Genomic DNA, 965,072 nt, shown 5'->3' with positions numbered 1-965,072 from the left:
GGATGGCTAAGGATCAAATCCATAGTCCAGTGAGCAGTATTCCGTACGGCCACTCGAGGTGAGCAGGTACCAGCTTTGGGTTTTTCGTCTTTGCCGCACCCCCACCGTTTTCAGTAACTATGCAAAACACTCATCTTGTGGAAAAGAAGCATTCGGGAACAAATTCCCGAGTGTCAACTTGCTAACAAAGTCATGATCCGAGGCTTAACACCGATTCCTTCAACACCAGTTGGCGTCTTTAATCCTCGTGCTGGCTTGGCTGCCAGAACGTGGCCCGCGCGAGCGGCATCACGGCAACCGGTAGAACTCAAGGATCATTAATAGTCCCTCCAGCAACACCTGCAGATGCCAACAAGTGGCGGCTAGTGAGATGCGAGCATAACACACGCGAAATTAATTGCTGCAGCTGCTCAGTTACCCTGCTTCAGAAGTTCAATCACGGAGATTGAGCCCAAAACGTACGTCGGCCCAACTGCCTCTTCTTTCTTCCACCAGAGTTGCATCGCTTGGTCTGATGGGCTGTATATTCAAACAGAGGTCCAAAAGCATTGTTGTTCCTCAAGACATTAAGCTTATTGTTTAATTGAATAGTGTTTCGGTTTTCACAATTCCCATGTTATTCTTTCTTTTGAATCTAAAGTCTTGATCCTATTTTTCTGTTTTGTTGTTGATGAAAAAGAGACACTAAGCATTTTAACGTGCGACTCCAACTTGTTTCTGCAGCTCATATTTTGTACTTACACCTTGATTTTACGCTCCTGCGGGGCCATGGCTCTGCAAGTTTCTATTTCTTACCTTTCCCTAGAAGTAGATTCATCCAAACCAAAGCCCGCATCGCAGACAACCATCAATATATCCAGAAGCACAATGCCACCCTAGCGATTAATTACAAAACTACAGATTGGTTAAATATGACAACTTTCCGCAGAGCACCCAGAGCGGCGAAATGCTGCAGCCACCAAGCCGTGATTGATGCAGCTGAACCCAATACGGATCAAGGGCCGGACAACGAGAATCCATATTCCAGGTCTGAAATTAGCTAAATCCCCAGTTGATTCGATGCAGCTTCAATGATATTATAGCGGTGGAGCTCATCCACACACATGTCGGCAGACTTTGGCTTTAAGTTGAGAGTCACATCTTGCGAGTGAGAGGAGTGGAAAATCTCCAAAATGAGGAAGTCAATGAGTGTTGAATATGCCGCTCAGCGGCAATATATTCCTTCTTCCCTAGAAGCAGCCGCGGAAACATGTCTAGTAATACAGATGCTCACTTGATTAACAAGAAAGAAAGTGGTTGACAAGTGTCCTCAAATGCTACACCAAAACTATGAATCTTCTGCAGGATTTGGATGAGTCACTCAGCGTTCAGTCATTTGTTGAATTGAAGGCTGTGTTGGTCAAACGGAACAGGGACGGAGGACCTTTGTGGTTCAACTGCGACTACAGAGTAGCTACTTACTCTACAGTCATTGTGCGGCGCCACATTCATTCCTGCTAGCAAACCAGAACTTGATGTTTTGAATATAGAATAATTGCTGTGACAATCAGCGGCCTAGGATCAAGCACTCAAGAAATGCAAGTCAAGACAGATGCCTCGAGACAAATATCAAACGGACCTTATCCAACGTGCTCTCAGACTGTTGCCTGTGGAGAGAACAAATATCACCAATCTCTATCATGAAGCAGATTCTACAACTGAACACCAGTAGGAAATGTATGGCCATCGAAACTCTCATCAATGATCAGAAGGGTCGAGGCCCTCCTTGCGCTAATTTGGTCTGTATTTCGGACTTTCGTGCAGAATTAAACCCGGTCAAAGGGGAAAAAATCAATAATTCCAATGATGCTTAGCAATCGTCCATCCGAACAACAAAAGCTTCGTGTCCTCATCATAGTCTTGCCTGTTGGCCCAAGTGTTGAGAAAGATTGATCAAACAGCCACCCACCCACATGCGTTCTATATTTGTAAAAGCCAACGTATGTATGAGAATTGATATGGCTGGGGTATTATACATCCCTCTAAGCATAATGCATATACTTCAGTCAATTAAGGTAGATGTGACAAGGTTATGTGGAAATTTAGTTGTAGGAGGGATATATGCAAAAGAAAGCCGGGCGCTATGGTATCGAAATATGATCAAGATCCTGACGATATATACAAGGTAAATAGTAACCACAGAGGACAATGTCTTAGCCGGGGAGGAATTCGGTCGTACTTATGCGTGGGGCGAAACGTATCTGTTCCAGCCTCTTTTCAGTCAAAGACGGCAGGTCGAGCGTAAGCGACGGATAATATTTTGTGAGAAAAGGTAGGGTATAACCGTAATTATGTGCGCGGACAAAGTTAGATCACATTGGTAACATCTTCGAGATCTTCCGGCTCTGCTTCATTGCTTCCAGGGAGCGATTCTGGTACGTATACTATGATATAAAGTCAGCGGTGCCATAGCAGATTGACACAAAAAAATAAAAAATAAAAGAAACTGACCATGGGGCTTTATGAACCAAGAGGCTAAGAATGCAATGAAAATCAACCCCGCCAAACATATAAAGACGGTTTGGGGAACGGTCGCAACCGTCATGCTGTATATCAAATTGAATATCGTAGGGGCAACCACTCGAGCAAGCGCATGCAGGAGACCAATGGCTCCGAGAAGCTGCCCGGTCCGATCCGCAGGGACATGTTTGGTGAGAGACGATTGCAAAGTTGGTGATGCCATCGCGCCCATTGCTGCCGTTGCTCCTGACAGCATTAGTAGCGGACCAGAGCGAACGATACAATACCCCACATAGCCCAGCATATCGAATAGCACGGAAATCCGTATCACGACAATATCCAACATATCCGAGCCGGTGGCATGACTTCTTTTTGAAGCAGGTCCCCGAACGAATCGAGTCGCGGTGGGAAGGACGACCAGCAAAAGGAGTACCCGCACAGAGCTGGTGAGCGAGACAAGCATGCTGGACTCAAAGTTGCCCCAGCCAAACATATATTCTGCGTAGATAATCAAAACACTCATAGTTCCCATGGCCACTCCGAATATCGAAGTGTCAATAGCGGAAAGCATGATCAGATTCCTCCGTAATTTGCGTAGATTCTTCTTCTCCGGTAACAATGCAGGTGATTTCGTTTCCGGCGGAAAGAGGATAGATAGCGGCTTCAAAAGTCCCAATGGATTGAAGTCCTTCCATGACGGGCGGATTCCATTGGCGCCGAGGAGCTGAATTTTCCGCTTTCGCCGATTGTATTCCTGATTCTCCTTAGGAACCGACTCGGGAACGATGAAGGTGATACAAAATAGGAAGAGCGCCTGGCACCCTAGAACGGAATAGAATACTACGAGGACGTTGTTCGTAAGTCTGATGAGATAGCCAGCGATCAGCGGACCCAGCGCAATTCCGCTGAACAAAACTCCATGAAAATAGCCAAAGGCAACGTTTCGTCTCTCTGGCGGTATACAATCGGCTGCATAGGACTGCGTCAGGGCGACAGCCGTTGTAAAGGATCCAAATAGACCATCAAAGGTGGCGCCAAGTAAAAGGAAGTTCAAAGAGAAAGTATCGGGGCGCGCAGCCACGAGAACCGTTATCACTTCGCCGAGAAATGCGCCTAACGTCGCCAATGCAATGACTTTCGTTCTCCCATAACCATCAGAGAGAACGCCTAGCTTTGGGCTTGCGATAGCGGCGAGCCCTCCAGCGATCAGATTCAGCATAAGCTGAAATCTCGACACCAGTGCCTGGACCTCGGGAATGCGACATTGAATGTTGTCTTCGCCAAATATGACAGGCAGATACGTGAACGAGGGATCCTTGAGGGCACGACCAGCAAGATAATCTCGACAAATTAGGGTCAAGATTAAGTTGATTTTCGGCACAGCTACACCGCCGAAGGCGACTGTAAATGGGAGGAAAGGCGGAATGATCCAAAAAATCTATACATACAATGGAAGTTGTCAGCGTAGAAACTCGTTTTAAGAGAAAGCAGTAAAGCTAACTCACGGACGGCCGTTTCCACCAGGGTAAACCTTTAAATCCCGTCGCTGGTGAGTAGTATTCATTCGGCTCGTCATCTTTGATCGATCCACCCGAGGTATCCGACTCCCTGGACGAGAGCAACGCGGTGCGTTCGTCCGCAGTTGCTGTTCCCATTTTTTGGGTATTTGGGCCATCAGATGCACTTTGTAAGATGCTACTGAGCAGTCCGGACGCACTCCTATGCCCTCGTGGGGACGCATGGGGAGATCTAGCTCCCATTTGTGCAGGAGAAGCTTTCTGCTGAACCGGGATTTACGGGGGGGTGTTTGCTACCAAAGTTCATCGAGAGCATCGACTAAAAACGAAAAACTTCGAGTCACAGAATAATGGGAATAACACCAGGGCAATGACTTGGAACCCGCTTCCAAGCCATTATTAATGCTGTCGGAGATTCACGTCCAAAAACTTGGACATTTCGTGGGAGCGAGTTAGCCGGGATGCTTCGCTTTTGTCGGCGTTGGGTAATTTTTGATTTCAGCAAATCCGTTTGGCGGCAATTCGAGGCCGTCCCACAATGTTGGGCTTTTGACACTCCCCTGAGGCTTGACAGCTCATCAATACTCCGTACTCATGGCCAGAATTGGGCTTTTTTATTTTTGCTACAAACCAGGCGCAGGCCCTGACCACACATGGCTTACCACGAGGCTGCGGCATTCCGTGCTTCGCCCTGACATGCATAACTAGCAGGGCTGACCGTATCACCAAGGGGTCGTCAACCAATGAGGGACGTAGTTGGCGAAATTGAAGCCTGGAATTTCTATTTATTCCCCCTGTCGCAGTCAGGTACTGAATGGCGGCTGACTGCCCCTGTCTGAAAACGAGTGCATGCTTTCCAAGATTCATATATTAATACCCAAAAGAAGTCATCAAACTCCTAATACCGAATGATCATACATAGAACCCACCAATTATTGTACAAGATTCCCATACTGAGAGCCAGCGAAGAATTTCTTTTGGTACAGACATCTATCACTGGTACATCCCTGACATCTCAAAGTCATTTGTCGCGAACAATTGTCACCACTTCGTAGATGCTCGGCAGCAAGGTCCGCAAGACCCTGTATGAATACCGGATGACCGTTCAAGCTTTCAACCCGCTTCACACCAGGGCTTGCTGCATCTTTTATTACCTCTCTGTCAAGCTCGAATAAAGTTTCAATGTGGTCGCTGGTGAAAGCGATGGGAACAAGCAAGAGATCAGTTTGTCCGCGGCTGACATAGTTCTCGACTGTGTGGCTGGTTTGGGCTCCGAGCCAGGCGGACGGACCGACTTGAGATTGCCAACAGAGTCGGTATGGATTCGAGAAATTCAGCCGTTGCATCACCGCATATACTGTGGCCGCGACTTCGGAGGGGTAGGGATCGCCTTGAGGGTGCATGTGTTAGTAGATATCACTCCAAAGCGGATCAGATTTGACGTGGCAATACCTCGGTTGACGACGCTCATAGGCAGACTGTGAGCTGAAAAGAGTAGCACAACATTGTTTCTCCGATCCTCAGGATACGTCTTCAACTGTGCTTCTATATTCTGAGCGAACGCCTCCACCAATCCATGATGCGTTGGCCATCGGTCAATCACGCTCCATTGTATGGCGCCCGTCGGCTCTGTTCCTCCATTCGAGCGTTTCCCTTCTAGCCGATTCCTCCATTTCCACAATTCATTAAGCGAACTTCCTGTCGTAGAGCATGAATATTGTGGATATTGCGTGAACGCCACTGCCCTTCCCCCATTTCCTCTTCCAAATCCATCATCAAGGAGCTTAGCGTACATTTCTTCTGTTAAGGGAGCGGCATATCGGAAGGCGACGTATGGCTTGTGAGGTGCGGTCTCTGGCGATATCTTGTCTAATATTTTACACATCTCTTCACATTGATATTCTGACCATTTGCGGATCGGTGAGCCTCCGCCAATTTCCGCGTATTGCTTCTCAATTTTCGGGGTTCTCCGGCGAGAAATTAGGGGCCCGAGGTAGGATTGGAGTCGACCGAGAGGAATCAAGTCACCATCTGCCTGTATGATCCAAGTAAGCATGAAGCCGAACGTCAGAAGTGAAGAGGCGACGTACGAATAATCTGCTTAAGTAGTCGCCAACATCGTTCGTTGTCGAGGGTCCGCCCATGTTTAGAAACACCATTGCCGTCGGACCCTTGGCCCCGGTTGAATCCTCTGTGACTGGCGGCACCACTGTAGCCATTCCGCATCCTCGCGATGGTCTCCACGTTCGCCCCAGCTCCCGCCGGCACAACCTGGTCATGGATCTCTGCAAAGCCATGCTGACTTGCAGTCTTTCGTTTCCGGGAACTTATGGTAATTTCATCCAGCTGGCCAGTAGCACAGGTCTGAGAAAAGCAGTATTGATTCGCAGAGGTGGCAGACAATGCCTTCGCCGGGAGCGGATTTCCATGCGCCGTGTTCCTGAGATAAATATATGTCCTGGAGCCCCGGATGGATAACCAGCGAGCGGGCTTGGCAACGATGGGCCATGACTAATTCGAGTCCACCCAATGGTCAAGCTGCGTTACAAGGTTACGGAGCATTTTTGTATGGTAACTTTCTTACCGGTTTTGTTGAGACAGTTGTAAATAATTACACAAAAATTACCATCGGAATAACTATTCACCGCAACGCCCCGTTGCAATCTCCGACCGCGCCGAAAGTCGCATCACAAATTTACGTAATCCGCAACGCCGAAAAGAAAATCACCACAGGCTGACGACCTGAACGACTGGGTTCAATCTCATCGAATTGAATCAGCGGTGCCCCCCGATTGCCCCTCTATACAGAGCACCACGGAGTGCCTGTTATATCTTGTTGATGTCTCCGCAATTATGCGCGCTTGAACGATCCTCCGCCGCCAATTCACGACGATGATCCCGAAACCAACCACCGGTGCTGCGCTCCCCTCGCGAGGCGCTCTCCATGTACTCCGACGGCTAGCATTAGCCGGTTCAACGGTGGGGGCGATTGGAAGTGCCTGTACGGTCGCTACTATCAGCTACGAGGTCAATCGCCGAGTTCAGTTAGCGGAAAACCTCGTCGAGAATAAGCGCAGCCTTAAGACAACATGTCCGAACTACGATTCAACGGCGAGGGGGGCAATGGTCGCCAAAATGATGGAAGCAGCCGAAGCCGGAGAGTTTGTAGGCATGGATTCGTTTCGGCAGAAAGGAGTCAGTGAAGTTAACCGGGACCAGTCGGATAAGAGGACATTGGGCGAGCTGAACATGAGAAATTCATCTGAGTTGAATGACCCTGAGAGCAAAGGAACCAGACGTCGAAGGGGAGAGGAAGCGTTGGCTTGGATGCAATCTTTACACGAGCCTTGGAATACTCGACTTTACGGTCCCCGTCCTACCACTCGCAGGTCAAACAGCAACGTAGACGACGCGAGTTTCACCAACTTATTGGCGGAGCTGCAATCGAAGAATGCAGCCCAGAATCGACCTGAGCACGGTGCAGAAGATATCCCCGCTTCTCTACCTCTATATAACCTACGATATCACGACAACGCAGCCGACAACGCCATTCTTGCCGAAAAACTGCTGCTACAAGGCAAGCCGGTTGAAGCGGCGCAACGATTCTTACGTGCATACCCGACAGCATCTCCTAACTTGCCTGAGGAAGCAAAACAGCTCTGTGTTCGACTCTTCAATGGAAATCTTGATGCAGAGAATGTACATCTGGCGCATCGCCTCTTCCGCTGGATGGATCCTGCCCACGTGATATCTCAAGAGGCCTGGGAGTCCCTTATTGCGGCTCTAGCGAAGAAATGGAATCTAGAATCGATAGCAACTCTTTATACGGACCATGCTGACCAGTTTGAACTCTCGAAACCACTCCGATATTCGGTCTTACGGTCACTTACAGATTCTTTCCGATTAGAGGAGGCTAGGACGATGATTTTCAGGTTTTTAAAGGACGATTCCGAATGTACCCTATGTGCCGTCTATCTTGGCAAATTATGGAAGAAAACGCGCAACGCTGAACTCGTGGAGGCGCAGTTTAAGGCGATATTGTCATCATTCGAAGAAAACAACATGCAAGTGTCGAAAATATTGTTCAACGCTCTCCTGGAGGCGTATGTTGAGTCCGGAAAAGACGAACATGCCGATGAGTTGGTTGAAAATATGAAATCAAAATACAACTTCTCTCTTCCGGCCAGAACTCTGGGGCTGTTGGCATATGGGCGTGCCTTAAAGAGCGACTGGGATGGAGTGGAGAGTTATTTTGAAGAAATCCACAAACTTGACGGACACCCTGACGGAAAATGGTTCGCGAAGATTTTTGACCGAGTATTTCTGGAATATTTTTTGGGAAATTCTGCATCCAACATTCGGGACTTTGTCTTGCGTGCCATTGAAAAGTACGACCTCGTCCCAGATAAAGTTTTGTTTGAGCACATTGTCCAAGCGTACATCCAGAAAGGAAGTCCAAAAATGGTCCTTGAACTTATCGATGTCGCAGAAAGTCGGTCCTGGCCAGTCATGATGAAACGGGACCGCTTCATTGATCTGCTTCGAATTCAACGGCAAAATTGTGGTAAAGCCAATGTCGGACTGTGGCAGATGTTCCGTAGGTTTGGACGCTTCTCCGCCTCGCAACGCATCCTCGGCTATAACAAAGACTATTTTCCTACTGGAAAATCCTTCGATTCTCTTGGAAAGACTGCGCCAACTGTGTGGTCGCGAAAACTCAACTCGAAACTTCCGTCGAGGGACTTTAATCATTTTCCTGCTCTATATCAACAAATGATTCATTGTATGCACGTTGGTTCGATGGACAAAGCCATTGAACTCTACAATGAGGCAAAAATGCTGGGTAAAGTCATGGGCGAACTCGATATTGACCTAGCTTTGACCGCGACAATTGTTCATCACGGATCCCTCGAGCAGGCGAAATCCATATTAGCCGAGGAGAAAGATTCCTTCCCCTGGATCGACAAATCTTCGATGCCCCCTTTTTTCCAAAAGCTATTGACCGCCGGTAGCACGTCGGAGGCTGAAGCATTGACGATGGCCATTTTGAATTTCTATAGAATTCTCGAACGCCAGGTCCTCCCAATCAAGCATCATGTGACTGTCTCGACATGTAGCAACTTGATTCGACGTAGGAGGACCAAAAATGCCCTGCGGCTTATCCGAGCTGTTAACCGATCCAAGTTTGGAGGGACATCGCCGTTCGACTCGGTCGCGGTGCTGATGATTGCGAAAGCATCTTCTATTATAGGGAACCTCGCGGGAATTCGCTGGGCTATTCTCACAGCGCTGAAACGTGATTCGGCGCTGAGCAAAGACCTTGTGGCTGAGATACATCAGACTATTGAACGCTTTAAAAGCCGCTCGCCAGTTGCTTCGCTTTCGGGCGACTACGGTCAAGAAGTTAAGTATCTTGAAGACCTAGCGGAAATTCTTAACCAAAAGGAGCTCTATATTGCCGCACGCAATTCACGTCGAGCTCCTCCACCGCCGGGTCCAGATCCTTATACTCCAGATCCTAACCAATCCCAAAGCGCTGGTTTTGTCATCCCAGAAATTACTGACCCAAATGGGCACCTCTTGTCGGACACGCTTGGAACCTGGTTAGAGAGAGTGCAACTAGAACATGCACTCACAGCTAATAACCTCACTTTTTCGAAATAACGATTATAATTATCTCATCTTTTTTTTGATACTCCCGCCAGATTTTGGATGGAGGTACTGATGCATCTGACTCTATGCGAGGTGATGAGAAATTTTCTTTTTTCTTTTTTTTTTTTTTTTAATTCATATGCTCTGTTGAAGGATCAAGCAAACTATGGGCTATTATTTACGCAAGTGCTTTGAAGAACCAAAAGAAGTTTTATCTGTGGCTGCTTTTACATCTTTTCACCTTAGACTTCTCCCCCTTTTGAGATCGGCGGTGCCAGTGTGGAACGGGCAAATCCTAGGAAAAGGACTTGGAGTTATCTTATCTTCATCTCATTGATTTATATGCCCCAGGCTACACTACTGTACAGTATGTATATAACCATCTTCTGTTTATGTCTTTGTTTTCCAAAGATTTGTTGGTCAAAATAGTGAATGAGCAAAGATCACAGGATCCACACAGTCAGTAACCCTATGTATTAGATTACATTGTCGCAAATTCTGAGCTTTGATAGTCTCATATACGTGCATAAAGTTCAATCTCATCATCCCTTGCAGTCCAACAGACTTCTTCCGGTGTACTAAAATACTTTATACCGTCACAGGTACTGTTCCTACCCAACAATCCAAAACCTCAACCACTTGACTCGAGGCCTCCTTTTAAAACACACAATCCGTTAGAAGTACTCCTTTGACCCGTCTAAGGCTTCAATAATATCTGACAGGATAACGTGACTTAAAACTGTTCTTGATGTACCTCCGAAGACTCCCTAGGCTGTATTTCCCCTTCAGATGCATGTCACATCCGCGGACGGTCTCCGCGTGTTGATACAGGCTGGACAGCTTCGGGAACGTTTTATCACAGTGGGGACAGCAAAAGGGACGCGGTTCGTACCAGGGTGTAGTGTAACACGGATGTGCCCAGGACGTAAAAGCAAGGCGGTTAACATGACCCTCGTCCACGCCTGCGAGGCAGTGGGTGCCTGCCTCCATGTGGATGAGCATTGCGGAGAAGAATGCAAATTTACGCTTCTTGCAGGCATAGCAGGCCAGTTGTTTCGCCCGATGCGTTTGTTTGTGCTAGTAAGACTGTGAGCAAAATCAAAACCCTATCTATAAAACAAGATTCCCTTACCATTCGGAGGTTATTGGGAGTTTCAAAATAGCGATAGCAATGCAAGCACCAATTATGCGATATTATTTTATGTTGGACCAGGCGGTGCGAAGAATGGAAACACCAGGTACAATAGTCACACAGGTGGTGGAATTCCTCTTTATGTTCCCTGAGATCAGATTCGGTGGCCAGATACTCATTGCAGAGGTGACATTTGTAATGTTGGATGCTCTTATGCTTGTCAAGATCATCACTAGTTGCAAAGAATTCAGCGCACCATCTGCATGACCAGTGTTCAAGCACTAGGTGCTGGTTGAGCGCATGTTTGTTTTCACAGCGCTTTAAGCAGAATTCACACTCAAAATGCTCCTCATGACAGGGTTGCCTGAGACCATCCACTGTTTTGAACTGGTCGCAGCATATGTTAGAACGGGCTTTCTGAAGTTTCAACAATCCACAACGAAAGCCATAGTACGCATCACAATCATATCTCCGGATGTGCTCCTGGGATATCGAACTGTCTATAAAAGTAATAGTGTGGGAGTCACATTTAGTTTCAGGGTCCCCAAAGAGATAGTAGTAGGAATGTTTACCCATTTTCAGAGAAAGAGACAGGAAGTAACAATCACGATAGCAAAGCTGGCTGGGTAGGAGGGCACCCAGATGAGAATGAGTGGAGAGGGTGGGGAAAAAATATCTCTCTGTTAAAATAACAATGCAATTGCCATGTTACAACAATTTGAACGCACACAGAGCACAACAAAGGCTTTAAGAAACTGAGCACATTCCTTTCAACAAAATATGAAAAGGGAGCATATCCAGTTCACTGCCGGAAATTGACTCAATGCTTGGGCCAGGGTTTTCCTAAACTCTGGGAGAAGTCACAGGGTGTGTTCTAGGCCGGGTTGATCAGCTGGTGAGCTACCTTAGAGCTAACTATGCAGTGTTGAACAAGCAAAGTGAAAGAATCTTCGGCTGCATTTGAAAGGTGGCTGGACATCACTGAATATAGGTGCCGGTCCGCAATACATCGAAAGCTCAGTTAAGATTTGGTTCGTGCAACCTGCTCACTTTGTTTCAGGTTTACTTTGGGCCAAGCCTGCATTGTCCTTTCAATGTGTCTGTACTCCGTATAATCTGGAACAAAATATTGTCAAACTTAGGATCAGATGGCAAGTTAACAAAACTGCGCTGCTGCTACTTCACCTCTCTGACCACCATTCTGAATGGACCCGGCCAAGATTTATCGAATATTCACTGTATAATTGTATCATTGCCGATTTGTCATGGAGCTTTCGCAACCACAGTTTTTCTTTTTAGCGCTCTATCAAGCATGGGAAGACCAGAATGCTTCTTCAACCTCCCTTTGGTATCTTGGTCAAGCTGTAGAAAAAGAAGCAAGACTGGTCAAAGTGTCTTAAATAAAAAAAAGTATAAAAAAGTATAAAAAATTAAATACTCGGATGGCGAAGCAAGCCATCATCGCGCGCTGTCAGTGATGCCGTGGCTGATTTGCGGCTCAAGCGCTAGGAGCCGACCCTGTAAAATACTCGTAAAACACAGCCACAGTGCGTTACTAGCGGTAAACCGATGACACGGGACTTTCACATGTTCGCTGGTCATGCCACCTGCTTCCAGACTGCGCCAAGACATTTTTTTTGACCCTGAGAAATCAGACCATCTCGAGCTTCCAACCACCGGCCGCCTGTCCTCCTCTAGAACCCATTTAATCTCGGAGAATATGCAGTGACTGACCTTGTCGCTCTGCTCCTCAGCTTCTCCATTGCCGCCCGTCTACTCTACTACCAATGGCCTCGCAACCCCTGAAAAATGGCCTGACAAACGGCTCCGCGCACCCCAAGAAGCAGTACCGCGATGCCGCCGAAGAACGACGATGCGAACAGCACGAAGCGGATATAGTGATCATTGGCGCCGGAATCGCGGGCTGTTCTCTCGCTGTCGCGCTCGGAAACCAAGGGAGAAGTGTCCTCCTGCTTGAGAAATCGCTCAAGGAACCCGATCGCATCGTCGGCGAACTCCTCCAGCCGGGTGGCGTCCTCGCCCTGGAAAAACTTGGATTGAGGCATTGCCTGGAGGATATTGATGCTGTCAAGGTGCTGGGATATAACGTGATTTACCATGGAGTGCCGGTGCGGATCGATTTCCCGATGGATTCGAACGAGAAGCTGTTTGAGGGGAGAAGTTTCCATCACGGCAGATTTATCATGAAGCTACGTGAAGCAGCGATGTCCACTCCGAATGTCACCGTGGTGGAGACCAAGGCTGTTTCGTTGGTCAAATCGACTCATGGAGAGGGTGTGCTGGGCGTTGAATGCCTAACGAACGGGAAGAAGGATTTCTTTTTCGCTCCCCTGACTGTGGTTGCGGACGGATACAATTCGGCTTTTAGGAAAGAGTTCCTCCCGCACGCTCCTCGAGTAAAGTCAAAGTTCTGGGGACTTGAGCTTATCGATGCCGACCTCCCCATGCCTTGCTATGGCCATGTCGTCCTGAGTGACAGCCCACCCATCCTCCTATACCAGATCGGAACCCACGAGACACGGGCTTTGGTGGACATACCAGAAAATCTGCCATCAGCATCTGTGAAGAATGGTGGAGTTAAAGGTCACTTGCGAAACACCGTTCTACCGTCATTACCCAAGAGCATTCAGCCGTCCTTTGCCGCAGCGATTGATCGAGGCGGTCTCAGATCCATGCCCAACTCTTTTCTTCCTCCTGCAACCAACAAGACACCAGGCCTTATGTTCTTGGGAGACTCGCTCAATATGCGTCACCCATTGACTGGCGGTGGCATGACAGTTGCGTTCAACGACATAGTCGCCCTGCGAGTGCTACTCAGCCCGGAGACTGTTCCCAACTTTTCCGATACGAACCTAGTTCTGAAGCAATTGTCGAAATTCCACTGGAAGCGAAAGGACTCGTCTTCTGCAATAAACATTCTAGCTCAATCATTATACGCCCTCTTCGCTGCTGGTAGTACGTTGATGTTCCCCTTCTCCATAACATCTGCTTGAAACCATAAATCTCGTACAAAGCTAACACCGCATCCCTTAGACTCTGACCTGAAAGTCCTTCAACGCGGCTGCTTCCGCTACTTTCAGCTGGGCATCCTCGATGGCCCCATTGGTCTATTGTCAGGACTGGTTCACCGGCCCCTTGTTCTCTTCCGCCACTTCTACTCCGTCGCGTTTCTCTCTATATGGCTCCTGCTGCGCAGCGCACCGCCATACATGCTTCCCTTAACGATTTTTCAATGCATTTCGGTATTCATTACGGCGTGCAGAGTGATTCTCCCATTCATTTTTGCGGAGTTAAAGAATTAAGACGTATACACTGGGTATGATTTACGTGGGGAACCTGTTACCGGAGTTTCGTAAACCCCCCTCCCCAATATCTCCGTTCTTGTGTTTCGACTTTCAGCGTCTATCTCCTTTATTAATATGTCTTCTATATGTTGTTCTTTATTCTTTGTTCTCTTTTCTTTTTTTCTCCTTTTTTCTTTTTTTTTTTTTTTAAGGGGAGGAAGGAGTATTTACATCCACTCTGGGTATTCTTTATTTTTTGACACGTTGACCCGATTAAACACTTATCTAATGACCCAATGCTTCGAATTTTCTGCCACATGTGTTATATTATGCTTTTAGTCGCATCTGTACCCCTCCTGAACGTACCGAATAGCATCAGGGTTGCTGTTGTAATAGCTACTGATCTTTTTATTTTCTCATCATCCTATTTTTCATATTTCTATACTAGTATAGATTTTTTGAACTAGAATCTAATTCATTAGACATGACGTCCCAGTTGCATCGTCGTCTGTATTCATACCTATTTACATACAAGATAAATATCCCTTATCCCCAAATATTCTTTTTTCGCCCACTGTGATGTGATCATTTCAGATACACATGGAAATATCTAATACGAGATCAGGCCCATTGTTGAAAAAACAAATAAAAGAAAAAATGGGCAAGTCAAGAGAGACGGGGCAACGCAACGATCAATAGACGGCTTCCATGATTAACCAGAGTAGAACAAAGCTAAGGAAAGAGAAAATTCTTAATGCCCAGCCGGTATTTTGTATTCAAATCATGGAGCAAAGGACAAAAAAAAACCCCCAAAACTATGCCACAAAGTCCCTCCGGACACAAATTTTACCCTCAAAAAAGCTGAAGGAAGAACCTGTAAAACGAGAGCCATCCGGGGACGAGTAAGCAAGCAACTAAGCAAGACAACAGAGTAACTTAGCGCTCCCGCCCCCGTGCCCCCAGTTTAAATAAAGTCCCGCTCGTGATAAACCACCAAACAAGGCTGCAGGTGTAGCAAGAAAAGCCAAAAAGAGAAACGCCACCTGATGTAAATCTTTATACTTGCACATTTTGAGAATGAAAAATTTAAACAAGAAGCAAACACTCATGGGGGAATAGAAGGCCATGCAATTCTTTATACCATCAATCAGAATGAACCCCAAGCCAAACATAACAAAAAGGCAGTAAAAAAAGACATTTAAAAAGGCACAGACTGGGGTACGGGTGGGTATTCAACATAATATGAAAATTTTCCACATACAACGCAGGACCCAAAGCAAGAACAACAAGGCACTCATGAAACAGAAACAGTAACTGGCACACAACGTCATCAAGACATCCATCGGTCTGGATTTCAGAGGACCATGGAAAAAGGCAAAGACTGAGGCAGGCGTGAACACATTCCCAACGTAATAAACATCATCGGATAAGGCAGAAGTTAGGATGTCGAGATTGGAGCTCTCTCGAGACTGTGTAACGGAGTCAAAATCCCCAAGCTTTTCAAACATCAAATATAGGAACTTCTCCACCTAAAAAGCAGCTTGAATGACGTAAAGCGTCGGGTGGGCTCAAGAGTGGCTCTCCACCTTGCTCTAGCAGCCCGTAGCGTGCATGGAAGGACACATGGTCCGTCACCTAGAAGCCCTGAGAACTTGGGGAATTAAATGCCATCTTTTGACAACTCCTGTACCGAATACCTTATCATTTTGAACTGTCAAAACAGGATTCACTTCCACGATTCAGTAGATCACCTATCCGGCTTTGTATGGATTGCATGGCGCATATTGAAGTTGCATACGGCGTAGTTGGCGTGTAACTTCGGCATCATTGTGGCCTCCCTCGCAATACTACGCTTTTGCGGATACCCTCGTCTTTCAGCCCCCCTTTCTCTCAGATTCATCGATAGGAATGGGTTCCGGCCGAGCCGTGCCGTCGTTTTGTTCCGCTGAAAGCTTTGGTCCTTTCTTGTTTCTCCGTTTTGTGGTTTGCCAGCCATTTGAACTCGAATGATGACCGTTGGCATTTGAATGCAAGTGGTGGCCACCATTGGATTTTCGGTAGTGATCGCCTTGTTTCTCTTTATGGTCACTGACGGGGAAAGGATTGGAATTTTCGTAGCGACCCTTGGCCTTGGGCTTATGAGGCATGCCGTTGACCTTCTCGAAGTCGAAGCCGTTTACACAATGTTTCGTGGTGGGCGACATCATACGCGAATCTTTGGCTGGCGATTGAGCCGAATTGAATAGCTGCGGGTGATTGTCCTCGGGGGATCCCTTAGTATGGAGACAATTAAGCTGATCGTCGATTGGATAAAGGTATTGTGTGCTACGATAATGGTTTGCATCAGTGTTTCTGGAAGTATCCAGCGAAAAATTCGGATCAGACAACTGAAACCTCTGCAGCCGTTCGGACAGGGTTTCGACTCTGCCCATATGACCAGTGGCAGTGACATCAGTGTGGTTTAAACCTGGCTCCCAGCCACTCATATGGCCAGCGCCCTGAGAACCATGGTGAGTCTCAAAACTGCTGCCAAATAAGTCGTCGTAGGATTCTTGCTCATGGAGGCCCTGAGAAAGCGTGTCTGGGGTTGTTCGGGGCGTATCGTACATTCTATCAGCTGATGACGAGGTGCTGAAGTCCGTCATGAACTGTTCACTTGAATGATTGGCAATGGAGTGTCGGTGTTCACTGGGGGGAACCGACCCATCAATAATCAATGGTCCACGATCGGGCAAAGTCTGAGACCGCGTCAGCCGCTGTGGCTGCATGAAATGCGAGCCAATCTTCGGTGGGCTAAGATGTCCGGAAGAGCCGTTGGATTGATCAGCTATCGTAACATAAGTGCGATACTCAGGTGAACTATGAAGGTAAGAAGGAACTTCACAGCCATGAATAGCGAGTCCCGGTAAAGATGAGGCCAGATGACCTCGGTATGACCCATGTGGTTGTGTAGAATCTCCAACATAATAGCCAACATACTCTGAAGGTAGATTCTCATCACCAAATGTCGGTTTTGGAATAGCGACACCATTGGGTAAATATGATTCTCCTTCTGTTATGGATCTCGGAGGACATTCAGGCGACCTCCGTGAATTCATGTCTTGCTGGACAGCAGGCAAGTTGGGTAGCATGACAGACGGGACGGGGCGAGCAGGCTGGGACTGAGCTCGTAATCCGCGCGGTGAGTCATTTGCAACCGACGATCGACGATGACTACGCCGTACATCCGGGACTGCAGATGGCAAAGAAGGCGAGGGAGGATTGGTGTTCGTGCCTTGAACTCCGGGCAACGTCACAGGGACATAGGAAGTGTTGAAAAACACGTTTTGCCGTATAGGTGCTGTGAGAGGAGGTTGATTCACTGAGCTGGCCCGCACTCTTGGGTTCTCTTCGGGAGATATGTTCTCGTGTTGCGGTAGAGTGAACTGTAAATATGGCTGCCTTAGCAAAGTTGGAGGCGCTCTGCCGGTCATCAGTGCTTGGTTTTGTAGCTGCATCCGCAACTCCTGTTCCTGCGCCTGAAGGATTTGAATTCGCTGATAGAGATGGTCATGGAGAATGCTTTGAGCCTGCTGTGCTTGGAATGCAATGTCCGCAGTAAAACTAGGATTGGCAGATCGAATATTATTCCTGTTGGCAGTGTTGGACGCCCGGCGGCCCATATTATTGGGGCCACGATGGTAATGGTTTGTATGTCTACCACCTCGACCGCCACCTCTACCACCACGCGACGGCAAAGCGGGCATTGGAGTTAAGATGGCTCGTGGCTGTGGAGCCGGGCGTTCCCAAGTCCGTTCTTCTTCAGGAGGATACTCGTATCGTTCACAACATTTTCCCAGGTCTCCGATCGCAACAGCTTCAAAGGCTCGACGGAGCTCAAGGTGGAGGCCGCGAAACGACGTATCGTCTGCAGTATTTCCCAGATTTCTTGATGTGTTGAAGGGCTCTTCCACACACAAACGATTGTTTTGCAAAAGATGCCAACCCTTTCCTTCCTTGGATACTAGTTTTCCTTCTCTTACGGACATGACGTTCTTCTCGTAATCAACTTCATGTCCATAATATCGAAAAAACTGGAAAAGGAGCTCTCCCAATGTCGATTTGTTCTTGTGTCCGAAGCTAGCGAGTTCTTCGAGATTATCGTCAAAGGAAGATGGGGATTGTCCATTCCCTTGTTGCTTGCGCCGGCTAATGGCTCGTTTTTGTAGACTGGGAACGATGGGTGGCGAGCGGGTTTGAAGGAAATTTATAATCAAGCATATCCATGTGTACGAGCTTAACGTCCCTCCAAGAGCTATGACGAGATGAGTAAACGACAACTTCCCAGTTCCAGGCATCGATACATACCAGCGTCATTTAATATCCGCTGCTTTGTCCAGTGTTTAACAATCATTGCCAGTGGCCTAACACGTTCATCGACTTCGACATAAGTTCGAATCATTCGAGTGTTTTCCAGAGCCATGGTGTTATTGACGTTCATGTCGCATGCAACTTGGAGTTCCGGGTCCCATATTTTGACAATTGGTACTTTTGCATGAGAAACACACACAACGCGTTCCATCCCATCTACTCGTGTTAGGTTGCGAGACGCCAAGGATAGGGGCAAATGATGCACGTACTCTTCGCAAGGAAGTCTGCCAGCAGGCACACATGTTCAAGTTCTTTAAACGGAGTTGTTATGCAAATATCCACTGAAAGAGGAGTTAGATTGATCCAGGTACTAGCACAGGGTAAGAATACATCGTCAACCTACCATCAGAATCACTTGAGCAGAGTTTGTTCCCTGATGATCCAAAGACATGTACCTTGATGTCATTGCCAGGCCACTGTGTGTTGAGGAGGTTCTCAAGTTTCTTGACAAATTTTATTCTCCGCTGCTCGCTCTCTGAAGAGGGCAACAACTTTTTGTACAGCTCTTTCATGTGGGATGTGAGTCTCTCCTCATCTTCCGGTGCCAATTTGTCCTTCAGCGGGCCCTGTTCCTCCGGCAGTAAATCGGCGCCCAGAGAATATGGCATCCTCCTCCGGAAGTGAGCCATCGCAGTTTCATATTTGCAGCCTCCATATTGCTTCCGCAGGGGCAGAATGTGGTTTAATTCGGAATGAGCGGAGCGAGGAGAACTGCTGCGGCGATTAGGCGAGGGAGACCTGGAGTGGGACCGAGATGGAAACCGGAGGCCACGGGGGTGATGGAACGGGGTTGCGGGGACGGAACTCGATTGCTGGGTGGTAAGGGCTGGGCGGGGAGGGAGTTGAGAGTGAGCGTCGGCGGGTATGGGCCACGACATATTTGTCGACGTCTCGGATGCTATCGGTGAGCTGTCACCTTCGGTGTGAGAAGATGCGGCATCCCCATACACCTCCGCTCCCATGAGGCACCCCCCAACGATGCTCGATAGTGCAGAAGGAGCGTCCGAGTTGTCAAGATTCAGAACAGGAGCCGAGCGGCGCAGATCTTAGGGCAAATGTCCGTTGCGTATATACTCCGGCTACCAAGGGAGTCGTGCAATGTAGTAAGACGCAAAGGAGTATGACCACCAAGCCCGAGGCCCCTCGGGGGAATAGGAGATCTCCGGAGATGTGGGTGAGGTCAGGGTCGAGGCACTGATAACGTGGAAAGAGTAAGCAAAAAGTCCGCCAAGTGAGCGATTGTCAATTCGAAAGCAATTCAATATGGGTTTTTTTTTAAAAAAGAAAAAGAAAAAAACAAAAAGAAATGGAAAGAAAAGAAAAGACAAAAAAATATATCTATCTTGTAGAGGTAGCAATGCGGTCCTTCGTCGCCTGGTTTTGGAAGCGCCGTGCTGTCGACATTCCGGGGGGGTGGGAAAGGAATTTCGAAGACGGCCAGGGGTAGGAGAGATTTACCTTGATGTCCTCGAGAGGAATTTTTAGGGAAAGAAGTGTTGGTGAAAGTACCGGGTGGTCGCGTCGTCCCAGAGAACGCCGTGGGAGTGAATGATGGTCTTCCGCACAATAGGGTCAGGTCATTGATGTTACATCCAGACAAGCAGAAACATAAAGCTGAAGCGATGGAGGGTCGATCCGATCAGAGTTGCCAATGCACGGCAGAGGAACACACAATCATGAAATGAGACGATTGTCAATCAAGACAAATAGGGGATGAAGGATGGTCGGACTCTATGTTGGGGGAAGAGAGAGAGGGAGGGAGGGAGGGAGAAGCAGGGAGGCAGAATCGGAGAGGTTCTGACGGGTCGTCGACAAGCAGCAGGTGTTGAAAACCAAGATGGCTTGCTGCTGGGTGGAGGGAGATAGCGAGCTTGCTTACCTACGACCTCTACGCTGGCACGCCGGGAGGGGAAGAAGCCCTACGTACGGAGTGCTCGGTATTCTATACTGTATTTTTACGTGGCTCTTACGCGCGTGTGTACCGTGCATCCCGCCGCAGAAGTGCTGTGCGCGCAAGTCATAGCCCGTACGGATCCACGTGAGCTTACACAGGAGTTACCTGGATGGAGACTCTGCACCACCACCACATCAGGCCCTGTCCTACTGAAGGATCCCTTTGTTCAAGCATCGCCGGGACTGGCTTTTCTCCCGCCCTCTGCCATTGTCTAAGGCTGCTTGCGGGTTGCTGGACGAATAGCCTGTTTCCCCTTCCCAGGTGACAATTCCTGGCGGCTACACTAACTAAACACCATCCTATCACCATCAGCTTCTCCCATGTATGATCCAGCTGGGTATAGACGTTTACTTGCGGGGGATGCGCACATGCAGACATATGACGGGGGGAACTGTTAAGCGGACCAGCCAGGCCGCATATTGTGGGAGAGTTATCCGCATCTCAGCATAGCCCGATGTTTCCCTTGCATGGGATTCGCCTTCAATCACATTTGGCATCTTTCAACACGGACGCCAGAGAGAGAAAAAGAAAAGAAAGGAAGGGCAAAAAAAAGGAAAAAGAAAAAGAAATGCATGTAGTAAAGAAAAAAAAAAAAAAAAAAAAAAAAAAGCAAATAACCAAAGCAAGGGAAAAAGAAAAGAAGCCCTATCGCAACCGTTTCCATCAATCGAATGGCATGGAAGCTCTGGCCGGGATGGATGTCGTCTTCCTCGTCATTCGCTGCTTGGGAATCCGCCCATCGTGGAGGTTCAAGTCGTCCTTTGTCGTGCACGAACCCCAGTCTACTAAATAGTTAATATCCTATCCCATTGATTTCGCCAAACCGCATTTGTCCATCGCCGGTCCCGTCATCATTGCTTCTTTCGTTCCCCGCATCCCGTATGCCTGATCCCTTCGGAGTTGCATGCACAGGCGCCGGTTCCTCTGTGAGAATGCCGACCGAGTCGGGCCCGGGTGCATCGCCTCTCTTCAGCAGACCAGCCAGCCATGCCCCTCCCCCAGGGCGTCAAGAGGCTACCTCCAAATTATAAACAAACTGATAACAAGACATCGAAAGTTATGTCTTGCCATTCGTTTTTCCCTTTTTTTTTTTTTTTTAACCTTCTCTCTCTCTCTTCTTTTTTTTTTTTTCTCTTTTAACTCCTCATCCTTTCTCGTTCTCCCCGTTCGGAGGTGTCGGACCCTGGACGTGCATGAAGAAAAGGGTGCAGGATACCGGAACCTTTTTGTTCGAAGCGCTGGGGCTGTTTTGGCTTGTCCACGGGATGCATCATTCACAGTGACTTTCCGTCGGACATGTGGCAGAGCGTGGCTGTAACCGCAAGCAACGACTGCTTTTCAACTTTCTTCTTAGCCTCTTGAGCTCGTCAAGACATACAAGCATTGACAAATCACTCGGGCTCTTTTTCTTTTTCTTTTTCCCCATTCGATCACAAAGTCGGCGGACGTTTGCAGCCATGTCACATGCTCTGGACCTTACTAATAACTCGGTTGTCTCGCAAAACCCGGGCCAGTTTTAACAAGACACTTGTTCCCGCCATTAACTAACTTCCGAGCTTCCAGAATTCCCCATCACTTTAGTTTGATAGTATCGGCAAGAGCTTTGAGTTCCGTGCCTGTCTGCATCGTTACCCCCCAACATTTGGTAACTGCATGGCTGGTTTCAGTTTCAGACCAACAAAGCCAGTCCGCTCTAGGGTCGCTATCATACCGATATCGGTGGCTTGCGATGGTTTTACTTGCGAGGTCCTCAACATGTCGGGGGACATACCACAGGAGACTACCTCAACTAAACGTGTCGTTGATTGTCAGAGGACCACTGCTGTTTCATCTTGGAATTCCGACTACTTGACTGCCGGCTAGGTTTGTCTGTTAATGGGATTGGCTAAATGACCGACTGCGGCAAGCATAGGGCTGAGTTGCAGCTAATCCATGCGAACACCCCCCTTCCCCCTTCTTTTTTTTTAATACACGTCTCTCCCCTCTGCACCTTTGGAGTTCCGGCATAGCGGAGCCGACCCATTACTGGAAGGCCATATTCATGCAGGAACGAATAAACTGCGCCGCATCCGAAATACTGACACCTGGAACGTGCTCTCACCCAACTTACAAGCTCACACAAGCAGGGACGACGTTGCGCTGATCCAAGACTCCCACGACGCCATCAACTTGTCAAAACACCCAATGACATCCTCGATTCTAGAAACCGAAAAGGCGCTGCAACCTATTTCTCAATCCCCCACCCACTAAAAAAAGAAACAACAAAATTGCTAACATCCGTCACTACGTTTGTCGATACTTCGATTGGCTCCTTTTATAATTCCTCAACAACCTCATCCACACGGCATTGCCACCTTTATATCGTCTTCGAGTCCGTACTCTCCTGGGTTTTCCAAATCTCGTGTCTTCCTGGGTATCCATACAGATGTCGCATGGCCCTTCTATATCTTCTTCGATGCTGCCCCTGGCTTCAGGATTACAATAACGCTTGAGCTCCACTGCTTCTGGACAAACAAATAGCTCTATCATGTCAACACATTCGCACCCAAATCTGGCAAGAATTTGGATGCACATCGCTATGTGGTATGTACTTTTGGCAAAAAGTGTAAAGCAACGAGGTTTATGTGTAGTAAGATCTACAGCTCATCGGAGGTGTTTGCTATATTCTCTGAGGGGAGATGCGGCCTTGGCGATAAGCTTTGGATAAAGATGACTCGTGATGGATATGGATATTGTGGATGGTTTTGATTAAGATTTTCAAAATGACTGGTGGAAGGGCAATGCTCTGTGTGTGTGTGTGTGTTGAGTTTTCTGAAGAGAGTCAGAAAATACCTCCTTTTGGTTTAAAAGCCAAATAGTGTAGGCAGTTTCAGGACTCCAGCAAATGAAGAGACAAGTGCTGAGGATCATAACTCCCAAGAAAGCTGACATCATGATAACACATGAAAGGGACCATGTGTGTAGTCTTTTGGTGAATTGATCTTAAAAATGTCTTTGTTGTTGTTGTGAAAAAGTGTCGGCAGTCAATATAATTGTTTTGATGAGACTCTGGATTCAAAGAATAGATGAAAGGGGCAAGCAGTCTTGTGTTCTACAAAAGTGTATAAATCCACCTGGTTGAAAATAAGCAAAAAAGGCCTTGAAGGCCAATTTTCCCTGAGAAAAAGCCGTAAGCTACCAAGTAAATAGCCTGTCTCCTGTTACATTTCTTGTAGAGATCCTTCCGCTTCACGGGAAGAGGAAGAGGAAGGGTGTATGTATGTCTACTGCCGCAGCGCATGTAGTACCCATTTCTTCGAAGCAAAAACATCCGTGCATGCTGGTTCCTATACAGTGGGTGTCTACCTTGGGAGCCATGCAGCAGGGTTGCCCTGCCCAGGGCAATCAAGAGTCTTGCTTTCATTGCATGTAGCCGGCATACCACCCGAACGAAACTCTGGATGACGATCTGCGCGAGGGGACCCTGCAAGGTGCAAGGCCGTAAAATGCAAGGGCAAATGGAGTACTCTGGACGGAGTTTCCAGTGTTTGTTCTGGAATGCGCGTAGAATGTGAGGCTATGCCAAGATGGTGTTGAAAATAGTAAGTTGAGGCAACACTGCGGATAGTGAGTCAGCAATGGGAAATCAGGATATTTGGCGTCGCTCGGACGGATATTAGACAGAGAATGGAGTGAAGAAGGATTTCGGTTAATCTGTCATCCTCCCTCGAAATGCGGGGGAACAGCGAAAAGGCCAAGATTGTGGTTGAACTCTCGGGGTGTCAACTGGGGGGGGAGGGAGACGAGTGTAACTGCCGCATTCTTTTCCTGAAGGTCAACCTTCTGCTCTTAATAGTGGTCATACCACAAACATGGGTGTGCTTGTCGGATGATTGGCTGGAAGTAGTGAAGAAGAAAGACTGCGGGATGAGATACGAGTCGCCATGGGGGTTGGGCGGTTCGTTGTCCAGAGAAGCAATCGTGATGCGAATCTTCCGTTTGGGAGGGCTTTGTTTTCCTGTGCGATAGCTATCGTACATATGGCTCTATGTTATACACAAGTTTGCGCGTTCTGAGATCGCGGATCGCGTCTCTAAAGCACCCGTTTGATCACAGTTCGAGACATTGCCTTTTTGAGGTCGAGCTGCGTAACATGGGTTGATCCCCGTTGGCCACACTTGCCGAACGACCCCTGTGGCTGGCTCGATTGGCAAGATTCGTTCTTTTGGTGAAAGCTACCAGGGATGGAATCCAATCCTTGATTATTTGCACCGTGGAGAGATCAATATAAAATTAATGAAATTGCAACACAAGACAAACGCTAAGGAATGTCCTGCAAGCGTAGCGACTCATGTTCTCGAGACCTCGCTGTGTAACCGCTTTCGAGGTAGTCATCAGTTAGTTGATTAGCTTGGAGGGGAGCAAACAGGCTATTGCGAGGCACTCCGCAGGACTGAGATTATCTTAGGCAGCCAGTGATCTCAAGATGTTTTACGGAGTCGTCCGAGCGCGTCATATCGGGTACTCCGGGGTTTGCAAGTAACTTGTTGGTTGCCCTGCGAGCCTCTCACGTCATTTTCCCTTTTCTTTTTTTTTTGATCAGCCTGCAGACAAGGCGGGATTCGGCCTTTATGGTGCTGAGTTTTATGATTCGACAAGAGAGCCATCCTTCCCCGTAGTTAGCTGACAAGAGCCGTCCGGAGATAAGATTTCTCGAGTTATCTGGACAAGCGCTGGAGCATGGACGGACGGAAGAAGTGACAAGCTCCTGCTTTACGTAACGGGAGCGCCGGTGACAAGCAGACGTGAGGCCTTAGCGGTTAATTTCTGATAATCGCCTGACCCACTGGCTGCGACGCTATTTTTGCCTTGACAAGCGGAGTGACATGGCTCTGCGTCGAGTGTAGGAGGCGGTTAGCTATGTCTGGGTGGGAGTAAGAACCGGGCTGAGGATGACGGCCAATCTAGTAACCAATTAATAAAGGCTGCGCACATCTTGCGTCGTCGACTGGGCCGGAGCGTTGGCTGCTTGGTGGTGGTTCTGGTCGGGTGCGTGTTGGAGATCTGACGAGGATGTAAAATTACGGGACGAGCGACGTAAGATCCTGTGTAATTGTCCGCCCGAATACAGAGGACAATCTGTTTGTAACTAGACTGCCCCGGCCACAGCTCAAAAACATCGGCAAGCGGGGGGAGGATTTTGATAAAAAAGATCAAGGAAAAAAAAAGAATAAAATAGAACAGCGACCCCGATGTGTGGTTGGCTATGAGAATCCAGAAAGAAAAAGGCCAGTTTCAATAATCCGATCTTATGGAGATCAGTGACTGCGTGCGCTGGGCGGAGGGCGGTTGTGACAGCGGTCCCTGTCAGGTAATGTTACGGTAACTACAGTACGGTATGTCTCCATCCCGACCGGCGCCGTTGCCGCTCCATTTCCTCCTCCCTTGCTGCTCAATTTTTTTTTCCCTCTCTCCTGGCCTGAACGAAGGTCTTCTCTCGCTCATCCATCCGGCTCCCATCTCCATCGCCCTCCCTCGTTCTTCTCCTCGCCCTCCTTTTCTCACATTCCTACTCCTCAGGGACGGCTACGCCTCGAGTACACTCCCCCCGTCGATTCGTGGGTCTGTCGAGAGAGATTCAACTTTTTTTCCGTGCGAAGTTCTAGGGCCTTTCTTTTTTATACTTTGTGAGTGTTATTCCATTTCTCAAGCACAAGCGTGCAGTTTGCTTGCCTACCGCCAATGAGAGTCCGCTAGCATGCCCTACTCTGCATGTCGATCGCTTCGATTCGATTCACTCGAGGCCAAAATTCAGCTCCTTTCGCCCTGCTTCACTTCATCTCTTCACCCTCGCTCTCTTTCCCTTCATGCCTCCCTTCGATAATATCCCAATTGTCTGTGTGACATCTTGAGTCTTTAACGTACTTTTATTAATTAATTTTTACTGTCTAGAACGGTCACGAATCTGCTTGTTCAAAGTCCATTCTTTTTTTTTTTTGTTTTTTTTTTGCTTCTTTACGGCTGGGAATTCGGCGTCTTCCCTGCTGAGAAAAAGTGTTTTGGGTTTTTACGGGAAGTTTTTGGATTTGGGTTTCTTGAACAGATTTCTTTGGACCTGCAATTATGGCGTACTACGAACCCCAAGGCTGGCAAGCTCCCGTCCGCCAGGGCTCCTGGGAGCAACCTGCTCCCCCTTCACGATCAGGTACCTCGAGATTTCATTGCCAAGTCTAAATGGGAGAATGTCTCGGCTAATACTCCCGACAACCATAGGCACAAGCTCTACCGCTCAGCGCGATGATTCACCTGCCTTTGCCTCTCAGTTCGATGGTATGAAACATCTCTTTGATGCCGTATCAGCTTTGTCCAGTGGGAAAACACCAAACACACTTGGGTTATGATAGCTGAGTCTGTCCACATGGCTCCCACCTATCATATCATTCATGTGTCTCGGTTAAGGGGATCCATTATTAAAGGTGAAACTGACTTTTTTTTTTTTTTGAAGAGGTTGATCGGGCCATCGATAACCTGGTGAAAAGCGGGAAATTGTTCAACTCAATGCCACGGAGAGAATCAGTACCCCTTATGATGGGACGCCCCTACGACTATGGTAAAGCCCCCAGCGCAAGGCGAAGTTATATTTACCACCAAGCTTACGAATCGAAATGTAGATGGAAGAATGATAGGTGGCATGGGCCCTCCACGTCACCACTCTATCAGCGATTACGATAACCTTCGCCCACATTCTGCCTCCAACCTGCAAGGATTTTACGCCGCGCAGCGATTCCAGGGCCGTCCCAGCGAAGCGGAACAGATGATGCAAGCGAAACGCCGATTGGCAGCGCAACGAGAGAGGGATCTCCGCAATTATCATCAGGAGCAACAATATAACCGAAGTACGTGATGAGTATTGTTATTCCAATCGTTTTAATTCATTTCTACCTTAATCCTGTGTGGAGACGCGATATTATTTCTCCCCGTCACCAAATTTGTTCCTCTCGTCACTTCCTGCTTGAATCGTTTGAGTGATGGTCTGGTTTGTACTTATATCTTAACTCGTTATGAACTGGGAAAAGGCCTTCTTGCCGAAATGTCTGGAAACAAATCCGATCGTTCCATGAGTCCTGCTGCGATGAGCGAAGAAAGCCGACGCGAATTGATTGCACGTCAGCACCGTGCCCTGTATGGCAATGATTCATCCTCCTTCTTCCCCAATGGAAGCCTCGGAGACGACGGCCAGCCATCTGGTACTGCGAATACGACTGCAAGCGGCGCGCGAGGCCCCTCTCCAAGGGGTGTGGATCCCTTCGGCGGTCTTGGTCAGGCCCATGCCCAACCTGGCTCGGAGAATTCCGGCCAAACCCCCGCCGGGGCCCCTGCCGCTCAATCGACCGTCGTGCAGCAACCCCGGTCACGTGCCAACAGCACTTCGTCCCCAAGCTCCAACGCGAACCAGGCCTCCTATGGCATCTTCGACTCGAACCAGCAATCTACCTCGACGTCGTCGGCAACAGGTGCCAGCACCGACATCTCAACATCGCACCCTGACAACAACAACAAGTCGGCCACCAGCGCTGTCGGGCCGATTGGTTCCCGTCCTGTTCCTGTAACCAGCCAGGCTCCCAATCCAGCTTTGAACAAGCGTTCGACAACCCCTCTGCCCTCTCCGTTGAGCTATGGATTCTCCCCTAGTGAGGTTGTGGGTTCTACGGGTCCAAATACCACCTCTAATGGAAACGAGAAAGTTGCGCCCAATGCGGCACCCTCTACGCACACTGGCACTGCTGGAGCCTCAAGCACCGGAAAGAAGGAGCCCGGCAATGTTGGTCTTCCCTGGGGCAACGGCAGTGGTGTGTGGAGGTCCAAAGGCTCTCTCGGCGTCCAAGCTTCTGTCTGGGGCTAAAAGATTATGACTTCTCGTGATATTGGCTGTTCCTCTTACTTGCAGGTTCCCCCACCTGTTCTTTCTTCTTCTTCTTCTTACATGGAAGCGAAGTATGGCGTTTTTATTTTAAGGAGGGTCGCCAGCTATATTTCCAATTTTCGTACGGACATGCATTGGGGAATGGATTTTGGGACAATTTGATGAGATCGTTTCCCATTTGCAAAAGGAGGTCAAAGCATTTGTTTGGCGCCTGGTTATATTGAAGCTCAGGGTGGCCTCGATTGTACGCGCGCGCGCAGCAGATCTTTGACGACGTATATTTCATTTGGTTTTGCCGGTGATGTGTTTGGCTTTAGCTGGCATAGCAGCTTCATTGAACTGGTTCTATTATTGGTTGGGAGTTCGTGATGACGCTGTTTGTTTTGTTATCTCTGTGCTTCTGTCGATGAAGTTCATATTGTCCTGAATTTGGCTTTGGCTTTGGCTCCTTTTTTTTTTTTCTTTTTTGGGTGGCCTAGACAGGCGCAATTCGGTGTCCTGTCACATGGTTTTTGGCCGGTATCTAGGATATATTCCCTTTTCTATGGCTGCCCCCTGGTTTCCCATTTTTCGGAGATGTAGTTGTCTGCTTTCTTTTGTCTAAGTTTGGATCGGTCTGGATTTAGGGGATGTTTACGGCGCGGCTGAGCTATCTAACTATTGCTGGGCTATTATCTACCCTACGGACTTAATGTTTGGATGTCAAAAGGGGTTACATGTGTTGGATGCACAGGGTACTCGGGGCGATATTTTGGATGTTGTTGGTGTTTGCTCCGTGCCCTTTTTTTTTTAGAGTACCTTGTGGATGTTTTGGTTTATGAATGCTTTTCCAACGTGTACTGATAGGCTTGAAGTGAATTTTTGGTTTTTGTTTCTTTCTTTTTTTCCTTCATTTTGAACTACCCTTCTTAACATGCACCGACTATATCATTCTCGTCCACTGTACTATTATGCCAGGCTAAATTGCGATGTATTCGAGTCAGTATGACAAGATGATTCATGGGCAATGAAGCGACACTAATATGGTCGAAGCCGAATGATACGCTTGGGAGCTTGTAGTAGGCGTCTAACCACGAAATGCTATCAACACACGGAGTAGATGATAAATACATCGGGAAATTAGCCTAGAGAGTACGTTTCATAACACTTAAGACATCCATCTCATTGTTGCGCACATTGAAGATTAGTTACATCAGTTATTGCGGAATTGATACAAGATTCGGGTGGATATGTTCGAGCAGCACTTATATTTTCCATCATACCGACCAGTTATGCCTAACTGGAAGAAAACCCTCTCCGGGACAGACCAGCGTCCTTATGTTTCGTCAGCAGAACAGTCAAGCAAAATAAAAGAGACACTGCCATCACCGTATGGAGTAGACTGCAGGATTTCAAACCACATTGGCAACACCTCCCGCATTCGAATTAATCTTCTTCTTAGCCGTGCCAACGCCCGCAACGCCCTTTTCTTGATTCCTTCCCAGCCAAGGCTTCGTTGCCTCCCCCAGAACCCTGCGACCCAAGTAATAAATACACTGTCCAATAACAATAAGCACGAACGCGATGGGATACATCCAGTGTATGGTATATTGGAACACCTTAACGCCAATAACTACACCCCAGAAGTTACTTGTAAGAAGACTGATATTGAAAAACGCCGCCGACGCGAGGCGAAACAGAATCGGCGCGAGAGAGTAGAATATGAAGAGGCAGATCGTGTAGCCGGTGAGGTACCCGCCGACCTCGCCGGTCCAGTTAGCCGTTTGGAAAGAACCGCGATCGAATATCGCGGCCTGAACGCCCATGATCACCGTCGCGGAGAGGCCGAGCTGGCCTAGGACCTCGTAGAGAGGGCGCTTGCTGACGAGGTATTCCTCCGTGACGTTGGCGAAGCCGTAGCACGTGGCGCCGAGGAGGGCGAAGAGATCACCTTTTATTTGGTCGCCGCGGGATTTCTGCTCGCCGGCGGTGGAGCCGGTGATGTGGTCGGAGCCGAAGAGGACGCCCATGCCACCGATGCAGACGATGATACCAATGTATTGGGCCCAGTGGTAGCGCACGCGAAGGAGCAAGAAGGATACCGCGACAACGATGACGATGGCCCAGAAATTGATGAGTTGGGCGCTGAGGATGGTGGTGTATTGGTATGCTTTGACAACGAAGTAGTTGCCCTCGACGTCGAAGAAGGCAAAGATTAAGTCTGCGAAGCAACCAGTAAGCAATCGTAATTTATTTGTCATGTATATTTCGTTCTTGGGAGAGTATAATTCTCTGAACTAACATTTCCATCCGCTTTTGTAGATAAGTCGGCACCAGTCCTTGAACCCATAACGGTATATAGTATAGCTCGTATAGACTAGGTTGAGAAGAATGTAATTAAAGAGAGTCTGAAAAGAAGGAATGGATGTTCCAGCCACAGATAAAAGATTCGTGAAGGTGTTCGTTGCAGTGATGCAAAGCGCCAGGACCTGGCTACACGATATCAAGAGAAGGCCGTTAGTCCTAACCAGCCGCCAACTAGGGGATTCGATCGGGGGCCGTGAAGCGACTCACCCAAGAAGCAAAACAACGTAGAATTCGCGGGTATGGAAGTACGCAAAGTATCCCTTTTCACTCTCGTCCAACGCTTCCGCAACGGTCACATCCTGGTGAGAACCATTCCCCTCATGCTCATCGCCATTGGGCCGGTCATTGCGAGGAGATGTGCGCCCGCTGGTCACGGGAGACTCGACGATATCGGCTCCCTTGTTGTTCGTATCAGCCATGATATCGGAATCGAGCTACCCTGCGGGGTAGATGGCAGCAGCTCGGGAGTAGACGGGACTGAGTAGACCGAGAGTTCTTTTTTAGTTGGAGCTTTATGAATGTCAAGCAAGCGCAAAACTCCAGAAGTCGCTTGCTGTAGAGAAGAGGAAAATTCCCTTCGTTGGAGTGAACGAGGAAGAGAGAGGAGAGAGAAAAAAAAAAAAAAAAAAAAAAGGAAAAAAAAGCAAAATGTCATCCCATTACCCCCCCAAATTCCCTGCTTATCGCCGGAACATTTTCTCGCCCGCCAGAAAAAGCAAAATAAGCTTCTTAACCCCAATTGCTAAGGCGCCGAACCTAATTTCGGGACTTGCGCTTAGCAACACGCCCCCGTTCCCGCGTGGCATGGGGCAAGCCGATCTTGTCACTTTCGGGGCAAAAAGAGACCTTTTGGACCGTTGTGGTCAGATGTGCCCAGCAGCAGACGCCGTAACCGGGCTGTGAGATCCTCCGCGGCTAGGGGGACGTTACACGGAGTGTTTAGGCGATGCGATGCGGACGGGCTGATATGGTTTTCCTGTCCGTGCGGAGCCCTGAGACTGGCAAGCCGTTTCCCGTCATGCAGTTCGCTAGTTGCGGTGGGATGCTTGCCGCTGTCCGTGATGGCGTGCATATCGGTTTCCGCCAATTTCCGGGCAATTGTCACCGGGAGCAAATGAATAGCCAGTCACTCCGTACTGCTATCGTTTATTTTCCAACCCGAGAACTTTCTTGCTGCCGAACATCATGTTTGAAGCCGTTGCTTTGCATATTATATTGAAGCGAAGCAGAACAAACGACCAGCATATAATTAACTAGTTATAATACTGCTTCTTGGGACAACTATACCGCCAATCCTGAATATCCACGCGGCACGGTTTGTTCTATGTCTACAATGTGAACTGACGTCGAGTTGTCCGCTGTGAGACCTTGAGGAAGAGGCACGTCCGATACACGCTAAATAATGAAACTCTAGAGTATGCAACCATGGTCTGATTTCTCGTCTGCTTCAAATCAAACGCTGGTTTGGGATTCTAGGTTCCCAAAAGGGACGTCAAGGCGAGCATGGGCTGATATTGCGAATCTGGCGTTGCCGTTTGGACAGGTCAATAAAGCAACTGGCTCTTCCTGGCTCAAGTGCTTGGATGTTATCCGTCATCCCTTACCTCGTGAAATACGAGATCATGATTGAGGACACGGACCTGGTAACTGTCGGGAAATTCCCTTTTCTGGTGAGGCCTCCCTCCCATATGCCACTGAATCGGTATCTTGCTCTGTGGTCAGCGAGCCTTGCCAGCCTTATTGGATGAAAAGCTGAACACTATAATCGAGGCTTACCTTTACTGACGGCATAGCACATGTAGAGGCTCAATGAACCCGCATTAGAGCTGTTGGTCTTCTGTCTTGTGCAACCTCGAGGCTTTCTTGTTGGCAATTGGTAGAGCTTTGCCTGGAGTATTGTCAAGGAGAAATTTGGTATTGGAGGGGCAACAGTTTTATCCAGTATCCTGCAAGAATGTCGTTTGTCAAATCCTGAAAAAATGATCAGTAGCTTGATCTTTATTATTTGTGCCTGTCTTTGCCTGTGTACTTTGCTGAGAGAGCACCGTACTCTGAGTGTAGCTACGCATATGTATTGTACCCCATGGCTCACATTCACACCAATCTAACTGTGCTCTTCAACAGACCCCTTTTCTGTGTTAATCAGTTTTTGGGTGATTTGATGTTGACAGTCCTGCATTGTTCGATCCCATAACATTTATCTCTGGCCCTGCTGCAGTTTGCAGCTCGGTCTCAGGCATCCAGTTGAGGGCTCCGAAAGCGTCACTCTTTGGGCTGCAAAGGAGAATTTAGCTTTGTGGAGGAGTTGAAGATCTGCAGCAAAAACCACATTCTCACTTCACATGACATGACATCGTCAGTCTTCACGCTCTGCCCGCCTCATCTTACTGGGAACAACGAGAAAAAAAGAAACTGTTCCTCATCTTCACCTTGGTTCTGTCAATGGCTGCTGCTATTCTTCTGTGAGCTCGACTTGCTTGACCAGGCAGCCCTGCTCGGGCCCCCACATGACCGTTTGCCATCCTTCCACCGTCCGTCGCGTGCGTTAAGCCTGCAAGCAAATTTCTTCCGTGCTTCCTCCGTCGTCCGTGCCATTCCGCCCATCCGCATCGCGAGAGATCTCCATTGTGTTCGCGTCGCGCAGGCATACCTCCCGCATCCCATCCTACCTGCTGCTGCATCCTGCCTGAAAAACGCCCTGGAAGTCTCCGCGTCTTGGCACATCCGCTCTTGTCGAGGCAACCCGAGGTGTCATCGGCGTGACAAGACGCCCGCCGCGCCAGATGATGGCCCCGGCGATCCCGCCGCCCAACGATCGAAAGCGGGTCAAAGTTTACGAGTTAAAGGATAATGACTGGTTTGATCGAGGCACCGGCTTCTGCACCGGCCAGATATTCGATGTATGCTCTGCTCTTCGCGCGACTGATGTCAGGCCTTTTCTTCCCCTTCAAACATGCGCAGCGGACGGGCCGGCCCGTGTTCTTGCGCGTGGTTGTTGACTATATTTCACTACACTCAAATGAAATGACGCGACTGTGATGGAAGCGATTGACTGACAATTCCTGACAGGATGAACCTAAAATACTGGTCGAGTCGGAGGATCAGCCGGACCGCATGCTACTGGAAACAAAGATATCGAGGGATGATGGATATCAGAAACAGCAAGGTTGGATCGCCATCAAACGCATTTTGCCTGGGAAGCTTGCTAAACTGATGGCTTTGGGATAGAAACCTTGATCGTGTGGACGGAACCGAACGGCACGGATATGGCTCTCAGTTTTCAAGAGGCTGAGGGCTGCGCTGTGATATGGTGCGTATACTCTTCTTGGTTGCGAGCCGCAGGGGTCCACTGATGTGTTGATGCTTAGGGATTTCGTACGACATGTTCAGCAGCAATTCATGGGATTAGGTCCTGGTTTGTCCATCTTTTCCCCCCCAATTCCTGGTCCGTCTAACATGTCTATTAGACGACTCGCTTTCTGACGACGCGCTTGATTCCTTAAGCAATCCGATAATGCTCCCTCCGCCGGAACTTGGAAATCTCGCTGAGATAGAGAACGCGATGCGCGCATCCACCACCACGCAAACAGGCCGAGATGCCATCTCCAAGTTCGTCATCCGCGACGAATATATCCTAAAACTCCTCCCTTTAGTATCAGTCGCCGAGGATCTTGAGAGCCTCCCCGATCTACACAGGCTATGTAACATAATGAAGTCCTTGATTCTATTGAACGATAACACAATCATTGAGCTAGTCGTGAGCGATCACGTCATTAGCGGGGTTGTGGGTGCTCTAGAATGTGCGTAATGAAATCCCCATAGTGTTGGGGAACGGGCCGATACTGATATCTGCATAGATGATCCGGAGTTTCCCACCCACAAGGCGAACCACCGACAATACCTCAACGATCGCAGTCGCTACAAGGAAGTCGTGCCTATCAAGGATCCGATAATCCTACGGAAGATCCGGCATACCTGGCGCCTCCAATATTTGAAGGATGTTGTGCTCGCTAGAATCCTCGACGATCCGACGTTTTCGGTTCTGAATTCCCTCATATTCTTCAATCAAGTCGACATAGTTCAACACCTCCAGGCTAACACCCCGTTCTTGAACGAACTTTTTGCCCTGTTTAACCCAAGGAACACAGACAACAAGCGCAAAGAAGATGCAGTGCAATTCATCCACCAATGCGCGTTGATTGCAAAGAACCTGCAAGCCGCGGCCCGCGGGAGCCTCTTTGGCAGCTTTATCAACCATGGCCTATTTCCAGTTATCGCGTACGCTGTGAAACACCCGAAACCTGCCCTCAGGACTACCGGTGTGGACATACTAGTTGCCCTTCTAGATCATGACCCTATAATGATGCGAGGATATATGTTAAAGGCGGTTAATGAGAAGAAAGTCCCTCTCACGGACACTTTGATTGAGCTATTACACACAGAGACAGACCTGGGAGTTAAAAACCAATTGGCAGATGCAATCAAGGTCCTTCTAGATCCCCAGACGCCAGTCCCCGAAGTCTTGAGCAGGATGGGTGCCGATTTCTTACCAAAGTTGCGGTCACAAAATGTATTTCCTGATACATTTGTGCAGAATCACTTCGACGAGTCAGCGAAGCGGCTATTTCTGCCTTTAAAGAGGTTAGAGGCAAGATCTGACCGTAAGACAATAGCTCCAGTCTCATTTAAGTGCAGCTGAGTACTGACTCGTCCACTTCTAGTTGGCAATTTAACCTTCCAAGAGGTAGCATTATTCTCGCACTTAGTTGATATTCTCACCTTTTTCGTTCGCCAACATCTGTTTCGGAGCCGTAATCTCATGCATGCAGAGTCCCTCGCGCCTCGAATAGCGCAGCTCCTCACAGTACCGCAGAAACACCTCAAACTGAGTATGTTCCCTCTATAAAACTTATCAATCGGCTGCTGCTGACACACTTCCCCAGCTGCACTAAAGTTTTTCCGGACTTTGATCAGCTTGCAGGACACATTCTATTATTCCCAAATGACGCATAATAATACGTTTGAACTCATTCTCAATATAGTATATGAAACGATGCCGCGCGATAATTTGCTCAATTCTGCCTGTTTAGAGTTGTTTGAGTATGTCAAACGTGAAAACATCAAGCCGATTATCATCCACGTTGTCGAGAACTATCGCGAGAAGATAAAGGATATCACCTATGTTGACACGTTTCAGAATTTAATGATTCGCTACGATCAGATGCAAGGATATGGCGCCCAACCAGACGCCACATTATTTAGTCAAGATGAATCTACAACTCCTACCCGGAATCTCATCAACGGTGGTCACCGCTGGCAGGGTGTCCGAGAGATGGATGCGGCAGAAGAGGAATATTTCGATGCATCGGATGATGAGGAAGACGAGGTAGGATTCTTCTCATCAAGTGAAATGATGAGGCAAAGTATGTTAGAGAGTAGAGCCCAACTCATGGCTTCGTGTCAGCAGGGTAAACCCGCCGCCGAATCCAGTGCAGCTCTTAATGGCTCAGCCTCTCCTGCGGCTAAACCCTTGGTCGACTACCCTGACGATGACGATGACGCCATGGACGTGACCGAACACGGACAAGCCCCTACTGGATCGGAAGTAGTGTCAGATCCGCAAATTAGCGGACAGCCCCTGTCTACGGCCTCAAGTGACACGCTATCACAAATATCGTTCAGTGGCGAGCGATTCTTAGAACGGTTTTCTGAGAAGCGGCGTCGTGAAGAGGATGACGACGACGATGAATTGATCAAATTATCCTCTGCATCAAAACGCCGTGGCTCGAGTGCTAGTGTTAGCAGTGCCGGTTCTTCAACGCTTGGTGGTTTATCAATGAAGAGGGGCATTTCTGGGCAGTCATCTACCTTGTCACCCACGCACAGTAATGCTGGCGATAAATCTTCTTCCACTACTCCTGCTGGAACGGGAGGCAAGAAGATATCCTTTAATCTAAGCATGAGCTCGGCAACACAAGCCGTCTTGAAGACCCCCGATCAAGCCTCTAGTCACGGCCCGCAGGACAGTCAAGATGAGACAATGAAAGGAAATGCTGCTGAGAATGACAGTGGAGGCGATAGCAACAACGGTGGAATAGGTTCATAGGTGTCTAGCATTTCCAGTTCCTGCCTTTATGCGCCGTTCTTCATCGATGTTCCATTCTCGCAGTTCGGGCTTCGCGTTATTGTTTTGTCGTTTTCCATGCCAGGATACGGCAGGGCACCAAAAAAAAAAGAATAATATGTTACTCAACGAGCACTAATCGAACGACATCAAGGAAGCAACGGCGTATTTGCATGTGTATTCCGAATATCCAGGGGTGCTATGTGGGCTTTTTGTTTGATTGAGATCTTCCAGCTTATTTCTGAAGTGTTGGCGGCGTTTACCGTGCAGCTTTTTTTCTCTTTTCTCTCACCGTGTGTGGTGTTTCGCATTTCTACCGTGTGTTACTTATATCTTTTACCATCCTGCTCTGTTCTATTACTGGTTTTGGTGACGGATCAAGACTTAGTCGTACATTAGATACCACTGGAATGGATGAATTTTTTTCCTTTTTTTTTTTTTTAAAAAAAAAAAAAAAGGTCGCAAGTCAGGTCCCGACGTCAGTTTAACTCTGGTAGCTTTTTCTTGCCACTCGGTTTCGTCGGCAGTGGCGGCGATGGCTCGGTGGTACATAGCATCTCTAAACGAAATAGTTGGTGCAATAAGTAACTACAACTGCTAATTGAGTTTATCATTTGTTCGGTTTCGTCGAGATAAAAGCCGGAGGAAAAATGGAGACTCCGTGTGAAAGCCGAGCTGTTGATTTGAAATCCCCATTCCTCTCCCCATATTCCGTCGCCGTTGAAGAACTATAAAGAAGCATTGACGTCGATAATTTTCCCATGAGAGAAATTTTTGTTTAGTTCTCTGCCAAACACCCCCCCATTTTCCTCTGCTCTCTCGAAATAAGCAACAGACTGGCTCTCTTCTCTTCTGGAAAAGCACGAGCAAATCGTGATTTATTTCTATATTCACCTTCACCACTCAAACCCACAAGTTTGACGGCGCCCAACGCCCGAGTCCTCTTTGCAGGATGAACCCGTCTAAGACGCGAATCACCCCGAACTCTTTTCTCACCAAAGTTGGCAGCTCGAAGGATGGGGATCCGGTCTTAGTGTACTTCATACCCGGCAATCCGGGCGTTGTATCGTATTATCATTATTTTCTGTCTCTTGTCGCGTCAAATCTTTCCTCTTCCTCGCCTTCAGATGCCTTTGCGTCTCTGGCATCTGCACAGCTAGAAAAGCGAACCGGATCGCACGAAGGGGACGGAGACAGCACTCCACGGAGCAGCGGCAGCAGCACGCGCAGCGGGCATAATAGTAGCGACGAGAGCCCCATTCGTAAACTCAAGATCGCGGGCCGCAAGAAGAGCAAAAAGGGCACCGGCACCGATAGTGAGAAATCCGATCATGAATCTCTAAGCTCGAGGAAGCGTGAGCTGTGGAACTATCCTAATACTAATTCCGATGAATCATTTATAATTACGGGCAGGTCTCTGGCGGGGTTTGAGATTGAGGATGCCTCTTCTTATATTTCTTCGTATTTGACTACGTTTTCGTCAACGGACACTATTCACTCGCTGTCATCCCAGGTGGAGTACGTGGAGAGCAATCTAGCAAAGTTTGTCCGCAAGTATCAGGACAAGATCACGACCGCTGCGACTGCCGTCGCTCTGGCTGCCGGACAGGAGAAAGATGCGGTTAAGGTGCGAAAGCCACGGCCAAAGGTCATCCTTCTAGGCCATTCAATGGGCGCATATATCTCTATGGAATTATTAAGGAGGAGAAGAGAAAGGGAGAAAGCAAGGGCTACTCGAGAAAAAGAAAGAAACGGGCCGCTTTCAGATCATAGTAATAGCGATGGCGAGGAGGATGTCGAGATGGATATCATTGGGGCTCTCATGCTGTTTCCCGCAGTGGTTGACATTGCGAAGTCACCATCAGGAAAGAGAATGACTGTACGTTCAATCTATCTCTTGCCTTGACCGGGTTTGAAAATGGTTGATTCGTTAACATTTGTGCTGATTGTTTCTATAGACACTTGGATACATTCCATGGCTGGATGTTATTACCAGTCTAGCAGTCAAAAGTCTGATTTCCGTGACACCTGCTCCAGTAATACGTCGCTGGGTCCGTCATACTATGAAGGATCCTCCAGAGGATGCTCTTGATACCACGATTGCGTTCCTGAAAAGTAGAACAGGAATCAGGCAAGCCCTGTAAGTCTTGAATCACCCTTCCTGCCCCACGGTTGTCGTGGCCTAGAATCCTAGCGTAGAATAGAAGTTAATGGGGTTTAGGCACCTTGCTGTAGAGGAAATGGAGCAGATTGGTCCCGACAAGTGGAGTGACGAAATCTGGGGAATATCCGAGCAAAATAAGCCATCGGATGATGTCGAGTCACACCTTACAAAGCTGGTCTTTTATTTCGGTCGTAACGACCATTGGGTGGCTGAGAAGACGAGAGATGAGATTATTCAAGCACGATCCTCTAAGGGTGGCCGTGGGCCGAAGATGATCGTCTGCGACGATGGTATTGAGCATGGGTTTTGCATTCGTAAGTGTCGACTGCCTTATACCGATCGTTATTTGCGAAAATTTGGTGCTAACGTCCCTGTTCAGGCCATAATGAGATCATGGCGGATAAAGTCTCTGGGTTCATAAGAGACATCATAAACGATTATAGGGCAAGGAAATAATTCCTGGAGAGTTAGAAGTTCTGTACTTGTAGTCCGCATCAAGCATCAGGTATGTCTATAGAGTAATGTAATATGATCCGATATCAGTTTTGAAAGGCAAATCCCGCATGACTTGTGTCGACAGCTAGGATCTGAATAGGATACTACGCGTTGAATATAGTACCTAGGAATATCCTTGGTGTCCAATGCCCGCTTTTCGGAATAAGTCGCCCAACACGTCATTTCCGTTTGGCGCTCCTGGAAGTAGTCCTGGCGGGACTCCTTGAGGTGCAGGCCAGCCAACTGGTTGATTGGTGGGCGCTTGGGGCTGAGCTTGAGGATTGAATTCAGCCACCGGGCTGTGAACTTTGACGCTCCACGCATCGTCCTGCGCTCTCTGCTGACCGAAAAGCTCCTTCAAAGAGATCTGCCGGTTCATTGGTGTGGCGGACGGAGCCTCCTCAACGAGCATGTTCTGGTTGCGTTCAGCGGCTAGCCTCTCCTCGGCAAGTTTCCTACTTTCCCCGCCATGCACTGCGCATTCTTTAATCATCTGCGCATTCAGCGTCCTTGTCTCAGCTGTCGAGCTTGGTGCAGGTTCAGAAAAGATCCATAATCCATATATCATAGACGTCCGCCCATTTGCTGCGCGGATGGCGCCTTCGCGGCCTTTGTCATCGTCCACCTTCAAGATAACATATTCATCAGTGATTTCAACGTCGTCCCCATTTTCTAGTCTGGCCTCAAAGTTGTCCATTCCACGCCTGTTGAGAACCATGACGCTGTACCTTTCCTCGCCCAGATCTCCTTTCGTGCGCTGGCACACGAACAAAGTGCCCTCGATTCCCAACTTCTCCCATGTCTGAGTAGTCGCACTGAAGATGTATACCACGGCAAACTGAGCAAGCGACAGGATTGTGGATATCGAGGGATTGTATCGGCGCACAACGGTGACGTTGAGCTCCTCATTGGATCGGGTGGGCGGCGAAACAGCTAGGGAATTAGTAGCCATGGGCGATCATTGATTCCCTTGAAGACGTTAGTTTTTTGTATATCTAATTTGTAATCCGAAGGTTGGAGGTTGTTTACCGAGGGGGTAGAGAAGTTTGCTGATGTCAGGTGTGTTGCTGCGGGTTGCGATGCGCAAAAGTACTCAACGGTGAATGGGAGCTCAAAGACGAATCATCTCCAGGCGATCTCATTAAAAATCCACAAATATTTCTCGATATCTTCCGCTTCAACCAAAGAGAAGCATAGATGAAGGGAACCGTTCTATACTCCGTACTTTGATCGTGTTGATGATGTGAGATTGCCCCAATTTTACTAGTCTACTCCGTACAGAGTATGTAGTTAGTTAAGCACCCAACTAACTACTTAACCACGCGCCTGGCCCACGGACGTCAGCGTCATCGTTTCCCCTCAACGTCGACAAGGAGGATCAACACACAGCCATGAATACCGGTGCGTTCCAACACAGATCTAATTGATGGCCAAGCCAATGGAACCTGGTCTGTCCATCCCATTTGGTGGAATGTCCAATGTCTACAAATTCCCCATACGATACCTTTTGACTCTCGCCATCGCTGGAGCCTTGCAGCAGAACAGAGCTGCGCCGCGACCACCTGACCGGCCAGACACCCGTTGAAAACACCTTATAAGTTAACACTCGCACAATGCTACAAATAGAGCACGCTTCCATTCGCGACGCTATACTCCAGTGAAATATGTCGATCCACGAGTCCTCCACGCCCACCGCCCTTCGCGAAGCCCCAGGCGCATTCCCGGTCCAGCCGGACGAGGGAAACGGTGCTCAAGGAGCGTCCAACCTCAACACATTGTCCCGAGCAGTACACGCCAGAAGAGCGGAATATATCCGCCAACGAACGGTCAAGGTGAGAATAGGATCATGGAACGTTGCGGCACTGCCGGGAACGGAGGAAGATCTTGGGAGGTGGTTTGCGGGGCCTCCCGGAAGGACGGACAAGTCCGTTGGCGAGGATGCACCTCAGAATGTTGAGCTGGGACATGCCGATGGAGCCTCCCTTGCTAACGATGAGAATAGAAGTAATGAACGGTGCGCAGGAAAGCCACCTTCACTGCAAGGACCCAGCCGGAACGCGACTGTTAACGATCGAGCTGCTCAACCTGGCGATGAAGACATTGATATTTTTGTGTTAGGATTGCAGGAAATTGTTGATCTTTCGTCTCCGGCCGAGACGCTGAGACCATACGTGGATCCAGCCCCAGCAAATAAGTGGAAAGAAGCGATCCACAAGGCGCTCCCTTCCGGTTATACGCTCATATCCTCACAGCAGCTCACTGGCTTGCTCCTGTTGGTTTATGCCTCTCAATCAATAGCTCCAAGTATCTCTTCCGTTAGTTCTACAAGTGTTGGAACCGGATTGATGGGGTACATGGGCAACAAAGGAGCGGTTGCAACGCGTATAGTTCTCGGTGGAGCAACACGTATTGTTCTCATAAACTGTCACCTCTCCGCCGGGGCTGACAAAGCGAGCTTGGACAGGAGGAACTGGGACGCCTCGCAGATTGTGATGCGGACGCAGTTTGATCCTATCGAAGATGACGATGATGTAGATTTTACATCAAGCCAAACCTTGGGAGATGAGGAGTTTGCTTTCTGGTTTGGTGACTTGAATTATCGTTTGGAAGACATTCCAGGCGAGGATGTGCGACGACTCCTCCATTTGCATACCGAGAATGACTTCGGTCCGTTGCCCAAACGTGACATGGATAGCGGCAAATCTAGATGTTCCCAGGAATCTAGTCGCTCGGAAGGAAATTTTTCCTCTGAAGCTATTTCAATGGCGGATAATGACGTCGAAACATGTCAGGATCCTGCTTCTCTAGAGACTACTCTTGCGTCCCTTCTCCCACACGACCAACTACGTGCCCAACAAAAGAACCGGAAAGCATTTTATGAGGCATGGAGAGAAGGTGACATAAAATTTTTGCCCACTTACAAATACGATATTGGTCGTATTGGGCAGTTCGATTCGGGCGAGAAGCAACGGAGCCCAAGTTGGTGTGATCGAATATTGTATCGAACAAAGGAAGACTATCTGAAATACCAGAAACGGATGAAAGAAGACGAAGATGCGAGGAAAAGGGATGAAGAGATGAAGTATCTTGGATTGGATCAAGAGGCGGAAGATGACAACGTGCTTTTTGACTATGATCCTGAGTTTGATGGAGCGGAGTATGATGAGAATGAAGACACAGTTGAGGATATAGTCGCAGATACCGACCAAGGAAATGGCTCTGGGGCCTCACTGAATATGATCTGCTATAGGTCACATCAGGATATTGCTTCTTCGGACCATAAACCCATACATGCCGATTTTATTCTGACATACGATGCCGTCATTCAAGATTTAAAGGCAAAGGTGCACCAAGAGGTTGCTAGAGAGCTAGATAAGGCTGAGAACGAGGCGCGCCCAGATATTACAGTTGTCGTTGATCAACCCGCCAACGTATCCGAAGACCACAAACTCGCCCCGAACGGGATTGCCGATCGAGACACCGTCAGCTTTGGACAAGTTCGTTACGATGTCCCGATATCGCGGAGCGTAACACTTGCGAATACCGGTAGTGTCCCAGCCACTCTCTCATTCCAGTATAGGCCTGTGGCTGCTGATGAAGACTCTCGTGTTTCTCCCCCCTGGCTCCATCTCAAGGTAGATTGGCCTGCGGATGCCCATGCGCAGACGTCAAGTTCCCAGAAGGAGTATACATTGCCTCCTGGCGAATCAGCACACGTACAACTTGTTCTTTGTGTCTTTGACGTGAACTTCGTTCGGCAGCTGAACGCTGGTGAAGCTGAACTTGAAGACATACTGGTCTTACGTGTTTCTAGTGGCCGAGATCATTTCGTTTCGGTTCGTGGGAAGTGGTTACTGTCATGCTTTGGCCTATCACTGGAGGAGCTCACTCGAATTCCTGAAGGAGGCATTAGGAGTTTAGACGTTGCCAGTCTCTCGCCCTATTTGTCCGGAAATAACCAGATCGATAACATCCGAACATCTGCTCCCCGCGAACTTTTCCGGTTGACTGAAGCAGTAGCCGAACTCACGGAACGTTCCATAGCAGAATGGGGTATGATTGGTAATGGTGATGATACAGGCAATAACGCACGTCCCTGGGGTTGTCAGCGGGCTGGTTGGCCGTTTGAACCCGAAACATGGTCACTGAGGAACAGCCGTGAGCGATACAAGCTTCTAGGCTTGATCCGCGAGGGACTAGATACTGGCGCCCCGTTCTTCGCTCAGTTCCCTGCTGAGGTTCCATCACGTTATCGAGCAGAGCTTCTTGCTGAAACCCTGCTTGCATTCTTACGGTCTCTATATGACGGGCTTATTACTCGGGCGCTATGGAGCGAGGTAGAAAGTCAAGTTTTTTCTCGCGAAAAGTCGATGTCTGCTTCTTTATCACCGGAACAGGCCCAGTCCCAAGTCCTCGAAGCCCTCGCTTCATCACCGGCCCACAGCGTCTCTTTTACATTCCTTACGTTCATGCTTAACCGCATTTCCAGTGAAATTGCGCCATTAGTACCGCCTCCCATTTCAACACCCGTGTCACCAATTACTCCAACAACACCCTCTATATCTTCTCTCGACCGTGGTTCCACAGACCTCACAGAACCTTTGAGCCCCTCAATATCAATGGCTGCGCCCATTTTACCTCGTCCATCCATTACATTCTCATTCCCATTCAGATCGCGCAGCCGCACGTTGTCGAGTAGTGATGACAACAATGTCCCTGTCTCTCATTCAAGGCCTCCCACCAGTAGTGCGACGATTAACATAGCTACCTCTTCAATTGCGAGACGTCAAGCAGTGAATAAGGCATTTGTGGCAATATTCGCAGACGTCATATATTCGAAGGACATTCCGGTACCCGAGAAAGATAAAGAGAGGCGAGTGTTAGCAGAGAGAAAGAGATCTGTTATAGAGCCATTCTTGAGAAGCGAGGCGGACAGCTGATGGAACCAATCGCTTTTGCTTTTGGGACAATGGACGTGGACATCCTGAATATTAGTTGTTTGTTTTGAGTTTCGACTGGTAGCAACCATGATGTTGGCATTGCATATAACTTAAAGCCATAATGTTGTTGTTCCCGTATACACAGGGTACTTGTTGGCTATGTATGTTTGCTTCTCATTGCTTGTAAAGCTATTGAATACATTAAGATTATCATCATTAGAATGAATTTCATGAATATACAAATGCTTTCAAAACCTAGAGGACTCCATAAGCCAGCTTGAAATATGCATAGAACACATGATAAGGCAAAACCCGAGATCTTAGTTTCTTTGGTGATTTGGGAGAACATTGGTCTCGTTCCGTATAGATTTTCATACTTGTCGTTACCAGAACTATATGTCAATTGTTTGATAATTATACCAATAATTTCCCGACTGTCGTCATAACTCAATGCCAATTTTGACGGCGGATTCGTTTCAGCCGAATAGAATCCTTCGCATTTGCGTTCTCTGGATATCCACCCCAGCCCAGGACTCTCGTCAGTATAGAAAACCACCATGCTGTAACCGAAATTGGAAGCATGACTATTCTCCTTAAGACATGCCATGGCAAAAGGAGGATTGGCTGAATGGACTTGGCCAATACCCGTATCCAGCGCAAGAGAAGGTTGCCTTGAGATTTAGGGCTAGGAGATTTTTTAAACATAATGTTGCGGATCTGGGACTCGATGTTGTCGAATCGCGTATCGGTATCCAATGCCGATGTCGTGAGTCGCTTCTCGTATTTGCGAACAGCACGATTCAAAGCAGCAATATCTACCTGCATAGCTTTCCGCACCTGGGCTTCGATCTCGCATAGTTTCTGTTCAAGTTCGCTCGAGGACTCTTGTGCTGTCTGATCCTCACCTTTGTGAGTCAACAGCTCTTCAACTTGTGCTTCCAATTCATCGAGACGCCTAGAAATGTCGACAATTTTTGTAGCATCCATCATATCAGGGTTTGGAGACGTTGACTCTACTGCTCGCCGTAGGTGGAGAGTTCTGGCTTGCACTAGCTTTAGGAGGTGAGACAAAGGTCGGATTTCAGCAGCGAGTAAAAAGATTGTAAGATTGTAATTCGAAATAAGACCTTCAGACGGCCGTGACAGTTTCGATCTAATAGCATGAAGAAGCAAGGTTCCAAAGGCAGGGAAGATAAAACATGATGCAAGAGCAATCATTTCATGAAAATGAAGCTCCCGGCTTGCTTTAGAGCCCATGCCAGCTCCGTGGGGTTGCTTCTGAGAATCGTCCGTCTGAGTGTCTTTCGCCAATGCGGTTTCTTGATCGCTTCGGCTAGCTTCGCCATTCGGCCTGTCTTCCGAATCAAAGACCTCGTCTGGTGGAGGTCTGCGCGTAGATTCCTGCGCAGCATGATACCAATCCCTACGGCCAAGTTAGCTATTCTACGAGAGAATGAGATTGTCGGTCAGTTGGTTATTCTTACCATGGTAGACGCACAGACCAGTTGAGGAATACACCGGCAAGACATATCAGCGTTACGTCTGTAAGGACTGCACTCCCGTTCTGGAAGAAAATGCCGCCGATGGCAGGCACTAGGGCCAGCGCCAAGGGAGCGGACTGCCAATAGGATCCATCGGTTTCAACGGATGCCCGTGGTCTAATAAAGTCATCCGTCGATGATTTGATGGATTGACGGGCCTCGCAGAGTGTGTCAGAAAAGGATACGGCTCGCCGGGAACCGCGGAGTACCGGAGAGGTTCCACTTGACTTTAGCGGATCATGGTAATGACGATGACGAAGTTGGGTTAAAGGTGAGGAGCCCCGTCGACACTCCGCAGACGTCTGTCTCACAACGGGCACGGTGGTCGACCCTTCGGCCATCGCGCAACTCGGGGCAGTGAAGGATTGGAGGGTGGGATTCTCCAGGGAGAGCTGTTGCGCGGAGGAAGCGAGCACGGAAGCATTTCCCGCCGGGAAAGATGCTCTTCTCTCCTTCTTGGGTGGAGGAGAACGCGTTGCCCACCAAGTGAATTCATATACATACACGTTCCGGGCCTTGATGCCCTGCGCGGTGCTCAATGTCGCCTGGTGAGCGTGTGTATAGAACTATGTAAATGCGGGAGGGCGCGCGACCGATGACGCCCATTGGTCATGTGGTGCCAAGCCTTTCCATTTTTAGACCACGGCGCGACCCACTTCCGCGGCCAACCAAAACAAGCTTAAATTCAACCTCCATCGACCCCGGCCCTTGACGTGATGCGAACACCAGGACGAGGATGGCGAGGTAATTTTAAGCGCCCACGCCCGGACTGTCGGGTCCTGAATAGCTGCCGCTGTCCCTACGCCTGACGATGACGGCGATGTATCGGATCTCAGGCGTTGATCAGGGCCCCGAACTGCTTCAACCTTTTTTTGGGGCCCTACTTGCACGGCCTATTTATCACAATGGAGAAAAGGGTTGAATATCAGCAGAAAGAACCGTTGTTTGTAGCCGTTTAGGCCGACGAATGCGCTCCATATGTCTACAAGCTGGTGATTGACCAGCTACACCTGTCAGACCAAATGAATCTGACCTTCATAGGGTTCTCTATATGCTCTGTGTCTCTGTTTTCCCTCTAGGCGAGAAAGCTTCTGTGCTTGCTGAATGAAGTGACTTGGCTTTCTTATTGCAATGCCTTTGTTTGCTTGGGCTTTTCTTTTTCTTGTGCGATGTATCGGATGGCCCTGAACTGCTTCAACCTTTTGGACTCCCCAAATCTCGTGGAAAATGCTTCCTACGTCTGGGTCTTTCACCCGTCTAGAATTTATTTTAACTAATGTGTCTTGTTGATTGCCAATAGCAAACAACCTACATGTCTTGGTGCAATCCCTAGGCAAGCCTTGGTGGGCGCCGTGGACATGCTGCATATCAAACAGCCAATTCTTGCCAGGCTCTCCTGACTTCGGGTGTCAGCGATGATGGCTGGTGCGTTTCTCAACATTATTAACCTTGTCCCTTTTTTGCTTCACAGAAGCCGAAAAAAGCATTGTATTCAAATTGTTTGCTGGGGGTGCGGGTTTTCCCCCAAGCGCCAGCCAGAGTGCACTGATCAGATAATGGCGAATGAGAATTCTATTCTGCAGCTCTGTTCACAGCATGAGCGTCCGGGTTTGCTTCCTTGCTGCTGATCTACAAGGCAAGATGTGAAGTTCGCTGACTGTCATTTGCTCCTTATTGATACCCAAATCGGGTTAGACTCCGCCCACCACCCGTAGTGGGCCTCCAACACCACTTGGCGTGTGCATCCCTCGCAGCGTCATTCTATTCATTTTGCTTGCTGATTTATTTTTACTTCTGCATTCTCGTTATTGAGGCCCTGTATAGGAAGCTGCCGCCTCAATTCAACTATTGGAAACATGCCTGCCCCAACCGTGTTGCATATAGAGCTGATTGCTGTCCCGAGGCCTACCAGCATGGCCCATGCAGCCGTTCTCTCTTCTCTCTTCCTCTCTAGATTCAGGTTTTGGAGTAGATCTCCTTTCATTGTCACTGCGCCTGGGCGATTGACGCTTCTGCTTTTGTTGTCTCTGCACGTTGATGATCTTTGCTTAACAGGCACGCTGCCATCGATCTATAAGACTGCTGGCATCCCAGCTTGCAGAAATCATCTTTTTCCGCAGCCCCAAGTCAGTCGGATATCATTCTTCTGAACTCTAGAGGCCTACTTGTCATATGTCCCGGGCCTTCTCTTCGTTCATTGTCATTTATCTCCATCTCTCCTCGCCCACATAACGTCCTCGCACAATGTCGGAAATTCAGCCTTCCCTCGAGAGATCTCCGGAAGGGGTTGCCCTTTCAGTATTCGCCTTCCTCTCTATCCTCGTTTGCTTTCCGCCTTTGCTCTGGCACTCGAGGAATAAGAACTTCCCCGCAGTATGTTTGACGGTCTGGCTTATCGTTCAAAATATCTTCAACTTTATTAATCCACTGGTCTGGCCTACCGATGATATACCTTCGTGGTGGGATGGCCGAGGATATTGCGATATCCAAGCCAAACTCATAACTGGAGCAGGCGTCGGAATTGCGGGCCCATTGGCATGTATATTTCGATCACTGGCAAAGGTCCTGGACACCGAGCATGCTACCATCATGCCAAGCAAAGGAGAGAAAAGACGAACTCTTGCGTTCGATATTTCCTTCTGTGTGATAATTCCAGCATTCGTCATGGCGATTCACTATATCGTCCAAGAAAGGCGATATTTCATTTATGCTATTGTCGGCTGCATGCCTTCCTACATCAGCAGTTGGCCTAGTATTATCGTCAATCACATGTGGGCGCCACTTGTACTTACAGTTGCTGTAGTATATGCAGGTAAGCTAAGGAAGCCCTAGCACAGACGAGTGTAGCTAACCTTGCTCGCAGTGATTGTTGTATATCGCCTTATCAAGTACAAGCGTGAATTCAATTACATTATCTCAGTCAGCAGCTCCACAAATAAGTCAAGGTTCATGAGGCTCTTTATACTTTCTATGGTCCTGCTTCTCGGAAGTTATCCCGTCCAGATTTACGTTCTCTTCTTTAATATCACCGGATTCGGGCCTTTGCTGCCATTCTCATGGGCTGAAGTGCACGGGCCAGAATGGCAGGTTATAGAAAAGTATCCAATGGGGGGTAAAGTATTCTTCGATCGTTGGATTCATGTTACTGCTGGATTTTTGTTGTTCGCTTTCTTTGGCTTTGGAAAAGATGCCACTCTCATGTATCGATCGTTTCTCCTCAAACTTGGCCTTGGACGACTCTTTCCTGGTCTTCAACATCCTCATATCATGGGCTCTGGGCACGGCTCTTCTAGGAGCAAAGGCGGATCCCTTGGAAGCCGGACAAGAATAATTTTTAGAGGGAAGTCCGAAGACACCACGACTATGTCTACTGTTTCAAAGCCAGATGAATCGTTCGTATCATTCCTATGAGACCCCACCGTTAACTATCTCGTCTCTGACAATTTCCCCCTGTTTAGGAGTTCTATGAGTATCGGGCCATTTATATCTAGCGACTCTGGACGCCGAAGCCCATCGTTTTCACTGAACAAGCCTGCTTCATCACATCTTGCGCGAACGACCCCAAATGAAAACCACTCTACTGAACCTTATCTATCTGATATCGGAAACATCTTGCAAGTTTCACCTCCTAGGCCTAGCCCACAACCGGGAACTGTTGACGTACGAACATCTTTCCCCGTCTCACCTAGGAGAGGAGACGATATGGTGTGATGGAAGTGGAGGGCTTAATAACGGACGCTCATCGATTACATCATCAAAACTTCTACAAGATGGTGCAGGCGCCGTTTGATAATACGAAGATTTCATCAAAGGAGGGGATGATTTCTCTAATTTATTCATGACGCCCGGAATGTTTCCACTTTCTTCCCCGGCTTACACCCATTTTCGCTACATACATTTGAGATGTACCAGTTTTCCACGTCCTGAACTTTCTCCTGATACCTCGACACCCCATTTTATAAGATAGCTGTTTCTGCTCCTGTTGTTGTCCAAATAAGGCATCGTGTTTATGGACTGTTGTCCGTTCTGGCTCGAAATGATATTTGAGCTGATGATAAATGTGGCTGGTGCGATATGTACATACATAGTTCCCGGCTAAATACATAGTCCCAGGTATATGAATAAAGAAATAAATCTCAGAGTTGTCCATCTGGATATGTTTCCCCCCCTCTACACTTTTCTTTGTTAACATGGAAACAGACCTACCCATCAGTGAACATTGAACACATCAGATGCTCCCAACAGGACGATGGTTCTCTGGGAAAGTGGTGGACGATATATGAAAGATTGAGCTGCACCTTATCCAATTATCTGATGGGATGTGAGGTGTACATTGTTTCTTGTCCGTATGCTCTGCACATACCTCCACTGCTGGATTAAAGATATCTAGCTAGGTTAAGCTGGGCCGGAGACGTGGCAGGTATTCATTTGCTAGATTGTTGCCTACACATAGCTCCCTCAAGAGCAAGTTGATTCTTCCACAGGCATGTGTCCACAAGGGTCAGAGCGCACAAGTTTAGATTCAAAACCGAGTCGGAGTGAAAGTTGATACCGGACCACTAGGGCCCTACGAGCTACTCCGTACCTCGCACGGAGTAAAGGAGGGGTTCGATTACTGAGAGAAATAACTAAGCCAGCAGGAATGATTCAACTAGAATACACGATGGACTAATGAGCTCGAGAATATAAATACATGTTGTAACCGACCATCATCCACGAAGAAAGCCGATAACTCCCAAGGACAATGTACCCGCGATTCCCAAAGAGAAAAAAGCCTAGCGTCTGAAAATACATGCGAAGAAAGGAACTCGACCTGGGCTGGTGAGGATGGGTGGGTGCTTTCAAACATTCCTCCGAAAACAATACATTAGAAGCAGTACTCTGCAACAGCCTGCTCAGAGGAATATCCAATACATATGTGGAGATAAGGCTCTAAATGGCATATTGCGATTCAGTATTCTCGATCTAATGGGCCTCTTGTTTCGGGGATTGGTCATGTTCGGTGGGCTGGTCATGCTCTGCGGACTGGCCCTGTTCACTGGACTGATCTTGTTCGGCATCTTTGGACTGTCGCTGTCTGGGACGGCTAAGGACCGTGTGTCTCCCTGCAAAAATCGAAAAAAAAATATGTTAGACATAGAGCAATGGTAAGAACATTAGGTCAAGACCGGACGTACGCTGCACAATGTTAAAGTTATACTTCTTCTGGCCCTCGGGGGTCTCAAGGCTGGTAATGCTCGGCTCTCCCTCAACGTGCATTATAGTCCTAAAGTTCCCTATTAGCCTCATAGCAACACTCTGGCCTCGTGCATCACAGGAACGCCATTCGCAGTGACGGTTTGTGTTCAAAACTCACCCCTTCTCCAGCCCGAGCAAATAGTTCTGGCTCTTTTCAGCCTCCGTAAAGCTTAGAACCCGGAACCATGTCATTTCTTGGGTCATTGAGTTCTTGGAACCAACGATATATCTTATGTATTGGCGTCCATTCTGGGAAGTTTTGAGCTCCGGAGCCGCGCCGAGAGGTCCGGCAATAGTTATGGTCGCATGGCTTCGGGAAGTAGAGGCGCTGAAAGCGCGGCGCAGGGACGCGGTGCGGAGAGTAGGAGCGAAGCGGCTAAGACCGAACATTATTCCGTTCAAGAAATGTATAGACGGGGAATCAATTGAGTATTGAATAAACTAAACAAAGCGCAGAGGGTTCAAATCAGGTGTTACTGCGTGTGGAGGAACGTTGCAAAGTTCCCGCGTCGAGGGAGAAAAAACACTGCGACCTTAGCTCTCTGTGTTGATCACGTGATCAAATTGCTGTTCGGGACGCCCAGCCTTGGCTTCGTCTGCGAACTCCGTGCTCGCATCATACGAGCTTAGTCGTACCTTGCAAGGTCAACGGCGTTGTCGCGGGCTTGTCTTTACCGGCACACGCAGAACCGAGAGATCATCTCTTCAAGTCTCTCTCTTTCTCTCTCTTTTTCAGTTGATTTGATCGTTGCCTGTTGCTGTTAATGTTTGGAAGCTACTTTCACGGACCGCTGTGCTCTGTACATCGCCGGTAAACCGGGGGTCGAGCCTGGCTTCACTTGATAACAGCTGCTGAGGACTAGGCTCATGGTGGGCAGGAGGGTGGCGGCGTCGTCGCCTGTTGTATAGCCCGCGTGCTTATCTCAGTTCTGGCAATCGGACCTGGGAATCCTTCTCAATAGGAAACGCTGCACTCATCACGCTGACCGGTGCCCTTCGATCCAAAGAAAGGGATAAGCTGTGGCTACCTGATCAGGGCTGTGGAGTAGCCCAACTACGCCCAGGCATTGAAAAACGTCCTTGGCTGCGAGACGATTGGAATAGCCAAGTCCTTGCTTTATTTCATTCCGGGGTAGGATAGGGGAGTAGGTTCAACCGAAGAGTGGCCCTCTTCTATGAACTCTTCCTTGATGTTTAGCACCGTTCCCTTGCACCTAATTTCCCACATATATATAAGTGACCTTTTACTCCGTAGAGACTTTCAACTTTTTAGAGATCCATGTTTGAGAATGGCTTGTGCTGGGTGGACAAAATTGATATGATGGTGACACTTCAGATAAGTCATGCATCTCAGATGATGTTAACGGATGGTGTTCATACAAATAGTCAATGATGTCGCAAGGCTGACATCTAGCACTTTCAACACTGCATGACTGACGATCCTGACTACAGTGTTAGCATCAATGCAGAGCAACCTGCAGTTGGAAGCTGGGCAGGGAAGGCTGGTCAAGGAAACAGAATCATATTCAAAGTGTATGAGTGCAGAAAATTGGGGATTTTTTTCTATTGAACTCTATTGAACTCCAACCCCTATATCTTGTGCGGCATTCAAGAATCAATCATCCCCCTTCTGCACTTGAGAATCTTGAAGAGGTATCCTATGGTGCCTTCAGGGATGTGACATGTGAAGAGAGATTTTGTTCTTTAAAACTTTTGGCATCTAGCTATTGGGCCAACACATGTCCCTGCATCCTGTAATGCCATTCAGCCTCTGCCTCAGATAAGTGTATCAGGACAGCAGGACCGTGCATGGCATATTGAGTACTGAAACAGATGTGCACGGCTCGGCCAATAGAAAGCCAGTTAAGCTCGTGGAGGAGATGCCTTCGACTAACAATAGGTAGGACCTTGATACCACCTATACTTCGTCGTAGTTATCAAGCATGCACAAAGATATGCATTTAGGGACAGAAGCGCCAGAAAGAAAGCTCTGCTGGGTTGACTTTCCTAGGGCTCCTGGCAGTGTTATGTGTTTGGTTGTGGCGCAGATCTTGGATTCTGTTATTCCTCCAAATCCTGCTTTCGTTCCTGATGTTGATGCTGAAACATGGGGAGCCCCTGCTAGCGCATCGCAAGCCTGGTGCTGTTCCTGCATTCAGGACCAGCTGGCCCGTCGCGAAGCGTCGATGAATTGCCCATCAGATCGGAATTAAGCTGATCGCCGAGGTCAGGTATCCACTTCCGGCCGCCTCGCGTATTCAATTTTCAGCGAGCCTATCCACACAGCAAGGTGCGGCAACGCGGCGAGTCGTCCGCTTTCGCGCAGACGAAATCAACGAAGGTATATGAGTACGGGGGATGTCCTCCGTATGTATGTACGCGTTCTCAGCCGCGAGGCGTGAAATCTAACGGCCGCTTAAATCTGACGGATCCAAGACCGTTTGGATGGCGCCCACGACTACTGCCTTGTTGGCACGAGCCGGGCAGTTTCGGACGCTGGTAGCTGAAGACGGCCGGACACTAAGACAAATAGTGCCACGCCAACGAGCTCCAGAACCAGCGAGCCGGGATGACGGAACGTGCCTTGGGCTCCGCGGTTCCAGTAGCCATTGGTGTTTGGCCGTCCGGTGTGGACTGGGGCGATCGTGGCCAAGCGTGGAGGAGCTTTTCCCAAAACGGTCTTTTTGCCTTGGCCGTTCGAGACGGGATTGAATTTGACGTCGCGGGAAAAAAAGGTTTTCCCTCGCCCTGGGGCGAAGTAATCCTGGAAGACGTTTGAGCTGGCCTGACCATCCCAGGACAAGGCTATGAGATCCTGTCACATCAGCGTGCAACCGAGCACACACCCTTTTGCCAGAACAAGGGAAGCCGGGTAATAATACGCAGGAAAAGAGATTATTGCCCTGAACATCCAGGTTACTTTAGCAGGAAATTTTATTTTGCTCGACCCCGGATGTGGGCTCTTTCAGTAGTATATTTAGGGCTGGACCTGGCCTCGTAGGCTTCGAACGGAGTATTTAAATCGCACCCAGTGATTCCTTTCGTCACATCCCATATGGAGTAAAACTTCCCGATGGATCTTCTCGTCTCCGTGACAGCCGGATAAAGCGAGACTGCCTGCCGTTGCCCTACACCCAGCGCAAATACCTGCCAATTCCCTGTCATACATGGCTCGCCACAGCGTTCGTCGCACAACCTGCCTGCTTCAATGTCCTGCCACTCAGTGAAATCAGATCAATATGATGAGCTAATTCGCGGGCAATTGGGTATGCAGTGTGTGAGAATTCCCGACACAAATCTCTGACTCCAGATTCGCCCGTTTTGCAGTCCCTCAATTCCACTTTTGCTACATTCGTTACCAAGCTTTCCTTTCTTCTACTTCTCTCAATCTTTCTCTCTCTCTCTCTCTCTCTCCCTGTCCCTTTCTTTCTTTTCTTTTTCTTTTCTTTTTTTTTTATTTTATTTTTCTAAAAACATCCTTCAGCAGCCTTTTTTTAACCCTTTCGTTGGCGTTGCCATTGCCGCACAGAAGCCCAGTGCTTGTTGTGGCCGGGCATGGTTGCGCCTGGTGATATTGACCGTGCCGTTAGCTGTCGACGCCGTGTGCCAATCACGGTTTCCAGGCTCACCAAGAACTCTACCACAAAATCAACAATCCCTAATCCACAACCATTACGGCGTCTTCGAGCCCTCATCGTCCACAACCCTTATCACCGCGGGCGGCCGAAGAAGGACCGTACGAAGACATCCCTCTTGTCCCAATAATATCCGCAAATCCGCCCATCTCTTCCCCGATTCCTGCTCCTGAACTTTCATATCAATCTCCTCTTCAGCTTCGTGGCTCCCGGCCACCACGTTCACGATCGCGAAATCGCGGACCTCTACTATCGATACGAACGAATATCCGCCAGCCGGCTGTTTCGTCCCTTTGGAATCCCATTAACCACGTTCCGCGCACCAACCCCGTCCCATCTGCCCGATTCACTCCCATCACCTTCGCCGAATCCTCGCGGGACGCTCATCCGTTGTTAGCGGTTCCAGAACGACGCCAGAGTCGCCAACAGAATAGCCCAACGAGCTTATTTGTTGAACGCAGCGCTGGCGAGACTGATAGCTGCCGTACTAGTGTAGCCATTCCTCGCCAACACCGATCGAGCGGCACTTGGGAGAGCCTAGATATGGGAGAACATAGAGAGAGCGCTGGAGGCAATCAATTTGACACTTTAGGTCCTGGTCGGAGATATCTCTCGGATACATACCGTGAGACACCTCGTCATGTAAATTCTCGGCAGTCCACCCGATCACAGACTTTCGCTTCATTCCCTTCGGTAAACGGCAATACGTCGGCTCACGGCGAAACGGGCGACGATGGTGATGGCGAGGCCGCTGAAGACTTACCTTGGGGCCCTGCGCATCCTTGTTTCCCTCATATGAACCCTCATGTGCCACTCCATTCTTGGGAATATCAGCATACGCGTGTGATTCGCATACGGCGTGACTGGATGATCAAGGGCGACATGGCACCGACATTCTCGAATCTGTACCCGGAGGTTCTCGATCCTCTTCTACCCGAGCCAGAGTTTCGAAAAATAATAGCAAAGATAAACGGGGAACTGACCGCTGTGTATAATCCCTACAGCCTTCAGAACTGGGTTGATGCCACAATAGGTTTTTTAACTGGGTGGATATGGGACGACATTGGAGCCAGCCGTATCAAATCACGGCTGAGAACCATTGAAACATGGATAGACCACTGGAACAGGGACGTGGGTGCTGCAGAAGGCGTGAAAATCTGGCCTCTTCGATCAACTGGGTACATGTCCCTTGATATACAAATCCCCGACCCTAAGGTTGGCATTGTTGAAAGCGAAGCCGCATCCATACGCAACCCAGTGCCGAATATACATGGTGCGAGGATAGAAGAACCGGGAATGGTAGAAACTACTGGACCGGAAGGCTGAAATCGGTTGTACTATGCATGTCCACTCGCTTTTATTCTCTTCATATGTTTACGTCTCTCTGCGTCGAATGATATCCCAACCGCTTACTTTTAGACCCGACTTTGCACAGCATCATATTTCCTTCCTTTTTTCTCCCCTTTTTTTTTTTTCTGCTCTTGTTGTGCATTGCTTTGGTGGCACTTTCCGGTGCCCGCCAGCGAATATTGATCAGTGCTCTTTTTACAGAGTATCTAATTTTATGTACATGTGCCTGCTCCGACACGGGATGCAATGTATGTACGACCATTTTTGGACTGGATTGGTGGGCGGTGGAAAGATAGCTGATTCTTTGTACTATCTGATGCCTGTTTGCGGCAGCATACATAGGGATCAGTAACGCTCTTTGTCGATAAATACAAGAATCGACGAAAATAGTAGAAAATTACTCCGTACCTTGTGAATCATCACAAATCCTCTTACTTCTTCATTAGGAGGATCCGTTGTCGCAGCGCTCTGATCGATCACCTCACGATGCCCTTTTTTCTCGGCGCTGGCTGGGCGCAGGCGTGGCGGACCCGACTCAGGGGTAAACCTCCAGATTAGGAATAGCGTGGTGCGTGTCGATAACTAGTGTCGGGATGTCAATAACTAATTATCCGGCACCAATACGACTCGTTACCGTTTCTCCCTTAAACGGTACGATGACGGCAAGCTAAAGTTGAGGTGGTGCTGGAACTCCATCCGTCGCGGTAAACCAGATGATGCTTGCTTCCTGACACTCGACCCATTGGTCTATTGTCCGGCATGCTCTCCGGGATCCTTATATTCAACCAAAAGGGTGAGAACCTCATCTTTCGCGCCTTTCGCAATGACTGCCGTCCGCGTCTCGCCGACATATTCCGCATCCAGGTGATATCGAATGCACAGGTTCGCTCGCCCATCCTGACGCTGGGATCGACGACGTTCAGCCATGTCAAGCATGAGAATATATATTTGGTGGCCGTGACGAAAAGCAATGCGAATGCTGCCCTGGTATTCGAGTTCTTGTACCGACTGGTGCTGCTGGGGAAGGGATATTTTGGCAAGTTTGACGAGGAAGCCGTGAAGAATAATTTTGTCTTAATATATGAGCTGTTGGACGGTCAGTCAGGTTTCCATCCTTGCCTGCCGTGAAGTGCATTCGAATCCTGGAAAACGCGTTAGCTAACTATGTGCCTCTCCTAGAAATCCTTGATTTTGGCTATCCCCAGAACACCGAAACTGATACCCTGAAAATGTATATCACCACCGAAGGCGTTAAGTCCTCACTCACGAAATCCCCTACCGACTCCTCCCGCATTACTATGCAAGCCACCGGAGCACTTTCCTGGCGTCGCTCGGACATCAAGTACCGCAAGAATGAAGCCTTCGTCGATGTTATCGAGGACGTTAACCTGCTAATGTCTGCAACGGGTACCGTGCTCCGCGCAGACGTTAATGGCCAGATTATTATGCGGGCATATCTATCTGGTACACCAGAATGTAAATTCGGGCTCAACGATCGGTTATTACTCGACGGGGATGAGGCCAGCGGCCGGGCAAGAGCTACGCGCGCAGCTGCGGGAAGCGTAACGCTCGAAGATTGCCAATTTCATCAATGTGTGAGGCTAGGACGATTCGACGCTGATCGGATAATATCCTTCGTCCCTCCAGATGGAGAATTTGAATTGATGCGTTATCGCGCAACGGAAAACGTTAACTTGCCGTTCAAGGTCCATCCTATCGTTAGGGAGATTGGTACTACGAAGGTTGAGTATAGCATTGCTATAAAAGCGAACTACGGGAACAAATTATTCGCTACGAACGTCGTTATCCGGATTCCGACGCCGCTCAACGCGGCAAAAGTCAGTGAACGAACGACCCAAGGCCGCGCAAAATACGAACCGGAGCATAATAATATTGTTTGGAAAATTGCGCGATTTTCCGGACAGAGTGAATATGTGCTTACCGCCGAAGCAACGCTGACGAGCACGACGTCACAGAAAGCGTGGAGTCGGCCTCCCCTAAGTCTAAGCTTTAATTTGCTTATGTTTACAAGTAGTGGTTTGCTTGTTAGATATTTGAAGGTGTTTGAGAAGAACAATTATAGCAGTGTGAAATGGGTGCGATATATGACGAGGGCAGGCAGTTACGAAATAAGGTATGCATTAAATCGATATCTCCAATTGATTCCGCTGTTTCTCGGGACTAACTCCGTTTTCTATCCTAGATTTTAACACGGCTTTTTCTTTTCCCTTGTACCGCAGCATACCTTGCCACATTATGTGCGTTTATTTGGTAGCATTTGCCCTTGGACATATTGCAATAGCCGGCATAATGAGCATAAATATCCAGATTGTTCGCTGATACCTGTTCACTTCCTCCGTTAGGATTCTTGATCGATATCCGCTCTTCGGGAGTCTGCTTGATGTAAATACCTTTCCTACTATTTTATCCCTTATTGAGAAATTAAGACGAGGATCTCAAATATCGGGTCCCACGATATCCTTCCACCCCATGCTTGTTCGAGGGGCGTTCGGTAAATCTACACGCTTTATTGAAGAAATTGTTGGATTTCGTCCAATATTGTTTGATGGCCACGAGATCCACTGCTGACAGGGTACGGGGTACTATCCTGGCACATTCTAGGCATGATCACATTACCCTAAAAATAGGCGAATAGAAGAACCAGTCGCGCTGCTGACGAGGCTGGGGTGGAAGCCGAACTTTCGGCTACACATCTTGGAAATGATATCGTTATAACATGGCCTTGTTATTAACGATGAGGATTAGAGCGGACCAAGCCTCTATCACACTCCCACACTATCACATTGCTCGTTGGTGCATTCGGAGTCACACCGGAAAGTGACCAGGGATCAGAAGTACGTATTTAGCAACAACTCAGGATGAGTTGGGGTTTGTCCACCGACAAACCGCAGTTGACACCACAATTCGGTATCCGTGCACCAAAACCAACCAGTTAATCTCTTGGTCACCGGTGGCTTGCCAATTCCAAAGGCCAAATGTTGTTTTGTGGATAGGATCTTCCCGCTTCGCAAGCGTTTCGCGTGCAGGTTGGGCTTCAAAGATATTGCCCTGTCTTACCGGAATTATTTGAAATCATGCTCTTTACGAAGGAGACGAAAAGCGAATATGGATTTTAACCCACCACCGATTATATAGAGGTACATACCCGTCATGGTGCTCCGTGGTGAGCGCCTTTATCACATGATCTCGGGAAATGTGTATGATTGCCTATTTCGGCTGGATAGCCTAATTTGACCTCACCCAAAGAGCCACAGCGCTCCAACAATTTTTCACCTCGAGATTTTGATACCCTGTACAGATGAATGTTGGTCTGGGTTCAAATTGGGCCGCGGGAGATTAAATTCCCTTTAGGCCACGGAGTTTGAGCTTATGTTTCAATAGTCTAGATAATAGCCCCTCTCTCAATGACTTCATTTGTTGGAGACATCTGCTCTTCCGTTGCTCAAAGGGAAAAGCATGTCGGCACAGTCTATGAATGGAGCGAGAAAGAAAAAATCGCGAGGGGTGAGTGAGCTCGCCGCAGGTTAATGGCCGAATTCCTCCCACTGATTATTTCTCGCTGCATCGCCAAATAGCAATTGACATACTCGCGGGAAACCCATTGCTTATTGGTCGTAGCCCCAAGTTATGGTGAGCCTATGGAAACCTAGGTTCTGGTTCAATATCCATATATACTTACCGCATATAGCCAGGTTGTGGTCAATGATCCACGGGTATCAAAGAAGCATCTTCGTATCTACGCTATCGTATTTGATCAGGACAACCCTGATCATATTGCACCGCTAGTCTACGCACAAGATATTTCATTGAATGGAACACTCTGGAATGGTCGCCGGATTAGTAGGAGAACTGGTAGCGTACTGCTAAGTGACGGTGATACCTTTGAGCTGTGCGAACACGTAATTTTTACCTTTACAGCAACTAAGCAGGGGCAGGATGTATTATCAACAGCACAATTAAAGGAAGCAAAGGTGAGGTATTCGATGTGTCAACTGATTGATGTTTATGCTGATATGTCAAAGGAGTTTCGGCATGAGTATTCGATCACAGACCGCATGCTTGGCTCCGGAGCGTATGGACAAGTCTGCATGGCGATCAACCAACGGGATGGAACTCAATTAGCTTGTAAGGTTGTTGACCTGAGCGCTATGAAGGCTCAGCTTCGGGCGCCGGGGAATGCAAGAGCCGGCAACTCTCCCCTCCCAGCCGCAAATATTGATCCATATCAGCAAATTCTTGAGATGAAGAAATGTGTAGCGCGACAGCAACTGACAAGAAAAATAGAGTCAAGGCTCAAAGTCTATGACAGGGAGGTAGAAATTTTGCAGAAACTTCGACATGTGCGGACTTCCACCTTTTCTATGGAGTAGTAATCTAACTAACCACGATCTTATAGCCCAACATTATTGGCATTGAGCGAGTCTTCAAGACTGAAAATACACTGTATACCTCACTTCCATTATTTGGAAAAATAGATCTGACAATATACGCAGATATATATTCCAAGACCTAATTCCCGCTGGGGACCTATTTTCGTTTCTTGAGTTTAAAGGATGGAGGCTCCATGACACTGAAGCAGCAGTGATAGTGCGACAAATTGTGATCGCACTTGACTACCTGCACAACAATAACATTGTGCACCGGGACTTGAAACCTGACAATATTCTCATGACATCACTGAGAAGTGATTGTCGTGTAGTGCTCACGGATTTCGGTTGCGCTCGGTACATTCCTCGAGAAGCCAGTCGGATGGTCTCAATAATGGGGACGTTTGAATACACAGCTCCGTAGGTCCCGAGTCTCGTGAACAAAAAGATCAAATGCTGACCAATAGTAGCGAAATCGACCGGTCAAAGCCATGTGCAACAAAGGGCTATACAAAGTCTGTTGACCTGTGGTCCCTTGGATGCGTTACAGTTGTACTACTTACCGGAGGATCGCCATTCCAGCATCCCGATACCCAGCTGTACTCACGAAAATTGGCCCAAGAATGTAATCTTGATAGCCTAGAGAGAATTGAAGAATGGTCTCACGTCGGACGACGAGCAAAGAATTTTGTAAAGCGACTTCTTATCCTTGACGAAAACATGAGGATGACGACTAAGGATGCACTAACACATGAATGGTTCACAAATCCGTCGCACAAGCAAGCTTTCGAGGAAATTTATAAGAAAGCTGTTTCTGATTGGAAGCCACGGCCAAATGGCGAGTACCCACTTCATGATTTCCATCATGTTGATGGCCAGTCCCAAACGGAACGGGGCCCAGATAAACGACTTAGCCCACGCAATACTCTTGACCCTGAGATACACCTGTCATTAGGACAAACGGGCTATGCCCACCCCAAGGCCGATGAATCCGAATCCCAGAAAGCCTCCAAAAGCCTCCGCGGACGGTGTATTTCTATCACACTTTCTGACCCCGGGTACAAGAGCAAACATTCACTTCAACACCTCGGGTCCGCATCCGACGATGAAGGTCCGGATGATGGAGAGGAACCAAAGCATCGTATAGTGCGGCAGGGCAGGAAAGCAAGTTCCGATCAAAAGTTCAATAGCGATATCCATCTCTCCAAGGATGCTGTTGATATATCTCCAGCCCCGCGTCACGATGACACAGCGACGTACACTCCAAAGCAGTCTGTTTCTTTCGTACGACTTCCTTTCAGTCCAGCGGCGTGGAGCAAAGCCGCTGATAGCTCCGATTTAACTCAGCTGCGACAAACAATGGCGCTGACAAACAAGATCCGCGCTGTCAAGTTCGGCGACTGTAGCGCGCCCCGGCGATCGATATTGAAGCCGGTTCCCCCAATCAAGGGGCTTCTGAGAGGAAGTGTGGGCCAGCCAAGCGTAAGAAGTTCAACCGGTAAAAAGAAACGCCACGCCCACATTTTTGATTTGGAAGACGATGAAGACATTAACCATCCACTCTCCAAAAAGGCGAGGCGAGGGCGACATAGCAATTCTTAGTCCCCATAGGCACCTAGGGAAAAAAAAAAAGGGGTTCCTAGACTCCACATAGCAGGTGCAATGGCATTGCGCAATATGAAATAACAACATTGTTTCAGAGTTCACAAAGAAATCTGGGGGGATCTAGACCCTGCGCAACCGAGTCATTCCACCAACTTTGTTAAAATTGTATCACAAGAAGCAACAAGGCGCGTTTTCTTATGTGGTGATGTCCTCTGCATGTACTCTGCACTGTGTAGTTATTCATTTGGGATCATTCTCTATGGATGTAGTTTGAGAGCAAGCCACACTCGGAACAAAAAAAAAGAGAACAGAAAAGAAAAAAGAGAAAAAAGGAAAAAGAAACAAAGTGCAGATGACTACTCCGTATATAGTCTGAACACCAAACAGAGTCCGAGGGAAGCTTGGCACAGAAAGCCTCTTCAATGCCTAGCTTGCTTGCTTTTTCATTAGCTGCACAGTTACTCCGTAGTTAAAGCAGTCAAAATCAAAATCATTCACGGAAAAGCGAAAAAAAAAAGAGAAAAAAGAAAAACGAGAAAAAAAGTAAATATGCGATGGGGCATCATCCAGGCATGCGGATTTGGGCTAACATAGCTACCCCCAGAGTTTCGGGGGGGGATGGGGGACCCACAGACGCGGTCTGCGGCTGGGAAACGCGAAAAGGGAACGCTGCGGCGCGTCGCTGAGACGCGTGGAGGCGCGTTGTGTTAATGAGTTTTGGTGGGCCCCCATCGTGCCAGACACCAGAATCTCGAGAAAAAAAAAAAAAATGAAAAAGGGGAATGAAGGACTTCCTTGCCACGGAGATATCGAGAGAGGCAAAATTGGTTACCTATGTGTCTCCTTTAATCATATTCTGTGGCTTTGGAAAGATAGTGCTGGGAGGGGTGAGATTGTGTTGGTTTTCGGGCTCAGAGCGGTTTTGAGGAACTTCGTCGCGAATTCTGCTCAGTCTTGGGTCAGCTGATGGGTGGTCTGATATTGTATGTAGCTCAATTTTTATTTTGCAATGGTGACTATTGGAAAAAAGCTTGTGGATCAATGGAAAGAGACAGTTCTGCAAGCGTGCCCACCCTTCGAGCAGGCTTACATTGACGCTCGTATGCATCGACCTATTTTTTTTTTACCTCCGTGGGCAGTTTTTCTGCATTAAGTACTCCGTGATGTCCTATCCGAATTTCGGGGTGCGATGTCCATGTCGATTGGAGCTAATTATGCCGCAAAGAGAAAGGCGCTCGAACCTCTCCGGTGGGTTCAAAAAAACAAAAGAAATGTGAAGATTTTCATCGCAGGGGAAGCTGTAACCTGGTAACCGTTGTATGATGATCTGCGACTTAACGTCACAAACACGCAGGGGCATTCGAGACAGAAAAGTTGAAAAACAAAAAAAAAAATTTCAAAAGAATTGATTTTCGATTGGACGAGTTACTGCAATTACATGGAAAAGATCTGTCTCTCTTCCGGCGCAAGTCCTGTGTGGCTGGACGGTGCTTGTTCGAGCAGCGAGTGCTCCATGGCTGGCGAGAAGATACAGGCTTCGTGAGGGCCACGGCGTCCGAGTAGCGGGCAATTCAAGTCTAAAATGTCTCTCTGGTCTTAGCATTATGTGCACCCCAAGTACTCCGTATGCGCATTTCGGATTGCTACACAGAACCTCTAGGGCTCTCCCATCGGCTAGCCACCTACCATGTACTCTTGACCGTCGCCGCTTGGCCTGAAGTATGTACGGCAGATCAAGGCTCTAGGGGCGCTAGAAATCGGTACCGGCACATCTCAGATTATGGATAGCGCGACTAAGAAAGGCCGAGACAATTCATAGCTTTGCAGGAAAGGACATGGGCCCGTGAATGTCAAGCAATCAAGTTGATTGGCACGTACGGCGTCGTCAGGACCTCCCGCTGCTCTTTGCGCTCAGTTCCAAGCAAACCGCCTCTTCAGCCACGGAGAGAAAAAGCGCGAGCACATTGGCTGAGTATGCTGCAAGGCGGACTCTCGAGGCTTTTTCCGTGAAGCAATTGGGTTCGGTGTGCTCCACTGGTTCAGATTACGCGGCGCGTTCCCTCAAGGTTACGCTCTGTTTTGGAGTGCTGGGACGAAGGAGGGAGGATGCAATAACTAGTTAATCCAGAGACACACACGTTTTAAGAATAACCGGACGCTGTCTCGGGAGTGTGTGACGGGAGAGGGCCGATGGGAAGCCGAAGCTGGCTGAAGAATCTCTTGCAGCAGGCGGGCCCCTGCAGATTCCCCGGCAGTGGTTTCATGGTTGCTTCCTTCCTGCGGCCCCCGTCCATTTGTTTGGTTGTTTTGGCTTGTTGCTGGGGGGAAGGCGCAGAGGAAAAAAAAAAAGAAAAAGGGGGGGGGGAAGAGGGGAAATGGGAAGGAGCCGGACGACAAGCAAAAGAAGGTTGCCAAGCCCACTTTGACACTAACGCGGATCCACCCAGCAGTCCACTAACCTTTTTCTGGGCCATCTGCGCGTGGTGATTGGCTGCAGTGCCCACTTCTCCGCCCACGCTAGAGTCACCTCTGCACGGACAGGGATTCGCCCGGTTCCTTTTTTTTGCCTTTTTGTCTTTTTTCCCCCCGTTCCTTCCCTTTCCCTGACTCCCGTCCCTCCTTCCGTTCCCTTTCTTCCTTCCTTCCCTCCTTTCTTTTCCTTCCCCCCCCCCCAAATCTCTTCTTTTTCCCTCCCAACCTCCTTCCCTCATCCCAACGTCGCTGCCCCAGAACAGTCCCTTCGCCTTTTTTTCCCACAACACACAACTGTCGCAACACCAGTCGCAGCTGCTCAATCGGAGCGCAACTTCCTGCTCTACACGCCCCTGCGGTTTTATTTTTGTTTTTCCGTCGTTAGTCATCGGAAATCGCATCCGGCGCATTCTGGCCTTCCCGCTCGTCGGCCGTCGCAAACCCACAACACGCGCCTCCTCCCCGTGTCACACCCTTGCCGGACGCATTCCCACCCACCGCGCGCATCGTCCTCTGGCGTGCCGGACATGCTCCTCCCGTCTGCATTGTCGTGTGAGTCACGGCAGCCGCCTGCTCGCTCCAGATTCCCCTCGACCCGCCTGTTCCCCGCAACTCCTCCCCCTTGCGATGACGGATTCATCGCCGGCAACGGCCTTCTGGGGACGTGTCGCTCCCTACAGTCCCTCCTCAATGTCTCCCCCGCTTCATCTCCTCGTCGATCCAAACCAGACCGGCTCCAGAGCCCGCTGCAGATCCGCGCAAACACCATGACCCGCGTCGCAAAGCCCATCGCCAAACCACCGCGTGGAGTAAATAAAAGAAGAAGAGATGTATATGAGGATGACAGCGATGATTATGGTGATGGTGATGACGATGATCAAGTGAGCGGCGGAAGAATAACGTCTGGTGACCGATTCTCAACGCCAAAGAGACGGCGTCGCGCACCTCCAGAGATACCCCTGGGCTTGGACTCGTCGGATTTCAAGGCACTGGACTCGCTGAGTGATTCCAGTGCCACGCTAAGCTTATCGCCTCGGCAGCTGAAAGATCGCCTTGGGGGTGAATCGCGACACTTCGACTCCGATCCAGCGACACCCAGTTCGAGAGACGATGCCAGCAAACTCCCTGTCGACTCGAGTTCAGATTGGACAAGTGAAGATGATGGTCGCCTGGTGGAGCTGGTGCTCGAGAAGTTAAAGCTTTCGAAACGGGACTGGACCGATTGCGCGCGAAGAATGGGCAAGGATAACGATAGTGTTGGCAGACGCTGGAAAGCGCTCGTTGGCGAAGGCAACGTTGGTTTACGTCGCGGCAAGCGCATGGTCAGAGCCCGAATACACGAGAGCTGGAGATGACTCTGCGCTCCCTGCTAATTTCCTTTTCACTCATCTAATTGGGAGTCGTCTCTGGGGGTTTGTGTCCGCTGAAATTTAGCGTTTGGGTGGCCCGGACTGGGATTTTGCACTGGGTGGCTGGCGTGTCTATGGGCTGTTCATCTATCCGGATCTTGTGGCTTTCTTTCTTTCTTTCCTCTTCTTTTTCTTTTTCTTTTCTTTTCTTTTTTTTTTTTTTTTTTTTTCCCTTGGTATTTATATCATTTCCTATCATTTCCTTTTTTTTTTTTTAATCTTCTAATATCTTGATGCCTTAATGTCTCGCAGTGGCTGACTTCGCTCGTTTCACGTTCTCCCATGTGCAGTGTCAATTTGGTTGACAATTGGGCTGACAATTGGGCTGACAATTGGGCTTTTCTCCTCCGTTTTTCCCTCGAACAAAGGGATAGTTCTTTGTCTCTTGTAAATTAGGTCGTTTACTGACTTCGATAGAGTCATTGTCCATGAGCACATTGTATTATTACACTGATTCTATTATCTCAACGCGCGAGCACGCTTCCCCAACATTAGACAGGCTCCAGCAATATATTATCTTCATGCCACATTTTCACCTTCACTTGCTATGACCAAGTCTATTGCGCCAAAGCCGATATTTCGTCACCTCTGCACCATAACCTCACGGACCGCGGTGGACGCACTAGCCTCTCCTTACTAACCCGAGCAGGCTGTCCCCTATAAAATGTTCTTTTCTGCTCCTCTCTTCTTTCTCTTCCTTTCTCTCTACTTTGCTGTCTACAAGCGGTTTGTTACTGAGCCCTTCTTGCCCTAGCTACCTTTCAGAGTGAAATGCATGCCCAGATCTTACCCCCAGCCTGGGTCTTCTTGGCCTCAGTTCTTCTTTACTTTCTTATCGCCGGGCTACTTAATACGGCTCAGACCGGTCGTATACAGTTTTCCTAGGCACCACTTTCATCATACATGCATATAAACACTTCAAAGCAATGATACCCAACTTGTGAATCTGATATGCGCTGTGCCGCACCAGCCCAGGTAGATAATACCGAAATAATGTCGATCAATTTTGGTTATTGAGCATCGAAGCTACTTGTTCTGCCTGCAAAAAGTGCAAGCCAGAGGCTGAGAGCTTCATATTTCTCAAAGACACCATAGAAGCTTTACCCTTTCATTGTTTTTCTTCCATTGCATCATCACTGCAGGATGCAGAATATGAAAGCTCTGTTTACTGGATTCGAAACTCTTGCGACCAGCAAGGCCGAGCTATGAGTATGAAAAACAAATTCTTTGTGACCTAAGATCACTTCGCTAGCACCTTTTGGCTTTTTTTTTCAGCAATGTGTGGATTAGCGACGACTTGAAACCCATTGTCATAGTTGGTTTCTGACACATCTATAACTGATCCTAAACACCTTCAGTTATAACTCTCCTGATTATGCTTAGATTGATCTTCCAAACAAAGATATCCAATAAACAGCTTACCTTTGTGAGTTATACGAAATACATCGTCAGGAAGAGAAGTAAATCAATCTACCGAGGCAATGGAGTAGAAGTTGCTCCCGCCAGATTCTTCAGTCATTTGCCACTGCCTGAATAGGCTGACATTTGTGAAGACATACAGTGAATCTTGATGGACATACCCATATCATATCGCTTTTTGCCAGGTTAAATCTTTGGCATATCTGCAGAAGCAGTCACTATATCACTACAGTACTACCAGTAGTAATACTAACCCAATCACTCCAAGAAAGGTTTAAACTACATATCGCCAAAATGCAAATGATACATTTTATTAATCATAACACATGCCTGCTCCTCGGCAGAGCACATCTCCCAAAAACCTGCTGGTTACCATATAAATATCTTCTCAATCACTTATATATAGCACTAATAAGTTGCTTCATACCTGGGAATGCTCCAAGTGGACAGAGACTCCTGGACATCACCGGCCGATAATCCACAAGTGATTTATGAATAGAGCACTTTCATTTATGAATGATAATATCAACAAGGGCAACCATGATCACAGCATAAATACATTGGTTGAAGCTTTGGGCGTCATTGGAGATTTTTATCGGAATGTAACGACTAACATAGAGCTTTGAATAGCTAGAAATCCTGCTTGAGAGCACATAAAATTATGCTCTGTAGGGCAAATCATACCTGGGGCATTCAGTACCCAATGACATGCGTACCCTCTGCACCTGGGAATTTGCGCGGCCGCTGAAGGCGTTCGGAAGATCTCAACCAAATCAACCAATTGGCTGACCTTGAAGGAAATGCAATCCGTATGGAAGGGCTTTGCGAATTCTTTCAAACAACATGGTGGCACCTAGTAGACTTGTCCCGTTCGCTGAACTGGCCTCTAGGTCCCTGTAAAGCAGATCTTACGGTGAGATTTCCGCCTCAAAAAAGAGGAAGACCCCCCAGAACCAGGAGTTCGTTGCCAGTAGAACCTTACACTTCATGCCAGACAACACTCGCATCCGACTGGATCCCCACAAGGGTTGGACTTTCACCTACAACAAAACAGCAGATTCCAGCATTCTCATTTTAGGAGCCTGTCAGCATAATTTATTATCATTCATGGTCACTGCAGTGAAGCGCTTCAACGGCAACAGCTGGGATATGCAGCCACATAAATATCCATGGGCTGGGGTCTTGCCCTATTTTATGGCATGGCCTATTAACCTCCCAGCATCTATAGAATGATAAATTTTGTCAAATCAACCAAATATCTTTTCTGAGAAGCTGAGCCCGACTCAGCTTGTGATGCTCGTCGTAGGGTCCACAATCTTTAGCATCTGGTGCCTTGTGTTTTCGACCGCATCTAGTCCTGAAAAACTGGATGGCGTACGGGCACATGAGCAAATGGTGATCAAGTTAGGTTAACTAACACCATAAAAGCTTCATTGAGCTAAAGCAACGGATTTGAGCTGAAACAGAGAACAATAACAGGCCAGCAAGAAACACGTTGCAGGAATAGAAAAAAATATTGTTCCATTCAGCTAACAGTCCGATTCGGGGGTTAGCGAACACGATTTCGAGACAGGCTCTCTTCCCCAGCTTGCTGACTCCGTGCAGGTACATATGTGAGTCTCCTGTACAATGGCTTGACTGGAGGTAGCATGGGGATGTTGATCAATATGACGACGGGGTAGATTGCCGTGAAGACGATCCACCTTGTGTATTCGGAAGAGAGCTGTAGAATTTTGAACCAATTTTTGAAGAACCTTGATATGAATCAACAAGCAGGAAAAACAGGCCCTCACTCCTGTACTGTCAAGCCGTACTAAGCACTTGGTGGTGGTCCGCGTGGAAATCGTTTGTGGGACAGAGAGTGCCCGTTTTGTTCTCTCCATAATTTGGTGCTTGTTTTCTCAGAAGACAGCTTGGGATATAATTTTGCATGTCTACTGTGGACAATGCCGTTCCTCGAATTTTTGCCCCATTGACCTTGGCCGGTTCAATCCCCCTGAGACAGAAAAGAGAAAGGATACCAAACAAATGTTTCCGTGTACGATTAACTACGATTGCATTTGAATTTTTGTGGGCCCCCCATTTGCTTCCAGCCCGTCAACTACCGGAAGCCAGGAGAAGTTCATGCAGGAGAATGGGTGAAGCCAACCGACATTGGCTTTTATACATAGGTAGATTCTTAATTGATGCTGTAGCTGTGATGGAGTTGAGATACTGTGGTTAGAATGTATGGAGGTAATTTCTGTGTTTTAGAAATTAGAATGAGAACTAACCCACCATAAGAACTCTTGCTTTGAATTCAGCATTATATTCCCACCAGGTCGTCCCGGGATTTCCATGAATCAATGTCCAAGGTGGAAATCCCTCAAGGTACGGGAGTATAGGCTGGTTCGTTATCCGAGGCACGCGTGACGGTCGTGACTAGCGCGAGGCGTTTTTTTTGACTCCAAAAATAGCGGAGCCGACCTCACTCAGGAGATACGAAATGAAGCCCGCGACCGAGTGGTAAGCCTCCTATCATGGAGGTATGAAGCAATTACTTCCTATTGCTACGGCAGAGAATGAACGTCGATAAGGCGCATCGCAATTGATCACCTTGCGCTCTAAAAGATCCCTAGATTTGGTTGATTTGGTCAGATACCTGCTAAAAACGAATAACTACGGAGTACGGAATACCTATTTAATAACTGTCGCAAAGCACAAAAAATAGGAATTCCTGAATCGCGCACACCTCACCGCGATGTCTGCGAGCGCGTCCGACATCATCACCTACATCGGTGTACCCCTCGCCGTACTCGGCGTCATGCCGATCATATACACCTGCATCCGCGCACTTCTCGTTCTGCGATCCATCCGTCTCGCCCTGGCGCGAAACGGTCACTCTGACTCCGCCGTCACCAGAGGCAGCATGATGTCCGGCGTCGTCGAGGTAGAGCTACCCCGATGCACAATAACTCCTCTGGACCGCGACCTTGATCCCGAGTACTGGCAGCTCAACCCAGCCCGATCGTCCCTCAAGGGCGGCACCTGGTCGTTTTTCCACTGGAATCGCCTGGTCACGGGTAAAAGGTTGTATCGGATTCAATACAAGGATGAGCTGCGCGTTCCCCAGGCGGAGATTGAGTTTCATGAATTGGTTTCGTTCTTGTTGGATCGCGGGGCGGTACCGGATGAGAATGGTTGGAGTATGCTAAGGACGAGTGGGCTGTGGACGCCGACAGGGACGGTTTTGATGCGCCCGCCGCAGGGTAAATTCGGGGGTGTGCTACGCGTTGGAGTGCCGGACGATTCCGACGGGGTGTTGAGTTTGAAAATGCATTGGAGCAGTGACTGGGATACGCGAAGTAAAGAATGTTTGCCGCCCTTCTGGATGAGGATTCATCAGCCGGGGTTGGCCTCTACTACATGTGCGAATCTGGATAACGAGAGTTACAAATCTAGTGACTGCATTATCAAGATAGACGAAGAATCCTCGAGTGAACCCGATGATAGCAAACGGAAAGCTACGGACGAAAAGCCCGCCTCAACGGGGGAGAAAGGGCAAATTGAAAGCACAGAGCCAACAGAAGGTGAAGGCAAGGATACAGATGCTGTCTCAACAACGCCATCCCTTCTCGTTCTGATTGAAGAAAAGCGGGTTGCGCTGCATGGTGAAGCAAACCGCAGCGATAGCATCAGATTCTGTCTAGAAGGGGACACAATTGACCGTGTTTTCTTTGAGCACTCCAACACCCATACCGGTAGGGTTCGAGAGATCAGTAATTTGGGCGAAATTGTCGTACAGTGGTTCGTCTACATCGCCTCGTCCTTAGCACATGTCGAGAAAACCGGCGCGTGGAACTTCGCCTTGCCCTCTGACGTTGTTCAGTCCACGCAACGAGACGCTGTGCCATGTGGTGTCATGGAGATACTGGGAATCATGCAGGAACACGAGGTCCCTCATTGGCCGAGGCCAAAGCCAAACTTTAACGATCCGTGGAAGACGCACCGACGATTCATGGAGAACCATCATCAAATGCAACTTGAGAGATCAATGCCACCGGCGCAAGCCGAAGCGTCGCGGAGAGCGAGAGAGCAGGCTACAATGTGGAATATGCAGGACGATTATCGAGAGAGTCAAAGGCTAAAACGAGAGTATGAGGAGAAGCGCGTGACGGAGGTTGTGAATTCACCTAGGCTCAGCAATAAAATTGTTGCAAAGGCCTGTGTATCATGGCTGATCGCTCAGAAGGATATTCCGAACAGTTACAAAATAACGGACGTAGTCCGCGCTGCTTTGTATCTTATGGCCTTGGATGTGACCCGAGCGAGATTAATCGCTAATATCTGTGATCGGTGGATAACATGGGGTAGAAGCGGTTTGAATACCTCGGATATCACAGAGCTGCAGCAGAATAAGATATGCTTCTGCTACGCAGCCACAATGGTGTACACTATGCAAGTTGCTGCACAGTCGGATGGCAAGGTCTCCACACACATGCAAGAATGCTTGGGACTATGGAAAAAAGTTCGGCTAGGTTGAAATCCCTATAATAAGGGCCAAACGTCGTCCGGGCTCACGGTCCCTGACCAGCTTGCATTCTTCGCATACGATCCTCTGCAGCTCTCGCTCGACGCTCCCTCTCCAGTCTCATCCTCATTTCTGGGGTCATTCCTCGCATCTCTTCTTCTCTCCTTTCGGACGCAGTTTTTTCGCGAGGCGTAAGCGTTCTCGCCGCCCTTTTTCGTTGCGTTGTGCCTTTCGCATCCTCCTGTTTTATGCGCTCCAATGCTTCCTCCCTCCTCTGCGCCTCAGCTTTCTCAGCGGCCCTCCTGTCACGATCTGCTTGGCAATCTACCTCCTCCTTCGAGATTGGGGGCGGCACATGAGCAGCTTCCCAGTCCCAGGATGCTTCACCAATTTCATGTCGGGCGATGCGGAAGGCATCACGTGTTGGTCTATCGCCCGCAAGGTCAAACGCAGGGCGTTCTTCTCCGTTGAGTATGGTGGGATCAGCCCCTGCTTTGGTGAGCAGCGCTATCACAATCGCCGGTGCACTAGAACTTGCAGCAAGGTGCAATGGAGTAGGACAGCGGTGGATTGGTTGAGAGGCCGAAGAATGGAATTTGAACGATGCAGGAATAGTATTATTCGCAAGGTATGACAATAGCCCGGGAACTTTTGACCGCCGAATAAGCGCTTGTATCTGTGACGTATGAAGAATAGCTACCTCTTCCTCTTTTGAGATCTTTGGTTTTTGCCTTTGGGCAGCTGGTTTCGGTGATACCACCTCTCGATGCTTTTCTTGCTCCTTCGCTAGGGTAGCCTCATCAAGATGGCTGATTTTTACCCGCGTCAACTCAGTGTAAGCCCTCAAGAGCTCCGCTTGCGTGGCCCGACGAGTGCTAAATGGAAATCCACGCAATCTCGGATCTGATGGTTTCAATACCTGCCCGTCGTAAGGGCCAAACAATACCCTTCGATTGGTGGGTCCCGCCGCACGCACGAATAGAAGCTCCGACTTATCGATCATATGTTTCCAGTCTTTTAGCAGATCCCTAATCTCCTTCTCCAACGCAGCTTCATTGTACCGTCTCAATGTAGAGCCGGCAGAATGTGCAGCGCCTTTTGCAGCATCACTGGCAGATTGTGAACCTCCTTGTTTCCTTCTTGTAGTGTAGCGGTGGAATGATTTATGGGCTATGATGACTGGCTTTCGATTCTCGATACCGCCGGCCCCCTTATTAATTTCAGAGGCAGCTGATGCGATCATTGCAGCGAAATGACCTCCTCCCATCATACATAGAAAATAATGCCGGGTAGATTTGCTTTGAGCCTGATCTGGGGCAGCTTTCTGGGAGTCTTGGTTCGAATTTCGTATTATGGAATTGGTTTGTTTCTTTTGCAGTGACGAAACCAACTGATCTTGCGAGTCTTGTTCCAAATCTGTGAATAGCGCTCGATAAACTCCCAAAAATACTGTTGGAGGAAGAAGGGAACTTTTGAACCATAGTAATGGCTGTTTTCCAGTACGCTTATACTGAGAAGTTTCGGTAGGATCAGTCTCAGGTGATGCCAGTTTAGCTTGTCTCTTCAGGAGTGCGACAAGGTTGTTATCCGGGGTTTTGTGGCCATCTTCCTCTTCATCGGTTGGCTCCGATTCTGAACCGGATATTGATTCATCGAGCTCTCCAATCGCTTGATTGAAATCCAATTCGTTTAGTGCTTTATTGCCCCGCAGTCTAGCTTTTAGGTTGTATCTATGGTGGTCTGATCGTACATGGACTCGTTGCTCATTGACACTATTAAAGGATACCTGGCACAAAGAGCAGGTAGTAGAATTGGCAATTCCGATTTCTCCATGTTCGTTGGTGGTTTGAGGACTGTCTTGGTCTGGCTGGATGGCGGGGTGGCTGCTGGTCTTTTTGGTTGCTAGAGTTGCCAAGAGCTCCCTGGGAAGATCAAAGACTGAAAAGCCGCTGTGAGTTCATGATCCACAGAGAGTAACTAATTAAATACACTTACCATAGAGAGGCTGCTTTAGAAGCTCTTCAGGGTTCTGTCTGTGTGTCGACATGGTGTAGCGGCAGCCCTCCACTGTCGCTGCTTTGTATCGTGCAACTTGCCATAGCCAAGCGATGACGATGGAATAACCTTCAATTATATAAGTCAAAATAGAGTTAGCCAAGAGCGGCTCAAGGAGAGCCCGCGCTATTCCGTAATAAGAACCCGCCCGAAAAACTGCACCGAGCTTTGGAGGCGCTAAAAGTGATAGTGGTATCCGTTTGATACTGCACTGCAGCTGGTTCGCAGCAGCTATTCCGGAGTCAATAAGAAGCGTCTTCGTATTGGGCCGTATTCCGCGGAGTAACGCTCTGGAGCTCCGAGTGTTTCGTCCGACAACTCCGCTTGAATTAGTCATCCATGTGGCTCCACTCGCTTGGCGCACGTTCTAGCGGCTGTCTTGGCCGTCCACTCAGCTAACTGCAACGAGCCGACCGACAGCTTTGTAAGCTCGGCTGCTCGTCTGGCTCGCTTCATAAGGATGTGAAAATGACCTAAGCTCTTCACCGTTTCTGCGACTAGACATCATCAACCGATTGTCCATTCCGGCTAACGGTTCTTGCTGCAAAGCACTCATCTTCTGGTCGTCAATTCCATGATCAGAACATGGCCGATAATGCCTACTCCCAGGTGATCCTGGGGGACTTCTCCGCCGATAGTGAACCGTTCTCCAACCGCCACCAGCCCCTTTGCCGTGATCCTGAAGGATGGGGCCCGATCAGTTCTGGTAGATATGACTTCACACCGTGCTTTATGGACACTTGGATTCTCTTCGTCTCGGTATGGGGTCTTCTAATGGGTGCGGGGGCTTTATGGCTCCTCTTGCGACGGCGCACCGCCCAACCTGTCCAGAAGAATTGGCATTTCTATGCGAAACTGGTACGTATATGGTTCTTCAATGGCGATACGCGGCAGACAGGCTAATCGAGGGACAGTCTCTTATCTGGGTCATCTTCTTCCTCGTCGCTCTTCAAGCTTCTCTTCAAGTTGAGTCGTTCCCCGGAATTTGGTTCCAAGATTTCAGGTTCTGGTCCACGATCCTCCTGCTCGCTTCTTTGGTGGTGATATACATGGCTCAGTATTATGAACACTGGCGAAGTCGACAGCCGAATGGAGTCGTCCTCTTCTACTGGGTTTTCTACATCATTGCTCACGCCGTGAAGCTTCGGTCGCTCATTTCACGGAAAGCCTACCAAGATCGCCTGCCTTATTTTGTTATTTTTAACGTGAACCTCGGCGTTGCAATTCTGGAGTTTGTCTTGGAATATATGGTTCCCAAGAAACAAAGCGCTTACGATGCGTTAGGGGATGAAGACGAGTGTCCCTATGAGTATGCCGACATTTTCTCGGTACTGACATTCTCATGGATGACTCCCTTGATGAAATATGGCTATAAAAACTTTCTTACGCAAGATGACCTGTGGAATCTGCGTAAAAGAGATACCACTCGTGTAACCGGCGATCAGCTTGAAAAAGTTTGGGACGCGGAGTTAAAAAAGAAGGGACCATCACTCTGGCGTGCTTTATTCAAGGCGTTCGGCGGACCCTACTTCCGAGGGGCTCTAGTCAAGACTTGGAGCGATATCTTTGCATTTGTCCAGCCCCAATTGCTTCGCTTTCTGATATTATTCATAGATTCATATCGTGGTGAAAATCCTCAGCCTGTTGTAAGGGGTCTCGCCATTGCCCTTGGCATGTTCGGCGTATCAGTGGTCCAGACCATTTGCCTTCATCAATATTTCCAACGAGCTTTTGAGACTGGAATGCGAGTGAAATCCTCTCTAACGGCAATGATTTACACCAAATCTTTGAAGCTGTCAAACGAAGGTCGTGCTTCCAAATCTACCGGTGATATCGTGAATTATATGGCAGTTGATCAACAGCGCCTTTCTGACTTGGCACAGTTTGGCATGCAATTATGGTCTGCACCATTCCAGATTGTGCTTTGCATGGTGTCTCTTTACCAGCTTGTCGGCCTGAGTATGCTTGCTGGTATTGGAGCAATGATCTTAATGATTCCTCTTAATGGATTAATTGCGAAGGTGATGAAAAATCTCCAGATCAAGCAAATGAGAAACAAGGATCGAAGGACGCGGTTGATGACAGAAATTTTAAATAATATGAAGAGCATCAAGCTCTATGCATGGAATGCGGCCTTTATGAACATGCTCAACCACGTTCGCAATGACCTTGAATTGAATACCCTGCGAAAAATCGGGGCAACACAATCCGTTGCCAACTTTACGTGGTCGTCGACTCCGTTCTTGGTGTCTTGTTCGACTTTCGCCGTTTTCGTTTTGACGAATGATAAACCGCTAACAACGGAGATCGTCTTTCCAGCCCTAACCCTTTTCAACCTCCTAACGTTCCCGTTATCCATTCTTCCCATGGTCATCACATCGATAATAGAAGCGTCCGTTGCTGTGAATCGATTGAAGACATTTTTTACCGCCGATGAGCTTCAGACTGACGCTGTGTTGCGCCAAGATCCCGTTTCACATGCTGGTGATGAATCTGTACGCATTAGAGATGCAACCTTTACGTGGGATAGGCATGAAGGCCGACGTGTTCTCGAGAACATCGATTTCAGCGCTAGGAAAGGGGAGTTAAGCTGCATTGTCGGCCGTGTTGGTGCAGGAAAATCATCATTACTTCAGGCGTTACTGGGTGACCTCTGGAAAATTAATGGCGAAGTCATTATGCGGGGGCGTGTTGCGTACGTTGCGCAACAGGCATGGGTTATGAATGCAAGCGTCAGAGAGAACATTGTTTTCGGTCATCGTTGGGATCCTCACTTTTACAACTTGACAGTTGAAGCATGTGCGCTCTTGGACGATTTCCAAATTCTTCCAGATGGGGACCAAACTGAAGTTGGAGAGCGAGGAATTTCACTTTCCGGTGGTCAAAAGGCTCGCTTGACTTTAGCTCGTGCGGTGTATGCTCGTGCTGATATCTATCTACTTGATGATGTTCTGTCTGCGGTTGACCAGCATGTGGGAAGGCATATTATCAACCGAGTCTTAGGCCGAACTGGAATTCTGTGCGGTAAAACAAGAATCCTTGCGACAAATTCAATCCCGGTTCTCAAAGAAGCTGATTTTATCGGACTCCTGAGGAGTGGCACCATTATTGAAAAAGGGACCTACGAGCAGCTACTCGCTATGAAAGGGGAGGTGGCAGGTTTAGTTCGCTCTGCGGTTAGTGAGGATGGTTCAGCATCAAGTGAGAGCACTCGAGAAGACGATAGCCCTCGAACCTCGGAGGCCCTCACCGCTATCGAGACAAGCGACGACGAAAATCTGTCTGAAGTTGAAGAAGCTCAGGAACGCTTAGCTCCACTCGCTCCAATGAGAAGCGGTGGCGGCACTATCCGACGAGGAAGCATGGCAACTCTCAGGCGAGCTAGCACCGCAAGTCCCGAGAATCCCCGGACGAAGTTTATCGACGAAGAGACTGGCATCAAAACGAAGCAAACCAAGGAGGTTGCAGAGCAGGGAAAGGTAAAATGGAGCGTATATGGCGAATACGCCAAAACCAGTAATCTATACGCTGTTGCTCTCTACCTTGTCGCCTTGCTCGCAGCCCATTCAATGCAAGTCGCCGGTAGCTTTTGGTTAAAGAAATGGTCTGAAATCAACGAGATCGAAGGGCGAAACCCGAGCATTGGAAAATATATTGGTATTTACTTTGCATTTGGTATTGGTTCTTCAGCTTTAGTTATTCTGCAGACGTTGATTCTTTGGATATTCTGCTCTATTGAGGTATGGTTCCTGTTACCCAAGTCTCCTTTTTATATGTGTACTAACAAAATGATGGGCAGGCGTCTCGAAAACTCCATGAAAGGATGGCTTTTGCGATATTCAGATCTCCAATGAGTTTCTTCGAGACGACCCCAGCTGGTCGAATCCTTAACCGCTTTTCAAGGTATGTCGATCCATTTTCCTGGTCATTGAGTTTCAAGTTATGCTAGCATTTCGAGGCCAACTTGTTGCTAATATTATGTACGTAGTGATATATATCGTGTCGACGAGATTCTCGCTCGCACGTTCAACATGGTAAGTTTACGAGCAAACATACGCGGATTTTGAGCTAACGAATTGATTGTAGCTTTTCACGAACAGTGCTCGTGCTATGTTTACCATGATCGTCATCGCAATATCCACACCTTTGTTCCTCGTCCTCATCGTCCCCCTTGGTTTCGTATATTTCAGCTATCAAAGTTACTATCTACGGACCTCTCGAGAACTCAAACGCCTCGACAGCATCACCAAAAGTCCTATTTTTGCTCATTTTCAAGAGACTCTCGGTGGCATTTCAACGATCCGGGCGTTTAGGCAGCAAAAGCGATTCGCATTGGAAAACGAATGGCGAACGGATGCAAACCTCCGTGCATATTTCCCTTCGATAAACGCAAACAGGTGGCTGGCAGTTCGTCTAGAGTTCATTGGTTCTGTGGTCATCCTTGGGGCAGCATCGCTGTCCATTATCTCTGTGGCAACTGGTAGCAAGCTTACGGCTGGTATGGTTGGTCTTGCAATGTCCTACGCACTTAACATCACTCAATCATTGAACTGGATCGTCCGTCAAACGGTGGAGGTCGAGACAAACATCGTTTCTGTGGAAAGAGTGCTCGAGTATGCAAATTTGCCGAGTGAAGCACCTGACGTGATCTTCAAACATCGCCCGGCGCTCAGCTGGCCTTCTCAAGGAGGTGTAACGTTTGACCACTATAGCACCCGATACCGAGAGGGCTTGGATCTCGTCCTCAAGGATGTTTGCTTGGAAATTAAGCCTCACGAAAAAATAGGAGTTGTAGGGCGAACAGGAGCTGGAAAGAGTTCGTTGACGCTCGCACTATTCCGAATCATTGAGGCAGCCGAAGGGCGAATATGGTAAGGATTTAACCCGTATCTCTCTTTATGCGCAGTCCCGAACGAGTTACTAATGCGATATCGTATCCAATAGTATCGATGGTCTCAATATTAGTTCGATCGGGTTGTTTGACCTTCGTGGCCGTCTAGCAATCATTCCTCAGGACGCGGCTCTGTTTGAAGGCACTGTTCGAGACAATCTTGACCCCCGACACGTTCATGATGATACCGAACTATGGAGTGTTTTGGGTGAGTCAAACATGGATTTAAGAGTCCCGGCTTATAGCCTTTCAACGGATCCTGGCTGACCAAATCAAGAACATGCACGATTAAGAGATCATGTTGCGGGTATGCCTGGTCAATTGGACGCTCAAGTCCACGAAGGAGGTTAGTATTCATTGTCTTTGACGCCTTTTCATTGATCTGAAGCTGAAACTGTGGCGTCTTAGGGTCAAACCTTAGTCAAGGACAAAGACAACTTGTTTCTCTCGCCAGAGCTCTCCTCACACCAAGCAATATTCTTGTTTTGGATGAAGCTACTGTAAGCATCGTCTGTTCCTGAACGACGTCTGATCACGCATTCTAACCCAACCCCTCGCCGCAGGCCGCTGTTGACGTTGAAACCGATGCCCTCCTTCAACAAATGTTACGAAGCAGCATCTTCCAAAACCGGACAATAATCACCATCGCCCACCGCATCAATACTATCCTCGACAGCGATCGAATCGTTGTTCTAGACCGTGGTAGGGTGGTGGAATTCGATTCACCAGCGGAGCTTATCAAACGCGGCGGACAGTTTTACACACTAGTCAAAGAGGCAGGCCTGTTGGACGGTGGCGAATCTGCCACTCTATCATCAACCTCGTAACGGAGGAGCCCGTTCTTTAAAGGGAAAATCCATTCTGAAAGGGATTAACGGATTATTTGTGAGAGGTCAGTTGAGTGTATACGGAAGACGGATAGGGGAGAGTGGTTGGGACCCGCTATTGGGGAATCTCGACTAGCGCGGCACCTTGTCGTTTTTCTTTTTTTTTTAAAAAAAAAATTGGTGCATTCGGGGCATTTGACCTGTACCACAGTGTCGGATCCGTCCCAAATGATGAGGAATACAACCCGGCCGTAGCGGGAAGTGTCAGCAAGTGGATGTGATACAGGAGATGATTCACGATGTCGGGTAGTGAGTGGGGAAGGTCCATGTATGCTGTATATATCCAACTTGCAATCTGATAAAACAAAAAAAAGTACCAATCATAGAGCTCTGATTTTATTTTCACATGCTTCTAATCCCGAAAAGGAGCTTCTTCAGCCTTGTCAGGGGCTTGTTTAAAGCCAACGGCATTCTGTTATCAGCACGGACGGGTGCACAAAGCAGGTCATGGAAGCATACGTAAAATGCCTCATTGTGCGTCAAATTCACCCCTTTTCCCAGAGAATAGAGACGTTCGCGATAGCATAACGGTCCAACCACGGGAATATGGGGCTCCAGCAGCTTGGCTGTCACATTGTCCATATCACCCATACCGCCGGTAAGGCATAGTTTTGGTTTGACAGCACTAACATGCAAGCGATTTCGTTGCCCGAGTCGTTTTGCTTCAGCTGATGTTTCTAATTAACACTTCAAAGGTCAATAGTTATCCATATCTTATTGGCGTAGCGATTTGTAAGGATAAGGGCAAATTTAGGGTGTACTTCATACAAAGCGAGAGACTTTTGCCTAAAAGCCAAACACCCATCAGCTGTGTCCCCGAGATGATTTTTTTTTTTTGGGGGGGGGGAGTCCCAGTGTTTCCAAAAAATGAACAGCTTAGCATTCCGTACAGGAGGCAGTAAGTAAGCCTAGGTCCACATTTGTGCTACTGGAAAACGCCATGAACCACAGCGGCTTATGAGCCATCTGTGTCGCCTGGAGAATGATAGAAAAGCTTCATTGTGCAATTAAAAAAAAGCATGTAGGGGGTAAGGAGGAAAGGGAAAATCTGTTTCCCAGGACTTCATTACTCACAGGGTGGATGGCTGCATAGGATTCTGGGGTCCGCGCTGCTCAATATGGAGTATCCTTCAGAATTGAAGTGCTATATCTATCACGTATGAAAATTCATAGTTGTTTTGAATGAATCAGGATTTTCCCAATACAGCAGTGAGAATATGACATAATTCAAAGAGGATCGCTCCAGTCAATGATAGCTGCATTGAAAAGGCAAAGCATCGAATATAAGAGACTTCACTGCCATTGTGCTTTTTGGTGGCACTGATAGTAACAGGGGTGAGCTCTGTTACTCAAAAATCAGATAGCCCTGCAAGAATTTTTGTTCGAACATGATATATCTCCGAATATGAAAATTCGAGCAAGAGGAATGATCGATTGACAGATTGATATTCTTGCAATATGGAAAGTGTGGATTTGAGAATCGAGGCCTCCAATTCATGGCTGCTTCATGGAATTGATTGCTCTGCTTCACATCGCGGCCGAAGAAGCCATCGGCTGCAGCAATGACGTCGCAGTTAGGGCATTAACACCCCGAATGGCATTCCTATAAATCTAAACAAGTGTGCAACAAACGGCTTGATGCACCATCTGGATCTGACTACCCGCGGGTTTCTGCAGACCAAAATCAAATGAAAGGTGCCAGCTGGCACCGGTTCCAAACCAACCAGAGAAATTCAAAAAGAAACAATTGCAGTTGCCAAGTCACTCAAAATTCTGGGAAATCGGGGCCTAGGGTCTACCCTCAGTGTTCGATGCAGAGCAAGCGAACGATTGCAATCTGTGTTCCCCCGTTTGAGAAGTGAGTGCTTGATTGACTTTTGAGGGTTACTTCCGGGACCCTTGAGCCGGTCGACAGGAAGTGTTTCAATAATTTCTCCGCCATTGAGCTGAGGTTTCGATCCCGGTTTTTGAAAGCCGAGACCGGCGAGATTGTCGTGGTGAGCAAATAACCAATTAACACCATGACAAAGACTGCAAAGGTGAATCCCCTCTAACTCACGGAGCCACTCGTCACCGGAGAAAGGAGATGGATGGTTGCTTTGACTACGAGAAGACTCCCACGGCTGCTCCCCAGGCGTTCCCGCCTTCTCATACTGCCTGTAGTTCGCGCGCAGAAGACGGGACAGTGATCAGCTCGCTAGGAGGGCCTGTGCTCGACGGGTCTGTGCGGTGAATCGATGATACGGCCCTGGGTGCTGGGGATAATTGAACTCATTCCCCAGGCAATTGGCCCTTTTGCTTAGGTGCCCGTCTATTACTGGGCTTCCTGAGACCTGGTGCAAGTTTCTGAGATCGGGGCTTTTCTCGTGGCCTTTGACGCCGCTGCCTGCGTGATTGTGCGTCTGTGGCCCTTTAAATCCCACATGCCCCAACCTTTTCCACCACATCGCCGAACCTTCATGATTGATGCACGGCTTGCTTCTTCCCGTCGACGCCAGGCTACCCCACATGCCCCTGGTACTTCCAATTGGTGGCAAGCAGCCCGGCTGAAAAGGCCTCGGCGAGTGATCGCCACCAGAGTTTGCCATGTAGCGAGAGAGTAGTGGGGGGGTGATAGGACAATGAAGCTGGTGAGCTCCTGTTGCAGCTTTGAACAACCTGGGAGGAAGCACGTACGCATGGAGATCGAACGTGGGAGTTTGGAGATACATTCATCCGATTATATTTCCATCGGGATGCAGTCCAGCAAGTGTTCTATTTACGGTATCTCGTACTTACTCTCTGGGAATATGCACATAGATGGTGGACATTCTGCGGAACTCCGCCTCGACCCTGCGGATGATTCTGGCCGGAGTCTTTTCTGCGCGCGCTCCTACCGTTACTCTTCTGGAGTGGAGAATATTGAACAAGCTGATCGGGCCCAGACCCAATTATTCTAGGGGCAAGGATCTGCTGAATTCCACCGATCCGGTGCGCTCGGATCACTATCCAGAATCGGGGAACAAGGACATAGTCCCCGATCCTAAACACTGTGCCGTCTGTCATTGCTTGGCACGGTGGAAAGAGCCTCGTGGAGGATGAATGTGTGTCTTGTACGTGGCTCCTGCGCACAGGGGCGATGCGATCGAGGAAACTCATCTGTGGTGGCGAGCAATGGGTGTTAACCGCAGAGGCAGCTCTTGAGTTTTGTCCGTTTCCTTACTAAAGAAAACCCCCACGCTTGAAGCCTATCGAGCCCAGACACAGTATGTATGCACATACATACTCCATACTTACATACGGAGGGTATAGGTATGTTCCTGTCCATGGAATGTCTTGCATCATATACTCGACACCCAAGTTCGTCGAAATAAACTTTCAGATCTGGTCGTGGAGACCAATTCACGGTATGGAGTGACTTCAGATCCTGCACTTCGAGCGCAAGTCACCGATGGATTGGTGCTTTTACAAGAGCAACATTGAGCCCTCCCACCTGTACATTAAAAAGGTCTTCGCAGAGAAAACATTACTATTTGTGACCAAGGGCGAATTATCATCCCCCGTACGTTTGATTCCCGACAGCATTATCATTACTTGACGAATTTTCTCCAACAAGAGTATATTTTTTATCAATGCAATGCAGATAGTTAGAGACAAATTAAGCTTATTCAGACTGATAACCGTATTTCAACCGCAGTCCCATCTCTCTTTCTTTTTCGCAGAAACAACAGAAAACTCGGAGATTTACGGAATACATGCATTGACTCAACCATGATCGTCTCAACCCCGTGGGTCGAATAGAACATCCGTACATATTATCAATTCAAGGTTTTGGGGAGAAGAGAGAAAAATCGAACTGAAGACACCTAATACCGGCCCAAACCCCTCAACAACCTTGGACCCATCCCGTGGAACATTCAAGGATTGCTCATTGGTTGGATAGTCCTAGCTTTTGGTTTCCTCAAGCATTGCTCTGCAGGAGCGCACTTGACTTCTGCAGTCGACTATGAAATGTAGCAAAGCGGATAGCTGAAGGTTGCGAATGCTGAGTCTCAACGATGGTTGTGACTGCTTTAGTCGTGCATCTCGGCCAGGCTAGCACTACATGTAGAGGTCCTGTACAAATTTCCGCAGGTCTCGACAACCCCAGCTTCATGTTCTGCTGGCCGGAGTAATACATATTATGTCCATCCAATGCCTGGGGAACTGGAACCCGTGGTATTCATCGGCCCAAACTGAGCCACAAAAAGCTTAGCTGGAGATCCCATTCCAATAAGAAAATCTCGGGAGATTGGCATTTGAGCACAACATGGGTTAAGGCAAGATCCATCGATAAAAGGAGCTCTAGCGGCGGGCTGAGCGTTCCCACCGCAACCCTTTGCCACAAGTAGGGACCAGTCTTGCGAGGTCAATTGGGTGGACGCAACTGGGGCAATTTAACGTCGCATTTTCGAATCGGCGTCGAGTCCCCATAAATAATAGCATTCCATTACGACGACACCTCAGGCCAGTAGGAATGGCTGGAAGTCTTTGGGCAAGGCGCAAGAACTTTCGTCGTAAAGTGGTGGCTCAGTCCACATACTGCTATTTTTCTCATTTCTTTTTTCCAGACGCTCACACAACAGGACCCTATGCGGTCTTTTCCTCCTCGCCTCCTCCACTCGCTGGGATGTCTGTGCACTTCCAGATACGAAGGACGGGGGGAACCCATCCAGAGCACGGAGTGCTCCGTTTCCATCGTTCACGAGGCGACCAAGGAAGGCTTGAGCGCGACACTCTGCTGGCCTTTAAGGGTAAATCGGATTAACGCTGACGCCCGAAGCCACTTCATTTCCATGTGGCTGCAGATCTCACTCGAGGGCCTTATCTTATCATGCCACACAACTCGAGATCACCGGAGACGTCGAGTCTCGAGAACGTAGGCATGAGGAATCATTTGAACTGATCGGACGAAGATCTCAATGGCGGGAGAATCTGAAGCTGCAGGAAACCGCATGAACTAACACTGAAAGTCAAATCTAGAATGGTTGAACTAAACCGCTTGGCAGGATCTTCAAGCGCCCCATCTCGATGAATACGAAGGTTCTGCGAAGAGGTATTATTTTAGCCGCGTCACGTTGGATTGGTTCCTGGGCGGCGGCCCGGAGCTGGTTTCCGCCCACTTCAAGACATGATTTCCTTCCAAACAAAAACAAACTACTTGGTACGGCGGGCCCTCTCATCGAAGAAATTCTCGCGAATATAATCAGTTGAGTTGGCCTGTGTTCTTGTATTCGTGACGCCTGAGTCAACGGGAGGAGCGGGCCCGGGGCGCCTATACGAGATCTTCATAATAAAAACCGAAGCATGGCCCTGTCAAAAAAAAGCCCGGGTGAGGACGCCATTTTTGAGTTCCGGATTCCTGGGATGCCTGTCAAGGATGAATGAAGGCTTAGAGCTTGGGCCAGATTTCCGCCTGGTTTCGCAAGGAACCCGTAGAACCGAACCCGTCCCGGTTCCGTCTTACTCCCCCCTGGAAAACTAGCAAGGCCGAAAAATGTACTTAAATTCCCGAAATTTGACCGCACCCGAGCTCCTCGAGGCAAATGTCGCCCCCGTTTGCAAGGCACTTCTGAGCCTGTGGGCAATGAATTCTGCACTGAGAATGCCTGTTAGTTCTGCGGGCTGGAGTTCCGTCAAGCGTTTTCTTCTGTCCATGCAAAACTCCTCTGAGCCACTGATGCCCTTACCGGCCCCAACATGGTTGTGATTGGCCTTTCAGGAGGGATGGACGTTTTGTTTGGAACCGCACAGCTAGCGCGCGCCACTCAACAGAAGAGTGAGCCAGTTATTGACCCGGCGGCCCCATAACCCCAGATCCCGCGATCTGAACCTTGCATCTCCAGTTGGTGCGATCCCTTTTCCATCAATGTGTGGCCCTCCACCCTTGAATGTGCCAGTGGGCGTTTCCGCAATGCTCCCCGTCGCCCTGCGCCTGGAGGGAAAATCTCGATTCCCAAAGCAGCAAAGCACAGGGTCCATTTTGGGAAATCAACGTCTAGGATCCTCCGAATGTGGTGTTGGGCTCGATCGAGAACCGGCCAAGCGAGCAAATGCATCACTGATCCAGGCGGACGGTACTCCGTACGGTGTTCCAATTTGAGCCTGTCGCCAGCCGGTCCCACAGGCCCCTATCATGATTGCGGCTCTCCATTCGTTCCCTTTCTCAATCTATTTCAACTTGGGGCCTTTGGACGTCAAAGAGGCGATATGCAGGTATGTAACCATAATCCTATTGGTGAATTTTAATCTTTTTGTATGCCTCCTGGAGTACTTTGATACGGAGGGCGACGGAGTGTGAATTGCTGACCCCCAGGTGGGCTCTGTTGCAAGATACCTGGTCGGCCCTAGTCTCGCACGGCCCCCGCGTAGCCACGTCCAGTCCAAGTCAACAGCGACGACTCACTAGCACCGCGATGCGTAGGCTGTCTTCAAGGGACCCTTGTTCCGAGTGAACGGCCCTATGCAGTGCAAAAGAATGCTCATATAATATGTAGGGCGGTGGTCGGAACCCTTTAACTTCAAGATGCCTTCTTTCTCTTCCCCTCATTCTTCACTCCGCCTCTGAACCCATGACAGTTCTTGATCGCAGTTTCTTTTTTTTGGCTCGTTAGGATCAAATGGTCTGTTCAGGTTTACTCACATACTCGAAACCTTCCATTTATCTGCTTTTTCTTGATATTTTGTCTCGTTCTTGGTGCTATCATCTGCTATCCTTTTACTTGTTGTCGAGCTCCTGGACCGTTACGCAGCCCAGTCATGGTTGTCCTTCTGACAGAAGCAAGCCGCTCGCGAAGTAAGCATCCAGATATCTGTCCCTCAGAGTCGAAAGAGATAGAATCTCTTGCAGACGGATACTTCTCATGGTTTACCCCTTCAGTATGTGACGCTCCAAACATGGCTATATCTTGTGGCTGACGTTATAACAGCCTATCTCCAGGAATCCAGAACTTCCTTCAATTCCATATACCCATTTTGCATTGATAGCGATTGACGGGAGAGGATGTGTGAGATATCATACGTCACAGTCTCTTGAGAGACATTGCCGCTATATCTTCACCCCGGACCTTAAAGAGCGATTTATCCAGGCCACAGGAACATACGCGAGATCCCAAAGGATAGAGGCTCAACCAAAAAGACGCCGCCTTGATTTGGAAGAAATACCTGATGCCAGCTTTGAAACCGTGGACCGAATTCCGCTTAAGATTGGGGAAGAAGACAAGATCCTGGACTACTATGAATCAGCTTTCCGCGCATTCCAGCAGATTAACTGCCGCCAAATTGCAAAGGCATTTATCAAAATCATCGAACCAAGAAAACAAGTTAAGCACCCTTACAATGGAGGTAGAGGTGCGTCAGGAGAAAAAGGAGATCCAGAAAAAACCAAGCCCGATTGGTGGCCTGCGGGAGTGATCCATAGAGAGCCGGATCACTTAAAGAAGCCCGGTAAGCTCTCACGCATGTCTTTGGATCGAACTCCAAGGCTAATTTAATCACTGTGTATAGAACGTATTCGGCTTTTAGTCCATATCATCCGAAACCTTCGCAAATCTCATAACATTACGGCTGATAAGCTTGAGGAAGCCGGTAGAGACGTCAAACGCCAAATCAAGCCCCGTGAGCGGTGGGATATTCTGGAAGAGATATATGCCGTTAGGAGGATGGAGGAGAGCTATGAAAGAGACGAAATTGGTGAGCCATCAGATGGGAATTCGTATATGAATAGACGATGGCTAACATTGACGTCAGACGCCGATGCTGTCGTGTATGTTATCAATCGAGATTCCACAGCCAGAAGTGAACGGGATTCCGAATGTCTATCCGACTCCGGCCATGTTTCACACAAGGAGACTTACCTGGATAATTTTAATGGATATGCCAGAATGGAAGATACCAAACCAGGGATTAAGTACCCAGTCCAGGAATTTGTTCCCTCCCCCGTGGAACAGATTGGTACCCCCGTTACAACAGATCCCTGGTCGATCCCACAGTCGTCATTCTATCCAGTTGGTTATGAAGCTGCGCCGGCATCAATTGGCGTTCAGCAACAACAGGCCCTTCCACCGCCTTTGACACCAACAACTACAACTCCAGACATGCATATGCGAATGCAGTCCAATTTTGATTTTATGCCACTAGGAGGCCCTTCGTTCCAGCCTGGATCCTTAGGCCATCCTCATCTCCTTCACCATGAGGCCGATGAATCGATTACACACTACAAATAATTTCCTGGACCCTTTCCATCTGGACCTTTGTTCATTCATTTCTTGAAAAGTTTATACTGGGCGGAATTTGTCTACCGAAAATTCAAAGCGCTACAATACCCTGGGCAAGCTAAATATAGGTTGGAGCAGGTGGCGGTTGTCTTGTTTTCGTTTTAGTATTTTCCCTGAGGCTTCTTTTGAAGCCCCGTTGTATTTCTTTAACTCCTTGTATGGACAGTTCGGCCTTCTGTTTGCTTTTACAGATCAGGGTTTTCCAGACCCCAGCATGCATGTTACATGCCCAACACCTTTTTGAAACCATCTTACAACCACATAATTGGGCATCTCCTTTGAGCCTTTGGCTAAAGCCTCTTAATATGCTTTCCTCTCAACTGCCGTTGATTTATCCCAAAGTTACTGTATTTTCACCCTCTCACCGCGCAATACTCTGGAACGAGTGCTGGAACTCGATGCCTGAACAAGTCATGGTGAACCCGGATGTATAGGTCCAAACTTGGAAAGGATTAGTGCTGTTAATTGTTATTAGCACTGAACACGATCCCTTCGAATGTCACTGTCCAAAATGTTTGTAACTTGCTTGGTGTGTGATTTGCGTCCGAGTTGGCCGCAATTTTGATCCTTCCACTTCTCGGTTCATTCATTTATTGGCAGCGAATCGGTCGAGGATATCTGTGGCGCCCAGAAGCCTCTAATAAGCCTGGTTTGGTTGTCCGTTTGTTAGGCGGCGGTTGATTGACCTCCCGTTAATCGCTCGTCCGAGATCAAGATTTCAAGCTATTGGCAGGAATCGGCCTTTGGTGATCCTTGTTTCCCGTCGATATCCATGCACTCCTGCCTCTACTCCAAACGCGAGGTTTGTTAAATGTGATCTTCGGGCCCATGCGGAAATACCATTCAAACCTCGAGAAGAATGGCCCTGCCTGGGTAAGGAAAAAGGGAGCCTACCCCCTCCCAGAGGCATTCGGTCCAGTCATCAATCGGATCCGAAATATTTCCTTGTATACGGGAATTTCTTCATAGTATGGGTCGGCACATCTTTCAAGTCGTAGACAACGGTGTGGGGTGTCCTATGATTTACCTGGAGCTCCGGATTCAGCACTTCATCGTAGGAGATGAGTCTTGATTGGAAGCGTCATGTTATGTTTCGCCGCAAGGTCTCTTCGATAGGTTTTTTTGGGTCGGATAAGATTGAGTCTACCCCATGAAGCCATGAGATCAAGCAGGTGGTGTGAGTGTGGAACACCCTTGTACTACTGTGGATATACTTAGAGCACTCTTCTTCGAAACCTCTGTCTCTATCAATGAGCTTCCGAGGCCCCGGAGTTAGGCGAAGAAGCGGTGCGACATTGGGCATACAGGCACTCCGACAAAATGTCCTTGATACCCTGTTCCTGCTATGCTCGGCTGCAAGGGATTTATCGGTCAAGATGCATCCTATTTTACTATCATGATGAGAAGCCGACAGCATAGATTAATCTGCTGGTTAGATACCTGTCCTTCAAATTCATTTTAAACAGTTACTCTTTCCGTTTCAATATTGGCAAACCACGGCACTAGCGATTCACTTCTCCATGGAGCCGTGATCTAGTCAAAATAAGACCTACATCCCTGAAGGGCAAAATATAATGATCCATTTCTCGGGGCATCAAAACCATTAGCTATCACTGCACGTAAGCAACGGTTTATTAAGCATTTATATATTTCTCACTCAGAACCGAGGAGAAAATTGTAACCTGCGGAAACACTCCTAACGAATCCGATGTGGCCAGCGGATGGACTGGGATATATCCCACTCACGAAGCATCCGAGGTAGACTCGGCCAATTGTGGTATATAATAGGTACGCATTCTCTTGTAGATGGCTGGAGACTTTCACTAGTCAACCTGTCTCCAGCGATAAGGGTGGCAATTACATGAAATGGGTTTGCTCCCGTCTTCCTGCGGTGGTCTTCGGTGATGAGATGAGGTCGAAGGTCGAGGGCATCCTGGTGAGCTTAGCTAATCAGGGTTGTCAGGTGACCTTCAACTAGTTCCAAACTAACTAACTAACGTAACTTAGCGCCGGCAGCTGAGCTAAGCGTATCTCGAGCTCGACGTCGCTGCTCGCGAGCAACTCTCCGCCGCGTCCACGACATAGCTACTTGCAAAGGAAATGGGACCCGAGAATTTACTCTGAATAAACTGTTCATATCTCGCAGGCCGGGCCTGTATTTTCCTTTCATTGTAATTTGATATTTTTATGACATCCTTTTCCTCATTCTGTAACCGTCATCCAACTCCATCCTCAACCGGGACAGGCTTATCTTCACACTTCGCCCGCACTTAACTAGTGATAAAATGACGAATGTTATGTTTCTATGACTTTCAGGTTTGTTAGCTTACGCCGCTATGACTGTTTAATTCTGGATCTTTTGTTGCGTTTTTTTTTCCAGCTCCAGTGGTGTAGTACCGCCTTTGAAGTCCTAGCTGAATCCAATTCCCAATCAACAGGTTAGTCGGAGACGGAAGGTATGGTGCAGAGATCCACCGAGCGATGCACTATGCGACATCTGACGACGGATTCATCGAATAGCCCAATCGTTTCTACCTCTGAAACTCTAGCGGTACTCCTTGGTGACCGTTCTCTCGATTCGCCGAGCCTTTCGATAAGATCTTTGATTCAAAGGTCACGCGGGTTGGGACACTGAACCTGCCTGAACTCCAAGTACGAGATTTTCCGTACCGGAAGCGAAGCAATGTCGACGTTTCCTACGGGCACGAAGCGTGGCCTTGGTGCTCCGTCAAGTCGGGGTCGCGTGTCTCGCAGCAGCCGGGCTTCATCCAGACAAAGCAATCCCATTCGAGATTCAAATGCCCATGAAGAGCCTAGCATGAAAGCTGGACGCGGGAGAGGAAGCGGCACAACGTCAAGCATGAGGGGGCAACGAGCATCTAGTGCGGTGAGAATGGAGAATGGCAGATCTTCAGGTGGTCTCTCTAGAGGTAATTTTCCCTGGCATTTATCGTTGGGACCTGACACTTTAACCACTAACTGATATCATCCTAGGTATGCTAATTATTCCATTTCCGTAACATCTCCACCTTGAGCAATGTCCCAGCTTAAAAACAACAGGCCTTCGAGGAACCAAATCACAATCATCGTCACCTTTCGGATCTGCGCCAACCAATAGTATATTTTCTATTGATCGCGCAAGGGATCCACGACGCCAACAGGGTTCAGTTCCGCCTTTTAAGCCGCAGAAAAAGGACAAGAATCAGGACTATATGAGTCGTTTCGAACAGGTATTCCCTCAGCCACTTAGAACTTGCATGCTGCTGATTAGATCTTTCGTTTCAGATACTAACGCTGCGTCAATCCCAGTTAAAACGTGAACGTACCAAGCAACGTACCAAGGCCATTAATGAAGGACTTATGGCAGACCCCAGCCAACCGACGTCCCTAAATCGAGCCATCACTCCTACTGGCGCCTGCACGGATATGTGCCCTGAGTACGAGCGAGTAGAACGAATTGTTCAAAAAATGGTAGATAAAAGTGAAAAGGTTGGGACTTGCCGGTTTTCCCATCGCAGATGATTCTAACTTTAGGTCATTAGTTACTGAACCTAGACACCGGAGAGCTTGACATTGCGGAGACTAGGATGATTAAGAGGTTTCGAAGATCAGCGGCCGGCTATGATGAGCAATTGCCCTCTGATATCAGGACGCCGAACGCCCTCTTGCAGACGCTAAATTACATCCTTCGATACGTGATTAGTGACGATGATACTCTTGGAGGTATCCATAAATTTGTCTGGGACCGAACTCGGTCAATCCGCAATGACTTGTCTATCCAGCAACTCACGCAGCAACAAGACGTGGAAATTGCAGTTAAATGCCTCGAGCGGATAGCTCGTTTCCATATTCTATCCCTCCATTTATTATCAAGTCCCACAAATACGGAACAGTTTGACCACCACCAAGAGCGGGAACAACTTAACAACACTCTTCTCTCGTTATTGTACTACTATGATGATTTTCGAGGGCGTATGGTATTTCCGAACGAAGATGAATTTCGTGCTTACTACATTCTCTTTTCGATCCACGATCAGCGCCCTGATTTGGAAGCACGTGTTCAAAAGTGGCCCCGTGAATTACTACATTCTCCACGAATAAAAGTCGCCTTGGAACTCTTTGCTGCTGCCGGGAATACCTGGGAATATCAAGGAACTCTTGATGCGCGCAGGCCTAATGCTATCGCTCAGGGGCTCTATTCACGATTCTTCAACCTGGTCCGTTCAAAAAGTGTTTCATACCTCATGGCATGTATTGCGGAGATTTATTTTAGCCAAGTGCGTCAAACTGCGATTCGATCAATATGGAAAGCCTACTGCCGACAGCCACTCTCCCAGCAGCACAAAAACCAAGAGTGGACAATTGATAGGCTCACAACAGCGCTATGGCTCGATGACGAAGACCAAACCATTAAATTTTGTGAAGATCAGGACCTCGAACTCGCAACCGATTCTGAAGGACGGCTTTACCTCGATTGGGGGAGTCGTTCAGTTGACTCTGTCGGTGCGTATTCCTAGAAGCCCAACACGCGATACCGACTTTCCACTCCGACTCTTTCTTCGACTTCAATCTAACATTGAATTGATAGCCTTCCAACCGTCTTCTCAACAGATTTTCTCGGAACGCTTAGTCGAGTCGAAACGTTACGGAAGGACTCAACAAGCTATTATTCTTGGCATGAGTGTTTCACAGGCACTTAAGCATGGGATGATAGATAAAATGCTGCTTCACACAGAATCAGAATCTGCAGCCGTGTCCGCTAAAGGAGACGGAGAACACGGGGGTCTTTTTGTTAGCGATGACGAAGGCGAAAAAGAATTACAAAAGAATCACGACAACATTTCTAATATTGAGGTCCAGGCAGAGATGCCGTCAACGTCTCCCTCGATATTTTCTCGGTCTTTGGAAAGTGGAAATAGCCAGACCTCCACGAACCCATTCATAAACCATCTGACGGGCACATTCCCTGCCGGCTCACCATCTACATCTTCATTATCAGCTAGCGCTCCTCCTTTTGTCCCTCAGGGCTTAACAAACTTCACCAAGGTACGGGCGTATTCTCTTTCTCAATCCTTCTGACTATGCCATTCTTGGTGGACCTGGTGTTTGGACGGATCTATTAGATATTCGGTTCCATTCTTGGTGCTGACCTTTTCCAAATGTAGTCTCAACCAGCACAGTCAGTACCTTCATCGATAGAATCGCGCCTAGACGAAGTCAAACCCCCGGTTTCGAGTAGCCCTTTTCCGTCTGTGTCAATGTCTGGGCCCTCAGCGCCTGTATTTTCTCCCTTTGGTTCGAATTTCGGAAACCCGTTTGCATCGAAGCTTACTTCAGCGAAAGACGCCACTGCGCCCCAACTATCACCATTCCCTGCCAAGAAAGGATTGTTTGGAACCCCTTCCGCACCCGAAACTGTCTCTTTCGGAAGACCAAGTTCATCACCGGCCGTAGCCACGGTTGAAAGCGTTGAAAGCCCTAAGACGCCCCCTTTTGCACCATTCACAAGTAATTCGTCAACAATAGCCACTGATCAGCCCGACATCCAGAAAACAACAAGCAAAGGTCAGGGCTCGAAAATAGCATCTACTACGCTTTTCCAAGGCACCTGGGGCGGTGCTTCACCTGCGGCGGATACGGTTAGCAAACCATCGAATTGTAAGCAGTTTTCTAAGCTCTCTATTCTTGCTTGAGTGTTAGGACCCTAACAAACTCTCAGCTGCCCATCCCGAGCAGCCACAAAATCCTCTTTTCCCATCCACCTCAGCAGGAATATTCGGCCTCCAGCCCAGTGAGTCTCGTGAATGTAAGTGTGGCCAGCTTTTGCTTTGCAATCGTCTAAACACGTGCTGACATCCTTAAAGCCGCACCAAGTCCATTTGGAGTTGTCGAGCCGCTACAAAAGCAAACATCTTCTCAGGCTAATGCTGGAAAAGCGCCCACGTCGCTCTTCTCTTCGCCGCAGCCTACAGAGTCATCTAAGCCTACGAAGTCCGTACTTTCGACCTCTATAATATCGTCAACACCTTCATCAAATCCATTCTCCGCAACCCCCCCCTTTACCGGGTCCCAGAACCAGAAGAGCTTGGATGTTAAAGGTAAGGAACCCGCTGACCAAGACGCAATTTTCCTTTGTTTATTTCTCCCACCGTTTTGCAAAGGGTTCGAGCTAAGATAAAGACATTGCAGGTCCTGAGCCAAAATATCCGCCACCATCACTTGTTGGTCAACCATCAAGTCCAAAAAAGACCCAAGGGGCTCCAGCTCCTGCTGTGCAACCACCAACTTCGAGGCCCTCAGAGAAGCCTGTCGAAGACCAGGATAGGGTAAGACGAGAACTTGAGCAACGAGCCGTGAGAGAGCATGAGAAGAGAAGAATATTGGAAGTAGAGGCTGCCAAGAAAGAAGCAGCGAAGCGAGAACTTGAGCGGCTCAAAGCTGCACGAATTGAAAAGGAGAAGAAAGAGGCGGTAGAACGGGAAGCAGCACGGCGAGAAAAAATGATGAGAGAACAGGAAGAAGAGTTACGAGCTGCACGAAGGGAGATAGAGAAGAGAGAGGCTATTGAGCGAAAAGCAGCAGAGAAGGAAGCGGCTAGAAAAAATGCGATTGAAAAGGAGGTAGCAAAACGCAAAGCTTTGGATGGAGAAAACGAGGAAGAACAATCCCGAGGAAAAGCGAAGATGGCCAAACTTAGCCCTAAACAAACACTCACGGTTGAAGAATTATTGGCCCTCGAACTCTCCAAGCAAAAAGCTGCACCGCCGAAGCAGACTACGGAACGAAAGTCTTTGATTGATGAGGATGAATTACTCTTCACTGCGGCACGTATGGCTGGTAGGGAACTGTCACGTACCGGTTTATTTGATGGTATTCCACAGCTCCCAGAGTCAGTATCCCGCCCATCAACACCAGCCTCGTCATTTTCGTCATCTATTATGGGACGGGCAAGCGTTAGTAGTCGGGAGATCAGCGATGGTCAACACGCCATGGTGAACGGGTACAAAGTAGCCTTGGCTCCAGAGACGCCACTAGGATTAGGAAGGAGTCTCTCCAGAACAGAGCAGAGGATTCGGTTAACAGGTGCTCATGGCCTTGCGTATAAGCCGATTGCGAACCTTTTAAGAACGCCTAATGAGAAGGGGAAACAGAGGGCTCCCTGGGGAAACACCATATCTTAAGCAGCTACAATTGCATTGCGCCGTTGCATTTACTGTGAAAATGGAGTTTGGAGCATAACCGCTTGGAGCGATGAGATGGATATTGTATTGTTTGGTATAAATGTAATGGGTCCGGAATCCTCTGTCCTTGGTGGTGTTTCAGTTGCATTTGTTCTAGATCATGGTGGTTCTGCGTGTTAATTTGACGAGGTTCACGCTTACTCTGTGCTCTGTACTACGCACCGTTCATTAAAAGATAACTGCATCTTGTAGACTAGGGAAGTCATATGTTATATAGCCAGGATGTCCGGCCGAGAATTGAAAAATATATGTATATATATATCTTTATATGTATGTATGTACTATAACCAACACAGGAAATGTTCTACCATCTTATATTCACCTTTAACGGCAACAAGAGCTCCAGAGATGTCAAAATCAGATAGTAAATATGCTGGAAAGAAAAGTGCTATTCCAAGTACGTCATATCTATCATGACGCGGGAGGAGGATAAAGATTGCCGAAGTGAGGCTCGTGGAAAGTCGCATAAAATCTCTGTACTTCAAATACCCCGGAAGTAAAGGCGGAAACATAACCGGAAGAGAGAGAGAGAGGAGAAGGGGGGACAAATCAGGGGAGGTGCCGTAGGCACGAAATAGAACACCATACGGGAACCCTCAGCCGTGGGATGATGTTTAGTCAAGTCACGTTTCCCGACGTGACGCTCATCAAAATTCCTGGACTAGAGAGTTGACTTTGTCACTTGGGAACTTTTTCATACCTCCTTTGGTTTGTGATTTATTTCTGTGGGGCTTCATAGAACCAGAATGTGTCGTATCCAAAAGAAAGGTTCGAATAGTGACGTGGTGCTCCAGATGTTTTAGCAAGATCTCGCGAGACACAATGTGGTCGCTAGAGCAGAGAAATGCTTTTGAAATTCATCAGCACGGCAAAGAGAGTCGATTTCCCCTTGTTGGGAAACTCATGGAACATAATTGCTCAACCCACTGAACATCCGACAGACCTAGTATGGAAAGTGGGCGCCCGGGGCCCACAGGTTTGGATGCTGTACATTCCGTCGGGTAGAATGGCAGGATCGCCGAGTAGATTGCCGACGGCGAGGTCAAGAGAGCATCAGAAAATTTGGTAATAATATGGACTAGTTCTGTGACCCGCTCTTTAGCCATTTTCACGTCGCCGTCAAGAGGTGACAGTTCTGTGGCGCACGAGTTGACGTATTTCTTGAGATTCTTCGCAGTATGTATCAGCAGGATAGGATTCTGATTGTGAGCCATCATGATCTCTACCCAAGGGATGATATTTGACTCCAAAAACTTATTGACGAGAAGTAAGATATCGTGTTCACGAGAGTCGGCTCTAACAAGGTGGTATGAAAAGGCTTCACAAGCATAGACTGAGAAATCGGAGTCCGTGTCATGGACGGCGGAGGTAGATCGACTTCCGCCAGTGCTACGGGGCTTGATGGCCTCTCCGGTGAGATATAGGAGGCATATTCTAGCCATTCGGGTGTGAGCCTCGGTCTCACTTACGGCAAATTCGGAGTCCAAACCGTCCTTAAGGAGGAAATTCTTCGCCGTCTCGTGTGCTAATCGTACATTGCTAAATTCGTCGACCGAAATTAGCTGACCGCAGCGTGCCAAAATGGCCTCTTCCAGCTTAGGGAACTCTTCATTAATATCCAGTTTCAAAACTCCAGCAAGCTCCTTCACCATCAGCGGCCTCATCGCACACGTTGTCCAAGTAAGGATTGCTTGAGAGAAGTTCTTTGCTCGCGTATTAAGAGCCATTTGACCCAGCACTCTCTGGTATAAAGCTTCCATTTCTTGGGGCAGGCCGTCGAGAACTCGGTTGATCTCAGTTCCGCTGTAGCAAATAGGCAGCTCCTTAAGCACCAAGTCCGTCCACAGAAATGATCCGTTAGCTTTTTCTACAATATTTTCAACGAGGGCAGCATGGTCTCCAGCATCCTTCAAAGCTGGAGATTTCGTCTTTACGCCAACCAGAAACTCAACGTCAGAACGAATATCAGACGGTGAGATGATCTCCAAGCGAAATTGATCACGACTAAGCCCAACAATATGCCCCTGCAACTCCGGGGTTTCTCTGCTCGTGATTAGAATCCGGAGCGGTATCGACTTGTCAAGTTGAGGCAGTATTGAGTCGAAGAGAAAGGAGACATTTTCACATTCATCTAGGCCATCGATAACCCAATAATTCGTGGTAGAAGCGGCCTGCAAGATACCAGATAAGAACAGTTTCTTCCAAAGGGAATGTTCATTCTCGTTATCAATATTCACTCCATCCTTTTGCATCTTCGAGAACGTTTCTCGTATCTGGACATCCATGCGCGCCATTTGAAATGCGAGCGACCGGAGACACGAGCTAAGCCGGGCTTTGGACTTGTCCTCGTGCTTAAAGAAGAAGTAGCTGCAGCTTTCATTCGATGCTAGGAGTCGATCGATGGCATATCCGGCAAGAACAGATTTCCCAGATCCAGGTTTCCCCTTAATCCACAGTATCCTGGGCGTGTCCGATGCGAAATCAGACCAATCCAGGTAGTTTTGCTTTTTGAAAAACCACTCGCAAGTTCCTGGCATACGATCATCTTGAGCCACTAGGAGGTCATCATCTATTGCACCTGACAAGTCCAAATAATTTTCTAAGAATTTGATCTGTTCGCATGCTGGATTCTCTTCCAATTTCGGCACTATACAAAGTTAGTGGGATTCATGACAAAAGGTAGAGTGCATCTTACCTATCTTAGAGATACTTTCAACAGTCTCTGCAAGGGAATCGCGGAGGATCAGATAACATAGGTCTTTCGGTGAATCAAATTTGCATATTGAACGGTGATCCGCTGGCATTGCTATTTGCTTCTCTCCACGATATCCCAACTTCGCCATATTAGGCTCGACAATGAGCCTACTGAAGAGACCCACTTTAGTTTTACGAGTCTCATAGAACGACCAGAGATGAAGGTTATCGGCGTAATTGCGAAATTCGTCGTTGATAGAGTCAATAGCCGCGGAGCCCACTTTAGGATCTAGGAGGTAATCGCGGGACGAATAGGCGATCGTAAGGACATTGTTCAAAAGTCTGGCCGAATCACACCCGCTATGGGGCGTTGCAAGAAAATAGATAGAGTGGATGCGCTTTGCCAGTGTCCTATGCGTTGGATCTTGTATGGCTAGTAGGTATGTTTTCTTGATGACTATGCCGCCCATGCTATGTCCTATGAGCACTATTGGCGTGTCTGTATTACCGAGATACGGCGATGTGTACATTTCGCTCAGTAGAGACCTACAGAAATGATGGGTGTGCAGGACGCTGTCCTTGGTCGCATGCGAATCATATCCAAAGGTATGCACCCGCACGTTTTTAAATGCAGGATCTTTGCGAAGCCATTCCTGCGGCCAGAAGTGACAGACTGAAGATGTATTGCTCCATGTCTCCCTGGAACCGCCACCCAGGCCATGAACGAATATGAAATCCACGAGAGGCTCTGACGGTGAATGGAGGATATTCAGCCCGAGGGGTCCTCTTGGATCAGCAACGCCATCGTCAACAACGGCAGCTGTTCTACCGAAGAGCTTCGTGCGGGAGAAGAGAGTGGTGAACTTAATCTTCACTCTATCATGGAGGGAGTCCGTGGAAGATGAGTCCGTATCCGCTTTCTTGCGCCGAAAACTCTTAATCGGCATGCAACTCAGTCGAGCCTAGGAAAAAAACGAATGAGATTCGAACCGTCATTGCTGGTATACGCTGATGTCTGAACTTCATCAACGAGAGTCTCTGGAGGCATGACTCACCATATCTCGTAGATACTAATATTCTCTCTGACATCCTTTGAAGACAGAGTGAGCCCCATTCCGGCGAATTGGCCCGGACATAAAAGGGCTTCAAGAGCCATGGTAATCGGCAAAAGCGAGTGCGCTGACATGGCGGCGCCCAATTGCTCTCATGCAGCCTCATTCCGGGATTTCAGCCCATTGTGAGATTTCGCAAGCCGAATCATGGCCGGCATTGGTTGACCATGCAGGAGGGGCCAAAGTGACGATGGTCCTTGGCGACAGTTGGGCGGAGGGGCACGCAACTCTCCGGGCAACCCTACCTAAAACCGCTCCATTCGCTCTCCCAACATAGCAACATCTCACAAGTTACTGCTAACGTGTTGGTCATTGTTGCCAACAGTTGAACCCTTGATGATACAATTTCCCTATTCCCTTCGCATGGTTAGTGTGCCAGCAAACTCCGAGCCTCTTCCTCCCCAAAATGCTCTCCTAGTAAGGATGTACAGAATCCGGCTCTCCAATCCCAACATGACAGCTGTGATGCCGGCACTAAACATCGTTCGCTTGAGAATGAATCTAGATTTTGACTGAATCATATTAAGGCGCCACTGAGGACAAAGTTGAAGGGTTTTCGGCGTTGATTCACCCTCATACTCCTTAAAATGCTACCCAGGTGCCCACTGAGAATCGGAATACGGGCCCACTGAGCCAAAAGAGTGAAAGCTCTCTGGTTAAAAGCCTTGAGCTAACCAGGGAATAATTTCTGACACCCAGATATTATCCAAGAAATAAAACTAAAAATAAACAAAGGGAAAATTATCTCTGACTTTCATTCTGAAGAGAATGGATCAGTGGTTGGTATTTCTTGGGGAAACAAATTTACCACTCAGGCCATCCAAGGGAAGAAGCACGACACGGTCTCTTGAGCTTAGGTTATTAGCGCCTCCTAAGTCGAAGATGTCGAATGTGCCGGAGGGCATAGATGCTAGACGTCCGTTGACGCCAAGAAGAATACTGTCCCTGCGGCCAATGTTAACGTCCATGTAGTTGGAACAACGCCTTTGTCCGAGCCACGAAACCTGAACTTAACATCTGCCAGCTTGTCACTCTTGGCTCCTCAAAACCCCGGCTAAGAATAGTGAGGTTTTCACTAGGATTTTCAGATAATATCCTTTGGCAGCTGTATCTGAGCAGTATCCAAATCTTCTGTAATGTCAATCCTCTCTTTTCCAAACGATTATGTCAAATAAACAGTTTGATCCTCTGAGATGTGGATATGGGTAGACGATATCATTTCATCGAAGCCAATATTTGCTAATGTTGGAGATCTTCCGACTAGTGACACTACCTTAACAAAGAAGTCCGCTGATTGAGTTGGAATTCAGCTTCACCTATGCACGGAACACGGATCGTGATATCATACAAACTCCATCGTTAAACTTACAACTGGTGTCCGACGCCTCATTCCTGATATAGTTCGTTTGTGATTCTAGCCCCTGTTTAAAAGTAACCGCGGTCGACCCAACAGATTCGTCATCCAACGAATTCAAAATGCACCTCTCTAATGTATATTAACTTCCTCCATGAATGAATAACGCTCAACATTTCTCTCCAAACTCAGTACTACATACAGAATAGATATGCCTCGGTCTAATATGAATGGTGCTTCTGGACGTCTCCAGTGTAGTGGTTAAACTAGCATATGTCGGTGGTTGATGATGAGGCGCGCGAGGCTGTCTTGCTTATTGAATGAAAAACTGGCATGATCCTATCAGCTCTTGAGCACCAGGTCAAGTTGATTCTGAGTAGGAGCATCACTTGTTGATGAGATATGAACCGTGCCATAGGTCAATGAACGCTGACATGGAAAGCGTTTCCCTTGACGAAGAAGCTGCTGGTGCGGTTTGCATATACTGCGTCGGTTATGTAACCAGCAGCGTATCCCAGGGCGAGAATACGTACTTGAGCGTCCACACGTTGAGAAGTGTTGCCCTTTTTCTCATACAGCCTGGCGTCGAAACTGAGAGATTTGAATCAAAATCATTGACTGCATTAGAGAGCAAGTCATAAACGCTACCAAGCATGGAATTTGTGTTCTGGGTGACGAATTTCAATCATAACGCTTTGGCACAAGTGTTGCACGGCTTCCTTAAGCGCTCGGCTTATCTTGGGGCTTCTGAATCTGACTCGGAGCTGCATCCCTTTGGTTCTTGCACTGCAGCTTGTTTTGCCGCTGTGCCAGGGGTCATCCTTAAGGAACAGGTGTGGGACTACATCCCTTTGTGTAAGCCCAGTATGGGCTTCAGCTGCAGAATCTTGCCTTTCTCCGACCAGTGGATCTATGGAGGCGATGTGTTGGAAAGAGGAACCATTATTTTATGTACACGTAGCTGTCTTCCATGGTGCCATAGCTAAGATGCAAGGAAAGGTCATCTTCTTTTCTGGCGAATTGACCAATATCAAGCTGAAGTAAGAACTGATTCCTCCTGTCAATGAAACAAATTCCATCGCGATATCATGAATGGTGTTATGTTGAAAGAAGTCTCTGACACTGAGGCACTGCTTCAGGTCTTGGCGGCCTTATCAGAAGCCTCCGGAGATAGAATAGAGCCAGGTTGAAAAGATGCCACATGTTTGTTCTGCACACAGGCATTTTTGAACACGCTCTCTGCTCCTTTCCTAATCCTCCTTAACAAATAGATCTTCTTTCGTCAACTCTAGCGGCTGAAAATTTCATTATAACTTGGCACATATTTTGCACTGCTCTTATCCTTCTTATTGCGTCGTGCAGACCCATTTTGGCATTTCAAACCTATCCAGCTTTAGGTTAGGGGAATGCTTCCTCTATCACTAGCCTTTGGGAATTTTGGTCCTTGCAGCTCTGGACATTGAGCATGGTGGTAGGATGCATGTTATTTGTAACAATAATAAGAACTTCACTGCCCGCGAATGGATTGCGATTCTTCTTTCTGGAAGTGCAGTGATGGGAGTGAACTTGATCCAATTTATAATCACTGGCAAAATCCCCGCTATTACAGTGAGTGTGATGACGTTGTGATTTTTCCTTCAATAAAAGCTAGCAGCTTGGAGTAATGTCGCAAGTAATAACCAAAACTACTTCACTTTGTGTGACAATCAGATTTTCCAGCCGCAGGATTTAGGTTTGGCCGCCAGATTGGTCCGTTTTGCCCATCATGGCGCTGGTAAGTAGAGTAGAATTCTTAATATCTTGTATGGCCAGGGTTGTTCAATTTGGATGCTTCCTTTAAAACGTGCGGGACATAAATCCAGAAGATGGGTATGCGCGCTAATGTGTACGGTGTACCTTGATGCGCCACGTATGCCGGCACCACAAAGGTCAATGCTGTCGGTGACCACGGAGGAGACGCATATCTGATATTTCGCCATGCCTCGTAGAGAGCCCTCAATCTCCCCAAAGGCATAGACCTGCGGATAGAACAAGAGGTGCAGGAACCCTATTCCACTGTGAACTGATGATAGCAAAGCTAGGCCAGGGTTCTCTCATACCTATGGGCCGCCCATTATCTAGCCACAGTGGCAGCAACCCACTGGATCCCTGCCTTAAGAACTGACATCCTCAAAGCTCCCGCGACCCAACCCACCAACTTCACCATCTCCTTAGTGATGACCATGGTAAATAGGTAATTTTCCTTTTCCTTGTTCCTCTTTTTTATATATATATATATATATTGTTGTTATCCATGAGGGGAGAACAGAAGAGAAGTGAAGAACAGAGAAGAAGAAGAGAGGAAAGAGAGAATATATACTGAGGGAACTGAGAGATAAACTAACGCTTAAAGAAAGTGCCCGCCAGGTATCCGAAGAAGCTTTTGATGTGGTCAAATTAAGCTCAGCTAGTTAGTCAGCCAGTTGAAGTTCGGATTAAGTTAGTTACCGCCAAGACTTATTTGCTTACTAACACAACATAATGCCGCATCTTTATGCTTTCCGAAAAGTGATGCACTGGCGCCAGCAGCGGCAGAACTCCTGATAGGCATCGAAGACCAGGGAATCTTTTGAGATATTGTGCTTGGCGATTTTGCTTGACTTTCCATATCGAGAAGTAAATGCAACATCAAGGATTGTAAAACTGTCAAACAAGTCATTGCATGTGAACCACAGCAATGGGTGCAGATTGTATCGCTGTCACACGATAGGATTCAATTTTATAAATCAAGGATACTTTGTACCGTGTGTATGTAAGTACTGTGACATATTTTATAGCTGACTCTTACATATAAATGTTTAATTAAATGCTGGTTATAACGGAATTATTTTAACGAATTGGTCAAGTAGTCAATGACGGCCTTGACAACGACACCGTACGTATCTCCGGATATTATTTTTACTATATATATATCTATTTTATTTTGTTTTTTTCTTATTTACATTCGTTGATTTCCTTCACTGTTGCTATGTTTAAGCGAAGCACTCCCTAATCTTACAATTATAGAAACTATAAAATATAACGCTAATTTGTCCTAGGCTATTTTAATAACGCTTAAGCCGGGGAATTCTCCAGCAAGTGCGAGGTGGAAAGAATGAGAATCGCCACATTACAGTTCTCACCGCGCCTGAGAGATGTCGAGGGTAATATTGAACGCGGCGAGGAGATCCTCAACAAATGGGAGCAAAGTCATGGCGATGAAGCGCGGAAACTAGACCTGCTGGTCTTGCCGGAGATGGCGTTTACTGGTAGGTGTAAAGGCGGCTTGGACACTTGAATACACTGAGATCCTCTCATTTGAATCTTGGCTATAATGACATTTTTATATAGGCTACAATTTCTCTTCTCTGGAGACTATCAAACCTTACCTTGAGCCTACTCGTTCCGGACCAACGGCAAAATGGGCTCGTTCGACTGCACGCCGACTAGGCTGTGTGGTCTGTGTCGGTTATCCGGAGATCCGTGCTACTAAATCCGACCAGACATCGGTGCAAGAATCCTCTGAAGCCGAAACATCCAATCTTGAACATGAGAAGCGGTTCAATTCGCTTATTATTGAAGATTCGTCTGGAAATACGTTGCTCAACTACCAGAAATGCTTCCTCTATTACACGGATGAACCCTGGGCATCTGAGGGAGAGAATGGAAAGGGATATTTTCCACTTCCAGTTTCTATACGATCAAAACCAGGCGAGACACTCAGTAATCGCTCACAATCGACGGTCCACATTCCCACGGCCGTTGGAATATGCATGGACATCAACCCTTACAAGTTCATTGCTCCGTACACTGCATACGAGTTTGCCACGCACGTCCTCGACAGCGGAGCAAAGCTGGTCATCGTCTCAATGGCATGGCTTACTTGGCTTACCTCTGAGGAATTAGCTGGCGAACCACAAACGCCAGACACAGACACGTTCCAGTACTGGATCCAGAGGTTCTGGCCCTTGATCACCAGGGACAGCTGGGACGGTGAGGAGATCATCATTGTGTTTGCCAACCGGACTGGAGAGGAAGAGGGCATGGAGGGGAAGGACACGGCGCGATATGCGGGGACGAGCTGCGTAATTGGGATTCGCAAGGCAAACGCAGATGACGGAGACAACAGCAAAGAAGAGGAGCGGAGGTATTTTGACGTCGACATTGTGGTTTGGGAGAGACTTGGGCGCGCTGAGGAAGGCGTTTGCTTTGTAGATACAGATTTGCCTCCTAAGATGGTTTTCAAGGTTGTCAGGAGGCAGGGAGAGTGATATCAAATGTGTTCTACTGCTAGGAGGATGTACTGTGTTTGTCAGCGGCTTTTTCATGCTAAATCTGGTTTCTGTCTTAGAACAAAGCATCTGGTAATTTATGATCATGATTCTATTAGATGGCTTTGTAAACAGGGGTTGACAGGTTGTCTATCCCGAATGACAGTTAATTATTTGGCCCTGCTCTCTTCTGCATAATGATAATGAAGCACACACTTGAGTACAGCCGCATAGCCAGCATGTCCAAAAACGGATTTTTGAGCGGCAGTGCCCAGGGCTACGGCACCCTGCGCCCTGGAATTTTCCAAGATGGATATCCTGATCCCATGATCCCATGTGACCCACGCTGAGACGGTAAACACATAAAAAGCAGACTTTCCACCCTCTTCTGAATTTTTGTCGCTTTTTTTTCTTCATCCCCACCTCTGTTTTTATTAGTATCCTCGTCAATCCATCGAAAGATGGATCGTGGCTGATGAGTTGCGAGTATATGTACGGTACCTCGTACTCTTACAATACTGACAATGATATGAAAAGCTTCCTTGACGTCCTCTCCGGACAGTGAGGGACGAGCTCGAGCTTTAGACTGGCATGATGCGGTAGCCAGCCTGGCATATATGGCAACGGGGACCGAATTCGTCTTGTCGACAAGACATTGTATACTTCTCTAGTCATTAATAGCCCAGCGGAGTCAAGGAGAGCAAAGGGGATACTTAGTCCGATGCCCCCTCTGAGCCTTTGGTAATGTTCGTCTCCCATCACCTGTCTTCCTTTCGCTTACATATGGATGAACATCTCCAGTGTGTTTGTTAACTTGATTGCATCCCAATACAGGAAAGCTGGTGAGCGAGTAGCAGTCTATCACAGACGCAAGGGCAGCGCGTTCGCGTTAGAGATCGAGCTTGTTCAAGACTTGGCGTGAACCTACACCGAGGAAACTCCCATCGGAAAGCGTTGAAGAAGGGATAACCTTCAGAATAACGCGTAGCAGGCACGCCATTCTTTAAATACACGTGTCTTTCCATAGCGGTCTAACTGAGAGGCAGGTAGAAGTGAACCAAGTATCGATTGTAGCTCATGCATCAACTATACAAGCCGGGGTAGGGGAATCACTGGCTTGTACTCTCTCCTTGCAGCCGGAACATGGGACAGTTCCTCGAAAGGGTGTGGATGTCTTGCGTTCTTAACACTGTAACGGTGAAAGCCATACACGGATATATATCAGGGGCAGAAGAGCGTCCGCAGTCCAGCTGCCATGGCCGCATTGCGGAATTGCGGTTGATCTAGCTGGGCGAACCGGGCGTAAACACCCGGTCCAGCCCAGTCGGAGGTCCGAAGCGTCTGGGTGGGCTGGAATGGCCAGAAGGAGCCAAGGGTCCTCATGACTGCGAGGTGAGAAGCATCCAATCATAGTGGCAAAGGGAGATCTTCAGAGCAAGGGCTAATTTGTCATCATCGCCAAGAGTGGTCAGTGAGGGCTCGTCAGGCCACGGGACCAAGGCACATGACCTGACAGGAGGAAGGGAATAAGAGTTGTTGATGGTGGTGGTGGGTGACGGTGATGGGTGGTGGTGTGGTGCTGACGCCAGACGGAGGACAGTGTCCTGTAAGTGGATAACCCCATCTGTGTGCACCGTGTGTACAGAGTAAGGACGGATGGAAGATGCCCTAGCCCAAAAATAGAAAGGCAGGGTCTAATGCTAATATTTGTCTGCGCGCAATGCGAAACTGGGTGTCGTCTGGATAGACTAAGTGAGTGAGTGCGGATTCGAGGCTAAAGTCGAATAGATGTCGTCTTCCGGCAGCTAAAAGCCTGCACTTCAGTGTACTCCGTATACGGAACATGCCTAATGTGCGAGTGTTAGTCAGTCTACGGAGTACTGATGACGGCGATGCGGCGCAGGGACCTTTCGCCGGGGCGGCTCTTCATGCACGAACACTGCCAACGGGGCTAGTCCCGATCGGGAAACGGGGAAGGGCGGCGGGGTGGCTCGCCTGCCCGGCCGTAGGGGCAGCCACCCCGTCACCTGTTCGCCACGTGAATCCTCCTCTCACTCGCCCTCTCGCTCTCCCTCGCCCAAGCTTCCGCTCCCTCTTATTTCGCGTCCCATCCTCCATTTCCTGCCTCAAAATCCCAGGTTGCCATTCAGGCTCGCTTTTCCTGCATCTGCTCTACTTCCTTCGCCCGGCAGTTTTCCATCTTCGCGCCTTTTTTGTCTACTTTCTCATTGACTCGAGATCTATATCCACTCACATCCACCCTCCAGGCCAGCGAGCAGGTGACTTCTCGTCACCTGATAAACCATCAAAAGGTAGGCCGGCTTCCATCCCAGCACCATCCCCAGCATACATCCCCATCCTGCTATCGTCGTCTCCAACACGAATATTGCCTTGTTTCTGCTTCATCATGCTCCATTTCCACCCGGCTGCTCGCCACGAAGGTCCACAGCAAAATGCTGGGAAATCTCAGCGTCCGCAGTCGAGCTCATCGCAACCTCTGACGTCGAGCTAGCCTCACACATCACTAGAGTCCTACCTTTGCTCCCTTAGACCACTCTACTCTTTTGATGCTCACTGTTTTCTCGCTACAGCAAGGTGTCAGATTCACAGGTACCATCTTTTCTGTTGTTTAGCTCGAAATTGCCCCTCTGTTGTTCTCCCAGCGTTAACTGTTGACGCGTTCACCAACATCACATTCTTCCTTGGATCCACACTCAACCATATCTCCTCTACTACTTTTTACTGAGCCCCTATCAACACTTGCTTCTTCTTCTTTTATTGCATGGACTTTTTCTGATTGGTTTTGGTCCGCAGACTTTATTCCCTCAAATCGAAGGTCGGTAGGGAATTTTTAAAGTCCCCAAAATACACCTTAAGTCTGTCAGGTTTTCCATTCGGAATTCCTGACGCCTCCCCCCACCCGTACTCTCGGTGCAGTTGCATTCTTCGCCTTAACATGATTTATTTTTTTTCCGGCAGCCTTGCAACGTATTTGAATTGCCAAGCTGATAGGACAAGCAGCCATGTCTGACAACATCGGCTCGATCTCCACCGCTGACGGAAAGCGCAAACGCGAATCTCTTGACGCTGGTGATAGCCAGCGGTTGGCTCGCTCGCCTCCCATGGCGAACACCAACGCCAATATGCACCCGAACAATGGCAACATCCATGGTGCGCAGTTCCCGCCCGAGTATTACTATGGTTATCAAGAAGCAGCTCCCCCCGCTAAGCGATTTCAATTAGGATACGATACCCATGGATTAAACAACCCCACCGAGCTGAGCCACATTGACCAGCAGCTTCTTCAACACGTCGGTGGTCAGAATGGCGTCTCCGATGATAACGCGATGACTGCGAAGGCTGCTCTCGCCGCTCACCCCCAGCCTAAATTCTCGGCCCCAGAGTCGGCTTTTGACAACAACGCCCTCGGCCACAATATCGCCGCGTTCGGCGAAGACGTTACGCAAGTTGCCATGCCAGGTGTGCACGGGCACAACTCCACTGCTGCAGCTGTTTACGCTGCCCGCGAAGCTCAGAGCATCAGCCACTCGAAACCGCCCGTGGGTTCTCCTGAGTGGCATACCCAAAGAAAAAATAATCACAAAGAAGGTAAGTTGTCAGGACTCCGGCTTTCAAACATATTTACCTTTCTTACACATGCCTAGTCGAACGACGTCGTCGCGAGACTATAAACGAAGGAATCAATGAACTCGCAAAGCTGGTTCCTGGCTGCGAAAAGGCAAAAGGCTCTATCCTGCAACGTGCTGTGCAGTACATTTCGAAGTTGCAAGAGGATAATAAAACCATGGTTGATCGTTGGGACACAACCCAAATGACCACCACTCAAGCCATTGCAGAAATCAGCGCCCAAAATGCCAAGCTGAAGGCTGAGGTCAACCGTCGTGGTGTCCTCGCGATGAAGTGGCTGCAGCGATGCCGAGAAGCCGGCCTCGATTTTCCAGACTACGACGACGACAAGGACCTCTCGCAGCTCGAAATCGATGACGTCCAGATCTAAAAGACCCTTTCGTCAATCGCCCTTCAGCTTTCAATGCATTTTTATCGTTTTTTGCTGGTCTTCGTCCTTCCTTGTACCTTTTTTTCCTTTGCTCAGCCTTATGTCGTTCCGGGTGATGATATTTAAAAGGCTCTGTGACCCGGCTGCCGTCTCCAGATTGTATTTTACCGATGGATGGAACGTCGACGAGCTTACGATACTTGACGCTTTATCTTTTTCAAGTGGCATGCCTTTATCTCCCTTCGATTAATCTCCTTCATGGTGGCGTTACACGGTGATGATGGACTCGGTGCTTGCTTCAGATGTCTCGTTTCGATGTGGCGAAAATCAAGGTTTTAATGTTTTTTCCGATGGGCAAATGGTTGGGGAGGGTTCAGACGTTTATGAAGTTTGAAGTTTTATATTTGTTATCGTTTTCTAAAGGTCTAAGTGTATTTAAACCCTCTTACATGAGAGGAAGGGCAATCATCAAAGATTAGCCATGTGAATGCAGACGTTACTATCTCTTATCTATAAAAAAAGCAGCTCCGTCAGTAAAAAGCAATGTAGTCCTGCGGCTGCATGGGCCTAAATGGTGAACTGGGATATCGACGGTGAACGAGAATCCTACCTACATCCCTGGCACCCAAGATCTGTCAGGTGATATCAGGTGAGATGGCCCGAACCCGGGAACGTGGAGAAGAACCGGCGGAGATGCGGCTCGTCTCGTAGATCCCGCTCCCGGTGGCGGAGTTCCCGGGCGCGCGGATCGCGATTTGCCGCTCCTATGCATCTGCAAGCGCTGGTATTCTGGACTGACTTGTTACTCGACAAGGGTATCGGAATTTTTTGAATTGTTGCTTTTGAACAAGTAGTTAATTATAAATTGGTTTCTTCTGGTGTGATATGATTCTGAACTCGAGAATATCTACTCGGATAAAAACGAAAAATAGACCAAGCTGGTTTTGAAATGTAGATTTTGGGCCCTGGCTGGGTAATTATACAGCGATACGAATAGCGCGGCCTATAGAACAAATTGCACGGCAAGATTCTCATTGTGTTGATTGGAAAAAAAAATTTTTTTTTAAAAAAAAAAAGGAAGGGGGAGGGGAAACTGTACTCTGTAGATCATAGCGGATAAATGCAGCATAACAAGTGAAGCTATTGCTTTCGGCTGTGAAGGAGAGGGGGAAAGGAAATGCAACACATATGTAGCGAGTACGGAGTATCAAAACACCTTTCATCGAGGGGAATCAAAAGAAATGCCTGGGAACAAGGAAAAGAAAAATAACGCGCTCAAATCCTTCGCAGAAACTAAGAATCCCACATAACCTCGCTCAGTCGCAACAATGCATCCCCACTTCCCCTCTTCGCAGCCAAAAAGTCTTCTCGGCTCTCTGTTCCCCTTGGCCCCTTGAGTACTGCAGAAAAGCACAGCTCGACCAGCACCTTTAACTCATCGTACGTAAACGGCTCGCCGTTCCCGGCCTCCATGGCTTGAACATCTCCGCGCCTAAAGGCTTCTTTTTCCTCTTTGGCGTGTTGCACGGCTTTATCCGGGCCTTCTAAGAACCAGTCAAGGAACTTAGCGCTACGTGGAAGGGCAACAGTTTCCTGGATGACGGCGTTGATTTTTTGTTCGGAAGACGGCGATTTGGGTGTCGACTTGGCTGCGGGTTGGGGTGGGGGTACGATTATATTTTTAAGATTCTGCTGCAGGACGAGGACGTCCAGTTGAAGTCTCTGGGCACCATTGACGTTCATTGCACCGATGAATCGGGTGCCAGAGACGAATGCTCGGTCTATCAAATTCGCGAGGCCGGAGGTGATGAAGAAATGTTCTCTGGGCCCTAAATAGGTGGTTATACTGGCGTCGAAAGAAATAAGGTCGTTGTTGAGCTCAAGGATGGCAGGAGATGCAGAAGTCGGCTGCGCCGAGAGAATGTGGGTCCAATTGTTGTCCGTCGAGGATACAGGAGTTGATGGCGTGGCTTCTGTTCGCTGGGAGCTCATGCCGCCTTTTAGACTGCGGGTGACCATGTGAATCGCTCCGCATCGGATGTCCAGATGGAGTGTCAAGAGAGCGGTGATTGCCAGACTTTTGATCGATTCAAGAGTTGTATCAAAGCCCTTAACCGATTCTTCGGTCATAGGTAAACGAGGAGATTGGGCCCAGAGTTCAGATCTTGTTTTTGAAAATGTCCATCGACGGCCACCTGAGAGCTGCCTTGAGTGTCCTCGAGAAGAATCGGCCGTATATGGCGTAATATGTCGCAGTTTCGACAGGCTGCTTACAAGCCAATTCTAAAGGGACGCCATTAGTCCCCGAAAAGTTGAGAGAGCATGAAAAGCTTACCATGCTGTTATAGAGCAATGAAACTGAATAAACTGTTTTTGGGTCTGAAACAATATCGTACGGTTCTAAGGATGTATTATTTGTCCGGTTGATCAATAGATCAATTTCCTGGTCGAGATTAGTGCAGGGCTAAAAAAAGGGGTAAATGAACACATGCGAGCTTACCTTGTTCATGAGCTCCTGTCGCTCACTCACATGGCTCTCCCAAAGCTGCGTCGCGATGCTGCGGGTGTCCTCAGCCTCTGCATATGCTGCCGAAGCTTTCAATCGGATGCCACCTGGGTAAAGGGAAGACATTCGGCTCACAAGAGCTATTGTTTGCTTATTAGAGAGAAGACCCCAAATTTATGAAGGGAACAAAGAGATATTACCTTTATACCAGCCGCAGCATTTCTCATAGTACGTGACCATTTGGCCGATCAACAATTGTGTGAAAGCTTGATCATGAGGAATACTATCCAAGACCCGGCTAAACCTCCTGATAAGGTCCATGAAGGTGATTGTTCCCTGAAATTATCAGTGACTGCATCCAAAAAGAAAAAAGCAAAAAGCCCTAAACAAAAGCCTATACCTTGAATATTGGCTTTGTCGAGTGCAAGCTCCATTGCGGATCCTCCATATATGCGTCCGCTGCAATAAAACACATGGCACATAATTCTGTCACAGCCTCCTCTAGTTGTGGCTGGAAGACATGTGTCATGAAATCGTCCAAAAACGTAGTCAGCTTGTTAACATCGATATCCGAATCAATCGGAACGATGTCTGTGAGGCGTTGGATGAAGGACAGAGCTGGAGGTAGGAGTAGGCTAATGTTAAAGACATTGGGTTCGATAAGCAATTTATGGCCCGTCCCTGAGCTTTCTTGATCGGAACGAGTTGGGCCGCTAGATGAAAGCTTTTGCCGCGATTTGGATACGAGACCGGGCACGGATGATCGCAAGATTTCGTCCAAGTCAGCTTGTTCAGTTTTGATATCGGCTGAGTTCTGGTCGATTTCGGACAACTTGAATAATTTCTAGAACCTTTGTTAGCTTTTCGCTATAGCGGATAAAAGGCCTGGGCGACTTGCTTTGGATTTGTCTCGTTGGATCGAGGAATATCGATCCTCTGCCGCGCCGGGAGCAGTTCTGAATGTGGAGGCCCCGTCTGTGGCAAGATAGTCATGTAGCAGAGAGCGTATCTGAGCATAGCATTAGCAGCCAATATATAAGATGGTGCTAAGAGTTTTTCGCACCTCACTCTGGTACAACTTCCATAGCTCCTTGAAGCCATTCTTTAATGTCTCTTTCTGGTTACCTTCCCTCTTGGCAATTCCTACGACGATGTCGTGAACGACACGATGTCCCTCAGCGATCGCCTCAAATTTTGCATACAAACCCCACAAAAATTCGGAAAGGATATGGCCACGCTCCTCAATAACATCCAGAGGCCTATCAGGGGCATGAGCATCTTTCTGCACCCTGCGAGTAGAATCCTGATACCGGGCGGCTATTTCGGCACTTGTTTTGTCAACGACAGCGTAGAGTTCAACGGGGAGCCTCTGTTCGATACGGTCAACCATAGCTTCCATATTTCCCATCTTGTGGAGAGTTTCGATAATCAAATGGATATAGGAAAATGTATCGGCTTCCGGGTTATTGGATGTATCGTCAACGAGGGGCGTAGTCACATTGAGGTTTGACAAGAACTTATACACTGGCTTATCCCAAGTAGCGATTCCACGCGGGGTACTCGCGCCACCCATTCCATCCTCCGCGGGTGTCTTCCAGCGGTCCTGGCAATACGGGGATTTGAGGTACAGGTGATCGTGTAGCTCCTCAATGAGAATATCCATCAACGATGTCTCTTGGTTGGCAAAATAAGTTCGCAAGTCTCCGAGCCCGCCAATATTCTCGAATTCTGGGCGATGTACTAGATCCATTGCTTCCTTCAGAACACCCACAGCGGCTATAAATCGTTTCTCTGATATTCGTGCTTCGAGCGTCTCAGGAAGGGATTGTATATGTTCTATTTGGTTCAGCAATTGCAACAAATCATCATAGCTTTGTGCAGCCGTTGCTAGGCCTTGGAGTTCCGGTTTCGTCGTGAGCAATCCCGATCTAGCTTCTGCGAGTGTAGACTTTAACGATCGAAGCCGGCCTTGAGAGTTTTGGATGCTAGATTGAATGCTGTGATAGGTGCCAATCGCGCCGCTAAACCCCTGATGATGTTCTGTTCAAAGTCAAGATGGACCCCAAGAAGCGATGGAAAACAAGGATATATAACCAACCATTGACAATAGCCTTCAGAGCCTTCTTTAAACCCTTATGCGCTCGTACAAAGTCTGGTTCTCTGTCCGCCTGGCCGAGGGTGCTGCTGTCCATCAACTGAAGCCCAATCTGGACTGGTATACAGTCGTCGCTGGACATGACATCCCATTCCTGATGGATAAGACGAATAATATCTGTAGATAGCAAGTGCCTGTTAGCCACGAAGTGGTCCCTCAACCCATGTGTTTTGTCAAAGGACAATAAAACAACAGTATAGAAAAAGCCTTTTTCACCAACCATCAACCTGGTGACTCCGCCCCGAACCCACCGGCGTCTGGCCTCTCACTCCTCCATACTGTCCTCCATCATCATGCCGACCGCCCTGCCCTCCACCAAATCGCCCATCATCCCTGGCCCGCGACCTTGCCCGCGAGCGCGACGAGGAGGGCGTCCGGCGCTCCCTCTCCAGCGGCTCGGACGGCTGCGTATCGTAGAGCCCTCCGTACCCGCCGGGCCTACGCTCTCGCGAGCCCGAAGGGCCATAGCCATTGTTCGTAACTAGCGGATTGATCGCCGGGTTTTCCAACTTCCTCGAAGACGCATAGTTTCGATCGGAGGGGCTGGGGCCGGAGTTGGGAAAGCCGTTGCGGGAGTTCATGCCAGACTGCGGAGATGGAGATCTCCCTGGGGAATGGTAGCTGTGGTCGGCTTGGATTCGGCGGGGGGTTTGACCATGATGGGTCTGGATGCGGGTGGGTGTGTGTGGTGTTGTTTGTTTTTTTGTCAATCGTGTGGTCTGCGGAATGGGTGTGTTGGAAGTTTAGTTAGTTAGCTTGTGACGTCGGAGATGTTGCTTGTTTGCGAAGATGGGTCGAGGATCGTTTCAGTTCGGAGTCGGGAAGCTGATCAAGAGAGCCTACAATGAGTGCACCAAATTCAATGGTGCTGATATCCAAGAGACTTTACAAGGGCGATGTTAGATGCCTGAGATACAGAGTATTCATTTTAAATATCGTGCATGCCACTCTAAGAACTTCCTTTGATCCTAGGCATCCGTTTTCATCACAAAACTTCACCGCGTGTGGTATGTATCGCAGAGTAAACAATTTAATTGCAATGGAATATAATTATATATTGATTTACATTCAATAACTAATACTAGAATGTTAACTACCCTCATGATTCAGACATCTATCAACATCACATTGAGAGGATTTTTTCCCTTTTTTCTTTTTTTAAATCGGCTGTGTCTCCCGCTTCAGCCAATTCCTTGTCAACTCATCGTTGTTGAAGAATCCCTTGGTCTTCTCCCAGACTTCAGTGTGGTAGTCATTCACCCACTTCTTCTCCTCTGCCGTCAGCAAAGAAGTGTCCATCAAGTTTTGACAGAGAGGTGTCATAGTGACATGCTCGAATCCAATCCATGGCTTATCCCCGAACTTATGCGGGGTTTTGACCTCCTTGGCCACAACGATATCTAAAACCACTGTTAGAGCTGATTTTGAAAAAGAAAAAAAAGAAAAAAAAAAAAAAAAGGAGGGGGAATTAGGTATCATACTTTCAATTCGGATGCCGAAATTGCCATCTTCGTAGTAACCAGGTTCTGCACGACAGTGAGCCAAACGTAGCATCGAGCCAATACAGAAAAAGGACTTACCATCAGATAAGACGTTGCCCGCGGTGATGGGAGTTTCTGCATACTGGACTCGCGTGCCAATGCCCATTGGTCCCTCATGGACATTCTATCAAATGAGTAAGCATGAACTTGAAGAAGAGAGTTTTTATGTGTGGGAGCCAAAAAAAATGCTCACCAGGTATGAGCCAACTCCGTGGCCAGTACCGTGCAGATAGTCCAATCCATTCCGCCACAGATGCTGCCTGGCGAAAGCATCTATCGCATATCCGGTGGTGCCCTTGGGGAAAACAGCAGTATCGATGCTGATCAGACCCTTGAGGACGAGCGTATATGCCTTCTTCTCCATCTCCGTTGGCTTGCCGAAGTGAAGAGTGCGGGTGGTGTCAGTTGTCCCATCGAGGTACTGCGCACCTGAATCGCAAAGATAAACAGCATTGGGGTCAATATTTGGGCAATTACCCCTCTCGGCTCGGTAGTGGATGATAGCAGCATTTGGTCCGGTAGAGGAGATGGTGTCAAAGGAGAGGCCGACAAAATCCTTATGCTTGGAGCGGATTTGTGCCAATTTATCAGAGGCATTAACCTCGTTGAGCACAGTCTTTTTGTTAATCAGCTCGTTCTCAAGCCAGGCAAAGTACTCCGTCAGAGCGGCTCCATCACGGATATGGCATGCCCTCGTTCCTTCGAGCTCGACGGCATTCTTGACGGCCTTGGCATCGGCGATGGGACTCCGGACCTCTTCGACCTTCTCCTCCCCTCCCAGAGCCAGGTTAAGAGACCAGGAAGCCTTGTCAGACAGCAGGAATTTCTGGTGGCCTTCATCACCGTTGCTGGCCGCTGCCTGGCTGAGCAGTTTTAGGGACTCAAAGATGGATTCGTAAGGTCGCAAAGCGACTTTATCCCCAAGGTGCTCCTTGACCGCTTGGGTCAATTTAGCTTCATCAACAAAGAGCTCGGCCGTGGAATGAGTAACGATTGCGTATGCGAAAAAGACGGGGTTGAATGGGATACTACAAGAGCAGGTTAGAATCGCTCAAGAGACTCAGAGGACCGGGACGGTCGTACTCAGCGCCTCGCAAGTTGTAAAGCCACGCAATCTCATCAAGCATCGCTGCGAGTGAAAGTTAGTTTAAAGGCCCAACGGTGCTAGGTTGGAATGGTTTTCGCACATATGACCATGCCGGCCCTCTTCTTCTTGGTGAGCTCCTTTCGCAAGTCTGTGATCTTCTCTTCGAATGACTGCCCAGCGAACTCTATAGGATGGACCATGACCTTCTCCCTTGGGCGGGCGGGTCGGTCTCCTCCCCATACAAGATCAACCAAGTTGTCTGGGACACCAACGAGGGATCCACCGGTGTCTTTGATCGTATCAGAAAGCTTGCGTGCCTCGGCTGCAATGGTCAATACTAAACAGTGGCTGGATTCGAGATCGATTCCTCTCCTTACCCGCTGTAATGAGCGACGGGTCAACGCCGACAACTTTGCCTCCTTCTGCCTGTTCAGCGGTCCTAGAAACAGATCAGTTGTCAATTTTACTGTAGGACATAGACATGTAAAGCAGCCATACCATTCTTGCCAGGTGGGGACGTTTTCCATTCCACGCTTTAGCAGGAGCCAATTCTCATCGAGCTGTTTGGCGGCTTGGTTGAAGTATCTCCCATCGGTGGAGAGGGCAGCCTTGGACATGGAGACGATGGCACATCCTGCAGAACCGGTAAAGCCGGAGATGAATGCTGGGACAGGATGTGATGAGCAATTCTGGTATCTTCAAAGAGGGCGAGGGCCGGGTCTAACCTCGACGAGCGTCGCATGGTGCAATGTATTCTGACTGATGGCTGTCTTCGGATGGGATGACTGTTTTTTGAGGATAGAAAAACGTGAGAAACCGGACTCTTTTTTTTTTTTTTTTTTTTTTTTTTTCTCTCTCTTTTTAAACAACAGGGAGATAGATGGAGCGGGGCAACCTCATAGCATACGGTACACATCAACATGCCGCTCCTTCATCAACTCCCTCAGCTTCGCCAAACGCTGCGACGTGTCCACTGGCATCTCGGCGGCGGTAAACAATCGGTGGCTTGCAGAGAAAAGTCGGCTGTGTTTGTGGATTGGAGGTGGGGAGAGGAGTGTGACCGGGAGACGGAGACGCAGAGAGGAACGGAAGAGGGTCATCTACAGATATACGGCGAGGAGTGAGCGGGGAGCAGGACGGTGAGGGACGGTGAGGGGGTTGGCAGCGGGTAGGCAAGGAACCTTCGCGCGCGCCCGGGATGTTTCTGCGTTGGATCGGGTGGAACAGCACAAACCGCGATGACGGGAGGGTGGGAACTGACGGTCTTCCTCCTTCTCCCTGTTTCTCTCTGTATCTCCTTTGCTCTCCTTTTCTCTCTGTCTGTCTACACTAGCTAACTACAGGGCGTGAAGGGGCTTCTGGCTTGGCTGCTGAGGTCTTCACCATGACGTTGACATCAACTCGCTTACCAGTTGGGCGAGCGGCGCCGGAAGTTAACTGCATTGACGATGACGAATGGGTCACGGGACCACCGCCAAGCCCAGCCCTGAACGCCGCCCGAACGCAAGCGGCCCTCGCTGCAGGCACACACACACACACACTCTCTCTCTCTGTCTCTCTGTCGCTCTGTCACTCTGTGTGTCTCGCGCGCACAGGCACCAAAAGCGGCCTGCGAACCATCCAAAGCGCGCCCCCCCGGTTTGCCGCTTTCTGCTGCTGCCAACCAACACCCGCCCACGCGCCATCATGCCGGTCCATGAGAGAAAGTCCATTTTATTCCTTTTTTTGTATCTCCACAGTAACGTCAGATTTGTCTGACAGATCTGAAGTTTGGATTGGTTCATGTGATTTGCGTTCTCGCCAAACAGAAGAAGATCTAGGCCCGATGCTTGCTGGAGTTGGTTTGTGGGATGAAATGAATTGAATGAATGCGCACTTTTTGCCTCCTGTCCCCCGCAAGCATCAAGTTTGATATCCTGGATATTCTCACAATAACACCCTATATAGTAAAAAAGGAAAAAAAAAAAAAAAAAAGAAAAGAAAAGAAAAGAAAGGAAAAGAAAAAGAAAGCCAGACAGGCAAAGCCATCCGCTGGGAAATGGAATCAGTTTGGCCGCTGAAGAAGAAACAAAGATTATACAGTGACTGTTGTCCAGAGGAACCAACATCCTGCCGCTGCTCTACCTTCACCTTTCTTTTGCCGGCCCTGCGCACATTCCCCTATTCTCCTTGCTGCTTGAATCTTCCAATCTGCCCGCTGGACCCTAGCTCTGGGTGCTCTTTCCTGTGCACTCTCTCTATCAAACTTTGTCAGTACTTGATGTGATAGTACTGCGCCTCTTGCTTTCCTTCTCTTGGCCAGAACCGCGGTTTTGCTGGGTGAAGAAGAGTATCGCACGCTAAACTGCTGCATCTCTGTAACACCCGCTCCAGACCCAATCGTGCAACTACTTAAAAAAAAAAAAAGGAAAAGAAAAGAAGAAAGAAAAAAGAAAAAGAAAAATAAAATAAAATAAAATAAAATAAAATCCCGTTCTCAAGTCTCTGTGCTTGTATCGCGCAGCCATGGAGAAGCAAGGAGATGCCCCGCAGCTTATTCGCGAGGCTACGGAGGTCAGTTTGCAAATTCAGGCTATCCCCTTATCTCTTTCTTTATTGTGCGGACTATTCACTAACATATTCTGCCAGCTTGCTCAAGTTCTGAGTGCCCCTGGGAACGCTAGCTTTGTACAGACTGCCCAAGCTCGTCTGCAGACCCTGCAGAAATCTGCTGCGGGCTGGGCTATTGCGGATAGCCTACTTGGAAGCGAAGATGCAAACGTCCGATTTTATGGCGCTCTTACATTGACCATGAAGATTCACCAGGACTGGTAAGCTTTCAAGCGCGGTATCCTCCTCGCGGAGTCTAACCTGAGGTGCAGGGCCAACCTTGGAGAGCAAATGGTCAGGGATCTGCTCATCCGCCTGGTGGATTGTTTTCTGCTTTTAGTCAACAAGAATGAAACGTCAGTAGTCATGAGAAAATTCATCACAAGCATGACTGCAATGTTCTTCAAGCCCCAAGCTCCATGGACACGCTGCATACGACACGTTGCCATTTCATTAGCGAACGGGAAATATTTGCCAGAGGAGCAAGCTGACCTGCAAAGTTTCCAAACCCTCGTCCTACCTTCACTCAATTATGACCGCCTCCTGGCGGTCATGTCCTTTTCAACCACACTCGCCGAAGAATCTGTCCGACATGCTCAAAACAGGTCCGTCTCCATGTCGTCTTTTGTAGATCTGCGTCTTATTTCTAACGATATTACAGCTCTGGCTATCAGGATCGACTCACGGCAAACATGAATGATGCCTTTTTTCTGATTAATTATTCCTTCCAGCGTGCTATTAATAATGCACAAGCTTCAGCAAACAATGTTTCATCTGATCAGCCAACAAATACGGCGCAAGAGGCCATCTCATCCCTACAGGTAAATTGACAGTGTTCATCTATGCTATTTGCCTCGCTAACCATCAGTAAAAGGCTTGGATTACTGCAATGCGCAGCGTCCGCGTCGACAGAGGGGCTCTCTCTTCCGCAGTCAATGTTCCAATATCCTGTGCGATCCGGTTCCTCTCCGAGCCTCGCCTCGCCCCGAACACAATGGAACTGCTTACTGATATTATTCTAAGTCAACCAAAGTTACTCACGCCGGATCATTTTACCGGTATCATGGATTTCTTAATTGGGTCAGATGGAGAACAATACGCAATGGCCATCTTAAATGGGGAGTTCGAAGATGATCAAATGCGATTTTTGGAATTGCTCCTCAGCTTCGCTTCGTCAGAGACTCAGATACGAGTCTTGACTCACTCCCCTGACGAGAAACATGAACGCATACTGTTTTTACTATTTAAACTGTTCCATGCGCCTGGTGTCGGTGCAGTTGAGGACATGGCAAGTAATCTTCTACTTGAATTTTGGACCGAAGCTGCCGATAATATAAGCGAATTAATTATGGAGGGCGCCTTTGACGAACCGACTCTCTCGGTCAAGGAAAACTTTACCCGTGTTATTGCGGAATGTTTTGATAAATTTAGGTATCCCAACCCGTCGGTTCTGAGCGAATGGGAGGACGACGATGTCAAAATCTTTAATACTTTTCGACGGGATTTTAGTGACTTTCTGTTGGCTACCTATCCACTTTTGGGCGTTCCCATGATTCAGCAAATCCAAGAGCGAGCTGCTGTGGCGATACGCGACCATGACTGGGAAAGATTTGAAGTTGCTATGTTTTGCCTGGCATCTTTGGCGGATACGATTGCCGAGAATAAGCATGCCGACGATCTGTTGCATGCGCTATTTCACTCCGAGCTTTTTGATGCTATATGCTTTGGTCGAACGGACATTCCGTTGAAAACTCGCCAGACGCTCTCTGATATGATTGCGAAATATACGCCATATTTTGAAAGGAACCACAACCTCCTTGCACCGGTGTTGAATTTCTTGTTTAGTTCACTGGGAATGCCCAGTTCTGAGCAAGCAGCTGCAAAGTCAATTTCGAGTTTATGCGGGACTTGTCGTCAGCCCTTAACGATATATGTCGAAGAATTTATCAGCAAGTTCGCTCAGCTTCATGCCAATCCGTCCACAAACGGCCATACCCTGGAGCGAGTTGTGGAAGGCATCGCTTCGGTGATCCAGGCCGTCGGTTCTGAACTTGGCAAGGCAAACTTGCTCCTGAAGTTGCTCGACCCCCTGTGCCAAGAAGGAAAGCAGGCCAGAGACATCTCGCGGACCGGCCAGCATGAAGCAGGTCTTGCGAGTGGCTTAAGGGTAATGGGTTGTACGGCAAGCATCGGCAAGGGATTGCGAGCTCCGGAAGAGTTTTGTATTAACCTCGATGAGGAGAGCCCAGATCGTTCTGCCGGAAGCGACTTCTGGACAGGTGATCCTCGTGCGACTTCGCTTCAGTCGCTTATTATACAAATTCTGGAGCATCTTGTAAACGAGTTCTGTGCCGATGGAGATATTATTGAAGGTGCATGCGACGTCCTAAAAGCGGGTTACACAGAGAAGTCGCCAGGGCCTTACGTACTTCCCCCTGAAGTGACTGTACGCTTTGTGAAAGCAGTTGACATGACCTCTACACGATTTCCTGTTGTTATGGGAACCGCATCTGCTTTTCTAGCCTCAAGGGCGACAAACCCAGCACAAATTCACAACGAAGTTGTTGAGCTCATAGTTCATTGTTACAACCTCATGGTCCGGATGGCGCAGGACCCGGTGCAATATGATCCAGAGGTGGCCCATAGCTGCATTGACTTTCTAACACGGTCTCTTCCAAAATACAGCCGATCGTTCTTCAGCCTTATCGAGGCGCCTCAAGACAAGCCTGAAGTAGTCCAGGCTATTCTGCACTTTACGCTCGTTACACTCAAAGGCCCGGATACGCTTCCTCTGCGTGCAGCATGCTCCTTTTGGACAACATTGCTGGGGTTACACGACCTGCCCCCTGCTTTTACCCCTGACGGCCTTTACAAAGGACAGGAACAAACCGCCACGGCAAAACCATTCGACGCATATCTGGCGCAGCTGGGCGATGTTGTGATAAGCCAGATCGCCGGGAAATGCGCCCGGTCCGAACTTGATCACTTCAGCGAGGTTATCAAGAAATTTGCCTTTCAGCACCCTGGTGCTGCGAAGATGCACCTGGGCAACGCGCTTGTGTCGCTGGATGCGAGCTCGAACGAAGCTGCTGGAGGCCCGGCAGGCCAGCCGGGCAATAACCACAACGCCGATTCTGGTGTATCTAAGTCTGAGCGGGCAAGGTTCCTAGCGTCGATTTTCGCTGTTAGAGGATCGCGCGCAACGAATAATCTGGTTCGGGGATTTTGGGTTTCGTGTCGGGGGAAGGGCTTTGCGTATGCCTGATTTGCTGGGAACATAAAAAGCTCCGTACTTTCCATCCAGGATTGGAGAAGTCCCTTTTCGAAAATATTGCGGAGTGACCCGTAGAGTATTCGGTTTGGGATGGTGCTAGGTGTGAATTGGTAAATGGAGTGACGAGATGTGGGAGGGTTATGTTTCCTTTCTTCTTTTCTACTTTTGAATCAGAAAAAAAAAACCGAAAAGAATTGTTTTTTACGTTGAAAATAGCTTCGCGTAAAGATTTAACTACTTCCTTTTGTTTCCAATTGGCCATGGCGGGATATCCAAATGAGCTTAACATCTGTACATACATGCACATATTACGCTTGAAAATACATGCCAATAAAATTCCTGCCACTCATAACTATATATATGTCAAGTGAGATCAGGGGTCAGAGATGTGGACTGAGCAGACAGGATTTCCTAGCGGGTTGGGGTGGTCGAGAGGCGACCGAGACTCTCACCACCCTCTCTTCGCCAATTTCTCCTTGTCGCTCATCTCCTGCACGCTGATGCCAACCATGGCTTCACCCAGGTTCTCACTGAGCTCCGCAAGCTTCTTGGCATCATTGTAGTGAGTCACGGCCTGCACGATGGCGCGAGCCCTCTTTCTGGGGTCACCGGACTTGAAGATACCCGAACCGACAAAGACACCATCACAGCCCAGCTGCATCATGAGGGCGGCGTCGGCGGGGGTAGCAACACCTCCCGCGGCGAAATTCACCACTGGCAAGCGTCCCTTCTCCGCCGTCTCCTTCAGCAGTTCATACGAGCACTCCAGCTCGCGGGCGTACGCGCGCAGCTCGACCTCGGGGTTCGTCGAGGAGGTGAGGATCGACCGGGCGCGGGCGATCTCGCTGTTGACGGTGCGCATGTGCTTGACGGCCTCGACGACGTCGCCGGTTCCGGCCTCACCCTTGGTGCGGATCATGGCGGCGCCTTCTTGGATGCGGCGGAGGGCTTCGCCGAGGTTGCGGCAGCCGCAGACGAAGGGGGCCTTGAACGGGTGCTTGATGACGTGGTAGAGGTGGTCGGCAGGGGTGAGGACTTCGGATTCATCGATGTAGTCGATACCAATTGCCTCGAGGATCTGTGGAGGTCAGTTTTGGTCTGATTCGGTTGCGGGTATATTGGAGGGGGGGGGGGGGGGGGGGGGGGGGGGGGAGGAGGGGGGTTTTACCTGGCACTCGACGAAGTGGCCTATTCTGGCCTTGGCCATGACGGGGATGGTGACTGCGTTCATGATTTCTTTAATCATGGAGGGGTCGGACATGCGTGCGACGCCACCTTGGGCGCGGATATCTGCCGGGACACGCTCGAGGGCCATGACGGCGCAGGCACCGGCTTCTTCAGCGATGCGGGCCTGTACGAAGGGATAGCCTCATCAGAACTTGGTCATTCCAGACGAATTGGATCGGGATAGTGTTCTCATTGAGGGAGGATACACACCTGCTCCGCATTGACGACGTCCATGATAACTCCTCCCTTCAACATCTGCGCCAATCCGGCCTTGACGGCGAAGTCGGTCGGGGCGGAGTTGCCGTTGGCGGGGACCTGGGGCTGCTCGGAGGCCATTGTGGGGAGAGGTTAGAACGAAATTGGGCTGGGGATATCTGTCTATCGAAAGGAGAGCGTCTCTATTATTCCGGAGCGAGGGAACGAGCAAAGCTTGTTCTTCTTTATCTCAAAACTTCCGGCGGGGTAACCGTGCAACGGGGAGAAATAAAATCGAAGGATGAGTCACGGGCGGGATACGCAGAACAAAATACTATACACAGTATGTATGATTCCCTGAGGGCAAGATATATATATATATATATGGTCAAGCGTGCTGTGATCCAGTTCTATCAGAATGCATGTACAGGAGCGAGTGCGGAGAGGTTGGTCGGCGAAAGGGCGTGGCGGCGGGGGAAGAAACAAGGAGAGACTCTTTGGGCCTTGTCGCCTTTTTCCCGTCGATTTTTTTTTTTAAGGTTTGCAGCAGAATTTCCCGACAAGCCACCACCGTAACTCTGCTTGCGAGCACGCGATCCCGATCTTGCTCTCTGCTCTGCCCTGCCCAGACCGGCAGAACAGGCGCTTCTCCGAGGGCGATTCCGCCGAGTGCTTCCCGCCGCGGATATCCGATTGGGCATGGAGCCCATCGGAGGCCTTCCCGGGTGCCTGACTGTGGTTGACACCGGCGGGTGGAGAGATGCATCACGGAGTACTTGAGGCGTACGTACAGAGGAGGAGTAGGTGCAGTTACTGAGCAATAGAAAATCTGTGTGAATGTTCTTCTGCTTCTCCATTGCTAACACGCGCTTGACTAGTTAACAACCTTGCTGGGATTGCCTTCATCACCAGGGCTTGTCATCCTGTGTCGGTACGCGATGAGTATCAGGATGGTTCTTGATCCAGTTGGAAATCAGCGCAGCCGCTGCACGTGTATCTTCCGAGTCTTCGTATGCACTGGCCATAGTACCGTAGATGAGGCCATCCACTCCCGAATATCCCAGCAGCTTATCAACGTATCTGTCTTGTCCAGCGAGTATCGTCCATCCAAACGCCTTTCCTACCGTGCAACAATCTCGAGCCTCAGAGCTTCGACGGAGATCATCGAAGATATATGGTTTCCAGAATAAAGAGAATAGCCCGTTATCCACCACTCTCTGGGCAACCGGGATGCTTCTACCAACACCGGCATAGATCTTCTTGGCATCACCCGAGTCCATCCACACGCTCACCGATTCATTTGCATTCAAGAAATTGCGAATCTCCTTGAAGCCCCAGCTGTTTCGAGGGTTGGAGAATCCATAGAGCACACGCACCCCAGCAGGCTCTAAATACTCACGGGCGAGTTTTCGGAGATATGCGACCGAGGAGCGGCCGCTGATAGCCCAGTCGGGATTCTTGATGTCCAGCCAGACAAACGACAGGTGTGCACCGTCTTCACGGAGCCGAGCAACCTCGCGAAACATAGCTTTGGCGGTGACATTGCCGCTGGTGGGTAAGCCATCGTGATCTGCCCACCAGCCGGATTTCCAAGCGGTCATGTCGATTTCAATCGCATTGGCGCCATGGGCAATAGCAGCCTGGATGCCTTCCTCTGTTAATACTCGGTGGGCGATGGCGTAGACCGGCTTAGGACTCGTCGGCTTGCATTTGCATTCGTCACCCGTCAATGGAGCCTGGTCGGGCACGTCGATGCAGCTTGCCACATGCAAAAGGCCGGCTAAGGCCGAACATAAGAGCAAAGATAGAGAAACCATGGCAAAGGAGCAATTGCGGGAGGAGGCTGGGTGCCAGTCGAACCACAGAGTATTTCAATTCGATTTTGAACACAGTATAAATCTGTGTCCGGAGAATGGAGCTCAGTACAGAAGTTCTGCAGGGCGAGCAACGACTTTTATCTTTGAAGACCGCAGCCAAGCGGTGGTCCCGCCCCAGGTGCGCCACTACATTGCCATCCATCATAATGGCATTGATGTACGGAGTACTCCGTACGGAATACCAAGAACTACTCTATTACTCATTGACTCTTGCATAGAGCGATCATCACAAACTTCCAGATACGGAGTACAGAGTGCAGAGCACTCCGTACAATACTCCTTTTTTCAGTCCGGTCCTGGATATGCACGCTAAGTTAGTTAATTAACTAGTTAACTAGTGAACAAGCCAGGAATGAAATGACAAGCGGTTGAGGTCCCCACTCGCCTTACTCGGGCCGATCGTATTCACAGAGGATGGAGTATCCGTTCTGAGGGAAGCTCATCCTGCGGAATTTGCAATGCGGATCCGTGGCTTGCGAAGTTGTTATAATTCAATCAAGGATGTGACCGGCTATGCATAAGTAGCATGCCGCTGGAAAAGGAGGATCGCTGGAATCATACTCCTCACTGATCCTCAAAATACCCAATGATTGATTAACCACCACGGAGTACTCCGTAGCTAGTCTGTAATTCACTCCATATCCGAAAACGCGCAGTTATTTACGGAGTATTTTATCTTTACTTCCCCCCCCCCCCCCACCTTCTTGAAACAAGTCTGTGTACGGAGTAGGTTCATGGCGCATGTCGTCCATCTTATTCCGAGGCCGCGGAGTGTGCAAATTGATGACTGGCAACTGAGAAATATGACGGTGTTCCATAAAGAAAAGGATCTAGCAATGTGCTTAACATTGTCACTATTATATCTCTGGGCTCTATCACCTTCAATAGGACCCCGCCGCAGGGTCGAACGCTGTATGAAAGTAGAAAAAGGGCCTTCCGCTGACCTGGCTCAAATCACTGGGATCGCCCTCCTGCAGGCGGAGATATCTCTTCGCTCTTGTGCCGTATGCAAGAATGGCCATATCGGCTACTCCATGGATAGCCTCGGAAAAGACCCAGAAATGACTCTCTTCCTTCCAATCGTTGTAGTTCTATAAACGTTCGCCGATAAGACAATGGTATTCATCGCTTCTTCGATGTTTGCCAAAGGAAACAACAGTGGTGCCAAGAACTTGATCAAAATCGTATACCTGGATTTGAAGCTAAATACTTATCGATTGCTGTGTAGAATCATCACATTAGTGCCAGTTGAATGGTCTTAAATGCTTATGATACTCACTATCGGTCCAGTTATAATCTGGCTTGGGAATACTCTGAACGATATATATAACTGTCTTGATGGCCTCCTAGGAACGAAATCAGATAAATGTCATTACTTCTTCTTCGGGGATTCGGCACGAACATAAACTTGGAACCTGAAAGTTTCTGGGCGTGTATGTGTTGGTGGAGCAGTAGCAGTGTCCGGCTTTTTACTAATATCGAGCGCCTGAAGTAGTTGTCAACGTTACTGTCGAAGAGATTTTAATCGTGGCTGCATAAGTACCCTCTGTTTAATCTTGTCGACCTCTTCGATTCGTTGACGTTCAAGTTCTTCCTTCTGTGGCAAACCTTGCTTGAATTTTTCAAGAGGAACTATCATCGAAACCCAGATGTAAATAATCCAGTCATTGAACGCATACAGCACGGAGTACTCCGTAGATCAAACATAGTGTTGAACTAACCAACTGAGCCAAAAAGGATCAATCCTTAGAGGCTAGAGGCGCTCTAAGTCTAACACGTAGGTTGTATTACTTTGTTTGACAATCTTCTCAGTCGCCAAGTACTTCGTGAAATCATCCAAGAGGCTCCAGCTCTAACGATAGCAGTCAGTGCAAGTCCAACTGGGGGATTGGAAACAACGTCAAACTAGAAGATTCGCTTTCGAGTAATCCAGAGGGACAAACCAAGATTGGTCAAAATCCGGCAGACGGGTGTATTGACTGAGCATCGCACTGTAGCCTTGATGTGAGAGCCCCAAGTTGACAATTGCGAAAGACAGCCAAGAGCCATACGCACAAACGTATATAGGTATGCTTTCTAGCGTGAGCATCGTCGTAGAATCTATCTGCTCGGGCCTTCACTGCGACGAGGTCTGAGCCTGCTGCTTCGGTTTTGGTAGTAGGACCACCCTCAGACTGAGTACCGGTCATCTCATGAATCTTAATGCTGACATGTGAATTCTTTTGTATCTTTTCGACTGCGGTCTTGACATCTTTGGTCACTTTCCCTTCTGCACCATAAGCATTGAAGGCAACTTCGGCACTTTACGTAGTAAATCTCATCACCATTTCCAACGGGGGGGGGGATCGGGCCCCGGAAGCTACGCTTCGGATATTTCTTTCTTGCTAGATGTATTTTTGACGGTAATTGATACCCTAGCTAGGAATAATCCACCTCGGATAAAATCTACTTAAAAGTTTAGCCTATCATTAGCATAACAATAGCACATGTAGATCATCCATACCGGCGATGAATCTGTCTCCATATGTGCTTGCAAGGTTACCACTGTTAAGCTTATTGAATTTGTAGACGTTATCTACTGAGCTTTGCTGCTGCACACTGACTCTAACCTGGTAGGTCGGAGTACTATTTTCGAACTGTTTACTCCGTACTCCGTATTGAATTAGTCTGTGCAATTGAGACAACCTTAAGGTGCGGAGTCACTCTCAGACCTCAGTACGGTCCAAATACTTAGCGTCGACTTTGGCACTCTGGCCCCATCCACTGACAGCAGCACCAGCGCTGATATCTAAGGACTGCACCAATTTTCTGTTCCGGTTAGCCTCAGTCAATCATCTAGTCCGGTCCGCCTTAGGCTGGTACTACGGAGTACATAACTACTCATAGCTTTCAATCAGACTAGACTCATAATCGGCCTTGAATTGTTTGGATTCAGAGCCACTGGAAGTTACTGTGACAGCACCTCTGACACAGGGCTCTTGAAGAAGGTGTTGAAACTACGGAGTACTCGAAGTGAGAATTAATCAATCTGGCCTTTTGATAATGTGTCCATATTCTGCCTACCCTTGCCCTCGCTGCATATCGGGGGTGAAGGGGACAAGCTGAGGCATGATGAAGTTGTTTCTGGATGAACACTTTATAAAATGGAGAATGTTGAAGGCAATGTCAACCAATATTCTTCAGAGTATATTGGATTGAATATTGCTGGCCAAATTTGGGACCCATTTGGAGGGAAAAGCTTTTATAGTCATCTCTAACTTGAGGAAGCTTCAACTTCGCCTTATTGAGACAGACTTACTCCTTGGAGTTCCATAAGGTTATGAAGATGTGCAGGCACTGAAAGCAAGAAGTGTTGCACTGAAGATTTCCATCCGGACTGAACTTGCTTTGGGTTCATGGCTAAAATAACTAGTATGGCTATCCTGCACATTTTGTCACGGGCATTTATCAGGCAGCCCCTGGCTGCATTGAGTCTACCTCATGCCATCAGTAATACTTGTCACAGTGGAGCAATGCATGCTGTGAAGATACCCAATTGTGAAGTGACAATATCGTGTCCCTCAACTACCCTGTTGTTGCTGTCATTATGCCTTGCAGAAAAGTCCACTACTCGGTTTCGAGGACCTCAGCACTTGAGATCAGCCGTCTCGATGGATCCTCTGTATTGCACGGGTGATATTGTCCGTTACTCCATAGCATGTCCCAAGATTTAGATATCTCGAATCCCACTTTTATGAACGTTGAGATGCGCGGGTCGAATGGGGTTAGGTGGATCCAGGTCAGCCAGCCAATATCCCGGGCCCAATGGTCTGTGCTTCCGCTACCATCCATGGCAGTCATGTGCATGTACGCATGTTCTCCAATTCGCGAAAAGTTTACGGAGTATTTTCATCTTTAAACTCCGTAGTTGCAGCGCTTCACAAGCATACAAGGTGCTCTCACACTTGCATCACAGATCTGCAGCATAACGCTGCACATTTGAGTGGCCATCCTCGAAAAGTGGCAACCATACCCGCTCAGCACATTTCATAAAAGTCTTCTCTTGCAGCCCCGAAACGATATCCCAGCTCCTTTTGCTCAAGCCGTTGGTTCAATGGGAACCAATGCGCCCAGTTTGCTGCCCGGTTCGACAACTATGATGTGTTTGATCTAGATAGATCGAGTTGAATAGAGACCCCTCGTAACTCGGTTGGACTCGGACCTGTTAAAAATATGTTCAGGCTTAAATACAGCTCCATCCCCCAGCGATAGCCAGCCTCTTCTTTCCTCAAGACACACAGAAGACAGAAGATTCCTACCAACTGCTTGAATTCGATATCTCATACCAAGGTACGTGGATGATTTCTTGACCCTATACTCATATCAGCCTGTTTGTTTGTGTCTTGTAGCTCATTTGCAACCCAGCCCAAGATCCACAGCAACCATGGGATACCAACAGTGGGTTATCGTCAAGATAACCAACTCCACCAATAAGGCACTTAAGATAGCCAATTTGAGACTTATGTAGTAAGTTAATCGCCAATTCGCACATGAAGCATGCATTTATGCTTATGTCTTCTCTTATCGGCTGCAGCGGAAAGATCCACAGGGAAGGCAACAAAGACGAAGAAATTTCAGCCGACGATGTCGACAGCACTGAGATTGCTCCAAATGCCACCTACACCCTTTGCACCTGTGGTCGATCGGACTCCCCATCTGGAGCTGAAGGAGCTTTGCAGTTGATGCAGGAGCAGGCGGCAGTTTGCACTCTCTACTGGGACTGCCCCTGGGGATCCAAGACCAACAACTTTGAAGTCCAGGATCGTAACAAGCAGTATGTTGTCTCTGCCGAGGGATGGGTACGTGAAGGGGGTGCCCTCGGAACTGCTGAGGTTGAAGTCTTCAAGAAGGGCTAGATGCTGCGGGATGCATGATATTTTGGTTTCACTGAATTTGTGTGCAAGAAGCTGAGATAGTCAGCCCTTATTCGAAGTCAATGGCAAGAGGTTTCACAGGCCAATGCATGGAATGTACTCCGTACTTACTGCCATAATGGATGTAATAGCGGTCCTACAATGTTTTGTCAACCCTGCAATCACAAAATTCCCATCCAGCTGTTGTTTAATCAACATCAAGAAAATTCACCTCAGCACAACTGTGAGATGCTAGAAATGTTGTTATTCACCTGGAGAGCATATTAGGACTTCTCAATGGCACTACCTTTAGATAGACTTCGAGTCTTCGCTTCCCTAGCTATGGAGGACGGAGAGCAGGTGACTCTTGGGAGGCGGCATGCGCCTGCGCGAACCGCCGGCAACCCCGTTTTGAATGGTGACTAACTTAGAGATTATCTCTTCTTGAACGTATGTGTGTGTGTGCGTGGCTTGATGATTTGTCTTTGAGATGACGCTCTTTAGGTAGCGGTATATGTACTAGGTCGATGGGATCGCCGACCACCACCCCCTCAATATTGCCGTGTCTCGCCCACCCTGCTATTAAGCTGCGTCATGATCTACCAGTGGAATGCGGACGCGGGATGCGCTCCAGGGAAGTTGTGAAAAAAATATATTCCTGGCTGGAACTGAGATCGTGCTGGGCAAAGTTTGTCTCAGAAGCTGGCACCATCGTCAACGGGTGGCATCGAGACCTGCTCACCACGCCTTTCTTTGGAAGCTTTAGTTCCGAGTCCCAGTTCCCGTAAGGAAATGACGCATCACCACTCCCTATCTTCACCCTCAGGCAGGTTGGATATGTATGCATGCATATATGTGCTTACATGCAAGTCAGTCGTGATCGTCGATGGGGGAATGCAGCAGTCTCAGAAATCCCTCAAGCCGCCACTGGTGAGCTCCTCGGACGCAAGGCCAACTCCACTGAGAGCTTCGCAGCCACTCACGCTAGCTATTCCCGCATAGAGTTGACAGTGTTGATGTAATCCCCATCCACATCATGATCCATATGAGACAATATTCCTCTTTTCCATTTTGGGTATAATCTTGGTATCGAGAAGTCGGCTAAAGAGCTGCTACTACATAGGTTTGGACAAGGTCGGAGTCCATAGTAGACCTTGGAACGAGTAGAGCTCTCGGAGAGACAGCGATGATACTTGCAGGTCCCTCCTTTATCATCACTTGTGCCAGAATTTGGTCTAATTGATAAGGTTAGCATTATCAGGCACGCCTCGCCTTAATCTCTGATAGGTGATTGGCGGTATGGAGCTGGTAAGATCATGTTTATAAACAGCTGTTGGAGTTGACCCCACTGAAATCCAGCTTGACATTACGGTGATACTTGCCAGCCAGGATCCCTGTGGCTTGTTTGAACATCAGACAGTAGTCTTCATAGTCACTGACTGCATAAGCCTATAATGAATAATAATAATAATAATAATGAACATCAGATGTTTTGCAACACATGCTCCGGCGACTTCAGCAGCCTTTCGCGCATACCACATGAGCGTGCGTGAAGGTTGGAGTCCGAGCAGGCTACCAGGATAGGCACTGAAATCCCGCTTCAACTTGCTTGACTTGTGCGGTCCATCAAACATTTTCGCTTTCCCCATAGTAAAGACGTCTGGTGATGTTCAGCTTGGTCGTCTGTGCGGCTCTTTCGAAGTTTGGTTGGAAGCCAAGGAAAATCACATGACCTCGCAATTTTCGGCGCTGCTTTTTTCCGTCAACTCTGCAGTGGACGGAGCCATAGGCAGTAGATAATTGACCACATAGGCAAAAAGGCCAATCGCCCAGGGTGAGTTCAAGATCCCTAACTAACACTCTACGTGCAGCGGGTTACCTAATTACTCTCCAGCCAAGTAGCATTGAGCTGGCAAAATCTAGATTTTCGGATCCATACCATACTATATCCTTTGTTGGGCCTTTTTTTGCGAGGAGAAATGGACTGTTGATGGCTCAAAAAAAATACATACAACAGCCGGGATTCGCTGGTGGTCACCCACCCAACTACTAGCCGGCCGGCAAGTAGGTTAAGTACGGCTGAGCGGACGGGAAGCCCTGTTCTCTACTTCCTATGGTCGTATGTGCCTGCTATATCTCCAAGTCTTTACCTGACGTCCATTACAGTTCACCTATTCAAAAAGAAACTGACAAAGTGTTTAAAAAACATACAACAGCCGGGATTCGCTGGTGGTCACCCACCCAACTACTAGCCGGCCGGCAAGTGGTTTAAGTACGGCTGAGCGGACGGGAAGCCCTGTTTTCCACTTCCTATGGTCGTATGTGCCTATTTACGCTCCCCTTGTCCCCTTTATGCAAAATATCTATGTACCGGTCACTCCTCCCGTGCGATACCTTTTACTGTGGACCGGGAATCTAGCTACATACTTAAATTTATACTTTGACGCAAGCCCTTGCGAAATTTCGATGTTATCCGCTGTTTGTTTGGGATATGAATGCTCTCATGCGCTTTGTCCCATGAAGGAGTTCCACCGCAGCGAAGACATACCACTTGCGGAGATATTTTGAAAATTCGATGAACGCCTATCCAATAATAAGGTCAGGGCATCAAGTGACAGAATTGAAATGGTGCAATAACAACTTGAACCCGCAGATGGACCTGGCTTCGTTTTGTCCCTCAGAACACAAAAATGCGGCCTAATTTCCCGCTATCTTATGACTTTCCCGGTTTTCTTACTAGGACTTTGTCGAGAAGTCCAAGGACCCTTTTCTTTGAGTGATGTTACCGCAGATGATATCAATAAGCTCAGTTTCCATGGGTATTTGCATTTTATAAGTCACTTGTGGTTTTCAGGACCAAAGCGAATCCACATCGCTGCTTCTGAACTTTACAAAATTTGAAACCCTGACGAATTTGCTGGAACTTCCAAGAATTCATCAAGACTTAATGGGCTAGATTCCCGCGACCATCATATCTATATTTGCGATCGGATGCGGTCACAGAATAGCGTTTTTGGTGACCTAACATCATTGACCTTATTTGCAAGACTTAACACCATCCAGCCCCAGGTTACTGGTGCTTTTGGTTGAATGAATTAAGTCACGCCGGCAACACTAATTTATCAAGGTCGTTATCACCAAGGACGACGACATCTTTGATGTCTTTGTATTGAAGCCAAAGTCCCTCTATGACTCAGGCCCGTGGATTGGGTGTACTTAAGACAGCAAGTATCGCATGCCCCCTGGCTCCAACCCTTTTTCGATCGACTAATAGACCCTTAGCCAAAAAGCCCGAATTCAAAGGCCTCATCCCTTTAAGACCTTATTAGATCATCAGCAGATAAGCTCATCATATTGGTCCGGACGCAACTAGAGAGGCTTGGTCCGATCTTGTTCAGAAATTTGATCCCTTGCCTAGTGGTAAATATACCTTTGTCTCGGAAGGTTACATGACAATTTCGAGAAATAACAGCATAGTTGAGTTAATTGAAGCTGTCGGCTACGAATCCAACACCCCTTACAATCGATATGGATGGAAATGTATAACCAAAACTCTGTTACTACCCGCATTTCCTGTCAATCGAGCTGTGTTTGAGCAATTGATGTACTGGCAAGAACGGGAGATTGTGGAAAAGGCTTCGGCACTCGCGGTTGATTTTGCCAGCAAGACTCGCAAATTAACCTTAGAACGCAATGGAGACTACTTCGATAAACTCTTCCGGATCAAATATTTAAAATACAGGAATTTTGTGGCCCGGAGCTTTTATGACCTGGATCCAAATTTGACACCGACACCTCCCTATCTGGAAGGATCAATAACCGCTGCTTTGATCTTATGTTTCTACTGGAGAATCTTGGATATCCCTCCATGTACTAGTTTGCTACATTTTGTCTGTCCAGCTGGCCAGAGGATTATGCTTTGGCCCCTCTTTTAGGCCTTCCGCCTGTTGACAAAGAAGGTTGCCCTGCACTCAATCAACCATCACTTCTAAATCACGAAATGGCGCATAATCCATTGAGAGCCTAGCATTCATGCGCAGCTTATGCAAACGACATGGAAGGCATTGTAGGATGGGATAAAAATAAAGCTGCCTACGATGCTGATACCTATGCTCTATGTTAAACTTGGTCATTTCTTCTACACTTGTGAAGGCAACCCATATAACTCTCCACTAATCATGAGTTGTCGCCAACGGCCGTGAGTAAAACACGGAAAGTGACTTACTGGCTTTAGTTTTATTTATTAGGCCTTTTAGTTCTTTTCTCGCTTCCTCAGCATGAAAAAGAGCCAAATTGGCCTTCTCCTTTGGGCTCCTAATTGGCTTTTGCGCTGGACTCCATAGTTGATGTGACAATGTCAGAATGGGGCCTACTCGGTAGAAATTCGCCTATCTGCATCGATCACTCTCATACATGCAGTTCTATATTCGGTTTATCACCAAAATGACCCTGACCAAGTCCACTGTTTCTTCTTTAAATCTCCATAGGGTATTCCGTATATTCCTCCCATTCCAGCAGGAACCTTTTCTTCCTTTTTAATTTCTACGAACGAGATCAACAGTGGCGCAATGAAATGAGCCACCAATGCTATTAACATGCTGGAAAGGACACATGATAGGTTCCATGCCAAACTTTTCCTTAACCCATGATGCAAAGACTGTGTCTTTGGCCTCCACCATGATCCGGTTTTCGTCCAAACTAAGGGCATTCAGCACAAGCCATGGCGATGTCATGTAGAGCGGCGGTCCATCCTTTTGCTCTGGGGTGAAAGGGTACGCATAGAGTTCCCAGTCTTCGAACACGGCGTGTTGACGTAAGGCCTTCTCGGTGACTCTTTCAGGATGGTAGACCATGAGCTTGTTTCGAAGAGGAAGGATAGTGGCATCAATATGCATGGCGTGTGGATCGTCTGTTTGCAGGATTTCAACGGTGTATCCCTCGGGGATCACAGATCTCAGGTATTCAACACCTTTCATGTTGGTGACATTGCTGAGCTGCCCAATGATCACTTTGCCGAACCGCATAAAGTCTGCCGTATCAAAGGAAGGCCTTGTGTTGTTAATAGCCCAGGTGTGGGTTCCATTGCTCGAACAGTTCTCAACACCGTCGTACAGCGTCTCTCTTCCCAGAATCTTCGGAGCTCGGACGACTTTGCTGAGACCGTCTTCAGCAAGGGCCGAAAGAATATCGCTGTATCCAAGTTCCACCTCCTGTTTGCGGCAGCCCCATGCAAATGGTGCTTCAATAACGGTGTTTCCGACAGTCATAAGACTATCCCGTGGCATTGCTCCTGTGTAACCGCCGATTTTAAGCCAGTTGACCTCTTTGGGCCGGTAGACCCGGATTCCCTCCCGTTCGAGGATAGAAGCGAAGTTGTCGAGCTCTTCCTGTGCTTTTTGAAGAATTTCCGGCGGGAATGGGTTCGACGGCTTGAATGATTGCTGATGCTCATCTGGCATCGTTGCTTCGATCATATGGGCGGGTTCAGACGGAAAAGCAGAATGTTCTGCACGGCCCACGATGACGGACTCCAGAGGAGACCACTCATCGTCGGCGGACACCATGGCTAATTTGGCGGACGGCATGATTGCAGACGCTTTTTAAGCTGTTAGCTCTCAAGACGGTGGGTATAGAGATGGTGCAGGAGAATACAAGACAATCGTATCAGAGCGTTTTGGACTCTCTCATGAGAAGCACCTCGCGGCTCCTATTTCTATGGGCCACGGAAGGCGAAGGATGTTTGTATTTCCTTGAAAATCAGTTCCCGATGCGGTAACTGCAGCCATTGCGAAGTTGGCTGGCGTCGAGATGCGTCTGTCTCGACGATATCCTTTGCAATCCGCTGTGCTCGCCAGCCATCATCACGTCGCCATGGGCTAGTACCCAAGCGGAGAGCCACACTGGGTGACTGTCACCCAGCTATGACCAGCATTGGCCTGTCTCCATCCCACTAATATTGTGATCAAGGCCAATTTTGCATTTCCGCAAGGTTTCGTCTGTGGCGATATCTGTCGCATTCGCAGCATGCAGGTTAAAAAAGCAAGGAGTTGGGATTGAGTCGATCATGCAAGACGGGATACTCATTTTACACCGATTGGGAAAAAGACTCGACAAGTATAGGCGAGCACCCCGGTTTGCATCAGCAGGAGACCAGGTAGTACTTCCATCATCGCGAGATCCCCGCTTTCGGAGTCCTCTGTACGATAAACTCAAAGTTTACGTGTCAGAATTGGACCTGGGCGAAGCTGAGCGCCCTGAACCTACTTTATAGCGTCATTTTACGGAGGGTAACTAGTTGCTATTCGGCCTAGGGCTAAAATCCGTGAATGCGCCGAGCCCTTGGAAGCGTGACAACCGAGAGCCGGGTCGCTGCAGCCCGGACCAGCCACTTCGATCGACAAAGAAAATGGGGATCTTTCACACTCGGAATTATAAATGCAATGGTGATGTCACGATTTAATTACTTCGTCGTCTGTACAGAGTACGGTGCACCGAAAGACACGGACTCTGAGAAAGATTTCCTTGTTGGTCTAGGTGCAGCAAATCCCCGGGTCTCAGAAAGGTTTGTATATACTTTTGTAAGGTGCACAAGGAGAAAGTTTGAATCCCGTCATACTTCAGTCCCGTTCCATGTATTTGGTGGAAGAGCGGCTACTTGAATGCAATCTGGTGAATACAATTTCTCCCTTCAATCCTATTGGTACCGCTTCTATCGAGCCGCACTGCCACATAGGACCCGTTTTCCCATCTCCCATCTCCGGCGTTGTTTCGATTTCATATCGGAGCAGTAGGAACGCAGCGAGCATCTTCAATTCCATGATCCCGAAAGCTTTTCCCAGACATATCCTTGCTCCATATCCAAACGGGATGAAACTCTTCTCCATCTGCCTCAGCTTTTCGGCCGTCTGGTGGAGCCATCTCTCAGGGCAGAATTCTTCCGGATCGGGGAAAACCCGCGGGTCATGGTGTAGTGCAATGGTGGAGGCGGTGACACGAGTACGAACGGGAAGGCGAAAACCTCCATAATACTTCTTCGGGTCTTCAATATACCGCTCCTGTCGTCCGCTGGCACCAGGATTAACTCGCAATACCTCGCGCATAAATGCATCAAGCAAAGGCAGACCATCTATATCCGTCCATCCCGGATAGCCATCCTCTGTAAGGCTGAGACCCGCAAGTTCGTTGCGAATTTTAGTTTGCCATACCTTTTGCCTTGCAAGATGAAAGATCAGATAAATAAGGCCAACTGCCACTGTTTCCTGGGCTGCGTTTATGTTGTCATAGAGCTCGGCGGCTATATATGACGTGGTCAAGGTATCACCGTCCTTACTTCTGCAAGCAAGCATGCGTCGAAGAAGGGTGTAATCTTCTACAGAGTCCAAATCGGCCAGCGCAGCGTGCAACGACCGCCAATTCCACTCAGCCATTTCGTCCTCGGACTTGAGACAGAGACGCAAGGTCTCTGGAAGAAGTCGATAGGCCACGTTCGCGGGGAGAATGTGCATCATCTTGGAAGCTATCCAGGCAAGTGCTGGAAAATTGAACTTGAATGGGCCCCACATCTGCGCTTGCTTGATCCCCAGAAGGATCTTACGCTCCGGACAGTCATTCTCAATCGTTTTCGCTCCGTACTTTGACCCGAAGAGTACATGCGTGATGTTATCGAAGGCGAAGCAATTAAATAAAGGATACGCATCTATCATGCCCTTAACCATGGTTCCATCGCTGTTCCCCCGGCTTTGGCCAATTTTTTTGTCAATATTAGCCATAAGTTTGTGAATATTTTTCCTCAGCCATTTCTCCATGACTGGTCTTGTAATATTCGTGTTGTGGTAAAAGGAAGAGATCAACATCCTCTTCTTCCTATGCTCCCAATACGGCCCGATTGAAAACAAAGGCTTCTGGCCATATACCATGAAATTCTCAAAGAGGTCGCTCTTCGTGTATTTCCCGGCTGTTCCGTATATTTCTCTCATGAGTTCCGGAGAAGCAAAGGAAATTTCTCCAGGCCGAAAGCAGATGATGCTGCCGTACTTCTGGTGCCATTTTGCGATTTTGTCGTTTCGTTGAAGCCAAAAATCATACCATGTGATGTAATACCAAGATATTTTGCCGAGCTTAGGCCCTGGGATATGACTGTATGGCCCAAGGAAGAGAGGGTGGACGACGATGATGTATACAAGGAGGGTTAATATGACAAAGAGAGGAAGGACTCGAAAATTCTCGCTTGGATGTTGCTCAGCAAGGGTCTCCATTTTGAAAATTTTGAAACTCATGAATGAACCAACAAGCAGGCTGTGCTTGACCGGATGATCAGCCGGCAAGTTATTCCGTAAAGTAGTAAGAGAATGCAGTCATTCTAACGAAGAGGAGCACGGATTGAAGCGCCCCTCAATTGATTTTGTACGGAATAGTGTGTACCTTTATATCTCGTACTCCGTATAAAGTACTCCGTCCAACACTGACAATCCAGCGCTGCATATCCTATGTGGATAGCACCCTTCAGATTTGTTGTCTTTCTCACCGTATGCTGTTGGACCATGGCTCATTCCGAGCGGCGAAGGTTGAGCCCAGAGTCGGGTATCGGTTGGCCATGCGTCGGAAACTTGGTGGGCCAACTCCTCTCTCCGAGAAAAACAACCCTGAAATTCTTGTATTAACAGCACCCTGTACTCCGTATATCATCAGCCATCAATCATCAGCGAAGCAGGGCGCTTTCTCTCGGATTATGCGTATGCATGTGGGCATTGAGCCATTCCAAGTCGACGCGGGATTCGGTGCGTGATTGCACATTTCAGCCAGCCTCTCGGGGACGGAGTCGTTATTGTTATGTTCCCTTGCAGTTGATCAGACAGCCTCGTGGAGAAACAACAGCTTTGATTTGTAAAATCATTCGTTAACGGTTGAAGTGGATTTCTCCCCCCCCCGGGCCGATTCAAATCTCTCCTGAACCCACCATGATCGTCGGTTACCAGTTTACGGGTTGCTCTGTCACTTGTTGAAGATCAGACGCAGCTACCACAGATCCGAGCTGTGGGTCTCGCTGTGCTAGTAATTTTGAATCCAACTGAGCTTAAATACTGGAGAAATCCCCCCGCAATCAGATGCGGGATGGAGTACGGAGTATTGCGTCTGCCGTTCGCCGTACCGGTGTCTCTTCGTGTGAATACCGAATGAATTGTTCTACCTTCCTGGTCATGTCAGCGAGATAATGCTGGAGACATGGATGGAATTGTGCATCATATGGAGAACGATGTAGAAATAACTTGGTTCCTCAACGAACTTCGCGCAAGCATTCGTTTCCGATGTCAGAGGAAGGATTTAACGGTCATCTGTATGACAAGATTCGAAACCAGCCCAGGGCGATGCGCAAGCCACTCCAGCTGCAAGTGCTTCGCAGTCAGATAAACGCAACTTGTCAAGCGTCAATCACGAAGCTAGGGCTGGTAGCCAAAATTCAAATCTTCCAGGAACAGTTCATCTTCCCCGTGGCTACTAGTTTTCTCATAAGACATGCCATTCCGAGGCTCAATTCCTCTGGATCTTTCGAAAAGAAATAAAGAGCTTGGTTTTGGGGTGAAGTACTTGTTCAACAGGTAATAGACCCCTGGAGTATCCACCATGCTGCTGCTTGCGGGCACCTTGTTTACACTCGCGTTCGTCATATACAAGAAGATTTTATATCCGCTATTCTTTTCTCCCCTAGCGAAAATACCGAGCGCCCACCCACTCGCATCAGTCAGTTCGCTATGGATTCAATGGAAACGCTTAACCAACAAGGAATTCGATGCAGTAGTCTCTGGGTTTCGACAGAAGGGCCCGTATATTCGCCTTGCGCCCAAAGAGGTGGCAGTCAATACCATGGAATGCGGTGTTAAAAACATATATGGCATTGGCAATGACAATTTCGACAAGGCACCATGGTACAACTTCTTCCAAAATCATGGGTAAGATTCCGGCTCCTACTTGACGAGCTTCTTACTGATTCGCTGGGGAGATTCCGAAATACATTTTGTGCCTTAGGCTCTGAGCATGCTCTGTATAGGCGTAGAATCAGCGGAGTGTATTCGAAGTCGTTTCTCCAATCATCTCCCCATATTCGGGCAATTCTAGATGCCGTGATACAGCAGCGAATCCTTCCAATACTCGCCCGTACAGCTGAGAAAGAGGAGCCAATCGATATTTTGGCGCTGAATCTCGCCTATGGGTTGGACTTTGTTTCTGCATTCATTTTTGGGTTGCCACGTGGGGTCAGGTTCTTAGAAAACACAGCCTCTCGCGAAGACTGGCTTGATCTATACGACCAAACCCACCCATCCAAGAACATGTTTTGGCTGACAGAACATCCTGTGCTGTCTCAAATGGCGTCGTTATTCGGCATCCCGTTGATCCCTAGAAATTTCCTTAAGGCGAAACGGGAATTGGAAAACTGGGCTATGAAACGCATTAAACTCTCAGAGGATGTTCTTAGCAACAACCCAACTGACGAGACAATTAGTCCGGGACATATGCCTCTTTTGTATCATGCACTTAAAACAGGAATAGAGCTAGAACAAGGCGAAAAGAGAAATGGAAGGTTTGAACCAAATAACATTCAGAGGCATGAGCTTGCGAGTGAATGCCTCGATCACCTGGGTAAGTTGAGCATCTCCGTCACCCGAAGCAGAGTGTAAAAAAAAAAGGATGCCAGCTAATGTCTCCCAGTTGCCACAAGAGATACATTTGGTAAGAGCAACTTATGAGCCAGACTCTTATAGTCGAGGCTAACTTTGCAGGCATAACCTTTTCTTACGTTATCCTGAACCTTTCGCGAAATCTTGAGATCCAGGAGCAATTGCGACAAGAGCTGCTGTCAATCTCGCAGCCATTCCGGTACCATAATGAAAAGAGGACTGAGCTCCCAACTCCCCAAACATTGGAGGCGCTACCTTTCCTGAATGCAGTGATCAAGGAATCTCTCCGCCTCCGAAATACGGCCCCGACCCTCAATCCACGGATAACTCCGACAGGTAGAAAGGTTACAATTGGACCATGTGATAACGTTCCGGCTGGAACCCGGGTGGGTGCCTTTGCCTGGTGCCTTCACAGAAATGAGGAGGGTTACCCCAACCCAAGGACGTGGGATCCAATGCGATGGATTGTTGACTCGAGCGACCCGAAAGCTGGAGCTAGGGAGCGTTGGTGGTGGGCGTTTGGCAGCGGTAGCCGTCAATGCCTGGGCCAAAACCTGGCCTTTGAATGTGAGTGAATTTCACTAAGCAGAGTAAGAAATGAATAGAGTACTGATAGAACATTCTCGGATAGTGATGCGTTTTGCTGTTACTGCCATTTATACCAACTTTAGGACCAGCATTATTGATGATTCAGCTTTCGCTGGTGATGAAACATTCGTGACAGGTGATGGCAGTGAGCAGCTTATTCTCAAGGTTGAGCGGGTTGAAACATAGGACAATTTGCTGTGGATATACTTGTGCGCTCGACCGTGGCTCCAAGCTTCCTATTGTTGACGAACATTGACATGCTCTGTTGTCATCGTGAGGAATGTGAAAGGGGTTAGATGTTCGTCTTATGTTAACCTGAGTGGCATCTGTCTGGCCACTTGACTTTGAAAGCAGCCGAGATGAGGGAGGCAAAAAATCTACTGGAGTTTCGTCCTCTTTGCAAGGACAAAGAGTTCGTCTTGGCATCGCACATACTCCGTATATGTACCGGTTTAGTACATTGGCCTCCAATTGTTCAGGTAAAGGACGGAACTGTTTTCTCTCCGATCTGTCGAACAAAGAATGTGCGAATGTTCGTGTATCTCCGTAAGCTAAGCGTATCCTCTCGCCTGCTGAAGAAGTGCCGTTGACGGAAATCCGTCAGCATCTTCAGTGAGAACATTGCGGGAGGTGCTGCAGTTGATGAATTCTCTTCTGTCTGTCATTCCTCCTTTTCTCCAGCGCTGACATTAGAAATCTGTCATTCTCAGCAATTTAGAAGCCCTACTTTCTTCCCTGGGGATGTGGCTTGAGTCTCATACAGATATAAGCGGGCATCTTCTCCTTCTCATGAAAAACGTCGGGATAATTTGCTGCGGCCATGACGATGACAACAATACCTAAAATTATGCGAGAGACCCTACGCCATAAGGCTTTGGTCTAGTAACAGTCCCGGAAATGGGCGAATGCGCCCGAGATGTCCAGTCGTCGACTCCCTGTGCGCTGGCCAACCGAATCGGAAACCCTTGGCTCACTTAACTAATCTTTCACGTGACTTGCCCTTGGTCAGGTGTTGTTGCTTGGCGTGACATAACTAGTTACATAATAATGCCGATCCCACGCGCTGATTAAGTCATAGGCGGGCGGCTGCAACTGCGGAGAAGACAACGGGCCAAGGTCGACAGATCTCACTCAGTGCAACTGTTCGCATTCCAAGCAGCGGCAACCCCAGGTATAAAGTATCGTTCGTACCAATATATATCCAATTGTACAAAACACAACTCCTTCACCACACAATGGCCTCCCAATTCCTCCGGTTCGTTAACCGCCCTCTTCTCCTGTCTATGCCACTTGCCGCTTCATTCCTCTTGTTTTGTCCCAAGCCGGCCGTTGTAATCCACTGCGACTACGCTCCGCGGACTCCTGGCCAGCCAGCCTGGTGCTCTCGCCCTTCTCCCCTTGAGGGAGATTGCTCCTTCGGTAGCTTGAATCCACATACGGTTCGCCAGATCAGTCTAGGTAGTGTGCTCGGGTTGGTCGCTGGTGTGGGATTAAGAATATTCTCGAGGACCCTGACGTTTACATTGGGTGTTGCCATATTGCTCATCGAGGTTCGTAACTCCTCATTGCTCAGAAGCCTGGAGTCGACTGCTTTCCCAAATTGAGCTATGTCGCCCTTATCAGTGCCATGTAAACTAAGGCACGGGCTAAACTATATCCTGTGTAATTTAGTGGGCAGCATCCAAAGGATACAATATCGTCCCCCCCAAATTCCTTCAGCGGTATGTCAAGTCCGTCGATGTCCGGCGAGCGGTTACAAAGAACTTGGCTTTTAAAGCAAGTTTCGGGACGACGTTGATGCTCTCTGCATTTTCGGAGTTTTAATATACGACCATTTGGAACGGCGTTCGATATTAAGATAAAAAATAGACTTTACTCCGTAAATTCTCTAGAAATCACAAGCAGCCACGTGGCGCGTGCTCCAGGTTGTACATTGTGGGTATCAAATATAGGTCAAAGACAGGATAGCACAGGAAAACATACAGAATGACGTATCACTGCTCTATGACAAGATCTTCTAGAACACTCTCCATCTCCTCTTGAGAAAGAGGGACTCCAAGCATTTCCACGCCACTCGAGTCTGTCCGCGGGATGATCATCTGGTGGTCATAAAATTCTTTAAGTTGCGTCCGGAACATCAGTTCCGAGGAAGAGATGAATTCTTCAGTAGCCTTGTGGAATAACGTGCGCCATTCAATCACCGTTTCCCTCCGCTCATTGCCAGTTTTATCACGCGGGTCAGTGGTCGCTTGGTCCACCTCGCCTTCTGAAATATTTTGATCTCCCAGCATAGTGAGAAGCTCTGTAACAAGGAGACGATATAATTTCCGGGTGTTCTCTGGAAGACTTTTGAGAACAAAGCCGACCCCTTGCTTTCCACCTATCCGGCGAACTTTGCGGCCAAGGAGGCTGTGGACTTCGTCAACAACGTTGAGCTCCGCATCATATGGAGCAAAGGTAGTGCAATCATGAAAGGCGAAATTAAATTGATCTCGGAGCCCGATATCCCACAAGAGAAGAAAATTAGGTGTATCGGCGGTAGCAACAATATTGATATGAGGAAGGCTGGCAAGGCGTGCTAGAAGAGTCTGATGGGTCTGACGGCGTAACGGGGGCGCATCTATGGAGTTTATGATGACTGTTATTGAATGCTTTGGCGGTCTCACGTTGAGATTGGACTGCAACACATCCAAGACCTCAGACGGTTGTGTTCCGAGCTTTGTTGGAGCCTCAGGACCCATGACTGCGCTTATTATTGTTGCAAGAATAGATCTGAGAGTAACATTGGTCGCATAACCATTCACCACGACAATAGTAGGAGGGTCGCTATACCGTTCATATAGCCAACCTGCAAATCGCTGTACAAGATTTCGCTTAGAGCCATATCCATATAGGCATATATTAAACCCTTCAATTAATTCAAAATTCCATTGCGGGAATGATCGCTCATGGATGTCGATTAGAGCCTCCTTTTCTTTAGACTGTGGGTCATCCAGTTTCTCCAACTGGTCAAAATATTCCTCATGCGTCAGCAAAGTTAGTTTGGAAAGAGTATTATCCGACGTCAACATTCGCCCAGGGCGGTTTTGGAAGAAGTATCTTTCATGAGACGGAAGGTCACCGTCAGGGGTCGGCGTTCGTCGCCTGGCCCGCGTTCTGGGTTGTCTGTTGCACTCTGGTGCACCGGTGGACTTGTTTAAGCCATCCTTTGCCGCCTCGGGGACCTCGTTTGTATCCAGAATCCCGTTGATCTCGTCTTCACCTTCAGTCTCCTCCTCGATATCCCATATCTCACGCGCCAACTTCTCCCCGCCATTCCACAAGTCGTCTTCATTTGGATTGAAAAGGATTGCCGCACTTTTTTTTTTGGCAGAACGATCGGCATTCTTGATTCTTGAAGGGGTATCACTGGCTATACCGCGAGATTTTGAGGTTTTGTTAGGTGTCGAAAGGACCGGTTTCCTTTTAGGCTTAGGGGTGGGCGAGTCGACCGGAGGGTGGCCATGGTTGGGCTTAGAGCGACTTCGCAACCGAGACAATGGTGTGCTCGTTTGTGGTGTTTCAGGATCATCTGGAGATGCTCTCCGCTTTCGTGGCGTTGACTCTTCGACCTGAAGGGGATCATCGTCGGACGATGCCAGTGACTGTTTACGCTTCATAACTGCTGCGGAAGGGCGATTGAAGCAAATTGGCACAATGATGGTGGCCAATATACGTTGTCAAGTAACCTTCTGCAGCCCAAAGATACCACCAGGCCTATATCAATCGCGTCGTCTCTCTCTCCCAGTGCTCATCGAGTTCTTGAACACGAAAGCACGTGACGAAGCTGGGGGAAAGATTAGATAATCCGATCCTTGTTATCTGATGAGCTAAAATTAAGGTTCGAAAGCTAGTTAGCTCCCGTTATCAGATCGCTAAGCCAGGTCTGCCGAACTCCAGTTGCGAATTTCTTTGCAGCGAACAGAGTGACTGACTCATCACCAGCTTCATCAGCATTGACAGAGCTGGCTGGGAGAGCATCCCTACCTCCTTTATCCTCTTCCTTGATTATTTGGTGAGCAATTGCTGTCATGGTGCCAAATACTCCCTTTTTGGCTGCATTCAGTTACACCCCCAGGGTTCGACCAGGGGCCGTACGAGCTCTCGCAGCACAAGTCCGCCACTACACCACGCCCATCGACCCCTCGATCCCGGAGTCGAAAAGAAAATTCGTTCCATGTTCGGGAGCATACCCACTAGGTTTTCGTGTGTCAGGAACTCATGTGGGAGTTAAAAAGTCCAATATTACCTTCCCAGATCTGGCGATTATATGCTCGGAAGAACCATGTTCAGCGGCGGCAGTGTTCACAACAAATAAATTCCAGGCTGCACCTGTGCAAGTGAGTAAGCAAATAATCAATGCGAGATCAGGACGTGGGATCCGCGCCGTTATTGCAAATTCCGGCTGCGCGAATGCCGTTACGGGGAAAGGCGGTATACAGGACGCGAAATCCATGAGTGCAAAGGTGGATCAGTGCATTGGGCTTAAAGCGACGGGCAATGACGGTGATTCAAGCACATTGGTTATGAGCACTGGCGTTATTGGCCAGCGGTATGTCTTGACTTCTGCCAATAGTCCTAACTGACGTGAGCTTATCCAAATTACTCTTGACAGGTTACCTATAGAAAAGATTATATCCGGAATTCCTACCGGTTACGCAAATCTCTCCTCCACCCACACAGCCTGGCTAAAGACCGCCCGAGCGATCTGCACTACGGATACTTTCCCCAAACTCCTTTCCCGATCCTTCACCCTACCCTCTTCTCCTGACCGCACGTACCATATAGCAGGAATGACCAAAGGCGCCGGGATGATCCATCCCAACATGGCCACCCTCCTGGGTATAATCTGCACAGATGCACCAATCGAGGCCCCGGCCCTCCAATCCCTACTCGCACATTCCGTCTCCCGTTCATTCAACTCCATCTCCGTCGACGGCGACACCAGCACCAATGACACCATAGCCGTCCTAGCCAATGGTGTCGCCGGCGGAAAGCCAATCTCTTCTCCTGAATCCCCAGAATACACCGCCATGCAGTCAATCCTGACCAGCTTCACCCAATCACTCGCACAGCTAGTCGTCCGCGACGGTGAAGGAGCCACCAAATTCGTCACTGTGCGCGTGCGAAACTCTCCTTCACACTCTGACGCCAAACTCATCGCATCAACCATCGCCAGATCTCCGCTTGTCAAAACAGCGCTGTACGGAAAGGACGCAAATTGGGGTCGGATCCTGTGCGCTGTCGGCTATACCCAGGGCATCAGCCCTGGCACCGTCATACCCGAGCGCACGAGCGTTAGCTTCAAGCCTGTCGACGGAAGCCCCGAGCTGAAGTTGCTAGTGAACGGGGAGCCAGAAGCTGTGGATGAGGAGAGGGCATCTGCGATCCTACAAAATGAAGACTTGGAAATCGTTGTGGACCTGGGTGGTGGGGATAAAGGCGAGGCAGGCAAAGGCGGAGAAGATGGTGTATTCTGGTTCTGCGATTTCAGTCACGAATATGTTACTATTAATGGGGATTATCGAACGTAAAAAGCATGAGCACGGAATACCATCCAAAGAATTTCGAACGCCTTTTCTTTATCCCCTTTTGATTGAGCAAGCTTAAAGTATCCCATGTTGGGCCATTGCATAGACAAGGTCTGTGTAGGTGCGCCTTGTGTAGGTGCGCCTTGTGTAGGTGCGCCTTGTACTTTTTTCTCAAGTCCATCGCTTTCGCACCGGGTCCATGATCATTAGTTTATTTCATCGATTCGAATGGTTTGGCATATATACACAGATAGAAGACCTCGCTTTTGGGGTGCCCGCTCTGGTAGGAAGGAGGAAAAACGCAAAATTTCATAGATATTCGAACATAATTTGCCCCATTTCTAAGTTGCCCCATGGGTCGATGGTTGCAAAGCCGAAACAGGGCCTGTTAAAGAGAGCACCCACTGTGCACTAATACAATCTAGAAGATTTAAGAAACGATACAGGTTTTATCCTGCATACATAGGACTAAATGTGTCATCTAGTTTCCAGGCACAAGGCCTTTTAAGCCTGCGCCAAAGTCACCTTCGCGGGCTGCGATTTCAAAGTAGCCGTATATGATCCTGGGACCGGATTAGTGACCGCGATAGAGTAAACTGTCGATATCTCAACTTACGTGACGGCCAACAAGATACCAGTTCCACTTCCCAAAGCGCCCAAAAGGTCGCTGGCGACGGAGAGGGCACCAATGCATGCTCCACCAAATGCAGCAGCAGTCGGGATAACACGCTTAAGCTCTTTATACATGCTCTGCTCACGGTGTCCGGCCATAACAAGTCCTTGGTCCTTAAGCTGCTTGGCTACATCTCTGGGGGCTGAACCAGAAACTTCGATCCAAGTCTTGGAGAAGAGAGCACAAGCAACGAGCATGAAAGCGACATAGACAGCGGTGTGAATCGGGTCCAAGAGAGCCTCCTTGAAGTTAAGCGGGGGGGACATGTAGTACGCAATACCGGAAGAAGCATGGAGCTGGGCGGAGCCACCCTCACGAGGTTCCCAGACTCCGAGAAGTCTCACGAGCAGATTGTCAGAGAATCGGGAGTAAAGCATCTGACTAATCAAGAAGATGTTGGAGCAAAGGGCAGACTGAAGCATGATAGGCATGTTGGAGGTATAGAAGAGACGAACGGGATAGGATCCACGCATGCCACGCTGGCGAGAAGATTTGACCGGGATTTCAACGCGGAAGCCTTGGAGGTAGATGACGGCGGCGAAAACAATCAGGGTAGCGAGAAGGTTCATGATATTGGGCAGGTTCTGTCGATAGAAAGCTTCATGCAAAGCTCGCTGCTTGTCTTTCCATGTCAACAGGAGGTGGAACAAAGCAATAACTGCTCCTTCGAATTCGGGGCCACGGCCGGTATTGTAAGTGGTTGGGGAGAAAGCCTTCCACATGATGGACTCGCAGATATTAGTCGCGATGAAAAGCGAGATACCACTTCCGAGACCATATCCCTTTTGCAACAACTCGTCCAGAAGAATGACGACAAGGCCGGCGACGACAAGCTGGACAATCAACAAGACGCAGATTCCAGCACCAAGATCACTGGGCTGGCCATAGAGACCCGTGAGGACGTAAACGCAAGCCTGGCCGAAGGACAGGATGATAGCAAAAAGTTTCTGGGCAGTTTGATAAAGCTCACGGTCGGTTTTGAGGTCGAGGTTGACATCGATGAGGTGGGTTCCTGCAAGAAGCTATTGGCTTATAAACGCATATCCAAAGAAAGCACCAGATTTGAAAGCGCATACCTGGAAGACCATTCCAGACGAAATGATTGGAGTAATACCCAGTTCCATCAGTGTTCCGCGATTACTGGCCAACATCATTCGAAGCCAATAAAGGGGGTCAGAGGTATCTGAAGAGACAATTCCATAAAGTGGCATTTGACTCATCACCAAGAAGATCAACAAGGTCAACTATATCCTCGTGTCAGTTCGAATATTTGCTACGGTAGGGTGATTTTGGAGCTCATACCCCCGTCCACATCAGTTTCTGGTTGAAGGGCACCTTCGTTTCGGGGGCTGCCACCTCCGGAAGGAGGGGCGTAAAGGGTTTGATCAAGTCGAGGAAACGAACTGCAGCAGTTAGCGGACAATCACGACCAACGGCCCATCAGCGGCGCTTCAATGGCTTCGCGACAGGTGCTAAGAACGTTCGACTTACGGCCGCTCATGATGGGTGGCTTGTTCCTCGATTGACCCGAGAAAGGCAAAGGAATTAAACAATTAGGTTGAAAGAAGCCGGCAGAAGGAGTGATTACGGTCAAGCAACCAAAGGAAGAAGAAGAGAAAGAGAAAAGAAACGGGTGCTGGGAGGCGACGGAGGGTCGGGAGGTGAAGCAAAGGGAGGTGAGTTTTGTGGATGTTGCTCGCTGGCCAGTCGCCCAAGTCGCGCTAGCACTGTTGAGGCCACTTCGCTGCGCAGAGCTGATCAGGACACTCTGGTCGCAATCCCTCTGCTTATGTCATCCACTCAAGAATCGCCAGTCCAGCCGCCGTGACATCGACGCATTGCAATAACCACCAGTGACTCCTGGGTCGGAGCTCGAGCTACCAACAGTTCCAACCAAGGATTCCAGTTCTGCGCATAAAAGGATCCATCTCGCTGTTGTTGTTGTCCTGCACAATACCTCACTCTAGTCTCTGGGCTTCTGCTTGTGGCCACCATAATGCCATAATCCAGAATTACAAAGAACAGGAATCATCTTCATACTCAAGCATGTGTCACCTGCTCTTTGTGCTATGCCCCAAGGCTGGCCCTGAAACTTGCCATAGTAGGTCCTGTCTTTTCTTTATCAGGCGTTGTTTTATTCCCTTTGAAGAAGACAGCGGTTGCTTTTCCCTTTTGCACAAATACCATTGCTGGATCGATGTATATATCTAAGATTTTGGGCTAGGGTTTTGCAAATCTAGGATACCTGCTTCTATATGACCCCTAGCCGCTTTCATCCCAACTTTAGCCCTCACATATCTGCTATCGCATTGCTTTTATCCTTGATCAAGTCTGACTACTTCTTTGGCAAAGCTGAGCTTTTCGTCCATCTCCCGATATTAAAAGGTTTTCCAAAATGAGTGACCCCAAGGTAAGAGACTTACATCCAGAAGAGACTACTATTGACCAACATAGCGGCGTTGCAACTGAAAATCAACATACAAGGCCCTTCAGTGTCGCTGCGTTCATCCATTTGAATTTCTGCTAAAATACAGACGATCTTCTAATTCCAGGAGAGAACCCCAGAGAAAACAGAAGCGTTCCATAAGTGGTAGGAACCGCATGGGCTTTTCGCAGCCGTTGCCACCAATGGATCTTGCGTCGGCCCGAGATCATGATGCTCCCAAGTCACCGTCGTTCACTTGCGTTCAGGCGCAATATAATACTGCTAAACCTGGACCGTACTGTGGGGCATCAAACGAGCCGAAGATAATGGCCACTGGAAGTCAGCTAGGAGCAAGGCGCATGCCAGCGCGCGGTCATCGGTAGCAAGTGGTTTCAACCACTTCTGGAATGGCTAGGGGTCCAGATATAAACCGACTTCGCAGATGCGATGCGGGAACCAACAAAGTAAGAAGATGGCAACATTGATGCTTCTGAACCCGACGAGGGCGAAAAGCTAGTCAGCAGGACGTTGAAAAAGGACCCATACTTCCAGACGGAAACTGCACACCCTTTTCCGACTTTGATGCACCAGACTACCACCTTGGATAGTGAGAGAGGAATCATGACCTCATTGCAAGAGCTCCTGTCTAACGCAAGGAAAGACGAGCACACGACCATTGGGAACCGAACTTGGGGCACAGCTTGAGGCGCTGTTGCCTGATGAAAACCAGAAGCCCGTTGACGATCTTCAAATTCGAGGAAGAAATTGGCCACTCCCAGAGAGAAAAAGATGATATCGCTAGACAATCGAAGACATGGCAGTCCACAGCAGAGGGAGCGGGCTGTGAAATAGCTCGGCTGCAGGACCGTTGTGACCTTTTCCAAAAACTGAGAATTTGCCACAAATCAGAAAGAGAAGCTCTGAGGGAGGAGATCAAATCCATAAATTCGTTGCTAATGCAATATGGAATTGATAGTGGAGTCAATGCACGGGATTTGGAAGACACAGGGGATGGTCAATCCAACACCCAACGGGACCAAACGTCGAGACAGAGTCTGCTGTCACTGGTAAGGGGCGCTTAGGCAATCACAGCGAGTTTAGAGAACCCTGATCAGCACACAATGGAGAAAATAAAGTTTGAAAAGCAACTTCGACGGCTTTATAGAAAGAATCTGGACCTCGAAGATCAAATTTCATTGTGTAAAAAATACATATTTAACGCCCACGCCCGAATAGAAGAAGTTGAGGAGCAAAATGACAAGTTACAGACCACTCTGACCGAGAAAAAGTCAGTGCTAGAGAAAAAACCGTCCCGTTCGAGCAAGTGAAGGAACAGCTTAAAGAGTTATCTGGCATCTCTGCTTCACAGTTCCGCCGTGACGATCGCTGGATACATGGTCTACCCAGCTTCTTTAAAAAGTGGGATCTGATCAAATCGGCGAGAAGCCTGAGGCCCTTCGGGATCGCTTGCAGCCTAATGCTGCAACCAATAAGATGGCTTCGCGCCTCTACGACCTCAAAGACACTTTGCAGGCGCTCGGGCGCGGAGCCATAAATGGACGTCTGATATTTAGAAGTTGGAAGTTTTTTTTTTTTTTTTTTGGACGATTCTGGACCGGAAAGTGTCTAGAGAACGAAACAGAGAACATGACTTTTCGCACGGCTGGCTAAAAGGAGGCATGATCCGCTGACTATCCTTGAAGAGTAGCTAATGCACATACATAGAAGGCGTTTCCCGCGTTGTCAGATCATATTACAGGTCGAAAGATAGAAAGACCGCATGAATCGAGCTTGTGAGTTGCTTCATCAGGCTAAGACGAGCGCTCAGCAGTCCTTGAACGAACCCCCCTGACCGAAAGAGTTGGCTCTTATGGCTCCGCCTAAGAAAAGTGTTCCCAGGTACACTAGCAGTAAACATTGGAATAGATACCAAAATTATATAAAAGGGTCATGGCCATCCATGCCATGCAAATATCAGAAATCGGTGAGAAGCGAATGTAGCCCGTTTAGGGTATCTCGTCGTCTTGATTTGGAAGGATTGCCCCCATAGGCCTTCAATCCATTTTCCTGGTGATCTCCTTGACTGCCCCAGTCTCACCATCACTCTTCTCTCTTTTTTCAACTCCCATCTTTGATATATGCCGCTGTTCTAGCAACCCGGTCCAGCCGAGAATATACCATCCCAACAATGCCCAGAACCACACCGTAAGCCCCACAAATGAGGTGACCATCAATATAGGTATCAGCACAAGCAATGCCAGTCCCACACACACGGCAGTAAACAAAAGTGCACATATTGACCCAATGACAATGGCGGTCGCGAAGGAGAAAAAGAGCACGCTGGCGACGTGGAGGAATAGCAAGGAGAGCGGTACTCCACAGAAAACTAGCTGGGAGGCAAGAAAGGATGCCAGTAATGGCCTGCTCCGACTAAAAGCATAAGCCCTTGAAGTAATTTCCTCGCGACGGCATGAAGGTATTATTTGGTCGAGGAGGGAGATCAGGGTGGAAGTGATAGCAGCGAGCATGGCTTGGAGCCTGAGCAATATCGTGGATAGGATTGAGGGCTGCTTAGTAGAGGTAGAATTGACGGCCATGACTTGCGAATGAGTTCAAGAATGCCCTTCCGACTTGATTGTGGTGATTGACGATTAAGTTGCAGTGAGAATGTGTGGGAGGATTTAATGTTTCTCAAGAACGCAGCTCACCAAGCGGCTCCTAATGTTGGTTTTTTTCGAAGGCGTCATCGTGCTTCTTGTCCAGCCCTAAACACCAATCAATTCAAGAGAGAGTACGGAGTACTCCGTATGGAGTAGAGAAAACCCAAGAATGCATTGCCTTTAAAATCACATTGATTCAACTGCTCAACGACGACACATCTGAATTCCTCTCCTTGAACCCCGCGTTATTCCACCCCATATTCATTTAGTTTAGCAGCATGTTGTTCGCATGCTTGTCACCATGCAGGCCCACAATCCCACAAACGAAGGTTGAGTTACTGCAGAGACCCGCCATCTGGTTCCTCCTCGAACCTTTCCACTCCGTCCGGAATCTCGGTTACCGCTTCTTTACACCAGATATGAACCGCGTCCTTCATGAGCTCTTTACTTAAACCAATCAAGCACCCAGCTTTCACGCTTAATGTCCTGTCGCCCCGAGCCCTATGCATCAGTCTAGATCCGCAATTTTTGCAAAACAAGCATTCAAGCTGCCTGCCGGACAAAGTGGGCCGCGTGTACAAGCCTATCCCCGCTGGCGGAGTGGCATCTGGGCTGTCACTATCTGCTTGAGGCGCCGGAATGTCGAACTGGGGAAAGATGGCAGTCAGACCGTACGAGGACGAAGATTGATGTCGGCATTCTGTGCAGTGGCAGATGTAGATTTGAAGCGGCCTCGGCAGCGGAGTGGTAAAGCGGACCTGGGAGCATTGGCATCGTCCTTCCATAGTGGCTTTTGAAGATTGGTTGGTTGGTTCCCTTTTGAATGTCTTTCTCGACTTTGCGTTGAGTTTAATACTGCATAGATAAATGTATCAATGTACCGGACGTAGATCAGGATGTTCCCCAGCCTGTGCTTCGGTCGGGTCGGACTTGAGACGAACGAGCAGCTTTCACCCTTCAAACATCACACCCTAGTGTGTCTATTTAAGGAGAGATGCGGGCAAAGGATTCACTGATGAAGGAGCTGACAAATACTAATGCCCCACGAGGAGAACTCGTATAACTCCTCCATAGCTGCGTGTGCAATACGAGAGCCTTATCTGGCCCAGTCACCGTTGACCTGGAGCCTGAAGCAGGAGCTTTGATGCCGCGGCTATCGCGATACATAAGGCAAGAAAAAAGATGCCCAGATGGCTGACGCTTATTTGACGGGTCTGCCACAGACCAGAAAGGTTTGGAAGCCGAGTCTTTTTCTTGGATGAGCTTCGCGGGTTATACCTCTACCTATACAAAAGCTGTTGACATAGCTGGTTAACCACCATGCACAAAAGGAGCACGAAGGCCAAAAAGGCACCATCACAACGAGTTGGCTGCACATGAATCCCCCCCTGCAGCTCAAAATTAATTGTTATGCATTGTGGCATCTATGTGGTCAACAATGGCGATTACCGCAATGACCCCATCTCTCTACTAAACAAGCTGTATAATCTTTCAAGGATCTGTCGGAATTGGCATCTACCATTCCAAACGTCTCCGCCGTCATGTTAGCTTTAACCTATCTAGTTGCAAGCCACAGCATACTCGCAGCTTGTGATCTTTGTGTTGCTGTTTGACAGAACGCCCTCTCCCGGCTTAAGCTTGAGTTAGCTTGTCATGTCTGGGAAGATACGGCGACGAAGGGGTCGAAAAAAGTGTTAACGGTTATTTGGGGTTCGGGAGGTGAGAGATACTTGAATTTTCCCCGTGTGGCTGTGGCCTTGCAATAAGGTCATCACGTGTGTTGGAGGCCTCCATCGGATATCGGACGGGCGTACCTTTTTATGGCCATTATCTTTTTGATAAGGTATTAAGGATTTGGTGTTACAATCGGGTAGGGGCAAAGGCTTTAGCCAACTGCTCATCACTGAGACTGGACGTCTTAACTTGTACGGAAAATGACTTTTCGAAGACGGCAAAGAAAAAGGGACGCCTGTTAGAGAAGAAGACATGCGTAGACCTGTCTGCGTTGCGAGAGGGCTTCCTCGGTTGTTGATCTACTTATCGACCCTGACTAAAGTCATTTAACAAGTCTGTCAAGGTGAACTGCCGAAAAAGGCCATGAAGCTGTAGTACGTGTGCTTGTGACTGAGAGTACAGTTGATGTTGACGAAATAGACAACTATGGCCAGACAGCATTGCATCTAGCAGTCAATAATGGCCACCAGGAGTCTGCATGCATCCTCATCTCTGAGGGTAAGGCTGAACCTGATGCTCAAGATCACAATGAGCTGACAGCATTACACTTGGCAACGCGCAATGGTTATGATACCATTGCATGCATGCTTGTGACTGACTTTGGGGCTAGTATTGAGAGTAGAGACAGCAATGGGCGAACTCTACTGCACCTGGCTGCCCAACACGGCCATAATTCAACGGTAAAGGTGCTCATTACCAAAGGCGATGCTAAAGTTGACCTGAAGGACCATTATGGGCAGGCAGCACTGCACTTGGCTGCTGACAGTGGCTTTGAGTCAACCGCGAACAGGCTCATCTTTGACTTCAAGGCGGATATTGATGCTAAAGACAACTGTAGCCAAACAACATTACACCTAGCTATTCACAACAGCCACGAGGAAGTTGCTCGTATGCTAATGTCCAAAGGGAACGCCAATGTCGATGCACCAGACCATGAGACGCAAGGGCGCTTCACATAAGTGCCCGCAACGGACTCGACACAATGGCGCAGATGCTTATTGTTGACTTCAAAGCTAATGTAGAGATCAAAGACCACAATGAACAGACTGCCCTGCACCTAGCAGCCCACAAGAATCATGAAATGGCTGCACGAATGCTAATTGTTGAAGGCAAGGCTGATCTGGAGGCCAAGGATAGTTCCGGACAAACAGCACTACATCTAGCCGCTAGCAATGGCCTTGAAGCTCTCACTCGTATGCTGATCGTAGAAGGCATGGCATCTAAGATGTCAAAGACCATAATGGCCGAACAGCGTGGGACCTTGCGGTTGAGAACGGCCATAATACCACAGCATCCATGATAAAATCCGCTCCTCGCGGCAATATGGGGTCAATTATATCCGCCGGTGCGGAGTGTGGCATAGCATAGAATCTGGGGGCCAACCGAGCTTTTGCAAAAATATCACCTGCGAAACGGGCGAGTCGAGACGATTCGGTTGGCTAGTTAATCGAGATGATACATCGAGCGGGCTTCCATGGACTACTCAGTCGGATGCGCGATGCATTATCTTGCCCTAAGGTTTCCTCGATTCTGCATGACAATGCTGGCACCTCTCAAAGCAGCTTCAGTGGATGAATTTTGCGAGACGGCGGCCGCGCAAATGCAGCCATTCTGGTGTCGACACATATGTTCGAGACTGCTTCCAGGACTTTCTTTATAATTGAGTCCCAAAATTCATAGCAAAAGATTTTTATAGGCAGTTGAAATACTTAAATCTGAAGTTTATCAGCCCGGTTCAAGTTCTAATATTGCCTCTATCCATGCTCGATGGTCATCTGCCTGGATCTAGCTCACTAAACCGTACCCATCTTCGGACACACTCATCTACCATCCGTAAATGCTCGGTATTTGCCTCGATCTCAAAATACTCCTGATGCCTCTTCCCACAGTGTCCACAGGGATCTTGTAACTTGAACCGCCGATTATTCAGCTCAATATGTATCAGTCTTTCCAATCTATGAACATTTGGCGCCTTTCGGGGAGGTGGTGAATTTGTTGAAGACGAAGATGGAGAATATGGATAATATCGAACCAAGGTCAGATTTTGTGCGCATTGCTGTGTTAGACGACGAGATACGTTAACTGCGCGCCCTATCTTAAGGGTTATAGTATTCGCCTTGCAGTTGTGCATCTGAGTTCGATTTGGCGAAATTCCTGCTGAGCGCAAGATTTCTGGGGTTGGGGGACAAATCTCTCCACGGTGTGGGATAAGGGAGGGGAGGACATCTGCTGAAGGGACCGTCTTTTGTGGTGTCACACAGTATATATAGATATATCCCCATTCTTCAGATGGAGAAAGCGGTTCAGAAAGCTTCTGAAGAAGTTTCGACGTTGTCTCCGGTGATAAGGTTGTGGGAATCCAGGAGAGTAGAGATTGGGTTTGGGATGAAGAGGTAGTTGGATTTACTAGCATAGTTGGCCTTTGAGAACTCGGTACATGAGATGGCATACTTTGTCTTTGGCTGCGTTGACGGGATTCGGATTGTCGACTTTGAAGGCTAATGTCAGAGTGACGTCTCGAGGTTTTATTATCGGTAGTCGTAGGCCTTTTCGCATGCTGATACTGGTATCTGGGTGGAGTCCTCACAACCCTGGTTTCTGAATGAGAGGCAGATCTAACGTGTTGAGTTCGTCGACGAACGTTTAATTCCGGAGTGTCACTATCGTCACCACCTGTAAGGAAGCAAACCAATCGCCTTCTGGCGCTCGGCTTCTTCTTAGAAGCAGATGTAGCCGGGATTTGCAGCTCGTTTTCATTTTTCAGCGGTTGTAGCGGGGTGGTTGGCTTCCTTCGATGCTTGGTAGGATTCTGGGTCCTCTTTATTTCTTGATATAAAGTGAATGTATTTTGAGATTCCGTAGGTTGCGAATCTTTAGCCTTTGTAGCACCCCCATCGTTCACAGTCAGTAATCCGACTCTCTCAACGATGGTATCAATGCTCGATCTCTTCCGTAATTCCAGCGCAGCAGGAATAGCAGCAACCTTCGATTTAAACGACGAGGCTTGGTGTTTATGTTGCCAACAAAACAGCTTCTCTGCTTGTATCTCGGTCTTTCCAGCGGTCATAGCACTCGCCTGTGTAGCGGCAGCCTCCTTCTTGGAGACATCCTTCGCAGATATGACTGTTCTGCGACATTTTTGACCGTCGGATCTCACACCTTGGCAGGTCGTGAAAGGATCCTTGGAGTCGGAGCGGCTTAGGCGAAATTCGGGACAATCCCGGATATAAGACATTGAATTTGAATGGTAGATGCACAAGGAAAAAGAGAGCAATATAATATATGGTGATGGTAGGTATGTACCTTGGGCGCGAGTATGCCGCAATATATATCGGTTTCCCAGCTCAGCTCAGGAAACTCAATGATTTGATAACTTTCCGTGGGTCAGACTTGCATTTGGGAGACCTCAGTGAGGAAACATGAAGTGGTTAAATAGAAGAATCCTTGATGCCAACCAAGGCGGATCCTTCACCCTTTGCAGCCTGAAGTTGACATCACGAGGTGCTGCTTCACGGCATTGGTATGTAACTAGCAACCCATGCGACAAGGGTTGGAGCTCAGCACAGACTCCGGTCCCCGAGCGGAAGAGTCCCGTTTCCCCTCAAATCGGTGTTGGAATCTGCCTTCGCATACCAACACTTTGCCACTCGACTGAACCGAACAGACTGAGAGCGTCTTGCACGTCCGCAGCGGCGAGGCTGAATCGAATTGAGGCTGAAAACGGGGTCTCCAGCCACAATCTTCACCAGCCTCAACGGGAGCCATTTCTTGGCGTAGGAGTTGTCAAGCCAATCGCATCATGAAGCGGACCAACGGCCATCCTGCCCAGAGGGAAAATAAGGGTTACTTGAGTACTGGTGCTTCCATGACGGGTGATTGGGACTATATCGACAAGGCATACTCACTACGTACAATCGTAAGTGGGGTAAAAGAGAGAAGGAGGCAAGCCGGGGATAGAAACATCCGGAAATCGTTGACTCGAAAAACTTTTCATGTTCATGGGGCTGTATACAAAGGCCCGGGAGAGGAGATTAAAGAAGGGAAGATCTAGTCTGTCTATTATGCAAATGAGGACCAGTATGAAGTACCAGAGGAGCATTCCTCAAATGTCCACTTATCAAAAAAAAAAAAAAAAAAAAAAAAAAAAAAGGAAAAGAAAAGAGAAGGAAAAAAGACGAAATCGAAATCAAAAAGTAATTCCAAAATATACACGTGAAGAAAACCGGGTATATATAAAATATGAGTCGAAGGGTATCGTACGCAAAGAGCACCAAATGTCAAATACCCATCAGATAAGAAAGCATGCTGCTCAATGAGTTTTGCCCAGACTCTGCATGTGCACGAGCTCATAATAACGTCCTTTCTTTGCGAGTAATTCCGAATGCGTACCGCTCTCCGTTATACGGCCCTGGTCGAAGACATAAATAACGTCCGCCTTTTGGATTGTGCTCAGTCGATGGGCGACAGCAATGGTGGTACGGCCCTTGGCGGCCGCGTCAAGAGCAACCTGCACAACCTTCTCAGATTCTGAGTCAAGAGCAGACGTCGCTTCGTCAAGGAGCAGGATTTTAGGGTCTCGAATCAGAGCGCGGGCAATGGCGATACGCTGCTTTTGCCCTCCAGAGAGCATGCTGCCTTTGCTTCCCACAAGCGTGGAGAAACCGTCGCTAGCGAAAAAGTTAGTTTGACAAGGGGCTCCGTAGTAAGAAAGCCCGGGGAAACTTACGGAAGCGACATGATGAAATCATAAATGTTTGCAGCTTTGCAGGCTTCAATAATGGCTTCTTCAGGCACGTCGTCCTCGGTTATTCCCAGAAGGATGTTATCTCTGATACTACCCTGGTAGAGGGTGGGTTCCTGGCTGACAAGAGCCAAAAAGCTTCTATAGGCACTCACGTTCCACCGTGTGATGTCGGTTCCATCAACATAGACACCCCCAGACAGAGTGTCATAGAACCGTTCAAGCAGGGCAATCGTTGTACTCTTTCCACATCCGCTGGGTCCGACCAGCGCGACATACTGCCCTGGTTTGACGCTAAGATTAAGGCCGCGCAACACAGGTTGTTCAGGTCGTGTTGGGTATCTGAAATGCACATCGCGGAACTCAATTGTTCCTTCAATATGCTCCACATCATCGCCCTCTTTAGAGAGAGTATCGATTGGAGGTCTTCGATCAAACAACTTTTTGAAATCTGCCGCAGCACTCTTCGCCTTACCCATATCAGGCGCAAAAGAAAAGACGGTTCCGGCAGATTGAGCACCAAAAATAACTTCTGAAAATGCCAGGAAGAACTGGAACAGCGTATATTCGCCCTTGCCCAACAGCGTCCCACCATACCAGAATCCAAGAGCGAGGACAAAGAACATGAAGGACTGCGAGGCCGCGTAGAGGGTCGAAGACTTCAAAATGGACACTAAACTCTTCTTTCCCTGTACAACCAACTGACCATGATATGTTCCGGAGACGTCGGGTTCACGAGTTAGAGAGGCCACAGTGCGTATGGCAGATGTCGCTTCACAAGCGTAGCTAGCGGAGGCTTCGTACGCCTTTTTAGCTCTCCTCTGAAATGCTGCCAGAATCCAGAACCTATAGAATCCGCAGGCCAGTAAAACTGGGACGCAGGAAATGCAAACAAGGGCAACTTTCCATCCAATTGCGAGACCCACTACCATAGATGCAGCAAGAGTTGTGGTAACCATCAGGATGGTTCCGAGGGTCACTCCACTAATGCCAGACAAGTGCTTGGTCTCAGTTGATAGGAAGGACGTCAGAGCTCCGGTGCTGTTTTCGTCCACGTCAAAGAATGCGATATCTTGTCGAAGCATTGACCTGAAAGCTTTGCTTCTTGCTCTATAAATTAATTTTTCGGAGCAGTATGCGAAAAGAGATCCTTGGATACTGTAGGAGAAGAACATGACGATTCCCAACATCAAGAACATCAGGCACCAAAAGTTTGCATCGCTTCTAAGCTTGTCATAAAGTGGCGGCGGTAGGGCCAGGGTGGAGATGCACTTTGAAAAGAAGACTGCCATAGTCGGCTGTCCAGCTCCACTTATAATGGAAACGGCGAGACCGGTAACCATCAATTTCCACTCCGCGGCATTAAAGGAGGAGATGAATTTAATTAATGTTCCAAGGCCATACTCCTTATTCTTTTCGGGCTCGCGCTTGGAAAGGATAACGCTTGACAATGATTTCTTAGTTTCCGTTTTCTGAAGCTCTAAATCCATTTTCTCATCCGCAAATCTTCTCGATGCATTGCTGGCAGCGGTTATCGACTTCTGAAGGCGAAGCGCGTCAGCGTCACTACCCATGGGCGATTCCTCGCCATCGTCGGAATCAGCCATAGCTTGAGCGTCTCGCTCTTCGTTAATCCTTTGCGCTTCCACAAGCCGAAGGTAGGTGCCGTCACGTTCAACCAGCTCGTCATGCGTGCCTTGTTCCACAATGCGACCATCAACGAGAACAACAATATTGTCAGCGGTCTTGATAGTCGATAGGCGATGGGCGATGATGATTGTCGTTCTTCCCTTTGAAGCTTCATCTAATGCCGCTTGCACAACTCCTTCAGATTTGGTATCCAGGGCAGAGGTGGCTTCATCAAGCAACAAAATCTTTGGATCGCTCACAATAGCCCGGGCAATAGCAATTCGCTGTTTCTGGCCACCAGAAAGAAGGAAACCACGTTCGCCGACATGAGTTTCATATTTCTCAGGTAATCCCATAATAAAACCATGTGCATTTGCCATTTTTGCTGCGTTTTCAATGCGTTGTCGCACGCTTTCGTCGGGTTCCAATTCAAATGGCGAACCGATCAGGCCTTGCTTGATGTTGTTATAGATGGTGGTACCAAAAAGAGTCGGTTCCTGGCTTACAAGAGAGATTTGCTGACGGAGCCACTTGAGGTTTAAGTTCTGTATATCAACACCATCAACCAGAACGGAGCCACCGACAGGATTATAGAATCGCTCCAGAAGACCAATCACAGTGCTTTTACCTGATCCAGATGGTCCAACCAAAGCAGTAGTTTTACCGGCTGGCACGAAAAGATTAACACCTTTCATAACAACCACCTCCGGACGGGAGGGATAGATATGTCGGATATCACGGAATTCAATATTCCCCTCCACTTTCTCCAGGGTTTCTCCGTCTTCTGACGTGGGGTCGATTGGAGACTTTCGGTCGATCGTGCTAAATATCTTTGCTCCGGCAGCAACAGCAGAGGTGAATGCCTGCGCATTTGGGGTCACATTTCCCAGGCTGAAAGATCCAATGATAATCGCAAGTAAAATGGTGATTATATTGGCCAATTCTGTTTCCCCACTGACGATAAAACGTGAACCCATCCAAAACCCCAATCCATAGTTTAAGAAGATGATTGACATCATGCCGCCGACCATGATTCCAATTGTCATTTGAAGTTTGGTACCCCATTTTTGTGCTTCGAGCAGATGCGCATCGTATTGTTTTGCGAGCTTCTCCTGGGTTCCAAAGGCCGTTGCATTTCGAATCGAGCTCAACACCTCTTCGGCGACAGTGCCACCTTCGCCGTAGCTTTCCACATTTTTCTTGCTGAAGCGGATTATAAATCTAGATGCACCGCCCATGATAGTGACGATGGCGACCACAGTCGAGCAGCAGATCAAGGTCAACTTCCAGTACTTGATGAAGCCTATGACGAATGCTGTGATGAACGTTGCAAGAGCGGTCAGCGTCAAGCCGACTTTCTCCGATATACCATCTTGAATCAAGTTGGTATCAGCTGTAATCCGGGTGGTAATCTCTCCGGCGCCCAACTTGTCAAAGAAGGCGATATTCTGCCGCAGAATCGCATCGAGATACCTCTCTCTAATCTTCTGCGCGATATGTTCACCAGTGTAGATGAATCCAACCGTACATGTGTAAATCAAGACGAATTCAGCAATTCCTAGATATACAAAGTAGAGAGCATACTTGGACAGGGTGTCATTGAATTCATCATAAGATATAGTACCCAGAATGATACGCTGGAAAGTCCCAGCCATCTGACCGAAAAGAATCTACCGTACATACGTATTGTATTAGTGGACTGTATAGGTGGGAAAGGTAGGAAATGCACACGCACTGTGAATAACGGCAGCGCGGCTCCACCTGCGATGGACGCAACGGCGCTGACCAAGAGGATAATGATGTCGTTTGTCGTCGCATATCGATATAGCGTAAAAAATTTCACTTTCGTCTCAGGAATCTCAAGCTGTTGCTTGATAATATCCCGTTCGTGCTCTGGTAGATGAGCCAAGGAGTCATCAAGGCTAGACTCCCGTTTCTCGTTGGCTAGCTTGGAATCTAGCTTCTTGAGGTTATCGCCATCGCCGACCGTCGAGCCGGATGCTGACGACGGCCCGGTCCCGGGAGAGGAGTTGCTTGTTTTCTGCACCGCCGGCTGCGCCGCCGCCTCGCTGGGCTTCTCGGGGTCTCCTGCCATGAGGAGATCACCACCACATACAGCCCAGTGGATCAACAGCCAAGCGGCAGAGAATGGAAGACAATAAACTATATAAGATAACTAGAAGGAGATAAGATGCACTCGGCAGGTAAGTACTCCGTAGAGACGAAGTACCGCGATCAAAGATATTAAAAAGTAGAAGAGGTTGATGATATGAAGTAACAGGCAATATTCACAGTAAATTCTCTCGCACCACGAGGAAAGAGGGGTTGATGGATGGTTATTCTAGATATATAAATAGTGCTAAGCATGAATATATTTGCAAGGAAACGAAAAGCTAGTGCATCATGGAGAAAGCTGTCGAAGTCGATGCCCGTCTGGGGAGCTGATTATCAATCGAATAAGGGGCTTAAAACCGGGCTGGTTCTCGCGAGTTATGCAGGTAAAATTGGGCATAAAATAATGAGTCAATACGAGTGACAAGGGACACATCGTGGCGGAGAGCCGAACGGGGAAAATTGTGTTGCCTCCCCAGCTTGCAACCTCGTCCATTCTCGCCATGAGCCAACCGCTCGAGAACCATGAAACCGTAAAACTTGTCGGCACAATTCCATACAATCACAGGATGGTACCTCCTGTCAACCCGGTGGCTGCTGCTGTCCTATTGGCTTAGCTGCAAGTGACATCCACAAGGTAGGATGAAACATGACTAATACCGATAAACTTATGTGAAAACGTGGGCCTCACGCGGTCACATTTTTGCTGCTTCTCGGAACACTAACTCGGACGGGAAATCGTTGATCTCAGCTTGTCACTCGTAGTCCGTCGAACTTAGGCGCAGATGGGTCTCGGCTAGATTGAGCCAGTCGCTAATGATGGTCTGTGCATTCTTGACAGAACTGCTGCCCAGGTCCGTTCGATCAACCATAGCAACCAATATCCGAAAAACTCACAATCCCAGCCGTTTGGAATTTTTATATCAGTACGGAGTACTCCGTACGGAATACGGAGTACACCGTAAGCATGTTAAGACATCCCTGATGGGCTCGGAGATCGGTTGGCTTTCTCTTTCTTAAGTTAATGACATAACGCAACAAGTTATGCGCTAAAACGTGTTTCCGACTCCGAAAGGCAGCTGAATTTCACAAGTTCGCCTCCGAACCATACTTTGGGGGGATGATTCACCCGTCTGCATGCTAATGGGACATTCCAAGTGCATCCAACGTGGCAGGCTGTAGAGTATAGGCGCTCTTTTTCTTTTTTTCCCCCCAAAGATACAGGGTTGAACAATTCCCAGCATGGAATTGATTGCGATTCAGGGGAGTGGAGCATTCTCCCGTCCTCCGTACTCTGACATACGTCGTACATCTGGATGCCTGAACTCAATTAACCACGTTGGGAGAAATGACGTTTGGGGACACGGGACCTTGTGAGGATGGGCTAACAGAAACTGGTCATTCCCTATCAAGGGAGAATTTATGGTTCTAGGCAACAGCATTTCTCCATCATTCACCTTCAAAGCTCGCATTTTCTCTGGTGTTGCAATTTAGTCGTGACAAGGTTGTGGGACTCCAGCCCGGAGATGCGGCGCTTCGAAGCCTCCGACTCCGTCGCTGCCAAGTATTATAGTCACGTGATGGGCTAGTACCGGAACGGGTAAGCGAACTCGGCAGGTTGCCCACACAAAAGATATCGCAACCATCGAGGGCTCCGTTCAACGCCAAACATCGCAAACTCAAGGTCGACGAGCTATTGCGAATCGAATCAGTCAAGATGCCGGTAAGTGCATACCAATGCTTTTTCCCGGCCTCATCTATAATTTCTCGACGGAGGTGCGTTTTCAGGCTAACCAGCGATTTTTAACCTCCCATCAGAGCCAAAAGTCATTCCGCACCAAGCAAAAGCTTGCCAAAGCGCAGAAGCAGAACCGTCCCATCCCTCAGTGGATTCGGTTGAGAACCGGCAATACCATTAGGTAAAGATCTCCTTTCTTGCGCCTAGTTTAAAGGATGTCTGGATGAAAAGAACGACCGGGAACTCGACCGGAGATTGGACTTTGGAAATGTGAAACGAACAAACTCTTCCAAATCTACACGATCGCCTTTCTTCCCTTTTAATCAATATCCAAAATATTCAAGAGAGCGGCAACTTGGGAACCCAACGAAAACATAGTGGCATAATACACACACACACACACGCACACAGAAAGAAGCTATTACTAACATCTTCCTCCACCATCAGATACAACGCCAAGAGAAGACACTGGCGCAAGACCCGTCTCGGTATCTAAACGATCAATCTCCCTCAAAAAGCGCCCGAAGGAACATCTCGAACAGCGTCAAATCGATACAGCCACACGCTCGTCCTTGTCGGAAAGTCACCTCTTCCCTTGTCTATCGCCCCAGTTGTTCGTTTCCAGAGCCATGTTCCTCGCCCTTTTCCCCCTCTTCTCTCTGCCTGTAGCGACTGTATTCTGAGAGCGTGCCAATGAGTTTAGTCGATGAGAACCAGATATGAAGACGGGACTTGAATGGTGGGACGGTCCAGGACAGTTTGACTTGATTGTTTGGGACAAATGTTGGCAAGGACTGCGTTCTGTGTAGGAAACAGAATTCAATAATTCATGAACATCTTCTCATGCCTTGATGAAATAGGATTATTCTGCTTTGAAATTATATGGCACATTTCATCAGTTGGTTCCCAATGCATGGTTCCCAGTGCATCTCTTCACCATTTTCCAATCGAAAGTAAGGGATTATTATCTACATTTGGGTGCACAGGTGCAACCTGTCATCAATGAAGGTTATTGTGGCTGTATGATATATCTTGCTCAGAGTTATTCAACATCCTACAGGATCTTGCAAGATTGCGTTTCATTCTTACAAGAATCAACTCCTTCCATGGTAGAGCGCAAATACCATCTAAAAGTGAAAGAAAAAGTGGTAATACTAAGTCCATATTTACGATCTTTTTTTGATCATGCCGGCCTGCTCATCTTCGAGAATGAGGTCCGATAAAGAGATCTCAAAGGTACAAAACCAGTATGAGCCTAATGGCCACACACACCAAACGCCCAGCACGAACCCAATCCATAAATTGAAACACAAGTGTCATCACAATTGAAAAGCCGGTTCGGGTCACCACGAAATGCACATCCTGAAGTTCTTTCAAGAGACATCAACGTGCTCCGCAACTAATGTAGCCAAGGAGATTTTCGAGGGTCAACCGGCGCTTGATTTAACGGCTGCGACAAATCAAATGGTTAGCAGTAGAAAGTTATCAAAACATGCAAAAGTAAGACACTTACTCCTCAGCCCACTCGTTCTCGCGGCGGATCTGATCTTCTTCCTCGGGAGTGAAGTCGTTCTGGATGTTGAAGGTCTTTCTAATCTCCTCGGGGGACTTTCCTTTAATCATGTTGGCGACAGTCTTGCAGCCGACATCAAGCAAAGCCTTGATATCAAGGTAGTTTGCCGCCTAGCATGACACTTAACACCTCGCACCTCAGGTACATCAGAGGCCAAAAGAAGAGAAGCACTCTGCTTTTTGCGCTCTACACGTGGATTGAAGACATGTCACATACCAAGATGATCTCGAAAAGCATCTCCTGGTCAACTTGCATAAACTTCTGGTCCCATTCGTCGATATCGGTAGTCTTGCGGCGCGAGTCGTTGTCATCATCGCCAGTGCTAGGAGGATCGTTTTTGTGGTGTTCGCACCATTCAACAACTTTTCTCAAGACGGATTCATTGACCTTGTAGGATTGAAATCAGTAAAGGCCCAATTTCGAAGCACTCTTCGTGCCCTAGCTCACATTTGGAATTGGAATAGGTTCTCCAGAGTCACCGAGGTCTTCAAGCATGTTCTTGATAAGGACGGATCGCTCAGCAACCTGACGCTCTATTCGGTGTAAAGTCAGTGCGTCTCCTAGCTGTAGGATCGCAGTTTCTGCCAAAGGGCTACTGATAACATACCCATGGACATCTCGACTCCATCGGAGCTGGTAAGAGTAATCTTGCTCGTCGCTGTGGAAGACATGGTGTAATTATTTCGCTCGATAAGTGTCTACTAGAATAAGCTGAACATCAAAATCCCAAGAACATAGTCAGTCAGCTTATATTCTTGACACTCAGAGAGAAGATGTCACCCTTGAAAATACCCACCTTCCACCGGAGTTGTCTCCTGACTGACTGTCACAAACCCCAAAAAGAGCTTGTTTGAAGGACAGAGGTGCTAGACAGTAAGTATGGAGGAGAAGAGATGTGGAAATGAAGGGAAAAGATGGAGACAGAGCAGCAAGAGTCTGGTATTTATGAACAATGGGAAGAGAGTTAACCATAGAAGGAGCTTAGCGGGTAACAACAGGCCACTATGATGTGGGGAGCGGGCAGGCATCACTCAAATCGGTCACGTGATATTATGTCGCCAGCCAGCCGGCCAAGCAAACTTCCCTGGAAGTTAATCCATGATGCACGTATTTCCATTGTTAATCAGACAAGCATCACTACTTTGGAAGGTCTCGTCTTAAGACTCACAAAGCCAGTGATTGCATATCAATGCAGGTCATTGGGGGCCATTTGGTGAATTGTCACCCACAATATTGGACCTGCCTTGGGGAAATTCCCCCATTCTATACCAAGTAATAGAGGAGGCCGCAATGACAATATCCATAGGCAGCTGAGCCCGCGAGATATCACTGGAGGAAGGATATGGCTACATCGAGCATTTTTGCGTCTAATATGGATTTTATTTGAAAGTTTTCCTTTCGTCTATTGTTCACCATGATGAACCGAAATTGGTGATTTCAAGCATTATCTTCTGCAGGCTAAGTCTGCAAAGAGACCAAATGGAATAAAAAAATAACAGTAATCCCACAGGTATCAGTTTTATGAAATGGAATTACAGCAGGAGCTTAGCCTGAACAGGGGTATCTGCAAATTCATCCGAAAAAAATCATGGATAATGCACCAGTAAAAAGATCCCCTCCAAACATATGCATCCGTAAAGAGTAGATAAATTAGATTACCCACATGCCCTGGTAACAAGCCAAACATTCAACCCACGTCGGCCCACCACCCGTTTCAATGTGGGTAAAATCCCATCATCGCCAAAGTCCATATCATCAAGATGTAGATGGCAGTCATACCTCCAAAGAGGGTCTAATTGCAAAGACAACCGATCGTCCTGGCTCTCGTCTTTATTCTCAGATCGCACGTACTGATCAAGGAAAGTAGCAGAGTTCGGAGCAACGAGCAGAGTCGGATTGACCACACGCCGATCATTATTGGATTTAGACCCCGAGAATCTAGGGTATCGAAGAATGGAGCCGTCGCTGCACCGCGGTATAGTTTTCCTAAGTTTCTCAAGCATATCACGACCTGGTATTCCCATGAGATCGTGAGTCTTAATGGTAATATTTGCGGCATCCCCTAGAAGCCACAACGGCGGGGAATACGTCTTCCACCAAAACACATTCGCAGTCTCTTGAGAAGCCGGCCCTTTCTCCAGGCCGGGATTCAAATTTGATATGATGGTTGGTATCTGAAGCTGTGCGGGAATGATCCCACCCTGGTGATAAACGCCGAGAAGGAGGCCCATGATGCTATTGAACGCTATCCATGTAACAAGAAATACGCGAGGATTCGGTAATCGGAAGCAGGTGAGTAAGAGTGGAACGCAAGGGATCAAAAAGCGGGATTCCTGGTGTGGGAATACTGACAGGATTAGGGTGCCTGTCAGGGCAGAGAGAGCTCTCATATTCAGAAGCGAAAAATTCGACCGGCTCGAACGGGAGAAAATAGAGGCAATTAGAAGGACATACACGGGGCCAAGCAATTGCGGTGCGTTGATAAGGAAATGTTGATAATGAGGATGGAGACCATGGGATGCAAGGTTGGTTTTGTCCGAGTTGTAAAGGAGATTGTTGAGCGGGGTGATAATCGGTTTCCGGAAAATGTCAGAAATTGAGACTGGGGAAGAGCTGTAAAAGCTCGTATCAGCGTATATCGCGACCAGTGAAAAGATGATTCCAGAGAGAGCGAGAGAAACGAATGCAAAAGGCCTGTGGAGCATCATTAGCCTGTCTGCCGTATCGGTGCGATCTCCAAGCATATGTAAGCGTACTTTTTAAAGAAATGGGGAATCAGCTGAACCGCGGGTATCGCAATGAATGCGGGAAATGTAATTCGATTAAACACGCCGGCAACAACTGTAAAAGCAAGAATTGAACAAGCCAGTACGGAGGAATGCTGCTACATCGGATATCAGCAACTTTCCCAATACGTTGTCACAACCCAGGGGCTATTCTGAGCGCGCATGGAAGTAAAGCCCACTCTATTCTCCAGGATCCTTTGAATAACCACTAAGCTCCAAGCTACAAGCAAGGTCTCCAGCGAATTCGAGAAGGTATGCGTCTGATATGTCCACGTAACATAAGAAGAAGCCACCAGAACCACTGCCTCACGACGATGGCGCGGGGAAGTAATCAATTCATGTATAGCCCAATCTTCCAGCACAAAGCTAAGTCCGAACATCGTCCCGCGAAGCACGTAGTATATCAGGTATGGCGGCGTACTTCCGGAGCCGGTTTCGGTCCAGAACCACTTCAAGACGGTCATAGGCAAGCCGTAACTGAGCCATAGCGGGAAGATGCTTCGGATGGGCTTGGACGACGTAAATTCCCAAGTGAGGTGCGCAGGGTACGAATAGACTTGCTCTACAAACTGTGATGTTAGCAGATCAGCTACAGGGTATTTGCCATCATTGCTGAGCATGGTGACAGAGAGAGCAGCAAGGGGCTAGTGGTGTGCACTTCACGACTAGGCAGATGCTCACCAGCAAAAATCTCGGGACCTTGGAAGTTCTCATCAGGATGAAGGTAGCTCGGCGACAATGCAAAATAAATGCGAATAACCAGCAAGATAAGATAGGTTCGTCTCCACATTGTTCTTGCTGGGATGGTTACGCGACAGGACAAGTGGCCAAGTAAACATGCTCTGGTGATCTCTGGTTGAAGGTACCAGTGCTGCAGAACAGCTTCAGCATTGCTGTTAAATACAATGTTGCTCCAAAGAAAAGAAAAAATCAAGCCACTGAAATGGGTGTTGTGTTGCAACACAATAATAATAGATTTACCCCATGCCGCAGACGCGAAAGCGAAGGTGAAGCAACAAAAGGAACCCCTGGCCTTGCGAGTTCAACTGCTCCCACGTTGCTCCCCCACCTGCACCAAGGCGAACCCAAACAAGTTCATTCTTGATGTATGCCCGAAAGTACAGTATTACTCCACACAGAGTACAGGTGTGTATAACTACATAATGGCACTTAAACTATATCAAGATTCAGTTGACAAGTGCGAGCAACCCTCAGTTAATTAATGCCCCAGCTAATACCCCTGGGGGGTACCCGAGCATTTTACAATTTTCTCTCCAAACCAGAAAACACAAAATGAAATATGGCACAACTGGCTGTCAAAATTGCTTCATGTTCAACTCATGAGAAACATCAGTCCTTGAGTCAATAAATCACGACCACTAAATAACTGGAATGATGATCTGGTACTCAACAACTAAAGCTAGCAACGGATTAAATGCCACAAAGTCCAGCGGCCGGGGGGCTTCACAATTTCAGTTCATAAACTGCTGCTTGCTTTAAAGGCGCAGAGCATAGAGGCAGGGATAGAGGGTGCTATGCTCATGGAGGTGAGGGGAGGTGAAAGTGGGTCATTAATGGAGGTTTCCTAGAGATAATGAGACATAAGACTGTTTTAGTTATCGCCTTCGTCTTCCGGTTGCTCGAAGAGGAAATTAGCCGCAAGTTCTTCGTTTTTATCGCATGCAAAGTAGGCCTGGATAACAGCATCCCGAGAAAATCCCAACCGGCAAAGCTGTAATGAAAGAATTAGAAAACTTGCGCGCCATGAATACACTTGAGATGGTATCTTACCCGTTCAATAGCGTCTCTCTCCTCCTCGGTAACACTAATTGCATGAGCACCTGGTGGAAGCTGTGCATCGTCATCAATATCTTCGCTCAGTAACTGCAAAAATTGTTCCTGGTTTTGACCGATAAGTTGAGCAAGCTGTGGATTGCCTGCACCGACTTGTTGGAGAATCGGTTCAAGCATTTGAGGTTGCTGCTGTACCAACTGTCTCAGTTGTTGGAAGTGGGGGTTGTTTCGCAAGAATTCGAGATTGTTCAAGCCTTCTCCTGTTGTTGCTCCGCCACGGGTTCCACGTGCGCCACCACCTCCTTGGGCAGCCTGAGCCGCAGCCTCAAAAAGATTAACCGGTTCCTCGGATTCAGTATTCGCAGCAGGTTGGGTAGACGCGGGCGCTGCGGCATTGGACGGGGCAGTCGCGCGCGCTTGCTGGCGGGCAGCCTCTTGTTCAGCATGATCCGGGATGCCCTGACGGAGTTAATAAGAACGGCCCAAGCAATGCTTTAATCCAAAGACAAAACGAAATGACACTTACACTCAATAGATACTCAATAGCACGGTCGGGGTTAAAAAATGCAGCTCTCATGGCTCTTTGGATGTCATCCCTAGCGAATCCCATGGCTTCCATTTGCTGAACAGCTGTTTCGCTCTGAGGACCCATCAAGAGGGCCGATGGGTCATTGAAAGTGGCTCCAGCAGTTGCTGGTGATGGCGTCGCTGGGGGAGCTGAAGGAGCATTTGTAGCGGGGGCGGGGGCAGAAGGCGCAGCTGGCGTAGACGATGGGGCGGCGGGTGTGGCTGGTGTCTGAGAAGGGCCGGCGGGAGTGGACGGGGCAGGCTGCGCTTTGGGCTACAGGGTAATGGATTAGCAAGTTGTGAAGAAGAATCGCAACTGGTAATTGGCACCGTATATACCTTGGAAACCATGCAGACTATAAAGCCTTTCTCTTCGATATTATATGATTCAATGGTGTTCACATCTTGAAGGATCTTGCCTAGATTTCAGCGAGAAATAAGAAGCCAGTCAATCAATTATGTTCAAGTCATGACCCACCAGAGTAGATAAGCTTCTGTTGCGCAGCATCCCAGCCCTTTTCCTGGGAAATCTTCTCTTTCAGCTGGCCGATCTAGGCAGGCACATCAGTATCACAAGCAGGCAAAGCTGAGATATTGGAACTCACCGTTTCTGATGGCTCAGCTTCTATAGTAAACTTCTGCTGCTTTAAATCCTATGATGCAAAGCAACATATTAGTATATGGCTGTCCCAGCCCGTGAAATATAAAGACTGGTATCCCACCCTGAATGTGAGCTTCATGATGTGGCGTCGCTTGTGAGGTGGACTTGAAAAGCAAGCGGAGGAGACAGAAGAGTCAAAGAATACAGGAGATGTGGGTAGTATATGGGTAACCAGTGCAGTTCCAGAGCTGAGAAAGAACACCAGGTTGAGGTGTCAGGCACAAAATGAAAGATGAAGGAAGACGGCTGGGCGGGAGGTGGTGGGAAGGTAGGACACTTTTTGAAGAGTTCATGAGGCGGCGTCTGCCTTCTTTCGTCACTTCAGTCTGGTCCACTTAGCGCCCCTCGCTAGCAAGGCCGCCACGCTAAACCTAATCAGAGCTAGATCATCGATAGCTCTTATTATATAAGCAGAACCATCGCGCCAAGACTGAGGGGAACTGACCTGGAGAAGCACGCTCAGGAACTCGCGGCATCCCTTTAACCCTAAACACCCCCGGGAGATTACCCTCAGTGCCCCGAGCCCGCCCCTAACATGCCCCTAACCTGTGGTATCAAAGAATTTTTGCATTTTGGCTCATGGAAGCCAAAGCACGATACCCCTTTGCGAATTTTAGCTCTTAGACATAACCTAGATATACGTAATTATGCAAAACTCCTAACTATATACAGAGTGCAGAGCCCATATATTGACGATCCAAGAGTCCCTCTATCTGGAGTTTGCCATTTTGAACAGGACGGGCAGCCATGATGCCTCTGGTCAAATATGGCTTCGATCGTCCTCATCCTCAGTCGCACCATTTCCGACCCACAAATATACATTGTTCATGCACCAGGCATCTGCCACATACGGGTTAGTTGATGTTAGAACATCAAAAATAAAGCGCTCACACTACTCCATACGGAGTACATCATTTTTAACAATAATATGACAGAGACCCAATCTATCGCTTGCTTGTCAAAATCAGCGGTCAAGGACCACTTTTCATCCGAATATAGTCACTTCGAGACCTTTGACGGATGCGACCTCTGCTCACAGCAAATCGTGCGCAACATATTGCTCCAATTCGCGCTGGCACCTATTCACGAGTAACATTTAAGAGGTGCACATACATGCCGGAAAACGAGCGGCGGGGACCCTGTTCATATATAACCATTTCACAAGCATCGCCATCGGTTGCTCCAAGCCGCCATTATGCCCCGTGGTAATATGCGCCGGGCGAAAATACTACGACCTCAGGAAGTGAATCATAATTATCGATGATAAAGGTAAGATAGGCCGTCATCACACAGCCAAGATTGATAAGCAACGAGGGAAACTAGCCGAGTTTCCTCCGATCGAATAAACAAAAGGAATCCATTTGCATCTAGGTATCTGAAGCCCATGTTTACGAACACCAACGACGCAGACCAGAGAAAGGTTGAAATGTGAACGGCCATCGGGAAGTACTGACTAGTCGTCACCAATGCAAAGACCTCTATATTCAAAGAAATCGGTCTAGTTGGCTCGCTAAATATCATCACCTGCGACCCTCGGTGAATTTTCTGAGCAGAAAACTTCGCTTCTTGATGGTGATGAAATCGAGGGGCCTCGACCAAGAAAGAGTATGGAGTTGACGGCTGAATTTTGGTGGTGGGGGGGGGGGGCGGGGTGTGCTGCAACTCGACACAGCTGCATAACAAACAACTTAGGCGGCCTTCCAAGCTGCAAGTCTAAACAACAATGCGTCCAATGCGTCCGATATCCTTGGAGACACACGCAGCTCTTGTCTGTTGGCCTTCGAATTATAGCATCCATTGGTCGTTAGGCTTTTTGGCAGAGAGTTTCATATTTTATGTCCGCCATTCCTGATCGCGCTCGTTAGTCCAACTTTAAAACTCCTTCTCCCTCTGCTCCAAGTTCCGCTTCCCTTCTTCCCGTCACATATGTTAGGATAATCCAGGCAATAAGTCATTGTTGTCGGAGAATTCCTTCACTGCCTCGCTACCCAGAGCAAGAGTTATATTTCACGGCATTGGCCACGGCGAATAGTGCCTTTTAATGGGTTCAACGCCACCGAGCGCACGATGCTCCTTGCCCAAATTCTCTTGAACACGGAGAACAAAGCCAGCATGGAGGTTATCAAACACAATCAACGCCTATCTGAAGGGTTTTGCCCGTCGGATCGCAACTGCAATTCTTCAAGTTTGTCAAAATGCTGTGGTGGGGTTTATAACCAGAGGCATTAATATTTACACCCTAATGTGACCATGCTTTCTGTCTTCTTCTTCTCATAACCAAGCTGTCCTGCTCCAACTATCTCGTGGTCTGGTCCTTTTCTTTCCTCGCATATGAATACTGCGGATATGCCAGTTATGTCGCGCTTCTCTCTTTTAGACCAACGCCGCCTCTTCCTCGAATTGGCCGAGCAGTGCCTAGTGTCACTGAGAGACACCAACAATGCTAAATCAACGCAACCCCATCTCCTAGGCCTCCCATTAGAGCTCCTCTGGGAAGTTACACGGCATCTTCCGCCCGCCAGTGCGAAAATGCTCGCATATACATGCCATAAGTTTTATCACTTGAGCTACACCTGGCTGAAAAACATCGAATTCTTCCCGGTAGAGCGCTTTGAGACACTTTGCCTGCTTGAGAGAGACCAGATCATCCGTACATTTGCCTGTCGAGGTTGTTTAACGGACCATCCGGAAACTATGTTCCCGCCGGACGAATTGCGACAGCAGCCATTCTTGCGGTGGTGCGTTTCGACAATACCAATATTCCCTCTTTGTCCCAACCACTCTCTGAGCTTCCGGGATGCGCAACAGACGAACAAGATGTTACGCCAATCGCTTCCGTATTCCAATCATGGCTGGACATCCAGAGAGGCGTGCTGTTTCCCACGAGACACTGGTTCCGGTGTAGTCATTGATCATCACTTTGTTGTCTCGCGTGACAGACCCGGCATGGGAATTCTAACCATCGTCAATATCTGCGACGTTATGGAGGGTGAGGGTCTTCCGGATCGAAATCACATTGAAGAGTGCTTGGCTAGCCACAGCGATATCCGGATTTGCCCGCATCTGCCGCTGAACGATCCTAGGATCACCGATATATACAATAGAGATGTGCTTGATTGCAAAGATGCCGAACCCAGAAACTATAACCGTAGTGCCGAATTATTCCAAGATGCGGAGGCCCGCGAGGTTGTCTATTGTGAGGAAGAAAACTGCGAGAGTTTCACGCATTGGTATTATGGCCAGGGTTATCCTTATCAGGATGAAGGCAATGGGTCACTCCAACTTTTGGCATTTCGACATCTTGGAGTTTTGGAGGATCCGTGGGATCCGAGTTGGTTGGCTCATACGCCACTCACAGGATGCAATCAGGAGAGGGGCGGGCTAATGGAAGAATAGCATCCGAACTTCGCGTAGCGTCAAGCGTCTGATCTAATCCAATGCTAATTGTTTCTAGTTACCCTTAACCTCACCAAAGCAGCGAGGCCTGAAGGTCCATGAGTGAGTTAATCTAAAACTGATTGTAAAAGACCCAACATTCGATAACGCTCCATTCAATGCTGCCAGGTAGTTGTATCGTGAGAAACTGACACATCTATATTTCCCTTGCTTTCGAGATAGCTATTCTAGGCACTAAAAATTCGGAATGGGCTATCCAACTTGTTCATTTTTATCAGCCGCACGCCCAAGACTTGTCAAAGGCAGGGCGTCGTTTCGACGACCTGAGTGACTCGGAAAGGGCATATTTAGATTAACTTCCCAGAAGAAATAAAGGAGAGCTTCCCTGTGACCAACCCATTGAGAGTTCGAGTAGCGACGGGGCACGAACCAGAAAATATTTTAAGTAGCTATCCGGACGTTTATGACTTAAAGTTTTGTTCATTTTTGTGACACCCGAACCCGACGCAGACCGCTGATAACTCCCCGCAATCGACTCCCCGCCATCAGATAGCAGCCATGGTCCAAATCACTCCTTTCGCCGTAGAGCAAGTAAGGCCCATTAGACACCCCGATATACTAATAAATACTCATTCCGTTATCATAGTGGATGGACAAATACGAAACATGGGCAAAATACAACATCGCAGAAACATGCAGCGCATCAATCTCCATCGATGATCTCCGTTCATTTTCAGAAGACCCGTCGCGGAATCCGCTCTCGACATCTACAAAGTTAACATACGGGGCGATCCGTGGGTCGGAGGAGCTACGCTCGAATCTGGCTAAACTATACTCTACGGGCAACTCAACGACAACGGTGTCGCCTGAGAACATTCTGATTACGTCGGGAGCAATCCAGGCAAATTTCTTACTACTCTATACGCTTGTTCAGCCTGGGGATCATGTTATATGCCACTATCCCACGTATCAGCAGCTGTATTCGGTGCCAGAGTCGCTAGGCGCAGAGGTTAGTCTGTGGAAGACGAGCGGCGATGATGGATGGCAACTTGACCTCAAGGAATTGAAAGACCTAGTTCGGCCTAATACGAAGATGATCATTGTGAAGTTGGTACTCCGTGCTCCCGTTTTATTTCGCTCCATCGGAGGATACGATTGCTAACCACGGTCAAACATCACAAGCAACCCACAAAACCCAACCGGATCATTGATTTCGAAGGACATCCTCACAGGACTTGTAGATATCGCTAGACAAGGTTCAATGTTTGTCCTCTGCGACGAGGTCTATCGGCCGCTGTTCCACACCTTGGACAAAAGTGAATGGCCGCCTTCCCTGCTCTCCTTGGGCTACGAGCGGTCCATTGTCACGGGATCCATGTCCAAGGCCTTCGCGCTAGCCGGAATTCGGGTTGGATGGATTGCGAGCGTAAGCAAGGCTATCATCGAAGATTGCGCAAGCGCGCGAGACTATACCACAATTTCCGTGAGCCAGGTGGATGACCGGATTGCCGCATTTGCCCTGGAGTCTCCTCATGTAGAGAAGCTTTTGGATCGAAATCTCAATCTAGCAAAGAAAAATCTGGCTATACTGAAAGATTTCATAGATGAGCATCAAGATGTGTGCGAGTGGGTGGTGCCTCGGGCTGGCACTACCGCGTTCGTGAGGTTCTCGAGGGATGGGAAACCAATCGACGACGCCACGTTCTGCCATGTGCTCCAGGAGAAAAGGGGTGTCATGTTCGTGCCGGGCGGTAAATGTTTTGGCGAAGAGTTTAAAGGATATGTTCGGATTGGATATGTGTCAGAAACGGAAGTGCTGCAAGCTGGTCTCTGTGAGCTTCGGGCTTTCTTGAGAACTGAATTCGCGAATGTGCCTTTAGCATAGTTCATCTTTGCTCGAGGAAGCCAACAGCTGGCTCGAAATGTGTGGGGGAATTGACATCTTCACGCAAGCAAGCACGGCTTTTTGTATGCCATAATGAGTACGGAGTACGGAGTAGTGGTACTAGTTAGTGAGCTTCCGTGCCAGAAACACGAGTTGAAGAAACAAGAGCTCCTTGTGGACGAGCTCTTTGTCAGACGCACAAGCATTGGTTCGTAGAAAAACTTTGGCTTCGTCTCAGATAACCCCCATCCTTGCAAGCGTCGCGGTTTCAACGATTCGAGAACACGGTGATCCGGCTCAATTGGTTGTCCGTTACGAAGCCAAGAGCCTGCAAACGGCCGGTGTTTGATCTGCAGCTGTTTCCGACCACGCACCCCGCCCCCAAAACGAACATGTTCGTCCATCACAGCTTTTCAACACTCCTCAAAATTCGAAGTTGCACCAACGCAACCAGCCTAATGCACGCCATGTGGCAGCTGGGTACATCACCGGATCAATCCTCAAACTTGGAGAATCTATGGACATCCTCCGGATTCTGTACCGACAAGACATGAATGAACCCCCTATCAGCAAGGCATAAAGTCGGAAATTAGAGGTTCCCGCCTCCCTGTCGGCGAGCCGAAGCTGGGCGGTGTTCTCGGACGATGTTTCCAGCACCAACCCAGAAATACCATCCAACAATCTGGATCTTTTGATTGCGAATGATGACAATAAGAGTCACAATTGAATTTCCGATATTTCCAGTCAAGGATCCTGACACTGTGTGGCTCTGTGACACCGCGTGCTCTGGCGCAGCAGTCCGGCTGTTACAGCTTCGGATAGTCAGGGCACGCCGTCTCGACAGGCCGAATTCTCTTCTTGGCTGGCCCAGCTATAATTACTGTGGAGCTGAATACATATAGCTGACAGATGATTCATGGGCCTGACATGGCAATGGGATCCTTACCCTCGCTGCTTTTCTTATTCTATCCAATTCCACTGACCTGGTTGTCAGTTGCAGGCGGCTTCTCATTCACATTTGGATATTGCTCCCCTAACACTCTCTTCAGCCACTATCTTCTCCATTCGTTTATAAGGCAGGTTCCTTTTTTCCGTGTTGAGCCCGTTTCGTCGAAGTTATCTGCGCGTTTCCAAGTCGCCACGCCACAATAAGGCACACGATTCCTACCTGCATATTGTGCGGCAGTCCGCTTTGAATATTTGCGTATTTTGACATACAATTTCCCGGTGAAATGCATTGTTGAAATTGATTTTCCATACTTGTCTGGCGAGGTCGTTTGGGGGAAGGATACCCTACATCCTGTCGGATTAGGAGAAATTTAAAAGCGCAACCTCCAAAGACATATCTCTGAGCTTTGTTCCGTCCCTATAATTTTAGGCCTTTTTCAGATTTGCCCACTTCCTCAGATTTCCAGCCGACAATGGCAAGGATAGGACTGATATATGTTACCGGTACCCTATCCACCGTATTCAGTCTTTTATCCACGGTAGCAAATGGCATCTTCGCGAAAGCGATATGTCGAGAACTGCCGGATCTGGGGGGTCTTCAGGTTGCCAGTGTAACGGGCTGCGCGCTGAGCTGCGGGGTTCAAGGAGTTTTGATCATCATATGCCGACAGCGAATCAGGAAGGGTATCCGCCTTAGGAGAAAGCTGGAAGCCCGGCTGTTCATCATACTAGGGCTTATCCTCTTTTTAATGGCTATGGTTGTAGCGATGGCTCTCGGATTTAGCTCGACACGGCTTGGGGATATTGAAAGTACAGAGCAGCAAAAAGAAGTTCGAAGGCTATTTTCGCTTTGGTGTCCCCTTTGGGGAGTGACAGCTTTCTTACAGGCTGTGTGCTTTGGGGCTTTGTTATATTTGGACCGAAAAATCAGTCGACAAGAGCCGAATTGGCATTTCCCTTGCACCAATAGGGTGAAAACAAGGGCTCCCACAAGGTTAGATGACGATAAGACCGAAATTTTGCGCCACTCAACCGAGCAGCGCCAGTCCTTGCACGACCCCCGAATTCATAAGAAGGCGAGCTCAGAATCATCGACGTTATCGAAAGCTAGACTATCTCGCCTATCCGAGGACTTGGAGTCCGGCCCCGAGACGTTAAATGAAAGGGAAAATCGAGCATCTCTCGATTCTCAGACTTGGGTCCGAAGATTTTCGCGGCGCGTCCCCGGTCTTCATGACGAGCTGGTGAAGCTTGACTCCACTCATCCGTCGACGACAAGCTTCCATCGTCATTCGCGAAGCCAGTCCCGGAGCCGTTCTCGAGACCAGTCCCCAGACTCCCTTTTCGAACGTCCCATTATATCGGACTGCAGGAGCATCAGAGCACCCTCACCGGCCTTGAGTGTCGCGAGCTCTCGGCGCAACACCGACGCAGGCGAACATAATATCCATCCCCTATTCCGCTCCGACAGCCCATCTGCCCCTCCACTGGCCATGCCCGGAACAACGGTTACCGCCTCCCCGCTCGCGGGTCACACGATCTCAATGCATACATTACGCCAGATACGATCACGATCGTCGCTCTCCCGGCCAAGATCGCGAAGTCTACTTGTTCCCTACGAAGAAGACGAGGAAGCGCAAGAGAGGCGGGAGGCTGATTTACACGGAATAAGACGCCCGTCGCCGATCGGACATCCACGGATATATGGATGTGGCTTGGATGGTGGCAGTCGAACTAGCCTCCAGGATTACGGGAGCAGGAGACACCACGGGAGATCGGGAAGGCGTGGAAGCTCCATGCCACCTTGCCGGTGACGGGGGGGCTTTTTTTTTTCTTTAACTTACTCTCCAAGTTGCTTTTTCCCCTCCGCGTTTTGTTGTATTTGTACTCTGTTGATGCGATCTTTTTTAGGGTTCTTGCATTGTTTTTGTTTCCACTCGGCTCAACTTTCCCGGCAAAAGCGGTTCTGTTTGAGATCTGTTCTCCACGACTCATTTAATGTGTTACCAATTGATACCTAACTATATCCGGAGTACCACGGTCCATCCATGGAGTATGTATAAATATGCACTCACGTATGGAGCACGGAGTTTCAGCACCAGTATCATTAATGCCCCCATAACAATTATAATTTAATTTCTTTTTTTTTTTTTTTTTTTTTTTTTAAGGACATGCCACTATGGATAATGATTCCAGATCATATATCCTGTCCACACATGCATGTATACATCCGAACTGAATCTCAGGCACCGACACACAGGCTTCATCAGACGGCAGCGGGGAAGGTTGCACGCGAACTCCATTCCCAACCGGCCTACCACCCTCGGGGCGTTGTTCCTTTTTCTTTTTCTTTTTTTCTTCTTTTCTTTTTCCTTCTTCTTTCTCCCTTGTTTCCCGCTTTCTCAAATTTCCACCGGACAGGTAACTCAAAATTAAGACCTGGTTTCGATACATTTTCTCCATCAGTTACCAGGGGGTTAACACAATATCTCCGATTGGCCCTCAGCCGCTTAGGACCGGGAAATATGAATTGACTATTAGCAAGCCACTTGGAAGGGGGTAAGAAAAGGGCCAAAAAAAAGGACAAGATTCGAGGGGTTTTGTTCATAGATATACTCCGTAGAAGGACCGAGTATTGAACAAAAGATGAAGACGGGGTATCGACGTAATTGATGATAGGAAGCTGATCCTTCCTCCGCAGCCAGGTTACATACCTAGTTAATCCTAGTAGTATTATTGATAAAGAGGTGTAATATATAGTTATAGATCTGAGGGAGTCATAGCGCATAGAGTCGATGACCACGCTTCTTACTGTATGGTTGGTCACATATCCCCTGATGCAGTTACATTATACCTAAGCGGATGATGGAATCTCAGAAGGAATGATATTAAGTCTCCAGAGGGAGTTAATCTCCTTGCCACATTGCAATTGGTAACCCCGCGCTAGCGCGAGTTGCTATCCCTAAATCATAACGATTGAACGAGGCTACTAGGGAGTGACTTGAACAACCACAGATATTCAGCGAAGTGAGCAAAAGTCGGTCTGTCAACACACAAACAGAGGGGAGGGGGGAAAAAACGACACCGCCATCCAGCCCTTCAGCAACTCGATCCCCCCAGCGAACCTGCGAGAACTCCTTTTTGCGGCTGCCCGCCTTTTCTCCACCGCTCACCGTCTGCTTTTTCTACTCACTCTTCTTTCTAGGACACAGGATTGGCGAGCGAGATGTGCTTACATCAGCAGGGTTATGAGGTAAGCAGATCAGAACAAGGTTCAGCCACGTTTTTAGCGCAAAGCCAAAACAACGGGGCTGGCAAACCCTAAACGGATTGCGTGCAGAAGCAGCAGCCAGTGTCTCGCTGGAAGAAGAGAAGAAGAAGAAGAGGAGGGGAGGAAGAGGTGGGAAAAAGGGGGAGTAAGGGAAGACAAAAAAGCTCGCCAGATGCTGCGGGATGAAAACTGGAGCCTGAGCCGCCGCACGGGGGAGACATGCCGGCGCAATCCAACCGCGTAAATTAGCGAGTTAACTCTCCTCCTCGCACAACCAACCAACCAACCAACCAAACCAACCACAGCTGTAGCGATGGTCGAAGGATGCAGCGTGGGGATGGCAGGCTCAAAGGGACAACACGATCTCGTATCTCCAGGATTCAGACTTTATTTTTGGGCATGTCGGATGGAGTTGATATATTGTCTGAGATATTTTATCCAAAAAAAAAAAAAGAAAAAAGGACGACTTTACTTGTCTGTACGGAGTACATATATCCTGCGTGGCATTCCAGGGGAGTTGAACGCAAGGAGAGAAAATCGTGGTTTGCGGTAACTATAAGTCGCCGTCCAGCTGCCGCCGCCTCTCGCCCGAGCCCATCCATCTGCAGCGGTATGTCTCCGAAACCAATTTCTCATCTGACAGCTTTTTTTTTCCTTTTTTTTTTTTTTGGGGGGGTTGGGGGGGGGGGGGGGCGCGCAGGTTTACCTGGTAAGCCCGTAGCGCTATTTGGACCGAGTCGAAGACATCACCACTACTCTCCAGTCTCGTCGATCATGATCCGCAGAAAGATTGGCTCCACGGCGCTATATTTATTGTTATTATCGTTTTAATTTATTGATTTATTGATATTTTTTATTTTATTTTATTTTAATTTTTGTTTTTCCCTTCCCCTCGACAGTGCCACGGAGTACCCCAGAGCCAGTCAATACTTTTGTAGTGCCGGGAGATCAACGTATAAAGCTGTCATCGCTATGGATACATCGATAGGTCCGTTTACATGTATCATGATGTAGATAATGCTCTGCCATTGTTTGTCGCCGGGCTCTTTATTTCGACTTGTCTTATAAGTCCTGGTGCGATAGCAAGCTGAGTTCAAACTGCCAACAAGTTTGTGTCAATATGTAGTTGGCTTGCAGGTACTACAATGCACATAATAACTACACAACCGACGTGGGGATACATAGTTTGGTTAACGTCTGGAGCTACAGCCTCCCATTGTTGCCCCTGCACAGAGGATGTAACTCATCAACCTACCCAGAATCGCCCTCATTCATACTTTCATGCGACGAAACTTGTCCACTCACCGTCGCCTTGTTACTGGCGTTCTCTGTATCTGGCGAGTTCTCGTGGGCCGGATTTACACATGCAGGGCCCAAAAACTGGCTTCGAGTGGAGCAAGAGCCACAAAAGCAACCGACAGACAAAACAAGACAGAAGGGAGGGAGAAATTAAACTCGAGAGCTAGTGCCGCGTCGACCCAACGAGCGAGAGAGGGCCAACCGCCGCCGCCGCCGCCGCCGCTGGAGCGAGCCGGAGCAAAATTCCAAAACAAGAAAATTCCCTTCCCCATCATCATGTCACGGGGATCTATGCAAGTCAGTCGACCAGACAAGGGACAGAGAGAGAGAGGGAGACCGAATAAAAAAAGAGAGCGACTTTTTCTTCCTACAACTACAACAACACACGATTATACTCTTCAATCCATCTCCATCAACGCTCTGGACGATTCATCGATCTCCAGAGGCAAACAAACTGGAACACTAACTCAATACGTTAGAAGCTGAACGCTCTTGGTTGCGTTCCTGTTCCTTGCCCGCTTGCTGTCAAAGTGAACCCTCTCTTCCCCCCTTCTCGCGATCTCGGCCTCCACACACGCCGCGCGCGATCTGCATCCCAATTTACAGTTACAACCAAAGGCAACAGACACACACACACACACAATCTCTCTGTCTCTTTTCTCTCCGCCAACTAAAACTACACGCCACCCGCAAAAGACTTCCCTCTCCCATCCACACTGCTCTGCACTCTCTTCTTCACATCTCGGTCATTGCGCTCGCCGCCTTTTTCCCACTTCTCACCGTGTGTCCATCTACCCCATCTTTTCTTCCTCCCTGCAGCAGCATCACCGGCCATACATCGATCATCCCGGTCAGGCAAAGTTTAACACTGGACACACCTTATCTGGGGCCAGCCAATCACAACGGGCTCAAGGTCAGTTCGAATGATTTTTTTTTTCCATTCTTCTCTCTTCTGCTTCTTCTTCTGAAGCGGACAGCTAGTTTTAGTTTAAACTGCTGAAACTATCTATTACCTGTCTACTTGCTTGCTTCCAATTCCTCCAATTATTCCTTATGCTTCACCCACCGCATCTTCCCTCTCCCTCTCATCATCGCCGGATTCTTCCCTCCCATCGACTGCGCGACCGTGTCCTTTGAAGTTCGCATCGCCTCTGTCCCTCCACTGTTGCTGTCTTCTCTGCCCGATCAAACCGTCATTCCTGTGGAGATCAACTTGCTTGGCCTGGGTTCTTCCGCCAACTCGGCGTTTGTAAACTACTTTGCGCATTCACCACCAAACACATCACAATTTGCACTGATACCCAAGTTGTTCCTTTCTCTCTCTTCTTCTTCTTCTTTTTTTTTTTTTTTTGTTTTTTTTTGTTTTCTTTGTCTTCATACTTCACTTCTCGTTTCTTCAATTTTCTTCTTTCTCCCTCTCTTTCTCCTTCACACTCTCTTCTCAATCTTTTTTTTTCCCCCTTCCCTTTTCTTTCCTGACTCCACTCCCTTTGCTGGGCCCTGTCGCTCCCTACATACTACCTAACCTACCTACTCCGTACATACATACCATACTTACATTCTTGCCTGCACATTATTACTCACAAGGGTTAAACCTTTTTCCCATATTAACCACCCTACTTTTGCTCTCGCAGGCGGTCAGAATGGCTGGTGTCAAACGAAAGCTAGAAGACGAGCACGAGCCAAATGGCACATCCCAAGAACCCGCAGATGTCAGCCCAGAGAAGACCACCACCCAACAAACGCAGAGTAAGTTCCGTTTCCAGCACCGGAACATACAAAGATCTTCGTCGCTTACAAATCCTGATTAGCTACTTCTCCGTCATCTTCTCCTGTTACTCCTGAGAAGAACACTAGCGCCAAGCCAGCTCAACAAAGCAACGGTCAGCCAGGAGGCCTTGAGGCCAACGCCGGCGGCAGCAGTCCCGGTTCTTCTCAGCCCCAAACCCCAGCGAGAAAAAAGAGAAGAACCCAAGAGGAAATCTTACTAGCAGAACAATTTGCCAGAGCCCAGGTTCCCCGCTCTACTCGACAGTCTGCACGCATCCTTTCAAAGCGTCGCGCCACAGATCCGTCGCCGAATGTCGGAAATGCCGCGGAGCAGTTGCCAAAGGCGGCGTCTATGGAGCCCAATCTTCCTCCACTGACATCCTTTGACCATTCCCATGAGTCGCTTCCAGGAGAGCCAGCTATCCCAGAAATCCCGTCCGCCGGATTTGCTTCCTTGCGGGGCCATTGGTTAGAAGCAAATGCTGGTTTTAGTGCGGATATCGAGTCAAACGGCGTTGACAGCTATGGGTTCCCAAGAACCAGGCAACCCGGCGACCGAGAAACGAAAGTCCCTGAAGTCTCACAGTCCATCAAAAGTCCTAAGCGGGAACAGTCCGATGAAAATCAAGTACTTGAGACTGCGTCGCATGGTAATGAGGAAGCCGAGCCTCCCAGGTCTGTCCCTGCCTTGACCTTGTCAACAGACCTGCCAACGGGTCAATCCACAGATATCGAGACTCCCGCTGGAAATGAAGTATCCCGATCCGCAATGTCCATGTCTCCGCTAGCAACCCAGTCAGAAGCAGCAGATCTCTCTGCGAGCACTGTCCCGGTTATTACCACCCGAGCTCGTGGAGGCGGCAGGCCGCGCGGTAAAGGCAAAGGAAGAAAAGCGGCCACGGGTCGCAAAGCTGCTGGCGCCGGGAAAGCCGGCCCCAAGTTGCACCTCTACGACAGAAACTTGTCCCCGTCAGCTAGCGCTGCTGTCAAGAAACTTAGAGACCGGCAGAAAGAGCTGCATCACGCCTTCCGGAGAGTCGCATCGGCCCAGCGCGCTGCTCTTGTTGTGCTGGCCAACCGATCGGAGGCTTGCCTCGTCAAAGACCCCAAGGCTCACATGGAAACCCCGTTGTATCAAGAAGTGCTCGACGACCTGCAAGAGAGGCTTGGCAGGAAAAAGGCCATCATCAACCGGGAGTATGAGCTCAAGGTGGAGTGCGAGAAGAATACCCTTGAGGCATACGATCATTGGATCAAGTCAGCGTTCAAGGTACGTTTAAAACCCGTTCCTGCCCTCCCCATTTCGATCTATGGTGCATATCCTAATACTTTCGGGCAGGAGAAGGTCGAGTCGGTCAGAGATGAGCATATTCTCGCTGCACAAGGAAGCTTCCTTCAATACCTCGATCAATGCCGCCAGGAGGGCGATGAAGACCATACAGAGGTAAATATAATCCGATCTGGATACCGTTGTACTGCTTTCCTGACAGCCTCTTCTTTTATAGACCGAAGAATCCGACATGGAGTATTCGAAAGTCAATCGTCGCGTCGCCCACCAATCCGTCCGTGGCTTCGACAGCTCTCACATTCGAAATCCCAGTGGAGCAGCGCTCTACGAGCGTGCCGACAGCGGATGGGATGACTTTGTGCAGAGAGCCAGGATCGGTGGAGACATCTTCGCGTTACTGAAAGACATGAACGAGGAAGCCAAGCGGGACAAGGAAGAGCAAAAGCGACGGCGTGAGGAAGCTAAGAAGAAGAACAAGGAAGCTGTGGCCGAGGACGACGAGAATACGGAAGACGAAGCCGCTGAGGGAGATAGCAATCGTCCTCGATTCAGCGATCCAAGGTTCCAACGTCTCATGTCTGCCCTCGCCGATGCGTGTGAGCTTGCGGAAGGTAGGAGTGCAACCAAGGACGAAAGAAAAGAGGAGGAGGAGGAAGAAGAAGAGGCGGAGATGACAACAAAGCCAGAGTCAGCAAATGCATTGAATGCGCTTGCTGAGATCGCCTTGAAGAGCTCCATGGAGGCGTCGAGCGTGGATACTGGTCATCGAGCAGTAGACGCGCAGCTGCCCACAAGCGCCACGGCTGGTCATGTCTCTGCTGAGCATCCGGGTGTCCCTACTGAGCGAACTTCTCAGCTGCCTCCACAGCCATACATGGGACCACAGTATTCCGAACAGCTCCCACCGAGAGCGATGCACCGGGCAATCCTGCCACAGCCAATGCCAACACAGGCTCTGCCCGCCCCTGCGGAACATCAGCCGTACTACGCACCACAGTACCAGGTGCCACCTCCGCCGCAGCAACCGCAGCAGCCACCCGCCGGTGCTCCGTCGAGATCATATCCCGCTCTCCCTCGACCACTGCTCCCTGCCGCAAGGCCAGCACCGCAGGGACTTCCGCCAATTCGCGAGCAACTGAGCGAACAGCTTAGGCTCCCGGATCCATTTTCCTCAGCACCGCAGCACCTGCCCGCTCCTCCGGGGCTGCGATATCCAGCCGGTCCCGCTCACGCGCCTCCACCAGCAGGACATCAGACTCATCGACCATCTCAATCGGGTCCCTACCCACCGCCCCTCCTACCGCAGTACATGCCAGGTCCACCGGTGGGTTACGCTCACGCTCCCCCTCCTCCTCCACTTCCTCCACCAGGACCTTACCATCAGCATTCGATGTATCCGACACAGTATTATTCGCCGTATCATCCGCACTCTGCCCCTCCGCCACCCAGACCGCATCAAGCATTACCTCCACAGGCTCCGCATGGGCAGCATGGTTTGCACCAGGGCCTTCCACCTCCGCCGCGCTATTAGAATGCGGGAGGTAATTTGTCGAGTCCTTGGGGTCGGGTTTGATGAGAATAAAACGTTGTTTAGGACATGTCTTTGTTTTTCTTCTTATGATGACGGTATAAATTTTGAGGTGCAAAGAATTAACAAACAGCGGGAAAAGAAAAAAAAAAAAAAAAAAAAAAAAAAAAAGAAAAAAGAACACTTGGGAGTGCCTGCTTCTGTACAGTATGATATGGTCTTCTTCGTCGTCGTTTTTCCCGATTCCTCATTTTTATTTTCAGGAAAAAGGAATATTCGTTTCTTTCCCCCTCCTTGGTACTGCTTTGTACTACTATGAGATTGTCTATGGCTTCCTTGGTTTGATTGGACTGGGGCTTGAGGTTTCTTCTTCTTTTTCCCTTTCTTAAAAGGCTTGAGAATGCATGTACATGGTTGCGATGACTCGTTGATTTCTATTGCATTTGGTTTCGCCTTTCTTTGTGTTTGGCCGAGCAGGACCAAGGCCGGTGGATAACAGAAGGCCGGGTTGCATACAAGGGCTAGTTTGAGGAATGGGACTTTATTTTGCGAATTGGCATGGGTTACCGATAGACTTCTCTCATGTGTATGTGTGTATGTATGTATCTACCTACCTGCTGCGTTTTGAAAATGATTAGTAGGAGAAAAGCTTTTCGAAAATGTTTAAAAAAAAAAAAAAAAAAAAAAAAAGGGACAGAAAAAAATACTCGTATTTCAGAGGAATCAGCTTTATCATACCGCCTGAGAGCTTGGAGCTGCTAAGCATCAGGGATTAATATGATGCGCTAGTAGAAGCTATTTGACGATGTGAAGAGGACCGTTGGCGAGCAGCGAGCTGAACAAGTGTAATCCAGCTACACACCTTATATATGTGACGCCAAGTTTTGCTTGCTCACGCTGACTCCTGCTGACTCCTCTTTGACCGCGGCTGGTCTCGTGTCCAGCGCAAAGGGTCGCATCGCTGAGCTGCGTCGAGAGGCCGCAGCGTGGATCGTGAGTGACTCATGATTCAATACAAAGGAGTGAGTTGGGAGCTTCGACCAGAGTCGGTAGTTAAACCGGGCCCACAGATGGTAGACTTAGACTAGCTGAATGAAGTGCTTTAAATACCCTTGAACGACGAGAGGATATGTAGATTCCCGCTCAACGGATCAGTTTTTTCGCAGAGCTTCGACGTTTCGTTTCTGTGGTCGCCCCGCCCCTCCCAGCCAGCTCACCACTTCTTCTTCTTCTTCTTCCTCTGCTTCTTCTGCTTCTTTGCTTGTCACTCATCTGCATCATTTTGTCCTCTTGACGCATTCGCGTGTACGAAATAAATATAGACAATCAAGCAGTCGCTTTTTTGTTCCACTTAGACTTCAAAAATTACTTCCCAATCCCACACGCGTCCCAGACAATCACACAAGCCATGGCTGTGCGCGCACAGTTTGAGAATTCGAACGAGTTGAGTTCTTCTTCCCCCGCCGCATGCCTTTTTTTTTTTTTTTTTTAAATTGCCTTTTTCCTTTCTCTGCTCCCTCTACTACAGATGGTATTCTGGCCTTGAGAGAGGGGGGAGAGGAATCTATCTTCTTTCTTTTTCGCCTTGCGTTTTTATTCCGCGGGGAACATGCACGCTGACAGGGTGTCACTCTTTTGCCCCGCAGGGTCGGTGTCTTTGCGACATTGACAAATTCCTACGCTCTCGTGGCGATTGGCGCATCGGAGAATTTTTACAGGTTGGTCCCTCTAGGTGCCCTTTGTTTCGAGATTTCTTTTCCGTTTTTTGCTCCTCTTGAAATTTTCCACTTGGGGGTTTCTTTGCGGGTGCTGGGTCCGAGGCGATATGGTCACCCGAACGACCGCTGGGCCCTAGTGATATCTAAAAAAGCTCGGAGTCTCTGGTCTGGTTGATCGAAAAGACGGGAGAAGTGATGAGTGGTCAGCGAATGGTTAGTTGGGCATAGGATGGTGCCTGTGAGGTCACGAAGAGCCATGGGGGAAAAGACGAATATGACCACCGACTTGATATTTGCATCGAGACACCGAAGGTTACCTACCGCAACGGCACACCTGTTGAGCGTTTGAAACAATATGTTATCATGGCGATATCTGGATATTTGTCGTGGAGCCTAGTGAAGGGAGCCTTTTAGAAAACCAGATGGCTAATACGTGAGTTCCGGTTTTACAGTGTCTTCGAGGCCGAATTGCAAGATGTCATCCCCATATGCCATGCCACAATCGCAGGTACAAGGATCGTTGGGAGATTAACAGCTGGGTAAGCAACACTCTATCATTCTCAAACCGTCCTTGAATCCGACAAAAAGGAAAAGGGAACGTCGGCTAATTTGACTGTTTCCTGCTCTCTAGAAACCGTAAAGGTCTCCTCGTTCCTACCACGACCACAGATCAAGAACTTCAGCATCTCCGAAATTCGATCCCAGACTCCGTCAAGATACAGCGGGTAGAAGAAAGATTATCGGCCCTCGGTAATGTTATATGTTGTAACGATCACGTTGCCCTTGTGCATCCGGATTTAGAGCGAGAAACTGAAGAAATGTATGCATTCCTCCTCCTCTTCCTCAAAAAAAAGAAATAAATAAATAAATAAAAGAAAAGAAAAAGCAAAAACATAAAGGGAAAGTTTTGCTAACGAATAACTTATCAAAAAAAAAGAATATCGGATGTCCTCGGTGTCGAAGTCTTCCGCCAGACCATCGCAGACAACGTCTTAACAGGCTCCTACATGGCCCTCTCCAACCAAGGCGGCATCGTTCACCCCAAAACCCCAATCCAAGATCAAGACGAACTTTCGTCCCTACTCCAGGTACCCTTAGTTGCAGGCAGTGTAAATCGCGGCTCTGCGGTCGTTGGTGCTGGAATGGTGGTTAATGACTGGCTCGCTGTGACTGGACTAGATACAACGGCGACCGAGCTGAGTGTCGTGGAGAGTGTGTTTAGGCTGGGCGAGGCAGCGGGCCAGGGATTAGGAAATGTGACTAAGGAGACTTTGGTGGAGAGCTTTTACTGATAAAGGAGCATCCGGAGGGGTTTGCTTGATATGTTTTGGACGGAAATGACTATTTATGATAGCATTATTTTGATGACTGCAGAAGATCAGGTGTCCCCAGACGGAAGAACACCGAAAATCTGATGTTGAACCTGTCTAAAAACGGCACCTTCGTGTTTTTCTCGGGTTGGAAATTAATAAACGTAGTACAACTGCTCCTCATGAAAGGCTGTTTTCTCTATTATTCCTACTGGAGAGGATTTTTCTTTTTTTTAAAAAAAAGGAGAACCCTCGCGATGGGGTTTAAAATCAAAACGCCTCCCAAACATGGATCGAACCTCCTTGATATGACCCGCTAAAAAAGGGAAAAAAAAGTCCAGGCAAAAAGAAAGCAATTGATATGGGACAAAAAACCGATGATAAGAATGGAAAATGTATTGAAGAAGATGTACATGAGCAAAAATATTATCGACTTGCACGCGAGACACACTATTCGAAAAAGAAAAAAAAAAAATGTTAAGAATGAGAATCTGTCTCATGCGCAGTGTTGCTGTGGTTGGATATCGACTGTGCCGGGAATGGTGAGTGTGAAGGAGATTGGATGGCAATATTATCCTCTTTGCCCCACTTAGCCTCCTGCACGTCATAGTCTTGTAGTTCTTCCTGGTCCTTGTCATTCTCATTCTCGCTCTCGATGTTCTCGGGAGGAATATCCGCCGGAGGTGGCGGCGGTGGAGGCGGCGGAGGAGTTTCGGATCTTTGCCGCTTCCCAGACGAGATGGTAGAGTCACCATATTCGTCGTCTTCGGCGCCTTCGGTTCGTTGACGTTTGAGGGCTTCTCGAGATCCATCGTCCAGAACGAGGTTACTTGGACTCATTGGAGGCGGAGGGGGTGGAATGATCGGTAGCGAGGCAGATCGTTGTCTCTTAGTAGGGGAAACACCGCCGTTTTCGTGGTCATTCTCAAAGTCTTCGTCGTCTGTACGCTTTCGCTTGAGGCCGCTGTGATGAGAAGATCCTTCTTGGCCGTCTTCATACTCCGCATCGGATAACTGGACGTCACTATCTTCGTCTCCTGTTTCTGCAGCACCGTCAAATTGTGGCGGTGCCTTGGTTGAAGTCGTTTCCGCTTTATCTATCGTAGCAGAAGTTGTCGCTTTAACAGATCCCTTTGACTTCCTTTCTGCCTTCTTTTCTTCGTAGGCCCGGTGTTTGGCGACCGCTTTATCGAAGTATTCTTTGCAGTATTTCTTAACCTGCTTGATCTGCTTTTCGCTGATCTTCGTTGGATCTTCGACGCGATTGTTCTTAAAATCAGAGTTCACTAGTTTTTTAGCGACCTAATCAATATCCATGTTAGTCGATTCCTACGTGCCAGAAGGGGTAAATCTGAGGCATACCTCTTTTGCGTAGCGCTTCAAATCGTCCTTTGGAAGCTTATGCTTGAACTTATCGACAATATACTTCACATGCGGGAAGAGCTACAATCCATTAGTACTGCGAGATAAGTAGCACAGAGAGATGGACGGCATACCGTGTTCTCATATAACTTTTTTTGCTTCTCTTCACTGTAGGATCGCCATTTCTCTTTGTGTTCTTTCTTCTCCGGTATCTTCGCGTCAGCCGGAGTGGCCGGCGTCGCAGATTTATCCTTCGCCTTTGGTGTATTCTCCTTGGCATTCATGATACCATCAATAATATCCTGCAGTGTCTTTTCCTTTGATTCGCGTTTTGGTGGCGGGGGTGGTTGCACCGCCGGCGCAGTTGGCCTTGACCATGTTGTCTCCCCAGTAGCCGAGTAATAATATGTTCTTCCATTAGATTCTGCAGCAAACCATCCTTTTGGAAGGGGATTGAACGGCCGACGGAATGGCCGCTGGCCTGGACGATAAGAATGCATATGCCCTTTCCCACCACCTCTTGTAAGAGCAGCAGGGCCGCGAGGGGCATTTCGAGTGACATCCACAGACCGTGACCGAGATCGGGAGCTTGACCTTGATTTAGACGAATTGGGTTTGCGGTCGTCTTTCGCCGTTTCCCGACGCTCGTAATGGTTGGCAGTGGGTGTGTTATTAACGGCCGCCGGATCTCTTTTCATTCTCGGAATGCGGTAGCCAACTTCGAGAGCAGACCATATTTCAAGCAACGCTTTCGCTTTCTCTGCAACTCGCTCATCATCACACTCTTGGAGTGGGCTGACAGTTCCCTCGATCTTGGAATCAATGATCTTATTCCGAGTGAGTCTTGGAAACTTATCCAGGATATCGAGGATCTGGAGCACGACATTGAAATCATCTTTCCAGGTGTTTAGTTGGGAATTCAATATTTGGTAACCGTGCATCCGCACTACTCGGTGGCGGACTCGTTCATCCTCACAGCGCTGGATGCGACCAAGCAGCTTGACAGCAATCCATTTCTCCTTGCACTGCATAAGAGCAGCCATGACTTTTGTGACACCATTCTCATCCAAAGATTTAGGCTGTAAGCTATCCACGTACTCTTCATCATCTTCTCCAGTCTTCTTCTTTCGAGGTCGTCTTGCAACGGCAGTATCCCATCCGTCTGGATCATCAATTCCCAAAGCTTCGATTGTCGCATGGGACAGTTTAGTTGCGCGCTCAGTCTGAGTCTTCCCGCCGATAAAACCTGTACAGTTGGGCTCGCCGCAATAACATGGTTGTGGGTCAGCACCATAGCGATCAACATTATAGTTAAACACCAGTTCTTCGCCGGCTTTGATATATCGCTCAGCAAATATTCCCATACGAAGTTTTTCTCCGACAACCCATTTGTCCACATAGCAATTTGGATTGCAAGAGTGGTTGCAGAAGCGGCCCAGATTGCCCTTTTTGGTCGCATCAACAAACTCTCCCTTGTTGAGAGACATGAAATAGAAGTGTTTGATACCTTCCTCATCGTACTGAATCATTCGGCGACGAAACTGCGGTTCGTTGATTACTTCACCAATATATTCGAATATGAATTCGTTGGGACGCAAGTCACAATCTGCACGTAGGCCGTAGCCTTTCTTTTCCGTCTTAATGACCGATACCTTGGCGTATTCTCGTCGTTGAAATCGCTGATTCTGACAGCTGTCACCACATCCACAGTCGCCGAAACATTCCATCTTGGTGGCACGGTTGATACAGTCTGAATCTTCTCCACAGGCTGTATTTCGGCAAGTAGCGGCATCTGAATGGCATAATTAGCACTATTGGCGTAGTGAAGTGTAGATACATTCTGTAAACGCCTTGACAATGGCTTTAGGGAGAACAGAGGTTGAAGATGAAATAAACAGACGAGACCGAAGTCCGCGGTTGTATCGCCTGTACAGGAATCACCAGACTGGGGAAACTTACCCCACTCCTCAGCACAATCACAGTCCATGGCATGTTCTGTGTAGCCTAGATACTTATTGGCATAAGTGCACACTTCCATCAACTGGAAGGTACTCGTAGCCTCTGTCGTCTTGTCGGGTAGATCAGTGAACAGCGGTGCAGCGCGAGCAGGTAGCTTCTGCGAGGCAGAGCGAGCCAACTTTGGCGGTTGACCGGGTTCTTGTTTGATGGTAATATCACCGCCAACTTTCTCTTCTGGTACTTCATCCTTGGCAAGTGAATTGCTCGATCGGGATCGAGATTTCGGTGGTTTTAGAGGTGGAGTGCTGGGTTTGGAAGATAAATGGCCATTTGGCTCGTCCTTTGGAGTGATGGTGTCTAGAATGCCGTTTGGAGCTATACTCTCTGTGGATGACTGGCGTTCAAGCTTCATATCGGTCACTGCATCTTTTACTGTCTCTATCCTGGCTTCCTCATCGTCATGGCCAGCCATAATGGATACCAGCGACGCAGCTGGATACTAATATGTGGTGGTTACCGGAAAGGCGCAGGTCAGCGAGATAAAGGGAAGTGGTGTGCCGCCAAAATCGTGGATTTATTTGGCGGAGATGAGCTAGGAATCCGTGGGAAAAAAGCGCCAAGAATCCAAACCTGATGCTTAATGTTTTTCAGCGGCAGATGCGGCTCCGCAGCCCTGAGGACAGGTTTGGAGACAGGGGCAGTGTAATAGGACACAGGAAGTAATAAGGAATGTAAAATAGGCAAAGATTGGAGTGAAGATGTGTTTGACGACAGAATGGAATGGCCGGGGTGCGGGAGGAGGAAATGAGATGGGGTGAAGAAGGATGGATAGAGTGTGAACGGAGATGACACGACCAGTCCGTGAATAGGATCAAAACAACAAAAAGAACAAAATGTGCCCCTCTCCCACAATAAAGATGCGCTGTGAGAATAGGAGGAGAAACGGAGATAGTGGCAATCGCGTGAGGTCCGATGCCTGAGAGTTGCGGTCGAAAAGCTTTGCCCAGCAGAGGATGCGGACACTGCGTAGGGAACAAAAAGAAAGGGCGCTTTTTTTTTCCCTCTCCTCTTCTTTCTTTAGTGTAATTGAATCCGGCTTGCTTGCCTCCCCTCTGCCCTCTTCTTCCTTTGGATATCTCCGAAGCCTGCTACTTCAGACCGCATAGGTAGTAGCCAAATGACCTTGCCCCGAGGAAGCAAAATTGCGGTTATCCAGCGATGAGCGGCTGTTCTCTATCGGTACCAATTCCGGAAAAGAAGAAAAGTATGCCATCAAGGGCATCGAGCCAATCTCATTGTCATTTATTCCTATTTCGACTATTCTTTGTCCACAGAAAATCGATGAAATTGCAAAACCAAGGGATGATGAGGTGGAGGTTGGAAAAATGATGGGGCAACTTTGAAAAATGTAAGGTGTGAATGGGGTGGTAGCTTCGCTTGGTGGGTGGAAATAGTGGTGCTCTGCGAACAAGATCGGCTTTTTTTTTCCTTTGGGTCGCCTGTGAACGCTATGGCTCCGATCTTGATGCGGACAACAAATCCCCCGCGGATTCTCAAGTGTTTCTCGTGGAGGCCTGGCCACAATGAGCCAAACACAGATATTCCCCAAACAGCAAAAAAGAAGGGCTCCTTTTCCCCCCCACAAAAAAAGACAACATGAAATTCTCTCCCTTTATGCATCCAGCTCATGCGACACCCACTATAAGTGTCCCAAGAGTTAGTAGCCCCTCCAACAAAGTGGCGATTTTCCGTGATGACTCCGGGATTGAAGCTGAAGCGCTCACTTCTCAGCTCTAACCGAATAACATGGGAAATCCTGGCGAATCACATATCAAACCGTATTTGAACTTGGCAGCTGCTGGCGACGTGTTTTAGTCATATAATAAGAGCCACAGACCTATATTACAGAATGAGAAACAGCCGCACGGACAGTTCCGGCAGAACAGAGGCAGCACCTACGCAGAATTAGTATGTCTTTTGAAGCAGCTGGGGCTTTGGAGCATAGAGATCATGAATGGAAACAACGAGAGCATATGCCAGGTCAACTTAAATTGACCATGAAGAGCAGCCCCTATACTGTGTCTGAGATCCTGCGAGTCTGGCATATGTTCCCCGCAATTCTGGGAATGAGAAGCCGTTGGATGTTCCTAAATGAAGTAGCGATATTGCGGTGACTCCACACAGAGCAAAGCATGGCACTATATGTAAGCAGCGATCTCGCAATCTGGTGCCAGTGGCAAGGAAGCATCGAATGCATAAGGCAAACGACACCCCGGCGGCCTGTTGGAAGCGTGGACAACTATATCTGTGGCAGCAGCGCTGCGGGTTGTGTTGGGATGGCTGAAGCCAAGCTCATACAACGATGTCAGCGGATTACCCCGCCATCGCCGAACCGCACAACCTAACACCCAAAAAAGCATCGAGATGAGAACGGTAAGGAATCTTGAGCAGACTGAAGTTTGGAGAAGAGCATGACAAGACTGCAGACGGATGCCTTTTAGGGTATATATTCAGGATTTTCATGGGTGGCTTAAGATGGATAGCTCGCTGTAGTTCAGAAGTGATCTGGCCGGAGTTTTCCTTGTATTCGTCAGCGAACAAAGGGCCATGGGCACCGATCTCAGAAGATCGAGTGCTTGGGGTGCCATTGAAATCCGATGAAGGGTCGTGGTTTCAATAATGGTCAGTCCGGAAAATTTGGTTTGAGGACAAGGAACCTTAGGCACCGGGGAAAAAGGATTTGTGGATACAGGCACAGACCAGGGCCAGTCTGGGCAACGGACTTTTAAGAAAAAAATAATAATAATCTCCTCCATCTTCTCGAAGGTCTCGTTGGTGGGATTTTGGGCAGTTCGTGGGGGCGGTGGTCGGGTAAGGCTGGGAAACGCCGCTGGATCGACCAGACGAATGGCGAATCGGTTTGCAGAAAAGGCCAAGCAGTGAAAAGGAAGAGAAAGCCTCCTCCCACGATGACATTGGCACCGCGATTAGCTCCTGGCGTTAGTCGGCAATACCATCGTTGCAAGCATGGGGCCGGGAGCCTCACCAAAGGCTCTGGCGGTCCGAGTTCTATGCCCACCCGAAAAAAAAAAAAAAAAAAAAAAAAAGACGTGCAACGGCCTAAACTACTGAAAAAAACTCAGGGCGGAGAGTAGGGGTGGGTTTGTGTGTGCATGGAATTGCCCCGCGAGACGGGAAAGTTTAGGTAGACGTGCGCGGGACATATTTAGATTGACACTCGCATGCTTAAGATGGTTTTCAGATTGCGGAGGAGAGAGATAGAATCAATGGCTAGCAGAGCTCTGCTTTGTCTGCAGGTACAGCATGAGCGCGTCGGTTTGTGTTTCATCTAGCGGTCGATGCATGTCGAGGTACACAGAAGTAACCAGACTTGTATCGGTCTTACGGTACAATACGCGCCGTATGTCCAAGCGGGCTAATTTACCTTCGAATACAGTATTATTTCGGCTTGGCTGTCACGGCTGGGACATCAGCAAAACAAACCTTACCCAGATAACTCAACAGCCCAAATTGTCGTCTGGGCTTCCAACACTTGGTCCGATATACATACGTATCTGTCTCAAGGCACGACAGAACCCACTCTTCTTGGGGGTAGAAGAGGGGGGGTGGTGTGGGATGATTGCCCACTCCGTCTTAAAACACCAGTCCTCTGCACGAACGGCATATTACATTCAACCCAGTGTTGGGCAGGGATGAGGAGATTGAGACTGGCCGCCGAGCATTTTATCCAGAGGGACGGAGTCTGCCTGTCTCTTCTCTCTGGGGCAGCGCGCGGTACACGGATATGTTACACTACAGAATTACGACAGCTTCCCGCTCGGACTGGCGCCAATCAAAGCCCGCCGGCATCGACATTCGAGCCAAATGGGAAATTGAGTACATGCCTGGCCTCTCACCTGCCAGAATGGGTGACCTATTTCGACATTGTAACTCTACGCGGAATATCTGCAGCCTGTTACATTCTGTCATCGCCAGTCTTGCCATGTCAGCCAGCCCAGGAAGACAAGAAAAATAAAATAAAAATAAAATATAATAAAAAAAAGGCTCTCTCTGTTCTGCGTTGACTGGTCGTATGCAGCAACGGAGTCAACCGCGCCCCCATGCCCATCTCCTGCATGAAAGCTGCCTTGCCGTGGTCCAATCACAAGCCTTGATCGGTCTCCACTATTTTGTTCTTTGGCTTCTAGCTCGGGCGATCCAACGAGGGAGCGCGTGGAATCTCGATCTCATCGTGTTGTCTCGCGCCCGATGCCTTTTACTCTCTCTTGACATAATAACAATGATCCGAATGGATGCAGTCATATGATAGGGCTATGGCGGTACGTCGTTACTCCCTCCAGAGCACCTTTGCACTGACCTAAGTAGCTGTTGCTAGTTGCTTGAGGTCGAGGTTGAGTCCAAGCCGGCTAAACGGAATCCGGGGATATCGTCTGGAATTGGCCGTCAGTTGACTCATCTTGAATTGGCGGGATTCCAATGGAAGCTGTGTTGGCATGGGCCAACTTCGACTGGGTCCTGATCCCAGAGCCGACAACAAGGAGCTTCTGGCTGACGTTGGTCAGTCCAATTAAAAGGTGACAAATTATTAAGACTGGGAGAAAATACACAAAACATAAACTTTTTTCAAAAATGGATTGGCAACTGAGCGTTGCCAACGTCGCTGGATTTTTTTTTTTTTGTTTTAAATTTTTCCTTTTTTTTTTTTTAAGGGGATGGGTTCCTATTATGAATACGCAACCCACGAGCATATCCAGCACGGCATGTATTTTATGTATCTGAGACATTCGAACCCCGACGTATGTATACGATCCATAATGTTGGGGCAGATCATGATGAAGTGCTACCAAAGGCCATCGTCGGCAACAATTTACACAGCCTCAATTGATATCTGATACCCGCAAGCGACACCGTCTATCTCTCTCTTCTCTTCCCTCTCTCTGAGAGTCTGATGTGGCCCCCCAGGAGTGCAACTGGACGCTGAGCTATGCCTTGTTCGGCGGTCGAACCTTCAACCCAACTCACATGGTAAACCGGGAAGATATACCTCGTTTCTGATTCCGGGCGCTCTCCGCTGTGTGATAGTTCTGACCGCTGGTTCTTGCCAGGTTAGGAGGCATCAAGGCCAGAGTCCATAGCGCCGCGCGGCGTGTGTTGAACGAACCTGGACAGTTTATAAGTATGGAAGATCCAAGAGAAGGATCCGGGACGCCCAAAGCAAGGTCACCACCCATGCTGCCTGCAGCCGTCCTTATCGGATATATCATCTTCGAGCTTTATATATGCTCATGCATTTTAAAGTCCGACGTTTTCTCAATGTGTGTGACAACAATTCATCGCTAAGCAAACATAAGAACAACCGTCCAGGACTTGCCAACCAGGATGTTGCACATCCAGCGAGCATGCATGGGCTCCGCATACGTGGAGACAAGGGTCCTTAAGGGCTGATAAGTCTCCCTCAGAAACGATATAAGGCTCGTTTCAGAACGGATCTCGCCCTCATCCCACTGGCTGCCCATGATTATTCTGGAATGCGCCTAATCATATCGCTCCCTCGCTCTGCAGCCCATCCTGAACTCCCCAAAATTACCTAAGCTTGGCCTGGGATCCGCACTAGAACAAAACAAGTTTGGCGCCGTAAGTAGCTTGTGTTTCGTTTGGCTTTGAGGAGGACGTTACATACGTTACCAGTACGTTACCACGCCTTCTGTGGCTATTTCAGGAGCTGCGTGTGTACTGGAAATCGAATTTCTGCGTTACAAGACGTAGGTACCTCGCAGTACCTCGAGGCTCGCTGCTCTCCCTTTCCTCCTCCCGAAGCGTCTCCTCTTTCTCTCGCCTCTCTCTCTCTCTCGCTCTTTTTCACCACCCGCTCAACGACATCGCGACCACGACGGCCTGCCTTCACTCATTCCGCCTTTTCCTTCGTTTCCCCTCCCCTTCCCCTCTCTTTTTCACCCTGCCTTTCCGCTTCGTTACACTCGCTCATTTTTCTTCTATCTTCTGTTTTCCAACCTCTCTTTCTTCTGATGTCTGGGGTGACAGAAACATCCTAGTGGCTAAACAACCCCCATCGCCCCAGTTGATCCCATTGTTTGCGTTGCCCTTGTTTACTTTGCTCCTCTCCTCCCGCCCCATCCACCGCACGGCCGTGTTTTCTTTGTTGCTTCTCAAAGCACGTTCTCTTTTCCCGCCAGCGACGCGTTTTCAAGACTGAAAAAGGAGACTGCTCTATCTGGCCCGTTCCAATGGCTCAATGTTGACGGCTTCAATCGCAGTCGCCTCCTTCCCGCCTGTTTCACCTTGAAGTGCCACCGCGCGTGTCGCCTTCCCCATCCGTCGCGTTTACGCTTCCGCTCGTTACTTCCCCAAGTCGCAATCGCCCTGCTTGCAGCTACCCGATCCGACTGTTTGGTATTCTTTCCCCCCTTCTCTCTCTCTTCCTGGTCTGTGGTCTTTCCCTCCGCGGCTGCGATCCAACAGCCCTCCTGCCCGGCGAACCATCCTGCCTGCCCTCTGCGGCTCGCGCGCCCTTTCCGCAGCCCGCCGTGGACGTCTTCATGCCCCACCTCGCTGCCCCAGCGCCACCTGCCTGAACGCCGTCCCTTCCCCCCCAACCCGCCCGCGGCAACCCCTGGGGCGCTCTTGGAGCTCTTCTGATGCGAAGCTGGTCATCGCCCATAGTTTCATGAATTGCTGGATATGTCGAGCCAACCAGACAAACCATGGACCGAGGAGGAGAAGGTAAATCTTCGCCTATGAGAACGAAATTGTGTTGTTGCCTTCGGCCGCGTTGCGACCTTGTTTAGCTTTCCAAGAATATTGACTGAATGTGTTGCAGAACTTTCTCCTCACTGAAATCCTTAAAAAGGCTGGAATATCCTCGTCGTTCCTGTTCAGCATTATAAAAGAGAACCAGATATCCCCCAATTGGATGGAAATTCCCCTCCCTGAAGGTATGAGCCTCCCCACCGCTCAGGCATAAACCAACTTTTGGGGGTCAAGAATGCCCCGATGACACCACGGAGGGAAAGGGCTGGATCAGGATTTTGCCGTTGCTAAAAGCCTGTATAGGGAGATCCCTCCACTCTTGCCAAACAGCGTTTTTTCGCATGGAACACGAGTATACACATGCGTACAGGCGGAGTTTCCCAGGTCCTCCTGCCCCGGCCCAGACATCCCCTGAAAATAGAAAGAGACCTCTTCCACCACTTGGTCTAGATAAAACATCATCTGCACACCGCGCTATTCAGCCAAAGCCCACTCCACCAGGTGAAACCTTTCAGGCAGCCCAGGCACGAGCTTCTCTTCGGATACCGCGGCTTCCCGACCCAGCAAGGGGGGAACCGCCACGAAAACGAGGCAGACCAAGCAAGGCAGAAATACAAAGACGAACATTAATGGCACAGGCTAGAGGGGAACAATACCCGGCCCCCAAAAGGCCGGCTACGAAGAAGGGTTTCGGCGCTGCATCACCGACGATGAGGGCAGGAGTTGAGCCAGACCCATCTCCTGCCGGCCTCCTTCAGCAATCTTTGCCTGCCCAGCAACAACACAGGCATGGCGACGCCGGCTCTTTCCAAGGCCCACGGGATGAGCCGACATCGCAAACAGAAGATATACAGGTTCGTCGTATGACAGCACCGCATGGCGTAATGAGTGCGCAGGTATTTGGGAACCCAGGATCGGGGGTACCAGCAAAGGAATCCATGCCAAGAACCTTAGAGGGTCAGATATCGTCTTCTCCAACTACATTTAGCCAATCTTTCAGGGGCATCATCCAGTCCCGTTCTGGGCTTCCGAGCCCCAGACACGATAGCACCCTTGTTTCAAATGTAACAGAAGCAGAAGCTGGCGTTGATTCTGCGCATTCTATTCTGGATGAGCAGAGAGAGACGTGAAATGCGCTGATGATAACGAAATATCATGAGGAGATATCATGAGGAGATAAGCACATGGCGGGAAACAAGTCTGACCTGGCAGCAGAAAAGCTTAGCACGAGAGACAGACGCAGACTTTGGGTTATAAAAGAGAGCCGTCGAGAGAAATGAGGAGGGAGCGATGTGTTGGCTGTCTCCTTCTGCCCTTGGGCCTCTAGCCGAGGGCCGTCACGGCCGTGATTAAATCTTTCTTTTGTCGGGAAAAAAAAAAAAGAAGACGGCGACGATAATGAAGGAATGTGTGTTTGGAAGACTTCCAGGACAAGTCTTATGACCCATGGGAGGCTTTTTGACGAATTTCCGTTTTTTTTTTTTTTTGTATTTTCTGCGTCGACAGCTAAGGCACCAATGCGACAACGCTTTGGTTGTTTCCGGTCTCTTTGATGCCGGATATGGAGCTTCGGACGTCCGATGGACTAGGGCCTTAAACCCCCTTTTAAAAGGATTGTCCGCACAGCTCTAACTGAACTTGGCGAGAGACCATTCCAGTGTGAGGTTTTTACAAGTCCTGAGATATGATTGACAGCCACAATCTCCAATAGGATCAACAATTGGATTCTATTTGCTCCTGAAACAGAAATCGTACGACGAATTATGTCTCTCACTCATCTTTCCCAACCTGTCACTCTCTCCAGTCTCATATTTTCCTAACCCTTTTCTTTTTCTACCCCCCTGCCACGAGAGTCAATACTAACTTCTAATGACACGTATGGATATGACATAATTGGCTTGTCGCTACCATGATTATATCTTCAATATCTCATTCTATTTCCGATGTTCCTGATCTATTTGGTTGCTACGTTGACCTATGAGGCTGGTTCAAATTTCAGTTTCTTGTTTGTGTGTGGACAATTGTTACCTCATGCTTCGCACGCATCGCTGATGTCCCACAAGTCAGCTCTCAAAACCGTCCTGTGTCCTTTTTCCTTTCCTCCCACCCCTGGAATTCCCTACGAAAATTTAGAATTGGTTTTCGGCGCTTATTCACTCTTTCGTTGTCTTTTTTCTTTTTCTTTTTTTTTTGTTTTTTGTTGGATGGGAATTTTTTGCAAATTTTCTCAAGAAGTGAATCGGCGGTATTGTCGTTTTCTTTTGTTCTCTTCTCCTTTTTTTTGGCTTTTCCCGTTTTTCGTCTTTGCTTTTTTGGTCTTGGGTGGATCGGCGGGTGTATTCTCTTGGAGTTGGTTCCGATGGATATACTATGCATCTAACAAGCTCCGTATCTATAAACATGACCACAGATAGAAGAGGCAGCCTGAGGGCAAATAAACAAAAAGTATGAATACCGTATTTTCTACACACCGGTCGGTTGTCAGGAAGAAAGGTATGCTGGGGATACGCGCGGGAATTGAAGCATAACGCATGAAAGAATCCGTTGCAGGAGAGAAGCTTGGTACCACATCTTACAGGTCAATCCAACCCACCGTCTGTCATACACAGGACCTCGGGAAAATTAAAAAGAAAAAAGAAAAAAAAAGAAAAGAAAAGGGTCCATTCATTATCGAGCTCCGTATGGGCCGTGTGAGCCAAGAAAAAGCAGCAACAGAAAAAAAAAAAGAATCGTGTTTCATCCCCCGAGCCGGAGTCGAGCCGGCGACCTTTCGGTAGCATGAGAAGTTCCCTTTACAGCCGAACGTGATATCCAACTACACCATCGGGGGTTGCTTGGCTGAACTCAGTTCTTTTCATATTAATAAGAGGTTTTGCCTTTCCCTTTTTTTCTTTTTTTTTTTGGAGAAGACGCTCTCGCTCCGACCCATGCACTGACGACGGAGTATCTGCGAAGAACGGAGGATCGGAGTAAATTACCATGAATACCGATCGTATGCATGGAGTACGAGGTCCTCCAGAGGCATCTTGCTGGTTGAATTTAGACCGAGCCAGCCTCCTGTTTTGTGCTGACATATGGACGGGTGGCTTGCAGAAAAACCAATGGTTCCATGTTTTGAACAACCCGCCCCGTATGGAAGAGTTACTCTATACTCCGTAGAGATGTACGAATTGTGAAAAAAGAGCTTTAAAGATTCCATACTCTACATATGCCCCTGCTTGCTTCGAATTTCAAACTTCCCTTGTCAATTAGCTGGCTTAGTTAATCCTGACCGGTTGATTTCAAATCATGACGGCAGGGTCATGGGGGAAAATTTGTCATGCGCTTGAATGTTTTAATGCGAAATCTCTCTCCCAGTCCCCTCCCAAAAGCGCAAATCGTCCTTGGGGCGAATCTTTGCAGGCGTAGGCACTGAGGAGGGATTCTGAACGAACTTTATGCGCGACATATGCCAGTCATCGTACTTTGCGGCCGGGGAGGACCTTGTTCCGCACGACGGATTGGACGTGATGACAGTGCGAGGCGTTCGTCGTGAAGCTTTCCTAGCGGCGATCATTTAAATTACTAGTGTGAATACAAAATGTACCTCGTTGCAGTCAACAGGCCTGAGTGCTACTTAGGTTTTTTTTGGTTTTTTTCGTTTTTTTCGTTTTTTTTTTTTTACAATACGGAGTACGAAGTACTCCGTACACATTTCCATGTTATTATGGGTCGCTCGCGTACGGAGTACAGTATCAGTACGGAGTACGGCAGAGCGACATGCGATGGCTTGTCGGTTTGTACGTATGGAAAAAATACGTCTTGTCGGATCTCGTTCTCCAAACTAATCTCCATACATACGACAGTTCGCCTTCTATATCAATAAAGACCGACGCGCACAGAACTGCGTCGGGGAGCGGACCGCAAACTGCGTCGTCATCAACTCCCTTCTCCCGTCCAGAACCCTTGCTCACCCATCAACTGGAATCCACCTTCCCACCTGGAATGGCATCTCGGCAAACAGACATCCCTGCAGCATGCGGGTAGAAGACAAGCTGTTTTAGTTTATCCCAACAAAAGGGCTTCAACCGCCGGTCTTCTTATGCGACAAGGACACGACGTACTCTGCATGCGCTTCCTGGATCAGCTCAAACAAGCAAACAAAGCAATCCAAGGGAAAGAAAGCTCGAGAAGTCTGAGTATCCTGGATACTGGGCCCCTTAATCAGCCCAATCAGTTGGAAGGGTAAATATATATATATAAATGAAACGGGAGAGTGCGAGAGAGATATCGCTCTACTACTTTTTTTCATGCACACTGAAGTGACATGCTGCGTTGGGAGTAGCTACACTGCTACATACCTCTGCTGCAATGGAGAGGACCATGCTTGAACCACACTCCGGGATTGGCATGTAGTTCAAAGCTTTGAGACGTGCTGCACATAAATACATGCACATACACACAAATGCAAGCATCTGCACTATATTTTATGCAAGGAAGTGATTTTCTTTTCTTTTCATTTTTTTTCTTACCATTCCAGACATGATTCTGCTTATCTAGGACACCTGAGAGATAGAAATAAGGCTCAAAGCTTTCTGAGGGTGTGCTTCTTCAAATGGAGTAAGCATCTGTTGTTAGCTAATGTACTTGTGCTACCCAAGGGCTTCCACAGGCTTGATTTGAGGTTGTGATATTTTAGATCAACATCTGCAATTGTGCGCTCAAAACGCAGGGAAGTGCAGCAGAAGATAATTGACCCTAAACCCCGTGTTTTTGTGGAGCTACTCTTAATACGTGGTCAGCTGGCGCTCATGGAAATGGGGCTGTCCGCTATTCAATTGAGGACAGGTAAATTTTGGTAGAGTCCATGAAATTTTCCTAGCTTGTACAATGGGGGGTATGCGGATCAAACAAAAACACCTATAAAGATAGAGGATGGGAAAGTGGTTCTTCCATCATTGCCATCTGACTGGAACCAGAGTAACAGCATTTCTCCAAAAGGTAAAAGAAAAGAAAAGAAAGCCGAAAGCGAGCAGCCATGCTAACTTAAATTATGTGCTTTAAACCGTTCCAGCAATACTTAGGTCTCTAATTTCTTGCAACACCTGCTCAACCTTGTTGTCAAGGTTTCCAGATGCATATTCTTCTCTCGTATCCGCATCCAAGTACTGTTGTACTTGTGCCATCCGACTGTAGGCCTCCGCACAAAATCTCAGTTGGATTTTCACCAGAGCCTCAAAAGAAGGATCCAGGTACGGTACTCGAAGGTCAATTAGTTGAGGAAGTTCGTTGAATAATTGATCGTTCAGCTGGTCGTAAGCCTGCTTAGCCATCTCTGCGTCTTTCTCCGCTCGGGGGAGCTTGGTGGCATCTTTGTCGGGTTTTTCAACGAGTTTCTTTACTTTGGCGCGCATTGCGTCGTAGTCTAGGAGCTTGTTGTTTCGTTTCTTGATACACTCGTTGATATCCGGGAAGTATGCGCAAAACCGCGAGATAGGTTCCAAGACCGTCGTTCTAGGATTTTGTACGGATCAGCCTGCGCCTCTTGTACATCGGTGGTGATCGATTTTCCCAAGCATACCTGTATGGACCGTCAAGTGCCTTAATCGTTTCCGCATCAAGATCCTCCACAGCCTGTTTATAGCTTCTGCTCACGCCGTCCTTAGCACCTGCGTCGCCGTAAAACGCATCGATAGTTTCCGCAATGCGCATCTGCGAAGCCGTCATGGCTGAACCACATAACTCAGTCAGCTGAAGCCCATCAACCGCAAAGGTCAAAGAGCAGTGCAGAGATGACTTCACCTCTCAGCGAATCTAAGTAACCCTTTGCTTCCTTTTGTAGTCGATTCGCAGCCGCCTCCATGGTCCGGTAGCGTCTATACAATTAGCTCACGAAGCGCCGAGAAAACGATTTGTATGATCCTCCCATACCGTTCTTCTATCTCATAATCCCGATCATTTGTTTTCTCCACATGTCCTGCCATGCTCACACGTAATCAGCATCGGATGTCTCCAAATGCTTGCCAATACTGAACTAGCTCGTTCCGTTGCCAATCTCTGGGATCTAAAGACATATCCGATCGAGCCGTTGAATTTGCATACCAGTTTTCATCATAACCTGGGTCGTCGCCCGGTTAACATTCTTCTTGAACCCTGTATGGCGCTCGTTAACTTTCTGTCCGTTCAAGGCGCAAGGTTCTGCATCCGAGAGAAGCCCGCATACCTGCCCAAGACATCGCGCTTTGTTGAAACCAGCCTCGAAACTATTGCGCTCGAAAATGGCGGTCCGCTTGTCGTATTTTGGGGTAGCCGCGCTGAGTAAATTCAAATAGTAGGGACTTGACTGGTATATCGGATACTCACTCAAATTCAATCAACAGCAGATTAACAAGCAGCAGAAAGGCGGAAAAAGGAACGTCGTCGTGCCTCCAGTCTTGGCTTGGCGGGTGAATGGTAGAAACCGTGGCTGTGGTGCAAACAACTTTGTGGCTGATCTACGTAATACATGTACCAAGATCAGGCTAATTTTATCTCAAAAATGTGGCTGTGATGTCTGATTAGATAACTAATGGGCACTGAGCTGATCAATTGCATTGAGCCCCGGCCTTGCTGCCTCTCGAAAACACCACACTTTCAGCTGATATCCACCACTGTATTTACAATCCTGACGCTATCAAAGATATCGTATTATGGAACGCGGGGGCCACATGCCCGATGTTCGACACTATGTGGAGTAGTTTGGCAGACTTTTTATGTTCAGCTTCGCGCCCTTCTCTCCAACCAAGGAAGGCCAGGAATCTGACAGCAGCGACATCTAATGATCAACGACCATCCTTAATTTTATTGAGCAAGTTTCTTAGCCCGCTTCGCCTTTGCGCTGAGCTCACCGGGGCTACATTTTCTGTGGCTGTTGCTTCTGTTGTTGTACGGATAGCCGCTGGGTTAGGTCTTGCGGGGGATTTTGGCGCTACAGACCCTTGCAACCGAGTATTCGAGCCTCCAATTATTGATGCCGCCTCCGTATCCTGGGGTGCCTCCCGATGTGCCAGCGTAGACGTATTCAGAGAAGAAACAGCCGCAGCAAAAATGTTAGATCCCCGCGCTCGCGAGGTTCGCGAGACACTTTCATCGTCTTCCAATCCCGTTCCGGGCTCACTAGACGTTCGAGGGGTTTGTAATGTCCCTTCCTCCTTAGCTCGCTCTAGTAGCGCCGCCAGGCTGGATTTCTTTCCATCCACTCTTCGAGTCAGGTAGACCTTGGGGGCAGGAGCACGGGAAGTGCGGCTCCTATTCCGAATTCGCTCTATTTCTTCCGTGTATGCTGTCTCGTAAATGTCAATATCAGCAGCGCTTGGAGATTCACTAACGACCGGCGTTGCGTATACATCAATTGGTAGGTCAGCCCCATCATCGATTTCCAATGATGCCTTGTCTCCACCAGGGGCACTCATGTGCGTGGAGAAACTGGAAGGCCCGATGAATAAATATGGATGTTCCTCTTCTAGCGGATCCCGCGCATGTCCTCGGGTCCCTTCGCAAAAGCTACCTTTGCTCGGGGTATCGGTGCGCGAACCTTGACGCGCAGGGCTGTCCGAGGTTTGAGACAAAGTACTGTTTTCCCTTTGAGGATAACCTGCTGCTATGTTCTCAAATGTCGGTGATTCACCTCTATTAGTCGCATCTCGTCCGCGACTGACATCATGAACTCGGGGCGACATAAAAGCCTCGGGCCTATATTTTTTTCGGTCCCTCGGTATCTCATAATAATCTGACTCATCTATGGAAAGAGGTGGCTGGACAAAGTGGGATTCTTCGTCTTCACCTAAAATGCTTTTCATGAGTCCCGGACTCGCCGGCTCGATGAGCCTCTTGAACTTCTGTACCGCTTTCACCTACATAAAATGTCAACCGCCTAGCCTATAGTATAATGTAAAGGTCGAAACCACATCAAAAGGACATACCACTGTTATAGCATGGCCCATATTTCTGGTGATAGCAGTGTTCATTTCTTCTTCAGTTGGGGGCTCAATAAGGTTAGATGTATTTTCCTCGGCCGAAAGGAGGGTGTCAGTGCCTCCTCTTGTCACCCAGGGGTGTTCCTAATATTGTTAAAAGTTATTTCGTATTGCATGGTTGGATTCAAGCCTTACCCTGAGCTCCTCCATCGTTATTCGCTTTTTAGGATCCTTTTCTAGGATTTTGGACATGAGGTCCTTGAAGACGTCATCCGTTTCCCCGGGATAGGCGATCTCATCGTTCCTAATTGCCTCGTATAGCTCAAAAATACTTTCCTTCTCGAACGGGATTCGCCCGTATCTCAGACAGTAAAGCGTAACTCCCATCGACCATATATCAGCTGCTCTGCCGGAAACATCCCCGTGCTTCACTACACACAACTCTGGTGGAAGGAAGGCAGGTGAACCCGCAGATTTGGCGGTATACATATCCGAATCCTTTTCAAACATTTCTGAAACACCGAAATCGACAATCTTTAACACATCATCGCTGGTCAATAAGCAGTTATCAGGCTTAATATCTCGATGGACGATGCCCTGGGCGTGGAGATATTCAATTCCTAATATTAAATCACGAAACCAGCAGCGACAACTCTCGTCATTATATGGATCGGATTCTTCGCCCAAGCCAACCTTCATTATTACACCCTTCTTGCACATTTCCATAACCATGTAGAGAGAATCTTCGGTAGGGTCATCCAGTACTTCGAACAACGACACTAGATTAGGGTGGTTCAGCTTCTTCATAATTGCAATTTCCTCCTTGATCAAGTGCAGTGAATTGCCTTCTTCCATGTCATGGCTGGAAGGATTCCGATGGAGGGGCTCATTGAAGCCAGTGCCGGCGGCGCGTGCTTCGGGGCGGCGAAGCCCAGAACGACTGCGCAGGACATGAGACTGTGCACGTTTCCGTAGCCGTGATTTCGAAAATTCTTTCACCGCCTACAACGACGCTCAATGTTCGTGATATTAGTGCCAAAGATTGACCTTCAAAAGGAAAAGAAAAGAAAAGGTGAGCTCCAGTAATTGCCGGATGCTATGGATGGTGCCCAGAGACTACCCACATATTCCTGCCCATACTGATCGATTCCGAGATGGACGGCACCAAACGAGCCTCTTCCAATCTCCTGTTTTATCAAATATTGATTGATACGATGTTCTGCTGTGCCGTCATCCTGGCTATTTGTATATTCCGATCGAGCGTTGAGGGTTTCCTTTTCGGGAGGTTCAGTCAAATTTCTCCGGAAGCATGTCAGTATCCAGAGGGCCAACCAACTTTGACTTTTCGTGGCAGCGTGTGGTTTCGAGTATGATGCCTCAATGGGCTGTTTAATGTATGTACAGGGGACCTGATGAGACAGAATAGGTGTCAGCAACGGAATATCTTCAGAAAGCGTAAGTATCAGATATCAGGCTGAGAATTCCAGGATGCCGACCCCGGAGCCTGATGCTGCTTAGGTCTCCCGCCACCATCGAAATACGATAACATAACTTTTCGGGTTGGAATCAATCGACAGAGCCGGATTCATACGTACCTATTATCGCTTGTTCGCAGAGGCCGTGGCCTCGTGGCGTCCGTTGCGGCGGTGCTTTCATTTGCGGGGGAAGGGTTCGGGATGTCTACAGGCTCAGGCTTGGGCACGTCGTCTGCCATCTCATGATGGGGCTTGAAGACCACGCTAACGGCGAATCAATAATGTATGGGAAGGACGAAGGAAAGGGAAAGAAGTGCAAAGAGCCGTTGCCGTAGCGTTATATAGAGGTTGAAGCGAACTGCAGTAGGGCTGAGTGGGGTTGGGATGATTTATGCCCAAGACTGCCGTAGCGAGACAGGGTCTACATTATTGCGAGATGTTGCTTGCTGCCCACCCCGTGATCATGGCTTCTTTTTATTGTGGCACTTGCAGTGACTCTTCGTTGACAAAAGTTGCTGGGCGGATTCATTGGCCATTGGATTGACCAGACAGGCTCCATCTGCATGGGAGGCCGGCCATGCCTGGGCGACTACGGCAACGAGGAGCTAGGGCAGCAGGCTAGCCCCGTTCGCTGGTGGGATGATACAGCACAAACCTAACTCTCATCCGCAATTTGGAGATCTCCTTTTCGCCGATCCTACACAATGGAGAACCATCCAATTGTCCTCGGTGGATCCTCGTACTGAGATGCTGGAGACTCGTTCGGTGCCGTAAACAAAAAAGGTGAAGGAAGTGGGTGATTTGCTGGAGCTAGCAAGCATGCCGGAGCCTTGGCATCATAGACCGAACAACATCAACTTCGACGCTCTCCGAAACAGCATTGCAGCTTTTTACGAGGGCCGAGCAACTAACGAGCGAATTGTTGAATTGCACTCTTTTCTTTGCGCATTGTCATTGGCATCGTGCACTTCCTTTAAGAGATGGTCGTCTACTCTTTCTATATCTTTGACCGCCACGGTAAGTCCGACGCAAGGCGTGTTCAGCCCCGGTTTACTCTCAGGGTGTTCTGCGCTGACAAGCTCACGCTGCACAGCGGAGTGTATCTACAAACGTCGTTGGCTGCCTCGTCCAACATCCGTGCCTCCCAAAACTTCCCGTCCCGCCTCCGACACAGCACCCCTGAGTAATGGCGTGTCCAAAAGCGCCCCTGGGGGACCCCTGAGTGCGGAAGACGACGCCAAACTCATATTTGGAACGGTGTTTTCGCTGCGGAATATGGTTCGCAAGCTTGGTGGAGATGATGATAAGTGAGAGAGCGATACCCCGCAACCTTGAGATAGGATTGGCAGACATTCCTTCCGGGAATCAAAACCGTTAACGGAACATGACTGTGCAGCTTTCTCTGCTACCGCACCAGCCAGTACAAACTTCACTATTACGAAACGCCAACAAATATTAAATTCGTTATGCTTACGGATATCAAAGCCAGTAATATGCGCCTTGCCTTGCATCAGATCTATGTCAATCTCTACGTCGAATATGGTTGGTCTATGACCAGATATCCCCGCTCCTCCTCTATACACATGCTGATCTGGCGTTACAGTCGTCAAGAACCCACTATCTCCCGTTGAACATCCTGGCGGTATAGGAGTGAATAATGAACTTTTTGAGGAATCCCTGGAACAATTCGTGGTATGCTTCGGCTAAACCCTCCCCACACGACCGGCATTCTCCGGTGTTTGTTGAATTAGACTGACTTTTCAGACTCGTGTTTTATCATAAACTGAGCCTTTCGGCAAGGCCATTATCGCGTGCTGATCGAATCACGATGCCTGTCGGTTCCGTTGTCGCCTCATTGGTACAAGTCAGCCCTACTACGCAATACGATTTCTCGGGCGGGACGCCAAGCTCGCCTTAAAGAAACACCCGGGTGGGTTGCATCTGATATGGCAAGAGTTCTCGGCTGGATTGGGCTGAATTAAAGCCTCGGCGTGCAACCAGATAATTGACCATAACGGCGATAAGATCTCAGTGCCGCACATTCCCGGGATTCTTCGTTGCAAAGACGTTGCCACAACCTAAACAAAGACAACACCCCCCCCATGCGCAAAGCATTCCTTGTCAAATTCTTAGAGGCTAGAAGTCCACAAGACGCCTTTCACCGACGCTTCTCTTGATCCGCTCCCTGTATTCCGTACCACGTCCTCTTGACCTGGACTCGGATCAATCTGCCGGTTCATGTCCAGGACATAGCCTGGACAGGGCTGCGGGCGTTCGAGAAACATACGACGGACATAAATTAGAGCTGTGGCTGTTCTCCACATGATGATGTGGCACAGAAGTACAAGGTGCAAGGCCAAAGTTTTGTGGACAGGAGTCTGGACGCAAAGCCCGTCAAGCCGCAATTCGGCCCCGTAATCGTAGGGATTGTGTTTCTGTGTGGCTTGACCCATGTCAACGCGGGAGGAATTCGAAAGCAATCATATTCAGCCTTTTTCCGCCCGTTTCTGGGCGAAAATGCTTGAGTCAGGTCATCCTTTTGCTCAATCCCAATAGAGAGCATATAATGACGAAATGTGTGACTTTGGTGGTTGAGCAAGCTCCTCGATTGGATGTTCGCCGTTGTAGGGCAAAATATGTTCGCGTAGGGCAACTGTGGCGTTTGCTGTCAAATCCTCCTTGGCGATCGAAGGAGCAACCTCCAACCGTATCAGCGATGCATTGGCCCATATGCAGGATTGAGTGGCATGGCGTGCGCTTGTATGGCTATTTTTTCTCTCTGACGACGAGATTGCATGCTTGACGCTCAGCAGCTAGTTAAATGGGAGCGAGCATTTCTCATCGATACGTAACGTGTATGTAACTATCCAAGGCAACAAGCTTCATACAACCGTGAACACTCTCGAGGATTTCATCACTACGTTAGCATATCCTCTCAAGTCGGGCTTGTGTATCTAAGGCCCTTTGAAAAATTATTTGAACTCTATGCTCTGTCCGGGCCCGGTTTCACTCCCAATGCTCTGTCAGAACGGTGACTATGGGGGCGCGAAACTATCGGGCCGTATGTCGTCCCATGAATGATGCGGCCTGATAGACCATCACAGAGATCATTCATCAGAACGTCATAATACTGATGACTCCCCCAACGAAGCTAACTCGCTAGTTGCACGTCAGCCCCATGAAGTGCCACGATATTCTGCATCATGCAAAGTTTTGACCATTTCTGGGCAATAATTTTATCTGAGGATTCTGTGGATGCGAGATGCAAACCGAGAGCAGCCAAGTCTGTGGCTCTCTCACACAGCTGGGATTCACGAAATGACTGCCAGTTTGAGGTATGAACTTGACCGCCTCGACCCAACCTTGTCGACGACGAGCGAGTGTTGAGGAGCGAAAAAGAGGTCATAAATACGGTATGAAAGGACGGAGCACACGTTAATGCGTAATTTTTGTTCCGTAAAATACAGTTGCGTACATACACCAGAGGTAATAAATCCACATATGCGACGTTTCCCCACGCGCGCTTTTTTTTTTTTTTTTTCCATTTCGCGCGGCCACCCCAGTGCATGGATGGACGATGCATGGATAAAGCAGTTCGAGCAAATGAGAAAAAGGCAATTCAACCGCGAATGGATCCTGGCCCTGCAGTTGCATCTCCTCTTTTACTCCATACTTGGACATCAAATGCACAGCCACCGCAGCCGAAATTCAATACATTTGACTTGCTATGGAAGCACTCACCGCATTTGCTTCCGTATGTCGATGAGTCAATGGGGCCTTCCCTTTTTTTTTTTTTTTTTTTACTTTTTTTTTGCTTTTCCGGAAAACAAGCCCTGTCAGTTTACCCGGCGGGTTTTGGCTTGCCGTCGTGTGAGCCGGAATTGCAATGAAATGCCGAGAGGATATGAGCGATCGAGTCCGACCGGGTCCAATCACAAGAGACCAAACATCACCGTGAATATCCTCATGGGATCCGGATGGCTGGACGTGGTCAGCCTGCATGTGTCCTGAAAAAGAAGTCCAACAGCGCAGGAGCAAGGTCTCATTTTTGTTGTATCGAGATCCCGACTTGTTTTCTCGGTACTTGATGATGACATGTATGTATTGTGCGGTCACGCATAAGTTTTGCAGTGATTCTCGGAATCATAAAGGCTGAATTTTCAAGCCGACTCTGGAGAGGGGGAGAAGAAACAGACTACTGCGGCTAAATGTGAAATTTCAAGATTGCACAGCTTGCCGAGAGGGTGAGGGACAAACCGGATTGGTTCAAGCGGATGGGTTGCTATCCATCCGGGGGTGGCTTTACATATGCTTGGTTAAAGTGGATTTCTGATACTCAACGGGGAATTGTATCGTTACTTGGCTTCGAGGTGAGGGGTCGCTCACGCTGGACCTCCTCGCACACTGCTCTGTCCGGCTGAATCGGCTTGACGCATATTGCACCAAGAGCAGTCAGGCAGGAGTTACGTTTATGGGACATCTGCTACTCCAGCTTGCTGATTCGAAAAGAGGAGCATTGAATTTTTTTTTTTTTTTTTTTTTTTTTGAAGAGTTTTGGCTTTGCTTCCTCGGCCATAACTGTACGGAGGATCCCTGCGAGTGTATGGATGGCGTATGTCCTCTGTACTAAGAATGGGACTTCTAGCTGCTGAACTAGTGAGTTAATCCTGTGGATAAAAGTATCAGAGAGTGCTCCGTGCTCCCCTCCGGCCTAACTCGCTAGTCGCGCCATCCCTGCCCAATTTTCATGATCTGCTGCAGAACACCATCGTTGGAGCCGGAGCGGGAATTATGGATTTCTAAGCTTCTGGTAACTTCTGTATTGCTTTTTCTCCCTTATTTTCTTTTTCTTTCTTTCTCCCTTCCCTTTCTTTCTTTTTTTTTTTTTTTTTTTTTTTTTCTTTTTTTTTCCATTTCTATTTTGACTTGCTGTATGACAATGAACGGTTAGAACGGGAAGCAATGTTGTACGGGGTATTTTTTTAGGAGAAGGAGAGAATAATCCGGTTTTCTTTGTTGTCGGGTCTGGTACTATTGAGGGCCCTCGTTAAGTTTCCTGTCGCATCTCTTTGACCGTATATAGTATGGCTTCTCAATATCCGTAACTCGCCCAACAGCCGGCCAAGATGCGCGACCAATGCAGCTAAGCCTGACAGGTCCTCCGGCAATTTTTGAGGATCGAAGGGCGAGCTGTCATGCCAGATTGCTTAATAGGAGACAGCGGTAATTGGAAGATCTTGCTAGAAGTCGAAGTCCTATTTCTTCAGCAGCTCATGGTAGTTTCAAAAAAAGGATTTCTGTTCTGTTATTTTTGTTTGCTTGCTTGTTACTGACCGCAAATCCAGCCCTTGGGGTTCCATGGATCCATATCAGGAACATATGGTGTAACTAGTAAAGAGTTACAGATATCTGGCTCCGAACCGTGCAGTTATTCCATTCGCCACATGATCATGAGGTGGACACTGTTTGATTTCTGTTTCTCTCCCGGGCCAGGTTTATCCATCGCAAAGACAATACCAGTTAACCAAGAAATTCGCAGCAATTCCATTCTCTGACATCATCAGCTGTCCTTAAACTTGATAGCCTGAGACAGCCATGGAGGATCTTCAGTGCTCTGATGATCCATTCGAGCTCTACTGCAGCAGTGCTTTGGAGCTCAAGTTCACATAACGGAGTTGATTATTACTCCCACACCATCGACAAGAGACCGCCTCGAAGTCAGGTTTGTACCACGCCGCAGACGCGCCCTGAACAAAAGGTTTCTTTCCAACGCAGGAATTTATCTTTCGCATTTCTGACGCACCAAGGTAATATAACTGTTTTCTGTAATACCATACTCCGTACACAAACCTTAAATCCCCCTCTTCTTGGTGTCTTTTCAAGCCACCGCAGGCTGCTCCACGGTTCACAGGCCAACAGTTGGAGCTTCGGCCACATTCCTTGCACCGCCTTACAAAATTATTTCAGAGCGTCGCCTCCCCGAGTTTTTCTCTCCCACCTGGTGAACTCCTCCCTCTCGCTGATTCTGTCTCTCCATCCTGACCACAATCTCAGACCCGGAAGTAGCTGACGAGATACCCCAGCAATCTCATCGGCTCCCAGAACACCAACCGTTTTGTCGTCGTGAGTCTGAATCAGACCCCGGGTTTCGTCCCTTTTGTGGGCATCCCGTGCCTCGCTTGGGGCAGTTACCAAGCCCAACTTGCTCCGTCACCTGCTCATTCCTCGCCGGTGTCGCCAGACCTCATCGGTGCCCATCCACCCGCCCACGATCACCCTCTGCCTTTTTCTCCTTGTCCTTCCTCCACCACTTCGACTGACCGTCAAACTCCATAAATCCCGGCTTTGAATCCGACGAGAGTCCGTCCCGGCTCGATTTGAACGATTGAAGAAATATATCGACGCACATGAATCCACCCACCCCGCTATCGGCCTCATCCACAACATCTACCGCTTCACAGAATTCACAGCCTCCTGATGGCGAGCAGATAACACAAGTGATGGAGGGAATGCACCTCCATGGTTCACAGAAAGCCAATGGTGCTGCGCTCCCTCAGAAGCCCCCAAGGCCCAGAATGACGAATCCCTTCTCCCGAATGTTTTCCCAGACCGGGAGAGCAGCCCACAGGGAAATAGAAAACATGAAAGAAACCGCTTCTGATACTTCGACTCAGAGCAAATCATCGTCCAAATCGGCCGCTGTCATCGACGGGTCGGAAAAAGCCACCAGCCCCAAGCCTACGCCAAAACAGCAGACCGACAAGCGGCCGGAGGATAAGAAGCCCGGAAGGGAGCCCGTCCAACCTATGAAACGTTTCGACATGCTCTCTGATGGCACCCACGTCCACTACTTGAAGAGTGCTAAACGGCAGGAGAAACTTTCGAGTATGCTTCGGGATATGCTTGGTGGTGGCAAAAAGAAAGAGGACCACGTTGAAGACCAGCAGCTGTCTCTCATGTCCACATGGGTAGACCAACTGAAAACAGAGAGAGATAAACTTGCTTCAGACAAGAAGGGTGGCCCGAACAATACGGCATCTCTGGTCGATAAGTACGGCAAGTGTCAGGAAATTGTTGGTCGTGGTGCGTTTGGTATTGTCCGAATCTCTCACAAGGTTGATCCGAAGGACTCGAAGACGGAGCAGCTGTACGCCGTCAAGGAGTTTCGCCGTCGTCCCCAGGAAACAGCTAAAAAATACCAAAAACGCCTGACCTCCGAATTTTGTATTTCTTCCTCGCTTCGCCATCCCAATATCATCCATACATTAGATCTAATGCAGGACTCTAAAGGAGATTATTGTGAAGTTATGGAATATTGCGCAGGAGGAGATCTATACACTCTAATTCTTGCAGCTGGGAAGCTAGAAGTTGGGGAGGCGGATTGCTACTTCAAACAGTTGATGCGAGGTGTCGAATACATGCACGAAATGGGAGTCGCCCACCGTGACCTCAAACCAGAAAATCTGTTGTTGACTACGCATGGCGCCTTGAAAATTACCGATTTTGGAAATGGAGAATGTTTCCGTATGGCGTGGGAAAAAGAAGCTCACATGACAGCGGGATTATGTGGCTCTGCTCCGTACATTGCACCTGAAGAATATACCGACAAAGAGTTTGATCCACGGGCGGTTGACGTGTGGGCTACCGGTGTCATATACATGGCCATGCGAACCGGAAGGCACCTTTGGAGAGTAGCACAAAAGGATGAAGACGAGTTTTATGAGCGGTATTTAGAGGGCCGTCGGGATGAGGATGGTTATGCTCCCATTGAAACTCTGCATCGGGCATGTAGATCCCAATTTATCATTCAAGTGATGTCCATGTGAAAATTAGTTGCTAACCGTTACTTTTGTACAGGCCCGATGCCGTAACGTTATATACTCCATCCTGGACCCAAACCCCAGTCGCCGTATCACAGCTTCTCAGGTCTTGAAGTCAGAATGGGTCCGCGAGATTAGACTTTGCAAAGCTGGTGAAGAAGGATTTTAATCGCTCTATCGTTCTGGGTTGCGATTTCGCGCGTAGCGATACGGTGTTGTGCAGCGAATCAACCCTTGAAAGCGTGCTCATTACCAAAAGCAGCCTTGGAGTCCAAAAGCCGATCAGCGTCATACGCTTTACCTGGATCCCGTAGACCGAAATCCAGTTCTTTCCGCTTTCACCTTATTTTCGCATTTTCTAGGTTCACCTTTGGGTCAATATCTTTTCGCACTCTTGGCTCTTTGTCGCGACGATATCTTACGACTTTTCTACGTGTTTCATTCTCTTGTGTCTACAGAACCTGGTTACAGTCTCCTGACTGCTGGCGTTCCGTTAACGCCTTGAGCCTTCGATTAACAGGTCATCGCCGGATATGCATCAGTTGGGGCTGGGAGTGGTCTGGGCTGCAGTCGTTCTTTGGTAGTTCGGCTTTGTTAGTTTAGACCTCTTTAGCCTCGATGTAGTTATCCAAGCTTGGAGGACTGCCTGGTACGAAGCGCGCAAAGGCTGCGAGTCTTTCTGGGTTTATTTTGGTTCATCCAATTCTTTTCAGTTGTATATACGGTCCTTCTCGTGACGATCATGAAACGACTTTTCTTAGATCCCTGGACCCGTTTTCCCTTTCTTATCTTGTAAATCATCCACTTTTCTTTCCGATGATGACACTATTATTTTTCTCTCCTTTCTTTACTGGTCTGGATACGGATATTTTGCTCTACTCTAGATCCAACTTCTTGCCCTCTAGGAATGCGTTCTCCGGAGCAGCATCGGGTCTTTTATCTCTACTTTTTCTATTTCCAGTATACTCAATGCTGCTGCCACATACTTATCCATGTGATTTACGCTTGCATTTGTGGAAGCTGAATTATTGCATTTCTTGGTGCCGATTTATGGACCTCGTTTTTCCGTCTTTAAGCCAGCTCTCCTCGATATATACTTGCAGCACCGTTGCCTCGGCATTTGTCCCTGTACTGACATCTTTCTTATGTCTTTCCTTCTTCCCTCCTATGTGTTTCTCTGTTTTGGAATCTGGTCTTGCCTGGAGGCTTTCTCGTTCAACGACAGCATTTTCCCGGAGTTGGCATAGAGCTGTGATCCTTATGGTCATGACTTACGGGCGCATGATGTCTGCAATGTGAACTATCTCGATACCTAATTGTTTCGAGGATCCGCGCTTGCTCTTTAAATGAATCTTGCAGCTTTCTACAGGTTCGATTTTTGTCTTGTTTTATTGACTTTTATTTTTTTTATTTTTATTCATCCCCCCACTCCCCAGAAGGAAGTGAAAGGGTCACAATATGGTGTTATGACTCATACCCTGATGATCTCGTTGTTTCTTGAGTTGGCGATGGCTGTTGTTTCACATTCCTTGACAATATCGGGGAGCCGCTCTTCCGATGGAGCGTACACAAACCACCCAACAATCAAGCACCTGTTCACGCATGGATCGACCCACCCAATCCAATACATATCCGTTCGGACCGCACGGCTTTTTATCCCTATGCTGTCTCCCCCAGTCCTGGCGCTTGCTCTCTGCTGCGCAACGATGTCAGACTATTGTATTGTTCGGCTGTTATGGGGCGCCAGTTTGCCTTGTAGGCTTCCTATTCTGCTGGTGGGCTGTGCCAGAAGTGCATGATTGGGGTCCTTCATGGAGATAACTTTGGAGAAATGCAGTCGAAGTCCCAAATCTATGGGTTTTTCAACGGGCCTTTCTGTATCTCGTTGGTGAGCTTGTACATGTGATGGTATATAAGGGTGTTCTAACCAAGCCCTTTTTTTTTAGCAGCGCTACATCCAATGAATGCTGCACATTGTGAAGCTCTCTGAGGACTATTTAAAGTGATCTTGGAAGGATTGCCGATTCGTGAAAAAGAGATTGACAAGTGCCTCAGCCTCTGAAGAAGGTCCTTGGGATCCAGCTCAGTGTTGGGTTCCATGGTTGTCCTCCTTCGTGCTAGCACTGGATGGGTAATGGAAGAGCATGTTGTGGGCTTACTCCACACTGCCTGGCTCCAGCTCAGCTGGTATCATCATCTCAATGTTGTCCATTCTAGCTTACCGCTCTCTCATGGTGATGAATTGCAAAAAAAGATTGTGGACATATGGAAATTGTATGCAGCTAAATGTCCAGATTAGTCAAAGATGCTGTAATTCTGGCATAGCAATATATAAACCTGCAGCAGATTCGCCGGTTCTTTTGTGATTAGAACGTAAACCTCATAATATGTGGTATATTCCAAGCATTTTGAGGCCATCTTGCTGAAACTTAGTCCATTCATAGAATCAGACTTTAACCTCCCCTAAAACATATAGAGCACAAAGCCATTTTAGCAAAGCAGGTGCACCAAGAGAGCGACTCCTTACCATCACTGCGTATGGCATCTGGATTGTGCACGTCGTGTCTCTGGATGTAGGCAGCCATCATTAACTACGCCCCCTAAGCGAGGATTTTATAGGTTGATTTAGACGCCAGGCCTTGGTCCATTCGTCTAAATGCTTCCTTTCTCCCTCAGGACTCATCAGCCTAGGGCTTGGAGGCTGATCCTCAGCTTGTTCACTGATTTCGCCCTATAGCCCAGCAGTTATGTGCAGTTATCGAGTCGCCAAAGGCATCAGAATACAAATGAGCAGTTTTCCAGGCCCAGGGTTATCCAGGGGCATCACAGTCAAATGCCGTGAAGTGAGGTTCACATGCTACGTTAGAATGGGGTACCTTCTTGGTAGAAAGTCAGAAGTTTGCACCATTCGGACCTACTTCATGGAAGTTACGCAAATGAATGCCGCAGGGATATATTGATTTCGTGATCCATGATACGGCAATCGCACACAGACATAAAGAAGACGGGATAGTTCGAAGAATTATATAGCTGTGTAATTTGCTGCGGCCAAGGTAATCATTTCAGCCATTGGGAATGGAGCTATTGGATGCCCACAAATCTCCAGTGACGGACCCTCTGTTCAACGCTTTTCCAATGAACTGGACTGTCAGCCGCCAGCGGTGGGATGTTCCTGTAATTCAAGAGAGGACTGATCGCAAAGGGACGTCCTCCCTCGCCTTGCGGTAATATATCTAACACAAAGCCAATAGCCACAGTTTCCATCATGCATAATGTCTCTTCGGGTATTGCTAAAAGCGGCACTGACTGCGTGCAGCTACCACAACTGTACACAGTATGTGATATGTCATGTTTAACTAGTCTTCTGAGATTGTTGCCTTATTTTAACCGAGAGAAAACCTTCTGAAATATCCAAATGAAACAGCTGGCAGCCTGCTGGTCGCCGGGCCAACACATGCATACATGATCAAAAGCGAATCCATCCCACCTGGATGGCAGCCGATAATGCAGTTCAAAAGAGGGAAAGGAAGAGAAAAAATAATAAAAGAAAAAATGTCATTCTTCAAGTCCATCGGTGCAGTGCGGGTGGATAGCCGTGTGGAAGATGGAGGTACTCTGTAATTGCGAAGAAGCAAATTAAAGCTGCCCCCCAGGATAAATCCTCGACTCCATTCATAGTCCGGTGGAAGAATAATCCATAGGACCTTTTTCATTTCCGCTTCCTCCGCTGAAACAGTGAAGAATATCTCCTAGGCATAGTGGAGACGAGTCTCGGTGCTCGGAGCTCGTATGTAATTGGCGCTGTTGAAATAAATGGTGCTAATAATACCCCTTCGCAAAGTCGCCAAAGTCGACAAACACTTTTCCGCGAAAATAAAAGAAAAGGCGAAAGGTAGATGCATAGGTGAAAATAATCAGTTAACCGCTAGAGGTTTTCGAGCAACCACGATCTTCGCTGATCCCATGGCCCCTTCATAGCTCACAACTTCCATTTTTACTTTCTCACATAAATCAATCACATCTTCTGCTTTCCATCCCATGTATTTCGTCAGGAGACGCATACTTATTGCTTCAAGGCCTTCCAGGACCACTATCAGACCCATCTTACCCATTGTCCTCATTTTTGGGTCAGTTGGCCATGTTCCTATGGGCACTTCAATATGATAGGTTTGAATATCCCCAAAGCCAGCAGCTATCAATGCACTGGGACGAAGGTGCCCGTATTCCGGCATATATCCTGCCACATCTGCAGCGGAACGAACGGCGGAGACGAAAATGTTAAAATATGAGTTTGGCGGTAGAGATTCTGTTGATAAGTCTCCGTCGACCACTTGGATTGCCCCGCCGGGTTTAAGGTGGTCAAATGCCTGCTGGTAAAGTCGTGGCCAGTTAGAGATGGCTCGGGAGAGCCCTCTGACGTGGATGAAGTCGAAGGGCTCGTGGAATGTCCATTTGCCCTCTGCATCGTCTATTTGAAAATACACGTTCGGCGGAGCAATGCTGACGGACTGGGGATCAAAAAGACTAATGTCTGTGGCGATGACTTCAGTGTCTGGATACTCTTCTCCAATTGCAATTGCCCAGTCAGCCGGTCCGGAACCGAGATCTAGAATACGTGATGGAGAGTCCGGAAGGGGTATCAGTGTCAATTGACCATCTAGTGCGGTAAGATAGAGTTGGTGCAAGATACTTTGGCGCGTCTGTTCGACCTCGTCGTTAGGCATAGAGTAGATATCGTTGCAGTAGCGGCGGCCATTCTCAAAGACGTATTTAACAGCATGTTCAGCCAATGATTTGGTGGATCTGTACGGAGTATATGCGTTGTAAGCAAAAGAATTTGAATTGTAATGTACCAAAGCCAAAAGTTCGAAAATAGACAGACTGACCCTGTATTTCCAGTATCATTCCCGTTTGATCTATTAGAGGAACCATTGTGAGAGCAGCTAGAACATTGCTGGCGGCGTTGTTGATGGACTACTTCTGCGGTTTCGCCTTTTCTAGCCATATCTGCGACGCGTTCCTGGAGAACGGGACTTTTCGTTGCAACAGAGCTTGCTTCGTCCATGACATGACTGAGAGGGTGCTATAACCTTTCCTAAAGAAGCCGACTAGTTGGGGCGAGATGTACTTATCAGTGAGCTGGTTCGAACAGAGCAACAGGTTTAATATGCCGTGTAAGACAAAAATGGCCGCATCTATCAAAACATCTGTGCAGCTCATTACGATCCGAGGTACAGTGAGACGAAGTGAGAGGGGAAGGATGGTAGTTGAAAGGACGTTTTTGTGCTTCCGGGGTTTATGGGCCTGACATGTTGGAGGAAATTCTGCGCAGAAAGAAGTTGTCTAGGACCAGGCAACTCACTCCTTCGATGGTCGATAACCAGCTGTGGGGACAAGCCTTGGAGGGCGAGAATTGGAGGACCGAAGATGAGCGGGTAGCGGGTTCCGCTGGTCTCACTGATGTCCCATGGTGGGGAGGCAGCCTTCAAATTTGGGGAGATTGGTTAGCTCGTTACTTGGGCAGGCGAGAAAGATGGGACAAAATGAGACGGGAGATCGCACCGAATCAGGGGTATTCAAGGCAAAAAGCTAGCAGGGCGAGCACATCATACGCTCCTAGACTGAGTTATGGATGTCCAATTGCTTTTTTATCCCCAAAAAAGCTCGGACGGTCGAAAACTTCCCACCACGGTGAACGAGTCCTGGTGGAGGGTGATCCGACCTAACACGCCGCGGATATATTCCCTGCATCTTCTTGCGGTGCTAGCTGCTGCAACACCCGACATTAGTTCACTGTGCACTTGAAGTCTAATTCGAACGGGTTCTCCACCGTGCAATCAGCATGTCCGCGTGTGTTAGGCTGAAGCTTATGGGATGGCTTGGATGGCTGGGGTATCGATAATTTCCACGGACGATGCCTGATGGTCAACACCCTTGCCATTAAACTCGGTGATAGCGGGAGAACTCGTTATTGAGAAGGGGTCAGGATAACTCGCTCGGCTCGATATTCTTCTGCCCGTGGAGATATTGACTGACCGGCTTGGCTTCCGCGGATAAGATCGTCGTGATTCGTCAAAAAACTCCTCGGCCAGGCTAGCGAGCTCACGAAGGGACGGGCAGCGCCGCACTGGGGAGCGAACTAGTGGAAATCTAGCCTTGGGACGGCCTCTTAAAATACAAAATAACAGGCCAAGTGGACTCTCGACAGAGTGACGGACTCCTCCATCCAAATACCCCAAGTCCCCAGAGGCCTCCCCCGAAGCGAAAAGGGCACGGCCGTGTCCGGATCCAGCTTTACGGTGCATGCAGGAACCCATCCACGGTCCATCTGTGCACCGCATTCGCTGGCGCCCGTCCTCCCGTCGCCAAGGGCTGATCCAAGCAGCAATCTGTTTTAGCCATATTCCCGCCCTTTCGGGTCAACTTTTCTTCACAAAACAAACACCCTTGATGGCCATCATCTGGGCTGTTTGGAGTCATTTTTTAGTTGCTAGCCAACGGAATCTGCTGAACACCACTCTACCACGTTTATCGGGACCGGAAATTTAGGGAGGATGGAGAATGTAGGGTGCACGGAGCCCTCTCCGTGCGCGAACAAGGCTTGGTGGAGATGAGCCAAGCAGCACATCGCACCGCTGATTCCCTGGGAATTCCGGGAATCTACTCCGTAATTGCTTCTTTGATTCATCCTCCAGAGCACAGCTTGAGAAGCGGCGTATCACTATTAATACGTCCCTTCTGTCCTCCAAACACTCACTGTTCTCCTTTTTTAAGACCCGGATTGGCGCCAGATGTTGGAAGGACTGTTGATCTGTGCTGAATAGCTGCCTAGATTTGAATGCTTCCTGCCCGTGATGGACCTCAACTTATCGAACCAACTATCTTGGATGCGTGATAATATGGATGGACGGGGATGGTAATCATGTACTCCGCACTGTATAAACATACATTCGTCTGTTGCGTGGACGAAGGGGATCCGATCTACTCGCTAGTTATGAACGAACAAACTCAATCTCTGATGATTCCGTCAGCAGAAGAGTACCTCAAGGAGCTCCTCTCCATCTCTATCCCTCGGTGTCATCATGGTAAGTTCCTCTCTAAACAACTCTCGGGACCTCACTTCTCATGAGACGCGAACAGTGTACCTCAAGGATGCATCCAATTCTCCTGAACGAGAAAGATGGTGAGCTAGATTCCAGTGCATGTTGTACCAACGAATTTCATGAACAACTGGGTTACTCGTAGCCCCCAGTGAGTCAAAGCTAACCTATTCAGTGATGTCCAAATTCAACTTCGTGGAAAGTCCCATCCGGATCTGGTTCTGATGGTTGCGAATCGCATCAAAGGTGGCCTTCCATCCACCAGAGCGGCTACTATCGAAACAGGCACTGTCCATCCTTAAATATCTTAGGTCCTGTGTTTGGTCAATAAAAGACGCGAAAGAGCACGTCACCACCAAAACAAAGCCAATTACAAGGTGCTGAAGCTTTGGGAGTGCAACGAGCTCATTCTATCAGGGCCATTCTATCAAACCTATTTCATTAAGGTACAGCTGAAGGCTCTAAAGGCTTGGTTAGCATATACTAAGGACAATGTCACGGCTCCGAAGTAAACCCTCGAAGAAATCTCGTTTCCTGGGTCTCCCAGACTATTCTAAGCCGTCAAATCACGGTTATTTTGGCTGGTGCATCTACCTAGTCAAATTCTCCGCCGCATGGGCACTGCATATCCAATTGACGTATCTTACTGCCTGCTGCATGGTAGCTGAGCACGATAATAAAGAGCATGCTACATATACCTACGGAGTCCGCATTTATAATGGCAATGTCAGTACTGTGTACCGTGTACTATGCGTATACACCGTCGTGAGTCCTCATGGCTGCCATAATCTCTAGGATTGGCGCTTAAAATCCGAAGCCGAATGTATTAGCATTTCGAAAACTTCATAACGCGGTAGTCCATGCGTGTTCGAAAATGCCACTATCGAAAAGCTTCCCGGTATCGTTTGCGCGAGACATATATGTATGAATCAAACCCTTCTCTTGACCTCCTAATCCTTAAATGAAGGGTTCCGTGTCAAGACGCTCCTTCATAAAGAGCTGCTCGAAAGTTCACTTCGTACGTAACAGGAGCGCGCGGCCTTTCTGGAAACGTCGAAAGTGTCCCGGCAAATTGCAATGGCCTAATCAAACATGGCTGATTTCCACAAACTACCCAATTTGAGTAAAGTCGACTTTTCTGAGTAGCTTCAGATTCTCTGGAACTGCCCTGAGTCAAATATTGCACGGGGTAAAGCTGCTTGAGTACGGACGAGGTAAGCGAAGTGAGGACACGACAACCACAGAGATTTCAGGTCTGTAACTGGTTTGATGTCCTTGAGCTTATAGCGAAGATCACGTCTGGTTATCTCCGCGAATACCTCAGAAATGATGGATTTTTATTCATACTCGAGATTTGAGTATGAGAAAGAACTGGAGGTGGAGGACGCCTGTAGGGTGTGTTGGCGGTCAGAGGGCCCCTAAAGGTGCCTAAAGGTCGGGGTGGGACGAGGGCCTATGAGACGCGGAGCTTGGTCCCTATGTGGAGGAGAGACGCAATATTTCCTTTGGAGCCTAAAGCCTGATTGAGAGAGAGTGGCTGGCTTCGTACCAGCTCCCTCTGCAGCCGTCGTTGAAACGGATGTAACGCTAATTATGGGCGCAAGCATGAAACTTGGCCCATGCTTTAAATCATTCTCAAGCCAATCCCAATCTCTCCCGCCTGCCGATGCATTAGGGTCTGCGCATGGCGCCAGTCACGGCGTCCCAAATGGTGCGCTGACCCCTCCGTCAACAGCTTCAGGTATCCCGGGGCTTGCATTCAGGGTGCTTCTGTGTTTCCTTCTTCCCGTCTGCCTGGGTGCGACGCCCTCCCGGGTCCATGGATACCTGAAGGCACCGACACCCAATTATGACGAAGCCCATTTTTGCGCTCAAACCTCGATCTTTGGTCATGTCAAGGATAACCCTGCAATGGTGCGAAAAGAAAGAAGAGACACCCCCTCCAGGTGCGCTAAAATGCGCTCCACCCCGGAGCCTAGGCTTGCCCTTCCGACGGGCAGGTGATGACGTGCATACGAGAGACGGATTCTAAATGGGGTTGCACGCCCACGCCCACGCACCCCGTAACAAGGATCCTTCGAGAAGCGGTTTTCTCCAGGCCGACCACTACAGCTGCAGAACCCCATGATGCGACAATTACGGAGTACGGAATACTGCTGGAAAATTTGAGGAATGACTAAAACTGTAAGTACTCCGTAGTTACGGAGTACTCGTATTTTGACTGGAAATAGGTTCGGTCTGGACGTCCCACCGCAACAAGTCCAATTAAGTCCGCCGACGGCCTCCCAATGACGAACGAAGGAAAAGGTACAGTTTTACTAACCAGAAAAAGCCTCACAACCATCATGTTATTCCGTAAGAGCCCCAAGCAAAAACCATGACGAAACACCTCATCCATCCAATGCGTATCCCACGCCCTCTCCAGTTCCCTTTTCAATCAGTCGCTGCCTCATCGCTTCCGCCCTTGGCCCTAACCCGTCGAACTTGGCGTCCTCCCTATTTACCCACTGGCCCACGCCGTGCTGCAAGACCACCGTCGCCCTAAGGTCTTTTTTGCCCTCTTCAACTGGCTGCACTAAACCCACACTGCCGTGGAGAGTCATCCGAATGTCTCCGACTTCATCATTTTCATGAGCTGGGATCGCTGTACCTTTATACACTCCGCGGTGGAAGATATTGCTATCGTAAAAGACTGCATCTCCAGGCTGCAACGCCACGATTTTTTGGCCTGGCATGTTCTCCTCGTACGGATCTGCATCACGCTCAGCTTGTGTGCGCGCGCGTAGATGAGACCCAGGGATGACGATGAGCGAAGAGTCGGGGTATAGAGCGATATTGTACTGCGCGTGGGACTGGGGCCGTTCAGCGGGAGATTTAGCCTGGAGCTGTTTCAACTCCTCCTCGGTTGTAAGTGTCGGTGGAGTGGGAATGTCATCGCGATGCCAGCGCAGAGCAAAGTCCGTGCATGTTGGAGCGACTAAGAGGTTGAAGAGCTCCATGGTCAGTGGCTCAGCGTCGGAAGCCGGCTTTCCCTTGAGCCCGACAAGCTCCTCAACAACGCTAAGGATGTGTGGAGAGAAGTATAGATTAGCAAATTCGGAGCGTCCTGGCATATCTGGATGTAGTAGATGCTGCACCCCCCATATTCCACCTTCAGACGCAGGCGGCGGTGTGGTTGGAAAAGGAGGGAATTGTTTTGGGACTGTTCGGATATGTGGCCATTGGCCATTACGGGCTAGAGTGGTTGCCTTTGCGGCTGCACGGCGAAGCGAAGCCACCTGTTCTAGCGGAATGAGGTTTGGAATCAAGACGAAGCCATCTCGCCGCAGAGCTGTAAGGTATGGAGCTGCGTCCGAACGAGTCGAAGTGACTCTTTTTGGAACAGACATGACTGTTAACTTTGGCCTGAAATCTGCATCTGCTATAAAATCACCGCATCATCGTCGAGAGAGAGGTCAAAACCTCTCAACCCTGGATCGTGGCTGCGATGATGGCTACTTAAGTTCCCAGCGCGCACACCTGGACGGGGAAGACGTGTCTCCCCAGAAACGCAAAATTCCGGTCCAGCTCCACAACCCCCGCAATTCTGTTGCGTACAACCGGGACATCGCCAGTGCGATCACACGCCAAAAGAAGCACTATCGTGCTGCAAGAGTAGTAAGCTTGTAACGTGTGGCGGCCCACATACAACCTTTTGCCGCCACCGTCACATATTTAAACCTGTTTTGACCTCTATCCAAGCTGCTAACTGCTCTCAACGTTGGCTATAAATACCCGCCGCGGCGAAGTTTCGTCTTGATATGATATCGATGCATTTGGTTGCTCGATGCGTGCGGAGATCGGACAATTACGCTCACCATCAGCTAAGTTTATTCTCGGCCAAGTGTTACAGAAGCCTATTCAGAGCTTGAATGCGAACGTAAGAGCAGCTCAACTCAAGGTTCAGCTCCTCGATCACGGTCGAGGGGCAACACAAGTCGTCCAAGTGGTGTATGAAATTGCAGACTACGTCTGTGTAATACAAAAGCACCTATAACGCTTCCGTTCTTGGAAAACGAAGGACAAGCCACGGGATAATCTGTTAGGCTAGAAGAGGGAAGAAAAGGTAGTTTGGCATCATGAATATCATCGATGGTGGTATCATATAAAAGGCGAAAACGAAAGGAGAAGGGGAAAAAAGAAAAGAAAAATGGAGGCCTTTAGAGCTGGAACTTCGTCCGTTGCTTCTCCATGCGACCTTTCCATTCCCATTCTTGTCCGCTCCTCCTCTGGATCCCTTTATCTATGCGTCTCAATTTCAAGGTAAATCGGGGGCCCAACTCCTGTAGGCCCGCCCGGATGCCTTCAACCCCCTTAATCTCGTTACCGTCCGCATCCACCACGCTTTTCTCCGTTTCCCGCTTATCTCTGAAAACGTATCGGTGTCTTCGTACAAAGATGTAATCTCGTTGGTTGTGTAATGTCACAACTTGCCGCCCGATCAGATCTGGCTGTGGAGGGAAAAGAGTTCGGAACAAATGCGCCGTGAGCAAACCCAACGGAGTCCGAAAGTTATTCAGGATCAATTCTGGCCAGTGGCCTGTAGGATTCCCATGTCCTGGAAGCTTCTTTCCTTCAACCCAATTGCTCACGGAAAAGTGGAAAGTCGGCCCGACCGGCAAGTGTACCACTGTCAACCCAGAAACCCGCTTCTGATCCTCCTCAACCACAACTAGCGCAGTGTAATTCCGGTTCGAGGCGAACTTTGAGATTTCCCGGACTGAGAATTTATGGCTGTAACGATGTGCGGAACGGCGGATATAAACGCTATTAGGGAAGAATTCGGTCAAGATACTTGCTTGGTCGTGAAGTGTAGAATTGAGTGATGTCGTGATGAGTATTTTCGGGGTTGGAGGCGCTTCGTTCGGAAAGAGGCTCGGGAATTTGGCAGCTAGAGCATCCGGTGCTAAATCGAGATTTGTACTCCTTGTAGATTGTGTCGGGCTCGTGGCGCGCTCTGTTGCAGAGCGCATTGACTTCTTGGACTCATTATTCCGGGAGCTCTCCTGATCATGCTCCTCGCCATCACTGTCGGAATCAAGCATGCTATCCACTTCATCTTGCTCTTCACCACCCTCCGAACGCATTGGAGCCTGCGTATTAGCGGTATCCTGTTCCTCCTGCTTCCTCCGCTTTATTCTCTCTACATCGAAGCTGATACCCAGCCCGTCTTCCACATCGCTGCCCACATCATCCCATACTCTCTTCCTTTCCAGAGTCAAAGGTATATTTCGCTTCAGTCGCTCCGCTTTTAGCCTGGGATCCTTTGCCTCTTCTTTTTTGCGTGCGAACCGTTCCGCTCGTGATAGCTTGTCTTTGGCTTGTTTTCGCTTGATGTGAAGCATTTGTCGTTGCAGTTTGTTGGTTGGTTTGTGCTCCAGAGCCCCCAATGGGGTCTGTCTAGATTTCTTCGACGGCATACTTATTGCGCTCAATCTCTCAAAAGCATTGCCGACTTCTGGATTCTCTTCTTAACGTCCTGATCTTTCCCCGAGGAAAAAAAAAAGGGCTGTCGGAAAATCTTTTCGCCGGTAACCAAAGTTTATGACTCAAAAAGCCTTGGGGGGTCAATTCGATATAAAACAGCGACCGCATGCAGACCCCGCCATTGCAAACCCCCTGTCCTTCGTTCTCTTGCTTACTTTACCGTCTAATCTCGGCCCTCATAGCCATCCGAGGCCTTGAATGAACCGTTCTGCGTTTTTACGGCTTTTTTCTTCTACCTCTCGACTCAGACAGGATCAAGTGAGATCTTTCTCGGCTAGTTCAATCCTTAACAAGGCGAAAGCCTCGATTAAACCACCAGCCGTTACAACAATGGCTACTACCAAGGCTGGGCAGCCCCTGGACCGGGCGGCCCTGGATTCTATGCTTAGGCGACGGCTATTCTACACTCCTTCTTTCGAAATCTACGGTGGGGTATCTGGCCTCTTCGACTACGGTCCACCAGGATGCGCTCTCCAGGCGAACATCGTGGACCTTTGGAGAAAGCATTTCGTGCTGGAAGAAGACATGTTAGAGGTGGATTGCACAATGCTTACTCCCCACGAGGTCTTGAAAACAAGTGGGCACGTGGATAAATTCGCCGACTGGATGTGCAAGGACCCTAAGACCGGTGAAATCTTCCGCGCGGATCATCTCGTGGAGGAAGTTTTAGAATCGCGATTAAAGGGCGACAAAGAGGCTCGTGGAGAAAAGGTGCAGGTTGACGAGGAGAAGGAAGCGAAGAAGAAGAAGAAGGCCAAGGAGACCAAGGCAGTCAGACTTGATGATGCTGTGGTCGCGGAATACGAAGAGATCCTTGCGCAGATCGATAACTATAATGGGGAAGAGCTTGGTGCTCTTATTGTCAAACACCATATCAAGAATCCTGTCACTGGCGGTGATGTGCTGCCTCCAGTGTCATTCAATCTCATGTTCCAGACTGCAATTGGGCCGAGCGGGCATATCCCTGGATATCTCAGGCCAGAGACCGCACAGGGACAATTCCTTACTTTCCAAAAATTATTGGACTTTAACCAGCAGTCAATGCCGTTCGCCTCAGCGTCTATTGGAAAATCTTTCCGGAACGAAATCTCACCCCGATCTGGCCTTTTACGAGTCCGCGAATTTTTGATGGCAGAAATTGAGCACTTCGTCGACCCTCAGGGTGGTAAGAAACATCCTCGTTTCCACGAGGTTGAAAATACAGAGCTTTCCTTCCTAAGCAGAGAAATTCAGCTGTCTGGAAGCACGAAACCGCTTCGTATGACGATCGGCAAAGCGGTCGAGACTGGGTTAGTGGATAACGAGACTCTGGGCTACTTCCTCGCTCGCATTTATATGTTCCTCGTGAAGATTGGCATTGATGAGAGCAAAGTCCGCCTGCGACAGCATATGGCAAATGAGATGGCCCACTACGCCACAGACTGTTGGGATGCTGAACTTCTCAGCAGCTATGGCTGGATTGAGTGCGTCGGCTGTGCTGATCGCAGCGCCTACGATCTTTCTGTGCACAAAAACAAGACCGGCGCTCCTTTGGTTGTTAGAGAAACACGAGCGGAACCTCTCCGGATCGAAGAGTGGCAGGTTGATATTGACAGGAAAAAGTTCGGGCCGCGTTTTAAGAAGGACGGAAAGACTGTTGAGGCAGCCATCGATGCACTTTCCCAGGAGCTTCGTGAAAAGCTTGCGTTGGATCTGGACAAAGATGGGAAGATCACGATTGACGTGGAGGGTGTCAACGATGGAAAGGTTGAGATTGGGAAAGATCTCGTTAAGATCGAGAAACGCACTCGAGTGGAAAATATCCGTGAATATACTCCTAACGTCATTGAGCCATCGTTTGGTATCGGACGAATTTTGTATTGCCTGATGGAGCATGTCTACTGGTCAAGAGAAGGAGATGAAGCCCGTGGTGTAAGTATATTCTCTATATTCAACGATTTCCATCCCTTAGGCTCTTCACCTTATATCAATCAAATTGACCTAACGTATATAATAGGTATTATCATTCCCTCCTCTCGCGGCGCCAACGAAAGTCCTCCTTGTTCCTCTCTCCAGCCATCAATCATTCCAGCCACTTGTGCGGAAACTCACGCTCAAGCTTCGACGCATGGGGGTCTCCAATCGTGTCGATGATAGTTCAGCAAGTATCGGCAAACGATATGCCAGAAATGATGAGCTTGGAACCCCCTTCGGCATCACCGTTGACTTCCAGTCTGTTAAGGACAACACGTTCACCTTACGGGACCGAGACAGCATGAAACAAGTTCGCGCTAGCGAAGAAGAAATTTGTAAAGCGGTTAAATCTCTGGTTGAAGGCGAAGAGACTTGGGAAGATGTCAGGAAAAGACTACCCGAGTTCCTGGGACAAGAAGTGGATTAGATGGGGAGATAGGCCATAGAGAACGCGATATTAGACCCAATTTCTTCTCTTAGCTAGAAGCAATATAGCTGACAACCTGTAAACTGTACATAAAAGATTCAGCAATCAGAACAGCAGCTTAGAAAATGCTATGGCTTTAGGGCGAAACGTTTGATGCTCAGTCACATGCTTAAGGTTAAATGACGTTGGGTTGAGGTGCACCAACCATCGTCTGCCAGCCGTCTTTTTTAGCATCCTAGCTGGCATCGACACGTCCATCCACGATCTTATTTCACAGCATTGGTAATTCTCCTTCACATAGAGAGGACCTGGATTTCTCTACCTTTTCCTCGCTATTCGTCCGATCCCGACCACTCCAATCCATGGCTCCCACAGTTTCCTCCGCGAAGATTACCCTCTCATGTCCGCTTTTCGCCGCAGACTTCGATCCCCGAAACAATGGCCTGCTCCTTGTGGGTGGAGGCGGTGGTGAAGGGCGTAGTGGTGTTGGGAACAAGATTGCATGTTTCCCCAGCTTCCAGAAGATGATTGTCATTTTATGCGGCACTTTGCTAACACCGTAATTCGCTATAGTCCCTCCTCAACACCTCACACCCAAACAAAATTGCTGAACTCGTCGAGATCGGCCTATCGCGAGACGAAGATTCCGTAATGTCGCTGGGCATAGCCCAATCGAGCCAGGAGTCCCTCATAGCTTTCGCTGGAATCAACAGCTCCCAAGCACAACAGAAGCAAAACAACAACCAGCATCTACGATCCTTTAAAGTGGATATTCCACACATAAAATCACGGAGGGCAGGTTCCGTTGTGGATGATGATGATGTATCTAAGCCCGAGAAGCACTTGCAAACTGTACCTTTATCAAAAGCGTCATTATTCAGAACCAGGGCTTCAAAGGACAAAAAGGATCAAGAGGCCTATCAGAGGACTTTAAGATTCTCTCCCTTCCAGGGAGAGAGTTTACCCCGGATTGCCGCGATAGCGAGTGGGCTTGCAGCGCAGGGCGAAATTGTTTTGTTCAACGCGAATACCTCCACTCCACAGGAGTCCGATGTTCTCGGACGGGTGGCGCTTGGGAACCAGGAAGAAGCCGAAGACCTCGATATTTTGGACATTGATGATGAGGGGAGATTTAAGTTTATATATACGAATGGATCCTCGCTATATATGTGTGAGCTGTCGGCGTCAAAAAAGGCGGAATCTCTACAATTCCAATGCATATATACACTCCGGTCTGAGGGTGGAAAGAAGCCGAAAATCCGCGCCATACGGTTCCTTTCGCCGTCTTCTTTCGTTTTACTTCTGAATTCTGCCAACAGATCTGGCTGTGAGTTGGCAATTGTGACTATGAAAGGTTCCCAAGGCTTGGTTACAAGGAGACGTCGTCTCCACAAGTCTATGAAAATCGGTTTTGGCTTGGATGTATGCCATCTGTCATCATCGTCCAAGGGCGAACGGCAACATGTGGTTGCTGTGTCTGGTAATGACCAGTCCATCGAGATCTTTACCGTCGACTATTCTCCAGAGCGTGGGTTTGGAAAGGTTTATCATTACCTTACCCTTCGAGATTTACATCCTTTTTCCATGACCAAGATTGCATTCTCCAACTTTATTCCACCTTCTCACCCGGTCACAGCAGAAGTGAAACCTCAATACATCAAACTGGTCACAGTTAGCGTTGGGAATACGGTTGTGGTGCATACCTTGCCCCTTTCTCCATTCCCGGCGGATTCTAGGCGTCCTCGCTATGTGCTTGTAACACCCGGCCCGTCGGAGATATTACAAAACCTGTTCGCCATAATCATGGCCTTGATCGTGGTTGCAGTGGGGGCATTCTTCCTGCAAGCCTTTACCGAAATCCGCGGTGGAGTGCCCCCAGTCTTAGGTGCGAAGGAATGGCTACATCCGCGCCTACGCGATTTAATAGCAAGGCCGTACATGTTTGAAGATGGACGTCGAGGCCAACCCACTATATATTCCCTACGGACGGCAGCATCAACGTCTACTCAGGCCGCTGAGACGTCAGTAATACGGACGTCCGCGCTCCCACTACGAGATCTCCTTTCATCAAAGGGCGATTCCCAGACCGTGATTGTCCAAGATCACGGGCAAGACGTTAGGATTCATGAGAATGGAGGCGATGGAGACCAACCAGAGGGCAGAAGATGGGAAGACCTACCCCATGAAGAGCAGGAGGCGTGGAAGGTTAAACTGATGGATGCAGGACACTGGGCTGCTGAAGAAGGCGAGGCTATTCTGAGAGGTGTCCTTTTTGGGGAACTGGCTGGTTTTGTTGGGAGAGTTATGCTTTAAGGATTGCCTGGATGCGCATAATCCTCGTTAATGCATTTGATCCTTTATCCCTGTCTTGTTTTAGGGTTTGACGAGTATTTTGGTTTTTCGTCCCTAATAATGACACCTATGTATATATTTAATCTAACAACGAAGCTGGATTTCAAAAAGCGAAGGTGAGAGGGTGGGCATTTTTGCTGATAGAGGACTGACGCATATCTACGGGCTTTCTGGGAGTACCTATGAGCCATCTCTGAAAATAACTTAAAAAAGGTCCTGGAATATTCAAATACCATCGCTGAATGAGGTTGATAAAATTTTGCCTTGGAAAGAAAAGTGTATTTAATCTTTTTGTCATCGATGACCCTCATGCAATGCCACGGATTTGATGGACGCAGGAGACTGAGAGAGAAGGAAAAAAAAAAAAAAAAAAGAGAAAAACCGGTAAAATCGTAAAGAACAAACTAATTAACTTAACCTAGAATCGAAGATCAATTGAATTGTGCAGAAAATCCGAGGAAATCAAGGTATTCGGCATCAAAGGCGTCAGTCATGGGCGAAGAAAATCGAGAACATTGCTCTGAAAGGCTTGCCGCTATCGCCTCAAAATATGTATATAGGGTATTTAAGGCATGGAGCGTAAAAGAAGAAAGGGACTGACTAATGGGCCGTTGATATGCGTCTCTTTTTAATTATAATTGACACCTCATGAATCCAGAAACGCCTGCCAGGTAATACTGTCAGCGCCAGGGGTAATGGGCAACATAACAAGGAGCATTAACGGCGAGAAGAAGTCGCAGGCGGGATATAAGCCGAGAGGAATAGGCAAAAGTGGAGGATTGCGGATAACGACCAAGACGTAGAGAGAGTGTGGGGGGGTACGATGACTCGAGTGAAGGACGGGGACATGAATAAACCAAGTCGTTAGAAGCAAGAGAGGTTATGCAAATGATTTATCAAGCCGAAAATGCCGCCGCGGAAGGGATGGAATTAGCTCCCAATTGGAAAAATTTTTCGGAGTCTGAGACGACTGCATCAATCACCAAAATGTGTAATAGCGATTTGGAATTACTGGGCGGTGTTTTTCTTCCACCGAAGTAACTCTGCAAGGCTAGCCAGACTGCAACCGTTCCGGAGGAACTCATGCTGAAGCAGCTCGTCTGACGACGCACGGCTGCGAACGTCGACGCATAAGCAAACGCTAAGGAAAGACTTGAGCTCTTTACTCAATTTTTCCGGCTTCTTTAGACGTGGTGTTCCGTTGGTCGCAATCAGATACAGAGCTTTGAGAGGTTCCTCATTCAGATAGGGCGGTTCGGACTCAATCATTTCAATGGCCATGATACCGAGAGACCAGATATCGACTCGTGGCCCGTATTCCTTTTGCTTGACAACCTCTGGAGCCATCCAGTATGGTGTGCCCACCATTGTCGCACGTTTGCTCTTTGATTCAGTAAGCTTTGCGCAGAAACCAAAGTCGGCTAGGCAACTGTTGTTAGCACAGCGACAGCATATTACCAGACTTGAACATACTAATCTTCACATTTCCCACGCGGTCAAGCAAAACATTATCACTTTTGATGTCACGGTGGATGATTGATTGACTATGGAGGTGTGCCAATCCTTTGCAGGTCTGTGATTGTTGTCAGATCAATCAAAATTCAAAAGCAGGACTATGACTTACCTCATAGCAGATAGTTGCAATCTGATCTTCTTGGATGACAGGATTGTTTTCAATCACATCAGTCAGAGGACCACCTTCCATGTACTCCATAACAACCCAAAGCTCATTGTTTTGCTCCTGCAGGAACGAATCCAAGAAGTTCACAATGTTCGGGTGTTGACTATCCTTCATCACAATGATCTCGTTAACAATGAGTTCCTTGCGCGGCTGACTCTTGAGATCCATTTGCTTAATGGCAACTTGTGCTCTTGGACCATGCGTGCGGTAAAGTTCACGAGCAATAGGGGACGTGGCAGTTTCCTTAATCCGCGCAACATATACAGAACCAGACGCGCCCTGACCGATTTTACGTTGCTTACTATATGATTCACTTGGATTATCCTTTGATACGACTTGTTTAAGTCTCTCCATAACTTCGCTTTCCGACATAGTCGACATGCGGACATCCTTGTGACGAGGCTCGGCTTTCTTGGTTAGAGCAGCTTCCGCTTGTCGAATGCCATCAGGGACAGCTTTAGTCTGGGCACCAGTTGTTTTATTTGCAATGTTAAGAGGCTTAACAGGCTGTACAGGAGCCGGAAGACGGCTTGGAGGTTGACCTGGTGTATTAAGATTCGGACGCTTCTCTGGAGCGTATCGATCAGATGTTGGTTGACGGGATGGGTCGGGTCGTGGCGCTGAACGGAGAGATCCTTGGCCATTAAGGGGCTCGGCGGCTCGAGATGTCGACGTGCCAGTTTTGGGGGTTGAGGGCGCAGGGCGTTGTGGAGTCATTTGCCGAAGTGACCCTGGAGCCTGTTGGCGACTACGATCAGTAGTAGGGATGTTAGGTGCAGGACGCGATGGGTTAAATCGATTGTTAGGCGTTTCAACTCGACCACCTCCATATCCGCCTAATTCTTGCTGTGCAAGAGGTGGACGGGTCTTCGGAAGTGAGGCATTATATGCCTCTTGTTCTCGGCGATTCTGTTCCTCTTCACGCTGGCGTTGCATTTCTCGGATACGTCGAGCTTCCTCGTCCATGCGGCGTCTCTGCTCCGGGTCTGGCATCTCTTTCGAAACCTCCTGCTGATATGATGCATAAGAACGGTCGGCATCTGAGACCTTACGGTGCGAAACCGGAGAAGTATTTGATGACATTTCACCATACTGTCGCTGAGACTGGCTGGTGTCGCTCCGTTGCATGACCAGCCGCTGAGAAGGGGAAGAATGGCCTGATTGCATTGGACGTTGACTTGAAGGGTATCCAGGACCCATACCCTGATAATATTGCGGATTTTGCTCACGCCTTTTGATATCAGAGTAGAACTCAAGGACCTCAATAACAGCCTGAGGGTTCTTCTTGTAATCCTCCTTCGTAATAGCGGATGCCGTCAGAAGTTTCTCCCATTCCGCAGGAAGCCCAACGAACGCTCCAGTGTGAGGGTCAAATCCAACATGGACACGATGACTGAAATTGGTTGGGTTGCTGACACCACCCATACCAGGGCAGCGCTCATAGATCTTGTCAATCCATTCATAGATCTCGTCGTCACTTTTGACTTCGCAAGTAATCGTCTTGGTGGCTACGTCTCGGCTTGTAAGAGCCGCACGGTTATTAGCATCTTTCGGATTGGCAATTCGAGTAATCTCAAATGCCATCCGCGTATCCTCTGAACGAGTGACATTGGTAATGTTGTTAAGTTGGATAGACAGGACCACCTTGCCAGTCTCATTTTTCAAGAATTCGAGTTTAAATTCCCGAAGGATTAGATAGCGTTGATTCCAGCTGGCTAAGAATTTATCCTCCTTACAGCGGACGTATCCCTCCTTTATTACAGCAACCCCGCCTTGGCCACTCTTTTGGCTCAAAGACAGTGTGCTAGAATTCGGAAATATGGACAAGGTGGGCGTGGACGGCGAGTTCAAGGACATCTGGCTAAAGCTGGTGGGAACGCTTGACACAGTGGACGCCGTGTTAATGCGGGGTCGGTCTGTGGGCGGGCGAGGAGCAGGACCAGGATTCATGAACTGGTCCCGGGAATAAACACTATAGATTTCAGTTAATCAGCATTGGTATCAGCAATTGACCTGCATGTTCTTTGCAAGGAGACGTAAAAGTTCCAGGTAACTTTTGTGACCGGGTCTAAACAGTTTTGAGGGCAGGTTCCTCGGGAAAACAATGCGCAGATAGAGTGCAACTTACTTTTGAGATGCCATTTTCAGCAATAGACCGTGTTACTCATGTGCATGTCCAGAAAGGAGCTGTAGATATGAGTGTATCTAACACAAAGACTTTTCGAAGGAGGGGGTATGGATATTAAGGTAACTATATCGTGGTAGAGAGTCAGTCTACACTGCTTCGGCATTCATAACCAACGCGATACATAGACCCAAAAAGACCCAGTTAAGTAAGGCACACTGTCCAGACAAAGAGAAATAGATGTGCCATGATTAAGTATTCAAAATAAGTCTGACGTGCTGTTAGCTTACCTCAGGAATTCACTGCCTTGCTTGGGACTCAAGAGAGATAAAACAGGAACAAGGGGCAAAACCAGTGCCTGAGAGTTCATCCAAACAGGCAAATGACTAGCTCAAGCAACGCAGACGGTAGTGACTGGTTCAGCAACCAACTGCTTTCGAGGGATAGGCGTGGGGCGGACAAAGTGAGGGTCCAGCCATGAAGTGAGGCCGACAAGGTGAGATGGCAGGACAACAGAGGGAGTGTGCGAATGAATTCCGATCAGGATATGAACAAGTGTCTGTGTTGCACAAGAATAAGGGCTGAAAGCTAGTGAGCGAGGGTTTGAAATGACAGAGGAGCAATCGGCGGTGAATTTGCGAATTTGATAAACCCCCTTTGTGGAGGCTGAAGGTGGATGTGGTTGGAGTTGGCTGTTCCTCTCGCGATTGCATGGGGGGAGGGCGGACTAGTGGCGGCACACCCCGTCTAGCGTCAATCTGGCACTTGATACATCCCCAGCAGCAACATCTCAGTCCATTTATTTCTACTCTGCCGGAGTGCAAGGCAGCGGAGAGATTGTGCTGCATCGCAGGCTGTGCATCGCATCCAGCTGCATCCTATATGCGGTATCTTGTTAGATCCAATTTTTAGTGATCAAGGCCTTTGGAATCCAAGCCCTCTACGGAGTACTCCTGATCCTTTCCATCAACCTCCTGAAACCTAAATTGTTCTGCTCCCTGGACAGGACAAGGGGCTTCGAGATTATTATGTATCATTATTAATCAAGAGGGAAGAAAAAAAAATCCTACTCGAGAAGAGGTGAAAGGAGGCCCCGAGGTTTGAGAAACCCTATGGGAGAAGTTAGGGGCGGAGATATATTTCCCATATGCTCTCCGAATCAATGCATAGATAAGGGTAGTTGGTAGGCTGAGTGGCGGGATCTATTTTGTTCGCACATCGTCTCCGGAATACGAAAGCCTACGGCCATGGCGGCACGATTTCTGATGGAGCACGCGCAGCTGAAACACAGTTATCCCCCCAAAATAAGCGACTCGGGCGAGTCCAACAAAAAGCCGTTTTTAAATAAATCTGGCAACTTCGAGGTCTGGCCCGTTTCGAAATTCTCCAGCTCGATAAAAATGGCAAAACAATCTGACTAGGTCCGGGGTAAGTTCAGGCTTGGGTATCAATATTACGCCAGCAAACTCGGGCACACGCAGCCATATTTACAACATTCTGGCTTCAAGTTTCAAAAATAAGGGTCATCATGGCTCCGCGCCAAATGGATAATTGAACTTCAGAAGCCCGTTTAAGCCCCCAACCCACCCGTCAGATGCATCACCATCACCTATCGTCTTGCGCATCACGCATGGAATACCTCCATGCCAGGCGCCGTCGACAACTTTGATATCCTCGCCCCACACACGGATCTTCATCCCAATTCGAAGACCTTGCTTTACCAGAACACCGTCGATGCTAACATCCGCTTCACCGCCGCGATTCTTTTCGCTCAGGCGCAGAGTTACAGGTGTGCTAGAAGGAATCACCAACGGCCGGAAACTTAGGCTTCGCGGGCAGATGGGAGTCAGCAGTAAGGAGGGCACAAGAGGGTGAATGATACTGCCTCCTGAACTAAGACTGTAAGCCGTACTCCCAGTGGGAGTAGATATGATCATTCCGTCCGCAACAGCTTCAGTGAGGAATCGACCACCAACATAAACTTCAACAATCGCAAGATGCGGTTGCTTACCACGATGAATCACTACTTCATTCATCGCGTACACCCCAGCATCATCATCCGCGGGGGATGACATAGTCACACCGTTGTTATACACCGGCTTTCCATCTGGCGTGAATAGCCCAACCCTTATTCTACTTCTCACTAGGATCCGTGCGCTTCTGCTTAATCCCATAGACATGCCACGAAGAGTGGACCAATCTCGCGGCATGTTGTCGGTCGCCTTTTCGTCGTTGTCCTTTGATGGACTCCCAAGCACTGCTGCACGCTCTCCCAAACCAGACCCCGACATGTACACCTCTCGGAAGGCGCTTTTATATTCTGAAAATTTCCACTCCCCGAGGAAACCCAAGGTGCCCATACTAAACGACAGAATCGGAGGAACCGTTTTGGACGTGGCGAAAAAGGACGAAGCCCGCAAAATTGTGCCATCACCGCCCAGAGTAACCATCAAATCCACCTTCTCGGGGAGAATGTCCGTAGATGTTGTGTTGGCATACACTGGGAACGGCAAGGCATCGTGGATTTCGTTGGCAGTGTCTCGCTCTAAGAGGATGGAAACTGGGGGATAAGTGGACTTGATATAACTGAATCTCAGTTAATATAACTCGCCTGGCAAGCTGGAGGGTGGGGGGATACGGACTTTGCAAACTCAATCACAGATTGAGTCACGGCCGGGGCCCCTTTCTTGCGTACCAGGAGAATATTTCGTGGCGGCACAGGCCATTGCAGTGCAAGGAGGTCGCTTCCTTTGGATTCTATACGATATCGATTAAGTCAATATGGTTAACAAGCATAGCTCGGATTCTTTCTTAGAATTCTAACGCACACCTTGATAGCGCGGGAATATGCGGTCCGGTAGGGTGCTGATATCTTCGATTTGTCGTAACCGCGGAGTGGAGGAGAATCTGCGATACTTGATGGCTCTCCCCAATAGAGCCACTACCTGCTTTTGAAAATGACCTTTTACCAACAGCATCGTGGCTTTAGCTAAGACCAAAGTAGAAATAATGCAAAATAACAATCAGGTGGTCGAAATCTAGTGGTCAATATGAGGTGAGTCGGTAATATCGATGTTGCTGGAAAAGCAGATCCCACCTACTGATCTTGCTGGCCATCAGCATTCCTGAAACCGTCCTCAAATTGCTTCTGTAAAAACCCAGCGGGGTTCAGGTCAAGTACACAGTAACTATCCTGCAGGGTTGCAGATCGAGGCGCTTCCCAGCATAAGGTCAGGAAACCGGTCGGAAGCGGGGGTCAGGGCGCATGGTTACAAATCGGCAGAGCAATCCAAGATCGATTAAACGGCACTTGCAGTCAGGAAGCAGTCTCTCCGTAGCTAGTATGGGCTTCCCGTCCACACACAGCTTTAAAAATTCGTCGCACACGCGCACGCGACCCGACCGTGAACTCGATGCCAAGCCATTGGGATTTGCTCTGTGGACTGGTTCACTATGTGGTCACATGGTCTGACGTATCAGGACCTGGGTGGAACAAAGCTGCATCGCGATTTGCTGAAGCTCCAATGCAGCTTAAGCGACAGAACAAGAATGACGAGCAGCCCCAGGCTCCCACTCAACGTTCCCAATATTACCCCGGTTCTATCCCCGGGCCCATGGAGCTTTCTGTCTCTTGACGCCGGCTGTTCCCTCTGACTAGCCCTTCTGAATCGCTGATCCTCTCCTGCCATCCCCCTCTGGAGATCTTCCTATAGGCAGCACTGTTACACCGCCATACGCACGTCACTTCCGTGTGGAGTGGAAACAAAGGAGACGAGAAAAGCTGTTGAACTTTCAGGTGTGGTTTCACATCTCGATCCTACGTTAGGAGAGCCCAGTCGCTGGTTTCTCTCTGGTGTCAAAAGTTTGACGTTCTCAACAGAGCGGCCTAAGAGCCAGCCGCCTCGGGAAAGGAGGATCACATTGGAACCTGGCATCTGATTCCGGCCTTCGTAAAGCACAAAGTGATCTCATGTCGTCCAACGGTCCGATACAACGCAAGCCGCCAGCACCAGAGCTGGCGTCTGACTCGACATCATACCGAGGAGACACAGGTCGACACAAATACGCCCGTCCCGAAGGGAATTATGGGTTGTTTCTCCAGATAGTTCGCAGCTTGCTGATCGTAACATGGTTCAATTGCTGCTGCATTTCTATCGTTGCAACTCAAGCTATAGGTCTGCCACTTTACCTCGTCAACGAGCGGTGGTTTTATTCGTACATGGCGATGACGAAGCGATTCTTTGGCATCACAATTACCGCACTCACACAATGGTCGAGTCCAACGCCAGTTCGAATCAGTGGGGATAGCAGCATGCAAGGCCAATTCAGCCTCCTAAATGATGGAACGGTTGTAACAAAATTCCCGGAGCGACTTGTCTTGATCGCGAACCATCAAGTCTACACAGACTGGCTTTACCTGTGGTGGGTATCATACACGAGCAATATGCACGGATATATATATATTATCTTGAAAGAATCTCTCAAATATATCCCCTTTATCGGACAGGGAATGATGCTGTACGGTTTCATTTTCATGGCACGCAAATGGATTGAGGATAAGCCACGATTGCAGCATCGCTTGCAGAAATTGAAAACCAGCCATGGAAAGTCTCCCGATGGCTTACCGGTCTTCGACCCCATGTGGCTGCTTATCTACCCCGAAGGCACGAACCTATCTCGAAACACCAAAAGACGAAGCGATGCATATTGCGAGAAGCAAGGAATTGCTCCGCGTAAACACACGCTGCTCCCCCGTTCCACTGGGTTGTTCTTTTGTCTCCAGAAGCTCAGAGGAACTGTCGATTATGTGTACGACTGCACGGTTGGTTACGAGGGTCCACCGTAAGTAGTGTCTTTGATCCCCCGTGAGTTTAAGGAAAGGATTGTTGACAAAGAAGATAGGAAAGGCAGCTATGCAGAATCCTACTTCACTCTTCGTTCCACGTATCTGCGGGGGCGACCTCCGAAGGCTGTGAATTTCTATTGGCGGCGTTTTGCTATTCTAGATATTCCACTCAACGACCAGAAGGAGTTCGAGGATTGGATTTATAAGAGATGGGGAGAGAAGGATCAGCTACTTGAACGGTTTGCCGAAACCGGCCGATTCCCGCCATTCGAACCCGGAACCACCTCCAGTACAGGATTTAAAGAGGAGAGGAACCAGGCGACAGGCAGTGCTAATGATGGCTATATCGAAAGCGAAATCAGGCTCAGACATTGGAGTGAAGCCGGCAGAGTCTTTACAATTCTTATCACATTGGGCTTAGTTCTTAAGTTCCTTCCACAAATTTGGAATTAGGAATTCGGGGGCTTTTGGTTTTTCTGCTTTTTAGGGGCGGCTTGCTTGGTTAGAAATTTTGGAATTTTGACCGACTATTTCGGGTAACTCCTTCGGTGTCGAGCTGCATACTCCGTAGAGCTGATCAGTAATTCCTGCAGTTAGATGAACTACATGATAGCGAGTGCTAATGGCAGGTTAGATGCCAGAAGTCTACCGCTAGCTATACGAATGACAAATGATTAAGGCAAACTCTTCCATGAACAAGGACAAATTCTGGGCTGGCCTACAGGGGGTATAATCCTTTGCAGAGGGATTAGAATCTTATTTCCAAATTGCACACAATTCATACAGTGCGTATTCGGTTGCGACCTCACCCGAAAGAGATTTGTCACGTGACCATACTTTCATGGGCCCACCAGCCACAGAGATGGGCTTGTAAATGTGGCTGGTGTGGCTTAATCAGCCCCGTTGCAAGCATCGCCAATGCTCGATCGGGAGAACCTGACATTTCTCGCACTCGGAGCGTGACGAAGCTCGCCGGTCCCTCTCTTGCGCAAACTCTTTTCTCCCATTCCAGTGGCGTTCTGATTGCCCTACCGCGCCCTATACTAGCAGGCAAATCCCATATTGAATGGTTGCGTGGTGATGGTGATCTGATTTCCGTCGGTGGGTCTTCACCAATTCTCCGTGTTCACAGCTCCCCGGCTTGCGCACCACTATGGCATCTTTTCAAAATGGCTATGTGAACGGCTCTACCGTCGCGCTGGACAATGTAGCTAATGCGCCTCCCGCAAATCTTCGCTTCTCCGATATCCCTTCTGCCATCGATATCCCGGCATCCTCCTTTGACACCGAAGTCGAAATTAGCCTTGAAGAACTCCCCGAAGATCCCACCGAGCTCTGTACTCTCCTTGACAATGAGCAGGCCACAAAGAATTTTTGGGTGATAATCTCTCTTGCTTATGCTAAGCACAATCAACTTGATCTCGCTATCGAGATCCTCAATCGTGGGATTGCGTCTCTATCTCATGGCGCGTCGGTGGAGAAGCTCGGCTTGCTGAACTGGATCTGTTGGTTATACTTGCTCAAGAGCAGGCAGGCTCCGAGAGTCGCTCCGGAAGGACAGTTGCTGTCCGAAGCGAGAACAAAAGATTACTATCTTCAAGCCGCAACCGCTACCCTCAATGAGGCCACTCGGATGAACCCGGCTTTCCCACCGCTCTTCCTCGCGCGCGGTGTCCTTTCTCTCCTCCGTGCATCTTTACAGCCTCCAGCAAAGCCGATCAGACCCGGCACTGTCGACACCTCCGAGAGAGTAGAATCTCTGCGACAAGCGTTGAAATGTTTCGATGAATCCTCCAAGGCTCTCGGGAATAGAAATGTCATGGCTATACTGGGTCGAGCAAGAGCCCAGTACATGTTGGGACGCTACGCTGAAGCTCTGGAAGGGTATCAGGATGTCCTGATGAAAATGCCAAACATGACAGATCCTGATCCGCGAATCGGTATCGGTTGCTGCCTATGGCAGCTTGATTTTAAGGACCAGGCTAAAGCAGCTTGGAACCGCGCCCTTGCTCTGGTATAACGCTCTCTTCTTCTCTAAGTTAAATTTTATCTAACGTCTTCTAGAATCCCAACTCCAAAGTTGCAAACATCCTCCTCGCTGCGTATTACCTTTACGATAGCTCTCGTCACGCAACAACCGATCCTGCCTTTGGGTCCTTATACAAGCTTGCCATGACTCAATACACCCAAAAAGCGTTCAAACTTGATAAGGAATACCCATTGACTTGCACTATGTTCGGCGGCTATTTCCTCCTCCGCAGGCATTTTCCGACGGTTGAGGCACTTGCAAGGAAAGCCATTGAGCTCACTGATGTCAATGCCATTGCTAGTGATGGTTGGTATTTGCTCGCACGTAAAGAACATGAAGAGGGCGATCCGTCGAAGGCGCAGGAATACTACAATCGATCCGACCAGGCAAGAGGCGGTTCGGATAAAGGATATCTCCCCGCTAAGTTCGGAGCTGTGCAGATGCAGATCAAGGCACATGACAAAGATGGGGCAAAATTTCGGCTTGAAAAGATATTCCAGCAGAAGAAAAACCCGGAAGCGATGACGCTGCTAGGCTCTCTTTATGCTGAAGAAATATTTGAAGCCCTGGCTAGCGGTAATAAAGAAGATAAATCCACCGAAATTAAGAAGGCCATTGGTCTCCTTGAAGCTGTACGCGCCTCGTGGAAGGATGAGAAGAAGAAAATATCTCCAGATATATCCGTACTGCTCTACCTTGCTCGCTTGTATGAGACCAGCGCTCCGGAGAAGAGCATGCAATGCCTTTCTCAGATTGAACAGATACAACTTGCCCAAATTCCACAAGAGGATAGACCGGATAATGTTGAAGATGAAGAAACGATGACCAACATCCTCCGAGAACGTTTGGCTCCTCAGCTACTCAACAACATGGGCTGCTTCTTCTATCAGGCCGATAAAATTGAACAAGCTCGAAATATGTTCCAAACCGCTCTCAACGCCTGTGTGAAAACACAGGAGAAAGATGATGGAACCGATACGGATGCGCTTGTTACAACGATCAGTTACAATCTCGGGCGTACGTACGAAACTGCGGGAATGCCAGAAGAAGCCGAGAAAGTATACAAAGGACTTTTGGAAAGGCATAGTGACTACACCGAAGCTAATGCCCGTCTCACGTATATGGCACTCCGTCAGAGCCCAACTGATGAAGGGCCAAAGAAGATGGCAAAGCTGTACGAAGCAGAAGCTACCAACTTGGAAGTCCGCGCCCTTTTTGGATGGTATCTCAATAAATCAAAACGTCGAACTGCCAATATCGCGGAAGATCATGAGCAGCGACATCATAAACATACTCTTCAAGGTTATGACAAACACGATCGATACTCCTTGACCGCTATGGGTAACATACACCTAATGGTGGCTCGAGACATGAGACGGGATGGAGAGCAAGATCGAGAAAAGCGTAGGAAGGTATACGAACGAGCCGTTGAATTTTTCGATAAAGCCCTTCAACTAGACCCGAAGAATGCATATGCCGCCCAAGGAATTGCAATTGCATTGGTTGATGACAGAAAAGATTATGCATCAGCGGTTCAAGTATTTTCTAAAGTTCGAGATTCTATACGGGACGCAAGTGTTTACCTGAACTTGGGACACGTCTTTGCAGAACTAAGGCAATTCTCCAAGTCTATTGAAAACGTAAGGATCCGTTCACAAATATCGCGGTGTGGCGCTAGCTAACCTACAAGCAGTATGAGATTGCTCTCTCAAAAGATAGGGCCAAGGACCCACAGATTCTCTCTTGCCTTGGCCGCGTATGGTTCCTGAAAGGCAAACAAGAGCGAAGCATCACTTCGATGAGGACCGCTTTGGAGTATGCGGAACGTGCTCGCGCCGTGGCCCCCGAACAGAAGCATCTTGACTTCAACATTGCTTTCGTCCAAAACGAAATTGCTCATCTCGCCTCGAATCTTCCAGAGACGCAAAAGACGTCCCAGGAGATCGAAGAAGCCCTGAGCGGACTTGACGAAGCCGTGGTGACATTTGAAAAAATTGCAAAAGCACCGAATCCACCTTATCCGCCTATCTCACTTGAACAGCGAGCGAACATGATCAGAAACACAACAATCAATCAACTTCAGCGTGCTTTACAAAGCCAGAAAGAGTATGAAGAAAAGAATGCCGCCAAGTTGCAACAAGCTCGGGAGGCCCGTGACGCTGAACAGAGACGACGAGAAGAAAAACGGCGTAAGGCCGAGGAGGCCGAAGCAGAAAGGAAGCGCCAGATTGCGGAAGAGAGACAGCAGATGGTCGAAGAGGCCCAGCGGCTTGCTGCTATTCGGGCTGAAGAAGAGAAGGCAAGAGAAGCTGCTGAGTACACTACTGACTCCGAGACGGGAGACAGGGTTAAAAGGAAGAAGGCTTCTGGTGGCAAGCGAAAAAAGAAAGGAGAAGATGGAGAACGAGAACCGTCGAGGAAGTCCAGAGCTAAGAGCGCAGCTAGCTCACGCACACCTGCCACTTCCGATGCCGAAGACCAGCCCGCTCCAAGAAAGCGAAGACGTTTGGAAAGAAGAGCGACGGCCAAGTCAAGTAAATACAAGAGCAGCGAGATTGTTGTTGAGTCTGAAAGCGACGAAGAGACAGGCGCTCCAGCTAGCAACGGTAGCCCGCCAACTGCAGACGAACGAGATGAGAGGATGCGTGACACCGGCCACCTCGATGAAGACGGCGAAGATACCCTGGTGTCGCGTCGGCGTAAGAAGGTCAATTTACGGATAGAAGATGATGAGGATGAGGACGAGGGAGAGCACGACGACTTATTCGATGAGAAGCCGGGAAGCGAAGGGGAAGAAGCCAAGGCAGGTGATGATATCGGTGTAGATGCCGAAATGAAGGACGCAGAAGACGAGGAATGAGCCTTTCACTTTACTTCAAATGAGGCCATTTCCAGTCCTTCATCGCTATTCACTCATATCTTTATGTCCACTTTGCGATATTTCTTTTTTTATGAACCTTCGATTTACTCTTGTCTGGACTCTTATTTCCCCCTTTAGCTCTCTCCCGGGTGCAGGACAAAACATGGACAGGCGTTTCGTTCTTTGTCTTTTAGCAGTATTTCTTGTATCTGGTCTACATGTAGTGTACACTATGGCTAATTAAGAAGAATGACATTTACTGCTTTTGCATAGAACCATTTTGGCCTGTAGGTCCGTACGTATTTAACTCGATGCGTCGCTGATCGTCGGGGGCGTCGATGTTGCCTCGCCTCAATGGGCAGATCCCGATTCTCGTCCCCGCAAGACGTTTAGCCGAAAATTCGGTTCAATATTCCGATAGTATTCGTGCCGAATAGCCCACGCAAACGAGGATGGAAATTTGTGCTAGCCGTGAACGTTGCAGAGGGTACAATGTCGCTTTCAAACCCCACGTCCTGCTGATGAATCCAACTGAACTCATTCCTTCGCAGATCCAACTCCCCGTGGCTAGATTCACAGTCAACTGATCTCCTGGGACCATATAGAAGATGACCCCAGCACCAGCTACGCCAGTCGTCCACGTTGACAAGTCCCACGCGGCCAAGGACGCTCCCTATGCTCTCTCGCTCGCCCGCTCCCCCGTCCCTCGCTTCGTAGCCTTCGATGCCCGCTTCATCCGTGACGTCATTGGCCCGGAGACAGACTCACCGCAGCTCACCCTGATCGAGAAGCGCAGCTATCAATTCGCCCACGAAGCAGGCGTCTACATCAAGCCCACAAACTCGGTCTACTTCACCGCCAATTTCCAAACATGCGACCCGATCGAGCTCTACGCAATCAATTGCGACACGCATGAGATCTCCAAGCTCGACTACCCGGACGTCGTCCAGGCCAACGGGGCGTGTAACTTCGATGACAAGGTCCTGTACTGCGCGCAGGGGGATCTCTCGCGTCCATCGGGACTGGTGCTTGTCGATCCCGTGACGGGCCGGGCAGAGACGCTGATCAACAATTTCCAAGGACGGCATTTTAATTCTGTCAATGATGTCGTAGTGCATCATCGCACCGGTGATATCTGGTTCACCGATCCCACGTACGGATATGCGCAGGCCTTTCGGCCATCGCCAGAGTTGCCTGCGCAGGTGTACAGATTCCGTCCCTCAACGGGAGAGTGTGTGGTAGTAGCCGATGGGTTTGAAATGTGCAACGGGCTCTGCTTCAGTCCCGACTACTCGAGGATGTACATTACGGACACCGGTGCTATTCAGGCTCATAATGGGCCCGGTGATGGACATCAACTTTTTGCCGATCCGAGGAAACCTGCAAGTATCTATGTGTATGATGTGGTTGATGACGGGACGCGCTTGGGCCACAGGCGGACATTTGCGTACTGTGACACAGGCGTCCCTGACGGCATTAAGTGTGATGAAAATGGGTATGTTTATTCTGGCTGCGGAGACGGTGTACATGTTTGGGACTCCCAGGGTATACTCCTGGGCAAAATCATTGTAGGTGGGATTACAGCGAATTTCAACTTCGTTAGGGGCGGTATCTGGATGTTTGCCGAAGAGGAGTTATGGTTCTGTAAGCTAAAAGCAAAAGGGGCGCTTGTGGATATAGAATGCTGAAAGTGCTTCTCATCACATAATTCCTGGTTCTTCCTTTCTCGTGAGAGAGGATACTGAAAGTTGAAGATGCTGTGAAACATAGACAGACTACCCACGGATACCTAGCCTCAGTAGACTTAAAGTATCGATACTCGTCGCGAATATTTCTTATGGACATAATGTACGGGTCGCTTTGCAGACAGGGGTCATATACTGCCGCAAGTCAAAAGGGCAGTATACAAGTCGACTGCAGCGTTGGTCGTGACTACATTCCACTTGGTGTAGTCCACGGAAACGCCGTTGTGAAACCTCGGGTCCAGCCGCAGCTATTTAACTAAATATCATTCAGCCCTCGATCTCCACTGAAGTCGATGGAAAATTCGATGAAGTGCCAACGCCGGCATATTTACCTAAACTGTGTTGGGTAGATAACAACCTAACAACTCGGTCAGGATGGGACTGGTCAAAAGGTATTTTCTAATTGTCCGGTCGAGTCAACAGCTCAGCCCCGTCGTGTCCACGGCTGATGGCCTCTGGTAAGGTCCGCCAGGTAATATTCAAATAACGGACCCTGAGCAACAAGGGCGAAAGTCCTTCGAGATTGCCATCACAGATGCTATCTGCACCCAGGTGTACACAGCATTACTCGACGAGTCCCACCCAAGTAATTGGCCAGGCATCCGTGAATTTGCATTCTACTGGATTAGAATATCCCCTGTCCACCTGAAAATATATTTGGTAGCGATGCGATTCGCGAAGGCAACGAGATTTCTGGTAACACCGACTCGGACGGCTACGGACACTGGTACTCTAGAATGTGACGGAGTCATCAAGCGTTGCGAGGCCGTAATCCTTCGCCCTCATTTTACTTCACTGCTGCTTGTAAAGTGCAAGCTTGCAGAGGAAGGACAGTTACACGGTCATTGATGATTCAACTGAAACCCTCATGGGTATAATCTGTAAATGGGTTGCAAAAAGGGATAACTATTCGAAATCATCTCGCGCGACCGGAGATTCCTCCAGCACGCTACCTCGTCCTGGGAGGCCATCCACCTTGCAAGGCCACAAGGGCTGGGGGTAAAAAAGGAAATCAAACCGGAAATGTACGGAATGTTTCTATCGTCATAAGGGCAGCTCTGTCGAATAGCCTCATGCAGCTCCACGTTAAGATAAATGCAATGGCCATTGCCAATGAGCCACTCTGGCTCAGAGTTGGTCCATCGCTGGGCAGTTTTCGACTTTCAGTTGATGCCCAAGTTTTTGAACAATTCTCTCGACTCACGATGAAACGAGTACAGCTTTTCTTAGAATTGGCTTCTGAGGGCTGTTTACTTCGAATAGGCAGAAGAGGAGCTTCTACTCGCCCTTGCGATTGGCGAGTACATGTGTATTAGATCCCAGGCATTGCCCCAACAGATACTGAGTCAATCTGGCACCTTTGGGAATAAATGGTATTTGAAAGTGGTCTTTGGGCTTCCGTGAAACCAGCGGACCCCGACGGTCGAGCCCCGTTTTTCGTAATTGCTGGAGGACAAGGTATGCCTTCACGAGGAAACGAGAACTTGTCTAAAGTACTTGTAGTAGCCCTCTAGGCCTGCTGAGAGTGGATGCTTACTGAGACATCTTCCACTGCATCTCATCCGGCAAGCTTGCTTGTTACCCTTGCTTATCAATCTATCATGCGAGGATATGAGGCCGAAAAACGGGATTATGCCGTACGTCCACATCCCTGTGGGAACGCGCACTTCATTATTCATTATCTGAAGAATTTGATATCATTATTGTATAAGATGATATCACAAAGGAGAGGAAAAAAAAAAAAGGGCGAGATTCTGCCCCCATAAAGGATCAAGGTGCATACGCTTGATCACAGTTCCAGCTCTTTGGGAAAGGTGAAGAATCGGCTTCGTATCCGAAACTTTTGCGAAGGATTCCAATATTCCAAGGATTTCCTGGACTCGTTTCCTTTTCAGGAATTTGAGGTCTAGCCACGGCGAGAAGCGTGTCTTTCACCAGCTACAATGCTCAGCGGGTAATCCATCAGGAGCATAGTGCAATACACACACTGGCTAAAAGGTCGATGGTTATGGTCCATTTTCATTGCACGGGTTTCCTGGCGAATCTGTCGGGGAAAATCCATGTTGTACGCGCAGTGCACACCCTGTTTGCAAATTCGCCGAAGAATTTTTTTTTTTTTTTTTTAAAAAAAAAGGGGGGGAAATAAAGTAATAAAATAAAATGGAAATAAAACCATCCAATACGGAGTACTTTGTATGGAGTACGGAGTACTGCATTGCTGAATGCGACTTTAATGAAAAATTAAAATGAATTTAGGTCACATATCATGAAGCCCATGAGAAATCTCCCACCACCGGATGAAGCGAGAAAATCCTGTTCGACACCCTCCCCCCAAAAGCCAGATTCACTGGCAGGGGACTCCGGGGCAGGCGTTTTCGTTGGCCTCAGGCCAAGCAGCCCGTTCGTTTCATGCGCAAAGTCTCCTGAAAGAGCTTGTTTCAAGACTATGATCAGCCGAGTCTGCCTTGTTGCATTCGCTTCGATTCCGAAGTGTCTGCAGAACCTGTTTGTAAAATCGAGAACCGTGACTGTGGCGTTTAGCGCTGCTGTCGGCAAAGCACATGGCGATTCTCGAAAACTTTCGTCGATTCAGCCACTGACTCGTGTAGCAAAGAGGCTGAAACGATATACAAGGGAGAAAAAAAAAAGAGTTCAAGGCGTGATGTTGAGACGAGTGGAACTGGCCTAGGGGTGGTGAACAGTTCATGCAGGAGTCGATAAGTGACTCTCGCATCCCTCCAGGTTTTCCTAGTGGTTGCATTTATCACTCTCTTGTCCGGGGTAACTCTACAGGGCGCACGCAGCCCAGAATGCACCTCCAAAGCCATACGTACATAAATATATGTACGAAGTACGCCATGTACATCTGCTCCCTGTATTTCGACGAAAGGAGTGAAGCAATGATTTGCTCCTATCATGCATAGAAGGTCGATCAGTGTCAGCAAAATCTCGAGGAGCTTTGCGCATAAATTTGATTTTCTTTCCCCCTCGAAAGCCACCGGCTGCAGGGAAGCCGTTTCAAGTTATTCAGGGACTAGGGCGAAATTCGACCACTTAGGTTGCAGGATTGGTGGGCAGCGAAGGCAAAAGCGGTTCGATCTATGCCGATCGCGGTTCGTGTTGTGCCACTCGATCTCAACGGCGAAAACGCTTTCACGAAGCTGGAAGGTGATTTGGTGCTCGTTTTGAGGGCAGTGGGCTTGCCCACTTACTAGGAGGACACTATGTTATGCACAGGGGAACTCGTTTATAGTTTGTGATAGCCATGGATAGGTGTCTGTTTGGAAAACGCCGATCAGGGCTGGACAGCTGATGTTTTGATCGACCATGAAATATCGATCTGAAAGGCGGAATTTACGGAGCACGCACTGTGTCGTCCGGCGGGAAGGGAGTGCTGGAGAGAGTTCATGTCTCATGCTGCGCTTTCTACTGGTAGACGGCTGGCCGAGGCTGTGAGCCGTTTTCAAATCCATCTCTTCTGGAGTAGGGAATGATCCGCAGCTGCATCGGTTTGCTGGTATTGAGGGGTTCGAGCAAACTGCGGGATTCTCGTGCGGAGCCTTTCGACACCCAACCGAGTCCTGAAGAGGGGAAAGGGGAATGTGATCATAGCGTTCCTGCGATGAAGGTTCGAACCGTAGGGTTGACGATGGATGGGGGGCTCGATTTTTCCGAAGAAACTTTCATGTGAGTGTCTGCTCGGAACATGTTGAACCGCATACGGTCTGAGCCCTCGTTTTCTCCAATCATTCGAGATGCAGAACTGGCTTCATGCAGACACATCGACGGATGGACATGCATCTTTTTACGTTGGACGAGAAGCATGTGGATTGAAAGTTCGCGGACCCCTCGTTAAAGCCCAGCAGCGGGCCCCGTGTTGAACTGAAACTGGGGAAGGGAGAGTTTGTCGTCTGGCGATTTCGACGCCCTGGCGAGATCGAAATCCCGAGGATCTTACGACGGTTGTGTTTGTGGACAGTCGCCTGTGGGGCACAACCATCAAACGGCATGAAGGCCAACAGAGCTAAGCTTTCTCGTCTTCGCTCACCGTGGGAGGAATGTCGTTTTCGTGTCCACAGTAGTGTCCGTTTGCTTATGGCAATCGAGGATGCTCGTGAAAAAGCGATGTACGCTACGGCTCCCGTGGCATTCTTCTCAGGACGGGGACGAAAGGGTAAGGTAGAACGGTTGTGAATTGAATTGTACGTGAGTGTGTGTTTGTACTTCTGGATTGTTCGAAAATTTCCGACGGCGTCCCATCTAGATTGCTCCCCCACTTGGTCTCTGTGGTCTGTATGGAGTACATTTGCGCCGTTCATACGGAGTACATCACCAGCTGTGTACTCTGTATGCAACCCGTACGGGGGTTACGTATGTATGTTTGTATGTACATACATATAAACTGTGTGGAGGATGGAGCTGCAGGAGAGGATAATGCTGGGCGCCCGTCGCTGAGATTCAATTTTCCCGGTCCTCTCGAGGTCGAGTCCGATCTCGCCGCTTCCAACCCGCTCCTGACAAATTACTGCCGTGGCCATGGCCTAGGGGTGGTTGCGGCCAACCAAGCTCTCTCATGGACGCACGGATAAAAGTTAACAGCGACGTCAATCCTGGTTCCCACGCCCGTGTCTCGCAAGGTCAAAGATCGGACGGGTTTTCATCTCATTTCAAAAGCAGAGCATTTGCAGGGTGTTCCCGTGTCCGCGTTCACTCATCGCTGAAGCGTGTGATTGGGGTAGAGATCAGCATAGATGCTTGTCATACATGGCGGTGCAGTTACAATAAGCATAGATAAGTTTCAATAGTCAGTCGATAACTCTATCAGGATCTTCCTGCGAGACACATTAAGTAATTTGTAAACCTTGCCGAAAGAGAGGTGAAGATATAATTTTCCGGGGACGAGCGTATCGAAAGTATGTATTCCATGACTCAAGACTAGACACATGTAAAACCCCTGGCTGAGGCGGGTGAGTAGCCAACCCAACGCTTTTCGAGAAAAGGAGCATATATGTTGCACTGCATGCTGCCAGGGCGCTCCATATGGTGAGAGTGCCAGCCTTATACAGTCCATTCAATAATTTTTTCATTGCTTTTCTTTTCATTTCATTTCATTCCTTTTCTTTTTTTCTTTGGTATCCCTGGGCCCCGCCAGGGAGGAATACTCCGTATTATACGGAGTATATGTCTGTGATCGCTGGAAAAAGACGAAGAGGAAGAATATATTCTTCAGTGTGAATCCGTGCTCATCATCATCCATAAGATTGGCGGGGATTATTCCGGCTTCTTGTTATTTCTTTTTCCTTTTCTTTTCTTTTTTTTTTTTTTTTGGCTCGTCAACTCCATTTCACCGTCTCATCATGGAATGAGGGATAAGCGGTGCTGCCGAAATCCCCTTCGAGTACGACTCCCCGGGTGGGACAGCGGAGGCGGAATTAATGTTGGCGTTGGGTGCACCCAGAGCTGGACGGTTTCGTCATTCTGATGTTACTCCTGGAAGGGATGCTGCAAGGAACAGGAACAGATACGTGAAGATACGGGCCACCCCTGAGGTTAAGGCTGGTTCTTATGACAGAGGAAGACCGGCCAACCTGGATTCTGCCAGGGAATGAATGTGATAACAGTTCGTGGCGAGAGCTGAACCATTCGACCCTCTTCGCAAGGTGCGCGCCTCTTCTCTTCACCCACATGTCGATCCTGAAGCCCTTCGTCCAGCACAACTTCACACCGTTGTCGACAAGGCGAGGTAAGATTACCGATAGCGATTACAGAGGTAATTACTGGGAGATACAGGGGCACGCAGATATTACCGCTAAGACGGACCTAAATGGGCTGCCCCGGGAACTCTATTCACGCTGCTTGGCCAATGGGATGGTGGCGACACCACCCTCGACCGGTGTGGCCCGTTGGTGTTCCCCTGTTCCGGCATCATGGGCGCTGTTCCGCACTTTTCCTAATTTATCGGCAGCTGGTTGGAAAGCCCCATGCGAACGCCCAATAGGCAGCCTCAGCGCCCCACAGCACGGTGGGACGCATCGGCGATTGGCCGGTTCGCCAGGGGCCATCCAGCATCCCGGGTTCGGTTTAAGCCATGGGCCGTTTCGCCAAGCATCCTGTGTAAGTGCGAAAAGGTATTGGAATTACGAATGAGTCGTATTGACGTGCTACATCGCCAATCCACATTTCACGGCATTTTGTTTTGTTTCCCTTCGAAAAAGACTGGGTATTTTATTCCTGGCCGATCAGAAGCCCGTAGAACTCAATTCCTCGTAGCCAAGAAGCGCCTTTTTAATCGCGCTTGTACGGAGCACTCTATCCGGTGACTGTCACCGTTGATTGGCAGACGCCATGAAAAAATTCCACCCGTTTGTACATGTATGTATGTAAGGCAATGGTCATGGAAATATGCTACGCATAGGGTAATGTATCACGACTCGTTTCACGAATTTTTCAAAGGCCAATTGCCCGCTCTCTGAGAAGTGACGGACCCATTCGAAAGACACACCCACTGTGCAGCGTTCTGATATACCGTGTAAGATAATAATGGCTCAGATAATCTGACTGTTGGCCGGGAACGACCTGCGTTTTCAGTTGCATTGGCATGCAGAAATGCATTGTTGCATTTTGGCAAAACCCCCAGTTCTGGCCCGTTCCCATTGGCTGAGCCGTCCAAAATACCTTGGGGGATGGGGAAGGCTTGCAGGGTTATCCGCTTTCAGTCTGACGACGCGGTGGGCTCATGAGAGAAAAATAGAAACCACTCTCCATACCAAGCAGAAGGTTAATTAGTACCTTTGTCAAACTCGTGGGATCGCTGGCTCCCAAGATGGCACGCATGAAATATCTCGAATTGCTAGGGTTTCACCAACCACAACTGAGGAAATCGGCGAAGCGAGCAGACAAGGTACTTGGGCGAATAATAGAGCGCCCCGCGGCTTAGAGCGTTTACCTCTTCTGCTTTTGCCCGCAACTGCTCCTCAGCTCGAAGGCCGGTGGACGCAGACGCGCGCAGCGAGACCGCCGATTGGCCGCGGTGAGAAAACTCTCGTGCTTCGATACCGGCCCATCCATACATACACTCATTCCGCATAATAGTTTACATACGGAGTACGGAGTACACAAACATAGTTCCATCCTTTCCCGATACGCCCCCATGTGGAGTTGGCCCAGTGGGCATTCTCAGGCCGGCGGGATGGGCATCTCTCACCTCTTCACAAGCAGGAATCACCACCATAATAATCACAGCCAGGCCAGGCAGACTGTCGTTTCTTTTTTTGTTCTTCCCGTAAAGAGTAGAGAGTCTGGGTCAAGCAAAAAAAAAGGAAAATATGCCGCTACGGACATATACATAGGAGCGGACTTTAAGGTCAATCCTGAACCATTGCATTTTTTTTTTTTTTTTTTTCCCGTTGAACTCTCACGCTCTCTCACTGTGTCATTCTCTGCCTTGTCTCGATCCCACGCTCTCTTTTTTTTTTTTTTTTTAAAAAAAGAGATCTGACCGTTCGTCTCTGCTATCTCTATCACTACTATCTCTTTTCTCTCTTCTCTTTTCAATTCTCCTATTATTTTAAGCTGCATCCCGTTCGTTATTTTAAAGTCCATCGAGGGGCATTTCTCTGTCATTCAATCCGCACGACAATACATTCCTCTCTCCCTCTTCGCCTTTTTTTGCCCGACTGCAGCCCGCAGGACTAACTCACAATCCCTGCTCCTACTTTTTCCTATTCCTGTTCAATTCCTGTCCCATCCCTTCACGCCCCCGGTTCTCTCACCCTTCGAGCCCGTCTTCGCGGTCTTGAACCGCCGTGGATCCAAATTGATCTTCCCTAGCTCCGCCCACACCCCGGCTGGGCCAAAGGATACTACCGGGGCATTTTCCTTTTGGCTTGTGAGGTCGAACGTGTTGCCCTTGTTCCTGGTTGCCCCGAATCTGGTAAACCCGCTATCCATGATCCCGGCTCTCTGCTTGGGGACACGATCCAGGGCTCCTGCTTCCTTTATCCTGGACTTATTCTCGCGTGGTCGAATGCGGAGGAAACCGCAGCGCCCCTCACAGATTCCAGTTCCCCTGCACCAGTTATTAGGATCGTGCTACCATGTCGTTCCTAAACGTCGACACCGCATATGGTTCCCCCCGGCCCAACACCGCCTCGTCGCAGATTCTCCTTTCCTCCTCGCTCTATAATGACCAGGTCTGTCGACAACTCCCTCCTATGTCATCATCCTCCACCTTGCCAGACACTTCTGCAGGTATCCGACTACGCTCCAGGGCTCATAGCCCAAAGCGGCTTTCCGTCTTCAAAAACCGCTCTCGCAGCAATACCACCAATTCAACCTCCTCCTCATACCAGTCTCCTGCTTCATCAATGACTTCAATTGATGCCTCATCGCGAAGATCTTCTCAAGACGGACGCACCCTCTCCTCTTTCTTTTTACCTGGCGAGAAAGAAGGCCTCGCGAGGTCATTGATTTCGCGTGGTAGCCGTATCTTGAAGCGTCAAGGAAGCAAAACTAGCCTTTTGGCTCAACAGACAATTGAACCGGAGGAAGACATGGTCAGGATCAGAGGCCGAGAGAGAAGCAAAGACAGACTTGCGAGAGAAAGGGAAAGGCTGGATGGATTGGGTCTCTTCTATCGGAGTCACCGGACCCGACACAGCGACATGCGTATGTGAAATCTTCCATCTTCCTTTTCCAAGATTTGTGGCCTCTCCGCTAACCTGGCCTGCTTTCGGCAGATGAATTCCTGAAAAGAAATATCTCTGAACCATTTGACTTCCAACACGTCACGCATACCCACCAGAGCCAGCTGCCTCCCATCGAGTATACCCATCCACATGATCTGGCTACCGAGTTCTCCATTATTAGGGCTTCCCAGCGGCCAAAAACAGAGCTCAAAGGGATCAGAGCGGAAAGCCTCTTCTATCGAAACCTTTCTTCAGAAGACCTGTCAACATCCAACCTTTCCACATTGGCCCCTGACTCGCAATCTTTATATACTCGAAGCCCTCCTCATTCACCAGTTCGATCAGAGACGCCAAGGTCACCGAACAGTCTGAGCAACAAGCGAGCTTCTCGCTCCGTTGAAAATTTCTCCCGTCCAGTTTCACGAGTGAACAAACCAACCCCGGCACCTTGCATCATTCCGCCACCTCGTCACTCGTCGAAAACTGCATGCTCCCACCGGGCCGATCCAACTTCGCAGACTATCGATGCATTGTTAGGGCACGATTCTCCGCCCCCAGTCGCCGAACAACCATCGCAAGATTACTGGACGTCAACGGAAACACAGGGCTCTTACCATGACGCAATGGAGCATTTCCCCGACGACGTCGTCCACGCATTCACCACGGACGATTACTCCCCAAAGATGCTCAGAGCATCGCCGGTCGACCATGTGTCCGGGCTTGCAAACATCCCGGAAGAAAACGAGCCGTCTTGGCGCAACAGCCACGCGGGTGCTCAGATGGTGGGTCATGTCACCGGACTCGCTGCTGCTCCCGAGCACTTCGGCGAGCATCTCCATGCGCCCTTCATCGACCGGTCGCCCGGCCCAGAAGACGTGCACTCGCCGATACTTGGACTGTTGGAGGATGCATGTGAAGAACCGTCCGTCACTGACGACAAAGCATGCATCCCGCATCCCTCCGTGAAGGTGCATCACCCCTTGGAAGACTCTTGGGAGGACGACATTGACTACTGCTATGAGCATGCAGCCGAGTCCAATTCGAACTTTGACTGGCAGCGAGTGTCTCTCGAAGAAGTACGTGAGAATCTGGCTGCGGCGTCTCTTAGAGACAATTCTGTGGCAGCTCGTAACCAGGAAAGCCCGCAGAAGCCCAACTTCATCCCGAGACTCGAGCCATCAAAAGACTCCAAATCCGCCCCAACCACGCCAGAGCCACAGGCCGCGTTTTCTTTCCCACGACCTGGCAGTGTCAGCCCAGCTGGGTCGGCTCACTCTTATGACTATTTCACCAGCCCTGGGAAAAAAATAGGCAAATACAGGCCTGAACTTTTTCAAGTCGTAGGACAGCCTCTCGAGGGTCGGTTGTCGCCGCTGCCAATTTACGGTGGAGTGATGCCCGATATCCAAGAGAGCGACGAGGAAGTCATTTACGCTCAGCCAGACGATCAAGCGACATCCGTTCGCAGCAGTTGCTCACCTCTTAGCAAGTGCAACTCTCAGGAGAGCATGATTTTATCCCGTGCTGCATCAATTGCTAGAAAGCACCGCTCATCTACATCGACTAATAGTGTGCCGGATTTGGTTCATAGTCCAGGTGGCAGTCGTGATGCTGCTAGTCGCGAGAGCACAAGCCCCTTGGTTGAACAAGCTAAATCCTTTGTATCGCGCTCGCCCGCATTGACTCTCCACGCTCGACCTAATAATACCCTGTCTCTGGAGGCCAATACCGCGACGTCGCCTTCAGAAAGCACGCCAGTTGCCGAGAAACCTTCCGTCCCTGCAGCTCCTTTCCATGACCGAGCCAAGTCTGAATCGATTCTGGATACCTTTGACATGGGAGCATCTATCAAAAATGCAGGTGCTGCTGCGAGAAAGCGCTCGTCCACTTTTACTCGTGGGATCAATCATCGCAAGACACGGACTTCGTACTCTTTGTTCCCTTCGGCAGCACCGCCAACTCCCAAACAGAACTCTTTCCCGATGCATTTCGAAGCGCACTAAGTGGATCCAGAACCAACGGAGGAGCTATCCAAGTATCAAAGACTGGATCACATTTGCTTGTTTTTGCGTGTTTGGCTGTTTCTGTTTTCCATCCATTCACGTTTCTCTTTTTCCTTCTTTTCATTTCATTTGACATGACCCAATTTTTCGATAGACATGCCCATGGAGGCATTTCCCTACCCCCTCACCCCCCAAGTTTTGCATGCTGTACGACTTGATGATCCACATAGTTTGAAACATCTTCGCCTGACCTTCTGGTAATGTCTTTGCTTATTGTTTATTTCTATTTTCTCTGGCTATCCTTCCGATCTCCGGAAAGAGAAAAGGCTCAATCACCTGTACTTCACGGCTGCGCTTCGAAAGAGTAGCCCCTGATATTCTGCATCCACACAATTTTACTTTGTACCAAAACCATCTAGACGGTGCTTTCTGCCCTCCTGCGAGGTGCACCAAACATTCACACGATTTTCCTTTCGTTTCTGTTTCATTTTTTTTTCTTTCTCTCTTTTTATTTGATTTTTCCAATGTGGATCTTGTCGAGGCATTTTCCCATTTTACTCTCGTTTACATCTTTTCCCGCTTGCATTGTTGGGCTCTTGAAAATATATATAGACACTGGCTGGTTTTGGAAGCGCTTTTGTTTGGACTTTTGGTGTCTATATTTTGCATTTGTTTCTTGTCTATCGCTTGCATATGTCCTTGCCCTTTTTTTTTACCCCTTCTCACTGCATTAATTGGTCACACTCGTTTTAGGAGGACAGGTGTCAGGGTCTTTAGCTGCGGAGGGAGGTGTGTGGTGGTCATAAAAATTGGAAGGGAGAGGTACTTTGTGGAGACTTTTTCGTGCATTCGGGTGAGGTGGGCTGGAGGATGGAGCTGGGGTGATAAATAGCCAATTTGAATTAATCAGTTTGGCTTCGCAGTCTTCGTCTCTTCAATCTTCATGGAACATCCATCAGCACCGTTATTTCATAACGAGGTGTTGACTGTCGCCCGTAACTAGTTAACGTAATCCACAACCGAGCGGGACAACCAAGCGAGCGGGACACCAAAATACACATACAAATGTCAACTTTTTGCTTTCTTATATCTTAACAAGTTTATGTCTGATCATTATAAAAATGAAGAAGATACTACAGAGTATACAGATATAATAAACTTCGTATCTTTTGTGCCGGTTAGCGGGGCGCCCAGCCCGCTGAGCGCTGTTGTCGTTGGTCTGCATCGTGCGCTAGGCCCGTTGCGGCATCACCGTTGCTGCTTCGGGGATGGCGTCCCCTCTCGCCGCTTTTGTGCCTTCTCACGCCGCTTCAACAGACGCCGCTCAATCTATAAAGACCCATCTCGTGCCCTCGCAACAACCATACACTCTCTCCTCTTTCTTTTCTCTTTCTCTCTCCCTCGCCCTGCCTCTCGCGCTCGCGTGCACTGCCCCCCTCTCTCCTTTCCCCCCTTGCAGGGATGGTGCCGTTTTATCCGGCCCTCACCTGTCTTGATCCTGCGCCCGCGGAGTCGTCGAACTGCTGTCTGATACCACCCCACTGGCCTCTGAGCCCTCCACATCACCCCCTTGCGATGCTGCTTCACTTGACTCTGGGATCGAGGCTGTTGGGGCGTCTGCACCCGTGTTTTTCTGTACATGTGCCTTTCGCTGCGCCGCATGATCGGTGATTCCAAACAGCGGAGATCTTCACTTACTGATTGATCTATTCTTCTATTTCTGTTTTCATTTTCAATTTTTTTTTTTTTATAAACTCTTTGGAAGGTCTGCTTTTCAAAAGACTCTGCCTGTCTTGAAGCCCCTTTCATCAGTGGGATTGCGTGTGGAGACGGAGTAGGCGGCGGCTGATTGAGTGTATTGGGATGGCTGGTGGGCTAGTGTCCAGGGATCAGAGTGCTTGCTGGGCCTGAGTGATGTGGGTTGTATCACTCTTTGAGTCACCAAGACTGACTGTCATTGTCACATTTCTTTCTGAGGACCAATAGGAAAAATGCTGCATTTCATTTGTGCTGGTGTGTGCCTGCAGGTCAGACCAGGGTGGGCAGTGTCAGGATTGTATGCTTCAACATGTGAAGGCTGCAAGTGGTGAATGGCCATATGTGATTGGAGCAGGCCACATGTTATTGGGCTTCAGGTGGCTTTTTGGCCAGCATGGGACATGTCAGCAGCCTCAGGGGGGATCCAGGGATCAGAGGGAATTCGCCTCTTCGCTCCCTCTGCTCCCTTTCTGATGGAAGATGGGAGACTATGAAGCAGTGGAGCCTCTGTGCTGAGAGGAGCTATAAGGGGTGGCTGAGCCCCCTACAAAATCACTGGCACTTTGCAATCTGTTTTCTCACTTGTGCATGTTCTTTCCTCAGGCTCAATTCCCACTTTCCTTCCTGCTTCCCTGATTGCCTCTGACTGAAAATCTCCACCCCTCAAATCCCCAATCCTCTATCCAGATGGCCCTCGCGTTTCATGTGAACAACTTCAAGCCATTCTCACTGCACAAATGCCCTAATTCTCACACTCTAGAAGCCAGAAACCCCCCTCCCCCAGCCCCATGTTGTGATACCTCTGCCAACACTCTGCTACCCTGCAAGCATGGCCTTCCTTTGAAGCCGCCGGCTGAAGTCTGTGTGCCTATCAGCAGCAATGCTCAGCTGTGTTCACCATTGATCTCTGCTGGCGCCCCCCCAATCAAGAGAGATGTCTATACCATCACCTAGTTTGAAGAATCCTCAGCATGGTGTATCACCTCTCCATGAATCTGCACATCATACCTTGAATTCACATCCCACTTCAGCCCATGATGTCCAAGATAATATCTCTGATATGCTGACCAAGCTGCCTCCCCTTAGGAGAGGTGCCACAGGGGCTGATTTGTTGTTGCCCAGTATAACCAGCTCAGATAGTAGCTTAGAAAATTTCTTCAGGCTCCTGAATCTCCAGAACAGCATTCCCATTGATCCAGTGATTCTTGCCAACAATGTGCCTTAGAATACTAGTGATCTTCACCAGCCTGTCCAGCAAGGTGATAATCTTGCAAACTCAAAGGCCATCTATTCATATTCTGAACCTCTTCTGTCGATATCCTGTGACACCCCCAACCATCACCAGGGATCCACAGAGAGGCCTGACAGCTGGAATAGAAATTCTCAAACAGATGATGACACTCACATTCTGGATCATCAGCAGATTCACCCTGCCCATTGCAGCACTGATGTTGATGTGCCTTGCTCCTACAGCATGAGCAACAACTTCCCCAGTGACAAACAGTCCAGGAGACACAAGCAAGGGCCACAGCAACCAGAAGAACTGGCCACAAAGCAGCTTCACATTGCCTCTGTATCATCTGTGGAAGGTTCCTCTACAGCTCAATAAGCACCTGCAGTTCATCTCTTGGCCATTTGAAGGTGCTTTAGCGAGTTGTGTGCCCAACTCAGCACTGGCAATATAGGGAGATGAGAGTATGCAGTCATCCAGTCACTCAGCTTCTCACAAGATCAGAAAAACTCATTGTGAGCACAGTGAGGAGAAAAAGAGCTACAGAGACAAGCTGTGGCAATGACTCCCTGAGAATGACACACAGCTCCTGAGCATGATAGAGGAGCACCAATCCTGGCCAGAGATAGAGAGATGTTTTCCAGAAAGAACAGAATCAGTACTGCACCAGCAGATGTCTATACTTCAGAAACAAGAGAGAGAAATGTGTACAGCCAAATCTGCTGGTGTCACAGCAGCATCTGCGGCCCCAGAGGATGAGACGTAATGCTAATCCATGTACATGAAAGTGATATCATGATTGACCATAAGATGGCCTCTCCTAGCTGTTCATTAACAGCAGGTGAGGGTAGCCTTGCTTGACAGTGTTCTTGTACCCTTTTATTTCAGTGCCATGGACTTTGCAAGATCTTGGCCTGGCAGCAGTGGGTGCTTATATAGTGATTGCCTAAAGTGGTTAGAGCTTAAGCTCTCCCCAAGTGGTTATTGCAATTAATCATCCCCCAGCCATCTCTCTGCCATCTCCATTGCCATCACATCTCCATCTTCTCATCAGTGACAGCTAATGAGAATAGATTATGCATTTTTCTCTGTAATTCATTTCAGCCCCCTATTCCCATATTGCTACAGTACTACAAGATATTTACTGCCACTTGATGTTTATTTGTTAGATCTCTCTAACATTAAGTTAAGTTAGTGTAGGGGCTAGCCCTTCATCTCCCCATCATCTCCCTTCATCTATTATCTTCTAGATACATTGGCCCATCTCCTCACCCTTGATGCCTGGATGGGTGACTGGATTAACAATGGATTATCACCTGCATGTCATGGCATTATGTAACATACAAGATATATATGTATCACAAATATATATCTGTAATTCTCCTATTTTCTTTCCTTCTCTCTTTCTTTGCACTGTGACTTGTTACTAGAACCAACATTTTACTTAATATCAATCATTATTCCTTACCTGAATGAGATCTTAGTACAATTCTGTATGTACAATTCCTTACACACCATCCAATTTCACCCGCAATCCATTTCACTCACAATCCGTGGCATGTATTAAATAGTTACCAGTGGACTAGTCTATCTGATCATTTAGCCATGGATCCTCAAGCAGTTCCTTTGCTGTCTTTCTATCTTCTGGTCGCCATTGAAGCATCCCTCTCATAAAAACTAAAAATATTTCTTTATTTCTTCCCCTAAGAAACTCTTCCGACGCTTCCAAACTTGCTTGGGGTATCTCTATGTCAGGCTTCCACCGTCCTGTAAAAGTTTTATATAAGCCTCTCACATCTGCTACGTACTTTCAGGGAAAGGGAGATAATACATACCATCTTCAGTAAAAAATTCAAGACTCCGTTTTCCACGCTTGAGCATATCTAAGGGAGGCGGCCCCAGAATGCCAATCACCTCAGCAAGATGCGCACGGGTGGAATACCCTTTCCCATCGGGATCATTGCCATGGAACATGTGCTTGCCCTCAAACAAGTCCCAGACCTGATTTTCCCCACTCATTAGTAACCTCAAAGGAGCATGATGAAGTGGGAGAATATAGAGTAAAAATATACCATGACGCCAACATTCCATATATCAATTGGGTAGCTCCATTCAGCTTTCAGCATCACCTCTGGAGATCTGTAAACATTGGGCTGTGCATCATGATTTCTCCTCTCATCTCCTCGTACAGCTGAACCAAAATCACTCAGGACTACCTGGCCAAATGTCTTTGGCAATTCAAACCATTGGGAAGCATACACTGGTATCCCGTTGATAAACTTTCGCGGTGAAGGGTTCTCCATTTCAGCTTTTGTAAAGCTTTCAAGGATCGCTCTGTCTTCTGTTTCTTGAAGAATGTTATCGCCCTTGATGTCTAATCAGGCTGCGGGTTAGCGGTCGTACTTTTGAGAAAATGAAGTACTTCTTACCTGTATGGACAAGCTTGCATTCGGTATGCAGGTAGTCAAGCGCAAGCAAAACTTGTATAAGACCAACCCTGAGTAGGTCCTCAGTAAATCGATGATTGGGATTGCGATAGAGTAGATCCTTGAAACTCTCCCACATGGGTTCATGATGGCCACCTCCGGGACGAGGAATGGTGAACACATCTAGGGCCTTTCTCACATGGGCATAACCAGGATGTGATGGATTTCCTTGATTTAGATACTTATAAATCTGAAACTCTTCCTGATTAGCTTTATCACGCGTATATACCTTCACTGCATAGAGGGAACTGACTTACTCAAGGTCACGAGCGAGCCATACGGTGGAGGTAACCCCAAATCCCAGTTTACCGATGATCTCGTATCTGGAACTCAAGACGTCCCCAATGTTGATAGGATAATATTGTCCTTTCTTGAACTCTTCAAATCGTTCCTCATCAAGTTCAGACCCACTGACTGTTTCGAAGCCACTGGTCGGGAAACACAGGGGAAGGGAGGGAACTCTTCGAAAGGTGGCTTTGGCCCATCTCAGGAGGGAAGTCATGATGACGGCACAGAGGAGCAAAGTGGGATGGATGTGTTTGATCAAAGCTGGGGAAGAAATAGAGGGTGAGTCTGAAAATGATGTTCACAAAAGCTGTTATACTTCAGTATTTTGATATAAAATGAAAGACCAGATTGGAAACAGATGCATCTGGCTTTATAATATGTGATATTCCATGATATGGACTGAAGAGACTGAGATCTCAGAATGACTACACCACTACAGGAAAAGTAGTTGACCACTCATATGACACTGTGTTTCCATATGGTAGGAGCTCGCAGACAGGCCAGCCAAAGAAGCCACAGGTTAGAGACAAATCTACATTACAAAGTGGAGTTCTGAGCCTTTCTTGCTGCCAACTATTCTTTTTCACATTGATGCTGCTCAGTCATTTGAGGCCTCTTCTAGGAAGGTGGAAAGATGAGAAGAGCAAATGATAAGAAAGAAAGAATGATACAAGCTCTATAAAGCATTCACTGTTTCTCCTCCAACATTGTATTACATCACCTATCAATCGAGACGGAAAACATTCAACGAGCAAACCAAGCAGGCGACTAGCGACCTGAGCCAAAAATGAAATACAAGTGCGCCGCAACTCTATGCTCAACTCAAACGATAAAGCATCAGTGGACATCAACGGCGCCGTCTAGCCAACCACCCAATCTCAGGTTCACTAAACGGCCCAGGTCGGTTGACCCGTCCTCTCGGGTACCAATCTCCTCCAGATCCTGGAGAATCTTGTCAATGTATTGCCCAGCACCAGAGAGCTGGAGAATATGACAAATGGCACTGTGTATCGCAAGGAGCCGGGGCAACGGGGGTTCGATTGAGCGGTCAGGTGTGAGATAGAGGGTCCGAGTGACGGGGACAGCTCGTACGGCACCCGGGGGGAGGCAGGAATCAATTCGATAGGTATGTTCCTGGCCAGGAACCGGTTCAAAGAAGATTTTGAACTTGCCAAATAGGCCATGGAGATTCTGGGTAAGACTGATAGCATTGAATGGCCGATCGATATCAACACCATTAATCAGGTGTGAAACATTGAAATCGAACATGTTGAGAATCATTAGGGCAGCTTTTTTGGAATCGTCCTACCCATGGAAATATTATAGTTATTCTTCTTCTTTTGGTCCTCGTGGCAAGGCGGCTTACCAACTGAGAATCTGCCTTTGCCTGAGTCAGGGCATGTGGAAGTATGTGTGCCACCTCTAGAGTCAGAAACTCCTCTCCAAGGAGTAGCTGCCCATTGTCGTCCCGAGCATTATTCCCATGTCGCTCCAGACGACTTATTGCTTCGTCCTGATCGAATATGCGCGAAATCACGCAACGATTCCGGTCACGGATAAGGCAAATACCTCGAAGGACTGAGAGTCGATCAGGGGTGGCAGTAAATTCATGTATTCCTCCTTGCGCTCGCTGAATAACTGACAGATGAGCGGGTGAGGGCTGGGCGGTGTGGTGACCAGAAGCCTTAACTAATGCACGGAGTTAGCAGACATCAAAGAATCAAGACAGTGGAAGATAGGGGACCCAACGGGGTAGAAAAAAGTTATCCAGTAGAAAGTCTGCAAAAGTGGTCAAACCGTTGTCCAGCTGATCGTCATCAAAATCAATATCATCATCACTGGTAAGACCCAGGTTCATAAATTCAAAGAAGGCACGCAGAAAGATATCCTGCGACAGCTCAGAGCGTGCATACTCAAACGTATACCGGACAAGTAGCGGGCGGCTGTATCCATCCCTTCTATCAGTGGCACTGAAATGATTGATGACAGCATAGAACCTGTCACGGGTCTCGGAGCGCTGGTCTGCTGTCAAGGGTTCGGGGGCGGAAAAGTTGATGATTTTCTCCAGAGATGCCTGGTTGCGATGATGGCCGCGGGCGGGGACCATCTATGCCAGCCGCGCAACTGCCTGTGTTTCTACGGATGAAGCTGAAGATGGGGAAAGAGAGGGCTGCAGGGGATCGGAGTCACATGACCATCGCCTGCCGCAGCGCACAGGAGGTCCGGTTTTCTGTGGTTGCAGATCACCCGAACCCCTTATGCAAGCCAAGGTGGACCTTGTAAATGTCACGTGAGGCTTCTTAAGCACCATACCGGAAAAATGAGCTTTCTGGGCAACTGTTGGAAAATACAGATTGCAAGCTTGAAACTGTAGATCAACCATATATTTACAATGCATGTACTCCGTATAAAGGGTCCAAAATGTATAGAATTTGAAATATATATGAACTCAATCTAGAAGCTTTTTAATTACTAAGAACTAACTAAGTGTTTACACAACATCTGCACAATCTGAATTATAATAAACTTTTTTTGTCAGGGGCCGAGCTGAAGCTACTAGCTAGGCTCTATATACATGAATGTATTGCTTGGGGGAAGGAAGAAAAGGAGGATAGGCAAGCATGTGTATGATATCCACAACATTTGTGCGTGGTACTAGGTCAAAAAGTGTAAGGATTCGCCCGCGAACCCCTTACACAGATGAACAACACCTGTGAGGGCCAAGGGCCTTGGCTTGCAAGCTATTGGAAGTTGCATGTGTTCTTATGAGACACTAAGTCATATGCTCACAAGCACACATAAAAGATCACTACTGCATGAATCTCTTGCTAGGAGCTAGTGGCAATCTTGTCTACAAGTTGTATATAGTTGCCAGCATACCAGACCTTTTACCTCACATACTTTTTCCATGTATATTCCTCTTAGTGATTCATTGTCACGCTGATCCACACATACAATCCTCACACACTGATATCTTGAATATCTTGTTAAATAAAGAGAATATGTGCACCCAATATGAAATGATGCCACACTCATGAAGAAGATAGTAGCTCTTGATAAATGGAAGCACTGTAAGCATCAAGATGAGGCCCCCAGCATTTATAAATACTGGTGATAGTGCAATGCCTGAGAAACAGAATGAGGGCCAAGCTCCCTGATGACTGACACAAATGTTGTGAATATATCATGCACACACTCGCCTACCCTCCTTCTTCTTCCTTCCCCAAGCGATACGTTCGTGTATATGGAGCCTAGCTAGTAGCTTCAGCTCGGCCCCTGATAGTAGGATCTTGTATAGCAAGAAGATGATTAGCCATATTCTCAACAAATGCCGGTCTGGGGGAGATTCTTTGTTTAGCTAGTCTAGGATCCATTGAACTAGCTGATCTTCTTCAGGCTCAGTCAATTTGGTTGAATTTGCGCGTAGACTGGTTCTTGCATATCTTTCTTTTACTTGATGATATAAGGTAGTATAAGGCACATTAAATAGCTGTATAGCTTCAGCAATTGAGCTAATTTTCTTGCTTTTTAAGTGTAGAAATAGCAAGTTCAATCCTGCCCTCTATTTCTATAGAGGATCTTGCATTTTTATTGCGAATTGGTGGCATTCTGACGCGTTGAAGTGGATGGTTGAGGAAGTTGAAAAAAATCTTTCGCTCGCTTGCGGATTTCGCTCGCTTGCGGATTACGTTAATATGATCGGCTTATCTCATCTGATGCTCAGCCGCCGCCTTTCGCTCTCGAGAGGTTCACGTCCAGAAGCCATACCTACATCAAACTTCCTTTAGGAATAACCTACTGGTTGCTAAAAAGAGAAGACCATGGCTTCTTCATCACCATCCAGTGCTCTGGTCAAACGGAGCCTAGATACTGATCTGATGCCACCTCCGCCACCGCCAAAACGGATCAAACGACCACTCGAAGTCCTCGATGAAGACGACTATACCGATGCATTATCCCACATAATCGCAAGGGACTTCTTCCCTGGACTTCTCGAAACCCAGACCCAACAAGACTATCTTGATGCCCTCGAGTCGAAGGATAAAGAATTAATTGCAGCAGCAGGACGCAGATTGACAGAGGTCATGACACCTGGTCGACAAGGGCGGCAAGGCGTGAGCCTGTCCACTCACAGACGTTCAGCACGCCCCGGAGACACACCCAAGCAATGGGGTGGTGATACTCCAATGTCTGTGGCTTCTTCGATGAGCACTCCTTCGTCAAAGATGCCTATTTCAGGAAGTACGATGAAGGCCGATGCGGCGAAAATGGGCTTAGGCGCTTTTCAGTCTAAATATACGAGCGAGGATAATGAGTCGTTTAATAAGCTGCTGGATCGACAGAATGTTAAGCGGAGAGATAAATATGCATGGATGTGGGGTGGAAATAAGATTGCTACCGCAAGACAGATCGCGCATCGACAACGCGAGGCGAAAAGACTGGAAGACCAGAAGAGTTTGGAGGCGAGTAAGGAGCTTATCAAGACAGATCTTGATGCTCGCCCCGCGAGGCCGGATGCTTGGAAGCCGAAAGCGGAGAATTCATTGATGTTTATACCTTCATCGATCGAAGATACACATGAGACTGTACAGCAAAAAGCTGAAACCACGTCGCGCGCTGGTCCGAAGCGGGTCTTATACCACAACACTAGAATTCAACCCGAATCACTCAGTGACGGTTCACAAAATGCTCCACCCCCATCGCCTTCGATCTCAGCCATCCGCGATGCCATTTCTGGCCGTCCACGAGTCACAGATTCTGAATCTGGCTTCACAGGCGGCGAGACTCCTCGCGTGAATGGATACGCCTTTGTCGATGAGGACGAACCTGATCCCCAGCCTATCACTGCCAAGCAAACCGCAGACGAAGAAGATTCTCACTTAAAACTCCTAACCATCAGCGCATCATCCACTCCAAATCCCTTCAAACTCCAAGAAACCCGTCGTCGCGAAGCGTTACACCATCGCATGGTTGAACGTGTTGCCAAAACTAAACGTGTTGAAAAGTTTGTCAGTACTACGAAGACGCCGGTGCCGAGATTTCCTAGTAGTCCCATGGTTGGAGCTGGTGGGAGAACCCCTGGCGGAAGTGGGATGAGTAAAGCAGCCTTAACGCCTGCAGGACAAAGATTGTGGGCAAGTGTGGGAAACAGTACCCCCCGCCGGCCGGAACTGGGGAATGGAGCATCTGGGTTGAAGAATATGTGGACGCCAACGCCTAGGAGAGGGAAATAGAATCGTTTAAAAGACTTTATTTTTGGAGAATGGATGTTCTTTAGGATTACATAGAGATACCCTGTATGATATAATATTGTGATTTTACACTCATGATTCTTAAGCCTGAGAGAGAATTATTCTAGACTCCCTGCAAATGCTCACGGAAGCTCTAGCTTCGAATTTTGTGTCCAATATCCTATCTCTCACTATTATAATTAGGCATTCAGGCCATATAAAAAAAGCTCTATACACACGAACCAAGGAGTCGATAACATAGCCTGAACATAGGCAATTGAATCCGTCCAAAGAACAAAAAAAAGAAAAAAGAAAAAGAAAAAAAAAGGAAGGGGTCACACAAGGCCCCAAACGAGACACCAGAAACCCAAACCAAGTAATCCCATACTAGCGCCAGCTTGTGCAATGCTCAGGGCACCATTCCTCATAAAGTATGCCGCCCCCAAATAGCTACACGTAACATCTCCATTATCGCTCATTATCCCGTACGAGTAATTCAGCCACTTGTTTGTCGGACACCCAAAACCCAACGCACTGGGGCAACTCTGTGCCAAATCATAACAAAGTTCCCGGCATGGCAGTACTTCGTTATACGGCCCGGGTTTGATTTCTTCGTCAATCAACGGGTTGCGGGATGCATTTGTGAGGACGTTTTGTCGTAGAGGGTGATCATCGGGTAAAATGCTTCCATTTAAGAAATTTTGGCCCGTATTACGAGGGCGAAGGAATGAGAGGCTGCTGGAGAAATCGTGGCAGCGAGGAATGGTTACGGCGCAGAGCCATTGCTTGTATGCAGATGCACAATCATCACAGTCGCGAGCGAGAGAGTATTTTGAGGAGGAGGAAGCATTGCAGGGGATTTGCTGGAGAGAATATGAGAAATTTTTATATAGTTTGGCGGCATGGTCGTCGTAGAGTTTCATGAGCTGAGAGACATTGAGAGCCGGGTTGGACGGGACCGCGTAGGCGACTTCGGAGCAGAATTTGAGGTCGTATACCACTGCACAATTGTTGTCTAAACACGTCAGGTTAAATAAGATTCTGTGTATGTTTAATATAAACTGAAGATTTACCTGACTTAGTGGTAAAATTCATCGTTTTCCAGACTTTACCACCTCCACCGACAACACCATTCCCGGACGCAGTTGAGTTTCCTTCCATGGCCAGAATCCCATAGTACCCCGAGCTGCGATTAAGCCCTGTGATGTAGAATTGTTCCTTAGGCGTCAGGCCACGATTTGTCATCCCGGTTTTGAGGCTACCACCTATTCGGCTCATCTGCGCATTCTTGCTAAGCCCGCAATACGATTTCTGGATTCCAAAGATATCTGAACTGTTCATATTATGCGCAAACATGGTAAATGGCGGCGGATCTAGTTTCATCCACTCTTTATACGATTCATCTCCTGGTTTCGCTGCAGTCGTAGCATTCGTCTGAAGCAAAGCTGCTTGGCTGTCACTGTCGACAAAATATAAGAAGGGTGTATCGGGTTCCACGCTATGGAAAGGAGCATCCACAGATGCTGCAACTTCGTAGTTATACATTCCACGATATCTCGGATGGGTGGGAGCAAAAACTCCGATGTACACATCTCCATCCGCCTGTATCTCTGCAGAAGCGTATCCATCGTCAAAATCAATAGACAGAACTTCAGGAGTATCTGGACCAGGTTCTTTTACTGAACCATCTTCAGAGTAAAAGAGCTGAAGCTGCGGAGGAGAAGAATCATCCGATCGTTGAGTGGCGTTCAATGAGGGTTGAATACAGGTATTCAACGTAACGTAAACAGTAGTAGATCGACGAGATAATCCCCCATCGCGTTTTCTTTCTCTTTCGAACAGTATGCCATCAGCTTCCGGTTCTTCATTCTTTGGCTGAACGACCGTCGGTAGCCCTGGGGAACGTGGAGACTTTGGGCCGGTCAGCACGTCTTTAGGAATCATCCAGTACTGGGTTTCTCCCATCCTGATATTTTTCAACCTTGGTGCATTGTTCGCCAGCGCGTCCACTCCTTCAGGTGCTCTCCTTACAAGGCTAACATTCTGATGAAGATCCTCCTTAGCCAGCACATCAGGATGCTCCTGAGCTCCAAGTTCCGCAACTCCGAACGGTGTATCCAAATCTAGTATGATGGGATGGTTATGATCTTCGCGTATTATCGAATCAACATCAATTGCGTATGCGAATCGTATGTTCAAGGGAATGAGATAGAGGAAGATGAGAAAAAGAGTGGCGGCGAGGCAGGCAGCAAAGCGGGCCTGAAGAGGAGTGAGCTTTGGGCAAGGCATTCGAAAAAGAGAACGTGTAGGAGAGCAAAAGCTGAAAAAAAGAGCGACGAGTCTAGAAACTAAGTAAGCTAGGTGTGTCCCGCTCGCACATCAAAATCCACGTCGGAGATATTTCGACGGAGTTGGTATTATCAGGACAGTTTCAGGTTGCCGACCATTGAGTAACAACAATTCCATCGGCTTACGACCAAGGCGTAAATGCCAAACCCATCATCGCAGTGGAAAATCCATCTCTTCCAAACCGAGCCCAACAAAAAATAAAGCTGAGACAGACCTCGACAACGACCGACCTTGTTGCCCCAAAGAACCCCGGAAAGGCCGCCGCCGTGGCCGGGGAATTCAGGCAGACTATTTTTAGCGCGTTCCCAGCCACAACAAAGGGAGTCCACTAGCCATATGTGGCTGGTTATTAAAACTTCCCTTGCTTAGTAACCAACCGCAGTTGCCATCAAGACGAACAGCGGGCTGGAATATGTGTTGAGACCTTCAACTCGGTCTTCCGCATCTCGTTCCATTCACATCTCCTGTCGATCCGTCATCATGCCGCGCGCAGAGGTTGGGAGTACAAAGTTTATCTCCAATAAGTTGAAGTCGAAAGGGTTGCAGCGCTTACGTTGGTACTGTCAGGTTTGCCAAAGGCAGATGCGCGATGAGAACGGTTTCAAATGCCACACTCAATCCGAATCACACGTCCGCCAGATGCTCCTAGTGGGAGAGGATCCGAAGAAGTACATTCAGGGTTACTCAAATGATTTCCTCCGCGACTTTATCCAGTTGTTGCGGACTTCGCATGGCGAGAAACAGGTCCACATCAACCATTTCTATCAAGAGTACATCGCCAACAAGGAGCATATCCACATGAACGCCACGAAGTGGTCGAGCCTGACGGAATTTGCGAAATATTTGGGCCGGGAAGGGATATGTAGGGTTGAAGAGGGAGAGAAGGGCATTTTCATCTCGTGGATCGATAATAGTCCCGAAGCACTGAGAAGGCAGGATGCCATTCGAAAACGTGAAAGGCAGGATCGTGGGGATGAGGAGCGAGAAAAGAAGCTGATCGAGGATCAGATCAGAAGAGCTCAGCGGGATAAAGACGCCACAGGCACTGGAGATGGCGATGCCCCGGAGGCGCCTAAGAAACTACAAAGGGTAGAAGGAGAGAAGATTACGCTGAATTTCGCCTCGAAGCTTACCCCCCAAGAGAACTCTGCTTTCTCTTCGGCTTCTGAGAAGCCGGATCAACCTAAGATGGACCATGAGTCTGAAACAGAGAAATCGGAAATCACTTCCTCAGCGTCGACGCCAGCTCCAGCAGCTCAAACGCAAAAGGTGCCAATCAAACTTGGACTTGGAAGTTCAGGTTCAAAGCCGAAGAACGTCTTTGCTTCGATGTCCAAAAAGACTGCAGCTACCAAAAAAGCCGATATACCGCCTAGGCCACTAAGCGCTATTGAACGAGTAATGAAAGAGGACATGGAACGAAAACGGGCAAGCGAAAACAGTGGTTTTAAGGGATCTACGATGAAGCGCCAAAAGATATCATGATGCATTGTATTCAAGACTACAGATAAGGCGTTTTGGGAGCAAATGGACTGGAAGGCACGGCTCAATGGCGTATTTCAGGTTTTGGGTGGTTTCAATAGGATTTGGACTCCGTTGGATACTGGATAGATTACTTTTGCATTGCTCTCTCGGCAGTTTATTGGTTGGCATTGTATAACTGCATCTATGTCGAAGAGCTTGATGAAGCAATTAATTACAACATAAACAAGTAAAGTCAATGTCAATAATATAAACACAAAAGACAAGTCTTGGCAGAATTAAAACGCAAGCAACAGAATTTATCCATGAATGGAGTTGAGGAATGACCTGCACCTGTCAGGGACAACCGCCAGCGGATATGTTAGCTTCACAGCAGTTTATACCGCCGTGCTAACACAACACTAATGACCATGATGGCTCCAATGACACCAAGGATGCCAAAGAACCAGGACAAGCTGCCCCCTTCACCACCAGGCACAGGGACGTTCATTCCAAAAAGACCACAAATCAGGTTCAATGGAACCAAAATACTTCCCAAGAAGGTGATCTTGCTCAAGATCCTATTCACATCATTGCCCAACATGATGTTGGTCACATTCAACTGGGCAAGATAGTTGCTGTGGGCTCGGCTGAGCATTTTTTCGAAATGGCCAAGATTGGACATCATCGTAACAACATGGTCCTGAATATCACCGAGATATAGACCAATGTCTCCACGCGGAGTAACCGAATATTGCTCATTGCAGCGCTTTGAGAAGCCCCGAATAACATCTGCTTTACCGCCTAGCAGTCGCATCAAACTCATCACTTTTTTCCGGAGACCGCCGATTTGAGGAAGAAAGACGTTGAAGTCTTCCACACGGGCAACATATACATGGTCTTCAATTGCTTCAGATTCTCTCTCTACATCACGGATGACTGGTCCAAAGCTGTCAACAATGTCGTCGCTGTGGCGATGTTAGTCTCTGATCATATGTTCACCCAAAAAAAAAAAAAAAAAAAAAAAAAAAAAAAAAGGGAAATTGCAAAGAGTTATGGGAACCTACATCATGGCATAGCAGATCCAGTCACTGCTAAGTGAAACATACTCTCTCAACTTCCCAATTCTCTTGCGGACATTTGCAGCATGAGGGTTATCAATGAACGAGAAAGACAGTACTCCTTCGCGGAACACCACCATATAAAGATTGACAGGCTCCAGGTAGTGTTCACTAGCTTTGTCGATCTGATAGAAGGTCCGGAAGCAGACAAAATAGTACTGCTTGAACAACTCAACCTTCTCACGGGCTTCCTGAGTGATAATGTCCTCTGCTGTCAAAGGATGGATGGAAAATGCACGGCATATTGCCCCAAGCTCATCCTTACTTGGATTAATAACGTCGAGCCACCACACACCTCCTTCCGGGCCAAGCTGGAAAAGGTCTCGGAAGCTGTCGCCTGGGAGGACCAGATCCCCTAGTTCGGCAGCATGGATTGTGCTTTCAAATTCTGAAGAGAAGAAACTGAAGCGTGTGGGGTCATTTTCATTCTGAAGGATTTCAAAGAGCTTTTTCTCGTCAACCGCATCCACAGGAGCTCCGCCAAGTTGTTTTGCAACTCTGTCTGTTTTATCAACAAAATCGGATGATGATTCCAAGGGACTTGCACCCCGCATGATAGGGATTGGATCACCTGTCTTGTGAGCATGAGGGCGCAAATCATGAAAGATTCGTGGTTGCTTGCTTTGTGAGCTCATGCTATGCTTGCGCCGAGTAGAACCATTGGGTGGCGGACTTGCCGTTTTCCCAAGGGCCACGAACTCTTCCAGCTCTTCAAAGTCGATAAGCGATGACTTTCGTGATTCCTCATGGGGGGGGAAGCATACATCTCCACCCTCTCCCATGTTAACCCGCGGGTCTACGCTGTCTGCCCGAATGACACTTTCATTACTAAAGGTTGGCCGCCGGTGATGTGTACCAGCAGATATCGTGCGATGCAGAAGGGCGTCGAGGTCCGCTGGGCACTGACTTTCGAGGGTATTTGCACGTTCGCGTCGACGAGGCTCCGCGAAAGCGTCAACCGAGTTCGGAGGAGAGGATGATCTGGAGGAAGAAATCGACGATGCGTCTTGATTGGTTCGGGTGCGTCTGTGGGTGCGAACCGCAGCAGGGCTCACAGACATTCGTCTTCCTCCAGCACGTTCAAGATCTTGAATGGAGTGATCGTCATCTACAATAGCATGTTCAAAATCGCGAACTTTCAAGGAGCCGTCGAGGAGCGCCTCCCTCACATGGTGAAAATCGCGGGGTTCTTCGGGTTGCGTAGTGACCACCTGGGGGATAGGAAGCCTGCCGGCGATGCTCTCGATGGTGTCCGCTCTCGGCAGGGACTCGGCTTGGAAGCGATGGTCATCCAGCTCGGGAACGGGAGTGCTGTACCTTGTCTGGCACTTCTCTGACCTCGGTGATTCACTCATTGTGAACGAAGGATCGTCGACGTCGTACGATAGAACGGGTGGTGTGAGTTTCACAATCGGGGAGAGGGGGGAGAGGAGGGGAGCGAACGCCCGGAAGCGCTCACTCGTCCGGATTATCCAAAACGGTTAATGGCTGGGAAGCTCGTCGCGAAACTGCGGCCCTGGTCCCTTATCCTTCAGCCTAGCCCTCGGGAAAGGGCCGGCTGTATCTGCTGTGCACCTATTCGGCAGCCAGGTCACATATGACGCTGAAAGCCCAGTTATGGGGGTCGAGTGTCTCCCCCGCCGAAGACCCTGAACTTTGGGCCTAGAAGAGGGTGAATGAAGGAGTACTGGGCGTAGTTAACCCCCGCCAACTTGAATGTCTTGGTCCAATAGGAGCTGGGGAGCTCCGGAGTCGTCACGGGCGCTAGGAAGTCGGAACGAGATCGTCTGCCGCTGCCCTGTAGTCAGAACAAGGCGATGATTCTCAACCCAACTGAGACAGAGAAGCGATAGAACAAAGGGACGCTGACCGGCGTACTGGCGAGAGGAGCGGTACGCGGGTGAAGTGGCCCCGGCATGGAATGGATGAACAGGCGGAAAAGAAACTCTGCAGCGAGAAAATGGAGTGATGGGCTGGGCGGGAGAAAGGGGATTTTCTGGAGAGGTGAAGTGAAAGAAAAAAAATCTCAGCTCGAGGGGCGGGCAGGTTCAAAAGCCCCAACCACGACGAACCTTGCGACGCTGACTAAACCCAGATTGCGGACGGCACCGGCGCTAGGCCAGACACGGTAGACTGCCCACCGAGCCGCTCGCCCATCTAAGCCCATTCGGCAAATTGCTCACGCCGCTCTAACCGCGCCGGCTTTTTTCGTTGGCGCGTTCTAAGACATGGTTCTTCGGTTGCTCCCAAAATGGTGTGTTAGCGACTTCCCGTGTCTCTTCGGCGATCCTTCTCACGAAAAGCACAGTCGACGCTCATGAGTGAATCGACGGGCCAATTCGCCTTCGATTGCCATTACAGAATCCTTGGCTGGCTCCACTCGCCACCCCTTTCTTGGACGTTCAGGGATATCTCTGCGAAAAGCTGCCACGCCAAGTCCGGTACCTGCTCCATGGATCGGATCAGATGGCCTGAGGGATGGCGGATGGAACCCTGGAGATGGCTAAAATTGGCTCTGCAAATCGCCCAACCGATGCTCGGTATATCTTCAATTAGTTATCTCTAGGCGACCTTTGAATGTTTCCCACTTTCGCTACGGAGTACACAACATACGATTACGCTTTGGAGGAGCCGGAAGTGGATTCTTTTTCATATCCTTCCTTGCCACTAAAAGGGTCCTTGAATAGTGAGAGACGTCCCCTTGGAAAGTAAATCGACTTGTGGCTCCTTCAAGAGCTTTGGCCAACAACGTAACAGTTCCTTTCTACTAAGATCTAATGTCGCACAACCCGCCGTCTCTTGGGCGGTTGAAGTCCGTCCGGCATTTCGGGGTCCAGGCCTTGCAGCCTCCTGCTCCTTCGAAGAGGTCTCTCTGCCGGCCATCGCCGAAGTGAATTATGCACAGATGGGGGTGCCATCACAGGGAAGCGTTGCATGCCGTGCTTTGTGATGCCGCTGTCCTCATTGTCGAGTTGCGAATGACTGTTTCCCACGGAATTATGGGAGATGTGGTGGCCGCCATTTCCACGTCCGCGGAAGCTTGGCCGGCTGGGACAAGCACTTGTGCGCTGTCTCAACCTTCTCGCGGGTATGGAATTAGGACCCGTGACATTTGCACCGACATCTGCCAGATTCCTGGGGTATGGGATTGTGCTACCATTGAAGCGCGACCTCTGCACACCTGCTGTCTGACATTCTTCATAGCTGATTCCAACATCTCTGCATTCTTCTCTATTCGCACTTTCGCTTCTTACACAGTCTCCTTGGCCGCTACGCTCCGAGCGCGGTTGCATTTCTCCTCTTTGCAGCGGAGATGGTGACTTGCTGGCACTCGGAATAGACCAAATATTGATGGGAGAAGAAGCTGCAGACTCGGAGAATTCTTCGGATGCCTCTCCTTTCCGGTTAGCCGGTGGCGGGCTGATAGCTGACCTTCCGCCCCTCAGTCCGTCATTTGTCTCTCTAGCATCCACTTCAGATTTGAGAGAAGGTGTTTTGGGAGAACATGGGAGTTTTTCGTTAGATCCCAGTCGCCCAGGCTCTTCCCAGTCTGGATCATGGTAGTCCCAAATGCCAGAATATGGGACTAAGGCGGGATCTTCGTCCACCTGAACTCGCTTCGCCTTTCTGGCGATGCGAGCAGTGATTCCTGCTGGAAAAGGCAGCAAAGGTTCCAGGAGAAGTGTTCTAACTGCCATGGAATACGATGGCATGTCGTACTCGTCGAACTTGTCCCACTTCTTTTGACTTAGAATGGATTGGATGTACGACATGGGCATTGAATGCACCGTCGTATATTGCGGGTGTGCCCTTGGATGGCGGCGCTGTTTATACCAGCAACATCCATATTTGAATGAATGGTCATCTTTGCCATTAGGATCGATGCTAATATTTTCGGGGACCCAACCTTTGAATAGCCAAGCTATTAAACTGGATCCCAGCTCACGCAGCACTTCGTCTTTGACCAGTGGCTCCCCCCTCCAGGGTCGGTTTGAGAAGCATGCGGAGAAGGCTAAATGAGCAATTTCATGGACAAGGGTGACTGCGCACATGAAAACGACCTGCAAATATATCATGCTTGGAGGCTCCATTCCTCCAAACTTCTTCAACGCCTCTCCATATTGACTGGCAAGATAAACGGTCATCTTGCGGCAGGGCAATCCATTAGAGATATCTCTTTTGGTCGAGCTTTCCCAAACTTCGACATCCTCGTCATCCCTGGGTTGATCCGGCTCTATCCCTCCGCCATGGGGAGCTGTGAGCCCATGCCGGCCAATGTTAGGCCACATGACGGAGTTTTCTCTCCATTCTGTGTGCTGTGCAATTACGTCCAATCGCTCAAAGCACCGGTGCAATTGAGACTCTGCTACACTTTCCTTCACCACAATGTATTCTTTTCTTGAATCCATTCTAAGCTTTGGTATCACCGATGCTAAGAACGGGCCGGCCACTTTTAGCAACTTCGTGGCTAGTATGAAACTCGGTCGAAACGAGTCATATCTGGCACGGTCTAGCATTAACTCGGGCCATCTTTCGAGCTGGAATATCGGATGTATGGGACCTTGTAGGTCGGGCTCTGTCGGATTTTCAACATCTAAGGCACTTGTAAGCATGAGTCCTGACCCCTGAAATGTAAGATAGAGCCTCCCAGGGTCTCTCGCCTATGACGCCGAATCGTTCTAATTCTTCGAGAATCCACCCTTCTGGCGGCTTATCGAACGCATTTCCCTGAGACGTTCCTACTAACTCCTTCCCTGGTGCAAACCGCGGTGCGTAAAGGTCGGGTTCAACCTTGGTCCTAGTCGCCATATTTGGCAATGGAATGGATTAGGGGATCTACCAGCGTATAAGTCAGAAGTATGGCTTGTGCCGTGCTCAGTCGCTCCGCTAGAGTTGCATCAGATAAAACACAAAACTTTTCACCTCGAAAGTGATGATCTCTCCGGAGTTTAGAATCGTTCACGGTATACTTATGGCCCTAGGAACCTACGTTTTTAAATAAAACCGGGGAATTTTCATGGTTAGACGAAATCTCGCAAACGAAGAAGCGATGAAAATGTGGGCAAATTCCGACACTTTTGATGCGTTCGACTCTAAGATTTACTCGAATGGATTGATGTAGACGTCCACAAGCCTTTATTCATCATACGGATAGTTCATGCATTTCTTTTTCTTTCTTAGGTGATTGCATTACGGAGTACTATATTCAGGAGAGACGTCGAATATAGGGAAGCTCCATACAACAGTATCGTCAAAAGCTCGAGACGGAAAAAAACGGATCTTGCTCACTCCTCCATAGAAGATCTCAAAAAAAAAGCAATAATGAGCGAGGCGTGTGCTGTAGCCTGGCGTTCGCCAGTTCCAGCACTTCCACTCCGCCAAGTTCCCGACGCTTAAGCTTTCAACTCTCCGAGCCAATAACTGGCAACCATAACATGTGATCTCATGCCAGATCTCCAAGCTTCCCGCGCAGAGCCCGCGAAATTCAAGATCCATTTCCCAACCGTTCACCGGCTACGCGGAGAGGCAAATCGATAGTCATTATTACTTCAAGATGGATGAAATACTCGCCCCCCTCCAGGATATCTTCGAGGCTCAAATAGTGCGTTCATTCAAACACCCCCAATATCCCTACCATCATCCACCAAGAAACATTATCATCAGCGCTAACAAAGATACAGGATTTCCATGGCCAGCGCCTTGCTGAAATACTAAGTACCGTTTTACTCATTCTCTTCGGCGTAAGCCCTACCCTTTCCCCGTCGCTCACTTCCCTCTTTGATTGGCAACAACGTCCGATGCCCAAAGAAACCGGGGCGCCGTTCCTTATTGAACTAACGAAACTTACCGCACCCTTAGGCTATTGGGTTCATCGCCGGTTACATATACCAAGACATCTTCATAACGGTTTTGATCGGGACGGTTGGGCTAATTTCAACGATGCTGGTTGTCGTACCGTCATGGCCAATCTATAACAAACACCCCGAACCCTGGCTGGTGCCGGGTATTGGAGGAGTGCAAGGGGGAGGAATTGTGGTAGGAAACGTTAAAGCGCGCTGAGGACTAGGATTTGGGGAGATACGTATAGAATCACTGTGGGATATAGACCGCTGCGGCTGTCTCAAGGATAGCAAATGCTTCCTTGGACAATCACCTCCCGCAGAGAAGATGCACACAAGCGAATGCATACACTGGGAGGAGTTTAACGAGATGAAATAATTCCAAATGGGGCCTGAATCATGCTTGCTTCAAAGTAAAGATCAAATTTACTGCCCTATTAACCTCTGATGTCGCCATAACACCGACCATAACCCATAATCAAACCCCATATCGAGTGGTCGGCGGCGCAGCTCGAGTGGCTCCTCCCATTTAGAGAAAATTTTGGATCTGTAAAAGACTCCGTAATCGGTGTAAAATTTCCGTCGAGTGAATAACCGTCTATCGGCCATACTTTTGGAATTCCCAGTCTCTGTTATCTAGTGGGCAGACTTGTCTCGTCCTCAGCCATCTTGAGATGCAGTGGAAATGGAAAGCGTGCTGTGACAAGAACAGCACTCGTAAGTTATGTCCTTTTCGTTGAACTAATCAAAGAAACAGAGCAAATAGTGGATAAAGAGCTACTGACATTGCATATTCCCCACGCAACAGTACATTCTTCTGCCGTCGAGGACCCCTGGTTCGCCTGGCACTCGATGCCTGTAGATTTGTCGTGTTAGGCCTTTTGCGCATAAATAATCCAGAATAACTTACACAGGTCCATGATGTGGTTTCGGCAGATGGCACAGTTGTCTACGACAATGTCCCATGCCCAGAGAGCGACGGCATTCCACTTTTGAAACATTAGCACGAGTTCAACACGAGGCGTGACTTCAACAACATACTTTCTTCACCTCAAACCGCTTCTTTCCTTCGGAGCTGGCCTCAGCGGCGCCTGATTTGGAGCTCTTAGTCGCACCCCGGAGTTTTGCTGGCGCTGTTGGGGCATCGGTCATTTCAACGTCGGCCATGTTTCAGAAGGCAGGCACAATCGATTAAATTCGGTCAAGGCGTAGCCAAAATAAGCGAGGGATACGGTAGAAGGGAGGTTATATATCACGACTTGATAGCTGGGCTTTCAACTGAAAGTGATTTGCTTCGGCTGCCTTTCATTGATCACTCTCCGCCAAGTTAGGGCACCGGATGTTAGCTTTTTGACCGTCAGGGGCGCAACATTTGTCAGAATAGCTCACCAAAGAAATACTTCTGCCCAACTCTCGTGCTGGCTTAGGCTCCGATGTAAATTACTTTAGGGTGAAGCTGCGATACTGCCCGCGCTTTCTGCCCAGCTTCACGTTGAACCGCTGTACGGAGTATTATGGGGGGTTGCCTTACTGTCGCTGCCCGTCCAATTACGTATCGAGCCCAATCACGCACTAGTGTATTTGGGGTTAGTTACGCCCCACAGCTAGTCGACCGGGTTATCCATTTAATCTGTCACCATGGACGGGACACGGCCTGCTCAAACGGCGCCCTTCTCTCCGAAAAGTGCCCTATGGGTCCTTCTCGTTACCCATTAAGGTCTACTAGATGCACTAGAACTCGGAATCTACACTGGGAGAAGAAAGTATTTGAAGCGTTCCCAGTTCTGATACACCTTGCGATGAATCAAGTTCCATCATTGCGTATGGAGTACCTTGATAGCCTTGACCATATCATGTGTTAGTCAAATACGGAGTACACTTTCACACCTCCTTTTTAACGATCTTTACAACTGATAGTTCGGCAGTCACAGTCATTGCTACTTGCATGAACATCTCCAAGCTTGATGGTTGGGATCAAACCCGTGCATATCCACATTATCCTTTTTGATCCCTACAGCACAAGTAATCGTGTACTGAATTGATTTATGTTCTCTTTTAAAACTTCCTGAGGAATTGGCGGAGAGCTCCTGCATGTTCAGTGCACACTCTAGCCTCATACTTTATCCTAGTTCCCATGCCGGCTGTCCTCATTCGGCTCACAAGTGTGAGAAGGAACATTAATGAAGATGAAATAAGTGCCAGTGTCCATCGCCTTATCCTTGGCGTCGAGTTAGGCTGGGGACCATCATGATACAAAACGCAAAGAGTCTGCACAAAAATTGGCTGACAGTGCTTGCTGAGGCAGCATGGCATTTGAATTGACCATGATTGCGCAAGGGTTGAACATTGCAACAGCATTGTCGATATAAACTTGTAACATCTTAGCTTTAGAACTCTGCAAACCATCCATGTATCAAAAGGCCTTCTGGAACGAGTGGTAATTTCTGGCCCCGTTTCTAGTCTAGGTTGATACTAGATATTGCCATACCGGGGGACCAGCATGTGCGGGTTGCACAAGAAGTGATATCAATTTCTGTCAACATCTCCGTAAAATGCTCGATAATCATGCTAATCTCTACTCCGGAGAACGAGCCGGATTATACAAAAAGACTAAAATAAATTATACTGAATAGTAGCTCCCTAGCTGGGAATCGAACCCAGGGCTGCCGTGTGAAAGACGGCGATGTTAGCCACTACACCACTAGGGATATTATGTAATTTACATTTTAATGTAAACTTGTTATTTTAATGAAAAAAATTAAAATTAAATGGATTGAATTTAATTAACTGATGATCTGATTACGGAGTACTGATTTCGGATTGGTGGACCCGCCAGGACCTCCCACTTTATCTGGTGGTCATTAGGAATGGAGAGATGTACAAACTACACAGCACATATCTAGTAAACAGTTAGATAGTTGCACCAGTGGTTTTACAGTGCAGGCATTTTGTCCTGTTGCTGTGTACTCTGTACTCTGCCCATGCGCCGAATACAAAGGAGCTTCATCAGCGGTACACTTCTGACTCTTCACCCAAAGCCGCATTTCTGGCGGTTGGTTCGGCTGACTGTTGATGTCACCTGCACAACGCTTAACACCTAAACAGTTAGCGTGGTGTCACCTGAATGGCTCGAGTATCCAAACCAACAAAGCAAACACTACGGCAACCTTGCGTCAACTCTCACCTGCTGACACAGCTGGGCGAACTTTCGCCTCCTCCCAGTCATTGTGGTGGTCGTTCTTAACCGCCTCCCGCCTCCCCAAAAGACCCCTCAAAAACACATCTTCACCAACAGCATTCAAAATTTCAACGGCGCTTATGATCCTTGATATCTTTTCTATTCAGAATAAATATGTTTAGGGAATGTCCCTTTTCTTTCCCCGCGCTGACACCTTTCTCATCAGACTCCCCTCGATCTCTAGAATCCTCCGCCAGGACGAAGCGTCTGCTTGAAACAATCCAACAAGGCTCCTCTGCAACGTGACCTCCCCATTGCTTGACTTCTAGCGGGGTGCATTTTGCATTGATCTGTATTTGTTTATTCGAGCGTTACGTTCTACTTTTCGCGAATTTGCTTTCTATTTCTTTATCTATTCAAAGGCTGCTATTTAATAAGCCACTTGATTGGGATGTCGACCCCAACACCTTCCACGCCTAAGGGGCCCCGAAATACGAAGAAACACTCTAAAAGAATTGCCACCCCTATTTCTCATTCGAATACCCTCACGAACGGCCTGTCATCTGTGGTAGGAAAGGGAACCCCTCCCTACTTCAGTCCATCCGCCCAACACAACGATTCGAACTCTGCATACGACTCTTCAAATACTCTATCGGAAGGTGGATCACGAAGCAAGAAAGCACGGCCAACGAAAAAACATTGGGATCCATCGAAACCGTCAAATGGCAGCGGGAATACCGGTCATCGACACACATCCTCGCAACCCTCAGTGAAGTCTCCGTTGGCACTTCGGGGCAGTCCACACTATGCCGGGCCGACATTTCATGCCTCCCCCGCGCCATCTGCCTTGCCGGTACCCTCCTTTGTATCGAAATCCGTTCCTGAGGCTGATTCGCCCCTCCAAACTCAAAAAGTCCATGACTCTGACGATGGAGACTCTTCGCCCACACAAGCCAGAACACTTCCTTTGCTTCAAGAAGAAGATAAAAATACGTCTTCGCCTCTTGAGTTCCTTTTCAGGGCTGCTCGGGAAGCGAATAACGTAAACGGCACAAAGGAACGTGGTCGCACGTCCGGATCCACAACTCCACTGCAAGAAGATGTCAAAAAATTTGAAATACCTCAAGAATCCGAGCCCGTCTCGGGTGCAGTTTTCCCTCTTGAGATGGATGCTTCTGAGAGTAGAGTTAAAACCCCCGACAGCAAAATGATGGCGATCGGTCCGTCCTTTGCTCCTTCCTACAGAGAACGGATTAATGCTCTTCGATCTGCGAGTTCTCCATCGAGTCCAGCGGATACTACTACATTAAACGAAGAAGAAAGAAAAGCGAAGGCAGAAGCGTTGAAAAATTTGCTCTTAAACCCTACCCCTCAACGTTCTGCCTCGTCGTCGCTCGGACCTCGCCATAATTCTGGTCTTTTTAGCCCACAATCCACCACTGCAAGGCCAAACCACTGCCGTATATCACAGCAACCATCTAGCATGACAACTCCTGTGTCATCCGAACAGAACACGGCCAAGGTAAATGCTGGTGATAAAAGCAGCAGCATTCCTTACCAATACTTGACCTCCGTTTGCAATGGAGCCCACAAGTTCCCAAACCCATCCTCTAATACTCAAAAAGAGATGTTTCCTGTCAATCAACACAACCCTACCTTCCAAATGTCACGAAATCATTCTGCCCACACTTACTCTGGGCATTCGACCTTCCATGGAAATTATGTTTCGCCTACCCCCAACCGGACCGTGCCTTCACTAGTCTCCGGGGGGCAGCCTGCTCAAGGGGTTTCTACGCGGTTAGATCCGCTGGAAACGAAGAGAATGGAAGATGACCTCCGACGCATTTTGAAGCTTAATGTCAACGACACACATAATGTTAAAGGCATGAGACAGACCATGGCGTGAGGTATTGCATGGACCCAGTCTTCGTTATAATCACACAGACATTCTTCTCCTTGTTTATTTTCATTTTGAGTCTTGTGTTATTTTATATCTAACCATGATACGAGCGTGCGAATATTTATATTGTTTCCATTATGTACTGGATTGAGTTCACCGGTTGTTTATCTCAATCAGCTTTTGGAAGGGAATCGATTGATTCCTTGGGATTTACTGGCACCTATTTGTCTGCCGGTGCTTCCTTTTATGTTGATGGGTGTTTATTTCAATGAACAGAACAGGCTGTGGGGGAGAGGAACGGATGGTTTTGTTTTGGCATCAGGGCATTTCGAGGCTGTTTGTCCCTCTCTTTTACATGTTTTAAGCATGGCGTCAGGTCGGGTTCGTTGACGATATCCGTTCTAAAATAGAACTGTGAAATGGTGGGAGCGGAGTTGTGTATATGGACGTGGCATATTCTCGGGCACTTGGTGTGATTTTCTTCCTTTCTTTTTTTCCCCTTTTTTTGGAGTCACAGATGGGTTTCTCCCTTGATTACGACTGATATGGCTTTGGCATTACCGTTTGGTTTCACCCTTGGGCTTTTGCCGTCTAATTTCTAAGCCCTTGCACCCGCTGGATGGGTTATACTTTGTGATGGATGGACTTTTAAACACCTCACACAATTCTCGACCGTCATCCCCCTTTTCCATTTCGTCATGCCTTTGGCCCCATCGCAATCAACTCCCCTGATATACGGATTCTGCCCTTTTTTATTTTACTTTATTTTATTTTATTTTTACATACATCTCCGATTCGCCCACGACCCGCCATGTTACCTTAAAGTCGTTCTTTTTGTTCCTCTTGATATCATTTCATTTATGCCTATCGTTTATTCTTCCCTGCCTCGTCTGTTGGTTCTCACCTAGATACCCTCTTTTCAGGCCGTGTTTATAGCCACGACATTCATTTTGGGCTTCAGTATAAATATAAAACACGTTCACTACCTTTACTCTATACTAAGTTTCCCGTATTTTGTTGCTTTGGTGTTTCATGTGATGCTTGGGCGCAATTTGGCGGACGGGTCCACCCTGCAGGTGTTTCATGAAGAGCACCAGCCGGCGGAAGAGAGCGAAATAAAAATAACATGGAAGATCCGCTGTCTACATTCCAAGCTCTGAGTGGTGCAGAGAATATTTTCTGGTTCCATCTCGGAGCCACCAACCACAAAACAGAAAGGGCCAGGTCTTAAACATGAGTGGATGTCCCCTGAATCCGCGCATCTCGGTGGGATTCCAATATACTCGCTGCTTTGTTTCTGACGACTCCAGCCAGCCCAACTGTGCCACACGGCAAAGTAAGATTAGGTTGGAGGTTAAGTTGGGAGAGCTAAGCTAACTCCGAGGCTAGTTAGTTAGCTTGGCCTGGTAACTGGCTGTGGTTGAGGTCCTCCTGTGGCTAACGAAGGGTTAACTGCCGTGTTAAGTGTGGCGCACAGCCCAACCGACCGAATGAAACCAACTTAACTTCGCGCAACGCAACCCCCAGCCCGGCCATTGGCTCCTGTTTCTCCTGCTCGTCCGCCTTCATTTTCTCTTCTGCAACAATGACTCTGTCGACGGTCATATCGCCCTACCTGTCAAGCTGATTTCACCTCAGGATCATTTCCCAGCCCTGCTATATTCCCCATTCTATCATTACACTGGGTCACATATCCTGTGCTTCTTTCCACTGCTTTGTGCGAGTTTCACTTTGCTCTCCGTTGCACTGCCTTCCATTGCTGCACGCCCCTGAAATTCTCCGTGCCAGCATCGCTCCTCTTGGCTTGCAACCGCAGTCAACAAGGCCCTCCCACACTCCTTTTGTGTCACCCACTCCCGCACTGCTTCGCTCAATGACCCAGCGGATTGCTCTCCTCGCCTGACTCTTTCATTTCTCTTGTTTCGACTCGACATCGCACTAATTGGCTTCTGTCAGCCATGACGTCGTAAGTGCACGCTAGTCCAACTTTTTTTCGTATTTCCTTTTGCCGCGTGCAGGAAGCTGATAGTCATAGCTTCGGGTCGGCATGGCGTTCCTTCTGGCACACCATGACATCAAATGACAGGCATGCTTCCCACGACTCTCCCTACCGCACCGGGCAGCATGTGCCCCTCAGCCAGAGCCGCCACGCACCCCTCACCTCCGTAGCGACCAGTGCCATCGAGTCCCGACCAGATCTCAGTTCGTCCTTCGAAGAAGATTCGTCGAAGCGATCCCAGCGTTGGTCGGAGTCCCAAGACACTATCACCTCCCCGACCCGGCCATACTCACCGGGAATGAGGTCCAAACAAAGACGGTCCAATGAGCAGGACGAAGGCGTGCAGATGCAGAGCTTCCATGACGGTGCTCCACCCCCTCCCCCGGTCTCGCATTCTTGGAGGAAAATAGATAAATGGTGCGAGAGGAATTACGAGGAACTTTTTGATCAATTGTGCGAGGGTTGCACGCAGAATGATGTCAACGAGCTGGAGCATGAGCTGGACTGCAGTCTACCACTGGAAGTCCGCGAATCGTTGATGATACATGACGGCCAAGAACGAGGTGGCTTACCCACCGGTGTCTTATTCGGGTGTATGCTTCTCGACTGTGAGGAAATTGTTCAGGAATGGAAAAACTGGCGAACAGTCAATGAAGAGTTCCTCAGCACGACGACCATATCCGGGCCACAGCCTCCCCTAAAAGCATACGGAGGTTCCTCGACTTCAAGTGCAGGGCAAGCTCAGTCTAACCCTCTCTGGCGACAGGAATTGCTCGACAGGCAAGATTCACAGCCAGTGCGGGCCATTCAGAAGGCATATGCCCACCCAAGCTGGATCCCCGTCGCGCGTGACTGGGGAGGTAACAATATCGCCATTGATCTTGCACCCGGACCAGCTGGAAAATGGGGCCAGGTTATCCTCTTCGGACGCGACTATGATTGTAAATATGTCATTGCCAGGTCCTGGGCAGCTTTCTTAGCCATGGTCGCAGACGACTTCCACTCTGGCAAGGTTATTGTGGATGAAGATTCCAACGAGTTGAGATTGAAACCTTTCAGAAACGCAGATCCTCCGTACCTGGAGATTCTCCGCTGGCGCACTGATCAGAAGCATGGCCGTAGACCTCCAAAGAAGCGGTCAGGAGGCGTCGGTCTTGGTGTCAACACTTCTGTCAATGGAAAAACTACGAGAGATTCCCCATATGGAAGTCCAACTCCAAGCACTGAGGAGAGAGGGCGTTCACCGCATCGATTCCCGTCACGCGGGCCTAACGGTAGCCCGAAGGGTGGCTTAGCATTGTCTAGTCCTTTGGCACGAGTCGCAGAAGAAGCATCATCTCCTGTCAAAGAGAATGAGCCGAACGATGCAGACAAGAGCAAGTCGAAGGATGCAGATCTCGTTGATCTCACCTCGCCTGCTGCCTCAATTAGAGCAGAACCGGTCCCTACTACCGATTCGAAAAACGACGGGCATGCGGAGCAAGGTACTAGCAAACGCACTTCCAAAGCTGCTGACAAACCGAAGAGCGGCCTGTCCACACCACGCTCATCCACCGGTCTCGACGCGAAAGATTTTGAAGGAATGAAAAGTATTGCGATTTGAGCGCTGCATTGTATGCCCCCTCTCGCAAATATCGGCTATGAGAGAAGAGCTTCCCACACCAATTCTGCCCCTTTTTGAGCACCAGCATAGGCATGTCTTTTTCTTTCCTCTTTGCTCCATGTATTTCTTGTGGGCCTTTTTTAACACTGGGTTTCATTTGATTGGGCTAAACAATCCTCACATCTGTCCAAGCAAAGAAAAAGTCGATCAGCAGGAATTTTTCTGATGCCGAGATGATGTGACGTTCATAACTTCTCTCGATGGCCTTTTCTGCCTTTATTGCTTTTGTTCAGAGCGATTCCCCTGTTTTTCATGCTTTTGCCATGAATTCTTATTTCTTATTTTACCAAACTTGCTTCTTTCACTCTGTGTTTCTATTTCTCTTCCAACTTGTACTATTGGGCGAACCCCTTTCCCTCTCAGAAACTGTTTAATCACCTTCCCATATTGCATCATCTTGTGTTATCCCTTCTGAATAATTACCATTACAACCTCTGATTATGCAGACTTGAACGTGCTTTTTTTTTTTTTTCGTGGCTGCTTTCTACCCAATCCTGTTCACAGAATCATACCTGAGCCCTGGATGCCCTTGCCCTGGACCTTCTCTTGCTGTTTGTTGAAGAGCAGCGCTATTTGTCATGTTAAATGTTATTGGGTTTCGTAGGAAAGAATGATTCCCACGAGGCAATGAGGATGTGTTGGGAAGTAGGATCCTGAGACTCGGCGCAGTCATCCACAGACCAGATTCTGTTGTATGATAGATATTAGTTTACTGACAGTGTAGCATAAAAACCGGAATCTTATCTCTGAGGATTGTACACACTTAATATTCGTAGCATGGGATAACAGGACCTGATTTAGGGTATCATGGGTATCTTCTTGCTTTTGATCTATGTCTCGGAAGTACTTTTTCATCAGGTCCATATCTAAAATCCAACTGCTCAATTTCAAGGAGATTTCGAGCACCACTTGTATAACGGAGCTTAGCCGGTGCTTGAATCAAATCCGCCAGCAGGTTCCCATAAAGCATGCCGGATATAACCCGTCAGCATCAGTCCCAATCCGAATCATCGTCCTCCACCTTCCTTCTTCCGCTCCTAATCGACTTCTTCCCGCGATTTCGTTTCTCCTCCCAATCCTCACTCCCATCGCTTTGCCCATCGTCATCCCTTCCCTTCCGCCCAATCTTCACCCCGCTCAATATTCCCTTCTTGACAAACCTATCCTCCAACACACCTGTGTCAAAATCATCCCCCAACGCGTCCAGTCCCCCTGTTCCCAACCCCTCAAATCCCAATACTCTCTCCCGAACCTCCCCGTCCACAAACCCAATGACACACGGTAACACTCTGATCTTCAACTTCTCCACTATAAAGGGAACATTGCGCACGTCGACGCGCGCGAATCGGGCTCCACTGCTCGAAGAGTGCGCGGTGGATAGGCAGGTGAGATGTTTGTCCATGGTGGCGCAGCGTGCAAAGTCCGGATGGGAAAAGTGCAGGATGCAGTGAGAGAGTTGGGTGGTGAAATCTAGGACTGCTTGGTCGGTAGGGAGGCTCGGGAGCGGGGAGTTGTTGAGGAGGGTCGTTACGGTGCCAGCGGAGGAGGGGGTTGTGTCTGCGATGGGGTTGGATTGTGAGGTGTTTGTGGAAGAGAGTTCGGCTTTTATTTGTGCGATGCGCTGTGAATTGTAGACTGGGTTCGATTCTTCGTGTTCGAGGGCGTCGAGGAGCGCAGCGGTGTCGTCGTCGTTGCTGGCGTTGGACAGGGGCATGGTTGTGGGTGCGGTGGGGTGGCGGTTGGTGGATTTGCACCGTCGATCGTAGGGTCAGTTGTCGTGTTTGAGGGGGCAGCGGCTTCAAGGGCACATGAATTGGATATTAAAAACAGAGCCTTGTAGACTGGAGGGATCAAAAACGCGTGCCTGAGTGTATCTGGAGCTCCCGTATGCTCATCCCGCCGCCGTCCCTGTCCAGCCCAAAAGTCGATATGACTAAGCGCTACTCCGCTCTTGGCGCCCATTCCGCTGCTCGGTGCCAAAATACCGCTTTATATCAGGCGATCTAGGTATCCTGTTTGCACACGAATTAAAGGCGATGAACGCATTGTAGTTATTCGAGTACTGCTATGGGTACGGCCGTGCGTCCTTCTGCTCGTGGTAACGGATAGCGTGATATTTCTTCGGACTCAGTACAGACATTGCGTCCATATCCAGTGCGCAGATGAAGCTCTCCGGCTCAGTCCTCAGTTCATTTAGCTCGACACTTTGATGGCTCTGGGCTCTGCAACACGCATGTTGTTGGCAATGGTCGCGTTTTCAAAATCTGCTTTGATATGTCTGACACCTTGCTGTTCCTCAGTTCCCGGCAACGACCAATTGCTCGGGCTGCCGATCGTCATTCCTTGCACCCAACACACCACTCTTGACAGGGGCTGGCGAATCGGCAAGTTTTAAATACGAGAATTGATCTAAATTTAACAATCTTTTGAGCCTCGGGTCTTCAGTCTAGGCAGCTGTTTACTCACTGCTCGAGTATTCTGACACCAAAGAATTCGTGGGTGAATTTCCTTGTTTGAAAATCATGATGATCCTCTTGATAAATATTCTTTCGAATGATCAATGAATCAATAGATTCACCTGGTTCTAGAGCACAATTTCGTTGCTCAGCTATTTCAGATGCTGACCTTTTGCTCCTGATAAGTTCGCCATGCCACAATACACAGGAAAAACAAGCAGTTCACGTTCAAGCTCAGAAGAATCCCACAGTGAAAGCCAAAAAAACAGAGGAGAATTATCCAGCGAAGAATTACCTCTATCCCGACGGCGACCGCATCAAAAGTCCCGCTCGGGCTGCACAGTATGCAAACGATGAAGAATTAAGGTAACTCCATATTATGGCGTGCCCAACCTTTGATATCTCACTGGTCTCCTTTTTCTCCTTCCTTCCATTGCTCGCCTTCCAGTGTCTAGGAATGGCTGGTAATTGTTTTTTTTGTTTCCAGTGCGATGAAACAAAACCTGAATGTCGGCGGTGCCAGCTTCACGGTGTACACTGCATCTACAAGCCGACTGAAGAGCGATACTTTATGAGATGCCGACCCCTGAGACTGATTCTCCAGAACCAGACACCTACTGGTCACAATTTCTCTCTGTCACTTGCAATGAAGAAAATATCGGCCATGTCCTGCACTCCGCTGGCGACATGGTGTCGGTGAGCCGTGAGAACCTTGAAGCGGTCACACGATTTGACGTCTTCACGTCGCATACGTTGGATGCGCCTCTTCCCCGACATATCTTGCGCACGCATGGTGTTTCACTGAGTTTTAAGGTAGTATACGTACACTTTACAAAATGAGCGCAGCTTATCGGCTTGTTTAGGCACCCCATCTCATGCACGCAGTAATTGCATGTTCAATAAGCCATCTACTTCATGTGGCTCCATCCTATGTTCCCAATGTTCCTGCAGAGTACCACTGGAATCGCTCAATTTCTCTCTTCAATAAAGAGCTCAACGGACCCATCGACTCTACAAACATCGATGCCGTCCTGTGCACCTGCATGCTGCCCACTACCCATGCATTCACAAATGGCGTCGACCCTAATGACACCGAAACTTGGATTTTCTCTCCCCCAGGAAAAAGCTCCAATTGGCTCTACGTCGGCGGCGGCCTGTCAGCAATCTGCCAAAGAGCCGAAAGCGACGGCCATCACAGCATCTGGGCTCCAGTCTTCAAACTGAGTGACGAGTTCTACCGCAACGCTGAATTTCAAATTGAGGACATCCCGCCTGCATTTCGAGACTTGTGTGGAATTGGCCAAACCTCCGACTCCTCCAACAACCCGTATTATTTTCCTCTGCGCACCCTATCCGTCCTGATGCGTCTTGAACCATCGGCCGCCAATTTGTCCAAGTTGGTTATTTTCTTCGGACAGATGCTGACAGGATACTGCAATCTCATCCAGAAAAAAAAACCTAGAGCGCTCCTTATATTGGCTTATTGGTTCGGTCTTATGTGCAGTGCGGATCAATGGTGGATACAGGATAGAGTCAGGTCGGAATGTCGGGCCATTTGTAAGCACCTAGAAGGAAACTATGCAGACCCGTGTATAGCTGAATTATTGGCCTTTCCAGCCTTAGCATGTGGGCATGCTACAAGCACTCAAACGCTCTTATGATTATGAGTGTATAATGATTTTCTAAAAAGGGCCTTTGTCATGGCTGTAAATAGATGTGCAAAAAGGGTACATGAGGCTGGATATTGAGGAGATTAGATGACGATATTTAGACCACATACACATACATAAATTTCATCCTTATATCTTCGTAAACAAAGCCAGAAGTAAGTATGATTTCCATTTGTCCAATATCCGTCTAAATCGATGTTGCTAAGGCCGTCGGTCATTATGGTACATCCCATAGCCTTCAGCCATATAAGTGTAAAGATTCGCCTGCGAACTCTTTACAGTAAAGAACAGCACTCATGCGACAAGAGGCTTGCTTGCAAGAAACTGGGAATTGATATATATATCTGCAAGATACTAAGTTATAATGCAGAATACAGTGGATTTAAAAGTCTCCAATGGCTGCAGATTTACGCTACGGAATGGATGTTATCTCCCAGATCACCCGAAAAATATATTTTGAGAACACCAACTCCGGCGCAATAAAACTCAAAAAATCAATGCTTGAGGAAGAGATGTGCAAATCCCATGGCTGCTAGTAGCAGTGCGCTGCAACTTAGAAACACCGTATTGCGATACCCCTCTCCTGAATGGGTGTCAGCTTATTTGCTGCTTGCAGGTCTGGAAATAGCAACTTACCCTCTTTCGTCAACGCAAGCCCAGCAACAACAAAGATGTTCAAGGGCACCCTAAAAAGCGCATATATGCTTGCTCTGTGCCTGTCATCGACCAGTACGCTTTTCAAAACACCCATACTGGGGAAATAGACGCCGATTGTCATCTCATATAGGCAAAAAGCCCACAACGTCGATGTTCTCGTGGGACACAAGACACTCCAAGAAAGACAGCTACTTGCGACTGGAAGAAGAACTTTTAGCAAACAGCTTGATCGTACCAATGCAGGAGGAGGGGAATTGCCCTGCTCCAGGGGTAGTTGAGAAGACGAAGGTCGCATGAGATATGCGAAGACCTGAGAACCAAACATCATGGCTGCCATGAAACTGGCGAATATCAGCCCAAAAGGAGGGTTTTGAGGAACGGACGTGTCCGCTGCCCGCTCAGCCGAGATTATTGCAGGGGACCAGAACACGACAAATAGATACATTGTTCCTTCGAAAATGGTGGAAGCAATTCCTAGGGTCAGAACGCGACCGTCTGCCATCCTTGATATCAGTTGCGAGCGTGACAAGCGAACAGAGTGCAAAGCCCCTCACCTTTTATCACAGCCGAAATACCGTCCATTAAATGAGTAGCGCTGGAGTCGCCTTTCAGAACCTTTTCATCGCCATAGTTTTCACCCTACGGATGGCATTAGCCAACAGCCGAACCGAAATTTAGTGGACTGAAAAACCAACCCATTTCCTAAGAATGGCAAAAAATGCTAGACCCAGGCAGAAAATGCTTGCCAGAAAAGGCGACCGTTTACTTTCAGTCCATCCCACAAGAAGCTCACTCAGCAGCCCCGAAGCAACAGCAACGATGGTATTCAATATAGTCATAGTGCCGAGAAGGTCATTCAATTCGGCGCCTTCTTTCTCCAGTTCCAATCGGTGAAACTCGGCGACTAACCATGTTTCAAACACCGTGAAAAGCAGCGTGGTCCCAATGCCCCCGAGCAGTCTGCCCAAAAACAAAAGGTAAACTGAGCTCGGGGAAACCGTGAGCAGACATGACAGACTGTATATCACACAAAAGAAAAGGCAGGCCTTCCGTCTTCCATAGCGATCAGCAAGACTGCCCACGAATGTGGCGCTAAGTGCTCCTGAAACGAAGCCGGTAGAGAAGAGAGCTGCGACAATGTTCTCGGGGAGCTGGAGCGTTTGTTTATAGAGCGGGTAGAGATACGGACCCTGCCAACCTCGTGCCGTCAGTCACAGTAGATAATACTCGGGTACTTTTCCATGGGCCCGGAAACAACAGACCTGCAACCAGTCCGAAGCGACAACAAGTATATAAACGACAAAATATGTGTACTTGAGGTTTAATTCTGTCTGATTCGCGGCATTGCGGACCGTATCCGAGATCTTGACATCAGAACGTTTGCCGTCCCATCGCCTGAAGGCGATTGTTGCGTTCGCCAGCACCCATGCTGCCAAGCTCACAAGGTAAAGATCCACCGCCATTGATTTTGCATTTCAGTGAACGAAGCAAGGGACGGAGGAGTTAACTAGCTGAATCGTTTGAGGCAAAGAAATGACTATTAAGGGCGCCAAAAAGGAGACGGGAAACATCAATTGCAAATTATTTTCTGACACATCTCAAGATTTTCACGCCAGAGTGTTAACTAACTACCCCGTCGAGCATGCGAAACGTCGTCAACACCGCACCCTGACGTCTTTGATAAAGCATGGTCGGCTCCCCTGACTGGAGCACAAGCACCAGGGCGGCTCTTGGTGGCAATGGAAAAAAGGGACCTCGAGGATTGAGTTCCTGGTTGATACTTTACATGCATCACCACCCAATCAGCGCTGCTGCACAAACCTCCACCGGTGTTCGTCATCCAGATGGCACCGCCACGAAACAAAGGGAATTATTATTATTTGCTGGCTTCCATGTGTCAGAAGTCTGCGTTTCTGTACTCCGACGCTCTGTAATCTTGACAAGTTCCTCAGGCCGCAACGAAAAAGGCAGACCGGACAGGGTACCACGAGAGGTGACGGTTTGACTACCAGTTTTGTCCTACGACCCCGGCAAACTACATACATGCGGAGCAGTCACTTCCATATACCCGATGAGATGGCGCTGAAATTACCCTGTAGCTTGCTGTTCCCATCCGACATTCAACCCACATCAACAAGGAATGATCTCACAACGCGGAGAAATGTTCCACTCTGGGGGAAGGGGACAAAGTCACAGATACGGAGTCTTTCTTACGTGTTTCAGTCCAGATTTAGAGATTTTGCGCCATGTGTTTGGGCTGCCCATTTGCCGGAACAAAGTTCAATCAGTGTCGGAAAAGAACCAAAATAGTCTCATCCAGAGAGACAGTCGCAAGCCACCCAAGGTTGGACTACGAGTTTGCTTTTCTTCTTCCTTTTCCTTTTCCTTTCTTTTTTTTCTTTTTTTTTTTTTTTTTTTTTTGGGTGATCAAGGGATCGCGTTTCATCTTCAAGGTTTCGCTGCGAAGCATCTCCACGATCGGCCGGCTCGAGATACGTTTTGAGGCTCAGCGTTCTCAAGATCGACAGACAAGAAATCGTTGATGATGACGCTGCGGCCAAGGCCGTCTGACGCTCATCTGCGCCCAGTTCTGCACGTTCTATGGATGGTCTCCAAACTTATTTCGTATTGAATCGGCTCCTCATGGCGAACTTTGCATAGTTTGTTAGTTAAGCTCTCCCTTGAACCTTCCGAGGAAAATGTTCTTCTACGGCGTAGACTTCCCATCGTGTCTGAGACAAGTCCAACCGCCTTTTTCCTCCGCAGTCCGCCCCCGAATGACGCAGCATTCGGATGGACAAACGAGGTATTCCGCTCATACTTATCTCCCGTCCACGAAAAATCAGGAGCAGAAAGTTACTTGGGCGAGATCGGCGAATCAAGAGCGATGATAACCTTGATTTACATATGTCCTTGCTATCTGGAGCACCCTCCTGCATTCCCTTTGTCCTCTTTACCCCTTGTTCTATCTCTTCCTTGGGTTGTTTGCAGATGGCTTTAGACCCTTAGTTTCAACGCTGCGGAAATCCTCGCTGTTTCCTCTCCCTCTTTTCTTCTCCGCAAAACTCGAGGCTACCTTTTTGTCTAGAGTCTGACGCTATGGCTCGGTCTTGTAGCCCTCTTTTTATCACATTCGCTATTGCATGTGTCATTCTTTTTGCAGCATTTAATTCTGATAATGGGGCATCACTCAAGAAGGCTGCTAGTTCTTTGAGCAAGCAGAGCGCCTTCAATGGTGACTTGGTTGCCAAACTTGGACTATATGAGCGGTTATGGATAGAGAATATCAACGGTCGGAAGAAGATGAAGGCCTTCTATGATAATAATAAGGGAAAGGATCGGAAGTAAGCAGCACCGGCCACCCGGTGAAGTTGATGCCCTGAACCGCTGTCCACTGCCCAATGCACACAGTCCGATTATCATCACCATTATCATACCTGCTAACTATTTTTCTCGTGTCCCCCTCCCGCAGATTCCCGAAGGGATACTCTGCCCCATATACACTTTATGATTTTGTCTACCCAGCTTTTAATTGCCCTTACGAACTCGAACGTGTTGGTAGAGAAGGCGATGGCGGAAAGTGGGTTTGCGGCATGAGCCGATACGAAGCAAATAAGAATAGACCCTGCATCGTCTATTCCTTCGGCGTGAGCGATGATTCTGCTTTTGAGGATGCCGTCCTGCGTCGTACCAACTGCGAGATATGGGGATACGACTTCTCAGTCGGCTCGTGGGCAAAGAACCTTGATCAATCAAATGCCTCCCGCGCTCATTTCCTTCAGGCTGGAATCAGCAATGTGACTGACACGGACCGTTCTCCGCCATTTTATTCCGTGAAGGACTTGATGAAAATGAATGGTCACAATTACATTGACATTATGAAAATGGACATCGAGGGATCAGAATTCGGTGCCCTCACTTCATTTTTGACCGATTTCCAGGATCAGGACCTCCCACTCGGACAGCTTCTGGTCGAGACACATGTGTGGGAAGCCACGCCCCAGACCAATTACTTGCTTCCACGGAGTCTTTCGGAATGGCTTGGATTTTGGGAACATTTGGAGTCAAGGGGACTCAGGGAGGTTTCAGTTGAGCCGAATCTGCTTGGCAACACTTGGTATGGGAGCCCGGTGTTTGCTGAGGTACGTTTCCCTGGGTTGGCTGTTCGTTGGAATTGAAGCTGACTTTTGCACTAGGTTACCTTGATCAATATCTTCGACAAGAAGAGTTTGCTTGTGAATTAAGCATGAGGCGATTGGTCGTCGCTTTTTCGGTTCCTGGGTGTTTGAAGACATAAACGGCGTCGGTTCAGGTTTCATGTTGGGCCTCAGGTTCAGTCGCCCATCTGGCATTGGGTATGTGTAACATATTGACGGTCATACGTCTTTGTCTTTAACTGTCAATGTCGATTTAACCTAAGGTTGGAGCGTTACTGAGTTGGGTACAGATGTATCCGTCGGACATCTATCTAGGAATGTTCCTCAACAGGTTACATCCATACCATCGCGAGATGTGTCTCTGAGCAGCCCAGCCGTCATGCTCCAGACTTAAACCCAACTCTTCAGACGAGGATTCGTCGCCCTTTGATTTTGTACGCAGATATAAATGTTAGTCGGAGTATTTCGAAGTAAATCAAAGTTTAATTTGTTCCCAAACACCACCATCCTCTGAAGAAGAAGAAGAGCATATAGCTCTGTTGGATGGCAACAATGAGACTAACCTCAATTTTCCAAATGACATTGTCTTTGCATTATCTTTGAGATCTCCATTTTGCCAGGTCCTAGAGTCAACATGCCAGAAGTGCTCTGCATGTTAGTCTGCTCTTTCACTTTTACTTAGCAGCTGTATATGTGGTTTGCATGCAGCATCTGCTTGCTAGCTCGCACTTCTATGCTGGTCGAACGACATTAACACAGGCATGCACCTCTAACCTAAGCGACTCCTCTCGGCGCTAGTTGCTGTCAGCTGTGAAAGGAAAGTTGTGTTGCTCAAATTTCCTACGCAACCACTTTCTCTTCATCTCTTTGGTCTTCAGGCTCTTGCATCTTTCTTCTTTTACATCTCTCCCCAAGCCTACAAGAGTTAGCCATACTGGTGCTTTTCTTTGCTGATTCCTTTGGACCAAGAAAGGATGCCAGTGGTCTGGACAAAGGATGCCCTCGAACGGTTGATAGCTGCATTGCTAGCATCCCACCCTGGCTTTACTGTGAGCACATATTTTTGTTATGTGGTATATTAATTCTGGCACATGTCTTTAGACGAATCCTGTGGTTTTGTTCCTTACAGTCCCAACAGTACTGACACCTCTATTAGCCGGATTACCGGGCCATGGCTGTTTACTTCGGTCAGGGAGCGACGTACGACTCTCTCCAGCACCGTTTCCGCGAATACCGTCGGATGGCCGAGAGCATGACAGAAAGGACCCCGAGAAGAAACAATAACTGTCGAGCTGGCGGTGTTCCTAGCACCCCGCGAACTGCACGAGCTCCGAACACTGCCACCCCTCGAACCAATAGTCGCGGTGGAGTGGCAAAGCCCGGTTCGGCTGGAAAAGGGGTAAAATCTCCGTACACCGCTCCGTCTAAAACCCAGATGATAGGAAAAGGAGCTTCAATTGAACATAGCATTCTGTTGGATGATGATGATGATGATGACGGCTCACATTTCATTAAAAATGAGCGTTCCGCAACTCCGATCAAGGCTGCTCCCAAAGCCGAACCACATGAAACTAGCTCTTGCTTCAACATTGTCGGCCTAAAGCAAGAGGATGACGTATTTACCGAGACTGCAGCTGCCGATTCTTCTAGCACTGCAGAAAAGAGAGCCAGGCAGCCTCGCGCCGAAACTGTTACTGATGATTGGGAACATTCGCGGTATGAGCGAATTGTCGAGGTCTTGGATGAAGAGGTGTGATGGGACACTTCTGGAGAGCTAGAAAGGTTTTTGAACGTTATGTTGGCCACGATTGCTATCGTATTGCTTGTATGTTGCGTTTGTTTCATCATGATGTCTGGAAGAGATTGGACACGAGGAAATACGCATAACTGGTCAATGACACCAACATTTAGAGTTGATAGCGCCTCCTGTTCTTCGCCATGTATCTACCCTCATCTTCTAGAAACGATCAACGTTCAGGTTTCGATATAGAGACGATTATCCGTTTACTGATGAGCGTCAAAATATCTATTGAAATCCAACCTTAAGGGATATCTAATCTAATGGGTTCTTTCAGATTCTTAGAAATTGCAGACACTGTTGAAGGGGTGTATTTTTTGGATTTACCTCTTTTCTTTCCCTTAACCCATAGCGATCTTCAACAACCTCCCAACAATTCTCCAATACCTCTGGGGATCCGTCCTCATATGACTCACATGGGGCGACTTCTCAAACATCTCCCTTGAAACATTCCACCCTTTGGCACGTGCGTCCTCTGCATGCTCTTCTACATCTCTCCAATGAATCAACTCGTCCTCTTTTGAATAGACATAGCACCTCTCCGCTCCTCCATCAATCAGCTTCGAATCGTTCAACCCTTCCCTCAAGAGGAAGGAAGGATGTTTCTTCCTCAGTAATTTCCCCAGAGTAGTCAAAACAAGTAACCAAGTCCAAACAGTCGCAGACAACAGAGCCCTCCACAGGAAGAACTTGGGAAAACTGTACGAAAGTGCTTGGACAGCTTTCGATATGGAGGTTTTTCCGGGAGCGCTGTCAATAAGCAGCGCCTTCACGGGTAACGGTTTACCCGTGGTGGCTCGGTATGAAGCAGCCAGGTGTCGTAGCGTCGTGGATCCACCGTTGGAGAAAGTATGAATATATAGATGTTCACCGGTGCTGTCTGTACCAATTCCTGAGCCACCAGTAGACAAAATCGCATTCAGCACGGGAGCAATCCGGCGTTTCTGCGCAACGTCTGAATTTCGAATGAAGAAGTCCGAAGCGGATGTGAAGATTGAAATGATCCTCGCGGTAGGCGCTATCTGCGTGTACTGGGCTATATATTTGCCTGCAGGGCGGTGTGTCGCATTCATCCAGAAGAAGAGAACGATTGTTGGGGACTTGTCGCGCTTCTCCAAGGTCTGAGGAAAGTCCCTGATGTATACTCCAGGCCCAATTTGGGCCATTGTGCTGAATATTGGCGGTACGATTTGCTCGATGCTCGAGGCCATTTTTGCATGTGTGTGGACAAGCTCGGAATCTTCGGACTAAAAATAAGAATAGAGAGAAGATATGAATATCACTGGAAATTGGACCAGCTAGATAATGGACGGATGTCTCTTTGATACGTTTTATGTAAGGAAAAAGAAAGTAGATATACGTTCATCGAGCGTATTTATACAGATTCCAAGAGAGAGTAACCGTCAACCTTGAGCAGGATGGTTAATCTATGCTCCATGTATCCAAGACAGAAAACCGCAAGTAAATTCAACTTAAAAAGGATGGCTTCTGCCTTTAGCTCCCAACAGTTATCGATTGAATAACTACGGACGACGGAGCTCGCTGCAGATGCCCCTGACACGCGAAAAAGTGTTGAGCCGCGGCAGAGTGCGTTGGCGGAGGAATAGTTAGACCGACCGCCGATAACCTTCCAAGGTTGGAAACGTTCCAAGTTAGGGATAATTGAATTCATCCCCTGTGTGGTTGGCCTTTTTGCCTACCTAGGCGATCTATTAAGAAAGAAGCAGAAAAATTATTGTTCCAATAGCCAGTTTATCGACTGCTGGACAGTGACATCCGAAACAGTACTTCCTTGGACTTGGTAAGGCTCCCATGCCTACATGGCTCCCCGCTAAACTTCATATCTCATTTTCACTGCTCAGTCGCAATTTGTCCATATATTTCTGGATTACGCCAGGTTCCATCTGGGCCTAATTTCAACGCTTAAATGTTTGTAAGTTCAAAAATCAGCTATTACTTTTTCTTCGACCCTCGCAATGATTGCCCGGCCCCTAAGAAACTCGTATGCTTTTCCCCTTCCTTTTGCCCGTTTTCATTGCTCTTTTGAACGGGCTTTATAGCATAACCGAAAAAGAGCTTCCCTGGTGGTAATCGAAGTGGTTGAGGGCCATTCGTTCGGCGCACAGGGGCGGGTGGCTGCGCGTTTGTGGATACACCTGAGACTGGGGTAGATGCTTTGGGCGTAGGCTGCTTGCTGCCCTTTTTTGCATTGAGACGCTGTCCGCCATGTAGGAAGTTAGAGGATACGGCCTTTGCTCCTCGAGCTGCGTCTGTTGACTCCGGTGCGATAGCGGCATAATTGATTGACTGCGCCATCGTACCATGTGGATGAAGCATACCACCGAGTGGTAGACCGGCACTAGTCATGCTAGACGGCGTACTTGTGCCGCTGGGCCGTTTGGGTTCCTCATAGCCAAGCGGGGGCGCAAAATCCACTTCCAGGTCTGTCTCGAGCACCGAGATAGCGTTTTCAGGGTTCTCTGGCTTAGTTTCCAGCACGGCCATCTCGTATGTCTGATCATTGTAGGAAAATGTGAAAACATCACCCTTAGTTAAGCATGAGAAGTTGCGGAATGCGTTTTCGAGGACGGCTTTAGGATCGCTGATATCTAGGAACGAAGTGGATTGAGCTTGCAGTTTTATAAGGCGTCCTAGTGGCAAATCTGTCGACTTTATTTGTAGTAAATCTCCTGGCTCCAGCAGTAGGGTTTGCATCATCTACATCCGGACCACCGGTCAGCCTTCAATAGCTAAGGAGGAGATAGGAGGTCTCCTCATACCCAAAATGGCAAGTAAATTTTTCCTTCTTCTGCAATAAATTCTAACACTCCAGCATGTGTCATTCTCTGCTTCGCGCCGTTATGAACTTCAAAAAGCATAGGATAGGTAATATGGAGTCGTGTAAGCTTGTCCAGGGCGCTCGCTGGCATAAATACCTTCCCTCCGTGATTTGCAGCTTCTCGTTCTGGGCCCGGCATCATAGCTACGGGGTAGCATCGATAGTATTCATCAAACCGACGAGCTGCATGCCCAGCGCGCCGCATAAGCCCTGGATGGAACACTCCATCCATGGGGTCATTGTCCTCGTAATAACCGCCTTGAAACTGAGGAAGTCAGTACATGTCAGCTTTAAGCCTTATTGAACAAGTAAAATACTAGTAAAGAAGCTTACCATAACTGGGTACCGTTAATTCTTATTTCCATTCAAAAGAATCACTGTACAAGCTGAATGTTGGGAGACAAGCATACAAGGTCGAGTACGTATTAGTCAAGACGAAGTGGGATGCTGGGGGCTGACGAAAAAGGAAAGATAACAGTTCGTGAAAGACGCTGAGAACAAAAGCCTTGGTCTGATATTGAGGGTGTTAGAACATTATTTAGAGCGGGCTGATAGGTTTTTTGTCTCGTGCATTTTTCCGTTGTCTGTTGCCTGACTGTCCCGTCGAGCTGCTTCGCGGGCTGTGACGCAAGGCTTGGCAGTGACGGTCTTGACGTCTTGGCAATCCCCCCAAGAAGCTCGAAGGCAACATCCATCAAAGACAGGCGGTCCCATGCGCAGGCCAAGTTGACACCCGGAGGAGGGTCTCCAAATCCCAAGGGATAAGATGCTTTCAAACACTATTGCTCGCCCTAAACGCGCCGCCGACGACTACGCGCGTCAGCATCACAACGAATACGACCCCGACGGTCCGTCGTCCACCAAAAAGGCCCGCTTCGATCTCCGCAATCCGTCTACACTAGTCCCTGATGCGACCGAAGAAGATGCCGTCCTCGATGCAGATGAAATCGGACGACGCGGTCAGAGAATAAAGCGCAATGCAGTAAACATCGATGGTTACGACTCAGACAGTGAAAACGAAAACTTTGACGCGCGCGCAGAGGCTAGAGTTAAGTCCAGCAAAGCAGAAAACGATGTGGACGAGGACGACATGTTTGCAGAAGTTGAGGAGGAGATGGGAGTTCCAGAGGATGATCTGGGAAAAGCGAAAAAGCAGGTCAGGTTTCTGAATGATGATGAAATAGAGGGACAGGTAAACAATTCTCGAAGCGGTGGTAAGGTCAGGCTGGACAACATAGACCCCAAGGGCAAAGGCAAAGGAAAAGCTGTGGAGGAGGATTCGAGCGAGAGCGATACCGACGAGGAAGGCCGGGCAGATCTTGGAGGCGTTGATAAAGAGCTGGGTGCTGGCGGAAAAAAGACTCACGCACCACTTCTTGATGCATTTAATATGAGATCAGAGCAGGAAGAGGGGCGTTTTGATGAAGCCGGAAACTATATTCGAAAAGCCGCCGATCCAGATGCAATTCACGATAGCTGGTTGGAAGGACTATCGAAAAAGGACATGAAGAAAGCCAGAGCGGCGGCGGAGAAACGAGAAGAAGAACGTCGACAGAAATCTATCGCCGATGCCAGCATCCTAACTGGCGATGTTCTAAAGACATTGATCGCCAGCCTACATCGAGGAGAAACAATTCTGGATGCCCTGGCCCGATTAGGCAAAGGACAGAAACGTCGCCCCAAGTGGCAGAACAAACAAAAAAATAAGCACAAGAAATCTAACGGCGCCGCAGAAGACGTGGAAATGACGGAGGAAAACCCTGCAGACGCAGCTCGCAAACGTGCCATCGAAGAAATCACAGGTGCCGCAGATATCCTTCTCAGCCGTGGACAAACAGAAATATATGATACAGAGCGAGAAATGCTTACAAGACAATATCGGAGGGAGACCGGCGAAGAGTGGGTTGATCCGCCAAGGACAGAATCAGCAGAGCCAGAAGACAACGAGAATGCGATGTGGGAATTCCGCTGGTCGGATGCTCGCGATGGCGGCGCAACGCACGGTCCATATGAAAAGACAACGATGGAGTCTTGGAATAATGCCGGATATTTTGGAGACGGTGGCGTTGAGTTCCGCAAAGTCGGTTGTACAACCTGGAACAGCGCTGCTGTTTTCTCTCAATGACAGCTATGAAAATATTGATTTGTACTATAATCTGTGGGCTACAAAGAGCAGGAGTTTGCAGCATTCTTGATCATCAATTATTCTATCGCCTCAGCTAAGTAAACAGAAAAGAAAAAGGTCTGCTATTGCCAGTAACCCAAGACCTGTTTTTTGCGCCGTTCATATAATACGCGATTGTGATATTTTTAGCATCCTAGTTGCCGTTTGCGCCATACCCAGTTCAAGAAAAGAAAATCATCAATTAGGAGGTGTCCATGGCATCACCATTGGTGTGAGCAAAATTGACCTGGCCCTCGTCACCAATAAATCGCTTCTCAAATTCAGTCACAAACTTCACACTTCTAGCAGGGTCATAGAAAAGGCGATAACTGCGCTGCACGTCTTCGATTCCCACGTCTTTTGATCTTCGTTTCTGGCTGAGCAGAGTCGACGTTGTGATGATGTTGCTAGCGTAACGTAGTCCCGACTCTTGGCCAATTTTGGTTAAAAGAGCCAATGCATCCGGTGTGAGATCGATCTCTTCCTCTTGAGCTCGGATAGCCAGTATCTGTTGGATTTCTTCTCCAGTGTATGGCTGGGTGCTCACAATGACAACCCTGTCCAGAAAATCTAGCGGGAGACCATGAGGAGATCGATAGGTTGTCCCTCTGATTCTGGTATTGCCCCGATTACTTGCCATGATCACGATTGGCGCTAGCTCGGCTTCAAGGGCCCGATTGATGTATGAGAAACATTCAATGTCCAGCATATGAACCTCGTCGATAAACAGAACTCCGGGAATAATCTCGGCCTTTCCTTCTTCTTTCCACTCGCCAACCTTTGTATTAATCTGATCCCGAACTTCGCTTCGTATTTCACCAGTATCGCCAGAAAAAAGGGCGAGGAAGCCTTGCGTTCTCGAATTGATAACGTCGATTTCATGCAGGCTAACCGTATGAACAATTTCCTTACGGACCTGAAGTTCACCCTCCGGGCACTGAACAAACTTCGTATCGGCACCCATGGCATCGTAATCTCGGGATCTAGCAAAAGATCTTCCCAGCTTCGTAATCTTGCCAGAGGACTTGTCGATAGAGATAACGTCACCCGCCATAACACGCTCTTTTGTCATTGAATCAATCATTTTCGCTCCCATATCGTAGATTGTTTCCATATCGGTGGTTTTTATCGTCAGTTTGCCTTGTTTATTACCCTATAACGAGTTAGAGGCCTCATCGCAAAAGGTAAAAGGATCTCGGGTCCTCCGCTACATACCCCAGTAACGCTGCGGTCGATTTGTATCTCCACCACTTCTCCTTCAATAATTTCACTTTCCTCCTTTATTCTCACTCCAATAGACTTGCGGAATGCTTGGGTAAGGGCCTCCGTCTTCGACATCTCAAGGGAAAACAGTTCGGACGAAGCGACCATGGTAAACGGTACATCAGGCCCTAGCGACTGCGCCATTCCCATCGCAATGGCGGTCTTTCCGGTACTTGGCGGGCCAGCGATCAAAACGGCGCGTCCAGCAATCTTCCCATCCTTGACCATCTGGAGAATAACCGCAGCAGCTTTTCGCGCCTTTTCTTGGCCAACTAGGCCTTGTGAGGAAGAGCGGGGCTGTAGAGTATCGGGATCAACACCTAGCCCTCTAATATGGGAATGCGCGGCGACAAGATTCAGACCTCTGAGCTCCTTGCTCTCGGCGACTGTAGAAATTGCCTAGTACAAAAGTTAGAGACTGGCGACACAAGTGGAGGAGAAGCAAACAGCTCATACAGCAGCCATGGTTCTGAAAATTATAAACTCAATTTGGTCCAGGTCAGTTTATCTGCACCTCCTCAGCCAGTGTGTGCAATGAAGGATATCAGGTCGTGAGGGAGGAGAGAGAGGTTGTTTCGTCGCATCTTGAAAGGGAGCTCTCGCAGGCAGGCCGCCCACAGCTGGCTGTCTGATTACATAATTACACGCGACAAAGGTTCCATTTTTCCCCCATCCGGAGATTCTGTGCAAATTAGCGTGGTTTCGCTAGTGTAATCTATTTATATGAGAATGCTGGTAAATCAATGTAAATAACAATTACATAGTATGAAGCTTAAATAAGGTTGGGGTAGAGAAATAAGGTTTGAAGCGGGTATGAATGAGCCAATAGACTTCTTATACATTTTATATGGTAAGCTTATTGGCTGAACCATTCTAATCCTTGTAAATATTGTACACTAAGTGATACCACGCTAATTTGCACAGAATCTCCGGACGAGGGGATAGCTCAGACGGATAAATATTTCACCATTTCCGCTAGCAGTTTTGTCTCATGGGAAGACTAGAGATAAACATCATTCATCTTTAATGGGTGTTTTGTCCTAAATGCTTTAATATTTTCCAAAGGCTTAGCTATCTCGCCCTCATTATCTCCTCTTCTCCCCCTACATTTCATGTTTACGCGTGTGCTCACACCGCGTCCATCCTCGAAACCGGTCTTGCGAGCATGGAACCAAATGGAGCACCCCATTCTGCCACGAAAGATCCCCGTCGCAAACCACAAGATCCAGTCCAATTGTTCCTTGATTATGCCACGGAAATTTCAGTATTTGGGCGAGAGATGGGGAAACGAGAACGTTTAACACAGAAAGTCCGTCAGCAGGAGGCTATGTTGAATCGAGCTGCCGACCGTCAGTTCCAATATCCCTCGTATCTTTCACGGGGCAAGGCAATGCAGAAAGAGCAGATGGACCGTCTAAACAAGATTGACCAGCAGCTTGATCTACACAAGAAGAAACAAGCTGATCTTTCCGAGGTTTTTAGCCACCTCATGGCTAGAAATGACACTTTTCAGCAATTAAAGCTTGACGTCAGCTCCTGTTCCAATTCTATCGAATCAGCTACGCGAGGACTAAAACAAGTAGAGGACATAAGAGAGCGGTTAAATAAGCTCGAACAAAAGTTCCACTCCAAGGTGGAAAAAGAGCTCTCAAGTCTGAGATTGCTCCGTTCGCACTGCCAGAGTATAGTAGACAGAAACCGGAACACGGAAAAGTGGAATTTGACTAGATGTGACCTTCTCGAGCAAAGGCTTTCCGATATCGAAAATAAATCTGCATCAAATACTATACAATCGGAGGTTCAGAGCTTGTCAAGGCGCCTTGACGAAACCGAAGAGTTATCCGCTGCACAACACCAGCTTCTTGAAGGCCGAGTCACTGCGATCGAGAACCAAAAAGGGCCAAACCTCAACACGCTGAGAGCTGACATGGAAAACTTGTTCAGCCAACTCGAGAAGCTACGAGAACTTCAGGACCAGAAAGACAAAGAAATCGACAACGAATTGCAAAGGCTGGAATTGGGGCGCAGCAGCTCCATCGAAAAACTCCATAGTGACTATGCTATGGTAAAAGACCAACTCGGGGAGCACTTGAGGACGCAGGATATAAATAATGCAGCACACGAAGCAAGGATCATGGCCCTTGAGAAAAGGGACAATGCTGATGTTGCGCAAATGCATGATGCACTAAAGTATCACTCTGAGCGATTGGCCGGCCATAATGTGGCAATAACATCACTTGAAAGCCGATATAACAAGCTATCAAGTGAACCCCTTGTGCGACAGATGGTCGCCTCCATGCAAGAAATGTATCCTTATGCAAGCACGGCCCAGAAAGAGATCGAAGAATTGAGAAAGGGTCTTAATGATCAAGCCGAGATGTTGAATTCTATATCAGCTCGATTAGAAGCAGTACAGGCTAATCAGGCAGGCGAGAAGACTGAAAGGCTTTCTATGATCAAAGATATGAACTCAGAACGGGCTCGGATAAATGACTCTATTAAGGGCGCTATTAATAGATTAGATGAGGTGGAGAGGGTAACCGCGGAAAAGCTGGCAAAGGTCATATTTGATTCTAGGGAGTTGACCAAAGTCTGTGAAAAGCCGGAGAGAGCTGCATCCCCGAGTGTATCGCTGGGTGCAAATCCTCCCGATACGAGCAGTAACAGGGAAGAAATATACGTCCGGACTGGACGTGCTCCTTCGCGGCCCTCTTCACAGCCGTCCTCAAGGCCATCTTCAAATCCCCCATTGAATATCAGCACGAATATGCCCCACAGGCCTCCTTCGCCTCACGAAGAAGAGCTGCGCATCCGATCGGGTCCGAGTCCTCCTCCTTTGGCAAGCCGAGCTAGCTTTTCTCGAGATGACTCACCTCGTGATAGCCACAGAGAGGACTTCCGAACCGCGTCCGATTTCAGTCCCCCCCGAGCCCCCATGAGTATGAGAACAACTGGTCCTCCGCCAAATAGCGATTTGCATCGTCGAGTTTCATTTCCATCCCGTCCACCTCCAGAACCCTACCTCGAGCGCGGGGATTCATATAGACCGGGGTCACTTCCAAAAAAAAGACGCAGGGGAAATGGTTACGATGATTTGGATAGCAATTAAGACATAGCTTGTGTTCGCAGTTCTTTGATGTTGGGCACACATTCGTCGGCCAATTTCTATGGCGTTAGGTCACAATCGTCCTTTTCAACCGCGGTTCATGGGTGGTATCAGCGTTGCTTTCATATTCTTAATAAATATTTAATAGAAATAAGCCAGTGATGGTACTGGTGCCGAGATTCGCTTCCAAAATGTACATGATTGATGCTGTCAATCCAAGGTGTACATAAGCACCCCAGCTCAGGGTGTTTATTCTGCTCCTATCCCAGCTATCCAACCTGATGTCCTTTTCTGACTGCTAGCCAGTTTTCGAGTTTTTGTTTGTTCCAAACGCTTCCTAAATCACGCCAGTCTGCCTTGCCAACTCCACAATTCGATTCGCAACAAGCGATACGTCTTTCAAAGCAAGAGGAATCCTGTGGTCGCCATTCCATTCAATCAACCGTGCTGTTTGTTCGTCGCAGAATTGGTTTCTTAGCATTCGATGGTAAGGCAAATCGCTGTCCTCTAATGCATGAACGTGGAGTGTCGGAATGCGTAAAATTGGCTGCTGCTGCGGCTGTTTTTCTTGCTGCAGATCATCAACATTATCATGATTGCTGTTTTCTGGCTTCTCAAATGCTACCAGAGGCCCCGGCCCGTTCATGAGCACCGCAAATCGAAAGTTTGAACCAGCGTTCTCCGCACCAAACTTCTCTGTGCGCACCTGTTGCCTGAAGAGCAAGCTGGCGCATAACTTGGCTCCCTGGCTGAAGCCCAGCAAGCCTACCCACTCTCCTGTTGCTCCTTTGTTATCATCCCTACGCATTGCATCCTGTATATTCTTCTCGATATACTCGTATGCTTCCTCGTCGGGAATCTGGGAGCTATCATCCATCTTCGCTAGGGGTGGAAGGCCAAGTCGCCAGCGAAGCCAGCGCCGGAAAGGAGCCGATTGTTCATACACTAGGAGGATCCCCGGTCCGGCTTCGCAGATGAATGGGCCATCTACGAAGCAGGGTCTGAAGTGTGGTTGCAACTGGGGAATAAGGGCGCGGCACTGGCTTTGAAATACAGCAGCATTGGAGCCGGCTCCGTGAAAGCAGAGAATTCGGGGAAGATGAAGCGTGGGGTCGGCCATGGTTCACCTTGTTTGAAGAAAAGAGGGCGGAGAACAAGAAGTGTCTATTTGGCGGTCAAAAAAAAAGAGCTGCAGAGGAAGTATTGACATGCAACCGTGCACCAAGTGTGTGACATATGTATGCATACAAACTGATGTATGTTCACATCCGGAGCATTTATCTAGCTGATCCTTTTATCAGTTCCGCGAGGTCTGCAGGCATAGGACATCGGAGAGTTACAGGCATCTGGAATTTGTCAACGACTGGAGTCGTTGATTTCCGAGCCGACAACGGATGATTGTCAGTTGATATTGGAATTTGGTCCTCCGTTGTAGAAAAAGAAACAACCACACGTATCAAACCACAAACCAGCTTGCAATTCGGGAAAATCACAGCCTTCGGCTTTTAAAATGGAAAATCTCTAGGCATACATTTCCATTGGAGTCGTTATCATACTCTCTATGATAGCCTTAATATGGACAACAATGGAAGTTCTCTAGGGCGACGTGATTGCTACTCGTGGAGACCAAAGCGCTTCTAATTCGATTCTATCTCTGACAAGATCTAATTCTCGATTCAACGAAAAGCTGTTGAGCGTGCAATTCTTCGAGGGAATCCTCGATAAACAGTCCTCCGTTTTGGCCTTTAAATAATAAAGGTTAGATTCGTACGTAGCTTCTCAGCATGGTTAAATGTGATAATCTGAATGTCGTCTTTGCGAACTGCCAAGTGCAGTGGGAGGCTGCAGGTTTAAGATTTCCACAGACCAAATCGCTATCCCCGCTGCTATCGACATGACCCGTATCTATCTACGGTCGATGATATCCCTGGTGAAGTTGCCATCGAGATACTCAAAATCCACGTAGGGACATGGTCACGCTAAACATGCTTCAGAGGAAATATTATATGTCACTAAATGAGTAACTATCTAAGAGCCAGAAAAGCCCCTTCATTCACCATCTGCAAGACGGGTATAAAACCCCCAGCTTTTGCGCCTCGAGCTTTTCAATCCTCTTTCTTTTTTCAACCTACTCAAGACTAAGCTCCCATTACGTGGGGAGTGGGCTCTAACTAACTACTCCGTAGTAGTTACCTAGTTGTTAGGTTAAATAAGTTAATAACTAGTTACAGGTTAGTCAGCCACCTGGCGGGTCCTTTTTGACGATGCTAATGAAGACTTATAAAGCTAGCACGGGAGTTGACCCCTTCCATCTTCCATTCAATCGTTGCTTGTATCGAATTCAAGATATTACCTATTAAGAGCCTAGGATCTACTCTCGACGTTACTTCGATCTTCCCTTTCACGAGTTTCCATCATCTTTTCGACATTTACGGCATATCTTTTTCATAAATCAGACGACATATCATGCTTTGATAAAACCACATATCGCCCGCGAAAGATTTCCAAGCTTGAACACCGGATAATAAGCTTCATTTTACAGCTGAGGGTTCTACTCCCAGGGCATTGCCAGTTTTCACCTTTTTCATCTATGCAGTAGGGAAAGAGGTTATAACCTTCCCATTGAGTTGAAAATGATACTATATAATATCACCTTTTATAAGATCTTTTTGGCCCTTTGACTGAACAAGCTTTTGTTACATGTCACTACCTCACATAAAATGAAAATAAATCTCACTCTGATCTTACTTTATTATCACCTATCTGGAACTTGTGTTAGCCAATTACACTTCACATCTGGGATCTGCTTTTGTTGCATATCACAAACCCGCCATAAAAGTGAGGGATACTGATCTTCAGTCCGACATCACAAGCTTTTTATGGGGCAACAGCATGGGACATGCTAGCTAGTTAATTTAAGTAGTTAAAAGCTTCTGCTTACCCTTCGGTTCTAGTGGACCTACTCCATACCTCGCCTTTTATCTTCCGCTTGTGATGACTGTGCATCAGTCGCTCGCCCAACTTCACACATGTTCTCAAGTCTTCAACATGACTATAATTATTTCTATTCTTCTTGTAATGGTTGACATATCTGATCTGGCCCCTTGTCCACCCCTCCTCTTGATCCCGAATTAAGTTTTTGGAGGACTTGCTTGCCCATTCTGAGACACAGGATGATCAGAAAGTAAATCTGAGGCTTGCACTTGAGCTGTGCAAGTCGGGCAAATTTTCACGCAAAGGTGTTGTCTATATTCAATATGGTAAAATAATTCCCTGTGAGAATCTACAGAATCGCCCATAATGGTGAGAGGTATGTACTTTTATTTACTCGTTGACATTTTGAACATCAGCTAATTGTTGAAGGGTATTTTGTATCAACTGGCGTCTAGAACTGGGACTGCGAAGTCATCTGAAATTGTAAGTTAATCTCTAATTCTCACACTGAATTCTCGAGTGCATCTCAGCTCGCGTTTTAAGGCTACGTACAATCAGTAGGGTCTCGGTCAGCACATGGTGGTGTTAATTCTCCTGTGAATGTAGCGGCTATAATTGCTAACTCTTACAAGTGATATAGATATCTGCGCGAATGAGACTGTGCCCTGAGTTCGCGCCTTTTTCAAGGAACTATATTTGCAGATTTTGGGCTGGAGTCTTTTGAGGCCAAGGGCCTAGAGTAGGGAAGATGCGTTTTCTATCTCTGTTTGGTACATTTTTCTTTCTTTCTTTGCCCTCTCCCATAGCCTCTGGCTTCTTCTGCCTTTGAGGTTATGTGCCTTTCCACTACTCAAGTCTGCTGACCATACCGCTGTGCTGAGCCTCTGCCATCAGAATTCATGTTTTCATATCATCGTCGGTCTGTTAATACCAGATTCATCCAAAGCTAATGTTTCCCATCGATTGGGCACACCTTCCATCTGACATTCTTCTAGCGTGAGTCTTGTTTGTTTTCTTTTTTCTCTTTCAATACTCATTGTTTCTTTCCATCCTGCTCTCTTCCCCCACCTGAATCCTTCTTCCTATGACAACAAGCATCTCAAAACACATCATTGATAACATCTCTTTTTTGCACCACTACTCTGTAACACGGCAGCAACACTCTCCAACCTCTATAACCGTTTTTGTCCTCTCTGTCTTTTGAATCACCTTTATCTTACACTCACCTTTACTCCTCTACAACATTTATCTGTGAGTATAGCAGCCAAAAAATTGCTTTTGAAGTCTGTTGTTTGAGACTGCATTTCCTACATTCTCATACTCTCATAGCCCCTTTTGTTTCCTTCCTAGCTTCTCTCTGGAACTTTCCGTCATGTCCTCACCTATACTTGATATCTCCCATATCACTTTTTCGGCAAAATTTAATGGCAAGGACCTCTTCTCTGTTCACATCTGTCTTCCAGGTCTTTCAGTGCACAGTTACTTTCCTTTCATCTGCATAACTCCTTTGGAGTACAGGCTGTTCCAAGGCAAGATAATATTGATTTTTTCTCCCTAATCTGCAGTGCACCCGAGTTCTTCCTTTTTACTCTTGTTAACTTTCACTGCACCCTAACACAAGGCAGCTCCTTTGCACAATACGTTCTTAAGCCACATTAACTGGAAAATGGTTATTCCCTATTATTGCAGTGCTTGATATTACTTGTTGATGTTTTGCATACTACCTGTCATTCTGTTCTAGGCCATTCATGCTTCGACTTGACCAAACCCGTATCCAAGATTCTTAACTTCGTAACAGAACTTCGGCTCTGTTATGTGGTGCAATGCTCTTATTTCTTGGGGCCTTTTTTTTTTTTTTTTTTTTTTTTTTTGGCTTAAATTCGCGCTCATTTATATCCCGTTTCGTTCTATCTGTTACTAACTCCTGTCAAGGTCACATAACCATACTTACTTGCTGTGTCCGATACCATCCAAAATATCGATCAAACTTGATTCAGCATGCCGATCAAGTGGACTCCAGAAAATGACCAAATTGTAGGTCTAAATTTTATTCTAGATGCCTCTGGTATCTTGTCTATTTCTTTTTGCGTTTCTACTGTGCTCATGGTAAACCGCTACCGACGTGCGATATATTTTAACTTTGATCATAGCTTCTGTTGAAGATTCTCGAAACTCACCAATTGAGTGTGGATACTAAAAAGGTGTCGGAAGCATGGCGTAAGTATATATGTACCCTGTCTGTTTCAAAGAGAATGATTCTAATACACTCATAGCACAGGCGGACCCAAATGCCATTCCAACCCCTCGGGCAATCACGGAGAGGCTCCACAGAATCAAGAAAACCTCTAAGGAAAACATTGAAAGCCTTGCTGCCACTCCTAAAAAAGCTGCAACCTCGAAGATCAAGACTCCCGACACTGCCCGCTCGCGTAAACGCAACAGCATGGCTTTGGAGAGGCCTGTTCCGAAGCGCGTTAAGAACGAAGCCGAGTTAGACCTCCGCGGGTCACCCGTTGCTACTAGCAATAAAAAAATTAAGGAGGAGGAGCATGGCTCTACCAGCGACATTCCTTTGGATGACTCGCCTGCCACTTACCAGTTTCCCCAGCGCGTGAGGACTGCCCGCCGCATGCCTCTAGACTTGGTGGATTATCATGATGAGGATACTGACCGTGATGCCAAGTACGAAACGGACGTAAGTGAGTATCTCGCGGATAACTACATAAAAACCGAAGAGTATGCTTGAATTTCCGAGTTGCCTTTGGTCAACAAGATTAGGTTCTCTGCTTTGTGATACTTCGATCATCTCGTTGGCGGTGGCTACGCTCGACATAATTAAGTCAATTGTCTTGATTTGGCATCTGGAACTCAGTAGTTGATGGCAGATTAGTAGGTAGCTAAAATGCAGAGCAAACCTTCAATGCATTTGAGCCTTAATCATTTTTGTTCCAGTCTTTCTTCGCTATGATAGGACGTTAATAGCGAGGAAACGTTGCACTCAGGACGATACAGCCCGATTTATCAACCTATTCAACAACTATTTTAAAGAAGCTTTATGCATCAGGAAACTAGGGAGTACCAGGCGCGTTGACTCCGGAATCCATCAGTATTTCCGACGAAGTTTACCGCCCACCTCATACACTTGTACAACCTGGCGACATTGGAACTAGCATACAGCCAACAATTTCGGCACAAGTGAAATACTTAAAAAGAAAAAGAAAATATATGGCAAAGCCATTGACTTAAGCAAAATCCAAATCTTCGTAATCCTCCTCAACCTTCAGCTTTTTCGTTTCACCCTCTTTCTTTACCTCTGGTTCGTCATCGGTCTTCATGGTAGCTTTGCGCTTCCCCGCTGAAGCGCTATGAGTAGCCCTCAAAACCGGGGCACGGGTTTTGGGGGTCTTGGGAGATTTAGTGGGCGTTGTTGGAGCTGATGTCTTGCCATCACCAGCAGCCAAGCTCTGGAGTCTCCCAATTCTGTGTCTAAGAGCTTTCTCGGTACATTCTAGAGGATAAAGCTGTTAGGCCACTGTTCTTCTGCTGAGGAAAACCAGAAGACATAGATGGCTAAGATACCATCAGGAAAAGGAATTGGACGTTAGCCAGCATCGAAACATACCGTTACCCATATGTTTAACAACGGCCTTTAGGTCTATTTTTGGTGAAGTCTTGATAATAGCGAGCAGTAGCTTTTAGGAAATTAGTTAGCTGGATTTCCGAATAGTCCAAAATATTTCCGTTCAGAAGAATAATACAGTGAAGATTAATCGAAAACATACCCGAGCATCGGCCTGCGCGTTCCAAGTCATCGGCATTTTGATAGAGATCCTTGCAATTATAATTATTCGAAAGCTGCGGCGTGGTTTCGAACACACAGTTCAAACAAACAGTCTGGTCTTTGGACTATCGAGAGGCCTTGCAATGTATCAAAAGGGGGAAACAAAGAGAGAACTATCAAGGCTCTGTTGAAAGAGAATGCTGCGTGCTGACTCGCCTGAACGGTCCTGTTGCCAGGTCATCAGATTGTCCAAATGAGGAATAACACTTCGGCGTCCAAAGGAAACACGACCTCGTGGGCCATAGAAAAAAAAAATTACAAGGTACGCCCCCTTGTAATGCTTTCTGGTAGGAAGTTGAACGATGTAATGATGAGCATTGATATTAAGGTCTCCATATTAATATCCATGTAGGTTAGCGAAAAAATAGCAATTTTGCTTTGCCATCAGTTTTCTCCCATACTAAATACACTAAGTGATGTCCTATAAGAGTATGTTAACTGGGAATAATTCGCTTCGGAGATAAAGCATGAAGCCCGAAATTGGTCTATTTGAACCAGTCTCTAATACTGATTAATTTTGTGAATAGGAAAACAGAATAATGGCGGGAGGCTTGTTCAGAAATTGTCCTAGCAGATGAAGAGTGGGATAAAGAAAAATCATAGCCTAATTAGGTGTCATAGGGGTTAGATCATGCCCAGGTGGCTCCCCGAAGACAATGCATATGAACACAGTGGACATTGTTTTGGTGTTGATGAATGAGGGTGCGGGAGCCAAATTGGACACTGCTCACGTCGTCTACTTAGTCAGCAATAAACTGCTAAATTGAATACGAGAGAAGCAGACTCGGTTTAAGAGTGTCAATTCTGCATCTGTCACTAGCTATCAACATCGAGCTCTCAGTTGCAACTGACAGAAGGCTGGCTCGATATAAAAATGTATTAATAGCACATCGTCAAGATCAGAGACACTTTAGAACGCCCAATCGACCGTGAGAGTTGTATCAACCGATTACCACCATGAAGCTGTGATATTCAACGACCCTTCCAAATGAACATACGCAAAGAATCGCCAAGATAGAAACACTGAAGGCATATTAGCACTTAGATTTCCAGAGATCCCAGGAGGAGCACGAAGAAATAATGAGTTGTACTGACCTTCAAGATAAACATTGCGGCTAATGCAACAGAGACTCATTTATGCAGTCTCCTTCCCTTCGTCATTGTCGCCATCATCCTGGGCTTTTTTGGCCTTCTTACGAGGGCGCTTGACGGGAGTTTCGCTAGGGGCCTTTGGCTCTCTCGCCTTACGCTTGCGTGGGGTCGGGGTAGCGGGGACGGGGGAACCGGCTCCGCCATTGCCATTGGGATTGGCAGTGCCATCCGACATGGTTTTCTTCAGCTTAGCAAAGTGCTGGCTGCGAGAGGATTAGTCCAAGCATTCCACGAAAAAGCGACCATGCTGGCACCGTAAACTAAAGGTAAGAGGTATAATATTTTGAGGATAAAAGTCAAGGTTTGCCTTGCTTGTTCAGAACCGAGACGAGCAATGAAAGCACAAAAATATTTAACGGCCCGCATCAAACCGAAATCTTGTAGAATATGGGCTCGAAATGAGAAAGAAGATATTAAAAGTTTATACATACCGGCATGCTTCAGCAGTAAAACCACCGCCCATGGCGGCAGCAACAGACTCCCAGCTGACCTTGGGATTGCATTGCTCGACCATATGAAAGAGCAGCCTATAATTCGAGGTGACATCCCAGACGGATGGCATTTTCAAAGCTGAAACAGAAGCTGGAATAGCGGCTATAAAGGAACTGGACGCGATTGATAAAGTCTCGAACGCTTGCAGCGCGGATGATGATGATCTGGAAAAGACTCAAAAGGGTAGATTCAAGGGTTGCCGAGGAAAGAAAAAGAGTCTGAGAAAAGCGATGCTCGGCTGTAATTTATAGTCGTGAATTTTTGATTTACGACGGTAATATAATAACGCCGTCATTTGTCGCATAAACAATCTGGTTCTGCCTGTATATAGCACATTACAATGCCACCCTGTTGAGAACAGAACGGAATTGGATTTGATGCCATATGTGTTCTGCAATGATCTACCTCCCTGGGGCCATAATGTAGGATATGACTAACATCATGAACATCGTGGGATTATAATTTTATGAAGGGAAGAAGCAATATTTCTGTGATGGCTTCTTAAGCATGTTTCTAATCTCAGAAGTAAGCAAGAGCACCAGATTAACTCAACTTGAGCGCATGAGATGCCGTGGTAGCTTGGGATAATGCAGTGGAAATATAATGCTGGTTCCAACTCTATCCCCAATGGATACCGCCCCCTCCTACTGGGGAAAGGGGGGTCGCTTGGGAGTGCGATACCTGGAGCTTTTGGATGCCATGAGGCCGACACGATTTGTCGCATAATATCGACTGACGGTAGAGATAATAGCATAGTTGGCGCTAATGCATGTACAACATTGGTCCGATTTCCGAAACCACTCCCGTTGCTTTGCGAGGCAAAAGTTCATGCCAGTTATGAGCATCCGCTCTATGGCTGGTGGTTGCCAAAATGCCGTTCCCAGGAAGCTGTAAGGAGTTGCTTCCTTGAAAGATTATCTCGTCTTCGTCCGACGAACCGGGATATGCGCCATTCTCAGAGAATCATGCCGCACGCCTGAAAGCTCCAGGAACGGGTTAAGGTCTCCCTGCTCAGGTCTTTGCCGCAGGCCATAAAGGTCCAAAACGCCTTCCGCGTCCATGACCAGGATATAGAACTATTCACGTCTTCAGCGAGGACGCAAGATAGACGTATAACGGCAAAGAATAATGAGCGTGTTTGCCGGCTATATCGAACGGCTCGGTAATGGACGTGCTCCAATGACGGAACGATGGATATAGTCCGAATAAGCCTTCTCTCAAAGATCCATTTTCTGCTTTAGTCAAGCAAAATGGCGCTCCATTACCCTATTGGGAGGGATACCCTCAAGGAGTACCTCCTTGCCTTAAGCTCCAAAGAGTGCTGGAACCCCAGGGAAAATGCTGGATACTCATTGGAAATTATGTGATTGTGATAACTATTTATGAATATCCCACACAATCTCCATGCACTGATAGATAAATATGTTCTACCTTCAGCGCAACTTTGACAGTCGGGAGGATGGAGTGGTTCGCGTGGGTTTGGAGTGTGAAGCGTAGCCTGCCAAGCCTGCCTGAGGCCCCTTTTCCACGACGGGTTTAGCGTGCCCCTTTAGTGCCCTATTATCCTTCATTCTGACCACCCTGTGCTCTCTCTTCAGTGAACAAATTTGGCAGCCCACTCTCATACCTTGCAGTCATAAACTCAAATACACCTTGAAAAAGATGTGGTTTATTCCTCGAAGTATTTATGGAAATAGCAAAAGTCCAGAAGAACTGCCAATGGTCATTTGTTTGACAATACATCATTGTCAAGAGCAAATCAGCCCAAAAGCATCAAGGTCCGGTGTTTTCCCATGTCATTATGTCCAGACTTGATCTTTGTTTCGGCTAGTGGAATCTGGCTGGTTGAGGTATATGGCCTTTCCAACAAAGGAGCGGGAGCTGTTTATGCTCTGACAATGCTGAAAATTGATGCATGTGACTAGAGGTTTCTGGTATGCCACGGGAAGGCAGACATGTGTTGAATGGAGATGATCAATAAATTCATCGGATTTAGATCAAATTTATAAGCCCTATACCTCCCTGCACAAGCCTTCATCATAGCGCATCCTCCCTTATGCCCGCAAAGCCTAATCCTGAGAATTGGTGATACAAAGTGTTGATATTTTGAGAACAGTCCATCTGTGTGTGCTATAATTCTTCTTGTGCTTATCTCTTCTAGAATTCACCCGAGGATGACTACTCTTAAAAGGAGCAAAACCTTACCAGCGGATGGGCAAACCACAAAGTTCCTATATACAATTCTGAAGCAGCTAGATCTGAAATCGGTATGTGTACCCTTTGGGTAATCTTCCCATTCTACTCCTAATGCTTTGCTGCTTCAGGTTGATTGGAATTTGGTTGCATCACAGCTGGATATTAGCAATGGCCATGCTGCTAGAATGAGATTTTCCCGCTTTAGGCAGCACATGGAAGGGATAACCAGCACTCCCAGAACCCCTCGGGCTAAAAAACCGAAAGCGGAAAAAGCAAAATCAAAGAAGCAGACACTTGATGACTTAAAGGTATGGCCTGAGCCGCCGGTCATCAAGCCTGAGCCGTTTATCAAGCCGGAACCGGTCAATATTAGTCAAATAGATCCCTGTCTCCTTGCAATTCCCCGGGCTTCGGGACCAATACAAGCTCAACCTTTTCCAACCGTCACACCTGCCGATCTTGTCAGGCCCTATCCACCCTCCGAGATACCAGTTGGGTATCGGCGACCACCCGTTGGAGAGAATTGGCCTCAGATTAAAATGAAGCCATGCGATCAGAAAGTTGTTATGACAGATGTATTGGTGAAAATAGAACCTGAGAATTGAGGATCAGGTCATGGCTGTGGTTAAGTCCTTTGCTGTCCAATATTATGTGATACTTACCTCCTCTGGTCTGTTTTATCATTCTTCCTAAGGAATGGTCATTGCAAAAGTGGGTTCTCCTTAGAACCATTGCAGTCTCGCGTGTCTAAGATTTTTCCATATCTATGGTTAGATCATATGTTATTTCAGCTTTCTTTCTGATGTGACTTTCAGTTGGTAGCCGCTCATGAGGCTCACTAATCTTACATTCTCTGTTTGCTCAACCAGTTTAAGTTTCCTATGGTGATTTAACAACTGCTAACTCGCATATCCCTTCATTCTGACTACCAAGTTAGAATCTCCCTTCATACCAACAGGACAGACATAGGTTGCAAGCTAACTGTATGTAACCTAGTGAATTCTCGATAATACTGTTGTCATAACTGTAACATTTGTCATAGTTACAGCCCTTGAACACAACCTTCGTTCTCTTCCTGAACAGCTCTGCCTTATATTTATCACATAATTTTCACTTTTCGCTCCCAGCAACAACCTTGCCTCAAGTTGTTGTTTGCCAGCCAATTCTTCTCAATATACAGTTTCTGATATTTCAACACTTCGATCCCATTTCTGCACCACAAGCGACGTCTTCAGATAAATCGTAGGAATATGGCTGACACTACTGTTAACTCAACTGAGGCAGTGTCAACAAAGGTCACTGATGAAATGTTCATGATGGAATGTTTCAAACATATCCAGACCCCTGCAGTGGTATGTGATGTCTAATTTTATTGTATATTTTGACGTTGCGCGCCTAGTACTAGGTAAAGTAGCTACATATATATTGACATGGAGCCTGCATAGGTCGATGTTAGTGGCGTTGCAAAAGTTTTGAACTATTCTAACCCAGTCTCTGTGTCCAATCGTCTTTCTCGCCTAAAGAAGAAGTTCAATCTTCGTATTAGCACCACCACCGGACCAATGCAGCTTGGCGATGATGGCGACGTAGCTTCTGTCGTGGCTGCTGCCACCGCTACATCAACTCCTCGAAAGGGTGCTCGAGCTACAAAGGGTCCTATCAAAGCCAAAGCAGCAACTACTGGTGATGAATCGAAGAGTGAGAGCCCCAGCAAACCTGCTCGAAAGGCGGGCGGTGGCCGGAAACGCAAGACAGCTGCAGATCCAACTCCTGCTGTGGTCGAAAAACAAGTTGAAAGCACTGAAGAGGAAGTTAACGGCAGAGACAAGGAAAATGGCGAGAACGAGTCTAAGGCCGACGAATTTACTGTTAAGCCAGAGACGAAGAGCAAAGAAGACTAAGTGCTAAGCTGTAAGTGAACGCATTTCCTAATCTTTTTGAGTACTTCTTTTAACCCGCTTCGACAGACAATTTCGGGTCATCCGTAAGCTGCTTCGGAACAGCGTTTACTCAACGGTTCTATGAGCAGCACCATTTACCTCAGAATCGTTTTCACGTATTCGTCCAGAAGTTTACTACCGCTCAACAAGTTGCAATTTTTCTAGTTTTATGTGCCAGTCTGGTACCGTTCTTCGCCAATGCCATATTCTCTTTAGCGCTATACTTGAGAATTGCTCAGATCGGCCCCGTCATGGTCTACTTCCCGGCTTATCTGTTTTGCCTAGTAATTATTCCAATCTTTATCGCTCGGGTCCTCTTGAAAAATTTGGGGACGGGCTTTTCCTTGCACGAGAGGTTTGGAAGCCTAGATACTTTGGGTAATTGCTTGGGACTGTTTACTCTGCATAATTTAAGGTGGTGAAGTTAGAGCAATACAAATCATTCCTGGCCACTCTTTCACTGCCTAGTCCTTGAATCCATACTGCACGATGAAAGTTACGGAAACCACGGAGGCATATTGGTCGCCGCTTTTGATGGTGGGCCCATTTATCTATAGAAACAGAAGAATATGGGCAGGTTCACTGCCTTAGATTAAAAGGTTTGTTTGGAGTCAAAAGTGATAGGATTTGTTTGCATTGCATCATTGGGGTTGGAATCTTTTGTTTTATTCATAGCATTGAAGGAGTAAGATTCTGAATTAAGGTATTCAAGGTAATATTGGACCATAGGGGTGAATTGCCATAAAGATTTCCAAATAACCAAAGCCGAAATTGCAGAGAAACACTTCAGAAGTCAGAGGAGAATCAGGAAACATTCCTCAAGTAAGCTATCAGCCTACCCTTTGTGGGTCCCATCTCTTCCCTTACACATTCTCCTAGTATCCATTTCTATAAGTAGCCAATCTCAGGAGTGATTCGTTTCTGTTCTCTTTCAACTTGCCCTCTGCTCACCTCTATCACTTGCTTTCATATCATCATCTTCTTTCATATGAAAAGGTGCTTCCAAACACAAAGCTGACAACATTTCTAACTCATCCCTATCTCAAACAGCTTCCTTTCTACCTAGTGAGGTACGCATCACAACGTGCTCTCCATACAGACAATTGTCAACAAATCCTTCACAGCTGTATATCAGAGAGGCATATTCTGACATTGTCAAGGAGGTTGAGGTCACCTTTTAAACCCCAGCAAATCAAGGTAGGAGACTTTCTGTTCAGCTGACTGACGCTTTGTTTTGGGCTGCTGTGGTGCGCGGCTGCAGAAAGCAATGGATGCTGTTAGAGAACGCGTCTTTTCGGCACTTCTTGAAGTGAACAAAAATCAGAGACAACTCAAGGCAATTGGCAAAAAAGCATTCCATCCGCCTCCTCCTTTCCTTTCTCTTTCTCCTATTTGTTCACCTTTCTTTAACCATCCTCCCTCTCTCCAACATCTGTGATCTCTTCTGTACCACCCTTTCCCTAGTCACCCAACTCTTCTTCTTGCATAATACACCCAACCAGCATACCAAAAGCTGAATTCAATCTAACACTGAAGGCTTTGTAATCAGGCAAAATGTCTCGCACCAGCGGTGAAGAGCAACTCAACTTCCTTCTGAGTTGTGTCAAGCACTCGAACAATGGAAAGGTATGTGGAACTTTTCTTACCCTACGCCCGCGCTTTTCGATCTTCTGTCACTAATGATAAAACAGGTTAACTTCGAAGCAGTGGCAACGGAGTGCGAAATCGTCACCAAAGGCGCTGCGTAAGTCAAACCCACTCTGCTCCCGGATGTGCTGCGAAGCTCGTGGTATTTGGTCCACATACCACTTTTTAACCGCCAGCCATCCTGGGACCCAGTCTTCTCAGCTCATTCAGATCGAGTTTCTAAGCAATATACCATAGTGCCAAGCGATATGAACGTCTTTTGAAAGCTAACGGAATCAACCCCAACGGACGTGGCCCAGCTGACGACGAGGCAAGCACCCCAACCGAAAATACTACGCCCAAAAAGCCTCGCAAGACCGCGGCCAGCAAGGCAGGAACTCCGAAAGAAAAGGAGCCGAAATCTGCGAATGCCACTCCACGCAAGCGCAGAGGAGGCAAAGCAGCGACTGCCGCCTCTCCAACAAAGAAAGCCAAATCTGCAGAAAAAATCAAGGAGGAGGATAGCGGTGATGAGGGTGAGATCAGCGAAACCGCAACCAGCGGGGATAATGATGGTGTCAAGCCCAAGGCAGGCCTTCGCACCAACAATGATCCTTTCTTGGCACCTGCTGCGGACAAGGGAAGCGATGAGGACGAGTCTCTCCAGGACTTCATCAACACCGCCAAATCTGCTGCTTTAAAGCGAGAGGATATTGAAACCGAGGTTTAAAACGCAATTATTCGCGAAGTGCCTTCTAGCAGAGGTTGATTTAAACGATAGCATGGGATGGGGTGCTTCTTTTCTTCCTGTCGACGAGAATCTTCACTTCTTTTCGTGTCCAAATGTTCTCTCAAGTTATATATACGCCCTGATTCCATTTTGCTATCACGGCGATATGTAGCTGATTGGATAAGAAAGCCTTCGACGTTGTATTTAGAGAAGATCTTGGCATCTCCAGGAAAGATAAATCAAACCGCGCATGATCATGTGACATGAGAAGCGAACCTTTAAAATAGACAAAAGCATTTCAATCAGTATGTAGAAATATTTAGAGATGTCACATAAATGCTTGTAAATATACATGGGGGAAAAAGGTGTGCATGGGATCCATATGCAAGACAGAGTCACCGCTTATTCCTCGAATTCTTCCTTCCCAGCTATGAAAGCAGCCTGATAATTAAATATCATCCATCACAACCTCAAGTATTTTCTTCTTATACTGTCGCAAAGCAGTATCTCGTTTCCGAATCTGTTTTTTCAAGCTCAGATATCGTTGTTTCCAATCCACACCTGTCTCCATCAGAAGCAAGTCATCCTCAGAGTCGTCAATTGCTACTCGCAAAGCATCCCTTGGGACTTTGTCCGTTTCGTGTATGTCCATGCCGACAGAATTCCCCCCATCGTGGGTATCTAGCGATGGAACGGAGACATGAATCGTTGTTTTAGTCGTGATCCCAGGAGCTAACATTAAGTCATAGTTGAGAACACATTGCATTCTCGGCTGTCCGTGGGAAATGCCGTCAAGAGCTGTGTAAGGCGTTGGTATAGCAGTGTCTATCTCTCTATTCTCACCTCGCGTGATTTTAATGGTCAACTGGCCAAACCTTTTGCCACCTAAACCAAGTTGTTGGCCTAGGCCCAAATAGACCGCGCAGTAAAGTGCAATCATATGGGAGGAGGCATTTGGAGCGCTCTGTGATTTGATCTGCTTGATAATTGCGTTGGTAATTGCGACAGACTCCTTTTCGCTAGGGGCAGACGGACTCCCTAATATTCTAGCATGTTGAACTTCAAGAGCGAACATACGAGAGACTTTGTCGAGGGATAGTGCGGTTGTGTTGTCGCAAGATACGAGGGGATCTGTATGTCCCAAATATGTATTCTGCGTGTTGTTGGTATATCGATGATTGGATTCTCCGGAATCCTGCGTCTCGAAAGACGCAGATGGCCGACGAAACTCCCCATTTACTTGTAGCTGTGGAGTTGCGAGTCGAACAGGCGGCCTGGGCGACCCTTTCGGCACTTGAAGTTGGAGTTTAACGGGTCGGGGACCGGTTGAATTCGGGGGAAGAGAAGAATTGGTTAAATCTTGCACGGTATTACCGGAGGTTTCCACGCCGACCCTTGCCAAAACCGACGGATCACAGTCTGCTTCTTGAGGAGGACCGCACCTTGCAGCATTTTGAGTGTGAAGTGTGCCCGCTGTTCCAGCGTCCCTTGCACTTTCAAGTGGCTGTTGACTTCCCTCACCACTTGGTTGAATACTACGGGATGGAGCCCACGGAGACAATACAGGTTGATCTCTGCGTCGTTTATAATGCATCCTATTTGCAAAGTCTGGTGTGATGGCGGATTTTGGCTCTCTTTCGAAAAAAGCATCCTGGGTGCTACCACGGGGCGTAACAGCTGACTGAGGATATCTGAGGGGAGAAGATCGCTGTGGTCCAGGAAAATCCCATCTTGCACCATCTGCTGGTGTAACATTATGTCGCTGATCTCCAGCTGGATTTCCGGTACCAAAGGCGGAGTTGGCTGTCCAGTGGTCGTGTTGCTCAAAGTCATCCGGAAGAGCACTCCAGGGCAAATAAGGGTCGCTACTATCAGTGTTGGGGTTTTGTGTATCTAAACGTGGCCTTTTCGGGTTATTGGTCTCAGCCAGGGCGCGTTTTCGACCCTTTCTAGGCTTCCATTCGGGATATAATGCTCGTAAGGTGAGATCTTCCTCTCTTGAAACGCCGTCCCTGTAGCCTCCATCTTGATCGTGTAGAGCCCCGACGTTGGTATAATAAGGATGTTGATTACCCATACAATAGTCGAAAAATGCGTCCACGTGCATTGCACGCATCCAGCGCTAGTCGGAGATCAGAATCATGGCAGAAGAATCCATATGTAAACTGATAACACGAAAGAAATGGTTCAGACCTTTAAGCGCACAGCGTACTGCTGCACCTTTTGGGTACTTTGCTTTTTTTCCACGGAGGGAGGCTCGACACCCAGTTCAATGGCGAGTTGAATCCAGGTTTTGATCTCCTTCCGGTCGAGTTTCTGTATCAATTCCCAGAGAGTATAAATACTGAAACATTTCCCGTCGCTCCGAGGTGGTAATCGGAACATCCTTCGCAATTCTGACGTATTCGTCGTTGACGGCACTCCGGGGTTACAATAAAAGATGAAATCTACATAGGCATCGTCTATTGTCGCATCAGTGATGTTCCGCGAAGGCAGGGTGCGTGGTTCAATCGACTGTACAAGCTCGCCTTGCCGCACCGGGACCGGGACAGGGGGTGACATGGACGCTGCCGAGTGACTCCTCCGGATAAGCTCTGAACGAGGCAGTCTCGGGGAGGGCTGAAGACTTCCGGGTGTGCTTCTTCGGTATAATGGGGGTGACATCGCGGTGCGAAAAGGCCCTTGGCTCAGAGACCCAGACGGAGGCGTGGTACCCATAAGCCCGGGCGTGCTCTCGGACTGATGCTGTTCCATGACAAGCAGGCGAATTTGAACTGACACAGATGAAAACCCGGGCGAAAAGATGCGCAGCCTCTGTCATCAGGTCATGAGAGAAGAGAAAATTTTAGAAGGATCAGTTCCGCGCAATCGGAGCTTTGCTGAGATGTGAGAAAAAAGCCCGTAGTGATGATTGACTAGCAAGATAGCGCTCTGGCCAGGGGTTCTTTGAAACTGTTTAACTGAATATCGGGAGCTAATTACATTGAATAATGAGACACTCATAAAAGAAAGATCGTCTCAAAAGCACATTCTGAAATGACAGGCGGGAGGGGGCAGCTCCGAGATGCTTGTCCTTTGGCCTTGACGCGGACAAAAATAGAAACAGAACGCTTGGCCGGCAAAGAAAGTCGAAGATCTGCCCCTTAACCGCTAAGGATCGGCCCCTCCAGGTTGTCTGTGTCAGCCATAAATAGCACAGGCTGCGCTGCTGAAAGCCCACCAGCGCACTCCTGTGGAATTTTACCTTTTTTTTTTTTTTTTTTTTTTTCGCAGCTTAAAAAGGGCTGTCTCTGCTTCTCAAACCCATTACAGAGAAATACCAGATTGATTTGATACCTGGTGCTGGAATTTGAGACTTCCTGTAATCCTGTGATAAAGCAGCTAACGTAATCCACAAGCGAGCGAAAGATTAAGGTATCTACGCTCAACAACCCTTAAATAGATTAAATTACATTACAATAGGACTAGGGCAGCTTCTTCTTGTATGGCCTGAAATATGGCAGTTCGTACACCTTGGTGGTACCCGGGAACGTGATGCAGGCTCTGAGGCTGCAGGCTCAGAGAGTTGAGTGACTGACTGTTCAACCTCAGCAATCTCTTCCCTAGTTAGACCTCCTTCACATTGAATTCGGTGCTTAGATCTTGTACGTTTTTGCTTCTCTTTCTCATTTGCAGCAAATATATCCTGATATTGCTTCTTCATAATAGTGGCGTTGACCATTCCATATTCGCAGGCCTTGATAATTTGGTCAAATCCTTCCATTAAGCCCTGGAGTGAGCTCTCAAGCCCCTGCCCCATAAGATTCTTGATCTTATCCACCTGCCTATGCAACTGCCGGGGGTTGCTTGGTGTTTGTAGGATCCAGGATGACTGGGAGTTGCTAGATTGGCTAGCTGGGAGAGTAGGTGTTTGGAGTTGAATATCCAGCTGCTGAATAACCTTGCTATCCTCACATTTTGCTTGCTCATAATTATAGCATCTGCAATAGCAGCATTTGAGCTCTGTACAGCATTTAATCAGATTTGACACCCAGTTCTTGCCAACACGCGGGGGAGGAGAGGTAGGATCTTGTATGGCAAGAAGATGATTAGCCATATTCTCAACAAATGCCAGTCCGGGGGGGATTCCTTGTTTAGCTAGGTCTAGGATCCATTGAACTAGCTGATTCTCTTCAGGCTCAGTCAATTTATGTGAATTTGTGTGTAAATTCACCTGTGCAGGTCTGCCTTTGAGTTGATGGGCAAGAGTAGAGCGTGGCACATCAAATAAGCATGCAGCTTCACGAATTGAGGATATTTCTTCATTTTTAAAAGCAGATATTGCGAGCTCAAGCCTTCCCTCTATCTCTATAGAGTTTCTTGCATTTTTATTGCGAATTGGTGGCATATTTACGCGTTGAAGTGGCTTGATTAGCGAATTGAAGATATTTTGGATTTGGTGTCCCGCTCGCTTGTGGATTACGTTAATGTGGGTGACTAAGCAAAAATTATATAATTGGTTACCTAAGCAGCCATCGATGACTGCTATTAACTATTTCCCTCCTCTTGACTACTCGCGTTCCTTTTTCCTCACTTTTGCTGCTGGTTGAGAGGCCATCACACACTTTCCTCAGAGACTTGTCCAACCAGTTCTGCTACCTCTACTCTAAGGTCTACTCTTTGGTACTTTGTTCATCTGTGATCGCAGGTGATCCTTGGGTTGTTCTCCTTGCAACCTCAAGCTCTATTTCAAACGGTGGCTCCTCTAATTACTTTTGGATGATCCTCAATCTGGATTGTATCCTTCAATCCCCCAAGTCTCTTTCTATGTTTCAAGTGATCTAGTAGATGGTGTTTCTACTTGGTTTTTCTTTTCTTTCGTTTGACTCGACATGGCGCCAGCCCTTCGGTCAATGCGGCCAGCTCGTCAACACCAAGCACAGCGCCCCGTTCGCTCAACGCGTGGGGCAGTGGTCAGTTATAGAGAAATCTCAGACTCGGATCCCTCGGAAGTTGAAGTCTCTATACCTGAGGATGATGATAATGACGATGATCGCGAAAGACAGATTCAAGCCCTTGTGCGCATCATCGCGAGAGAGGCAAGGCTGGAACATCCCAACATTCGTCCCTTGCCCAGGATAAAACGTTCGCTCAACTCTACAGTTCCCACCAAGCCGGCAAAAAAGTTCAAATTGGAACCAGAAGGCGTTAAGCCGCCATGGCACACCCTTCCTTACCATGTCCTCTTCAGTATATTTCTCTACCTGTCCCCTTTCATGAGAGACAGCCCCTTGGCCGATACCTCTCAGTCCGTAAAATGCTTGCTGAGGCTCTCTCGTATGTGTCGTGCTTTTTGTGAGCCCGCACTGTCGGCCCTATACTTTTTACCGCCTCTACATCCAGCTGGGAAACTGAAGGGCTTGCTGGATCTGTTAAAGATGGACCCGGATTCCATGTCTATCAACTATAGGGACAAAGTGAAACATCTTGAGGTGGACATCTACCGCGCGAAGCCGGTATTGTTATACTCCCTTCTTAAGTTCACGCCACGGCTTAGACATTTGCGACTGTATAGTCTGGGGGAATACGACCGCAGTAAAAACATAACAAAGCACATTCCCCGCTGGTTGTTCTGCGATATGCCCCAGCCAGAAGCTCTGCGCGACTTACGCCTTCATAGCTGGGAATGGAATGGAGAAATTAATTTCCCATCCATCAAGTCTGTCCATAGCCACCCGGCGTTTACGTCCCTTCGGAGCGTACGCTTTTACAAACTAGAGCATTGTGACTGCGGAGCCTGCAGAGCCCCACGTGAACTAGATTATAAAAACCCTGCCGTTCAAGCGGAGGAGCTAGTCACCGCTCTTTCTCTCTTGCCTTACCTCGAAAGACTAGAATTCAAGTCTTGTGACTTTGCGGCTGACTTGTTACCATTTCTCTCAATGGCTCTGACTTCACTATCGGTCATCGATTGTGACAATGTGGACTCGTTCATCGTCGAAAAATTCTTATCAAATCACGGGTACTATCTACGTGAGCTGGTTTTGACTCAAAACTATTGCCTCAATATGTCTTTTACCACTCGCTTGGCAGAGTTGTGCCCGTATTTGCAGGTGTTCATCATGGATTTCAACTTATCGAGAGAAAGACGCTTAGCGGGTGATGTTAATCCTTTCGACAATTTATTATTGGATTATGATCCTCCATCATGGCCGCCAACTTTGCAGTATTTGGAATTGCAGCATTTGTGCAGGTGGGAAATACAGACCGCAGAAATTCTTTTCAATTCTCTTGTTGAATCTGCTCATCAGCTTCAAGACTTGAGGACCCTCATAATTACCGCAATTATAAAAATCAGCTGGCGTGACCGGGCAAAGTTTCGCGAACATTGGATGGGGACTCTCGAACGGACTTTCTTAAGAAAGTCCCCTCCGCCGAGCACTCGGCCAACCATCCTAAAGCCAACACGTACCTCTCAGGCTGGAAGCTCTTCTAGCGATAGCAACGACACAAGAAAACAGTCTTTTGAAGCTATTCCGCAAAGACGAAGCAGGCGCATTGCCCAACGGATCGCATTAATTGACGATATGCAAAGCGGATCTGTCACAGTAGGAAAGGGAAAAGAACCGGCAAATGGAGGTTTCGAGTCTTCAGCGAAGCAGACCCAGGGTGGCCCAGTGCACGGTATGTGTGATGTGGTCAAGGTCCGCATTGACAATCTGCGGCCTGTTTCAATTCCTCAAGCAGCGGAAAATCTTGCCGATGAAGACAGCGGTGATTCTGACTGGAATGGCGTTGACCCAGAGTTTGACACCAGCTATGCCTGGTAGCGCCCAAAAAGTGGGTGTAATTTCTCCTGAAAGCTTGAGTCTGCTCTCATGGGCGTTTTGACTCAAACCTTGGTGATCCTTTCTTTGTTGAGACCTGTATTTAAATACGTCCACCCTACGTTGTGACTGTTCTCCAAGAGTAGTGAATTCTGTGGAGGACACCAGCGCTTTACTTCATTCTCTGGCAACCTGGTGCATCCAATGGCGTATGGTCAGGCGCTGTCCTACAAGATTTACAAGTTGTAAAGGACTTGCATGGACAGACAGAGCAATTTGGGAGTTATATGGCATGGTGGAGATGGATGGTATTATGAAACTGGTTCCCCTTCTCCTTGGGCTTATTTGCGTTGTTATGTTTAAAAACTGGCAATTGATGAATCCAAGCTTTCCGCATCATAACGGCACCTAATGCATAATCTCTTATTTATTCAGCAATTGGTTGTAAATTCTTTGGCTCATCTTTGTGAAAAGGTTGGACGTCATCAATTATCATAGACATATGTATTCCTATAATTGTCTTCCGTCCCAGCCTCAGTGCAACAAAGCTTTAGTTGGGTTCACCGAGGGCATATCCAGTAAACTTGGGCATGGATGGCTCCAAAGTCCCTTGGGTCCCCGATTTCATAGGGATACATGGTTACCAGTAGCTTCAAGCAATCCTGGGATGGAAAAGGAGATTCTGAGATCAATCTTGTGATTCCACCCGGGATGGAAGCTGATATGCACATACGTACAATACACTCTGTACGGAGTACTCCGTGCACACTTGCATTTCTATCTCCTGTATCGAGTTGGAGCTGTGTTTGTCCAACTGGATTGAGGTCGGCTAATGCGAATTGCTACATTTTCAGCCAATTACCTCAACCTTTCATTAGGTACCAAGCTTTCATCGGGCACAAGACTTGGGCCTCCTCCATTCCGTCGACGGAGATACAAACTGGGGACAGGGGAACCTTTTGACAGTCTAGGCCCAACCAGTCCCTTGCTCGACAAGCCAGTTGGTGCTCCAGTTCGGCGTGATTCGCGTCTTGGTCACGCAGCACCACACATCCTTCCCCCCCCAAATATCTTCAACAACCAAACCGACGAGACCCACGATTCTCGAAGTGATTGTGCTTCTCTCGGCCTCGACGCTATTTAAGACGCCCACGCGGAACGTGAAAGAGTGGCTATTTACATCACATCTCGAATACAAGGCGGACTCGTGGACTAATCACATCGCTCACAACCTTCACAATGCCGCCGTCGCAGTCCTGCTAATTGGCGATCGCTCTTGATCCATCTGGGTGGCCGCCGTCTCATCTGTCCGGCCCTTTTCTTCCTTCTTTTTTTTTTTTTTTTTTTTTTTTTTCGCGCTTTTTCACAGTCTCGTTCAGCGTCTCCCGTCTTCGCTGGTGGTAATTTCAATGTTTGTTCTTCCTGCGGGGAACATCGTCCTCACTCTCTGCCGGTCCCAGACGACATACAATAATCTTTAATACCATCAAAGGGTTCACGTTTACGAGTGTACGATTATCATCTAAGCAATCGTCTTTCTCGTTGGTCATAGCGTCCCGGAAACGGCGTCCATCTCGATCCTTTTTTTTTTTTTTTTTTTGCAAGCATGAATCCGCAATCATCGAGGGTACGAAGCCCAGCAGACGTCGGTGGACCGTCCACATCTCCGCCGCCACTGCCAGAAGGATGGTATGCATTTTGCCCACCCGATAGTTCTTTTTGCATTTATTGATAACACTATGGTTTAGGCTCGCACAATGGGAGGGAACTCTTCGAAAATGGTACTTCGTGCAGCCTGCTACAGGAAAGTCACAATGGGAAGTTCCCACTGAGCCTTTTATTCCCACGCCGTCTTCTACCCCTCACTCTATTGCAAGTCCCGGTCCATACCATGCCCCACGCGCGGCAAGCCTGGCGCCCTCCGAGACTGAAGCGGCTTCAAGAGAGTTTCAAGAACTGAGAAGCGGAAAATGGCCGGGTAGCGGCAGCTTCTCTGTACGTGAAAGCTGCGCTGAAATTACTTTTTACGCTTAAAACTGACAACATCTTTGCTAGAACAATTCATTTGGAAGTATGCAGCCTTCACCGTATCAACAGGTTTCAACCCCCGGATCGCAACGCACTCCAACTCTCAGTGGCACACCCACAATGAGTGATCAAATGCAGTCCTCTCGTCCGTCCAGCCAGGGCATCCTCGGACAGGTTGCATCTGATCTAGCCAGCCGAACCAACAATGATGAAATGGTCGATGTTCAACAGACCGTACGTATGACTAATTGTTTTCCCGAAGTTTGTTACGTTTCGAACTGAGCGCCAAAGTCTAACACGTCCGGTACTTTTCTTTGCCCGCAGAATACCCCCAACCAATACACGTGTCCTCCATCGTATAGTCAGGTCCAAGGTACATCAAATCAAGTCCAAGATGTCACCATGGGACAAGAGACATCGCAACTGCAAAATGAAAACACAGGTGCAGGCACATCTTTTACACCCCAGCAGAGTCAAGCCCCAGCTTATGCCACCCCGGATCATGGCCAGATACCCCAAGGAGCGCCCATTCCATCTAGTATGCCTGGTACAGCCCCAATAGCCCAATCCCACGGAGAAAGCCAGCCTGCAATGGTCCAGCCAATAAGTAGTGCCCCAATGGAGCCCGGTGCCCAGTACCAATACTTTCCTGGACAGACACCCCCAGCGCAGCAAGGGATGATTCCTTATCCCACCCAGCCGCATCAGCAGCCGGATCCATATTACCAGAAAGGCCCTATTCCTGTTCCACCAGGCCAGTTTCCGTCTAGGATCGCACCAGGTTCTCAACCAAAGGACAATGGCATTACCGTAATCCACCCGGATCCAAATGCGGCTCCCCTCTTTCCAACCCGCTATAGCGATGCAGAGCGGCGTCGCCAGCAAGCGGGGATGCAAAGTGGGTACAATAGCCGTACACCCCCAGGCCAGGCCTATCAAGTGCCGGCAGGAGGTGGATATACCCAGAATACGGCACCCAACCAGGGAGGATATTCCCAGTATGACCAGTATGCCCCGAGAAGTGGCCAGAGACAACCCAGCCAGGGAAGTGGTCCTCCATGGGATTATGATAGGAGCCAGCCAGAGCCTCAAGGAGGATACCCGGTTCATGCGCGTTATACGCCGCCTCAGCAGCACCAGCACCAGCCACAGCCCCAGGCGCAGCATTACAGAGCAGATAGTGGAGGATATCCTGGAGGATGGGGCAGATGATTATTGGCATTTTTTATTTAGTTTTCTTTTATATGTGCTGTTTTTTTTAATGATAATTATGGTCATGGTGGATGATGTTTATTTGGGGGGTTTCTTATTTCAAGAGTAACTAATATATCACGGCCATTGGGACTTGCAAAGAAGATACGTAGCAATGCATGTGAGCGATGATATCCACGGGCTTAATGAAGATTCGCTTGAGCCTCTGCTCCGTAAACCGCATGTGATCTGGAATCCGTACATATGGCGATCGCGCTTGTGATTGGATAGTCCGGTATCAGAACTTTATTATTCATAAATCCTAGAAGGCGGTGAAGTCTGAAGCTTCTCCCAAAAAAGATTCTGCCAGACTAATATTTTTTATGGCCGCCGAGTGAGTCGCAAATATATAACCATTGTTGGAAGACATCCCTGCGCAAGCCAGGCTAACGTGAACCAAAAGAAGGCGGAAATGGCGTCCGTATATAAGTCCATTTCGAAGAAACGGAAACCCAGCCTAAAAGAAGATGAACACGATGAGGACGTGGAGATGGAGCTAGAGGAGAGGCTCAGTGACGAGAGTAGCGATAGCGAATCGGACGAGCAGTCAATTGAGAATCATGATACGAACGGCGAAATGAATACAAATTCCAACGACAGATCAAATTCATCCGGGTATATGCCCAAAACTAGAGTTTTAATGCTCACGTCTAGAGGTGTAACGCATAGGTGAGTGACTTGGAGGGGGAGGGAGAGAAGATTGCGCATTGCATACGCGCTCCCGAAAATCATTTCTATCAAGCGTTCTAACTGTTAAAAACTTTTAGACATCGTCATCTCCTTGCCGATCTCGCGGCTCTCCTTCCACATACCCACAAAGAAAGCAAACTCGATACCAAGAAGAAAACAACCGGATATAACTTCCTCCTCAATTCCCTCGCCGATCTTCACTCGTGCAATGTCATTTTCTTCCTCGAGGCGCGAAAACGCGGACAGGACCTTTATCTGTGGCTCTCACGGCCGCCGAATGGCCCCACGATAAAATTCTCCGTAACCAATTTACATACAATGGGTGAATTAGGCACGGGGTTCGCCGGAAATTGCTTAAAAGGTGGCAGGGGCGTGGTTGTTTTTGATCAATCGTTTGGTGATGAAGAGGTTATGAAGACCGGAAACGAATGGAGAGGGCTTGTTCGGGAAATGCTTAGAGGGGTGTTTTCTGTGCCTAAACGTGGGGTGAAGGGAATGAAGCCGTTTATTGATCGGGTGATCGGTGTTTGCTGGGTTGACGGGAAGATATGGATCCGAGTCTTTGAGATCCGGGAGACGGATGGTAAGAGGGAGAAGGATGGTGAAGAGGAGGAAGCTGCCGATAAAAGGAGGTCTACGCGGGGGAAAGATAGGCTACCAAATGTTTCTCTGGTTGAGATTGGTCCGCGATTTGTTCTTACGCCGATTGTGATCCTTGAGGGCAGTTTTGGTGGCCCCGTCATCTACGAGAATCGCGAATATGTGAGCCCGAACCAGGTACGGCGGGAGATCAGGGTGAAGAAAGCCGCTAGGTATGCTTCGAGACGTGCGGGGCAGATGGATAGGACGGTGAAGAATGCTGGATTGGGATTGGGCGCTGAGGGCGAGGCAAATAGGAAAAAGGATGAGCTTGATCCGCATGTGCTTTTTGCATGAACTCGTTCATGGTATTTTCTATTTCCTAGTCTGGTGGTGGGAGTAATGTATTATTCCGGTAGGTGTATTTACGGGCAATTCTTCTTCTATGATATTCAGCCCTCCTACGGCAAAATTTATTGACCTGGTCTTTGGTCGCCATATCGTATTCTCTGCTTTCCCTTCCATATACCACTTCATCTCCCTCCTCCATGATGCCAAGTCGAATATCCTCCCATACCTGCTTATGTCAGCGACTGGCTTGCGATCCCCCCAGATTCGCCCCTTGTTCTGCACTCAACTCCAGCTTCTTCTTCCCTCTGCCTCGAGCCAGCAACCATGGAGGCAAGTGACTATCATCCAGGCCTTTTGTGCCTGTCTTCTCTTCACGACCCCAACTTGGCCTCGGTCAGCAAATTGCACAAAGATGTGACTATTTTCTATGAACCCCCCAGCAGTGGGGTCGCTAGCAGCTAATCACATCACCTGTCTGTTTTACGGAGGACTTGCATTCGCGATATTGCCTTGCAACACCTCTGTATTCCTTCCTAAGAACTGTCCGGCGTACCTGCGACTTAATTTGTTGTTATCAAAAAAGCCAACTTCCGATTTGCTCTGCTGTAGAGAGCTATTTAACTGAACGCGATAGAACGAGACCCGCGGAGTTTGTGTATATACAGTAGTGGTATGGGAAGCTTTCGGGCATTGCAGTATCATTCTAGCTAACAGCCTCTATATAGACCTTCCACAATGTTCTTCGAATTCTTAGCCACTGAGCTCGTGCTCCACGTGTTCTACTCCTGCGATTCCATCGCCGATGTTCTCAACTTGTCCCAAACATGCCACCGATTTCATAGAATTTTCATCGGTTCGCAAAAACTACCTGTCCTAGCCAACGCCGCTGAAGCCGAATATGGCCCCTTACACGAAATTGTTCAACTTGTTACGCAAAATGCAAGCCAACCTGCGCATAAAGTCCGTCAAGCACCAATGTCAACTAACTTACTGGAGCAAATTGTCCAAGTTGGAAGGGTAGCAAGGCGCTGGGAGGAAATATATCCTATCAAAAAATGGAAAGCCGACTATGAGAATCGGCGACTTTTAACCGATATAGAGCGTTTCCGTCTCCGACGCGCTATATACCGGCTTTGGCTTTACTCGCGGGCGTTTCATAGTCCTTCGTTCCCGCGTACTTCGCGGGTTGTTCCGGTCATTGTACGAGAGCGTGCTGAGCTGCTCCACAATTGGTCGACCAGTGAATTGGCGGAAATGGAAGACGTTCGACTAGTCATTCGCGACGTCGTTCAAAATCACATATGTCCGAGTAATGGGACTATCCAGCGCAAGTTTCACAAGCGTTATCCGGACGCTAAAAACTCATTGTTGTTTAATATACATCTCAACTACCCTCCACCTACAACAGAATTTATCACGAGCAGCAGCAACCATAATAGCTTTGATACCTTTTTCTTCAGCTCCCGCTCATCCCATAGCGGTCCTAGTGATGACAACGGACCATTTTGTCACCACACATCTCCACCAAACAAATACGCTACTAAATTTCGGTCCGATCTATACCATGAGCCCGGTCTTGAAGGTTGGGGTGATGAAATACCACACTATTACGTGGTTGAGGACATGCTGAAGTTGGATCCAAGTCAGGTCCTGTGGTTACGGGAGAACACATTGTTAAAGGAGCATGTGGAAAGATATATTAAGTCCATGGGGGAGTGGTTTGAAAACAACGGAGAGACATTTGCGCAGACGCTAGAGTGGGTGGTCAATGAGCGTGGAGAGGACATACTCTCATTTCGAGAGGCTATTAGTGACGGGGAATTAGGGATTGCAAGGACTGGGTAAACCTGAGCTTAAGTGTCATTTCGGTTTAGATGAATAAATTCTGGTGATGTCTTTCTTGTTTCCTCCACTTAAAGAGTGCCTATTGCCCGGTTGATTATAGTGACACTGCCTTATGTGCTCATTATACTTCACCATGGCTATCGGTTGTAATTCGGGTGTGTGGACCATTAACGACCGGGATGGCTACCTCGCTGAGAGCCTGGTCGAAGTGGCGGAACTCTTACTCCTATAAATTCCAAGCTTTCTCCGTACACCGTAGATCAGACCGTTCGAGTCATTATGTCATTGTGCAAAAGGGGAATGCTGTATATTATGTATTGGAGAAGCTGCCGAGTAGATGTAAAAGAAGGCACAAAAATAGCACGAGCTAATTATTGGTTTAAAAGGTACGGTGTAACAGTGACCCAATTCCCAATTGAAAGAAGATAATACGAAGAGAAAAAAAAAGAAAGGAAGAGAAAAAAAAACAGTAAACAAGTCAGTGGACAAGAGACTCGAATGGGCAAAGAAACAAAGAGAAAAATGTAAAAAAAAAAGGAAAAACGATCAAAACCCCCCACTCCCAGTCATGAAAAGAGAATCTCTGCCTAAACCACCCTCATTGTTCATGTCAACATCAATATCCTTTTCTTGCTTTCATGGACTACCACCTAAATACCGTGCTTGATCATCGCAAGGAAATTGCAGTGGATCAAAGGAAGGATAACACGGGGGCTCAGATATGCATCTACTCATTCAAGCCAAGGAAAAAAGGATGTGCAAAAGAATAAACAGAACTCATTATTTCCCTATCATCAGAAGAGATCGGAACAATTGGGGTGGCCTTGGGAGAGAAAACAGTAGAATGAAATTCTATGCCCGTTGAGTCATTATCGCCATACTTTAAACCTAACAGCATCCTTGCTTAGACTCGGGATCTTGTGTTTTGGTGATTTCGACGACTTTTCGGTCGGAAAGAGGGTTCTGAGCAGAGTCACCGCTATCTAAGGCCTTGCTAGAGACAATGCGGAAGATTTCTACGGTTGTCAGTAGAAGCCAGCAAAGACAGTGGGAGAGATGTGTATACCAGTGAGAATGTTTTGGAAAGCAAGCTCGACGTTGCTCGCATCGAGAGCAGAAGTCTCAATGAACGAGAGGTTGTTGTCACCTGGTAGAGTTTAATGTTAGTGGTAGAATACACCGAAGATAGAAGGACGAGGAATATCATACTTGCAAACTGCTTGGCTTCCTCTGTGGGGACCGCCCGCAGATGTCTTAGATCACTCTTGTTGCCAACAAGCATAATGACGATGTTAGAGTCTGCATGATCTCGAAGTTCTTTCAGCCACCGCGTGACATTCTCGTAAGTCTGATGCTTGCTGATATCATAGACAAGAAGTGCACCAACAGCACCACGATAGTAAGCGGAAGTAATAGCTCTGTATCTCTCTTGGCCTGCAGTATCCCAGATCTGGGATTTAATAGTCTTGGAATCCACTTGGATGGATCGGGTCGCGAACTCGACGCCGATAGTAGACTTGGAGTCAAGGTTAAATTCGTTGCGTGTGAAACGGCTTAGTAAATTGGATTTGCCAACACCGGAGTCACCGATCAAGACCACTATTTAAAAGGAAACCAAGGATTAGTCGTTGATAATCTTATTGAACGTGCGCGAAGCATGGGGTTGGACATGGCTGCACGAGGGGTGTAACACGTACCCTTGAAAAGAAACTACAAGCCGGCAATGTTAGCATCAGCGACACATCACCATACACTGCAAGAAGGCTGTCAGACATACATCATATTCGTCGTTGGCCATGATGGCAGGCTGCGTCTTGTGATCGTGGAGGACGAGGGAGGTTGAAAGCGGTAAAGGGAGGAAGTTGTGAAGCGGGAGCTTTGAGTAAGGCGCCTAAAAATTGACACCGGAAGTTGAAATGCAGTTGTAAAAGAGAAACGGAGAACCTTGTGGCCTGACTTGAACAAGGAGATGTGAGTTTGCTGTGAAAAGGCAACAGGATAAAAATAAATTAACCAAGCTGGACCGTGTGTTTGAGATGTCGCTCTCTCGCAGACCGTCTGGCTGGACAGGGGCCGTTTGTAGTGGTACCTACTTTTCTAGTCTATTTACTAATAACATGAAGTACCAGTACGGGCTACACGCTAAGCAGCAGCTTGGAGCCAACGTCCTACACTGCGGAGAAATGTTTTATAAGTGCCGAAGTCGAACTGCCCAGACCATGGAAGCCAACCTTCATTTACACAGCTGCGCTCCGAGATAGCCCATAATTATCTACTCCGTACTTTCTCATAGCTGGTTAGCCGCCCGCCTGGAAACTCTCAACTCCCTTAAGCCGCCTGCTTTCTCCGCTGTGACTCCCATGGTTTGACGTTGGGGAGCTGGCTGGGGGGCTGTCTGTTCAGCGGCCAGCAGGAAAAGCATGTGACCTGGGAGTCCAAAGGGGGCTTGGCGTGGATTCTGCCGGCGATGTCTCGACCGATTGCCAGCTCAACCTGCTCTTAACCGGCTGTCATGAAGCACTGAGATGCGAACAGAATAAGGATGCTCGGGATTTACATGACCTATTTCGCTCTGCTCATCCACTGGCACAGCAGCCTGTTTGAATCTGTAAGGCCTTCCCTGCTGGTCTCTGCCCTTGGAGACAATTTTTTACAGTGCCAGTCAAAGTGATGTTTGATAGAATAGCGCATTGTCGCTGGCTAATTCCTTCATTTAATTTATACCATCACGTTCATGGGTGCTCTAATCATGAACTAAATTTTCCTGCTGCATTCACCAGTCTTGTCTCATCTCCCTCTCTCTCCCCCCTCTCTCTTTTACCCTTTCGTCGCATCTTCAACTTAACTATATTTCATGCTAACCCTAAAATTAGAAAAAGCCCCCTCTCCACAAGAAGAGTGTTTTGTTTTAATACCCACTTTGTGCTCTTTTGTCCATCATCTTCGAAATGCCAGAAAACACTGATCTCAGTGACGATGAGATTTCACTCACATCCACTGTGCCAAGCGAGCCTCAGGATGAATATGAAGTGGAGTGTATCTTGGCCCAAAGGGTCTACCATGGAAAAGAAATGTACCTTGTCAAATGGGCAGGCTATCCCATGGAAAGGTCCACTTGGGAAACTGAGGACATGTTTCTCAATCCTCAAACTCTTGAAGATTGGGCTGTAAAGCAAGAGGCTATCAGGCGTGGCGAGAACTCGGCATTTGACGTCGAAGCATTGGAACAAAAATGGCTCCTACTTGAAGCCGCTACAGCAAAAAGAAAAGCAAGGCGGAGAGAAAAGCGGAAGCGACTTGGGTATTCGGGCAGACGCCCATCTGCGAGCAGTGACCCTGGCCATTCAGATATCTCCGACTTTGTAGTCCCCGATGATCTGGTCGAACATGAACAAAATAGTACCTCTGAGGACGAACCACTCATGAAGAAGAAACACAAGGCAAGTCCGACCAAAGAAAAGAAGAAATTTAAAACACCTGCTCCGCCTACGCGCTCGGACTCTGCAGGGCAACGATCGTCCTTTCACAACCTGGTGAATCTGCCGTCAGTCACTGAGCCCATAATACCGACCAGACCATCCCATCCAACTCCCTCGTTGCCCCACCATACGAATAGAAGTAGTCAGGACTTCTCCTCGTCGTCGTCCAATCGCCAGGACAGACCCCGACAGCCTAAATTGAGCGTAAATACTTCCTCCACGGCTCCTGCCTTGCCTCCCAGAACGGACCACATTTCACATCTTTTTGGAGGCCAAAAAGCGAGGAAATCCATCCTAGACAGAATTTCTCCGAAACGAAAGGGTGAATTGTTTAGTAAACTTTCCACGCAGAGAAGATGGGAAAAAGCACTCCGGCGCGAAAGGGCTCCAGACATATCACAGCTGGAGCTTCGAAGACCTCAGGATTGGCTGCATTCGCCGAAAATGTCGAATCCTCAAGAATCGCCTATTTCGAGGGATCATGGAACATCTTACAGTCTGTTCGTGGATCAAGAAGACGCCGACCTGTTGCCTACGAATTCTCGAACTAATCCGCAGAACCCACAAGAGCATTTCGATGATCACCAAACCCGACAGACCTCATCAGACCAGCGTCCTTTGTGGCCAAATTCCACCATCTCTCCTCATGATAAGAAAACCCAGGAGTTCACACCCGGCCTTAGTCATCGCGCATCCACGCGTCGCTTTTGGAATCCCGGTGAAGTTCTTGTGAAACTAAAGTTTGGAGCTGTGGACAAGGTGATTGGTGACGTGCGAATTTGTGGATTGAATCCAACAAGTAAAGGTCAACTTCTCAATTTGAAGTCAGGCACCATCGACATTAATTTTAATGATGTCTGCACCAGCAAAGAGTATGAGATGTTGTGTGATCGTGTACGTGAAGTAGACTTTGGATTTTGTTCCTTGTTTGCCAAATATATTTCTGTCACATACTAATAACTAATCGAGCAGAGAACAAATGTAAAATATGCAAACGCTTGGGTTGTTGGTTATGAAGATACGGCCAAAGAGGTGACAGCAATGGCTAATTACCTACGCCAAAATGATTTAGCAGCCATCTGGCACCATCCAGCTGAGCACGTTCAAACAGCATTCATCGCTTACGCATCCGGCTCTACAAGTTGGAATTTTTTTGATCGAGATATGGAATTTCCCCCCAATTCAAGTCTCAGAATCGTTGCCAGAAGCTATCTTCCTACCGTCAGCACGGTTCGTCGTCAATTAACAAGCCCATCCGTAGCGGAGCCCCAAATGCCCCCTTCTCAAAGCACGGCGACGACTGCCCCTCAGAATCCGATCGTGATTGATGATCCTGTTTCTACAACCTCGAAGAGCGTGGCAGTTCTAGCCTCTATTCCAAAAGACTTGGGCAATAAGGACATTGTGTCTATCTTCCGTGAGCGGTGGAGCATAACTTTCGAAGAACTAAGCCTCGTCAACGCCCCAAAAAAAGATGGCTCGGCTCGCGCATTCTATCTTTATTTTCCACCAGAGGCAGAGGAAGAGTTCCAGCTTGTCCTAAAGTTTTTAAGAAAGTATACAAATGCTATCTTCTCAAATAGGCTCAAGGGAGATTGGGAACGTTTTGCTGAAACAGTAACTTCTGGAACTGTCCTGGTAAGTGGTCATCTGAAATGCTTCTCGTCGTCTCGTCTATTAATAGATTTATAGTTCCACCAATCCTATATCTGGTATGAGTTCATGCCTGGCCTCCATAAGCTCTTACGCAGATATGTCAATGTTTTCAACATTAGCCTTGCCAGTCCAGTAAAGCACATTGGATTCACCACCCATCTACAACGACTGTTCCCCCACGGAAGTGTGATTCTCATGACAGAGGACTACATGATTCATGAAACCGAAGCTGCTTTAAATGCGATGAAATGGTTCCGCTCACATTCTGAGAAGAAGTACCCTGGGACTTGGAAGATGTTCTTCCGACCCAACATACTAGGATGGCTGTCGAACATTTTTGATAAATGGCCCGATGATAAGTTGGTTCCCATCATCTCTCTCTATCTCCTCATCAATAAACATGAACCAGTTTCAGCTAACAAGCGTATTGTCCACAGGATGTATCAAATATATTGCATCATCGAGTACATGATTCCCGAATATCCAGAAGGCCATTACAATTGGTACAATGGCGACGGCAGTCCAGACTCCCTCGATGGAGAAACCGATGACGAGGGCCAGCATCATCCGTTTATTTCGCCCAGTTTCATTCCAGACTACGGTTCTCGCAAAGAAGATGCGCATGAAAATATTCCAAAGGGATTGAGTCAAGAAGAACGCAATATGGACCATTTAGTCGAATACTTCGCAGGCTGGGCGATATGCAACTGCGATAAATACAGGAGGTTCATCGTCCTGTCGCACCACAAGCCATTGGCAAAGTGGAAAAGGTGGCAACATGTAAGCTCTCCAGCCGTGTCTTTCATATCCATCAGCAACGTGTACTAACAAAATTGCCATACCCAGCTTGAACACATAGACACTCAAGGATTTTCCCGTCAATATATCAACAATGAGAGCAAAAAACAGTCATCTAAGACTGACCATTCCTCACGTTAGTAAAACTGCCTACCATCGCCACCACTGCCTCTCCCATCCTCCGCTTTGTAACAACATGCCAAATCTATTGCTGGCTTAAAGTGCTTCTTGTGGTTCACTCTCGCGCTATAGGGAGCTTCTATTAATCTGTTTTTGGTTCAGTATTGTATTCTAGTTGTCGCTCGATGGGTTTTTGGAGCTATACAATTGAGTGTATTTTGATGCAACTTCCCCTGACAGCATACCTTTGTGGTTCACCTAGGTCTAAATATTATTACATTTCCCATAAACTGAACCAAACAGGCAACATAGCATGCCATGCTGTCAAAGTGCACTATTCACAGAACTAAGAATGGCTAAGTTCTTATGCCTGCTACACAGAAGAAATATATGGCTGCTCGCAGAAAAGAAAATAAAAACATTAGCGCCTGATGCAGCCCTGATGCTGAAACTCCCCAACATAACCATCCCTTAAACACTGATAGTACCAAAAAGTAATGCCCATTACACATAAATATCACAAACCAAACCATAGCAAAAAAAAGAGAGCCATCATGAGAACCCTCCAACAGCAGAGCTCCGTCTCCATTCCTCAAAGCTATTTGCTTGGTCTTTTCTTTCCCGCTCGACTTTCTCCTTCTTCGCTTTCTCTTCCCATGCGCTTTCTTCCGCTGCGATCATAGCGTGGAATTTGCCTCCCTGGCCACGGGCAAGATACACAGCTTTCTCCTTCCGGGCAGCGACGGCTTCCGTGACAAGGACAAACTTCACGCTTGACCCCGGAGCTTCGAACATGGCGTCGCCAAGGATTGTCTCCATTTCCGTGCGTAGAGCACGAGCTCCGGTAGATACTGCGAAGGCGTTGGCTGCAATTTTGTGTAGCGCGGCCGTGGTGAAACGCAGCTCGATCCCAGACAGGGCGAATAAAGTAGTGTATTGGTTTACTAGGGAATTCCGTGGCTCTGTGAGGATACGTAGCAGAAGATTTTGGGATAGGGGGGATAGAGCGGTGGTTATAGGAATACGACCGACAAGCTCAGGAATGAAGCCATATGACTGTAAGTCAGGAGGGGTCAGAAGATCAAGGGGGTTGAAATATTGTGGCTCTTCTTCGGTGCCAGCAACCGAAGGGGTCTGGGAAGGTGTAAAAAAGGGGAGATGCTTCTTGTAGAGAGCTTCTTCCTCGGAACCTGGACGGATAGGTATTGGTGCGTTGTGTGAAGACCAGTTATGCGAGCTGAAAGGATTCGCGGAAGAACGAACAGGCTGGCCAAATCCCATTGACCCGCGTGATATACGATCCATAACGATCTTCTGAAGCCCTACAAATGCTCCGGAGAAGATAAAGAGGATATTGTCCGTTCGGACATTATAAACCTCAGCTTTTCCAGATGGCCCTTGAGTTGATGAAGAGAACGATGAGCCTCCGAGACTAGTACCAGGAAAGTTGGTCGGGGATCCTCCATGGCGAGGCGCGTTTTTCTCTGGCTTAGCTTGAACCTGAACTGTAGTTCCCTCGATAATCTTCAAGAGAGCTTGTTGCACGCCTTCTCCGCTGACATCTTTACCATGACTAACTTTCGCAGTAGCAATTTTATCCACTTCGTCAAGGCAAATGATGCCATGCTCTGCTTGTGCCACATCATAGTTTGCAGCAGCCAGCAATCGATGCACACAGACATCTGCATCTTCTCCAATATAGCCAGCCTGGGTGAATGGTGTGCAGTCAGACATGCTGAAAGGTACCGAGAGCACACGTGCTAGCGTCTTCGCCATGAGAGTTTTGCCAACCCCTGACGGTCCTAATAACAAGATGTTGGATTTTTCCAGCATGAGAGGAGTTGTATCAACGAGACTATCAGTCCCTGGCGGTGAAAGGTCATCACTATATTCACAAGGCGGGAGAGAAATGGTCCGCTGCTGACCTGGGAATTCAGCTGTAAACCGAAACCCATTAGCACATTAACAGCAATCAAGTGGTACTACAAGACAGGGAAAACAATGGCAGATTAAAACCACGCACACTCCAGAGGGTGGCCTTCTACAGCTTCCCTCCTCGCCTGTCGTGCCAGGAACGCCTCGTGCTCTTCAGCTCTTCTCTGCAGCTCCTGGACTCTTTGGTAATGATTGTAGACGGCGACGCTTAGAACCTTTTTAGCTCTATCCTGGCCAACAACAAACTGGTCCAAATGCTGCTTTAGCATCTTGGGGGTCAACCGTGGAGCGCCAAAGGATGGCGCGGAGCCCAGCGGGCCAGAGGTGGGGAGCCCCGTCTCATAGCTGCCGGTAAACGGTTGTCCTGTAAAATCAGAGCGGTGGAACTGAGAGGACCGAGAAGAGCTTGTTGATATCCTGCGTCTGACTGAGTAGAGGGCGAGGTACGAAGAACGGGCTTTGCGGGAAGTTGAGGTGATCGCAGTCAGACTCATGTCCGATGGCGCGAGTGGAGCGTTGAATGGGAAGAGTAACTTCATCAAGTAGAACAAAGAGTCTAGCAAGCAATTAGGGGTGCGCGAGTCTCACGCAGGCCTCTATGGCATTCCAATGAAGAGCAATTGACAATTGCAACCGGCGGCGAGTTGCAGCACCAGACCAGTCAACCCGGAGTTGGGGTAAGTCCCAGCCCGGTGATTGCCATTTCCCCGCACTCCAGAGCGAACACGCACGTGATCGGAGCGCTATCCATCAAGCGGGCAGATCAACCGCGCAGGCTTCGGCACGATCTGAGCATGCAGAATGGCTGGGGGATCGTTGACTACGGGCATGGGGCACGGGGTAGATGGCTGAGAATGGGCCAGCAGGCCGAACTTGGTCACTATTTGAGCTCTTATTGATTAAATGAAGTTATCCGGTTCTATTAAAGCAATGCAAATTTTCCGAAAGGAAGGGCTTGATGTGCAAGCCAAAGTGACAAAGCCCGTGTTGACATCCAAGTTTAACGCAATCAGGCTGAATGGTTTTACTCTTTCAGTCACGCCATCGCACCCGGCATAATCCGTACTCGTCCCAGTCCTCGCTTCCTACACCCGAGCGAACAATGAAAAGACCTTTCGGGTCCCATTTCTTCTTCAGCTCATATAGTCGCGGATAATTCTCGCCCCAGAAGCTCTCCTGGAAATCCTTTTCGTACGGGTCTGCTTCATTGGTGTACGCACCCATGTCTGGTTCTAGTTTCTTGAACATCGGAACTTCGACGTTCGTCACGTTGGATTGAATAGCACGCTGCTCCGCAAAAGTGGTTTTCTTGTCCCAGCCACGGACGAAAATCAGGTGCACAAGCGCCCGCCTCCAGGCAGGATTGAGAGAAACTTTCACGTCTTTGTTCTTAGCAACCTGGCCTCCGGCGACGAAATTGCCGAGTATTTGGGCGCCAGAGTCATGTTTTAGCTTCTTCAGCACAGACACCAAGTCAGAAGGCCCGGTTTGGCCTTCGAGAAACTTGCGAGATACCAGCCTTGATCCGAGGGTAGCTGCAACTCCCGTCTGGTCTGACCCCTCGACTAGCCCCTCCAGGACATATTTTGATCCGGGGAGCTGCTCAGATGCATAGCTCACTTCGAGGCCCGGTATATTGCCTAGGGATGACAATAGCGGTGCAAACGCCTCGTCGATTTTGGCGGTATCATCATTATTTGCGAAGAAAAAGATAGCGCCCGCGCCGGCAGCCTGTCCAATCCCGGGGACCTGAACATTCGGGACCATGAAATAATAACCAGAGCCTCCCTCATCGCTCAAAGCAGGGAGGCGAGCATGGAGCCTTTCTATTCCATCCCAATACGAATCATTCGCGTTACCCAACTGAGTTATATTCAAAGTCGCAGAAACAAGGGGTGCATCTGTAAATGTTCTCAGAGTCACGTCGGTCACCACACCAAAAGTACCGCCTCCTCCACCCCTGAGAGCCCAAAATAAGTCCTGGTTCTGATAGTCGTTGGCTGTGATGTGTTCCCCCTATTCCCATCTTCTAATGTTAGCGAACCGTACCCTAACGCACTGCATCCCGTTTGAGAATTACTTGCCTTTGCTGTCACCACGTTGAATTCAAGCACATTATCCACAGCCATTCCTTTCCACGGCCCCAAAGCTGAATGTCCGCCGCCCTGGATATACCCACCAGCGGCTCCCACGGTGTGAGCGAAGCCCGCAACCACAACTTTGTTTTCCTTTGTTGTCGCCTTATACAATTCCGAAAGCTGCACGCCAGCGCCAATTGTAACTGCAGACCCAACAGCCCGCCGATCCCTTTTGCCCTTGGGCACAAACTCATCTGTGAATTTAATATCCTTCATCTGGTGGGTAAATATTTGGAGGGACTCGGGTGCCACCGAACGTCCAAGGAAACAATGCCCAGTGTTCTTCACCGCAAGTCGAAGATTATGCGTAGCAGCAAACCGCACGGCGTTCTGAACATGTTTGGGCGTGTGGACCGCAGCGGAGTACTCTGAGATCTGGCCCTGACCACATGGAGTCTTTCGATCCATATCAATGTAGCACTTTTCCTCCTTTTCTGGCCATGTCTCCCAGTTTATATACTGTACTGCACCGGGCACTTGGGATCGCCACACTGAATCTTGTTGCATTGCCGTTATTTTTGCGCACGCATTTTCGTCGAAAGTCGGGTCATGGCATACGTTCCCGACGGGCTTGAGCGCAACGAGATTTCCATCAATGGATTCGTTCAGAGCTTTCCATCTCGCTGCCGAGGGCCAGCACCCGTCCGAAGGAGTACAGCGACAGTGGGAGCGACTGGGCACTGCATGCACTGCTCCTAGGAATGAAAACGAAAATGCAGTAATATGTATAAATGTTTTCATCGTAGGCAGTATCGAGGTTCAACGATAATCAAATCGATGCCACGCAATCAACAAAGATATCGACAGAGCGAGGACTTGCAGACCATCATCTCGATATCAGCCGGCGGGAGCTGCTTTATTACGGCTTTTGAAGGCATCATCTTTTCGGCCTGCTCGCCATTGCATCGACAAAATCGCTATCTCAAGTCGGCAAGATCTCGTATAGCGCGGAGCCCTGCTGAACCACTGCATGGGACTATTTGCCACCTCTGGACGATTCATCTTTGGACATTAAAAAAAAAAAAAAAAAAAGTCACGTCCACTCAGGAAAGAGAGAAAACGAAGCGTCTCACCAGCCTCGCCCATGGCCTTGTGATCTCCACTTTCAGCTCTTCAAAGTTGCTCGAATCAGATGATAGCCCCGAGTAAGGTTCGGGTTCCAGTCAGGAGGCTGTGCCGATCAGATACGGCCCGTTTTTGCGCAACTTCTAAGCCTCTAAAGGATCGACTGCCATGCAGCAGACGGAGTAACCAGAAACGTTCATTTCGGCGAGAATCTGCTTCGAGCTAAAATGCTACTTTATGTACGCAGCATCTCCTCAGCTTTTCTGCTTGGACCTACGATAGCAAAACACGTAATCATCTCACCAAGCCATGCTCGAAATTGTCAAAACACTCAACCTGGAGGGAATTCCAAATCTTTTACGTAAAGTTAGGTCTGTTCTGAGTATGAAGGCGTGCCTTGATCGTGCGTAAGGCTGACAGCTCAGTTCAGTTCCATTGTACTGTACTCCGTACAGTCCATGTCAATCTCCGGGAATTCACCCTCATCAGCCTCGGAAATGGCAACAAAAGAATACGCCGTGGAGTGGACGAGGAAACATGATCTCTTGATTCGTTTACAAATGAAATGAAAGCGGAGCACCCGGTGTACTGACACATATACAAAAAGGAACAGATGAAGCTCAGATTAAAATAACACGCGGGGACAACCCCAAGAGGCAATGGCACATGATTTTATATCTACATGGTTAGCACTTATGAAGATTTCTCGAGTTCAGCCAAGATCTTCTCTCCCTTCGCGCGAGCAGATTCGAAGTCACCGACCATGTAGAAAGCAGCTGTAAAACATGTCAATACCATCGAAAGCTCAAGGATAAATAGATAATTGGTGTTAACTTACCCTCTGGAAGGTCATCACCCTCGCCGTTGATGATGGCCTTGAAGCTTCGGATGGTATCCTTCAAATCGACGAGCTTACCCTCAATACCAGTGAAGACCTGGGCGACAGCGAAAGGCTGGCTGAGGAAACGCTGGAGTTTACGAGCACGCTCGACAGTGAGCTTATCGGCTTCAGACAATTCGTCCATACCCAAAATAGCAATGATATCCTGGAGGGACTTGTACTCCTGAATCATTTGCTGCACGCGAGTAGCGACCTGGTAGTGCTCATCACCGACGATACGGGGGTCAAGCATGCGGGATTTAGAGTCGAGAGGGTCGACTGCAGGATAGATACCCAATTCAGAGATACCACGAGACAAGACAGTAGTGGCGTCCAAATGGGCGAAGGTAGTGGCAGGAGCAGGATCAGTCAAGTCATCAGCTGGGACATAGACGGCCTGCACTGAAGTAATGGATCCCTTGGTGGTGGTGGTGATACGTTCCTGCATAACACCCATGTCGACGGCGAGAGTAGGTTGGTAACCGACAGCGGAAGGAATACGACCGAGCAAGGCAGACACTTCAGAACCAGCTTGAGTGAAACGGAAAATGTTGTCAATAAAGAGAAGCACTAGAAAAGCGATTAGCCTCCTGTATCACACGCCCCTAGCGATAGAAGCATGAAGCCTACCGTCTTGGCCTTCCTCGTCACGGAAGTATTCAGCAATGGTCAAACCGGTAAGGGCAACACGGGCACGGGCACCAGGGGGCTCGTTCATTTGACCGAAGACAAGAGCGACCTTGGACTCTCCGTCGAGTTGAATGACACGGGTCTCTTGCATTTCATGGTACAAATCGTTACCCTCACGGGTACGCTCACCGACACCAGTGAACACGGAGTAACCACCGTGAGCCTTAGCAATGTTGTTCTAGAGCATATCAGCAACCGCTGTCGGCTTTAGTTGATAACAGAACTTACAATCAATTCCTGAATGAACACAGTCTTGCCGACACCAGCACCACCGAAAAGACCAATCTTTCCACCACGGGCATATGGAGCAAGCAAGTCGACGACCTTGATACCAGTGACGAGAATTTCGGCGGTTGTAGATTGCTCGACGAACTCTGGTGCCTCAGCGTGGATGGGAGCCATCTTGACACCCTTGATAGGGCCACGCTCATCAATTGGGTCACCGGTGACGTTCATGATACGACCGAGAGTGCCAGGGCCGACGGGAATTTGGATTGGGGCACCAGTATCGACAGCCTTGGCGCCACGGACGAGACCCTCGGTACCTAAAGTCACATATTAGACACTCCGACGCAGAGGGAAATTGAAGGTTCGGAGTAAAATTTACCGTCCATAGCAATTGTTCTCACGACATTTTCACCCAAATGTTGCTAGATAGTGCTGTCAGCAAGTTGTGTTGCAAGGCTGTCTGAGTTGTTTCGGCCAGGTAACATACCGCGACTTCCAAAACAAGTCTTTGACCACCGTTCTCCGTTTCGAGGGCGTTGAGAATTGGGGGAAGTTGTTCAGTGTCGAATTTCACTATAGATCTCATCAGTGTCCTGAAGGTACAATGCCGCTGACCACATTGCAATGGAAAATGTCCAGAATTTTCCGATCGAGGGTCGCATCGAGATCGATGAAAAGATTTTTTCCACGGCAAAATTGGGGGCATGACGTACCGTCGACGACGGCACCAATGACCTGATGAATCTTGCCAGTCTTGCCGGCTTCAGTGCTGGCATATCTGGCAGAGAGAGCTCTCAGAGCATTGTTGCCAACGGCAGATCTAGTGGATGAAAGGATTGTGGAGGCAGGTCGTGCGAAAGCAGACCTTCCGAAGGTCCGGGCAACGCCGCTAGAGAGAGGAATTGGAATTAGCAAAGAGAATCTATGGCATTATAATATTCTCCGTAGTCAATTGAGCCTACTGCTTACCTCTTAAACATGATGGCGGTTGTGAAGGAGAAGGGGGATTGTTGAAGGGAAAGGAAGAGGTGAGGTTGAGAGAAAGCGAGAGAAAGCTGTGCTCAATTCGGGTGTTGGTTGCGGTTAAGATACAGCTAAGTGTACTGAACTTGAATTTCACGTATTAATGTGACGTTGTTACCATAACCTGCGCCTGCAAATCTGCTTGTCTGCAGAACTTTGCCGAGGATGTCGCTTATGGCCTGTACGAACCGTGGAAATAACAATACAATGAAATACAGGAAACAGGGCACTAAGAACATCAACCCCAAATTCCAAAGGGTATTCGTGGTCCGAAATTGGGAGACAACAACAGCAACAAAATCCGAGGCGCTCCACCCGAGAAACTGCAATATAATTTTCCTCTCACTTCTTGATCGCCCCCCCGCAACAAACAGCACCTACGACAACAATCACCACTGTGCCCTTCCCTTCCCACCGACCACAAGGCCTGTACTATTTATAAATACTAGAAATAAAAAAGCTCATAAAATTCCTTTTATTTCAGACCTCGGTCAACACGTCAACGACGGCTGTGAGGATACGAAAGCTCTGCTCTAAAGAGAGCTTTCAAGCGCAAGGACCTTTAATCGCTCAAATTAGATCATGTTGAAATAAACAGCAAAAATAATATATCAAAATACTTACCACTGCGGTCCGCGAAGGGATGTACACTTGCACATAGTTCTTGCGTCCATTCCACGCCTCGCCAGTGGTGAAGAATCTTGTATCCTTCGCGTTGCGGTTGAACCCGCCAAACTCGCAATCATCGGTGTCGATAACGATCCGATATGTGCCTGGCTGTTCAACCCCGACTCGATAGTCCGCAAAGCTTTTGGTTGGATTGAAGTTGAACACCCATAGCAACCCTGCCCGCTCGAACACAATGACTTTATCCTCCTCGTGTTTGAGGCTAATATATGCTTGCGGTGCATGGAGCCATCCATATTTCTCTTCGGTCAACTGCATCTTGCGATCGAACTCGTTGAGAAATTTGTAACGCAGAAGACTATCCTCGGTCAGGTTCAATAACCTCCGAGCATACCAGAAGCTATTGTTATTTCCAGCACGGGGAAAGTCAAGCCATTCAGGATGGCCAAACTCGTTTCCTTCAAAATTCAGATACCCTTCGCCTCCGAGGCTGTGTGTGAGCAGGCGAATCATTTTGTGAAGACTCATGCCGCGCTCAATTATAGGCGTGTACTCTGTTAATACTGACATATTTGTGTACATTTCCTTGTCGCAAAGCCACATCATCAGCGTCTTATCACCCACCAGCCTATGTATGAAGTGTTAGTCCACAAAGTGCTTCCCCTGTCCGGTAAGGGGCGACTTACGCCTGGTCGTGGCTTTCAGCGTATGCTATTGTTTTTTCTCCGTGGCGGCGATTTGTCAGAGTAAAAGCGAGATTGCCCATATCCCACTCTTCATCTCGTTTCTCCTTCAGAAGCTTGATGTACATGTCAGGAATTGCCATCGCCAGCCGGTAGTCAAACCCAACACCTCCGAGAGAAAATGGCAAACACAGCGCCGGCATTCCTGATACATCCTCTGCCACCGTGATGCAGTTCGGGTAGAGTTGGTGGAGCATTTCGTTTGCCAGCATGAGATATGTTAAGCCATCTTCGTCGACGGCCGGCCCGAAATATTCATGGTAACCACCAGAGAATCCACTAGGTGCAGTGTCATTAGACTTTTACAAAAACAAGCTAAAGCAATTCGATAGTATCCCTTACGTTCCAATCCCATGATGTGTATAGAGCATACTTGTGACACCGTCAAAGCGGAAGCCATCGAATTGATATTCTTCCATCCAGAAGCGCAAATTGCTTAAGAGGAATCGAAGAACTTCATGATGCCCATAGTTGAATAGACGGCTGTCCCAAAGATCATGGTTCCCTTTCGGTCCAGAATGAAAATAGAGGTGATCGGTCCCATCAAACATATTCAACCCATCTAGGACATTTTTTGACGCATGGCTGTGAACCACGTCGAGAAGAACGACTAATCCCAGTTCATGGGCAGTATCTATAAGCTCTTTCAAATCTTCGGGATTCCCGTATCGACTACTTGCGGCAAAGAAGTTGTTGACCTGGTATCCAAAGCTAGCATAATATGCATGCTCCATGATTGCCATCAGCTGAATCGCATTATAGCCAAGGTATTTAATACGCGGCAACATCTTCTCCGTGAAGTTCTTGTAGGTTGCAACGGCCGGTTCTGGTGAAGATATACCGACATGAGCCTCATATATTCTCAAGCTCTCCGGTTTCTTAAGCCGGGGATGCTTAAATTGGTATTTGTCTTCACCAGGAGGGTTCCAAAATAGCCCTTCGTAGACAGGTGAGACATCAAGGTCCTGGACGACTCTCTTGATCCATGCTGGGATGCGGTCAATATGCTCCCCGTCAGGGGTCATCATCGTGATCTAGTAGGCGAACCTGTGAATCTGGCTCCATTCTTCAAAAATAAGCCCAACGATACCTTTATCACTTACCTTAATTTTGCTTTCATGTGGTATTGCCGGAACTCCATTGCGCGCGGGGACGGTGACCTCCCACACCCCAAAGGCATCTTTCTTCATCGGCGTCGCCGTACGATTCCAGTTATCTAGGAAACATCAGTTTAATTTGAGACGAAGCATGAGATGCATTTGTCACGTACTGAAATCCCCAATGAGATGAGCATCAGTAGCATTTGGCGCCCATTCCCGGTAGACTATATCACCATTGCTTTGCACATTCAGCCCGAGTCTCTCATATCCCTAGTCCGATGGCATATCAGTAAGCGTTCAAGACAGTATAGAGCGAATTAAGGCGAAAGTCATTTTATACTTTGCTAAACCTATCAAGTCCACCCTCCAGCCTATTTATCTTCTCAATCCACTCTGTTGTACGCTTGTACCTGTTCTTTAGCGCGTCTTCATAGGGTCGTAGGTACGGATCTATATCGATAACCCCTACACCTTGCTATGTAAGTTGACAGCCGACAACCTAAACCACAAACAACAAACAATGAGAGATTTTTAGAAATCTAAGTGAAATCGCTGACCTGTTCCATCTATGGTCTTGCTTGTTTCATTGGCCATGGCTGATCGATTGACTGACGTTGGACCGCCGGGGGGTTCTTCTATGTAGCTGGATCTTCAGACCCTCCACAGCATTGAGATAAACTATGATTAAAAATGTTGCTCGTAAAACCACAAATTTGATGTAGATATAATTGGGAAAAGTAATGGAAGTCCCATTTGAAGGTTCAACGCAGGTATCGAAGCTCAATCGTTGTTCCCACTGTTTGTTGCACGTCGTGCCGATTCTGGGCCGTGTCACTGGACCTGGACGTCATCGTTGGCCATCATCCTGGAAACATTGATACGTAGAAAAGTCCATTTTTCACGACTATTTATCCCCAAACTATATATCCGCAACCATCCCGTTTGCTTCATAACCTCGGGATCATGTATTTCTGCATATTATTTGCCACCTTTTGAGCTACTTTTTGCACACATACTTTGACCATTGCTCACTGCTCTGGCAGTCTGCACCAAAGTTAACGTATTACTTTTCCACATAGACCGATAGGCTATCGTGGCTCCTTAAGTTTAAACTCAAATTCAAATGCGATTTTATCCTATTTTATACATGTACAGGTTAAAACCAAAGAAATGAGAGAAAAGGAACCCAAGGCTTTGGTAGGTAAGGGAAATGAGAATCGCAAAGAGGGAAGACTCGGAACCAGGGAAACAACAGGGTCCAGTGTTGCAGAATACAGGGCGACCTCTAAAGGTTGGTCTGGGAGGTCAGCCGCTGGATGTGGAGATTTCTTAAAAGTACACAATGTTTCCCATTGATTAATACATGGTTCCTGAACTGGACAAAGAAAAGGTCTTGGAGGTTGCATAATAGCAGTAAATACACGCACTGAGAAATTGCATGCAATGATGTGTCCCATCGCGCAAATCTTTGACATGCATCCTCCACGTCTCTTCCCATCCCTGTCTTCGAGCGATCGTGGAGGCATGCCCTTCACATGCAAGGTTGAGTTCTCTATTGCTTGGGGGCTGGTGGACTCTGAATAAAGCCCTTGCCCTGGTATCCTGCACTGCTAATGCCGGTGATAGGTTCCAATTTCTCTTTCTGTTGGGTGCATCAGGCATTAGTAGCCTAATCAACAAAAACAAGCAAAGAATATTACGTACCAGGGCATATTCGTTAGTAGCTTCCTGCCACTCCTTGCTCATGGTCTTGGGAGCAGGGCCAGCAGCCATGCGAATGGCATAGAAGACACCAAATGAAATAAGCATGTACTTGGCGACTTGAATGAAGACCTTCATTCCCTCGCCCTTGGGGGTTTCGGCACGCGGACCATGGGGTCCGAAAGCGATCCAGTACGCTATTTCAAATATCAGCTATGCCAAAGCCAAAACCAATGCCTCATGCCAACGACGGCGATTGGGCACGACGGGTGGACACCGCAGTAGGTCTCAAATGTGCTGTTACTAGGGACGGTAAAAGAAATCCCGGCCAATTTGATAAAGAGCCGGGTGATGTAGAAGCCACATACCGGCCTTCTTCTCTTGCAGAGTCATCTCATGCCAGTCCACCTTCATCCGATCTCTCAATTGCATCCACAACTCTGCCTGTTCCTGTGGAGGCATGGCTTCCCATCGCTTCTCGATTCCAGCAAGGGTAGGGTTGGCAATGGCGTGCTCAGAAGACGAGGCAGCGCGGGTCTGTTGCTGCGTTATGCCGGCGGCTTGGGCGGTCTGAGAAACGCGGGCGTAAAGGCAGGAAGGAGAGGATCGTACGGATCCAGCGCCACGAGCAGAGGCCGCAATGGACCTGGAGGCGGCTCTAAAATACATGTCGACGGAGGACTGGCAGACACGGAGAGGAGAAAGGGGGAATTGGCGCAAATGAAGTTATTTACAGGTGTTGTGCTCCTGGGATCAAAGGACGGTCACCGCATTAGAAGTCAATTGGAAGTTTGGTGGTGTGAGTTCTCTTGTCTTGATGCAGTCTTTCTGTGGAAGGCTTCCGAGATGACTAAGCCCACCAGCTAATACTGGCCCAATGATTGGCCAGTTGGCTTTGTTCCGGAACGCCGCCAACATTGCCAGGCCTGCAACAATACGTACTCCGTACTCCGTACTCCGTATGGGCATATATCCATACCTAATGGAATTGCTGACCAGGAATGTGATTTACCAGAGAGCCCGAGTAATGCTAGTGATGTTTGTTCTGAAATGTATGCTAAGATTCCTTCACGGTAAAGCTTGGTTTGTGCCTAGAACCCTAGTGGGTTGCGACGTCGTAATGGGATGCCCTGTTGCGGAATTCTACGGGAGGCCAACCTTGATTTCAGTAGCGCCATGAAAAACGCAACGATTCATTATTGGAGTAATCGATCAGCAGAGAGACCAAAATATTAATTAATAACATTCCACATTCCGACGAATATTGAGAAGTTCTGAGCTATTTGTAAGTCTTCAACTTGGAACTAATATCTGCGGTATGTTTGAAATGTGATTCAGTTGATTCAAATCACAGCCGCTGGCAATGACAACGCCGCTGAAGAGCCCAATCAATCCCAGCACCATCAACCAATTCACGCAATGCTTAAAGCCTTGTCCAGCCGATACGAACAGCAAGCCTTTTCCTAACAGTAGTATCTACCTTTCGACACCGGGCTTGCCTATTTGGTAGCCATGCCGCCGCTCGCCTCGGTGAGCACGTTCTTCCATTCAAGCTCGGCCTTGTCGTCTGCGTGGATGCTTGTGTGCGGGTTAAGGGCGTTTTTCAAAGTTTGTCGGCTAGTCGCGTAAAGCATTGACCACTTGATTCTATATCAGCAAGGCGTCCACCAAGTATATTATAGTAGGATATACTTACGAACGTTGGCGTTTCACTCGGCACCCATGAGATGAAGACAATTTTGCTTCTAGAGAAAAGAGCCAGTGAGATTAATAGGTAGCGTCTCAATATCAAACCGGGAGCGAACATACCGCTTGCCCTCTCCCCCTTCAAGCTCAAATTCTACATCGTAAACAGCGTATCTTGGAGCCGGGTTTCCTTTCGAATCTTTCGCGCCCTCGAGCTTCTCACGGAAAATCTCGTAGTCTGGCTCCTTTGAGGCCTCCTCCACAACAATTTCTCGTCGGTTATCAGCGATCTTAAAGATGATGAACTTTGTCTTTCCTCGACCGAGCCGCAGTTCGTTGAAAGCACTGATGCAATCTGGGTTTATGGAGACACTGTAGGACTCATGCAGTCATGGTCAGCGCAATGCAGCAAGTAATCATTCCTTTTTTCGACTTATTCAGCCGGCGGCAACCGTAAGAATATGTAGAACTTGTAAACCTACCCCGAATCGACCTATAGGAGGATGCATTAGTCGACGAGCGCTTGACACTTGACCCAAAGGAACACGATTGTATATACTTACCGACATGATGTGTGATAATTCTTAATCGAATTTCTAATGAAACAATACTGAGGAAGCTGCTGAGTCGATGAACCCGAGGTCAGCACGGAGTCCACTGGATAATATCGGGTGCGGTTCAGGACTTGGGAGGACAGGGGCTGATAATCTTGCGGGTGGCCAAGCTCTTCAGCGGGGTACCGAGCACTCAAGACACCGAGAGGAGAGTACCAGCGACAGATCGACTTACCTGATCAAACGAAGAAAACTGCAGGAGAGGTGATGATGTGCGAAGAGGATCTGTTGTGTTGATGGAAGATATTGGTCTAAACAAGTTGAAGTACGGAGTAGTTCATGAGGCAACCCAATAAAAAATAGCGGGGCTGAGTCGTAAGGTTTGGTGGGGGGCAACTGGACGTTACGCACTCGGGAATTTCTCTCACTGGGAAAAGAGAACTTCGGTCGCCGGGACGACGTATGAATGGAATGTCCTCCAGATGCACGCCAGACATTCATTGCTGACTGTCCGCGGCCTGTGAGTATTCAACCAGGCACCACTTTAATCCAGGCACCCAACATTTTGACAAGCCTTGGAATCCAAGTGAGGTCATCACTTATGATACTTGGGTGACATTGCGCGGCCAATTTGCTTCCCTCATTGCGATACCAGCTTCAAAGGGAAAGCACCTAGAAGGCTACCAAGCCAGCTATTTTGGGCCAAATGCTTCGTATCTCCAAGATTCAAGCTCCTGGCATCTTTTCTCGCTATTTGTCAGTGTGAGACTTGATCGCGTGGGCATGGGTTTCTCCCAGCCCTAACGTCCAGCGCTCTCCTAGGGGTCGTAGATTAGAAAATTGAGAAATATATTTCATAACCCGGAGCTGATAATTTACAGTACATTGCTTTATTTCATTCAGAGAGCCCTTCGGAGACCACTACTTCTTCCACTTCCTTCTCCTCCTACGCCGTTCAAAGATGTATAAAACAAATCCCCACACTAAACTCCAACGAAGTAGGGTACAAGGTACTTAACGCAGACCTTTCTCGCAGTGGCATCCTTCCTTCCCAAATATTTTGCCTATGCCAGAACTGAGAAAAGGGGAATTTTGGGACACGGAAGTGATGTGGGACTTGTGAATGGTTGGTCATGGAGTGGGGTGGTTCGTTCCACCGGAAATTGCGGTACCCCCGAGCGGTCGGGTCGCTTGAAGGCACGACGAAATTCCGGGGAATAGATTCGGAATTGAGGAAAAAGAACCGGACGCAGAAAAATGATATAGAGATATAAACACATAGGCAAGAAGGGAGGAGCTAAATTAGTATTTTAAAACATCCAATGCGAACAAAAAAAAAAAAAATGCACGTTTACCGTAAATCTGTGAGCCTCTTAGTACATACCGCCCATTCCTCCCATGCCGCCCATGCCGCCCATACCAGCAGCAGCGGGCGCCTTCTCCTCAGGAGCTTCAACGATTGCGACCTCGGTGGTACCGAGTAGGGATGCAACACCACTGGCATCGACAAGAGCGGTGCGAACAACCTTCAATGGGTCGACAATTCCAGCCCCAATCATATCAACGTACTCTCCCTTGGCGCTATCGAAGCCTCTATTGAAATCTCCCGCAAATTCATCTGTAAGCTTGCCCACAATGACGCTACCCTCCAACCCAGCATTCTCAACAATAGTACGAGCAGGTCTCTGGATGGCACTCTTAACAATGCTGACACCCAGCTGCTGGTCAAAGTTGGCTGGCTTGACGTCTTTCAAACCATTGGCGGAAGCCTTGAGCAAGGCGGTACCTCCGCCAGGGAGAATACCCTCCTCAACAGCAGCGCGGGTAGCGTTCAGGGCATCAACAACACGGTCCTTCTTCTCTCCAACTTCAACTTCAGAAGCACCGCCGACCTTGATGACAGCAACACCACCAGAGAGTTTAGCTAGACGCTCCTGAAGCTTCTCCTTCTCGTATTCGGAGGTGGCAGGATCAGCAATGATGCTTCTAATTTGCTCGCACCTCTGAGCAATGGCATCCTTGCTGCCCTCACCGTTCAGGATAATAGTGTCCTCCTTGGTGATGGTGATGGAGCCCGTGGAGCCGAGCATATCTGGGGTAGCCTTGTCAAGCTTCATATCAAGCTCATCTGTGAACACGGTAGAGTTGGTCAAGATACCAATGTCACCAAGGATGCTCTTGCGGTTATCACCGAAGCCAGGAGCCTTGACGGCAGCGACTTGAAGTTGGCCACGCAGTTTATTGAGAATGCAGACTGCGAGAGCCTCGCCCTCAATATCCTCAGCAATGATAACTAGTGGTCGGCGGAGGGTGGTAGAGGCCTCAAGGGCGGGGATAATATCCTGGACGGCAGAGATCTTCTTCTCAGAGAGGAGAATAAGAGGCTTTTCAAACTCAACCTTCTGAGTTTTGGTATCGGTGATAAAGTAAGGGGAAACATAGCCGCGGTCAAATCGCATGCCCTCGGTAACCTCAAGCTCGTCTTCAATGGTCTTTCCGTCCTTAACCGTAATCACACCTTCCTTTCCAACTCTTTCCATTGCGTTGGAGATCAACTTTCCGATATGGGTGTCCCCGTTAGCAGAGATCGTAGCCACCTGCGCAATCTCTTCGCTGGTGGTGATCTCTCTCTTATTTGCTTGAAGATATTCGACGACGGAGTCAACGGCGGCCTGAATGCCTCTTCTCAAGTCCATTGGGTTGCAGCCAGCAGCAACATTCTTGACGGTCTCGGAAAAGATAGCACGTGCAAGCACGGTCGCCGTTGTCGTTCCATCACCAGCAATTTCGTTTGTCTTGGAAGCAACGTCTTGGAGAAGACGGGCGCCGAGATTCTCGAATTTGTCTTGCAATGAGATAGCTTTGGCAACCGTGACACCGTCTATATTTGGAGTTAGCTATCCGCGGTAAGTGAGAGTATCGCGCAAATTGACGGCATACCTTTAGTAATTTTTGGGGAGCCGTATGAAGACTCAATCAAAACATTCCTTCCCTTGGGACCCAATGTGGTGGTAACAGCTTTGGCCAGCGTGTCGACACCCTTGAGGAGGGCTGCACGTCCTTCAACGCCGAATTTGAGTTCCTATAAACAATGATCGGTTAGAGTCAAACCAGTAAGGACTTTTTCCGACGAATGATAAAAACAAAAGCAGGAGCAAAGCTGACCTTGTGAGCATATCTTTGCTGCTGGAGGTTCAGCCCGGAGGACAAGGCAGGTCTGAAATGAGATAGCTGTCCGCGCGTGGAAGCAGCGGAAGAAAGGACCGAAGCCCTTGAGGAAGCTGAGAGAGCTCTATGCATCTTGAATGAGTAACGACTAAGTTATGGAAACGACGGAATCAGCCCCAATTGTCCTAAACTCCGATAATATAAGACAATACGAAGCGTGGATAGGATACAATTACAAGAACTGGCGTGGAGAAGGGAGGGAAGAAGAGGTTTTGAGGATTGGCTGCGGGAAAAAAAAAAAAAAAAATTGGGGAGAGATTCGAGCAACTTCTCCATGTTCTTGGCGGTTTCGCGCTAACTCGGATAGGCTTAGGTAATCCGCCTTTCCCAGGGTTGGGAGCTTCCAAAATAGGGTGGTCACATGATATTTAATAAGCTCCAGTGTCATGTGACTCTTCTTTCACGTGTGGGCCAACATCACATCACTCCTCGCCTACATTTGGGGACAACCGGCCTCAGGATGAAGATGAGGACAGGAGAATGAAGGGCGAAAGCTGATTCACAGCTGGGAATACACAATCTATCTAATGTTTGGTGTTTTAATTTACTTTGGCTCTGGATCCCTTTTCCAATCGGAGCTTTCGCAGCGAGCTACGAGTTTACATGAACCTGCGGGCAAGCAGCTTGAAGACTCTGTGCAATTGAATTCTAAACCTGGGCATAAAGACGATCGAGACTACAGTCAACTGCAGTGAGACGTGCAAGAGAAACTGAGCTGCACTTTTGCTATGCAATCTTCGTCATGCTAACCAATGCCCTCTGTACGCAACTCTCTTTGTCCGCGACCGTCTAACCAACCCATGCTTTTGATAGATACGCGGTGTAGTAAGAAGCAAAGAGATGATAACAGGGTGATATGTTCCAAAGGCTGCTCATAGCAAATGCTGTCCTAGGTAAACTCACTTCATAACGTGAAAGCAGAAAAGAATTTGAAAGACTCGCATAAGAGATACAGGGCTAATTGATACTTTATGAAGTAGGTTTTTCAAGAACCAAGGGGTTCGCCATCGAAGAATTGCGTTTGTCTCGTCGCCCAATACCTTTCTTCAGCTTCTTCTTTTTGGAATTTGAATTTATCTTCCTTTCCATTTGCTACCGGAATCAATGATGACTCATTGGGTCAAGTATTCGGGACTAATGAACTCTGCGACGTCAAAGTTATCTTCCGTTTCTAGGAGTCTATTGTTAGGGGCTGACGAATCCATCAACCAGCTAAACGAATCATTCTGAGGGGACCCCAATCCTGGATTCTGGACCGTCGAGAGCGGCCGGTTAGTCAGACCGGGGAGATACATGTCTGAGAATGCCGTGTTATAATATCCTGGGTTATAGAACTGAAGCAAATCGTCGTTTGTCTGAAGAGGCTGAGTGGATACTCCGACGGAATCCTGGGTGCATGTACATTCCGTAGGGATTTCGAAATGTTGGGCTCCAATCTGCAAGAAACTCTCTGTATCCATTGCATCTGTTTCCATTAGAAGCATTTGCTGGGTACAAGGCATGTCTTGATAAGTTTCATCACTGTCGGCAACAGTTTCATCTTGTCCTAAAGAGGCTTGAGCTTCCTGTTGCCCAGCCCTGTGCTTGTCAATCACTCTGCTCTCCTTCATGAGAAGTTTTTCTAAACGCCATGGTGAAATGCGGAGTGTAACTATGCTGGAATCCAGAGCCTTTCTTTTCCTTCCACCTACCACATTATTGGCGCTGCCAGCAGTTTTGTCAATTCCTGCAAACTCCAGAAAACTTGCCCCAGCAGCAATGGAATCATCACTTGGGTGAGGTTGACCAATCTCCCCTACAGAGCTGGGAGAGGAATCCACCCTGTTCCTGGTGGAAGTAACATCGCTTTTCTGGCGCTCCGTGTTTGGATATACTTTCATTTCTGGCTCCTGGGATTTAGTCGCATCATCATCCGTGGAAGTTGCTTTTGTGGTGCTGGTGGCTTTCGAAGAGCCTTTCTTCTTTGCGGCCCCCGAACCTCCTCGACGAAGAGGAGGTGGGACACGGATACCTTCTTCTTCCATGCGTGCGCGCAATTTTGCGAGGTGCTGAACAATAGCTCCTTCGGTAATGTTGTTGCCCATGAGCGTGGCTACATTCCCCCATGGAATTTTGATTCCAGCTGCATTACAGGCATACTGGATTGAGAGAAGCAGTTGCTTATCAAGTTCGTCTAGGAATTTTGTTAGCTTTGTTCGTTGCGCAAGAGGATTCAGAAAGGGGAAGTTCATACCATTCCAGCGAACAATAGTACGGGTTGTTGGTCGCTGCTTGGGAGTCTTCACTTGTGGTTTGGCTTGTGATCCAGATGAGGATGTGCCATTTTCGGTGGCATTCTTCTTGGAACTTTTTGCCATAGCTTCTTGGTTGGAAAGGGATTTCGAGGTGACAAGAAATTGCAGATGCAAAATCAACAATTAGGATGAGATCTGATTCGACGAAAAAAGAAGTTTAGTCAACCCCCTATGCCTATATGGTGCAAGGTTCGCAGTGAAAAGAATACCTTTTCCTTGAAAAGGAAGAACGCGTTTCACACGTCTCAACAGGCTTTGATGAAGGTAGGGATGATGGAAGTTTATGAGTTACTTCTTGCTTGCTTATCTGAGATTGAGTCAGTAATGAGCTTTGTGTCTTGCTGAAAAGCTTGAGCTGCTCAAGAAGCAAGATGATAAGGAATGTGGACAAAAAAACTCTTACTGCTCGTCCCGCACCAAGAGAATCCAGTGGATACTATGCAAGGGGCTGGTGGAACAAGGCATTCTTATCCTTGCAAGGACAGAAGGTGAACAGCAGGCCCTGGGGTGAATCTATGAGCAAGGGGAATACATTCACTTACTATGGCTTTTGGTGGCTATAGTGTAGGTTGGAAAAAAATGGCAAGATGGAGAGGGTGGGTGGAGGAGAAAGTGGGTGATATAGTGAATAGGAAAACAACGTATATGCACTAAGGAACCCGTGAATGCTTGGAGCTATATTAGCTATGCTCTTGCATCTATGCATTGCTAGTATTGAGGTATCGCTCCGATTGCCCAATATCAAGGATATTGGAAAGCTCTTGTCTTTACTATTGCCACCCATTGTATTTTCTCTCGTATTACAATATTGTATACCACATACTCACCATTCACGGTTATTGCCGTTAATGGCTTTATTCCTTGCTTGAATGTGGGCGGACTATTCACCTCGGACTCCCGATGTCCAGCTTTGAGGCCGGGTGACCAAGGCAACTCCTCCACTCCCTAGCTTTGGGGCAAAAAGGCGTAATATATACCTCCTTACGCAGTCCTTGCAGCTTTCCTATGTCTTATCTCGGCCGCTCCCTCGGTGGGCGAACCGAGCACTCGGGGAATTTATAGACCTTCCAGTCATTCTTCATTCTCTTGGGAATCGGGATCATCTGTTACCTCACTCTCGGACTCCTCCATTCCGCGTTGTCGGCGGATTCCTGCATGCATACCCCATCCATGTGCCGCCGTTCGGTACGAAGTAAATCGGGATGTCACTTAAAAAAACCTTTTTCTTTTTTTTTCTTTTTTTTTTTTTTTACCACGGCTGTCAATGGTGAGCTCCAGTTACACGACAATTACTAAAGATGGGTCTAGCAGTTACATGCTAGTTGATCCCATTATTATTTGACTTCTTTCCTTTTCTCCTACTGCCGAATTGTCATAAACCAGCAGAATATGAAAACTACGAGAGCTGAACCATCTCTAGACGGATATCGATCATGAAATTAGAATCGATGGTCGAAATGATATTTGAAGTCGTCTCGTCGTATGAAGGTCCTTCGGTGTCTGTTGCGCCTAACGAGACTACTAAGCTTGGAACCGTCTTCTCGAGGTTGTCCTCTAGGTCTATGGCGTCTACATCCCTACGATGTCGTCTTCCCTTATATACTTAATGTACACCTTTCATTGGACCATCTAATAGCTGGATCCCCTGTGGAAGCATCAACATCTCGGGGTTCACCTAAACTTCATCGGGTCCTAATTGAGAGTTAATGCATATTCTGAGTCAGGACCGTCAGGAAAGTACGCAGTAGGTTCGAATGAAGGCTCTCTACGACTCCGAACTTTGGCACCCACACCTAGTAACTAGAAGTCTAGCCATCAAAGCCTCTTGATTCCAGCTTGTAGATATAGGATATCATTGTAAAACTACTCTTACTTCTAAGACATTATACTATTCTTTCGGAATGTAGTCTCTGCTACAGGAGTAGCATTATTTGTAGTAATTGCCCAAATTTATATGTTTATATATAGAAGAATTCCAAAGAATATAGTTACCTCACAGCACTCACGATATTATCCATCATCCTAATTCAACTTCCGCTTAGAGAGGTGAAAAAAATAAAAATAAAAAAAAAAAAACAGTTAAACAGTTAAACGATAGTGGTCCCAGAGGGGGTCGAACCCTCGACTTTGGCGTTATTAGCACCACACTCTAACCAACTGAGTTATGGGACCTTGACGGACGCCAGATATCAATCGATCTGCAGAAATCCCAATTTAGCTTGGGAAGGGAGTTGTGTTTGTGGAGAATTCTATCTTTTTTTAAAAAAGAAAAATATTGTGAAAAGCGAAAAAGAATTGAAATGGTCCCAGAGGGGGTCGAACCCTCGACTTTGGCGTTATTAGCACCACACTCTAACCAACTGAGTTATGGGACCTTGACGGAGCCAAGCGGTCAATCAATCCATGGAGAGCCAATTTTATTTTGGGAAGGTTAGGTGTGGCGAATCGGATCATTAGGGTGTCATACCAACGACGTCTTTATCATTGGTATATCCATCAACATGCAGCGATGAGGTCTTCTTTTACCCTTGCAATCCATGCTCGAGGACCTGAATTGGCTCAACGTCGAGCTCGGGTCATATTGTGGCCGAGATCTTCTTATGATCTTGACCCCAAGGAAAGCTTGACCAACTTCCTTTGTCAACATAGGATCTTCGGGAAGCTCGATTGTTGTTTTGATTTCTTGACTTCATTTCTGCATGTCCCTTTCGTATTCTTTCGAAGAACGCTATGTGTTCGAAGTATTGGACGGCAGAATAAGCACAGCTTAATTTTTGGTCAACTGATGACGGGGTCATTCCAATGTTGATTCTGAGACGTGAAATGATAAAGGATACCCCGCAAGGCAACATTAGTTCCTTTGTGGACCAAGGATCAGTTTAAGATCCTCCGTAGCTTCGGCACCAAAGTAGTAAAGCTCCCCAATAGTGCTAGCATTACCATTGAGGTTACATTGCGGGCCACCGTCCACCGCAGACAAAGTAGCAAAGGATGATGGTCCAAGCCTGAGCGTAGAATTGCGGTTGAGACGATATCTTAAGGAAGTGCTGTAGCAGTTTTACACATTCCTCAGCGATGACCGGCCCAAGTAGCGAGTCAACAGAGGATTCCTCCTTCTGCCGTCTGGCAAACTGAATTTCTGACCATTCCTGTGAGCCAGGATACCGACAAGCGCGATCCGCAACGCGTTGGGCTCATCGAGTTTTTCATTTGGCCAGCCGGTTAGAAACCAGCGAGAGGGGCTCTGAGAAAATCTATAGATGTAGGGACGTATCAACAATCAGACATGGTCAAAGGATGCAAAATAAATATCACGCCGGTCCAAAACTGCTCCTTCGGAGAGAGAGTCGCTCGTCGGTCAGAAGGTGTGTTCACGTGATTAATTTCTTGGCAAGCACGCCGATCGGCTTTGAAAGACACAAACGAGAGACGAGCGAGCAATCGTGCACGATAAGACCAGTTCGCTCTCCTACAACCGAACAATCGAGACCAAGATGACTTTTGCGTGGAAAACCGCTGGTTTGACGTAAGTTTGGATCCTTGCTGCCGTTGTTGCTCTCCAATTGCTCACCCGATCTGCGTCGATACAGTTACAACCGGTATCTGGCCATCGCCGCCAGAACCGTCCGACGCTCGCTCAAGCCGGAATTGAGACTTAAGGCAGAGCGTGGAGCCTCAGAGATGAAGTTCGCCAAGTGGGAGGTCAGTAACCTGCACTTTGGGGTAGAGAGGGAGGATTTCCTTCGGGCCGAGACGATCAATTAGCTGACTGGATGCGTGGAACAGAACGGAAGACAGGGCGAGTTCCAAAACCTGGCCAAGAGCGAGCAAGCTCCCGCAGACGCTACGTCGGCGCAAAAATAGATTTAAAACCGAGAAACGCCATGTATTTTCTTACCGGGCGAGCGATGAGAACTTCAGATAAGCGACGGGGCAAGCGCTATTTGTACATTTTGATGGGCGAGACACACGATACCGATTTGTTTCCCAGGTTCATCGACGGTTAAATCAAACATTTCTATAAACCTCCTAAGCCCAAATTAAATAAATATTTCCGGATTAGAGCGATATTCTGGAGTAGTTGACTAGTACTTTGGTCTATGCTGGTTGAGTAAATTTGCATTATAGCGTATCTCCGCAATAGGCCGTTTCAAGTGTTTGTAACTATCTAGCCCACTATACTTGGTTGCTCTTCCATCAGCACACATCGCAGGTGACAATCACAAATAAAGTATTTGTCCAAGTATCTAATGTTTTTGGATACTTCTTTTTTTCTAGCTTCAATTTACTGAATATGAATTAGAGGGTTGGTGGTCAACTGAGTTACAGGTATAATGCGTCTGAGCAAAGGGCCTCCCCGCATCACGTCGGAAGAGATGCAGACACGAGACATTACGGAAGAGTTCACCAAAGCTACTTCGAGTGCGTTCTGAATACTTCTAAAATACTGCCTGCTTCCTTGGTGTACAGGAGCTAATACCTTGTTGCAGAACTAGAAACTGGCCAACTCGTTAAAGATGAATTCTTCACCTTGTTTGAGTCCGTCGGGGCTTTGGAGGTGCGCAATCGACCTATATTCTCTCATCCGTTGGTTATCTGCTGCTTTTTTGTCTCTTGTGCAGGATATCTGCCATTGGAAGATGATCACTGACACGTGGACTGGGCAATCCGAGATTTTATAGATTATGGACTCCAAGATGGACAGTGGATACCTTGCGCCAGGCGATACATTAGACGATGATTACGACGTTATGAGGGAACTACTTCCGGAAGAAGTTGTGGGCATTATGGACCAACTTTTATGCCTGGAGGTATGGTGTAGTCGTGTCTTTCCTGTCATTTTGGGCGAGACATAGCTGATCGGAACGGTACAGGTAGCATGGCACATGGGCCATCCGTTATCTCAAACGCTTTTTACATCGATATATTTGGATCTCCTTCTCTGGCCGGTTCCATCGAGTCTTGAAGATGCCCAATTCCATCGATGCTCTCAAGCGGGCGGGCATGAACCTCAAAGTAATGAAGGGGACCAAGGTGGAGGAGGAGGTAATGGTGCAGACTTGGTCTCTATTGTTCTTAGGGCCTACTGTTTAGCGTTGGTCAAAGCCTGTGACCGTGTTATTGCAAGAGTAAGCTCAGAATATTATTATGAGGTTAGTATACCTATCTTATAGTATTCCCTGGGCTTGAACTCCGTTGACACCCAAAATAGGAAGAAGATTTTGTCACACAGTTATATAACCGGAAACTCCTGTCCAATGTCGAATCCTCCAAAGTCCATGCTCTTATTGAAGACGCCATATCCTGGCTTAACGACCATAATCAGGATATGTATAAGCCGGTCATGGAGGCGCTTGTCAGTCGATTGGTGTTTCGGAGGGAGTTTCTCAATGCCTTAGATCTGGATACTTCTGCGATGCAATACAGATCAACGGAGAATTTTCAGGCTTGCCTTGACCAGATACGCATCATCGAAAAGTCGATGGCAATTGGGAGACCTGTTGAGGAGTCATTCAGTCGTAAGATCCAGCGGCGTTTGGCTAGCACGGTCCCTCCACGGCCCATGGTCAGAATCGATCCAACAGATGCAATGGCTTTTCTCAAACGCTTATGTCAGGATGCTATTGACGTACAGGAGATTCTTGATTCTCGTAGCCCCTACGACTTGCAGGTAAGTAGGCCTATACCTTCCCCAGATGAACAATATCGCGTTATCTGACGTCTCGTTTAAAGAAATCGGTCTGGACATTGCAATCTCGAAAACCCCAACCCTCAGTTTATATTCGCTCTCTCACGCAAACATTTCTTCTTAACGAAATGCGCGTCCTCGGCACTCAATCCATTAAACAATTCTGTTATAATGATTTAATCGACCTTGTCCTGCCATGGAGTACGCTACTGGACAAGGAGAACGAGGACGTTGAAATACCTTCCGACCCCCGATTTCAGATTGCAAAACACATGGATATTTTCATTAAACGAGTCGCTCAGGTAATTTCATTTGCCGATATGTTTATACCTTTCTAATGCATAATAGCCATTTATTGATACTTACCGGGCGTCATGCCTCAATCGTTGCCGAATACGCCGCACACTTTGTCATTCGATCATTGATTGGGACCATCTTCAGGCTGAGGTGAGAGAACAGATACTTGAATCGCCCCTTTGTAAAACGATAATTTTAACATATTTATTGTTCGTAAGACTGAGGAGATCGACGTTCATCTTCGCAACTTGACTTCCGAACCTGCAGTTAGAATTAATGGAGACGAGCTCACGCACGCTTACCCGCTCAGCAGCTGGGTATATCATCAGAAACTAAGACAGGTCCGGCTCCTTCTACAACTTGGATTCGAGCTTTCTATATATTCCCCGGAGGAGTTTGCCGGTCTGTACTGGTATCTGTCTCATATATGCGGCACACACATTAGTCATTTGGAGCGGATACGTTCCTGCGTCGAAGCGGAGTATCAGAGAGGAATAGTCCAAGCCGGAAACGCTACACAAGCCAACATGGCTGAGCGAAAGCGGGCATTCGAGAGGACGTTCAAAGTCATTCATGGATATTTAACTGAGCTTCTCGCCATAGACGCGTTCGCGGTCGCTCTGCACGCGCTATACACCCTTATCCTACGGCACAACCTCCTTCCTTCAACATATCTAGCTTCTTCTAAACGCTACTCGTCAGAGAAGCTGCGCTACGAACTACGCATGAAGCCATTCTTCTCCGTGTCATTGCCAGAGCCACTTCCTTTCGAATACTTCGAAAGAGAAGTTACGCTGTCTGGCAGGAATGACGAGCAGGTTTTGAAAATGGGTCTGGCAGCAAGTGCCGAAGCAAGGAAAGTTTTAGAACAGAACTTAGCAGAGGGCCCGTTCTTAGGGTCCGAATCAACGGCAGGGAAAGCACCACAAGATAAGAAAAAGAATTTACAGTCTTCTGGCCTCGAGGAGGACTGGACCAGAGACGTCAAAGATTCTTTACGAGCTTGTATTGCGACAAGTATTGCCATTGGGTCGTTCAAAAAAGCTCTTTTGGCGAGCCCAGCACCATCATCGACGAAATCAGAGGCTGACACGATCGAACCTGTGGGTTCTTCGCCGAAACGATTGAATCTGTCTGTCGAGATTCCAGAATCCGGTTCCAAAGATCGCTGGCATGATTGGTGGATTGTGCCAAAGGTGTCGGAGGTTCTTCCTGTTCGGGGTGTTTAGCCGCTAACTACAAAATGCCTCCTGTTGATGTGCGGAGCACCTATATGTGGGTGTGGAAGGATGATGGCAATGCGACATTGGCCACCCTTGTATTAGGAAGGTATATCCATATCTGCCCTTACAACTAGCTATTATTCTTATTGTATAAAATAGGTAGAGGCACATAACTTTCTACAGGCTTTGTCGCCTAGACATGTGCCTAGCTCTAGCAGGGGTGAGAGGGTGAGAAAAATCCATGGTAAATAATTGTTTCATAAGTGGCCCAAGGTGCCAAAAAATTGTATATCCGAAAACCATAAGGAGCTAGCCTGTGAGCAAGGAAAACTCCTCCACTCACATTCCTGCAGCAACCAACAACCCCATCACACCCGAAAATGAGACTGGACGCGCCTTACAAGCACCCATTGAGTTATGGGCACCGCCTTGTTCAAATTGTTTCCACCTCTGGCCCTTCAAATCGACAATACGCTGATCGTAGTCCTCTGCTGTCACTGGTACGGCTACCTGGCGTCGTGGACAAGGCCTGCCACCATTGTCTTTTACAGTAATATGGACATTCGAGCCGATATTCCCCTCGCCGCGGTCGTTATTGTCCCGTTTGGAGCCACCCACTGGAACGCAGCAGTGGCCGCTTAGTTTACCGTTTGTAACTTGCATGTTCATGCTTCCTGGGCAGCACCGACGGATGCCGTTGGAGATGGAGCACGATTCAGTGAACTTGGAGGTGAGGCTGTTATCTTCTGGCGTAGTAGATTAGCAGCGTTTCTCTCAGAGAGCTATGGATGGCTTAGTACGGACCTGCCAGGGTAGAGAGCAGCATGGCGCCTAATGCCAAGGGTGTAATGAGGGTCTTCATGGTTAGTACGATGTCTTTTAAATATTTGTTTATGAGGTTCCAAATAAATGGCCGGTATGGAGTCAGCGGTTCGTAGCATGAGAAACCTGCAAAGTTTAAGAAAGTAATACTGCTTGAAGTACTGAGGGAGCCTAGTCCTAGAGGCACTGTATATATACTGATCATCATCAAGCCATCCTCAGCATACCTATCTTCATGATCTTAGTAGCGCTGTGAAGTGGTATCAAACATGAAGAACATGCTATATGCCATATTTATGACGTCCATATGGAGTATGGACAACCATGGAACTCAGGTGAATGCGTCAACAGCATGGCCGACCCGAAGTGAATGCAAGACAAAGAAATAGCGCTGAGGAACAAGCTCCAGAGTCACTCAAAATAAAACAAAAACAAGGCTCAGCACAGGCACACCTAAGTTTTCCACTCTGCCAAGTGTACTTATTTTTGTGCTGGCTTTCGACTTGTTTCGCAGTCAGCCTGGAGTACCCAAACTCATCGCGCGATGTTCCTCGTGCCCTCCGCTGTTCAGAAACCACTTAACTCTGGGAGAGGGAAGTGGGGGGTGGTGGAAGACAAGGCCGTGGGACCGGGAGCACACTGATTTATCAACAAGCCAAGCCAGACAATTGATATTTCAAGACATGCATTCTTCGCTTGTTATCCATCTAAGCATAATATTCGCAAATAATGGCCAATCAATCAATCGCCAAATATTCGTCAATGTCGACCCCAATACCCCTGGCCATTTCCACAATCCATCCTTCATTGACCGACGCGCTCGAGCTAACCGTAATATTCACGTTCAAGCACCATTTCTCTCCTCCATCAATTGCACCACCAGATGCAGCGGCTGCAGAAGACGCCGGGACAAGCAATCTCAGTCGCTGCAGCGTAGCTATCTCCGGAGAAATCGCGTCTGCAACGGGTAATGCCACGAGAGATGGATTCGGATCAATGGCGTGATATATTGCGAGGAGGCGTTCCAGAGAGAATGGCCGTGGGGTCAGAAAGTTTGTGATTCCTTTACGAGAGCCGAGGAGCGACAATGACGATGCCGGCGTAGACTTAGTGACTCGGGACTGCGCCCCTGATCTTTTACTGCTTTTGGTTGGTGTTTGAATTGGGTCATCAAAATCTTGATCTTGGCCTTGCAACTGAGATGCAAGGTTGAACCGGCCTCGACGACGAATCCGCTTCTTCTTTGAACTTGTGAACTTTGAAAAAAACACTGTATCGAGACGCTGGGGTATATACGCGGCCAGAAACGCCGCTGTGAGGACGAGAGTTGGTAGATAGGGAAATGCTGGCAGTTGAATCGTAGTCTTCGTGAGAGATGACGTACCATTCGTAGTGGATGAAGGGGTTTCGGACACGATATGATGGACGAGAATATGTTCGCCTTGCTGCTGAAACAGAGCACGGTTTTTAACAAGTAATTTAGAGAAATCCCACTCGCCGCCGGGTGGATTTTCTTGATTAACAATTGGAGACACGAACTTCGGCCAGAGCTTTTCAGATGCAGACCGAAAAAAAGGAACTGTACCCGCAGCAGGGCCAACCAAGGAGTCGTACAGCGTCGCTAGGAAGAGAGAGTATAGTTTCGTTGCGATCTCTTCGGGGAGATCAGCCACAGGTGGAGGCAACAACCTTGAAAGTATGGCAAGCATCTCATTTCGAGAATATGGCGGGAAATAGATATGTGGCACGCCTGCAACTTGCAGGAACAGAGGACGGGGCGTAAATCTCGACGCAAATATGACACATAACGAAGGGACCTATAAGTTTGAACCATGTCGTGTTAGTCCATGCAACTGAGAAGCATAAACAAATTTATAAAAGTTAGATATGGATAGTACCATCTCTCCCATTCTTGCTAATGCCGCCAGCAGCATTTGCCCGCCTTCTCGAAGCTCATCCACCCCATCCAACAGAAGCACATACTTCTCGCACCTCGTCTTCCCAAGAATGCCGCTCAAGACAGCAGGTAGTGTGCTAACATGCTCACACCGGACCGTGTCAATGATCTTCAGCCACTCTTTCTCCGCGCCATCACTAAATACCGGCCAGGTCGCATTTTGTATCGCTGCGATCACGCTAGTCACAATCTTCACCAATAGATGCCGTGCAGTAATACATTCCGCGACTCTAATAGTCGATGAGAGAAAGAGTGCCTTTGTCGAATGGTCACCTGGCGGGCCCTGTACGCCCTTCTGCTTTCTCTTTCTCATGGTATCTTTGGACGAAACGTTCGGTTGAGAACCGCACCCGGCATGCCTCCCATATTCTTCAAGGATTGTGCGCACCACGCTCGACTTCCCAGACCCCTGTGGTCCATGAATAAAAATGGCTGGTGGTGAAGGTAAAGTAGGCTGTGTTGTGACATCTTCATCAGTTAGTTTGATCAGTGCAGGAGAGCGTTTGAAAAGCTTCAATAGGGGCGTAGAAAGGACAGGATGACACGAACGCAGAGCAAAGTAATCAGTTGTCTGATTTGCAGGTCTCTACAGTGCCATTGTTGCGAGATCGATGCAATGAGCTCCTCCGGCAACGTCGAGCCCATACTTATTGTCTACGGTTAAAACCGTCGCGCGAGCCTCAAGAGGAGGATCAAGTCGCGTCGTGACTTCGTTCCTACAGCGGTTTGGGGTTCTGCTTGCGCATTTTATTCTCATTGTCATTCTTTTATATATTATTATCTTATTATCTGATATTATTATATTATTTTGTATTATTCAAAATACAATATCTAGTCCTCGATGGTCTAACGGTTATGATTTCCGCTTGTCATTGTTAAACATTAACAAGCGCGGGAGACCAGGGTTCGACTCCCTGTCGGGGAGTACTTTTTTTTTTTTTCCATCTTTTTACTAAACCCCCTCCCCCAAAGAAACTTTGTCGAAATGTCACTCTGGTCAGCCGGCTCTCCTTAATTCGAGGGATTCGATACATCCAGTCTACGGAATACAACATTTACGCTCGACCCGAGCTTTTTGAATCGAGTAATTCCTCCAGGGAAATAGGTTCAACAAAGTTGATGCTTATTGCTCGTGCTATGCTACGCTGATGCGCTAAAGCTCTGCAACTTAGTTTACTGTAACTGGGGGGGAATTTGGGGGAAAATTGGGGAATATGGGTACATCTATTCTAGATGAGAGGGCAATAAAAGGGTCATGATACAAGGCTGGTGGGGGTTATTCATCAAAAGTGGGGGGGAATCATAATCCGGGGAAAGCAATCGTGAATACAAAGCCTCGAAAGTAAAATGAGTAAAAGGAAAGTAAAAGTGTGTGCAGGTCAAACGGAGCATTTAGATGGCAGGCATTGAGATGTCAAGACGAATTCGGGAGACAGAGAGATACAGTCGACACGCGACATCCACCATGAATCTCCGATAAAATCCAAGGAAAACTTATTGTCGTTGTAGGATTTAATCAAGCCCTGGAAACAAAGATAAAAGTACAGCAGAGTCAAAGAAATGAAGGTAAAGAAAAAAACCTAGGATTGCATATCAAGAAAAGGGATGTCCGCCAAACCATGCTGATCTTGTCGGATTTCCTGGGTTCTGATCGCGGGATTGTGCGTGCGTATATCCAGAAAAATCAAAATGGTGATATCGACAGGATGGCAAACTGCATTCAAAGCAAGTGAAATGGCGCCAGTATTGCAAAAGGAATGAATTGGATGTTGTAGACAAGCAGCCCGTAATGTTGTGCAAAAGAATGGAGCACAAGTATGCATATCAATGTTAAAGTGGAAGCGGCACCGTCAAAAACATCGTAGGGGACAGCAGTGTATCCATATGAAAAGCAGCTGAGCTGTTGCTCTCAAGACATTGCTGGGTACAAAGGCCAAAAAGAGGGCTTGATGCGTATGGGCGAGTTGTACAACAGGGCGGATAGATATACCCTTGTACGAGAAACAAAACAATGCGTCATCAAGATTCAGAGAAGAGATCATGGGCCGAGATTTGCAAATCTGCTATATGGCAAGTCTTTTTTGTCATGATCATTGTGTTTGCACAGGGAATTTCTTTATCATTCTTCTCTTTCTTTTTTCTCGGGTTGCGGCCGTAATCATCATCAGTCATTTCGTCGTTTCATTTGGTGGTACAATCTGTAATGAGACAATAAAAGGACAGGGTCGACAGCAAAGGGGCCATTAATAAAGGCTAAAACCCTGAGCGCCGCCGTTAATTCCGTTCAAGACATTGGCCCCTTGTTGCGGAATCGGGCAGTAAATGGGGGTACTGGATTCAGATGTTGGGGCGGTGGATCCTCCATTCGACACTGAAGAGTCGCCTGTGATAACGGTCATAGAGGAGCCGGCGCTCATGCTGTCAGAAATGCTGGTATTGAATTGTGGTCCATATTGAGAAATGGTCGGATTGGAAAACGACTTGGACTGGGGATAAGGTCCGTTCTCTTCGCGTCCGTTAGGAGTAAGCTGGCCATTGGCGGCGCCATTAGTACGGCTCTGAGAATCAATGCTCATGATTTTTCCGGCAATGCGACGTCCATGAGGAGTTTGGCGGATAGAAGGAAGAATTGGTCGAACGGCCTCAATGAGTGCCACGCGCGTCTCAGGATCTGCATAGTCCATTGCGGTTTGGACGACATAGTTTGCAAAGGAATCTCGTAGCATTCTTTCAAGCTCGTTCACCGGCAACATCTCCTGAATAAGGAGGCGACGACTCTGAAAGTCGGCAGTTCGAAGGCATTTTTCAATGACATTGGAGCTAAATTTCTGCTTTGAAAGCATTGATACCTTTCCGATAAACGTTTGGCAGAGAGGTTCTGTAAAACGAGGTTCCGCGAGGTCCACTGCCAAAATTAGTAACTGACAAACAGCCAGGGAGACAAGTAAACTTACATATATATTGAACAACATAATTTCCAAAAGGATCTTGTACCAAAGTGTAGGAACTGGCTGTAATCTGTGCAATCAACTGTGCGCGCTGATCTCCAGAAGCATGGTCAATGCAACGCTGGAGGACACAGCATCCATGACGATGAGTGCCAACTGCAATACAACTTGCACCAACGGCATCATAAATGAACTAGGCAAACGAGTCGGCAATAGTCCACAATATAAATCATGAATAGGGGGATAATACCTGAGCGTCGGCAGCAGACAGTCGATTGAGACATTTTTGAATCACATGATTACCATTGAGATCTTGAACTAGATCTACCACCTTGTCGCGCAAAGCTTTTATTACAGTTTGAGTCTGGAAAATGCTGTGTCAGGCAATTGTCAAGACACCAAGGATGATTAGCATGAACATTACCTGCTCAGGGGTGGAAATAAATTCAATCATTTTCTGGAGTGCACGCGTCCCATGCTGATTCAAGGCAATGGAAACCAGCTGAGGAGCTGCATTGTTAATAAGAGCAGTGCGCTGTTCATCATTCGAGAACTCGAGGAGTTTCTGGCAAAGATAATTGCCAAACGGGTCTGAGAAATTTGAAATCAGCTACGATCTAAAAATCAACGCAATCATGATTGTTGACTAACCAGTCATCAGTTCGACAACATGCACATGTGTCTCCAAGAAGATCATTTGAACATTCTCGGGAATGCGCTCTTCCAATTTTCGCTGCAAATAGCGACAGCCATGTTGGTCCTTGCACAGCCCATACAGCTCACCTCGGTACTGTTCAAGTGGAACATTGGCGAATCGAGAGAAGGCGCCGGCCTCCGCCTCCCCATTTCGGCGGACTTGACCAACTCTTGCTGGATTTTCAAGGAATCGAGAGTAAGCCTGGAAAGGCTGTGCAAACGGGGGTTGAGAAGTAAGAACAAATCCATGATTCCCATTGCTTTGCATTGGGCTGGTAACCCAGGGCTGCATTCCATACCCGTAACTAGAATGTGGATAGCTATTCTTTGTGGGCGTGACGGTGCCGTTAACTTTCGCAGACATCGTGACAGGAGTCTTGATCTGCCCTGAGAAGGGCGCAGCAGTTACTTGGAAATTAGACTGTAAAGATTGCACATTGTGAATAGGCTCGCTGTGCTCCGACTGAGGAGTAGGGGGCGTATCATTAAGCTGGAGTGGGTTATGAGAGTGTGGAGTGATGACTCCGCTTCCATGGTGATCACTGCTCGATCCGGGAGGGGTAATATTTGTTGGAAAGCCACCATTCCTGATTGTTGGAACATCGCTTGTCGAATAAGACATCTGCAAAGAGGCCGGGCGACTGTTAGATGGTGTGTTGCTTGTGGTAGAGGGAGCGTAGCCTGAAAACCCTCCATCCAGTGAGGGTCGACTGATATGGCGAGTGTGATAGTTTCCATTGGACAATCCTGATGTTGTAACAGGAATGTGAGATTTATCATTTGAACTATCACTATGAAGCCAGCCAAAAGCATTTTGTGGCAAGCTCTGGTGGGATGAATGATGACGCTGATTAGCACGATATGTCTCAGGGACAGGAGTGCGAGAGTTCGCAAGATCCAATGCGGCAGAATTGGCTGAAAGCTACATTGAATTTATTAGAAATGAGGGTACTCAAGAAGATTGTTCTAGGAGTGCATACCATAGTGGGATCGTCGTCATGCCTGGTTAAAGTGGGGAATTTATCATCTGGATCAGTCATGCGCAAGTAGCTTTTCACGTCAGGGGTGGACATGCGTTCTTCTTCCTTTGGCTTATCATCATCCTCGTCGACAGAATGCTTGCCAGTATAAAATGCACCAAATCCCAAGGAGGGACCAAAACCACTGGTGCTGGATGCAGAAGATTGAATTGAAGACGGAAATGTAGTTGTCGATAATGAATATCTGCTCCTAAAGGGGAAATGAAGAGGTAAGCATCAAGGCAAGTCAGGGGACCTTGTGAGAGGAGAAACTCACATATGGCGGGGGCGATAAGCTGCAAAACCATTAGAATGGAAATCATGCTCAGAATTACGTCGCGAATTCATGGTTGAAGTAAAAGGTTCGCTGCCGTTGAGACCAAATGACGAATTTGCCTTGCTTGCTGTTGGAGAAGTGACCTGAGGAGAGAACAGGTTGCTAAATCGATTCGGGGTGGATTGGCCGTTGGAGATAGAGAATCGAGAGGGACGAGAAAAGGCAGTTGGAAATCCTGACTCGTGATACTCAGGGGGAGTGGTTGGCTCGCTGGCTGCCCCCCCGAGGTCGGTACGTGCCAAATCTCGAGCGATTTGGTCCATTTCTTGTTCCTCCTTCTCTTGCTGGAGGTTGAGGAGCTTCAAGTCGGCTTCAAATCTCTTCTTCTGCTCTCTCATATACTCAATGTGCTGTCGTTTTCTCTCAAACTACTGTCAAGTTAGATGTGCGAGGTGCAGAGAAAGCATGGGAAGCATGTAAAAGAGAAGTGGAGGAAAGAGGATGAAGGATAAAGGTAAGGGAAGTATTAAGGTTGAGTGATAGGAAATAAGGAAAGACAAAGTGAGGAGCTCACAAGCTGTGACTTATGGAGTCGAGTGGCCTAGGACAGTAAGGAAAAGCTGGTCAGTAAAACAAATACGTAAAGGGCGAAAAAAGGAAGCAAGAAGACATAGAACACAATCGTATGTGAGCTCGAGTGAAATAACCTCACTTCAGCGCAAATAGAGGAGGAACACAATCACTCAAATCCAATCACGCAATTTTCAGCCAGTAGAAGGGAAATACCCACAGATGACAGTATATCCAACGACTCCGGTAACAAAGGGGGCTGCGGACCGAAGCTCATCCATGGTGAAAACTTGGTGGAGTCTGTGGTGAATCGGCGTTGGATCGTCGAACGGATATCTGAACTGGCCGCGTGATTAAAACTCGATTGGCCGGCCGGAGGCGATGGGAAGTTGGAGAAGGGAGATTCCGAGAGAGAGGATCGAGGAGAGGCAAGACCGAGCTCGTCGAGCCGCTCATTGACACCATTTCTGTACGTCATATCCGCGGACATCTAATATTCCGGTCAATGGGTGAGCATTGTCTGCCTGGCGCACACAATTGAGGCAACGGTGGATTGAATGGTTAAAACTGCAAAACGAGTGACCTTAACCAAGCCATAGACCTGGAAAAGCAGAAACGAAAGAATAGAGAGAAAAATAGAGAAAAGAAATGAGCAGAGTGGGAAGCGAAAGATCAGGCGGGGAATAGAGGCATGGAGAAGAGAGAGATGAAGACGTTGGGAGCTTGCAGACCGGGGGGGTTGTTGGGAAGTTTGGGACGGGATGTTTGGCGCTGTTGTGTTAGTCCAACCCAAAGAACGGGGGAGGACTGGTCTTACAAACACCGTCTTACAAATAACGCGAGCTCAAAATCACTGGCTCTAGCGAACCCGACAATTGATAAATCAAGACAAAGGAACTTACGGCTTCGCATTCGGATTCTCTCGGCTCTCAAGGATTGGTGGTGCCCGGTGCGTCGTTAAATTGAGCTTTCTTGGGTACTTTGCCCGACTGCTCCGGGGAACCTTGAAAAATCGTGGACGGATTCTTCTTATCTGAAAAACTTATCGGTCGCTGTATTCCCGTCTACGAGCTATGAGATATGAAGCTTCTCTCTGCGGGACTGTCAAGCTAGACTGAACAATGGAGAGAGACCAAATAGCGATCTGGCGCGGTGGTCTGATGCTGTCTTTCCGGTGAGCCCGTGTTTGTCAAAATATAGGGGGAGGGATCACATTCAAGGGATCCCTCAGTCTGAGTCTGTGAATGATTCCGGCAAAGATGAATCAACAGGGCTCACAGTCGTATGGTTCATCCTGCGCGGAGGCAAAGAACAAGCAATAGTAGGGGAACAAGGAGAAAACGACGGATTCTGAGGGGACAAAAGGGACGAGAGGAGACCTGTTGTACAGACCAACCCATCAATGGCTCTGCGCACAAAGCATTGAGGGAAGATGAGAGGAGAAGAGGGGAGGAGTAGAGAAGAGGGAAGAGGAGAGTCTTTTGCGATAGTGACCTGTGTGATCGATGGCGGGGGTTGAATCCAGCACTGCAGACGCAGGTCGGGGGGGCGAGGCGACGCCGCGACGGTCTGGACGAATGGCGGAAGGAAGAATGGTTAGCCTGCCGCCTAGCCTCCCGGAATGTCGAATTTCTGCTGCGTCTGATTGGAATGGCGCGGGCGCAAATTCAGCGAAACCGAGCAAATGGCGTTGCGTCAGGCAGAGGTACCCGCTACCTGATTCCACTGAGGGGTCACCGCCTGTTTCATAGCCCAACCAGCCCGAGCGGCAGCTGGACCGCCAACGCCCGCCATGTACCGTGGACTTCCTTGCCCAACGGCCCCAACGCACGGCCTGTCAACCGTTCGCCGTGACACAAAAGCAATTATTATCCCTCTTCGGTCTCTGAACCACGAAGGCTGCTGGTCTCTAAGGCCGTGATCCGGTTGCACTGGACTATCCCATTCTCCCAGATCCAATTTGGCCAGGGAGCCTCGCTTGCGGGTTAACCAGCCGTCCGGCCTCTAGACATCCCCATCTCAACGGACAGAGCTCCGTTTGTATGCAGCTACAGATCACGGAGGACGTACTGCGTACTGTACACCCCTACGCACATACATATGTAGGGCGGATGTACGCATAACTCCCTCTGTCTTTGCGTCCTATCATTGAGAGGCAACGTGGATTGCGTTGAGTCCACAGTTAGAACAACACAGGTCGAAGTCCCCTGGCATTGCTGGCGCTCACTTGGTCTGTTTCAAGAGGCCCAGAACATGCCACTTCCTGCAGCCTTGGTGTCGGATCACAAGTGGCTACGGATGAGAAACAGTCGACAAGGGTCTTGACGATCCAACTTTCGCCTCACAGTAAGATGTCCATGCTGGGGCTGGGAAGCTCGTCTATCAACCAGAACCACCAGACAGGATTCCCATCTCCGTTTTTCGTATTAACAACTCGCTACACACTTTGTCGACAAATAAAATAGTTGACTCGCTTGTAGATTCCCTCCACATATCGCAATTGCGATCGTCTTAAACCTGAAACAGCGCCATCCCCAGATACCAGTCGCCATGCAAAATCGTCAACGGAGGAGAGCTCTAGGGCACACGAATTGAACTTCCACCTTACTATTGAAATCCCCCCCCCCTCTCTCTCTTAGTCGATGTATGTACTATGTAGACTACATGATTCAGGCGTACTGTATATGGAAATAGAAAAAAGCAAATCAATCCTTGAAATTGTCAAATCAACCAATCCATCAAAGCTCCGACAAGGGCACCAGCAAATCCCCTCGAACAGGGAATTGCAAATGGGCTTTTTTTTGCATTTTGCACCCTGACAAGCGTTCCGAACCCGAGCTTGCCACGATTCACCCGCCCACTGCGCAGGTTAACGAACTAACTCCCCTTCCCGCATGCCATGCATGTAATACGCGCTGACTGATCCGAAGCTCTGCGAGGGACCAATGATATCATCCATCATATTCACGGAGTTTTCTGGGCTGGTAAAGATTTCCGACCGAATGATCCCCAAGCTTTATCGGGTTGATCTGCACAGGACAGAGCAGGAATTCGGCTAGGGAGGGGGGAGTGGAAGTGAGGAGTAACGACTGATCAGCTCGACAAGGTTAAAATACAGTCACTGGTCGCTGTGCAACGTGCAGGACTTGACATCGTTATGGAGGATGGGGTATCCATGAAGCTACGCGAGACTATTGCTAAGTTAATGCCTTGGGGAGCATGCGACATCGCATCTTTGCGTAGAAAGGCTTGGAAGACGAGGGGCCGGTGTGAACTAAACAGATTGTTGATGGATGGATTCCAATATAGCTGATTACATCGATCGTGAGGTACACGGGCCCCATTACACCACCCACAAAAACATCGAAACAGCTGATCTGATCCATCCACGCCGGGGGATCGCCGACTGTTGGAGTATTGGGCGCCCAAGTCAACGAGGCCATGCCTGAATGAAGCAAAGGTACCTGATCTGTGTTCCATTCGCTCTATGTCCAGGTCTCAAAGTTATCTCATTGAATAAATAGGACCACATCCCGCTGCACTACCTTCCCCGACCCCATCCAGTTACCCCACACTCGTGCATTTGAGTTATTGGAGCCGAGCCAATTCATGGAGTCTCCCGTTAACTATGCGAGCTGGATGGAGCGACTTCTATCAGGTGGAAAAGAAGAGATTGCAAGGCGATATGCTTGATAATCGCCTGCTCTCTAGTCTAGTCCGCTGTCCAGGTACCGCTATACGCTCGTTCTCGTAGCCAGCATGCAAAATAGCTGTTCTGATGATTACCGACGAATTGGGTCGAGGGGAATCGCGATAAAACGCCGATGCGGCACCTCGGAAAATGGCCCAACCTTGAAGAAATCCGATAGCAGTGCATAGTTATCCTTTCCCCTCCCGGATTGAAGACCGGCCGGGGCCGTGGCTCCACGGTAGCGTCTCAAGAAGTCATCGCGAACTGATATAAAAAGCACTTCTTTTCGGGTTCGGGCATCCCGTTTCGCCATGCCAGATTAAACCCGACAACGCGTGACCTCCAGGGTAATTTGGAGGGACAAGACCGACACTATCCGGGCTCTAGTATTCAAGGGGGAACGGCTCCCGTGATTGCGCACGTTGGGGAGGGGAAGCCGGCATTTTCTGTTCATTGGTGGAAAACTGGAAAACGAGGAAGTATTGCCAGTATTCCTCCAATTGATTTTGCACCAAGTCATTGTCCCAGAAGCTCTTCCTCATGCGGTCTTTCGAAGCCCCTTTCACAATGGCATTTCGCTGCGGGGGGCGCTGCTTCCGGCGCCCGGTATTACTGTTTATCCGTAAGAGTCAATTTAGCGCCGTGCCGCGCGGCTAATTTACGCGGATTAAATATTTCCCGTGTTATCGTGAGGGTTCCCTCCATTTGTTAGTCATCAAAAAAGATATCGGAATGAGTTCCTCGCCAGCGCGGAGCGGTAATGTCGAGCTGCCATTTACCACATTGTGCGCCTTTCCCTTGCTGATGGAAGGCCTATAGTTTGTGAATTAGTTTAACCAATTATGCCCCCGAAAAAACGGCCGCAGGGTGCTGCCCAGCAGAACCCGTCCGCGGATTCTCTAAACGTTTGTACTTCTCGAGTTTGCGCTTTTCTTCGTGCAAAGCGTGATCTTCCTGTAGATTTAATAGAAACGCTAATATACCCGCATAGTCTACTTCAGATCCCTCAGCTCAAAGTAGCACGGGCGCATCAGGTATGCCTGCCGGAAACTCCAAGCGGAAACGGACCGGGGACATAAAGGCTGCGCCAGCCGAAAGCCAGGGCAAGGAGGGTGGTGCTGATGCCAGAAGAAAGAGTGGCCCAGCTGGTGAGCGTAAAGGCAGAGGCCATGATGTGCGTCCATCTAAGCCGCTATTTCTATGCAAGAGAGTGAAGGCATCAGCTCACGGAACATTTTGCGTTTAGGACTTTGAAGACCTTCTTCAACCTTTTTACTATAACAAATCCCTGACCGATCCGATCAACACTGAAAAGGACAAGTGGAATCTTCTTCCTGCATTTTTGAAGGTGAAAGGGCTCGTCAAGCAACATATCGACTCGTACAACTACTTCGTCGAGGTACAGCTGAAAAAGATCGTCCAAGCGAGTGCTGAAATCCGTAGTGATGTGGACCCAAACTTCTACATCAGGTTTGCGCTGCCACTTAATTTAATTGGGAAAATAACGAGGACGTCGAGCTAACTAGGTTTTCCTATTTTTCAGATTTCACGATATTTATCTCGGCAGCCCCCGCCGAGCAGATGAAGAGCAGTCAGAAGATGCGCGCTTCAAAATCGAATCGACCGTTACCCCAAACGAATGTAGACTACGGGATATGACCTATGCTGCGCCGATCCTGGTTGATTTTGAATACGTCCGTGGACGGCAACGAGTGAAGCGGAATGGAACAGCGATTGGCCGCATGCCGGTCATGCTTCGAAGCTCAAAATGCGTGCTTTCGAAAAAATCACCGCGTGAAATGTACCTATTACACGAATGTCCCTTGGATCCGGGAGGCTACTTCATCGTAAACGGAACGGAAAAGGTGATTCTTGTGCAGGAGCAGCTGAGCAAGAACAGAGTCATCGTGGAAACGGATCCGAAGAAAGAGATTGTTCAGGCCTCTGTCACCAGGTACGGAACTAGTTTTTGTTTCCCTCTTCTTTTAAGTATATATATATATATATATATATTTGATATGACCTTCTGAGTTCTGATAATTCTATAGTTCGTCGAACGAGAGAAAATCCAAGAGTTACGTCATCCTTAAGAAGGATCGGATATATCTAAGACATAACGTTCTTAGTGATGATATACCTGTCGTTATTTTATTAAAGGCCATGGGAATACAGTCTGATAAGGAAATGTTGCTTCTCGTGGCTGGAGTAGACAGCGTATACCAGGAAGACTTCGCTATCAATTTCGAAGAATCTATCAAACTTGGAATATATACGCAACAACAAGCACTGGAATACCTTGGATCACATATTAAAATCACCCGAAAACCTAATGGCTTTGGTGGAGGCCGTCGAAATTATATTCAGGAGGCAGTCGAGGCCATCGCTTCAGTTATCATTTCTCATGTTCAGGTGGAGAACATGAACTTTCGCCCCAAAGCTTTGTACGTGGCTCACATGGCTCGTCGAGTTTTAATGGCAAAGCATGATTCGAGTTTGGTTGATGATCGCGACTATGTCGGTAATAAACGATTGGAATTGGCCGGCCAGCTCCTTGCGTTATTGTTTGAGGACCTGTTTAAGAAGTTTTGCTTCGATATTAAAATGAACATCGATAAGGTGCTGAAGAAGCCTGTACGAACCGAAGCCTTCGACGCGTTCAGCGTGGTTGCAATCCACGGAAATCATATCACGCAGGGCATGAATCGCGCTATATCCACGGGCAACTGGAGTCTCAAGCGGTTTCGCATGGAGCGTGCAGGAGTTACCCATGTGCTCAGTCGATTAAGCTACATATCTGCACTGGGTATGATGACTCGTATATCCAGTCAGTTCGAAAAAACTCGGAAAGTCAGCGGTCCTCGAGCTCTCCAACCCTCCCAATTTGGCATGCTTTGTCCCTCTGATACCCCTGAGGGTGAAGCCTGCGGTCTCGTCAAGAATCTTGCGCTCATGACACATATCACTACGAATGACGAGGAAGAGCCGGTGAGGAAACTTGTGTTTGCTTTAGGTGCTGAAGATGTGCAGGCGGTGGGAGGACGGGAGTTTTACGGCCAAGGAGCATATATTATATTCTTAAACGGTTCGCCTATTGCTTTGACTCGCCGCCCAAAACATTTCTTAAACTCGTTCCGAAGGTTGAGACGAATGGGCCGGGTCTCGGAGTTTGTGAGCGTATACATTAACCATCACCAAAGTGCCGTCCATATTGCTACTGATGATGGCCGAATTTGTCGTCCACTGATCATTGTCGAGAACCAGAAGTCGAAGGTTACCGATCTCCATCTTGGCATGCTGCGCAATGGAACAATGGAATTCGATGACTTCCTCGCTCAAGGTCTCGTCGAATATCTTGATGTTAACGAAGAAAACGATTCTTACATTGCGGTATACGAGAATGAGATAAATGAAAATACTACCCACCTGGAAATCGAACCTTTCACTATTCTTGGTGCTGTCGCCGGCCTTATTCCTTATCCACACCACAATCAGTCACCCCGAAATACCTACCAATGCGCCATGGGTAAACAAGCCATAGGTGCTATTGCAAATAATCAGTTCTTACGCATTGACTCTTTACTTTACACAATGGTTTATCCTCAGAAACCTATGGTCAAGACGAGGACCATAGAACTTGTAAAATATGACAAATTACCAGCTGGTCAAAGTGCCACGGTCGCTGTTATGAGTTACTCCGGCTACGATATCGAGGACGCATTGGTACTGAACAAAGGGTCAGTAGACCGTGGATTTGGACGCTGCCAGGTCTTCCGTAAGTATTCAGCGAATCTCAAGAGCTATTCAAACGGAACAAAGGATCGATTACTGGGACCCGACCGCCAGGATGGTGTGCCTATTCGTAAGCACGCCCTACTTGATAACGACGGATTGGCAGCTGTGGGAGAGAAGGTGAGTAGCGGCGAGGTTTACATCAATAAAGCAACGCCTGAGAATGCTTTGTCTTCCGGAATTACTGGCTCAGACGCTGGAGGGCCGATTGCATACATTCCATCTCCACAAACCTACAAACTTCCGGATCCAAGCTACATCGATAAAGTCATGATATCTACGACGGAAGGCGAAAATCAACTCCTCAAAGTACAAACACGACAAACCCGTCGCCCAGAGGTTGGCGACAAATTTTCATCCCGCCACGGACAGAAAGGTGTTGTAGGCATCATTGCTGAACAAGCCGATATGCCTTTTACCGACCAGGGCATAGTCCCAGATATCATCATGAACCCACACGGTTTTCCCTCTCGTATGACAGTCGGTAAAATGCTCGAACTTGTCGCCGGCAAAGCCGGCATCCTCTCAGGCCAATTTGGTTACGGCACTGCTTTTGGTGGCAGCCCTGTCGAAGAAATGTCAGCCATACTCATCTCCAAGGGCTTCAACTATGGTGGCAAGGATTATCTCACCTCTGGTATTACGGGCGAAGCCCTCCCCGCCTACGTGTTCACTGGACCTATTTACTACCAGAAACTCAAACATATGGTCCAAGATAAGATGCACTCCCGAGCTCGTGGACCGCGGGCTATCCTCACTCGCCAGCCTACCGAAGGTCGATCACGGGATGGTGGTCTCCGCCTGGGAGAGATGGAGCGTGATTGTCTCATTGCATACGGTACCAGTCAATTGCTTCTGGAGCGATTAATGATTTCCTCTGATCGGCACGAAGTTGATGTGTGCGAAAACTGCGGTTTTATGGGCTACTTGGGCTGGTGTCAGCGCTGCAAGACGTCAAGAGGAGTGGTGAAAATGGTGATTCCGTATGCAGCGAAGTTACTGGTTCAGGAGCTTTTCAGCATGAATGTAGTTGCACGGCTTAAGCTCGCGGATGAGTTCCCCGAAGAGAGAGGAATGTGACAGCGATTTGAGCGACTGCTTGAGTTTAATAAAAATTTCCTGCAACTCCTTCTAGAACTAATTTCATGTTTATTTACGGACCTTGGAAAAAAAAAGTATTTTACCTGCATAGGGATGGATATGAAGCATGGAGTTAACGGGATGTATCTACAAACCGAATTAGATTTATAGTCGTGCTATGTATAACAGTCAGTTTTAACAGATCATCTTTGGAGGGTGTAACGTTTTCCAAGTGTGTTCGTAGGCAGATCGATTGAAATCCAATCCATTTAGGTATTTATTTCCCCGTAAAAAAAGACTTTCCAGCAAACTGGGGTATCACTCATACATGTACAGACATATCAAGTAACAACAGTGGTCACCCAAGATCATCCTTCGATCTAAGAGCACCTAAGGCCTGTGCCTAGCCATACTACGCCATGGTTTTATCCTTGTTCATTAGCCCTAAAGTTCCAAGTCAAAACGCCCGCTACACCCAAGAAGAAAAGGCGATACGGAGGTAACAAAATCGAGCATGACCCGCTTCACAAATGCCACTCGTCCACGGCACTCCCAGAAGCAACCAAAAGGCTCGGTATTCCTGCGCGCCCTCCCTTGCTGAAGTCCCGTTCATCATCCTCGTAATCTTTAAGTAAATCGAGGCGGTCCGGCAAATTGTCGAATTTCACGAGAGAGATCGGTCCTGGATATTGATATGATGCAAGGTTTTCCGGAAAGTTATATCCTAAAAGTGAATGACGGATGGCTCTAGTTGGTTTCGAGTCCCGGTCAGTTGTGAGCCTCTTACCCGTGGCAAGCGAGTAGAGCTGGACAGTTCGTTGTTCGGATGCTATGGCCCGTTAATAGGAATGAAATTTCGGGTGGAAGGAGGTGGAAGACAAACAACAAGCGAGAAGACCCAGTTCCGGACAGACATCTATATTATTAAAGATATTGCACTGCACATCGTAAAAGTTCAGATAGGGTGTAGTCGCTTTATGACTCGGGTTATTAGGCCGAGGGCGGTCATCTGTGCGATGAGACGCGAATCGAAGATCGTACATGCTCAGCTATCCGATACAAATACCGCATTAGCATTATAGATCTTCTCGCGCGGTAAAGAGAATTGACAAAATGGCATCCGGTGGAATATTTCTCAAGAGGAGTTTCATTGACATACTGTAAGATTCGCCCCAGCAACGACAATCCTCCAGTCGTCTAGCTTTCTAAGAGACTGTACGCCATGTGCATGCTGGAGCCTGGCGACTGAGCCTTGACTTCTAACATCGTAAAGCCACACCTTTGAACTAGTCGCACCCGCAATGATCACATTTCGACTGAGCCAGTCGACAGATCGAATAGGCGATTTGAACTTCTTAGCTGTGGCAAGTATCCACTGACTCTCGTTGTTGGAAACAGTAATCAAGTCCATACCACAACCCACTGTGAACGTAGTAGTAGCAGTATCCGGCGAAGGGGCAATGTTGCAATTCGACCATCCGGGACGGCTAACACAAACCAAAGGTCCTGTATCCGTGTCATTACATAAAGTAAGAGGATGCTGAAGTAGTTTGAAGTCGAGGGGTGTTCCATACCGTCGAACGTCTCCCCTCGGCGAAAGTCAGGATCATTCGTCGTCAGCAGCTTTCCAATAGTCAGATTGACGCTTAAGCCCATAAGGTTATGAGATAGTGCCCTTCAAAGAGAGTTAATAGGGATATATTCCAGGAGTCTAGAAACCGGGAAAATCATTGAAACTTACATCATATGTCCGGCATGAGAAATTGAAATCGATTCAATCTATGTCTGGTTAGGCCCTAAATAGGAAAACATTTCTAACTCTGTCGCACATACATAGTCATCACGCCTCCCCATAAAATCATGGCAGTGGTCTGTAGGGTCGTATCTCCATGGATATTCTGGAGATCGAGGAGGGAAAGCACTTGTAGCTCATGTCAGCGAGCTTGATATAAATGCACAAGGTGAAGCGTACCAAAATCCAGAAGGACCAGCTACATTTAGAGCTAGATAGAATGTACATCAGCGCCCAAACCAAGATTAATGTTGAGAGACTCAAAGCTGGTGTAAATATAACTTACTTGTAAAAAGCCGTGCTGTACGAGGGTCTCTCTCCACGTTTTTCACTGTCAGTCCGGCATTCCAAGAGCGAACGTCGACGAGGGTGTCACGCCCAAGAAGACCAACGCAGGCCTTGCTACGGTCGCGGATAGAAGCATTTGCACGTGGTCCATGCTGTCCGATCTCTCGTTGGAGCCCCAAGTTCCCGAAAAGAGGATGATGGAGAATCCTTGAGGGCGTGATCCTCTCCGAGGCCAGACGTTCTTCAAACGACTCAACCTTCTTTCGTTTCTATTAACTTTTGATCAGCATTTTCGAGATGGAGAATCTAAAGCAAAGGATAAGGTACCCACCGCTACAGACTCTTCCCGCTTGCTAACCTCCCCTCTCGAGTATCTGGAGCCTTGGGGAACTTGGTAATTTTCCTGAAGCTTAAAATATCTTTTCTTATCCGGGTCTAGGGAGAAAGGTCAGGACTATGCCATGAAAAGCAATTTATAAGGCATAAAACCAATAACAGAGAATAATTGCAGCCAGCAGACAGTGTGGTTTCCACACAGTAGTAGCCTCTTTCTAGTCCATGGCTCCCAATATGTCATGCAGTGCGGGTCGTTTGTCAAAGCCCTTGTTTGTTCAAAAAGATGCAAGATGGGAAAAGGAAGCAGAATAATCGGCTTGACTTGCAAGACAGCCATCAAGCCTAGCAACAACAAGTGTGCTCCTCACGCGTAGGTCCACACCCAAAGAAACCAAAAAGAGAAACATGCAGTCTCTCATCACTCGTCGCCGAGAACAAGACTGAGATCATGCTTGTTGAGGCAAAAAGAGAAGCCTTCCTTACCATAGTAGAACCCAGGAATTTTGCGCACTTCCATTGTCCTGTTCTCTCCAGTCATTTGACACATTGAAGATTGTCTGCAAATGAGAAAAATGGATGGTGAAGAAAGCAATCTCAAGGGATGCAAAACAGGGGACGCTCCCCAGCAGCAGCCCAAGGAGAGTTCATCGCACGTGAGAAGGAACCCAATTATATAATCATAAAAGTTGGCCTTGAGAAAGGCCTGGTATTCTATTATATAAAGTGATGCAGTTGAGCAGGTGAATCTTAGTCCTAACAGTGTGAGGTCGGCATGACTTTGTGGTGTGCCATCAACTATCTGAATTCTAGGTATGGAAGAAGTTGCACGAATCCTTACTTGGGCTTCTGACATCTAACTCTCTACGCTTAATAAATAACTTCTGGCTAGTTAACTAACCGGGTAGCTAGAGGAATACCAAAATCCACTGTCCCTATGCACAAGTGCTATGAGCAATAGACACAAAACACGGTTTAGCAAACAAGATTGTTTCTTCTTCTGGTCTGATTGTGTGTAAAACATGCAGCTGACTAAAGATCAGAAATGTATAGTTACAAAAAAAGATCGTGATCAGGCGCAATTGAGAATATTCAAGATAAAAGCATCCCCAAACTGCATCAGTCCTCCAGAGTACCCGCCGGCTTAACATCAACCTCTCTCTTCAATCTATTTTCGCCGGCTAAGTAAGGCTTGCCAGCTGCCTCTCTAGCCATATCATTTATCCATCGACCATGCGGCTTGCAGGATTTGCCCTTGGTCATTTGACTTGCAAGATACAACCAAGACAAGGCATTACCGACCGTGGAAACCTCGTCGCTAACGCTTGTCAGTGCATACTCACTCATCCGATCATACAATTCATCGTCGGTCCAAAGATCGTAGAGATGTTGCGCCACGGCATCGGTATCTCCTACTTCAACGAGGAAACCATTTTTGCCGTGCTGGACCTGGAGCGGAATACCTCCAGCAAGAGTGGCGATAACCGGTTTGCCTTTATGCAATGCTTCGGAAACCTTGACTTCAAATCCTTCTCGTACAGACAGCTGCAAAGCGATCCTGGCTTTTGAAAGGATCGCATTGAGGATCTGATCGGAGGGAGGGATATGCATCACACAGATGAAAGGCTTGAGGTGGCGCATTTGACATTCGAGGTATTCAATGACGGCATCGTATATCACGGCCCCATCAGGGTCATCGACTGACCCGTGCCCACAGATGAGGAGCTTTGGGGGTGTCGTCTCCGATTTTATCTTGTCAAAAAATTTGGCATAGGATTGAATAACATCGAAGATTCCTTTCGAAGGGTCAAATCTCGCGACTTGGACGATGTACTCATCTGAAAAAAATGATTGTATGAGCAACCTGCGCCTTGGGGGAAAAAAAAGCTTATATAGCTATCAGTTATCATAACCTACCCTTCGGATAATCGATGGTTGTCATTCCGATCTCGCGACACTTTGCGTTGAAGACACGGCCGTAAAAGCCAACATCCCAATCTTCCATATTTTTGTTCAATCCGTCCAGCCTAGGAGAGACGTTAGCGTTTAAGTTCCGCGCATTCTGACACCATGACAGCCGCAGATGCCAACTCACCAATCTGTTGAAGCAGGCAGGTATCCCACCGATTCAGGGTTCACGGTTGATGGCACGAACGCACTGACGGGATGACTTATGAATAAATCGGCCTGTTTGATGCTCTCCCAGAAGTACGCCCAGGCTTCCGCCTGCGGCGTCGAGGGATCATCTACCAGGTCGCTTCGAATCTGAATGTGACTGCGATAGATGACTGGCCGGTTTGGAGTAGCCGCTTTAATCAGCGGTATCAAACCGGGCATTTGTGGATCGTCAATCACAATAATATCGGCACCTCCTTTCTCCGGGGGATCGAGCGGGCCACCTTTTCCAAACCAGTAACGTTTGGCATTCGTCGCGATCCAATCTGTGAGCTGCTTTTTGTTCTCCTCTGTGAGCCTTTCATCAAGCCTGGCTACGCCCTGAAGAATGTTGTGGTTTGTCTTTGTGATGCGGAATACCCCTGGTTTCGGTCGTGGAACATACCTATCAAGAGGTAGATCAATATCTGTTCCTCTCAATTTAAAGTATGTGTATATCCTTACCATTTAATGTCAGTCCCAAGAGCTTCGGAAAATCTCACAAGAGCGTGTCTCATGAGAGCGACGCCGCCGCCCTGAGGCGTACTACTAAAAAAAGCAACTTTGACATTTCGTTCCTTCATATCAGCCGCATACTTCTGCACAGCAGCCCAAGTCGTTTCGCGAACGGTCCTCTCATAGTCACGAACTGTAGCTAAAACAGCATGGAACCCTGCATCCACCTCAACAGTTCCTCGATAGCCGACCTGCAGCAAGGGTGCTTTGTTCGGGCCGAAGAATCTGGTACGCAATCAGCTCCCGATTTTATAGATTAAGGATAATTATGGGCCTGCCTCCACACAGAGTATTACTAACGTGATACATTTCCGAGCAATAGACTCAGCCTGTTCGTCCAGCATCTTCGAGTTCCACAATTCTGTATTGATCCAGCCAACACTATGCACGCCTTTCCCATGCAGCACCAAGGGAACAATATCCAGCTCGGCCCATAACCGCGGGCAAAGGCGAGGGCAATGAACAGCAAGGTTGATAGGAAGGGCGATGCCGATAAACTTCTCCAAATGCTCAATTTTATATTTCCGAACCTGATCAATGACGAAATCCGTTATCATTTCGGCGGCATTGCTAGTTTCGTCACGAGGGAAATGCTGCTCGGCAAAATCGAGGAAGTACGTCGTATCCCGAACCGCAAGGGCAATGCCGATGTCATCTTCAGCAGCAGATGCAGAAAGGCCGCCATAGATAGTCTGAGACAGTAAATATTAGGGATTGGTCGTCTCCAGAGCCAGGCTACGTTGGCCCCAACGGGCAAATAGAAGAACGACGGAAGGCTCAAGGGCTAGGTTGGCCATACCTCTGACGGTGGGCCACACCACGACTTCTTCTTGATATGCTCCAAAAGATTGTGCTTCTGATATATAGATGTGCGACGCTGAAACCGTTGTTCCTGTGTCTTCTGTGCCATGACAGCCACCACATATTCTTTCAGCCTTCCTTGTCCAACTGCGTCGACCGGAGACCTTTCGAAGGCATGGTTTCTTGACGTTGACGTCATTATCAAGGAGCTTTGCGTGTTAAGTCACAACCCGATATATCAGTATACTCAAATCTGAAAACAAATCAACAAAATGGTATCATTCAATCTCTTTTCTAGTAGTACCAACGCTCTCTCTCTCTCTCTCTCTGCGCTTTCAAGAGTAGTCCATAAAAATAGGAAACACGGTCATACGACCAGTGGACCATCGAATATAAGTTCTCTCCAAGGAAAACTCAAACAAGAAATTCAAAATTGAATTTCCTAGGGAAGAACAGGCTCTGGTGACCATCGAATGAAAAGGTTCCATAGTTGCCAAAAAAAAAAATGACACTTCATACGTTTGCCATTCGTTCCCTATTACCTGTAACTCTCCCACGCCCCCTTATCTTCGCTGATGGCCGGATTGAGTTCCCAAGCAATCCACGGCATGACGCTGACATCATTCAAACTATGGAGGCGTGGAAGATCCCAAGGCCGGCTAGGCCTTAGAGGAGATCGCTCGATTTGATTGGGGAGGCAGGGAGGCGAAAAAGACAAGCTTATACACGACGGTTCCTCCATTGTCTGCCTGGGTGCTGCCAACTTCTCGAGGTCGGGGAGGGTTGACATTGGCGCTGATTTGATGAAAGAATTGAGTCCGTCGTTAGTTTCCGCGTGACGAGTAAGTTATGTAACTAATACCTCTCTCAACACAATAGGAGAATACATACGCACCAGGCGATGTTACTGTAACTCCAGTACAGAATCTATACTGAGTGCATACATGGCTTGGGGGAGTGTGATTTGGAATCGTGTGCAAAAAAGGAAAATTGTCCTTAAAAAAGAAGAAGTTTATCTAGAGCTTATTATACAAACGAGTTCTCGACTAGCCATATAGAGAAAAGATACCGCCGAGAAGGAAACGCTCACCAAGGACAAAAATGACATTATAGATTATATAATTCAACGAGGTCAATCGGTGAAGGAACAAGGGGCAGAGTGATCTATCAAGGGGGGATTTATCGATTGGCCGCAAAGAACAAAAAAAAAGAAAAGAAAAGAAAAGAAACGATCAGCTTGAAAAATGCTGTCAGAAGAAAGGATGCTGCAGCGACGTCCTGTCCGGCCGTACCCAACCTACACACAAGCTGTAGCATCAAAATTAGCCACAAAACCATGATTGACTGTTGCAAAGGATATCCGTATGAAGGCCTATACAGGGGTACCCATGAAGAAGAGGAGAGTTACCCAAGCTCTCAAAAAATTTCAGCTTTGAACCAGAGTCAGCAGCGACGATGTCCAAGACACACGATGAGCAGAACAAGCCAAGTCAATGCAAAACCAGCAATGAATAATATATGCTGTCAAACTAGTATTTGAGGGGGTTTAATAACAACTGTACAAAATTCAAAAATAGCATCCCAACTTGTATTCAAAACACAATTGAGGAGAAAAACACTCTTTTTCTCGTAGACAAACTGGGCAACTTAAAAGGGTATTGTTTTCCTTCTCGCGTCCAAATACAACTGGGAACATTTTCAATCTTTTTCTATTTCTGGTGACTCTTGCCAAGGTAAGTTATATGGAGGGTGACAGCATCACTATTTTTTGGGCGCTTCATCGAACGTTGTTGTTGTTTTGGGGGGGTAAGGGGGGTATTAGGGTGCTTGTGACCAAGCTGTGACGATTAAGAAAATGTTGTATTGTTCCCCCTAACCAAAAGACCCGCACCGCGGTGGAAAAAAAAAAAAGAGAAGAAAATGGTTCTATTCCACTCCACAAATCTATTCCTCAACAAGGCCTTGCTATAAATCCCTCTTTTTTTTCCCCTTTACGCACTCTTCTCGTGTTGAGTAGAGACACGTTGTAATGAAACAACTGTGAAACGGGAACATGTTAGTCAGGGGTCTTAGACCACAACATTTTTCAGAGGGGTTGTACTCACCGAAATCTTCGAGAGAACGTTGCTTTTGAGACTTCTTGGGGCTCTTTCCGTGCATCATGTTGTCGAATCCAGTAGAACCCTGGAGGATATAGTACACACCACCCATCACGCAGAACACACCAAAGGAGAAAATCCAGATACGAACAACAGCGACGATGGAGGTCTGGCCACCAACGAACCAACCGAAGAGAGTGAAGAAGGTGGCGACAATATCGACAACCAAGATAGCACCAGCGAGCTGCCACGAGGGGATAGAAGACCAGAAGGGACCGTTGGCACGGGTGATGAAAATGAGCCAGTTCTCAGTGAGAGAGATTTCAAGGAAGAGAACCTCGTCACGGACACCGAAGTTCTGAACGATACCGCCGTCTTCAGTGCCAACCAACATAGTGGTGAGGGTAATCCAGGTTCCGACAGCAAGGACGATACCAAGGAGAACGGACATACCCCAGAGCTTGGGCAAGTTCCACTTGACAGGGGTCTTGGAGAAGGGAGCGTTGTCGTAAGCGATAGCCAAGGTAGCGATATCGGCAAAGATGGCGATGAAGACAACCAACTCCAAGTTAAGCGAAGTGTTCAAGATGGCAATCCAGAGACCCAAGAAGATCTCGAGATGGAGAGACAAGGCGATACGGTACACGACGTAAGCATACATACGGTGGAAAATCTGGCGAGAAGTCTTGAGGGCGTCGATGATGGCAGAGAGACCAGGAGCAAGGAAAACGATATCGGCAGCAGAACGAGCGGCGTCAGAGGCACCCTCCACAGCGATACCAGTATCAGCCTTCTTGAGAGATGGAGCATCGTTGACACCGTCACCAGTCATGGCAACCAAGTAGCCACGCTGTTGCAAGATTTCGACGACATTGTACTTGTGCTGGGGGAAGACTTCAGCGAAACCATCGGCAGCCTCAACGAAATCATAGATGTCAGATCCAGGCATGGTACCACCACCACCAAGACCGAGGCGCTCAGCGTTGTAGACATTGGTTCCAAGACCGAGTTGGCGGGAGGTTTCACGAGCAATACCGACAGCATCACCAGTCAACATCTTAATCGACAGACCAAGGGTCTTGGCTTCGTTGATAGTCTTGGCGGTATCGTGGCGAGGAGGATCAGAACAAGGCATGATACCAAGAATTTCCCAGGAACCTTCACCGCGCTTGCGAGCGACACCGAGAGAACGGAAACCACGGGTGGCGAACTCAGCGACCTTGTTCTTGTACGCGGCATCGATCTCCTCTGGAATTGGATGGTCTTCTTCGACAGTACGGAGGACGAAAAGTGGAGCACCCTTAACACAGGTGATGCGCTCACCCTGGGGAGATTCGACGATAGCGCTGACCTTCTTGGAGACAGGATCGAATGGGTGGAATTCAAGGACCTTGTACTGGGTAAGGACGGACTTGGCACGAGGATAGTACTTGAGCGACTTCAAGAAAGCCTTGTCGATGGCATCAATACCCTTCTTCTTACGAGATGCAGCCAAGCAGGCAGTCAACATGAGATCCTCTGGGTCAACACCAGCGACAGTGTAGGGCTCGGACAGGGAGAGCTTGTTCTTGGTCAAAGTACCGGTCTTGTCAGAGCAAAGGATTTCGACACCAGCAAGAGATTCGATGGCAGAGAGCTTTTGAACGATGGCCTTCTTCTTAGCGAGATAGGCAGCACCGACAGCCATGGTAGTGGTGACGACAGCTGGGAGACCGACGGGGACACCAATGATGGTGATGGCCAAGGTGAACTCGAGGATGGTGACGATTCCATTGGATCGGTAGAAGGACGAGACCCAGACAACCAAGAGAGTGACGATGACCAAGACGAGAAGAACAGTACCGATACCGTTAAGAACTTCAGTGAAGTGACCGGTACCAGCGGAGGCAGCGTTGACGAGAGCAGCAGCACGGCCGACGAAAGTGTTGTCACCTGTGGCAGTGATCACCATGAAGGCTTCGCCACGCTTGACAGCGGAGGAGGCATAACAGGTATCGCCCTTGTGCTTGTCGACGGCAAGCGACTCTCCAGTAATGGCAGACTGGTCAACTTGAAGGAAAGCGCCTTCAGTGACAATGCGACCGTCGGCGGGAATGATAGTACCCTACAACACGGAATTGTTTAACAATGGTCTCAGATTGGTGGTGGCTGTACCTGACAGGTGCTTACCTCTTCGACCTGAAGGATGTCACCTGGTACGACTTCGGGGGCTTCAATCTCAGATAGACGGCCATTGCGGAGGACAACGGCCTTGAGAGCAAGAGTTTTCTTCAATTCGTCGACAATGGAACCGGCCTGGAATTCTTGAATGAAACCAACGCAGGCGTTAAGCAAAAGGAGACCGCAGATGACACCGAAATCGACCCAGTCCTCGAGACCGGCAGCAAGGACGGCGGCAGCCTGTATTATTAAAATCAGCTACATATTTTCTCCAAAAAAGGGCAAAAAAAAAAAAAAAAAATATTACCACTGGTCACATCTTGTCCTTGCCTTTCTCTCCCCCGGCCTACATGTAGGGCAGGAAACAAGAGGAAGAGGACGAAGAAACAAAGATGCAACCAAATAGCAATTCAACACAACGCAAGCCGGTAGAAATACCCACCTCCATGACGAACTGAATAGGACCGACGAAGTAGCTCAAGAACTTGAGAATCATATTCTCCTTCTCCTCCTTCATCTGATTGAGACCGAACTTCTTGCGACGCGTCGTAACCTCCTGGTCCGTGAGACCCATGCGAGTATCCGTCTGCAGCAACTCTTCCGGAACGGGACGAGCACCACCGGGCTCGCCGGTGTCCTCATCCTCTTCATAGATGTGACCATCCTGGGACTCGAGTTCCTCGATGAGCGCATCCATGTCCTCCTCCTCCTCATCATCGTCAGGGATGGGCTTCTTCTCGAAGTGCGCCTCGGAAGCAGGAGCGTGCGCTTTCTCATCGTGGCCCTCGAAGCCTCCACTTGGGACGGTGGTGCCAAGGTGGTTGGGGGGCACACCCTCGCCCTGGGGGCGGGTTGAGCCGGTCGGTTCTGCCATTGTGATCTGGCGGATTGTGAGAGCCTCTTTCAAAGGGATCCGCGGGCCGGGGGAAATCGGAAAAAGATCTGATTTAATCCAGTGGACTGGAGTTTGCTAACGCGGGAGAGAAGAAAATAAGGGTGGCCTGGTAGAAAATTATTGAATTGTTGAATCTGGGGGGTTAGTGAAGTTTTCTAAACCGGCGCGGACGATGGGGAGAAGGAGGAGGAGAGGAGAGGGGAGAGGGGGGAGGGGGAAGAAGAGGGCGGGAAGCTTGAGAGCACAGTCAGAGGGCAGACCGTACGACACAAACTTGGGGGAAGAAAAAAAAAAGAAAAAGGGAAGACGGGAACTTGATGACACAAGGGCCGAGGAAAAGGTGTCAAAAAGAGGAAGAGGAGAGAGAAAGGTCAGGACGAGGTGCCGGGAGGGACGAAAGGGAAGATATATGGGAGGAGGGCAGACGCGAAAACTCAAAAGCGAGACGAGGAAAAAGTCAAAGGGAGGAAAAGGCAGGCCTTGTCACCTCATCGACGACAATGGCCGGACGGGAGCTGTTGTGCGCCTTGGGGTATTCGTGGTACTGGTCGTAACAGCCCGAGAGTCTCCTCTGCATATCACCCATGGATCGTCTGCGTGAAAAAAATGAAAAGGTATTTACTGTACGGAGTACGGAGTACTCTGACAGAATGGAACGAAGACGGAGACGAAGAATACGGGAGGGAAAATTACAATCAAGGGCGAGGAAAAAGGGACAACTGGGTCCTGCACTGGAGCCCTGATTGGTGGAGGGTCCGCAAAGTGGGTCTATCCATCGAGTGAGATCCGTCTGTAATACGGATGGAATATGTAACAATACACCGCTATTACCAAGGAACGCAGCAGTGGGAGCTTGCCTCTGATCAGCACCGGTAAATTCGGCGCGGTGGCCCAAGTGCCCGCACCTCCGTGGAAGCAAGGCGCGGTGAAAACCTTGTCGTTTCTGAGCTCCAAACCACCGAGACCGCACGTCAGGTACGGTAAGCTCAGGGTACTTCCGTACGGGAAACATACACAGCAGCGGCAACCTGCCCTCGTCGCTGACTCTTCTTTTTTCTTTTGCCTGTCGAATCAAATTGCCGCTGGATTCGGTGCTCCGTAACTCTGACAAATTCGACTGGCCCTCGCAAAAACCTCCCCCTCCTCCCCTGGTCTCAGTTTACATCGCCTGGCGTTTTCTGCCTGTATTACTTTGCACGAACCCTTTCATAACCGAAACCGCAGCTAAAACAGAACAGAACAAGATTGACACTCCAGTTCTTTTCTGTCCATCCGTATGGATGTTATTGTATGTAACTTGCTGTCCCGCCGAAAAAAAGACTATCGGCACATCCTCGCCATCCTGATCGGTACGGGCGGGAGGGACTGGAATACTCAAGCAAGACTTTCTGCGACTTGTGTTGGTATATTTAGGATGGGGTGGGACCGTACTGCTCCACACATGCTCGTCGATGGTGGGCGGCATAACGTAAATTAACGGAGCATAAGATATCTGGAGTGCAGATAGCTTCTTTACCTTAGTGCAATCAAGCAATGACAGCAGGGCGAACTGGACTGTCGAAACTCGAACATCGCTTCTCCGTTGGCTGTGTACAGGCACGAAGGCCACGGAGAACGGAGTACTGCTCATGATTATAAGAGTCCCAACAATTCCTGGAGCTCAAAACAACCAGCAAAAGAAGCCTCTTTGCTTTCATTTTTACCACATCGGCTCCAACGGAATTGCCCCCAGAACTTACGTTGTAACCCTTTTACTTATTACCCCGTCATAATTTCCCTCAGAGCTAACCCGCTTGTCGCTGGTGTCCTGATAGTCGGTGGCCATTCCCACCAATCCTTTGTTGGGAAATTCTCTGCTCTCGGCAAAAGACTGGCCGTGCCCTAAATCCTTTAGCAACGACGGGCAGGTCCTTTTTTTTTTTTTTTTTTTTTTTTTTTTTTGTTTTTTTTGTCGACCTGCAGGCCAAAAAAGAGGCGGCCACACCACCTTGCGCGAACGAGCCCTGCAAGGCATTGTTCCCCCTTCCCCATCTAATTTTCTGACATCAGTGGCGGGCTACGTCTTCGATCCTGCTAGCATGCTCTCATCATCATCCTGCTTGAATCGTAAAAGCACCTATTGTCATGTATCCTTCAGCTCCCTTCCCCGCCATCTGTCGTTATCTTCGATAATTTCCAATCTCGCCTGAATTGAACGTTCTCGCGATCAGGACTCACCGGAGAATGGACATTTGCCGACGCCGGTCACCCAGCTAGTTTGTGGAGCAATGATAATGGCGGACGAACAGTGACGTGACCGTGATTATTAAATGGCGCCCCCTTTTTTTTTTTTCCCTCTCATGAAAACGATGGGGAAGCTCCAGAAGAGAGAGCTCCGTTAACGAATACCAGAATGCAGCCTTTTTTTTTTAACTCGCCCCAGTCTGGAATAACCTATATCCTGCCATTCCCGCCCGTTAAAAGTTGCTGTATTATCTCAAAATGTACGGAGAACGGAGTAAGATGATGATAATAATATTATTTAAGTTCGCTTGGGCTACTCCAGAAACGGCCCTTCAATCATCACGCTCTCTCGTTCCGGGGGAAGATCCATTCATGATTATCGTCGACGGAGAATGTCTTCTCCAGAATGTGACTTAATGCATGTATTACTCGGCCTGAGCGTGGGATTGACATCAATGCCCTTAGCTCTGGGGTATGCGGCGTAGCTTATGGGCTAGTTCACCGCCATAGCGAAGCTAAGACCTTCACCACGCAGCCCAATTGGAATACCCCCTCCGGCGAACTGCGAACACTCGGGGAGGAATTGCAGATGATCGGCCGCGGGGCATCACCCGCGCATTGATCCAAAATAACCATCATCACCGTCGCCATCATCATCTACGGAGTACGGAGTATATTGCATTACATGTGTGCCATCCGTACTCCATAGTTGCGCATCAAAGAAAGCCCCGCGGCTTTGTTCAAGCGACACACCGTTCGGCAACGCGTTGGATGATCAGTGCGGTCGGCGAAAGATTTGTCACCCCAAGCGCTCCAACGCGTTTTCCGTGATCGCCATCAAGAGCCCAGACGTCCTTCTTCTTAAGCTTCCAAGACCCGAGCGCATACGTAGTTGTCAAGAAAATTTTTTCCCTCCTATAACTTCTCCGTGCACATCTTATTCGGGCGAGGGCATGGAACCCTGTATCTCAAGTCTGTACACAAGGGCCCCGTTGGGAGTGACTACATACATATGTGTATGCAGGCTCACGGCCAAGCTGCCGAGCAACACGCAGCCCGAATCCTGCATGTCCAAACCTTTCGAACTACGCAAACGTGCCAATGCCCGAAAAAAGAACCATCGTTCTGCCCGCCCAGTCTTAGCACGGGCGGAAGACAGCTGGCTGCACGGAGTACGACTGTGCCTCAATCGAAAAACAGTGGCGCCAAGGTTTTGTCTTCTCTTCCCAAGACTCTTGTGTCTTAGGAGCCGGGGAGGAGGTTGAAAGAAAGCGCGCGAAACCCTCTTCACCCAAGAAAATAGGTCTCATCCGCCGAGAGGAGAACAAGAGTCTCTGTGGGAAATTACAGGGAAACAAGAAAGACATTTTGATTTTACTGATGACGATTTTACGCCACTTAATGACTTATCTTTTCCACGGCCATGTCGAAGACCACAACACTGCCCTGTTCGAAAGAAGGTGGCTTTCTTGTCGTCCATTGACCTTCATAAAACTACAGCGAATAATGCTGCTTTACTCTGGTCATGAAGAGACGCAGAAGAATTTACAAACTTACTAGCGGGAAACCTTTCAGAGACGCAAGAGCATTTTTCAAAAGGAGCGTCAGCAAACGAAAAAAAGTAACTAAATAAAAATAAAAGCAAACACACTATTTGTCTTGTTCAATCCACCAGCCGATTCTATCCTCCCCGGTAATATTCACCAGCAAGAGCCGCGCTCTTTTCCTCTTTCAACCCACCCCCCCGCCGCCGCCCAAGAGATCCAGGGTGGGAGAGGCTGGAAGTCAAAAAGCGGAGGGTGATTTTGCAATGTAGCATATTGGCCTTGGCGATGGTGGAACAGGACGACAGCCCGGGGTCTTGGCGCTTGTCCATTCCGCCGTGGGATAAACGACTACGACGACATGCACGCCAGCGGCTTTCGAAGGTGGGTTGAACGGAATACGGAGGACACGTAGCTAAGGAACCCGGGGTTTGGGCAGCTCGAAGCATGCAGGAAAGGGGGAAAGAAATTCCGAGAACACAATTGCTCATAAGTCAAGATCAACGTATTCTAGGCCTTCTTATTTTTTTTATTTTTTATTTTTTTGAGGCATTTGTGATGTCGCTGCAGCCAAGATCGTCCGTTGGAGCTTGGTTCGCCCAGCGATTCTTACCGAGTATGTATTGAACTTCCAGCAGCGATGGAAAATGGGCGTCCGTGTGTGCATAAAAAGGGCGGATTTTTCAAGTGCATTTTCCTCAGAAGCATGCCGAATCAGATGAACTATTTGGTTACTCTTTCGATTCTCGAATTGGAATGCAACCATTGTCGCGATGGATAGGTAAAGTTACGTGTGCTCCATGGGATTACAACATTCCAACAGCGGACCACAGAAAGATGCAAACGGGGGATCGATCGAATCGTCAACGATCGATAACCAATGCATGCACGGAAACGTCAGCGGGCCATGGCTCGGCTCGTTTCTGCCTCTTCCAGAAATCGATATAATTACGAAGTTCGCCCAATAAATTTTTCTTTTCGGGTAACCTTCCCGTCCGCCTTAGTGTGACAGCACGTCAAAAACGTCAAACTCCTGCGAATTTGCCCCTATCTCCCCTCTGCCGCTCTTCGCCTCCCCCTCGAATTATTATTATTATTATTATCATTATTTTCTGGCCTTTTCAAGTTTTCTGGCAAGTTTCGAGGCAGCCTTATCTCGATATCTCTCTTGACCCACACAGGGAGGCAAAAACGAAAGAAAAAGAAAAAGAAAAAGAAAAAGAAAAGAAAAAAAAAAAAAGGGGAGCTCGAAATCCGGCAACTTTCGGCAATGGTTTTGGTCCAGGAACAAATTCGGAACCAAACGATTGAAGCCGGATGACATAAGCCGAAGGGGCGTGGGCGCGAGTTGTGATTGAAGAGTTTCTGTCCGTCCTGTCAGGCCAGAACCGGAGAGCTTCAGGCAAATTCCGCTGTGGCGGATCAGAGGGCAAAGTAGTATGTAACTATTGCACGCAGTTACAGACTCCGCACTCTGGTTGATGCTCTGGTTGAAGAGTACATCGTCGTGTCACGTATACAAAGTTAAAAAAGGAGGGCCTAGATATATCAAAATGTTACTTGTTGCCTGTCAACATTATGGAGCGATGGAATCAGCTCGGCTCGATTCAACCTCTATGGCGAATAGTCTTTTCAAGAAGTTTATGTTCTCGGGAAATACCGCAGAACAGGGGGGTTGTGTGTCTATAGCAATTGAATGATGCTCTCGTTTAGAAAAGGAAAAGAAAAATAAAAAGGCACCCAGGCGCCGAAGGAGGGCTGAAACGGCTTCTTTTCAAAGCATTCTGATAAACCGAGCTGAATCCTTCAAACTCTTTTTTTTTTTTCTCCCGACAAGAAATGATGGACCACATGATTGATGTCTTTAGCTGCTCATCGAAGCAAGTCTTGAGATGTGAAGGGAGAAAAATAAAATAAAAAAAAAAAAAAAAAAAAAAAAGAAAAGAAATTAAGATGCGGGAGACTGTGCCTAGCAGAGTGAGCCTCTCAACCAGCCGTGACAACCGCTCTCGCCCGACGATGCCGCGGCCGAGCGATGCGCACAATTTGGCCCTGGAGAGCAAATGTTCCTAGTCGGCAAGAAGTCACGAGGCATCATGATGACTAGCAGGGATTGGAAGCAAGAACCGCCATTCCCCGAAGGAGCTCGTTGGTGCCATCGGATTGATCTGAACGTAAGAGAATGCATGTCATTTGGCGGTAAGAAAGGGATCTCTACAGAAATACACTCCCTACATATATATATCCCCCTACGATCTGGCCCCCTTGTGTTTAAGGGATATCATCATCGATTGAGAACAGGATATTCCCATGGGCTGCTCGATTACTTGCTGTAACGTATTGAGAGAAAAAGGCAAGATGAAAACATGAATCGCCTTGCATCCTTTGGGTGACCCCCCCAGGGTAGGACTACTTCAAAGTTTTATGAGCGCATGGAGCCGAAGGTTGCGCCATTGGCTGATCCGCACAGGGATAGGATCGCGCTTGAAGGGGCTCTCGCAACTAGAGCATTTCAAGTTACTAGCAAGGTGGTTCCAACCACCAAATGTGCAGATACGTGAGGTATCCCGTACTTTGACAAAGTCCCTTTGGTAGCCATGAGGAGGGAGTGAAACGGTTAAGACCCCGAATCGTTGCGCCCTCGGAGCGGAAAGGGGAACTTGTGCTATTACTTTCCAGGCACCGGCTCAGGAGCAAGTTTAGGCACACTGGGCTCCGTACTCCCATACATAGTTTAAAACTCTGGCAATCTCGGCTTCTTGAGCTTGCCACTTTTTGCCTTTCCTCCCATTCGTCTCCAAGGTGTATGAAATTGCAGACACTTACATATCTACATAAACGAGGTACCCATCTCGCACGGACCGTTCCGGCAGTTTATCCTGCCGCCACACGCCAAACTTCGGATCCCATGTGTCTGGTTCGAACTACCAGGTTCTTCGCAGTTAATTTTCCTTTTTTTTTTTCATTCCCCATCCTTCCGGCTGTTGAGCGAGGAATACACGCTGATGGCGCTATACGAACTCCGTCTCGAGTCCAGTGAAGGTGGCAAGCCGAAAGGGTTCTGACGTAACCAACGGCTGAAGGAAGAGGCAAACCGAGAAACCGATTCCGGAGTTCCCGAAGAGATCTTGCGGTGAGTACTCCGTATTGTTGAAAGAATACGATTGCCAATAGGTGCGCACCGGCTCTTGTGTTGTCGAGAAGGGAGCAATCCTACGAGAATTATCCTTCTCTCTCCCTTCTTCTTTTTTTTTTTTTTTTTTTTTTTTTTTTTTTTTTTTCCCTCCCCAGCGGACGTTCTACAGGTTACGGTTCGGAGAAGGTTAGGGAAACGCTTGATATCACTAGTGTACCCGAGGCCGCTGTCTTATGCGGGGGAACCGTTTCCCACCCCTCCTTTTTCATTTTTCCTTTTTTTTTTCTCCGGTTCTCAAGGGGTCCTCACCTACGAGTCTCCGCTCGTGTGCGAAACTTGCGGAATATCATGAAAAACAGGTTCCCCAAGCCCACGTCGGCGATATCCTCGGAAGCGACGCCCTTACATATTAGTTTACTGCAGGGCAACGGCCGAGCCAATTTCGAGAGCAACAACCGAATTCCAGAGCACAGTCCCCCGAGCCCACCCACTGCAGCGTGAGGAGGCTGGCGGAATGAAATCCTGACGACAGGCGGTCATGGCTTCTTGCCCGCTGCGACGTTCCAGATGACACATTGGCTGGGTCAGCCATTTCCGCGGCTGGAAGTTCCGTGCCGCCAGAAAGTGTAATTCGCCCAGGAAAGGAAAGGACAGACGGAATGGAAAATGCCTCACATAAAAAAAAAAATAATAAAAATAAAAAATAAAAAAATAAAAATAAAAACCTGGCCGGAGAAATGAAAAACACTTTCTCCGATGCGCGGTTGTTCGACGTGGCTTCTAGAAGAACCAAAAAAGCCAAACCTGACGGGTCTTGGCTGACATCAGACTTGAGACTGATCTGCCAGCCACCAATAAGAGAATCTGCATACCGGGTGGTCTGTGTAAATCCCCCAAAGAAGCTCTGAACTGTATGTATGGTAACGTACGGGAGTGTATTGGCGGTATGTAACAGCCGATACCGCAGTACCCTCTGGTGTAATTCCAGAAGCTTAACGAGAGCTTTCTGGGATCTCCGCGGGCGTGCCCATTGAGTCGAAAAGCGGTGGCATTCGGACTCACGGCAGGGGCTGGGTATTTGAGATACACCACCGTAACGGTATACTTCCGCCTCTGGGAAAAAAAAAAGAAGGGTTTGGAGATGTGAACATCTTCCCCAGAGTTGAATCAAGTCCGCCCCCCCTCTTGGAATTTCCCCTGATTTATTGCCTGGGCTCGTGGACGTCGGCTTTGATTTAAAGAGTAAGGCATCCACACTCCACTTTGTCGTCAACCGCAATCGGTCCCGACACCGAAGACGCGCGAATTTCTGGCTTTTTAACAAGACGGGGAACGTTACCTGACCACCCCGTTCGCAATCTCCAGATCGGGGCAAGGGTATAGTAGCTCTAGCCAGGGGGAGGGGGAGGGAATTTTGTCCAGGAAGAAGGTTTCGCGAGCTTAGGTAACTGAATACGTAGCTCCCGCGCGAGTCACAGGCCCGGTCGGCCTTTAGTGGTAACTTACTGAGGTGCATGGGATGGAACTGTCCGCAGAGCAGACAACACGAAAGAACGGTGTTTCAAGAGCGAAGTCTGGGGCTCGAATTGGCAAAGGTCAAGCATTCAAAAGCAATCATGCTGTCAAAGTTAACCCGCAGTGAATGGACACGACCATGCTTACAGTCGGCAAACGCCAACAATTAACTCATTCCCGCATAATGGAGCAAACGACGGGCTGATTCGCAAGCAGCGTTCCCTGCTCTCTTTTCCCAAACCGCTGGTTGCGACGCTTCTTTACTCGCGCCGTGCGATTGGACATTTCGTCGTTCCGTGTCTTGTGATCTCAATTCTCGAGCCATCCTTACCTGGCTGGAGAAATAGGTCATGGCGGGGGGTTCGTAAAAGACCTCTGTGCTTCCTATTTGCTGTGCAAGTCTGACGGTGTGCGAAGCTGCCACGCTGATCGAGCGCATGCCATGTGGGATCACAGCGGCTGCTGAGACGGCCCTGTGCGATCCCCGGCCCGGTTCAACCCGTAGTCACTCTACGCTAGCTCTTCAGTAGACACGAACAAGGTGACGAGGGTTTTCCTCTGCTCTTGCTTGGTAGCTTCGTAGCTCAAGATACAGATAGGGGATCAATTGCCTCGCTTTTTGAAAGATTTTTAGCAGATAACGATTCTTCGACCGGAAAGTTGAATAGCAACCTGCTTGAAGGAAGAATTCTCCGGGATTAGCACGAAGAACGTGCTACCGAGTTCTGAGTTCAAGAATCAAATGGCGAGGCGTCTTTTTCCCGCAGACCCTTGTCCTTCCGGGGTTGGATAACAAAATCAAATGCAAGACATGCGAGGCTAGCGAAGCAGCAGCAGCCAATCTAAATGCACGGGGCACTTGGGGCATATTACCGCCATCGTATTAAATCAGCAACAAGAGCTGTTCTGGTTTCTGTGTAACTGACTATCAGAGGCAACCGATCGACGCCAAATAATTGACGGGTGAAAGACAAGCTTTGCCAATGTGAATCCTCCACCCTTTTTTTTTTTTTTTTTGGCTTGAGAAAGTGATGCCGCCGTTGTCTCCTTTCGCGAAACGTTTCCGGCCGAACAACTCAGGAGTCGAGAAAAATTCGTCATGACAGGGGCTGAAGGGTTTCATCGCCAGGGATAGCTCTGAGCCAGTTTGTCTGTCTGTTTGTTTGTTTTGAATTTACCTCTCTCAGCCCCTGAACCTGAACAGCTTTCCATGTCGGGAAGCTTGAAACGAAAAAGGGGATGAACCGGGCCTGGCAGCGATCGCTCTACGCGGTGGGTAGGAACAGCTTCTTCCCGTCACGAGCTTTAGGTGGTTGTGCCGGCCAGCAGCATCTCCTCGGCCGGGATGGCTGTCTTCCTCGCGCGAAGTGCCCTCAAGCAATGACGACAAACTCCTATTCTTCAGCTGATTTCCGAGACTGACCACCGTCTCCTGCTTCTCCCATTTTTTTTTTTTTTAATTCTGTCTACGGAGTACATTTAGATGAATTCCCCGGAGTCGCCCTGACCGACTGATCGACGGGTACGAAAGCTGCTTACCTCGCCGTTTACTCCGTACGGACCTGGACTTGCAGGAGAGCATTGCTCCCAGCCAGACCTCTTTGAGCTGGATTGAAGTACATCTACGGAGCGTCGTTTCGGCAAAATATAATCATTTACTTCCATGAAACCTGAGTCTTTAAGCATTTGCGCAGACCGCGGCTTGGAAACGGCTATCTTGGTTCGCACACACCAAGGATCTGGCTGTCAAGATTGGCAACGGGAGATAACGTTTCATCTATCGTCCTTCTATGAAAGAGTCTGGATATGGTTTGATCTTATTCTGTACGTTTGAAAAGAAAAGTAAGGGCTATATTTTTATAAAAACAATCAAGACTCTAGGGTAGCTTGTTTTGGTTGGGAATTTTTTTTTTTTTAAAATGAAGTACATACAAACTTCGAGGTGCATCCTCGCTCAGTCGTCGACTATATCGTGGCCAGACAGCATCAATTGGGAGCAGTCATCGCCACCTTGTCTCTGTCCCAGCTTTCCAGGCGCAGTCTCTTGGCCCTGAATCAACCGGCTTGCTGTCCCACTTGCCAACATCCGTCTTTACCAACGTATGAGTACGTGCATTACGGATACATCAAACCCAGTTCGGCAGCAGCCGCTTTCCCGCCCGTTTGTCATTTGCTTGCGAAGGTGGTTTGGACAAAGCTTCCTATAAGGCTGGATGACGGAAGAACGTGCATCACTACGTCTCCGAGGAATCCCCGATGGGCATAAAAACCACTGCAACACTCCGAATTATAAGAGAAGACGTTATTAAAAGTACGGTGGATTTCTTTCCCCCCTCTTTTTTTCCAATAAGGGACCACAATAAAATATAATGAAAGTCTCTGGCAAAGTCATACTTGTGTGCTTCTCGGATCTGACGGGATAAGACGTCACTGAAAAAAATATGTTCCTGGATAAATATATGCGCTGACCGACAGACTGGACCATGGGCTGTGGATACCGATGGATCAAACCCTGGGACCCGCAATAGCTTGAATATGAGGAATGACCCATTTCTACCTTGAGCACACGGCTGCCGCCTCCCGTATAGCATTATTTTATTTGCCATCTTTTGCAGAGCTCCCCTTTCCCACAAAAAAATTTCTATTCGTCCCCAGTTCATAATGGGATTCTGAGCTGGGAAACGTGGGTGGGCCGATTCGGGATCTACATGCCGTCAGGTACTCGGCACGTTGTTTCTTATTGAGCTATTACAGGAGAATTTGTCACATACAATGCCAGGGAAATGCTGAGTTTCAGCGCTGCTGGACCTGACGTAGTTCAGTTGTTGTGGAATAATCACGGACCTTCCGTGATGGTTCCCGCTCGTCTGACCTGGACAATGAGATTTTAGCAACCGTCCAGGTCTTCTCTTCTGTTAAACTACATCTCCTTACATCATACTCCCGGTGACATCACCCTGCTGTTTCAGCCGCAAGCTCACATGGCCTTGTGGAAATGGACCCGGCCAACAGCTGAACTTGAGACCTTGCACAATTTTTCAGAGGAGGCAGTATTGTGGGTACTTTTTAAAGCGGATTCGAGAACCTACAGCCGCGTCAGATATTATGCGCATCTCCACGCGCCCTTTTTGGTGTTGTAACTATGGCGTTAAGGTATGATATTCAGGATAATTGTCATCAGATACCTATACTGCAAGGGCTTTCAATGGTGTTGAGCTGCCAGCAACTGGGATGCTAAAGCCACATCTATCCACCCATTCTCTACAACTCGATGGTATTGCTTTTATCGTTGTTCAGCTATTGGCATATGGGAGACCAAAAGGGCATGTAAGCTGGCCCAGGATAAAGATAGCCAAGAGGTGAGGTACAATATAGAAAAAATATGTATGATGTCTGCCTCTCTTTTTCCTCCGGCGAGATGTATGCGGCTTGGAAAGGCCATAAGAAGGAGCTTCTTTGCTGGGGCCTAGCCCTCGCTGTTACAGTATTATAATCTGATCTAAACCGCATTGTCTAAATATAGTCATTTCTGGCTTCTTCTGCCTCCTACAAAGAATGAGACCATCACCTTGAATAATGTTAAAAAAGGCGCACAGTTTGGCTGAAATAGCGGTAGCTTTTCACTAGACAAGGTAAAGTTGCTAATAATCATACAAGTACAGGGTTGAAGAGAAGACATTCCATATAACCCAGCCCCACCGCATCAGGAAAAGAGAACAATCACACGTAAAAATTCTTGAACCTGGAAAAGAATATTAAAAAAGAGGATTCTGAGTGGAAAATAAACACACAATGTAGACCCGGAAGAGGAAAAAAGGTAAAGGATTACCAGGAAAGACTTCCTCAATGAATCTGTGAGTACATGCGAAAAGAAAAAGGAAAAAAAAAAAAAAAAAGGGTCAAAGCCATGAATAAAGAGTCAACGGGCTTTCCTAGATGCCATTTCCCCAGGTACAAATAACTTAACGCCATTTCTCGAAATCGCTATTTGTAGACTTGCAACTTGTAATTTTAGGAGGATTTGGCTTTTATCTAACTGCTTGAGCCGGGTGGAGGAGGCTGAGGAGTTGTCGTAGTCGAGGATGGCTGTGCGCCTCCTAGCATGAAGCCTGGAGGGAACATCGGCATGCCTGGGAACTGGAAACCGAATCCAGGGACAGCTGGAGGAACTGCAACATTATTAGCGTTAGAGTTGTCGCGATCACGATCACGATCGTTCGCAGGTCCATCATCCATTCCACGCTCAGGCCGACGGAAGCGGTTTTGATCGTGTGTCGGGCGAGACGACTGAGGACCGCGTTTTCCTCCTTGATCCGTGGCCATTCTTCGACTGATTGCTACTCCGGTCGTCAATTTCAGTGCTCCTCGAACCAAGATGTAAGCACACATACCTTTTGAAGATACTCCTGCGCCAATTTCAATGTCGGGTTCTTCGACAACCATACCACTCTCAATTGGCTTGCCGCCGGTGCCACCGTATTCTGCTGTTAACATCCATTTACGATCCGCCTCAGTTAGCCGTTCGATTGGGATGACACTAATGCCAGTTTGGTAATCACTGCAGTCTCTTGGACCAAATCCAACGCCCCAACGAGTCTACCATCAAGAATTAGTAGCCAAAATAGGGGATCGACGATCAAAAAAAAAAAAAAGAAAAGGCTTACTCTAAGTTGCATGTCGCCAGACTTGTACTGTTCCATTCCCTCGCGCGCATTCACTGCGTCGCGTCGGCTGATCATCTTTACAAACGCATGCCGTTTGTCGATATTGACAATACACGTTTGGACTGCCCCATAACGGCTGAAGAGGGTCCGTAAATGCGACTCTGAGGATCTATTTAGCTAACATTAGCATTGCGATTTGCCTACATAGTGTACGAGGTACAGGCAGAATCGAGGTACTTACGTAACACCACCAACGAACAGGGTACGGCTGAGAACTATAGTCATTAAACATGTTAACAAGAATTCCTACTAGCAAAGACGAAATGAGTGGTCGGCATATGTCTGAGCAGATACCTTTGATATTTCCTTGTCCAATAGAGTAATCCCATTCAACAAATTTGGGGCCGGGAGGAGGCAATGAGTTATCCTTACGAGGCGGGGTCGGGCTGCGGCGACGTCTTCCCGGAGGGCTACGCTGTCGATAGTCATTACCACGGCGGCCTCTCATATCACGTGGATCAGCCCGATTACGACCAGGAGAATCTCCATGGTACTCCCCATAAACAGGGCTATCGCGACGACGGGGAGGAGAAACATCACGCCGCCTATCCCATCCAGGAGAGCGGGAGCGCCGACGATACTGGCTAGGCGGGGAGCGCACATAATCATGGTCTCTATCACGGTCTCTATCTCTCTCACGGTCACGGTCACGTGATGATGATGTATCGTGGGCTGGTGCGCCCCATGCATTTTGAGCGGCTGGCTGACCAAAGCCAGAGAGAACAGCGGGATTGGGGGGAGCCATGCCAGTAGTTGCGGCGGGGTTAGATAAGCTTAAAATTTGCAGTGCAGTTGCCCATTGCTCCTGGGGAATGCCCTGTGCGGCAAGCAGTTGGATAAGGCCTAGTTGTTGCTGGAGAGATTCAGGCGTAAGAGTGCTAATGGGTTGTTGAGGCTGCTGCTGCTGTTGAGGCGGCGGCGGCGCCGGTTGCTGCTGCTGCTGCAACAGAGCAGCAAGTGGATTCTGCGGAGCAGGAGGAGGGTTCGTAGGCTGAGCCTGCGGTTGGGTTGGAAACATATTTGGGGCGAGATTACTCAAGCCTGCAAACTGAGCGGCAAGATTTCCAGCATACGGGTTTACGCCTTGCCCGTTTGACTGTTGCGCAGTCTGTTCTACAGACGAAGAGACCGGAGCGGGAGCTGCACTCTGCGTATTTAATACATTATTGGGACTAGTTTGTGCGGCTGTTGCGACAGCTGGCGCAGCCGCTGTACTTTGTTTAGCCATATCTGCTAGAGCTTTCAAAATGCTTGAGGTGTCTGGTACTGATTGTGCTGGAGCCGAGCCGCCGGCCAAAGCCCCTTGCTGTGGTTGTTGCTGAGTTAACCCCAAAAGTGGATTGAAACCGGGTGCTGGTGATCCCTCGGGAGTGGTAGATTCCACATCTATGAAGAAGTCATACATTAGAATTCTGGGTTCACATACCCCGAGAAAGCTCCTCCCAGTGGTTCTGACCGATGATATACGTTTCTAAACCACATATTGGGAAGACGCGTTGAGTTCGAAGGGGGAGGGCTTACTCTGAGATACTGGTGCATTTAGCTTTTCCTTGAAAGACGAGAGCATAGCGGCTGGAAAAGTGGCCCCACGCTCCCAGATATCAACCAACTTTCTGATTTTGTCCTAAATGAAGAAAACGCGCATACGTAAGTTGAAACTATCCAGTCACAGCATGAAAAGCGGGCTAGAGAGCAAAAGAGATGACCTATTTTGTGGAAGGGGGAATGAAAATAATAGCAGGGGTATACAGGTTAGAAATTGTCTAGGTCAACACATGACCGGGATGGAGCTCAATGAGGCGATTTAAGGCTCAATATGAAAGGCTCTCTTGATAAATATTGATTTCCATTCCGCATCTAAGAGTACGCGTACCTTCTGATCTTCAGGAGCATTGTTTATAATATCGGCCATGAGCACTGGAAGTAAATCGGTCACTCTCTTGACACCCGCGGCAAAAGTGCCATCTGGGGCATTGCTATCTGCTGATTGACCAGCTCTGCGCGCGGAATCAACCCACTGTCGAGTTACAGAGTCTACGACATAGAGTACGCCAAGCTTGTGTGTTCCTGGTGCTCTTTTGAAGTGGGTATATATTTTTTGGATAAGGACAGACTCGGACTAAGAACCATTGAGGAAAAGGATTAGCCTAGGTTCGAAATACGAGGTGTTTCTCAAAAGCAGCTGCGCATCGCGACATAATTATTCGGTCGTCAAAAAGAAAGGCGCGGCCATACCTGGACATTGGCTGTACACAGAGAGGTAATGCTGTTTATCTTCGAGCCTGATACACCAGGGGGCTTGAGGGCAAGCATGGATTGGAGATAGCCATCCAGCTCTGCTACTGCAGATGACATGCTGGAGCGAAATGAAGTTGATACCAGTTCAAAATGTTATGGAGGCCAGCTGACGCTGAAAATATTCTGGCCAATTTCCCACGCGTCACAACGACAAGAGCAGCAGCTAGGTCTCTTCCCAAAAAAAGGCTCACTTTCGAGGGATCTACTGCACGAAACAGGGCTTCGTTGGCCTCAAACCAGTTGGTAAAGTGTATCTAAGTGATAGAGGCGATAAAATTCAACGTTGATTTGAACCTGAGTGATGGATAAGCGTGGCACTACAGCTCTTCGCAAGATAGACAACGAGCGATGGCCTACAGTCGAACCGAGGCAAACAGCGGACGTTATCGACGTCAAAAAGTCATGTACAGTCGCTGATTCACCTATTGGATAAGATTAAAGGACAAGAAGGATGGTTTTACAACAAGAAGAGGTTGATGAAGAAATGATGTTGGATGAAGAAGAACCAAAAAAGAGGGTTGAAGATCTTGGGAGTTTGGGAGGAAGAAAGGCACTCGCTTGCGCGGCGCTATACCAAATGCAGAACTTTATCCTCACGTGATGGTCCAGGTGGACACCCATCTGGCTGCAAGATCCCATCAAACTTCTTGAGTCGGTTATCGCTGTGCATGCAGCCTAGTTCTGTGAAGTTAAGATCATCTTTTAACAAGTCTTTTAAGAATAATTTGGGCACTTGACCTGCGGCTTTTCATTCAGGCCACAAATGGGCTGGGTATGCCTAGTTATTATGAAAGTACCTCACACAGGAAGACTTTGTAGGTTTGTCTAGACTGCCTGAAGTGCAGTCTGACATTGCTTTGTCTATATTGCTTCCTCTGAATGGAGTTTACTGTCTTTGACGCATGATTGCCGAATATATACGGCGAATCGCGGATTCCACTTTTCCCCCTGCCTTCAGCCGTTGAGCGAATTTTCGCCAACATAAACCCGAGATTGGCCCTGAGCAGCCCCTGTCGACAGTTCTACGATTGCTTACTTAGGCCTTGCGCCACTAGCCGACTGTGCATGTACGGAGTATTTTGTATATAGCAATGGAATTATCTCTCCATCCGAGTCTTATTCACGTGTGAATGGACCATATACCTAATGCATGCTGGATCGATGCATACCCAACGACTCCGTTGCTTTAGTCTGGGTTTTCGTCTTGACAAGAATATCATAGATCTTGCCCAGCGAAATTGGGACAGCGCAAATAAGCCTCGGTAGACTTAATCCTCGATATTCCTCGTTTTCGTGATTGATTTTCATGAGCTCTAGCAACAATTATCTGTGTTACCACCATACCGTGTTCCTTCTCGAACTCTTGGAAATGCATTAAGTAGGTTATTTTACGGCTCTCAGATCTCTGCCCCGAGAATGGCCACTGAAAATCGGTAAAAGGCCATCCATACTGACGTCATTGGTCGGTTCGCAGTAGAGGTTTGTAGAGGATGTATGCAGTAGGGAATACAGTGTACGGAATACATTTTCAGAGAATTCGGCTTGGTTGTCTTAAGTTCTGTGTATGTATAGGGCTGGCTTTGGTTCTCGATCACTTCTTCAACTAGGATTCGGGCTCTAAAGCAGGCACCGGCGCTGCGCCACAGAACGGCCCCCAGATAAGAGCGAATATATTTCTCCGTACCAGACTCCATGCAGGGTACAAAATACGTACATGTTACCCATGCCATTGCTCCGTATGTATGCGTCTGCAAACGAAAACTTGGGCTTGGAGAATGGCAGTAAGAACAAGTAAGGGTTGAAAGGTATCAAGTCTTGTACGCCGCACTATCATTGATGGAGGGCCTCGGCATTATGGTTTAACATTTCGTATCTCGTGGGAGGTGATTTCGGTGTCGTCGGGAGCATCGGCTCGGGCGTAAAGAACGCACGGCATGGAAGACTATAAGTAATATTTGGCCAAACGTGTCACATTTTGACGACGCCAGGTTATTTCTTGATAGCATTTTTGACAGTGAAAGGGCTTCAAAGTTATAATATGCATAGAAAACCCATCGCCTATGTGTTTAATGATATGATAACTGGAAAAGGACCGTGCTTCGGGATATCCGTCGTTAATTATTACAAGGGTTACCGTAAAATAACACACTTCTCTTTATCCGGTCCCAGCGTGTACGAATAATAGTTAGCTGGTCGCTAGGCCGTACCGTCCCGTAACGGACCAGTTTGCAGCTCCGGAGCCATGCCTGCAAAAAAATTATTCCCTTGTACCCCCAACCACACGGCAAGAATAAGACGGAATCTGTTTTTGCGTTTCTTCTTTTTTTTTCGTCTCATCCACCCTTCATAAATTCCCACTCTCTCCTCCACTCCTACCTTTTCTTTTGAGACAGCCTTATTATTTTGGTTTGTTGGTATTGTTTGTTTCCCGCTATGGCATCCACACTCAGATTGGGGAGCGCTGCGCTCCGTTCCACTTCCATCGCTCAGAAGCCGGTGGTCCAGTCTGCAGCGTTCAATTGCCTTCGCTACTACTCATCTGCGAAGACCAAGGTCAGTGGTTCCGAATTACAATAATATATAGGTGCGGAACGCTAACGAGCGCGCGATGCTGGCTCCAGTCCCTTAAAGACACCTTTGCCGACAAGCTTCCCGGCGAGGTTGAGAAAGTGAAGAAGCTCAGAAAGTGAGAGATTAGCGATTAGCGATAAGGGATGGTTATGATGCCCAGTAGCTAATCAATTCACTGCCATTGATAGGGAATTCGGCTCCAAGGTCATTGGAGAGGTCACCCTTGACCAAGTTTATGGAGGTGCCCGTGGTGTGAAATCCCTCGTCTGGGAGGTGAGCGGAATAAATTTGAATAAAGAGAACCGTAGATGGATGCTAATTGTATCTAGGGATCTGTTCTTGACTCCGAGGAGGGTATTCGTTTCCGAGGATACACCGTACGTCACCTTGAACTACCATGAAGACCTTCAAAAAAGTGTCTGACCAGCTGTTTAGATCCCTGAATGCCAGAAGCTGCTCCCTAAGGCCCCAGGGGGCGAGGAGCCTCTTCCAGAAGGTCAGCGGAACCCTCTTGTGATGAGAATAAATGTGCTGTAGCTTGGAAAATGGACAAACTGACCCAAAAACACAGGTCTTTTCTGGCTGCTGTTAACCGGAGAAATCCCCAGCGAGCAACAAGTCCGCGCGCTTTCTGCCGAGTGGGCTGCTAGATCCGATGTCCCCAAGTTCGTCGAAGAGCTCCTCGACCGCTGCCCAAGCACTCTGCACCCAATGGCCCAATTCTCCCTCGCCGTGACCGCCCTGGAGCACGAGTCTTCCTTCGCAAAGGCTTATGCCAAGGGTATCAACAAGAAGGACTACTGGCAGTATACATTCGAGGATTCCATGGACTTGATCGCCAAGCTGCCGACAATTGCCTCTAAGATCTACCGCAATGTCTTCAAGGATGGCAAGGTCGCCCCGATCCAGAAGGACAAGGACTATGGCTTTAACTTGGCCAATCAGCTTGGCTACGGAGAAAACAAGGATTTTGTTGAGCTCATGCGTCTCTACCTCACTATTCATTCCGACCACGAGGGTGGTAACGTCAGTGCGCACACCACTCACCTTGTCGGCAGCGCTCTCAGCTCTCCTATGCTCTCTCTTGCTGCCGGTTTGAATGGTCTTGCTGGTCCTCTCCACGGATTGTAAGTCGCCATTGAACCCGGGCGCTCTTCAGTAATTGAATATACTGACTTTGTATTTTAGGGCCAACCAAGAAGTGCTTGTCTGGCTTCAGAAGATGAAGAAGGCCATTGGCAATGATCTTAGCGACCAGGCCATCAAGGACTACCTCTGGTCTACATTGAATGCCGGCCAAGTTGTCCCAGGCTATGGTCACGCCGTCCTCCGCAAGACCGATCCCCGATATGTGTCCCAGCGCGAGTTTGCTCTCCGCAAACTGCCTGATGACCCCATGTTCAAGCTTGTCAGCCAGGTTTACAAGATTGCTCCAGGCGTTCTTACCGAGCATGGCAAGACTAAGAACCCTTACCCCAATGTGGATGCTGTGAGTTTCCTTTCACTCTTCCTTTCCTCCCTTTGTCGCGCAAAAATTAATATTTCGTCTCTAGCACTCTGGTGTTCTCCTCCAGTACTATGGCTTGACTGAGGCCAGCTACTACACTGTCCTCTTCGGTGTGTCTCGTGCGCTCGGCGTCTTGCCACAGCTGATCATTGACCGTGCTCTCGGTGCTCCAATTGAGCGACCCAAGTCCTTCAGCACCGAAGCTTATGCTAAGTTGGTTGGAGCCAAGTTGTAAAGATCCAAGTCCCTTGGCTTTACAGCGTTTTCAATATGGCATGAGACTCGCACGATTTATTACTTTTAGGGAGCTCGCTTTCTCCCTTCCAAACTGTCTACCCTCCGCTTTTTACTTTTTCCGTCGAGCACAAATTTCTTTTCTTTCCAGTGGGATTCTCAGGGTTCAAACGGGAGGTGTAGGGTAGAGGTTCTTGGTTATTGATTTATGTATAGTCCAAGTACTGCGAGTTTGCTTTTTTTTTTTTTTAACCAGTGTATTAATATGAGGCCACTTATGTGCTGCTCTGCATCTCGTCTCCTCTCATGGACTCATCTGGTCGTTACAGCTTTGCCTATTACAGGCAGCATCAGTGGCATTGTAATTTTCATGCCTCAGGAAGGATGAGCACACAGCGCCCCCAACCTTCGGATTCCGGCGCGTTCCTTCGCTGTCCGTCGCGGGCGGTGTTTGTTGGGAGCACGGAGCTGGCTGTTGAGTTCAACAAAGCCCAGCTCGCTCTTCCCAAGAGCTTGGGCTGAGAACGCCATGTTATCAGCCACAGCCGGGACACGGCCTCTGATTCGCGGAGGGCCCTGACACTAAAATTCTGTTGGCTGAGTCATCGGGAACCTTTCCTGATAAGGATTAGCACATAAATCACACCATCGTGGATGACACAGGCCGCTAGTCCGTTCTGAGGATGTTTGCTCTGTTTGAGGGAGATTGGCTCGCGTTGGGCGACTTAGTCAGCAGCCATTGGCCCCAGGGGAGGTTTCGTTGGTCGGAGAGTTTATATCTGCAGTTTCAGCCCAGATCTTCAGCTTCCTTTCCCTTTTTTTTCTTTTTTCTCTTTATTGACGAAATTCTTGTTATTGTCAAGGCTCAGAGCGTTGTCGCCGCCCTCCAGAAATTCAAGTGTAAGCATCGCTGCGTTCCATTGCTTTTTTACCTCGGTGAGTTTTATGGGTTTCACAAGGGCTTTTTCGGCTGCAGAAAGGGGACGGGCTTCCCCCGAGCTCGCGGCATCCGGAATTCTTGGCTAAACGATTGAACCCGCCAGATTACGGAGCAAAACGTTCCTTATCCAGAGAGAACACGGAGTAAAGGAAACTCCGCCCGTTTACCACGGTGATCCCGCAAAACTTTCACAAGGAAATACAGATCCGTCTTCGGAGACCAAGTCAGGACTGAATTCACGGTCAGCCGTCGTTGCGTGTTTTGCCCCCATCCATTCGCCTTCCAAACCACCCCATTCGGCTACAACAGCAGTAGAGGCGACGCTTCTGCTCCCAATTCCACAACCAATCTAAAAACCCAGAACAACACCGGCGAAGACGCCCCCTTCATCCCTTGGTCAGGGCCCCTTTCAGCGTCCCAGTGTCAAGAGATGTCCGCCGCTCAGGTTTCCTCCGCCACCAGCGCTCCTCGAACTATCGAGAAGAAACCCGTCAAGTTCAGCAACTTGCTGCGTGAGTATTCTCTTACAACAATTCTGTTATAACTGCTTGGTTCAAGACCAGTTTGCTGATCTATGTTCGTATTGGCTTAGTTGGCGCCGGTTTGAACTTGTTCGAGTAAGTAGTAGTACCACATCAACTGGAGGTCAATTGGAATTTGAGAGCAGCGGTGCTGACACTGTGTTTGCGCAACCGATCAGGGTCACCACGCTGGGACAGGTAACTTTTCCCTCTATTGTATGGTTGGTTAATGGATGGCTAACTCTTTTGATTGAATAGCCGCTGGAAGTGATCAAGACAACCATGGCTGCCAACAGAAACGATAGCTTTGCGGGAGCCATGGGGCGGATTTGGGGTCGTGGCGGTGTTCTCGGCTGTAGGTGTCCTTTTTTTAAGATAGTGAGCCCGCAACCATCGCTAATAAGTTTTGAACGATATAGATTTTCAAGGACTCATTCCGTGGGCCTGGATTGAGGCATCGACCAAAGGTGCTGTCCTCCTCTTCGTGGCATCGGAAGCCGAATATCACGCGAAGACTTTCGGTGCATCTGATTTTATTGCGGGAATCGGCGGAGGTATGGCAGGCGGTGTCGCTCAGGCATACGCAACCATGGGTTTCTGCACTTGCATGAAGACGGTAGAGATCACCAAGCATAAGATGGCTGCGGCTGGCGTAAAGCCTCCCAGCACCTTCGCTACTTTCATGGATATCTATCGCCGTGAAGGTATTCGCGGAATCAACAGGGGAGTCAATGCGGTCGCCATCCGCCAGACTACCAACTGGGGTTCACGATTCGGCTTGTCTCGATTGGCTGAAAGCGCGATCCGCAGAGTTACTGGCAAAGAAGACGGCCAGAAACTCAGCGGTTTCGAAAAGGTTATTGCTAGCGGTCTGGGTGGCGGTCTGTCAGCCTGGAACCAGCCTATCGAGGTTATTCGAGTTGAGATGCAGAGCAAGACCGAAGATCCCAACCGCCCCAAGAACTTGACCGTGGGTAAAACCTTGAAATACATCTATAGCACCAATGGAGTCAAGGGATTGTACCGAGGTGTGACTCCTCGCATCGGTCTCGGTATTTGGCAGACAGTCTGCATGGTCGCTCTCGGTGATATGTATGCTTCCCACCATCAAGTCGTTTAATTGCTGCTAACCACTGTATCTGTAGGGCTAAGGAAGCTGTCGAGAAGTTGACCGGTGACAAGGTCACTGCCAAACACTAGGCACGAAGCTATAAACTAATATCTTGGGCCTTGTGCGACGCGTCGCCATTTCAATCCTTGCTTTTACTCGTTAAACACAAGTGTTTGCATAGAATAACCGTGTGTGTTTTATAATCTGACGAAATTCTCTAGATTACATACACTGCCTGTATTGTAGTCTTTTTTTTAATGACTTGTGTCTTACCAAATACAATACTTATACCATATTGGATCAATTGAGCCAGAAAAAAAAAAAAAAAATCAAAATTTGCACTCTCATTCTTAATACAAGTACAGTACATGCGGTCTATTCGAACAATCTTTTGAGTCGAGGGTTTCCCTTCTCACGCTCCTCATTACCTCTTTTTCTCCCCTTGGTCCCCCCTTCTACTTAAACTCGCTACGTTTTCTCGTCCCCCTTTCATAGATAGCCCAAAAGGAAAAGAGATGCCACCAAATAAATGAAAAAGCCTTCGAAGTAGACGCTGGACAGGCACAGGGAATGATTCTAAAGGAAAACAGCTTGTCAGGGAGACGAGTGTATGGAAACGGCTCTATGCGCCCTTCCAACAAATATTTTGTCTTATTTTTTTTTTGGTGTTTGCTTTTAATGTAGGAGATTTTGAAAACGAAGGAAGAAACAGAAATGAGTTTAGCTTCGGGTATGTTAGATATTTGATGGCTTTATATATTTACACAGTTAGACCGAGCTCAGAGGCATAGGGGATGCGGAAGAGGTCGCCGACGCTGGCAACGGAGGCTTTGCCTGCCAAAAGAGACTTAGCGGCCTAAAAAACCGTGAAAAAAAATGTCAGTGTTAGCTTGATCATTTTCTTACTCAACTGCTTGAAAGGGGATTACGGTTATGCGTACCTCCTTAACTTGCTGCTCAGTAACTTTCTCGATGCTCTGGCCGACCCCAGCAATCTGGAATGGCTGGCTGCCATGGACGAGAGCAGAGCCGGTAAGCTCCACACCGGATGTGAGGTTCTGTCCACATTCAAGGGCACGGAATTTAGCCAATGCGATCGCCTTCTTAATATCTTCGCTCGCAATGTTGCCAGAAGCAACTTTCTTGATGGTCTCCACGACGCTCTTGCTGGCTTGGGCAACGGACTCAGCCTGACCAGAGATAGTAATATGGAAAAGCCCAGCATCGGAGTAGGTGGCCTGCTTGGCAGACACAGAGACACCAGAGACCCCCTCGACAGCCTTGGAGAGGAGAGAGGAGCCAGTGGACCACTTAATGGTGGATTGACCTCCAAGAAGGGCAGCCAAGACGTTGAATTCGGGCTTGTAGCCGTTGGTGCCGAAAGAGCTGGATCCAGGGAAAGCGATAACCATAGCGTTTCCGGCTTGGCTGGCGATGCGCTGCTCGCCTCCGTAATATTTGCTGGCTTCGCTAGCGACGGCACCGGATGCGGGGGAAGCGGGAACACCGGAGAAGAATTGGCCGACCCATTTTGAGACTTCGCTTGCATTGGCGCCGTTTGAAATAACAGCAGTAGTGGCCTTGGTGTATACGTTCTTGCTGAAAGCGGCAACACCGTCGGCATCAACATTCAGAGGAGCCGAAGGAGACGGGATCAGTGGGTTTCCGAGTCCGCGGTGGAAGGCAACGTTGTGAACAGCATCGAGAGCTTGGAGCGAAGGGTTGGCGACCAATTCTTGCTGGGAAAGCTTGACGTGATCAACGACAACTTCGCTGAGTTCATAGGCTAAATACCCAGGTTAGCATCTTTCCCTCTTGATTCATCGAAACGCCTGCCTACCTGAATATTTCGCATTTGAGAGGGCTTCCGCCAGCAATTCGGCATAGTAGGGAAGGTCAGCGCTCAGAAATTTCGTCGTGAGGACCACGTTCTCTCTCGAGTGGTAAGCCGAGAACTGCCCTCCAAGCAATTCGGATTCTCGGGTAATCCGTAGCGCCGATCTTTTCGTCGTTGACTGTCAATTGAGGAAATTCTATCAGCTCCTGATGTTCCAAACACACTCCGGTCTACATTTCCGGCTGAATACGGGGAAATCGTCCCACCTTGAACGCAAAGTTGGCCAACGCATCGGAGTATCCAGGCAATGGCTGGTATCTCGAGCCGGCTTTGGCGACGACGGTCAATGTTGTGGTCGGGGCTGGGAAGTCCTGGCAAGCGAGCTTCACGCCAGCGGCTTCAGTGGTTTCGTAGTCGTAGCCCTTTGGAGCGGCTGCGGAGGCCATGCCCCGTTGAGAGGTGGACAGGCATTGTTTTCGGAAAGCCCGTACGGCTTGCCGGCCGAAGGAGGTTCGCGACAGCATCATCGCATGTGATGATGAAGGAAGGAGACAGAAGCAAGGAAGAAGAAGAGCAATTGGCGGGGGAGGATGGGGTTGCGCGAGTCGAGAAGACCGGGTGACCTCGTTTGCGTCGGTTCAAAAAGCCTTCCAAACATTCAATCTCAGTTGTTCGGAACACGCCAATTGGGATGAGGTTTGATCACCCCGGCGCTGATTGGCTGCGTTGACGATACTTTTCGCTGGAGTCACGTGCGGTATCCTTTCGTGTATCGCTGGCGTATCGCTGGCCGCAAACCACGGTAATTTTGCCAAAAAAGCCGTCGAGCAAGTTGCTTTGAGTCGGCCTCGTCCCTGGCATTCTTGCAGGTACTGTGCGCGTGTTCGTTGCTCTCTCTCGTTCTCCTGGCAGATGAAGGACCGCAGGTGACCCCGACGACATCTTCTAGAGGGGCCGGCATCACTCTAGAAGCTCGCAAAGATGTCTCAGGTGAGTCGGGGCCTTTTCGCTGCTGATCCAGTCCCAGTCCCCCCACCCCAGCTATTTGAAAGCGGGATAACTGATGCGATCAACCAGTATGCCGCAGAGCTTTGCAAGCTTCTAATTACGGATAATTTTGGAGAGCTATACGCTGTACGTATTATCCCTACGTCTTCAACGGGATCGAGGCGGAACTAAGCGCCGCCGGGAACTTCAAAACTGATCATCTCCTCATAGCTCATCTTCATCTACCTGCTCAACCATGGCCGGCAACCGCTCCCTCGAATCGTGCAGAACACCCACCTGTCTCCCCGGCAGGTCAAGCATGGACTCGCCGTCCTCGTCCAACAGCATCTCGTCTTCCATTGTACCTCCCTCGACGATGGTATCACATACTACGAATCCAACTGGAGGTCCGCTTATAACTTGGTGAGATCGGGGAAGATTATACAGTTGGTCGAAGAAAGACTGGGTAACCATGCAGCCAGCATCGTGTCTACCCTCCTGGCACTTGGCCATGCGAAAATCAGCTATCTCGAATCGCTGCCTGAACTCCAACCGGGGCACGAACGTCCTGTGAAAGCAAATGGCATAAATGGTGTCCACGGCGAAGAAGGCGAAGATGTAAATGGCGTGGATGATGACACGGAAAACCGTACGGATCATGCGCACGATTACCAGCAAGACGGACCCGTTCGGGAACCCAATGGTTACCATGACTCCGACCCTGGGCTTCAGGTCCAGACGATATTGCAACAGCTTGCTGCTTTTGGCTTTATTACTCGTGTCCGCAATCAACATTTTCAGAGCCCTGAGGATAATTTCGATGCAGCGCTTAAGGCAGCAAAAAGCAACGGTGACTCCTACGGCCTGAAGGGTAACAAGCTGGAAGCCAAGCTTATAGAGGACGCAGAGAAGCTCGTTAAAGAATGGACTGATGGTAGGATATCTCGGGCACTTCCATCGGCGAGCTTGCTACGAGGGGTAAAACGACGCCTCCGAAAGGATGATTCATCTGCTCCTAGGAAAAGGCTAAAGCTTGATGGGCCTCTAGAGGATGATGTCAAGGACGAGGATGATGGGGATGACTTTTCTGACGATGATTACCATAGTGATGAGATGGCTGCATTGGATGTGAGTTGTTTATTCGCTTCTCAGGTTAATGGTAGTGGAATGCTGACCATGAGTAGCCTAACATGGTAATTCGGGTCAATTATGAAAAGTTCAACGTTGCCTTGAGAAACCGACGGCTGATTGAGCTAGCCGACCAGAATGGAAGCGCAGTGACATCTCAAGTATATGAAACACTGCTTTCGCACATCGAAGTTCAAACTCCGACGTGTCGTGAACATGTAGAAGCTATTCCTGAAGGAGAAGAAGCGGAACAATATTCAGTCTCGATTCGCTTGGATACCATTTCTAGAGACCTTGACATTGACTTGGATCTTGCTGGGGTAATTGCCGGAATTACACCCGATAATATCAATGGGATTAAAGAGGATGAGGATGATGAAGACGAGGAAGGCGGCCCTGTCAGCATGAAACGACGCGGTCCGAGCCGCAATTATTTGGTTGATCAGCACCTCTCCTTCCTCGCCGCAGAGCCGAGTTTCTTCTGCACCCGACGAATGCAAGCGGGTATGATTACATGGGCTGTGGAATATCGGCACCTCGCGAAAAAACTACGACATCTGGAACTCGAGCGATTAATCGAAGCCCGCTTTGGCGGTTTTGCTGTCCGTATTGTGAGAGTTCTTGCAGCCAAGGGCAAGTTAGACGAGAAACGCCTACAAGAGATTAGTCTAATGGCTTCGAAGGATCTCCGCCAGATTCTGGGTCAGATGGCCAGCGCAGGCTTTGTGGAGCTGCAGGAAGTACCGCGCGACGCCCAGCGCCAGCCGTCCCGTACAATGTATCTTTGGTTCTACGATCCTGACCGAGTTCGTTTCATGGTAATTGAGGATACGTATAAGAGCATGTCTCGATGCCTTCAACGAATACGTGTTGAACGAGAAAAGTTGAAATTTCTCCTTCAAAAGACAGAACGGTCCGATGTCAAGGGAAATGAGGACCGCTACCTGTCCGCAGCGGAGCTACAAACTCTAAAGGAATGGAGGGATACGGAGAAGTTGCTCTTGGGCGAAGTGGCTAGGTTGGATGAATTAGTTGCCGTGCTTAGGGACTACTGAGATTTCTGTTGCGACTGGCCTTGGTTGGGCCTTCCTTTTTTTTTTTTCGGTCTCACTTATTCCTCTACTGGGCCTTTCACGGTGCAAAATGGCGTGTGTCGGTCTAGCGAAAAAAATAAAAAATTGGGGCATTTAAAGACAGGATGGCATTTACTTGGGGGCATTGAATGGATATCTATGTTGAATATCAAATGGAACTTTTGCAACAATAGCAGATTTTTAGTCCATATATTCAGAGTTCGATGCTAGTTTGTGTCTTCAGAGCTGGAAATATTGGTCTGTAACCAATATATTAAGGATATTTTGTAGTTGCAAAATGGATGAGTGTCCATCCATGAGAATCATGGTGGGTTATTACTTTGATTTCTTCTCTGTATTCGTCTCCATATTCGCGCTGTTAACAATTCCGCTCACGCAGGATTGAACGAAGCGGAATGCCCACCAAGCAACAACTGTCGCCAAGGCAACATACAGGGCGGTGGGCACTAGGGATTTGGGGAAGATGTTCATGAGATATGGGTCAAGGATAATATCCACAACGACGGGCGGAACGTGATCCATAAGTGTCTCATTAAGTGTGAAATAGTCTGCCGCAGCATCAATGACAAGCAACAATGATGATGTACTTGGCGATGCAGATGACAATCTTGAGGGTGGAGAATGTTCGGCGAGCTTGACAGCGGAATAATCTGTTAAAGAAGATGACAAGGAAGGGAAATCGAGGACATCAGATACTGCGAATGTCCTGAGATGGAAAGATGTCGGTTGCTGGAGCTGATGATGAGCCTTTAAGGTAATAGACATATCTATAAATTGGAGGAATTGAGCACTTACGGTTGCAAGCCAGCATATGCGGACTTCATATCGTTGCCCAGGATTCAAGTTAAGGAGATGAACCCAGGATTTCGCTCCCATGGGAGCGGTTTCGGATGGAAAAGAAGCGTTGAGATGTCTCCTAATCGACGGTATAGATGGAGAGAGTGCGTCTAATCCGGAGAATTCCTCATTGTATAATGATGATGGCAGCTCAGCGGAGTCTGGTTGGGGTGCGATAAAAATTGTCTTCTCAACGTTTGCCAACACCAATTGTACAAGGAGAGATAGGAGGAATAGAACAGCCAGCATGGCCTGAGTTCTCAAATTGACCGTGCACATGCTATCCCAGAATGTATGCCCGCAGGACCCTCGTCAAACCATAGGCCTAGGCACCTTATAGAGTCCCGTTTAACTTCAGAATATACATTAGCCATTGTATGCAGCACATGTGTTCCCCGTGTTATAAGAACTCGGGTAAATGGGTATCATCAAAATATACGAATGATTGCACTCTTGGGAGCATGCCTCCAGAAGCAAGAAGGAATATACAGCTTTTAACGATGAGTATGTAGACATACCGAACAAATTGCGGTCCTCCAAAGATTCACAGAATGCAGATGATCAAATCTCAAACCAAAACTACCTTTATGACGGCACATCCCCCTGATATCTCGAATCATCCCGTGCCGAGATGATGTGTTGGAAGGTTCGGAGAGTGTTTAGTCATCTGTGGTTAAAAGTTACGTTACGGAAATCAGAACGCGAACCAGCAAATCAGAGGGCATGGCTCGCTCCAAATTGCACGTTGGCGGAAGATGATTGGCTCATAAATTGAAAAATCAACAATACCTTACAAAAGGAGGGAAAAGTAAACAACGGCTTGGGAAGAACTACACCAGGGCATAGCTACACAGATTATAGCTGTTGTTTTGGTTTTGGCAACAATTGTTGGGCTGCTATAGTTACCAGTTACTTTTGGAAAACTTTAGTGTCTCTATCTACAAGAGAGTATAAAAGACGCTGGTTTCCGTTACTACTAAGTTGAACTTACTTGCTACTTGGTGGGAACAAGGTGCATAGTGCTTGGTTAGGGTGTTTTGGTTGGGCCGAAATATTTCTCCGTGACCTCAGGCTTTCTTTTTCTACGAACCTCCAAAAAAAACAACTTTCTCATTTATTCACACCAGAGTCACCTTCATCTTTTGACATACTCCTTAAGTTGGTGGCTTATTGTTTTGGAGTGATCTGTGAACAGATAATTGCTCAGAGTTTTGTTGTTTGCCCATCATGAGAGAAGTTATCAGTTTGAACGGTCTGTGCTCTATTACCCTGCCACCATATTAGCTCTTGAGCTATGAATCCTGGGGGGTTCGTTGCTGACGCGAAACTGGTATATAGTTGGCCAAGCTGGCTGTCAGATGGCAAATTCTTGCTGGGAGGTATGTTTCTTCCTAACACTTTCATGAAGCACTCGCAGAAGGTGGAATCTATCAATCCTAACATTTTGTGGTGCGTGATATAGTTGTATTGTCTTGAACATGGCATTCAGGTGAGTAACTCAGCGTCTATTTCTTGTTCTACGATATAATAAGTCCTTATAGAGTACTAACATGAATTTCCGGGTAGGCGGATGGATATCTGAACGAAGAACGGAAAGCTGGTGATCGTGATCACGGCTTCGAGACTTTCTTCTCTGAAACAGGTGTGTAAATAGGCCCCGATTTTTCCTATGGTGCTAACTTGCTTCGTTATGGATTTAGGACAGGGTAAATACGTCCCGCGAACAATCTACTGCGACCTCGAACCAAATGTCGTCGACGAAGTCCGCACTGGGCCCTACCGTAGTCTTTTCCACCCGGAGCAGATGATCACTGGAAAGGAAGATGCCTCGAACAACTATGCTCGTGGCCATTACACCGTTGGAAAAGAGATGATAGACCAGGTCATGGACAAAGTGAGACGCGTTGCCGATAACTGCAGTGGTTTACAAGGCTTCCTGGTCTTCCATTCCTTCGGTGGTGGAACTGGATCCGGATTCGGCGCCCTCTTGATGGAAAGATTGGCTGTGGACTACGGAAAGAAGACTAAACTTGAATTCTGTGTCTATCCCGCTCCCCAAAATGCCACCGCCATCGTCGAGCCCTACAACTCTATTCTTACCACCCACACGACCTTGGAAAATTCCGACTGCAGTTTTATGGTTGACAATGATGCCATTTACGATATTTGCCGCCGGAGTTTGGGTATCGAACGTCCAAGCTATGAGAATTTGAACCGTTTGATTGCACAAGGTGCGTGAATTTCAAGCATGAGGCGCCATCTTCAAGATTTTGGTTGTGAACTGGCTTTACCAACACAGATTAAATTTAGTGGTGTCTTCGGTTACTGCGTCCCTCCGTTTTGACGGCTCATTGAACGTTGACCTGGCCGAATTCCAAACCAACCTTGTGCCATATCCTCGTATCCACTTCCCTCTGGTTTCATACGCACCAGTTGTTTCCGCGGCTAAGGCAGCGCACGAAGCCAACTCGGTTCAGGAGATTACCATGGCCTGCTTTGAACCCAGCAGTCAAATGGTCAAATGTGATCCCCGTAGCGGTAAGTACATGGCCACATGTCTGCTTTATCGTGGTGATGTAGTTCCCAAAGATGTGCATGCATCCGTGGCCACTTTGAAGACCAAGCGCACTATCCAATTTGTCGACTGGTGCCCAACTGGCTTCAAGATCGGTATCTGCTACGAGCCACCACAAAGAGTTCCCAATGGAGATCTTGCCAAGGTTGATCGTGCAGTGTAAGTAAATCCCCAGTCAAGTGGAGGGATGCCCTGCTGACGTCTGAAAAAGCTGCATGTTGTCAAACACTACCGCCATCGGCGAAGCATGGTCCGCCCTGTCCCACAAATTCGACCTTATGTTCTCCAAGCGTGCCTTTGTCCATTGGTATGTGGGCGAAGGTATGGAGGAAGGTGAATTCTCCGAAGCTCGTGAGGATCTTGCTGCTCTTGAGCGCGACTATGACGAAGTTGCAAGGGATTCTGTGGAGGATGAGCCTGAAGAGGAATACTAAAACATCGGAAAATATTTTCTCTTATATCCCATTATCTCCGAGTCTCTTCATCCTGCATTTCTGATGCATTCATGGACAATATCATACCACTCCTTTTAATTAATACAATAACTTAATCTGGCCCAGTCAGTATTTCTTCTTTCGATGGATGTGAAGTGGCTTTATTCCAATTCCTTATATTCTTTCATTTTGAGCTTCCAGCAGCAGTGACAGATATAACCACCTCTCGAATTCCTGTATTGTTTGCCTCTCCTGCAGAAATCACAGATGTATTTGCATGGGAAAACCCCCCCCGGGTACTCTGCATTCTCTGTTTGCTGGTACTGTGTACGGAGTAGGGTGCAATCAATTCCACTTGCCGGCTTGCTCTGAGCGGATGACGTCGCAGGAATTACATAAGTCATCCTTGGCGGTGAGCCACAGCTTAATTGATTGGCTGTGCGCCAGCATCGCCCTCTGATTGGACGCAGCCACAATTGAGCTTGAGATTTCCCCAGTTTGTTACGAAAGCCAGCCCAATCGCTAGTTACCTCCCCTGGCCATCCCGCAAGCCAGCGACATTCGACATTCTCCGACGACGACTGCAGTCGCGCGATATAAGGCAGGCCTCTTTTTTCGTTGATTTCTAGCCTTTGCATATTAGATCTGTGCTACTTTTTCTGCTCTGTAAAGCTTTCTTCTCTGTGTTAGTACTTGCCATCTTGCGGTTACGACCTACATTGCAATCGAACCGTACCTGTCGCTGAGCAAGGGGGAATTAACGGGATTTATATCCCAGGAGGGATCCTAGAGCCATGGCGGAAGGTGAGGCTCTTATCTATTTCTCCCGGGCTTGAACTGTCTTTAGATTCTTGAAACTTCACGCCCGCATGGACTAACCCATGATGTTTCTGGGGTGCAAGCTGCAGGACTACATCCAAACCTGAATTTGACACCGGAGGAGAAGCGAGTATTTTATCAACTATTTCAAACCGCGGATAAAACAAATCTGGGCGTTGTTACCGGCGAAGTCGCAGTCTCATTCTTTGAGAAGACCAATCTGCCTGCGGAAACGTTGGGTTTGGTAAGACGCCCCGCCGCCCCTTTTACAACGGATTGGGGCGCATGGGAATAAGTCTCGAATTCGCTTTAACAGTTGAGTTCTATATCATAATAGATATGGCAAATTGCAGATAAACAGAACCGCGGCCTTTTAACGCCGTCTGGATTCGGCATCGTCTTGAGACTGATCGGCCATGCTCAAGCAGGTCGTGCTCCGACAGAAGAATTGGCGTATCAGCGTGAGTGTGTCTTCCCGTTATATTGCCTACCTCGACAGCTGACTCTTATCTCGCTGGAATTCGACAGCCGGCCCGCTGCCAAAATTCACTGGCATCACCACAGAGCCACCTCCACCCGCATCAGCAGGCAGTCCTCCCCCAGCGCTTGGTCCTACCAGAGTTCCACCGTTGAATCAAGAAGATATTGCCAAGTTTTCCTCCCTTTTCGAGCGGTCTGATACTCAGAATGGCCTTATCTCAGGTACAGGCTCCAAAACCTGGTGGTCCTAAATTTTAGTTTCCTAATGGGGCTTGAACAGGGGAAACTGCGAAACAAATATTCGAACGCGCGCGGCTCCCAAATGAAATTCTTGGACGCATTTGGAACTTAGCCGATACAAAGCAACGGGGTGCTTTGGATATTACTGAGTTTATCATTGCGATGCACCTCCTGACAGCATTCAAAATGGGGACGATGCGCACTGTTCCACAATCTCTCCCACCGGGACTCTATGATGCGGCTTGTCGGCGAGGGGATGTGCGCACATCAGTTGGCTCACGCTCCTCCGATGTACCTCCCGTACCGGCCATACCAAAGCAATTTACAGGTTCGGCGCCTCATAGAACACAAAGCCCCCTGAACCGACAGCCAATGAGCCCATTATCGGCCCACGGCACCGGTAGCGATTGGCTGATCACCCCTCAAGAGAAGTCGCATTTTGATTCAATATTTAACACTGTGGATAAGCGTAAAGTTGGATTTCTGAGCGGTGACGATGCCGTTGGTTTCTTCGCAAACGCACAATTATCCGAAGAAACTCTAGCACAAATTTGGGATCTCGCCGATATTGATTCCGATGGCCAATTAAGCAAGGATGAGTTCGCAGTAGCAATGTACTTGGTAAGACAACAACGGACTACAAGGGAACCTCTCCCGCAGTCACTACCACCTGCTTTGGTCCCGCCAAGTATGCGACGGCAATCCGCTCCACCTCCGCAGCCTATACAGCCACAGACCACTGGTGCTCGATCTGCCGCTGAAGACTTGTTTGGGCTCGATGTGTTTACCGCACCGCTTCAGACGTCCCAGTCAACAGGCGGGTCCAATCCCTCATTTCAAAGTCCTTCATCTCCCATGCGTCCACCACCTCCAGCTAATGTTTTTAAACCTTTTGTTCCTTCGTCTTCATTTGGCCAAAGTCTCACGCCCCATGCAACTGGATTATCAAGCACGAGTGCGCAGCCACGCTCACCTCAACCTTCAGATGACCTGCTTGGAGACGCTGATCCAGAAGAGAGCAAAAAGTTAACTCAAGAGACAACAGAGCTTGCCAACCTTTCAAACCAGGTTAGCACATTGTCAAGAGAGATGGAAAACGTTCAAGCCAAGCGTGGGAATGCAGAGCAGGATTTAGCTCAAACGAACCGACAAAAACGAGACTTTGAGACTCGCCTTGCGCAAGCCAGGGCAATGTACGAGCAAGAAGTCAAGAGTTTCAAAGCGCTCGAAGAACAACTAGCAGCTTCAAAGGCGGAAACGAAAAAGCTACAGCAAGATTTCGCCATGGTTGATGGTAGCCGTCAAGATCTACAAAACCAGTTCAATCAAGTTTCGGCTGCACTGGAGGCAGATCAGCGCGAAAACGCAACTCTGAAAGAGAAGATACGGCTGGTGAATGCTCAAATCAGCCAAGTCAAACCTCAGCTCGAAAAAGCGCGATCAGAAGCGCGACAGCAGAAAGGACTGGCTGCGATTAACAAGAAACAGCTTGCCGCAGTGGAAGGAGAACGAGATCGAATTCAAGAAGAAATAAATGCCATGGGAAAGGAGATTCAAGAGTCCGAACGGCAGACCAGTCCACCACCAGTTACGAGCCCTGCAGCATCCAATGCTAGCCAAGGAACAAATCCATTTTTTAAGCGGACTCCAAGCGCATCAACCGACCAAGCACTGTCTGCGAATCATACTGGTGGCGACGGGCAAAATACTGCTCAAAATATCTTTGATAATATGTTCGGCGCAGCATTTTCCGCCCCTTCAAAAACGTCTCCTCCACCGCCCACTACTTTCAGGACCGAGGCCTCCACCCCGCAACCCCAATCTGCCGATGTTGTGACGGCATCGACTACGCATGAGGGTCAATCCCCGTCCACCACGTTTGATCACGTTCCTGATGCCGTTGAGCCTCCGCCTCCTCCACGGTCAAGACAACTAACACCTAACGAACTTCCTATCGAAGGGCATAAAGAATCGCAGTCCACGTCTGTTAAAACTTCTCCGCCAGGAAGCAGGTTCGGCGACGACCTACAAGCTGGAGCCGCGGCACCGCCCTCGAACTCAAAAGAGACCTCGCCATTTGAAAGCGGGGACCCTTTCTCTGAAAACGTAAATAAAAAAAAATCTCTAGAAAATGAAGGCTTAGCTCAAAACGAAACACAGTCTACAATACCGGGCGCATTCCCAGCTGCGACTTCACCGCAAGGACCGTCCAAGAAGGACTTTACCTTCGATGAGCTATTCGCAGGACGCACTCATGAACGCTCCCAGTCACAAAAGGCTCTTGACTTTGAAGAGGCATTTGCAGCAATGAAGAAGGATCCTAAGAAAGATTCTGCCAATGAGGCACAAATGGCAGGCGGTTCTAACGAGTTCCCGCCCATCAGGGAGCTAGAGGACGATGACGATAGCACCGATAGTGAAGCTCCAGCTGGTTTTGATGATGACTTTACTCCGATTTCCCCACCAAGAGGCAATGGTACCAAAGAGATTCAACCGTTCCCTCCAAACGAAGCTACACCACTACCTGGCGCAGACGCTCAACCGTCTCCTCCAGGTTACGATGGAAGCGCATCGAAACAACCAACTGGCACAGCGCCACCTGAGTTCGGAGATCTTCTTCCCGGTAGAACAGACCCAACTGCGCCTGGGGATGCACCCCATTCTATCGATGCGACCACCGGTGCTCCCATCATAGGAGGTGTGTCTAAGGCACCTGCCGACTTTGAAGCAGCCTTTGCGGGTCTGGACCTCACGCCTGCGAAAGAGGCCGAAGATGACGATGACGATGAAGACGATTTCGAATCGCCATTCAACAAGGACCCATCTAATTTCGATATGACTTTCGACTCTCCTGGACCTTCTAAATCGAACGCGGCTGCCGACGCTCCAAATATCAATGATAGTGCTAACGCAAACTTTTTCAGCTTCAATTCTGCGGGAGGCTCTTCCTCAGGGGATGGAAAACAACCAGTAACCCAGCAGAACGCCTCATCCCTCTCGCAGCAACCCTCTTCGCACGACTGGGATGCATTGTTCTCCGTTCTCGACGAGGCGAAAGGACAAGGGGGTGTAGGAAAGTCAGAAGCGAATTTTTCAACATCTGCACCACCTACGTCCACGGAGCCTTCGCAAGCGACTGTGCCGACAACAGCAAGTCCTACCGGCCAATCCAAGCAACCTGGGTGGGCCTTGAATGCAGATTCGGGCGAAGATGACTTGATATTACAGCGGTTGACTTCCATGGGCTATCCCCGGGACGAGTCGTTAGCGGCGCTCGAAAAGTTTGATTATAATCTTGACAAGGTTAGTTGTCTTATCAGATAGTTTTGATCAATGAAGGTTGCACGGAGCACTGACCTGGAATGATGTAGGCGGCTGATTTCTTGGCGTCAAAATCGTGACCCCCACCCGTTGCTTGCGCGCCATGAGGCCCAGTAGTCAAACTTGCGAATGATCAATATACTAGAAGCTAGACTCCACTTCAACCACTTTATACCCCCCTGAGTGCGATCTTCAAGCAGGGAGGCATCAATACAGGATCGTATCCTCTGAGACCTCTTCCCACTCGCACCCCCTTTTTTTCCTCTTTCTATGCATTTAAAGTTGATTTGAGCTATTGAAATCGTTGGAGTGCAAATTTCTTTTTCTTTTGATTATGTGGTATACTCTCATTTGCATATCGATTCCCTTAAGATGACTTGCATGGCTTTAATAATATTTGTATATGTATATAACATAACTCAGCTAATTGAAGTTTCTATATCCAATTTTTACTTGTCGTATTATACGCGCATACGGCATAGCTGCAAGCGAGAGATATAGAAGAAGTTCGTAAACTATTGGCTGTTGAAAATGGGGGAATGGCACGATAATACGGAGTACTATCCTTGCAATTCATTCGGCCAGGAAGCCGCTCGTGGTGGCGTCAGTTTCGCCACCTTGGTGGACATGAATAATTGGACACATGTGTGATGCTGGTCCGGACCCGAGATAGTAGAATGCTCGGAAGCTCTAGAAGGTACTTTGAGGAAACTTATTTAACTCATTTCCAAAGGAGGACTCATTAGTTATGCGGTTGTATTAGGGACATACATACAGCGCTCCATAGAAACATTTTTGGGTATAGAGCAATCACAATAAAGCCGTAGGAGAAAAAAGGGCAAGAGCAAAGAAATGGTACCGAAGTTAAGTTATTGGATAAAGTAAATGGACGCATTAGGTAGCAGATAATATTATGTTCGTTTGGATATTCATAGCCATCCAAAAAAAAAAAATAAAAATAAAAATAAAAAGTTGAGGGGTTATTCAGAAAATTGGGTGCGGGAGGAACTTAAACTTCGGGTTGAATTCTGATTCGTTCTCTTTTTTCCTTTCTAGATACTCGGCTGCGGTACATTTTCATTCGGCTTTGGTGTTCCACGGTTTCGAACGACGGGAAGAACCGCGAGAGCAAGAGTAGCGACAAACAGAACCCTATTTGAAGAAAGTGCAATCAGTATTGAGAAGCATAGTCGTGGCTAGGATATATGAGCCCGAACGCACCACTCGAAGGAGCCGAACACAGTTGCGGCCTGGAGAACACGGCACGCGTTGAAAGTGCAGAATCTGGGAGGGGGAAGTTTGGAGCCTAGAGCAATGAAGCCTGCGAACCAGAAAATCATGGTTACGCCATCAACGCCAATTATCGCGAAGGGATGCGCGGCTACGGGAGCGTATGTAGGAGCGAGAAGCATGTAGGGAACAACGATGAAAGCTGTCCATAGACCGCAGAAGAGCAGGAAGTTGGAGGAATCCAAGGACCCTTCGGAAGCAACTGTGTTCGAGAAACTTGTTAGCTCTATAGAGGCCGTTTACCGCATATTGTACACCGTATTGTGTTAACACTTGTTGTCAGAACAGGTTAGACTGACTATAGGCAGTGAGACCAAGGACAATGATGCCGAATAAGGCCTGGACGCCGCGAATGGCGAGTGAAATGGGGTTGCGCTCCATGTCTTGTAGAGGAAGGCTAGGTCTAGGTGTTGTCGATATACTGGAGGGAGTACTCCTTGAGGTATGGAATATGGCTCTGCAGACTCTATTAGTCACTGCACCTATCACATAGAGAGCCAGAACCGACAGATATATATGAATGGCGTGAAAGAGCAGAAGAGGGGCAAACCAGCGGGGAAGAAGCAAATACGAAAGAACATGTGATCGAGAACTGATGATATCCCGACTTACCTTTTGAGTGCTACGAGTTAGTCGCTTTCTCGGGTGGCTGATGGGCGAGAAGTAGCAGTATGTATTATCCTTGTGGTGGTCTGAGGAGTGTTTGAGAATGACACTCCCAGATATATGCCAATAATGCTGTAAATAACTGCCTCCAGTACAAAGCAGCGGTGGAGGGCGTAAATATATCAACGAAAATTCCTTTTTTTTTTTTTTTTTTTGTTTAATTAGCCGCTTTCTAAATGGCCTAGGTCACTTGACAACAAAAGCAATAGTCTGGAAAAGTTTCGAGCAAGCAACCACAGAAAAATGAGCAGTGCCTGGAACAATGACGTGTGTCGACGTGGATGGTGCCTGTTGGGAGAGCTTGAAGCTTGACAGCGATAATCACCTCCAGACCAGAGCCAGGTCAACGCGGTAGAATAATATGAATATACAGAATAAAAAAAATCAACCCCTTCATGGCCTTTTCTCCCTGGAAATACACCAGGAACACCCTCCACCCGTCGCGATCTCTGCTCGTAAAACCGATTTCGACAGCAGAAATTCAGCTGCAGACACGGCACCAGCCCCACTCGCGCTGGCCCATGTGGCGCATGCCTGGAGGGCATAAGATGGGCCTGTCCCTGTCTTACGGGACAGAACAGTGGCGTGTCTTTGCCTTACACGAACGATAATCTCGTTTCTCTGGATCCAGCCAATTGAGAGTGACACCACGATGATTCTTCCCCGCAATCGGTACATTAGCGCAAGCCCGATACAGGCATCCCTCCCGCTAAGACAACAGTACCGATACAGGCCTTACGGAGGACTCAGCGACCAGTCCCACAAACAAGCCACAACGCAGGGCCAGCCTCATGACGTCGTCGTTCGTGGCGCTCGCAGGCCGTCCACCCGAAGCGCGAGAGGTATCGCCGCGTCGGCCGTTTGCCGCTGGGTGTCCCCGTTCCAAGAGCGTGAATTATCGTGAACCAGACTTCTCCCGGCTATTATTCACTTGAGATTGGGTTTCATGTCCCGGGTGGAGTTCTCCGGAATCAGCCCTTCGCGAGGCCCGTGTGGACGCCCAAATTACTCGAAATTTTTCGGTGAGAAATCACTCCAGCGCCAGGCTAAGTTTAGAAATCCTCCCAAAAGCTCTCTTGGCTCCTCGTCCTCCCTCCTTGGTGTGACCCGGGATTTGGAAAACGCCGTCCTCGTGTTCCCGGCGGCTCTCTTTAGCCTTTGCTTGACCACAGAAACTGACTGGACTTTACGAACAGCAAGCGCTGCCACTCATCCATCAGGAGGAAGCGCTGGGAACTCCATACCCCTTGCGCTTTATACCGAGCCAGGCAGGGAACTTCAAAGGGCCCCTTCAGCTCTCGGGTGTCCATCAGGGTCTTTTTTCATCCACACAAATCTCTTCCGCCAAGGTATTCAGAAACAAGAAGAGATGAGGATCAGCCAATGATGCTGGTCCTTCTCGTCAAGCTAAGCTTTGTGAACGGCTCCACTCTCGTATTATCAACTCGAGCGTTCCCGGCCTTTTTTTCTTGAGCTGATGAGAAGAGAAAGTTCGTTGACGCAGCTCCAATAAAGCGTTTTCGCGCCGGACAACCACATTCTTCCCTGACTGAAGAGAAATTCGATTCTTACAGGGAACGTTGAAATGAGCAAAAGTTCTTTGACCGGGGATCGTACCTCACAGATTATTCATATGTCCAATTGTGGCTCGAGATTTTTTTTTTTTAATGTATTTTGGTCCGGCAGTCCTCCGTCCTCAGTGCAGAGTGTCTGCAAAGAAATGGATAAAGGACTTGAGCCGAAGTCAGGATTCAGGATCTGATGTCAATGATTGACAACAGACTCTCTTCCCCCCCCCCACAAACAATATATATACGGAGTATATATAAAATAAAAATAAAAATAAAATAACAACATGAGTGCTGACGCTTCTCAAAAAATTCCCAGGAGCCCTAACAGATAATCGAGCTCCGTTCCCGAGCACAAGGAGCCTACATAACCTGCGTACGTCCTTTCTCATTCCTTTATCCACTCCGAACAGGCTCTGGGCAATGAATGAAGGAGGAAGACAAAGGAGATTGGATCCATCAAATATATCCCCATAGGACTGGTATTCTCCAAGGCTTGTTAAAATTTCTGAGGTCGAGAAAAGGCAGTCTAGCCAATGGGGAAGGGACTCGATTTCGCTTTCATCTGTATTTCATCAACACCTTGTTGATGCGACGACCATGCTGGTTTCAACATCCGCAAGTCCATATAGCACAGGATTTGGGCGGAAACCAGCCTCGGAAGCGGTACACTGCAAGGCCTCTTTATCATCCGAACAGGCTAGCGCGGCGAGAAGCATTAAATGTGTTGGGCAAAATACCTGATCATCGAAGCACGGGACGAGATTCGGCACAGTCTGCAAGACATCGAAGTCCCAGCGGTCCCGGGCGCCTGCAGCCGTGATAGGCTCCGAGCACGAATGCAACCCCTCTAATATGTATGTCGATCTTGGGATACGAGTGTTTGGCGAACTGCCGTGCAGAGGATTTTTTTTTTTTAGAGAGCATAGGTATGCGAGCGGCCGTTGAACGATGGGTGACTTGTATTGTTTCTCATTCCAGAGCACAACCTGAGCTTGCTTGGTTGAGGGCTACGTCAAAACCCAACGTTGATGGTGCAATACATATAGGTAGTTACATGCGCCATCGCGCAGGGGCCGATTTTACGAATTCGACATCGTGGATCGTTTTTCGCAGCACTTGAACCCCAAAATACACCAGTTGAATCGCTTATTAGCAGTCTTGTTAGCTCTCGGGATTAAAAAAAAAAAAGAAAGAAAGTGTGCAGTGTCACTCGCTGAAGTCGTTCCAGTTTAAAATTAACTTCGATCACGCCATCAGAGCCATATCTTAGGCTCTCTATTTCTCCCCACGATAATCCGGGTTAACCAGCGTTGATCTAAACCAGGACAATTATATAAGTAACGTGTGCGACCGCTTGCGACTCTTTCTGCAGTAGATTTTTATTTTGTCAATTCCCTGTCTTATTCCCCCTCCCCTCGATTGGCGTCAGCGCAAAAGCCTACCCCGCCAACCTCATTGTGTGCCAGACGGATACCCTCATAGTTTTGACATACCTTAGAGTAAAAATCTTTTGCATTGCAAATTCTTCACAATGGCTTCCGACCAGTCTTCCCACAAATTCGAGACGCTGCAATTGCACGCCGGGTGAGCCTGCATTGCCCCGCGTCCTTCAGAGCCACCCCGCTAAGTCGTTCGCTAGCCAGGAACCCGATCCCACGACGAACGCCCGTGCAGTGCCAATTTATGCCACTACTGTTAGTTTCCTGTGCAATGTTTGAATCAACAGTAGGAGTACCTGAGAGAGTTCTAACAGATGGCTTTTCTTAGTCTTTTACCTTCAATGACTCCGCTCATGGCGCTAGACTCTTCGGTCTTAAAGAATTCGGCAACATCTACAGCCGTATTATGAACGTATGTGAATGCCTTGTTCTTCAATTTGTATTCTTTCAGCGTCCTTTTCCGCAACGTGCAGACGCTAATTGGGCCATTATCTCCCGTAGCCAACTGTCGATGTCTTCGAAAAGCGAATCGCGGCCCTTGAAGGCGGTGTTGCAGCCGTCGCGGCTTCGTCCGGCCAGGCTGCTCAATTCATGGCAATTGCTGCTCTAGCCCACCAGGGTGACAACATCGTTTCTACCACGAACCTCTACGGCGGTACCTATAACCAGTTCAAGGTCATGCTCCCACGCTTGGGAATTCAGACCAAATTCGTAAACGGTGACAAGCCAGAGGACATTTCTGCTGCGATTGACGACCGCACAAAGGCAGTTTATATCGAGACCATCGGTAACCCACGCTACAATGTCCCTGACTTTGAAGCTATTGCCAAAGTTGCCCATGAGAAGGGTGTGCCTTTAATCGTATGTAAACGGCTGTAGCAGCGAGAACATCGCGATGTAACGCCAGTGCTGACTATATGATAGGTTGACAACACTTTCGGTGCAGGTGGTTATTTCTGCCAGCCCATCAAGCATGGCGCCGACATCGTCGTTCACAGTGCCACCAAATGGATTGGTGGCCATGGAACCACCATTGCAGGTGTTGTCATTGACAGCGGCAAGTTCGACTGGGGCAAGCATGGCAAGCGATTCCCACAATTTATCGAGCCATCCGAGGGATACCATGGCCTCAAGTTCTGGGAGACATTCGGCTCGATCGCTTACGCTATTCGTGTGCGTGTTGAGATCCTTAGAGATTTGGGCGCTGCCTTGAACCCATTCGGCGCCCAGCAAATTCTTCTCGGTATAGAGACGTTGAGCTTGAGAGGCGAGCGACATGCTAGTAACGCAATTGCGCTTGCTCGCTGGCTGGAGAAGAACGAGAACGTTGCCTGGGTCTCATATCCCGGTCTCGAAAGCCACCCAAGCCACGAAACTGCGAAGAAGTACCTCAAACGTGGCTTTGGTGGCGTGCTATCATTCGGTGTTAAGGGAGGCGCTGCAGCAGGTAGCGAGGTTGTTGATAACTTTAAGTTGATTTCAAACCTTGCCAAGTGAGTTTACATCCTGTCCAACCCGAGGCGGCTCGAGAATGCTGATAGATCTTCTACACAGTGTCGGTGATTCCAAGACCCTCGCCATCCACCCGTGGTCAACAACCCACGAGCAGTTGACTGAGGAAGAAAGAATCGCCTCTGGTGTCACCGAAGATGCCATTCGTCTTTCAGTCGGCACTGAGCATATTGACGACATCATCGCTGACTTTGAACAGTCATTTGCCGTGGCTGCCGATTCCAGTAAGAAGGCTCTTCCGGATCGCACCGTTGCTAACAACTGATCGGGGATCAGCTGTTTAAAAGATTCTCGTACATGAAAACGGCGTTCCTAGAACCAACAACCAATTTTTTTTTTCTTCCGCGGAGAATACATAACCGCTGGGCCCTTGGGAAGTCCGATGACAACTTTCCGCGGGAACGGAAGAACCCGTTATGCTACATATCATGAGAAGCGTTAAATTTTTCGGGGAGGATGATACACCTTTAATGTCCTTTTGAATATAAGAATACTCCATGCATAGTGGTGATATAGTTAACAAGTGAAATAGCCAATATGTGGTGAACAATGATTCCTCTGTCTTCTAGCTCACACATTCATGGATTTGCTGATGTTTGAGCATTTCCCTCCCCTAAACAATATCAAAATGCACCAGATACATCCATTAAAGGGCAATATGGGCATTGAATCTGTCTACATTATTGTTCGGCTGCCACAAGTCTTGATGGGAAAACTGCTGTGGTAGAGCCCACCGTATAAGCCTTGGGTTAGAAGCAAAGAAATTTTGTCTTCCAGGTTGCTTCCGCCTGAAGTCACGATGGGCTGAGAGCGTACTGTGGCATGGTTGCGGCGGCATAACTGTTAACCGATCGAGTGCCACAGGCGCATTTCATGGGACATGGAGCTTCCTCTCTGCCTCATCCCTCCAGATTTAATGGTCTATAACCCTTCCAGTGACCGCGCATATATCCCTGTTTGCGTTGGAATATTTCTCGAAAGTGCTTCCCATGTCTCTTTTTCGGCCCTCAATAAATGCACCGGAAAATTTTTCCATGAAGGCCAAGGCAATTATCAAGATGCATGATGGGGGCGTCTTTCCAAAGTTTGCACAATTGAGAAGCGTTCAGTTTCATGTCTGGCTTGTATCTTACAGTGAGGAGATCTCCCGCTAGAATCTCAATATTCACGGGATGAATCACAAGCTCTAGCAACTAAAGCGTTCATGGGTTCTGAAAGCTATAGAGTTACTCAAGAAAACTTCACAGTTATGATCCTAGATTAAAAGTATTCCTTCTCTCCACTTTTATACCTCAAAATTAAGGACGCCGACACTCTTAAGTCCATATTTTCACGAAATAATTAAGTAACATACTATATAATTGGTCTCAATGGATGGGAAATGCCTGAATGATACTATAACACCAGACTTCGTATCCGTCTTTCAAGGTTGGGAACAGCGGGTATCTTCTGGGGTATTTCCGAAGTGAGCAGGGGAAAAAGATGCTGCTACAGCGTGTGGATAGATGCTTCGTTCCGGGCACCAATCATTGCGTTCGATAGACATGGCTACTGGGTTATTCTTCGACTTCATTTTTCGGGAGAAAGCCGCGATAAGTGCCCATAAGGTAACGAGTTCTGCCGAGGATGTCTGTCATTCAGTAGGTATCCAGCAGACACTCCATAACTAGCTAGGTATGTGTGTGTATTGTTCACCTGGCGTGCCCTTCTCGCGCATGTAGTGGCGGCGCCGGACGAACCGAGGCACAAAGTCCTATGAGATCGTTGGTTTCGGGTTTCCGAACGGACCAATCAGGATGTTGTAAGTCGGATTAATCAGCGAAAAAAAAGGTATTAGCAGCACGCATTTTAGACTGGCGTCACATGCCAGGCAGCCAGCAACACCCAGTACCAGAAGGTATCTTTTCACAGAAGCTCGCGGAAAAAGTACAAATATGGCGCCTATCGACAGGCGTCGTTGTTTGCTCGGGTGGCTTTGTCGCCCTGGCGCTAAACCCTATCCAACCGGCACCGACCAGTTGCGATGAAAGCTGAACCGAGCATCACGCTCACCACATGTCGAGCAGCTGGCGCTCCATATTTTCTTCTTTTTTGTCAACCCCCCCCCTCTCCGCCTCCTTTTCCTTCTCTGTAAATAATCTCCCCGATATTCATATGTTTGGTCTTGTCCAGAAAACTTAACCTACACTTTCGTCTTCCCTACAGGGCTTTCTTGCGTTGTTCGCCTATCGGACATTCCTTTCGGCTGCACTGCGCCCGACGCTATCCTCTTCACTTTTTTCTTTTCTTTTATTAGAACATTTACCCGGTGAGCGGGATACTTAATTATCGGGGAAGAAACGGGAATCGACGACCCCGGAGGCTTTTACATCGAATAGACAGGTAATAGGTATGTAACTCCGACTTTCCATTCGATCCGCTTCTCCCCGACCACTTCCATTTCGAGCTCCATCATATAATGGCCAGCTGTCTCTAACCTGTCTGCTCATAAGAATCAAAGCCGACCGATTTAACGTGACCATTACATAGAAACTTCCAACAATGTTTTCATCTTCCGACCCGCCGTTTAAGACTCGGGCGATTGAATTCGCCAAACCGGGGCCCAAGGGCACTCCGGACTCCGTCCCCATTCCTGGTTCCGAACAGCCAGGTCGTTCACAGGTTTACAGACATTGGAAGATCGGAAATGGTGAATTGATGAAGACTCTCGACCCGAAGGTACGTCAGACGGGGCAAGGCTGAAATACATTGAATCGTTCGTTTTGTCGGGCAAGGCTACCGGGGATCGCGCAAAGTAGCATGGATAATAATGGTTGTTTTATGAATGAACGCTAATTGAACGCACCTCTTTAGGTCCGTACCGGCCATGACATGTTCGAAAGCACCGGTACGCATTGACCGTATTCCGTGATGGAAACAAACCAGAGTCCCGCGGATTTGGCTAACTTCTGTTTCCAGCCCTTCGTCAGCCCAAAAAACCGTGTTTAGGTTGGCGTCCATGGGATCCCGTTAAGAAGAACTTTGGTCCCTATGTGTGGATGGATTATGGAACAGTTCAGACACGACGTGCCGCTATTGGTGTTGGGTTGATTGAATTACACCGCCAGATCGGTATCCATGACCGGACCTTCGGTGTTGGCCTTTGGTGCCAGAACAGGCCTGAGTGGCAACTCGTTGGTGAGTGCAACTATTTGGCTGGTAGCCACGAAAGCTCCAAACCTGTGAGACTAACTTGAACAGACTTGGCTTGTATGTCGCAATCGCTATTCTCGGTTTCACTGTATGAGACCCTGGGCCCTGAAGCCACCGAATTTATCGTCAAGAATGCCGAATTGGCCTGTGTTGTCGCTTCGCTTCCGCATCTTCCAACGTTGCTTAGGCTGAAACCCAAACTCGCGTGTTTGAAAATGATCGTCTGTCTCGACCCGTTAGATTCGAACGACCAGGCAGGCCATTCAAAACGCGACATTCTTGCACCTATTGCTGCTGAGGTCGGCGTAACAATTTATACCCTGGATGAACTTGAGAAGCTCGGGGCTTCTCTTAATCGCCCCTACAACCCGCCTTCGCCTGATGATATTATTACTATCAACTACACTTCCGGCACCACCGGTACGCCAAAGGGTGTTGTTCTCACCCATGCAAACGCAGTTGCGGCTGCGACCACGTCTTTGGCAACTGTATTGCAGTCCCCTGATGACGTTGCATGCTCGTATCTTCCCCTAGCCCACATTTACGGAAGAATGGTTGAGCAAACGATGCTTTGGGCTGGTGGTAGGATCGGCTACTTCCATGGTAACATCTTGGAGCTTGTCGATGACTTTAAGCTACTGAGACCTACCGCTCTCGCATCTGTCCCGCGTCTATATGGCCGCTTTGGTGGCGCTATTCGTGCAGCTACAGTGGAACAGCCTGGATTCAAGGGGGCCTTATCCCGCCATGTCGTTTCCGCGAAAACTGCAAATCTAGTTGGAGTAAAACCAGAGAATGCAACTGTGAAGCATGCTCTGTACGATAGGATCTGGAGCAAGAAGGTTGCCGCGGGACTTGGCTTTGACCGTATGAGATATATGGTATCAGGTTCTGCGCCGCTCGATAGCTCACTCCACCAATTTTTGCGTCTTGCTTTCGCGACTACTATCGTCCAGGGTTACGGATTGACTGAAAGTTTTGCGGTTGCGTTGTGCCAGTCGCCAAATGATTTGTCTGCGGGTCACTGCGGAGGTGTCTCCCCCGTTGTTGAAGCTTGCTTGATGTCGCTTCCAGATATGGATTATTCCGTTGATGACAAGCCATATCCACGTGGCGAGTTGCTTCTTCGTGGTAACTCAATCTTTAGAGAATACTATAAGAATCCCGAAGAAACCGAGAAGGCGATGACAGAGGACGGATGGTTCCGAACTGGTGATGTGTGCATGGTTGACGAGCTCGGCCGCTTCACTATCATCGACCGCCGTAAGAACCTTCTCAAGCTCGCTCAGGGAGAATATGTGTCCCCTGAGCGCATTGAAGGTATCTATCAGAGCGCGTGCCCGTACCTTGGACAAGCCTTTGTTCATGGTGACGGTATTCAGACGCATCTTGTTGCTATTTTCGGCATTCAACCCGATATTTTTGCCTCTTTTGCGGGCAAGGTTTTGAAGAAAACCTTCTCTCCTACGGACTTGGACGCTCTTCGTGAAGCTAGCAAAGATCCAAAGGTCCTCGACGCAGTGAGGAGAGATCTCGACCGTGCAGGCAAAAAATATAAACTCGCAGGATTCGAAAGAGTGAAGAATTTGGCACTGTTCCATGAGCCATTCTCGATTGATAATGGCCTGTTGACCCCCACGTACGTATTTTTCTCTTGTCCTGCGAATGATTTGATTTATCGGGCTAACATCTTTTCAGGTTAAAACTCAAGCGTCCTCAAGCCGTCAAGGCCTTTAGAGATGTCCTGGATGAGCTCTATGCTACAGCCCCCGGCAATGGAGTTAACGAGAACGATGTCCTTCGATCCAAATTGTAGGACATCTGTTTTTATTACATTTTTTGCTTCTGTACCTTCACCTTGTGTATATAGTATATGTTGATGTTGGCAATTTCCTTCTTTTCTTCTTTTTTTTTCCTTGCAAAGCATGTTGGATATTTGCTTTGCACCCATGAAACATATATTTAAGGATACCGCTACTTCTTTTGTTTTGTCTTTAAGTGTGGTTCATCATTTTATTCACACTGGAGTTGGGATACAAATGCCGGTTGTTGAATATAAATGCAAAAGTTCACTCGATAATGTGAATGTGGTGTAATTGGAGTGTACCAGCATGTCAGCTGTGCAACCCTCCCTCCGAAAAACAAGTCTGGACAACAGCACACTCATTTGATCATTACAATAAGCTCAACTTATCCTGAATTTCTCTGTTGCTTCCAACAGAAAGCAAGGGGCACGCTTATTACATAAGCAGCTAATATCTCTCCCAGTCGAGTGGCCCTAACTGCCACTCCGACGGGCTGCAAAAGCAAAGGCGTGCATTGGAACAGGGGAAGCTGCATTCCCTATGAGAAGTCATAATCATGCGTCCTTCAAATCTCTATTCCTATATTCTAGCGCTCTCTTCACTCGTCCTTCCCATTTCCACGGCGTTCAGCCTTACGATCTCAATTCCGTCATCAAACCTCCTCCCGAATCCAAATGCGCTCCCAGCTTCAACCCACGCGACTCTAACCACCCTCGCGCCCAAACAGACGTTACTGAGAGCGCCGCTATCCCGGTCATCGTCCTTTACCTTCTGTGAACTTCGACCAGACTCTGAATCCTCTTCGCCTTCAGGGGACGTGACCTCATATCTCCTGGACATCCACTGCCGCGATTATATATTTGCACCTTACCGCGTCGATGTTGGAGCTGATGGGAACGTGATTGGAGTGTGGGAGACCTACCGGGGAAATTCATGGGATAACAAGGGAGCGGAAAAGGCTGTAGGGACGGGATCGGGCCCGGTTCACGTGGAAGCCAAAGTGTTGGGCAAACGGGAGTTCTACGAGGAACGGCCAAAGTGTAGGTTGCCAGCCTCCATTGTTCGGTTCTACATCGAGGAAACCTATCCGCTAACATAAGAGCGATTGGGGTTTAGTCTCTCCGCTCAGCTTGTTCAAGAATCCAATGATTCTTCTCGCTGTGGTGGCTCTGGCGATTACAGTTGGAATGCCTTATCTTGTCGAGAACAGTAGGTTTTGCTCTTCATTATTCTTCTTCGTAGAAGAACTCGTTGCAGTTGAGGGTTTGGGGAGTGCTAATAATTTTGTCCCGTCTTAGTGGATCCTGAGACGCGCGAAGAGTGGGAGAGACAACGCGCTGCCGGTGTACTACCTGGGAGCGGGTCAAGAAAGGCACCTGCTTCTAACTTTGATCTTGCAGGATGGATGGCAGGAACAAGTCCTGGGCCAATAGAGGCGGCCAAAGCAGCCAGTGCTAGCGCGAGAGAAGGTGACAGTGGTCAGTCAACTGTAAGGAGAAGATGAGAAGAGATTGGAACATTGTTACTCTCCAGAGTTGGGTTTCTGCTTGATAGTTATGCAGTGCGACATTGGAGCCCATGATACACTATTTTCGGTTGATACTTCCCTACGTCGTCGGGAGCTTCCACGTTTCCCATTCCGCTGAAATGTTGCTGCGAGGGCCATGCCATGGCTGTTGCCGGCTCTTCCCTTTTGCGTCCAGCTCGGCCAGAACAACCGCCAAGCAATTACACGTGACCACCGCTGAAGGCGGCGCGCCACGAATCGGACAGTGGCTGAGCAAGCGCGGCGCAATGAACACTTACATAACGTCACATCCTCGGCCCTCAGCTCGATCCGTGCATCGCATCTCGTCTTCATTATCATCATCATCATCATCATCATCACCTGTCTGTTATATAAAGTCATCTCCAAAGGCGCCTAGTATAGAAAATTACAGATACAAGGCTTCCTACTAAATTTCGTTTTTGGCTGTTTTTCTGACAAAGTAGCTACCTCTGCTGATGTCGTTTGCTCCTCCATCTGGTCCTCCTCCGGCCCGCGTTCCTGAGGGCTGGAAGGCAGAGTACCATGATGGGTATAAAGAATGGTAAGCACCTGAGCTATTATTGTTTGTATTATGTTTGTGGCAGCTTTTTCTAATATTGTCAATATATTTAGGTATTATGTTGATTTGAGCACCGGGATTTCCCAATGGAATCCTCCGCCGACGGAGGCCGTTGCTCCACATCCTTCCCACCCTCCTACCAGTCCATCTTCTCCTCCACCATCATATGAAGCTTCAGGTCCACCTTCGGCGGTGGGCGCGGTTGGTTCTGGTCCAGATCAGAAGATAGGGCCACACGCAACGCAATCAGCGCTTGGCTCGAACAATCCGTACAAATCCCAAATTTCCGATAATTCGAGCACAATGCTTCCGGGATCGCCTGTCGTGTCAGATACAAAAGGCCCAGTAAAGTCACCGGATCCAAATAAGATGATTGATGAGGATGCAAGGCTTGCCGCACAGCTTCAAGAAGAAGAAAATGAGCGAGCCAGGCAACAAGGATATGATTGCGTCCTTGAGGCGAACAACACAGAACCAAACTCAAGGGCTTCGAATCCCTCTGCTAACTATAGCACCATCGCCACGGCTTCATCAACATTGCCAAGCCAGCTGCAGACTCGTGCAAAAGGAGGCTTCTTCGGAAAATTACTGGACAAAGCCAGGCAGCATGCACCATCTTCATCCCGGCCGCAGCAACCAAGCTACTACCCTACCCCAGCACAGCAGCAACCACAGTATGGTTACGCACTTCAACAACAGCCATACGGGGGCTACCCGCCCCAAGGTGCAGGGGGTTATCACGCACCTCAATACCCACCGTACCAAAATCCCTATGGACAGCCTGGCATGCAACCTGGCAGGATGGGTGGCGGGCGTGGTGGCAGCGGAATGGGAATGGCAGGTGCTGCGGCTTTGGGTCTGGGCGGTGGATTATTGGGTGGTGCACTGTTGTCCAATGCGTTGGATAAAGATCATGGGGACGGGTACCAGGATGGTTTTGCCGATGGAGGTGATTTCGGCGGGTTTGATTGATCAGTTGCCATATAATTAACTTGATGCTACGGTGTCGGTGTTCAGGGTCGCATCTCTTGGGAGTTTGGGTGGTTATCCCATAATGCGCGACGCTGATGTCGCGATGCGGAATAAATGATTGCGCTCCAGGAGTCTGGTCAGGCGGGCTAATTAGTGTTGTTCTGCACTAACAACCCTATGTGGCGACTGGGTCTTCACTCCTTGACTTTTTGTTTATTCAACTTGTCTTTCTTGCCTACGTGCGAGGTGTAGCATATTGGTTGTATCTCAACTACTACTTTTTTAGATTTTATGCCAATCCGGGTGAGCAGTCTTTATCTTGAGGAAAGCGTAAGGCTTAAGACTTCAATATTGATCAATATTTTTACGATATGGAGCAGGTCAAATAATCAAAATGATAGAGTTAAATTTCACACTATGTACGGAGTACTCCGTACTCCGTACTCTCTTACTCTGTACTCCGTATGGACCGTGGCTACTCCGTACTATGATGGTCATCTAGTTACTACCCCACCATCCCAGACTAGTATACTTAGTAGCTACCTGAGGAGCCTAGTACGGAGTAACCCATACTTAGTCCAATTTGAACAGCATATTCAATAAGTAGCCAACTCATTCCTAAGCTTATGTCCTGATATCAGTAACTATGGCTTTAGGGAAGAAGCCAGGACTTAGGGCTCGCAGCTAGGTTGCCGACTTCAACTCTTTGTGCGGTATAAACCTGTGCTTGAAGCTATTGTGGAGCACGATAGGCACCAAGTTAATTAAAGGCGTATTCTGTATTTCCGAGGCCAGCCTAACCACAACCAGTTAGTCGACTTATGAGGCCAACTCCGCGCTAACCGTGCTAGGCTAGTAAGTCCTACAGAGCGATACAGGAGGTCTTTTGTTCCCATCCTGTAAAGTTGAGGGGATCCTTCCTTTGGCAGTTAACTAACGCCGCCCACTCTATTCTCTCTCGTTTCCCATAGAATATATAACCTATCTTTTGCGGCATCTTTAATATTTTTTTGTGTTCTGAACTATGAGCGATTAATTTATATCCAAGCATTTTCTAGTCAACATGGCGAACTCCTCCCTTGACGAGACTGTCAAGAAGTATCCAATTGAATATAATTTCCTTCAGCCAATATTGGGTCGCCTTCAGCACGCCGAGCAAGCGTACAGGCCCGGCGGGCCAGGAAATGAAGATTGTCGAATGGGTGTTCTAAAGTTGCTTTATATTTTACAAGGGCAGGATGCAGCATTCAATCTTCGCTCGAAAACAGGTGACCAAAGCATGGCATCCGAATTGGCTGGCTTATTTCGGCACGTCGAAGCTAACTTCAACTACAATCATTATCGCCCACTTGTCCAACTCATCCTTGAGAAAGCACCCGATACAGATATCTGGAAAGCAGTCCTTGATCTCATCAACACCATCTCTCGCGAAACCCCACCATCAAGCATTCCCCCCTCATTCAATGCTACGCCAGTAAGATTCACATTATCATCACAGAAAGGACCTGAGCAGACATGTCTGCTGGTGGAAGGGAGGATATTTTAAAGAGAGTTGTGGGTGCACCTTTCAAGATATGGAGGGCTTCTTCACCAAATATTTTGAAGAAAAGGATTGGAGCATCAGGGTGGATGCCATCTGTTGATGTGTCCTGGAATCTGGCAGCAACAGTGAATGGGCCAAGTTCCCTGATCCCCCATTGCAAAGTACTGTTCTTGACTGGTGACTCCAGTTCCAGGACAACTTTCTCTTGGACATGTGTGGTGTCTACTTCTTAACAATGAGCAAGAAGAACCTCATCAGCTCAGAGACAGAGTGACATAATTATAACCAATTCTAACAGGGTTGGCGGCAGGTCAGGCATGCTTATTGACCTTGACCTTGCCAAGAAGGTCAGCAGCGGGTGAAGCAGCACACAACACCAAACAGGAATGATGGAGTTTATGGCAATTGAGGTGCTACTCAATGTGGATCACACTTATTGTTATGATCTTGAGTCTTTCTTCTATGTGCTTATCTGGCAATGCGCACGCCACAGTTGGAGAAAATCAAAACAGGGACTGGAGCAGCCCAAAGACAGCCTTCTAAAAAGATGGTATACTGGCAACTATAAGGAAATTGCAACTTACAAACAAGGCAACATGGAAGCTGGCGAATTTGAGCATATTTTGATGAAGGAATTTCCTCCATATCTTGACTGTATCAAGCCGCTCTGCAGAGCCATCCGGGACATACTTTTTCCTTACGGGAAGAAGGGACTTATCATTGGCACCCCGCAAGACCCAAAAACGTTGTATGATCCTATTATCAAGGCGTATGAGGATGCGATATCGCTACTTGAAACTGAAACTTGAATGGTCGAGAGGCATGTCCATCTAAACCGCACCCGATTCCGTTCTTAGCTAACATGACCTCGAGATACTGGCGTCCGTATCGCATGTTTTGCTCCATATCATGTCACTAATGAAGTCAAGCTTTGAGAGCGAAAGTTTTGGAGCCATCTGTGTTGATGACCTGCCTCCTGGATACTTTCAGGATTTTTAAGGTCCTTTGAGAGTCCCACGCCGATTTCTTCTTTCCCAGACAGGTTAAAGCGCTGTATAGACCCCCAGAAGCGACGATAGACATCTGTTTTGTCCATGGTTTGACTGGAGATCGAGAGAGTACTTGGACCGCCCATGGCCAGTCCACACCCTGGCCCAAGACACTGCTCCCACCCAAGCTCAGCAAAGCTTGCATACTCACATATGAATATGACGCCTATATTGTGCGAAAATCAGTTGCATCATCTAATCCGCTGAGGGATCATGCTATAAATCTTCTGCATGATTTGACGAGACAGAGCTTGTTGTGATGCATCTGCCCGTCCTCTTGTCTTTGTTTCTCACAGCCTGGGTGGGCTTGCGAGTGCACCGTCGCGTTGTTGTTCGTGACTGCGGGAAGCATATTTACAAAAGCAGCGAAGGTCGCTCTCCTTTCCGGGCTAGAAGACTATACTGAAGGGTATGATTCTCTCTGTCAGAAGGCTGGCATGATTCAATGCGATATCTCCCCGGAATCTTTCCTGATCGCTTCCTCGACCTGGCAGTTCTCTGGTGCACGTGACAAGACTGGTACCAGGGCGTTCATGGCTATCGGGGTTTTATATGGCGAAAAAAACGTTCATGCATGCAGGATCTCGAGTCTTTCTTCTGGATGCTTTTTTGGATTCCCATTCACTACGATGGCCCTGATAGAGGAAAGGAGGTAGAGCGCTTCGAGAGATGGAATTACATGAATGCCGATGAGCTAGCGGATGCAAAGAAAGGGATAATTAGTGATGAAGGACATTTTCTTAGAATATTGGTGGACATGGCACCAGTCAAAGTGGCTTCCAAGGAAACAGTCAATAGTGATCACGCTGCCGCAGTACGAGCTGAGTATCGTCAGAAAATGAGCATCCAGCTGAGCGGCTCGGATCTTCTTTGATCCGACGCAGAGTTTTTCATCCCGGTTCTCATCTCAACCTCTAAGAAGGTGGGAGAGCGAGGGGCACGAATGTATGGAGTTTCACATTATGTGGTTCCTATAGCTTCCGCATATGGTTAGTAGCCTTGTAGGCCCTTCGAGAAATTAGTAGGTGGAAGATTTTGCTGTTTTGCTCGGTGGGTTGTTTCGCTCGGTAGTGGATTACGTTAAAGGAGAGCCACTGCGCGAACCTCTTAATAAAGGCCAGTGGCAATCTTGTCTACAGTCATACACAGTTGCTAGAAGAATATAAGACTTTACCTTCATGTACGGAGTTATTTCTTTCCACATACAATTCCTACTAGAGATCCATTGCCACACTGATCCGCGAAGTATGATTCTCACAGAAAGGTGATATCACTCCTATTGTTTGGGCCAAACCTAAACCCTAATATCTGCTGGTTTTGGCCACGCCAAAGGTAAAAGATAGGCTAATCTCACCAACTGCTAAGTTACTCGGAAGTGTTTTTATTTGAACTTGAGAGTCCAGAGCTACTTATGACCTACATAGTACCAGTTAAGAACTCAAGAATCACCAAAAAAATCCTGCTATTCAAAGAAGTAACACGATGATGACATCATTCATCTCTCTAGTTAAGAATTTCCTACTAAAGAGAAGGATTTCTGCGTAAGATTTAGAATAAATGGGGATAAACCAAGCAGGAACCATCAAGCAATGCAGCAAACATCAATGAAGATTGACGAAATGGCGACTCAAGAATGTAACAGCGAGAAGACGCAGGCTGGGAGCATTCAGCCCATAACCGAAGCACTCTTGAAACATAAACTCGTTATTGTCACAGGTGCAGGGGTTACACTCAATGCCACTCAACAAAACTCCGGAGAACACTTGGAAAAATTGACTTGGAGTGGATTGATTAGACATGGGCTCAGATACTTGTCCGAATTGCCCTTAATTACTGGCCCAGACAAGGACAGAATCATAAGCGCAAATGCTTTACTGGAAATCAACTCTGCTGGCAGTTCAATGGATGCGATAAATATTATGAAAGGTCTAATGACTGATTACAATGAGCTCGCCTCATGGCTGACAAATATTTTCTCGGGCTTGAAAGTTCATCAGCACGCGATATTGGATGTGCTGAAAGATTTGCATAAAGAGGGGGCTATACTCGTCACTACAAATTACGACCATATTTTGGATGATCATGGCGAAAAGCTCCGATCGATCTCTCCCTCTGACAATCCCGATGACATCAGAAGATTTAAAAGTGGTCACTTAGACGGCATCTTCCATTTACATGGAAGCTATGACCGGCCACAAGATGTCATCTTAAACACCACTGACTACGTTCGCGTTGTGAATTCTGAAGTAAAGTATATGCTTGAAAAGTTCTTGATGTTCGACACAGTTCTCTTCGTCGGCTGCGGGGCTGGCCTTAACGATCCAAATTTTGGACCTCTTCTAAACTGGGTCAGGGAATATCAGAAGAATATCCCTGAAAAACACTTCACATTGGTTAAAAAAGGGGACATCTCAGACTACAGGCCACTAAGGAGTTTGATCTATGGACAAAATTATTCGGATATGGCTAGTTACCTTCGAAAAATTCTGGAGCCTCTTCCGGAATTGCGCAGAAAGTTGAACAAAGACACTGCTAGGGATAATTATGGCTCATCCCCCAGTGCGCAACAAACTGCTCCTGAAGATGCAATAAACTTAACTTATAAGCGCTCAGTCACACCAATTATTGAAGAGGCTGAAAAAGCAATACGGCTTTTTGATGCAGTCAACAAAGGGGACTTTGCTGATGTGCATCAGCTGCTAATGTCTGGGGCAAATGCCAAGACCAGGATGGAAAATGGTTGGGCGGTGTTTCATGCAGCAGTTAAGGGAAAAAACTGGAAAATTATACGGCACTTGCTGGATACTGATGGTACCAGTATCAATACAAGAATGAATAATGGATGGACACCACTGCATGAAGCAGCAAAAGGAGGGGTCAAACAAATTGTGCAGCAGCTGCTAGAAGAAGGTGCCATTGTTGATGCAAGAATGAATGATAGGACATATAATGGACGGACACCTTTACATGAAGCAGTGAAGAAAAAGGATATTGATATTGTTCAACTGCTGATTGACAAAAGTGCTGATGTTAATGCAAACTTTGAGAACAGATGGACACCATTACATGAAGCAGTTAAGAGGAAAAGCAAGGAAATTGTACAACAACTGCTTGATAATGGTGCTGATCTTAGTGCAAAGATGAATAGTGGATGGACACCACTTCATGAAGCAGCTAAGGAGGGCAACATGGAAATTGTTCAGCAACTGCTGGATAAGGGTGCGAATATTGATGCAAGAATGGATAATGGATGGACACCACTTCATGAAGCAGCTAAGCAGGGCAGCACAGAAATTGTTCAACAGCTGCTGAATAATAATGCTAAAGAAGATGCAAGGACAGATAATGGATGGACACCACTACATGAAGCAGCTAATAGGGGGAGCATGGAAATTGTTCAGCAACTGCTGGATAATGATGCCAATAAAAATGCAAGAACAGATAGTGGATGGACACCTTTACATGAAGCAGTGAAGAAAAAGAAGATTGATATTGTTCAACTGCTGATTGAAAAGGATGCTGAGGTGAATGCAAACTTTGATAACAGATGGACACCATTACATGAAGCAGTTAAGAGAAAAAGCAAGGAAATTGTACAACAACTGCTTGATAATGGTGCTGATCTTAGTGCAAAGATGAATAGTGGATGGACACCACTTCATGAAGCAGCTAAGGAGGGCAACATGGAAATTGTTCAGCAACTGCTGGATAAGGGTGCAAATACTGATGCAAGAATGGATAATGGATGGACACCACTGGATGAGGCAATCACAGGAAGAGATATAACAATTGTTCAGCTGATGACAAGGTATAGGGGCAGAGACCAATCATCTATAGCCTCTACTACCATACCACATGCATCAAGACAGCTGATGATTGCTTGATGCCCCTATATGAATTGTCTGAAGAAAACTTGAAATGGTTCGCCTGTTATTCACAAGACCCATATTTTTAGCTGAGAAAAAAAAGTTGTTTTCCAACTTACAATGTTACAATGGTGCCCAACAAAGTAATTTAGTCGGGAGGCTACAGCTGATTCGCAGAGTAAAATGATAGGTATGAGAAATGAGTATTGTGTTTCTGATACTCTGCTATCCTACTTATATTAGAATTGCTACCCCTAAAAATGCTGATTATGGGAGGTGGACACTGAAATTGTTGCATGAAATCTCTTAGCAACCTTCTGTCCATGGTATTTTGTAAGGATTCACCCGCAAACCCCTTACACGGACGAACAACACTCACAAGGGCTGGGAGCCGCTCGCGAGATGTTGGGAGTTGAAGCTTGCTTACTCATCAATTTTCTCGTCAGGTAGAAACTCGTGTACATCAAAGCTGGGGGAGACCTGAAAGGCAGTACACAGAATTGAGGACCAGCATACTGTAATGCCTTTTTATCGTGTTGATGCTATTTTAGGTAGATTTGAATCGATTCTACAAGGCCACAAGTGTGGTGGTCTGAAAAGTTTGTGGCTTTTTTGAAAATTCGTGGTCATGCAGCTCTTTGTAAACAGTCCCGTTTCCTTCCCAGTGTCCTGCACTGTCTGCCTATGAAATTCTTTAAATTCTTCTATGGATGATTGCATTCCTGTATATCCCTTTTCTGTTCAATCATGGCATGCCGGCCGTCAGACCACATTAATGAACTAGATACAGAGCGTAAATGCGCCGACCCGCATCAAAGGCGGCGGAGACGCAAGGAAACACGGCTGAAGATGCTGTATGATTATTATCTAGAGTGCTATGGCGATATTAACCTGATAATTGCTGAATATCCGATCCGAAACCCTTCCAATAGCACAATAGATCCAGTACCTTGTCGATACATTAAAGTTCACTTCTCAGTGGGATTTATACGCTTGATAATTCAGGAACAGCAGCTGGAAAGCGAAGAAGAGTGTTAGGGCTTCGAATCTAGGTGCAGAAGAATAGAATCTCATTGCCGAACTTCTAGGTAAGCTATTTCAACGAAATACTAAGGTGGTGAGAGAAAAGGGTGCCTGGGGTGGAGTGACACTATATACAGCCTGCAGGCGATTTCCGCAGCCCTAGCCCTAAGCCCTAGATTCTATCAAACTACTGCCTTCCAGGTCCTAACAAAGAGCTCTAGACATGGCTTCATGGCTTGGAATGAGATCATAACTAACTAGTTAACTAGTCTGCCATGCCGCCAGAATGAATAATGTGATGGAACTGTCACTAGCTGACCACTGAAAACATGCATGTGCAACAGACATGCAACTTCAAGGAGGCCCTTTTACGTGTGCTTGTGAACATGTGACAGTGTGTCTTGTGTAGTACACATCCACTCCCAACATCTCGCGAGCGGCTCCCAGCCCTTGTGGGTGTTGTTTGTCTGTGTAAGGGGTTCGCGGGTGAATCCTTACAGTTAATGCAAATATTTGAACCCAAAAGTTTTAAGGCTTAATTGTGCGTGCTTTTCAAATCAAATTGATTTGTAGCATTTGCAGCTATTATTTTCAAGAATCAAGACTTAAGGCTTAAAAGTTTGGGTGAACATTTACTGGCCACCAGTGATCTTCCTCAAACTCATCGTTTTCCTCTTTGTTATCTGGCTGTTTGTTGAATTCAGATAGGCAAATTTCTTGAACAGAACCCTCCTCATTTGAGTCTAGGGTTAAATCAATAAAATTGGATGGATCAACCTTGAATGCAGGTTTAACCTGCTTGTGCTTTGGTTGATTTGAAGAGCTCCAAGGCATACTTCTTGGTCTTGAATTGAAACTTGCATGGGCATCAATCTTTCGAGAGGAGTACGGTGTACTTCTGGGCTGAAAAGCGACTGTACGCTTTGAATTAAGAGTTAAAAAACCATCTCGTTTCCGTTTATTTTTGCCGTGTCTTCGGTTTCGGGTGGCTGATAATTCAACCAGTTTGGCGAGTCTTTCACGCGTCTGTTTATCCAGCCCTCGTCGTTCATGGAGTGGAGGACCTCTAAACTGTGTTGCTTGTACTTCTGGCTTTAACGGCGTAAAGGCCATTTCTTCAGGTAGAGTTTTTTCGGGACGAGCCCATGCTGCATATGGCCCATTATAATGTGGGCCTTGACCAGGTCCAAATATGGGGTGAGCTAGAAGTTCACCAGATGAAATCAATTTCGCTGCCTCCTGTATGCCAGAAATAGACTCTTCACAAACAGCATCCTTGGATTTGGCTTGTGGTGCTCTTTCAAAGTCAAAAGATGAGAAATTATCATCTGACCTTCCCCAAGGAGAAGTTGAAATCACGTGAATACCCCCTGAAGCGTCACCGAAAACCATGTTGGTGTAGTCGGGAGACATAGAGGCGCACATAAGTTCCTGGTTAAATGACGCTACGTTCTCTCGGAAAACATCTTCAGGAGCCAAACGAATGTCCCACCGTTTTACGATACCGTCTGAAGCGCCCGTGTAGAATTCAAAGCCCTTTCCCCAGACAGAGCAGCGGACTCCAACGTCAGCTTGCTCGCGCCTGAGATCCTGGTTCAAATCACTGATCGGCTCTCCATGCCTGAGCTTATGCAATATCGCTTTCGGGTTGCGGTAGTCCCAAACATAGGTCACTCCATCAGTGCAGCTCGCTGTCATATAATCCTCATCGGCAGGACAAAACGTCACTTGGTTGATGTCTAGAGCAGGGCAATCATAACAGTGAATAGCCCATTTGCTATTTAAAGGATCATAGATGCGAACCAGTGACCGAGTCTCCGAACCGTACCCATGACTGCGAGCAGCAGAGGGAACTGTGCAACCTGTTGCGAAAATATTCAAGCTCGGATGCCAGGCAACATCAAATATATTTTGTGTGTTGGGGGTGATATTTAGAGGTGACACAGCTGCTTCTCCAACTTGCCAGAGGGTAAGATATCCGAATTTACTGGGATCATGAGTATTTGAAGGATCCTCGCTAGTCAATCCTCCGACCAGGAATCTGTTGGTTCGCGATGTTCTCCCCCACTGAAGAGATGATGGTGTCATTCCCGCGCACTTATCCCGCCGGAATTCAAGATGAGTGGACTCGGAACATTCGTCACCCTCAGCCCGCCATAGCAAGAAAGACGGGCCATCACATCCCGTAGCCACAAGGCGGTTGTCGAATTCAGAAATGGCCATTTCTTGTACCCTTCCGTGGTGTCTGAGAGTGTTAATACACCGGGCGTCTTCATGAGACGATACATCCCATAATTTCACAGTTTTGTCGAAACTAGCAGTATAGAGATGGTTACCACAATTGGTCCAATGCATCGCGGTAACAGTCATATACAGATTCGGATCAACCATAATATAAGTACTGTGTGAATTTGGGCCCGAGTCCAGGACAGGTCTCTCTATGCGATGGTCGGGTAGTTCCTTGAGCCTACCTACGGTAAGGTCTCCAAGAAGTAAATTATTGTTCCGGTTATATTGCATATTGTGGTCATCAGTTTGAGCAGCAGCACCAGCTGCGAAACGGGTACTGTCTGGAGACCACGACAGCACCAACACATCATTAGAAGCGCCTGTCCAAGATTTCCACAATTCCCAATTTTGTACGTCTTCGAGGCGACGGCTGATTCGAATCCGGTTTCGATGAGTGGAGTATCCTAGCTCTCGAGATCTTAAAAGAGCCAATGGTTCATAATCGTCGAAACGGAGGTGACATTGGGAAACCCCTTCCACAATACGAAGAAGAGAGGGAAAGGGATTAAGAACCTCTTCCTTGGCGTCTTTCAGGAATCTTTGAATATCGTCCATATCTCGAAATAGGAGATTGTCCAAATGTCGACATTGTGTAGTCATATTATGGAGCCATTCTATTTTCAGGACTTTGAGTACCTCCCCCAATTTAGCTAGCGGAGTTCGAGGGTATTTATCCAATTGAATGTTGAACACTTTTGTCAGGCACCTCGATAATTTCTCGATGATTTTTGGCTTCATACACTTTATACCATCAACATTTCCACTTTTCGCTTGAATAAGGAAGTCGCCAACAGCTAGCTTCTGGTGGCGTAAATAACGTTTAATTGCTCGAAGGTAGTGAATGCGCCGACCGAATGTATCGAGATCTCCGCCTTTACTGGCAAAACTTATCACGGCATGCGATACTACTGCTTGAATGGGAATGTCGTCGTCTGTAACAGGACCACTGTCAGTCAGTATACTATACATCGCGTTCATTTCGCTGAGATCAAAGTCAACATGGACAATATCGCTGCCAAAAAACTTCGACGGGTCATCTCTAGACCCTCGATCAAAATATGGAACGTGTTGTTGGTCAATTTTCTCGGCGATCGAATGTGTCGTCTCCAACAACAAAGGCTCACGGGTTATATGGAAATCCCTGCACTGATATACGACTTTATGCTGCGTGGCGGGCTTGGCTGCAACTCGGTTCGGAGAGGTTGTGGCTTCGAGAAGGGGTTCCGGCGTGCTTTCTTCTAGTTCATCGATGGCCAACTCCGGTATGTCCCTGCCTCGGTGGAAACCTTGAGGTCGCGCGTAATAATTTATGGGAGCGTTCCTATGCCTGGTAGAACGTCTTACAGGCGCTTTAGTAGCGGAAGCATCAATACTGTCCAACATCTGTGGCTTTGATGTTTTAGCCGCAGATTTGGTTGAACTGGAGTGATTAAATTCCGCTTGGAATTTGTTTTTCCAACGAATACCTCTAGTGGCAGCAGAAAAAGAAGCTGCTTCGGTTTTCGGCTGGGATGCTGTCGGGAATTCTTGAAATTGTGACTGTGGTGTGACTGTTCGATTAATTTTGTTTGGAGAAGGGCAAGAAGAAAAAGACTCGTCTCTTTGTAGAAGACTTGAAGCTTTTCGTCTAGCTTTTATCAGTGGGTCACTATCACAAGGAGCAGGAGCACTGGTTGTTGGTGGGGAAACACTCAGGTTGTTTTGATGGGATTTTCCCGGCTTTGACGGGTGGGAATGGGACTCTAAACAAGCATGGCGGGCACCGTATTCGTCCAATGTGTTGTTTGTAGACATCACATTAGAGGAGGATGAACACAACAACCGTGATGTCCCACCTGGCTTTTCACTTGCTCTCTTGTCCAATGCGGTTGAATCAAATGAGGAAGAATAAGATATTGTGGACCGCCCATCCAACTGCACGAGGGAGCTTTTCATATTTAAGGGTGCCAGTTGCCCAGATCCGGAGACCTTATCTGGAGCCTTATTTGGCTGCTTCTGGCTACGGAGGGACGAATACAATGACTCAGGCTGTTGGTCGGAATTGGCATTTGAGGAGTCCAAGGCAGATAAAGATGGTTCGCCCAAATCAATCACCTCGTCGGGTTCGTTTCCGACCATTGTCGAGGGAGATATACTCGAATGAATCTCGACTATTTCAGCTAGCCTGTCACTTGATGTCGCAAAGAAGCAGGGTCCTGAAAGAGGGGTTTTCGGCCCCTCGTGTAGACCTTCGTCGGCGCCGTTTATGCTCGACTGTATAGATCGGTATGGATGTGTATTATCGATGTTTGGGTGATTAATTTGCCCGTTGGAGTCTGCCGGAGGAAACGAGTCAGGTCCGACTCCACGTCTGTTCTTCGAAGTATTGAACCTCAATGGTGAAGAATCGATCCACTTTAGAATCTTATTCCCTGCCATATTTGAGCGCACAGCGTTCTCCGATGACGAGAAAGACGCCTTCGTATGTTTACACTCTTTCCCATTCGATAAACCAGCATCATTAAGAGGCGAACGTTTAACCGTTGTGATTGCGTTTTCCCGTCCATCAAGGAACGTCCTTTGTGGGAATTGTATATTAGAAGGTGGCAGTTCATTCCGCAGCGGTGTCTCATCAGGTACCCTTCCTGAGACGCAGACGCCTGTCTCGATCGAATCTTCGCTCACTTCTAGAACTGGAACTTGATGTCCGTTAGGCTCATTAAAGTGATCGTTATAAGTTTGAAGTCTAAACGGTGGAATTATCTCCTTCGATTGCTCTCGACTTTCCTGTACTGGTGAAACTCTTGATTCCATCTGAGCACTTGCAACTGAGTACTCGATTTCACCAGCAATCTGCGCATCAGCGGTCCCATGGCCTTCGATATCCTTGGATATAGAGTCTGCTCTGCGCTTCAACAAGTTGGGAGGCGACGTAGCCGGCTCCTCTTTCGGGATTTCTACCGGACTTTTTGAACTCGGCAGATGGTGGGAGGTAAATTTACGGAGTAACAGTCGCCTCCGTGAGTCAAGGTCCGATTCGTCAAAGTCATCCCTCTCTGGGGAGGTGAAATCCCTTGGAATTTGGCGTTGATCCTTGGAAGTGGCATTCATATCCACTACGTTCTTGGAGCGCGACGTCTCCAACCGTCCGCCGGGTTGGGCTTTTTGTGCGGAAATATAGGAGTTCCGTTCCCTTTGGGCTGCTCGAAAACCTTCTCCCAAGCTAAGCCCGCCTCGTCTTGCTTTCATAGGATACTAGCGGTTCACTCGGTTTGTCAACGCATACATTTACCCTTCAATCGGGGTAAAAGAAATAGCTACTTCTTATTACCCACTTTTCTCTGAGTTTTGACACTTCCATTTGCTCTGTGTACCGATCGGTAAAAAGAAAGTTAATTTCGTGTTATATCCTTCTCTGTGAGCTTGATTTTGTAACGGGATACAGCGTCGCCAACGATGTGACATTTAGATGAGATGATCTCTGCTGATATCGTATCATCTATTCCACCAATTGCTCAACATTATCTCGCCATAGTTTTACTCGGCAAACTTTCAAGGTAAATGTAGAGACGGGAGTTCGTTCTGAGCTGTTGGTCGCGAGGTGAAAGCTTCCCCTCAACCAACAACCAACAGAGGATCGACGGTGATGTTTTCATCCGAGCCTCAAAAGTCGTCGAGAACCCGAATAACCCAGTGATACGTAAAAGTGGTTGGATTATGACCCGTGAAGTCTGCATACAGCAAAAGATTAGCCTTGCAGTACCTTATTTGGGATAGTAGACGAAGCCTTGAAGGGAGTAGAATCCATCTCAGACACCCCGGGGAGGAAATTGCACTCACCTTGGCTTATCTAGAATATCGTTTGGAAACATATGTTACAAAACGGGTTACTTGGTTAGAGTGTTCACAATAGCTGAACCAAACCTCACGCCAAAGAACTCAGGATCGCGTTGTGAAACCCGTCAGGCTGGCCTGGAGCCTGACGGTATCAGGCGCCTACCGGAACGCATTAACAGATATTCCGTTTTCGTCAGGAGTTTTTCATTGAGCCCAGAAATAGCTCTGAACTCCATATTGTCGCTGCATTAGCTTCGGGCACCAAAATGGAGAGAGTTGCATGGTTAACGACAAAATAATGGGGACAAAATGATGAATACGATATATACAAAAAAATTTTATAAGGACCAATAATAACTGCCCTCTCCTCTCTCTGCATGAACTCCTTGTGAAGTTGTGATAATTAAAAAGAAGTCCTTAAAAATGACCACCGCAATTGCCCAATTAAACAAGCCACATCTTCGAACAACTGTACATTCTGGGATATTTTTCCAAATATGGACGGTAAACTCCTTGTGTGAGCTTTTGACTTTGTCAGCTGTGACCGATAGCCCTGGTCGAGTTACAGGGTTAAGTATACAGAATAGTCCATCTGTACTGGTTACTTGCGAATTGCTCGCCTCCGAGCAGCAACCATGGTGTCGTAAAGGACATCCTTGAATGCAAAGAGGAAGGCAGCAGTGAGAACACTCTGGCTGACCTTCGGGCCAATACCTATCCAGAAAAAGAAAAATCCATATTAGTACATCTCCGGGACATTAATAGTCGTGCAAAACAATATAAACTTACCCTTGTACAGGCCACCCCACCCCTCTTCCTTGATAATTCTCTTCAGACTTCCATTCAAGCTCTCCTTTGGACCATCCTTACTAGCAACATGCATTCTGCTCTTCATCGTGATGTACGGATAAGTAATAGTGGTAGCAAGCAGCTTTCCCAGTGCACCGAGATAGAACGCATCTGTGGCAGTAACCTTTCTCCTCCTCTCCACCGTGTTTTTCAACTGTTCGAAGAATGTGTATTGCAGGATAGGGTTGATGACGAGGATGAGAGCCGGCAAAACGCCAGAGAAAAGAGCCTTGGGTCCCTCCTCCCTGAGGAGGTCCATCAAGGTGCTCAGCGTCGTCTTAGGCTTCTTCGCGGGTGCTCCGGGGAGAGCCTCCTCGGCCTCGGAGTTGCGAGCAGTCATCCGGGTATTCACAACCCAGATGGGGTTGGTGATCAGCACGGTTGCGCTGCCTGCGATAGCACCAGCAATCATCGATTCCGCAGTAGTAAGTTTCTTCGATGCCCGTCCCGCCTTCTTCGCCGCTCTCTCAAAAGCTGCGCGGGTCCATTCGTACCAGTAATAATACACAAAATTGGTGACACTGATACCGAAAAGGGCGGATTCGAGTCCGGCGTATAAGCCTTTAATACCCTCACGCTTGATGATGTGGCGCACTGCGTCGATGCTAGAGGATTGCGCGCGCTTGGACTCAACCTGCGCTCGAGTGGAAAGGGTTATTAAGGGGTAGCTATACGTAGCGAACGACATCACCATCACGGTTAGCTAGGTCATTAAATGGCGGTGGGCTAGTATGGGGGTCAAATCTGATAATCAAGGGAGGCGCACGTTAAGATCATAGACAAGATTCCACCTCCTGCACCGGCCAAAGCATGCGCAATATTGTCACTCTGCTGCGCGGCAATCGCGGCCACTTTCGGCTTCTGAGCTGCTGAACTGCTTGATTGAGACATGTCGACGTTGCACAAGATGCTTATCGGTAAATCCGGTTTTCTGGCGCTAGCTGTGAGATATAATTATTCGATGGTGAGCGTATGAATAGAAGAGCTGTATAAAATAGGCTCGGACGTTTGACTATTTCGTGAGGTACCAAAGGAGCGGATACAGTTGATGAGGGAGCGTTGGACTGTGATTCAACTCGATATTTCGGAGCGAAGAGAAGAGAGAAAAAAAGAAAAAGAAAAAGAAAAATTCCTTTCCTACAAGCCCAGGCCGATCGTCTCCTTTAAATTTCCCTTTTGGCGCAAGACAAATTCCTGACTACTGCTTGGGCACACGAGAACACATCGGCAGCGGGTCAATGGGTCTGGGGAGTTTGGGACTGGCTTCATATGAACCCGTTGCCGCACGATGCCTCGGCTTTATCTGATGACATCGTCCATTGGCTGGCTGGCTGGCAATGACGGGGTCCCTTCTCCCTCCCGCAAGCATGACATGCGCGGCCGCAAGACTCGAGTTTTTATTCTGAATTTTATCATGATTTTTCCTTTTTTACCTTTTTTTTCCCTAGTGATGGGCTAGATTATTGCATATGAATGAGGTAGCGTTCCATGCTAGACTCTCGCGCCCCGGGTGATTCGCGTTTGGATCATTTGCACTCTCGGCTCTCAGCACTCTTGGCTCTCATTATTGAGTCGGGTGTAATCAGCAAGACCGCAGTACTTGGAGTCATCCCGATATATATATGGCAATAGAGGTGCTTCGTAGTTGGTTAAAAAGTAGCACAAGATGATGAAGCCACAAGCCACGGATTCCGAGGCAGACCCACCGGCTGCCTTTCCGCTCACACTCCGGAGCATCGCCCCGCCTTCATCCTGGGCAGAGCAAGCATGTGTCCAAGAAACGCCCGTCAAGGTACGGCGTAAGCAGGGCGTCTGGTGCCAAGGCAGGATATAACTTTGTAATTGAATGCTAACCTCGTCGGTGGGAGATCCTTTGCGAGTCTCTCTGATGGATTTTGCAAATACGGCTGGTCGCTGATATCCGTACACGGTCTTTGTCTGCCACATACGATGCATTTGCTTGTTATCAAGAGAAGCCGTGAGAAAGAGACAACCTCTTTCTACCAATTGCTATGAGGGCCGGAGGCGATACTCACACTAGTCTTACACTGGGTACCTTAGGGATAGAGCCCTAGCACAAAAATTTTGGGCGATAGCCACCATGACCGCGTGGGTTGGCCGCTAACTGGGACGATAAAACCGTCTTACTATTGCCTCGACTTATATGTGGAGTAGAGTGCCTAGTCGAAATACAAAGCCACGAAGTCTCCGATAATATATTACCATTAATTCAGAAATGCGTCTGTGTCTTAAAGTTGATTTGAAGCATGTGCTGCAAGCATAAACCACACTGCTGGCCTAACAAATACCATGCCATATTAATGAGCGAAAGAGGAGGCTGCGGAAGACAAAAGGCTGCACATAGCCAGTTAATAACAGCCATGGCCCATCGAATTTTTCTGGAATAAGGAGACCAGGCAATGTGATTGTATTAGGAAACAGGTCGATGATGGTAAGGAAACAAGTTACACTGACATCAAAACATATGAAAGGGAAAACAAGGACAGACCCATTCTAAAAACAAGATCGAGGGGAAGACAAGAGGAATAATCTTGACATAGAAAAAATGTAGGGATACGTAACATAACTGTTGGGGCGTGACATTAGTTTTTCATGAAGCTGTCATGGGCGCAAACAGATATGAAAAACAAGCCCAAATTGACAACCCATTTAACAAACGACCCACTGTTGACACCAGCCTTCATGAAATCAATTCACACCAGAGGAAGAGCATGGCACACATTGAGAGGCATTTCGGAAGTATTCATCTGATTAATTTAGCAGCATCCGCCAGCAGACCCTGATTGAACTCCTTGGCCCTGACCAACTTGGACAGTGGGCTTGTTGTTCACTGTAGCAGTTCCCATGCGTTCCTTGATCTGTCGAGCCATGGTCAAAAAAGCCTGTTCGACGTTGGAGGCATTTTTGGCGGAAGTTTCGAGGAACGGGATACCAAGGCTGTCAGCGAATTCCTAAAGACAAGTAATGTTAGCTATGGTCCGACTCAAACTTGCAGAGCTATATAAAATCGAAATGTACTTTTGCAACTGTGTATTCGACGGCTTTCTTGTCTTCCATATCGCTCTTGTTACCAACAAGAAGCTTGTTGACTCCTTCAGTCGCGTAACGATCAATTTCCTGAAGCCACTGCTTCACGTTATTGAAAGAATCCATATCCGTAACATCATAAACGACGCAGATACCGTGAGCGCCTCTATAATAGGAAGATGTAATGGTTCTAAATCGTTCTTGACCAGCCGTGTCCCACTACAAAATATGAGTTTAGCATGGGGGTGGTTCGGAATGGGTCACAGAAAGCGGTACATACGATCTGCAGCTTCACTGTTTTGCCATCGAGTTCGATTGTTCGGATTTTCTGTGATTAGGAATGTCAGCACATGCGTTGCGTATGCTTGGCGGCACCCACTAGTTGGGAGACGGTAGGGTAAACTCACGAAGTCGACTCCGATAGTAGAGATATAGCTTTCCGTGTATGTATCATCAGCAAATCGAAGCAACAAGCACGATTTCCCAACACCGGAATCTCCGATGAGCAGGAGCTTGAAGAGATAATCGTATCTGAGAGGGTTCGATTAGTATGCGTAATGCAAGGGCTTCGTCATCAAGAAGCTGAACGACGGCAGCGAGGAGGAAACTTGGCCAACTCTATTCAAGTGCCTATTCGTTAGCTATATGAGTCTCTAAGAGAGAGGAGCGTTGCAAAGCTAATGTGATAGCAACAGGCTGCTGCGTCCCAGTCTGGAGGAAGGATGACCTACCACTCAGGGTTCATAATGAAGGGTGTATTTCAAAGGTGACCGCAAAGGAAGTTATGAACGATCAAAGCACAGTGTATACTAGAGCTTCGCAGTAGAAAATATCAACCAGGGTGAGAAGATGTCAAGGTGCAGAAGAAAGAGCGTGCTATGGAGTATTGCAGTTGATTCTGTTGTAGGTAGCATAATCCGGACACACTTTGAGGTTGTCAGCCCTTCTTGAGTTCAACAGGCTGGGTCACGCTAATCCTGAACAGGGATTAGCGTGCTTCCTGGGAACCCATGTTTGGCAAGGTGATGTTTCACATGAGGCTTGCCATTTGATTCTCATCTCATCAGCCAGAAATCAAATGTGCCCTGTGCTCTGATATCACTGGAATGCACTCCATTAGACAGGCCACATGGGATAGGTGTATACATGCTAAAATCAGCATGTCATGGATTTAAAATAGTGGCACACTAGTTACATAACTACTACACCTACAAAGATCACACTTGTCTCTAGTTTTGGAAGAGGCATCTAGACATAGTTATGAGCCTTCAACCATTCCAGCACTCCCTTCTCATCTCTCTCCCGATAGTTGGCATTTGTCCGGATGGTGTCACCAACAACAAGCAAGCCACGATCGATTCCACCCTTATCTTTGTCCTCGAAGAATTTGGCAATGTCTCGCTCGGTGGCGTGGTCGGCGAATTTCGACAAACTCATCCTGATGAATCGCTCGTAGACAACTTTGTTGGATCCCAGTTTCTTCTCGACGCGAGCCCAGTTTGCCTTGAGCCAAACCCAGAATGCATCTCTTGCCTTGGAATTTGCTGCTAAGCCTGCTCCTCCAGTATGGATATCCTGAGTTGCAACTTTGCCAGAGAATAGGAATTCGAAATAATCTTTGAGAATGTCGGGATTCTTAGTTCGTGCAAGCGATCCGACGCAGATCTCCTTGCCATCAATGGAGCTTGTTCTGCTGAACTCCTCTTTAACCGTATCATATTCCTTTTGGCCTCCCTCGGAAACGTTGATCGTGAAGATTGCACTGCGCAGGTTGGCGTGAATTACACTCTTGTCCTCGCCTGTTGCCCAAAGATTGAATCGTCGTTTAGCCTCAGTGATGGTCCTATCTCATAGGGTTAGTGACTTAACAGCGACGCACATGCGATTATATGTATGAACACACCCTTCGTGGCCAGCATGGCCGGCTGAGGAGATTAGCAGCTGACGAAGCTGGCCTGTAAGGTAATCCTCATTCGGCTGGAATTCCCAGCCGAGGTTTTCAACAGCCGGTGTCACAAGTTTACGCGCAAAGTTCTTCAAGCCAGTTGCAATTTCTTCGTTGGCTGCAAAAACTGATCTGATGTGGCTCAAGGATGTGATAAGCTGCATCCAAACCCTATGGCGTTCGTTAGCGAATCTTCTCCGCTTTCATAGCCCTTTTCTTGAATCTGAAAGCGAGAGGTGAGTAAATGGGTATGCTTACAGATAGTTTTGTTCATCCTGGAAATTTTCGAGAAGAGCCAAGGTGGCAGCTGTGGTTCCTTCGCCAGAGACAGCCAAAGCAGAAGCATCGCCAATCAGACCAATCTTGTCTTCGGTACTCAGCAAATTGAGAGACTTCCCGAGTTTAGCCAAGCGCTCCGGGGGATAGTTTGTTCGATAAAACCCGCATTGGTCCTTGTTGAGCTTGTAGAAATCTTGGCTGATGTTTTGAACTACATCAGATTTTGATGTTAAATTACGCTCACCTACGGCTTTAGCCTCCTGTCCGGACTTGATTCCAAGGGGGATCCACCATAAGGTCTCGTCCTCCTCCGGTTTTACATCACCGGAAGCGAGGTACCTCTTTTGCGCGACAGTAATTTGATTGGGCTCTTCAGCCACAGTCACCAATGGGAATCCGATCTTTCTAATCCATGGATCCTACACTGCCATTAGCCCCTCCGTTTCCCTAATTTTAACGATATTGATTGGGAAATCTAACCATGAAACCAGTCACATCTTTTCCAGAAGCCTCACTCAAAGCAGACCACAAGTCATTTGTTGTGGCGTTGCCTGTTTGGTTATAAGTAATCCATACATCCAAGAAAAGGGATGCAGTTTTACATACCATATGCATGCGCTTTGAGATATTTGGCAATACCGCGCAAGAAGGTTTCTTGGCCAAGGTGGCTACTGAGCATACGAATGACAGAGCTTCCTTTCATGTAGCTAATATGGTCAAAAATCTGATCCACTTCAAGTGCGTTCCTTACGGGTACCTCAATTGCATGAGATGCCCGCAGCGAGTCAAGGAGGAAAGCTTGTTGTACTGCTTCAGCCTGTGAATTTGTTAACTGCAAGAAGTCAATAGTTCGGTACCTCTGGCATATCTTACGACAAAACGAGACCAGACATCCCATTCTAAAACACGGTGTCAGCACTGAACTCCCTAAGAGCCTGTCTCAATGAGATACTGACCAGGATAGAAGTGATCCACAGCAAGCCAGCCGACCCAAGTCGCGAAACCCTCGTTGAGCCAAAGTTCACTCCACCAGTCCATCGTGACAAGATTCCCAAACCACTGATGAGCCAATTCTGAAATTATTGATTAGCGATACCAAAACAGAGTTGCTAGGAAAATATGGCACTCTTACCGTGTGCAATAACGTATGCAACACGAGTCTTGAACCTGTCGTCTGATTTGCCTTCTTCAAAGAGCACTGCAGTAGTACGGTACGTCACAAGTCCCCAGTTTTCCATGGCGCCCATAGCCTATAGCAGGGCAGGTGTTAGTGCCAAATAAGGAAATACCCTTGGTTCTCTTTAGTAGATTGGGACTTACAAACTCATGGACAGCAAGCAAATCGGACTTAGGCAGAGGGTAGTCGATCTCGAAAACTTCAGAGAAGTAATCCACAGTCTTATGCGCACATTCAAGGGCAAAGCGGGCTTGCTCCTTAAGGCCTCTGGTGGTGTAAACACGGACTGGGATCGGAGAGCCGTTGTATTTGCGCTTGGTGTGGGCTTCAACGTATTCGAAATCACCGACCGCCCATGCGAGAAGCTACAGATAGCAGTGAGATGCCGACCTCCCAGTAAAAGTATATGTAGGCGTGTAGGTTTTAAGAATGCCAATGGGAAGGGGAAATTGCCTACATATGTGCTCATAATGGGGGTTCTGTCGAAAGAAACGAATTTTAGACCCGGATTGCTTCCTTCGCGAGTACTCTTGATGGGCATATTGCTGATTGCAACCAAGTCTTTGGGAACTTCAATTTCGAAGTCAAACGTTGCCTTCAGATTTGGTTCATCAAAACAAGGGAATGCTTGTCTGGCATCACAGGCCTCGAATTGGGTGCTAAGCATGAAGCAATCGTCTCCTTCCTTAGGAGTTCCGGGTGCTGGTGTTTCAGACGATTGGTATCTCGCCCTAGCAAAACCGGCCATATGGTTGTTCATCGTTCCGGTAAACGCAAGCTCCAAGACGAAGTCGCCCTCTTTGATTTCTTCGGCAAACTTGGTAGTAACACGCTCTGAAGTCCTGTCATAGGAGATGTCGGAGCTATTGACCGATGTCGATCCTGTACTCAACCAGAATACGTGAGAACTTCGTTCCAGGAAGCGGACTCATCTCGACCCAGCAAGGAGCATACCATCTTTGGAAGTGATTTTGGCAGTTTGCACCTCAATTGCCTTGACATTCAGCACGATTTCCGAGGTAGGTCGAGTGATTTTGGTGTCGATTTTTACGGTTCCGTTGTAACCCCAGGAGCCACCAAGCTGGAGATTATACAGGGAAATCGTATAATGAGATGGCTTTGCCCTGTTTAAGGATTAGCAAAAGCCCAGCATCCAAATTCCAAATGGAGCAATATGAGGGACGAAGAGAATAGCTTACACATCCGGCAGAATCTCCCTGTCGTCTCTACCCATTGTGCGGAATGCCGTTGAACAGTGTCTCTTCTGATATGGGCTCAAACCTGGTTGAATGGAATTCAAACAGGTCAATCGGTTGGGAGAGAGGATGGAAGAAGAGGGAGAATGGGATGATGGAGGAGGAAGAGGGGAAGAAGCCGGTGTAGAAATGCAGCGCAGCGAGCGGAGGGGTAGGAGGGGCACCAGTGGTCCGGTGGCAGACTCCAATCCATGACGTTTCAAACCCCCGTGAATAGCCTTTCTAAGGCCTCGCTGCAAAAGTCCACTGCGTCTCAACGATCCATTCCCCAACCGGAACATCGAGGTACACAGACAGTCCCTGATAGGGAGAATACTGGTCGGATGTAGAGCTTGATCTGAAGATCCGATCCGGAGTGGAGCTGGAATGTAACGGCAACTGTTGAAAACTACGCTTTACCTCAATTCCTGCAGGCAATTTGAAAGTCGGAGCTCAGAAATTGAGAGAAAAATTACTTCACTCCGGAGCCGCTAGCTAACTACTTCTGCGATGGATCGCCGAGAATGCTTGACTTAACCAAATGAACGGGGAGACTAGCTGCAACTTCAGGGTCAGTCGGCATGTTGGAGCATGGGTCGAGACAAACCAGCCAGTAAGAGCTCGCTGTTCTCGCTGGAAATCCCGGAGCTTTGACTAATAACAAAACACCTCTGCGGAACTCGGAATGGCAACCAGCAACTGACCACGCTTCTCAGGCAGCTATGGCCGATTCGGATGAAGAATACATCGCAGAATTTGATTCCGACGAGCGCGATGACGATCTCGGCGACGATGACGAGGATGACGAGCTGGACTCTCGCAATGTGAGCCGCGGAAGGACCAGGCGTTCGCGCGGCAAGCGGAAAAAGCAGCGAGATGGCCACGAATTCGAGGTGTCAAGGACGTGGGAAAGTCTAGTAGAAGGCGCAGATGGCACGATCAGCTCAACAGTCGAAGGTCTATTGGAGGCGGGGAAGAGGAAAAGGTAGGCGGAGAGTGAGTCCCTGCTTCAAGCTGTGCTGACCAGAATCATCCCGACAGACTACTTAGAGACACAACTCCGCTTCAGCGTGGAATCATACGACATCTGATCTTAGTTCTAGATTTATCAATCGCTATGTCAGAAAAGGATGTCCGGCCTACACGCTACCTTCTTACCCTTCGCTACGCCCAAGAGTTTGTCCTTGAATATTTCGAACAAAACCCAATTTCACAGCTCGGAATAATTGGGATGCGGGACGGTTTGGCAGTCAGAATAAGCGATATGAGCGGTAACCCTTCAGAGCATATCCTAGCAATACAAGCCCTAAGAACGAGAGACCCAACTGGTCTCCCAAGTTTACAAAATGCCCTCGAAATGGCTCGCGGGGCACTGTTGTAAGTATTACCCCCGCCGGCTGATAGGGCGTACCCCGGGTATCAGCTAATCGTCCCAGCCATACACCAAGCCATGGAACCCGCGAAGTTCTCATAATATTCGGCACCCTCCTCTCATCCGACCCAGGCGATATTCACAAAACAATTACCTCCCTTGTCGCGGACAAAATCCGCGTGGGAGTTGTTGGTCTTGCTGCTGAAGTAGCTATATGCCGGGAGATCTGCTCGAAGACCAATGCCGGCGACGACAGCGGCTATGGTGTAGCACTCAATGAGCAACACTTCCGCGAGCTCATGATGGAAATCACAACTCCACCCGTCACCCGCTCACAAAAGCAAGCCGTAAATTCTCTCTTGATGATGGGATTCCCCTCTCGCACAGTGGAACCTTCTCAGTCCCTATGCGCATGCCATTCAAAGCCATCTAGGGGAGGTTATCTTTGCTCCAGATGTGGAAGCAAAATCTGCACGTTACCTGCAGAGTGTCCGGCGTGTGGACTGACGTTAATTCTCTCTACACATTTGGCTCGGTCATATCATCATCTGTTCCCCCTAATCAATTGGGTCGAAGTTCCTTGGAATAAAGCATCGATCAGTTCGAATTGCTTTGCATGCGGTAATCCCTTCCCGCCGGTTCCAGTCCGTGCTCAATGGGAGACGCGCGGTGGCACGGTAAAGGGGATGTCGGTGAGCAGCAGATACGAATGTACCGTGTGTCATAATCACTTTTGCATTGATTGTGATGTTTTTGCACATGAAATTGTTCATAATTGCCCCGGATGCCAGAGCGGAAACACCCGACCGGATTCATCCAAAGTTGGACATGCGAACGCTCCCGACAACCTTGCGAGGGTGGATGAAATGGATACAGGATAATCATCCCTGGAGGATAGTTTGGATTGGGGTCCTTTGCATTTTTCTCTCCATTGAATATCACTTAGCAAGCGTGGCATTACGGGCGTCATGTTATAGACAATCAAAAGGTATACAGACACAATTAGGCAGCAGTTATCCGTACGATCATCAACCTATTTGGGTGGTATCTACGTAGGATTTTTTTTGTTCCTTGTACTCCATACTATAGCGAGTCTGACGTGGTTCCACATCGTAGGATTGTGTTATCCAGAGCTATCATTTGCGGAATAAGCAAAGCGTGCGGAGCTGATACAACCACAATGCTATCGAGTTGCATGGATACTTTCCTGGTGGGGTTGGTTGCGGAGTCATTTGGAGGCTTGAAGTCATGAGCCGTGACAGGGTGTTTTGCTCAGCTCTTGACCCAATCTCGGGACATAGCCCTGGCACAAGTCAGTGGCTCAATGCGACCTTGCGATTCATTAACGCTAATTAATCAACAGCCTCAGGTGGCATGACCATCTCTTTCATCCGAAAACTGCCGAAAACAGTTGATCCTTCCAAGGAGTTCCAAGGTACCTCAGAGAACCGTTGCAGCATGTAATTTGGCCGGCAGTGATTTCAAGGGGCCTGAAATGCGGACGACGTCGAACTGCAATTGTCTTCTTCCTCCTCGGCAACCAGTCCCTAGACATAACCATCATCAGAGCTGGCTGCGCACATGTTAAGCGTTCCTTTCCATCAATCTTGCGAAAGATGATTGGAGTTTCTCTGCTATCAATCCTCCTGCTGGTAAGCCTGTCATATTGCCTACAGCCTCCCGTCCAGCTGGCAACACAGGCTTGGTCTGTTCAGCGCGACCAATGGCAAATGGCAAACGTTTCAGTTTCACAGTCGTGGCATGTTCTGGGTCCTTTCGGAATTGGCACACGAGGTTAGTGCAGCATCTTGTGTATAGGCGATCCAAGCAGAAAGTAAACAAGTGATCCTGATTTACTACTATCCGTTCAGAGGCAGTGTGGGGCGCAGATCCTCTTGAGGCACATGGCGGATTCCGGGCGATGAAATATGATCCGGATGCAGTATTTCCAAGTGCCCTTGGGGAAGGTGGAGTCTGCCGTTGGACTACAGTGCTCGCAAGTGAACCCGCTGCTGCCGATGGGTCTGCGAGAGCGGTCCTCCGGTTCGGATTTAGCGATATCAACTGGTCATTTCTTCGGTCAGTTTATGGCTGGTCGGCCTTGCAGTATCAAGCTTGGGCTAGAGGAAATGTCACTGTCCTTGGAAATGCTCCGGTTGCCTTGGCGGTTTACTCTGATGGCATCCTCGAATTGCGAATTGATGGGGAACTCTACTTTGGAGGCGATTTTTATGCATTTCGCCGGGCGCCGCTGATCCTGGATCTTGACCCTGGAGTTCATACCATTGAGCTTCGATTATTCTACGATATTCGGGCGCTGGGTGGAAGTGATGATCCGCAAATAATTGCTGCCGTTGAATTCAAGCCAATCCCAGAGCAACTGAATGTTGATCCGGCAAATATATTAGTCTCGGATGTGGTCGATGGCAAGCTCGCAAGTCCATATGCAGCCGTGAATATACAAAATGGGATGAAAGAGGCGGCTGAAATTACCTGGATCAGGCCCGTTGGTGAAAACGTAAGTTTACTTTGTCACTTTTTGCGTCCAGGGCCAAGGCTCACACGTATTACAGCAAACCCATCCCAGTTTGACTCTACTAAACGGGCCCTTTACTGTTGCTTCTCACCAATCCCGCCCTCTGGCTTTTAAAATAAAGTTTCCAGGTCGGATCCCTGCTCAAATTACCTTCGAGATTGGGTACGAAACGGGCCCCGATCGCCGACAGCGAGTGACTGCAGTCACCATCAATTTCGAACATCTACCGATTTCTGAACCTCAGAAATTTACATTCCTCCACCCTAGTGGCATCGTGTCCTATGCAATTTTGCGCCCGCCAGTCACTAGTTCTTGCCATGCTGGGGAGAAAAAGGACTTCCCGGTGATCCTTGGTCTTCATGGATCTGGTGTTGAAGCAGACAGTGATGTTGGTCGACATATGCTTGATGGTGTGCATGGGCTTTGCGCTTGGATCTTACTTCCCACGGGGGTGACATCCTGGAGTGGTGATGACTGGCGTACGTGTTCCGCCTTAATGTTTTTTCACTTCTTAAAGTATTACGCTAACTAATTAGGAAACTAGATACGTGGGGCTTTGCAGATGTCCAGGCAGCCGTTGCTGCTATTCCCAACTGGATCAGGGTTATGGGTTGGGATGGCCCCGGGGTGATGCTTGATCAGTGGGTTGTCGTTGGACATTCCAATGGAGGTATGTATGCACCTATGTCAGTTCAGAACCTATTTAGCAAATTAACGCCTTGGAACTCACAGGTCAAGGCTCCTGGTATCTCCTTTCCCACCAGCCTGATAAAGTGCTAGCTGCTGCCCCCGTTTCAGGGTATATATCTATTGAGAGTATGCCCCGCTTCTACCGAACACTATAGCTTCAATAACTGAAACCATGTTCATAGATTATGTGCCGTTCAGTATGTGGCGGAATGCAGACGCCTCCTTGGCAGCAATTCTGGAGTCCTCACGAAGGAACTTCAAACATGAATTACTCACTGAAAATTTTGCGGGGATCCCGATTCTTCAGCAGCATGGCGCTAAGGATGATAATGTCCCGGCGTATCACTCTCGACTTATGCACCAGCTTACCTGGGAAGACGGGTGGATGAGCAATTACCACGAACTTGCTGAAGCCGGTCACTATTTTGAGGGCATCCTCACAACTGACCCCTTGGTGGAGTTCTATCGCCGCCACACCAGAGTATCCCGTAACGAATCTGCCGAAAGGTTTTCGACAATTATTCCCTCGTCGCCAGATATGGGTTCCAGAGGAGGTCTCCTTGTCGATCAGCTATGGTCCCCAGATAGGTACGGCCGCTTGGATGTAGCTCGCAACCAGTCACAAGACTTCTGGCGCTTAGAGACGAGTAACGTACGCCGTTTCCATATTGTGCCTCAGGGGCTTCAACGTCTTCATCCGCCTAAAATCTTAGTGGACGGGACTGAGCTTCCGTTTGTGCCGTCAGGCAATGAAACCAATATCACTTGGTACATCCAAGATTCCTCTGGACAATGGGAGCTGACCCGGGATGGCGGCTGGCGCAGCCTGTCGGAGCGGTATGGACGCCAGATAGGAACCATGGACGCCATTCTCCGAACCAAAGGCCATTTGGCTATCCGTTCTCATACATCAGAAAGTGACAATGTGGCCCTTCAGATCAGTCGCAATTTACTCCAATATTTTGCGGCTGACTGCGAACTAGTGTCTGAAAGGTCTCGTTCCCGGAGGACATCGAACTCAGGGAATCTTATCACCGTTGTTCTCGGCAGCCAATTAGACCAATCGGAGCTTGATACCTTTCCGATATCCGCTCTTGATACGCGTTTAATACTCAGGCGGCCCGATGGCCGAAGATATGTTGAGTATGACTTTGAGCCTGGCTTGGGAGCAATATTTTTGAGACCTCTGGATGATGAGCGCGTGGAGCTCGTGGTCTGGGGCGCCGATCTAGACGGCTTACGACAGGCAGCTCGCCTTGTTCCCACCCTCACTGGGGTTGGCCAACCTGACTTTGTAGTTTTCAGCACCCGCTCTCCCTGGAAGGGTGTTGGAGGAGTCTATGCAGCCGGTTTCTTTGACTACTCCTGGCAGATATCTCCAGGGTCTTATCTGTTATAGAATTCTGTGATGTTTCTATTTTAACGACCCTTCTCCAGGCTGAATAGCAAGATACCTTCCAATGACTCTAATTATTTTCTGTTTATACCCATGGGGATCCTCTTTCAACAGCAGGCCCTCATAGAGTGAACTTGCATTGAATGCCCACACATCGAGTCGTACCCAGGCTTCATCTGTACTGCTGCACACTTGGAGCTCACATTAAGCCCTAATGTCCGCGACTTGCCTTGCCATACCCCGCTAGGCTCCGCTGCTGACCCTTTGTTTTGCGTGTCTTGTGTAGAATAAAACACGTAAACGTCCTCTTTTGGAAGACGTGTCTATGAAACTTTCTTCTCTGAAGGAACATTTCCTTCACACATCTTTGCTTCTTTATCTCAGCAATATCTTTCCCTGTATTTGTATTCCAGTTGAAAATTTGTGTCTTCTTTTCAGCTTTTGGGCGGATCTCGTCTCGAATTATCTTCCGGTTCCATTTCCGGCTCCAAAACGCAAAGGAGCCGCGTACTGCACAGCGCGGACGAAGCTCTGAGGTGCGGCTCACTTCTCTGTTTTCTCCAGCAACCCGCGCTTCCTCGCGCATTGTTTTCCTACTTGCCCCGCCTTCCCATCTGGTGCATTGTATACCTTTAGCACTCGCTCCCCCTCCCCACAGTCCTTCACTACTTCGCGCTTTCCCGCCTCACGGCGTCCTTCCCTCCTTGCGCCCCAATTCTTCTCATTATCATTGTTCCTGCCAGTCCTTCTGTATTTCCTTCCTTTCTGCCTCTCTAGCCCTGCCCGTTCCAGAGATTTTCAAATTTGCTGTTTTATCTCTCCGTCTCTCTGCTTTGCTTCTGCTATTTTGCCTCGAACATCGTCGGATATGCTTTGTTCTTCTTCACCTATGCCGTGAGCCTGTCTATCTCGAGCGGCTATAGTTGAATACGCACTGCAAAGATCTGTCTACGCGTATTATTTGTCCCCTTCATTGTCCATCTCACGCCTATTTTCTGAGAACAGCTTTTGCCCCTCCTTCTACTAGCATCCACCTAAGAAGCTCACTGAATCCCAGAGAGGATCTAGCGCATTCAAAGCTGCAATGATGGGCTTCGTGGCTTCCAATTCTCCAGCTTCTTCTCGAAAGCCGTCTGCCCAGCTTCAGGGGCCGCCGGATGAAATTCTGGTAAGCACATTATGCATGAATGTCTACTAGAAAAAACGTCTCGTCTTACAGCTCATGGTTGCCCAAAAGCACTCCGCGATGGAAATTTCTCCGAATCCGCTTATCACCTCCAAGTTGGCAAATATCCAGGCCGCGTCCGCCCATGACGAGCATGCGGGGAAGGTACCAAGCTAGATCATATCTTTGTCTGGCTTTATATGCTAACTGGCCAACCTACAGAAGGTCGAACAAGTTCCACCCTCAGCTATGGATAAGATCCTTGCCAGGCTCTCCCCAAAAGATCACGCCTCCACTGAATCTCTCCATGAGCACACCACATCGAAGGCTCCTTCTGGAGAAGGAATTCCAGGTGTCTTGCCTCTCGCTAGCGATGTAGTCGGAAATAACGACGTTGGACCGGGTCGGGTCGACAAGGAAGAGGTATTTAGGTTGCAGCAGGAATTAATCGCTGCCAATTCTCGCATTGCGATGCAAGAGCAGGAACTAGCCCAAACTCGAGTTATCAAACATACGCTTGATCAGGCAATGGGTCCTCTTTCCGAAGTTGACTTTGGAGGTAGAGAAGTCACCGAGCAGACCCTTAACACCCTGCAGCATGCATTCAATAACTCATCTACTCGCTCATTCAATAACCAGCGCCAGGACTTTTGGATGAACCAGGACGATGCCCACTCGGACATCTCAGAGGCTGTTTCTGCTGGTGGCTACAACCAAGCTCGAGGCATTTGGAACAACTCAAACTCGAACGTTGCGGGATATCGTGATTTCCATGTACCTGGAGCTGCTAACTTCGGTCACAATTGGGGTAACCAGCTCACTCGCCAAGCAAGTTTGATGTCTAATCAGCGCATTGCATCAGGACCAGCCAGCCCACCCTTTGATCAGGCACAGCCGCTTCCCCAAGGCCTTCGCCGCTCGGTCACTCAAGTCAATCGTGGTGGTTCATGCTTTCCTCCTCAGAATTCTCCATGGGGCACTTTCACGACTGGAGCTTCTGGAGGCACCCTCCCGCGAGCCATGAACCAGCAAGCTGGATTACAAGGCGGAATGTTCAATGTGGCTCCCTATCAGCCTCGTCCAATTGGGACACCACTCTCCCCAACTGCCGCTGAGTTTACTTCATTCAATAGTGGCACATGGACCCCAACAGTACGTGGAAACCCCCTTTTAAGATCTCTCGATTATAGCTAACTCGGGGGGGTCTACAGACCGCTAGCTCACAAACGTATGTATCGCCACTTGAGCCAATGAACTACCGTCGTTTGTTGGATAAAAGCGTTTCGTGTGACTGGAAATATATTGTGGATAAAATTGTCTGCAACAATGACCAGCAGGCATCGATTTTCCTACAGCAAAAGCTCAAAGTTGGAACCGCGGAACAAAAGTACGAGATCATTGAAGCTATCGTTAACCAGGCTTATCCACTTATGGTCAATCGCTTTGGGAATTTTTTGGTTCAGCGTTGCTTCGAACATGGGACCTCAGAGCAAGTTATTGCTATTGCCAATGCCATCCGCGGCAACACCTTGAGCTTGAGCATGGATCCTTTTGGCTGCCATGTTATTCAGAAAGCATTTGACTGTGTACCGGAAGACCACAAAGCCGTCATGGTGCATGAATTACTTCGCCGAATCCCTGAAACTGTGATCCACCGGTATGCATGTCATGTCTGGCAAAAGCTCTTTGAGCTACGTTGGAGCAATGAGCCGCCTCAGATTATGGCTAAGGTTAATGAAGCGCTCCGTGGTATGTGGCATGAAGTCGCTCTGGGAGAAACTGGTAGTCTGGTGGTGCAGAACATTTTTGAAAATTGCGTAGAAGATGAAAAGGTTTGCGGTCCCGATATAATGAATCAATTGACCATACTGACCTCATATATAGCGCCCCGCTATCGAAGAAGTTCTTGCCAAAATTGACCTTCTTGCTCACGGCCAATTTGGTAATTGGTGTATCCAGCATATCTGCGAACACGGTGCTCCTCACGACAAAAGCCGCGCAATTGAACATATCCTCTTATGGGCTACTGACTACAGTATGGACCAGTTTGCTTCTAAGGTTGTCGAAAAATGTCTTAAAATTGGTGGATCTGAATTTCTTGATCGCTACCTTACTAGAGTTTGTACAGGTCGCCCAGACCGTCCTCGCATGCCCTTGATTGACAGTGTGTTTTCCTTCTGCGCAACCCCAAGATAAATTATCGCTAATTCATTGTGCAGTTGCGGGCGATCAGTACGGAAATTATTTGATCCAGTGGATCCTGATGAACTCCGCAGCCCACCAGCGTGAGCTTGTGGCGAGTCACATTCGGTGAGGAACTCGTCTTCATCAAGATGCTGTGCTGTGCTGATTTTATAACAGTAAGCATATGGTTTCTCTCCGTGGTTCTAAATTTGGTTCCCGCGTTGCTATGCTCTGCTGCAACCCAAATCATGTTACTCGCCCAGGTCCCGGTGCTGGCCTCCAAATCAACCGCTTTACTACTCCGAATGAGGATCGTTTCGTCTCTGGGATTTCCGGCGGCAACAGATTCAACCGTGGCAGCCAATGGGGCTCAAACTATCCCCCATTCCGCTAAGATCCATTACGTTTCTATCCCCCGATGCTCATTTAATCCATGAAAACAATATGTTAAACCAGGTACTCCGCGTCTAACTGAGCGTACTGGAGAAAGAAGCTTCAGATATCGAAATTCGATTTACGATCAAGAGATTTTCTCCTTTCTAGGATTCTCGCTGCATGTATTCATGCTTGAACCCAACGCTACCATTAAGTTCTCATTTGGCGTTGGCTTGTTGGAGTCGATCTGGCCCACAATCCAATCTGTCCCCTTTTTTCTTTAGTCTATTTTTTGCTTCTGTCAGACCTTTTTTTCTTGTCTGGAACTACTTCCATTTCATTCACTTAAATTGCCATATCTCCTGTGATGATGATCTTATCCTGAATGATTAATAGGCGTGGGTGGTTCCTGCGTGCTTTGGTTTACTTACATGAAGGACCTAGTTCCCTTGTGTTTCGAAGGTGGTTGCGTGTCAGAGGCATCATTCTATTCTTTTACCGGCCGTTTTCACTCCCCGTCCTGGGATTTCCACGCCATCAATCCCCGGTTGAGATCATGTGGTTCTACCACCTGCAGCGTTTGGGCGTGCAAAATCGGTGGATGGGGTGTTTCTAGTCAATTGTTACTACTTTATTTTAATTATTCGTCTATGTATGTTTTAGCCTGACAGAAGGCAGGGATTCCAGTGAAAAGTGTGCCAGTCAGTAGTTTCAGAGAGCCTGTCGAAAATGTCTACAGCCATGAATCGTAGGTCAGATGGCCGGATCTACAGCAAGGCAGGGAAATAATGTCATGTGCAAGTCTGAAAAATTCAGCCTGTTCTTTTGGTAGGAGCAAAAAGGAAAATCATAGTTATCATCATGGGTTCTGGAGCGGCTCCGAGGAGAGACCTGGAAGAACTCGGGAATTCGTCTCGTCTTTCGCCTCTTGCTCATGACATTGTCCTTCTCCCCTCGAGGCTTCTTCGGGTGCCTTGCATTCCTCCCCTTGTACGCCAGGCTCTCCTTGTTTCTCCCAGGGCTTCCGTCTCCGGGCAGCCGTACTGGGACCTTGCTGCCCCGTTAATATTGTATCTGGGATCTGTTGGATTCCGGGGATCGGTTGGCCTGTTGTGATCAGTTCGACGATGTGTGCGAAAGAGGAAGGATAAGCAGGCTCTTCTTCACCTGCAGGTGTTACTGCTGTCGTTGTCGTCGTCGTTGTTGTTTGTGGTGGTAGTGGTTGCTGCTCGGAGGCTGAGGAACAGGGGTCCGCTGCCGTGGACTGTGGTGGCTCCGAGGGCTGTTGGTCTTGGGGCTGGGGCTGGGGCTGGGGCTGAGATTCAGACTCGCCGGGGTGCGTTTGTAGCCAGCCCTTGTATTCGAGGAGGTCTAGAGGGGGCTGGATGGAGTGTTTTCTGGTGTGTGAAGTGAGTTTGGATCCGGACCGGTGTAAAATTCGTGTCTTTGGGGGCGGGGGTTTGAGGGGATTACCTGGAGAAGTAGAAACATTTGGCTTTCATGACGAGATCATCGGTACGGTTGACCTGCTCATCAGTCGCTGGCGTTCCTGGCTGACGGAGTATGACGGCGAGGCCGAGTTTGAATTCCGGGTCTTCTGTGAAAGAGTACGAATGAAGTTGTTGATATGGATCTATGGAGGATGTGCCGCTGGCTTGCTGAGAGGGGCTCGCCATTCTCGAAGGCGGAGGTGTATGTAGTATCTATTCGAGGTCCGAGGGCAGGGGCTGGAGTCAAAAAGTAACATTGGGTGATTTACCCTAAACGATAGAGGGAGTGAATTTGGGCGCTGATAGCTAGGGGTGGAAATGCTGGATGTTAGTCCGGTAATATCTGTGTTCAGCGCGACGGTGCGGGATACGGTTTCCGCCCCGCCGCCTGCGATACTCTGCGGGAGTCAAAATGTCCGGTTGGCGTTCCGTTGCGCTACCCTGGTTGCGGAATGCACTAATAGGCAAAATTTTTCCCCGTCAAAGACCACTTCGAAGCTACCCGCTGCTCCGTGGATGGATGTAGAGCACGACGCGGGAGATGCGCTATTGGGGCCTCAAGCTGTCACTACCCTAGGGTCGGTTCCTCGGCATAACTACGGCGTACTTACGATCAGAGTTTTGATGATTGAAACACATACTATTCTGGACTCTGTTGGTTACGCAATGTTTACGGACCACGGGGCTTTATGATCAAGCCATGGTACTCCGTACCTTCGCTCTGTTGTTAGTCATGGAAATAGTCCCGATTTGAGAGAGTTGGTGAGATCGTAACTAAGAATGCAGATTGGATGGAGGAGGTAAATCAAGCAGAGTGCGACGTAGCTTGGCGTCTACGGAGTACATACACTGCGGTAAAATTCCACGCTGCGTCGGAAGGGGGAGGGGCGCCGGGAAGAGCATTCAATCAGCTCCTTTGGTGCCAAACGATCGGGGAGGAAGAATACACGGAGTATAATATGGGGAATGTTGGCCAAATCATGTTTGTCTGGCTCGCCGGGCACGGTTGATGGTGGGGAGGAGGCTCGGAAATCGAATCATAGAACTTGGATCGGTGCTGCGTAAGCCGGAGGAACAAGCAGCACGGATTTTGATGAGCGATCATCGTTTGCGGGCGATCAATTTTGCTGGGCCGTCACACAGATCGGATCCAAGTCTCCTCTTCCTAACAAGGGTTGTGTAGTGAGTCGCCTGGAGTGTGCGACCGTCCTCTTAAGAGAACGTCGATTCAGCCCGCCTGGCCGTTTGATTCCATCGCAGCGTGCTGTTCGCGAACGAGGCGTGGTCCAGAGTTCATGGTGGGCTGCGGGCTTCAAGGTTGCGAGGTGGAAACGTGGGTAGGCCAGCCCAATCAGCGCCGGTCGTCGTCCAGGTGCCAAGTGCGATTAATCTTCGGTGGTGTCTCTCCTTTCGATCATCAAAAAAGACAAGCATGGTGATGAGACACACCCCGAAGGATTTCGCAACATGCCCTCCTTGGCTCCTTGACTGCACGGCCTGTCTGCTAAGATTGGAGCCTTTTTTTCGCCCTTTTCTCCTGCTGAGTGACCGATAATGAGTGTTACCACAGTCCTACATCCTGTGCAGCATCCGTCAATTGGGTCCCTGAAGCAACAGCCCCAAATGAACCTCCCCAGCTCAGATGGCACCTTGGACAAGTTCCCGGCTCTTGATGACGAATCCCACAGAACGCCCGCCGACGCCGACGTCCCTCTTCCAGCGAGTAATTTTAGATATTCTCCGGAACCTTTTTGGCTGCCACGAAAAAATGGGACTCTATCCCATGGCTTTCCAAGCTCGCGAAAACAGCGACCCCGGAAGAGCATCAGTGAGGCTATCGGGTCGTTCAAGAAGAGGAGTGCAAGCGTTAGCGTGAATGCACAGGAACTGGCAGAGGCCCTGAAGGCGCCTGTCTCCTACAGACTCATTGTGGGTGGAAAAGGTCCCTGCTCCTATTAATACCCGCCCTTGGGCTAACCAGTCGTCACCTAGGGACTCTGCATCGTGTGGTACATGACATCCGCGCTCACGAACACTTCGTCGAAAGAAATCCTCAACGCCCTCCCAAAACCTATCACCCTCACTATTGTCCAGTTCGGCTTCGTTTCGACATGTTGTCTTCTTCTCTCATACCTGGCGTCGGTCTTTCCGACGTTAAGATCCACCGTCCCGGCGCTGAAGAATGGAATCCGATATCCAACCCTCGAGGTCATCTCTACCGCTCTTCCCCTAGCTCTTTTTCAGCTTGCAGGCCATATCCTAAGCTCCATGGCGACCTCCCAGATCCCAGTTTCCCTTGTACACACAATTAAAGGCCTCTCTCCGCTATTCACCGTTCTCGCCTATCGCGTCTTGTTCCGAATTCGCTATGCACGCGCTACCTATCTCTCGCTCGTCCCACTCACGATGGGCGTGATGCTTGCCTGCTCTGCCGGCTTCTCGACCAACTTCTTCGGCATTCTCTGTGCGTTTTGCGCCGCGCTCGTGTTTGTTTCTCAGAATATATTCTCCAAGAAGCTTTTCAACGAATCCTCTCGCATTGAGGCGGAAGGCCAGGCGCTCACCGGCCGGAAGCTGGATAAGCTCAATCTCCTGTGCTATTGCTCCGGTTTAGCGTTTTTCCTGACGGCTCCTATTTGGTTCTTCTCCGAGGGTTACCCTCTTCTCATGGACCTTCTTCAGGACGGCGCGATTGACCTTACGGAAAAGAAGGGTAGCCTGGACCATGGACCGCTAATTCTAGAATTTATTTTCAACGGGATGTCACATTTCGCTCAAAATATCCTTGCCTTTGTGCTTTTATCGATGATCTCGCCGGTATCCTATTCCGTCGCGTCGTTGATCAAGCGAGTCTTTGTCGTCGTGGTTGCGATTGTCTGGTTCGGAAATGCCACTACGCCCATCCAGGCATTTGGAATTGGGCTTACGTTTGTCGGCTTATACTTGTATGACCGCAACAGCCACGAAGATGCCGCAGATCGACGCGCGAATGCGGACCATTTTCACACCAAGAAAACTATACTTCCACTGAGCGTGAGAAACACCAACAACAACAAGGGCTGGAGTTCTAATGGCTATGCGTTTCCTCCCATCAAGGAAGGCTCCCCAGAAAACACACAGGGGTATATCTCAGCTTCAACTGGCAATTTCAAAAAGGACGATAGCGGACCCAACGGACGCCCACGAAAGAGCAGCGCTGTTCGGCCGTGGATGCCACCGGGTACAAAACAAGAATCCACATGGTAGCCTGGTGATTCCGCCAAAACACACCCGCAGTATGTGTCGTGATGTTCATCAATTACGTTGTATGTGTATACAAAGGTCGGCGTTCAAAGGACGGCAAGGGAAGGTTTCGGGCCATCACGATGAAAGGCGTTGACGATGGTGGCATGAATCCGGATTTGATTAATACGAAAAAAAAAGAAAGCCTTAATGGATAGATTTGTTTTCATGTCGAGCTTGTAATATCCTCCCAGAGGGCCTTTTTCCCCCCCTGTTTTAAAAGGCTACTGCTATTTAGATTCATCTGTAGATAATTGAGATCACTAGCATAACTTATGCCACAACAGTGAAGATCCCAGCTTTCGAGGCGATTGGGAATTGCTTAGACTCATTCTTGACAGGACGGCAGACTACTGAAGTGTATTTTAAAAAGCGAGGATGTAGCGACCGTCGGTAAGGAACTGTTCCATAATCAGGCCCAAATGGAGCCCTAGGATGCTCCAGCTCGGCGCAAAAGTTTGTTCTTGGAGGATGCTGTAGAGGAAGAAGAGCTGTGAATGTCCTTGGAAGACCAAGAAGTGCCTCTGCTACCTACAATAATCCATCTCCGTGAAATGAGTTATTCTGTAAGAAGAAAAAAATAAGAAAACCGAAAAAAGCTCAAAAATAATTTTTTGGGGGAAAACGCTTGGCGGCGCGGAAGAACCAGCTTTTCCGGCTGCCCGTGCGCCGAGCCAATCCGAGGCTGCTGATTTGTTAACTAAGCAATTGGCAGAAGTTCCAAAGGAAACCGATCGAGAATAACACAAAACGACGAAACGACGTCGTTCTCGTTACCCGCAATCCCCCGTCCCTCGCCATCATTCCCTTCTCCTCGCTATCTCCCTTCTCTTCCCTTTCATAGTTTTCCCCTTGTGATACCTTTTCATCTCTTCAGGATGCGGCCGCAATTGTTCCGTGCGGCGGCCCGCTCGAGGAGATGGTCCAGACTCAATTGCTCCCGCACATTCGCAACGACTGCCCCTCGTCCAGCGGAGGTTGAGCTCACAATTGGTCGGTAGCTTGCTTGGAAATTTATCCTGAACGGTTATGCTGACGGTTTATTGGGCTTTAGATGGAAAAAAGGTCTCGATAGAAGGTAGTTTGGAACCCCGAGTGGGAAGCTGAATCGCGACTTTATACTGATGCTATAATAAAGCTGGATCGGCTCTAATTCAAGCTTGCGAGAAGGCTGGAGTAACAATTCCACGGTATGTATACCTGCAGCATCGGACATTGGGTCAATTGGCGCTAATTATACTTGCAGATATTGCTACCATGAGTAAGTACATGTTGACCCGCTCTCGGTTGATTTGCACGATATATGTGCTGAACGGATGGTTAGGAAATTACACATTGCAGGAAACTGTAAGGCTGGCATTTTATTTCGGGGGCTTTCGAAATCGCACTGTCATTAACCGCCAATGTTCCTATAGGTCGTATGTGTTTAGTTGAAGTGGAGCGAGCCCCAAAACCCGTGGCCTCCTGCGCATGGCCCGTTCAGGCTGGAATGGTAGTGAAGACAAATTCACCCCTTACGCACAAGGCTAGAGAAGGTGTTATGGAATTCTTACTTGCGAATCATCCGCTTGATTGCCCCATCTGCGACCAGGGAGGTGAATGTGATTTGCAAGACCAGTCGATGAGATACGGTGCCGACAGAGGTCGATTCCATGAAGTTGGAGGGAAGCGTGCCGTGGAAGACAAAAACATCGGTCCTTTGATCAAAACATCCATGAACAGATGTATTCATTGTACTCGATGTGTCCGCTTTGCAAACGACATTGCTGGAGCTCCGGAGCTTGGAACGTCCGGGCGAGGAAATGATATGCAGATCGGCACCTATCTTGAGAAGAACCTCGATTCTGAATTATCCGCAAACGTTATCGACCTTTGCCCCGTCGGAGCCCTCACCTCCAAACCATATGCTTTCCGAGCACGACCATGGGAACTTAAACATACTGAGACCATCGACGTCTTGGATGGATTAGGCTCAAATATTAGGGTTGATTCCCGAGGTGTGGAAGTTATGCGCGTCCTTCCGAGACTCAACGATGATGTGAACGAGGAGTGGATCAACGACAAGACCAGATTCGCCTGCGATGGCCTTAAGACTCAGAGACTCACCACACCTTTGATTAGAAGGGAAAACAAATTCTTACCAGCAACGTGGGAGCAAGCATTGACTGAAATCGGAGCTGCTTACAGAAGCTTGGCTCCAAAGGCTAACGAATTTAAGGTCGTTGCTGGTCACCTCATTGAGACTGAATCCATGGTCGCTATGAAGGACCTAGCAAACAAACTCGGCTCCGAGAACCTTGCACTTGATCAACCCGGTGGCAGCCAACCTATCGCACACGGTGTCGATCTCAGATCAAACTACCTTTTCAACTCCAAGATTTATGGCATTGAAGACACTGATGCTATCCTTCTTGTTGGGACAAACCCTCGCCATGAGGCTGCTGTCCTCAATGCACGCATTCGTAAGCAATGGCTTCGTTCTGATCTGGAGATCGGCTTGGTCGGCGAGTCCTTCGATAGCACTTTTGAGTTCGAGCATCTCGGCGACAATGCGGCCGCGCTGAAGACCGCTCTTTCTGGAGAATTTGGAAAGAAGCTGGCAGCTGCCAAGAAGCCGATGATCATTGTCGGAAGCGCAGTTGCTGAGCACCCCGATGCCAAGAACATTTTCGAAACGATCGGTTCTTTCGTTGATAGGAACGCTGCCAACTTCAACACTGCAGAATGGCAAGGATACAACATTCTTCAACGCGCAGCGTCTCGCTCCGGAGCTTACGACGTTGGATTCACAACCCCATCTCCAGATGTTGCTCAGACTAGCCCCAAGATGGTCTGGCTCCTTGGTGCTGATGAAATCAACGAAGCCGATATTCCCAAAGGCGCTTTCGTGGTGTACCAGGGTCACCATGGTGACCGTGGCGCTGAACTCGCAGATGTTGTCCTGCCAGGAGCAGCATACACCGAAAAGTCTGGCACCTATGTTAACACGGAGGGTAGAGTTCAAATTACCCGCGCCGCTACATCGCTTCCCGGAGCTGCTAGAGAAGACTGGAAGATCATCAGAGCTGTTAGCGAATTCCTCGGCGCGCCGCTACCATACGATGATATCGAGATGCTGAGAGACAGGATGGAAGAGATCAACCCCGCCCTGAGAAGATACGACGTTGTCGAGCCCGTGTCTCTAAGTCAACTGAGCAAGGTTCAACTGGTCGATCAGAACAGAGGATCTAAGCCATCTGGCGAGCCACTTAAGAGGCCCATTGAAAACTTCTATTTCACAGATGTCATTTCCAGAAGGTATGTTCACATCCCCATAAATCCAATTATTCTACAACGAAACAACTGACAGAGATTCAAGCTCGACAACTATGGCAAGATGTTCAGCCGCCAAGGAAACCGGCAATCCAGATACTAACTTCATGGCCCCCGGCGAACCCGCGCCCCAGTATTTCGCGGCTCAATAAATAGATCAAACCATACTCTTTTCTACCATTCTCATCAGCATTGATTCTATCTTCATGTGACACCAGCTCTATTATGTCCTTTCGTGGCTACGGCGTTTTTCTGTCTCCTATGTTTTTGCCCTATATCGCTTTTCATTATTTTTTTTTTTTTCCCCCCAACTTTCGTAGAGCTGAATTACATCCCATGTACCTGCGGCTCCGCTCGTTTTGTATGTCTCTATCTGTATATAAGAGAATCTCAAAAATTATGCGAAAGGGAGCGGGTTTCTTGACTGATGTAATTGATTCATTGCGGGTGGAGACTTTATCCTCTCGTACAGATAGAGAAGCTACATAGGTAGCCTTGTGAACTGTTCAATCCTCAGCTTTGGAATGTGCGCAAAATTAATCCAAATTGATACAGGTATCAGAAAATGTGGCATAGATAACAGGTGGCTTTAATTCCCTTATAATTCATCATCGCTTTCGGTCTCGACTTCATCCCGCTTGCGTTCAGCAACGACTGGTGCTGGTTTAGCATTCCTTCCTCTCCTTGTAAAAGGTAGCTCACGACGAGGAGGAGGGCTGGAAGCAGGTTCTTGAGTCCAAGGAGCACTGGATTTTCCTCCTTTATTATCATTCGGTGCAGTGCGCTCCTTACTTTTCGATGGCACAGGGGCCGGTACCTCAGGTTGTTCGTCTTCGGACGCCGTTTCTTCATCCTCTAACGGGTCAGGGGTTGATGGGCGGTCAGATTCCGTTGCGGTTTCGTCTTCCTGTGCTTTTTCCTCTTGGTTGTTTGCAGCGTCGTTGTCCTTTGTGTCCACATCCATTGTGTCAAAAGCATCTTCGCTTTCAGAGTCGCTTGGGGGCGCTTGAGCTTTCCGTTTTGATTTTCTACTCACGTCGGCTTTTCTGGGTTTCTTTTCGGCTTCTGCAGCCTCTAACTCGGCAGCTATCATGCGGTCAGGCAGGTATTGATTTTTGACGGGGATTGGATTTTAGGAGGAGAGGGGGGAGACATTAATTAGATACTCACCTTTCGTGGGATCGATCTTTGCAGCGGCCAGAAGTCGCTGTTGGTTACGGATTTTCAGTTTTTTCTCGTTTAGCAGTTGGGCAAATTTAGCAACTAGCTGGTCGTCGTGTTCCTTTTTCGCCTGAATTAACTCCTCCAATTGGGAATTGAGCTGATTGATGGTGTTTTCTGCGTCGCGATACTTGGCGTTTAGGGAGACTATTTCTTGAGACAGGCTGTTTGCCCGGGCGACAGCGATGCCACTCCAGTCAAACAATTGAATCGCCTGGTCGTCGTCTTGTTTAAGCGTGATTGAGCCCAAGCGTTGCTAGAGCATGAACCTATCGTCAGCGCGGCTGATGACGTGGACCATTGAGATGGGGTAAGGTGCCCATGCAGAACGGGGGACATACCGTAATGGCATCAATCCGTTTCCGGAGTGTTATAACGACCTCTTTGTTGCCGTCTTCCTCGTCCTCGTCTCCCATTGACCTAACCGTCGCAATTGTCTCCAGTCCAGCCGCCCAGTCGTCCGATTTGAGGGCGCCTTCATCTTGGTTGAATACGTAAGACAGGATTCCAGACCATTCCTCGTCGCTGCCACGATAGTTTTTGGCACGTAGCTTGCTTATTTGGGACGTTTTCACTAAACCATCACAGCGTCAACCGATTTGCATCACTGGGACGACAGATTGGAAACCAATCCGTAAGCGGATGTATTGGGCTTACCAGAGCCGGCGTAAGGATCCTCTCCTTCAGTAGCGACCAGACTGAGGTCAAGCTCATTCTTACCAGACCTCGAAACCTTGACCAGAACGAAATCTTCCGGGCTGTCGCTGCGTGGAATGCGCAAAATCCTCTCCGGTGCCATGGTGAAGCCGCATGCAGAGAGTAACTTCTCTGCTCCGTGGGTTAACTGCCAGTCAACAGATGGTACACAAATTCACCTCGAGCCCAAGGAGGTTCCTGGTCCGACTGGAAATATCATGCAGAGAAGAGCCGCAGTGGCCGCCAACCATCTGCTGCCTGCACCGAGCTGGTCTCCGTCCTGCTGCCTATGAAGAGGACCTGTTGTAATGTAATGTACAGCAGTTACATGACATCAGCACAAAACTTACAGCACGCGCCAACCCATCGCTTAGCGACTAGCCGCCGAAGCGCGTTGGGGTTCGTACCGTGGCAGCCTGTAAATTACAGTAATAAGTGGTGGATGGAGCAAGCGACCGTCCCAACCTCCTATGGGTAGGTGCCCGGCCGCCCCCCAGGAGACGCCCTTGGAAGCCCAAGCACGGCGGGCGATCCACTCAACACAACCTCCCAACTCCGTCCCCTTTCCACCTCGCAAGGGATGCCACTTCGCAGGCCGTGGTCATCGTTATTATCTTTCAGCCGGTTATAGTTCAATATATCTCAACTTTGTCGTCTCGTTTTCAGCTGCGCGCCTTTCGTTGCAAGCAGCCTTGTTTTCCCTGTGAGTCTGTGACGCTTGCAAATTTGATGCTTAATCTACCATATGCAGCCCCCGACAGACCCTAGCAAATATCGATCTTCTCAGAATTACTCGTAATATCAGCTTTGTGTCCAACTGAAACACCTTTTGGCCGGCCTTTGTGTGAAGCGGAATTGCCCGTAATACTTCCGATACTTGCAATCTGGACGTTGCGACGCTAAAGGCCAGTGCTCAGTTGCCCAGGATTCTACTTTCATTTCCAAGTTTCGCCCAAATTTCCTCCAAGCGGATCCTCGAAATTGGCCCGTCGCATCGCAAGGAATGACTCCCCAGCCCCCCTCTACCTGCTTCGGCCCAGACCTAAATAGCATACGTTGATATACAAATCTGGATTTGTCCATTCGGGGGAGACGGTCTCGGGCGATTTGAACTCGTGGTCGCCGTGACAAACCTATAGAATGGACATCTCTCCGTTACGGCTGCGAAGGCCCGAAGACGAAGCGATCGAGTGCTGGGACGACGACGAAGACCTTCAGTGTGGCGACGAGATTTATTTTCGGACTGTTTCCTCGGCGACATCGGTGACTGGGTGCTCTGTTCGACCCTCCGGCCATCGAGATTCCATTTCGTCACGTCGCTCCTGCAGATCAGACCGCGAATCTAACTACGGCGACGAGGAAAGCTGGCAGTTACTGTTAAACGACCAGGATGAATTTGGTACCGACGATGCTATTGCATCTGCGAAGAATGCCGGGATCCCGATCCCCAATGGGATACCCAGGTCAGCGCTCCTAGGAGGCACTATCAAAAGACTTGGTGGTCGAAAGGGTAAAAAGGCCTTAGGGGATGACTGGTCTGAGGATCTAGATCTGGCAGGGTTGAGCGGAGAAATCCAGCTAAGGTTCAAACATGAGGCGACTTCCCCAGAGTCGTTGCTACATCTCAGCTCTCTCCCAACAAGCCCATCGAAATCTCGAGAATTGGAGTACTTCACTGATATCATAAACCATCCACCCGCACCGAAACAACAGCTATTCAACGATTTAGATAAATTTAAAGACACTGAAGAGGATGCCTCCTTCGATGATGTTCCAACTATTAAACTAGGAAAATCTCGCCCTCCGCCAATTTCGAATCCATTCGCTACTTCAACTGCGACAGAACCTGGTACTCAAGACGACAATATGGAAGCCGATTTGGTGCTGCCCTCGGATGGTGAGCCTTTACGCCTATCCACCAGACGAGAAACCTCCAAGACACCGGATGCGTTTGGGGACGAATTCGATGCCGAGTGGGCTGAAGGGAGTATTGGAGTACGATTCGGTGGAACAAAAAGAGAAGGGTTTTCCACCCGTAGCTCAACTGTGTCTGCCCTGAGCCCCAGTGTTTCAAGCTGCTTGACTGCAGAGAGCGATGACGAAGGATTCAACGATTTTGTCTTGCCTGACGGGCCCTTGGACCTGGGAAAATCGCTGCAGAAAAGGCAAGAGTCTGCACTACCTGTCGACTTGGACTTCCCCCCCGAACCTGAAGCTTCAAAGCAACCTGATCCCGCAGCGGACGATTTCTTCTCTGGGATCGAACTTGGCGACGGGGAGTTGTTTGACACGGAAAAGTTGACCCTTAATCGGAATATTAAGCGCAAGGTGGAGAGACCAGCAAGCCCTGCTAGACGCGGAGCAACAACCATAACTTTCACAAGCCGAACGCCCGGCACTCGGATCCCCAGGCTGTCTGACAGGCCACATTCCACCCAACTTGAACCTGTCTCAGAAAGTGGAGCGCCGGTGTCTAAATTTGTTCGACCTGCTTCTCGACTGAGCGGACACGCCACACACTCATCTTTATCCAATATTTCGATATCAAGCGCTGGTTCTGCGTCATCCAACCCTCCTAGTCGTCGACCTTCTAGTAGTAGAAGTTCAAAAGATACAATACAATCAACTAGTACGAATTCTCAACTACTGAAAACCAAACGATCCATTCCAGGACTACGAAATTACAATGCCGGCATGGCATCAACGCTGCAAAGGTCCCCTGGACGACAAGAAAGCAATTTGAAGACTCGAGCTACAGTGTCTCCTCGTCCAAAAACTCCCGTCAATCAGTCTACCGCTGAAACTCGTCTTGGGCCTCAACGGCGACATCATGTTCCTTTTATTCCTGCAGGAGCTTCTCCCAACCAATCGCACCATGTTAGCCTTAAAACAAGTAGGCACTTTCGCCGCGCAGATTCAGATAGTTCTGGAGATATGTTCACCCACCATAGATCCAACTCCCGCGTCTCAAGTTCTTCTGCGTTATCAGATACTACGCGACGTGGAAGCACTGATCTTCCTACTGGCTCGTTTACAGCTGGTGCAAAGCATGCCGTTACCAAGCCAAATAGGAAGAGGCATTTTGGAGATGGCACGGAACTCGATATTTTCGACGATCTCCCAACCTCAGCAACCGCTGAAAGTAAATATGTGAAAGTTCCTATCAAAAAAGGCCCTCCACGTGCCTTGCGTAACAGACTTAGTCAGTCTGGAATCCCTTTGCCTTGCAAAACGGAGACAACGGGTTCCTCTCTACCAACGAGCCCACCGCACCATGATCATACTCCAAGATTTGCTCGTGACACTAATGCATCCAGAAATGCTCGAGAGCAGAGAATTGCTTCCATGACTCATAATCAAAGGGAACGCGAAAACGGTCCTTTGACTCCAATTAGTGTGAATTGGAGGTCGCCGCCGTTTAGCCGACCACCTTCAAGTCCGACAATGGTTAAAAGCAGACCAGGACATAAACATCGCAATTCTATTAGCAGGCCCCACCTGATTAAGCCCATGGGTAGTGGAGTGCATGAGCCAAAGTGTAAGTTATCGCTGACAGAACGTCTATACATCTTTGGTACTAACATATTATCGATTAGCCGTCAAAGGAATGAAATACAACCCCACATTATATAGATGGGAAGGGAATGAAACCGCTACGGCTGCATTTGATCCACCAGCTTTGGGAACCCCTCCAAAGTCCACCCTTGCTCTTATCAGCAATATCGGTGGAATAAGTGGTGCTCAAGTTGTAGGTTCCATGGTCTTCGATCCCCAGCGTATGTGCTGGCTCAAACTAGCTTCTCCTGGGAAAACTGGTGCCACCATTCCTCCAGAGGAAGATGATGTGTTTGCCGGGCTTGAAGATCTTGATGATCGACCGCAAAAATCGAATACAACTTCCCGAATAGCATCAGCAGTTTGTGATATTGAAGCAAACGACCCGTTGACTGGTGATGACAAAAGTGGTGATTCCTCTGATGACTGGCCGATAACAGAGGAATTTGATGTTGGCCCAGAGTTTATCAAGAGACAACGTGCCGAAGAAGAGAAATGGAGGAGGAAAGTCAGTAAATGGGCCAGCGGAGATCGCAATAAACTTGGAGATTCGTGGAGGTGGGCAATTCGCGATTTGGTGAAGACGGACGCTCCCATCGATATTCCACTTTCGTACAAACGCTGAGCGACTCCCTTGGACTCAAAGAAATTAAAAAAGGATACCGAACAAAGGAAAAATAAAGCTTGATATTCTACGAGATGGCTGCGTGCTGGCGTTTCCGGCTCAGTTTCGTTGAATCGTTTGCGCCGCGATGATATTTCATAATTACTCGATAATTCCTTAATAATAGGGATGTACCAGAAACCCCCTATACCGTTTACGACAGACGTTTCTGAAAAGCATAATTCCCCGTCCCAATGCTTTGACGAAACTATGATGACTGTTTTTTTCCCTTTCCCATCAGAAAGGTCCGTTTCTGGGTTGCAGAACAGCAATCCATGTTCCATGTTGGAATCGGGACCTTGGTTAACGACTTGATGACTAGCATACAGTGAGGAGACATCATTACTATTATTGACTTATATGACATTTCACCCCGTGTATTCTAGATGTATCATTGCGCTTCCTTTGGCTACTCCTATTTTATCTTGTCGTTGCATCTGGGGCCTTTCTGTTTAAGCTTTTGTATTCATCGTTTCACGAGTATCAAGCTGCAAGCGGAGATTACTTCCTCTTCTCGTTTTTCGATGATGGTTAGTTTTGCTCTATCTACCTATGTACTATCAAATGGATGGGTGTTCTCTCAGTATATTATGCGTCCACTATGGCTGACAATCCAAAGAAACCATTCTTGGGCCTCTCCTCGCTTCATCGCCCCTGGACCATCAATCCATCTATACTCGAACGCATGCCCTACCCGAGAAGAATGGATTTCTCGTTCTTCAATGTGAACCGTTCACCTGTGAACATCAACCAAATCAATCATGAGAAAGCGCAGAACTTGCATATGGAAATGGCGAAGCTGCCACGCCCACCGGAAGTAGGGTGCTTCTTCCCCGCGATATATAGATGGTCAGCAGCCAGGGTCAGAGGAGCCTTCGTTCGGTGATAATCAGTGCGCACAGCAAGGAACAACTAGCTGAGAATGTGGAAGGCCTACTGATTCTTGTCCTCATTGGCCACGGAGTATTACAAGCTCCTCTGTGAAGCTCGCCATCTTAGCTGGGGTGATAATGAAATGAGATATTAAATATTGATTAGCCCGGACCTCAAGTCTCTTGCCCATCTGTTCATCAACAGAGTGAAGAACCTTTCCGAGCCCTTCCCTGCAGAGTTGCATAACATGTGAGCTAGTAGCCATGGGGGTTTCCGTCTATCTCAAAGCTAAACTTCAAAATGGACCCCGATCGATCTCCAAGCGGCCGTTAGGTTTAAAGGGTGATCGAATTATGGCATCGGAGAAATGACTATTGGCTCCGTCCACGGTGAAGTGCATGTCCCTCCCGTGTTAGCGCTCGGATTTTGGCGAAGTGTTCACACCGACTTTTGAATCTCCTGCCTCCTCAATTTCTTTTCTTTTTTTGTCTCTTTTTTCCTTAACCCCATTCCAATTAAGCTATCGATGCCAGGGGCATCCCGTGCTCAAATTTTTAAACCTAATGCGGGAACTCGCTGATCTCCTTGAGCGTTGGTGCTGTGCTGCGGAAGTTTGGAGCTCGAAGCTTAAACGGCTCGCCTGATCAAGGAGCTTGGCAGGGATTGGGCGGTGGTGACGATGAAGATGCAAGCCTGACGTACTCTGTAGATGTGCATATATGTCTACGACTACGATCTCACTCTTATCAAACAGATATCCATAAATGGTGCTTCTAGAAGCATCAACGTGACATAAATATGAGATGGACCCTGATCATGGCTCCATCACCGAAGCGTATCCATGGTCCATCATGAAACCAGCGGTCGCCTGTGGCAAACCCTGTAGAAACCACGTTTCGATGCCGCTGCGGAACCGATCTTTATCGCTTCTGCAGGACATCCCATTGTTGACTATGTCAACAATGACTGATTCGGGAATGACTGACTCTACGATGACACAAGAATGAGATATCTAGCTACCGTATATAAAAGGGCGAAGGAACCCTTTCCTAACATTCCAACCAACATCGCTGCATCCTTACCAGCGGAAGATATCTTCATACACACGGCTTGAAATAACTATCAGACTTCTTGTTCGAATACAACGTGGAGAGCAAAGCAGCCTTTTGCAGACGAGTGAACGAACTCATGTTCATGCGGCAGGGGAAGTGGACTCAGCACCAGGCCAGGCTGCTGAATGTCACCTGGACGGACGGGCTTCCCGCCGAAGCGATGATGAACAGGTTGTGGTTCCCGGAACATGGAGATGAAGGTAAGGGGCAGTCCCTTCGCGGCAACTTAAATTGCACCTGACAAGTCTCGGTAGTGGTTGAGCAATACATCTTATCCGACCCAGGCCACGTCCAGCTTCGACGTTCCTGCATGGCTTTCCTCAGGAAAATCGATCCCAAGCTGTTGGGCTCCAGGGCTGAAGCCCAGCAGGCTTGCAACCGGCTGTCTCTGAATATACTGATGCGGTCCCTCATTCGTCAGAAAGAGATCAAAGCTTTGTGGTAAGTGAAACAATATGCCCAAATCCACCCATCTGGGAATGCTGCAGGCACTGATAGAGTGACAAAAAAAGTGTTTGTCACCCATTGATACTGCAGTTCGAATTCAACAAAGTCATCAGCCAAATACAGGCTGATGGAGGTATTTTCAGGAAGGTAGCACGGAGTGGAACAGCAAAGGATCCAGTGGTTTTGATCTCCGTAAGTCCCAGTCCATGAAGCATCTCTTCTTATTCCTACATGTCTCTCTCTTCCTTTTTTGAGGGTATCATCAGCTAAGGCTTGGGATTTGCAATGATAGACCCCACAGGAAGAGAAGTGTCACGATGTACTTCCCTCAGAACTCCCTTTGTTGCTGGTCCAGGCGGTGCTCGCCTTTCAGCGTAATCCTGACTTCATTAACCATACAGCATATGTGATCAGAATGTCTGGAACGTCAGTGCAGCTTGCTAGCGCAAATATCTCTGTTGCCTCTCTTGAACGGATGCAGCAAGGGGACACCACCAACCAAAAGATGGAGATCCGCCAATCAGTGTGGTATAATACCCTCATACCAGACCACCAGAGGAAATTAATTCGGCTGTTTTTGGCGCTGTTGAACCAGTTGGATGCTTGTGTACAGATCCAGAGCGCGACGGCGAAGAAATGAAAATGGGCCCTTGAGCGGAGTCGAAGTTTGAAGGTAAGGACGTGGCCGGTAGGCATCTAGCACTTTCATCCTTCTGAAAGACTTCCCCGGCAGCTAGTGAATTAGTGCTGGCTTGGAAAACCGAACAGCACTAGCTAGCTGCTAGTCAGCCTTAATTGATGTCTCTTAAGCATTCTTATGACTGGGGCAGCCAAGTTAGCTCTTCGCGGAGGCGTGTGGAGTAGCGGTACTTTTTTGGTACAAGGTCTTTGTATCTCGACTGGTGAGGCGGGAGATCTACATACATGGGCCAAGGCGGATGGGATGTAAATAAAGCCTCTTTTGTCAATCTAACGATGTATCTACAAGTTTATATGGTATCCAAAGTCAGTTGTTTCGAATCTACTTTGCGCATGACTCGCAGAACTGAAGGGATCTGCTAGGCAATCTGGCCTATAGCGCCGCCGTTGGTTGCCTGACTCGAATTATGTCACGATCAAATAGATCTTCCAATAAAAGAGAATCTCCCATCCTTATTCGTCAGCTTCTCATCGCCCGTACTTTCGCTTCAAGAGAAAAGATGGAGTGTGGTCGTCCGACACGCCTCACAATATCTTGGTTTAGAAAAACAATTCTACCATGGCATTCAGCTATCACAAGAGTCAGAGGCCAATTAGCGGTCTTTGAACGGTCGCACAAGTGCATCCCACACTGACTCAAGACAGCGAACCAATTTGCACAGGCTGATCGTTTCGGAATTGGCCAGTTCCCTTCAAGAATTTTCGAAAACTCGGGTGTGAGGGACCAGCCTGCACAGCTATGGATCCAGCGGATTATGAGCGGAAAGGCAGATGCAGTTGTCAGTACGTATATTATGCAGAAGAGGGGTGCGAATACGGTTCTTCTAATAATTTTACCGGATACTCCGGAGAAATCGGATGGCTCATCATCCCCAGCCTGCGGACGGTTGCAGCAGAGGGAGGGCGGGATAAGCAGTGTCAATCCTTCAGACCCCAAAATATTTATGCACCGTTAGCTTTGGAGGCAAAAATATAGCACTTGTCGGGTATTGGAAAGACGAAACGAATATCCAAGCCGATCACCCAGCCTTGATGCTAGATTACCCAGTTTTTTATATTAATTTGGATGGGTCACAGGGCTGAACAAATTGCTAAAAATTCCTTTTTAACGGGATAGAGGGAGCAGAACTCGAGCAGACCACGCGTTTCTTTGCCGGATTCGCCTCTATTTCTCTTCCAACAGCCGTTTGGGGCCGAGGATGTGATGACGACGACAGCATGTCTGATTGATCGGGATTCCTTCATGTCAGAGAGTTTGGCTTTCTCTTTTTTTCTTTTTTTTTTTTGGCCTTGTGTCGGACACCCTCCCCCGGGTCCTAGAAAACGAATATCCCCGAGGAAAATAGACATGTGGGGAGGAATAAAATAAAAAGAATAAATAAAAATTCTTCGATTAAAAGCAAAAGCTTAAAGAAAATCCCTCGTCGATGGTTCGTGTCGGAAGTTAAGATAGCTGCATAACGAGGAGAACTAGTCAGCAGGGCCTGTTGACGGCGTACAAGATGCACACCCTCCAGCCCACCAGGTGAACATATTCTTTTTGACCCTGAGGAATGGCATGCTGAAGACGAGGGACCGTCGTCAAATGTTGTGCAATGCAATGTAATACAGTTCCAATGAAAGTCGTTACAGCCAAAAGAAAAAAAGAAAGCAGGGCTTCTGCCGAACAGTCTTGTATGTACAAGAAAGGTTTGACCGCCAGATTAAATCATTCCTGATGCAGAATGAGGAACCTCTCAAACCCCATGGCGAGCTGAATGGAGACAGCCCGCCTGGCTGAATTGATCAGAGATGCAACGGCTTCTCAGGACGTTGGTGAGTCAGCTCTGCGAACGGGGCGTGAACACATTCCAACCCGGAACGCTGCCCCAGGACGCTTTCCGCTGGTTCGCCAAAGTCCGACGTCTGACCCTGCTACTACCCCGTATTGCTTCCCAAGTACGGAGTATGGGGTTCAATATTTTCGAAAGAATATGGAGCAGCTTCACATCCTCCAGAACCCGAGGAGGTCACTTTAAAAAGACAATGTCAAAGTGTGGAGAAAACGCGCGCACCGGTGGCGAGATCTGTCCGGCGCTGTGTGGTCCGGGAATATGAAACATGCTTTGCTGTCCTTTCAGTCCGGAGTATGGGCAACGAAGAACACCAGGACGACCCTTGATATTGATCTAGAAGGCAAAAGGCTTGCATGACCCATGTGTGTTTTGAGACTTGGCCAGCGAGCACACAGCCAATGAGGCCGGCGAAGGTTGTGCTAACAGGAAATACCGACGCCCGTGTTGGGTGGACTGCGTCCCCTTCGCAAGTTTCCGCAACAGTTGGCAGCACGTCCTCGCTACAAATTATGCATACTAATGCACCGAAAGGGATTGGTCGCTTGGCTTCGAAAAGGGTGGGAGGGAAAATCCCATCGAAGGTCCGCTGCTAACTCCGCAAATCTTGATTTTCGGCCTCTCCCCTGGAAAGTAAAATAGAAAAAACAGGTCCATTTGCCTGTAAAAAAGGTGATAACCAGACAAGCTGAGGGCCTCCTCGTCTCTCCTCTCCCCCCCCCCCCCCACCTCTTTCAGCTGGAGCTGGAGGAGAAGAGAGGAGAGGGGGGGGAAGGATGAAATGATCTGCCGCTCTCAGGCTCAATCAGGAATTAGGCCAGGCGCCAATGGAGAAAAACGATCAGGGTGTATCGTCTTCGGCGTCCAATGGGTTCGTTTGGGCTCGCTCACCATGCCAGGAACCACAGAGACGGAGTGACGCTACTGCAGGCAAGTTTGTTCCGTGGTCCCGTCCCCCAGTCCAGCCGCTAACTGGATGGCGATGAACGCTGCGATGATTTAGGTTAAGGTCAACGGGTGTTGGCCTCGATCGTCATCGCTAGTTAGTCTCGATGTTTATCCTCCGTGTCCGGACCATGGAGAGCTACATGCAGCTTTTCTTTTTCGCGTTGCTTCTCCTCGGCCTTGCTTTTTATGCTTTTTCCTTTTCCTTTTTCTTTTTTTTTTCTTTCTTTTACGGAGAACTATGATGGTTTCGTTTTCTTTGCTCACCTTTTCGTACGAAGGCTCGCTTGCTTGGAGCCGTTCTGGTTTATTTAGCGAATGCCAGGTCTTGGTCTTCACGGAGGGCATGCACAAGGTCCTGATGACATGCAGCTCCTCTAGCCTAACGAGAAGACGACCAACCGAGAGCGAGGAGGCGTTCTTGTAGCTGTGATCATTGCGGAGACTCTGCACACGGCACATAGGCGTGGCATCGGTCCCAGTTCCATATTCCCTCCGCGAGCCTCGACTTCTTTTTTTCCCATTCTAATTTTTGTTGTAAAGTCTTGTTATGGAGTAGTTACATGGTGGGCTGTGTGTACGTAAGAGACCACCAAGGAAAAGTGACCTTTTTTGGTTTTAGTAAATGTCTCGCACATGGCTGCGCGTTAGAGGTCTGAACGCTGAGAATCGATTTTATCCGGTGAGACAAAACAGGATAGCAGCGATGGGGTGAGAAAGCAATCAACGGGAGCCATGTCAATCGCGCAAGGCGATGACAACATCGCAGGACGACGAAGCACCGGTGCCCACATCACAGCGTAGTGTGTGTGAATGTGTGTCTGTGCTCAGGCGAGCAGGACGTACAGTACCTACAAGTACTTATCGGAACTTAGGAATGCCGTGTCAAGCTCCGTCTTTAACGGCTGGCGACGAAGTACCCTCGTCTCCGGCCGTAGACGTTCACAGGTACCCGTTCTCATGCATGCAGGACGGAAGATAGCCAGGTATATCGGGAAGGGAACCTTGTCATTTTGTGCCTATGCAAAGTTTCCCGTCATGTTGTCTGCTCCGTAATGAACAGTGTGTGGGACGGCTCTACATATGTATACATATTCGCATGCATGTATGCATGCAGGATGGATGTGTGTATGAATCTAGTTTATGTGCGTGTGGACTCAAAAACAACGAGACTCTCGTCTGCTGTCTGTGCTCCAATGATTTGGAAGGATTCGACGCCGGCAATGTTGATCAATCAGATTTGGCAGATAAGCACCGCTTGGTTTGTTGCCCAACGAGACTCCAAACGGTGCCCTGGGGATTCTAGGCCCTTTTCCCCTAAAGGGGATGCAGAGAGTCTTTTTGTCTCAGGTTGCTGTTCATCGGAGGATTTGCCGTCGAATTGGGATGACGGTGATTCAGCGTCGGAGCAACCACTCGAGGCGTGCCGGGAGGAGGAGGACGATGCTAAAAGCGGTTTGCGAGTTTGTGTATGTAACTAACCAGTTGGCGCAGCGAAATGCAGGGTTGTACAGCGTCCTGCACCAAGACAATAAGTCGCAATATATATGGGGCCCGTGACGGGGATGGTCCTCGAGGGTTCTGCGGAACTGACCGCAACATCACCTCTTAGATCCATGCCGGCCTCAGGGTTTGACGTCAAGATCTGGATTCTGGAAACACTCGTATCGGAAAATTAGTCAAGTTACTCTGTACTCTGAAATTTATTGCCCCAAAACGAGCAGCACAAAGGGGATCGGGTACTGATCACTCTCTTAGCAGCCAGCTTGAACCAGCCCATCGCAGGGGGTGAGGGGAGTAAAGGCGTTGGCTTGCAATTGCCGGAGGATCCGTTTACATGCGACTCGACCTGTTGCATTAACTCTTCGGTTTACCTCTTACATTTTACTTTTATTTCTTATTATGCTTACTTTTATTTGTCGCTGGGAGAAATGGAAGCAGACTTCAGGTCGCTGATGGTTAGGGATGATAAATGGCTCTCTCTTCATTTGTGAAAGTTTTCCTCTGCTCCGTAGTTAGTTAGTTAAACCTAGGCTCTCTTGCCAGACGACTCATGTTGCCTGGGCGCATGGATGGCCTCGTACATATTTCCTCGCATACATACGACGAAAAATACTCCGTACATATGTACATACATAGCCGATGCTGAGGAGCGAGGACTGTAGGAACAAGCAATGCCACTCTCGTCGTACTGTTTCGCCCGCGCCCCGGGGGGGGTGGAATTCAGCGGAATGCAAGTGTCATGAAGCGGCAGAGGCCCATCCTCTTCCTCATCCCATCACCCACATAACTCTAACATGCAACTCTTTACATGAACTTGCATGCCAGCGCTGAGTGAGGTGGTCCTCCTCCTTGCCTGCATTCGCGTCCCATGCCGTCAGCCAGCCAGAGCAGCCGGGGAACCGTGGAAATAGAGGGCGATTCGGGAAGCGAAGGGGGAGTGTGGACAGGCAAATGGGGCTCGCCTGGAGCACCAGAGAGCAGTTTTGATGTGGCACAAGCAAAGAGATCCTGTCCTTTTTTGGGTTTCAGGTTGACGACAGCCTCCGGTGTGGTTCGTTTTGCGCCTGTTGCAGCGATGCTGATGATGATGAGTCGACGGAGTTTCTTATCCGACGAGTCCTAGGGCGGCAACGCGAACGGCTTGCTTCCAGGAATTAGCTCTGTTGGAGAAGCCTGCCTCTTAGGGCCTGGATCCAGGCGTCTGCAGGACTTCAAAAACTGCGAGTCTGACAACAGCGATCGTTTGGTGCCGGCGCCACCAAGCCTTGATCGCCATTGGACTCTTGACATCCCGGCGCATTAATAGAGCCTGAAGATATCCGGCGGGGATCAGGGAACCTGTGATCTCAACGTGGCTGTCTGCCAAAGTATAACCCACTCCCAGCATCCCGTGATGCGTCCTCGAACGATGTCCGAGTCCGTTTAGGTTGTTCATCCGAACGGAATCGATCCTTCATCCCATCTTCGGCTTCCGTCAATCCCACACCCACCTGCGCTGCCCTGGTCTCTCTCATCCTCGTCGGCCCCGGGCACACCAAGCCCACCTCTTTCTCTGGCAGACATTAATAATAATTATAAAAGAAAAAAAAAAGAAAAAAAAAAAATCACACCGAGAAAAATGGAGCACAGTGCGCAGCCAGGAGTGTGTCCAGATCTCTGATGGAGCCCTACTTCTGGGGACGGATCTTCACCGGGCTCGCGTATAGTAAAACCTGAGCTTGCGGACGAGCATCCATCTCTTGTCTCATGCCCGATCCCCCCATCTGTATGGCTGCACCACATCGTCAACACGCTCACTCGCTCCCTCTCAATCCTCTTGTCTGGGGGAGAGGGGGCAGGAGGGGAGCAAAAGGCAGAGTAAGGAAACACAGACACATGGATTGTAAGTGATCACAGCAGCTGGATTGACGAATCCCATCCGTCCTCACCTGGCTTGACACATTTTCCCTTTTTCCTCCCTTTCCTCACCTTCCAGCCACCCTGCTTCTCGGCGGATCCGCTCAGCCCTGCCTGCTTGTCCTTCGGATTGACCTGTCAAGGCCCCTCACTGGCTGCTGTCCACCCATGCATATATTCCTGTCGTACCAGCGCTTCCCTGGTCGACGACCGCTGTCCACGCAAATCAGAGCAGAGAGGTACCCTTGCCAGGGACCTTCCCGTTATTTTATGCACTTCGCCTTCGCGATCTTACTTCCTCTGCTTTCTCCGTTTTTCCCGACGATCCTCCCTCTCTGCCATTGACCCAGCAAGGCTTGTGCTGATCTGCTCCTCAGCTCTTCGTAGCTCCCGCTGCAGACTGCTGCTTGCTTGCTTGCTCGGCTGATTTCTCCCTGCAACAAAAATAGGAGAAACCCTCCGTAAAACAACCATTCGAAAGCGCTGTATCATATTGCCCGTGCCCGTTTCTCCCTTTCCCTCCCTCTCTATCTGCCTGTTTTATTCTCCGAATCCCGCCGTGCTGGCAAATTTGGTTTGCCCGTCCTTATAACCTGCGCTTCCCCCCTCCTCCACGCGAGAGACGTGCGAACACACCATCCTCGCTTCCCACCCTTGCTCTGCTTGATTGCTTTACTATTGCTTTATGCCTGCTTTGGTCGAGCTGCTCGCGAATTTGTGTCTGGTTTACGCAAGAAATAAATAAAAATTTTAAAAACGTTAGTCTTCACCTTCTAATTTTTCCCCTTCATCCCTGCGCTGTCCCAGCAATCAAGTGGAGGGAACAAGAGAAATGGCGGCAAAAACCAATACTTTATATGAATTCTGCCTGTGCGCGACTTGAATGACAATGCTATTTTCCTTTGGGTTCTATCCTTTCTCTTGTCATCTCTCCTTCAATCGGTGTGCGACCCCGTATGGACCCGTTTTGACCTCTGGCCTCGGTGGGCCCTCCTATTGCAAGGCCTCTCATGGTAATGACGGAACATTTATAGGCTGAAATCCACAAATCCAACGCTTGTCAGAAGCTCAATTCGCGAGGCAGGTCCGATGTCTCATCAATACCACAGCGACGAGGGCCAGCAATACGGGTACAGCAGAAGCGGTCAATATGGCCTCTCGCAGCAATCCTTCCAGTCGTACACACATCATCTTCTCCCGCCTTACAATCATCATTCCGCTGATCCTTCGTCGCTAAATTCCTCGTACAACTCGTCTCAGTCTGTGTACCCGCAGTCGCCTCCAAGCTCTCTCTCTTCTCCCGCATATCAGTATCCCCAGCAGTACGTGGCTCGGTCGGGATGCCCCCCTTCAAACCGATTTTATTTCCACGATTCTCTTCGAGAGGTGGAGATTGAGAGCCAAGAGTCATTCAATGAGCACACCATGCAATCAGAGCCTGTCTTGCCGCCTCTTGAAGGGTTTCCGGACGTTAGGGAGTTTGATCAATTGATGAAAAGGTAATCCTTTTCTTTCCTCTCAGAATCTAAACGTTTTGAAATCGGACCCTATGGGCTGATGAGAATGGCACAGTTATGTGGACGATCTATCCGTGAAAAAGCAGGACAAGGCCTTGATTCACTCGAGAAGAGCGCGAAATATTAGAACTGTGCTATTAGATCCCAAAGACACTGCCGTCGAATCGGCACAATTTAGGTATGTGTCCGTCTGCATGGCAAGTTGGAGCCAGGGTCTACCCGATTTTCTAGAGAATCCCCGGGCTCTCCGTGTATAGAATGCTGTGCTAATATTACCATCTTCCTTTTTAAAAGATTCTGGGTGAAGAAGATGTTTAAACTCGAGCCCAACGATGCCCGAACACCTGAGGTAGCGTCTTCTTTTCTTCCACTCCTTTAGGGCTTTGACTGATTCAATCCACATTTCAGTTAAGGCGAATGATCTGTCATGAAGGGAAACCAGTTGCCATTCGGGAGAAGCTGTTCAAAATTTTGACACGAGCACACCAGCAATGTCAACATGGTGGCCGAGACAAGACATCAGCGCAGGTCCGGAGGATATACTCCTGGTAAGAGAGAATAGCGTAGCTGGCTCAAGGCTATATCATTTTTGGCGACCTGGTACACTGAAACTAACTCGGCGAGGAAACAGGGTTCCTAAGGAGCTAATATCTCGATTCGTTAAAATATGCCCGACGTGTCAAGTTCGCAGAGGAGGATCACGTCTAACGCCTCCCAATTCCTGCCGAAGCTCCCCAAAACTCGACGTTGTGCCCCCACCACCCATTCTCTCACCCCCAGATTCCCGACGAGAGTCGATAATAAGCCGCTCCAGTGCACCGTACTCACGAGCTGAGCTCCCCCAACCTACCACCGGATTAAACTGGCCCAGCTCCCATCATAACAACGCGCATGGCGGCCAGTACCACGGACATTACCCCGTGGCGTCTGCTCCGACTTGGGCTACACTTCCCAGATCGTTGTCCACGACTATGCATAACGGTACTGGGATACCTGGGTCAATGAGCATGGGTTCAAACCACATGGAATACGATTCGACGTACGACGAGTCGCACAGTCTACAAGGGCCACATTACTAAACTGGCATTGTGCATCAGTGAGTCGCGGCCATCTTCTCCCACATGCATCTCTTCATTACAGGCAGGCAGACAGACGGGTTGTTGCTAATTGCAAGAAAAGCCCCAGACAGTGCAAAATAGTGTCTCGAATAATTACGCCTTGATTTAATTTACAATAACAAGAACGTTTTCTGATCATGGAAGTTTGGAAAAGCAAAGTCAGCGGGATTTTTTTTTTAATGGAGCTGGGCCTAGTGGGTATATCGCTACGGATTCATGGAAATAATGGGCGTTTCCAATTTTCTTCTTTTCTCATATTTCTTTTCTCTTTCCTTTAATCAACACTCAAGGGTCGGGTTTATATTTCTTTCTTTTCCTGTTTTCGTCTCTTCTTCTTCTTCCTCTTTTTTTAATTTTTTAAAATGGCAGCGAACATGGCTCTCTTTTCTGGACAGATCTTTGCTATGTGGGCATGGGAATTCCTTTTATCGCCTGCGGATATGGGGTTCTTGTGTTAATTGGGATTGGGAATTTGTCCAAAAAAAAAAAAAACCTTGCCGCGAACAGGCGGCTCTCGAGGGGTTGAAGGGAAAAAGGGAAAAAAAATTATAAAGAGAAAATTTACATGCCGATAACTTTTTTTTTTTAATTTTCCTTGGATATATTACGAAATATGCGGATTAACCTCATACTAGACATATATACGGCTGGAAGTTACGGGTGACGAATAAAAAAATAACAAATAGATTTCTTTTTATCCCCTTTATCCCCTCTCTGTTTGAGTACTACTACAATGCGCTCCCTGGCTGGCCCGGGGGTGGACGGACAGGATGGTATGTCCTTACGCCTCCTTGAGCATCCACTCTGGCCTATTTTCCCGCGGATTTCCAGACCGGTCTGGATTCGTCGTTTATGCCTGACAAGTAATAGGTCCTCCTGCACTCCCAGCTCGGGTTCTTCGATATTCGAAACGAGACCGATCACCCGCGCACAATCCTTACTCCTGGAAGGATAGCCGCTGCTCGAACCAAGGTTTCCGATATGGTCAGGGTTCCCTCAAACCGTCATTGCAGGCTCAGTTCCTTGCACTCCGGAAGGCAAGGGACGGGGGCGCAGGAATCCATGTTCAAGTCTTCCCGATCTTGCAGAAACCAAGACATCGAGTTTCATCTTGGAAATCCGAATCTCGTACGTAAACGCCGAGGGATGCGAAAACGAATCTCCGAAGATCGAAGCGGATCGTGCAGCGTCCATTTCTAAAAGCAAAATCAAAAGTGAAAAGCAAAAAAATTATGGAGAAATGACACCAAAAACAAGGTGGTGATTGTTTACACTGTGAATTAAAAAGATAATAGCCGACCATCCGTACAAATCTATACCTTCGTCAAGCGATAAAGCGAACAGAGCTTTGCATCACAAGGTAAGTTCATTTCCCGTAGTCGTTTTGAACGCCCCATATAAAACCATTGCTCGACCGCCGTTCCGCATGTTTGACCTGAGCCCAGTTCCGGCATTTATTCCATTTATACGGGCAACGAGAATTTCTTTCCTTTAAGGACCCTGTGTTTTCAACCAAGTCAGAAAGCCTTGCATGTCTTGCATTTAAGGATTAGGGAAAACTGACTTGCTATAGTAAATCCAGAAGAAATCGGAGTAGAGGATTGTTTGAAGGATCCCTGCAATGACGGCAATTGGGTCCGTGCGCCCTTCCATGAAATACCGGTAAATCCAGTTGGGGATATACAGCGCGCGGTACATGCCTAGAGCGAAGAGGTAATGAGTCGTGATGGTCTCGGCTTCACCAGTTCGTTGGAGCATGAACAGCTGGGGTAAGATGGCGACGGATTCAAGCCAGATAGAGAACGCCCATAAGATCTAAGCAATACGTATGAGTTTGGATAGCATCCAAATGGCGGGTGTAGAGGGGGCTGGAAATGGCATACCTCGGAAGGTGTATAAGAATATGGAAAAAGGATGCCCAGAACAGCGCTGGCACCTAGTAGATATTGGACTTTGAAAGTATCGAGATTGGGGTCTTGAGTTGGTTTGTAGTCATTAATCATGAGATAAATCGTATACGCTGAGGAAGCAATAAAAAGGATTTTGAAAATAGTATTGTAAGCTGAAAGAGTGAAAGTCCAAAAAATATCTAATAGTTTCAAAGGTGTAATCTGTTAGTTATTGAGTTCGAGAAAGGATATCAGGAGCTGTGGATATCCGTACCAAGATATCGTGTAATATAAACAAGGAGGTATAATGCTTGGGACTTGAACGACAGGCCTGAACAACTCTATGGGCCGTAAAGAGACCGTTAGTTCGATAATCTAGCGCAGCAACCCGGGATTGAGAGAATCCATACGCTCGAAGATTTCATCTTATGCAATAAGATGAAAATCGAGATCAGATGGGATAAATCGGCTGCGGGCAACCAAAAGACGACCTGTTAGCCTTGAGATTTCAAAGGGGCTTTGAGCGATAGTCCGGCCACACCTAATACCCGGAAAATATTCATCTTGCCGGCGATATGTCGAAAGCAGCTCTAGAATCGATCGGCAATGTTTACTATCTGGAGCTGCAGAGCTGGGACGTGGACAGACAGGAGAAATGTTGGCGGTTCGCGATACTCAGGAACAGGCAATTGGAATCGGCGCAAAATCCGCCATGGAACGGAATTATAGCTCAGATACAGACTGCTCTTCGCGCAATTGGGCTTTGCAGGCGGGGATATTGCTTGCTCATGCGGGTTGAAGCTGGCGATGTTGACACGAAGCCTCAAAAAAGCTGGTTTGCAATGAGTTGCGCAAATCCCAATCGATAACGATGATGCATTATGTAAGATGCTGTGGCGCCACCACACCCTCACTGGCCACACTTTGACCCCCTGAATTCAGCCTCTGCCGATCACGATCACAAGCCAGCATGTCAACACATCAACGATAAGGATACATTCACTCCTGGATCCGCTTCACGTTGAGGAGATGTGCTGGTTTAGCTCCAGCATTGTACCTGCCTAAGTCCTTCACCACAGACAATGACCTCTATGTGCTGTGTTTGGCGCTGGACCGCTGGTTAAAGAAACCGGTTTCTGTTCTTTCAGTTTGTATTCCTTGTCATATGAAGGAGCAGAAAATTTGTCCTTGAGATAATGAAGAATGAATTGATACCCATAGCCATGCCTACAACTCTACTCTGTGATATTCACATAGCCACATAGGCCGGAGTGACTCTGTGTGTGAGAATTCATACGCACACACTCAGCCAGGTTCAAAACAATGCTGCGCCAACATTCTTGGTTGCGACAATATTATGTAGAAAGGGAGAAAACCCATCGTCCTTTTTAGTGCTTGATTCTTACCACTCCTGCTGAACAAGAAATTGAGTCAAGGCCAGGTTTCAGTCAATATAGCAGAGCTCTTGGATTTGCCATCAAACCGATCCTAATCGGGTACGAGTGATATCTGACAAGCAGCTATCAACGCTCCCTTATCCATTTTGCACCCAGGTACGACGCCCTCCATATCCGCAAGTTCTACACCACACGCCACCAACAAAACCTCAGCGTCCATCTCCATCCGTTTGGGCAACATCCAGCACACCTTCCTCCACTTCCAACTTCCTCGAGTTATGATCCTGAGCACGCCAAATCCACAATCGCCCTCTGGTAATCCCAACAGGACCAGCACTACGATTTTCCTTATTCTACCCGCCTTCATCGGGTTGGCTTTACTCTGCGCTGCGTATATGCTCTGCCATCGGAATGCGCGACGACGGCAGAAGCTCGCAAGGGAGCCAGCAAAACTGGGACAAGGGATCAAGAGGATATCATGGTTTCGATATGAGAGATGAATTTGACACCTTGTCCCGGACAGACGCAATCAAATGTGTTCGGCCTAGTATTCTGTTATTGGAGGGTTTACGATGCCTGCCTGTGTAAAGGTTATACACCCATATATTATCAGCGAATCATTGCATTTCATCATCTCCTCAAAGGCCCCGATTTCTCATATTGAATCAGAATATCCCCATCATCGGTATCATACATTTGATTGCTGGCATTAAAAGAAATATTGCGAGAAAACAGAAAACCCAGAACGCTCACGTAAATGTGAGAGACCCATACAAGAACCCATGACAATTTCACATTAGACGCTATAAATTCGATCGAACCATACTCCTTTGTAGTTTGAATCACATATAGGATCCCGAGATGGAAAATTACTTAGAATGCTGCGCCGCCACCAATATCATCGCCCTCTGCCATCCGTTGCAGATGACCCTCTGCGAGTTCGCTTCTCAATGCTCCTGTAGCACTTTCGCGACTCAACTTATCCCACTCTCTCAAAGACGTACGTTTGGATTTTTGTTTTTCTGCAATTTGTTCTAAAAGTCGCTCCTTGTCCGCCTCGAGTTGTGCAATGCGCTTCTCATACGCCGGATCGAGACCAGAAGGAAAGAGCTTCCCACCTGGAATGACACTGGGTAGCCCTGAAAGGTGATTTGTGAAGCGTTGCGTTCGAGGATACGTTGTAGATGTGCTGTTGCCATGCCGGAATGGCGGTCGATGTGAATCATAACCCACAGAACTTGGAGAGCGAGCCCCGCGACTTCCTGGCGGCGGTCCGTGATATGGAGGACCGTGGTTTGGACGACGAAGGCTTCCTCCTCGGGGTGAATCACGCGGAACGGTTTCCCGGCTATAATGTGGACCTGCAGCGCCTTTCGGGCGAGTTGGAGCCGAGAGTAGGGCTGCATGACCACCACGAACGGACAATTCAGCACCCTTTGGGCCAGAAGGCCCAGGAGGAGGGGAAATAGCTTGCGCGCTATTGCTGCTTGGAGCTCGAGGAGGGATTGTCTTGGCCATCTGATTATCGTTTATGGGTGTCTGAGAGGACGGTTCACGCGACGCAGGCCTAGGGGTCCAACCAACGTCCCTTTCACGTTCTACGCTAGCGCCTGGGGAGGGCTCCAAGGCTCGACTGTTAGAGGGTGTATTAGATAAACCGCTTCTCGGTCCCCTGGGCGGTGAATGGGGTCGACTAGGCCTGGTCTCCACGGGACCGCCAGGGCGAGAAAGGGGCTTGCTAGAAAATGGTGGTGGTGACCTAGGAGGCAAAGTGGAGGAAGGATGGGCTCTGCTGGAATATGCAGGGGCTTGTGATATGGAGCTGCCATATCCTCGATCTCTGTCAGTGCGGGGCGGCGGGGACGAGCGACGTGACGTAGAGGAGGAACCCGGCCCAGAATTTGGACCCGAACGAGCCAGGGGCGAGGGCGAACGGCGCCGCCAGCTTCTTCCACCATAGGATTCCCTCCAACCGTCTCGTCGATCGGGACTTCGTGGGCGCATGTGATCGTAGACTCTAGACTCCTCAGACCGGATTGGTGGTGAACGCGGTCGGTCATACCGACTTCTAGGAGGGGAAGCGATGCGTTCTCTCTTTGGGGATCGGGGCGCATAACCTGTGGGTGACGCTTCGCGCGCACGTTTCTGACCACCAGGGCTACCACCGCGAGAGAAAGAGGACCTTCGGGAGGCGTAAGCAGGCGGAGACCGAGATCGTCTATACGATCTGGGCGGACTTCTACCATTCTCCCGTCGAGGAGAGAATCTTCTTGGCGGTGGTGGAGATCGCGGTCGGCCGCCATAACCCGGTGCTCTATCACCTCCTCTGTATGGAGGAGACCGGGAGCGGCGCCTGAAAGCACCAGGAGACCTGCTTCGCGGTCGTGCTCTATCGGAGGGAGCCCATGTGTCTGCAGTAGGTCTTATGGGGGGTGGCGACCGGTTTCGTACGGGAGAGCGGCCAAAGCGAATGTCAGGGCGTGGAGAACGTCGAGGTAGGCGGTCGGCAGGACGATAGCTCTCTCCTCCCCGTCGGCCCTCGTCATACCTACCACGAGGCAGGCAAGTTAGCGCCACGAAATCGCAACCATAAGGATCAAAAGATGGATCTGACGCGACTTTACTGACCTTCTGTCATAGCGATCGCGATCCATATCGAGGATGGTCGCCGTCGTCGCGCTGTGTCAAGGGTGAGGGAGGGACCGTGGCAGGTAAGCAATCGCCCTTGGTTCAGGGAAGAAAGCAGATTCCGGCTTTGCTGAACGTAAAAAAACAAAGAAACGGGCACAGGCCTGCAAATACGACAAAAGGACACTCGACTCAGCCAGCTAGCATCCTCTCCAGGCGCGGGGCAACGTGTCAAAACAATTTGCAGTGCTGTCGTAGCCGGGTTTCATTTGATGCTAGGACGCGGCGTTCTCAGGCGATTTTTGGTTTTCCGGAGCTGCAAGCCAGGGGACCGCCGCGCTAGACCCGACCGGGAAACGCCTACGTCGAAAAACTCTTATGGTCACGTGTTGGGCGTCGAGGATCGCAACCCTCAGACGGCTGAAGAAAGCAGAGGAAGAGGACTGCAAGGGGCCGCTGCGAGGGCCAGTATCGCATATGTAGGGAGGCTGGCTGGATGGCCGGTGGAGGCTGATGATGGTCTTTTTCATTCTTACAGGCTCGCGCTACTAATAGAAATCGAACGCCGCCTCTTTTCCCAGAAACGCAAAAATGTCCTCCTTGACTCCAGTAAAAGTACACACTAGCACCGCTCTTGTATTTGCCCCTTCTACCGCCTAGAACGTCTTTCTTCATCTTTCTTTAATCTCTTGCGGCTCTCACTGGCTATCATATCGCTTAGATCCTCCTGGAATGACCAGTTGGGATTATTCTCCTGCTGCCTTTGGGACTCGTAGAGGCTCTTCAAATTATCCTTGCTGATGCCATCATGTGTCTGCAAAGCGTCTGGGTCCAGAGACACGTCCACGTCGCCTGGTTTCTTTCGCTTCCGGTTCTGCTCTTCGGCACCAAGTAGGGGAATGTTGGACTCCGCCGCCTTAAGGTCGTAAACTCGATCACCACCGAAGAAGCCCTGGACCTGAGCTTGTCTTTCAGGGATAACTTGATAAGCCGACCTGGGGTGGGTTGTCTCTTCCGTCTCCGTTCCGCGATGATGCTTTCGAACATCGAACTCTCCAGCAATGCTTTCAGCAGTACCGAATTCAGACGGTACAGCCGATACCATGCCGCTGGGCGTTTCCAATCCGCTTGGAGTCTGCAAGCTTGCACCAACTTCTTCCTCTTCTTCCTCTTCTTCCTCCTCCTCCTCTTCTTCCTCTTCCGACTCTTCTTCTGGGGCTTGCAACTCACCCCATAAGTCTTTCTCAACTGGCTCTCCTTGCTGCACATTCTGCTGGGTCTGCAAAACGCCAAAAATATCACCGCCATACAATGGACGGTTATGTTCATCGACGGGGGGTTTTCCATAACCGCCTGGATGATATCCCCACATCGCACCCGGTGGAGGTGGAGCGTTAAGTCCGGGAATCTTAAGAGCAGGGTACGAAGGAGGAGGACCATAACGCTGTTGATTTATGAGCCATGGTGGGGGTGCGCCAGGAGGAATATTTAGAGCTTCTTTCAGTTCATCACTGAGCTCACCTGGTCGTAGATGCCGCAGATTAGTTTCATACTCCTTTCCCTCGTAGTAAACCTCTCCGTATCGAGTCAGCTCCGGCTTCGTCTGGAATCTGAAGAATGCTTCGTATAACTTCTGGTAGTCAATATCAAGCTTTCCCATTTTAGGTTGCACACGTTCGCGCTGTTTCTGTTTGAGAGTCTGTTGATCCTGCTTCTCCAAAACTGCATCGCGCATTTCCGCAATACCGGTTTCCTGAATGAACTTGGGAAGTTGGAAAGGTGGTTTCTCTATACCTCTTTTCGACGACAGGTACTCCCGCTTCAAGGACCAATGACTTGGAACAGGAACCACATTTCGATATTCCTTGATATGAACGAGGAGTCTTGGATCTGTAGCCGAAGCATCTGTCCACTCCACAGTCTCCGGTCTCTGAACCAGTGCCTTTAACTCCGCTACCGACAACTTATTGAGCTCCTTTCGTTTCTTCTTCGAGATCTTCGGTGTCGAGTTTTCTTCATCTTCATCAGGAATGTCATCGTCTTCAAAGTATACTTCCGGCTTGTCTAGCTGCTTCGATGAAGCTTCTTCGACTTCATCCTGATTGAACCTTCCCATCACATCTTTATACATCTCAAATAACGGATCCTCCTGGTCGAGTTGGGGTGCAAATTCCGTCGAGGAATAGTCTACATCTCCATCGGCATCCGCTCGTTTCTCGGGTTGGGGTACATTCTGTTTGGTGTCTGGTTCTGCACCCGTCTTTTTGGTTTCGGACTCTGTTACCTCCTGTTCTGACGGAGTGACAGTAGCTGAGACATCCCCATTGGTCTGTGATTGGGCCTGACCCATCACAGCTTCATTAGCTTGGATCGCCTTGAAATGCAAAAGGAGCGCGCGCATACCTCAGCCTTCTTAGCCTTCTTTCTGGCCCGCCTCAGCTGATTCTTGGTAGGTTTTGCAGCAGCAGCCGCCATACTGGTATCAACCTCTAGATCCTCGCAGCACGTAACCACAAAAGATACTCTAATCAATCTGCAGTTCGGAAAATCACAAAAATTTAAGCTATGAAACGCCGTATATATCGCGGTGTGAGATCAGGGATATGGATATCCTCCCGTGGATGGCGAGGCCGAGTAGCTGTGGCGCGAATCTCTGGGAGTTCAATGGACGAATAATTTTGTCACGTGATCAGCGTACCTAGCGGTCGGCCCTCAGGGATGAACGAAAGCAACAGAAAGATTCGAGATATGACCAAAAGGATATCATTGATAACTTGAGTTTGTTTGCTTGTATGTATTTTACAATCGCATAAATAGTAGTAATACAATTCCGTTCCCCAAAGCAGCCAGCCAAATGAGATAAATCTATATGCAAGAAGCACTCCACTATCGCCCTGATCCCGCAAATTTTGACATCTATATAAGGAAAGAGATGTGCGACAACGTTTACTTCTTCTTCTTCTTCGCGGTCCTGGATTCTGATTACGAAGAAAATTGAAGGTCAGCAAGGCAGAAAAGGCCAACTGATGCGGGTAAAAATGGCACCAAGAGTATCTCACCTTCAGCAGAACGCTTCTTCTTCGGAGCTCCCTTTCCACGCATCTTTGTACTGTACTCCACAATCAGCAAAATATATCCTCTCTCTGTAGCTCTCACAGGCAAATCATGAAGCACATACATCTGAATAGCCTCTTCCCGATCCTCCTGGTAGTCGTCCCAAGTCTCCAAGTCTAATGAACGGAACGCATCCTGTAGGTCTCGGATCGAGGCTGTCTTTCGGGGATAATATGCTGCCAGAGCCGGCCCCCGTAGTCGTTGCCGCAGGATTTTGTTCCCAAGCCGGGCGCCTTCGGGGTTATAGTTGAGGTCGAAGATGCGGCATTGAGCCTGGGAGATCAGTCAGTTCGGACGACTTTGAAAACCGAACATTGAAGCTAACCTTTGCTAAGGATAAAATCCGCGATCGAGCGACGGATGCCATATCTGCGAGCTGGTCTTTGCGGTCATCAACCCATCGCAACGGCGCTGCAATTCAGACTCTCAAACTGACTGAAGGCCAAGATCTAAAGTCACGTGAGTCTGCTGCAATTGCAATCTGAACCTTAAATCTACTGCGTCGAGCGATTCTCGAGATCGAGCTCCGGTTCCGGACCCGCCAAACGGACATAAAACCCCTTTTCAGAATTAATATTAAGATGAAGCGAAAGTCTGAGGATGTAGAAGGGAAGGACGCATTGAAGCCAACGAAAGAGAAGAAAAGGAAGGTATGTGATAAACGCACTTCTAGTGGTATCTAGGCTAAGTACAACCGTCCTCTCGCTCTAGAAGCACCGACATCGTTCTCATGGGTCTGAAAGTGAAAATTCGGCGCCGCGCATAGCGTCTACGGGCGTGGAAAGCACAGTTAGCAAAGGGAAATCAATATCGAAATCGGATGGTGAAAAATTGAAGAAAGAGACGATCAAATCTCACCTAGAGCAACTTGAACGAATCACGCACGACATTGCTTCGGACCCGGAATCTATCAGAGAGTACATCGGGAATGGCGCGAGCATAGAAATCATCAGCGCAGCAGCAGAGCTAGCGAGGGCCTTTGCCCGGTCGAAATTATCATCAGAGCAACCTTCCGAACCCAAAGAACAACCTAATGCTCCGTCTTCCTTCGAAGCGCCTCCGATCAAGGATAAGACACTCGAAACCGCTGTGTTCACACACCAGGGTGAGGTCCATGCACAGGCGCCATCCGCAGTTCACTCTAGTTATGACCGACTTGAAATCCTTGGAGACGCATACCTCGAAGTCATCGCCACAAGGCTGATTTGGGATCGCTTCCAAACCCTACCAGCAGGTCGCATGTCCCAAATCCGCGAACTCCTCGTCAAAAATGAAACGCTCGCCCAGTTTTCTGAACGATATGGCTTTGATAGACGCGTAAAAATCGCCTCTGATATCCGCAGCCAAGCAAAGCGCTGGATGAAAGTTAAGGGGGATATCTTTGAAGCGTATGTCGCAGCCGTGATTCTGTCCGATCCAGTCAATGGGTTCAATTTGGTTGAAGAGTGGCTGGCGTATCTTTGGATTCCAACACTCAATCATGTTCAGCCGGAAAACCAAGCTGCACATTACAAGGAGACCTTAGCCAAAAAGGTAATGGGAAAGGGTATCAAATTGCGATACATCAATGAGAGTCCTCCTATTAACCGAAAAGGTGGGATGCAAACCTTTTTCATAGGCGTGTATCTTACAGGATGGGGATGGCAAGATCAACACCTAGGCTCCGGGAGTGGACTTAATAAAGCCGCTGCAGGCAATGCGGCAGCAAAACAGGCAGTCGAGAACCACCCACTTATCGATGAAATCCATGCCGTTAAAAAGTCCTTCGATGAGAAGGTTAAAGCAGAAAGGGAGAAGGCCGTTTCTGCAGATTGAACTATCCATCTTCAAGGCAGAAAGAGGAAAACGGTATTTCGATGCCTCGGTTGCATTAAATGCTTATAGACAATTTTAAACATGGGAAACCACGACAGCCTTGCATGTCGGTCCTTCACTGTAAGTTCATGACAATGATACGCCTTGTATGTATGTACTATACATACATCATGATCTTCTGATGTTTCGTTTTTACCGGCATCTACACAGCACATCATACTAAGCAAGATGGAATGGCAATTGTAATTTAGAATAACCACTGTGCCGTGTAATAATAACTACCTCCATTGTAGATGCTTCAGAGCCTTAATTTGTTGCATCCTGGATACAATACTGCGTCGATAAAACCCAGTAGGCCGACCACATATGCCATCTTCTGTCGCTAAACCACTGCAGGGGGGAACAACAATGGAATGCTTAAATCAGTCAATCTAGCCTCGACTCCCTGTGGCGGGAGTATCCTCGATGCCAGTTAGCTGTCTCAACTCCTGAGGCCAACCCCCTATGATAAGGGATGCATTGCACGAAGGCGAAAAGACAAGACAGATGGAACAGATAAAAATGGAACGACTTTGAACGAAGGCGTAGAGAACCTACTGTCACATAAACCATGCTGGTTAGAGGCGTCGCCTAAATCCAGCTCGTCCACCATCGCCTTGTCGGCCGTCGCTTCGTTTACCATCATCTTTTCTGCCGTCGCCCCGATTCTCATCATCACGTTTATCATCATCTTTTCTACCATCTGGGTTTCCATCACCATGTTTATCACCGTCGCGTTTATCATCATCTGGTTTACCATCCTCTCGTTTATCGTCGTCTTGTCGGTCATCGTGGCCGCAGTCGCCCTTTTCACGGTGCTCGGAAACCTTGAAGTGTTCACTTTGGGCGTAAATCACATAAACGTTCGTTCCGTTGATGGCATTAATTTGGTATCCGTGGGCAGGCATGGTGTCGCAGGGGACATGAACTTCGTGGTGGGCCTTGTGTGTTTTAACATCGATTGCAAGTGGAACATAGGTTGGTGGATACTCGACAAAGTTGACGAGATATAAGCTCAAGGTATGCGGATCCGTATCGACGAAGTTCCATGTCACTTTCACGTCTTGACCGGCCGCAACAGGGGTGTTTGACACAGGGTTAGTAATTTCAATGGCCGCAGCCAGCGGAGCAAGAATAGAGAAAATAATTGGGAGGAACCGCATATTGAAGGACTTGAATTTAAAGACCCGGATCACCCTATAACGCCAGAAGTATACACAATCAATGACGTTGGAGTAAAAAGATGATTGCGAACTTTGTCAAGTAAGAGTTGATGAAGAGAGGAAGATAAAGGGAAGATTGGGGGCGGGGATTCCCTACTTATGGACGGCGACAAGATACTCAGGAAGCTCGAATAAAGCGAGTAGCCTGGCAGGTGCAAGGCAATCCCGAGAAGGGGCATTGAACTGTATCAGCAGGAACGGTCACCGGAAGGAACAAACTCTCGCGGCGTGAGGAAGCTTCTGCCCATCGGCATCTGCTTCGGCAGCCGGAGCTCGGGTAGGAGAAAATAATTCTTTGAAAAGCGTTTTATATGAAGAACCCGCGCGCAAAGAGGTCCGCCGTTTCCGCATCGGAAAGCAAATCAACTTGAAAACGGGCTTCCCGTCCTCCGGAATCCGGTGGTGGATATAGCGCGCGAAGTGAATTCTCAAAAGAACGGTTTCGCTCAAAGAAAGGCACCGTCTGTGTCCCAGCGGTTGAAGAGTAGAGAGAGAGATACGAAGTGTTCAGGGAGATCAAAGGGTAAGAGCTCCATAGTCATAGCTATGCAGAGATTGAGGCGGCGCCTACACCTAGCGCCGATTCCCCGGGGGGGGGGGGCAGAACCATTTCGGCCCCGTAAGGTTCCTCTATTAGAGGCTCAAGGCAGAGAGAGGCAGCCAATCGAGTCTATATTTGGGGAATTTGTCAGCCCGCCGACATCGATTCCCCGTAGATTTTTTGGGTATAAGTCATCCCTATCTAGCTTTCTAGTTAGCTGCCGAGGATTGAGAATGTCTAGCAGGGCGCCATATTATCTTTGGAGATAATTCCTGGCAAAAGGTTGCTGTAACTACAGCTCATATCCACGAAGCTCGGCGCAGGAGCGTTTGGATGGACGTCGGACGCAAGATTCAGCGACTTCACGATACATTCCGTTTGCTGCGTAACCAAGCCTTCTTGTACAGCAGCCATTGAACGAAGAGTCCATATGACTGGACTTGAGTTGGGGCTGAAGAGCTTGGGCACTACTCCATAGCTTGGCCCCTCGACCATCTTGGCAAGCAACGTGGAATTATGCGCTCCGGGCCGCGCTATTAGTGGACTTCGGCAATCGGCAATAGCGAAGAGTGAATGATCGAGAAAACATCATCGAGTCTGATCAACGGCTGCTTTCAATCCTGCTGCTTGTGAGAACTGTCTATTCAACTTGGCTTTTTGTCATAGCCAGCTGTGCCAGTGGTGGATTATCCGGAGTAAAGCTTTTGGCTCCCGCCTTTTAGCCTTGTAGATAAGCCGGCTCTTGCCCCTTGGCCATGCGAGCTTTCATACCCATATTCCGAAGGTATGTTGAATATTTGCCGGGTCGTTTTCCTACCCAGGCTATTTTTCTTGTTATCTTAATGCAACTATGATCGAGCTGACATTTCAATCCAGCTGCGCCTCCAGACACCAAACTAGAGCCTCCTATAACCGAAGTATCACCCAGTGCTTCATCTGCCCACAGAGCCGACATTTTGTGCACACGGAAACGCGGTAAGTAAGGTTGCGGCTACCCTTGCCTTTTCCTTTTCTTTTTTTCCCTTTTTTTTTTTTTTTTTTTTTTTTTTTTTTTTTTTTTTTTTGGGGGTGGGTCATCAGAGTCTCTGGTACATTCAGTATGGAAACTGTCATCAATTAATATAAGTTAATCATGTAGGCTATCATTGACGACCCCAAGACAATACTTCGTGAATAAGAAACGTCCATTGCACAAAATGACTGGCAACAAGCTCAGCGGAGGAGCCAAAGGCACCATCAAGACACATATCACTCACCTGCCTTCATTTGGCACTGTTGCAACAGTTACAATTTCACGGCCAGATAAACTCAATGCCCTCAACAGTCACCTCCTTGTGGCCCTTCCGACCACACTCCTGCACATAACAGACACAAACGCCAATCTCCTCGCTATTGTTCTCACAGGAGAAGGTTCCAAAGCTTTCGTTGGCGGTGCCGATATCGCGGAAATGTCAGCACTTTCGAGCCCCGCTGAAGCACGCGCTTTCATCACGCGAGTCCATGAAGCTTGTCAAAGCATCCGCGACTGTCCCGTACCAGTGATCGCGCGCGTCAACGGAATAGCCCTAGGGGCAGGGTTAGAAATTGTTGCATCTTGTGATATTCGAATCGCCAGTTCGACAGCGGTGTTGGGAATGCCTGAGGTGCGAATGGGGGTCCCGAGCGTCGTAGAGGCTGCATTGCTTCCTGGTCTGATTGGATGGGGCCGAACACGACAACTTCTACTCCTTGGAGACACAATCAGTGCCAACGAGGCACTGCAATGGGGCCTTGTCGAGAAGGTTGTGGAGCCCGACACGATAGATCAGGCTATAACGAAATGGGTGGGGAGTCTCGAGCACAATGGCCCTGAGTCTGTGAAGAACCAGAAGTTGTTAATGAGAAAATGGGAGCAACTGGGCATTGATGCAGCAATCGAGGCTGGCATTGACCACTTTGGAAGGGTGTTTGAATCGCCTTTTAGGGCTGAGGCTGGAGCAACGACTCCTGAGCCCGAGCCAGTCCGAATGATGGGAGATTTTCTTAGAAGACAGGCTGAGAAACGGATCAATAAGCTGTAAAATTGTCACCACAGCCCCAAAAGGAGCATAATTGAACATGGACTTGCAAGGCTAAATCCACACGCTGGTATACGGAGTTGTTTGTATGCTAGATGGCAACCCTCATCGATAAATCAAACGCTTGCAGTCAAGATGCCCCAAAGCGGTAACTTTTCGTGATGTGGTGGATGGGAATTACAGAGTTAACTGGTCAGCCAGCTCGAATTCCGCACCAATCACGTAAAAACGGCGCTTCGCTCCCGCATCTTGGCGCGACAGCCACGCTGCGTCACTGGCCAGGGGAGGGCCTCTCGTATACAATTCGTCATGCCCACTCAGAGACGACGGCTGTGGTTGAAACAAAGGGACCATGCCCGTGAAGAAAATCGGCACAACATGCAGGCAGGCTACGTCAATTATACGAGAAACCCATGCCTGGAACACGCTAGGTCTCCCTTTTTGATTCTTCCATTAGCGCTTTCGTAGCGCCTGTTCGACAGCCGCGATATTATCAGCCACTTTGAATCTGGATCACACCTGTCATGGTTTGGATATTTGCTTGAATGGCGGAGGTCCACGGGACCTAACATGAAGTTCAAGACTCGTATCCCGTTGCCTGCCGCAAGGGGCGCGCTGACGTATTCCATGCGAGCGGTGGTGACAAAGAATGGTATCAGGCCATGCCTGTTGTCGTCTATATTCAATTCGATGGCCCTATACCCCTAAAGATGAAGGTATATATGGAGTATATATACCCCTTCCTGGGTCCCAGGTATCACAATCTGACCTTCAAGCGGAGCACCTTCTTAAGAGTTCTGTTGATATTCCAAAGTTGTTCTTTGTCGAACTTGTACCATTCGTGGGCGCTGCATATCGACTCATACAAGTCTGCAACGAGACGAAGCAGACCCAGGTACATATCCATACAATGGCCTCCTCGGGTAGCATCTACTTTTATGATCCCTCACTGCCGGCTTCGATCCTTTTCACGATCCTATATGTATTTCCGGCTGCATTCCTGTTTTACACGACTATTATCGGCCCAAGAACCGGCAAATATGGACATGCTGGTTATTTCGTGCCACTCTGCATCGGCGCAGCGATGGAAGTAGCTGCATACGCCGACCGTTGCGCCAGCGTTAAGCAACCTGGCAGCATTCCCCTTTACGCGGTATCGTCGTCACTCGTTGTGATTGCCCCCGTTTTCATCTGCGCCAGTTTGTACATGCTGATGGGACGTCTGATCCGTGCCGGTATTCCTGAAGCCAAAGGGCAACAGCAGGTTTTCGGCATCGCTCCACGCTGGTTGCCACGCATCTTCGTTGCATCGGACATCATCAGCTTCCTAACTCAGGTTTCTGGCAGTGCGATTGCATCAGCCGGTGATTGGGAAGGCTCGGAGAAGGGAGCCGGAACAAACGTCTTGATCGGTGGGCTGGCGCTGCAGTTGGCGACATTTTCCATGTTCCTCGCCATTGTGGTCCGATTCCATCGACGTGTCCATGCATTGCGTCATCAAGTGGATGATAACCTCAAAAAGGTCTTGCTCGGACTATATGTGGCCGGTTTTTTCATTTGGGTATGTGTAACAGCAAAGAAGGTCAATTCTTCGTCGCGAAGCACTAATGGCACATGTATATCTAGGTTCGTTGCGTTTACAGACTCATTGAGTTTGCCTTGGGCATCGACGGATACCCGTTCTGGCACGAGTGGTGCCTATATGTGCTCGAGGCCTGTCCGATACTCTTCGCGCTCTGCACATTGGGGTATTATCATCCAGGGAAATGGCTTCCGAGATCAGAGCTGAGTTCCGCAATGCAGACTCAAGACAAAGAGGCCAACCGCACAATCCAACACCAAGTAAACTAAAAAGAAAGAAAGAAAGAAAGAAAGAAAACAAAGAACAAAGAAGTGCACATTGTGCTCCCGCTATTGTGTTGGGCTTTTCAGAAGTGTATGTAAAGGATTCGGTGGTTGGAGACAATATTACATATACATAGAATTCGACAGTCGTTTCAAAGATGAGAGATCCTTTTGCCATTCACAGGGTTGGCTTGCCATGAGCGGCCCCAGCAGCTGCGGCTGAACCTGGACACAGCCGCTCGGGTGGAGCCACCAAAGAATCAAAGATCAGTCCGGTTTGTTGTGTTGTGGACGAAGGGCGGCGAAAACCCACACGGAGCTGCGATTTCACTGGCGGCTGCACGTCGAATACGAGCAGGGCCGTCATGCCCGAACGTGAAACCGCCTTTTCAGTGTCCGCAGCCTCTCGACTTATTATTATTTTTCTTTTTCTCTTCTCCTTTTTTCTTTCATTCTTTCCTTCCCTTTTTCTTTTCTTTTCTTTTCTTTTCTTTTTTTTTTTTTTTAATTCTCCATCACCATTCATTCCTACCCCATCGCACCCCGGAATACCTCCGAATTTTCATTCGTTCGTTCTTGTTCCCGTCGATCTCTTGATATAATCTCCAGCACTCGGGCTTCCCACACTCCTCCATCATGGCCAGCATCCAGACCAGAACCGATGTTGCTCCGACCGGCACCTCAGCTGTCACTTCAGCAGTTCCTACAGCATGCGGTGCCACGACCTACGACATTCCTACCAAGGACGCTGCTTGTGCCGTCCCCGGTACGGAACATAAAGACTCCATGGAGAAGTGCTGTGACGCTCCCGTTGTAACCTACAACGAGGGCTGTGGAATGTACTGCCTTGCTTCTGGCGGTACAGTCGGTGATTTGGTTAAATGCCTCATTGGCGATGGCATCGCGGATGGCAAAGTCTTTTGCAACAAAGAAATGAACGCTACTGCTACCACGACTCCCACTCCCACTGGCAGAGATGATGATGATGATCATGATGATGACGATGACGAGCCGACCAACACCGATGGCTCGCCTGCCTCTACGTCCAGTAGTGCTGCACTTGCCAACCTCCCCCCACAAACCCTTTCGAAGCCTGCAATCGGAGTGCTTTTCACGCTCTTTTTCTCCACGTTTGCTGGTGTTGTTTTTGCATAAGCGGACGGAGAGTTACACCAGTTTATTCTTGATAATGCGGTGGTAATGGTCTTGTGCCCAGCATTTTTATATATTTAACTTCTGCGCATTTTGCCTATATCTTTTTGAGCATTTAATCTTAATACGTTTCTTCGTGTTTTCCTCCTTTCTGGAAAAACAGGACTCTCGTCGACCGTCCATCATAATCAGCGATTTTGTATCTCTGCCTGTTAATATGTCTAAATTAATCGCGACGATGCGGACATTAAGATTCTCCAATATGCCATATATCCGTAGCCCTACACAAGAAATAAAAGGCTTATATATAATAATACATCCTTTATTTATTTCAAGGTCCTACATGTTCGTGCCATTCAGGACTCGTAAGTTAATGCTCCGTACGCTACAGGGAATCAACCTGCTTCCGGAATGTGTTCCTGTCCCTGGCCCCAGAAAAGCTTAAGCGCAAAATCCTGGACCCGAGATGCGTCATTCCTTGTCGCGGCGTTTTAAGAAGCCACAAGAACCATTCCCGCCAAGATCCTCCAAAAGTCCAACGACACTCATGCAACCTGCTTCATTCTTCATGATGAGGCCCTTAATCCTCAGGCCCTGTCGCTCGGTCTCTCTTCGCCTATGTCGTGCGTTTTCCTCGTCGCGAGGAAATTCTCAGCTCCAATTGGCGTATAACCTCCACCGTGCGCGAGACTCTCAGAATGCGACTTCGGCGCCCAAGAAAAACCCGATTGTTTTTATGCACGGCCTATTCGGCTCGAAGCAGAATAATCGGAGCGTGAGTAAGTAAGCAAGGACTGGAGTTATTCCTTTGTTTTCGCGTATCGGCGGCAATGGAGAATGAGCGCTGACTGCGGCACGATCTCTGTAGGGCACTTGCCGATAAGTTGAATACAGATATTTACGCAATTGTGAGACAAAAATTCGGGCGCCCGTAGATTGGATACTCTGTGCTGGATATCCATATCCTCCTTTTTTTTTGCTGGAAATATATAACTTACGGCTGGTCTGCTAGGATCTCCGAAACCATGGCGATTCCCCCCATCACCCAGAGCATAACTACTCAGTTATGGCGAACGACGTCGAGGAGTTCATTCACGAAAATGACCTGGAAAAGCCAGTATTGATTGGACACTCAATGCAAGTGCTAGGCTTCCGAACCTAACGTACCATGATGTCAAACTCACTGCTAATACGGAGAAGGGGTGCAAAAACTGCCATGACAATCGCCTTGCGCCATCCAAGCCTTGTTGGCGGAGTGATTTCGGTTGACAACGCGCCAGTGCGTGCGCCTTTGAGTAAAGATTTTGGCAAATATATCCGGGCAATGAAAGAGATCGAAGCTGCGAAGGTCACGAAGCAGAAGGACGCGGATGCTATTTTACAGCTTTACGAGGACGTATGCGCACCCCATGCCGTCAACCCGCCTATTTTTTTTTAACGCTTGCTGACAACTCCCGTTCTACAGTCGATAGCAATTCGCAGTTTCCTCCTTACCAACCTCATCCGATGCAAGGAGACTAACACCCTCAAGTTCCGTATACCTATTCATATTCTAGGCGACAAGCTCGATAACATGGCGGATTTCCCATTCACTCCGGAGGAAAATCCGGCTAAATTTGAAGGTCCGGCGCTTTTCATTCGAGGAACGAAGAGTCACTATGTCAAGGATCCATCACTGAATGTGATCAAACTTTTATTCCCGGCATTCAGGCTTCAGGATATTGATGCTGGGCATTGGGTAATTTCCGAAAAACCTCATGAGTTTCAAGAATGTAATCGACCCCGTCCCGCTCGCTGAATGAGAAAGTAGCTAATAATGAGAAGCCGTTGTCGAATTCTTCCAAAGGTTACCCTGAGTTTCGATTCGAGCGCACGATTGATTATACCTTCTTCGTACTCCGCGTAGAGCTAGAAGTGATAGATCCTTGGATTCATGATTTGGTACCCTTGTACTAATTATAGACTTATATAGAATATGCCTTAGCAGTTTTACATTTGAACGACAGTGGCTTTTCCAATAGATGTCAAGTTGAGAGCAACCTAAATTGTTGAAAAGCATCATGAATGATGACCATGCTCATAAGCGGAAACGAGCTGAAGGAAACAAAAGGCATTCAGTTTTAAGTTGCGCATCATACGTATTCAAATAGAAATGAAATAATTTGATCGTCACGGAATTTATCATAACACTACCTGACTTTCGCAACTGGCCTATTTCCGTTGAGAAAAATACATGGTTCGTGCCGGTATTCTTTCTGAGAAAAGCGTGGAGGGATGCTTATGATAAGATAATCAAAGAGGACAACGACGCCTTTTCATTTCGAATATAATTCCGTAGTTAAAATCGAGGCCATCGAGAATACCCAGACCGTACAGAGGAAGACCTTATCTCATCAGACCCATCGTTAAAATTAGACGCTCTCCAGAACCTGCTCCGTGAACTCCCTCTCAACCTATATCGTAGTTAGCACTTATGACGCAATATTGCTTCCGGCAAAGGAATGCAGGGAAGGACGAACCTTCTGGCCCTTATCATCGGTGCTGGCCTCACCGTGGAGAGCCAAAAGACCACCAAGATCGAACTTGGGTTGTTTCAACAACTTGACCTTGCGGATATGAACCTGAACGCGCAAAGATATCCTGGTCAGCTTATGTCCCAGAAGACATGCTATTCTCAACTAACATTCTGAAGAGGGTAGATGCCACGGGTGGCCTTCTCGATTTCACGGCCAATAACTTCAGGGACGAGCTTCGTAAGCTGGGTGAGGGTGCGGCTAGAAGCCTCACGCTGGATGATCTCGACCATCTTCTTGCGGATGGCACGGATCTGGGAGGAGCGGGCATAGGTGGTCTTCTTGACCTGGAACGATCGTCTCTTGGTGAAGGCGATAGCGAAGAGGCGGACGAGGTAGTCATCGGTGGTCTTGACGGTGACGTTGGCCTCGATCAAGGACTGCCACTTGCGGACGAGAGATCGGAGCTTGTCTGATGTGAAGTCCATGCCGTGGAAGTTGGTCAAGCAGTTCTTTCCTTGAACTTCATCCACGCGTAGCTTGATCTTGCGGAATGAGTGGGCCTGGTCGTTCTGCAAATCAGCGAGGGAGACCTCGAAGATACGGCCCTTGAGGGAGTCGTTGGCGTTCTTGAGACCGGTGGTTCGGTTCACAATCGTCTTTCCAACACTGTGCACATTTTGTCAGCCGCTTTGATGAAGCCGGAATATCAAAAGGAGGTTCTGCCATACTCTCGGACCGCGAAGGTGGAGGGAGCCTATACAAGTCAGCAATTGTCCATGCTTCAACCAATATATTCGGAATTCAAATTTACCTTGACCAGGTATTCATCTTTTCTGGAGAAAGGGTCCTGGACTCTCTTCTTAAGACCCTTCTTGCCCTTCGACAGACGCTTGTTCCTATCAGAGGATCAGTATGTGATAATCCATGTGAGGTGGGACGATGGCGCGTAAAGGGGAGTCGAGATTGCGTACTTTCCAACAGCCATATTTGCGATCCAGGTCTATCTTACAGCTGGGAAAGACAGACAAATTATCGCATCCGTTTGGCGTAGATGGAGCAGTCGAGGTGTTGAATCGCAGTTTAGCGAGGGTTCGGTCTCAAAATCAAAATCCCACACAAATTTCCCGCTAAGCGAGTTGTGTGCCGCTAAAACCAAGGCAGTCTAGTGCGGATTATGTAATCGGGCGGCGAGCCAAGAAACGTTCTCTGGATTCCGGTGTCCACAAAGACAGATTGTAAATATTGAGAGCATGTATCCTGAGTTTGAGTTCTATCTAAGGAGTACAGAAGAACAATTTATCCGGTCTTTCACTTGGAGCTTTATCCAAAGCCATGTCAATTCGGACGGCCCCCCGCTCAACGATACCTCCGAAGCAGGTTACCCTCCCGAAGGACCTTGACCGGCTGTCAATTTATCGGGATATGTCCACTAAAAACGTTATACTTATTATGTTGTCTCTACTCGGCGGATAAGTGGGAATATGCATCCTCGGGTAATTTGTGTATAAATTGAATACCCGCCTCAGTGCTGGGAAAATGTTAGCGATGCATAACGATGAGAAAGAAGCACTTACATCAACATCGTCCCAAGCACGTCCTTGGACACTCGCAAGTTCATCCATGCTCATGACATGGCCAGTGGTGACTTGAACAAGTCAGTACTCTAAAACATATCTTCGAGGATATGGGAACACACGACATACAATAGCCAGAGTGGATCTTCGCATCGATTTCAACGCGACTGTCTTCCGGTATCAGCTCATCTGGAATTGGAACTCGCTCGTGGATCGGTATCCCCTGTTCGACAATAGCATCATGTTTCATGCTGGGATACCTGTCAGTGCGATGAAATCAATTTCTTTTGGAGGAACCCCTTACTTGGACATGCTAAGCATTCTGTCGATCTTGGTTATGCCGAGCCAGTGCAATACCTAATACTCCTCGTTAGATATTGATGTTCCGCGAACAGAATGGTGGGAAATCCTTACGTCTGGCATGAGGGCTTGGAATCGCATATCCTTTGAGGCATAAGCAATTGGCCACTGAGTTATGGAATAGTCTCTAGACACCCTACCTTTACCCCAGCAATATTTTCTGTTCTTTTGAAATACTCGCTAGCAACTAACGCCAAAGTTAGAAAGTTCCATTAAGGCGAGACAGGGCTTCTTACGATCAGAACCACGTTTCCGCGCGTTGTATACGAGATACTTGGTGACTTCACCAAGTGCGCGGCCTTCTTTGCGGAAATAGATCACTACACCGCTCCCTCCATTTTGCGCTTCTCTGACTGCTTCCTCCACTCCGAAAATCAAGTAAGGACGGCATGTGCAAATATCTGAACCGAATACGTCGCTCCCATTGCATTCATCATGAACACGTAATGCAAGGCGCACATTTGGGTCGGACATCTTAGCGGGATCGCCGAAACAGTATACAGTCAAACCGCCAATAGGTGGAAGGAAGAGTTTTATATCTCCTCTGGTGATAAGCTCTGGGTAGGATCCTCCGGTGACTTCAAAAAGGGCACGGCGAAGAGTTCCCTCGTCTATGCGTCCAACGTCAGTTCACAAACATTGGTCGTGGAATTGGCGACCCTTGAAAGGAAGTTCAGTATAAAAGCAGGCTCACCTATCTCAAATCTTTCTGCAATGCCTGGTAAATACCAGACTGGCTCCACGGCAATCTTTGTGACGGCTAATTCTCCTATTTCGTTTAAGCAAATCTTTCCATCTGGCACCAGGCGCCCTGACCGCACGCTCTGTTCCAGCTCTGGTAGTTTCATATGTGCCTTTGTGATCGCGATCGTTGGACGAATGTCAATATTCTCATTTGTGATAAAATCTTTGAAAATCCAAGGTGCTAAATGGCCCAACGGATCCATAGATACAATCTTTTTTTTGTCGGCCCACTGCGGGTGCGGCCCAATGTTTGCGGCCGGTTCGGTGTTCGTGAAGTCGGGTCTATGTTCGAGGTTTAAATGCTTGCTTGCGACAGCGAGAGCATGGTATATGGCGTAGGAGCCTCCGTGCGCACCAATTGCTTGGAGATGTGTTAGCAAAATATGACCATGGAAACCGGGTTTCACGACTCGAACCATTTCGTCTGCGGACAGTGTTTTGGTGTCGGCTTACGACCACTGGGCCTCTCCGTAGTGGGTCCTTGTTGCCCCAGTCCATCGGTACAGGGTCTATACCGGATTGCCCAGGGTAAGTTGTCAGAATAATGCGAGAGGTTGTAGTTTGCCGCTTAGAGTCCTTTGCGCTCACATCGTCGCTTGAAACGGAGGGCTTCGAGGGTTGCGTCGGGGTAGCAGGGATAGAGGTTGGTAGCTGCAGAGTGGTATCTTTGGGCTGTGTCACAGGTGTCTTTGGTTCATCACCAACTGCAAGTCGGTCTACGCGCGCGCCTATCGCATCAACAGCGGATGAGAGCTTCAAGTGGTCATGTTGGATGCTCTTGAGAGTAGCCAATATCTCGCGAAGCGTTGCATTTTGATCTCCTTTGTCCATTTTCAGAGCTGCTAAATTAATCAACCAGGCTTACAGGTATGTTTTAACAATTGTGAGGGGCAGCAGAAATGCTGGATGAAGAGAAGGACTGGCTGGTGTATTTGAGCTTCTGCGCAAAGTCTTAAGCTACAGGTTAGGCCAATAGCACAATGCCACAAGGATAGTTGGAATGATAATAATCGAGCGACGTATCAAGCGCAGAAATACAGGGAACTCGGAACTCGCAGAGCATAGTGATTGGAAGTGTTGAGAGGGGGAAGGTTTCCAGGGTGAAGAGCAGCCCCCTGGGACTGAGCCATCCAGCTTGCGCGTGAGCATACACACTGCAAGGCTGGCCAAGGATGCGGGGAAGGCCAGAGCTTCACGGGTGGAGCTTAACGCGCCAAGCCCCATGAGGTCACGCTCGACCACGAGCCATAGAATTATGTAATCAAGCATCGCGAACTCTCCTTGAGCGCAATTTGATGCTGAAACTGGCTCCAAACTGCCCTGTTCTCCGACTTGTTTCTACATTATCTCGGACAATAACGTATAATAGAACTCAGCAGAATTGGCATTTGTTTAAATCAAGACCACTCCTCTTGCCCCCTTTCTAATTAGTACATGATTCCTTCTCGAGAGAAAGACACATAAGCTTGCCCCGTCTCCAGAGCCAGCTCGAGAACAAGAGAATGGTACCACGACTTCGCATTTTCCACAATAAAACATCAGCTGACAACAGTCAATCGTAGGGCAAACGTAAGAAGTCCAGCCGCAAACCAGCGGCTCCCAAGAAGGTTCGTTGTACTCCCATTCTCTTCAGCCCCATTCCCTACGACCTCCGCTCCCGTGTCGGGCAACTCAGCCAAATCCTTTGAAATCTCCGTATCCGCCTATTCAGAAAGTCTCATCAAGGCCTTGCTATCGCGCCGGCCAGCGCGTCTTCTCTCCAATGATGGCTAACCCGTTTGTATAGAGAGAACCGCTTCCCACCACTTTCTCCTGCCTTTTCTGCAACCACGAGAACTGCGTCATCGTCAAGCTTGATAAGAAGTTGGGCTTGGGAAACTTGACATGTAAAGTATGTGGTCAGCGATTTCAGACGGGAATCAATTGTAAGTCACCACTTCTCACACAAACCCAAATCTTATCCCCACCCCAAAATCACCCTGAGCTAGTTAGACGCGGCACTAATTTTTACGCCCGGCGCGTTGATCAGATCTCTCCGCGGCCGTGGATGTATACTCGGATTGGATAGATGCTTGCGATGCTGTCGCAAAGGAGAAAGATGCAGAACGGGCAGCTCCGGCGGGTGGCTCCGGAAGCAACGTCGCGGAGCGAGAAGCACTACCGGTCGGAGCCGATGACGAAGATGAATATTAGAGATTCTAGTTTAACGGATTTAGGGTTTTTCTCAGCATAAAGTGGCGTTTAGGATTATCATATACTAGGAAGTGGGTAAACAAGCAACATCGGGGTTCAATGCATCATGTATCAACGTCCTGCTTCACTCTCTGGAAATTAACGCCTTCCTAACCTGATGACTTTGATTCTTCTCACTGGCTGCTTTTCTTGGTATGAACCGGACCAGGTGCTAGAGACACAATGTACTGTTCCGTGCCCCGGCTTGGCCGATACATGGTGATGATAACGAAGCTAGTGACAAGTCGGTAAACCCGAAATATGAGAGCAGCCCCGGGTGCTTATAACATAGCCCGGTCCTCGTGGACGCTCGTAACAACGAAGGACAAAATGTGACATTAGAAATTCGTGAAATCATGATAGTTTCTCCCGTTTCCTTCAAGATTTGATCGCCTCGTATGTATTATATCTGATTTATAACGTGTAGTACCGGTCGCCGAAATCTCCCAATCCTGGTATGATATATCTAAAACGAAATTAGCAATTTTCGTTGATAGAGGATATACAAATATTATGAAATGTTACGAACCTCTTCTCGTCCAATCCCTGATCAATGAATGCAGTCACAACACGCAGCTGGGGAAATTTCCGAGCAAAGGATTCTACCGCAGATGGACTGGCAATAAGATTTATAAAGAGAATCCGGCTTTCGGGAACCCCTTTTTCTTTCAGCACCTCCACAGCCATGGTGGCCGAGCCACCTATTGTACGGTCAGCATCATTGAGGCGAAAAACACGATTTGGCACATGCTCACCAGTAGCAAACATGGGATCTAGAAGAAGAACCCAGCGGTCGGCAATGTCTTGAGGTAGTTTCTCATAGAAGAGTTTCGGTTGCCATGTCTGTTCGTCCCGCTGGATCAATATCTTGCCGATGCGCACAGATCTGCAACAGTCACGCAAGCCCTGCTCCATGGCCTCTCCCGCGCGCATGATAGATACACCACATATCTTCCCCTGGAACCTCAAGCCAAGATAGGTCCGGCCAACGGGTGTTGTGACAGGCTGCTCGACGACGGGCAAGTGATTAAGGCCTTCCTCAACCAAAAGTCGGATGATACGGTTGGAGTAGAACACGAAGTCGGCACGTGCGGTACGCTCATCCCGGATCATACTTTAAGACGAAGGTATTTAGCTTCAGTGCTTCTAGCTCTGCTATGGAGACTGGTGAAAGTGCAGGCCTTCACTTACGTCAACAGAGCAATCAGCTGCGGGGTCTGAGGCAGGACATGAACATTCTCACAAGAAACCTCTTGAGAAACTGTAGCAGTTGGTTTCTCCCCGTCTGGCTTGTAGAGAGGGCCGACTCCCTGGACAGATGTAGGAGCTGGCACGTGCTGGGCTGAGGCCATAAGGGACAACCCTGCTCTCGGAATCAATCTGTAGCTGTAGAATTACGGGAGCAAGGAGCAGAGAAATCAACAGATCTCGGATACTGTAAGAAGTAGCAGCGGCTAGGATATAGGAGAATGGAGCGACAGTAAGTCTCTGAATTTGCTTCTTCAATTTAACAAGTGGATGCTACAGTGCAACATATCCACAGCGACATTCTGCGTGTGGGGTAACTTGGCGGGTGATGATACAGTTTCCGACAGGGCGATGTCACTCGGAAGCTAGCGAGAATGGCCACTGGATCAGAGGGAAAGAAGAGATGGCGGACAATAGAGTTCGGCGCTGGCCTGCCGCTTCATCTCAACAGGCCCGCTTCATGGCTGGAGGCAGTGGTTAATCGGATAAATGCTGGTGAAATTCAGTGGTGTGGGAAAGCCATCGGCGGGAAGCTTCTCCTAGTGTGGAATCTCACAGGCCAGCCCTGTCGAGCAGAACTCTCATCAGCAACTTTGAGAGGGAGAGCCAAAGCATTCCCAAGGAGTTTTGCAGGCAGGGAAATCCATATCAATACCATGCTCTTATCTAGAACTTGATTGTGCCCAGTCGGTGGTATCAACCAGGATCAACGGTTAAGCTAGTTAGTCAGAAAGCGGTTCACTAACATTGTCTGTCCTCCCGCTCATGAACGCGTGCAGGTCAGTTTCTTTTGAACGCAGTTTCCATCAACACGGATTCATTTGACCTTGAGAAGCCCTGCTTGTGTGTTCTGCAACAAAATTGCTTCACCCTGCCACTTTAACCAAAGGCGATTCTTTCCTCTTCTCCAGATTGCCCGGGTTCTATAACCAGTTGCGGCGACAAGCAATCCATCTCAATTCAAAGCATACATGGTTAGCTGAGATCCGGACATCCATCACGTTTTTTTTCCCTTCAGACGCGTCTATACTGACTACACCTGTGCTAGCGAAAGCGAATAGGGAGTCAACTTTGTCTGATCCCCCAATGGTAACCTGAAGTCGGTTCCTCAAGTTCGCATCTCGGTCCGGATCACATCTACCTGCTCTCGCGACGCATCCACAGACACCGTTCATTTCCCCTGTGGTTTGATTCTTTTGGTCAAACCGCAGCGAAATGCAAGCCGATATTGCCTCCATGGAATTTTCCTCTGGGCGAAAGCTGAAGACCTACGGACGGGCCTCACGAAACATCGTGCGCAGTCCGTTCCAGCGCACCCTGCCTGAGCGCTTCGATCAGGATACGTCTCCTACGCCGAAAGACGTCGGAATTTCTAGGAGGGATATTGAAACACCGCGCAAGGCACTACACAGAGGAAACTCAGAAACAACGAAAAAGGTGGAAAGGCCTCGACTGACAGTTCCGAAAATTGAGGGCAGCATCTACGATATCCCCTCGTCAGACGATGACACGCAGAATAGGTCTGGACGCGAGCGCAAGCGCAGGAGGTTGGAGACTCCAACAGCTCTGTGCAAGTTCTCACAGGTTGATCGCACCGCTCTAGTAGAATCGCGAGAACGACCACAACAGGTTCAAATAGACAAGCCATTGGAACGACAGAGTAGTGCGGTTAAAAGGGCCAGGCATACTGTCGCAGAGAAATCTCCTCGGGTAGGAGTTGTCATTCAATCACCTCCCTCAGCCAAAGCAAACGGTACCAATCAATTTGATCATGACCAGAGAACGTTGCCAGGTAAAAAGCCCCTTTCGCTCGGGTCGCCAAGCAAACAACCTTTGTCTGCTCGTTCATGGAGTCATCGTTTCCGTCATGACCCAGGTTCGAGGCCAGGGCCCACGAACCCAGCCGCCTCAGTGCCTGCAAACCAGCCTGTTAGGCCCAGTCTCTCGCGGAGTCCATCTCAGAAACTCAAGGAAATGACGCAGCACTTGTCTACTGAATCGTATGTTAAGACTCCTCTCAAGCGGTCCCTAACTAGTGAAAAGGAAGGGTCAATTGCCGGGACCCCGCGAACTTCGTCCCGCTTGAGGTTGATAGACGCGCTAAATACCGGTGATATGGAGGATACGGAAAGTTCCAGTGACCCGGATACCGTTCGATCAGATCTATCTCATCGTTCGAGGACTAATTCCCGAGCCTCCTCCAGGGGGCCGCCGCCAACGAAAGACTCCGTTTCAACCAATACCTTTCCATCCGTTAACCCTCGTCGGCGGCGACCAGAAATCTCAAACCAGCTACAACAAAATACTTCGAGAGTAACCTATGCGCGACAAAGGTCCTTTCGTACAGAGGGCGATATGGACACCAATATGTCGGGGATGAATGATATGAAACCTACGTCCGCGTCAAAAGCCGACCCGTTGTTATTCGATATTGGCACGAGCTTATTGCCTCCGAAACTAGTTCCGAACTTACAAGAACCCGATGACAACAACGATACCGGCCCCGGGATGGTTAGAAGCATTTACGAGCTTCGACGAGCAGGTGGCAACGCGAGGTACCAGGCGGTCATCGAGTCTATCTTTGAAGATCTCGAGGAGAAAACAGCCTCAACCTCGAGAAAACGCAGCGGGTTTTTTCAGTTGTGTTCGAAACTCGTAGATACCGAGTTTTCACGTCGCTTTATCAGCAATTCCTTGGAAAAGAGGCTTTCTGAATGCACCGTTAATGAACCCGATATGATTTGCACATATCTCACTGTGTGCATTTATACACTACTCCTTGCGTCTGGGCCTACTTCTCCAGTAGCTCTGCAGACTTGCTTTACGCAGATATTGGACGCCGCTCCCTCTCTTCTTCCCGAAGAACGGGATATACTACAGCTAATCAAGCTTCCCAACTTTAACATGTCAAAGGCAGGCCAATCTAGTCTACGAGATCTTTGCGTGCAGCTTCGCGAAAACAAACTATGGTCAGAATTACCTCCCGCGAGGCTTTCACCACAGAACCTAGAGTTACGATCACTAGAGCTAGCGGTGCGCAAAGTTCGAGAAGCTGGTGATCGAACGGCGACAGTTTCGAACCCTGTCCTTGCGCAGATAGTGGACCTTCTTCTTCAACATTCACGGGAAGGCGCCAATAGCGATCTTTTCGTTCTCGAGATGGCATTTTCAATTTTGGAGTCTTATACCGTTGGCCTACCGTCTTTGGACAGCGAGCAGGAGAGAATTCTAAATCGTCTCTCGCGAATGGGCTTGCTCCTAGCACAGCTAATCGATAGATCTGATGCGGCGAGTCGGCAAATCCAGATACTGCAGATTCGTCTCATCCTTAACATTACAAACAACAATCCAGCTCTCTGCGAAGACTTTGCAACGCCTGATATGGTTGGTGCACTAGCCCGACTTGTTTTGTCCAACTTCAGGACAGTAGCGGAAGATTTGGCTAGTGATAAGAAAGAATCGCTGTTGGATACAGTGATTCTTGCACTTGGAACGTTGATCAACTTGACCGAATGGAGCAGCAGGTCCAGGGGACTATTTTTGCAGATGAAGCATGGTCCTGCGATTCTGGTTGACCGTCTCATGGAGTTGTTCATTGGTGGACTAGAGACAGTCTCAGAAGTACGTGATGCAAGCCCCCGTAGGATATACACATCTGAAGTTTCGTTTCGTTTCTTTTGTTCTTTTCTTTTTTTTCTTTTTTTTTCCCCCTGTTGTTTCGGATTTCTCTTCTGACCTGAATTTTTTTTTTTTTTTTTCCAGGCTGACTCCGTTGTCCAAACACACTCCAACGTTGCTTTTGGCTATCTATCCGTCCTCCTCAGCACTTTATGCCTTGACGATGAAGTGCGGACCCAAGTGCGCAGGAAGATGCGCGGCAATAACCTCAGCCGTCTTCTTGCCATCGTGGAGGAGTTTCTACACTACTACCGAAAGGTCGAGGAGGAACTGAAGGATCCTGTTTTGGAAGAGGATGCTATGGCGGGGTTCACGTCTCGACTTCAGAGTATTGTTGAGCGGATCCGTGAGGCGGAAGGATTGAGGAGGTAACCAGGATGGGCGTTTTGATGGTTGGTCACGCCGTGTATGGATGGTTAGATCATAATAATGTCATGTTGTATGGATGAACAGTCGTTTCACAAGGAAATCATGATCTAGTGGCAAAAAAAGGATGATATGAGCAACGATGTTGCGTTGGGCCGTAGGGATGTGCAGTTTGCCTCGGCCACGGGTGACCGGGGATTTTTACCCGTCCCACCGGCCATGTCGCTTTACCCTCTTTTCCCGCCCCCCAACCCCAGACGCCCATGGCAGCGCCAACGCGAAGCAGGAGGCGGCGGACTCCGATTGCCTGGAACCCGGGGCGGGCCTACGCGTGCACTCCCAGCCAGTCCGCGGGCGGCAGATCTCCCCAACGGGCGGAAAGAGTTCGATGCCAAGGCCGCGGGTCCAGAACCCTCCGGCCGCCCCATATTCACGTGGGAGTTTGCCTTCTTTGTGTGGCCTAGTCGAGTGGAGCCGGGCTAACTAGCAGGGCGCGATTATTCAGCCCACCTCTGATTGGCCTGCGGGGCGATCGTAAGCTTTCCCTTCTGACGCTGCGGAGGTTGCTTTTTGCGCCTCTTTTTCGCCTCCCAGGGTTCTGGAATTTCTGGAGGAAACGCCGCCGGTCATGTTCCTTGGAAAGCTTGCTCCGTTGTCTGTATCACCCTGTGTACTGAGTGCCGTGATCTGCAACTTTTGGCAGGCCCGGTAATGTCGTATCCTGGATGGGAGTTGGACTGGCACTGAACACCATTCTCTCTCCAGAGTATTAATATTAATGCCGTTGTGGACTTGTCAATTTCTCACCCAGCTGGGCGAACTCGTATCTGCCGGCGGTTGATCAGCCCTCGAGCAAATAGCAGGTAATCCCTCTGGGCGTATTCTAAACCTTATTGTTTTCGGGGATCAAGCCTGTTGCCGTTCATATTATCTCCAATTGTTGTTTGTGGAAATCCTCGAGTTCACCGCTCCCTCACTTTGCGCCCTTTCTTTTCCTTCAATTCTCCCTCCGTGCTCCAATCCTCGGTATTGGGAGTGTAATCCGTTTGCTTTCGCTAGCGTGTTTTGATACTGTACACGGCGTCGGCACTGTGACCTGAAGGGAACCATCCGTCGTCCTCGAACGATTCACCTCGAGCTTTCCTCGTGAAAGTAATTCCCGCCATAAACAACGCTCGACGAACCCTCACTTCTCCCCTCTTCCTCCTCCCCTTTCACTCCAATCGACGTTCCATCCTACATCTCTCTCTTTTTCCCTTTAGAGAACTCATCGCAGCTCTTCCGCTCCCCGTTCTGTCGTATCGCTTTTTGTCTCCCACAAACATGGCTCCAATTCGACAGAGAAAGGTTGCCATTGTAGGAAGTCGTGCTGTCGGTATGTTCTGTCCTCTTACATCCTGAACACATTTATTCTCTGGCTTCTTAATGGAACCTGTCCTTAATGTTGTTTGTCGAAATGCTAATGAGCTCCCCAAAGGTAAATCGTCTCTCACCGTTCGCTTCGTTGAGGGAACCTTCGTCGAGAACTATTACCCCACCATCGAGAATACCTTTAGCCGTGTCATCACCTATAAAGGACAAGATTACTCTACCGAAATTGTCGACACGGCCGGGCAGGACGAATATAGTCTCTTGAACTCGAAACACTTCATTGGAATCCATGGATACATGATCGTCTATTCGGTTGCTTCTAGACAGTCTTTCGAGATGGTCAGGGTCATCCGTGACAAGATCCTCAATCACCTGGTGAGACATACCTGATGAGACATACCTTTGCCCATTGGCCTGTATTCTTTAGCTTGTAGACCGGACCATCCTCAAGAGCGAATGAAACCAACTGACTTGGATGCTTGATATCTAGGGCGCTGACTGGGTTCCCCTAGTCTTGGTCGGAAACAAATGTGACTTGCAGCCTGAGTGGCGCCAGATTAGCATCGAGGAAGGGAAAAAGACTGCCGAGGAGTTCAATTGTGCCTGGACCGAAGCGAGCGCAAGAAACGACCTGAATGTTGCAAATGCGTTCGAATTGATCATTGCTGAGATTGAGAAGTCCCAGAACCCCAATCAGCCAACTGGCGGAAGCAAGTGTGTTCTCATGTAGAACAGCTTCGACAAAGGACGACTCCGTGCTCGGCAGGCGACATGGGAAGGTGTCACTCTAGGGGAGGAAGGTCGTTTTGACCCTGCACAAGCATGCGTAACTGTGCATACTTGTGCGCACCAAGCAGACATTACATACATGACAATCGCGGCAGCGCAGGCGTCGACAATTGTGCCTGTAGCCACAGGATGCCTCCCTTTTGGCTGCCGTCTTGCGGCTTGACTTCTTTTCTACATGCTCTACTATTATCTCACTTTTTTTTATTGTGTTTCTTTCCGGGTGGCTTTCTCTGGTTCTTTTAATGAGTGCATGCTTCTACCTTCCTGGCACTTGGGCAACATGATAGACAAGCGTTAGAGCGGTACAGGTTTGTGTGGCATGGGTTTCTTTTTTTGCCTTTGTGTATCTTCTATGTCATTGTCTCTGCTTTCATCATCGTCTTATTTTTGTTTTTTTTTCCTCCCTAGGGTTTAGGCTTTCCTATTCATCAGTGGTGGGGATACGGATGCTCTCTATTCTGTGATCTGGGGGGAGTCTTAATGACCTGCAACGAACCAGCAAATGTGCACACATACATACAAGCATAATATCTAATAGTGCTCCTGTTCTTCCCAGGTACTCCTTTGATATCTGAACCTGCATCACTATCAACATGCATGTGGAACAAAACAGGGCGCAGGAACGTGCAGGGATCACACCGTGTGCAGCAACACTGAGACTTGTTAATGTTACACGCACTGATAAGCAATTGCAACGCACTTTGTGCGCCCAGCGACCCCTCAAGTTTGCACAGAAGACAAACATGCTCGGCTTGGAGAAATTGAAACTCATCACTACTGCGAAGGGCCTCTGTGCACGAGAGATCCTGTTGGTAGAATATCACTGCTCTGTTTTTGCTTCACTGGGCGAGACTATCCATTTATTTTACCTGAGACCAATTTTTTCCGTTCCTTGTTACCATGCTTGATATTGCAGACCTGATCGCCGACCGCGGCGGTGATCCCAAGAAGGTCAAGGAGAGTCAGCGCCGGAGATTTGCGTCGGAGGAGCTTGTCGATGAGGTGATTAGTTTATATGAAGACGCCCGTCGAAGTATGTTCTTTCTCGAGATATCGTCTCCAATACAATCCTTTTTTTTTTTGAACGTGACTTAACTTTTCTTGTTCTTGTGTGGCTTTTAGCACGCTATGAAGCTTCGCAAATCGGCTCGAAGATCAATGCGCTCCAGAAAGAGATTGGCATGAAGAAGAAGGTTCGTTGATTTTCCAGGCCTAATATACCGCGGTGACTTGCGGGTGCGTGGGAGTCGCGAGAGGCTGACGGCGGGGGTGATTGTTGCCCGGTTCAGAATAAGGAAGACGCTTCTGAGCTTTTGGCGCAAAAAGCGAAGTTGGAGCAGGACAAGAAGGCTCAGGAAGATTTGGCGGTTGAGAAGGAAAAGCTGAGAGATCGCAAGTTGAAGACGATTGGCAACTATGTTCACGATTCGGTTCCTATTAGCAACAATGAGGTACCTAATATATGCGGCTCCCCTCCCCCAATCCGTCATTCTTTGATTCAATCTGACTCTAGGATTCGATTTGCCATAGGATGATAATGCGATCATCAAGACATGGGCGCCAGAAGGCGCCAAGGTCGAAAAGAGAGACTGCTTGTCACATCATGAAGTCCTCACACGACTAGACGGCTACGATCCGGAGAGAGGGGTCAAGATTGTTGGTCATCGTGGATTCTGCCTAACGGGTTATGGTCTTTTCTTAAACCTCGCCCTCGTCAACTACGGTCTTGAATTTCTGTTCAACAAGGGATACAAGCCAAATCAGCCGCCATTCTTCATGCTTCGGGATTACATGGCCAAAACGGCGCAGCTGGAGCAATTTGACGAGGAATTGTATAAAGTTACGGAAAGTGAGGATAAGAGCACGGACAAGTACTTGATCGCGACTTCGGAACAGCCCTTGTCCGCATTACACGATGGAGAGTGGCTACAGGATAAGGAACTTCCTATTAAGTATAACCCCCCTCTTTCAACTTCATGGTTTCTCGCCTGTCGAGAGCATCGATGTCCCGTGCCCAGTTGACCTAATCGATATGTAGATACGCCGGATACAGCACATGTTTCAGGAAAGAGGCTGGGTCCCATGGAAAGGATGCTTGGGGCATTTTCCGTGTGCATCAATTCGAAAAGGCAAGTTAATCGGGTCCATATTTCTAGGCCCGTGCATCTAACTTCGAAACTGCAATACAGATAGAGCAGTTTATCTTGACAAAGCCCGAAGAATCCTGGAAAACATTCGACGACATGATTACCACTTCAGAGGAGTTTTACCAGTCTCTTGGTCTTCCGTACCAGATCGTCTCAATTGTTTCAGGGGCCCTGAACAATGCGGCCTCCAAAAAGTGGGACTTGGAAGCTTGGTTCCCATTCCAGGGTGAATACAAGGAATTAGTTTCTTGCTCGAACTGCACCGACTACCAATCTAGAGAATTGGATATCCGCTTTGGTCCCAAGAAGACTACGGATACTAAGAAGGCTTACGTTCATGCCCTCAATGCCACACTGTGCGCCACGGAGAGAGCTCTTTGCTGCATCCTGGAGAACTACCAACAAGAAGATGTAAGCAAACCTTGCCAGCCTTTTGCCATTTTTAACTAACCCGCCTATCTCCGCAGGGCATCATCGTCCCTGAGGTCCTCAGGAAATATATCCCTGGCCAACCTGAATTCCTGCCATACACGAAGGAACTTCCTAAAGATACCACCTCTCAAAAGACTAAAGCCAAGCCCAAGGCAAAAGCTGATAAGAGCGACGTGACAAAAACTATGGAAAATCTCAAAATAGAGTAAAGTCGATAGTACCCCCAAATTTCCCCTGTGTCTTGAACTGGTCGTCTTCGATTGCTAGGAGACCGACATAGACAGTACATACATAAGAATAGATCCGTTGAAGATCACCGTACTCCGTAAACATCCATAAATAAATGCCCATCGTCCCGGTTTCCTGCGACTGAGTCATAGTGTCGAAAACTCAGGGAGTGAAACCCGCCTGGTGCGTGTGTGCAAGCTGCAAGAATGATGCAATTCCCTTAGTCCCCGAAAGCTACGGGACAGTCACCAGTCAAAAACGCTTATTGCTCTCCCGCAGAAAAGCAAAAATGGAAAAAAGAAAAAAAAAAAAAAAAGGTGGAAAAACAAAAAGCTGCACACCAAAACAGCGGACCCAGTTAAATACATTTATACCCCATAACCCGCTATTGCGGATCCTCTTCTTCTTTTTCTCTCCCGAATGTACTCTTATCGTCGTGAAAGCGGCAGCATGGCGACCGGCGCGAGGGACATATTCAACCCCAACGAGCTTTCCCACCAGGTCTCTCGCAGCCTGAGCTTTTCTGCCCAGTCTCCGCCGTCCAGCTATGGTACGAGCGGCACACCATTTGCCAGCCGGGTTCCCGCACCGTTTCCATTGAAACAATTGAAGCCGTTTGCTACGGAGGATATAAAGATCTTGTTGCTGGAGAATGTGAACAAGACAGGCAGGGATATCCTGAAGGAACAGGGGTATCAGGTGGAGTTTTATAAATCTTCCCTGCCGGAGGATCAATTAATCGAAAAGATCAGGTGTGTGATTGTTGTTTAGCATCTACTCCTGCTGATTGCTCTCATTTTCTTGTTCTTGGTCCGCTATAGAGAAGATTTCTTTTCTCTTTTTCTGGGCGGACATGAGCTAACACTCCCACCAATCTACAGAGATGTGCACGTCATCGGCATACGATCCAAAACGAAGCTCACTGCTAAAGTTCTTAGTGAAGCTAAGAATCTAATAGTCATCGGATGTTTCTGCATTGGCACGAATCAAGTCGATCTCCAATTCGCCGCTGACCATGGTATTGCCGTGTTCAACTCTCCCTTTAGCAACTCGCGTAGCGTTGCCGAGTTGGTGATCGGAGAGATCATTGCTCTCGCTAGACAGCTATGCGACCGTTCAGCAGAAATGCATAGCGGGATGTGGCAGAAAGTGAGCAATAAATGCTGGGAGGTTCGAGGGAAGACACTTGGTAAGTCTGCCTGCATCTCCTTTGATGCCCTGCCCTGTTATTGATGTGGTCCAAGGTATCGTCGGATACGGTCACATTGGCTCTCAGCTCTCAGTTCTCGCCGAAGCTATGGGCATGTCGGTCATTTACTATGATGTGCTCAACCTGATGGCCATGGGGACTGCTCGTCAAGTTGCTACGCTAGACGAACTTCTCGCATCTGCGGATTTTGTCACTTTACACGTCCCCGAGCTCCCAGAAACCAAGAATATGATCAGCGGTGCTCAACTCGAGAAAATGAAGGATGGAAGCTATCTCATCAATGCCAGTCGCGGCAGCGTCGTGGATATTCCTGCCCTTGTTCAGGCTATGCGTTCCGGGAAGGTTGCCGGTGCAGCTCTTGATGTGTACCCTAGTGAACCGGCCGGTAATGGCGACTATTTCAATAAGGACCTAAATACCTGGGCCGAAGATTTGAGATCGTTGAAGAACCTTATCCTTACACCGCATATCGGTGGAAGCACTGAGGAGGCTCAGAGCGCCATCGGCATCGAAGTTGCAAATGCCTTGGTGCGGTATGTGAACGAGGGCACTACCCTCGGTGCTGTCAACATGCCAGAGGTTACACTGCGTTCATTGACTATAGAGGAGCCCAACCATGCTCGAGTAAGTGTCGCCTTAGCAAACCGAAAAGGTAAAAAGATATATTAACGCTCTATTATAGGTCATTTTCATCCATCGAAACGTTCCTGGTGTGTTAAGAAAAGGTAATGTCGCCCACATATCGGCCGAAGCTTATCCCTGCTAATACAAAAAAAACCAGTTAACGAGGTCCTCGCAAATCACAATGTCGACAAACAAATGACGGATAGCCGCGGCGATGTATGTTCCATTAGTCGTCTCCGCCTAGTCAGGAACCAAACTAACGAGAATGTTGATTAGGTCGCCTACCTAATGGCTGATATTAGTGATGTCAACTCATCAGATATTAAAGAACTATACCAACAACTCGAAAGCCTGTCATGTATGTCGTATTCCCTGCCTTCATGTTTCCAGCCCGTCGCTGACAAAACTATCAACAGCTCGAATAATGACTCGGGTCTTATTTTAATCTAAGACATATTTAGGAGGGAACTTGGATGTTTATGAATTCAGGAGGACATGATTCCGCTACATCAATAAAAAAAAAAAGTTTATATTCTTCAACAGGTCAGCATGTCGACGACTGGCGTTCTTTCAACATGAGTGGGATAGAAACGAGGATAGGCAAAGGGATTCTATGGAAATACCGCTTTAAATGTACATGCACGATTCAGTTGACCAGGAGATTTCATTATTATAAAGTTCCTGCGAAACAACCCCCCCCCCCCCCCCCCCCCCAAAAAAAACAAAAAAAAAAAAAAGGCCAAATCTGAAAATCGCCGCTGTTCAACGTATGTGCGAAAGCATCGACCACCCCCAATGTGTGTGTCTGCTATGTGCGTTCTATGAGAGCTTAACATATTCGAGAAAGTATGGCCCATTACCCATATAGATATCCTGAAAACGCCAGGCAAATGCATGATATCATCCATGAATCCAGCTTTAGATGCCCCAACACGAAAATGCATCAATACCCCCAATGTCAGTGAATAAATCCCAAGCTAAAAAGTGTGAAGACGCTGCTAGAAAGACAATGCCTACTCCAGAAAGGGCGAGAACAACAAAGATCAGCGCCTATAAATGTTATGTGAATCCCCATCGCCAGCACGGCTGCGTGGCCTTTCGGGACTTCTGCTTCGGCTAGGTCTATAAAACCTATCTCCACGGGAGTCTGCACGAGGTCGACTATCGAGATTGTCTCTTCGGGAAACAGAAGTGGAATCATCGTCATACTTAGGAACGTAGGAATCACGAGAACGGTGGCGATCCCATTCATCACGACCACGCTGCTCCCGACGATCGCCGCCACGCCATGTGGCAGCATTCGGCCTTCCGGGGAGTTGGCCCGGTGGTCTTCCGTGAATGCTTGGGTCGCGTGAACGCGGAGGGTGATCGTCCGATGCTTGTCGTTTATGGCCACGAGCAGAGTCTGGAACACGACTGTCGTAGGCTCCCCTCGGACCGTTGCGTGCAGCACTAGGTATCCGGCTATTCAATTTCGGATCTGGTGGGACCCTCACCCCTGAGCCGGATGTCCATTCGCCGTTGGCACCCATGCCGACAGAGCCACCGGCGGGCGCGGGCGGCATCGCCTTTTGCCCGCGAAATTTCCTTCTATCAAGCTCATGCGAATCCTCAAATTGAGGTAGATCACCAGGGCGGGCAGGAAGGGGTGGATTCAAGAAATAAGGGTGTTTTAGTGCATCAATCGCGTTGATTCGCTTACGCCAATCAAGTTTAAGAAGCTCAGAAAGCAGTGATATGGCGCCGGGTCCTTGTCTATTTAAGAGTCAACGAGGCTAGACGGAAAAGTGTCCACAATTTAGACTCACTCTCTGAAGACGGTTGAAAGGTTTCCTGGCTTGGAGCCCCATGATTTCACCCCTTCACATCCGGGGAGAGCACTCCAGCCGGGCATGGTCTCTTCAGTTGGAGAACCAACGAGAGTAAATATGAGTTGGGCCTGGTTTAAATCACTGCTTCCAGCAAGTATGGGTTTGCCCTTAAACATTTCGCCGAAAACGCACCTAGAGGACCTTAGCAATTGGGATTACGTCGGAGCAATTCAAAAAGAATCTTACCCAGCTCCCCACATATCTATCGCCGTCGTATAACGTCGAAGCTGAAGTAATAACTCGGGCGGCCGGTACCATCGAGTTACAACGAGCGAAGTATAATCTCGCACAGCTTCCCCGCCTCCTTTGCCAGGAGCTGGGGGATGTCCATCGTATGGCCTCGCGAGACCAAAATCTGCAATTTGAAGTATACCTCTGTTACTGATAAGAAGGTTGGCCGCTTGTGGTTCCGGAAGTTAGCATTTTTGCTACGAATGAGATGGTTTGTCGCTGGCTCACCTTTCATATCACGATGAAGGATGTTGTTCTGAGAGAATTGTCAGTGATACCGTTACTGTGCGATTCAAAGGCTGCCTTTCATACTTGATGGAGATATCGTAGCCCTTCTAGGAGTTGCAACATGTAACACTTAATCTGAGGCTCGGTAAGATGTACGTTCGGATTCTCCAAGAGGCCAGCGAGGTCATGTTCCATGTATGGAGTCACCATGTACATAGACGGCTTTTTCCGGCCTTCACCTATGGAAAAGTAAGACATAAGAGCTATCTATGATGCATAGGAACATACCTCTGCTTCGCTCCACAGCCATTTCTTCCAGGCGTATTATATTAGTGTGTGATAAGACTTTGAGCAGCTTGATTTCGCGAAGAGCCGTAATGGGGAACTATTGATCATGTTTACGTCAGACATTAATCTGCAAAGAATAGCCATTATCAGGCCTACCCCGTCCTTTTCATTGTGTAATAATATTTTCTTCAGCGCAACAATTGATCCGGAGTGTTTTGAACGAGCCTTGTACACCTCGCTATGTAGAGAGGAAGCTACAGTTAGCTACCAGCACTAGTCCTGGAAGTAGAGAGTAAACATACCCAAATGTGCCTTCTCCAAGCTTTCCCAGAAATTCATATTCGCGGATCGACGAACAGCCTTTGAATCGTGGACGCCCTTCTTCGTCGCGTTCTAGCGGCACTTTCAAGTTGGGTGATGACGTTGATGGAAGCATTTTTGAAGCTTCGGAATCGGAGATTCCGGTGAACTCCCAAGGCTTCAGGGAATTGTAGTAGAAATATAGCTTCAAATCTCCTAGGAGAGGTGCGAGTTGATTGTAAGCTGGTGCTGGAAGAACTGCCGGGTTCCCGTCTAGGTTGAGACACAGCAGCAAGCTAATTGCATCTGTAAGACAATGTTTGTCTGCATAGGGACAATGCCCATGGGAATAGCTAGATAGGACTGGAGATCCACTGCCAGTGAGAAGATGGATAGGAGAATCACGCGCCGGAACTCAAGACTGACTTCTTGTTCGGCGGTGAAGGAGGATAAATTCGCTTGACAACACAGGAGATTTAGGAACTGGAGTGTTATTAAGTCAAAGATGCAACTCTGAATCATGCACTTTTCCTGTTATTCATGACCCTTGAATAGACTGAAGCTGCAAAGACCACAACGCTGCGTTGAGGCCCCCGAAGCTGTGAGTGAGTGAAGCTCCATCCATGCCAGCCCGGCCAATCACAGCTGAGTCAGCTCGGTAAAACGTTCTTCCTTCCACGCTCATGGCGCTCTGGGCAGGTCAAATTGACCTCATATCACTGTGCAGGTGGGTTGGATCATCTTTTGTTCCTTGACATACTGGTGACATCGCTGCCAGAGCGTGTTATTCTAGGTCCATCTACACCAATTGAGGTCGGTGCATTGAATACGAACTTTATTTCTTTAATCTCATGCTGTGCTAACTAGATTTCAAGTCTCCCAGCATTACTCCGCAGACCCGATCCGATCCACTGAGCGCGATGGCCGGCAAACACCCAATCCAAGTGCCACCGGGCAGACCTCTATACAAATTCGCTGCCACCGCCCTAGGTGCCAGCATGTGGTTCTTCGTACGTGCAATTGCAACCATCTAGTGCAACAATCGTGCTGCGATACCTTCTCACCTTACCAAGAGCGCCGTTTCTGATGATGATCTTAGTTGTTTTACCGAGCCAAAAAGGATGGACCGGCCCTGTTGGGCTTGAAACACCCTTGGGACCATTGAGATGCCGTATTGGACCGACAGAGGATTTTTTCCCCCCCCCCCTTCTACCGACGTTGCGAAAAAGCTATAAAGTTTGCATCTTGCCGATGTGGAAACGGAGTTCGGAAAGAGGTTTCATATCGCTCCAGGCCTTGAAGCGCCAGTTCGCTCTGCTTGGTGCAAGAATGTGCCATTTGCAAAGTACCTGATCTAATGGGCGCATCATCCTGTATCTTGTCTAGATGACCAGTTTTGTGTATAGATATGAATGACGCTTTTAAACCTGATTTAAACCCTTCGGCGTCATATCGACGTGGGTTATATTTGTCATCACAAAATTCCCATTAAATCGAGGCCCGCTAGGGGATTCACCCTTAACAATAAAAAGGTATATAAAAGACTGCTCTTTTCTCTACCCAATGTCGGATACACGTGGATCGAATATATCGAAATGGAAGCAAAAGCCAAAATACAGGATAAGATTATATAGGGTCACAAGTTCAAAATCAAGTCCACCGAGCTACTCGCGCTCAAGAAGGACCTTATATCGTCGCCGTTGTTTTCTCTTGCCAGGGCGGCAAACTCTGTATACATGACCAAGAAGCCGGGACAATTCCGGAAAGAGATGTCTTTCTGAAACGTAGGCGACAGCAAATCCTCCGACGGCAAGCGCCACTAGCCATCCCTTAAATGGTGTCGACAAATAAGTGAGCTGCATCAGGCGGAAGAGCCAATCCGCAGGTTGGAAAAGCATGTAGGAAGATACAAGAAGAGCCACAATTATGGTGACGACGAATGGAACTGAGGCCGTCAGCAATAAAGAAGTAAAGAACTGAGCGGTTCACACCTACCATTTGATGTCATCGGCTGTCGAAACGGTGGCCCAACACTCAATACCAGACCTGATAATATGTACTGGTAACAGGAAACAAGGAACAACGCAGTGTTCTGCGAATTTTCTATGCTTGTGTCGTTCGGATTAAGCTTGGGGGGCTTATACCTACGCCAAAGTCAGTCTTGTAGTTACGAAATGCGCCCTTTCCTGCGGCTGTATATACCATTCTTGCTCCTGAACTGTTTCGAAAGCGGCATGCTGGATGAATATGCAAATAACTATTTGACCCAAAAGGGGTGTCAAGACTTTCCGGGATACGAGATTAGCTGTGGGCCGTTTTCGACATAGCTTCGAATAAGGCCCAATCCATCCCACTGATCAGGTCGTTAGCACCGCCTTCAAGGCCTTTTTTTTTTTTTTGTTTTTTTTTTTTTTTTTTGGTTTGGTGGGGGGGAATGGAAGGAGAAGCTTACTGAAAATTGCAATAGGTAGGATAAGAGCGAGGTCGATATAAAGGAACTATAGATGTTATGTGAGCCTAGTCACGCAGGACGTTATACGGCCCACTTACCTGGAAGTCGCCCAAATTGGATGCAGATGCATATAGAAAGCTGACGGAGGTAAACTGAATGGCAGAATAAAGACTCATATACTTGAAGCAGGAAAAACTCGTTACGAGTGCCGCTCTACCCTCCCTACACAAGCGCCTGAGTACGGAGCTCAAAATACATAGGAAGAAACATACCTGATAAGCTTTGGAACACAGGATATATCAAATATCCTACTGGTGAAAGGGGCCGCTACGGACGCTTCTGCTTCTGATAGTGAAATACCAACATCAGCCGCTTTTAAAGCACCGCAATCGTTGGCTCCATCTCCGCAAAATCCGCAAACATAATCGAGCGACTGTAGCTTTTCAACAAGCTCATGCTTCTCGTCTGGAGACATTCGTGCAAAAACTTGCCCATGAACAAGCATCTGGACAAGATCAGCCCGTCTATTCGACAGCTCAGTAATGATAAATTACCTTTTGTAAAACCTCTTCAGAACCATAGTCCACCACCCACCGGAACACGTCTCCGGTGACCGCGATAGAGTACTTGAACTTGTTATAATTATGGTATGGAATTGACGTGTCAGGCACCGTAGAGATCGGAAGAGGCTAGTGACTGTTAAACATTAGGTCCAAACAACAATTCGGAGCACACGTACTGCAAGTGTATGTTCGTCAAGCAGGTAGTCCGGGTTATCTGTGCTTTCCCAGCGCAGGCGAGATCTTGGATTGTAAGGATTTCCTAGATTTATATAATTAGTAAAAGGGCTTCTAGCTTGGTTCTGGGTTGGGGGGGAGGAGTTATCCGTACCTTCAACAAAATAGGGAACAAAGCACTGAGCAGTATCACCTATAAATCCGGATTCGCGAGCCACACTTATTGCAGTAAGGATGTTGTCGCCGGTACACATAATGTTTCGAATTCCAGCATTATGCAATTCATTGATAACGCCTGTAGTGCTTGGTTTTAATTTGTTTTCAAACACAATGAACCCAACGAATGTTAAGTCAGACTCGGCCTGCGATCGACTGATCTTCAAGACGCCATTTTGGTTAAGATTATCAATATGCTTCATTGCACAGGCAATAACTCGATATCCACGATGTGTATAGAAGTTTAAAAGTTCATTGAAATCAGGCGGCACTAGTGAATAGAGTAAGTGAACATATCAGTGCTGGCAGTAGGATGAATCGCTCACAGGTCTTGGGCACACATATATCTTTCAGCGACTCAGGTGCTCCTTTCACAAACACAGTTACATCTTGGTCACCAGGCTCCCGCACCAGCACACTGGACCGGCGGAGTTGTGAGACGAATTCGAAAGTCCTCATGACAGCCAATTCCGTGGAAAGACGCTAAGCAAGGGGTTAATGCAAATCATATCAATAGGATTAGGATAACGTACAGTTCCTTGTTCAGGGTCGCCAGGGGTTAAAGTTGGAGGTGCCCATGCGACAGAGGGAATGAAACTCTCAGACTCTTCATCAGCATCCGAAGTATTATGATTTCCTTCTTCGTAGGACCAGCCCGTAAATTCAAACATTTTCACATCAAGAGGATCCCCAATGAGTTCGCCATCAACAAGTTTCAGGGAGTGGCATGTTGCCATCGTGTAAAGGATAGCCGCGTTAAAGTTGTAATCTATAGTTGGGTCCCTCTCATATAATGGATACGGCAAGATGGAGGAGGCGTCTACTAGCAACTCGCTGAACCTAAAATGTTTCAGGGTCGTTAGAATCAAAACATCGCTATCGACGTGGCTGAAATAAGCACCTAAAATCTTGGTTGACAAGTCTAACTCCTAAAACGTCAAGCCCATCTTCAGTAAGGGTTCCTGTTTTGTCGAAGCAAACGACATCGAGTTTCCCGGCAACATTGACTCTGGCAAACGAGGTAAGCAGCTAAGTCTGAAATTACGTGTTAGAAAGCTCACCTCTGAGGGCTTATGCAGAAAATTTTCTGCTTCTTTAGTCTCGAAAGCGCGAAATTCGTCCCAATTGTCAGTGTGGCAGGGAGGGCTGGAGGAACGACAATGGTAATAAGATCCAACGCTCGAACAATAATGGTATGCCACGCAATCTTCCCCAAATCTTAGTTATATAGTACCGTTTAGGCTAATGTGCGGACTTACTCCTAGGCGGATGAAATTAATGAAAGACGCGATAAAGCCCAACGCCGCGACAAAACTCATGACTGAAATATAGCGGAATGAGTCTCTATAAAATTTGAATCCAGACGGTTTGGGAAACAGCATCGAGCGGACCAGCGCGCCTTTCGTCGTATTGAAACCGGTCCTTACTACCATGGCCAGCGCAGCCGCTTCGTCAGTTTCTGGGTCTTGGGGTCTTCTCGCACGTATTATTCGAGTTCCGCAGAACAGGAAATGCCGAGCAACTGTCGGCTGGATGGATGGCGCATTTAGGTTTAGAGAAGCAAGCGCATCGTTGGTCGCAGGTAGCTTTGAGACCGGTACTGACTCCCCTGTTCCTAGTCAGATGATTTAACTCATAATTCAGATAAGAGACCTACCCGTAAGCATGCTCTCATTAACAATACAGTCACCGGATAATAACAAGCTGTCGCAGGGAACCTGCGTAAGCGAAGGGTCTGAGATCTCATACACATCCCCAGGAGTTAGTTCTCTTGAAGCAATTGGTCTCCCTAGATAATATATGTAAGTCGCACTTTTAACCCGAAAAAAGCGGAATTTCAAGACAGGGCTGATCCAAAAACATACAAAATCCGCTTCTCAAAACTCTCACATCACATTCAAAATGCGATATTTGCCGTAGGCGCTCCATGGTCTTAGAACCATTAGCGCCCTTCTATTAACCAAAAAGGTATACTTGCTACATACCGACTTTGTTTCAAGCGTCGTGGCCGCAATACTGGAAACCGATATGAAAAAAATGCATGCTGCATAATAATAATACTCATCCAATGACCAGAGAATCAAGCTCGCCACCTGGAACACATAAAAAGGGTGAAAAGCCTACGTCTGTTAGGAATTCCATCAGAAGAGGTTCTGGAGCGGTGGACTCACTTCATCAATCATAATCTGGGGAACTGATTTTTGTTGGATATCAATGATATTTTGACCGAACACTTGTTCTCGACGATCTCTCTCTTCGGCGTCTAAGCCTTCTCTCAAAGTCTTCACACTGATCCAATTTGGATCCTTCCAATCCCCCGTATGCATGAATTTATCCTCAAGGGGTTGATAACAGAAGCGAACGTAGCGGTAATCTACAAAACGAAGGTATGGCAGTATCGGATCGTTGTCTTCATCAAAATTTGGAGCCTCAAAGTCTTTATATGAAGATCCGAACACGGTCGACAATTGTCGCCCATACTTCGCGTTTGTGACATATTCCACCGTGAATTGGCCCCATTGGTTCTAATTGCAAACCGTAAGCGATTGGCCGCATAAGAACATAAAGTAATTCCTTACCTCTATCGCAACCCATTGACATCGATAGAGCGGTTCAGGGAATCCGACCAATTTAATACGCCATCGAGGAAGCCATCTGAACACCAGGTAGCCAAGGCCGCAAGTTAAAATGCAAATGATGACATATATGGTAAAACCTGCTATGCTCGTAGAGAAACCTGCAATTACAGCAGTCAAATCTTCAGTCACAATGTAAACCTTCTGGCTAACATTTCCTCCTGATGGTGGCCCTTCATATTCACCACGATCGGAAGTCTCACGCCGTAGTAAGGGATGCTCCGCTGAGCTTCTTGAGCGCGAACGATCAAGGAAGCTTACGGGACTTCTCGAGACATCGATATCAATATCTTGGCCCTCCTCAAAATAGTGTTCCGGCTCGCTTTCATCCACTATGGCCTCCTCGTCGATCCAGACCGGATTTTCCGTGCTCTCCTCAAAATAGGCGAAGCTAACAGTTGAGTCTCGCCGTGATCGACGAGGAGCGAAGGAGGCGATGCTGGACGGTATACTTTCAGAGACTGGGCCAGCATAGACCTATATCACTCGTTATTCACTCCATGGCTACATATCGAAGCGACCGAGCAACAGAACTTGCCTCATCCTGAGCCATTTCTACATCTGACACAATGCTCATGCTCCTGGAAACGGTTAGACCGGTAATATTATAGATCTTAACGGAGCCGCCGCAATTACCTGCTCCTGGTGGAGCCAACCTGATGTACAGGCGCATGGTAGCAGGCTTCCTCGTGGCCATCATCCGAAAAATAATTGCCATTTTGGTCCACCATTTCGTGGATTTACGGTGTTTTGCGGCAGATTTTAATGATATATCAATGTTAGCGCATACGCGCTATCGAACTGCAAATCCCATTTCGTTTGGGTGAAATTAGGTCATGAAAACTGTTGGAACTGCGGGATGAAGTCGAGTCATCGTCACCTAGAGCTCCTTGCAGTATGCCATGAATAAGCTTCCAAGAGAGGAATCCTGTTGCTTGGCATCTTATCATCACGTGAACGCCGTTCTTTTCACTTGTCATCTTATCTTATCTTATCTTCTTTGGCTGTTGGCATTGAGGCAGAATGGATGAGGTTACTATACGTCCTGATCGGCGGACACTCAGAGGACATTGAAATACTGACAATAGAATTAGCGATGATATTGACCCTTCACACGACATATTCTTATCCAACAATAACTCCGGAGTATGCATTCTTCGATTGCCATTGCTAGACTCCCATCCTTCGCTACTAAATCCATCTCTAATCTAACAAAGGGGTATTGAATCTCCAGGTGAAAGAACTGGTAAAAAACTTATGATTGCTTCACTACACTTGGAACCCAAATTCTTCGGTAATTCCGCGCAGGCTTTTCCATTAAGCTGGGTTAAAGAGGACAAATTTTCCCACATTTAAACCTCGGACCAAGTTCTGGGGATCCATCCGAAAGCTCTCTTTTGTCCCCAGCGCAAGGAATACTAGATCAGTACAAATGGAGCCCTGGAACGTCTTTGGTGATTGTCACAAGAGCCCGGCTCACCTTCGAGAACATATGTATGTGCTTGGTTGCATTTCCTCGTGTGTGGAGGACGAGGTGCCCCGGCTCCATTTGTTCATTCCGAATCAACACCCTGCCGCGGTTCCTTTGGCTCTCAAGAACTACACTTGTACACAAGGTTTGCAGCAGGCCACCGAAAGGGCAGGTTTACTCCGAGGAGTTTAGGGCCGGCTGCCAATTGGTTCGATTGCCAACCCAGTCAAGCGGAGGGACTAGGTCAAAGGTTAAATCGTCATTGACGATCAGATCATCAGTCATAGATGAAGTGTAGGTGAAGCTCTGGCAGATAGTGCGTGCAGTTCAACAAAAGAATATACCATGCAATTGCCTGTCAGTTGCTGGGCAATGGTAAGGAAAGGGTGGCCCTTCGTCTGACGGCAAGGCATATTACCTCAAAAAAAAAGCGGACGTGCTGATGACGGGTTAATCTAATCTGAAGTAATCTGGCAACAGATTACACAACTACATTGGTAGGTCTTGGGTGAAACCTGGGGTTTGACCATTCCAATATAAACATCAGTGTCCACAGAGATCTAACAAGAACACTCCCCGCAGTCAGCAAGAACTTACAGATCACGGCGCTGATCACCATGTAACCATGCTTTGGTCCCCCAGCCACAAGACGTTTATTCGCCTTGAACGCTGGCCCATTGGATCACCAAAGTTAAGGCTCTGAACCACAGCACAGCGAGATGTGCCAAGACTAGTTACACGAAAGTCAATCAAAGGCCTCTGTCTCTAAGCTATTCATTTTTGGATCAGTCAACTTATGGAGAGAGCAGTTGACTTGACTGCGGTCAAGCTTTAATTTGAGGTGAAGGCATCAGGATGAAGCCACTGCGGCAACACCTCAGTCCTAGGACTCCATAGAAGTATATGGAATATTCATATTGATAATGTATTGTCAGCAGCACATTGGAGTTTCCAACTCCCATTGATTGCTTCTCATTGCCCAGTGCCATGTTGCGCCACTGTAGCTCAGTCAATCACGTATCGAACATCCAGGCTGCAATCCTACACCCCAGTGGTTCATGAACCAACAAATGGGTCCTAGTTTTCAGTCTATCAAAGCAACTAGGAATGGTATCTGGTGGTGTGCATGTAGTCCCATGCGTAGCCCGACCATTAAAATGCATGAAAGGTTATATCATTCCTGTCAAAATTGTGATGGTAACCAGTGAATCCTCCAGCAAAATCTCCAAGAGGAAGTTGGGGTTCTGAGCTGACAACCAACTCCCAGCCCTCTAGCCAACATGAAGATAAGTGTTTCGGGCGCATTGATAGAGGGAAACGCGAGACATGGTCGCACACGTAATTTTGCCATCCAAGACCCTGCCAGGGCCTGTCAAAGGAACAGTAAAGATGTTAACAAGGCATGATAAGTTAGCCAAGCTTTGTAAATAAAACAAAGCCAGGTATCATCAGGCCAGCAGCATACATCACTGCTGAGATCCAACGACGAATTAGTGTAAGTACGGAAACTTGGAATACAGTCTCCATGCAAAACAGCAAGAAGAAGCCTCGAGAGAAGCTCCCTCTATTGGCTTCCCACCAATCATGCCTTATAAACAAGGTGCGTTCAGTACTCAAAGTTCTGATCATTAAAACAAACTTCAGACGTGGTATTCCGGCCGACTGCCCAGAAGCTCAGCTCGTCATAGCCAGGTTCGGCCGGTCGGCACCAAAACTGGAGTATTAATATGCAACATAAACAGATCCGTCCGGTTCGATATTTACCCATGGCTGAAATACTCCGTAGTTTGATTTGGTTTAAGGGGATAATGGTTGAGAAATTTCCAGAGGCAGCAAAATCCCACCAGTCGACTCCGCTCAGAGCCATAGATAGTTAGGTATGCAGGTTTGCGTATAATATCCGGCTCCCTTGTGCGACGTCATCAATCAAAAACTGCATCATGGAGGAAGTGCAAAAGGAAATATCTGAGCTGGAAGTTGACCAGTTCTCTTGTCGAAACCAGGGATGATTTTCCAGAAAGTGCGGTGATTGATTGGATCAGAGGTAAAGGCTGTCTGCAAATCCGTGATGCCCAAGCCAATCAGGGAGGCAGTCACTTGGCAGGCGGACTGGCCAATGGTGAGGGAGAAGGGCCGGCAGCTGGTGGCTTCGAGTGGCCAATTTTTGTGGCTGCGTTACGGTTTCTCTTATCTCCATGCTGGCGTCTTGCTATGATGTAGATATGCACCACGCTTGCGTTCTTCCTGGAGAAGGCGGTGATGCCTGGCGCGAAAAGACCCGTGGACGGACGGGCAGAGCACGGCAAAGCCGAGCGTGGAGGGCCTGAGCAAGACCGCCGGCTCGCCCGCCTGGAGCTTCCCAAGTTCGTCCACAACAGAGGGGCAAAGGAACGCTGCCAAGCCACCTCAACAAAAAGTCTCCCACCAAGCGATTAGTCCTCCGATATTTAACGTTTCCATATAAAATCACAGCCTGGGAATCGCGTTTTCTTACTTTTCCTTCAACAACACCCATCCCCCACCATCATCCGTACCTCTTTGGTTCTTCATTCACGCACAGGATTAAAGATGGCTGAACCTATTCCAAACAAGAAGGCTGACCTTTTAGGTGCTCCGTAGGTCGCCCATCCGCGCTCTCTGTTGCTTTTTTTTTTGGGGGGGAATTTCTCTTTTTGCTGACCGCTTGAATCCGCCCAACAGCACTCCACAGAACACACCTGCCAACACTGCGCCCATTTCTTCTCGTGCTCAGCAGCCCAATATCGCAAGCATCAAAGAAGGTTTGTTGTTCTCTATCCCCGCAGCTTACATAGGCAAATCGCTGACCGACTTCTAGAGGATCTCGACCGTGCCGCAGCAGCTTCTATCTTCGCCCAGAACCCAAAGCTTGTCTCCATGATTCAAGGAAAACTCGGTTCGCTCATCGGCCGGTCGTCTGGCTACATCGAGTCGCTTCCCGCCTCTGTTCGCCGCCGGGTTGCTGGTCTCAAAGGAATCCAGAAAGAACATGCCAAGCTTGAAGCTCAGTTCCAGGAAGAGGTGTTCCAGCTAGAGAAGAAATATTTTGCAAAGTTCGCGCCACTCTATCAGAAGCGTGCGACCATCATCAACGGCCAGGCTGAGCCCACCGAAGAAGAAGTCGAAGTTGGCAAGGCTGGTGAGGAAGAAGACCAGGATGAGGACAAGAAAGCCGAAGAATCTAAAGATGAGTCGAGCGACGTTGCTGTCTCTGGTATCCCAGAGTTCTGGCTCTCTGCTATGAAGAATCAAATCTCCATCGCAGAGATGATCACCGATAGAGATGAAGAAGCCCTCAAGAATCTTACCGACATTCGCATGGAGTACCTTGACCGTCCTGGATTCCGTCTCATTTTCGAATTCGGAGAGAATGAGTTCTTCACAAACAAGACGATCTCCAAGACCTACTATTACCAGGAGGAGAGTGGTTACGGTGGTGACTTTATCTACGATCATGCCGAAGGTGAAAAGATCAACTGGAAGGAGGGCAAGGACCTTACTGTGCGGATAGAGAGCAAGAAGCAGCGCAACAAGAGTAAGAGCTCAATCCACACCTTCTTTTGAGCATTCGCTAATCCGATTGAAAAAAAATTAGCCACCAAGCAGACTCGTGTCGTCAAGGTCACGGTGCCGACCCAGTCCTTCTTCAATTTCTTCTCGCCCCCAAAGCCTCCACGTGAAGAAGACGAGGAGGAGGAGGTTCCCGATGATATCGAAGAGCGCCTTGAGCTTGATTATCAACTGGGTGAAGATATCAAAGAGAAACTCATTCCGCGTGCTATTGATTGGTTTACCGGAGAGGCAATGCAATATGAAGAATATGACGGGGACTTTGAGGAGGAAGACTTCGATGACGACGACGATGACGACGATGATGATGACGACGATGACCGAAGATCGGGTGATATGGACGATGAGTCCGAAGACGAGGTATGAATACGCTCCTTCATGACGATTTATAGAATTAGTAACTAATGTGTGGTGGCAGGATGACGGATCTAAGCCAAAGAAGGAGGCGCCTGAGTGCAAGCAGAGCTAAACCACCGAACCACCTGCGCGGAACCACCCTTGCTTTTGGATGAGGGTGTTTCAATCATGATGCGCGATTTGCCACCCCCTTTACACAGTTCGTTTTCCGTTTTCCGAACCTCTAAAATCGAATCATGCAACCCCTCATACCTCAGTTGTCCTTCTCATCCAAGAATTTCCTTTTTTTTGAACCAAATATGGAGTGTAATATCTTTCTCCCTGTGCGCGCTTCCCCATTTCCACCCCCAGCATCGTTATCCTGTCTTGAACCTGGTATCATAAAGCTACAGAGGCTTCTTAAAACTGGCCTCATCACTATTCTTGCCTGAGTCATATATTTCGCCTTTTCCCATCAAATCGGGATCAGGTCTTGACGCGAGGTGCTGGTCAGAGCTTCTTGGCGTGAGGCGTGGTTGAATTAGAAATTGCCTGTGTTACTTATTTGCTGCAAGTATGCGTTCGAATGTGATGTAGAAGGACCATGATATATTAACTGCCGTTTCCTATACTGCTGAATGAAAAGTTTTATACGTCCAATGGACCTGTAGAGGACCCCGTCTTCGTCAGGGCTGGAGATATCCCATGGTGGCCCATATTAAATGCCTTCAGCGGGGATCGTCTCGTATCGAATTTTGCGCGATACCCTTGTTCATAAGACAAGAAGTCCAATGATCAACCGTTCGACAATACTATATGTACTCCGCACACGAGGTTTCTCTCGTCCAGCAGAAAAGGACCCGCGCCTGAGTGCCAGCGCATCGGGCTAAATAGCCCAAAAAAAAAAAAATAAAAAAGTTTCTCTGGTTCGCGCTCTTCCGCTAGATATCACGTGATCATCTAAGCCGAATTGGGCATGGGGCTGGTTTGAGGCGGGCCCCAAAGCAGCATGAAGCACGTAATTTAGCTTCACCCCAGCATTGCAGAGAGCCCGTTCGCTGTTTCAGGGGGTTTTTAGGCTCGCTTACCCAAGTGACCATCTCTTAAATTATTGCTGTTACGGAGTGTTTCTGAGAGTTCCATAGCTTCCAGTGATCCTACCGTCTCTGTTCAAGAGCCAAAAGGATCCGAGCTAATACCCCCCAACAGGAGAAGGGTGTATGCACCTCTCCAGAATACTCTTAATCTTTAGTCCACTTCTTCCATTCATTCACGACTGTTGATCACGTTTCTTTCTTGGCTGTGTTTTTTAGATGCGGATGTTAAAAGTCGATGCTCTTTTCACCACCTTTGCGTCTCTCTAGATTTTGTCCTTTGTGGTGCCTGACTGTCGTTGCTCAACGCTCCTACGTCTCGGATCGGCGACATGGCGCATACCTTTGATGTTGGCACACGGGCCTGGCAAACCGACCCAACGGAGGGATGGATTGCCTCGGAAGTGATCGAGAAGACGGCGGATGGGGATAAGGTGAAGCTGGTGTTCTCTTTGGAGAATGGAGAAGTGTGTATTTCCCTAACATTGCTCGGCTGTCCCGTATCACCACTGACTGGGGTTCACGCGAACGTAGACCAAAACGGTTGAGACGACAGAGGCGGATCTACAGATAAATAATAATTCGAAACTTCCACCGCTGATGAACCCTGCTATGCTAGAAGCCAGCGAAGACTTAACAAATTTATCACATTTGAATGAGCCGGCTGGTACGTGGTGTGATGGTGGTCGGTACGGGGACCTAAGTCTTCCTGAGCTAACAAGCGTATAGTGCTACAGGCAATCAAGTTACGTTACTATCAGAAGGAAATATATACTTATAGTGGTATCGTTCTTATCGCGACCAACCCTTTTGCGCGTGTCGACTCCCTTTACGTACCACAGATGGTTCAAGTCTATGCTGGAAAGCAACGAGCCTCACAAGCACCGCATCTCTTCGCTATTGCCGAAGAGGCCTTTGCGTGAGCATTTCCCCGCGAAGCAGCAGGTAGCACCATTTTTATACTAACAGCGCTGTCCTAGGGATATGCTGAGAGACTCAAGAAATCAGACGATCGTGGTATCCGGTGAGTCCGGTGCTGGAAAGACTGTGAGTGCAAAATACATAATGCGCTACTTTGCAACACGAGGAAGCCCGGATAACCCCGGTACATTCGCCACCGGAAGGGCAGATTCCATCAGCAAAACGGAAGAACAAATTTTGGCGACGAATCCCGTCATGGAAGCATTTGGTAACGCGAAAACGACCCGTAACGACAATTCATCACGATTTGGAAAATACATCGAGATCATGTTTGATTCAGAGACAAATATTATTGGTGCAAAGATTAGAACATACCTTTTAGAGCGGTCGAGGCTGGTTTTCCAACCGTTGAAGGAGCGAAATTATCATATCTTTTACCAGCTTGTAGCCGGTGCTACAGATTCCGAGCGGCAGGATTTGAATCTTTTGTCAATTGAGGAGTTCGATTACCTAAATCAAGGAGGCACGCCGATTATCGATGGAGTCGATGATAAGGCAGAATTCGAGGCCACCAAGAAGTCACTCACCACGATTGGCGTCTCCACGGAGACTCAGACCGAAATATTCCGCGTATTGGCTGCACTGTTGCACCTCGGAAATGTTAAAATTACCGCTACGCGGACGGATTCGTCTCTATCGTCATCCGAACCTTCCCTAGTGAACGCCTGCGAGATGCTGGGAATCAATCCCGCTGGCTTCGCCAAGTGGATCGTGAAGAAGCAATTGACTACCAGAGGCGAGAAAATTATTTCCAATCTCACCCAGCAGCAAGCTATTGTCGTGCGAGATTCAGTTGCCAAGTTCATATACTCCAGCTTGTTTGACTGGCTCGTTGACATTATCAACCGTAGCTTGGCAACAGATGAAGTTTTAAATCGTGTGGCGTCCTTTATCGGTGTCTTGGATATTTATGGGTTCGAGCACTTTGCGAAGAACTCCTTCGAGCAATTCTGTATCAATTACGCGAACGAGAAACTCCAACAAGAATTCAATCAGCATGTCTTCAAACTCGAACAGGAAGAATATGTGCGGGAGCAAATTGATTGGACATTTATTGACTTCTCTGACAACCAGCCATGTATCGACTTGATCGAAGGGAAACTCGGAATTTTGTCACTTTTGGACGAAGAATCAAGGTTGCCAATGGGATCCGATGAACAGTTTGTTACGAAACTGCATCACAACTTTGCTGCGGACAAGCAGAAGTTCTATAAGAAACCTCGATTTGGGAAGTCTTCTTTCACAGTCTGCCACTATGCCATCGATGTCACTTATGAGTCCGATGGGTTCATTGAAAAGAACCGAGATACCGTCCCTGACGAACAGATGGAAATCCTGAAGAACTCTTCGAACCAATTTTTGAGAGATGTTCTAGCCGCCGCCTCTGCTGTTCGCGAGAAAGATTCCGCTTCCGTGTCCTCTCGAGCTGTTGCCGCTCCCGGAAGGAAAATCGGTGTTGCAGTCAACCGGAAGCCTACCCTTGGAGGTATATTTAAGTCATCATTGATTGAGCTGATGAACACGATAAACTCGACCGATGTTCATTATATCAGATGTATCAAACCAAATGAGGGCAAGGAGTCTTGGAAGTTTGAAGGACCTATGGTTCTTAGCCAACTTCGAGCTTGTGGTGTTCTCGAAACGGTTCGAATCAGCTGCGCGGGCTATCCAACCCGCTGGACATATGAAGAGTTTGCCCTTCGGTATTATATGCTCTGCCATTCATCACAATGGACGTCGGAAATTCGAGATATGGGTCACGCTATTCTACAGAAGGCTCTTGGCGATGCTAGCCACCAAAAAGGAGACAAGTACCAGCTTGGTTTGACAAAGATTTTCTTCCGCGCGGGTATGCTTGCATTCCTGGAAAATCTACGCACATCAAGGTTGAACGAATGTGCCATAATGATCCAGAAGAACTTGAAATGCAAATACTACCGCCGCAGGTATCTTGAAGCGCGCGAATCAATTCTTACGACTCAGAGTTTGATGAGAGGCTTTTTAGCCCGGAAAAGTGCCAATGAGGCTCGTAAGATCAAGGCAGCGACGACTATTCAACGCGTTTGGAGAGGCCAAAAGGAGAGGAAGCGTTACCTTGCAATTCGACAGAACGTTATCCTTTTCGAGTCTCTTGCAAAAGGTTACCTGTGCAGAAGAAATATCATGGATACGATTCTCGGCAATGCTGCCAAAGTCATTCAGCGAGCTTTCCGAACCTGGCGGCAACTTCGGGCCTGGAGACAGTATCGTAAGAAGGTGGTTATCGTGCAGAATCTCTGGAGAGGCAAGACAGCCAGGCGAGAATATAGGAAACTGCGTGAAGAGGCCAGAGACCTTAAGCAGATCTCCTATAAATTGGAGAACAAGGTTGTGGAGCTTACACAGGCCCTTGGTTCGCTGAAACAACAGAACAAAGCCTTGGTGTCCCAAGTCGAAAACTATGAAGGCCAGCTCAAACATTTGAGAGGGAAAAACAACTCCTTGGAGGCTCGTACTCGTGAACTCCAGGCCGAAGCTAACCAGGCCGGCATAACCGCGGCACGCCTAGCAGCAATGGAGGAAGATATGACAAAGCTACAGCAGAATCACACTGAGGCTCTGTCCACGGTCAAGAAACTTCAAGAGGAGGAGCGCATCGCTCGCGAGGCTCTTCGTGGCACCAACTTGGAACTTGACAAGTTGCGAGAATCTAACACTGACCATGAGAATGAGAAGATTTCTCTTCGCCAACAGATCGCGGATCTTCAAGACGAGCTTGAATTCGCCAAGAGGGCAATGCCGGTCAATGGTGTTAACGGAGACGTCAATGGAGCGGCCAATCAGCCCGCGTTTTCTGGTCTTATTAACTTGGTTTCCTCAAAGAAACCGAAGCCGAAAAGACGCAGCGCAGAAGCTGGGCGTACCGATACTGACCGCTTCAGCGGTGCGTATAATCCTCGTCCAGTGTCCATGGCGATCCCCAGCAGTACAGCCCGCTCTCACCTCTCTGGGTCCACTTTCGCTCCAGGTCTTGACTCGATTGAACTTGAGCTGGAGAATCTGCTCTCTGAAGAAGAAGAGCTCAACGAAGAAGTCACCATGGGACTTATCCGTAACCTTAAAATTCCTCTGCCGAATTCCAACACTCCTCCCACCGATAAGGAAGTCCTTTTCCCGGCATATCTCATTAATCTTGTCACCTCCGAGATGTGGAATAACGGTTTTGTGAAGGAATCAGAGCGATTCCTTGCGAACGTTATGCAAGCAATCCAGCAGGAAGTTATGCAGCATGATACTGACGAGGCTATCAATCAAGGAGCATTCTGGCTATCCAACGTGCATGAGATGCTTTCGTTTGTGTTCTTGGCCGAAGATTGGTATGAAGCACAGAAGACAGACAATTTTGAATACGATCGTCTTCTGGAAATTGTGAAGCATGACCTGGAAAGCTTGGAGTTCAACATCTACCACACTTGGATGAAGGTTCTGAAGAAAAAGCTCTACAAAATGATCGTTCCAGCCATCATCGAGTCCCAGTCCCTTCCTGGATTTGTCACCAACGAGACCAATCGATTCCTCGGAAAACTCCTTCCATCAAACAACAGCCCAGCCTACAGTATGGATAATCTTCTCAGTCTTTTGAACAGTGTGTACAAGGCTATGAAAGCATACTATCTGGAAGACATGATCATCACCCAGACGGTTACCGAACTGCTTCGGCTGGTGGGCGTGACGGCGTTCAATGACTTGCTTATGAGGCGCAATTTCTTGTCATGGAAGCGTGGGCTCCAAATTAACTATAACATCACAAGAATAGAAGAATGGTGCAAGAGTCACGAGATGCCTGAGGGAACTCTCCAGCTTGAGCATTTGATGGTATGCGCTTTCTACCTAGGTGAACCAACTTACATGGATACTAATTCTACTTTCAGCAAGCAACAAAACTCCTTCAGCTTAAGAAAGCCACCCTGAATGATATTGAAATCATTCAGGATATCTGCTGGATGTAGGTTCCTCAGTTTCCAATAGTACCCGTAGGGCGATGGTACGATATTAACAAATAGCAGGCTATCACCAAATCAGATACAGAAGCTTCTAAACCAATACTTAGTTGCAGATTACGAGCAGCCGATCAACGGGGAGATAATGAAAGCTGTTGCCTCTCGGGTAACCGAAAAGAGTGACGTGCTCCTGCTTACTGCCGTCGATATGGAAGATAGCGGGCCTTACGAGATTGCTGAACCGCGGGTAATCACTGCTTTGGAAACATACACGCCATCATGTACGTCCTACCCCAAGTCCAGTAAACGTCATCCTCTGCTAGCATGGCTAACATTATTGCAATAGGGCTCCAAACCCCGCGACTAAAGCGACTCGCTGAAATAGTTTCTGCGCAGGCTATGGCGCAGCAGGAGAAATTAGATAGTGCAGAAGTCGGGGATCCAATTGAACCGATCCCTGAAGCATGATGACCTTTGATTCATTCACTGTTATTATTACCATGACTTCTTTCTGGTTGCCGATGTTTTCATACAGCCCCAGCATCTGCTTGTTCATTTATCCTTCTCACTTTCATCTGCTGTATGATCACCATTGTGAGCTTTTTGCTCTGGAGCTTTTTAGGACCTGGTTTGTCTTGTTGCTAGAACTGGATATTCTTTGCTAATACGATTTCCACCGATACCGCCCATTTACTAGACACCGGGCGTCTATATTTGGCTTGTTTAATCTGGCCGTTTTTTATGCCTTCAATATCTAGAATTCTTTTCCCGGAATTGCGGGCCATATATTTGAATGACACTAGATTTTCTTTCTTTATCTCTGCATAACACCTCCCGGCCTCTGGTTTGTTCATTCTTACATTGCCTTGGAGATACGCTACGCCTTAGCTTGTTGCATTGTTGGAATATTAATGGCAGGATCCCTATTACTACTATATATCCGGCCCTTCGCAGTGCCACGTTCCGGGCTAAGATACCTACGCACTATCTCCCATTGAAATCATTAGAACACACAGCTATCTTTAGGACTCGAGAGAACACAGTGAAAGGCTCTTGAAGATAGTTTGTGTACGTAATGTGAGTTTCAACAAGCAGCAGTGATACCGCCGTAATTATTCAATTGAACCGTACAGCTCGCATCGACCGACGACGATTTCCTCGTATTGACTAAATCAAAAAAAAAAAAAAAAAAAAAAAAAAAAAAAAAGAAGGAAGAGAAAGAAAAGAAAAGGAATGTCATCCACCTGAGGTGCTGTGTAAGAGTGTTTCCCAGGAGGTTTGAGCCATTTGTGCCCGAGTCTGGATTCCTCTCAAGTCATCCACAGTATTTTAGCTCTTCCAGACGAATTCTTTTTATCATCTGCACAAATACAATACACAAGCGACCGTGTCTCCGTCCCCACTGTCGCTGACATCATGAAGTCTATAAATTTCATTACTGGCAACAAGAACAAACTTACGGAGGTCCAGGCGATACTAGGAGATGCCATAGAAGTGCAGAATAAGCCTGTCGACCTACCCGAGCTACAGGGCACCATAGAAGACATTGCCCGCGAAAAGTGCAAAAATGCGGCCAACGCGGTACGTTCCCCCTCTTTGCTTTTCGGTTTTATCCATATTAGCAAAACTTTTTGTCCATGGGGTGTTGGGATTATTCTTACGAGAAGCAACATTCAGGTTAACGGGCCTGTATTAACGGAAGACACAGCATTGGAATTTAATGCGCTGGGCGGTCTGCCAGGGCCATATATGTAAGATCAAGCCATTATTTTCATGTTTACTCTCGTGAGCATATGTACATTTAGGCCTCAGAGAGGTTTATAACTACATACATATTTTGCTTTTTCTAATGGACACTACTACTAGCAAATGGTTCCTTGAAAAGCTAGGTCACGAGGGATTGAACAAGCTTCTGTATGCCTTCGAGGATAAATCTGCGGTCGCCGTTTGCACTTTTGCATTTGCCGCCGGCCCTGGAGAAGAGCCAATTTTGTTCCAAGGACGCACTGATGTACGTATTAAGCACTCTTCCAACTATAACAGAGATGGAGCTAATGCGACATTTCGGCTTGTAGGGGAAGATTGTCCCAGCTCGTGGCCCAGCGAAATTCGGTTTGTTCAACCAATGCATCCTGACCTTTCTGCAAACCTAGCTAACCCAACGTCACCAGGGTGGGATCCTATTTTCGAGTACCAGGGAACAACTTATGCTGAAATGGATCCGAAGGAGAAGGTAAGTGCCCATAGGACTCTCCCTAAAAGAGCGCTGCTTTCTGCAAGCCAGATAACTTATGACAAACCAGAATGTGATTTCCCATCGATATAAGGCGCTTCAAAAATTAAGACAGTGGATCATAGAGCAGCGACAGAAGCAGCAGCTTTGAGACGAGTCCGAACACGCATATGGTGGAGATTTCCTCCCCCGCAGCTCGAGGTTCCTTCATCCATCTGTGGTTGCATGATCTCGTTTCCACGCATCTAACCAACTGACGATTCTAGAACAATTGCTTTCGATCTCGTCATCGGTTTCACTTGTCAACTCGACAACGATTTCCTCGTCGTAAGACTGTCGCGCTTCGTCAAGCAGGACTTCAAAAATTTCGGCATCAAGGTTTTCCTGTAGTTTATCTTCTCCATAGCCTCTATAAACAAAAAGCAAAACGTTAGCCACCACCAGCTACTCAGTTAAGAACTTAAGGGTATTGTTAAACCTGCCTCGAAGATAGACGGTCATATAAGATCGACGTTGATGGACAACGTAGGACGACTACAAGATCAACCCACGATTTCGGAAACAAATCACAAGCATGCCAGTCGATCAAATACCCGCCTTGCACAACCTCATCTTCGATTGCATCCAGTAACTAAATACACTGACATCAGTCCCCGTAATGAACAACCAGCATGGTACCCTCATTAGCACCGGATTGTAGGAGGACAGGGGACACAGTTGCATTACCTTGTCCTCATCGACGATCCAACTCTTCAATTTCTCGTCGTATCCATCATGGCAACCTCGCTCCTTTGCAACTTTGTTGATTGAGAGGTGCTTCAACCCAGTCTCCTGCGCGAGTTGTTCACAGTGAACGGTCTTGCCGACGCCGGGCGTACCTGTGATGATAATGTTGGGAGAAGTACGCATTGTTATTTCGTGGTAGGCGGAACAGCTGTTTGTGACGTATCCGGCGGGAGCGAGAAGAAATGCCGCAGGTACGGAGTATGGATGAAGCAGAAAAGGTATTGTATGTATTCGATAGACTCCTGACAACAATCTGGTCCTTAGCCGGTATCAATTGACTCTTGCAGCGGTGAGGAGATGCGCGATCTTGCGCCTTGCAAAAGGTATAGCTACTAGAGTCGCGGACTAAGAAAAAATAATTTGCGACGATTTGATGTCATGTGGGGTAGGCAAAGGGATCACAGGCTTAATGTTATTTTTCTACCCTGCCGTGTAACTAAATGCCAATAGACGTCTGCATTTTTCCTCACTGCAGGCATTTACTTCATCCGTGTATCTTCTGCTACAGGATGCACTTGTGTGCTGAAGAATGGCAGGAACTCGGAGCAGAGACAGCTTCTTTTTGTACTATCTGGTATATCTACGCTTTTAACTATCATTACTATGCTTCGCTTCCATGTATTCCGGACAGTCTATACATGATAGGTGTATCATATTTGAAATGCGAAATTGTACGTATGGTAAAAGATCCGTTCTTCCTCAGTAGAATGTCATCCTTTTGCTTCGATTTTAGCTGGATGAGAAGGTGGCAAGAGCCTTGTTAGAAGTTAGCATCCTATTGTAGAACCAAGTGATAGCTAGTACCGACTTAAGGATTTCAAACTCGTCGTACCGTCTCAGGTACCCGATACATCTTCTATGTGCTTTTAAAATTCGCTCTGGGTTTGGGCAGTCGACCCTTGTCCCGACCAAACGTTGTACGGCTGGTGATGTCTTGAACATTGGGTCAAACACGAGAAGATTGCTGGATCCATTTGTTCGCAGTTCGAATCCGACAATCGTCAGGGAATGGCCTAGGGCCTAGTTAACGCTATGGATAAGTTGGATGGATGTATGATTGGGTGCCATACCTGGATGCTGGAAATAAATAGGTGGCAGATGGGTCTGGATGACTTTTTTGTCCGCATATTCCGGAGGCGCTTGAAGAAAATACTCTCGCACTGCGTTTAGCAGTGATTCATCTGCCGTTAGTTCCTTTGTGCTACTAAAGGCAGCCGGCTCGCACCTATAAGACCTCTTAGCTCCTGTAGTGTCATCGGGATTGGGAGGATTACTTGATTCCTAAACTAGAAAATAGAGCTTGAGCCTGCGATTTTCAGTGAGTTAACATACGATTCGGATCAGGGCCATTGGAGTGATCGCATACCTCAGATGTCCCGATGTATTTTCTAGTTCCCTTTATCCCGCCGGTCTCAAACTTTCCATTACCATTGATACCCATATCCCAGGCCTGCTCTATCATATCCTGTAACCTTAGAATCGAGGGAATTCGACCGGGAAAATGCTCGAATCCGGGAGCCTTGGCATCTTGAATATACGATATCAGCATCTGAATGTTGCGGTACCCACAAAATCCGCCTTCCTTTGGCATCTTAAAAACATGGCGGACGTTGGGGTTGCAGAACCATGCACGTTCCACAGTCTCATCCAGCTCACATAACTGAGAGAGGACAGGAACGAGTCCTCTGCTTTCATTCTCGATGACCTCGACCCTCGCTAGGGTACCGTCAGCCCGAATTTTGTTTTCATACGTCACAGGCGCGCCTTCTTCTAGCATCCTATGCAACCAAGCTGGCATTTGTTTCTCATGTGCATGGGGTCCTAATTCAGCTTTCTAGATTAAAGTTAGCGCCAAATACATAGAACTAAGTAAGGGATCATACCCCTAACTGGGTACCAGCGCCCGTGGGTGTCCCTAGTCCCTTTGACCTTTCCTTTTTCCTTTTCTTGTGAGAAGTAGACCTTGGCTGTACTGCCGTATCTCTCACAGCTCCTTTTCTTGGGCGGTCACGATCGCGTAAGCTTTTCGCGAACTTTGCAGGAATCAGGTCGTCAACGCCGTCATGGACGTAGTCCAAATCCGAGTCCATGTCAGGACTATAACCGACCGTTTTACTAGGATATTGCGTTACTTCTTCTAGAGCAATCGTCTCTGCGGAATGTAAGTCTAGGTGACTTGGGAGCTCGGCTACGGTTATAGCCTCCCCGCAGCCGGCTGGACATTCAACGTATGAATCGATATCACCAAATAACTCAGCATTTGCTGGAGATTTGGAGGGTGTAACATCACTGAGTGGGGTAGAGTATGTCGCTTCCGTGCCAGTCATTTGGCCGTCTTCCACTGCTATAAACGGCGAATATCCATTCTCGGGGTGGCAGAGTTCAACATGCTGCATTAAGAAATATGTGTCTGAATCTGTAAATTCACAAAATGGACACGAAGGAACGCTAGTATCATGCTCCTCCATGTTGAGATTGTTCTTTAAGGAAGTTGCTGTAAATATGACTAGAAATGGAGATTTCACAACGATAACCTCCACGAAGATCAGAGGTGAATGGACAAGGCAAGGAGCATTTCACAAGCCGTGTATTCCGGACCCTTCCTGAATAGCCTGAAACACAATTTTTGCGAATGAATACTAGCCTCAAGTAAAAATGGTCGGTGAATCTTGAGCTTAGAATTGCTGAGATATTGCTGAAATCGAGGGGCGAAAAAGTCCTGATAGCGTCGCGTCACTGTATTCCGAGTGACGGTAAAATTTCACAATAGAATTCAGATAGCGAATGGAAAGTGCTTTATCACGCAGTCTAGTTAAATGTAGTTGAAATGAAAGACAAGAAATCAGCAGGGACTTCTCAGTTGTTCCAGAGCCTTTGAAGAGTCGAAACCAGACCCAATATGGCATTTTCACGGAGTTTTGTCCGCCAGCAGGTGGCTCTGCGGAGTATGTGTAACTTCATGGGCATACCTCCAAACAACACTTGAGCACCTACATGAAGTGCTATAAACTATTATTTTCTTTCTTTTTTTTTAAAAAAAAAAAAGAAAAAAAATAGAATAAAATAAAATAAAAATAAAAATAAATAAAGCTTCAATTAACAGTCTCATTCAAAACTTAGTGTAAATGTATCTGTGTTCATTAACAAAGTGTGGGTGTGAAGCTTGAACAACTGATACATATTATTCTGTAAGGTTACATTTGTGAAATTGTTCTCGGCTCAAAAATCTAGATTGCTGCAATGGCATGCTCACTAAACTACCCTAAAACCGTTGAAACAAAATGGCTGGACAGTTCAGAGTAATCTACAGAAACTCCTCATGGTACTGCAGAAGCTGGAGATGGAGAGAATACAGGAATGCGCACGGAATGCAATGGTATGCAGTGTCACCCCTTGACGTCGTCTTCGCCCCTGGCCTGAGAGGTCCTTGAGCGAAGACTTCATTTCGGTCCATGACTTGCGCAGCCTCAAACCTTTATCCACATCTCGCCACACCCAACAATTGCTTCGCCTTTTGGATTGGCTTTTGAACTGTAGCAATCGGATCTGCGGTGTGTTAGCTCTGCGTGTCCAACTACCCACTTCAGCTTATTGAAGCATAACACTGCTGCAAATGGACACAAAACAGCTTGCAAAATATGGTCGTCCTTAAATTGAAGTATTATCCGACGAGTGGCAAGTGCCTGAACACTTCGTGACGCCAGGACCGGGTCAAGCCCGAGAGATATATCCTTGCCTTCCCCAGCCGTTGGTTTGCGCAATCCCCTCCACTTGTTGTTGAAGCGGCAGCAGGGATTCTCGCGACTAGGCGGGGCAGCTGAGGATATATTTCAGGATCCAACGGTTGGTGAAGACAGACAGGGTTCCCCGTCTTCCATCCACGCTCTTCCTCAGTCCCGTTGGCACTTCGTCCACACAGTCGAGGAAACAGTCAAGCCGCAAGGAGCAGCGAATTGCCCGTTTGGACCTTGAACAACCACCCGACGCCACACGCAAAGCCGTTGGAACACCGTGAAAGCCACACCGCGGGCGCGCGTTGTGCCGGGAGAAGCAGGAACAGGCGTTATCGGGAAGCGCGGAACACCCGGTTCGTGCCGATAGTTAGGCACTAGTCCAGGCCCGGATTAGCGCTATTGCGTGATTCCGCACCAGCGAAAACCTTCCCCGCCGGGTTTTCTGCCGCAGGAAAAATCCGTGTTGACTCATGACGCCGGCGAGCTCATAAACCACTCCACAGGTCGCTCAATTGGTAAACTGACCTTGCAATTCGACGTACAATCACCAGCCAAGTAACTATCAGTCGAGAGACCCCCTCTCTGGGACATTGCTTCGTTAGGGCAGCGGGGAAAACGCTGGACGTATTCAGCCTCCCTTGCTGGGTCCCGGCCACTCACTAGATCGGTTCCTTTCACATTTCACCCACGATGAGCGAGCATCCGCAGACCAACGGACATATCGATGATGGCCAGATAACTCGTTTGACAAACGGTGTTCCTGGTTCTCCTCCATCAGACTGGATTGTGCAGAAATTTGGAGGAACAAGCGTGGGCAAGTTTGCCCTGGAGATAGTCGATAAAGTCATAAAGTAAATCAAACCTCCCCCCCCCTGCCCCTCAGCGCCCTGGGCTTTTGACGCAGTCTGCCGCCAAATTTTCGCCATATCGTTTTAATAACCAATATACCTGTGCTCGACTAATCTGCTGCTTCTCTGCGTTCAGGCCAAACATCGAGGATCATCGTGTAGCCGTCGTCTGCTCCGCTCGGAGTAGCTCCTCCAAGGCCGACGGTACCACCAATCGGTAAGTCCCACCGTCAACGTATCGCTCCTGATTACGTGCCCTTTAGCCCCTAGTTATATGCATTACAATCAGGGATATGCGTCGGAGTCGTTAACGGCGGTGACCAGGTTATTACGGGCCGCTCGGGAGGCGGAAAATCCTAAGTCCTCTAACTACCTCTCTCTCATCGAAGCCGTCAAGCAGGAGCACATCGATGTCGCCCGCGAATATGTACAAAACCCGGATCTCAAGGCTGAATTAATAGCGCAAGTCGAGGCCGAATGCCTTCGAATCCTCAAGATCCTCGATGCCGCACAAACGCTCGGAGAGACCAGTAGTCGATGCGTTGATATGGTCATCAGTGCTGGCGAGAAATTAAGTTGCCGGTTTATGACCATTTTGCTAAAGGATCGCGGAGTAGATGCCCAATATGTGGATCTATCAGACATTATCGACTTTGCTGCTGGAATCCAGGCCTTGGACCAGGATTTCTATGATCGCCTTGCCGAATTGTTTGGTTGCAAAGTCCAAGAATGCACGGCAAAGGTACCCGTGGTGACGGGATATTTTGGTGTTGTCCCCGGTGGGTTACTGGATAAGATTGGACGGGGCTACACTGATTTATGTGCCGCTCTTGTGGCGGTAGGAGTTCATGCCGAGGAATTACAGGTCTGGAAGGAAGTTGATGGCATATTCACCGCCGATCCTCGGAAGGTTCCTACAGCTCGATTACTGTCTATGATCACTCCCGCTGAAGCCGCCGAGCTGACCTTCTATGGCTCAGAGGTCATCCACCCTTTCACAATGGAGCAGGTTATCCGTGCTAAGATTCCCATTCGGATCAAAAACGTTATGAAGCCCAAAGGAAGGGGCACTGTCATATTCCCTGACTCCACGTCTGAACTGGAGAAGACGGCACCAGGCCATGACCCAAAGTTGTTCCGCACAAGGGGACCTCAGTTCTGGTCCCAGCAGCCCGGTCCTAAACGGCCGACGGCAGTAACGGCAAAGCATAAGATCCTTGTGATTAATGTGCATTCCAATAAAAGATCTCTATCGCATGGGTTCTTTGCAGGTATCTTTTCTGTTCTGGATAAATGGCGACTCTCGATCGACTTGATCTCCACCAGCGAAGTTCACGTATCCCTTGCTCTCCACTCTGAAATCCCACTGCTCAACGGAGTCGGGCATGATGAGTATCAGATAATCGATGAAGATCTTCGAGGCGCTATTCAAGATCTCCGAAAATATGGGACTGTTGATATCATCCCAGAAATGGCAATTCTCAGCCTTGTCGGCAAGCAGATGAAAAACATGGTGGGAGTAGCGGGGCGTATGTTCACTGTGCTGGGAGAGCATAATGTGAATATCGAAATGATATCACAAGGTAGGCCCTTTCCCGCTCCTTAGGTTTATTGGGACACTTCTAATATCTCCTCTCCGTCTAGGTGCCAGCGAAATCAATATATCCTGCGTGATAGAAGAGAGAGATGCCGATCGTGCTATCAACATACTTCACACAAATCTCTTTACCTTCCTCGACTAACCTACAGCCCGCTTCTCACTCGCCACTTTAGCCACATCCTCCCACCGGTTTCCTTGCTTTTTGATACCCTTCATATATTTTCATGTTCTCCTGGAGAGCGAAAAAGATAGGAAGACAACGGACAGCAGTCCCCCTCGTTAGCGTCAAAAGCTAGACTTTGACGATCTCTGAATGTATCATCCAGTCGGTTCCATTCCAACAATGGGCACTGGAGAAATGCATTTACAACATAGGCGAAAAGCCCTCTTTTTCATATGTACCTGTCGTAGGCACCAGCCGCGAACCAACAAAGGTACGAAAAGTTTTTTTAACTTTTTTCTTGTTGCCTAGGCGTTGTCTATCAGCCATGGCTCTGATTTACGTGATACTCCATATAGATTTGGAAATTAAATGCATATATGCATTGGATGGATAATGGGAAGCAACCTAGAGCTTTTTAATGCTGCTATGAGCTGTATATACAAAATAAGCAAAAATTCAAAAACTCGTTTCAAACAACCCTTTGATCTGCACTTTATAGCATGGCGAAAACACCAATTACTTTTTGAAAGGCGGTAGTTTGCAGGGCGTATTGTAGTTGGATGTTGACTGATTGTGAGCATAAACGAAATCCTGGGTTTAATTGCATTTACAGTACACTTGAACCGTTGCATTGTTGCGAGCACAGAAGTCATTTGTAACATTTTGTATCTGATAGCGCATATGCACGTAGTATCTCTAAAGTTCCCAATAGAACCAACCGGACAGCCAAACCGTTATATGCATCTATAGTCCATAAAATACAGAAAGGGCCAAAGATAGTCACCGTAAGCTATACGAATCGACGCAGCAAAGCGGCGGACTAGCACGGAAAGAAAATGGGCCGCCTTTTTATTTGTTAACCCATCCCCGAGTTAAATGTCTTGTCATAGATATCTCTTTCTCCGCAAAGATCAAATGGCGAAACCATCACATTCCTGACAACACGCCTGTTGTCTATTGGGGTCCTCTTAACGTCTCCAGGTGCTTCAGCACAGCGAGATTGGCATCCATCCACCGCTCGACGCAGTTCTTTGCACAGGCTTCTTCATTGCGATCTAATGCGCCACCGCTGACTTTTCCGGTCATGCATTTCTTCCAGCAGACTTCGGTTAAATTGTGAACGGCTAAAAAACAGAGCAATGTTAAAACTCGTGAAAGGGCAAAAATAATATTATAAATTAAAAAACAAAAAAGAGGGACACGGGGATTCAATTTACTAGATTGGATGTTCGTCTTCTGGGCTTCATTGGCGATGAACTGCGTAAGTTCTCTTCTGTCGGCGGCGTTGAGCTTGCTGGGGTCGAGCTGTACTTGGTCCATGGCTTTTAGCTGTGATGTTTTCGAGGCGCTAGGAAACTAAGGGACAAGGAGGATGGATAATCTAAATCTGACGGCTAATTCAAATTGTTAAATCGTACAAATCATGGACCAGGGAGAAGAACGGATCTAGTATCCAGACGAAGCTTTGCGGTGTTGAAATTTGCTTGATTTGCAGCTCCAGCAAGAGGCGGTGAAAATTGGCAAAAACCGAAATCCGCCGTCATCATTTGCTGTTGCGGCGTCGCAGAAAGACTGCCTGCGGCCGCTCTTGAACTCTCTTTCGTTCACGACAACGGTTTTCTGCTGCATATAACCCAGAAGCTGATTATTTGGAAAAAATTCCACCTCTTCTTTTCCCACTGGAGTCCTTATTTCATCCGTTTTAGCGTCTAAGCTTCTCTTCCCACTCCAGTCATAATGCCGCCAATTCGGACATCGAGAAATCGCAAACCGCCGCCAGACGGCTTCGACGACATCGAGGACACGCTCCTTGAATTTAGCAATAAAATGAAAGATGCAGAAAACTCCTCTCATGAGGGCAAAAAGAGACACGAAGTGTTATGGCCCATCTTTCAAATCAGCCATCAACGTGAGTCTTCATCACTGGTCTAGCCCAAGGGATGATCAGTTGCTGTTCATAAGTGGAAAGCTGGAAAGAGAGCTCCTCCCTATGCTAACCATCTATATTGAACTAGGATCACGATATATATACGACTTATACTACGAGAAAGAAGCGATATCGAAGCAACTGTACGACTGGTTGCTGAAGAATAACTACGCAGATGCGAATTTGATTGCGAAGTGGAAGAAGCAGGGCTACGAGAAGGTAACGTATTCCATTTACGCTCCGTGATTTCTCTCTCGGTCTTTGTTGCATATCTCGTGTATAATCCTTCTGCTCGTTCCATCTTTGTTCGATGCTGACTTGTTTTGTTTGTTGCTGCTTAGTTGTGCTGCCTCCGCTGTATTCAGACGAAAGAGACGAACTTTAATTCGACCTGCATATGTCGTGTCCCGAAAGCTCAGCTGAAAGAAAATCAGAATATACAGTGTGTGAGCTGCGGATGTCGCGGGTGCGCGAGTAGCGACTAGAGCCTGCGGAGGTACTCCAGCGCGCTGGTTTAGAGCACCGGATTTCTATTTCACTTTAAAGGATATGATAAATATTGGAGTCGAGTGTGGATATTATCATGATTCGGATTTTTTTTTTTTTTTCTGATGGATGTTGAAAGAGTGTTTTGGCAATGGCGTTTGAGGACGGGAACTAAATAGCCTATCATCCTCGACGCTTCTATTGATAGGAGTATGATTCGCAACAAAATCTCGGATACCCAATATAAAAGCACCAATAATTCTTAAAACTTCAAACTGAACCTTCGTCCATAGTAAGAAGATAATTGATTTTAGTTAAACTTGTAGCTACAGTCTGCGAATTATCAACAGAATAAAAGTCAAACAATACCTCATAATCCGTAATCCTGTACATCAGACATTATCATCAGAGTCATAGCCCCAATATGTAGTTTTCCCACCGATAGCTCAATACTGTCAAGCCACTCCAAAGCAACCCGCGCGAAAAAGAGATATACAAACGAAGAGGAGATCAATGCTGGTAACAAAAAAGTCCGCCCGACTGACCCATAACGACCAGCACGCCACACCAGGACGAGTCGAGAAATCTCCCGTAGCAAAGACACCTAGGAACTCAAACAACACCGAAGCTGTGCCAACGCCAGTTCTGACCTTTTTTTTGAAAAACCGCAAATCCCAATGTTGTGAAAGATAACAAGTTGTGACAATCTGACCACCCATGCCGAATTTGGCTCCGAACACCTTGTCAAAACCCAGTGGTCAATAATGAGGGAACTTGCCGAGCGCCGGAAGAAGGGGCATAAAACCTGACGCGCGACCATGCAACGAGACAAAAACATGTCCAACAGAGCACAACTGAATCAATAGAAAAGCAATCAAGAACAAGACTCCAAGTGTATCCATAGCCCCATCCAACGGCAGGAAGCTCAAAAAGCAAAAAAGAAAATATTAAAAAAAAAAAGAAAACTGAGAGGTCCAAGATCCAGGGACCCAAAAGTGAGCGAATAGACCCAATCCGACGTTAAAATCCCAAGAAAGCTTTCAAGGAGCGACCGAGGCTTGCTTAGCCCTTTTGTCCGACACTTTTACGACCACCTCCCAGAACTCGTTTTGGAGACTGCTCCTCTTTAACAGGCTTTCCAATTTTTTCAAAACCTTGGAGAAGGTCGATTCCGTCAACTTCTCCTAGTGCATCTTCGCTAAATAAATTGAAAGAAAAGAAGTCCTCGTGGGAATTCTCAACATAGTTATCGGTCCTCTTACAGGGGGACTCATAATATTTCCCAGCCTTAGCTTTCGAAAGCCGTGAAAATGGCGTATTCAAACGTGTATTTCCGTTAACAGCTGTGATGTCTGCCAGCACACTGGAACTGAATCGATCGCGTTTTGCGGATCTTTTTTCAGGAGAACCCAAAGTGGGAGTAGAAAGGGAAGGACCGAAGTGGTCAGAAAATATATCAAAGAACGGGGTGCCGTTCAATGTATCATGCACCAACGCCTCATCCTGAAGATTGAACGCTGGGCTCCAAGGAAGAACATCATCTGCCAGCCCGAGATGCTTGATTGGAGAGTTAACCATCTGCTGTATCTTCTTACGATGGTTACGGAGGTTGGTGTTGGGTGAAAGAGACGGTGGCGGTTTTGGCGGTTTTTTGAATTTAATTGCAGGAGTCAATGGAGGGGGCACCATCTGCATAAATTCGTTGCGTAATGGTGAGGAGCCCAGAAGATGAGTAGTCTCTCTCAGCGAAGCACAGCGGATGGGGCTAATATCATGCGATGAGCTACGAATGCGTGCTATCTCTTCTTCAGCGCGTCCGGCTTTGATCCGTGGAGGCTCAATATCCAAGTCAGAAGTCAAGAGATGTTCTGATTTGTGTGGTCTCATGACAGAGGACTCCAAAGAAGAGAAGTAGCCACTGTCATTCATGATGGACAGCTTACGTTTTCTTGAACGAGATCCAGGCACGGTTGCGGTGGCCGGGCGGGATGGAGTTGGAGGTGTGGCTTCGCGACGGAAAACAGGGGGCGGAACAGGTGGAGACGAACGGATTGCTTGAAGGGGAGAAGAGCGTGCAGCGGCAACTGAGGGGTGCGCAGTCGAGATAACTTCTTCGCTACTGTCCTCCTGAAGTGCTGGATCGGAAGCGGGTATTGTTGCATCGGAAGAAATATCCTGGCTGGCTGGAGAGATGCGTTCTGGTGGCGGCATAGACGTGTTGACGGGAGGGCGACTTGGCTGGAATTCCACTCGTTGAGATTCCGGAGGATGCGGCTGTAGCCGGGGGATCCGTGCAGCCGGCTGAGTCAAAGGAAGAGTTGACATGATGGGCGGACGATTGATTGGCTTATCTTTAAGGAATTGAAGTTCCATTCCTGGGACAATTGTCCAATAGTTTCCCTTGCCAGGATCATTTTTCGGGCGCTCCTGCTTGACAAATGCCTTATTTAGGCTGAGATTGTGACGAATGCTGTTCTGCCAGCCAGAGTCGCTGGATTGATAGAATGAAAAGTTATCTGAGATCCACTTGTAGATTTGGGCAAGCGTCAGGCGTCGATTGGGAGCGCGTAGGATAGCCATGCCGATGAGAATCGCGTAGCTGTACGGCGGCTTGGCGCCATCGTCTTCGACTGGAGGCATCTCATGAGGCGCTGGAAGCTGGACAACTTGTTTCTCTTCGCGTTTCAGCTTCTTCGACGAGCGATCCTTCAGCGTTGAGGTCTCTGTTAGAGGGTGTTTGGTCGGGTTCTGTGTCTCATATGGAGTAGTAGCGACTTCTGTAAAGGTCTCATGAATGATTGGCTTCGCCGGCAACTGAGGTTGAGGGTCAGGGACACTGGAGAATGTGGTAAACAAAGGCATTCTTGCCGGCTGCATAGCAATACTAGGATATGGATAGGATTGGGACTTCTTCGAGGGAGATCCCTGGGGCAGTCGAGCCGTGTGAGGTGCAGAAATCGGAACAAAGCCAAGTTTCCCTTGTTCGGAGCCAGTCGCATTGGACCTCTGCTGAGGCTTGACGGGTGACTGAGGCTTTGGGTCCTTTGACGGGGGGTCTAGTACAATATTTCGATTCGCGTTGACATTATGAATTGCCTGAAGGGGCATAGGAGACGGCTGAAGATGTTTGGGATGAGTGGGAGGGTGTTGTGTGGAGGAATGGGCGGAGGTCTGGTTTGCTGGCTGGGGGGAATCCTGGTATATGCGTAAAGGCGGCGGATGTCGCGTCGGATTCATCTTGAAAAGGGCGTATGGAAAACCAATTATCACCGAGTCACGTATTTTCTGCGATTTGACGCGTGAAAAACGAAAAAAATGGTGGAAAATTTGCAGTCAATCCGGTGTCGGGCAGATGATCTGTGAGGCGAGGCGCCCAGGCGCAAAGAGCGGTAAGCACGGTAAGAGGGGTCGAGACGGCCGGCTCTGAATGACATAGAAAGGACAGAAGGCAGACAGAAACGATGGCGACGTGTTTGCGAAGTTTGCGACGATGATAGCGAGGGATTGGAGTCGGAAACGATGGCGATGGGCGGCGACTCGGATCGGGATGGGGTGGTTTGCGAGGCGAGAGAGAGTAGGGCGAGAGGGAGCGAAAGAGGAGCAAGCGAGTGGGTTGAGAAGGTGGAGTGGGTGCGGCTGTGAGTTGGCAGTCTTGGTTGCAGCAGGCGGGAAGCTTTCTTGGCCTGGTGGTTGGTCGCATCCAACCTGCTAATGCGTCCAAGTCACACCAATACCCGCGACGCAGTCTAGATCCGCCCTCCCATTCGCCATTGCGTCGTCGCTGAAGGGATTTTCCGCTGCTTTTGTCGACGAACTCCTTGCACACCCCCCTGGCAGACTCCTTGTCCGATCGATCAAACCCTGTTCGCGATGGCAAATCCTCAGATCATGCTGCCCAGCCTTAGCCCGATTCTGCAGTGTGCTCCGTACCGCTTACGTCTGACGATATGTCCCAACATCCAAAGTCATGGATTTACGACACGCTTGTCCTCCGTGGAATTGCGGGCGTATTACGCAGAGTATTTGCCAATAAAGACGGAGTAACACCTTGTGCAGCTATATCGTACATAATTGTCCTCCCTGCCCCGTGTGCCGTCCTGCCTACTTGCCCATCTCTACGGGGTACATATGTCCACTACATAGCAACTATTGGCACTCCCAACCTGCTTCGTAGTCCATCAAGACGCGTCGAACCCATTCGCTTGGTACCCCCAAACGTGCCATTAAACGCGTCGCCAAGAAGCATGACGGATTCTCACTGAATGGTGAGATCATCATTTATATCCCGGGGCAGAAACCATATTGCGGGTTTCAGTCACACTCCTCCAATGGCTGCATGGAATTTAATAAGACTTTAATACTCTGGGCGATCATCTCGTTTCCGAGTTTTTTGGTAAAAAGGACTGTGATCGAGATGTGGGGGAAATCACGATGCAATGCAATTGCAGGTAGAAAACCATCAGCATGTGTTTTACCCATCCAATCCATTCCATTACCACGCTGGGTGGCATTGTGAATCAACAGATATTAAAAATGATGTCTGAAGTAAGTAAGACCGGGCCATCATGCGTCAATCTCTGTTCCATTGCCTATATATGATTGCAAACATAACCGATCGACGTCTTTAAGAACACCAGAATGAAAAAGTTCGTCCCATCCATTAAACAATAGCCAGTTTTGTCGCCGCAATGTCCAGAGCATCAACATCCGGTGTTAACCGGGCAAACGCCTTCTTTGATCCGTCAGGTCTAAGGTGCACAGTTATTAGCAGCCGTACACCAAAGGTCCGATTTTCCCTTTTTTTTTTTTTTTTTTTTTATTGAAGAATCCTAAATGTCCCGCTCGCGGTGCTGGAGAACCTACCTGATCAGGGTGTTGATTTTGACGGTATCCACATCATACAGCTTCTTGATAGCCTGCTTGATCTGTCTCTTGTTCGCCTTGACGTCCACAATGAAGACCAGAGTGTTGTTCTCCTCGATCTTCTTCATAGCACTCTCAGTGTTCAGTGGGTGGACGATGACTTTGTGATGGTCGAGACGAGTCTCGTGAGGGATGGACTTGCGGGGATACTTGGGAGATCTCGACAGCTGAAGGGTCTTTGGTCGGTGGAACGTGGTCGATGTGCGGACCTTCTTGACCTTGTGAGAGTGAACCTGCGCAGCCTTAGTCCTCAATCCCTTTCCATCAATCATAGAATATGTAGACCCCGGGTGCGGATTTCGAATTTTAACGTACCCCCTTAAGCACCGTCTTTGCAGCAGCACCAGCCTTAGCGCTGGGCTTCTTGCCTATAATCACAAATTCCCATCAGTCCTGGAGGCATAACGATAAGAAACTTCGACGGGGATTTGGGGCCAGCTTTCGCTGGAAGAATGGCGAAATCTCCGCCGAAAGCGTGATCGAAGTAGATGAAGGAAAAGCGCCCACCTGTCTTGCTGTCCTTTGGTGCCATGGCTACTGATTGACGGCGTCGTGGTTGTTGTCGCAAGAGTCAATCTCTCTTCCACTGGTTTCTCTCGTCGGCCGTCCTGGCTTTCTCGCTTAGTTTGCCAAACCCTCATTGTGTGGGTCACATGATCTGTAAATTACGAACGTCAACTCGGGAACCACCACCGTCATAAATTCCCCACCTTTCCCGATGCGGAAACATCTAACTTCGCCTGGGCTCGGACTTGTCGTGTAGACAGCCATCCGACCCTTGTGGCACTCTGCCCTTTGTGAAGTTCGTTGGCGTGAGATTCACCACTCGATTAAACGCCAGCATCATGCAGTGATAAGGACCCCACCAGTATTGGAGAAATCTACTTCGCTTGCGTTCTGGCTCAGACTTCTGCGAAATATGGTGAAGGTAGCGCGAAACAAGAGGCCGAAATCACTCTCGCATGGCAGACCTCCGACGATACAGAAACCAATCGCATCCCTATCGGCAAGGGCAACGCGAACCTTGATTCGATCACACCACCAGCTCCACAAAAAGCGTGCCCGAGCACTCGCAGATGGCAACGAGCAAGAGGTCCATGAACTTGACAAGAAGATTGAGGCTCTTGGCGGACTCAAGAGTTATCAACTGGCCAGCAAAACGGGGCAATCAAAAGACCGCGGCGGCGATTCCAGCAAGGTTCTCATTGAATGGCTCAAACCGGCGTTGGATGGGCTGACAAATTGCGAAACCCGGCTTCGTCTACTTGAAGTCGGTGCATTGTCTGCTAGGAATGCTTGCTCGGCCGTCAGTTGCATAGACGTTGTCAGGATTGATCTTCACTCACAGGAACCTGGTATTTTGGAACAGGATTTCATGGAAAGGCCCATTCCTTCGACAGATGCCGATAAGTTCCATATTATCAGCCTTTCGCTCGTTTTAAATTATGTTCCCGATGCTACTACCAGAGGTGACATGCTCCGACATACCAGCGCCTTCTTAACGTCGACATTGCCGACATCCAACGGATCCTTACGAAAATTAGCACCGTGTTTGTTTCTCGTCCTTCCAGCGGCATGCGTGCTGAATTCTCGATACTTCACGGAGGAGAGATTACAGGATATGATGTCGAGTCTAGGGTTCTCGATTATCAGGAGAAAGCTCACGCAGAAACTTATATATCAGCTCTGGAAATACAACCGCCCGGCCAACCCCAAATCCGGTGGTTTCGAGAAAAAAATGGTGAATCCTGGGGCAAAGAGGAATAATTTCACGGTTATTCTAACGCCTGCCGAATGATTGCATATCAGTTAGCTGATTTAAACAAGTCGGCTTCGTAAATAATATGTTATGTTTGCTGGTTTGTCGTCCCTTTTTCAACTACATTTTGGCCAGCGTCCTTCCTCACGACCTCAGATGACATCCGAAGAGCCTCCTTCGCTTATTTGTATGAACCGGTGGCTAACGTTTGGGCTGCGATGAACTATTGCAATGATCCCTAAGAAGAAGAAATATCTTCGAGCGATACGGAGTAGAAGCATTAGGGCCGGGTAGCGAGAGGGTAGGTGTGTGTTTCTCTTCTTTAGCAGTGTACCTCGTAGAAGCACCGAAAAGGTCCAAATCCCGCAAATCGCCTCCCCACAGGGAGGATAGAGTGTGCCATCCCTTGGCCATCGATAGCTCGATAATCCAACAACTCCTTGGAAACCATCCTTTCCACCTGACCTTACGATTTTTTCCATCCCCCCTCACTTGTTAGTAGCCAGAGCCGATCGGACTTGTTCAGCCGCCGCGACTCAGTGGCGCAGGAACCGCTGACATAAGCCCCTCTGACGTCCCTCCTATAAACCCCCACAATTTCCCAAGGAAAAAACTCAAACCTCGACAACTCCCAGACAAGACGACAAGTTCTCTAGGTGCGTCTCACACTCAACTGTTCCCAGAGCCCCCTGCTGCGTGTCTCGGAGGGCCTGTGTGGGCTGACCGCTCACCGCCCCAGTTGTCGATCCAAGAGAGTGAGAGACCGTTGTAACTGGTTTTGGTCGCGGAGGTCAACGTCGCCAAGATGAGCGCGGCGCAGGCAAACGACGCGGAGAAGAATATTGAAATATGGAAGGTGAAAAAACTGATTAAGCGCCTTGAGGCGGCGCGTGGAAACGGAACGTCCATGATTTCGTTGATTATCCGTAAGTTGGTCCAGTGTTTGTCGTGTGGATCTGGCTAGGCTGACAAGTCTGTACAGCTCCAAAGGATCAGGTTTCCCGAGCAGCCAAGATGTTGGCTGAAGAATTTGTATGTTACATCTATGCTCTGCTGATTGTTGAGAAGCTATGCTAACCGGTCCGTAGGGAACTGCTTCCAACATCAAGTCTCGTGTTAACCGTCTATCGGTCCTTTCAGCCATTACGTCAACCCAGCAACGCCTTAAGCTATACAACAAGGTGCCTCCAAATGGCCTTGTTATCTACTGTGGTGAAATTATCACATCTGAAGGAAAGGAACGCAAGATCAACATCGACTTTGAACCGTTCAAACCCATCAACACGTCCCTCTACCTCTGTGATAACAAGTTTCATACCGAAGCCTTGAGCGAATTGCTCGAGTCTGATCAAAAGTTCGGCTTTATTATCATGGACGGTAATGGTGCTCTTTTCGGTACCCTGAGCGGGAATACCAGAGATGTGCTCCACAAGTTCTCTGTTGACTTGCCCAAGAAGCATTCTCGCGGTGGACAGTCTGCTCTACGTTTCTCTCGTCTTCGAGAAGAACGTCGTCACAACTACGTCCGGAAGGTTGCTGAACTGGCGGTGCAGAACTTCATCACCAACGACAAAGTTAACGTCGGTGGTCTGGTCCTCGCGGGTTCCGCCGACTTCAAGAATGATCTCAACCAGTCAGACATGTTCGATAATCGCCTTCAAGCAAAGGTCATCAAGGTTGTCGATGTGTCCTATGGTGGAGAGAATGGATTCAACCAGGCCATCGAATTGGCTGCGGAGACTTTGGGCAATGTCAAGTTCATTCAAGAAAAGAAGCTCATCGGAAAGTACTTCGAAGAAATCAGCCAAGACACCGGCCGAGTTTGCTATGGTGTCGAAGATACCTTGAAGGCTTTGGAGCTTGGTGCTGCAGAGACATTGATTGTCTATGAGAACTTGGACGTTACTCGCTGGTCTCTTAAGTCTTCCTCTGGCACCGAGATTGTCCTTCACACCACCAAAATTCAAGAAGCCAACAGAGAGATGTTCATGGATAAGGATACCGGTCAAGAAATGGAAATTGTCGAGCAAGGCCCTCTTCTTGAATGGCTCGCTGATAAGTATAAAGAGTTCGGCGCGACCTTGGAGTTCGTTTCCGACAAATCCACAGAAGGAAACCAGTTCGTGAAGGGCTTTGGTGGAATCGGAGCGATCCTTCGGTATAAGGTCAATTTTGAACAACTTGCTGATTATTCTGATGACGAGGATGAATTCTATGACGGTGAGATATCTCATGCCGAGATATAACAGAATATCACTAATTAAATTTGGCAGATTGACGGTATGGCGACCTCGCAGAGAGCGAGGATGGTAGCCCAGAAATCCAATCGGCGGATATTCTGACGGCGCGCCCGTCGTGTCGTGAAGATGGCGTTAATGGGTATTCCAATGAAACCGCCGTTCGGACCCCGAGTCCTGTTTCCCGGGCTTGCCCTAAGCTCCTTAGAGGTATAATTCCAGGCCCCGAATTCTGCTAGAGTAACCGTTAACATTGCCGTTTCCACAGGGCCATCCAAGCTCAGAACCGTGTCGACTTGCGATTATTCGGTTTAAAGATGCTGATCAGTGGCCGCTACAGGGAGTAATTATTGCTACTACACTAGAATGGACAATTTCCGTATGCTTTGTGGCTCTTCGATAAATTAGCAATACGGTGGGGAGGCTAAACAAATTGCAATCAAGCTGTATGCCAGATAGATTGTTTCCTCTGCAGAGTCCTCTACTTCGAGTTTAAACACGCTAGCAAGATTGTCTCTCCTTTCCAGTCAGAGATGCGTGTAATTTTTCTGCTTTTAAATTTCGTTTTAACAGTCCTTTCCTTCCCCGAAATTCCGCTTTTTGCTATCGCTTTTAAATACACTCATTCCCGAAATCGATAAATGCGCACAAAATCCAAAAGGATATCTAGTCTAAAATCTATCCCATCCGCGTCCCAATCGCCAGTTAATATTGATTAGTTTGACCCAAGCATATCATCCCAACTTCCAAGGTGTTGACTCGAGTGTGTAACAGATGTCAAGCCGGCCATGATCTTTTCCACATTTCGATCGTTGCGCTTAGCTGGGCCCTGACATTCAACAAAGAAAATATACTGCCAAGGCCGAATTCCGCTCGGCCGAGAATTGATAGCAGTCAGGTTCATGCTGAACTTCTTGAAGATGAAAAGTGCGTTTGCGAGTGCGCCGGGGGAGCTGTGGTCGATCGTGAAAGATATGAGCGCTTTCCGCATGGCATTCTTGTCAGATTCATCGGGCTTCTTTTGATCTTCATGGCCGCACAGCTTGGGAGTATCAGATTTTCGGTTGCGAAATAGTAAAAACCGGGTGGTATTCTCCGAGTCGTCTTCGATGTTTTCGGCCAGGATATCGACGCCGTGCTGCTCCGCGGCGAATCTGCTCGCGATCGCGGCGCTGCTGTTGCCAGGCTCCTTGGAGATTATCTCCGCTGCCTTTGAGGTCGCTGAGACGTCTTGTCGCTCGACTCCCTTGAAGTATTTAGATAGAAAAGCTTCGCATTGGCCCCACGCCTGCGGGTGGGTGTAGAGCTTAGTGATCGCTTCGTAGCGAGGGTCCGTAGTGATATCTACGGGCGGGGGTGAGGTTTGGCCTCCATCCGCTTTCTTCACCAATAGACAATGGTGGACCGGCAGATAATGCTCTCCGCAAATTGCTACATCACCATATAATCCTTTGCGATCAGCAAGGAGGTCCAAGACCTGCACGACGGCGCCGTTACTTGAATTTTCGAGCGGAATGGCAGCATAATCGCTTTCGTTAGCTTGGAGCGCGGCAAAGGCATCTTGGAACGACGCTTGTGGAAGTATTGTCGCTTCAGATCCGAAGGACGCTACCGCTGCCTGAGAAAGATGGTAAAACGTTAGTGAATTCTGAGCTCTTAAGTTTCGGCGGCGCCTGTGATTTCGCCACAAAAGAGTGACAGGGATGCTTCTGACCTCGTGGGAAAAAGACCCGAGTGGACCAAGAAATGCGACCCGCGGTTTCGGAAGTGCGGACAATGCTCCTGACTGTAGAAGCGCCATGGCGAGCCACAGATGATGTTTCATGGTTGGCGGATTGATCGAACAAAAGGTCGATCGGCCTGCTGAGTAAAGTTACGCTGCAAAGAAACTCGCTTTTTGGTGAATGCGGCGGACTGGGCAGGGCAGTCTGTGGTACAAGTATAGCGGGAACTCTCGCATCCGCTTCACTGACCGAGGCCAATTCACTAATCACCGAGGCCGGATCAAAATAATTAACTATTGCACCACGGTAGATTCCGATGACGACTCCAAAGAGTGAGGACAAAACCATGAGCCAGATTGTCCGAAGAAATGGCCCGGCGTGGCTCAATGGCCTCCCCAGTCACAACAGTCGCCAATATGCGACATCACCGTTGTTGTCACGGCTCGAAGAAACACTTATAGGCCAACGCCTATTTCTCAGCTACGACTATCTCTCCCCGCAGCCTTCCCATCTTCTGCGCGTGTCCCTCGCCGATTTCTTGCCTTTCTCTCAATCCAATCCATTCGCAAAGGATGTGAAGAAACTCGCCCTCCCTTCAATCCTCGAACCTGGGCATATGCCCCGGGGACATCATCTTGTTTATTTCCCACCGCAACTTCCCTCGTCCCAGCTGGTACCGGACGGGTGCGATGTATTGCATTCCCCCGGGGCCCCTTTCAATCGCCGAATGTGGGCTGGAGGCTCTGTTCGATTTCGCGATCTCAACGGAGGGCCGCTTTTGAACTGCCAAAGGGCCGTATGCGTTGAAGGGGTTAGAGACGTGCGCGTCACAGGAAAGGAGGGCGAAGAGAAAGTCTTTGTCGGAATTGAAAGACGGGTGGCCATCCTTGGAGAGAAGGAGAAGGAGGAAGATATAAAGAGTAGAATATGGACTGAAAACGAAGAAGAGTGGGGAGATAGCACTGTGATCGAGAAAAGAAATTTAGTGTTTATGCGGGATAAGACCCCGGAGCAGCTTCGCGCAGAGAAAACCGATGGAAACCAGCAAAAAAAGATTCTTCGAGGTGAGTTTGCAAATCGCAATGTGCTACGTGGAATCCCATAGTTCGCGTTGACAATTGGCATCGATAGCTCCGGCAAATCCAACTTTTCGCCATACGCTCACTCCATCTCGCGCTCTTCTCTTCCGCTTTTCCGCACTGACATTTAACGCCCACTCAATTCATCTCGACCGTGACTATGCTCGCAATACAGAAGGCTACGAAGATCTGCTCGTCCATGGGCCTCTGACGCTCACATTGATGCTGACACTCCTCCAAGACCATCTCAGCGAATCTAGACAAGCAATTTCAGCAATCGAATATCGGAACCTGGCTCCTATTCTAGTTGAACAACCGCTGACTGTGTGCGCAAAGCCGAAAGAACCGGCCTGTCGCGGCTTGTGGGATGTTTGGATTGAGCGCAACGACGGTGGATTAGCGGTCAAAGGGACGATCCAGACGAAACCATTTGGAAAACACGACGAGAACCCTGCTGCTACCATTTCGAGGTTGTAATCCGTACAGATTCAGGAACATATTTGATCAATTAGCACTGTAAGTACGTCAAATAGAATACGATAATGTCTAAACCCAATTTTCGCGCATAATACATTCAACAATGGTAATGCCTGAAACATATCGCGCCGGAGTTCAAGGAATATATCATGAGAAATAAATTTCCATCACTAATAAACAGTGGCCATTATATACCAACAGCTGTCAAACAAACGACACTTGAAACATCACTCAAACCCCAAAGATTCAGAGAACAGATAGCAAACCCCCTTTTTGACCGAGACTCCAAAGTATGATACAAAAAAAAAACACAGCAAACAGCGCAAAGGCGAATCACTCTGAGTCACTACTTTCAGCCTGCTTGGACTTTCTCCTTTCCTTCTTCTCCTTCTTCTCCTGCTTCCGCTTCTCTTTTTCTTCCTTCTTCTCCTTCTTTCTACGTTTTCGCTCCTCGCGTTCTTCTGGAGTCTCACCGTCGTGTCTCTTTCGCTTCTTGGCGTCTTCCTTGTCTGCCTCTGGAGCAGGAGATGACGCTCCTTCTGGAGATGCCGCTGGCGCTTGTGCGGGGGTAGCCGGTGTTGCTTCAGTGGCTGGCTGAGGAGCAGCAGCGCCAGCGGAAGCACTGTAGTCCTTGTATTCAGCCTGCCATTTGGCTGGGGTCGAAGCATTGGGCCGGCCAAATTTCTACAGTGGACAATTAGCACCGATAACAACTTCACGATCTGCAACACTGCAACTCACATCAAGCTTGCCATCTGCCTTCATCTTCTTCTTTTCGAGGGCAACGGGACCCATACCCCATCGTCGTGGGTACAGATCTCGCTCCATGATGCAACGCTTGACCTTAGCGACAACGCCGTGATCACAGGTGGACATTTCGACTGTGGACATCTGTGCAATGCCAAGAGCGATAGCTTCTCCCTTGGTTGTCATCAAGACAACTTCCTCATGGACTTCAATTCCAGCCTCTATGACAAAGGGACATCAGTACCGCACCGGGGTAATGCTAGTTCTCGATATTTCACTTACCGAAACGGAGTAATCCGGGAATCATCAATTTCGCTCCGTAACAGACGGCATTGACAGCACTGTCCTTGACAACAACACGCTTGTAAGTTGTCAACAAAGTCTCCAGTGGTCGAACCACACGTCTCAAGTACGATTCATCGCGGTTATTGTCCATCATCCACTGAGCATCGAGAACATCATGTAGCGTCACCATCCCATCCTGCTCGTCCATAGCACCACTTCGAACTCTTCGCAGTTCCTGCATGTGCGCACCAACCCCGAGAAGCAAACCCAAATGCACACACAATGTTCGGATATAGGTTCCAGCCTCGCAGCTGACCCAGAAAACACCCAGATGCCTATCGTTGTCGAACTCGTATAGTTTGCTCTCGTGAATAGTGCGAATTCGCAACTGACGCTTGACAGCAGAGATCAACGGTGGTCTTTGGAAAAGAGCACCGGTCAAGGTTTCAAGGGCACGCGCGAACTGAGCTTCGCCTCCCGGAATCTTGTCATGCAATCGGATCACACAGACGTACTCCTTTCCTGCTCCTTGCTGGGACTTGACGAGGCGAGTGGCGCGGTCTATACAAACGATCAAACATCCAGTAACTTTAGGATCCAAAGTTCCGCTGTGGCCCGTTTTCTCGACCCTGTAACAGTTACAACCATCAGCCTTCAATGTTTCTAAAATCGGGACCGGTCAAAGAATATCTCAAAGAAGGAAACGTACCGCAAAATTCTCTTCATCCATGCGACAACCTCGTGACTGGAAGGATTCGATGGTTTATCAAGGTTGATAACGCCGGAGCTGATATACGACTTCAAATCACGCTTCAAGGGAGTGCACCCTGCTGGGATTGGGGTGAAATGTCCAGTTCTGACAAGCACTGTGAGTTTACGGCATAGTCAGCTCTCATTTTCTCTAAAAAAAGTCTCTCGAGCATCGAGCAAAGTCACAAAAAGAGAGATAGGGTTCGAATATTGTTATGCGAGAAACCGATAATAACGCACATTTATCATAATTCTTCAATAACAGCGGCCATTCTGATGTAGGAATTGGAGGTGTCGCCGCCTCCGGCTTGATACTGAAATCCATATCGCTCTTGCTGGCTGCCATGGTCGAATATGGTCGGAATCAAGCAAAAGAGAAGTTCAGAATGTCGCGATCCAGAGACTAGGTACGGGACACCGGATCTATCGTGGTCGAATATACGGTTGACCTCCTTGTCTCTTTTCTGCTCCTTTTTTTTCGCTTTTGCACTCGAATCTTTTGAAACTTTCTTTACTTTCGCTTGTGGTTTTCGAGTCGATGACATAAGCACCGTTTTATTGGTGGAAGCTGTTGCAGCTTGCGGGTGGCCCGAGAGACCAGCAATGCAGCATCGAGCTGAAGCCTCCCAGCAGCACAAGGGAGCACAGAATTATGGATGTCAGAAAATAGCACCCAACAGAGAAAACATAGATCCAAAGTTGAGTAGAATTACAAATGCGAATAACCTAGTAATCACGTTCATGTTGCTGTACTTTACATTGCAATGCTTTGTAACCATCAAGGATCAAGCTAGTCGCCTCCTAACCGTCGGCCAGGTCCTCTGGCACCCCAGGCACCCCCCGAGAATAGACCACCAGTCGATGAACTAGTGGTTCTCGCTGAGGCTCGGTCCCTTGGATCAAATTTATAACCACCATGAGCCATCTGCGGCCCTCGACCAGCAAACCATCTCTGCACAAAGGCGGGAGTGTGAATGTAGTTTCTACCTCCACCGAAAGTAGGGTAGATTCGCGTCAAGAAGTCATATAAATGCGCGGCGGCTATTCCGCAACATTCGATCATCACCTCGCGCACTCCAGCCATGATCCAAGTAATGAAAAGCATGATCCAAGGCAGATGCTCCACGCGAATCTGCACGAAGAAGAAGGTGGTCTTCTGGCCGCGATTATCTTGCGCATATGTGTAGATAAATGCCATAAGTAGCGCTGGCAACGTTAGTGATATTAACTTGACTTGAATCCATTCAACACCATACCTGCGATGAAAAGCGCAGATTGCATTAAGATTCCCGCTAAGAGCTATAGATGCCGTCAGCTTACCCAACGCAACTGCTGTGGATATATATTGTCTGGAACTTTGGGGAATAGGATTCAGAGAATCAGGGACGAAGGCTAACGGAAATAAAATATGTAGGGCGCCAGAACCACGCAACGTGAATTGGATTTCACGCAGGTTATTGTTTGAGGCAATCCCACCATGCCTACACCGCATACATCCTGAGATTGACTTTTGCGAATGATAGGACTGTATGAAGTGCAGGGGTAATCTTCCTCGCTTCCAGGAACCGCTTCAGCTAGGTAATAGGCTGGGCGGGCAGATATCCGAGGTGCAGACGGTGCAAGAAATGAAACAATATCTATGATAACTCGTGGTGAAGCATATCAGCAGCTCACTCACCAGAATCACAGTGGCTACGAATACAACGTAGGTGAGGAAGTCACCAGAAGTACGGAAGCGAGGCGAATTAGCCTCTAGTGCCGTACCGTAAGTGTACACTGTATAATCATCAGTGGAGATGCCACGGAAACGCGGCCATTTCACAATTCCGTACTGCAATAGAGGTCAAAAATAAAGCTGTAGCCTCCGCGAGTGAGAAAATATGGAGTGACAAGCCTCCAGACTTCAGGGAAGGCCTTGAAGATCAAAGACGGTACGAAGATAGACCAATAGCCGCTAACGAGCCGACCATGGACTAAGGTTGACTGAACGAATGTAAAGGCAAACATTGTCCTACCAGCGTGTCAGCTTCTTTTTTTCTTTTTTTTTTTTTTTTTTTTTTTTTTTTGGTGTTTTTCAATCGGAGAGACGAGGAAGCATTGCTTGTATGTAGAGTACATACCTTGCCACTGGTGGCAGAGCCCAAAACTGATCCATGCTGAGACCAGAGATTATTATTATTATTTTTTACCCTTTTTTGTTAGCATCAGATTGATATCTTCGTGGAGAGAGAAGAACCAAGAGGGAGAAATTTTTTTTCTGTTAAAAAAAAAAAAAAAAAAAAAGAAAGCAGCAAAGCAAATTGTGGCCTTTCCTTTTGGTGCAGGCTGCGGCTGATTGATCTTCCGGTCCGATAGGTAAGTTACGCCGCTCCGGACAATACAGGCATTATGTCATGCCATGCGGAGAAGCGGCGGCCGCCAGGTTCGCCCATACCGGAAAAATGAGATTTCTGGGCAACCTTCGGGAAACGTTTATCCGACAACCACCAGTTTCTCAACTGAGAACTGTAGATCTACAGTATAGCAACCATTTCTTCTCATATATGTATAAAGGGTCTGAAACATATAAAATTTGGAATGTATCATGCACCAGCTGAGGTTTTTGATCAGGCTTCCTAACTAAATATGGTATAGCTTTGAAAATCTTTCAAGATCAAAGGGCTTTGTTTGTTCTTTCATGTTGATTTTTCCTTCCAAAATCAACCAACCTACCAATCAACCACCCTACCTAGCTCCTGAGGTTTGCTAAGTTGATTACCTAGTTAGATTGATTATTGATGGATTTGCTGATGGTTTTGTTGATAGATTCATCCCTTCGATCTTCAGACCCTCCACGTTCGTTGAATCAATTCCTAGATTCCTAGGATCCTACATGCTCGTTGAATCAGTTCCTAGATCCCTAGGATCCTACATGCTTGTTGAATCAGTTCCTAGACCCCTAGGAATCCTACAAGTTTGTTGAATTGATTCCTAGATTCCTAGGATCCTACATGCTTGTTGAATCGATTCCTAGACCCCTAGGAATCCTACATGCTCGTTGAATCAATTCCTAGACCCCTAGGAATCCTACAAGTTTGTTGAATTGATTCCTAGATTCCTAGGATCCTACATGCTTGTTGAATCGATTCCTAGACCCCTAGGAATCCTACATGCTCGTTGAATTGATTCCTAGACCCCTAGGAATCCTACAAGTTCATTGAATCGATTCCTAGATTCCTAGGATCCTACATGCTCGTTGAATCAGTTCCTAGACCCCTAGGAATCCTACATGCTTGTTGAATCATTTTTAGATCAATTTTTGTACATAGTGAATTTGCAAATAGTCATGTAATATACTCTGTAATCCACTCTGTAATCCACTCTAATCCACTTGTAATGGTTGATAAACCAAAAGTAGTGCGCGGAATGTTTCCAAGCTGGAAATGTAGATAAAAATATACTAAGGTTCTACGGTTTCCATGGATATATATTGATCCCAAAATCCACGTATCGGAACCGGTGGATCTACGGTTTCCGAATCCCCCCAAAATCCGCTATGGGCTGGAGAGGAGGTCACCTGCTTGCTGTCGTGTGCTTCCACGCCGCTGCGGGTTCTCTTCCTCGACATCACCGCAAGCTCCATCGCCTGTTTCAAACCTGAACTTTCTGCCTATTCGCACACAAGATGGCGGTGGAATTAACGTCCATCAAGCTCAACCCTGAGAATCACCTCCTCTTGGTACTTGGCACCTCCTGCTCTCGAGTACGGCGAAGACACGGAACTGACCGAGAGACTTGACACAGGACCAACCCCTTCTCCGTGTACCGCATGAACTTGCTCGACGAAATTTCAAATCAGTTCAGCGGATTGTCGAACGGGAGAAAGATTATGTTCTACCAGCCCTAAAAGAAACCGCAAATGCGTCCTTGTCCGGAAGCAAGAATCCAACCGAGACCATTGAAGCTTTGGATGCGATGATAACACGAATGCAAGGCCTCAAACGGAAAATGGAGGTCCTGCATGAGGAGGAGAAAAAGATCGCTACGCAGTCGCAGAAGCGGATACAGTACATTCAGGATCTCTACAAAATTCCAAGTCTCGCTGACGTCAAATACGAACAATGGTCGAGAACACGTCTGAACAGACTTCTGGCCGATCATATGCTCCGCTCTGGATATTTAGAAAGTGCCAAGCAGCTTGCTGAGGACAAGGGAATTGCAGATCTTGTCGACCTAAGCGTCTTTGCTCAGTGCCAGCGGATTGCGCATAGTCTTCGGCGAGGCGAGACCAAAGAGGCACTCCAATGGTGCGGGGAAAACAAAGTTGCTTTGAAAAAGATTCAGGTACGCTGGCCTCGATGTGGATTGCAGGAAAGGAACGTTAACAGGTATCCATTATAGAACCGACTGGAGTTCGAGTTAAGGTTACAGCAGTATATCGAGGTGCTTCGGGTGGGAGATAAGGCAGAGGCAAGACAACATGCGAAGAAGTTCCTCACGCCGCATAGCGAAACCCAATCACACGACATTCAAAGAGCAGCAGGTCTCTTAGCCTACCCTCCTGATACTCGGGCTGAACCATACATGGTATTTTCACTGTCCTTTTTAAATTCGAAAGTGAAAAATGAAGCTAATGAGAATCATGCCGTAGACTATGTACTCCCTCGACCGCTGGAAGCATCTTTCAGACCTCTTCATTCGTACACACCACGACCTTCTATCACTCTCCTCTCGCCCACTCCTCCAAATCGCTCTTTCCGCCGGTCTTTCCGCCCTCAAAACACCATCGTGTCACTCCGCGATAGCTTCCTCCAGAGCCAGTCCACTTTCTTTGAGCACTTCGATTTGTCCCATTTGCTCGACTGAGCTGAATGAATTGGCACGACATGTACCCTATGCCCATCACACCAAAAGTTCAGTTGAGAATGACCCCGTTGTGCTTCCAAATCGCAGAGTATATGGCATGGATCGCCTATCAGATATGAGCAAGAAAGCGGGTGTTCCCGAAGGAAAAGTTAAAGATCCTATAACCGGTGAAATTTTTGATGTGTCTGAGGTGAAAAAGGTATATATATCATGAGGTACTATGGCCATTTCATTACTACATGCAAGGAGTTGGGGGATGGGGAAACTGGAAGGAATTGATATACGGACGCGTAATATCCACCCCGGGATTTTGAATATTCATTATTGAAAGTTGATGGTATATAGCTAGGCTTTGTTCTTATATCCACTCCAAATTACACAATTCATTATTCAATCATCATCGCTGTCATCACTCTCATTCTTCCTTTTTCTCGCCCTCTTGCCAGCGACCTTTGCTCGATCTTCGAATTCTTTGCGCTCAAATACATAGCTTCTAGCCTCTCTCTCCTCTCCCCTCCATCCCCCCCTCTCTCCGTCCTTTCCTTCGATTTCTCCAAGCGTTCTTGCATGGGAATAACCCGGATAACTACCCCACGGAAATTTAAAACTTGTTACCACTCTCAGCCCAGCATGCCGTGCAAGATCTCGAATATTCCACAGCGTATACGGCTCGCCTTCAAATAGGGTGACAATAACCTGTCCAGGTTCAGAGCGTAGCTTTCGACTGTTCGACGGATTCTCGCCGCTATCCGAGGCATCGCTCAGACCTTCATCTTCCTCCTCCCAGTCATAACCATCATCGTCCGGAGGTGGTGCAGATAGAAGTGGAACACACGCTTTAAAGAATGAAACAAGAAGCTCCTGGTTTGCGCGGACCTGCCGATTTACATCCGTGCTCAGGCCGCCAACGTGTGGAAAATTGAAACATATGATGTCCCACGGCCCGCTTTCATCTATTTCGCGGGATTTTCCAGCTTCTGGCTTTGAGTGTTTGTGCGGCTGTCCCCTTATTTTGCGGTTGAGGCGCGGAAACCCCTTTCGAACAACTTTTCCGCCACCGCCAGTGAGTCCTAATTTCTTTGCGTCTATTGAAAAGAGGACTTTCGGCGATGGCAAATCTGGAGTAGACTGTATACCGGCAGCGGGTTGGGTTGATTCGCCATTCGAGCCGGATCCATTTTCAGAGGCTGGCGTGCCCTCTCGTTTTCGCTTTAATCCTCGTGCCGAACCTGTGTATTCTGCTGCACTGCAGAGCTGAGTGATGTGTTGTTCTGCTGGCGGATATTTTTGGTATAAAATATCTTTGCTATCGTAGCATGTTGCCAGCATGCGTCGGCAGCCATGACTACTTGCTAGAGAGAGAGCAAACGAGAAATCTCCTGTAGCAATCATTAGACTCAGGAATTGGACAATATTTGTAATTGTATGGGTATCACTTCGCACAAAGCCTGGCCGCCCAGGAAATTGCATGAACGAGAGCAGCACTCCGTGGCTGATACATACATCCTCATGAGATCGTATGAAGGTAAAAAGAAGACTCACCTTCACCAGCAAGCAGTATTCGATCGGAAGGCAAGAACGGAACGACTGGTCGTTGATTTTGTTGCAAACGATGCTTCTGATCATTTTTATCCTGGGGCTTCTGCTTGGCCTGCAACTTGGCTCGAGTTGATACCCGTGAGAAAGCACCCATTTTCTTCCCAGCCCTTGGGCCTGCCCTTGCATCGCCCCTGGAGCCATGGTACTGGCTGTGAGGCTTTTTGTGCTTTCCCATTGATTCGGGACTGGTGACACGGCTTGTGGCTACTAAGGTGACAGGTGTCGTTGCGAACAGATATTTAACTTAGGGTTTTCTCTGAATGAAGACTTTTGAAAGCTGCCACTGGGAGAGGTTACTTTTATTTACCCAAACTGCAATATGAACCACCAACACCCAGCCAATGCATAAAACTTGGAGTAATGGGGTGATGCTCATTTTATATCTGCAAGGCCCTTTTTTCTTAAAGATATGACGATAATGATGATATTAGTGTTGGAAAAGCTGGAATAAGAAACCCAGCTCTGCGCTCCCGTACTCCCCGACTTCGCCTATAATCCAATGACCACTCTAGAGTTCACCAGCACAGGCTAATGTAATTATGTTTAAGTTGATCACTTCTGGATAGTTAGGGAGAAACTCTGATCAAGATATGCCTTGATAGTTGAGACCTTTTCTACTTCATATATCAGGTACCTATGTCATATCGACCCTGAACACACCATTGAAACAGAGGCATACACCATTCTGAAGCCATGATCGAAAGATCCCTGTTTCTATAACCCAGGTACAACACCTGCAAACATCAACCATAGAAGAATTTCACAAGGTGGTGAAGTTGCCCATGCACCATCAAGGGCTGATGGGATTTCGAGAAGTTAAAAACTGGAAACAAGAAAACAAGAAGAGAGCTAATTAGATTTGTTACAATGTTTTATAAGTTTCACAACGGAAGGAAGAATAGATAGATGAATAAATGATGAATGGCAACATGGGGAAGAAAGGTTGGCCAAATCCTAACATGAAACCGGGCCGAATCTGACAAATAGCACAAGGCATGGAGGTTTAATGACTGCCATAAAGGGCATGTTACAGAACTGAGCCCGCACATACTTCCAAGCAAAGGCTTGAATTTCTGTGGCAGACGAATAGTAGGCCAGGTGGCCTGTCAAGATTCAAGAAAAGCTTTTTTAATTTTCTCATTGTATCGCGTATTTGTGTCCGCTGAAATGTGAATCAATCTTAAAATAGTCTATATCGCGGTTGAAGAAGAAAGTTCGTACATTGGGGGCCGGGCCAGCGGTTGCCTAAGATTTCAGTCCGTCTCTCATGCTTTGTGTGCTGGCGCTCACCGGGTTGGTCGTTGGAAGGACGCCCGTTCTCGGTTTGGCATTTTGCTTGACCTTGGCGAGCGAGTACACAATTCCACTGATAAATCCAACCACGATGGCCGAGACACTCGGGACGGTGACTGGATCGCCAAAGAAGATGAGACCAGAAAGAGCGATAGGAAGCTTATTCAAGGCTCCCACCATGGAGTATGTTGTGGAAGAGGTCACTCGAACACACCATGCGGACGTGTAGGAAATGAAAACTGAAGAGAGACCGGAGAAGATCATCGCGAAGATCAAGGAGTTGCGGGTTTCAATAGGGAAATTTTTGTTGATGTTCTCGGAGGACCAGTCCTCAACAATGAAAGAACCAATCATCAAAATCGGGATAGATAGGAGGTTGTTGTAGAACATGGCTAAAATGCCGGTCAGTATTTAGTCTATGTTGCGTAGGATTGTGCCTATCTGGCGAGAACGTACTGTCAAAATCCTTGAAATTGGTCAACTTGATCCGTTTTCGCATTCCGAGAATATAGGTAGAAGTGCAAAGACAGTTGATCAACATCCAAATGTATCCTGCATTGAGGGTGGAAATCTTGCTGGTAGCTTCGGCTCCGGAAAAGCCGCTGGTGTCGAGAGCATGCTTGATATCTGCCCAAGCTGCAATAACGGAACTCAGGACCATCAGGCCGAAAGAGAAGAGGGCCATTCCGGTCACGGACCCGCCAAACCAAAGGACCTCACCGTATGCAATGAGAATGATTGTAAGGTTCTTGAAGATAGTGTACACCGGGATCGACAGGAATTTGAGAGCTTTTGTGCCGGTGTAAATCATACCGATGAGGAGAAGTGAAATTGGAAACCCTATCATCATCAGATCAGTGAAAGCGTTCGGCAATAAAATGTAGATGAGGAGCTCACATTTTTTCGCTTCATCCGAATTGAAATCGCGATAATTGATTAATCCCATGGACTTGCAGGTCTGTATGGCGATTATGCAAACTACGGACTAAAAATTCATCGATATCAGTGGAGCCGTCGGAGAATTTGCGGACGGGGAGCCGCTGTTGTCGTGCGGACATACCTGAACACAGAGAAGGAAAAAGTTAAGATTGAACTGAACACCTGAAAGGACATATTTGTTTGTAACGGTCATTAAAATCGAAGAAGCACAATAGCTGAGAATAGGTAAAACCGGGCTATTTGATATCGATTGCGAGTGTGATGATGATGAGTGCCGGGGCTGAGGCGGAGGCGGAGGCCTAAACCGGTCGGACTCTGCGTCCAACTTGTCCATGTCGATGGCATAGTTATCATTCTTCTTTGTGTCCGCCATTCTGAAGAGCCGTCCGGGTGCACCTCCGAGAAATGCTGGCGCGATTGAGTGTGAGAAAAAGCTCGCGCTGGCTAAGGATAAGAAAAGGGGGATCTCTGATTGTCAGGGCTGCGTAAGGCTGAGCACTGGGAACCGTAGTACGGAGTAGATGGCAAGAGACAAAAGGCCCTAGGCAGGTCCCGGGAGGAATAACGAATGTAATGAGCCCTCTTGCGATGTCAACGGCGTCTGGAGGCAGCGTGGACGGGCAGCTCAGCGAGGGAATAAACAGGAAAAAAAAAGGTGAATCCGAAATTGTTGTCTTCTCTGGCGATCTCCGGGTGGTTGTTACGCGTTGGTACGGGCAAGTGGCCCACCAGCCTTACCTCTAAGAGACTAGCGCAATATTAAAATAGTTTATTACGGTACTAAAATTACGGAATATCAAGCCGCTTGAGCCATCATGGATTTGAAACGCGAAATGTGAACAATAAAGCTCAGCCGGTGACACACGCCATAAGGGAATATACAATTGAGCATCCTACGTACTCTTCATAGGTTTCGCCTAGTTTTTCCTCTTTTTCTTGCTGTCCTCATTCTTCGCCTTTTCTTCTTTTTTCTGCTTTCCCTCTAGAACCGCCTTGGGATTAAGTCCCTTCCGCCTTATTCTGTTCCGTTCGGCCCTTGCGATGTATGGCTCGTCTTCGTTGTCATCAAACGGTCCGAACCCTTCGTCCTTGGATCCTGCGCCATTCTCTTCGGCTATGGGAGTCTTATCCCATTCTTCGTTTGCAACCTCCCCATCAGCTGCAGTCTTTGTGGGCGCCGCAGAACCTTTAGTGTCCGCTGGGGATGGCCCGATTTTCTTGAGTTTGCAGACATAGAATCCGTCCACATTTTCGCGGTGTGGGAAGTATCGCCTGGTCATGGCCATCCTAGGGTCGAATTGTTTGCCCTTGTAGCTTTTAAAGCCCTCACTACCGAAATTGCCTAGTCCCGTGTCGACGATCTTAACGTTCGGTCTCTTACGTAGTACATATTGCACCACCGCTTCATTTTCTTCCACTGTCACACTGCAAGTTGAATAGACAATGTATCCACCTGTTTTAGACGCATGGGTGGTCGAGTCAATGGCAGCAAGAAGCAGCTGCTTCTGCATGTGCGGGAGGGCAAAGAAATCGCGCTCCGTCTTGGATGTTTTCACACTTGGATCTTTTGAGATAACACCAGTTCCCGAACAGGGTGCGTCTAGCAACACCCGATCAAACCCACCCATGGCTTTGGGAAATGCTGTTCGCGCGTCCAGATTGGATACAATAGTATTTTTGCAGCCAAGACGATGGATATTACCAATAAGACCTTTCGCTCGTTCCTTGTTTGCATCGTTTGCCAGAACACAGCCAGTATTCCGCATCAACGCTGACATATATGTTGTTTTACCACCAGGAGCAGCCGCCATATCCAAGACACGTTCGTGAGGCTGAGGTGCAAGTGCCATCACAGGAAGGAATGAAGATGCTGCCTGGAGGATGTAGTGGCCAGCGAGGTACTCTGGGGTGGCACCCAATGGTACAGGTGACTCGAATACCTGCAAGCCAACTTTAGACCACTTTCCAACTGGTTCGAGGACGACTCCACGATTTATCAATGCTTGGGCGAGCGAGCGACGATTCGTGCGTAGTGTATTGGTACGGATAACAACAGGTCTGGGGGTTTCGTTGGCTTCGAAGAAGGCAAAGGCCTCCATAGGCGTAAATAAGGAGAATAGCTTCTCTGCTAGATATGGCGTATACCCGTAGTATGTGCAAATATCCCGTAGGAGAAGGTCGGTATAGTCTACACGAGATTTGCCCGGCTGACCTAGAGTAGCCAGGTCGCCCAAAATACGGATCGTATCCGTTATCCGTGTTCGAAGGAGTTGAAGATTGGGGGCTAGGCTGGGAGGTAGATTCGTTTGATCTTCATCTCCAAACACGTCCGGCCGATCTTCTTGGATATTGGTCTGCATGGCCGACTCTTTCATCTCCTGCTCGGCAAGTGCAGCATCCTCCATTTGTTGCTTGTCCAATTTTCGCGACAACCCCTCTATATTCGCAGCCGTAAGTTGTTCTTCTGCATCTGACAAATCTTCGTCGTCCGAGAACATTGCTTTTCGCGGTTGGTCTTCGTCTGAATCGAAAACGGAGTCACTCTCATCTCCAGAGTCGCCGTCATTCGATAAAGAATCGGCAGCACCCGATACCGAGGAACCATCATCACTAACATTATCCAGGTCTTCGAACTCATCTCCAATGAGCTCCTCCATGTCGTCGTCTGAACTGCCCGAGCCATCGGAGTCCAGGAACGAAGGCTTAGCCGGAGAGGGCTTCTCTTTAGTCTTGACCGTCTTAGGCTTCTTAATTTTTGCAGCTCCCTTTGCCGCTATCGAGTCCCCATTGCTTTTTTGGTTTGCATTCTTCTTCAACTCTGCCTTGTTTTCAGCTCTTCGACGCTTGTTCCCTCGAGGAGCGGCGTCCTCCAGGGCATCGGCTTTTCGTCTTTTTAAAGATGATATCTTCGACTCATCTAGAGGAGGCGGAGGGCCTTGCTTTTTCATGCGCCGCCCGACACCCATTGTGTATAATGAATCGCTGCTTTCCGCGACGGAAGGACGTTGCGCCAGCTGTAAATATTCGGTACGACTGGAAAATTGAGCGCTCGAGAAAGTTTAACTTTTAGCAGCTCTCCGTTGCTGATTGATAAGATAACTAGTTAACGAAGCCTCCTGGCACGTGACCACCGAGCTCTCGCTGAGCAACATCACCGTCCACATGCTCACGATCGTGTGAACAAATACAAGGGCTCTTGGTTAAATCTTCTAGTTTTGTTCCAATAAGTACAGCCTATTGTTGGCAGAATGGCGGAACTATCATTTACAAAAGCCTTCCTGGCACATCTCGACTCGAAACCCATCAAGTTCCCCGCAGACCACGCCTTTGACCCACGGGAGTTCCAACCACGCCAGCCTGTACGAATCTGAATGCCAGTCCATATTAGTGTGAATGCAGTCTGGACGAAGGCTAATTCCCTTCTTTATGCGTAGTTTACCCTTCCTCGCCTCTCCGATCCTCCGCATCCGCCGCTCCCCAAAAAGATTAAGCCAGCCGCCATACCTGGCTCTTCCAAGTCTATAACGATCCACCTCAAATCCGCTCGCAACCCCGTTCTCGATATTACTCTCGACAACATCCCCCTATCTAACGCAACAATTCAAGACCTCAAAGAAGCCGTTCAAAACCGAACTAAACCCACAAACGCAGAAAACGATAGCGAGAATGTTCCCCTGGATAAGATCAAGATTTTATGGAAACGTAGACCGGTGCAGGGTAAATTAGTTACAGATGCTCTAGCGAATGATCCGGACGCTCTTGTCGGCGGGAAAGAAGTGGAGTTCGGCATTATGATCCTGGGAGGTGCAGCGATGATACCTCCGAAAGAATCGTCTGCTCCGACGACAGAGGGCAAAGCGGAAGAGCCGGTAGCACAAGAGGCCGTGCGGGTGGCAGAAGCCGCGCAGTCTCTTCCTGGAGATAGTGCAGGTATACTGAAATCAGTGTCCTTCTGGGATGACCTAGAGGGTTTTTTGAAGATGAGACTTAAAGATGAGAGCGAGGCAGCGCGATTAAGATCATTGTTCAAGAAGACATGGGAATCGAGCGTATGAGGTTCCATATATCAGATTAAAACAATGGCGATAGGAATATCCCTTGTCTTGCTCATGAGATACTACTTTTATTCGCTGGTATAGTTAAAGCGGGATGATTTCATGTCGCCTAGGGGCCCTGCTTCTGTTGAAGCTCTTAAGATCGTTTCATATTATTGAAGGCTGGCTCCAATCATATGCTAGATTCCATAATATCTTTCATATCCATGTAACAAGAAACTTTGGGAATGAAATCTGAACGAGATAAGGGCATGTCACAGGCAGTTCATTAAAATGCAATAATACCATGAAGACAAGCCGGCAGTAAAGAATTTATGTTATACAGAAGTTGAAGAAGAATATTCAGGGGGTTTGGGACAAGGCATGAGGTGCTTAGGAGAACAACATATTGGTATTTTGACATTAAGGGTAACATTCATGGACATTGTAAAAGGGAATATGGGGAATATGGGATACAGTATCAGTAAAAAGCACACCCCATTGCATGGTAGAGCAGGAGATTGTTGATTTTTCAGGGTATCGTGAAAGGCAAGAGACCAAGCCCAGGTATGCATAGAGAAGAACTGTAAACCAAGGCGAAGAACCTCTGCAATGAAAGATTTCTTGGGAATATGTGCTTCTAAAATCCCAAGCATTTAGTAGATTGGTAAGGACTTTCCAAATAGTCCAGGGTGAAAAGGAGGGCGAGAAACTTGTTGCGTCACGTGTGAAGTTCCCAGCTGTAAAAGGTAATCATGGGGAAACACACATAAACAACTCCTGCGTATGAACTGGGAGCCCTCTGCATCATATGTGATTTTAGGGGTGAAATGGCTTCAAAGAGCTAGAAAGGTTCACTCATGTATGTGCTCAGGTCCTTGCAAAGACTTTAACCACTCCATCCCCACCTCCGCTGATAACCCACCTTCCGTCACGACTCCAAACAACAGAGCAGACTCCTTCACCTCGCATGAGTCTGTGGCTTGTGATTTCCTGGGTGCAACTGCGCTTTTCTAAGGACCAGAAGCGAAGACTTGCGTCATGTCCGGCAGAAACGAGCTCCCGCCCATCAGGGGATAAAGAGAGCGAGGAGATGGCCGCAGGATGAGCAAGCATGGTGTAAGTGCATTGGCCTGAACAAGTCGATGTGTTAGTTCTAATGACAGAAAAGATGACCCCAAGATTGGGCAACTTACCACTATTAGCATCAAATAAACGGATATAGCGGTCCTCGTAGCCACTAATGATAACACCTTCAACTCCACCACTTGTGCCTGTGGCACCATGCACAACTGTTTCTTCTTCAGCCAGCGGTCTATTGGGGTCCAATCCAGCAGTGCCGTCAAAGCCAATGGTACTGGCCACCACAGAGTTGACACCAGTGGAGCGAGTCCCATCATAAGTTTCCAGGCTTGCCATGCCGACGATTTGCTCTCCAGTTCGCGTGTCATAGACGAGGACAGAGGCATCAGCGTATGACACCACGAAGTTCACGCCGGCCAAGGACAGAGGACTGATACAGGTGGGAGAAGGGAAATCGGGTCGAATGATATGGTGAACCAGGGCATAATGGAATGGCGTTGCTGTTGCGGTGCTTGGCTGAGGCGATGAAGGGAAGTTTGATCCTGAGGAAATGGAGTTTGCTCTTCTACTTCCACCAGCTCTTCGTGAACTCGCCTGTGGAGAACTCAATTGTGGCGGGGAACTGACTGCCCATATCAGGATCTTTCCATCTGCAGCACCCGAAGCAAGCAGTATGCGATCTGCACCACCGTAGAGGCTACTACGATCTCCGAGAATTGAACCGGAAGTGCCAGGCAACACGCATAAAGTCCAGACTGCATCTGTATGGGCATCCAATGTTGCCTTAGCGTCGACCCTACCGCGCTCCCAAACCCTGACAGTTCCATCTTGTCCTCCAGAAAATACCCAGCCATCTCCAAGGGCTCGGCCACCATTGGAGAAGTCTCGGGAGGCTGGACACGCGGCGAGGCAGGTTACCGAACCACTGTGACCCCTATGTGTAAAGTAACTGGTGATATCAAGGTCATTACCTGATGATGCACTGTTAGGGCCAAAGCTACCATAAGTCGCCGGGAGGATCCACCGCTTGATCGTTCCATCATCACCACAAGTACAGACTTCGGGTTCTGAAGGGCTTCCGCCACCAGTAAAAATGACAGATCGGACCACATCGAGATGACCGCGCAAAGCAAACCGGACCTTGAAATTGGACGGTTCCAGTCTTTGTACTTCTAATCCAGCTCCCTCCCTTAGATCAATGCTTCCATCGCTGCGTCTTCTCGAACCAGAGCTTTTCCTCCGGTGAGAACCTGGTCCAGCCCGCGGAAGCGATTTAGGGCTCACAAAATTTGCATTAGGAAAGGCATCTTGATCTGGTCGGTGAGGTTGAGCCGTGGCGGATGGCGGTTCGCTCAGGGAAGGTTCATCAAAGTTCCATCCGTCAGCTTCGTCAACAAAAATACTATCCGAAGGCAGAGAGCGGCGGTCCGATTGTTCTTCAGATGGTTTATTAAACGAATCAAATGATCGTCCTTCCGCATCACGGCGAGGTCCCTCAGAGACAGGTAAGTCTTCAAAGGCTCCCTTTCGTCCATCCAACGGGGGTCCAGGCATGCGCTGTTGTTCATATGCTCTCCTCTCTAGTATCTCGCGTGGCACTCCCGGCGGGTGACTCTCTGATGCAGTGTAACCGCTGTTCTCAGGATAGTTGGAAAGCATATGCTGATGTATAGAAGGCTCCCGAACCATATTAACATGGTTAGGTTGCGACTGTTTCAAATGCATTTGCGCCGACTGGCCTTGACCCTGTTGTGGGTGATGCGGCTGAGCATAGGGTTCTTGTTGTTGCATGTGGTGCCTGCTGCGGAAGATCTCAGGGGGCTCATGAAGGTCAAGAGGCGGATGGTACCCGGGAATTATGTGATACGCAACCTCTTGGGAGCATTTTCCAAGGAAATTTCGAGATTTATCGCGCTCAGTATCATGGTGCATAGCCGAATGGGTTGGGTCGTCCTGGTCAACCTCAACATCTAGACCAGTACGCTTGGGAAATTCTAAAAATGTTAAGTGATCAACGCCGCAGAGAAGGTTGTTAAGAGAGACTTACGGGTCTGAAGGTCCTTCAGGCTTTCTTTGGCCAGGTCTTTGGGATCGGTACCGAGGTCGACTTTCTCTCCAACTGCGAGTTTCTTGACCTTTTCCCTTTCCTTCTTGAGCGCGATTTCAAGAATTTTTACATGCTTTCCCAAGGACTCGTGCATGCGTTTGCTCGTCCGAGCATCGCCTTCAAGTCTGCCAATTCTTGATTTCATTTCCGCTCGCTCAATTTCCCAAGCATTACGATCCCTTTCATGTCGATGCCACTCGGACTGGAGAAATCGCATTACCCCTATAGCGCCGGAGGAAAACGCACGTTAGTACTGTAGACAAGCCTAAGAAATAGGGTGAATGGATGTGCAAGCTGACCTTGTAGGGTGTACTCTGTTCCCTGCGGACGTCCGCCATTGTTGTTATCCATGTTTCCCCCACTCATCTCCCCGTTACCAGCCATGGCAGGTGGAGTCTGCCAGGCCATCTAAAAGTAAACAATTGTTCCGTGTTCAAGAGAGGGTCTGTTGTTAAAATGCAGGGTTCCCTGAAGCTGTCTTCCCTTTCGTCTCAATCGCGCGAAACAAGAACAGGAGAGCGGCCTGAGAAGTCCGTGCACCACGGTAAAGCCAACAAGTGAGATGGAGCGCTATTTTACAACGGAAGAAGACAGCATCAGCAGGCTCCTGCACTCTGGTTCTGGGCTACCTCAGTCTGGCATTTGAAAAATGGACAAACACGCTGAACAGAATTGTTGGCCTCTGAAGCTCAGCGCTCTCTCGCTGGTCTCCCTGGCGCTGGTGCCAAGAGGCCCAACTGCGATGAGGTGAGCGCACTAACCTCTTCCGGTAAGCGTCAATATCGCTCAAAGGCTTGTTATTAAGCAACCCCCGCGTGCGGACATCTGTAATGGAATTACGCATTGAAGCGATGTAAATTACAGACTTCCCTTGTAGCATTATTCCACAGGCCTGAATATGAAGCCAGCTTCCCAGACTAGGCAATGTATACACCTATACACTGAAAAGGTGGTTCTTGACTTTGAATCAACAGATTCAATTTCTGTTCACCTTTAGCCATCTCTTTTTTCCGACTGCCAAAGCCTCAACTTGGAAGAATACGGACAAGCATTTCTTCCCTCAGCAGCAAACAATCAATGACTAGCAGTGATTGTGTGGCAGCAAAAAACATGGTCACAAGTTGAGAGATAGCGTCCCACAATAGCAAGCGTGAGTACTCAGTCGAACGTAAAATGAAGAGACAGATGATATGTGGTGTCAGCCACTCTTTACGAAGAAGCAAAGTAGGAGCAATCAACGCCATACCGGGATATTTCATGAAGTCATCATCACTCATGAGGGGGGCTATAGTGCGGTAGATCAGAATTCCAACTCTTCAACCTCCATTCCACAATCGACACACGTCTTGACGCCTATTCCCGTCTCCGGGTTCTCTACGGCTCTCCCCCACTGATGAACATGCTTCCTCCTCCCACCCAAATCATCTCCAAAGTTACCTCCTGCACCTCCTTCTGCAGCCAGGCGACTCCGGCGGTATGCCTCTACTCTCGTCCTCTTCTTCAAGTCTTGCAGTTTAGTCTTGAACTGCGCTTCTTTTCTCCTTTTCTTCTCCGCCTCCCGTCTTTCGAATTCGGCATCTAGTGCTTCTGGAGATCCCCACTTCTTAGGGGAAAAGGCGTATTCTTCGACCTGATAGCGAAGAAAGAGCATCATATTGTTCCATGTGGATTTGTGGGGATTTGGGCGCTCCATATGTGGGAGGAGCTCTTCGTCTTTGAGTTCGGCTATAAACCGAGATCGGAAACAAATTAGCCTCATATATCAGAAGGCTTAAGAAACAGGATGAACTCACGGTCGGTCAACAAGTAATCTTCCTTAGCTTCGGTTTTCGTAAGCAAACTGTACTTATCCGGGTACTTGTCCTTACACCCATGGCACACGCAACACTTGAAAATCTCCTCCCATTTCCAATCAATCTCCACCGTCCCGCACTCGCGACACTTCTTCTGTTCAGCTCTTTTGCTCAGCACACTCAGCCCAGGCTCAAACGGACCCGCCTTCTCCTTCCGTAGATTTTGCAGTAACTGCTGTCTCTCCCACTCCTTCTGCGTCATATGCGCGGGCTTTCCATCATACTCGCGATCAGAATGCAGCACCTTATTATGCGGATCATCCTCCGCGGTCAAAAAACCGCCCTTGGTGTCTGTCATTTTGCTGAAATCATATTCTACATATTTGCTAAAATTCCGCGCTGGACGGATAGAATCCAGCGGCCTTTGTTCTGACGTATTATACGCCCGGCCATCGCGCAGAGTCGAGGGCGTTCGGGAGGTGAGTGTAGCCGAGTAAGGCCTTTTGGTTCCGGCGACAGTAGAACCCGCACCGGGATCGCCGGCACCAACGGAGGCGGCGGCTGCTGCTCTGTTGTCACGGGCCGCTTCGGCTTCGCGCTGCTCGCGGAGAGCCTTGGATTTTAAGCGGTTGACTTCCTGTTCAACGGCAACGGAGGTTAGCAGTGATATTGTCCGCTTTTGGTCACTTTTCTAAGTCATACAATTCGTTGGATCTGATCTGGAGGGAGACGTGTAGGGGGAGGCTCGGCAGATGCGCCTTTTTTTAACTGTTCGCGCTCCATTTTCCTAATGTAGCTCGTAGGTATTTGGTAAATCCTGCGCACAGCGCAGTATGGTCTTTAAACGGTGTTTGACACGCCCGGTGTTGGTTAATTGAAAGACCCGCGTCGCAGGCCACGACGTTTGCCCTGTTTGACTCTGAATTTAGGTTTGCCGGGGTTCATTATTGGGACGATCTCTGGTTGCTGGTTGGCTGCTGAGTTCGAAAATTTGAATTCCTCGCAAGTCTTAATTAGGATGGTGGATCGTAGTGGTATCAGCGGCAAGATGGCCGAGCGGTCCAAGGCGCCAGGTTAAGGTCCTGGTAGGGGAAACCCTGCGTGAGTTCGAATCTCACTCTTGTCAATATCTTTTTTTTCGCCTATTTGGCAAGTAGTCTTTTTCATCATTATCAATGACAGCGTGAGGGGGAAGTGAAGGGAAGGCTTTTTGCAATCCTCCGTGAGTTTTGCTCACTCACTAAGTGAATTACGAGATTTGGCCTCCGTATTGTGCCGGTATCAGACCACTCAATCAGCGGTATATATTCCCTTGACTAGGACGGATTACTATATAAAGAATGTCCTCACTAGCTCCTAAAAGTATTAGGAGGTAGACGTCCTTCCTCGCTATGCTCACGCTCTACTGATTTGGAGGAATCCAGTGCTTCGCTAGAACATACGGAGTGCATGCATTAAAAACTGATGTATTATTCAAAATTTGGCAGTTGCAGGCACAATGGTTGGGCGGCGCAAATAAGCATATAAAACTTGGCTCACTTCCCGCCTATTCCTGTATGCTCAGATTCCAAATCTTCGCCATTCCCTTCGTCGCCATACAGCACTTCACATACGCCCCCAACCGGGATATCCATCACTGCATCCGTGCCCTCATTCCAAATAGCCTTCCACTCTAATTTCTTCTTCTGAGCACCCATTGTCTGTGCAGTCGTTGCATCGGGATTCATCTTTTCCGATCCACCGGGCCTGCGCCTACCTTTGCTGTCAATGACAGCAATGTTCGCGACATCATCAACAAGGTTCTCAATATTATTCATCGGAAGGGTAAGGTATCCGGTGTTATACGCCGCGAGCGCTACGTAAATGTAGATAATCGTCATAACCAGGAAGGAAGGGATGGCAAGGGACCACCAGCGGTTGGGATAGTAGTATATCCCCAACTGATGGAGGAATGGAGATGGGAGGAAGGACCATAATAAGTACATTACTGCGGACAAACGTAGGTTAGTATGAAAGCACAAAAAAAAATAAAAATAAAAATAAAAAAAATAAAAATGTATTCCCGTGGAGGTAGCATGCACGTACGAAATGCCAATGAGGAGGTCAGGTACAACACAAAGCCATAGTACTCATACGTTGGCACTTTCGGACTGGCCCTTGGTACCGTCGTTGCGATCCGCGCGGACTTTGCCACCGCTGCTTCTGTATCATTTGGAGTCTCTACATCAGAGCTATCCGGCGTCGTTGGGCGAGAGGTATTCGCCGAAAACGACGGTCGCAGCAGCGAAGTCAATGAGGGCGAGGGCGGAAGAGGTGTTGGTGGACGATTGTAGAACGGCGGGGCAAACGCATTAGGTAGAGACCCGGTGGATTGTAGGAACGGCTTGTGAATGGCAATACCATCATCATCGTCCGCTTCTCCATCCTCTTCTTCGTCCTCCTCCTCGTCATTCAGCGAGCCGGAATCCTCGTCCAACTCATCGAGCGATGGAGGAGACGTATAGTGGGATCGAAAATCAGCATGTTCACCAAAGGCGATGCCGTCATCGTCATCCTCCTCTTCCACTTCTTCTTCTTCTTCGGCTAAATCATTGGTCGTGGTTTGCTTGTCCGGATACAAGTCCGGTTCAGGAAGCGTTTCTGGATCTGGGAGGAGAGGAGGGAAGGGCAGCTTGGAGCCCATGGAATAAAGGCAAAAAGCACAGACTCAGGAGACAATGTTCATGGAAATTCCGTGGCTGTATCCATGGCCGGCTCATGGTCAGTTAAGTCCTCGCTCCCGGTGTGGTCGTGATCGGGCGATCCTTTGGAAGGGAGCAGAAATGCCAAGACATCTCAACAAGCTCCCGCTCTTTGCTCTGGTTGGACCCACGCAGATTAACGTCACAGCTTTCTGTCAAAACCTCTTCTGAATGTGAGAAAATTTATACAAATCGTTGCTAAAGAGGAAGACACTGTACACAGCTGAGTACATTCTTTGTTGGGTCCCGGGTATACCAAAATTTAAATTTGGTACAGGACATGAGCAGGAGTTTCACCCTAGCATGAGGCCAACTGGATTCAACATCTGCACCCGCAATGCTACTTGTCTAATAAATTCTCAAAAACAAAAAGGACTGTGTGGGACTTGTAGATCAAATATAAAAATCTTTTGGGGTTCGTTTAAAACTAAGGCAGTATCTCAAAAGTATCAACGTCGCTTCACTATTAGATATCGCAATCTCGACCCTAAAATCATTAAAAAAAAAAAAAAAAAAAAAAAAAAAAAAAAAAAAAAAAGGAAAGAAAAGAAAGGCAGGCTCTAACTCCCGGCCGTCGGTCTCGAAAATCAGGGAAAATTCCAATATCGCCATCTCCGCCAAAGGTCAAAAGGATCGGATCAAGATAGAATGGTGTCATTTCGTCATGAAAACTGAGGTTGGTGTAAGACAGGAGCATAGAAGCTGACAAAAACAAAAGGAAAAAAAAAAGTGCAAGGGACGAGGGGTAGTTAGTTCAATGCCAGCGGGAAATCACGAGTCTATGAAGACAAGAATAGTTTCTAAATCATAAAAAAAAGGCTCGCACCAAAAATGAGAGCGGGAGGAGATATTCCTAGAGAATTTCAAGGAATAGAAACAAAAAAAGGGAAGACATTCTAGTCTAAATTTCAGCTCTTGTAGATCTTAACCACATTAAGAACTTTCTTCCGGCACATTGGACAGATATCTACCTGTCTGGCGCAGCTCAAACAGGCACACACGTGTCCGCAGCTGTAAAACAGCGAGTCTTGATTCTCGCTATAGCAGATCTGGCAGAGGTCCATCTCTTCGTCAGCGACCTCCCAATAGCTGATACCTTTGCCATGGCGCTTGCCGTTGCGGTACCCGCCAACGTACTTGTTGCCGGTCTTGCGCTCGACGAAAGTTCCTTGGCCATGGCGTTGGTCCTCGACCCAATCCCCGGTGTATGTGTCACCGGTGGCGTATTCCATGGTACCGGTTCCTTGTCGTTCGCCCAAGACGAAATCGCCGGTATACGTGGCGCCGCTTTCCGAAATATGGGTACCTTTGCCATGGTAGTAGCCATTCTTGAATTCGCCAGAGTAGTAATCGCCATTGTATGTGGCTTCGGTGGTTTTTGTCCCAGTAAAAGATTTGGTGGGGTGTTTCCGTCCCACTGCCCACAAATAACGGACAAGTCTATCTGGGGAAGAGAACAATCCTGCTTCTGCAAGTTTCATACGTCTGACACAAAAATGTTAGAATCATGGTGAGAGTCATGGTTTGGGGGAGGGAGTTTGGATACTCACTCATTTTTTCCGATAACATCGCCCACAATAAAACACTCCCCATCAGTGTATCCAACTATATCATCAAAGATCTCAACCGACGAAATAGCAACGACGGAGATTCCATCAACCCGATGCCACAAAAGAAACTGCTTATTCTTCTCAAACCCAAGAGCTGTGCGAATAGATTCTTTAATGGTTTCGCTCTTCGTGGCAAAAAATGTTCCAATGGTGTTTAACTCTTGCTTTTCTGCGTCAAATCTCTGAATAAAGTAATACACATGTGATCGTGGGGGTACAAGCTCGGAAATCGGCAACGTCGAATTCGAGTCAACAGTTGCTTGATCAGTATTATTGTCCTCAGCTTCAGTAGTGCCCTGTTGCCTCTCCGAAGAGTTAACGGGAGGGCCGCCCTCCATAGTTACGTCGTCATCATTGGCTGGTGGTGGCTGGGAGGTTTCCTGTGTGGTATCGGTTTGTGGAGCGGTCTCTTCAGGCGCTTCCTCTGAAGACACATTAGGGGGCTCTTCGGTCTGTGTGGAAAGAGGTTGTTGTTGGGTATCATTTACATTCGTTTGCTGAGTACTCTCAGGGGCCGGGGAAGGTTCTGTCTCCATAGATTCAGCCCTCTCATATTCTGCAAGGTCCTGCGCAATCACCGCAGCGATAGCTGCGTCGTCGTCCATGGCCGTGTCGTTATTCACATTCTCCTGTCCCGCCGGCACAATAGCATCTTGCATCGGAGTATCATCGGAAGTGCCACCTTCGCCGTTATTAGCGGATACGGTTTCATTAGGCATAGGCTGACCAGATGTCGACTGTGGTTCTTGTTCGGCTGGGGGTTGGGGTGCCTGATCAGGGGTAACAGTAGCCGCTTCTTCACGATTTTCCGCTGGAGCATCATTCATCTCTGTGTCATCTGTTCCATTAGGGACTGCGGCATCTTGAGACCCAGCAATATTTTCCTGGGAATTCTCAGGTTCTTCGTTTGAAGGCACAGGCTCCTCCGGTGGAAGTTCATCAAAAGGCTGGCTATCACTGACTTGATCCCGCACGGCAAAAAACCGAGCTTCTTCATCGGACAAAACGTACACCCACAGCCGCAAAACGCTCAATTCAAAGCTCATAACAACATCAGTGAGATCATAAATAATTTGGAAGTTGAGTGTTGGAGCGAAAAGAGGCTTCCTCGCACCAAGTTGCCAGATTCGGATACGTTCGTGGATTTCCGTCGACTTCAAGGACGCAATTTTCTTTCGTAATTCCATGAAGGTTGTGTTGCCAGGGACAGAAAGAGTATTGTATTGGCCCGTTGCTCTCGCAACTGCCATTAGATCATAAGAGTCGACGATACTCTTCTCAATTATGGAGAAGTCTGAAAGACTGAAGAGCTCAACCTTGACCGTGGGTGGTAGGCCATTCTTCAACTCACGATTTAGATGATAGTAGCCATTCATAAAATAATGCTGGTGAAGCTCCCCAACTTGCCAGGGCTCAAGCTTTCCTGTCAAGTATTGCGATATCACATCGTCACGGATGTAAACCACGACGACAGCGACATCAGCACCGGACTTGTCAATCTTCTTTAGGTTGCTGGCATCGACGCCTTCGTGAGCTTCAAGTGCAGCCTTTTTGGTCAGGCACTCAATCTTATTGTCACTTGCATCCTCAAAAGCTAGCCAACGGGTATTGGGCCCGCCGGGGCGCAGAATACTGTAGAACCGCCCTGATGATCGGCTTCCCTTGTGAACAACCAGCCCATACAGGCTATATTTGCCCACTTGGCCGTCGACAACACATTCGGACAAATCCAAAGTTTCGTCCAGCTTGACACGATCATAAAGCATGTTCCACTGGCGGGTGCTTTTATCGAAAGTCTGTCGCACCAACTCAACGTGGAAAACCGATGGCAAGGACCATTTCCCCGGTTTTCCATCCAGATAATTCTTTGCAGCCTGCTGTATGCTATTTGCTTTGGCAGCAGAGACTCTGATACCGCCATTGGCCTCGCGGGGAATGTGATTGACCGAAACACTGTCGCCGAACCCATCTGCGGTATTTTCGATGCGTGGGCTGTCGAAGATCTTCGCAAGCTTATCGATTGCGTCAGTTCCGGCAAGCTCCAGTTCCAATGTTCGACGTAGACGTTCCCAGAAGTCCGTGACATCTCCCGAGAACTCATGAAGGTTACGGAGGGTTGTTGTGACCTGGTCGGTATCAATAAAAGATGTAGATAATCCGGACTGGGGTCGTAGAGACCACAGCAACCGCTGGAGTGCGTCGCACAAAGGCCTTGGCTTGACGTTGGGATTTGTAAGATGCTCGAGGATGTCTACGCTCTGGATAACATCACGGAAAGAAGCCATCATGAGCCACGTAACCAGCCCCGCAACCTCATGTCTATGGTTCACCATGGGATCGCCCCATGGCCGGTATCCCGTCAAGCTAAAGCTATCCCAGACTGGTTCTGAGTCACTGGCATGCCACCATAGAGATTGCGTCGGATCGTCGAAAATTTGAATATATGCATCGAAAGCGAGGGTATCATCTCGCAAAAGAGCCTGGCGTTGACCGTGGTGGCGCTTGTGAATCTGATCCCAAGGTCCATGAAAGTGGGTCCAGCCCCAGTCAACGTTGTGGGGATTGAACTGATGGGAAGACGACTGCATCCACCCTGTCCGTGGCTCATTGGGGTTGTATAAAATCACGCCAATTTGCGCTGAAACTCTCCAATCCTTTTTTTCCTCTTCTTTCGTTTCGGCGGGTGTGGACCTGCCAGAGTTTTCGTTATTTTCAACTTCTGTCTCCCCTGTTTGGGCTTCATCTTTGGACGATGCTTGTTTTGATCGGGGCTTCTTGGTATCTACTGTTGCGGGGAGTGATAGTTCAACGGCCGGAGCCAACTTGCTCAAATCAGCATCTGGCGCACCCTTGAGAACCTTGAATTCAGTCTGGGGGATCTCCTTGTCCGGCTCGGGAGGTGTCGCTGAGCACTCAACGTAGATACTCAGTGACGACACCGAGTTGCCTCGCGGGAAGAATTTGATGGTCCAATAATAGCCACCAACGTACGCCGCGGGCGAACGCATAATGGTAGCACGATTGGGCTTCTCCTTGGTGCCACGAACTCCTTTAATTTTCCAAGTTAGACGGGCCTTCTCCGAAGCTCTGTACTCTGGATCATCGAGGCTCCGATAAAAGGTTTTCTCCCAGTAGTCATCTAAAAAAAACGGGATTGTGTAAGTACGGATTATGAGGTGAATTCATCACTAAAGAAACCAGAGGGGGGTTACTGATGAACAAACATTCATATGTACTGCAGTCCGCACCCGCGGACTCGATTTCTTTCAATTCAGCCTCATCCGGTACTGATGTATCCTCGACAATATCTGCCCAATATGCTGGTTCTTCCTCTGTCTTGTCCTCATTATCTTCTGGGCTATCCTCTTCGCTGGTAGAGCCATTTGACTCGGCAGAATCTTCTGATGTAGGCCTTGTGGAACCGTCAGAGGAGGTATCACCACCCGACGCGGAATCGGCAGGATCACCCGAATCTTCTGGTTCTGCGGTGGTTGCCTGCGGCACAATAGAATTGGCGGCGGGGTCAACGAAGGTATCAATGCTCGTTTCTTCATTTACGGAGTTTGTTGATTGCTCCGGGTTGGAAGGCGTTTGGTCTATTGGGTTTTCGTCGGCCGGAGCGTCAGATTCAGCAGGTCGATCGGGTGCTCCTGACTCTGTGGGCATAGAAGGATCCTCAGAGGGTTGATCTGAAGGCGGGACGACAACATTCTGAGATAACGGGGCTTGCTCCGGAGCTTCTATGGGCATGGGATCGAAGGATTCCGGCTGTCGGCTGATAGGAGCTGGAGTTTCGACAGCGACCTCCATTGGTGAGAGCAGGCAGAAGCCTTGAGGGTGGTGGACTTGAAAAGGTGCAGAACAGAATGCTTTAGATATCTGACGAAAATAAAAGAGTGTTGTTAACTGCCTGATAAGGTGGGATGTTGGGAAAAGATGCGACGAAAAGCCCAATCATAGGGGGTTTTGTAGGATGCCAACTCACCAATTCACTGCACTAGTGATAGAAGGGGAGAAAGAACTCTAATATGAGTGAACGGTGCAATCCCACTGTGTCTCTAAAATATTATTGATCGATGCAAGGCAAATAAAATGGCCAGAAAGCACGACTGGGTCTCTCAGGTTCACAGGCAACAGAAAGCCAAGTAGCAGATAGATAAGTAGAGAGAGAGAGGGAGTGTGTGTGTGAGTGTGTGAGACCGTGTTACACAGCAGAGAATGGATAAGAGAGGGGTGTTGAGTGAAGCAAATGACAGAGGATAACTTTTGTGAATGGAGGATAAAAAGAAGATACGGGAGGAGTGCTGAGCAGAAGAAGAGAGAGACTTTGGGGGGAACGAGAGTGAGTTTTTGTTGGCTTTGGGCGGGCTAGTGGGAAGGGGTACAGGCTGCGGTTTAAGCAGAAAACGGCAAAGGCTGAGGCTGATCCGCAGTTGATGAATTGCTTGCCACCCGCCGTGAAAGATTTGCCTTGTCTTCTTTCTTGGGGAGCTTTTTGAGCTTGGAGGAATTCAAGGCAGCAGCTTCGAATAGGAGCCGGGGGAATAGTCATCAGCAGTCCATGTGAGAGTCGATCGTGGAGGAGCCTGAAGTCAACCCGTTTCGAATCGCCGCTAAAAAACCATCTCCAATTCACGATTACAAGTCCGACGGTGATGTAGGGCAACCGGATTTGTCGATGAGGACCTGACTGCTCTGTCCCGGTCTCTAGGTACCAGGATAACCAGACTACGATGAACCCCCTGTTCGTTTGCCTATGGAGCCTCTTCTTCCTTTTTTTTTTTTTTTTTTTTCCCCCTCTGTCCGCTTCGGGCGAAGGAACATGTTCGGAGTCCTGGATGGACTTCGGGAGGCAATTCGCGCAGAGCAGCAGCGTCAGCGGGTCTGGACTGGAAGCTGTCCGGCGTCGCCTCTCGAGCGCAAAGCTCCCCCCGGAGACCCGCTTCTGTCACACCGCCTTGCCGACGTCCTCGCTCGTCCATTCGTTCCTGTGGGGAACCTCAAACCTAACGCCCTTTTCCGACGCCAGCAGAGCTTCCTCCCCGTCAGCAAACCATCGCAGGAAGAGAAGCACACAAGCAAAGATACCAGGTAATTTTTAGGCAGCAAGACTTCAACCCTCTTGGAAGACTTCGTCCGTCCATGTTGCTTGGATGCTGTGTCGCTGCGGCCCAAAGCTGTGCCTCCATGACTCACCCCTGCGCTGTCGTTGCAGCCTCACTGGTGGTGTGGACCTGCGCCAACACCCGGACCACAATGCCAAGATATCTGCATACAAAGGAAACAAACGTCTGTAAAAGCTGATCTTGGGGACTTCCCAGGCCAGGAGTCACCAAGATTGTTGGGATTCTGGGGATTTGCCTCTTCCAATCTGCCCCCGACACCTGAGCCCTCCGGCCCTCCAAATGCAGCGACCCGGCCTCGAATTGGGTCTGGATGTATGCACAGTACATAACTACATCCTACATTGCATATGCGGTGCAGGGAGAGAAAACATCTGCCTGGGAAGAGCCGGAACCACACCGGCCGGTCATTCATCATGTTAGCCATCCGAGCATCACTTGGGCCTCTACTGAGTCGGCCCGAGTCCTACTGACCGTCCGAGGAGTGGACACCATCCGCAGACATGAATTGGAGCAAGAAGCAAGGTATCATGCAGAAAAGATATTTCAATCCCCTCTTTGCTTGATGGTGAAGAGCGGGAAGATACATAAGTATACGGCGAGTATCCCACGCTCTTTCGCTGCTCTAGAGAAAAATACAGTCCTGCCAGATAGCGGCCGCTCAACCCCATCTGAACAGAGCCTTTTCTTCATACCTGCGTTCCTATCAGATGGACCGAGAGCCCCATGTTGTCTGTCTCCTGCCCGCATGCATGTCATCGTATCTACAGAGTACATAGGATTCTTGTTATGCCCTTCCAGGTTAGTCTGTTTCTGCCTTGCTGCTGAGGTACTCCCCACACGACCATGTTCTCTGCATGCCAACAGCGCGTTCCGTGAAGAGCGCGGACCCAAACTGCCACGCAGCACTGACCATCAGGGATGTCATGGTGTAATTGGGCATGAAACCCCGTTCTTTCACCACGGGATTGAAAGCGAACTCTCGCCACGAGCAATATTTTTCTCCCTCAGACGTTTATCTCCCGCCTACTAGCTCCCCTTCAGACTTGAAAGCTATGCTAACAGCGGCCACGCGTCCCAGTAACGTCGAGATCCCAGATGCAAGCAGCCGTGGCTTCGCCCAATCAGGCATTTTTAGGATATGCATGCAATATATGACAACTCCGACGGTGGATCTAACATCAATGTGTGGCTTGCCTCCAGTTCTCCCTACAAAGCGCCACGCCATGGATGTCCCGGGGCTTTTCCTACCCATACCTTTTCATTGGAGGGACCCCGGACGCCCAAAAAAAAAGAAAAAGAAAAAAAAAAAAGGAGCCTGGGCCTCGTTTCACTGAGCCATTGGCACAATTGTCAATTACTAACTACATCTTCCGTACGGAGTAGGGCCTTGTTACTCGGCGCCAAAATAGGCTGGTTTTATTCGTTATCCCTATATTTGGGTATCCCATTCATATCAGTATATTTTGTCAACGTTTCCCCGCACTCCGGCCGTTCTCCATGTGTTGGAAATGGTGCCCGTATCACATGTGTTCGCGGTGGCAAAAAAAAATGGCGATGGCGTTCGTCCTCTGCCCTGCGGCCTGGTATGTTTGTATGTATGTATTGAACATCATGGGCGACCGCCGCAATGATTGGCGCGCTCGGGGCCAGTCTTTTAGATTGAATATAAGCATTGTCGATCGGTGAGTGAGCCGCTGTGCTTAACGAAGCTCGGACCGCAATGATGCAACAGATTCTGAAAATCATTGCCGTATTCTCGAATGGTGCGAAGGAACGTGCACTCATTTGATAACTTGTTTGTTCACCTTCGCAAAGGTAGCGGCTACGATAAGAGGGAAGACGGCAGTTGCCTCCGCGTAAACCTATGATAAGACGCATACATGTATTAGGCTCAAGAATAAACAAGCATCGCCAATAATATTCGAGAGGAAAAGGGCCCCAAACTTACCTTTACGCTCTGCGCATCCGCTTTGATCTTTCCCCAGCTCACAGCCTCATCCGGCCGTGCGCCAGCATCGCTCCCATCGAACTCCTGCGCGGTGTTGATGTACACAGCACTCTCGGCACCGTTACGCATCAGGCAAGCATTGGCGATGTGATGTTTGACCAATCCCCCACCAAGGATAATCATTCCCGCCCGTTCAGCAAATGTAGACATGGAATTGATCCTCCGTATGTCCTCAACGATATCGATCCGCAGTTGTGCCGGGGCAGCGGAGAAAGTATGAAAATACAACATATCACCAAGACTCCCATCGGTCAACGCCGGGCAAAAGACGGGAATATCATTCTTGTAAGCCCAGTAGTAGACGGATTCTTCGTTGTTGATCTCCTTCCCCAGGCGATGAATGACCTTGCTTGGCGTCCAGTGCAGAGGCTCGTCCGTACTCTTCGACGCTTCCTGCTCCTCCAGCATTTTATTCAGTATGGGCATCACCCAGTCTTCGAACAGACAGTAGTTGTTGTTGGGCACGATCAGGTTTCCGATTCGATTCATCCCCCTCTCGCGAAGCGGAGCGCCCTTCATGGTGAAGGAGCCTAGGTACGTCGGAGCGAGGCATTTGATAAAGTCCTCTTCAACGCCGCCGGCCGTCGTTACGATGGCTGAAACGTGCTTGTGTTGAACGAGGTAGCGGAGAGTCTCTCGCAGACCTGACGATATCAGATTGGAGGTGTATCCGAGGAAGATCGTCGTGCCTTTCCCTGTCTTTGGGTCCCGCCATGCGATCTAGAACACGGAAAGAAAAAGGCGTTAATTCTCTTCCAAAATTCATTTATCCACTTTACAGATCTCAGGATAGCTTCCTTTTTCTTTTTTCTTTTATTTATTTTTTTGTTGTTCTTTGGGGGTGGGAAATCGTACCATCTCGTTAATGATCCTTGCGGCTTCGGCGACGGCGGAGGCCTGGAAGCCCATTCCCGCCATGTTTTCCAACAATTCTGCAGCGGTGATATCTCGATCGGCATACTTGTCGAAATCGATTCCGCTGACCTGCGGAGTACCTTCCGGCACGTTTTCCGAGGCCACGAGGACAGCATCCGTCGCGCGGGACGGCGGGGCATCAGCGTGAGAACCCATATCTTTTTTTCTTTTTTTTTTTTTTATTTTGAATTCCCCCCCCTTTTTTTCGGTCTCTTTCGGCCTTCGGCGGCGCTGTAGTGTAAAATGAGTGAAAGTGCACAGCAATTGGGAATGAAATGAGAGAATTGTCTCGGGGCAGAGGGAGTTCAAGGCAGTTCGGATAACAAGATCTAAGAGAGAAAGGAGGGGAAATTTTTACCTCAAGGTGGGGTTTAGTTATAAAGTGCGAAAATTTAAAAGCAAGAACAAAAAGTGCCTGACTCTGGAAAATAAAAAAGCTGAAATGTCCTCTATCAGATGGAAATCTATGCTATAATACAAGTGAGATCCGAATACACTGATGTGCAGAAGAAACAAACCCTCCCGTGCTCGATGCCCGGCCTCGCCATCCGATTCTTCCCACTTTTTGACTGATTCCTGCTGTTTCGACAAAAACTCCCGCTGCGCCAATCGCATCTTATCAGATTGATCAATCACGTGCTTTCCCCGACCTGCTGACATAATGAACGAGCCACACCCGGTAATCTAAAATTGTGGGGCGGGCCAATCCTTGCGATTCTTGAAAAGTCAGGCCAATCAGGGGGCGCGCGGTGACATCTGGCCACCTGGCGTTTCCCATGCGCGGAACCCACTGCGCCTCAGAGCCCCGGCCAGGTTCGGTCGAGAGCCACTCAAGCCACATTTAATTAATTACACCCAATCCATGGGTATTTCAGTGTCTTAACTCACGGAGAATACGGGAGGGACTGGCAGCCCGCCTGCATGCTTGGTCAGCGTATCGTAAGTTGTAACTAGTTAACGGAAACCCTCACGCGGGCCACCTGCGGCGCATCAAAGGGGCCTCTTCGATGTTCGCGAGGGAAATCCGAGAGGCCAGAGTGAGAGTCTGTTTCTGTTGTTCCTCAACTTCAAGACGGCGAAGTCCAGCGGGGGATGCACACTTGGCAGCGTACTTCTTCTTCTTCTTCTTCTTCTTGGTGTTTTGTTCTGTCGGAAAGCAGGGAGCTCCCTGTCCGTCGTGGGCCGATGCCTGGACGTAATTACGGAGTCGCGGACTCGATCGCCCAAGCCCAAGCTGCACGTGACACAACCTAAAATCCGACTGCAAGTTTGAGATTCAAAGAGGCGAAACCCCATTGGAGGCCTGCTTCACGGCGCGCCGCTGGTCGAATTGCATCTCTCACATCCTCTCCCGCCTCTCACTCTCTCTCCGCTTCGTGATCCTTCATCGATCCCATTCCACGTTCATCGAAGTCGTGACGAGACGCGCCATCCACTGTCGCCTTTTCCCCCGTCTTGTACTCCGTACTCTAACCGAAACTATTTTGCGATTAGCTTTTTTGTTCTCGCATCCTCGTCTTTTCCCACCCCCCTTCCCCTTCACCAACGCCCTTTTCGATCTTTGTCTTCCGTCAACGTTTGCGGACCCGTCTACGCGACAGACAGTCTGATCTGTAAAAGCGCCCTTTGGCGATTCTTTCGAGCTTGTCTTACTCTCACCGTCGCTACCAAGACCTCCCCCCGGTCAAACCCTCGTTTCATCAAGCTTCGACTTCAAGAGCCTATTCTCTGTCGCTCTCTTCGACCTTTTTTTTTTTTCCCTTGTCATTCTTCGATATCAAAAATCAGGTTTTATTTTACGTCTTCTGTGGGTATTGCGCTAAATATCCGTCGTTTCCCAACTCCTTGACAGGCACCAGGGTACGGAGCACTCCCTAGGGAGTTTTGCAGCCGAGCATCAGACCCTGGTTTTCTAACACATCTTGGCAGTGCAAGCCCAACGGTCCTCCATAATCCCTTCAAACGGTCCAGCTCCTGTTGGGGAAACTGAAAAAATTTCCCTCCATTCTTTTGAAACCTGCTTTCACTGTGGTTTCCGGAGGGCCAGTTCTTCAGTTCATATCCTTGTCTTGCTTTTTCGGCGCATATTGTTCACTTTGACATGTGACTGAGGTGCTCCAGCTGCACTGACAACAAAACAATTGCAAGGTATCTTGACTGCAGACCTGCTTGCAGACCCTCTCCTCCAGCTCAATTTGCCTTCCATCACAATCCTTTTTCTTTCTTTTTTTTCCTTTTTGGTTTTTGGTTTGGCCAGCGACCTCTCCTCCAGGTAACAAGCATACGTCACCTCAGGGATCACGTGAACGCTCATTCGATTTGGAACCAAGTGGGCTGCCTGCTGCTGTCGATGGTGATACTTGCAAATGGCCTCGCGATTCCCTCCAAGGGACCGCTCTCCCCATAGATATGGCGACCGCCGTCCACATATACCTTCTGGACCTCGTGGAGGAGACGATGCGAATTCCATTCCGCTTGGACGCGAACCGCCTAGAGGACCAAAGGCTTTGATCGACTCGTCCAGGGGTGGCCACTTTGCGCCGGTTGGCCCTAGAGGCAGAGGCATTCCAGGGAGAGAATACCGGGATCGTGATCCTCGTGACTCAAGAGATGGTCCTCCTCCGTTTAGACGGGATCTTGAGAGGGACTGGCCGCGCAGGGATAGGGTCTACGACTCAAGAGATAGCCGTCCGCTATTTGGTCGTGGTCGATCCAGATCGCCTCCGCCGCTCAGAGATTTTCGAGATTCGGTACCCAGGGATTTAGACATACCAAGGCTACGACGACCTTCTCGAGATGGCCCACCTGGTCAGATGCTCTCGGATCTTTCGCCGCTTCGAGGTGGTTCTTTACGTGGTCGTGGTCGTGGAGACCGCGATCGGGGGAGAGGTAAGGTGTTCGTAGACGATCGTGATTTATTCCGCAGGAGGAGTCTCTCGAGAGATGCTTGGAGAGATCGCGAACCCCGTTTTGAACGTGAGAGAGACCGTGATCGTGAGCGCGAGCGGGATAGGGAAAGAGATAGAGACAGAGAGAGGGAAAGGGAAAGGGAACGGGACCGTGAAATCGAGAGGCGTGATCGATTCGAACGACGAGAAGATGATAGACGCCCGGAGAGAGACGAAAGAGAGCGAAACCAGGAACGCCCTGATATGTGGAAGAAAGACCGGGTTCCAAGCAGGATAGACGCAAAGAGCGCATCGACCACTGCCACCAAGTCGCCTTCCACTATTTCGACTCCATCGTCGGCTGCTCCACCAACCGTTCCCAAGGACGATGTTCCCGAAGTCCCTCAAAAAACTGTTGCAATTCCGACAACCATCCCACGGGACCAACCGAAGCCGCCGGATAAACAGCCTCCGCAGAGACCACGTCAGGACGCCCCTGCAAACAATCCACTTCCGCAGTTTTCACCCCCGCCTACAGTTCCAGAAGTTCCGGCCTTTGGTGCATTAGCGACGAGCCCCCGTCAATCGGCAGCCACTGCCCCCAAACATCCGTTACCAACCAACACGACAGATTCCCGAGGGCGGGCAACATCTGTCTCAACTCCAGCTACGATAGCAAAGACCAACACTGATGTCTTTGTTTCTAGCTCCATCCGTCCGCCGACCTGCCCCAGAGCAGATCGTGTGGACGCCCACCATGGCTCTGACATACGTTCGCGCCGATTGTCCGTTTCAGATGTACGTGGCAAAACTGAAGTCGCAATGCGCGCGAGCAGACCCCTTCCGACATCCCCTAGTATCCCGCCTGCTTTATTACCCGATCACCGTGCCGTTACACCCTCTGCTCCGGACAAAGCCTTCCAGCCGTCAAGCCAAACCGAAGACAGGCCGCATTCATTGTCACGGCAGAATTCGGGCCCCATGTCTCCTCCGACAGGCCCTTCCGCCCTCACCTCCCAGGGATCTGGCCGCGCTCCTCTCGACCTTAACACTTCTCCCATCACTCCTCGACGACAATCCACCAGCCAGACCTCCCCTCGTATCCCATTTTCGAACGTACCCACTGGGCCAAGGGCGCTACAGCGACCCATTGCCCAAAGAAATGGCCCAAAGGGAAGCAATCAATGGGTTAGACCTGGATACGTCAGTCGCGGACCATCAATCATCAACTCCAGCTCACCTGCGAAACGGGAGACCTTTATTGGTGAGAAGGATATGATTTTGTCGGCATCTAACGAGCCCCGTAACGAGGATAAACAGCACGACGAGAAACCGGCGTCAACCCCTACTTCGGCGAGTCCTGAAAAAGACCTCGAAAAAGCGGTGGAAGAGGTTATAAGTAAAGCCATCGAGTCCCCTATAATCTCCCGAGAAGTAGCCCCCAAGAGACAAGAAGTGGAAGAGCCCTCTAAGCTAGAGGAAAACAGCATGTTCCCATTGCTACTCACGGAGTCTAGTGGTGAAATATCGGATGAGGAGGACGATTTGGACGAAGAGGACTTTAACCAAGGAGAACAGCGGTTCGAGAAGGAAATGCAGGCTTTAGCGGCCGACATGCCACCACCTCCTCTTGAAGATCCGGTCATAGTCGGTCTCTTGCTCAAAATCCAGATGCTGGGTATTATTGCGGAGGGAGCGGTTCCATCACTCGATGAGTCGCGTGCCGCAGCAGAGATTAAAAAGCCGGATGAGCTTCCAGCAGCTGTTCCAGATGAAAACAAAGAGGCGAGTGAAATCGAGCTTCCTGACGCTCCTCCCATCTTAGTTCCGCCCGTGGAAGCCCCTGTCGCGGAGGCACCTGCGTTGGAGAACCTTCCGTTCCTAAACGACGGGCCTCCAACTCCCTTCTCCGACATGGAAAGCTACCAAGAAGCCCTCAAGACGCACGAGAGCATAAAAAACGACCTCAGAGACGAGATAATGAAACAACGAAGGGAGATCGCAAAAGAGCATGCCGAATTACGGGAGCAGTATCGCGCGTATTACAGGCCGTGGAGGCTTGCGGTCGACGCGATGGATCGGAAGAAAGTAGCTGAAGAGAAAAAGGCAGCGGCTTCAGGGCCCTCAACGCCTCCTGCTGCTTCCACTTCCGTGGCCAATCCGATCCTCGAAGGCCGCAGAGGGTACAGGCTGAACAGTGAATTGGATTTCCAGAACGCATTGAAGGCATCCACCATCACCGCTGAAGAAGAAAATGCACGTCGCAGGGACAAAGAAGCGACAGCAAGACCTGATCTAGCCCGGGAAGCACCCATACCTGATATGTTTGATCCAATACAAAAGAAAGCCTCCGTATTTCAAGATACAAACCAGATCATCGATCCGGCCAAGGCATTTGAAGTCTTCGCGTTTGATCTTCCCCCAGATGATTTCACGCCAGAGGAACATAAGATCTTCACTGATACCTTCATGGCCCATCCGAAAAAATGGGGTAGAATTGCGCAGGCCTTGCCGGGACGTACTTTCCAGCAATGCATCAACCACTACTACTTGACGAAGGAAGAAATGAAATACAAAGCTAAATTGAATAAGAGATGGGCTCGACGCGGTCGTGGGAGAAGAACCGTCGCCAGGCCTCCCAAGTCCAACGCACTTATGGCAGATCTTGGTGTTGTTCGTCCCGTATATGATGGTGATGAAACTGGAGAAACAACCCCGGCAGTTACTGATACTGGTCGGCCGAGACGTGCAGCAGCTCCCACATTTGGCGAGCTCGCTGCTGACACTGAAACCAGTACTCCAACCCCAAGTTCGGGAAAACGAAATAATGCGAAAGAAGGGAACGACCAGCCGTCAGAAAAATCTGCTAGACGTGGCGGAAGAGGCGGAAACCGTGGTGGTCGAAGAGCCAGAGCACAGCAAACTGTAAATAACACTCCAATTGCTGCTGCTCCGCCGAAACCTGAGCCTGAGTCGGCCGTGGACAATGCCACAGAGCCTACTGTAACGAAACCAAAGACTGAGGTGGAAAAAGCAGTTGACGCTATCGCCCCGCGGTCCAAAACTAGAGCTCGCGCAAAGGAACCTAAGGACGTCTCCACGGCAGAATTAATGGAAGGAGAGCTGCCACCGAAGCAAGCCGAAGGCGGATACGGGTCCCAGCAGCCTACAAGCTATTGGTCTGTACCGGAGCAGCGTGACTTTCCTGATCTCATTGCGCATTTTGGCAGGGATTTTGAAGGCATATCCCAGTTCATGAAGACAAAAACTCCAACAATGGTAAGATACTCGAAATTAAACTCTTCGTCAAGAGAGCCCAGGCTAACAGGGACTCTAGGTTCGAAATTATTTCCAGAGGAGCGTTGACTCTGGGAAAACTGAATTGGAGGAATTGGCATCAATTGCGGAGGCTAAGAAGCTGAAAGGCGAGCCGACAGGACCTCTTCCAATTCCAAGTCTTCCTACGAAGCGGCGTTACGACGCTACTCCTTCATCAGTCGGTCCTCGACCTTTGGCTCCTAATACGGACACGACCGAGCTGGTTGACAGACCGCTGACAGCCAAAGCCAAACCCCAGGTTGTTCCTTTGGCTGCTGCGCCGCCAGCAATTCAGCCTCGTCAACCTATGGAGAAGACACAGTCGCAGCAGACGTTTTATGCTTCGGTCCAAGCTCGAGGGGCCCAGATGGTACCTTTATCCTCCAATGAGGACTCGCAGCAGCGTGCAGCACGGTCGCATGTTACACAAAGCCAACGAGCGCAGCATGGACCTCGAATGGGTTATTTCAGCGACACTCGTGTTGAGGTTCGGCCTGCGCCAACGCAAGGAAATATTGCAAGTGGCCACTTGCAAGAAATGGAGTTGAAACGTCAGCCACCCCAACCACAAACCCTTGCTGCACTTTCAACGCAAGCAGCCATGGGAGGTCCGCATGGCCAAAATATGGGCAGACCTAACGTCCCGTCTCATGGACTGGATCTTCAAGAATCGGCACGATACCAGTCGCTGTCGCAAACTCCTCAATTTTCGCAGGCGTCCTACCTTCAACCCCGCCCAAGCGTGCAGGCTGCCACGACGCCTCAGTCTCACTCTCGACGGCCCAGTAGGAGTGTTTCATCGACCGCGGCATCCCCAGTACAGCTTAACAGTAAAACAGAATTGCATCCAGGTATCATTGCATCCGGGGACATGCTGGGCCATCCCAAATCTGCCTTACGGCAGCCGACCCAGTTCCTCGAAGTTAATCGCTCAACCCCAACTGCCCTGTCTCAGAAGGAACCCTGCGGCCCCGGTTCTCGACCTAGTTCCACACCAGTGCAAGCAAGCTCGGAGCCACCGCGTCAGGTGCCCGCCAAACGTTCAAATATCATGAATATCTTGAACGATGAACCGGAGGATCCACAGCCTCGGAAACGATTCGCAGGTAGCGATTATACAGGCTCCACTGCGACTCCACGCCCGGCTTCTCCTCGTCATGCATATCCAGGAAGCCATGGGACGCCTTCCCATGCAGTCCGCTCAGAGGATCAGGTAAATACTGCAAACCAGCAGTACCAGCGGGCACAGTACGTTTCTGGATCACACCACTCGCAACCGTCACACTCCCTGCAACAACAATCTCTTTCTCAGATCAGTTCTGCTCAATCCTATTCGGACTTTCCTGGTAGTTTCAATGGTACACCGGCAGCAGGTTCTCTGAATCAGGATTGGATGGCGAGATTTGACCCTCGAGGGCAACAGCAATCTCAGGCAGCCAATTCAGCCGATCAGCGCCTTTCGCGGTTGACGAGGCAACGGTCCTCAAGCCATGTATATTCAAGTACTGGCCTTCCCCATTCAATCCCGATGTCCTCTCTTCAGTCTGCCCAGTCTCAGGCGAGCCAGCGTCAACCCTTCACACATCAGCCTTCCCAATCTGCCTTGCAGATCCAGAATCAACAGACCTCTTCTACTCGAGAGTCTCCCCTAACCCAGCATCTACAACCATTCTCCCAACCGAATAGTCCTTCAGTTCAACGCCACAGTATATCCTTTGCGTCGAAGCCCCCCCTTGCCAGGCCTACGTCCCCAATGCCGCCATCAGGTAGTATGAATCAGGCACCACATCAACCATCATCGCGCTTTACCGGCTATTCTCCAAGCTCTTCTAGTCGTCAAGTCCAATCTACTTTGGAAAGCCAGTCTCAGCCGAGTCATCTTTATCGACAGCAAAACGTTCAAAGTGGAGCTTCCCAGCAATACACACCGTCGGCGAGACGAGTACCGTCCCTTTCGCCCAGGCACCAACCATCGCCATTACCACCATCTCAGCATTTACTCGCGCAACATGAACTTCAATCCCAACGCCGTCATCGGCCTTCGTTAAATCCGGGCCAGCAAAGCGATTCTCCATTCAATCGCAATCATGCCCCTTCTTCGCAGATCCCGAGTCTGAGCCGAACACCCGGTATTCCACTGGAAAGATCGTATACACCTCCATCGACGCTGTCCCGACATGGCCCCAGTGCCGAAAGCGGCGGCGGCGGCAATGGTGCTGGTAGTCATTTGTTCCCGTCTAGTAGCTTGCTACATTCCCAAGGGACACTCTCGCAACAAACCCAGCAACAGCAAAGCCTTCAGCAGCCCACTCATCAAATATCTCAACTGCCACCAAGGCATTCGAACGGAGGACCTGGATCTGGGCTGGACCATCATTTGTATGATCGTAGATAGTGTTGGGAAATTTGGAAATCTAATAACATTGCACCCTTTGTGGTTACTTCTTTAAAATTTCAGCTCTTTTCTTTTTGGCGTAAATCTAGATTTCACCTCGGAGGGCTTTAACTGTTTGATGTAAATATTTCACATCGCTTTTGACCAATTGGCGTCACGACATACATATATACCTGATTTAATTCACCTCTGTAATTTTAATCCTACTTGTATCCCCTTTTGCCTCTGTTTTGGAGTCATAAAGTTGTTAATGAGCTCCTTTTCTAACTCCACCAGTCGTTACATATAGTAGGCTATGTCCATGCTCATGAAATGAAAGGTCAGAAATACATATAATTTCATTCGTCGGAACGGGTATAAATATTCACATAAAACCATGGGCTCAGGTCCGGACCGTGCTGAGATTGCTGGCAGCACATAGTGTCATCAAAAGAACTGGCACAAAAAAGAATAATAACAGGGGGTTTGTATGTACATGCGGATAGTATCATCGTCGGATAGGGACAACTCAAAATCGCTACCATGTCGAGAAAGGCAGGCTTGAACCAGATTATTGCTCTAATACGAGATGACGGATAGGTCCGCTCGCCACTAGACGGTAGAAATTTGCTCTGTCACAGAGAAAAGGACAATTGCAGTCGACCCGGCTGTTAAAATTACATGACAACGCAATCTTTGCTCCTCTCTCTCTCTCTTGGCCGTTCACCTAGCGTTGAAGCCGATGTTGGCATGGGCACCCGCCTTCTGGCAGATGGATGGTTCATATATGGAGTTCGGCCAGATCCGTAGTGGTAGCTTGAAGACCTAGGTCCGGCAATCCCATTTTGTCCGTCGTATTGAGAAGCACTATGGTCTTGTGGGTTGTATGGTGGTGTCCGTGCGGCTTGTTCATAGGTTGGTGGTGGTGCATTCGGGTCGTCAGCAGAGACGGTTTGCCGAATGGGCGTCTCCGGTGCTGGAGGGACAAGTGGGCGAATAATTTGAGTCTGACGAGGCTGGCGATGGCCAGTTACGTGTCGATGGTCTTGGGGGGTGTTAGTACTTGTAGGTCGAGCATGTTGTCTGCGTGAGACCGGTTGCCAGGATGATTGAGATTCGGGACGGCTTGAGTTGCGTTCTGCTCGTGCACGTTGCGCACGTTGCTCCTCTTCATCTTGGAATTGAAGGGCTAATGCGTACGCATAGTCCGCGTCTGTTTGCTCGTTATGTTGGCCTGGGTTCATTTTTTGGTTTTGACTGTGCTCCATGGACTGGTCTTTACGTCGCTGTGCAGGAGAGGATGGTGCAGCTCCGACGGGACGAAAATCCCCAGAAAACAATTCGGATCCGCTTCCATTAACATCCACAAGACTTTCCCACACAACTTCTGCATGACCAGCATAGCCGGCATCAGTTACCAGGGTGAAAAGTTGTTGTGAGTGTGGGTGTTTAAATAATGTAGAAAAGTGATCATTCCGGAAAAGGATACAAATAGTCCCAGGTGCAAGGGAACGATTCAAATGTCCAAGACCGAAAGGGCTCAATTGGGTAGCATTTTCCACATTGACAAAATGTTGTATATGATCAATATCCTTGATCAGTTGCTCTTCCTCAGCAGTAAGCGTACCGCCTGACAAAACCCTTTCCTCTAATTCCTCCTTGCGAAAGTGTAGTAGCTGAATGTCATCATGATACTCCGCTGTCCGAAGCATTGCTTTGTGGGCTTCTGAAGCCGGAGAAGCAAGCCACCCGTGTACCAACGGAAGGCTAAAAGCACTATACAGCTTTATATCGCGTGTTTGATGGAACATTCCTGGCTGGTCAGGATTTACGTTCTAAGATCTGTTAGAAAAACAACTAGGTAGAAGGAGTCTCTGGAGCAACATACTGGAGTTAGACGCGGATTGACATTCATTCCTGTGTGAAGCATGGTAAGGAAATTGCTAAGATCTTCAATATCAGGGAGTTGGTGCTCTTCATTTACATATGTCGTAAGCTCATCGAATAAAGTCTGTATCAATAACCCCAACGATATTCTTTCTCGAGAACGCAATGCTTTTATAAGGGGAGATTGAATATCAGGTGGAGTCCGCATGACAAGGCTGTTAACAAGTGCCAGAAGTGGACAGGGCCCGTTTTCATTCTGCACCAGAACAGGAGACCGACGTAATGTTTTGTGGACTCCATCTGTCCAATTAACTGTCCGAATTCCATATATATCCGAAGGTTGTGCCGGGGGTTGCGGTCCTTGAGTTTCACTTGGTGTATCCTGCAACGTCGGCTGTTCTTCTGCAACATGAGCCGACTTAGGAGGTTCTAAAAGGGAAGGTGCCCGTTGCTTGTCTGATGGTGCTTGGTACGAAGCGGAAGAATGAGGCGCTTCCCTCTCTTCGGTTTCGTCAAGTTCAATGAGATTTGGTGACAGTAGCGGCGGGGTGGGACGAGCATTGTCGGTAGGAATTAGAGGATCATTTGACCCAGAAGCGGCATTTACGTTTTGTATTTCGGAGTGGCCCTTGTTCTCGGTACCCGGCTTCATCGTGGCCTCGTGGCCAGAAGCGATTATATCCGCATGGTCCACAAATATAGCGTCAGCAGCATTTCGTGCTAGAGAGGGTGGTGACATTGATCTATCCACTTTAGGAGATTCTAAATATAGCCAGACAAAGTGTTAGCCTTCAGCATCGTTATCAAAGCCGGATAAGATGTGTATAGTGACTTACGCGGAGGATGCGACCGGCCATCATGGCTGTTTGAGTCCAATATAGCATTATTATAGCGGCGCTCTAACCTGGCTTTGAAAGGATTGTTGGACTGAAGTTCAATAGTTCTCTGGGGCGATGAATCCGCGATATTGTTCGAAAACAAGTTACAGGTTTCACTGGTTGCCTGGCTTTGCGGGCGGAGACCTGAATCCCCCTCAGCTCCAATCTCATGCTGCGCAGTTCTCTGCCCACTGTTGTGATCATCTTCCAGTTGACATGATGCACGGGGCTCCCCAAACCCATTAGGCTGGCTTTGTGTCTGTGGTTCCCCGGTCGTCTCCGACAAGGGAATTGGGAGTTCACCTAGCATAGATTCCGAAAACACAGGCTTGTCTTGATCGGACGGCATGCTGTCCGCCACCACGTGCAAATTAGTGGGAATATTTGGCCTTGGTTCAATGAGCCTAGGCGAGCCATCCTGCCCCTCTTGGTCGGGTTGCTTCACGCTCATGATGCCCGCACTTCGCCGCAAAAGGTTCTTGGGGTGCGGTGGCTCAATGCCGCATGTTGAAGGGTTTTAAGGAGTCTATTGCCGGTGTTTTCAACGCTGACCCAAGGCGAAGAGTGCAGTGATTTGTGTCATCCACTGCAGCCCTGACTTGAAAGCGAGTATAGTTGGCTGAGAGTTGGAGGGACTGGTGATGTCGTACAATACAAGCACGCCAAGGACTTTAGCTAGGTGGCTGCGAACAGGGCTATGCGGGAGCAGCTGGTCAGATATCGAGGGGCCAGGATGCCAGAACTATGGTCCGGACGCTCAAAGTAGTATCTAGCAGAGGGAATCGTCAGTCCTGAAGTTGTCATCATGGCCTGAGAGACGCAGGCAGCTCAGAATGCGCCAGGCAAGCCACCAATCACCTCTGATCGGATTAATCCGTGAGATACGAAGTAGTCAGCTAAACCCGTTACGGCCAATTCCGCCGGCGATGACGTAATAACGGGTTTATATTATTCCTATATCCGATTTCTGATTTTGCGTAAAAAGCGAAAGCAACCTGGTCCAAATGGGAGAAGTTCATGCCTGGAAGGGCGTGACACGAGAGCGGAAATCCAATTTGTGCCTGGGTGTAGTGGGCGAATGTGACAGGAGGTTCCAAATAAAAATGGGATCGAGGATACCCCCCAATTCTTACATTGCGCTGCAGTTGCCCTCGGGAACAACGAAAGTCCAGCAGATAATCCCGTCTACGTACGTTTCATGCATAGCCTGTGTGAGCACTCTTGTTCCTCAAGCTTGAGCGTCTTCAGTCTCCCACGTTCTATATCTAACCTTTTGCCACCAGGACTATCTCTCTTGGGAAATACGGTTCATTCCCCGCAAATCAGATCATTGGACGGCCGTTTTACCTGACTTTCGAGATACTTGACGAGGCCGACGAAAATGGTCATGTTTTGCGCGTTGTTCCCGCAGCAGAGCTACATACGGAGGCGCTGATGACTGAAGGTTCAACTCCGGCAGAACTCGAAGATGGTCCGGATCTTGGAAACGGAATGGGAGAGGATGATACCCCTCAGCCCCGCGACAACCGAAATATCATAGACGACAACTCCGCGCAGCGCATGACAATGGAGGAGATTGAGAATCTCAAACAAGGGACAACTGGTGCGGGAAAGGAAATCATTTCCAAACTTCTACGGTCGCATTCCGCCCTTGACCAAAAGACGGCCTTTTCCCGGGCCAAATACACGCTGAGGAAGAGGAAGAAATATTTAAAGCGTTTTACGCCAGTTCCTCTCGATGTATCGCTCCTCACGAACTGGATGTTGAACGATAAAGATGCGGCAAGGACCATGGAACTACGGGACGAGCTGTTAGGGCTGATTGGGTGTTGGGCAAACGTTCATCAAGGTGGGGAAGATTCTCCACCAGATTCAACAACAGCCCAACCTTGCGGCCGGTGGCTCGTGGTTGATGATACAGGAGGGCTAGTAGTAGCAGCTATGGCAGAGAGAATGGGCATACTCTACCCTTCCTCAACAGAGTCGGACCTATCTGCGTCGGAGGAAGCGGAACCCAGCGGTGATACACCAGGTGAAACGGAAATAACGTCGGTGGAAAATCCCAACGATAAATCTCTCGGCGACCCTCCAGAATCTCACTTAGCTCCTAGCCACCAACCACGCCACCGACGTCGCCCGGCGCCTATGTCAGCCAAACATACAACCCTGACCGTAATACATCCCAACTTCCAACCCAACCTTACCCTATTAAAATACTTCTCCTACGACCTTAACGATCCGCCCGAATCTCATCCCCTCTACACCCATCTCAAAACGCTGTCTTGGATCCAACTAGTGGATCCTGATTCCGATCACACCTATACTAATGAGCCAGCGGTTGTTCCTGATTCCGTCCTTGAGGACTGGAAGCCTAGTAGAAGGGGCGCTTATTATCGAAAGCGACGCCGATGGACAAAAGTACGCACGGTCGTACAAGAGGCCCGTGCCGGTGGCTTCGATGGTTTGGTTGTTGCAACCTTGATGGACCCCGCTTCCATCTTGAAATACGCTGTTCCGCTGCTGGCTGGTTCAGCGCCTGTGGTTGTATATTCCCCACATATCGAACCGCTGATAAAGCTATCCGATTTATACTCTACAATGCGCCGGGCCGCATTTTTAAACCGGAAGCAAGCAATTCAAGAAAGCCAGGGCACAGGAACAAGGGAGTCCGCTGCGGTCCTAGAAGAGGGCACGCGGAACTGTTTTCAAGACGAAAACTCCGAGGATGATGATTTTCCTGTAGATCCATCTCTACTTTTGGCTCCTTCGATCCAGACATCACGAGTCCGTACATGGCAAGTTCTGCCAGGACGTACGCATCCGCTTATGACTGGTCGGGGTGGAGCGGAGGGTTATGTGTTTCATGCCATCCGTGTTATTCCAGCGGGAGGAAGAGTGGAGGCTCGTGGTGTTCCGGGAAGGAAAAAGAGAAAGGTTGCAATAGATACGCCGGGTCAAACACCAAAGGAGAGCGAGGATACTGATATGCAGACGTAAATATCTTAAAAGAATCCTATATACATACATATTCATATGGGTTAGGAGTGCCCTTGGTACCTTGCATTTCGTACCAGCGGGATAGCTGATGACCAGCCACTCTTGAAGACAATTTATGTCCAAGAATAAGTGACGTTCGGCTAGTTTCAACAATCCGACAAAGTACGTATAACGAATCCAAACATCCATTTCTGTGCGCTTGTTCCTTTTATCCAAAAAATGAAGCTCAGGTAGTCAAAGGTAGAAAAGACCTTATCACAACAAGCATTGGTGGTTTAGTGGTAAAATCCGTCGTTGCCATCGACGGGCCCCGGGTTCGATTCCCGGCCGATGCAGAAAAAATTCCTTTTTTTACTCCACTGACACAAACTCCGCATCTTCATTTTTTGGTTCTGATTGCTACTTGACATCTCCGTTAATGGACGAGTAGTCTATTGGTGTTGGAGATGTGAATTGAAGTTGTCTGGTGTCACATAATTGGCGCTCTGTACTCCGTACGGAGTAAAAGAACACCTAGCCTCTCTGCTCCTTTACTTGGGAAGTTTTTCAGCCTTTTCAACCTATCAATCTAGGCTTTTGAAAGCTATCAATAGATCCTGTCTCCCACAGGGTTCAAAACTGAGCGCTTTGACGCGTATCCCCTGAAGGTCCAATGAATTGTTTTCACGGGATACGTCTAAGATTATCCCGTGTGTAGACGTAATTTTGTCTACTTCAACATCTGCAAAGAAGTCCGGATAAAACAACTGCCCAGAGTTTTTCACCTATCAGCTAGAAATTCTGATGAAAAGCAAGGACAAACCGCGGGATGAGGGTACGTTTATAGGGTACGGAGTACTTGGACCGTGCTACAACACACTTTTCACTGCTTTATGCATATACGAAAATTCAGGCGAAGGCTACTCCAAACTCTACACCGGTATGCATAGGCAGTAGTATAGTGGAGCATTCATAGTAAAAAGGGAATAATGGAGTCTGCAACCACTCCGTAGGCACGGTGCAATCTATCCACGTATTTTTACATACGGATGGGATGTACTCCGTATAAAATATTTCGTTGTTGGTGGGCAAGCCGGAAATGCCTGTATCCTTTTGCAACATAGAATACTCCGTACTCACCGCTGCATTTCGAAGCATCCTAATCGAAAGCGATGGTCTCTAGAATTAAGCATCAAGGGCATAGTGGGAGTTACTCCGTAGCTTTCCTTTTTATAGAACCATGCATCCCTATAACCACTTTGACTTTGATGATTGCATTGGCGAAAAATTGCATTCAACAAATAAGCATCAATGGTCTAGTGGTATGACGCTTGCCTTCCAAGCAAGCTGCCCGCGTTCGATTCGCGGTTGATGCATCTCGCAAAATAACTTTTTCAGTCTCCACGGAACTACGGAGAAGGTTTTTATTTTTATTTTTTTTTTGGTTGGTAAGAAACTCTGCGATTTCACGTCATCATGTGGAGAAGACCCGTTGATTGTCACGGATTCCTCCTACAACGTCCCAGCACCAGCGTACCGGGATCAGCGGGGTTAGGCCCTGCACACATCAATTTACCGGATAAATATCCAGCGATCTGGATTGGAATGGCGCCTTTCTCGCGACATGGATTGAAATCAAGAGCAGAAAGAGAAGATAAAGGGAAAAAAAAAAAAAAAAATTAACACCGGAAAGGCGTTTCTCACTAATGCAGTTCGAGACAGCGTGATTTGTCCTCCGTTTCCATCCTCCCATACGCTCTTTTTTAAAGTTGGTTCCTGGCGAACGAGAATGTGGACATAGGTCAAAGACTCGAGGCGTCCCTGATCTTGCCTGCATTGGTTTAGTCATTGGTAAACAAAGGCTGGTATGAATTTTGGGGTCCCGAGCTCAGAGCCAGAGTGCATGTGCCGCCGTAACCGAAGCGCGGGCAATGCGCGCTGAATATCAACCCGTGTGCCCGGATGATTGGCCAGCAAGCTATCGGACGTGAAGAACTTCTCGGGACCAATGGCCGTAACAGCAAGCGAGCTCGAGGTTAACGGGGTTATCTTCGCCCTTTTTTTTGTTGAAGTGATAAAGAAGAGAGTAGCTCTACAACAACAGCATTGGTGGTTTAGTGGTAAAATCCGTCGTTGCCATCGACGGGCCCCGGGTTCGATTCCCGGCCGATGCAAAATCATGGTTTCTTTTTTGCAGTTTCTTTTTGCAAGTCCCTCGTCTAAACGGAGCTAGTTTCTTTTTTGTGTGTTCAACTGGGAGGCGTTGCTGCTCAGGAAGTGTATGGTACACTCAGAATTCCACCAACAAATGAGCTTGCTCATTAGTTACACGTATCAGGTGAGAGCTCTCCGTAGAACATCAGCGGCTTTTTGGAGGAAGCGTAGCAGATACTGGGAGGACGAAAGGGAAGCAAAAGGGTAAAGATGTCCATATTCTATTCCATCTGTGTTTCCCAGGTCTATTCTACACCATTCTACGGTATATGGGGCACGCGTTACTTCATTCTCAAGTAATCCTGGCCGTGCAACAGATGTCGGGTGCGGCCCAGACGTTTCCATCAGTTCAGTGAACGTTAAGATCCAATCAATCGACGTGCGTGCCCTGATTCCAAGACTTGGGCGATTTCTGATACAGTGCTCCGTACTCCGTACTGCGTTCTCTTTTGATTTCAGACAATCTGTAGTAGAACCCTGCATACCCCGAGTCTAGAACCCAAAACAGCTTATCAAAAAGAACGGTTCAGATGACGAAGGATTGTGCAAGGTGAAAATTGAATTTCCTCCGCGCTTGGGAGCAAGGCGTTCTTTGATCCATTTGGTTCGGACTGCCTGGGGAATTAAGCCTATCTAAATTCCTTGCTTCGAAACAAACAACCTTGAAGCTCGAAGCAATATCGCCGCCATCCCCGGCTCTAGCACGGTATTGAGTGGGTACCAGCCGATCCCATGAGAAGATCTTGCTCAACGCAAAGATGTGAGCGAATTTCTTAGTTCACTGGCGTAGGTATATTATTTAATCAATGACGCCTGACGCTTGGGGAAATGCCCCTTCGATGCTGGAGTGCTCTTGGGATCGCCATTGCACGAGCACGGCACGTCGCCGTGCCCGTCCCGGTTGAAAACCCGCCCGGCGCAAACGCCCATCACGTGAATTTATCACGTGATTTTTTGTTTTTTTTAGGTGACGGATTTCGACGCGAGAGGCGGCGGCAACAGCGTGACATCCGGGACTCTGGGACAATGCGAGTCTCAGAAGGCCCTTGCTGCACGGTTCCAAGGCGATTTCACTCCACTCGAACCACTCCCATTATTATCAGGGAAAAAGTGACCTTTTTGGCACGGCCATGTTGGTTTCCGCTGTTCGTTCAACCTTGGGGAGTTGAGATAAAGCAGCCAAGCCGTCAGGAAGTTGGTTCCGGAGGCGTGGACCCATGCAGCAGATTGGCCTAAGGGAAATCAAGCTTGCGGGAGGAGGATTGTGGTCCATCTCTCGGGGCACGTGTGGGATTGTGCCAATCGGATTTGCCCTCGATTTCTGCGCTCGCAGGGAAAACTGACTTTTTCCCGGCCCCTTGCTCTCTCAGCCAAATCACATCTGCTGCCCACCGCGCTTTGCACCCTGGCTCAACAAGCTAATTTGGCCCTCGAAGTGGGAATGCTGCACATCATCAGGCCATCCCGTTCAATAATATGCCATAGATGCCAGCACATGGCGGAAGCAGCAGTTGTGAGCGGAGCCCAAATACCAGCAGTCCGGAAATGGTTGCTCAAGCTGCTGTGTGCTCTGGGCTCCCTGCGTGGCACGTCCAACCAGCAGCTGTAGCACAATCGCTATCTCTTCTCCAGAGATCTCGCATGGCATAGCACGGGGAAATGGACTTTTGGCTGATGTGCCCAGAATCACGTTCTCCAGAATCGACCGCGAGAGGATGAACCCGGAAACCTTCAAACCCTCCAGGTTTATCTGGGGCATATTACCTGGGGTTTGGGAATTTGAGCGCCAGGGCCTTTGTCAAGAGAAATGTTCTTGCTGCTTGGGCTATTTATAACAGTCAAATGAGTGTTGGGTTTCCTGACTCCACAGTTGAGATGGCCTGTCCGGGTGGACCGCTGTTGCAGGACTGTCTCTCGATCAAATCTCTTGAGAAAGCACCTTTTGGCGAGGCGTCAATCTCAGGAGATCGACTCGAGAACTCTGCGAGTAGTTATACTAACTGTTGAAGCGAACATGACGCCGTTCATTGTGCGCTTAGGCGCAGCGCCGTTCGGCATTGCGTCCGATTCAACCTGGTGCATTTCATTTCAAGAGCATGCTTTTCAAGTGTAACGTTTCTTTTTTTTCATTTCTTTTTTTATTTGAATTTATTTTTTAAAAGCCGCCATCCTGCCTATTCTTTTTCCCCCTTGGCATTCTCAGGCGAATCACGGAACCCAAGGCTTTCCTCGCAGTGCTGCTAAGCATGGGAAGGTAATAATGTGTCTTTCTTGGACGTCCCACAAAATTGGTCCGTAAAACCCGCGATTTGCACGGGCCTTGAGCGTCGAAGATCATTGGCACAACTTTTCAATGCATGCAATCATGAGATTTGCTCTCCATAAACCCCGCGATCCTTCGATAAGTACACCGCAAGACCTCGATTTCGATCAAGTCATCGTTGTCTTCGATTCATCTCCGTTCTATAGTGTCGTTTTGGAAAATTGTATCAGACGCTCAGCATGAAAACGGACCACTTGTCGCAGCCCTTCCCATCCGTTGACTTCTGCGGCAATGGCTTTCCACATCCTGGGCACCGTCAAGGACAACTGGTACATGTTTAGTCCAGTTGAACGTCGCAATATCGCCATCTATATTCTCGGAATTATGCTCTATAAGTTTGGCCTCGAAGCTTTTAACGGATCAGTTGTTGCCCTCGCCACCAATCGATATGACTACGACGCTTTCAAAACCCACTCTCATCCCAAAACCTTCGAACGCGTTGGACTTCTCACCGGCCTCAACCAGGCATTCCAATGCATCGGCTCCATCCTTATCGCGCCTCTTGTCAGGAGGGCATCCTCAAGGGTGGTTTTGGCCGTAGCAATTTTCGTCTTCGGCCTTTTCACTGCCCTCCTCCTCGTCCTAGATGCCAGCACCGGCGGGACGTTTGTCCCTGTCGAGTTTCGGAAGCATCACCCCAGCATGGACTTCCATTACTATGGCCACTATGACACGGATGGCATGATTCCCATCTATTGTGTCACTGGAGTTGTATATGGTATGGTCGAGCTCATTCGCCGAGTTATCCCCAGAGATATTGTTGGTGGAAATGTACAGAAGCTCCGACGCATGGACTCGCTTGTCCACGTTTTCTATGAAATATCGGGCACCGCTGGAGCGTTTTGTACGGCCCTCGCTTTGATTCCGCAACTTGGAAATAACTACTCCTTCATCATCACCCCCGTATGCTTCTGCCTCGCGGGATGTGTGTGGCTGTGTATTACCGACACAACCTTCCAACAGCCTGCAAGGGAAAAGCTGCTTTCGGATCAACCAACATACATCAAGGCAGTCTTTGGCTCGTTCTATCTCTTCGGAGAATCCCTCTGGACCGGAGCGAAACTTATCCTCTGTAACCGAAGATTCGTCTGGCTCATACCAGGTTACTCCATTGCCTTTTACGGCCACAGATATCTTGAAAACTCAATTGCACCAGCCGTCGCTAGAAGATACCTCGGTCACTCCGCTTGGTCTCAGGTCATTGTCGGCGGGTCAAACTTGGGCGAATTGCTCGGAGCTGCATTCGTGTTCTTATTTACCAACCTCATCACCACACCCATCCCTTGGATACGCGTTGACGCTATTATGCTCCTTATCCTTTGGTACCTGCCATTCTGGCATCCACCGGCCAACGATGTTCGATACGCATGGATAGTCAGCGCCACCTTCCTACCGATATCATTTGGCTGGGCTGCCGGCGACGTCTCACTTGCGGCCTACATCCAGGCGACGCTCGCACGCGTTGAATCGAAAACGAAAAACGTCTCTGCCCTCGGCGCGGTCATGGCATGTCTTTATACGACGTATATCGTTATTTACGCAATTAGTTCCCCAATATTGGGCCAATACATCGACGATGTCTATATTCGAACCGGTGGTAGCAAAGGGGATGGAAATATCCATAGTGCGATACTCAATGTTGCTGCCATACAATATTCAGTCATGGCATTTGTCATCTTTGTTTCAACATTTGTTCCACAGGGTTCCTTTGCATTGAACCCCAAGCTCCTATTCGACCAGAATCTTGACTCCGACGTGGAGGTCTGCGAAATCGGATCGGTCGAGATGAAGAAGAGCATGGACCGGAGAAATACCACTGGGGGGCACAGCGATGCACGCGATTCGTGGTAAATCACACATTTCATTTCCTTTTATCACACTAAGCCTCTCGAGCTGTAATGAACGCGGCTTTCGAGAATTATACTGAAACCAGTCTACCACGCGGTACACCTACATATCTCTACTTCTCGATTTCTTTACGCCGAAACTCCTCCTGATTCCTTCCTTTCATGACTTCCTACTCTCCGCCCTCTAGTATCTTTTATTTATCGCCTAATACCCCATGATTTTACCTCACACCTATGTTCACATACTCTGTTAGCATTTGCCGAAATGGCATATGGCGCAGGTTTGAATTTTTTTTTTTTTTTTATGTATGGAAACCTCTTTTTAGCCGGTCTTTCATTTTGGACCATTATGTATTTATTGGAGGAGCTTTGCCCATTGGTAAGACTCATTTTTCGAGATGTATGTATATATTTACACAGCGCGAAGCACATCTTTCATACGAGTCACTGAGTTCTACCAAGAGAAATCTACTCGGGAAGGGAGGGCCTGTTACAGCAAGAACCAATAATGATTATTTAATAACCATTGTAATTTGATCTCGCGACTCAAAACGCTTGATAAAAATAAGAGAATCACTCGCAAACACGATTTGGTATAACAGCTTAAAGTGACTTTCCCATGAACTTGCGCTTCGCGAAACTTAGCCACCACTGCAGATGTAGCCAGAAAGGGTTAGCCGACAGAACGATGCGCAAGGATAAATCGATGAAGATAGGATTGAAAGAGAAACAGGCAATTTTCTCATACCTTGGATGGTCCCACGCCGCCGGGATATAATCTCGAATGAAGTCTGATAGCAAGCTCTTGTCGGACTTGGGATATATATCTGAAAAAAGTATAGGCAAGAATAAATTAGAACAATCAGAGTTAAAAGGAAAATCACGGCATAGATAGAAGGATCATACTGTCTCAACGTCTCTGCTTCTTGTCTGTCTCTAGGTGGTTCAAATGCCTGGTTAAGTGGAAACGAGGCATCTCCGGGGATCGCAAAGTGATCAAGGGATGCATTAATCAGGACCTGTCCATATATACTCTTCCTGTTAGTTGATTACTCACTTTGAAGACAAATCAAAAAGGAGGAAAGAACAACAAAAATAAAAGCAAGTTTTCTAATGGATCGAAACCTTTTCTGCTTCCCTAGCGGGCATTCCCGGCTTGACTCTTCCCAAACACTCGCTGATGAACAGGATGCCATAGATCAGCATCCGGTCGGCAGGGCCTTTGATTTCAAAGTTGCGAAAGAAGGTGTTCGCACGGTAGAGGGAGAGGATTTCATCGATGCAGTCGTAAGATTCGCTGTCGGGATCAATGTCGGCGTCGGAAGAACCGGCGGGGAGGGTAGGGAGTGTGTATGCAGGTCCGCGGGTGCGGGTACGGAGGGGGAGAATGGGGAAGTTTCCTAAGAGTGGCAGTGAGTGATTGATGGTCTGATTAAGGCTGGAGAGCTTCGCTATGGAGCTCGGGCGTAGACATGCCCGAAATATGAAAGACCTATGGGAGAGGCGGGTTATGTGCGGCGTACCTATTGTTTGTTCATTGGGTTCTTGGAGGAAGATGGAGTGGTATGCCTGGAGGCCGGGGGGAGTCAGCATTCGGCGGCCTGAGAAGGAATTGACATCAGGACAGACCGGCATATTGGGTAGGCGTTGTTTATATGGTCCTTCGGTCTATTCTGTAAGTTCTTTTCGATCCGGGTTGCTGCGGACGGGGGTCGAGCTGCCTGTGCATTCATCGACGTAAGATGCGCTCTCCCGATGTCATTCCGCCCGCCGCCCTTGGAACAGCCACTCCGAAACGATTTTCCGCCGCCGAGCCTCTTTACGCGGTCGAACGCAGAGAAACGCGTCGTGGGAGTCGACTACAGAAGCAACAGCAACACGGCTATATCCCCCGTTTAGTTTGACCAGGTCTGGAGAATATATTTCCTAGCTGATTGTGGCCACGATCCAGGTTACTATTTCGCACATTGAACTCTCAAAATGTCGGACATCGAAGATGAGATGGATATCGATGTCCAGCCAGCAAAACACTCAATCTCCTCCAGCTTGGAAGATGTAAAGGGCAAAAGAGTTCAGGCGGATTTGCCCGTGGAAGCTGAAGATAACCTCCCATGGTGTGCTCTGTTTATTTTTTTCATCTCAACTTTCTTGATTTGCATGGAATTATCGACTAATTGGTTGTTCCAAATAGGGTCGAGAAATACCGCCCAAGCACCTTGGACGACGTTTCCGGCCATCAAGATATAATTGCGACTATAAATCGATTCATCGAGTCAAATGTAAGCAGCCGGACTTCAAAAGCAAGTGAGATATGGCATCCAGACTCTCAGCTAAAAGAATGGCAATTAGCGACTACCTCATCTTTTACTCTACGGCCCACCAGGAACAGGCAAGACTTCCACGATATTAGCCCTCGCCCGGCAGATATACGGCGTTAAAAATGTGCGACAGATGGTTTTGGAGCTCAATGCTAGTGACGACAGAGGCATTGACGTTGTGCGAGAGCAGATCAAGACATTTGCCAGTATGTTGCAGCGGGCCCCTTTCTTAGCAGGAAGGTTAGCAACCAGCTAAAGTGCAGGATACTAGGCACGAAACAAATATTCTCGATGACGCCCGGCGGCCAGGCGGGCTCCAACCTCGGGGCGTTCAAGTTGATTATCCTGGATGAGGCCGACGCGATGACCGCAGCTGCGCAGATGGCCCTTCGGCGAATTATGGAAAAATATACCGCCAACACTCGATTCTGCATTATTGCGAACTACACACATAAGCTCACTCCTGCGCTGTTGTCGAGATGTACTAGATTTAGATTTAGTCCGTTGAAGGAGCAGGACATCCGGGTATTAGTGGACCAAGTCATTGAGAAGGAGCAAGTGCGGATACAACCAGACGCAATCGACAGCCTAGTGAGACTGAGTAAGGGCGATATGCGACGAGCGTTGAATGTGCTCCAGGCGTGCCACGCAAGCAGTATGGTTCCCTCTTCAATATTCACTTTAAGTTGGACGCACCTTTTAACCCCCAAATTTCAGGTATGCCCCTACCCCTCCGTGACGTCCCCAGAGACCAGCAACCCGCCCGTGAGCCGGAAACAATCACCGATGACACTATCTATACTTGTATCGCGGCCCCCCGCCCGTCGGATATCAAGACGATCATGGAAACCCTTCTCAGCACTTCGGATGTGACATCCTGCTTGAACACAATCCAAACGCTTAAAATCAGTAAAGGACTGGCATTGGCAGATATACTTACGGCATTGGCGAATGAACTGCAACATATAGAGGTGCCGGCGCAAACAAGAGTTGCATGGCTGGAGGGCCTAGCGGATATTGAATGGAGGTTATCGGGAGGCGGAGCGGAAGCGATACAGACCGGTGGATTGGTGGGAGTTATTCGGGGAGGATGTGAGTTGATAAGCGGCCGTGGAGTGCAGATGGAGAGCTGATGGGACCCCGTTGTTTTCCCAACTTTCCCCTGTGCAATGTGGATTGGTTTGTTTTCCAATGAAAAATTTTTTGGAGTAGGCCAGGGTCTGGTGTTTGTAGGGCGCTGGGGATATTTCAATCGATCATTTCCAAAGCATTTTTTGTTAATAGAGCGCTCCGCCACAGGAACCTTCTCAAGAGGTCTGGATGCACACTGGTAGCTAACAAATCGGAACCTATATTAAGGCTATTGCAGCTCCAGGGTTACGCTTGTTATCGACGAAGTATTTACTTTGCCATTTCCAGCGTCGGTTAAATATTTCTCTGAAGCTCCAATCAAGCCAATTCACCTTTGTTACGATGAGGCGGGAGGACCTTGATTGCTTACCACCTATCTACTCCGTGCCAATTCCGCTCTCTACTGGCTAGGTGTGTCACTCCTTGGTGGGCCATCGCCCGGTGTTGATGTATCATGTCAGTGCCCACGATGCCCCTCATTGCGTGGAGGCGGATCGAGAACCGCACCAGACAACAGAGAGAGTCTGATTTGAGTCAGCAAAATATATCATGTCCTGATTCCGGTCCAGGATGGCCATCAGAAGCGCTCGGCTCTCCACCCTGGGTCGCTGGATCTAAACCCGTCTAGACAACTGGTTCCGGGCGAACCAGGGATACCGGTTGGAATTTCCAGAAAAGCCGGTGTGCTTTGCTTAATGGCGCTTCTAGGCTTCCGCTTCGTCCCGTCGGAGAAAACCCATCATCGACCGATCAGTATTAATGACTTAACTTGCCCCAAGCGATCGACCAGGGCGCATCGCCGGATCCGGGCTGAAAGGCGTGAACTCAATGCGCCGACTGTGGGCTCCGGTGACAGCATGGGCTGCACTCAGGTTTCGCTACCCCGCACTCGAAAATAAATACTGAGACCTGCTCGAACCCTGATGGCTATCATCATATCCTTATTTTTCTTCTTCAAGCCATTCCTCCGAATCAGCCAGCCATGCCTTCTCGATCGCAGTCGTCAGGCGTTCTCTTGACCCTAGCTGCCATCTCGGCTTCTCTCCTTGCCACGGGAGCTTCGGCAGAGACCGTTCTAGGCGCATATATCTTTTCTCGCCATGGAGATCGGACGTCAAAGTCGACTCCGCCAACGGTCCTGACAGACCTCGGCTACAGTCAGGTCTACGTGACCGGCCAGTACTACCGCGAGAGATACCTTTCGAACTCATCGGGATCCCGAATCAAAGGTATCAACCCGGATATTATCACCCCGGGCCAATTGGCTGCGTTTGCTCCCGCGGATGAAGTCCTCCAGAATTCTGCGACTGCCTTCTTCCAAGGTCTCTATCCACCGGTTGGAAATGTTGCAAAGTCAACTCTTCGCAATGGTACAGATATCGAAGCCCCTATGAACGGCTACCAGCTAATGGCCATTGAGCAAACCTTTGCTGGCGGAAACAGCGAGAAGCTCGCCTGGCTTCAGGGCGCCAGCAAGTGCCACAATGCCAAAGTTAGCAGTAATAACTACTTCATTTCTGAGCCCTATAGGGAGCTGTTGGGCTCAACCACCGATTTCTACAAGTCTCTCGCGCCAATGGTCAAAAACACCTTCTCTCAAGACCAGATCACTTACAAGAACGCATATATCATCTTCGACCTCCTTAATGTTGCATCTATCCACAACTCCAGCGATAATTTCCCTTCTTCCGAACTTCTGACCGATTCCACCTACTCTCGCTTGCTTGAACTCGCCAATATTCATGAATTCAATCTGGCATATAACGAATCAGAGCCCATTCGTGCAGTCAGCGGTTCAGTCCTAGCGGGCGAGATCCTTACTGCATTCAAAGATCTCATCTATTCAAAAGGCGAAGCCACCAAGCTCAACGTTCAGTTTGGTGCCTATGCTACCTTCCTCTCCTTCTTTGGTCTCACCGAGCTGTCAAAGGCCTACAATGACTTCAACGGGATTCCCGACTACGCATCCGCCATGGCATTTGAGCTCGTGACAGACTCGTCTAGCTCGTCTTTCCCCGACCCCTCGGACATCAGTGTGCGATTCCTCTTCAACAACGGGTCAATTCCCTACGGCAGTAAACCGTCTGAATTCGCCCTGTTTAACCAGCCCAAGACTGTTCTGCCCTGGTCAGAATTCTCAGCACTTATGGAGAAAATCAGCCTATCATCTAAGAAGGAATGGTGCAAGGCTTGCGGCAGCACAAGTGGTGAATGTGCTCCGAATCGCCTGGGAGCCGAACCTGTAATCACCCAGGACAGAGATCTGTCCACGACCCAGGCCGGTGTTGTTGGCGCAATGATCACGATGGGTGCTATCCTTGCTGCCCAGGCCCTCTTTATGCTGATCGGAGGCTTTAGATTTGTGCGAAAATCCAAAGTTGTTCAAGTCAATGAGGTGGCGGAGAAGAATGTGGTATGATAAAGGCTTAAGTAAATAACCAATGCAGCAAGAGAGATATAAAGAAATTCTCAACTTCGGCATATTATGACAGCGAATGTGACTTCCCCTTAAAGATAAACATAATAGAAGATCACCATCGCCTGTAGTTATGCTGTTCATATTTTGACAACTTTGTCCCCGTCAAACCCCTTTGATTGCGCAAAATAGTAACCTCGTTGATTACACACGACCCTCTTCGCCGTTTCGTGGTCTAAGAAATCACAGTTGAAATGTGTGTGTCCGAACGCCCAGAGCTTGACGCAGGTGTCGCCCCAGCATGCTTCCTTCGACAGGTCGGTCATGAAGCCGGATGAAATGTGGCTATTCGTATGCGTCGGGTCTATCACTTTCTCATCTGTGGTGGGACAATAATGCGTGAATATGACGACCTTCCGCTCCGGATCCTGGCGCGAGATAGATTCGACTTCTTTATTCAGCCATGCTAGATCTTCCAGGTGTGCGGCCTGATGCGCCTCGACCGACCAGCCGCTAATATAATAGAAGTCATTCATTCCGAAACTCACATCCTCCTTCTGTTCGGGCGTGATGTGCGAAAAGAGTGTGCACCCGAGAACAGTGACAGTGGGAGAGATATCGTAGCGCGCTCGGTCGAGGAAGATAAGTTTGCCCTGCACTTCCTTATTGTTTAAGGCTCGCTCCATCTCATTTTGAAAGCGCTCTAATTTCGCCTTTGTTTCCATCCAGCTGGAGTAAAACGGTTCGTGGTTTCCAAGGAGCAGGAAGACAAGCTGAAAGTTTTGCAATTGGCCACGGATAAATGTGAAGAATCCATCGTCCCTAACATTTCCCGTGTCTCCGAGCAGCGCCAAATAGGGTGCTTTGGGGTTCACGGTGAATATGTCATATGCGGCTGGCGTCTCCAAATGGAGATCAGAGAGAATTTGAACTTCCATATCAGCGATGGATAGTGCGGTCTCGTTTAACAATACAAGGGTAACAAGGGCAGAAAATATAGCGAGCAGTGGAAACGAACGACGTGTGGAATTCGCTAGTTAGAATTTCTCTGCTTTATATAGAATAAACGACGCTCCGCGGAGTTCAGCGGCACCTGTTAGGAGTGACAATACACCTTCTGGCAGGTTTCTTGGTAGTTACCTCTGGCTGGTTAGAGGCACAATTCGGCCAGAAGCACTGTATTTTTTTATAGAGGTGCCCAGTGTCCCTCAAGTGGCCCGGGAGGAAAGCGTGCAGGGAGCGAATAGGGAAACGGAGCAGAGAAGCTCCGGGGTGAAGCTTGGCGGAAGTGGTCCAAGCTCCGCTGGGTTATTCCTTGGCGATCCTGCGGCGCTCAACTCCGCGGTGGACATTACCTGCATCAGCCAGGCTTTTGAAGCTGGGGTTGGGAAGAATCTCCGGCATAGCCCAACAGGAAGAGAACAGAGCGAAAGACGAGCTCACCTGAACCGCGTTTTCCTCCCCACTGGCTCTGGAACTCGAAACGCGACGCCCTCCCAAGCTTGATTCCTAACCTTCCTTACGTCTGCCTTCATCGCCCGCATTTGCGCAGCTGTCCTGCGAAATGTCATCCCACTACAACACCGAGCCACCTCCAACGGCCTCTGCCACTCTCCAGACAACAGTCGGGCCCATCCACATTTCCCTTTTTGCCAAACAGACTCCGCTCGCCTGCAAAAATTTCCTCCAACACTGTCTAGATGGATACTACACAAACACCACCTTCCACCGTGTGGTGCCCAATTTCGTCGTTCAAGCCGGCGATCCCACGGGCACAGGTTCCGGCGGCTCATCGATCTATGAAGATGCGGAATTCGAGCGCGACCCTCGCGATCCAAGCCAGAAGATTGTGTTCGGTGATGAAATTCATAGTCGCTTGAAGTTTAACAGGCGTGGCCTTGTCGGGATGGCTAAGGGTGAAGATGGGAGGTACGGGAGTCAATTTTTTATCACACTAGCACCGGCAGAAAGGGAGTTGACGGGCACATGCACCCTGTTTGGGAGGCTGGAGGGCGAGAGTATATATAACATCGTGAAGATCGCGGAGGCAGAGTTGGTGGAGGGCACAGAGAGACCTGTTTATTCAGTGAAAATTACAGGATGCGAAGTTGATGACCTTGGTCCGTTTGATGGGCAACTGCGAAAGAGAGAGAAGATTGCTATTGCGGAGAAAGAACCCGAGGTTAGAAAGGAGAGCTCTAAGAAAAAGAAGAAGCAAGTGAAGACGCTGTTGAGTTTTGGCGCTGGTGAAGAAGAGGATGAGGAATCTTTGCCTATTTCCAAGCCCAAGAAACCAAAATTCAACACAAGTCTTGTCATGGATATGTTACCTGCAGACGAAAAGAGACGAGGATCCTTGCCAGAACGAAGTTCACAATCAGCAACTCAAACATCAGGGTCAGTTGAACAACATTCAAATTCGAGACTATCCGGCAAGCAATTCCGATCCCCTCTGCGATCCCATTCTCCACAAACCAGCCGCAGACTATCACGAGACCCCAACACGCAACTTCCTCTCCCAGACCCAGAAAGCCCTCGTTCTCCGTCCCCTTCGCCAGACCAGTCTCCCCAGCGTTCAAGAGCGTCCAAACTAAATGCAGAAATCGAGTCTCTCAAAGCATCAATGCGACGAACCACCGGACCTGCCTCCAGCGAGCCCACAAGGATAAAATCGGCCCTGGAGTCACTCATTCCCAAAAATTCCATACGGGGACGCAAGCGTCCCGCTCCCGGCTCCGCCAACGGAGCAGACACAAACGGCAGATCAGAGGAAGCAGATACCTTAAAACGCCTCAATGCCTTTAAAGCAAAACTCGAAAAGGCCGACGAAGAGGCGACCAAAAAGAAGCCACAAATATCCAAATCAAGCACCACCACCACCACCACCACCACCATCACCAACGACGAACCGACCAGACAACCCCAGACATCCAGGAGGGAGCTAGGAGATGCAGAAGACGAAGAAGCTCAAATCTGCGATCTCCATTTCATTGCAAACTGCCAATCCTGTCGCGCCTGGGACCTTCGAGATTCTGGAACGGGACTCGGTGCAGATCATGAGGATGACAATGCGATGGACTGGATGACGCATGAGCTCAAGTTTGCGAAGGACAGGCTGGGCAAGGACCAGACGTGGAAAGAGTCAAACCGTGACGTGGATGATCTGGTGGTCATTGATCCAAGGCAGAAAGAGAAGGAGATTAGGGGTGGGAGGAAGCAGGAGTCTGGGCGGGATAGGGAACGGGCTAGAGAGCTGGAGAGGGAGAGGAAGATGGAGTGGGCTCGAAAGCAGGGACATTCGCGGTGATGTACGTCGGTATTCATTTTCATTTCTCGCTTTCTGTCTCGTATATAGCGCGGGCATATGTGATTGTCGCATGTGCTGTACAGTACTTGCTACACACATATGTAGCTCTTTCGAAAAGTGATTCCCCTGGGACGGAGATACGTTCAGTGTCATCAAAAATCATTTACGAAAAAAAAAAAAAAAAACAAAACATCAAAATACTGGCATTCAATTTCCGGCGAACGCGTACATACAAAAACAGCAAACCCGCCGCCCAATAGATAGCTGGAAAATACCTGCTGAACTGATTCCAAACGGGAAAAAATCTTTCCGTTATGTTTAAGAGAGTGAGCCCTGTCCGGCACAGAAAAATCATAAACTGGAGAAATAGGCCCACTGGGAAATTGCAAGACAGAAAGATCAAAACGATATTAAAAAGCCAATATTTATTCGATAAAGCCATAGCAGAGGATGAAAGAGAGTCCAATCAATCAGCGAAGTCGCGAGTGCCTGGGAAAAGAGGTATTAGCCACCCACTCATTTGTGTGGTAAGCAAAACCGATAGCATCAGCAAACATAGCCAAAAGATCGGGCGTTTATTTTTTTCTTTTCGAAATAGTGGAACAGAAATAGCAGGTAAATTCCAGTGCGAAAGCTCCGACAGCTGTAAAGTTCAGACAATATGTACATATTGCATTGCAATACGTCAAAAGATCGTTGGTGGTCCACGAGGGTGCAAAAAGAGACGATAATCGTGGTTAGCGCCGGTTGAGAGAGAGCAACGGCTGTCGACACAAAGCTTGCTTTCCAATATCTGTTTTTCAGTCGACCGAAAACGTCAGGGATGGGGACAGTTAATGTTCGTATGAGACGAAAAAAGAATGCTGGAAGTCGCAAAACTCGAAGTTGAGGCAGGATTCTGACGATCAATCCTCAAAAAATGCGAGCAACGCATAAAAACAATAGCATGTGTATTAAAACGGGGCCGGAAGTAGCACCAAAGCATTGAGAAGTCCTAAAGGCAAGACAACGGCGAGACGACTTAAACACCATTATCCCGGGCAGCTCCACTGATACAAAAGGCAAAATCCAGACAGGTTATGCAAATAAAAGATGTTACACACAGCATTCTTCCCCGAAGCCTGAAGAAAACTTGGGTCAGAAGAAAGACAAACCACGACAAGGGCAAAGAAAAACATAGACAGGAAAACGGGCGATGCTTTCGGATATTTTCTCGGTATTTTCGTGCGAAAAACAAGACCTCATGTTTCCTGCGCCTGACGCTCTCAAGTAGCAAATGGGGTTCATATATTAAAAATTTCTTTTCACGCTTTATAGCTCTCATCTGGGAAATAGGTGCTTAGAGAAACCATCGTTCAAACAAGAGTCGTGCTTCTGGGCTGCCCCAAAGTCGAGTAGCATCTAGTTAAATCATTCTCCATTGAAACTTTTTTATGTAAAGCCGAGTCTTTTTTAGGTAAGGTCATTGCGTCATCCATCATCGAATCGTAAAGGCACCACTCAATCTCATGGATGGTGTCTCAAAAAAAAGCGCACTATAATGTAGCATGGGGTACATTTTTCACTCGACGTCTTGTTCCATAATTGCGTGTTGATTTGTGGGGTCATTTATTCAACGACGATTTCGGGTCGCCCCTGTTGTAATTCGTCGCTGCTACGAGATTGATGCCCATTTGGTCTGCGAAATCCAGATCCTCTTTCCGGGACAGGACCACGAGGTTGTCGAAGTGGAAGACGTTCTTGAGTCTGGGTGTCGAAAGCACCAAGTCCGATGGAACGATTACTGCCAATAGGAGCGGTTGTGGAAGGTTGGGAGGCCTCCTGCTGCTCCCAAGAGAACATTGAGCGAAGCCGCCTTGGACTAGAGGAAGTTCCGCCACCAACGGTGGTACCAAGAGTAAGGCCACTAAGACTATTGACAAGGAGGCTGTCATCAGCACGCTGTAAGCCGATGGAAGAACCTGGGGTCGGAGTCAAAGTAGGCGTGTTGGAATTTCCACTCGCGATATTGTCATAAGCCTGCAAACGGGTACCCTGGGCATGCAATGCAGTGGGATAGCTTGCCGTAGATGGCGCTGGTGAAGGTGTATAGGAACGGAGATCCGCGAAGGATTTCGCCGCCCGAAGATTCTGTGCGTTTCCAAAGGTCCCAGGAGAGTCAAGAACGCCAAGATATCCAGAATTATGGCTCCGGAGGGTTCCAAAGGGGTTCGGCGCATCGCCTCTTGCTTCACTGAAATCGATTGTGGCTGCACGGTTGAGGCCTCGACGGGCTGAATCTGCAGGGTGGATCGTGGTTGGCAGGGTAGGAATTGGTGGGCTCACATTTGAACCGGGGGCCACACGAAAAACATGCACTTGGCGCTGGTCTCCAGTTCCACGAGATGCATGACCCAAACCCATGTTGTGGGCCAAAGTATGCACAGTACGGCGCTGGAGCGGGGTCAAAGTGGACGGGAAAATAAGCGACTCCCTGTTCTGATCCTGTTTAAACAGGAGCATCTGCGAATAGAATTGTAGTGTTTGGGCGTCGTTCATATCCAGGTCTAACCCAATAATTAGTGACTCTTGAACGAAGTTTGGTGTAAGTAGGGCAGACTAAAAAATTAAAATGCCCAGAGCCACTCAGGATATACGGCTATTAACTCACCCAATGCATTTTGTCGCTGAGAAACTGGCGACGGCGAAGTAGTTTGCAAGTGAGAAGCCAAGGAAGACATAGAATTTTGATTCTGGAGCTGCGAAGCAGCGATCGGCCGATGCTGTTCTTCAAGTTGGCCCCTACGTTCACGCTTTTCGCGCTCAATTCTCTCACGCTCCTGCGCAGGAAGCATCTTCTTGTATTCAACTCTCAATTTTCTTCCATTCAAATCAAAATGGTTCAGAACTTCAATAACCGTCGCGGTCTCCTCAGCAGAGGTGAAGTTTGCAAAGGCCAAACCTCTGAATACGCCGTTATCGAAGTGGTAATTGAAGGCATAAGGTAACGGCAAGTTCATTTCAGTCATAAGTTGGATGAGTTGCTCCTTTTTGACTGCAAAGGGAATATTCTTGATAACAATGGCAGTCGGAATAAGCTCATCCTCTCCGTCGTTGTTGTGGTTATGACCATGATTGACATTCTCGGTACGTAACGGATTCGGCTGAATGGGGCCAGGAGCCAGCGGGAATGCACTTGGAAGGGGAGCAGGCTGCTGGTCGAGCCAGGTCTGCATTTCTGGGGTCAGAAAGGCTCTGCGGGATGAGATTTGTCGACTTTGCGCAACGGTACTTACCGCCGGAAGGCCAGTTCTACCACGCACATTTGATCGCCCTCTTGCGGAGGCAGAGAGCGGGTTACTCCCAATGCTTCCCAAAGTATGCGCACCACTCAATCCATTCGCATTCCAGGTCTGAGAGCCTGTAATGTCGTACGGGAAATTATTAGCTTGCAGGCCTTGGTTCATCCTATCTAACGTAGCGGATTCGTAACGCGACAGCGGGTCATCGAACATTGCGGCAGGCATGGAGCGGAATGCATCGAACTGTCTCGAAGGCTGGCGATGGAGCTGTTGATGCTGGTGGACATGGCGATGAGACCCAGGAGACCGAGAGGCAGTATTATGATACATGTCTTGGTTCTGGGAGTGGTAATTGCTCATATCGACAGTGTAGCCAAGGAGATCAAGAAGAACCAGTCACAATGAGTATAAAAAGGGATAAGACCAAAACAGCACCACCCAGACACGTGATGGACTGGTGTTAAAGGATTGTGTGCGTCACTTTTGTTTTTAATGTTTCTCCAGATGTGTAAACACAACAATCGCGCAGAGGATTTATCAAGTGTTAAAAATGCCGAGCAACACACATATATGTGACCAGAGTCACGTGTGGAATGTTCGCTCGGTGTTCGAGACCAGGACGCCCAGGGTCCTTTCTCTTCGGGGGAGGGGGGAAAGGCAAGGGATATAATTAAAGCTTTCCGAATGCTGAAGACTAGAACGTCGTAGGAGTCGTACTCATCAGTCGTAGGAAAACGTCAAATCGTCAACATAGGAACGCAGGTAACGCGGGAGAAGACGACGATTACGGCATGGGTAGGATCTGAAAAAAGTTCACGACTGGACTGTTGCTGGCGAATACACAGGCCCAGGACCAGCGAGAGGACGTAAACGTGCGAGCTGGGAATGGGATTGGGGTCTGTTTGTTTCGGAGGCGAAGAGAAACCGTTCAGGGTGGGCGGAGGCAGAACGGAAGCTTGTGCGTGGGTTTGCGATGAGCAAGACAGAGACTACGCCCGCGAGAACAGCGAATCGTGATTGAGACAACAGCTCAACGGGCTCACAGAGATGAGTATCAAATATATAGCGAAACGTATGCAGGGAAGGGAGGCGGGTTGAAGCAGTGGTGAGCAGGGTGTCGAGATAAATATGGAGCGACGAGCCAGTGGGGAAAAGGGAAGACCAAGAAGGCCGTCAACGAGTGACGGCTTGCAGGAAAAAAGACAAACGGATGGCGAGGAAGCAAGACACGGATGGAATGGGAACGGCGGAGGTTGAGGGTGTGCGGGAGGTGGGAGAGGAAAGGGGAGAGAAACGGCGAGAGGAGAGGGAAAAAAAATTTGGGAGGGAGGTTGAGGCCAGGGTGAGTAAGGAAGTTGACTAGGGAAAAGTTAAGGGCGAGAATTTGGAGAAGACGTGAATTTTAGGGTAGAAAACCTCCCTGCTGGTCCGTCCCGGACCCTCCTCCTCCTGTCAGCATCATCGATCTACATACAATAAATAATAAAATGGTCTTGATTTACGGAGCCCTGGACCGCTGGCTGCTTCACCCAGGGAGCAGACGCCTCTAACCTGTGGAAAGGAGTTGAAGCTGTCCCAAAGGCGCGCTGATTGTGCAGAGTTGCCTCCGCTTACGACGGGTTTAGCTCATCTCTGCCCTCTGCCTAAAGCCAAAAGAAACAAATTTCCCACAAAGCATACTGCCAGCGAATAGAGTGCGGTGCTCTCCTGGCCACCCCTTTGTCGACGGAGTAGTTGGTCAGTTGCTCTGTTTGCCTCTGCAGAGGAGATTTGCGCCTCTCTTGGACCGTCTTGTCACTTACCCGGGCAAGACACTCACACACCCCATGTACACTCACACACGCAAGACTCAACCCGCACGGATGCGCGGCTGGGCATAGGTTTCCTTGGTCTCCCCAGAAGTCACTCTGGCCGGCAGCAGCAGGCAAGCGACTCAAGAAAAGAGGGCCAATTCAGACAAGCTTGCCGTTCCTTCATCCTGATACAAACAGTTCTGTCCTCCTCGATTGGACGTGGATTTCGACCTGTTGCCCCCCTGAAAATGCTGCATCTTCCGTCCTCGCCGTCGTAAAAAAGAAATTATTGATTTCTCAAGACCTGATTAAAATGACTTAGGGGCTTGTGTGGACACCCAGCACAGATTCCGAGAAAGTTACCCGTCATATCAACCTCAAGTCACGTCTGAAAACGGGCAACCCAAAATTACTTTCCAACCCTTACCTTTTTTTTTTTTTTTTTTTTTTTTTTTTTTACTCCTCTTCCCCCTATTAAATATTCTGATCCGGATTACGAGGGCCAATCCTTGTGCACATCCATCCTCAAACGCCGTATTCCAGAACGTTTGCTTTCATATTTGAATATTTCCAGCTGGAAAATAATTCTTCGTAGACACACGGGGCCCAGCAGCTGGGTCACTTTCCCATGTCTCCATCAGCGCCCATCCGGCAGGATTTCCTCGTCTCTCCTTCGCACCCATACCTACTGGGCCTCCTGCTGGCTCTGCCCCTCTGACTGTTTCGCGTCACTCCGGAATGACAGAGTTGGGAATAACCTGGCTAGGGTACCTTAGCTCATCCGTCCTCCCGCAAGTGTAAATCCCTTCGCACAGATCTTGTAACAGTCCGAACAATTTACTCTCATTGGCAGGAGTTCCGAGACAGGCTTGCTCCCCACTCCCACACGCCTGCGCCGAACTCAAAAGAGTCTTCGGCTAAAGAGGCCAACTCAAACCACGACAGCAAGGCCGTCCAATCCGTCAGGTGATGGGCGGTCCCGAATCGCTGGTCCAGATCTTCTTTAGTAAGTTAGTGAACGAACCCAGCTCTTACCAGCGGAAGAGCATCGATGTTGGGGGGTCTTCTCTAACTCGCTGGTGGTCAACTGGATTGTCACTCGACAGAGACGCATAAATCCTGGATTTTTTTTTTTTTTTTTTTTTTTTTTTTTTTTTTTTTCGGTAATTGGTTTCGCCCGGCTAAGAAACCGGACAAATCATCCGCCGTGCGCTCGTTGCCTCTCATTTAGCCCGTGGGGAACCCTGATGGATCCAAATTGACATCCACAGCTCGTCGAGCCCGCGGCGTGGGCTAGTGGCCGTGGCCTTGGCGGTGGAGAGCTCTTGTCCAAGCAGAGATGACGACTCCTGTCCATCCTTTTCACTTCCGGGAAGCCGAAGCTCTCAGTTTGTTAGTCGAAAGGTGAATAAAATAAATAAATATCGACTTGTCATATCGAAATGTCCGACAGGCGACGAAGGTAGCATGGAGCTGATTCTCAAGATCCTCATGCCGCTGCTCCCAAATGCGCCTCAACGCCTGCAACACTATGCGTCAAGTGAACTGGACCATCTCATCCCACATGTAGCATCCTGAGATGTCCCCCATGTGGAGGAATCTACGGGACATTCTACGCTTTTCAATGTGTCATATGACTCGGTGCGGATGTCGAGGGCGATGATGGCGCAGGTGGCCTACAGGGGCGTCGGGGCCTTGAAGCTAAAGCCATCGAGCTGACAGCTATGATCGACGGTCCTGCAACATTATCCTCGTGTCAAGGAACGGATGTATTTAGTTTGAAGCCTTTGGTTCGGTCAGCTGTTTTGTCCGTCATGTGTTTCTCTTCCTTTTTTTTTTTTTTTTTTTGGGTTTTGGGAGGCCAAAGCAACAATTCCGATCCGCAACAAGCGCTCCGCTTTGACTGGGACACCAGAATAACTACGGAGTATGGGGTTCTGACTTCTCATCCAACCTGACTTGACACCTCTGTAATATACTTTGATGGCCTTGCTTAAGCATGTTTTCTTTCGCAGTGGAGGAGTACATGGATACATATGCATGATGCGGAATGCTTGTACCAAGTTTTCGCGATTGCGCAGATCAACAAGGCCTCTCTTCCAATCAAAATCTGGTCGCATAACGATATAAATATGTATGTGCATACGCTTCGCGACGGAGTACAAGTAAGATGCGCTCACATGGTCGTTCCTCTTTCAAAAATGAAAGGAACAGAAGCGTACGAGGAGTTGCCTATGGATATGCTGTCGGCCAGCTGGGAAGTCCGTAAACCATAATGTTGCAGCGCCGATGACGACAGCCGTCCAGCTTTGTGTGGGGGAAGCTTCCTGCGAGCGTTTACCCACGCTTTTTGCTTCGAAGCGCAACACCGAGGGATCAGGACGAACTGAGATCATACTCTCCCATCCCATACACGCAGAGTTCATAGAACAAGCTAGTTATTTTATCCGATCTAAAGCTACTTTACTCCCTGAATCGCGTCCCAGTTTGTTCCGAAGGCAACCTTGAACTTCACTACTAGAGATCTACCGAACCCCTTCAATAACAACGCCATTTGTCTAAATTTGAGTCAAATGGCAGCATCGCGCTGGGACAGACTCGCCCTTCGAGTCGCAGGAACCGAAGCAGCTTCGATCCCTGTCTTCCTCTACGGAACCGCCTGGAAGAAAGACCGGACCGCTGACCTGGTCTACCAGGCGCTTTGCAACGGGTTTACGGCCATCGATACCGCTGGCCAGCCCAAACACTATCGAGAAGACCTTGTAGGGGAAGGAATAAGACGGGCTATTTCCGAAGGCAAAGTGAAGCGGGAGAATATCTTTGTATGTTGGTCAAGTTCCCTTGCATTAAAGAAGGATTCCCAGTCACTGTGGTATGGAGGATTGCTCGCTTCGAAATAGCTAGCTGATAGCGTATCATTGCCACACGCCAGATTCAAACAAAGTACACCTCCATTGGCGGTCAGGATCCGGATAATATGCCTTACAATCCTGCATCTTCGATTACAGAGCAAGTCCACGCCTCAATAAAATCATCTCTCAGAAACCTCCGGCCCTTAGACGACCCAAGCTCCAAGGACAAAACGTATCTTGACGCTCTTGTCTTACATTCCCCGCTTCCCACCATGGAGCAGACCCTAGAGGCCTGGGCCGCATGCGAAGAGTACGTTCCCGACAAGATCAGGCACCTGGGCATTTCCAATTGTACACTTCCCGTCCTCTCCGCTCTCCATCGGACGGCCAGAGTGAAACCCGCAGTTGTACAAAATCGGTTCTATCGTGACACACACTTTGATGGTCCGGTGCGTCAATATTGCAGAGAGAACTCAATCATATACCAGTCCTTCTGGACGTTGACGGCCAATCCGGATCTAGTCTACTCTGAGCCTGTGGGGGTGTTAGCACAGCAAGTAGGGATCAGTCCACAAGCCGCCCTGTATTGTTTTGTGTTGGGACTTGGGAATACTGTGATTTTGAACGGGACGAAGAATGAGGGGAGAATGGTTGCTGATCTTCAAGCTCCAAAAAATGTCGAACGGTTCTCAACGGAGCAACCGGAAGTATGGGAAAAGCTGCAGAAGGGATTCGGTGCTCTTATCGGAGAATCGGCTGGCTAACTAGTTGTCCAGCTCACCGGTGGCAGCGCCACAGGCTCGAACTCTAGGATAAATAAAGAAACTTTCTCAGAGGGTAGAGATAGGGAACATAAAAACCCAAGATTTCCACAGAGGGAACCTTAGGTGCTCTGTGAGATTGATGGTTCAACGGGGAAAAAAAGCTCTCCCGCATCTGTTCATGAGGGCCCTCAGTTGTAAACCATATTACATCTTTTGAGTGAATGTAAAAGAATGGCCATAAAATGTCCAGGTAACCCACATTGATCTAACTGGCCCTTTATCGAAATGGTCATAATTAATGATTGCCATCTTTCAGCTAGTCGTTAAATACCTGCTGTGCTACGGGTAATGTTGTGAAAGGATTCAGTCTTAGTAGTGCGGAGAGTATGTGTGCGGCGGTCAAGCAGCTCCTCCCCAGTTTTAACGCCTGAAGCAACACAATGAATTGGGTCAATATCTGGCTGGGGCCATGTCTGATGATCTGAGAGTGGACTCCGTCATTGGAGGCGCATGCTGTGTGCCCTTTATCGCCCCAGCAGTCTTGCCTATAAAGCCCTGTTCCGTCTGATGCAGCGTCTGTCTGAAAGTCGATCGCAGCTGATAAGCGTTTATCAGCAAGGCCAGCGTGCTGAGTCATAGCCTTCCCAGCCAATCACACGGCAGGAGCGTCATTGCAGGCCAAGAAGTCGGTGCTTTTGCGGTTCATCGCCATCAGCATCACTGAAAAACGGCGACTGGGATCTGGCCCGGCAGGATGTGCTTTCATTGACCCTTTGGACACTAACCCAGCCATCCTCACTTATCCTTCTATTCCTTGCGCACCAGGTGTCCGCTTGAGATCCAAGCTAGCCCGTCTCTCGTCTCCCTTCCGTGGCTGCGCAGCAACCCCTCCAGCAAGCTGCTACCGCCTTGGTTGGCCAAGGACGCGTTGTGGCAGCAGTATTCCGTGCGTTCACTGTCGATGCCGGTCCCTGCATTCTTGCTTTCGTTCCGGAGCTGACCTATCCGCGTTTGTTTCCACTAGTATCCAGACGTTCGCAGTTTGGAGAGCATTCAACCTTCTCCCCAGCACCCTTCTACTCGTCATTGGTCAAGTGGCATCAATCCTTGCCGATTCCGCGCGCTCTCTCCGCCCTTCTCCTCGAAGCACCATAAACGCAGGGCTAGGTAATTTCCTGATACGAAATCACGACGTCACGAATCCTGCGCATCTGATACCCACACGCTCTGTTTGTTGATCCAAACCGCACGGCATACCTATCTCCTCGCCTTATCATCCCATCATTCCCTCGTCGCCAATCCGTACCCTCTCCGCCCGCGGCTTGGCATTAGCAGTCCTTAACATCCGCCGTTTATCATGACATCGCAAGGTTCATCGCGCAAAAGACCAGCTCCCGGCACTGTTCCGATTTCTCAACATCCAATCGCATCGTCACACAACTATCCGGTTTCCGATTCACAGCTCTCAAACGACCAGTTCCTACAATGGGGCCAGGCCGGTCCGCCGCTGGTTAATCCTCCAGGAAATTCGCCTATAGACCCGTATCAGTCTGTTCCTCATCCTGCAGATATGGGCAGCATTCAAGCAGCAAGTCAACAGCTGACTCGGAGACCGGGAAACCAACTCATAGGCAGACCGAGGAAAAACGAACAAGGCGTAATGACGTTGATGGAACCTCCTCCAAGACCGGGAGAAGTAATTGACCCTGCAACTGGAGAAACAGAGGAGCAGTTGGAGCAGAGAGCTCTCGCTGCTAAAAAAGAGGCACAAGCAAAGAGGAAACAAATTCCCCCTTTTGTGCAGAAACTCAGAAGGTATGTTCAATATCTGTTCTGGGTTATGTTGATCGTTTCACTTTATTGACTGTGGAATTCCCTGCTGCAGTTTCCTCGACGAGTCCAAGAATACCGACTTAATCAGATGGTCCGAAGATGGACGATCCTTCATTGTGCTCGATGAAGACCAGTTTGCCAGAACACTGATTCCAGAGCTCTTCAAACACAGCAATTATGCCTCTTTCGTTCGTCAGCTGAACATGTATGGCTTCCATAAAAAGGTTGGGCTGTCAGATAATTCGATGCGAGCCAGCGAGAGAAAGAACAAGAGCCCGAGTGAATATTCGAATCCTTATTTTAGACGAGGCCACCCCGATTTATTGTGGCTAATCCAAAAACCCAAGAATGTCTCCCAATCGAAAGCCGCTGCGAAGGGACCTTCACGAATGAAGACAGAAGGAGAAGGGGACGATGGTGAAAACGAAGAATACGTAGAAGATGGCGGAAGCCGAGAGGATAGAAGCAGATTCCGAGGCCAGTTATCCATTTCCCCAGGGGATGCAGCATTAGCCAAAGAGCAATTTGCGAACGTTTATCGCGAACTGCAGAATATTCGCCACCAGCAGCAAGTGATATCCAACACAATAAGCAAACTACGCCGCGAGCATGAACAACTCTATGACCAAGCACTTAATTTCCAAGAACAGCATAACCGACATGAGAATTCGATCAATGCGATATTGACGTTCCTAGCTACCGTTTACAACAGAAGCCTGCAAGGCCACGACGGCGCTCAGGGCATGATCAACTCTTTCGCTGCTGGGACCATGCCACAGGAGCAGGGCCAAGGCAATATCATTGACGTTGGTGACTACCTAGGAAATGTGGAATCGAATCTCAATCCGGCCCAGCGACCAACGAAAAAACAGCCGCTATTACTGAAAGCGCCTCCGGCTGGCGGCCAAGAACCCTCGCCCAGCCGAGCGAGTACATCATCGCCGGCAAATAACCAATATGATATACAGCAGAGTACGAACAATGACCACGGCCATAGGCCTAGTACCCGGGCTGGCAGTGTGGAGGAGTTATTCGAGAGCGTAAGCCCACAGCATACCGGTCAACCGCCGCATCAGCAGCCATATACCCCTGTATCTCACGCGCGTAGTCCAAGTGACGCAAAATATCCCCCTCAGCGCGACATCATGTCACTCATCCAAAGCTCCAATGCCCGAAGCAACATGCAACCTGGCGCAGCGGACTTTCCTAGCGTCCTGTCTTCGCTTGAGAACGCCGGAGGCCACGTGCCACTTACTGCAACTCAAAGAGCAGATATGCTGCGTTTGATTGCAAATGAAAGCCACGCCTCCGACCCATCCGCTATATCATCGCCTAATAACGCCCTTATCACACCCAACCCCCCTCCAATGCCTCACAGCTATTCCACCCGATTGGCCAACACCCGCGCCGAAATCGACAATCTGGTTAAAATGCAGGCAGAGCAGGATCGGTCAGTACAGAATCTTACCAACATCCTCCAACCACTCAGCCCAACCGGTCTAATCCCTGGTCTGGAACCCGACAATCCTAGCAACGTTCCACCTCCCACACTTGATCTTGACCAGATCTTTCACAGCGGAGATTACTTTTCTGACTATGCAAATATGGAGCCCATCAAGGGCGGAATGGCGTCGGGATATGGATCGAACCAGGGAGCACAGACGAATACCCAAGACGACCATAACAATGAAAACTCCGGCGACTCGTTGGTTGCACAGGCGCATGACTTGTTTGATTTTGACAAACTCCAGAGCGACCATGTTGGAGAGCTGTTTGCTGATGGCAATACGGACCCTAAACAGGCCCAGACGAATAGCTTCTTTGATGCGTATGGGAGCGGCAACGACGGAGGCAACCTCCACCAAACCGGCGCTGGAGATCTATCGGGGAATGGCGGGAATCGAATCACGGAAACCTTTACCAGCAGCGAGGCGACCAGCCCTGCCAACACAAGCGTTGATGAAAATCTACAGGCCTTGGACAACAGCAACGGAAGTTCGTTTGGGGCAAGGAGCCCTGTTAAAAAACGGAAGAGAGCTCAATAGAAGTTTGGCCTTTTGCGGTAATCTTGCCTGGACCTGAAGACTTACTATGTATCCGCTCGCAAACCTTGCCCCATCCGACGTCACCTCTCCTAAGATGCGATACTATCTCTCCCCCTTTGCTTTCGTTTGCCATTTTCCCCTTGCTGGAGGCATTTTGGCTTCTTTCGGGAGTCAAAATACTCTCTTTTGTTTCTACGCACAAAAAGCATGTAAAAGGTGTCTTTATGGTTGCTTTGTTGGATGCCGGTGTAGGGATGGTCAAGAGCAACAATTGGACGGAGTTCTGTACTATCATCGTCTTCAGAGATTAAACCTCCAAATATTAATACTAGCACTACAGGCATGAAATGAAACCCATTTAGTGGATATACATCTACAAAATCCCGCATATCTCTCAGTATCTCTTCTACCCCCTTCACACCGTCTCCCTGCCACTCGCCGCAGCGACTGGAGACGCCCCAGTATCACATTACAACCCGTTATCTTACAGCCGTTTGATCCAGGGGCCTCCAGGACGCCATTTCATTGGACCGGAGACTCCCGTCAACACCGTCTCCTGGCCAATCTCCGCGTTGAATCAGCTCCCAACCTCGTCCGCCATGTGTTCCTCCAGCGACTGATCCTCCAGACGCCCTCAGCCAGTCAGAATCCTCTCTCCTGCCTCTCGCTTAAGCTAGCGCCATGATCTGGGGCAACCCTCCAAGGCATAAATATCTCGCATCTCTCCGTGTCTCCTCCCTCTTTCTCTTCCTTCTTTCACCAACCATCTTGCTTGACATACTATCTAATCTATCTCGCGTTTAACTATCATTTCCCCGTCATCTTTACCTATATAGCTCCCTGCCCACCCCCAATTTGCCTGCTAAGCGGGCCGTCAAGCTCAATCGAATCTGCCTAGCGTCGATTGTTTTCAGTTTTCCTTAGATACCCACCCCTTCACATCGTTCTGCAATTGTATCGATTGATACATTTTTCTTTTGAGCACCCACCTTTTGCTAGCTGACAGAGTCACAGATCCAATCTTACCTCCCTATCGACTTCCGCCAATCTCGCTTTAGAATCCACATGATGACAATGCGCGCGCATAGAGATAAAAACTAACATCGCGGTTACCTTACTGCATGTTGTTTTTTTTTACTCTACCCTGTCTGATGGATTCATTATACACCTTTAATACTATACTATACAAAAAACACATACCAATCTTGATTTTATATCCGCATGATGACACCGGGCCCAAAACAAATACAAGAAACAGCATAGGGTTTGGGCTGGTTACGTTCTTGATTTCACTGGGCTTTTGCCTATAAATCTCCGTTCCACCCCCCTAATTTGTTCTCTCATAGTCTGACGGATATACGCCAAGATCCTAACACCTGTTCTTGATTTGATCCTCGGTTGCTTGTTTACCTACCCGGTTCTTGTGTTTGTTGACACGTATCTCCGTTGCATTGTTGGTACTTCGTCGGTGTATGTATATAATATAGAATCAATGTTACCAAGCATCAGTCACCAAACATGCAGGTATTCTTTTTGGTACGGCAATCAACACTTCAAGATAGTAGCTTGTCTGTTGTCGTAGTAATACATTGTATGTATAAAGTTCCATCGAAAGGGTCGACGTTGGCATTGCCCAACAAGGTTAAGATCAGACGCTGCAGGACTTGGCAGGTCTTCGGCGGCTCCAGAGACCGCCTGCAGCTTCTCTTTCCAGGCACCGGTTGGCATTCAAATGCAAGGACTACGACTCTGCTGATGATAATTTTCCCTGCTTATTGTCGGATCAACGCCTTGCATCGCGAGTCATCCCTTGGAGGTAATGTAACTGCTCTCCACGCAAGGCAAGGATGATCATTCCTGCGCGCAAGCCCCTAAAGTGTCAAATTATCGCTCTAAATATATTAATTAATCACCATGGAGATGATCTTGCATCGCAAAAGCTCTTGATGCCTTTATAGAACAAGTTAATGTACATATCATTACACACACACACACGGATGAGCAATTTCTGGAGGATGCTTATGGTGCACGTGAGCCAATTACCTTTTGGGCCTATCAGGGGTTCGAAGGAAACCCAGGTTTTGAAGCCGGTCAAAGCTGGATAGTTTCTAGCAAGTTACTGTGTCGCAAGATCGCCAGGCAACAATAAAATGGGGATGATTCTTCCGCCTATAGGTGTTTAGTTAAATGTCAAATGATACAACGAGATATGAGCTTCCGTTTGTTATGTGTACTTCAAGGCTCTGTATAGGCTGAGTGCAGAATATCAGCAAGGGCCGTGCGTATGTGTTTTTCAGAGCTTTGTCGCAGCGTTTTGAAGGCCTTGTTGTTGGTAGAGACACGATTTGTATTGCAGCGGTGTGACAGACCAAACGAGAAACTACGCATGAATGAGGCCGGTAGCATCATGTTTTTCATTCTGATTGGTGACTCCAAGAGACTAAAAGTACTTATACAGCGGAAATTAGAGTAGGTAGAGCGAGCAACAAGAGTATCAAGGGCGAAAAACAGCCCAGCGTTGAAGATAAGAGAGAAAGCCACAGCGAAGGGAAAGAGGGAAATCAAACATGCTACCAGCTTTGTGACTGTCCTTCCGAACCCGGATTTTGAGTTTCATCCTTCCCACCAGTCAACCCACCCAGAAAAGCGCCTGAATACAAGTGAAAGCGAGAATAATCATAGAGAAAATAAGAGAAAGGGAGAGCAAGCAGATATATAAGGCATCAACTTGACGAGAAGTGTCGAGGGTACTGCATGACAACGGACCAAGGCCACAAGTTGAAGCCAATGTCATGATCATGAGCATAATAGTGGACCGGCTTCAAGCAGGCTTGCTGTCTAGAACCAATGCTCGGGGGGAAGATATTATATATGATAGCACTGAAATCGAAGCTCGGGTGCGCCGGGTCTCCTAGCCCCCTGCATACTCGGTCCGGTATCAACGACATTCCGCTTATGCCTCAATCTTGGACTTCTTCTTCTGTTCAACCTTGAGTAACAGGGCCCGGTTGATGCGTGGGAGAACGCCTCCAAACGCAATAGTGGCTCGGATCAACGTATCCAGTTCTTCATCGCCGCGAATAGCCAGCTGTAGATGGCGGGGTGTGATACGCTTGACCTTAAGATCCTTGGCAGCATTACCAGCGAGTTCCAGCACTTCTGCAGTGAGGTATTCGAGGACAGCCGTAACGTAGACAGCGGCTACATGGGGAATCGCAATGTCAGCTTCGGCCCAGCAACTTTCCAAAGCACGTGTGAGCAGAGTATACCTTTTGCGCCAACGCGCATCTTGTTCTGAGTGTTGTTCTTTAAAAAGCGCTTTATACGGCCACAAGGAAACTACACAAGGGTAGGGTTAGCAATACAGATCATACAAAAATTGATGGAAATCGTGTTGTAGCAGGTTAGGCAGAACCCCACATGCTACTCAAGGATAGACAGCAAGTGCGAGGCGGGAGCAGACAACGATCACATTTCGCGTGTCGCATTCAAAGAGAAGGTAAATCCAACACGATATTCACAAGACTAACCTGTAAACCAGCTTTTGCACTGTGGGATCTCTGAGTTTTGCCGGAAGCATCTTTGGGGGCACCCTTGCCTCCGACGGATTTGCCTTTTCCACCGGGCATTTTGCGTCTTAGATATGTCGCACGGTCCTAAATATCGATATGTCGCGTGAGGTGATGAAGGTCCGAGGTTGAGGTTGGGTCAGCACGGAGTAGTTGTTGGAAAAAGTGGCGATAACGCGTTTTTGTTGATGGAAGAAGGGAAAATCATGGGTTGAGACTTCCAGGTCGCTTTCAAGTGGGAAAAGAGTGGTTGATGGGAAAACCGCGCTATTCCTAATTCGGGTGGGTTTTCACAACCTCAATTCTTCACCGGGGGAACTGGGCGCCGCCTTCAAACATAGATTCCAGCGCTTCAAGTTAGTTACGCCTTCTGTAAAATGGCGCAAATATCCGGGTCCCTAGGCATGTCAGCTTTCATAGATAATACCTGCTACCCCATTCAAGGCCATCGCTGGATCAGGGCCAGCAGGGAGGCTAGTCAAAAACTCCTCTCGAGCGTCTTGGGTTAGTGATGCACCACCGCGAGTTAGTGATCATTCTTCATCTTGTCCTCGATCAAGTGCACAGCAGCTAACTTCAGACGATAGAAAGGAGTCAAGCCATTCGTTAGCAAGTGTCTGTTGTTACACTGATGTTTTGCGTTTTCCCTGACAGTTCGAGCAATGCGGAGGCTGCGGCGTGTGAAGACATAGCTTATGTCATCGCTACTCTCATGTGGCTGGTGGCTGACACGGCCATCAGCCACTGGTCAACCACTTGCTCGTAGCCCAAGTGCATTCTCGTCTTCCAGCATTGAGCACCACGAAACTAGTTCGGACAGTCAAGCTCGAAACTAGCGTGGGGCATGTACGCATGTACTCTAGGCCTTTGTTTTTGCTCGGTCTAATGCTCGGCCTACTACTCCGTACTCCGTACAAGTTTGGTTTTAGTCGTCAAATTTACTCAATTTACCCTGTCCTCCCTGGCCCACAAGTTCTTTGTGTCAATAGTGGATGACGTATGTGCAACCTATCCCTCAAGAGCGCTTCATCCCAAACTTCAACACAAAATTGGGTATCCCAATTCCGATTAGTCCCCAAAACCCCGTCATATGTTCTAAAATTCTATGTTAGAGTATGTACAGAATAGCCGAAGCAAGAAATAATCTCTCAAGGCGGGTATTCAATCCATTATTTTGCAGTATGGTTCGCAAGAAGGATGCTGATATGGAACAGTTAGTCGCGCCACGGTTTTCATGGATTTGCATAGTCATGTTTCTGTTTCATCACACCAACAAAGGCTTTCAAGGCAAATCAGCATGATCAAACCTCTAATATTTCAAATCTTCATAAGCACAGTGGCACGACTATAAGATTATTCGCATCTTGTATCAGGGTGGTGGCTCCCTTGGTCCCCATAGGACGTCCTCGAGCCTAACCGCCAGCAGTTCACGCAGTCAGGCTCCCGACTGATTTCTCCTTTAATCCTTCAAGTAACCGAGAGTTAGCAAAATCAACGCCAAGTCCAGCAGCCCACATGTCCGATGTGTGAGGACGTCACGGAAACGTTCGAATTCTGTCGGCACCGCGGCAGATCCTACGTCCGTCCCTGCCAAGATGCGTTGCAGTGCGATCTGCTCATATCAGTGGACTTGATCATCATGTCCTTCTGTCCACATTGTTTCAAGCTGCATCTGGTGCTCGACCGGTCGGCGTCGACGTCTCCAATCAGAGGGGATTCAAGCGACGTTACGGAGTAGAAAGGGATGGGATTCACGGCCTCTGGCATAAAATATGACATGGCCTTAGCTGACAGTTGCAATTGTTGTAATCAAAGATTGTCAGCTCTTGGTATGGATGTTTCGGAAAGCCACACCCTCTCCCCCTCCCCGCCGGCGGCAGGAGGGCCGCAATAGACCCTATTCGAGTCGCCCCATCGAGAGGAAGTAGAGTTGCAATTTAGGTAGAAGTGCTTCACTTAGACTTCAATCTTCGGTGATACCTTCTTGACGACTCTACTTGCCGTCGTAAGGAAAAAGCCTCGTCCTGTACTCCGTACTCCGTATTATAAATTGCTCCACGGAATACGGCGAGCAGATCTATTTTTGGTGTTCCGGGGCGAGGTCTTTCATCACGTGACAGATTGCGGCTTCAAGAACACTCTGTTAAGTTGGAAATTTTCCGAGCTGGTTCAGGAGATTTGACAGCTTCCAGCGCAGTCCCAACGCAGCAGCCCTTTTTTTTTTTTTTTTTTTTTCGCCATCTTTCCCTCCTTATTCTCCTCGTGTAGGCCTGTGGTCGCGTGACACTTTTTATTCACCATGAATCCGCAAATGTAAGTCCTGGCTCGAGAGTCCAGACGGCTTACTCCTGAAAGCCTTCTGCGGGTCGACGCACCTTTAAAATCCGCGCGAAAAGCAGCGCTGACACGTTTTTTTGTAGATCAAACCTTGCAATCATCCTCGTGATGATGCAGGTGTCGAAAAAGATCCCATTTGACAAACCTGAGGTCCTTCTCGGTGTACGAACGATGTACATTGCCTCTAATATTATAATCGCGGCCCTCTACCTCTACGTTTACAGCCAGATCAACAAAAAGAAGGGTAAGACATGTCTTGTCCCCTCACCTTTAGCTGTTCTCGCGGCTCAAATGCTTCGGGGGCTCCTTTCTGCCTGCCTACGATTCACTTTGCATATGCTTACCGTTCCGTGGCAATACAGATCTCAAGACCTTGAAATATGTTGAACCCGCGCCTATGGGCTCTGGAGAAGAACCCCGTCCCGTCGTCACCACGGTGCAGGACTATGACAAACAACAGCTCCGCTCTCAGTTCAGATCCCAACTCATGGGTGTTGGTATGATGTGCGTTATGCACCTTTACTTCAAGTATACAAATCCACTCGTCATCCAGTCGATCCTACCTCTCAAGGGTGCTTTGGAGGCCAACCTTGTGAAAATCCACGTGTTCGGACAGCCGGCGAAGGGTAATCTGGAAAGGCCGTGGAAGGCGGCCGGAGGTCTAATGGGTATGGGCCAGGGCGAGGTTAAGAGTGATAAGGCGAGTGTTGAGAACGCCGAGAAGTCCTGGAGAGGTGGCGCCAAAGATGAATAAATCATCTTTAGGATTTGTATTTTGATTTACTTTCTTCTTGAGGAGTTGCACGGGTTCTAGGCGATGCCGTGATTCATCGATTTCTCCAAATAGACCTGGAGATAGAGTTAGATATCAAAACCTAACAGAGCGTTCTCGCTGAGAGAGCAGCATCGACATCCTTACCCTTGAACGATTTTGCGAAACCCGCTTAGTTCCTAAGTTCGTCAAGAAATCTGTATCCTTACACCAGTGCTTTACATGTGGCTTCTACGCAACGCAGGGGCCTAGTGTTGTGTATGTAACTCCCTCCTTCCCTGGATGGATATATTCTCCGGAGCGATAAGCTTCGAATCTAGGTTTTGATTCCTTGGTTCTCAAAATCAGGAAAGAAAATATGCTTCTACACCAGAGATGTATTCTTTGGATACAGTATGCTCCGTACCGCCATGGCGCGTGCGAACCACAGAGGAAATTGAGGGAAGAGTTAGGATCACGCACCCCAGCTGCTATCCACACGCCATCAGCAATAACATCTCACCACGCCAATTACTCCCTCCTGTTGGCAGCAACAGCGTGGCATCAGGTACCCCAACCAGCTTCACGCCGGATCAACGTTGACGCGGGCCGGGGTTATGTTTTCTTTTGTAGGGTGAAGGGGCCGCCAAGGCCATGGAGGGGCAGCCTGCAGCGGTCGGCTTGTGACGCACACCCATGCCATCATCCTCCAGAAATTTCCTTTGTTGATGGTGGGGCTCATGCGAGCATTGTTCTCGTTGATTTTTTTTTTTTTTTTGAGTACCTCCGTGCGCGGCAGTTCTACGGCACAACACCTACAAGGATCATCGGGAAAGCCACTGGATTGTTTGAGATGTCATTCCGGCTGGAACAGACCCGAGATTCAAGAACAATAACGACCCTGCTCACAGCCCGTTGATGATTTCTAAGCTTCACCAAGAAGTGACACAGGCCAGTCTAGCGGGTGCTCCGCCGCCCCCGAGTATCTATGTATATTGTAAAACCGAGTTCCTGCAAGAACCAATTGGCACTCTCAAGTTCAGAGAGTGGAGGCGAACGGAAAGGGTCTGGCTGGCGGCGGAAATAGTGCGAAGATATCGAGAGGATTGACATCACCCGGCTTTAAATTGCGGGACAAGTCGGGGATTTCGGGACATTGCTTTTGATATAATCCACCATCCTTACCCGCTGTCAAAATTGCGCTACGAGGGACTGAGGTGTGGCCAGCAGCGGTAGTAACCCTAGGCAAACAGTTTAATGTGTATACCAAAGATGATGGGTGCTGCTGTCCTCAACCGGATGATATCAGTCAAAGCCTAAAGACCGTAGTCCACCGAAGGCTCCTGGCATTCCGGCCCAGACTGGTTCCTGCTTGGGTACCAAACCGTTAACCTCTTGCGTCAACAATTCCAGGGTTATTATTACCACGGCCGGACTGTTCCCTTTTGCCTGTAATACCCGCCAAGGTATACACCGGAGGTGGGATTTAGTGTTTGTTATTTATTTCCCTCCCCCCCTCCCCAACCTCATCTTTCCACTTTCCCAACGTCACCCTCAATCCATCTTCCATCACTCCTCAACCACCATTGATCATCACACGATAGTTCTATATCGCCGTAAGTACTGCGGAATCTGCCTCATCGTGACTTCTTTCTACAGAGTTGTTCCGTTTCTACCAACTTAAGGAGTGAAGCTGACCTGATCGACCCCGCCGAGCAGTTTATTGAATCAACTCGCAGCCATGGTCGTCAAGGTAATTTCAATAACAGCTTCAAGCATCAATTCATAGTTCCAAAGGGATATCTCTGATTTCATATGCAGGTTGGAATCAACGGCTTCGGTCGTATTGGCAGAATTGTACGTCCATATCGATTCTAATCCCCGCAAACTTTTGGCTTCTCGCTGACCCTGCGGTTATAGGTCTTCCGCAATGCGTGAGTGGTTTCCTTTAAGCCACCGGCCTAGCGCTAGAGGGTGTTGATAGGGAGATCGCAATTAACATGGTATATTTAGGGTTGAGCACCCAGAAGTCGAGATTGTCGCCGTGAATGATCCTTTCATTGAGACACACTATGCTGTATGTTGCTCTTCTCTGTCCAGCCTAGCGTCCTTTTGGTGCATCTCAACCGTTTGAATTCAAGCATCGGCTGATCTGACACCTTTCAATTAGGCCTATATGCTCAAATACGACTCCACCCACGGCCGATTCAAGGGTGATGTCAAGTTCTCCGAAAATGGTTTGGATGTTGATGGCAAGCACGTCCGCTTCTACCAAGAGAGGGATCCTGCCAACATCCCATGGGCCGAAACCGGTGCCGACTACGTCATTGAATCCACTGGTGTCTTCACCACCACGGAGAAGGCCAGCGCTCACTTAAAGGGTGGCGCGAAGAAGGTCATCATCTCCGCCCCATCTGCTGATGCCCCAATGTTCGTAATGGGTGTCAACAACGAGACATATAAGTCCGATATCAAGGTTCTCTCCAACGCCTCCTGCACAACCAACTGTCTTGCTCCTTTGGCCAAGGTTGTCAATGACAACTTCGGCTTGGTTGAGGGTTTGATGACTACCGTCCACTCCTATACCGCCACTCAGAAGACTGTTGATGGCCCATCCTCCAAGGACTGGCGTGGTGGCCGTACCGCTGCTCAGAACATCATCCCTAGCAGCACTGGTGCCGCCAAGGCTGTTGGCAAGGTCATTCCATCTTTGAATGGAAAGCTCACCGGCATGTCTATGCGTGTCCCCACTTCTAACGTCTCCGTCGTTGACCTTACCTGCCGCACCGACAAGTCTGTTACCTATGATCAGATCAAGGAGGCTATGAAGAAGGCCTCTGCCAACGAACTCAAGGGTTAGTGGACTTCCATTCTTCTTAAAGTTGCGCACCTTTGTTTGGCTAACACTTTTTTTTTTTTAAGGAATCATGAGCTACTCTGAGGATGCTCTTGTTTCCTCCGATTTGAACGGAGACCCTCACTCTTGCATCTTCGATGCTACCGCAGGTATCGCCCTTAACGACCACTTCATCAAGCTCGTTGCTTGGTACGACAACGAATGGGGCTACTCTCGCCGTGTGATCGACTTGATCGGTAAGGACTACCTAGAAATGTTTGTTGCGAACTCTGATGCTGACTTGTTTATAGCATACATTGCTGGTGTCGATGCCGGCAAATAGCTATCTAAAGAGAGTTATGGAGAGAAGAGTTTGCTCTAGGGAATGAGTACTGTTGTCTCAACAGAATGCTTCCCCATCCTGTATTCTTCAACCCGACTTGTCCTGGCATAGCTGGCTGTCATTCTTGCCTAACAATGTATGTTCTAGTTTTGCTGATGTAGAATGACCAAACAAAAGTGATATGACCACCAAGATAGGCAATCAATGAAAATATTGTTTTAATAGTGAACCCACTTCTTTGTCATGCATCAATTGATGCCATATTGGTAGCCGCGTAGCTTCCCTTCAAAATCTGTGGCCAAACACACGAACGCCCTCATTCTGCATCAGCATACACTGAAAAGCCTTTCAAGCTATTCAAATCTTCTCTTCTAATTCTTTCTCTCTTTCTCTCCTCCAAACTTTCTAAAGTTTCGTTCACCTCACCCCCACGTGATTTCTGCATTTTGCCCCTAACCTCACGTGAAGATACTAACTAACTTCTGAACCTTGTCAGTCAGCAGCTCTTATCATCACGTGCAGACTCACTGCACTTCTGTCCGTCTCATCTCTCAAGTCGCGCTCCAGTAGGTTTAGTCTTCTTTTCTCCTGGTTCTTACGCCCGTTTGCACTGGAACTGCCAGAGCAAGCCTCACTTTCACTGCTTTGCATGCATAGAAATTTGTGAATTTTTTTTTTTGCCAAGTCCTTTCCTCAGTGTGCTGTTTCATTGCTGGGGGATAGATACATTTCACTTCATTTTCTCCCCGTTCCGTCCCATGATTTATTGAGTGCTTGTATGGAGCACATGAGCTCCATTTGATAAAGTACCCTTGATTTTCAACCTCTACGAAAAAAGAGCACTTTTCTGCAATTTTCTACATTGTACTATTTTCTTTTCTTGTCTATATTCGTCTCCAAGAGTGTTTGATTTTGCACCTTGTTCGTTCTGCATTGTGAAGAACTGGACTGTGTCCCTCTTCTCCGAACGGCAGGGGCTGCGAGATCTGTTTTCATTACTTTTGGCTTTGCTGCATAATCATTTTGTCAGTGCTCAAAGTATGACTGACTAAACACGTCCCCGTTGAATAACAGCCCCTGCGTTCTCCAGTTATGGACGCAGACGAGGACATCGTCATGACGGGGACTGGCCCAACGGTCCCTGTCGGGGCTGGTCAGCCGTCAAGCGCCTCTCCGAAAAAGCTAGGTACGGAACTACAATTGAACGGAGCTTTTCAGGCCGAGTCGCTATTAGCATCGTTTCAAAGAAAAGTCGTGGCGCCCGGGAATCTAATTAAAGAAGTGGAAGATCACCAAGCTAGCTCCGTCCCGACCGTGAAGTCGGAAGAGAATAAGGAAGAGCCCGAGCAAAAGGAAGAAGAGGAGATCTCTGCAGACGAGGACGAGTCTGTATCGTCGGATCAGAGCGATGAGGTCCCGAAACTACTTCCCGTTTCGTCGTTGCCGTCTGGCGTGTGCTATGACATTCGGATGCGCTATCATTGTGAGGTGAAGCCGACTCTAGATGTTCACCCAGAGGACCCAAGGCGTATCTACTACATTTACAAGGAGCTTTGCAAAGCTGGACTTGTCGATGATCCAGATGCTTCAAGACCGCTTGTATCTCAGCCATTGCTTCGTATTCCTGCGAGAGATGCCACGCACGAGGAGATATCGTTGATTCACGATTCTGAGCACTATGACTTTGTTCTCAGCACGAAAGGTAAGATGTCACTTTGACACACCTGCCTCTAGCCTCTCAACACTTCGCTAGCCTTGGGGGTTATTTGTAGAGAATAGGAAATTGACGTTTTGCATAGACATGTCCGAAGATGAGTTGATTGCATTGGAGAGTACTCGAGACTCGATATATTTCAATACTCTCACGTTTACTTCGGCGATTCTAGCCTGCGGCGGTGCCATTGAAACTTGCAAGGCAGTGGTCTCAGGAAAGGTGAAGAACGCGATTGCAGTGATTCGTCCTCCTGGACATCACGCAGAGCAGTGCCAGGCAATGGGCTTTTGCCTGTTTAATAACGTCAGCGTTGCGGCAAGAGTTTGCCAGAAAACTTTCAAGGATAAGTGCCGGAAAATAATGATTGTGGATTGGTGAGTGCGATAGCTTTGCTTGCCATTTTGTATCCTGTTGCTGTCTTTAAGTTTGAGCGCGATTTGCTGACAAAAAATGACAGGGATGTGCACCATGGTAAACTCTATGTTCCCCGACATTTTATGTCATCAATCTTACCGATCTTTTAGGCAATGGAGTCCAAAATGCGTTTTATGACGACCCAAATGTGTTGTATATCTCTCTCCATGTCTATAAAGATGGTGCTTTCTACCCAGGCGGCGAGCAGGGGAATTGGGACCACTGTGGTGAAGGCAATGGGCTAGGAAAGTACGTTTCTTCAAGAACAATATTATATGTATGAGTGTCGAACTCACATCAAACAGGAATGTCAATATCCCATGGCCAACCCAAGGCATGGGTGACGGTGACTATCTCTATGCTTTCCAGGAAGTTATCATGCCAATTGGCTACGAGTTTAATCCGGATCTTGTTATCAGTAAGCTTTCCAGCCATCAGTTCGATTTAGGGCATAGTTTTGACAGGATTCCAGTCTCGGCCGGGTTCGATGCTGCTGCAGGTGATGAGCTCGGAGGCTGCTTCGTCACTCCGCCGTGCTATGCTCACATGACTTCTATGCTGATGAATCTTGCGAATGGCAAAGTAGCTGTTTGCTTGGAGGTAAGCGCATGCCTACCTTTTTATGGAATTTTTTTTTATGGGAGGTCACTAAGCATATCCCAGGGTGGATACAACTTCCGCTCGATTTCGAAATCCGCGCTCGCGGTGACTAGAACGCTGATGGGAGAGCCACCGGACAGACTCATTGGTGTTGGTGCGTCACAGGCGGGAGTCTCGACAGTTCGTAAGGTAACCATGATTCAGTCTAAGTACTGGCAATGCATGTATCCTAAAGGTGCGTGCGAGATTTTGCATCCTTTCCCCTTTTTTTTCTTCAAAAAATAAAAAAAATTTAAGCTGACCACATTTCAGGGCCTCCGGAGAGATTCTGGGGTAATCGAGTTCACGGTAAGTTACATAAATCCTCGCGCCCATCTCACCTTGTTAACAGTTCGATGTAGATATCATTCGACAATACCAAGCGAAACAGCTTTACGATGAGTACAAGCTAACTAGCCTGTTCATCTATCGAAATTCTATTTCCAAATCTTTTGAGAATCAAGTTCTTGCAAGGTCATAAACCGTTCTCTAGATAACACACGAATGGCTCGATGCTGACGAGATTCGCTATAGTCGGAATTATGATTGGCAAGTCCCGCTACTTGTCATCTTCCATGACCCGTATGTACTGTCCACGTCCATTAGCGTTCTGCAATGCAGACAGGACTGACGGCATATCTCTAGTCCAGAGCTCATGGGAATCCCCCATCCTCTGACCAATAAGTTGGAGGCACACAACTGCTGGATGGTATGACTTAACTAGCGCAGCCCTAGCAAAAAAGGAATGGCTAACCAGGACCAAGGCTGATGGCGTCAAGGACTATATTGAATGGGCAATGAACAGGAATATAGCCGTTATCGACGTCAATATCCCAAAGCACATCACCAGGAGCAATGTATGCATCATTATTTTACCAGGAAATATCTTTGTTTCGAGGTACTAATTGTGCTACACCATCTCAGACCGCCGATAGGTACGAGGATGAGGACCGGAGCAAGGAGAAGATGGCAAGCGAGCTTGCAGTTTATCTCTGGGAAAATTACATCGAGTACGAATTCTTCTCTCTTTTCAGTGTCGCTTCGTGCAATGTAGCGGATTGCTAACATTTGATCCGTCTTTTTTCTCTTTTTGGTTTTGCGCAGGCCAAACGAAGCTAGCCACGTTTTCTTTCTGGGAGTTGGCGATGCGTTTGGGGGTCTCGCAGACTTGCTCATCGAAAAAGGTATGAATGCCTTCAGCTGCTGTTTTTTATGACAGTTGCGAACCCCAGAAACCGTAATGCTAACACCATGCCATATTGCATAGAGCGCGTGTACCCCCGCGTCAGCGGCGTCATCTCCTTTGTTGCCGAGAACGTAGTCCGGGCAGTGTCAAGCCACACAAACATCTGGCTTTCTAAGTGGTATAAAGATGTAAATTTGACCCTAGAGCCAAGTACCCATTCTATTCTTCCTTCACCCTAGGATGGCTAGATCTCTGACCTTGTGAAAATTTTCCCCTTCCTCTCTAGAACTCTTTAATATATGTTTCGCACCATCACGGCGTCTTCAACATTCCCGAAGGCTCCAAGAGACCTTCAAAGCGCTACGGGCGCATTCTTAGATCCCCGAAGAAGACCCTCAACGAGATGCTCCTTGCCCACATGGATGACGTGACGAAGTGGATAGAAGAGAGGATCCAAGAGGAGACCGAAGAAGAGTGATGGAAAGAGTGCATTCGGATTTCCGTTTTCCGCGCCAGTTGAAGGACGCGTTTTGCTTTTTAAAAACAAAGGGCGGCTAGGGAGGAGGAAGATCTCGGTGAAGTCTCTTTTTTTTCACCACGGAGTTTGGCCCCTTTTTTTTTTTCTCTCTCCTTTCTCTCTATCGATTCCTTTTTTTATTATCACGGTGTTTTTACACGCGGAATAGGAATGAGATTCAACTTCAAGAAGAGAATTTTCTTTTTGTTTCGGCTTTCTTTCCTTTTTTTTTTTTTTTTTCCCCGGCGGTTTTGTGATCGACTTATCGCGAGCAAAGTCTTATCCTCAAGCTTCCCCAACCCCCCTGTCAAGGCTTTCCCATATGTGTTGTGATATCACCGTCGCACAACAGCCCTGAATGTTGCATAAAGAGGCCAAATCCCTGCGAGTTCCTCCGCTTGGACTCTCGCGCAAGCCGCAAGCAAACCCAACCCTCCCCCCCTTCCCCCTTCCCCCCTGGTGCGGGGACGGCTTGGACCAAAAACAGAGCTTACCAGGTTGGACAAAGAGGTCCTAGCTATAGATCCGTGTGCTCGTTGAACCCGGTGGTTTGGTCGTTTCGTGCACGGAAGGGCCCGATGAAAAGCTGGGCTCGTGCGATTTTGACGCTTGGGTATCATGTTGGAATTTGCTGTCGCAGGGTGCATTGTGCTTGAACTACCTCTTTTTCTATTTTTATTTATTTTTTTTTTGCTATTGTTGTTGCCGGGATCGTTTTCCTTTCTCTCAACAAAATGCACATGTGACATGATCCGAGTAACTTATGATGCGAATATGGGTTTTTATCCGACTATGCACGGAGGACTCCGTGCGTTGTCTCTCGTTGCCAGATCGCAGCGAGCAAATTGCTACATAGTAACCGAAGAGCGCATCAGCGTGGAGCCAGCACACGTTAAGAGGACTGGCGTATATAGGTATAATTTCACCCCGCCGGGACTCCCGTAAGTGGTGCGTGAGATGACTGGCAACCAAGCGTCGGCTATCATTCGCACGTAAACCAAAAGTCCTTGGGACCAAATAGACTTGGTTTCCCGGGCGTTGGTTATAATCCCCGGTTTTTGGGGGTCAAACCCAGACGCCACAGTACCAAAGGAGTAGCATTACTCTCGGACAGAGAGAGGTTGGTTGTATGGAGTACGGAGGGAGCTTGTGGGAAAAAAAAAAAAAAAAAAAAAAAAAAAAGCTCTGGCGATGAGTTCTCATCGCCACATGCAAAATGAGACAAGGCTTGAGACAAAAAGGCATCATATGACTAAAATGGTGATGACTTGATTAACTGTGCCTTTTCCCTTTTCTCCTTTTCTCCTTTTCTCCTTTTCTCCTTTTCTCCTTTTTTTTTTCTCTTTTTCTTATTTATTTTTGTTCCACACATACAGAGTAGATCGCGCGAATTTCGCATTTGCCGCACTTCAAACCTGGAGCGCTGAGAAAAGGTTATAGCCAACTCAACTCATTCACTGCCTCTGAGGTTTGACTTGGCCTCCAAAAAAAAAAAAAAAAAAAAAAAAAAAAAATGACAAAAGCCGAAACGCCATGTGATACCTGCCGGGTTGATCGCAAATGACGACAAGCATCGAAACGTATGTACGGATGTGCATCAAAGGGTGGCGCGTCTCTGCACGATTTGGCATGTGAATACTCCGTACAGCGGTGATTTTGGACGTTTGTATATTATTAGTTTGGTTAATTTCAACATAACTCCACAGTTTCTTTATGGGGCAGATAGATCTCTCAGAGGCCTGAAGAGAACGGCGGGGGAAAAAAAAAAAGGTTGTTTAGGGCCTGGGGAGTAGAATAACACCACGTTGGCGGATGTAGATGCTACCTCAAGGATCGTGTCGCATTCGTTAGTGGGGAGAAACATGAGATTCGCCACCCAAGTGCCTTAAAACACTGTTTCCCGGCGACTCCATACGAATAATCCCGGAGGGAGAGAGGGGGTTGGGGGACGCGCGCGAGAGGAGGCAGAGGAATGTCGGAGACATGTCATCTGGGTATTGAGGACATGGCCGGAGAATAAACGTCACCGGTCCGCTGACCCTGGGCAGAAGCAAAAGAACTCAGTTCATTGATCCTGCGAAGCCAAGGCAGGGAGAGTTCCAACGCTTGCAGAAGTGGATGGTGCCGAGGATAGCTTCAAATCCTCCCTTCAGCTGGGTAAAAGAATGCAGCTAAATCCACGAAGGCCAAAGCATGCATGCATGCATCATAGCGTAGATAGTAATAGTATTATATGTACGGAGTAGATACCTCCAGCTATGCTTGCGCACAGGCTCGCTCCCAGGAGGTACGGAGTATACCCCGTCTTGGTCATGGATGGTTGACTGCATGGAATAAATTGGAGAGCGGTACATGACCGGCACATTTCAGATATGACAGAGAGTTTCCTTTCTCCCCATTCTTTTCTTTCTTTTTTTCCCTTTCTTTCTTCTTTTTTTTTTTTTTTTTTTTTTCAACATCGGGCGAAGCTGTTGAACGGGAGAATTCGGCATTTGGGAAGATGCTCTGGAAAGGGTTCACCATTTCCTCACTTACTTCCATCCGCCTAGACTCGGCCCGGACCCGGGTTTTTGAGGGGGAATTGATCCACGGTTCATTGTTCTGTTTCTGGAATACTCCGTAGAATCGTGCTCTCTTTTTTCTTCTTTTTTCCCTTTTTTTTTTTTTTTTTTTTTTTTTAGGCGAGGATGGATCGTAGAAGAATGACGGGGTGTAACCCAAGTCAAGCCATTACTGTAAACGCTGGAGGAATTTTACCAAGGTCTAACATTCTTAGTAGAATCATTACTCCGTATTCCGTATTCTGTTAACTTCCAGTGACGATGGCTAATAGTCGAGAGGCATCGGAAATATCCGAGGCGCAGCAGGAGATCACGCTTGCTCCAAGCCGCCACGCTCGGGTTGTCTGAGAAAAAAAAAAAAAAAAAAGGCCACAAAAAGGTGCTTGCAGCCGTCCAGAGGGGATCGCCGCGACCACCCCACACGACCCGGCCATCCCTGTCTGCGCGAAGCTTTTCCTGGCCGAGGGCCCAAACCGGTTTGAGCTTAGGGCTTGGCTGGGGGCAAGAAAATGAGCATTTCGCGTCGCAGCTCAGGGTAGCATTTGCGCTGGCATCCAAGGATCTTTCAACCTGCGTGATGAGAGGTTTTGGGGGGGCCGGGCGGAGAAACGACCAACCTCTCATCTTGAAAGATCCTTGGATGCCATCAAATGACCGCTATCGTCGCTAGGAGACAGAACGGGCCAAAAAAAAAAAAAAAAAAAAAAAAAGAAAAAGAAAAAGAAAAAGAAAAGAAAAAAGGAGAATGAAGAATGAAGAGAAAAGCTTTTTCCCCACAGCTTCTGCAAGCTTCGAGATTGGCTTAGATCAACCAAAAATCGATCCAAACGGCGAAGCTAAACTACAGTAAGAACGAACCTTTTTACGGAGTGGTTTGGAATCCCCCCGGATATTGTTTTAATGAATTGTTCGTCTTTTGACCCCGGGCCGTTTGATGCTTCTGATCGCATCAGCAGTCCCGCCACGATGGGCCCAGAGGTGCAGAATCACATCTCAGATACCCTCAAGCTGCGTGTACTACACAATTCTCCCGCGCTGCCCGGTAATCGGGAGAACAAGCAGAGAGGACCGGAACAGGAACAGGCACAGGAACAGGAAAACCGGGTCTTTCGGTCAAACCCAGCCACTACGGATGAACCGACTGATTACTACTATGTACCCCGTACTCCGTGGAACGATGGCAAAAAAAAAAAAAAAAAAAAAAAAAAAAAAAAAAAAAAAAAAAGGAAAAAGAAGAGAGGACGGGAGCCCTAACCGCAATTATGCTTGTCAGGTTCGGTCGGCTCGGTTTGAAACATCTCCGCGTCGCAGCGGCAGCGTGACTGGCCAGCCCGCCGATGATCCCATTTTCCGCAGCCCGCCCAATCAGACACGCCGCCCCAGCTTTTGGTGATGTTCTTTTTTTTTTTTTTTTCTTTTTTTTCAAACCAGAAAATGATAATAATAAGAAAAAAAAAAAAGGGGGGGGAGAGGACTTGTAATACGAACAGGTATATGAATATCGAGTTATGGAGGTGAGTAGTTAACTGAAGCCATATTAAAACACATGGAAGTATAGTTTAACTAACTTGGTTAAGTTTTTACCCTGGAGGAAGCAAGCCACCGCCATCCAATCCACATAATTTACTAATTTACTTACTATACTACGGAGTATGCAAAACTCCCGCCTTTTCCTTCCCTTCCTTCCCCCGGGGGCCCGCCTGAGCTCCCTTGACTAAAGTTTTACCTGCCCTGTAGGGTTGGAATCAAAACCGACATTCTCTTTTCCCTTATTGTTATTTTTGACTTTTTTTTTTTAATTATTTCCGGGGTTGTGTGTGTGTGTGTGTGTGGGTGGTGCCTTCTTCTTATTCTTATTCTTCTTCTTCTTTTTCTCCTCCTTCCTTCCTCTTCTCCTTCCCTTCCTTCTTCTTCTCCTTCCTCTTCTTCTTTACTTACCTACCTCCTTCTTCATTCTACTACTTCCTTCCTTCCTCCTTCGCCCACTGCCACATCAGGCAACTGACTCGAAACTCCCGCTTCTTCTTCTCTTCTTCTCTTCTCTTCTTCTTCTCTTCTTCTCTTCTCTTCTTCTTCTCTTCTTCTCTTCTCTTCTTCTCTTCTCTTCTTCTCTTCTCTTCTTCTCTTCTGGTTTTCTCTTCTTCTCTCTGCTTGCTTCACTTGCTTTGAAAAAGATTTGAAAGAGAACCGCCCAGCATGGCTGGAACCTCCGACGTGTCGCGTGTCGAGGCCCCGGTGACCCTGAAGGCGTATCTGATGTGCGCCTTCGCGGCCTTCGGTGGCATCTTCTTTGGCTACGATTCCGGCTACATCAACGGCGTGTTGGGCATGGACTTCTTCATCGAGGAGTTCACCGGCCTGCGCAAGTCCGACTTCTCCCCCGACGAGGTCAAGGACAAGTTCGTCGTCCCGTCTTGGCAGAAGTCCCTCATCACCTCCATCCTCTCCGCCGGAACCTTCTTCGGCGCCATCATCGCCGGTGACCTCGCCGACTTCTTCGGCCGCAGGACCACCATCATCAGCGGATGCGCCGTCTTCATCGTCGGCGTCGCTCTCCAGACCGCATCCACCACCGTCGCCCTCCTTGTCGTCGGCCGCCTGGTCGCCGGCTTCGGTGTCGGTTTTGTCTCCGCCATCATCATCCTCTACATGTCCGAGATCGCCCCCCGAAGGGTGCGCGGCGCCATCGTCTCCGGCTACCAGTTCTGCATCACCGTCGGCCTGCTCTTGGCCTCCTGCGTCGACTACGGAACCCAGGAGAGAACCGATTCCGGCTCCTACCGCATCCCGATCGCCCTGCAGATGCTCTGGGCTCTCATCCTCGCCGTCGGCCTCTTCTTGCTCCCGGAGTCGCCCCGTTACTACGTCAAGAAAGGCGACGTCGAACGTGCCAAGGCCGCCCTCGCCTCCGTCCGTGGTCAGCCGCTCGATTCCGAATTTATCCAGCAGGAGCTTGCCGAGATCGTCGCCAACCACGAGTACGAGCTGCAGGTCGTCCCCCAGGGCAGCTATTGGGCATCTTGGCTCAACTGCTTCCGTGGCTCGCTCTTCGATCCCGCCAGCAACCTTCGTCGCACCATCCTCGGTACCTCTCTCCAGATGATGCAGCAATGGACCGGTGTCAACTTCATTTTCTACTTCGGCACCACCTTCTTCCAGTCCCTCGGCACCATCAGCAACCCGTTCTTGATCGGCCTCATCACGACCTTGGTCAATGTCTGCTCTACCCCAATCTCCTTCTGGGCAATCGAGAGGATCGGCCGTCGCCCCTTGCTCATCTGGGGTGCTTGTGGCATGTTCGTCTGTGAATTCATCGTCGCCATCGTGGGTGTCACGGTTGGTGAAAGGCAGGATGCCGTCAGGGCCATGATCGCATTCATCTGCATCTACATTTTCTTCTTTGCCAGCACGTGGGGTCCTGGCGCCTGGGTTGTCATTGGCGAGATCTTCCCGCTCCCTATCCGTGCCAGAGGCGTTGGCCTTGCGACCGCATCCAATTGGCTCTGGAACTGCGTATGTGCTTTCCAATTTCTTAGAAGATCAATTCAGGTATACGGGCTAACCACGGGCACAAACAGATCATCGCAGTCATCACCCCGTACCTCGTCTATTCCGACAAAGCCAACTTGGGTCCCAAGGTCTTCTTCCTCTGGGGCTCTCTCTGCGTCATGTGTTTCATCTACGCATACCTCCTCGTCCCTGAAACAAAGGGTCTCACTCTCGAACAAGTGGATAAGATGCTCGAAGAGACTACCCCTCGTACTTCAGCGAAATGGAAGCCGCATACAACATTTGCTTCGGAGATGGGGCTTACGGAGAAGGCCACCCTTGAAGAAACTGTTGCCATCGAAGTTAGTCCAGATCACAAAGAGACGGTTTAAGCAGATCTCTCTAATTGCCTCGTCTAACTGAGTACTCATCTTTTGTCGTCCTTTTTTTTTTTCTTTTTCTTCTTTTTTTTTTTTTGCTTCACGATAATTCGAGCTTTTGAGTGGCGTTGTTTTCTTTTCCCAGCACAGGGGTTATGGAGTTTGCTTTCTGTTAATATGGATGGGCATGTGGATAAAAAAGGTATGAGGGCATAATACCCGGAGGGATTTGTTTTAATTTGTGTGTCTGTGTGTGTTTATTTAACGAGAGTTGTCTGCAAATACGGCATCAGTCCAACGGCAGAGAATGCCAGGTTTTAAAGTACTGCAACGATGAGTTTCACCCGTTAGCACTTCCAATTTCCGTGGTGCCTGTTGTAGTAGAATTGGATCTTCAGAAGTGACTCAAACGAGGGTTTGCTCATACGTGACGATAAAAGGGAGGCAGTCACATAGTACCGCCGCCCTGGCCGAATAGGGCTGGTCCGTTGCCGATTCTGAGCCGCGGTCGCCCTGCTGCTTCATGGCCCGCAGAGTACATTCTGGGCCTCCCCGTTTAAGAGGTACGGGGTTCTCCGAACATAACTACTCAAGATTGGAGGTATGTACTCCCCGCCTGCGCTGTTATTGGGTAAACCTGGGTGTTGAGAGACTGGCGGGACCATTTTTGTTTTTTTTTTTGGCGCCATTGTTGCACCCCGTAAAACCGTCCACAAAAGCTATATGGCTTGAATGGAAGCAGCTCTCCTGTCATAACTGTAGTATCTGGAGCCGGCTTCAGCGGGGGGAGGTTTGAAAGTCTGTTTTCGCAGAATGGGTTTCCCTGGAGATCAATATAAAACATAGAAACAGAGGTTTCTTTTTGGAGGGAAAAAAAAAAATAAAATAAAGGATATGTTAACCATATTCAGACCAGGGGACAACCCCTTTCACCCACTTTCTTGGTTTCTCAAATGTTATTTTCTTTTCTTTTTTCCTTTTTTTTTTTTTTTTGCTCTTTAATATTGCCGGACTAACATGATCACTTTAGCGCATTGGCGACAGGTGAAGATGACGAATGAATTTGCTTGTGTGTGATCCGAAAGCTGGGAATTGTGCTTTTTCGCCCTCCTCCCGCTTTGGCAACTCCAGCAGCTGTTAGAGTGGCCAGGAGTCCTGTGGGACTGCGCGGCTTTTTCCGTCCGCGTATGGTATATCGTTCGGTTTCTGCGGGAGGAACATAGCTAACAAGCCACTTTTGCTCTCCTCGTTTGTCGGTGAGAGCGGTAAGGGCCCAAGAAGCCAATCTAAGTTATGGGCTCGGCTCATCGAAAGAGAAGGGGAGGGCGAACACACACAGCGTGTTTCAACCAAGCTAGGTTGCGGTTGACGTCTGGTTTGGGAATTGATTTGGAATAGTAGGGGTATATGCTGTTGAGCATTGACGTCGACGAAAGGCAGGATGTTTCCCCAGAACCAGGGAGCAAGTTCTGGGTTTTCTGTTGTGAAAGTGTGTGTTGAAAGATGGTCGTCCCTCTCCAACTGGAACTTGGAACGGAAACTTTGCTCTTGAATCCTGGCGGAAGTTAAGACTCGCGGAGTTCATCACAACCCATTGGAGCCTGGGGAAAGAAGGGATCATGCCGTTCGCACCTGGGATGGTGAATGACTCGAACGACTGAACTCCTTTGTTGACTGAATTGCCTGATGCTGGAAAGGAAGTTCTCCGAGACTCGTTCTCGCTGCTAGTCTTGGGGACCTTTGGAGTGTCCATGGTTAGGAATATGGGGATCGCTCCTCTAGCTCTCATAATGGACTGATGATTGGACAACCTTCGTCTTGGGAACTTGTCGGAGTCTGGCCAAGAGTGGTTAGCAGGTCAAGTGCCAAGGCGATTTGACGCTTGTCTTTGCCGGAGATGGCGGCCAGAACGCGCTGAACAAAGATTCATCCTTTTTGAGAACGCCACCACGAGCCCCCAGACGAAGGATTGGATGAGCAAGCAGTTTGAGATTTCAACAGTTCCCAACACTTGCCACAATCCTTCACTCTACACCAATTGTCAACTTGGTGGACCCATATTTTAAGAAGTCCGATAGCGGCCAAAGGGTATGCGTGATCGCATCTCGATCCTTGGGATCACTTGGGAATCTGGGGTATGGGGGCTTCCCTGCCTCGATTTTTTCTACGACGTGCTCCGTATGTGTGCGGTGTGTCACATAAGACACAGGGCGGAAGATTTCCCCACCAGGCCCATCAACATATGGAGAAAGCGTGGCCAGGATTCCTAGACTTGCTCCAGCGTATTTGTTCATGGAGGCAGCCATATAATAATAATATTGGGAGCAAGACTGTCCGTGAATGCCAATGATGGATACACACCCACTTCCTGCCTCGAGAATCTGGCCACGGAATTCAAGCGCAGCTTGGAATCTGGGAATCCTCAACCATTTGTTGAGTTAGGATTGTCAAATAAAGCATTGGTTAGCCTGGCTCGGCATGGGTCCGGTATCCCAAAGATTGTTGTTCTTCACTGGACGCATGGGCGGGCCAATCTGTTCGGGAATTTAGGAAAATAATAGGCTCAACAAGAACAGGTCAACGGCCATCGTCCGAAGCAAACGATTCGAGCTGCTAAGCGCTGGCGCCCGTTATACGTTCGAAGCGGGATAGGGTCGTTAGCCTGACCGCCATGCCTTCAAGTTTCGGCCAGCGCTCGAAGATCTCGGACACTCCGAACGAGGGCTGCCGCAGGTCGAACCGAGGAAAGTTGTTGGCTCGAACCAGACTTTGCGGGGTAATAAGGTTATCGGCTCCAACTCAACCGGGAAACTTTATCTTAGTCGTACAGTAACCGGGCCACGAGTTCTCCGGGATTCGTGAGCTGGGCAGTTCTGGCTGGGCTGCTTATTCAAGCTTATTCTACTGTACCCCTCTGCGGAAAGGGAAAATTTCACTCCGGGGACGATTCGGCATGGCGCAGTCACAGGTTCCATGGTTTATCAATCCTTGGGGTGAAAGTTTTCCGCTCTGCTGGGCGAGTTGATTCCCTTTTTTTCCCTTTCCTTTTCTTTTCTTTTCTTTTCTTTTTTTTCTCTTTTTTCTTCGCAGCGTGCTCCCATCGTGTGCATACCCCAGTACCTACTGTATATCGGGAACTGCATAGAAATGCATGCGGAATATCACATAGCATAGATGCAGAGATGCCTCTGGAGTGAGGACGCTGCTCTCGGGCGAAACCTGGGGAGCTATAGGGCAGCCATGTAAATGCTCAATTTCCAGCCTGTGGACCCATCCCCATGCCCATCTCCATCCCCAGACTTCCTTTGGCCACCTTTGAAAAATGCAAAAATAAGGCCCCATTTTGGACAAAGACGGTTAGCCGCCCCCTGGGGCCAGCCGAGGTTTGATGCCGAAAATGGTCGGTCAAATCGTATACTATTCCCACCAGCTTAGCTTTCCGCAAACTTGCCTGCTGCGAGCCCGGAATGATTTTACTTTGATCAGACCCGACTGGACTGCTTTTTCGCTTAGCTTCAACTTTGTCTTAGAGTTACAATTTTCGTGTTTAGTTCCATCTGGAAGGCAAAACTTCCCAGCAGGTCCACATTATCGTGGCATTTGCGAATCCATGCCCCATCCAGTATTTGCGCGCACCCACTCCATCCGATGGTGCTGAGAACAGATCCATGATGCGGGCGGGGGGGGGCGGGGAGGAACAATGGTGAGCGCCCACCAGACAGGGGCTTTTCTGGAGAAGGTGCATATATAGGTCTGGCGCTGCACCTTGGTCCATACGAATTGGCAGAGCAACCAGCTTCTCGATAACCCCCCTCAGATTTATCAGATTGTCAGAACTTTTGCTCGCTGTGAGAGGAAGGATGTCACGAGATGAAGAGAAAGCTCCCGACGGCGGGGTCGAGCATGTCGACACCGTCACCAAGAACAATTATTCGGATGTCGACATCGACGAGGAGTTCTCGTACAAGGAGCAACGAAAAATCATCCACCGCGTGGATCTGCGGCTGGTGACGATTTGCGGCCTGGGTTACTGCATAAGTTTGATGGACAGAACCAACACCTCCATGGCGGCCATTGCAGGGTATGGCCAACGATTTTCCGAACAGAATGGATCCTGAGAACGAGGGGCTGATCCATCTTCTTCGTTTTTAGGATGAACCGGGACTTGGAGCTGACAGTGGGCTTCCGCTATGTAAGCAAGCTTTTGTCCGTCTACTTGCGGCTGAACGAAGTACTGATGAACCTATGCAGTCCGTCATCGTTTTGATCTTCTTCGTCACATATATCGTCTGTCAACCTTTTGCGACCGCCATTATTAGAAAAATTGGACCTCAGATCTTTATCTCTGCGATTATTGCCTCCTGGGGAGTAGTTTTGATTGTATAGGATCCCCCTTTTTTTCGTGCAATTGTGGCGCATATATGCTCATCCACCTCCAATAGGGCTTCGGCTTTGTGAAGAACTGGGAGCAAATGGCTGCTCTACGAGCTCTCCTTGGTGCTCTTGAGGCTGGTTTCTTCCCGGGGACTGTCTATCTTCTTTCGTGCTGGTATTCACGATGTGAGTAGCTGGGATTTTTCACTGCTTGACAAAAAGAAAAAAGAATTTTTTTTTTTTTTTTTTTTTTTTTTTTGGCAATACTAGCTAACTCCTGTGGCAGATGAGGTGCACCAGCGATACTCCCTGTTTTACTTCATCGGCGCTGTCGCTGCCTCCTTGTCTGGTATCCTTGCCTTTGGACTAAGTCAGATGGACGGCATGCACGGTCTGGGAGGATGGAGATGGATCTTCATCATGGAGGGAGTGGTAAGTGTTGCGAGAGAATTTTGATGCGGGCTCTGCTCATAGACTTACCGCCTCTCCTCGTCTTGTCTAGATTTCCGTTGCGGTTGCCATCATTTGCTATATTTTCATCGTTGACTTTCCCGACAAAGCCGACAAAGCATGGGGTTTCCTTAGCTCGAAAGAGCAAGCATTTATCCTTCGACGCCTGAACAGAGACCGCGGTGATGCGGATCCAGAACCGTTCACTTTAGCGAAGTTCCTTCGACCTGCTCTGGATCTGAAGATTTGGGGTTTCGCATTGATTTTCTTGTATGTAACCGGCGAAAAAAAAAAAAAAAAATCTCCGTTCCTATTAACTACCGTCGATCGAATGCTGACAATCATGGGCATCACAGCTGTCTCACAACCGTCACTTACGCCATTGCATATTTCCTGCCCATCATCCTTGCCGAGGGCATGGGATTCGGCGTCGGAGAATCGCAATGTTTGGTGGCCCCGCCCTACTTCTTTGCTGCAATCCTCATGTTTGCGACATCCTGGGCTGGAGATAAATACAAGACGCGAGCCCCCGTTCTCGTGTTCAACGCCATCGTTACCTTGATCGGACTACCGATGATGGGATTTGCCAAGGGGAACGCTGTGCGCTACGTGGGTGTCTTCCTTACAACCGCGGGAGCCAACGCCAATATTCCGGCGTCGATGGCGTACCAGGCGAACAATATCCGAGGACAATGGACTCGAGCGCTGTCCAGTGCGACGTTGGTGGGAATGGGCGGCGTTGGAGGTATCGCGGGTAGTTTGGTGTTCCGATCACAGGACGCACCAGAGTATATCCCCGGTATCTGGGCTGCTATCACGTAAGGGCTCCTCCTTTTTTTTTTTTTAAATCTCCCTCCCCGCCGTAAGATCGGGCACACAAGTCGCTAACAACAACGTTATCTTTGTCATAATATAGATCCCAACTGCTTATCCTCGTCATCGTTGCAATCATGAGTTTGTACTTCTGGAGGTGCAATCGCAAGGCAGATCGTGGAGAGATGGTCATTGAGCGGTCCCCAGAGTTCCGCTATACAATTTGAATGATTATACATTGAAAGTATATGTATATGTACCCTGATGGTTTTGTGATTTGAGATGGTCTCAAAGGGTCATCGGCTCGGGGGGTGTCGTCTTACACGGGCCCGGTAGCCTGAGATATTATTAATAATGACACATATCCTGTTTGGGATAGATGATTTGACGATGGATCCATAAGTCCATATATCATAGAGTAGCATCCTTTTTTATCTTTTCGTAACAAATGGCCCTTCGAGCATTATATTAATAATGCCCCCTGTAGCGTACCGCAATCAGCCTGGCATGAATGCACAGTGCCATCGAGTGCGGGTTGATGACTGCTATCATGCACAATCTTTGAGATGCAAGGCAAGCGGATAGTTACCTTGTTTTGCTGCGGAACATTTTGTCTTCTTGAGCAGGTTTCCCGTCTGTCTGTGCTCGTGCCCTTCCTTTTTTTTTTTTCCCTTTTTTTTTCCGCCGGGATGGAGGAGGAGACGCGAGATGGCGTGGTGACAAGGGAGGTACTTCTAGGTACATTCGGTGTCGGATAGAGTTTCACCGGGTGACTGATGGGGATTTGGCCTAAAAAAAAAAAAAAAAAAAAAAAAAATTAATATCGTGATCAAGGTTTCTTTTTGGGCATCCACGGAACGGAGAGGTAGGTACAGTACGTAAAATAGGTACAGTACAGGCGAAAGGTAATTCGGGGGGAAACTGGCATTGTTGCAGCGGGAATTGCGGCGGGCGGAAGATGTAAAATTCTTGTGATTTCAATTTCGAGACATCACGAAGATATGAGTAAAACTGTTTTTTTATTTAATTTGTTTACATCCGCGAGAGTCAGCGGCTTCTTTATCTGTGAGTGACAGGCGGAAAGTGGGGATGACAAACACCACGGGGTTCGGGAAGCTACGTACTCTCTGTATGGATATGCGTGTGGATGTACATCCGTCGTCGCCTGTCATTCGCAGGGAAGAGCATGTACCGCCAGTATGTACTGTACATATATTCCTGACGGTTTTTCCTCTCCCAAGCGGAAAGGGCTGACGGGGATCGACCGGGCTGGATCGCCGTCAGCCACACTTTTCCTCATACATATCCGGGAAAAGGCGGGTCTGCCCTTATCTGTCCAATCATAGCCCACAATGCTGCCGCCCCTGCCAAGTACCCTTCACCGCCTGCCTGATCGGGCATATCTGCGGCAATCCGGCGAATGGGCGGACTTGCGATTGGCAGCAAAAGAAGCAATTCCAGTGACTATTTGGGATGGTTTACTCGGCAGATACACGTCTGTTGGGCGGAAACCCGGCTGCGCAGCAAGTACCCGCAGCGTCGCCGCCCTTCCCTCCCCTTCCTCCCCTGGTTGTTGTTGTTGCCGCCGCCCGCCGCCGCCGCCGCTGCCAGCCCCGTTGGGTGGCTTTGAACATCGAAAATCGACAATTTCCGCTTTTCGTGCTTCTTCTCTGCTTCGTCGGGTGCAACGCTTCGCCTATTCATTCTCTCGCAAACAATTAAAATCACACGTCGCGAGAAGTTCACCCCTCGACCCGGCCAGGATAATCCCTCCCCGTCCTCTTTTAATATACCCCCCCCCCACCCGCCCCCGGTTCGAAGGTAACAACAGCATTTTCGAACGTCTTGAACAGAGTGACCCCGAACTACCTCTTTGGTACTCCGTGCCCGGATTTGGCTTTTCTCAGGTTCCCCGCCACCTCTCCCCGAACTCGTGAATACAAGCTCGCCCATCAATTATCTTTTTTCTTTCTTTTTTTTTTTTTTTTTTTTTTTCTTCCCTTTTTCCCTGTTTCGGACCCTCTCTTTTCCCTTTTTTTCTTTTACCTCATCCTGCCCATCCTTTGCTCCTTGCATGCCTCCAAGGTCCTCGCTCCTCTCCCTCCTCCACCCTCCCTTTTCCTGTTGCTTTCGTTGCCCGTCGATTCCTCGCTCGCTTCATTCCAGCAGGGTTGCTCTGTCGTCATTCCGGGCCCCTGTCCCTCATTTATATCGTCGTTTCGTCTGCTCTTCTCCACCTTGGCACGCCCCGAATATTTCAGTCCGGTCGTCTTCGAGCAGTGCCCCGAGACCCCTGCGCTCACCGGCCTCGTTCTCTTCCGTCCGCCGTACTTCTTCTGCGTCTGCGTCTGCGTCTGCGTCTGCGTCTGCTTCTTCTTCTTCCTCCTCTTCCTCTTCTCTTCCCTCGGTGGCCTCGACTTCTCCTCCAGCTTCCATCCCACTGCCGGACTTCGAAGCCAAGATGCTCGTCGAGCGTGTGACAGACAGCGTGGAGAAGCCGGTCGTCGATGACCGATCGTATCGTGTCATCAGACTGGCCAACAAGCTCGAAGCTCTCCTCGTCCACGATCCTAACACAGACAAGGCCAGTGCCTCCGTGAACGTGAACGTCGGCAACTTCTCCGACGATGATGACATGCCCGGTATGGCCCACGCCGTGGAGCATCTGTTGTTCATGGGCACGGAAAAGGTAATAAAATATATATCCAATGTCTTTGCTTCTGGTTTTTGAGGTTTTATATTCGATCACACCAAAAAATAAAAATAAAATAAAAAAGACGGCTAATTCATGTGTCTTGCTGTTGAAAATAGTATCCTGGAGAGAATGACTACAACCAGTACCTCGCTGCCCATTCCGGTCACTCAAACGCCTACACGGCCGCTACAGAGACGAACTATTACTTCGAGGTGGCTGCCACATCCCACTCACAGCCCGTTGAATCCCCACAATCCGCTTTGCCCACCCCCTCGGAGAACCCGACTCCACTTGGACCCTTGGTCGACAGGAGATCCAGCACAGTTGAAGAGAGCGCCTCTACGACAAGTGACCCGGAGTCCCCGTTGTTCGGTGCTCTCGATAGATTTGCTCAGTTCTTTATCTGCCCGCTCTTCCTTCCTTCGACGTTGGATCGCGAGCTCCGCGCTGTTGACTCGGAGAACAAGAAGAATCTGCAGAGCGACCCATGGCGGCTTCTGCAGCTGAACAAGTCTCTCTCGAACCCAAAGCACCCTTACCACCACTTTTCCACCGGCAACCTGCAGACGTTGCGGGATGAACCTCAGAAGCGTGGATTGGATGTCCGGGAGGAGTTCATCAGGTTCCACGAGAAGCACTACTCGGCGAACCGTATGAAGCTTGTCGTCCTGGGCAGAGAATCTCTCGACCAGCTGGAACGTTGGGTCGTCCAGTTGTTCTCCGATGTCAAGAACAAGGAACTTCCACAGAATCGATGGGATGACGTTCCGCCTTTTGCGCCAGAGGATATGCAGAAGATGATTTACGCTAAACCCGTGATGGACACGCGATCTCTCGATATCTTCTTCGTTTACCAGGATGAAGAGCATATGTATGATTCTCAGCCTAGCAGATATATCAGCCACCTGATTGGCCACGAAGGCCCAGGAAGTATCCTTGCCTACATCAAAGCCAAGGGCTGGGCAACCGAGCTTTCGGCCGGCGCCATGCCTGTCTGCCCAGGTGCAGCGTTCTTCAACATTTCTATCCGCCTTACCGAAGATGGCTTGCATCACCATCAAGAGGTCGCCAAGGTCGTCTTCCAGTACATTGCTCTTATCAAAGAGAACCCTCCGGAACAATGGATTTTCGATGAAATGAAGAATCTATCAGAGGTCGACTTCCGGTTTAAGCAAAAGTCTCCTGCCAGCAGGTTCACTAGCAGCCTCAGCAGCGTGATGCAGAAGCCTTACCCCCGAGAATGGCTGATCAGCTGTTCCCTGCTTCGGAGGTTCGACCCCGAGCTTGTCACCCGCGGACTTAGCTACCTTAACGCCGATAATTTCAACATCGAATTGATCTCCCAGACGTACCCTGGCGACTGGGATCGGAGAGAGAAATGGTACGGCACCGAATACAGGGTTGAAAAGGTTCCCGAGGAGCTTCTCTCTGAGGTTCGTGCGATGCTTGAGTCACCATCAGCAGGGAGAATACCTGAGTTACATCTACCCCACAAGAACGAGTTTGTGCCAACCAGATTGGACGTGGAGAAAAAGGAGGTGGAGAAGCCTACTCAGACTCCCAGCTTGATCCGCAACGATGAGCGGGTCCGGGTCTGGTTCAAGAAGGATGACACCTTCTGGGTACCCAAGGCTTCCCTGGAGATCACTCTGAGAAACCCACTTGTATATGCGACACCAGGAAACAACGTCAAGGCCAGGCTGTATTGCGAGTTGGTCAGAGATGCGTTGACGGAGTACTCTTACGACGCAGAGCTGGCCGGCTTGGAGTACGACCTGGTTCCCAGTGTCTTTGGCCTTGACGTGTCAATCATTGGATACAACGACAAGATGGCCGTCCTTCTTGAAAAGGTTTTACACAGCATGAAGGACCTGGAGGTCAAGCCCGATCGATTTAGAATTGTCAAGGAGCGACTGACCAGGGGCTTCCGTAACGCGGAGTACCAATTGCCGTACTACCAAGTCGGTAACTACACAAGATTCTTGACTGCTGAGAAGGCGTTTATCAACCAGCAGTTGGCAGAGGAGTTGGAGCATATCGAGGCTGAAGATGTTGCCACTTTCTTCCCTCAGCTCCTGCGCCAAACCCATATCGAAGTGCTGGCCCACGGAAATCTCTACAAGGAGGATGCCCTTCAGCTTACAGACCTTGTCGAGTCAACATTCAAATCTCGACCGCTGCCTCGTTCTCAGTGGCGAGTCAGGCGGAACATGATACTACCTCCTGGAAGCAACTACATTTACGAATACACCCTGAAGGACCCAGCCAATATCAATCACTGTATTGAATATTATCTCTTCGTTGGAAGCTTGACCGATCCGGTGTTGCGGGCCAAGATCCAGCTTTTCGCCCAGATGGCAAGCGAGCCTGCCTTTGACCAGCTTCGGACCAAGGAACAGCTTGGATACGTTGTCTGGAGCGGTGCCCGCTACTCTGCAACCACCCTAGGTTACCGTGTGATCATCCAAAGCGAGCGCGACTGTGATTATCTCGAATCGCGTATCGATGCCTTCCTGTCCCGGTTTGCTAACTACCTCAACGATATGACCGACTCCGTATTCGAAGCGCACAAGCGCAGTGTTATCAACAAGCGACTCGAAAAGATGAAGAATCTCTCTTCAGAGACCAACCGCTACTGGTCACACATCGGGTCCGAATACTACGATTATCTCCAGCACGAGACCGATGCTGAGGCGGTCAGACCGCTCACCAAGGCGGAGATTGTGGAGTTTTACCGGCAATACATCGATCCGCAGTCTCCTTCTCGCGCCAAGCTCGCTGTTCACATGAAAGCCCAGGCGAGTGCTAGCCCTGTTGCTTCCGTAGGACAGAAGGATGTCGTCATCGAAGGTCTCCACAAGTTCCTGAAATCCGTCAACGTTGAAGTTGACGGCGACAGGCTGAAGCAAGCCTTTGAGAACGTGACCATCTCAAGCGAAGACATCAGTGGTATCACTGACACCGTGAAGAGATTCTTGACCGACGAAGCCAAGGTTGCCGAGGATCAGGTTGCATCCATTGTTGAACGCGGTAACCAACTGCTTGCCAAGTTACTCCCCAGCGTTGGAGTCAAACCAGCTTTGATGAACGGTGAAAAGGCGGCTAAAGAGTTGAAGGTGAACGGTGTGAACGGGGTGAATGGTGTTAACGGCGTTAACGGCGTTACTTCCAAGAAGCCCGTTTATATCACGAGTGTGCCCGAATTCAAGGCTCACCTTACCGTTAGCCAGGCTGCTGTTCCCATTGTCGATTTGAGCGAGTACGAGGACTTCGAGCCTAAGCTCTGAGCCGTTCTGCCCCGTTTCGCCCCAATTGTCTCAGCATGTTATAATACCCTTTGCCTATAGATTTGCTGTTCGTCCTAATATTCTGCATTTGCATCTTCCGGTTGCTCAACTCTCTCTTCGAGTTGCTTTCTGACTTCTTCCCCCAAACGGTAAAAGCGCCTCAATCGGGATTTGGGTGTCTTTGTTGTACAGTAACTACTTAGATTTGGATTGCATTTGCTCCGCGGGTTTGCTCTTTTTTGGATTTAGATAGATGTAATCTATGAAGATCAATCAGTGCTCTGGTATTCTCTCTGGATGAATGTTAGTAGCGAAGCTTGAACACAAGGATCGAGACCTCCCTACGAACTCCTGGTGGATCGGATTAACAATGTTCCGACGCGCTGTTTCCAACCCAGTTGATCGATGAGCTTCACGCCTCGAAAGCTGTATGTTCATATCAGACCTCACGACGCTCCAAGAAAGCCGGTGTTTCCAACAACGACCATCACGTTCCATATCCAGATTTATCTTGGTTTGCTAATTTCACAGCCCTTTTTTTCCGTTTTGTTTTGAATTGCCTGGCCAAGATCAGAAGAGGGAGAGATGTCAACCGTTCCGCCAGCAGCTCAGGAGAGCTCGCGCCCGTAAGTTATGCACAGTGCTCTTCTCGCTATATGGAGAGCCTTTTCCTTTTCCGGTTTCCCCCATAAATACAAATATTGCAGAATTTTACTAATTTGCCCATCATTGAAATTTATAGACCTATTATTCCCAAGTCCTTCTCTGACAGACAACCAGCCACCATCCGCCTTTATCCACTCTCGAACTACACATTTGGAACCAAGGAGACCCAACCAGAGGAAGACCCTTCGGTATTAGCGCGGTTAAAGCGTTTGGAAGAGCACTATGAGCAATACGGAATGAGACGGACGTGCGAGGGGGTGCTGGTGTGCCATGAACATAATCATCCACATGTCTTGATGCTGCAGATCGCGAACGCCTTCTTTAAGCTGTAAGCAGCGGTTCTCCTTTTTCTTTTTCTTTTTCGTTTTCTTTTTTTTTTAATTTATATTACTTCGCCTGCCTTACTTTTTTGGGCCATCGTTTGGACTGGTTGGGGTGGTGACAAATCGCTCAAAGACAATGACCCTGTGCAACCTACTGAACTGAGCTGAGCTGATTGGGAGAGCATAACGGCGTAGGCCTGGTGACTATCTCAAACATACAGATGACGAAGTCGACGGCTTCAAAGCGCGATTAAACGAGCGCCTAGCCCCCGTTGGGTCGCAGTTTAGTGGCGAAGGCGTCAACGAGGATTGGGAGATCGGAGATACCCTGGCGCAGTGGTGGAGGCCGAATTTCGAGACGTTTATGTATCCGTTCCTGCCGGGGCATGTGACAAGGCCGAAGGAGTGCAAGAAGTTGTATTTTATACAGTTGCCTAAGAAGAGTACGTATCTTCTTTCTCCTTTTTTTTTTTTTTTTTTGGTTCGCATCCTCCAGTGAAAACTGGGGCTGTTGACGAAGAGTTACTGACGGCGGTTTACTACGTTGATGCAGAGGTCTTGTCGGTCCCTAAGAACATGAAGCTCCTCGCTGTTCCGTTGTTTGAGTTATATGATAATACTGCTCGATACGGCCCACAACTTTCTGCTATTCCGCACCTGTTGTCCAGGTATAACTTTGAGTTTGTCGATGAGAATGATAATGTGGTCGCTGTGACGCCTGGAGATCAAACTCCTACCTCGCCGTCTGAGATGCCGAAGACGAAAATACTGGCGGGTGATGGTGTCGCAAATAGTGATGGGCAGGATACGGGGATGGAGGATTTAGGGGGAGGAGAGATGCAGTGATATGATCGCGAGTAGTAGAGGGTGTGTATGTGCTGGGAGACACCGTTTCTTCCATCCGGAAAAGGACAACTGGGCGGATTTGGCGTGGAATTTATTTTCCACTCGGAGCTGTAACTGCTAAAATAAAGATAACTCCCGGGGAATTGACATGATAAAATGCATCTCTTTGGTTCCCGCTGGGCATGAGGCAGGATGTTCTCGTACATCGAGCGTTCTTGAGGCCATGAAATATCCTAGACTCTCTTTCTTAATAGTAATAAGTAAATCCCAGCTGATATCGTAGTACCCTCTACTTTTAGGAGAAGACATATAGATATAAAAATTCGGCGGCGAGTGTTTCCTGTTGAGCTCTCACCTCCGGGAACTTTTCCAAAGCCGAGGTTGGCCATGTCGCGAGAAACCCCCAATCGTTTCTCCTCTCCGGTGCCGTCATCACGTCTTCCCTTTCAACCTCCGGAACAGTCACCGTCTACTTAAGTTTGACGGGGCCTCACATACTCCGCATTGCTCTCTTTTATTCGTATAAGGTATTTATCTGTCTGTACAACTTTTCCTGGATACTGTCTATTGGCTTTCGCCGATTTTTACCCGGAAGATTGGAGAATAAGTTAAGTTTTCGGCATAGGGGAGGGAGGCACACACATTTTGGTTGGTAAGTTGGGCAAGGTCAGCGAAGGACGAAAGGAGAACCGCAGAGACTGATGGGACATTGTTAGTGGCCTAGGATAGCACCGATCTTTACGCGACAATTGTACAGAGCCTCTACTGTGTCGCCAGTATTTTTCGCTAATTGCCCGAGTCAGGACAAAATTGATTGTTTGTCGAACCTTGGAAGAGAGCTGCGAAGTCCCACCTCGAACGACAGACAATCAGAACATATACTCCACTATATAAGATCTAGGGGTCGATTGTTGTCTTTTGCGACCTTCCTTTGTAATTGCATCGGACATATCCTCCCATTACATATACGCACATATTCTAATTAATATCACCTCCCCATGCTCCTCATCGGTCTAACGGGCTCCATTGCCACCGGCAAATCAACCGTTTCCTCCCTCCTATCCGCACCGCCGTACAATCTTCCGATAATTGACGCAGATGTCCTCGCTCGGAAGGTCGTCGAACCCGGCACACCTGGCTACAAGGCTATAGTAGACTACTTCGGTCCAACCACACCAGATCTCCTCCTCCCTGAAGAAACACCGGGGAAAGGGCGGCCTCTAAACCGCCCCGTGCTGGGGAGACGAGTTTTCGGCGATTCGGACGAGCGCAAGAAAGATCGTGCGGTGTTGAATGGGATTGTGCACCCGGCAGTCAGATGGGAGATGTACCGTGAGCTCGTGCGGTATTACCTGAAGGGACACTGGGCGGTCGTGTTAGACGTCCCGTTGCTGTTCGAGAGTGGACTGGACGCGCTCTGCGGGACGGTTATTGTCGTTGGAGTCAAGGATCCAGCAGTGCAGATGCAAAGATTGCGGTTGCGAGACCCGCATCTGAGTGCTGAAGATGCTGAGAATCGTGTGAAGAGCCAGGGCAATGTGCTGGGAAAGGTGGAGCGTGCGCAATTCAGGGGCGTAGAATCGGCGAGAGGCGTCATCGTGTGGAATGACGGCGATAGAGCGGAGCTGGAGGCCGAGATAAAGAAGGCCATGACGCGCATTGAGGCGTCAAGTCCGCGGTGGTGGGCGTGGGTCCTCCTATTTGCTCCGCCGCTGGGAATAAGTGTTGCAGCCTGGAATCTCGCCATAAATTATCGCAGCCGGAAGCAGTGGGATGAAAAGGAGCGAATGGAAAAGGCCAGGCTTTGAACATCATCCTCACCGCAAGCCCGGTCGCTTTGTACATATTCAATTTGTAAATCTTCGGGCGTCATTCCACGCTGATGATGGGGCTTCTTGGTATCTAATTCGAAAGGCATACCGTCTCGCTTTGTGGGGAGTCCGTGTAAGCTGTCCACGCCTGACCCGCGAAGCGTGAGCTATCTGAACTCTTTCCTTTTACCGCCGGCCGGTTTTTTTTCCCTTGACATTCCACCGGATATGCTATTGAGTTTGCGTAAATCGACTTCATCAGACTGCCGGCCGCCACCAGAGCTAATACCTTTACGCGCACGATCTTGGTTTTGGCGATTGGACTGTCCACGGTTGTTTCGTTTAGACTGTTCCTGAGGTTGTGCTGAACGAATCAGAGCTAACACTTCATCTTGCTCCGAAGACTCAGCAGCTTCGCCTTGCTTTTCTTCAACTGTGGCATATGCCTTTATATGTTCATTTGTGTTAGCGAGTGACCAGGGGAAGAATAGACCAGAGACATAGAAGAGCACGATCAGGCTTGCAATGACGGAACGAACCGGAGTTTTTGTTTTCTTCTTAAAATTTCCATAACTTCTTCGACCGCCGTATTCGAGTTCTTCATCCGTATCATTCGGGTCTGCTGTTGTCACCACTGTCGGCGTTGGCGTGTTGCTTATCACCCGCGCAGGAAATTCAAGGACCCATTGGGTCTCTCCGGCTTCGGCTGCTTGCTTCGCGATTGCTGCGGCGCGCTTTTCCTCTTCGGCTCTGATAGCGGCTGATATCGCCCCCATGTCCGAACGCGATGCATTGTTGGACAGTTTTTGACGTTTCGGTGAAGGCGTTGAAGTTTCGGCGTCGACCGTGGATGTTTGGCTGGAAGGGGTCGCTGGGCCGCCAGAGGACGCGGCAGCGCGTTGCATAAACTAGTTCATAGATGAGCGACCTGGGCTGCGAAAGCAGGGGTGAACGAGATGATGCGAAAATCGTACTTTCATAGTAAGAAGACGAGAAGACATTGTCTTCTCAGTGCGAGTTCGCGGCATGGTGGAATGGATTTAAGAATCTTCGATTGAGAAAGTAGTTACAATTTCCTCGCACGCAGGAAATGCTTAGCAAGTAGTGTTCAAAAAATTTAAAGTTAAGTGTCTTCTCTGCTCCGTAGACAGATCTCAATGGGATATGGATTTTATCGTTGAGCCTCTTAACGCCTGATAAGTCTTATCGAAGCTAAATTTCCGCCGTGGTTCTCCAAGAGCCAATGACAAGCGATGTGATTGGCTGGTCCTGCTTGGCCCTCGATGAACCTCAATTCAGGCCGGCTGCCACCTCTTTAACCTCACGAGCAGACAGAAAGCCGCCGTCCCTTCAACCGTCAATCGGCCGCCAAAATGCTCTTTTCAACACGTTCGAGTTTACGCCTCCTAACGGCACGGTCGACGCGCTTCGTTTCCTGGGCCAATTACTCCTCGACTACCCCCCGTCTCACCGAAAGATCCGAAAATGCCATCCCGACAAACGATCCCAACCCGCAAAAGAGGGTAACGAGCATATCGGAGACCAACACAGTGCCATTGGATTCTATGGGCGGACAAGATGCTCCGTTGCAGGAGTCGGTGGAGCAAGCAAGCGCGGAACTCCAGATGCAGGCTCCAAATAGAGCGACCACCTGGGCCAGGAGCCAGCAGCCGAGGGAGTTGGCCATGTCCGGCCCAAGATTCGAGCAGACTATCATGGACTATCAGGTTCGTGGCCTCAGGGATAGCATTCCTTCTCTGTGACTCCTTCGGGGTCCGGACGATGAATTTTGCAATTCGTTGAGATGGCTTTTTGAATGATATTGTTTGACTGACGATCGGATAGCCACGCCCGTATGCTGCTATCGAACTGATCCACAAACAACCTGTGAGATGGACCAAAGAGAGGGTCGTTTCTTGTGATGGTGGTGGCGGGCCACTGGGCCACCCGAAGATCTTCATCAACACTGATAAGCCTGAGATCGCAGTCTGTGGATACTGCGGGCTTCCTTTCGTAAGTCCTTCCTCCGCCACCCCCCAATTGTTCTCTGGCAGAAGACAACGAGAACTCCGGCTCTTTACTAGGCTGGGTTAACTAACTACTCTGATGTATCAGGCCCATGAACATAACCGCAAGTTCCTAGAATCTCTTCCACACACCCCATATCCATTAAAGCCACTCGGAGACCCAGCAGAAGTTCCTGAATCCCAGCGGGTTACAGAGGGAGGGTTCGAGCAGCGATAGTTAAATTGTATAGACAAATACCAGCCTATTTCTGTGTCTATCCGCGCCTGACTCAATTATCCCCTACTCCTATTGACTAAACATGATAGAAATGACTTTTGACCGGGTCGAGGGCTGATATTGTTCTTCCACCGATATCTTCTTTTTGAAAAGATTATATTGTACAAATATTGGTTTATGTTGAAGAAAAAACAGTTCATTTATTCAGCATTGACAATGCTCTATCCAAAAACTTCTGGCTCGAATGGGCCGGTGATTCTTTCGAATTCTAGAACCAATAGCTCCTGTCCAACCTCTGGCAATTGGATCCGACGCAAATCCTCATTTCTCTAATAGCACCGTGCAGCCTGTCTATCTGCATCATGATAATATGGACAACTAAGAACACCTATCTCCTAACGACCATTAGTCCAACTTCAAAGGTCCAAAATTGAAGTTTCACCATTCCTCGGTTGGGACTGGTGTTATTGTGCGAGTCTATTCCATTTTCTCCCCTTGGATGGTAGCGACCACCCTTCTGTGATGTTTTGACGTCCTAAATTCGAGATACCAAATTCCTTGCCACGTTCCGGTAGCCAAGCGACCACTCGTAATGGGTATCGTAACGCTTGCACCAATTAACGCGGATTTGATATGAGCCTGGACAGTGGTCGGGGTTCAGTCAGAAACAAAGTGTCCTCCGCCATAAAAAAAATACCCAGAGGGGGTAGAAAGCCACAGTGCTTACAGGCATATCATCGGTCCCCTCTGCGCTGTGTCGGTAGAGGTCCCCTTTCCAATCCTCAGGAACAAGTCTATCCAGGGCATCGCTCATGTCGGCGCGCACATCAGCATCCCAGTTTTCGTTCAAGCTCAGCGCGCAGCTCGTGTGCTGGATGAAGAGGTTCAGTAAACCAGTCTTGTAGTTGCGAAGCTCTGGCAATTCGGACATGATGTGGTCCGTGACAAGGTAGGAGCCGCGGGATCGCGCAGGAAGGTTTATAGTCTTTTGAAACCAGCTCATCGTCACGATGGAGTGGGGTGCGGACGATGGAGTTAACGAGGACGTGGTCGATTCAGGAAACTTGGCACCGGAAGGGTGTGACAGGGCTAAGTGAGCGAGGGAAGAAGGTAAAGAGGTTAGGAAATTTAGAAGGGTGAAAAGAACACTTGGGAAAAAGGCGAGGATGAAGACCAGGAGAAAGATGAGTTGGGGACAAGTCAAGGCCGTTGGTGGGGTTGATGTTCTTCGACGATGCGGCGACGTCATCCAGAATTTGATGCTTGAAGCCAACAGATGAGACCAGGCGTTTGGAGTTGGAGATCTTTCTGGGGAATCGTTTTTTCTTTCAAAAGCTTACCCCACGTGCATCTCTAGGATTCTTGGTCTCTATGACTGTGGCAATAGATATTAGAATGCCTCGATTGCTACAAACAAACGCCACGTTACCGAGAGAAAGCCAATTCCGGGCAAAACCGCACATCTACGCAATTCAGTCACGAGTCCATTCTTCTACTCGAGCCATTCAGTCCCTCCCATTTGGGCTTTCTGTCATTTATGTTGATGACTCTCTGGGAATAGAAGATGTGACAACTATTGGATGAAATTAGTCGCTCCAGGGAACGCACCAGGCAGTCGAGCCAACGAGAAGCTGGAGGATTCCTTACCTCGGGGCAAAAATATCCAATGCGTCTCTCTTTAGTTGACCTTCACCAAGATCTATCAATTCCGGGAACAGTAAGATGACATTCCGACCCTCGTCCATGATTGGAGAGTGGCAATGGGAGCATAACACTTTACAGGGCAGCTTGTGCTCGCGAAGGTTTTCACCGCTTTGGTAGAAGTCTAGTCCTCTGGGTCCGTTTAGGAAATTGATATCAGATTTGTGGAATATGGCAGCCCATTGAAATGGAGCACCTATGGCAAAAATCAATCACGCTTGCCACGAATGCCGATGGATCCAGTCAACGAAGAGCTTGGGTATGAGTTTTCTTTCTTTTTTTTTAAAAAAAAAGAAAAAAAAAAAAATTGCAGACATTGCGAACTCCGGAAACACGAACCGTGCAACTTCTGGCAACCCACGCAATGACAGAATTTCGCATCCAGGGGCTTCTTTCTGTTCAGCTGATATTTAACTTGTCCACAGCAGCAGCTAGCGCGCCAGTAAACTGTGCCAAATTCCTCTGGTGGCTGGACCGCATACGGCGGGTCGTCGTGCCATTTGGAACCAGGTGGAGAAGATTGCGAAGGATTCTTCTTAGACTGTGCCATTGAGGAACGGGACGTGGCCAAATGACGGATATCCGGAAATTGATATATATGAAAATGATATTGCTTGGCCAATTTGCGGATTGATGTATATAATAAGCTGTTCACCATCTGGACAAAGATTCCATGGCATCTTGCCCCTCAGCTGAATGAGCACCGCGGGTTGCAGCTGCTATCAGGGCAGAAGTTGAAACTTGGACTCCCTCCAGTTCCAACTCGTCAGTCCGCCGGTCATGACGTCGGAAACGCTTATGTAACTAATCCAAGGTTCCGCCTGTGTAGTGAGCGACGGCAGACATTCCGGTCTCGTTCGTAGAAATCCCCTGGGCGGAGTCCTTCGCTCGTTGGCAGGATGCAGACGTACCGGCTATGCCCAATGCTGTAGTTAACCCTAGAAACACTTGAGTTCTATCTAACTCTTGCTTTTTGCACGAGTCTACCCCGTCTAATCCTCCGAAAGGTGCCAGAGCTGGAATCAACCACAGATCCCCTTCACCACTTTCGCGTTCTCTGAGTGGCTGTCAAACTAAAAGTGTTCCAGGGAGAACATGGCGGGTTATAAAAATCTCACCTCATTAAGCCAGGTTGAAAATTTCAGAGACATAACTTCAAGGTATGATAGTACGAGATACACGCTCTGTGGGTAGTATTTTTCCCCTGTAAGCCTGGGAGAGACCAGGCTAGATCCCTTGCCAGAGCTTTAGTGGCTGAAGGGCTCGGAGACCTCGACTTGGGCGACTGGTTCAGTTAAGGTTGGGGCGTAGCCGCAAGCCGAGATGCCGAGATGGACCCCAGATTCCTATGCCGCTGGCCGAGGTGCTTTCTCCGCATTAGTTGAACAGCGGATTGCGAGCCCAGATGCCACGATGCCCATGTCACAGTTTCTATCTTCTAGTGTTTTATTCCATTCTGACGCACGTTGGCATAAACTACGATAGCCTCAAAAGTCGATATTACTGTCCGCAATGACCGTCTCCTCGCCGCCTCCGTCATCTCCTTTCTATCTCCTCTCCTACCCTGCGCCCGGCGTGCTTCTAGTCACCATCAACCGCCCAAAGCAAAGAAACTCCGTTCCATTCCAAGGTCACTGGGATCTACACAAGCTATGGCAATGGTTCGACAACGAAGGTTCCCTACAAGTCGGAATCATCACCGGAGCTGGAGACAAGGCGTTCTGCGCAGGCCAGGATTTACTCGAGGTTGAACGGAATAGATTAAATCCTCCAACTGAACCCTACCTTCAAGGTCATCCACCATCGGGGTTTGCGGGCATTAGCACACGGAAAGGGAAGAAGCCCATCATTGCTGCCGTGAATGGGTTCGCCTACGGTGGTGGGTTTGAGATTTGCTTGAACTGGTGAGCCACATACCGGATATGTTGAAAAAAAGATGGCCAGGGACATCAAGCGAAAGTGTTTCTGACTTGGAGATCGATAGTGATATGGTCATCGCGTCCCCACGTGCACAATTTTCCCTCCCAGAAGCAAAGCGTGGTATCTACGCTGCCGCTGGCGGTCTTCCTCGCATCATGCGCATCGCCGGATTACAAATTGCGTCCGAAATCGCTCTCACCGGCCGCCCAATTTCCGCAGAAGAAGCTAAATCTTGGATGTTCGTTAACAGAATCTCTAAAACGCATGAATCCCTGATCGATGAAGCGGTAGAATTCGCTAAAGAGCTCTCCCAACTCAGCCCCGATGCACTCATTGTCACCAGAGCTGGAATTAGAGAAGCTTGGGAAGTCGCTGGAATTGATAAAGCAACTGCAAACACCAGGGACAGATACGATCAAGGACTACATTCTGGAGAGAATGTGAAGGAAGGTATGTGCTTCTAGTCGGCCTACTTTCCCCCCTACCCTACGACGATATCAGTTCTCTCCAAAAGCCTCAAGTGTTGTGCCATTCTACTTGACGGGAGCTTGTAGATCTAATACACTCGGGACTACTGTTACTAACTGAAATTGCATTTCAGGTTTGGCCGCCTTTCGAGAAAAGAGGGCTCCCAAGTGGGTTAAATCTATGTTGTAATACGCAACCAGCTGTGTACAATTCTACAAATTTGATAACGCAAGATCCGATGCATTACCCCAAACACAAAGGTCCGCACAGAAGTTTGGTATAGGATAAATGAAGAGGATCCGGCTACAATCATGGCAATATTGGCTCTTATAAGACGACTTCAAAATATACCAATGAATTATAATTATGGTGACCTAATGGCACCATTGCATACTGATTTATGGACTGAGATATATACTGGTCACGGAATGTGAACCGTCTTTGGCGCGAGCAGGCCGATATCATAGAGCTCTCAAACAATGTAGGCGATAGGGCGCCGGTCCTCATAGCAAGACCGATACTCCAACACCATTCTCCGCCTGGTTGGCCCGGAGCTTTAGGTGCGCGGGGAACTAGGGTGGGTTAACTCTGATATAAGCTTAAAGTTGGGCGGGGAAACTTCGCAGCATGCAGAGGACGGAAGAAGCGAGCAATTTGAGCAGCTTTGTCGAGTACTATTTGGATCCTGGCTGGCCACACCGGGACATGGGACACCTCGTACACTTTGCCATATTTGTCATACCTTCAGTCAGTCAATCTTGTACCGGGGAGATAGGTGGGGCCCGAAATTTGTAACCGAGCGATGAAGGGAGTGAGAGCCGGTATCCGCCTTCACATAATTTATTCTCCAGAATGAGGTGTCTGCCCATGATTTCCCGGTGATAACTACCATCACCTGCCCGCTGCCATAACTCTTCCATTCGGACTTTCGTGATACCACTATATTGGAATCTAATTTTTGTGCCTGTATTCCCAAACAGCGCTCGGGTCGGGCCAGGAAGCTAGCAGTGAAGGCAGAGCGTCTATCATGGCCCAAACAAACGATATTCAGCCCCCTTTGGGGAGCAACAATCCCAATATTGACCATCCAGCTTCCCTCGACCGTCCCATGTTCTGTTCTGAATGGCCTGTATCTTCTCCAAGCGGATACAGAATCACGGACCACATGGTAAACGAAGCTTTCCCGGAACGACCATCCTTTAAAATTGCCATGCTTGGTGCCGGCGCCGCTGGAATTGACTTTCTTCATCACGCAATCCTCGCGTTCAAAGATGATCCTGATGTTGATTTGGTCGTGTACGAGAAAAACCACGATATTGGGGGTACGTGGTTGGAAAATCGATATCCAGCCTGTGCGTGCGATGTCCCTAGCGCGAGCTATCAGTTCCCGTGGAGACCAAATCCTGGCTGGACTATGTACTACAGTACATCCAGGGAAATTTGGGAATATCTCAGGAAAATCGTCGATGAAGAGGGGATGATGAGGTATATAAGGCTACGGACAACGATTGTCCATGCAGCGTGGCAGGAACCCAAATCTAAATGGGTCCTGCATCTTGTGGAAAGGAATGAAAAAGATGAAGTGGTGAGAGAATGGGACGAAGAATTTGATATGTTCCTGAGTGGTGCTGGAATTTTAAAGTGAGAAAACCCGTGTGATAAGCCGGGTCATTCATTCTAACCTCGAAAAGTGCTTGGAAATGGCCAGATATTCCTGGCCTGCACAGCTTTAAAGGGCGGCTCTTCCACACTGCACGATATGAAGAAGGTTTCGATCTCAAAGGAAAGAGTGTTGCCGTCATTGGCTCAGGGAGCTCAGGAGTCCAGACAGTCGCTGCGATTTATAATGACGTTTCGAAGCTGTATACTTGGGTAAGGACACCAACATGGATCACACCTGGATTTGCGCAGAAGTATGCCGGGCCCGATGGAAAGAATTTCGCATGTATGCCGCAGCCCACTTTCTTTAATGAGATTGCGGCTCACCTAAATTCATCTCCACAGATAGTGAAGAGCAAAAGGATATCTGGAGGGCCTATCCGGAGAAGTATCGCAGCTATCGTAAGATGATAGAGGACGAGCTTAATGGACGTTTCCGGTTTGTTTTGAGAAATAGCAAAGAGTCTGACGATGCCATTCTGGTATGCCCTGCCTGACCATTGATCTTCAAATCTGTGAGTTTCAAGTAATAGATCACTTATTTTCTTAGTTTTCACACAGAGAAATGTCATCGAAACTCGGTAATAATACTCACCTGATATCTAAGATCATTCCCCAAAACTTTAACGTTGGCTGTCGCCGACCCACCCCTGGAAACGGATATCTTGAGGCCCTCGTCGGCTCAAAAACAACCTGTTACACTGAAAATATCGGCGGGATAACTCCTAACGGCTTCCTTACTACTGACGGAACGGAAGTTAATGTCGACGTGATAATCTGTGCCACAGGCTTCGATACCACCTTCCGCCCACGATTCCCAATAATAGGTCTGGATGGGAAAAATATTGCCGACCGCTGGGAAAACAGGGCGGAAAGTTATATCTCGGTTTCAGTGTCGAATGTCCCGAATTATTTCATGTACGGTGGTCCATACAGCCCCGTGGCTCAGGGATCAATTCTGCCGATTCTCACGTTATTATCCAACCATTTTATCCAGGTCATCAAAAAAATGAGAAAAGAACACATTCGCCGCTTAAGCCCCAAAGAAAGCGCGATGAGAGACTTTGTTGAGCATGCCTCTGTGTATCTCCAGCGCACTGCTTGGGCAGATCCATGCAGCAGCTGGTTCAAGCAAGGCAAAATAGATGGCAACATTGTCATGTGGCCGGGTAGTCGACTGGCCTTTTTTGATCTGATCAAGGAACCGAAGTATGAAGATTATGAAATCGAGTATTGGAGCGGCAATCGTTGGGGATACCTGGGAAATGGGTTTAGCACCGTGGAGTTCGACGGGAGTGATATCAGTTCATACTTGAATTGTGAACTGTTTCCTCAGGAGCCCGCTGCTTCAAAACAAGAGGAGAAGGTGGAAAGTAACCCTCTGCATAGCTCGGCCAAGGATTCGCTTAACTCGAAGGAATTCGACTCCTTGGGGCTCCTACAGGATACTCCCGGGTTTCAGGTGGCAGTCTGTCCTAACTGACAGCCGTAAAATGTTTCTAGGTATCAAACCTGGACAATCGTGATGCATTAAGTCTTGAGTATCCAAAAAGAACGTTTCAACACGCACTCGGCTTCATCATATCGCGGCGGTAACTCGGGAGGCGGAAGAGCAAATGCGACCTCAAGCGTCCGGTTCTTGCGAATCCGGGACAACCCCGTGCTCCTCAAAAAGCAAAGAGCTACGAAGAAATGATATTATCGAAAAGCCATCAGAAGCTCTGAGACATTTAAATGCACTTCATATATGCCCAAATCCTGTCTATACGTCACAGTCAACCCTTTTGCAAGAGCCATTAACCTCCCTAAGTCGGAAGAAATAGTCATCACCCATTAATACCAAATGACTCAATTGACACTCAAGCCAGGAGTGCACGCAGCAGACCTTTCCTAAGCGAACGAACCAGTAAACCTCTAGGGACCATTAAACACTGATTAAAAGATATAGGAGCAAAGTGACGAGTCTGTTGTACACATTGTAAGTCGAAGAGAAAAAGACCCTCCACAACATCCAAAGGAAGCCAAGAAAGGAAGATGGAACAAAAGAGAAATCGGTTTAATTCTTGGTATTCGATGGTGTGTATCCGTCATAATGCAGGTATTCTATTGATCATTAATTCGTAGCACATGTTTACTTAATGAAAGGAAAGGGGCCCTAAAATAAGTGGAGGCCGACGTATATCAGGTATTCCTGTCGCAGATCGGGAAGAACCAAATGCGCGGTAAGATATATGACACGAGGTCGCGAAATGGAGCTGTAATCAAGTTCTTGGAGAAGAGATCAGGGACTCGGCTTCCTTCGGATCTGCCCCAAGGACACGAACAAGATAATCAATGCTAGAAAAAGGTAATCAGCAAACGGATCCACATCCATGATATTCACAGCAATATTGTCGATTCCAAATTTGGTTTTAGAGGTTGATCTTACCTCGCCTCCGTTGCAAGTCGCCGTTTTTCCTTGAGAAACTCAGCCTGGCAGACCTCCCAGACGGCAGTACGCTGCTTGGGTGATATGGTTTTGATTCGCATCTTAAATAGACCACTAACAGGCCTATGGTCGGACACGCGGACTTCATGCCGTCTGTATTGTAATTGCTTTATTCTGCCAACACCACGGTAAAGAAGCCGATCGCACCAAGCCGGTGAGCGTTTCTTCTCGCTGGAGTCATAATTATCGGTGCCGACGTCGTACTTATACGTAGGAGCGAATGTAATGGGTGCTTCATTGAAGGAGCGTAGCCGAAAGCCAGGGTTTTTGCGTTTAGATGCAAGTAACTGATCTCGATCAAGGAGTTTAGGTAGGTTGTTTGCCTTAATGGCCTCAAGAACGGTATTCCGAGGTATTGAATCAATACGGTAGTTAAGATCCCCGTTCAAGATGCAGATCTCATGGTCGAGAATCATGGACCCGTCGCCGCCTCCAACGAAACGGTCAATGCGTGCCGAGGAACTTGGCTCCATTGGGAGTGACTCGCTCTCCATTATCGCAGCAATGTCATTGTTACGATGAGCGGTTTGAGTTTGACCAGCTGCCAGGTGACAGTTGACGAAGCAAACGGAAGTATCGTCCAGGATAAACCGAAGAATAAGAGCGCCCTAAATTCAGTGTTAACTACAAGGATCGCTGGATGGGCCTTTAGGCCTTTACGGACCTTGTTTCCGTGCAAACCACCCATTCCTCGCTTGACCTCTGCAGCGCTTATGTTCGTGATTCTCTGGCGCTCGTCCTGTTTTACAAATACACAGGTAAACAACCCAATGAGGCTTGCGGTGTGGAGTAATACGTAAGTAGTATCTAGTGGCATGAATTCGCGGATGCACATCGCAAGGTGGTCTCTCCAAACGCGATATCGCCGGCTCACATGCTCCATATCGTGGTCTTTCTTTTTACTGCCTTTGAGCAAGCTTTCTAAGAAGGGGGTTAGTGGGACCATATCGAAATCGAACATTTCAGATCTAGGTACTAACTTGCTGTGATCTTCTTATTCTCCAAGTCAACAAGCTCCTGGAAGCCAAAGACCAAGATATCCGGTGGATTTTCTGGATGGATTGCATCTCCTATAAAATTGCTGTTGGGAAGATTTCCTGGTACCGCTGCCCCGGCATTCCATGTCAAGACAGCAGCAGTGATCTCACGAAATTCGCAATATTCCACATCTCGACCTTGCATCTTTGCTTCTATTGAATATATTAGCCCTGCCATGTAAGGTTCGGAGGTCATTCTGTGTGACATACCGAGCCAGTCATCCTCCAGCATTCCATCCCAGGCGCGAATGTAGTTATCAACGCCCAAAGAGACAACCTGAAGCCTGTTTACCGTCCAAATACTACTATGATCAAGTAACATCCCACAGACACCGTGGTGATGCGCTTCCCAATCCTTTTTCACCGTCCAGGGGTCTGTAGATATATCGTACACATATATCATACCCGTCTTATAACCAGCCCAAAGATAGTCGCCGACCATAGCAAGTGAACTGATCTTATACACGCTAACGTTGACAGTCCCTAGGCATGTGAAATCTCGGGAAGAATACATCGTAACCTTCCCATCAGCATGTCCCAAATACACCACGCCTCGTTTCGTGCAGGCAGTGCCGGAGGTTACATCCCCAGAATGAACTTTTCCCAGAGGCGATCTGAGTACTTGAAAGGAATCATCGTCTTTGCTTGGTCTATATAGCCTGATTTCTTTCCCAGTTGCATACCACAGGATGCCGTCCACAACCATGGAAAATGTGGGCCCTTTTGGAACTCTGTCGTAAGGATGGTTGTAGCTGTATTGAAGATTCGGCGAGCCGGATTCATCTGGAGGCCAAACAAGCAACTTCCCGTCATCGTCAAGAGTCCAGAGTTCTTTTCTGTAACGGTACATCTTGATGACTTCCCTCCGAGAAGGGGAGAACCTGGACGAGATAATAGCTTGTGTGGTAATATCGACTTCGCAGATTTCCCCGGTGTTCAGTCCGATCCATACCGCTTTACCTTCTTCATCCACGGTTCTTCCTGGTTTGAACGCGATGGACAGACCTTTCACAGATTCTCCATGGCTTAAGTTCAAGATCTGTTCACCTGTCACAAGATTCCAGACCTTGGTGAAGAAACCGGTGCTACATGCGTATGACCCGCAAACATCGAATATTCTAGTATCGTGTTTTGTATGGATACCACGGGTCCCTGTGCGAAAAACTGGTGCGCGACGGTTCGTATGCGAAGCATCTGGATAATCCATCCTAGGAATGCTGGCCTCGTCTGAGAGAGAACGCGGCTCTGCGACTTCTTCGCGGGGCACGCTCGAAATGTGAAGCTTTGAAGATGCATTTGAGGGAATCGTTGGCAGTCGAGGAGGAACGGGTGACATTGGGGTTTGCGGCGTTGAATGGTGACCCTCGGATGAGATTCGTATTGACAAATTACTATCTCTTCGAGGGGGAGGAGGTGGGGGAAACTTCACGGTAGATTGGCCATTTAGAACCCGCAGCGATTGTATGTGGCCTCCCTCTTGGAGTTGCGGTGAGACCGATAATGGAGATGGATGGCTTGAGCTATCCGGGCTTGAGTGCGGAATGGGACGAGGCAAGGGAGCTCTTCGAGAGGAGGGAGATTTCGATCGCGGAGGCAAACCAGGTCTGTCTTCCGGCTCGTCACTGGTAGCAAGTTTCTCAGCAAGGGTTTGTATCGGTCTGGCACTCCTTGGAAATGTTCCCCCTTTCTTCACTGGGGGAGGAGGTGGTGGCGGTTTCGTATCTCGGTTAGGAATAGGCTTCGGTTTCGTTTGAGTTGAAGGACTTGTTTCTCTGATATGCCCGCCAAGTGGTCGCGGCGAGGATCGAGGTTCGAGCCGGGGTTGATTGCTTGGTGAATCAAGAGACGATGGAGACGACGAAAGGAGATTCGATCCCCGTCCTCGGGCGGCCGACAGTGGAGGGGACTTTTCAGGGCTACTAGGTGGCGTGCTAAACGGAGATACTCTGTCCTCGAACGAAGTCCTCTGGGACGAAACAAGGAAGGAGTTCGCATGAGTGTCTAAGCTCCCCACAATCCCTGGCTTTTTAGCTGGTATCTTAGGTTTTTCTGCCCTGTTCACAGGCGGAGGTTGCGAAAAGCTCTTAGGGCCTTTGCTAACATCCTCATCTCTATCCGCCGACCTTCTCCCGTCGGAAACAACTATGCCTGGCGAGTCAAGTAAAGAGGGTTTTGGTCGAATTGGCGAGCGGTTAGGGCTGCGTTGCATTGGGGGAGACGTGCCATGTAAATCCCTATCATTTCGCGAACTGTGAAAGAAACTCCTCCGGGGCGAAGTGACACCATTGGAAGGAGGAGATCGTGGCGATTCGACAGTGAGGGTAGGGCCTCGCGGGGAGGTAGAGTGGAAGTGCATTGACAGTGGCCGACCGAACCGTCGTCTACTCGGTGAATCCCCGGTCTGCGCCGGCTGCAGAGGCGCTGCAACAGTGTTTTGGCGTCCAGGCCGAGACGGTACCCATGGTGGCTCGGGGCGCGGTAAGTCCAGGGAAGCACGACCAAGGGGGATGTCATCATTCGAGGCTGGCGTCTTCAGTAAGCTCGACGAGGCATCGCGCGCATCTGGAGCCTTGCGATCTCGTTTGGATTGGGCTAAGTTCTCGAAATGCGACAGGAGTGAAGATACGGGCCGCTGTAGTGTAAAGGGACTGATGTCAGCTCCTCTCCAGGTTTCCAAATTGAAAGCGAAAAAACGGGACTCACGATAGATTCCTGTTCCGTATCTTCGGGCTCTTTCCGGTCCATCGTGATGTTAATATCTCGCAGTGTTTATGCTATCCACGGGGATGGTTCATCGGTAAGGAGGCTATTAAGTCTAAAAGAGAAAAGGAGAAGGGCGAAAAGGGGGAACTGCTGAGCTGTTCTGTCTGAGATGTACCGGCAAGGGTAGCGAGCAGTCTTGCGAAGTCCCCGTCAACCATCCCCAGGCTGGTAACAGGTGTCCGGAGTTGATATCGGGTCGCGCATGCAAGCCTCGAGAGTTCGGCTGGGTAGTACGAAAGAAGTAGAAAGTTGGCCAGCGGTTGACTACTGCGGACAGGGACCCGGGCTGCAGGGTGTCGACAAGAAACCGAACATGGGCTCTGCGCGACCGGTTTCAGGTAAATAAAGAGAGCGGCGATGTCTCGTGAGCGGGTTCGATGCTGGTGCTGCTCGATAAATTCACGGCGACGGGTGTTTGGCGGGTCGTCTGATTGGACGTGAAATTGACATGGAGGTGACTTACGTCGTCAGGCTCCATTTAGTTATTTTAGTTGGGGGTCAGTCTGAAGGTTGTTTCAGGGATTCCTCTTCACTTCACCCACCCCAGCGTAGTTTAGTTTAGTCAGTTCGCCGCCAGACCCAAGCCCGCCCTTGCGCTCACCCTCGGCCTTCTCGAACGTTCGCCTTGTCAGCAGCTATTCGAATGACAAAGCAAGCACCGCGCCAGGGGTAACTAGTTATTGAATCTCAAGTTACGAGAGAGATATAGGAAGCGGGAAGGATATTCTTCGCTTTTACTTCGGATACGGGAGTACAGCCCGCAAAATCTGCCCATAACTTCGACCATCAAAAGCTTCCCACACACACCCGTGCGATATTATGTGGTACGGGACAACCGCTCTTTGACAGTCTCGGATGAGGCTGGGAAGACATTCTTCTGCTGACGCCTGGACCAGCCACCACATTCTCAACGCGCAGGTGTCGATCCGGTCACCATGCTGCAAGTTTCCCCGAGTCCCTGGGCTACAGCGTGCTGAAACGGGATTTCTAACAGCCCTGAAGGTCGAAAATGGTTTGACTGTGTTGAATGCCACCGCGAACAGGAAAGCCATGAGCTCCTGCAGTCCTTTGAGATGGTTAGCGGATCTTGATCCTACGTCGTCCTGTGGGGAGAAATCGTATGTATGTCTAACGACGTTGCTTGTTGTTGCAGACATTTGCATGCAAGAAATGCAAGAAATGCTTCCGAAAGGACGCTTCAGAATTTGAGGAGAGGCACGTCCTTCATTGACACGCAAAATATTTACCGGGAGAAGTTGACTAAGAGGACTTTCTACATGCAGTGATGAGTATTGCCCCCATTGCGATAACCATTTTGTAATCGAAGCTGTCACACCCAAACCCGCCCTCAAGATCGAAGGAGAGGACGTTCGCGTCGACTCCAGAATGCTGAAGGACGAGAGAGTACGCCAGGAATCGCAAAGATCTATCTTCGATGTAAAGGAGGCTCCGAATAAATTGGGATAGATAGCCTACAGTTGCAGGGAATAACGACGTGATGAGAAAAGTTTTTGACAATATATGAGCTTCGGGTTTTCCCCCAAGGTATACACTCTAGATTAAACCGCGATCACAATACGTCTGTTTGAGTATGATAGAACGATTGCTTCTGATGAAAATGAGAACAAGAGTCTGAAAAAGGGCTGCATGGTCAAGTATCCCAACCCTTCAGCTCTCAGAACCTTCTCCGCCGGCCCGAGTCAGTATCGCGGCAGTGCCGGTCCCTGGGGTCCTACCCGTCTTTTTCTTCGCCGCTTCCTCTTGTTTCTCGGCCTCTATGCTCTTTACATACGTCTCGATCTGTTCGCTGGGGAGCATTTCCATTGGCTTTCCCGGGGCCATGATTGCGATTTCGATGTTCTTGGCGCCAGTTTGGACGACTTCGAGCAGCGATTTGATTGCGAGTTGGATGGTTTCTTCCCTGTCCATGCCATCCTTATGGTTTCGTTCCAAGAACTCTCGGACAGTTTTACTAGACCGGCCAATTGCATTTGCTTTCCTATAGATTCTTCAGTAGGTAGCTCTTGGGTTAAATGTTGAATCCTCGAACCCACCATGCGGAATATATGCCCGAAGGCTCGGTCTGGTAGAGGCGAGGAGTGGAGTCTCCGCTGTCAAATCCGACTACTAAGGTACTGATACCGAATGGCCGGACACCACCACTTTGAGTATAACGCTGCTGTACACCAGCGACGTACTTTGTAATGTATTCGATCGTTACGGGATCTTCGACCGTCAGTCGGTGAGATTGTGCCTCCACTCTCGCCTTATCGACCAATATTCTAGCATCTGCATTGAGACCGGCAAAGGCAAGGCAAACGTGTTCATCGATGAGGCCAATTTTGGAGGGGGTGATCCTTGTGTCTTGAAGCTTCATTGCCGATCGCTTTTCGCAGCCTAAAACGACGATATCTTTTCCTTTCACTCCAACCGCACAGGTACCTGGTGTGTGTAAGTTTTGTGGACGGGATGCTATTTACAGCGTCTCCGACGAACCTCTTTTGACGGCTTCCAAGGCGTATTCGACCTGGAAGACGTGCCCATCAGGGCTGGCATGGTGTTAGGGTACGCGCCTAGCGATTACATAGCTGGTGAGGGCCCAAAACATACCTAAAAACTAAATGCGAAGTAAAAGTTAGTGGATTAAACAAAGCTACATGGAGCTTGACTGCTTGGACTTACCTGAGAGAGCTCTGTCGTAGCCGGATGCCATTCTGGTCTATCGGTGTGCCGGGAGCGGATTCAGAAAGAAGCAGCAAAGGGGATAAGGGTCAAAAATATGGGCAGAGAAGGGGGAATATAGGATGGAATTGGGATACGGGGATGGGAAGCGGGTTTTGGGGCGTTGTGAACTGGCTGAAACCAGCTGCTGGTCGGGCTGGTGAGGTAGACGCGGCCGCCATCTGCCTGCGACGGGGCTAAGCGCGCGCTTGTCGAGTTACTCGCTTTTCTTTCCCCCCACCAAAATCAACGCCAAGACCTCACGTTGGAAAGTTCTCTCCTCCATCGAAGCCTCACGACGATCAGGCTCATGGGCTTCCAGCTATCAGAATATTGGACTATAACTACGTGTCCTACCGATAAATGCGTGCTCATCTTACTTCCCAAGAGTTTATGCAATCCATTGAAGAATTTGCATACTCTGCCGACAAGACGATGCTGTTGAGGTTAGGCAGCATGTTCCAAGTTTTCTCGCCCTATTCGTGATGGGTGAGAGCCTCTAGGTATGACTTTCATGCTTGATTGCCCCTCTCAATAGGGCTACGCAAAACGTACGAACTTCTCTCCGACGAAGCAATACGAACAGGGACCGGGGCCTGCTTGCTGCGGAGAAAGAATCTTGAACCCCGGTTTGGTCGAGTATCTCTGCAATAACATCTTTCCAGGTATAATCCAAAGGTCTGTTGCGGCAAGATTATTCAATGCTCTGCCCCTTTTTTGAGGCGCTAGGTCAGCATCCTCTCTTCGAGGCATTTTTGGCTCCGTCGACCGGGCTCTTTTGACTTAAACCCGCAAAAGCTCGTGTCGAAAGCTGGTGCCTATTAAATCTGAAGTTTGATTACACTGCTGTCCTACGAAAAGGCATGGCTTCTGCATATGCTTGAGCCTTCCTCACGTAGTGGCCATTTAGCCATTTGACCATTTCCAGCCTCAGAAACATAGTGTTCTCTCCCAAGGAAACTAAATGGGCATTCAGTCTCCGAGGTTGGTACAGATGCCGAGGGCACTTTGGATACTATGACCAAAGCCAGCAAACCAGTCAAGGGGCTGTTGAGGTATCAGCAGCAGACAGATCTCACACAACTTCATCCCTGGTCCATACATGTAAATGGTCAAAGACTTCCGGCATTCGTTTTCCACACTTGGGATCGAAAGGAAGGTTTGTGACATCCGCTCGAAGTTCGAAAGCCCCACTAGCTCCAATTCCGTCATAATGGACTTGATTGCGTTATAGCTTTGTGCTTTCGCTTTCACTATGTAGCGTAACACATATATTCCACATTTACTCCCGGTAATCCAATACTGAGAAGACATCTTTATCCTGCTGGTCAAATTGTTCTGCGGCCTCTCGGGAAAATCTAAGCCGCCGCCAGTCTCCGGCATTCCTGGCAACTTACCCCGGATTTCGGGTTTAAGCTTAACATTATTAACCTCGTTAGCCGAACACAATCCCCTATTACTTTGCTCAAGTTGTCGCGTTCAAAATCGCTATTGTGCACATAGTTACCACAATCCAGTGATGATTTTATGATATAGAACAAGCCAGCTTCGACGGTCACCGTTTGATCCCCCTCAGACCAGTTGTCGCGATCGCATCGAACCCCCTCACCTCCCCGCATCACCGTCGGGAACCGAAAGACGCCTCCACTATGGGGTTTAGAGGTCCATCCTGGGTGCACAATGCGTCGATAGACTCGATACCGGATTCAATTCCTATTTCTGAATTTATTCTAAACGAAAAGTATTGTCGAGCGGGCCTGACAGCTTCCAAAAAGCCGTTTATCTGGGGAGCTACGGGGGACGGATATTCTGCGGTTGAGGTCTCCCAGCGCGTTGACTACCTAGCACGAGCTCTTGCGAACGAGTTTGGGTGGCGGCCGAACCTGGGGACGGAATGGGATAAGACGATTTGCGTCTTTTCGCTGAATACAGTATGGATATCTACTGTTGAAAATTTATAAGTAGTTGGCAGCTGGGCCACACTAAACATACTGATAAATCTTCGCACATAGATTGATTTCTTCCCGCTGACATGGGCTGTCCATAGACTATCAGGAATAGCTTCTTTGGCCAGCGCAGCATATTCAGTAAATGAGCTTGCATATCAGCTCCAAGCGTCCAACGTCCACGCGCTATTTACCTGCTTACCACTATTGGACACAGCCTTGAAAGCAGCTGCAAAATGCGGCATTCCCAGGAACCGGGTTTATTTGCTAGATATGCCTCAGAGCTTTACTGGAAGTGGTTCAAAGCCTTTGAAATTTAAGACCGTCAACCAACTCATCGAAAAAGGCTCCAATCTTGACGAATTGGAGGATTTGAGATGGAAAAAGGGGCAGGCTGCCCGACAATGCGCTTATTTATGCTTCTCCAGTGGAACCTCGGGCCTTCCGGTGAGTAAAACCCAGGCCTGGCATTATTGCTTGGAGCCCTTAAGCTAATCCTATGCCGCCTAGAAAGGAGTTATGATTTCGCATATGAACGTGATCTCTCAAATCTCGCTTTTCAAGCTCTTTGAGGGCTATACTCGCACTGAGAATCAGAAGGATACGGTTCTCGGACTTCTACCCTACAGCCATATTTTCGGGTTATCTGTCTTTCACTCGGCAGTCTATCGAGGCGAGTGCGTCGTCGTTGTTCCAAAGTTCGAGCTTGCTACCCTCCTGGGGGCAATTGAAAGATGCAAAATCAATGTGCTTTACGTTGTAAGTAAAGCCGATTCATTCAAAATATCGGGCTCACAAGGCTTATCTCCTCATGCAGGTACCACCTGTCATTATCTCCATGGTTAAGAATGAAAGCCTCATGAAGAAGTATGAACTGAATAGCGTGCGCCATATAATCACGGGTGCGGCCCCTCTAGGGAACGAGACTGCGGAGGATCTCCATAGGGTATATCCAACATGGTCGATTCTCCAGGCGTACGGTGAGCTCTACTACGCAATTGCTCTGATAATGAAAATCCATCTCAGTTTCTAACCCCCCAGAAGGACTTACCGAAACCACTGCAGTCGCAACGCATACAAGTCCGCACGATATCTTCTTTGGTTCGTCCGGATGCCTCCTACCACTGCTGCAGGCACGATTGGTAACCCCTGACGGAACCGAGGTTGAGGAGTACGATACGCCAGGAGAACTTTTACTCCGTGGGCCGACCATTGTCCTGGGCTATCTCAATAACGAGGCGGCGAACAGGGAGACATTCCAAGACGGATGGCTACGAACAGGCGACGAGGCGGTTTTCCGGAAGAGTTTCAATGGAGAGGATCATGTCTTCATCGTCGACCGGATAAAAGAGTTGATCAAAGTTAAGGTAGGGAAACATCTAACCAGGAGGCCATCCCTTGGCCCGAATAGTCTTTGCATTATCCTAGTGGGGGAGCTAACTGGAGTTTTATTCTTTCTCTTTTATAGGGGTTCCAAGTAGCGCCAGCAGAACTGGAGGCTCACCTCCTCACGCACCCGGCGGTCGCTGATACCGCAGTCATCGGTGTCCACGACGATTCAGCGGGTGAAGTGCCCAAGGCCTTTGTCGTGAAGGCCAGCGAGATAACAGTTGACCATCAAACACTGATCCACGACATCCAAAAACATGTCCAGGACCATAAGGCGCATTATAAATGGCTACATGGTGGGATCGAGTTTATTGATGCTATTCCAAAAAGTGCGAGTGGGAAGATATTGAGGCGATATCTAAGGGATAAAGAACGTGAGACGAGAAGAAGAGGGGGTTCAAAGATATGATTATCTGTAATTAGTCTAGTTGCATACCCAGCAGGGCATGTTCATAAGCACAATGAACAGATATAGCTTTGACAACCACTGGTTGGAGCCAAGGGGAAGAGGTTGTTTGTTGCTTTCCGTCTCGCCCTTCCAGGACAATGCGCGTTGACTTAATACCCCTACCATCGAATTATTGGGCTTCCACGAAAATGAGACCTCTCTCCTTCAAAAGTTGGAGGACGTGGATCGCATAAAAGACCAGCTAAGAGCCCAATCATTAACCAGTTGAACACCAAATAGATATCCCACTTTGAAGACTAGCAGAGCAGAGTAACTTAAAAGGATGGATTACTTTATTAAAATTTTTCCATCACACACCCAATGTCCATCTACCCAAGAAGTCAACATTATGGTCAAAATATATAATGGCTACTGGACATTCACCCCTGAAGTCATTGACTAGAATAGCCCAAGAATATACCAGAAAAAAGATTAGGAAAAAAAAAATCAACAATATTATGCAATATACATGTCGGCATCATTATGTCATCCAGGGGTCCTGTGACAATTGCAAGAAGGGAAGATATATCTGCTAAGTGGCAAGTAAAAGGCGCAGCCAAACATGTGTGTCGTATTTGCGATCTCATTATTGTAGGTGCATTGAGGCTGTCAGATGGGTATCTTAAAAAAACATAGCGCGTCATGTAACCATTGGCGGGTGGCTTTCTGACTTTCAGTCGTTTTTAAGGTCTTTGTATTCAGCCTCATTGGAGGGAGAAGGACACGGAGAGGGCGATAGGCTCCGCTCCCACTCGGCCATCAAACTCGATGCTGTCCGTGTTAAATTCGAAGGCCGGAGCTTCGTTAACGCCGGCCATGGAATACTGTCAGATGGAGCACTGTCGGTGCCATTTTCAATTTCGATGGTTTTAAGGTCTGCGAAACTGCGAGACCGTTAGTTATATCCAAATAATAAAACGGTTTGGCGGCGTTGAAAAGGTGCTGACCTTGCACTTGTCCGAGGACTGCTTGCCCCCGTCGAAGGCGATGGGTCTCGCCTGGAAGAAGGGAATGTGGAACTGCTTGACGATGGAGTATGGGTTTTGGGTTGAGGGGTATCCCATACATCCCAGTTATCATCCACATCCAAAAGATTGGACTCTTTAGCATTCTGCTTTCCACCCTTATTCTTGGAAGAACTGTAACTTGCTTTGGGCTTTTCGGGAGGGTCAATGCCGAATTCACTCCAGAAGGAGACGTCTTCCTGCTTCGAAACGGATGCCCTAGCCTCCGGTATCTTCTTCGATGTAGCAGGCCTGGCGGCGGTCGACGATCCCACGGACTGTTCTCGACTTGCAGTAGCGTCCATACCGGTCCGTCGAGACGGACGAGACGATGAACGATGGACTGCATACATGGACCTTGACTCTGTCGCATTGATTCCTTCTTCGCCAACCGTAGCTTGACGGATATCCTCCAAGAATGTCCATAATCCATCTTTGAAATCCGACGCCATCTGCTTCCCAGTGCGCATCAGCGTCTCAGCGGTCCCATCTTGAGTCATTGGCAATGAACGCCGCCATAAATTCCGCTCATCTTGCATTTTTATTCTGGCCGTAGAGATAGCACCTTCGGCATTTTTCGGGTCGTCGCGATCAAGGGAAGGAAGAGTGGCAGATCTGGGGTGACTGGATCCTCTAACAAGCTGAGGGTTTCGCGACGAACTGGTATTCGTTCCGAGGGATAGAGGTTCCAGCCCGTTAGGGGACAGCAACGAGAGAGTTCTGACGTGACGAGAACTTTGAAAAACCGTTCGCGGACGTCCGGATGAAATGGAGCCATTTCCGGTAGGATATTGCTGGGTTAACTGCCTCAAGGTATTCCTTCTATCCAGCTCGCGACTCATTCTTGTCTGCAATGCGACTTTGGTAAGGTCAGAAGGCGCGGCTCGTTCAGGATCGATACCGTTCGCAGTCGGTTCATCAGCCGGCGTCTTGAGGGGTTTCATCACTTCTGCGTGATTGACGATCTCGGTCCTCCTCCTTCCTTTCTCCCCCATAGCCCACTGTTTTTTTAGGCTCACAAGTTCGGCTTCAGCCTTTTGAAGTTCTTCTCTTAGCTCCAGCACCTTTCTCTCCTGGGCCGCAAGAGCGGTTAGGAACATGTATCCTTCATCGACGGGTTCACTCAACGCTGGGGTTGCGGTTGAGGATCGACCCGGGGAGGGAAACGTCGAGGAACTGGCGAGTGGCGACATGATGTGTGTGGACGGCGAGGCCAGATCAGACGAAACGGGGTGTGTGGTGATAGGAAAATTGAGTGTCAAGCGTTTCGAGTGGCGTGCGGCAGCATTAGGACGAGATACCCGTTGTCGTCGTTGCCCTTCATTCTCCAGCTCCGGGTCGAGCAACGGGGGCTTACCCCGAGAAGGTTCAGGGCTCCAGAGGTCATCCATGGGACCAACTAGCAGTCGTCACGCATCTATCATGTAAGAGTTCCAAACAAAAGAAAAAGAAAAAGTAAAAAAAAAACTGGTATCATTCGGGATGTATGCGGCTCGTCATTGCTTCAAGCACAATGAAAGCTGAAGCCCAACAGACTCGTTTCGACGACCAGAAAAGCAAAACGGCGAGCTCAGGGGAGATTATAACGGTCAGGACGGCGAGGGACCGTCAGCTTCGAACGGGGCTTCGTTTCAGCAGAATGGAGCTGGCTGCCGCGTCCGGCTAGCCGCTTGAGGCCTAGCGCGGCTGCCATCCACACGCAACCCGCTCGCTTCCTTTACCGCCGCATCTTCAGGAGAGACTCAAGAGGAGACACCTAAGCTGCTTCGGCGAGTAGATAGCCGCGCCGGAGACGAAGATATCGGACAACTGGCATTGAAACCTGCTACATAATATCCGTCTAAACCATAGATGGCCTGTGGGCCCTTATTGGTTGAAACTCCGAACAAGAAAGCGAGAGCAGATAGATCAGAGCTCCAAAGACACAAAACATAGTGTGGGATATCCGGAAAACAGAATAACGCCAAACAACCGGGCATATGTAGATTTAAATTGAAAAAAAAAAAAAAAAAAAAAAAAAAAAAAGAAAAAAAACAGAGAGAGAGAGAGAGAGAGAGAGAGAACAAGATGGCCCATTCACATACCAAGTCGAAATGTCGCCTCGCGACGCCCGCTTAACGCCGCCCAATGGAAGGCTCCTGAAATTTCCAAAATCCCGAACGAATGGTAGAAGTACGGATCAACCGCTGGACAAGCAAGCAACAGCCGAGAGAAGAAAAAAAAGGGTAGAAAGGGAACGAGCGAAGGTACGAAAACGCCAAAATGCAATGAAAGTGATATCAGGCAAAGTCACTCGAACGACATCCATATTATACATGAAATATGATCCTCAACCAAAAAAAAAAAAAAAAAAAAAAAGATATTTCGGGGTGCAATTCGATGTTCCCCCTGGATATCTTTTACAAAATCACGGTTTAGGGAGCCGCCCATCTGTTCCGCAAACCTTCACTCCAACGGCCATAGAGAACGTCAGCAAGCTGCTTGGTATGCTCCATGCCAGGAACTGACCGGCCTGGAAGCTTCGGGTTTCCAAGATACCATGGCTGTTCCGCTGCAAGCTGTGCTGACTGGCGTCTCTTATGGCTCTTAAGGTGCGGGTTGTTTTGAGCAAGCATTAGCTTTGGTCTTTGCGGAGATTCAATTGGAGCAGGCTTGGAAAGAGCGCCGGCGGTTTTGGGGTCTCTGTGCACAATACCAGTTAGCTACATGCTTGCATTATTACGGCATAGGATGGAACGGGTCACCTACACTTGAAGTTTTTCATAGGACGCCTTGACAATCTGATAGAGACCCTCTGGGTCAACCATTTCAAGCTCGCTCCAGGCTTCTGCGAGCCGTGAAATGGCCTCTCTTTTGTCTTGGTCCCATGTGTTCGCCAATGCCTCCTGGCATGCCAGTCCGACACCGCAGCTGTACATCCTTCTACCAATCGCAGCTTCCTTGCTTTGTGGCTCGGGGGAGAACAGCGTTTTCGGAGCATGGGTTTCATCCATTCCGGGAATAGTGCCCGAAATTTCATTCTCGCAGTCCTCTCTATCGGAGAGGCGGCGGAATTGCCTTACCGTGGATGGGCTGTTGCCAAATGTGAGGTCAACTCCTAAGGGTTGCTTTGCACCGCTCGATTTTCGTTTGCTAGTTGATCGTCTGATGGATGATGTCCGCTCCAAAACGGAAGTCCGTCTCACAGTCGAGTTTCTCACAGGTTTTGGCTCGGACGTGGGCTCAGTAACGTCAAGATGGTCCATCGTCTCAGCAACCTCGTCAAGGTCTTCGAGGGAGTGTGTTGCGGCCCTTAATCGCTTCTGGGTATTCTTTGCGGAAGCTATAGTACCAGGCTTGACAGTATCGAATACCCAACCATCGTCATCATCGCTACGAGTAATGGTATTCCTGTTCTGGCTGTTAGCGCCTGCAACTGCCCGAGTTTCTGGAGTAGCTCCATACAATGATTCTGCGTAGTATTTCACGTTATCTGAAACTCCCTTGGTTGCCTCCCATTCCTGACGCCTCTGGATTAATTCTTGCAAAGGTTCCGTTTTCACCGCTCCTCGGATGAATCTATGCCTCAGTAGTTCTTTTGCGGTAGGCCGTCGATCCGGATCTTTGATTAGACATTGGGCAATAAAATCTCTGAAATGAGCGCTATACTTGTTCCCTTCCAACCTGGGAGCAGGCGCTTTCGGGATGAGAAACAACACTTTCATCGGGTGTGTGCTCGCGTGCGGAGGCTCTCCATTAATCATCTCCATCGCAGTAATACCAAGCGACCAAATATCGGCTTTAAAGTCATATCCCGCTTGCTGAATGACTTCCGGCGCCATCCAGAATGGAGTCCCGACAAGGGTATTCCGTTGGGATTTGATGTTTGTGAGTTGCGCTGCGACCCCGAAATCCGCAAGCTTAACTTTTCCCGTCTGCGACAAGAGGACATTGGCGGCTTTTATATCACGATGAATTTTCCCTTCATGGTGCAGATAGTCTAAACCTAGCAGAAGTTGGTGGCAGATGATTGCGATATGTGCTTCGTTGAATGGCCCTGGTTTAAGCTATGTGCGGTCAGTAAAATGGTTGCGCAACTTGAAAAGAAGCGACAGGATAGAGTACCAAGTCAAGGCAAGAGCCTCCACCTAGGTATTCCATCACGATCCATAGCTTATGTCCTCTCAGGAAACTAGTCTTGTATTGTGTAACGTAGGGACTCGCGCACGTAGCCAACACCGAGATCTCCTGTTGAATTTCCTGGATATCATCGTCGCTCGACTCGAGATCGATCTATTGTCGAGAGAAGGGAAAGGTAAGCATCTGACGCGAAGCGTTCCGTTCTATTTTTGTTTCGTACATGTTTGATCGCGACAATCTCCCCGGTCGCCTTCTCGATGGCCTTGTACACGACCCCGAAACTTCCACCTATGGAGAATAGAAAGTTAGGAAGTGTGATGTATCACCGGACAACCAATCGAGACACAACTCACTCCCAAGCTCCTCGAGCACCTGATAATGATTTGCTAACGCGCCCTCATCAGCCATTTTTTTTTTTTTTTTTTTTGCAGGTGAAGAACAATGGCTTTCAATCGTTTTTTTATTCTTTTTTTGGAATTGTTTGGGTTTTCGAGAGCTCGGGCTCTGCTGGATAGCAATTGCAACCAAACCAAACCAGCAAATGTCAGCAGAACGGGTCGTATTCGAGAAAAGTGCAGTACAAGATCATGGTGAAATCTAGATGCAAGGAATGTATCCACTGGCGCTTAGAAAGCTAGCGGGGTTGTGAGTGGATGGCTAATCTTTGATTTTCTCCCGAGACAGTGTTTTGAAGGGTCAACAAGGCAGGTTGTCTAGGGCAACAGCCGACACGTTGTCAGTGCTTTGGCATCCCGAGCCTATGGTAGCGTCCTGGGCTGGTCGGGTTTCCGAACGCCTGACGAACGCGTTGGACAAGGAAAATCCCGGACAATCGACCTGCACGCTTCTTCCTCCTGTTTGGTGGAGGGAGCGATCTCCTCAACTCAATTACTGCTCGGTAACTAGCCAACTACGGAGTGCTCCGTACATCCTGAAGTTACGTAGTACAGTGGCAAACAGAAGTCAACGCATTTCTCTGATTCTAAAGAATATAGCAATTAAATAACTCCTAGAGTATATCGAAAGAAGTAGCATCTATATTTGGTGTACAGGGGTTCAAGGACGATTAGAGATATTTATATGGGTTCATTATTCCATTCTGTGGCAGCCATATTAGCAGAATTCACTTGTACTGAAGGATGGGAAGTGGGCAATGCTCACCGGATCATAAAGATTTTTCAATTGTTTCATCAGCTTGATCATGGTATCATTCTTGCTGTATCCAATGAATTCCTTCTTCGCGATTCCCAACCCGTGCTCGGCACTAATGCTGCCATTCCGCCTTTGAATCCATTCGTACACCCACGGTTCAATCATATTTTCCACTTCTTTTGTGTATTTTCTCACAGCGACATTCAAGTGGAGATTCGAGTCGCCCATGTGGCCATAACCCAAAACCTCGCGGACGGGGTAGCTATCATCATCGCCAACCAATCCCGCCTTAGTGAGGCGCTCCTTTGTGTCTTCGACGAGCTGGTAAAGCTCTGCAAGCGGGATGGAGACGTCGTACTTGTATGTCCCTCCAAGATGGCTCAGCGCTTCAGTAATTCCTTCTCTCCAGCGCCATAGTGATTGAGCCTGGGTATCGTCCTGAGCCAAAACGCCATCTTCAACGATGGACTCACCCATAACGTGTTCCAAATATGCTTCCAACTTGGCGCTGTCGTGTTCTCCATTGGAGCCGCTGGTTTCAATAAGGCAGTAGAATGGATAAGACCCCTCAAGTGGCTTCTTGAGGCCCGTAACATCAAAAACCATATCCTGGCTTCGTCCATCCATCAATTCAAAAGCGGAGAGAATTTCGGACAAATGAACCTTGGCCTCACGGAAAGCCTTGCGTACATGGTCGTAGCTCTGCAGCCCAAAATAGGCAACGTTAACGGCTTTCGGGCGCTGAGGACAGATTATCGAAGCACCCGTAATGATACCGATTGTTCCCTCCCCGCCAATGAAGAGATGCTTTAAATCATATCCAGTGTTGTTCTTCCGCAGAGCGCACATGTCGTCAACGATGGTACCGTCGGGAAGCACAGCTTCTAGACCAAGGACATTTCCATGTAAACTCCCATAACGAAGCAGTCGTAGTCCGCCAGCATTTGTTGCCAGGTTCCCTCCGATATGACAAGACCCCTTGGCACCCAGGTCAAGCGGGAAAATGTGATTCCTGTCCGCGAGATACTTCTCAGCCACCTCGAGAATAACACCCGCATCCACAGAAATGACACCTGAATTCTCATCGAAGGACCTAATCTGGTTCATGCGTGACATGTTTATCACGATCTCATCGAACACCGGCACGCCACCACCGACCAATCCAGTATTCCCACCCTGCGGTACCACGGCCAGCCTGTTTGTATTGCAATACTGTAGTATCAGGCTCACTTCCCTGGTGGATTGCGGCTTCAAGACGAGCCTTGTATGCCCTCGATACTTTTTCATCCAATCTCGATTGAATGGCTCGATGTCGTCGGCCGCATCCGCAGTGACGCCGTCGATGACTGCCGACTGCGCACCGAGAAGATCTTTGAAGTGTTGGACATGTTCGCTGGTTATTTCGGAGAAGCTTGGGTTTCGTTTGATCTGCGGGTACGCGTCCGTGGTGAACTTGGGTTGCGTCGTAGGCGTGGTGGAGGAAGAGGGCTGGTGGGCCTCCAGGGCAGCCGTTGTGGTGTTGAACGGCCGGATCGAGAGGCAGAGGGGCTGTCGGTGTCGGAGATTGAACTGACCCCTGCTTGTGCGCGCCCGCCGAAAGGCGAGAGCCAGATTCCTTGAGCCCGACATGGCCCACGATGCGGTTGTCTTTGCTTCGAGAAAACGAAAGGGACAGGAAGAAACCAAGATACAAGCTTTTCGGGAAAAAGAGCTGAGCGGTAGCTTATTCACATCTTCCTTGGCCGCCGCGCTCGGCAAAATCCCGGAAATTCCTGGGACCCAGACAGGCAAGGAACAGAGCACATCGCCACACCCATTGTGATGTTGACGCTCTTCTGCTTTTTTCTGGTTGAAACAATTAATTCTACCATCAAGCAGGACGCCAGGTGAAGGGATTATTATATACTCCGTTACAGAGTGCGTGGACAGCAGCCAAAGAGGAGTACTTTCTATTTCTTACAGAAGAAGTTGCACGCTCTGATCCACAGAGGATAGGGGTATACTAGTTATACGGAGTAGAGGTCTGTACGTACATCGGGTAAGGAGAAAACTACTGATGTGAATGGTTATGTTAAGTTACTGGGTCCTGTGGCCCCGGTATCATTGTTCATCCTGGGGGCTATGGGATGGTGTTCTATGTCAAGGATCCTATCCTTTTTCTCATCCGAAGGACACGTTGCTGCTCGTTAAAAATCCAGTCTCGACTCCATTCAAAGTGGTGAGATCTGGAAACCCTAAGGGCTTTCCAAACTCACCCTTCGGAGCCACAGGAGTTACCACATCCACCAGACCTAGTTAACCCTTTAACTACGTAACCAACCAAACGCCCTTGTGTGTTTCTCGCTGCAAAGTAGCCCGAGTCCTTGGGGACCTTTTACATCTCTTGAGTTGTGTGATGCTTGAGGGAGCTGAGATGACTGCTAGAATTTCGTGTGGCCAACTGTTACGGCTGAGCACTCAGTAATCGTCTAAAGCCACGTATCGTGGGAGACTCGGATAATGCTCCTTTCACAGGAAATACGGAGCAGGTGAGAATGATGTCGGTACTCTGTTGTTATGTTATCCAAGTAATATACTTACTAACAGTAACAGTTAACAGAATAGTACTCCGTAGCAGCAGTCAATACGGCGTGCAAAAGTGACAGGTTCGCGGCGAGACTGCGACCTGACTGGTGGCGCCGAGACCTGCGCTCTGGGTCTGTTCCGCTGGCCGTAGCAAAATTTGACTTACGACGAATTTCGCAGGCGCGGAAGTTTTGAGGCGTTGGCTGCGGCCGCGGGCGCAAACTGTTTCAATCTTTCCAGGCTTTTTCCACACTCCATGTCTTACTAGTCGCTCTTTTTTAACATACACTCCTCGAAGAAAGTCTTATCTAAATCTATACCGGGGGGGTTTATCGTTCGCCGCGATTTGGCTGACTGACGCGGAGCCATGAGTTTCCCAGGAATGACCAGGCCTGGGGCCGCCGCCGGGGCAGCTCCTGGGGGGATGAGCGAGCAGGAGCAGGCTATTGTGCGAAATGTATGTTTGAGCGCTGCGTGGCTTTTGCTCCTCCAGATGGATCGCTAACACCAACCCACGATAGATTCAAGCCGCGATGGAATCATGTCCAATGAAAGCCGTGATGGCAGGCGGAATGGGCTTCGCCCTGGGTGGAGCGTTCGGTCTATTCATGAGCAGTGTATGCATCCATGGCATTTCCTTCTATCTCCTTCCCTCTCCATCCTCTCCCTTCTCTCTCTCTCTCTCTCTCTGTGTGTGTGTGTGTGTGTGTGTGTTGTTTTTTTTTTCCGATGTCTTGCTAATACAACCGTTCCTTAGATGTCGTACGATACACCTCTCACACCGCAAGGCCGTGAAATTTCGAGTCTTCCCGTTCGTGAACAGCTCAGGCGAGGATTTAAAGATATGGGCAGTCGGTCATTCAGCTCCGCGAAAAATTTTGCCATCGTGGGCGCCCTTTTCAGCGGAACAGAATGCTGCATAGAGGGTCTTCGCGCCAAGAACGACCTTACAAATGGCATTGCGGCTGGATGCATCACTGGCGGAATATTGGGTGCCAAGGCTGGGCCTCAGGCTGCGGCACTGGGATGCGCTGGTTTCGCCGCATTTAGTGCTGCCATTGATGCATACATGCGACAGCCCTCGGATTAGGGTTTCGAAACCCCCATACAGGCAAACTCTACCCTTTTGGAAAACTGCTTTGCTACTACGTACCCTAAAATGGGCGGATTCTGGGCTTTGCAGGAGTTTTGGATGTTTGGCGTTACATGTACAAAAACAATCCGGTTGCATTTGCGGGCGTTACTAAGAAAGGTGGTATTCAGAATACTGACTGTAAATTTAAATCTAGACCAATTTTTGAAGAGAGGGATCATCTTATATTATTAAAACAGCGCGTTAGTTCATGATCATGGGATTCTCTCGGGATTCTTAGCATTGGCAAAGCATGACCAGGCAACTTGCCAGAGGCAGTGGCTGCATGCTTGCCTGCACGTTAGAATAATTACTCCAGGCGTGTGATGGAGAGTTCTGGACGTCAAGCTGTCTCCCAGCCACAAGTTGGCAAAGCGCCAAATATACTCTGTACAACCTGGTCATCTCAGAAAGGATGTGGTGCCAGCCAATCGCCAGCCGTGTAATTTCCATTCAACGCACTCTCAGGTAATACCTGTGCAACATTTCCATGTGCTAGCAGCACCTCTTACTCCCCCCATGCTTCTCCAAATTCTCCAGAGCGGCGCTCAAGGCCTGATGTCATCACTTGCCATGGCACGGAGCTTGCGGGCTTGTGGGCAAGCGGTCACGCCCTGTTTCCATGCAGTCTCCCCGCAGTCCCCCTCACCTTGGTAGACGGCTATCGGCGACCCATCGGCGAAGAATACTTGAGGCTAATACCGTTGGCCATGCGCATGCCAGCGCGCCAGCCGCGTTATCAAAACCCAAATCTACTGCTTGATAGCACAATCTTCGGAAGATTTATCCAGACGTTACTCAAAGGCGCCAATCACCCTGCACCGCAAGCCCGGATCACCAAGTGCCTGCCGATCTTAGAGCGTCTGAGAAAAGAAATTTAAAGGTGCCGCCATCCTTTTTACCCCAACGGTTGGACGCCCTGGAGACTCAGTTTTCCTTCTTGTCAATTCTCCTCCTGCTTTCTTTTCTCTTTTCTCTTTTCTCCTTTCTTTCTTTGTGTAGCTCATAATCCATTCCATTTTTGCGGTCGCAATTCGGTGGTCTGAGCCAAGATGGCGAGTCCTGTAAGCTTTTCTCTGCCCTGGACTAACAAAAATGACGTCTTTGCTGTCTTCGAATGACAGTGCGAAAAATGAAAGCTTCTAATTTGTCGTTAATTCTCCGTTAGGGTGAGAGCCCGCTTAACCGCGAGCCGCGTCTCAGGGATCTTGTCTCCAGGTAAGTGGCCGAGCTTATTATCCCTGGACTTGCGAGCTTGAGATCCTTGTCAGGACGCAAGCTGTTGTTGGTTTCGCCAAGCAATGCGCTTCGTTTCACCTCCACGTCAAGCTAACCACGCAAGGACAGGTTCATCACCAGATCCGGAGCGTATCATCGGAATCACAGCATCTTCCCAGCTATCGATGGAAGTTTACACCTGGTCCAAGTCGGTGGCGAGGTCAAGCGGCCCTTGACACTCACCCTGACCCAGCTGCGAGATGAGTTCGCTCAACATGAGGTGACCTGCGCCCTCCAGTGTGCCGGCAACCGGCGGCATACGATGCGAACTAAGCTGAAAGAAGTTCGTGGTGTTGACTGGAGAGATGGCGCCGTGATGAATTGCACATGGAGAGGCCCAAGATTAAGAGACGTTCTGCTACGAGCCGGGGTTAAAAGCGAATATGCAGCACAGAGTCCGCTCCATGTAGAATTTTTGTGCTTTCAGGCCATGTGCGAAGACGACAACTGCTATGCTGGCAGTATTGAGTTATGGAGGGCCCTCCAGCAGGACAAGGATGTTATTTTAGCCCTTGAGGTAAGTCAAAATCCGTGTCTTACTGGGTTCGCTTGATGTTGTGGGGATGTCAGGGCGGTTGAATGGATCCTCTAACGCATTTTTCTCAGATGAATGGAGAGACACTCACCCCTGACTATGGTTATCCTGTCCGTGTAGTTATTCCTGGAATCATCGGAGCTCGATGGGTCAAATGGCTCGATTGTATTATGGTCCGGAAGACAGAATCTCCCAATTATTACCAGGCACATGACTACAAGGTCCTCCCACCCGAAGTTCTCACCTGGGAGATGGCAGAAGATTACTGGGATAAAGCCCCATCCATGCAGGAAAACCTTGTGAATTCAGTTGTCGCGGTTCCCGACGATGACGAAACCATCTTTCAGGGATCTGACGGCCTAATCGAAGTTAGAGGTTATGCTGTTCCCCAGGGCGATCAAGGGCCGGTGATCCGCGTGGAGGTATCAGGAGACGAAGGAAATACGTGGGTTGAAGCTGAGCTACACGGTGCCGGCCCACAAAATCGGTACAAATGGTGCTGGGTTCTCTGGAGAGCACGTATCAAAGTCGACCAGGGATCAAATAAAACTATATACAGTCGCGCTACGGATGCAGGAGGCAATACTCAACCGATGTGGTCTGAATGGAACATCCGCGGCGTTGGATACAACGGATATGGTGCTTCTTGGAACGTGACCGTGTTATAGTTACACGATCCTGGCAGATACCTGTCATCGTCTATATCATATCCTTATTTCGGTTCCATGACCCTCCTTTATCATTTCGTTACGAGATGATCCTCACATCAGCAATTGCCTGCTCATTCCCTATCCCCCATATTCAAAAGCTACCGTGCTTTGCATTAATTGTACAGCGTTCGAGCCTCATACAAACGCAGTTTTCGTTTCAAGTCCATATCCCCCCCTTTTCTTCAATTACTAGTACCTAATTAACTAAAACCTAGGCTCTATACATAATTATTCTCATGTCTTTGCATTTTACATTGCTAGGACAAACGGAGAGCAATGGAAAAGAGTAGAGACTTTGATGCGGAGCATATTCGGATCATGGGGGGTAATATACGGGTTTGTATATACAGGCAGTGCCAGCCTCAATTTTTCTAAGAGCTTCTACATATTTTGCCGATCATATCCTCGATGACTTCGGCTGTCTTTTCCGGTATGCTCAGGAATGGCGAATGAGAAGCCTTTAAATTCGCCGTCAATAGCTTCTGAGCACCAATGCTGCTGTCGCCCTGCATTTTCTGCTCAGTGGAGGATACTAACATCTTTTGGACCGGGAATGGCAGAGCGCAGTCATTTTCGCAGAGAATATAACCGCAAGGCATGTTCCTCCATGGTTCGTGCGTGTTCAGAGAGAGGTAGGATGCTTTGGACCGGTGGCGAAGTTTTGATACCCATCTCTGTTGGTTTTCTGGGGAGAGGTCACCATAGAAGCGCTTGGCTTCATCAGAGGCATAAGAGTATTCGCCCTATTCAAAGGTTGGATGAGTGGTTGAGTGTTAGCATATCAATTCTTCTTCCTACTTCTCCTTTTCTTTTCTTTTCTTTTCTTTTCTTTTTTTTTTCTTTTTTTGTTCTTCTTTTTTAAATTTATTCTTACAATTGACCCTTGATGTATCCTGCTTCTTTCGCAGAACAACCTCCCCCCCCCCCGGGCCGGGGCGGTCCTAAAAGGTTTCCGATATCGTGGGCGGGCGGAACCAGTGCATTTCACAGCTTCTATGGCAGGTTTACTTCTGACTTACATTGAATCTCATCCACGGTGCCCACGCACCGCCCAGTCCATAAAATAAGGTGGCGCCTTTCGGTACCAAGAATCCCGCCAAATAGATAGCCAGCACGATACCTCCGCGTTTCTTAGCTATCGCTCTCTGGTCACGTCCCAGCCCGTCGCTGGCATTGGAAATCACGGTTCCGCCGTATGAATGGCCCACAAGGACGACTTCTTTCCCTTCGTCCTCGATCAGCCTATTCAATACTATCTGCATATTGATAACGTCGTCCTCTAGTGTCTTGGTCGGCGGCTCGGCTCCCACTGAAGGGTGGCCAGGCGCCTCCGTTGGATAGCCACGGTCCTCAAGCACTTTGCGGAGACTATCGAAGCATTCAGGCGAACGCCAGGCCCCGTGAACAAGGACGATCGTGGGATTGGTAGATGCTGAGCTGGGTAGCATATTGATAAAGTGGTAGGATGATGTGCGAAATCTCTAAGGCCTTTCCTTCACAAAATTGCGCGGATTTCAGACCCTTTTGTCAAGAAAATACTGTGCTGGGCTGGTGTGCCCTTCCTGATTTCCGCCCCCCGGTCGGACGATTCGGCATTGTCATGGAGAGCATTCTGGATTCCCCGTATCGTTTAGCCGGATATGGGATATTTATGGGGAGGAAGACGAAAATGTCTTAGAGAAATCGATAGCGTCAACTGCCGATTTCCGGCTTGATGCTAGGAAAGTCGCCCTTCTCCACTTTTCAGGACTGTCTTTTACTGAGATAGACTCAGCCTCAGACGCAGCAACTTCAGAGTGAAGTGCAAGAATAATGGTTATTATTTGATCGACCAAGGGACCCCTGCACTCTGGGTGGGCTCCGAATGCGAGGATGGAGCTTGGAAAGATCCCTTCATTCAAGGGTATAATCCAAGTTCTCGCACACCACGTGGGAGTCGTTGATAATCAACACATTCCACCATGCTGTCCAGGGCGTTTTGTGAACTGCGCCAAACGACTTGCCTCACCTCACTGTCGGCTCGTGGTTGGTCTCAAGGCAGGCCTCGATTGAGATTGAGATTCTTTCTATTTTGTTTGTAATGCTATAGAACACAAAGTTTCCGCTTCCTGTGTGGATCGGCGATAATTAACTAGCTGCTCTCTTGAACAAAGTGAGGTTGGCCAACCAAACTTTGCTGCGCCAAGATGCGCCTCCATCTGCATTCGCGCACTTCCCCGATCGCAAAGGATTGCGACTCCGTCAATCGCTTCGCCTTTGCCTTGTAGACGGTTGGCAGCAGACTCACGCCTTCAGTGTCTGTAGCTGTCTCTATTTTCCCATTTATCTTCTCTTCTTCCTTCTTCGGTCCTGGAAAAGGGACGGCTCGTGGACCCGCAATGTGGAGCAGAACCAGCATCGTACTCTGGTCCTGAGATGGAGTCTGCAGTCATCTCCTAGGACTTGCACAATGTTTGCCTGGAGATGCAGATCATGGGTCGAATTTGGGACCACGTTCAAGGGCTGCTCCCACCGGGCATACTGCCAAAGCACAGCTTTGCTTGTGACCGACAAGCCTTGATCCATGCTCAATTGCTTCATAATGATACCCACTTTATTTCTTCTTGGAGTCTGGAGATGGGTCTCCTTGTAATAGAATTTTCAAGCGGGGCCTACATGAATAAATGTGAGCACTGTGATGCTACATCCTGAAATGCTTAGGATGTCATTGTTTCCGGGGACCCTCGCACGCTCGTCCTGTAGTTAATGTTGGGTGTATATCTAGTTCTGGAGGGGAATTGACCTTCGGTCTTTCCTTGGTCAATTCCTGTGCCGACTGCCAGGCTATACCGTCCTTGAGGCTTTGAAGATGTCCTCAGAAAGGCCCTCAGACACGTATATACCGGGTCAATCACCTTACACAGACCGCCAGAATATAGTGAGAGCTACTGCCGTTGCAGTATCCGTTGTAGCAGCTTTCTTCGTTTGTCTCAGGCTTTTATCGAGATATATAAGACGGATCAAGCTAGGACTTGATGATGCCTTCATCGTTGCTGCACTGGTAAGACGGCATGGTATCTGCACAGTGCCAATACAGATGTTGGGGTTGACTGAGATAGGTATTTACCTTCGCTTCAATGGCCCTTGCTCTGCTGTGTACGTATCTCCAACAAGCTGCGAGGATACGGGGAAAGTCATGCTCACATAGCTCCTTATCAGCCGCACATTACGGGATGGCGGTCCCCACTGATAGAGTACGCCTCCAAGACACGAGAAAAATTCTGATGGTACGTCTGATCGTCTCATATCACCAGTTTCCTTGTGTCTAAGTAGCTATTCACATAGATAATGGTTCCTTGGGAGTGCGTATATTGCACAGGGGTCGTCCTGGTCAAACTTTCCGTTTTATCATTCTACAGCCGCATATTCGAGACTCGAACCTTCAAGACTGCGGCTTATATTCTTTCCTTCACGACGATTTCATGGGGAATTGCCATTAATTGCGTCAACATATTTCAATGCATCCCGGTCCACAGGGCATGGGACGTGATGGCATCCGGTAGCTGCATCGACACGAAAGCGTCGTTCATTGGGAATGCGGTACCTAATATTTGTACCGACTTCTGCATCTTACTGTTGCCGATGCCAGTTATATGGCGGCTTCATGCGTCTGTTCTCCATCGTTTATCTATCGCCACGATTTTTATCCTAGGGGGATTGTGAGTGGACTCTTGCTCGCATCCTGTTCTTCGCTTTTAACAATATGATGCTCCTAGTGTTATATTTGCGAGTATCTATCGCTTCGTAACGCTTTTTTCTATGGACTTCCAGAACGTGAGCTGTGAGTTCAGCCTCCAACACTGACTATGCCAGAACAAAAAGAAAAAAGCCGGAGAAAAGCAATGCTAACATTGGCGGCTCCATTAGACACCTTCTCAGATCCAAGCCTTTGGAGCCTGATTGAAGTCGCTTTCGGTATTGTATGCGCTTGTCTTCCTACCCTCCGACCACTCCTTTCTACTTTTTTTGATGCGTTCAACTCTACCCTAAAGTCCACTCGCAACAGCACCAGCCATCCAACTCAGCGCCCAAGAGCGTATGAAAACGGTTACAAAATGAACATGGTAGACCAGAAGGGTGGGGAACCGAAACGAAATTTCCAGAGGATCAACGAACTTGAACGCCAACTCAACCCAGACGCAAAACAGCGCTCCAAAAATCATTTTATTTCTGTATCCCGGTCCAACAGGGGGAATATAACACCTTTTGAAGAGTATGTCTCCACTACATCCGGGGATGAAGTACCGTTAAATGCGATTAGGGTCAAAAATAGCGTGGAATGGCAGGTTGCTGCCCGATGATCCGGTATCTCATCGCGGGGGGAACTTTGGATGTTAAAAAGGTTTGAGCCCGATTGCCCAAGCAGAGTCGAGTACATAGAAAAGATTGTCCGAATTCTTCGCAACAATCATGTCACGATGCCATGTATATAAAGCTATTTATGTATCTATGTACATTCATTCACTAATGACACTATAACATAAAGCGGCACGATCATGAAGCCTACTCATGAATCATTTCCAGTGGCTGCCAAAATCTAGCACCAGCGCTTTATCAGACGCGAAAGGAACAAATACGTAGAGAATGCTCGAGCTGGCTCGAGTTGACCATCGACCAAAAGAAGGCAGAGCATATGTCGTAAATCATGGCAACACAATATATTTCTCTAGGTGTTTGGGTATCGCATCTCTGAGATTCTTGGTTCTCAACCATTTATCAGAAAACAATCGATCGGCGTATCTATAAGCACCATCGCAAATCATCGTGACGATCGTATGGCCCTTGCCCAGTTTCTCGGCAACTTCTTTCGCCGCAACAACGTTCAGGGCAGAGCTGGCACCGATGTAAAGTCCCTCTTCATCAAGGCAACGGTACACCATTTCGATACTTTTTTCGTCGGCGATTTGTAAGGCCCCATCCATAAGCTCAATATCTGGTTTGAGGTTATCTGTCACCCGGCCCTGGCCAATGCCTTCAGTGATGCTGCTTCCTCCTCTCTCGATGAGTTTTCCACCGCTGGACACATATTTGTAGAGAACGGAGCCCGGAGGGTCGGCAAGGAAACATTTTACCCGGCCGTTGCTGACTTCCTTGAGATATCTTGTGACACCGGCGAGCGTACCGCCAGTTCCGGTGGCGCACGTGAAAGCGTCAACTTTGCCTTCCGTTTGTGCCCAGATCTCGGGGCCTGTGGTTTCAATGTGTGCTCGGCGGTTGGCCGTGTTATCGAACTGATTTGTCCAGACGGCATTGTCGAGCGATTCGGCATGTCTTCTCGCTTGGTGGTTGTAATTTTCTGGGTTCTCAAATGCGACAGCGGGAACCGGATATACCTCAGCGCCAAGCAGTCTGAGGAGATCGATCTTGCCTTGCGATTGGGTATTTGGCATGTAAATGACTAACTTGTATCCTTTGGAGCGGCAAACGTGGGCGAGGCCAATTCCAGTATTTCCAGCTGTTCCTTCGACGACAGTGCCGCCCGGGCGCAGCAAACCCCGTTCCTCGGCATCCTTGACGACAAATAATGCAGCACGGTCCTTGACGCTGCCGCCAGGGTTTTGGAATTCAGCCTTTCCAAGGATATTGCAGCCGGTCTCTTCGGAGAGCCGATTGAGACGGATGAGAGGGGTGTTTCCAATTGCTTCGAGAGAGTGATACGTTAGCATTATCGAGCTTCTTTATTCAATGCAGCATTTTTCAAAAGAACTGTCGAAATACCTCCGGTCAGGCCCTTCACGACGCCTTGCGCCCTAGAGACTCCGATTCCATACTGATTCTTAGCTTCGGCTTGAGCCACCAAGCTCTCGCTTCCCCGAAGGGCGGTGGAAGAGAAGCGGCGGATACCGGTGCGAAACATGGTGAGCCGTGCTGTATACCTGTGAAAAAAGGAGAAACAGAGCGAACGAATAACTGACGAGGATTGCAACAGAACGGATCTGCCGCTTTGGGGGGGGAGAAAAGGCCACTCTTCGATGCGACAGTAACTAGCTAATTGCGTGATCTGAGACGGCGATTTCGATGCTAATTGGCTCTAAATTTAGATATCACGTGAAGATTACGGCGATTGGCGTTCGGCTTAAATAATCAGAGCAAATAAGGCAAATATGCCAAGCTATAAGGAAGATTCAGAGCTAATCCAGACCAGGACTAGCGTTTGTTTATGCATCCATCCCAAAAGAGTTAAACCAAATCAATGGCCGCGATGTCGACGCTATCGGCGCGCGGAGTCAACAGATAACAATCATAGCAGCCCTGTCGACGCAGCTCAATGCCAGGACCAGCAAGGCCACGACCGCTATTTGGCTGATATATCTACCCTGCAACTTTCCAGAGCCTCAATAGACTTCGCTATATGTCGCAATCTACGGCATTTTCCGGGCTCGAGTGAACGCAATCCAACTTTCTGTGTCTTCCGAACTCATAATGCCTGCCCGTGCTGGAACGCGCGCTTCTTCCGTCGCATCTACCCGCAAATCCTCTGTTCCTCCCTCGACTACTGGCGCCAATGTATTCATCCCCGATGAGCCCGCTGAGCCCTCTACTTCACCCAATCTCCGACCTAGCGTCGTAGAAATCTTTGCCGATGCGCAAAGATCGACGACTGGACATCGGAAATTGGTGGTCCGGCTAAGGAAGATTCAGGAGGGATGTTGCGGTCTGCGATCTTTGAAAGACAAAGGGAGGAGCGGGGAGAGACGGGAATCTGGCCTTTTTGAGGGCTTTGGAGAGAAGGAAAAACCGGCAGAGAGAGAGTTTAATATCGAGGTGTCCCGTTGCCTTCTGCGAGTGCTATCGGTGAAAAAGACGGAGGGTGCTGCCGATCGAGTACTTAAATTTTTGGGAGCCTTTTTGACTGCTACGACGGAGAAAGGTAGGCATCCCGTTCCAATGCCGTGCGATTCCTGTTTCCCTGCCTTCTGACTGAGGGATAGATCTTCAGCTATTTGGTCAGGGTGATCCGGACGAAACCCAAACTTTACCGGAGACGCCGAGCTCGAGACTTACCTTTCACATCGTTTCGACCATAATTCCTTTCCTCGCAACAAAAGAAAAGACAGTGCGATATCGGGCGACCCAAACAATAACACACATCGTTAACTCTTTAGATTCAATTGATGATGAATTATATCACCTGATTCGCCAAGGACTTGTCAAGAGGATCAGGGACAAGGAGCCGGCAGTGCGTGTCCAAGCCGTGATTGGACTCGGAAGGTTAGCGGGAAACGACGAAGACGACGACGACAATGACCCGAATGATGGGAACTCGGCTTTGGTGGATAGGTTATTGGATGTCCTTCAAAATGATACGAGCGCCGAAGTACGACGCACTTTGCTCCTTAATCTACCCCTCACTCCAACAACCCTTCCATTTCTTCTTGAAAGAGCCCGTGATATTGATGCCGCCACCCGGCGTGCTTTATATTCAAAGCTCCTCCCCACCTTAGGAGATTTCCGGCATCTTTCACTTTCCATGCGAGAAAAATTACTGCGTTGGGGTCTTCGTGATCGCGATGAAACTGTCCGGAAGGCCACCAGTCGCCTGTTCTATGAGCGCTGGATTGAAGATTGCACGAGCACACAAAAAACAGAAGCGAATACCACTGATGAGAAAGACAAGTCTCCGGCACCAAGTATTCCCGCCTTGACGGAGCTTTTGGAACGCATTGACGTTGTAAACTCTGGGGTGGAAGGCGGTATTGCTCACGAAGCCATGAGAAGTTTTTGGGGCGGGCGGCCAGATTATCGTGAGGCTGTGGTTTTCGACTCAGAGTTCTGGGAATCTTTGACAGCGGAGACGGCCTTTATGGCTCGCAGCTTCAACGACTTCTGCCGTGAAGAAGAGGACGGAAGACATGATGACCTTGCGGACGAGAAAATCCCAGAAGTTACGGCTCTAGCTTATTATTTGCACAAATATACAACTATACTACTAACAAGGATCACCAACCCAGAAGAAGCAGAAGGAGGTGAGGAAGAAACCATAGAATTTGAATTCATAGTTGAGCAGCTCCTCCAGATATGCCTCACTCTGGACTACAGTGATGAAGTCGGCAGAAGGAAAATGTTTTCTCTTTTACGAGAAACCCTGGCTGTCTCAAATCTTCCTGAACATGTGACGAAGCTCACGGTTGAAGCTCTTCGGAGTGTTTGCGGGCTAGATCCTGCCGCAGAAAGCGAATTCTGCAGTGTCGTCCTCGAGGCCATCGCGGAAGTTCATGACACAATCGTATCCGAAGACAGCTTTGTCTCCGCAAAGTCAGAAATTAGCGACGGAAGCTCGAGGAGAGGCCGTTCCGAGACCCCTGCTGATTCCAAGGAGGACGAAGAGGAACCTTTTAATAAGGAAGAGGCTAAGGCTAAAGTGCTTAAGGAAATCATGGTTAACATGAAGTGCTTATATATTGCTCAGTGCATGCTGCAAAATGTCGAAGGAAACCTTCAAGACAATGTTCATTTGGTAACAATGTTGAACAATCTTGTTGTCCCAGCAGTGAGAAGCCACGAAGCTCCTGTACGGGAGCGTGGTCTCGAATGTCTCGGTCTATGCTGTCTGTTGGACAAGGTAAGTAATCTCAATGGCCGACTTAGGACATTGCCCAAGCTAATCACCCAACCTGTAGAACCTAGCTGAAGAAAATATGGGCCTGTTCATCCACTGTTACAGCAAAGGCCACGAGGCCTTGCAAGAAATGGCCCTTCGCATCCTCTCCGATATTCTAACAGTACATCATTCAATCCTTCTCCCAGTCGCATCTCAGAATGACCCTAATTCTGTCACCCCTCCACCATTCCAAAAACCACTCCTCAAGGCGTTTGCGAAAGCTCTTAAGACAAACTCCCCGCCAGCTGTACAGGCCACTGCTGTCACATCATTAGCGAAGTTGCTGCTCACAAATACGCTTTCTCCATCTGGCCCTTCTGTGCCGCCTTCGATCAAGGAATTGCACGAAAGTTCCATCGACACGCTCCTTCAGGCACTTGTCCTCTCATTCTTCCATCCCAGAACACGCGATAACCTATCTTTAAGACAGGCGTTGACGTACTTCCTGCCCGTATACTGTCATTCCAGATTAAATAATGCCCAGCATATGCGCAAAATAGCTGTACCCGTTATCCGTGTTGTGCTAGCAGCGGCGGATGACTTTTATGCTCTTGAAGCGGAAGAGGACAGTGATGGAGAGATAGACGACAGTGTTGGCGAAAAAGAAGTCAAGGCTCTTATGGCGGGTGTAATTGGAATGATGGTTGAGTGGACGGATGATCGACGAATTGTCGGCCTCAACCCCGAGGCGCCATTGCCTGGCACGTCAATAGCGCCAAACCCATCTTTAAAACCCAGCGAGAGTCTCCATCTTGCTCTTGCAAGGGATATATTACAGCGCGTTCTGGGAGTCGGAGGATTCAGTGCAGCTCCAAGGGAAGAAAGGAAACTACTCCTTTCTATGCTCGGCAAGCTACATATTCCTGCACCTCCTTCAGCGCCCTCTAGGCCCGGCTCCCGTGCTCCTGAAGGCCCCGATGAGCGAGAAATCCTGCGTTCTAGCTCAAGGTCAAGAAAGCCGGACCAAGAACAGGGTACCATTGATGATGATGGCGAGTTGTTGCTCGAAGTCAAGGACCTACTCAATCAAGCCATTGCTTCCAATGTCGCCTCAGATGCTACGGGAAGAAACGCACTCGTTAAAGTCAAGAATGCCGTACTGAAACTCCTTGCTGCTTGTCGACCTTCGGACAAGCATGGCGTATCTGAAAAGGAGAGAGAGACTTCGTACATCAAAGAAGAACCTGAGGATGATAGTTATTTACGCGGATCACGGAGGAATACAAGTGTCATTAGTGGGAGATCGAGCGTGGCTCCAAGTGATCTGGCTGCTGTGGAGGAAGAAGACGAAGGTGACGATACGATTATTGCCAGACGACCGGATGATAGGCGGTCGTTAGCGTCAGATGCGGGCACGGAAGTTTCTGTGCGAAGTGAGAGATAGTCATTCCGGTTACGGCACTTACTGGCATAGGAGCGTGTTTGACTAATGCCTTTCTGGCGTTCGGTAGCATGTTGTGATTCGGGTAGCTATATTTATTGATCAATGCATGTCAATCCTGGCTTTCCTTTCGGGCACGGGTGGGGATATTTCTTACATTCCGCTGTCTCGTGAAATTTTAATATCTTTTACCTGGACTGCCACACCCTGCCTGACCGTATTCGAGACCTCGTGTTTTAGGCTTCACCGGGCAGAGGAGAGCAGTGAATGTGACCAGTCAGCTCATCTAATGAATTTGTCAACCTCGGATAAGAATGGAAAGAGGAATATGCCTAAAACTTTCATTGGGAGCAAGCGGGCAAAAAGGCATCAATTTACATATGACCAGCAAGCGCGAGGCCTTGAAAGATGACACGGCATGGGAACAGATGCAAAAGGCGACTTCAACTAGCACATATGGAGTACATTAGCAACAGGAAACGCAGAGAAAACCTGGCAGACCAAGTAGAAGAGACTCTGTGACTATTGATGAAAACCTATCTAGTTGCAACGGCACCCAGAAATAAAAAAGGATAATAGAAATACGAGGGAAATAAATACAAAAAAAATAAAAAATAAAAAAAATAAAGGGGGATCCACCAAGCCGCACTCCAAAACCGCCCACCATCCCATATGTTACCGATCCAGGCGATAAAAGGCCAAAAAGCGCTCCATCTAACGACCAAAAAGCTAGCCCGCTTTGCCCAACTCAACAAGCATTCTCCAGAAAAAAGAAAACAAATCAACAGTTTCAAAAGCAACCTAAACCACGCTGATTGAAAATAATCCAGGCAGGGGAATACTTCCGCGATACTCCCAATCGTTGCTGCTTTTCTTTTCCAGTTTTCTTTTGCTGAAAAAATTCCATAACCCATTCTTTTTGTACGCTTCTATCAATATCCCATGTACCCAGATGTAGTTGTCCCTTTTTGTTTTTGTAGTTTTTGTTTTCGGCTTCCCTTTTGTTAAAAAAAAATAGTGCGTCACGAAAAAAAAGAAAAGCTTAAAATGGGTACAAGGTGATCTGTGCAATAACCAAAATAAGATGCGGCGCTTTTCCAACCTGATAAAAGTAATTAAAGCCGTAAAGTTCGATTTAGCAATGCCGACCGTGAAATAAACCCGAAGCAAGTCCGTTATCGCTCAATATGCTGACGATGGTAACGACGCGGCCGACTGGAGATCTGCTTTGAAAAGGCATTCCTGAACGACACCATGCTGAAAGCTTCCGTTACATCGGAAATAGTGCAGCCCCAGCCCGTAGAAGCGCAACCACAATGACTGGAGAAAGGGAAGCGAAAGTATAAGGATTGGAACAGAAGGGTTAACAGAAGAAGAAAAATACACAAGTAGAAACTGAGAAAAAGAGAAAAGGGTTGTGCCGGGGCAACACGTGCAGGAGTCCCTAAAGATTGGCTTATATTTATTGGCGGTTTGGCTTCTCAAGCAACAGCATCGCCGCCTCGGCCTGAGACACTTCAGGCTGTCGTCCATATCGTTCATTAATGGAAACGAGTTGCAGGAAGGAATGCAAGACGTTTGCTATCAGCCAATATATCGTCTGGCCAAGATACTCGTTTGATGAAAGTTTTTAGTAGCGAATTACGCCGGGGACTTGCTGTTGGCGGTGCCATTCCTGCGTCCGTGTGTTTCGTCTGCGACTGTCAGTCCGCCGAGACCAGTGGAGAGGAAGGCAAAAGGGTCGGCAGAGGAGTCGTTATTATAAAAGCCACCGTTGGAGGTCCCAACGGGCTGCTGCACTTGGTCGGCCCCTGTAAAAGCAGCTTGGGTAGCAGGATTGCCGAAAGAGGCGGCAGAATGAGAGGCTCCGCCAGATCCATATCCGGTGTTCATTTGACCCATTGGAGGATAGGGTCCGGGTGCAGCTCCAAGCCCTGCTGGCAACCCGTACGTGGTTGGAGGAGCGGCAAACTGTTGACCAAATCCACCGAAGCCCGCTCCAGTAGACGGGAACGGAGCGGCTCCAGGGGCGCTGCTAATGGATCCAGGTCCCATACCAAAGTTGGAAGACGGGTCCATTGGAGAGGGGAAAGCAGAATCTGCCACGACTGCTGCACCGGAGCGAGGGCCACCACATCGGAGACAGTTGATGTTTTTAGCAAAGTTGTGGTAGCCGCAACCTTCGGCACCGCATTTCCAATCACCAGCACGGAACGGGACCACTCCTCCATTACCTCCCATGCCTCTACCATGTCCCATACCATGGCCACCATGGTGACCCATATGGTGGGGTGGAGGAAGCATACTTGGCGGACCATATCCATAGGCATATCCCATTGGATCAGGGCCAGGACCAATGGCAGGATACGAGCAGCGGAAGCAAGCCGTGCGACGCTGAAAGTTGGAAAATCCACACGATGGACAAGTCCAGTCTCCGGGACGAGGACGGTTCTTGCTTGGCGGGAAAGGCGTAAGGATTTCGGCAGCCCGATCAAGGACCCTACTTGATGAAGGTGAAACCTCAATCGCCCTCTCATTCAACGCCCGTCCATTCATGCAAAGACTTTCAGCGGCCTATAAGAAATAAAATTAGGATATGAAATTGTAACAAAATGAAAGAGCACCAAAGAAAGAGATTAGGGCCGGACCACTGCATACCTCTTCGTGAGATGAAAACACAGCGAAGCCAGTACCTGTTGGCTTGTGCTGATCTGGGGTTCGGAGGGTCCAAAACGCAATCGGACGTCCACCAAATTGGGTGAACCAGCTCTCTAATTCCGACTGAGTAGTGTCATGAGGCAGTCCACTCATGTGTAAAACCTTGCTACGCTCCGCCAAAAAGGCACGGACGTCAGCTCTAGCATCCATTGGACGGGTCAGAATCTCGGGGTGCTCGTGAGGTGGCTGCGACTTGCGGATCAGGCCACGGAGAACTCGAGCCAAGGTAATAACCTCCTCCATTGCACGACGTGGTGATGCAGGGGCCAATGCTTGAAGGTGGAACGGGAGGTTGTGCTTAATGGGAGCAGAAGATTGAACGGGCTCCACCTCCAAAGCAGCACAGATATTGGAAAGGTCACTAGGGCCGAACGGAAGGGATTCCGGATGATGCTGCTGCCAGCGTTGATATTCCGTCCGCAAGTCAAAAGTCCGGGAATGCTGAAGGTAAGGAGGAAGGACAACGGCTTTGTCCCGGGCCTCGCGAGGGAGCTGAACACGCATATCCCATGAGTCCAATGTTACAAAGGCGAACTCGAGGTTCTTGGACAGGAGGTGTTCCTGTGCGAAGGCATCAAAACGGTTGATCGCATCCCGGAAGGTGCCTGCAGAGCGAACATGCTCCCATGTAAGGGTGGTCAGGCTCGCTAATAACCAGAGTTTTAGCAATTTCTTCCTTGGACAGTGCTAGGGGAATGCTGGAAGGGCTCCGGAGACATACTGCAGAGTGGTGTAATGGGAGTGTTGATTGGCTTGACGAGAACACTCTCTCGGTGGAGCTACCATTTCCCACAACCGGTCAGCAACCCGACAGCTCTCCAATGTGCCATGGGAGACCCAAAAGATCCGAAAACCCACCTCCTCACAAGACTTTGTGTCCAGTAAGATCCATCCCAGCTCGATAACTTCTGCCGAATCCTTGGTGACATAGACGCCATGCTCATCACAGGTGGTGGAAACATGGATCACAATGTATCGGTCCAGCTTTGGAGTTGGGGACTGAATTGCGGATGCCATGGCTCACAATTAAACTGGAGGACTGCAAGACTCGACCAGGGAGGGTCCGGAAGGGGGTGAACAATTGGGGATTGATACGGCCAGCAAGCCGAGAATAAGAAAGCAGAAGAGGCCCGATTGGAGGTACAAGACTCTGTCACCTAAAGAAGGGAGAAACGTAACAAGAGCAGCAAAAGCAAAGGAGAAGAGAAAAAAAGAAAGCCAGAGAAACAACAAAGCGAGAGCGTGAGTGCGAATGAGGCAGATAGAGAGAAGAAGATTACAACAAGGGGAGGGGAGAAAAGGGAGAAGCGTTCGAAGACGTCGGGTGGTGGTGACTTTGGACGTTGAAGAAAAGGGAACAAGTGGAGGCTTTTTTTTTTCTTTTCGAGGGATCGATCGCAGGCGTATTTCCATCCTTACGCCGTAACCAGCCCGTTACCAAACCCGCCTCCGGACCACCAGGGCCACCCGCTTCGACCCTCGGCCAGTCTGGCCAGTGAACAAGCCGTTGGAAATGGTCGATTTTGTATTTCTGGCGCTCTGCCAGCTCACATCGGTGCTCCCTTGGACACCTACAGCAGCGGCTTTAACGCGAGTGTCGTTGTTTTCTATATCCCCGACTGGCTGTCCGTACGTGTATTTTCACTGTATGTAACCTATCCTTCCCGGAATCTCGAGAGCATCGCATCACCAGATTCCACCGCAGACTTGCGAAAAGGGGTTGGCCATTCACCCTCGCTCCTCCAAAGCCCGTCAAAGGTGAACGGAAAACGCCGTTGGCGGGAGGGGAGAGCTCATTAAGTCCACTCCAGCTCTCTTACACTCAGATCACAGAGCACCACATATTTAACCATCAACTTCCGCCGCCCCCTTGGTACGGAGTGACCATTCTGGCCTGGGGTCAGGTATGTACGTACAGGCAGAATCTGAGGCCAGCGCCGAACTCCTACAGAGTACGGAACAATCTCTTGCTGCTCTATTGATCATTGAGTCCGGCTGTCCCCGCTTCCTTGATTTCCTACTTCTGTCAATACTTCTCAGACAGCGGGAACAGCGGGTGACAACCCCTCGATGGTGCACTCGGGCAATGGTTGCTTGACCCTTGCAATTGACTATTCAATTCGACAGACATTGTACCAAAGGCCCTTGGGCTCCGCCTATCCACTAATAATACATCTTCAAAGACAAGACGATAGCAGTTCGAAACGAGCATTCATAACAAATTCGGAGCACGAACGGGAATTGAGTTTCCCGAATATAATGCAAGTACCCAGCTCCGATAATTCCATTGTGCCTCACTCTGTTGAGTTAGCATGAGATACGGGACAAACGATCCTCAGGCGCTACGGACTTCGCAGAAAGGGAACATCGGCAATAGACAGTCCATGCAGAATCCCAACATCCAGAATCGACGATTTATGCCATGTCCACTTTCGCATACGAGTCTCACTACAAAAGTTTCGGCTCGGGCTGCAGTGTTACTGGTGAACACTTCGGGCTCCAAAATCTAAATGTTACTTCAATGCACTGGCATTCGTCAGCTCTGGAACCAATCCGTGGGATGATAATGCCAGGGTGACGGATCACGACGGCCCAAGAGCGACCAATTTCTTTCTTCTCAGCAAAGCTTGGATCCCTGCAACGCGTTTCAAGGCCACTCCAGCTCTCGTCCAGATCTAACCGCAAAGACCAAGGGCCCTAGGACTTCTCCGCATGCTTAAATTGCTGAGAGTGTTTTTGCAAGATGAGAAATAGGTATAAATATCGAACAGACTTCCCATGCTGGGTGATTATGGGCACTTTTTGCATCGTCCTAGGTGTAACCTGAGCAAGCAACGCGTGTCTTCCATCCACCATGGCTTAGCATTTCGATCTGGTGCTTGGGCACTCCGTATAGGCCTTTTGACTCCCTGCAGTTTTAGGTATAAATAGCAGGTGTCAGCAATCAGTCATATCACGAAATAAGCAATCCTGGTAGTCTTTTTACAAGCATCTGAACGACTTTCTTTGAGTCGGCGTCTTTTTTTCTTTTTTTTTTTTTTTTTTCCTTTCCCAGAAATAATTATTTCTCTGCCTAGTTCATGCAGACACTCGGAGAGCCTGTTTATGGAAATGAAATGCCTTTCTGCCTTAACTTTCTTTGGCGAGCTGTGGTGCCGTCTTTCCTACCATCTGCTGGAAAGAGTGCATAACGGACCTCCTAAGTCGACCAGACAAAAGCAGACTTGTGGATCAGTGTTGGCCTCTGTATGAGGCATCATACGTCTGCTACTTAATGCATTTGCGAGAGGAGCTCTGCATTGCTCTACGATGATCTCATTCTAAAAGTTACTCTCCCCATCCATGTTTGGAGTACGGAGTAGATAATCCTATATCACGTCAAGTCCACAACTGGTCGCTATTCAGATATTCCTTTTAAAGTAGAAGATACGGTGCCCGCCTATATAGGTGGGCTATGGGAGTTTTCAAGCGGGTAGACCTCTATCCAGAGAAGCAATTCTCCTCCGCCGGTCCCCCCTATCTTATTCTCCGTACTTCTTCTGTCCTTCACTCAGCATTACAGGTCAGCCCGGTCAGTAGTTCTTTATATTTTTACTCTCTATTCACATAGCGGAGCCCGCAAGCCAGTAACAACTTGTATAAGCCATGGCGGTCAAACCAACGCTTCTAGTCAGCTGGCCTGTCCGCCTCCATCTTTTGGCGGCACTTTGCCAGATTACGAATTTTTGTATGCAATTGCGTTGCCTTGATTCTTTTCCCCTTCTCCGGCCGTTCTCCTGCACCAAGTCCATGCACCACCAGCCACACTCACCCTGGTTTGGATTGCCTCGCAGTCCCATGCAATCCCAAGTGGACGTCGTTTGTCGAATCTCAAATAATTTCTCACAAATTAAACTTTTCTGTCCCGACCTTTCCAGTCTCTCGGGTTGGGTCAAGCAGAGGCGTATGTACGTGCCTGATAAAGGGTTCTAGGCAGGCTGCCTTTCAGTAAAGTGTGGCTATTGGCAAGAGAAAGATGCTGTGAAGAGAGATTGAAAATCATCCATGGCTCCAGAGTGTGTATAATAAATGAAAGAATTATACGTAGTTAGCCTTTGGTAAAGGTTAGTTCTTTGCCTGCTGTCTGTTATTAATCACAGTGGCAAGAAATTGGGGTGCTATCCTCCTGTCTCTATCCCGCAAACTTGGAGGAGGGTTTGTGCTGGTGATGCTTCAATATCGCCCGACAGGGAGTCTTCGTGCTTGCCAACAAGCTATTCGTCTTAATGATTGGCCATATTTGTCTGTCCGGAAGTCTGAAAAGAGCTTTCCGAGTTTCTGATTTGCAATTGGGCTGTCTTTCACTCAGAAAAGCCCTTCTGTCCCACTCACCGGGACCATGAGTGGGTTTATCAAGGGCCGGTGGGTGGTGAAGAGCCCACGGCGGCACACAAGGGATCAGCGACGATGAAACAGAACACAGTCCTAGCCGCCGTCACTTGCTAGCCGTCTCTCCATGTGAATAAAGGTTTCGCCCATTCATTTGTTTAGAAATTTCTCGGATGTTACTTCAGCTCTCAAACATCCCTTACCTTGTTTGACTAAATTCTCCGCCCATGTGCTGCCAGATCTCGCTCTCGAAAAGAGCTTCATTCATCCACACATACCCCTCTAAGTCCTCCTCACTTTCTAAAAGGTCTCGGTCCCAGCAGTCATCAAGCAACCTTGTGAGAGATGGGTTTCTTCAAGCGTCTCCGATCTAAAGTCAAAAATTCCGGTAGAAGCAAAAAGTCAGGGTACCTTGATCAAGATGCATATCATCAGTACTGCGGCAGACCTGCTAGGGACTACACAAAAAGGCTCCCCCCAACGTTGCTCCACAGCATCTTTGCCAGTGTATGCCCGCATTCGCTCGATGATTCTCTTACCTCGTCAGAGGAGTCAGTCACGGTAAATGACTGTATGCTTTGTGATATGCGCGACCTGGCTCACTGTGCGCTTGCTTGCCGCGCATGGTGCCGTGTTGCCCAGGAATTACTGTACGTCCTTATTTTCCCGCCCATAGGGGTTGGAGTTATTTTGCTTCGTGCAAGATAGCCCCATCAGTCGAAAGCTAACTGACGTCACACCGTCGTGGACTGTAGATATCAGCATGTCCGCATCGACGCCGTCCACTACTGCGAACTCGAGATCGAATTGGCCGCGAAGCGAAAGAAGTCCTCATGGTTAAACCACAATGCAGATCCTATCGATGCCCCGAGAACACGTCTACTGCTATTTATGCGGACCGTCAGAGAGTCAACGGACCTAGGAGAGCTGGTTCTCTCCTTGCGCATGCCCTACATGACACGGGAAGCGAGCAAGAGCGAGATAGCACGGACAATTTCTGTTCTTCCAAATTTACGATATGTCGACCTGCCGGCTGGAGTTTTCACGGACGATGCAGCGTCGCATTTCCTCAAGGTGGAATTGATGGCCAGGTGCCCCGATCTTCGCCGCATGAAATACGCTCATGGATCCGAACGGAGCCTTTCTACGATCCCGCACAAGCAACCTTGGGCAAATATCGAAGTCCTGGAACTCTCCAAGATCGCTGTCGAGCCGTCGTTGCTGCGCCAAGTGCTCGGCTGCTTCCCGCAACTACAAGACCTGAAGCTAGAGGAAATGCAATGGCTGGAGAGCTCCATTTTCGAGCTCATGCCTTCGTCGCCACCGTTTCCATCGTTGCAGCGACTTACCCTGCAAGATACCCCGAACGTCACCGCCAGGGGGCTAGCGGCCTACCTTTCTACACCTCAGAATATCCGTGCTCTGAAGCACCTTTCACTCCTTACCACCGGCGTTGTGCCACAAGAGCTACATGAAATCCTAACGCGAGCCACCTCCCTCGAAACACTGTCTATAATCCACGAGGTCACCCGTGCGTTTCCGACCGGAAGCGTCCCACTCCTGTGTTCCACATCCTTAACACTCCTCCACTACGAAATCACCTCTGAGCCGGGCGCCTATGGTGCTCAGCCAGTCTCCGCGTCGTACTACACATACCTGATGTCGTCTCTCCTCGCGGGCGACCTTCCGGCCTTAAACGTCCTTTACGTGCGTGACGCCCACTTCTCAGAGACATTAATGCTCGCCCCTCCACCGCGACTGCTAGGCGGCGGCGAAGGCGGTCCCCAGTCAGTCGGGAGAGGTTTCAACCAGTTGCTCGCTGTGTACAGCAAGGGTATGGACGAGCTGGAGTGGAACTTCACGACCTATGAACCTTTCGCTGGTTCTGAACGGCGTACAAGTGTTGCACGACCGCTCAGCCTCCACGGGGCGCAGCTAGGGCCGAGCTGGGGGGAGAACGCCCGTGAGAGTGTGCTTATGAATAACGGGGTCAACGGGTTTCTCGCTGTACCGTCAGACCAGCGGCCGAAGAGTAGCAGTGGATGGTCGCAAAAGGGCGCGCGGAGGGATCTATGGCGGTAGATGCTCGAGTGTTCACGCGGCTATCTTTTTGATTTTTTTTAGCTTCCTTTTTCCTTTTCTTATTCCTTTTCTGTGTCGACGGCTGGAATGACGACGTAATGACTAATGTGCCTTTATTCTTGCGCATCTGCATAGCTAATTGGAATTTTGTTCCTTCTCTTTGTGAAACTGAGCTGTTTTATACTATGGAATAAATGGAAAGCGCCGGTGCTTGGATTTGTTTTGTGACTTTCTCGATCCGGCTAAGTTAACCAGGGAAAATTCCTGATTACATAATCTTAAACCAAACAATGCAAACAGTATTTGTCGGCCCAAAAGCAGCAGCGACGACCGTGGTCCACTCCACTTCCCTTGTTCGAGATCCAGCCAATCAGGCTCCGCCAAAATAGGTCTCGCTTAACACTAGCGCCATCCTGTCGGAGGTATAAATAGGCCGCCTCCCCTCCACCGCCCCCGCGAAGTTTTCCTCCTCTTTTTTCTTCTTTTCTTCTCCATCCGAGTGCACGGGTCTTACGTTTCCAGTGAAGGTTCGCCTGAGGCAACGTTTTTGCTAGTTGAAAACTACAAACTTAGACCGCTCCAGTTGGTCTTCGGATCGGCTGGGAATTTTTGAAAAAATTTGTCTTTAAATCCCTCCTGGATGAACTGACCATAGTGGTTTATGTCTCCGGATATAGGGGCTTCAAGACCTTAAGTGGCTTGACTTGGGGGACTTCGCAACGAACCTGAGTCGCTTCTTGTGGTTGAAACTGTTGGCATATTATCTTCTTTTCACTGGTTTGGTCTCCTTGCGAGGCCTTGCAGAGAAGGGAATACGGAATTGGTCTTGGGGCTTTGTGTGTTTGGACGGGCGGGAGAGAGGCTGTCGTAAGGGGAGAATTTGGCATACCACCTATAATTTGTCACATCTACTGAGGTGCTGCAGAGTATGTACAGTAAGGTTCGAAACCGCCTTCCATTTCCCACAAGCCAGACTCAGTTTCCAAACCCTAACGCCAAGGTGCTAATGAATGAACTAGCCCTATATAGTTAGCGTCTATTCTAGATGTATTTGGAAACTTGAACGTAACAAGCCTGAACCGAATGTAGACAAAATGCCATGGTTCAGTATTGTATCAAAAATATGTGCTACCTCGTTCCCCCACCTCCATCATTGAACCAAAGGCAACATCCATAATTTACACAGAAATGTGCTTGGCATGGGTAACCACTATCTGCACTAAATGGCGCGAAATCTTGAAGATTGGAAGCAGAAATTAATCAGTTGTATGATACACAGCAAAAAATTTACTACTGCTCAGATTGCTGATGCTGCTGAATGCAGTGAGTGTTCAGTCATAAATATTTACACAAATTTATGGTTGTTTGGCAGTGAAAGACCACTGCTGAATTGTGAAGATCATCCACAAAGCATGACTCCATCTATGCTTGAAGCTCTTTGTGATTATCTCACCAAAAAGCCTGGCCTATATCTTGAAGAGATGGTGGTTTTTTTGTATGATGAATTCAACATTTCAATATCACTTTCCAGTATTAAAAGAACTCTTTCCTCTGAAGACTGGACAAAAAAGAAATGCTAATAAAGAGCAAAAGAGCAGAATCCAGATTTACAAGATTTCTATCTCCACAAACTATCTAATTTCCATTTATATCATCTGGTTTATGTTGATAAGTCTGGGTGTGACAAACAGATAGGATTTAGAAGAACAGATTGATTTTTAGTTGGAGTGACACCAGTTTAAGTAACAAGACTTCATCAGAATCAACATTATCAGATCTTGCCTGTCTATACTTAAGATGATATCATTCTTTCTCATGTCTTTACAGACTCAATCAATACTGCTGTTTTTGAAGACTTCATTAAGCAGCTTCTCCAGCATTGTAGAAGATGGCCAGATCTAAAGTCTGTACTTGTTATAAATAACACATCTTTTTATTACTCTGACAAGATTATAGAGATGTGCTCTGAAGCAGAAGTGAAAGTGTTGTACCTACCATTATATTTATCAGACTTGAATCCCATCAAGAAGTTCTTTACAGAGCTGAAGAGTTACATTAAGCAAAACTGGCATTTATATAAGATGTTTTCTGATCAAGGTTTTGATACCTTCCTTCAAAGGTGTGTTGATGTGGTTGGTGAGAGAAAAGAGAGTGCCGAAGGTCACTTTTGACATGCTGGTCTAACAATTGAAGAACATAATGAGGAGATACATGTATGAGTTGGAAGAGCCTTCACATTTACTTTTAACGTGCTGCAGGAAAGAATAATTCATTTGAAGTTTTCGTCCATCGTACATCCTACCACTTTTTCCTGCAATTTCTGGCGATATGACCTGGCTTTCCACAATTAAAACATAGCTCACCCAGTCTCCGTTCCTCATGAAGTTGATCTTCAGTCTGCTTTGCTCTCCTGATCATACCCTCCAGAGTACTAGGCATCTCCCCACACTGAGAAATCCTATTCTGAATTTCGTCTTTAAGCCCCACGAAGAAAAGAGACGCATGGTATGTCTCCCGTGAAATCTTGCTTCTGAGCCACTCAAATTCTGCGGCATAATCTGCTGCACTTCCGATTTGTACAAGGCGCTGAAATCTGATAGCGGCTTCCATTTCGGTGAGGCTCGCATCTGGTGTGAACATTTTTCCTAGTAATAATTTATAGTTAGCACAATCACATCAGCATGGTGAAGGATACCAAAATTACCGGGCGGCCGTCAAGAGCTGATAATCAGTGTAGGCTATTCGAAGGGTAATAGGTGACGGTACTTTAAGAGGTTCTCTTGGTAAGACCTACTCATGGGGCCCTGCAATAAACCAAGAATAGGGAAACAGCACAGCGAAAGTGCACGTTAATTTTCCTATAGGAAAGTCGCACCGAACTGGTGATTAGACCATAGTTTTATATTGGAGTCAAATTCTCGATGCTGCCCCCCTTCTCTCTCCATGAACTTTCCTGCGTCCGCCGTGGCAGGCAGAGATTGGTGGTTCTAACACAGCCAGCCTTGTTCACGATAGAGCGGATTGGTTACATCTAGGTAGGTCAGGGGCACGTGCCATATGGGATAACTAGCGGGTACCGACGCCAAATTGGATTTGGGACAGGTCTGGCTCGGACTGTCTATCAAAACAAACAAGGCAAGCAAGACCAACTCTCATCATCCCGTGGCTTAGAATGAGCTACAACCGAAAGTTTTTCCAGCCTACAACAGTACCACCTGCGAAGAATCTCCGCAAAACTCAGGGAGCTTCTGCATCACAGCAGACACCAGCACAACCCCTGGGAGCTGAAGATTGCGTAGTAACAGCCAACTGCGAGCAAAGCTTGCGCCGCTTTGATGGTCTCACTTCTGCTCGCAACATAATCGTCGTCCAAGTTGTCGGAGGCATTGCTCTGGCTCTGGTTGCCTGTTTCGCGCTGGATAGATAGGATGACACATGGGTGAGGAGGAAAGATGGGATACATCATGTACAGTAGAATATGTACGCTTGTTTGAGTCTCCCTTTTGGAAGGTCGGCTTCCTAAGACGCGGACAGTGAGATTGTGAGCGAACAGTAAGGGATTCATATTTTAGGAGGACATACCAAACACATTTTAAGGCCTTCAACTGTTTCTTCTTCCTCGTCCAAAAAAGCTCGCTCTCTGTCTGTGATGCGGTGCTCGTCATAGGTATTTGCTCGATTAAAATCAATCCAAACAACCCGCTCAGGGTCGTCCTTGACGATGAGCATGTTCCTGGGTTTTGGGTCTCCATGCTCTACAAGCGCTTTGTGTATCTCACGGATGCCCTCAAGAAATTTGTTCATCCGAGCTTGTGTGTAGTTGTTAACCGAGCATCTCAAGGTTTGGGATGTATTCCAGGAAGATGGCACTGGGTGGGTATTCATCGTTGACAAACGTGCGTAGGTAAGGCTGGCATGGCTTTGGATCAAACTTGTCCATGGTGCCAAAGAATTGAGGGACGATCCGTTGCTCACATATTCCTCGCTCTTTCAAACGACGGTAGGCAGTCGACTCAAGGATGTGGATGTCGAGTTCGCGATCTGGCTCATAGTATCGTCGTGGACCTCGTCCGTGATGCTATCACTTTGTAATTAGTTGTATACCAGCTAGAGCATACAGTAATCAATCAATGGCCTGGCCTATGGCTCAGACAGGGCCCTCACCACTTTCATGACACATTGCTGTCCGCGAACAACAGTGAGGAATACCTCAGAGAACTCAGAGGCAAAAAGCTTTTTCTTGAAGACAACTTCAGCTGGTCTGACATTGTCCAGCTCCATTTTTTGTCTCTTCCCTTTCCTCTTTCTTTTCAGTGGAAGTGTGACCATGCACGGCTGCCAGAGCAGGACGAAGGACAAGCGATTGGTTGTTTGTTTTGGAAATTCTTGTTTGACATGTTTGCTTTGTTTAAGTAAGCTACGCCCGGAAAATGGCGCAGCCAAGCCGGCAAGCGCAGGATCCCTTGTGGGACGAGCCGCAAATCCCAGTAGTCAGGCAGCAATGCAGAGGTAAAGTTATGACCGGATTAGCCCAGCTGCATGCGCCTCTCTGGAGCTGGCGCTTGCTTGCTAGAAGCGGAAGGAGAGAAACAACAAGTGGTGGCAGCCTTCTATTTTGTGCCAGCAAACCTGGAAGAAGAGGGGTTTGTGTAGTCTTTCAGATTTTCGGATATAAAATTCGCGTGGGATGCCCAAGTTGATCTGTTACCCAGCAAAGACTAAAACACTTCTTCCTCACATATATATATAAATATGTATTTCAAAATGGCGAATCAGATATCGCTTTTGACCTATTTGCAAAATGCCTTGCCCGCAATTCCAACAAATGCGCCCCCGGTTCCAGGGCCCAACACCACCAATGGTGCATACAACGCAAACGATATCCAAACCACAGCAGTCTGGAATGGTTTCAACTTGAATATCCTTCTTCCAGCATTCCAGAATCTCTTAGCTCAAGTGCACCTTATGCCAGACCCTATGCCAGCATCCCCACCACGTCCCATCACGGCAGAGAATGCCCTCAGAAGTAAAGTTTCTGAATACGTCTTCCCAGAGTGCGACGAGCCCTTCGAGCTGCTTTTGACCATTTGGGCCTGGCCAACCAGCTGAACGGTCTAACTCCTGTCTCGTTTGATGTTGGAGAGAGCGCGGAAATCATTGACGGCTTCAAGCCGGACACCGCTTATTTTGAAGTGGCACTGCCAGCGGGCACTGGTCCCAACCGCGCTCCAGGGGATATTAAGCCATCCTGGAAATGGAATACGCCGATGGCCACCAATTTAATCCCAGGAGTTCGCAAGGAGTATCGCCAAGCACTCAGCCAGGTCAACTGGTACATGAAGCAGCACAAGGCTCGATATGGTTTCCTTCTTACGGATGTTGAATTAGTCGTGTTCCGACGCCTGCGACAATGGCAACCTCGAGCTTGCTCCAGCAATCCCCTTCACGGCTGGTGGCACACCAACACAGCCTCAGTTGACGGTAATTTTTGCACTCTGGTGCCTCGGAATGATGGCTGCACATGATGGGCCCGGTGGATGGGAGATGTGATGTGGCACTGGCTCTGAGCCATTATATGGGCTGATTTTATGCAGTACTGTTCCAGTTTGAGCTCTGATTTGCTGTCAGATAAAAGATGTGTTTACTGAAGACAGAGTGTGAAAATTGATATGTTGGTGGCTTACTATAAAACAACTCGTTGAGGGTACGGTAAAAAAATAGCTGAGACCACCTTCAGTAAACACTCGAATCCTCCCTGCAGGCCAGCTTACTCGCTTATTGAATGCTGCAATCCTCGACCTTTAATGTAGCAAAGGCAAGGAGATCTTGGCCCTTATTCTTTCAAAGTGCATATATTTCTTTGGATACACAGGCCAGGTATAATTCTCTGCTCAGCCATTATTAACACCTAAGTTACACCTTCATTCATATGACCAGCAAGGTTCAAAGCAAAACTAATTTCCAATTAGCCTACCACTTCATAAAGTTGGTCTTGAAGGATACTGCACCACAACTTAATCGGCCATTTCATCAAAATTCTCCTCAACGCGTCCCTGGTGGGACAATATTCTCTTCGCAATGGTGGCCCATTTGTGGATATCTTGAATGAAATATCATGCAGTTCCCTTCATTACTTCTTGTTCAAGAAGAAACTTGACATGTTCCTGATCTTCATACACCAGTTCAAGGTCAAGACCATGTGAGAGAGTTATATCACATGCCTTTCTCCAATCAGCTTTATGTGTCTTATCAGTCACTTGTTGTTCCTGCCATTTGCAGTATTCCTTCACAGCTTCATCTTGGGGCCCAGATAATTTGAGTTGTTCATTGGAATGTTCAAACTTGGGTGATGAAATGGCTGCGACAGAGCCATGAGTGCTATGCCCTGGTAGAACATTGATGTTAATTGGAGGATATGGAGCCCCTGCTGTGATGTTATGAGCTTTTCCTGATCCCTTTTCAAATCTTCTTTGAGCCTCCATGTATAATGCTTCTTGGATATTGTCAGGGACATCTTGGTGATTTTCTAGTTTCCCGCCATTATCCACATGTTTAATAAGGCTTGTCAGATGAGTTGTTCTAAGTTTGTAGTGCTTCCTCTGCTTAGGATCCTGCCAGCATCACTGTCCATAGTGGCATGAGGGTACAGAACATTGTGTGAGATTGTACACATGCCTCCAGATTGAAGGTTGTCCAGAGCTCTCCTCTTCAGCATCAATCTGTGCATCTTGTTTGGCAAGCATTCTTCTGGTTGCTGAAGAAGTATTTTGTTTGTCTACTTTTTTGGACACATGTGTAGGGCAATTGTTGTCATGCATATATTTAAAAGAAATAGAAACTGTGGGCTTTTTACCCATGTGGATCAGATTGCTCCACTTGCAGAGCTGCCTCTCCACTGGTATCCAGTCAATGTTAGTAGATTTATAGAGTTTCTCAAGATTGCTCTGAGAACAATCCTTTACTGATACCACAATTGCTGTGTTCTCTGATCAGACCCATCAATCATGTTTTTTCTTGTGCACCAATCCCTCAATTTTTGGTTTTAGATGCTTTTTTCAGTACTCACTGGGAGCTACAATCAAGTCTTGCTTGGTCTCCCTAGCCTCAACTCTATGATTGATTATGATCCTCCATGCAATTGTGTAGCAAATATAATTTGGTGGCTGCTCTTTATAGTCTTTGCCCTTCATCCATTTGGCCAATGGGAGAAATTCAAGGTGATCATGCGTTTGGAGGGCATGATCTGGAGTAGGACTGAGGGAATCAAGCATAAAGTAGCCTGGTGTTGGGGCAAATTGTAAACCTTCCTCCCATGTACCCATCACTTGGGACTGAGAGGCATTGTCATAGCTAAATTGGCTATTGGACATTTTTCAAAAACCTAAATCTCTTTTGGGAGACCTCGCAATACGCCTGTGGAGTTAGCCTGTAACAGTCTCATGTTCACACCAAAGGCATCTTGTAGTTCAAACTTAGGAGTATTCATACCAATAAAGCTTTGCCTTCCAAAACTTCGTCTGGGGAAAGTAGAGGCCGGGAGAGTAGGAGAGTTTGGGATTCAGGGGATGCAACGAAAACCATGGAAATGGGTGGTTGACAGACCAAACACATTCTGCCCACTTGGCAGGTTTGCAAAGAAGCTTCCAGCACCATTTCCAGTACAAGTTTCGAGATGTCGTGTAATATTGATACTTAATCATTACAAAGTATATTACACAAGATTCGCAGATGAATCCAAATGCGGTTTAGTTTAAGACGTTAGAGGCTTGGCATTAGGGTTTGGAAACAAATTCTGGCTTGCGAGACCTGGAAGGCGGTTTCGAACCTTACTGTATCTTTTGAAAACTTGTAGCCGTATGGAGTACTGTGTGTGTCAAAAGGCAAAAAACCCATCAATTCATTCAGCGTTTGATATGTAAGTTATCCCGAAAGGGTAAATTTGACCATATGTGTTCGTAAAAACGTCCCAAAGTCCCAGGCCATCATCGGCCGTTATCATCTAGGGGGTATCATTGATCCTCTCCATTCCCACCGCACGTTGTGTCCCTCATCATCATAAAACCTGGTCCCATAAAAGAAAAAAAAAAAAGAAAGAAAAGGAAAAGGAAACCCAGAAAGGCCATGTATTCAGTATCCTTCCCCAGTATGCACAGTCCGCTCCTCTCGCTTCTCTCTATCAGTCACCGGTGCGCGTCCGTATCCATCCACTCCAGCGCCGAGATGCTCAACATTTCGCAGTAAACTCCCCTCTGTAAATCGATTTGGCTCAGAAACATCAAGGAGGGGTCGACCGTTGGTCTGCCTGCTTCCCGTTGCGACACCACGCCCTGTTTGGGCAGAACCTTGACCATGGCTCAACTTGTTCCGCGCGAGCAAACCCGTCGATATAAATGGCGATTCCGGAGGTGGCGGCGAAGTCCCCAACGCGGCTGCACCTAGATGGTGTGCGGTAGCACGTGTCGTGTTTGAGCGTTGCCGCCCACGTGAAGAGGGCGCGAACTGTTCTGGTGCAGGGACCTGCGAGGTCATTGTTCCACTCCGCTGTGGTTTGCGCCAGGTGGTGGCGCTGGGAACGACGATTGCACCCGGGCAGAGCTCCGGTCCAGTTGCATTATCGACGAGGAGCGTTCCAGGCTGGGCAGCCACGCCTCGACCCTTGCGGGCGTGATGAGGTGGCTCTTGATACGTTGGTGTTAGATCGACAAGAGGCCTTTGAGGCTGTTGAATGGACTTTGCACGGTGGCGGCCGGGGGGAGAACTGATGGTGTTTTCCCCGCTTGGAGGCTTGCCCGAGGTTTGTCCGGGACGGTCCGAAGGGCGTATGGATGTTTCTAGGTTATTTAGCAAACCATGTGCGGTGAAGGGACCATTCTGTTCAGCCTGCTCCTTCTCACGTTCCCGCATTGCATTCTGACGCTGGGTGTAAGTGCGGCCCAAAAGGCCTGTTGACGCAAAAGGCTCACCAACTGTAGACTGGTCTCGCTGAGTTGCTGTTGTTTGGCTACGTCCACGCTTCTGGGCACTAGCACGGCTTGTGTTCTTTGGTGAAGGTGGAGCTGAAGCTAAGGGCGTACTGGAATGATTGTTCATGGAAGTAGCCATCCAGCTTGACCGTTTCTTTGATGTTGGCGGGCTTTCATCTGAAGGAGTGACTGGTCTGGCAGCAATTTCATTCGCGAGTGCATCCAGGTCTACTAACGGCTTGAACGAACCAAGCTGATATGGAGTAGATTCCATAGAGTACCGGTTCGTATTAGGTTGGGATGCTCTGTTTGCATTCGAATGGGTTTCAGGTTTGCCGTTCGAGCTACCTTCGCCCATGACACTCACAAGATACCAACTGCGCCATTGTTGCACAGCATTATACCACTGACAACCGGTGTCCGAGCCACTCATAGAAAAGTAGTGAGCGAAATTGTCGCTCGTAAGGAACATGCTTGCCTTTTGCTGACTTTTGATTACGAAGCACAGCTTCTTGGGCGGCTTTATCCGCCGATAATCCCGCTTTTGAGGGCAGTAAATATCGAAATCGGACATGTGGCATATATTCATTGACTCTCCGCCCGGTTTCTTCGCCATGAGAATTTGTCCATCAGACCGGATGGTGATATACCGCTTGTCCCATTTTCCCTGGCGTTGGGAGTGGTAAATGTGGAATGTCGCATCTTTTGGTGGCTTTCGAGGTGCAGTTCGAACGTCGAGGCCTTCGCTCACGTCTTCGCTTGGAGCCGTAACGACTTCTAGGTGATTCTGCGTGTCATCATCCCAGGAGTTCAGAACTTCCCGGACATGTTCGTATCTTCTCAATGGTCGTTCTATACCGAGCTGCTTGAAAGTCTCCATCAGAATCGCAGCTTTTGGGTCGATCTGTTCGCTCAGACAATTTGCGGCGGAGTACAAAAGGTCCTGAACTTTGGTAGTCGGGGTAATTGGGAGATTTATGAAGGAGTCATTGCAGACGATCAACACTTTACGTTCTCCCGCATTGACCGCAGAAACCGGCGTGTCATCGGGGAATCCGCTCTGGAGATCCTTCGGATCAATCAATTTGGGCGATGATATTAAGTTCTTCAAATCCTCCCTGGCCTCCCGTTGGGCCTTTGAAGATCCATTCGTGTCAATGCCTTTGATGCGGGACAAAAGGCCGCCTTTTTCCTTCACAAGCTTCTTGCCTGAACTCGGTCTGTTATGCACCGCTGCTGCTCTTTCATTTGCAAGGAGCTCTTCGCGAGTATTTCTCTGAAGGTCTACTGGTGGTATTTCGCTGTCCTGTCTTTGTTCATGTTGCAAAGGAGATGTCGGGACATGAATATTTTCAGGCCTTCCACGAGTCCGCTTGGAATCCGCCTCATCTTCACCCCCGCTGGAGTACATGTCTCTTGAATATGACGGACGGGTCGCTCCTGCAGACATTGGGGGAGACGATTCCTCATTCTCGCGACGTCGATCCAGGGATCTCCTCCCTAAAATTCGCGAGAAATTTCCAATCTTTGGGCTCGATGGCTGTGAGAGAGCCTGCCTCGGCGCATCGTAGAAAGATGTAGCCGTGAATCCATGTCCTTGGTCTGGAGAATGCGCTTGAGACTGCGAGGCCTCCTGGCTCATCCTGGTATTATCGATCCAGTTCTCTATGTCCGCAAATTGTCGATTTTGCAATAGCGGGCCCGGTGGAGGCGGCGGAGGGATTGAAGTAACGATCCTGGTAGGCTTCGCATGTCGATAGCGAGACATGCTCCGCTTGATCGATTCATTTTGAGAGTTCGCAATTGAACAATTGCTTGACGGATTGGCAGGCAGAGGAGGAGGCGCACTCGAACCGGAACGCTGCACGCCCGGAGCTGCAGCTCTTCTCACCGATCGATACCGGGAAAATTTCGCTGGCTGCTGCGCTTGGACCAGTGATGAAGCACCGCAGTTCTGATCCATAACAGCGACATCTGCATGCGCCAAAGGCTTTCGCATATGTGGTCCAGGTATTCCAACGTCGCTATCGTCGCACGTAACAGTGATCGCATGCAAACCAGTTTCCAAAGTTTTCTGCTGGCGGTGGATCGTAGAGGGTTTGCCCGGTCGCTCTGGATTTCTCTCGGGGAGACTGCCAATGAGATGTGGCAAGAACCGGTAAACGAGAACCGGCGAGCTGTCTGGTAACTTGGCAGGTAGATGTCAACAGGAAACGGTCAAACTCAATTCGAAATTGAAATAGTGGTAAGCTGTCAGACCAGGCCATGGAATGGACTCTGAAGAGGTCAATTCCAGCATTCATATGTGCTCAGCTCTTTTGAAACCCCCTCCGCGCAAGTGAATTCGCTCTTGGGGAGGCAAATAAAGAGGGTTGGGGGGAGCAAAAAAAAAAAAAAAAAGGAGAGAACATGCGCTAGCTAGCTAACTCACTATTTATTTAATTAATGCAGGCTTGTCAACCTAGCCCTTTGAACGAGAGACAAAACAAGGCATTCCCATGATCTCACCACGCAAACTTATTGAAATGGCGCGTCGTCACTTGGATGTGATGTCACAAACTCTACCCTAAGTATCGCAAGGCCTGACACTCTTTGAAGCAGGGGAACAGAGGATTGAGCCAGAGTGAAAGCAGAGACCAGCATTTGATTGACCTTCTGTGTCTTGTTTAGGGGAAGGGAAATGGGGATGGGGATGAAGTAACTTTAATGACCGGAGAGGGTGCAGTTAATTACTCCCCACTAAGGGCTGAGGAGGTCAGGGATTTTTTTACTTAGTTACATCGAGACTGGCTGGATTTTAAAATGAGGCCCATCTTGGACCCATCCACCCGATCAATGCAAAAGCTGTGAAAGAGCAGCAAATGATCTTGATATGCCAGGTTTTCAATCTCTCCTCCACACATCCACTCGATGATGATCATCATTTATGGTGTGTGACATTGGATGATAGGTATTTGTAACACCCTTCCAAGATGCACCATCTTCCGGAGTTGCTTGAGCTTTGTTGACTCTTTGCTGTTATTGGCTAATTTCTTTGAGTTTCAGTTGTTGCTGGACAGTACAGAGTACAGATGCTCGAAGTATTTCCCTTTGGACTATTATGTATTTCTGTTTCAAAGAGAATTGTAGTTATCCCGTACCCTGTACTCCGTACATCTCCATGAAAGAATAAAGCAACTCCCCTTCGCCCCAAACAAAAGGGGGTGCTGCTGAGCCTGATAATTTTCTGCCTGCAGAAAGCATGTCAAAGAGTGGGGTGGCAAACATGGTCTGTACATATGTGTTGTGGACAGCTTGCATGTGGGGACATACATTCATGTACAGAGTATGTATGCACGTCCTGCTTATCAGGTCTGGGCACTTGCTGCGATGATCATGTCCCGGTGCTGCGGTGGCCACCGTTGCCGCACATTGTCCGATTCCTAGTACCATGTCCGGACTTCGCGGGTAGAGTTTTGGTTATTGGGCGGGGCAAAGAAGATGACGATGTCAGCGGGAAGTACAAGGCAAGGGGAATTCACCGAACTATGGGCATACAAGAGCCGCATTCACAGCGGCCGAAGGACCTGATCACCTTGCTAGCGCAGTGGCGTCGTCAATCGACGAACTGAGTTATCGAATTGCCTGTCTTGGAGAAATCTCCTGCTGGAGAGCAAAGTATAACGTGTCCGTAGGTAAACACTCCGCACGGAGTGCTCCACAGCGAATTCGCATTTGCCTCCCCTGCAGCTGGTGGCCAAGTGTTCTTACACACCTGGTTCCCGCTCAGAACCCAATGCGTAGTTAAGGATATCCTTCAATGGATAGCATGCTCACTCCTTGTCACGGTACCCATATCGTGGTCAACTGGGTCCTCTCCTGGTGGATTCCGGTGAAAATCGCGGCAGGCTCTTCTGCCAGACATTATTCACGCTGGTGGCTGACGTAGCTCCTTGATCAATTTCATCGCTTTACTTAGTCATATAAGAGCCCATCTCTCTCATCTTCCTCGATCACGCCCCGAAACTGGCCACAGATCAAGCCTGGCAGGCGCTCCTCTTAACCAATGCCGATAACCAGTGTGATGTCAAGGCAAAGTAATGCGCACAGCAAGCCCATCGACGCCAAGATGGGGCAGCTAAAATAATGAAAGCAATAGAAATAATACTGGTACATGTATTTCTGTGGAGGAAACAGTGATTTGATTGCCTTGACATTGATCTATATATCTTTCTATACCGGTACAAGAACGTCTATTCTCTGTCTTTGTGGTTTCTGTATACTAGGTAAATCCTAACGGTCAGAATATTAGGTAGTCTTCATAGTCCTGGACTGCATAATATTATAATGAATAATAATAACAAGCATAACTAAAAGGGCTAGAGTTGAGTTGGAGAGGCGGAAGATGAGTTGATGCGTGAAGGTTGCGTTCCAATTTCGGGGACGAATCCATCCAAGTTCCACTAGTCCCAACCTGGAAAGGCCCGTCGGGTTGAGGCTTGGCATAATGGGGATCACGGGATCGCCCCGTCTCAGCTCGCCAGGCTGGACGACCACTTTTTCTTGCAGAACACTCACCAGGGCTCAATCGAACTTGCTACCATTAGTTATCGCAGCCATTCTTGAAAACTAGGCCAAATTCTTGTGTTGAAGATACATGCAGCTAGTACAGGGTATACGGAGTACAGTCACTTCAATGTAAGCCGTCATAATCTATAACGCGGCCGGTAACCGCAAGAACCAATCTGCATCTCCCGTCCAATTTGCTCCTTTGCTCATTTTCTTGGATGTCTCCGGTTTCATTGGCGTTAAACGGAGCAGCAACCATTGACTCTCGGGTGGCTAAATTCTAAGTTCACAAAGAAGTTAAAGGCTGATCCCAATTTCAATTTCCAAAGCACACTTGTCCTCCAGCGCGTATTAACGGGTGCTTTCGCGAGATGCACTTTATCTTGCGATCCTGCCCTTCTATAAAGAACAGGAGCCGACGGAGCCGGATGTAATGGGTTTTAATGCCGATAGGCACGGAGTTCTCGTCTCCTGCAAAAGGCGTCAGAATCCAGAGGTCGAAACAACATCGTTATTGGACAAACTCCACAATAATTGCTACATACCACCAACTCACAAAGTCCTGGGTATCAACTGGTATACCCAGCTCCTTCAGCGCTTTAGTGGATAGATGTGTGTCGAATGGGCGTTGCACACCATTGCCAGGCGTACCACCTTGCTTTATCCTCTCCATTCCCGACAACGGCAATCCAAGGATTTCAGCGAATCTCTCGCACATTTCGTATTTAGTCACCTTGTCCTCCGACGAGAATTGAAGGATCGTTGGAAATGAGGCAGCTCTCTCCTGCTCGCCGAGATATTTAACTGCAATATCGTGGCATACTCTTCCTACATCCTCTGTGTTGGTAGGGTATCTCTGTCCCCAATCATCCATCTTTACTTTGGCATCGGCGGCTTGTGCCTTCCATACCGCGTCGATTAAAACGTTTACCGCGCTTTCACTGTTGGTATCAGCAGAACCGTAGAGAACGGGTACTCGTAGGACCACTCCCTTTCCCGAACCCTGAGTGGTTTCAATAACCGCGATCTCCCCGTCAAGCTTGGTTTGGCCGTAGATATTCGGGGGCTCGGTCTGCGATGAGGTCTCATACGGTGCTTCCCCAGGACGACCAGGGAAAACGTAGTCCGTAGAAATGTAGATGAGAAGAATGGATCTTTGTAAGGTTGCTTTCGCGAGGGCTTTGGTGGCTTCGACATTCACCTTACGGGCAAGATCAGGGTGGGCATCGCACTGATCTGGAAATCGGTTGGCGGCGCCTGGTTACATCGTGTCTCAATACTCGAAATCATGGATGAATTGCGCCCGGCTTCGGACACGAATAAAACCATTGAGATGAACAACGACGACTCACAGTGTACGACAACTTGCGGTCTGATATCGACCCACGCCGAGATCATAAATCAGCCTTCTCGAACGTCCAGAAAACCTTCTGATTTGCCCACGCAAGAAAAACATCCAATCCGGCAAAAAGCATTTTCGGGCACGTTTCACCAGAGTCCACTTACTTCACCTCGGCTAGTAAACTCTCAATTTCGGAGGGGTTGGTCAGGTCCGCCTTGACAATGTGTGGAGGGGCAGCTCTTGTGAAGCCTTGGCCAACCGCTTCCCAATTGACGTCCTTCTTGAAAGCATTGAGTACCTGGCGCCCGAGAAGGCCGCTGGCGCCTGTTACAAGGGCTTTTTGGGTCATCTTTGGCCAATTTACTGCTCTTGATGATTTGAAGAAATCGAAACACCTTGTGCGGGGATCGAGAGGGTTCTACTTCTTACGTCATATGAACTTCAACCCGGGAATCCCCCTGCAAGATAGTTCTTCAATTCTGCGTACTATATGCCATCGCCATGTGGACCGAATGTGCAGCATGTGAACGAAAAAGCATTGCCACTGTGCTAAGTGTTTGTAGAGTTTTGTCATATAATATCCCAGAGCAAGAGGAAAACTGTCCATTTTGCTCGGTTCCTACGGCCGCCTTAGCCTCCTGCACTGCTCACGGTACAACCGCGTCCGTTCTCGATGAAGTTCTTGCGCTATACCATCAATCAAGTCTTTGTCCTGTGCTCGCTGGATCTCCATCACTTGAATCACAGAATAAGCCTCGCGCTCTCCCCACGTAGTTCGGAGTACACCCCACCCATCAAGTCTTGCCCGGTCCCACATTACATATCCCCATTTGCGAAGTGGAATAGGGCGCTCATTACTCACGAGGGGCCGATAGGCCCTTGATCGCCTTGCCCAGTCCCAGACGTCAATCGGGCCAGTGTCCAGGTCTGACGTGTGTGGAAATGCCCTCTTCACCTCCGCTATGTTAGAGGATTCTGTGGTAAAATACTGCCGCGCCGCGATGTCAATTAGGCTATGTTCGAGGAACCATAGCTGGGTCGAGCGGAGTGGACGGTCGTAGTCTTCAGTGGTAATAATTAGAGGGTTGCTGAGCAGTGTGTGGAGGTAGCTCAGCCCCTGAGATAAATGGTATGCAATACAACCATGATAGATCCCTTCCTGCACTAGGGATAAAAACTCGCACCAGCGAGGAATAGACGGTAGAGCTGCACGGAAAACTATAACTGATTAGCCTTATCAAAAGGTTACTTTGATAGTGGAAGTCATTAGTACCATTTTTCACTCTCTCCAGTAAATAATCGTGAACACAGGCAAGTTGCTCGTTTTCCCAAGGGGGAAACATCTTGTGAAAGATTTCTTTTTGGTCAGGAAGATGGCCGGCAAAAGGGTCCTGATCAGTTCCTCCTTTGAACAGCTTGCAGTATATTTCAAATCGATAGAATGCGATCTCGATGCGGTTGACTTCGCTTGACGACAATGCCCAAGATCCTTGTTCCTGGTTTGCTGGTCCAAATGGCGTGCTGAACATAGCAGAGACGAAGTCATCCACAAAGTGCTGAACGAGATTGTAGAACCCGGCTATAGGCAGTGCTTCCGAGAGCCTGGATGGCTTGGGGACAAGCATGGGATTCGATTTTGACAAAAGTCTTCTTATGAAAGCCTCAGCGGTTTCTGGCGTCCAAGGGACGGTATACTTGGCTGCTTCGTGGGCGACAAGGGCATAGTGTAGTAACTCAGGATTCAGCTGAGAGGTAAGAACCTGGGGAGTAATCAATTTTTCAGCGCCCATAAATGCTTGGTACATTGACCAGCAACACAATGCTGCGGACCTCAGCGACATCACATCTGGAATAGCAGCCAGTATGAGTTGTTTAAGCTCTGTCGGGAGGCATTCCAGGCGTGATTTGTGAATTATCTTCTCGGGGTCCATTTTATAAGTAAATAGATCTGAAGATAGGAGTACAAACGAAAGCGGGGAGGATTGGGATGAGGGGGCAGGAGGGCAAAAGCTTGTGAATGATGAGAAGTTTGAGAGTGCGAGGCGAGTTGTTTAAGCAATACTAGGTATCTATCTCAGCAAGGCCAAGGTAAACTGTTCACGGTAGTTACCTAGCGTTGAGTCTCAGACAAGCCAAGCCCATACATCTAGCAGTCCCCAGACACATGAAAATATTAACAAAGACAGAGAATGAAAAGCAAAAGAGCAATATAACTCTGATGCTCCTCAACGTTGTCCAAAGGCACAGTAGTGGTGGTTTTATCCCATAGAAACAATCCGGGTAGTCAGGTCAAGGGCTGTGAGGTAAGAAGAAATGTTTTGTGTAGCTTCATTTGGTTTCTATGAGGTTTACTCTCCTCAAAGGTCACCTAGTTTCATTGTAAAAGGTGGCATCTTATGGAAAGATAGCTCTGGGATGGATTGAATGAAAAGAGAAGCCTCTTAGGCGCGCTTTCATATAAGAATTTGAGGCATGCTTGTTCCCGGGCCGGAGTTGACACTAGCAATCATTATCAACTCTGAAAGCAACGGGACAAGTTCCTCATAGTCGAGAAAGGAATTCCTCAATATTTATATCCTAAATACAAAGACGGAAGTTACAGGCACGATGTCTCGGTCCGAGACGGTTGAAGACGCCGATTGCCGTTGAGTTAAGCCGTAGCTAGTGATTTCGCGAGATAGATAGCTGATTGGTATAGTCCGTAGTATGGAATTCAACGTCTGGAGACGTCGTCAGCCAGGGACCACGGGGCGAAGATCTGCGGTGGCAGACCAAGCGATGGCCAGGCAAGGCGGACCAACAGGGTTAGAGGCTAACCGAAATGGGCTAGTGTATTGTTGCCTCTTGGCAGAACTCAAGGGCGGTTTTGGCGGTTGAGCCCATTTGTGCAGCGATATCAACATGAAGCCGCCGCTGGGTGTTGCTGCGTTAATGATCGGATTCGTCTCATATCAAAACAATGCTAGTTAGATGTATGTACATTAGTAAACAGCGCATCATATCTTCTTCCTTCTCTCCCCAATTTATTTTCCTTTTTTTTTTTTTTTTTCAACTAACATAGACCTTGGCAGGACGTTCTATCACATCGCGTCGATATCGCCGTGTCGATACCGGTCTTTCTGTTTCGACGTAGGAGGATGAGCGTCTTCGATGTCTGGAAGGGTGATCATATCGACCGGTTCTATACGTGACTGTCTCTGAAGTATTCGTGGAATCGAAAGCAAGTTTCAGTAGCCAGTAGAGGAGGAAAAAGCCGGCTATGCTACCAATGACAATTCCAGCAATCGCACCGCCGCTCAAGCAGTCACAGCCATTATCATTATCTGGCGAAGGTGCCTCCTGTCGTGCTTTGAGAAAGTACGATGGAAGCTTCTAAACGACTTTGAAGTTAGCAAATCACTTCAACAAAATATCACACGGCGTTGCGCAGATTGGTACAATGCGGGTGTGGCTTGCATTCTCCTGGTGAAGCGTGCAAAACTGGTAGGCTGTGGGGGCCGAGAACGCAACGAACCATTTCTGTCTGAAAAGTGTGTGGTTAAGCTTGGATACTTCCGTGGAACACCAGCGGGAAATACGGATAATCGTGCACGGCCAAGTTCGAGGTTGTATGTATGTTCTGTACATACATACAAGTAGTTTTAAGATGCTGCTATAGACCCTTTTGTAGAAATGTTTTAGTTGCCGAAACAAACGGTCTCAACAACGCGATGATGTACAAAATTGGGAACAGGAAAGTCCTGGAAGACTTTCAAAACTGCATTGCAACCCGCTCCTATGAGAACATTCATAAATAATTGCCCACTAACGGTCTGGCAGATCCTGCCATGATGTCAGTGCCCAGGACATATTCAACGGATCCGGCCATGAGAGACAATGGCCTAGTGTGCGAAGTACCAGCCAATGGATTTACTCTTCCTTTTTTTGCTTTTTCACCCATGGCGAAAGAGAGTCTGCGGGCTTAGATCCCACATACTTCTTGTAAAAGACCGTTCTATGAAAATCAATCTCCAAGAAGAGCTCCGCCCCTGATAGATATCCAAGTTCTGCTCGCCTAGCGACGTCATCAACGACGATCCCTCGGCGGCAGCCATTCGGACACGTGATTCAGGCTTAAGGTTTGCTCCGTTTGCTCCTTTAATAGGGGGTTAGTGGGCTACGGATGGGAAGAAAAAGGATCGTTCTCGGATGAACCAAGAAAGAGATTTAATTGTATCAAACCTTTGTTACAATATAAGTTGCGTAGTGCTAGGGATGAAGAAGGAAATCGCGCTGCAATATTGAGAGCTACTCAACTCCAGGCTATGTCGCGGAGCAAACATAAGACGAAATATGGAACAAACCCTGAACGCCTCGCTTTAATTCACTTGCTCAGGTATAGAGCAACCAAACACATAGAAACAAAACTAAACAGGTATATCCTGCCAATCAATTAGGAGCTTCGCTCTTCGTGATGAATGGGTAGCCTTGCATTTGTATTGGCTTGTGGCGATCTTGCACCCAGAGTCCACGGACTGCCGGACGGGCCCTGTTGCCATCCAGTACTTGTACCATAACCATCCCTCGAAGCCCTGCTTGCACAACGAGCAGCACCAGCCATGGCGCTAATAGTCGATCCGCGGCGCCTCACTCGCATTGTAGCGTCTCGTAGTTCCTTCTCATGCAAAGCTTCCGAGGGAAGAAGAATAGCACGATCGAGCTGATAGGGCAAGCCACGATGCCTGCCTCTGATCATCATGGCGATTATTACGAGTTTCGATATCACTTTGAACTGAGCGGACAGCGAGGTGTTGGTACCAGGGTATCCCTGGGATAAGCCGACCGTTCCATAGGCGGAAACGACTTCAAACAAAATGCCGAACATGGTAAATTGAGGGTCATTGGCAACACGCGAGCCTTCGACAATGGAGATAATAAATAGGCCCAAGAATATGTACCAGATGTCGAAACCAAGCTGCCTTCGCAAATGTGCGGCGACGTAACTTGGATCTTTGTCCGAGATCAGTTCATCCTCCTCATCTCCATAGTAAATTCCCAAGCTCTTTTCCTCGTAGACGTTCGTTTTGCGTAGGGATATCGCGATTGGATAAATTGATATATACATCATGATCATATACGATACCTGCACCCCCGGATGCAGCTCCGAAAGACTTATTATGGATAAGCCAGCCGTTCTAGTGGCCGCGGCTTGGAACAAACCGTCCACGAACCGTAGTCCACCTGGTATTGAGGTCACGGCGGTATCATTTAACTGTACGTATCATTAAAAAGAGTCCCCAGCTTTGGCTGTCGGATTTGTTCGCGAGAAAACTTACATCTAAGATAATGAAGAGGACCAAGTCAATCACGTTCAATACCACGAGAACCCAAAACAGCCACCAGGTAGCCGAGCTGGGGAATAGAAGCGTAAAGCATCGGCGTGGATGATCCAAAAGGAAGTGAAACTCTTCCCAAACCGCGGTACGTTTCGGGAAAATCTTCCAGAAACACCAAATAATGAAACGAAGCATGCAAGGGAATCCAGTGTTCCCAATAATGATGAGAAATGTCATCAGAAGCAAGGGGAATATAGCATCGTAAAAAGAGGCCAATGAATTAGGCGTGAGCGAAAAGCCTTGGTTGTTGAATGCGGAGCCTGCAATGAAAACGGCCCACCAAGGTCGACCAACGGCGGCGCGTATAGGAAATATTCCCCATCGGGTATGCAGAATCCAGGGTACCAAAGATATAATTCCCAGCACATGGAAAAAAACGAAATACGCGATTAGAACGTAGGCGAGAGCTTTCAGGGCTCTATATTCAATGCCACCAAGTTCGTTTTTCTGCTCCTCTGTCAGATCCACAAACGCGGAATTTCTCCCAAGCGTGGGCTGCCAGCTCAGGTAGGGGGCTTCTCTGGCTTCGTCTTTGGTACCAAAGAATAAAATGGACGCAAGCGTTCCTCTCCTCTGCTTTCTTCGATGGTGGAGAGCGGGCTCTCCGACGTCAGCAGTTTCGCCGTCAGCAAGGACGCGGGAGCTAGTACGGGGGAACGTCGTTGCTCGGCGCGAGCGTGCAATGTTGGGCTCATCAATGGTGATATGTTGGCCTCGAGATTGCTGCTGCTTTAGAGGAGAAATTTCCGGTTCCTGGTCTGATTGCACAGTTCTACTCCGTGATGGCTCGTCGCCAAAATCGTCAATAGTCTCGGGCACTCCACCTCTATCGAACTCGCGGGGACTGGGAATTCTAAGGGCTTGAGTTGGCCTTCTTTGGTTCTCGATAAAGGTAATGTAGTGATCAGGGCCATGCTCCATTGGAGACCTTATGTGGCTATCTGTAGAGATGCCAGCAGGCACTTCCGTTGTCTTGGACCTATCACTGTCATTCTCGGGTCCCATTTGGGCGTCGCCTCCATTTGACGCTCCCGAGCTATCAGCAATCGAATTCGCCTCCTGGCTCTTGCTTTTTGGTTCAATGAAATGTCCGAGTGCCTGCCCTTCATTATCCCGCAACACCGTTATCTTCCGGCCGCGTACACCCATCTCTAGCCTATTCATGTCACTGCTAGCACTGCTAGCACTGCCAGCACTAGGAGCTCTAGACCTTGTGCGTGTGCGCGTTCGTCTCATCATTTTTGCCTCTTGCACGACGTGTTGAAACCGCTTTTCGAACCACCGCAAACGGATAAAAACGACCGACGAGTGGATGACAATCGGATTCGCAATCATTGACCCTAGCCATAGCCCGACTTGTTGGTATGTTGAAAGGCGGTCCAGGTCGATCGTGTTCAGGCCGCTCTGGGTGGCGGAGCCGGCTGCCAGGAAGAGCGCATCGGTATAAGCCAGGTTTCCGCCTGGATAGAGATATACGGACCCGATGATTGTAACCCCAATTATGTAGGCGTAATGGATGAAGATGAAGTTGAACTTCAGCGTGTTGATCCATGGGATTTTGCTTTTCAAATAGGCAAGCTTTCTGGAAAGCCGTGATGCGAATCGAGATATAGACATCGCGGCTTTTGCGGGTCTCGACATTCCTACCCGAGTTGACGCTTTATGGCGCAGAGGCTAGCCTGCGGAGCCGAGTAATGGAGCTGTAGCTGATCCGTAGAGTGGTATCCATAGAATATGACAGAGATAGAAACTGTAAGAACGTTTGGAGCGCCACAGGTCACATCTTCTCCCGTTAGGGATCCCCGTATTCAGAGCCACGTTTCTCTCGTTGCGTGGAGCCGCTGTCTGAAGGGAGATCAACGAAAGGATAGAACCAAAAGCTGGGCATGGCACGCATTATGTGAAACCCAGAGAAAGACTAGCGAGTCTGATAGATATGCATAGTGTCGGAATGTGAGCTGGTCCCAACATCGAGAGAAGATCGATATCAGCGCAAGGTTTTGGCATTGCCCACCGGCGGAAAGTGGCTGCAAGTAGAAGTGTGAGTGTCCATTGCACGAAAGCTTGTCCATGGCGGCGCTTCAGCGGGTGAGACCGCCAGGCTTTCCACCGCCACTAGCCGTTCACAGGATGCTCTGTTGTGTGGAAATAGCTGTTGCAATCAAGGTTGTGCTGTTTCCATGGTTGCTGTTGAGATCAGGATTGATCTTGCTTTCGCTTTGGGCCCGGCATGTGAGAAATTGGCTTTTGCGCCCCTTGGCCGCGTGGTCCAGAGTGGCGACAACGACTAAGTTTGCTTGTTGCGGCGAAGCTACCGTAGCTCTGCGTTCATCAGAGAGAGGTGTTATCTGCTCAAAATGTAGCTGGAGCACGTAACTATCCACTATACAGAGCTGTACTCTGTACTCTGTACTCTGTACTGTGTTGTTGAAATACATATCTATCAATGATGTAGCTTGTTGTGTTGTTAACCACCCTGTACGGAGTTACTTTGCTACAAGTGATCCCTGCAGCAACCCCTGAATCCGCCGAAGGTGCTTAAGAAATGATTTACCCTCTGACATTGAATTTGTTTAGCATTCTAGAAGAATATCCTGTTCTTCTCCTTTTTTCCGCCAAAGGTCAAGCTTGGCTTTCTTGATGATGACACAACACCACCAATAGTTAGATAAATGCTGTTAATTTACGCCGCTGCATCATTGTGCCTCGTTGCAGGATTGCATTCACTGGTTGGCCACGTGTGAGTTCTGCAGCCACGACGCCCATTGACTAAACCGCAAACCTCATTGCGCCGCCATCAAGAAGAGTGATAGTCTTGAGATCTTCATCCCCAGCCAAGACAACCAGCTTAAGATGTAGGAATGAATGATTTGTTGTTGCACTTTATGATGATGATGCCTGGAACACAGTCGTGTAGAGGCTGCATAGCGTTGTGAAGAGAGAGCCGGAAGGTTGTAATGCAAGACTGAAAGCATATGGAGTCAATAGTCCAAGACAACCTTGTCCGACACCACCAGTAAGAATATCATCCTCGCTCATTTCGATGCCTGGATGGAATGTAAAGAAGCGCTCGCAGAGCAACCGGACCCTGACATCGCTCTCGGTTCGCGAAATGGCCTCAAGTATGCCATGCACTGCAGGACTGCCCGCTACACGTTTTCAACCCATGTCAATGCTGAATCCCAGCCTGATCGATTATTCGGATGAAGATGCCTACTATGATAATTATGATGTAGGTCGGTACATCAATCTGCTGGGCCTGGGCTGGGAATTACCAGACAGGCACAATTATGACCATGGAGAATACAGAGTTGACCAATGATAAGTAGTTCAACCAAACGGATAAAGGAGGGGAGAGGGTTCGGAGTTGCAAAATGCCTAATGTAGGATTTTTTTACGGTTTGATTCTGGGTTGTATTCAAGCGGGCGCCATCAACCAGGAGGGTTTAACATCTCCGTGTAGATATAGATTTTTGAGTAACATGTTTTATGCAAACATTGGCCTCTTTACAGGCTGAAAAAGGAGTGTAATGGCAAAAGAACTTCAGGATTTATGAGTGAAACGAACGCGCAAATGACGGCTTGAAATCAGAAACGCGATCTTTCCGATTTGCAACCCATTTAACATAAGCAATTTGGTGGAGAGAAGCCAGAACACCAGGCCAATACTAAACAATAGTCTTTCCACTTGAATCATAACGGCATGAAACGGAAGGACGATAAACCGCGCATATCATTCAGAAAGATTCATCGCAGGAAAGGAAGTATTAAAATAGGATAGAATTAAAAGGAAAGAGATGCAAGCAGCTAAGGTATGTCTCGAAGGTACAGTTTACCAACACTCTCATCGTAGACACGAGGAAAAAGAAAAGAAATGTATGGGATATCACAAACTCAACTTTAGGTCCCCATTTTTCTTCGACACATTCTATTATTCGAGTAACTGTGCTGCTTCTATAAATCCAGCTTTCCGCGGTTCAAGCAAGCCCAGGGCGTGCCAAGGTGTGGTCTGATTTACTGAACCTGGCTGACAATCTCACTTGCTTTAGTCAAACTCTCAACCATTTGCTGACATTCTTTCCGGCGTCGGATAGTGTATTCGCTTTCGCGGAGTAAGTCGTCGATCTCTTCGGCCTTGTATATACTTCCAAGTAATTCTCGCTGTATCTCATCCTTGGTGAACCTGAAATGGTGTCAGACGGTTCGAGCGCAGATTGGGGAGGAAATTACTCACTGCACAAGATTGAGCATAATGGCTTTGGGGACCATGTCTATCATTGTCCGTTTTACAATATTGTAATAAGAATTTATGAGGAGTTCTGTCAGGACGTTAGATGAGTCAGGTACACATTAAGCTACAATGTACTTACTGATAACCTCAACTTCTGAATTTTCTCGTTCGGAGAGGGTGCCGGAAGCCTTCAAAGTTGGTGGTGGAGGCTCCATTGCAGCCATCTTCTTTTTGTTCTTTGAAGCGAAAAAGCTCCCGAAGAACCCAGAATTTTCGGGCTCCAGAGATGGGCTAGCGGAACGGGGCGGTTGATGGGAGATAGGAAGCGGCTTTCCGGTTTTTGGATCAACCTGCGTGGGTTTGCCAGCATTTTGTCGTTCCTGGATAATAGCCATGGCCTATTTATGCAATAATTAGTAATCAAGTTGCACAAGGGCTTGCACATTATATATCTTCACTTACCCTGTTACCGGTAATGAAGTCAGGATGTCCAGTGTTGACGTAGCACGACTCCATGGCCACAAGATCTCTGACAAGTTTATTGGTCGGATCCATAGCCTTTTTGAAGAATGCTATAACGACTGCATGGAATTTCTCCCTGAGCTGAGGATATCTCCGGAAAGGCTGCTTGTTCAACAATTGGCCAAGAATGCGAACGAGCTCATCAAAGACAAGCGACACACACTTTAAACTAGGTTCCTCTAGTCTTCGAATTTGCTGCTTCACAATCAGCTCAAAAGCTGTTGTCCCGACAAAAAGAGCGGGAGATGAACCGGAAGAGTTATACAGAATGGTGCGAATATCGATGTCCTTCACTTGATCAAACGGATCCACGGCCTTGACCCCGTTGGAATAAAGCTCGTGGAAGACGAAACTGATACGAGCTCCACCTGACAATTCCACGCTAGATAGTTCCTGGTTATTACCATCTAAAACGGTTCTGTACTCGTTGCTGAATTCGGTGATGATATTGAGGACGATGTTTGAAGTGTTACCAAGCATGGAATCGCCCAATTGGCTCAATTCCGAAGAGTATTTTTGCAAGGAGGACGCAATGCGGGCTTTGATGTCGGGAAGGGTTTGTTTAATGTGCATCATTAGAATCTAGCGAGGACGTGCAGCGGTTAGCAACTGACTAGCACCATCAAAATGAATTCTAGCCTCCATACCAAGTTTAATTTTTTGGCCAAATACGGGGTACCGCAGTACGAGGACTTGCTTCTGTATGCCTTGTGGTTTTCAAAGAAGTTTTTCTCGTGCTCAAGTGCATAGGAGATTGGTCGCTTATTCTCGATGTCTCGTTGACCTCTATTAACCACAGGGACGTAGCCTAACCGTAGCGGGATAATTCTGCCAGCAAGAATATCCACAACATCCGTTCCCAAATCCATAAGATCAACTTTGGTGAGAACGCCGATTGTCCGCTGGCCTTCAGGGTCCACCTCGCGAGCCAGTTTCAAACCGTCGGAGTTAGCCAAATCCTGGTTAGCAGCCGTTACGGCAAGAATAATCGCGTTCGGCTTGCTGATATGTTTTAAGACCATTTCTCTTATTTGCTTCTCAATATCTTTGGGTTGATCACCGACCGGCACTTTAGTAAGACCGGGCAAGTCAACCAAGGTCAGTGTCAGCACGTTGGGGGAGTAAATTCGTAAATTAATCGGCTGAGGAGAGATTCCTGCATTACGGCCGGTCTTCGCCTCGGTTTCTCGAACGATTTCCTCTCGGATTTTGTTGAAATCGTAGAATTTCTGACCTGGGATATGCAAGAACTCTCCATACTCGTCGAGATTCGACTCCTTATCGGTGGTCTCAATCTGCTTGTCCTCCTTGATCCCATTTGCCTGTGACTTGACAAGAGCGGGCTTATTGATCAATTGTAGCACTAGCGGTCGTCTGGTTACGATGCCGGATCCTCTGGGAAGACTGTATTCATGACCTCCGTTAGCCTAGCACCACCCCGTTGCGGGTTGGGCCATAGTTCTCCTTACAAATCTCTTCCGACAATATTCTCAAGGACGGAGCTCTTTCCACTTGACTGCGAGCCGACCACGACGATCTGCGGTAAATCTATCGGGTTTTGAACCTTTAGAATTCGTTGTTAGTAACCATCATCCCTTGCGACTTCGGGGGAGGGGGGGGCCGGCATACTCCGACTGTCGTAAACACATCCTGCAACTTATTGACAAGGGAAATAAGCGATGGGTCATTAACATTTATCCTGTTAGCGAATGCCGTCTATGGTTAGCTATGCACATGCTGGCGGGTAGGTACCTAAGGGGAGGAAAGACTTACGAATAGCCAGTTGGGGATGCCATGCCGGCGAAAACAAGAGAAAGGGTCGAGAGGATCAACCAGGGTGCTGGATATTGACAAAGGAGACCTTTAGAGATATGTAATCCAGGCGGGAAGAGTTGTATTGAATTGAGGGAATAGTGAGAGAGAGGCGTTGCGAGGTGAGAGCCAAATGGGTTGAATCCTCCAAGCCGCCGTCCCAAATAATGCCAGTTCACGTGCTTGGGCCGGATTTCCACCTGGACACAATTCACTATGGGGGTGGTGACGATGATGATGATGATGCAAGGGGCACGACAAGGATTTAGTTTTCAAATATTCTCGCCTGACTCCTCCGTACTCAAAACAAGAGTTTTATGAGGGAGAAAAAGGTTGCCTATTAATTTTTAATTAATCCTGCCTGGCTTCGCGCAATTTTGCTGCGACACGAAATTCACTTTTGGGCAGACACAGCTAGTCAGGTTGAAAAAAAAAAATAAAAATGGTTGCCTTGAGCACCACGAGAATGAGCGGACGCATTTCGCTCCTCTATCTTAATATCTTCACATAGCTATTAGACTGCGAGAAATAGAGCCATTATGCTACAAAAATTCCAAAACTGAATGGCAGGTTTGAATTGAATTAGCCGAAATCCTACTCATCAGAAACCGAAGCAAACTTCTCCGACATATCTTGGAGGATTTTCTCGTACTAGAATAGGAGCGTAAGCACATATTCATGTAAAGAAATTAAAGAAGTATGGGTTTTACCTTCTGTGTGACTGCTTGCTCGTCGTCGGGAACCTCGAACTTCATGTTTCGGAGAGTAGTCTGGATGTCGGCGGTTGCCTCTCTGACTTTGGTCCAGCTCTGACCTTGTGCGATGGCTTTCTGGCTTTCATCGAAATACTGCATGAACGCTTTCATCATGTATTCGGTCTTCCAAAGAGGGCAGAACTGATCATAATCACTGTAGCCGTTCTGCTGTAAGAAATCGTCCTTGATCAACGCAGCGACATCCAAAGTGATCTTGTCCGGGTCTCCCAGAGCGGATTTTCCCACAAGTTGAACGACTTGGTCTAGCTCTTCGGAGTTACTCAGCAATTCCTTGATCTTATCTCGCAGCCGGGGGAACTCGGGGTGCTCCTTTGCATAGAACTTGTCGAGGATGGCAGTATATTTGCTGTAGGATATCGATGTATTGACAGACGGGAAGTGTTTTCGCTGGGCGAGCTTCTTGTCGAGACCCCAGAACACTTGGACAATATTGAGAGTGCTGGAAGTAACCGGATCCGCGAAATCACCTCCCGGAGGACTGACAGCACCGACGATGCTGACACTTCCCTTCCGCTCTGGGCTACCGAGAGCTAGACTGTTTCCAGCTCGTTCATAGAAAGATGCCAGTTTTGCACCGAGATACGCCGGGAAACCTTGATCTGCTGGCATCTCACCGAGACGACCGGAGATTTCTCGTAACGCTTCCGCCCAGCGGGAGCTAGAGTCGGCCATCATAGCGACATGTTTGCCTTGGTCACGGAAATATTCTGCAACAGTGATACCTGTATAGATGGATGCTTCTCGGGCAGCTACGGGCATGTTAGATGTATTGGCAATTAGGCAAGTACGTTTCATGATGGGTTCTTTTCGTCCCTCGACGGTGATAGAGAGCTAGCAGAGTCAGTATATCCAGGTAGGAAACCCCGCTGTGCCGGGAGAGGGATATACCTCGGGGAAATCCATCAAGACTTCGGCCATCTCATTTCCTCTCTCTCCGCAACCAACGTAAACAATGATGTCGCTATTAGAGAACTTGGAAACACTCTGACTGATGACGGTCTTGCCGCATCCGAAGGCACCAGGAATACAAACTGTTCCTCCTTGTACACTTGGGAATAGAGAATCCAAAACACGCTGGCCGACAATAAAAGGTGATTCCGAAGCAAGTTTTTCGTTGACGGGGCGGGGAACTCGAACTGGCCAAACATGCATCATGCCATACTCTGTCTTCTTCCCTTGGAATTCGACTTCCAGGAGCTTCTCCTCGACAGTATAGCTACCAGCTTCGGCAATACGGGTAATAGTGCCTCGAGCACGAGGAGGAAGGAGGATCTTATGGTCATGAAACAAACTGTTCTCGAACACGGTTCCCCAAATGTCCCCGCCCGTGATATGGTCGCCGACCTTGAAATTAATTGGCTTGAAGTCCCATTTCTTCTTTCGGTCAAGAGCTGGAAGGGATATGCCTCGAGGGATGTAAATGCTATCCGAAACGTCAGAAATAGCTTTGAGCGGACGTTGGATACCATCGTAGATCGTTTCCATCAAACCCGGCCCAAGCTCGACGGACAAGGGTTTCCCCGTGCGAATGACAGGATCCCCGACCTTTACTCCAGCTGGAGCGTGAGGGAAAACCCGTTGTTAGCAGAACAAGTTTCTCCTAGGATCTGAGGAAGGGATATTGGTGTGCACCATACCGGTTTCCTCGTAGACCTGGATTGTAGCTCGATCTCCTTCGAGGCGAATGACTTCTCCGACGATTTGGTCATAGCCAACTTTACACTGATAAAAGGTATTTTCATTAGTACCTGTTAGGGATGGTGTATGGATTTAAGCTACCTACCAGCTCGTTCATAGCACAGCCTATCATACCCTCGGCCACGATGACGGGACCGGAGACTGAGAAGACGGCGCCATGATATGCTGCATCTTCCGGGTGAGTGCCTTTAGAATCTTTGGAAGGCATTGTGTGCTGCGAAAGGGGAAGAGACTCGGGTGGAAGCGAAGGCTGAAGAACGGCGTTGTCGTCGTCTGGCACGGACTTGCGACGACCGACACCAACGGGAAGCTGCTTATTGTTCGCTTGGGTGGTACGAGACTGTATTTTGGGCGAGACGGTGGTATCCTGGTGAATCAGATCCAAAATTGAGGGTCGACGTTTGAATGAAGGCCGCCCGAGACCTAGCATGCGATTAACGGAGAGGGATCCTGAGGGAGCTCCGGTCCTAACCCATTCACGCAGTGTTGTGAGGTGCAGCCGTGGGATCAGCGGTCCCACCAACGCCGCCAAGCGTCGAGGGCGGATGACAGGATGAGGTCAGCAGCAACCAGCCACTCGCTATCAAGGCGCGGAGTGGATGGCGGACGGCCTCGCGTGGAGCACAACTCCTCTACGGAGTACGGAGTACATGAGAGTACTTCATTGGACGATGGAAAAATGTATCAGAGCAAGCAAAACGGCCGCCAACCAAGCCTGGAGGCGTTGTGAGGGCGGCAATACGGAGAATTATATATGCAGCTGTCGAGAAACTCCCAGGGACGCGAGACGCGTTTATTTACTCGATACGAAGTATGGAGTACTCCGTACTCCATATCGGTAGGACTACGACTGTTTTCCCAAGGGCTAGCATACTCTGTACTCTAAGCAGTATTAATGTGTAGTTAACGAAGTCATGTAGAGCGACAGCGCGACACCCACTTTACGATCGACATTGCTCCCTACGTAGAATACAGTATGTAGGCTCCGCGAGCCCGCGCAACTCTCCCGCGCCGTGCTAAAGATTCCAAAATTCCATGCCTTCGGCCACTTTCCTCTCCAAATCATCGGAATCAAGCCGACGAAGTTTGATGAAAAAAGATGGGTTTCGCGTCGATCGGTGGTAGTGTAAGACCGATGACACGGTGCGGAAAGACATGCGCAAGCACAGAGGTCTCTCCGCGAGGTCCAAAAATAAGATTAATCAATGTTGTATTCCTTAGAATACTTTCAGAGATTAAACTGAAAAGAACAGATACTACACTTGATCTAAGCCATAATGGCAAAGAGAGCTGGAGAAGAAAAGAGAAAAAAAAAAAATTCAAAAGACTGGCGGGGGTGGAGGGATATTTATACCCTTGGGGCGGTGAAGCTGGTGGCAAAACTGACTAGCCGAGGACTAGTTTCTGACTGATGATTGGTCACCCTTGCTGGTAACCGGAAAATCTCCATGGAGGAAATTTCTCCGCGTGGCTCGGAGCGCTGAAACCATTTCCCGAAACTCTCTGCCCTGGAGGTACCTGTCGGGGTACTCTGTACGGGCTTCAGGCTAAGGAGGACGCAATAGTAACTACATAGCAGCTATCTTGCACGGCTATCTTGTCTCAACCCGACAAGTTCCGTTTGCCACATACTTCATTCTATCATGGGCGATTTTAAGCATCAAGTGGCGCAACCTTTCGTGCAACATAACGCCAAAACAGTTTCTTCGAACTCACCAATACCCTTTTTCTGCCCGGGATAATGAACTATCCCGTCAAAATGGGTCTAACAAGGCGAAGCTGACGAGGGATATACGAGTTAAACCAGTGATTTCCTGAGATCTGGGGATAGCATCATTCGAACTTGGGCGATTTTGCGTCGACTGTACAGAGCACTCCGGACGGAATGAAATGCCAATTTCTTCTCGCCCTGTCGGGGAAAGGTTGCGAAAAGGCCATGCTACCTCCTGTCAGACTCTGCGCAGGTTGCTAAAACCACGCTTTCTTCCCACCCGAGAAAATACGGAGTGATTACACATGCCCACAGGCAGGCAGCCCAGCCCAGCCCAGCCCCGAGGGGGTTGAACTCTCCTGCTCTGCCTGAAGTTCATCCAAACTGGCCTAGCTTCAAAGTTTCGTTGAATATGACCTCGACTGCTGCGGGACTGTTGGGCAGGAACCCATGAAACAAGCACAGGCTCCTGAGGTATACCGGTCATGCATCCCATTCGGCTTGTCATCCCAGCCAAGTCACAGGAGCAGCGGCGGCATGTGAGGGTGCTGACCAATCACGCCGCCGTCATTCTGGTAACTTACATACAGCGGACCCTGTCGGTGCCAGCCTGCCAGGTCAGCTCTGAGAAGCGCACATGGTACTCCGTTTTACAGTACTGTAATGTTTTCGTCTGAAGTCGGAAGAGCCTGCCAGTAGCTAGCTATGTTTTTTCGCTGGGAGAATGGTACGGAGCACAGCGGAGTGAGAATGCTCGAAGGGGACTCCTACAGGGCTGATAATAGAAATGAGGGGGCCTGACCGACAGCGGCGCTCCCCTTTGTCCGCTTTGTCCGCAGTGTGTCTGCAGGACAAGGCATGAGAGCAAGGCACTCTCGCCCCGGTTGCTTCTGTCGACGGTATGGAGCACTTCTATAGCTACCTGTCATGGAGATAATATGTAGATTGCTTGCCGGAGTGAGATCCGGAGGAGAATTGTGTAATCATTATCATTTCCTTAAATCTGGAAATTACCATTGCTGGGGTCTGTTCGTCGGAGAGCAACAGCTGCGTCTGGCGCACAGTTTGTTGTTCGGGATTATTAAAAATGCGCCAGTGATTTGTCTCCCTGGCATGCATGAGTAAGTTCGTTAGTCGACGATGGAGTTTTGGTTATTTTACCTGCTCCCCCGGCGGCGCCAGCACAGAGTACATCCACCAGCCAGGATGTCCAGCAACCTCAGAGCTCCATTCGGACCCCAAGACCATCTTTCTCCCACTTGATCAACCCAACATATTCATATTTCCCTCGAGTCGCTACATAGCACCTCGCCTCGTGGCCGTATCACTACCTCCCTATATCTCTGACACCTATCCTATTGGGCTTGTTCCACTGTCGTCATTCGGAGATCTTCTCGTGCCGTATACATCCCTCACCCTCCAGAAGGCAAGACTTTACTCACTCTCTCACACCACTCATCTCCCAAAACGCTCTGCAACACAGAACCAGTTTGCTTTGTGCTTGGTGGTCTGGCCAAAGGCTTCATTGAACGCCTGTAACCTCTACGCCCACCTCCCTCCAGCCAAGGTTTAGTCCTCCAAAGCCCCCCACCCCGGTAAGCCTATTCAGCTGGTTCTTTGGAGGACCAGACTGAAGGGCTCTCCAAAACTTCGACCTGGCAGACGAAGCTTCTCCCAATCAACCTGCCTCAGCTGGACCCGACCGCTCGAACAGTGCCTCAAACCCTCAGTCAGTATACGCTGCTGCACACTCTCACTCGCCCCATCCACCATTACTCTATCTAACATTCGATCCAGCTCCGCACTCGACGTTTCGACCACCACCAATCCTCCATCTCCACGATACTCTGCTGCAGAGCTCCTGAGCCTTCTCCGTTACCCGCCGGAACCCACCACTCGCCGTAGTCATCTTCGACGTCGCCGGGAACCGTCAACGGAGCGAGCGGATATCCAAGGGGGCACCTCGAGAAGTAGCGGTCTAGGGAACAGCAGAGGTGGGCGTATCCCGCCGGAGGGGAGCTCAGAACAAGCACAAGGCCAAGAGCAGGACGATCGGCCTCTCTCCAAACGTAGACGCCTGGAAAACGACAATATGAAGCCCGATGGAGGAGCGTCAGCATCAAGTACAAATGGCTTTTCTCCTGCGTCAAACGGTACTGGCAGCTCGCCCTTCAGAAAGTCGATTACGTCCAACGCCCTTAGCGGACGATCGTCAAATTCCTACTCCCAAGCCCAGCCTCAGACGAATGGCTCCACGGAGCCGTCATTGCCGCGCACCTACTATGGACATGACAGAGAGGAAGTCACCAGAATATTAATCCAGAGTCTATACGATCTAGGGTACTCCGAAGCAGCGGCCACACTCAGTCGCGAGAGTAAATATGAGTTAGAAAGTCCGGCAGTCGCCGCTCTCAGAACCTCCGTGCTAGAAGGACAATGGCTTGAGGCGGAGACCATTCTGTTAAGTTCTTTCTTTGAGGGTGTCGAAAACGTGGCGGATGGAAAGCATGCCGTCGGACAACCGCGACATGAAGGGTTGGTCCTGGCCGAGGGTGCCGACAGGAATGAGATGCTCTTTTCGTTGCGGCAGCAGAAGTTTCTGGAGCTGCTTGAGAACCGGGATCTTGCGGCTGCCCTCATGGTACTCCGGCAGGAACTTACGCCTCTTAATCACGACATTGCTCGACTTCATTCACTTTCAAGGTGCTTATCCTAGTGCAACATACTTTTTGAGCTGTTCGATTTCCTAACCGCATATAGTTTATTGATGTGTCCCCCTGAAAATCTCCGGGTCCAGGCTGGCCTTGAAGACTCAGTTATTGACTCAAGACGGAAGCTGCTGGCAGAGTTGTCGAGTGAGTTCTTTCGTGGCCTTTGTCTGTTGAGTATTTCGAAGGAGCCCGGCTGACCTCAAGGGCCTAGAATCTATTTCCCCCTCTGTTATGATTCCCGGACATCGCCTCGCAACCCTCCTTGACCAAGTTAAACAAAATCAAATCAACCGCTGTTTATATCACAATACCGCCGAACCGCCGTCTCTCTACTCTAACCATATGTGCGACCGTAGCCAGTTTCCAACACAGGTCACGCTGGAACTTAATCAGCACACCAACGAGGTGTGGTATCTGGAGTTCTCCCATGATGGTACGAAATTGGCCACGACGAGTAGCGACCGCTCTGTGATCATATACGACACGAGAACATTCGGCGTCATCCACAAGTTGACAGATCACGGCGGCCCTGTTGCTTTCGCGACGTGGAGTCCCGACGATACCAAGTTAATTAGCTGCTCACAGGACTGTAAGGCTCGATTGTGGGATGTGGAGGTTAGCACCCTTTTTTTTTTTCTTTTTTTTCCCCTCTATATTTTCGCAGTTCATCGCTAACCATAAGCACTTAGACTGGTCGTTGTCTCTTGACAATCGACCATCACCGCGAACCTGTCACATCCGCAGCATGGGCTCCGGACAGCGAAAGTTTCGTCACCTGTTCTTTGGATAATAAATCCCAGTTATGCCTATGGAGTGTTCATGGTGATCCGCTATATACTTGGGCTGGTTCCTCGCGTATCCGAGATTGTGCCATATCTCCCGATGGCAGAAGACTCATTGCTATCTCAACGGATAGAAGGATCCATGTGTACAATTTTCCGACTCGGGAGGAGGAATACAGCATGCGTCTCGATCTCGACCTTACGTGCATCAACATTAGCAGCGACTCCAGATACATGCTGGTGAACATGTCTGAAGGCGAAGTACAGCTACTCGATATCGAAACAAAGGACGTTGTTCGTCAGTATTCAGGCCAGAAACAAGGCAACTTTATCATTCGAAGTACGTTTGGTGGAGCCGCTGAGAATTTTGTGGTCAGCGGTAGTGAAGGTTAGTCCCGAGATCATGGGTAAAATAGTCCACAAATCGGATCACTGACGATCAGGGTTAGATTCTCGTATCTATATTTGGCACAAGGAAAATTGCATGCTTGTCGAGACACTTGAAGGTCACGCAAAAGGCTGTGTTAACGCAGTGGCGTGGAACCCAAAGGATCCTGGGGTGTTTGCCTCGGCTGGGGATGATCGAAAAGTCAAGATGTAAGTTGCAAGTCTCGGCCCCTGCGATTTTACTGTACATATACTCAATTCATCCCCTCTAGATGGACAAACGGTCATACCACGATCCCCACCACCAAGTCCTACGTCTCACCCAATGGATCCACGCGCTCAAGTGCTGTAGGGCTCACTATCAGTCGCTCATCGAGCACACGCTAGCCCGTTTTACAAGCGAAAGAGGGGTCCTCAAAAGGGATCCCCAAATACTAGGATTCCTAAGTCTACATCCTGGATCACATATGCATATTTTTACGACTCTTCTTTCCACATGCGTGATATCATCGGCGCTCACGGCCTCGGTTAGGGTTTCAAATTTTGCACATACCATATTATCAACACGGAGTTTGTCAACATTCGAAATAACTGCATAAGAAAGGGGGGGTTCGGCTTCCGGTTTAACTTTCTCCGCAGTCATCTCCCTTTGGTTCATCCCTCATGTCTTTTTTTCTCTTGCTACATCTGTTTGAAGGGTTTGCGGTTAGGCTGCCTTCTGCTGGGTAACTATGGTATCTGAGATGAGATCGTCTTTTGAATGTGGGCGGCGGATGGAGGCCTCCTTTTTTCTCCCCTGGGATATGAACAAACATTGCCAAAACTCTTCTGTTTCCTAAGCTTAGCTATCCTCTTGCGCGCGGCTCTTTTTTCTTGCATATCTCAACCTAAGTGTTTGTAGAGAGTAGCAGACCTAGCTAATGCTTTGAAGCCTTCATATTGTTGCTTCTCCAAGATGCGTTTGGGAGATATGTAAATATTTAATTGCCGGGTTCTGACCTAATGGCCTGGTACTGATGCAAAAGCAACCTTGACGACCTTAGCGTCCGCTCCAGTATTGTTCAGTTCATATGTACGGAGTACGAAAAGTAAAAGAATATACGAATACAGGGCTAAGAAAGAAAAGTGTGAGAAACATATTTCATTTCTTCAAATCCCGCCAACCCGGCCTGCGCGTCAAACCGAATAGATCGCCACAGAGTATAGGCAAAAAATTCGTTGTAGACATACAAAAGCATGGTCGGAAACGCTTGAAACCAGAACATTGAGTCCGCCATAGTAGTGTTAAAAAAAAGTTCATACAATTCTGTTTTAACAAGGCCTTTAAGACAATATAAGGATAGACTCCGGCCGGCCGGGGAGAAAGAACGACATTCCTGTTTTATGAAAATTAAACGAAGTTAGGAATAATGGCGTAAATATATCCTTTTGAGGACCGAACACAAAAGCATTGAAGGCACTGAAGGAAGGCGGAATGCAAAAAGAGCGAGACAACGTACTATTTGCCGGGCATCCCCTGTTCCTCCACGACAATTCTCCTTGACTTTGTCGTCTAGAGCACTGGTATGTATTAAATGACGTGTTTGCTCCAAGGTTAATACGGACTTTCTGCTAAAAAACGCATAAGGCCACTGTTTTGTGACGCTGTTACCCGGAAGTGCGGTCGTCCATTATTAGCTGCCGTTCATTATCATTTTCGTGCAGTGTTTTGTCGTGAGGGTTGATCGGCCGAATTAACCCAGGAGATCGGCAACTATAGAAGTTAGGATGAGCAAAGTGGGGGTGGTGGGTGTAGGTATTGGCTTACCGTTCATAGGCATTTCATCAATTTGGGTGGAATAATAGAGTTCGATATCCCTCAGAATCCTGACATCTTCGCTTGTGACAAAGTTGATCGCAACACCTTTGCGTCCAAAGCGTCCGCTTCGACCGATCCTGTGAATATAATTCTCACGGTTGCTGGGTAGATCGTAGTTGATAACCAATGACACCTGTTGCACATCGATACCTCGGGCCCAAACGTCGGTGGATATAAGAACCCGAGAATTTCCCTGTCTGAAGTCTTGCATGATGCTGTCTCGCTCCTTCTGTGGCATTTCTCCATGCATACTTGAAACTGTGAAGTTTGCTTCTCTCATTTTATCGGTCAGCCAGTCAACCTTGCGGCGAGTATTGCAGAAAATAACTGCCTGTGTGATCGTGAGAGTGTCGTAGAGATCGCAAAGGGTATCAAATTTCCATTCTTCTTTTTCCACTGCAATAAAGTATTGCTTCAAGCCTTCCAAAGTCAATTCGTCACGCTTCACCAAGATGCGAACTGGGTCTGTCATAAACTTTGTGGTCATGGAGAGGACATCGTAAGGTAGAGTAGCAGACAATACGACCACCTGAGTTGCGGGGGGAAGGTATCGGTAAACGTCATAAATCTGTTCGCGGAACCCGCGCGCCAGGAGATCATCGGCTTCATCGAGAACGAGCATCTTAATGTGACGTGTGCGAAGGTGGCGGCGTCGGATCATATCTGCGACACGACCAGGGGTTCCGGATACGACATGCTGACCATGGTCCAGCTTTCTAATATCATCACCAACGTTGGTTCCTCCAATGCATGCGTGGCATTGCACGTTCATGTAGTCGCCAACAGCCATAATAACGTTCTGGATCTGGGTCGCAAGTTCACGAGTCGGGGAAAGAACCAACGCTGTCGGAATCAGCAAAAAAAAAAAAAAAAAAAAAAAAAAAAAAAAAACGCCGTGCGATCTATAATGGCCATTACTAACCTTGAGTCTCACGAAGCGCGGTGTCAATAACTTGTAGGATGCTAATTGCAAACGTTGCAGTTTTACCAGTCCCGGATTGCGCCTGTGCTATAGTATCGCGGCCTTTGCAGATCTGGACGATGGCGCGAGACTGAATGGCTGACGGTGACTCAAACCCATATGCATAGATACCCCGTAGGAGGTTCTCCTTCAGATGCATATCATCGAAGGTCGGGGCCACCGTTACCTCCTTCGAGGTCGTGAACTCGATCCTCTCTGCGTTTCGTCAGCTTGGCGCAAGCTCTACTATGGGGACACGGGGTTGGGGCTTACCATCTGCGGTTCTATCGAAATTGTCCGCCATCTTTTCTGCTATAGGAGAGGAACTTCTGTTGAGGCTGAGATAATGCGATAGGTAAAAACAAGACGAATTTTCGGCGAGGAGACAGCGGCGTGATGGGCCAACTGCTCTTCCAACCGAAGAGAATTTTGGGGCGATTCGAGCTTGTCACGTGACCAGGCGCGTTCAGCTTCAAGAGTAACTTTTGGATCGACGGTGATGCTCTAAGCAGGGCGATGGCGTTGGCTGCCCCATAACTATTTTATTCTTCACTTGTCAAGGGATTCTCATAGACCGAGAGCCGTCAAAATGCGTGTGGAAGATCAAAGATTCATTCACGAGGATCTTGAGAGACTTGAGCAAGGCATCAGCGACAGAATATCAGAAGAACCCCGGAATGTGAGTGCTCAAGGGTTGTTATACGGTTGTTATGTGCTGACGACCGAATGCAGATACGGGAGCGCTTGATTAGAGACCATCAGATCGCCGGATTCCTCGATCGGATACAAGGACAATCACAGCGGCTTCTTGATATTTATAACGATGCCGACGGCCTTCGCGCAAAGGAGGTCCAGGCCATATCTGCCGGTGACCCGTTCGAAGAATTCTATAAGCGTTTGGAGGACATAAAAGATTTTCATCGACGATATCCTAATGAACCCGTTGAGAATTTGGAGCGAGCCTACAAAAGACGACACCCTGCGGAAGGCGACCCGTTGGCATCGGAGATTGAGCACATGTTCACGGGGGAGGAGTCGTACGGCCAATTTTTCGACCTAACCATGCTCCATGAGGAATATCTAAATCTTCCTGGAGCTAAAAGACTGACGTATCTCCAATATCTCGACCAGTTTGACCAGTTTACCCAACCACAGCTGCCGATCAAGCGAGAAAGCAAATTAACGGACAAGTATTTCAAATACGTGGGGAATCTCGCTAGCTACTTAGAGAACTTCATAAAACGAACCAAGCCGCTAGAACCGCTCGACCAGCTTTTCGCCGATTTTGATAAGGAGTTCGAGAAACTCTGGGAAGCCAACCAGGTACTTGGTTGGGAAGAGTCAACTGCGACGTCGTCTGCTCCAAAAACTGAAGGGATGGGTGAAGGTATTTGGTGTGCCGATTGCGAAAAGGAATTCAAGAATAAAAATGTCTACAAAAATCACCTCACGGGGAAGAAACATATTCGGGCTGCAGAGGCGCGAAAGGCAAATGGCGCCACTAATGACGAAAGCGCACGACCCAATGGTGTGGGAGCCGCCGTTACTCGTTTGAAGGAGAAGGCGATCGCTGAACGTGAGTATCGGGTTCAGGCGCTTGCAAAGTCCCTGCAAGATGAAAGACAAGCAACACGCGTCAACGTCGAGCGCAAACAGGGAATGACCGAACGAGAGCGGCAGATGGAGCTGGAGGCGCTCATGGCCGATACTGGCGACGTGGGCGTGCTTCGACGTGATGAAGAGTCTGAGAGTGATAGCGAAGAAAAGATATACAACCCTCTGAAGCTACCTTTAGCCTGGGACGGAAAGCCCATACCATACTGGCTCTACAAGCTTCATGGTCTAGGGGTGGAGCTGCCTTGTGAAATATGTGGTAATTTCGTTTACATGGGCCGGCGCGCTTTCGACAAACACTTTTCCGAGGCTAGACATATATATGGCCTAAGATGCCTTGGAATCACGCAACAAACCAGCTTGTTCAGAGAGATCACCAAGATCGAAGATGCCTTACGCCTCTGGGAAAAGCTCGAACGGGACCGAAAGAAGGAGAAAGATTCCAGAGACAACGTGGTTCAAATGGAGGATGCCGAAGGAAATGTTATGCCGGAACGTATCTATTATGAGTGAGTATCCCATCCGCCTTATCCATTTGCAGAATGGTGTTTTCCGGATAGTGCTAATACATTTACAGTTTACAAAAGCAGGGTATCTTGTAAATGGTTACAGGCTCAGCTAGATTTTCTGGGGCGGATTGGGTGCCGGGCGCTGGGGACCATTTAGAGGTTCAGGCGTTAGTTAACTTCTCTATTTGATCTCCAAGTTTATAAAACATCATTGCTTCTGCATCAAACCTGTTCTGTGTTATGTTCGCTTGTTTGAATTTGTGTGCTTCTGTTGGCTTTCTCTGCAGTTGCTACCTTTGTTCCCTCCTGATCAGAACCACGGTAGGTTCCTTGCCTGTGCCGGTTTATCCCAACTGCAGCCTGGAGCCCTTGATAACTGTGTCACGTGTTCTGGTGTTGTGCTGGCGGCGCAAACTTTTGGTCGCTCGCGTCTCCCAATCAAAGCATCAACTCAACCACGATAACACATTTCGTGCCTGATCAGGCTATCCATTAACCCCACTGAGATTTTATGGAGTTGATAATATAAAGAAAACATAATTAAAGGATTGCAAACATTGATTCTACAGAATTTCATCTTCTCCTTTTCTTTCAGCTCAAGTTCGGGGTCGAACACTGGCCGGTTTCGGTAATTGGGGCAGCCAGGCACCAAGGCTCCGGTAACGCCGGGGTCAATGGTTGCCATCTCCGCACAAGCTTCTTGATTATGGGCTTCAAGTTTTCGTATGTCTGTGATCTCCTATCAAGCCTGGATAACAATCGGATTGCGAAGACAACCTCAGAAGCAAGAAAGAAAGATCCGGATGTCTCTACGGTCTCACAGTGGTTTGACAACTACGAGAGGAAAATACACTCCGGGGATACCGATCGTCTTGCTCTTCTCTCTTGTATCTTTCCGGAAAAGCGCCCGGAACGTGTTTTTCGGCTTCGAGAGCCATCGTTGACAAAGGTCGTTGGACGATGTCTCCTTCTTGGTGCCTCGAGAAAACAGGAACTAGATCGGTGGAGGGAGAAGGGCTGGGGAGACCTGGGGCAATGCGTTGAGTACGTTATGCAGCAGGCCGAAAATTGCCTGGAAGGTCAAGATGAAGTCACCGTTGAAGAAATCGATCTTGCCTTGGCAAAAGTTGCATCTAGATGCCGGTTCTCCGGACCAACAGCCCGTTATCAGTACTCTGCTGTGGGTGTGGACGAAACTCTGTCCCCTATTTTTCGCAGGTTGTCGAGCCGAGATGCGAAATGGTTTACGAGACTGATTCTCAAGGATTTCAATCCCGTCACCATCCCTACCCAATTGATTCTTCGGCATTTCCATTTTCTATTGCCAAAACTACTCTTTTTCCAGAACTCGCTTGAAGGCGCTTTGATGTTTCTAGCCAAAGAGCCCATAAATTCTTTTCCGCCGCGTCCAGAGGCTCACTACGCTGATCTTCTGTCAAAGCTTGCGCTACCCCATCTTAGACCTGAGGTTGGATTTAAGATCGGCAGGGCTGATTTCTTGAAAGCAAGGAGTCTCAAGCATTGCTGTAAAATGGCGGATAGGCGGATAATGGGCGTCGAGAAGAAATATGATGGAGAATATTGCCAAATACACATTGATCTCTCAAAGGCAGACAGTATGCGGATATTTTCAAAAAGTGGGAAAGATTCAACCAGGGACAGGCGAGGCGTCCATAATACGTTGAGAAAATCCCTTCGAATCGGGAAAGATGATTGTCGTTTTTCTATCAGATGCATTGTAGAATGTGAAATTCTAGTGTGGAGCGATCGTGACTCCTCGATTCTTCCGTTTCATAAACTTCGGAAGCATATCGCTCGGTCTGGTTCGTTTATTGGAATCGACAATGACTCCCAGTATGTGCTCTCAACGCAAATATTGAAATGCTAGCTGATATTCCTTAGACCCGACGCTTCTGAACACTTGTATCTGGCCTTTTTTGATGTGTTAATGGTTGATGACGATGTGTGTTTGTCTAAGCCCTACCGTCAACGTCGCCAGATTCTCCAAGATATCGTTGACCCAATTGAAGGATACTCAGAGTTAGCCCAACAACAAACGATTAATTTTTCACATCCTGACAGCTACCAGCTTTTAAGGGATGCAGTCGCCATGGCTGCAGCCCTAAGATGGGAAGGTCTCGTTCTCAAAGGAAGTGATGAGCCATATTTCCCACTATTCGAAGAAAATGCAGATGTGAACTTTGGACGTTGGATTAAGCTCAAGAAAGAATACATTCCGGGTCTTGGTGACTCTGTCGACTTTGCACTTATTGGCGCGAGATATGATGCCCAGGATGCTCTCCAATGTCCGAATGTCAAGAACCTTTCCTGGACATCATTCTTCGTTGGATGTCAGGAAGGAGATAACCAAAACTTGAGCGTGAAAGCGAGGAACTATCGAGTCATCGACGTGCTTGGTCGCCATAACATTAGCCCAAAGCTCATGCAGACTCTTAACCAGCTCGGCCAGTTCCAGGCCTGCGAACAGGGCTCGGAATCATGTCCATTCTCTATCAGAATAGACCAACCTCAAATCCCAGAGATGGAGGTCTTCTTTCGGATTCCATTCGTGGTAGAACTGGTTGGAAGTGGCTTTGAACGGCCTCATTGCGCGAGGTACTTTACGCTGAGATTCCCTCGGGTACTGAAAATCCACTCGGACCGTGGACTGGATGATGCTGTTTCTTTCGAGGAGCTTCAACAGCTTGCTGAGGCTGCTCGTGCCGTGCCTGTGGAGCAGCTATCGCAAGAAATCGCTATTTGGAGCGCGAAGCTAGATGCAAAGGACGGCAAGCTGGGATACATCGTGGATGATTCTGAAATGTTCTCTGCATCTTCCGATTCACCTGATAGAATGTCTTCTGAGACTTGGAGCTTTGCCACGATGAGCCTAAATGAAAGCTTTATCGATAATAGAAATCATATCGATATCCCATCATACAAGTTGGTTTCAGCTCCGGTACCTCCAGTTCAACGACATGACCCGAACTTTCCAGCAATTCGGACAATGAATTCTCACTCTCCAAAAATAGAGATACATAAAACATCTACAAATTCTTTACCCTCGATTAATATCTTGCCTGACGATACACAATCCACATCTGCCGTGGAAGATTCTTTTCGTTCTACAAACGCCTCTTCTGGGTTTTTAACCGACCTGAAAGCCTCTTCAAGAAAGACAAATAGACACAAAAGCCCGGGAGAAAATATACCTAGCGATCCAGTTACAATCCCAACCTCGCCATTGTCTCCGAACGAACTTACAAATTTGGAAAATAAACCTCGAGTTTTAAAGGGAAAAATTTCGGAGCAGCCAACAAAAACTCAGTCTTGGAACACATTCGCTCAGTCTCACTGTGTTTTATCGAAGAAAGCTAGACAAGGAAGTCCGCATGCTGCATTCCAAGAAGACAGCATCCCGGTAAGTGTCGAAGGTAATGGCGTCTTACATAAAGCCCCTATGTTCCTCAGCCCTGGCATTTCGAAAAAGGCTCGTGACTTGGTAGACGTGTGTTTGAAGAAATTAAATCGGTCGTCAACTTTGTCAATTTTGCACTTTTTCGATGAGATATCCAGCATGAAAAATCTTCGAATTAGCTCAAAATCTGCCTCACTTCCGTCCCGCTACGGCATTGTGATTGTCGACCCCAAGAATGGTGATGCAAGTGACGTCGCCTCGGACATCCAGACCATTGGGAATGGGCTTGCTAAGTGCCGACGACAGGGGCGCTTATTGGGTTCGGGAAAGATACTTTTTGTGCACTGGAAAATACTGCATTTGGCTGTAAGCCGCCGCACCAGGTCCCAAAGGAACTGGGACTCATACGGCAAAGCAATATTTGCTGGCTGTCTCAAATGGGGTTATGGTGTGCCAACTCGGCAACGGCATATGCACAATGCCTCTCTAGAGAGTCGGCAGCAGCAGCAGTCAAAGCGACCTCAAGCGGAAACTGATGTTGTCGTGAGCATGGATTGGAAAGAAATACTGCCTTTAATGTGGGTGGACCATGGTTAGAACCGGGTTATGTCGGCCATTCAAACAGCTTGTCACGATGTTGTGACTAGGGAATGCGGAAGTATAATCCACATCGACATGTTTTACGATGGTTCACAGCTGGAGTACGCATTGGATAGATAAGGGCCGGGTATGGAGCGTGGAGCATGCAGCATGGAGTATGGAGTATGGAGTATGGAGTATGGAGTAAGGAAGTGAGAATGGGAATCATAGGGTCAGTTTTGAAGGAATAACATCATCTTATAATAACACATTCTAATTAGTTCGGGTTGGCTGTGATCCAACATTGTTTGTATGTATAGCATTAGGTTGCCTCTGCGATCACCATCAATATAATAAAATAATAATGTCTGATTAACTTCATTTGGAATCAAACATTCCATTCTACAGGTAAGATTTGCCCATTCTGTCGAGCCTGGTTGAACTTAGCCACGGCCTTCTCTCCTTGCTCTCACATCTCTCATCAAAGCCTTTGCTTCCTCTATCTCCACTCCATCCTGACACAGCTCGTTGGCCAACTGCTCCGCCCGATCTAAATCATTATGCCGCAGCGCCCATCTCGCTAACCATAAACGAGCTTTACTCGTCGTCGCGGTTACTCCAGTGCCGGTCGGCTCTTCGTCCATATCGTCATTATGGTGCGTAAATGCAGACGTCCGTCGAGAGGCGGACATCGCATCATCTTCGGCATCATCGTCATTATCTTCATCATCATTATTGCGGCCCATTTGGCCCGTTTCCTGTTGTAAAGTGAGTTCCATGTATGCAGCCGCTTCTTCTTCGTCACCTAAACGCTCGTAGAGAGTGGCGATTTGGTGCAAGGTTTCTGGATCAAGAATTCGTCGTCCAAAGGGGGTATTCCCTGGGCCTCCAGGAGGAAAAGAAATCCCAGCAGCACCACTATTGGCAAATGAGTTAAGCGTAGTACTGCTACTATCATAATAGGACCCCGCGGCGAGAGCGCGCTTGAGGGCACGGATGCTCTGGTCGGCCCGGCCCATTTTTGCGTAGCATGATCCGACCGCTTGCCACATTTTGGGGTCGTATGGGCGGAGTGCAGCGGCTCGTTGGTAGTAGAAAAGAGCATAGAAGGCCATATCGAGAACCTCGTAGGCTTGACCTAAGCCGTACCACGCCCGATAGTCCTTCCGATTGACGTCCACGGCTCGTCTATAGGATTCAATGGCGGCGTGCGTGTTTTTCATTTCAATATACTCATGACCCATAAGCGTCCACGCGGAAAGAAAATTTCGATCCAGAGTGAGGGCACGTCGAAAGTACATCACGGCCTTCTCGTGCTCAGATTTTAGAGAGTAGTAGTTCCCGACAACGCAACAGGTTTCCGGGCGAAATTTATCTGTAGCGGTGGCCATCTGTGCTACAAACGCAAGTTGGGGTCGAGCACCCATCACATATAAAATATTAGAGTAATGATCGAGGCCATCTAAACGGTGAGGATGGCTGATGAGAAGTTCTGAAAACAAATGCGAGGCCTCCTCGAAGTCTGTCTCCGACTCCACTTTAGTAATGCGAAGGGCATCCTAAGACGAAATTGCGAAGGAGAACATTACCTTTCGAGTGATAATAAAGCAGGGCTCGCTGAGTTTTGAGGAACGCACTTGAAGGAAATATGCTTTCTAGCTCTGTAAGCGTGTGGTAAGTGGCCTCTGTCGCTTGGTAGAGCTCCTGGCTTGAATAAAGATGGAATATTAGGGTCATTATATTCTGTGGCAATTTTTCAGCCACACGTCTTAACTGCCCGGCAGGAAAGTTAGACAAGGCACAAAGATAACGGGGAGACCAAGTCACATACATCATCTGCATTAGTTAAAAGATCGTTCAATTCTTGCCAGGCTCCCCAGTGGAAGGGATATAAGTGTACACTCCTGATCAGCCATTTCTTCGCATCCTCGTCGTTTTTAGCTTTCAAAAGAATTACACCGTAGAGATATTCCAGCCATCCCTGGCCACGGGATTCGAGGCCTCGTTCACGGCGATCTGAAAACCAGCCTTCGAGCCCTTGGGCTAGAGCATGTAGCTCGCGATTCACTGTCATTCCCCCATCCGCTGGACCAAGAACCATTTCTGTTTCTTCATCTTTCCGCTTCTCCCCTGCCAGATACTTGGCATATAAAGCTAGGAAGAGGGACTTTTGGCTTAGCTTAGGGAACGGATTCTTGGATACAGCTCTTGCTTGATGAGCGCCAAGTGATATAGACTTCTCTTTTCCTTTATGAGATGAAGTATTTGGCCTTATTTTTGATGTAGAGGTGGGTTGTCGCGGAGCGAGAGGAATAGAGGACATCGAGGGAGGGAGAAAAATAGCTGCGCAACGGTCATATTCGCGAGTATCAAAGTATGCTTTGGCAAGAATGTATTTGTGAGCCTCTCGAGCCTCTAACGCTGCCTCTTCAGGGTCAGCATTGGTTAGAAATGGGTTCTCGGCGACGGATGGGGAAATATCCATTGGCGAGTCTGGCTCTGTGTCTGCACCATCGCTAAACTCGTCGGCGGGGATCAAGGAATCGAGCATTTCTGCAGCCCTTAAGTATAGCGCTCCAGTTAGTCGTGCAAAGCTTCAGCAAATGTATCATGGAGCAAAAACCTAGCATACCATTTTGCGGACTGGTACAAACATCGCTCGGAGCACTTACGAGCGGCATCTTCCAGCCGATACCGCAGCTCTTGGATGTTGTCTTCGGTGAAATTTGCAGCCATTGTGAGAGGTATAGAAGCCAGACACCGCAAATCCAGCTATATAAACTGCACTGGGACCATCGTCTGCCCGGCCCGTTGAGCACAAGCACGAGGAACGCGGCGGGTTTGAAGTGTCGAGAAGCTTGGATGGAACGGGGATTGTGCGACGGGGAAGCTCGTATGCGTTTGCAGGGAGCAGTCGCAGGGCGTAAGCTAACAGCTATAAAAATCACCAGCCTGTCGGCAATAACCCCATCAAACGCAGGTTCACAAGCGATATTCCATTCATGCTCAATTCAGCATCGAGCGATTCTCACGCAGTGTAAGAGCCCGTTGGAAGTCGTCGAGGCAAACATGACAAACACCAGGAACAAACAGTCCGCTCCCCACCAAAAGTGATTTCGTCGCCCCGCCGCCTCTGCGCTCCCGTGAACTCTGCCGTTGCTCCGTCTCGCTGAATTCCACTCGCCGTTTTGCCCAGCGTACTCGTTTCCCCAGCAAGAACAACTAAAGCCATGGCTGCGAAAACATCCAGAGCCGATTTCGAGGCGGTCTTCCCCTCACTCGTTCAGGACCTTACCGAGCATGCGCAGCAATACGGAGTCCCTGCTACAGCTCTAGAATGGTTCCAAAGGGTTTGCAACCCGCCATCTTCGCCAGGTTCGCCCGACAGATAGCTAATTCGGTTTTTGTGTATAGTCCCTCAATGCGAATACACCTGGGGGAAAGCTCAATCGCGGTCTCTCCGTTCCCGACAGCGCCCTCCACCTCCTGAACCAGCCCCTGACAGACAAGCAATTCAAAGACCTATGCACCCTCGGCTGGCTTACGGAGCTCCTACAGGCCTTCTTCCTCGTCTCTGATGATATGATGGATACTTCCATCACCCGCCGTGGTGAACCATGCTGGTACAGGCGCGAAGGCGTGGGCATGATCGCCATCAATGACTCATTCATGCTTGAGTCTTCCATCTATGTCCTCCTCAAGAAGCATTTTCGCTCTCACCCAGCCTACGTCGATTTCATTGAACTATTCCACGAAATCACCCACCAAACCGAGCTTGGCCAACTGTGCGACCTGCTCACCGCCCCGGAAGATCATGTCGACCTGAACAACTTCAGCATGAACAAGTTCACCTTCATCGTCATCTACAAGACCGCCTATTACAGCTTCTACCTCCCTGTTGCACTCGCACTCCACTACCTGCAGCTTGCCACCCCAAAGAACCTCAAGCAGGCCCATGACATTCTCATCCCGCTGGGTGAATACTTCCAGGCCCAAGACGACTTCCTCGACGTCTTCGGCAAACCAGAGCAAATCGGTAAAATCGGAACCGATATCCAGGACAACAAGTGCTCATGGGTTATCAATCAAGCCCTCCTTCGCTGCTCCCCTGAACAGCGCAAGGTCCTTGATGAGTCCTACGGCAGAAAGGACAAGGCACTCGAAGCTAAGGTCAAGGTCGTCTTCAATGAATTGGATATGATCAAGGTCTACCGTGACTTTGAGGAAGACCAGGTGACGAAGATCAGAGGACTCATTGCTGCACTCGATGAATCCGAGGGATTGAAGAAGGGAGTGTTTGAAAGCTTCCTGGCAAAGATTTACAAGCGCGATAAATAGGCGCCCAAGCTCTCCCCTCCTTCCGTCTTCTATTGCATTCATTTTATTATCCTAATATTTGTTTCTTAAAAAGACCAAAGAAGGGACGACTCTGATTAATTCCGTGCATGCGCGTCCAAAGCATAGTGAGAAATTATGTATATATTCCTCAGTCACCATAGGTAGGGTATTTCCCCCAAGATATTCTCATCGCCTGATCGTGAACAATGGATTAAGATGTTGTACCTTATGTCGACAAATATTCCACAGATACCCCGATAGAATACAAATGCAGTGATGTCACCAAAGTGGTATTTCTGCTGAATAGCACACCCCCCCAAGCCTTGTCACTAATTTTAGAGTACACCAAGCAAAAGCAGGAATAAGATAGAATCTGGCACTCACAATAACAATCGCGACACAGAGCTGCAATGATGACTACAAGATGAGAGCTATGGCATAAGACAGCAAAGCTAGAAATCACAAACCAATAATAGTAATGCCATGTCATGATCAAACAAAAGATACAAGCCACCCTTTCCAATTGACAGCTCTGAGCAAATAGCCACGCAGAAATAGTCCACTACAGGAAGAAGATAGGCGCAGCTAGCTGCCATTCGGAGCCACATCCCGATCAGGAGAATGGGGAGGTTCGACCTTTTCTTTTGTTCTGGTTCTAAGAGCAATGGGAAATGGGTACTCATCGGCTTCCTCTTCATCACTACTTATCGCAATAGCCGTATTAGCTAGTTCTACACATGCAACACAGCGAACGCATGAATGGAATATAGATAAAAGGGGTAAAGGCTGACGAGGTTAGACATACGGCAGCTTCCAAGATACATAATCATCTGTGCTCAGCCCTTCTCGTCCTTCCTGCAGTGATGCAAAATCACCCGGTGTCATCATTCCCGAGCGATCACGCGGAGATCCAGGGATGGAGAGCGGGCGCGATATCTTTTGCTCTGTTCCGCCGATAATATCACGGAAGTCTTCTTCTGGGTCGAAAGACATCGGGTATGCTATTAAGACGGGTTAATTGACTCGTACACTGATATTTCGAACAAAAAGATTAAACTCTTACCCCGTCGCAGAGCCAGCTGCCTCGCCTTCACATACTCCAATCCCATTCTCTTCCAGTCCAGTAGATCGCTTAGTCTCTCAGTTCTGTTTCTCTGGTTGATACGCTGTCTTCTGCTCTTACTCGCAAACTCAAACATGTACTGGGTGAGCTGATTAACCGAATCATCCACGCCTTTTAAACGGCGATCCACAATATAGATTCCATAGTCAGAGGAATTTTCAATAAGCTCCTCCATATAGCACCCAAAACCTGAGAGATTGGTAGTGATGCTTGGGACGCCCATTACCGTACACTCGGCCGGAGTATACCCCCAGGGCTCGTAGTACGAAGGGAACACTCCGAGATTCGTGCCGCGAACAAAGTCGTCATAGTCCAAAGGAAGCACTGGATTCGAGGAGTTCAGGAACTCAGGGTGAAATACTATTTTCACGCGATCCGTTGAATAGTTAAACAGCTGCACCCTACGGAGCTGGTTTAGAATTGGGTCCTCGGAGTCATTTAGCATGTTATGGGTCACAATTGGGGGCAAGCTATGACGCTTCATAGCAAAGAGCCGGCGACGGATGAGGACCCTATCTTGAGCGGTGATGAGATTCTTCTCGTCTGGCATGTTGTCACCTTCACGCCAGCTTAAACACCGCTCAAACAGGCGCTTCCCGATTCCCTTCTCCACCATTTCTAGTGTATCTCGTAGTGATTTAACAACCGCCTGACCTTTTAGAGCCTCAACAGTAAGAGACGATGTTTGAGCGGGCATAATGATAAATGCGACGATGGTAGTAGTCGATCCAGTTTCCCTTAAACGGTGGTTAAGACGCGCCAGCGATTCGATAAACATATCCACCCCCTTGTTTCTATACTCATAGCGGCCAGCGATGAAGAAGTAGAGTGTGTTTTCGAGGTCAAAGTCGTTATGGCCATAGAAATGACCTCGTACAAAGTCATGGATCCTCTCTTTAGAATGCGAATGGAGATTCTGGAATTCGTGAACGGCTGAAAACTTCTTCACGTTTAGACCGTTTGGCAATACGCCATCAGGCTTTCGTTTGAGCAAATGCTCGCTTTCATATGCAGTAATGTGGGAAACGGTAGTGAAGACATCTGCTGAATGGGCCGCGGCGCGTTCGATGCAGTATCGGTGGTATATTCCACGCTTTCCAGCCTCCTCGTCGACATCAAAGTTTTGCAGATTATTATAGAAGTCAACAGAGCCAGCGCAAAGGTACCTTCCGAGAAGGGTGGCATGAGTGGTGAATATTGTCGTTAGATCCATGCGCCTTTTCTTGGTCAGGGGTAGAGCGACGCCAGCAAGCCACTCGTGAAAGTGAGCGACTACCGCAAGATCCACATCTCTGCATATATACTTGACCGTGGAATCAGCTTCCTATGGATGTATAAACGGGAGGGACGATAGAAAGGCTCAAATACCTCGCCTAGGAACCACGCGACCAAGTATCCGAAAACAATGGCTTCGTTGGTTTCGCTATCCCCTGGAGGAGATGGAATGCCGGCGGCATTCCAGAGATCGCCTTTCCATTCATCTAGGAACTGATAACCGGCACCGGTGTCAATCAAAATAACTCGTGGAGCGCCTTCAATTAGCCATCTTCCATATTCGATATCAATGCCTCTTTCTTTCATCGCATCTATCGCCCCAGCGAGGTGCGGATTGGTTGGGGTAAGTGACTCAACTTCGACAACGGCCTGCAAGGAAATCAACAGTCAGCGCCGCGAGTTAAGGTGAAGATATGCAATTGTACCGAAGCTCTATTCCAGGGCCCAATCAACGTATATCGGTCACCATATTCAGCGGTGGTTACTTGGGCTTTGGACTTGAGGACCGAGTAAATGCCACCCACTTCCAGGCGCAGTCGAAGTCAGCAGCTATAGTAGCCATAAAAGAGAATTCCAACGAATCATTGAGAATAAAGATTGGACAAGTGACAGACCTCTGTTCGCAACTTCAGTCGAGATCTCGAAGAGAATGTGGCTCTTGACATCGCGTTTTAGCACCGGCGGCTGACGTGCACCTTGATTTCCAGCCATGACGTCGGTTTCAGTTGGCAGCCGCAACGACCGCAAATAGGGAGTAGGGGACTCTAGACAAGTGGAATCTGGAGAAGAAAGCAAAGAATACGAGTCTCTGAGGAGACAGATAGTATAAGGAATGGAAGCAAAGGTGGAGCAACTTATACAGCCACCTGGTTATATTGTCCTTGGAAGTATGTCTAGCTTGTCGTCACACATGGCTATGGTCAGGGTTACCTCACACTAAATCACTAGTCGAGGCCCCGTTTGAACACGCAAAGCCTGGCAGGCTATGGACATCGTTTGGCCGTTAGAGGACCCTACGGGGAATACGTCTGGCCCGAGCCAAACTGTGCTGATACGAATGCATTCAACAATTGAGGTGGGAGTAGCAAGCGCTGAGATGAGTATTCAGAATGCTTCGACGGGCTTTGAAACCAGTCCACGATCGTTGTGAGGGGTTGAAGCTTTGGCCCCGGCCACAGTGGTACAAGGTTCATCCAGGATCCATCGCACCACCCATCTCGCCAGAGACTTGCGCACGGGGTCAAGGCTGAGATGAGTCTCGCTCACCACACCACACAAAAGCAACACTTCGAGATAAAGCTCTCACCAGAACCCTGGAAACGGGCAAATCCATGGAGGATGTTTTGTTTTCCTTGTCGACCAGCTGTGCAAGGCGATTATTATCCTCTTGAGTATTATGAGGGGCCAAGGCATCATGGTTTCATGCAAGTCACTCAATCCCGCCACTTCTTGGCTCTTGGGCCCAGTGAGAAATCGCCATGATTAATCCTGTGTTTGCGGAGGATTGAAACTTATACAGAGTAAAATTTTCTTTTTCAGATTGATTACAGAGGCAAATTTTAAAAAGTTTTCAGTACAAATCAGTATACCCTACCTCATCTATCCAGCACATCCGTCACTGAGTATGAGGATAGTGAAGGTTGTTGGCGTAGTCAGTTGCTCCGTATGCACGAAGTACAGAGTGCCTGAACAGGCATTCACAAATATCCGACTGAACCTCGGTGAATATATTTAACTGCTTCAGTGGGATTCCTACGATACTTTCTGGAACCGTGGTTATCCCAGCCTTTACACTTTATAGCTCTCAATGTGACGAGGTCATCGAGTCACAAGCACCCTGAAGTCTTTCGCATGGAGAGGAACCCAGAAATCGGCGAAAGCGTAACCTTCAGAGATTTTGAAAAACGCAGACCTTGAGTTGAGCTCGGCTTGAGGGTCAATTCTCCACACCTCAACTCACCAAACAGTGACACTACTCCGTACCCTGCCCGCCAAGGAATGGAGCTGACCCGTGTCTCGTCGAGCCCCAGTCAGCCCAAGCCAATGTTTCCGATAGTTAGCCCAGAAAATCATCGAGACCAACCGTATGGATCAGCCGGGATCCATAGCTTCCGGCAGGGTTCATGCTGTTAGTCAAGAGAGCGCATGCGGAAGATGTCAGGTACTGGGTTGACTTCGACAAGATGGGTATTAAGTTATTAAGTATTTTATGGTCGCGTTCAAAAGCAGCCTGTCGGCTTCTCGAAATACCCCCACCCGTGCACGATGTTCCGTTCTTCCTGTGGTCTGCTGCCAAAGCCCTGGTTGTGCTTCCGGCCGCGTAGCCCCGTGACCCGCCACCCACCGACCGCCCGCCCAGCGCATCGCCGCCGTAATTGGACGATTCCCGCAGACGAGCCAAGGGGCGGCCCCACCCGGGCTCAGGGACTTTCTTTCAACGTCAGTCCATCATCATCGTCCCTTTCAAACCTCCCACTTCCACATCTTCATTCTCTTCGTCGCCATCTCTTTGTCCAGGAGGGGCCTGGGAGCGATGTCTGGGTTCCGTTCAAGACCTTCACTTGCTCTATGTGCCGTCTGCGGAAATATATCGTCGTTCGTCGCCGGAATCAACCCTTTTTCGTCCAATCCCTGATCTGCAAGACCTCACCAAAGAAGCCGGCAGTGGCCGTTCCTGCGGTATGAACGAGGGAGTCTTTCCCGTAGCACCAGGCGGGAGCGTGTACTGCCGTCTGCAAACCACCGTCAATATTTTCCCTAAAGCGTCGTTCGTGGCCGGGAGTTTTCCTTCGCCTTCGACAAGTTTGACCCCGTCTCTGATACCTCCGATCGTGCATATGCATACCAGGGATTAAGGATTTATTCTGTTGTGTTGATATTTCTTGCACTGTTGTTGCTGATCAAAGCCTGAAAGGGCAGACTCGGCTATGAGTTTCTTATAAAATATTCATGGCCTTGCTGAAAAGGAGTATGGCCTGGCAAAGTGTCTTTGTTTTCATATGTCTTTGCCCTCTATAACAACAAATGGTTAAATAGAACCATGTTGTGACAAGGAATCCCCTTTTAGTGTTTTCTCACAACCACCTCGTTGCCTTGAGGAAAAAGAAAACACGAGACTGTTCTTGTGCGAAAATCGAGATTCGGTTCCGGCTGCACAGCAAATTTGATTTGTTGACCGAGTGTTCTTGATGCCAGGTATATAAGAACTTGAAACGGCAAGAACGCCCGTTTAGTTGAAACAAGAAAAAGGGTCTGCCGTCGCCGTGATTCGAACGCAAACCTCGCAAAAGATCGAAACTGGGAACGACGGGGGTTATGCCGTTGCGCCACCAGGCCAATTTAGGAAGTTGACGCGCCTGACTTTCAGCCCGATACCTCACGTGGGCTACCCAGTCGATGGAGACGAACCCTCGCCCTGCGATCCAAAGACGTCGACAACAGCGCCTACGTCGCCTTGATAGGAGAATCAAGTTGAGAAACGGGTTCTACGAGGCCTGTACAGCAACTGACGATAATTTTCGGGGTATTCTGGGGCTCGTTACGTGAGTAAGGGGGGTGAATAGCTTGTAGGCGGTCCGCCATATGTTAAGTTCCTTCGAGTCCTAGTGTCACTCCCCGGCCTGGCCTAGTTGGATAACGCGTGAGATCCAGCTTACAGTACCGAGGTACCGCGGTATGTTGTAACGCCCCAATGGCAGTATGTGCCTCTAGGTGTCACAGAAAGGGTTGCAGTGTAGAAACCGACCGCTTCTGGTGCTGAGTTTCATAATGACTTGAGCCCAGCTCGTCATGAACTTTTTGTCATTCTGGTTAATATTAGCTTTATCTCTTGTTTTTGTATTCTTTGTGGCATGGGATGCATTAGGATTGCTGGAAGACTCGAAAACAGAATGCGATATAGTGTACTTCGCCGCGAAGTACCTCGCCATGTACCTCAATTTTGGACGTCGCCGGTACGAATCCCAGCTCTGCTGAAAGTAGGCATTTTCCTGCAACACTGATAGATACCGAATTTCGGCATCATCCTGATCTTTACGACCAGAAAAAAATGATTCTAATCTTAGTATCCTTTGAACTATAGTGTTGCATTCAGAATCAGCCGTTTGCGTTGATGCTGGTAATGCTCCCCCTATAATTCGAGTCTACTTTTTCCTGGAATAATTTCCTCCTTTTTCCATCTGTTTAATATTGTCCTGGAGACATAGCAACTCATCCCTTCATAAAATAAGCGATTTCAACTGATGCTAGTGCGTTGGCGGGTGCAGTGCAGGAGCCATAGATTCCTTTCTGCAGGAAGTTGACTGCCAACTTCCCACGGCGTTTTATCCCACTCCAGATACCATCTGCTTTCGATTTCAACGATATAACCATCAACAATAATCTCTATTATCTCCTCATTCCCCGAGAAATGCTCCTCTTCACTCAGGATTTAAGGGGATGCGATTAGTCGTGCGAATCCTACATTTCCTTGCCGACCGTCCCGCCTACGGAGTTCATGCTTGGTCTGAGCCTCGCATCGCATTTCAAGAGCTTTCGCTAACACATGAATTTGATCCTTTTAGGACCAAACCCTGCGTATGTCGAACACGTCTAGCTGGTACAAGGCCTAAACCATGGGTTGGAGGCGGAGTGAGAGCCTTGGGTTGTACTATTCCTGCGTTCCAACTTCCCAGCCCCAGTGCATGGATATACATCATCTATATTTTTCTTGAACTATTGGTTTTCAGTTATACAAGAATCAGGGAACTGCCGTCGGGTTTGCCTGTCCCTCCTTTATTTGAGGCTTGTTTTGCAGTTCTGCGCTGTAAAGCGCAGAGACCACAGAGGCATTGTCCACGCCCCTCTTTTATCGACTCCTTTTGACCTTTTAAGCACTCGAGTTTCGCTATCGAATTATGTTTTCTCGCTCTTCCTTCCGTCCTATATGATTCACACCTTTGCTAATTCGTATGTATTTCATCCTTCTCTAACAGGTCAGCTCTCATTCGGTATTTAGCTGAGAGCCGAGCCAACTTCCCTGCTCGGAAAGCGATGAAACTGCGTACGAAGTTCTCCCGTCTAAAAGGAAGGCTCTGGCGCACTGGTCGCAATGTCAAGAGGTGCTTTATTTATTGCCCGAGGAGAACCAATTCTTCGTCGCTCGAGGACAGGTATCAAGCAGGCGAAGCCGCCCAGACAGAGCCCTATGAAGCGCTCCCTTTCGGGGAAAACAATGCCCTCCCGGTTATAGAGCCGCCATCAGGTTTCCCTTCAGCTACGGATCGTTCTGTCGAGACTTTTCGAAGACTAGACCCCACCTACACATGCGAATGCCGGTCACTTCTCCTTGAGAGACTCAGACTAGTCATGGCAAATAGTCTAATACCTGTCCTTGAGGAGTTTAGTTCGTGTTGCTGTGGACAAGGTCGGTTTGGTGGCGCTCCCACCGATCGCTCATTGTCAAGCGGGTATGACACGATATCAACACGAACACTCTCTTTGGAGCGTCAAGGTGGTATTCGGATTGAACTACGTAACGGAATGTTCGAAGCATCCCTGGCCGCATGTCAGAACGAATCTCTGTCCTGTTGTGAATGGGGAAGCAGTTCCTCATCCAGCTATCCACCACCCAGAGCTTTATCTGAGCCATTGAATGACAGGGTCTTAGTTGTAAGGCTACCTCGTGGCCGGGCAGTATGCCATAGAACGGCATCTGGGCAGGGCGAGTGTCAGGGCCGCAATCTCTCCGAATGCAGTAACTGTTTTACAGACCAATGGCATCACAGGCCTGCGGAAAGCGTTGCCGCATGGATCAATGACCTTCCAGATTGTCCCATTCCAGGAATAACGGATCCCTCAATACTGCACCGACCGCTGCGGCGGAAGAGGAAAATGTCAGATTTATGCCGTCAGGGGAGCTAAGCGAATATATGAAACTAATAAAACTGGGATCTGTCCATGAGGCTCAGGGCTTATTAATGAGGGGAATGTACGTTATGCATGATGTTTATGTCAATTATGGGAGATGAGGAAAAGTTAATAGGAAAAAAAAAGGATACAGACAGGAACTTATATGTAAGGGAGCTTAAGGGTAGTGACCCAACTTAGGGAGAGAGTAAATGCTAGTAGGATAAGTGTCAAAGTCTTTATGGGTGAACATTATGGCTCAGCAAGGAGCACATTCCCCCGATTGTTTATGATTAGAAACAGCACGTAGCAGCACGAAACATTCCTCACTTTGATTGGTTGAAGTCCATTCTAATGACCTGTTCAAACCTCCGTCAACACTGATTAACCCCCAGCCTTGACGGCGGGTGAGCCCAGCCCGATACAAACTCTCTTCATTATCCCCTGCACAGCGGGTAAGAATCCCATAATCATTTGCCGCTGATCCAAGCATATGCTCCAGGTCGCTTTCCTTGACTAAAGTGTACAAGGTTAAGGTCAGGTCTACCAGTCGCAGATCTATCCTTGATCTCTCTCCGGGACTGATATTAGGATACGGCCGTCGGGAGTTGGCAATCCCACGCAGCAACGAGACAAGATGCAGGGCGCGGTCGTCACTGTACAAAGGCTCGTAATTTCGTGCATTGATGTCGAAGTCGTGAAGGTCTAAAGTCCCTTGACCACCCTCCTCAACTGCCCTTAAGATTTGCCCAACAACCTCTTCTGCATTCGGGGGAACGGTATTGCGACCCATGCTCACGTGAAAGAACCCCTCAAAGGAGGCTTTTGATGCGAGACCCCTATGGGGAATACGGACGAGGTTAACTTCCTCCAGTTCCCTCTCACTGTGGCCCGCGTATGTGGGAAGCAATTCGATGAAGGAAGCTCGGTAAAACGAAGGGTGAAGGATTGCCATCAACAGGGTGAGATTTAGATCAGAGACAGCAATGTGGTCAGGCAGATAGCCATAAATATCTACCATGCGGTGCAACGCGTTGAGAATCATGGCGGCCCTGCTTTGGTCAATCCTACGATCTCCTTCTAAGACGTAGCCGGGGAAAGGCTCGATGTGGCCGGGAGCTCGCGTACCTAACTGAGGCTGGCCTCCCAAGGCGGGAACTTGGGCTGCCATTGATGGCTGGAATGAACGATTTTCGCCCGCACGCTGCATTTGATTTAAAATGGTGGACGCTTTCACCTTTTTGTATGACATGATGTGGTAAAGCGCCTCGCAGCGCAAGTCTCGGTCGCTTCGAGGATCGCCTGTCTCAGCCAGCCGACGACTGAGCTCAATGGCTTCGTTTGTCAATGTGAATTCGTCCAGCGAAGTGAAATTCTCGAACCACTTGGACTGTGTACACTGCACAGCTCGAAGAAGAGTGTGTCCTGAATTTGAGTTGTCCCTATATTTCTCCGCCATCAACTGGGAGACCACTCTAAGGGTTACGAGCGCGCCGTCAATGCTTGTTGCAAGTTGGCGCCAGTTTCCAGTTCGCAGTGATAATTTTGGCCCTCGAGGAACCTCTAAATACACGTTGTACCTGATAATTTGCCATGCAACGGCGTCGAAGTCAATGCTAAGAGTGGTGCTGGCCAACCTGAGGCTGGCAATAAGAGCTGTTTGAGTTTCCGCTATCGGAGGAGGTGCGGACAGGGCTTGAGATTGCTGATACCAGGAAGGAAGGGCCATATAAGGGTATCTTTTGAGGACTGAGGCAATATAACTCCAGTCATATTGTCTTCCTGTTGCCGGATCAATTTCGTTGAACTTCTCGCCACCGAAGCATATATCACAGCGCAGAACGCTCGTCAAGGGCTCAAACACATCGCCAAACTCTTCATACTGAGTGATTTCATGTGGAAAGTCTTGCTTCAGTGCAGTATAATGATCTGCTAGGCCTCTCATGCCAAGGCAAACGGATCTCAGAGCTTGATGGTCAAGGTGACACAGCCTGGGCAAGTAAGCCATTTTTTTTAAAAGCCCGGATATATGTGTCAGAGCAACTGTAGGTAACTGGCCGGCCTTAGCTATCCAAAGGTTGAAGCATTCAAGCCCCTGAGAAAGGTATCCTTTTTGTGCGCTCTGAAGGCCTTCATGGATTTGCATGCGTTCGAATTCTTCAATCGCAAAGGCTATATCCTCATGCTTGATATCATGGTCTCCTGGCAGAGATCTCTGCTCCCACAGAGGAATCGGCATTTTGCAAACCAATATTCTATTCCAAAATATTCAGTTAGATCACCATATATGCATATCCCACCCAATACAAGTCGACTAGGTAAGTAGTTAAAGGGGGAGCTCCAATAACATACTGGATATAAACAATTTAAAAAGATAGGCTGTTCTTCTTCGTTCAGCTGTACACTCTTGAGGAAGCTATTGATATCAAGAGGTAGGCGGTGTGTGCACGATAAGAGGAAGTAAGAAGGATACAGCAGAGAGTGTAAATATAACAGTTCCTGTCAGGCAAACCTCTTCACATAAATTAAGCGAGATGTGTGCAGGACCTAGTCAAGGAATCACTGTGATTGACGGCTTCCTCCGGTGCTTCCTGCTAGGGAGAATAGCCCTCGTGCTGCTTGGTGTGCTTTCTGAGAGCATCAAGACCAGAGTATCTCAGGAGAAACATTTTACCGACCAGGGGTATGGATATCAAGTATATAAAAACAGAAGCCATCTGTATAGTGCCACAGGGAGGAAATCGAAACCCATTAATGTACAAATGTTTAATCCCAGAACAGTTGACTGGATGAACGGGGAAATAGGTTCATTTTAAATCATACATAGCTCTAAGAAAGATTGTGCAAGAAGAGCCCGGAAGTACAATGACCAAAACTCCGATCCCGCTTAAACAAAGGGTTGACATATCAGCAGATAGGTATATGCTATGAGAAAAATCATAGCTTATTGTGGAACATCCTAGCAGGATCGGCACTGCAGGTAGGCATCTTCAAAACACAAAGACTATCAATGGATCCATAGTCATATGAGGCTGATAATTAACTTAGGTATGATCTTTGCCGGCCTCTGGGTCACCTGTTTCTAGTTCTTGGGGCTGGGAAGAAGGGCCTTTCACAGGCTGAGGAGAAGCACTGCTTGCCGGTGGGCTGACAATTGTTTTGGACTTGACAATTCCAATAAGATGTTCTCCTAGATCAGCGGATCCATCTAACTTGTCTATTTTGGATTTGAAGAATTGGACATCGGATAACATCCTTAGAAACGTTAAAAGTTAGCAAATAATACGTACCGAGAGTTAGGGTACGGGCAGGCTTACCTTTGACGAGCCGTTTCAGAATTCAAAGTAACTGATTGAAACGCTCTGGTCCATTGATCTCGATAGTTCGCGAAAACAGGAACCATGATCATCATGACAGTCGTGTCCGGTAGATGTTTGGTTAGAACTCGATGTAGCGTCCCAGTTTCCTTGGCAAGGGTCTCCATATATGGGCTGATAGCATTGACATCCCTCTGCGATTCCCAATCTATCTTCTTCATGGAATTGGCATGTACAGCTGCACGAGAGCTCATGATGTCGACTAGCTTCTCATGAATACCTGACTGGTGCTCTTGGTAGAGTCTTCTGACTTTGTCGAACTCAGCCATAAGAGGAGGAGATGTGCAATGCCTGCGGATAAATTCTCTGACATACGGGATGAGCGCCATAATAAGGCTCAAGGCTTGGGACGCAAGTGCAAGATGTTTTGTTGTAATATTCTTCAAGCCAGCACTCTTCGTGGCGCCAGCGCCAAGGATTAGCTGCGATAGGCGGGAATTAAATAGTTTGAGGCATTCCAAGAAATGTGAAGCGATATCTGGAATTATGCTCGGTATTCCTGTCATTAAATGCTGGAAATCTTCGATTATTTTTACCATTAAGATTGCAGACTCTGGTAGAATGTATTTTTGCTCATCGATAATGGCGCTCCGGAGCCGATCCTTGCTGGTGACGGATACGTCATTGCCATTGATCGGGGATCCATTCGTCGCTGTTTCTGTGCCGTTTGCTTCATCTTCCCATATTCTTGATGTCGCAAGCCATACATCCACCTCTCCAGTGCTTGCCTGGAGGATTCTGTTAAGCAAAACTGTTTCAGAATCACCAAAATCTTTTGCATCCCACTTGTCAGAATCCATAACCTGGACAATCCGATGTTTATGGCGCTCTGAAAAGCTGCCAATGTAGGCTTTGATTTGGTTGTCCACCACTGTCTTCAAGGCTGCACCACTTCTTCCTGAAATCGCCTCACATTCATCAGCGAAGAGTCTGTTAAGGCTAAAGTACCTTAAAAATTGCGGCAAAGTCAGGTTTTCAATCTGCTCAAGCCGCACCTTGAGCACCTTTACCATTTGCGATTGAACGATGTCGACGGCCTGTCCAAGGAGGCTAGACATGTCCAACACTTGCAAGATCTCATCCTTTGCGATTGTGGCAAATTCGCCAGGGCTAGCGGGGTCGTTAAAATTGGGTACGGAAGGGCTTCTAGACGGGGATCGGATTGCATTTGGGTTGGGAGAATGTTCAAGTCCACTCGTGATGTCAAGAAGAACTTTGACTTGAACGCTGAGACGTCTCAATGACTCGCTGATGCCGGTATAAATTTTTGTGAGCATGGAGTGGGCATCTTCTGGATCTAATGCTCGTAAATTACGAGCGAGTATTGATGACTTTTCCTGTTGGGTGAGCTGTCTCCCACCGCGGGTCGATGCAGACATTATCGACTCCGTGTCATCGTCACTCGAACTCGGAAGCTGGTGTCGAATTATACTTTTCATTTCTCGTAAAATGGCATTTTTAAAGGAGGTTGCAGCAGGCATGGTATGGTGAGAACGGCCCAGGCCAGCCAAATCTCTACGTAGCCTCGCTCGCAACTCATGGTCCACATGCATATACTTTGGAGTCGAGGGGATCTGGCGATGCGCCCTACGAGACCTCTGGAATGTGTCGCCTAAGCGCAGCAATGTAATCTCAGGTGCTACAGCCTCAACATGTACTCTAAGGTCTTGCAGCAGGGCTTCCAAGAAGCGGCTCTCATAGCCCATTCCAATCCGGTACCGGAGTTGCATTAGATCATCTGATGCACCTTGCAGAGCCTTAATGCCTCGCAGATCAATAAATGAGTCGCTGAGCGCATCTGCCCGTGGTTTTATAGTCTTTTCGCCTGCAATCAATCGCTCAACGTCGTCAAGTTCATCAATGGCGTCCTCGATGTCGCCCTTCTCAACCATTTGCTCGCATTGGGAAACGGAATCGATTACCTCTTTTAGTTGAATCATTGCATTGGCAAGTTTGGAAACATTTTCTCGGCGTCGACGTAGTTTAACGACTTTAAGCCCTCCCAATGCTATATCCTTATCCAATCTAGCCAAATCGCTGCGTAAGATTTGAATTTTCTTAACAGATGCTTCGGCTTCTGCATGCAACTCCCGCAGCGAGCCAAGGGCGGAGAAAAACGAGGTAGAAGCGGTAGATATAGAAGAAATGAGATGAATCTCGACAGTATCTAGGTACCACGATAATTTTTCCTGTAGTATGGCATTGGTCGCTAGCGCTTTTCTCTTGGTCGGCTGGATTTCTACTGGATTATCGATCGACTCTGACGGTTTGCGAGAGCTGATGACTTCGGACCGTTCGGAGACAATGTCAAACGTCCGCGGATTTTCGAGCTGAAAATTTTCGTCAAAGTATACCCTTGGGATAGTCGATAAAGGGGTAGCGGATGGCCCACGACTTCGGTAATTCAGTGACGAGCCCCTCCTTCCAGGTACATCCCCTGATGCGCTGAGCAGCGAACTGGAGACTGACTGCCGCCTATCCAACTGCTGAGATAATATGGTATCTAGCTCAGACACTTTCGACGTTTCCGCATGCTTTCCGAACAATTGACCCTCGCCCTTATTCACAGCTTCCTTGGCGCGGCGTAGCGAGTCATACAAAGAACCGATCTGTGAAATATAGGCCTCAAAGGATGTTGATTCCACATGTGGGATATTTGTCAAAGTAACGGGGGGGATATCTCTGGTCGACGGTGGTTTGTACCCGCTAGACGGGGCAGAGGTATGAGGAAGCAAGCCAGTCCTGACGATTGGCGGCTGGAGAAGAGTCGATATAGCTAGAGGCGGAAGGAGTCAGTTCTGCCAGAGACATACAAAGCGCACATGCTTACCATTCTGGCCGGATTCTGCTATCGAGCCATTGTGCAGTGTAAGAATGGAAGCGGCTCCTGAGCTCGCAATCGAACTCGCCGTCGAGCCGCGGCGGGATTCATGTCTCGGCCGGTAAAAAGAACGACCGGGATCGGATTGAAGAAAAGGTAGCTGGGGTAGCGAGGAGGTCGAGGACGGGGAAGTTATGTTTTCCACCGACTTTCGGGAATTCGGAGAGGTCATTTCGCAACCAAAATCGACGATCAAAGACGGTCGATTTGTTAGGTGGTCACTGCTCGAGCATGGAGCGGCATGATGCGCATCAAGCTCACTTCACCAAACAGAGGGACAGGCTGAACGCGGGGTTCTACCGGGACAGCTGTCGGTCTAGAAAATCAAACTCCAAGTGGATATGAATTTGCCGCTGTGACCGTTCTCTGGTGCAGTGCCTGGAACTCCATAAACATACGAACACCCGACCTCAACGGCGAACTGACCAGGACGGGCAACCCCAACAGCCAATCAGCACCCGGTGGCCCTGGCAGCCACACTGGGGCACCGCCTCATCTCGTAGAAATAGTTTATCCGGAGCCACGCCAAGAAACCACTTTACGCGCTTCGGGGTGCGACGCGACGCGTCCGCCGCTCAACGAGTCGCTATGGATTTCTGCAAGCTTGAGAAGTTCGGATTGCTGTTAGGCGTTTCCCGTCAATCCTCCTAGAGTCGACACCGAAATTCTTTTCATTTGGCTTAACAAAGTGCAGTGAATGACGCCGTGATCCCGTTGTTTTATGACCCATCATGGATAGAAGAAGCGCTTACTCCCTCAGTGTCCTCCAACCGACAGTTGACGGGCCCGATGAAGCACGCACAGCCATTCAAGCCCAGCTCCGAGAATTTATCCTTGCCTTCCAGCTTGACAATGCCTTCATATACAGGTGAGCAGTTCGTGAGCTATGATGTAAAGTCGGCCATTGACTAATTTTGGTGCTGTAGAGACCAGATTCGACAAAATATCCTTGCCAATAAATATTACTGCTCCGTCGATATCGCCCATCTGATTGCATACAACGAAGAATTGGCGCATAGGCTCACCACAAATCCTTTAGACACAATTCCATTGGTAAGCCACAGTTGCTTTTCAAAGTGGTTCGGTTTTCGTCCTAATCTTGTTGCACGACTCCAGTTCGAAGCCGCCCTAAAACAGTGCTCCCAGCGAATAGTATACCCATCCCAGAGAGACGTAGAGCTACCAGAACACCAGCTTCTCCTCCATTCCACTGCATCCCATATCACAATCAGAGACCTTCATGCAACCAATGTCTCCCATCTGGTCCGAATACCCGGGATTGTTATTGGTGCATCAACAATATCGTCGAAAGCGACTGTTATCCATATCAAATGCCGCAACTGTGAGACGTCGGAAAATATTGTTGTAGAGGGCGGATTTTCGGGATTGTCGTTACCCCGGACATGCAAAAAGGAAAGAAATCAAAATGAGGATAAGTGTCCATTGGACCCATACGTGGTTGTGCATGAGAAATGCCAATTTATCGACCAACAAGTGCTTAAACTCCAAGAGGCTCCAGATCAGGTTCCCGTTGGAGAACTTCCTCGCCATATATTGATATCTGCCGATCGATATCTTGCGAATCGTGTGGTACCTGGTTCTCGGTGTACGATAATGGGCGTATTCTCTATCTATCAAGCCAAGGGGAAGAAAAATGCAACCAACGGAGCGCCTGCCATTCGAAACCCATATGTTCGGGCCGTGGGGATCACGACTGACATTGACCATACCGCAAAGGGTAGTGCAATCTTTTCCGAAGAAGAAGAGCAAGAATTCCTGGAAATGAGTAGACGGCCAGATCTCTATGAAGTATTTGCGGACTGCATAGCTCCATCGATTTACGGAAATCGAGACATCAAAAAGGCCATAGCATGTCTTCTTATGGGTGGATCGAAGAAAATTTTGCCTGACGGCATGAAGCTTCGAGGAGACATCAACGTTCTCCTCCTTGGTGATCCAGGAACTGCCAAATCGCAGCTGCTCAAATTTGTGGAAAGAGTGGCGCCAATTGCTATATATACATCTGGTAAAGGTTCCTCCGCCGCAGGTCTGACGGCTTCCGTCCAGCGCGATGCGACTACGCGAGAATTCTATCTCGAAGGAGGAGCCATGGTTCTTGCGGATGGAGGGGTCGTATGTATCGATGAATTCGATAAAATGCGAGATGAAGATCGTGTCGCAATCCATGAAGCCATGGAACAGCAAACTATCTCCATTGCTAAAGCTGGGATCACCACAATCTTGAATGCACGAACTTCTGTGCTGGCCGCCGCAAACCCTGTATTTGGACGATACGATGATATGAAAACTCCTGGAGAAAATATCGACTTTCAAACCACAATCTTGTCCAGATTCGATATGATATTCATCGTACGAGATGAACACGAAAGGGGACGTGACAAAAAGATGGCAAAGCATGTCATGGGCATTCACATGGGTGGCAGAGGGATTGAGGAGCAAATTGAAGCTGAGATTCCAGTGGAAAAAATGAAACGGTATATCAGTTATTGTAGATCGTAAGTCGTCTTGCCTAGCACCAAGATCCCTTGATTTCAGCTTGATGCACATGCTAACGATACTGCAAAAATTTTTCAGTCGATGTGCCCCTCGACTCTCACCTGAAGCCGCTGAAAAGCTGTCTTCACATTTTGTCTCGATCCGTAAACAGGTACATAAAGCTGAACTGGACGCCAATGCACGATCATCAATTCCCATCACAGTTCGTCAGCTGGAAGCTATTATACGTATCACAGAATCTCTCGCGAAGCTTAGCCTGTCCGCGGTCGCGACAGAAGCCCACGTCGACGAGGCGGTGCGGCTGTTCCTTGCATCAACCATGGATGCTGCTGTCCACGGCGAGGGCCACGCGAGTAAAGAGCTCATGGCCATGGTGGGCAAGGTCGAAGATGAGTTGAAGCGGAGATTGCCTATTGGCTGGAGTACGAGTCTCGCTACGTTACGGCGGGAGTTTGTAGATGGGAGAAACTATAGCGAGCAGGCATTGAACAGGGCGCTGGTGATTCTGCAGCGTAGGGAAACAATACAGTTTCGGTCGGGTGGATCGCAAATCTATCGGCACGGCCCATGAATGCATTCTATGTATGTAATAATGACCGCTTATTTTTGCCGACGACCATGGCAACCACGGACTAATGATTTAATGCTTCCGCTCAGCACCATCACTCTCTTCACTCTTTATAGTAAATTCATCATTGCTTAAATGCAGCAGCATGATGTCAAAGGCATTGTCATAGTCAGTCCAGAATTCGATGTCGTTTTATACCTCTGCACGAGCTGGTGCGGCGTCGGGGGCTGTCAGCAGACGCATTAAGAACATTTTATGACACATGAGCTTGACTTCCGTCAAGCCAGACCCGAGCCCAGCGGTCAAACTCGGCGAATCAGCATCTCTGTCAAAGAGCTCCTGGTGGCCAATGCTCAGTTTACGGAGATTTTCAACGCCACAATGAGCTGGAATAAAGACTTAGCGATGATATATCAGGGACAGGGGCTTTGCTACGTCAGACAGTGGAGTTATGCTATTTATTCGTGGTAAATTTTTACACTTCGGGCATCGATCGCTTTGACTTCTTGTTGTCATGGCTTCACATGCAGGCGACTCGACTACCATGAGAAAGTGATACTAACCATTGCGCTTCTGCGCTGGACGAACTAACTCAACCTCAAGGATTCCTGCGGAGCTCCTTCGACTCTTTATTCTTGTTATTTCTTTGTTTCTGATCTTGCCACGCACTTCCACGATATGTTTTGAGATATTGGTGTTTCATCCTACGAACAATTTTCGCTTCAAATCGTCGGACAGTTTCACCAACGAAGTATTTTGCGCGAATCAAATTGGGAATTAAACCCGACTGTTACACAAGCGTAGCTCTGTGACCAGAACGCTAGATTTAGAGGACGTTCCGTTGACACCACAATATCGGGAACTGCTATGTTACACCCTGTCGCATGAACTCGAATCCGTCTGGCAATTATTATGGATACTCCGTACCCGTTCATTGTGTCTGATGGGGACATTATCGATAACGGAGGTCCTACTTCAATCCTGTTTGATTCTAACGGTGATATATCTTGATATTGAAACATGCCAACCGCAGTACAGGAGGGTACACAGACGGCAGTCGTTCAAGTCGACAAGTCAGAAGATGGCGTTACGAGGATTGGGATCAACAGACCACAGCGAAGAAACGCCATAGATCAGCTCACGGCAAAGAAGTTGTATGAGGCGTTTGTCGCTTTCGAGAATGACAACCGGCAGAAAGTATGCGTGTTCTATGGTACGGGGAGAACATTTTCGGCCGGCTTTGACCTCAGCGAACTGACCAGGTGGGATACACCCCCGGGCCGGTCTAGAGACATCGATCGCGGAGGTAATGAACACCTGAGTAACATTACGCGTTCCAAGTTCGAACCCGTTTGCGGTCGCAACGCCGGTCCACTCGGCCCAAGCAGAATGCGGATAAACAAACCAGTGATTTGTGCCATTTCAGGATGCTGCGTTGCGGGGGGGTTGGAGTTGTGTCTTCTCGCGGACATACGGGTTGTGGAAGAGGATGTGGTATTCGGAATATTCTCCAGACGCTTTGGCATTCCGCTACTCGATGGAGGAACGGTCCGTCTGCAGTCTGTCGTCGGGTTAGGTCGGGCATTGGATATAATATTGACGGGAAGGCCGGTAGGAGCTCATGAGGCCCTTCACATGGGTTTAGCGAACCGGGTTGTACCGAAGGGCCAGGCTTTCGGGGAGTCAATGAAGCTTGCGAGGCTACTGGCCTCGTTTCCTCAGGAATGTTTGAATGCAGATCGAGATTCTTGTTACTATTCTGCCTATCGAGCGCAGTCACTGGAGGATGCGCTATCCTATGAATACAACGGTGCTGTGAAGGTCGCCGACCTTGCCATTCGGGAGGGAATCAAGTTTGTCCAAGGCAAAGAGAGGCAGGCGAAGCTATGACATGTGTTCGGTGGAACTGCTTCTTGGGGTTTTGAAAGGACTACTTCATTTTCCTAAGATTTTAAGAGCTTTAGAATTTCGGATTGTGTTGCATCTAATAAAGAGTCAGAATCGATGTCTGGCAGCCACTTTTATACCGAATTGCAGTGACAAATAATATATGAAGTGCGGAGTACTCAGGAGGCTTCTGTTGCATACTACCAGGGTCTCCTTGGAATCCCAAAGATTTCAATGTTTTGCCTACATACATACTTTTGCGATGCTTCGACAGCCTTGAACACCCTGTGCGAGTGCTGCCATTATTCTACACTGCGTTGGAGGCTCGGAGCAGTCTAGCGCAAATAGGCTCCTTGCCGCCCATGGCCCATAACTACTGTAGCCCCTGGACGGGCTCTCCGGCAATTGGGCGCTGGATGCACCCTCTGGTGGCGCCGTTCTAGGTGGGGCACGCTGATGTCACCCCGCCGATCAGGGCCCGGAGTGAAAGGCTTCAGAAGCATCGACGTTCGGCTTTTTGAAAACTTTTTAAATCGGGAGCAAAAGAAATAGTCCTGCACTTTAGGGTGAAAGTTGACTTGTGATTCTTCGACCTTTTGGGATTGTGCTGGTTTATGCACACCGGTGGACTACTCAGCTGGACACGGGTCGCTGTGGTTTGCTGGCAAAGCACTCTTCAATCCACGGCCTTATCCACCAAGGTTCAGTTGATTTGGCCCGTTACGCCCGCTGGCTGATTTTTTTTTTTCCTTTTCTTTTTCAAGAGGTAGATTCTTATATATCCCAAATAATGCCAGCCCGGATTCGAGTCATCGGCTCCTTGAATGCCGACATGGTCACAGTGACCCCGCGCTTCCCCGGGCCAGGAGAAACTCTCACAGCGACATCCTTCAACACCAGCGCAGGTGGCAAGGGCGCAAACCAGGCCGTGGCCTGTGGCCGCCTTTCCCGCTCACAGCCTAGATCGTCGACCAGTGATACCCAGGATGAGGAGATTTATGTTGAAATGATCGGTGCCGTGGGCCGCCAGGATTCGTATTTCTCTACTCTCTTGAAACCAACTCTAGAACAGTCTGGTGTGGATATTGCGCGGATTAGGGAAGTGGATGGTGTGCATACAGGCATCGCCGTGATTGTTGTTGACAGTTCGGCTGGTGGCGAGAATAGGATTTTGCTCTCTCCAGGTGCCAATTACGCGGGGATGCAGCCTACAGCAGAGCTTTTGGACTCAGTACTGTCGCCTCCTCGACCAGATGTGGTGGTGGTGCAGGCAGAGATCCCACTGACGACGGTGGTTGAAGTTCTGAGGCGGGCCGGGCGTCAAAAGGAGCAACTACGCAAAGAAGGTATCAAGGGCGTGGATGGAGAGGTCGAGGTTGTGTTTAACCCCGCTCCGGCTCCAGAGGGCGGCCTACCTACAGACGTATATGCGGCAATTGACCATTTGATCATGAACGAAACGGAATGTGATATTATGGCGCCGAAGGAGCTGAGGGATATCTCTGAGCCAGAAGAACGCAGGGGCCAGATCGCAAAACATTTCCATAGCTTAGGTGTACGGTATGTCATAGTTACACTGGGCTCGGAGGGAGTATGGTATAGTGCAGCTGATGTGGGCAGCAAGGCCCAAGACGACGTCAAAACGTGGATTCGCTGCATTAATCATATTCCTGCCGCAAAAGTGGAAAAGGTTGTGGACACCACGGGTGCGGGAGACACCTTCGTGGGCGGCTATTCGGTGCAAGTGGCTCGATGGAGAGAGCAGAGACGGTTGCTTGGGAAGGCCAACGAATGCCTTACAGATGATGAGCGGAGAGAACGGTATCACAAAGGAATTGAAGAGGCAATTCAAACGGCGGTCCGGGCTTCGGCCCAGTGTGTTCAGCGGCAAGGAGCCATGGATAGCATTCCATGGAAGGGAGAGATCTGATACTATTTTCAACCACCGATGTAAATAAACATGCCAGATCATGAAAGATATACAGAATGCTCTATACTAGGAATGGAGAACAAACAAGCATGTGTTGCTTGGTAAGTTAAAGCTACGGGAGTAAAGAAGTGTGCTATGGCCAGTGGAGTGCTTGGATAGCCGTCCTCAGCTCAATATTTCCATAAACATTGACCGTGCAAGCCTCTTACCGTCTCATCAAAGGGGCATTTATTTACCTACATTGCCCAAGGTCGCCAGCAGGGGATCCAGGGGTGGACGACATGAAGGGAGCCTTGGCCGTATGGAGGAAAGATACCCCTCGACAGCGCCTAACGGGAACACTCGGCATTACACGACTCCGTAGTGAAGCACCACTGTCCTACGCAGGTCTCGAAGAATCGATGAAACGACCGATTAACTAGCGAGGAGGATGCGAAACGGCGGCGGAGCGGGTTTGAACTCCCGACCTGGGTACAAACCTTTCCGTCAGCAATTCGCCAGCGATCGATGCGCGCGCATAGAAGTGTATGTACGGAGGAGACTTGAGAGAACTATTGCTGAGGCCGGGCGAGACGAGTGACCGGGATGTGCATTCAATTCTCAGCAGCCCAGCTGTCATGTCCTTTTTAGCTGGACGGAGTACGGCGTCCTCTGTAACATGATTCGTCGTTCGCTGGCTGAAACTGGACGTGTCGAGCACAGGAGAAGAACTAGTGGCTCTTGCACGTCAATCTGAATCTGGCCAACCCTGTCCTCTTGCCGGTGATTGGTCCTATCTTCAATTTTAGATTAAGTTGACGACTCCATCGCGAGGGTTGGTTATGGAACATCGAGCCTGGGAGGTCGGCGGTCCGGCTCCCTGCGTTCAGCGCGAGTCCACCTCCCTTTCCCCCAAAACTCGCGCGTCGTGCCTGCTCGTCGCCCGCTCACCCCCGAATCTGCCCTTCCGGCCTGCAACTCCCCAGCGATTCCGCTCTCTTCTTCCTGCAGCGTGCGAGTTTTTCGTTCCCGTCGTCCATCGTCTGTTCGTTCTTTGTTCCGTCTCTGGTGCTAGTTGACTCGGATTGACGTTTGCGCTCTGCAATTGTGGCTTGGCCCAGACCAAACGGTTAACCGTCGACGCGTCTTGGGGGTTTCTCGTCCGTGACGCGTAGGAACCGGCAACCCCTCAGCTTTTCAGGTTTGCAATATCTTCAGCTCCCTTTCCTCCGCGATTGCGTTGGATTCACAGATTCTGTGCCTGGGGAGAATTGCAATTGCTTGCTCTCACTGCGTGTTTCCTGTGTCAGATCAGTTCACTGCTCAAGGTAATGCGCGTTCTATTCATCAGTCTCTCGTTGCCAAGGGTTACCGTCTGTAGTCGACTGAACAGAGCATTTGCCTTCGCTCAGCCATCCCTCAGATCTCCCGCCTGCAAAGCGGGGGGTTGGGGACCAGTCAACTGTCAAGCTAACGTCCCTGTCGTCTATCTTGTTTAGAACCCCATCGTCAGGCATGACGGCAAGAATCCAAACTATGTCTCCGGTCCCAAGGCAACCATTCGCTGTTTTGGGCGAAAGCCGCCTTCGAGCCGTCGAGAGCACCAAAAACCGCCAGAATGGTATGTTGACAAATCGATCTAGATCGTCGGGAATGCTCACGCAGACACCCAACTTTAGGAACGCATGCGTCTTCCCTGAAACGCTGTTTCGATGCTGCCAATCTTTCTGATTCCGAGAACCTCGACCCGTTGTCTGGGGAATCTCCGACCAAGAAATCAAAAGATCAAGTAGGCAGTGACACGCTGACGCCAAAAAGCAGATTTCACACTCTGACGACCTCTGTCGATCTGGATATTCCAGACAAGTCACTCGTTAGCACGCAAATCTTACCTCGTGCTCTGACTACGTCAACTCCTCGACCAACGCCTCTCAGAGCTGCTGCTGGTTGCTCTGCGAGGTCGAGAGTGCCAAAAGCGTTTGCTCGTCGAAGTTCTGGCTTGCGTCGAGTTGAGCCGCCATCACGTCTACAGCGCCAGGCCTCCCGTGCTCCTTTCTCTATTTCAAACGCTCTCAGTAGGACATTCAGCCTGTCATCCTTTAACCCAGATGGAAAAATTACGCCCAATGGTGGTGAGAGCCGCCGGAAGGCCTGGGATTTTGAGATCTATGTGGATAGCGAGCAAGATGAAATGGCGAATTTGATGGAGCATTCAACTTGCGTACTTGATATCAGTGACGACGAGCATAAAGCAGAAAAATATGGTCTGGGAAAGGAAAACATTCCGCCGCCTGACTTCAGTCCCGAAACTTCCTCTGCTGGAACCCAATCTCGGGTCGCCCCTACATCTGAGATAGTGGAAATGACAGACAGGCCTCGCTCTCCCCTTGGCGAGTTAAACCCTAAAGAATTCATCCCAGAGGGCGAGGATTCTTCTGCAGTTATAGTGGTGGAAGTCGGTGAGGATGATGAATCCGAGACTTCGTCAAGGCACCCATCATCCTCTGTTCCTGAGATTCCTGTGGCCCACAAAATAAGCCAAACTTCGGAACAGCTTCTACTAAAACAGGCGGTCATCTCCTCCTTTAAAAAGAACACCGCTGCTGCTACTTCTGATGATGAGGCGGAACACTGCGTTAAGGAATCGACTCCATCAGCCGCAAAGGCTGAGATAGCTAACGCTACAGAAAGCGCCGCTAAAAATAATAGTCAACTTAATGACTCTGGCACCACCGAAGTTTCCAGCGCTTCTTAAATCTCTCCACATGTTTACACATCAAGTTCCCTTGCGGATATATCCTGCATTGTGTACCTACGGTGGCTGATGATTCCCGGGTTGATATGACCTTGAATATCCCTAGTGCTTTCCTTTAGCTCAATAACTACGCGATATCAAACACTCTTATACGTGCTAAGCTTTTTCACCCGAACAGTCCGATTGACCCAGTTCCATGTCCCTGCTACCTAAGCCCCCAAACTTCTGCCTAGCGTGTTCTGTTACTACTTAACCTGTTTCACTGCTTTCTCTCTTTGGCTCTCTAACTTGCTGTATGGTTTATGGTTATCGTATGTCAAGCATGAACAGATTTGTTGATGAACCGCAACGCCCCAGTCCCTAGTGATGGAGAGTAATGAGCAACATGGGAATACGATGCTGATGGCTTATGTCTTTTGAACGGTCTGACTTTATGGCTTGCTTTTCAATTTCCGCTACTCATGTGAAGGGATATTTTGCGAATGATCTGCGTTGTCTATCATGGTGTTCGACAGTTGGTGCTTAGTGAGATTCTGCCTCCATTTTGAATTCTGCCGTTTACTCGTTTAAATGGTACTTGGTATTTGCAGGTTTCCTTTCGTTCATTTTTTACATGTAGGTGTACAGCATTCCCGTGTTGTTGTCTTTTATGCAGCTGAATAACATATAATATGATTGTGATAGCTATATGAATCAAATGATTCGTAAACTTAGGCATAGACCTTGGGTTTGAAAGCATCATCCAATCTCATTATTCTCCTATTGCCTCGGATTCATCGTCCTCCTCGCCCTCGTCTTCTCGCTCTTCTTCCTCCTCGAGCTGCCTGACTTCTTCTGCTTCCTCTCCCTCTTCACCTTCTTCCTCCTCTTCCTCGTCCTCCCATCTCACCCTCTTCCGGCCGCTTTTACCTACCTCTGTATCCCTGGTCCCTTCACCACGATTCGCATTTCTTCGCCCGGGAGCACTTCTTAGCGTCCCACGAATTTCACTCGCCAACTGTACACACTTACCTCCCACCTCACTCGAATCGACGGCCACCCTCGAGATGTCATCTTCGGTCTCTACATGCGTAGGAAAATTGAACAAGGCCAGGAACTCGGTGTCGTCCGGATAAGCGGCCTTATGTTCGAGCATATGCTGGATCTTGGCACGCATGATGGCGCGCGCCGTGGCTAACAGCACGTTCCCGTACCAACCTGCGGAATAGATGTCGCAGACCGGCCGAGGGGGTGGAGCGTCGGGATTGAGAGGCGACAGTCGCTGGGTGACGGTGGCATCGTGGATGTCGCATATCATCCACGTTTTGCCGTCGCGCGCAAGCGGCGGGTGACCGGTGAATACGTGCGATGTATTTCCGACGTTTGCATCGCCTAGGACCTGGGAAGGGCGAGGAGTTGTGTAGCGTCGGCCAGAGAGTGGGGTGGTTGTGCTGGTCGATGCCATGTTGCTTGTGAGGGATGGGTCAATTTCGGTTTCTTCTGTGCTGGGAGGGATGCGAAACATTAGTGTTTGGTAGATTCGTGAGTCTGGCGTAGTACGGGGGTCATAGCCGAATTTGAGGATGGCATCCCGCCATGGCCCGGAGCGAAATATATACCCTACGTAGGGAACGGCCGTGCGGAGGGTGTACTTTTGGTCGTTGGTGGTGAGATGGTTGCGTAGACCGCGACGAGTCCAGGCTGGCCTGTCGTCGAAGAGCTTTTGGAGGATACCAATTGTCTTCTTCAGCGCCGCGTCCAATGTGTCGATAGGCGGCAGTTTGTCGTTCGGTTCTGTAGGAACAGAGGGTACATCGCATGGCACAAGATGAGTAAAAACTTTGGTTATTTGTTGGGTATTAATAGTCATTGTTTCCCCAGAGGGATTTAATGCTTGTTTTACAGAAGGGTTTTGGCGGTAACTGTGTGCATGTGTCAGCTCGATGATCATAAGCCAAGTGTCTTGTTATGGTTGCATACGTATACTTGAACGGCATCTCAACCAGGCTGAAGGATGGTGGCGGAACTATATCAAAGGTTGATGTAGCGCCTTTGCTCATGTCAAGGTCGAATTCCTTCAGTTTCTCATCTGGGACCAGCATCAGCGGGGCATCGCGGGAGAGGACGAGGAATGGGCCTACTAACATTCAAATGGCATGATATTCTCACGAAATTTGGTCATAAACGGGCTTGCTGTGGTAGAATATACGAAATCCGGGACACCTGGGTCTTCATCAGCATCCACGCCCATATCTGCCGACCAGAGCACTCTACCCCTGAAAACATGCATCCTGTCAATTCGTCCAACGACCTCAACATCATAACGGCCGGCGTTATCCCTCAGACGACGTAGTAATTGCTTAGCATCTAAGCTCCCTGAATCCGACGACGAAATGGTCGAGGTAGAACGAGCATCGTCAACATATGGATCCTGAGATCCACGTTTCCGTTTGCGCCCAGTCCTTTTTGGAACTGAGACCCTGAGCAGCATATTATTGGCGGGTTTAGATGTTGAAAATAGCGGTCTGCTCATGCCATCGTCTGGATTCAGGGATAAGGTCGCAGCAGCATGGGGTCGTGTTGGGTCCAGGATCTGGAAGATCCAAGAGATAAGTACACGTTCCTGCCAAATCTGTGAGGCCATGAGGTTACCTCTGCTATCCCAGGGCCGCGTTGAAGAGTTCCAATGGCCTGATCAACGTTTTTCACCACGCATGGATGTTCCACACTGACGATTTCTCGAGCGGGTATAGTGTACCACGGCGACGTGGTTGAACCTTTCCAGGTGGCCATGATTCCTGCAGTTTAGGAATACTGAGAAGAATGGAATAGGTCACTTCAAAGTAACGAAATAAGAAGAATGTTGAACAGCTTGTCCAGGGGGTCTCAAGAGCGGGCGGGAACCAGATTTATATGTGGTAGTTATTTTGTTTTATTTTGCTGGTGTATGGTATTCATGGACAGAAGTTCCCAATAACTAGTTAATAATTGACTAATTGACTGGTACTCCATATACACCATAGGTTATATTCACAGGTGCTGAACTTCGAGATCGCCACCCTGCATCCAGCGCATCTGTGCCGCTTGGGTTGAGTGTCGGGATAAGAGTACTCCGTAGTTTCCAGGAAATACAGAGAAGCCAGGAAGGTAACTTAACTTTACCTGGCGCGCTGTTAACGAGTTAACTAACTGGTTAACAAACCAACGAACCTGATTAGATAATGAAACATCAAACACTAACTAACTAACCTAAAGTTATATTAGTGAGTTCGACCTCCGTCTAACCAAAGCTCCCCCTTCTGGTGTGCATCAGCCGTCAGACGGATATTATGGAACCCGCGAGCTGCGAATTCCAAGCTCTGCACTTCTGCCTTCGACAACTTGAGATTCAATATTTGTGGTGCTCTGCTGATAACTGTTCTTTGCATTCCTGTGCTCGGTGACACGGATCCTCGCATCGACAGTGGTAATTTATTTTAATATTGCTGCTCCACGTCCTCCTCCACCGCTTTTGGCTGGGTTGGAGCCTCCCCGCCTCCTGTCTCCGTCTCCCAGCGCACCACTCTAGTGTGAAGTAGCTCGTTTGAAAAGGAAAACACCCGGCGAAAGTTACACGTCTCAATTGCCATTCTCACAGTCTAGTCGAGGTATGTTTTGTTGTTCCGCTCGAGCCTTGCCGTCGACTGTTTACCGTTCGTCTCTACATATGTGGTTGTCGTTCTGCTGCCCGAGTGGCCGGTGACTTCACACCTCGATTCCACAAACACCGTCTACTTCCTTTCACGCTCCACCTCTCTGCTATTCGAACAATTCCGCTTGAGCCTATGTTTACGTGGTTGTCTCGACTGCTTCTATGAATTTTTTTTTTTTTGGGATTCGTTGTTATAACCAGAGTCTCGGCGTCGTTGGAACAGGTTCACCCTCGTAAACAGAGTACCCCGTCAGTGCTCTGTGCGCCCGTGAAGCCGACTCGCCGTCCCCCCTTCCTTCTCTCCGGGCATCAGAGATATTGTGGCGGATAGGTACATCGTCTGTTACATACCTTACATGTGGACACAGGACTGCTAGTCAAAATGAAGGGCTTCAGGCAGAGAGTGGTATGCCGATTCCCCGGACCCCGGCTCACGGGCCCTATCCACCAGGCATTGTTTCCGGAGCATTAGGGATGGACTTGAATAACAGTAATAGCATGAGCAGCTTTCGCGCGCGAAGGACTCGAACAAGTCCTCGAAGAAGAAAGACTCCTCATCCTCTTCCACACCTGCCACAGCTCCCGCGTCCACGCCTTCCGGCCAAGGCCCATCACCCACAAACTCGGGCCATGGGACCCCGAACTCATCCACCACCGCGTTAAATGAGACAAAGGGAAAGGCTACCGCGCCCACCGACAATGCAGGACACCCCCAGATGACCATTCACCATAACGCACACGTTGTGCCGAATCCCGTGCCCGCTCCCCAGCATTACCCTCCTCAGCAGCCCCACGCCGGAATGCACCCCGGCCAAATGTCAGCAAATGGACCAGGGACTCCTTCTCGACAAGTCCAACAAATTGCCCCAAGCGTGATCATCAGCCCCAGCGCTCCGGTATGTCCAAGCTGTGCCGTTGAAAACACCGCCCTTCCACTCTTTCACTGTTCGCGCTTCAGACCTTAGATAATGCCCATGTCCAGTCTTCTCCTTTGGCCCTGAGATACATTCCTCAACCATTCCCCAAAGTGTTTTCAAGGCGGAATTCCAGCCATACTCCACCTTTACAGTCTCCTTCTCTTTGTCTTTCACCGTCCGTTGTCAACAGGGTGTCCATTTGTGTGAACTAAGGATATAATTGGGTGGAAATTGTCTTATCGCTCCGCCTGTTAATTCCCTTGACATGGCACCTACCTCATCTTCTCTAGCAATGGGCTATATCAAGTCAATCCCGTCCTTCAGCTTTCCTCCGTTTCCTCTTTTACACCCCTTTGTTTGATATGTTTTCTCCTCCTGGATTCCTCCATAGATCCGCCCGCTAGCCTCATGTGATGGTTGATTATCCACTTCGCAATATCTTTGATTTATCGGCCTAAAGTGAGCTTTCATCGCTTCACTTTTGCTTCACTTTCTATGGCAATTCTCACCTGCCTATCCGTCTCAAGTGAATATTTGCACCTCCGCTAAGTTTAATCCTTGCCTCTTCCTCTGCTATCTTTATGTCCTATACACACGCTCTCTCTCTCGTCTTATGTTTCTTTAATCTCTAGTTGATCACTGATAGCATGTGTCTATCCGTCTTAACTCTTCTCTTTTCTCGATATTTTCTCTGTTCATCATTTTTTGTCTGTCAGCCCATTCTCTTGTTTCAAAATCTGCATCTTGACTGCTTTCGAAATATCTCCACCAGAGGAGCTTTAGAGGCTTTTTCGAAGCTGACAATGGATCCGTCGTCACAGCATATCCCACCTCCTGGAGCTGCGGAAACAATGCCCGGGGACCTTCAACCCCCAAAGATTGGCCAGAAATCGCATGCCTTCGATCGACTGCACACGACTCCCAGGGACGTCCCTGAGGGGATTCGAACTCCAAAACGACAACATTCTTCCCGCTTTGATATTTCAGACCAGCGTCAGAGGGACCTAGAAAAGTTGCCTGGATTTCATGAAGTGCCACCGAACCGTCGTCAAGACCTCTTCATGCAAAAGATCGAGCAATGCAACATTATATTTGACTTCAATGATCCCACCGGTGACATGAAATCAAAAGAAATCAAACGACTTGCTCTGCATGAGCTGCTCGATTATGTTGCAAACAACCGCTCTGTTATCACCGATCCTATGTACCCAAAAGTCGTAGAAATGTTTGCCAAGAACCTATTTCGACCAATTCCTCCCCCAGTGAATCCCCAGGGGGATACTTTCGATCCCGAAGAAGATGAACCAGTTCTAGAAGTCGCCTGGCCGCATATTCAAGTTGTCTACGAATTTTTCCTAAGATTTATTGAGAGCCAAGATTTTAACACGAATGTTGCTAAAGCTTATATTGACCAGCATTTTGTTTTACAGGTGGGTATTAACCCGCGTGATATGCTGTCTAAGGAAACTTGGAGATGATTCTAACATGGCTCTAGCTCCTTGAATTATTCGACTCGGAAGATCCTCGGGAACGCGATTTCCTTAAAACCACCTTACACCGTATTTATGGAAAGTTTTTGAATCTTCGCTCATACATTCGCAAGTCTATCGGGAACGTGTTCTTTCAGTTTATGTATGAGACCGAGCGTTTTAATGGCATCGCAGAGCTTTTGGAAATTCTGGGATCCATTATTAATGGATTTGCTCTTCCACTCAAACCGGAGCACAAAACTTTTCTTACACGGGCTTTAATCCCGCTTCATAAAGTCAAGAGTTTGAGCATGTACCATCCTCAGTTAGCCTATTGCATCGTTCAATTCCTTGAGAAAGACTCGACTTTGACCGAAGAGGTGACTATCCTTCTCGAGATTTTGTTTTCCGTTCTAACTATCCGAATAGGTTGTTTTGGGACTTCTCCGTTTCTGGCCAAAGACCAACAGTACCAAGGAAGTTATGTTCCTTAATGAAGTCGAGGACATATTTGAGGTGATGGATCCGAGAGAATTTGCCAAGGTTCAGGAGCCTCTTTTCCATCAGTTGGCGAAATCGGTTTCTAGTCCCCACTTCCAGGTATGGACATAGCCTCCATGCTCTGTTTTCTCTTGCTGACTTTCCAGGTTGCTGAACGAGCCCTCTACTTCTGGAATAACGAATACTTCTGTAACCTCGTTGGCGATAACGTGGAAACGATACTTCCGATCATGTTCCCGTCACTTTATGAAAATTCGCAAGGCCACTGGAACAGGTTTGATCCCCAACTCTGTTCCTTTGCTTCGTAACACACTCACAAGTCATAGGACTATTCATAGTATGGTCTACACTGCGATGAAAATGTTCATGGAAATTAATCCGCAGCTTTTCGATGACTGCTCCCACGAATACCGTGAACTTCAAGAGAGCGCACCAGCCCGTGAGCAGAGTAGAAAAGCGAAATGGGAAAAGCTGGAAGAGTTAGCGAAGGCTCAAAAGAACAAAGACCACGCTACTTTGCGTTCGAATAAGCCATTCGCAAAACTTCCTAGTCATCCCGAAGACCCGGAACTGATCGCTCAGGATAATCGGCAGCGACTTAATGCTTTGAAATTGCAAGATGAGGCAGCAACGACTAAGGACTCCAACCAGCACCGGTTGCCAGAGCGAGAGGGACAGCATTCGGTTAGTGGCTCACACGTTGGTTGATACATTCCCAGCCGTATCTCTCTTCCCAATCTCCGCTTGAATACCTCTATTATCGTTTGAAAGAGCGCTTTATTGATGTTTTTAGCCGCTATGATTCTAACGTTTATATACGTTTGATTCAGAGGCGCCGGCGTGGATCGTTCGATGATTCTCGGGGTCGACGGGTTGGAACCAGCACTGGACACAGAAGACGTGGCGAACGACGAAGGTCTGTTGGGAGCGGCAGCGGGACTTCGTCGGTCTCAGCAGTTACCCGTAGTAATTCCACCAGCAACGTCATGCGAACGATTTGATACCACTGTTCTTTGATGACACTGAAAACCTTTGCTGACCTGTACAATGATGACATTTGGCATGAGCAAGCTGCAACGACCCTTGTGATTTGTTTTATCCCATTTCCCCATTTCCCCATTTCCCCATGCACCGGCTACCTGCCTTTCATTTATTTTTTCCTTCTTTTTTTTTTTCCCTTCTTGCTTTTGCGTGCCGTTCAGTTTAATAATCCCTAGTTTCTTGTGTACATGGGACTTCTTTTTGATTCCTTAATTTTATTTTCTTCTGCCCACCATGACTATGGAAATAGGACTGCTTGGACCGTTCTAGATTGCGTCAGGTTAGGGAAAAATTGGTGTGGACGGCGTTGCCATTGTTCCTTGGTTTGGGTCAGTTTTAGGACCCATTTGATTTTATTTACAGATACCTTCTGCAAATGGATTGATGTTGCAATTTCTCAGCGGCTTTCAGGTAAAGGATCACGGCCACCATCATCCGTCCTACTCCGGAGTGATTTTGATTTCGTCCAGACTTTGGATCTGGACGCATGACCTCCTTAGTTAAACGCGCGGTTGAGTTTTAGCGGCATTCGGCGAATAATTTCCCCATTCCGACCCTAGTGGAAGTACGCCATTCCTATTTAGGACTAGGGAATTTTACAGGGTCTCAGCGATTCCCCAGCTCCTCCAAAGGCCTCTCTCCCCCAAAAGGTTCTCCTCCGCCGCGTTCGAGAGGGCGGCATTCAACACTAGAGAGGACTCTCCGCCCACCAGCTAAATTTAAGACTTTTCCATGCATTGACAAATATCACGTACCTTACCAAGCCCTTTCTTTCCCTCCATCACGCGTCAAACTTATCTCTTGCCCTCTATCCGCCGACCTCAGACCGATACCATCACTTTGATGCGAAGTGACGGCCAGCTTAAGATCGTCCCTGGCCTCCTCCCAACAAGCCGGCCTAAGGGCCCGGCAATAAAATTGGTTGATCCAAAACGGCGGGCATGCGATAGGATTGTTTCTTCGCCGAACCGCAGAAATGGAGCGTAATATCGACATTTATGCCGCGAAGCTTGCGGACCCTGCTATAGGTATGTGAGCTCGGTGGTGAACTTCCTTTTTCTTTCCCTTTCTTTTTTTTTTTTTTTTTTTTTTTTTTTTTGCCCTTGCTTGAATCTACCGCGCCGAGATGCTGACTCCTGCTCCGTCCGGCCTCTAGAATCCAAATTCAAAACCAATGTAGCAGTCGAACTGCGCGACTCGTTAGAGCAACTATGTTCCCCGCCAAGCTATGCCATCTTCCTCACAAAGCTATGGCCGGTTTTCAAGAAGATATTGAAGGGCGAGCCCGTGTTTGTCAGTATGTCGTGGGAACAGGTAAGCCGATTGTTGAGAATCCGGGTTGGGGAGTTTCAGGCTCTAATGCTTTCCCACTTCTTAGAAACTCCGGAATTGTATTCTGGAAATCATACATCGGCTGCCGTTGGACCTTCCGGATGTCCAGCCCTATGCGGGAGATATGGTCGACCTCTTGATGGAGCTCGTTAGAGTTGAAAATGAGGAAAACGCGGTTCTGTGCATGAAAACAATTATGGACCTTGAGCGACGGCAGGTTGGCGCAACGCAGAGCAGAGTGCAACCATTCCTTGAACTTATACGGGATATGTTTGAAGGCATGTCGCAGGTCGTGAAGGATACCTTTGATACTCCTGTTCAGGGTTCAACGCCAGGCATGCTTCCCTCAACGCCCGGTGGTCCTCAGAATTTCCAATCGCCCCGACCCAGCTCACCCGCTACATCTGTTTCGGACCTTGCTCCTGATCAACAAGGAAACCAGCAGCTATTGAGAGGCATGCAATCCTTTAAAGTTCTTTCCGAATGTCCGATCATCGTGGTCTCTATATTCCAAGTACACCGTGCCTTGGCTCCTCAGCATGTTAAGGTGTTTGTTCCTCTCATAAAAGGCATTTTGCTGCTCCAAGCGAAGCCACAGGAGAAAGCACATGTCGAAGCTGCCGCGCAAGGAAGAATATTCACTGGCATTTGCAAAGAGATTAAAAACCGAGCGGCTTTCGGAGAATTTATTACCGCCCAGGTCAAAACAATGAGCTTTTTAGCTTATTTACTTCGGCAATACTCCAGTCATTTGCAAGACTTCCTCCCATCTCTGCCGGGCGTGGTAGTAAGACTGCTTCAAGATTGTCCCAGAGAGAAATCAAGTGCTCGAAAGGAGTTGCTCGTTGCTATTCGGCACATCATTAATTTTAATTATCGCAAGATCTTCTTAATGAAATTGGACGAGCTCCTTGATGAGAGAACTTTGATCGGTGACGGCCTTACGGTTTATGAAGCTCAGCGACCTCTGGCATACAGTATGCTCGCAGATCTAATTCATCACGTCAGGGAATCGCTCAACCGTGATCAAATTCGTCGAACCCTTGCAGTTTACACGAAGAATCTGCATGATGATATCCCCGGTACTAGTTTCCAGGCAATGAGTGCAAAACTCTTGTTGAACATGGCGGAAAGGATAGCGAAATTAGAAGATAAGCGAGAGGCCCGATACTTTTTAATAGCAATCCTCGACGCCATTGGTGACAAGTTCGCTGCTATGAACCGTGAGTTTAAGAACGCGATTAAAGCATCGAAGCAAGCGAAGGAAAATCCAGACGGAATAGAAAATTATCTAGGAGATCAACATCCGCCGGACTGGGATGAAATCGACATCTTCACTGCTACACCCATCAAAACATCCAATCCTCGAGATAGGAATGCGGACCCGGTATCTGATAACAAGTTTCTTTTCAGGACCCTGGTGAATGGGCTCAAAAATCTATTTTATCAACTTAGGACTTGCAACCCAGACAACGTAAAAGTTGACCCGTCTAACGTCCTCGTTAACTGGACGGAGATATCTTATGGATACAACGCTGAAGAGGTTCGGGTTATCAAGAAGCTGTTTCATGAAGGGGCCGCTGTATTCAGATATTATGGAGTTGACGAACCAGAACCCGAATTGCAGTATTCATCACCACTGGAATTTATTACAAGCCAATACATGCAGCAAATGAGCAAGGAGGAGAAAGAACTTCTAGAAAGCTTCGGGACGGTTTTCCATTGTGTTGACCCTGCTACCTTCCACGAGGTTTTCCATAGCGAAATACCCTATTTGCACGATTTGATGTTCGAGCACAGCGCACTTCTTCATCTGCCGCAGTTTTTCCTTGCTAGTGAGGCTACCTCTCCAGCTTTTGCAGGGATGGCATTGCAGTACTTGATGAGCCGCATCCATGAAGTCGGTTCTGCCGATATGAAAAAGTCGAGAATCCTCCTACGAATGTTCAAATTATCTTTCATGGCCGTTACCCTATTCTCTGCACAAAACGAGCAGGTCTTGCATCCCCATGTCACCAAGATTGTGACCAAGTGCATAGAGCTTTCTGTCACTGCTGAAGAGCCAATGAATTATTTCCTTCTCCTTCGATCGCTGTTTCGCAGCATCGGTGGTGGACGGTTTGAGCTGCTCTACAAGGAACTTTTACCTCTTCTTGAAATGCTACTCGAAACATTCAACAACTTGCTACTCGGTGCTAGGAAGATTCAGGAACGAGACTTATATGTGGAGCTTACGTTGACAGTCCCAGCTCGTCTCAGCCACTTGCTTCCGCACCTCAGTCATCTTATGCGACCGCTAGTTGTTGCCCTTCGTGCAGGTTCGGATCTTGTTGGACAAGGTCTTAGAACCTTAGAGCTTTGCGTCGATAATCTTACAGCAGACTACCTCGATCCCATAATGGCTCCGATCATGGATGAACTTATGACTGCACTCTGGGATCACCTTCGGCCAAATCCATACAGCCATTTCCATGCACATACTACCATGAGAATCCTGGGAAAGCTGGGCGGGAGGAACCGGAAGTTTCTAAACCACCCTCCGGACCTTACCTTCCAACAGTACGCCGACGACACACCCAGCATGGACATTAAGCTTATCGGGTCAACCAAGGATAGGGCGTTTCCTTTAGATATCGGCATTGATCTCGCTCTGGGAAAGTTGCTCAAGGTACCCAGAAGTCCTGCTGCGAAAGCATCTGATAGTTTCTACAAGCAGCAAGCGTACCGAATGCTTAGTTCCCAACTCAAGCTATACATTGGATTTGAGAACCTGCCAGAGGACTTTGCCGCCTATCTGCGACTTCAAGCCAATGATATTATCGACGCCAAGTTTGCTGCCGGGATTGACATACTGGAGAAACCTGAACGTCAATATTCGATTCCTAAGAAGTTAGTCCAAGAGGAAACTTTAAAGAAGCTTCTCAAGGCATGCATGTACGCCACAACTATTCCAGAGTTGAAACAAAGTGCATCACAGTTTCTTGCCGATGTCTGTCGCCATTTCACGATTATTGAAGTTGGGCGTGCTCTAACACAAGCACGACATTCGCGCCGACCGTTTAACGTGAGCATGGGAGAGGGACCTTTATATTTGGATACGAGAGTACTCGCCGATTCTGTGGTTGAATGCTACTCATCTGACAATCCCGCGGTTCGTGACGCTGCTAAACAAGCTATGTTCACAGTGCGTGATACCGCCGTAATCATTTTTGGATCGCCTGCAAAGATTGGCAAACTTCCTTTTTTTCCGCACCTCGCTCGATCATTCTGCCATGCTTGTCACGACGAAGAGTGGTTTATGAAAGCAGGTGGAAGTCTTGGAATTCATCTCTTCGTCACCGATCTCGACCTCGGTGATCAATGGCTAGTTGAGCGGCAAGCTGAATTTGTTCGTGCTTTGATGTATGTTATCAAGGATACTCCATCAGATTTTCCGGCGAGCACTCGGACTCGAGCCCAGGAGGCGCTAGATTTGGTCCTTCACAGATGCACGAAAGGTTTAACGAAGGACGAATTGAAAAATGATAAAAGCAGACTTTTTGGCCTCTGTGGATTCCTTGTTCACGAGTTATCTCACATGAATAAGCACGTCCGTGAGGCCGCACGGAACGCTTTCAAAACTATTGGTCGTACAGTGAGTGCTGAAGTTCACGAGTTATTGTATCCAGTAAAGGATCGCCTTCTTCTACCGATATTCAATAAGCCATTGCGAGCTCTTCCGTTCCCTACCCAGATAGGGTTCATTGAAGCGATCACGTTTTGTCTTGGCCTACATCGAGATATTGTGACGTTCAATGACCAGCTCAACCGACTCTTAATGGAATCTCTGGCACTGGCCGATGTTGACGACGAGTCGCTTGCTTCGAAGCCTCATGAGATCAAGACCGCAGAGCAAATAGTCAACCTCCGTGTATCCTGCCTCCATTTGCTATCTATGGCCATGAGTTTCCCCGACTTCGCTAGTGGGCCACAGAATTCTAGTCGTGCTCGTATAATTGCAGTGTTCTTTAAGTCTCTTTACTCAAAATCTCCGGAAATTATCGAGGCTGCTAACTCTGGCTTGCGGGATGTGCTAACCCAAACAAATAAGTTGGGGAAGGATTTACTGCAGAATGGATTGCGTCCCATATTGATGAACCTTCAAGATCCGAAGCGACTGAGCGTGGCCGGACTGGATGGTTTAGCACGGCTGCTTACTCTTCTCACCAATTACTTCAAAATTGAAATTGGCGCACGGTTAATGGAACACATGAAGGTCATCGCAGATGATGCGGTGCTCGAAAAAGTATCGTTTGGCTTAATTGAGCAAAGTCACCCAATGAAGATTGTGGCTGCTATATTCAATATCTTCCATCTGCTTCCACCTGCGGCTACATCCTTCATGGAGAATTTGGTGACCAGGGTCCTTTGGCTGGAAGACAAGCTCCGGAGGACTGCGAATAGCCCTTTCAGAAAGCCGCTGATTAAGTACTTGAATAGATACCCTAAAGAGAGTTGGGCATTTTTTCAGGTTCGCTTCCATGATGAGCGATTCGGCCGGTTCTTCGGCCAGATACTGGCTGAGCCAGAAAGCTTACCCCTGAGATCTGTTGTGGTGGCGGATGCGAATACGTTCATGACGATTGCCTTTGGGCATACTGAGTCTCCTGCTCGAAACACCGCTGCTATTAATGGTATCTATGCGGTTCATTCCATATGCAGCCACGAATCAACTAGAGGATGGCTGAACACCACCCCTGACTTAAAAAGACATCTTTTGAATGCTGGCAGAGACCTTGAGAGTAAGCTTAGAGGTGACAAGTTACCAGTGAATGAACGCTTAAGAGTCGAGCAAGCGGATGATCAACTGTTGGAGATTTTCACAGTTTATCTCTCACAGAACCTTTACGACCTTGATTTCCTTTTTGACCTCATCGACAAGCTCTCTGCGGGAGAACTAAAATCTACTCTTGCTATGCCTAAGTTCCTCTATGAACATATCATCTCGAGCGATTCGATTGATTATCGGAAATCAATAATAATGCGGTGTCTGGATTTGTACGGCCAGAGAAACTCATCGCAAAAGCTGAAAACATATGCGTTCCGCAACTTGGTCAATCCTATTCTCGCAATGGATGTCCAAAGGACATGGGGAAGCACTAACACCGGCCCTAAGTTAATGGATAAGAACATGACAGAGTTGATTCATAACCGTCTCTGGAAGCCACAGTTAGGGGACATCAGTGATGAGTCCGGCCAAGCAGGTGTTGACCATTCACGGATGGCATTGCTCCAACTGTCAGCTCTTCTTATCAAGTACCATCATACTACGGTTCAAGAATCCCGCAAGGATATCATCAAATTTGCCTGGAGTTATATTCGTTTGGAAGATATTATCAACAAATACGGTGCTTACGTTCTAATCAGCTACTTCATTGCTCACTACGAAACGCCTTCGAAAATCGTCGTCCAGATATACGTTGCGTTACTGAGAGCCCACCAAAATGAAGGGAAGGCACTCGTGACACAAGCACTAGAAATCCTGGCACCAGTTCTTCCAAAACGAATCAGTTCCGCTGGAGATGCAAGGTATCCACTCTGGGCAAGGTGGCCGCGCCGTATCCTTGCTGAAGAGACTGCGAATCTCCAGCAAGTTATGAGCATTCTCCAATTTCTTGTCCGCCAGCCAGACTTATTTTACGAGTCCCGCGAATACTTTGTCCCCCTCATTGTTCCATCTTTGGTCAAGATCGCTGGCCCGCCGAATCCCTCCAATGAAAGCAAAAAGCTTGCCCTCAACTTGATCGGGTTGATATGGACTTGGGAAAAACGACGTGTTACAGATCAGGTGTCTGGTTCTCCTAATCCAAGAAAACGAAAATTGGAAGAGACTCGGGCGTCCCCACCCGGACCTCCTGGACCGCTGGCCATGCGAGAACGACCTGATTATATGATTCCTCTCGATTTGAGAACGGCTCTTATCAAATATCTCGTAACTTTCATTTGCGGGCTCCCGGAGCGTTTTCCTGTCCCCGCGTCAAAGTTGCGTGAACGAAATTCGGTAAAGCTACAACCGTTTGTTCTGTATGGAGACATGATTAAGCGGGCTGTGCAGCTGTTGCGGGACCTACTTTCAACCGAATTCTGGACTGATCTTGACATAGATCTCTACCAGAAGGTGACCGAGCCGATTCTTTCCGGGGAGAAGGTGGCGGAGAAGCCAGACGAGAAACATATAACAGGAATGGTCAATGCACTCCAAGTCCTAAGGGTTCTACTCGCGGCTAAACCAGACGAGTGGGTTGCTAGTCGTGTGTCAGCGGTACAGATTCTGTTCGAGAAGTCGTTACGTATGGATAACCCGGAAATTCAGGATTGTTTACACGGGATTGAGGATGAAATGGATATTTCGCCTAAACTTCCTCCACCAGTCAAGCGAGTTTTGGACTCTTTACCCCAAGAGCAACCAGCCGACGACGAAGCCATGGATGTTGATGATGCTCCGACCGAGTTTGCCACCTATTTGTCCACCATTGCAACAGAATCCCTCTCGGCAAATAATTATATCTCAGCCATCAACATCCTTTGGACACTCTCCAAGAGCCGACCTGCAGAGATGGATCAGCACATTCCACATGTTATGAAGGTCCTTTCTCAGAAACTCGCAAAAGACCATGTTGCTGTTTATGCAAGCAATCATGGCTCAGCTGCTGCTAGGAATGGAAGTCAGGAACAAACGGCTCCTGACCAGCAAGAGTTTGAACTTGGTGTCGGTTTGATTCTTAAAACTATCGACTTGATTGCCGTCCGTATGTCACATTTAGGCGAACAAAGACGGCCGTTCCTCAGTGTCTTAGCTCAACTCGTCGAAAGGTCACATAATATCCGGTTATGCTCCAAAGTGTTGGGGATGGTTGAGTCCTGGATCTTCCATTCTACCGAATCCTGGCCAACCTTGAAAGAGAAGACTGCAGTGCTACATAAAATGTTGCTATTTGAAGCAAGGCCAGATCAAACCATGTCGAAAAAGTTCCTAGAGCTGGTGATTCGCATTTATGAAGATCCTAAGATCACCCGAACAGAACTTACGGTTCGATTGGAACACGCGTTCCTCATTGGCACCAGGGCACAAGATGTTGAGATGCGTTCTCGCTTCATGACTATTTTCGATCGAAGCTTGACCCGGTCCGCTAGCCGACGGCTCAGTTACGTTCTTACATCGCAAAACTGGGATACTCTTGCTGATTCGTTTTGGCTGACTCAGGCTTCACAACTGGTTATGGGCTCGATTGACATGACTACTCCGGCGAAATTACATCCGGAAGATTTTACCTTACCTCCCGCTTCCTTTTTATTCGGCCACTGCGAGAAAGACCCATCGAAAGCCAACGTTGTAGTGGATAACAATTTGGAGTCCTTAATCTCCGAACATCGAACTTTCTATTTGGATATTGCCGATGTCAAAGCTCGTGACATCCTTGAGCCATTGTCCCAGTTACAGCACGCCAATCCAAAGGTTGCCTACAAAGTTTGGGTCACTTTGTTTACGATCTGTTGGTCTGCATTATCACGGGAGGAGCGAATCGATCTCGAGAAAGGGATTGTGACACTTCTTACGAAGGAATATCATCAGCGACAGCTTGATGATCGTCCAAATGTTGTTCAGGCTTTGCTGGAAGGTGTCATAAGGGCCAAACCACGCTTCAAAATCCCTCCGCATGTGCTCAAATTCCTCAGCAGGACATATGATGCATGGTATACAGCTGCTGTTGCTCTTGAGCAGTCAGCAATCAGCCCAATAATCGACACCCCCACTGCCCGTGAAAGCAATCTTGATGCTCTTGTTGAAATTTATTCGGGGCTTCAGGAGGACGATATGTTTTACGGTACCTGGAGGAGACGGTGCAAATTTGTTGAGACGAACTCCGCACTTTCTTATGAACAACAGGGAATGTGGGACAAGGCACAGCAGCTCTATGAATCTGCCCAAATTAAGGCGCGAACTGGTGCAGTGCCATTCTCACAGGGGGAGTATTATCTCTGGGAGGATCACTGGGTGATATGCGCCCAGAAACTACAGCAGTGGGAGATACTGGGAGACTTTGCAAAGCATGAGAATTTCAATGACCTGCTGCTCGAATCCATTTGGAGAAGCCTTGACAGCTGGCAAGGTGACGCGAACCGCGAACAAATTGAAACCCTGATAAAGGGTGTATCCGATGCGCCAACACCACGTCGCACCTTTTTCCAGGCGTTTATGTCGCTCCTGAAATTTCACGCAAAGCAGGAAAATCCTCAAGAATTCCACAATACATGCGACGAGGCGATTCAATTATCTATTCGCAAATGGCACCAACTTCCCAAACGTATCACAAACGCCCATATTCCTATCCTGCAGATATTCCAACAGCTTGTGGAGCTGCATGATGCGAGTGTCATCTGTTCGAGCCTTAATCAGACGAACGAGAGGAACCTGGATACGAAATCCGCCGAACTTAAGCTTCTGCTCGGAACTTGGCGCGATCGACTCCCGAATGTCTGGGATGATATCAATGCTTGGCAGGATCTTGTCACCTGGCGACAACATATCTTCCAGCTAATCAATCAAACATACCTTAGCCTCCTTCCACCCCAGACCAACAATGTTGCGAGCAACTCCTACGCCTATAGGGGCTATCATGAGACCGCCTGGATCATTAATCGCTTTGCTCACGTCGCCCGAAAACATCAGATGCCTGAAGTGTGTATTAACCAACTCAGCCGGATTTACACCCTCCCAAATATTGAGATTCAGGAGGCCTTTCTGAAATTGAGGGAGCAAGCTAAGTGTCATTACCAGAACCCTAAGGAACTTAATAGCGGTCTGGATGTCATTAACAATACGAACCTTAACTATTTCGGGGCTCAGCAAAAGGCGGAATTCTTTACATTGAAAGGCATGTTTCTGGCTAAACTGAGTCATGTAAACGAGGCGAACGATGCATTCGGCGTTGCTCTATATTACGATTTGCGACTTCCTAAGGCGTGGGCTGAATGGGGCCAATATAGCGATCAGCGCTTCAAAGCCGACCCTTCGGATATGGAGCTGGGAAGCAATGCGATGAGTTGTTACCTGGAAGCTGCGGGACTCTATAAAAGCCATAAATCGAGGAAGCTCCTCAGCCGCATTTTGTGGCTGCTAAGTCAGGATAACGACGAGGGGAAAATTGCGACTGCGTTTGAAAATTTCAAGGGTGATACTCCTGTGTGGTACTGGATTACGTTTATCCCACAGCTACTCACCAGCCTTTCTCATCGCGAAGCCCGGCTATGTAAAGCGGTGTTAGGGAAGATCGCTAAGTTGTACCCTCAATCCCTATTTTTCCTACTTCGAACTTGTCGTGAAGACCTACTAGGAATCAAGAAGAGTCAGGATCAGAAGCAGGAGAAAATCAACCGGCTGAAACAGCAGCAGAGGTCGCCGCAAATTAAGACTGAAAACAAACCCGGTTCTCAGATGTCGGACACGGCTACAAATCCTTCAGCTGGCGTTGGATCTCCTAGGCCGCCACAAGCAAATCCAAGCGCTCCCCAGATGAGCAGCACACCTGATGTTGCTCAAAAAGAGAAGCAACCCTGGGAATATGCGGAAGACATCATGGCGGGACTTAAGACGGCTTTCCCCTTGCTGGCATTGTCGATGGAGACAATGGTTGATCAAATCCACAAAAACTTCAAATGCCCGCCAGACGAGGATGCTTATCGTCTCATCGTGGCGTTGCTTAATGATGGCCTTGCCTACGTTGGTCGCATGCCCTCTTCGTATGCGCAGGACTTCAAGCTTCCACATTCTACTGAAGCCAATATTACACGATTTGCGGAAACTATTCTCCCTGCTCATATTCGAAAATCATTCGAGGCAGATTTCGTTATTAAGAAGCCGACTATGTATGAGTATATCCATAAGCTTCGAAGATGGCGCGACAAATTTGAGGAAAAGCTCGACCGTCGCCCTCAATTCCAGTTCCTCGAAGCGTACTCACCGCATCTGAGCGAGTTCAAATTTCAAAAGTTCGATGAAGTCGAAGTTCCTGGCCAATATTTGGAACACAAGGATAAAAATCAGGATTTTGTGAGAATCGATCGCTTCTTGCCGAATGTGGATCTGGTACGGGGAATCGGAGTATGCCACCGAAGACTAAAAATACGCGGCCACGACGGCAGCCTTCACGCGTTTGCAGTTCAGCACCCAGCTGCTCGCCATTGCAGACGTGAAGAAAGAATGCTACAACTGTTCCGAATCTTCAACTGCGTGCTTCGAAAACGAAAGGAGAGCCGTCGCCGGAATATCTATTTCCATCTTCCATTAATGGTTCCGCTTGCGCCTCATATCCGTCTTGTCCAGGATGATTCTTCGTACATCTCCCTGCAAGGGATCTATGAGGACCATTGTCGCCAGACCGGGATGAACAAAGATGAGCCAATGCTCTATACAATGGAGAAAATGCGTGCACTTGCAGAAAATAAGATAAATGTGAGCCGACCTTTGCATGGAATCCGAGAAGTTACCAACTTTACTAACTTTCAACAGCGTGCTCCGGATCACTCCGTCATCCTACGAACAGAAATTTTCTCCGCCATTCAGCAGAAATGGGTCCCCAACACGGTTCTTCTAGACTTTATTCGACAAACATACCCCCAGTACGCAGATTTCTGGCTCTTCCGCCGACAGTTCTCCTATCAGTATGCTGCAATCGCTTTCATGACGTATGTCATGCACATGGGGAACCGCTACCCAAGCAAGATTCATATCTCTAGACGTACCGGCGATATCTGGAGTTCGGAGCTAATCCCGGCCATGAACAACGCGAAAGCTCTTTTTTACAACCCCGAACACGTTCCATTTAGACTCACGCCCAACATCCAGACCTTAATGGGTCCATTGGCCACGGAAGGAATCTTTGCGTGCGCAATCATGGCGATTGCCAGATGTCTCACAGAACCGCGGCTTGAGTTAGAACAGCAACTGAGCATTTTCGTCCGCGATGAACTACTAATCTGGGCCGCCGCTCAACAACGCGTTCTACCGCAAATGAAAGACCTAGTGCAGAGCAATATTGATTTCATTGTCAACCGAGCTATCAGTTTGGCCAGTCCTCCTGAGGGCAACCTTCCTGCCAACCAATCCGCTATCGACCTTATTTCCAAGGCAGTTAACCCCCAGAGTTTGGCACAGTGCGAGGCTCTGTGGATGCCATACATGTAATCTGTCAAGTTTTCATGTCTCTCCTTTTCTTTTTATTCTTGCGTTTATAGCTTCTGATTTTTTTTTCGTAATGTATTATCAGTTGTGGTTTGATGATTTCGCGCTCTAAGGGTCTACGTTTGATGGACATGACATGATAAGTTGACCAAGGGTGTACTTTAGCATGGCGTTGTCGGATATGAAAATGCCCTGGATGATCGTCCCTTCAGGCAACTGGTTGAACTGGTCAAACTGGTCAGGATTTGCTGGGTTATTCATTTCATTATGTATGGAATTATTCTAAATTCCTAATGTTAAATTCTGAATTCACAATTTCATTTCATTAACTATTGCCCATTTTGAACATTAAATATAAAAGGGGTATTGATACTACAGAATATCTAGGAGAGTGCCGCAAAACGCCTTCCGCAAAATGAGGAAATATGCCATGGACTTAAACTAAAGAAGTTTTCTTTTTTATTCCCAGACCGGCTGAGAACGGCTTTTTAGGCCTTTTTACCCTCGCAAATGACGGTGGCGGCATCTCTGCAGAATTCGGCACGGGCGAGTCTCCTGTGTCGCTCTCTTCAACTAATCGCTTCACGCGCTCGCCATCTTTAGTCATAAAGACTTTTCGCGCGATTTCAGCATCCTCCGCATCGGCTTTTGCTTGCGCATCTTCTGCCTCCCGTCTCGCTCGTAGAAGGGCTGCTTCTTCCCCGCCCCTTTCTCCACGCTCAATTCTGGCATTCCTCGTTCGAATCTCATCCAACGCATCAGCGACGGCCATCTCTCGTTTTGAGTCCAACATCTTTTCTTCAAGTTCCATCATCTTATCTCTCTCTGCTCTCTCCTCTGCCTCATTTTCTTCCCTCTCGAGTCGATCGAGTGTCTCTTCTTCGGTTTCATTGACTTGGCTCGCAGCCGCATCTCTCCAGGGCTCGAAGTTCCGTTTTGCGCCTCTCTCACACGTATAATCCATGTTTTTGGGGTCGGTTTTAAAAGTAATCTCGCTCGAGCATCGGGTGCATCTTATATAGAAGCGATATATTGGAATATTCAGATACCGTTCATCGGTGGTCTCTTTTCGAGCGTTGAACTTCCGGCCTTTGTAGATATACTCTCCACAGTTGGTGCATTTGAGACTAAACGGAGCCATTAATCGGACTGTGAGAAGCTTCGGACCTGTGGCGCGCAAATGCTTGGGTGTGCGCGTAATGGCTGACGGGTCAAAGTCGGGAGGGTAGTATTTCGTCTATTTTATATTAGCCATATGTCTGCTTTTAGGGGAGTGACGGGTCGTCTACTTACAAGAACCTTACGTTCAGACATGGTTGCGGGGAGTGGTGACTAGAGCTAACTAACAATATTGTTGGGATTCTGTCTCTCTTGACAGCAAAGTAATAGTTGATAGACTCCGAAGATCAGTGGCAGTTGAAGTCGTCAAGTCACCCAGGTGTCTCCGCGTCCGGTCCCAGGAGGTCGCCACTCCATATCACGTGCGAAAAAACTGGTTCTAACCTTAACTAGTTAGTTAACTTAGGGAGTAGTTATTAGTCAGCACTATCGACTAAACGGGACAAACTTGACAAACGCCGCAAACAAAACAAACAGCGCGGCTTCACCTCGTCGCTTCGAGCACGGAGAAAGAACATCGGCGGGCAGCGAAGAGCACGTAGCTTATCGTCTCACCACGGCTATGATCGTGTGCGAGTGATTCAGGGATTGTTGGGCTTCCTCAGCAATGCATGATGTCGCATAAACAAGCTCAATGATCCTCCTCTTCCCGACCCAACGCGCCTAGCTTTGCTCCCGACGCCAGGCGACTATGGAAGACTTTCTCCGTAACTGGAGGCAGGAAGCCCTCAACAGAGGACAACACGATGCGGCCATATATATAGGTGATAAAGTGCTAGCTTTTACAAGTGAGTCCGGCTATCCTAAATCTCTCTTGTCTTGCTACGGGTCTAACAGAGCCAAATCGCGTGCGATAGATAGTGATAATGATGCCTTTTGGCTGGCCCAAGTCCACTTTTCCAACAATAATTACACCCGAGCATTAGCTCTTCTGACCAGGAAAGATCTAATATTCCGGAGTTCTTCTTGCAAATATCTCGCTGCCCATTGCTACATAAAACAAAACAAATATGACCAAGCACTTCAGGTGCTAGGTGAACACAACCCCGCACATCTCATTTCGACTGCTAGTAACAGCCGGCGAAAACTGCAGCACCGAAATGAAAGTTCGCACATTACCCTCCGGAATGGAAAGTCTACAGCGTCTAGATCGGATAGAATTGAACGGAATGAGGAAAGAGAGCGCGAAGATGCAAGCCACATCAAATTCGAAGCTGCCATGTGCTATTTGAGAGGCCTATGTTACGCTCGTCAAAATGCATTTGACCGAGCTCGAGATTGCTATAAGGATGCCGTACGAATTGACATCCAGTGTTTTGAAGCGTTTGAGCAGCTAATGAAGTACTCTTTGATGTCCCCTGCTGAAGAGCTGGAGTTTCTAGAGTCGCTTGACTTTGATTCTATGAACCCCTCCTCCGATCCATCCATTTCCCAAGAAGCAGCTGAATTTGTGAAGCTCCTCTACACGACACGGTTATCCAAATACTCGTCCCCTTCTGCCATTTCTCACGCTACCGAAACCTTATCTACACACTACAATCTCGCAGAAAACCCTGATCTTCTTCTATCTCGCGCAGAAACACTCTACACTCAATGCCGATTCCCTGAGGCTCTCCAGCTAACCTCTTCTATTCTCTCTTCCTTAGACTCTGATTCCATGTCCGCAGCAACGTCGCAGGGAAGTCAGAGTCGCAGCATCGGTCATTCTCCATCTGTCTATCCTTTACACCTTGCTTGTCTATATGAAACCGGCGCAACAAATTCACTCTTTCTGCTAGCCCACACACTGGCGGATAACGCACCGGAAGAGTCGTATACATACCTCGCCATTGGCGTGTACTATTTATCCGTCTCAAAAATTGCCGAAGCCAGACGATTTTTTTCCAAAGCATCCCTATTAGACCCGCATTCGGCGCCTGCTTGGATCGGATTCGCTCACACATTTGCTGCCGAGGGAGAACACGACCAGGCGATAGCAGCATATAGCACAGCCGCCAGGCTATTTCAAGGAAGCCATCTTCCTCAGTTATTTCTTGGGATGCAACATCTCGCCCTAAACAACATGTCTCTCGCCCATGAATACCTATCGGCGGCTTATAACATGTCCTCCGGCTCTCTCTCTGCTACCTCGCGAAATGGCTCTTTTTCGTTCGGCGCTGGTAACATGCAGCCGCCACCTGGTGGAGACCCTCTTGTTCTTAATGAGGTTGGAGTTGTTCTATACCATCAAGCTAATCTAGAGGGAGCCATTGAGTTCTTCCGGCGGACATTGGCTTTAGCTGCTTCATTACAATGTGACCCGGGTGCCTGGTTAGCAACGCGTGCTAACTTGGGACATGCATTACGCCGGTTAGGCAGTTTTGAAGAAGCTCTGGTAGAATTTGACGAATGCCTTAGAATTGGTGCCGGTGGTTCTACAACTGGCTGTACTGGTAAAGGTGGAGTAGGCGCCACTTTATCTGCTGGGTCTGCTGCTGTCGGTGGCTATGAAGACAGAGGTCTTACTGGTTCTTTGCACACAGCCCGTGGACTTGTTTTGCTGGAATTGGGCAGAACCATGGAGGCCGTCACCACCCTTCACGAAGCTGTTCGTGTGCTGGGTACGAGCGGAGGTGACGCAGCTGCTGGTGCAGGAGTTGCTGGGACATTGCTTTCAAGGGCACTAGAAATTTGGGCCCTAGAAGAAGGTGATCGGGATGCGGCCGCGACTGCCTCTGAGCATATAGAGACCGACATTCCCACTAAGTCGAGACCGACCGCTGCCAAAGGAAAAGACGTGCAGAAAGCCAAATCTTCAAGTCGGATCGGCAGTAGAACCAGGTCGCGAAAAACTCCACTCCCTGCCCAAGAATGGACGGATGACGTTATCAACCGCGAATCTCCGAATACCCCCGGCGGTCAGCGACCAGCTTCCATGGAGTTGGATGATGATGCGGATGGCCTACTCAATAATGCTCTTGCACGTATAAAATCCAGACATGCCACGAGACAACAAGATGTTGGTCTAGGTGCGAATGACCAGGCCTTTGATACACCTGAACCCAGCCAAAGTACACGTGCAACAAGAGCGACCAGTAGACGCAAAACTCCAGTAACGCGTGGTCCTCCTGGATGATTTTTACCTCCATTTAACCTAATCCTCCATTATTTGTTAAAAGCCATGGCTGTCAAACACATGAGGATTCATAGTGCTATCTTTAAGCAGGTCGACTTTTCGTGCTAATTGTCATTTCATGTGCTCAATATGGCATTGGTGCATATTATTATTTCCTCATGAGGAACTCTAATGCAGTTTCCAACTGGCGCTTGCATGACTGGAGTTTGTTACTGGGGATGGAATGTCCTTTTTTTTTTTTCTTTTTTTTTCTGTTTTTTCTGTCAGTTTGTTGATAAGGTGAAGAATAATGCTTGTACAGCTGATATCTGTGGATTGTGCCTCTTGGTCTTTTATCATCAGTCACCCGTTCAATACCACAAAAATATAACACAGCATAATGCAAGAGAAATATCCAGAATATCAGTCATTTTAATTGATCTTTGTATAATTGTTGCTATGAACATAAACAAAAAAAAGTGTATCCGAAACAGCCAGCCAAAATATTGGTGCATTTATCTCCCCTTTACTCCTGACTTTTCCCCAATTTCCTATCTTTTCACAATCGCCTCAAAAGCACACTTGTCTCAAGAAACAATATCAGCTCAACGCCTTTGCCCATGCCAACAGCTCACCTGTCTTATAAGTAAAGTGTGACCGAAAAATGCATTTCATGCCAACACCCTATTCCAATGCCAAGGAAATATATATAAATACATACATACATATATAGGATGTATGCGTAGCGCCGTTATATCCGTAACGATCATATATGCACAGGATGCTTCGAATATTTACCATAATACGAAGGAATCCAAGTTCCAGCCGGAAGGGAGGAAGAGGCCTTTAGTTCAGTCACGGCCACAGGGGAGGATGGATATATTCGGCCGCCCGGTCCAGCAGGTTGGGGAGATTCCAGTCTGAGCTCCCAGAACTTTCCGGCGTCGGAGGAGGCAATGATCCGGCCCTTGTAGCGTTTATTGACGGTCCACCTATAGATCCAGACGGCGTTACATACCCGGAGATACTCACACCTACACCAGGGCTTGACGACATGGAGGGTAGGGACCCGATAGGCTGGACCTGTTGTTGTCGGCTGTGCATGCTAAAAGCAGCGTTCAGCTTTTGTAAAGCACGTAATGACTTTGTGAGTGGTTTCTGCCATTGGGTTTCCGTATCCGTAGCCACAGACGCGGGTATTGTGGAAGTCGTTGAAATCTGGGTTGGATCTAGGGTTGACGTGGGAATATTCGTTACACCACTAATGAGGTGGGGTGAGCCTTCTGATACCGATTTGCTAGCTCCAGGAGAGGGTCCTTTGTCGGTTGCATCCGCTGCCGTCCGCTCTGCGATCGCGTGCTCAAGTTGTAGGAGAAGACAGCGGATGTGGGCATCATGTTTGGACTCCTCTAGGACCGCCAGAAGAAATGCAGAACTGATGGTTCGTTGTAAACTGATCCAAGATCTTGAAGCCTGTGGGTTAGCAGCGTGCAATTCTACATATGCCTCCACAGTTCTACTGAGCGCCTGAATGCATTCTTTTCGTACAGCAGCAGTTGTTGCGTCCGTTGGATCAGCTGTTACTTTTAATGCTGGTCGACAGAGCTCCGAAGCGATATAGGAAGAATGTAACTTCAACCCAAGTCTTTCGAGGTTTTGTTTTGGCGTGGTACAAAACTTGGGGTCGCGCAAGTGAGGAGCGGCGTCAGCTAGAATGCGCCTAATTTCCTCTCGATATGCCCGGGTGACAGCAAAGCTCATTTGAGATTGGGGAGACAGCATACGACTTCGAACAATCTCAAGAGTTAAGGCAATTATCCTGCAAAGGGTCTCAAAGAAAGATCTGTTCCCTGGTTGTGAGTTTGCCCGGTACGGAATGTCGGGATGGCCGAAAGCCATCGTAGAAGGTCGATCGTAGGATAATGAAAAGTGGCTATCTTGCCAGGCTGTGGACCACCTTTTAAGCATGAAATCGTTAAGCATAGAATACCCTGGAGTTTGCTTTGAAGGATCAAACCTACCAAACCTTCCTCCGAATATACCTCTCAGCGGGTGAGAATTTGTGAGACTCAACTTGTAAACCGAGGGATATGACCATCCTTAGAGTCATGCCTTTTTCGAGTTAGCTAAAATTGTGAGCTGATTAAGGTGCCCTACTAACCTAGTAAGACATATGAAGCCCCGGGGTTCATATTATGGGAAAGCACGTTCCCTATGATGAGGAGTGTCTGAATTGCCTGCAGATTTGGCTGCGACACGAAGTTTATAGCACGGAGACATTGGTATGAACAACAAACTGTGCGATATTAGCGTAGTGTTTCGGGCCTGATTGGTCTGGATCACGTACCATATACCTGAGACGTCAGTTCTCGTTCCTTGCCTGACATGTCTGATGCTTGACAGCCTGCAGCAAGTACAGCGAATAATAGACCTATGAAAGCTATGCTCATTCCGAAAGGTTTATCTATTGCCTCACTGCCATCCGCGGTAACTCCACTGGATCTGTTTTGCAGAAACCTTTCTAGGTTTGCTTCGAAGTGGTTTATATCTGGTATCACAGGATAAATGGTGCCTCCGATATCACGGTAGAATCGGAAAAGTCTAGTAGTCAGAAATAAGGCAGGATTGATTAGCCACAATGCGAAGGAAAGAAAATAATAATAAAGAAAAAAAGAGAGAGGGAGAGAGAAGGAAAGGAAAAGGGGAGAGATGTGAGGGAAAGAAAAAAACTCTGATGGCAGTTGGGGCTAACCTATAACACTGTTCATCATCCGGCAAAGCACTGCAAACAGCATTTATATCGAATGTTGAGCTGTTGGAGGACCAAAGATCAATAAAAGGATATGTTACCAGCTCATTGTCAAGGCCCAATTTTGGAAGAATTCCTCCCTCACTGAGAGCCTGCGCAGCCTCTGTGGAAGTACCGGAACCACCCAGAATATAAGCCAGCACAGATCTTGAGCCCAGATGGATTGTCCCATTCCCTAATTCATTTGATGCGTGGATGCCTTCTCTGTCCGGGGACGGGGGGTCACGGACACCAGCGGTATTGTCGCTCCGGACTTCTGGAGACGCAAGAGGGCCGACGTCGATGCGCTCCATGCCCATTCGCAACGAGGAGATAGTCTGTTCCATTTCTTTCAGCTTAGAGCATACATTCTCCCATTCGTCTCTCGACAACGACACTCTGTTTGGGTCAATGGCAGCGGAGGGTTGTGTCCGCACAACTCCAACCGCAGTGGTTCCACCATCGCCACCTTCCTGTTTGATAAAACTTGGAGGGATAACCTGGCGTTTTTTGGACGGGCGTTCGTAGGAACAGAGGTCGGCATGGTCTCTTTTCACACAGCCGTCACAAGGCAAATTGCGGTCACATTTGACCTTGCGGGTGTGGCAAGGATAACAGGCTTTTGGCTCGCGAGCTTTGCGCTTGGTGCGGATGATAGCATCGACTTCGGCCTGCGGGAGATCGGAAACTGGAGTCGAGAGGGTCCGCCCTGGAGTAATAGTCGGAGGATGATTCAATGATGGCAAGGACATGGCGTCGAATGGACTGGAAGGCGAGGGTTGAGAGGTCGGGAAGGATCATGTTCTCGCGGGGACGCCCTGTTTTGCATGATGACATCGACGGCCGCTCGCCAACAGGAGAATCGACTGACTAAGCGGAAGCTTACTGCCCACTTTTCGGGACAACGACGGGCCGGGCTACAGCTTGCGACGGCGCTAGACCCTCTTGGGGTTGGCGTCACGCCGCTTATTCGGCAACTCGGCCTCTAGCGCGGTTCTGGCGTCACGGTGCCGCCGATCGCGCTCATCACCCGCCGTAGTTCCGAAGCACGTTGCATTTGCGTACGACGATGAAGATGTAATAATAGACAATACTAGTTAACTAAAGGTAAATCTGCTTTATCACCGCTGGCCTATCTTGCTGGTATCTCTTTGTCTATATCTAATGTCTTATATATACAACCATGATTATCAATTATCGCCTTTGCACCCCTCTCCAAAGCGAGAGGGTCTTCTTCCAGAACAAAAACGCCGGATCGCTCGCAAGCTGCAGCTAAAAAAAAACGCCAAGAATCATCTGAGGTATCAAAAGGCGAAGAACTTTTACGCCAAGCGTTTGACATCGGTTCGAGATTAAGACAGTCTCGCCAGGGGAAAAAGAAGAAAAAAGAAAAAAGAAAAAAAGAGAGAGGGAGAGAAGAATGAGAAGAAAGTTACAGTTCACCTCTTCTCTGTCGCTGGGGATTCCTCCTCATCACCGGCATATGCAAACTTGGAGTAACGACGGATCGCTTCACCTTTGAAATAGAAGACGTATGGAATGGCGCAGCACGCCAGCGCCAGGAAAGCCAAGAAAGTGCTGGCCCATTGGTAGCCCATACGGTTATACATCTGGTTGGTAAAAAGCACAACAGAAGCTCCCCACATTGAGCGCAAAAAGGTCTTCGCAGCGAGAGCCGACGCTGCCTGATGTTGGTATGTGTCCACTGCCACTGGAAGTCAGATAGTGTTCTCTGCGCTATCTTAATGGAAATAACTGTTCAAGATGCCGAATGACTTACCCAAATAATTGTTGCAAGAGTTATACAAGAAGATGAACCCGAAACCAACGGGAAATCCTCCCATGGCTGGGCCAATCCAATGAATCTCGGAATACGATGTCCAGGCAAAAATAAACAACCCCATGGGCACAAACCAACACGAGGCCATCATTGGGATCAGGCGCATTTCCGGAGGTGGCTTTCCATTGTATTTGGCGCAAATTTTTAGGTAATGCTTGTTGACAAAGGGTGCGCAAACAGCACTGAGCAGCACACCGATGGCCAGTGGAATAAACATGAGGCCAGTGATACCTGGCGAATATCCTTTCCCGATTTCATAGACAATTGGGTATCTAAAATATTGGTTAGCATTTCACGGTAATGTTGTCGGGGATAGCCGCTGCTACTTACGCCACGAAAAACATATAAAGCAGACCATATAGAATAGACATGTAGATCGAGAGCAGGAAAACAATCAACTCCATAAACAGGAGCTGGAATGGTCGGAAAAGGAAGATACGCAGCTTTTCCCCCATAGGCCTTGAATCCAAGTCCTGCTCCGTGACGTATATTGATTTTCCAGTTTCTTTTCGTAGCTTTTTAGCTCGCTTTGCAAGAAGCGTTGGTGTATAGGTTTCAGGCATTGTTATCAGGAGGATGAGGACGACTCCAGATAAGATAAGCTGAATCCAATAGAGCCATCTCCACCCTTTGGCGTCACCCAAAAACCCACCAGCAAGAGGCCCAATGGCAGGGCCAATAAACGGTGCAGCGCTGAAAGCGGCCATAGGAACACCTCTCTCTTCATTACGCCACATGTCGGCGAGTGTACCGCCGACCAAGGTCATAGGAGCACTGAACGCAACGCCATCGATAGCGCGACAAACAAGAAGGGTGGCAATATTTTCAGCCACGGCGCATGGGATTAAGAAAATAACAGCAAGAAACATCGTCACGACATAAACAGGCTTCCGGCCGACCATTTCGGATAACGGGGCAAAAATCATAGGGCCTATAGTTGAGTTTAGCGGTTGAACGCACTGATAGATCAAATAGAACCAGGAGTTTCGTACCGACACCGAAGCCAATAACGAACAGCGTGATTGTTAGAAGAGTTACCGTTTCGGAAACGCCAAATTCCTCTCCGACTGCAGACAGATCCGCGGTGATAACACTACTGTTAAAGGCCACAACGAAGCAGGTAAACGCAACGACCATAGTGCAGTACCATTTGAATGCCTTGCTCCAATTCTTTGGATTCTCTGGATCCCCGACCTTGAAAGTAATGAGCTCGTAGTCTTCGATCTTCCCCGTCACATTGGATCGGACAGGCCGAGTGATCTGTCCATCCGCGGTTTCCTCCGTGTATTCTTCGAATACGGCATTGTCATTCAGTTCACGAAAGGGCAAGTCTGTTGGATCAATTGCGCCTGGCACGCCGACAGAGTAGGTACGAGATGTCCGGGCGGACCGTGGAGGACTTGATACGTGAGCCATATTCTGAACAGTTTTCAGAACACAGCACGACTTCAAAGGCCTGACACTGATGTGGACTAGATGTCATATCGTGGATCCCTTGGGTATATATAATTCCCAAGTAGCCCTGATGGTTCCTGGAAGAGACGGCATCTCGGCCCGTCGGGACCATAACAGAATATTTTCAGGAAAGTTTGCAAAGTGATCCATTCCATCATCCTTCTGGAATGGCTCATCCGCAAGTCAAAAAGGTGAAAAGCAGATCGTTAATGGCGGAAAAATCTCGGCATGCTCTCGGAATTGATAACTCTTCAGGAGTATTCAGTACAAATATGGGAAAAAAGGAAACACGTTCCAGCAACCTTTATTGGGCACAAATTGATCGGCCTCTGGGCAACAATATTTTACTGCTCTTGGGCAGGCATCCACCGCCCAATCTTGCGTAAACATGTTATTTACCGAAGTGGACATCTGCACCGGGGAATTCTTTTCTCCATCACCGAGAGTCAAATTTTGACAAGCTTCTGCAGAATATAAAGTCTGAAACGTCATTCTCATCTAGCCATGATCGGGGACCTGGGCAACGTGCTCGTCATCGCAAGACACGACTCGTTCCCGTCGCCATCAACACCATTAAAGAGACTAGAAGGATAGTTGAAATACCGGACTAAGCATAGAGGGGTAGAAGCATCTACATACTTCGTACGTCACTCCGCAAATCCACATAAAGCAAGGGTTGGTAATGGAATCCTCATCGGGCTTCTTGGAAGTGTATAGGATGGACACGAAGTCCTCCAACCTCGCACAGGCGGCAGGGAAAGCAGAAAACAGGTGTAAGGTTGCGTAGTATCAAGATATCCAAATAATTAGACGATACTACGGACGGGAGTAATAGCCATAGCCTTCCCGGGCTATGGTCCTGAACGCTGCAAGACCCGCCCTGCCAGGGGCTGGGCCAATCGATATAGCCTGAAAACGTTAGTATTCCGGATAAGACGGTTCGATTGAAGTGGGCCAATGTGAGGATTTGAGCTAGTCGCCATCACGTCGACAAAATTTATCCTGAGGAGCATTTTGAAATCCTTTTCCCCCCCTGAAATCCAGATTTTCAAGCTGATGTCGGCATTCGCTCGGAGTCGATCTGTTAACCGGCATATCACGTGATATAATTACGTCATTGTGACTAACATCTTATCTTATCAATCAAGTAAAACCACGTGATCCATCATCCCGCCACTAAACCCATACAGGACTAGCTTTTATTCTTATCAGTAATCCAACCACGTGATAGCCCCGAAATTTGCGAAGCACGCAGTCATTTTCATTGCCGCGACGGGACGATGGAATGCAGGAGAGAAGCAAACGGTGAAGAAGACTCACTTCTAGCATTTGGCTTCGATTTCCCGATAATGCCCTTCTGTGTTATAGTTTCCATCTCCTAAGGATATCAGCTTCTGCATCGATATTCCCGATCCCACATATCTTGCGCGGGGCAAATTTTCATGCCGAATCGATTGGTGATCTTGAAAATCAACCTGCCTAACGCATAATTACCGGTTCCAGACCAGTTGGCAAGATGGCTTCGTCGGATTCCCATCGTTTGGTTGTTTCAGGCTCCGTTGCGTTCTCGCAATCTCGGTGTCGTGCCGTTGCTGGTAGTATCAAGGCCCGAGCAGTGCGGGCGCAGTGGATCCACTATATCGATCTCGTAGAAAATCTACAAGAGCAACATCTTGCCGTCCTGGAGCAACTTCTACATTACGGAGACATATCCGACGACCTCGCCGCCTTTGAATCTCTGGAGGGCTCTCATGTTACGTACTATGTTTCTCCCCGCATTGGAACAATTTCACCGTGGAGCTCTCAGGCAACGGGAATCGCACATGTTTGCGGCCTGAAGCAATATGTGAAACGGATAGAACGTGGCCTGAAAATATCCTGTGTTCTCGGCCATGGGGAAGAGACCTTGGAATCGGAACTTCTCAATCTGCTACATGATCGAATGACCCAAATAATAAGCACAGAGGAGCCAGATCTGCATGCAATGTTTTCCGAGCATCAACCTAAGCCACTTGAAGTCGTATCCCTTGAGGATGGAGAAAAAACTCCGGCCCAAATTTTGGCGGAAGCGAACAAACGCCTTGGTTTAGCTCTTGATGAGTCTGAAATCGATTATCTCGTTGACGCATATTCTCCTGGCGGAGCCGTCTCAAGGTCGCCTACCGACGTCGAATTGTTTATGTTTGCCCAAGTGAACTCGGAACACTGTCGCCACAAGCAATTCAACGCGAAATGGATTATCGATGGCAAGGAGAAGCCCAACTCCCTGTTTAGTATGATCAGAAATACCCACAAACAGCATCCTGATTACACCATCAGCGCATACAGCGACAATGCTGCTGTTCTCCAGGGAGAAGAAGCAAGTTATTGGGCCCCAAATCCTTTAACAGGCGAATGGTCTCAAACCAAGGAACTCGTTCACTTCCTCGCCAAGGTCGAAACTCATAACCATCCTACTGCAGTATCCCCGTTCCCTGGTGCGGCCACGGGGTCAGGTGGGGAGATTCGTGACGAAGGATCAGTTGGTCAGGGTTCCAGGCCTAAGGCAGGCCTAGCAGGGTTTTGTGTTTCTGATCTATTAATACCAGGCAACAGACAGCCCTGGGAGCTAGATGTTGGGAAACCCGGTCACATCGCTAGCAGCTTTGACATCATGATGGAAGCCCCAATTGGAAGCGCTGCATTCAATAACGAATTCGGTCGACCTTGCACCGCGGGCTATTTCCGAACTTTGCTCACAAAAGTCGATCTGGACAACGGCGAGGCCGAAATCAGAGGCTACCACAAGCCGATTATGATTGCTGGAGGTGTAGGAACTGTTCGCCCTCAGCACGCTCTCAAGAATCCTAGAGCGGTAAAACCTGGCTCGTACTTGGTCGTTCTGGGTGGCCCAGCTATGTTGATCGGGTTGGGCGGGGGCGCTGCTTCAAGTATCACTTCTGGAGAGGGTTCTGCAGACTTGGATTTTGCCAGCGTTCAAAGAGGAAACGCAGAGGTCCAAAGAAGGGCCCAGGAGGTTATCAACTCTTGTGTTTCAATGGGAGATGACAACCCAATTAAGTTTATTCATGATGTAGGCGCTGGTGGCTTGTCCAACGCTTTGCCCGAACTTATCCACGATGCCGGCTTGGGCGCTACCTTCGAACTACGTGAAATCGACAATGCGGACAAGGGAATGAGCCCGATGCAAATTTGGTGCTGCGAGGCTCAAGAGCGATACGTAATGGCCGTCTCTGAGGAAGGAATGTTAAAATTTACAGCAATCGCAAAGCGAGAGCGGTGCGGTTATTCGGTCGTTGGACGTGGCCTTGGCCAACCCGAAGAAGACAGGAGGCTTATTCTCCTTGATCGAGATTCGAAAGTCTACCCCAAACCAATCGATCTTCCTCTTTCAGTCCTATTTGGCAAGCCTCCAAAGCTAACAAGGACTGTATCTTCAAGAAAACTAAAATTACCTGCTTTTGATAGCAGCCTCCAGCCTTACTTACCCGCAATTTCTGATAAGGAATTGATAGGCGAAGCCGTATCAAGAGTTCTACAACTCCCTGCTGTGGGTTCAAAATCCTTCCTTATCACCATCGGAGACAGGACTGTGGGCGGGTTGACTGCGAGAGACCAAATGGTAGGCCCCTGGCAAGTTCCCGTATCTGACGTGTCAGTCACCGCTACCTCTCTCCATACCGGGATGAGAACGGGTGAAGCTATGGCCATGGGGGAGAAACCCACACTCGCACTCATTTCCGCAGCAGCATCTGCAAGAATGGCCGTGGCGGAATCGCTTATGAATATTGCAGCTGCAGATATTCCCGGTCGTTTGAGTCGAGTGAAACTCTCTGCAAATTGGATGTCGGCAGCAAATCACCCTGGAGAAGGTGCTGCCTTGTACGAAGCGGTCGAGGCAATTGGAATAGACTTGTGTCCGAAACTTGGTATCAGCATTCCCGTTGGAAAGGATTCAATGTCCATGAAGATGAAGTGGAACGATCAGAGCACCGGCGAAGCTAAAGAAGTAACTGCTCCTCTGTCGCTCGTTATCTCAGCATTCGCACCCGTATCTGATATTCGTAAGACATGGACACCGGCCCTACGAAGTTTTGAAGAGGTGGGAGAAACTGTGCTCATATTCGTTGACCTTTCTGGGCGCAAATGTCTCGGAGGCTCAGCGCTAGCTCAAGTCTTCAATCAAGTGGGCAATGAAAGCCCGGATGTCCACGACGTGCAACTTTTCAAGGATTTCTTTGACGCTACTCAGCAGCTCCAGGAAGCTGGTGTTGTTCTGGCGTACCATGATCGTTCAGATGGCGGTTTGTTTACGACACTGGCGGAGATGATGTTTGCCGGTAGATGCGGAGTCCAAATTATGCTTGATGACATCTGCTCCAGCCCCAACGTTAAAGATGTTATGGAGACATTATTTAACGAGGAATTGGGTGCCGTATTCCAAGTCCGAAAGAAGGACGAGGGTGTCTTCCGCAGCTGCTTTGCGACTTGCGGTCCTCCACCTGGACTACTCTTCAGGATCGGACGTGTCGCAGAAAAGTCTAAGCAGAACATGGCCATTTACTATGGAGCCACCCTAATCTACCGCAATTCTCGCGCAAACCTACAGCAGACATGGTCCAATACCTCGTACCAAATGCAGAAACTTCGCGATAATCCTGCCGCGGCCGAACAGGAATACGAGAACATCCTTGACGACAATAATGCCGGTTTATCGTACAATCTAACATTCGATCCAAAAGACCCTGCAATGCCGCTTCTAAGCAGTCTTAGTGCTAGATTCTCACCATTTGCAGCTAAGCCTAAGGTTGCTATTCTTCGCGAACAAGGAGTGAACAGCCAAGCCGAAATGGCCTTTGCCTTCAACATTGCTGGATTTTCTGCTGTCGATGTGCACATGACTGACATCATCTCCGGAAAGGTTTCTCTTTCCTCCTTCGTCGGCATTGCAGCCTGCGGTGGATTTTCCTACGGTGACGTCCTCGGTGCCGGCCAAGGATGGGCTAAGTCAGTTCTCCTTCATAATGACACAAGGCGAGAATTCAAATCATTCTTCGAGCGACCTGATACGTTCACCCTTGGGGTTTGTAATGGATGTCAATTCCTCAGCCGCCTTAAGGACCTGATCCCAGGCGCCAGAGACTGGCCTAGCTTCGAGCGCAATGAAAGTGAACAATATGAAGGCCGGGTGTGTATGGTGCGCATTTTCGACTCAGATCAATCGTCGCCAAGCGTCTTCTTACATGGAATGAACGGAACCTCCCTCCCGATCGCCGTTGCTCATGGAGAGGGACGCGCTTCGTTCGCAAATACACCTGGGGTGGCCGCAGAGGACATTGTCAAGCATAACCTCGCGCCCATCCGATATGTCGATAACACTACCTTGAAACCAACAATGAGGTACCCGTTCAATCCAAACGGAAGCCCTGAGGGTATTGCTGGTGTGAGGAGTATGGATGGTAGGGTCCTTGCTTTGATGCCTCATCCAGAAAGAACCATTATGAATGGTGTGGGAAGTTGGTTCCCTGGAGACAATGCTATGTCCGCGGAATGGGGAGATATTGGCCCATGGGGAAGAATTTTCTACAGCGCGAGAAGATGGGTGGGTTAAGACCTGTTGATTTTTGGTGAACATGTTTTATTTTGGTTTAATGTGCCTCGTCTGCCATCTTATTTTCATATTTTCAATATTTTTTGAATGGACCTATTGGAGGCTAAAGTCAGAAAATAAAGAGTTTTGGTTGCATATAGGGGCAGGTGTAGGCAATCTCAAAAGGTTGCACAAAAGTTAGGGATGGCTTGATGCTAAATAGCATATGCGCAATATTTATTCCATTTTCATAAAATACGCGAGATTACTATACTTGTGCGCCGTAAGTCGTTATCTTTGCGCATCAGGGTGTAGGAAAACCTATAGCAGATGCCACGCTCAGTTCGGCTAGTCAACACTCTAACCCAACGGACAGGCGATTGAATGAGATGAAACCGTTTAATAATATGGCCTAGGTTTTACATGAATGTGTGGCTCTTCGGTTCCAGCCGATCGGCCAGCATGGCCCAGCTATTTCGACCGTCGACCCGTCCGATGCCTCTTAATCCAGTTTTAACGAACCTGCTGAGTTCGTCAGATTTTTGTTTGACACCGAGCAGTCGTTCCCTGTACGACAATTCGGCAAAGGACATGCATGTACTGCTCCCATCACCGAACATAGTCTGATTAATATAGTCTCCTTCATCTTCATCTGAACTTAGCTCTTCATCATCTTCTTCGGAAGCCGAACGGCGTCCACGACGATATCGGCTCGAATTCAAATGGAGGTACGTAGTTGACTGATTTGCTTGGTCGTACTGATATTCAGCATATCGCCCAACTTGTATGTCGGAGAACTGAAGACATAAGTCAAGGATTGAAATGACGGCTTGGTAAATCGGTGCTAAATTCTTTGAGAGGAGGCACTGTTCCTCCATTGACGAGATGAATGATTGATGAACAGAAATCATGCCATCGACATCTTTGGCTTCGGCCATCGATTTTACCATTTCTGATCTCGATGACGAGATAACGAGCTCGGTAAAATGGTAGTACAAGATGTTGACAAACCAGAGTAGATAGTGTCGGATGGCGAATGAGAGAATATCATCTTCAGTGTAAGTATCATGCCGAAGATATCTTGGTTTATTGGAGCACTGTTTTTCAACGACGTATTTCGCTCGGCGAATCTGCATTAGAAATGTTGAGAGGCGTTGGTACACGTTCATTGATTGCTTTGAGATTACGTTGGCAACAGGCCACGGAAGAACATAATCCACAGAGAGCGCCTTCAATAACTTGACCGAGCGGCAATGCTTTTCGAATTCTCGAGGGGCGACCTTAATGGTCCGTGCGATAAGACGGCTGACGTCAATACAGGACAGGTTCCCCAAGGCTTGCTGAAAACTCTCAGTCAGCAGGAATCGATCATTCCATGATTGCCTCCCCTTATCAATCAACTCAAATATTCTTTGATCAACCGCCATTAAGAGTGCCGTGTCTTTGCCCAGGTATATATAATCCAAAGCCTGCATTGAAAGCCAAAGCCCACATTTCTCGTTGAGCTCCGCTCTCAAGACAGCTGAAGCGACGCTATGATTTTCATTCACCAATCGCCCAAAAGCACCTTGTAAAAACCCGGAAAAAGGTACAAAAGCTGACGGAATTTCAACCGGAAAAATGTCTTTTTTATCAATCTTGGGCGTTTCTAAGTTCAGAGTTTCCGGAGCGACTCCAAGATTGCGAAGAAATATCATGCTTTTCCCAGTAGTAAAGATTTTGTCCGCTGCTGGACGAAGAAACTTTGGGCCATACAATTGCCCCGAGAACTCTTCTAAGGAAAACCATTCATGCCAGAGAGACTTCAAATGAGTAGATCGACCCGAGGTTTTAATGAAAAAAGACCCGAGAGATTCATCTAACATGCCTGTTTTCATCCAAAGCTGGATAGGTTTTGCATAGATCTCGAAGCACTTGAAAAAGATTTTGGCCATAACTTTATATTCTGCATCCTCTGCGGCAGCCTGTTTTGCGCAAACCAAGTCATAGAGCAAGTCCAGGCAAAGAAAACCGTTCTGTCCTGTGGTCCTTTTCAGCCTTTTTACGAGACCGGCTAACTCGACAAGGAGTTTAGTCTCTTTTCGAACATCGTCGAACAGTTCAAGAAGGCTAGCACATGGTAATTGGGGCTTAACTGAATACCGGGCTTCCGTCTCCGAGAGAAAACTGTCAAGATCGTAAACCAACTTATCCACTTCCTTTTGGAACATTTGCATGAAGGGTACTTCCTGCGGCTGTTTCCCGAAGGCCCTGAGTCGCTGAATGCAAACTCCCAGGTCACTAAATGACCTAAGTATTGACCTGAATGCCTCTCTAGAGGCATGCTGTACAAAGAAGCGGTCGTCTATTTCAATACTATCATTCAGATTCCGGAACAAAGAGTTGGGTAAGCCTTCCAGCATAAATATTACTTCCCGCATGACTTGTAGGTCAGTCAAAATGCCGTTAGAACTTTCCGGGAGGGAACTCGGTAGATATCTCCAAGCTTGGGTGTTTTGTATGGATGACACTAGCCCATCATCCTCTACGGTCAAATATATGTCTTCAGGGGGGATATATTCGTCCAGGGGAACCTTGGAACTTTGCGGAATGATTCGCGGGATGGATATGTCGCTTGACGCCAGTGAAAGATTTTCATCAGATGAATCATTCGCATAATCAATGTCGTCCCATATGTCCTCTTTATCGAGGTCGGAAGTATCGAGATCAGACCAGACCAGAATGGGGGGCGGATCAGGTGGCTTGAATAACTCGACTCTGTCCGGGCCCGACTTAGAAGCAGGCTTGTCAGAAAGTTCTAAGAGCAGGAAAAGAACTTCTGGGGCCCAATGGCATTTCTTTGCATCTAGCTCTGACAATCGGAGGCGGACCGCATCGGCTAAACCGGCATTGCCCACAATCTGGAATTTTTCTTGGAGACCATCAAGCCTTCGTGAAACTTCAAACTGGTCAACTCTACCGGCTGCATTTCGTTTGACGATGTTTTGAGCCACAGTCTTCAGGTGTTTAAATCGTGGTGAACTCTACAGATCATCAGTTCTGTCTCTCTGCCCATTATCCTGGGACTGACATACCTTATCCTGGATATTTGCGATGATTGCGATGAGTTCATCTGTGAGAGTGCCAATGCGCAGAGCAGCGGCCATATCAAACGTATCTCAGAGCATTCGGCAGCCAGTTCTACAGATCATGGGGCTTTGAGCCTTGAGCTCCCTGATACCGCGACTCGCGCGTTCACTGGACCTGGCATCTCGTGGTGCTCCTGCTTATGTCAGCCAGCGCTTGCCCCTGATCGAGGCAAATCGCCCGTTACATAAGCCGTGTTACTTCAAGCCGCGCTGTTAACGAACCTGAAGAGAGAAATATTGCTAGAGCACGCCCTTTGCGAAGAAGGGTTGGGTTGGAATGCCATCATGGCTGTTGCAAGGCCTCTTCGGTTACTTCTGGCGGGCGGTATACTGCTCTGCCTATTCTTTATTTTTCAGCTCTCCAGATCGACCAACCCCATCATCAAACTCGTGGATCCTTACGATAATGGGCTGATGCATGATCCACTGGCTGATCGTAAGTTACGAGGAGAGCATTGACTTATCTACCGGATTCGTGATCCTAACCTATTCTATAGCTACCGGAGAGCCAGACGGCCACCTATGGAGAGCGGAAGGCGATTCGTACGCTCCTAATAACCCTAACTCCTCCCGTCTTAATGCGACCCTCCTCTCACTTGTCCGTAACGAGGAGCTGGACCAATTGATCATGACAATGAAAGAGCTGGAGAGCACATGGAATAGCAAATTTAACTATCCTTGGACTTTTTTCAATGACCAACCGTTTTCAGACGAATTCAAAAAGCGGACCCAGGCGGAAACGAAGGCAAAATGCAACTATGGTATGATCTCGCATCTATAAATATTTCCATGGGGATCGTTGCTGATGTATCTCACAGAGATTGTTCCAAAAGAGCATTGGGACGTTCCCAATTGGATAGATATGGACCTATACAAGGAATCCGTGGATATGCTGAAGGAAAAGGGAGTTCAATACAGCGGCAAGCTTTCGTACAACCAAATGTGTCGGTGGAATAGTGGCATGTTCTACAAACACCCGGCTTTGGCCAACATGCAGTACTATTGGCGCGTCGAACCTAATGTACACTTCTTCTGCGATGTCGATTACGATGTCTTCCGATATATGCAGGACAACAACAAAACGTACGGTTTCACAATAAATCTTTACGATGCTCCGGAAAGCATTGAGAATTTATGGCCGGAAACTGTTAAGTTCCTCGCGTCGCATTCCGAATACGTTCATCCGAACAACGCAATGGACTGGCTGGTGGACAACAAGCAGAGACCTACACATAATCAGAAGGCAAATGGGTATTCTACTTGCCATTTTTGGTCTAATTTTGAGATTGGAGATTTGTCGTTCTTCAGAGGCAAAGCATATGAAGATTATTTCAATCATCTGGATCGTGCCGGCGGGTTTTTCTACGAACGATGGGGTGATGCGCCCGTACACTCCGTGGGCTTGGGTTTGTTCGAAGATAAAAATAAAATCCACTGGTAAGATACCTAAAGGCTGTCACATCTACAGGATACATTCTAACGAGAGTTGGCGCCTAGGTTCCGCGACATTGGCTACAATCATATTCCATACTTTAACTGTCCAAATTCTCCGAAATGCAAGGGCTGCACTCCTGCAAAATTCTATTCCGGGGAGCCGTTCTTACAACTTGAGGATTGTCGGGCAAATTGGTTCAAGTATGTTGGGACCGGGTGACCAACAATACCATCCGACGGACCTACCGGCAGTTCATAAGTTGCATCGCATACTTAAGACTCTGATATAATTGCGGCAAACCGAGTCTCCACTTCCCCATCAGGCATGGTTACCCTGGCTCATAATATATTCTTCCTTTTACCTTCTTGAAAACTTTCCGATTCCTTCTATCAGAATCCGGAGATATCACATTTTTGCGGAGTAATTCGGGCTCCGCGGATAAGTTTTAGCGACAGGTATATACCAGGACACGGCGTTAATGGGCATGGCTCCGGACAGTGAAACCTTTGGCGGTAAGGTCTAATGGTAATTCTGTATTTCTTCGATGAGGGTTGATTTGATTTACCCCCTTTCTTCGACGGGAGTGGATAAAAATTCCCTTGTCCTGTTGACGGCTGCGGATTGTGGTTTAGCCATTCAGAGCGTATGGTAGATTTGTGTGTATATGTTTTAGATCAAGATTGCTATGACATCTTTATTTCTTTTTTTTAATGGTCAATCTGCGTTTTCTATTACCTCATGCCCCAGCGCATTTCTCTGAGCAGACTTATGATTTGATGGGCAGGCCTTTTTCTATGAATAGTTGCTGTTGATGTTTCAGAGTAGAACTGATATTGAGATTTACCATGACCAGGCTTCGGACTGATTAGGACAAACAAGCTTTTCATCAAGATTACTGGCAGTCCAAGATTTACAAAAGAAATCATTTGAATATACAAACAAGCATTGCTTCAATTCTGTCTGATTTTACATGTTACCAAGGAAAGGAATAAGGGCAAGATTGAGGGGAATTAGAGACATGGAGACTTCACCCAAGGCCCTTTGTCCCCTTCCATCTATCTAATTTATCATGCATGAGATGTCACCAGTGCAAATGTCGGACGGCTTCCCATTTTCCCAAAATAAAAACACCTTCCAATTCTACTGCTACAGTTTCGGGATAAGGGTAAAAGGTGTGCCCGCCAGGATGGAAATCTTCTATTTCTCTGCTGGGTACATCTCCTCCTGGAGCACGACGCCGAGCTCCTCTCGCAGAGGCTTAAGCTCCTCGAGATAGGCCTCGTATTGGCTCTTGTTCTCGACCTTAGCTTTGATGCCTATGTGTGACGCGATTAGAACCGATATTGGCATTATAGCGCAGCGGATGTTCATGGATAGTTAGGGATGTAACCGACCCTCAAAGATTCTAACGGCGGTTGGGAAGTCGTTGACTCTTCTGGCGGCCTTGAGAGCCGCGGTCATGACACCGACAGATGGGACGAGATCGTAGGCGAAGGCATTGTTAAGGTTTCGCTATATTAATAGTGATGAAACGGTTAATCGAACTGAAGCACATAGATAACCATAATAATTGGACCGGGCGGGATGGGTGAATCAATGGGGCTCACCTGGAGCTCAAAGACATCCTGGACGCTGTCGAACTCCTTCTCATATCTGCAATGACATCCATCAGCCCACATTCTCCCCACTTTATCGCATTCCACAATCTGTTCAGGCCATTGAGACTTGTTCGATGCTCGGCCGTCGTACACAGGGCACAAATCGGGGTTTATTTTTATTATCTTCCGAGTTGTCGGTAAACTTGCAGAACAACAAACTGCCCTACCTGGCAGAGAATTCCTCGAAAGTCTCCTCCTCGTGAGCGCCACTGCATCGTTTCGCCGTCGTGCTGAAGCCGCTGGCGCCGCCGAGAGTGACAATTGCAGGGACAGAGGCCGAAGCAGCAGCTGGAAGTCTCGAGCGGGCAGAGTACGAAGCCTTGAAGAAGGTCGCAGGTGTCCGGCGCGAAGCGATACGGATGAGGGTTGAGGGCGACATTTGTGGCGAGGAGAGCGAAGATTCGTCACAGAAATCAAATGGATACCGTCAAAGCTCCCAAATTGGGGGAATTGTTGATTTTGTTGGCGGCGAAGTGGTCGGCGAAGTGACTTACGGTGACGTTCGAGATTTTTGGGTGGTGCGAGTGGTGGGAGATTTCGGAGGCGTGCTCCGTGGTTTGCTGTCTTAGCTTGGAATCATAATAACGCCCAACCTCTAGCGAAACTTGCAGCACTGTAAAACATCAACCATTGGCACACGAATAAACGAATTCATTGCTCAAATCAATTTCCAATATTTTTACGGTCAATTTACTTCCCATTTCTACAATTCTTGCACGGTTGGTCCCCTGTGCCGGATGGCCGTTCTGTGGCATGAATCCTCAAGACCCAAAGCCACACACTGGCTTGGGCGATTGTTTGGCTGCTGCGTCGCGCAGCTTGCTACCGACTTCCCAGTACTCAGGGCATTTGTTACTGTCAGAGAAAGCAGCCGCTGATCCGGCTTACTGCAATTGCTCATGGCATGCGGATGACGCAAACGGCGCTATGTGTGCATGTGTGTGGCTCTCTTATTTATCGTCGACGACGACCCTCTCAAATAAGCACCCAGCCATAAAGGTGTGGTTATATCAAAGCAGATCATATCTTATGTATCAGTGCCTGTGAGTGTACAATGGGATTCTTTTTTAAATTTTTTTCCCCCCCCTATCCATGATTGCGTTTCGCGTCCTCGTACGGAGTATGTAGATTCCGGCGATTCAAAATGTAACTTTCAATGCTACGGAGTAGATGAGAATCATTCAATGTATGCACAGTACATACATACATGGGAAGAAGGCCGGACTCTTTGGAGTGAACATACGGGGTAGGATCTGGGCGAATCAATCGATGAGGTCAGAGGTGGCATGTTCAGTCCATTCCACTGTAGGCCTCTACAGGCTTCCTAGTCATCCTACGCCACAGTTTCTCTCGAAGGAATAGAGTGGATATCCGTAAAGAAAAAGGCCGTCCCCGGCGGTGGTGGCACTCTCGCCTCCGCGTAGGGAGTCTGGGCTGCCGTGCTCGCAGCGTGGAGAATTTGTGAGAAACCAGCACATCATGAAGACATCAGCAGGACAAGATTAAGCGCGTGCAACCCTTGGATTGAAACTTTGGGACTTACCAAGCTGTCGCCGCCCGCCGGTCCTCTTGCCAGCAAATAACGACGTTGTCGCGAAGTCAAGCATGTAGGGTTTCCGTGCTTTCCGTGGATGCGCATCAAACCATCCCGACGGACGCCCACAAACCCTCTCGGCTAGTTGCTCAATGCAGAGCTACAGTAACTGGTTTAAGCTACATACCTGCTGCCGGGAGGGCGTTCGTCCCCGTCGCGCTCGTTCACATGCTTCGCGGGCCTGTACTGTATCAACATGTATCGCGCGGTAATAATGCCAAGCCCCGCTCCCCTTTTTTCGGATCAAACCCAGCGCGCTCGCCCAATCACACCGTTCAGAGTGCGGGAGAAGCAAATTAATTTTTCTTTCGCAGGCCGGTAATACGGCTGTCAGCATCTCATCTCGACTCAGCTGTTCATCTCCGTTGGGGATCCCATCTCAGTTTCCTCGACATCATCAAGCCGTCAAATTTTTTTTTCCCTTCTTCTCCCCCTCCAGCTTCTTCCGCCTAATGCTCTTTTAATAATTTCCGCCATTCTTCTTTCCGTCAAGTGAGCTTTCCATCCGGTCTCATCATCAACTACATAGATCATTCATCTCCTTGCATCCACTCCCTTTTTTTTTTTCTTTCTTTTTTTTTTCTTTTCTCTCTCTGTTCTTGTCTGCCGTCTGCTCAGCCTGACCTCCGAGCCGCAATCGACAAGCAGATCACTCTGCTCTCCTATGATCCGCATCCTCCTCGGATAGACACCCCACTGCAACTGTCTCCCAGCTTTCTCCCACCTACCATGTCTCTCGAGCTCCTCCAGCAATTCCCTCGACCTACCCTCGACCGTCCGTTCGGCGTCGAGTTATGGCCCATTTTCGACAAGGCCTTCTCGGCCGTGGCTGGGTACTCTGCCACCGACTTCAAGTTCGTTCAAGGCGAGACGCCCATGTCGACTCTCAAAATGACAGCAACCGCCCTGATATCATACTATGTCATCATCTTCGGGGGCCGCGAGTTGATGCGCAATCGTCCAGCGATGAAGTTGAACGGGCTGTTTATGATCCACAATCTATATTTGACACTTGCTAGTGGGATATTGTTGGCGCTGTTTATCGAACAGCTTCTGCCCACGCTCTGGAGACATGGTGTCTTTTATGCGATTTGCGATCACCGTGGAGGATGGACAAAGCAGCTGGTGATTCTTTACTTCGTATGTCTTAGCTTTTCCCTATGCAACATCTCCATCCTGTGAAATCACCTATGATCATATTAGTACATATCTCTAACTTCAACAGTTGAATTATATCACCAAATATATTGAGCTCGTGGACACAGTATTCCTTGTCCTGAAGAAGAAGCCACTCACATTTCTCCACACCTATCACCATGGTGCCACTGCTCTCCTTTGCTATACTCAGCTAATTGGTTTGACCGCTGTTTCATGGGTCCCAATCACACTCAACCTGATGGTTCATGTTGTCATGTACTGGTACTATTTCCAGAGTGCTCGTGGTGTGCGTGTCTGGTGGAAACAATGGATTACTCGCCTCCAGATTGCTCAGTTTGTTATTGATCTTGGTAAGCACTGATATCCCAGCCCTCAGTCTCGGCGAATGCAGGTGCCTAACTGAATCTACAGGGTTTGTCTACTTTGCGTCCTACACGTACTTTGCTTCGACCTACTTCCCCCATTTCCCCAATGCGGGCAAATGTGCGGGTGAAGAGTTTGCCGCCTTCTCTGGCTTGATAATCCTGAGCTCTTACCTCGTTCTCTTTATCTCGTTCTACTTCGCTACATACAAGAAAACTGGAAAAGGCGGGCGCCCACGACGAAACACCGGCAAGCAAGCAGCAATTGCGATGAAGAACCTGGAGGTCCCCCCGGTTGGGCTGCAACCGAAGACCAATGGTGTTAGCAACGGCAATGCCAATGGCAGCATCGCAACAAATGGGACAGCTGTCTCCTCTGCTAGAGCCAATGGCCCAGTCACACGCTCACGAAAAGCTTAATCTTTTTCTTTTTGAATCAGTTACAGCATTCCGGGTTTCACCCCACGACGTGAAAAGCAGACAGATCTACTAAAGGGACATTTTCAGATGCTTTTTGGGCTTTCCCAATGGTCCTCCACACCTCCAACACTCCTGCAACATTCATTCCGATCTGCGCAAGATAATGAAGAGCATTAACCACTCTCAGATGTGAACACCATGATCTTTTTTCATCTGGTTCTTATTTTTTTTTGAAAGGAAAGTCTATGAACTTGACGAGCAGGATGTCTCTTCTGCCATTGGTGTGGCAGCACAGGTTTTGTTTTTTCTCTACCAAGGAAGTTGGCTCCTTGTACAGTGGCAGGATAAGTTTGATCACATAATTCTTTTTAATACGCATATCTTCCCTTTTTTTTTTTTTTTTTTTTTTTCCTTTTGGTTTTTTGGCCTGGGATTGTCCTTTCTGATGTTAAGACTATTCTTTGCTTTAATCTTCTGACCAGCTTGTCTAAACAGTTCTTCATTCTTTTCTCTTATTTTCTTATTTTCCTTTTTTCCCCTCCTTTGCATTTTGGTTTTAACTTTATCTCTGTGATTTTCCCTTCTTCTTTTCTCCTCTTGCCACTTGTCCGCCACGTTTCATCATGAGTCTGGATCGTTCTGAATAGAGAAGACTTGGGATAATATAAAATTAAGATGTATAATAGAATACCGTACTTAATGTGCCGGGCCCACATTCTATTATGCCGTAGTGATGCATCTGAGATACAGAATTCTCGAAGCATTCCGGGAATTTCAACAGTGGCCGCACATACGCGAATCCTACGCGTCGGATCATTGGCAAGAATTCATCGTTTAGATGTACATACAGTATAAAATCTACATATCAAGCACTCGGTCTCCTTATATTGATGGTTTCACTGCTCAGATGCCACCCCTCGCTCTAGCCGCCGGCGGCCAAAACAGAGGAAACACTACATTCATCACATATTTCTCCCAACCCAGCGATGCTCCAGATATAGGAAGAATATATATCTCCCAACTTTTTGCTACTGCCTGGGGCGGGGACAGATTCCTTATCGCGGTCATCTATGTACCACAGTCCATCTCGCGAGTGCACGCAAAGAGCAGGTGTTTGGGCCTCCAGCAGAACCCAGGCCATGCTCGGATTACAACCCCCATATTTGGTAACTTGAAACAAAAAGGCGGCCTTGTATCCGGCCCTGTAGCATAGCCCGAAGTTCGAAGGGAAAGAAGAAGAAGAAGCTTCGACGGGTGCGATTGCAATCGACGAGCAGCGCGACCGTTGGGCACTATCTTCGTCGTCAAATTAACGATGTCAAATCTCTTGCCATCGAATGCAATTTCTAGGTGACCACGATATCACATGCTTTCCTGAACCTCCTCCAAGGTCTGATTCGAAGATTTGGACGGATTCTCAGATATATGGAAATACGTATGCAACGAAACCACCTCTCTTTCCTCGCGCACTTCGATCAACAGAACGAGAGATTTTCCAGTGACATGAAGACAACAGAAAAGGCTGGAAAGATTATGTGCGTACGGGCGTCGTACGGCTGTTTTCTTTAATAACACCGTGGATGAATATTTATAGATCTCTCCCCTCGGCAACCGGTCACTTTTAGTTTCGTGCCACTCCGTCGCAATCGGCGCCGACAAACATATCAAATCTGCAAGCCCATGTGCCCTTGCCACAAAGGATATAGCATCAAAGGACGGTTGGGATCGGAGCAAAGAGGTCTTGATGTGTGTCTGATGCCTCGTGGAGGGCAGCTCGAGAAATATCCCCCGGCCCCACCATTTCCAAGGAGCCAGGATCGAAAAAGAAGTCATAAATTAAACCAGTATCTAGAATCTGCACTTTGAAACGTAGCAGCGGTCTTTGTCCAGGAACTTAATGGCTTGCGCATGCCCTCGATCCGTCATCCATGCCGCAAGAAGGATTAAAGGGCACGATGAGCTGGCATGTCATTATATCATGTCGCAGGAGTGCCAACAAAGAGTCCTGTTCTACTGCAAGTCTGAGCAGTGTCCTTGTCGTTGCGGAGGATGGATTCCTGCTTCATGTTGATTCATTGTTTGGAACAAAATTCCACCCATCTGTGGAAGACATTCTGTCGAGATAAAAGCCGATGTTCTTAGAAAAGTGTTGGTTCTTGTAGCGATACTGAAGTCAGAACCGTGCCATTGGAAAGCTTGCATTGGAGCCGGAACTGCGGTGCATCGTCCGGGACGTGCAGAGCTGCAAATGACAATCCAAGAAGAAGGATGAGGACCTTTCGGGGTGTGTGTGTGTGTGTTTGTGTAGCACAAAGCTGCAGGGGATGGTTTTCCTGAGTGGATGCCAACCTGTTGGTATGCACTAACTGTCCGTTACTGAAAACCTGTCCTCCTGGCTACCATGTTATAGCATAGTGGAAATCTCTGCGGCACGGGTTCCTTGCCCTGATCTGAACGGCTGTGGAACATTTATTGCAGGACGGATCAAAAGCTATCTGAATACTCTAACCCGACGGTATAGGTGCATCATTGGGCGCTAGCTAGTAAAAGAATTTGCCAACGGGATGTCATCTCTCATATTCATATATGTATGTACACGGAAAATGGGCATCATGCGGACAAAAGTGTTTCATTTGGCAAAGCTCAGACAGTCGCCAACTTCGATGTTACATCAATCGTCGGGGATGCGAGAAATTGGAAGGAAAAAATAAAAAAAAAAAAAAAAAGGGCAAATTCAAATGGATAAAGAAAAGTGACGGTCAAAGGCAACTGGGAATTTTATCCCCAATCCTCGTTTTCTTCTGCGCCGGTTGGGGGGTTTACCAGGTTGATCCCTTCTGCCCTCTCGGCTCAGAAGCGGGCACTGGTTGATCATTTCGCTTATTATGGAGTTTTGGAAATCAAAGGTTGAACAGATGGGTGTCAGGCGAGTGTGGATTTGGCATTCTTTATTCCCAAGCTCAATGGAAAGGGGAGCATGTGCCATTGGTGCAAAGGGCGCCAAATAATGTAACCATCCGGCAAAAGATTCACCAAACGCGGAGAAAGCATCAACACTCGTATCTGTTCAGAGCGATCCAAGGGGAATACTTCCAGGAAATTTAAAATGTCTTGTGCATGAGAAGCGAGTTGCTGACGTCTATATAAGTACACGAACAACCACATGTAAGCTTTCAGTATTTGGGGGGATCGCGGTCGCGATGTATGGACCAACCAGTCCAGAAAAACCCCCAATTAATAAAAAAAAAAAAAAAAAAAAAAAAAAAAAAAAAAAAAAAGGTACCGAGCGAGGGCTGGACTGGCGACACGTTGGCCCGTAAGCCAAGGTTAGAACTGCAGAAAACATCAAGCGCGTAGGATATATCCGGGACCTTGACATGCCAGGGTCTGGCACGGAGCCAGGAACGCAGTCGGCAGCAATAATCTCGAGATGGTGGGAGGATGATAACTCGACGGGGACGTTGAAGCAGGATCGGGATCCGGCTTGTGTGGGGGAAGAATTTGATCTTCTTTGATCCGAGACTCCCTGGCTGGCGCTGGGTCAGAACCGCACCTTGTTTGGGCTAATCAGTCGAGTGAACCTGGCCGCCAATCACTTGGCCGTCCGGGGAAGAAAAGCAAAGTGGGAAAAAAGGGAAGACGGCAGAGACGCCACTTGTTGGCTCCACGGCCGGGCCATCGCGCGCATTGCTTTTTCCTCCCTCTTCTTGTGCGACTCGAGACTCCTCCTGCGCAACTGGGTGCTAAACTCAGCCTACCCTGCAACGCTGGCACACATGGCGTTTGTTCGTTCCTTGGGCTAACTCGAAATCGAGGCGGCCGGGTGATCGTGGTCCAATGGCAGCGCTGGGGCCCTTCGAGTCCGAGACCGTCCACCCCATTAGATCCGAGAGGGTTTTGTTGCCACTGCGCCGGCAGGGTGAGAGGCTGACCTGCAGACAAAATCCGTCCGGATGGAGGGGCCCAAGCGAACGTCATTCGTGAACCTGCAGCAGAGCCCCCTTGGTACCCTTCAGTTACAAACTTACAGCCCGCCTGCTGCGTGGTTGGGGCTGACCTGGACTTCTTTCTCCCTGCGTGGAGACATCTCTTCACCCACGGTCGCGAATTTCTTCCCTCGAGAGCGGACTGTCTGCCTCCCCCCCCCCAACGCTGATTTCATATATTTTATTATTCGAGATGTCGAAGACTAGATAAGCTCGGAAATCAGCGGGGCTAGGATCGCTGCTGGTGCTGGCTTGGTTTCCGGGAATGTCTGGGATCCGTGACATTGCTTGAAGCAAAGCCCCTTGTCATCCTTCGAATTAGTGAGTTATGATGTGCTTGAGACTTTTCTTTGCTCCTTGGAGAATCTTTGACGGAGACTGCCTTCTTTAAACCAATGTGGTTTTCCATCGGAAGTTCGTTGGCAGTGAATTTTGATTCCACGTCCTCTCTGTCAGCCCGGCCCTCAGCATCGTGCACCTGTTTACCCCTCGCCTCGTTGTGTTCTCCATCGTTCATATGAAAGTCTTATACTAAGACAAAGCGGAAATTAAGGACTGTGCTGGACCCGGCATGGTTGTCATCCCTTTATCGCCTGTCGCCGCCCCCCTAGAGGACTCGTTGGACCACTGCATCTATTCTACAATCGCAAGACAAGAGCTTGTTTTGCACAGCAGCCATGGCTGCTGGCACAATGACTGCGTTTGCGGACGGCGAAAGGATGGACGGTATCATGACTTCTCTGAAGGTGCATGGCATCCCCAAACATGAGATGCCAAGCAGATACGAATCGGACGAGGAAGACATGTCGGAAGCGGATCTCCCGAGTACTGACGATCATGTTTACTCTCCTATCGATAGTGATATCGGCGCCGTCGACTATGATCATGATCGCAGGTCACCCTCAAATTCTCCAAACAGTGACTTCGCCTTCCGATTGCCGAGTCCTACCCCAGGACCCGAGACGCCCAAGTCTCCGGTCCGCGATGGAAAACGAGGCAGCTGCTTGACGCTTATGGCGCCGAAAACCCCCAAGCATGAAAACAGCGAAAAGCAGGTTAGAAGGTCTTATGGTCCGTATCGCGACTCTCCCCCTTCTCACAAAACGCGGTTCTTTTCATCCATGCTTCTCGATGCGGAAGCACGTCCTCTCCGACAATCAATATGTTCCGAGATCCTCTCATCCGATGATGAGTTGGGCCACGAAACTCACTTCCTTATTGCAACGTCCGTTGTATACCATGTCCCAGATTCCAAGCCCAACATCATCTCTGTCGGCCCTGCTTCTTCACCATCTACCACTCCTCCCGTTCCTGAGCAACAGAAGAAACGACCTGCCCCTCTCAATCTTGCTCCAGCAAGACAAGCATCTGCGAATTCTTCCCGAACACCCGGGAAAGTAAAAAACCGACTGGCTCGACTCATGAGCAGCAGCAAACAAGAGAAGCGGAGGGGCTCTTACTTCATGCAGTTACCCAATACTTCGAATTCATCCATCCTTGAAACACCTTCTTTTGTTATGCCGAACTGGGATGCCGCCGAAGGAAACTGGAGGCAGTCGGGCCCTGAGTTTGAGCAATCACCCGAAACCCGTTTCCCAGAGAGAGATTCCTGGTTTTCCCACAGAATGAGCAATACATCTTCCCGCTACTCCAGCCAAAGCCAGAAGAGCCACGCTTCGTTTAGTCAGGCGAAAGAGGAGAAGCCCACTCCAGCTCTTACACGATCAGGTGGATTTAGAAAACGAATGGCATCCCATGGAGATATTCTCAGTACCGAGTCGCCATCTCCCCAGCCACCATTTTCGAGCTTTCCTTCTAGCTCCGTCATGGCAGAGCAAAAGAAACGATTCGTATACAGCTTAACCCCACCTTCTGATCGTTCCTTAACACCACACAGCAACAGTGGCGCCCGCACAAGTTCTTCTAATCAGATGTACCCCACCAGTGGCCAGACACCTCCTCCAAGCTCAACTTCCCGTGAAAAGGCATATTCGATAAAGAGCGTGGCAAGCAATTCAAGCAAACTCAGCCTGTCGCCCTTTGATACCACTTCTTTCAAGAGTTTAGCACAGCGATACGTCCCAACGCCCACTCGCGAATATTCCTCTGCCCAACGCCGGCCCTCAGGCAGTCTTTTATCGCCGGGACCAAGGTCCGACAGCAGATTCCGCGAAAGTCGACATAATTCCGAAATTAGCCCTGGCGTATCGCGGACTCACACGTTGGCCCTCGGAGAAGAGAGAAGCTTTGGCACCTGGAAGGAAGAAGTCCATGAAAAGCCCAAGAGATCCTCTCCCAGCAAGCACAAACACTCATCGTCAAAAAGCGTAAAATGGTTCCAAGACAAAGGTGGAAACATGAGCCAGGCGGGAACCAAGGCACTTAACGGCCTTGGGTCGATGATTAAACGAAAATGACATAACCCACTAGAATCCCCTCCGGTACTATCTTACGCATTTCTCTTTCAATCTTATGTTGGCAACATTGTCTCTTTCTTCATAGGAGGTTCCATATTTTACGCATTCGACTTATATTACAATTACGGCTTTTATTGGCTGCCGCTGCTTTCGTCGGCACCTTTTCACCTTTTGAGACCTAATGGTGGACACCATTTCATTATGCATTTTAGTGAACATCCCTTTCCTTATCTTCAGACACCTGGGTGGGTGGCTACTTTGGATGCTGGTTTGTTTTCCTTGCTCTCTTACGGCGTTTCTTTTTCCAGAATGTATTTTTGATATATGCTTGATTTATCTTCTCAAGCTATCCCGGAATTTTCTCTACTTCGAAAGATCTCCGCTGCTCCTTGTTGGGCCTCGTTTTGGTCTTGGAAATTGATAATTCCAATATCTGCAACTTCTTCACGGTGTCTCGTCTTATACGGACTACCCCTACCTCAACGACACGAAATACATGCATTTTTTGTGGCTAAGAAACAGACTTAACTTCCGTCTATTGGAACCATATTCTCGCCTTTCCGGGTTGTTGCCTTCAGCATTTTCATGTGAGACTTTGATCCGCTATCATACCTAGGTGGGCGTCGACAGGAAGCCAAACTGTTGCCAGTGAGGAATCAAAGTCTTCTGGTGTGAGCGCTTGTGGACCAGGAGAGAGCTCATACATCGGATACCGTGGTACTCAGCAAAGGATTCACCCCCAAACGCAGTCAAACACATCGATCCATTAAATCGCCGAGATGTTGACATCATGATACGAGCGCATCCTTGTCAGCGGGGCCCTATAAGAAGCCTCACCAAAGTCTGCACGGAAGAGCGAATCCGATGCAGAAAGCAAATTTTCACCTTCAGCCAAGCAATCAAAAGGTCTGCAATTGGTTTTTAACTGTCCCTCGATTTTGACTTTCGGATCGTAAGCGATAACGTTTTTGACATCGTGCTTTTTAACTTTCCAAAAAATTCCCCTCCCCCCCTGCCCGGCGTTTCCCCAACCAAAATGACTGGCTCATAATTCACGGAAAAAGTAGAAAAAATTGTTCAATATCTTTTTGCTCTTCTAAGATGACAAGAGAGTAGCGATAATCCCCGGAAGATCTGTAAACAATTCATATTCACATCTTATGGGCCAAGTTCTCTGTTTCAGTCATCTTCTCGGACACCACAATGACACCCCGCGATGGAGAAAGGATCTCCACCGCAGCTGTCCATGAAACAGATGTTGATGCGGCAGATCAGAGCGAAGTTGGCACCGACGATGCTCTGTTGGTATGCTTGAAGCCTCGAAGAGCTTTTTGATTAGGATCAAAATGTCCCCGTATCATTTTGATGCATCTATTCGCCGTCGTGGACAAACGCTAACCTGTAGTTATAGGAATCACTAGGTTATAAACCGGTATGCTATGCATATGCATGCCATTATTGTACTTTGCGAAAGTGGAACATTGCATTCTGACATTATTACTGTCACACCATATAGGTCCTCCATCGAACATATACCTTACTAGAAAGCTTTTCGACGACTTTCTGTGAGTCAGGACGCACTTTCTGGAGCTAAATAACTGTTACCCAACAACCATGCTTCGAAACGGTAATTTGGGCTAACCGCTCTATACAAACAGCTGCTCTCTACTTTGTCGGCGGTGTACGGGTAACCTTCAGCACTGGAATAGCTGCAGGTGGCAATCTAGCATACTGGTTAGTTAATTTCTGCGCATCTTCAAAATAAGAGCTAAACTAGTTTCACGTAGGATAAACTATCTAATCACAGCTGTATTCACATTCATTACAGCTGCAGTCATTGCGGAGATATGCTCTGCCCTTCCGTCGGCTGGATCCATTTATCTTTGGGCTGCTGAAGCTGGTGGGCCAAGATACGGTCGCCTGCTGGGTTTTGTCGTTGCATGGTGGAGCACGACGGCATGGACGACCTTCTGTGCGAGTAAGACATCTAGTGAAGACTTGTGTCTGCCCCTGCGTTGTGTTGATACCTGCAATAACTCTGTCTGCTATTCGCTAACCCCTAGAAACTATGTAGGCAACACCCAATCGGCTGTCAATTATATGCTGTCCGTATGTATCCCAGGTCATTATGATATGCTTCTGGATAAATATAACAACGCACCAGATCAGCGAGGCTAATTGAGATCGCGCAGGAATTGACGGTCTTCGAAGTCGATTTCCCCAAGAATGTGGATAGTGTCAAGTTTCGGGCCGTGCAATGGATCTGTACGGAAGTTCTACTTGGGTTAGCCGCGATTGTCAATTTTTTTCCTCGTAAGTCTGTTTTTCTTTTTCTCTTTTTCTTCTTCTCCCTTTCATCGCTGGGGAATGCAATTCTAACTCGGTGACAACTACGGAGTACAGCGAAATATTTTAGATGGATATTCTATCTCTCTTCATCTTTCGTCCTGCTCGACTTTGTTTTAAACGTTGTATGGTTGCCTATTGGAGCTCATAACACATGGGGTTTCCGCACCGCTCAGGAAGCGTTCTTAGAGACGTATAACGGCACTGGTGCCCCCGCTGGTTGGAATTGGTGTCTCTCATTTCTCGCTACTGCCGGTATTCTCATTGGTTTCGACGCTTCTGGTCACGTCGCCGAAGAGACGAAAAATGCCTCATTAACGGCTGCCAGGGGCATCTTCTGGAGCACCGTTGTAAGTGGCTTGGGCGCAGGAGCAACCATTGTACTCTTTCTCTTTTGTGCTGTAAGTATATACCCTTGGAGAGACAAAATCAGTCCTTCCCACCCGGACTAACAAGCATAGCCCGATCCTGAGACCCTGTTCTCGTTTGGGTCACCGCAGCCGTTTGTGCCACTATACGCAGTGGTACTGGGCAAGAGGGCGCATATCGTCATGAATGTAATATGCGTTATAGCTTATTGGTTTGTATGTTGCCCACCAACCCCGCTCCCTACCCCCCGCCAATCCGCTGGTCAATTAGTTAACTATTACTGTCTCTGACTGGGGTGCAAAGAACACAACCATTGCCATCGTCGCGGCATCCCGGCTCGTCTTTGCGGTTGCACGGGACGGGGTGCTGCCGTTCTCAGGCTGGGTGTCTCGAGTTTCTGCAAATGGGCAACCGCATAATGCCATTCTTGTCGTCTGGGGAGTCGCTGCAGGGATAACTTGCACCATCCTCCCGTCCACCGTGGCATTTACCTCTCTTGTCTCGGCTGCCGGTGTCCCATCAGCAGCCGCATACGGCCTGATCTGCCTGGGACGAGTTTTTCTCACGCCGAATAAATTCCCAAAGCCACGCTGGAGCCTGGGACGACTGAGCAGGCCGTTCCAGATTATCGGTATTTTCTGGAACGCGTGGGTGGTCGCTGTTTTGTTTTCGCCGTACCAGTTCCCTGTTACGGGCGAGAATCTGAACTGTGAGTAGTCCATGCCAACATCTTCATGCTCAGGACAGGTGCATTTTAATTGACTTTGTGCGTGCAGATGCGCCTATAATATTGTCCGGTGTAACCATTTTCGCGCTCGTATCATATTGGATTATTCCGGAGGAGAAATGGTTTCCCAATGCGAGGATCACGAAATTTGTTGATCAGGGGGAGCCCGTGCAACCGATACATGAAACGCGATCGCTGCCAAATAAATCGAGCGGTGGTAAATAATAGGTGAAAAGTTCCTGCTGTTTTACTTTCGATATTTAGGCATAAAAAAGTACTCTTGTTATGATTTAGATATACTCCGTAGACATCGATGCCGGAACAGCGTCGGATATCGTGTGGCTTGATTCCGGCTGGCAGCATTTGTCTTCCCCAACAGCTAAGGCCTAATCGGGTTAGACCCGGCACCCTGGTGAACTCTAACGGCAGGCTTGCTGCTTATCTAACGCAATTGTGCTTGCTGGTTGGCTGATTGTTCCCGAGGACTTGGTTGCCCCCGACATCGGCGAATTTCCCCGCATGGACTCCTGCTGTTTTCATGGCGGTTGCCGTGGGGTAAGGGGGAAAAGAGCGCTGCAGGCCGACAAGCAGGACGAGGCCTTATTAAGAAGAATTTCCTCGGTTTGCAGCGGAACTGCCTTGTCAGATTATCTCTCCGACTTGTCTCCTCCGCTGCCGAACCGTTGAAGTATCACTCAGGTACGTCCAGCAAGTGTTTTCGAGCGGAGAGACAGTGCGATTCTAATCGGCATCAAGTCAAATAGGAGCCCCGCAATTCCCAAGATTGGATTGAAATATCGAATAACCCCCTCCTTTTCGCCTTTGGACATACACATACACGCTTGTGCCCCTACATTCAGACCATCATCATCATCAACAGCAGCAGCAGCAGCAGAATCCTTGCCACAATGTCTACCACAGGATCTCGCCTCGCAGGCAAAGTAGCCATCGTCACCGGTAGGCCCAACAACCCAACCCCAGCCCTAACGCATGAGCCAGAGCAAGAGAGCTAACCCACGGTCCCCCCACCATTCCAGGCGGCGGCTCTGGCTTCGGTGCCGCCATTGCAATCCGCTACGCCCAGGAAGGCGCCAAAGTTGTAATCGGCGACATCAACATCCAAGGCGCCGAATCCGTCTCCTCCCACTACCCGTCCTCCATCACCTTCCAAAAAATGGACGTAACGTCCCTCGCCGACTGGCAATCCGTCATCTCCCAGACCGTCCAGGCCCACGGCCATGTTGACATACTCGTCAACAACGCCGGCACGACGTACCGCAACAAACCCTCCGCAGAAGTCACCATCGAAGAATTCCAACGCGTCTTCGACGTCAATGTGAAGAGCATCTTCCTCGCGTCCCAGACTTTCATCCCAAAGTTGATCGACCAGGGTAAAGGTGGATCGATCATCAATATCTCTTCCACCGGTGCACAGAGACCAAGACCTGGACTCGTATGGTATAACTCCTCAAAGGGAGCAGTGTCCAACGTACGAAACCCCCCTCCCCCAAACAACCAAAAAAAAAAAAGGAAGACCAATATATGTAGTCATAATAACTGTTTCAATAGGCTACCAAAGGCCTCGCTGCCGAGTATGGTTCACATCAGATTCGTGTCAACAACGTTTGCCCTCTCCTTTCTGGTACAGGTCTCTTTGAGATGTTTGTCGGTGTCCCGGATACCCCTGAGAACAGGCAACAGTTTATCTCCAATGTACCCTTGGGCCGACTTACCGATCCCAACGATGTGGCCAATATGTGTCTATATCTTGCCTCTGATGAGGCAGCCTTCATCAATGGCACCGATTTGGTTGTCGATGGTGGAAAGTGTATATGATAATTTGAGAAAATTTTCCTCGTCTAAAGAAAGATGGCAAGTCAGAATCGCTATGTCGTCTCAAGGCTGGACGATACAAGGAGCGGATTTCCTTCGAGAATGGGGCCATGGCCTACATAATTCATGTCTCATCTCATTTGCAAATTATTTGAAAGGCGTAAACATCAAATAAGCATAGACCTCCCCCCAACCCAAAACAAAAAAAATAAAAAAAATAAAAAAATAAAATAAAATAATCTTTTTTTTTTTTCTCCTTATGCCTTATTCCTTTAAAATACACGTAAAGAAGCGATCTCAGAAATAATAAACATGAACAGAATTGCCTCATTTCTGCTTAGATGATCTGGATACTAAAGGGTATCAGATAGGGTAGGCAGCATGCAAACAATAAACCCTGAATGGGCATAAGATCAAGAATGGAAAAGCAGCCTAATCTTCCCCTAGAGTTGTCGATCATTGATGGCCATAGGTCTAGTGACGCCGGGCATAGCGATGACGACGAAGTCTTCCCTTAACATTGCTGCTCTCATGTCGCTTTGCATGTGGTGTTGGCGCAGTAAGCTCAACTGTTTTTGTGACTGTCTTTCTGATGACGACGATCTCATAGACCGTTGTGCCTTGTGTTGAGTAAGATGTTGTGTATGGAATCTCAGGGGCTGGTTTGTCGACGGGGGGAGCTGGAGGTTCTGTCTCGGAGGGCTGAGGAGCCATTGTTGCCTTCGATGTTGGCATGACTGGTGTCTCAGGCACAGGGAGTTTAATCTTGGGGGGACTTGGTTTGGATGCAGGAGGGTGAGGCATTAGGTGCTTAGCATACTCTGGTCCTCTCATGACAGGGACTTTACCAGGCAGTCCTTCTGGGTTCAATTCAACAAGTTCATCGACCAATGCTGCGGGCTGAGAAAACTTGCATTTCTTTTGTTCGTGTTCTTCCTGAAGTTTGAACACAGGACAGTCTTCGACTTTTCCAGAAGGATTTGTGCACTGCTTAATGGCACGTTCAAGCACGTCCCCTTCCCATGCTTCAATGAAATCACCATGATATCCATACCCTGTTGGATCACCATTTGAAACCACAAATTCACCTTCTTTGCCTTTGAATGCATAGGTATCCCAGATAGTCTCATAGAAAAGAGTCACGAGGCGACGTTCATGACCCTCAGGACAAGAACCACCGTCAACCAAATCGGGGTAAGCGACGTGGGACCTGTGGTCAGGAGAGTCGAGGTCTTTTCCGTTCCAGCAGGAAGGGAAGACAAGTTCCATACGAACACCGTGGGTACATTGCGAATCGAGCAGAGTTCTCTCTGGGAATGAATGCCGCATCAAAGCTGGCTCAGCGTCCGCGTTGTAGTTCAGGCAGTTGAATCCGAGTGCTTTTTGGGAGAGAGCAAACTGTGTCTTATCATCCTTGGACCAGGTAGACTTTGGAGGATCCGGAACGGGGAGAGTAAAATTGCGCTGGTACGTATCGCCAGCTACCATACGAAACCCTCGAGGGAATGCTTCCACGTTTTCACCGCGGGGTAGGTAATAGCTGAAAAGAGTTAGAGGAGGATGGGCCAAAGAGAATGACATAGGAACTTACACTAGCATGCCTCCCACTTGCTTAACCAGCTCAGCTTCTCCATTGGCGTGGATGAAGTAGAGGCTGGGAGTCCAATACGCCGATTTATCCTGAACAACGGCGCACGAAGTACACTCGGAAGCTAACAACTCTTCACTAGTAACAGTCATGGCAAAGTCTGATAAAGTTAGCCGCGAATCAGGATGTGTATATTAAACTTGGCTGCTAATAAACAGATCGATGGTGTCACCACTTACTTTTACCACCATGAACAGAGTGCACATGAGGAGAAGGGATGCCTGGGTCAACAATAGGGTCAATTCTTCCCACACCTGAAACTCCACGGCAAGGGAGACGCCAGAATGCAGTGGCAGGGACCGCGAGAGAGCTCAGCGCAGCCGCCGCAGCAGCCAAATTCAGGGCGTTAAGCTGCATGTTGACTAAAGTTCAGATTCACTATGATTATAGAAGCCCTGGTCAGTCGAGAAAAAAAAATATATGATGAGAAGGAAAAGGCTCAAAGAATAATATTGGGCAGTTAGCAGCACATCATTTGGGCTGAAACCTTTTGCTATGTGGATGGGAGCGAAACAATCAAAAGTTCAGAGCGAAGCTGAAAAATAGCTAAGTATATTGAGAATAGGGTGGATCAAAGTGTGAAGAGATTGAATGGGTTGAGAAAAGTTGGGAGCGAAAAATTTCACTTGAGATCGAAATCAGCTGTTGATTGAAGGGGCAAGATAGGAGCGAAGGTCATGCCCAAAAGTGAGGGAAAGGTTCAGAGCGAAACTCTCACTTTTGGGCATGACTGTATTGAGTATTTCAACAGGAGGAAAAGAATTGGGGTGAACGCGTCAGAGAGCACAAGCAAGAACAGCCATACTACTAGGATGTGAAGCTGAACATACCTTGTAGACAGTAAGCTGAAGGAATCTGGATTCACAGTTGAATTGCTGGATTTTAGCCTACAAAAAGGTAGGAGAGGAAAGGAGGGAGAGAGTGCGTGAGAGAGGGCGAGCAAAGTGAGAGAAGGTGGAGGAGGTTGAGCTGACAGCAGAGGAGCAGCAACGCGACTCTCCTAGGTGACCGGACAGGAGAGCACGTGAACAGCTTGTGCCTTGTCAAATCAGGATATCTATGTGCTAGCAGCGGTTGAATTTGATATAGCGATAGCGAGGATAGGGAGAAACCGCAAACACCACCAGCAAGGCTGTTTGCTGGGCCAGGGCGTGCTTCAACACAACACTGACACCGGGGATCAGATCAGAAAAAAGAAGGACAAAAGCAAAGTCCAGCTTGAGAAGAGCTGTTCAGTCCTGCTGCAAGTGATATGTTGATAGGATGAATGTGCAAAGGGGTGGGTTGTGCGCGCGAGCGCAGTTCAAAGGAATGGATCAAAGGTGAGGAACCCTGTGAGAACCACCAAGGCAGCTCGAAGAGATAGTGAAAAGGAGAGACAAAGCCTGCTTCGAGACGAAGGATACGGCCGTCAAAGAGGGACTAGAGAAGAGAAGGTAAAAAGAGAGACAGCGACAGCGGCAAAAGGGCGAAGAGGGAGAAGAAGAAGAAGAAGAAGAAGAGGAGGTGAGGTTGGTGGAGGAAGATGCCGCCAGATGAAGAGGGAGGTCGTTTGAAACACTTTCCCCAAAAGGAGGTTTTTGCGACTGCGACCAGGGGGAAGCAGCCAATGACACTCCTTCCCAGGGAAGGTTTCCTCACCTCCCGCCCATGGCAGGCGTGACTTTCGCGCCGCGCCTTCCTGCTGGGCTCCATCGACAGCGGCTCCTTCCGCTCAGCGTGCACACTTTTCCTCTCTCGGCGTTTCTTTTTTTCCTTTTTTTTTTTTTTTTTCTTCCTGCCCCGCCATCCTCCTTAATCGGGAAGCAGCCCCTCCATATCGCCTCTTGCCGGTTGTTCGGCAGCTGCTTTCCTTGGGAGTGGAAGAGGCCCTCTGCGAACCACGGGCAATCGCGATCGTGGTGCTTGCGTGGGTTGAACAGCGGCTTGTTTGGCTCGTGGCAAAACGTCAGTTGCCGGTGTTTGCACCAACCAGGAGCGCCCGGTGCCTGGTGAAACGCCCGCCCACCACCGTCATTTGCTTGGCCCATCGCCAAGTCCTTGGACCCAACCTGCCCGCCAGGCTCTCTGGCCAACCCAGGAGGACCTTCATCGGCCGGCTTTGAACGGTCAAAAGGCTAATATATGCCTCAGATGGAACACCGGCCATCCCAGCCCCTGCCCATATTTCAACATTGCACCCCCACCGCGAGCGCCAAAATCCCACAACCCAAGCCAGACAAAGTAACAAGTCCAGCGCCAAGCACAAAACTCCCGCCCAACTGTTCCGACGAGGATGGATCTCATCTTGCAAGGCTGCCATGGGTCGATATAGGCACCGTCAGGGCCAGATTTGAGCGTTGTGTTCGGTTCTCCTATTTTTCATGATCATCGTGGGTGTTGGTTGGTTGGTTCATATTGCTCCGTATGGAGAACCAACAAGATTAAATCTGTCAATCTCTCGCAACCCAAGAAGGTTAAAGCTTGAATGGGGATGATGGCACTCCATACTGTTCGGTCCAACAAACTGGAACCGTATGTACTCCGTATCCTAGGAGAACATCTTCCCTGACACTGTTGGCGCAAGACAACCCTGGGGCTGTCCGGGGTGACCTATGTATGTACTGCAAAAATACACATGCACACCACCCAAAATACAGTACAACCCGACACCAGGAAAGTATCAGATGAAAGCATCCGCATTCTCCTTAGGTTCACGTCAGGAAGCTAAATACGTCTCAAATGTGGAGGAGTTTGATGAGTTTCTCTGACTTCTTCCACATGTTTTGCCGATGTGGATGTCCGATATGGATCAGATCGCATTCTCCAGCAGATATTGTTACCTCTTGATCTCGACATCTGACGCGAACCATGGCAAGATGAAAGTAAAGTTCAAATTTTCAGGCGGCAGACCAACATCATGCCAACTGCTAGTTATTCTGTTTCATGTGCTCTGGGAGGAAATGTTCAAGGGTTGTGCGAATAATGGTCGTGGCGTCCTTAGCGCTCACCTTTTTTTTTTGTCGGGCGTCAACCTGCTGAAGTTCCAGTTTTATGTACAGGGGAGTCAAGGCCCATGAGAGGAGATAATGACATGCATATATAAAGTGCAGGGGGGGGTGTAAACGAGCTCAGAGTCAGTGGATGGAGGATAATATATACGCTGCAGGAAAACCCTCCGAGGATGAAACCGCTCTCCGCGCTGTTTTCCAAAGGGGCTGAAAGTTTGAAACGAGCCTCAAGATCCGCCAAGCACCGCCCCACCAGGCATAAATCGGTGCCAAGCCAAGTTGAGTCTAGCGCCGTTTGCCAAGACGCTGGGCGAGCCGAGCCTCCGTCATCCGTTCCGTCATTCATCCAGCATTTCTTCTCTCCCGATTTTCTTTTTGGACAAGGAATGAGTCGTCATCCTGCGCTCCACGTCCCATCATACTTTTTCAGATTTTATCTCGGTTGAGCGTATTCTATGCCGCGATATGGCAATCGACCCCGCTACAACAAGGTTTTCATTCTGCCCAGCTGAATGATGCCTCGAGCAACCCGACCAGCCGGAACCAGGAAAGCCTTCTGGCCATAAGCAATATGGGCCAGAAGAGAACTCTGCCGGAAATATTTTCATTCCAGATAGCCGGATTTCTGCCGCCCTGATCCTTAACTCAGCCTTCAGCATTATTGATGTCCTCATGCATTGCTTGCGCAAGAATGGCGCGATATCTGGCCAACACTGGCTCCCAGCTCCAGATTTTCATTTCTGTCTCTAAAGCTATGGGTGCGAGTAGCTGCCTGACGAATCAGGATGGGCGGCGATCTTGCATCGTTCCCGAGATATGACCAGCGTGCCGCCTTGGAGCCAAAATATCAAGATTCTCAGTCAATCGTATTGGCTGTTTCAGAGCTTTTCCCTTGATGAGTTTGTTTACGCCGCGTTGCGGCCAACCGAGGCCAGTTGATGCCTCGTTTAGCAAGGCCTCTATTTGAAAGACGATATCTTCCTTATTCGGATATCGAGCTGACCCCGTCAGCTTAAAAGCTCCCTCTATTCCCTCAGCTTATTTTTCACTTTTTCACCATACGCTCTTCTCTTTACATCTTTGCGGAGCATTTGTGCCATCACTTTTCGGGTCTTCTTCGGTCTTGATTGCCCCTGATAGCCCTTGCTTGAGAAATCAGGGCTGTTTTACCATCATGCCTGTCATTTGCATTATCGGGAATGAACTTGATCCCGAAACTCAACAGCCTATTTTGAGGGCTTTCAGTCTAGAGTCGGAAGATGCATCGCAATCCAACTGCATCTTAATCCAGACCTGATGAGCAAGAGGACCAACTCGAAACGCTGGGTGCTGTGGTTCACGAATATGTGTCACACAACACGTACTTGTGTGGCTACAAGGGCAGCGATCTGGCCCAAATCCGAGCACTAGAATTCGTCGTCTGGGCAGATGTCTATTTGAACACCTTCGTGATCCAGCCCACTCTAAAATCTGCGGCTCCCACGACTCAAACTTTGTCAGCATTCCCGGCAGTACGGCAATAAGGTCCATAAGGTGGATGTTATATTCCACCATGACGTCGACACCCACGCCGAGAATCTTAGGATCGCCCTTGCGACTGCCGCCCATGTCGATGCTGACGATCTGGATATAGGCCCTCATAAGGTTCGACTTGCAGTCCAAGAACAGTACCTTGAAGGGCTAGCTGCAATAGATGATGTGCGCCTCATATAAAAAGTATATCCGTCAAATTGTTTAACAATGTAGCTGTGAAGATCGTGAATGGCGAGGTTGAACTCGGTGGAACGGCGTACGAAGGTGAGAGTTAGGTAGTTGCCGTTGCCGATATTGGATTCGACAAAGGAAGCACCCAAGATGTACATGAAGCATTTACTGGACGCGTGAAGAAACTATACCCGTTAGGAAAGTCAACCTCAGGTACAACTGGTCACCCAGACGGGCATGGCACACAAGTCTGTAGCTCGGTTCTCGGGGACGGGAATCCTAAATCGATGGGCGGCAGAATCCGTGGGGTCGCAGCGAAATCCACACTCGTCGTTCAGTCACTGCTTGACGGTCGCGGAAACCTGGGAGGTATTCCTGATGATCTAACCCAGCTCTTCATTCAGCCGTACAATGAGGACAATGCAAGGATTCATACCAACTATTGGGGGTCGACTTCAGGACGCCAGCTGCCCTATGATGCAAGTAGTTCTGAGATCGATAGATTCGTTTGGGAACATCCTGATATTGTGGTTTTATTTGCTGCTGGCAATGACGGTATGGATATAGATCGCAACGGAGTCATCGACGATCGGCTCTCGAGCAGCTGCAAAGAACTGCATCACCGTCGGCGCAAGCGAGAACCGCCGCCTGAACATTCCTATCAAGTATGGCAGTCGGTAGCCAGCATCACCACTTAGTAACGATTTGATGGCTAACCACCCAGATGGAGTGGCCGCATTCAGCAGTCGAGGGCTTACAAAGGAGGGGCGCATCAAACTCTATGCCGTTGCCCCCGGAACTGGTATCCTTTCCACTCGTTCACACGATCTTTTGAACCCGGGCGAACGATTTGGGCACAGCGATGATCCGAATTACTGGTTCCTAGCAGGAACCAGCATGGCCACACCGCTCGTAGCTGGGGCCGTCGCAGTGCTGCGCGAATGTCTTACCCTATGCGCTGGCTTGGAGCATCAACAGACCTCTTCAACCGGGTAATTGATGGTTACATTGCTCTTGCTAGCAATTTCTCACTCCTCTTTTCTTTATCACATGGGGTTGTCCCAGAAAATTAACATGAAACACAAAAAAAAAAAAAAAAAAAAAGGCAGGGAGATAAGGACACGAGACTTGGTTCCCTCTGGGGGCCACAGCACTCCAGTCATTAACCGATACGCCCACATGTCTACAGTAGCATGATACTTTTAATATATTGCGGGAAACACTCTTGGAGTAGAGTTTTGTGATGTAACACCGATATAGTTACTTTATTGTGTCAAATATAAAGTAGCCAGTTAGTATCCCCCTGTATTAAAAGGCTTGGTATTCAACCTAAGGTCTTTGCTTCCGGGAGAAAAAAAAAAAAAAAAAGGAGCAAATAAAGACTAATAATATCTCCCAATCGTTACTGGGAACTCCTTTCCCCCGGAAACTCCAACAAGACCGCCTCACGCGCGGACTCCGCCTGCTCTTCGTCAATTATTATCCCCTCATCGAGCAAGTATGGAATCTGGTCTCGCACCCAAAACCGGCACCCGCGTCCTTGGTCATCAAACTCGTATTTATGGCGATGTTGTTTGACAGTCAACAGGTGCACGAGTTCCTGGACGGTGGGCAGAACAGGCTTCTGGCGTACGGTCAGTGGGAGGCGTTTTGTAAATGTGCCAGAGTTGGAGAGTGAGTGAGGGCTTGTGGAAAGGATGAGAAAGGCCTTTGAGCCACCCGGGAGGACGGTAGAGGGAATGGAGTGGGAAGGGGAGACGTCGAGCTGGATTATCTGGTGGTCGTTTTCTGAGTGTGATTCAGAAAATGTAGTAGTGGAGGGAATGGTGTGGAGGTAGAACGCCCAATGGTTGCCGCCGTTGGGGAGCTTTTCGTGGGCGACGACTTCAATGGAGGCGATTTTGCGCGCGAGGAGAGAGGATTTGGCGCTAGGAGGGATGTACCTGATCAGGTCGTCTGGTGCTGGCTCCATTCGTAGCTTGTGTCACGGAAGGATATGGACCGAGCCGGCGTGGTTTTCAACTCGACAAGGGGGAGAAATGGGCTGGAAGTTCCTTTCAATCTAGTTAAACAGGACTAAATTATGGCAGATGAGAACAAAGGATCTGCTTCTTGGATCAATTTCATCTTCTGATTCCTTTTCCCTGGACACACGAAGGTCTTTGGATAAGGTGACGTCGAAGGCTTGGATCGTTGACGAATGTGGGAACTATCAAGGCCTTTTTTCTGAAGCGTTATGAAACTCTCAACAACTTGCCACAGTGGCTCGGTTCGCTCAGAGCCGTTCTTTTTGAATCCAGCGTATTGCCCACAAATCTCTGCTCAGGTCCCTGCTCGAGCCACGATCTCGACAGGCGTGATAACTATCAGGTTTGTCGCGATATCCGGCCCGAGGAAACGGGCTGACTCGGAAACCGGGATCGCTACAAACAGTCGACAAGACGAGCCGAACACTGTCAATCGGAGGCCGACACACCTCGTCGGTCGCATCATCCGCGTTTGAGTCTCTGCCGATAGCTCTACGGATTGCATCATGATTCGACGCCCTTCGGTTCGGCCCTCGCTCCATCTCGGTAGCAAGGTGGGCCTCGCGGCTCGGCATTCAGCTGGAGTGGAAGATATTTAGCGCACGCCCTTTTGTCGACTCATTAAAGGCCGGTTCGTTGAATTCGAAGATATGGGGGCTGCAATGAGCTGATGTCCGTCAAAAGCGTTATTGACCGTGAGAACTTGACACCCCGTTGAAAGCGGATGCGCTGCTTGTATTTCTATACCTCTATCTTCTCCTCGAGACAACCCGCCAGAACGATGTCCAGCGCCAGCAACACCAAGAAACCGACGCTGCTTTATGTCGGCGAACCGATCCGTGGACCTAACCGCGAGAGATGGGCCCGATTCCGCGAGAACTTCAACATCCTAACCTATACACGTACTACAAAGGAAGATCTCCTCGCCTCCTTGAAACCTGGTGGCAGGTACTCCCAGATAGATGGGATCATTCGGCCCTGCAATACCGGTAATAACAACCTCCCGCGCTTCAATAAAGAATTCATTTCCCATCTTCCTCTGTCGCTGAAGATTATTTCATCTTCGAATCACGGCTATGAACGAGAGGACACGGAAGAACTTGGTCGTCGAGGGATATGGTATTGTAACGGTGCTGGAGCAGCGAACGACTCCACGGGAGATATTGCATTGCTCCTCATCATAGCTGCATTTCGCTATACCAGCTTTTGCGAGAATAACTTGCGTACAACTCGCAAGGGAGACTACTTCGCCGTAGAGGACGCGGTGGCCCCAACCTCGGTCAATCCACGCGATAAGATTCTGGGCATTGTGGGTATGGGAGAGGTCGGACGTGCGGTTTCTGTACGAGCAAAAGCGCTGGGAATGAAAATACATTACTTCAGTCGAACACGAAAGTCGCCGAAGGTAGAGCGAGAAGCTGGTGTCGCGGAATATCATGCCACGTTAGAGTCCCTGCTAAAGGTTGCGGACTGTGTGCTGCTCGCATGTCCGCATTCCCCAGAGACGCATCATCTGTTAAATAAAGATACTTTCAAGTTGATGAAAAGAGGGGTGAGGGTAGTCAATGTTGCCAGAGGCAAGTGCATTGATGAAGAAGCATTGGCAGATGCTATTGACGAGGGTATCGTCGTGGGAGCTGGTTTAGATGTCTATCATGACGAGTACGCTGACCCAAGAATATCTGTTTTTTGGCCGGTTGCGATGCTAACGCTCGAACATTTCAGGCCCACCGTCAATCCCAGATTACTAGATAACTGGAAAATCACTTTGCTGCCGCACATCGGCGGTGCATGTCTTGACACGCATCTCGTACGTGCTCGATTAAATCACTTTTTTCTGATACAAGCCTCACTAACAACAAGTTTTTAGAACTTTGAGAGAATAGCAATGGACAATATCGAGGCATTCTTCCGGGGAGATGGGAAGCTATTGACACCTGTAAACAATGTCACAGGGCCACGCCTCTAACACCGTATATGGATTTCTTGTGGATATAATGACCCTGAATGGATTCTGTCTATCTCTAAGGCCAAATTTATAAAATAAATAAGGGTGCGATTGGCGCCCCTCTTTCCCTTCTGTTTTCCCCTTTTCCATCCTTCACTTATTCCACCACTCAAAAGTGCAAAACACAGAGGATTCTTAAGGCCAAAACTGGAGGACATGCCAGCCCCAGAAATTGATCTTTAAGTCTCTTAGCACCCACCCTTCCCCATCCATAAAGAAAGCCCTCAGTTGTCGTCTATGTCATCCCACGATCTACCCGGCCATTGGCGCCGCGGGCCAAGGATATCAAATTGCTCAAACGCACCCGTAGTTTGCAGATGCCATTCCTGATCAGCCACGTCCTCACTCTTCCCTAGCACTCTACTAGTTTCTAACACGAAATTATCCCCAGAAGCGCCTGAACAGTTCACTATCCTGGTCCCACACCACTTGCAGGAGAAATCGTTTTTGGATGACGAATCCAACGAAGCAAGAACGAGGGCAGATATGGTCCGGTGAGGGCAGCAGAATCCTGGGAAGTCAACAAGGGCAAGTTTCCTTCTGGCATCCACGGTATAGTGAGAGGTAATAACCAAACGCCCGTCTTGATTCAACATCGGAGTGTGCCTAGCATGGACTTTCGTTGATCCCTGAGTGTATCGGCACTCATGCCAGTCAGATAGGAAAACGGCGTCTGTGTCTAAGCCGTCAGCGGTTTTGTTTGCGATAGCTAACTTTCGTAGCTGAGCGGTAAGGTTGAGTTTGGTCCGAAAAGTGAGTTGGATGCAAGGACAAAGGGGAATCACGCCAACCAGCGAGCCAAACATGCAAGTACGTTGATCTGCGACTGTGGCGAGGTCGTGCGTTGAGAACTCGCTAACTGGATGTAGTTTGAGGCATCCTGCACAGCATCTGAAGCGAGAATCCTCCAAGCGGCGCAGTAATTGCCAATATCCAGATCTCAGATTGTGATCACGGCTATGAGGAAAGGAGGAGGTGCTGAATTTCATAGGGTGCCCAAACTTGGGAGAGTTCTGAACGCCGTTCAAGGCATTCCAGGCTGATTTGCAGCTCAAAGAAAAGCAAAGCTTGTCCATCGGGGAAAGATAATCTGAGACACAGAGGACAATATCGATTGGGAGCTTGGTAATAGGCGGAGGAGGCTCGACCGGCTTTCTTTGAACCCAAAATTTAGATAGCATCATGCAAATGGCAAAAACGATCATTATTATCAGAGCAGCAATTCCAAGTGACTTTAACTGCTGCTTGTCCGGATATGAGTCCGCCCAGTCCTCTGGGAGTGCAGGGGTAGAATCCATGCTGCTATGGAAGCCAAGTAGCTCAGCTCACAGACAGGACTTCTGCAACAAAAAGGAAATGCCTTTGAGAGTACTTTTCTTGCAGAAAGAGATCTGTCTGAGAATCTGGAAATCATGTCAGGCCTTAAGTATCGAAAAAGGGACGACTCAGCGTGCTAGAGCATGCCGTCGCCGAGAACAGGACGACTCAGCGAACATTCAGGCATGATAGCTGATGAATCTGTCGCCCAAGAAAGGAATTAACTTCATCATCTTCATCTTCTTCTCTGTTGATTGTTCACTATGCTCCAGAACAGCACATAACAGCTCCATTCACAATAAGATGTGATTCTCTAGGAGGACATCATGGTAAGTCTGGATGTTCCTCTTTCTGTGGAACTTTAAAAAAAAGGCTCATTTGTCTGACACACCAAAACTAGGCATTTGCATGCAACCAGCAACCACTTATGACCTAACGCGCTTCCTGATGTGGAGCTGGCAATACATGGATATTTGCGGCAAAAGGACTCTGGTGCAGAACTTTTTCTGAGAAGCGAAGATCATAACTTCCAAAAAAAAAAAGAGGAGCAGATTTTCTCTGGTTCTCATTCACTTCACTTCACTTCTTCGTGTCACGAGACGCCACTCCTTAAGGTTACCGCGAGATATCCATTTTGCCTTTCCTAAGGACTGCACAGCATATAGTTGGGATATAATTACATGCTTTCCGTTCAAGGGTCTGGTTAACTATCTGTGATCCCCTCACTCTTTTCTCTATAAGCTTGTCTTGGTCACTCCAGCAAGTTCTATGAACTTGATCTCATTCAGTCTTCGTCACTTGAGCCAATTGTCTGAGACACACACACACACACATACATACACAGAGATAGAGAGAGAGAGAGAGAACAGCAAAAGGACTTGCCATCTGCTTGTTTTTGGTATCAGACGAAGGCTTTTTTACCCCCGAGCAAGCAGTTGCTTGTGTGCTAGAGCCATTCGGATAGGTGTCATCGCCCAAACAAAATGCCTTACGACATAGACAAGGCGATCGGTTCATTCGAAGCCATGACGGTTGAGCAGGACCAAGACCAACTCAGGGCACATGGCCTCTGCCCCGAATCCCGCGTCCTCATCGTCATGACGGGCGGCACAATCTGCATGCGCCGTTCCTCGTCCGGGTTCGTGCCAGCCCGGGGTTTCCAAGACGCCGCTCTTCGTCCATCCTCAACGTTCAACGACGGCTCGAATCCCGGGCCAGTCGACGTAGTCATCAACGCATCTGGCGAGCGGAAGAGTTACCCTACGCTGCGCACCCCGTTAAGCATATATGACGCGCGGGTCCGATATGCCGTGTACGAGTTCGAGGAGCTGCTAGATAGCAGCTCGATCGACGCAAAAGGGTGGGCACAGATCGCGAGAACTATCTATTGGAATTACACCCTCTTCGACGGCTTCGTTGTCTTGCATGGCACCGACAGCCTGGCGTATACCTCCTCCGCGCTGAGCTTCATGTTCCAGAATCTAGGCAAACCGGTCATCCTCACGGGTTCGCAGGCGCCGATGCTGGAGCTCCAGAACGACGCAACAGATAATCTACTCGGATCTTTGATCATCGCAGGTCATTTTATGATTCCGGAAGTGTGCTTGTATTTTAATCATAATCTCTTCCGTGGAACTCGAGCAACCAAGGTTGCAGCGAGCGATTTTGCGGCCTTTGCATCGCCGAATTTCCCTCCGTTGGCTGTGACGACGTCGATGCGGACGCACGTAAAGTGGGAACAGGTGCATAAGCCTACTACTATTAAACATTTCAGCATCCAGATGAACCTAGATACGACGCATGTGGCGTGCTTGAGGATATTCCCTGGTATAAAGCCTGAGATGGTTGATGCGGTGCTTCGACTGCCTGGATTACGCGGCTTGGTGCTGGAGACCTTTGGCGCCGGGAACGCACCTGGAGGACAAGACAACGCCATGACCAAGGTGCTTGCTGATGCTATTCACCGTGGAATTGTCATTGTGAATGTGACTCAGTGTAGGTTTATTCGTTTTGTTTTATTTTATTTTATTTTATTTTATTTTTATTTTTTATTTTTTATTTTTTATTTTTTTTTTTGAAACATTCCACATTTAACAGACGATATTAATGTATATTGGTCTAGGCTTATCTGGGAGCGTGAGCCCTGTATACGCTCCGGGAATGACTTTATCACGGGCGGGTGTGGTTGCAGGATTAGACATGACCACGGAGGCGGCTCTCACAAAGCTCGCCTTCTTGCTAGGGGTGCCCGACACGACGCCACAGTCTGTCGCTCGAGATATGTCGATCTCCCTTCGGGGTGAACTCACGGAGCACTCACATCCCGTGTTCAGACATCCTGACGGTGCGCTGCCTGATCGGATAAAGAATCTGGCGGCGCTTGGTTATGCAGTTGCCCAGGGGAACTTGGAGAAGGTGAAAGAAATCATGCGAACGGAGCAGGATTGGATTCTTAACGATGCAGATTATTCTGGGAACACACCATTGGTAAGATTTGATATCGCTCCCCCTCTTTCTTTCCGGTATTCGATATGCACGTTTTTCACATTCGGCTAACCTGGGACCTTTTTTTTTGTTTGTTCTTTTTCTTTTTAATAGCACCTCGCTGCGACTTCGCCCAATCTTGGCATCTTGAGGTACTTTCTCCTCCACGGCGGCTCTGTTCATCTGCGCAACTATGCAGGGCGCACGCCGTTGTTTCTGGCCGCCAACGCGGGACTGATCGACCATGTCAATTTACTACGGGAGTCCGGAGCGCACCTGCACGAGGACGAGCGAGGTGTCGCAGAGTTACACGCCCGTGGACGACCAGATATATGGACGCTGGCAGGAGTTGACATGGAAGTGGTGAACCGAATGGAGGGGGGATCCGATTCAAATGGGGAGAGAAAGACAAATGGTAACGCGCCGGTTCCTACATGAACGGAGATAGCGCAGACCAGGGGGTTGGCATATTTTATCTTAGACCCAAAACTAAAGAGGGTTATCAAGATATGGCGTATGGGCCTAATACGATATCCAGACGCTTTTCGAATGCTATCAGGCCAAGATGATGTATATACTTGCTAGTCAAAAAAATAGACGGTCTGATAGTTGATATGTTCGATGGCAGATGGGAACTTTTAAACACCACAATAGAAAAATGAAGGAGACTGATATCGCATCCCTCGCAGCCAATGCGAGTGACGGTTTAACCGTCTCAGCGTCATTGATGATTTGCTGAGGCAAAAAAAAAAAAAAAAAAAAAAATTATATACGGAGTATATATGCCTATGTTGCTGGGCCTTTCCCTACCGTCGCACACATCGCCGGTTAATTATCTGGTGATCCCCCTCTTTTGTTCTCTGGGGCGTGATTCGTAAGACGATCATCATTTGTACCCCGTCCGTACAATGCTCGGTTACGGCATACACGCAAGAAAGAATTGATGGAGAAAAAAAAAAAAAAAAAAAAAAGAGAGAGTGTGTGTGTTTGTTTGCAGACCGGGAGACCTCTTACTCGTCGCTGGGTCGGAAGCTTCTCCCCCTTCCGGTCATTGGGCGAGCAGGTCGGTCCAGGGAACATGCGGGCGGGAAGATGACTGGTCGAAACATAACCGGGGGCGACACGTGTTGGCCAAGCGGTCAAGGGAGACAAGGGCAGCCAAAACTCACCCGATTGATCGAGGTGCATGAGTGCGGCGAAGAACGTCCAAAGCAGTGGTGGGCACGCAGGAGAGTGAGGGAGAGAGAAGTTGCTTTTTGGGATGCGTGGTTCGAGTTACGTAAAGGAGGGTGGGATAACTAACTCGCTATCGATCATGTAGGACGGCAGCATGTAGCATGTAGCATGTAGCATGTATGTATGTATGTATGTACACACAAGCGATGTTCTCCCGTGCTGCTGGGAGAATTCCCGGGGGCGCATCCCATTCTTTTTTTTTTTTTTTTTTTTTTTTTTTTTAATCTGGGGAGAGAGTTTTCCGGGGCCCAAAGCTTGACTTCTTCGCAGCAACCAGCGCGACAGGCGTTCCAAAACTCTTCCAGGTCAGCTGGCACCTCCCTCCCACCCCGGCGGGTTCGGTTGAGTTGGGTTTGAGTTGAGATTTGAGACCCCCCGTTGTCTGTCGCCCGGGAACGGAGTTTGGGGTGTTCTGGACCAAAGCCCATCCGCGTGTCTAAAAATAATATTAATAATGAAGGTCCAGATCGCGGTGACGAGACGGGCGTCGAGAGGGAATTCCCTGGTGACAGCGCAAGCCAGAGGTGGCACTCCGGACGCCATGGCCGCCAGAGAAACTCTCCCTCAGCAGTCACGAGATAGCCTTTCCCGTCCCCGAGTCGGCTAGGGCAAGGGTTTTTCATATATGGAGCACTCCTTTTTTTCTTTTTTTTTTTTTTTTTTTTCCCATATCTTTTCTTTTGCCTTTTTTTTTTTTTTTGGATTCATACACTCTTGACGGGGCGAAGTCGGTTCTTTTTTTCCTTACTTTTTTGCCACGGCGATAGAATTGAGTTTCCCGCGCCGGGCCGGATAAAGACTATTTCCGCACTGCAGGTGACCAGCCCACCCGGCCGTTATCGCCGCACGCTGATTGGTCGACGGAGTTCGGCAACCCGAAACCGGCAAGCGCAATTCCAGTTCGTCTCTTCATCAGAAGTGGGCAGGCGCAGACCACCAGCAGCAGCAGCAGCAGAAGGAGAAGAAGGAGAAGAAGAAAAGAGAGCAGAAAACCCCCATCAGACAGAAGAGAAAGAGCAAGGAGCCAAAGAAGGCACCTTCCCGCACACATAAAAACCTTGGCGCTCCCCTACCGGGGCAGGCAGGACTCTCTTATAGGCAGTCTCGACCCCCCCAATCCCTTGCACACATTTTAAGTAGGTACGGACATGCATTACATTCCAATTAACTATACAGGTACATCATACTCCGTAGGTACACACAAGAGTATGATTATTATTATTATTAATTTTTTATTTTTTAATTTTTTTTTTTTTTTTGGGCTCCAAAACCCTGTCTGTGTAAAGAGTTATCAAGCTTTTTTTCTCAGACAGCGTCACAGAAACCATATCATGTTATTTTGCCCCTATCTATGAACTGCCAAGTACAAGGGGAGATAGATATATCGCGAGCCCAAACCCCTCGCCTTTGCCATATGTAACATTCTTCATCTAGTGCAGTATTTCACACACACACACACACATATATATAGAGAGAGAGAGAAACAGAGAGAAACAGAAGAAGAAAGTCGGTTCTTTTAACTTCTTCCCCCCTTTCGCTGAGCCCCGCTTTGCTAGCCGTCCTGTCGAATCCACACCCCTCCAACTATTTAGTCCATTATTTCACCTACAAGGTCCAGCTCCGTCCATCACTTGACCTTTCACCGTTCTTCACCACACAAACGCTGGGGCAAGGAGGTCCTCAAAATCTTGTCTTGTCTCCCGGCCGCCCTGCTCGTCTATTAATTACGCTTTTCTCCCCCTCGGTTCTCCGACCTGTCACCTCTCCGGCCTATGGCTTGAATGCTTCCTCCGCTCTTCCACCCCCGCCGTCTCGATAGCTCCCGGCCATCATCCTCCTTCTCATGCCACATCGGTCTCCCTCACACCCCGCCGTTTTGTCGCCTTAAACATTGGATAGCTGGGTTGAAAACCCGAACAACCTGAAAACAAAAAAGAAGGAAAAGAAAAAAAAAAAAAGAAAAAAGAAAAAGGAAGAAAGAAAAGGAAAGGATAAAGAGAGGACCTATTGTGCCCTTTTTTTTCTTTTCTTTTTTTTCCCCGTTTATTATTCTTTTATTTTATTTTATTTTATTTTTTTTTTTTTCCTTCTTGATCGGCGTTGTTGTTGTTGATGAGGACCTCCCGAACCAGACCAGACAGCCTTTGGCATTCACCCTTTAATCCCTAGTGATCTGGTAATGCCTGCATGCTTGTTTCCAATCTCTACTTCTGTCGCTGACCGTTTCCTCCGCTCTGCTTCTTCTAGCTCCCCCTCTCCCGCCGTAGACTTTCGAGATTGTCTTCATACCTCCTCCTCCTCCTCCACCCCCGCCGTCGAATTCCCGGAACGCATCTTGATAACAGAATCCGAATGACACAAACGAAGACGATTGCCGTTGTTAATGCTGCCGGCCGTCAAGCAGCATCGCTTATCCGCGTTGCTTCCGCCGTCGGTTACCACGTGCGAGCGCAGATACATTCCCTCGAAGGAGTCATACCGCAGGAACTTAAGAATCTGCCCAATGTGACGCTCTTGAAGGGCCCCCTCCTGAACAATGACGCCCTCATGAACTCGCTGTTCGAAGGCGCGCAGCTCGCCTTCATCAACACCACTTCGCAAGCCGGCGACGAGGTGGCAATCGGACGAGCGCTCGCCGATGCCGCTAAACGAGCGGGCACGGTTCAGCACTACATCTACAGCAGTATGCCCGACCATTCCATCTACAATCCGCATTGGCCCAGTCTACCGCTCTGGAGCTGCAAGTTCGCCGTGGAGAACTATGTGCGCCAGCTCGGTCTCCCTGCTACCTTTGTGTACGCCGGTATCTACAACAACAACTTCACCAGCCTTCCGTATCCGCTTTTCTGCATGGAGTTGATGGCCGACGGTGGGTTTGAATGGCGCGCTCCCTTCCATCCCGACATCCCGCTTCCCTGGCTGGACGCCGAACACGACGTGGGGCCTACAATTCTGCAAATATTCAAAGATGGGCCGAAGAAGTGGAACGGTCACCGGTGAGCGCACTCTTCGTCACTTTTCTTTCCCCCCCCCCCTCTTCCATGGTCTTGTTATCCCATCTAACCATCTCACTTCCAATCAGGATTGCCATGTCGTTCGAGACGTTAACGCCAAGACAAGTATGCGACGCATTCTCCCGAGCTCTCGACCGCCGTTGCACATACGTCCACGTCCCCAAAATCGAGATCAGGGTCTCCGTGCCCACCGGATACCGTGAGCAGCTCGAAGGCATCGAGGTACTGTTCGGGCAGATGTGCGCTCCTTTCTTCCCGAACCCGGAGTTCAACCATCCCACCACCGGTCCACGCGCCGGTAAGACGATTATTCCGGAGCCCGATCAAGATGGCGTGGTGGCACTGCCGCTTGTCGATGAAGCCAGGACTCTATGGGAAGGGTGGAGGAGCATGGAGGAATACGCGCGTGAGGCATTCCCCGTGGAAGAGGAAGCTAACGGATTGGATTGGATGTTTTGAGGCCGACGAATAACTAAAATACGCATACGATACGCCGCTTTTTACGGAGTACATCCGTTCTTTTGACGGTTAAAATATGTTAACCTGGTCAGGCGGGCGTTCTTTCTCTATTGACCGCTCGTTGGCGGCAGCAGTGATGGCTGCGTGACCACTGGGATGGGCGTAGGCCCCGTTTCAAGTGTACTATTTAAAAGCAGGTAATATGGCATGACCATATCTATGATTTCCCTTGAATTTCAGGGGCAAAAATGCTGAAAAGAACTACGAATTGAATCTTCTTTAAACCTATTCTTGTACCTACCCCGTATTCCGTACATCAGCACCCCCTTGTAACTAAAGTAAAGAGTTAGTTCCCACATATAATACTTATCGTTGCAGAATAATCAGCTCTATTCCCAAAGGCGCCCCTGGTTGACCATAGTGGACGAGATTTCACCTGGGGGGAATGTTGGACAAAGGTACGGAGTACTCCGTGTAGCCTTTGCATCCTGCAGGCCGAGTTCAAGCCTGCAAGTACCCGTCCCAAAGCAACAACTTTCACGCCGGCGCCGCGAAAAAAAGAAAAAGAAAAAAAAGAAGAGAAGAAAAAGGCAGAAAGAAAAGAAAAAGGCACGAGGAGCAGCGAGAAGTTGTGCGCCAAGCCAGGCCCCGGGAGGCGCTAGCTAGGGCAGAGCTCAAGGAGTTTAAACCTTCCTGACCGCCCCAAACCCGTGGAAGAAGCTCTGACAGGCCCAGCAGCAAAAAAAAAGTAAACTCGAGCTAGCTGGTAGTTTAGTGTGGGAGGGAAGCTTTTTTCGTTTCATGCAACCCCAGGCAAATCCCCATCCCATCGCAAATTAATTTTCTCTTTTTTAATTTTTTTTTTTTTCTTTCCCGCTTCTTTTGAATCCTATCATCTCTCACTTCAATCAGTCTTTGCACGGAGAGAGCTCAGTTCTCACATTTTGTTCTTCTTTCCTCTATTTTTCTTCCCCTCCAAAAAAAATACAATACCCCAAGGGTGAGAGACACGGAGAGAAGAGGGAGAGTGAGAGAGAAACGATGTCCTCAGACTCAGAACAAGTTCCCCTCCTCGAGAGGGCCGAAATGCCCGAGCTTCCCACCGTCCCCAAGGAGGCGAGGCGCGATATCGCCCTGCTGGAACGCGAGTTCTCGGATGCTGAGGTTCGCATGCGTACGTATATCTTGTTCCCATTTATTGTTCTCTCTTCTGAAAGTTGCTTTTCTTGTTTTTCTTGTGGAGGTTTTCTTTTTTTTTTTTTTTTTTTTCCTATATACACATGTGCATGATTCCAGGATGGAGTATGTTGCCTCTGTGTTGGTGGAATGATTCTATCATTTGCTGTACGGAGCAATATATAGATGTATATATGATTACATTTTGCCGCGGTGAAGCAAGGGGTGGACGGGAAAGAGGAAAGGGCCGTTTTAAAAGTCTGTGATGGCAAAAAAACAAAAAAACTGACAATCTATTTCTTGCATCTCGATTGAAACAGTGCGCCAGGCCATTCCCTTAATGCGCCCCCTGTACGCCCGCCGCAACGCCCTTGTGACCTCCAAACTCCAACACGTGGACTTCTGGCCGCGTGTCTTCGCGAACGCTCCCGCCGACATCGACGAATACATCCGTCCATCTGACGCGCAGATAATCAGCACCTGCCTGAAGAACATCACCCTCGACCGCTTCGAGGTCAACGAGAAAGGCGAAGGGGAGCCGCGCTCCGTCCGCTTCACCTTTGAGTTCGACAATGGCGAGGAGAACGTCTGGTTCGAAAACGATAAGCTGGTGAAGGAGTTTTATTGGCGGAAGGAGATTCTCACCACCGTGAGTGGCAAGAAGAGGGTCCGCGAGGGAATGGTCTCCGACCCCGTGAGGATTAAGTGGAAGGAAGGGATGGATCCTACCGATGGATTGTTGGATGCTGCGTGCGATCTGGCAGAGGCCGAAAAAGCTTTGATGAAGAAGGAGAACAAGACCAAGGTTTCAAACGAGGATCGGTTGAAGTTGAAGGAATACGAATCGTTGGTGCAGAAGGTCGCCAAGATCGAGGCTGAGGTCGCCAACGAGGGCGAAGGGGACGATGAGGAGGGTGAAAGCAGCCCTATGAGTTTGAGTTTCTTCGCCTGGTTCGGATATCGTGGTGGGGATGTCTCTGCCGAAGAGTCCGCCCGCGCTATCAAAGAGGATGAGGAGAAGTGGGAGAAGATCATCAAAGGCGAGGAGCCATTTGACGAAGTGGAAGACGAGGAAGAGGACGAAGATGAGGAAGATACGCTGGAAGAGGCTGAGATTTTCCCCGACGGAGAGTCGCTGGCGGTCTCACTGGGCGAAGACCTCTGGCCCAACGCTCTGAAATACTATGGTAAGAACAAACCCGACATCCGTTCTCTTCGAGGCGCGCTTTTCTAACATGCGTAGTTCAATCCTACGAGATCGTCCCTGATTTCGATTTGGATTCCGATATCGACTTGGAGGATGTGGAGGGCGATGACGAGGATGGTGAATCCGAGGATGAGCTGGCGCGTCCTCGCAAGAAGGTCAAGACGTGATTTTGTTGATTCTTCCGTCTTTAGTTACCTTTTTTCCTTTTTTTAATTTGTCTTTTTGTCTTTTTTTTTTTTTTTCCTTTTTGTTCCGATATTTGGGTGTAATTTTAAAGCACGATGACCAAAATTAATAGCAGGATCAAAACCATAATCAAAATTGCAATGCAGCAACTTGACATCGTATCTTGCAATAAGAATGCAGTTAGCAGAGAAATCCCCCGATTATTCCGGATGAGATCTCGGAGACCCTGTGCACGGTAGGCAGATACTTACCCTCGTTTCTCCTGATTATATGTCCTACTCGCCTTACTCCGCTCTGTAGCTTTCCACCCACACGGTCCGCAAGAGTGTCGACATCCTTCAGTATCTCTGCCTGCTCTTCTAGCTCTCTTCCCATGTCATCTGCCTGTTGTCTCAGATTGCCTACGGTCCGAAACACGCCATCAAGCTGCTGATCCTGCTCCTGCATCATTTCCAACTGTCTCTGGTGCTCGAGCTCCGCATAATAGTCCTCATCGCGGTCCTCATCAAGCAGATGATCGAAATCAGACGGGTTGGGCAACGCACCTCCTCCTCCTCCTCCTCCTCCTTCTCCACCAACACCGCCGCCGCCGGAGATATCTGCTGGGACGCGTTTACCCCCCGCCTCCCTTCCGGCGGTAGCTGCATTCGAAGCAACCGTCTTCTGCAACTCTTCCCTCATCCCTTCGATCTCCCGACCCACATCCTCCACGAGTCTCCGCCGTCGCTCGACCTCATCAAGCTCGATGCCATACCGGTAGGGATCGTTTTCTACCACGCGGACGCTGTCGACGAGGTCTTCGAGGTCTGTGCTCAGTTCGTGGAGGGTGGATTCGAGTTCCTCGCGAGCCTGGAGGAGTTCGGGGTTGTTGGGTTTGGTCGCGAGGGAGCGGATGCGTTGGTAGGAGGAGAAGAGGGGGCGCGTGGTGTTGAGGGTGGCGAGGATGTCTCTGTGGAGGGTTGGGTTAGCATCAAGCTGCTCAGACTTGATTGTCTAAGACAGTGCCTTTCTAGGGCGGTTCTTTAGGAGGGAAAAAGGTTTCGTACGCTTGAACTTGGAGGAAGGGGTCGTTGTCGTCGGGATTCATGCTGGACAATTCTAGGATATCACGAGATGATCTATGAGAAATGGCTAGGAGCTGATAAGTCTGGTATTCTATGTTTCTCCGCGCCGGATGGCTGCTATCATTCAAAAGAAGTCAGCTTGGCCAATGCCATTGTTGACAGCTTGAGCGTTGATGACGATGCCCGCAGTCGGCGCCCGGTCTTGGCAGCGAAAGCGGTTTCTTGGTGGCAGTCAGGCACCGAAAAGGTTAACTAAATACTGAAGCATCCGTCTTTTTCGCATCCTGAGACGAGGCCCGGAGCGACTATTGGGAAAATTGGAAGAGCTGGCTCCGTGAGATTTCCTTTTTCCTGGACGACCAACATTCTTCTAGTGCTTCTCCCGGAGGCCACTGTCCGGTTAAAGCTCTTTCCTCTTTTTTTTTTTTTTTTTTTTTTTTTTTTTTTTTTCGGTCTGGTTTCAAAGTCATGATACCCAAGAAACCCCTCCCCCTCGCTGACGAGTGGGAAGATCCAGACAGTTATGTGAAATCTCTTTTGTCATTTGCGACCTCCTCCGTATTATGGTCCAATCTCTGTGGAGGTGTTCATATTCTGGACTTTTTAACGAGGCAACCTGATATCTACTCCACGATCATCCCGGCCGATTGGCGCGAATTTTTTGACTGCCATGAAATCCGCGACATCGTGGACCTCCTTTTGAGAGAGAATATTGGGCCTTTTCGGGAAGATGATGCCGCGGACTCGGGATCCATGGAGAACGGAAACCACAACACCTGGCGAAATGGACCGAGGCCGCCTCCCTCTCTTGTGGCGTATATCCATGATATTCGTCGGCATTCCTTGAAGCGTGAGTTCGTGCCCGACGGTGGTCTATCTACTGGAAAGCTTCCGCACAGTGTCGCTGTTGGAATGAACCCTAAAAAGCGACACGAGGTTGAGCACTTCTCTCGTTATGTTAGTACGCTGGTCGACGATGTAAACGCCACTCGGGGGGAACAGGTCTCCCACATCGTTGATTTCGGGTCCGGACTAAACTACCTCGGAAGGACACTTGCCAGCCCTCCGTATAACAAGGATATCATTGCCATAGAGCGAAGGCAGAATAATATTACCAGTGCAAAGGGAAAGGATGTCCACGCCAAATTAGCAAAGAAGACCATCACCATGAGGAACAAGAAAGAACACAAGGCCAGACTCTTAGGGATCGACCCCGGTGAGCTGAAGTCGGATTCGGGAACTTCCACGCCGGATGGTGTAACAAACGATCAAAATGGAGTAGCCATTATCGTCGATGTCGTCCAGGAAAGGAGTGCCATTGCAAGCGACAGTAGAACCAACGGAGAATCTGCAGTTGGTTGCATGCATTACGTCGAACATGACATCCAAGATGGGTATCTAGAGCCCATAATTCGCCATGTGATTGAACCTTCGGAAGACAACCCACTACTTCTGGACGTCAATCAAGATGAACCGCATAGTGTTGACTTATCAACTCTTGCTCTCACGCCTAATGACAAAGCTATGCCCCGTCCTCCTTCTCGGGTGATGGTAATCTCCCTTCACTCCTGTGGTAATCTAGTCCATCACGGGATCCGCTCCCTCATTATCAATCCATCTGTGGTCGCCATCGCCATGATCGGCTGCTGCTACAATCTCATGACCGAACGACTCGGCCCAATGACTTACAAACTTCCTGCCCTCCGCTCCCTTCATCCTCGCCTCGAAAAGACTTCCAAAGCATACGATCCTCATGGATTCCCGATGTCGAAACGCATGGAGGAATACACGTACGACGCGGGGAATGGAATCAGGCTCAATATCACCGCGAGAATGATGGCTGTCCAAGCTCCCTATAACTGGGGTACTGAAGATAGCGAAGCGTTCTTCACCCGCCACTTTTATCGTGCTCTCTTACAGCGTATTCTTGTGGATTACGAAGTTGTTCCTGTGCCTGGCTCAGTGCAGGCCGCCAACCCCACCTCAGAGCCAGTGAGTGCTACATGCGATACGCCTGGAACGGCTCTTATCGTTGGGTCGTTGAGGAAGTCCGCTTTCGTCTCGTTCCCTGCCTACGCACGCGCGGCCATATCCAAGTTGATCCGCGATCCCAAGTACGGAGAACTCATTAAGCAGAAAGTCGCCGACATCTCCGACGAAGACTTAAATGAGTATGTGAAGAAGTATCACTATGCTAAGAAGAATCTCAGCATCGCGTGGACGCTCATGGCGTTTAGTGCAGGAGTGGCCGAATCGATCATTGTTACCGACCGATGGCTATTCCTGCGCGAGCAGCAAGCTGTGGAACATGCTTGGGTGAAACCTGTATTCGAGTATGCGCAAAGCCCGAGAAATCTGGTGGTGGTCGGAGTGAAAAAATGAATCATGGCTATTTAGAATATTCAGAGCATCCCTCCAACCTCCATGAGGCCGGAAGGATGCAAGAACCTTTCTAACGTGGGGTTTCAAGTGCGATCAACGGGGTGCAATCCGTGGGTTATGATCCCAAACGCCGGTTGATGGACATCAGGCAACGCGAGGCGTTTCTGATTCCAACTACGTCTAACAGAAGCTTTCCTCCTGCGGATTTCCGGTTCTTCAGGACGGTCGAAGGTGGGCTTTTTGAGTGGGCCTAGCAAAGACAGAGGAACCCAATCAAGAAGATGGAAAAATGATTCAAAAAGCCACTCCGAAGAGTGTCTGGCAGTACACAAAGCAAGTCAAAGACCCCCTCATCAGATGAGCAACAAGCCATCTGCCTGAGCCTTTCCTCCTGGTGAAGGTTATGAAACCAGATAACAACTTGTTACATTACAGGTAGCACATTATACTCACCAATATCTACAATTGATTTCTATTTCCTGTAATATCTCTGCTAGATACCTGTTGCAAGAGCATATTCATACATGAAATGTAGATCAAAAATCTAAATACGCTCGCTGTCTACTAGGGTTAATCAAGGTCAGAGGAAGGAAAGCTAAAGCATCATTGGGCCACGCAAGGTGCATGCACTGGAACCAGGTTAGGAGGACATGTCTAGTGAAGGTAAGTTGAAGATCCGACTTGGTTTCCTTGCGAGTATGACCGGATGCTCGAACGAAACCATGGCACCTTCTTATGATGAGCTCCTCTGTCGGCAAATAGCAATAAATAAGGACTTGTTGGTTAATTAACTATACAGTGGACTCACTGCTTACAACTGTTTGTGAGTTCATCATTCATAGCCTCGTCCTGATCTTGGTGGTCATCCGACGCAATCCGAAAAACTGGGCCCATATAGGATTGCTCTATAGGTGCCAGGGTATCCAGAAGGGTGGGGTCATTCATGGAATGATGACGAGCTGAAAACCGCATACTACTAGCCCATGCCTTTAAATGACTTGAAGAGTGGCGGAATAAGAAAGAAGATAGAAAAAGATTTGAGGCTGACACAAAACAGAAAAGGAAAATCTGCTTCAAAGCTTGGGGGCCGGAACAAGCAGACTTGTAAAACTTGCTTCGAGTGATTTACCCTGGTGCTTTAGCTATCCCTGCAATCCAGTCCGTCATCCAATTTTTGACCGATTGCAGTAAGGGATTGTTGGCGTTATCATGGGGGGCCTCCAGTGTCCAAGCTACATTTCCATCATATCCTAAAATCGCTCGGTAGCATTCTAGTCACTTGTTAAGCAATAAACAGAGTAAAACTTACTCAGACTTCTCCGTTGCGTTCCTGGTATCCATTATGCTATTCCTCAGCTCACTTTCACGCTACCACTGGTGGACATGGCGGGACTGGGACCTTCAACAGAGTGCAAAATCCTCAAAGGAAGTTCAATAAACAGACCACAAACTTTGTTGAAAAGCACATCAGGAAAGAAATCTAAAACCAGTCCATCAAAAAGCGTGGAGGGGCAAAAATAGCTTGTACGCCCCGGAGTCGCCCATTTGGGCCTTTGGACCGGCCAACTGCTCTTCTGTTCTGAATCCTGTTCCTATAAACCCGCAGACGAATATGTGCTGGATATACTTAACCATAGATCATCATTGCTGTAGGGATTACTCCGTGCGGTCCATCGTGTATTCCCGACGGCGTGGGCACCAAAGACTGAGTGGCCGAAGCTCAGCTCAACACGTGATGCAGCGGAAGTCTGGGCGGACCATTCCGTCAGATTCCCCGCGGGATGTATTGGGCACGTTTCGCTGGTCATATGTATGATAAAACCCAAGTCGGAGGGCTCAGAGTAACTCCTCCACCACGCCCGCCACACAGCAGCCACGGCTGACAGAGATCAAGGGGTAGCGAACGGGTCACTGCTTCTCCGCTTGAGATCTGGGATGTGTTGGATCTGCCTGCTACTTCGGCTCTCAGATCCGGCCAGACCCTGAGATTTATGTGAGATGTATGTAAAATCACAGTGAGCGCAAGCCCTATTGCCCTCGCGGGACGCTTCGACGACGGCGTGTGAAACTCTACGCTCGTTTAATCCGTCCTTGGTGAGAAACACGCTTGGTCGGGTCGTTGACCAACGCGTCCCAACGACGAGACACGGAATCGGATGACTAAGCCTAGTCAGGCCCTCTTTCTCTCACGTGACTGGCCTAGATTGGAGGTGAAGGAATCTCTCGCATCCTGGCATAGCAAATGACAAGCATACGAGTCCTCCAGCAACCAAGGTTGAGGATGGCTTCGGTAAAACCTAAGTCCGCTAGGAAGCGAGATCGTGTACCGCCCAATCGGAGCCGAGCACCTAACAGCGTCCCCGGAGACACCCTGGCGAAAAAATACGACGTTGGGATCTCGGTGCATGACCTTCTCGTTGGGGTTTAGGTGGAAGGGGGACCATGTCCCAGGAATACCCTGTTCTAAGCATATCTCGGATATTCCCCCCTGTTTCCCTGCGACACGTGCATTTCGATGTCCTGTGTGGAAGACCTGCCCTTGATCGGGTTTTGGGGCTGGAGAGCGTTCCATCGTGCGGGCGGTTCGCGTTGGGCGATCAAAAGAGGGGGCCAATGAGCGATCCCCTCCAAGGTACTCGGACTTGCGATTCTGACAGCTCCAAAGTGCAGAGGTGGATATCAATGTATATCCTCCTTACCTTTGAGTCCTCTGTACGGTGTTTTTCCTCGGCGTCAAAGACCGTCGCCGCATCCCAGCTTCCCCACCATCAAAGTTCCGAGCCCTGTTCGATAGGACATGGGGCGTTTTACTGGCCACCCTCGACGTAGCCGGCAGAATTTGGCTAGATATATGCTGTGGAGGCAAAATCCCCGAGAGACCGGAAAGCCGGAGAGAATGGCATGCGCATGAGTTCAAAATCCAACCGCTAATAAGGTCATGTCGTGTCGGATCTCTGTGCCTCCATCGTGCTCATAGGCTCGTTAGCGTCTGGCCTACCATTAGAGCGACTTATTGCCTGGTTCCCAGTAGTTGGTCCTTTATGTCGTCTGAGGACCACGAGGCTATCTTGATCAAAAATGCCCAAATGTAACTTCGCTTTGGGACTGGGATGTAGCAATTGGGTTGGGCGCGTCTTGACCTCGTGCTAACCGTGGAGCTAGAGACGCTAGGGGCACATAGAGATGGATGAGGTCTTTAACCACCATCTAGGAAGAGAGATACTCCGACGACAAAACCCTAAGCAAATATTTCCTGTTCCCAAAGCTCCCCGTTGAGGGTAGGGAGGGTGTATTCTACTTTGCCCAATGTCGAATGATGGGCGTGGAAGCTGGCTGATTGGGACACAAGCGGATAAGAAAATCTCTGTTGCCGGTGGAGATAGCAATTAATACAAACCCGAAGTATACGTATGCCGAGTGTCTTGAAGCTGGACGGTCGTCCTCTCGTTTTAGACTTCTCTCGTTCTGCTGGAAACGCCATGCCCAGCCATTCGAACACAAGCACCGATGGCCACGAGTAACCGCTCACTTGAGACACAATAAAAAAGAGGCTTTAGGTGAAGCCACTGACTTGGCGAAGCTTAAGACTTGAAAAAAGCGAACAGACAATGATGCCAACTCCTCTAACTGTCCTCTAACTGCTTTGCCTGGCGACTCGTTGACGGCTTCGATGCGCGTGCTTCTCTAATCGGCGTCTAATGATCATTGCGGATCCACCTCGCTCGGTCGAAAATTGAAAAAAAAAAAAAAATTTCACGATACCACGCGGTCCTGTCTTGGTGAAGCTAATTTCCCCGGTGATAATGCTGCGATGCAAGCGCGGGCACCAACTGGTAGGGCCTAACCATATTCGGCCTAGCGCGCAGGCCACGTCGCTCTTGGGTATGATCGCTAAACCGGCCAAGCAACGCCTTCAACCTCGCCCTCGGCCTCCGCTTCCCCTGCCGCCGGCGCTCGCAGCACCACACGCCATCCCACGTCTTCGCTTTCATCTTGGTCCCAGAGCGTTTTGACCCCTCATACAAAGAGACATCATATCTGCCAGCAACGGCATGGCAATCACAATCCTCGTCGGGAAATAATAAGCGCCCAGATAGCGGCCGTTTCGCAGAAAATGACCATGTCTGGGCGGTTACAGCCAAGTTGTAGACACAAGCCTGCCAAGCCCAAAGTGCTTGAGTTGTGGCTGTTTCTTGGTGCTGATCAGCCGGCTCACTAGCTCAAAAATAGCACCCAGAAGTTCCGTGGAACAAAATTGACTTTCGAGGAATCGTCGTTGTTGGTTCTGCTACCAGGATTCTCCAGACTGTGAACCACACCACCCCTTGTCTCCCGGATGTAAACAACATGTGATGCTACTCTCGTTCTCCACATGCCCCGGCAGCTTCAGAGTCGTCCCCCTTGTCAGCCCTTTTTCGCAGTCGAAAACAGCCTTAACCAACCAAGAATGCGGCGAGGAGAAAAGAGAAGTGAACAGACCCAATCTCCTTGGTCATGATGCCAGGTAAAAATCAATTAAATTAACAAATCACTTTGCTCTTAAAGAAAACGTAAAATCTTTATCTGGAGCCACCCAAGCCGAGAGAAGCGGCCACCCTTCTTGCGCAATCAAGCCCTCCCGTCTCGCCAAAAAAGTTAACAGGGTGTTCTCATCTTCTCATGTCTTTTACCGAGTGTTCGCCAATCAGTGTTGACAGTTACCTCCTCATTGCGATTGTGTCGCTGAATCTCCACGGGGTCGTCTTATTGTCACACGGAATGAAATTGCTTGACAGGAGAAATGATTGGACAACAGATGCCTGAATCACAGCCAAATACGATCCCACACTATTTCCTTTCTGAAAATACTAACACAATTATAACATACCCAACAATTACAGATTTGCTCCATACCACCTGCAAAAGGCTCATGGGTGCAAGCGCATGGAAACCAAACAGTGTTCTCGTGGAAATGAAATCCCACGCTGCAAAGCAATTTTCCGGCGCCATTTTCCTGGCTACTAGGAAGTTTATGTTGTTGGGGAAAGCACATCAGTACATTCTATGTTTCATGCATCCTAATTAATATTCAATTGATAACAGAGAACTGCCTTTCAGCTCCCGTAACTCCTTGTCTGAGAGTCAATGGCGTAACGATCAAGTTGGCTGAGCGTGGAGTTATCCGTTCCGCCAAGTTGTCGTCAAAGTCTTTTTGAGGTAATTTATTATTCACGAAAATACTCCGTACGGGCTCAGTGAAACGGTCCCCCATCCTCTGCTCTTGGCTATGTCTGGCCTTCCATTTATGCGTACTTGGCACCTCCACAGACTTATTGAACTTCAACAATGGAGAACCTGACATGCCTATGCCGCTCCATCCCCGGTTGGCAAAATTTCTATTGTCAGACTGCCTCTCAGGCCGTTCCAGGTTTGACGGCACCCCATCTTCGCTGCAACCTTCTTCTCGTCTGGGCGTCTTGGTTCCCGTTAATATACCCCACCCAAACCAAGTAGCCTCAGACACGCTTTTTAGTTTATTTCGCCAATTCTGCGGAGTGGCAAGGGATCATGGCGAATAGCCCGGGAGCTTGCTCGATATAATCCTTCCAAAGGCCAATCCACGGCTACAAGCGGGGTTGCATTGTGCCTATCCACACTTCCCCGTACATATAGAAAGGAGCTCCCCGTTCTGCCCCAGAAACCATCCGGTTTCCCGTTCTCAGGTGTTGCTTCTTCTGCTCAACCTGAGTCAAGGGCAACAACTCCAATCCGCCTGAGAAAATGTCCGAAAAGGCACCAGCTAGTGTTGACCCCCACAAGGGTGCTGTCGACATTCCTCACGTCTCCAGTGTTCTTGACGAGAAGGAAATTTCAGTACATGTTGGAGGTGCTGGAAGTCGCCATGACAGCGACGACGAGGGCATGGGACTTAATCGGACTGCGCCCACCGACGAGGAGATGTTAACGCTGCGCAGAGTATCTGATAAGATTCCTTGGATCACTTTCAGTATTGCCTTTGTCGAACTTTGCGAGCGCTTCTCCTACTATGGCACAATCAACGTCTGTATGTGCAATCCCGAGGAATCGTCTGTTTTGGGGGAGAAAAGCAGATGATTAATATACCATTTTCTAGTTACCAATTACATTCAGCGACCACTTCCTGAGGGATCGACAACTGGCGCTGGCGGAACCCACAGAACTGCCGGCGCCTTGGGCTTGGGTCAGCGTGCCTCCGCTGGATTGACCATGTGTAAGTTGCTCGAACAGCTCAAAGTCCCAGGTGTTTCTGTCACTAATTCACTCATTCAAACAGTCAACCAGTTTTGGTCCTACATTATGCCGTTGGTCGGTGCTTATGTTGCGGATCAATACCTTGGCCGCTTCAAAACCATCATGTGGTCTATCGCTTGTGCCATGGTTGGCCATATCATTCTCATTATCTCTGCACTTCCACCAGTCATTGCCAAAGGCCCCAGCGCACTGGCTGCGTTCGCTGTTGGCGTGGTCGTTATGGGGATCGGAACCGGAGGTTTCAAGTATGCTGGGTTCTTCCACTAGCCTATTGCTTAGTTTACTGACAGGGCATAGATCCAATATCTCTCCTTTAATTGCTGAGCAGTACAAGGAAAGCCACCCGTATGTCACGACCACGAAAAAAGGGGAGCGGGTTATTGTCGATCCAGCAGCGACCATTTCTCGTATCTACCATTATTTTTACCTCATGATCAACATCGGTGCCCTTGTTGGTCAGGTCTCCATGGTTTATGCGGAGAAATATGTCGGATTTTACTTATCTTTCCTCCTGCCGACAATCATGTTCTCCCTTTGCCCGCTCGTCTTGTTCCTGTGCCGCAAGGTATATGTCTTAACGCCACCACAAGGATCTGTCTATGGCAAAGCATTGAAAGTGTGGGGGTTGGCTATGAAGGGTCGGTGGTCGATCAACCCCGTGAAGACGTAAGTTATGAAGAAGCTGCTTTTTTGTGTGTAACCTGTTTCTAAAAGTCAGTGCCGTACAGTTATCGCAACTTCCAGGATCCCAACATGTGGGAAGCAGCGAAGCCAAGCAATATTCCAAACAGACCAGCATGGATGAACTTTGACGATGCCTGGGTTGATGAAGTCCGACGTGGACTGTTGGCCTGCAAGGTCTTCCTCTGGTACCCTCTCTTCTGTAAGCTTACTTCGACCTGGCTGGCATGAATTTAAAACTAATGTTGAGGTCCTCAGGGCTTTCTTACAACCAAATGACAAACAATTTAACTTCCCAGGCTGCCACGATGACCTTAAATGGTGTCCCTAACGACGTTGTTAACAATCTCAATCCATTTGCGCTCATCCTCTTTATCCCCATTATGGATAGGATTGTGTACCCAATTCTGCGCAAGCTGGGTATCAAGTTCACTCCTCTGAAGCGTATTACAGCTGGCTTCTTTATTGCTAGCTGCGCCATGATCGCCGCCACTGTGATCCAATATCACATTTATAAATTGGGCCCTTGTGGCAAGTACGCGAATACATGTGCGAAAGACAATATTCCGGCGCCAATCACTGTCTGGGTTCAGGCTGTTCCTTACGTCTGCGGTGGTATCTCCGAAATCTTTGCGTCTGTCACATCCCTCGAATACGCCTTTACAAAAGCCCCGAAGAACATGAGATCATTGGTCCAGGCTGTCGCGCTCTTCATGAACGCTCTTTCTTCTGCATTGGGCCAGGCCCTCGTCTCACTTGCTGAGGATCCTCTCTTGATCTGGAATTACGGTGTCACAGCCTGCCTCACATTTGCTGGTGGCATCGGCTTCTGGCTTACCAACTACAAGATTGATAAAGAGGAGGACAAGCTTAACACTCTCCCAAATGCACACTTCAAGGGACAAAATAATGATGAAGAGAGGTAGTTTAGGGCTTGTGTATATTGGCGTCGATTATTGGACTCCTATTATCGAAAGACTAATTTCTTTTTTCCCTTCCAGTCTCGCTGGGAAAGATACCTATTTATTCAAGGTCTTTATAATCAGATACCAGCTACGTATATAGCACATTTCAATGAAATTTGTCGATGAACAGTAATACATGAACACATTTATGTTCAATAGCAGTGTTATTCTTTGTTATCGTCTTTGAGCCGATCCTCCACAGAGTACTTTCACTTCCCATTGGCAAGGTCAAAGGGTTGGAGGAACGGAACTCAAACCTGAAATGGCTATGAATTTGCCATGGATTGACTGGTGCATATTTTACTAGTTCTGGGCTTTTATTAGAAAACTCGGTTTCTAGGGCTGTGCTGCTCTACCCAGCTGGGATCCCAGATATTGTATGCTGGGATAAATTCGTTTAACCTCCCCAGGGCAAATTACAAGTACCGTAGGATCGGCCTCATCGCGTCGACATACCGTACTTTTGGGATCATCCCTGCTCGGTGCTTTTGCTAGGACTTCCTGGTGCGACTTCGGAGGTCATATTAAAGGTGAAGAAGATCTGAGCAGCTAAAAATAACCTTAAATTAGAAAGACAACCTCATCACGTGCACATCAGTGGCGAGGGTCATACAGTACGGAGTACCCTGTAACCGTATTGGCGTAAGTTACCAAAGTTACAAGTACGCCAATGCTTGGCGTTTTTGGCAGCTTCGGGTACTCCGCTCCCCTGTATGTATGTAATATGTGATTTTCCCACGACGAGGCGTCAAAATGCTGAGAAACATATGATTCCAGACTCACCATTTTTGGCGGATATTGCGGCCGGGATCAACGAAAGCTGAGGCCAGCTGCAAGTGTTGACATGGTTAAAAAATTTCCGGGAATCCAATCTTTCTCGCTTCAAACACAGCGCATGCCTGAGCAATGTTATCAAGGTGAGTTGAACCTCGTTACGGCGCACTATCCTGGCGTTTGATTCAAATAATGTCTAACTCAAGCGTTTTACCTCGAAGACGCGGGATGAGCCCGCCGTGCTTTTTTCATTCCATCCAGTTATACTGGTTGGAGGGCATCTCAATAGGATGTTTAGCATTAAAGATATAAACTTCAGTGTCTTTGCCTGTTTCTCAATGTTGAGGAAAAAGGTGCCCTGAGTTGTTAAAGAGGTTCATTAACTCAATGAAGAGAATCCCCAGGGCCAAGGCAGCGCTATCTGTCGAGAATATGCGCCCAGCACACCAGAGTCGCCCGCAATTCGAGTCAGTGAGTCGCCCAATATGCTGCATCTGAAGTTAACTCACAAAAGTTTTAAAGGTGGCTTAGATGGTGACTATCTCGCGGACCAGGGTAGACACGAGATATGCAGATATGACACCAACTCTCGCTGCCATGGATTTTGAGGGGGAAATACCAAGAACACCATCGGTTCCAGTGTCAGGTGTGGTCCTCAAGGAGTTTTCCGTCAGTTAACGCCAGGTCTCTTGAGTGGATTGGGATTACCTCCTTGGTTCATGGATGCCGTGCGACGCGCAATCCTCTGAATCGATCATCATGCAGCTCACCGTCTGAAGCATCAAGAACGGGATCATGGGCCACGGTGGATTTGAAATCTGTACCAGGGCCACCATCAAGTCCTGGACAGTTGTTATTAGACCCTGGTGTCCATAACGATCACGAAGATCTCTTCACTAGTAATCTCATCGCATTCAGTTCCTCATAGCATGGGTTGATCATATGCCCTCGTTTACCCACGCCGATCACCTGAGAGATGGGTCTCCCGGGGTGCGCGTACCCCAAGCGGCGGCCAAGCGGCCGTTACAATCCACGCCTACTTCGCATTTCCCACCCCTACCAATCATGGCCTTGTGCTTTTAAAATAGAGATTGCGATTAAAACGAGCGCCATCCATAGCAGATATGTCAGCGACAAAACAAGCACTGGAGGTTTGTTCATTATTGTTATTATCCGTACGTCTAACGGAACGCCGCTTGTTAACCGATCTATCCGCTTGCTTCCATGTCCGGGAAAGCCATTTCCCAAGATATCTCGGTCAAGCTTTTCTTCAAACACTCTGGTCCCGCGGACCAATCAAAGTAAGAAATATGGCCCAGAGTGTTGGGTGACTGGAATTAAAAACTAGGTTGTAATGTGAACCATAATGCTCTGTCAGCTGGATTTGAAATGATAATTAGCATACTATGCTGCTGTACTGACTAGGATACACAATCGGAAGCATCTTTATCTTCTATGCCTTTCATTCTCGGCAACCATGAGCAGCTCGCAGACTCTTTCTGCGAGCCTACAAAATCTCTGAGCCCACTTTGCATCTATATGAGTGGGCATTGTGTTCTGCAACATTTGTAAGGGCGTTTTCCCCTCCCAGTTTGTCTCGAAGACGCTATTCGGGTCTTTACTTATGAGCTTGGTAACCTCGACATGATATCCCATGTAAGCTGCGACGTGTAGCGGCGTGAGATGGTATGACCCTTGGGTTTCTTCGAGTTTCAATTGCAAGAAAAGGGCAGAGCGATATGCTTGCCTGCTCCATCGTGCAAAGGAGTCTGCTCCACGCAAACTATCAGGGAACCGTCTTGCTCGCTCCATCACAATATCAAAGGCTGTTGCGTTGTTCGGCGTTTGTGCTCGAACATCTGCATTCATCTCCTCTACTAGCACCCTTATCGTTGTACAATCAATGAAATAGCTGGCAAGATGAAGTGGAGTCCATCCTTGTGCTGTAGTCGACTCGATCAGCGATTTCATCTCTTGCATTGAGGCAAGCGTCCTTAGGAGAACATGGCCAGGTAGCGACTCTGAATCAAGAATCGCGGCACGAGCTGCAGCATAGTGTAAGACATTCCAATTGTCGGAGCTAAATGCTAAGTAACCTGTCCGCTTCGATGCCTGCAGTAGAGCTGTTAATATGTCGATATTAAGCTCACTTCTTCCATTGCTAATGAAGGTACCGAGTGGAGTAAGCTTCAGGCCCGATGTTGTTAAGGAGGCATCGGCTCCGCGATCGAGCAAAAGTTTAACCATGGCAATGCTCTTTCCAGCCTCTGCTGCTAGATGAAGTGGCGTTCTTTCTTCCTCTTCTTGCGTGCGAACGTTTATGGAGTCTGGGTCAATTTGAAGCAGCATCTTAGCCACAGGAACGGTACCGCCAGCAGCTACCCAATGCAAGGCCATCCATCCTTTCTTATAGTCCGTGCTCCTCAGTCTGAAGTGCTGTGAAATGTCAATCATATCAAGGGCCATCCGACAAACAGATGACAACGGTGAGCCACGACAACCCAGAATCGCAGATTGCAATAACGTCCAGCCTTCATTGTCATCTTTGTATGTCCCAACTGCAACCAGAGCCTTTGCAATATAGTAATCGCTGTCAGAAAAGTTGTGTATCAAAATGTTCCGTAAAGGGTTGCCTTTTATCAATGAGTTCCCCGCAACCACACTAGAGTATGCACTCGTGAGCAATGTTATAGTCCTTTCGATTTCGGAGACGTAATTATTACCATGCAATAATAGTCTCCGAAATGGATTACTAGAGTTCAGAGCCAGTAGCATATTTCCTCCTTGGAAAAAACCTTTGGTTGGAATTGCCGCTAGAAGTATTTCAAGGATGTCGGACAAATGAAGAGAAACAGCGATTCTTATGGGGCATAAATCCTCAGGCCAGTCATGAACACGCACTCCTGACCTCACCAGACAAAGGGTCATCGCTCTATTCCCGGCTAAAACAGCCCAGTGGAGTGGAGCACCCCATAACTCACACCAATGTTCCGATGCATCGAGAATAGATGAAGAGAAGACATCCAGGTTCAATCCGGGGTAGAACCGCAGCATCAGGGACAGGGCAGCTTCGACTTCTGTAATTTTTAGCATGACTAGCATATGAAGGGCGGTGTGACCATCATAATCTGAAATGCTAGGGTCGCTGTCGCCTAGCTCAAGCAGCATCTCCATGGCATCCAAATGGCCTCCTTGGACGGCAAGAAACAGAGCTGTGCGGCCCTGGTCATCTTGAAAGTCCCTTGTACTTTTTAGAATCTCTCGAATCAGGCCTAGATCCCCTATATAGGCTGCCTGATGAAGGGTAAGCTCTTCATCACCCATCTGAAGCCGAAAGTCCTCCTGGACCACTTCGTCGAATACCTGAAAAGGATTAACCTCTCGGTGGGCTGATTCGGCCAGCAGGATACGCTGGAGTTGCAATTCCTCTTGGTCATCAAGTTCTACTTGTACATTAAGTGGCTCCATTGTCTCTGAAAAGGCCTCGTGTAGTCGATTGCGTATCCGGCGAGCCTCGAAACTTCCTTTAATTGCGGCTTGGTCCATATACTGCAGGACCTTTCTTTGGTCTCTATCAACGCCAAAACCTAAGTAATGGCATATTCCCAGTTCTAAACAAGCTTGCGAAGCTATCTTGTAGTTAGGGAGGGTAGTTCGCTCACGCAAACCCTCCGCTATCAATTCTTGTATGTTCCAAGGAGCGACATGTACGAACCCATCATCAAGTTCGTGGCCGACCAGAGTTGCAAACAACTAAAAAAGATGTATCAACGGATAGGAGTTGTAATGAGGTAGTCTGGTGCATTCTAACCTGGTTCATGTTAACGATACCATCAGATTCTTCGCGAGATAACTCCGAAAATGTGAAGGGAGACACATCTTGATCTCCCAGCATTTCTCCGTCACTTGTTCTATGTTAGTTCCACTAGGCTAAAGACGTGGAGACCTAACGAACCCCTTAACATCTCCAAATCGGGAAACAATTTCTTGAATTTGTGGCCGCTCCCCAGCTTCCGCGTGTAGGCAGGATTCCACCATGCTCTTAATGGTAGCAAGGACCACAGAATTTTGGTCGGCCACCTGTAGTAAACATTGCAAAGCTGCAGAGCGCTCCTCCAGCTGAACTTGCTGACCAGCTAGGCCAAAGTAACGTTCGCCATCAATCAAAATCTCCAAAAGCAGGAGTCCATACGTGTAAATGTCGCAAGCTCGGTAGCTAGATCCAGTGATCAATCCTGCTGCCGAAGAATCACCAGCTTGCTGGCAAACTTCAGGCGGTCGATAGCACAAGGTTCCCAAGTATTCATATAAACCCGCATCGTCCTCTAGCACCACTGATAATCCGAAATCGGTGATCTTTAACGCTGCGTGCTCAGAGGCGCTGGATACCACCAGGGCATTCTCTAGCTTCAAGTCCCCATGGGCGATGCGATTGCTGTGCAGAGCTTGAAGCCCTTTCGCTGCCCCGAAAGCTAGATCAAGTTTGGCTTCCACGCCCACAGAACCCCGATTATTCTGAAGGTAGCTCCGCAAAGTGCCATGTTCTGCGTATTCCACCACTAGGAAAGGAATTGCCAGACTACCTTCTGCTAGCTCCCAACCAAACCCTTTCATTTGCAATATATTTGCGTTTTCTTTGAGCGCTGGATGCGTGGCAATTTTAATTTCGCGTAAAACCTTGCGTATTTGGGAGCTCTCATCACTTGAAGGCCGTGTTACCCCAATGTCCAGCGAAGCGATAGCTTTGACATGCTTAACAACGACAATCTGTCCGTCCCGGCTTTTCACTTTGTCGACAATATAGTCGGCCCCATTGCCCAACCTTGCGCTCATAAGTCCTTGCTCCGCAAAATCTTGGGCATACTGGCGGAGGCCGGACGCAGAGGCGACACGAAGAAAATCAAATAACGGCACAGGTTTGGTTATTTTCTCAACAGGATCGGACGATGCGCCAAGTCCACAGTTACTCTGAACAATTGAAAGGCTATCCGCAAGGTTCGACCGGAACGATAGGATCTGGGAACCTAAGCTCATGGTGCTAAACTTCAATATTTCGGCGTCATATCAAATAATAATGCTGGATCGATTATTTAAGACGTCACCAACTTATCGCTCATGCGAATGCTGTTCTAGTAGGGCAAAGGTTCATATTCTGCGCGCTCCACGAGCCATTCCGGGGCGGAGTGGTTATGTAGTTATATTTTCGCGGAGCCTTGCCAATTATAAATTGATAAGTTGGCTGGTTAGCACCCTTCCCCGCAATACTAATTGCTTGCAATCACGTCGACTAAGCGAACATTTTCTCTCCATACACATATTCGGATTATAGAAAAAAGGACGAAGTGCCGAGTAATTTACGAAATACCCTTCACCGCTGCCACTATCAGTTCACCACAATTTTCACATGATGGACAGCTTTCAGAGCGTAGTGGCAGCTGTTGAAATTGTCCAAGTGACCATCAAAGTGCTTAGAGTTGGGTACGATACTGTAAGCGATGTCAAGCAATATGGGACCGATGCAGCGAAACTCGGTCTCAAATTTCAACAACTCTCTCATCGCTACGACGCCCTCCAAAAGGTGCTTTTCGAAGGGGAGAAATTCCCATTTCTCCATGGCAGAAAGCTTTTCGAAGTGCTTCCTGATCAAAGCCAGAACATTGTTGTTCAGCTTCTCCGGGAGCTTTTGCAATTACTGTATGCCCACTTCGCCCTGGAGCAGAAGTACGCGATATCTTCTGAGCCATCTAGGACAAGATCGGACTTCGCGACTCATTTTGGTTTAACAGCAGGCGAGGAGAAGATCTTATTCCAAAGAAACACGTCAGGAAACGACTCGGATACTTGTAAAAAATCGCCCTTAGCATCTGTTGTCGGATGGTCTTGGGCTACTCGAGGGAAAAGGAAAGTTGTGCGAGTTATTGATGAATTTGAAGACTGGCTGAAGCGGACCAAGGCCATTCTAGAGGATGCATGGTGGCCGTTGCCCGCATTCAACGTGCTGTCGAATCTCGACACATTGCAATCTGACACTGACGCTCGCACTGCGGGTTTTGCGGCATCAACGGCGATACGGAAACTATTAATTGACCAGACAAAGTTGCCACAAGCTCTCAGCGCGCCATGGACGTCTGTCAATAACATCAAGACTATCTCGTCTGATAAAATAGTCGGCGTCTTCGAAGGGAGTGCCGTGCTTGTCGAGACCCTCACATTTCCAGTGGACGACGATGGGGAGCTTTCGGACATTTTGGAGGAAAGGTTCTCCAAGATTGTAAGGCTTTTGAGCAGTCAGAGCGATCCCGACTTCCGAGTGCTGCGCTGCCTAAGGTACTGCAAACAAATATCCGCGAACTCGGGTCAACTCCGCCTCATTTCGTGCCTCTCAGACTCGAATGCTACACCGAAAACCAGAACGCTTGTCGGCCTGTACCACGGCATCAAATCTGACCAAAGGCCATCGCTGGGACTCCGTTTCAATATGTGCCACCAGCTTGCAGAGTCGTTATTCCTGTTACATTCAGTAGATTGGGTTCACCGAGCATTACGCAGCGAGAATGTCCTGTTTCTCTTCCCCGATGAAAGTCTAAATCGGGCAGCCCTTCAGCGAGCAGAAATTCGGATTTGTGGTTTCGAGGCTTCGAGACCTTCGGTTGATAGCTCATTAGGGCCCTACGACAATCAACTCGCCAGAAATGTGTACAGACATCCAAAGAGATGGGGAACTCCACGGGAGACGTTCACACAAGTCCATGATGTCTACTCACTCGGCGTGATCCTGCTTGAAATTGGCCTATGGGAGAGGGCTGAAGACATGATATCTAGTCTGAAGCCTGAACAGAGGCTTCCAGAGAAGGTTACCCAGTATCTTTTAAGACACGCAAATGAAAGACTTGCACATCGGTGTGGCGACGTGTTCGCTAATGCGGTTCGGAGGTGTTTGACTTTGAACTTCGACGGAGGCGATCGTGCAGAGCCAACGATGAGCGTTACAGACTCGCACAGGGACAGCCAGCAAAGATTGCATAAAGGATTTCTGGAGCAGGTAGTTGATCCTCTGAAGATACTAAAGGATGTCGTGTGATAATCATCAAAAGAGATGACGGGAAGGCCCTGTGAATCCCCCAAATGACCGCCAAGCCCTTTATCACGTGACATATACACATTTTTATCATGTGATTAAACATTTTGGAGACAACAGAATCCCAAACCGGCTGAAGAAGCACATACGTTCGCGATGGTCAGACTAGGAGCCGAAAATCAAACCAGGGTTGCTGGTAAGGTAACAGGGGGATGAGGCCCTAGCCAGTTGAATCATTCCAAAAGGCCCGACAGGGGCTGTTCGAAAGCTATAAACATGTCTATAATAATAATAATCATATCAACCAGAAAAAAAAAAAAAGAAAAAAATCCATCTAAAGCCATCTAAAGCCATCATCCGGATTGAGGCATCTAAACACCGAGTATACCATATGTATCTTCCGAACCCAAAGCCTGTCCATCGAACTAAGCGAACCCGTAAAGCTCCAGAACCGATAAAAATTCACAAATAATTCTAAACCATGTCGTGCGCCCTTTCTTCTGTATGAAACTTCTAGAAACCGAACTATGTTCTCGGAGGGGGCGGTGGAATCCAGGACCCATCACGGTTCCAAACGGCAACCCCTCCATATTTTCCAGCTGTCGAGCCGCGCAAGAATGCAAAGCGGAAAAAGAGATCCTCCGGGGCTTCGTCATCGTCCTCTTCGTCCTCGATGTCAAGGCCACGATGACCACGGCGGTACCAGGTGAAATCCCCTTTTTTGTCTTCATCCACGTAACCACGCCATCTTTCTACATCATTAACCAGCACACTGACCCCATCGACCTGTAGTGCTTCCATACGTTCCGGTTCCCAGAGGTGGAAGGTGATATTTCCATTGCCACGATACTCTGGTGCTGAAGGCAACGAGATCGAGACAGAGGAGTTTGTGATGTTAGGACTTGTTGCGCCCCACCAACCATCTTTACCACCAGGGCTTGGGCGTTCGCCCAATGCACTGGGAGTCTGGATGATGGATGCGAAGCCCCACCTTGCAACTCCGTTGACGAAAAGGCCAAGCAAGAGGCCTTGAAATATCAGCGACGTTCGCGTCGGGAAGCCGGTGCCTGGCATTAGCAGCATAGCCAGGATGTAGTGATGGATTCGAAGGCGGAAGCCAGGCAATACCAGCAAAATGAGAACCATAATTCCCATCGTGGCATAAATTTTGAGATACCGGAAGAATAGCCCACCCATACGGATGTACCACATTTGGCAAAGCACAATCATGACAACAATTATAAGCACGATGACCAGTGCAACGGGAGCACCGGGTTGGTTCTTGAGATCATAGGGGGTGAGTCGCTGAATGGGTATCCAAACGGCAAAAGTATAGTTGTTCAACGCGCCAATAAAAGCAGGAGTAAGATAAAGTATCGTCTTGCTCAACTGATACATTGGAGGCGATGAAAGTGGCCGTAGAAGCGGCACCGCACAGTATAAATAAAGAATGTACGCGATGAAACTGGCAGGAAGAAGCCGAGCGAAGTGGAGCGAGATCAACTCGCGAACCTGGGAAACGCTTGGGGGATCTGACACCAACCCAACGTGCAGCATGAGGATGAAGAAAGTACTGAAAAAGAAAACAGCAGGAGACGTCGTGAATATCGAGATTAGCACAATAGTGCTTGCGGTTATGGCAAACAGGGGCCATCTCAGGTCTTGCGGACAGTCCGACTGGGATCCAGGAAGCCGCAAGAAACGGAATGATTTCGGAAAAGTTGAAAGGAATGATGTAGAAGTAAACCCGTTCGCTGAGCTCGAAGGGTAAGAATGCGAGGTTCCGGTGAGTTCAACAACACCACATCCTCCAGTTGAATCGGAGATGACACCGGCATGGATTGCAGCTTGACAAATGAAGCTATCAGCCCGGTATATACCGTCTGAGGAACCTGGCTTCGGACCTCCGACGATTAGGGGCTGGTAATTCAAAGTTTGATTCCCAACAGTATGGGGGTTTAGCAGGATTAGACTGCTGCAAAACGCGGGGCACCTGAAGGTGAAAGTAGAGGCGTTGAACGGGCGACAGTCGTACCCGTTTAAACCACATTGATTGCCACCAGACCTGTCAATAAGCCATGCTATTAGCGAAACTCGCAACGGGGCAAGCAATAGAACGATGGAGGAACTAACCAGTAAGTTGCACTGCAAGATATCGGATGCGGCTGCCCATAACCTTCGATATGCCCAGCAGAGACCGAATGTCTCAAAACCAAAGACCACGATAAGAACCAGCTGAAGTATGCAAATAGTAGCAGTAAAATCTTGTGCTTTCTTTTGGGTAAAAAGCGGTTCAAAAGCCGGATAGGTGTTTCCTGGATGGAAGGGAGAAGCGGGTTGAAGCGCAGATCCTGCGGAGGTTGAGGCCCCTTCAGCCATCCAACAGAGGTCCTGGCTGCTTTTCTCAATGGTAGAGGAACCCATTTCCACTTGAAAGCCTTTGACGATTCCGTCAGCCAAACGGGTAGGGGCAAGGACGTGGTGGGATCGCCTTCGGAGGTTATATTCAGTCGGGAGCCTGAGGCCGCAGAGTCATAGTCAAGTATATCGTCCGTCTCGGAAGAAACAGCCGTCCGTCCAGAGAGGCCTTCTTCTTCATCACGGCTTTCATAAGGCATCTTGACCTCTTCTATCAGACAGGACCTCAACTGTCAGCGCACGGCAAGAGGTTGTTGAAGCGGAATAGGGCCAGAAACAAACCGGAAGTGTTATTGCTTTGTCTGCGATGTGATAGTCGAGAAAAGCGAGCAAGTCAACGATGCCGAAAGAGCCGCAAGTCTTCTTCAGCGCCACATCAGCCTCCCGGCTTCTCCGGAGCGCTTGACAGGGTGTTAGAATCAAAGTCGACAGGGAACAGAAAACAGATTCGCAAGCCGATATCCAGCTCGGCTTGTAGAAAATAGACGGAATGAAGGCGCCTGCTTCCTTTATTCTTTAAAAAAAGAAAGGCTTCGCGGTCAAATGAGACATCGACGTCAGTGCATGATGAAGTCGAACACACATGGGTGCGACAGCCAAGACCCAAGTTCCTTAGCAACAATCGTCTGGATCAATCGATCGGAAAGGCGGAAGCACTAAGCTGCGAGAAGATTAACTTCGTGGTAACTCCCAAGTGACTTTGGAGGGTTCTACCGTCTACGGAGTAAAAAGTCTGTTGTCGAGTTTAACCCAAATCCGCGCTGCAGGATGTGCACCTGGTGATCCAGTCCGCGAAACGAAGGACTTTTCTGAGGCTTCTCCGGGGCTTGTTTTGGTTGGGCTCCTTGGGCTGCGAGGAGCTGGGCAGTCGCGGTCAGCAGGATATCCACGGAGTCGCTGAAGAGCATTTGTTCAATAATGGCTGGGGGTGTCACAGACACACATGTGCCAGCGCCCATCCAGGGTAACGATGACGATCCGTGGCGGAGTAAGATGGGAAAGCCCAAGCTCCGCCCTCCCCGGAATTTCTCCCATTATTATTCCTTTGCGACCAAAAATCGCCAAGGAAGCAGCGTCAAGGAGTTCTACAAGTACTTCGCCATCCCTGGCATTCATAATCTAGCCGGAGGTGAAGAGCGAGCGTTAATTAATGCGTGATTACTGTGTCCCCATCGCTAATCGACGGCCAGGCCTCCCGCACGTTTCTTACTTTCCCTTCGACTCCCTTGAGGCGACCGTTGCTTTCCCGCACCGATTACCCCGAGAGAGCTCCTCTCACCGATTGCAAAATCCAGGACGAATCGTCTCGACAGCGACGTCCCTCCCCTCGCGGAAAGTGACAATTCCAAAGGAAAGCGACACTTCCGATGTGCTCAGAAAAGTAGACCTGGCGACAGCTCTGCAATACGGTGCAATCGACGGATATCCGCCATTGCGTTCGTTTATCCGGCAATTCGTCCGGGAGAACCTACTTCCCAGTCTGCCGTACGAAGGAGGACCGGAAGTAATTTTAACATGTGGAGCGACTGACGGACTCTCAAAGACCATCGAGATCTTTACAGATGTCTGGGTTGAGGATCGAGACCGGATCGGTGAACGACAGGGGTTACTCTGTGAAGAATTCGCATATATGAATGCTATTCAAACAGCGCAGCCTCGCGGCATTAATATCGTTCCTGTTGTCGTAGATTCCCAGGGGATGAGAGTGGAAGGGAAAGGTGGACTAGCAGATGTCCTCGATAACTGGGATTTCAGTCGTGGACGACGACCTCATCTGATGTACACTGTGACGTTAGTACTGCTCTATCCGCAGACGGAGAATCCTTTCCAGTCCCGGCTAACAGCACGATTACTAGTCTCGGGCAGAATCCCACAGGCTCGGTACTTCCCTTCGACAGGCGCCGAGAGATCTACGCTTTTTGCCAGAAGTATGATATCATAATTGTAGAAGACGAGCCTTACTGGCATCTACAATATCCGTCCAAGGGGATCGCTGAGCATACTGACTCCAATCGTGACCTGCATGGCCAACGATCTGGTTACCCATTCTTGGATTCGTTGGTCCGGTCATATCTTTCCATGGACACTGATGGCCGTGTCGTTCGCTTGGATACCTTTTCCAAAATTATTGCTCCTGGCTGTCGGCTAGGCTGGCTTACGGCGCAGCCCAGTATCGTGAGGCGAGTCTTGCAGATTAGCGAGACTTCTACGCAAAATCCTTCGGGCTTTGTTCAGTCGATGGTTGCCCAAATGATAATGGGCGATCAGGGTGATGATATTGATCGTAAGTCCCGCGCCTCAAACTCTCCAGGGTGGCGTATGGACGGCTGGGTCCGTTGGCTTGAAGGATTGCGTGGAGGATACGAGAAACGCATGCGAACAATGTGCACCATTCTTGATGAAGGTAAATTTTCTGCTATCCAAGGTTCAATATCAGGAGACGCCCTTGAACTGGATGAATGGGAGGTTGTCCAAAATGCCCAAATGTTTGACTTTGAGTGGCCGGGCGGAGGTATGTTCGTCTGGATCAAGTTATGTCTTGAAACTCATCCTTTATGGTCTCAGACCTCAGCAGCAGAGTTAGCGAACGCTCTGTGGAAATATCTGATGAAAAAACCATACCGCCTCATTGTTGCTCCTGGCTGGTTATTTGCACCAACAGATCAAGTGAAAGATCGCGCGTGGCAGTATATGCGTCTGTGCTTCGCGCCAATGGAAGAACATGATGTCGCAACGAGCAGCCATAATTTTGTTGAGGGCTGTCGTGCCTTTTGGCAGATCAAGGATATCCACGATATTGATGATGATGACGATAACGATGCCTCTTTTGCCCCATTCCTGCGCTGATGGTATCAAGTGTAATTAAGATTACCATGATTTGTAGATACCTATATATTTACTGTATATAATCGCTGTACGTTGAAGGACTCAAGTGGTTATCTCACGCTCGAGAAGATGTAGAGCCTGCAACCGCGCAGTTCCGTCGCAAGTTCTTAAGGACCAAATTGGCGACACAGCCCACTTCGCTTCAATCCCATGCCCACACCTAGAAGCTGACTTCTTCAACCATCCCACACAGCAAAGTTAGCAAGTAAACCGCTAGTTTCGCTTTCTTTCTGTATTCGCATATGCTATTACCACATCTAACAAAGCCATCTTGAACGCTAATCCAACATTTCCATCGAGGCGTCAAACAACTCAACCAAACCATGCCCTCCGAAACCCTCTCTAATCCCGACCTCGCCGAAGAAATCGATGCCATCAACGCAATCTATGGCTCCTCTACCGTTGTGCTATCTCCTACATCTAGTTCGACCGAGCCCACTGCTACAACAATAATACTCAATGTACCCGAGCACACCCAGATATCATTCATAGTTCGCTTTGACGAGAAGTATCCCGAGACCGCCCCACGCGTTACTGGGACTGCATCTACGGGTCTACGCGGCGAGGGAAAGAAGTGGGTGGATATACTGTCGGAAGCAGTGTTGCGGGTGTGGACGCCGGGCTCTGTGTGCCTGTATGACCTGATCGTCGAAGCCGGAGAAAGGTTCGATGAAGTGAGAGCTTCGGAACAAGAAGCGAAAGAGATTGAGAATGGTAGGAAGCAAGAAGAGCAGGAAGATAATTATCCTCAGCAGCTGGATGATTTAGATATCCACGGACCTTCGAGCGGTCAAGCTCTTCTGGCGTCCATCGGTCTTGAAGTTGCTCCGTCGTGGATCATGTCCGATCCGATTACAGAAAAGAAATCCGTCTTTCTCGCTCGGGCGGCGCATGTAAAGTCAAAAGAAGAGGCAGAGAAATACCTTGACTACCTTCTCGCGACGGAAAAGAAGGTCGCTGCTGCCACGCATAACATTACCGCGTGGCGCATCAAACAAAAAAAGGCCGATGGTTCTGACACCGTCGTTCAGGATTTCGATGATGATGGAGAGACTGCGGCAGGAGGCAGAATGCTACATCTTATGCAGTTGATGGATGTCTGGGACGTGGTTGTGGTGGTTACGAGGTGGTATGGCGGAGTGAAGCTGGGCCCAGACAGGTTCCGCATTATCAATGCCGCTGCGAGAGACGCGTTGGTGAAGGGTGGATTTGAGAAATCGGCGGCCACAAATGGACAAGAAAAGGGGAAAAAGAAAGGGAAGAGATGAGGTTTCATGTGGGTGGACTTTGTCTCTTCCCAGACAGCCCAGATTGAAAGCAAGGAAAACTTCTTGAAGCTTCATGATGTGTGATATCGAAGTTTTTACGGAGTAACGAAGAGGAATACGATGTTTGGAGTCATCCGGCCTTGAACTCTGAGAGCATTAACTATACAAATGAACGTGCACGGTTTCCGATGGAATTGTTCTCCGCTGTGGATGGATCGAACCGGAACTCTTGACGATCGTCAGCTTCGGATTACAGCAGTCGCAGCTGAGAATGATCGATTATCCTCAGTGGGCCACCCCAAAAACAAAATTTAGTCCAATTACGGAGTATGCGGGCGTTGTTTCCGAAGTTTTAATTGAGTTGGTCGAACTGCGATGCTCCGCCGATAGATGGGGATCCAGCGGTGCGATCCAACGGCACAAATTCCAACGCTCAGAGCCGGACTCAATCTCCACATGGACCATGCTGATGGCTTTTGACTGGATTCTGGACGACGAATAGCCATCTTGTTACAGCGCTGGGAATATTTCTATTGATATTTGTTGCTTGCAACGTCGGCCGTGTCGTTGGACGCGAGATTCACTCCAAAGCCCAATTCTTCCAGCTATTGGACATCTGTGTGATTCATGAACCACAAAAAACTTTACTTTGAAACCACAGAGTCTGCACTCGCCAGTTGAATAGGAGAAATAAAAACAAGGAGTTCCCAAAGGGCCCCCCGGAGATCAAGGGAGAAGATCCGCATCCACCAGCCCTCAGGTGCTCCGTAGCCGAATCTATTTTCAATTGAACAGCTCGGGAGGGATGTGGAGAGTTTTATTTTCCTTTTAAATGAGCAGAGTATTGGTTGTGGTGATTTCTTTTCTGCCTGAGCATGGCGTCGTGACGGCGGGACATTTCCCGTTCAGTAGCTTCGATATTGAGGCTTGTGCATCAGGCACGGTTCATCCGTTCACAAGCTTTGGAACCCCTGTCTGAAATTTGGAGATGGAAAGCACCCATGCAAGCGCAAACCTTGACAAATGGTGACCAGAGCCTGTCCACCCACCTTTACTCCAAAAGATGCAGGCAAACCTCTCATAGTGTTCTTCAATTGGATGGGTGAGAAAGATCGACTCAAGGGGTTGCAAACGTCTGAGAAAATGTTTCATCAACAGCAGTCATCTCCCACTCGGATCATGCCAAATGAGAGTAACTTTTTCATTTCATAATTTGAACGGGTCAGAAACCTCGAGCTGACAGGGACATTGGAATTCATCTCGCCAAAACATGCAGATGCTCAACTTCCTGCCGTCTCCTCCACCGTAATACATGCTAATGTACGGAGGTATGTACTATGTACAAAAGAATCGGGGCACTCCATACTCCACTTCGGGACGGTAATCTGTACGGAGTACATACATGGTACATTGGGGGAGATTTGATGTGGGGATTGCGAAGTTACTAAGATCTCATTCTGAAGTTCAAGCCATCAGCATCAAAAAGAAGACGGACGACTGATTGCAACGCGGCTGGGAATGCACTGATAGTGTCTAAAATAGAATTCAAGAAAGATGATTTCGAACAGCATTTCGCAGGGCCTTGGACATAGCGCGGCCTGGATCGCCCCAGCAAGGACTCCGGAAAAAGAGGCGTCATGTGAAGAAATTGTGATGGGAGGAATCTCTTCGGCCTACCAATTGACTTGTAATGGTTCAGGTAGAAACCGATGAATTGCCTCGAAGACCAAGTAGTAATTTGAATGCTTCAATCAATACGGGGTAGCTACTGTTTCTCTTCGACGAAAAATGAAACGAAACTTGTTGCTGGACACACCAAGCAACGGGCGCCCACATGGCAGCCATCCTTTGGCTTACAGTAATTATGTCAAACGTGTAACTGCTCCATCACGCTTGGGTGGCTGATTGCTGGGCGCTTGCTCAGCAGCCTTCATTGCTCAATCCCTGTATTCGTGGGGCACCAAGAACACATGGCCGAGGATGAAGCCTCTCAAGATGGCATTTGACCGGGAAAAAAAAAAAAAAAAAAAAAAAAAAAAAGCTTTACAGGCACATTGGGTTTGGACGAATGCAGCACATGAATGATCTCGCTTCCATGTTCTCGGTACCTTGAGCCATTAACGGTCAAGGGTAATCCGCCACTCACAAGGAGACGTGAGTTGGATGGCCACACAGTACGGAATCGTTACCACGGACTTCAAACAAATCGGCAGAACGAGAGTTTTGGGCTTTGTGGTGAACGGCGAAGGGTGTCAGCACGATTCCTCAACAGCCAGTGTTGGATGCTCTTGTGGTTGAGAGCAGATCTTCACCCGGGGGCCCTGTTTGAACTGTGGCTTTGCCTGGCCTGATGGTCTGGCCACACTCCCCTCCGTTTCGCGACCGGGTCCAGCCTTCAAGGATCCTGTTGCCAATTGGAAGAAAGCTCGTCCGGACCAAACTCCAGAGGATTCCACCTCCAAGTCTGGTATTACTGGAAACGATTCGCAAGCAGTGGGTGAGAAAAACCCTCCGCCTTCGTGGATGGCGATCGGGGACCCGGGACCAAAGATATCAATCCCGGCAATACGGGAGCACTCCTGGGCTGTGGAGAGCAGCAGAGTCTGCCTTTTGACCCGTTCCATATTTTCTGTTTGGTGGGGAGGCAAAGAGAGCGGGCACTTCCGGCTTCATCATGGAGGGCGTGGCGGACCAAAGGTGCCTGACCCGGGCGTTTCACGACTACTGTCAAGTCTGCTTGGCGCTTCGCTCTCATCCAATGGGCATGGGATTGTGCCTGGTTCCTGTGGACGAGAAAAGCGACGTCCGCTGTCGAATCCAGAGCCACAGTCCCCTCGTGGTGGCCCCGGCTCCACCTGGACTGCACATCGTGATGGGCCGGCGTCGAACAGAGTTGGAGTGACGCCGTCAATTCGACAAGCGACGGCCGCTCGTTGGTGGGTCATTGGCCTATCAGAGCGCAGTGCCGCCCCGCTTGTCATTCCCAGGCACTGGACGAGGCAAAAAAGATGGTGGCGGCAACTTGCAGGTTTTTCTTCGGCCGGCACCGCGTCTGTCCACACAACCGCCGGGTTCAACGACAAAAGTGGGAAAAAAATCCCTTTTTTCCCGCAACCGTAACCAGAGGAAAGGTCGTGGGTCCGGCAAGACACCGAGGAAGAAAATTCTCCGAGACAGGGTGACCGCTGGACGCCGCATCAACTCAGTGGTCACTGCTTCTCGGGCGGCAAGGGAGCCCCAGCGTGCGCGTCGAATGAGCGACGCCCGCGGCCGTCCTCGATGCTGAATGGCCCGGCGCAGGGCTGCCGAGGAATCTCCTCCAAGGGTGGGAATGGGCCCAGTTAGCTTCGTTTCGAATCGCCATGCCCACCCTTAGGCACGATGCCCCGTTTCATCCCATCAACCTTTGCACCTGAGAAATCCACCGGCATCGAGGGAACCAATCCGGTCGGCCTCATGGCAAGGCCCATCTCTGCGGCGCGACAACGACCGCTTCTCCAACGCTCTCACTATCGCTCCCATTCCCGGGACCCGCTCTCTGGACTAGAACATCCTCTCCGGGCATGGCCACCGCTGGCTTCCTCTGCTTATATTAACCCCCCCTCTCTCCCCCTCATGATCCGGCCTCTTTTGTCTCTCTCTTCTTCATCGCGCTGGTCCGTTCGTACAAGTCCGATATCCTTCTTTGCTTGCAAGACCATTCACTTTTCCCCAAAGACAGTTTCAGGCTAGCTCCTGATCATTGTCATCACTTTCCTTTCTGACTCTGTTTGCCTGTGGCATCTTTCCAAAGAGTCTTCCATTCCTTTTGTACACCTTGTGTCCAACTGGTAACGATTCGGAACGTGCTCAAGCCACTTGCCTAGGAAACTGTCAAAGGTATGTATGTCGATGTTGCACTTCGTCGTTCAATTGGCCTCAGTCAGCTTTTGCTTGGAAGTTACATCAACAATCTACCATTCATGTGGAACCTTCCGCTATTCAGTCCTGAATACCATTTAAGCTAACCTATTTCTTACTGAAAGATCCCGTCAGGTTCTTGACACATAGACAACGCGATTCCTACATCTTACGAGCAATCGACCGTCGACTTCTAGCACACTATCGTGTCATTTGATTCTTTCCTCGTCCGGAACGAGCTTAGAACGAAGATATATACCCGAGGGTCTCTTGCATTCGTTCGTACACTTGAACATATTTGAAAGGCAATTTTCGAAACCGGACTTTAGCAACGATGCATTTCTCAACTTCTTTCATTGCTGCCACCGCAGCTGTCCTTGCTGCAGTCCCTGCGAGCGCTCACATGGACATGAGAACTCCATACCCATATGGACCTGACACCCTGACCAATGGTCCTCTCATGAACGATCTCGCCGACTTCCCTTGCAAACAGAGACCAGGAGTCTATGACCCACCTGCCCAAGAGAACATCTTCGCGATCGGCGAAGAACAGACACTTAGCTTCAGGGGAAGTGCTGTCCACGGTGGTGGTTCATGCCAGGTTTCTCTCACCACCGACATGAAGCCTACCAAGGACTCCGTCTGGAAGGTCATTCACTCCATCGAAGGTGGTTGTCCTGCCAATGTCGATGGAAACCTTCCTGCAGACCCAAATGGCGATGGGGCCTCGAAATTCAAGTTCAAGGTTCCATCTAGCATTGCCCCAGGTGAATACACCCTTGCATGGACCTGGATTAACCGTATCGGCAACCGCGAATTCTACATGAACTGCGCCCCTATCACAGTTACCGCCTCCAAGAAACGATACGCTCCGACTCCAGCCCAGGAACCGAGAAGCCTCATCCCTCTCGCCAAGCGTGATGACCTTCCAGACATGTTTGTTGCCAACATCAACGATTGCATCACTGCTGAAGGCGTCGATATCAGATACCCCGACCCTGGCCCATCCGTTGAATATGCTGGTAACCCCAAGAACCTCATGGCGCTCGGCGAGCCTGTCTGCATAAAGAAGGATGGAAGCAATGGTCCAATTGCTGGTGGAAGCTCTTCTGGCGGTGGCAATGGTGGCGATAAGCCCTCTGCTCCAAAGGCGGACAAACCATCCAACTCTCCTGGTGTCTTCTTGCCATCGAGCCCCACTTCTGCTCCTGCTGCTGATGCTCCATCCGACGCGCCTGAGTCTGTTCCAAGCTCTGCTCCCACCTCCGCTCCCGCTGCTCCAAACCCACCTGCACAGAGTACCACTCCAGTTGCTCCAAGCCCTCCTGCCCAGAGCTCCACTTCTCCATCCAACCCACCCCAAGCCCCTTCTACCGGTGGCGATGGCAGTGATGGCTCTGAACTCTCCGGCGCTTGCTCCGAGGAAGGTTCATGGCACTGCATTAACGGAAGTTCCTTCCAGCGCTGCGCTAGTGGACAGTGGTCATCTGCTGTCTCCATGGCACAAGGCACCAAATGCACCACCGGTGTTGCCAAAGAATTGAAGATCGCTATGGCTTAAGAAGAACGCTCACTTGAAACGCCGACATTCTGCCCATCACTAGACAGGATGTCTCAGGCATTATCTCTTTGATTTTGTTCACTGCCTTTTGAACATGGATATCTGGCGTGGTATGGTAGGACTTCTGGAAAGGGGGGAAAGAAGGAATTGCATCTTTTCTTTTAAACTCTTTTTTCTCTGCGTCTTTCTCACCTTTTGAGAATTTTTTTTTTCCTGAAGATATTTTTCACATTCGCTTCTATCTGCTGGTTATGATCTGACAGCACTTTTTTTTCCCCCTCCTGTGGAAAATACTTTCAATCATTTATATTCTTCATTTGATATTTGGCTGGGGTGGATGATATATCTATCTTCTTGCATTGTGGTTTAGCAGCATGGGTTAGACGTATAAAATGGATCTATATACTTTGTGCCTTTAATTGACAGTGAGGTCACAGCAAAAATACCTCTCAACTGGCTACTCTATCCCAATGGCCAATTTCTCCACTACAATTTCGTCTAAAGCCAAACGGATCATTGAGCGTTGTGGCAGGAAGTCTGATTCCACATTTATGTTAAGCCTACACGTAACGGCCGCAAAGTCCAAACTGCATGTTTCACAATGCAGATGTTTATAACTGTATCACTACTTGAGGGATATGGCCTCTGAATTCATTGTCAGTATCATTACATTCCTTCAAATTCCGACAACGTAATGCATCAAGGGAAAGCCGCTTTTTCTGCTTTCAAGAGTAAAGGCGGTTTGTAGAACCCAAAAGCTGACCTGGGAATGGTCCCTTCTTAGCTTTGTTTTCAGAACACAATATTCTAAATGCTCCTGGTATCATTTGTATCTCAGATAACACCTGTCCTCAGAGCGACTTGCAAGTGTGCAGGCGTGGCTTGGGATCGCTTGCTCATTGACATCTGCTGTGAATTGTGCTCAACAAATCATCTTGGAAGACGAAAAAAAAAAAAACACCTATGTTTCTTACAGAGGTAATTGTGGGAACATCAGGTATACTTGTCATTCCTTTCTCCTCGCTCTCGAAAGGTTGTCACCAGGATGGCTTGGCGATACCAAATAGGGCTTGGGTGGTCAGGTGAGGTCCAAATAAGGCTAAGTCACAAACTTTCGTCCAACCCAGCTAGTCAATTAGGGTTTAGGGCTCCACGTGACCGCCAGCTGCAGCCACCAGAGGAAGCGAGAAAACCCACATTTGGGTGGAAGAGCTGACCTCGAACTTTCGCTGCTCAACCTCGAAGTCGACCACGACGAGCGACCTGTCGACAACAATGGCTTCTCGACCGACCGTCACCATCGCTACGGCCGATGGCAAGCCTAGTGGCGCCACCCACCCTCTCCCAACCGTTTTCACCGCGCCAATTCGCCCCGATATTGTCCAGTATGAAAGCCAAAGTCACCGGGAGGAAGCTTGAGAACGCGTTTCGCTGACGAATTTGGATAGATCGGTGCACACTGGTATCGCAAAGAATAGGAGACAGCCATATGCTGTGAGTGAAAAGGCTGGCGAACAGACCTCTGCCGAATCCTGGGGTACTGGTACGTGGAAACACCAAATTAAGAATTTTACAATGAAGATTTGAGGAAGAATGGATGATAATTGACTTGTTCATTAGGCCGTGCTGTTGCCCGTATTCCTCGTGTCTCTGGTGGTGGTACGCACCGTGCTGGTCAGGCTGCTTTCGGTAACCAATGTCGTTCCGGTCGCATGTTCGCTCCCACCAAGGTGTGGCGTAAATGGCATCAGAAGATCAACCTGGGACAGAAGTGAGCTTTCTCTCTTAGCCAGAAATATTGATGGAGTTTTGGTGATCGGTATTGACTTCTTTGCTTCAGGCGCTTCGCTACTGCCTCTGCTTTAGCCGCTTCTTCCGTGCCATCCCTGCTCTTTGCTCGCGGTCACCGTGTCTCCAACATCCCCGAGGTCCCACTCGTCGTTGACTCCAAGACCTTCGAGAATGGTGCCATTACCAAGACCAAGGCCGCCATTGCTCTGCTCCAGTCCCTCGGTGCCGGCCCTGATCTTGTCAAGGTCCAGAAATCCCGCAAGATGCGTGCTGGCAAGGGTAAGTTGAGAGGCCGCAGATACCGCCAGCGCCGTGGACCTCTAGTTGTCTACAACCCCGAGGTCGATGGAAAGGAGCTCGTCAAGGCATTCCGCAACGTTCCTGGTGTCGAGACTTCCTCCGTTTTCAACTTGAACCTTCTCCAACTCGCCCCCGGTGGTCACCTCGGTCGCTTCATTGTCTGGACCTCCTCTGCCTTCGCTGCTCTGGACCAGATTTACGGCACCACCACCACCCCATCCGCCCTCAAGAAAGACTACCTTCTCCCATCCAACATCATCTCCAACGCCGACATTACCCGCCTCATCAACTCCTCCGAAGTGCAGTCCGCCCTTAGAGAACCAAAGGGTGAAGCCAGAACCAAGAGAACCGGCGTCCAGAAGAAGAACCCTCTCAAGAACAAGCAGGTCATGCTCCGACTCAACCCATATGCTGCTGCCTTCTCCAAGCAAAAGTTGGGCCAGGCTAGCGTTGAATCTGGCAAGCCAGAGCGTGCTGGCGAGGCTTTCCACAAGATTCTTAATGAGGCATAAGCCACTACATGATGGGATTTTCAAACGTGGAATTCGGGGTTTACGTACGGACATTATGTTTCAAAACTTTTGCTCTTGATCTGTTAAATACACACCCTAGGTAGCAACCCGATCTGAAAAATGAAACGTTCTACCATAATTATGAGAGCATATTGGTTTTTGGGTCACTCCCTCAGCTTGTAGCATAACATTTCTCGCGTCCCGTTTTCCACTGGGCGTGAACCAGTCGCACATCATTAACGCGCCATACTATTTTCAGGACATCCCTGAAGTAACCCTGGAGGCCATGTAGTTGTCGACAATGATTATGATGTAGCGGGCCACGAAGAATCTACAGCGATTAGCTTCTGGCGTTTCACTACTTCATTATTGTTATTCCTCTTCTTCTCATTCCAGGCACCTGAGGTGCTGTTATATAGATATTTATGCCAGATCGGAGGAGCCTTGCTTGGATATTGATGTTACTTAATCTTAAAAGCTTACGACATTTTGGTATCGGGAGACTTGAAAATTGAAACCGTACGTGTTATGGCTGTTAAGTGCTGATTAGTTTAATATGCCTATTAGTTGTCGAGTCGGTTGTCCCCGTCAACGGAACTAAAATACCCGCGAAGGTTAGTTAACCGGAGGTAAAAGAATCCAATTTAAGAAAACTGATGGCGAAATGGCCATCCAAGCATATTCATGTTCACCCTTTATCTTGGTCCGCCCTTTGTACAGTATGTTTGGCGTTTTAGAAGCCAATCGATACCGTAGCTATGCTCGATAATACACCATGGCTAAGTAAAACAAGCATGCTCCGGCCACTTCTGCCTTAATTTTGTCTTGATGGGATAGGGAGTGTAACAGTTGAACAAATCTTATATATCTATCATCTCTATAGGCTGGTATTTTAAGCGTTTACAACCCCGAATCAAAAGGCAGTAAATATCGCTTCAACCAAAACACTTTTCCTTCTACAGGATCCAAGATAGTTGTAAAATGGGTCATGGGGCTGGTGATAGGGTCTGTCGTTGTCCACTCAACGAGCTCAGCTGGTGTTGCTGTCACTTGAATATCGGGGGTAACTGAATCTGAAGAGAGACCATTAGACCCTGGAGGCTGGGTGGATTTGCGGGTTGAGGATCTTGTTCGTTTGAGGGGGTCTTGACGATGTGCTACTCCTGTTGACATTTGTCGTGTAGCGGCCTGTTTCATCACCTGAGTTTGCTGTGCCCGAACCTTTTTGTCCCAATTAGCTTGCATGCACGCTCTTCGTTCATTGCTATCTTCTATTATATCGATTATCGTTACTGTTTCGTTGGATGTGGCCTGTAAACCAGCGTGGCTCCCCAGAGATACCTTGTATGAGGGATCGGTAGTTTCCAAGTCGCTGTTTGTTGCAACAATAAAGGACGAGGATGAATGGACTACAGCAGAACGGTGATCTTTTTCCATTGCTATAGCCGATTTGCCATCACAAAAAACTAAGTATGCGGCGGTGGTTGGTATCTTTGGCAAAACTGAGGAAATGAGATCCAAGGAAACGTCCTGTGGGTTCGGTGGCTTTTTTCTCAAAAACCAGCCTGTCCAAGAGGATGCAAAAGTCGTGGATGGTAGCAGACATTGCCGGAGTAGAGAAGAGATGGACCGACGGATACCGAAAAGAACCAGGAGATGACTGCCGTAAAATCTAAGATTGCCCCATGCAGTGTTCGCATTGTGGTTAGGCCGGAAGTTGAGGGAAAGACTGAGGCCCTTGCGTACTCCGGTGAGAACGCCCACGAAGCCAACGTAGGTAACGCTCGTGGCAAGGACCGTCTCCACATCTGGGCTACGCACAAATTCCAGCTGCACGATCAACTTCCGTAAGCCATCCATGCTCCAGTCCAGAGTTCGGAAGTGTAGCATTTTTGCCTCTTCATCCCTGGGCTCCTTCGTCAAAGCTGCGCCACTGGTGCATCCCATCAATAGATCCAGAAGCACATTGAATGCCACAAGAAGATACATATCAATACCCGTAGTTTTGGATATCCCCCTAATTTCCTCTGTCTCTTCGTGGGTGCATAGTCTCCTCAGAAACAAGCGGGCTGCGCGTTCCACCCACACTACCGAGATATTCGGATGAAGGGATGCGATCAGTTCGTGGAAGAGCCCCGTGAGCGAATGTAGCTGATCGCGATAAATAGTTGCTAATTCCACATATCGCTCGGACGGAGGCAGAGAGAGATCTATGCGATAAATCGGAGGCACCTCTCCAAGAGCAGCGTCATCATCCTTCATCGCGGGCAGCTATGATCAGTAAGTTCGGGTGTCAAACAGTCTTGACTTACCAACTTGACACAGTTGCCAAAAAAGGGCTCTGGCCAGGGTTTCAACAAAATCAATCACTGAACAGGCAGCAACCTCTTGGAAGCCTTTTGTGAGTTGCCTGACCAGAGCACTTCTTCGAAGCGAAGAGAATGGATGAAAGCCGCGGCGTCCGCTTTGTTTACGCCAAGCAATTAATCCGCACCTGGACTCTCGCGATCACGTGATATCTCACGTTGGTGACAATGCGACTGGGAAGAATCGCATGGGATAAATCTTCATTCACCTGGCTTGTACTTTTCATGACGACTCAATTGGCTAAAAGCTCCAATTAGAGGACATGCTTCTGTGTTTCTGAAAGCTGCAGGGCCGAGCGCAGCGAAAATTGACGTTTTCTTCAGAGCATTTTAAGTTTGCCAAGATTCTCTCAGAGTTTAACTAACAGCATCACTCGAGGGATCTGTCCTCAATATCAGCCAGCGCGGGGGAGGCTGCACAGCTCCAGTTATACCCTTCAAGAGCCTGAGAAGATAGCAGATTATGCGGCGACGCCTCGATCTTATATCTTCTCTTAATAGCGGCTTCAATTAGCAAATTCTGTGGCAGAAAGCCGCTTTTCGCAAACGTTAAACATGTCGACCAGAAGCGCCCACGGAGAATTTGATGGAGACGCCGGGGGCCACGAAGAGGGCTTGGGCTCTGGATTCTCGGAAGAGGAGGAATATGAGAAAATAATGGCCTACCCAGAAGATCTGGATTACTACAGTCTGCTCGCTCTGCCTCGCGACCCTCCTCCAACGGAGGCACAGATCCGGTCAGCCTATCGAACGCTAACGCTCAGCTTGCACCCGGACAAACAGCCTCCCCATCTGCGTGAAATAGCGACGAAGCACTTCGATAGAATCCGACAAGCGCATGACACACTGATTGACCCACAGAAGCGTGTCGTTTATGACATGGTGGGAGAGGAGGGCGTGAAGCATGAATGGGGTGTTGGTGGCATGTTGGGAAGGGGAGGAGAGGCTGAAAGGAAGCAAATTGGCATCAAAACTATGGACGTAGAGCAATTTCGGCGATGGTTTTTAAGATCGATGAAACTCCGAGAACTGAAGTACGTTGACCAACTGGTACAATCGAAGGTGTGTGCGTGGTTTTTCCTTGTCAGAGGACTTTTTAGACTCAAAGGCGCGAATCACGGATGGTCGTCCTTTAACCAAATAGTTATATGAGTGTTTTCTCTACACCCATCCATAGAATCTTAGACTTGCCCCGTCCCCATCGCCGTTCTGGGCAGAACTGACGCTTTTGATAACAGGGAACCGTTTCTATCAAAGTTAATGCACATGGCTTAGCCATGAGAATGGTCGATCCATCAATTGCACCAGATGCACCGTTAGCTCGGATGTCGTCCATGGCTCTGGGGTTCAACTTCAAAACGCCATTTGCCCCCATGCAATGGCTCCGCCAGCTCAGTAGCCGTGGCGATGATGATCAAGCAGAGGAAGAAAACGAGGATGTCCCCCTTCCAAATGAGCATGATGCCGAACTGGAGATTCATGTGGGTGTAGGTGGAAAGCTTGCACCTGTAAAGCACTTCATTACGCTCATGGACCCAGAGACCCAAGAAAAAGAAACAAAGGAAGTGTGTATCCTCCTCCTTTACTTCTCAGATGAGTTTGGCTTACAAGGAGTAGGTGACGATACCACACGTTCTTATGGGTGAAAAAATCTCTCTCGGCGCCACTTTGCGCCAACAAATCCACATACCAGTTCAGAAAAGTCCTGCTCTGTCGGCATTGATGTTTCCTCTCCTGGGAGATTCCGTAGTTGAAATCGGTACTTCACTGTTCCCGTCGCCAGCATTCCAAACGAGTTTAACGAGACGTATACAGCCTATCAAGGGCACAAGACCTTTAGATTTTACGGTTCAAGGCCTTTTCTCAGATATGAGCATGAAAAGTGCTCCGACAATAAATACCACCATTTCGCGGGGACTAGGGGCCCGTGGTCTTACATATTGCAACCTATCGACCGGAAAACTATCTTGGCCTTCCTTCATTCAAGGAATTTTCTCATCCTTACCCTCAGGCGATAATGAACAGCCATTTGCACCGGGAAATGCTAGCAAGTTCGAAATAGGATATGTTGCTCTGCCGGTAAAACGCGTGCAAGACAAATTTGGTGGAGCCGACGATGATGACGAAGGTGCTGGCGGTGACTTAGGTGAGAATGGGGCTGATAGATCCTCCCATGAGCCTCTTGAAACATGGGGTTTCCAGCTCCATTCCTCCCCATTCTCCATGCAGCTGTCCATGAATTATGCGAGAAGTTTCTTTGGTGGAAAACTCGAAGAGCCTCACCGGTCCGAATGGAATTATGAAGGGTATCACCCACGAAAGCGAACCACAACAAGTCGAGCGGTGCGTTTGGAAGTTACCACAACTGTTGATGTAGACCTATCATTTGGTTGGATGGTCTCTGGGTCGCGTCAGGTGTCCAATTTCACCCGTATGGGGCTAGGGGTTGGCGTACAAGGTGGGAAGGGCTTAGTCTGCTCTTTGACGTGGTACAGACTAGGCCAGTCGATCAAAATTCCCATTGCATTATGTCCACTGGAGCATCTGGATGGCGATGTCAGTGTCCTCGCCGTCATGATACCGTGGATAGCTTATTCAATCGTTGAATTTGGCTTTTTGCGTCCGAGGCAGCGACGAAGGCAGAAGTTAGCCCTCGCAAGGGAGCGTAAACGATTAAAGGCCTTGGTCTCAAAAAGAAAAGCAGAAAGTATTCAAGCTATCAATCTAATGCGTGAGCAGGTTCAGCGGAGACAAGCGCGGGAGGCTGACAGGAATGGGCTCGTTATCCTCGAGGCACAGTACGGATATGTGTCTGCGCATTCCGGGCGCAGACGTAATAGCAGTGCTGATGACTTTTATAAACTGATCGATGTTACGATTCCTGTTGCAGCGCTTGTTGACCAGGGCCAATTGGCGATTCCTAGCCAAGTCATTAAGGTGAGAAGCGACTCTTTTACCGGCGTTGATTCAGTGCTTACGTTTTTGATAGTCAAAAATATTAGGCTTTTACGACCCTGCCCCATTGCTCCCAAAGGTCCTTAAAATACGATATCTGTTCGCTGGAGAAGAGCACGCTGTGGAAGTGAACGATACAGAAAGCGTAACGATCCCCATGCGGTCGCATATGCTTTAACGAGGCATCATCAGAATATATAACACTATGGGTCGACTATGTTCGGAGGTGCCTCTCTCGTTGCTTTGAGCGTTAATAACTTGCATAGTTTTGAGGCTTCTGCTTCTGGCGCGATTTTGGTGCCTCATTTGATTATAGCATAATGGCGACGATCTCGCCCTTCCGCGAATTCGTATACCCTGTGACATATTCTCTGAAGAATAAACTTTCTTCCCACTCCGAATGCAAGCTTTGGGGTACCTGTCTCTAGAGTTTACAAGGGGCTCGTTCAAGGGCTTGCTTTTCTGCCGCACATACATTCCAGAATCGCATTAAGGTTGAGCCGCGGAAAGGCTCCTTGATGAGGATATACCGCCCTCCTCTTTTTTTTTTTTTGGGGGGGGGGGGGGGGGGGGGCCAAAAAGTCCCCCAAGCATGATGTGTTGACTCAAACGTCGGTCGGCTGACCGAGGAGTAAGGCTGTTCTTTGTTTTACATAGTAGGGCTCCTCCGCATTTCACCGCCATAGCAGCAGACAGGGGTTTGCTGTAGCCAAGAAGTCTGCGCAATGCATCAAGCGGACAATATACTTGTCTTTGTTTGATTATCAGCTGTACTCTTTTCTCCGTGTACTGATGTCACTTGTCGTCAGCCCAAGCACAGCAGCATGGCCCCGTTACTGTCTTCATCCACGATAGCATGGTTTCACAACATGATTGAGTTTTCCGCATTGATTCTGTATGCAGTACCGGCTCCCTGCAACTGGGCAAGGCGAAAGTTCACTGCAGCATGACTGTTCTGTAACAGGCCTATTGTGACATGATGCACAGGATAGGTGCTCCAAAGTGATTCACCCACAGTAACATCAGCCTGGGGAATCTCATCTCAGTGTGAGTCAGAGAATAGTGAAGGTGTGTCCATTGGTGGGCTGATGCACCGGGAACTCACATCGAGGTGACATTCTGTTCTGATCCAAGCACCTCTGCTGCCTTTGCTCGCCTAATTTCCTTCACTCTATGCTTCTCCTCCACACTGATCCACCTCCTTACTTTTCATTCCGAGCCCTATTGTCCCATGTGGAGCCCCATGGCGGTTCCGATTTTGCGGAAATAATATCCTCTTGAGTCTCCAGCCTGAATTTGCTATCCCTTACACCCCCAGTCAGCAAATCCAAGTGAAGAATCCCAGGAGTGTGCTATCCTTCAAGATGTGCCTCGAATGTTGTTTCCCATATCGTTCCCTGATAATCGAAGAGGCACCAAAGAAAGCAGAGAAGAAAGAAGAGCCGAAGAAACAATGGTTCATGATCGAGCCGGGAGATACCATGTACCCTGCAGCGGTAAGGCTGCCTGGTCGATGCTAATAATTTTTTTTTTTTCCTCTCTTTTTAACACCTGGTGCCCCAAGCCCCTAATTCCCATATACGCGTTGAGCCTGCTTGAGAAATTTTCTTCAGCGCGACTTGTGGTTTCTGTTCATCTTCTCCCCTCATCCTCTTTTCCTCACTCTTTCTTTCTTTTTTGTCTTGCTTTTCTCTTTTGACCCATCTCACTACCTTTCCTCCTTTCTTCAGGTTTTCTGCTCTTTCATGTAAAGCCTTGATATCAAGTTCCCACTACGGACTACTGTCCTGCTGCTTTTATCATGCCTCAGTTTTATCAATATGGGTTCGTTGAACCGAATCGCCGAACTGCAGACCCCCCGAATATTCCAAGTGAACCCATCCTCTATCAATATATTCCCGCTGGACAGAGGCCAGCCGATCCACCGGCACCAACACCTCCAAGAAATGATGCCCCTGCTCCTGCAACAATCCACATGACGCAGCAGATTTATACCACAGGCTCTATTGTACTGCCACCCTATCCCATTTCCTTTGAAACTTATTCCATTACATGTCTTTTCTCTAGCCTTGAGACTAATACCTTTGGTTTGCAGGGAGGGCAACAGCAAGCCCAGGTCCAGTTCGTCCCTCCGGCCCAGCAAACCTACCAGTCACCGGCTCCTATGGCCCCTGCTGCTCAGGCCCATCCCGGAGCTGTCCCTTGGCAGGGAGCCACCCGAGCCGAGATAGACGCGCAAAACATTGCTATTGCAAAAGCCACCGGTGCCACACGACCTCAAAGCCTAGTCCCATACAAGCCAGCTGAGGGTCAACAGTGGTGGTGCCGCGAAGTGGACGGCACTTATACTCTTCGCACCACTAACGATATCATGGAGAATCTCCAGCCAGGAAAATGGATCTATTCCTCCACTGGGTTCCCGTACTTCGTTCGGCAGCCTGCTCCCGCCTAAATGGCTCCGTGCTCAGCGACGTCTTTCGGGGGTAGGTTGTCTCCTTCTTAAATCATACCACAGTCCGCTCTCAACAGAAAAGCTGATGAGCCAAAAGCCTCTTTTCCTTTTTTCTAGTGAATGTCATGATAAACTTCTGAATTATGGGAAACTGGAATGGGTGTCAGTGATGTAATAGGTTAAAGGGTGGTGTAAATTCGAACAGAAATGTAGCAAAGGTGGACCTCAACGGTGTCACGACAGCCAAACTTGTGCCTTGATGAATTATAAATGAGATCCACTCTGCCTACAACTCAGGGCTTTGTCAGTCTAATGACAAGTTGTTTGCCTCCTGGCCTTGAAGTCTGACCTCACCTTGATGTATGTGCAACATGTAGTGCAACATGCAGTGAACTAGATATGGCAGTCAACCCTGGCCCAGGATGAGGACAGTGGCAGCGGACTTGTCAATTAGGCAGTGCGTTCTCTTGTGGGGGATTTAGTCATTTACAACAATAGCTTTTATCATTCGTGCCACATGGATTTTCTTTTTTTTGAAAGTGCAATCCCACCAAAAAGGACTATATTTTTTTTAAAGATTGAACAGGAAAAATTTGCTGAGTGTCTCCTGGGCTGTACTTAGAAAATTCTACTCTTCTCTCTCTGGGTAGAGATACATCTCGTTTGAATTGCCTCCATCTTTGTACCGGGGGAACACGTTTAATGCGAAGGGGCCAGCAAAAGAGGTCATATATTCTTTGACATCAGCTCTTCAGGGAGCTATCCTTGGATTGGCAAAATATTTTTAACTCAAAGGAAGATGGCACTTTCAGCAGTGATGAAAGATTGCGATATCACCGCGAGAAGAGTGATTTTGACAACTTTTTGGCAGTCTTTTACTAATAATTTTTTCTATCTGTGCTCCAAGAGCATACTAGGTGCAGGATTGGAGTATAATCACTGGTTGCAGATCTATCTGTTATCTTAATTTTTGCACAGTCGAAGGTTAATGGGACATAGTATCCTTTTAAAATGGTCAAATGATTCCTCAACCTACACACAAATGGTGGTACTTTTGTATTTACACAGCTCTATTCCAAGAAGATTCGTCTATTGAACTTTGAAGAATAATCAAAGTCCATTGGTATAGAATCATTAAGCCATCCCCATAGATAAGCTGCATACACATGAACAGCCCAATCTGGGACCTTCCCCAACGACTGACTGTGGCTTAAATGTGCTGTCATATTCTGAACAAAATTTTCTGACACTGGCTCGCCATCCAGAAGGAGTAACGCGGCTTTGGCTGCCAGTAGGCTTCTCACATCTGCAATCTGGAGCATGTGCGCATCAAAAACCATGTTCATGGCTTTAAAATACTGGCGGCAAGGACTGTTTGAACATGAAAAGAAGTCAGTCTTGATGTCTCCAATCTGAGAAAGTGCTGTTGCCTGTTGCTCGATGGTATCCCAGCCCATGAGCGGTTGCAGTTTCATTTCACACATGCGATCCTGGAGAAATGCCACGTTGTCTGCGCCCGCGCCAACAAACGGATCAATGAGTGGTCTGAAGGCTTGGACAACGTAAGGTGGCAAAACAGGGAGTAAACCCCATGGTTGCAATGCAGCCAGTGCATGTGCAATGAGCATGATCTGATGGGCTTTCTCTTTACTTAGGGAAAACCCTGGATTGACCTTTTCCATTGTCTTCCGTTCATAGTCGATGTCAGCTGCTGTTTCAACCGAGTACTTTAGGAAGTCTGCACCTGAGATGGAGACGAATTGCTCCATGGTATATTTGATCATATTGATTTGAGCAGCAGAAGGTAAACTTGTCCAGATGCGGAGGCCACCGGACAGGTCGTCATCCGCCGGTAATATTCCCGAAGCAATAACGATGTGATGATGGTCTCCACGTTCTGGCGTTCGCAGCACACCCAACGCGTAATCAATGCATCTCTGAATCGGCAGCTCGTTTACATAGCGTGCGAGGTCTTTGGTAATATGCCTGCATCCGTCATGTGGGTCGAAACGGGCGAGTTGTACGAACGGTTCTCCGTCCGCGAGAGCCATGGTGCCGAGAAGTCCAGTGGAGTAAGTTAGCCCCGAGGTAGAGAAGTCAGCGATGCGAAATCCACATATAATGAGTAAAGCTGTAAATTCGTTCCGAGTAAGCCCGTAGCTGACCTTCCCCTCTTCAAATATCATGTCGGCGAGTCGAGGAGGATCACCGGGACCGAGATCGCCGCTGACAGCAGGGTAAATCTTTGCATCAGGCCCACCGTAAGCAATCAGGTCCTGCGGTTTGATACCAGCGTGTGCAAAGAGGTTGCTCCATCCGCTGGTTCCGCCGCCTTGCCTATAATCCCAAGTCATTGAGATAGTCATATCTGTGAGATACGCTCTTTGCAGCCACCCTTGAAAAGATGGAGCAACACGTTCGACCAATCCCTGTCGGGGCATATTTTTTAGTGGAACGAGAACCGCCCAGTCTCCGGCAGATCTCTCCATCAGAAACTTCCTTGATCTCATCAAGCTGAATGCGACAGCTCGTAGCTGAGAAAATAGGGCTATGAAGCCGATTCCAGCGAACAACGTCCCGAGCCAAGTCCCAGCCATGGATGCAACATCGACATTATCGTTAAAGAGAAGGGGCGCCATGGCAATTACGGGCAAGCAAAACACGGCGATTCCCAGCCCACCTATCTGTCCTTCCCCGCTCCAAAAGAGGGTGGTGAACGTATATTTTCGTTCAGAGTGAGAGATCAACTGTTTGTGAATAACAAACATAAAAAAAACCAAGAAAAACGAAGAGAAAATACCAGCCGCTGTGACTGCCAGGATAGAAATGGCAAGACTGTCTATTCTTTGACAGCCGCATTCCCGTGTCTCGGGGGTGGACCCGAAAGGCGCAAGCATGGCTTTGGACGCTCTGTGAAGTTGACGAGCAAGGCAAAAATGACTTCGCTAGATGGCGAACGCTCATAGGCTCCAATTGCATAACGATCCCCTGGTGGCCCAGCCGCTAATGCTCTCTCCATGCGGTCAAGGAGGGTCGCTGCCAATCACCCCGCCGGCTCGATGAAAGTCGCATGAAGCTACGGAGGACTTTTTAAGGCCTCAAGTGGGAATTTTGGCGCGTTGGCTCTTCTGGGCTGCTGTACTTTGACTTGCTTGGCAATATGGCTTGATCTGTGGCTGTGTGGCAAAACTGAGTTGTGGCTTGCCGGGCTTCTACGGCGTGTCATCCGGTCCAACTCTGTAGTTGGCTCACTATCAGGCTCAGCAGCCGAACGCATCCTCTTCGTCGATAGAATTCCTTTCAAAGGCTTCCTTTTCTCCTTTCCCCAGACATCCTTCTGACCATGACGTCGATTGCTGAGGGTCTTTTCAAATCGCTACCAAAGCCAAAATACACAGGTGAACATGAAAGACCGCCGCCCCATGCCCAGCCCCGGGGCCCGCGAGTCGTCGGAGCAGGTTCCGTTGATGAGTCGCAGTTGATACTAAAGGTGAGTTCCCATATGTGTTTGATGGATGTTTTGTACATTTGAATTGAAACTAATCAACTGGTTGGTATCTTTTTTTCCGTTTTTTTAGCAAACTGGCCCTCCATCATACGGCAAACGCGCAGGATGGCGACCACGAGCAGCGGAGGACTTTGGAGACGGCGGTGCATTCCCCGAAATCCCAGTTGCGCAGTATCCTCTCGATATGGGTCGAAAAGGCGTCTCGTCCAGATCTAATGCCCTGACAATCCAAGTCGATGCCGAAGGCAAGGTTAAATACGATGCTATTGCTCGACAGGGGCATGACGAGAATCGTATCGTGCACGCGTCGTTTAAGGATCTTATTCCACTCCGCCAGCGAGCTGATTTAGGCGAGATATCACTAGACCGTCCCTCGAAGGAACAAGTCCAGGACCAGATGGAGAAAACAAAGGCCGCCCTAGAGAAGCTTGTATCTGGAGCTGTCGCTGCGCAGAAACCGAAAAATGTCAAAGGTGGAAAGAGGAGTGAGCCTACGTATGTTCGATACACGCCGGCAAATCAGATGGGAGATACAAGCAGGAAAAACGACAGAATCATGAAGATCGTGGAGAAGCAGATTGATCCGATGGAACCTCCAAAGTTCAAGCACAAAAAGATTCCCCGTGGCCCGCCATCGCCACCTCCACCGATCATGCATTCTCCTCCGAGGAAGCTTACTGCTGAAGATCAAGAGGCATGGAGAATTCCGCCTCCAGTTTCTAATTGGAAGAACCCGAAAGGATACACTGTTCCGTTGGATAAACGATTGGCTGCTGATGGTCGCGGATTACAAGATGTTGCAATTAATGACAAATTTGCTCAGTTTGCCGAAGCTCTATTTACAGCTGATCGTCACGCAAGAGAAGAAGTGAAACAGAGAGCTCAAATGCAGCAGAAATTGGCGGAGAAAGAAAAGGCGAAGAAAGAAGAGCACCTGCGGCAGTTGGCTCAGAAAGCAAGGGAGGCAAGGGCTGCGGCAACAAGTGGTCGACGCGAATCCCGTGCACGGTCAGTTAGTGGTAGTCGCAGTCCGTCTCCCTATTCATCACGGTCGGCGAGCCCAAGCGAAGATGAAGAAGCGGCCCGGGAACGAGAACGAATGCGCCGCGAACGAAGACAGGAAGCGGAACGGCAACTGCGCCAATCTCGTATGGGTGCTGAGCGGCGAATACAGATGATGGCTAGAGAGCAAAATCGTGATATTTCCGAAAGAATCGCCTTGGGCCTGGCCAAGCCGACTCAAAGCTCGGAAACCATGTATGACTCGCGACTGTTTAATCAAACTAGTGGATTCGATTCGGGATTCAACGAAGATAATCCGTACGACAAGCCACTTTTCGCGGCTCAGAACGTCATCAACAGTATCTATAGACCGCGTGCTCAGGCCGAAGAGGAGTACGATGAAGAAGCAGGTGGAGCTGAAATGGATAAAATTAGCCGAAGTAATCGCTTTGAAGTGCTGGGGCGAGCGAAAGAGGGATTTAAAGGTGCTGCTGAAGCAGAGGTAAGCTCGCTCCGTATTATAGATTTTAACATCAGATACATTGCTCTTTTTGCCTGAAGTATTACTAACTCTGTCCCATTATCAATAGGCCCGAGATGGACCTGTTGAGTTTGAAAAGGATACAGCGGATCCTTTCGGCATTGATGGAATGATTGCTGAAGTTACTGGCGGAGGATCCGGGGCAGGCCAGAAGCGATATGGAATCCAAGAAGCGGAAGATTCGAGCGCGCGTGGTCTGAAAAGAGCAAGGGTTAGCGATGACGATAGTGACGACGAACGAAGAAAAAGATAAATCAAGGAAATTATGGCTCCTTATCTTGTATACTGGTGATTTTACCTCACGGCGTTCTGGTCGCATTGTCCACCCGCTTCAATTGACATGTATTACTCTTTGATTTTGGAGAGCTACCAGGCAAGGAATATTAAGATTGACTTCAGCATAATTTATTTTTGATCGTAAATTTACACAGGAGTTTGGCCTCCCTCCATGCTATGACATGTCCACTCATCACATGATTAAAGTGGACGTGAAAAAAAATCAATTCTCCATTTTTCCAGGATCCCGCAGAACACGGGAATCCATCCCCAACGCCAGGACGAGTGTTTTAACTCCAGCAATAACTTCAATCCTCTATTCCCATCCATTCACCCTCGCCGTCACTACCCTCACCGACATCATCCATTGTGACGACATCATCGCCATCCCCTGCGTTTCTAGCACCGTTTGTTGTCCTCTGCAAAGCGTCCGCGGAATTAGAAGTAGAGATAGCCGGACCCTCCAACAAATAATCCAAGGCATACATATTCTTGTCAACCACCCTCTTCAAATCATCCCTGATCCCATCAACAGCCCTTTGTACTGCTCTTAGTTCTGTAGCGAATGAGCCAGAGTTATCCTTGATATATCGACCATGTATACTTAGTAAGGCACGTATCCAAAGCAAGTTGAACTCTAAATGGGGCGTTTCGTCGGCAGCGTTAGCCACAAAGCGAAGTAGGCGGGTTATGTAGACGGTGGGTAGAGAGCGGACGATGTGGGGGATGTCGCGTGGCGGGATGGATTCGTAGACGGTGCGGATAAGGGAAGATTCGTTAAGGCGGAAGGACATTATTAGTGCTTTAAGGAAAGAAGATTCTGAAGGGTCTGTGGTAGATGATGTCGATGAAGCGGACTTTGCCGCTGCGACAGTGGCGATGATGCTATCTGGAGTGATAGAAATGTCAAGATCGAAGGGATCGAAGACCAAGTCTGTGTCAAGGCTATAGACTAGTAGGCCTTCGGTGGATGAGGCACAGAAAGACCGGCCAGTCGGGGAGAATCTCGCAGATGTTACGCGAATCTCAGGTCGTGTGTTGCGAGCCCCTGCGTCTCCGCGTTTAGCACCGGGAAGAGTCCGGTCGATTCGGTCTTCGAGATCAGACGCTTCCCCCGTTTCGTCAATAAGGGCTCGTGGTCCAGCTTCAGTCATGTTCTTGCTATTGAGGAACTCCATCGTGCCATCAATCGAGGTATTAACTGATACTGTAAATTTCTTAACTAGAGAGCCTGTTCCAACATCGTATAAGCAAATATATTTGCTGTTCCCGGCGGCGAGTAAGCATGACCCATCTGCACTGTAGGTTATTGTTGTAAAAGTTTTCGTGCCAGCCGCGTTTGCCGCTGTGCGGCGATCCGTTATCTTGCGACCACCGGAGATGTCCCGCCGGCCATCGATACCTGCTTGTTGAATAGCATCTTTGACGGACCAGAATGTCAATTGCCCATCAAGAGTGGAGGCCGCGACTTGTTGTCCATCGGGCCTAAAAGCCACACATAGTAGATCTGACTGTAATTGCAAGGGCTCACTGGTTTGGCTCCGTGCGAAAATATTCCATAATCGCACTGTACGATCCCAGCTACCGCTCACTAAATGACTTCCATCTGCCGCAAACGAGAGAGATGACACTGGTCCTTCATGACCCGCTAGTCGATCAAGAAGCTGCCCCGTTTGCACAGACCAAACATGGATGTCAAACGAATCTAAAGAGCCAGCGCAGACTACTTCTCCGCTTGGATCCACAGCAAGAGATGAAAACTGTTGCCTGGAAGGAGCGGTAAAAGTTCTGAAATTTCGATATCGGATAAGATCCCATGCTCTGACAGAGCCATCTAAGGATGCAGTAAACAGGACATTTCCTCGTTTTGTGAACTCGCATGCAGTTACAGCAGCCGTGTGTTCGGTAAACGTAACCACGCAAAACCCTGAATTGATGTCCCACACTTTGATCTTCCCATCATCTGCGGCGGTAATGATCTTTTGACCATCAGGAGAATAGACCAAAGAATTCATGGAGTTCAGGTGGCCCTGTTGCTTCAAAATATAGGACTCCGATTGCCACTCCCAGACCAAAAGTTGGCCCAGTTTGGCTGAACCGAAGGCTAGCCATTCGCCAGAATTGTTCACAGTCACATAGTCGATGTTGCTTTGAGAAACGCTACGCATGATCAGAACACTTTGTAGCGAATAGGCGTACGGAGCTTATCAAGCATACCTGAGGAGATGTAGTTGGTTGAATTCCGGCAGTTCGTAAAGAGCAAAGATTCCATTCGAAAAGCCTACCACTAAAAGATTCGTTTTTGGGTGGAAGGCTGAACAGGTCAACTTTGCGTTTTGCTGCATGAAATAATCCTTCTTCGTTATCCTCCAGTGAAGGTTTGGACTCTCCAATGTAGATTCAGGCTCGCCCGGTTTATCTCCGTATTGCCATCTAAACAAAGCGCCATCTTTGCTAACGGTGTAAATCTAGAATGTGTTAATCTCTAGCTTCTCAGAGCGCTGGGATTGGCATTCTCACGGATTCCTGATCGTCCGAGAACCACGCGTCTATTACTCCCTCGCGGTGACCAGCTAATGTAGTGGGCTCAAAGCCTTCTTCTGGATCCAGACTCCATATTCTGGCGGTCAAATCTTTGGACGCAGTCAAGAAGAACCTCGAATCGCCCGACCAGCGTATATTTTGAACGACATCAAAATGGCCTGCCAAGTCTCTGTATAGCACAAACGGCGCGAATTCCAATTCACCGCTGGCTCCTGTGCCCGGCGTAGAAGGGGTGCGCCATATCTGAACTCTTCTGCCAACACCAACCACAAAATGGCGCCCGGACGGTGAAAAGGAGAGAGCTGAAACGGGAGATTTGAAGGAGAAATGATAGATAGTTAACCGGCGGGGGAAATTGGTCAAGATAGCCTTCCCTTGCTCGTCTACCGAAAGTAGAAGTTTGCCATTGGGTGAAAGGTCAATGCGGGCGATATTGGACCGGTGGGAGAATGGAAGGGTATAGGATTTATTGCTGGAGAGTAGTGAGTTAGCAAGACAGCAGGCAGTTTCATAACAGAGCAGTCTTGGCAACCTACTGCACCAGATCAAAAACAGAGACTTTGTTCCCTACAGGGGAGAGCAAGCATGTCCCATCCGGCGTGAAGAGGAGGTTTCCTTTGCGATAGACGGTACCCAGAAGATTGGAAAACTAGGTAGCGTGACATCAGCAACAAGCGAGCGGATACTAAGCGGAAAACCGAACGGCACGGACTCACCTTGAAATCTGTCTTCATCGTCCCCAGCGAATTATTAGCTATCCTCGATCGCCGCCCTCGCGTTTCGCTGCTCTTCCCACCGCCGCAGCGTCTTCCGCAGCGAAAAAGCACCAAAAATTCCCGCTTAGTCATCAACCACAGGATACCGGGGGTAAGGATACTCCGATGCCGGTGAAGGTAAATGCTATGCGCTAGTCCTGATCTATCGCTAGCGCGGTCCGGGGTGTTTACCTCTTGGCCGAATTTGGCGTTTCAGGGGCAGCGAGCGTCTTACGGCACTTCGTCCAGCACAGGAGAAGAGAAATCAAACGACGGCCCTCACTGCTCATCACCCTCTCGCTTCCTGGCTATCCCGCCTTTGGAGTGTCCCCTCTGCCCTCTCTCGTTCCCTACTGGCTTCATTTCAGCTGTATCTTCAATTTTTTAAAGTTTTTCTCTTTTTCGGAGCCAATTGATTGCTGCTTGGTGTTTTAGCCCGCACGACAAGTTCCAGCTCCCCAATGGCGCCCACGTCTGAGACCGCGACCCCTATTGGGATTGCCAACGTGAGTCCAAGTTTAACTGTCAAAATTACTGTTAAATATGCTAACTGAACTTCGCGAATAGCTCCCAAACCAGCGGTATGACCACAGAAGCCCCGTCACTTCGGACCGTGCATATTTCGGCAGCTAATAAAGTATAGACACAAGATCGTTGCAAAGCGAGGGGCAGCTTTTACTATTATGGTATAAGAGACCGGCTTAATATCCTTTTCGATTTCACTCAGTTGACGGGTTGACAGGTTGCTGGAGAGTCAGGCTTGGGAAAGACGACGTTCATTAACACTCTTTTCTCAACCACGATCAAAAACTACGCCGATCACAAACGCCGACATCAGAAGCAGATTGATAAAACTGTCGAAATCGAAATTACAAAGGCCGAGCTGGAAGAGAAATTCTTTAAAGGTAGGAAGTTGGCTGCACCCGCACAACATATGCCCGAGAGTTAACCCCTCGTAGTCCGGCTAACCGTTATTGATACGCCTGGCTTCGGTGACTATGTCAACAACCGCGATTCATGGATGCCAATTATCGAATTCCTTGACGACCAGCATGAATCCTACATGCTGCAGGAACAGCAGCCCCGCCGTACTGACAAGATCGATCTCAGAGTGCATGCTTGCTTGTACTTCATCCGCCCCACGGGACACACGCTGAAGCCCCTCGATATTGAAGTGATGAAGCGTCTCAGCTCACGGGTTAACTTGATCCCAGTAGTTGCCAAAGCAGATACTTTGACTCCCTCTGATCTCGCACGTTTCAAGCAGCGGGTAAGCAATTGTACCTCGTAATGTCTGGATTACATCTTTACTGACTCGGAATTAGATTCAAGCCGTGATCGAAGCCCAGGGTATTAAGATCTACCAACCACCCGTGGAAGAGGATGACGAACAAGCCGCCCAGCACGCTCGGAGTCTGATGGCTGCTATGCCGTTCGCCGTTATCGGCTCAGAAAAGGATGTGAAAGCTGCTGATGGCCACATCGTCAAGGGCCGTCAATATTCTTGGGGTGTTGCGGAGGTTGAAAACGAGGAACATTGCGATTTTAAGAAGCTTCGCTCTATCCTTATCCGAACACACATGTTGGACCTAATTCACACCACAGAGGAACAACATTACGAGGCCTACCGTGCACAGCAAATGGAGACGAGAAAGTTCGGAGAAGCTCGACCAAGAAAATTGGACAATCCCAAATTCAAGGAAGAGGAAGAGACTCTGCGAAAGCGATTCACAGAGCAAGTCAAGATAGAAGAGCAGAGATTCCGACAATGGGAACAGAAGCTCATCGCGGAAAGAGATCGTTTGAACAAGGATTTGGAAAGTACCCATGCAGCGTATGTGAACCCTCATCCCGTGTCCTACAGACGTGCTGTTCCAGGTACCTAACTGTCTTGTAGTATCAAGCAGCTGGAACAAGAACTCGAGCAAATGCAGGGCTCTGCAGTTCGCAGCCACGGTCGTCGTTAAACCAAACTTGCTGGTTTTTAGTTTTAAACCCCTTACTTCGGATAGCAGTTTTCTGTACTTTGTGAACCTTTATTATTTTTCGCAAGGTTGTATTAACCTAGACTGGAATCCCTGCTGCTTTTACGTCAAAAGGACTGATCCATCTTTTGGCCTTTATATCCCTAATAGTTAGCGATTCTTGCCAGATCCATTCATAATAATGCCATCTGTTCGCTTGTAAAAACATCCTAGCTTAGTTTACAAATTCTGAGTCGGTTTCGGGAGGTTATTAGAATTAGGATGACGCAGTGTTTGCTTTCCCAGGATTTGAGTTTGGTCGATCGCCAGGCTGCCCGGAGTACTCCGTACTCCGTACAAAAGTAGGTTTGGTCGCAAAGCAAGCTCGTGTCTAACTTCTCGACTTCAACATTCAGTTAAATGTCGATGAGAACGCAGAGCTTTCCGACTGCCCGTCTGCATACCATAAAAACCCATAATGGTAAGAAGAAGCCCAATTAGAGTCTTTGACTAGCCCACTCGCGCCTCATCCACTTGGGTGGTAGCTTAGGACGGCCTTGATAAATTCAGCGAAACAAGTCGCAACTGACAAAAGGCTTCATTGCAGCACCGGTAAATGCGGTTGCCTTCTCCAGCTCACCAGGCACTTACATCCTCACTGGCTCTTCCGATCGCGATGTCCATCTTTCCCGCGCCGTCCCACAATCTTCCTCCGCGTCGGCCAACACCGTCACAACTACACCCATACAGAAGTACGAGGCCCACGGTTATTCTGTGTTAGATCTTGCTGTGACGGCAGACAATGCACGATTTGTAAGCGTCGGTGGAGACAAGCAGGTATTTCTGTGGGATGTGGAAACTGGTTCAACTGTAAGGCGATGGAGTGGCCATGATGCAAGGGTCGAGGCGGTGGAATTTGGCGGGGAGGCAGACTCTATCGTTGCTTCCGGTATGTTCTTTGATATAATGGCGAAGAGTGTCAGGATACATCGCGAAGGGCGCCGAGCAAGAGCTCATAGTGGGTGGGCTCTGATGTTAAGCGTGGCCGGAACGATGGGAGGCTATATGATCTCAACAGTTTAGAGCTTCCATTGGCTCTGCTGACTTGCTAACAATCTATGGGTTTAGGTAGCGCTGACACCACTGTCAAGATCTGGGATACCCGCTCCCTGACCTCAAAACCTATGCAGACCCTAACGGAAGCCACTGACACTGTGTCGTCCGTACATATCCACACGCCTTCATGCTCCATCATGAGCGGAAGCTACGATGGCAGGATCCGCACATACGATCTACGCATGGGTGTTGTGAAGGTCGATGTCATGGCCCATCCTGTTACAAGTATCCGCTGCTCTGCCGACGGCAACGTAATCCTTGCTTCTTGTCTAGATGGCCGAATACGAATAGTGGACAGAGCCGATGGATCGGTCTTGAAAGCTTTTGGCGGTGAGAGCGGAGGTACAGGACGGCAGCCGGCATATAAGAATACAGAACTTCGAATAAGGTCGACCTTTGCGAAAGGAGACGGCGCTGTCCTTAGCGGAAGCGAACTAAGTGACCAAACCCCAGGAGCGCATGTCTTTGCCTGGGACGTTTTGAGTGGCAATGTCATAAATGTTGTTCCTGTTGGTGAAGATGTCAAAGTCGTGAGTTGTGTTGCATGGAATGAGAAGGGGAAAAATTGGGCAGCAGGATGTTCCAACGGTATGTCGGATTGTCTCCCGCGAATCTTTATCTGAGATTGACAACCTTTTTAACGCACTCACAGGGAGTGTTCAGGTATTTGGGTAGCCTCCTTTCCTTGAGCCTTGGTGGCTGAAGCGAATGTGTCAACTCTGCAGTAATAACTTGTGATCAGGGTCGGAATTGCAGGGGCCAACAACATGGTTGGGACATTTGAGGCTTTATCTTGCTGATGGGAGACTAAAGAACTACATACATACATGCTCCACCATATATGTAGAAGCACAGTTGTCTGGAGTAAACTGTCAGTCTCTCTTTAATTTATGTTTGCATTGGAAATCAAAAATAAGATGCGCCTGAAGCCACCCCGCAACCTCTGACACAATGAGCCAAACCATAACCCTCAATTCCTCCAAAACCATGAAACTATAAGCTCAGCTTATGCAGTCTGTCTGTTGCTTTTGTTTCTCCTCTAAGATACAATATCCATGGGCTTCTTTGGACTTCAAGGTGCGGCTTTTGGTCTTCAGGAGAGGGAACCATCCATCTTTGTCTGGTTTCTTATCCATCCCTAATGAGAATAGACTAGCCTTTGTTTTCACTCATCACAACATCAGTTTCTAATACAGGACATCCTAAATTCCAGCAGATATCAAACAGAAGCCAGCAACCCAATTCACCCAGACATGGCTTATGCTGCTTCAAATCCTTTTTGTGAAAATCCTATAAAATCTTACTTGGGGGCGAGAGGGATGTTGCCGAAGCTCGGGTTATAACATGCAGATATTCTCCCACGGCCGCGTCATTTGATCCTAGACAATTTGCTGGCTTTGGAGAAGTGTGTCATGCCAGTTTCCCACATACTAGTTAGCGGGGAACACCTTTCTTTGTTTGTTGAAGGGACATTTCCACCCAGTCCCGAGGAGATGATGCATTAGAAAATGCCCACTTGACTGTGGAAGAGCAAAGCTGGCCTTATCTTGATCTTATTTCACTTCCAATAGCCCATAGTCTGATTGCTATGGTAGTCCCATCGACTGGATAGCAATTGACCCGGTTCTCGAGGCTTTTTCCGTGCTCCTCTCTAACTAATAGATCCTATAATAAAACGACCAGTAGTAGGCGCTACATCAACAGATAAATCAGTGCTAAAAGCAAGGGGAAAAAGAACGTATTCCAGCCTAAAATTAAAATTATATACGACAACTCAACGACCTGAGCCCCAACGGCCCTCTATATAAGTATATACATCGCTTCCAGAGGTCGCGGGGTTGCGAATGAAGGATCAAATTGAGAAACTGGAGAGCTTAGGTATGAAGGGTATATTTCGTTGCTCTTTCATGCTTCACAGAGCATGGCGAAATTCCGCTCGTCCAACTCTCTGCAGCTATGAGATGCATATATGTCAGTTATTTGATGCTTTATCAAAAAGAAATACAAACGTATGGGAAAGAATCCTATACTCACGACGGGCTCTAAAGAGAGAATCTCCCAGTTTCTCGTGCACTGTGGCGCCTCTCGGGCAAACCGGTTCGACGTTTATCGACCATTTTTCTTTCCAAATTTTTCCTGAATTTCCGTTTTTGTAAATCGACGAGTCTTTGCCTGAAGCATGGTCGCTATTTCATCCAAAGTCATATCAATCTGATTACCAATAGGGACAAGGCACTTTGCAAGGTACATGTAGTCTCTTCGTAAGAGCCTGATTGTCATCATCATATAATCGATATTGCGAAACACCAGAGCATGCTCCGTAGAGTAGCGCTGTTTTTGTTTAAGAAATGCAACCGGATGTTCGCGCCAATGTCTCCTTGGATGAAGGTGATGCGAGGTGTGATAGCCATCATTGTAGCAAAAGCGGTTACTCTGCAATCAAAACATTAACCTCCAGGACAGGGAAGCCTGTTACAACAAACTTACTGCCACATCAATCAGGGTGATACTGGAGCGAAAGTCAGAATTCGGGTCGGCCTCGTCAACAAATGCATGTTGACCCCAGTTGCCAACCATCAATGCTAGCCGCAGGAGGAAAAATGGTAGGATAAAAGCAAACAAGGTCGCATTCCAATGGAAGCGTGCAAGAAAATAAATAACAAGATAACTCGAAATTTCCCAAAACGCCGCTTTGATGCCCAAAATTGCTTTGCCGTTTTGTAAGAAGTAGAGTGGAAGTTCAAGCCAGATGAAGAAAAGAAACCGGCCAAGGTAGCAAAGAAAGTTGAATAAATCATCACGCTGATAGTAGATTGTGGAAGAGAGGTCATCAGGGCCATTTCCCTCGACATGATGGTGTTTTACATGGTGATAATAATACGAATTCCAAGTGTGGCCCATAAGCGGGTTTGTAATGTATGGGAAGAGCGAGTCAATCAATTGATATTTTCGGGCAAGGATACCACCCATATGAATGTGCTGGTGCATCATGAGAGTGTATGTACCAACATAGTAAGTCTGCATGACCCAGTGTAGTACTCCATGAAGCCAATGAAAGCGGTAATACAGGAAGATTGCACTTGGGAGAGACGTTGTGAGATATAGGAGCAAGTGTGTAAGCATTACTACATCCGTCTCCACCCGAACAACTTTCTTTGCGAGACGGATATAAGGCTGCAAAAAATAATCGTTCACGAAGACAGGCAGCTTAATATGCTTGATATCCCAAGTAAAAAAGACGGTTGGCTCAAAGTCTTCATGAGAGGGATCGTTCAGCGCATTTAGCAATTTAATCGTGGCATCGTCATCTTGAACAAAGCTATCGTCTTTAATATTAGAACCTGAAAGAGAGTTAGACCGGTATTGGTAGCTGTTGAAGGTTAGAGGCTCACTCACTCCGCTTAGAGGAAGACTCGATCTCATTTTCTACACTTGATGTGCTTTGACAGTGTAAAAAAGGGGCGGAGGCCGGATTCTTGGTGCGGTCAATATCTCGCAGAAGGTTCTGAAGCACCAGTAAATCCGGCCGGGTCAGGTAGGGATTAATGTAAGTGGCCGGATCCATCATTGGATTTCGGCTTAACAGCCCTGAAGAGATCGAAGCTAGGAGTCTGCCGACGAAGTCAATATGTCGTCGTGAAAGTGGAAAATCTTGAAAACATGATCGAATTCGCAGATGAGAGCAAACTGGTGTTAAAGTTGCTGCCTCCTTGGCTCCGCCGTTAAAGCTTTCTTGCCCCACCAGGCCGGCCCAGGTGGGTGGCATGATTGGCCGGGAATCGCAGCTAAGCAGCGGCAATCCCTGCAAGTCCTGGGCACTAGGGGGAAATTTCCGACCCGAACTCCTGTCAAGCCCCTTGGAGCTGGTGCACATCGGATATACCGAATCTTTTCTTCAATGAAACCCTCTCATCTAGGGATAACGCACCAAAACACCGGCAGGATGCGGCACCTCCAAACTTTGATGGCCCCTCCTCCAAAATAGCATATGCTTTGACCTCAATGCGCATGAGGGTATTCTTTCCTGCTTAATTTTTTTAACCAACAATACCTACCAAGAGAGCACCAACCGATAATTTAACAGCACAATTGGCTTTAGAGCGAAGAAACCGTCGCTCAGGCATCAACAGCATGGGCCATTTTGCATTTAATTATGGTCTTCAAGGTAGGACACACGCACACAAAGACAATCAGCTTCTACCCGCTTAGATAGGCCAGAAGGACTTAGGAATGACGATGAGCATCAGGAACAGATGCTGTTTGTTGACAGTGGGGTGTTCTCTCAGGATATAATCCAAGAAGTCCACTTGAATATGTCTTTGAGTGCCTTGTGGAAAAAGGCTTCCAGCCTTTTGCAAATTCAAGAGAGTGCTATCGGCAAGGTATATTCTCCCTGGTGCATTGGAATGGACCAATTTTTATTAAATAATGGATTTCATCCTGGCAAGAGAAAGAATTGAAAGCCATGTTGTTTCGGCAGATGAAATTCGGTCTCCTTCCTCCCGGGTGACATCTCAAAGTATGTTCGGAGAGTAAAAGTAGGTCTGAAAGGCCTAGAGTAATGAGAGAGATATGGAATATGGGTGTTGCAGCGGTCGTATTCGTCATCTCTAAGCGCTGTTTGGGCTCACCGCGTATCCGAAAGACGATTTGGGCAGAAAGCGTCTCTGTTCAAGCACGACGGTGGTTGAGGCCTCGACGCAGAAGACATGCTAAAAAATATCATTGTTCGAAATTGTGCGAAGGAGAAGAGCGGATAACGTTGAAGTTAATGGGCATCTCAGTTGTCGTCGATAGCGAAAACTCCGTAGGTTTGTCGGTCAACCGACGCTGAAGTTGGGTTGGTCTCGGTATCGCGTGGCGGCGGTCCGAGAAGATTTTGCAGGTCACAACCACACCTGGTCGAAAAATGGAGTACCCGTTCGGTAGGGATTGGTGCCGTTACACCATTTTACAAACAGAATCTTACAGGCGATGGTAACATGATCCCCGTACGCGGTAACTACCTACAGGCGTCCGGAGATGGCAGTATGGCGGTGGTTGGTATTGAAGTGCCAAGTTCATACATAACTAAATCATCTGTAAGTTGGTAAAAGAGCGTGACTAGCACCTATCCGGCTTGAAGTCTTGGATGGTTGAAGCTACATGTGCATTGGCTTGCGCTGCGTTGTTCGCAATGACAAGCGCAGCAACCCACTGTCGTCATCCTGGACTTGAGTCGAGCGGAATGGCTCCGTGGTTTGTCTTGACGGTCTCGCAACGGGAAATGTTGGTGAGGAATCCCGCCAGGCTGACCAGCGAAATGTCGTCGGTCTGCGCTGAAGCGCAGATCTGCCCTAACTATGGTCGGTTGGTGACAGTGTTGTTTGCCCTGTTTGCATGTGGTTTAGGAATAAGCAGAAGTGGTACCCGCGGTCACTCTCAAAAAAACACTAACAGGAAGGTACCATGTCTGTTATGGAATATTGTGGGGGAAAAGTGCAATCATGATGCTCCGTCAATTGCGAGGATGATGCGGATTCCGCAAGCAATTAACGTGAGCTTAGCCCATGCTGGCTGGTTCAGTACCGTGAACAGATGGAATATGGTACGCCATCTTCTCGACAAGCTTCTCCAATGTCTGATGCTTGGCTCGCTTTGGGGCGGGCCTTTGGATACTACTACTGAAGTTGCCAGGGATCAGTCGCGAAAAGAAATGCTTTCAGCCTGCTCAATGGGAGCATATTTGGCTCCTCCAAGCTGTCGAGGCCGTTCCCTTCCCTCTCTACGCTGTATCTATGCCTACTCTGGATATCCCAAGAATATCTTAATCATTTCGTGCCCTTGGATCTTCCACGGAAACATATGAGTCCTAGGGCGCTCTTTTTTGTTTACGTATTACCTCCCACAGAGTACCTTGTACATTGGGATGGAGATACAGACACTCAGGAACTGGTTTAACTGTGACTAGCATGCGTATCGCATTTCACTCATCCCAACCTCCCACAGAGTACCTTGTACATTGGGATGGAGATACAGACACTCAGGAACTGGTTTAACTGTGACTAGCATGCGTATCGCATTTCACTCATCCCACCAGTGGCAGATAGCGATATCTGAACTACCCTTACAATAAGGTCCAAGAAGATACCTCTAGACAGATATCTCTCTTAAGATATCAGAGCATC

General features: G+C 48.5%; 323 protein-coding genes and 9 non-coding genes across 349 annotated transcripts; 179 read left to right on the top strand and 153 right to left on the bottom strand.

The window, feature by feature from the left end:
* Window positions 1-2,053: 2,053 nt before the first annotated feature.
* On the bottom strand, window positions 2,054-4,213 carry D8B26_006580 (uncharacterized protein). The gene is made up of 3 exons (XM_003069464.2): window positions 4,005-4,213; window positions 2,491-3,937; window positions 2,054-2,423 (listed from the first exon to the last, which is right to left on the bottom strand). Exons 1-3 carry the CDS (start codon window positions 4,152-4,154, stop codon window positions 2,347-2,349), a joined length of 1,674 nt encoding a protein of 557 aa, XP_003069510.2. The 5' UTR covers window positions 4,155-4,213; the 3' UTR covers window positions 2,054-2,346.
* Window positions 4,214-4,788: 575 nt separating this feature from the next.
* On the bottom strand, window positions 4,789-6,458 carry HEM15 (ferrochelatase hem15). The gene is made up of 3 exons (XM_003069465.2): window positions 6,107-6,458; window positions 5,469-6,051; window positions 4,789-5,406 (listed from the first exon to the last, which is right to left on the bottom strand). Exons 1-3 carry the CDS (start codon window positions 6,311-6,313, stop codon window positions 4,949-4,951), a joined length of 1,248 nt encoding a protein of 415 aa, XP_003069511.2. The 5' UTR covers window positions 6,314-6,458; the 3' UTR covers window positions 4,789-4,948.
* A 450-nt stretch (window positions 6,459-6,908) lies between these two features.
* On the top strand, window positions 6,909-9,680 carry D8B26_006578 (uncharacterized protein; the record flags this gene model as incomplete). The annotated part of the gene is made up of 1 exon (XM_003069466.2): window positions 6,909-9,680. One exon carries the CDS (start codon window positions 6,909-6,911, stop codon window positions 9,678-9,680), a length of 2,772 nt encoding a protein of 923 aa, XP_003069512.2.
* A 406-nt stretch (window positions 9,681-10,086) lies between these two features.
* D8B26_008426 (uncharacterized protein) lies at window positions 10,087-11,564 on the bottom strand. The gene is made up of 3 exons (XM_066125869.1): window positions 11,373-11,564; window positions 10,801-11,300; window positions 10,087-10,745 (listed from the first exon to the last, which is right to left on the bottom strand). The coding sequence occupies exons 1-3, from the start codon at window positions 11,374-11,376 to the stop codon at window positions 10,374-10,376; spliced, it is 876 nt and encodes a 291-aa protein (XP_065981311.1). The 5' UTR covers window positions 11,377-11,564; the 3' UTR covers window positions 10,087-10,373.
* Window positions 11,565-12,510: 946 nt separating this feature from the next.
* Window positions 12,511-14,530, top strand: ERG1 (Squalene epoxidase). Its single transcript, XM_003069467.2, has 2 exons — window positions 12,511-13,776; window positions 13,855-14,530. Exons 1-2 carry the CDS (start codon window positions 12,588-12,590, stop codon window positions 14,121-14,123), a joined length of 1,458 nt encoding a protein of 485 aa, XP_003069513.1. The 5' UTR covers window positions 12,511-12,587; the 3' UTR covers window positions 14,124-14,530.
* A 1,304-nt stretch (window positions 14,531-15,834) lies between these two features.
* D8B26_006576 (uncharacterized protein) lies at window positions 15,835-19,536 on the bottom strand. The gene is made up of 4 exons (XM_003069468.2): window positions 18,859-19,536; window positions 18,725-18,796; window positions 18,453-18,671; window positions 15,835-18,399 (listed from the first exon to the last, which is right to left on the bottom strand). Exons 1-4 carry the CDS (start codon window positions 19,475-19,477, stop codon window positions 15,980-15,982), a joined length of 3,330 nt encoding a protein of 1,109 aa, XP_003069514.1. The 5' UTR covers window positions 19,478-19,536; the 3' UTR covers window positions 15,835-15,979.
* A 1,387-nt stretch (window positions 19,537-20,923) lies between these two features.
* On the top strand, window positions 20,924-21,262 carry D8B26_006575 (uncharacterized protein; the record flags this gene model as incomplete). The annotated part of the gene is made up of 1 exon (XM_066125229.1): window positions 20,924-21,262. The coding sequence occupies one exon, from the start codon at window positions 20,924-20,926 to the stop codon at window positions 21,260-21,262; it is 339 nt and encodes a 112-aa protein (XP_065981310.1).
* Window positions 21,263-25,912: 4,650 nt separating this feature from the next.
* On the top strand, window positions 25,913-29,312 carry D8B26_006574 (uncharacterized protein). Its single transcript, XM_003069469.2, has 6 exons — window positions 25,913-26,135; window positions 26,401-26,653; window positions 26,722-26,778; window positions 26,954-27,058; window positions 27,120-27,344; window positions 27,525-29,312. Exons 2-6 carry the CDS (start codon window positions 26,572-26,574, stop codon window positions 28,349-28,351), a joined length of 1,296 nt encoding a protein of 431 aa, XP_003069515.1. The 5' UTR covers window positions 25,913-26,135; window positions 26,401-26,571; the 3' UTR covers window positions 28,352-29,312.
* Window positions 29,313-29,540: 228 nt separating this feature from the next.
* On the bottom strand, window positions 29,541-31,156 carry D8B26_006573 (uncharacterized protein). Its single transcript, XM_003069470.2, has 3 exons — window positions 30,926-31,156; window positions 30,654-30,844; window positions 29,541-30,572 (listed from the first exon to the last, which is right to left on the bottom strand). The coding sequence occupies exons 1-3, from the start codon at window positions 31,135-31,137 to the stop codon at window positions 29,764-29,766; spliced, it is 1,212 nt and encodes a 403-aa protein (XP_003069516.1). The 5' UTR covers window positions 31,138-31,156; the 3' UTR covers window positions 29,541-29,763.
* A 2,345-nt stretch (window positions 31,157-33,501) lies between these two features.
* PSY2 (Platinum sensitivity protein) lies at window positions 33,502-37,254 on the top strand (the record flags this gene model as incomplete). The annotated part of the gene is made up of 8 exons (XM_066125228.1): window positions 33,502-33,618; window positions 33,788-33,884; window positions 33,947-34,028; window positions 34,087-34,133; window positions 34,186-34,518; window positions 34,576-35,379; window positions 35,440-35,607; window positions 35,662-37,254. The coding sequence occupies 8 exons, from the start codon at window positions 33,502-33,504 to the stop codon at window positions 36,822-36,824; spliced, it is 2,811 nt and encodes a 936-aa protein (XP_065981309.1). The 3' UTR covers window positions 36,825-37,254.
* A 540-nt stretch (window positions 37,255-37,794) lies between these two features.
* Window positions 37,795-39,831, top strand: D8B26_006571 (uncharacterized protein; the record flags this gene model as incomplete). The annotated part of the gene is made up of 4 exons (XM_003069472.2): window positions 37,795-38,721; window positions 38,801-38,982; window positions 39,064-39,320; window positions 39,386-39,831. 4 exons carry the CDS (start codon window positions 37,795-37,797, stop codon window positions 39,460-39,462), a joined length of 1,443 nt encoding a protein of 480 aa, XP_003069518.1. The 3' UTR covers window positions 39,463-39,831.
* Window positions 39,626-40,722, bottom strand: D8B26_006570 (uncharacterized protein; the record flags this gene model as incomplete). The annotated part of the gene is made up of 2 exons (XM_003069473.2): window positions 40,531-40,722; window positions 39,626-40,470 (listed from the first exon to the last, which is right to left on the bottom strand). Exon 2 carries the CDS (start codon window positions 40,451-40,453, stop codon window positions 39,626-39,628), a length of 828 nt encoding a protein of 275 aa, XP_003069519.2. The 5' UTR covers window positions 40,454-40,470; window positions 40,531-40,722.
* Window positions 40,723-41,165: 443 nt separating this feature from the next.
* On the top strand, window positions 41,166-44,561 carry D8B26_006569 (uncharacterized protein; the record flags this gene model as incomplete). The annotated part of the gene is made up of 1 exon (XM_003069474.2): window positions 41,166-44,561. One exon carries the CDS (start codon window positions 41,166-41,168, stop codon window positions 44,439-44,441), a length of 3,276 nt encoding a protein of 1,091 aa, XP_003069520.1. The 3' UTR covers window positions 44,442-44,561.
* A 159-nt stretch (window positions 44,562-44,720) lies between these two features.
* On the bottom strand, window positions 44,721-46,323 carry D8B26_006568 (uncharacterized protein; the record flags this gene model as incomplete). The annotated part of the gene is made up of 2 exons (XM_003069475.2): window positions 44,721-45,864; window positions 45,926-46,323. 2 exons carry the CDS (start codon window positions 46,321-46,323, stop codon window positions 44,889-44,891), a joined length of 1,374 nt encoding a protein of 457 aa, XP_003069521.1. The 3' UTR covers window positions 44,721-44,888.
* A 1,903-nt stretch (window positions 46,324-48,226) lies between these two features.
* On the top strand, window positions 48,227-49,693 carry STE3 (a-factor receptor; the record flags this gene model as incomplete). The annotated part of the gene is made up of 3 exons (XM_003069476.2): window positions 48,227-48,794; window positions 48,846-49,374; window positions 49,441-49,693. 3 exons carry the CDS (start codon window positions 48,227-48,229, stop codon window positions 49,691-49,693), a joined length of 1,350 nt encoding a protein of 449 aa, XP_003069522.2.
* Window positions 49,694-50,614: 921 nt separating this feature from the next.
* Window positions 50,615-51,699, bottom strand: RIM1 (ssDNA-binding protein, mitochondrial). The gene is made up of 3 exons (XM_003069477.2): window positions 51,339-51,699; window positions 51,160-51,248; window positions 50,615-51,087 (listed from the first exon to the last, which is right to left on the bottom strand). The coding sequence occupies exons 1-3, from the start codon at window positions 51,608-51,610 to the stop codon at window positions 50,948-50,950; spliced, it is 501 nt and encodes a 166-aa protein (XP_003069523.2). The 5' UTR covers window positions 51,611-51,699; the 3' UTR covers window positions 50,615-50,947.
* Window positions 51,700-55,398: 3,699 nt separating this feature from the next.
* Window positions 55,399-56,181, top strand: D8B26_006565 (uncharacterized protein; the record flags this gene model as incomplete). Its single annotated transcript, XM_003069478.2, has 1 exon — window positions 55,399-56,181. The coding sequence occupies one exon, from the start codon at window positions 55,399-55,401 to the stop codon at window positions 56,179-56,181; it is 783 nt and encodes a 260-aa protein (XP_003069524.2).
* Window positions 56,182-56,873: 692 nt separating this feature from the next.
* On the top strand, window positions 56,874-58,674 carry D8B26_006564 (uncharacterized protein). The gene is made up of 3 exons (XM_003069479.2): window positions 56,874-57,301; window positions 57,385-58,339; window positions 58,409-58,674. Exons 1-3 carry the CDS (start codon window positions 56,965-56,967, stop codon window positions 58,413-58,415), a joined length of 1,299 nt encoding a protein of 432 aa, XP_003069525.1. The 5' UTR covers window positions 56,874-56,964; the 3' UTR covers window positions 58,416-58,674.
* Window positions 58,675-59,630: 956 nt separating this feature from the next.
* D8B26_006563 (uncharacterized protein) lies at window positions 59,631-62,351 on the top strand (the record flags this gene model as incomplete). Its single annotated transcript, XM_066125227.1, has 6 exons — window positions 59,631-59,730; window positions 59,802-59,856; window positions 59,915-60,566; window positions 60,623-60,669; window positions 60,720-61,013; window positions 61,064-62,351. 6 exons carry the CDS (start codon window positions 59,631-59,633, stop codon window positions 62,193-62,195), a joined length of 2,280 nt encoding a protein of 759 aa, XP_065981308.1. The 3' UTR covers window positions 62,196-62,351.
* Window positions 62,352-64,388: 2,037 nt separating this feature from the next.
* Window positions 64,389-66,384, top strand: D8B26_006562 (uncharacterized protein; the record flags this gene model as incomplete). The annotated part of the gene is made up of 3 exons (XM_003069481.2): window positions 64,389-64,486; window positions 65,056-65,992; window positions 66,370-66,384. The coding sequence occupies 3 exons, from the start codon at window positions 64,389-64,391 to the stop codon at window positions 66,382-66,384; spliced, it is 1,050 nt and encodes a 349-aa protein (XP_003069527.2).
* Window positions 66,385-69,843: 3,459 nt separating this feature from the next.
* D8B26_006561 (uncharacterized protein) lies at window positions 69,844-72,020 on the top strand (the record flags this gene model as incomplete). The annotated part of the gene is made up of 3 exons (XM_066125226.1): window positions 69,844-69,868; window positions 69,924-70,003; window positions 70,209-72,020. 3 exons carry the CDS (start codon window positions 69,844-69,846, stop codon window positions 72,018-72,020), a joined length of 1,917 nt encoding a protein of 638 aa, XP_065981307.1.
* Window positions 70,556-74,077, bottom strand: D8B26_006560 (uncharacterized protein). Its single transcript, XM_003069483.2, has 2 exons — window positions 74,004-74,077; window positions 70,556-73,946 (listed from the first exon to the last, which is right to left on the bottom strand). The coding sequence occupies exons 1-2, from the start codon at window positions 74,053-74,055 to the stop codon at window positions 72,055-72,057; spliced, it is 1,944 nt and encodes a 647-aa protein (XP_003069529.2). The 5' UTR covers window positions 74,056-74,077; the 3' UTR covers window positions 70,556-72,054.
* A 512-nt stretch (window positions 74,078-74,589) lies between these two features.
* On the top strand, window positions 74,590-80,169 carry D8B26_006559 (uncharacterized protein). Its single transcript, XM_003069484.2, has 9 exons — window positions 74,590-74,921; window positions 74,978-77,803; window positions 77,863-77,966; window positions 78,052-78,097; window positions 78,150-78,934; window positions 79,008-79,162; window positions 79,232-79,300; window positions 79,363-79,454; window positions 79,518-80,169. Exons 1-9 carry the CDS (start codon window positions 74,649-74,651, stop codon window positions 79,779-79,781), a joined length of 4,614 nt encoding a protein of 1,537 aa, XP_003069530.1. The 5' UTR covers window positions 74,590-74,648; the 3' UTR covers window positions 79,782-80,169.
* Window positions 80,170-86,283: 6,114 nt separating this feature from the next.
* Window positions 86,284-89,582, top strand: D8B26_006558 (uncharacterized protein). The gene is made up of 4 exons (XM_003069485.2): window positions 86,284-86,738; window positions 86,789-87,305; window positions 87,366-87,551; window positions 87,609-89,582. The coding sequence occupies exons 1-4, from the start codon at window positions 86,619-86,621 to the stop codon at window positions 88,082-88,084; spliced, it is 1,299 nt and encodes a 432-aa protein (XP_003069531.1). The 5' UTR covers window positions 86,284-86,618; the 3' UTR covers window positions 88,085-89,582.
* Window positions 89,583-90,229: 647 nt separating this feature from the next.
* D8B26_006557 (uncharacterized protein) lies at window positions 90,230-95,575 on the top strand. Its single transcript, XM_066125225.1, has 10 exons — window positions 90,230-90,451; window positions 90,574-91,065; window positions 91,196-91,365; window positions 91,445-91,624; window positions 91,678-92,638; window positions 92,724-93,181; window positions 93,301-93,793; window positions 93,855-93,941; window positions 94,000-94,233; window positions 94,325-95,575. The coding sequence occupies exons 2-10, from the start codon at window positions 90,819-90,821 to the stop codon at window positions 95,314-95,316; spliced, it is 3,822 nt and encodes a 1,273-aa protein (XP_065981306.1). The 5' UTR covers window positions 90,230-90,451; window positions 90,574-90,818; the 3' UTR covers window positions 95,317-95,575.
* Window positions 95,576-96,023: 448 nt separating this feature from the next.
* On the bottom strand, window positions 96,024-99,118 carry D8B26_006556 (uncharacterized protein; the record flags this gene model as incomplete). The annotated part of the gene is made up of 4 exons (XM_066125224.1): window positions 96,024-96,207; window positions 96,304-98,023; window positions 98,072-98,986; window positions 99,061-99,118. The coding sequence occupies 4 exons, from the start codon at window positions 99,116-99,118 to the stop codon at window positions 96,024-96,026; spliced, it is 2,877 nt and encodes a 958-aa protein (XP_065981305.1).
* Window positions 99,119-103,257: 4,139 nt separating this feature from the next.
* Window positions 103,258-105,305, top strand: NTA1 (Carbon-nitrogen hydrolase). The gene is made up of 4 exons (XM_003069488.2): window positions 103,258-103,327; window positions 103,425-103,450; window positions 103,614-103,823; window positions 103,906-105,305. The coding sequence occupies exons 3-4, from the start codon at window positions 103,670-103,672 to the stop codon at window positions 104,823-104,825; spliced, it is 1,074 nt and encodes a 357-aa protein (XP_003069534.1). The 5' UTR covers window positions 103,258-103,327; window positions 103,425-103,450; window positions 103,614-103,669; the 3' UTR covers window positions 104,826-105,305.
* Window positions 105,306-107,190: 1,885 nt separating this feature from the next.
* Window positions 107,191-109,341, top strand: CBF1 (basic helix-loop-helix protein). Its single transcript, XM_066125223.1, has 5 exons — window positions 107,191-107,435; window positions 107,640-107,661; window positions 107,847-107,996; window positions 108,069-108,434; window positions 108,491-109,341. The coding sequence occupies exons 3-5, from the start codon at window positions 107,849-107,851 to the stop codon at window positions 108,841-108,843; spliced, it is 867 nt and encodes a 288-aa protein (XP_065981304.1). The 5' UTR covers window positions 107,191-107,435; window positions 107,640-107,661; window positions 107,847-107,848; the 3' UTR covers window positions 108,844-109,341.
* Window positions 109,342-109,645: 304 nt separating this feature from the next.
* On the bottom strand, window positions 109,646-114,238 carry D8B26_006553 (uncharacterized protein; the record flags this gene model as incomplete). The annotated part of the gene is made up of 10 exons (XM_066125222.1): window positions 113,725-114,238; window positions 113,448-113,621; window positions 112,413-113,389; window positions 112,248-112,358; window positions 111,750-112,193; window positions 111,550-111,685; window positions 111,344-111,489; window positions 111,179-111,286; window positions 110,150-111,126; window positions 109,646-109,682 (listed from the first exon to the last, which is right to left on the bottom strand). Exons 1-10 carry the CDS (start codon window positions 114,083-114,085, stop codon window positions 109,646-109,648), a joined length of 3,471 nt encoding a protein of 1,156 aa, XP_065981303.1. The 5' UTR covers window positions 114,086-114,238.
* A 332-nt stretch (window positions 114,239-114,570) lies between these two features.
* On the bottom strand, window positions 114,571-117,496 carry D8B26_006552 (uncharacterized protein). Its single transcript, XM_003069491.2, has 10 exons — window positions 117,040-117,496; window positions 116,858-116,917; window positions 116,631-116,796; window positions 116,510-116,571; window positions 116,233-116,454; window positions 116,129-116,174; window positions 115,239-116,073; window positions 115,085-115,169; window positions 114,986-115,030; window positions 114,571-114,904 (listed from the first exon to the last, which is right to left on the bottom strand). Exons 1-10 carry the CDS (start codon window positions 117,230-117,232, stop codon window positions 114,663-114,665), a joined length of 1,956 nt encoding a protein of 651 aa, XP_003069537.2. The 5' UTR covers window positions 117,233-117,496; the 3' UTR covers window positions 114,571-114,662.
* A 160-nt stretch (window positions 117,497-117,656) lies between these two features.
* Window positions 117,657-122,169, top strand: D8B26_006551 (uncharacterized protein). Its single transcript, XM_003069492.2, has 5 exons — window positions 117,657-118,685; window positions 118,761-118,942; window positions 118,994-119,326; window positions 119,383-119,542; window positions 119,596-122,169. Exons 1-5 carry the CDS (start codon window positions 118,638-118,640, stop codon window positions 121,984-121,986), a joined length of 3,114 nt encoding a protein of 1,037 aa, XP_003069538.2. The 5' UTR covers window positions 117,657-118,637; the 3' UTR covers window positions 121,987-122,169.
* A 35-nt stretch (window positions 122,170-122,204) lies between these two features.
* Window positions 122,205-123,804, bottom strand: SNZ1 (Pyridoxal 5'-phosphate synthase subunit snz1). Its single transcript, XM_003069493.2, has 3 exons — window positions 123,433-123,804; window positions 123,164-123,346; window positions 122,205-123,073 (listed from the first exon to the last, which is right to left on the bottom strand). Exons 1-3 carry the CDS (start codon window positions 123,556-123,558, stop codon window positions 122,444-122,446), a joined length of 939 nt encoding a protein of 312 aa, XP_003069539.1. The 5' UTR covers window positions 123,559-123,804; the 3' UTR covers window positions 122,205-122,443.
* A 518-nt stretch (window positions 123,805-124,322) lies between these two features.
* On the bottom strand, window positions 124,323-125,234 carry D8B26_006549 (uncharacterized protein; the record flags this gene model as incomplete). The annotated part of the gene is made up of 1 exon (XM_003069494.2): window positions 124,323-125,234. The coding sequence occupies one exon, from the start codon at window positions 125,232-125,234 to the stop codon at window positions 124,323-124,325; it is 912 nt and encodes a 303-aa protein (XP_003069540.2).
* A 794-nt stretch (window positions 125,235-126,028) lies between these two features.
* On the top strand, window positions 126,029-126,391 carry D8B26_006548 (uncharacterized protein; the record flags this gene model as incomplete). The annotated part of the gene is made up of 1 exon (XM_066125221.1): window positions 126,029-126,391. The coding sequence occupies one exon, from the start codon at window positions 126,029-126,031 to the stop codon at window positions 126,389-126,391; it is 363 nt and encodes a 120-aa protein (XP_065981302.1).
* A 275-nt stretch (window positions 126,392-126,666) lies between these two features.
* Window positions 126,667-128,404, bottom strand: D8B26_006547 (uncharacterized protein; the record flags this gene model as incomplete). The annotated part of the gene is made up of 8 exons (XM_066125220.1): window positions 126,667-126,780; window positions 126,838-126,926; window positions 127,086-127,146; window positions 127,346-127,595; window positions 127,658-127,739; window positions 127,798-127,903; window positions 128,006-128,102; window positions 128,358-128,404. 8 exons carry the CDS (start codon window positions 128,402-128,404, stop codon window positions 126,667-126,669), a joined length of 846 nt encoding a protein of 281 aa, XP_065981301.1.
* Window positions 128,405-129,823: 1,419 nt separating this feature from the next.
* On the top strand, window positions 129,824-130,189 carry D8B26_006546 (uncharacterized protein; the record flags this gene model as incomplete). Its single annotated transcript, XM_003069495.2, has 1 exon — window positions 129,824-130,189. The coding sequence occupies one exon, from the start codon at window positions 129,824-129,826 to the stop codon at window positions 130,187-130,189; it is 366 nt and encodes a 121-aa protein (XP_003069541.2).
* Window positions 130,190-134,528: 4,339 nt separating this feature from the next.
* On the bottom strand, window positions 134,529-135,858 carry D8B26_006545 (uncharacterized protein). The gene has a single exon (XM_003069496.2). The coding sequence runs from the start codon at window positions 135,769-135,771 to the stop codon at window positions 134,722-134,724; it is 1,050 nt and encodes a 349-aa protein (XP_003069542.2). The 5' UTR covers window positions 135,772-135,858; the 3' UTR covers window positions 134,529-134,721.
* A 945-nt stretch (window positions 135,859-136,803) lies between these two features.
* Window positions 136,804-138,441, bottom strand: D8B26_006544 (uncharacterized protein; the record flags this gene model as incomplete). Its single annotated transcript, XM_003069497.2, has 1 exon — window positions 136,804-138,441. The coding sequence occupies one exon, from the start codon at window positions 138,439-138,441 to the stop codon at window positions 136,804-136,806; it is 1,638 nt and encodes a 545-aa protein (XP_003069543.1).
* A 1,366-nt stretch (window positions 138,442-139,807) lies between these two features.
* Window positions 139,808-141,633, top strand: D8B26_006543 (uncharacterized protein; the record flags this gene model as incomplete). Its single annotated transcript, XM_066125219.1, has 5 exons — window positions 139,808-140,133; window positions 140,184-140,821; window positions 140,891-140,911; window positions 140,962-141,426; window positions 141,491-141,633. The coding sequence occupies 5 exons, from the start codon at window positions 139,808-139,810 to the stop codon at window positions 141,631-141,633; spliced, it is 1,593 nt and encodes a 530-aa protein (XP_065981300.1).
* A 900-nt stretch (window positions 141,634-142,533) lies between these two features.
* D8B26_006542 (uncharacterized protein) lies at window positions 142,534-143,271 on the top strand (the record flags this gene model as incomplete). The annotated part of the gene is made up of 2 exons (XM_003069499.2): window positions 142,534-142,997; window positions 143,119-143,271. Exons 1-2 carry the CDS (start codon window positions 142,683-142,685, stop codon window positions 143,269-143,271), a joined length of 468 nt encoding a protein of 155 aa, XP_003069545.1. The 5' UTR covers window positions 142,534-142,682.
* A 170-nt stretch (window positions 143,272-143,441) lies between these two features.
* On the bottom strand, window positions 143,442-145,106 carry ORC2 (Origin recognition complex subunit 2; the record flags this gene model as incomplete). The annotated part of the gene is made up of 1 exon (XM_003069500.2): window positions 143,442-145,106. One exon carries the CDS (start codon window positions 145,104-145,106, stop codon window positions 143,442-143,444), a length of 1,665 nt encoding a protein of 554 aa, XP_003069546.2.
* Window positions 145,107-145,517: 411 nt separating this feature from the next.
* On the top strand, window positions 145,518-147,075 carry D8B26_006540 (uncharacterized protein; the record flags this gene model as incomplete). The annotated part of the gene is made up of 2 exons (XM_003069501.2): window positions 145,518-146,038; window positions 146,102-147,075. The coding sequence occupies 2 exons, from the start codon at window positions 145,518-145,520 to the stop codon at window positions 147,018-147,020; spliced, it is 1,440 nt and encodes a 479-aa protein (XP_003069547.2). The 3' UTR covers window positions 147,021-147,075.
* Window positions 147,076-147,218: 143 nt separating this feature from the next.
* SEC61 (translocon subunit) lies at window positions 147,219-149,392 on the bottom strand. The gene is made up of 5 exons (XM_003069502.2): window positions 149,182-149,392; window positions 148,993-149,093; window positions 148,767-148,934; window positions 147,634-148,712; window positions 147,219-147,580 (listed from the first exon to the last, which is right to left on the bottom strand). Exons 1-5 carry the CDS (start codon window positions 149,189-149,191, stop codon window positions 147,499-147,501), a joined length of 1,440 nt encoding a protein of 479 aa, XP_003069548.1. The 5' UTR covers window positions 149,192-149,392; the 3' UTR covers window positions 147,219-147,498.
* A 1,442-nt stretch (window positions 149,393-150,834) lies between these two features.
* Window positions 150,835-151,197, top strand: D8B26_006538 (uncharacterized protein; the record flags this gene model as incomplete). The annotated part of the gene is made up of 1 exon (XM_066125218.1): window positions 150,835-151,197. One exon carries the CDS (start codon window positions 150,835-150,837, stop codon window positions 151,195-151,197), a length of 363 nt encoding a protein of 120 aa, XP_065981299.1.
* A 3,564-nt stretch (window positions 151,198-154,761) lies between these two features.
* Window positions 154,762-155,468, top strand: D8B26_006537 (uncharacterized protein; the record flags this gene model as incomplete). Its single annotated transcript, XM_066125217.1, has 2 exons — window positions 154,762-154,765; window positions 154,912-155,468. 2 exons carry the CDS (start codon window positions 154,762-154,764, stop codon window positions 155,466-155,468), a joined length of 561 nt encoding a protein of 186 aa, XP_065981298.1.
* Window positions 155,469-155,491: 23 nt separating this feature from the next.
* D8B26_006536 (uncharacterized protein) lies at window positions 155,492-155,809 on the top strand (the record flags this gene model as incomplete). The annotated part of the gene is made up of 1 exon (XM_003069504.2): window positions 155,492-155,809. The coding sequence occupies one exon, from the start codon at window positions 155,492-155,494 to the stop codon at window positions 155,807-155,809; it is 318 nt and encodes a 105-aa protein (XP_003069550.2).
* A 428-nt stretch (window positions 155,810-156,237) lies between these two features.
* On the bottom strand, window positions 156,238-157,889 carry D8B26_006535 (uncharacterized protein). Its single transcript, XM_003069505.2, has one exon. The coding sequence runs from the start codon at window positions 157,742-157,744 to the stop codon at window positions 156,281-156,283; it is 1,464 nt and encodes a 487-aa protein (XP_003069551.2). The 5' UTR covers window positions 157,745-157,889; the 3' UTR covers window positions 156,238-156,280.
* Window positions 157,890-158,731: 842 nt separating this feature from the next.
* MDR1_2 (GTPase-activating protein) lies at window positions 158,732-163,896 on the bottom strand. The gene is made up of 3 exons (XM_003069506.2): window positions 162,615-163,896; window positions 159,236-162,549; window positions 158,732-159,176 (listed from the first exon to the last, which is right to left on the bottom strand). Exons 1-3 carry the CDS (start codon window positions 162,972-162,974, stop codon window positions 158,819-158,821), a joined length of 4,032 nt encoding a protein of 1,343 aa, XP_003069552.2. The 5' UTR covers window positions 162,975-163,896; the 3' UTR covers window positions 158,732-158,818.
* A 573-nt stretch (window positions 163,897-164,469) lies between these two features.
* Window positions 164,470-165,666, top strand: RPL39_1. Of its 3 annotated transcripts, XM_066125215.1 has the most exons (4): window positions 164,470-164,714; window positions 164,810-164,910; window positions 165,177-165,534; window positions 165,590-165,662. In XM_066125215.1, the coding sequence occupies exons 1-3, from the start codon at window positions 164,709-164,711 to the stop codon at window positions 165,223-165,225; spliced, it is 156 nt and encodes a 51-aa protein (XP_065981296.1). In that variant the 5' UTR covers window positions 164,470-164,708; the 3' UTR covers window positions 165,226-165,534; window positions 165,590-165,662. The 3 variants fall into 3 exon arrangements, with proteins under 3 accessions (XP_065981296.1, XP_003069553.1, XP_065981297.1); XM_003069507.2 differs by having other exon boundaries at window positions 165,177-165,666; XM_066125216.1 differs by having other exon boundaries at window positions 164,470-164,910; window positions 165,177-165,663.
* Window positions 165,667-165,825: 159 nt separating this feature from the next.
* Window positions 165,826-167,271, bottom strand: D8B26_006532 (uncharacterized protein). 2 transcript variants are annotated; one of them, XM_003069508.2, is made up of 6 exons: window positions 167,099-167,271; window positions 166,910-167,013; window positions 166,750-166,835; window positions 166,519-166,689; window positions 166,243-166,412; window positions 165,826-166,179 (listed from the first exon to the last, which is right to left on the bottom strand). In XM_003069508.2, the coding sequence occupies exons 2-6, from the start codon at window positions 166,971-166,973 to the stop codon at window positions 166,173-166,175; spliced, it is 498 nt and encodes a 165-aa protein (XP_003069554.1). In that variant the 5' UTR covers window positions 166,974-167,013; window positions 167,099-167,271; the 3' UTR covers window positions 165,826-166,172. The 2 variants fall into 2 exon arrangements, with proteins under 2 accessions (XP_003069554.1, XP_065981295.1); XM_066125214.1 differs by having other exon boundaries at window positions 165,844-166,179; window positions 166,910-167,271.
* Window positions 167,272-167,814: 543 nt separating this feature from the next.
* SMP3 (alpha 1,2 mannosyltransferase) lies at window positions 167,815-169,878 on the bottom strand (the record flags this gene model as incomplete). Its single annotated transcript, XM_066125213.1, has 4 exons — window positions 167,815-168,996; window positions 169,059-169,186; window positions 169,268-169,650; window positions 169,770-169,878. The coding sequence occupies 4 exons, from the start codon at window positions 169,876-169,878 to the stop codon at window positions 167,958-167,960; spliced, it is 1,659 nt and encodes a 552-aa protein (XP_065981294.1). The 3' UTR covers window positions 167,815-167,957.
* An 822-nt stretch (window positions 169,879-170,700) lies between these two features.
* D8B26_006530 (uncharacterized protein) lies at window positions 170,701-172,189 on the bottom strand (the record flags this gene model as incomplete). The annotated part of the gene is made up of 7 exons (XM_003069510.2): window positions 170,701-170,820; window positions 170,880-171,341; window positions 171,409-171,723; window positions 171,789-171,868; window positions 171,928-172,000; window positions 172,055-172,102; window positions 172,172-172,189. 7 exons carry the CDS (start codon window positions 172,187-172,189, stop codon window positions 170,701-170,703), a joined length of 1,116 nt encoding a protein of 371 aa, XP_003069556.2.
* A 2,013-nt stretch (window positions 172,190-174,202) lies between these two features.
* On the top strand, window positions 174,203-175,506 carry D8B26_006529 (uncharacterized protein; the record flags this gene model as incomplete). Its single annotated transcript, XM_003069511.2, has 1 exon — window positions 174,203-175,506. The coding sequence occupies exon 1, from the start codon at window positions 174,442-174,444 to the stop codon at window positions 175,504-175,506; it is 1,065 nt and encodes a 354-aa protein (XP_003069557.1). The 5' UTR covers window positions 174,203-174,441.
* A 558-nt stretch (window positions 175,507-176,064) lies between these two features.
* On the top strand, window positions 176,065-176,668 carry D8B26_006528 (uncharacterized protein; the record flags this gene model as incomplete). The annotated part of the gene is made up of 2 exons (XM_003069512.2): window positions 176,065-176,097; window positions 176,153-176,668. The coding sequence occupies 2 exons, from the start codon at window positions 176,065-176,067 to the stop codon at window positions 176,666-176,668; spliced, it is 549 nt and encodes a 182-aa protein (XP_003069558.2).
* A 99-nt stretch (window positions 176,669-176,767) lies between these two features.
* D8B26_006527 (uncharacterized protein) lies at window positions 176,768-177,589 on the top strand (the record flags this gene model as incomplete). The annotated part of the gene is made up of 1 exon (XM_066125212.1): window positions 176,768-177,589. One exon carries the CDS (start codon window positions 176,768-176,770, stop codon window positions 177,389-177,391), a length of 624 nt encoding a protein of 207 aa, XP_065981293.1. The 3' UTR covers window positions 177,392-177,589.
* A 1,223-nt stretch (window positions 177,590-178,812) lies between these two features.
* On the top strand, window positions 178,813-180,153 carry D8B26_006526 (uncharacterized protein; the record flags this gene model as incomplete). Its single annotated transcript, XM_066125211.1, has 1 exon — window positions 178,813-180,153. The coding sequence occupies one exon, from the start codon at window positions 178,813-178,815 to the stop codon at window positions 180,151-180,153; it is 1,341 nt and encodes a 446-aa protein (XP_065981292.1).
* A 349-nt stretch (window positions 180,154-180,502) lies between these two features.
* Window positions 180,503-180,802, bottom strand: D8B26_006525 (uncharacterized protein; the record flags this gene model as incomplete). Its single annotated transcript, XM_066125210.1, has 1 exon — window positions 180,503-180,802. The coding sequence occupies one exon, from the start codon at window positions 180,800-180,802 to the stop codon at window positions 180,503-180,505; it is 300 nt and encodes a 99-aa protein (XP_065981291.1).
* Window positions 180,803-184,545: 3,743 nt separating this feature from the next.
* Window positions 184,546-188,197, top strand: D8B26_006524 (uncharacterized protein). Its single transcript, XM_066125209.1, has 4 exons — window positions 184,546-184,658; window positions 184,721-185,949; window positions 186,019-186,123; window positions 186,185-188,197. Exons 1-4 carry the CDS (start codon window positions 184,553-184,555, stop codon window positions 187,496-187,498), a joined length of 2,754 nt encoding a protein of 917 aa, XP_065981290.1. The 5' UTR covers window positions 184,546-184,552; the 3' UTR covers window positions 187,499-188,197.
* A 325-nt stretch (window positions 188,198-188,522) lies between these two features.
* Window positions 188,523-191,173, top strand: TIF6 (Eukaryotic translation initiation factor 6). Its single transcript, XM_003069514.2, has 5 exons — window positions 188,523-188,938; window positions 189,142-189,213; window positions 189,666-189,752; window positions 189,845-190,033; window positions 190,151-191,173. Exons 1-5 carry the CDS (start codon window positions 188,904-188,906, stop codon window positions 190,503-190,505), a joined length of 738 nt encoding a protein of 245 aa, XP_003069560.1. The 5' UTR covers window positions 188,523-188,903; the 3' UTR covers window positions 190,506-191,173.
* SET2 (histone methyltransferase set2) lies at window positions 191,001-194,316 on the bottom strand (the record flags this gene model as incomplete). The annotated part of the gene is made up of 4 exons (XM_003069515.2): window positions 191,001-191,825; window positions 191,886-191,966; window positions 192,020-193,677; window positions 193,845-194,316. 4 exons carry the CDS (start codon window positions 194,314-194,316, stop codon window positions 191,001-191,003), a joined length of 3,036 nt encoding a protein of 1,011 aa, XP_003069561.2.
* A 6,248-nt stretch (window positions 194,317-200,564) lies between these two features.
* On the top strand, window positions 200,565-202,514 carry D8B26_006521 (uncharacterized protein; the record flags this gene model as incomplete). Its single annotated transcript, XM_003069516.2, has 3 exons — window positions 200,565-200,606; window positions 200,704-200,818; window positions 200,937-202,514. The coding sequence occupies 3 exons, from the start codon at window positions 200,565-200,567 to the stop codon at window positions 201,761-201,763; spliced, it is 984 nt and encodes a 327-aa protein (XP_003069562.1). The 3' UTR covers window positions 201,764-202,514.
* Window positions 202,515-203,372: 858 nt separating this feature from the next.
* On the bottom strand, window positions 203,373-203,463 carry D8B26_006520. Its single transcript has one exon. It is a non-coding gene; the product is annotated as a tRNA-Tyr (tRNA).
* A 1,992-nt stretch (window positions 203,464-205,455) lies between these two features.
* HOB3 (BAR adaptor protein Hob3) lies at window positions 205,456-207,010 on the bottom strand. Its single transcript, XM_003069517.2, has 6 exons — window positions 206,836-207,010; window positions 206,715-206,765; window positions 206,544-206,589; window positions 206,415-206,488; window positions 206,194-206,341; window positions 205,456-206,126 (listed from the first exon to the last, which is right to left on the bottom strand). Exons 1-6 carry the CDS (start codon window positions 206,846-206,848, stop codon window positions 205,673-205,675), a joined length of 786 nt encoding a protein of 261 aa, XP_003069563.2. The 5' UTR covers window positions 206,849-207,010; the 3' UTR covers window positions 205,456-205,672.
* Window positions 207,011-207,152: 142 nt separating this feature from the next.
* Window positions 207,153-210,502, bottom strand: D8B26_006518 (uncharacterized protein). Its single transcript, XM_003069518.2, has 6 exons — window positions 210,163-210,502; window positions 209,904-209,976; window positions 209,692-209,841; window positions 208,763-209,569; window positions 208,574-208,711; window positions 207,153-208,504 (listed from the first exon to the last, which is right to left on the bottom strand). The coding sequence occupies exons 1-6, from the start codon at window positions 210,279-210,281 to the stop codon at window positions 207,434-207,436; spliced, it is 2,358 nt and encodes a 785-aa protein (XP_003069564.1). The 5' UTR covers window positions 210,282-210,502; the 3' UTR covers window positions 207,153-207,433.
* Window positions 210,503-211,022: 520 nt separating this feature from the next.
* On the top strand, window positions 211,023-212,926 carry BET5_1 (TRAPP subunit bet5; the record flags this gene model as incomplete). Of its 2 annotated transcripts, XM_003069519.2 has the most annotated exons (5): window positions 211,023-211,059; window positions 211,136-211,349; window positions 211,439-211,584; window positions 211,646-211,734; window positions 211,807-212,926. In XM_003069519.2, the coding sequence occupies 5 exons, from the start codon at window positions 211,023-211,025 to the stop codon at window positions 211,822-211,824; spliced, it is 504 nt and encodes a 167-aa protein (XP_003069565.1). In that variant the 3' UTR covers window positions 211,825-212,926. The 2 variants fall into 2 exon arrangements, with proteins under 2 accessions (XP_003069565.1, XP_065981289.1); XM_066125208.1 differs by having other exon boundaries at window positions 211,439-212,926.
* A 3,097-nt stretch (window positions 212,927-216,023) lies between these two features.
* Window positions 216,024-218,828, top strand: SAT4_1 (serine/threonine-protein kinase HAL4/sat4). Of its 2 annotated transcripts, XM_066125206.1 has the most exons (3): window positions 216,024-216,165; window positions 216,284-217,826; window positions 217,900-218,828. In XM_066125206.1, exons 2-3 carry the CDS (start codon window positions 216,450-216,452, stop codon window positions 218,029-218,031), a joined length of 1,509 nt encoding a protein of 502 aa, XP_065981287.1. In that variant the 5' UTR covers window positions 216,024-216,165; window positions 216,284-216,449; the 3' UTR covers window positions 218,032-218,828. The 2 variants fall into 2 exon arrangements, with proteins under 2 accessions (XP_065981287.1, XP_065981288.1); XM_066125207.1 differs by having other exon boundaries at window positions 216,284-218,828.
* A 2,417-nt stretch (window positions 218,829-221,245) lies between these two features.
* Window positions 221,246-221,618, bottom strand: D8B26_006515 (uncharacterized protein; the record flags this gene model as incomplete). Its single annotated transcript, XM_066125205.1, has 1 exon — window positions 221,246-221,618. Exon 1 carries the CDS (start codon window positions 221,573-221,575, stop codon window positions 221,246-221,248), a length of 330 nt encoding a protein of 109 aa, XP_065981286.1. The 5' UTR covers window positions 221,576-221,618.
* A 104-nt stretch (window positions 221,619-221,722) lies between these two features.
* D8B26_006514 (uncharacterized protein) lies at window positions 221,723-222,927 on the bottom strand (the record flags this gene model as incomplete). Its single annotated transcript, XM_003069521.2, has 2 exons — window positions 221,723-222,665; window positions 222,749-222,927. 2 exons carry the CDS (start codon window positions 222,925-222,927, stop codon window positions 221,777-221,779), a joined length of 1,068 nt encoding a protein of 355 aa, XP_003069567.2. The 3' UTR covers window positions 221,723-221,776.
* Window positions 222,928-224,784: 1,857 nt separating this feature from the next.
* Window positions 224,785-225,264, top strand: D8B26_006513 (uncharacterized protein; the record flags this gene model as incomplete). Its single annotated transcript, XM_066125204.1, has 3 exons — window positions 224,785-224,947; window positions 225,003-225,045; window positions 225,138-225,264. 3 exons carry the CDS (start codon window positions 224,785-224,787, stop codon window positions 225,262-225,264), a joined length of 333 nt encoding a protein of 110 aa, XP_065981285.1.
* Window positions 225,265-227,091: 1,827 nt separating this feature from the next.
* On the bottom strand, window positions 227,092-228,444 carry D8B26_006512 (uncharacterized protein). The gene has a single exon (XM_066125203.1). The coding sequence runs from the start codon at window positions 228,349-228,351 to the stop codon at window positions 227,353-227,355; it is 999 nt and encodes a 332-aa protein (XP_065981284.1). The 5' UTR covers window positions 228,352-228,444; the 3' UTR covers window positions 227,092-227,352.
* Window positions 228,445-228,953: 509 nt separating this feature from the next.
* GRS1 (Glycine--tRNA ligase 1, mitochondrial) lies at window positions 228,954-232,988 on the top strand. Its single transcript, XM_003069524.2, has 2 exons — window positions 228,954-232,399; window positions 232,485-232,988. The coding sequence occupies exons 1-2, from the start codon at window positions 230,687-230,689 to the stop codon at window positions 232,866-232,868; spliced, it is 2,097 nt and encodes a 698-aa protein (XP_003069570.2). The 5' UTR covers window positions 228,954-230,686; the 3' UTR covers window positions 232,869-232,988.
* Window positions 229,057-230,456, bottom strand: D8B26_006511 (uncharacterized protein). Its single transcript, XM_003069523.2, has one exon. It carries the CDS (start codon window positions 230,419-230,421, stop codon window positions 229,162-229,164), a length of 1,260 nt encoding a protein of 419 aa, XP_003069569.1. The 5' UTR covers window positions 230,422-230,456; the 3' UTR covers window positions 229,057-229,161.
* A 242-nt stretch (window positions 232,989-233,230) lies between the features above and the next one.
* On the top strand, window positions 233,231-235,288 carry D8B26_006509 (uncharacterized protein; the record flags this gene model as incomplete). The annotated part of the gene is made up of 2 exons (XM_003069525.2): window positions 233,231-233,368; window positions 233,442-235,288. The coding sequence occupies 2 exons, from the start codon at window positions 233,231-233,233 to the stop codon at window positions 235,179-235,181; spliced, it is 1,878 nt and encodes a 625-aa protein (XP_003069571.2). The 3' UTR covers window positions 235,182-235,288.
* Window positions 235,289-236,228: 940 nt separating this feature from the next.
* Window positions 236,229-239,067, bottom strand: CLA4 (Protein kinase; the record flags this gene model as incomplete). Its single annotated transcript, XM_003069526.2, has 4 exons — window positions 239,030-239,067; window positions 236,845-238,873; window positions 236,694-236,793; window positions 236,229-236,641 (listed from the first exon to the last, which is right to left on the bottom strand). The coding sequence occupies exons 1-4, from the start codon at window positions 239,041-239,043 to the stop codon at window positions 236,229-236,231; spliced, it is 2,556 nt and encodes an 851-aa protein (XP_003069572.1). The 5' UTR covers window positions 239,044-239,067.
* Window positions 239,068-240,205: 1,138 nt separating this feature from the next.
* POS5 (NADH kinase pos5) lies at window positions 240,206-242,429 on the bottom strand. The gene is made up of 4 exons (XM_066125202.1): window positions 242,124-242,429; window positions 241,857-242,064; window positions 241,669-241,783; window positions 240,206-241,612 (listed from the first exon to the last, which is right to left on the bottom strand). Exons 2-4 carry the CDS (start codon window positions 242,002-242,004, stop codon window positions 240,553-240,555), a joined length of 1,323 nt encoding a protein of 440 aa, XP_065981283.1. The 5' UTR covers window positions 242,005-242,064; window positions 242,124-242,429; the 3' UTR covers window positions 240,206-240,552.
* Window positions 242,430-242,561: 132 nt separating this feature from the next.
* D8B26_006506 (uncharacterized protein) lies at window positions 242,562-244,554 on the top strand. Its single transcript, XM_003069528.2, has 2 exons — window positions 242,562-243,868; window positions 243,929-244,554. The coding sequence occupies exons 1-2, from the start codon at window positions 242,997-242,999 to the stop codon at window positions 244,323-244,325; spliced, it is 1,269 nt and encodes a 422-aa protein (XP_003069574.2). The 5' UTR covers window positions 242,562-242,996; the 3' UTR covers window positions 244,326-244,554.
* Window positions 244,555-244,834: 280 nt separating this feature from the next.
* D8B26_006505 (uncharacterized protein) lies at window positions 244,835-248,838 on the top strand. The gene is made up of 3 exons (XM_003069529.2): window positions 244,835-245,886; window positions 245,937-247,541; window positions 247,595-248,838. Exons 1-3 carry the CDS (start codon window positions 245,026-245,028, stop codon window positions 248,759-248,761), a joined length of 3,633 nt encoding a protein of 1,210 aa, XP_003069575.1. The 5' UTR covers window positions 244,835-245,025; the 3' UTR covers window positions 248,762-248,838.
* Window positions 248,839-249,189: 351 nt separating this feature from the next.
* D8B26_006504 (uncharacterized protein) lies at window positions 249,190-250,558 on the top strand. Its single transcript, XM_066125201.1, has 2 exons — window positions 249,190-249,248; window positions 249,313-250,558. The coding sequence occupies exon 2, from the start codon at window positions 249,370-249,372 to the stop codon at window positions 250,447-250,449; it is 1,080 nt and encodes a 359-aa protein (XP_065981282.1). The 5' UTR covers window positions 249,190-249,248; window positions 249,313-249,369; the 3' UTR covers window positions 250,450-250,558.
* Window positions 250,559-257,815: 7,257 nt separating this feature from the next.
* On the top strand, window positions 257,816-262,257 carry D8B26_006503 (uncharacterized protein). Its single transcript, XM_066125200.1, has 2 exons — window positions 257,816-259,173; window positions 259,245-262,257. Exons 1-2 carry the CDS (start codon window positions 258,603-258,605, stop codon window positions 261,194-261,196), a joined length of 2,523 nt encoding a protein of 840 aa, XP_065981281.1. The 5' UTR covers window positions 257,816-258,602; the 3' UTR covers window positions 261,197-262,257.
* Window positions 262,258-265,663: 3,406 nt separating this feature from the next.
* Window positions 265,664-267,173, bottom strand: D8B26_006502 (uncharacterized protein; the record flags this gene model as incomplete). The annotated part of the gene is made up of 5 exons (XM_066125199.1): window positions 265,664-265,952; window positions 266,021-266,186; window positions 266,258-266,559; window positions 266,615-266,861; window positions 266,952-267,173. The coding sequence occupies 5 exons, from the start codon at window positions 267,171-267,173 to the stop codon at window positions 265,768-265,770; spliced, it is 1,122 nt and encodes a 373-aa protein (XP_065981280.1). The 3' UTR covers window positions 265,664-265,767.
* Window positions 267,174-267,597: 424 nt separating this feature from the next.
* Window positions 267,598-269,090, bottom strand: D8B26_006501 (uncharacterized protein). Its single transcript, XM_066125198.1, has 3 exons — window positions 268,757-269,090; window positions 268,326-268,643; window positions 267,598-268,264 (listed from the first exon to the last, which is right to left on the bottom strand). Exons 1-3 carry the CDS (start codon window positions 268,793-268,795, stop codon window positions 267,797-267,799), a joined length of 825 nt encoding a protein of 274 aa, XP_065981279.1. The 5' UTR covers window positions 268,796-269,090; the 3' UTR covers window positions 267,598-267,796.
* Window positions 269,091-270,837: 1,747 nt separating this feature from the next.
* D8B26_006500 (uncharacterized protein) lies at window positions 270,838-272,230 on the top strand (the record flags this gene model as incomplete). Its single annotated transcript, XM_003069534.2, has 1 exon — window positions 270,838-272,230. One exon carries the CDS (start codon window positions 270,838-270,840, stop codon window positions 272,191-272,193), a length of 1,356 nt encoding a protein of 451 aa, XP_003069580.2. The 3' UTR covers window positions 272,194-272,230.
* Window positions 272,231-272,331: 101 nt separating this feature from the next.
* On the bottom strand, window positions 272,332-274,794 carry MID1 (stretch-activated cation channel mid1). Its single transcript, XM_066125197.1, has 3 exons — window positions 274,635-274,794; window positions 273,264-274,531; window positions 272,332-273,205 (listed from the first exon to the last, which is right to left on the bottom strand). Exons 2-3 carry the CDS (start codon window positions 274,477-274,479, stop codon window positions 272,526-272,528), a joined length of 1,896 nt encoding a protein of 631 aa, XP_065981278.1. The 5' UTR covers window positions 274,480-274,531; window positions 274,635-274,794; the 3' UTR covers window positions 272,332-272,525.
* A 189-nt stretch (window positions 274,795-274,983) lies between these two features.
* ALR1 (Mg(2+) transporter) lies at window positions 274,984-279,113 on the bottom strand. The gene is made up of 2 exons (XM_003069537.2): window positions 277,068-279,113; window positions 274,984-276,968 (listed from the first exon to the last, which is right to left on the bottom strand). The coding sequence occupies exons 1-2, from the start codon at window positions 278,474-278,476 to the stop codon at window positions 276,389-276,391; spliced, it is 1,989 nt and encodes a 662-aa protein (XP_003069583.2). The 5' UTR covers window positions 278,477-279,113; the 3' UTR covers window positions 274,984-276,388.
* D8B26_006498 (uncharacterized protein) lies at window positions 275,010-276,024 on the top strand (the record flags this gene model as incomplete). The annotated part of the gene is made up of 1 exon (XM_003069536.2): window positions 275,010-276,024. The coding sequence occupies exon 1, from the start codon at window positions 275,020-275,022 to the stop codon at window positions 276,022-276,024; it is 1,005 nt and encodes a 334-aa protein (XP_003069582.2). The 5' UTR covers window positions 275,010-275,019.
* Window positions 279,114-279,895: 782 nt separating the features above from the next.
* On the bottom strand, window positions 279,896-281,930 carry D8B26_006496 (uncharacterized protein; the record flags this gene model as incomplete). Its single annotated transcript, XM_003069538.2, has 2 exons — window positions 279,896-281,746; window positions 281,865-281,930. The coding sequence occupies 2 exons, from the start codon at window positions 281,928-281,930 to the stop codon at window positions 279,896-279,898; spliced, it is 1,917 nt and encodes a 638-aa protein (XP_003069584.2).
* Window positions 281,931-282,606: 676 nt separating this feature from the next.
* Window positions 282,607-283,371, top strand: D8B26_006495 (uncharacterized protein). The gene is made up of 3 exons (XM_066125196.1): window positions 282,607-282,723; window positions 282,803-282,862; window positions 282,981-283,371. The coding sequence occupies exons 1-3, from the start codon at window positions 282,676-282,678 to the stop codon at window positions 283,179-283,181; spliced, it is 309 nt and encodes a 102-aa protein (XP_065981277.1). The 5' UTR covers window positions 282,607-282,675; the 3' UTR covers window positions 283,182-283,371.
* On the bottom strand, window positions 283,334-284,465 carry RBX1_1 (RING-box protein 1). Of its 2 annotated transcripts, none has more exons than XM_066125195.1 (5): window positions 284,351-284,465; window positions 284,003-284,278; window positions 283,872-283,950; window positions 283,747-283,817; window positions 283,334-283,658 (listed from the first exon to the last, which is right to left on the bottom strand). In XM_066125195.1, exons 2-5 carry the CDS (start codon window positions 284,126-284,128, stop codon window positions 283,560-283,562), a joined length of 375 nt encoding a protein of 124 aa, XP_065981276.1. In that variant the 5' UTR covers window positions 284,129-284,278; window positions 284,351-284,465; the 3' UTR covers window positions 283,334-283,559. The 2 variants fall into 2 exon arrangements, with proteins under 2 accessions (XP_065981276.1, XP_003069585.1); XM_003069539.2 differs by having other exon boundaries at window positions 284,003-284,263.
* Window positions 284,466-285,597: 1,132 nt separating this feature from the next.
* D8B26_006493 lies at window positions 285,598-285,669 on the bottom strand. Its single transcript has one exon. It is a non-coding gene; the product is annotated as a tRNA-Glu (tRNA).
* Window positions 285,670-286,590: 921 nt separating this feature from the next.
* Window positions 286,591-288,045, top strand: D8B26_006492 (uncharacterized protein; the record flags this gene model as incomplete). The annotated part of the gene is made up of 1 exon (XM_003069540.2): window positions 286,591-288,045. One exon carries the CDS (start codon window positions 286,591-286,593, stop codon window positions 288,043-288,045), a length of 1,455 nt encoding a protein of 484 aa, XP_003069586.2.
* Window positions 288,046-289,997: 1,952 nt separating this feature from the next.
* SMI1 (Cell wall assembly regulator) lies at window positions 289,998-291,641 on the top strand (the record flags this gene model as incomplete). Its single annotated transcript, XM_003069541.2, has 2 exons — window positions 289,998-290,005; window positions 290,075-291,641. The coding sequence occupies 2 exons, from the start codon at window positions 289,998-290,000 to the stop codon at window positions 291,639-291,641; spliced, it is 1,575 nt and encodes a 524-aa protein (XP_003069587.2).
* A 1,051-nt stretch (window positions 291,642-292,692) lies between these two features.
* On the bottom strand, window positions 292,693-293,415 carry D8B26_006490 (uncharacterized protein; the record flags this gene model as incomplete). Its single annotated transcript, XM_003069542.2, has 1 exon — window positions 292,693-293,415. One exon carries the CDS (start codon window positions 293,413-293,415, stop codon window positions 292,693-292,695), a length of 723 nt encoding a protein of 240 aa, XP_003069588.2.
* Window positions 293,416-294,733: 1,318 nt separating this feature from the next.
* On the top strand, window positions 294,734-295,818 carry D8B26_006489 (uncharacterized protein; the record flags this gene model as incomplete). Its single annotated transcript, XM_066125194.1, has 3 exons — window positions 294,734-294,970; window positions 295,021-295,714; window positions 295,775-295,818. The coding sequence occupies 3 exons, from the start codon at window positions 294,734-294,736 to the stop codon at window positions 295,816-295,818; spliced, it is 975 nt and encodes a 324-aa protein (XP_065981275.1).
* Window positions 295,819-296,321: 503 nt separating this feature from the next.
* On the bottom strand, window positions 296,322-298,189 carry D8B26_006488 (uncharacterized protein; the record flags this gene model as incomplete). Its single annotated transcript, XM_003069544.2, has 5 exons — window positions 297,747-298,189; window positions 297,180-297,674; window positions 297,039-297,123; window positions 296,464-296,979; window positions 296,322-296,410 (listed from the first exon to the last, which is right to left on the bottom strand). Exons 1-5 carry the CDS (start codon window positions 297,945-297,947, stop codon window positions 296,322-296,324), a joined length of 1,386 nt encoding a protein of 461 aa, XP_003069590.1. The 5' UTR covers window positions 297,948-298,189.
* Window positions 298,190-299,273: 1,084 nt separating this feature from the next.
* Window positions 299,274-301,145, top strand: D8B26_006487 (uncharacterized protein). 2 transcript variants are annotated; one of them, XM_003069545.2, is made up of 4 exons: window positions 299,274-299,828; window positions 299,957-300,626; window positions 300,681-300,839; window positions 300,932-301,140. In XM_003069545.2, the coding sequence occupies exons 1-3, from the start codon at window positions 299,584-299,586 to the stop codon at window positions 300,726-300,728; spliced, it is 963 nt and encodes a 320-aa protein (XP_003069591.2). In that variant the 5' UTR covers window positions 299,274-299,583; the 3' UTR covers window positions 300,729-300,839; window positions 300,932-301,140. The 2 variants fall into 2 exon arrangements, with proteins under 2 accessions (XP_003069591.2, XP_065981274.1); XM_066125193.1 differs by having other exon boundaries at window positions 300,681-301,145.
* A 470-nt stretch (window positions 301,146-301,615) lies between these two features.
* Window positions 301,616-302,397, top strand: D8B26_006486 (uncharacterized protein; the record flags this gene model as incomplete). Its single annotated transcript, XM_003069546.2, has 2 exons — window positions 301,616-301,690; window positions 301,798-302,397. The coding sequence occupies 2 exons, from the start codon at window positions 301,616-301,618 to the stop codon at window positions 302,395-302,397; spliced, it is 675 nt and encodes a 224-aa protein (XP_003069592.2).
* Window positions 302,398-302,705: 308 nt separating this feature from the next.
* Window positions 302,706-303,605, bottom strand: D8B26_006485 (uncharacterized protein; the record flags this gene model as incomplete). Its single annotated transcript, XM_003069547.2, has 1 exon — window positions 302,706-303,605. The coding sequence occupies one exon, from the start codon at window positions 303,603-303,605 to the stop codon at window positions 302,781-302,783; it is 825 nt and encodes a 274-aa protein (XP_003069593.2). The 3' UTR covers window positions 302,706-302,780.
* A 579-nt stretch (window positions 303,606-304,184) lies between these two features.
* On the bottom strand, window positions 304,185-305,857 carry UFD1 (ubiquitin fusion degradation protein). Its single transcript, XM_003069548.2, has 3 exons — window positions 305,612-305,857; window positions 305,220-305,543; window positions 304,185-305,157 (listed from the first exon to the last, which is right to left on the bottom strand). Exons 1-3 carry the CDS (start codon window positions 305,612-305,614, stop codon window positions 304,393-304,395), a joined length of 1,092 nt encoding a protein of 363 aa, XP_003069594.2. The 5' UTR covers window positions 305,615-305,857; the 3' UTR covers window positions 304,185-304,392.
* Window positions 305,858-305,988: 131 nt separating this feature from the next.
* Window positions 305,989-309,170, bottom strand: RVB2 (RuvB-like protein 2; the record flags this gene model as incomplete). Its single annotated transcript, XM_003069550.2, has 3 exons — window positions 305,989-308,595; window positions 308,658-309,104; window positions 309,162-309,170. 3 exons carry the CDS (start codon window positions 309,168-309,170, stop codon window positions 307,645-307,647), a joined length of 1,407 nt encoding a protein of 468 aa, XP_003069596.1. The 3' UTR covers window positions 305,989-307,644.
* D8B26_006483 (uncharacterized protein) lies at window positions 306,045-307,403 on the top strand (the record flags this gene model as incomplete). Its single annotated transcript, XM_003069549.2, has 1 exon — window positions 306,045-307,403. One exon carries the CDS (start codon window positions 306,045-306,047, stop codon window positions 307,401-307,403), a length of 1,359 nt encoding a protein of 452 aa, XP_003069595.2.
* A 574-nt stretch (window positions 309,171-309,744) lies between the features above and the next one.
* D8B26_006481 (uncharacterized protein) lies at window positions 309,745-311,996 on the top strand. The gene has a single exon (XM_003069551.2). It carries the CDS (start codon window positions 309,871-309,873, stop codon window positions 311,812-311,814), a length of 1,944 nt encoding a protein of 647 aa, XP_003069597.2. The 5' UTR covers window positions 309,745-309,870; the 3' UTR covers window positions 311,815-311,996.
* Window positions 311,997-312,148: 152 nt separating this feature from the next.
* On the bottom strand, window positions 312,149-312,688 carry D8B26_006480 (uncharacterized protein; the record flags this gene model as incomplete). Its single annotated transcript, XM_003069552.2, has 1 exon — window positions 312,149-312,688. One exon carries the CDS (start codon window positions 312,686-312,688, stop codon window positions 312,149-312,151), a length of 540 nt encoding a protein of 179 aa, XP_003069598.2.
* Window positions 312,689-316,743: 4,055 nt separating this feature from the next.
* On the top strand, window positions 316,744-317,491 carry D8B26_006479 (uncharacterized protein; the record flags this gene model as incomplete). The annotated part of the gene is made up of 3 exons (XM_003069553.2): window positions 316,744-316,779; window positions 316,896-316,962; window positions 317,019-317,491. 3 exons carry the CDS (start codon window positions 316,744-316,746, stop codon window positions 317,489-317,491), a joined length of 576 nt encoding a protein of 191 aa, XP_003069599.2.
* Window positions 317,492-317,987: 496 nt separating this feature from the next.
* Window positions 317,988-318,839, bottom strand: D8B26_006478 (uncharacterized protein; the record flags this gene model as incomplete). The annotated part of the gene is made up of 3 exons (XM_003069554.2): window positions 318,528-318,839; window positions 318,368-318,437; window positions 317,988-318,253 (listed from the first exon to the last, which is right to left on the bottom strand). Exons 1-3 carry the CDS (start codon window positions 318,561-318,563, stop codon window positions 317,988-317,990), a joined length of 372 nt encoding a protein of 123 aa, XP_003069600.1. The 5' UTR covers window positions 318,564-318,839.
* An 882-nt stretch (window positions 318,840-319,721) lies between these two features.
* Window positions 319,722-320,300, bottom strand: D8B26_006477 (uncharacterized protein; the record flags this gene model as incomplete). Its single annotated transcript, XM_003069555.1, has 2 exons — window positions 319,722-319,941; window positions 320,170-320,300. 2 exons carry the CDS (start codon window positions 320,298-320,300, stop codon window positions 319,722-319,724), a joined length of 351 nt encoding a protein of 116 aa, XP_003069601.1.
* A 2,104-nt stretch (window positions 320,301-322,404) lies between these two features.
* On the top strand, window positions 322,405-323,031 carry D8B26_006476 (uncharacterized protein; the record flags this gene model as incomplete). Its single annotated transcript, XM_003069556.1, has 2 exons — window positions 322,405-322,497; window positions 322,555-323,031. 2 exons carry the CDS (start codon window positions 322,405-322,407, stop codon window positions 323,029-323,031), a joined length of 570 nt encoding a protein of 189 aa, XP_003069602.1.
* A 645-nt stretch (window positions 323,032-323,676) lies between these two features.
* On the top strand, window positions 323,677-324,819 carry D8B26_006475 (uncharacterized protein; the record flags this gene model as incomplete). Its single annotated transcript, XM_003069557.2, has 2 exons — window positions 323,677-323,778; window positions 323,872-324,819. The coding sequence occupies 2 exons, from the start codon at window positions 323,677-323,679 to the stop codon at window positions 324,325-324,327; spliced, it is 558 nt and encodes a 185-aa protein (XP_003069603.1). The 3' UTR covers window positions 324,328-324,819.
* A 1,101-nt stretch (window positions 324,820-325,920) lies between these two features.
* Window positions 325,921-326,886, top strand: D8B26_006474 (uncharacterized protein; the record flags this gene model as incomplete). Its single annotated transcript, XM_003069558.2, has 3 exons — window positions 325,921-325,992; window positions 326,058-326,110; window positions 326,251-326,886. The coding sequence occupies 3 exons, from the start codon at window positions 325,921-325,923 to the stop codon at window positions 326,720-326,722; spliced, it is 597 nt and encodes a 198-aa protein (XP_003069604.2). The 3' UTR covers window positions 326,723-326,886.
* Window positions 326,887-327,047: 161 nt separating this feature from the next.
* Window positions 327,048-329,694, bottom strand: D8B26_006473 (uncharacterized protein). 2 transcript variants are annotated; one of them, XM_066125192.1, is made up of 3 exons: window positions 329,243-329,694; window positions 328,916-329,184; window positions 327,048-328,844 (listed from the first exon to the last, which is right to left on the bottom strand). In XM_066125192.1, exons 1-3 carry the CDS (start codon window positions 329,541-329,543, stop codon window positions 327,171-327,173), a joined length of 2,244 nt encoding a protein of 747 aa, XP_065981273.1. In that variant the 5' UTR covers window positions 329,544-329,694; the 3' UTR covers window positions 327,048-327,170. The 2 variants fall into 2 exon arrangements, with proteins under 2 accessions (XP_065981273.1, XP_003069605.1); XM_003069559.2 differs by having other exon boundaries at window positions 328,916-329,694.
* Window positions 329,695-331,593: 1,899 nt separating this feature from the next.
* D8B26_006472 (uncharacterized protein) lies at window positions 331,594-333,531 on the top strand (the record flags this gene model as incomplete). The annotated part of the gene is made up of 2 exons (XM_003069560.2): window positions 331,594-331,951; window positions 332,105-333,531. 2 exons carry the CDS (start codon window positions 331,594-331,596, stop codon window positions 333,529-333,531), a joined length of 1,785 nt encoding a protein of 594 aa, XP_003069606.2.
* A 1,092-nt stretch (window positions 333,532-334,623) lies between these two features.
* On the top strand, window positions 334,624-336,955 carry D8B26_006471 (uncharacterized protein). Its single transcript, XM_066125191.1, has 4 exons — window positions 334,624-335,217; window positions 335,277-335,523; window positions 335,584-335,790; window positions 335,881-336,955. The coding sequence occupies exons 1-4, from the start codon at window positions 335,135-335,137 to the stop codon at window positions 336,766-336,768; spliced, it is 1,425 nt and encodes a 474-aa protein (XP_065981272.1). The 5' UTR covers window positions 334,624-335,134; the 3' UTR covers window positions 336,769-336,955.
* Window positions 336,956-337,189: 234 nt separating this feature from the next.
* On the top strand, window positions 337,190-338,433 carry BRX1 (Ribosome biogenesis protein brx1; the record flags this gene model as incomplete). Its single annotated transcript, XM_003069562.2, has 2 exons — window positions 337,190-337,476; window positions 337,575-338,433. Exons 1-2 carry the CDS (start codon window positions 337,220-337,222, stop codon window positions 338,431-338,433), a joined length of 1,116 nt encoding a protein of 371 aa, XP_003069608.2. The 5' UTR covers window positions 337,190-337,219.
* Window positions 338,434-338,721: 288 nt separating this feature from the next.
* D8B26_006469 (uncharacterized protein) lies at window positions 338,722-340,323 on the top strand. The gene is made up of 2 exons (XM_003069563.2): window positions 338,722-339,097; window positions 339,153-340,323. Exon 2 carries the CDS (start codon window positions 339,163-339,165, stop codon window positions 340,270-340,272), a length of 1,110 nt encoding a protein of 369 aa, XP_003069609.1. The 5' UTR covers window positions 338,722-339,097; window positions 339,153-339,162; the 3' UTR covers window positions 340,273-340,323.
* Window positions 340,324-340,561: 238 nt separating this feature from the next.
* On the bottom strand, window positions 340,562-342,070 carry RAB11A (Ras- protein Rab-11A; the record flags this gene model as incomplete). Its single annotated transcript, XM_003069564.2, has 5 exons — window positions 340,562-341,288; window positions 341,339-341,419; window positions 341,482-341,871; window positions 341,970-341,982; window positions 342,050-342,070. The coding sequence occupies 5 exons, from the start codon at window positions 342,068-342,070 to the stop codon at window positions 341,161-341,163; spliced, it is 633 nt and encodes a 210-aa protein (XP_003069610.1). The 3' UTR covers window positions 340,562-341,160.
* A 1,075-nt stretch (window positions 342,071-343,145) lies between these two features.
* D8B26_006467 (uncharacterized protein) lies at window positions 343,146-346,422 on the top strand. Its single transcript, XM_003069565.2, has 5 exons — window positions 343,146-344,645; window positions 344,724-345,389; window positions 345,444-345,766; window positions 345,845-346,187; window positions 346,254-346,422. Exons 1-5 carry the CDS (start codon window positions 343,221-343,223, stop codon window positions 346,344-346,346), a joined length of 2,850 nt encoding a protein of 949 aa, XP_003069611.1. The 5' UTR covers window positions 343,146-343,220; the 3' UTR covers window positions 346,347-346,422.
* A 219-nt stretch (window positions 346,423-346,641) lies between these two features.
* Window positions 346,642-348,971, bottom strand: D8B26_006466 (uncharacterized protein). The gene is made up of 2 exons (XM_003069566.2): window positions 348,349-348,971; window positions 346,642-348,262 (listed from the first exon to the last, which is right to left on the bottom strand). Exons 1-2 carry the CDS (start codon window positions 348,797-348,799, stop codon window positions 346,878-346,880), a joined length of 1,836 nt encoding a protein of 611 aa, XP_003069612.1. The 5' UTR covers window positions 348,800-348,971; the 3' UTR covers window positions 346,642-346,877.
* Window positions 348,972-349,236: 265 nt separating this feature from the next.
* D8B26_006465 (uncharacterized protein) lies at window positions 349,237-351,139 on the bottom strand (the record flags this gene model as incomplete). The annotated part of the gene is made up of 2 exons (XM_003069567.2): window positions 349,237-350,276; window positions 350,345-351,139. The coding sequence occupies 2 exons, from the start codon at window positions 351,137-351,139 to the stop codon at window positions 349,293-349,295; spliced, it is 1,779 nt and encodes a 592-aa protein (XP_003069613.1). The 3' UTR covers window positions 349,237-349,292.
* Window positions 351,140-351,832: 693 nt separating this feature from the next.
* On the bottom strand, window positions 351,833-354,302 carry ATP2 (atp2, beta subunit of the F1 sector of mitochondrial F1F0 ATP synthase). Its single transcript, XM_003069568.2, has 8 exons — window positions 354,231-354,302; window positions 353,975-354,150; window positions 353,749-353,834; window positions 353,641-353,683; window positions 353,262-353,578; window positions 352,974-353,211; window positions 352,302-352,913; window positions 351,833-352,239 (listed from the first exon to the last, which is right to left on the bottom strand). The coding sequence occupies exons 1-8, from the start codon at window positions 354,239-354,241 to the stop codon at window positions 352,157-352,159; spliced, it is 1,566 nt and encodes a 521-aa protein (XP_003069614.1). The 5' UTR covers window positions 354,242-354,302; the 3' UTR covers window positions 351,833-352,156.
* Window positions 354,303-354,817: 515 nt separating this feature from the next.
* Window positions 354,818-357,461, bottom strand: GLC3 (alpha-1,4-glucan branching enzyme; the record flags this gene model as incomplete). The annotated part of the gene is made up of 8 exons (XM_003069569.2): window positions 357,312-357,461; window positions 357,095-357,219; window positions 356,925-357,024; window positions 356,758-356,870; window positions 355,997-356,688; window positions 355,598-355,933; window positions 354,909-355,539; window positions 354,818-354,844 (listed from the first exon to the last, which is right to left on the bottom strand). Exons 1-8 carry the CDS (start codon window positions 357,346-357,348, stop codon window positions 354,818-354,820), a joined length of 2,061 nt encoding a protein of 686 aa, XP_003069615.1. The 5' UTR covers window positions 357,349-357,461.
* A 417-nt stretch (window positions 357,462-357,878) lies between these two features.
* Window positions 357,879-359,290, bottom strand: COX5A (Cytochrome c oxidase subunit 5A). The gene is made up of 3 exons (XM_003069570.2): window positions 358,824-359,290; window positions 358,459-358,652; window positions 357,879-358,396 (listed from the first exon to the last, which is right to left on the bottom strand). The coding sequence occupies exons 1-3, from the start codon at window positions 359,122-359,124 to the stop codon at window positions 358,307-358,309; spliced, it is 585 nt and encodes a 194-aa protein (XP_003069616.1). The 5' UTR covers window positions 359,125-359,290; the 3' UTR covers window positions 357,879-358,306.
* Window positions 359,291-359,641: 351 nt separating this feature from the next.
* On the bottom strand, window positions 359,642-361,190 carry D8B26_006461 (uncharacterized protein). Of its 2 annotated transcripts, none has more exons than XM_066125190.1 (6): window positions 360,931-361,190; window positions 360,705-360,849; window positions 360,624-360,634; window positions 360,265-360,513; window positions 360,152-360,200; window positions 359,642-360,095 (listed from the first exon to the last, which is right to left on the bottom strand). In XM_066125190.1, the coding sequence occupies exons 2-6, from the start codon at window positions 360,708-360,710 to the stop codon at window positions 359,955-359,957; spliced, it is 456 nt and encodes a 151-aa protein (XP_065981271.1). In that variant the 5' UTR covers window positions 360,711-360,849; window positions 360,931-361,190; the 3' UTR covers window positions 359,642-359,954. The 2 variants fall into 2 exon arrangements, with proteins under 2 accessions (XP_065981271.1, XP_065981270.1); XM_066125189.1 differs by having other exon boundaries at window positions 360,705-360,760.
* Window positions 361,191-361,554: 364 nt separating this feature from the next.
* Window positions 361,555-364,153, bottom strand: HSP60 (chaperonin). Its single transcript, XM_003069572.2, has 3 exons — window positions 363,861-364,153; window positions 363,636-363,777; window positions 361,555-363,576 (listed from the first exon to the last, which is right to left on the bottom strand). The coding sequence occupies exons 1-3, from the start codon at window positions 363,993-363,995 to the stop codon at window positions 362,069-362,071; spliced, it is 1,785 nt and encodes a 594-aa protein (XP_003069618.1). The 5' UTR covers window positions 363,996-364,153; the 3' UTR covers window positions 361,555-362,068.
* An 882-nt stretch (window positions 364,154-365,035) lies between these two features.
* D8B26_006459 (uncharacterized protein) lies at window positions 365,036-366,280 on the bottom strand (the record flags this gene model as incomplete). The annotated part of the gene is made up of 2 exons (XM_003069573.1): window positions 365,036-366,096; window positions 366,157-366,280. The coding sequence occupies 2 exons, from the start codon at window positions 366,278-366,280 to the stop codon at window positions 365,036-365,038; spliced, it is 1,185 nt and encodes a 394-aa protein (XP_003069619.1).
* Window positions 366,281-368,315: 2,035 nt separating this feature from the next.
* On the bottom strand, window positions 368,316-368,389 carry D8B26_006458. Its single transcript has one exon. It is a non-coding gene; the product is annotated as a tRNA-Ile (tRNA).
* A 129-nt stretch (window positions 368,390-368,518) lies between these two features.
* On the bottom strand, window positions 368,519-368,592 carry D8B26_006457. Its single transcript has one exon. It is a non-coding gene; the product is annotated as a tRNA-Ile (tRNA).
* A 479-nt stretch (window positions 368,593-369,071) lies between these two features.
* On the top strand, window positions 369,072-370,424 carry D8B26_006456 (uncharacterized protein). Its single transcript, XM_003069574.2, has 3 exons — window positions 369,072-369,743; window positions 369,808-369,919; window positions 370,004-370,424. The coding sequence occupies exons 1-3, from the start codon at window positions 369,712-369,714 to the stop codon at window positions 370,079-370,081; spliced, it is 222 nt and encodes a 73-aa protein (XP_003069620.1). The 5' UTR covers window positions 369,072-369,711; the 3' UTR covers window positions 370,082-370,424.
* A 127-nt stretch (window positions 370,425-370,551) lies between these two features.
* On the top strand, window positions 370,552-372,244 carry D8B26_006455 (uncharacterized protein; the record flags this gene model as incomplete). The annotated part of the gene is made up of 6 exons (XM_003069575.2): window positions 370,552-370,639; window positions 370,708-370,775; window positions 370,900-371,028; window positions 371,092-371,370; window positions 371,430-371,888; window positions 371,951-372,244. The coding sequence occupies 6 exons, from the start codon at window positions 370,552-370,554 to the stop codon at window positions 372,242-372,244; spliced, it is 1,317 nt and encodes a 438-aa protein (XP_003069621.2).
* On the top strand, window positions 371,949-373,562 carry D8B26_006454 (uncharacterized protein). The gene is made up of 2 exons (XM_066125188.1): window positions 371,949-372,353; window positions 372,422-373,562. The coding sequence occupies exon 2, from the start codon at window positions 372,731-372,733 to the stop codon at window positions 373,430-373,432; it is 702 nt and encodes a 233-aa protein (XP_065981269.1). The 5' UTR covers window positions 371,949-372,353; window positions 372,422-372,730; the 3' UTR covers window positions 373,433-373,562.
* A 203-nt stretch (window positions 373,563-373,765) lies between these two features.
* Window positions 373,766-374,288, bottom strand: D8B26_006453 (uncharacterized protein; the record flags this gene model as incomplete). Its single annotated transcript, XM_066125187.1, has 2 exons — window positions 373,766-374,172; window positions 374,231-374,288. 2 exons carry the CDS (start codon window positions 374,286-374,288, stop codon window positions 373,766-373,768), a joined length of 465 nt encoding a protein of 154 aa, XP_065981268.1.
* Window positions 374,289-374,931: 643 nt separating this feature from the next.
* D8B26_006452 (uncharacterized protein) lies at window positions 374,932-376,882 on the bottom strand. The gene is made up of 3 exons (XM_003069576.2): window positions 376,755-376,882; window positions 376,147-376,659; window positions 374,932-376,065 (listed from the first exon to the last, which is right to left on the bottom strand). The coding sequence occupies exons 1-3, from the start codon at window positions 376,848-376,850 to the stop codon at window positions 374,986-374,988; spliced, it is 1,689 nt and encodes a 562-aa protein (XP_003069622.1). The 5' UTR covers window positions 376,851-376,882; the 3' UTR covers window positions 374,932-374,985.
* Window positions 376,883-377,040: 158 nt separating this feature from the next.
* On the top strand, window positions 377,041-377,130 carry D8B26_006451. Its single transcript has one exon. It is a non-coding gene; the product is annotated as a tRNA-Asp (tRNA).
* A 193-nt stretch (window positions 377,131-377,323) lies between these two features.
* Window positions 377,324-382,433, bottom strand: D8B26_006450 (uncharacterized protein). Its single transcript, XM_066125186.1, has 9 exons — window positions 381,936-382,433; window positions 381,720-381,746; window positions 381,146-381,573; window positions 380,830-381,079; window positions 379,805-380,771; window positions 379,578-379,744; window positions 379,404-379,517; window positions 379,160-379,346; window positions 377,324-379,110 (listed from the first exon to the last, which is right to left on the bottom strand). The coding sequence occupies exons 1-9, from the start codon at window positions 382,203-382,205 to the stop codon at window positions 378,449-378,451; spliced, it is 3,072 nt and encodes a 1,023-aa protein (XP_065981267.1). The 5' UTR covers window positions 382,206-382,433; the 3' UTR covers window positions 377,324-378,448.
* A 3,781-nt stretch (window positions 382,434-386,214) lies between these two features.
* On the top strand, window positions 386,215-390,321 carry RET1 (DNA-directed RNA polymerase III core subunit ret1). Its single transcript, XM_003069578.2, has 5 exons — window positions 386,215-386,311; window positions 386,398-386,580; window positions 386,653-386,876; window positions 386,950-387,360; window positions 387,455-390,321. Exons 1-5 carry the CDS (start codon window positions 386,249-386,251, stop codon window positions 390,273-390,275), a joined length of 3,702 nt encoding a protein of 1,233 aa, XP_003069624.2. The 5' UTR covers window positions 386,215-386,248; the 3' UTR covers window positions 390,276-390,321.
* Window positions 390,322-390,662: 341 nt separating this feature from the next.
* Window positions 390,663-393,208, bottom strand: D8B26_006448 (uncharacterized protein; the record flags this gene model as incomplete). Its single annotated transcript, XM_066125185.1, has 10 exons — window positions 390,663-391,104; window positions 391,159-391,324; window positions 391,435-391,781; window positions 391,850-391,950; window positions 392,017-392,054; window positions 392,109-392,196; window positions 392,248-392,278; window positions 392,354-392,624; window positions 392,687-392,790; window positions 393,175-393,208. 10 exons carry the CDS (start codon window positions 393,206-393,208, stop codon window positions 390,800-390,802), a joined length of 1,485 nt encoding a protein of 494 aa, XP_065981266.1. The 3' UTR covers window positions 390,663-390,799.
* A 456-nt stretch (window positions 393,209-393,664) lies between these two features.
* On the bottom strand, window positions 393,665-396,512 carry D8B26_006447 (uncharacterized protein). 2 transcript variants are annotated; one of them, XM_066125184.1, is made up of 7 exons: window positions 396,468-396,512; window positions 396,158-396,412; window positions 395,659-396,050; window positions 395,308-395,583; window positions 394,784-395,248; window positions 394,606-394,715; window positions 393,665-394,526 (listed from the first exon to the last, which is right to left on the bottom strand). In XM_066125184.1, exons 2-7 carry the CDS (start codon window positions 396,356-396,358, stop codon window positions 393,808-393,810), a joined length of 2,163 nt encoding a protein of 720 aa, XP_065981265.1. In that variant the 5' UTR covers window positions 396,359-396,412; window positions 396,468-396,512; the 3' UTR covers window positions 393,665-393,807. The 2 variants fall into 2 exon arrangements, with proteins under 2 accessions (XP_065981265.1, XP_003069626.1); XM_003069580.2 differs by having other exon boundaries at window positions 396,158-396,512.
* Window positions 396,513-397,677: 1,165 nt separating this feature from the next.
* PMA1 (plasma membrane H+-ATPase) lies at window positions 397,678-401,736 on the bottom strand. Its single transcript, XM_003069581.2, has 4 exons — window positions 400,861-401,736; window positions 400,428-400,658; window positions 398,265-400,362; window positions 397,678-398,197 (listed from the first exon to the last, which is right to left on the bottom strand). The coding sequence occupies exons 1-4, from the start codon at window positions 401,290-401,292 to the stop codon at window positions 398,151-398,153; spliced, it is 2,808 nt and encodes a 935-aa protein (XP_003069627.1). The 5' UTR covers window positions 401,293-401,736; the 3' UTR covers window positions 397,678-398,150.
* An 11,594-nt stretch (window positions 401,737-413,330) lies between these two features.
* On the bottom strand, window positions 413,331-416,810 carry D8B26_006445 (uncharacterized protein; the record flags this gene model as incomplete). Its single annotated transcript, XM_003069582.2, has 8 exons — window positions 413,331-414,068; window positions 414,123-414,327; window positions 414,396-414,564; window positions 414,637-414,670; window positions 414,750-415,841; window positions 415,977-416,079; window positions 416,329-416,574; window positions 416,691-416,810. 8 exons carry the CDS (start codon window positions 416,808-416,810, stop codon window positions 413,764-413,766), a joined length of 2,274 nt encoding a protein of 757 aa, XP_003069628.1. The 3' UTR covers window positions 413,331-413,763.
* Window positions 416,811-419,037: 2,227 nt separating this feature from the next.
* On the top strand, window positions 419,038-421,373 carry CIT1 (citrate (Si)-synthase). Its single transcript, XM_003069583.2, has 8 exons — window positions 419,038-419,306; window positions 419,375-419,439; window positions 419,513-419,597; window positions 419,654-419,701; window positions 419,760-419,820; window positions 419,896-420,451; window positions 420,513-420,813; window positions 420,878-421,373. The coding sequence occupies exons 1-8, from the start codon at window positions 419,187-419,189 to the stop codon at window positions 421,064-421,066; spliced, it is 1,425 nt and encodes a 474-aa protein (XP_003069629.1). The 5' UTR covers window positions 419,038-419,186; the 3' UTR covers window positions 421,067-421,373.
* Window positions 421,374-421,900: 527 nt separating this feature from the next.
* YHM2 (Mitochondrial DNA replication protein yhm2) lies at window positions 421,901-423,873 on the top strand. The gene is made up of 7 exons (XM_003069584.2): window positions 421,901-422,001; window positions 422,109-422,517; window positions 422,598-422,622; window positions 422,706-422,724; window positions 422,785-422,881; window positions 422,946-423,618; window positions 423,672-423,873. The coding sequence occupies exons 2-7, from the start codon at window positions 422,436-422,438 to the stop codon at window positions 423,724-423,726; spliced, it is 951 nt and encodes a 316-aa protein (XP_003069630.1). The 5' UTR covers window positions 421,901-422,001; window positions 422,109-422,435; the 3' UTR covers window positions 423,727-423,873.
* A 428-nt stretch (window positions 423,874-424,301) lies between these two features.
* On the bottom strand, window positions 424,302-426,147 carry QCR2 (ubiquinol-cytochrome c reductase core subunit 1). Its single transcript, XM_003069585.2, has 4 exons — window positions 425,741-426,147; window positions 425,478-425,652; window positions 424,579-425,423; window positions 424,302-424,493 (listed from the first exon to the last, which is right to left on the bottom strand). The coding sequence occupies exons 1-4, from the start codon at window positions 425,999-426,001 to the stop codon at window positions 424,398-424,400; spliced, it is 1,377 nt and encodes a 458-aa protein (XP_003069631.2). The 5' UTR covers window positions 426,002-426,147; the 3' UTR covers window positions 424,302-424,397.
* Window positions 426,148-426,305: 158 nt separating this feature from the next.
* RPC82 (RNA polymerase III subunit C82) lies at window positions 426,306-428,888 on the top strand. The gene is made up of 4 exons (XM_003069586.2): window positions 426,306-426,464; window positions 426,552-426,608; window positions 426,693-427,589; window positions 427,646-428,888. Exons 1-4 carry the CDS (start codon window positions 426,456-426,458, stop codon window positions 428,642-428,644), a joined length of 1,962 nt encoding a protein of 653 aa, XP_003069632.2. The 5' UTR covers window positions 426,306-426,455; the 3' UTR covers window positions 428,645-428,888.
* A 100-nt stretch (window positions 428,889-428,988) lies between these two features.
* Window positions 428,989-430,124, bottom strand: D8B26_006440 (uncharacterized protein). Its single transcript, XM_003069587.2, has 3 exons — window positions 430,039-430,124; window positions 429,479-429,872; window positions 428,989-429,412 (listed from the first exon to the last, which is right to left on the bottom strand). Exons 2-3 carry the CDS (start codon window positions 429,797-429,799, stop codon window positions 428,999-429,001), a joined length of 735 nt encoding a protein of 244 aa, XP_003069633.1. The 5' UTR covers window positions 429,800-429,872; window positions 430,039-430,124; the 3' UTR covers window positions 428,989-428,998.
* A 396-nt stretch (window positions 430,125-430,520) lies between these two features.
* TUB1 (alpha-tubulin) lies at window positions 430,521-432,654 on the top strand. The gene is made up of 7 exons (XM_003069588.2): window positions 430,521-430,772; window positions 430,859-430,899; window positions 430,983-431,009; window positions 431,087-431,162; window positions 431,221-431,751; window positions 431,831-432,254; window positions 432,307-432,654. The coding sequence occupies exons 1-7, from the start codon at window positions 430,748-430,750 to the stop codon at window positions 432,527-432,529; spliced, it is 1,347 nt and encodes a 448-aa protein (XP_003069634.1). The 5' UTR covers window positions 430,521-430,747; the 3' UTR covers window positions 432,530-432,654.
* A 465-nt stretch (window positions 432,655-433,119) lies between these two features.
* D8B26_006438 (uncharacterized protein) lies at window positions 433,120-437,814 on the top strand. The gene is made up of 6 exons (XM_066125183.1): window positions 433,120-433,333; window positions 433,438-433,592; window positions 433,686-433,809; window positions 433,877-434,050; window positions 434,109-437,371; window positions 437,440-437,814. Exons 1-6 carry the CDS (start codon window positions 433,324-433,326, stop codon window positions 437,467-437,469), a joined length of 3,756 nt encoding a protein of 1,251 aa, XP_065981264.1. The 5' UTR covers window positions 433,120-433,323; the 3' UTR covers window positions 437,470-437,814.
* A 306-nt stretch (window positions 437,815-438,120) lies between these two features.
* Window positions 438,121-439,503, bottom strand: D8B26_006437 (uncharacterized protein). The gene is made up of 4 exons (XM_066125182.1): window positions 439,292-439,503; window positions 438,979-439,136; window positions 438,611-438,881; window positions 438,121-438,541 (listed from the first exon to the last, which is right to left on the bottom strand). The coding sequence occupies exons 2-4, from the start codon at window positions 439,058-439,060 to the stop codon at window positions 438,442-438,444; spliced, it is 453 nt and encodes a 150-aa protein (XP_065981263.1). The 5' UTR covers window positions 439,061-439,136; window positions 439,292-439,503; the 3' UTR covers window positions 438,121-438,441.
* A 2,770-nt stretch (window positions 439,504-442,273) lies between these two features.
* On the top strand, window positions 442,274-444,503 carry MET17_1 (Homocysteine synthase). 2 transcript variants are annotated; one of them, XM_066125181.1, is made up of 7 exons: window positions 442,274-442,500; window positions 442,556-442,610; window positions 442,684-442,767; window positions 442,857-443,216; window positions 443,280-443,848; window positions 443,910-444,091; window positions 444,144-444,503. In XM_066125181.1, the coding sequence occupies exons 1-7, from the start codon at window positions 442,448-442,450 to the stop codon at window positions 444,149-444,151; spliced, it is 1,311 nt and encodes a 436-aa protein (XP_065981262.1). In that variant the 5' UTR covers window positions 442,274-442,447; the 3' UTR covers window positions 444,152-444,503. The 2 variants fall into 2 exon arrangements, with proteins under 2 accessions (XP_065981262.1, XP_003069637.1); XM_003069591.2 differs by having other exon boundaries at window positions 443,910-444,503.
* A 1,462-nt stretch (window positions 444,504-445,965) lies between these two features.
* On the top strand, window positions 445,966-449,135 carry D8B26_006435 (uncharacterized protein). The gene is made up of 6 exons (XM_003069592.2): window positions 445,966-446,256; window positions 446,360-446,585; window positions 446,721-446,754; window positions 446,826-447,044; window positions 447,108-448,698; window positions 448,758-449,135. The coding sequence occupies exons 2-6, from the start codon at window positions 446,409-446,411 to the stop codon at window positions 448,873-448,875; spliced, it is 2,139 nt and encodes a 712-aa protein (XP_003069638.2). The 5' UTR covers window positions 445,966-446,256; window positions 446,360-446,408; the 3' UTR covers window positions 448,876-449,135.
* Window positions 449,136-449,420: 285 nt separating this feature from the next.
* Window positions 449,421-450,368, top strand: D8B26_006434 (uncharacterized protein; the record flags this gene model as incomplete). Its single annotated transcript, XM_003069593.2, has 3 exons — window positions 449,421-449,904; window positions 449,981-450,073; window positions 450,163-450,368. The coding sequence occupies 3 exons, from the start codon at window positions 449,421-449,423 to the stop codon at window positions 450,366-450,368; spliced, it is 783 nt and encodes a 260-aa protein (XP_003069639.2).
* A 500-nt stretch (window positions 450,369-450,868) lies between these two features.
* On the top strand, window positions 450,869-452,150 carry D8B26_006433 (uncharacterized protein; the record flags this gene model as incomplete). Its single annotated transcript, XM_003069594.2, has 2 exons — window positions 450,869-450,954; window positions 451,026-452,150. The coding sequence occupies 2 exons, from the start codon at window positions 450,869-450,871 to the stop codon at window positions 451,942-451,944; spliced, it is 1,005 nt and encodes a 334-aa protein (XP_003069640.2). The 3' UTR covers window positions 451,945-452,150.
* An 857-nt stretch (window positions 452,151-453,007) lies between these two features.
* On the top strand, window positions 453,008-453,490 carry D8B26_006432 (uncharacterized protein; the record flags this gene model as incomplete). The annotated part of the gene is made up of 1 exon (XM_066125180.1): window positions 453,008-453,490. One exon carries the CDS (start codon window positions 453,008-453,010, stop codon window positions 453,488-453,490), a length of 483 nt encoding a protein of 160 aa, XP_065981261.1.
* A 383-nt stretch (window positions 453,491-453,873) lies between these two features.
* On the top strand, window positions 453,874-454,296 carry D8B26_006431 (uncharacterized protein; the record flags this gene model as incomplete). Its single annotated transcript, XM_066125179.1, has 1 exon — window positions 453,874-454,296. One exon carries the CDS (start codon window positions 453,874-453,876, stop codon window positions 454,294-454,296), a length of 423 nt encoding a protein of 140 aa, XP_065981260.1.
* Window positions 454,297-455,110: 814 nt separating this feature from the next.
* D8B26_006430 (uncharacterized protein) lies at window positions 455,111-455,410 on the top strand (the record flags this gene model as incomplete). The annotated part of the gene is made up of 1 exon (XM_066125178.1): window positions 455,111-455,410. One exon carries the CDS (start codon window positions 455,111-455,113, stop codon window positions 455,408-455,410), a length of 300 nt encoding a protein of 99 aa, XP_065981259.1.
* Window positions 455,411-456,097: 687 nt separating this feature from the next.
* On the top strand, window positions 456,098-458,420 carry D8B26_006429 (uncharacterized protein; the record flags this gene model as incomplete). The annotated part of the gene is made up of 1 exon (XM_003069595.2): window positions 456,098-458,420. The coding sequence occupies exon 1, from the start codon at window positions 456,126-456,128 to the stop codon at window positions 458,418-458,420; it is 2,295 nt and encodes a 764-aa protein (XP_003069641.2). The 5' UTR covers window positions 456,098-456,125.
* A 1,617-nt stretch (window positions 458,421-460,037) lies between these two features.
* D8B26_006428 (uncharacterized protein) lies at window positions 460,038-465,637 on the bottom strand (the record flags this gene model as incomplete). The annotated part of the gene is made up of 3 exons (XM_003069596.2): window positions 465,534-465,637; window positions 465,029-465,424; window positions 460,038-464,948 (listed from the first exon to the last, which is right to left on the bottom strand). The coding sequence occupies exon 3, from the start codon at window positions 464,940-464,942 to the stop codon at window positions 460,038-460,040; it is 4,905 nt and encodes a 1,634-aa protein (XP_003069642.2). The 5' UTR covers window positions 464,943-464,948; window positions 465,029-465,424; window positions 465,534-465,637.
* Window positions 465,638-465,781: 144 nt separating this feature from the next.
* Window positions 465,782-467,603, bottom strand: D8B26_006427 (uncharacterized protein). The gene is made up of 3 exons (XM_003069597.2): window positions 467,146-467,603; window positions 466,320-467,047; window positions 465,782-466,244 (listed from the first exon to the last, which is right to left on the bottom strand). The coding sequence occupies exons 1-3, from the start codon at window positions 467,268-467,270 to the stop codon at window positions 466,132-466,134; spliced, it is 966 nt and encodes a 321-aa protein (XP_003069643.2). The 5' UTR covers window positions 467,271-467,603; the 3' UTR covers window positions 465,782-466,131.
* A 974-nt stretch (window positions 467,604-468,577) lies between these two features.
* On the bottom strand, window positions 468,578-470,334 carry YPT1 (GTP-binding protein of the rab). The gene is made up of 5 exons (XM_003069598.2): window positions 470,162-470,334; window positions 469,835-469,958; window positions 469,708-469,755; window positions 469,419-469,646; window positions 468,578-469,351 (listed from the first exon to the last, which is right to left on the bottom strand). The coding sequence occupies exons 1-5, from the start codon at window positions 470,170-470,172 to the stop codon at window positions 469,157-469,159; spliced, it is 606 nt and encodes a 201-aa protein (XP_003069644.1). The 5' UTR covers window positions 470,173-470,334; the 3' UTR covers window positions 468,578-469,156.
* A 222-nt stretch (window positions 470,335-470,556) lies between these two features.
* Window positions 470,557-474,380, bottom strand: D8B26_006425 (uncharacterized protein). Its single transcript, XM_003069599.2, has 12 exons — window positions 474,028-474,380; window positions 473,783-473,952; window positions 473,286-473,710; window positions 472,972-473,193; window positions 472,784-472,901; window positions 472,608-472,724; window positions 472,525-472,550; window positions 472,258-472,468; window positions 472,132-472,202; window positions 471,631-472,070; window positions 471,331-471,543; window positions 470,557-471,270 (listed from the first exon to the last, which is right to left on the bottom strand). The coding sequence occupies exons 1-12, from the start codon at window positions 474,363-474,365 to the stop codon at window positions 470,676-470,678; spliced, it is 2,946 nt and encodes a 981-aa protein (XP_003069645.2). The 5' UTR covers window positions 474,366-474,380; the 3' UTR covers window positions 470,557-470,675.
* Window positions 474,381-474,608: 228 nt separating this feature from the next.
* On the top strand, window positions 474,609-476,458 carry SSL1 (transcription initiation factor TFIIH subunit). The gene is made up of 4 exons (XM_003069600.2): window positions 474,609-474,676; window positions 474,780-475,048; window positions 475,105-475,440; window positions 475,500-476,458. The coding sequence occupies exons 2-4, from the start codon at window positions 474,786-474,788 to the stop codon at window positions 476,314-476,316; spliced, it is 1,416 nt and encodes a 471-aa protein (XP_003069646.2). The 5' UTR covers window positions 474,609-474,676; window positions 474,780-474,785; the 3' UTR covers window positions 476,317-476,458.
* A 381-nt stretch (window positions 476,459-476,839) lies between these two features.
* Window positions 476,840-480,126, top strand: D8B26_006423 (uncharacterized protein). Its single transcript, XM_003069601.2, has 6 exons — window positions 476,840-477,229; window positions 477,307-477,953; window positions 478,009-478,450; window positions 478,516-478,641; window positions 478,704-478,787; window positions 478,844-480,126. Exons 1-6 carry the CDS (start codon window positions 477,052-477,054, stop codon window positions 480,058-480,060), a joined length of 2,694 nt encoding a protein of 897 aa, XP_003069647.1. The 5' UTR covers window positions 476,840-477,051; the 3' UTR covers window positions 480,061-480,126.
* A 1,018-nt stretch (window positions 480,127-481,144) lies between these two features.
* Window positions 481,145-483,875, top strand: D8B26_006422 (uncharacterized protein; the record flags this gene model as incomplete). Its single annotated transcript, XM_003069602.2, has 7 exons — window positions 481,145-481,225; window positions 481,295-481,387; window positions 481,445-482,374; window positions 482,434-483,054; window positions 483,107-483,386; window positions 483,442-483,532; window positions 483,584-483,875. 7 exons carry the CDS (start codon window positions 481,145-481,147, stop codon window positions 483,798-483,800), a joined length of 2,313 nt encoding a protein of 770 aa, XP_003069648.2. The 3' UTR covers window positions 483,801-483,875.
* Window positions 483,876-484,615: 740 nt separating this feature from the next.
* D8B26_006421 (uncharacterized protein) lies at window positions 484,616-485,781 on the bottom strand. Its single transcript, XM_003069603.2, has 2 exons — window positions 485,255-485,781; window positions 484,616-485,178 (listed from the first exon to the last, which is right to left on the bottom strand). Exons 1-2 carry the CDS (start codon window positions 485,455-485,457, stop codon window positions 484,641-484,643), a joined length of 741 nt encoding a protein of 246 aa, XP_003069649.2. The 5' UTR covers window positions 485,458-485,781; the 3' UTR covers window positions 484,616-484,640.
* Window positions 485,782-486,400: 619 nt separating this feature from the next.
* On the top strand, window positions 486,401-488,800 carry SLY41_1 (suppressor of loss of ypt1). Of its 2 annotated transcripts, XM_066125177.1 has the most exons (3): window positions 486,401-486,604; window positions 486,842-487,200; window positions 487,264-488,800. In XM_066125177.1, the coding sequence occupies exons 2-3, from the start codon at window positions 486,895-486,897 to the stop codon at window positions 488,515-488,517; spliced, it is 1,560 nt and encodes a 519-aa protein (XP_065981258.1). In that variant the 5' UTR covers window positions 486,401-486,604; window positions 486,842-486,894; the 3' UTR covers window positions 488,518-488,800. The 2 variants fall into 2 exon arrangements, with proteins under 2 accessions (XP_065981258.1, XP_003069650.1); XM_003069604.2 differs by having other exon boundaries at window positions 486,401-487,200.
* A 531-nt stretch (window positions 488,801-489,331) lies between these two features.
* On the top strand, window positions 489,332-492,276 carry NUO78 (NADH dehydrogenase (ubiquinone) 78K chain precursor, 5-prime end). The gene is made up of 7 exons (XM_066125176.1): window positions 489,332-489,546; window positions 489,608-489,631; window positions 489,692-489,743; window positions 489,800-489,814; window positions 489,878-489,900; window positions 489,969-491,850; window positions 491,912-492,276. The coding sequence occupies exons 1-7, from the start codon at window positions 489,432-489,434 to the stop codon at window positions 492,015-492,017; spliced, it is 2,217 nt and encodes a 738-aa protein (XP_065981257.1). The 5' UTR covers window positions 489,332-489,431; the 3' UTR covers window positions 492,018-492,276.
* Window positions 492,273-494,070, bottom strand: D8B26_006418 (uncharacterized protein). Its single transcript, XM_003069607.2, has 4 exons — window positions 493,744-494,070; window positions 493,428-493,660; window positions 493,036-493,342; window positions 492,273-492,951 (listed from the first exon to the last, which is right to left on the bottom strand). Exons 1-4 carry the CDS (start codon window positions 493,883-493,885, stop codon window positions 492,464-492,466), a joined length of 1,170 nt encoding a protein of 389 aa, XP_003069653.2. The 5' UTR covers window positions 493,886-494,070; the 3' UTR covers window positions 492,273-492,463.
* Window positions 494,071-494,846: 776 nt separating this feature from the next.
* Window positions 494,847-498,648, top strand: D8B26_006417 (uncharacterized protein). Its single transcript, XM_003069608.2, has 2 exons — window positions 494,847-497,320; window positions 497,379-498,648. Exons 1-2 carry the CDS (start codon window positions 494,923-494,925, stop codon window positions 497,960-497,962), a joined length of 2,982 nt encoding a protein of 993 aa, XP_003069654.2. The 5' UTR covers window positions 494,847-494,922; the 3' UTR covers window positions 497,963-498,648.
* A 1,374-nt stretch (window positions 498,649-500,022) lies between these two features.
* On the top strand, window positions 500,023-501,418 carry D8B26_006416 (uncharacterized protein). The gene is made up of 4 exons (XM_003069609.2): window positions 500,023-500,186; window positions 500,241-500,427; window positions 500,499-500,625; window positions 500,726-501,418. The coding sequence occupies exons 1-4, from the start codon at window positions 500,063-500,065 to the stop codon at window positions 501,071-501,073; spliced, it is 786 nt and encodes a 261-aa protein (XP_003069655.2). The 5' UTR covers window positions 500,023-500,062; the 3' UTR covers window positions 501,074-501,418.
* Window positions 501,419-504,020: 2,602 nt separating this feature from the next.
* On the bottom strand, window positions 504,021-504,371 carry D8B26_006415 (uncharacterized protein; the record flags this gene model as incomplete). Its single annotated transcript, XM_066125175.1, has 1 exon — window positions 504,021-504,371. One exon carries the CDS (start codon window positions 504,369-504,371, stop codon window positions 504,021-504,023), a length of 351 nt encoding a protein of 116 aa, XP_065981256.1.
* Window positions 504,372-506,892: 2,521 nt separating this feature from the next.
* On the top strand, window positions 506,893-509,921 carry D8B26_006414 (uncharacterized protein). Its single transcript, XM_003069610.2, has 5 exons — window positions 506,893-508,807; window positions 508,881-509,003; window positions 509,120-509,174; window positions 509,234-509,373; window positions 509,457-509,921. The coding sequence occupies exons 1-5, from the start codon at window positions 508,398-508,400 to the stop codon at window positions 509,902-509,904; spliced, it is 1,176 nt and encodes a 391-aa protein (XP_003069656.2). The 5' UTR covers window positions 506,893-508,397; the 3' UTR covers window positions 509,905-509,921.
* Window positions 509,922-510,639: 718 nt separating this feature from the next.
* On the bottom strand, window positions 510,640-512,257 carry ERD2 (endoplasmic reticulum retention protein; the record flags this gene model as incomplete). Its single annotated transcript, XM_003069611.2, has 5 exons — window positions 510,640-511,443; window positions 511,508-511,758; window positions 511,827-512,032; window positions 512,107-512,173; window positions 512,243-512,257. 5 exons carry the CDS (start codon window positions 512,255-512,257, stop codon window positions 511,407-511,409), a joined length of 576 nt encoding a protein of 191 aa, XP_003069657.1. The 3' UTR covers window positions 510,640-511,406.
* A 1,532-nt stretch (window positions 512,258-513,789) lies between these two features.
* D8B26_006412 (uncharacterized protein) lies at window positions 513,790-516,170 on the bottom strand. Its single transcript, XM_003069612.2, has 2 exons — window positions 515,858-516,170; window positions 513,790-515,777 (listed from the first exon to the last, which is right to left on the bottom strand). The coding sequence occupies exons 1-2, from the start codon at window positions 515,881-515,883 to the stop codon at window positions 514,103-514,105; spliced, it is 1,701 nt and encodes a 566-aa protein (XP_003069658.2). The 5' UTR covers window positions 515,884-516,170; the 3' UTR covers window positions 513,790-514,102.
* A 187-nt stretch (window positions 516,171-516,357) lies between these two features.
* D8B26_006411 (uncharacterized protein) lies at window positions 516,358-518,419 on the bottom strand. Its single transcript, XM_003069613.2, has 2 exons — window positions 518,261-518,419; window positions 516,358-518,198 (listed from the first exon to the last, which is right to left on the bottom strand). The coding sequence occupies exons 1-2, from the start codon at window positions 518,330-518,332 to the stop codon at window positions 516,507-516,509; spliced, it is 1,764 nt and encodes a 587-aa protein (XP_003069659.1). The 5' UTR covers window positions 518,333-518,419; the 3' UTR covers window positions 516,358-516,506.
* A 205-nt stretch (window positions 518,420-518,624) lies between these two features.
* RSM27 (mitochondrial 37S ribosomal protein mS33) lies at window positions 518,625-519,378 on the bottom strand. The gene is made up of 4 exons (XM_003069614.2): window positions 519,297-519,378; window positions 519,036-519,244; window positions 518,917-518,966; window positions 518,625-518,835 (listed from the first exon to the last, which is right to left on the bottom strand). Exons 1-4 carry the CDS (start codon window positions 519,336-519,338, stop codon window positions 518,804-518,806), a joined length of 333 nt encoding a protein of 110 aa, XP_003069660.1. The 5' UTR covers window positions 519,339-519,378; the 3' UTR covers window positions 518,625-518,803.
* A 173-nt stretch (window positions 519,379-519,551) lies between these two features.
* D8B26_006409 (uncharacterized protein) lies at window positions 519,552-520,928 on the top strand. Its single transcript, XM_003069615.2, has 2 exons — window positions 519,552-519,621; window positions 519,683-520,928. Exons 1-2 carry the CDS (start codon window positions 519,553-519,555, stop codon window positions 520,784-520,786), a joined length of 1,173 nt encoding a protein of 390 aa, XP_003069661.2. The 5' UTR covers window position 519,552; the 3' UTR covers window positions 520,787-520,928.
* Window positions 520,929-521,382: 454 nt separating this feature from the next.
* On the bottom strand, window positions 521,383-521,988 carry D8B26_006408 (uncharacterized protein; the record flags this gene model as incomplete). The annotated part of the gene is made up of 1 exon (XM_003069616.2): window positions 521,383-521,988. One exon carries the CDS (start codon window positions 521,986-521,988, stop codon window positions 521,404-521,406), a length of 585 nt encoding a protein of 194 aa, XP_003069662.1. The 3' UTR covers window positions 521,383-521,403.
* A 1,356-nt stretch (window positions 521,989-523,344) lies between these two features.
* D8B26_006407 (uncharacterized protein) lies at window positions 523,345-524,649 on the top strand (the record flags this gene model as incomplete). Its single annotated transcript, XM_003069617.2, has 3 exons — window positions 523,345-523,373; window positions 523,466-523,564; window positions 523,728-524,649. The coding sequence occupies 3 exons, from the start codon at window positions 523,345-523,347 to the stop codon at window positions 524,647-524,649; spliced, it is 1,050 nt and encodes a 349-aa protein (XP_003069663.2).
* A 907-nt stretch (window positions 524,650-525,556) lies between these two features.
* Window positions 525,557-526,497, top strand: D8B26_006406 (uncharacterized protein; the record flags this gene model as incomplete). Its single annotated transcript, XM_066125174.1, has 2 exons — window positions 525,557-526,207; window positions 526,273-526,497. The coding sequence occupies 2 exons, from the start codon at window positions 525,557-525,559 to the stop codon at window positions 526,495-526,497; spliced, it is 876 nt and encodes a 291-aa protein (XP_065981255.1).
* Window positions 526,498-527,127: 630 nt separating this feature from the next.
* On the top strand, window positions 527,128-527,646 carry D8B26_006405 (uncharacterized protein; the record flags this gene model as incomplete). The annotated part of the gene is made up of 1 exon (XM_003069619.2): window positions 527,128-527,646. The coding sequence occupies one exon, from the start codon at window positions 527,128-527,130 to the stop codon at window positions 527,644-527,646; it is 519 nt and encodes a 172-aa protein (XP_003069665.2).
* A 463-nt stretch (window positions 527,647-528,109) lies between these two features.
* On the top strand, window positions 528,110-529,448 carry D8B26_006404 (uncharacterized protein; the record flags this gene model as incomplete). Its single annotated transcript, XM_003069620.2, has 5 exons — window positions 528,110-528,426; window positions 528,512-528,551; window positions 528,656-528,780; window positions 528,844-529,039; window positions 529,109-529,448. The coding sequence occupies 5 exons, from the start codon at window positions 528,110-528,112 to the stop codon at window positions 529,439-529,441; spliced, it is 1,011 nt and encodes a 336-aa protein (XP_003069666.2). The 3' UTR covers window positions 529,442-529,448.
* A 276-nt stretch (window positions 529,449-529,724) lies between these two features.
* On the bottom strand, window positions 529,725-531,274 carry RPS1 (40S ribosomal protein eS1). The gene is made up of 6 exons (XM_003069621.2): window positions 531,131-531,274; window positions 530,971-531,055; window positions 530,888-530,913; window positions 530,327-530,825; window positions 530,163-530,264; window positions 529,725-530,096 (listed from the first exon to the last, which is right to left on the bottom strand). The coding sequence occupies exons 1-6, from the start codon at window positions 531,142-531,144 to the stop codon at window positions 530,055-530,057; spliced, it is 768 nt and encodes a 255-aa protein (XP_003069667.1). The 5' UTR covers window positions 531,145-531,274; the 3' UTR covers window positions 529,725-530,054.
* Window positions 531,275-531,413: 139 nt separating this feature from the next.
* On the bottom strand, window positions 531,414-533,668 carry URG1 (Uracil-regulated protein 1; the record flags this gene model as incomplete). The annotated part of the gene is made up of 9 exons (XM_066125173.1): window positions 531,414-531,687; window positions 531,734-531,804; window positions 531,863-531,984; window positions 532,038-532,090; window positions 532,148-532,177; window positions 532,234-532,280; window positions 532,330-532,704; window positions 532,788-533,198; window positions 533,254-533,668. 9 exons carry the CDS (start codon window positions 533,666-533,668, stop codon window positions 531,682-531,684), a joined length of 1,530 nt encoding a protein of 509 aa, XP_065981254.1. The 3' UTR covers window positions 531,414-531,681.
* Window positions 533,669-534,339: 671 nt separating this feature from the next.
* D8B26_006401 (uncharacterized protein) lies at window positions 534,340-535,030 on the top strand (the record flags this gene model as incomplete). The annotated part of the gene is made up of 4 exons (XM_066125172.1): window positions 534,340-534,342; window positions 534,400-534,444; window positions 534,624-534,762; window positions 534,867-535,030. The coding sequence occupies 4 exons, from the start codon at window positions 534,340-534,342 to the stop codon at window positions 535,028-535,030; spliced, it is 351 nt and encodes a 116-aa protein (XP_065981253.1).
* A 184-nt stretch (window positions 535,031-535,214) lies between these two features.
* Window positions 535,215-536,991, bottom strand: FUR1 (Uracil phosphoribosyltransferase, synthesizes UMP from uracil). The gene is made up of 4 exons (XM_003069623.2): window positions 536,261-536,991; window positions 535,825-536,183; window positions 535,599-535,770; window positions 535,215-535,535 (listed from the first exon to the last, which is right to left on the bottom strand). The coding sequence occupies exons 1-4, from the start codon at window positions 536,419-536,421 to the stop codon at window positions 535,484-535,486; spliced, it is 744 nt and encodes a 247-aa protein (XP_003069669.1). The 5' UTR covers window positions 536,422-536,991; the 3' UTR covers window positions 535,215-535,483.
* Window positions 536,992-537,532: 541 nt separating this feature from the next.
* D8B26_006398 (uncharacterized protein) lies at window positions 537,533-540,469 on the top strand (the record flags this gene model as incomplete). The annotated part of the gene is made up of 2 exons (XM_003069624.2): window positions 537,533-539,938; window positions 540,080-540,469. The coding sequence occupies 2 exons, from the start codon at window positions 537,533-537,535 to the stop codon at window positions 540,365-540,367; spliced, it is 2,694 nt and encodes an 897-aa protein (XP_003069670.2). The 3' UTR covers window positions 540,368-540,469.
* A 1,215-nt stretch (window positions 540,470-541,684) lies between these two features.
* On the top strand, window positions 541,685-542,462 carry RHB1 (GTP-binding protein; the record flags this gene model as incomplete). Its single annotated transcript, XM_003069625.2, has 3 exons — window positions 541,685-541,736; window positions 541,839-542,107; window positions 542,223-542,462. 3 exons carry the CDS (start codon window positions 541,685-541,687, stop codon window positions 542,460-542,462), a joined length of 561 nt encoding a protein of 186 aa, XP_003069671.1.
* Window positions 542,463-543,304: 842 nt separating this feature from the next.
* On the top strand, window positions 543,305-545,390 carry SES1 (Cytosolic seryl-tRNA synthetase). The gene is made up of 7 exons (XM_066125171.1): window positions 543,305-543,554; window positions 543,644-543,714; window positions 543,811-543,972; window positions 544,052-544,473; window positions 544,560-544,650; window positions 544,711-545,079; window positions 545,136-545,390. Exons 1-7 carry the CDS (start codon window positions 543,422-543,424, stop codon window positions 545,307-545,309), a joined length of 1,422 nt encoding a protein of 473 aa, XP_065981252.1. The 5' UTR covers window positions 543,305-543,421; the 3' UTR covers window positions 545,310-545,390.
* Window positions 545,391-545,601: 211 nt separating this feature from the next.
* Window positions 545,602-547,870, top strand: SER33 (D-3-phosphoglycerate dehydrogenase 2). Its single transcript, XM_003069627.2, has 7 exons — window positions 545,602-546,080; window positions 546,210-546,517; window positions 546,573-547,162; window positions 547,221-547,263; window positions 547,320-547,378; window positions 547,439-547,520; window positions 547,579-547,870. The coding sequence occupies exons 1-7, from the start codon at window positions 545,749-545,751 to the stop codon at window positions 547,605-547,607; spliced, it is 1,443 nt and encodes a 480-aa protein (XP_003069673.1). The 5' UTR covers window positions 545,602-545,748; the 3' UTR covers window positions 547,608-547,870.
* Window positions 547,871-547,882: 12 nt separating this feature from the next.
* Window positions 547,883-550,253, bottom strand: BUR1 (serine/threonine protein kinase, CMGC, CDC2/CDK subfamily). Its single transcript, XM_066125170.1, has 8 exons — window positions 550,083-550,253; window positions 549,937-550,018; window positions 549,781-549,877; window positions 549,577-549,731; window positions 549,493-549,520; window positions 549,220-549,433; window positions 548,971-549,165; window positions 547,883-548,917 (listed from the first exon to the last, which is right to left on the bottom strand). The coding sequence occupies exons 1-8, from the start codon at window positions 550,214-550,216 to the stop codon at window positions 548,206-548,208; spliced, it is 1,617 nt and encodes a 538-aa protein (XP_065981251.1). The 5' UTR covers window positions 550,217-550,253; the 3' UTR covers window positions 547,883-548,205.
* A 549-nt stretch (window positions 550,254-550,802) lies between these two features.
* Window positions 550,803-551,538, top strand: D8B26_006393 (uncharacterized protein). The gene is made up of 3 exons (XM_066125169.1): window positions 550,803-550,893; window positions 550,956-551,090; window positions 551,180-551,538. The coding sequence occupies exons 2-3, from the start codon at window positions 551,001-551,003 to the stop codon at window positions 551,243-551,245; spliced, it is 156 nt and encodes a 51-aa protein (XP_065981250.1). The 5' UTR covers window positions 550,803-550,893; window positions 550,956-551,000; the 3' UTR covers window positions 551,246-551,538.
* A 115-nt stretch (window positions 551,539-551,653) lies between these two features.
* D8B26_006392 (uncharacterized protein) lies at window positions 551,654-556,852 on the bottom strand (the record flags this gene model as incomplete). The annotated part of the gene is made up of 21 exons (XM_066125168.1): window positions 551,654-552,025; window positions 552,076-552,224; window positions 552,283-552,433; window positions 552,533-552,578; window positions 552,631-552,754; window positions 552,805-553,037; window positions 553,087-553,221; window positions 553,272-553,354; window positions 553,424-553,756; window positions 553,812-553,968; window positions 554,019-554,325; window positions 554,387-554,494; window positions 554,547-554,692; window positions 554,745-555,094; window positions 555,143-555,274; window positions 555,351-555,417; window positions 555,471-555,605; window positions 555,657-556,010; window positions 556,065-556,598; window positions 556,660-556,702; window positions 556,758-556,852. The coding sequence occupies 21 exons, from the start codon at window positions 556,850-556,852 to the stop codon at window positions 551,745-551,747; spliced, it is 3,963 nt and encodes a 1,320-aa protein (XP_065981249.1). The 3' UTR covers window positions 551,654-551,744.
* Window positions 556,853-559,844: 2,992 nt separating this feature from the next.
* D8B26_006391 (uncharacterized protein) lies at window positions 559,845-562,176 on the top strand. 2 transcript variants are annotated; one of them, XM_003069630.2, is made up of 5 exons: window positions 559,845-560,207; window positions 560,293-560,372; window positions 560,429-561,145; window positions 561,206-561,540; window positions 561,599-562,176. In XM_003069630.2, exons 1-5 carry the CDS (start codon window positions 560,161-560,163, stop codon window positions 561,647-561,649), a joined length of 1,230 nt encoding a protein of 409 aa, XP_003069676.1. In that variant the 5' UTR covers window positions 559,845-560,160; the 3' UTR covers window positions 561,650-562,176. The 2 variants fall into 2 exon arrangements, with proteins under 2 accessions (XP_003069676.1, XP_065981248.1); XM_066125167.1 differs by lacking the exon at window positions 559,845-560,207 and having other exon boundaries at window positions 560,235-560,372.
* Window positions 562,177-562,564: 388 nt separating this feature from the next.
* MYO2 (Myosin type-2 heavy chain 1) lies at window positions 562,565-568,376 on the top strand. The gene is made up of 7 exons (XM_003069631.2): window positions 562,565-563,077; window positions 563,145-563,277; window positions 563,340-563,529; window positions 563,591-567,446; window positions 567,503-567,576; window positions 567,638-567,852; window positions 567,918-568,376. Exons 1-7 carry the CDS (start codon window positions 562,943-562,945, stop codon window positions 568,037-568,039), a joined length of 4,725 nt encoding a protein of 1,574 aa, XP_003069677.1. The 5' UTR covers window positions 562,565-562,942; the 3' UTR covers window positions 568,040-568,376.
* A 611-nt stretch (window positions 568,377-568,987) lies between these two features.
* Window positions 568,988-570,219, top strand: HAM1_1 (nucleoside triphosphate pyrophosphohydrolase ham1; the record flags this gene model as incomplete). 2 transcript variants are annotated; one of them, XM_066125166.1, is made up of 5 exons in its annotated part: window positions 568,988-569,322; window positions 569,438-569,582; window positions 569,647-569,804; window positions 569,875-570,005; window positions 570,071-570,219. In XM_066125166.1, 3 exons carry the CDS (start codon window positions 568,988-568,990, stop codon window positions 569,722-569,724), a joined length of 558 nt encoding a protein of 185 aa, XP_065981247.1. In that variant the 3' UTR covers window positions 569,725-569,804; window positions 569,875-570,005; window positions 570,071-570,219. The 2 variants fall into 2 exon arrangements, with proteins under 2 accessions (XP_065981247.1, XP_065981246.1); XM_066125165.1 differs by lacking the exon at window positions 570,071-570,219 and having other exon boundaries at window positions 569,647-569,683; window positions 569,743-569,804; window positions 569,875-570,041.
* Window positions 570,012-570,889, bottom strand: FAP7 (factor activating pos9; the record flags this gene model as incomplete). The annotated part of the gene is made up of 3 exons (XM_003069633.2): window positions 570,531-570,889; window positions 570,287-570,435; window positions 570,012-570,213 (listed from the first exon to the last, which is right to left on the bottom strand). The coding sequence occupies exons 1-3, from the start codon at window positions 570,711-570,713 to the stop codon at window positions 570,012-570,014; spliced, it is 534 nt and encodes a 177-aa protein (XP_003069679.1). The 5' UTR covers window positions 570,714-570,889.
* Window positions 570,890-571,659: 770 nt separating this feature from the next.
* D8B26_006387 (uncharacterized protein) lies at window positions 571,660-573,221 on the bottom strand. The gene is made up of 3 exons (XM_066125164.1): window positions 572,474-573,221; window positions 571,957-572,424; window positions 571,660-571,896 (listed from the first exon to the last, which is right to left on the bottom strand). The coding sequence occupies exons 1-3, from the start codon at window positions 573,056-573,058 to the stop codon at window positions 571,861-571,863; spliced, it is 1,089 nt and encodes a 362-aa protein (XP_065981245.1). The 5' UTR covers window positions 573,059-573,221; the 3' UTR covers window positions 571,660-571,860.
* A 1,603-nt stretch (window positions 573,222-574,824) lies between these two features.
* HOM3 (Aspartokinase) lies at window positions 574,825-577,090 on the top strand. The gene is made up of 4 exons (XM_003069635.2): window positions 574,825-575,175; window positions 575,309-575,389; window positions 575,497-576,755; window positions 576,817-577,090. Exons 1-4 carry the CDS (start codon window positions 575,015-575,017, stop codon window positions 576,912-576,914), a joined length of 1,599 nt encoding a protein of 532 aa, XP_003069681.1. The 5' UTR covers window positions 574,825-575,014; the 3' UTR covers window positions 576,915-577,090.
* A 480-nt stretch (window positions 577,091-577,570) lies between these two features.
* TIM8 (Mitochondrial import inner membrane translocase subunit tim8) lies at window positions 577,571-578,369 on the bottom strand. The gene is made up of 2 exons (XM_003069636.2): window positions 578,153-578,369; window positions 577,571-578,059 (listed from the first exon to the last, which is right to left on the bottom strand). The coding sequence occupies exons 1-2, from the start codon at window positions 578,253-578,255 to the stop codon at window positions 577,890-577,892; spliced, it is 273 nt and encodes a 90-aa protein (XP_003069682.1). The 5' UTR covers window positions 578,256-578,369; the 3' UTR covers window positions 577,571-577,889.
* A 176-nt stretch (window positions 578,370-578,545) lies between these two features.
* CWF14 (G10 protein) lies at window positions 578,546-579,608 on the top strand. The gene is made up of 3 exons (XM_003069637.2): window positions 578,546-578,844; window positions 578,951-579,081; window positions 579,204-579,608. Exons 1-3 carry the CDS (start codon window positions 578,673-578,675, stop codon window positions 579,345-579,347), a joined length of 447 nt encoding a protein of 148 aa, XP_003069683.1. The 5' UTR covers window positions 578,546-578,672; the 3' UTR covers window positions 579,348-579,608.
* Window positions 579,609-580,316: 708 nt separating this feature from the next.
* Window positions 580,317-582,585, bottom strand: D8B26_006383 (uncharacterized protein; the record flags this gene model as incomplete). Its single annotated transcript, XM_003069638.2, has 1 exon — window positions 580,317-582,585. One exon carries the CDS (start codon window positions 582,583-582,585, stop codon window positions 580,411-580,413), a length of 2,175 nt encoding a protein of 724 aa, XP_003069684.2. The 3' UTR covers window positions 580,317-580,410.
* A 1,125-nt stretch (window positions 582,586-583,710) lies between these two features.
* Window positions 583,711-584,891, bottom strand: RPL25 (60S ribosomal protein uL23). Its single transcript, XM_003069639.2, has 4 exons — window positions 584,779-584,891; window positions 584,587-584,639; window positions 584,212-584,504; window positions 583,711-584,096 (listed from the first exon to the last, which is right to left on the bottom strand). The coding sequence occupies exons 1-4, from the start codon at window positions 584,801-584,803 to the stop codon at window positions 584,009-584,011; spliced, it is 459 nt and encodes a 152-aa protein (XP_003069685.1). The 5' UTR covers window positions 584,804-584,891; the 3' UTR covers window positions 583,711-584,008.
* A 149-nt stretch (window positions 584,892-585,040) lies between these two features.
* On the top strand, window positions 585,041-586,106 carry D8B26_006381 (uncharacterized protein). Its single transcript, XM_003069640.2, has one exon. The coding sequence runs from the start codon at window positions 585,191-585,193 to the stop codon at window positions 586,067-586,069; it is 879 nt and encodes a 292-aa protein (XP_003069686.1). The 5' UTR covers window positions 585,041-585,190; the 3' UTR covers window positions 586,070-586,106.
* A 549-nt stretch (window positions 586,107-586,655) lies between these two features.
* Window positions 586,656-589,887, top strand: SUP45 (Polypeptide release factor (eRF1) in translation termination). The gene is made up of 6 exons (XM_066125163.1): window positions 586,656-586,686; window positions 586,770-586,956; window positions 587,013-587,062; window positions 587,119-588,250; window positions 588,304-588,477; window positions 588,536-589,887. Exons 2-5 carry the CDS (start codon window positions 586,836-586,838, stop codon window positions 588,306-588,308), a joined length of 1,308 nt encoding a protein of 435 aa, XP_065981244.1. The 5' UTR covers window positions 586,656-586,686; window positions 586,770-586,835; the 3' UTR covers window positions 588,309-588,477; window positions 588,536-589,887.
* On the bottom strand, window positions 588,983-590,092 carry PHA2 (prephenate dehydratase; the record flags this gene model as incomplete). Its single annotated transcript, XM_003069642.2, has 2 exons — window positions 588,983-589,885; window positions 589,982-590,092. The coding sequence occupies 2 exons, from the start codon at window positions 590,090-590,092 to the stop codon at window positions 588,983-588,985; spliced, it is 1,014 nt and encodes a 337-aa protein (XP_003069688.1).
* Window positions 590,093-590,148: 56 nt separating this feature from the next.
* D8B26_006378 (uncharacterized protein) lies at window positions 590,149-591,562 on the top strand. The gene is made up of 2 exons (XM_003069643.2): window positions 590,149-591,055; window positions 591,123-591,562. Exons 1-2 carry the CDS (start codon window positions 590,308-590,310, stop codon window positions 591,545-591,547), a joined length of 1,173 nt encoding a protein of 390 aa, XP_003069689.1. The 5' UTR covers window positions 590,149-590,307; the 3' UTR covers window positions 591,548-591,562.
* A 150-nt stretch (window positions 591,563-591,712) lies between these two features.
* On the bottom strand, window positions 591,713-593,817 carry CBF5 (centromere/microtubule-binding protein cbf5). The gene is made up of 5 exons (XM_003069644.2): window positions 593,570-593,817; window positions 593,289-593,445; window positions 592,577-593,208; window positions 592,289-592,515; window positions 591,713-592,231 (listed from the first exon to the last, which is right to left on the bottom strand). The coding sequence occupies exons 1-5, from the start codon at window positions 593,673-593,675 to the stop codon at window positions 591,881-591,883; spliced, it is 1,473 nt and encodes a 490-aa protein (XP_003069690.2). The 5' UTR covers window positions 593,676-593,817; the 3' UTR covers window positions 591,713-591,880.
* Window positions 593,818-594,041: 224 nt separating this feature from the next.
* On the bottom strand, window positions 594,042-595,336 carry D8B26_006376 (uncharacterized protein; the record flags this gene model as incomplete). The annotated part of the gene is made up of 4 exons (XM_066125162.1): window positions 594,042-594,535; window positions 594,586-594,628; window positions 595,008-595,105; window positions 595,162-595,336. The coding sequence occupies 4 exons, from the start codon at window positions 595,334-595,336 to the stop codon at window positions 594,120-594,122; spliced, it is 732 nt and encodes a 243-aa protein (XP_065981243.1). The 3' UTR covers window positions 594,042-594,119.
* Window positions 595,337-596,932: 1,596 nt separating this feature from the next.
* On the top strand, window positions 596,933-599,245 carry FYV10 (GID complex subunit containing RING finger motif). The gene is made up of 4 exons (XM_003069645.2): window positions 596,933-597,047; window positions 597,113-597,652; window positions 597,710-597,895; window positions 597,960-599,245. Exons 1-4 carry the CDS (start codon window positions 596,994-596,996, stop codon window positions 598,386-598,388), a joined length of 1,209 nt encoding a protein of 402 aa, XP_003069691.1. The 5' UTR covers window positions 596,933-596,993; the 3' UTR covers window positions 598,389-599,245.
* On the bottom strand, window positions 598,565-599,975 carry D8B26_006374 (uncharacterized protein; the record flags this gene model as incomplete). The annotated part of the gene is made up of 2 exons (XM_003069646.2): window positions 599,717-599,975; window positions 598,565-599,553 (listed from the first exon to the last, which is right to left on the bottom strand). The coding sequence occupies exons 1-2, from the start codon at window positions 599,946-599,948 to the stop codon at window positions 598,565-598,567; spliced, it is 1,221 nt and encodes a 406-aa protein (XP_003069692.2). The 5' UTR covers window positions 599,949-599,975.
* A 696-nt stretch (window positions 599,976-600,671) lies between these two features.
* VRG4 (GDP-mannose transporter into the lumen of the Golgi) lies at window positions 600,672-602,668 on the bottom strand. The gene is made up of 4 exons (XM_003069647.2): window positions 602,127-602,668; window positions 601,964-602,051; window positions 601,523-601,906; window positions 600,672-601,458 (listed from the first exon to the last, which is right to left on the bottom strand). Exons 1-4 carry the CDS (start codon window positions 602,376-602,378, stop codon window positions 601,019-601,021), a joined length of 1,164 nt encoding a protein of 387 aa, XP_003069693.1. The 5' UTR covers window positions 602,379-602,668; the 3' UTR covers window positions 600,672-601,018.
* A 185-nt stretch (window positions 602,669-602,853) lies between these two features.
* On the bottom strand, window positions 602,854-604,971 carry NOP2 (S-adenosylmethionine-dependent methyltransferase superfamily domain-containing protein; the record flags this gene model as incomplete). The annotated part of the gene is made up of 1 exon (XM_003069648.2): window positions 602,854-604,971. One exon carries the CDS (start codon window positions 604,969-604,971, stop codon window positions 602,923-602,925), a length of 2,049 nt encoding a protein of 682 aa, XP_003069694.2. The 3' UTR covers window positions 602,854-602,922.
* Window positions 604,972-605,212: 241 nt separating this feature from the next.
* Window positions 605,213-606,238, top strand: D8B26_006371 (uncharacterized protein). The gene is made up of 2 exons (XM_003069649.2): window positions 605,213-605,364; window positions 605,440-606,238. Exons 1-2 carry the CDS (start codon window positions 605,254-605,256, stop codon window positions 606,058-606,060), a joined length of 732 nt encoding a protein of 243 aa, XP_003069695.1. The 5' UTR covers window positions 605,213-605,253; the 3' UTR covers window positions 606,061-606,238.
* A 140-nt stretch (window positions 606,239-606,378) lies between these two features.
* D8B26_006370 (uncharacterized protein) lies at window positions 606,379-609,904 on the bottom strand. Its single transcript, XM_003069650.2, has 4 exons — window positions 609,529-609,904; window positions 609,170-609,451; window positions 607,236-609,116; window positions 606,379-607,172 (listed from the first exon to the last, which is right to left on the bottom strand). Exons 1-4 carry the CDS (start codon window positions 609,635-609,637, stop codon window positions 606,910-606,912), a joined length of 2,535 nt encoding a protein of 844 aa, XP_003069696.2. The 5' UTR covers window positions 609,638-609,904; the 3' UTR covers window positions 606,379-606,909.
* A 560-nt stretch (window positions 609,905-610,464) lies between these two features.
* Window positions 610,465-611,805, bottom strand: D8B26_006369 (uncharacterized protein; the record flags this gene model as incomplete). Its single annotated transcript, XM_003069651.2, has 3 exons — window positions 610,465-610,954; window positions 611,023-611,659; window positions 611,725-611,805. 3 exons carry the CDS (start codon window positions 611,803-611,805, stop codon window positions 610,530-610,532), a joined length of 1,143 nt encoding a protein of 380 aa, XP_003069697.2. The 3' UTR covers window positions 610,465-610,529.
* Window positions 611,806-612,064: 259 nt separating this feature from the next.
* Window positions 612,065-612,148, top strand: D8B26_006368. Its single transcript has one exon. It is a non-coding gene; the product is annotated as a tRNA-Leu (tRNA).
* A 304-nt stretch (window positions 612,149-612,452) lies between these two features.
* Window positions 612,453-613,807, bottom strand: D8B26_006367 (uncharacterized protein). The gene is made up of 2 exons (XM_003069652.2): window positions 613,108-613,807; window positions 612,453-613,009 (listed from the first exon to the last, which is right to left on the bottom strand). The coding sequence occupies exons 1-2, from the start codon at window positions 613,703-613,705 to the stop codon at window positions 612,558-612,560; spliced, it is 1,050 nt and encodes a 349-aa protein (XP_003069698.1). The 5' UTR covers window positions 613,706-613,807; the 3' UTR covers window positions 612,453-612,557.
* Window positions 613,808-614,174: 367 nt separating this feature from the next.
* On the bottom strand, window positions 614,175-619,183 carry D8B26_006366 (uncharacterized protein; the record flags this gene model as incomplete). Its single annotated transcript, XM_066125161.1, has 3 exons — window positions 614,175-615,248; window positions 615,314-618,512; window positions 618,598-619,183. 3 exons carry the CDS (start codon window positions 619,181-619,183, stop codon window positions 614,672-614,674), a joined length of 4,362 nt encoding a protein of 1,453 aa, XP_065981242.1. The 3' UTR covers window positions 614,175-614,671.
* A 1,012-nt stretch (window positions 619,184-620,195) lies between these two features.
* D8B26_006365 (uncharacterized protein) lies at window positions 620,196-620,670 on the top strand (the record flags this gene model as incomplete). The annotated part of the gene is made up of 2 exons (XM_066125160.1): window positions 620,196-620,464; window positions 620,589-620,670. 2 exons carry the CDS (start codon window positions 620,196-620,198, stop codon window positions 620,668-620,670), a joined length of 351 nt encoding a protein of 116 aa, XP_065981241.1.
* A 973-nt stretch (window positions 620,671-621,643) lies between these two features.
* DYS1 (Deoxyhypusine synthase) lies at window positions 621,644-624,097 on the bottom strand. The gene is made up of 3 exons (XM_003069654.2): window positions 623,363-624,097; window positions 622,448-623,227; window positions 621,644-622,361 (listed from the first exon to the last, which is right to left on the bottom strand). The coding sequence occupies exons 1-3, from the start codon at window positions 623,576-623,578 to the stop codon at window positions 622,281-622,283; spliced, it is 1,077 nt and encodes a 358-aa protein (XP_003069700.1). The 5' UTR covers window positions 623,579-624,097; the 3' UTR covers window positions 621,644-622,280.
* Window positions 624,098-625,788: 1,691 nt separating this feature from the next.
* On the top strand, window positions 625,789-632,023 carry D8B26_006363 (uncharacterized protein; the record flags this gene model as incomplete). Its single annotated transcript, XM_003069655.2, has 2 exons — window positions 625,789-629,589; window positions 629,648-632,023. The coding sequence occupies 2 exons, from the start codon at window positions 625,789-625,791 to the stop codon at window positions 632,021-632,023; spliced, it is 6,177 nt and encodes a 2,058-aa protein (XP_003069701.2).
* Window positions 632,024-632,374: 351 nt separating this feature from the next.
* Window positions 632,375-635,454, bottom strand: D8B26_006362 (uncharacterized protein). Its single transcript, XM_003069656.2, has 3 exons — window positions 634,726-635,454; window positions 633,891-634,651; window positions 632,375-633,837 (listed from the first exon to the last, which is right to left on the bottom strand). Exons 1-3 carry the CDS (start codon window positions 635,216-635,218, stop codon window positions 632,680-632,682), a joined length of 2,412 nt encoding a protein of 803 aa, XP_003069702.2. The 5' UTR covers window positions 635,219-635,454; the 3' UTR covers window positions 632,375-632,679.
* Window positions 635,455-636,201: 747 nt separating this feature from the next.
* Window positions 636,202-637,764, top strand: TRM6 (tRNA (adenine(58)-N(1))-methyltransferase non-catalytic subunit trm6; the record flags this gene model as incomplete). Its single annotated transcript, XM_003069657.2, has 1 exon — window positions 636,202-637,764. The coding sequence occupies one exon, from the start codon at window positions 636,202-636,204 to the stop codon at window positions 637,762-637,764; it is 1,563 nt and encodes a 520-aa protein (XP_003069703.2).
* A 264-nt stretch (window positions 637,765-638,028) lies between these two features.
* On the top strand, window positions 638,029-638,099 carry D8B26_006360. Its single transcript has one exon. It is a non-coding gene; the product is annotated as a tRNA-Gly (tRNA).
* A 949-nt stretch (window positions 638,100-639,048) lies between these two features.
* Window positions 639,049-639,119, top strand: D8B26_006359. Its single transcript has one exon. It is a non-coding gene; the product is annotated as a tRNA-Gly (tRNA).
* Window positions 639,120-639,846: 727 nt separating this feature from the next.
* On the top strand, window positions 639,847-639,917 carry D8B26_006358. The gene has a single exon. It is a non-coding gene; the product is annotated as a tRNA-Gly (tRNA).
* A 2,054-nt stretch (window positions 639,918-641,971) lies between these two features.
* Window positions 641,972-644,131, top strand: D8B26_006357 (uncharacterized protein; the record flags this gene model as incomplete). Its single annotated transcript, XM_003069658.2, has 2 exons — window positions 641,972-642,033; window positions 642,484-644,131. 2 exons carry the CDS (start codon window positions 641,972-641,974, stop codon window positions 644,129-644,131), a joined length of 1,710 nt encoding a protein of 569 aa, XP_003069704.2.
* Window positions 644,132-644,653: 522 nt separating this feature from the next.
* Window positions 644,654-645,899, bottom strand: ARC18 (subunit of the Arp2/3 complex). Its single transcript, XM_003069659.2, has 6 exons — window positions 645,757-645,899; window positions 645,651-645,696; window positions 645,253-645,527; window positions 645,034-645,146; window positions 644,876-644,954; window positions 644,654-644,778 (listed from the first exon to the last, which is right to left on the bottom strand). The coding sequence occupies exons 1-6, from the start codon at window positions 645,760-645,762 to the stop codon at window positions 644,731-644,733; spliced, it is 567 nt and encodes a 188-aa protein (XP_003069705.1). The 5' UTR covers window positions 645,763-645,899; the 3' UTR covers window positions 644,654-644,730.
* A 130-nt stretch (window positions 645,900-646,029) lies between these two features.
* D8B26_006355 (uncharacterized protein) lies at window positions 646,030-647,578 on the top strand (the record flags this gene model as incomplete). Its single annotated transcript, XM_003069660.2, has 5 exons — window positions 646,030-646,241; window positions 646,319-646,406; window positions 646,477-646,651; window positions 646,717-647,100; window positions 647,163-647,578. The coding sequence occupies exons 1-5, from the start codon at window positions 646,108-646,110 to the stop codon at window positions 647,576-647,578; spliced, it is 1,197 nt and encodes a 398-aa protein (XP_003069706.2). The 5' UTR covers window positions 646,030-646,107.
* A 1,281-nt stretch (window positions 647,579-648,859) lies between these two features.
* On the top strand, window positions 648,860-649,995 carry D8B26_006354 (uncharacterized protein; the record flags this gene model as incomplete). Its single annotated transcript, XM_066125159.1, has 2 exons — window positions 648,860-648,946; window positions 648,997-649,995. The coding sequence occupies 2 exons, from the start codon at window positions 648,860-648,862 to the stop codon at window positions 649,993-649,995; spliced, it is 1,086 nt and encodes a 361-aa protein (XP_065981240.1).
* A 137-nt stretch (window positions 649,996-650,132) lies between these two features.
* D8B26_006353 (uncharacterized protein) lies at window positions 650,133-650,930 on the bottom strand (the record flags this gene model as incomplete). The annotated part of the gene is made up of 1 exon (XM_003069662.1): window positions 650,133-650,930. One exon carries the CDS (start codon window positions 650,928-650,930, stop codon window positions 650,133-650,135), a length of 798 nt encoding a protein of 265 aa, XP_003069708.1.
* Window positions 650,931-651,556: 626 nt separating this feature from the next.
* Window positions 651,557-653,355, top strand: CWC27 (Peptidyl-prolyl isomerase cwc27; the record flags this gene model as incomplete). The annotated part of the gene is made up of 1 exon (XM_003069663.2): window positions 651,557-653,355. The coding sequence occupies one exon, from the start codon at window positions 651,557-651,559 to the stop codon at window positions 653,297-653,299; it is 1,743 nt and encodes a 580-aa protein (XP_003069709.2). The 3' UTR covers window positions 653,300-653,355.
* A 1,437-nt stretch (window positions 653,356-654,792) lies between these two features.
* On the bottom strand, window positions 654,793-656,940 carry D8B26_006351 (uncharacterized protein; the record flags this gene model as incomplete). The annotated part of the gene is made up of 3 exons (XM_003069664.2): window positions 654,793-655,845; window positions 655,950-656,508; window positions 656,575-656,940. 3 exons carry the CDS (start codon window positions 656,938-656,940, stop codon window positions 654,908-654,910), a joined length of 1,863 nt encoding a protein of 620 aa, XP_003069710.2. The 3' UTR covers window positions 654,793-654,907.
* Window positions 656,941-660,741: 3,801 nt separating this feature from the next.
* D8B26_006350 (uncharacterized protein) lies at window positions 660,742-662,226 on the top strand. Its single transcript, XM_003069665.2, has 2 exons — window positions 660,742-661,195; window positions 661,306-662,226. The coding sequence occupies exons 1-2, from the start codon at window positions 660,947-660,949 to the stop codon at window positions 661,987-661,989; spliced, it is 933 nt and encodes a 310-aa protein (XP_003069711.2). The 5' UTR covers window positions 660,742-660,946; the 3' UTR covers window positions 661,990-662,226.
* A 1,120-nt stretch (window positions 662,227-663,346) lies between these two features.
* HSF1 (stress-responsive transcription factor hsf1) lies at window positions 663,347-665,867 on the top strand (the record flags this gene model as incomplete). Its single annotated transcript, XM_066125158.1, has 2 exons — window positions 663,347-663,804; window positions 663,875-665,867. The coding sequence occupies 2 exons, from the start codon at window positions 663,347-663,349 to the stop codon at window positions 665,865-665,867; spliced, it is 2,451 nt and encodes an 816-aa protein (XP_065981239.1).
* Window positions 665,868-668,820: 2,953 nt separating this feature from the next.
* HTZ1 (histone H2A.Z) lies at window positions 668,821-669,496 on the bottom strand (the record flags this gene model as incomplete). Its single annotated transcript, XM_003069667.2, has 3 exons — window positions 668,821-669,068; window positions 669,137-669,206; window positions 669,398-669,496. 3 exons carry the CDS (start codon window positions 669,494-669,496, stop codon window positions 668,821-668,823), a joined length of 417 nt encoding a protein of 138 aa, XP_003069713.1.
* A 2,110-nt stretch (window positions 669,497-671,606) lies between these two features.
* On the top strand, window positions 671,607-672,717 carry D8B26_006347 (uncharacterized protein). The gene is made up of 3 exons (XM_003069668.2): window positions 671,607-671,749; window positions 671,857-672,017; window positions 672,136-672,717. The coding sequence occupies exons 1-3, from the start codon at window positions 671,736-671,738 to the stop codon at window positions 672,525-672,527; spliced, it is 567 nt and encodes a 188-aa protein (XP_003069714.1). The 5' UTR covers window positions 671,607-671,735; the 3' UTR covers window positions 672,528-672,717.
* A 1,727-nt stretch (window positions 672,718-674,444) lies between these two features.
* D8B26_006346 (uncharacterized protein) lies at window positions 674,445-675,936 on the top strand. Its single transcript, XM_003069669.2, has 5 exons — window positions 674,445-674,458; window positions 674,538-674,601; window positions 674,695-675,379; window positions 675,447-675,617; window positions 675,672-675,936. The coding sequence occupies exons 3-5, from the start codon at window positions 674,701-674,703 to the stop codon at window positions 675,701-675,703; spliced, it is 882 nt and encodes a 293-aa protein (XP_003069715.2). The 5' UTR covers window positions 674,445-674,458; window positions 674,538-674,601; window positions 674,695-674,700; the 3' UTR covers window positions 675,704-675,936.
* Window positions 675,937-676,616: 680 nt separating this feature from the next.
* HDA1 (Histone deacetylase hda1) lies at window positions 676,617-680,930 on the top strand. The gene is made up of 16 exons (XM_003069670.2): window positions 676,617-677,405; window positions 677,503-677,791; window positions 677,875-677,888; window positions 677,942-678,080; window positions 678,137-678,249; window positions 678,304-678,431; window positions 678,495-678,666; window positions 678,744-678,779; window positions 678,833-678,944; window positions 679,005-679,052; window positions 679,116-679,179; window positions 679,235-679,327; window positions 679,395-679,480; window positions 679,575-679,654; window positions 679,738-679,844; window positions 679,943-680,930. Exons 1-16 carry the CDS (start codon window positions 676,796-676,798, stop codon window positions 680,132-680,134), a joined length of 2,283 nt encoding a protein of 760 aa, XP_003069716.1. The 5' UTR covers window positions 676,617-676,795; the 3' UTR covers window positions 680,135-680,930.
* Window positions 680,931-684,562: 3,632 nt separating this feature from the next.
* Window positions 684,563-686,955, top strand: D8B26_006344 (uncharacterized protein). Its single transcript, XM_003069671.2, has 2 exons — window positions 684,563-686,247; window positions 686,313-686,955. Exons 1-2 carry the CDS (start codon window positions 684,931-684,933, stop codon window positions 686,613-686,615), a joined length of 1,620 nt encoding a protein of 539 aa, XP_003069717.1. The 5' UTR covers window positions 684,563-684,930; the 3' UTR covers window positions 686,616-686,955.
* Window positions 686,956-690,282: 3,327 nt separating this feature from the next.
* Window positions 690,283-692,605, top strand: D8B26_006343 (uncharacterized protein). Its single transcript, XM_003069672.2, has 8 exons — window positions 690,283-690,684; window positions 690,756-690,795; window positions 690,855-690,983; window positions 691,046-691,163; window positions 691,264-691,409; window positions 691,480-691,697; window positions 691,784-692,245; window positions 692,344-692,605. The coding sequence occupies exons 1-8, from the start codon at window positions 690,464-690,466 to the stop codon at window positions 692,465-692,467; spliced, it is 1,458 nt and encodes a 485-aa protein (XP_003069718.1). The 5' UTR covers window positions 690,283-690,463; the 3' UTR covers window positions 692,468-692,605.
* Window positions 692,606-694,701: 2,096 nt separating this feature from the next.
* On the top strand, window positions 694,702-698,451 carry IDE1 (Insulinase (Peptidase M16); the record flags this gene model as incomplete). Its single annotated transcript, XM_003069673.2, has 2 exons — window positions 694,702-694,929; window positions 695,052-698,451. 2 exons carry the CDS (start codon window positions 694,702-694,704, stop codon window positions 698,220-698,222), a joined length of 3,399 nt encoding a protein of 1,132 aa, XP_003069719.2. The 3' UTR covers window positions 698,223-698,451.
* A 212-nt stretch (window positions 698,452-698,663) lies between these two features.
* D8B26_006341 (uncharacterized protein) lies at window positions 698,664-700,292 on the top strand. The gene is made up of 4 exons (XM_003069674.2): window positions 698,664-698,848; window positions 698,965-699,216; window positions 699,407-699,654; window positions 699,765-700,292. Exons 1-4 carry the CDS (start codon window positions 698,808-698,810, stop codon window positions 700,055-700,057), a joined length of 834 nt encoding a protein of 277 aa, XP_003069720.1. The 5' UTR covers window positions 698,664-698,807; the 3' UTR covers window positions 700,058-700,292.
* Window positions 700,293-700,596: 304 nt separating this feature from the next.
* D8B26_006340 (uncharacterized protein) lies at window positions 700,597-702,315 on the top strand. Its single transcript, XM_003069675.2, has 2 exons — window positions 700,597-700,709; window positions 700,774-702,315. Exon 2 carries the CDS (start codon window positions 701,056-701,058, stop codon window positions 701,863-701,865), a length of 810 nt encoding a protein of 269 aa, XP_003069721.1. The 5' UTR covers window positions 700,597-700,709; window positions 700,774-701,055; the 3' UTR covers window positions 701,866-702,315.
* Window positions 702,036-702,896, bottom strand: D8B26_006339 (uncharacterized protein; the record flags this gene model as incomplete). Its single annotated transcript, XM_066125157.1, has 3 exons — window positions 702,036-702,314; window positions 702,408-702,776; window positions 702,843-702,896. The coding sequence occupies 3 exons, from the start codon at window positions 702,894-702,896 to the stop codon at window positions 702,036-702,038; spliced, it is 702 nt and encodes a 233-aa protein (XP_065981238.1).
* Window positions 702,897-703,192: 296 nt separating this feature from the next.
* D8B26_006338 (uncharacterized protein) lies at window positions 703,193-704,267 on the top strand. The gene is made up of 3 exons (XM_003069677.2): window positions 703,193-703,595; window positions 703,714-703,881; window positions 703,984-704,267. The coding sequence occupies exons 1-3, from the start codon at window positions 703,242-703,244 to the stop codon at window positions 704,110-704,112; spliced, it is 651 nt and encodes a 216-aa protein (XP_003069723.1). The 5' UTR covers window positions 703,193-703,241; the 3' UTR covers window positions 704,113-704,267.
* Window positions 704,268-704,467: 200 nt separating this feature from the next.
* D8B26_006337 (uncharacterized protein) lies at window positions 704,468-705,377 on the bottom strand. The gene is made up of 2 exons (XM_003069678.2): window positions 704,840-705,377; window positions 704,468-704,751 (listed from the first exon to the last, which is right to left on the bottom strand). The coding sequence occupies exons 1-2, from the start codon at window positions 705,359-705,361 to the stop codon at window positions 704,590-704,592; spliced, it is 684 nt and encodes a 227-aa protein (XP_003069724.2). The 5' UTR covers window positions 705,362-705,377; the 3' UTR covers window positions 704,468-704,589.
* Window positions 705,378-705,477: 100 nt separating this feature from the next.
* D8B26_006336 (uncharacterized protein) lies at window positions 705,478-706,569 on the bottom strand. The gene is made up of 3 exons (XM_066125156.1): window positions 706,153-706,569; window positions 705,760-706,009; window positions 705,478-705,685 (listed from the first exon to the last, which is right to left on the bottom strand). Exons 1-3 carry the CDS (start codon window positions 706,469-706,471, stop codon window positions 705,589-705,591), a joined length of 666 nt encoding a protein of 221 aa, XP_065981237.1. The 5' UTR covers window positions 706,472-706,569; the 3' UTR covers window positions 705,478-705,588.
* A 667-nt stretch (window positions 706,570-707,236) lies between these two features.
* On the top strand, window positions 707,237-708,540 carry D8B26_006335 (uncharacterized protein). The gene is made up of 3 exons (XM_003069679.2): window positions 707,237-707,717; window positions 707,798-708,183; window positions 708,335-708,540. Exons 1-3 carry the CDS (start codon window positions 707,326-707,328, stop codon window positions 708,388-708,390), a joined length of 834 nt encoding a protein of 277 aa, XP_003069725.1. The 5' UTR covers window positions 707,237-707,325; the 3' UTR covers window positions 708,391-708,540.
* A 354-nt stretch (window positions 708,541-708,894) lies between these two features.
* Window positions 708,895-711,343, top strand: D8B26_006334 (uncharacterized protein; the record flags this gene model as incomplete). The annotated part of the gene is made up of 4 exons (XM_066125155.1): window positions 708,895-709,842; window positions 709,893-710,146; window positions 710,206-710,342; window positions 710,411-711,343. The coding sequence occupies exons 1-4, from the start codon at window positions 709,229-709,231 to the stop codon at window positions 711,341-711,343; spliced, it is 1,938 nt and encodes a 645-aa protein (XP_065981236.1). The 5' UTR covers window positions 708,895-709,228.
* A 110-nt stretch (window positions 711,344-711,453) lies between these two features.
* On the bottom strand, window positions 711,454-716,130 carry D8B26_006333 (uncharacterized protein; the record flags this gene model as incomplete). Its single annotated transcript, XM_003069681.2, has 6 exons — window positions 711,454-712,197; window positions 712,289-712,956; window positions 713,013-713,269; window positions 713,329-713,538; window positions 713,596-716,017; window positions 716,089-716,130. 6 exons carry the CDS (start codon window positions 716,128-716,130, stop codon window positions 712,122-712,124), a joined length of 3,675 nt encoding a protein of 1,224 aa, XP_003069727.2. The 3' UTR covers window positions 711,454-712,121.
* A 554-nt stretch (window positions 716,131-716,684) lies between these two features.
* D8B26_006332 (uncharacterized protein) lies at window positions 716,685-717,615 on the top strand (the record flags this gene model as incomplete). Its single annotated transcript, XM_003069682.2, has 5 exons — window positions 716,685-716,972; window positions 717,045-717,088; window positions 717,151-717,224; window positions 717,302-717,363; window positions 717,432-717,615. The coding sequence occupies exons 1-5, from the start codon at window positions 716,968-716,970 to the stop codon at window positions 717,613-717,615; spliced, it is 369 nt and encodes a 122-aa protein (XP_003069728.2). The 5' UTR covers window positions 716,685-716,967.
* On the bottom strand, window positions 717,484-718,861 carry PRE6 (Proteasome subunit alpha type-4; the record flags this gene model as incomplete). Its single annotated transcript, XM_003069683.2, has 5 exons — window positions 717,484-718,147; window positions 718,203-718,590; window positions 718,645-718,697; window positions 718,759-718,765; window positions 718,831-718,861. 5 exons carry the CDS (start codon window positions 718,859-718,861, stop codon window positions 717,817-717,819), a joined length of 810 nt encoding a protein of 269 aa, XP_003069729.1. The 3' UTR covers window positions 717,484-717,816.
* A 1,657-nt stretch (window positions 718,862-720,518) lies between these two features.
* Window positions 720,519-722,664, top strand: D8B26_006330 (uncharacterized protein; the record flags this gene model as incomplete). The annotated part of the gene is made up of 6 exons (XM_066125154.1): window positions 720,519-720,800; window positions 720,882-721,262; window positions 721,326-721,574; window positions 721,633-721,795; window positions 721,857-722,182; window positions 722,284-722,664. The coding sequence occupies 6 exons, from the start codon at window positions 720,519-720,521 to the stop codon at window positions 722,611-722,613; spliced, it is 1,731 nt and encodes a 576-aa protein (XP_065981235.1). The 3' UTR covers window positions 722,614-722,664.
* A 296-nt stretch (window positions 722,665-722,960) lies between these two features.
* Window positions 722,961-724,999, bottom strand: D8B26_006329 (uncharacterized protein). Its single transcript, XM_066125153.1, has 2 exons — window positions 723,600-724,999; window positions 722,961-723,536 (listed from the first exon to the last, which is right to left on the bottom strand). The coding sequence occupies exons 1-2, from the start codon at window positions 724,847-724,849 to the stop codon at window positions 723,326-723,328; spliced, it is 1,461 nt and encodes a 486-aa protein (XP_065981234.1). The 5' UTR covers window positions 724,850-724,999; the 3' UTR covers window positions 722,961-723,325.
* A 440-nt stretch (window positions 725,000-725,439) lies between these two features.
* Window positions 725,440-728,314, bottom strand: D8B26_006328 (uncharacterized protein). Its single transcript, XM_003069686.2, has 5 exons — window positions 728,129-728,314; window positions 727,996-728,063; window positions 727,761-727,928; window positions 726,405-727,702; window positions 725,440-726,338 (listed from the first exon to the last, which is right to left on the bottom strand). The coding sequence occupies exons 1-5, from the start codon at window positions 728,181-728,183 to the stop codon at window positions 726,071-726,073; spliced, it is 1,857 nt and encodes a 618-aa protein (XP_003069732.2). The 5' UTR covers window positions 728,184-728,314; the 3' UTR covers window positions 725,440-726,070.
* A 435-nt stretch (window positions 728,315-728,749) lies between these two features.
* On the bottom strand, window positions 728,750-730,583 carry D8B26_006327 (uncharacterized protein). The gene is made up of 2 exons (XM_003069687.2): window positions 728,937-730,583; window positions 728,750-728,874 (listed from the first exon to the last, which is right to left on the bottom strand). The coding sequence occupies exons 1-2, from the start codon at window positions 730,554-730,556 to the stop codon at window positions 728,842-728,844; spliced, it is 1,653 nt and encodes a 550-aa protein (XP_003069733.2). The 5' UTR covers window positions 730,557-730,583; the 3' UTR covers window positions 728,750-728,841.
* A 715-nt stretch (window positions 730,584-731,298) lies between these two features.
* Window positions 731,299-732,825, top strand: TIM22 (Mitochondrial import inner membrane translocase subunit tim22). The gene is made up of 4 exons (XM_003069688.2): window positions 731,299-731,466; window positions 731,520-731,949; window positions 732,014-732,109; window positions 732,250-732,825. Exons 2-4 carry the CDS (start codon window positions 731,860-731,862, stop codon window positions 732,580-732,582), a joined length of 519 nt encoding a protein of 172 aa, XP_003069734.1. The 5' UTR covers window positions 731,299-731,466; window positions 731,520-731,859; the 3' UTR covers window positions 732,583-732,825.
* Window positions 732,826-733,421: 596 nt separating this feature from the next.
* D8B26_006325 (uncharacterized protein) lies at window positions 733,422-735,172 on the top strand. The gene is made up of 4 exons (XM_003069689.2): window positions 733,422-733,688; window positions 733,793-733,842; window positions 733,972-734,419; window positions 734,509-735,172. Exons 1-4 carry the CDS (start codon window positions 733,677-733,679, stop codon window positions 735,103-735,105), a joined length of 1,107 nt encoding a protein of 368 aa, XP_003069735.2. The 5' UTR covers window positions 733,422-733,676; the 3' UTR covers window positions 735,106-735,172.
* Window positions 735,173-735,518: 346 nt separating this feature from the next.
* On the bottom strand, window positions 735,519-736,595 carry D8B26_006324 (uncharacterized protein; the record flags this gene model as incomplete). The annotated part of the gene is made up of 2 exons (XM_066125152.1): window positions 735,519-735,890; window positions 736,167-736,595. 2 exons carry the CDS (start codon window positions 736,593-736,595, stop codon window positions 735,519-735,521), a joined length of 801 nt encoding a protein of 266 aa, XP_065981233.1.
* A 1,400-nt stretch (window positions 736,596-737,995) lies between these two features.
* Window positions 737,996-739,487, top strand: D8B26_006323 (uncharacterized protein; the record flags this gene model as incomplete). Its single annotated transcript, XM_066125151.1, has 6 exons — window positions 737,996-738,187; window positions 738,246-738,282; window positions 738,346-738,413; window positions 738,472-738,845; window positions 738,903-738,967; window positions 739,054-739,487. 6 exons carry the CDS (start codon window positions 737,996-737,998, stop codon window positions 739,485-739,487), a joined length of 1,170 nt encoding a protein of 389 aa, XP_065981232.1.
* Window positions 739,210-741,141, bottom strand: CYS17 (Cysteine synthase 1). Its single transcript, XM_003069692.2, has 2 exons — window positions 740,905-741,141; window positions 739,210-740,827 (listed from the first exon to the last, which is right to left on the bottom strand). Exons 1-2 carry the CDS (start codon window positions 741,041-741,043, stop codon window positions 739,830-739,832), a joined length of 1,137 nt encoding a protein of 378 aa, XP_003069738.2. The 5' UTR covers window positions 741,044-741,141; the 3' UTR covers window positions 739,210-739,829.
* A 468-nt stretch (window positions 741,142-741,609) lies between these two features.
* Window positions 741,610-745,315, top strand: D8B26_006321 (uncharacterized protein; the record flags this gene model as incomplete). Its single annotated transcript, XM_003069693.2, has 3 exons — window positions 741,610-742,057; window positions 742,119-743,749; window positions 743,808-745,315. 3 exons carry the CDS (start codon window positions 741,610-741,612, stop codon window positions 745,170-745,172), a joined length of 3,444 nt encoding a protein of 1,147 aa, XP_003069739.2. The 3' UTR covers window positions 745,173-745,315.
* A 347-nt stretch (window positions 745,316-745,662) lies between these two features.
* Window positions 745,663-749,220, bottom strand: D8B26_006320 (uncharacterized protein). Its single transcript, XM_003069694.2, has 4 exons — window positions 748,746-749,220; window positions 748,609-748,666; window positions 747,828-748,534; window positions 745,663-747,743 (listed from the first exon to the last, which is right to left on the bottom strand). The coding sequence occupies exons 1-4, from the start codon at window positions 748,902-748,904 to the stop codon at window positions 746,811-746,813; spliced, it is 1,857 nt and encodes a 618-aa protein (XP_003069740.1). The 5' UTR covers window positions 748,905-749,220; the 3' UTR covers window positions 745,663-746,810.
* Window positions 749,221-752,488: 3,268 nt separating this feature from the next.
* On the top strand, window positions 752,489-754,514 carry D8B26_006319 (uncharacterized protein). Its single transcript, XM_003069695.2, has 2 exons — window positions 752,489-752,905; window positions 753,011-754,514. Exons 1-2 carry the CDS (start codon window positions 752,601-752,603, stop codon window positions 754,335-754,337), a joined length of 1,632 nt encoding a protein of 543 aa, XP_003069741.1. The 5' UTR covers window positions 752,489-752,600; the 3' UTR covers window positions 754,338-754,514.
* A 2,121-nt stretch (window positions 754,515-756,635) lies between these two features.
* Window positions 756,636-756,977, bottom strand: D8B26_006318 (uncharacterized protein; the record flags this gene model as incomplete). Its single annotated transcript, XM_066125150.1, has 1 exon — window positions 756,636-756,977. The coding sequence occupies one exon, from the start codon at window positions 756,975-756,977 to the stop codon at window positions 756,636-756,638; it is 342 nt and encodes a 113-aa protein (XP_065981231.1).
* An 822-nt stretch (window positions 756,978-757,799) lies between these two features.
* D8B26_006317 (uncharacterized protein) lies at window positions 757,800-758,066 on the bottom strand (the record flags this gene model as incomplete). The annotated part of the gene is made up of 2 exons (XM_066125149.1): window positions 757,800-757,856; window positions 757,920-758,066. The coding sequence occupies 2 exons, from the start codon at window positions 758,064-758,066 to the stop codon at window positions 757,800-757,802; spliced, it is 204 nt and encodes a 67-aa protein (XP_065981230.1).
* A 94-nt stretch (window positions 758,067-758,160) lies between these two features.
* On the bottom strand, window positions 758,161-758,618 carry D8B26_006316 (uncharacterized protein; the record flags this gene model as incomplete). The annotated part of the gene is made up of 2 exons (XM_003069696.2): window positions 758,161-758,415; window positions 758,502-758,618. The coding sequence occupies 2 exons, from the start codon at window positions 758,616-758,618 to the stop codon at window positions 758,161-758,163; spliced, it is 372 nt and encodes a 123-aa protein (XP_003069742.2).
* Window positions 758,619-759,089: 471 nt separating this feature from the next.
* On the top strand, window positions 759,090-759,446 carry D8B26_006315 (uncharacterized protein; the record flags this gene model as incomplete). Its single annotated transcript, XM_066125148.1, has 1 exon — window positions 759,090-759,446. The coding sequence occupies one exon, from the start codon at window positions 759,090-759,092 to the stop codon at window positions 759,444-759,446; it is 357 nt and encodes a 118-aa protein (XP_065981229.1).
* A 1,946-nt stretch (window positions 759,447-761,392) lies between these two features.
* D8B26_006314 (uncharacterized protein) lies at window positions 761,393-761,795 on the bottom strand (the record flags this gene model as incomplete). The annotated part of the gene is made up of 2 exons (XM_066125147.1): window positions 761,393-761,668; window positions 761,787-761,795. 2 exons carry the CDS (start codon window positions 761,793-761,795, stop codon window positions 761,393-761,395), a joined length of 285 nt encoding a protein of 94 aa, XP_065981228.1.
* A 669-nt stretch (window positions 761,796-762,464) lies between these two features.
* On the bottom strand, window positions 762,465-765,309 carry D8B26_006313 (uncharacterized protein; the record flags this gene model as incomplete). The annotated part of the gene is made up of 1 exon (XM_003069697.2): window positions 762,465-765,309. The coding sequence occupies exon 1, from the start codon at window positions 765,297-765,299 to the stop codon at window positions 762,465-762,467; it is 2,835 nt and encodes a 944-aa protein (XP_003069743.1). The 5' UTR covers window positions 765,300-765,309.
* A 2,546-nt stretch (window positions 765,310-767,855) lies between these two features.
* On the bottom strand, window positions 767,856-769,544 carry D8B26_006312 (uncharacterized protein). 2 transcript variants are annotated; one of them, XM_066125145.1, is made up of 4 exons: window positions 769,355-769,544; window positions 769,201-769,220; window positions 768,394-769,105; window positions 767,856-768,319 (listed from the first exon to the last, which is right to left on the bottom strand). In XM_066125145.1, the coding sequence occupies exons 1-4, from the start codon at window positions 769,537-769,539 to the stop codon at window positions 768,289-768,291; spliced, it is 948 nt and encodes a 315-aa protein (XP_065981226.1). In that variant the 5' UTR covers window positions 769,540-769,544; the 3' UTR covers window positions 767,856-768,288. The 2 variants fall into 2 exon arrangements, with proteins under 2 accessions (XP_065981226.1, XP_065981227.1); XM_066125146.1 differs by having other exon boundaries at window positions 769,201-769,544.
* A 265-nt stretch (window positions 769,545-769,809) lies between these two features.
* D8B26_006311 (uncharacterized protein) lies at window positions 769,810-771,121 on the bottom strand (the record flags this gene model as incomplete). The annotated part of the gene is made up of 2 exons (XM_066125144.1): window positions 769,810-770,408; window positions 770,464-771,121. 2 exons carry the CDS (start codon window positions 771,119-771,121, stop codon window positions 769,810-769,812), a joined length of 1,257 nt encoding a protein of 418 aa, XP_065981225.1.
* A 1,117-nt stretch (window positions 771,122-772,238) lies between these two features.
* D8B26_006310 (uncharacterized protein) lies at window positions 772,239-772,707 on the bottom strand (the record flags this gene model as incomplete). The annotated part of the gene is made up of 2 exons (XM_066125143.1): window positions 772,239-772,562; window positions 772,705-772,707. The coding sequence occupies 2 exons, from the start codon at window positions 772,705-772,707 to the stop codon at window positions 772,239-772,241; spliced, it is 327 nt and encodes a 108-aa protein (XP_065981224.1).
* A 731-nt stretch (window positions 772,708-773,438) lies between these two features.
* TRK1_2 (low affinity potassium transporter) lies at window positions 773,439-776,440 on the bottom strand. Its single transcript, XM_003069700.2, has 2 exons — window positions 774,506-776,440; window positions 773,439-774,441 (listed from the first exon to the last, which is right to left on the bottom strand). The coding sequence occupies exons 1-2, from the start codon at window positions 776,204-776,206 to the stop codon at window positions 773,623-773,625; spliced, it is 2,520 nt and encodes an 839-aa protein (XP_003069746.1). The 5' UTR covers window positions 776,207-776,440; the 3' UTR covers window positions 773,439-773,622.
* Window positions 776,441-778,018: 1,578 nt separating this feature from the next.
* On the bottom strand, window positions 778,019-781,210 carry VPS1 (vacuolar protein sorting-associated protein 1). The gene is made up of 8 exons (XM_003069701.2): window positions 781,092-781,210; window positions 780,948-781,017; window positions 780,788-780,882; window positions 779,966-780,722; window positions 779,259-779,900; window positions 778,936-779,194; window positions 778,800-778,884; window positions 778,019-778,748 (listed from the first exon to the last, which is right to left on the bottom strand). Exons 1-8 carry the CDS (start codon window positions 781,112-781,114, stop codon window positions 778,580-778,582), a joined length of 2,100 nt encoding a protein of 699 aa, XP_003069747.1. The 5' UTR covers window positions 781,115-781,210; the 3' UTR covers window positions 778,019-778,579.
* A 239-nt stretch (window positions 781,211-781,449) lies between these two features.
* Window positions 781,450-784,187, bottom strand: VMA1 (H(+)-transporting V1 sector ATPase subunit A). Its single transcript, XM_003069702.2, has 5 exons — window positions 783,690-784,187; window positions 783,544-783,628; window positions 782,795-783,462; window positions 781,841-782,737; window positions 781,450-781,781 (listed from the first exon to the last, which is right to left on the bottom strand). The coding sequence occupies exons 1-5, from the start codon at window positions 784,032-784,034 to the stop codon at window positions 781,725-781,727; spliced, it is 2,052 nt and encodes a 683-aa protein (XP_003069748.1). The 5' UTR covers window positions 784,035-784,187; the 3' UTR covers window positions 781,450-781,724.
* A 2,241-nt stretch (window positions 784,188-786,428) lies between these two features.
* On the top strand, window positions 786,429-790,109 carry D8B26_006306 (uncharacterized protein; the record flags this gene model as incomplete). The annotated part of the gene is made up of 9 exons (XM_066125142.1): window positions 786,429-786,436; window positions 786,498-786,850; window positions 786,978-787,044; window positions 787,113-788,018; window positions 788,076-788,170; window positions 788,238-788,641; window positions 788,716-789,196; window positions 789,258-789,405; window positions 789,468-790,109. 9 exons carry the CDS (start codon window positions 786,429-786,431, stop codon window positions 789,580-789,582), a joined length of 2,577 nt encoding a protein of 858 aa, XP_065981223.1. The 3' UTR covers window positions 789,583-790,109.
* Window positions 790,110-790,507: 398 nt separating this feature from the next.
* On the bottom strand, window positions 790,508-792,417 carry FAL1 (RNA helicase). Its single transcript, XM_003069705.2, has 5 exons — window positions 792,288-792,417; window positions 791,976-792,230; window positions 791,003-791,896; window positions 790,695-790,948; window positions 790,508-790,571 (listed from the first exon to the last, which is right to left on the bottom strand). The coding sequence occupies exons 1-4, from the start codon at window positions 792,316-792,318 to the stop codon at window positions 790,929-790,931; spliced, it is 1,200 nt and encodes a 399-aa protein (XP_003069751.1). The 5' UTR covers window positions 792,319-792,417; the 3' UTR covers window positions 790,508-790,571; window positions 790,695-790,928.
* A 106-nt stretch (window positions 792,418-792,523) lies between these two features.
* On the top strand, window positions 792,524-794,654 carry D8B26_006304 (uncharacterized protein). The gene is made up of 3 exons (XM_003069706.2): window positions 792,524-792,693; window positions 792,747-794,137; window positions 794,206-794,654. Exons 1-3 carry the CDS (start codon window positions 792,604-792,606, stop codon window positions 794,228-794,230), a joined length of 1,506 nt encoding a protein of 501 aa, XP_003069752.2. The 5' UTR covers window positions 792,524-792,603; the 3' UTR covers window positions 794,231-794,654.
* Window positions 794,655-794,843: 189 nt separating this feature from the next.
* D8B26_006303 (uncharacterized protein) lies at window positions 794,844-798,152 on the top strand (the record flags this gene model as incomplete). Its single annotated transcript, XM_003069707.2, has 2 exons — window positions 794,844-795,991; window positions 796,040-798,152. 2 exons carry the CDS (start codon window positions 794,844-794,846, stop codon window positions 798,150-798,152), a joined length of 3,261 nt encoding a protein of 1,086 aa, XP_003069753.2.
* Window positions 798,153-798,535: 383 nt separating this feature from the next.
* Window positions 798,536-800,870, bottom strand: CDC23 (Anaphase-promoting complex subunit 23; the record flags this gene model as incomplete). The annotated part of the gene is made up of 4 exons (XM_003069708.2): window positions 798,536-799,656; window positions 799,724-799,907; window positions 799,966-800,695; window positions 800,767-800,870. 4 exons carry the CDS (start codon window positions 800,868-800,870, stop codon window positions 798,578-798,580), a joined length of 2,097 nt encoding a protein of 698 aa, XP_003069754.1. The 3' UTR covers window positions 798,536-798,577.
* A 405-nt stretch (window positions 800,871-801,275) lies between these two features.
* On the top strand, window positions 801,276-802,497 carry ERG20 (Farnesyl pyrophosphate synthetase). The gene is made up of 2 exons (XM_003069709.2): window positions 801,276-801,484; window positions 801,549-802,497. Exons 1-2 carry the CDS (start codon window positions 801,365-801,367, stop codon window positions 802,470-802,472), a joined length of 1,044 nt encoding a protein of 347 aa, XP_003069755.1. The 5' UTR covers window positions 801,276-801,364; the 3' UTR covers window positions 802,473-802,497.
* Window positions 802,498-802,724: 227 nt separating this feature from the next.
* On the bottom strand, window positions 802,725-805,667 carry GSY1 (glycogen synthase). The gene is made up of 6 exons (XM_066125141.1): window positions 805,485-805,667; window positions 805,296-805,393; window positions 804,964-805,239; window positions 803,536-804,898; window positions 803,278-803,473; window positions 802,725-803,175 (listed from the first exon to the last, which is right to left on the bottom strand). Exons 1-6 carry the CDS (start codon window positions 805,579-805,581, stop codon window positions 803,058-803,060), a joined length of 2,148 nt encoding a protein of 715 aa, XP_065981222.1. The 5' UTR covers window positions 805,582-805,667; the 3' UTR covers window positions 802,725-803,057.
* Window positions 805,668-809,431: 3,764 nt separating this feature from the next.
* On the top strand, window positions 809,432-811,212 carry D8B26_006299 (uncharacterized protein). Its single transcript, XM_066125140.1, has 2 exons — window positions 809,432-809,512; window positions 809,844-811,212. The coding sequence occupies exons 1-2, from the start codon at window positions 809,484-809,486 to the stop codon at window positions 810,769-810,771; spliced, it is 957 nt and encodes a 318-aa protein (XP_065981221.1). The 5' UTR covers window positions 809,432-809,483; the 3' UTR covers window positions 810,772-811,212.
* D8B26_006298 (uncharacterized protein) lies at window positions 810,807-812,995 on the bottom strand (the record flags this gene model as incomplete). Its single annotated transcript, XM_003069711.2, has 1 exon — window positions 810,807-812,995. The coding sequence occupies one exon, from the start codon at window positions 812,993-812,995 to the stop codon at window positions 811,016-811,018; it is 1,980 nt and encodes a 659-aa protein (XP_003069757.2). The 3' UTR covers window positions 810,807-811,015.
* Window positions 812,996-813,464: 469 nt separating this feature from the next.
* Window positions 813,465-817,186, bottom strand: D8B26_006297 (uncharacterized protein; the record flags this gene model as incomplete). The annotated part of the gene is made up of 3 exons (XM_003069712.2): window positions 813,465-814,011; window positions 814,074-816,909; window positions 816,964-817,186. The coding sequence occupies 3 exons, from the start codon at window positions 817,184-817,186 to the stop codon at window positions 813,801-813,803; spliced, it is 3,270 nt and encodes a 1,089-aa protein (XP_003069758.2). The 3' UTR covers window positions 813,465-813,800.
* Window positions 817,187-817,632: 446 nt separating this feature from the next.
* On the top strand, window positions 817,633-820,188 carry MCM5 (minichromosome maintenance protein 5). Its single transcript, XM_003069713.2, has 4 exons — window positions 817,633-817,882; window positions 817,941-818,067; window positions 818,131-819,530; window positions 819,610-820,188. The coding sequence occupies exons 1-4, from the start codon at window positions 817,746-817,748 to the stop codon at window positions 820,100-820,102; spliced, it is 2,157 nt and encodes a 718-aa protein (XP_003069759.2). The 5' UTR covers window positions 817,633-817,745; the 3' UTR covers window positions 820,103-820,188.
* Window positions 820,189-821,119: 931 nt separating this feature from the next.
* Window positions 821,120-821,989, top strand: D8B26_006295 (uncharacterized protein; the record flags this gene model as incomplete). Its single annotated transcript, XM_003069714.2, has 1 exon — window positions 821,120-821,989. The coding sequence occupies one exon, from the start codon at window positions 821,120-821,122 to the stop codon at window positions 821,987-821,989; it is 870 nt and encodes a 289-aa protein (XP_003069760.2).
* Window positions 821,990-822,776: 787 nt separating this feature from the next.
* D8B26_006294 (uncharacterized protein) lies at window positions 822,777-823,916 on the top strand (the record flags this gene model as incomplete). Its single annotated transcript, XM_003069715.2, has 1 exon — window positions 822,777-823,916. The coding sequence occupies one exon, from the start codon at window positions 822,777-822,779 to the stop codon at window positions 823,914-823,916; it is 1,140 nt and encodes a 379-aa protein (XP_003069761.2).
* An 849-nt stretch (window positions 823,917-824,765) lies between these two features.
* D8B26_006293 (uncharacterized protein) lies at window positions 824,766-827,730 on the top strand. The gene is made up of 3 exons (XM_003069716.2): window positions 824,766-825,223; window positions 825,395-825,516; window positions 825,575-827,730. The coding sequence occupies exons 2-3, from the start codon at window positions 825,411-825,413 to the stop codon at window positions 826,648-826,650; spliced, it is 1,182 nt and encodes a 393-aa protein (XP_003069762.2). The 5' UTR covers window positions 824,766-825,223; window positions 825,395-825,410; the 3' UTR covers window positions 826,651-827,730.
* On the bottom strand, window positions 827,402-829,428 carry TFC1 (tau 95 subunit of transcription factor TFIIIC; the record flags this gene model as incomplete). The annotated part of the gene is made up of 4 exons (XM_066125139.1): window positions 829,282-829,428; window positions 828,775-829,222; window positions 828,610-828,718; window positions 827,402-828,551 (listed from the first exon to the last, which is right to left on the bottom strand). Exons 1-4 carry the CDS (start codon window positions 829,420-829,422, stop codon window positions 827,402-827,404), a joined length of 1,848 nt encoding a protein of 615 aa, XP_065981220.1. The 5' UTR covers window positions 829,423-829,428.
* A 1,098-nt stretch (window positions 829,429-830,526) lies between these two features.
* Window positions 830,527-834,645, top strand: PPP2R5D_1 (Serine/threonine-protein phosphatase 2A 56 kDa regulatory subunit delta isoform). 3 transcript variants are annotated; one of them, XM_066125137.1, is made up of 8 exons: window positions 830,527-830,726; window positions 830,818-831,216; window positions 832,059-832,667; window positions 832,733-833,086; window positions 833,136-833,306; window positions 833,354-833,481; window positions 833,534-833,891; window positions 834,038-834,645. In XM_066125137.1, the coding sequence occupies exons 1-8, from the start codon at window positions 830,703-830,705 to the stop codon at window positions 834,206-834,208; spliced, it is 2,214 nt and encodes a 737-aa protein (XP_065981218.1). In that variant the 5' UTR covers window positions 830,527-830,702; the 3' UTR covers window positions 834,209-834,645. The 3 variants fall into 3 exon arrangements, with proteins under 3 accessions (XP_065981218.1, XP_003069764.2, XP_065981219.1); XM_003069718.2 differs by having other exon boundaries at window positions 834,001-834,645; XM_066125138.1 differs by lacking the exon at window positions 834,038-834,645 and having other exon boundaries at window positions 833,534-833,975.
* Window positions 834,646-834,916: 271 nt separating this feature from the next.
* On the top strand, window positions 834,917-847,056 carry D8B26_006290 (uncharacterized protein). The gene is made up of 4 exons (XM_066125136.1): window positions 834,917-835,276; window positions 835,405-835,562; window positions 835,627-846,072; window positions 846,130-847,056. Exons 1-4 carry the CDS (start codon window positions 835,225-835,227, stop codon window positions 846,802-846,804), a joined length of 11,331 nt encoding a protein of 3,776 aa, XP_065981217.1. The 5' UTR covers window positions 834,917-835,224; the 3' UTR covers window positions 846,805-847,056.
* A 78-nt stretch (window positions 847,057-847,134) lies between these two features.
* On the bottom strand, window positions 847,135-848,197 carry D8B26_006289 (uncharacterized protein). The gene is made up of 2 exons (XM_003069720.2): window positions 848,095-848,197; window positions 847,135-848,038 (listed from the first exon to the last, which is right to left on the bottom strand). The coding sequence occupies exons 1-2, from the start codon at window positions 848,113-848,115 to the stop codon at window positions 847,238-847,240; spliced, it is 822 nt and encodes a 273-aa protein (XP_003069766.1). The 5' UTR covers window positions 848,116-848,197; the 3' UTR covers window positions 847,135-847,237.
* Window positions 848,198-848,611: 414 nt separating this feature from the next.
* CDC16 (anaphase promoting complex subunit cdc16) lies at window positions 848,612-851,035 on the top strand (the record flags this gene model as incomplete). The annotated part of the gene is made up of 1 exon (XM_066125135.1): window positions 848,612-851,035. The coding sequence occupies one exon, from the start codon at window positions 848,612-848,614 to the stop codon at window positions 851,033-851,035; it is 2,424 nt and encodes an 807-aa protein (XP_065981216.1).
* A 454-nt stretch (window positions 851,036-851,489) lies between these two features.
* D8B26_006287 (uncharacterized protein) lies at window positions 851,490-854,614 on the bottom strand. Its single transcript, XM_003069722.2, has 5 exons — window positions 853,767-854,614; window positions 853,362-853,615; window positions 853,176-853,310; window positions 853,036-853,126; window positions 851,490-852,971 (listed from the first exon to the last, which is right to left on the bottom strand). The coding sequence occupies exons 1-5, from the start codon at window positions 854,552-854,554 to the stop codon at window positions 851,870-851,872; spliced, it is 2,370 nt and encodes a 789-aa protein (XP_003069768.1). The 5' UTR covers window positions 854,555-854,614; the 3' UTR covers window positions 851,490-851,869.
* A 313-nt stretch (window positions 854,615-854,927) lies between these two features.
* On the bottom strand, window positions 854,928-857,058 carry D8B26_006286 (uncharacterized protein; the record flags this gene model as incomplete). Its single annotated transcript, XM_003069723.2, has 4 exons — window positions 854,928-855,507; window positions 855,583-855,914; window positions 855,973-856,573; window positions 856,635-857,058. 4 exons carry the CDS (start codon window positions 857,056-857,058, stop codon window positions 855,242-855,244), a joined length of 1,623 nt encoding a protein of 540 aa, XP_003069769.2. The 3' UTR covers window positions 854,928-855,241.
* A 1,555-nt stretch (window positions 857,059-858,613) lies between these two features.
* On the top strand, window positions 858,614-862,708 carry D8B26_006285 (uncharacterized protein; the record flags this gene model as incomplete). Its single annotated transcript, XM_003069724.2, has 1 exon — window positions 858,614-862,708. One exon carries the CDS (start codon window positions 858,614-858,616, stop codon window positions 862,706-862,708), a length of 4,095 nt encoding a protein of 1,364 aa, XP_003069770.2.
* A 398-nt stretch (window positions 862,709-863,106) lies between these two features.
* On the bottom strand, window positions 863,107-865,833 carry D8B26_006284 (uncharacterized protein; the record flags this gene model as incomplete). The annotated part of the gene is made up of 2 exons (XM_066125134.1): window positions 863,107-865,710; window positions 865,762-865,833. The coding sequence occupies 2 exons, from the start codon at window positions 865,831-865,833 to the stop codon at window positions 863,107-863,109; spliced, it is 2,676 nt and encodes an 891-aa protein (XP_065981215.1).
* Window positions 865,834-866,066: 233 nt separating this feature from the next.
* D8B26_006283 (uncharacterized protein) lies at window positions 866,067-867,931 on the top strand. Its single transcript, XM_003069726.2, has 4 exons — window positions 866,067-866,251; window positions 866,313-866,576; window positions 866,634-867,252; window positions 867,313-867,931. The coding sequence occupies exons 1-4, from the start codon at window positions 866,101-866,103 to the stop codon at window positions 867,467-867,469; spliced, it is 1,191 nt and encodes a 396-aa protein (XP_003069772.2). The 5' UTR covers window positions 866,067-866,100; the 3' UTR covers window positions 867,470-867,931.
* Window positions 867,932-868,189: 258 nt separating this feature from the next.
* COX6 (Cytochrome c oxidase subunit 6) lies at window positions 868,190-869,484 on the bottom strand. The gene is made up of 4 exons (XM_003069727.2): window positions 869,076-869,484; window positions 868,858-868,903; window positions 868,645-868,762; window positions 868,190-868,566 (listed from the first exon to the last, which is right to left on the bottom strand). Exons 1-4 carry the CDS (start codon window positions 869,285-869,287, stop codon window positions 868,448-868,450), a joined length of 495 nt encoding a protein of 164 aa, XP_003069773.1. The 5' UTR covers window positions 869,288-869,484; the 3' UTR covers window positions 868,190-868,447.
* A 1,428-nt stretch (window positions 869,485-870,912) lies between these two features.
* Window positions 870,913-873,082, top strand: D8B26_006281 (uncharacterized protein). Its single transcript, XM_003069728.2, has 3 exons — window positions 870,913-871,642; window positions 871,728-872,010; window positions 872,072-873,082. The coding sequence occupies exons 1-3, from the start codon at window positions 871,232-871,234 to the stop codon at window positions 872,440-872,442; spliced, it is 1,065 nt and encodes a 354-aa protein (XP_003069774.2). The 5' UTR covers window positions 870,913-871,231; the 3' UTR covers window positions 872,443-873,082.
* Window positions 873,083-876,487: 3,405 nt separating this feature from the next.
* D8B26_006280 (uncharacterized protein) lies at window positions 876,488-879,451 on the top strand. The gene is made up of 2 exons (XM_066125133.1): window positions 876,488-876,749; window positions 876,982-879,451. Exon 2 carries the CDS (start codon window positions 877,106-877,108, stop codon window positions 878,843-878,845), a length of 1,740 nt encoding a protein of 579 aa, XP_065981214.1. The 5' UTR covers window positions 876,488-876,749; window positions 876,982-877,105; the 3' UTR covers window positions 878,846-879,451.
* Window positions 879,452-879,971: 520 nt separating this feature from the next.
* D8B26_006279 (uncharacterized protein) lies at window positions 879,972-881,643 on the top strand (the record flags this gene model as incomplete). Its single annotated transcript, XM_066125132.1, has 8 exons — window positions 879,972-880,150; window positions 880,257-880,277; window positions 880,362-880,410; window positions 880,504-880,579; window positions 880,633-880,823; window positions 880,920-880,954; window positions 881,038-881,158; window positions 881,249-881,643. Exons 1-8 carry the CDS (start codon window positions 880,049-880,051, stop codon window positions 881,641-881,643), a joined length of 990 nt encoding a protein of 329 aa, XP_065981213.1. The 5' UTR covers window positions 879,972-880,048.
* On the top strand, window positions 881,251-882,565 carry D8B26_006278 (uncharacterized protein). The gene is made up of 3 exons (XM_066125131.1): window positions 881,251-881,775; window positions 881,864-882,269; window positions 882,337-882,565. Exons 1-3 carry the CDS (start codon window positions 881,743-881,745, stop codon window positions 882,510-882,512), a joined length of 615 nt encoding a protein of 204 aa, XP_065981212.1. The 5' UTR covers window positions 881,251-881,742; the 3' UTR covers window positions 882,513-882,565.
* A 391-nt stretch (window positions 882,566-882,956) lies between these two features.
* On the top strand, window positions 882,957-884,318 carry D8B26_006277 (uncharacterized protein). The gene is made up of 4 exons (XM_003069731.2): window positions 882,957-882,986; window positions 883,044-883,244; window positions 883,325-883,776; window positions 883,857-884,318. Exons 2-4 carry the CDS (start codon window positions 883,196-883,198, stop codon window positions 884,121-884,123), a joined length of 768 nt encoding a protein of 255 aa, XP_003069777.1. The 5' UTR covers window positions 882,957-882,986; window positions 883,044-883,195; the 3' UTR covers window positions 884,124-884,318.
* Window positions 884,319-884,594: 276 nt separating this feature from the next.
* D8B26_006276 (uncharacterized protein) lies at window positions 884,595-886,125 on the bottom strand (the record flags this gene model as incomplete). Its single annotated transcript, XM_066125130.1, has 3 exons — window positions 884,595-885,660; window positions 885,712-885,868; window positions 885,948-886,125. 3 exons carry the CDS (start codon window positions 886,123-886,125, stop codon window positions 884,595-884,597), a joined length of 1,401 nt encoding a protein of 466 aa, XP_065981211.1.
* A 3,807-nt stretch (window positions 886,126-889,932) lies between these two features.
* On the top strand, window positions 889,933-891,458 carry D8B26_006275 (uncharacterized protein; the record flags this gene model as incomplete). Its single annotated transcript, XM_066125129.1, has 6 exons — window positions 889,933-890,009; window positions 890,050-890,206; window positions 890,259-890,456; window positions 890,513-890,555; window positions 890,601-891,017; window positions 891,187-891,458. The coding sequence occupies 6 exons, from the start codon at window positions 889,933-889,935 to the stop codon at window positions 891,456-891,458; spliced, it is 1,164 nt and encodes a 387-aa protein (XP_065981210.1).
* A 260-nt stretch (window positions 891,459-891,718) lies between these two features.
* On the bottom strand, window positions 891,719-892,699 carry D8B26_006274 (uncharacterized protein). Its single transcript, XM_066125128.1, has 2 exons — window positions 891,982-892,699; window positions 891,719-891,924 (listed from the first exon to the last, which is right to left on the bottom strand). The coding sequence occupies exons 1-2, from the start codon at window positions 892,432-892,434 to the stop codon at window positions 891,865-891,867; spliced, it is 513 nt and encodes a 170-aa protein (XP_065981209.1). The 5' UTR covers window positions 892,435-892,699; the 3' UTR covers window positions 891,719-891,864.
* Window positions 892,700-892,813: 114 nt separating this feature from the next.
* Window positions 892,814-895,036, top strand: D8B26_006273 (uncharacterized protein). Its single transcript, XM_003069734.2, has 4 exons — window positions 892,814-893,120; window positions 893,174-894,151; window positions 894,215-894,299; window positions 894,360-895,036. The coding sequence occupies exons 2-4, from the start codon at window positions 893,214-893,216 to the stop codon at window positions 894,456-894,458; spliced, it is 1,122 nt and encodes a 373-aa protein (XP_003069780.1). The 5' UTR covers window positions 892,814-893,120; window positions 893,174-893,213; the 3' UTR covers window positions 894,459-895,036.
* On the bottom strand, window positions 894,651-895,795 carry D8B26_006272 (uncharacterized protein; the record flags this gene model as incomplete). The annotated part of the gene is made up of 1 exon (XM_066125127.1): window positions 894,651-895,795. One exon carries the CDS (start codon window positions 895,793-895,795, stop codon window positions 894,722-894,724), a length of 1,074 nt encoding a protein of 357 aa, XP_065981208.1. The 3' UTR covers window positions 894,651-894,721.
* A 476-nt stretch (window positions 895,796-896,271) lies between these two features.
* D8B26_006271 (uncharacterized protein) lies at window positions 896,272-898,942 on the top strand. Its single transcript, XM_003069735.2, has 3 exons — window positions 896,272-897,809; window positions 897,937-898,301; window positions 898,413-898,942. Exons 1-3 carry the CDS (start codon window positions 896,798-896,800, stop codon window positions 898,734-898,736), a joined length of 1,701 nt encoding a protein of 566 aa, XP_003069781.1. The 5' UTR covers window positions 896,272-896,797; the 3' UTR covers window positions 898,737-898,942.
* Window positions 898,943-900,874: 1,932 nt separating this feature from the next.
* On the top strand, window positions 900,875-903,364 carry D8B26_006270 (uncharacterized protein). Its single transcript, XM_066125126.1, has 3 exons — window positions 900,875-901,710; window positions 901,782-902,530; window positions 902,617-903,364. The coding sequence occupies exons 2-3, from the start codon at window positions 901,887-901,889 to the stop codon at window positions 903,005-903,007; spliced, it is 1,035 nt and encodes a 344-aa protein (XP_065981207.1). The 5' UTR covers window positions 900,875-901,710; window positions 901,782-901,886; the 3' UTR covers window positions 903,008-903,364.
* Window positions 903,365-903,863: 499 nt separating this feature from the next.
* On the top strand, window positions 903,864-905,564 carry D8B26_006269 (uncharacterized protein). Its single transcript, XM_003069737.2, has 3 exons — window positions 903,864-904,181; window positions 904,504-905,370; window positions 905,427-905,564. Exons 1-3 carry the CDS (start codon window positions 904,049-904,051, stop codon window positions 905,555-905,557), a joined length of 1,131 nt encoding a protein of 376 aa, XP_003069783.2. The 5' UTR covers window positions 903,864-904,048; the 3' UTR covers window positions 905,558-905,564.
* A 73-nt stretch (window positions 905,565-905,637) lies between these two features.
* Window positions 905,638-906,760, bottom strand: D8B26_006268 (uncharacterized protein). The gene is made up of 3 exons (XM_066125125.1): window positions 906,623-906,760; window positions 905,828-906,525; window positions 905,638-905,738 (listed from the first exon to the last, which is right to left on the bottom strand). The coding sequence occupies exons 1-3, from the start codon at window positions 906,661-906,663 to the stop codon at window positions 905,662-905,664; spliced, it is 816 nt and encodes a 271-aa protein (XP_065981206.1). The 5' UTR covers window positions 906,664-906,760; the 3' UTR covers window positions 905,638-905,661.
* On the top strand, window positions 906,690-909,022 carry D8B26_006267 (uncharacterized protein; the record flags this gene model as incomplete). The annotated part of the gene is made up of 2 exons (XM_003069739.2): window positions 906,690-906,871; window positions 907,162-909,022. The coding sequence occupies 2 exons, from the start codon at window positions 906,690-906,692 to the stop codon at window positions 909,020-909,022; spliced, it is 2,043 nt and encodes a 680-aa protein (XP_003069785.2).
* Window positions 909,023-914,754: 5,732 nt separating this feature from the next.
* Window positions 914,755-917,024, top strand: D8B26_006266 (uncharacterized protein). The gene is made up of 6 exons (XM_003069740.2): window positions 914,755-915,065; window positions 915,135-915,251; window positions 915,315-915,537; window positions 915,590-915,958; window positions 916,021-916,175; window positions 916,232-917,024. The coding sequence occupies exons 1-6, from the start codon at window positions 914,783-914,785 to the stop codon at window positions 916,897-916,899; spliced, it is 1,815 nt and encodes a 604-aa protein (XP_003069786.1). The 5' UTR covers window positions 914,755-914,782; the 3' UTR covers window positions 916,900-917,024.
* Window positions 917,025-919,090: 2,066 nt separating this feature from the next.
* Window positions 919,091-922,746, bottom strand: D8B26_006265 (uncharacterized protein; the record flags this gene model as incomplete). The annotated part of the gene is made up of 3 exons (XM_003069741.2): window positions 919,091-921,465; window positions 921,524-921,617; window positions 921,668-922,746. The coding sequence occupies 3 exons, from the start codon at window positions 922,744-922,746 to the stop codon at window positions 919,159-919,161; spliced, it is 3,480 nt and encodes a 1,159-aa protein (XP_003069787.2). The 3' UTR covers window positions 919,091-919,158.
* A 370-nt stretch (window positions 922,747-923,116) lies between these two features.
* D8B26_006264 (uncharacterized protein) lies at window positions 923,117-924,793 on the top strand (the record flags this gene model as incomplete). The annotated part of the gene is made up of 1 exon (XM_003069742.2): window positions 923,117-924,793. The coding sequence occupies one exon, from the start codon at window positions 923,117-923,119 to the stop codon at window positions 924,791-924,793; it is 1,677 nt and encodes a 558-aa protein (XP_003069788.2).
* On the bottom strand, window positions 923,384-927,678 carry D8B26_006263 (uncharacterized protein). The gene is made up of 3 exons (XM_003069743.2): window positions 927,491-927,678; window positions 926,924-927,419; window positions 923,384-926,855 (listed from the first exon to the last, which is right to left on the bottom strand). Exons 2-3 carry the CDS (start codon window positions 927,406-927,408, stop codon window positions 925,316-925,318), a joined length of 2,025 nt encoding a protein of 674 aa, XP_003069789.2. The 5' UTR covers window positions 927,409-927,419; window positions 927,491-927,678; the 3' UTR covers window positions 923,384-925,315.
* A 344-nt stretch (window positions 927,679-928,022) lies between these two features.
* On the top strand, window positions 928,023-930,074 carry D8B26_006262 (uncharacterized protein). Its single transcript, XM_003069744.2, has 3 exons — window positions 928,023-928,337; window positions 928,399-928,999; window positions 929,065-930,074. The coding sequence occupies exons 1-3, from the start codon at window positions 928,127-928,129 to the stop codon at window positions 930,053-930,055; spliced, it is 1,803 nt and encodes a 600-aa protein (XP_003069790.2). The 5' UTR covers window positions 928,023-928,126; the 3' UTR covers window positions 930,056-930,074.
* A 343-nt stretch (window positions 930,075-930,417) lies between these two features.
* On the top strand, window positions 930,418-931,362 carry YIH1 (eIF2 kinase Gcn2p negative regulator; the record flags this gene model as incomplete). The annotated part of the gene is made up of 1 exon (XM_003069745.2): window positions 930,418-931,362. One exon carries the CDS (start codon window positions 930,418-930,420, stop codon window positions 931,360-931,362), a length of 945 nt encoding a protein of 314 aa, XP_003069791.1.
* Window positions 931,363-933,443: 2,081 nt separating this feature from the next.
* D8B26_006260 (uncharacterized protein) lies at window positions 933,444-935,076 on the top strand (the record flags this gene model as incomplete). The annotated part of the gene is made up of 2 exons (XM_066125124.1): window positions 933,444-933,536; window positions 933,667-935,076. The coding sequence occupies 2 exons, from the start codon at window positions 933,444-933,446 to the stop codon at window positions 934,480-934,482; spliced, it is 909 nt and encodes a 302-aa protein (XP_065981205.1). The 3' UTR covers window positions 934,483-935,076.
* A 504-nt stretch (window positions 935,077-935,580) lies between these two features.
* On the top strand, window positions 935,581-937,293 carry D8B26_006259 (uncharacterized protein). The gene has a single exon (XM_003069746.2). It carries the CDS (start codon window positions 935,597-935,599, stop codon window positions 936,821-936,823), a length of 1,227 nt encoding a protein of 408 aa, XP_003069792.1. The 5' UTR covers window positions 935,581-935,596; the 3' UTR covers window positions 936,824-937,293.
* Window positions 937,294-938,043: 750 nt separating this feature from the next.
* Window positions 938,044-939,577, top strand: D8B26_006258 (60S ribosomal protein uL4). Its single transcript, XM_003069747.2, has 4 exons — window positions 938,044-938,208; window positions 938,272-938,366; window positions 938,444-938,594; window positions 938,664-939,577. The coding sequence occupies exons 1-4, from the start codon at window positions 938,099-938,101 to the stop codon at window positions 939,424-939,426; spliced, it is 1,119 nt and encodes a 372-aa protein (XP_003069793.1). The 5' UTR covers window positions 938,044-938,098; the 3' UTR covers window positions 939,427-939,577.
* A 733-nt stretch (window positions 939,578-940,310) lies between these two features.
* On the bottom strand, window positions 940,311-941,811 carry D8B26_006257 (uncharacterized protein). Its single transcript, XM_003069748.2, has one exon. It carries the CDS (start codon window positions 941,686-941,688, stop codon window positions 940,327-940,329), a length of 1,362 nt encoding a protein of 453 aa, XP_003069794.2. The 5' UTR covers window positions 941,689-941,811; the 3' UTR covers window positions 940,311-940,326.
* A 536-nt stretch (window positions 941,812-942,347) lies between these two features.
* D8B26_006256 (uncharacterized protein) lies at window positions 942,348-944,925 on the top strand (the record flags this gene model as incomplete). The annotated part of the gene is made up of 4 exons (XM_003069749.2): window positions 942,348-942,854; window positions 943,031-943,357; window positions 943,410-944,729; window positions 944,782-944,925. The coding sequence occupies 4 exons, from the start codon at window positions 942,348-942,350 to the stop codon at window positions 944,923-944,925; spliced, it is 2,298 nt and encodes a 765-aa protein (XP_003069795.2).
* A 1,623-nt stretch (window positions 944,926-946,548) lies between these two features.
* Window positions 946,549-947,499, top strand: D8B26_006255 (uncharacterized protein; the record flags this gene model as incomplete). Its single annotated transcript, XM_066125123.1, has 3 exons — window positions 946,549-946,755; window positions 946,843-947,230; window positions 947,297-947,499. The coding sequence occupies 2 exons, from the start codon at window positions 946,549-946,551 to the stop codon at window positions 947,197-947,199; spliced, it is 564 nt and encodes a 187-aa protein (XP_065981204.1). The 3' UTR covers window positions 947,200-947,230; window positions 947,297-947,499.
* A 728-nt stretch (window positions 947,500-948,227) lies between these two features.
* D8B26_006254 (uncharacterized protein) lies at window positions 948,228-950,005 on the bottom strand. The gene has a single exon (XM_003069751.2). The coding sequence runs from the start codon at window positions 949,965-949,967 to the stop codon at window positions 948,270-948,272; it is 1,698 nt and encodes a 565-aa protein (XP_003069797.1). The 5' UTR covers window positions 949,968-950,005; the 3' UTR covers window positions 948,228-948,269.
* A 517-nt stretch (window positions 950,006-950,522) lies between these two features.
* Window positions 950,523-952,628, top strand: PRP45 (mRNA splicing protein). Its single transcript, XM_003069752.2, has 3 exons — window positions 950,523-950,689; window positions 950,778-952,211; window positions 952,300-952,628. The coding sequence occupies exons 1-3, from the start codon at window positions 950,543-950,545 to the stop codon at window positions 952,501-952,503; spliced, it is 1,785 nt and encodes a 594-aa protein (XP_003069798.2). The 5' UTR covers window positions 950,523-950,542; the 3' UTR covers window positions 952,504-952,628.
* A 107-nt stretch (window positions 952,629-952,735) lies between these two features.
* On the bottom strand, window positions 952,736-955,869 carry D8B26_006252 (uncharacterized protein). The gene is made up of 5 exons (XM_003069753.2): window positions 955,787-955,869; window positions 955,607-955,719; window positions 955,047-955,542; window positions 954,744-954,994; window positions 952,736-954,686 (listed from the first exon to the last, which is right to left on the bottom strand). Exons 1-5 carry the CDS (start codon window positions 955,802-955,804, stop codon window positions 952,835-952,837), a joined length of 2,730 nt encoding a protein of 909 aa, XP_003069799.2. The 5' UTR covers window positions 955,805-955,869; the 3' UTR covers window positions 952,736-952,834.
* A 199-nt stretch (window positions 955,870-956,068) lies between these two features.
* On the top strand, window positions 956,069-958,008 carry SPN4 (Septin spn4). The gene is made up of 7 exons (XM_003069754.2): window positions 956,069-956,331; window positions 956,393-956,406; window positions 956,469-956,511; window positions 956,568-956,730; window positions 956,785-957,095; window positions 957,151-957,659; window positions 957,723-958,008. The coding sequence occupies exons 1-7, from the start codon at window positions 956,287-956,289 to the stop codon at window positions 957,790-957,792; spliced, it is 1,155 nt and encodes a 384-aa protein (XP_003069800.1). The 5' UTR covers window positions 956,069-956,286; the 3' UTR covers window positions 957,793-958,008.
* Window positions 958,009-958,209: 201 nt separating this feature from the next.
* D8B26_006250 (uncharacterized protein) lies at window positions 958,210-959,841 on the top strand (the record flags this gene model as incomplete). Its single annotated transcript, XM_003069755.2, has 4 exons — window positions 958,210-958,270; window positions 958,397-958,738; window positions 958,918-959,493; window positions 959,558-959,841. The coding sequence occupies 4 exons, from the start codon at window positions 958,210-958,212 to the stop codon at window positions 959,578-959,580; spliced, it is 1,002 nt and encodes a 333-aa protein (XP_003069801.1). The 3' UTR covers window positions 959,581-959,841.
* Window positions 959,842-961,011: 1,170 nt separating this feature from the next.
* D8B26_006249 (uncharacterized protein) lies at window positions 961,012-962,977 on the bottom strand (the record flags this gene model as incomplete). The annotated part of the gene is made up of 3 exons (XM_066125122.1): window positions 962,302-962,977; window positions 961,393-962,246; window positions 961,012-961,338 (listed from the first exon to the last, which is right to left on the bottom strand). The coding sequence occupies exons 1-3, from the start codon at window positions 962,777-962,779 to the stop codon at window positions 961,012-961,014; spliced, it is 1,659 nt and encodes a 552-aa protein (XP_065981203.1). The 5' UTR covers window positions 962,780-962,977.
* Window positions 962,978-965,072: the final 2,095 nt, after the last annotated feature.

Source organism: Coccidioides posadasii, chromosome 3 (assembly GCF_018416015.2).
Source record: "Coccidioides posadasii str. Silveira chromosome 3, complete sequence".
Lineage (NCBI taxonomy): Eukaryota > Fungi > Ascomycota > Eurotiomycetes > Onygenales > Onygenaceae > Coccidioides > Coccidioides posadasii.
Note: the sequence above shows the minus strand (reverse complement) of the source record. Positions and strands in the feature narration are given on the sequence as shown.

What these genes read in the sequence shown, in the direction of transcription:
- D8B26_006580 (XM_003069464.2), bottom strand. Translation starts at nt 4,154, where the DNA reads ATGGGAACAGCAACTGCGGACGAACGCACCGCGTTGCTCTCGTCCAGG. An exon ending in CCTGGTGGAAACGGCCGTCC is followed by an intron (nt 3,938 to 4,004) that starts GTGAGTTAGCTT and finishes TTGTATGTATAG; the next exon opens with ATTTTTTGGATCATTCCGCC. An exon ending in TTGGTTCATAAAGCCCCATG is followed by an intron (nt 2,424 to 2,490) that starts GTCAGTTTCTTT and finishes TTTATATCATAG; the next exon opens with TATACGTACCAGAATCGCTC.
- HEM15 (XM_003069465.2), bottom strand. Translation starts at nt 6,313, where the DNA reads ATGGCTTTGCAGAGATCCATGACCAGGTTGTGCCGGCGGGAGCTGGGG. An exon ending in ACTACTTAAGCAGATTATTC is followed by an intron (nt 6,052 to 6,106) that starts GTACGTCGCCTC and finishes TGGATCATACAG; the next exon opens with GCAGATGGTGACTTGATTCC. An exon ending in TATGAGCGTCGTCAACCGAG is followed by an intron (nt 5,407 to 5,468) that starts GTATTGCCACGT and finishes TGCACCCTCAAG; the next exon opens with GCGATCCCTACCCCTCCGAA.
- D8B26_008426 (XM_066125869.1), bottom strand. An exon ending in CTCCCAATAACCTCCGAATG is followed by an intron (nt 10,746 to 10,800) that starts GTAAGGGAATCT and finishes CAGTCTTACTAG; the next exon opens with CACAAACAAACGCATCGGGC.
- ERG1 (XM_003069467.2), top strand. Translation starts at nt 12,588, where the DNA reads ATGGCCTCGCAACCCCTGAAAAATGGCCTGACAAACGGCTCCGCGCAC. An exon ending in CGCCCTCTTCGCTGCTGGTA is followed by an intron (nt 13,777 to 13,854) that starts GTACGTTGATGT and finishes CGCATCCCTTAG; the next exon opens with ACTCTGACCTGAAAGTCCTT.
- D8B26_006576 (XM_003069468.2), bottom strand. Translation starts at nt 19,477, where the DNA reads ATGGGAGCGGAGGTGTATGGGGATGCCGCATCTTCTCACACCGAAGGT. An exon ending in CTGCTCAAGTGATTCTGATG is followed by an intron (nt 18,797 to 18,858) that starts GTAGGTTGACGA and finishes CTCCTCTTTCAG; the next exon opens with TGGATATTTGCATAACAACT. An exon ending in GGCAGACTTCCTTGCGAAGA is followed by an intron (nt 18,672 to 18,724) that starts GTACGTGCATCA and finishes TAACACGAGTAG; the next exon opens with ATGGGATGGAACGCGTTGTG.
- D8B26_006574 (XM_003069469.2), top strand. Translation starts at nt 26,572, where the DNA reads ATGGCGTACTACGAACCCCAAGGCTGGCAAGCTCCCGTCCGCCAGGGC. An exon ending in TGCTCCCCCTTCACGATCAG is followed by an intron (nt 26,654 to 26,721) that starts GTACCTCGAGAT and finishes CGACAACCATAG; the next exon opens with GCACAAGCTCTACCGCTCAG. An exon ending in GGAGCAACAATATAACCGAA is followed by an intron (nt 27,345 to 27,524) that starts GTACGTGATGAG and finishes AACTGGGAAAAG; the next exon opens with GCCTTCTTGCCGAAATGTCT.
- D8B26_006573 (XM_003069470.2), bottom strand. Translation starts at nt 31,137, where the DNA reads ATGGCTGATACGAACAACAAGGGAGCCGATATCGTCGAGTCTCCCGTG. An exon ending in TACGTTGTTTTGCTTCTTGG is followed by an intron (nt 30,845 to 30,925) that starts GTGAGTCGCTTC and finishes GATATCGTGTAG; the next exon opens with CCAGGTCCTGGCGCTTTGCA. An exon ending in CTACAAAAGCGGATGGAAAT is followed by an intron (nt 30,573 to 30,653) that starts GTTAGTTCAGAG and finishes GTTGCTTCGCAG; the next exon opens with ACTTAATCTTTGCCTTCTTC.
- RIM1 (XM_003069477.2), bottom strand. Translation starts at nt 51,610, where the DNA reads ATGTTCGGTCTTAGCCGCTTCGCTCCTACTCTCCGCACCGCGTCCCTG. An exon ending in TTGCTCGGGCTGGAGAAGGG is followed by an intron (nt 51,249 to 51,338) that starts GTGAGTTTTGAA and finishes AGGGAACTTTAG; the next exon opens with GACTATAATGCACGTTGAGG. An exon ending in TAACTTTAACATTGTGCAGC is followed by an intron (nt 51,088 to 51,159) that starts GTACGTCCGGTC and finishes CGATTTTTGCAG; the next exon opens with GGAGACACACGGTCCTTAGC.
- D8B26_006564 (XM_003069479.2), top strand. Translation starts at nt 56,965, where the DNA reads ATGCTCTCCGGGATCCTTATATTCAACCAAAAGGGTGAGAACCTCATC. An exon ending in AATATATGAGCTGTTGGACG is followed by an intron (nt 57,302 to 57,384) that starts GTCAGTCAGGTT and finishes TGCCTCTCCTAG; the next exon opens with AAATCCTTGATTTTGGCTAT.
- D8B26_006560 (XM_003069483.2), bottom strand. Translation starts at nt 74,055, where the DNA reads ATGTCGACACACAGACAGAACCCTGAAGAGCTTCTAAAGCAGCCTCTC. An exon ending in TCTAAAGCAGCCTCTCTATG is followed by an intron (nt 73,947 to 74,003) that starts GTAAGTGTATTT and finishes GCGGCTTTTCAG; the next exon opens with TCTTTGATCTTCCCAGGGAG.
- D8B26_006559 (XM_003069484.2), top strand. Translation starts at nt 74,649, where the DNA reads ATGGCCGATAATGCCTACTCCCAGGTGATCCTGGGGGACTTCTCCGCC. An exon ending in GGCATTTCTATGCGAAACTG is followed by an intron (nt 74,922 to 74,977) that starts GTACGTATATGG and finishes ATCGAGGGACAG; the next exon opens with TCTCTTATCTGGGTCATCTT. An exon ending in TCGCTCGCACGTTCAACATG is followed by an intron (nt 78,098 to 78,149) that starts GTAAGTTTACGA and finishes AATTGATTGTAG; the next exon opens with CTTTTCACGAACAGTGCTCG.
- D8B26_006558 (XM_003069485.2), top strand. Translation starts at nt 86,619, where the DNA reads ATGGTTGTCCTTCTGACAGAAGCAAGCCGCTCGCGAAGTAAGCATCCA. An exon ending in GGATCACTTAAAGAAGCCCG is followed by an intron (nt 87,306 to 87,365) that starts GTAAGCTCTCAC and finishes CACTGTGTATAG; the next exon opens with AACGTATTCGGCTTTTAGTC. An exon ending in CTATGAAAGAGACGAAATTG is followed by an intron (nt 87,552 to 87,608) that starts GTGAGCCATCAG and finishes CATTGACGTCAG; the next exon opens with ACGCCGATGCTGTCGTGTAT.
- D8B26_006557 (XM_066125225.1), top strand. Translation starts at nt 90,819, where the DNA reads ATGTCGACGTTTCCTACGGGCACGAAGCGTGGCCTTGGTGCTCCGTCA. An exon ending in GGTTAGCAAACCATCGAATT is followed by an intron (nt 93,794 to 93,854) that starts GTAAGCAGTTTT and finishes ACAAACTCTCAG; the next exon opens with CTGCCCATCCCGAGCAGCCA. An exon ending in GCCCAGTGAGTCTCGTGAAT is followed by an intron (nt 93,942 to 93,999) that starts GTAAGTGTGGCC and finishes ACATCCTTAAAG; the next exon opens with CCGCACCAAGTCCATTTGGA.
- NTA1 (XM_003069488.2), top strand. Translation starts at nt 103,670, where the DNA reads ATGAGAATCGCCACATTACAGTTCTCACCGCGCCTGAGAGATGTCGAG. An exon ending in GCCGGAGATGGCGTTTACTG is followed by an intron (nt 103,824 to 103,905) that starts GTAGGTGTAAAG and finishes ATTTTTATATAG; the next exon opens with GCTACAATTTCTCTTCTCTG.
- CBF1 (XM_066125223.1), top strand. Translation starts at nt 107,849, where the DNA reads ATGTCTGACAACATCGGCTCGATCTCCACCGCTGACGGAAAGCGCAAA. An exon ending in GAACAATGGCAACATCCATG is followed by an intron (nt 107,997 to 108,068) that starts GTGCGCAGTTCC and finishes GATTTCAATTAG; the next exon opens with GATACGATACCCATGGATTA. An exon ending in AAAAAATAATCACAAAGAAG is followed by an intron (nt 108,435 to 108,490) that starts GTAAGTTGTCAG and finishes ACACATGCCTAG; the next exon opens with TCGAACGACGTCGTCGCGAG.
- D8B26_006552 (XM_003069491.2), bottom strand. Translation starts at nt 117,232, where the DNA reads ATGACCCTCTTCCGTTCCTCTCTGCGTCTCCGTCTCCCGGTCACACTC. An exon ending in GCGGCATGTTGATGTGTACC is followed by an intron (nt 116,918 to 117,039) that starts GTATGCTATGAG and finishes CTCAAAAAACAG; the next exon opens with TCATCCCATCCGAAGACAGC. An exon ending in CCCGTCGCTCATTACAGCGG is followed by an intron (nt 116,455 to 116,509) that starts GTAAGGAGAGGA and finishes TGACCATTGCAG; the next exon opens with CCGAGGCACGCAAGCTTTCT.
- D8B26_006551 (XM_003069492.2), top strand. Translation starts at nt 118,638, where the DNA reads ATGGAGAAGCAAGGAGATGCCCCGCAGCTTATTCGCGAGGCTACGGAG. An exon ending in ATGAAGATTCACCAGGACTG is followed by an intron (nt 118,943 to 118,993) that starts GTAAGCTTTCAA and finishes CCTGAGGTGCAG; the next exon opens with GGCCAACCTTGGAGAGCAAA. An exon ending in AGGCCATCTCATCCCTACAG is followed by an intron (nt 119,543 to 119,595) that starts GTAAATTGACAG and finishes CATCAGTAAAAG; the next exon opens with GCTTGGATTACTGCAATGCG.
- SNZ1 (XM_003069493.2), bottom strand. Translation starts at nt 123,558, where the DNA reads ATGGCCTCCGAGCAGCCCCAGGTCCCCGCCAACGGCAACTCCGCCCCG. An exon ending in ACGTCGTCAATGCGGAGCAG is followed by an intron (nt 123,347 to 123,432) that starts GTGTGTATCCTC and finishes CCCTTCGTACAG; the next exon opens with GCCCGCATCGCTGAAGAAGC. An exon ending in GCCACTTCGTCGAGTGCCAG is followed by an intron (nt 123,074 to 123,163) that starts GTAAAACCCCCC and finishes TGACCTCCACAG; the next exon opens with ATCCTCGAGGCAATTGGTAT.
- D8B26_006545 (XM_003069496.2), bottom strand. Translation starts at nt 135,771, where the DNA reads ATGCCGTCCGCCAAATTAGCCATGGTGTCCGCCGACGATGAGTGGTCT.
- SEC61 (XM_003069502.2), bottom strand. An exon ending in AGAAACTGATGTGGACGGGG is followed by an intron (nt 148,935 to 148,992) that starts GTATGAGCTCCA and finishes ACGAGGATATAG; the next exon opens with TTGACCTTGTTGATCTTCTT. An exon ending in GGTATCTTGTTGGCCGTCAC is followed by an intron (nt 147,581 to 147,633) that starts GTAAGTTGAGAT and finishes ATCCGGTCCCAG; the next exon opens with GATCATATACGGCTACTTTG.
- D8B26_006535 (XM_003069505.2), bottom strand. Translation starts at nt 157,744, where the DNA reads ATGTCTTATATCCGGGATTGTCCCGAATTTCGCCTAAGCCGCTCCGAC.
- MDR1_2 (XM_003069506.2), bottom strand. Translation starts at nt 162,974, where the DNA reads ATGGCAGGAGACCCCGAGAAGCCCAGCGAGGCGGCGGCGCAGCCGGCG. An exon ending in CCGCGCTGCCGTTATTCACA is followed by an intron (nt 162,550 to 162,614) that starts GTGCGTGTGCAT and finishes TATGTACGGTAG; the next exon opens with ATTCTTTTCGGTCAGATGGC. An exon ending in GATTTCATCATGTCGCTTCC is followed by an intron (nt 159,177 to 159,235) that starts GTAAGTTTCCCC and finishes CTTTTTCGCTAG; the next exon opens with CGACGGTTTCTCCACGCTTG.
- RPL39_1 (XM_066125216.1), top strand. Translation starts at nt 164,729, where the DNA reads ATGCTTTTTCCCGGCCTCATCTATAATTTCTCGACGGAGGTGCGTTTT. An exon ending in AGAACCGGCAATACCATTAG is followed by an intron (nt 164,911 to 165,176) that starts GTAAAGATCTCC and finishes CTCCACCATCAG; the next exon opens with ATACAACGCCAAGAGAAGAC.
- D8B26_006532 (XM_003069508.2), bottom strand. Translation starts at nt 166,973, where the DNA reads ATGTCTTCCACAGCGACGAGCAAGATTACTCTTACCAGCTCCGATGGA. An exon ending in TGGAGTCGAGATGTCCATGG is followed by an intron (nt 166,836 to 166,909) that starts GTATGTTATCAG and finishes TACACCGAATAG; the next exon opens with AGCGTCAGGTTGCTGAGCGA. An exon ending in TGCTTTTCGAGATCATCTTG is followed by an intron (nt 166,413 to 166,518) that starts GTATGTGACATG and finishes GTGTCATGCTAG; the next exon opens with GCGGCAAACTACCTTGATAT.
- D8B26_006524 (XM_066125209.1), top strand. Translation starts at nt 184,553, where the DNA reads ATGGCTGGTGTCAAACGAAAGCTAGAAGACGAGCACGAGCCAAATGGC. An exon ending in CACCACCCAACAAACGCAGA is followed by an intron (nt 184,659 to 184,720) that starts GTAAGTTCCGTT and finishes AATCCTGATTAG; the next exon opens with CTACTTCTCCGTCATCTTCT. An exon ending in GCGATGAAGACCATACAGAG is followed by an intron (nt 186,124 to 186,184) that starts GTAAATATAATC and finishes CTTCTTTTATAG; the next exon opens with ACCGAAGAATCCGACATGGA.
- TIF6 (XM_003069514.2), top strand. Translation starts at nt 188,904, where the DNA reads ATGGCTGTGCGCGCACAGTTTGAGAATTCGAACGA. An exon ending in GCATCGGAGAATTTTTACAG is followed by an intron (nt 189,214 to 189,665) that starts GTTGGTCCCTCT and finishes CCGGTTTTACAG; the next exon opens with TGTCTTCGAGGCCGAATTGC. An exon ending in GAGCGAGAAACTGAAGAAAT is followed by an intron (nt 190,034 to 190,150) that starts GTATGCATTCCT and finishes TCAAAAAAAAAG; the next exon opens with AATATCGGATGTCCTCGGTG.
- HOB3 (XM_003069517.2), bottom strand. An exon ending in CCAGGTTATGATGAAAACTG is followed by an intron (nt 206,590 to 206,714) that starts GTATGCAAATTC and finishes TGAGCATGGCAG; the next exon opens with GACATGTGGAGAAAACAAAT. An exon ending in GATTATGAGATAGAAGAACG is followed by an intron (nt 206,489 to 206,543) that starts GTATGGGAGGAT and finishes CTAATTGTATAG; the next exon opens with ACGCTACCGGACCATGGAGG.
- D8B26_006518 (XM_003069518.2), bottom strand. Translation starts at nt 210,281, where the DNA reads ATGGCAGACGACGTGCCCAAGCCTGAGCCTGTAGACATCCCGAACCCT. An exon ending in ATCAGTATGGGCAGGAATAT is followed by an intron (nt 209,570 to 209,691) that starts GTGGGTAGTCTC and finishes GCGTCGTTGTAG; the next exon opens with GCGGTGAAAGAATTTTCGAA. An exon ending in TAACGATGGAGGAGCTCAGG is followed by an intron (nt 208,712 to 208,762) that starts GTAAGGCTTGAA and finishes TAACAATATTAG; the next exon opens with GAACACCCCTGGGTGACAAG.
- SAT4_1 (XM_066125206.1), top strand. Translation starts at nt 216,450, where the DNA reads ATGAATCCACCCACCCCGCTATCGGCCTCATCCACAACATCTACCGCT. An exon ending in CCATTGAAACTCTGCATCGG is followed by an intron (nt 217,827 to 217,899) that starts GCATGTAGATCC and finishes ACTTTTGTACAG; the next exon opens with GCCCGATGCCGTAACGTTAT.
- D8B26_006512 (XM_066125203.1), bottom strand. Translation starts at nt 228,351, where the DNA reads ATGTCTGTTCCAAAAAGAGTCACTTCGACTCGTTCGGACGCAGCTCCA.
- D8B26_006511 (XM_003069523.2), bottom strand. Translation starts at nt 230,421, where the DNA reads ATGCCGTCGAAGAAATCTAGACAGACCCCATTGGGGGCTCTGGAGCAC.
- GRS1 (XM_003069524.2), top strand. Translation starts at nt 230,687, where the DNA reads ATGAACCGTTCTGCGTTTTTACGGCTTTTTTCTTCTACCTCTCGACTC. An exon ending in AAGGAGATGAAGCCCGTGGT is followed by an intron (nt 232,400 to 232,484) that starts GTAAGTATATTC and finishes CGTATATAATAG; the next exon opens with GTATTATCATTCCCTCCTCT.
- POS5 (XM_066125202.1), bottom strand. Translation starts at nt 242,004, where the DNA reads ATGCTGTTGGTAAAAGGTCATTTTCAAAAGCAGGTAGTGGCTCTATTG. An exon ending in CATATTCCCGCGCTATCAAG is followed by an intron (nt 241,784 to 241,856) that starts GTGTGCGTTAGA and finishes GATATCGTATAG; the next exon opens with AATCCAAAGGAAGCGACCTC. An exon ending in TCTGTGATTGAGTTTGCAAA is followed by an intron (nt 241,613 to 241,668) that starts GTCCGTATCCCC and finishes ACTGAGATTCAG; the next exon opens with TTATATCAAGTCCACTTATC.
- D8B26_006506 (XM_003069528.2), top strand. Translation starts at nt 242,997, where the DNA reads ATGTCGTCCAACGGTCCGATACAACGCAAGCCGCCAGCACCAGAGCTG. An exon ending in GTTGGTTACGAGGGTCCACC is followed by an intron (nt 243,869 to 243,928) that starts GTAAGTAGTGTC and finishes CAAAGAAGATAG; the next exon opens with GAAAGGCAGCTATGCAGAAT.
- D8B26_006505 (XM_003069529.2), top strand. Translation starts at nt 245,026, where the DNA reads ATGGCATCTTTTCAAAATGGCTATGTGAACGGCTCTACCGTCGCGCTG. An exon ending in GGAACCGCGCCCTTGCTCTG is followed by an intron (nt 245,887 to 245,936) that starts GTATAACGCTCT and finishes AACGTCTTCTAG; the next exon opens with AATCCCAACTCCAAAGTTGC. An exon ending in TCTCCAAGTCTATTGAAAAC is followed by an intron (nt 247,542 to 247,594) that starts GTAAGGATCCGT and finishes ACCTACAAGCAG; the next exon opens with TATGAGATTGCTCTCTCAAA.
- D8B26_006504 (XM_066125201.1), top strand. Translation starts at nt 249,370, where the DNA reads ATGACCCCAGCACCAGCTACGCCAGTCGTCCACGTTGACAAGTCCCAC.
- D8B26_006503 (XM_066125200.1), top strand. Translation starts at nt 258,603, where the DNA reads ATGTCGTTCCTAAACGTCGACACCGCATATGGTTCCCCCCGGCCCAAC. An exon ending in GACCCGACACAGCGACATGC is followed by an intron (nt 259,174 to 259,244) that starts GTATGTGAAATC and finishes TGCTTTCGGCAG; the next exon opens with ATGAATTCCTGAAAAGAAAT.
- D8B26_006501 (XM_066125198.1), bottom strand. Translation starts at nt 268,795, where the DNA reads ATGATGATATTGATTTTGATGACGATCAGCTGGACAACG. An exon ending in TGACGATCAGCTGGACAACG is followed by an intron (nt 268,644 to 268,756) that starts GTTTGACCACTT and finishes GCATTAGTTAAG; the next exon opens with GCTTCTGGTCACCACACCGC. An exon ending in CAAAGGCAGATTCTCAGTTG is followed by an intron (nt 268,265 to 268,325) that starts GTAAGCCGCCTT and finishes TTCCATGGGTAG; the next exon opens with GACGATTCCAAAAAAGCTGC.
- MID1 (XM_066125197.1), bottom strand. Translation starts at nt 274,479, where the DNA reads ATGCCTTGCCCAAAGCTCACTCCTCTTCAGGCCCGCTTTGCTGCCTGC. An exon ending in GAATTTTACCACTAAGTCAG is followed by an intron (nt 273,206 to 273,263) that starts GTAAATCTTCAG and finishes TGACGTGTTTAG; the next exon opens with ACAACAATTGTGCAGTGGTA.
- ALR1 (XM_003069537.2), bottom strand. Translation starts at nt 278,476, where the DNA reads ATGAGTGAATCACCGAGGTCAGAGAAGTGCCAGACAAGGTACAGCACT. An exon ending in TGGATCTGCTATGCCATGAT is followed by an intron (nt 276,969 to 277,067) that starts GTAGGTTCCCAT and finishes ACATCGCCACAG; the next exon opens with CGACGACATTGTTGACAGCT.
- D8B26_006495 (XM_066125196.1), top strand. Translation starts at nt 282,676, where the DNA reads ATGGATGAAATACTCGCCCCCCTCCAGGATATCTTCGAGGCTCAAATA. An exon ending in ATATCTTCGAGGCTCAAATA is followed by an intron (nt 282,724 to 282,802) that starts GTGCGTTCATTC and finishes ACAAAGATACAG; the next exon opens with GATTTCCATGGCCAGCGCCT. An exon ending in TTTTACTCATTCTCTTCGGC is followed by an intron (nt 282,863 to 282,980) that starts GTAAGCCCTACC and finishes CCGCACCCTTAG; the next exon opens with GCTATTGGGTTCATCGCCGG.
- RBX1_1 (XM_066125195.1), bottom strand. Translation starts at nt 284,128, where the DNA reads ATGGCCGACGTTGAAATGACCGATGCCCCAACAGCGCCAGCAAAACTC. An exon ending in AGCGGTTTGAGGTGAAGAAA is followed by an intron (nt 283,951 to 284,002) that starts GTATGTTGTTGA and finishes ATGTTTCAAAAG; the next exon opens with TGGAATGCCGTCGCTCTCTG. An exon ending in TTGCGTGGGGAATATGCAAT is followed by an intron (nt 283,659 to 283,746) that starts GTCAGTAGCTCT and finishes TTCTTGTCACAG; the next exon opens with CACGCTTTCCATTTCCACTG.
- D8B26_006487 (XM_066125193.1), top strand. Translation starts at nt 299,584, where the DNA reads ATGGCTCGGTCTTGTAGCCCTCTTTTTATCACATTCGCTATTGCATGT. An exon ending in AATAAGGGAAAGGATCGGAA is followed by an intron (nt 299,829 to 299,956) that starts GTAAGCAGCACC and finishes CCCCTCCCGCAG; the next exon opens with ATTCCCGAAGGGATACTCTG. An exon ending in GGAGCCCGGTGTTTGCTGAG is followed by an intron (nt 300,627 to 300,680) that starts GTACGTTTCCCT and finishes CTTTTGCACTAG; the next exon opens with GTTACCTTGATCAATATCTT.
- UFD1 (XM_003069548.2), bottom strand. An exon ending in AAATTTACTTGCCATTTTGG is followed by an intron (nt 305,158 to 305,219) that starts GTATGAGGAGAC and finishes GTCCGGATGTAG; the next exon opens with ATGATGCAAACCCTACTGCT.
- D8B26_006481 (XM_003069551.2), top strand. Translation starts at nt 309,871, where the DNA reads ATGGAACCAAATGGAGCACCCCATTCTGCCACGAAAGATCCCCGTCGC.
- D8B26_006473 (XM_066125192.1), bottom strand. Translation starts at nt 329,543, where the DNA reads ATGACAGAGGCTGCGCATCTTTTCGCCCGGGTTTTCATCTGTGTCAGT. An exon ending in CGGTGCGGCAAGGCGAGCTT is followed by an intron (nt 329,185 to 329,242) that starts GTACAGTCGATT and finishes ATGCGACAATAG; the next exon opens with ACGATGCCTATGTAGATTTC. An exon ending in AGTACGCTGTGCGCTTAAAG is followed by an intron (nt 328,845 to 328,915) that starts GTCTGAACCATT and finishes ATCTCCGACTAG; the next exon opens with CGCTGGATGCGTGCAATGCA.
- D8B26_006471 (XM_066125191.1), top strand. Translation starts at nt 335,135, where the DNA reads ATGAATCCGCAATCATCGAGGGTACGAAGCCCAGCAGACGTCGGTGGA. An exon ending in CGGGTAGCGGCAGCTTCTCT is followed by an intron (nt 335,524 to 335,583) that starts GTACGTGAAAGC and finishes CATCTTTGCTAG; the next exon opens with AACAATTCATTTGGAAGTAT. An exon ending in TGGTCGATGTTCAACAGACC is followed by an intron (nt 335,791 to 335,880) that starts GTACGTATGACT and finishes CTTTGCCCGCAG; the next exon opens with AATACCCCCAACCAATACAC.
- D8B26_006469 (XM_003069563.2), top strand. Translation starts at nt 339,163, where the DNA reads ATGTTCTTCGAATTCTTAGCCACTGAGCTCGTGCTCCACGTGTTCTAC.
- D8B26_006467 (XM_003069565.2), top strand. Translation starts at nt 343,221, where the DNA reads ATGCCAGAAAACACTGATCTCAGTGACGATGAGATTTCACTCACATCC. An exon ending in GATAAATGGCCCGATGATAA is followed by an intron (nt 345,767 to 345,844) that starts GTTGGTTCCCAT and finishes TATTGTCCACAG; the next exon opens with GATGTATCAAATATATTGCA. An exon ending in AGTGGAAAAGGTGGCAACAT is followed by an intron (nt 346,188 to 346,253) that starts GTAAGCTCTCCA and finishes TGCCATACCCAG; the next exon opens with CTTGAACACATAGACACTCA.
- D8B26_006466 (XM_003069566.2), bottom strand. Translation starts at nt 348,799, where the DNA reads ATGAAGTTACTCTTCCCATTCAACGCTCCACTCGCGCCATCGGACATG. An exon ending in AGAAGGCCACCCTCTGGAGT is followed by an intron (nt 348,263 to 348,348) that starts GTGCGTGGTTTT and finishes TTCGGTTTACAG; the next exon opens with CTGAATTCCCAGGTCAGCAG.
- ATP2 (XM_003069568.2), bottom strand. An exon ending in GAGAACAATTGCTATGGACG is followed by an intron (nt 353,579 to 353,640) that starts GTAAATTTTACT and finishes ATGTGACTTTAG; the next exon opens with GTACCGAGGGTCTCGTCCGT. An exon ending in GGGTGATGACCTTCCAGAGG is followed by an intron (nt 352,240 to 352,301) that starts GTAAGTTAACAC and finishes CATGTTTTACAG; the next exon opens with CTGCTTTCTACATGGTCGGT.
- COX5A (XM_003069570.2), bottom strand. Translation starts at nt 359,124, where the DNA reads ATGTATTTTAGAGCCGCCTCCAGGTCCATTGCGGCCTCTGCTCGTGGC. An exon ending in TCTGCAAGAGAAGAAGGCCG is followed by an intron (nt 358,653 to 358,823) that starts GTATGTGGCTTC and finishes TATTTGAAATAG; the next exon opens with CGTACTGGATCGCTTTCGGA. An exon ending in CTACTAACGAATATGCCCTG is followed by an intron (nt 358,397 to 358,458) that starts GTACGTAATATT and finishes TGCACCCAACAG; the next exon opens with AAAGAGAAATTGGAACCTAT.
- D8B26_006461 (XM_066125190.1), bottom strand. An exon ending in GAAGGGGGAGAGGGCAAGCG is followed by an intron (nt 360,201 to 360,264) that starts GTATGTTCGCTC and finishes TCTTTTCTCTAG; the next exon opens with AAGCAAAATTGTCTTCATCT. An exon ending in CGAGTGAAACGCCAACGTTC is followed by an intron (nt 360,096 to 360,151) that starts GTAAGTATATCC and finishes TATAGAATCAAG; the next exon opens with TGGTCAATGCTTTACGCGAC.
- HSP60 (XM_003069572.2), bottom strand. Translation starts at nt 363,995, where the DNA reads ATGCATAGAGCTCTCTCAGCTTCCTCAAGGGCTTCGGTCCTTTCTTCC. An exon ending in AGCAAAGATATGCTCACAAG is followed by an intron (nt 363,778 to 363,860) that starts GTCAGCTTTGCT and finishes CATTGTTTATAG; the next exon opens with GAACTCAAATTCGGCGTTGA. An exon ending in CTCCCCAAAAATTACTAAAG is followed by an intron (nt 363,577 to 363,635) that starts GTATGCCGTCAA and finishes CTCCAAATATAG; the next exon opens with ACGGTGTCACGGTTGCCAAA.
- D8B26_006456 (XM_003069574.2), top strand. Translation starts at nt 369,712, where the DNA reads ATGACTTTTGCGTGGAAAACCGCTGGTTTGAC. An exon ending in TGGAAAACCGCTGGTTTGAC is followed by an intron (nt 369,744 to 369,807) that starts GTAAGTTTGGAT and finishes GCGTCGATACAG; the next exon opens with TTACAACCGGTATCTGGCCA. An exon ending in TGAAGTTCGCCAAGTGGGAG is followed by an intron (nt 369,920 to 370,003) that starts GTCAGTAACCTG and finishes TGCGTGGAACAG; the next exon opens with AACGGAAGACAGGGCGAGTT.
- D8B26_006454 (XM_066125188.1), top strand. Translation starts at nt 372,731, where the DNA reads ATGGCTGAGCGAAAGCGGGCATTCGAGAGGACGTTCAAAGTCATTCAT.
- D8B26_006452 (XM_003069576.2), bottom strand. Translation starts at nt 376,850, where the DNA reads ATGGGCTCGACGTTGCCGGAGGAGCTCATTGCATCGATCTCGCAACAA. An exon ending in AACTGATTACTTTGCTCTGC is followed by an intron (nt 376,660 to 376,754) that starts GTTCGTGTCATC and finishes GTCACAACACAG; the next exon opens with CCTACTTTACCTTCACCACC. An exon ending in TAGCAAGAATGGGAGAGATG is followed by an intron (nt 376,066 to 376,146) that starts GTACTATCCATA and finishes TCAAACTTATAG; the next exon opens with GTCCCTTCGTTATGTGTCAT.
- D8B26_006450 (XM_066125186.1), bottom strand. Translation starts at nt 382,205, where the DNA reads ATGTCCGCGGATATGACGTACAGAAATGGTGTCAATGAGCGGCTCGAC. An exon ending in GCTTATCGCCCCCGCCATAT is followed by an intron (nt 381,080 to 381,145) that starts GTGAGTTTCTCC and finishes TTTCCCCTTTAG; the next exon opens with GAGCAGATATTCATTATCGA. An exon ending in TGTCTGCTGCCGACGCTCAG is followed by an intron (nt 379,347 to 379,403) that starts GTATTATCCCCC and finishes TCGTTTGCCTAG; the next exon opens with TTCATTTATGATGCCGTTGG.
- RET1 (XM_003069578.2), top strand. Translation starts at nt 386,249, where the DNA reads ATGCCCCCGAAAAAACGGCCGCAGGGTGCTGCCCAGCAGAACCCGTCC. An exon ending in GTAAAGGCAGAGGCCATGAT is followed by an intron (nt 386,581 to 386,652) that starts GTGCGTCCATCT and finishes TTTTGCGTTTAG; the next exon opens with GACTTTGAAGACCTTCTTCA. An exon ending in GTTCAGGCCTCTGTCACCAG is followed by an intron (nt 387,361 to 387,454) that starts GTACGGAACTAG and finishes ATAATTCTATAG; the next exon opens with TTCGTCGAACGAGAGAAAAT.
- D8B26_006447 (XM_003069580.2), bottom strand. Translation starts at nt 396,358, where the DNA reads ATGACGTCAACGTCAAGAAACCATGCCTTCGAAAGGTCTCCGGTCGAC. An exon ending in GGTGTGGCCCACCGTCAGAG is followed by an intron (nt 396,051 to 396,157) that starts GTATGGCCAACC and finishes TTACTGTCTCAG; the next exon opens with ACTATCTATGGCGGCCTTTC. An exon ending in AACCATCGATTATCCGAAGG is followed by an intron (nt 394,527 to 394,605) that starts GTAGGTTATGAT and finishes CATTTTTTTCAG; the next exon opens with ATGAGTACATCGTCCAAGTC.
- PMA1 (XM_003069581.2), bottom strand. Translation starts at nt 401,292, where the DNA reads ATGGCAGAACCGACCGGCTCAACCCGCCCCCAGGGCGAGGGTGTGCCC. An exon ending in ACATCCTTCAGGTCGAAGAG is followed by an intron (nt 400,363 to 400,427) that starts GTAAGCACCTGT and finishes TCCGTGTTGTAG; the next exon opens with GGTACTATCATTCCCGCCGA. An exon ending in ACGTTCTCTCGAAGATTTCG is followed by an intron (nt 398,198 to 398,264) that starts GTGAGTACAACC and finishes CCCGTTTCACAG; the next exon opens with TTGTTTCATTACAACGTGTC.
- CIT1 (XM_003069583.2), top strand. Translation starts at nt 419,187, where the DNA reads ATGGCATCCACACTCAGATTGGGGAGCGCTGCGCTCCGTTCCACTTCC. An exon ending in TGAAATCCCTCGTCTGGGAG is followed by an intron (nt 419,598 to 419,653) that starts GTGAGCGGAATA and finishes AATTGTATCTAG; the next exon opens with GGATCTGTTCTTGACTCCGA. An exon ending in TTCGTTTCCGAGGATACACC is followed by an intron (nt 419,702 to 419,759) that starts GTACGTCACCTT and finishes CCAGCTGTTTAG; the next exon opens with ATCCCTGAATGCCAGAAGCT.
- YHM2 (XM_003069584.2), top strand. Translation starts at nt 422,436, where the DNA reads ATGTCCGCCGCTCAGGTTTCCTCCGCCACCAGCGCTCCTCGAACTATC. An exon ending in CAAGTTCAGCAACTTGCTGC is followed by an intron (nt 422,518 to 422,597) that starts GTGAGTATTCTC and finishes GTATTGGCTTAG; the next exon opens with TTGGCGCCGGTTTGAACTTG. An exon ending in ATGGTCGCTCTCGGTGATAT is followed by an intron (nt 423,619 to 423,671) that starts GTATGCTTCCCA and finishes CTGTATCTGTAG; the next exon opens with GGCTAAGGAAGCTGTCGAGA.
- QCR2 (XM_003069585.2), bottom strand. Translation starts at nt 426,001, where the DNA reads ATGATGCTGTCGCGAACCTCCTTCGGCCGGCAAGCCGTACGGGCTTTC. An exon ending in CTCAAATGCGAAATATTCAG is followed by an intron (nt 425,424 to 425,477) that starts GTAGGCAGGCGT and finishes CTGGGTATTTAG; the next exon opens with CCTATGAACTCAGCGAAGTT. An exon ending in CTGAGCAGCAAGTTAAGGAG is followed by an intron (nt 424,494 to 424,578) that starts GTACGCATAACC and finishes ACGGTTTTTTAG; the next exon opens with GCCGCTAAGTCTCTTTTGGC.
- RPC82 (XM_003069586.2), top strand. An exon ending in ATTTTGGAGAGCTATACGCT is followed by an intron (nt 426,609 to 426,692) that starts GTACGTATTATC and finishes ATCTCCTCATAG; the next exon opens with CTCATCTTCATCTACCTGCT. An exon ending in ATGAGATGGCTGCATTGGAT is followed by an intron (nt 427,590 to 427,645) that starts GTGAGTTGTTTA and finishes GACCATGAGTAG; the next exon opens with CCTAACATGGTAATTCGGGT.
- D8B26_006440 (XM_003069587.2), bottom strand. Translation starts at nt 429,799, where the DNA reads ATGTGCACGGTCAATTTGAGAACTCAGGCCATGCTGGCTGTTCTATTC. An exon ending in GCATATGCTGGCTTGCAACC is followed by an intron (nt 429,413 to 429,478) that starts GTAAGTGCTCAA and finishes CATCAGCTCCAG; the next exon opens with CAACCGACATCTTTCCATCT.
- TUB1 (XM_003069588.2), top strand. Translation starts at nt 430,748, where the DNA reads ATGAGAGAAGTTATCAGTTTGAACG. An exon ending in GTCTTGAACATGGCATTCAG is followed by an intron (nt 431,010 to 431,086) that starts GTGAGTAACTCA and finishes ATTTCCGGGTAG; the next exon opens with GCGGATGGATATCTGAACGA. An exon ending in GAACCGTTTGATTGCACAAG is followed by an intron (nt 431,752 to 431,830) that starts GTGCGTGAATTT and finishes GATTAAATTTAG; the next exon opens with TGGTGTCTTCGGTTACTGCG.
- D8B26_006438 (XM_066125183.1), top strand. An exon ending in AGAAGAATTGGCGTATCAGC is followed by an intron (nt 433,810 to 433,876) that starts GTGAGTGTGTCT and finishes GGAATTCGACAG; the next exon opens with CCGGCCCGCTGCCAAAATTC. An exon ending in TCAGAATGGCCTTATCTCAG is followed by an intron (nt 434,051 to 434,108) that starts GTACAGGCTCCA and finishes GGGCTTGAACAG; the next exon opens with GGGAAACTGCGAAACAAATA.
- D8B26_006437 (XM_066125182.1), bottom strand. Translation starts at nt 439,060, where the DNA reads ATGGAGCGCAACCCCATTTCACTCGCCATTCGCGGCGTCCAGGCCTTA. An exon ending in CCTTGGTCTCACTGCCTATA is followed by an intron (nt 438,882 to 438,978) that starts GTCAGTCTAACC and finishes TCTCGAACACAG; the next exon opens with TTGCTTCCGAAGGGTCCTTG. An exon ending in GTGTTCGGCTCCTTCGAGTG is followed by an intron (nt 438,542 to 438,610) that starts GTGCGTTCGGGC and finishes TTCTTCAAATAG; the next exon opens with GGTTCTGTTTGTCGCTACTC.
- MET17_1 (XM_003069591.2), top strand. Translation starts at nt 442,448, where the DNA reads ATGGCTTCCGACCAGTCTTCCCACAAATTCGAGACGCTGCAATTGCAC. An exon ending in TCTACAGCCGTATTATGAAC is followed by an intron (nt 442,768 to 442,856) that starts GTATGTGAATGC and finishes TATCTCCCGTAG; the next exon opens with CCAACTGTCGATGTCTTCGA. An exon ending in AGAAGGGTGTGCCTTTAATC is followed by an intron (nt 443,217 to 443,279) that starts GTATGTAAACGG and finishes ACTATATGATAG; the next exon opens with GTTGACAACACTTTCGGTGC.
- D8B26_006435 (XM_003069592.2), top strand. Translation starts at nt 446,409, where the DNA reads ATGTTTTCATCTTCCGACCCGCCGTTTAAGACTCGGGCGATTGAATTC. An exon ending in TGAAGACTCTCGACCCGAAG is followed by an intron (nt 446,586 to 446,720) that starts GTACGTCAGACG and finishes GCACCTCTTTAG; the next exon opens with GTCCGTACCGGCCATGACAT. An exon ending in AATGGCCTGTTGACCCCCAC is followed by an intron (nt 448,699 to 448,757) that starts GTACGTATTTTT and finishes ACATCTTTTCAG; the next exon opens with GTTAAAACTCAAGCGTCCTC.
- D8B26_006427 (XM_003069597.2), bottom strand. Translation starts at nt 467,270, where the DNA reads ATGTCTCAATCAAGCAGTTCAGCAGCTCAGAAGCCGAAAGTGGCCGCG. An exon ending in ATCTTGTCTATGATCTTAAC is followed by an intron (nt 467,048 to 467,145) that starts GTGCGCCTCCCT and finishes CGCTACGTATAG; the next exon opens with CTACCCCTTAATAACCCTTT. An exon ending in GTGGGGTGGCCTGTACAAGG is followed by an intron (nt 466,245 to 466,319) that starts GTAAGTTTATAT and finishes TTTTCTGGATAG; the next exon opens with GTATTGGCCCGAAGGTCAGC.
- YPT1 (XM_003069598.2), bottom strand. An exon ending in CTACTATCGGAGTCGACTTC is followed by an intron (nt 469,756 to 469,834) that starts GTGAGTTTACCC and finishes TCCTAATCACAG; the next exon opens with AAAATCCGAACAATCGAACT. An exon ending in AAACAGTGAAGCTGCAGATC is followed by an intron (nt 469,647 to 469,707) that starts GTATGTACCGCT and finishes CATATTTTGTAG; the next exon opens with TGGGACACGGCTGGTCAAGA.
- D8B26_006425 (XM_003069599.2), bottom strand. Translation starts at nt 474,365, where the DNA reads ATGTTCCGGTTGGGGAATGGATCGTTGAGACGCAGTGGACTTTTGCAG. An exon ending in CAAAATCACTTCCAAAGATG is followed by an intron (nt 473,711 to 473,782) that starts GTATGCTCCTTG and finishes GGTTGAGTACAG; the next exon opens with GATCGACATCGGTCAATAGC. An exon ending in AAGATGTGACTGGTTTCATG is followed by an intron (nt 472,071 to 472,131) that starts GTTAGATTTCCC and finishes ATGGCAGTGTAG; the next exon opens with GATCCATGGATTAGAAAGAT.
- SSL1 (XM_003069600.2), top strand. Translation starts at nt 474,786, where the DNA reads ATGGCCGATTCGGATGAAGAATACATCGCAGAATTTGATTCCGACGAG. An exon ending in GAGGCGGGGAAGAGGAAAAG is followed by an intron (nt 475,049 to 475,104) that starts GTAGGCGGAGAG and finishes TCATCCCGACAG; the next exon opens with ACTACTTAGAGACACAACTC. An exon ending in ATGGCTCGCGGGGCACTGTT is followed by an intron (nt 475,441 to 475,499) that starts GTAAGTATTACC and finishes TAATCGTCCCAG; the next exon opens with CCATACACCAAGCCATGGAA.
- D8B26_006423 (XM_003069601.2), top strand. Translation starts at nt 477,052, where the DNA reads ATGATTGGAGTTTCTCTGCTATCAATCCTCCTGCTGGTAAGCCTGTCA. An exon ending in TTTCGGAATTGGCACACGAG is followed by an intron (nt 477,230 to 477,306) that starts GTTAGTGCAGCA and finishes CTATCCGTTCAG; the next exon opens with AGGCAGTGTGGGGCGCAGAT. An exon ending in AGGGTATATATCTATTGAGA is followed by an intron (nt 478,788 to 478,843) that starts GTATGCCCCGCT and finishes CCATGTTCATAG; the next exon opens with ATTATGTGCCGTTCAGTATG.
- D8B26_006421 (XM_003069603.2), bottom strand. Translation starts at nt 485,457, where the DNA reads ATGGCGAGCCCCTCTCAGCAAGCCAGCGGCACATCCTCCATAGATCCA. An exon ending in AAATGTTTCTACTTCTCCAG is followed by an intron (nt 485,179 to 485,254) that starts GTAATCCCCTCA and finishes TTCACACACCAG; the next exon opens with AAAACACTCCATCCAGCCCC.
- SLY41_1 (XM_003069604.2), top strand. Translation starts at nt 486,826, where the DNA reads ATGAGTGTTACCACAGTCCTACATCCTGTGCAGCATCCGTCAATTGGG. An exon ending in CTGTCTCCTACAGACTCATT is followed by an intron (nt 487,201 to 487,263) that starts GTGGGTGGAAAA and finishes GTCGTCACCTAG; the next exon opens with GGACTCTGCATCGTGTGGTA.
- NUO78 (XM_066125176.1), top strand. Translation starts at nt 489,432, where the DNA reads ATGCGGCCGCAATTGTTCCGTGCGGCGGCCCGCTCGAGGAGATGGTCC. An exon ending in AAAAAAGGTCTCGATAGAAG is followed by an intron (nt 489,632 to 489,691) that starts GTAGTTTGGAAC and finishes GCTATAATAAAG; the next exon opens with CTGGATCGGCTCTAATTCAA. An exon ending in ATTACACATTGCAGGAAACT is followed by an intron (nt 489,901 to 489,968) that starts GTAAGGCTGGCA and finishes ATGTTCCTATAG; the next exon opens with GTCGTATGTGTTTAGTTGAA.
- D8B26_006418 (XM_003069607.2), bottom strand. Translation starts at nt 493,885, where the DNA reads ATGGCACCGGAGAGGATTTTGCGCATTCCACGCAGCGACAGCCCGGAA. An exon ending in GGATCCTTACGCCGGCTCTG is followed by an intron (nt 493,661 to 493,743) that starts GTAAGCCCAATA and finishes GTGATGGTTTAG; the next exon opens with TGAAAACGTCCCAAATAAGC. An exon ending in AAAGATCGATCCCACGAAAG is followed by an intron (nt 492,952 to 493,035) that starts GTGAGTATCTAA and finishes ACCGCATGATAG; the next exon opens with CTGCCGAGTTAGAGGCTGCA.
- D8B26_006417 (XM_003069608.2), top strand. Translation starts at nt 494,923, where the DNA reads ATGGACATCTCTCCGTTACGGCTGCGAAGGCCCGAAGACGAAGCGATC. An exon ending in TGGAGTGCATGAGCCAAAGT is followed by an intron (nt 497,321 to 497,378) that starts GTAAGTTATCGC and finishes ATTATCGATTAG; the next exon opens with CCGTCAAAGGAATGAAATAC.
- D8B26_006416 (XM_003069609.2), top strand. Translation starts at nt 500,063, where the DNA reads ATGTTCATGCGGCAGGGGAAGTGGACTCAGCACCAGGCCAGGCTGCTG. An exon ending in CCCGGAACATGGAGATGAAG is followed by an intron (nt 500,187 to 500,240) that starts GTAAGGGGCAGT and finishes AAGTCTCGGTAG; the next exon opens with TGGTTGAGCAATACATCTTA. An exon ending in AAAGAGATCAAAGCTTTGTG is followed by an intron (nt 500,428 to 500,498) that starts GTAAGTGAAACA and finishes TGACAAAAAAAG; the next exon opens with TGTTTGTCACCCATTGATAC.
- D8B26_006414 (XM_003069610.2), top strand. Translation starts at nt 508,398, where the DNA reads ATGTCTCATCAATACCACAGCGACGAGGGCCAGCAATACGGGTACAGC. An exon ending in TTTGATCAATTGATGAAAAG is followed by an intron (nt 508,808 to 508,880) that starts GTAATCCTTTTC and finishes AGAATGGCACAG; the next exon opens with TTATGTGGACGATCTATCCG. An exon ending in GTCGAATCGGCACAATTTAG is followed by an intron (nt 509,004 to 509,119) that starts GTATGTGTCCGT and finishes CCTTTTTAAAAG; the next exon opens with ATTCTGGGTGAAGAAGATGT.
- D8B26_006412 (XM_003069612.2), bottom strand. Translation starts at nt 515,883, where the DNA reads ATGGATCGCGATCGCTATGACAGAAG. An exon ending in CGCGATCGCTATGACAGAAG is followed by an intron (nt 515,778 to 515,857) that starts GTCAGTAAAGTC and finishes GCCTCGTGGTAG; the next exon opens with GTATGACGAGGGCCGACGGG.
- D8B26_006411 (XM_003069613.2), bottom strand. Translation starts at nt 518,332, where the DNA reads ATGGCGGCTGCTGCTGCAAAACCTACCAAGAATCAGCTGAGGCGGGCC. An exon ending in AGAAGGCTAAGAAGGCTGAG is followed by an intron (nt 518,199 to 518,260) that starts GTATGCGCGCGC and finishes GTGATGGGTCAG; the next exon opens with GCCCAATCACAGACCAATGG.
- RSM27 (XM_003069614.2), bottom strand. Translation starts at nt 519,338, where the DNA reads ATGGCATCCGTCGCTCGATCGCGGATTTTATCCTTAGCAAAG. An exon ending in CGGGAAGAGGCTATTCAGAT is followed by an intron (nt 518,967 to 519,035) that starts GTATGTGCTTCA and finishes TGTGGAGTACAG; the next exon opens with TACAAAGATGCGTGGAAAGG. An exon ending in GAAGAAGCGTTCTGCTGAAG is followed by an intron (nt 518,836 to 518,916) that starts GTGAGATACTCT and finishes CTTCGTAATCAG; the next exon opens with AATCCAGGACCGCGAAGAAG.
- D8B26_006409 (XM_003069615.2), top strand. Translation starts at nt 519,553, where the DNA reads ATGAAGCGAAAGTCTGAGGATGTAGAAGGGAAGGACGCATTGAAGCCA. An exon ending in CGAAAGAGAAGAAAAGGAAG is followed by an intron (nt 519,622 to 519,682) that starts GTATGTGATAAA and finishes CTCTCGCTCTAG; the next exon opens with AAGCACCGACATCGTTCTCA.
- RPS1 (XM_003069621.2), bottom strand. An exon ending in GCATCTACCCTCTTCAGAAT is followed by an intron (nt 530,265 to 530,326) that starts GTTAGTTGAGAA and finishes TTGCGCGTTCAG; the next exon opens with GTTCATATCCGCAAGGTCAA. An exon ending in CCGATGATAAGGGCCAGAAG is followed by an intron (nt 530,097 to 530,162) that starts GTTCGTCCTTCC and finishes ACTACGATATAG; the next exon opens with GTTGAGAGGGAGTTCACGGA.
- FUR1 (XM_003069623.2), bottom strand. Translation starts at nt 536,421, where the DNA reads ATGGCCTCAGCCCAGCACGTGCCAGCTCCTACATCTGTCCAGGGAGTC. An exon ending in CAGCTGATTGCTCTGTTGAC is followed by an intron (nt 536,184 to 536,260) that starts GTAAGTGAAGGC and finishes TTCGTCTTAAAG; the next exon opens with TATGATCCGGGATGAGCGTA. An exon ending in CAGGGATTGGACGAGAAGAG is followed by an intron (nt 535,536 to 535,598) that starts GTTCGTAACATT and finishes ATTTCGTTTTAG; the next exon opens with ATATATCATACCAGGATTGG.
- SES1 (XM_066125171.1), top strand. Translation starts at nt 543,422, where the DNA reads ATGCTTGATATTGCAGACCTGATCGCCGACCGCGGCGGTGATCCCAAG. An exon ending in ATATGAAGACGCCCGTCGAA is followed by an intron (nt 543,555 to 543,643) that starts GTATGTTCTTTC and finishes TGTGGCTTTTAG; the next exon opens with CACGCTATGAAGCTTCGCAA. An exon ending in GATAAGGAACTTCCTATTAA is followed by an intron (nt 544,474 to 544,559) that starts GTATAACCCCCC and finishes ATCGATATGTAG; the next exon opens with ATACGCCGGATACAGCACAT.
- SER33 (XM_003069627.2), top strand. Translation starts at nt 545,749, where the DNA reads ATGTACTCTTATCGTCGTGAAAGCGGCAGCATGGCGACCGGCGCGAGG. An exon ending in CAATTAATCGAAAAGATCAG is followed by an intron (nt 546,081 to 546,209) that starts GTGTGTGATTGT and finishes ACCAATCTACAG; the next exon opens with AGATGTGCACGTCATCGGCA. An exon ending in TCCTGGTGTGTTAAGAAAAG is followed by an intron (nt 547,264 to 547,319) that starts GTAATGTCGCCC and finishes AAAAAAAACCAG; the next exon opens with TTAACGAGGTCCTCGCAAAT.
- BUR1 (XM_066125170.1), bottom strand. Translation starts at nt 550,216, where the DNA reads ATGCTTCCATCAACGTCATCACCCAACTTGAAAGTGCCGCTAGAACGC. An exon ending in CCTTCATCGTGATATGAAAG is followed by an intron (nt 549,434 to 549,492) that starts GTGAGCCAGCGA and finishes CGGAACCACAAG; the next exon opens with CGGCCAACCTTCTTATCAGT. An exon ending in CTTTCAACCGTCTTCAGAGA is followed by an intron (nt 548,918 to 548,970) that starts GTGAGTCTAAAT and finishes ACTCTTAAATAG; the next exon opens with ACAAGGACCCGGCGCCATAT.
- D8B26_006393 (XM_066125169.1), top strand. Translation starts at nt 551,001, where the DNA reads ATGGCCGGCAAACACCCAATCCAAGTGCCACCGGGCAGACCTCTATAC. An exon ending in GTGCCAGCATGTGGTTCTTC is followed by an intron (nt 551,091 to 551,179) that starts GTACGTGCAATT and finishes TGATGATCTTAG; the next exon opens with TTGTTTTACCGAGCCAAAAA.
- D8B26_006391 (XM_003069630.2), top strand. Translation starts at nt 560,161, where the DNA reads ATGGCTGAACCTATTCCAAACAAGAAGGCTGACCTTTTAGGTGCTCC. An exon ending in GCTGACCTTTTAGGTGCTCC is followed by an intron (nt 560,208 to 560,292) that starts GTAGGTCGCCCA and finishes TCCGCCCAACAG; the next exon opens with CACTCCACAGAACACACCTG. An exon ending in TATCGCAAGCATCAAAGAAG is followed by an intron (nt 560,373 to 560,428) that starts GTTTGTTGTTCT and finishes ACCGACTTCTAG; the next exon opens with AGGATCTCGACCGTGCCGCA.
- MYO2 (XM_003069631.2), top strand. Translation starts at nt 562,943, where the DNA reads ATGGCGCATACCTTTGATGTTGGCACACGGGCCTGGCAAACCGACCCA. An exon ending in TCTCTTTGGAGAATGGAGAA is followed by an intron (nt 563,078 to 563,144) that starts GTGTGTATTTCC and finishes ACGCGAACGTAG; the next exon opens with ACCAAAACGGTTGAGACGAC. An exon ending in GGAAACATACACGCCATCAT is followed by an intron (nt 567,853 to 567,917) that starts GTACGTCCTACC and finishes TTATTGCAATAG; the next exon opens with GGCTCCAAACCCCGCGACTA.
- D8B26_006387 (XM_066125164.1), bottom strand. Translation starts at nt 573,058, where the DNA reads ATGGAGGAGCATGATACTAGCGTTCCTTCGTGTCCATTTTGTGAATTT. An exon ending in GCGCTGGTACCCAGTTAGGG is followed by an intron (nt 572,425 to 572,473) that starts GTATGATCCCTT and finishes ACTTTAATCTAG; the next exon opens with AAAGCTGAATTAGGACCCCA. An exon ending in AATACATCGGGACATCTGAG is followed by an intron (nt 571,897 to 571,956) that starts GTATGCGATCAC and finishes TGAAAATCGCAG; the next exon opens with GCTCAAGCTCTATTTTCTAG.
- HOM3 (XM_003069635.2), top strand. Translation starts at nt 575,015, where the DNA reads ATGAGCGAGCATCCGCAGACCAACGGACATATCGATGATGGCCAGATA. An exon ending in GCCGACGGTACCACCAATCG is followed by an intron (nt 575,390 to 575,496) that starts GTAAGTCCCACC and finishes GGCGGTGACCAG; the next exon opens with GTTATTACGGGCCGCTCGGG. An exon ending in TATCGAAATGATATCACAAG is followed by an intron (nt 576,756 to 576,816) that starts GTAGGCCCTTTC and finishes CTCTCCGTCTAG; the next exon opens with GTGCCAGCGAAATCAATATA.
- TIM8 (XM_003069636.2), bottom strand. Translation starts at nt 578,255, where the DNA reads ATGGACCAAGTACAGCTCGACCCCAGCAAGCTCAACGCCGCCGACAGA. An exon ending in GAAGACGAACATCCAATCTA is followed by an intron (nt 578,060 to 578,152) that starts GTAAATTGAATC and finishes TCTGTTTTTTAG; the next exon opens with CCGTTCACAATTTAACCGAA.
- CWF14 (XM_003069637.2), top strand. Translation starts at nt 578,673, where the DNA reads ATGCCGCCAATTCGGACATCGAGAAATCGCAAACCGCCGCCAGACGGC. An exon ending in CTTTCAAATCAGCCATCAAC is followed by an intron (nt 578,845 to 578,950) that starts GTGAGTCTTCAT and finishes ATATTGAACTAG; the next exon opens with GATCACGATATATATACGAC. An exon ending in AGAAGCAGGGCTACGAGAAG is followed by an intron (nt 579,082 to 579,203) that starts GTAACGTATTCC and finishes GTTGCTGCTTAG; the next exon opens with TTGTGCTGCCTCCGCTGTAT.
- RPL25 (XM_003069639.2), bottom strand. Translation starts at nt 584,803, where the DNA reads ATGGCACCAAAGGACAGCAAGACAG. An exon ending in CAAAGACGGTGCTTAAGGGG is followed by an intron (nt 584,505 to 584,586) that starts GTACGTTAAAAT and finishes AAGGCTGCGCAG; the next exon opens with GTTCACTCTCACAAGGTCAA. An exon ending in AAAATCAACACCCTGATCAG is followed by an intron (nt 584,097 to 584,211) that starts GTAGGTTCTCCA and finishes TGTGCACCTTAG; the next exon opens with ACCTGACGGATCAAAGAAGG.
- D8B26_006381 (XM_003069640.2), top strand. Translation starts at nt 585,191, where the DNA reads ATGGTGAAGGTAGCGCGAAACAAGAGGCCGAAATCACTCTCGCATGGC.
- SUP45 (XM_066125163.1), top strand. Translation starts at nt 586,836, where the DNA reads ATGAGCGCGGCGCAGGCAAACGACGCGGAGAAGAATATTGAAATATGG. An exon ending in CATGATTTCGTTGATTATCC is followed by an intron (nt 586,957 to 587,012) that starts GTAAGTTGGTCC and finishes AAGTCTGTACAG; the next exon opens with CTCCAAAGGATCAGGTTTCC. An exon ending in AGATGTTGGCTGAAGAATTT is followed by an intron (nt 587,063 to 587,118) that starts GTATGTTACATC and finishes ACCGGTCCGTAG; the next exon opens with GGAACTGCTTCCAACATCAA.
- D8B26_006378 (XM_003069643.2), top strand. Translation starts at nt 590,308, where the DNA reads ATGACGACTCCAAAGAGTGAGGACAAAACCATGAGCCAGATTGTCCGA. An exon ending in GCAAAAAAAGATTCTTCGAG is followed by an intron (nt 591,056 to 591,122) that starts GTGAGTTTGCAA and finishes TGGCATCGATAG; the next exon opens with CTCCGGCAAATCCAACTTTT.
- CBF5 (XM_003069644.2), bottom strand. Translation starts at nt 593,675, where the DNA reads ATGGCAGCCAGCAAGAGCGATATGGATTTCAGTATCAAGCCGGAGGCG. An exon ending in TGGATGAAGAGAATTTTGCG is followed by an intron (nt 593,209 to 593,288) that starts GTACGTTTCCTT and finishes TAACTGTTACAG; the next exon opens with GGTCGAGAAAACGGGCCACA. An exon ending in TCCCGGATTACTCCGTTTCG is followed by an intron (nt 592,516 to 592,576) that starts GTAAGTGAAATA and finishes CCTTTGTCATAG; the next exon opens with AGGCTGGAATTGAAGTCCAT.
- FYV10 (XM_003069645.2), top strand. Translation starts at nt 596,994, where the DNA reads ATGGCGGTGGAATTAACGTCCATCAAGCTCAACCCTGAGAATCACCTC. An exon ending in TTGCTTTGAAAAAGATTCAG is followed by an intron (nt 597,653 to 597,709) that starts GTACGCTGGCCT and finishes TATCCATTATAG; the next exon opens with AACCGACTGGAGTTCGAGTT. An exon ending in CTCGGGCTGAACCATACATG is followed by an intron (nt 597,896 to 597,959) that starts GTATTTTCACTG and finishes ATCATGCCGTAG; the next exon opens with ACTATGTACTCCCTCGACCG.
- VRG4 (XM_003069647.2), bottom strand. Translation starts at nt 602,378, where the DNA reads ATGGCGGACACAAAGAAGAATGATAACTATGCCATCGACATGGACAAG. An exon ending in TTTTCCTTCTCTGTGTTCAG is followed by an intron (nt 602,052 to 602,126) that starts GTATGTCCGCAC and finishes ATGAATTTTTAG; the next exon opens with TCCGTAGTTTGCATAATCGC. An exon ending in CAATTTCAAGGATTTTGACA is followed by an intron (nt 601,459 to 601,522) that starts GTACGTTCTCGC and finishes CCGGCATTTTAG; the next exon opens with CCATGTTCTACAACAACCTC.
- D8B26_006371 (XM_003069649.2), top strand. Translation starts at nt 605,254, where the DNA reads ATGGCGGAACTATCATTTACAAAAGCCTTCCTGGCACATCTCGACTCG. An exon ending in AGTTCCAACCACGCCAGCCT is followed by an intron (nt 605,365 to 605,439) that starts GTACGAATCTGA and finishes CTTTATGCGTAG; the next exon opens with TTTACCCTTCCTCGCCTCTC.
- D8B26_006370 (XM_003069650.2), bottom strand. Translation starts at nt 609,637, where the DNA reads ATGGCCTGGCAGACTCCACCTGCCATGGCTGGTAACGGGGAGATGAGT. An exon ending in AACAGAGTACACCCTACAAG is followed by an intron (nt 609,452 to 609,528) that starts GTCAGCTTGCAC and finishes CCGGCGCTATAG; the next exon opens with GGGTAATGCGATTTCTCCAG. An exon ending in CCTGAAGGACCTTCAGACCC is followed by an intron (nt 609,117 to 609,169) that starts GTAAGTCTCTCT and finishes TAACATTTTTAG; the next exon opens with AATTTCCCAAGCGTACTGGT.
- D8B26_006367 (XM_003069652.2), bottom strand. Translation starts at nt 613,705, where the DNA reads ATGGGCTCCAAGCTGCCCTTCCCTCCTCTCCTCCCAGATCCAGAAACG. An exon ending in GACCTCCTCATTGGCATTTC is followed by an intron (nt 613,010 to 613,107) that starts GTACGTGCATGC and finishes GTTTGTCCGCAG; the next exon opens with TAATGTACTTATTATGGTCC.
- DYS1 (XM_003069654.2), bottom strand. Translation starts at nt 623,578, where the DNA reads ATGGGTTCTCACGCTGATGCCCCGCCGTCCCGCGCGACGGATGCTGTC. An exon ending in CAAGGATCATTAACGAGATG is followed by an intron (nt 623,228 to 623,362) that starts GTACGATTTCCC and finishes TCCGTGTTCTAG; the next exon opens with ATCGCATGGCGGGACCCAAA. An exon ending in CGGATGCGCAGAGCGTAAAG is followed by an intron (nt 622,362 to 622,447) that starts GTAAGTTTGGGG and finishes GTCTTATCATAG; the next exon opens with GTTTACGCGGAGGCAACTGC.
- D8B26_006362 (XM_003069656.2), bottom strand. Translation starts at nt 635,218, where the DNA reads ATGAGCGTGAAGCAACCCGACCAAGAGGGGCAGGATGGCTCGCCTAGG. An exon ending in TGGCCGGTCGCATCCTCCGC is followed by an intron (nt 634,652 to 634,725) that starts GTAAGTCACTAT and finishes GGCTATATTTAG; the next exon opens with AATCTCCTAAAGTGGATAGA. An exon ending in TCAATCCGCGTCTAACTCCA is followed by an intron (nt 633,838 to 633,890) that starts GTATGTTGCTCC and finishes AACAGATCTTAG; the next exon opens with AACGTAAATCCTGACCAGCC.
- ARC18 (XM_003069659.2), bottom strand. An exon ending in ACCCAATGAACAAACAATAG is followed by an intron (nt 645,528 to 645,650) that starts GTACGCCGCACA and finishes TGCCACTCTTAG; the next exon opens with GAAACTTCCCCATTCTCCCC. An exon ending in CCGCTAGGGAAGCAGAAAAG is followed by an intron (nt 645,147 to 645,252) that starts GTTTCGATCCAT and finishes ATATATGGACAG; the next exon opens with GTCCTGATTAATGCATCCCT.
- D8B26_006350 (XM_003069665.2), top strand. Translation starts at nt 660,947, where the DNA reads ATGGCAGCATCGCGCTGGGACAGACTCGCCCTTCGAGTCGCAGGAACC. An exon ending in TGAAGCGGGAGAATATCTTT is followed by an intron (nt 661,196 to 661,305) that starts GTATGTTGGTCA and finishes GCCACACGCCAG; the next exon opens with ATTCAAACAAAGTACACCTC.
- D8B26_006347 (XM_003069668.2), top strand. An exon ending in CCAGATCAACAAAAAGAAGG is followed by an intron (nt 672,018 to 672,135) that starts GTAAGACATGTC and finishes GTGGCAATACAG; the next exon opens with ATCTCAAGACCTTGAAATAT.
- D8B26_006346 (XM_003069669.2), top strand. Translation starts at nt 674,701, where the DNA reads ATGCTCAAATACGACTCCACCCACGGCCGATTCAAGGGTGATGTCAAG. An exon ending in CTCTGCCAACGAACTCAAGG is followed by an intron (nt 675,380 to 675,446) that starts GTTAGTGGACTT and finishes TTTTTTTTTAAG; the next exon opens with GAATCATGAGCTACTCTGAG. An exon ending in CCGTGTGATCGACTTGATCG is followed by an intron (nt 675,618 to 675,671) that starts GTAAGGACTACC and finishes ACTTGTTTATAG; the next exon opens with CATACATTGCTGGTGTCGAT.
- HDA1 (XM_003069670.2), top strand. Translation starts at nt 676,796, where the DNA reads ATGGACGCAGACGAGGACATCGTCATGACGGGGACTGGCCCAACGGTC. An exon ending in GCAATGCATGTATCCTAAAG is followed by an intron (nt 678,667 to 678,743) that starts GTGCGTGCGAGA and finishes ACCACATTTCAG; the next exon opens with GGCCTCCGGAGAGATTCTGG. An exon ending in AGCACATCACCAGGAGCAAT is followed by an intron (nt 679,328 to 679,394) that starts GTATGCATCATT and finishes ACACCATCTCAG; the next exon opens with ACCGCCGATAGGTACGAGGA.
- D8B26_006344 (XM_003069671.2), top strand. Translation starts at nt 684,931, where the DNA reads ATGGCTGGAACCTCCGACGTGTCGCGTGTCGAGGCCCCGGTGACCCTG. An exon ending in CCAATTGGCTCTGGAACTGC is followed by an intron (nt 686,248 to 686,312) that starts GTATGTGCTTTC and finishes GGGCACAAACAG; the next exon opens with ATCATCGCAGTCATCACCCC.
- D8B26_006343 (XM_003069672.2), top strand. Translation starts at nt 690,464, where the DNA reads ATGTCACGAGATGAAGAGAAAGCTCCCGACGGCGGGGTCGAGCATGTC. An exon ending in TCCATGGCGGCCATTGCAGG is followed by an intron (nt 690,685 to 690,755) that starts GTATGGCCAACG and finishes CTTCGTTTTTAG; the next exon opens with GATGAACCGGGACTTGGAGC. An exon ending in CCTGGGGAGTAGTTTTGATT is followed by an intron (nt 690,984 to 691,045) that starts GTATAGGATCCC and finishes CACCTCCAATAG; the next exon opens with GGCTTCGGCTTTGTGAAGAA.
- D8B26_006341 (XM_003069674.2), top strand. Translation starts at nt 698,808, where the DNA reads ATGTCAACCGTTCCGCCAGCAGCTCAGGAGAGCTCGCGCCC. An exon ending in GCGAACGCCTTCTTTAAGCT is followed by an intron (nt 699,217 to 699,406) that starts GTAAGCAGCGGT and finishes ATAACGGCGTAG; the next exon opens with GCCTGGTGACTATCTCAAAC. An exon ending in TATACAGTTGCCTAAGAAGA is followed by an intron (nt 699,655 to 699,764) that starts GTACGTATCTTC and finishes ACGTTGATGCAG; the next exon opens with AGGTCTTGTCGGTCCCTAAG.
- D8B26_006340 (XM_003069675.2), top strand. Translation starts at nt 701,056, where the DNA reads ATGCTCCTCATCGGTCTAACGGGCTCCATTGCCACCGGCAAATCAACC.
- D8B26_006338 (XM_003069677.2), top strand. Translation starts at nt 703,242, where the DNA reads ATGCTCTTTTCAACACGTTCGAGTTTACGCCTCCTAACGGCACGGTCG. An exon ending in AGACTATCATGGACTATCAG is followed by an intron (nt 703,596 to 703,713) that starts GTTCGTGGCCTC and finishes ACGATCGGATAG; the next exon opens with CCACGCCCGTATGCTGCTAT. An exon ending in GATACTGCGGGCTTCCTTTC is followed by an intron (nt 703,882 to 703,983) that starts GTAAGTCCTTCC and finishes CTGATGTATCAG; the next exon opens with GCCCATGAACATAACCGCAA.
- D8B26_006337 (XM_003069678.2), bottom strand. Translation starts at nt 705,361, where the DNA reads ATGACGTCGCCGCATCGTCGAAGAACATCAACCCCACCAACGGCCTTG. An exon ending in AGGGGACCGATGATATGCCT is followed by an intron (nt 704,752 to 704,839) that starts GTAAGCACTGTG and finishes ACCACTGTCCAG; the next exon opens with GCTCATATCAAATCCGCGTT.
- D8B26_006336 (XM_066125156.1), bottom strand. Translation starts at nt 706,471, where the DNA reads ATGGTGAACAGCTTATTATATACATCAATCCGCAAATTGGCCAAGCAA. An exon ending in GGGTTGCCAGAAGTTGCACG is followed by an intron (nt 706,010 to 706,152) that starts GTTCGTGTTTCC and finishes TTTTTGCCATAG; the next exon opens with GTGCTCCATTTCAATGGGCT. An exon ending in TTGGATATTTTTGCCCCGAG is followed by an intron (nt 705,686 to 705,759) that starts GTAAGGAATCCT and finishes TTCATCCAATAG; the next exon opens with TTGTCACATCTTCTATTCCC.
- D8B26_006335 (XM_003069679.2), top strand. Translation starts at nt 707,326, where the DNA reads ATGACCGTCTCCTCGCCGCCTCCGTCATCTCCTTTCTATCTCCTCTCC. An exon ending in TTTGAGATTTGCTTGAACTG is followed by an intron (nt 707,718 to 707,797) that starts GTGAGCCACATA and finishes GGAGATCGATAG; the next exon opens with TGATATGGTCATCGCGTCCC. An exon ending in TGGAGAGAATGTGAAGGAAG is followed by an intron (nt 708,184 to 708,334) that starts GTATGTGCTTCT and finishes ATTGCATTTCAG; the next exon opens with GTTTGGCCGCCTTTCGAGAA.
- D8B26_006329 (XM_066125153.1), bottom strand. Translation starts at nt 724,849, where the DNA reads ATGTCGCCACTCGCCAGTTCCTCGACGTTTCCCTCCCCGGGTCGATCC. An exon ending in AGTCCTCGGACAAGTGCAAG is followed by an intron (nt 723,537 to 723,599) that starts GTCAGCACCTTT and finishes ACGGTCTCGCAG; the next exon opens with TTTCGCAGACCTTAAAACCA.
- D8B26_006328 (XM_003069686.2), bottom strand. Translation starts at nt 728,183, where the DNA reads ATGGCTGATGAGGGCGCGTTAGCAAATCATTATCAGGTGCTCGAGGAG. An exon ending in AGATTGTCGCGATCAAACAT is followed by an intron (nt 727,929 to 727,995) that starts GTACGAAACAAA and finishes TCTCGACAATAG; the next exon opens with ATCGATCTCGAGTCGAGCGA. An exon ending in GAGGCTCTTGCCTTGACTTG is followed by an intron (nt 727,703 to 727,760) that starts GTACTCTATCCT and finishes GACCGCACATAG; the next exon opens with CTTAAACCAGGGCCATTCAA.
- D8B26_006327 (XM_003069687.2), bottom strand. Translation starts at nt 730,556, where the DNA reads ATGTCGGGCTCAAGGAATCTGGCTCTCGCCTTTCGGCGGGCGCGCACA. An exon ending in TGAAAAATCTTTATGATCCG is followed by an intron (nt 728,875 to 728,936) that starts GTGAGCATTGCC and finishes TGGCTGCCACAG; the next exon opens with AATGGAATAATGAACCCATA.
- TIM22 (XM_003069688.2), top strand. Translation starts at nt 731,860, where the DNA reads ATGAGTTTCCCAGGAATGACCAGGCCTGGGGCCGCCGCCGGGGCAGCT. An exon ending in AGCAGGCTATTGTGCGAAAT is followed by an intron (nt 731,950 to 732,013) that starts GTATGTTTGAGC and finishes AACCCACGATAG; the next exon opens with ATTCAAGCCGCGATGGAATC. An exon ending in TCGGTCTATTCATGAGCAGT is followed by an intron (nt 732,110 to 732,249) that starts GTATGCATCCAT and finishes ACCGTTCCTTAG; the next exon opens with ATGTCGTACGATACACCTCT.
- D8B26_006325 (XM_003069689.2), top strand. An exon ending in CTCAGGGATCTTGTCTCCAG is followed by an intron (nt 733,843 to 733,971) that starts GTAAGTGGCCGA and finishes ACGCAAGGACAG; the next exon opens with GTTCATCACCAGATCCGGAG. An exon ending in ATGTTATTTTAGCCCTTGAG is followed by an intron (nt 734,420 to 734,508) that starts GTAAGTCAAAAT and finishes CATTTTTCTCAG; the next exon opens with ATGAATGGAGAGACACTCAC.
- CYS17 (XM_003069692.2), bottom strand. Translation starts at nt 741,043, where the DNA reads ATGTTTCGCACCGGTATCCGCCGCTTCTCTTCCACCGCCCTTCGGGGA. An exon ending in CGTGAAGGGCCTGACCGGAG is followed by an intron (nt 740,828 to 740,904) that starts GTATTTCGACAG and finishes ACTCTCTCGAAG; the next exon opens with CAATTGGAAACACCCCTCTC.
- D8B26_006320 (XM_003069694.2), bottom strand. Translation starts at nt 748,904, where the DNA reads ATGGCATCCGCAATTCAGTCCCCAACTCCAAAGCTGGACCGATACATT. An exon ending in TCCCATTACACCACTCTGCA is followed by an intron (nt 748,535 to 748,608) that starts GTATGTCTCCGG and finishes TCTGGTTATTAG; the next exon opens with CGAGCCTGACCACCCTTACA. An exon ending in TGTTTTCATCTCACGAAGAG is followed by an intron (nt 747,744 to 747,827) that starts GTATGCAGTGGT and finishes TATTTCTTATAG; the next exon opens with GCCGCTGAAAGTCTTTGCAT.
- D8B26_006319 (XM_003069695.2), top strand. Translation starts at nt 752,601, where the DNA reads ATGGGTTTCTTCAAGCGTCTCCGATCTAAAGTCAAAAATTCCGGTAGA. An exon ending in CGTGTTGCCCAGGAATTACT is followed by an intron (nt 752,906 to 753,010) that starts GTACGTCCTTAT and finishes CGTGGACTGTAG; the next exon opens with ATATCAGCATGTCCGCATCG.
- D8B26_006312 (XM_066125145.1), bottom strand. Translation starts at nt 769,539, where the DNA reads ATGACCCAAAAAGCCCTTGTAACAGGCGCCAGCGGCCTTCTCGGGCGC. An exon ending in ACCGCAAGTTGTCGTACACT is followed by an intron (nt 769,106 to 769,200) that starts GTGAGTCGTCGT and finishes CGATGTAACCAG; the next exon opens with GCGCCGCCAACCGATTTCCA. An exon ending in CAGGACTTTGTGAGTTGGTG is followed by an intron (nt 768,320 to 768,393) that starts GTATGTAGCAAT and finishes CGCCTTTTGCAG; the next exon opens with GAGACGAGAACTCCGTGCCT.
- TRK1_2 (XM_003069700.2), bottom strand. Translation starts at nt 776,206, where the DNA reads ATGTCGAGACCCGCAAAAGCCGCGATGTCTATATCTCGATTCGCATCA. An exon ending in TCCTCTTCATTATCTTAGAT is followed by an intron (nt 774,442 to 774,505) that starts GTAAGTTTTCTC and finishes TGATACGTACAG; the next exon opens with TTAAATGATACCGCCGTGAC.
- VPS1 (XM_003069701.2), bottom strand. Translation starts at nt 781,114, where the DNA reads ATGGCATCCCCAACTGGCTATTC. An exon ending in ATGTGTTTACGACAGTCGGA is followed by an intron (nt 780,883 to 780,947) that starts GTATGCCGGCCC and finishes CGAATTCTAAAG; the next exon opens with GTTCAAAACCCGATAGATTT. An exon ending in TTCAGAAGTTGAGGTTATCA is followed by an intron (nt 778,885 to 778,935) that starts GTAAGTACATTG and finishes ACGTCCTGACAG; the next exon opens with AACTCCTCATAAATTCTTAT.
- VMA1 (XM_003069702.2), bottom strand. Translation starts at nt 784,034, where the DNA reads ATGCTAGGTCTCGGGCGGCCTTCATTCAAACGTCGACCCTCAATTTTG. An exon ending in GCTGTGCTATGAACGAGCTG is followed by an intron (nt 783,629 to 783,689) that starts GTAGGTAGCTTA and finishes ACCTTTTATCAG; the next exon opens with TGTAAAGTTGGCTATGACCA. An exon ending in AGCAAGCAGTCACACAGAAG is followed by an intron (nt 781,782 to 781,840) that starts GTAAAACCCATA and finishes CTCCTATTCTAG; the next exon opens with TACGAGAAAATCCTCCAAGA.
- FAL1 (XM_003069705.2), bottom strand. Translation starts at nt 792,318, where the DNA reads ATGGCGGACAATTTCGATAGAACCGCAGATG. An exon ending in CGCGCTTCGTGAGACTCAAG is followed by an intron (nt 791,897 to 791,975) that starts GTTAGTAATGGC and finishes TGATTCCGACAG; the next exon opens with CGTTGGTTCTTTCCCCGACT. An exon ending in TGATGAAATGCCTATGAACG is followed by an intron (nt 790,949 to 791,002) that starts GTAAGCCAATAC and finishes TAACTTCTATAG; the next exon opens with TTGCCGATCTCCTGGGTTAA.
- D8B26_006304 (XM_003069706.2), top strand. Translation starts at nt 792,604, where the DNA reads ATGCGTGTGGAAGATCAAAGATTCATTCACGAGGATCTTGAGAGACTT. An exon ending in TATCAGAAGAACCCCGGAAT is followed by an intron (nt 792,694 to 792,746) that starts GTGAGTGCTCAA and finishes GACCGAATGCAG; the next exon opens with ATACGGGAGCGCTTGATTAG. An exon ending in CCGGAACGTATCTATTATGA is followed by an intron (nt 794,138 to 794,205) that starts GTGAGTATCCCA and finishes ATACATTTACAG; the next exon opens with TTTACAAAAGCAGGGTATCT.
- ERG20 (XM_003069709.2), top strand. Translation starts at nt 801,365, where the DNA reads ATGGCTGCGAAAACATCCAGAGCCGATTTCGAGGCGGTCTTCCCCTCA. An exon ending in CTCTAGAATGGTTCCAAAGG is followed by an intron (nt 801,485 to 801,548) that starts GTTTGCAACCCG and finishes TTTTGTGTATAG; the next exon opens with TCCCTCAATGCGAATACACC.
- GSY1 (XM_066125141.1), bottom strand. Translation starts at nt 805,581, where the DNA reads ATGGCTGGAAATCAAGGTGCACGTCAGCCGCCGGTGCTAAAACGCGAT. An exon ending in GACTGAAGTTGCGAACAGAG is followed by an intron (nt 805,394 to 805,484) that starts GTCTGTCACTTG and finishes TGCGCCTGGAAG; the next exon opens with TGGGTGGCATTTACTCGGTC. An exon ending in TCGCGTGGTTCCTAGGCGAG is followed by an intron (nt 804,899 to 804,963) that starts GTATTTGAGCCT and finishes TCCACGGTCAAG; the next exon opens with TATATATGCAGAGATGTGGA.
- D8B26_006299 (XM_066125140.1), top strand. Translation starts at nt 809,484, where the DNA reads ATGGGTTGGAGGCGGAGTGAGAGCCTTGG. An exon ending in AGGCGGAGTGAGAGCCTTGG is followed by an intron (nt 809,513 to 809,843) that starts GTTGTACTATTC and finishes CTTCTCTAACAG; the next exon opens with GTCAGCTCTCATTCGGTATT.
- MCM5 (XM_003069713.2), top strand. Translation starts at nt 817,746, where the DNA reads ATGGATAGAAGAAGCGCTTACTCCCTCAGTGTCCTCCAACCGACAGTT. An exon ending in CTTTAGACACAATTCCATTG is followed by an intron (nt 818,068 to 818,130) that starts GTAAGCCACAGT and finishes GCACGACTCCAG; the next exon opens with TTCGAAGCCGCCCTAAAACA. An exon ending in TATATCAGTTATTGTAGATC is followed by an intron (nt 819,531 to 819,609) that starts GTAAGTCGTCTT and finishes AAAATTTTTCAG; the next exon opens with TCGATGTGCCCCTCGACTCT.
- D8B26_006293 (XM_003069716.2), top strand. Translation starts at nt 825,411, where the DNA reads ATGACGGCAAGAATCCAAACTATGTCTCCGGTCCCAAGGCAACCATTC. An exon ending in CACCAAAAACCGCCAGAATG is followed by an intron (nt 825,517 to 825,574) that starts GTATGTTGACAA and finishes ACCCAACTTTAG; the next exon opens with GAACGCATGCGTCTTCCCTG.
- PPP2R5D_1 (XM_066125137.1), top strand. Translation starts at nt 830,703, where the DNA reads ATGAAGGGCTTCAGGCAGAGAGTG. An exon ending in ACCAGCATTTTGTTTTACAG is followed by an intron (nt 832,668 to 832,732) that starts GTGGGTATTAAC and finishes ACATGGCTCTAG; the next exon opens with CTCCTTGAATTATTCGACTC. An exon ending in ACTCGACTTTGACCGAAGAG is followed by an intron (nt 833,087 to 833,135) that starts GTGACTATCCTT and finishes CTATCCGAATAG; the next exon opens with GTTGTTTTGGGACTTCTCCG.
- D8B26_006290 (XM_066125136.1), top strand. Translation starts at nt 835,225, where the DNA reads ATGGAGCGTAATATCGACATTTATGCCGCGAAGCTTGCGGACCCTGCT. An exon ending in GCTTGCGGACCCTGCTATAG is followed by an intron (nt 835,277 to 835,404) that starts GTATGTGAGCTC and finishes TCCGGCCTCTAG; the next exon opens with AATCCAAATTCAAAACCAAT. An exon ending in TCAGTATGTCGTGGGAACAG is followed by an intron (nt 835,563 to 835,626) that starts GTAAGCCGATTG and finishes CCCACTTCTTAG; the next exon opens with AAACTCCGGAATTGTATTCT.
- D8B26_006289 (XM_003069720.2), bottom strand. Translation starts at nt 848,115, where the DNA reads ATGTCTGAACGTAAGGTTCTT. An exon ending in TGTCTGAACGTAAGGTTCTT is followed by an intron (nt 848,039 to 848,094) that starts GTAAGTAGACGA and finishes AATATAAAATAG; the next exon opens with ACGAAATACTACCCTCCCGA.
- D8B26_006287 (XM_003069722.2), bottom strand. Translation starts at nt 854,554, where the DNA reads ATGTCCTTGCCATCATTGAATCATCCTCCGACTATTACTCCAGGGCGG. An exon ending in ACTGACGTCTCAGGTATATG is followed by an intron (nt 853,311 to 853,361) that starts GTACGTGATCCA and finishes AATATCGCACAG; the next exon opens with TTTGTTGTTCATACCAATGT. An exon ending in TATATTCGGAGGAAGGTTTG is followed by an intron (nt 852,972 to 853,035) that starts GTAGGTTTGATC and finishes CATGCTTAAAAG; the next exon opens with GTGGTCCACAGCCTGGCAAG.
- D8B26_006283 (XM_003069726.2), top strand. Translation starts at nt 866,101, where the DNA reads ATGGCTGTTGCAAGGCCTCTTCGGTTACTTCTGGCGGGCGGTATACTG. An exon ending in GCATGATCCACTGGCTGATC is followed by an intron (nt 866,252 to 866,312) that starts GTAAGTTACGAG and finishes CCTATTCTATAG; the next exon opens with CTACCGGAGAGCCAGACGGC. An exon ending in GATAAAAATAAAATCCACTG is followed by an intron (nt 867,253 to 867,312) that starts GTAAGATACCTA and finishes GTTGGCGCCTAG; the next exon opens with GTTCCGCGACATTGGCTACA.
- COX6 (XM_003069727.2), bottom strand. Translation starts at nt 869,287, where the DNA reads ATGTCGCCCTCAACCCTCATCCGTATCGCTTCGCGCCGGACACCTGCG. An exon ending in TTCGAGGAATTCTCTGCCAG is followed by an intron (nt 868,904 to 869,075) that starts GTAGGGCAGTTT and finishes ATGTCATTGCAG; the next exon opens with ATATGAGAAGGAGTTCGACA. An exon ending in AGGATGTCTTTGAGCTCCAG is followed by an intron (nt 868,763 to 868,857) that starts GTGAGCCCCATT and finishes CTATTAATATAG; the next exon opens with CGAAACCTTAACAATGCCTT.
- D8B26_006281 (XM_003069728.2), top strand. Translation starts at nt 871,232, where the DNA reads ATGTCTCTCGAGCTCCTCCAGCAATTCCCTCGACCTACCCTCGACCGT. An exon ending in AGCTGGTGATTCTTTACTTC is followed by an intron (nt 871,643 to 871,727) that starts GTATGTCTTAGC and finishes TAACTTCAACAG; the next exon opens with TTGAATTATATCACCAAATA. An exon ending in TCAGTTTGTTATTGATCTTG is followed by an intron (nt 872,011 to 872,071) that starts GTAAGCACTGAT and finishes CTGAATCTACAG; the next exon opens with GGTTTGTCTACTTTGCGTCC.
- D8B26_006280 (XM_066125133.1), top strand. Translation starts at nt 877,106, where the DNA reads ATGGCTGCTGGCACAATGACTGCGTTTGCGGACGGCGAAAGGATGGAC.
- D8B26_006278 (XM_066125131.1), top strand. Translation starts at nt 881,743, where the DNA reads ATGAATGTAATATGCGTTATAGCTTATTGGTTT. An exon ending in GCGTTATAGCTTATTGGTTT is followed by an intron (nt 881,776 to 881,863) that starts GTATGTTGCCCA and finishes TGGGGTGCAAAG; the next exon opens with AACACAACCATTGCCATCGT. An exon ending in TACGGGCGAGAATCTGAACT is followed by an intron (nt 882,270 to 882,336) that starts GTGAGTAGTCCA and finishes TTGTGCGTGCAG; the next exon opens with ATGCGCCTATAATATTGTCC.
- D8B26_006277 (XM_003069731.2), top strand. Translation starts at nt 883,196, where the DNA reads ATGTCTACCACAGGATCTCGCCTCGCAGGCAAAGTAGCCATCGTCACC. An exon ending in CAAAGTAGCCATCGTCACCG is followed by an intron (nt 883,245 to 883,324) that starts GTAGGCCCAACA and finishes CCACCATTCCAG; the next exon opens with GCGGCGGCTCTGGCTTCGGT. An exon ending in CAAAGGGAGCAGTGTCCAAC is followed by an intron (nt 883,777 to 883,856) that starts GTACGAAACCCC and finishes CTGTTTCAATAG; the next exon opens with GCTACCAAAGGCCTCGCTGC.
- D8B26_006274 (XM_066125128.1), bottom strand. Translation starts at nt 892,434, where the DNA reads ATGGAGCCAGCACCAGACGACCTGATCAGGTACATCCCTCCTAGCGCC. An exon ending in GACGCGGGTGCCGGTTTTGG is followed by an intron (nt 891,925 to 891,981) that starts GTGCGAGACCAG and finishes GACGAAGAGCAG; the next exon opens with GCGGAGTCCGCGCGTGAGGC.
- D8B26_006273 (XM_003069734.2), top strand. Translation starts at nt 893,214, where the DNA reads ATGCGCTGCTTGTATTTCTATACCTCTATCTTCTCCTCGAGACAACCC. An exon ending in TTAGATGTCTATCATGACGA is followed by an intron (nt 894,152 to 894,214) that starts GTACGCTGACCC and finishes CGAACATTTCAG; the next exon opens with GCCCACCGTCAATCCCAGAT. An exon ending in CATGTCTTGACACGCATCTC is followed by an intron (nt 894,300 to 894,359) that starts GTACGTGCTCGA and finishes ACAAGTTTTTAG; the next exon opens with AACTTTGAGAGAATAGCAAT.
- D8B26_006271 (XM_003069735.2), top strand. Translation starts at nt 896,798, where the DNA reads ATGCCTTACGACATAGACAAGGCGATCGGTTCATTCGAAGCCATGACG. An exon ending in CATTGTGAATGTGACTCAGT is followed by an intron (nt 897,810 to 897,936) that starts GTAGGTTTATTC and finishes ATATTGGTCTAG; the next exon opens with GCTTATCTGGGAGCGTGAGC. An exon ending in ATTCTGGGAACACACCATTG is followed by an intron (nt 898,302 to 898,412) that starts GTAAGATTTGAT and finishes TCTTTTTAATAG; the next exon opens with CACCTCGCTGCGACTTCGCC.
- D8B26_006270 (XM_066125126.1), top strand. Translation starts at nt 901,887, where the DNA reads ATGACACAAACGAAGACGATTGCCGTTGTTAATGCTGCCGGCCGTCAA. An exon ending in AAGAAGTGGAACGGTCACCG is followed by an intron (nt 902,531 to 902,616) that starts GTGAGCGCACTC and finishes ACTTCCAATCAG; the next exon opens with GATTGCCATGTCGTTCGAGA.
- D8B26_006269 (XM_003069737.2), top strand. Translation starts at nt 904,049, where the DNA reads ATGTCCTCAGACTCAGAACAAGTTCCCCTCCTCGAGAGGGCCGAAATG. An exon ending in GGATGCTGAGGTTCGCATGC is followed by an intron (nt 904,182 to 904,503) that starts GTACGTATATCT and finishes CGATTGAAACAG; the next exon opens with TGCGCCAGGCCATTCCCTTA. An exon ending in CAACGCTCTGAAATACTATG is followed by an intron (nt 905,371 to 905,426) that starts GTAAGAACAAAC and finishes TAACATGCGTAG; the next exon opens with TTCAATCCTACGAGATCGTC.
- D8B26_006268 (XM_066125125.1), bottom strand. Translation starts at nt 906,663, where the DNA reads ATGAATCCCGACGACAACGACCCCTTCCTCCAAGTTCAAGC. An exon ending in CCCTTCCTCCAAGTTCAAGC is followed by an intron (nt 906,526 to 906,622) that starts GTACGAAACCTT and finishes AACCCTCCACAG; the next exon opens with AGACATCCTCGCCACCCTCA. An exon ending in TATAATCAGGAGAAACGAGG is followed by an intron (nt 905,739 to 905,827) that starts GTAAGTATCTGC and finishes TCTTATTGCAAG; the next exon opens with ATACGATGTCAAGTTGCTGC.
- D8B26_006266 (XM_003069740.2), top strand. Translation starts at nt 914,783, where the DNA reads ATGTCCGAAAAGGCACCAGCTAGTGTTGACCCCCACAAGGGTGCTGTC. An exon ending in CTATGGCACAATCAACGTCT is followed by an intron (nt 915,066 to 915,134) that starts GTATGTGCAATC and finishes ACCATTTTCTAG; the next exon opens with TTACCAATTACATTCAGCGA. An exon ending in TCGATCAACCCCGTGAAGAC is followed by an intron (nt 915,959 to 916,020) that starts GTAAGTTATGAA and finishes AGTGCCGTACAG; the next exon opens with TTATCGCAACTTCCAGGATC.
- D8B26_006263 (XM_003069743.2), bottom strand. Translation starts at nt 927,408, where the DNA reads ATGCCTTATGAAAGCCGTGATGAAGAAGAAGGCCTCTCTGGACGGACG. An exon ending in TCTTGCAGTGCAACTTACTG is followed by an intron (nt 926,856 to 926,923) that starts GTTAGTTCCTCC and finishes GCTTATTGACAG; the next exon opens with GTCTGGTGGCAATCAATGTG.
- D8B26_006262 (XM_003069744.2), top strand. Translation starts at nt 928,127, where the DNA reads ATGGCTGGGGGTGTCACAGACACACATGTGCCAGCGCCCATCCAGGGT. An exon ending in CATTCATAATCTAGCCGGAG is followed by an intron (nt 928,338 to 928,398) that starts GTGAAGAGCGAG and finishes ATCGACGGCCAG; the next exon opens with GCCTCCCGCACGTTTCTTAC. An exon ending in CATCTGATGTACACTGTGAC is followed by an intron (nt 929,000 to 929,064) that starts GTTAGTACTGCT and finishes CACGATTACTAG; the next exon opens with TCTCGGGCAGAATCCCACAG.
- D8B26_006259 (XM_003069746.2), top strand. Translation starts at nt 935,597, where the DNA reads ATGCATTTCTCAACTTCTTTCATTGCTGCCACCGCAGCTGTCCTTGCT.
- D8B26_006258 (XM_003069747.2), top strand. Translation starts at nt 938,099, where the DNA reads ATGGCTTCTCGACCGACCGTCACCATCGCTACGGCCGATGGCAAGCCT. An exon ending in ATTCGCCCCGATATTGTCCA is followed by an intron (nt 938,209 to 938,271) that starts GTATGAAAGCCA and finishes GAATTTGGATAG; the next exon opens with ATCGGTGCACACTGGTATCG. An exon ending in AAGATCAACCTGGGACAGAA is followed by an intron (nt 938,595 to 938,663) that starts GTGAGCTTTCTC and finishes TCTTTGCTTCAG; the next exon opens with GCGCTTCGCTACTGCCTCTG.
- D8B26_006257 (XM_003069748.2), bottom strand. Translation starts at nt 941,688, where the DNA reads ATGAAGGATGATGACGCTGCTCTTGGAGAGGTGCCTCCGATTTATCGC.
- D8B26_006254 (XM_003069751.2), bottom strand. Translation starts at nt 949,967, where the DNA reads ATGTTTGTTATTCACAAACAGTTGATCTCTCACTCTGAACGAAAATAT.
- PRP45 (XM_003069752.2), top strand. Translation starts at nt 950,543, where the DNA reads ATGACGTCGATTGCTGAGGGTCTTTTCAAATCGCTACCAAAGCCAAAA. An exon ending in AGTCGCAGTTGATACTAAAG is followed by an intron (nt 950,690 to 950,777) that starts GTGAGTTCCCAT and finishes CCGTTTTTTTAG; the next exon opens with CAAACTGGCCCTCCATCATA. An exon ending in AAGGTGCTGCTGAAGCAGAG is followed by an intron (nt 952,212 to 952,299) that starts GTAAGCTCGCTC and finishes CATTATCAATAG; the next exon opens with GCCCGAGATGGACCTGTTGA.
- D8B26_006252 (XM_003069753.2), bottom strand. An exon ending in TCTCGGACGATCAGGAATCC is followed by an intron (nt 954,995 to 955,046) that starts GTGAGAATGCCA and finishes AACACATTCTAG; the next exon opens with ATTTACACCGTTAGCAAAGA. An exon ending in AACCAACTACATCTCCTCAG is followed by an intron (nt 954,687 to 954,743) that starts GTATGCTTGATA and finishes GATCATGCGTAG; the next exon opens with CGTTTCTCAAAGCAACATCG.
- SPN4 (XM_003069754.2), top strand. Translation starts at nt 956,287, where the DNA reads ATGGCGCCCACGTCTGAGACCGCGACCCCTATTGGGATTGCCAAC. An exon ending in TCGCACGTTTCAAGCAGCGG is followed by an intron (nt 957,096 to 957,150) that starts GTAAGCAATTGT and finishes ACTCGGAATTAG; the next exon opens with ATTCAAGCCGTGATCGAAGC. An exon ending in TTGGAAAGTACCCATGCAGC is followed by an intron (nt 957,660 to 957,722) that starts GTATGTGAACCC and finishes ACTGTCTTGTAG; the next exon opens with TATCAAGCAGCTGGAACAAG.